This window comes from Podarcis filfolensis, assembly GCF_964270895.1.
Source record: "Podarcis filfolensis genome assembly, chromosome: 4".
NCBI classification, from domain to species: Eukaryota; Metazoa; Chordata; class Lepidosauria; order Squamata; family Lacertidae; genus Podarcis; species Podarcis filfolensis.
The window spans coordinates 43339470-44492902 of NC_139607.1; the positions used below are offsets into that span (position 1 = coordinate 43339470).

A 1153433-nucleotide genomic window follows, 5' to 3' on the forward strand; every position below is an offset into this window, starting at 1 on the left:
GATAAGATTTTGGCCCTAGTGATTCAACTCACCAGCCAACTCAACTTATGCCAAGTAGAAGCCTAAGTTACATCTACTCTTCAAATAAATAGCAAGATAGAAACCAGAAATGTTCTGCCTAGGGTGAACAGATGAAGTAGGCAATGTGAGCCATGAATCTCCTTTAATAGCTGTATACATAAGGAATTTCAGGAGGGTCAATTTGTGCTATATCCAAGGGCAGAAAGAATGAGAAATAAAGTCTCTGCCAAAACTGTCATAGACAAGCCTCTTCATTTGCTTCTGCTACCCCCCTTTCCGAGTTCTGTTCTTTGCTTACAATTCATGACAAATCCTTGATTTAGCCCACAATCATTAGCTGTTGTTGCATCTACAGAAGGCGTGTGTGTGTGTGTGTGTGTGTGTGTGTGTGTGTGGTATCCCCGCAAAGAGGCTAGCAGATGTTCTATTACTCTGAAATCACATAATTAATGCAGTTTTTTCCCCTTTCTTAAAAATCATTTAATTAGGCACTGTTTTGGATTTGTGCAGTATATTAAATATTTTGTCACTCCACAAAAATTAATTCTTCATCAGAATGACTTATTAACTCATTTTCCCAACTACAAGCTGTTAAGAAATGTAAGCATTTAGAGGATAAAAGGAGAGATTAACTATTAATGTAATGTGCCTCCAACATTTGACACCCTACTTAGCATGACCATTATCTACCACAGCCTACACAATTTATTCCTCATGCTCCCACTGTATTGCTGGAACACCATATGGCCATGCTTGTTTTTCTTCAAATAATTTTCACATAAACAGCTGGTGAACTGTTTTCATTGTAACACAGCACATATTTTCTCAGACAGTTAGGAAGGATTGATGCAGCTCTGGATGCTGTCATGCGTCTCATATCAATATTGTAAGGAAATGCAAATATACAATTTCAGAGCTTCCAGATCATTTCTGCTTTGCCTTTTTGCAAAAGGAAAAAAAAATCCTTCTAAACTCTCTCTTACACACCGCTTTAAATGTGTACAGGTGAACCCTCCAACATGGGAGCCAATAGCCACAATGCTTGCTGAAGCAGAAGGTATTTTAGTTAGTTAGTTAGATTGATTATTTAATTTCTATACCACTTAATATATTAAAAATATCTCTAAGCAGTGTACAAAAAACTGAAGCAACAGCAGACAACTTAAACAGAATACTACAAAAATAGTTACATATAAAAATATTACATCAATACAAAGTTACACACACACACACACACACACACACACACACATGTCAGTTTATTTACCTTCTGACACACTCTCCCTCTCATCCTCCAGGTTTTCACCCAGGGTCCAAACAAACTCTCAGCTCAACCACAACTAGATTTCCTGGCAACAGCAGACATCACCCTATTTTCTCACTCTAAACTTGCTTTTTATGGGCAGGCTCAAGTTAGATGGTACCTACTTCCTCAGGCTGCCCACAGCTTTGTCCCATTCAGCTGCACTCTCCGTACCTGGTTCCAGAGGCAGCAGGTTTGCCGAGTTCCCCAGGGAGTCCAGAGGATGGGGAAATGGCCGCTTCACTCACAGCTCTTTCTTCACCCCCTGTCCTCTCCTGTTCCTCTTCCTGCAGTAGAGTTTAAGATGCCAGTATCCCATTCCTATAGTTATCTGTGAAAAGCAAAAAAGTGGTTACATCATAGGATCCATGACACACTGATTAATTAAGGTCACATTTCTCCCAACCTTTCCATATTGGCAATCATCGTTTTTCCATGTTGCCATGTGGGCTTCAAAAGGAAGTTAGCTATACCAACAGAAACTCTCCCAAGGACTATGAGGAATCTGTATTAAAAAAACACTGGGGCCTCATTATGTTATTTTGTTAGTTTTCTTTATTATTAAAGTTTAGTTTACATTTATGTGAGCCAGTTATTTTTCTCAAAGAAAAAGAGACTCTGCTGAGGAAATTGTGAAATGTCCTAAACTGCGTGAGTGAGGGGATATTCCCAGTTTGCCAGGAAGATTGATTTTGTTAATCACCCCTCAGCTCCACAACAGAATCTACCAGATACCATAAGCCCATGAATATGGAAACCATTGCTGTGGACAGGGTAAGCTCATTCCAAATATGGTGGCATTTGGATTGATTCAGAAAGAGCTTGAACAGGGATGAAATAAGTAGACTCCATTTCAAAGCCTTTCAAAGCACCATTACTATTTATAAACTGGTTATGCTGTTACTAACTGCATAGTATCACTGATACTGGATTGCCTTGCAAAATAGCCACAAGCTGATTTCTTGGGTCTTTTCCACAAGATTGTTGGCCTTCCTCCTGGCTGGGTAGGAAAGACTCATGTGATCATCTCTACCCACTTGGTGGCCCGTTGTATCTAAGTGGTGCATATACTTTGTATTCAAAAGATCCAAATTCAATTTCTGACATCTCTAAGTACGGCTGGGAAACCTTTGGCAAAGTCAGTTGGCATAGTCTGAGCCAGGTGGATCAATGGTCTGACTTGGGATAAGTTCCTACTATTCACACACACACCTAAGCCACACAGGAGAGCAACATGAAGAAATGGTTCTTATGTGGTTTCAGGTGTATGTGAAGAAATCCTAATATTCCTAATTCCTAATATTCATCACATTATTTTTTCTACCTGTTAGGCCATCATTAATTCAGGTGGAACATAATCTCATGCTATTCAGCATACATCTGGAATATCCAGTGAAGCTCTTCAGGCAGGCAATGGTGAAGAGGGGGAACAAAAACATGGTATTTTCTTTGAAGTTTATCAGCAGCTCCTACTGCAGAAGAGCTAAGTCACTTTTTAAACTGGCTTGTAACTTCAAAAGTGGGAGCTGCTGCAAAAAATGGGGGCAAAATATGTAAACTCATATTTCAAGGTCCCCTTTTGATATTCAGCATCTTCACTAGTTATCAGCTTGCTATGGCATTACTAACTGGATCTGCATATGCAGTCCCCACCTCTGCTCCTGATTAGCTGCCTAAGAAAGGACTCAGAGTTGTATATATTGATGGATAAAATTTAGATGAAATAAAGATGGCATAGGATCAACATGGAAGTTTAGCAGCCACTATATTTGCAGAATGACAAATACCACATCTGGGGGCAGCTGCTATCTCCAGCTATTCTAATGGCTCTTTTGATGTTCTGTGCCCTTCAAGTGTTGCCATGTTGAAGGAAAATTTATATGACTGTATGGTGGATAAGAGCTTACTCAAATAAAAACATGAGGAAGAAATAAAAAGAACAGCTATGTGAATTATAGAACAGACGTGCTTATATAAGCCCTTCAGTTCTGAGCAGAGTGATAGGTACAGAAAGAATTATTTGTGAAAGTTTACTTTTGGTATTTTCCTCTTACTCGCTGACACAAGACCATTCTTGGTTGCTGTTGTTTTAATGAAACTTAAATTAGCCGGCATGCATACTTATTCAGAAAATGGATTAATGTGTGTTGTGCCAAATATTTAGCATCTCAACAGCCTACCAGGGAGAGACTGACACAATAATTGTCAAATAGTATCTTGCTCCCTTTTAATTTCAGAACCATGAAGGAAAATCTCTCTTTAAGTTGTGATCTTAAGCACACTTACCAGGAAGTCCCATTAATTACAGTAGGACTCATGTAAATATATTTAATTAGGACCGGAAAGTCACTGAGAATGTTGAGTAACAACCTCTTAAGACAGGTTATTTTCATTTTAGCTCAGTACAATTACTGGAGATGGATCTTGGCAGAAGACCAGCAGATCTGGCCAACTATAAAAAGGTGGGACCGTTTCTGCTTCATAGTATAACAAACCCAGATCACGGTGTGCCATGTAACTAGTATGCCAGAATTCCAGACAATCCAAACACCCAGAGTTAGTACCGAGTTGCAGTTTTACTTTCAGAAAATTGGTTCTTGAGCCCCCATTCTTACGCATAACAACTCAAATATATGCTCATTCCACAGTGTTAGAAATGAGAAGTCAATATGGTTTTAAGAAATAAAACCTTGTCCTATTACAGGGAAGCATGTATTTAAAAAGGGAGCACTCGAAACAACTAATCGGTGAATGCATATCATGGCATAAGATGACATTTCTTTCAAAAACAATTGTAAGCTTATGCACAATCAAGAAACTCATATTAAAATGAGAAAAAGTAGTTATAGCATGTCTTTTCTAAAAGAACATCATATTCAATTATTTTGATTCATCTTTAAGCCTAATCAATACATTTGGTTTTTTTAAAGTTAGATAGGCTAACAAAGTGTGCATTTCCTTCCTTTCAGTTTGTGTTTTGTTTTACATTCAACATATGCCTTGTATGTGAAAGATACTCAAATCTCAACCAAAGTTGCTATAGGGGATTAAATTCGAGTGTTTTATTTGTCAGCACAAATCTGGGTTTTACAAACTGTTTTGAAAGCTAAATTTCAAAGGTGCATTACCCACTTTATAAATTCAAATAGGCATTTCAATATAATAAACTAACAATCATGGTCAATGCTTAGTTTCTCTTTGATACTGGCCTAACTCACTGTCCCACAGCATTATTATATGCCTCATGGCACTAATTGTAACGCACCACCCAATCTATTTTTAAAAAATCTTTTTTTTATTGAGTTTATTTATAACACATACACACACACTTGTCAAACTGAACATGGAAACAGAAATTCAGAATCAAAAGAGAAACAAACAACAAGACATAAAACAAAAAAATACAAATAAAACATGATAACATACAAAAACTTCTACAAAACAAATAGTCAATAATATATATTTATTTCAGTTCTTCTCTTCCAATTGACTTCCTTCATCCTCAACACGGTTCTTTTATCATTTTTGGTAAACTGTCTCCTTTTTAATTATTTTCCCTTTTTCTTTCTGTTTTTAACTTAAGTACCATAAATTATTTTGCAGAAGTTGATCAAAACAAGTCCAAGTATTAATTTGAGGGCACTGCTTTTTAAGATATTCTCTGTATTTTCCCCATTCTTTTTGGAATTTTTGCTTGGTTTGACCCAGCACCACCCAATCTAAGTGGTGTTAGTGTTGGTGGAAAAAAAGCTTTTCTCTTGTTGCCAATTGGATAAAACCAGTCCTTCTCAATAGATGTGTGACCCACTGGCTGCTATCCAAATTGGGTGGCTACTGAAACAACTGGACAAAGAGGATCAGATGCAGGTGACATTGACTTTTTAAGGCTCCTTTCTCTGCCCCTAGTCAGCATTAGTAGATGTTGGGTCCAGATGCAAGCACATGTATATGTCCTTTCTCCGAGTGAGGCTAACTAAGACAGTGCTTCCTCGCTTGAACCTGTCTGAGTCAGCAAGTCCAATCGGGATTCTTGGTTATGGTTACTGTTGTGGTTGAACACCCTCCCCAAAGACATGTGCCTTTGACTGCTCTGATCACTTAGATCCCAGGTAAAATGTATTTAATTTTCCCTCATCTTTCTGTTTGCTGCTGCTAACTTTGGCCTGGTTTCTCTGCTGTTGATAGTCTTTCTGTTTTGATTTATGATGTCTGAGGTTGCCTTAACATTTTTTGAAGGTAAGTACTTTTTAATGTAGGACACCTTGGACAATTAATATGAAATGCATGATGTAAATATGGTACATAAATGAATACAATGCATTGGGGGTGAAATTACATTTCTTCTATTATAATTTGTGTACCAAAAATTATTTGGGAGAAACATATAGTTTACAAACTAAAGAAGCCTCTTCAGGTTTCTAGCCTGAAATTGCCATAATAAATTTTGGAACCTAGGGTAACTCCACAGTCCCCTAGACTCTCTACTGCAGAAGCTAAAGTTCAAGAAATTGCATACTTGGGTCCTTATGAAAGACTACAGAATTTAGAAGGCAGTCAGATTCTGCAGGTATCTTCCCAACACCGTTGTTTGAGAAAAGACATGCAAAAAAGGCCTACAGTTCTCCTGAAATAGCTGCTTTCCTTTTATCTTTATATTGTCCACTGTGCCTAATTTATGCCACATAAACCCAACTGAAATGTATGACATTTAAGTGGGTGGCTCTGCATTGAGCTGACTGGTTTCAATAGGAAACAAATTTTAGGTACACTGGTTTTCTTTAGATTGTTCCCGTTGCGGGTCTTTATGATTTAAAGGCTGTTTAGAAGAGGATTTTCCAGCCATTTTGTAATCCCAAAATATATTGAAGAAAACAATTATGGGAGTAAGCAATGAAAATATACTGCAAGATTGGGGAATCAACTTAAAGTAGACTTTGAGTTAGGGTTGCCATGGGTGGTTGAGGAAGATTGCTTCAAACTACACAATATGCAGAAGAGATGCCTGCAATATAAGATTACATGAAATGACAGGAAAGAAACCAAAGATGGATTAGAAAATGCAGGTGGGAGGGATGCCCAAAAGGAGAGAGTAATTTGCTGTATATATGAGTCAGGCTGAAAAATGTCCACGAGCAGTTTATAAAGAGGGAGAGTTACTGCTTGATGGCATTTGAAACAATACTTCAGGAGCAAACCTATAAATGATTTTGCATTGTCTTTCTCTTGCTGAATGGGGAATGAAGTTTAGTGCCTATAATTACAGTGGGCGGTAAAGACTTAAACAATTCTTGTAATTATAATATGAAAAAGGGAGCATGCATAAATGATCCATCTTTTCTTGTCCCTGGCAATATTCTCCAAGGATCCATTGACTAAGTTGCTTTCTAGTGTTGATTCATGTGATGCCATGTGCAGATTAGGCATTCTGGAGTTTACAGATAGGACGGACTTGAGCACAAAGCATGTGCAAAAAAGAGCACAATTTCAACTTTAAAAAGAAGTTTACCATCTAGAATGTTAATGATACCATTTTTTAAATTTATGTATTCAGGGTGTAATTTATGTAGTGATGCATAGTTCATGAACACAGGCTGTCAGTCAATAAACACTTCACCTGTCACCCATTGTTTCTGGAACAATAAGCAAGTTGAATAATGGCGTTTATATACACACAACCAACTTTAGTCATCCTACAAAGCAATCTGTGTTGCATATGAATGATCTATATGTCTGGTGATCATATCGATCCCTGACCCTATGGATCCATTTAAACCACAATGCCAAAAAAAGGTTATTTGTGACATTACAGATGAAACACGTAATGCTTAACTATCCAGTATATTAGAAATGGCCAACAGACATTTGATTTGGCTGCATTCCTTCAACAGTATGAAAACCACTGCATAGTTAAAGGTATTTAACAGGGAAGTTTTTAATATGTGACATTTTAGTGTATTTTTCATCTTTGTTGGAAGCCGCCCAGAGTGGCTGGGGAAACCCAGCCAGATGGGCAGGGTACAAATAATAAATTATTGTTGTTATTATTATTATTATTATTATTATTATTATTATTATTATTATTATTTCCTGCTCTAGTCTCAAGAAAGGTCCCACTGCCTGTTATTTCAGTGGGACCTCTCTCCTGTAGATCGTTTTGCTACACTCTGGTGGTTACTACTAGTGCTTTTCTTTTCTTTAAAAAAATGTTTTGGGCTACTCTCATTTTCCTACTCATATTGAAATACTGCCCCTCAACAAGGCCAAATTTAGATTCACATAATATTTATGTTATGCGTACCCCCAGAGAAAAAGCACTGGTTGCTACACATTATACCTCTTGCACAAATGCCCACTGGGATCTCTCGCCATGTGGTAATTGCTACATGCAGTAGTTACAACTTAGAGCAGTAGTGGTGACTTCAGATCACACTGGCATGCTGCATATGTTGGAGCCACCGTATAGAGCAGGACTAGCCAAAATGCTACCATCCAGAAGTTTCAACTATGACTCCCATTAGCACCTGCCCACCTGCCCAATGGTTAGGAACAATGAGAGTTGGTCCAAAACATCTGGAGAGCACCACACTGAGGTGGGCTGACGGGAAGATCTCAACTCTTCCTTCTCCTGAGCCAGCTGCCAGCTGCATGCTGTGACCATGCAGCAAGGAAATCCCCCCTCCCCCTCACTGTGTGCTCCTGGGGGGGATGGTTTCCTTGTATTTATTTACAAAGCCATGAACAACTTAGGTCCAGGGTACCTCAGGGATCACCTGAACCCTTCTATCCCAGCTTGATCACAGAAATCAACTTCAGGAGTCTCTCTGGTCATTGCCAAGTTGGGAAGCTCATTGGACAACAATGAAAAAATGAACATTTGGCCCAATCCTGTGGAATATTCTGCCAACAGACATTCAGTGGGCGCCATTTGTATCAATTTCTAAATGCCTGCTGAAAACATTTCTATTCTATTCTTCTAGGCCTATGCAGGCAACTAAGAGTACCCCCCCCCCACACACAATTGGTTACTGATCTTTATTCTTAAGTTTTTTTGGTGGGGGTGCTTTCATTGTATGATTTTTTTATTGTATTGTTACTGTGGTAAACCACTTTAATATGTTATATATACATTCCAGCCTAAAATCCTGGATACTCACTGGGCTAGATGGAGCGATGATCGGACTGGATATAAGGAAGTTTCCTATGCTGGGAAAACCTGTCCCTTACTAGATCAGGGTGATTGTGTTGCCTTTGCAAACAATTTCACCAGCTGTTTACAAGAATATTGCTGGTCTTTATCTCTTTTCCTCTTTGAAACTTGCCCCTCTTCATTCTGCAGTAATAATTCCCTTTATCCTTCCCAGTTGTGATATGGGACACTGGTTTGTAAAGAAATAGATTTAAAAAGACCACCCCTCTCCCCCCCCCCCACACAACTGAGATTGCCAAATGATCCTTTTTAGCCATTTACAAAAACAAAATCACCATTGCACAAGAAGTCAGCACTCTGGTGAATTTTAAATTGAAGTATTTGTTCCTCAATAGAGCATTATGCCCTTAACTTGACAATTCAGCTGAGGAGGCCTCTTTGCAGTTCATCCATGTAATCACAGCATAGCAGGTGAGCATTAGCAGATCAAAGTTGAAATGCTCAGGAACGTACAAGCAATCTTTGGAGAAAAATAAGAGGGGAAATGCCTAGCTGAACACCAAATAAGTAATCTACTTTTTCATGATCCTGCTTGGTAAATAGAATAAACTTTAAATACCTAGTAATCTAATCTCTATTGGTGATGGTTTACCGTAATTTCAAGGTATGGAAATATAGGCAAATATAAATAGGTCGGTGTCAGAGCACATGTTCTGCCTGCAGAAAGCCACAAGATCAAACCCTAGAGTTTTCAGATAGGACTGGAAATTCTGCAGAACTGCTTCCAATCATTATTGATAGTACTGAACCAAAGAGACCAATGATCTGACATGATAAAAGAGAACTTCCTGTGTGTACATAAGATGATCCACACAAAATATTCAGCATGTGATGGTAGATTTGCAGACATAAAACAAGCAGCAGCAGCAGCAGCTGTCCCAATACAATGGAGATTGGTGTGTGTGTGTGTAAAGTTATGATGGAGAAATTATTACTTCCTAAGCATTCCAGGACAGGGACACGGGTCGTACTGTAGTCTAAACCACTGAGCCTAGGGCTTGCCAATCGGAAAGTCAGTGGTTCGAATCCCCACACCGGGGTGAGCTCCCGTTGCTCAGTCCTAGCTCCTGCCCACCTAGCAGTTCAAAGGCACATCTAAGTGCAAGTAGATAAATAGGTACTGCTCCAGCAGGAAGAGCAGACGATCCCATGACAGGCATAGCAAGGTCAACACGAACAGCCCTAAATATAGGGATGGAGGGCGGGCAATCCGATGCACGCAGTGAAAAGAGGAAGCTCTACGCTGCGTGCAGGAAGTTTTAATGATTTTGGCTGTCAATCACAAAATGGCAACATTAACTTCTCCCCAACAACAAGGGAAGCCCAATCACAACAGTGGCCAACAATTAATTAGCCCGCCTCACAAGTATGGGGTGTCTTGCCAGCCCCCACCGCAACACATGCTCTCCATGAACACGCTTTACCACATGTGGTGGAATTGTAAAGTAATTAAAAGTTATTGGGAAATGATATATAATGAAATGAATAAGATGTTTAAAATAACATTTGTTAAAAGCCAGAAGCTGTTCTGTTGGGTATAATAGGACAGGAACTACCAAAAGAGCAGAAGAACTTGTTTACGTATGCTACAATGGCGGCTCGGATTCTACTAGCCCAAAAATGGAAGGATGACAAAATACCAACAAAAGAAGAATGACAAGTCAAGTTTATGGAATATGCAGAAATGGCGAAACTGATGGAAAGAATCAGAGACAATGATAATGAAGAAATTAAAAAAGACTGGGAACCTTTTATGTTGTGTTTACAGAAATACCGTAAAGATATGAACTCACTAGCAGGGTTTGATTAAACACAAGTAAGAAAATAAGATCAAAGGTTAAGTAAGGACAACATGGAATGAAATTAACTGTAAGATGTAATCATGAAGGAAATTTTGGTATAAAACTGATAAGAAAATAAAAGTATTAAGGTATAAGATTATAAAAATAATATAATAATTAAGGAGAAGTAGTAAATACTTAAAGAACCAGAAGGGGAAGTTGAGGAAAGTCACAGGAGGGGGGGTCCTTTTTCTTTTATATGACAAATGTTATATTGTGTTGTTTCATTGAATGTAAAACTGTAAAAATCCAATAAAATCTTTTTAAAACAAACAAAACAGAAACAAGTAATAGGCTGTATGTTCATGCCGTGCAAGAGAATTCCATACTATTGGAGCTGCTACAGCGAAGGTCTTGCTCCTAGTGCTATTCTAGCCTTTCCACAAGCTAGAATATGAAGCAGAGCCTTCTCATAGAGGAGAGAATGTTGCTTGAGACAATCATATTCTAAGCTATTTAGAGAATTAAAGGCAAAAGCCAGTGATTTGAGTTGGAGTCAGGCACAAACTGGCAGCCAGCAAAGATGATTCAAAACAAATGATACATGTGCATGTAGGTGAACGGTCAGATTCTGCACTACCTGAATAGTCTAGCCTGGAGGTCACCAATGCCTGACTTCATCATATTGTTTCTAGCTAGTAATGGACCCACAATCTTTCTGCCACAGCAGAAAACAAACCTCACTTAGCACTACAGGTTTGTGGAATAAGAGAGAGAAGATGTCAACATACAGTTCCTTCCAATCTTTTCTATGACAGCTAGGGGATAATCTATTGTAATGATGCTTCCAATTGCCTTTAGGATTGACAACTCATACTGTAGGTGTTTACTCTTGACCAGGTTTTGCAGTGTAATGTAATGGGCAGTTGCAGAAACTTGCATATCTTGGAAATAAGGTTAACGTCTTAAAGGAGATCAGTTTAAATGAAAGTGTGGCCAGGTCTGGCAACTTAATTGCAAAACTGTCCTTGACCAATAAATAAAAATTAACGCAAAAGATAGTTCCTTCCCAATACTGTAAAATGATATGTGGTTCGGGGGGGGGGGGCAGATTTCCATCTTCAGAACAGCTCCAGTAAGCTACATCAATAACAAACAGGGACTTAATGTCTTTCATGGCTGAAATCAATTCTTCTTGCTTCCACTGTAATCAGCCTATTGGAATTATAATTAAAGCAGCTCTACTAGTACTGCTGTAGTTAAGGCTCTGTCAGTGCTTCCATTATATGCACCTATTTCATGAGTTTACAGCTAAGCCATCAAAATTTACTTGAGCAAGAAACAGCTTGAACTTTTGTGGTGCATTTAAATGATTTTTAATTTTACGATACTATACAAAGCTTGGCACCTTGGAATCTGGCTATATTTTGAGCCAACTTGTTTGATATTAGTTTTTGTGTAATTATGCAATACTCGATGTCCAAATATGCAACTAAATTACAAAAAACAAAAAATGGGAGAGAAAGTGAGGAGGAGGCATTACTTTGTTGTAGAAATATAAATATAAATATACATGTAGATGTCAACATTTTGAGATATCAGAGTGGATCTGGAGAAAAACGGAAAATGGTCACTCCATAATTATAACACTAATGGCAGTAATGCCCCAGTAGCCCTATTGAAGGGATCCGGGTGGCGCTGTGGGTAAAAGCCTCAGCGCCTAGGACTTGCCGATCAAAAGGTCGGCGGTTTGAATCCCCGCGGTGGGGTGCGCTCCCGTCTCTCGGTCCCAGCGCCTGCCAACCTAGCAGTTCGAAAGCACCCCCGGGTGCAAGTAGATAAATAGGGACCGCTTACTAGCGGGCAGGTAAACGGTGTTCCGTGTGCTGCGCTGGCTCGCCAGATGCAGCTTGTCACGCTGGCCACGTGACCCGGAAGTGTCTGCGGACAGCGCTGGCTCCCGGCCTCTAGAGTGAGATGAGCGCACAACCCTAGAGTCTGTCAAGACTGGCCCGTACGGGCAGGGGTACCTTTACCTTTTTAGCCCTATTGAAGGAGAGGCAGAAAAATTGTTTTGTGCTTACCATCCTCCCAGTTTCCTACAGGTCATAGGAACAAGGGCAATCCCACAACACCACACATGCGAAACTACAGAAGGTTCCTGTTCCTTTGGGTATTGTTCCATTGTCTGAATGAATTGCCAGAGCAGATTCATGTGAATTGTTGACCATCAGACAAAGGTACAATAGCAATGTGGCAAAGATAGCCATGTTATCCTAGACTGGCTACAGGGATTAAAACATATTCACATCTTCATTGCAAATATAAATGAAAGGTGGGGAGCCAGGGTGGCTGGCTATCAGTCCTATGCCCTATTCCGTTCCTAACCTGAAACTGTTCTTAACCTAAAGCCCCATTTTAGCTAATGGGGCCTCCCACTGCCGCCGTGCCGCTGCTGTGCGATTTCTGTTCTCATCCTGAAGCAAAGTTCTTAACCCGAGGTACTATTTCTGGGTTAGTGGAGTCTGTAACCTGAAGTGTCTGTAACCCGAGGTACCACTGTATCTCCCATTCTATAATAATAATAATAACAATTTATTATTTATACCCCACCCAAAATACAGAGACTTTCCTTTTCCTGAAATGTGTGAGGAGGAAGACATAAGTTCTCAGCCATAACCAGTAAAGTCTATTGTCCCCTCTAATAAATGCAGTACAAAGAATGCATTTTCAGAAAGCACTAACAAATATTTATGAACTCCTATAAAATGCAGGAAAGTTGCATAAAATACCTCAATTTCCTTCTTACATTCCATAACTGTATTGTTATTAATGGCTTTTTAAAGGAAAAAAAGGAGAGTTCCTGCATTTGTTCTGAATACCAAATGTTTGGTATACTTAGTAAACTTGTCAGGTTTACAAATCAGGACACAACTCCAAGCATTTTGCACTTAGTATGTTCTTGTGCTTTATTATACTACACAACAAACTTACCTTCAGGATTGTCATTTTTTGCAGTATTTGATTCTAACTCTGTAGCAGCAAGTTTGTGTTTGCAGTTTCTATAAACAACCTTTAACTCATAAATGGTATTTCTTATCCCACAGGATCTTTTCTCCTATTGATAAACTATATGCTGTGAGCATGGATTTTCTTAAAACTACCAGGTGGCTTACTAAAATGGTTTCACCCAGTAGATATAGATCATTGTGTTTATAAAAACTTTGGGGTACAGTGATGAAACAGGATTTGTTTTCTATGGGTAACCAGATGTACACCAGTTCTCTCCTTATGGCACATAATTATATAGAATCATGAGTTGATCTCCTTAGAGCCAGTGGGTTGATGATCAGAATACTAGACATTATTTTCATCTGTCCCCTCACAAATCTACAACTGTTATAATCTACACTGACAAAGATGTTAGTTCCATAGTCTAGCTATGAACTATGGAAAGAATTCTTATAATTTTATCCAAATATATTGAAATTCCAAAGTAGTTATGCTGAATCCTTTGCCTGTGACAGGTAGAGAGATGTCAGCAAAATTTGTAGTTACGGTACCTGATTTAAAACACACAGTAGTGTAGCACGTACTGGTCTGACATATTAGAAGCCAAAAGTCATTTATTTCAGACACTCTTTTGCAATTCACAATTCTGCTTACTTTTACACACACAATCACTATCTAGGTGGGCCAGACTGATTTGTAGCTATATGCACAAAATGTTATCTTAACAAAAGTTGAGTTAAAGTTGTGAAACTGTATGTTGCACAAAGCCAGCTGCTTTTCTTTGTAGGTACAGAAGAGAATCTTTTTTTAAGCTAGCCTTTTTCTCTTTAAAACTTCCATTAAAACTTTTGTTGATGTCTGTAGCACTACATGAGCTACAAAGCTAGTTGTTCTGTAAACACAGATGCAGGAGTCCTTTAATGTTAACTCTTAGATGGCACTTTTGTTGATTGCTGTAAATTATCTGACCAAGCAGCCTTTAGTCTGTCAAGTGTCTTCTCTACTTAGGTACATTCACTTAATTATTTCTTGCAAATGTATTGTTTGCTTGCTGTTCCTCATCCAGACTTTTTCTGTATGTTTTTAGTTTCAAAAGGAAGGGGCTCAAATTCCTATGAACTTTTCAGACATGGTTCTTGTCAGAACTGCAGTTCCTAAGGGGCAATATGAGAAGCCAATTTTACGCTGCACTATTCTCAATTTTTTGGGGACACGGGTGGTGCTGTGGGTTAAACAACAGAGCCTAGGACTTGCCGATCAGAAGGTCGGTGGTTCAAATCCCCACGACGGGGTGAGCTCCCATTGCTCGGTCCCTGCTCCTGCCAACCTAGCAGTTTGAAAGCACGTCAAAGTACAAGTAGATAAATAGGTACCACTCCAGTGGGAAGGTAAATGGCGTTTCCGTGTGCTGCTCTGGTTCGCCAGAAGCGGCTTAGTCATGCTGGCCACATGACCCGGAAGCTGTACGCCGGCTCCCTCGGCCAGTAAAGCAAGATGAGCGCTGCAACCCCAGAGTCAGCCACAACTGGACCTAATGGTCAGCGGTCCCTTTACTTTTTATTCTCAATTTAACATGATACCCCAGGAGTAGATCAACATAGTGTCCTCAGAATGTTATGGACTACAACTCTCAACATCCCTAACTGTAGCACAGACTGATTGGGGCTGATGTCAATTGTAGCCCAACAACATCTAGGGGGTAATGTATTGTCTGTGATATGCCTTAACTGTCAAATTGTCAAACTGTCAAATTGGGCATCAGCCACCCCCTCCAATAATTGTGTTTTTTAAAAAAATTATGACAGTTTTCCTTTCCCCACAATTCCCTCTTCCAATATGTGGTTGTCTTTCCCATCAGGCTTCCTGTTTCTCTATTTTCAGATAAATTCATATTTAATTATGTTTTCTTGCTAGCATTATGCATACAGATTACAAATACACAGACTATTGCCTCAGGGAGCTCAAATCAAGCCAAGACAGACAAACATCATTGTACATGTGTGGCACTGAGACACCACAAGAGAGTCATTTCATCATACAGTCTGGAAAGGAAACTGATGTTGAAGTACTCCATTGTGGCAAGTTCCATTGAAGTGAATGGGGCTCCAGCCAGAAATTCTGGGCTTAAAGTTGGATTTACAAACTTAATTTGATGGCATGTGCTCTTTAGGGAATAGGTGCAGACGGCTTAACAATTAGGATGCCATAAAGGAGAAATTGATCAACAACTAAGATGGTATGGAAGAGGCTACAAAAATTGCTTAGCATTTCATCCTAAATAGTGCAAGTGTTTGCATTTGAGAGATTAATGTGAAGAAATTTTATGATCTTAAAATCTATTATGACTATAAGCCTACAGAATGAAATATGTTCTGTTCCTTGCCATTGATGGGGAAATGGATTAATGCCAGCTTCTGAAATAAACCAGTGAAAATGAATTCATGCCATATTAAATTACAGATGTGTTCACGGAGAACACCTCCTGCATTAAATGAATGCATGGGGGCAGTCATACTGTCATGCTGCAGAGCCCACACCCATTGCTGACAGACTACCAACTACATTCCCTGCCAGCCACCCATTTAGCTACAAGAAGCATACATGCAAAGATCTGTACATTGAGTGGGAATCCTGGACCAACCAGGAGAACCCCTCCACACACATGGTGGAATCCTAATTGTTTACTCTGGTACATATGTACAATTGTCCGTGTGCATTGGTATGGACAATTAGTTATATAGGTATGAGCATAGATCAGTACGCTGAAGTTGAGACTGGAGGAGTAGGGCTGGCAGATCTATTTGCACAGGTGTACAAACTGTGGTATGGTGGCCCTGTAGTCCAACTGCATCACAAAACTTGGAGAAGTACAGTGGTACCTCTACTTACGTTCTCCTCTGGTTACATACTCTTCGGGATACGTACGCAGCAAACCCGGAAGTATTTTCCCGGGTTTCACCACGCGCACATGCGCAGAAGCACTCTACCGCGCTGCGCACATGCGCAGAAGCAGTCCCTACAGTTGCAGAAACCTCGGGATCCGACCGGAGCTCTGGAACGGATCCCATCCGCAACTGGAGGTACCACTGTACACAGCCTTTAGAGTGTTTAGAGAGTGCAAAATTAGTTAAAAGTACCAAGATGTTTCAGTATTTGCAGTAAAGCAGATAATTAGGCAATTGGAAGTGTTAAAAATGGACAAACTCATCAATTGTGAGAACAGGATTCTGGACTAGATGGGCAATTGGATTATGTAATCCCTTTGGTTTTGTGAAATTGTCAAAAGCTTAAATATCAGGGCAACTTGGATTTCTGAAAACTTTGAAAGGTTCCCAACATACTTAATTCCCTTTAGGAACTATAGTGAATAACTTAATAGCTGTTCAGGGACCTGAACAGTCTATCTACTTGCAACACACCACATTTATCTTGTTTAATTGAATATTGACTCATTGAGGTCCTATTATAATTCATTACATCATGTGCCAGTCCAAAAGTCTTAACCATGCAGTCAGTCTATGTAATGAGAAGGTGCTGCTAAAAGGTATTTATTGCATGCAGAACAGCTAATCTTTGAAATTAAATTTGATCAACTAAAAACAAAACACACCAAAAAATATGTATATTTGTGTGTGTGTGTGTGTGTGTGTGTGTGTGTGTGTGTAATGCTTGTATACATCTATAGAAAAGAAAAAAAATCATACAAAAATATGTATATATGTTTGTGCGTATATAATGATTATATACATCTATACCAAAAAAATTGTTAGACACCAGGAAGTTTTATAATTTGAAAACAATATGAACACTATTAATCCAAAAGCAATTATCACCAATCCATTTGCACCAACTGACCTTGCTGATTGGGTCATTGGAGCAAAATATTATCTCCACCTAAAAAGGTAAAAGTAAATAACCCCTGGAAGGTTAAAGTCCAGTCAAAGGTGTCTATGGAGTGCAGTGCTCATCTTGCTTTCAGGCCGAGGGAGCCAGCGTTTGTCCACAGACAACTTTCCGAGTCATGCAGCCAGCATGACTAAACCGCTTCTGGCACAACGGGACACTGTGACGGAAGCCAGAGTGTACGGAAATACTGTTTACCATCCCGCCACAGCGGTACCTATTTAACTACTCACACTGGCATGCTTTCAAACTGCTAAGCTGGCAGAACCTGGGACAGAACAATGGGAGCTCACCCCATCTTGCAGATTCAAACCACTGACCTTCTGATTGACAAGCCCAAGAGGCTCAGTGGTTTAGACAACAGCACTACCCACGCAACTTGGATCGCCATTGATTCCATCACTGATTCTATTTCAGTTTCACTCCCTCTTCTCTAATAGAGACAGTTAATAAATTTTTATTAGTTGGAGTGAAATGGGTTTATATAAGCTGTGGGATCTGTGTGATAGCCAACAACCATTAACTGGTAAAAAATTGGCAGTCAAACTGGACAATAGGTGTATGAACTGGCTTCAACTCCATCAAGTGGAACTTTTTATAAAAAGCTCACTGGGACCAAGCAACACATAATCTGACATCTTTTGACAGCCACCTCTAAAAATACATTTTCAATAATGTGCAGAATACTTTCTGATTCTTGGACTTGGAGCAATGTGGACTAAAAGCCACTTCAATCTGTATCTGATTGAGTTGGGGGGGAAACACATTGAAAATGGTGCGCAGGTGGTATTTGACCCCCCCCCCCCCAATAATGTATTCAGATCATTGCTCAAGCATCTTCACTGTGCTGGAGGGGTTATGAATGTATTGGGATGATGTACCATATATGGTGGATATGTACCACTGTTAATACATTTTGGACTACAGTTTTACAGGAAACAAGCTTGATCACAAAACACTCTGTTCAATGTATGCCACAATTGGCTTTATTTTAAAAAATAATAATGGTAGATAGAAGGACCTTCCACACGAAGAACTGATCACATTATCTGTGGTTGGTTGTGCTCATCTACCAGTTGCTCAGAACTGGATAATTTGCAGTTGTCTGCTTGGAAACAAAAGGTTTGGACTCTGGCTCTCATGGAAAAAAATAACTAAACAGTTAAGAGCATTGAAGGAAAGGGGGTTGTTTTTATTGCATGGGGAAGTTGTGTTGTTATATTGGAAAAATATTGAAAAACTTTTTGTAATGGATTGATTCTATTTCTGTCTGAAGCATGAGGCTAAATTTCAAGCATCAGCAAGAGATGAATAATGAACACAATCTCATTTATAGGAGCAGTTACATGACTTTTACAAGACCAACAAGACTCAGAGTGTAATAATATCTGCAGACATAATGTATTAGTGAACACAGTTTGAGATATCATCACAATTAAGTTGAAAATATGATATTCACTCAATGAATTCCAGGGAGAACTAATCAGAGTATATCACTGAGCATAATATAAGCTCAGTATGATTCACAGAAATAAAAAACAAAACCTGGTACCAAACCTGGTCCCAAAATTGTTTTGGACAACACTGTCCATCCAGGCTTTCTAAATTAGAAATTTAATCTTATATCTGTTGAAACTGAAAGGTATTATTTTAAATATCTGTACTGGTATTTAAGATATGGAGTAACGGCTTGAAATCTTCCAAAAATTTTATCTCAGAAGAATTCTAGGCCTCCCTCAGAGCACTCCGGCAGCTTTCCTAAGAGTGGAAGTAGGATTACCCTCTGTGTCTGCCAGGGCCCACTTAAGATTCCTGCATTTTTTCACCAACCTCATAGATGCCCCGAACACCTTATTGGCTAAACAAGCCTTTGTATCATTACAAAATAATACCACTTGGCATAAAAATCTACTAGACATTTTATCTAGATACAACCTACCTGAGTTTAATACTCTCAAATTGTGGAGCCCTGATAAAGTTCGGGAATGGATCTTTGAAAAAGACGCCTTTTTGGACTCCACTAAGATAAAAAACTCTGGGTTTTCCTACTGGTTCCCTCGAGTAAAAGCAGTCAAAATCTGTGCCAACTACTTGGTGGAGATCACTGATCCCACCCTTCGGAGAGCTTTTACTATGGCACGGTTCCAAACATTGCCAACTGCTTATTTGACCGGTAGATACACAAAAACCCCAGTAGAACACCGTTTATGTCCTTGCCTTATGAAAATTAAAGAGGATCTTACACATTACCTCCTCTATTGCCCCATTTACTCGGGCTTTAGAGACGCATTGCTGCAAATTATACCCAATTCTATAACCAGTCCTGAAGATAGAGTAAAATTTTTGTTAGTTGATGCAAACCCACGCATTACCCATGTGGTAGCGGTTTTTGTGATGAAGGCCATGAAAGCCAGGGAAAGATTTATGGACGACAATGTAAAGACCCCTTCATCGTCTGTTTAACTCGTTGCTCGTTTTCCCTCCTTTTCTATTCTGTGGGAAGAAGGTTTTGTTGGCATAGTATGTAATGAATTTTAATATTTTAAACTATTGTAGTGTTGATGTTTGTGCACAGGCATGGTCCTCACAATAAATGGATTTGATTTGATTTGATTTGATTTGATATGGAGTTGTAGATCTATAGTTAAGTATTTAATCTGTATTCGTTATTTCACAGTAGTAATACTGATACAGGGTTGCTATACATCTGGAATTTCCTGGACATATCTGGAATGCGGCAGTTGGAAATTGGCAGAACGTCTGGGAAATTCCCATGTCAGCAGTGTTAACACATTTGTGTCTGGGTTTTCACTTTTTGAAATATGGCAAACCTATACTAATATATAACATATTTATGTTTACATCCTTTAACTGAATATATATTTAAAACAATTGAGTTCAGAAAAGTAAAGTGATTATTTCTAGTAGAAAGCAAACAGTCTATGGAGGATCAATGGTCCATTGCAAAGAAATGGTTACTTCTTCAGGAAAGCATAAGTCTCCATTGTGGACCTGATCCTACTATTCTAAAACTTCCTTATTCATCCCTTTTAAACTCTTTAATTATTGGAAGGTGGGTGTTGAAAGAGGATATTCTTCACTACTTTTGAAAGAAGGATGGGGGAAAGGATAGGAAATAAGGCTCCCCCTTATTTTGCCCCAAAGGATAGTCTATCGGCTGCCCCCTGATGCCGCAGTATCAATATATCTAAAAGTTGGGCCTTGACCAAATGACTTGATTTGATTCCATGGGCATCTCAACTTTCTTTATGGTCTAAAATAAATGAGTTATTTCTCTTTTTTAGAGTAAGTGAATGGTTTCTTGAGCAATAATAATGCCTCTTTTGTCCTAAAGGTGAGCAAAATGAGACCCAAGACCAACCATTACAAGGCCTTTCTTTTGTCAGTTATCTAAAATTATATTTCAGTATACCTTGAGCTGTCTAGCAGTGAAAAGTCTCCCAGCCAGAAAAAGTGTTCAAATCATTCTGTTGCAGTTCGGAAGAAGGGAAAAGCCAAAATCTATGAAATGACAAAGTGCAACTGTTTCATATTGCAAAATGAAAAGAGAGGGCAGCTATTGAGTTTTTATTTTTCATAAATATAGCCTCCAAATAAAAGAAAACTGTCTATATCCATCAATGAAAGTGCTTTTAACATTTGCCCAATAAATAACCTTCATTGTAGGCATCACTGTTAAGGATTTCTGAGATCATTGCACTACTCCATAAATCCCCTAACTTGCTTAGCTGAGACAGTACATCAGAAATCAGTACAGGTGTATTATGTTTCTCTACTTACAATGATTTTTTTTTCCTCTTAGATTACATTTTTAGATTTTCTCAAGTCAGGAACAAAATAGTATGGCCAGAAAAAATAGTGTTTTCCTATGTAGTATATGTGAAAAAGAACATTTATCAAGCCTATAAACAGATGCTTAGATTCTCCTGAAGTCCTTGGAATCATTTGAGAGCTTATGCACCTGTTTATAGCTTGCTAAGATAGCAGTAACTTCAGAGTATTGTTAGAGCTTTATATAAATCATCTCAATAAATAACACAATAATCCAGTAAGACCAAGAAAGGGTACAGACGAAACTACACTGAGAATTTAGAATTCAAATATTGCAACAACATTGAATATTTTATTATGTGAACTGCTTTGAACCTATTGAAACGCTGCATGAGTGTATTAGGTTTGGAGGTGCTTCAATAGTCAGCTTTTCCAGTTGCTCAAGTATATTATCCTATTTGTGAAACATTCCCCACAAATAGCTAATGATTTTCATCACCATTCAAACATTATATTTCTAAAATTCCCTAAGCTGCTTTTTCAATTTCTGAACTAGTGCCATAGTCTATAAAGTTTAACTAATGAGTACTCAGTTTGCACTCATTTGTAAGCTGAACCAGGTCACTGCAAACACCAGCACCATAATTAATGTGAGCATCTTTCCACATAGTTCTGATGATTTTCACCACTTGATCAGAAAATAAAAGAAGTTACTTGGTAAATGTCTGCTTAACTTTATGGACGCAGACAACTATTCTCCACTTGGCTATTAAAGTCTAGGTAGACAGCTAACTGACTAGCTGTGGTGAACAAACATTGTCTCCAGGTGAATAGTTATGTTTTCAAAATCCTGGTTTATTTTTATTTGCTTCAAATGACTGGTATAGGTATGTACGGGAAGACAGGCCTATTGCAATCAGGTAAACACCAGCTATGAAATGTTTTTCTCATCATTAGAAGCCACAAATATTTATCCTGGCTTTCCAAAACCTTCCTCCTTGCAAACTTGCTTTGTTGTTGTTGTTTAGTCGTTTAGTCTTGTCCAACTCTTCGTGACCCCTTGGACCAGAGCATGCCAGGCACTCCTGTCTTCCACTGCCTCCCACAGTTTGGTCAAACTCATGTGCAAACTTACTTAGCGGGATGTTTTTACTGATGCCTGCAAGTTTTTCTTCTTGAGTTTTTATCATGTGAACTGCTCAGTTTTTCCTATGTAAATGAAAGTATAGAAACCCCCCCCCCCCACTACATACATACATACATACATACATACATACAATTGTGTTCTAGTGACTTCTTTGCATGACTGGGCTATAGAGCATCCTGCATTTTAATTGGCTTCTATGTGCTTCATGCCTATATGAATCTCTCCAAAGAATGGGGTTAGGAAGGAATATTTTCCATTACATCAATGCTAAGAAAAGGTTTTGCCCCCTCTTTCTTTTATTCTGCTGGGATTAATAAGTAATGGGGGGAAATGTTTTAATGAATATTTAACTGCAACTCTGTAAAGATAAGAATAACAAGAGAACTAATACTGATAGTTGTCTCCAGATTACTATGTGGATATAAATATGCGGATCTATATATATATCATATGGATAAAAATATAAAAAGGGTAAGGCTTAGAGTAATGTAAGTAATATAAATCTATAAAAAGGATAACTCTTGTAGTAAGCCTCAACACAAATCCCAACTAAAAAATCTCCAGTAAATCTAAAGAGGTCACTGGAGATCTTAATGAGCTGTAGATGAGCATCTCCTTTTCTCTAGACCAAACTGAATTGCACAGATTAATTCAGGTGGGACTTACCTTGTGCCTGCATATTTCATTACGTACAAAAGAATAACTAAGAGAGCAAACCTACATTCCTGGTTACCCTAATTGACCTTTACATTAGTAGAAAGATGACAGGCTCAAACAATGCGCTGAATTACTAAAGCAGCAGCTGAGGTTCACCTGCTCGCTTCTGTGGTTGTCTGATTTGAGCAAGCTTTCAACTATCAACCTTTCCCTCTTAATGATAAATTAATAATGATTCAGACTGTTTCATATGCATTCGTGTGCTATAATCAAATCTAACACAATAATGGTGATGAACTTTGATTAGTTTATAAATTAGTTTCCCTCCTTAACCTCACATATTAGAATGGACTCCCTAAGAAACTAATTTTATTTCTTATAATAGTCATAATAGATGCTTCATTTTTTTCTGAATAACCTACCATTCCTGGGTCTCTGTTGCATTATCTCTTTAGCTGTCCTGATACTGCAACACCATCTATTCTGATATTTGCAGGAAGTGTAATTAATATGTTTGTCCTTCATTTTCTTTATTGTTAAGAATGTTAAACTTGACGTTTCTAAACAAAGGTCTGTACAGTGCCAGCCTGATGCACACCTCCCAATTACTTAAAGTATGCTGTATATCATTACGCTTTTCTCAGCCCATCAATCAATTCTATTCATTTCAACAGGCCTTATATTCTTTGAAATCGTAAGAAACTGAGGGGACTACAAAGAAATATGGAAGAATCTGCTTTATTAAGAGTTTGATGTTGTCCGGGAGACATATCCTCTGCTTATTTTAAAAATAACAATGATCACGCATCTTAAATTATTTCCCACATTTTGAGCTCTTTTCATTCATGCATGTCTATTGCACGCCAGATTGCTCCATGCTTGATTAGAAAGCAGCACAAAATCATATACAGCTCTCCCTCAATTCAAGCGAGTGCTTTTTGAAGATTCAAGGATCAAGCCCTTATGAGAGCACAGCTCTCATCCAAATGGGGTCCAGTTCTCTCAGGAATATTCCAGGGTCCATGTTTTACTGTTCAGCTTTTTTCTTTTTTTAAATAGTATCTACCTCTATGTAAAGGTGAAAAAATATGCTCTTTTCTTTTTCCTTTTCCTTTTTTAAAGAACAAACTCCAATCATTAATGAGAAAAGAAATGGCATTCAAAATGTACGAAGAGTAGTGCAGGGTTTTGTCATGCATACCTTAGTTTTGAGGTACTTTCTTTCCTTCCACAAATCATCTCACCTGTGATCGACACTTTGCAGTACTCCTGGGCACCAGTATTTCAATTAAAAACAGGAAAAAATATCATCAGTTGACTTCTGCCTTGGGGCATTTTCAGATCCAAGAGCTCCAGGGACGATTGCAGAACATTAGATGAATATTTTCTGGAAACGAAACAAACAAACCCCTCACCCTAGGCCACCTCAAAATAACAAGCTCCCACACCTATAGAACTTTTAAAGAAACACTGAAGTGCCCTGAGAATAAAACAGAAAACTGGAATCCTCTAGAGGAATCTGTCCATTTTAGTTTCTCTTAGTTAATCATTTTTCCATTCTTAAATTCAGTGCACATTTCCAAAGAAATCTGTGATTTTTAAATAAAAAAACAACATCCTCATGAAAATTCAACAGCAGTGTGAATTTCTCCCTTTTTGGAGTTTTGTAAGCCATTTCCCATAAGATAATGTATTTGTACATATTATTTTCAGTAATGTATGCATTTTGCTATGCATTTGTTGCTTGGAGAACTGCCTCACAAAATTCAGAGAAGTGTGAATTTTGAATGATAACTATTCAGTTAACACATTGGTTCAAGAATTGCATTTGGAAATTATTCATTAAAATACAAAATAACAACAAGCAAATTTCTCTCCTATCCCAAAGGAAAATAACCTTTTAAGAAATTAATGAACGAATACTTCAATTTAGACATTTTGGACTACTAGTGCTTAGATTGTGTTGCTTCTGATTGAATTTTGATTCCGCCCCCCCACACTCACAATAAAATGTGTAGCTATGGGTTTTCTTGTCACAAATGTATTTGGATTCTCTATATCATGAACTATTGCCATCATTTTCAGATGCCTTCTATTTTTTGCCTCCATCTCCATCAATAAATAATATAAAAATCTGCAGTTGGACATGTGAGCATTCCCCCTGAAATTAGATAGGAATTAGACAGAATTTCCATCACACCTTTGTAAAAATAAAATAAAATAGCACAGTATATGGTTTTGTAAATTGAAATATCCAAGGAACTCAATGCTTCTACCAACCTACTCAGATAAATGGGGCTTTACTGAGGGGTTTTTTAAAATGATAATGTCACAGCATATTATTATGTAACTCATTTATTTTATTATTATTCAACTAAAAGTGAAATAAATGCACTGAACAACTAAATCCATTGTAAAATGCCTGATGCAAAGATCCGTTTTTGTAATAGCACTGTTACTGAATCTTCAAGGACAGTATTTTACTTTTCTCAGTTCTTTTCCTGATAATTCTAGTAACAGTAGCCAGTCACAATCATCTGGAAATACATTTTTTTAAAAGATTTTTAAATTCCCAGTCCCATAAGCACATAGCTACATATGTTTTTATTTGTTGTAACCTTGAGCAATAACAGCTCACAAGCTTTTTGTTAACAGGAGCCTGAGAGGCCCAGTGAGCAAAGATTTATTTGTTGGGATTTATTTATAACCAGCCCTTCACCAAACAGTCTCTGGGGTGGGAACATTAGAACTATTTATGAACAGTATCAATAAGGCTAAATCACCCACAGAATACGTATTGCAGCAGATTAAAAAAGATGATGATGACATTTCAGGACATCAAAAGGCCTAAGTGAAAAGATATTCATTCACCTGTTGGCAAAATGCCAACTGGGCTGCTGCATAATTCAGCTCAGAAGGAAGGCAATTCCACAGGCACAGGGCCATCACAGAAAAGACCCTCTCATAGATTCACATCCCATGGACTTCACTCCGTGGAAGGACCACATGCAGGTTTTGCTAACCTTAATCCATGGGCCCTAAATTATTCATGGTTTTATATGTTATCATAAGCTAAGCAGGCTAACCAATAGCTTTCCAGATGTTGTTAGACTCCAACTCCTATCAGTTCCAGTTAGCATGGCCAATGTAGGGGGTGTTGGGAGTTGAACAATCTGGAGGGCCACAGATTAGCCATCACTGGCAAGTTGACTTTTTTAGGGCAATATTCTAAATCAGTGGTTCCCAGTTTGGGGTCCGGGGACCCCTGGGGCTGTGGAACACACCCAGGGGGTCTGCGGCCCCATCCCTTGCCTCCCCCCCCAACTATTTCTTTTGTAATTTTTGCATGGTGATATCACAAATTTTATTGTCTGTTTTAGTGCTGTGTGATTTTGCAATATATTTGACAAAATCTTTTTGGAAATCATATTGTGATAGAGATTTTGACCTGGCAATACGCAAGACTATATCACTCCTCGCGCAAGGGAAAGCAGGACAGCCAATTTTCAGGCACCACAGGTATCGCACAATGATCTCAGCCGTTCATGCTGCTTATGTAAAAAATAGGGGATCCTCAGTGATTAGCTAATTGGGAACCACTCTTCTAAATGATCAAATCCATACTTATTTCTAGGGCACATAGGCTTTGTGACGAGAATAGGGTGGTCTCTTACATATCACCCAAAAAGAGAAAACATGGTACCAAAAAGGGGAATAAAGCAGGACATCAATTTGCACAAAATGTTCACATGTTGATTTATGTGTATAGATGCAAATTATAAAATTAGCATAGTTTGAACAGAAATACATCTCACCATAGAGGGGTAGACTGTGACTAAATGACCTGTCAGACAATTCAGCCTGATGTCCAGTGATGACAATGGGCATCTTCAAGGCCTCTGATCTCCCTTCTTATGGTTCATTCTTTTTAAACCAGTTAAGCTGCACACTGTCCTCTGTAAAGTAGGACATTTGGCAAGCCAAAAGAGTGGTGGTGTTAATTATAGATATGATACATTGCATTTTTAATTTATTATTGAATACCTACTTGGGTATTACTGAGCACAATGAAGTCAACGGAGGCCTCAGCTATTAGCAGCTTGTAGCTGATATGGGCTAACACAAGTCACTTTACTCCTTGTGAGCTTTTAAACCACCCAACACAGATGTCTTCCTTGGCAAATGAGCTTTTCTATTAGATCTTGTTTATACACACACACAGGTTTTCCCACTAAAAAATAATAATGACTTGGTTGTGTAGCACATATGAGATGAAACAGAACACACACATCATTATACAATAGGAATCTTATGTCGTCTTCCGTTTATGATGAAACAGCGCAATTGAAACAAAATGGATTCTTTGCTTCTTTTGCAGCTCCTGTTTATTATTCCCCCAAAGTAACATCATAGCTGCTCTTTATTGCAGAACCTACTCACATGTAGACAATATCTCTATGGTGTTAGGACTTGGAAGGAACCTGTTTTCCTGGCTTCTCCAACATCATTCCTTCTCCAGGAATGCAATGGAATGGAAAAGAATGCCAGGAATAGCTGCTGTGTTGAGGTTTAAAGCACAGTTTATGCATGCCTCCAGGAACTGGAAGATGTATCTATGAACAAGAATGAGCCAAAAAGCTTCTTCCCAGAGGCTCTTGTATAGATGAGTGTTTTGCCACAGCAATGCGCAGCACATATTGTGTTCAAAAGACTATGTCAAAGATTCATTTTCCTTATCTTTAAAAGAAAAAGGTAATGTGCAGTAAATCTTTCCTAAATGATACCAGAAATCCTGAAAATATCCCTTACTACTCTGTATAAAAATAGAACAATCTCCTACAGCATATAAAAGGAAGCCAAGGAATCTAAAGTCAAGTAATGGAACCTTTGGGGTTTCATTCCGCTCTGTAAGTACAATTCTGTTTTAACAATGAGTGACCCTTTCTACTCAACAGGAGTAGAAAAACATGATTTGGCTGACTGTTTCTTTCTATAACTTTATCTGAAGCAGCCAATACTGACCACTATCAAAGTCAGGATACTGTGCTAGATGGATTAATGGCCTGACCAAATGTGACAGTTTGATCTACTCTTATAAGCAGGAGGATTAGTATGTAACTCACGTGCAAAATAATTTGTCAGACTGTCATAGGGGGTTTACATTGCCCCAAAGACGCACGTTGCATGAGTGACTGATATGAATTTTCTACTTACATATGAAGGTTAATGCTTAGGGCAGTCAGTATTTTTGGACACATACAAACACACAATTCCTTCCTGAAATATCAGGATATTGTGTCTTTCCATACTACAATGCATAGACTACCAGTGTCATTTTTTCCCCAGTGTGGGAAGAAGCATAGGGAAAAAATGGTTTTGTATAGAAAACTTCCACCATGCATATTGAAGGAATAAATGTTAAGTACCAATAACAGATGCAATCTGTCCATTCTTTAGAAAGTGATGTTTTATTAGAGTAAAAAATGAACTCTATAGTGTCTTTTCAGGATGCCTTAATTGTTTCCCATTTTATGTGTTGCACTCATATTTTCAAATCTGCTGTTGAATATTCAGGTTCTGACACAATCCTGTAATTTAACGTTCCAAAGTAAATGTACCATTCTTTGAATGACATGAAGTTCCATTCAAGTATTTTGTTGTGAGACAAGGTCACTATGTATTTCACTTGATACATGTGGCTACATTTAGAATTTGGCAAAAACATGGTCTAGGGGAGAGTCTCAAGGGCCAGATAGAGAAGACTGGAAGACCCCATTCAGTCTTCAGTCCTGAGATTACCATGCCAGTACCAGTGCCTTAAACTATGCCTGGTAGCTAAGTGGTAGCCAGTGCTGTTATTTCAGCACAGACGTAACATGGTGCTGATATTTTGCCCGAGTGAGCAGTCAAGGTGCTGCATTGGACAGTAGCTGCAGCTTCTGAGCCAACTTCAGGGGCAGAACTGTATGGAGTGCATTGCAGAACGTGGGAAACAACTATGTGTCCTCAGGAGGAGACTTACAAAATGGGGCACCATCGCAGAGAAGGCCCAGCACATATCCCCACACAATGAGCCACACCCGTTAGCAGCGCCCTGGAAAGGGCTACTGATCTCCAGGTTTGGCTCAGTAGATCTCAAGAGACACTTATTCAGGTATTTGGGTTCTAAGTCGTTTACGGTTTCATAAACCAAAGTTTACACCTTATATTGGGCCCAATAACAAACCAACAGTCAGCACAGACTCCACAGAACTAGTGCTATAACCCTCATTCTTGCGATATAGCCCAGAATGCTTACAGTTGCATTCTGCACCAGTTGTAGCCCCAAATAGAACACATTTCAATTGTCTAAATAGAACTTTACCAGACATGAATTATCACTGTCAAGTTAAAAAAAAAAAAAGTAAAGGACCCCAGGAAGTCCAGTCAAAGGTGACTATGGGGTTGTGGCGCTAATCTTGCTTTCAGGCTGAGGGACCCTGTGTTTGTCCACAGACAGCTTTCCGGGTCATGTGGCCAGCATGATTAAACTGCTTCTAGCACAAAAGAACACTAACGGAAACCAGAGCGCACAGAAACACTGTTTACCTTTCCGCCGCAGTGGTACCTATTTATCTACTCACACTGGCATGCTTTTGAACTGCTAGGTTGGCAGGAGCTGGGACAGAGCAATGGGACCTCACCCCTTCATGGGGATTCGAACGCCGACCTTCTGATCGGCAAGCCCAAGAGGCTCAGTGGTTTAGACCACAGCGCCACCCACGTCGAGTATCACTGTTCAGAAAAGACTAACTGGTAAACCAGCTGGAACTGGGCATAAACACTCCTAGTCACTGGAGCTACCAAGGCCTCTGGTAACAATGTTCGATCAAGGTGCCCTTCATCAAAAAATTACATACTTATGCACATCACCCCAATTTCTGAGAGGTGCAATATTCCAGTGATTTCAGGTACTTACCCAGGGTTTATGTTTCATTTGGAATGAGGCACAGTAGAGACTCTGGTGTCTTTATAATACATAGTTTATTTACACATATATACAAACTGAGCCTACGATGGAGGGGTTTCCCAGCATGAGCACCCAAAAAGGCTCATGCTTCTCTCAAAGCCACAGTCTTGGAATGAAGCAGAAATCAGGAATGGCTCTCTCTGGCTACTGCTGTAGCTTTGCTTTTACTTTCTCGCTCACATAACTCAACTCCCAACTCCGGACTTTGACTACCAATGAGTTGAGGGAGGGGGCCACCCATCTGCCCTCTGGCACAGAACCACGTCCTTACCCGAACGACCATATTAAGGGCATTACATCCTCAGGAAGCTAGTCTGGCTTTTCCAGGAATCTGAATCCTGGCTTAGATTTAAACATTTTCTGGATCCAGGAGTTGGAAGGAAATTGTCATATAGCTTACCCACACACCCTTCAGGTAAATGCAGTTCCATCTAGAACAGTCTACCCAATTCCCATCCTGGGCATGAGAACCATCCACAAACAGTAGTTCTCTCTTAACAGAATGTAATTATTATGAGTTCTTACACTAAGAAAAAATCTGGTACATCACTGGACAATTAGTTTTTTCCACCCTTACCATGGGAAGAGAAAGCACTTCTATCCATAACAATCCTTCCCCACTCTTCTCAGCTGCTTCTTTTGAAATAGTACCATATTTACCATCTTTTCAAATGTGCTTCTCACATAAAAAGAGTCTCTTCCAATGTTGCGACTGAAGCCTTTACCCATGAAGCAGATTCTGTCAGTTTCTCTCACTTTCTTCCCACCCCCAAATCCTAATTTCTATCCTTCATATTTCCACAACGGTGTGTGATTTTTTAAAAGGTACTCATGAAAATTCACCAGCAGTTTAGTTTAGTTTAGTTTAAACTTCTCCTAATATGCAAATCTTTGTATGCAGTTTTGCCTAATATATATATATATATATATATATATATATATATATATATATGGAAATAAATTTTCTCTAATGGTATACACATTATTGCCACTAATATTACCACAGTAAATGCATTTTTGCACATGTTACTTTGCTAGATAATAGCACTGAAAAATTCAGAGAAGCATAAATTTCCACGCATGGCTGTGTTTAACTTCAAGTACTTTGAAAAAGTGCAGGTTATGTTTTGAAGGGGAGATTTACATTTAATTTGAAACTGCCTTTATATAGAAAAGTGTTCTAATTGTTTTTATATGTGAAATTGTTTTTAATTGTTTTTATAGATGTATTTGTGCCATTATTTTTATTGCTGATGTATTTATTATGGAATTACTTTGATATAGTTTATGGGAAACAATTCATAAATGGGGAAAAATAAGCTACAGAGTATATAAAAAAATGTAAATGCACCTTTTGCAGACCAAGTATGCATTACACCAATTATTTTAAAGGTGGTATTATTTTGGGGAAACAAATGTAGCTACTACCAGTGCAGATCTATATAGAGGTGAATGTAGCTGGTACCTATATAGAATGAGCATATGTGTGAGAATTAATCCGTCCTATGTCCAAGTGTCCTCCTGATCCACATTGCTTTGGGGAAATTGTAAAGCCATCATCTAACTGCTTTACTGACCCTATTCAGTCAGACAAATTATGAGTCTCATGGTCAAACTGCCAGTTACGTTAATGGTAAGACTAGAAACCACATTAGGATTTTTAAACACTGTAATCCTAGGCACGAGAGAATTTTCATCAGGACTAGAAATCATTGTGGGATGGCGATATTTAAGCCTTCCATTTCCAGCTGTGCTCTCAGTAAAAAAAAAAAAAACCCCACACAGCAAGGAGAGTAAGGGCAGAGGGGACATTTCACTGGCATCAATGAGAGGTTCCCCCCGCTCAACTAATGCTAATTGCCACATGGGGGAAATTTTAGAGATTGCAGCTGGAGAGGGAAAGTTTGAACATGCCCTCCCCGTGTGCTGTTTTGCTGATCACAATTACGCTATTAGCATAATGTGTAGTTAGGCCCTCTGATGCCCTAAGGGTCAGAGTGTGAGAGCTTATGAAGAGGCTGTGCTAATTCCTCTATTCCATCGCTGCATAATGTATTTAAGCTGGAGGTCTGCCAATGCCATAACCCAAATCTTTCCAGGATGTAAAATGCATCTCTCTCACATACACACCACCATACAGAGTAGAGCTTATTTAAAAAGGAATGTGGTCATTTTTAAAATGTAGATTTATTTAACATGTTAAGTGATCTGAGCATTAGAAGTGAGATGCACTATAGATGTAAATTCAAAATGTACAGAATAAAAGGTCAAATATGCAAACACAGTGTTCTTTTCTCATGTCTGTTCAAAGGTAGCACATAGCAGGTAGAATTAAAGACCCCTGGGAGTGTTATCTCAGATGTAATACTGCAGTTTCAAATTATTAAATTAGAGTGACAAACTAATAAAATGCTGTTTTTAAAATATTTTACATTTGATAAGATTCTTCCTCAGTTCACTTGGGAAGAAGAATTTGATCAACTATATGCCTTGTACTATAATTTGTACACTTTTAGATATCATTTTAACTGGGAGTGAGAGTAATTAGAACTTATTTAGGAATTATACTTCAAGTGGGAGTTAGAATGAGTTTTAATTTAAAAGGAACTTTGCAAGATGAAACTGACCACCAAGTAAAGTGGTAATTTCCCACAGAGTCCATTTTATCATGTTTTCCTTTATCAGCCAAGCATCTCTGCTTCATTGTGCCTCCTTATAACAAACAGGTCAGGAAGGTGCCCTTATCTCAGACCTCCAGCTTGTCCCATCCCCTGTAAGCCAAAGGATGTTGGAGAACCTGCCACTGCCAGAAATGCAACCTTGCAAACATTTAGGCCTGAGCTTCCTTTTCTTTCTCCTTAGCTGTCCTCTCCCTGATGACCTGTTCACACTCCAGCACTGGCTGCAGCCTTTGCCAGATCATAGTCCCAGTCATAATCTTCAACTCAGTCCTATGCTTTATATGCACGTTAGCCATGCACATAAAAATAGGAGTGTATGGGATGTTAGGGGAGGGGTAATATCTCTGGTGGAGGACATGTTGTGCTACTTCTGAGGTCGTTTGTTTACCTTTGGTCCCTACCTTGCATCCAGTTCCCACCTGTGGCTCCTAGAAGCTATCAACATGCAACAGCGGCCACACTCCAGGAAACTGCTATGACTAGCCAGCATAAGCAGGTAAGGTAGCCGATGGGTCTCAAATCCTTTGTGAGTTAGGGACTTCCCCAGCATGTAAAATTAGGCACTAGCAAATTGAGCGAACAAGACCAATAGTGGGTCCAGTGATCAAGAAGGCAATTACTGAAAGTGCTCTGGAGGGGAAAATCCATACTCACTGTCTTGCAGGACATCTTCAAGAAGAAAAGGCTAAGGAGTCAACCCTACACCAATCTGAAGTGGAGTCCCTAAGACAGTTGGATGGCATCTTGTACTCCTCCGTCCAGCAACTCCTGCAGCCAAGATGGTGCCAAATTTATTGTTCTGCTTTCCTTTGGACCTTATCAGCGAGGCTGAGAGGGCGGTCTTGCCATCTGGGCAGCCCAGGACTTCCATACACACTGCCCAGGCTTGCACCCTGGAGAGGTCACTTTGGTGCTGCTAACACAGCAAAAGCAATGCGGGAGGCAGCATTTATGCGTTACCAGCCTCTTCAGCCATAGCAGGTGTATTGATTCTCCAGCAGTTTGACTTCATCCCAGAGACACAGTCCATTGTCTGTCAAGATAGATGCCAACAACAACATAATAGCCATCTCTTGCAGCCTAGTGACCAGTACACTGAATATCTTTGGTTCAATATGATGACTATTGACAAAACAATGCTCTTCTACCTTTATCATCCATGTATAAAATGCCCATTGCATTTCACTACTCATCTGGATACTTCTGGATATCAGATTTTAGAGAAAAGGCAAGGTGAACACAGGCATAACCTTTTCCTTTTAATAAAGCATGCAATGTGTTATCTGGGCCAATATATTAGCCTTTATTCATTGTATGCCTCATTTTAATCAGAGCTTCCATCAAAAATGAATGGATGACTTGGGTGATCTCCTGTGCACCAAATACTATGGGATACACAAAAAAGCTCACACAATTTCACATTCATTATCCTGAATGACTGCATCTGTTCAAAAGAGACTTATGAAATGAATAGCGAGTTAATCACTGTGGTTATGTCACTTGCTAGCCAAACATTATAAGCCAATTCCACAGCTGGTATACATCAACATAGTTTTACTGAAATCAATAAAGCTGTTCTTTTCTACACCTGTGCAGGATCCGCTCTCATGCAGGGAAGTGCTTTCTCATTGTTAAATGTCTGAATAGTTAATGTTAATAAGAAGAGTCACAAACAGCTGTGGTAGGTAGTTCTGAAAATAGCTGTCAGATGATTAACAGGCCAACATAGCATAAAATGCTGGCACTGCTTTAATGGGGAAGTGCAGACAGAAATGTGACGATACAGAGCTATTCTCTGTGATTATACAGAGAAATCAATTATATGAGGTCAGAGCTAACTGCCTGTTAAACTGTCATGTGCCAGATACATTTGTCCAAATGTCGCACTGTTTGATCCCCCAACACCATCTGAATTTCCTACAAACTAGAAAGTTTTTCTTCCTTCATCTTTCATGACACACACATAAAACAAACAAAAAAAAAATATTGCTTGCCACCAGAGGAGTTGAATTAGTTTGCAACTAAGAACTCAACTTAAGGAGCAAGGAATCTACAGCAACTGCAAAGAAGTCTCTTCAAGCCAGCCTGTTCTGGTAACTTCAGTATTTGTGGCAGATCACCATTAAAGCGGCAGGGTAGCGGACCGTGTCATGGACAAAAAAATAAAATGTTAGCTAGGTAGTTAGGTCTTGCCGGTTCAAGATACTTTCTTAGTATTATATCGTATAGGCTCCAGATTAATTTTTGTGCAATCTCCAAAACCCAGCGTAGTAGAATAAAGCCATACCTCATGTTACGTTTGTTTCATGTTACATTTTTTCAGGTTGTGTCCTACAAACAGGATCCTGGTACAAGAGCACTCACCTCTCCTGCAATTTCGAACAACTGGCCTTAAGATGGCCTCCATCCACATCAAACACCATATGAAACCAACAACTGAGGTAATCTCTCATACATGATTTTTTAAAAAACAACAACAGTTAACTGTTAGTTTCACTCCATTTGTTACAGTGAAGATAATATTCCATCAGGTGGATTTCTCTCAAATAAGGTACCAATGGATTTCCCCCCAAATCAAAAATAGGCTTTAAAGGAGGGTTTTTCCGCAGGGATGGGAAGACATGGATTTGTTAAACACCTGCTGCAATTCCCATAATTATCAACTCACTTGCTGATGATATCTGCTTTTTTTTAAAAAAAAACAAACCTGCACCATAACTGCAAAGAAACAAACAAATTTTTGTTTGACCTTGAACTACCTCACAAATTTGAGTTTAATTAGACCTTCAGGTTTTCTGCAGCATTTCCTCAATTTTTTTAGATACACAAGTAAGCTGAAAGAAGCAAATAGTATTAAATTGTTTGAAACCAGTGTTGTATTTTTCATTTGTTATATTGATGTTTCTATGGTTTTTCGAGTGAAGAGATAAACAAATTCATTCTGTTACCTGCAGGGTCATATCTACCATTTATTTTTGCCTGTGGGCGTCCAAAGTTTACCTAGAGAAATTGGTGATTATTTGGGCTTACTCAGCAAGATGACAGGGCTTTAAAATAATAATAAAGTGGTCTATGTTCATAATTAAATATTGGGGTTAGATTTGTATTGACAATATTTCAGTTATAAGCCTTCGGGAACCATCTGTTTTACTTTTAGTTTGTATACACTGTCTAATGATTTAGGTGAAAACAATCATCTACCCAGGCCACACATTGTAAGAAACAACAAAAACAAGGTTTTGCAATTTCATGGAAATTCATGCTTTGGAGTAGGCATATTATAGCTGGGATACCTCAGTTGTCAGAGCCTGGGATTTTTAATCTCAGGTCATGTGTTTGAGCCTCACATGGGGGGGGGAGATTCCTGCATTCCAGGGGGTTGGACTAGATGACCCTCGTGGTCCCTTCCAACTCGACAGTTCTATGATTTTATGATTCTGTATGCCACCTGACTCATTTCCTCATGCAGGGAAGTTTCACAGTTCATTATATTGGTCAGCTGTTTGATCTGATTGTAGTGATAACTAGGCTTGCCATAAAGCAGAGTATAGTAGACACCTCAAGCAGTGGGCTGGAGCCCTGGAGCCTTATAAGCCAGCATAAGCCAGCCTGCTGCTTACAGATGCAATGGAAGATGCTCAACAAGTTTTGTGTCTGGATTTTCACTTTTTGAAATATGGCAGCCCTATCATAGTGCTTTACATGTATAGTGTGAATGTGGCCCTTATGAAGCTGTCAAGTTATCAGCAGTTGTCTTGCAAGGTTCTCCTGAACTCTGACTGCCTACAAATGCTTCACATTGCTACTAATGCAGGCTGACTCAGTTAAAATCACTGGGGAAGAACAAAATCTCCACAATATAGGGATGGGTATGTCTGACTCCCATCTCTTCCCACTGCCCACCCCTGACTCTGTTCTGTTCCTGCATTGATTTGTGACTTTTTTCTTTTTGTTCTTAAAACAATCATTACAAAAAACACATTTATAAAACATATTTAAAGTACACACACATACACACACACACACACACACACACACACACACACATATTTGTGTTTCCAATCAAATACATAAGTACATCTTTTGCTATATTTAAACTGCAAAGAGCTTGCAACATTTGGAGAATTGTGAGATCTGGTGGATAGCTAAATTCTAACTACACATTAATTTGAAAGATAAAAACCATGCCATTCTGAACAGGAATGAACAAAGAGTTAGGCTACAATCCTAACCTTTCCCCCAGTTGGGCTGTATGGAGTGGCAGGTTCACCAGGTCTGAAAGTGGTTAGGCAGGCTGATGGCTATGCCTGCCTCAACCTCGCACAGCAATCAGGCTTGATGCAATGAAACAAGCTCAAGATCTAACAGATCTTGGGGCAGTTCAGCCTTACCCCTTCCCTGATTCAGGAATTCCTTGTTTCCGGGCTTTCTGCAGTTGGTGGGCCTCCTGCCTGCTGACACAGTTGGTGAGGAGAGGGGAAAGGTTAATGATGATGGGAGACCAGCTTAGGCCAGGCAACTAAGCACAGGGACAACTGCAGTCATTCCAGCCCCACCCTCTGCCCAGCATAAGATGTGCTTTGCTCTTTAAATTGCTCAAGCAGACCTACCACAAAGGATCATCTTACAAAAACATCATTTGCTACCAGTTCTCCCCTATGCAACTTTACCTTCCGCGCTGGCCATCGGACCGAGACGGCTCTGGTTTCCCTAACAGATGATCTTCGTAGACAGCTGGATCAAGGGGGGTCAAGGCTGCTGATTCTTCTAGATCTGTCAGCAGCTTTCGACATGGTCGATCACGAACTCCTGGACCACCGCCTTGCCAACGTGGGGATCCAGGGCACAGTCCTTCAATGGCTGCGCTCATTTCTCTCTGGTCGGGGACAGAGGGCGGCGCTTGGGGGGGGGGAAATTGTCATCGCGCCACTCCTTGGTGTGTGAATTACCTCAGGGTGCGATACTCTCCCCGATGCTTTTCAACATCTTTATGCGCCCTCGCCCAGCTTGTCTGTAGTTTTGGGCTGGGTTGCCATCAGTATGCTGATGACACCCAACTCTATCTGTTGAAGGATGGCCATCCTGACTCGGCCCCAGACACACTGACCAGATGTTTGGAAGCTGTGGCTGGATGGTTACGTGGAAGCCGGTTGAAGTTAAATCCTTCGAAGACAGAGGTCCTCTGGCTGGGACGGGACGATATGGGATTGGGGGGGGCAACTCCCATCTCTTGCGGGGGCGCAATTAGAGTTTGGGTGTAATCTTCGACACCTCCCTTTCCATGGAGGCGCAGATTGCAGCTATAACAAAGGCGGCATTTTTCCATCTCCGCCAAGCTAAGCAGTTGGCTCCTTACCTCTCTCGCCCTGACCTAGCCACTGTGATCCACGCGACGGTTACCTCCAGACTGGATTATTGTAACTCGCTCTACATGGGGCTGCCCTTGAGACTGACCCAGAAACTCCAGCAGGTGCAGAATGCTGCAGCAAGACTCCTTACGGGGTCTTCGCTGCGAGATCACATTCACCCGGTGCTATACCAGCTGCACTGGCTCCCGGTGGAGTACAGGATCAGGTTTAAGGTGTTGGTTTTAACCTTTAAAGCCCTATACGGCCTAGGACCCTCATACCTACAGGACCGCCTCTCCTGGTATGTCCCACAGAGAAACTTACGGTCTTCAAATAAAAACATCTTCAAGGTCCCAGGCCACAGAGAGGTTAGGCTGGCCTCAACTAGAGCCAGGGCTTTTTCGGCTGTGGCTCCGATCTGGTGGAATACTCTGTCACAAGAGACTAGGGCCCTGCGGGACTTGACATCTTTCCTCAGGGCCTGCAAGACAGAGTTGTTCCACCAGGCCTTTGGCCAGGGCACAGCCTGACTCCCTCCTTCGGCAATCTTCGTGGAGCTCTGGCCCAATGGTTGCCATTGGTTTGATTTGAATTAATTTTATAATGAATGATTTTAGAGTGTTGTGTTCTGTTGTACTGTAGTACTGTTTTATTGTTGTTAGCCGCCCTGAGCCCGGCTTCGGCTGGGGAGGGCGGGATATAAATAAAATTATTATTATTATTATTATTATTATTATTATTATTATTATTATTATATTTCCACAATTGGGAGGCATTGTGGCTGGCACTAGAAAGCTATCATTTGACATCCTAGGATCTGGGAGGCTTGCAAGTGGGGGAAAAGTGTAAATAAATCAGATAATTTAAAAGTAGCTATAAACCAGTGATTTTCTCAATAATAATATTCATCTGTATCCAATGTTCTTTTCCTTTGTGATAGATTCACCATAAATTGAACAATGTACCTGTTCCTTTCTAACATTTCAAACACTTTGGGCCATAATTGTTATTCATCTAATATAATTTGTTGGGTGTCACATACCATCTAGTCATCATCAGTTTCTCTATCAGATTTTACATAAAGAGAGAAAATTATTAGCATGTTTCAAAATGTATTCCCAAGTGCCAAAAGTAATTACTTCTCCAATATCTTGTGCCCATTATATCATGTAGAATTTAACCTATTCAGAATCACATTCAACTGATGGAGTGACTCCCCTATGATGAAAGGTTATAGCATTTGAGGCTTTTTAGCTTAGAAAAAAAAGTTGAGTGTGAAGACATAATAGAAATATATAGAATTATACATAGTCTGGAGGAAGTAGAAAAAGAAAGTTTTTCTCTTTTAAAAACCCTAGAAAATGGGGTCATCCAATGAAGCTGAATGGTGAGAGATTCAGGACAGGCAAAAAGAATGACTATTAGCTAAAATATGGCATTCCTGAAGACGAAGGCTATCGATGGTCATTAAGACTGATAGGGCAGAAGGTAGGGAGGAGGCCAACAGTAGGTGGTGCCAGAGCCCAAAGAGAGGCAGATCCAACTAATTCAGGTTTTGCTCCCATTCTCCTCCTTACTGAATTCTATAGTAGAACACCGGAATGGAGGAAGAGGAGCAATCTGGCCGCCAGTGCCACACCCTGGACTGGATGTAAGTAAGAAGGCAGGCAGCTGGCTAAGGGCAGGCTGCAGTTGGTGGGCCAATGCCCCATTCACCCTAACAGAGCAGCCTCCACTGCTCATTCCCCCTCTCTCTTTGGTCTCCATCAGCCCCATTCAATGGGGACCAAGGAGTCACCTTGGCCTGTGCAGACTCTGAGGAAGGCCCATTCTGTCTCCACCAGTACTGAGCAGCATTCAGCCAGTTGTTCTGTGTGAAGTTGACAGCCCATTTGTACCAATCATACTCTTGTACCCTAGTAAGCTTCATGACACTTTGTTTTCCATTTTCCCTCCTACTGAAATGGGTGGCATGAGGGTGGCAGGCCTGAAGCTACAGTAAGTGTGCTTCTCTCTGTCCTGCCCTTGTCCTGTGCACAACTCCATCCCTTGTTCACTAATTGTTGTCATAACTTCTGGTGGTGGTGGTGCTGGCCTATTTTTTGTGGTGTTATTTTAGCCAGCATGTCAAAAGCATAGCAGGGCTCCCACCAAATCCTATTGCCCCTCAGCTGTGCATCATTGGAACAGGATTTTATCCTAAATGTACAGGATTTTATTATTTGAATGTGACACTAAACAACTTGAATTCTAAATAAAAAATGAGCACAAGGCATATATAAAATCATATGTCTTTTTTCCCTCTAGCAAGCAATCCTCTTTTTGAATTTTTGCAAAAACGACTGCAGTTAAAATTGTTTAAGGCTGCAATCCTAACTCCACCACTGAAATCAATAGTCCTTCCTTCTAAACAGACATGGTTTGGATTGTGCTGTAAGTCTCGGATAATTCAATTATGTATTTGCTGTAATTAATACTATGGAGGAATTAAGTGGCCATTCTAACACTAAATTCATTGCACGTGAATTCAGGATGGTTGTTCAACAGTTTCATGTATTTAGCTTGTATGAATTTCAGCCAAAGCTTACAAGATTGAAAATTCTCCTGTGGGTTGAAATTGCTGTCATAAATGAGTACGGGGGGGGGGGGGTATTTACAGATATGCCCATTTAGCTGTGTATCAGGTAGTCTTTATCATCATGTGATTAATGGGACTTCAGCTGCTTTTATACACACACACACACACACTATATATATATATATATATATATATATATATATATATATATATAAACTGTGGCTTTCACCATCCTTAGGAGCTATTCATGTATCTTGTCTGTCACAGTATTCAGTTGAGAATATTCTCCAAAATAAAACACTTTCTTATTGCTGTCCTATATTAATTCCAAACTCTTTCTAGTAGTTTCAGAAGATTTGTGTTTTTAGGTTAAACAAACCCTGAAGGCATGGTGGTAGTTTGATGTAGTTTCCTTGTTTATAAGTTTAATTTTTTAATGTCACTTTAAATATAGTAGTGATTCACAGTGCAGGGACACAAAGATATCTAAGGTATTCTATAAGTACATGATTTACTGCTTGCAAGTCTAATAAACATCTCTACATGTCGGGGCTTAGGCAGGCCTTGAAAGAGAGAGCCAATAAATTTGAAGTCCCTCTGGCAGAGGAGAAAACAAAGTTCAACACAATTATGGTGATCTTAGACATTGATTCAAGGAGCAAGTCAGATCTCCCACATGGCTCTTATAGAGTCATTGGCCAGGTAACTGTAGCAAAGAAGATTCATTTGTCTGTGCATTATTATAAAGGCCATTCCTGTTGTTTAATTGGTCCCTTAGTACACTTGTTCTCACAGGACACTCTCAACTTGTTATCATAATTATCACTGAGCACTTAGGTCAGTGTTTCCCAAACTTGGGTCTCTAGCTGGTGTTTTTTTTTACTACAACTCCCATCATCCCCAGATAGCAGTTTTAAAAGAACTAGAGGAGACCATGCAGTGGATAAGGGGCCAGTAAAGGAGAGCAAAATGAAAAACAGAACATCCCATCCATCCCCCTTAGATTCACTTGTATTGGAACCTCTGGGAGATATGGTCTCTAATCGTGCCACTTCTAGAGCAAGAAGGGGAGATTCAGCTCGGTTCTTAAGAGCTGAGCTGCCCAACTATGGCTGTCACTGAGTCACAGTCAGAGGCTGGTATGCTTCTGAATACCAGTTGCTGGGAATCACAAGTCGGGACAGTGGGCTGCAGAGCTCATGTCCCACTTGTGGGCTTCCTACAGGCATCTGGTTGACCATTATGAGTACAAGACGATGGGAGACGGGCCTTTGGCCTGAACCAGCTGCAGGGCTGCTCTTCTTATCAGCTGTTTGCAAATTAAGTCCTTTCAGGAAGCACCATCAGTTTCTGGACATGTGAATAAGCATTTCCACAACTGGGCAGGGGAAATTATTCCTATCATGTGAGAGAAAAGAGACTCTGCTCAGATGTTTTTCCTCTTGACACATGGTGCCTCTATTTATATAATCTTGCCATACACTCCCCCCCAAGATGAGGCTTTTCAGAAATGGATTGCTAGTAAGAGCATTAGTTCTTAAGTGCAATTGGTCTATTTCCAAAGTAAACAGACAACAGTATTGATCAACTAATGTGTTTCTTTATAGAAGATTTCCTTCAACCGTCAAGAATAACCACACTGGAACAGATGAGATTTCTAGATTTATGGAGGCTTGTCAAAAAGTATTTCAAAGTGCAGTGAAATAGGGGAACACCAAAAAGCTGTTAAGAAGTGTTAAAAGTCTTCCTGTGGCACCACATGTACTGCACAGTTCACTATCAGATCTGTTTATCAAAACGTCATCAATCTGCTAGAAAATGAAGTAGGGCCAAATAAAGTAATACCGTATACGCATAGATTACTTCCCGGTCATGAAAGGCATGACTTGGAAATGAACTACCAGGTGTATGCAGTGCGTCTGTTAAACCTGGTCTAACATCCACCTTCACAAAAGATAATTGAGGTAGACCAGGCATGTCCAAAATCCGTTTCGGGGGCCTAATCCAGCCTGCCGGTCGATTTAATCTGGCCCCCATGGCAGTATATGTCCTGGGGTAAAATCCTTAAAAAAGCTAAACAACTTCAACCCCCCGCTCCCAAAAAAGCTCAAGAACTTTGGTCGGCCCTCACGCATGTTCACTTCATCAAATCTGAAAAAAGGCACGCCTGAACTAGACAAACTCTTGTTGATGACAAATGCCTGCCAATGCATTATACAAGCCACCTCTTCTAGAGAGCTTAGGTGATATGCAGATTCTACAGCTAAACACAGAACTCTGATTCAGAATGTTATTGCACCTCCAGTTCTTATTGGAGTGAGTTAGAATCTGATTGTGGTTGACAATTATACTCAGGAATATCCGAATGGAATCTTAGTTTAGCATGAAGTGATTCCTCCATTACGGGGGGTTGGATTAGATGGCCCTTCCGGCTATACCATTCTATAACTATGATTTATATTTCTCTGAATATATAGCATCCACAGTGTGCTGTTCATTTCTTCACAAATAAACATGGTTTCAAAACAGCCCAATAGCTTCATATTTCTCCTCTATGGTTTTCATTCAATCACACACACACACACACTACTAAAAAAAAAAGGAACTGTGTTGTGTCAAAAAGTTCTCCATCTTTTCCAACCACTATGCATCAAATAATGAAAAAAACTGGATTCAAAAATTATCAAAGGGGATAGAGAATGTTGGTGAAATCTTCATGCGTGAGTGCAGGGGTTATGTTTTGCTTACATTTCTTTTGATATGGCTGAGGCATGTTTGAGAGTGCCCTTTATTTAACTCAACAAATCATCTCACCAGTGGTCTGCATTCTGCAGCCTTCCTGGGTGCCTGCAGGTTAGTTAAAGCTCATGGGAAGACATTGTGAGGTAATTCCACCCATGAGGCTTTTTTCAGATCAGGAACCATAGGCAGCCAGAGGGACTGCAGAGTGGTGAACAAGCGTCAAATTGAAAGGGGGGAAACATGTCATTCTTGCCCACGTTGAAAACACAGAATAATCTCAAAACCCCACACCCACACAAAGATCTAAAAAAGAAAAAGATCTCAAATGACCTAAGAATGAAGCAGAAAAATGGAAGCTTCTTTCACAGAGGAAGAAAATGTTCAAGAAAATAGGGGTCAGATTTTGGCACAGTAGTAGAGGAAAACTTATGGCTTTGAATCAGGCAACCTGATTCTTGGCTTATGAGAAACTGAATGTATTTCTTTTCAGGTACCAGGAAGTTGTAAACAAATAGAGGCTATTCTAGTTGTTCTCTGAAGTTAATTTTCTTTGCATTTTTCCCTGGTCTGTATCTGGTCGAATCTATTTCAGAAGGCTACCCCAGAGACGAAAGGAACAAACAAACATGATTTCTAAAAATACAACTTTCGAACAGAGCACTGTGGTGACTATCTATCACCTGGATAACTAGAGAACAGACTTCCCTCTCCTCCCCTTATTCCTCCTCCCACTTCAGCATTGTGTGAGGTCAGAAGTTTTGCCAGGCCCCGGAGCATTTCTCATTTCAAAGAGCATCACATCTGTCTCAGTCAAGCTGGGTTTGTTCAGCTGCTTTTCATCCACATAATTATCTCATCCAGGTTTTGGGACATAAGAATAATCACAGTGCCTGCCTCCGTTTGGTGAGAACAAGATGTATAGCTGAGTATTGCCAAAGCACTGTTGTCACTGAACCAGATAGCATCTTCCTATTTCCATATCGTCTTATAGCATATGTAGAAGATGAGCCCAGGCTGTGATCATCTAGGGAAAGGAAGCAGCTGTACCCTTGACTGAGAGAAATGAGATGAAGCAGTTTATTTTGACACTCCCCTGGCTGTTGCAGGAATCACATGTGTAACAGCATCCCAATATGATCACAAAGCTTTTCTATTTGAAAGAAGCATTTTTGTTTCCAAGCAACAGTAGATATAGGTGGTTTGAATTCACCTTTGCCAGACCTTTACTGTGCTAATGTCTGGTAACTTTCCCATAAGATTCCTGAACTCCTATTTATGATTTTTAGTAAATAATTATTAGTACCACCCACATGTAAATTTGTAACATCACCGCTACAAATTCTTACCTAATATGGTTTTATTTACATAATTCCCATTTGTGGTTTCTGAAGTGTGAGGGGGAAATACATGTTTTCTTTCTCTGTCTTCCTTGTGTTTGATGGTGGATGGGATATTGATTTTGACTTATGACAGGAGAAAATATGTTTTCCCAACTACAAATCTCATTATCTCCAACCATTGTCTAGAGTAGCAGTGGTTCCTGGGGCTAGAGAACAAAATGTATGAAGGGCACCAGGTTTGAGTTAACGAAATATTTTAGTTACGTGTGCACTAAAAAGATATTTTAAAAGTTTTTTTTTAAAAAAAATTAAAAATCAGCATAAGCAGTAGTTTGGGGATGGTTTATTATTGTTCTTAATAATGCAACAGCCTGAGTTCATTTTTAGTTCAGATGTTGAAAGCAGTTCTAAAGGTCTTAAAATTTTCTATTGTGGGCACCAAACTAGGGCAAGCAATCTTCATCTCACTCTCTGCTGAAGATATTAGTGGGAGAGTTAGATGGTTGAAAGTATACCTTGTTTTTGAACAATGAGGCAAAAATCAAGGAGACAAACTAGCCTTTTTGGACAACATATCACCCCCCACCTACATTGTGTTTATTTAAGGCAGGCATGGCCAAACTTGGCCCTCCAGCTGTTTTGGGACTACAACTCCCATCATCCCTAGCTAAGAGGACCAATGGTCAGGGATGATGGGAATTGTAGTCCCAAAAAGAGCTTGGAGAGCCAAGTTTGGCCATGCCTGGTTTAAGCTGATGTTGTGAACACAAAAATGCTATATTACTACATCTCCTGTGGGCTGTAGAAAGATTTTCCTCAAATGAGTTACTGTTACTTGCATTGTCAAGGTATTGATAATTCCAGTGTTCAACTGCATGAATTTAATAGCTCTGCAATTGTTTATTTCCATGTTATAAGGTGCTTATCACAATCACCAATGCTAATTTAGTCAAGTATAGAACTGCAAAGTAGTCATCCAATAATATATTAACACTTCTGTTGCATCTACGTGAATAGATGCAAATCATAAATGGCAGTAATCAGTTTTCTCTTTAATAGTACTTTAATATTGGCACTCTTAACAGGACACTGTCGTGGAGAACACTGCTATAAGGTTAATTATGTACAGCAGATAATAATTTCTTTGTATGTATAATTGCCTTGATGCTTTTAAAGTGGTCTTAAGCAGAGAAGCATGTTGAGCAAAAAAAGAGTACTGGGGGTGGGGGCGGGTAAAGGTTTGCTGCTTATTTTAAAATGAGAATTGGATAACTGGTTTGCATCCCAATAAGCAAATTAAGAGGCAGACACATAAGCTGGGGTTGAACTGGGTCACTTTTATATAAACCACATATTATAATCAGCGGAGGAATGACTATGGGCTGGGAGCTAACTTCACTGTATAACTATAGCCATAGGGCATGCTGCGCTTGCTTAAAGAATTAGGGCATGGCTTCTTAGCCTGCCCTGATTCCCGGGCCACACTCTGAAGATGAGGAGGGAGGCCTTCCTTGTCACCACCTCCTGGGACAGCAGAACCCCATGTGGATGAGGAAGTTTGGCCTCAAAGGAGGCCCTTATCTCACTCTCTGAACTGTGGAGTCTGAGAAGTGAGCCTCAGGGCTGACCCATCACCCGAAAGGTGCCTGAAGGGCATCACCAGACAAAACCAAACTATTTCTTTTCCTGCACCTAACTGCCAAAAGTGACCAAATCCAGAAGATTAACCTATTCAAACAACACAGCAGTCCATCTGGCACTCTATTCAGTATGAAGTAGGCAAGAAACCAATCTGCGGATACAAAATGAGGATTGGAAAAATTCCTACATGGCTCCCTAGGGGACGACCCTGAAGCACACTGGAAGACAGGGAGGGCGGGCGCTGCTGCAAACGGAGAGGCTGGAGGGAAGTCAGCTTGTCTCTTAAATAGGGATCAAGCCCTGCCCCACTCCTCAGACCACCAATCAGTGTAAAGGATTTTCCCGCTCTGCCTCTCTTGCAAATGCACCCAGCCTTCCCGGCACCATCTAAGCCTTTTGGCTGAACGTTCTTAGGTTGCCTTCTCAACAACATGCTGCACACAAAAATGAAAGCCATTTAGACTGCAATCCTCTATGCACCTGGGACTAAGTAATTTACCATATTGGCCTGAATATAAGCCACACTCCCTCCCCCCCCCCAAAAAAAATTCCAACCGTGAAAAGTTACAGTGCGGCTTAAATTCGCGACCTTACAAAAATTGGCTTTTGCAATATCGTTGCTGAAACAGACATACAGTAGAACAGAACAAAAAAATATATGGCTTTTTGCCAATTTGTGAGCTTAAGACTGTTGTGCATTTAATTCTAATGTCATTCATTGCTTTCACTTGTGGGTCCTCCAGCACCCATATGATTTTCTTCTACATTTGCCATTTACGGGTGTGAATGCCTGCAGAATTTTAAGGGAGCGGCTTATATGCAGGTATTGCCTTGTCCCCTCCCCCCTTGAATTTTAAAGGTGTGGCTTATTTGTGGGTGCGGCTTATTCGGGCCAATACGGTAATTATTTACCTAACACACTTATAACCTGTTCAGAGGCATGAACTACACGTTTCATTAGGGTGTGCACCTATGGATTTAAAAATATAAATAAAAGAAGAAAGGAGAGTTGGGAGAAGGACAAGACAAAGAAAGAGACCACAACAGGAGTGGTCAAGAAGCCAAAAGAGGAGATTTTTCCTGCAGAGAAAAAGACCCAAGCCAAACTGACCAAAGAGGCAGGGCAGATATGGAGGGCTGAGGGCACAAAACAGATTTCCCACAGATCTCTCTCCACAAAAGGTAGTGAGCAAAGTTCACAGAGCCGTGGAACAGAGACAGACAGAGGAAGAAGAAAAAGGCTGCAATGGATCTGCAGCTTCTGCCTGTATCTGTTCCTGGAAGTAACCTCCTCCCTTGTTATTTAGTTTTATTATTTATTGAATTTCTATACTGCCCTTCATCAGAAGATCACAGGGTGGTTTAGAATATAAAACAAATACGTAAATATTTTCAGTTGCAGAAATATGAAGAACACTTACGGTAGACATTGAGAATTTGTATTGAAGTGGCTAATTGAATTTTAAAATAGCCTCTTACCTTGCTTCAAGACCTTACTAATGCTGAAAACAGCTTTACCTCAGAAGGCTTCCAATTTAACTGCATATCTATAAAAGATTGCACAAATTCCTTTTGCCAAAACAGTGTTAATATTTATGAGGATTTGTACTTCATACAGCGTTGTGTTTAGTTGTAAGCATGAAAACCAGAGGAAAAATAAAATAGGTGATATGCCAAGAATTATGTCCATTTAGTAATGTTACAGGCAAATACAGTGCTAGAGATATATGTACACAGACCAAAATGGTCTAAACCACCGAGCCTCTTGCAGTGGTGGAGCTTCATGCTCTGGCACCGGGGGGCGGAGAGCATGTGGGGGCAGGGCATGCCACCTGCAGGTGCATGACACCCAGCGTGGGTGGGGGGCAGCCGGGATGGCACCCTGCTGGGGGTGGTGCGGTCCCCCTGCACACCTCTTCCTCTGTCAGTTGCCTCTTGGACTTGCCGATCAGAAGGTTGGAGGTTTGAATCCCCGCGACGGAGTGAGCTCCCATTGCTCTGTCCCAGCTCCTGCCAACCTAGCAGTTCTAAAGCACACCATTGCAAGTAGATTATTGCAAGTAGATCCCACCACCGCTGTGGTGGGAAGGTAAGCGTCGTTTCCGTGTGCTCTGGTTTCCGTCACAGTGTTGTGTTTTGCCAAAAGCAGTTTAGTCATGCTGGCCACATGACCCAGAAAGCTGTCTGTGGACAAACACTGCTCCCTTGGCTTGAAAGCGAGATGAGAGTTGCAACCCCAAGTCGCCTTTGACTGGACTTAACCATCCAGATGTAGGTTGATATGAAGGAGCCCTAGTTCAATCTGGCTAAGGTGCAGATGCAATGAGCCATGCCTGCTCTTGCACCTCAAGTGAAGAGCCATACTAAATATGTCTGCTCTTAAATGGGAGGCACGAAGAATAGGAGAACAAAGGGAAGTAGGAAGTGAGATTAGCAACCTTCAAAGTATCAGTCTCAACACTGAAGGAAGATCAACACAGGTCAGCGAAAGGACAGTCTAGGAAGTTTGGAGGTTTCTCTCTTTCTCTACCCCTTCTCATGCAGATACACCAGCCCACAGTACAAACTGAATTACACCCTGGCACTTCAGAGCCCATCTGTGTCTACTCAGAAGGGACGCGGGTGGCACTGTGGTCTAAACCACTGAGCCTCTTGGGCTTACCAATCAGAAGGTTGGCGGTTCTAATCCACAGGGTGGGGTGAGCTCTCATTGCTCTGTCTCAGCTTCTGCCAACCTAGCAGTTTGAAAGAATTCCAGTGCAGGTAGATTAATAGGTACCGCTGCGGTGGGAAGGTAAACAGCATTTCCGGGTGCTCTGGCTTCCATCATGGTGTTCCATTGCTCCAGTAGCAGTTTAGTCCTGCTGGCCACATGACCTGAAAAGCTGTCTGTGGTCAAAGGCCAGCTCCCTCGACCTGAAGTGAGATGAGCGCCACACCCCATAGTCACCTTTGGCTGGACTTAAGCATCCAGGGGTCCTTTACCTTTTACCTTTCCTCAGAAGTAAATTATATTGAGTTGTGTGGGACATACTCCTAGATAATACCATATAGGGTTGCAATCTGAGCATGCTACTCTTTTCACACATACATAGAAATAACCCACATGGGACACACAATGGAAATTAGTTCTGTGCTGCCAGAGTGGAACCAGGTAACTCTCACATCTGTACGTTTTCCCCCTTCTCTGACCTCAAAGTTTTGAAGTTTCTTCAGGCAAAGGTTTGCCTAATACTTTATTTCTTAGTTTGTAAACATTAGTAAGTTAGAAAACTGCTTGTACAGAAATGTGTCCAGATTCATTGCAGAATCAGGACACATCCCAAAATAAAATATGTAAATAGTAGAATCCTTTCCAAAAGTGAAAAGGTTATAATGGTGTTTTCCATTTTATGGCTGCTTTGGTAGCTGCATGTTAGACATTATCATATACACACACATAAAGACAGACTAGGACTGTAACTCAAATAAGACATTATAATTGGTTAATCATATGAGTATTATTCAATTAGTCTGTTGAATAAAATTTGAATACATTTGCATATACAATTAGTCAATTCAGTTAAATTTTAATACATTTGCATAGGGCAAGGAGGATGTTTTCTTTGTTTTTAGATCATACACAATGGAAAAGGCAGGAACCCACTGCCTTACCCTTCTTTCTTCCTGAGACCCATCCTTCAAGAAGCACCACACAGGATCAATGGCTCCTTCAGCAGAAGCATCTATTCTGCATGGTACAGGGTGATGCTTTGCAAGTGGCTTCTCTACAAAGAAGCCGCTTGCAAAGGAGCACTGTGCTGGATTGGCACCTGCATGGAACAGCTGGGCAGGCACTGATCCTGTGTAGTCAGGGTTCTCATTTGCAATTGACTTCCCTGCAGAGAGGCTGATTTCAAAGGACCACCAAGCAAGATCAACCCTCCCCCTGCTCTCAGTCAGAGAGACACAATTTCTGCTGCACCATTTAGAGGAATATGAATCGGCAATTGATATTTATTGTGGACATGCATGTTTACCTATATTTATAATTTAATCTGGATACCAATGGTCTTCAGTTATACTGTCGGCATTCCAAAGAAGTTGAATTCCTCCGAGGTAATCTGAAATGGTATTCAGTGATGATGAAGTGGCATCTTTGCTATTAAAGGTTTAATGGCATTTACCTAGCAACCTCTTAGCAGCAGATATCTGTGATTATGTTCACTGTATTCTAATTTATACAATTAAAGAAAACCCATTTTCTCATTCCCACCTTTTTTCAGTTTCAACGCACGATTATAAAAAGAATGGCAACTGCGCAAATATTACAAATGAGCAGCGCATACCATTAACATATTAACAAACAGGCAGCTGAAGCAGCCCTGTACCAACTGCCGGAGACGTGAGCTGTTCGCTTGAGACAGAAACCTTTTGAATCTAATCATTTAGGGCCAAACTGAAGGCTTTATGAAGCATGCCTGTGTTGCTGCCCTGGATCTCTTTGTGAGGAAGGGTGGGATAGAAATTTAATAAATAAATGGTGAAATGTATGTAATATGGAATGCAGTGTATGTGCTGAAAAAAGCAGTCCATATCAGGCTTCTCCCTAATGTCCTTATGCTATGCAACCCCTCCAAGCCATTGTTTCCACACGATGGGCTGCTTTTGACAAAACAACCCTTGTTAGAGAAAGAGGGAAGTTGTGTTGTACACTATGGAGAGCTTAACATGGGGCTGGTTCTGAAGGGCAGAAACCCCAAACCAAATAAATTCACTGCCTTTTCAGAGGTATGTCTCCCTCCCCTCCCCACCCTTAATATTAGGGGCCCATCTGCACTGTTGTTGGGTCCGTATACATTCTTAGCCTCATTATAATGCATCAAGTGTCAGATGATTCAGTTATAACATTCTGAAATTTAAATCCTGGATGGCACTTGAAATCTGTTTCATAAAAACAAGTATTTCATTCCCAGTTCTTTCAAATTTCCCCATAGGTAAATGTGTCTCTGATAATTATTTTTCCATGTGGTCTCATAGGCAAATCACTTCATTTCCCTTCAGCTGAAACACAAAATAAATTAAATGTAATGATTTTGTGCTTCGTGCTGCAGCATTGCAACTAAATAGAAACTGTTGTGATAAATTATTGGGGCAGAGGGGTAGAGGTTGTGTGTAAATCTATATTTTAGAGCATTAAAGGGGGAAATATGACTGTGCCCTCTTACCAAAATTGAGAATAAATATGCAGCAATGTTGCGTTCAGCATCTGTGTTTGCATTCTTTTGTATTAGCAAGCTGGAGACAGATGGCAATGGATTCATCTGTCAGTTCCTTGCTCCATTGAAGATTGCACCATATGTATTACTCAGGGTTTCTTCTCCTTCCAGAGTTTTTTTACCCTCAGAATATCATTCATTATATGCTGCTGTATTGTGCTGTAGTACTTTGTGTATCTAATATGCAAAGCTAGAACACACTAGAATAGATGTGGATCAAGTTAACCTATTATACTGCTCTACTGACAGTGGTCATCCTGGTTTCTACAGAGTATCAAGAGACATGGCATCATTGTGTTTTAGTGCTCTGATAGTCCTATAACAGGCATAGGCAAACTCAGCCCTCCAGATGTTTTTGGACTACAACTCCCATCATCCCTGACCACTGGTCCTGTCAGCTAGGGATGATGGGAGTTGTAGTCCAAAAACATCTGGAGGGCTGAGTTTGCCTATGCCTGTTATAGGCTCTTTTTAAGACATGTCTCTTCTTTGGCTATGTTATTGCTATAACTCTAGCCAGAAATGTTTGACAATTCAGTACAGGTAAAAAAGGTAAAGGTAAAGGACCCCGGGTTAAGTCCAGTCAAAGGCAACTATGGGACTGGGGTGCTCATCTCGCTTTCAGACCGAGGGAGCTGGCCTTTGTCCACAGACAGCTTTCAGGGTCATGTGGCCAGCATGACTAAACCGCTTCTAGCGCAATGGAACACCGTGACAGAAACCAGAGCACACACAAACACTGTTTACCTTCCCGCTACAGCGGTACCTATTTATCTACTTGCACTGGAGTGCTTTCGCACTGCTAGATTGGCAGGAGTCGGGATAGAACAATGAGAGCTCACCCTGTCACAGGGATTCAAACTGCTGACCTTCTGATCAGCAAGCCTAAGAGGCTCAGTGGTTTAGACCACAGCGCCACCCACGTCCCCTCAATACAACTGAGGGTTACGTTTTCTGTTTGTGAAGGAGCATGTTTGGTGATTGGATCCCTATGTCCTGTTAAATTAATTGAGAAATCCAGAAAATTAAGTACAAACACATTATCTGTACACTCTTGGATTGATTGAGTATAATTTTATAATATGAAATATATGAGTCCCTGCAAAGTAATTAAACTGTGATCATGTTATTGGTTTTCTTTACTGAAGCAGTGGGGTACTTGTGACCAGTCAGAGATGCTGCTGGATACCATTTCTCATCAGCCCTGGCCAACATGAAAAATGGCCATGATGATGGGACTTGTAGTCCAGCATCTGGAGGCCAACATGTTCTCCACTCCTGCAATATTCTTTAGTTGTTGTGGTTACTGATTTTTAAAAAGCTTAAACACACACACATACAACAGCAGTGTAGAATCTTATTACACTATTAAGTATATTCAGTGCTATTTTTTGTTAGAAAAAGAGGTCCCGGAACTCACTATGAACACCTCCCTTGTTCTCTTATAATGACAATGGTGCCCACCTGTCACAGTCCGGTTCACAGGCAATCGAAGTCCCGGCAGGGGACGTCAGGACCGGGGACAAGATGGTGGGGTGGGAGCAGGAACGGGGGTCCAGAAGCCAGGAGTCAAGAAGCCAGAGGTCCGAGGATCAAGAAGCAAGGAGTCAAGAAGTCTAGGGTCCAAGGATCAAGAAGCAGGGAGTCAAGAAGCCAAGGTTCAAGGATCAGGAAGCAAGAAGCCAAATGCAGCAAGGCAGGGAGTGTGTTGCTGTGGCAAAGAGCCGAAGGGAAATACTGACCTTATATCCCTTCCCAGCTCTTGCCACCAGGTGCTGTGAGTTACCAATCAGCCTCACCTGTGAGGCCGCACCTTGCCTCTTCATAACAAACTTAGGAAGGCCCCAGTCCTGCAAAGTCCTGTTGGTCACAGGGCCTGGCTCCTGAACGCACACTTGACACCACCTGAGAGGTGCTCCAGTGAGTTCCAGCTGAAAAAAAGCCCTGAGTATATTCTACTTCAGGGGTCAGCAACCTTTTTCAGCCATGGGCCAGTCCACTGTCCCTCAGACCATGTGGTGGACCAGACTATATATTTTTTTGGGGGGGGGGGTGAACAAATTCCTATGCTCCACAAATAACTCAGAGATGCATTTTAAATAAAAACACACATTCTACCTGTGTAAAAACACCAGGCAGGCCCCACAAATAACCCAGAGATGCATTTTAAATAAAAGGACACATTCCACGGGCCAGATTGAGAAGGTGATTGGGCCGCATCCGGCCCCCAGGCCTTAGGTTGCCTACCCCTGTTCTACTTCTTTGTTTACTGTTGTATTTTAATGTATTTGATGACAATTTGATTTAAAGTTGTTGTAAATCTCCCTCAATAGTGTATAAATATATAATATGTAATGTTTCTTGCAAACTGGTTTTGCTTCATATAGCGTGTAAAATTTAAGGAGCATTATAAAGTGGCACTTTTATGTAGAATGGCTTCTTTATCTGGCATGAATCTGATGTCCAAAATAAGTGTGTACACAGTATTTTTGGAGAGCACTGAATGTGAGAAAGAAAATGCCTTCTGGTATCTAAAAACTAACTTTCTGAGTAGGTTGTGTGGTGAAATGCCTTTGTTATAGCAAAAGGATTTAAAATGCCAGAAGAGCAGAACATTGGTTCATATGGACTTTTCTTCTTCCATATGAATTGCCAGAGTGGAAGCAAACCGTTGTAATTCTTTGCACAGCTCCCACACATACACCTACACAGATGATCACTTGACTTTCAAACTAACAATAGATGTGTTTGTAAAGCTATCACCATCTGCAGAATGAAACTGCATTTTTGATGCAGAAGCATTCTTTGGCAAGGAAGGAAGCATTGAAAAATAATAATTATCCTCCACCTGAAACAAAACCTCAGTAAGTGAAGAGTATGCCTTAATGGTGGTTGATTCCCCCTGGGGGCAAGAGCTGTACACTACTATGATGGTTGATGCTTACGTTGTCATAAAAGATTCATTCTAAAAAGATATTCTTATGAAAAAGGTTTCAAAAGCAGGCTTTGAGGCACATTGTGAATCAAAGATATGAAAATATTACTTGAATAGATTAATTATACTGTCGTGTCGAGTGTTCTACAATTCATTTAATAACCAATTAATGACATCATAATCAATAAATTATAGAAATGAAATTAATTGAAGATGTTTATCGTTCACTGCTCTTCATGGCATCTGACAGCCTTCTGGGTGCTGATTCCACAACCTCCTGCCCTTCCATTTGTTTGTTGGACTTCTCAAAAGAATGCTAAATTTATATATTGCATAGGATAGACACTGTCCTTATGCAATGTGTTCAACAAATTGGCTACCAGAAATGTGATTGCTGGCATATGATGATTCTTGAAACAATCATATTTAGATGAAAGTATCTATTGGACAGTGGCCATAGAATCAAGATCATCAAGTGAAACCAATAAATGGTTGTATATCACCTAGAGAATGAGACTAATAATAATAGATGCAAATGAAGAACAACAACATACTCTCATCCTACCCCACCCTCTTCCATGCAAAACATGCATGCATACATACATACATACAACCACCATTTAACTTTAAATGGCTGTTTCAAAGGTGAATCTTCCCTCATAGCTGTTCACATGCATTTGTAACCCATTCAGAATTCCTATTTTCAAACAGAGGTGAGGTAAAAAATAAAGCAAATGACAACACAATCCTACTTGCATTTACTCCCAAGTAGGCAAAAGGTAAAGGTAAAGGACCCCTGGACAGTTAAGTCCAGTCAAAGGCGACTATGGGGTTGCAGCTCTCATCTCGCTTTCAGACTGAGGGAGCCAGTGTTTGTCTACAGGCAGCTTTCCGGGTCATGTGGCCAGCATGACTAAACCGCTTCTGGCTCAATGGAACACTGTGACGGAAACCAGAGCGCACGGAAACGCCGTTTACCTTCCCACCACAGCGGTACCTATTTATCTACTTGCACTGGTGTGCTTTTGAACTGCTTGGTTGGCAGAAGCTTGGACAGAGCAACAGGAGCTCATCCCATCGTGCAGATTCGAACTGCTGACCTTCTGATCGGCAAGCCCAAGAGGCTCAGTGGTTTAGACCACAGCGCCACCCATGTCCCAAGTAAGTCCTACGGGGTAATGGGGCTTCCTGTCACCTCTCCAGTTTCTCTTCCTTGGCTCCATCCACTAAATGCAGAGAGAGAGAAGGCAAAGTTGGTAGCTTATTCTATTACCACTGCTTGATCCTGTCAGGGTAGGCTGGCAGGCAGGCAGGTTGGCCAGTATCAGGTGATGCTCCTAGTGCCTCCAAAAGATGTAGGGATGGAGTTACAATGTGATATCCTGGCAGCCATCACCCCAAACAAGTTTATTGAATAGTGCCAACTGGCAGTAGCAGGGTGAGAAATGAGAACAGTGGTACTGATGCCACCAGCTTCTCCTCTTAGCTCTTGGCCTTTACTTACTTACTTACTAACTACGGTAACTTACTTACTTATTTAAATAGAGTCGCACTGGTATTAGTCATGGTGGGCCATCTCAAATTCTAACACTTGTCTGCCCATGCCATATGCTTGTTTTGGGCCTGAAAAGATGTATATTGATACCTGTGTCTGCATTTTATACCCATCTACTTCCTGTGAAACAGCTATTTTTTTGCTTAATAATGTAACAGGTGCATATAATGATTTGAAATAGAATAAAAAATCTTATTACCAAGCTTGTTTGATTTGACATTTGGACAATCCTTTTGCATTTCATGTAAAAGTTTCTTGGGTGAAAATCAATGTTCATAAATAATATCTTAATAATGCCAGTAGACAGTATCCCTCTTGTGGTATATTAAAAATAAATTTGCTAAATTGCAAAATATGTCTCTGGTTCTCAACTAGCCAATTCAGTTTCCAATTATGTGTCCAAGCACCGACATCAAGGACAAATTTTCCAGAAGAGCAGGGACTTTTCATAACATTAAAACTATATTTCTCTCCCTCCCCTTGTATTGTTATCCATTAGATATAATCAGTGCAATTTAATAAAGATGATGCCAGTTTACTGAAAGCTCTGTGTTATTGAAGTAGTGAGCAGAAAGCAAATGCCTAAATCGAATGAGGAAATAAAAGAATTTATATTTTTGGCTCCCACCGTTTGCTCAAAAATGCTTAATAAAGAAGATGAAGCCATTATGTATATATTACAGAAGGAACGTTGTATCCCTTTTGTGGTAGTCTTTTATTCACCATCACCTTTCTATTAGGAAAGTTGTCCTTTTGGTAGCCAATTCACAATGATTTGAGAAAACCATCACCATCTTCTATTCATTCCTTTCTGCCAGGCTCCAAAGCTACACAAATTACCCGTAAAAGCTACCTGAAAACCACCTATCATGGTTCCTGGAACACATTGTTGTGAATTCAATTGCTGAATCACCTGTACTTATCTTAGGGAAACTGTTGCCTTTAAACGCACAATGACTGGTGAGACCTATTACTTCAAATAGAATGTCACCTGTCTATCAATGCAAAATATGCTATAGAATACAACTGCCCTGGGTGTTGCATGAAATATGGGAGAACAATTACAGAATGCCCCATACTCATTTCACGAGGCCATGTTATTGACCATAAAACACAGAAGTATACAGCACAACCAAGAGTTTCTCTCCAGAAGATCTAAGCGGTCAGGCGAGGTAAGGCATTCCTGAAGGTAATCTAATCCCAAAATTGCCAATAGCATTATTTAATCTTTCCCTCAGTTTAACTCTGTTCAGTAAATCCCTCATCTATGTACACACAAACATATTCCTAGCCTAACCCCCTAGAAATCTAAGGTGGAAGTTCTATATACAAAAATAAATAAATGCTTATACTGCATATAATCACAATATAGCTGATATAGTAAAGCCTCAACTCAAATTCCACTGTTGAATTAACCTCAGATGCCAAAAACCAGTGTAAATAAAAAGATACTGCAGTGATTTTGAAAGCCAAATTGACCTTTAGAATGAAACTATTTCCAAATGTATTTTTAAACAAGGTCAAAAGCCAATTCCCAAAGGGTCTGTGTCCTCTTGGTCCTTCTTCTTGCTGTTGCTGACAGTTCACCAGTCATCTTCAAGCATACAGAGTTACCAGAGTTAGGATAAAGTGTTTCTGAGGATTGGGATAGGAGGGGGGGAGGCAAGCAAAATGGCAGTAGTGGGTCAACCAGAAAAGAAGACCCAATGAGAACATCTTGCCCAAGGGCCCCTGAAACACTGCAGGGGTGGGAAGAAAGAACTGTGAAAGCAATGAGCTTTTAGAAATTTTAGGCATTTTATGTGAGGGTCATTGAAAAGTAACAAAGTATAGGCTGGATACTTACGGACAGCATTTTTAAAGGTGTAGGATGGGAATCTGTGGACCTTCAGATATTGTTGAGCTCCTATCAGTCCCAAGCCAGTATGGCCCACAATTAGGAATGACACCATCTGGTGGACCACAAGATCCCTGTCCTATATTGTACTTACTGATCCAGGATCCCTGCATTGTACTTACTGCAATCATGAAGTAGAGGTTATAGTTGCAGCACTGTGTAACCCTCTTTAATAGCATCAGGTTCCTGCACTCTGCAAGATGAATAGCTGGTTAAAATATCTAGGCTGCAGCTTCCGCCGTTTAAACCCAAATACATGTTACGAAAAAGGAGCAATGCTGCTGAGTGCTCCAGATGGCTGGAAAGCCAAACAGGATGTTGATGTTATGGGACTGTACCGTGGGAACAAAGGGACAGTCTATTCTGTGCACTGAGCACCGGATGTTAGCTCAGAGTGTCACATGACCCTGTACTGGAAGTACATGGGTGGTATTATTCCCTCTCTGCTGCTGATGTGAGAGAGTGCAGACATGTTTCCTCTGCACTGCTAGAAAGACAGAAATAAAGGCATGTAAATACATTTCTGTCTGTCTCTTTCCCCTCCCTGGGGATGGCAGGGAAATGGGGAGGAGTGGCTGTGTTCTTCTCACGTTTGAAGAAGGATCGGCCGATAGAGACCTCGCCTTGTCTTGCCGGGAGTCGCTGACGGGGAGGTCAACATGGAATCAAAGCCGGGCACCTGGAGAGTGCCAAATTCCTCTGACTGATTGAAGGCTTTGAAGATTTCAACATATGGTAGCAGACGCTGCTGGTTATCTGATCCATGGGAATCAGCATGAGAGGTGAGAGGTTGATGGATCGTGTGCCATCCTCTGCACCAAGGAAAGAAGATAACGTCTGCATTGCAGCCAGAAGCTGAACAGACGGCTGGACACCGAGAGGGGGTGTTTTCCAAGCAACGGAGCCCCCAAAAGGTATGCTGAATATCGGGCTAAAAGTGTGAATGCAGATTGATTTATTCTCTGGTTCACGAGAGCTGCGTTTGGAAAAACAGCTCTGAGAGCCTAGGCTTGCATACCAGGCATACTTGCGGTGAGATAAGAAAGTGAAGTATGCACAGTTGCTAAGCAACGACAGTCAGGACAGTGGAAAACTACTGACACCTGGGGCTGGCTCAGTCAGAGCCGGGAAAGCGAAAGTTGTTTTGACTTTGAGACAGCTTGGAGATTGCCTGCCTGAGAGAGGCAGAAAGACAGCTCAAAAAGGAGCTTTTGGATTTTAATAGCTCGAGGGTGAAGAGCTGAGACTTGGATTCAAAATGGATGCCAAGGACAGGGGGAGGGAAGAACGGAGTTCTAATTCCCCCACTGATGTTGCTACTGGAGAGAATGCTGTAGCTTTGAACGCTGTCCGATGTTACAATTGCGGACAGGCTGGGCATCTTCAGCGGAGCTGCAAGAAGCCACGCCAGCCGAAAGGAGCGAAGGGCCGCTCAGCAAAGCCTGAGGCAGCAGGCAAAGGTCATACCAAGTCTTCGGTGAAACCTGCAAAGGCCCTGATGGCGAAAGGAACCACGCCAGATGTTGGACACTCGTTTGTGATCGATACGGGCTGTAATTTTCATATGTCCCCGCACAGAGGACTCTTTTCGACGTTTAAGAAGCAAAGCTTCGCTGTGGAACAAGCCAACGGTCAGAAGCTGGAAGCGACCGGGGTTGGAACTGTGTATCTAAAGAGTCTGAACCTGACTATACACAATGTTTACTTGGTTCCTGAATTGAAGTTCAATCTGCTGAGTGTTTCGCAGATTGCAAAGAAAGGACTGAAACTGTCCTATGATGATAAGAGCTGCAAGATCTTCAAAGATGGAGAGTTGTATCTTTCTGCCAGACAGAAAGATGGACTGTATTTGTTGGACTTTGAGCAAAGTGATTACATGGAATGTAATTCTGAGTCTAACTTGATTTCTCTTGCAGGTGTGACCAAAACGAGCGCCAAGAAGGTGGCCAGGGTCGACAGAGCGTTTCAGCGGGTGTATGCTGATGTGATTGGTCCTCTAGAACCATCTAGAGGCAATGCAAGATTTTATCTTGTGTGTGTGGATCATTTCTCTAACTTTGTCTGGGTTTATGTGTTAAAAAGGCCACAGGAAGCCTTGGAAAGGTTTCAGGAGTTTTGTGACAAGGTTAAAGATATGCATGGTGCTAACATTGGTTGTCTTTTGACAGATGAGAAGCAGATTTTTCTTTTACAGGATTTCCAGAGGTTCCTGCACAAGAAAGGGATAAGACACAAGGTTGCTGTTTCAGCGGAAGCGTGGAACAGGGGTGTCTGTGTACGGGTGAACAAAGAATTGCAAAAGGGGATGAATGCGCAATTGCTTAGTTCACATCTGCCACATGAGTTCTGGGCGGAGTCACTCATGTCGTATTGTCATGCATGGGTGAGAAAGGTTTCTAGAGAGTTGGGAAGTTCTCCTTTTGAGAAACTGTTCCAGAGAAAACCTTCTGTTGCCCATTTCAAGGTGTTTGGGTCTCATGTGAGGACAGAAGCTCCAGGTGGAGTAAAGAATGCCAGAGGCATTTTTGTGGGTTATGAAAAGGGTCTCTACAGAGTAATATTGTCTGAATCTGGTCAGGTGATTCTCACAAAATTTCTAGAGAGTGCTCCTGAAAAGGAGAGAGTGATAGTACACACATTTCACACAGAGGACGATTCAGATGATGATGATGATTTTACAGATTACAGTGGTACTGAGAGTGACAGTGATAGCTCAGAGAGCTCAGTTGTCACAGTCATTGAGAGGAAATCTCACTCAATGGATAGACCTTCACAGGTGAAGGATGAACCACTGTTTGCTAGTGGAACTGGTTCTCCTAAGAGTCCTGAGGCTGAACCAGTGAGCAGAGAGGATCAGCACCTTTTACGCAGGTCTGAGAGAGTCACAAAGGGTGAACCACCCAAAAGGTACTCAGAAGAGTTTGCCAACTTAGCTGTTGCATGTGTTGCTGTTGTAAACAACCGAGGACAGGTTGGAGCTGTGTCTGAGTCAGAGACAAAGACACAACAGAGAGTTGCTAGCCAAGGTAATGCAGATGTACTCATTCCTTGGAAGCCAGACAACCAGAGAGGTACACTGGGGAAACCAGTGGCGGGGAGTTCCAAGGGTGGAACTGAAACAACAGGGGAGTGTTATGTGTATAACAACTGTTTGTTTTCTTCTCTGGATCACGCTTTGCTTGCCGCAACACGCATTGATTCTTTTGGGGGAGGTTGTTACGAAAAAGGAGCAATGCTGCTGAGTGCTCCAGATGGCTGGAAAGCCAAACAGGATGTTGATGTTATGGGACTGTACCGTGGGAACAAAGGGACAGTCTATTCTGTGCACTGAGCACCGGATGTTAGCTCAGAGTGTCACATGACCCTGTACTGGAAGTACATGGGTGGTATTATTCCCTCTCTGCTGCTGATGTGAGAGAGTGCAGACATGTTTCCTCTGCACTGCTAGAAAGACAGAAATAAAGGCATGTAAATACATTTCTGTCTGTCTCTTTCCCCTCCCTGGGGATGGCAGGGAAATGGGGAGGAGTGGCTGTGTTCTTCTCACGTTTGAAGAAGGATCGGCCGATAGAGACCTCGCCTTGTCTTGCCGGGAGTCGCTGACGGGGAGGTCAACATGGAATCAAAGCCGGGCACCTGGAGAGTGCCAAATTCCTCTGACTGATTGAAGGCTTTGAAGATTTCAACAATACAAACCCCCTTCTGTGAACTCTGTGCAATAGGTTTTGCTTTATTATTAAAATATGTGATGAATCAACTAATAATAAAACGGCCTCATAGCTCTATTGCTGCAAAACAATTCATAAAATAGAATCCAGAGTCATTATTATACAGATGGGCTATGTGACATCATGCCAATGCAATTTAAAATTGCAATGAGCCATCCTCTTGGGTGCATGACAATCGCCTACAAGCATTAAAGTATGTATCAAAACATCCTCCTTCATTGCTACTACAGCATTCTCCAACTGCCCATATTTTGTGGGGGGGTTTGTAGATTTTCTGTTTATTTATTTATATATTTATAGACTGCACTTTCATAGCTGAAGGCAATGTACAGGATAAAAAACATAAAGCTACAATGAGATCAATAAACACTGATGGTGCATATCTATTGGGGCGGTTTATAAAAAAACAAAACACATTTTTTTAAAAAAATGCCTGCTCCAAAGATCTTACCTTACTACCTTACTAGGGGTTATATAGCTATAACTGAAATTTCATGCATATCAGTTAATATCTTGACCCTGCCCCACTGAATTGAAATTTCAGCCTTCACGACATAGGAAAATGGGCAAGTAAACAGCTATTTTTGTGGAGGAGGGTCAAGATATTAACTGATATGCATGAAATTTCAGATATAGCTATATAATCACTAGTGTAGTAAGATAAGACCTTTGGAGCAGGCATTTATTTTTTGAAAAAAGTTCTTTATGAACCGCCCTAATATCTATAGAACTGCTCCAATGATAATCAATTCCAGTTAAGATCCAAATCCCCTGCCTCTTTAACCTGCATTTATACTATGGGACAAACTGAATGCCACCTGGGAAGGGGCTACATAAGTGGGTGCCATCACTGAGAATGCCCTGTCCCACATCACTACTCTGCTAACCGTCCCAGCAGATGTGACTGCGAGCAGGGCGTCATAATGCACAGGTTGGATGGTACTGAGGTAAGAACTCCTTTAAGTGCATGGGTCCCAAGTTGTTCAAACATGACATTGCATACTCCTGTACAAAATACAGATCCCTACCATCTAAACAGGCAGTAACACAAACCAATCTATATACAAAGATGAATTGTGACATTTGCTGAAAAGAATTTGTGGTTAGCAATCATAGCATGCCATGTCTGTTACCCCTCACCCAGAAAACCTATTGCAATTAGATTTATTTAGATAAGTGAAAGGATTTCACTTTCAGTGGCAAAAGATTAGAATCATGGGCAATCCTTTTTACAGCAGATTTGTCCTAAATGAGGGTGGCAGGGAGTCATATGTACTTGAGATCCCAAAATCAGTCTAGCGACAGCAAGCTATTTTAATAAAATCCATAAGGTGCTTCTAGGAAAATTTGTCTTCTCATAATACTTTCCTTTCTTTCAGTAAAAATCTCTCTCTTGTTGTACTTAGTGAAACATAGAGATTATGTAGCATGCCTCAAATGTCAAATGCCTGTCTATTGTCATTGTAAAGCACCTCTCTAATCACATAGATCAGATCTCTGACAGTTCTCTACCTCTAGTTCTCTGAGTGCCCTCTAGCTCCTCCTTTTAATGGCTGTGCTTCTCTAGCTAAGATTCACCTGCCATTTCAGATAGAAATAAACCCATTTTGTAAGGTCTTACAGCTTGGCTACTTGTAATCATATTGCTCTTGATGTACTACATCCACTTAAAAAACTAAGATAATGTCTGGTATCTGTTAAGCTCTTTGGAGACGTGGAATTAGAAAACTGTAATAACAGTTTTCCAAGATTTAGCTGATTCTTTTCCAATAATGCTATAATTTTTAAAAGGAACTCGTTTTACAGCAACACTAAGCCCCATTTCTGTTTCTAAGAGTTGGGAAGAAGAAATATGCCAAGTTATTTATACATTCAAGTGAATAGGTCACAGTGTACCATCAGCATCGTTATAAAACCAACCTTTCTCATGCTGTGTTGTGTGACTATGCATAGGAATTTACAGTGCTTCCTGCCTTAATTATAGAAATACCACAAATAGTCTGAACAACTGAAATGTGGTGCAGTAAATGATGTCTTTAATTAAGCAATATATGTACAGTAGTTAAGTTTCACCAGTATTGATTTTAGCTGCGGTGGCACTGTAAACATTTCCGTGTACTGGGGAGCTGCAGTCCTTGGTTGGGAGCTTTCCTTAAGCTCATATGAAAGCTGACTTTTAAATTAGGCATGTGCAAATAAGTAACTTAAATGAAATTGCAGAGGTGGGAGTCACTTCAAGACATTTCGCCATCTAAAACGGAGCCTGAATGCTTCCCTCTGCTCCACCACTTTGAGACAGTACAGTGGTACCTCGGGTTAAGAACTTAATTCGTTCTGGAGGTCCATACTTAACCTGAAACTGTTCTTAACCTGAGGTACCACTTTAGCTAATGGGGCCTCCCGCTGCTGTTCTCATCCTGAAGTAAAGTTCTTAACCCGAGGTACTATTTCTGGGTTAGCGGAGTCTGTAACCTGAAGTGTCTGTAACCTGAGGTACCACTGTACTTTAGAAAGTCCTGCTGCACCATTAAAAAACCCCACAATTTCTGCTTTCACCCATCCCTTCTGCATGGCAGAGCTGATTCAGAGTGGGAAACTGAGCCAGAACATTGGCTCAAGACAGTAAAATACACCACCCTTCTCCTCTGCGCTTGTCTGGTTACGATGGCTTCCTGCTGGCCTCCCGCTACTTCCTTCTCACACTGGGTGGGGCAGATCCTCCCCCATCCACAAGCCACAGGTAGGGGAGCAATAATCTGTGCAATCATGAAAACTGATTTAAAATCTCATCCAGACTTTGGCAGATTTTATTATGACACAGAAGGAGACCTATTATAAATTGAAGTGGAATGTAAAACAGAAAGGGGGCAGCAGATCCAAGATCATTCTCCATGGAAATTGCTAGCAAAGTGCTTGCCCCTGCTAGACTTCTTGACTCAGGATCTCCCCAGGCTGGATTACCTTGTTTCACTGGATATTTTTCAAGAACCATGTCCATATTTACCTATTTGAATGTGTTTGCTTTGTTAGGGTCAGTTGCTGTTATCTTCTGCATGGGGATTTTATTTATGCTGCGAATTTACAGGCAAGTTCTTTGCAGGCATTGCATAAACACTTTGCAGTGCAAGCCTCTATGTATCTACACAGAAGCAAGCCCCATTGAATTCAATGATACTTACTTCCCAGTAAATGACTACAGTCTTGCAGTCTATCATTTAGCATAAACTTGTACCCCAAGGGATTGACTTCAGACAACTCTTCACCTATTTTCTTCAGCAGTGTTGCTTTAGGTACTTCAAATGTGCCCTAATCCTGTGCCAGGCTATATAAATATATTCCTAGTGGCACAGTTTAATTTGACTTTTCCATTTGTCATATTATTCTTGTACAGTTTCAGTTAGAATTGGAATTGCCTTGAGGAATGTTCAGGTACTTAAAGCCCTGTCGTCCCCCCCAAAAAAAAGTATGGATTCATATAATAAAGGACATGTTGTTCACCAATAAAAAAAATGCATTATATGTGTTTTGTGCTCTCATTGTTCAATTTTGAAACATTCTGGTCTCTTTTTATATGCCTATTTCTGTTATATGTCTCCTCTGCACCTTACAAGTGCATTACATAGTTTAGCTATTCTGTGAGCAAGTGAGCTACTCTCATTTACATGTTAATTAAGTTCTTTAAAAATGGAAGCTGTCCGTTTTGCATATGAATGTGCTAATGAACCATCTATCCTGGAAGGTGTAGTATGTTCCTTACTAACAATAGGAACAGCATGGCACAACAATTGAAATACAGGCCAAAATTGTTTTCAGCTGTCCAGAAAACCCTCACAGAAAGAATCTATAAGCCATCAGCCAGAAAATGCGCATTAATTAAAATGTTCATTACAACAAAAGCAAAGCAAAGTCTTAATGCAAACATAATGTCAAGAATTCAGAAAATTGGAATTTCTGTTTTCTTTTTAATGAGTGAATAAATTGAGAATCCATCAGTACCTGTGCTCCCCTTTAGGTATGACTTTTAATTAATAATGTTAGATTGCATGCCTGCTTTGGGTTTAAGGTATGTGTCCCCAAAAGCTCCTGTTCTGCTTACAAGCTTGTATCCCAGTAAGTAATATACAGCGTAGGTACACAGACTCATGCAGGTCTATGGTGTTGCCCAACTGACTAACGGCTTATGTCAACAAATTGGGGAGGTGCTATGTTCAGTGATTCCTCCTTGTTGTTTTTTAGTCGTGTCCGACTCTTCATGACCCCATGGACCAGAGCAGGCCAGGCACTCCTGTCTCCCACTGCCTCCTGCAGCTTGGTCAAACTCATGCTGGTAGCTTCGACAACACTGTCCAACCATCTCATCCTCTGTCGTCCCCTTCTCCTTGTGCCCTCCATCTTTCCCAACAGCAGGGTCTTTTCCAGGGAGTCTTCTCTTCTCATGAGGTGGCCAAAGTATTAGAGCCTCAGCTTCACAATCTGCCCTTCCAGTGAGCACTCAGGGCTGATTTTCTTAAGAATGGATAGGTTTGATCTTCTTGCAGTCCATGAGACTCTCAAGAGTCTTCTCCAGCACCATAACTCCTTGTACTTGTCCCCTAAGTCTGCTCTGTAGGATTTCGAGGTATTTCTGAGAATTGTTTAACTCTCTAAGTCACCATTCCATTGAGCATAACCCATTGGACATAACCCATTGATTCCAAGGGGTCTACTCAGAGCATGACTTAGTTGAAATGAATTCAGACCCAGATTCAACTAACTTGGCAAGCCAGCAGAAGCCAGTGCAAGGGTTCCTGTTAGCATGAAAATGGGGATTTCCCCACCCTCCTCTTCCCATAGCTCTCCCAAATCCACTCTGGAGAGTCAGGAGAAGTCCCAGAATATGCAGAAAAGGGGGGCGGGTGGGTATTTCATCTGGCAAGCTCAGAAGAGCACAAGGTTGAATTCCTCCTATGCAGTTCATTTAACGTTGACAATTCCAGCTTGTATCATTTCTTCAAAAAATAAAAAAATGTTTTTATTTGCACTGTTACTTTACAAAAAGTTGGAAAAGAAGTATTACACTGGAGCTTCCATTACAGATGCCATACAGCCACACACACCTACAGAATTACTGCTTGCATCTAACATTTGCAGGGCTGTCTCTCACCAGTTCCACTTGGTCCAAAGGCTACCCTTCTTCCTATCTGCTGAGGGAATGGTCATTGTCATTATGTCTGTTGCTTCAAGATAAGACAGGTAGATAAATAAAGAAAGAAATGGCATCACGAAAAGGTCTTACCTGATAGTTCACGTTGGATATTTTAGACATGCACTGAACAACCAAGAGGAAAATATTTGCAAATGTAGTCATCACATCCACTTTTAGGTTGCCATAATGCATGTCGCTAACAAATTCCCACAACGGTTCTGAGATAAAGACAATGCAATCAGTTAAATCAATACTGGTTGGGTACCAGGCATTACGGCCAGATGCATTATTTATAAGAATTCGAATCTCATCATCTTGGTGCTCCTGGGTTGCGTGTGTAGTCACCTTGACATTCCTGCCTAAAAAGAGGTTATGACAAAAGAACAAGTTGGCATCAGTTGTGCCATTCAGTCAGATAACTTGTGTATTAGATGTGGTGAGTGGAACGCCAAGATAAATCTCAATAGAATTTGCTTTGTGGGGGGATTTTGACTTTAGCCCATCTGCTTCAGAATGTATGCTAGTGAGGAAATGTTATTAGATAATCCGAGAGAAGTTGCCTTGTATGTGGTGTTCTCTTGTTTTGATGAAGTGGCAGATTGCTTCTAGAGAAACAGGGAAAGCTTTTGAATAGTAATGGCTTCAATCATGGAAAACTGATAGTGAGGACATTTGGCAAATCTCAAGAATACAAACAAAGCGGTCTTTAAGGAGACGCAATAAAGAGACATTCTGTTTCGATTAAATGGAAATGATGGATGTCAGTACAGTCTTGGGTTTTATCCATTTACGTGCTTAAGTTCAGCATACTGAAGTTCAGTAAAGGTAAAGGTTTATTTTAGAAGTCGAGTGTAGCTCTGTGACAAACATTTCTTCCACTTCTTTTACCATTCTTGATCAATTAATGAAAAACATGGCATTCAAAATTATCAAAGGGATGAGAAAATTGAATTGACATTCTCATGATTTTTCTTTTTCAATAATTGGGAGGTTTTGTTTTTTCTCTCACTATGCATATTTCTGGTGGTCTATAGCTTCCATTTTTGCAACGTATTATACATGGGGCTGCTTCTGAAGATGCCTAGGAAATGGCAGCTGGTGCAGATGTCACCGGTGAAATCCCGGAGAGTTCACTACTTTCTGGGTGAGACAATCATTTGAGAGAGGATTCTGCATTTTCTTCTCTCTTTTTCTCCCTGTTTTTGTTTTTATTTAGATTAGTTTCCTTTATCTTATTGTGTTATGAAAAAGCTTTAATAGTGTGTTGATCGAGGGAAAGAATAGGCCCTCTCTGTTCTGCCTTGGTCAGGCCATACCTGGAGTACCGTGTTCAGTTCTGGGCATCACAATTTAAGAAGGATATTGACAAGCTGAAATGTGTTCAGAGGAGGGTAATCAAAACGATAAACAGCCTGGAAACCAAGCTTTATAAGGAACAGTTGAGGGAATTTGGTATGTTTAGCCTGGTAAAGAGGAGACTAAGATGATAGTCGTCTTCAAATATCTAAGGGAAGATGGAGCAAGCTTGTTTTCTTCTGCTCTGGAGGCTAGGCCCTGAACCAATGGCTTCAAGTTACATGAAAGGAGATTCTGAAGACCTGTCTGAAAGCAAGAGCTGTTTGACAGTGGAACAGACTCCCATGAGAGGTGGTGGACTCTGATTCCTTCTGTGGAGGTTTTAAGCAAAGGCTGAATGTTCATCCGTAATGTATGATATAACTGAGATTCTTGCATTGCAGGGGTAGGATCCCTTCCTACTCAACAGTTCTCTGATTCCTGGGTTCTGGCACTTCCTGAACCCCATTGTGCCTTTGCCTAGGCTTTCCTGTCAATGCAAGAAACTGGGAAGGCTGTCTGCTGTGCTCATGACAGTTCCCCTCCCCAAGTGAAGTCTTTTTGCTTTTAAAAAATCATTCTGGGGACACACACACACACACACACACACACACACACACACCAGTGAACCAGTTTCCATGGCTTCCTGTGCTTCAATTAAATATGTACTGAGCCAACTTCTCCCATGGGGCTTTTTTGGCTCAGAAAGTGTGGGCAGCCAGGGAGGCTGCAAAGCATTGGGAAGAAGAAACATACAAATTATTTCAGCCTTCTAGCAACAATAAGGTAAGCTCAGTTTCAAGACCACTGAAATTCTAAAAGAAGAAGAAGTAGAAGTAAAGTTTCCTGCAAAGGTGGCAGAAAAACTAATGCCTTTTAACAGCAAAGGAAACTTTCTTTTTTTTTTTTTAAATAATTTTTATTACGTTTCTTTTCATAATTTTGACAATTCAATACAATACAGAAAAACCCAAATACAAGAAACAATTTTTGATTTTTTTAACAAAAAAGAAAACCATTGGACTTCCCCACACCTTCCAGATCTGCGTTCTTTGTAGTAGCAATATCAGCAATTTGTTACCTTATTTCAAACCTTGTTGGAACTTTCCATTATTATGTACCCATATTCAGTATATTGTATCTTAACTTTGTTACCTTTTAAAATAAACATAAAATGTTTGATTCACATTGACTTCTTTTCTCATTTGTCATTAATTTTACCATTTGCTTAATCATATTTGCTAAAGCGTAACCTTTCCAAAAACATGCACTGTCTTAAAGTTCATACAGCTTATAGTATTTTTGCAAATAGTCTTTAAATTTTTTCCAATCCGCCTCGACTGATTCTTCATCCAAATCTCGGATTCTGCCGGTCATTTCAGCTAGTTCCATATAGTCCATCAACTGCGTCTGCCATTCCTCCAACGTGGGTAAATCTTGTGTCTTCCAATTCTTTGCGATGAGTATTCTTGCTGCTGTGGTAGCATACATAAACAAAGTTCTATCTTTCTTTGACACTTTCTGGTCTACCATGCCCAGCAGGAAGGCCTCTGGTTTCTTGGGAAAGGTATACTTAAATACCTTTTTCAGTTCATTGTAAATCATTTCCCAGAAGGCCTTCACTTTTGGGCAGGTCCACCAGAGATGAAAAAATGTCCCTTCTGCCTCCTTACATTTCCAACATTTGTTATCAGACAGGTGATATATCTTAGCTAGCTTGACTGGGGTCATGTACCACCGGTATAACATTTTCATAATATTTTCTTTCAGGGCACTACATGCCGTGAATTTTATCCCGTTGTTCCATAACCTTTCCCAGTCTTCAAACATAATGTTATGTCCGACATCCTGTGCCCATTTTATCATGGCAGATTTAACTGTCTCATCCTGTGTATTCCACTTAAGCAGCAAGTTGTACATTCTCGATAATACCTTAGTTTTTGGTTCTAACAATTCTGTCTCCAATTTCGATTTTTCCACTTGGAAACCAACTTTTTTATCCAATTTAAAAACCTCTTGAATTTGAGCATAGTGTAACCAATCTCGCACCTTATTTTTTAGTTTATCCTTACTCTGCAGTTTCCAGTTGTCTCCAATTTTTTCGATTATTTCCCAATATTTCGGCCAATAGGCCTCCATATTGGGTCTTTTTCGAGCCTTGGCCTCCACTGGTGATAGCCACCTCGGGGTTTTACTCTCTAATAAGTCCTTATATTTCATCCAGACTGCAAAAATTGATTTTCTGACAATATGATTTTTGAACAGTTTATGAACCTTAACCTTGTCGTACCATAGATATGCATGCCAACCAAAAGCATTATCAAACCCTTCCAGATCCAGGACATCAGTGTTTTCTAACAAAAACCAATCTTTCAACCAGCAGAAGGCTGCAGATTCATAATATAACCTCAAGTCCGGCAGGGCAAACCCTCCTCTTTCTTTCGAGTCAGTTAGTATTTTAAACTTTATTCGAGGCTTTTTGCCCTGCCAGACAAACCCAGATATATCCTTCTGCCATTTTCCAAAACATTCCACTCTGTCCACGATCTGTAGGGTCTGAAACAAAAATAACATTTTCGGCAATACATTCATCTTTATAGCTGCTATTCGACCCAACAAGGAAAGTTTCAATCTTGACCAAATTTCTAAGTCCTTCTTAATTTCCGACCAACATTTTTCATAATTGTCTTTAAATAAGTTCAAATTTTTGGAAGACAAATAGATCCCTAGGTATTTCACCTTTTTAACCACATTTAATTCTGTTTCTCTCTGAAACCCCTCTGTTTCTGTAGATGTCAAGTTTTTGGCCAAAACCTTAGTCTTTTGTTTGTTCAACTTAAATCCTGCAACCCGACCAAACTCATGAATAAGTTCTAAAACTCTTTTTGTACTGGGTTCTGGCTCCTGTAATGTCAAAACTAAGTCATCTGCAAAAGCTTTCAGTTTATATTGTTTCACTCCGACCTCTATCCCTTGTACCAACCGGTCCTCCCTAATCATGTTCAATAGCACCTCCAGGACTGAAATGAATAAAAGAGGGGATAGAGGGCACCCTTGTCGTGTCCCTTTTTCAATTTTAAATTCCTCCGTCACCACATTGTTCACTATTAATTTAGCTTTCTGTTCTGAATAGATTGCTTCTATTCCATTTTCAAACCCCCGTCCCACTCCCATCCCTTCCAAATTTTTCTTCATAAACTTCCAAGATATATTATCAAATGCTTTCTCCGCATCAATGAAGATTAAAACCGCCCTTGTGTTCCTATTGGTTTGCAATAGTTCCAAAATGTCAATGATGTTTCTGGTATTTCCATATAAATGTCTACCAGGGAGAAAGCCAGCTTGGTCCTTGTGAATTACTTCATTTAAGACCTTTTTAAGTCTGCTTGCTAAAATGTCTGCAAATATTTTGTAATCCACATTCAGGAGTGAGATGGGACGGTAGTTCTTAAGCTGGGTCTTTTCAGATTCTAGCTTGGGTATCAATGTGATGAATGCTTCTTTCCACGTTTCCGGTGCCCTCTTCCCCTCCATGATCTGGTTGCATACCTCCATCAAAGGCTGTGTCAAGTAGTCCTTCAAAGTCTTGTAGTATTTGGAGGTAAGCCCATCCGGGCCTGGAGATTTGCCAAGTTGCATATTCTGAATGGCACCTTCAATTTCCTGTTGAGTTATTTTACAATTCAAGATTGATCTTTTATCTTGGGTTATTTTTGGTAGTCCATTTATCCTTAAAAATTGATCTATCTCCAACTCTTTCTGAGGCCCTTGTGCATAAAGTTCTTTGAAGTATCTGTGGAAGCACTTCCTGATTTCTTCTGGTTTCTGAACCATTCTTCCTTCAATCTCTAGATTTGTCACTGTATTTAACTTTTGTCTTTTTTTCAGCTGCCAAGCTAGCAGCTTTCCACATTTGTTTGCTGATTCAAACGATCTTTGCTTCATCTGTTTGATTTTCCATTCGATCTCTTGATTTATCAGTTTAGAGTATTGTGCTTGATGGAATTTGATTTCTCTCAGCACTTCCTTTGACTTGGGATTGGTTCTCAGTTTCTTCTCACCTTGATATATTTTCTCCAATATTTTATCCTTCTTTCCATTCCAGAGCTTTTTCTTGATTGTATTTTGTTGTATCAGAAACCCTCTCATAACGGCTTTACTTGCGTCCCAGATCATTCTTTTTTCAACTGTAGTGTTCAGGTTGATTTCAAAATAGTCCTTTAACGTTTTTTGGGCCTTTTTCACAATCTCTTGATCTCTTAATAAGGTGTCATTCATTCTCCATCTGAAGGAACCGGTTTGGGTAAGTCTAAGTTCTAGTTTCAAAGCATTGTGGTCGGAGCATGTTTTTGGGCAGATTTCCACCTTTCTAGTCTTGGGTGCCAGCCCTCTAGATGTCCAGATTTGGTCGATCCTTGTCCATGACAGGTGGGCCTCAGAGAAGAAAGTTCCTTCTTTACCTAGGGGGTCTTTTGTCCTCCATATATCAATCAGATCCAAATTGTCAATCAGTTCAAAGAAAGTTTTAGGCAGTCTGCCATCTGATGTTAAGTTTTGATTTTGAGACTTATCCATATGAACAGCAAAGGAAACTTTCGAGACATTTGAGGACAGGTTTCAACTTGAGAGACCTTTCAGCTGATGTGCCTGAATTCCATATTCAGAACCAAGAGTTCTGGACATGGAAGAAACAGCACTCAAGCCAATATTATGGTGACAGGGGCATTTAACTGAATACTTTGGAATATTCACCTACATTTTATGGTCATATTTCTTACTTCTTGTATAACACTGGGAGGATTAGGACTGAGTACCCAGGGATACTTGCCTATATCGTATAGCCACATATCTTACTTTCTGAAGAACTCTTGAAATTTGTAGTGTACTTCTCTTTAAACAGAAGCACACCCCACACCTTCCACACTCACCTATATGAAGTCAACTCTGCAACCAAGAGCTGCTCATGCAAAAGTTTTTTTCATTTGTATGAAGTACCCGCAACCTTGCTGGTAGCTCCACATGCTACTGAAGGAGTTTGCACAAGGTAGCCAGATGTATGAATGTAAACCTCTTCTTGATGTATTTCCCTTCTCTCCTTTTCTTATGGGGCAGGTGGATGGATAAATAAAGGAGAGATCACATGCTGACTTCTTTTGAGTAGCATGAGGAATAAATAGTAGCCTAACTACACTGCTTCCATGCCCCAAACCTACCATTTCATCTGATTAATGTGAGCATTTGTTGTGTATGTATTCATTCCTTTCAGAATTTCAGGTGGGTTGATAATGCAGACTAATTAAAGGATAACACAAGAGAGCTGATTGAAAGACGTCTCTTCTTCTTTTTGTTCTAAAATATATTCCATTTAAGAGGCAGTGCTGCTGAGCAGTTTTCTAAAGATCATTTTCTTAAAGCATTGTCTTCTCTGATATGAGGGTGTGGGAAGCGACCTTTTCTCTCTCTAGAAAGCATTTAAATGCTTATTTAATGCAGCAACATACCCCAAATCTACTGAAAAACAGTTTACAATGCATTTTTCCAAATTACACCTTCTCTTTGTTTTTTGGGTAGATGTGGAGGAGTATACATTTTAAATGCATTTCAACTGTTTCTCATCAGGATTTCCCCCCCTCTTCCTTTATTTGCTTCTCTTTGATTTCCTCTTCCTATCTTTTGACTGCTCATGTGTTCAGCAGAAGAATGGGGAATAGCTGAGACTTTGCAAAATCACCATATGAGCATATATGATTAATGGCCAATCCAAAGACTGCCAAGCTAGAAAGCATTTGTGTAACCCATTGCAACAGAACTTTGCAAGCCATGAGGTTGATGTTCATATTTGAGGCAGGTAATAATGTGTGCACTTGCACTGTACTCTTTATTACTTATTACATTTCATATCGCACTCCTAAGCATGTTCATTCAGAAGTTCAATGGGAGTGATTGCCTCCTGAATTGGTTTAGGGCAGTGACGGCCAAAGTTGGCCCTCCAGCTGTTTTGGGACTACAAGTCCCATCATCCCTGACCACTGGTCCTGTTTGCTAGGGATGATGGGAATTGTAGTCCAAAAACAGCTGGAGGGCCGAGTTTGGCCATCACTGGTTTAGGGTTTCAGCCACAGGATTCAGTCTGTTTAGGATGCAATGCACAATGTGCTCCTATCCTATTGCCTATCTCCATTGCCCTTGGTCACTCTCTCTGCTGCCCTTGATACCCTGCAGTACAATATCTAAGGATGAAATATTCAGATTATTTGGGTTAAAGGATTGTCATAGCAGTCAATAAGCATATGCCCAGGGAAACTGCATTGGCTGTCTTGTGTGTTGTTGTTGTTTTTAATTTGCCTCAGATTTGTGATCCTCATACTGCTTTGCTCATTGAAAGCCCATTCACCCTTCTAAGAGTTGTTCTTCCAGATGTTAGATTCCAACTCCCACCCAACCCCAGGCTGCATGACCAATGAACAGGGATGTCAGGAGTTGTAGTCCCAACAACATGGGGGAGGGGCACAGGTTAGCACCACCGTCCTAAGGAATAGCTAGCACAAAAATTAAGCAGTAAGAGAAACATCAGTGACTAGGTGTACAAGCATACGTGCATATATCTTACAGTAAAAAGAATAAAATACAAGGGATCTTAATTTTGGTTGTAATCCTGTACATACATACCTACCTGGTAGCAAATTCCATTGCTGTCACAGACGTTTACTTCAGAATTGGCAAGTATAAAAGTGCACCATCTGTGTGCAAGCATATACACCAAATAGTTCTCCAGTACAGTGTTTTCCAGTCCCTTTCTTTTCTTTTTCTTTTTCAATTTACAAAGAAAATAAGATTTTTTAAAAAAATCATGCCATCTCTAAGGCTGTATATATATGAAATCTTAAAAACCCATCCAAATAACTTTTTCCTCCCTCATAGAATTCTGGGCCCTGTAGTTTACCCTTCACAGAGTTAAAATTCCCAGCAACCCCCCGCAAATTATAGTGCCCAGAATTCTTTGAGGAAATAACTACTTGAACCTGGTCTGTTATTATCTGAATTTGCTAGTTAGAATGGGAGCTGTTGTTTTTCACATTTAGCTTCTCGGTGAATGGGAGAATCTCAAAGAATTTCTGAAAATGTAACTGAGATTTCAAGAGGATATATTTCTTGCCAGAGAGTAAGTTCCATTGGATGAAATTCGACTTACTAATGAGTAGCCTTGCAGAGGGTAGCACCTTGAGAAAGTGGCTTGGATATTTCCCCCAATGTGTCTCCAAATTACCCACGCTGATGCATTTCCACTTGCTGTCTTGCTTGTATTTTTCTTCTTCTTTTTTTGGCAAAGGATACTTTCAAACATATCAGCATATCAGTGACAATTATCTCCGGAAGAGGACATGTGATATATATTCGGGGGGTGGATATTTGACCCATCACTGTCAATTACTTTGTGGCTGCTGCATCTACCACGTTCTCATAAGACTCCAGAAGTCTCATTGTGGAAATGTGTATGACTGGCAGCTAGTACATAGGAATGTGGGAAGTTACCTCACATCAATCAGGGCAGACTATTTTTCTTCCTTGCTGAGCTGCAGAGTCTGCAGCAGTGAGCTTTCTTGTCAACTGCTATCTGATCTTTTTAACTGCAGAGACCACGACTGAACTTGCTACCTTCTACATGCAAAGTGTGTCTGTCCTGTCACTGGACTATGATGCCTTGCAAAGCTTGATTTAGTAAACCCCCCCCCTTTCTCTTTGATGTCTGTCGTGGGTGAGATTTGCTTTTTCCAAGACCAATCCTGGATTTAGAATCCCATCATACTGATGGGCACTGCTGGATTTACGTATAAGCTAAACAAACTATAGCTTAGGGCCCCACTCTCTTGCCCCCCCAATAATTAAAGGGGGACAAACTGGATGTATATTTCCAAAATATACGATAAAAAACAAAATAAAACCTACATACAGCAATAGTGTTTTGTGTTGTGTAGGCTCCTATGATGTAAGTAATGCCCCCCCAATCATTTTAAGTTAGAGCTTAATAATTATTTCACAGTTAATATGCTTCTTCTTAATTGTATTTTACTATTAATATACTTCTTAATTGTATTTCAGTTCAACAATCATATTCAACACAAAAAACAGCAACAATTTGTTGTTGACAAAGGACAGCTGGATATATAAAGGGCCCCATTACCTTCAGTAGCTTAGGGCCTCATCAAACCTAAATCCGGCCTTGCTGTGACCCCTAGTGTATTCCTGGCCACCTCTTCACCTTTCACTTATCTAACCTGTCCTGGCTGCTGCAAAAAAGTGACTGGCAGCATAGTGCAAGATTTGTAGAACTGAGAGACAGAACATTTCAAGTGTGGAAAGGCTGAGTTCAGATATATTGTTGGGAAGTGTGGGAAGGTGAGTTGACAAGGGGAAATTCATGCATGTGAATGTACAGCGTGGAGATCCATACATTATTTCTAGTATAGGAATCAGTATCTACTTTCTAATGCCTAAATCACAAGGCAACACCCAACTAATTTTGCATCAGTGGCTGGAAACCTGTGGCTCTCCAGATGTTGGGGTATAAATCCCTTCATCCCTGACCATTGGGCATGTTGGCTGGGATTCATGGAAGTTAGAATCCAAGGGCCACAGTTTTTTCCACCACTGATAGACATGCACAACGTAACTGGAAGACATAATTATCCACAGCACCTTACCCATTACCACTCTCTGCATTTTACTTTATTGGGCTCCATGATCACTGCAGATGGCGACAGCAGTCACGAAATTAAAAGACGCCTGCTTCTTGGGAGAAAAGCAATGACAAACCTAGACAGCATCTTAAAACGGAGAGACATCACCTTGCCAACAAACATCCGTATAGTTAAAGCTATGGTTTTCCCAGTAGTGATGTATGGAAGTGAGAGCTGGACCATGAAGAAGGCTGATCGCTGAAGAATTGATGCTTTTGGGTTATGGTGCTGAAGGAGACTCTTGAGAGTCCCATGGACTTCAAGAAGATCAAACCTATCAATTCTGAGTGCTCACTGGAAGGACAGATCCTGAAGCTCAGGCTCCAATACTTTGGTCATCTCATGAGAAGAAAAGGCTCCCTGGAAAAGACCCTTATGTTGGGAAAGATTGAGGGCACAAGGAGAAGGAGACGACAGAGGACGAGATGGTTGGACAGTGTTCTCAAAGCTATGAACATGAGTTTGACCAAACTGCGGGAGGCAGTGGAAGACAGGAGTGCCTGGCGTGCTCTGGTCCATGGGGTCACGAAGAGTCGGACATGACTAAACGACTAAACAACAACAACATTTCCACTATGGCTTTCAGTTTTCCAGAGGCTTTGTGAATTGGTGGATATTTGGTTCCTCTGGGGAAAGTTTTGAGTAATTAGTTTATATCTAGATAGCTCAGTAGGTAGGGCATGAGACTAGAGCATGAGACTCTTGATCTCAGGGTTGTGGGTTTGAGCTCCACATTGGGCAAAAGATTCCTGCATTGCAGGGGTTGGTCTAGATGACCCTCGTGGTCCCTTCCAACTCTACAAGTCTATGAGTCTATTAATTGCCTTTGAAACTGAAGGAGTAACACAACACAATAATCTCCGTGATAACCATTGAATCTGTCATCTCTCCTTCTCCTGGGATGTGCACCAGTCAAATACTAAGGCAAATAGGGGATATTTGGGTTAACAAGTAAGATAAGTCTATTCACAAGTCCTCCTGATAAACTTAATGCTCCCACTATTATGAATATTTTCTGTTTCATTTTGTTTAACAGCAAGGAAGAGAAGTAGGTAAAAAACATTCATAATACTAAAAAAAACCCCAGCAAACAACAGATGTTTAAACAAAATCCAGAGTGCCTTTCTATCTTCTGCTAATTTGTAACATTTCAAGTACTCTTTTTCTCTCAAATACATAAGAAAATAAAAGAAGGCTATCTTAATGTAAGAAAAATGGGGCAGGGAAACTTCCATATCCTCCTATGAACTGGAAATACAAGAAAATTCCAGGAATCTGCAATTTTATGCACACTTGTCTGGGGATAAGGTTCATTGAACTCAATGGGACTTACTTATGAGTAATGTATCATTAATAACTGGCTTGACATAAATATCCTGTCCAATATTACTCAATAGACTTTGTCCACATGAGCAGAGCCGTATATATTTTACACCTAAAATGTTAATTTTTTTATCTAAACCACACAAGGATGTTCTTTCAGACACTGTAATTAGAAAACTAAAATGGTCTCAGAAGCAAAGGAAAGGTCAGTGGAAAACAATACTGCAGCTGCTTTCAAGAATTGAGGTTTGTCACATTGACTGTATGGGAAAAAAAGGTGTTTTCCTTTTAAAGCAAAATGCCAGATTTTGACTATTTAAGGTTGCAAAAACTATGTGAGAGTAAACCCTATTAATCTCAAAGGGGCTTGCTTCTGATGAGATGTGGAAAGGATTGTACTGTTAGTCAGCTAAAGGAAGAAGTGGTGCAATGGAACTCGGTGACCCACAAGACAGATGGCAACCACAAAGGAAATTATTACCATATACTGAAGCCTCGTCTGGATAGTACAAATTGATCAAATATACACTGCAAAAGCACTCTCAGGGACAGCAATGCTACAGGCGAAATGGCATAACTCAAAGAAATCTGCTTTCCAACAGATGACATTATTAGCAAAAGATGGGAGAGGTCCCTATCAGGATAATTCATCTGAAAGTAGCCCTGATGTTGAAATGAATAGATCAAATCTCAATTGTTGTAAAAGGCCTTTTGAAAAGCTTTATAGACTGCCTCAGAGTAACAAATTATCTTGGCAATCTGTAGAAACACACCCTTTCCAATCAGAGATATGCATGAGGTAGACCTGTGGAGCGAGAGTCTCCGTTCTTAGTACTTGGAATCAAATTGTCAAGTCAATTAACCTGAATTTGGAAAGATTATTTCCTTAAAAGGATTGGAGGGGGGTGTTACTGATAAAACTTAATTAACTTGTATGAACTAATTTGGTTCTGACTTGAGTGACATTTCTTTGCCCTTGGTGTGCAGATACTTTTAAGGTTATAAACTCTCAGTTTGTATCATTCAGGTACTCAGATTCATTTCATATTAACAGTGGCATATCTGGAGGGCTGGGGAGACAAGCAGAGCTATGAACTATGCATTGAACAAATAAACAAAAACTTTGTCTTAATTCTTCTTCGCATTCTGCCAATAAAGAAGAACTCTTTGTCCTCATTTATTGTATATGTACAAAAATATTGTAAACAAGTAGAAACATTGGCAGGCTTTGCCTAAACACTTGCAAGTAGTTAAAATATGATAAAGTTTATGGGAGGAAATTTGAACTGAAACAATAAAAACTGATAGTATGTAATTAGGAGAAAATAATAAGGATAAGAAAAAAGAGGTTCAAGTATAATTATGCAGAAAATATATATATTTAATGAACCAGGAAAGGAAATGGGGGGAAGTCAGGAGGTTAAAGAGAACCTCCGAAAAGATGTTTTTATTTTTTTATTTCAGTTCTTATACTTCATGTTGGATATTATGTATTTCTCATTCTTCTTTTTTGATGGAAAATAATTGTTGAAGTTGAAATTGTAAAACCAATAAAATTTAATTACAAAAGAACTCTTTGTCTTACTCCAAATGAGAGTGAACAGTTTGACATTCATCAATATGGAACCCATGTTCTTCTGATGAAAGAGGTGGGCTGTGAGTAGCAAAATTGTAAACACTTGGGAACATTTTAGTCTTTAGGTAATTCATATTCTATTTTGTAAGCATGCAAGTACTATTAGTTCCAGAACCTCCATCATAGCTGACCATATTATGCATACATTATTGGTCCATCGCTATATCAGGGGTCAGCAAACTTTTTCAGCAGGGGGCCGGTCCACTGTCCCTCAGACCTTGTGGAGGGCCGGACTATTTTTTGGGGGGGGGGGATTAACGAATTCCTATGGCCGACAAATAACCCAGAGATGCATTTTAAATAACACATTCTACTCATGTAAAAACACGCTGATTCCCGGACCGTCTGCGGGCTGGATTTAGAAGGCGATTGGGCCGGATCTGGGCCCCGGGCCTTAGTTTGCCTACCCATGGTCTATATGCATCTCCTTATCTATAATTTTTATTTGTTTTTTAAACCACAGCATCTGTCACAAAATAAACAAGTAAAGTGAATATAGGAAGATTAAGTCTGAAACGTTCTGTAAGCAAGGGAGTAAGCATTTTCGCTCACCCACCAAGTCTTTGCTACAACCTGCCTTATGCCTGTGCCCAAATAGCTATGTCAGCCGAACTGTTTCTTGTACCTTCCTTATTCTGATTGGACATCTTTGTGACTACATCAAATAGATGCCTCTCCAACTTTGTACCTACATTGTTTCCCTTCCACCTGCCAAAGTTCTAAATGATATGGGAAACTTACATAGATAGACAAGACTCAGATTCCAAAGTTATCCTTTGGCGTGTGAGGTTCTGGGAGGATCCATATGACATTGGCTAAATGCATGGTTCCGTAACCTCTTTGTGTGAGTAGTGCTTGGAAGGGCTTGTGCCAGGCCATATCAAGGCACCGAGAGGACAGTTGACCACCACACACATTGGTACTCTGAGGAGAGCTCTATGCACCCTACAAGAAATCTGAGCTGAAGACCATCATATATAATTAAAGCAACAAAAAGCAACAAGAATAACAACAGAAAACATTTCTTCTAACGCAGTCAGAACAAAACAATTAGCAGCTAAATTAAAAGCATGTTAAAAGAGAAAAAGCGTAAGTTTTATTTAAAAGCACAGTAAAGGAGCAAAGGCCCTATTGGGTGTTTTCAGTTGTTAGCCATATTCGGTATCTTGAGATATAAAGACAGGTTACAAATGTCTGAAAATAAATACAAATAAATTTGGGAATGTCCAGTCAAAAAAGATAGCCCCAAAATAAATCCACACAGTCAGCATAATCTGTAATCTTCCGCAACCTTCTATAACTGGAAATTTGAAAGGGCCTGCTTTTTCGGAGCAAACAAGAAATATGAAATACACACACACACACACACACACACACTCACATGTCGGTTTTCTTTTGATTGACAAGTGAGACAGATTCTTGTCAAACTGAAATACGTCTGCTTCTCCAGATGGATGTGAGAAAAAGAAAGAAGGAAGAAGGGGGAGTGGAAGAAGGCGTTCCAAGGACAAATGTAGGAAGCAATGTGGGAAGCTGCTTTTATTTTTATCTAGCACACAAAAGTACATAAATGTGCACCGAGCCGGGGGGAGATTAAATTATGTTCAGAAATGCATGAATCTGGAGGGTCACACCAAAGGGTCTCTCCCCCCCCCCATATATTTAGCTGCCTTTCTGAACACATACATTCATCATGAATTGCCAGACATCACAACTAAATTTATATATGGTTATGTTGGCTGATGGGTGACATCTTTTGGATAGGAAAAGGCTTTTACAGAGTATGCTAATTAGCTATAGGAGGTTGTCTTTCCATCAGCAATACAATTTGTATGCTAAGGCAAACAGGCATGTTGAACTTCAGGTAGTTGGTGAAGGCTTTAATTCAGCAGGCATTTTAAGTAAGCTTTACTGATTTTATAGTTAATTTTAACTGATTTTATCTTCTGTATCTCTTTTGCAACCTCATTGTACAACACTAAGTGGTATAGAAAGGGTTGATATGAACAAAATGAACAATAATGAAATAATATTTAAGGTAGAAATGCTTTAGATTCTGTATACCACCATTCAGATGGAAATTCTGTAAAAGAAACCACAAAGAGTTTGGTTTTTGTTATTGCTTTATTATATTGGAAAGCAAATGTTCTTGGAATATGAGGCAATTTGGTTACATGTCCTATGAGCAAAGGCCCTTAGACGCTCTTGTTACAGGCAGTGAAACAAAGCATGTTGGAGTCAGAACGAATATAGAATTATAATATTTACAGCTGGAGTCAATTGGTTCATTGTTTTATATGAAGAAAGAATGGAATTGACGAAGAGAAAAATATCCCCATAGTTGACAAAATTGCTCGTGAGATAGATTATTTTAACAATTCTTCTGAGCGCAATGGTGCTATAGAGCATTAAACATTTCTAAAGTGTTTCAAGGTCCAGTGTGGTATAAAATATTCAACATCCTTCCAATTCGCCAAAAATATTCCACTAAAATTAGAGTTCTATATATCTCTAAAATAATTGGCAAGATCAGCTTTTTAGTGGAAAGCAAAAGGGCTAGGAGATTTAATAATGCCATCATTGATCTTTGCATATGTGAGTAATCCTCCTTGGAAATGAGGCTGTTAATGCAGAAATGAGTTCCTTTTCCTGGGTATATGTAGATTAATGACAAAATGCTTTCTCACAAAGAATTTCCTGTAACACAGAAACTAATCCATTTAATATAAAAGGATTAATAATAAGTTGAGAACTGGTTCGAGATTAATTTGGCTACATTTGACTGTTAAGTAATCACCAACCTGCCAATGATGCTTTTATTTTTTTCTGTACAGTATGTGTAGGTACAAAGTTATCTTTTTGTCACTGTGTCAAAACTGCTTGCATGGGAATTTTTAATTGTGTAGTGTAGTCATTTCTATCATTATTTACTCCCTCTTTAAGTTATTTTGACGGTAATTATTTTTACTTATTTCATGGTTGCGTGACCATTTTCGGTCTTATTTTATATCCTACTCTGCTGTCTAATTGAACTTCTAATGTATTTTAATAAACAATAAATGACTGCTAAGATTATGAGATTTCTCCCGCTACTAAGCATTTTTGTCAGGTGATCTGTATTGCATTACATGTTTTTTTAGATGCAATCTAGAACTATTTTTTTAACATCAGTTTTTATGTTACCAGGGAGGAAAAAAACAAAAAATAACCCTTTGTCCTAACAAAATTATTTCCATGTAGGTCAGGGATGGGAAACCTAAAGTTCTCCAGATGTTTTAGGATCCAAGTCCCAACAGTCCCAGCCAGTATGGCCAATAGTCAGGTATGGTGGGAGCTGTCGTTCAGCAGCATCTGGAGGACCTAAATATTTCCACCTCTTATGCAGGTGGACTCCACAGTGTTGCACCGACACACAGGGCTGTTTCCACCTTTGGTAAGCTGCCCTTTAGTGTATTAGTGGGTCCTGTGGCAGGCTTGGCAGGCACCAGTGCCAATGAAGGACAGCAACAGTTCTTCAGTGGCTGGGCCTAGGAGTCGCTGTTTTAATTCCTCAAAATGCCCCTATAGCATTATTCCAGGGTATTCTGGGACATTAAAATAGTAGCACCCAGACCCCTTATGTGTCCCGGAGTGAGGCTACATTGGATGCATTTTGGTGAATTAACATGGCATGTTCCAGACTCGGAGCCTGATCACAGGACAACATTGTTTAAATGGTGGTGGCTCAGAGGTGGGCCCTGTGAGGAGCTCATCCTACACTCGAGTAGGACCCTGGCAGAGACACATGCCCGATTGGTATGTTCTCTCCCTCCTGGTCGATCATCCGGGAGCTTCAAAAGCTTTATTCAGTCCGAACATCACAGCAACCAGTGCCAACAGACATCGGCACACTTAGGGATCCGCAGAGTCTTCGCAGTTTGTGTAACAGACCTCAGCAACTCAGCATTTTGGCTAATCTACTTTATTTACATATAAACACACATGGAGCACTGCAACATGGCTCCCTCTCTTTCTAGCATTAGACAGCAAAGAGACAAGGGACAATAGTCCCATTTCATGGAACACAGTAACACAAACATCCTGTCTCCGTCACTTCCCACACTGTGGAGTCAAAACATAAACTGTCATGTGATAGACAAAAATTCCATGACTGCAATCATGGAGCAGGAATTCTAACAGGCCCTGCCAGGACTGCATGGTTCAGGTAGATGTCTAAAATTGTCAAATATTGATGCTAGGTCTGCTGGCTAGCAGCTCTACCAGGTCTTTATCCCCTGACTTTATTCCCAACTTCTGCCACACCGCCCTGGTTGCCTTCCTCTACTTATTAGGCATTGGTTACCTCTTCCCTTCCTTTCCCCAACCCCACTGAAAGAAAGAAAGAAAGAAAGAAAGAAAGAAAGAAAGAAAGCCCCATTTGTTTCTTCCTCTTCCTTCCTGGTTACCAGATAGAAAGAGAATAAAGTCATCCCATGTGAGTGCAGAGGCACTCCTGGAAATGAATATGTGTGTGCAACTGTCCAGAGTTTCACACAGCAACGTACACACTCTGTTAAAACAAGACTTAAAAAAGGAAAATGGACAAAATGAAATGCTGTCCATATACTATTATCACTTAGGGGCCTCCTGGGGTGTGGGGTTTCAGGCCTGGGCCCCATAGCCCAACCCTAGTGGCACCACTGCCGCTGGCACTTGTGGGGAAAATATCATTTGGGCCAGGACAATTACATTGTTCTACTGTGTGACTGTAGACATCCAATGCAAATGTTGAATGAGAAGTGTCAGATTCAAAATTGGATTGTGAAAGGTTTACATTAGAGCTTTGTATATAAAAGCTTTAAATGGCCTTAAGGAGGAAAGATGGCTTAAAAATAAACTATTCCACAAAAAAAGTTGTTGACATCTCTCATGAGTTTTGATCTTGGTAAGCTTCAAATATGAAATTTCATGAGCCATCAGTTATCAAAATGGAATTGTCATTGCATGTCATCTGTCAGAATACCAACAGATCCTAGAAATGCCATCATATAATCAGTGAAAATTCAGTGATTGTGTGTGCACCCAGAGGATATTCAGACGGAAAATACCTCAAATTAAAATTTGGAGATGACTTTTAGAGAACCTGAGGGAAATGGTTTTGAGGAGAACTGCCCATCCCACATGGGAAAATTAGTTTCAGCTCCTGCTGAGTTGAAATGAACGTACTTCTCATGGTATTGATCCAGAGATGTCCTTCTGTTCACCATTAACCTTCAAGTGCTTTCAAAATCATGACCACTAAGTCCTCCCCATGCTGTTCTGGAAGGACCTTCTCATTTTTAGGCATAGAAAGGTTTACAGGTAAGAGAGAAAATGTGCAAAAAAAATTTCCTCCCCTTCTTGTGAGGCCCTTTCCATAAGCCAAACACTACTTATGTGATCTCTGGATCCAACCCACTGCTTGTGCTTAAATTCAAAACCTCAAAGCTGAACATTGCTTTGTTTATCCATTGAAGTGAATGTGGAGTCCTCTGTGTACCAGCAGATCAAAGTATATGCAAGAGGCAATTTCCCCCTAGCATCAAGCTGATCTTTCTGTAGATATTATTTAATTTTATTATTCTGGTGGCATTAAGCAATCTGAGATGATATATGCATCTCACCACGGCATTCTGAAGGACTGCTTTGTTAGTTTCTTTGTTCAATTTTTATGGAGGCCGTAGATTAGTTCCTGCTGAAGTAAAATATGAAATATGAAAAGAAGCATGAGAAGCATTTCTAAACATTACAAATTTGATGAAACTATATACATGATTGATTCTTCCGCCAAGGTCTTTGTGGCATTTGTTCTAATATTTCCTCAAAAACATTTAATTGCAGTCTTTTATGTATTTGTGTGCGTGTAAAAATAATAGGATGTGTTGCTGCCAACATTTCCTTTCTGAAGCTCACCTCTAAACTATATACCTGCTTTGCTTTCCAATTTGGTAAGTGGTCTGTTTTGTAAATGAAAGATTCACAGTTTATGACATATTTTCATTCTGCAGTGTAAATATCTAAGTGGGAAATGTTCTTTTTTAAAAAAACAAAAACAAAAAACCCCTAAATTAATAATCTGCCTTTATCATGGAAATAGGTAGCTTAATAGAAGCAGATACTCAATAGAAAATACAATTTTTGTGCTTGAGTTCTATAAGTAAACCTGTCTCTCTATTTTTAAAGGAAGACCAAAACAAGACCAAGGGAGACTGACAAAATAAAGTGTCTTACCATAGAGATGGAAACCAAATAGTCTCTCTCATAGCATCAAATGACCTGCGACATCTGTCTAACAGACATCATGGGCTGCGATGTCCAGAGCTACAGCAGGAAGAGGAATCACCTGAAATTGGGTGCTGGATTCTTCTGCCAGCCAAGCATAAGATTTCTCCGCCAAATATTTAGTTTTTCTTCTTTTGCTATTGTTTCCCAGAAAGAGGGAGGGGATGATTTATGAAAGCCATGAACAAAGTTTGAAGATGTATTACAAGAAGCAAAAATCCAAATGAGAAAAGACCAAATAGCGATATAGCCTGGGGTTGCTTAGTAGAACTGAGCTGAATTTGAGGTTTAATATTCCGAAATAGTTGTGAAGCAGAAGCAAAGGTGAGATAAACTAAGCCCCACTGGATAATAAAGTAGTTTAGGAGATAGAAGAGTTAGGAAACATTAAGGTTATAATCATAAATAATGAAGGAGATTAAGGAAAAACATAATTATAGCATATGATTCCCCTACAGAGTGTACTGGATCAGAAAAGAGTCCGCATATTGCATTCAAATGCAACAGGTTCGAAAGTACACAACGTGATAACATGAATGAAGGTTTAGGAAGGCATGATGCCCTGGAGAGACACATTATTTCAGACTGGAGGCCTTTTCCCAGTCTCAGATGCTTAAATTAATTGAATTATGCCAGATTAAATGATTTAATGGGCTATACTGCAGTGGTAGAGAACCTTCTTTGCATGCAGAAGGTATTGTGTTCTATCCCTGATATCAGCAGCTATTGTTGGCAAAGATTCCTGTCTGAAACCCTGTAGAGTTACTGCTAGTTAGCATAGACAATGCTTACCGTGATGGACACAAGCATCTGACTCCACATAAGGCACTTTTCTGTGGGCCTTTATCTTGTCAAAGGATGGATGCATGAACTAATTATCAAAGAAGTGGTTCAGGTAATGTTTAAAAACCAGATATGAGTTGGAAACACTGGCGGAGGAATGGGAGTGTGGAGACGGCGGACCACCCCCGGCACCACTATTCCGGTAGGGTGCCATGGAGGCGGCCCCCCTGGACACGCACTGCACACACCCCCACGCGCCGGGTGCCATGTCCCCATAGGCGGCGCGTCATGCCTCCACAGGCAATGTGTGACACCCCCAGGATGCACGCCACGCCCCCGAGGCGCCAGTCACACCCCTGCCTGCTCTCCGCCCCCAGTAGCGGAGCATGCAGCTTCGCCACAGGTTAGAAATATACAGTTATGTATTCATTGGAGTCAGTAGCAGTTGGCAATGATCCTGACACCCTGGCCACAACATGCTGAGTTCCCTGCTGCCTCATCCCTTCCCTTTTCTCTCTCAGTAGCTGGCAGAGAAATGCAGTGTTGGGAAACCAGGAGAGTAACACAGGCTCACCTCTGTTGCCCCATCAGTCACCACTGACTGGTCCTGCTTTGAAGAATATTTTTCCATCCCTGCTACAGTGTGGTAGGACGTGTGGATCCAGAATTGGTCTCCACAGTCACTTATGGACTCATGGTTAAAACCGTGTTTATGGAAGACAATCTTACTCGGCTATGAGTGATCACCAAAGAAGAACAAGAAGACAGTGGTAATAATACTGCTATTGTTAGGATATTTGTTAACCAATGTCATTAATAAGCCATAAGCAAATAATCTATCGGTATCACAAATCATCATGATCACAAAAGTATACAAATATCCTTTGACTAACAAAGAAAGGATTTAAAATGCAGTCCAATGCATGTTTACATGGAAATAAATGCCTGAGTTCATTGGACTTTGCTCTCCATTAAATGTGTTTCAGGCTACAGCCTTACAGTTAAAAAAAACACCCAGCCTCAAAATGTCAGCATGATCAATGATAACTAATTTGTATGAAGTCAGATAATTATATCTAGTTACCTTGGGCAATCAAAATTTCCTTTAATAGTTGTGTTGGAATCTGTTTATAAGCAATTAGAACTCAATTTGCCTGAAAACATCTTAGATTAAAAGAAGCAGGATTTTAAAATTACATAAAAATTATATTAAAATTAGAAATGAGGTTGTCTAAGAGGCAGAAGGAAACAAGCACTTCCAGATTTTCAGGACACGATTAACCCAATTGCTTGATCACCAGTTGGCTTTGAATCACTGAGAAATCTATAGTGAACTGATAAATAGCAATGGCCTAATCATATCAGGATCAATTTATTTTCAAAATGATATTGTTGAAAATTACTGCATGTGTAAAATCAGATATAAAAATACATCAAGGACCTGATCCTTCCCTAGGTCCATGGACCTTGATAATTTAAAGAGGGGTTTCACAGGTGAAGGAATACCTGCAGTGAGCACAGCTGCCTCTACTACAGAGCTTCCATAACTTGGCCTAATAATAATAATAATAATAATAATAATAATAATAATAATAATAATAATTTTATTATTTATACCCCGCCCATCTGGCTAGGTTTCCCCAGTCACTCTGGGCGGCTCCCAACAAAACACTAAAAACAGAATAAAACTTTAAACATTAAAAACTTCCCTAAACAGGGCTGCCTTCAGATGTCTTCTAAAAGTCAGCTAGTTGTTTATTTCCTTGACATCTGACAGGAGGGCATTCCACAGAGAAGGGGAAGTGGGCAATACCCCTAAACATTTTGTGAATCTAAATTTGACCCCATTGAGGGGCAGTATTTCAATATGAGTAGGGAAATGAGAGTACCCCTAAACATTTTTTTGTCTTAGAAAAAAGCACTGCATGAACCCCTAGGTGTGTGATGGGAGGAACCGGGAGAAAGTCAGACATAAATGAAACCCCAATTGGATACAGTGCTGCATCTACACTCAAAGCCGGATTAAAGCAAGGGCAAACTGAGTGGCACCCTAAGACCCATTGCCTATGGGGGAGGGGGGCTAGCGTTCTAGCCCCCCCCCAATCTTCCATATTAATAACCCCTAATGTTTTATGGGCAATGTGTATGGAAAGAATATATATGAGAGAGGTACGATAGGTAAGAATCCTGCCAAATTAGTTGAACAGAGAAACCAGAGGCCTTTCTTCTGGGCATAGTTGACCAATCAGTGTTAAAGAAGGATAGAACTTTCTTTATGTATGCCACAATAGCAGCAAGAATACTTATTGCAAAATACTGGAAGACACAAGATCTACCCACTTTGGAAGAATGGCAGATGAAGGTGATGGACTATATGGAATTGGCGGAAATGACCGGCAGGATCCGAGATCAGGGGGAAGAGTCAGTGGAAGAAGATTGGAAGAAATTTAAAGATTATTTACAGAGATATTGTAAAATTAATGAACTTTAGAATAATGTTGGATTAAAATTAAGAGGTTTCTAGCTGTAATGGGTTAAAAGAATATGAAAAAAATGGGTTTATAAAAGTGAAATTTCAAGATCACAATAATTTAAGAATAAAGATTTGGGTAGAATAAAGAGGGAAACAAATTGCTGAGCTAATAAATTGAACTGGAATACAAAAAAGAGGTACGAGGAGGTCCAAGAAACAAGTAAATGAAAAATAATGTGATGGAAAGACTTTTTTTTCTTCTTTTTCTGATTGTTTTTATTTTTTGTAATGTAAAAATCTTAATAAAAATCTTATATAAAAAAAACAAATTAGTTGAACAGAACGAGAGCTTCTAGTTTAGTTACCTTTAAGATTGATTTTGGTTTGTAGGGGACTAAAAAGGATTTCCTTCTGTCCCTGTGGTTTTGTGGGCAGTTATTTTATTATGAAAATGTCACACACTGTGGATGTGCCCCAAGGAAAGCAACCTGCATAATTTCAGAAAGTCAGGTATGGAGGCTAGAGAGTTATGATAAATGGGGCAAAAAAAAAAGCTTCAGGCTTGTATACTGCTCAATTGGCACCAAAAGTCACAGAAACTAAATTCTACTCAGAGTAGACTCTAAAATTAATGGGCCTAACTTAGTCATGCCCATTAATTTCATTGGGTCTACTGTGAGCATGACTAATGTAGAATACAACCCGATGTGCTAGCTGATTTGACAGGAGTGGATGTGTGGAAAATTGGCACAGAAGCACAAGGACTTGAAAGCCCTGCTAGCAGAACTAGCAAGGAGTACAGAAGAGACAATAACAGGGTGATAGCATTACTTCAACATCCCTTTCCCAAAGCACTGCGATTGAAACTCCTGGTAAAATAACTTCTTCTTATTAAAAGTTACACCTGTCTGTCACAAAAGATCTTTCCCTGCCTCTCCTCGCCACCCTGGCATTTTCCTTATATGGCAAGCTTGTGGATAAATGTTTCCATTTTTGCAGACTCACTATCTGCAGAATTAATTTTTTTAAAAAAGCATGCAAATCACCAAAGAGCCCCAAACCACTTCAGAGGTCCTCATTCAGTGTGTTTGTTTTGTTTCAGGGAAATTTAGAATCTACCCAAAGTAGCCCAACTTCAGTTCCTCATTTGGAATTTATCTGAATCTTTTGTTGTTTAGTCGTTTAGTCATGTCTGACACTTCATGACCCCATGGACCAGAGCATGCCAGGCTATTCCACTGCCTCCTGGAGTTTGGTCAAACTCATGTTGGTAGCTTCGAGAACACTGCCCAACCACCTCATCCTCTGTCGTCCCCTTCTCCTTGTGCCCTTAATCTTTCCCAACATCAGGGTCTTTTCCAGGGAGTCTTCTCTTCTCATGAGGTGACCAAAGTATTGGAGTCTCAGCTTCAGGATCTGTCCTTCCAGTGAGCACTCAGGGCTGATTTCCTTAAGAATGGATAGGTTTGATCTTCTTGCAGTCCATGGGACTCTCAAGAGTCTCCTCCATTTCAATTGATTCAAAAGCATCAATTCTTCGGCGATCAGCCTTCTTTATGGTCCAGCTCTTACTTGCATCCATCACTACTGGGAAAACCATAGCTTTAACTATACGGACCTTTGTCAGCAAGGTGATGTCTCTGCTTTTTAAGATGCTGTCTAGGTTTGTCATTGCTTTTCTCTCAAGAAGCAGGTGTCTTTTAATTTCATGACTGCTGTCACCATCTGCAGTGATCATGGAGCCCAAGAAAGTGAAATCTCTCACTGCCTCCATTTCTTCCCCTTCTATTTGCCAGAAGGCGATGGGACCAGTGGCTGAATCTTTTATATACCCCAAATTAAACTTGTATGAGCTGCTGTGTATGCTGATGTATATCTTTGGGCACATGACAAATGACGAGGTTCCTGCATTGCAGAGGGTTGGACTAGATGAGCTTCAGGATGCTTTCCAACTCTAAAATTCAGTCTCATAAAACTCCTTATCTTATCTTTCTTATTTCTGATATTTCTTATTAAAAACCTGCATGGGTTGTTAGCTGTAAACTAGGCTTATGGGTGTTGATATTAAATCTGACAGCTGATACTTGAAGCCTCAGGTAGTATGTTAACTGCTCTGTTCCACTGTGTGCTTTGAGTATTTCCCTTAGTATTTCAGTACTACAGGTGAGGAGTGATTAAAAACAATCAAAATTTGATAGTTTTTAAAAATCCCATTGGGCACTTGAAAAAATAATAATGGTGGTGTTGTCTGAGAGATGCTGGATGCCTTGTGGGTTGTGTGAAGGGATAGAATGATGGATGTACATAAATTCCTTGCCTGCTTCAGTGATGGTAGAGCCTGATGCTGTACTAGCAGCATAACATAATCTGGACTTGAGCACTTCCGTGGCCAATAATGTTCAAGAAAATGATGGAAAGCAATTCATGGCTCAGTGAATGCTCAGACTAAGGCCTACAGCTTTTTCCTGCAATCCAATACCCATTTTCCTATGAACAGTCCCCATACAATTCAATGGAACTCCCTTCTGCATTGACACTTATAGATTCACACCATAAGTAATATTATTTTGAGCTGATTTTTTTTTTAAAAAAAGCCTAGTTAACCAATATTTTATCCTATGAAAATTATTGAATAAAGTCACCTGCAGTTTTTAATTGTTGTATACTATCCAAGTTATGCAAGTTATACAAGTTTTTGAAATAAATAAAATATGGATGATCATGTGCTTAATGATGATGTACGATATGATGAGTAAAATATGAAAGAAAAATGTACTTTTTGTCCAATTGTACAGATGTCTATGATCAAATAATTTCTGATAGTTTTGATGAAAGCTAAAATGTGTATTTGCAAATAGACGTTTTTAAAATAATAACTTTTTTAGACAGCATAATTTGAAATCCAGATGCTTTAAACTTGTTGGAGTCTCATGATAGTTTTGATTTTGGCAAGCTTCAAATATGAAATATAAAATGCCATATGCTGTCAATTGTCAAATTACCATTGTATGCTGTCTTCCAACTGCTTTCAGATACTAGTACCTTTATAAGTTTTCAAAATGTGATAAGATAAAATACTATTTAATGCCAAGTCTCAAATAAATTGTATTATTATTGCATGCCAACAATCAGATATAGTATGCCAGGGGCTTTCAACCTATATTCTGAGGATCCCTGGGTTTTTTAGAAGCTCACCAGGGGACTCTTAATGAGAATAACAGCTGAAATATAGCTTAGTTCCCATTACTGATTTACCTCTACAATGCACAACTGAAGAACATGGGGTGTTTTCCAGGTCATAGTCTCAGTGCATAATGAGAAACACTGAATACATAGCCTACCCAACCCAGTTGTTAGTGAGTAATGTCTCCATTTGAACATGGACATGATTTCTGACTTTGGATTCTATTCCTTGCTCATCTGTTTTCCATTTCTTTTATTGTGCTTCATTAATTGCCATTCAGCAAGACAACATTGCCCAGGCAGTTCTGTGGCTCCACAAGAGTGAGATAATTGTGACAGGGCATTGGTGGTCAGTGAAATCAGGCCACATCTTTATCGACTACAGCAGGTAATTCCACTAAGCCCATGCTGATGGAATGCCATTTCACTGGAGTCCGGAAGTGCCCCAAACCCACTATATGGCAGTCATCTAGCACTGAATTCTGGTGTGGTGCAAGTCAGACGTCCAGGGTCTCACTGGGGAACTGAGGTGAAAGATTCCGGCCAGGCAGAGGCCCTAACCTGAGCCTGGAGATTGCCTCAGACAATCTGCCCCTCAGGCCCTTTACGGGGCCTCCTTCTGCTATGCCATTTCTGCCCACAATTCTCTCAACTTCTAACAAATCCAAGCCTTATTTCACTGAGGGGGGAAACCCAATCGATGTCCAATTGAGGTTGGCAGGAAAGTATTGCTTTCTGGCCTGACAACCAGTGGTCTAAGCTCAGTACCAAGGGGAGGTAGGTGGGAAGCGTGCAGGACAAATGCCCCCAAACCTTTGGCCTCTGTCCCTTCTCCCACACTTGAGTTCCCATTTATCCTGTTTAAAACCAGGAAACCTCCAATATGCACAGGAGACACAAAGCATATGCAAAATGCACAGTGCTGCTATCCTCACAGTCTCACGCCTCTTCCTTCAGGTAAGCCACAGTGGTACCAGTGCCAGGAGATGTGGCAAGCTCTTTCTCCAGTCACTGACTTGTGTTTTCTTTCCGCTGCTTCGAAGGCAATTTTGTATTTTACTTTTCTTATCTTCATTGGATTATAACCCTATTTGGCCAGGGCCTGTTTTCTCATTTATTATAAGTCCGCTCACAAATTGTACCTATGGTTGTTATGTTATGATTCGGCAAACACTCCTTGAGAGAACATTCAAAGAATCTTTGACATCAGGAAGGCACCAACACTATCTGTAAAACAGAATTTTAAGGGGACTTATTGAGAGTACATTTACTTCATCCCTACTTTGGACAATGGCTTCCTTTTGCTCAAATGTTATTGATAACTTATTGGCTGTGAATGCAAACAAACCAGCTCCTCACATTCCCTCTGTGCACAGCTTGGTATCAGCATATGAAAGGAGCTTTTCCATCACAGCCATGTTTGTTGTTTCCTTTCTGCACCTAAAAGATAACATTTCATATTAAGAACTGCAGGCTTTGATTGCTAGATATGAACAGGGAGCTCTGGGAAGGAAGGGACAGATTTTTCTGAATGAGTCATGTTAATTAATGAGAAGGTGATGGTTCTATAAACAAGAAGGAGGGAAAGTGATTACTAATGCACAATGTAGTATACGGCAAGGGATCACGACTAGTATCATACACAAGATACAAAAGGTTAAACAGGATGAACTGAAACAAAACGCTGGACTGCATCTTAATTTAGAATAAAATACGTCAGATGCATTGTTTCATCAAAAATTGTTATGCTTGAATAAATGACTATGAAATACCGGATGCAAACAGTATTTATCAATGATATAATTCCCACAATGTGATTCATACAATAGTATCTGACTTTCAGTAACATCCAGCCAAAAATCTGCGTCATCACTAAAGTGTGAATTTCAGAGCATTGCTCCACAAATGAAGCAACAATATTTGAACCCCATAACAATGCTGAAATTATGACAAAAAGAATATTGATAATCAGTATCTAAGCAAAATTTCCACAGTCCTCGATATGCTAGTCTTAAATAATGGCCTGGATGAGGGTAAATAAACTGAAGCTAAATCCTGACAGAATGGAGGCACTGTGGGGTTGTCCCTGTCTTTGAGATTTCGTCTTTTTGCCAATTCTGAGGGAGAAGGTGTGCAGCTACATAGTCCAGCCTTGAACCAATAACTTCCCCCCAATTTCAGTTGAATTCTCAGCTGTGGCCTTTTCTGAATAGGGAAACTGAGCCACAGGAGTCCAAGTTCTGGCAATTTCCAGACTGGAATAATGTTATTCCTTATTCATGGGGCTGCCCCCAGAGTTGGTTCAGGAAACATGCTGGTGAAGCAGCTGAAAAAGACTTGAACTTTCTGCCTATGGGTGGTGAGGTTTTGATCCTGCTCTCTGCAGGGATCTGTTTCACCAGTGTGTTCACCACAGGGAATGCTCTGCCAAGCAGCATCCAGTGATGTCACCTGATTGGCAGGTGGTTTTAGGGAATGGCCGGATGCAGTGCTGAGGCCCGAAAACCTGGCTTCTCCCCAAGGCTTAATGGCTTCAGACTGTCAATGCTTAAAAGGCTCCCTTGACACAAAAAGAGATGTATTGGCAGTGAAAAAGAGTCAAGACCATTTGATACTCAACACAATAATTGTAAGGATTGGGATCACCAATTCAAGCGAAGAGGTGTGAAAATGATTGTTCCTGATCTTCAACTTGGAAAATGACATACCCATACTGGAGCTGATAGTTAAACAAAGTTCCTGCTGGTTATAGTTTTATTCTGGAGTCTGGGGGCAAATACATTTCAGATAATGGAATGATTGCTTGTGCTTAATTGAGATGCAGGTAACTTGCAACTTACATATTTCACTTCAGCTTTACGTACTTGGACAAACAAACAAACAAACAAACAAGGAGCAACTGTCCAGGGGGAAAAAGGCTTTGACAATCCCACCCACCATTTAACCATTGACTATACACAATTTTAGTTTTATGTGCTATCCCCAGTGTAAGCCGAAAATTGCCTCTATAAGAAATTAATTATATTGCTATGTGTCTTAGTTTAAATCACTATTCTTCAAATAACACCAGAAAACAATGTTTAGAGTGGTCTCTCTCACATGCAGCATACCTGGTTGATTATGTCTTAAAAGAGGGTATTTCTCTGAGTGTGGCATGGAAAGGAAAGAGATAAACATGTGTATGTCTATATGAATCATAAACATTTTGTGAAATGCCAAGAAAGGTATATTTGTAAGAACTCTGACATATTTATGTAGTCCTTTACTTGGTTAAGAAGGGATTACAGAACAGAGAGAGATGGAGAAAACACATCCTTTTATAGATAAGCACTGTGTGCATATGCTGTAATCTAGTTTCATGGTGTTTGTCATTTATTTTACCCATTACTAAAAAAATATATTTAAGCTCACTTTTAGACACACTTGGTCATGTTAATATAATATCAAAGTATGCAGCAACTTATAAAACACATCTGACAATTGCTTTTAATCACAACCCTTTGGAACATATGAAGATGTTCATTTTTCAAACAAAAATGACAAAATGGAATTCAAGATTGTTGATTGTTCAGACACAGAAACACATTGCAGACAAAGACAAAAGAGGTTTTGGACAGTCATATTTGTAACACTGATACATATTTTTTGTTACAGCTGTCTAGTTTGTTTCAAAGAGGCAGAATGTATCTGTTCCTTATTAAAAGAGTAGAATATGTATTGTGCTTTAACATGTCTCATAAAACATACTGAATGAAATAGTCTTGCTTTAGATATATAATGTAAAAAATTGATAGTGTACAGCAGGGGTGGGCATCAGAGGCAATTATGGGGGCCACATTCCAGTGGTGGGAGACCAGAGGATAACTAGAGCTATGGAAGTGGCACTTAACTTTGTGCAGGAGGCAATATCAAGCCATAAAAAGTCAGAAATTTACACAAACACATATTTCTATCCTTCGGACAAGAAAGAGACATAATCAGAATTTAAGGCAACAGTACTCAAGGAAGGTGCAGAGCAGGGAGGGTGATGGGTGCAGCAATGGCTTTGAAAGATTCCTGAGGGCCACACAGAGAGGGCTCCACTCAGGTGCTGGGCACACTATAAATAGAGACAACCTATGAGAAAGTCTCCTCAGCTGACTTGCCCATGAGTGACTCCACCCTGGCCCAAGGCGCAGAATCAGTCAGCTTGCAGATCAGATCCTTTCAATGCCTGTTCAACTTCCAGGCATCCCTGGAAGTCCAGTTGAGGCATCCCTGTCTGCTGTACCCTTGCAGGTCAGCACTCAGTAGTCTAAAGCCTCCATCCCAGGGCCTGAGGAACATCCCTTCCTATGTCTTCTTAACACGGGTAGCAATGAGAGGTAGGCTGGCTATCACCCTTTCACCTGCAACATACCTCAAGGTAGCCCATCTTACTATCTTTTGTGCCCACATCAGCTGCCAGGTGTGATCAAGGAAAGCTCCTGAACAATATGGAGTAGGTTAAGAAAAGGCAGCTCTTCTTGCCAGTTGCGGAATCTCCCCCAAACAAAGAGCACACACAGCTCCCAAGCAAGTTACTGGTGAATCCCATAATATGGGCACACTGCTCCTGAAAAGTCTGGATTTGGGGGTGGTGTCACCTTAAATAAGCACGCTCTGTCCCTCTCCCTTTGTAGACACATGCTGGATATTCATGACTTGGGGATGATCTTGCCTTCATTTCACAGTAGGGCGGGGGGGGGGACAAAATGTGCTCCTTCCTCGTCAATGAATCAGGGGCATTCTTTCTCAAGGTAGTTCCCATCTTGTGCTCAAAGGACTTTTGCAAAAAAATTTGCAGATAAAGTCGCTCAGATTCTGGAAGAGGTAGACTCCACAGTGGGAGCAGGGCTGGGGCGGGAGAGTGCTAGAGTCCTGTGTAGTCAAGTTGCATGGTATCAATTTCAATCTGTTATCTCCGAGGATGTGGACAGGCTGCTTGGACGAGTGAAACCAACCACCTGTCTCCTTGATCCTTGCCCATCCTGGCTTATAAAAACTAGCTGGGAAGGGCTGGGCAAGGGGCTTCATGGGGTGGTGAATGCTTCTCTCTGTGAAGGAGCCTTCCCAGACCCGCTGAAAGAGGTGGTTATTAAACCGCTTCTTAAAAAAAATCTTTAGATGCTGTCAATATGGCCAACTATCTCCCAGTCTCAAATCTTCCATTCTTGGGCAAGGTGATTGGGCAAGTGGTTGCTGAACAACTCCAGGCACGCCTGGAAGAAGCAGACTATTTGGATCCCTTCCAGTCGGGATTCAGGCCTCATCATGGGACTGGAACTGCCTTGGTCGCACTGGTCGATGATCTCACAAAGGTGAGAGCTGTTTCCTAGTTCTGCTGGATTTCTCAGCGGCGTTTGATACCATCGACCATAACATCCTTCTGGACTGTCTAGAGGGGCTAGGAGCTGGGGGCACTGTCATACAGTGGTTCCGCTCCTTCCTACTGGGCCGTGTTCAGAAAGTGGGGGGGGGATGAGTGTTCACTCACTTGTGGGGTGCCTCAGGGTTCCGTCTTCTCCCCCATGCTTTTCAACATCTACATGCAGCTGTTGGGAGAGATCATCAGGGGGTTTGGGCTGAGTATTCATCAGTATGCGGATGATACCCAGCTCTACCTCTCTTTCAAATCAGAACCAGTGAAGGTGGTGAAGGTCCTGTGTGTCTGGAGGCAGTTGGAGGATGGATGGCAGCTAACAGATTGAGGCTGTATCCTGACAAGACAGAAGTACTGTTTCTGGGAGACAGGGGGTGGGCAAGTGTGGAGGACTCCCTGGTCCTGAATGGGGTAACTGTGCCCCTGAATGACCAGGTGCACAGCCTGGGAGTTATTTTGGACTCACAGCTGTCCATGGAGGCGCAGGTCAATTCTGTGTTCAGGGCAGCTGTTTACCAGCTCCAGCTGGTACACAAGCTGAGACCCTATCTGCCCGCGGACTGTCTTGTCAGAGTGGTGCATGCTCTAGTTATCTCTCGCTTGGACTACTGCAATGCGCTCTATGTGGGGCTACCTTTGAAGGTGACCTGGAAACTACAACTAATCCAGAATGTGGCAGTTAGACTGGTGACTGGGAGTAGCCGCCGAGACCACATAACACCGGTCTTGAAAGACCTACATTGGCTCCCAGTATGTTTCCGAGCACAATTCAAAATGCTGGTGCTGACCTTTAAAGCCCTAAACGGCTTCGGTCCGGTATACCTGAAGGAGCGTCTCCACCCCCATCGTTCTGCCCGGACACTGAGGTTAAAGGTTAAAGGGAACCAGGCAGAGGGCCTTCTCAGTAGTGGCACCCACCCTGTGGAACACCCTCCCACCAGATGTTAAAGAGAAAAACAGCCACCAGACTTTTAGAAGATCTGAAGGCAGCCCTGTTTAGGGAAGCTTTTAATGTTTAACAGACTACTGTATTTTAATATTTTGTTGGAAGCCACCCAGAGTGGCTGGGGAAACCCAGCCAGATAGGCGGGGTATAAATAATAAATTATTATTATTATTATTTATTTTTTCAAAACTTAGATTGGGTGAGAATTGTGATACTATCAAGCCAGACCTTCAAAATCATGTTTTTAAATGTTATGTAATTGTTTCTTTTTTCCATTTTTTTTTTAATTTTTATTTTAACAAATAGAACATATAAAACATACAGAAGAAAACGCCCTACAGGGATTGTTTCCAAAGACACTCCTCCTTAGCTTTCACCTGCTGCTGCCCCCCCCCCCTCTCAGGGCTCCTCCACCCACTGCAGGTTTCAAAAGAACAGATAAACCTGTATAGAAAAGTGGATGGGCAATGTGTGAAGTACTGTGCAAGTGTGATTCATTCAATCACACTTACACAGTCCAGTCAACAGTTGTACGCAGTGATTCAGCTGCCATCATTCTTGTTACAGTGGTAATTGGTCTCCATAAGGAAAGGGAGCCAGGCTAACCAAAGTGTGCCCTGGAACTTTGCAGATTTGCTTTGTTTTCTTGTTCTTCCTCTTCCATTCTCCCTTTTGTATCCTGTCCTTTCAGATCAGCTACTGAGTCAGGGACTTGCCTATTTTATTCTTTGTAAAGCATTAGTACAATTTCCAGCCCTAAATAAATACTAACAATAACTTCCACATGAAGGTTATCTCCATGAAGGAAAATTGTAATGTATGGCAGAGCTTTTATTTCTTATTTTCTTCTCAGATCTTGTCCCTATTTCCCCCTGCTTTTATGTCTGTCAGCCTTATGCCTTTATTTTCATTTTATTGGTTGGAACTGTCTGTAAGCCGCTCTTGAATACTGTAACACACACACACGAGATTTTCTCGCATTCAAGCTCTCTCTCTCTCTCTCTCTCTCTCAAAAAAAAAAAAAAAAAAAAACCTACTACAAAAAACACCTCCAAAACACCTTGTCTCATATTTCACTGCACAATTCCAGAAATCTTAAAACGTCACTTATTTATAAGATGCTAGTACTTGAGTATTGATTGCTTATCCAAAGACTATGTAACCGTATTTTCAATATGTTTGAAGTTTTATTCTGTTTTTAGTGTTCTGTTGGAAGCCACCTAGAGTGGCTGGGGAAATCCAGCCAGATGGGCTGGGTACAAATAATAATTGTTGTTGTTGTTGTTGTTGTTATTATTATTATTATTATTATTATTATTATTATTATTATTATTATTAACACACTGTACAGCATATTTGCCTTCCACTGAATGCATATTTAAGGTGCATTTTCATTCACATTTCTTTTTCAATAAGCATTCTCCAAATCCCAGATTTACCGTTCCAAGGCAGGCACCTCAGTGCCCTGCTCATCTTGTGTTTGTTTTGCATATTGTGCCTCCAGTCCAGTCAGCAGGCTATATGCTCTCCTTAACTTTTCTTGGCTGCCCTTGTGCCCTGCCTGGCGCCATGGAGAGACAGGCACCGCTTGCATCTTTTGCTTTTCACCACTGGTGATATTTCGATAAAGGCTACTGTATGATATCCAGCTCAGCAGTGGCTTTGATGATATGCTATCCCTCTCCTCTCCTCTTTGCCACTGCTGCTTTTATTGGTGAAGTTCACTTTCTCTCCCACTGAGTGCCTTTTTTGGTTTTAGGCTATCAGAAGGTTCTCTGCCACTGACCATCCTTTCCCTTCTTTTCCGTTCTGCTCATTATTAATGTGAAGGATGCCCTCGGAGCAACTAAGACCTTAGATGCTTGACCTTTAGTCCTGCAGTCCTCCCAGCTACTTGTAGCAGTGTTTGACTGCAGGAGAACCTTTGGTTCTTCACACATGCAGCAAATTAGGATCACTCCACCTGCCCCACCTGTTTTAAAATTCAGCTGTCTATAAAAGTGAAGTACCCAAGGAAAGATTCCTTTTTCATTAAGAAAAAGCTAATAACAAAGAAGATGCACCTTTCTTCCACTTCAGTCCTTTATCAGGCACCTCACAGCTGACCGTAAGGCGGTGGTGGGGAGGCGTGAGCATTCCCCAAACAGCCGCGCTGTCAGGGGTGCTTCCAGCCAAAGCAATGCAAATCGCAGATAGTTAAGCATCCACTTCTACAGCTCTGGATACCTGTGCACACCAGTCTAATGGCTAGGCAGCTATTCCCAGGTCCACACTCTATAGAGCAGTTGCAGCCACAGGGAACAACTCCCTCTCCACCAGCTTATGCACCTTTTCCCAACAGGCTGCATGCACATAGCCAGAGACTGCACCTGTGTGGAATTTTTTTTTTTTTTTTTTTTTTTTGCTCATCTTGGCCCTGGGAGACAGTGGTGCAAGAGAGGGTGGGGAAGCACCTGGCCTTTCACTTGCCTGACCTGCCTCTTCCTCCTCGTCTTCTGATCCCTCCTCTGCTCCACCCTCCAGCTCTAGATCTCCCCCTGATTCTTGCCTCCTGGCTTGTACATGTACAGTGGTACCTCGGGTTACATACGCTTCAGGTTACATACGCTTCAGGTTACAGACTCCGCTAACCCAGAAATAGTGCTTCAGGTTAAGAACTTTGCTTCAGGATGAGAACAGAAATCGGGCTCTGGCGGCGCGGCAGCAGCAGGGGGCCCCATTAGCTAAAGTGGTGCTTCAGCTTAAGAACAGTTTCAGGTTAAGTACAGACCTCTGGAACGAATTAAGTACTTAACCTGAGGTACCACTGTATCCACAAACCCCTGCCCCCTCTCCCAAGTCAGACTTCACCCCCCCCCCCACTCCCCAGGTGCACACTCTTCAGTGTCTTGCCATTCCCTGACACATGCAGGGTAAAGTAGGCCCGGAGAGGCCACTGTGACCAGAAACTACCGCTCCCCAAGATTTCTAGGTAAGAAGCCATTGCAGATGGTCATTCGGCCCAGAAACCCTTCCTGGTATAATCATGAGAACACAGATAGTCAAATGATTGTACCAGGAAGAGCCCTGCACCACTGCAAGCAAATGTGGCGATTTCCCCCCTTTTTTCTTTTTCTTTTCTTCATTGTTAAAAGATGGACCAGACCCCCTGTCCACCTCATTAACATGGTAAGGGAAATGCACTACTCCCACCCCCATCCTTTGATTATTATTTATTTACACAATCATCTTGTTCCCTGTGAAAGAGGCAGACATACCTCTTTTGCAAGAAGCACATATTTTAATGGTGCAGAGGGTAGAGGAGGACAGGGATTGTCACAACACTGGTTTATTTATTGGACAATATTTACCCTGTACTTTTCTGCTAACGAATCATAGCACAGGGCCACAGTTTTTTCATGGTGCCATGCGTGTGCACGTACATATTCATAATATATGTGTAAGTAAGATGAATGAAGTAAAGAAACTGAAAGCTGACAGTGCATGCAAAATTCCGTGCTGGTGGTAGAGGAGACGCATGACCAATGTGTGATTCCTAATACTGTATATCAGTTCCACTTTAAAAACAAGGCAAGGTCATTTTTAAAAATCTGATGATACATTCAGATAAGGACAACTTGGAAACATTCCCTACCCAATTGGAAATCTTTCCAATGTATGTTTAACTCTTCGGTATTGTAGGAATCTACTCACAGGGCAGCCTGATTAATTCAAGTTGCAATACTATGCACACATAGCTGGCAATACACTGGATTTGCCATGCTGACTTGGCCTGATGGGAGTTGTAGTTCAAAGTACCTAGAGGCACCAAGTTGGGAAAGGCTCAGTTGGCCTATTGTATTTCACAGGATTATTGTGAAGCTAAAATATGCCAACTATAATGTGGTGGGAAGAGGATATAAAAATGAGAAATCAATAAAGTTGTGTTCTGGAATTCTGCTTTCTATCTGAATACCAAGAATACTTTAAAAAATGTTTTTGTAAAGCAACCTCCTGCAATTTGTAGTCAATAGAGATTACAGCAGTCGCAGTTCAATCAATAGCATGTTATATGATATCCCAATTTAAAATGCTGTGCCTGTACTTTAAAAATATATTTCTGACAATATGAAATAATATGCCTTTGTCAAATAAAACTCTACAGGCTTTTTGAACTTTTCATTTTTGCCTAATATTGATTGCACCATATAATGATGCCACAAGATAACTAAGAAGTCCCTGTGCCAACATGGCCATGGAATGTGAAACCAGTATCAAGTTCATTCGTTCCAATTTGACCACATTACATATTTGGTAGCTATGTTGGTAGCTTGGAAACTTTCCTGTACCTGAGATTGTGTTGTGTGTAATAAGTGTTCACATACCATGAAGAAGCCTTTGCACAGATTATTCTGTGAAAATAAACTGCAGCATTTCCAGTGCTCCCAACTCCAGCACCAGGCTGGAGAGGGCTGAAACCACCATCTTATATTATGTACAGAGGAATCTGTGCAAAATAAAGGAGACTGTTTCAGCCCCAGCCCCCTTGGGTGCTGAGGTGGCTTAAAATGCTGCATTTTGCTCCCAAAGAGCTATGCTGCTGCTTAGTGTTATGACTGGAAATAAAATATTCCTCTGCCCTGCTCTCTAGAGAGGATGTCTAGAGAGCTGGCAGAGTGCTTTAGTTCCCAGACAGATGTGGAGACTGGTGGGCCACTTTCAGTTATGGACCACAGGTATGAAATTCACGGCATGTAATGCCTTAAGAGAGAATATTATGAAAATGATATACAGGTGGTACATAACCCCAGTCAAGCTCGCAAAAATATATCACTTGCCCGATAATAAATGCTGGAAATGTAAGGAAGTGGAAGGTACATTTTTTCACCTATGGTGGACGTGCCCAAAGATCAAGGCCTTTTGGGAAATGATTTATAATGAAATGAAAAAGATATTTAAGTATACTTTTCTGAAAAAAACAGAGGCTTTTCTCTTGGGTATAGTCGGCCATTTGGTGCCAAAGAAGGACAGAATCTTTTTTATGTATGCTACAACGGCAGCAAGAATACTTATAGCAAAGCACTGGAAGACTCAAGATTTACCCACTCTGGAAGAATGGCAGATGAAGTTGATTGACTGTATGGGACTAGCAGAAATGACCGGCAGAATCCGCGACCAGGGAGAAAAGTCAGCAGAAGAAGATTGGAAGAAATTTAAGGAATATCTACAGAAATATTATAAAATTAATGAACTTTGAAAAGATGTTGGTTTGAACTTTGGTGGTTTCCAGCTGTTATGATAAAGATAAGGGGGATTATAATTGTTTTTGTTACTAAATTTAAAAAAGTTGAGTGGAAAAGAAGGCGATATTTTAAAAGGAATGTTAAGAGATTAGGATTTGCTGAATTAACAAATTGAACTAGAGAACAAGAAGGGGAGGTATGAGGAAGTCAAAGAAACATGTGACTGAAAACTGTTATTGAAACTGAATTGTTTTTAATTTTTTTTCTTTTTCTTTTTCTTTTTGTCTTTATATAAAATTGGAAAATTCAATAAATATTCATTTAAAAAAAAAGAGAGAGAGACTGGTGGGCCACTTTGTATGGCTCAACAGGACAGATTCTGCTGTTCAGTGACTCAACTGTGCCTAGGGGCTACCTTCCCTCTTCCCCAAAGATGCCTCTCAAACTGCACTAGGCACTATCCCAGCTGTTGTTGAAAAATATCTGGTCAATGAATGTCACAACCCTTTGCCACTTGAAGTGTGGATGGGGCCACTTAATAATAGGATCCCTATGCTTAGAACATCTCACTTTTCTTCTCCACTTTTGCTCATTCTCAGCATCCCAGAATTGGCTGGGAAAGTCTCCAAAGAAACCTTCAAGTCAACATCATCATCAACAACAACAACAATTCTTCCATGTAGTACAACTTTGAGGAATGCGGTTTATAATAGCTCAGGAGTAAAGAATAAATTAAACAATCCCACCCCACATACCATACCTGATAAAAATAAGCTGAATTTAGTTTTTTGTGCTTTTGGAAAATGGAGATCAGTCACGGTTTTCCTGCTGCAATTTTTCCGTTGGAAACCGCAGGAGGGGAGAATGTTATTGCGCTTAGCTCCTGCTTGTGGGCTTTACCAGAGACATCTGGTTGGCCACTGTGAGAGCAGAATGCTGGTCTAGACTGACCTTTTGCCTGATGCAGTAGGCTCTTCTCATAGTCCTAACATGTCACTTGATGCAAGGAGACAGCATGTCTGCATTGCATCAGAACAACAGAGAGAAGCAGGAGAAGCACCAGAGAACTTGCAAATGTCTGAGAAATCGTGTCTTTTATATAGCTCTCCCCATCAAGTCTATTGTGAAATATTGTTGAGATATTCTGTAGCACATTTCTTGGATTTTTCAGAGGTTATAAAGAGACGCAGAGCTAATTACTGTATTATAAAATCTATCACCTCTGTCACATATAAGAATCTAGCACCTGCCACCCTGCCTTCCTTGCTTCATTTGAACGAGATAGACAAAGAATAAAGTGGCAAACAGCTTAAGCAATAGCTGCACCTTCAAAAGGTTATTGTAAAGCTCAAAAAGGTCAGAAAGCAAGTACCAAAATGATCAAAGATTGGAGCCATTCCCCAATGAGAAAAGGTTGCAACATTTGTGGCTTTTATTTTACAAAAAAAGACAAATACAGTGGTACCTCGGGTTAAGAACTTAATTCGTTCTGGAGGTCTGTTCTTAACCTGAGGTACCACTTTAGCTAATGGGGCCTCCTGCTGCTGCTGCACCGCCGGAGCACAATTTCTGTTCTTATCCTGAAGCAAAGTTCTTAACCCGAGGTAATATTTCTGGGTTAGCGGAATCTGTAACCTGAAGCGTATGTAACCTGAAGCGTATGTAACTCAAGGTACCACTGTAAGTGGGGAACATGATAAGGTGTAATAGATCATGCATGATATAAATACATGCATGGGGATACATTTTCCTCTCATAAGACAACCCGACAACTTCTATGAAGCTGAATGGAAGATTCAGGACAGACAAAAAACAAGTACTTCTCCACACATCTTATTACAACAATGGGTTTTGCTTCCACAAGACGAAGTAATTGACACCAATTTAGGATCGCTTCAGAGAGGATTAGACAAATTCATGGAGGATAGGACTATCAATGGCTACTAGCCATGATGGCTGTGTTTTACTTCCATGGCTGGAAGCAGTTTCCTGGAATCATAAATGGGGAGAGTGCTGTTGCATTCAGGTCCTGCTCACAGGCTTTCCACAGGCATCTGGTTGGCCACTGTAGGAACAGAATGCTGGACTAGATGGGCCTTTAGTGAGATCCAACAGGACTTTTCTAACATTCTTATGAAGTATGGTGTGTATTTTAATAGTCAAACCTAAAACAAGCCTAAAGTTTTTTGCTGGTCTAATGTGAAAATATGGATGGAGTTGAGAAGTCTAGGTTCAGCCTTAGCTCGGTGGTGGCGGCAGCTGCCTAATGGCTGGTGTCAGCTGCCTAGGCTACACTTATATGTGGGGAAAGTGTACTATCATAAGTTGGCAAGTGCAAGTTCAAGGGGAGCAAAGCTATAGCAAGTTGGGGGAGGAATATTTTAATAATTCTTTTCCAACAGCATGAGACTAGAGGGGATAGGGACATGAGTGCCACTTAGAAGTTACCTGTCTCGCCCACACAAAGCTGTGAAGACTGGAGGACAGCAATACTTGCAGACACTTCTCATTACAGCAGTGTGAGGAGCCATGGTGTCAGAGGAAGTTTAGCCACAGGCCTCAAGATAGAGATACTGGCCTATAAAATGTTGAGGAAGAGAGGGCTATTGGCCACTGTGAAAACAGGATGCTAGACTAGATGAACAACTAGCCAGATCCAACAGGGCTTTTCATCTGTTGTTAAGGAGAAGTCTTCTAACATAGTGTGGTAGGACACCTTTAATGGATGAAGAGTATTTATTAGGTTGATACATCAACCTGTCGTCAATCCTTTTGTAAACTTCATAAATATATGAATCTGATCTCTTTATTTCAGGGGTGTGGGTGCAATGACTGATGATGACTAGGCAAGCTGTTATCTTCCAAGCTCTGTGTTCTCTCTGCATGACTATGGCAATAATTATGCCAGCCTATGTGACAGGGTTCTTGCAACAATTACGGAGATAATATATGCGAAAGAGGAAAGCAACAAGCAACCATAGTTTTGTTTTCATTTTCCCGAAGTGAAAATTGCATGTTTGCAGAAGTGGTTAAGTGCCTTGAATATTGACTCGGGGCTTCTGTATGTTGTAGATCCATGAAAAAAGGACGGCGAAATGGTGAATCCTTGGTCAAGACATTTCATAGTTAATGCTGTTGCATGAATGGTGAAGCCTACACTGTTAGCTAGCTTCCTTAAGAAATCATTTACAATGCATGATAACAAGCTGGTCTGCAACTTAAATGGAAGAAGATGATGAGAAATGGCCCTGCACCCGTACAAGTCAATAAAAAAAGTTATTAAGCAGAAGGTGCATACATGACCCTCTGTAAACAAATTTTTTTAAAAAATAATAATAACACAAGTCTATTCACTACTATCTCCAATTGAATTAATAGACAATTAAGACCAGAGTCTTTGTGTTCCAGCTGGAAGCCAGTTCTGTCTTTATTCCACTAAATAGGAAACAATATGTAATAGTGTGAAATGAAACAAATTTGAGAAATATATAATGAAAAACTGCATATCTGCCTTTTGCAGATTAGGGATACCAAAGTATATTGGCCATGAAAAATATGACACTGTTTGCTAACTTTATCCTAATAGACAAACTCGACATTCATGTGTTAGATCCAGAAATGCCCTTATGCAAACCTACTTCTTGGCCATTGCATTTGTGAACATGATAAAATTATACAGTTGAAAGAGAATACATGAGATCCATCCATTATTGGTGATACCTAGGTGGTCACACAGTACAATACAATTCCAATAACATCAGCAATAAACACTGAAATACAATAACATGCCCAGGTTTAGTATTGACAACACAGAAATACCTGGATGAATGGGTGAATCTTTAGCAATTGCGAAAAGCACACAAAAGTCAGTGCTTGCCTTATTTCAGAAGTGCCATAATAGAAGAAGTTGTTGTCCATGTTGAACCTCAGGCAAGGACTTTTAAATTCCATTGCTTAAAATGGGTGAGTTTGGTATAAACAAATAAATATATTTTATTAGTATCCTTGTACTGAAGCGGGGTATATGGGGTTTTAGGAGGGGTAGTACCTCTGGTGGGGGACACGCCATGCTCCTTCTGTCACAGTTTTTTCACCTTTGGTCCCTACCCTGCACTCAGCTCTCACCTGTGGCTCCCGGAAGCTGTTGTCATGTGACAGCAGCCACACCCCAGGAATGGCTTCAACTGACTGGCTAAAACAGGTTATTTTAGCCGATGTGTCTCAAACCCTTTGTGAGTTAGGGACATCCGATGAATGCCAACAGCAACTCTACTGGAGTGAATGGTATTTTAAAAGGTTAACTTTGATTTGATCATGCTATAATAGACCCTTGTTGAGTACACTTAAATGTTCATTCTTTATGTAAAAGAATGGTCACTCACTGCTTCCATGGGGGGCAACAGTTGTGGCCCCTCATGCTCTGCCTTTGTCGCCGACAGTCAGAGCATGCATTTGTACCATCACACCTCACATAGTATTAGGCCGGGGAGGGGAGGCACTGCGACGGGGACTGCAAGCTCTTTACTGTATTTTCTTTCCTGCAATTCCTTGGTTCCTGTATGTTCTGCTATATTTCAACCATTTCTCTGTAGGCTGTTTTTACTTCTCTTGTTAACATGTTTTTCCTCTTTCAATATTGACACTTTAAAAACTAATCTTTGATGTTACTACTGTATCTTTCAGTATACTATTATTTACCCGCTGTACGTCAAAGTCAATTTCTTCCTTGATCACAGCTTTACTTCCCATCAATATTATTTTATTACAAACTACAATTTCATTATGTTTCCCCATGGTTACTGCATCTTTCTCTTTAGAACATACAACCGTACCCATTTCCTTTCCTTTTATTTTGCCATATTTCTGCCTTTACTTGTATCGAACCCCTTTTCTTTGTTTAGTCCCATTCACTTGATAGTTGTTCTTTTTTTAAAAAAAAAGTAAATAAATAGAACTACTCCCTACATTAAACCCATCTATTGGCCAGTTTCCATGCCTACATCAGATTTCATTTCCTCTTCTTAATTTGTGATCCCAGAAAAGCACAGGGAAATTCCCTCTCCATTCCACACACACACACCGCCCCATGTGGTGGGCTATGGGGGATAGGAGAAGTTCAATTGAACCAGTAGATGTTTGCTGCATGAAAACAGCAGCATTGGAGCCAGTGTGGCGTAGCAGTTAGAGCTCTAGGCCAGGGCTCTAGTCCCTCTCAGCCATGAAATTCACTAGGTAACCTTAGGCTGGTCACACTCTCTCAACCTCACCTACTTCACAGAGTTGTAGGGAATTTAAAATGGGGAGGAGGAGAACCATGTACACCACTTTGAGTTCCTCAGAGGAAAAATGAGATTAAAATGTTAACAAATAAATAAATGGACATTCCTATGAATCCTGGCCTATTCTTTGCAGCTATTGAATTTGAGAACAATTGGGTCCTCCCCTGCAAAAAAAACACACAAAAAAAAACACAGCCAAATGAAAGTGATTATTGCCAAGGGCTGAAAATCTATTTGTTCTGCCCAGTCAGAGCTTGAAGCCACAACTTTAGCTGGATCCTCCTCAGCCAGTTCAACGGATAGCCTTTTTGTTACTATAGAATATAGGAATTCTCTATAATGCCCCTGGCTACTCACTATCACATTTTGGAATAGTTTGGAAATCCTTCAACCCTTTCTCCCCGCCATCTATGTGACAGACGCATATGATATGGTTACGAGATTTTTTTCAATGAATCTGAGGACACTTTTTTTTTTTTAAAGCTGATTAGCAAGAGGGAGTCAGTAGTGGGGATGGTGACGCAAAAGACCCTAGACCCGAGCACACATGCATATTGTATAAAGGTGCAAAGCCCTTCTTTCGCACCCTGTGAAACATAAATGTGCAGAGTTTTTAAAAAACTGGGCAATGGCCCCCCACCCGCAACTCCCAAGCCTCCCCTGATCAGTCAAAATAAAGGGGGAAAGGGGCAGGAGATCTGTACCGCCGGACGTCCCCAGTTCCCCTTTGGCAGTGGCGGTGGCAGCAGCAGTCAGCAGCCTGGAGCCTGCCTGGTAGCGCAGTTGGCTCTGGCTGGCTTCAGGAGCTGCTCACTGCCGTGGCACAAGACATATCATATGGGGACTTCCATCGAGGAACAAGACATATCATATGGGGACTTCCATCGAGGAAAAATGGCAGGCGCCATGGCAGGGACAGATTTGCAAATCCGGGGACTGTGCCTGGGAACCAGGGACATCTGGTAACCCTAGCATATGAGACATGGGAAAGAGTTTTCAGCCCAAGGGCCATATTCTCTTCTGGACAACCTTCTGGAAGCCACTTGCTAGTGGAGGACATGCCAGAGGCCAAACAGGCAGAGCGGCAAATACAGTAGACTGATTTCTACACACTCACCCATGTGTCTCCATCTTCCATCCAGGCAAGAAAGAAGTGTATCGGAGTTCAAGGGCAACCAGAGTTCAGGCAAAAACACTCAAGAGGATGCAATGCAGAGCTGGTGAGGGGTGCAGCACAGGAAGCTGTATGGTCAGGGTAGAATCTTAGAGGGTCGTATTTGCACCCCAGACTTGAGGAATCCTCACCCCTGCTCTCTATAGTGAAATGCACACCTATTAAAGGAGGGCATTTTGCTGTTGCATTCTTGCCAGGCTACAAGCAAGACAGGCTTCCATTTCTTCTTAAAAGTGTTCATGATGGAGAAGCATTTATTTTGTTTACAGTGAATTACACTGAATGAACTGATTTGACCCTTCATCCTTTGCAAGTTTGTATGTGACCCCTGTAGCAATGCTTTCCTTCTTTCCTTTGATTCTATTATTACTGCAATTTAAGAAATGGGGCTGCTATTGAAAAGAATAAGCAGGTAGTTTCTCCACACATATGTAGGCCTGTGCACATCCACAAAAATATACATATCCATTAGATATATTTATTGATTTGCATTTTGCACTCAAAAGTATTCTTTAGCCCCCTTTTTAAGTCCACAAAGGCATGCAGGTAGATGTGGGAAATCATACCCACCAATGATTTTCATGAAGAGGCTATTCTAAGAAGTACATGATGACTTCATGAACATTCTTATGGATTCAAATCCCCCCCCCCATCATTTTCCTTTTCTTAAGAAGAAAGTGATAAGCATCAGAACACTATCCTTAGCTAATGTCTCTCTTCACACTGATTTTAGGTTCATTTTCTTTGCAGCATTACCAGGATGTGACTATGAAATCATTTCAATTTCATAATGGGAGATACGTTCTGAATTGTTTGAAAAGCTGACAACTTGCCATCTCCCTTTCATGTGTATTTGGTCCAGGCAACCACATTGCTATGGGCCAAAACGATGTGGGAGTCTGGAAACAATAACGAGCTTGTCACATTTTGTAAAAGTGAGCCTGGAACACATCCCCAGTTATACATCTGCCTATCTCTCTCACCGATACACTAAAGGATTCAACTGCCTACATATTTTCATTAAGAGAGAATTGACTGATCTCCATTGTTCCATTTTGCCTTCTCTCGGAAACATCTGTGGGTGATTTCTTCAAAAATCTCTCTACTGTTTGGGAAAGAGCTACAATACCTTTGTGGCACATAAGCACAGCTGTATACTTTGTGTGCTGCTGCAGATACATTTGCCAAGCATGCCACATGACAGCTGCCTCATGCTAAGGGCTAATTCTTTCAGTGTTCACTTAACTTCTGGCACCACTGATGTTCCTCAGACTATTAGGGAAGCAGCACTCTAGCAGGAAAAAGACTGGGTTAATCCTCAAACTCTGGTCCACTAGAAATCAATAGGGTCTGTTTCTGGCATGTGGAATTCATTTAAGTCCACGTGCCAGAAAAGAGGAGCACAATTCTGTTTTGTTTTTTAAAAGCAAAATACCTTGATTTTAGGGCTTGATTTTAGTCTCCTTTTTACATACCTTGTCTTCTATGGGGGTGAAAAATAACAAAATTGGAGACACTTGTCTGCATCCAGTGAACCCTTACCGCAGGAATTGGGGAAAAACATCAGGTGTTGTAGGAATCCAACTATCATCAATCCCAGCTAAGCTAGCCAATGGATGATGAGAGTTATAGTCCTAACTAGAGGGCTATAGATTCCCCATCCTTGCCTGATAGGTATAGGTGTTCTAGTGCACAGCTTTGTTAGGGGCAGCTCTCTAGAAATAAGCTACGTGCTTTGTTAATGGGAGCATCAATACCTAGTTATCAAAGTTATTTGCATCTACATTGCAGCACATATGCAGCTGATACATTTTTAGAAGTGAAGACTACAGCAGCATTCTGTATTCTGGAACATTGTTCAATCTTGTTTGTAGTAAATTTTGTTTTCACATTCAACAGCACGTTTATTGATGAGCAAGAGATCACAATGCTCCCTAGAGATTGCATTCATATGGTGTCACAAGTAAGACGTCATGTGACTGCAATAATATCCTTCCATTAAAAATAAAACAACATATTAAAGATTCTGTCTCTGGAGTTTATACCACTGATGTGATAAATAAGATAATTTTTCCATTTTTAAAACCCCCTAACTGCAATATATATGACATGATTTATTCACCGTAGCTTTCAGAGTTCTGATTTATATACGGTAACTTTCAGATTCAGGTACATTGGCCTGATTTATATATGCTGCATAGAAAAGTTCTTATTAATGAACCTAACATTTTTAAAGTTCAGATTTAGTGTGTTAGTTTATAAATCTTTGTTAAACTTCCAATTTAGTTTTCTGATTAATGTATCCAGGTTTCATGCTATTTATGAATCATAATATTAAGTATCTGATTTAATAAAACTGTTACTGTAAGAAGCATTAGCACAATAAAATATTCAATACCTAAGAGACTGACATAACACTGATCAATGATTTTTACATACCTAATGGACACTTTAGGCTGGATTCCTAAATTGGCATCTATAGGTGAAGCTATATCTCATATACATATAATAAGCTAAAAACAGGCTGTCAAGTGAGAGCCACCATGATGTCATGGAATGTTCAGCCCCATTTAACTGCTGAAGTGAAAGCTGTCAATAAACAGTGCAGTCTCTGTGGGGGAACTGAACTATCAATTTCCTCAAGTCCATAGACCAGCAGGGAAAATGGTGTTGTGCTGTTGTAGGATGGTCCAGAGCAGGGGTCAGCAACCTTTTTCAGCCTTGGGCCAGTCCACCGTCCCTCAGACTATGTGGTGGGCCAGACTATATTTTTTTGGGGGGATGAACGAATTCCTATGCCCCACAAATAACCCAGAGATGCATTTGAAATAAAAGCACACATTCTACTCATGTAAAAACACCAGGCAGGCCCCACAAATAACCCAGAGATGCATTTTAAATAAAAGGACACATTCCACTCATGTAAAAACACACTGTGGGCCGGATTGAGAAGGCGATTGGGCCACATCCGACCCACGGGCCTTAGGTTGCCTACCCCTGGTGCAGAGATAGGGGAGTGGTGTGGCAGATTGCGAGGTTAAGAAGATTTGTTTCAAAGACAGTCCAGAGAGGCAAACTGGCAAAGGAAAGCTGCATGAAGCAGCATCAAAGATGTAAAGGAAGGGTGGGAGGGAAGCGAAGGATTTAAGGAAAAGAGAAGCAGAAAAAGAGACCTGATGAAAGGAAAGACAAACAAGAAAGAAAGACAAGAGAAAGCCATACACTGTAACTGTGTGCTAATGCCAGAAGTAGGTGAGGATGCTTTTGGAATTTTTGTGTAAAAAGGAAAATGAATTACGTAATTTCTTTGGCTCAGAAGAACTGGAAAATATTGCCTAACAGAAAGTAGATAAGTGGGGAAACCCCAAAACAGATTTTTGGGGAAAGTCCTGTTGTGCAAGCAGAGATCCTTGTGCTGACAGCACAGCTACTTAGCACTACATTGGATATAAGTCACAGTATGCACTGCACATCAGTAGATAGTGGGAATACAGGCAACATGATCACACACACTGCATATTGGGCCTCTTTTCCAACATGGCATCCACTTGCTCCACCCGAGGCTGCAATATAGACTTCAGTTAGTCGCTTTAGGGAATTTTATTGCTTCTCCATAAAAAATTGACCTGATAGACAGGGTTTGGTTTGGGGTTTGTTTGTTTTTTGCCTACTCTGCCCTGTATGCTTTGGAGGATGTTCATAGAATCATAGAATTGTAGAGTTGCTAAGGGCCATGAGGGTCTTCCAGTCCACCCATCTGCAGTGCAGGAATCTTTTGCCCATTGTGGGACTTGAACCCACAACCTTGGGATTTAGAGTCTCATGTTCTACCAACTGAGCTATCAAAAGGACTGGAGTTAGGAAATGGGTATGGTCTAAAAGGTTAATCTGGTCACACTGGCAGGTAGGTGCTGGGATGGAATGAAGGTTGGATGGCAGGTAGGTGCTGGGATGGAATGAAGGTGCTGGGATGGAATGAAGGAGATGATTAAGTGAGAATGCACAAGCACCTTTCAGGGTGATGGGCATTTTGAGAGGCCAGCTCTTCCAGACTGTGTGACATGCAGACTGACTACAAAGAGCATCTTGGAGGCAGCTTAGTCTCACCCATTCAAAATTGTGTGGGAAAGTCTCCTTATACACCTTAAGGGTGGAGCTCAGGTAGGATACATGATGACAGGTCATCTATCCTGGACAAGGTGGGCCGTCCAAGGCAGTTATCATTTAGATATGCCCCACACTAGTATTGCCCTCTGCTGAGATCTGTAACAACAGAGTCCTTGTTCAATCCTTGTTTCTGTGTCTCACCTCCTTGGGTTCATGTGCACTATATGGAATATATATCATTACAGTATCCCTTACAGTAGCAGAGTTCCCAGAGTTGTTAAGCAATCAATTCCACACCCTAGGGAACTCTGGGGATTGTAGCTCTGTGAAGAGAATTGGGGTCTCCCAACAACTCTCAGCACCTTTACAAATTGCAATTTCCAGGATTCTTTGAGGGGAGCCATTTAAAAAGGTTTTAAAATGGTATGATGCTGCTTTAAATGTATAGTGCAGATGGGGCCTTTATTACTGACTCTAGCTGAAAAACTAATTGGCATGTGGAAACACGAATTGGTAAGTTGCTTTTAATATTGTGTTATAATGTGTTCACCCGACCCTGGGACTTTGGGTGGGTAATAAATAAATATTAAAAAGTATAAGGACTAAAACATAACTGGTACATCCCTAGCCATACAGTTTAGGGGGGAAATGCACTAAATACATAATTGTGAGGAGACAACTAGCAAGATTGTTAAATTACAGTGCACCAGAAACTTGTGGCAGGTCCTTTTCCTTCATCTCTCCCTCCCATCTTGGTCATCATGAATACAGCAGGCAATGAAAGAGCCACCACAGCAGAAGTGAGCCCAGTTGCTTTGACAATGGTTGTGCATTACTTCTCTTACTGGAAGGATTTCAGTTGGCCTCAATGATTTCATCATTTGGCCATATCAGATAGGTAGCACTGTAGCATAATCATGTTCACTGCATCTACCCTGAGATCATGGAGTGAAAAGGTTTTGCAAAGTCAGCAGAAAGTGGTGCTGAAGAAACAGTGGATCATGGAAACAATGGCCGAAACAAAGGGCATAAAAAACCACAAGAAAGTGAATGAAAGATGGTTTCCTTATTTTTATTTTTTTTAAAGGGATGGGTTATTTATTTGGTAGCTTTTAATATCAGAAAAATAAAACTCAATTCTCCTTACAGCAGATATGGAATATCAATGCTGTGTACACCACATTTTAAATGAGAAGTTAGAGGATTATCTCTCTCTCCTCTTTCCCCCCTGAAATGATAGCAGTTTGCTTTGAATATTAAATTTCAGAAAAGCGTGGAGGCAACATAAGGAAGGAGGAGGAGGGAAAACACTGAAGGATTATTCTGTATAGTGCTACTAAAAGAAAAGCAGAGAACCTGCAACAAGTCATCTGAATGGCATAAATTATACACAGGCTTACATTTATATATTGTTGGAAAGGTTTTCCTATACTGTATTAAAATATGTAGCTTTTATACACAGTTTAGTGCATTCCACACTGAACTCTGAATTCTATATAATTAATGAAACACCAAACCCACTGTCATGTGCTGTATGATAATAGTGCTTAACCCAGTAACTTGGCTAACAGTAGTACACAACACATGTTTTAAACAGTCTTTACAGGACTTGTCAGAGAAGATTCCAAGGCCAATAATTTGCCTGTCATCTAAAGCTTTAATTAATGTAAGAAAAAAGCAACAAACATATATGGTTGAAACCTTTACTTTGTAACCAGGCACTGCTAAGTGCCACCTACTAATATGAGTAGTGACTCAAGTGTAAAGTGTGACCTTTCCACAATGCTCATACTCTACAGTTCAACCCAGATGCAGGAACATTCAATGCCTCTAGAACAGTACAAGGAGGGACCCCAAAGACTTAACAACTCATTTGCCCCTGCTGAGTACCAACTAAGGCAGAAGCGCCTTGAGTACATTCCAGGAGGAATTGCCAGGTGGGGCCTCCAAAATGAGTGAGCCCAAGCTGCAAGAGCAGAAATCATTATCTTGAGCCTTTGCAATGGTCTAACACATGTGACCAACAAGAACTGAACATATTGCACTTTTTAAACTTAAGTTAACTGAAATCTGAAGCCCAAATTCCACAGCCTGTGTAAACACCCACCACCGTATGTATATACAATGTAAATATATTTGTTTATCTCATTTCAAATAGTCCAATATTTAATTTTCAACAATGGGGCATGATTGCACTGCACCCCAACTAAATTCCATGGATAGATGCAATCTACATAAGTTCAGTGGGAGTTTTAAAATTGACTTCAAACGTGTAGGCAGGTAGGTAGGTAGATATGAGAGATGCATGCCTAACCTTTTCCAATTTCCTTTAGCCAATTCTTCAAAATGTATTTGAAAATTAAGTTAAGGTAGCATTTTTTCCTTTCTTTTTAATAAAAAAGAAAGTAGTGGTAAGATAACCAACACAGCCAAATAGTATTTTGCCATTCCTCACTTTGCTCTAAACTAAGATCATTGCCATTTCATCCCATGCTCACTTACCTGCAGTGGGACACATTTCCAAGTAAACATGGTTAGGATCAAGCTTTGTTAAACTCAAGCTGCATCTGTGCTACCTTTTCAGCAGACTAGGGCTGCTTCCAATGTGCTCTGCAGCGGATTCATTAATCCACAAGTAGGCTTTGCATTGTGCCATGCACCCACTCAGCATCTGTCAGCAATTCCGGAATGGCTTTTTGAGGTCAGCATGGTGTCAGCACAATTAGGAACTATATCAGCACAACACTGTTATGCTCCTCATTGTTACTATTTAAATAAGAACACTTTGCTTGCTCCCCCCCACCCCGCTTGTGTTGGAGCAAGAGTGAGCGGCAGGCCCGGTGGCAACATAGCATAGCTTATATTTATGACACTCATGTCATTATTTAAATCTAAGTCCCCCTCCTCTACATTAAAAAAGAAGCACACACTTGCAGAAGACGTGTATTATTAACAGCATATTTATGAACACTGAACACAATAACAACTGTGCTTTGTAATGCAAATTGGTTCCTCTAGCCCTTTAGAAGGCTCACTGGATAATCGGAATGCTTCCTCCATAGAAGCAATTTTATGATGATGTTTGGTAAACACACAAACGCATCAAGCCCGAGAGAACAAAGCAGTACAATGTTGCTCGGTAATTAGAGATGAACTGGAATATGGTGTCATCTAAATCTGCATATATTTCGATAGTGTTGATTCATCATTTGGATGTCAGACCAATGTTGTCAACTATGGACAGCTGAGATCTCGTACAGTTGTACAGGACAAAACTCTCAGAAGTTGAAAATGTTTGGTTCAATCCTAGGAATTTTTTTAAGAAGCACCCAGATAGGCCAGCACTCATTATTGGTCCCTGTCAGTCAGCTATACTGTTATGGCTCAGTCCTAGATAACAGAGAGAAATACCTATATATGCATCAATGAAGTGTTTGCCTCAAAGTTCCCACTTTCCTCAAGCCTGCTTGAGGATCAATTGAAAGAATAATCAGAAGGCTGTCTTGAGAGAGGGATAGCAGCAGGGGGAATTATTTTTGATTCAGTCCTCAAGGCCAGTTTCTTCGACTTCTCAAAGAAGACGCTTGAGAATCTTCTTTTGTGTGCAGAGGAATGAGGAAGTGTGACCACAGTTCTTGAATTAAACCAAAATAATATTAAAGGATCTGCAATGAATAGCAGCTTGAACTTAATTATATATTTTACCCAACTCCTTTTGCATCTATTGATTGATCAGGGTTATATATTGCATAGATTTTGTTTTAAACATTGGTTTTAAACATTTCCTTACTATGTACCCTAAACCCCAACACAGGCATTGTACTCAGCTAATTAAAAAAGGTTTTCACCTTGCAGATTTACTATTCTGGGGCAATGTAGTGTTGCAGGGCTAAATAAAGGTCAGCCTGAGCCATCTCTGCTTAGCTCAAAGTTTCTACAAAAGCTTAAAAGAACCTGTTTCTGTGACAAACACGTACACACAATTTTTACAGTCTTTGCTTGATGCAGAAGTCATGCACTTCATGAATCTAGTAAACTACCATTTACTGAGCAAAGTAAATAAGAGAAAATCAGCAAAATGAATCATATCAGAAATTCAGTACAGAAAAATTGTTTCTGTATATTGCATTTGCAAAAGCGTCAATCATATGATATCTTATTCACTGCTAGAACAAAGCATAAATCAACACTTGTAAGATTGCATTGAGATACACAAGAAAATTTTTTTTTTTGTTTTGACTATGGCAGACCAACACGGCTACCTATCTGTAACTGGAACTGGATATTGGTATGTGTTAATACAACTAAACAAGAAACTGGATTTAATATTATATTATCTTACAAACTTATATCATACAATCACTTTCAATAATTAAACATCCATGGCGAGTTTAATAACATTTATTCTCGGGTGTAAGAATCTCTAGTTGAACTGAATTATACAGTGTTTGAAAAATGCATTTACATTTAATGTGTGGCATAGCACTGCCTGGTTTTTCCTAATCAGATCTGTAATTTATTCTAGAGTTTACACCATACAGATTGCTAGGCACTGTAAATACATTCATCACCATTAATTTTGATAGAGCTTTACTGACATCAGCAGAGTACTTTGGACCTCTGCTTGGAAATCTCTTATAAAACACAAGCCAGAGAAAAACAGGACCAGTTCACCAATCATATATAGCACAAATTCAAGATGAGTTGCAACTGCCAAATTCCTCAGTGCAACTGTTTATCTATGCAAGTGTGTGGAGAAATATGCTGTACAAATGCTGGTCTAGGAAGCTGACAATGGAAGTCTCCTCCCCACCCAAGAGTACTTACATTTTGTCACATAGCCATATATCTGCACACTTCAATATAGTTTTATAATTTTATTTTCCATAAAAAATTCATACATTGATTTTAGAGGTTTCTTGACCTGTATAATACCTGCCTAGCAAGGTGTGTAATGAACACACTGAAGCAGGAGCTTAGCTTAGATCAGCCACCTACCTACCCCACACCTACCCTTCATATATTTTGGACTACAACTCCCATCAGCCTCAGTCAACATGGCCCTGCTTTTGCAAGTTGATGGGACTTGTTTTTGTTTTTGTTGTTTAGTCATCTAGTTGTGTCTGACTCTTCGTGACCCCATGGACCAGAGCATGCCAGGCACTCCTGTCTTCCACTGCCTGTCTTCCACACTTTGGTCAAACTCATGCTGGTAGCTTCGAGAACAACCATCTTGTCCTCTGTCATTCCCTTCTCCTTGTGCTCTCAATCTTTCCCAACATCAGGGACTTTTCCAGGGAGTCTTCTCTTCTCATGAGGTAGCCAGAGTATTGGAGCCTCAGCTTCATGATCTGTCCTTCTAGTGAGCACTCAGGACTGATTTCCTTAAGAATGGATAGGTTTGATCTTCTTGCAGTCCATGGGACTCTCAAGAGTCTCCTCCAGCACCATAATTCAAAAGCATTAATTCTTCGGCGATCAGCCTTCTTTATGGTCCAGCTCTCACTTCCATACATCACTACTGGGAAAAACACAACCTGGAACATTTGGAACCATCAGGCTGAAGAAGGCTGGCTTAGGTTATACTACTTTTGTGTTTCATTAAAAAAGACTTTGTAAGGCATTTTAATTAAAATTCAGGATGCTGTAGTACTTTGTATCAAGTTGAGGAAGCATTAAAATGCTTTCCCTTATTTGTTGCCCTCAAAATAACCCCACATGCTGATGTTTTCAAGGGAGGTAACATCTCTGAATCCTTCCTCAACCAAGCTTGACTCTACAGTCACTTGGGCACCTGGCCAGAATGTCATTTGACAGAATCCCCATGGCCATCCTTTATGGGGAGTTAAAAGCAGGTCACTGCTCAAGGGGAAGGCAGTTCAGGTGTTATAAGAACAACTTGGAATCAAACTTAAAAGCTTGCAGTTTAGATCTTGCAACCTGAGCTGTCAGACGAAAACTTTCTGCTACAAAATATGCTATTTTCCCAGAACAAAGTTTGAGGCAAAGCTCATCAAAATGCCTAATGAAAGCAATCAGAAGGAAAATTAAGGACTGTTGGCATCTGGCTTCAGATTCTTCTCTGTTTGTAGCAAAACATGTTTGTTTCTTATTAGCTAAACAGCAGAACTAAAATCACAGAACTTCACATCACACTATATATACCCATGATATGCACATTGCATCCCAGGAAGAGACCCCCTGACCCCAGGCGACACTCGGGTGGAATAGTGATTCGTGACAATGTGTTATGGGATTAAAATTGGCCACAACTTTATTATACTTTCAGATGTAGGAAGACCTTGACTTAGGCAATGGGCGTTTATCCCTCCCACTTCCCGGCCAGGGATCTGGGGCACATCAGAGTTAACCAATCTGTCTGGGGATTGGGCTGGCTCTGAACACAACCCCTTTAACGGGGAACCCTGGGATCGCTGCAGTGGCAGGGGGCGTGCGTGTGTCGCCGCTTAACCCCCACCCCCATTTAGTGAAGATAGACTAAAGGATTCCGTCCAAGGCCTAAAACCGCCAAAGTTGTGACGTTTTGCCAAGGAGAAGGCGAAACCTGCCAAGGGAAAATTCCTTCCTGGTCCTTTAACAGCAACCATCACGATGATATATCGTTTTTGAGATTTTGAGCAATATTATCTACATTTGAGTTTAAGGAATTGAGGAGGAAATTCACAGTGAGAGGGGTGACCCATGCAACAGAGAAATTATGTTGCTACTAGAATATTAAAATATTACTATTTTTTATTGTATTGCAGGTATTCAGAACAGCTAGCTATGACAAAACCAATACTGTTTCTAGTGCAGCAACAAAGTTTTTTGCCTCCAAGTTGCAGATCTGAGAGATTTGTGGTTGCATATCTTTTTCAATTTGCATATTGAATATCTTTATCAGAGCCCCCCTAAGCATGCTTTAGTTTCCTTTCCATTCATTTTTTAAAAAATAAATCAGTTTTCACTGGTTGATTCCCCCCCCCATTTCCCCATCTCACAGAGCTCTGTTTTTTCCACTTTCAACATAACCTTTACACCTCACTTAGTTAATTAAGCTGTTTTCCAAGCAATCTAGCAACCCACCCTTGCAAATTAATATCAATGCCCAATATATTTACAGCCAGCTGCACAGTGGAAGTTGTTTTATCATGGGTGACATTTTTTTCCTCATGAATGTGGATTTAATGCATTTTTATTCCATGGTGGTGGTCAGCATTAGGTGTGTCCAGGCCATTTCTCACATTTTGAAGACGAACAAGATGATTTAATAGCTGTTGCCAGCTGTTCCTTTTCCCCTTGAATTATGTACCATGCAGTGTACAGCGAGCTGACAGAAGCCTTTACTGAAGAGAAAATGATTGCATCAAGAAAATACTTCAGAGAAGGGCAAATTGTCCCTCTAGAAGAAGTGAGAAAACCAATACAAATGAAGAGTGCCGTGTTGGTTTCATACTTCAGGGTGAACTGAGAAAAAATCATCTAGAGCTTGCCTTTCATAGCTTGTTTCTTCCATCTATGGAATGATTTTGGTCCAGTCAAGAGTTCCTCCTGGAGAAATGAGAAGTGACTCAGTTGTTGCTCTTCCTTAAGCATTCTAGAAGGTTGCAACTGTCTGGAACAGTGGGGAGGTGGTCCTAGGGGCTGCAGAGGGAGGGAGAATTGGAAAATATCACTCCAACCACCACCACCACTAGTGGGAGTGCCCCCTGAATGGAACTTAGAGGATGCTCCTGCTTGTGGGAGCAAAGTCTGGATCCAACCCAATATATTCTGCATATAAAACCGTAGTTATTCCTCAATGGAAATAAGCTCATATAAACATTAACAAACATTAACTGCTTAAACAGAGTGTTGAAGAGGGCTTGTTCTTTCCTAGCCCTCTTAAAAATGGGTACAGGAGCAGTTCTTGAGCTTGAAATGTATGATAGTACACACCTATGTATAACAGGCACCCTGTTTATGATAGTCTTCAATGACTTGTTGCTTTGAATTACACTAAAAATAGGTGTGGGATCTCAGCCTGGGTTTCCCTGCAGAATACATAATGTTGTCCTAAATGTGCACAAGGTACTGTAAAAGTTTTAGGTGAGGGATAATCTTCCCTATTTCAGGACTTCCTGAACTCACCTTGGTGTACAGGCAACTCCAATTTATGTGGAAATTACATTCCGAGGCACCACAAATTTACGTAATTTTTTTTTTTTTACATTTGAAACACAATTTGCAAAGCCTGCAAACACCCTATAAACCTCTGGAAACCCTTGAAAAAAATCCTTTTAAAACCCAGCAGCACTTACCAGACACCAAACTCTGCTAAACTCCACCACTATCACACCCTCCAAACCTTCTTCCTCAAGCTCCAATTCTCCGCAGGCCTCAGTGATCGGTGCAAGGGCTCCTGGGACTACACTTGCAAATGGTCGTGGGATTGCTAGGTGCTGTTTTCATGTCTTTTGCCCTTTCTATGCTCTTTTAGGGCCATTTTTTTACCATTTTAAAAGTCACTTGTGGGTTCGGCACAATGTGTGTGGTAACATGTCAGTTGGTTGTTGTCAGAATAGAGCTGCATAGAGCTTTATACACCAAAAAAAGCACCTTTAACTTAATCCAGTAGCTACTTGGTTATATTTTGCATTTTGAAAACGGGATTGGGATTGACATAAACTGTAGAATTGCCTTGGAATGTTTGACGCAAACTTCATCTGATATTTCAGTGTTCAATCTAGTTACCACATTGCAAAGAAACTGAGAAACAAACACAGCAAACGGTCAAGCTAAATCAGTGGCCTCACTTCTCTGAGACAATAATGCCAACTCTTCATCTGACAACAGTTAATACTATTTAAAACTTCTGTGAAGGGGTGTGTGGGTGGGAGTATTTATTTCTTCAGAAGTGGGGTCCTTGATTGAGAATATTTCTTTTTCAAAAAAGAAAACTTGTTTTGTGAAAAGTTTGAACTGTATCTTAAGCAAAACATTTCTGAAAAAGCAAAAGTTATAGGGGGGTGAAGACATTGTCTTTCCTATTGGAGGAAGAGTGGATGGTGTTTGGGGTGGGGATTCTTTTTAAGAGAGAAGATAGAAATTCTTTGTTGAAAACCTAGATTTACAAGCACCACACAGAAATACAGTTCTGAGACTCTCTTGAGTGTTCACAGGATCCCTTTCCCCAGTTCCACTGCCCTCCATGTAGTTGAGGGTGAATAGCTGTAGTGGGAAACATGTTCTCATGGATGCTCCCCACTGCCTATAGTTGTCCTCCAACACATAGAAGGCAATGGGGCCAACAAAGAAGATACAACAGAGGGGAAGAGCTAGCTAGCATGTCCCATCTCTTATATTCATTGTATGAGAAGAAGGATGCCTTAATAAGGCTCTGAAGAATCTCTAAACAGTAACAAATGGTGCACTACTATACTTGCCTAATTGGAAGTTGGTCCCATTGAGTTCCATGGGGTTTGGTAATAAACCTCTAGCTTTGACTACATTGTCTATGATGGGTTACTTCGGATTGGCTTCATAACACTCTGCAGTGTTGCCTTACTCCAAATGACAACTTCATGTCCACAAAAAGTTTATGCTGTGATAAATCTGCTAGTCCTTAAAGCGCTACAAGACTTTTTGCTCTAAAAGACCCGCTACTGTAATTCTATTATCCTGGTGTCTCTCTTGGTATATTTTCTCTTCAGCAGTTATGTACAAATGCAGCAAGTTTTGGTTTCAGTCTTGAAATCAAAGTGTTACAATTGAAATAGCAAAAGTGCAATGAGAAGACTTAAAATAAGATCAGGGACCTCCTAGTTTGGGAAACAGCAGAATATTTATTCAAAGAGCCTGCCTCATCAGAGGAGAGATCACCCAGGTTCTGGACCAAGGGAAGTGACAAATATGTAAAATCATCAATTTTGATAAAATATGGCAGGGCATAATTTGAAAGGCAAGATTGGGAGTGATGTGAAATATTAGAAAAGTGATAAATGACTCACCTAAGGCAAAAATTGGCCAAAATAAGGTGGAAAATAACATGCTAGAATAGCAGGGAAATATAGCATACAAATAGAGATAAGGAATCTAGAGTATGACGATCTTCATTATCATGATAGTGGATATCCACTGCAGTCATTATAGCAAATAATGTTTGAATTATATCTTTTTGATCTGGGCTGTAGAGCGATCAATATGCAGATAACAACCTGCTCTATCTCTCACTCACATTTGAGCCCAAGGAGTGTGGATATCCTAGATGGCTGTTAGTCAGCTGTGAAGGACTGAATGGGAGAGAACAAGCTGAAGCTTAATCTAGAGTGGATGGAAGCACTGTTGATAGGTGGACAATCTGTACATTGGATTGGGTGTCCGGCCTATCTTGGATTAGATAGTAGTTCTCATAAACCTTCAAGTTTGTACCTTAGGAGTGTTCCTTGGCCTGATACTATTCTTAGATGCAAAGGTAGCACCAGTAGCATGAGGTGACTTTTTCAGCTTTGGCTGATATACCTTCCTAACAAAAATCTTGTCACAGTCATTGATGCGTAATGGCTACCAGATTAGGCAGGTGTAATGTGCTCTACATAGAAAAGCATTCAAAGGCTGAATTGCTAGGAAAACTGAGATTAACAACAACAATGAAGAAACATTCCTACCAGGCTGTTATCAGGGCCTGGGTATTGAGAACATATTTCATCAATTCTGTTTGATTTACATTGGTTATCAGCTTGTTTCTGGGTTCAGTTAAAGCTATTGGTTTTAACCTTTAAACTTCTAAATAACCTGGGACTTGGGACACCTTCTTCCTTATATTCTTTTCTGCATGCTTTGTTCAACACCTGAGGCCTTGCGAGAGTGCTCTGTATTTCTCTTAGCTCACTTCCTCAATAAGCAGGGTCAGGGCACTCAAAATAATTGCCAGAAGCCCTTTGAAATTCAAAGCACACTGTATTTGTGTGTGTGTGTGTGTGTGTGTGTGTGTGTGTGAGAGAGAGAGAGAGAGAGAGAGAGAGAGAGAGAGAGAGAGCGCACATGTGATAATAATCTTGATTACTTGGCATATTTAGAAGGTAAAATCAAATGCAAAGAACACAAGAAAAACATACTGCAGACATCATGCTGCAAAAATATGTGAAGAAATCAGCATGTGCTAATATAAATGTTATAAAATCAAACATTTTTTAAAAGAATTTTCTGACATTTTTTTTTAGATTTTTCTTTGAAGCTGCTCCTGCCTTGTTGGACCATTTCAGTCTCCCCCTAGAGAATATCCAGCAGCCTTTCTAATTTATGTTATTCCTGGTTCCATTATCCATGAATTTAGGAGCAACTATGGATGCAACTTTAGTACTGTTTAATGTTATTTGAATATCATTTTTTAAAGCAATGATCTTGACCCTTATTCTTTCCAATGCTCTGCTCTTAATGTTTTGTTTCCTTTATGCTTGAATATGAACTAAATAACAAGAGGGTTTCATTCCATGTCAAGGAAACAAAAATTTCTCAGAAGAGAGTTTTCTGGGGAAAGCTGCTGGCGAAGTTCATCTCATTCATCCACAACTGGAAAAATGCCTCCTCACCACCAACAAAAACATGGATAATTGGGGGAGGCCATTTTTATCAGTCCTGAAACACAGGCAGGATCCATTTGTAAATTTCCTTTCCTAACTAACGTTCTTAACCTACCACATTCTACCATCAAACTAGTACCAGTGGCAGGAAATCCAACGTATTTCTCCAATTACTGCCTGCTTGATGAGGCTTAATGAAATACACACATGTCTGCTTATCAAGCATGAAACATTGATCAGGACAGTTCAGATGCAAAGAGAGAGGCAAGCATTTCTTGTTGCAAACATTTAAATTTGTTATATCACTCCATTTTGTGAAGAGAAGGCCAATCTAATTTGTTGAGAAATATCCTTGCATCCCAGTTTATTCACCTGAGTAAGATGGAAGGGGGAGGGATGAATCAGACCGAACCTGTTTGCAATGTAATTCATGGAATTATACTGATTGCAGTGTACTTTGTAATCGTTGCACTTTTCAACCTGTAATTGTTTATTCAATTTAGACACATATTTCTATATGCAGTTGGGAATATGCATCCACAGTTGTGATGAGTCATGCAGGATGAATATTTAGCAAACATCAGTATAACCTGCAATGTCTTGGATGTTGCTAATCATGATTGAAGAGAATGTCTTCAGCAACAACCCAGAGAAGAAGGGAAGGAATCTTAAATTGCTATGGATTCATCAGACCACTTTTCACAGAACACTACAAAACAAACTGTGGCTGATACTAACACTCCAGGACCCACACCATGCTAGAAGGTCAATGAATACACAGGGACTTCTAATTTTTCACATGAAACTCACTGCCTTATATTGAGCTCCAGAGTGAATATTTTTCAGTCCAGTTCAGTATTACTCCAGTGATCTGGAGCTGTCCAAGGTCTCAAGAGATACTTTTTAATGACCACACTATAGAGCAACCATTTTCTTTATAACCTGTGTCTACAAAAGTTCCCATGTTCAATCTGTGGTATCTCCATTATTATAAGGCATGTGCTCTCCCACTGAACCACAGGGTTGAGTACATCTAAGGCATTCCTTTTGACAACCGAGGGAAATTCAGCTGTACTTTGGGATGCAACATGAAGTCAAATGCTTCTTTGCACAACCTAAGGTGGTTCTCTGAATCATGGCCTAGATCTTTGACTAGCATGTAGGGTTTGCCAAACATCCATTCTGACTATCCCAGCAGGCTTCAGGACAACTATCTAGCTGTCAGGTAAAGGAGAAATCAAACAGCATCAGGTTCTTTCTTCATTCAATATATATTTTGCATGAAGGTATTGTGCATACAGCCACCTTAGCCTGCCCAGTTCTTGTGAGCTGCAGTGACAAGGAGTTGCTGTGAGTTTGCTGTGATTTCATAGCTACTAGAAGAGATTGAGTGGCGTGGAGGAAGGCATGCAAAACAACATGGCAAATGTGGGACACACTTGATAGTGGTGACACTAAATTCAGAAGCATTAACAGCAGGGTTGGCTGACAGTAACCTCAGACACTTGGCAGCCAGGCAAGTGATGGCCAGCCAGCCAATCCTTGGAGCTTTCTCTCTCTCTTTCAGCTAATTTCCAATAATGTTTAGTCTTTTTGTTGGTGTTGACTGCTTTAAGACAGTGGTGGCTAACTTGGGGGGGGGGTGACCACTACTTTGACCCAGTCAAACATCCAAGGACCACTTTGGGCATGGCCCAAGTTTAAAATTGCTCTAGATGTCTACACAGTCGGACTCCCATGAGTCAGGCTGCTCTGGAAAGTTGCTCCAATATAGGAATATGGTGGGAATGAGTATAGATGTCAACTGGATGAGTTCACTGGCATTTTTTCCTTTCCCAGGACCAAAGCCTGAAGGCTAAAAGGGTCCCTGGTGCCAGCTAAGAGGCCCATAATCAGGAAGGAGGCATTACCACTAAGTGGGTAGCCTGGAGAGAAGAGTTGTATTACCTCCTAGAGTGGGTGTGATCAGAGAGCACTTGTGACAGAGGTAAATGTTTTTCAGCTCAGGGAGCTTAGGCAGCCAGGGAAATTTTTTGAGTGCTGGAGAAATGTTTACTGGAAAGAGAAACATACCAGTACTCCTGATCTGGCCACTTCACAACAGTAATGTCAGCTCAAAACCCACAGAAATTATAAAATGCCCTGAGAGTGAGGAAAGGAAATTGGAATCTCTTCTGCAGGGGATGACAGCTTGAGAAACTGGAGGACAGATTTCAGTACAGCACTGATATATTCAGGTGGAATAAACAAATATTATGTGAAAACCATAATTTAACCTATCAAGCAAATGCCTGGTGCTGTGTTCTCTGAAACTTTAACATAAATGCATAAAGGGAATGTTTAAATTGCAATAATGAAATATATGAGAAAACCATACAGCAAACTAAATGTTCAACCAGTGAATTGATAATTTAATACATCATACAATACCAATTACCATGTAAATAGATGTGAAGTGAAGTAATGTATTATTTACGTGTTCAGCATTTTGCAAAGCAAACAAGACAAAAGAAGGAGAGACAGATGGACTGACAGACAGACAGAGACTTGTCCTAGACTTTGTTCTGGAGAAAATTTGGCCACTATTTCTTTAACTATAATCTTTATAGTAACTTCTCTTTTTTTTACTTCCCTGCTTGTGATTTTCAAGTTATTTAGCCAGAGCACATCATGTCTTAGCCATTATGATCCATAGCTCACTCGAAATTGTTGGGAACATTCCCATTGATTTAAAAATGGATTTGGATGAAGCCATAAAATAAAAGTTTATAGATCTGTGGTGTTTCCTCAAGAGGGATCTCCATTGACGCTACCAGTTGATTTCCAGTGAACAATATCAGTTATCCTTCCATTTTGATTGCTAATTGATTACATTGTTGACCCATTACCAATGAGCCCTCAACAACACTCTGGAAAGCTCACACAAGAGGTCTAGTAGTTGGATTGATAAACAGACATAAAGTTTTAGGAGGCTGTAAATAAAATAAAATGATTTGTTTTCTTGGTTCACATAACTGAAGAATTCAGACACTTCAAAAGAATCCTCAGCATTCAGCTAAATATTTTACAATTTAAGTATCTCCTCTCACAGTCTAAAAGATGCCCCATTCTATCATCTTGATTCATTGTTTCCATCTTGTCTGCCTACCCTTTTGTGTTCCTGGAAACCCCACTTTTAGGGACCACCCTGACTTTTGTTTTACCAAGACTTAGACTTCTGAGCTCTTTGATCATCTTTGTTTGGAAGAGCTCCTGCTGGCCCTCATATTCCTATGACTTCCTGCTCAGCCAAGCCATCCCCTGCCTTTCAAACTTTTGCACATTTTTGAAGAGCGCCTCCCACCCAATCTAATCCTAGGCGCCCTGGTTTAGGTACTTACTACCTGCATCCTTGCAACAAATGGCCTTGCCAAATCATGAAATGCCATTCAATTAGAGGCATGGGAAAAATTATGGAAGGAAGACCTAAAATTTACAGCTTGCTGTTCGCTAAAAGAAAATTATATGAAAATTATGTATAGGTGGTATTTAACACCAGTGAAGATGGCAAAAATGTACAGAACCACTTCCAAGTTTTGCTGGAAATATAAGGGGGAAAAGGGCACATTCTACCATATGTGGTGGATGTGCAAGGAAGTAAAAGCATTCTGGGAAATGATATATAATGAGTTGAAAAAGATGTTTAAAATAACATTTGTTTAAAAAAACCAGAGGCTTTTTTGTTAGGCATTTTAGGTACAGAAATTCTGAGGTAGCAGAAAAGACTTTTCACGTATGTGACAACAGCTGCGAGAGTATTACTGGCCCAGAAATGGAAGGAAGATAAGGTTCCAACACGAGATGAGTGGCAGATGAAAATGATGGACTATGCCGAAATGGCAATGTTAACCGGAAGACTCAGAAACCAAGAGGAGAAGAAGTTTAAGAAAGAATAGAATAAATTTATAATGTATTTAAAAGAGCATTGCAAACAATTAAAAACTTTGGCAAGATTAGATTAATACTTGTAATATAAAATAGTACAAAGGAAAAGATGACAATATTAACAATAATTTAGATAAAATTGGATAAGCTGTATAGAAAAAGGGAGTGTAATGGAAACCAGAGAGGGGTGGTGGGAAGTCAAAGGATTCAGAGAATCCTATATGTAAAGCTGAATGATGTGATTTGATGGGAATTTTACTTGTAAAACTTAATAAAAATTTTTTAAAAAACCCAAAACAATTCATGAAATGCCAGATCACTTTGAATTTACCCTCATTGTAAGGATTCCTGCTCTCCACCCTCTGATGAGTTTCAGGCAGATCATAAAGGAAGGCTAAGTATAACATTGCAATCTCTCCCCCCCCCCCCCCGCATTCCTCTGGGTTCTTCTCTCATGCGCTTTTCCAGCTTCTTCTACCACTTTCCTATTTAACAGAAGTTTTATCAGGGTTTTATCAGGATCAATTCCTCTCTTTACACCATGCTCATGCCTTTTAATCCTAATAATATCCAAAGTCAACATGCAATTATATTTTGAAGGGCTCTGCAAACTTCACCTGCAGATTACATGCTACCTCGACATTATTTGGATTTGCTAATTTTGAAGAAGACAGCTGTCTTCTTCATCACAAGAGCCTTTGGGTCACATTGCATGAGCTGCAATGCTATTAGTTGCAGTCCCTAAACAATTAATGTATGTATTTTAATCAGCAACTTTGCTAACCCTAATGAGCATAAGACATATTGTGTAACATAAAGTCTACTGTTCCTTACTGAGTCTCAGAATAAGCAATTTGTTATAGGCACATCTGCAAGGGTCAGAGACATCAACAGTCAACAAACAACCTTCTTTGTGTGCCTCCACCATGAGAGGTCTGGAGGGTGGCCACATGAGAATGGGTCTTTTCTGCAGTGGCTGCCCATGTTCTCTTTTTTGCTCTTCAAAATATGGCAACCCTAGCATCATTTTGAAAAGTAATCAAGAAATATTTTGCAGACATAAAAGTCTTGAAACTATTTTCAATCTTTGAATGTGCTTTCAATGCCTGGTCTCATTCTTTGAACCAGAAGTAAGAAAAGCCCTCTTAACACAATCCAAAGTTATCAAAAAAAGGGGGGGCCTGTGTGGAAGTCCATGGCCTTCCCTCCAAAATGTGCAGGAAACCATTACAGGAGGAAGCTCTGTGGAGGCTTCCTCCTTCACACAGTTTGCTTTCAATGCCTTGAGAGCAGCGGAGTTAACACTAGAGGGCTAAAGTTTTAACCAACTGCTGACTTTGCTACTGAGTATGTACCATGAGCCACTTCCTTCTGGGACAACCAATGGGTAGAGAATGATTTCAATAAAACAATAAAACACAGATTATTATTATTATTTCAGCTCCTTCCAGCGTGGCGTAGTGGTTAAGAGCAGTGGACTCGTAATCTGGTGAACCAGGTTCACTTCCCCGTTCCGCCACATGCAGCTGCTGGGTGAACTTGGGGTAGTTACACTTCTCCAAAGTCTCTCATCTTCACTCACAGAGTGTTTGTTGTGGGAGAGGAAGGGAAAGGAGATTGTTAGCCGCTTTGAGACTCCTCAAGGGGAGTGAAAGGTGGGGTTTCAAATCCAAACTCCTCTTCTTCTTCCTCCTCCTCCTCCTCTTTCCAATGTTCCTCATCATTTGGCACAGCTCAGGTTAAGTGCATGGCACTTTACATGCACAACACTTTGTTTTAGTGATACAAGTAAGGGCAGCCTCTTGTTTTAGGCATGAAGTGTGTAAAATGGTGCATTGAAGAGGCAGCAAATTTGGAGAGCTGCTGGTTATTCAAATGTTCATTCCTGTGACGAATGACACTTTCAAAATGGCTTTGAATTTGACACATTTGCATAGGTATATTAACACTGTCTTGTATGCATCACAAACCTCCATCAAGAGCTTTTTGGAGTCCATAAGTCTTGAGTGCAGCTATGTCTATGCAGTTATTGCACCACACATACAATGCTACTACCCCCTCCCCACCCACTGCCTTTCTCCCAGAAAAGCAATATAGTTCATATTGCATGTGGATAGGTAAGCAAGCAGTTGTACACAGTTGTGTGGGGTTGGGGCAGGAAAGGTGTGTAGATGGCCTTGGTATAAGAAAACCACTACTCCGCCAATAATTATAAATAATTTTTGCTTCCTTAAACCCTTTTCAAAAAAATTTATAGAAACAATTCCCACAAAATAGAGAATTTCAACCTCTGACACATTAAGGGTGGCAAGCTAATTATTACAATATCAAGGTTTTCATGTATCACAGGTGTTCCAAAACAGTGAAGTGCCTACTTTGCTAAAATAAGCAGAAAGGTCATGTTATGTATAAAAGGTTTCCCAAGACATTTGTGCATGATTATTATTATTATGAAGCGACAAGTTAATGACGATCTTCTATCAAGATAGATAGATGGATAGATGAGAATAAAGCAAAAGAAACCAAAGAAAGCCAGTTCCCGGAACAGAAGAAAACGTTAATCACATTCAAAGACTCAGAAGCATCACTCAGTCTAAGGACAACTATAAGTGTGTTTCCATGTAATGATAGAGCAGGGGTGGGGGGTTGGAATCCAGTTTGGAAGCCCAGATTTTTCCAAATTCAGTCGTAGCTTGCCATGAGATTCATGCTCATTTGTTCCCCGCTTCCCAAGTAAACTTCCCTTTTGGAATGCAGAGGAGGTACTGATGACAGACCCTATAAATTCTTGCCTTACTTTAGATTTGTAGCTATGACTCAGATAAAAAGCTGAGCACATGAGGCTGGTGGGACAGAAAAGAAAATGAAACAGGAAAAAAAGTGAGGGAAGTTGACTCACTTTCCCACACCCTGCCTTCCTCTGCCCCTGCAAATATTCTCTAATCCAGTTTTTCATTTCTCTTCTGCTCTAGTGTGTTGTGTGTTTTTTATATTTTAAATCAATATATTTGAGACGACTGTTGGTTGCAAGTATTTCACTAACCAAATCTTTCTTCACACACATTCATCATGCTGTCTACACCACTGTACATGCCATTTGTGGTGCTGAATTCTTCAATTTGAGATATATATATATAAAATGAAGTGTGCTAACAATGTGTCAATCAGAGAAAGAGTTTCAGTATAGAAATTATGTTCTTCCTTAGCTTACGTGTTAATAATATAAATCGGATCCTCCTAATTGAGGGTCCGCATTGCGCACGGGCCGAAAGGGGCCCCCCCACTATCCTGGGGTGGGTGGGAGGTTGAGCCTGGCCCACAAGGTGGCCCCAAAATCACACCATGGCCTATTGGCCAATCAGAGATTGGTGGTGTGATCGTGGGGGCATATAAAAGGCGGTGATGTGTTTCTGGGGATTCACCTGGCTTCATGACGCCGAACCAATACCACTCACATTGCTGTAATTAATAGAGTTGTGGCCTAAATTTTTGCCCCTTAACCTTAAACTAAAATTCTGTGTCCGTGTGTATTTATTTATTCTTGGGGATGCGCCGGGGTCTTGATGCGCAAACATCAAGAACATAACAGAGGGTTATGTTCAAGTTGTTTTTATTTTTCTGGCAGCCTATTTTTGTGATTATCTTGTTGTACGAGCATGTGTTTTACACATTTACCCATGTGAGAGTAGTGCCTGGCTCTGCCCCATCACATAACAGTGAGAGAGATTGTTTCAATTCTGTTCAAACAGCTCCTTGAGCTCAGGAACCCATGGTTACAATATCTTAGGAAGTGTGCAAGTGCATAAGTGAACAGACAAATTATATAGTAGAGAGAAGAAAATTTTAATTCTTGTACTCTAGGGTAAGGAAGAGCAGGTAACAAATGTTTTAATTAAATAAAAAAATAAAAATAAAATGAAGCTTACTTTTCCCCACCAGTGTGCCTCTTTTGATGTCATAATTGGACCTCACTTTCTCATAATTGGATCCATCACTTTCCATCTTGTTCACAGATCTGAATTTGCCATCACATGTAGTTTGAGCCTGAAAGGGGGAAAATAAATCCAAGACTTTGGGAAGCCCAGTATCAATGGCTTCTTAAAGGCAGCTTTTAAATGTTCAGTCTGGAGGTTTTGTTTGCTTGCTTTTACTGAGTTGGCTCTGCACTGGTTAATGAGCTCAGACCTCTGAGTCCTGGACAACTACCATCCCAGCTGTAGGTGAATCATTAATCTTGGGAATTAAGTATAAATGGTCTGGGAAGTATATATCTCCCTAAGTATAGGCTAGAGAAAAAGCTGCTGATTGGAGTCAGCTGGAGCTGGAGGGCAGGCAACTGACGTAAGTTAGCACAAAAGAATGCATAGGCTCATTTGAACAGAGTGCTTGTTCTCTTACGAAACCAACAAATTTCAACTGCTGGCGACGTACATATTATCATATTAAAAGCAATATCTTCTTTAAAGCCACAAGGAGGTATTAACTAGCCTATTTTGTGTGGCTGATCTTCTGGGATGCAATGTGAGAGCAGATATGTAAATTATTATTATTATTATTATTATTATTATTATTATTATTATTATTTATACACCACCCAACAGAATATCAAATAAGGACAGAAGAGAACTCATGCTGCAGAAGAGTGTGCCATGTGCTCTGGTATGAGACCTTTGGGTATAGGGCGGTATATAAATTCTAATAATAATAATAATAATAATAATAATAATAATAATAATAATGGAAGTGGTGCTAGCATGATCACACTGTTGCACAGAATGTAAGTTTTGCATTGTAGAGCATTCAAAAACACTCAAGGCTGGTCACATTTCTTCTGTCACAAAGAAGAGGAAAAGGAAGCCTGTGCATGAACATCTAAAATTTTCACAAGGCACAAGCAGAAGCCGTGCTGAAAGATGTGGTAGAAAAGGTACAAGAGGGCAGAGCCCTGATGAAGAACAGGGTTATTCAAAATTCTGCCAAAACTTAGGAGAAAGAGAGCTATGTTGCCCATGGCCAAACCACACATTGTGTCTCATTCTGTGTTTCTTTTCTCCACCTTGTGTGGGGTCATGACACCCAATCCATGTTAGGAGTGACTTCCCAGCCCAGGGTTGACCCCACTAGGTTCCTATCACACAGCAGGACGGCCCAGTGCCTTAGCCAAACCTACTCTTACTTGTAATCAATAAAAGTTGTGGCCTAATTCAACCCAATACCAGCCTCCTGTGTTCATTCTCTTGGTCTTCCCTGCACTGGCCACGGACAACATGTGCCTGTGGCAGAAGTCCAAAACAGCAGGAAACTACTCACCTATGTCCCACAGCATATTAGTGCTGACATCAGAAAAGCAGCCTCCTAATCTATAAGATGTTAGGAGGATTCCATATGATCTGTGTTGGCCGCAACACATTCAAATGATGCCCAAAGCTCTACTATGGTTGTAATTATTTACATTGTCCAGAGTTTATTGCCTGTGCCTGATATCCCCAAGATCTACCCTTCCTTCCCAGAACCTTCTTTCTACTCATTCTCAATAACTTATGTCTTCTTAGCTGGCTACATTCTCACTGCCAAACAGTATTTTCCTGCTCATACATATGCATGTTCAGCAGCTAGTAGCCACCAGTTATTTTTTAAAAAATAAAACCCATCAATACTAGCATAAACAAGCACACAAACTTGTAGCCACCAGTCATCAAAATCCATTTCACATCTTCTAGGCATGAGTGTAAACTTAAGAATGGTCTTTATCTTTTAAAAAGAGACTAGGGAAAAGATAATCTCCCCACCAGATGGCCTGAATATTACGAATTACTGGGGAATGGTTTCTGCTCAAGCAACTTTAAGTCCCCACCTTAATCTCCCAGATCTCCCAGAATCTAGGCTTTGCTAAAAATTCAGAACTCAGGCCAAAATTTACCCAGAAACCTAGGTATCCGATATCTTGAACATATATGGACTGGGGAAACTGATTTCCTAATGGCCACTAGCATCATCTAGTTTTATGTTGACTAGGAATATAGGAATCCCTCTTGCACCAAGTCTGGTCTTGCTCAATATTGTCTGCACTTACTGGTGAGAGAACTACCTGGAAATGCTAGGGACTCAGCCTAGGACCTATGTTCAAAGCAGACACACTACCACTGAGCTATAGCCCTTCCCTGCCATTTTGTCATTACTCCCTATTTTTTCTAATGTTTGGTGGTATAGAAATATTTGGAAATAAAGAAATAGTGCAAATGAGATTTGTACCCTTTCAATGGTGTCTTCCAGAAGAAATCTGCTAAAGAACAAGGTAATTATACCTAACTTTAAGATGCTGAACTCTTGGCATTGGACAAATACCCCTGCTGCTTCCAATCATTTGAATAAATTAATTGAAAATTATGCCCTCTAAATGCTTTATGTTATGAGACTTTAATAAATCTTTTTTTGTTGTTTAGGTTTCTCACCTTCAAATGACTTTCTTTCCTTTTTTTTTTAGTATTCAGTATGTATCCCTATATTAAGATGAGTTTCAAGCTGTTCCAGCTTGTAAAGCATTAATTTTTATGTGAAGTATTTAGAAGATCTTACAGAAGGAAGGGTAAAACCTACTGCATAATAAACTGCACTGACATAGATCTGCTCAAACTGTTGTCATTTGCAATTATCTCATATGGGACTGATTCCTTTCTTTAAATGTTTACTTTTTACCATGCATGTTAATGACTCAGTAAATGCCATCTTCTTTCAAGTGTCCCTGATTATTAAGGACATCCCTCTTTGATCATGAATTTCAAAGCAGTTCAGAGTTAACATTCTGTTACCTAACTTCTGTTCACTGAAGCAACTATAGGATCCAAATATTGGATACCAAGTCGATATTAAAGCACCTACTTGACTCATCTACACTGAAACTTCTGGTAATGTTTTTTTTTCCTTTGAAGCAGCAGGCCACAAACAGCTTTCAACAAAATCCTTTCAGCTTCAAAAACAGCTTGCCATGTGGCATAGGAAACTGCTATTTGAGAAAGTCCAAAAGCACCTTCGGCACATGCAATTCTTGACATGGTTGTTTGGATCCTGGCCTATAGCACTAAGCACACCATCTGTTGCCATGGGATTACTTGGGGAGAGAAAAGTGTCAAGTCTGCATGTGTGAACCAGTCCTTAGTATACCATATGGACTAGTGGCATCACATTATTATGAATCACAAACTGTCTTTGCTGAATGGAGGTTTCATTCCTCTGCCCTCTTTGCCTTGAGCACACAAACAGTTGGTTTTCCATTTGTGATGTTTAAGTATCCCTGAGATGCGTAGTAGAGCTATCTCTGGCTGCTGGCTTACCTATCAGGACATATTATGCTCCTGTTTTTTGGTGGGAGAGAGGTTACTGTGTGATTTAAGCATCATAACATGATTATCCTAGAAAGTTATGTCATTTCTTATTTAAACATTACAGAAGCCGTTATATTATTTCCTTTTATATAGGGCTAAGAAAAGTCCCTAGAGAATGCAACAAAGGCTATGGACCTTGGTTGAGGAAACCTTTTAAGCCTTTGGAGGACCACATCTTTCCATGGACAACCAAGGGCCACATAGCAATGGTGGGTGTGGCAAAGGTGAGTGTGGCATTGAGGCAAGCAGCAGGCACTATTGCAGTCCAAGGGCACATTCCAAATGGGGAAAGTCACTTGAGGGAGGTGCAGTGGAGAGTGTGACCTGGGGCACGACCTGGTTAGAGTCACAGGGGCCAGATAGAAAGGGATGGAGGCCAATATTTGGCCCCCAGGCCTGAGGTTTTTCCACCTGAGGTGATACACACAAAGGCACAGATAGCAGTACATTGGGTTTCAAGTCTTCTGTTCACCCAAATCCATGGGCCCTATACCTCAAACCCGGATGCATCTACACAGCCCTATTATGGTAAAATCAAGGTAGCATCTTCCAGATGCTATTGGACTACAACTCTGTTGTTGGACTGCCAACTCTCATCAACCACAGCCAGCATGGCTAATTGTCAGGGATGATGGGATTTATAGTCCAACAACAACTAGAGACTACCATATTGGCTACTTCTACTAATAGGGACTTCTAAACATTAGGTGGAGCACAGATGAGGGACCTGTGGCCTTCCTGGTGTTGCTGGACTCAAGTTTCCATCAGGTCTAACCTAATGGCAATGGTTAGGAATGATGGGAGTTGCAGTCCAGCAACATCTGAAGGCTGCAAGTTTCCCACTTCTCTTAAGTTACTTCCATAAATTCACAGAAGGTGGCAGACACCAGGCTACATTACAGATTAAATATGTCAGAGCCAACAGTGGTTTATCATCTTCCTATTAGAATGAACAACTAGCAAGACTATGTTTCCTAACATAAGCATTTGATATGCAACAGAATTACAGCACAGCTGGCGCTGCACTTATAACACACGTAAGTTATGTTTTGCATCTTCTCCCTTTTAGGTGCAGACAAACACACGTTTGAAGAGCCTATTCATACTCCTGAAGTAAGATTTGAGTGAAAAACAGACATTCCTTGAGTGGTAGACAAAATAATAAATCATAGAGACCAAATAACAGCCACTCTGCGAATGATTGGGAGCAGGATCCAACCATACTCAAAATTCCAGACTTTGGGATAATAGGTGTGTCTGAAGTTGCCCTTGATACATTGATTTCGTGCCGAGAAATCTCTCTCTCTCTCTCTCTCTCTCTCTCTCTCTCTCTCGTGTGTGTACATTAAATCCATATTGGTGCATCAATGTAACTAAGCTGTATCAACTAAATTAATTTTAACAAATTAAAACACCAATTCAATGAGTAAGTATATTGGAATGAATTCGTTAACTTAAAGAACAATCCTTTGTAAGTATATTCAGAATTAAGTTACGTAAAACTTGTGTGCATCATTTATTAATTCATTCATTTATTCATTAGTTTTATTAGTCACTGGTTACCAAATTAAATTTTCTGTCTCTGCAGCAGGGATGACCAATCTGTTGTTGCTGTTGCTGCTGCTGCTTCTGGCCACATTTCCTTTGGAAAAATTTATTTGGGGCACATACTGGTGGCTGGTGCAGTCAGTGTCAAAAGTGACAGGGCTACTCCCTTTCTTTGTCTTTCTGCCATCCCAATTTCCTCCCCTTGCCACCAACATGAAATTAAGCCAAGGGTCATATGCGTAAGGCAACTTGCTTTGCAGGATGGGGATATAATATGGTTAAACAGTGGTGTGATATGAAAAAATGGCAACCCTATTGCTATATTCCTTTCACCGGGCAGAACATCTCTGCTATGACACAGGAGATATGAGCATCACAAGCAATATAAAAACAATATAAAGCATCAGGAGTGCGTTACATGAACAGGTCCCAAGCATGGTAAATTTAATTAGCAGAGGTGTTAATTACCTCAAGTGTTAAGAGACTTGAAGGAGTTGGAGAAAATGAGTGAGCAGAAATTTGTCAGGCTAATAGGGAAAGGTATGACACCTTTAACAGCAGAAAGCCAAGGTTGAATATTCCTCACAATGGGGGAAAGCTGTGATACAAAGTTTTATTTGTATTGGTCAGAGGAAGTGCATAAAGTTTACCTTACATACTTCATATTATCTCAGAAAAACATTTTGAGAGTTAGCAAAAGAGCTTTATAGTATGAGTGCTGGGACTTGAAAAGATATATCTTGATCTTTAGATCCCAGCCTATCTGCTAAGGTAATGATGTTCAGCAGCAGCCAACCCATACAAGCACTAGCTATGTACAGCAAGATTCATTGATTTGACTTAAAGGTCATTTAATGTAGCAGACACCTTTACAACCTCATTTAATTTATGGAACACATAGTTTTCTTGGAAAACTTGACATACACTCATGGTTGGAGTTAAAAGTGTTAATTTTGTGCTGGCTGCGGCTGCATTCACACAACACTGCATTCCATTGCCCTAACGTTTCCTTACCAGATAATTTTCACGTTTTATTTGATCTTTCACACGATATAAAACCAATTCTGGTAATCCAGCAGAAAGTAGTGGAAGTTTAGCATTCATTTTTGGGTTAATTGCTTCCAGAAAAAAATCCATTAGCAACCCTGTTAACTTTGAAAGTCGCAGGACGAAATGTGGGGTGGTTTCCCTACACACAGTTATTTCCCACCATTTCTCTGTTTGGAATTCTACACAGAATTTGAGCTACTTTGTAATATTTGTGTTCATATGTATCACAACTGAGGAAAAGCCATGGCTCCATAAGACAGCACATGTTTTTGCATGCAAAAGGTACGAGGTCAGACTGAGAGAGATCTTTGGCTGAAACCCTGGACAGTCATTGCCAGTCAGACAAGACTGAGTTACACGATGGACCCATGGCCTGGCTCAGCATAAAACAGATTCCGTGTATTATTATTTCTCAATCTGTGCTTCTGTAAATGCACCGCTATTGAAGAAAGACCGTGACTCAGCGATCGAGCATCTGCTCTGCATACAAAAGGTCCCAGGTTCAGTCGCTGGCATCTCCAGCAAGGTTTGGAAGAGATTGCTGTCGGAAACCATGGAGAGCCACTGGCAATCAGTATAAACAATTCTGAGCCAGATGGATTGATGGTGTGACTCAATACAAGGCTGCCTCCTGTGTTTCTATGTATTATTCCTTGTCTATATGTGTTTCTGTAAATAGGTTTTACCAAACATGCCTCCCAAAAAGAATCACCAAAAATATTCTATGTCTTCCAAAGGAGATCTAAGCTTTTCCATCCACAAGAAAGCCACTTGCATCCTCTTGAAATGAACAGGACCTTCAAATCATGCTCAGACACATTGCATCTTTTGAGTCACATCTCTCTCCCTCAAGTTTCTTGTTCCTTTCTGCTTATATCATTCACCCCTTTGCCTGGTACGCACGGTAACGTTTAACAGCACTGGCAGCGCAGCGTCTCTGTTCCAGGCTTGCTGTAACAGTGCTCCACTCTTGTCAACTATTATTCCTGTTGCTCTCATCAGCTCTGTAATGTTTGAGGCCTGAAATCCTTCGTCCTCCAGGCAATTGCTTGAAAGAGCACCTTCTTGCCGCACACATTCAAACTCAAAAGATCACTGAAACTGGTTATGACTCTTGACTGGACTGATAATGCTGGGAATTAATCTACTGCCTTTCAAGGGCACTAGGCCCAATGTGCTAACTTTGACTGAGGTAATCTTCTCTGATTTCTGTTGGTTCATTTAAGATTCTCAGCAGAGTGAAGCAGCAGACAGTAAAACCTCCTTTCAGCAGCTTTTTATTTTGGGAGATGCATTAACTCTTAAGAGTGAACTTGGCAACTGCATCTAATGTAAAATGATTAAATTTAACTATTATACAGAGAGCTGCTGATGTCTTTGAAGCTTTTGAGTTCATTTTGGATCAGGGATGATTCCAACCATGAAAAGCAGAGACAGAGTAGTCTGGAAAGAGGAAAGGGAGACCCGTTAAGGCAAAGTGCTGCTGAAGAATGGGTGGAGGTCAATGGTAGGAGGAAAGCCCACATGCCCAAACTTATTTAAGAAACAGATGATAGATAATATCACTGACTTCCAGTAACTCAGACTGTAATCCTTACCATGTCTACTCTGACATAAATTGCACTGAATTCAGTGCGTCTTATCCCAGGTAAGTGGGATTAGGATTGCAGCCTGAGTCAATTATTATTATTAATGTTTGGTTAGAATGAGGCTCAACTGAGCAAACAAGACAGCTAATTAGGGCACATAGTTATCAGTAGTTGGCATCTGTCTGTCTCATATGAATGCTTTATTTAATTATATCTTAATTCTTAAATTTATTTTCTTAGAGAGGGAAGTTTTAGAACTCACAGGAGCCTATTTTAAAGATCTAACACAATATATTTCCATGCTTTACTTTGCTGCACATTTTGTGATTTTAAATCTCTGCTGGCGTTCTCTCACCAAAAAGTACTTGTCCCAAACCTGGATCTTGGCATCCAGGAAATTCTTCTTTTATACCTATTTTTCCCCCTGTCACCAACAGGGGGAAGGTTGGGCTGGGGCCAGCACACAAGCAGGACACCAGAGTGACTCTGCCAGAAATATATTTAAGACTTATTGGTGTTCGATATGGTATAATTGATGGTTTATGTGCTATACAACCTGCACGTTTCCTATCTTGAGACTGCATAGTGAAGGCGAGAGGGCTACAAATGCGTATAAATAAAGAAATGAATAAAGCATTAGACAGGATTTTAACATTTAAAGTGTATGGACACAGATCATCACATGTTCCAGTATGGTAAAAAGACTGAGGGTCAGTGAAGTGAGTGACAGTTCTCCTTTCTCTTTGTCACTTAATGACACTATAACTCTTTGGCCCTTCCTCGAGCTGCCAAAGAATCCTAATTTGTTTAATGACTTTCTGTTACATTACGGAGGTGCATCTAAATAAGATAATGATGTTCAATAGGAGCCACCAAAGCAATACAGAATATCATTAGCCCTTTTGTCTATGACCTTCGGAGTATGTTTTCAAAGCGCTTGAAGTAGGCCTTCTTTGTGAATTCCATATATGCTGCCATGGGCCAGGAATCAGCTTTGCCTGTTGAACAGCAGCTTGAAGGGGGAGAAGGTGAAGTGACTCCACCCACAGCTGATCTGCCTTCAAGGACACAGAGGAGAAGGCACTGTTGAGAACCAGCTGGTTTCAGCCTTCTTAAGCAGAGCTTCCAGCAGCAGTCAGGTGCTAGAAACAACACTTGTAGTTCCTGGTCCTACCTTGCTGCTTCTGGCTCATCTTGAACCTTACTCATCAGATTCCCTGATCCCTGGACCATCTGACCAGATGGATTGCTGTTTGTCCGACTCTAGGACTGGACCTGACTTTGGACACTGACTCTGCCTCCAGGCAAATCCACCTCAGAGACTCTTCTGGTTGGCTGGTCTCCCACTCCACTGAGCTCTGCAGGTTGTGGCTCAGCAATGATATATTTGGCATACAATCAGTTGCCTATTTGTTATTCACATACAGCTATATTCTTGGGAGGGAGTGATATATTCAGTCAGAAAGCCAGCAATGAAGAACATTAAAAATATGTTTCTCTGTAAGGAAAAAGAGTGCATTGTGAATTTGTTAAATAAGTTTAAATAGCTCTTGGATTTGCATGTCCCTCACTAAATTTTGCAACATTTGTTGTTTGGCAGCTGTTATGACTCCAGAGTCCAGCAGTGGCCAGGATACTGATTCAGTGACTATAGCATTACCAGCTAAGGAGCCAGACCAGGTTAATGTTTCTGAGCCTGATGCTAGTGATTGGGGGATTGTTAATCTGAGGCTTACTAGACTTGCATACTAGGCAGTTATAGATACGTTTAATTTACACGGTAGAGAAGCCATGATCTATTAAGCACTATGTCATGTCTGTGTTATTTCTGTGCAAGGACACAGAGGACACAGCAACTATAAGCAGCATCTATGGGAAATTATGCTCTTGCATCTCCCACATCAATCATTTTGTGCTCTATTTTATATGGATGTTCCTATGGTATATGTACGTATGTGTTTATGCATGTGTCTGTGTGTGAATGACTTTGGATGGATGGATTCTTTTAACAAATTAGCTACGGAGGGGAATAAGGCAGTCACTCCATTCACCCACAGTATTCTCCAGTTCTGAAGCAAGTAATTTCCCCTGCCCTTTCTTTTAAACAACCAATAACTGGATGATAAAATATTTGTTATCCATACATCTCACATTGGACTCTGAGGGCTCATCCATATTTCCACTTTTCCTGTGCTTTCTTAGCATGAGTCTGAACAGTTTTTGCCTTTGACCCACTGCTTTCACCAGGAAAACCTACTCTTTAGTGCTAAATTGGAACAAATGGCAATCCGCAGAAAACCCGACTGCTGTTTGTTCCAATTCAGCACTAAACCTCAGGTTTTCCCAGGGGAAAGCAGCAGGGCAAAAGGAGGTATGGATGAGCCCTAAATTCATTAGCCCCCAGACAGAGGATATCAGGTTTTCTATAAATTGCCATATGGAGGTCTGTGAATTTTGTTTGGTTTTCAGGAGCACTACTGGTAAGAATAAGGGTGTTTCACATGATAGAAAAGAGTAGCACATACTTCCAAGTTTCCTGCTCCTAGCAGATCGGACTTATAGATCTAACTCCCCACTGACACAGATATGTTCAAATACCAAATCTAGGTACTCTCTTAGCATGCTAAGTCCAAACTGGATCTCACTAACTGATTGGATCTAACCTAAAAAGCAGCATCTGCAGCCCCAAATTGAATCAGTGGCAACTCTAGCGACTTTACAAATTTCCCTTGAAAAATGTTGCAGTCTTCCATTAATTCCTTTATCTTCCCTCAGAATTCCTACTGAGTCATTGCCTAGTACATGGCTCCAGATTTGCCTCCAGATTTCATATTAAGTGATTTTCCCTTTCTCCTTTGGAATCTTTGACTGTGTGTGTATGTATCTAGTGTTACTGTTCTGTTTATAGTTTTTTAGGTTGATTGCTTTTAAATTTTTTATGTATTGTCAATTAAGTGTCTTCTGTAATGCAATGGAAAGGCAAGATTGAATTTTTACTACTTTTCATACTAATTCTAATACTAATAATGTTGTATTAAAAATCAATAAGCAGACAGCAAACCATAACAGGACATGGGATTTGAAAATGTGGTTGTTTTTCAAGGGGCTGTTTTCATTTTCTCTTTAATTCGGACCCAATGAATCATGCAAATAAACACATCTCTGCATTTTCTGCTTTATTGTACATTGTTATGGTAGATAAAAGCACTTGAGATGCTTTCATGATTTACTTTAAGTCTACACTTTATACTGCAGCTTTGTACTAATAGTAGTTAAGAAACACTAATTAAGAAAATAGATCAGAAAGGGCAAGTCTTCATTAGCTTTCTGTTATGAACAATTTCCTTTACCATGGATGCTACTGAAGACATTCAACTCTGTGTCTATGGGGATACACAAGAGTTTCCTAACATATACACCACAATAATATTTGACATGTGAATAGACAGTCAGAGAGCTAAGCTGTTTGTTAAGTGAATGAAACTCAGATAAAATACTTCATTTCTTTAGGGTTTTTCCTCCTGGGAAATTAAAATGACAAAAAAGACACAAGACAGATGGTCATTTGATATCTTGCCTCATCACCAGCTGAACTGCTTATTCCTTCTATATATAATGCATATTTGAAAAGCACTTTAGGTGATCTATGCTGCTTTTTGAATCCTTAAAGGTAAAGGTACCCCTGCCCGTACGGGCCAGTCTTGCCAGACTCTAGGGTTGTGCGCTCATCTCACTCTATAGGCCGGGAGCCAGCGCTGTCCGCAGACACTTCCGAGTCACATGGCCAGCGTAACAAGCTGCATCTGGCGAGCCAGCGCAGCACACGGAACGCCGTTTACCTTCCCGCTGGTAAGCGGTCCCTATTTATCAACTTGCACCCAGAGGTGCTTTCGAACTGCTAGTTTGGTAGGCGCTGGGACCAAACGACGGGAGTGCACCCCGCCACGGGGATTCGAACCGCCGACCATGTGATCAGCAAGTCCTAGGCGCTGAGGTTTTACACAGCGCCACCCGCGTCCTTAGGCTTTATTTATTTGTACACTCAAGGTGGCTAACAATAATTTCTCTCAAGATTTCTCACAAATACCAAATCGTCCTCTGTGGAATAATTCATTCCAGTTCATGGAAACAAAGCTGAATACCTAGTCATTTGGAGACTATAGGAATTGCAGTTCATCTGTCCTTTGGAAGTCATCTGCTACAGAGAGTAGGTAGGGGTTGTGAATACACTGACATCTCAAGGACCACACAATGCTCAATGTATAATGATCAGACCCATTTACAGAAGTCAAGCTGATACATTTTGGAGGCATGGTTTGGGAGGCCTTGTAATTTATACCTCCATTCCCCACAAAATTGATTCTGCCTGATCCAGCTGTTTATTCATCATTAGTAATAGAAGCTGTGCACAACCAGTGAGAAGCACCAACACAGCAAGCCAAAGGATGTCCCATTTAATCCAAGTTTATTTGAAGCAATGTACATCTGTTTCAAAATCAGTAGAAAATGCAGCCTCTATTCTGTGGAAATCCACAGTAGATAGATGTCTTACGGATTTTTGTATGGGGAATTCATCAAACCTCTGTGATGTACTTCTGTGGAATATGCTTTGAACATGCAGAAAAGAAACCTACTGCAATCATCACTAATGGAACCCTCACGTATCCTTGAAATATTATAGGAATTGTGTTCCCACCTGCCTTTACAGAGCCTACTGGGTCCTGTAACCCACCCACCCACTTCCCAAGACTATCATTGTATAGACGTAACTGGCAGCTAGTAATATGAACAAATGCATAGTTGGTGAACTATCTGTATTCAGATTTCATGTGCCTTAAAAAGCACATTAAGCCAAAGTAGTCAAAGATATCTTGGGATCTTACTAAATGGAAGCTGAGAAATGGAAGTCTGTTTCTGAATTTAAGCAAGTGGATGACTTTCCAGAGGAAAGAGGAAAGCTCCTGCTGGCTCAGCTGAAAGAACTGGAGAGGAAGATTGTTAAGCATCAGAAGGAGCCCGGCACAATTTTTTTATGATGAGATTGTCTCTCTCAGTGCTTTAATCAGTGAGGTAGAAGAAAAGCACTTTCTGCAGGTCTGAGGAGCCATTTCAGCCACCTGAGGAGATGCCACTCACAATGGGAAACAGAATAGGTGAATTATTTTAGAAGGGGTTTTTGTTTGCTTGCTTTTGGGTTTTTGGAGGGTTTTTTGGTTAAACATTAGGAAAAATTTCCTGACAGTGGAGCTGTCTGCCAAAGAAGATATCAGTCTCTCCCTTTGTTAGAGATTTATAAGCCAAGACTAGAATTGATGGCGACTTATCAGGGAAAATGTAGTCATAGATTTCCTGAACCAACAGAAGGCTGACTGAGCTTTGAGGTCCCTTCCAACTCTGTGATTGCTGGATTCAATGGTTATCAGCAATTCTCCAAGATTTCAGACAGCCATTTCCCCCACACCACCTAGAGATGCCTTTCTGGATATAAAGCTTATGTTCCGTTACTAACCTACAGCCCATGCTGCTACTGAATTCCTGACAAGGAGATCATCTACATGCCTCTTCACTGGAATCAGTAGAGACATGCTGCTAGTGAATCGGATTATAGTGTTGGCCAAAAGAATACTAAAATCCAGGTGGTGGTGGTTGTCATTTCAGTTGGGTTAGTTGTTATGATAACAGGGATGACAAAAACATTTCAGCTTGAGGTTGCCTTCCTTCTGGACAACCTTCCTGGAGTCACATGCCAGTGACTGACTGTGGCAGAAGCAAAAGTGGACAGAGCAACAAATATAAAATAGGAGGCTAGTTTCTACACACACACACACACACACCCCTCTACTTCTACCTCTCTATGCAAGAAGCATCATCACAGTTCAGGAACATATTCCAGCTAGGCAAAAACACTCAAGGATGGTGCAAAGCAGGGCTGGTAAAGAAAGTGGCTAGGGAGACAGTGTGGTGTGGGCAGAGATGGAGACTTGGAGAACTATATTTCAGACCCAGACCTTGTTCAACAATTTAACCATAGACTGTAGAATCTTCAATTCTGCCATTTATTGTGCAGATGCCTTTATAAGCAGTATGTAATCAATTGCTCCAGTGCTTCTTTAAAAGGAGTACAAACTACCACTGAAAGGGAGTACCATACTGTTTCTTTCTTGGCCTTTGAAATTATTTTATTTTATTTATTTATTTTGCTGCTTATTATTTTTAGATTTCTAGAGTTGTCCTGGGTGAGGACTTCTTGCTAAATTCAGCTTTGACTGAAAAACATGCAAAGTAGTACACTCAAAACACAGCAATGGGATTTTTTTAGTGTGTATTTATATATATATATATATATATATATATATATATATATATATATATGAAGCTGTTAACATGTAGGATACATAAGGAAATTTGATTTCCTTCTATAAATTCACTTTAGGTTAAAAAAAACCTTATGGTATCCCATCATGTTTTATACCATATAATAACTATTTTATTTGCAACATATGGCACACGATAATGAGCATTTTTCCCCCAACAGGAATTACTGCCTCCACTAGTTCAACTATAGGCCCAGATTCCACAGGAACTGATCATTTCATGGTGCCATCCTAGGAGCTCAACATGTGCTCAGGGATTTCCCCACACAGAAGCTGTTTCAGAACTGGTGCCATCAGATCTGGCCTTACTAAAAAGGCTGAGCAACTCTGATTCCCTCAGCACATTCAGATACGATCTGAAATGTCAATTACATATTTAAATAGAGACATTCATTCACCTAAACCAATTAAGAGGAAACAAGGTTGCTACTCACTACATCATCTTGTCGCTAGATAGCATAAAAAGTGAGTAGAAAAGCAGCACAATGATTAAGTAAAGACAGAACCTAAAAACAAACAAAAACGGATACAAGGGACTTCATGGCATGGACAATTGCATCCAAAACAGCATTTGCAAATCAGTAATCAGACAGCCTTCAGATTCATCATGTAAAAGTGGTCTGGGGAATGAAGAGTTGGCCTAAGATATGGAAACCCTATGTACAAATACTTCCATATGCATAATCCCATTGGGTGAGCCTTAGGCCCCCCTATCTCCCTAGTGTTTCCTCTGCAAATGGAAATGAAAAAAATTACCTATATGAAATATCCCTAATAGAAAACACAATAAAAGTCTATAGAAAATATTGATATCTATGCTAAAAATAATGATAAAATCATTTATTTGTGCAATGATCTAGAATAAGTAAAGTAAGTTTTTGATCTCTTATTTCCCCTACTAATATTTTGCTACGGGTGTGATGTAGGATATGTCTGGTCCTTATTTATCCTCCTTGATTAATTATTGCAAACCTTCTAGAAATCAGTATATATAGACTAGGATGGGGAATAAGATCCAGAAAGCAGGCTGGATTCTGGCAACCTCCGACCTTCCATGGACCACTTTAGTAGGTAGGCAGGATTGCCTGCCTGTCACCTGTCAGTCACCTGATATCATCACAACAATAGATAGCTGAATGTCAAAGGAAAACAAAGAGAAAGGTGCTTGCAATTCTGTCCTATCTTTCCCCAATTTTCAAGCTGGACTGTGAAGGGAAAATGTTCTATTTCAGGAGTGGCTTGAATCTGGGCCATGCCTGCAAAGGAAGCTTTACCAGTGGGCAGGCATTCAGCACAGAATATGAATTGAGCACTACTTGCAACAGGTATTAGCTCTATTCAGGAGCTCCCACCTGCAAACTCCTGAGTGGAACCCAATGCTTGTTGGACACACACTGGAGCACACTCTTATGCTCCCAGTTGTTCCTTTGCAGCCATGGCTTTACCTGCCCAACACGGAAATGTCAGGTGTGTCATCAGGGTGAGGTAGGTACCATGGATTGCCCAAGCTAGCCTTACTGTCCAAATTTGGACTCCTAGTGGACCTAATTTGACCTCTGGCTTGGAATTCTCCATACCTGATATAAACATTTACCTGGATATCTGATTTGCAATGAATCAACCTTAACATGATTCTTTAGTTATGTCGGGAAACAAAAGTCTGCTTTTCTATTTAAAAAGAGAGGGGGGTGATTTAAAAATAGTTATTTTCAAAATCGGTGAGCAACACTGCATTACTCCTAGCGTACACATGAATCGGGATTGGGTGGTAAAAGTTGCATGGGACATGAGTGGCACAATTCTTCTTCAGAACAGTTTCTGCTTTTCCATTCCCAATGATCCTGGGGAACACAGTGGAACACTGGGGGCTGCAGAAAAATAGGAAATCTCTTTATTTGTCACCCCACACTTTTAGAGCACAGCCAAGTTGAAAATCACAGATCCTGAAAAGTTCAGTCTTATGTATTGTTCCCCAGATGTCCATCCTTGCAGTTCAATGCCACCTTCCATTATGGTGAGAAACTAATTCAGAGTGAAGAGTGCCACCTACTGATCCAATGGCAGATCAATATTCGAGGTTGTCACATTTCGCCTGAAGTCTTCCTTCTTCCCACAAGTCCAAGACTTAAGAAGGATTCTAAGATGGCTGGGTGATTTCACAGTTACTTATATTTACAGTTTACCATGTGCAAAATGCCTGCATTTAAAAAGCAAAATGAAGACTTGAGACCAGCTTCCAATTTAGACTTTTAACTACAAACAAGCTTGAAAGAGGCTCTGGCTGCCTTTGAAGGGCTGCAGCAGCCAGACATGTATCAAGGGGGAAATGGCAATTCGAAAAGAACCTTGTTTGCTTTACTAAATTTATGGACAGCAAGAGAGGGATAGTCAAAGAACTAACTGAAGTAGTGGTGGGAGTTGCAAAGAATTCATTTTAAAGAGTGAGTTGAAAAAGCACATTGGAAAATAAAAGGAACAGGTGCTTTATTTCCCCACTATCACAGCACTGGGAATTTCCCGCAAGAGAAGAAAGATTATTTAATGGATATCTGCTTTGCTTAAAATATGAGCTCAGAGAATTTATTTTAACAGTGGTTCCATGCTTAGAGATATGCTAGTCTGTATCTGATTCAAATGATCTTGAGTGTCTTAATACTGCTTCGGGTGTTTGAAAGTAAATTTGATTTTTATCTTCCTCACTGACCAAAGAATCTTCTTATTCAGCCTGTAAAACACAGCACTTCCATAGCCAAATCATTAAGGAATCTTCAAGTCTAATCCTGGCACTAGAGTGTTTCCTGTGTCAGAGCCAAATGAAGATCTGCAGGGCAAATAGATTTTGTTGGCCTAGTCCAATTATTTTGATGGAAAATAACCTCTCAGAGGAAATCACCCTGCTCTTTGTTCCTCACTAAAGCGTAGTGATGGTATCTCCTACTCAAGGTGGTCAAATAATAAGTTCCTTTTTGGTTTTTTTATGAAGTTCATTATCTCATCTGGATTTGACTAATTTATACAATCAGTGATACATCAACATATCTAAATTAAATGTTGAACATTTCTGCCTACTCTTAGCAACAGCAGATTAAAGAGAAGGGGGAAAGTCCCATGTAAAAAGCACAGTAAATACAGTGACAAAAACTACCTTCGCCACAAGAAATAAGTGCCATCAGAAAACGCCACACAAAAAATATGCTTAAGCTCACAAACATATAATAGGGAATAAGTCACACATTTAATTAACTATACCTAATGAGGAAGGTGGAATAGATTCTGCTTATGATTTGTTGTTGTGAATGGACTGTTTTGATTTCCTAGGTGATACATTTTTGACCAGACTTCTTGCTGAAGTTGGTTCTGCTAAAGCCTTTCTGGTAGGTTTCAGGTTGGGGACATGTAAAAGCTAGTGCTGTCCTAACAGTACTAAGTGCTTTTGAAAAGTTGTTTTGTGATAGCTCCATTAGACACAGCTATTCCCCAAACTGTTTATCTGCCCACTGGCATTTTCCAAGTTTCAAGGACAGCAGAACTTACCCAGTGTACTGTAGAAGCCTGATATAGTGAACAAACCAGTTTGGCTCTGTGTGACATACACAAGAAACCTAAAAGTGAAAAAGCAAGGTGGGCCACCTGCTGATATTTTTTTTGCTGAAAATTAATCAGCCTTTCGATCTATTAATTACTTAAGTAGATTTACACATTACCAAAATCTCAATATTGTTGTGCGTATGCCTGATGATTGTCCTCCAAAGCAACTACTCTATTCCGAACTTAAAAATGGAAAGTGTAATGCTGGTGGTCAACAAAAGAGTTTTAAAGACTGTCTCAAGGCAAATCTAAAAAAAATGTAGTATAAACACTGACAACTGGGAAACACTGGCCTGTGAGCGCTCCAGTTTGAGAACAGCCTTTACCAAGGGTGTCATGGGCTTTGAAGACACTCGAACTCAGGACGCAAGGGAGAAACGTGCTAGGAGGAAGGCATGCTTGGCAAATCCACACCGTGATCAATTCCCGCCCAGAAACCAATGTCTCCACTGTGGAAGGACTGTGGATCCAGAATTGGCCTCCACAGTCACTTACGGACTCATTGCTAAAACTGTGTTTATGGAAGACAATCTTACGCGGCTACAAGTGATCGCCAAAGAAGAAGATGGCTGACAGTTTGAAGAAAGGGTGAGGAGCTATGGACAAAGCTGCCAGTCAAGCCTATAACTAAAGGTTATCTATAGCATTTCTTTTTTAATTATAGTAGTATACTATAGTCTTAAGTAATAACTTCAATGATCAGCTTTACTGATTAAAATTTGCCCAACAAATTAATCAGCCTAGAGTCAAATGACATGTTATGCAAAATATCTGTGATTTTGTGTGGTTAAAAAAACAACAACAAATGAAATAAAATGCAGCGACTAAAAAATGTAGAAATAATACGGAACAGTTGTTCTATATGGGACAATGACAATAAAGATTATCCTATCCTATCGTATTGTATCGTATCTTAAAGGCTGTTTAAGTATTTCTCCTGCGTCATTTCCTAAATCACAGTCAGTCCCAAGCAGCTAGGTGGGGGATTTTGATCAGGAAAACGTTCGCCTTCCCCAGTTCTATGATACTCTACCTATGACTGCATAGGAGCTTACTTTAAAATAAATACATAAAATCAGTTTATTGATTTCCAGTATAAACTGATTGAAGTTCCAGTCCAAAAATAGATGGTGTGGCAGCAGAGCTTGCACAAGATACTTTTGTGCCTCAGGCAAACCCCTAAATGCCCCCCCCCCCGCTGTCAGGGAAAAAGGGGTGAGTGAAGATCTACACCAGGAACAAGGGACGGGGATGGAGATTAGCACTGAGATCTACTGCCTCTGTGGATCCTGCAGCCTGAAATGGTTACCTCACCTTGCTTCATAGCCCTGTGTGGCAGTTTCTGATGTTGTGGAGTTCCCTTCTGGTGGAAATATGGCTGTCCACCATGCTATTATCTATCAAACAACAACTTAAAAGAGACTTGATTGTTCAAAGCTTTTGGTAGATTGCGAGAGTGGAGTTCAAAACTCCAAGCACCACTCTCTCCTGTAATGTATTTAAGGATGGGGATAACTTTGGTTCAGTTTACAGTTTCATGGGAAGCCACCTATTCTTACTTCCCAAAACTATACATGAAACAAAATGCAGGAGCCTTTGGAGTTCATGCTTTTCCAAATCCTGTGATGCAGTTCTTCAACCAAATGATGTGCTCAGAAATGTCCATAGTAGCAGAAAGTGTGCATAAAAATGCATATAGCTGTTGAAATAACACAGAGAAACTGCGTTATATGGTAGGAAATGGCTTGCAAAAATGTCTGTATTAGGTAGAATTGCACACAAGCATGAATATATTAAGAGGAATGAGCACCTAACATGCTGATGATTTCCAGTGACAACTTCAAAATAGTAGAAATAAATAAAATGAATTAGATAAACTAATGTGGAAAAGTTGATTAGAAAAAATGAAAAACTTGGAGGAACTGAAAGGAACAAATATATCCATCACTATTTATATTTCATTGTTAATATTGGTCCTAAATGTTTTCTGCTGGCTTTATTTTGGCAGTTATTGCTAGCCACCCCGGGCTCCTACAAGAAGGGAAGGTTACATGAATAACAACTCATAGTAATAGTAACAAGATAATAACCTTTCCTATGGCAGAATGAATCCAAAATGGGTAGAACAAGGTCACACAGCAGGCTTGGCACTTCAGCTTAATGTTGTATTTATTCAGAAGACTACAATGGATTTGATTACCATCAATCATATTTATCTGTCTGTGGCTCACATGCTCCACGTCCCTATGCTAGGGATCTAGAGAGAAATTTTAATTAACAAGAGTTGTTAATCATATGCACAAAACCTCATTTGCAAACTGTCCCTGAATGGATGGCCTCTATAATTCAATAATTTTAAATAGGCCTAACAGTAGCAGGGTGTCTGCATTCTGGTTGTCTGCAGTACAGTAGGCAGGCTGCGGAATCTGGTATTTAGAATATCATTTGAGGAGGACACACCTTTTGAAAAGATCATTTTCTGATTATCTCATTACACTTGACAAAAGCCCAAGTCCACAGCAGTTCTTGCACCAGGACTACTGAGGTTCATAGTCAGACACTCCCCCCTCAAAAAAAGAAAATGATATTTGTTCTCACACACTCCTCCTTGGCAGGCATGGGAAAGAGAGACTTCCCATTTCCAACTTGTTCAATACATCTAATAAGGATTGTTGGATGTGCTGCCCCAAGATCACCCAGCAAGCTCTAAAAGAAGTTTTGAATAAAGATTAGGAAGTGTCTACCAGCATGCCTGGAACACTTGTCCTTACCAGCTTACCAGCCAATTGACAGCAGCAGCAATATATTTTCATTTTGAGTTTCTTTCTTTGTTTCTCTCTCTCTCTCTCTCTATATATATATATATAAACTGTTCACAGTGGGCTACTTCTGGAGTGTAGTTCCTACAGAATTAATGAACATGTCTGGTATGAGAAGAAAAGTGCCATGGGAACTGCTGTTGTGACATCATTTGGGGGCCCTCCAGGAGCTATAGGCCCTTGGGCCTGTGAGTGACAGTCTAGCCCTACAAAACCTGGGCTAGAGAAATTGCACTCAACCCTGAGTTTGGAAGAAGGCAGGGCAAAACTCGATGCAACAACTCATATTGATCCAGAGCAGAATTCCAACATATAGTTAGCAGAGTAAAAAACTTAAACACATTGCAGGATTCCCCCAAAATAGACCAGAGGCAATTAATATTTCATCCAGCAGAGCTGAAGGCAAATAAGCATAATGGTCACAAATCCAATACATTCAGGATTGGCACTGTCCATAAGAAATCCAGTTGCAGCAGACTTAACTTAAACTTAAAATAACTTATAATGAGTCTAAACCTTAACACTAAGCATACTATGTACAGAACACCACACCAGAAGGAAGAGAGGTAGAAAGAGAAAGTGAAACCATGGCTCCTTCTGGCCTTACTTTTATGGTCAGCATGACCTTGACAGAAAAAGATAATAGAACCAGTTTAAGCCAAACATCATGACTGCTTGGTTCTTTCACACAGAGAAGCTTCTAGAACCCTCTTGAATTAATTAGAATAGAAAATATATCTATACATCAGATCAATACTTTCTGTACTAAGAAATGCAAACAGACACCTTCAAGGCATCTATTGCCCCTGAGCTGCACCATCCCAAACAAGCACAGCCTTCTTCTGAAGGAGGGTGGTCAGAAGTTCTGTCACCTGAGCAAAGTGTGGGATGAACAAGCAATAGTTTGCAAAGCCCAGGAGTTGCTGCACCTCCTTGGTGTTACAAGGAGGCTGCCAGGATAAAATAGCCTCCACCTTGCTAGGGTCCATGGCAATGCCATCGGCTGAGATGCGATGGTATAGGAAGTCAATGCTAGCCTTGTGAAACTCGCACTTTGAGAGCTTGGTGAACAGCCAATGCTGTCGTTAACCTCTGCAGCCTGGTGCATACATACTGCTCATGGTCAGTGGCCGAGGAGGAGTAGATCAGGATGTTGGCAAGGTAAACAATGACAAAGCAGTTGAGGAGGTCGCGGAACACATCATTCATGAAATGCTGGAAGACAGTGGGCACATTGGTCAAGCCAAAGGGTACTCACAGTGCCCGTATGGTGTCTGAAACCCTGTCTTCCATTCATCACCCTCATGAATGAACACCAGGTTATAGGCCTCCGCAAGTCTTGGCAATGAGGGGTAGCGGGTACCGATTCCAGACGGTGACCTGGTTTAACTACCGGTAATCATTGCAAAGCTACAACTTTTCTGACTTCTTTTTCACAAATAGTACAGGAGTAGTGGCTGGTGAGGAAGAGGGTCATATAAAACCCCTCTGCAGGTTCTTGGTGATGAACGCACGTAACATGGTCAATTCAGTTTCCGAATTTGAGTCCCGGAATTTGAGTCCTGGGAAACAGGTCAATAGGGCAATCATATGATGAGGTGGCAAGAGGCCTGCTTCTGTTTCACTGAACACATCAGCAAACTTGGCAGGCAGGTTGGCAAGTCCGTCCGTTCTCCGTTCCTGCTGCCAGGACTGCTGGTGCCAGACAGACATGGCCCATGCAGTCCAGGGCACTGAAACTGATTGTGCTCTAGGATCAACTGCTGTGAGGATCATGGACCTCCAACCACTCCAGGCCCAACACAATGGGGATATGGGGTGTAGAAGCCAAATAGAACTCTACCTCTTCACTATGAGTCCCCACCTGCAACCACAGCTTGTCCATGGCCCAAGTCACTGGTCCTGAGGCCAAAAGCCTGTCATCGATTGTTTCCACCACAAGAGGTGGTTGGATGGGATGTCTGGGCATTTCCTGCCATGTCCATGAAGTTGGCTGTAGCCCCTGAAGCTTTTTTTTTTTTTTAAAGATTTTTATTAAAGTTTCAAAAATTATATAAAAACAGAACAATACAAGGAAAAAAAATACACACAAACAAAAATAAAAACAAGTATACTTTCAATCCCTTGTTTTCTTATACCTTACTTCCCTGACTTCCTCATACCTCCCCTTTCTGTATTCCAATTTCTAATTTATTTGATTCAACAAATCCTTTCCCTTCATTCTCATTCAAATTTTGACCTTTCTTTTTCTTTTACTTATCCATTACAGCTGAAAACCACATAAATTCTAAACCAGCGTCCTTCTAACATTCAATAATTTTACAATATTTCTTAAGATAGTCCTTAAATTTCTTCCAGTCTTCTTCCGCTGTCTCTCTCCCCTGGTCCCGGATTCTGCCAGTCATTTCTGCCAGTTCCATATAGTCTATCACCTTGATCTGCCATTCTTCCAGAGTGGGTAGGTCTTGTGTCTTCCAATACTTTGCGATGAGTATTCTTGCTGCTGTTGTAGCGTACATAAAGAAAGTTCTATCCTTCTTTGGCACCAATTGGCCTGACATGCCCAGGAGAAAGGCCTCTGGTTTCTTAGGGAAGGTGTACTTAAGTACCTTTTTCAGTTCATTATAGATCATCTCCCAAAAAGCCTTAATCTTTGGGCACGTCCACCAAAGGTGAAAGAATGTACCTTCATTTTCTTTACATATCCTGTAGCCCCTGAAGCTATCATGGCCCATGTCTGCAAGGCTGGTCTCCCTGGAAGTGTCAGGGTGACGGACACCACCAGTCACTTGGAGGGTGTGGGGCAAGGCATCTTGGCACTAGCAGTACACGCCAGACCCTGGCTTAGTAGCCCATCTAAACCAGGGGGTTTCCATTTCATGGGTGGGGAGTGGACCCCCTCTTTGACATGCATGTGGCTGCCATAAGTCCCCAGCCTCCACAGTAGAGGCACAGTCCCTCTCTGCATCTCCTTTCCTTCTCAGCCGCCGTCAAATAAGGGCGGATTCCCCCTATTGGCATTGGCTCCTCCTCAGATTGGGGCATGGAACCCCATGGAAAAGGTGCCACCAGGCAAGTCCTGCCCTGGGCTTTGCACTGTTGTAGCTGCCCATCAATTCTGAAGCACGGGTGAATCAGGCTTTAAAGGTCCGCTGGGCACTCTGTGTGGGCCAGTTTGTGTAGAACTGGGTCTGAAAGCCCTTCTTGAAACTGGTTCACTAGAGCTGCCTGATTCCAGGCTAAGTCCTGTGCCAGCAGCTGAAATTCACAAGCATATTCCCCCACTGACCGATTGCTCTGTTTCAGCTCCTGGATCAGCCTGTCAGCAGTCTGTGTCCTGACGGGGTCCACGTACATGGCCTGGAACTGTTGGCTAAAGGTGTCAAAATCAGCCAGAAGGGGGCTCTGTTGTTGCAGCAAGGGTGTTGAGTTCTCAAAATTGTAAGGACAGCGTCTTGCAAGATCAATCAATCATCCCATGAAATGCATCTTAAACATTTTTATGCACCATCCTTGAATATATTTCTCAACCTGGAGCGGGAAGTAAAATCCATCTGCAGTACTTAAGGCCATGACCTTGGACTTTCTGTTCCTCATCAAGGTGAGATTCCCATTGTCTTCAAAAAAAAGTCTCGCCTTTGTGAAAGGAGGAGGATCAGATGCTGTGTGGGGTTTTTAAAGCTATTCATCTTGAAGACTCACTTCTTTTTATAAGTATCTGACTTATCAGTTCTAATTTCTAATGTTGTGTTTGGCCTGGAACACTTTCTTTCATTCCTGCTAAATCTGAAAGGTTTCTTACCTCGAGGCACTTCAGAGGTGAGTCTGCACTTTAAAACTTCATGAAGCTGAGGTCAAACAAAAGTCAGTGCAACTGCTTTTCAGAGGTCCTTTTGTCACTGTTTATTTGCCCTCCTTTTATTTGACACAAAACAAAAGATGTGTTAAGGAACCTACAATGTGACCCTATACATTTCTGCTCAAAAATAAGTCCCATTAACGAGGCTTAGGGTCAGTTAAGTATGTATAAGATGGCAGCCTTAAATACATTCCTGAAATAGACAAACTTTCTCACACTGAAGAAAACCAGTTCATTGCTTCCGACCTGATGAACATTGAATGATTCATACCATAAGTGCACAGGAACTGTTCATATAACCCAGCATGCCATCTCCAGCTAGGTACCTCTGGAAGCTCACTTCAGGGCATGAAGTTCATCAGATACGTAGAAGTATGCGGTCTCTGAACATGGAAATCTAATTTAATTTCCTCTGACTAATCAGCCCTGAGAGATCTATCCCCTGTTAAGTTGTGTAACCCTTTGTTTTTAAAATCCATCAACATGTGGTCATGAAAGTTTATCATAGGGTGCGAAGAGAACTGTGCACCTGGCACTTTCCACAGTGTCAAAGAGATTCAAGGACAGCACTTCAGCTACCTTTGGAAGGATATAGAATCACAGAATTGTTGAGATGGAAGGGACCCTGAGGAACATCTAGTCCAATCCCCTGCAATGCAGGAATATGCAGCTGTCCAGTATGGGATTCGAACCTGCAACTTTGGCATTATCAGCACCACACTCTAACCAACTGAGATATCCAGTGGCCTTTTCTGTAATACTAGATGTATTTGCAAATAGATAAATAGAGCAGGAAGGGGAAATCCTGCCCATCCAGATGTTACAGGAGTACAACTATCATCAACCCTAAGCATGGGCTGTGCTGAATACATCTGATGAAGTCCAGTATCTAGAGAGTCACAGTTTACTCACCCTTGAATCAGAACATTGGTTGATATGAAAACAGCTTAATAATAATAATAATAATAATAATAATAATAATAATAATAATAATTTATTTATACCCCACCCATCTGGCTGGGTTTCCCCGCCCCTCTGGGCGACTATTAGCATTCCTATAAACCAGGGGTCAGCAAACTTTTTCACCTGTGGGCTGGTCCACTGTCCCTCAGACCTTGTGGGTGACCGGACTATATTTTGAGGGGGAAAATGAACAAATTCCTATGCTCCACAAATAACCAAGAGATGCATTTTAAATAAAAGCACACATTCTACTCATGTAAAAACACACTGATTCCAGGACATCCGTGGGCCGGATTGAGAAGGCGATTAGGCCACATCCGGCCCCCAGGCCTTAGGTTGCCTACCCCTGCTATAAACTGCAAATCTATTGTTCCTCATCAGATCCTCAGAGGGGCACTATAACATCTCAAGATGCCTTCCAGATTTCAGCTAGCTCTCTGCCAATCCCTCTATCTCTCAGTACTGCAGTTCTTTCTCACTGACCCAAAACTTGTTAATGTTATAATTTTCTCTCATACTCACAGACCTTCATCAGCTCCTCCTCTCAGTTAGTGTGGGTTAAGGAATGCATGTCACATTCCCCAAACTGCTGGTGCCCTTTCCCCCCATTTGGAACATTCCAGAGAAATCAACAACTGTTTTATGCCCCTATTAATATTGTGTTCTTTTGCCCAATCATTTGTTAATATTATATTCCTTTGCCTGACAAAGGATATGACCAGGCATGCAGTCGTGACAGTATAACAATACTTTATTTAGTCTGCTTATTTTTGCTTATTACCACTCCATTTCACCGGACAACTTCAAATTCAAGGATTGTGCATGACCAGGGGATGGGGGTGGGGATCTCTCTTTAATAACCCCCTTTAAATGGTTTGCAATTTGCATTGGCATGACCAATGGTGGCAGGAACCTTAAATTGGTAGTAACGATATTTAGGTTAAAGACACTTGCTTTATTTGTTTAAGGCTGTGTGTCTATATCTATCTATCTATCATCTATCTATCTATCTATCTATCTATCTATCATCTATCATCTATCTATATCTATCTATCATCTATTTATCTAATCTATCATCTATCTATATCTATCTATCTCTATTATCTGTCTATCTATCTATCATCTATCTATCTACATCTATCTATCTATCATCTATACACGATGAAAAAGAAAATATGAAAGGCTTTCTATAATAATGAATGTAAGTTATCTTGCACTTTTCACAAACAACCCTACATTGAAGTTCTTGTAAAACATGCAAGTTTATTTTAAAATATTCAATTAATTGATAAATAGATTAAAATACAGATGATAAATCAGCTCCTATCAATATATATATCCATTCTTAAGTAACTTTGGTGCATTTCTAATAGGTCTTAATATGCATGTGCTATAATATCAGAGGCTCTGATTCTAGCTCCATGTGCCCAAGTGCAGTATATAAAATGGCATGGAGACCTGATATTCAGGCAGTTTCCTTTAATTCAACTGGACAGGGCAAAGCATTTGGTATACTTGAAATAGATTCCTGTTAGAATCCATAAGATGTGGCCTTCCTGACTGTTTGCTCAGTGTTCATTCTCTATTTTAGAGTTCTGCAATAACCACAATTTGTTCTTCCGTTAGTTTTTGTTTTTAACTGGCAGACAGCTTAGTAGGGAAAAGAGGCAAGGTTGGTCTTAGAAATATGGAGCTGGTCATGTTAAGTCTATTCCCATCACAAATGCCTTAAGATCACCTTGAACCACTGCATTATAAGGATGTTTCTGCACATCCAGTGGTCCAGGTAATGTCACTAGAGTAAGAGGCCTTTACTTTGGTAGCAGATGAATGACATCCCTTGGGTTTTATATACAATCTATTCATTGGCGGAGGAAGGAGGTGCAGTGGGTGTGGTCCACCCTGGGTGTCATCCCTGAGAGGGTGACGTTGCTGTGCCTCCCCCCTGGGCAGCTTGCGCTCCCCGCAGGTGGCACCCCCAGGACGCTCACTGCTCACTTCAGGCGGCACCCCCCTCCCTGGGACACTTGCTGCGGGCAGCACCTGTTGGGAAACTGTGTACGTGCAGCTACTCACACAGAGTCAATTAATGTTTGGCAGACAACCAGAAGGCAATCTGAAGGAGTAAGTCTGCCTGGTGATAACAGAGACATGGAGGCCGCTCCCTGATTGGTCAAGCCCTCTCAAGGGAGTGATAATTAATGGCCTACTAACTGGAATGTGTTAGTTCAGAGTTCAGTGTTCAGTAGTTCTGTGTCAGTGTAGGAGTTGTGAGTCGTGTCAGAGAGAGCTAGCAAAAGATCCGTGTTCTGTTCCTGTAAATAGTCCACTGTATATAATAAACACCTAACTACAAGTTCCTGGTTCCTGCTTCGTCTATCCTGTCTGCAGCCAAGTTGCCAGTTGCTTCCGTGGATTCTGCGTATACTCTGCTAGGTGGCTAAGGTCCTGCGACTAGTCAGAAAGTTGCAAAACACCAATAGGTTTTACCAATAGCACCCCCTGGGATGCTTGCCGTGGGCAGCTAGCCCCGCCCCCGGGTGCACAGTATGTGTGCCACTCCAAGTGTCAATGCAGCTACCTCCGCCTCTGAATCTATTCACTCCTTGAACCCAGTCACCATTAGCTAAGAACTTGTTGCTTCAAAGTATGAAATATGGTGAGGCTAGGGTTCACAACAGCATGGAAGAAAACTTGAAGAGAAAAAAAATCCAAACCAAAGTAGAACTCTTCAAAAACAGTCATCACTCCCCATGCCCCTTTTTGGACTTCATTATGCTTTATGGTCATGGCAATGTGATTCTAACTAGGCTGGAATCAGGGAACCTGAGGCCCTCAGGAGATGTTCAAGGCTGATGTGGGTTGTAATCCAACATTGGCCATTCTGATTGACACTGATCAAAGTTGGAGTTGGGGGGGGGGAGGGGAGGTTGTTAGTTTACCCATCCCTGAACTAGGCCTTGAAGTTATTTAATATTTGATTTTACGTTGATGAAATGTATGCACTGCCCCCATCACAGAGTAAGTGTGGGTGAAAAATAGCATGCAGATGCCTGCAAATCTTATGTCCCTATGAAGAGAAAATAGTAGTAGAAGCAGGGAGCAGCTGCTTAGCCTTTCTCTCAGGCCTGGATCTGTCAGTAGCGCCATGCTGTCAATGCTGATCATGAGTCCCATTTGTCCAGTGTTGTGTTGTAAAAGAAGAACAAGTGTGTCTCAACAGGGCAGATTTTACCCACTGAAAATGAGAGGGAGGGAGGGGGAGAAAGAGAGAGAGATCTTTCATCTTGTCTGTGCCTCTTCATCAAAATTCTGATCACATTACCTTCATTTCAGACTCTTCCATTCTTCTCTGCTTTTATTATCCCTTTTCCCTTCCTCCCCTTGTCCCGATTCATCTATCTCTACCGCTCTCAAAACAAAACCTTCTCCTTTGCATTGCCAACCAGCTCTCTTCGTTCAAGAAGCGCTTGTGCTTTCACAGTTGTCTCCCCTCCCCCCGCCCTTGCTGGAAGAAAGAAATCTGACATTTGGGGGAAAACAACATTTTAGGATCAAGTGAGGCAAAAGCTCTACACTCCAAATTGGAGCTACTTTTCTTCCAGGTCTGTAGACCAAAGTTACAGGAGTGTTCTGTCAGCTCTCCAGAGCCGCTGACCTTCATTCTTCATTGTTTGAAGCTTGTTCTCGCTGTGTGGTGTGTGGATTATGTTTGCTGCTACTGGATATGCTAAAACGGCAGTGTTTCTTCATAGAGACATTTCTTCTAAGAGAATAATTAACGTGAAGCATACAAGGTGGGGGGCAGGAAATGTATTTGGGATAATTTGAATTTCTACATGAAACTGACAAAAGTTTGTTTCAAAATGTTTATAGATTGCTGACAGGGAATGGCTGGAATCCTTATTAAGCTGCATGAGGCCTCATAATTGGTTTATTCTGTTAAACTGTATGTTGCTCAAAAGCTATGTGGCTGTAGGACAATACCCTCCCACTAAGTCTCTCGTGTTTCTTTAAAGGCCTGGGGAAACATTCAGAACCCCACACAACAGTACTTAAGAACTGTTTTTGTGCAAACCCTATTGATGTCTATGTCGGACCAGTTCTTTTGTTCCACAGGCATCTGGGCACATTTCATCGTAAATGAGGGAATAATCAGTCTACCTGGTACTGCCACAGAATGTTTAATGTGCCCAGTTCACTCAGCAGTTGTGTTAGAGGTGGTTTAAACATCATGGCAGGTAGGTGTGGGGTGGAAGAAGCAGACACCCATGGGAGAAATGTACATCTGCTTGCGGTTGGAAGTTAAGAGCTGATTCCCACAAGTATGTTCAGTGCTTTAACTGCAACTGCTGTGTGCAACAAATTCCACAAAAAGATGCAGCTTTTCGCAAAAGCACTATGCTACCCACATTAAGTTGTACAAGCTGGGCACTGCTTTTGAAGTAAACTGATAAGCTCCTTTTAGAACAATGGTGGGGAATTTGTGGCCCAGTTTCATGCAGCCCCCTCAGATACTATGGAGCACCCCTCTTCTTATTCTGTGGGAGGGGCAATCCTACAAACTCTGCCCAATTTTGTCTCTTGCCCCACCTACTTTTGTCTCTGATGCCATCCACCACCAACTGACTGATATGACACCCCCCCCCCCCGAAAAAGCCAGCTTCTCTCATTTAGAAGCTGATATTACAGGAAGGCATAGCTGGAGAGATTGGAAGTGTGGGCTTTGTCCCAGTCCTTCCTTCATTTTGCACCAGTATCAGGTCAACCCTGACTGGGCAGCTGCTGTTAAGCGGAAGGGGAAAGGTGCTCACTGAGTTTCTCATTCCTTCCATTATATCTTTAGTGGTAGAATATTATTCCATATTATGGGAACGGCCTATAAAGACTCTTCTCTTCAGAGTTTCTGGAAACTCTGTGTATTGGCAGGGACACAGTGCAGACATGATGGGTCAGTAATCAGTGATGGAGCTTCATGCTCCAGCACTGGGGGCAGAGAGCAGGTGGGGGTGGGGCTGGCACACGTTCTTGGGGCATGGCGTGCCGCCCACAGGGGTGTGGTGCATGTCCTGGGGCATGGCACACATCCTGAGGGCATGGCGCACCGGCTACAGGGGTGTGGCGCCCAGCGCAGGTGGAGGAACAGCCCCCCCCCACTTCTCTTCCTCCACCAGTGTCAGTAACAAATCTCTACATGATTAACCTTGTTTAAGCTGGACATTTCAATAGGGCTTAAACCTGCTCTGCAACAGAATAACCAAGTACCCTGAAATCTTGGGAGCAGGGTAGACAGGGTTACTCTTGTATCAGAAATTAATGTGGTCATATTGGGAGCCAAATGCTTAGAACAGGGGCTACTGCAGAAGAAAGCAAGGCTATAAAGCCTTAAATGGCTCAGGACCGCAATACCTCAAGGATCGCCTCTTTCCATATGAACCTACACGGATCTTGAGATCATCTTCAAAGCCCTCTTTCATGTGCCTCCTCCTTAAGAGGTCCAGAGGGTGGCAACACGAGAACAGACCTTCTCTGCAGTGGCTCCCTGTCTATGGAATACTCTCCCCCAGGGAAGTTAATCTGGCGCCTTCATTATATACCTTTAGATATGGTGCATACAGATTTATGCACCAGGCAAAAATGTCCCTTTTAAACCAGGCCTCTGGTTGATCTTATTGACATCCAACACCCTTTTAGAATGTGGCTTTTTTTGCAGGGGGGGTGGTATTGGGTTATTGCTTTTGGTTTGAAATTATATGTTGTGGTCTTGTTGTGAGACATCCAGGTATAGGGCGGTGTATAAGTTGAATAAATAATAAATAATAATAATAATAATAATATGTACATATGGGGACTATGATTCACACAATAGTCAAAGAGGCCACATGAAACCCCCTGTCCTTTAACTTGTCTCTAGAGATGAAATTGTTGAGGTACTGGTTGATTATGTTTATCAGGACTCTGCCATTTCTACTTGGCTGCTGAAAAAAGCAGTGAGACTACGGTCATGTCCACACTGTACATTTAAAATGCTTTCATACCACTTGAACAGCCATGACTTTTGTTGTATTTACTCTTTTTAATGATATTGTTAGTTGTCATCTGCCCTGAAGATCCCATTTCAGGATAAATTGTGTGGGATAGAAATCCTTTTGTAAATAAACAAACTTTTATTAATAACAATTTTATTTTTTCAAATATACGTTTATTTCCACCAGAAAATTTTATTCATGCCATTATTCACACTCCATTGAATTCCCCTGGTTATCCTTTTTAGGATAGATTTGGTGGTAATTTATAGCCAGACATGTGCATGTTTGCTCAAAATGATTCCTACTTAGCTCAGTAGACATTATTCCCGAGTAAAAATGTATAGTACTATGACCTCTATAACACACCTCCCCCACCAAAAATTAGGTCAAATGATCAGTTTATTAAAAGCACAGCAAATATACAATTTCTATTGTCTTTCCTTTATGTGCTGGCATTCGGACAAAATCTAGAAATGTAGAGCGAAGGCAAAGTGAAGAATCAAGACATGCTTGTTGAAAAGACAATGTGGGCTTGTTATAACACTCAACTGGGCAACTTGAGTTCAAACTGTGAAAACTCATGTAGAATTAGTCTTTAATTGCTGATATTGACCAAAGGGGAATTATTCTTACTAGCTTACCATTATGTTCTTGATGTAATCAAGCATCCAAATAGATTCTGAAATGGGAATCGAAAACTAAAGTAAAACGAGTCTGACAGATACCAAATGAAGGAAATTAGGATTCACTGGGTGAAATAGTTTGGGGGTTACTGCTTTAAAATGTCAGCAGGCATCTTCTATTAAAAGAATCTGCTTTGAAGCTAATGCGTCTGTGGGCAGAAGTCTAACTTGTGAGGGAGAAGTGGAGTTTCCCACTCAGGTTCTTAACATTTTCCACACCTCACACATAAACTTCTGGATATAAATGATTTTCACCAGGCCAGACTTCAAGGCCAGAAGCCCAGCTATGGGCAAGGGAATGGTAGTGATCTGCATTTGAAAAGAGATTTGCTGGATATAAATTCTGTCCTCTAGTCCTTTTGAAACAAACATATCATTTCTGCTCTACCTCTGTTAAACTGCAGAGCTCCAGTAAGAACATAACCTCCTTGCCCACCCTCATCTGTATCAGCTCCTTCCAAAACCATTTGACTCGAGTGAGAGGCAGAGTATGAGGCTGCAATCCTATGCTCCCTTACAGGGGAGCAAGTACCATTGGATTGAGTGGAAATTTTATTTTGATTAGATATGTATAGGATTGCACTTTGTGAGGAAAAAAGCAGGACTCAATAAGAACAGGAGGTAGAAAAGGCACTCTTACAATGCTAAACTATTTGTTTGCTTATTTATTTATTTAATGGCTAGCCCACAACATACTTTAAGATCAGGAACAGGAAAAAGGTGCCTCTTGTATCTCTTAAATATTTCTTGTTCAGTCTCAACAGAATATGAAGTGGATGAACTAGAGAGGGCCTTCTCAGTAGTGGTGCCTGCCCTGTGGAATGCCTTCCTATCAAAGACATAAACAATTATATAACCTTCAGTAGACATCTGGAGGCAGCTCTCTATCTTGCAGTTTTTAATGTCTGATGTATCACGTATTTTTTTGTACTTGTTGGAAGCTGCCCACAGTGGCTGGGGCAACCTAGTCAGATGGGCAGGGTACAAGTAATAAATTGTTGTTGTTGTTTCACAACTACCCATGTAGGTGTTAGAGTCTACCATATCTTTTCTTCATTGAGGGGGACATAAACTCTGCCTCCTGGCTCTTAGCTTGGTAGTTTTTATACTAAACTGTTCTGGTTATACAAACACTCATAATTTCTTTTAGCCTGGCACTCCAAAGAGGCACAGCCACTTTGGAGTGAGATTCTTTACCAGGGTTTGAAATTAGGTGTTTCAAATTGCTTTCCTAATAGCGGTTCTGCTGGACCACATCCAAAACCTATCTGTAGTGTTGACCTGTAGATTAAAATGCTGGGTGACAATGTAATAGTCAAAGGTTCCTTCCATTGTGTTGATCTACTTGTTCTGCAGTAGTCGCAGGATAAGATTTTGTTCCTGATGTTATTTCCAGCACCAGGACTCCATATTGTCCATTTGGCTCTCTTATGGCATTGGGTTTCATTTCCTGTGCTGCTTCCACAAAGGAGCCCAAGAGGCAAGGCAGTACAGCTGCCTCAGCACCAAGGACAGCTCTGGAACTGAAATGGAGCCTTTTGACCCTCTGCCTCCAGTTCACATCCTATACTTTTGCTTTCTTTGGGGAACCTGCTAAAGGGCAAATCCTCTAACTTGGAGATGGGCCGTTTTGCACTCCCGTAGACTCCCATATCACCTTTTGCTTGTGTTTTAGATAGCCTTGCTGATTCAGATAATTATTATTTAATTAGGGTTTCTCAACAATGCATCAACATGTTAGATTTGCAATGCTAGCTTGCATTTAATAATGTTTCCAACCCTGCTTATCTCTTCTTCTGCAATGCTTAATTAAGTGCTACTAAGTGAAAGAAATATATTTGCTCAACTTATGCGCTTAAGACCCGTCTTTAAATCCTAAATTTCCTGTGTGCTGATATGGAGGGGGACTAATGCCCCCTTAGCATGGCAGCTGTTGCAGAGGGAACTGAGGTGAAAAGCCTAACTGAGACTCCGTGTTTGCTACATAGAAATCAGGCTTAGATCTCCCCTATGAACAAAACAAATTTGTCACACCTCCATGAATTTGTCTAATCATCTTTTAAAGGCAACCACGTTGGTGGCTATCCCTGCCTCTTGTGGGAGCAAATGCCATAGTTTCATCATGCAGTGTGTTTTTTTGTTTCTGTGCTGAATCTTCCAACACAGCACTTCATTAGGTGGCCTTGAGTTCTAGTATTATGAAAGACAGAGGAAAACATATTGCTTTGCATTTTCTCTATGCCATTTACAGTTTTATGCTCCTTTATCATGCCTTTTCTCTAAACTAAAAAGCCTCAAATGTCGATATCCAAGATCCAACATATTACAAAATGGGGAATCCAGGGAATCCAGTAGAGTGCGTTCATCATGTATCACTTAAATTTCTTTTTTATTATACGATCATTATCATTTTTGGTTGTTTTTTTTTAAATGTAGATTTATGAAAAACAAGTTCTTACTAAATTGTCTACTGCCAAATGCATTTTTTATTCCAAATTATTTGATTATTTTTTTTTACCAGAGCAACACTGACAATGCTGGACTCTATAGTTTGATTGGGATTTCCCTTTAGTCATTTGTGTGCTTTCAAAGGAATAGCATTTTTTTTCTTTCCTGGGAAAACCCTGGTGTGGGGGGGGAGTTGGTCAGTTTGTAGGATGTAGGGAGTTTATGGGAAGGAGTGGGTTTTTGACATATAATATTATGTAAAGAAAATGTCCTTACTTTAGGGTAAAATGGAGAAAGGGGAAGAATACTGGAGGACATTTTGCATTTGTTTTTCTGTAAATACCTAATATCCTTTCTAATATGTTAACAACAACAAATACTTGATGGGACACTGATCTTTGTACAGGATTTTTCTACTTCTTCTGGAAAAGTAGGGTGGCACAGACACACATTTCATCAACATTTTATTCTATTTCGCCAGAAGATAATCAGAGCACAACCCAAAGCATAACAGAATGGTGGAACGATAACTAAGTGGATCTTGGGGGATCCCACTCATCCTTAATTGAAAGCCCAATCAAAAAAGATAGAACAGTCTTGAACAGAAGGCCTAAGATCAAGCGTTTTGTTACCATATAACTTACACACACATCAAAGAAAATGACATTACATTACATATTATTTTAGTATCAAACACAGCAACGTTTTTAAAGGGGACAGAATAAAACTGATTCTGTAAAAGCTTCAGAGCAATGAATCTTCAAAGGGGGCAGAAAAATAGGAAAGGGGGCTGAAATGTAGAACCATAATTTTGGGGTGATTTGATTGACATTCATCAGCTGCAGTACGGAATAGATGGTAAAGGGACCCCTGCCCATTAGGTTCAGTCACGGACGACTCTGGGGTTGCGGCACTCATCTCACTTTATTGGCTGAGGGAGCTGGCGTACAGCTTCTGGGTCATGTGGCCAGCATGACTAAGCTGCTTCTGGCAAACCAGAGCAGCTCACGGAAACGCCGTTTACCTTCCCGCCAGAGCGGTACCTATTTATCTACTTGCACTTTGACGTGCTTTCAAACTGCTAGGTTGGCAGGAGCTGGGACCGAGCAACAGGAGCTCACCCCGTCGTGGGGATTCAAACCACCAACCTTCTGATCGACAAGCCCTAGGCTTTGTGGTTTAACCCACAACGCCACCCGAATCCTGAAATAGATGGTAGTAACAGGAAATTTTGCTGCCTGGAGCACCTCCCCCTCCTCTCCTGCCCTCTAAGTCAAAGTGCATAGTATTTAAGTTTTGAGTTATTCCATCTGTGGTGGCCAATTGTATGTATAGATAGATAGATAGATAGATAGATAGATAGATAGATAGAACTGTTATACATGCATTTTGGTCCCATACAGTGGCGGAGTCTATTGGAATGAAATGGACACTGTCCCACCATGCTCAGTTTGCCCTCAGCCAGCCCCCAAATGCCTGCCTTCTCATTTACAACCAATCCAGGGAAAGGCACTGCCTGCCAGCTTACCCCTTGTCAGCACCAGTGTTGTCTTTGTGAAACTCATCATAGAAAAGGATGGGAGCAAGACTAGAAATAGTTGGCCCCACATGTTATTGGTTGTGGCTCCACCTACTGTTGGCCTCCCTGCCCAACCACTCCCACAGTTGCTTAAATGAAAATTCCTCTCAGATGCTGCAGTAGATGGGGAACTAAGTTTATTAGAAAGTTAAGCATGATAATTAATAATTATGGGATAATAGCCATCATTATTCTTCCTCAGAGTAGACCCATTAGAGCCAGTTAACTGAAGCCCATTGATTTCATGGTTTCACCATGGTTCTAATTCTATAACTAATATCCAGGAAGAAGGTGGTTCTGTTACAGATACTGGCAATTCTTTTATCTCCTACTCTGTTCTCTTACATTTCTATTTGGGGCTTCCAGTTATGGAGGGCTCCACAAAGAACAGCGCTGGCTGCTCTTTGAAATAAGTGGAGCTGCTCTTTGAAATAAGTGAAGCGATATTATTTCTTGCAGTTATACCCCACTTTTTCTTCAAGCAGCTTTAAGATGGCATAAGTGGGTTCTCCTCCTCCTCCATTGGTTGATGTTAATCCCCCACAACAACCCTTTGAAGCAGTTACAGGCCCGAGGTCGCCATTGAGCTTCATGGTTGGCTAGGGATTTGAACCCTGGTCCGACATTCTAACCACTATGCCACAGTACACACTAACATCTAAAGGAAGGGGCCATAAGATCATAATGTTCAGAGTCTAAAAGTTCCTAACTATAGCTCTGCTTCTTTTTGCAAAGCATATATGCTATGCCACTAAGTTACAGCCCGTGAATAAAATTTTGCTCTGCCCTGGGAGCTCATAGTGTAGTAGCAGTAGTGCAATCTGTGTATCCTCATTGGTCTGTTGCATATTTACACGCTCGCATAAGGCAGGGCTGGTACATCAAATGCTGCATGCCAGCTGAACAGTCAATTGGTGGAGCTTCCAGCATGCAGCAGCTGGGTGACCTTGGGCCAGTCACACTTCTTTGAAGTCTCTCAGCCCCACTCACCTCACAGAGTGTTTGTTGTGGGGGAGGAAGGGAAAGGAGAATGTTAGCCGCTTTGAGACTCCTTAAAGGGAGTGAAAGGCGGGATATCAAATCCAAACGCTTCTTCTTCTTCTTCTTTTCTTACCATTGCAATAATGAGAAAAGCTTGCCTTAATGCAGCTGCTACATACCGTGTCATGGCAGCCATTTAACAGGTGCTTTCTCCATTGGAGACTCCATATATCAAGAAGAGCTTCACCTGTTGAATTTCTGCCTGTTAGATACAGGAGCCCTGCTACCAAAATGGAGGCAAGCCTAGTCCTTTTACAGAATATTACCAGTGTAGCGTAATATGAATCACCTAGGCATTCTTATAGCTTGAGCCTATGTTTACTCAGAAGTCCCATTGATTTTTATGATCCCTCCCACCCCCAGGCTTGCAAGAGTTCGCCTTCCGGCTTCCCTCTCTTCCCCACCTCCCACACACATTTACTCATGTAGAAGGCCTCACTGCCTTCTCTATCTATATCTAGATTTAGGGGGGTGAGGAATAAAGGAGGCGGATGAAAAAAACTAAGTGTAAAATTTCGCAGAGCAGTTGTTTGATGCTCCAGACATCTGCAACTGAACCTTTCTGTTTTTGGTGAAGTAATTAAAATTCCTAATTAGATACACCTTGCAGCTCCTGTTAGTCTTAATTGGCAACAATGCAGCAAGATTCTTCTTACCTATTTTCAGAATTTTTAAAAGGGTGGTAGAGAGAAAGAGAGTTTATAAAAAGAGTTTTTTTAAAAAAAATTACATCAAAAAACCCCACAACCAGCACTGTTCCCACACAGTTCGGAGAGTTTGTACAAAGAAGATCCCATGGCAACAGCAAGGCCCACAGTTTGCTTTATAGACGCACACACACACACACAAATCCAACCAAGAATAGATAATGCATCATCGCTTTTAAAACAACCCTTCACTTGGGAAATTTCATGGAGGGAGGGAGAGAAGAGAACACAACCACCGATCAGTGTAGGACTTGGTATACAAGCTTTTTGGCTTAGCTTGTGCTGGATCTCCAGCCTCCCAAGCCCCATGGAAAAGTGGGCAGAGGAGCTGTGGGTGATAATGTGTGTCCTTGGCACCGGTAGTAGGCAGAAATGACTTCTTTCTCTCCTGTCCCTCACCCGCCCGCCGCCTGCCCCCCCCCTTCAAATCAGTCTCCTCTCTAATGCTTTGCAGAGAGGCAGTTGACTGTGGATTGGCTAGTACTAAAGTATCCATTGGGTGGCAGTAACAGTACCTTCTTTATGACTTGCAGCAAAGCAGAGAATGCATTCAATCAAATGAGCCGATCTTGTAGAAACACTGGAATCGTTTATGCATTGCAGTTTCTCTCTCTCTTTCTCTCTCTCTCTCTTGCTCACACACACACGCTCCCTCTCTGCCTTCGTCCCTCCCTCCCTCTTTTTCTCCTCCTTAGGATATTTGGGCTGGATTGCCTTTAATTCATCACGACCTGCTCCTTGGGGTTGGTGCACTTGTCATTTGCACAGAAGATTAGCATCATTCAGGGCAAACCGACAACTGTGGGATTTCCCTCCCCCCACCCTCTCTCTCCTTTCCGTCCAATATATTTTTTAAGGGAGGGGAAAAAATCCCCTCTGTGCCGAATTGAGAGTTTTAGGACCCAGGAGACTTCCTCTCCAACAGCAGGAGCCGTGTGTGCTTTCCACATAGCGGTACAGTACCAGGAAAACCCCGTCGGATCGGTGATTGTAGGATACTTGTGAAATCTCCCTCGGATTCCTGCTTCCCGGGGACTGCATGGTGGCGTTGGGATTTCTCCAGGTGCATCGAGGGGCTTTGAGAAGGCTCCATGCTCACAAACCAGGACTCCTTTGCTTGTCCAAGAGCTCGCGGACTTCTGGGGTTATCCATCTCTCCCTCTGGCTTTCCCCCCTTCTGAGCCAGCTCCTTCTCCTTCTCCCTCTCGCTCTTCTTCCCGTCTTCTAATTTTAATTTCTGCTTCCCACCTGGATTGTACCATCCGCGCGAGCAACCTGGCCACTTTGAGAACTCGCAGGAGGCGAATCTGGCCACGGATCTTGAGCTCTATATGGAATTATCTGCTTGGATGGTGAACTTGGCACTCGTGAATGGGCATCTTCTCCCTCGTCTTAATTGCTAGCAGCGAAAAGGGAAAAGAACCCGGAGGAGTTTTGGGTTTTTCTGGTTTTTTTCCCCTGTTGTTGTTTTTTTTTTTTAATCGTGGATTCCTTGACTACGCATTGTGATGACCAGCAATTACCTTACTGACTGATACAAGGAGACGACTATTTTGCAAGACTGTGGTGGGTAAGCTCATTTTTCTTCCTCTTCGTATATATGCATAGAAAGCTATATAAAAATAAAAGCCCCTCGGAGGCGTTGCTAAACTTGGTAGCTTGCAACTGAAAAGACTACTTTTCCCGATTGCTGCATTACACTGATGAGGGGGGTGGGGGGATTTTTATATATATCTATAGGGGGAGGGGGGAAAGATCTCGTCGTTATTGGCAGTTCAGAGGGACAACTGCAGTAGGTATTTCTGAGAGTGCATTTTGCGATAAATCAAAGCCCGAGCAAGGTCTCTCCCCCCCCCCAAACCATGCCTCCTTGATGTGGGAGATCGGCCTGAATGCAGTCTGAGCAAACAGGCTTCCTCCTTGCTCCCACCCCACCACCATCCCGGTTTCCCCCTTTTCTAGCTCAAAGGGATCTACAGCAGTCACAGAAGCCGCCGGTGATGGAACCTATTTAACATGAAATGGGCTCCCATCTCTCGGTTCAAAGATGAGGCCATTTATTTATTTATATATTTTCCCCCCAACTCTGTGCAGCATTCGCTTGGAGCTGCAACGGAGACAGAGAGCCCTCATTTTGTTTTATTTTTTATTATTTCGGTTCAAGTTGCTGAACTTTAAAGCGCCAATCTGGATTTATTTTGGCACGGTGAGGCTTTAGTTCTGGAGGGTTCATGTGTTTGCTCGTGGATTTGGCACCGGGGGCGTCAGGAGCTAACCTGAAGGGTAGCAGGAGCTACCAGGATGCTCAAATTGTTTCAGGTTGTCCTCGGTGGCTTTTGTCCCCCCGCCCCCCCACCTGCTTTTGGGAGAGGCGTTTTCCTTTTTCGCCCGGTAACTTGATGTCTTCTTGACACCTTAAGACCCAGCCACGTGCAAAGGCGCTGGCGATCTGGGAAAGGAGAGATCGGATCTCGCCACAGCCTTACCTGCAGCTGGCTGGGGGCAAGATGGGCACAGGGCACTTAACTGTGGAGTGGAGATGAAATAAACTGGAATTCCCTCCACACCGAGCGATGCCCACTGTTAAACCTTTCTCTGCAAAATGCATTTGGATCAGGGGGAGGGGGGAGTGACTGTGGGAATCAATAGTGATGACGTGGTACAATGCAATGCACTGCAATGCTAAAGTTCTATAGTGTGTGCTGGAATATAGACTCCCATGTGCAGCTGATGATGGTTCATGCATTATGGATGGGAGGGGAGGTTGCAGCTGGATATGGAGGAAGATAGATGTAGCTGTGCATAATCGATGATTATGTAACTTGATTGCATCTAATAACATAATCATACAGTGTATCAATCACTTGAGTTAACTTTGGATGGCTACCGTCGACGGAATGGAGAGAGAGAGTCATTTTTTGCTATTGTGGAAGAGCTGAGATCCCGCCCCCCCACCCCAGCCTTCCTCAGCACAGTTCTCTTCGGGACAGTAGCATCAGAGAATCACCGTGATTAACTCAGCCACACCTGTTCCGAGGGACGCATTATTTTTATTTATTTTTTTTAAACCCCATCACTGTTGCAGAAGTTCTCCTTGAAAAGGTTAAAGAGGAATGAGTTGTAAATTAAATGGGGGGGGGGAGAGTTGAATGGAAGGGCAGCCACACCCAGGTGAAAGCTCCTTTACAGCAAAAGAAGCTTCTCTTTCGATTTCCAAAACGTGTCTAATGTTAGACTCCCTCTGATTGTTGAAGGTGTTAGGTCACCACTTGTCTTGGTGGCAGGAAATGTGCCATGAAGCTTTAGCTGGTTATTAACTTTGAAAACTGTAAGCAGCAGCTTGGCGAATTTAGGGAAGGTATCTGCTGGTCCAGCATCCTCCTAGCCTCCCCTTTCAGTTTCAAAATAGAACCAAGAGTTCTGCCTCGGCATGACTGACAGCTGTCACCTTTGAAAGGCAGGATGGTGGCGAGGTAATTGTGAGCACAGAGAAGTGTGATTACATAAAACTCAAGGCAAGATCAAAGGTGGATGATTCCATGTGTTTAAATGAGGGCAGCATGGCATTGTTCTGATATATCCTTTACAAAAGGGACTACCTTTCAATGAGGAAAAGTTACCAGCACAACTACTACTGTTATCCAAATAGAACTGACGTTGGCCAAATAGAATTTCTCCCCAGAAGAGAACCATGGAAAGCACACACACAACTGTATAGAACCTTCTTCCTCCATTTAGGAATCTGTGAAATAAATTATCTAACCAAGACATAAGCCATGTTCTTGCACCATGTAGGTTCAATGTGTCAAAAAAAGTGGGGGGAACAGTGTAGAATAGATAGGTTAGAGAGAAGTGAGAAAACGGGATCTGCAGTGTTTGAGATGCATCAACCACCTCTTCTTAGTCAAGCAGAAGGCATAGCCAGTTCTCAAGAACTTTGCAAAAGGTACACACAGCTTATTAACAGATGGGGACCTTGGTCTTCCAGCAACCCACTTTACACATCTCTATTTTAAACTGGTTCATCATTTTGTGTCTTCTCTCTCGAGGGGGGGCAGTGAGAGGCAGACACTAATAGATTGCACTAATGCAGGGTAGGGCTTGGCATTCATGGAATATATTAAGTGATTGGAAAATACAGATAGGAAATTAACTCCTGTTTCCATCCTTCAGGGGTCAGAATAGCACTATGGCAACTCCCTTGCATTAGGATCTCTCTTGTAATTTTCAGAAATGTTCCTAACGCTGGAAATTCTCTCTGACACTTCTCTCTTTTCCCCTTCCGATTCACTGTGTACACTCTCATTCTTTAATTACTTATAGGGTTTCCTGTGCTGCTTACATCAGAGCAACAATTCTCTAGAGGACCTGTAACAAACCAAGTATTTTGTGAGAGCAATTATTCAAGGAAGCAGTATTGGAGGGTGTGAGACAAGGAAGGCTTTATAATTAAGAATATATTCATAAATCATAAGAATATTTGCAAGGATATTAACTCATTGATTTCCACTGGCCTATTAACTCATTGATTTCCATAATTTAGGTGCACCAGCTGTGCACTGAATTGGATTGACATTCAATTTGACCCTTGCTTTCATGATCTTTAATGTATATTTTGCATAATGTACCATGTTGTACAAACAGCTGGTGTAAGATGTGTATAGGATATTCTTCTGATATGCAGGAAACTGCTTCTCAACTTTACAAAAAGAAATATTATTTAACCTTACCTACCCAGGATACAATTCAAGGGCCGGTAAAGTCAATACTAATTTTGTCATCAATGTCAGCCTGAAAAAGAATTAGGCCTTCAGGTTTCTGCAGTGATAGATAGAAACTCTGATTCTAAAAACAAGGGCATAAAGAAAATTGCAGTGACTCCTTTTTGATAAGAAAGATTAAGAATTTGTTTCCCTGTTTTTTAGCAGACTTGATCTATGGGTGATAGTAAATCACAGCCAATTGATTTGAATAAAATTCCTCAGGCAAATTTCTGATTAAACTTGCATGGAATAATCTGTTGGTAGATACTGGGGTAATGTGCATCTCGAGTATAACGTGAAATTACTTAACTCTGTGTTCTGCTGTTGAAACAAAATATAGCTAATTACCAAAGTACTTTTCTGTATTTTGATCTGCTTTGTTTGCAGTAAAGTGTATTCATCTATTTTTATATTTTATAACCGATATAATTTTTAGTGCTTGGCCAACCTCCCATTTCTACAGAGTAGACTCCTCTCTTTTATAATTTATGGCAATTGAAACATCCAAGTCCTGATTAATATGATTAAAAAGTAGCAACTTATCAAGTGTTGCTTAAGTTATAAAGTGTAATTATAGCAGCAGCACCATTTGCACAGCTCTAGATAAGATTGTGTCAGCATTTTCATTTGTAAGCCTCTATCTTGTGACCATCCATCATGCATAGGGGATAGGGAATGAAACATTTACACTGAAGACCCTGAAACAAAAATTGCGGTTTGTTGGGTTAGTTATATTTGTATGGGTATACACTCTCTCTCTCTCTCTCTCTCTCTCTCTCTCTCTCTCTCTCTCTCTGTATGTCTTTCAATGGGAGTCTGAAGCAAGGGAGGGAGGAAGGAGGAGGCACTCTAATTCACCAATTCAATTATGTGTGCATTTGACTTCTGCAGTGTAAATAAATATAGATTAGAGAGAGGCCACAGGAGGTATGAAGTTATAATGAATGCTTTTATTGATTTGATATGCTTTTTATAAACAGTGTTTAGGGAAAAGATGAATATTGCTTCCACATATGACATTTCAGTCGTAGCAGCTAATAAATGAATAGCCTTTGTGCCTGGACAGTCTAGGAATGCAACTTTTTCTCTTCCATGAAAGATATCTACTCATACTGTTGCATACAGTTTTAGACACTGGATGCTTTTGTTCTGCTTCATTGTCCTATTGCCAGTTGACTACAATGCAACTACAAAACAAGGCTGGTCAGTGTTGTGGCACATGCTGCCATTTGTAGCACGTGCATATTGTTGCATGAGCTGAACACATGCACTATTAGCCTATGATCTACAGCTGGTGGGAAAGGTCTAGTACCCCACCCATAACAGTTTTACTACCCAGTTGACTAGGCAGGGGTGATCTGCAGATGCCTTCTGTTATGTTTACTGACCATTTCCTTCCACTGAAATAAAAGGGAGTGATCCAAAAAGCATATGTATTCCTTAGACTGTTTCATGTACTCAGACATTCCTTATCAATGGGAAGCTAGCAATACTGTGACTGTCATATTGTGAAAAACATTGTTTCCATTGAGTTATATATGTGCGCGCACACGCACGCATTTGTACAGTCCATACATGTACCAACTGTTTGAATAGTTAAGACTTAAAATATCCCCTACTGTTCCTTCAGTTAAATGGTAGCTTCACAGTTCTTAGTGTGGCACAACTTTTTTTTGCAAAACCTGCAAAAAAAAAAAAGGCTTTCCTTTTATTCATTCATTTTGAATTATTATAGTATTGTATAGGCCAAACATACTTGCAAAACTTCTGTGCTTTGGGGAGCAAGGATAGTTGAGTGATATACCACATGCAAAATATCCAGGATTCAAAGTGTTGGTGTTGACCTTTAAAGCCCTAAACGGCCTTGGTTCAGTATACCTGAAGGAGCGTCTCCACCCCCATCATTCTGCCCAGACGCTGAGGTCCAGCACCGAGGGCCTTCTGGTGGTTCCCTCATTGCGAGAAGCAAAGCTACAGGGAACCAAGCAGAGGGCCTTCTCGGTAGTGGCACCCGCCCTGTGGAACGCCCTCCCATCAGATGTCAAAGCGATAAACAACTACCTGATATTCAGAAGACATCCTAAGGCAGCCCTGTTCAGGGAAGTTTTTAATGTGTGACATTTTAGTGTATTTTTGGTCTCTGTGGAAGCCGCCCAGAGTGGCTGGGGAAACCCAGCTAGATGGGCGGGGTACAAATAATAAATTATTATTATTATTATTATTATTATTATTATTATTATTATTATTATTATTATCAAGAACCAGTTTCTGTGGAAGATCTTTGCTTAAGACCAGAAGACTTGCTGCTTACTTAGTACAGTCTACTATGGTCTGACCTGGTATGGCTCAGCTTCCTTTGTTACCTGCCGAAGTCTGTATAATGGTTGAGGCAGGCAGGCTGAGACAGTGCAACTGCCCAATCTCTGAGGGACAGGTACGGACTGAAATATTTGCTCAAGGTTACTATAAGGACATACCGTACCCTCAGTGAGCGCTAGGAAGCAACCATCTCTCATGACAACTTGGATCACAATCTCTCACGAGGACACAACTTGTTTTCCATGTTTTTATGGCTTCTTAAAAAATAGAAAACCGTCCTTACTTTGGATAGCTGACACCTCCTATCATTTCAACCAATAAGTACTTGGTCTATTAAAATCTAATGTGTGTAGCTCAGTCTAATTTGCTATGGGGAAATATGTAATTAGAAATTTCAAAGTTTTCAGCCTACAGACTACAGAAACTTCTAGGAATGACTCATCCACTCTGGTAATGTATTGAGATGGATTGTAATAGGTCCCTAAGATAAAAGCTCTTTCCAAAGAAGATGTGGGGGAGGGAATCAGTAACAAACTAACCAACTTTTTTTTTCTAGATAGAAAAATAGTAATAAATGAGTCAGTAAATGGGAGTATTCCAAAAGTTAACACACAAGAGAACAGGGGTTGTAGATGAAGATATAATGATTGATTTACTGGAAATGTGGCATATTTAAAATGAGCCTTAAAAATATAGATGATGACACTGCAATACATTTGTATAAATCAAGGCCCAAAACAGTTACTTGTGGTAATGTTAGTCTGCATGGGGGGAAAACAAAACTATTCAATGCCATTTGGGTTATTGAGAGTGCAATTCTAACTCTGCCCCACGCAATGCTGATGGCTATAAAGATTAACATGGTGTATACTAGTTCTCCACCATGGTAGGGGAACCCTGGTGGTGGCAGGCTGTGCAGTAGCTGAGGCCCCAGATGTCCCCAGGAATGTGGAAAGCTACCACTGGCCATTCTTCTGCTTGGGGTAGAAAGCAGAAACAGGGCATTTCTGGGGTGGGGCACTGCATCCCAAACCCTGGAGATCATTAAGGGGTCCAATCTTCCTTCCAGTCAGCTACATCAGCCTGCAGCTGGCATTGTGAAAATGAAGAAAGAACCAGCTCACATCTTCAAGTCTGATTGTCACAAGTCAGCAAGACTAGATTCCCCACTTAGCTGTTCCACGACCCCATTTAGGATTACACTGTGAGTTGTTTGGACACTTTCTGTTTGTACTTTCTAGTTTTTAATATATCTTCCTATTACTTTCATTTTCTACTCTCATTACTAAGTTGGGGAAAAGCCTGGTTTATTCATGTACATTTTCCTTCCATCTTCTTTTTCCCAGAGACCCAGTTCAGTTCCTTTATATATTCTTTATATTGTAAAAATTACTATGTGGAATTTCAAGTAAATTGCTATTTTCATTGCTCTTCTTTGAACCTTACTCAGTCTGTAGAGCCAAAAGTGTGAATGCAGAAGACTAGATAATGCCAGTACTGTTTTACTGTTATGAAGTCCAGTACTCTTTTGCATTTCTTGGCAGAGAATCATCTGTGAGTTAAACTGAAAATGGCTTATTTTACACACACACTGTAGCATTGCATTGTAGTTCACAGTTGGAGTAGTAGTGGGGTAGGAGAGCTGAAAATAATGCCAATATAGTTCACATCTGGAAACCAATGTGACACTTGAGTGTCAGATAGCCCATGGGTGAACATTACTTCTGGTAAAGGAGCCACCATCACTTTTTAGACTCATCTACCTGGGACGCGGGTGGCGCTGTGGGTTAAACCACAGAGCCTAGGACTTGCCGATCAGAAGGTCAGCGGTTCGAATCCTCATGACAGGGTGAGCTCCCATTGCTCGGTCCCTGCTCCTGCCAACCTAGCAGTTCGAAAGCACGTCAAAGTGCAAGTAGATCAATAGGTGCTGCTCCAGTGGCCACATGACCCAGAAGCTGTACGCCGGCTCCCTCAGCCAATAAAGCAAGATGAACGCTGCAACCCCAGAGTCAGTCACAACTGGACCTAATGGTCAGGGGTCCCTTTACCTTTACTTTACCTGTGTACTTACCCTCCAACTTCTCAAAGGTTTTCTTCCACTGTAAAAGAGGTTTCCATTTTTCTGTCTCTTTTTGGAAGCACTTTAAAGTTTTGGTGGGTGTGGGGTTGAGTTTATGCTATCATTGCTAGGTGGCTGTGGATGGCATGGACATTTTCTTTCTTTCTATTAAACATGACTCTATCACTTTGCAGCCTCCCCAGCTGCCTGTGCTTCAGAATCTGAAAAAAGCCACATATGATAAGTTACATCCCCTGAGTTGTAAATGAAGGTTGGATACTGGGCAACTAGGATTAGTTGCTGGTTTGTTTTTAAGGAAAGTCCTTTTGTTTACTGAAACAAAACCAAACCAAAATGAGCTTTGTGCTGATTTCTTTAAAAGTATAAGTCATCAAGTGTTTGTTTTAAGGGCAGCTGTTAGGTATACTGCAGGTAGCCTTCCCATGGTTATAGGAAAATCCAGCTGAGGACATTATAGGGATTTCAGGAAAGATGGGCACAATGGAAAGCTGCAGAAGGCAGACCACTGGTTTGTAGAATGAGAGGACAATCGCAAACTAAAAGGAGCAGTACAACGGAAACCATGAGAATTTCACTGAAATTTTCTCTCCCCATTGATAGTTTTTGAATGCACGTTCTTTTTTCATAAATTGATGGGGAACAGTTCAGTAGAGTTATAGAGTTGGAAGGGACCACAAAGGTCTTCTAGTCCAACTCTCTGAAATGCAGAAATGTTTCACACAACATGGGGCTCAAAACCACAGCCCTGAGATTAAGAGTCTCACGCTCTACCGACTGAGCTAGGAGAAATTTTGGGCACAACATTATTATTCTTTTCTTCTTTCTTATCTTGTATAACCTGAATGTCCTGGTTCTTACATAATTTTAAATTGCAGCAGGAACTTTGAATGTTACTACATTGTATGGAATATGCAACACTACCCAGCTTGATGTCTTCTGCAAATTTGATCAATTTACTATCCACAGCTTTAATTGTTGACTATGCAAGTCTGTAAGAAAAACCTAGTTACTATTTCTTATTTCTATGTGTGACAGCGCTAGCTGTGTGATTCTGAATAGTTATTAACTGTGCAGTTTTGCAGTGGATTTCAGTGGCACATATTCCTTTTCTTAAATTCAAAAGCATTTGCTTGAATTTTTGAAGACAGTAAAAGCTTTCCATGCATATATTCCAAATGAGTTAGGATAGGGCTTGGCAACAACAGCCTATTGGCCACATATCTATGCCAGGAATGTTTCCCCTGCTTTTTCAGTTTCTTAACCATACTTCTTTGGATAATTGATGGTCCAGAGTAAGTAAAGAGAGTTATCAGCTAATGATGCCATTTTGGAAAAGGTCAAAAATAAGATGAGCTTCAAAAATATCAGCTTGAAAATATGACATACATAGTTGTAATGTGCAAACAAGTCTAAAGATTATATTATTTATGCTTTTATGTTTTTAGTTAATTTGTGAAAGCCTAGAAGCTCATTGGCATCACCCAGTGATATGGCAAGCTCTGTTGGGGCATGGGCAGAGTGCCCATCCTAAGACCAGTGGAGTGTGCAAAAAGATCAGTGAAACACCAAACAGTTCTAGGAAAAGTCAGTTGCTTTTGTTGTTGTTGTTAGTCGATTAGTTGTCTCGGACTCTTCGTGACCCCATGGACCAGAGTATGCCAGGCATTCCTGTCTTCCACTGCCTCCCAGAGTTTTGTCAAATTCATGTTGGTCGCTTCTATAACATTGTCCAACCATCTTGTCCTCTGTCATCCTTTTCTCCATGTGCCCTCAATCTTACCCAACATCAGAGGTTTTTTCTAGGGAGTCTTCTCTTCTCATGAGGTATCCAAAGTATTTGAGCCTCAGCTTCAGAATCTGTCAGTGTGGTGTACTGGTTAAGAGAGCCAATGTGGTGTACTGGTTAAGAGCGGTAGACTCGTAATCTGGGGAACCGGGTTCGCGTCTCCACTCCTCCACATGCAGCTGCTGGGTGATCTTGGGCTAGTCATACTTCTTGAAGTCTCTCAGCCCCACTCACCTCACAGAGTGTTTGTTGTGGGAGAGGAAGGGAAAGAAAAATGTTAGCCGCTTTGAGACTCCTTCGGGTAGTGATAAAGCGGGATATCAAATCCAAATCCAAACTCTTCCAGTGAGCACTCAGGGTTGATTTCCTTCAGAATGGATAGGTTTGATATTTTTGCAGTCTATGGGACTCTCAAGAGTTGCTTTACAGACAGTATAATTCAGTTTCAGCTACATAAAGTTATAGATACAGTCTCCTTACAGCATACAGACTATGCTCTGGCCAAGGGCAGGAGCCTGGGTGCTGGCAACCCATGCTATGCCACTGCCTGCCACTACTGTGTTGATCATGTTTTTGCTAATGAAGAGTTAACACCAACTCGCATGGCATGATGTACTGCTGGCTGGCTCCTGACAGGAGGGTACATAAGCCCAGGGTGGGCATGGTCCCACTGTTGCTTCAGCTGCTTCTCCAGGCACGAACCTGGGAAAGTTAATGCCAGCTACAAAGGTGCCAGAAGTGAGTGGGTAGTGCACCTTAAGAGCTGCTTTAAGTGCATGCTTTTGTCAATAATGAATTAACTACCAGCTGTTTCTCCTTCTTGGTGGGTGTGCACAGGACAAGTGTGTACATTGCCACCTTCCAGAAGGAAAAAAAACTTGAAAAATAGCCAAATGAGGGCTGAGCATGCTCAGTGGGCATGGAATGCTGACTACTGGGTGGAGGAAAGGAATATTGAAGGGAGGAGCTATGTGTCTAAAAAGGTATGATGCTCAAAAGTTGTGGTGGAATGTGTGCATTTCTTTATTTGTTAATATTCATCATACAACTCTACCTTTGAGGAACAGAGATAGAGAGCATTGTATATTGTATCAGTCAGGCTCCCACAGCAGGTGGTAGGTGAAGTGTTGCTGGCACCAGAGGTGAAATTGTAGCTTTAGGCTTCCATTTTAATTGTAATCAAAGTTTATTTAACAAGGTTTGCACTGGGCTTTGTAATTTCCTTTCATATTAATGTTGCTTAGGTTTTTAATATGATAATATCTGATTAGAAAGGAACACATCATCTTGTATGAATTTTTTTAAGCCAAACCTTTAAGAATGCTGTTGAGGCTTGCATAGTCTTCAGGGATTTGTCCTCAAACAGTCTTATAACACAGAGAGAAAGGAATGGGGACGGGAACCTACATACTAGACCCTACCTGGCAGTGTCCCTGTGGGCTCCAGCTCAGGAAGGGATTGAAGTGGTGTTCTTGGCATGTTCAGCTGAATGAGCTTAAATTTCCATACCCTCCAACATTTGTCTAATGAAAATAGGGACTTCCTATTCCACACCCTCCAACACTTTTCCAATGACAATAGGGGCATCTTAAGGAAAAGCGGGACATTATGGGATCAAATTGGAAACCAGTTGCAGAGTTCTAAGCACACACAATTTTATTTGCTTCTACCTTCTTCAAATTGTCATGTAATTTGTGTAATTTCACAAAGGTTTAAAAAGCATCCAGTATGCCCAGGAATGTTAGTGTCAGGGTTTGTGTGCACCCTCTGTGCCCTCTTCCCAGTTTTATCACTCTCATGTTAAGTCCAACACCTGAGCATGGTTAAGAGCAGGAAGCATAACAGAAATGCAAAGATTGGATTCTTGATAGTCGTGATGCAAGACACAAATGCAAAATTGTCTTCTTTTGTGGAACGCCAAATGATGCCTGTCAAACAATATTCGTAATACCAAAGGAAGGTCTGGCAATTATTTTCGGGGTGTGGTGTGCCAAGCAAAATCATGGGAAAATGTTGTTCATGACTTCCAGTTGTGCAACATATTGTTACAATACTCCTTGGTATTTTTAAACTTAATGTTAATTCAGTCAAAATGAGGTCATAAATGCTAGTGAAACATGCAAACACCCTGGCTCCTAGTCCCTCATTTTCATCTTTCACATGCTTCACAAACCAGCACAGTTAAGCATGTTTAAGCAACATTGATTTCAGTGGGACTTAACGGCAATGAAATATGACTATAATGTCTTTTTCCAATACAGTATAATGGTCTCATATACATTCAAGTATCCTACGGACTTGATCATTTCCTTTCTTTTACTTAAGGATAATGACCTCAAGGTCAGGTGAAATGTCTATAGGGAATGAAATGTCAGCTCAGCAGTTTCTGTATCTTCCTTTTTTCTTTTTCTTCCAGTCCATTCATTCTTGTTCATAGGGAATACCCTGTGTGGCTAATGTAAATAGCCGAAAGGCACTGTTGATAGAAGATGGTGTACATGACACTGGGGGATATACATGAGCACTTTGATTGTACTTAGCATTCAGTCTAAACTCTATGGCACACTAATCTTGTTATAGTTAAGACGAGCAATGGGCATTTGGCAGGATAAAAGAAGTTGCTTGAATATGCATGGTAGCAGCTTCAGCAATATGTCTAATTACATGTTGAATTGATTTTTAAAAATTGTTGCAGCAACAAAACACATAGGCTGGTAGTTAATGTACCAACATAGTGTTATAAACCAAGACCTTCCCTCCTGTGTTACTGAATCTGCTTGGGCCTTCTTCAGGCCTTAATGAAGAGTGAGGCATTGGGTACAAGTGCATTAGCACAACCCTGTGTTGCCATTTCTATTGCCTTCCAGCTAGGGCCGGACTTAGGTTTGATGAGCCCCTAAGCTACTGAAGGTAGTGGGGCCCTTTCTATGTCCAGCTGTCCTTTGTCAACAACAAATTTCCGCTGTTTTTTTGTGTTGAATATATGTTATATGGTAGTTTATGGAGCTAATAGGTATCTAAAGCCATTTGCATGTAACAAAATATGTATTTTATCAAAGTAATTGTTGAACTGAGATACAATTAAGAAGACATATATTAATAGTGAAATGCAATTAAGAAAAAGTATATGGGGGCGCAAGAGAGTGGGGCTCTAAGCTATAGCTTATACGTGAATCCGGCACTGCTTCCAACTCATGGAAGGTGACAATTTTTTACTGGGGGGATCCTTCTATATCTGTGGGAGCTCTCAATGCTTTTGAGAATCCTTGAGATAGAGCAGAATTTCGACAATAGAGTTATTGACTATAAAGAGCACTTGTATTGAAGTAAGCCACAAGGCAGGCTAGTTTGCTCCCCTTTACTCCCAGAGACTATCTGTAGTGTTGCACAGTCTCATTTCTGTTCTGTTTCTACATCCTTAGCTACTTGTAATTATCATTCCCATCCCAACTTTAGGGTCACAGACTCTGTGGTGATGTTCATGTTTTGCCTTCTTTTACAAGGCTCTGCATGTCTGATAAGAGATCTATCAAATTGGAAAAGATCAAAAAGCCATCCCTTCCCCCCTCTCACTCCCCAAGCCAAATGGAAAATGCTTCCCTTATGCAATCCCAAACTCAATGTGCGGTAGCAGGCTGTGATATTGTTATATAGTGCTTTCTTTTCTCAGATAAGAAAGTTCCTATTTTCATATATTATTTCATTTACTTAGGTATATGAATGCTAAATGCACCACAATATATGAGTTAAACTGAGGCTTGGGTCACATTTGTCTTGACCTTTACAATACTGACATACATAGCTAGGATTATAAACACACTACTGCGGTAAGCACATTCATTCAGCAACAACCTCCTCAGGCTACTGGTCTTGTATTTCACATATGGAAACTGTTTGATATCTTTCACGCACACTCAACGCCTCCAAAGAAAAAATTAAGAGTAATGCTGACAATTTCTCTTGAGGGTTTCTGCCAGACTGACTGCCACATAGTTGGGCTAATTTCAGAAGACTGCTTCAGTGCAAGGGCAGTCAAAAAGCTTTGTGACAATGCCGGAAGCAGTCCTTTCTGTTGGACAGAAATGCAGAAGTCTGATAAATTCAGACACTGCATGCATGTTGGCGTATGTGTGCAAATGCTTACCCGTGGATAGACGTATCCCTGGAGGATAAGTCAAAGCAGCTAGCAGGCTTGGAGGGGCTCATTTACCAGAGATTTTGTGAAATTCTAAAAAAACAAGCTCTGCAGCTGTCTGTAGTACTGGACCCTTGCTCCAGATTTATTAACCTTATTGGAAGGGAAATGGTATCAGCTGACCCAATGCTAACCAATTTTCATCTAAAACTTCCTGATAAAGTTCTTAGCTCCAGCAGGGATGAGTCTAGTGACTAAGCCACAGTGAATTTTGTTCATTTTGCCTACCAAGCAGAGGCGCAGAGTCCTCAGCGCTGTTTCTGGTGAGATGTTACTACATTAGGTTTAATGAATAAAGATCACAGACATATCTGATTGAATTAATGCACCAAATATCATTGACAGCAAATGTGGAAAGACAGTGGCACAGACATGGCATAGTGCAATAGGAAGGTTTTTGATTCTCATGCCTAACAGTATTTACTGGTTTTATTTCATTTATTTACATATTGTCCTTCATGAACAATATTCTAGAGTAGTTTACAATACAATTTAATATATAAAAGCATTAAATTTAATTTTTAGGAAGGCTTGCCAAATGTAAGACTGCCCCTGTTCTCCCGTTTCAGCCTGTAAAGGGAGCATTTTGCAAAAGCACTCTTTAAAGCATCTTGCCCCCTCTTCTCTTTAAATGAAGGGAGTTGGGTCCTTCAAATAACACTTCTGAGAAGTGATTTAATTCCTGCTCATCATCAGTGATGTTAGCTGATGGGCAAGTGAGTGTGGTTTAGGGAAAATGGCTTCCTGGTGTATAGGGTAAAAAACCCAATATTTTGCCCATTTTCATAAAAGATGAATTACTCACTTCCCTCAACATCACCATAAATAGCATCAAGAGTTAATTATATCTGACAGTTTTAAAAATTCAGGTTTGTCAAGGACTTTTTAAAAACTTGGGTATTTTCATAAAAAAAGAACCATCCTTGCAACCCACTATAATTTTATCTTCTTAGTTATCATTTTGCACAAAACACAGACACAAAAAACTGATGCCAACTGGATCTGCAAATGTTAAAGCAACCAACAATCTCACTTCAGGTGGTGGTGAGACTTAACGGCAACTCTGACCAAGCGACCTTTAGAGGACACAGTTTCTCTTCTCTTGGAAAGATCTTTGCAGAATGTTTTGCTGAGGGATGCCCTCAGCCCAGTTGAGGGCACAGTGTTTCTAGCCTCCTTTAAAGGAAGCAATAAAGTCCTCAGATTTGATGACCAGCTTCAGTGCTGACTACCAACAGTGCTGACTTGCCCTGTGAGAAACCTGTGGAGTATGTTTACCAACACTCTTGCATGATGCTTCCTGCCATATGAGAACATAATAATTGACAAACAATTAGTGTCACTCAAAGGAAGTTGTTCAATGAGTCAGGATGCCATTCAAGCCAGCTAAATATGACATAAAATTCTGGCTGTGATGTGATTCCAAAGTACCATTTATTTATGATGCAGAAATGTTGTATGGGAAGCATGAAAGGAGCAAGGCCACAGGGGTTGAGAAACTAAAAACACATTTACAAGGTTCTGGACAGAATATGATGACTGATAATTTATTCACCATTGTGGCACTTGGCAGTGTAATGTTGTTTTTTAAAAAGTTTGGTTCCGGTTGGAACATTTAAATAGCAAACAAAGCCGGAATCCTGCCCCCTCCAGTTCCTTGTCCACATATGTCGAAGTGTCAACAGTATTTCTGATTTTCAAGCAGATTTGACAGTTGTAAGTTATGTTTCACAGAAAGGAAGAAAAGTCATTCTCATTCTTCCATGGATAATGAGCCAACAATCTCGGACCTTAATTCCAAACCAGAAATAATCTTTAACATAATAAAAATTAAGGTGGCGTGGACAGACCCAGTCAGTGTAGACAGTACAAAGCAAGATGGATCAATGGTCTGACTCAGTATGAAGCAATTCCCTATGTTCCTGTAATGTCTTAGGTGCAACCATATTGCTTTCCTGGAAAAGGCCTCAGTAATGGCATTTTTTATTTTACTTGTACATGATGTTGTGCATGGGGAATTCTAAAGGATATTTTATCTGTATAACTTTGTTTGGGGTACATTTGATACTGGATTGGCATAGTCATTTTAATTGATTTCTAATTCTTTTTTTCCCCCTTTCTGTAATGAAGGCACCCAAAGGTCAGTAACAAATGAGATGGTCTCTGCTCTCAACCTTACACTCTAAAAGCCAAGACACAAAAGGGTAAGGGGACAGGGAGGGAAGAAGCAGGGGGTGCCTATATAATTTAGGGGTTCCAGGAAATCCATTGTCAGTCTAGGAGCTCTGACATGATGCATGCCCATAAAATATTGACCAGGTGACAACCTGGCACTTTGAGATCTCAGTGGCCTTTAAACTACAGGCAGATGCAAATACACAAAGCATCATGGTATTAGAAGTGAAAAGTACTCAGTGGCTCATTCAACATTGCTGCTCCTTGTTTTGAGCTCAGTGCCTGTCTATATTTATTGTTATACCAGGGAAACAGCAAAACAACCACTAGTTAATATGAAATACCCTGGCATCTAGTGATGAAGTAAGTTGTTCAAACAAAATGGGGTACATTTATTCAATGGCCCATAAAAATGTAAATAGTTTTAAACTCTTTAAAGCCATGTTTAGTGCAAACCTATAGCAGTTAATACAGATGTAAACCTCACTTGGTCCTGTGGGATCTCCTCCCAAATAAATTTGTATAGGATTACAGCCTCAGTGAGTTTTATACTTAAGGCTGCAACCATACCTTATTAAAATAGGGAAATGTTAAAGCTGTTTTGACTGGTAACCCTTGACAAATTTCCTCTGAAGCAATGTTAAAGTGCAATGTGAGATCTCCTGTTTTGCTCAAAAGGGATTTTTAATTGAAAACATTTTCATACTTCTCTCCCCCAAAACTAAAATTTCTAGAGTACTCTCTGAACTATTATAAAATGGCCCAAGTCTTAACCAAAAGAGCAAGAAGTGATGCAGGGAAGTGGTTTATTTTTTTGAGAAATAAAGTTTATTTATTCATTGTTGGAATAATAAACTTTATGATGCAGTTTAACCCCATATTATTCTGGGAACAATTTGGATGACAGATAAGATATAGTGGCCAAATAGTTTGACTTACAATAATTTAATTTAATAGCTTGCCATTTAATTGCTTTCCAATGCTATTAAATCTAGTTAGTATTTTGCTTGATGCCATTTTAAAAATTGTTATGGTTTAAGATGTACTATGGAGTGTTTAATGTAGAAAATACAACATTTTGTATGTGTGGAAAATGACTAGGCTCCTAAAAACATATTCTACCCACCACTCCCGCAAAGTCATTCCATTATACAGTAGACATTTTAAGGTTTTGTTTTGCAGCATTTGTATTATTATTATTTATTATTTGTTGAATTTATATACCGCCCTGTACCTGCAGGTCTCAGGGCAGTTCACAGGATAAAATCGGAACATAAAACCACAAAGAACATAATCAAAATAAAAACAAGAACAATCCAATACCCCCAACACATTTTAAAAGGGCATAGGAGGTAGGTTGAAAACAGTTAAAACACTAAAATGCAATTTTGAAAATATTTTTGAAAAACAAATTAAAAGCAATTTAACAGAAGAAGCAGTACTCTTTGCTGGGCGGCAGCAGCAGCCCTTATCAGCCTGTCAGGCCTCACTCTGGACCAGTTGGAGAGAGGCAGAAGCAGGCCGTCAGGCTCTCAGCAGGGTGGTAAGCTTTTAGAATATCTATGTGAATAGATATTTGGACATTAGAAGAGTCCCACTGGATCATCTAGTCCAGCATCATGTCCTCACAGTAGCCAGCAGTAGCACTCTTCCCACCAGCAAATGGTATTCAGAAGGCAACTGCCTCTGACACTGGAGGCAGAGCAATAGCCATCAAGGGAGAGTAGCCAGAAGGTCAAACATGTTTAACTTCTGTTTATGTGATAGATTTCAGATTACTCCTGGTGACTGAAAAAGCTGAAGTTATTTGTTAGATATAGATGTTATATTTATCCTCAAACAAGGCATGCTGAGTTCCACCCAACATGCTGTGCATGTGTGATGAGGCTGCAAGGCCCACCGAGACCTGCTGCCATTGTGGCAAGGCCCCACAAGGCCCAGTGAGGTGTGGTGAAGCCCACAACTGCCACAGGGAGGCCCAACGATGTCTCCCGATTCTGCAGCAAGGCCCAACAACACCCTCTGCCACAGCAGGGAGGCCCGGCAAGGTCCACCACTGCTGCAGGGAGGTTTGGAGAGGCCCAGCCCCTCAAGACTGAGGCACTCAGCCCTGTCCCAACTTACTTGGGAGGGGGCTGAGGTGTCCTCAGCTCCGTGAGTTGGTGCCTATGTTTCAAACTATATATGCAACATTATAATTTTGCAGGGCCATCCTGTGAGCCAGGGTAGAACTCCTCTATCCTAGGGGCTGAATGTGAATCTGCAGGCCTCTTCCTCAGACATATCACTGGCCTTGTTCCATATTCTGTTGCTTGGCTGGAATGTGTCTTTGAACTGTGATGATGCCTCTTGGTTGCTTGGATGGAGAGAGATTTATTTGGGTGCGTATGCAGACTTGCATAGCTGGAATGTAGCCCATGGTACAAAGGCAAGAGTCATTCCCTTTGCGCCACACATTTTGCCTTTGGTTGCACCAACCACTGACATGTAACTTCTCACAGGTTACCCACAAGTGGCTGCAGTCCTTGAGCTGGAAAAGGATCCCTACCCTTGCTATTAATTCTAACACAAACAATTTGGGTTGTGAGTTAACTAAACTGGGGGGGGGACCCAACAAAAGTAGAGATCCTATCCATCCACAGCACTGGTGCAGAACTAGCTATTAAGCACTTACACACTTGCATTATTTCTTGCCTTTGTGTGGCACAGCATGAGACTTATTAGGCTCATGGCAGAATTGCATGACCTCTTTCCGCATAGTGGCTATTTTTAGTAGCATCTCTAATTGTGTGGGAGGCTGTTCATTTGTAGCTTTCTGACATATGTGCATGAATCTTTGCTACACTCCCACAACTGCTAGGAAATGGAGTGAAGAGAGTAACATTTGCAGCTACAAATGGTACAGTTGTATCTCTACAGAGATAATTACAAAGAAGTTCAGAAGTTGTTACCATTGGGTAAGCGGTTCTACCCTAGGAGTTACAGTGGTACCTCGGGTTAAGTACTTAATTCGTTCTGGAGGTTTGTTCTTAACCTGAAACTGTTCTTAACCTGAAGCACAACTTTAGCTAATGGGGCCTCCTGCTGCCGCTGCGCCGTCGGAGCACGATTTCTGTTCTCATCCTGAAGCAAAGTTCTTAACCTGAAGCACTATTTCTGGGTTAGCGGAGTCTGTAACCTGAAGCATATGTAACCCGAGGTACCACTGTACTAATGTAATACTCTCCTCCCTGATCCATGATCAGCAATTAACAAGTTGTAGACCAAATTATCTGGAGGGCACCTTATTGGAACCTCTTAGTCTAATCTGACTATGGCAACAGGTGAGAGGTGGGTGGGGAGATGGGGATTTGCAGAATCCTGAAATGCTTTTCATAGTCCTAGATTTGTTTCATAGATCCATATTTCTATTTCAAGTGTGGATCTGTAGGTTCTTTCAAGACTTATGGTGAAATGTTAAACATGTCTACTCACCCGTAAGTCTTTCTCAGTTCAATGGGGCTTACTCCTAGGAAGTTCATATAGTGTTGTACCAACAGAGAGTCTTTTAGTGTCAGAACAAGTGAGTTGGATAGAGCCAGTGCTTTTTTTCAGGCAGTACTCAATAGTATGTAGTACTGGCACCTCCTTTTTGTTGTTGTTAAAAAGTGTGGCACTTACTGTAACAACTTTATGGGGAGTACTAGCACCTGTTTTTCTAGGGGGCGGGGAGCATTGGACAGAGCTGTGAAGTTTCCCACCACCACCTTTTGCTATGTTTAGGGCCAAGGTAGCCAACTTGTTGCCATCCAGCGGGTTGTGTACTACAACTCCCATCAGGCGTGAGCTGGAGCAGAGCCTGAAAGTGGAGATGGACTGGGCCCAGCCTTCGGCTCAGATCAAAAAGATTGGCAGCAGGGTGAAAAAGAAGTCACATTTAAAAACTATGAAAGATGTTATTGCCTGGGGGTGTGCTACCTGCTGTATTGAGCAAATAAGCCCCTTCCCAGAGAGAGAGTGTAATCTGGCACAAGGCTGGTGCTCAGCAGCTCTTTCTGATATTTTGAGTTATTGTGATTTTACTGAATTGCATTAAATGCTTTGATAAATTTATTGTTGTTATTTGCTTTATTTATACAGTGTGATTGATATCATGGTTGTTTACATTGGTCCCCCATTCTAATGCTATTGTGATAACTGCGAGCCACTTTGAGCTCAACATTTGTTGTCAGAAAAGTGGAATACAAATATCAAATCAAAGCAACTTTTGACCATTGGACATGCTGGCTGGGGCCGATGGGAGTTGTAGTTCAACAACAGCTGGAGGGCATCAAGTTGGCTAAGATATCACATTAGCTACTGCTGTGTTATAAATGCACCCTTATGCCTGGGCTAGCCAGTCAAGAAAACTATTAGAGTAATACTGAGATTCTTTTTTTTTTTTTAGTAACAGTTTAAGAAATTTCTTGTTGGGGTTGTCATCCAGTACTGCTATCATATTGTTTAGATACCAAGTGCTCAGTGTTTAAGCCACTATGAGCATAAATCTTGTATGCTCTGGAAAAGAACTTCCCGAAAGAGAGGAGGGATGGGGAGGACAGAAGCTCTCTTGCCTCTGTCCACCCATAGTGTATTGTTGGTGTTTTATAAGCTGGAAACAACAAATTCTACAATAAACAGGAGACAGGGCCATGACTCAGTGTGAGAGCATCTGATTTGCCTACACTTCGTTCCCTGATGGCATTTCCAGGTAGGGCTAGGAAAGACTTGTTGTCTGACACCCTGACAATTCACAACCAGTCATAGATAATACTGAGGTAGATCGACCGCTGGCCTGAGTCAGCATAAGGCAGCTTACTGCGTAATTGCCTCTGGAAACTAAAAGAAAGCCAGTGCATCATTTGCTAAATATGTTCTTATCTGAAAGTGCCGGTGAGGAGGTAAATTTTGCACTTGCACAATCCTCTGGCTCTTTGAGAGTATTCCCACAAAGAGTACACAGCATTAGCTGAATCACTGAGTTGGTGGTTTAAGATTGTAAGTCATTTAAAACTAAATACAGATCCTTCTGAAGTGTGTGATTTGATCTTCCTGCTCCTATGGCAATATCCAAACTCTCAGCCAGCCATCTCATTGTTCATACATTTGGCTGTTGTGTTGTCTCCTGTTGTTTCATATTCACTGCTATATTGTATTGCTTTTTACTGTTCTTATTGTATACCACTCTGACCTCCTTGGGAAAGAACAGCAGGATATAAATAATTTCAAGTAAATAAGGGGTGAGAAAGTGAGGAGTGACCTCCAGTCTTGTGAGGTTTCAGCAGGATTGGAACTTAGCTGTCATAACACTAATGGTACACAAGTTAATTCAGAACCACATTTAATTCAGCTGGGCTTACTCCCAGCTAAGTGGGTACAAAACTGAAATTAGATTTGTCTGGCAATGACTTGTTTTGGAAAAACCCATGCTGGGTCTGTGCCTGAATGAAGCTCTGGAAAGTTTGGGTTTCCGGAAGAGTCTTGCAGACAGTTGCCTGTACCTGAAGGGGTCTGGCTCCACTGCTGCCTGACAGGGTCTTAGTAAACACAGCATCCTTTTCTAAGTGTTCACAGACCATCTGTTTAATTATCTGTTGTGGGACCTTTTCTGGTATCAACATCAAGCTTACTGGTCAATAGTTACCAGGGTATTCTCTCCCCCCCCACACACACACCTTTTGAAGATGAGGACAACATTTGCTCACCTCCAGTCTGCAGGGACCTCACCTGTTCTCCAAGAATTCTCAAAGATTATAGACAGAAGCTCTGAGATGACATCTGGAAGCTATTTAGTAGCCTTGAGTGCAGCACACCAGGCCCTGGAGATTTAATTTAAAGTAGCTAGATGTTGCCTTATCACCCCTTTTCCTATCTTGGGCTGTAACTCTCTTCTTGCATCATTTATTCATTATAAACCAGGTTGGGCACTGTTTTCCTTTTAGAAATGTAGGCGTTGAACACTTCTGCCTTTTCTCTATCACCCAGTGGTATTCCTCTGTCTTCGTGTGGAGTCGGAGCCTTGGATAACCCCCAGTGGCTTACAATGTATGACTAATGTTGGATATCAACCTACTTCTAAAGGAGTGGAATGATTTGGTTAGTAAGGCAGTGAGAGTTTTTCCAAAGTGTTCTGTCAGCTGGGGAGAGGGGATGGAAAATGACACTTAAAGTGCTAAAACAACTGTGAAGGATTAAGTTATCCCATTGTTTGTTTATTAAATTATGTCTACTGTGTAGAACTAGCAAGCTGTGGTATTGAACTTACTAGTTTCTGTGTAATTTTTTTTGCAAGCCGTTGGGAAAACACAATGAAATTTCCAACTCTCTCAATGCTAATTTGGAAACATGAGAAGGATTTCAGTCTAAGTCTTGAGACTTTTGCACAAGTACTTGCAAGTAAAGATGGCTGGATCAGCATTTTTCAGTTCCATGTCAGTTTCAGATGTATTAAATCTTGATGTCTTCTGTCCTATTTTCTTCAGACTTTAAAACATACACATAAAGATTGTATGCATTTTTGCATGCACTTTCACCTAAGATACAAGTTCTGTACCTAAACTATGCATTTATTCATGGTTTCAATGCATTACCTCCCTCCAGACACACATTGCTCTATACATTTCCCCATAAAATGCACTTTTTTTGTATTGTGGCTGCATCGTGTTGAACCAAATGTGCATTGCAACATTTGGGGAAAGTGCACAATCCACTTGACAACTATCATGTGATCTGCATATAACATTGGAAACTGCAAATTAGGCGAATGCCTTAAAAATGCCATTGGCTAGGTTCTGTTGTGCAATAATGCAGCACAAGGGATTCTCCATTGTGACACCTCCATTGTGGAAATCCTTTCCTTCAGAGATATGCTTGTCTAACTTGGTGTTAACATTTAGGAGTCAGCTGTTTTGTTATAACATCACCCTGAGCTCCTTTGGGAAAAAAGGCAATATATAAATATGATAAATATATAAATCTGCTTGAAGTATTTCCCATATCATGGATAACCAAGCAGTAGCATTAGAAGCATGCTAAAAGCATTAGTAAAATGATCAGTGAAGAGTACATAAATCATATTTTGGGTATGTGGTGGAATTCTAAATGTGCAAGACACTATTGTGGAAGATGCCAAGCATTATCTAAGCAAAATATCTTTTTGAATGTAATTTTTGGTATATGTTACTAACAACTGTTTGTGATATTACTTGGGAAATGTGTACAACCTTATAAAATTTAGAAATATATAAAAATATATATAAAAAATTGTCCAGTAGCACCTTAGAGACCAACTAAGTTTGTTCTTGGTATGAGCTTTCGTGTGCATGCACACTTCTTCAGATAGGAAAGCTCATACCAAGAACAAACTTAGTTGGTCTCTAAGGTGCTACTGGACATATATATATATATATATATATATATATATATATATATATATATATATATATTTCTACTGCGTCAGATCAACACGGCTACCTACCTGAATCTTATAAAATTTATTATACTCCCAATAATATATTAAGATGATTAATGGTCAACCTTCTGTATATCCCTTGTAGAAAAATGTGTGAAGGGATTCTACAGGAAAAAATAGCAGTACGCGTCTTATACCATTAACTAAGCAACTCCCGCCCCCAAGTGACTCATGACATAGCATGCACCATTAATCCATAAAAACAGGATTTTGAAAATAATGATTTCCCCATCTAGTTCTTTTTTTTCTGACACTGCTTCAGAATAACCCATTGTTTGTTCAGTCTTGCATTATTTAGCAAAATCCTCAGATATTGAACAGCTGTTTTCTGTTTTCTGACCTGTAACATTAGAATAACAGCAGCACAAAGACTACAGATTTTGGCAGCTTTAGACTATGTACAGCTGAACTATGATGTTTGCAATTAATTATGTAGGTAGCAAAATTGCATCTGCTTGTTTTCATTTCCCATTATCTCTCCACTAGTGCAACTTAGTATAATCTATAAATGCTTCAAGAAAGGTGGGAAAGGTGGCAAATAATTAAAAAAAATAAGCTTTTCTATATAAAAAGAAAGAAAATGTTGACACTGCTTATCCTGCAGGATAGTATAACCAAAGTCAAATGAACAAAGTCAGCTTCCTCTTTTATACAAATATAAGCAACAGGGAATATTATTAAGTGGTAATTCCATTAATGCAGGATTTCCCCCCTCTGTATCTAATTAAAGAAACTTGAATTACATTGCATTTAATGGGATGTAAATATGCAAAACTGAGCAGTAGTTTAGGTGATGGTTGCCAATTGGTGGCACCTATGAAGCACCTTTATCTGTTCCATGGCAGCCCTACAGAGGTATGGCAAAAAGATTTGCCCACAAAGTGCTCAGATGGGAGAAATGAGCTCATATTGTAAGTAATACTTTATTATATACATTTTTTATTATATACTGTTCATGGAATATTAGAGAAGCTTCATCGCTGCCCATTTCTTTCTCCAAAGGGTTTACAATCTACCTATTGTTTGGCTACTTTAGGGGAATTAAGGCAGATAAATAAAAAATAGCAAATTCTTTTAACTAATTGTAGGTTGTGCACAATGGTTCTTTTCCTCCATTTTCTTATCTCTGTGACTACCCTATGCCAAAATACAGCTCTTACAGCAAAAGCTGTCTTACATCTCCCTTCCTCCCATCCACAAACAAACAACTAAGAGGAAATAAAGTAACTATTATTAACAACAACAACAACAACAACCAGTCTCTGAATTTTCTTCCATGCATTTTGAAATATGTGGTCTTGATATAGCCAGAGGGGCCCAGTCCAGAGAAGGTGGCAAGCATGGTCCCAGCTTGTCTTACTGGTACCATGTTCACAGAGCACTTGGTTCTAACAGTCTCTGTAAGTGGAGGAGGGCCCATGCCCCAGCTGATAAAATAGCAGCAGCTGAAGATGGCAATGATGACAGGGCATTTCAGTCACCCCTTCTGCTGCTAGCTCAGTTGGTTCTTGGATTAATAGATATTTCACACTGTAGTCTGTATTTACAACAAGACTAGTGTGTGGAACAATATGGCCTAGCTGTTGCTGGGTCAGGAACCTAAAAGGACACAACACAAAAGGAAAATGGATTGGGAGGGAGAATAAAATAAGCAAACCCATGAACAATACAGTATCTTAGATACAAGTTCTTTTAATGACCAGCTAGGGTGGGAAAGGAACCGGAGGGGAAGCACCCAAAGTTGCTATACCAGCGGAGTAGGCTTCATTCCCTTCTCTTCGCTTTTCTGCTGCAGCCTGATGTAATAATGGCTACTCCCAGGTGACAAGATCCAAAACATGCATGTTAACAGACCAGGAATGGGCTGATCTTCTGGTGTTGCTCCAAATTTTGTCAAAACAAAAGGGAATGAAATTTCCTTACATCTTTTGCATTTCCATGGTGGTGTGAATTTCCAGGGCAGGGGACAAACCTCATTCTCACATACATATCTAGCTCCCTCGTGGTGATAGCAACCCCACTGAAATCACCTAATTTTTCCATGACATAGCATCACTTCTAGGCAATGCAGAAAAACACTTCTACGAGGAAAGGTTACAGCATTTGGGGCTTTTAGTTTAGAGAAAAGGCAAGCAATGAGTATATAAAATTATGCATGGCATGGAGAAAGTGGATAGAGAAAAGTTGTTGTTTTTTATCCCTCTCTCATAACATTAGAACTTGTAGAGATCCACTGAAGCTGAATGTTGGAAGATTCGGGACAGACAAATGAATGCAACCCATAGTTAAACTATGGAATTAGCTCTCACAAGAGGCAGCGATGGCCACCTGATTGGCTTTAAACGAGGGTTAGGCAAATGCATGGAGGATAATATTAATAATTTTTATTTATACCCCGCCCTCCCCAGCCAAGGCCTGGCTCAGGGCGGCTAGCAAGCAATAATAAAAACAAGTTGAATGAATACAACTTAAAAACAAGATTAAAATACAACATTAAAATATTGAAACATTAAAATATTAAAATGCAGCCTCATCAAAGGAGCAGAAAGGAAAAAGGAAAAAGAAAGAGGGGGAGGGAATCAAATTGGCTCCAAGCCAAAGGCCAGGTGGAACAACTCTGTCTTACAGGCCCTGCGGAAAGAAATCAGATCCTGCATAGCCCTGGTCTCATGAGGCAGAGAGTTCCACCAAGCCGGAGCCAGAGTTGAAAAGGCCCTGGCTCTGGTTGAAGCTAATCTAACTTCCTTAGGGCCCGGGACCACTAGGGTGTTGCTATTTATGGAAGGCTGTCAGTGGCTACTAACCATGATGGCTGGGCTCCACAATTGGAGGCTTTATGCCTCTGAATACCAGCTGCTGGAAACGGCAGAAGGGGAGAGTGCTCTTTCAGTTGGGTCCTGCTTGTTGGCATCCCATGGGCAACTGGTTGACCACTTTGAAAACAGGATGCTCAACTAGATGGGCCACTAGCCTGATCCATTAGGGCTGTTTTTATGTTCTTAAGAGACATTATGGGGGAAATTGCAACCCTTCCCATTTCTTTTGAAACAGCAATATCAGCAGTGATATCTACCGCTTGGTGATGGATAATGTCCATTATCATCCCCTAAAAGTGTGTGCAATTTTCCACTGCCTCTAAAAAAGAATCTTATTATGTGCTGTGCTGTTATGTATTCATTCTTCCATAGTTTCAACTGCTTTGGAGGCCTCCTGCCAGGCAGAAAGGCAGATATAAATATTTTAAATAACTAAAATGAGTCAGAAAGTAAGTGGCATATTTGCCTGTGCAGATTCCAGTCATATGAACTGTACATTTATATGTTGGACAGAGAGTTCAAAATGTTTAGAATAAGCCATTGAAATCAGTGAGATTTGGTTAGCCATTACTAACTTAAGTTCAATTGATTTTGATGGGTTTGCTCTAAGCTTAACTAAATCTGGATCTAACTATTTAAAAACAAATACTTATATATGCACACACCAAAATTATTATCTCTTCAGGTTTGGAATATGGGCTATAATAAATCCCCTTCTTTCCTATTCACATGCAAGATTGCAAATTACAGCATAATGAAAAATATTTCTTATCATGGTAATTTATAAATAGCTGCAACCAATTGGATTTCATATTCAGTTTGACCTTTAATATGCAGTCCTGTTGCTCATAGCAGGGTTATTTCCAGGTCATCTCAAATACTAAAGGGAAGTGGTGGAGAGAGAATTTTGGAGGATGGCAACTTGAAGAGATTTCACCAGCTGCAGTGTCAAAACAAGGCTTACTTTATTATTGCCTTAATAAAGGCTATTGAGTCCTGAGGACATAGTATTTGCCTGGAGCCTCAGACTGTGTGCATGGAACATCCGATTTCCTCTTTGAAAGATCTGTTTGGCTACACTTGCCAAATCACTGGCCCATTTTTCTTGTTTCTTGTTTTTGTTGCCGGGACTTTCTGATCACTGCATATTCAACTAAATTGCTAATTCCCTTAAGTAACAGAAAACAGCACCAGGACACTACAAGAGTCTATAAGGAACCAAAAAGGCATCATTCTGTACCACTGGAATAATGGTCATAGGAGCTCTTTACCGATATAAGATTGTATTCTGGTCTTTCTCAACTCAGAAGTACCCTTTCCCTGAAAATATTTTCACAGATGGACAGACTCCTACAGACTTTTTGTTTCTGCTGCTTTTCTCTCTCTCTCTCTCACTATTTATGTTTTCCTTCTTAAATACGTTTTACAATCCATCATATGTGTGAACATGGCTGCTGCTTTCCTGGCATGTGAAGCAGCCGCTGACCAGAGTCCAAAGGTTTTGATCTAAGACAGCCAGAAAGGCTTGGATTTGTTCTCATTTTTATCATAGTGTTCTGCAGCTTATGCCGGCAGACTAATCTATTCTGTTTTAGCATTATCTCTCCTTAAAAGCCAGGAGGCCAAGACCATACCTTTGTCAGAAAATAGGCATGTGAGTAACTTGAAGCCTATAAGCATGTAAATACATGTATCTTCAGGTGTCAAAAGAATATATAAAAGTCAGCTTTAAAAATGCAATCCCTACCAATCAGCATCTGGAAAGTTTCAAATGTAATAGAGGTAGGCTATGGATTTAAATTCAGAGACAGGCTAATAGCAAATCTTGAAGTATTAACCCTGGGCGAAACTATTAAATTACCCTGGAATTATAACAAATGTGTGTTTGTTAATTCACTGTAATGCCTGTGTGTGTTATAATTTCAGTCTTATTGTCTGCTTTATCTCTCAGCAGTAACATGATTATCGGAAAATTAAAAATTGTATTTGGAAAGTTGCAAGGACTGCTGCTTTGCAGCAAAGAAATATTAACTGGCAAAAGACCAAAAGCTGGTCCATCAAGCACATGTCTTTGCAGTAAAACAGATGCTTGTAGCCATTCTTAAGATAGATTTCCTTGCATTTATCAAGGTCTTAAGGATGCATGCATAAATAATGTAATACCAGAATTAGTCTGCATTGTGTCAGCGAAGAAAAGTGAATAATCACTTTACCCCTAGACCTGGTTAAAGTATGTGCATTTCAACCTGAACTAGTGAATAGGCCAACTTGTTTGCTATTTTCCAGCAGTAGGTTTATTTGCTTGTTGCTTTGGAAGATTTCCTGATTCATAATTTATACTGTTTTTTAAAAAATGGTAATGGAGAACATAAAATTGTCCAGATCTACAATACTCACCTGATAAGAAAAGCAACTTACTTAATTAGCTGTTGCCTTTTCATTTAGATCCATCTGCTGTTGTTGGATATTTGTGCTAGAACAGAAAATGTCTCTTGGCAGAAATGTTGCAATGCATATTATCTCAGAAGTTTTGCTCTTCTTTTGTGTAGGTAATAGACAATGAAATTTATTGCCCTTGAAAATCTGTTGGCGGATTAGTGGTAGCTTACATTGTGCAGCACTATGGCAGTCTATTTTAAACTTTTGTTTCCAGCATGGAAGGTGATAAGTTTGACTTTCTAGACTTCTAGATATTGATTTTTTTCTCCATGCTTTAAAACTGAATGAGGTATCTGTGATGAAAAGGGACATTATAAAAAAGAAGCAGCAGCTAATTTTAGAGCTTGAGAATGAACTGAGGTGGAAGAGAGATCAATTCAGAATGCAAGTTCTCTCTCAAGATAGATCACAAGGGAAATTTCAACCCGAGAGAACCGACAAAAGCTCACCTAGTTTGAGGTCACTATGAAAGTTCACAATTAAGGGATGGATTTGTAACAATAAAGCCACGTTGTTGTTGTTTCAAACATTTCTTGACCAGAAAAGCTTGTATCTGACCTGAGTTGTTGCTTGAATAAGTATGACTCTGTTGGGACTGTTGCCAAATGACAAAGAGTAAGATGGATTTCCAGATAGAGAGAACAATGTTCAGCTAATGCATGAGCACTCTGGACATGATTCAGCAATACAGAAAGCACAACTCTCCCATTGTCTGCAATGACAGGGTAAATACCTTATTTGATGCTGAAGCTGGGTCTTCTATAAAGATAGTGTCATATACAAAAAGGGTCTAAACCAGGGGTAGTCAATCTTTTCATACCTACCACCCACTAATGCATCTTTCTTGATGGTAAAATTTCCTTACCACCCACCAGTGCTCGATGGAAGGAGGATTCAGCTTGTGCCATAGAACCCCCTACCACCCACCTAGAATCCTGAAACACCCACTAGTGGGCAGTAGGGACCAGGTTGACAACTCCTGGTCTAAACACAAGTCCTTGTATACATTAAGGGAAATGTAAGTCAAGTGGCTAATGTGTATAACAACCAACCACAGTGCACATCCACTAAGTCTCATGGATAATGTACATGTCATCCTTCCATGAAGAAGGATTATGACTTTGGGGGATATTTCTTGGCTGAATTTTGTTCATTTTCTTGCCAATGTGGGAAATCCCCACCCAAGAGGCATTTGGGCATATCTCAACTGCATTTTTTACATGCTCCAGGTCATATGCACATTCTGAGGTCAGTATGTGTAGACTCCAGTAAAGATGCCTTTTTCTGTTGTTCAGAAGTCTCCAGTCTGGACCCTCTGGGCTACTTCTGGTCTGCTGCCTAATCTTACATGGCTCACAGCATATCCTCCCACCAGTCAACCAAGCAGGGGGAAGAAGGAGGAGCTCCAGATAAAGATGAACTTTTCACTGCAGTCTAGGTTCCTTTTCACCCTTTTCATATGTTCCCCAGTCAACTGATCAGCGCAAGAGAGATTTCAGGGAGATGAGAGTTTTATTCCCTCCCATTAGCACAATCCTGATTGATATTCAGTCATTATATGCACATTTCCCAAGTCCTCTTGAAGTTCATATATATTGACCAGGATATGTGCACAGTTTCCTCTTCTAGGCCTGGTGAATGTGCACAATGGCCAGTGTTGTGCACATTAACCACTCAACCACCCTTAATATATACATTCAGTGGATTCAGTCACTTTTAACTGTACTTGGTGAAAAAAATCCACTGCTCTTTCACCACATAGAACCCAGGCAGACAACAGCCTTGATGGTGTGCTGGTATATCCTTTCAAATAATGAATGTAATATGTATTTGTGTGAAGGGCAAAATAAAATTTTAAAAAGTCTACGCACAGCTGGTGAGATGAAATAGTTGAAGGGGTGGCATATTTATAGACTGGGAATAGATGTGTGCAGAATTGCAAAGAAATACATAAGAACAAAAGGTTTTCTTCATGCCACAGTGGTTCTGTAAATGTTTTTTATATCCTTTCACCATTAGGCAATAAGGTAGAAATGATATCTTTCTGTATACACAAAGGACACCTTCAGTGGCTAAGACTGACAGAGAAGAAGACTGAACTGGCAAGAGATCCCTTTTGAAGAGTAATTGCTATGAATTGTACATTCTGGTCCACTTTTAAGGGCCATTGAAGTCATAGAGCATCCTTCAATTGACCTCAGTAGACATAGGATCAATTGCTGTGTGTTCCAGCTTCACTTCTCCTTTAGAAATAAGTTTAAATCTAGAACTGATATCCTGTGTAGGACATAACTACCTTCTGTCCTCTGTCTTGTGTGACCTCTGGCCAGTCTTGTGCTCAGGCTGGAAGTGATCCAAGGAGCAGATACTGCCCCTACTGTTGTTGTTGTTGCTTTGGAAATTTTCAGGCAAAAAGAAGAAGTCGTGCTCTGTGGCCTGGCAGGGCACTGGCCAGACAGGTACTGATGATAGGATCTAGGCACTGTGGTAGTACTGTGCTGAAATTTGTTCCCTAATTTCTTGAAGGTTGTCCTTCACTGAAAAAGAGGGTCCCATGTTTCGTCTTCTTTCAGTGAGTGTCAGTTTGAGCTTAATTTATTATTGCAAATTGTCTAAGGGTGGTGTCTGTGATTTTTTCCTTTATATTGAACAGCCTCTCCAGCTGCTTGCAGCTACTGATCTGTGGGGGGAAATGCAATAATTTACCTCATGTCATGACACCTTCCCCTGAGCTTTAATTGAGGCATGGGAAGCCGGCTAGTCAGCACTTCATATTTTGTTTAAAGGAAGTCGTACCTCTTACCATTTTACACTTTTTGCATTTAAGAAACACATCTTTAAAAGTAAAAAAAGAGGAAAACCTTTATTTTAGAAATCAAACAAACCACGAAGAGCTGTGAAGCACATGGTAAGCAACCTCTTTTTCTTCCTGTGCTCATAGCGCAGCCCAGCTCAAGATGACATGGGCTTTTTCAGAAATTGTGGGCAGCCAGGAAGACTGCAGACCACTGGAGAAATGATTTGAAGAATTAAAGGGAAGAGCCTCATGTATACCCTTTGGCACCTTATAAGTAGGGCCAGCACACACTCACACACTCCATAATTTTTCAGATGCAATTTCTTGTCTAAGACTGATTGAAGAATGCTTGAAAAGTGCAGGAGAAGTTTTCAGTACAGCCATAGATTCAGGAGGTGTGCCATCGTGTGGGTTTGGGGAGGATAGGCATAAGAGGCTCCAGGCCAGTCTGTGGCTACTCATTGTACAGTGTGATGGAGATGCGTAGTACAGGGGGGTACCACAGTTTTTGAGGTGTAACTTGATGCCAAATCTCAGGGCTCATGCAGGCATTCTGCTGCCCTTCCCATTTCTGCTTACCACTGGCCACTGTGAGAATAGGCTGGGTCATTGGTCTGATCCAGCAGGCTCATTTTATGTTCCCAATTTGCCACCTGAGACAATGAGTCTTTATAGTAGTGAGTAGATTATGATTTATTGTTTTGCCCCATCTTTGTTTAATTCTGTGTCTTCCCAGGGCTTTGTATAATCCTTAAAAAGACATATCTGGTGATAATGGCAATTTCCATTCATCTAGTTTGTGCTAAAATGATCTTGTCACAGAAATTCAGACACTGATATTATCTAAGTATGGTGGTCTCTGTGGCTTATCCTGACCAGTTATTTCATTCTTGTCACAATGAGCCATAAGAACAGACATTTAAGAAACAAATTGTGTGTTTACAGGCTATAACAGTAACAGCACTCGCCTATGGAATAATTTATTCGACAACCAAAAGACGTGCAAGGAACTGGTACTGAATTTTCATACAACAGTTTTTTGCCTACAGCACAAGTTTACAATTGTTATCAATAGGGATTTACAGCTGAACTGCTGAAAGGGTCAAGGGAGCTATGTTATAGCTCATGAATTATAGCAGTGTGAGGTGTACTGCTATAGTGATGAATCATGATACTCTATTGGCTTCATCTTTATTATTATTCTGCTTAGTGAAGTATTTCCTTTCCAGGAATAAAGGAGAAATCCTGGCTCTGTTCAGGTCATTAAAGTTTCTGCTCTATTTTCTTAGCTATCTGCACATTCTTAGCTATCATATACAGTGGTACCTCTGGTTACGAACTTAATTTGTTCCAGTGGTCCGTTCTTAACCTGAAACTGTTCTTAACCTGAAGCACCACTTTAGCTAATGGGGCCTCCTGCTGCTGCTGTGCCGCCGCCACGTGATTTCTGTTCTCATCCTGAGTTAAAGTTCTTAACCCGAGGTACTACTTCCAGGTTAGTGGAGTCTGTAACCCGAAGGTGTTTGTAAGGTACCACTGTAATTTCTTACAAAATATTTGTTGATTTTTGCATTGTTTGTCTATGGATGCTTTGTGGGCAAATATTTTACATATTTTTACATCATTTTCTAAAAGGTTTTTTCCTCTAAGGTTTACAGACAGGACACGTTATGGGGACAAAAAATGTAGGCGTTAGGAGTCATCAGCTCTTTGGAGAAGCAGCATGTTCCATAGAGAAGGGTTCTTCCAGTACATGATCTATAGTAATAATAATAAGTTAAATTTATTGATGACTTACTTTGGTAAAAAAGTAACTCACAATATCATCTATAAGCTATTTATCTACTGTGGATTCACCTTTCCTTATCTGTATAGCACCACATATGAAAACTGAGGTAAGATTTGGCATTACAGTGCACTTAAGAGACGCAAAGCTACCTATCATGTTTGGGAGAGGCAACTCTACTAGGAAAGCTGAAGCTGAAATTTCCAGGGCATGTTTTAATTACTGCCCGACTTGGCCCATTCTCTTCTATTATGTGATAGCCTCACCTCATTTGATTTAGTGTGATTTCCTCAGAGATAAACAAGATTTCAAAGGCGTTGAATGAAAATGCAATTTTCATCTAGCTGCCGGGAACAAAAGCCCCACACCCCATGTAATGTTTACCTGCCTGGTTTTCCACACCACAGATTTAGTGGGAGTGCTTTTTTCTTCTCAATCAAATTTTGCCCACTTTATTTTTTACATTTGGAAAGCTTGGGCTGGTTGAGACAGAACAAAAAACAGTTTTCACCCATGATTCCCTGGTGTCCTCAAAATCACTGTTTGAAGAGGCCTGCTTTAGCTTCAGCTGTGATTTACTGTGATTAGTGTCCAGCATTTAGACAGAAAATACTTAAACTGAAAGCACAGTCTACACTTTACATTCCAGGCTATAAAATAACTTCTCAGGGAAATGATGATCAATTTTGCAAGGCACTCAAGCATCATGGGCTGGGAAATTTTCTATTTTGAATCTGGACCAGGCGATTACAAACTTCAGCAACATCATTTCTTTCAATCACATCTGCTGTTGGAAATGCAGTAGCGAATCCAGTGGATTGTTTTAGGCTTGCCAAGAGCTAAGGCATATCCAGTATATGTTTTGTAGTTTCATAGTTGACACCCCTCCCAGTTGTTTGACAGAATGCTTTTGAAATTGCTGTTAATCACCTTCAGAAACAGCTTTCCATGGATAATGGGTGATTTGCTCATAGAAACAACCAAGTCTAAAATCTCTTTTGGCACTCTAGCCATCTAGTCCTTTGAATATAGACTATTTTGTTGGATCGATTGCAGAGGTGACTCGGATTTAGCAAAGGCTGCTCATGGAAGAAGAGGGAGCCACCCATGCCCACCTCCTATACTGTCCTGCAGGGGTTCCCCAATCCTCTGATACATCTTTTTGAGTAAGCATAGGCAGTTGTGTGGTTAAGGAAGAACTGTGAAACATCATATCCCTCCACCATTCGGACCATCTGAGAAGCAAAAATCTAATCATGGGAATTCTCTTTCCAATCCACTGTGTTTCATTTGGATGCTATTTGGTTTTCAAGGGTGGAATAATTGTTCTATTGTGCACACTAAAATACCATGCAAATCTCGCATGCACATCTCTTCTCTGCACTATTCATGCCAATTTGTTTAGAACGGAGAAGTAAATGGATCTTGACTCTAATAATAACAAATACAAGAACTGACAGCTGACAAGATTGTAACCAAAATGGGGAGCTGAGAACAAGTGAACCACAACCCCACAAGAAAAGGACTAAACACTGAGTGCCTGTTGTGGAGAAAACCATAAAAATGGGTGTGTATGGAAAGGAAATGACTGTCCTGGAGGAAGGCATCTCTGGCTGGCTGGCTGGCTAGCTGAAATCCTAAACAGTAGCGTTCTGCTCTATGTTAATATTAACCCAAATTTAACTAAGTAGGTGTGCTAGCAGGAGCCAGTATGAGGGTTCCTTCTAGCACAATGGGACTTCCCCCACTCTCTGTGCCCCTGCATGTCCCTCATACCCCCAAATCTGCTCTGGGCAGTCTGTAGAATCCCCAGAGCACTGTGGAAGGGGGAGAGATCATTCCATTGAGCAAGCTAAAGTTATTGGAAATACATTATGTTGAATTCCATTTTGTTGTAGGTTCCACTTGTATCTATCAATTAAAAAATGTCAATATGCAATGAAATGTCATTCAGCTGTATTCCTTACTTACTTTCCTCACTAATGGAAAAAAGTAAAATCTGTAGAGAAATTTATGTTCAAGCAAAATAACAACCAATGTGTTCCTATGCCTTAAAACTCACCAGCAGTTGGGATTAAAGTGTTGTTGTTTTTAAGACGATTGAGTAAGCAGACATTCATGAAAGGCATGGCTGGTAAAACAGTATTATGGACATCCTTGGATGAAAAGTGGTTTTGCTCATAATGCATCAAGATTTGTAGTCTTTGGTTAAATTTTTTGATACCTGCTATTTGGATCTCTGTTGTCATTCAGCATAAGTGGGATCACTCTCTTTGGCTTTGCTGTAATGAGTAACAACTTGAGAACTCTGGTGAAACAGAAAAGGTGAAAATAGCTATGATTATTGGATATTGACAGTAGAGTATCATCACTCCTAGGACATTAATTTAGCAGCAAGCATGTTCTTGGCACCGTGCAGTAACAATCCATGCCCAGATTACTTATAATGTGATATATCATTCTGGTCTGTGATTTTGACAGGTTGAGTTGGTAACATACAAACCAACTTTTATCAAATCATTTATGCACACTACAATTCATAGAAGTGTTTCTTGTAGACAAATAATCTATCTCCTCTTAAAAAAATAGTATTGCCCTGATTTTGCATGTAGAAGTATGACAGAGAACAAACTGATCACATGTTTTAAAATTTAAGTCAATACAGCACTCAGTAGGACATTTTATTTTCACTTGTCAGCGGGTCAGTCTCCCAAACAAATTAGTAGCTCCCTCTATCCCTATTTATTTATTCAATTTATAAGCCACCCTATAACAATAGTCAGCATACAAAGTAAAATAGTAAAAAAAAAAAAAAATGAAATCACAACTACATAACATACAGAGCAAGAAAACATAACCATAAAATCAAGACAGACACTTTAAATCCCTATGTTAGTCATTTGTGGCACATCAGCAGCCTTAATTAAGTTTAATTAAGCCTTTCTGCTCATTCGTTTGGTGATGATTCTTACTGCAGGTGACCAGGCAAATAGCTATTTGCAAGCTACAATAGGAGTTTTATAGGCTTTTATGCTTTCTTCCCAGAAGTGGATACCAATTTCACTATAATTTGGAAAATAAATGCTCTTACAGTTTCAAACTACTTCTTGATAAAAGGCCTCGATAAAAGTAGTTAATTTTAATTTTATTTTATTACAAACTATAGGGAAAGGATATGAAAAAAAAATTAAATACAAAAATTTAAAGACACTGCATCACTGAAAATCTCAGTCAACTTTAATAGCAATTCACTTGCCTATAACATAGCCAATATTTGTTCTTTGACATTATTATTGAATGAAAGTGGTCCAGGAATCATAGAGAAAAGGGGGCTTAAAAAAAAAAAGATAAATCACTTGATATTTGTATGTGTGCTCAATTTACAGGGTATACTCTCAATTCTTGAGAAACAAGCAATGAATGATTATAATGATTTAAACTCAGCATATGGACACAAAAGCATGAACAACACACACTATGCCACAAGAGAGAATACACTGGATCCTTAGAAGACCATGGAACTCTGAATTATATGAGTAAATACCATCTAGTCTAGTTGTCTGCAATATTGGGGTTTCAAAAGCCCACAGGAAATATACCGGTCTGTATGGAGGCCATCCTGTTCTGACACCATTGTCAAGATATTTCACAGCTTAATCAAGGCGCATCAGTTTATTAACTATAGTGCTTGATGCTATTCCTGCTTGCCCTCTGAACCAAGAACGTCTCTAAAAATCATGTGTTGCATGAAGCATGACTTCAATAATAAAGGTTCAGCAGAGACATATGGTGTCAGTGTGCAATAAATGTGTTTCCTGTGGATTTTTGAAACTAGAAATATCATAGAGAATTGGACTAGATGGGAGTAGAAATGGATCAATCTGCTTTGGGCTGGATCAGACCTAAAAAAGAGGTCTGCAGTGCACCCCAAAGGCTGATCATTTTGTAATATCCATTAATCCAAATGACAGGTATATCTTTAGACCTATCTTGGTAGAAAGATTGCTGGATCAGACAAGAAAATTATTATAATATAAAGTTTATATTATATTAGGCCTCCTGTAGTCAAAGAGAAATGTCTCATACACAGAAAGCTTTCATAGAAATTAAGTGTCAGAAATTACCTACATTGTGCAAAGCTGCCTGAATTCAATAATTAAGGTTCAGCGGAATAGATAATGTATTATTTTAAACAGGGTCTTATATAACACTCTTGTAGGGCTCTGAACTCTGGTTTACCACAATGTTTGCCACCCTAGACCAAGGAATAGGAAGGAGAGGTCCAGAGACTGGGTTGTACTTAAGGTGCACAGTTAATACACCTACTGTTGAAGCCAGTTTTTAAGTACTTCAAAATACATAAAACAAGAATGTCTTTATTAAAACACTCCAATTGAGTTTTTCCTTTAAAAATGCCTACCAAATAATAGAATGCAATGGGCAACACTGTCAACTTTAAAGGCATAGAAGAATGCTTTGATTCAAATTGTGTTTGGTTCTCCCTGTCAGGATCTAAGGGGGCTTTCTCCAGTGTATCAGTTGAACATGGCATATACTTTGCTTCAGGGTTTTCCATTGTTTGTCTTATGAATCCACACTGAAATCAATCAAATGTTAATTAAGTTCTTTTTACCTTCCATCCAAGTTCCTACAGGTGTTTTCATTTGAGCAGAAATCTCCATTGCATGGATTTGCACCAGGAAAAATTTGGGAGAGGGCTGTTGTTTTTTCTACCTTTCTTTTTCATCACCAGCATTTTGACATATAAGATTGTCTTTTCAAAGACACCGTTCTGTTCTTGTGTTCCTCTTTATGATCTGAACTGCCTTTAAAAGGCAGATTTGGCGTCTGGCTGCTAGATGTCCCTTTCAAAGTTTAACAACAAGGATATTATTTTCGTTTTTATTTGGCATCATTTATATGCTCTACGAAGATACCTGTGGGTGATGCAGCTTCTGTGGTTTTTCACATTTCCATGAGAATTAGATTTTCTGAAATACAATATCTACAGAGCCTTAAGTGACCAAGGGAGGAAAAAAGAGAGCCTTTTATAAAATATCTGGACAAATGTATATTGAGCTAAATTAAGGCTCTGTGAAACCATGGGGAGCTGCAGGCTGCTGCACCTGCAGAATCCAGGAAGTAGAGAGAAGCATTATGCCTGGAAAGAATATAATCATGCCTCCAGGGTTGCTGGAGGAGCCAGCCACTGAGCGGTAGCTATTGCCTGCTTCCCAGCGTAACCCTGTCAGCCTCTAGCCTGTCCTTAACACACCTCAATGTCTCTATTGAGAATGATGAGCACTGGAAGACCTTCCTCTGCCAATTACCTAGGCTGCTCAATTTCTTGCTAGCAGCTATGTTTTGACTGTGACTACTGCCAGAGGGAGAAGGGCCTCATTATTCCCTCTCCCCATTCTCCCACTATAGGGTTAGCCTAACAGAATTAGCCTATTAAAATGCATTCATGGTCTGTAAAGGTTTGTCCAAAACTATTCCATGCATTTATTTTCAGTCTTATCTTCTCAGACATTGGAGTCAGCATTATTTTTGCATTTAGCTCCCTCAAATCCTGCCGAGCCAACACAATGAAATGAGTGTGAACCAGTTTCTTGTGCATAATGAACATTAAGGTTACTGTGTTTCAAGTGAAAGATTTAATTTCTACTCCCAACTTTTAATTTGCAGGGTGCTGTTACCATCCTCATTGGTTTGCCGACACTACAGCCCTGTAAGATGTAGGTTATTATTCTAATCATACATATAGGGAAATGATGGTGGGAGGTAATGATTTGCCCAAGGCCATACCATGATGACCAATTCTTACTCTCTGCCTACTGGATCGTTTTCCTCTCATCTTATCTCTTTATACAGTGTGATCCATTGGATCTGGAATAGCTGTAATAAGAGCAAAATCAATAGTGATGACCAGGATCCATGGAGCTGCTCTGAAGTTGCCTTTTCAGATTGTTCAGTTCTAATGAAACTAAATAGCAAATGGGATTGGTTTAGAAAGGGGAATAACTATTGGTTTTCACTCTGCTAAATGCTGGTGGAGGTAGAAATTATTTTGTTTTAATAAGAGCAAAGGAAGAGCCCTGCTGAATTGGAATAAAAGCCCACCTAGTCCACAATCCTGTCCTCACAGTGGCCAACCAGATGCCATGGGGAAGCCTACAAGCTTCCCATATACAATGCTCTCTGCACTTGTGATTTCTACCAATTGGTACTCAGAGGCATACGTGCTTGACACTGGAGGTGGTATATAGCCATCATAGCAAATAGGCATTGATAACCTGAAATGCTCTGCCATTGTGGAATAAAGGTAAAGGTAAAGGTACTCCTGCCCGTACGGGCCAGTCTTGACAGACTCTAGGGTTGTGTGCTCATCTCACTCTAGAGGCCGGGAGCCAGTGCCGTCCGCAGACACTTCCGGGTCACATGGCCAGTGTGACATCGCTGCTCTGGCGAACCTGCACCAGTGCAGCACACGGAACGCCGTTTACCTTCCCGCTATAAAGTGGTACCTATTTATCTACTTGCACTTTTTTTTAAGGGTGCTTTCGAACTGCTAGGTGGGCAGGAGCTGGGACCGAAGGACGGGAGCTCACCCCGCCGCGGGGATTCAAACCGCCAACCATACAATCGGCAAGCCTAGGCACTGTGGTTTTACCCACAGCGCCACCCGCATCCCTGCCATTGTGGAATAGGATGACTCAAATCCAGCCTAGGGGAGGGGAAGATTATGAAGTGTCCATCTCCATTTCAATGACTTTTGGGATATGAAGTCAAAAGCCAAAATCAGTTGCAACTATCTGAGGCACTGAGAAAACAAATATTTGCCACGTCAGATCAGAAGCCTTCTTTTCTTCATAGAAATCAGTAGGTCCTGTCTGAGAAAGCTTTGTTTCTGGCTTGGATTACAGTGGATCCAGAACTACAGTCCATTCTTTTAATGGCTGCGGTAACATTGCATGTGTGATTTTCACAATTTTAGCCAGAGAATAGAATATGTAACATGGAAACAGGGAACTTTCATCAGAACCATGGCTGCAAGCAACTGTTCAATTTATCCTGGCCCTTCCTGTTTCACCATCCTATTTAGAGTAGTGAAATTATGAGGCATTTTAGCTTGATGAGAAATCCAAGAATATTTTTGGCGAGAGGCAGTGCTTTTCCCCCCTAAAAAAATGTTTAGGGGTACTCTCATTTTTCCTACTCATATTGAAATACTGCCCCTCAATGAGGCCAAACTTAGATTCACAAAATGTTTAGGGGTATGTGTACCCCTGCATCCCCCCAGAAGAAAGCACTGAAGAGAGGGATAGATGCCTCAGCTATACTGCTCACCATTTACTGCAGAAGGCAATGGGAGCAGTACTATACACCACTACCAGTGCCTTTTTGGAAAATTGTGGATGGCAAGCAGCTCTTGCACTCCTGCTCAGGGAGGAAATAAGCAGCATGGTTTCCAACCCACCTACTTGCCCCCTCATTATTCACAAATTCCATCTCCTGAAAGTTTTCTCCCAATTTTGGTGGCCAAGACTGAAATCAAACTGGGTTTGAACTAGGCCCTAGTCCAATTGTAGATATCATTTCAGGAGTAGTGGCATGTTGATGAAATTGTTGAGGAATCACTGTGCCAATGAGGAAAGAGCAGAGGGAAAGTGGGGAAAGAAAAACCTCAATGCCAAAGCTGAGAATACAATCCAGAACTGGGAGGGAGTTTCAGGAGAGGGAAGGAGTTAACACCAGTTAGGTTGAGAAGAGAAGCGGTTGAGAAGAGAACCACTTAGGTTGAGAAGCGGGAGGCAGTGGAAGACAGAAGTGCCTGGCGTGCTCTGGTCCATGGGGTTATGAAGAGTCGGACACTACTAAACGACTAAACAACAACAACAAGGTTGAGAAGAAACTGAGAGGCTATAAGAAGACAATGCAAGTTTGTATAAAGGAGCTAGCCTCAAGTTAGTGCTGAAAATGGGAATGGCAACAGTGTTAGGAGTACAGCCTCCCTGATCAAGCCCAGGCAAAATGCCTGGCTCCTGACATAGATCCCTGGCTTGACCAGTAAATCCTATACACTCCCTCCTAAGGTAGATTCCACCTCTGAAAAAGTTAGATGCTACCATTCATTCATAGTGGGTTTCTTTTTTTAAGAAGAAGAAAAATTAGGACAAGCAAGACATTCATTTTGAATTTCTGTCCTAAACTGGACAACCCCCTTTCCTTCTTGCTATTCAAGAAGATAGTTTTGCCAGCTCATGAGACATTCTACAGGAGCATTCAGGGACTGAGGTGGCAGAAGGTATTTGGTTTGGCCTATAGCACCATTAATGGATTGCTCCTAATTTCCATCTGTTTATTTCAGAAGGTAATTCGCACAGGGAATTCCTGCCTTACTTTGTGTAAGGGCTGGATATTTGAAGCAGAATTTATTAAGTGGAATGTATGACTTCAGTAAGAAAATGCTGAATGCATTGCTCAGTTTGTCTTTGAAGAACATAGTTTGTCTGGAGTAATACGTAGTATCCTTAATTGTACACCATTGTCAAATCAATGCAACCCCTAATATTTCCATGGTACTCACCAATTGTTTTGTTAAATGGCTGTAATTTTAGTCATATGGAAGGGTGCCTTAAATGGTTGTGAGAGTTTTATAAGCTGCCTGCTCAAACTGGCTAACAATTCAGTGGTGCTATCTTTCTTTATTGTAGACCTTATTTGAAATGTATGCATCCTAGTATCATTCAGTGTTCCCTTTGCATATCTTTTTATGTGATGATGTTGAGGAATGTAAAATGGGAACACTTTGTGTTCCCATAAAATGAGCAGATAAAATTAAACACTGAAAATGAGATGTCCCAAGATAAGTTACTAAGATATCTGTAAAAGATAATGGCTACAAAGCATATTCGTTTCATTAAGCTCATGCTAACAATGGAAGAAAGCACAGTCATAAGGGCTGCCTCCAATGCATATTTTCCATTCCATTCCTTAAATGCTTGTAGATAGATTGCTAGAAGATGGTTGAAGAAGCTCATCACTGAGTCATATGAGATCCAATTTTCACACTATGATTTGTAAAAGAAATGGGAGGTACTCCCCCCCCCGGAATAATTTTTCATGTTCCCCATTTCACAAGCAGTGTGAGATTCAGACTAGCTTTACCATGATTTACATTAGGAGGAGAGAATACTATTTATTTACAAATGTACCGGTTGAGAAGGTACCATGGGGGTGTGTAAATAAGTTTATTGCTATGCAGTACTAGTCTAATTCCTAAATCTTTAAACCAGTTCCCTAACCAAGTGCAGAAAGACTTCATTGCAGCTTTCCTTGAGCACCTGTGGCTTGGGTAGCCCAGTTTTAACCCACTTACCAAGGCAGGTTTTGAATTGCATGTACTAGGAGCCTAGACACAATTTTAAAACCTTGTTTACCCAGGTCCTTGCTGGTTGAAGGATACTGTGATTTGGCAATTGTGAAACTAGTAGCTGTGAGAATCTTATGGTTTGTATTTCAATTATTATTCTATTTTTTATATTTTTAAAAAATCTGTATTTTTATTGTTTTGTTATATGCTGAGGACTATGCTGCCTGGGGCTGATGGGAGTTAAGAGTCCAACAACATCTGGAGGACCATAAGACACACACCCCATCCCTGTTTTAAATGCACACATTGGAGGCAGGGCATGTACCAGTAATTCGACCCACTGAGCACTTTGCATGTTATATGGAGGCAGTCCACAAACCTTGCCTTGCTCTTTTACATCAGTGTGTTCTGGATATTGTATTAGTACATCAGTTTGCGTGTCTGTGACATCAGTCTGCATATTACATTTTGCTAGGTCAGCAAATGTAAATGTGATCCCAACATTTGGAAAGCATATACAAAGAATAATGTGTGAATTGGCTCTTGGAAGTTTGAGGAATCATGGGTTTTAATCTTTTGCATATTATAAAGCTGCCACTTCTCGACTGCATCTCCTCATTTCCCCCTTTATCAGCAGTAGCATTTGAAGTGCTCTGGAGACCTGGTATTTCATTAAAATAAGTGCTTAGTATGGGAAAGTCAACTGTAGTGCTGCAGTAGCATTACACACCATAATTTTAAACCAGTGTGACAGGCAAGATACGCTTGGACAAATATTGAGGATCAGGTATAAGTTAGGGAAAGAAATAATAATTCTGAACATGCAAGCAAAAATGAAAAACGTAATGTATCTGTTTAAGAGTTACTTCATAGCTACTACTTAAAGCACATAAGAGCAAAATATCCATACAATTCTAACACAAAACATTATTATAATCAGATAGCGAGAAAAACTTTAATCACTGAGCAAAGTACGCTAAAAGTGCTTACACATCAAACTGCCAATTTTTCAGAGATATGTGATAAAGGGCTGCCATATGACCTCTTTTTCCAAAACGTGTCTTCTTTTTCATGGGTATGTAAAATGAGAGTCGCCATAGCAATCCATAGTTAAAAGAAGAAGTCGGCAAATGTGTCCTCTTTTTTGCTCTTCAAAATATGGCAACCCTAAATAGCAGCCTCTTTGGATTCTAACTCTAATTTAAATTGTTTGAAAAGATGCACGTTGAATAGTGTATATGACCTGGATGCTCTGTGTGTCCTTCATGTTTCACCCCTGCTTTAAAAATCAAGTTATTGAAGTCCAATAGCCAAAGCATTTTTACAGCATTCGACATGTTTTCCTACAATGAAAGAAAGGGAGAAACACATGAAATACAAATACCAAGTTGTATTTACCCTGACTAACCGAAGCACAACTGACATTATATTGCCTACAAAAATCTGCATATGCATCTCTCCCCCCCACCCCTCAATCGAATCAAACTTCTGTAGAGGAAATATCTTCACAGTAAAAGCATAATGAGTTAGAACTTTTTAAGATGCTCCCTCAGGCTCTGAAAGAATGTGCAACGGGTTTTGATGAGACATTTTCAATCTCAGACACTTTAAAATGCACTAACTCTGATAGCATTTTATGCAGCCAAACCCAACCTAACAATTTTCAGGGATTTTTCTTTTACTTGATCTCATCAAAATTCTCTCTTTCTAGCCTTAAAGGCAAGAAGGGATTTTTTAAAACAAGTCTCACACATTCAAAATATAAACCATAAATGTGATGCTATTGCAAACTATCGAAACCATCAGAAAATGTCCTGCTCAAGACCTCTCCGTGTATGTGTTGCCCGTAGCACACACACTCCTGCAAAAGAGACCCACTTATTTTGCCTCATTCTCTGAGTATTTTAGAATTTCAGTGGCTACAGGCATTTGAGCCTATTTATTGCTGGGAGGTAGCTGAGGGTGGTGTTAATGTTTTTCCTTCCAGTAAATCAGGTGCGGAGAACTTTTGGCTTTTGAGATGTTCCTGAACTACAACTCTCATTCTGTTTTCAATATCACTGTGTGATTAGACATTCATGCTGTTTTTATTTATGCAGAAGCATTTTATATCTTGTGACCCCCCCCCCAATGCAGTTTTGATGTAGTCAGCAAAATGGGTTTACTTCAAGTATCCATATATTCTAAGTAATTGTTCTACTTTCTACGTCCATCTTGGTAATAGGTGTTCTGTGAAGAATTGCAGAGGAAGTCTGTATCTGAGACACAAATAAAGATGGAGTAGGTGACAGTTCTTAAAGCTTTCATTAAAGAGTTGTTGTAAACCACAATCTATCAAACTCAGCCCTTGTCTAAAATATGAAAAGTGTAATACAGGGGGCGGGTGGTGTTATATCTCTTATCCCAGTTTAAAATATTTGGATATTAACATTGGAGAGTATTCTGTCATAGGGTTGTCACAAGTCTCTCAGCTCCTGCTTTCCCAGCCTGCAACATGAGGTAATTACATCAGGGTTATACTACAGGGTAGGGACGCGGGTGGTGCTGTGGGTTAAACCACAGAGCCTAGAACTTGCCGATCAGAAGGTCAGCGGTTCGAATCCCCGCAACGGGGTGAGCTCCCGTTGCTCGGTCCCTGCTCCTGCCAACCTAGCAGTTCAAAAGCACATCAAAGTGCAAGTAGATAAATAGGTACCGCTCCGGCGGGAAGGTAAATGGCGTTTCCGTGCACTGCTCTGGTTCTCCAGAAACGGCTTAGTTATGCTGGCCACATGACCTGGAAGCTGTACGCAGACTCCCTTGGCCAATAAAGCGAGATGAGCGCCACAACCCCAGAGTCGGTCACGACTGGACCTAATAGTCAGGGGTCCCTTTACCTTTATACTATAGGGTAGTTACAAATATGGATAAACAATCTCAACATCTCTAGTACCTGAACAAAGGGGGCGGGGGTTGTGTGTGCTTTTTGCTGGGTGGAAGGAGAAAGAAGAGCTGGAGGCAGTGGGGGCACTTTAAGGGTGCCAGCAGAATTGACAGCAAAAACTGCATCCACTTCTCTTTCATCATCAGCCTTCAAGCCCCAGCATTATAAGAATGTGCTTTAGCCTCACCATTTTTCTATCCTCAAGATGGAACATTTTGTTTATTTCTTTGTATTGCAGAATGCTTTTACTGGCATTAAGAAAATTAAACATGTTCTAAATCATTTCTCCCCCACTTTCATATCCCTGAGTTTGAAAAACATGAATTTCTTCTGGCTTTGCTTCTATTATCTTATGGGGAAGAGGGGACATTTTGCTACCCAATTAATGTAATTGTCCAGAATGGGGAAAGGTGATGGAAGGTGAGAGAGGAATGACTGGTAGCCCAGAGACATTTGGATTATTCTACCTGCTAGTGTGGACGACAAGTCGTAATTAAAAGCCATGAGGGTGAATGTGAGAAGCTGATGCCCCCAGATAAATCTGCTATTTTTGACCCGTTTTCAGTGCAAGGCCCCCATCTGGAAGAACCCAAACAGTGTTGCAAGTGCCCAGTTCCTTTTAAACTCATGTTAAATGCATACATGGGAATGTGGTCAGTGAGCACAAAATACGAGGGGAGGGGCTGGGTGTTAAATGCATACACATTTCCTGTTACCACTCTAATGGGAGAAAGTTGTGTCATTTTATTTATTATTTCTTTTCAGTATTTACAAGCGTCCTTTCAGGGTTGCCTGCTCACTATGGTCCTCAACATCTTGAAAGCCATCTATAACTTACAACAAAAATATATAGTAAAAATACAGAAGAAGCCGGCACCGAAATAGCAATTACCAAAAAATAACCAGTAAAACTGGTCTACATTCAAAGAAACTGTCTGTCTAGAACTTAAATATGTCTACAGTTACTGCACTTGTTCAAGTTCTAGACAAGACAGCTTTAGGCTTCCCAAAGCAGGCCTGAGATGGTTTAATGCTGTTCCTGTATTGCAGATATCCATGTATTACATGGGGTTCGACTACAATTCCCTGATTCTATGTGGTGCACAGGAAGTAGAGTTTGGGTTTGGGGTCTCACTGCTTGATGTCTATAGCCATAGATTACTTCTTGCATAGGGATGGATGGATCAGTGTATTTCGGGTCTGTGCCTCTTTTGTGTATGTTCACTTACAAGACAATTCTGTCCCATATATACATTAATCTATTATTTACCCTATTATAAAAAGTTGTATTTAAATATGTGTTTAAACACATTTTGTTATGTGTCTTGAGCACAGAACTGCACCACAATATTTGAAAAAGTGTGAAATCCAATGTACAGCTATGTTCTAATTCTCTCATTGGTCTAGGATGCATGGATCAGGTCAGCTGCACTGAGATTTACAAAAGGGGGGAGGGGGGAGAATCTCTCAAGCAAATACAGTGGTACCTCGGGTTAAGTACTTAATTCGTTCTGGAGGTCTGTTCTTAACCTGAAACTGTTCTTAACCTGAAGCACCACTTTAGCTAAAGGGGCCTCCTGCTGCTGCCGTGCTGCCGCCGCGCGATTTCTGTTCTCATTTTGAAGCAAAGTTCTTAACCCGAGGTACTACTTCTGGGTTAGTGGAGTCTGTAACCTGAAGCGTATGTAACCTGAAGTACCACTGTACCTACTCCGGCTCTTATCTTGAAGCACCAGTTTTTGAGGAAAGCATTATGTATACTTGTGTATACACAGTCCACTTCAGTGGGCAACTTATTTCTTTTCCACATAGCGACCACTTGGAATGCCATTGATTTAGAAGCATTGGTGACAACAAAACTACAAAGCATATGAAGAGAAGTCTTAGGGGAAGCAAGCTACTGATGGCAATAGTAAACATGTATAGATTGGGCTGCATCTAAAAACCTTCCTAAAGCAGGTTCAGATAAGACAGACTGAAGACTATGCGCACAGTACTATTACAATTTCAACATTCAATTATTCGGTTGATCATTGTCATTATTTATGAAGTTGCCATGGTTACAGAGAAAAGCACAAAAGCATGATCTCCACTGGTTGTAAACCAGTGAGATGTTATATTTTGGGAAGGGGTATAAAACAAACACAACTAATATTATAATGTCCAAAGAATATATATTGGGAGTGTGACATTTTGATTTGGGCATTTACAGATTATACTCCAGTGATACTATAACAGCAGGTTGAAAGTTTACATCTGTGTATATGCAGCTACTTAAGTTCATGTAACCTTACCAAATAAAGTGGCCCCTGCATAAACTAAACTATATACTATGCTGAATAACAGCTTTGTGTTTCCTGAAATGAGTAAACATTTCATCACATTATAAACACTGTCCTTTTTTAAAACTATGATGTTCAGCTTCTCATTAACAAATGCCATAGTTTAAGATTCAGGTAGGTAGCTGTGTTGGTCTGATGCAGTCGAAATATATATATATATATATATATATATATATATATATATATATATATTGTCCAGTAGCACCTTAGAGACCAACTAAGTTTGTTCTGGGTATAAGCTTTCGTGTGCATGGTATCTGAAGAAGTGTGCATGCAAACAAAAGCTTATACCGGGAACAAACTTAGTTGGTTTCTAAAGTGCTATTGGACAATTTTTTATTTTATTTTTTATTTTGCCATAGTTTAAAACAGGGATGGGGAACTTCTTGTCTGTGGGCCAGTTTTGGCCTGCCAGAGAGTTGGATTTGACCCACAAGGCCATATCCACTTGGCACTTGCACAATTGGGCTTTTCCTCCTCTCCTTCCTCCATGTACCCCTTGTGCTCCTGAAATTGGCTTGAGGAGGGTTGAGAGAACCCCAAAACAGCCCATGAGGGAGTAGAGGGAGGCTTGTTCCATCTGGCAAGCTACAATACTTCCACAGATGGAACGCTCAAAAGAGCACAAATTTGAATTACACCCAGTATGTTTTGAATACTGTGTGGATTTGAGGAGAAGAAGTTTTCATTGGTTGTAAGTCACATTGGGTTGCCTCGGGTAAAGATAAAGTGACTAGCAAAATCAATAATGATGATGATTTCTAATACCATGAATGATAGGCATATTTTTAAATAACATGTCTGGGTCTGGCCTGGCAATTTGCTCATCAGTTAGAATGAAGGCGTATAGGTAATACAGGTTGAAAATACACCTCACATCTGGACTGTGGGAATGAAAATGGATGAACAAGCACTTTTCATTCCTAAAATTAAAATCATCTGCATATACATCAAACAACCAAATATTACAATTCTAGTGCACTTCCAGGCTGATCAATCAAGTTAACTGTGGAGCTCTGTGCATTTGTTTCTTTTGGAGGCCTCATTGCCTCTTTCAGTCAAGAGCTTATTTAAAGCAACTTCTAAATGCTCCCCAAGCTTCTTTCTAACCTAACATTTGCTCTAACATACAGCATGCAATCAATAAATTTGTGTTTGGGTAGCACTGATATTTCTGCTTTGAAACAATTACAAGCTTGTCTGTCAATGTGTTTAAGATGGTGTGTTAATTATGGACATTGATAGAGTTAGAGACTGGAACACAATGTCCTTCTGTTGCCACCAGAGCACCCCAATGAGAAAATTCTAATATATTTGCTGTTGTCAATTAATGGATAAATACATTACAACAAAAGAAACTAGTGAATGCAGGCTACTTCAGTGTAGCTTGTGCCCTAAAGAACAGCCAAATAATTGCAGTATAAAAGCACAGAGATCATGTACAGCAATTAGACTGAATGAAAATAAACTGTTCTGAAATGCAAAACATATAATCAAAGTGGAAGACAGCATGGAAAACTGAAAGCAAATAAGTTTAATATGAGACATCCATTATGTTAGGGGGAGGGAGGGTAATAGTTCATGTGGTCATAAAGTTAGCCTGCTGGTATTTCCATCTTCTCACAAGGCACTCTACTGGAGGGGGGGGGAGGATATCGGAAACTCAAAGGTTGGCTGATACCAGGTTATTAATGATGTAGATGGGAGCAATACAGGATAGTAGAGCAATATTTTTTTTCATCCTTAACAGCCAAAGTTTGGGACCCAAATTTTCTGTATAAGCTGGGCTCTAAATTTTGAAGTTGCACAACCCTAAATTTTGTTGGGTTTCTATGTTCAGATAATCTCACTGCTGAGTAGTTGTTATAAGCAGAGCTTAAGCATACATTTGATTCAACTGAAGGTGTGCCAAGCATCCTGTTGTGATGTCTGCAATGTTCTGTGTGCATTCACAGACTCTAGGAAACTTGTAAACTAAGCCACCTTTCCAAAATTGAGGAAGATTGAAGGCCTTGTTGCTGCACATTTTGTGTATGGGGGAGAAAATGTGCTCAGTTGGAAAAAGTAGGTTGCCAGATTTATTTATTTATTTATTTATTTGCTCATTAGCTTGTCCTTATCTTAGTCAACATTTTGCAAATGGTAAACTGGGGGGAGCACGGCGGGGGGAGCACAATTCTGGTACTTTTTTCACATCAGGAACAATGGGATCATATGATAGAGTCGTGCTTGCCAGTGGACTAAGCTTGGGAGGTTGGAGGACAAGTCTTCACTTCCACGTTTGCTTCATGGCTGATCAGTGATACAAACCAGAGTCTAACATAGTGACCACTACACTATCCTTTGCCAGCTCACTATTCAGTGACAGCTAATACAAATGATATTATAGTATATACTGCTGCTGTTTGGGATATATAATAGATGAACACAGCTTTTTTTGGTCTCATCTTGCCTACAGACATTCTTGGGGGATGGGGGTACGACTATAGAGACCATCAAGTTGAGCGCTTGTGTCTCAGAATTTACTTCTGCAGTACTGTTCATTTGCCAGCCACAGAGAAATGCATCATGCAAACTTCAGTCTTCTAGTCTAGACAAATATCAATTATGAAAGGTCATTTATGGAGCTCAGCAAAAATGCCGTAGTGTATGTGATCAATGTCTCCCTTTGTGCACTTATAAACTAGATAAAATGTACCTTGACTGATATTGTAAATGTGTGTTTTCAGACAGTTTGAGAAACATTCTGTTGTTCTTCTTACAGAAGCATAATATTGGATTGCCTGATTAGTTACAATTTGTTAAAAAATGTTTGTGTGTAGCACTTGAGAAGTGTTAAACAATTTTATCAGTGACATGACTGAATAGTTGAAATCACAATACAAAGACTGTTGGTTGGATGGATAGATAACTGGTTAATAATTTAGGATAACTGATTTGATGTGACCGTGCCCATTTGCCTTCTACTGTGTGGGAACAGAAGTCAAAATCTGTGTTCCAAAATGGGGATAACACTGCAACAGATGCTTGTTGTGAAGGCATACAAAATGAATGTTATGTGCACTTTGCACATAAAAGTACTGTGTACACAATAAATGACAGCAATATCTGCTTATGATGCTGCTATCAGTTCCCTGAAGGGCCTTTGTGACATCTTGTTTTGTGATCATATCCCAGTGCTTTGTGTGCCTCATTGTAATACGAGCGAGTTTTGTGGGTTTGATTAATAAAGGCTCGAGACATTATTATTTTTAAGAGAATGGATACAAATGCCATATTGTTTATCAAAGTCTCCCTGCAAACACTAGAACTTATGTGTGGAATATACGTCAGGGTTTGGTTTTTCTGTTGTTGTTTTTTGTTTTTCCCCTTACTTTAACTATTTCTATAAATCTAAAGGTCCTTCCATGAATATCCTCTGAAAAGTAGTATGAGAATGTCATAAATATCGAATGTAACCAGCTAGGTCTAGTGATTTTATTGTGCTAGTTAAAAGACAATTTAAAGGACTATTGGTGGACAAGCTAGGGTCTCTGTGAACCAGAAAAGATATTTTCTGTGTGTAGAATGTTAGAGCTAACGTTGCTGTGTGCAAAGATTGTCATTGTGTAACAAGCCATTTTAAGTAGGGCTTGTCCCATCCATCCATCCAGCTGGTTCTTCCATCTGGAGCATATTGCAAGCAATTTTACTGACGTTCTGTTTCCATGTACTCTGTGAGCTAGAGTTTGGGTGCCAAAGATATGTTGTAAGTAGGTAGGTACAGTAGGTAGGTAGATGATAGACGATAGAGAGATAGATAGATAGATAGATGATAGATAGATAGGTAGATATAGATATAGATAGATGATAGATGTTTTGAGTATTGCTCAGGTCAGTAAATTCCCATGAAAAAATGACAGACAAGCTCTCTTTTTTGTTAATTTATCCACCATGCTTGATCCTCTCAGCACCAAACCCCTCACAAACTTCCAAGAATCCCCATTGTTTTCAATAACATCATTGAAAAAATGCTGCTGTACCTTGTAAAGAAAGGGTTAGCAAACCTTTTCAGCAAGGGGATGGTCCACTGTCCCTCAGACCTTGTGGGGGACCGGAGTATATTTTGAAGGGGGAAAATGAATGAATTCCTATGCCCCACAAAAAACTCAGCGATGCATTTTAAATAAAACCACACATTCTACTCATGTAAAAACACACTTATTCCCAGACCGGGCCGGATTTAGAAGGTGATTGGGCCACATCCGGCCCACAGGCCTTAGTTTGCCTACCCATGTTTTAAAGGGTACAGTGTTGGGAATTGCTCTTGAGAGTCAACTACAGCCTTTTAATGAGTTTTTGCAAGAAAAGGATGGGCGTTCTTAATAACAAACCAGTCTCCCTGCTGTATTTGTGAGAACAAAAGGTAATGAATGATGCAGTTATAGAGCAATGAAAGCACACAAGTGGGGGTGTCCGCATTGTATATCATGTGGTAGTATAGTTAGAAAGAAGACTGTTTCATACAGTGACTGTCAGGAGTTGCTTTGTGGTTCTTTTGCTAGATAATATAGCAGAAAGTATTGCTCTCAAAACCTTTCATTATCATTTTTTTGGGAATAACGAGGTGAAAGGGTTAAACCTTCTTTCCCCAGATTTGCCACTGTGATCACAGTAAGAGCCTTCTGTAGCTGCTTTAAAAGGTTGGGGGGAACCAGATCTCCTGTGTCTCATTTGATTTGGCCCTATTACTCTACATGAGGGAAAAACCAAAACGCTGTCATCTCTGAAGGAGGACAGAGAAATCAAATGTAAATACCTCTTGTTCCAATCCTTCTGTAAAACTAGTGATGATACCCATGTTCTTTAGCTATAGCATAAGTGATGTGCATAAAAGACTCTGCAGGAATGCATTTTGCTAACTAGCTCCATTTCTTAGAAAAGACAACCGTATTTCAAGATTAGATTGTCCTAGGCATAGTTTCATGTTCCCACACCATGCATATGGGATAAGAGATCCAACAAATCATTTCCAGTATAGGTTGAATATTCAAATATGCAAATATGGCATTGGTGGTTTAAAAAAAACACCATGCATTTTTAAAAGTCCTTGACAAATAGCTAAAAAAAAATGCTTCATGTCAAAATAGTCATTCTTAATCCAAGGTATGAGAAAATCCTACCCAAAGAAAGCAAGGGGGGAGGGTTTGACTGTCATCTTATTACTGATATTTTCATCAATAATTGCTCCAATTTTGTTTATGAAAGGCTAAAAAATATTTCAGAAAGACAAGGAAAGGTTGAAGTCAAACCAATGCTAATAGGACTTCTGGGTCACACCAGAATTTGCGTAAAATTTGCATAATTTTTTTTTTTGCATAAAATTCGGATTTGCTTTGTGTTGTATGCATAAAATTCGGATTTGCTTTGTGTCGTATGCATAAAATTCGGGTTTGCTTTGTGTTGTATGCAAATTTGTGTCCTCTTTTTATAGATGTAGTAGAGTATAAATATGTGGATAAATATGTAATATGTAATAAAATGTGAGAGACAAGGTGTGAAAAGTGGAGCTTCCCTAGTATTTTCATGCTAGAAAAGGCTTAACCTGTTGAATTTCTGCCTTGTCACACCTGTTAAAGGCAGAAGAACCCTGCCCCTGCATGCTAACCCTAAACTAAAGCCTAGGCTGCAATCCTATACCCACTTACCTGGGAGAAAGCCCCATTGTACAGAAAAATACTTGCTTCTTAATTGGTATGCATAACATGATACTGTAGGGTCACATCCACATGACACATTTAAAGCATATGGCTTGCCCCAGAGAATGCTGGGAACTGTAGGGCATCCCTCAAAAAGCTATGATTCCCAGCACCTTTAAACTACACTTCCCACGATTTTTTTTATTGGTCGCCATGCATTTTAAATGTGATTTGCATGTACTTGAGCTCCTGCATAGCAGGAGACATGCCTAAGCCTCTTTGCAAAGTTTTTACATTTTCTGTTTGCCATGGGTCGATGTTAAACAAACCCTCCCACACCCATTGTGTAGTAGTATTCACATAAAATAACTTTTGCAAAGTACCTGATCATAGATGAACCCATCATGAGAAAGATGCATTCTAGTTTCTAGGGGGGTGGGGAGGGAAATAAAGACAAACTATGGAAATTCCAATAACTAGAAAATGAAACAGAAGCAGGAAAAGAACACTAAAACAGAGAGGGAAACCACCGGTCTTTGAGATCCCAGGGATTCCTAAAGCCTGGCTTCCAAACAGTTAATTTGTCAATCACAGCTCTCATTCATTGACTAAAACTCCTGAAAGGTGGGCAGGGTAGACTAAGGTAAAGGTAAATGGTCCCCTAACCATTAGGTCCAGTCATGACCGACTCTGGGGTTGCGGCGCTCATCTCACTTTATTGGCCGAGGGAGCCGGCGTACAGCTTCTGGGTCATGTGGCCAGCATGACTAATCCGCTTCTGGCAAACCAGAGCAGCACATGGAAACGCCGTTTACCTTCCCGCCTGAGTGGTACCTATTTATCTACTTGCACTTTGATGTGCTTTTGAACTGCTAGGTTGGCAGGAGCAGGGACCGAGCAATGGGAGCTCACCCCATCACGGGGATTCGAACTGCCGACCTTCTGATCGGCAAGCCCTAGGCTCAGTGGTTTAGACCATTGACTAAAACTCCTGAAAGGTGGGCAGGGTAGGCTAATCTCACATAAATCAGATAGAAAGTACCTTCATGTTTAGCTTCATAATGTTCCTTCTAGAAGGGCTATAAACATTCTTTCAAAAATGAAAGCTCAGAGTTCCAGGCCTCTGATGGCTGTGAGCCCAGTACATCGCTGCACCCTGCACTGGCCACTTGGCGGTACTGAGTCAAACCAGGTAAGCAGACCATTATAATGAACAAGGGTTTCAAATCAAGGTTTATCCCGTTGATAAAGTACTAAATCACTTGCTTCAGTGTTCAGAAAGTTGGGTGACAAGTGACAGCTGCTAAAAACTGAAATCTATGACTCAAAGAGAATATGAAGAAATAATTATGATAATAGTGCTTGCAGGAAAAAAGCAGGTGATCAGGAATGTGTCTTATGACTGACAAAGACAGATGGGATATTATTTAGAATTCTAAAGATAATCTAAGGAAAAGAAATTTGTGCTTCTAGAATAGTTACAGGGATTCGACAGGGTGACTTTAGGTCAGGCTTCCTCAACCTCGGCCCTCCAGATGTTTTTGGCCTACAACTCCCATGACCCCTAGCTAGCAGGACCAGTAGTAAGGGATGATGGGAACTGTAGTCTCAAAACATTTGGAGGTCCGAGGTTGAGGAAGCCTGCTTTAGGTTAATGTCAGGTCAAGGGCAGAAAATACGAAGCAAGTAAAAGATGCTAGGATATAATGAAAGTGAATCATTAGAAACCTCTCTCTCTCTCTCTCTCTCTCTCTCTCTCACACACACACACACACACACACACATACAGACATTTCTAGAGGAATCTGCTGATAGATTCCAAGGCAAAGTATTACAGGGAGATTCAAAGCAAGTTTTCATCTAGAAGGGCAACACTGTACTTGCATTCTCCAAGAACTGCAACTGAGGCATGTCGTCTCTGATCCTGGAATACACAATCATCCTGACTACTAGCCATTGGTAGCGATTGGTTCCACATCCCTTTTAAAGCCCCTTTTACATTTTGCAGTAATCATGTTGGAAAGTCCTTGGTCCAGATCCATCCTCCCTGAATTGTGGTTCCCCTGAGCAGTGGCGGAGCTTCAAGCTCTGGCGGTGGGGGGAGCAGGCATGGGCGTGGCTGGCATGCATCCCGGGGGCGTGGTACATGTGCTGGGGGCATGACACGCTGCCCACAGGGGCGTGGTGCATCATCCACAGGGGCATGATGTGCATCCTGGGGGTGTGGCGCCCAGTGGGGGGGGGAGAGCTGTGATGGCACCCCACGGGGATCATGCCGCCGGGGGCGGTGTGCTTCCCCCGCACCCCTGTTCCTCTGCCAGTGCCCCTGAAAATGTGCAAATGAGACCTCCCCCTCCATAGACCCTGGGACAACCCCAGAACAACACATAGGGGAGTAGAATCATTCATGTTGACAAGCTGATATGCTTGTGTAGATGGAATATTTCTAATAGTGTGATATTGAATTTCACCCTAAGTATTTATGTCCCAAAAAGTACTTTGCCATCTAGGGAGAACCATAATAGTGTTTAAGTGAGTGGTTTTTTTATGCGAATGTCTTCATAGCAGAATGACACAGAAACAAAATCCTAAGAAGCATTACTAGTTGCTAAATATAAATCAGGAGAAAAATTCATAGCACTGTAAAGAGGATATGAACCAATATATGGAATACCTGGCTGCTCTAGTTAAATCATTATGAAACAGCATTAGTGCTGTCATGGAGGCAAGCACAATATTCGTATTCTAAGAATTTTTGTTATTCAGGGCAGGAATATCAGCTGTAATTTTTGTAACGAGAAAATGCATAACAGATCCTTATAACTGGGGTTGCACAAAGGATATTTATTTATTTTCATCAAGTTTTTGACCTTTTTTCTTGGGCACTTGACTTTTAGTATTCCGTATATCTTTTCTTTTAGGAAGAAAAAAAGTAACTGCCCATCCATATACTGAGAATGTCCAGATGCTCCTTTGCTTTCAATGAAAAGGATATCTGAATGCATATTCCATAATTATTCAAATGTCCCTCAATTAATTTTCTCAAGAAGCTGCCTGAACTCTTGCGTTTCTCAGAATTATTCCAGGTTGCAATCTGAGAGGGATCAACATAAAAGCAATGGAGGAATATCCTCAAGGGCCTACAATAAATGTACTGTCAATGAGCAGCAATGTTTCACAGTTTTGGAGCATAGGCAAAATCCAAAAAAATACAATACTAGATTTTGAGCTATATGTTATACCTTGAAAATATTGTTTGCCCCATTGCATTTGTCAGCCAACATTTTACCATTCATGATAAGAATTTGGAAGGATCAGGAGTCAGACTGAATTACTTTAAGGACCAGGTTTGCTTAAATCACTCCTGATTTAGCACTGTCAAATTTATAAATGCCTGTCTTAATTAAAAAAAAAGTTTGCAAGGAAATCTGAACATGCATTGCAGCTGGAACAGCTCAACCAATTAGCAAGCCATTCCATTTAGGCAACATATTAACAGGTTCATTATTTTTTTCTCTCAAAAAGGCTGTGACTATTAGTCTCTTAATTACTTCATTTTCACTTTCTCTGTGTTAACAGGAACACTTTAACACAACAACTGCAAAAATGATTAACGAACCTGAGAATTAAACTGCATAATGGTTAAAAATACTAATGTATAAGATCATGGAAAAAAAGTCTGCTCTCCCTCTCCCCACATATTCCAACAAGTATTACACTTTCCTGGGAAACATTTTCTAGTATATTAAGTACCTGATCATTTGTGAATTAATTATGAATTAATTTAGCCTCCTTCAACATTTTTTTGGTATCAGTTGAAGAAAGTAGATGTGCAGCTCTAAACTGCAGAAAGCCATTCGAAAAAGAATTCCAGGAGATTAGTCTGGCACACATGCTTTGCTCATTGGCTAGGTCATATATGGCTGCAGCAAGACTTTCGTGGTGCACGCTACTTTGGTGTTTTGTGGACCATGTTAGGAATGCTTAATCTTTGAAAATATCTGTACAAAATCTCCAAATTCATACCACTTGAATGAATGTGTGGATCAGAACTTAGTTACGGTATCTTAATGCTGTTCTCCAGGAGTGTGGCATGCGAGATTGTGGAGGGGGGCTGTAGCCCCTGGTGCACAATTTTGAGAGAGCGGTAACCAGGTGCCCCCATGCAAGGACACCTGTCCCACCCTGCCTGCCACTTGGCTCTTGTGGGCTGGGCTGGGCTGGTGCAGCAGGTTCAGTTCACCCTACATGCCCTGCCTGATGCACACCCCAGTCGCCAGCAAACACCACAACGCCGCTGCTATTCTCCAAATGTTGTGATGCAGTTCTTGGCAGGTTAAACGTAGGTCAAATCTAATAACGCTCCCATAAACTCCTCCTTTGGCCCTCTAAATGACATGAACAGGGGACCCTAGGCTCTCTCACTTTAGCCCAGTAGCCTAGTGATGAATGAAGCTCTGTTCCAGGTGCCCAGAAGCCTATAAAGGTCAGGTTAAGAGAAATGCTGGCCTGGGCATACCAAGACCACTAGCTGAAGTTGACAGAAGGCACTCTGTGCTACCAAGGCCAGCTGGGCTTCAAGCGGCAACAAAGGAACCAGGAGCACCCCCAAGCTATGTTTCTGCTTGGGGTACTATAGTACTATATAGTACTTTTGAGGTACTATAATCCCCTCAAGAACAGTCAGTCTCCCATCAACCCATTCTAACAGTGAAAGCAAGTTCAAAAGTCGGAACAAATGTTATTATTTTGTTTTATTTTAACTGACTGCAATTCCATATCCTTTAAACTTTATTAACAAATTCAGTTGTTTGAGTACAACTGGTGTATTTTGAGCCAAAGGAATTCTGAATAACATGCTGTATTGCACCCTACAGTTTTGGGCCTCTTAAGCAAGCTGCAGTGTAGTCCTGCTTCTGAATTTAGTTGATGTTCACAGCTAACAATCATATAATTCCAATAGCCCTTTAAAAAATAAAATAAAATCCTTTCAAAAATAAAACTTAAGTAGGGTAGCATATTTAGCCATTTCTTTCATTTTTGAACCATGACTATATATAATATGCCTTGGGGAATCTATAGAAATGCAGACATCTATTGTGTGGACATGTACAAGTCTCCAAATAGATGTCTAACAGATCACTCACTAATGTGTTATAATCATCTGGAGTCTTTCAATTAGTGTAACACATTCCCTCTGTAAATCAATTGGGGAATCTTACAGTGAGCTTGCTTTCCAGTTTCATTTCCCAAACTCACAAATTAAGTAATACAGCTGGGCAGATGTTTCAAAAGCTTTCAAATGTGTACTATGGAGGGTAGAAAAGAGTGGATGGGATGGAAGAGTGGGGGGGGGAGATTTATCATAGTCATCATTTATTAAATTTCTATATCGCCCTTCATCCATAGGTCCCAGGGCAGTTCACAACATAAAAATGCAAGATAAAAAACACAAGATTAAAAAAAAAACAATTCGCAGGCGGGGAATTTAAAACAAAAACAAACAAAGTGTGTGTGCGCAGCTGTCTTCATGCATGCCCTACCCTAATCGAAGAAATAGAATCAACAAATTAGATGTTAGGACAGGCACCAAAGGGAATGTCTGTTGGCATGAATGGGAAAGACCAAAGTTGCTCCTCATATACAAATTCAAATATGTGTCGTTGTGGACTACACTGGTCTCATTTGAAAGAGGGGAGGGTAGATTGCCAGCAAAATAATTCTCAGATGTGGACAACCCTGCAATTTCTCACTGGATTTATTTCCATATACTGAACCAGTCTCTTGAAGCCGTTAATCTTGAAGCTTTATCTTTTAACAGTTTTAAAGTAACATTTTGATTAAAATCAGGATAGCCAGCTACTGGGAAACTTTTTTGGTGTCATTTTATGGTGTTCACACTATGTCCTTCCCACATCTCCAAGCTGGAAAAGGTTTTGCTCATCTAGCAGTGATCTACAAACATCAAGCTGAAGATCTGTCATCTTCACATGGCTCTTTCCTATGGGTATCTGTGTGATGTTTCTGTTCCAATACTTCAAATGAGTGAAGTGGACATGAACAGGTGCTTCAGACTATGCTAGTCTGGGTTGTTCTCACATATCTAATGGAACCTGGCACAGCTGGTTTTCCATAATGAGCATAACTGTGTCTACAATGTGAATTACAAGCAATATCCAAAAGAGTAAAGTCCCACCCTCTTGGTTGTGCAAAGAAATAGTGTGAGACGACAAGGAGGAAATACGTTATTTGCTCCTAGGCCTACTTTGATCCTGTCAAGCCTCATCTGGTTTTAGCAGCTGTGCAACAGGCAGCAGTTCAATGAAACTTTATCAAACCATGCTCATGCTGGGCAAAACTTTTCTTGTGGAATTTTGATACATCATGCAGCTTATAAAGACTAGAGGTGGCAGTTCTGTCTTCCCCATCTGCCAGTGTCATACAACACTGAACAACCACAAGCAACACGTGGCTAATAATGTGCCAACAAAGTATTTACACACAATTCATAAACAGAAAATATGTAAGAGTCACAAATAATAGGAGTTCAAAGAAATGTTCCATGAACAAAAATAGAAGGCATAGTCAGTCAGTATCAAAGACCACTGAGATGGAGGAAAAATGCCTTTGAACATTCAAAATGCTGCAAATATGTGGTGATAGGTGCTCCAAACGTAGAACAATTTTTCTGGATAACAAACTGTTTCAATAATGAATCTTCATCAGCAAATAAATTGTCCCTAGGGGTACATCAAGTAGCAATGGATCAGCAATCACTTGATAGTGTGGTTATTGAAACAGTTCACTATCCTGTTGAAAGGCATTTTGCCGCCATCTCAGTGGTCTTTGATACTGACTGACTACGCCTTCTATTTTTGTCCATGGAACATTTATTTGACACCTATTATTTGTGACTCTTACATATTTTCTGTTTATGAATTGTGTGTAAATACTTTGTTAGCACATTATTAGCCGCATGTTGCTTGTGGTTGTTCAGAGTTTTCTGCTTTGCAACACGGGATTTCCTTTGTTGTATAATGCCATACAACAGTCTTTCCTAGCCTGCTGCCCTCCATGTCTTTGGACTACAATTCTCATCATTCCTGACCATTGGCCAAGCTGGTTGGGGCTGATGAGAGTTGGGATCCTATAACAGCTCGAGGACACTAGGTTGGGGAAGGCTAGTATGCATATTTATTCTTAATCGATTTCAAGGTTTGAATCAAAATGTAACTTAAGATCATGCCCTGACCATTTTCAGTTATCTCATTTCTTGGTTCACAACATTTTTTGAGAGATTCCTGTCTGCAAGCAATATTTTCAAGCATGTCTTCCTGGAATAGTTATTATGCCGCATTGTAGCACTGCTTGAATAAATTGAATATATGCCCTTACTACCTACTGGTTGGGAATGGCGAAATTGTGTAGAGCTGTTGATTTGTGCTGCATACCTGGGGATAAAAGGGGAACTTGTGACTGTTGGCAAAGCACTTGACAAGATAAATCAAAGAGTATGACTGAATTAGTTACCGTTTGCCGTGACCTTGGATAGCTTGTATATATATTCGAGAAACCAGCAAGTAGGAAGCTCTGCTTGAGCTACTGAAGAATATGGCTGAATTTCCACTTTTGTATATTTGGTTTCTTCATGTTGGAAATAGGTTGCACAAATGTATGGAGTAAAAAGATTCTAGAAATGGCTTGCATCAGTGTATTCCTATAAAATAAAATACATTGAAATAAGAATTATTCAGACTGAAGATCTTGACTATCTGTTTTGTTGATGGACTGTAGCAGGCTTACTTGTTCATAAACCCTCCATATAGAGGTATAGTTTTTTAGTGATGGACACTTAACTTCTTTTTTCCTGTCTCGTTACACCTGAGTCTCTTTCTGGTCAATGGAGAATATATACATTTGTCATATGTCTCTCAATGTGATGCACTGTTGAGATCAGAAGATGACCATATTTGTAAAAAGTGGGAAATAACCATTTACGGTAATCCAGAGGATCTATGGGCAATATGGATCTAGTTGGCATGCAGATACCTTTGCAGTTGCTCCCCACCCCCTGATCAGAAGCATAAAAATTCACATCAAAATTTGCTTTAGGAGAAATTCAGGGTCAGCTCTATAAAACAGGGCTATCAGTCTCTGAAAGCCATTTATCATTACATTTGGCACCTATCATTTTTCTATAAAATTTGGAGATTACTCCAGCACTGAGTTCCTCTTTCAGCTTAAATTGCAAAGAATTTAGATATGTAGCATATAATTACCCAATTATAATTAATTGGTTGGATTGCTAAAATTAATCGCTGCTATTATTGCAAAAAAAGAAAAAGTACCATGAAATACTAGATGGTGGTGGCAGGTACTATGGGTCTTTTAAGTTCTGTATGCCAATTGCAAGATTTTCCCTGGGCTACTTTGGAAATAGAGATATATAGAAGTTTATAAAATAGTCCAAGAAATATATATATATGTAATAAACTCTCAGGTTCTAGTCAGCTAGAGAAAAATAGGTTTCTAGCACACGAGCATTGCCAATTTTTGTATTTTAAAGTGTGTGTGTGTGTGTGTGTTTAATTGTCTTTTTTGCTCTGAGAAACCAGAGACACTTATGGAGCACCAGTACTGAAAAGGTCATTGTTTTGACCTGCATCTGTTTCACCCACCTCGTCATGCAGCAGTAAATTAATCAATGCAGAGTCTTCTTCATAAACAGAATAAAACTTTTACTTGAGAAAATAAAGTTGTTCATAAACAGCATAGTTAAAGAGCCTACACAGAGTGCTCATAGCAGCTATCTGACTCTTCACAGAGGCACAGTCTTAGTTAGTGATTAACTAGAGTCCTGGAGCCCCTCTGTCTGCAACAACAATACATTCACATAGGCATACACTAACTGAGACACAGAGGCACTGACAAGACACTGACTGAGGCCCATAGAGAGGCTGGCTACTTTTGTAGGGGAAAATGAGTCATCACCCAAAATGAGTCATGAGTCACAGTGACTTTGCAGTTTGCTGTTCACAGTTACAGCCAGCCGACTTGAATGATTGTATAGGCCTTGTAGGCCTTTGCCTTCCTTCTTCTGCTCTGCTTCTGCTCTCAAGAAACTTTGTCTCATGACACTCTTGTGGTGGGCAGTGGCAGAGCTTCATGCTCCAGCAACAGGGGCAGAGAGCAGACGGGGGCGGGGCTGGCGCACATCCTGGGCATGGGGCGTGCCACCTGCGGGGGCAGGGTGCCCAGCGCAGGCAGGGGGCAGCCATGATGGCATCCTGGGGATCGCGCTGCCGGGGTCACAAATGGACAAGAAACTACAGTGGTACCTCTTGTTACGTACTTAATTCATTCCAGAGGTCCGTTCTTAACCTGAAACTGTTCTTAACCTGAGGTACCACTTTAGCTCATGGGGCCTCCTGCTGCCGTTGCGCCGCTGCTGCACGATTTCTGTTCTCATTCTGAAGCAAAGTTCTTAACCCGAGGTAATGTTTCTGGGTTAGCGGAATGTGTAACCTGAAGCGTCTGTAACCTGAGGTACCACTGTATACTGTCACCTGATGCATGTATCTCTGACAATTTTGTTGAAGTGTCACTCCAGAATCTGAAAGGCACAAAGCCTCTCCTCATGTTACTCAAGTGTAGAGAGCAAGCATGATGAAAAGGGGCTCAGAGATTGAAGGGAGAGGTGTAGGGATTGCACTTTGTGCCTAAGGAAGGGGATTGCTATCGGTGGTCCCTGGACCCTGTGCCTGGGGTAGATTCCTGAAGTAAATTCAGTAAAATTCTCTCTCAATCTTGCTTTGCAGTTGCAAGCAAACAGCAGCCAGACCCATTTCCTGTGCTTGCCAGCTAAGTAGAAACCGCATCTATTTACCGTATGTGGTCAGACAGAGCGAGGGGACCGCTTCCTATTGCAGTTTCCTATTGCAGCTTCCTATTGCAGTAACGCAAGAGAAGAACACACAAACAAGGGAGGGAGGGGGGCTTAGCTAGCCAAACACCTATATGCCATATAAGGAATAAGTTGAAAGCTTGCCAGTTGATTGGAGAAAGTTTTTGGGGGAGTTTAAGAAAGGAAGGGTGTTTTCTACCTATAAGAGTGTCTGCTGATGTGCACTTTGACGCAGCCAGTCTTTTCAGAAGTGATTCTGCTGGTTGCCCCAGCATGCTGTTTTTTCAATAAATCTCTTTTCTCTGACCAAGAAGTCTCTGGAATTGTTTTTTCCCTTCTGGCACGGGAGTGGCGGACCGCCGGACCTCTGGGTAATTCCAAAGTAAGGCTTTATTTGGTGCATTGGGCCGGGAAGAGGTCCCCACTTCCAGCCGAGGGGCCAGACTCGACTGAGGTGAGCAACCCAGGACAGGTGCTCGCGACCTCCAGGCGCCACCCTGCCAGTTCGTGGGGGGAGATCGCCACGCCGTGACTGAGCCGAGACATCCAGTCGAGAGAGAAAAGAGGACGGCCGAAAGAGGGGTCCACAGGAGTGCAGGTAAGCCCTAAGGGAGAGGGCAAGGGACGAAGCCCGATCAGCTTCGCCTGGCAGTGAGCAGTAAAGTGCCGCCAGGAGAGGGTCTGGCTGTCAGCAGCAGGCTGACGCCGGAAGGAGGACAAACAGGGGAAGGGGAAGGGATCTGTGTTTTGTGTGTTGTGTGCCAGATACTCCAGTGGTTGAATTGTCAAGTGTGGGCCGGGGCTTAGCGTCCCCTTGGCCGAGCGATTGCAGGGCTGTGCATTTCTTAGCAACGCGAGTTCGCTAAGTCACAGCCTGTAGTGGTTGGTGTGTGAAAGGATTTTAAGCCCGGTCAGGAGCGGAGTATCTGGAAAATGGGGTCTGGGGGCAGCAAATGTACCCCTTTGCAGTGTTTCTTGAGCAATTGGAAAGCAGCCACGAAGAATGACGATTGGGGCTTTAAGTTGAAAAGGGAGCGCCTTAGAACACTCTGTGAAGTAGATTGGCCCACCCAAGGAACAAATTGGCCCTCGGAGGGGACCTTTGATTTGCAATTGATAAACCCCTTGTGGCGAAACATAGTCAGTGTCCATCCAGACCAAATCCCTTATATTGCCACCTGGAAGAATAATGTGGAAAAGAACCCCCCATGGCTGAAGAGCTGCCGCGCAACTGTTGGGCAGGAAGCCAGAGTGTGTGCTGTAACCAAGTCAAAGCCCCCAGTCTTGCAGGACCCTGAAGGAGAGGGAGAGGACGTTTTAAGACCCCCTCCCCCGTATGTCCCACCAACCGCACCCCCAGTGCCAGCCGATCCGGCTCCAGGACTCCCTGAACCAGCCCCACAACCCATGGGAGGAGCGGGAGGAGAAGGAAAGCCAGGGGAAGACGAAGAGAAGGAGGAGGAGGAGGAAGAAGATGAGGAGAAATTCAGAGAGAGGCTGGGAAAACGAGTGAAGCAAGGAGGGAAATGGACAGAGAAAGATGACGAGAGGGTGAGAAGGGAGATTGAACCATGGAAGAGCGAGGTAGATGTGGCGCCACACCTACTGGAAGTAGCCACATGTAAGCCAGGACAGACGAAGAAGAAACAGAAGCATTTAATGAGGGCATGGGAGGGAGCCAAAAAGCATGAAGCAAGGAAAGAGGAAGAGGAGTTAGCAGCGAAAATAGCCCCCCTGCGCCGAGTGTATGACCCCCCAGGGCCTCCGGGACCGAATGGGGAAGCAGCAGCACGGACCTACACGGTCCAGCATATACCCTTCTCAAGTGCAGATGTTTGCAATTGGAGGAATCAAAACCCCTCTTTTGAGGAGAACCCAGCGAAAATCATAAAGTTGTTTGAAGGGATTTTTAAGACTTATAATCCCACTTTTGATGATGTGCAGTATTTGATGGATGCGCTGCTAACTACAGAAGAGACTAGGCGAGTCCATACTGAGGCTCGAGCACATATGAGAGCGCAGGAAATGCAGGAGGCAGACATTACAGCAAGGTATCCTGAAAACACACCGAATTGGGATTATCAGACTACTGATGGCCAGAATACCCTCGCTACCTACCGTCAGCATGTATTAATTGGTATGAGGCGGGCAGCAAGGAAACCCACTAACTTTGTGAAGGTCAGAGAGGTAGTGCAGGGGAGTGAAGAGGCCCCAGGAGCATATTTAGAACGCCTGAAGGAAGCTTACCGCCAGTATACTCCTGTGGACCCAGATGAGGCTGCCAACGCCCCTATCATAAAAGCTGCCTTTGTAGCTCAGGCGGCGGCCGATGTCCGACGAAAAATCCAGAAACACGACGGGTTCATGGGGCACCCCCTTGAGTGGATGTTGGAAATAGCTCAGACCACTTACAATCAAAGGGAAGAGGAGGCCCAAAAGAAAAAGGAGAAGTATCAGGCTAAAAAGCTAATGGCGCTGCAGAGCACCACACCCAGTCCCCAAGAAAGAGGAAGTGCCCGGGGAGGAGGGCGAGGTCGCCTGGGAAGGAACCAGTGCGCCATCTGCCGGCAGGAAGGGCACTGGAAAAGAGAATGCCCACAGGCTCACTCAGGGGGAAGAGGTCGAGGAGAACGAGTCCCAGGCTCCATTCCTGTGGGACCCGGACAGGAACTGAGGCCTTGGACGTCGGCAAATACCAGCAGGGGTAGAGGACGTGGACAAGGACCTCCCTGGTACCCCCCAGCCCAAGGGCAGCCCAGTGCCATGAGCCTGAGGGAAGAAGAAGAATATTAGGACCGACCGGGCCCAGCTGATTTAGGTTCCCGTGAGCCCATGGTCAAAATACAAACAGGGAACCGAACCATCCCCTTCATGGTTGATACAGGGGCCGCTCATTCTGTCTTGCCCATACCAGTGTCCAAGCCTACCAAGCAAACAATTAGCATAATAGGAGCTACAGGCAAGTCACAAAAGGCCCCATTTCTACAATCTGTTGTCTGCCGCCTGGGTGGCCAAGTGGTCCAACATAAGTTTTTGTACATACCAGAGTGCCCCATCCCATTATTGGGCCGAGACCTGCTTTCAAAATTGCAAGCCCAGATCTCCTTCCAACCGACAGGCGAAGTAACAATGACTACAGGGCCAGCAGGAGAGTTTTCCCTAGAGGTACCCTTGAGGGAACATTGGCGCCTGATGGTGGTAAAAGAAGAGGAGGGACCCATCCCCGCCAGTATTCTGGAACAAGTGAACCCTGCGGTATGGGCTGAAGGCAATCCTCCAGGAATGGCAAGGAACATCCCACCTATAATAGTCAAGCCCAAGCCATTTGCTAACCCCGTGGCAGTAAACCAGTACCCAATTCCCCGGCGAGCTGCAGAAGGAGTATGGGTCCATTTAGAGCGGTTACTTCGCCATGGCATTTTAAGACCGTGCCAATCTCAATGGAATACCCCACTCTTGCCGGTAAAGAAGGAAGATGGCGGGTACCGTCCTGTCCAAGACCTTCGATTGGTTAACCAGGCCGTGGAAACCCTCCACCCCAATGTGCCCAATCCTTACACGCTGTTGAGTCTAATACCTCCCACCGCATGTTACTTCACTGTGCTGGACTTGAAGGATGCATTCTTTTGCTGCCGCCTAGCGGAGGAGAGCCAGCCCCTGTTTGCATTTCAATGGACAGATCCAGGAACAGGCACCAGGGTGCAATATACGTGGACAAGACTCCCGCAAGGCTTCAAGAATTCACCAACCCTTTTTGGGGTTGCATTGGCCTCGGACCTATCCAGCTTCCCCACCAACCCACGCAGGATTTTGTTGCAGTACGTGGATGACCTTCTTCTAGCGTGTTCAGACGAGCACACGTGTATGGAAGCCACCAAAGACTTGCTGAATCACTTAGCCGAGGCAGGATACCGAGTATCTAAGAAAAAGGCCCAAATATGTCAGCCCACTGTGAAATACCTTGGATTTGATATATCTCATCAGCGGCGAACCCTGAGGGAGGAAAGGAAGCAAGCTATTATTCAGATTCCAGAGCCAAAGAACCGCAGGGAACTCCGTGGCTTTCTGGGATCAGCAGGGTTCTGCAGAATATGGATACCAGATTACAGCACAATTGCCAAGCCTCTGCATGAATCAACCAGAGGAACTGAGAAGGACCCCTTTGTGTGGGGAGAAGAACAACAGCAGGCCTTTAAGAACCTAAAAAGGGCATTACAGCAGGCACCAGGGCTAGGCATTCCAAATCCCGAGAAGCCGTTCTCCCTGTTTGTGGATGAGGACCAGGGAACAGCAAAGGGAGTGTTGTGTCAGAAATTGGGAAGCTGGCAGCAGCCCGTGGCATACCTGTCTGAGCGCCTGACGCCTACTGAACAAGGTTTACCGCCCTGCATGAGAGCAGTTGTGGCAGTCGCCACTTTACTAAGCAAAGCAGACAAATTCACTTTTGGCCAAGACACTGTTTGTGTGACCCCGCATGCAGTCCCAGCTCTGCTTGATATGAAGGGTACCTATTTCCTCTCCCAAGCAAAGATGAGAAAGTGTCAGATGTTATTGCTGCATCCGCGTTTGAAGTTCCAGGTTACCACCGCCCTCAACCCAGCTACCTTGTTGCCGGTAGGAGAAGGTGAGGAGCCAATGCACGATTGCATTGAGGTTATGGACGAAGTGTATTCTAGCAGGCCTGACCTCAAGGATGAAGCAAACCCCCACTGGCCTTCATGGTTTGTAAGGCTTTAAGATGTCCCCAGATTTGCCCTGCTCCTCCTGACCTCCCAATTCCTGTCACCGTGTTGTGGATAATATCAGCTTCAGGGAACCTTCTGAATGTGTAGAGGTTCACATTGCAATTTAGAACTCTGGGCCACTAGAGTTTTAAAACGTGGAGAGGGTCTCCATGCTTAAAGATAGTACCTACTGCCAATACCACCCTCGTCTCATCGATGTGAATGGTGGAGGCAGGAGCATCAGCATGATTTGGGAATGAGGCTTCAAGCCCCTTTCAACTTACTTGCCCTGTACGTAGGAGAAACACATGAATTGGGGCTGTTTTCATATAAGGAAGTCACCTGTAAAACTAGAGTTGCAGTGTTATGCATACTTTCCTGGGAGTGAACCCTATTTGACTGTGACTTACTTCTGGGTATAAGATTGCATTGTAAATGTGTAATTGGATTAGTATATCAAAATTTGTAAATGATATGCAGCAGGGCACACGCCTCTCATTGTCCAGAGCGTCTTGTATGTGTCCAGTTTACTGTATTTGTTACATGTAACTTCTAATGTTCTGCTGACTGTCATAAGCAAGAGTTGGAGAATGGTTACACATGTTTCCTGCCAAGCCTCTAGAGGGCTTTGTGTGTGTGTGTGTGTGTGTGTGTGTGTGTGTGGTGGGTGAGGGAGAGAGAAATAAGCAGAAAATGCAGACAAACAAACAATATCTGTATAATAAACTGACAGGTACCTCAGAACTCTGTGTTCAGAATCCATAAGATAGAACTGTCACTTAGCACTATTGAAATAAAATGTTTCATCTTGCACCTGATTTTCAGCACATTTGTTTCCAGTGTCCTAAGCATTATTACTCCTGCACTGTGACCTAAGCAAATATATCAGACAGCCACTTTAATTTCAAGGGGATTCCGAAGGTGTGAGCTTAGCCTTGCTACTTTAATTAAGGACTCAGGACAGGGGTTTTTGTTTTTGTTTGTTTCATTTTCAGTATCTTGAGTGGTCAATCCCAGTTAAGGTGAATACCAAACATTAAAAATGGCCTGTTCATCTTCATATTTGCCTATGGACGTTAGGGCCTGTACACACACTGTTTATACCTGCTTCTCTCTGGACAGGAAATGCAGTAGAATCATGCAGTTTCTGAATCTGTGAAATAAATTCAGTTGAAATAAATTCAAATAGAACTGGTCTGGGAACTGGCATATGCATTTGCACATATTTATGCTTACACGAGTAATATCAAAGTCTTATAAGTGGTCTACATTAAAGCACAACTTGTAGTTTTAATGAGACACTGCTGTATTAAAATGTTTTCCTCACATAAAGATTGCATATGAATGTAAAACCACTGTTCAAACTATTTATGAAAGAGTTCACCCTTTCATTTTAATGGGAGTTTCTAAGAGACAGTGAAACTATTTTAATACTTTCAGATTTATGGGACTTTATCCAGTTGCATTATTGGAAGGAAACTCGCTGTCTGTACTTTGTACTATGAAAATTCACTTTAGAAGTTTCAGCTTTGTGAATATATTAGCCAACAAATTTAAGCATATGACAAAGAGAGTCCATTTGAAATTGGTAAATTATTTGTAAAGGATTGTCAGCTAACGATACTTTGGGGTTTTGTTTTCATTTTTTTATACTGCATTTACTTTTTGTGTTATGATTTGGAACTTCTCTGTTAACTTCTGTTTACAGTTTCTGTTCTCATGAAAGAGCTGGCTAATTAACTGAAATTATACGATTTCTTGCTGGTATGAGAAGAAAGAAGCGAGAAAATCTGAGCATCGTTACCAGTAGTCCTGACAATGTCTGTCTTTGTTGAGGATGGAATTGATGTCATGTTTGGCAGCCTACCAAGATTGTACTGCAAGTAACACAACGATATTTTGGACATGCTTTGCAGGAATTTCCTTTCCAAAATCTTTTTGCAAAGCTTCAGAGTCAGGACCATTTTTCCTCTTTTCGCAAAGAATTAATATCAAGACACGGCTTGTGCTTTTCACTTTTTAAGCAGAGATAATGGAATAATCACTAAAAGTCACCAAGAAGAACTCAAGCCAAACCCACCTAGCTTTGATAAATGTATTGGCTTAAATCAACTGCAGTCCTCTTGTCTAACATCTAACCTTCAGTAACATAAGTCACACACAGTATTTTTGTAGCAAAACGTGAGCTGGGGGCTAGCAGGAATTGATGTATGCTTGCACGGCCACTAACATAGCAAACAAATCAACAACTTGGGCAATTCTACCCAGCTGTATTCTGAGATGTCTGAGTTGATTCTATGGCTGTCACCAAGAGTGCCAATTTGGCCCCATGACCATGGGTGCCATGCAGTGTGCATGGCACTGGCACCGAAATTTGTGGGTGCCCAGCCCCTTCATGTGGAATTTTGTGGGTGCTCGGGCAGCCAGGGCCCCAGGGAGTTGCCACTTATGGCTGTAACAACTCTTTACTAAGGACCTGACTTCAGCTTTGTAATATGTTTGTCTCTACAAGAATCAACTCCTTGACTATAGTAACAAATAAGTACAGTGGTACCTCAGGTTACATACACTTCAGGTTACATACGCTTCAGGTTACAGACTCCGCTAACCCAGAAATAGTGTTTCAGGTTAAGAACTTTGCTTCAGGTTGAGAACAGAAATCATTCTCCAGCGGCGCAGCAGCAGCAGGAGGCCCCATTAGCTAAAGTGGTGCTTCAGGTTAAGAACAGTTTCAGGTTAAGTACGGACCTCTGGAATGAATTAAGTACTTAACCTGAGGTACCACTGTATTTGTGTCATATTCAGCTTTCCTACACTAGCATTTTCAGCCTTTGTGTGGACTGTCACTCCAATTTAAATGTGGACAACCAGCTTCTATTGATCACTGTAGATTCACCAAGCTCCTGTTTTACTCCCACTTGTACCATTGTCCTTATTTTTTCAAAATCTTCTAAATACTGTCACCACACAGTTATATTATGCTGTTTAAAGAAAACTTTAATCTATAATCCAGTAGCTGTGGTACTTTAGATGTGGTGTAAAACCAGCCAGGCACACTTTATAAATAAAGAAAAATAACATTAAAAAACTTCCCTACCTTCAGATGTCTTCTAAAGGTTGTATAGTTACTCATCTCTTTGACATCTGATGGGAGGGCATTCCACAGGGTAGGCACCACCACCGAGAAGGCCCTCTGCCTGATTCCCTGAAACACTTCTCACAGTGAGGGAACTGCTAGAAGAGCCACGGAGCTGAATGACGGGGAGGATGGTCCTTCAGGTATACTGGGCTGAGGCTATTTAAATGCCAGCACCAACACTTTGAATTGTGCTTGGAAATGTACTAGTAGCCAATGTAGGTCTTTCAGAACTAGTGTTATATGTTCCCGGCAGCTGCTCCCAGTCACCAGTCTAGCTGCCACCACCCTGAACACAGAATTAACCTGCACGTCCATGACTTCTGGTCCTGCGCACCTGGTCCTTCAGGGGCACTGTTACTTCATTCAGGACCAGAGGGTCCCCCACACCTGCCCGCCCCCTGTCCCCCAGAAACAGTACTTCTGTCTTGTAGGGATTCGGCCTCAATGCTCAAAGGTAAATACTTAAATTGGTTACTGTTTCTTTAAATGGCAGTTGTGCGTAATACGGAAGCATATATGGGACTGACTTGTAAAAGCATAGCTCCTAACCTTTTATATGTTAGTTACTCTTGTCCTTCTGCCTCAGCTAATCAATCTCACCACTACCAGGTACTTCTGCTGGTTTGCTATGCACCAGGCTTGCAGGCAGTTCTCTCTCTCTGGCCAGCTGCAGAAGCTGCTTGCTGAACTTCCCCACGTTGCTCACTGCACTTTAATAGCCTTTTAGCCAGTCTTCGCCTTTAGGTGCAGTATTCACGGAGTTCATGCTAGTAGGAAAGACCAGATTTCATCATGTGTAGACAAAGCCTAGCTCTACTGAAGTTGATGAAGCAATGCTACTTTCCCTCAATTGAGACAAGTTTCCAAACTTTTGATTAAGCTACTATTTATTGCCTTTAGCTAGATATGTTGCATTCCAACTACCTGACAGCAGTCACTCTTTTTATTTTTATTATTATGTTTAAAAATTTAACAGGGTGATTTTCGAAGTAGGATGTGGTATTTTTGGTCTGCCAATGTGGCATTTTGCTTGTTTTTCATTTGAAAGGCCTACCTCAGCTGTGTGATCATTGTCATCTTTGACTTTGTTACCCAGGAAACAAGGGAACCTTTTTTATATTGCTGTGGTTCATTTTTTTCTCATTCCCTATTTATTCATTCTTTGCTAGCCTGTTTTGTTTAAGGGTGTATGCTGTAGTGTTTTGTTCTGTTAAATCACCACCAGTAAGCTTTCATTCTCTCTTTCATAAATGCTTCACATTACAGTGCTTTAACATATGGTGATTGTGACTCAGGGTTTATATTTACTTCGGTAAAACAGGGCTCTAGCTAATGTATGTGCCATAATCATGCTGTATAAAAAAAACAACCCCTGTGCTTTAAGTACTGTAAAAATTCACACGCATGCAAAGTGCATGAGAACTGACATCTCCAAAGGAACAAAAATTGCAGTTTTGTAATTTATATTAAAATGACTAATGTTTTTGGAGCCGTGGTTCTGAAATAATGCTGTGCCAAATTTTTGAAATTTTTGCTTTTTTATTGCTAAACAGCTGTTTCAGGGAGTGAAAGCGAGGTTTTGGGTCCCCCCCCCCCGTGGGGATCTTACCTTTAATCAACCAATTGCCATCTACTACTGCCTTCTCTTTTTAAATGATTGTGTGCTCTACCATCCTAGCACTTCTTTGATGTCATTTTTCACCATAGGATTATGGGAATCACATACTGAATATGTTTACTTCACAGTACATAGGAACATAAATTGTTGCCTTACACAGTCAAACTGCTGGTCCCTATAGCTCAGTGCTGTCTACATTCACCAGTAGAGGCTCTGCAGTCCCAGCCATACTCGAAAATGCTTGTGTTTACTTGAGATAGTTTTGTATGCTAAGCATCTGCTGTACCTTTGAGCAAAGGGGAAACCACACCACCGATCAGGTTTGCCCACATTACAATATCATCAAGGCCAATCAGAGTCTTCGTATTCGCCTTGGTCTGAATGCAATGGAGAGAAAGTATGATGCTATTGTTCAGAAAGCCAGACTGATGTTCTCTGTCTTACAACACAGCACTAGTCATTTCATTGTCTGCAACTGCTCTGTTCATCAGCCAGGTTCAGTCTGCCAGCAGAAACTTGAACCTCGGGTCTTAGCCAAGATCAAGAGAAGGAAACAAAAAAGCAGTTTCATGAAAGAAAATCATTTTTCTCCCTCCAAGGTAGAGCAGCCTTTATTGGGTGTCAATTGCATAAAATAATGAGATGAAATAACCAATTGAATAAAATTAAGAAAATCCAGGTCAAGGTAACAGAGGGGAACTGTTACCAGAGAATTCTAGAAACTTCTTGTTTACAACTCATCCCCCAAAAGGTAGAGAGTTGATAAACCCTTTCTTCTAAATATGATTGTTTAAATTGGTTAGTTTTTCTGTACCCTGTTTCAGTAAATCCAGCTTTATAGTTTAAAGCTGCATAACCGTGCTTTTATGCTTTAATTACTGCTCCCAAAAAAGCAAGCTGCATGGCTGGGATTTTGCTTGGCATGTAATGTGAGACTAGTTACAGAATATGGATGGTTTTGCATACAAATGTGTATGTCGGTACAATGCATTAATTGTTTCCAGGAGGAAATACATTTGGATGTACATCTGAATGTATAACCACATGGTAGATATACAAATACATGCAACAGGATCTGAGTGAGGAGGTGGAAACATGGTTGCCATAGCAACCAGGATGCTCATTTCTTCCACCTGGCTCCCATCCTCTTGTGAAGAGTTCCATGTTCTTTCAAAAATAGATGAAACCTAGCATTGAAAAGTGAGAGGGCACATCTATTTAGATCTGTGATGAGTGTTCATGAAAATTATGCCACTGTTTCAGTTCAGAACAATTTAAAACTTGGTTCTAGAAGAAGAAGAAGAGTTTGGATTTGACATCCCGCTTTATCACTACCCGAAGGAGTCTCAAAGTGGCTAACATTCTCCTTTCCCTTCCTCCCCCACAACAAACACTCTGTGAGGTGAGTGAGGCTGAGAGACTTCAGAGAAGTGTGACTGGCCCAAGGTCACCCAGCAGCTGCATGTGGAGGAGTGGGGAAGCGAACCCGGTTCACCAGATTACGAGTCCACCGCTCTTAACCACTACACCACACTGGCTCATAACCATGGTTCTACCATTAACCATGTGGTTCGTAGGAGACATGTTTCCAGGAACTTGCTTTCTTTGTTGAAAATATATCATAAATCACAACAATTTATGAAATAGTGAATGGTTTGTGCTTATTCAGGGACCATGTTTTAAGGAGTCTCAATTCCTTTGCCTCTTGTTTTCTGGGGACTGAAAGTGCCAGCATGGTGTAGTGGTTAAGAGCGGTGGACTTGTAATCTGGTGAACGGGGTTCACTTCCCCACTCTTCCACATGCACCTGCTGGGTGACCTTGGGCTAGTCACACTTCTCTGAAGTCTCTCAGCCTCACTCACCTCACAGAGTGTTTGTTGTGGGGCAGGAAGGGAAAGGCGATCGTTAGCCGCTTTGAGACTCCTTAAGGGGAGTGAAAGGCACAATATCAAGTCCAAACCCCTCCTCCTTCTCCTTTTCCTCCTCTTCCTCTTCTTCTTCTTCTTCTTCTGGCTCAGATGTGAGTCAGCTGAATAGGAAATCCTTGGCCACCCCTAAGGCATTTTCTTGAAAAATACTGCAGTCTCCCTCTAAGATCACAGGAAACAACCTCAGACAGAGATGGTGTCAGGCAGTAGGGGTGGGCTTCAACTCAACAGTATCCCTAATCAAGATAGAATCAAAGAGCTGGAAGGTCCACAAGGGTCATCTAGTTCAGCCCCCTGCAATTCCGGAAACTTTTGCCCAACATGTGACTCAAACCCACAACCATGAGAGAGTAAGCATCTCATGCTCTACTGACTCAACTATTCAGGCATTCATGACCGTATGCTAGAAGGCCCTATGCAAGCCCTCAAATCAAGCTCCTAAATGGAGGTTTCCTGGTGAAGGAGTCCTATGGACTATGACAGCCCTTCCCTTATTAATAACAGCACCACCAGACTATCAAGCATGATGGATTAATCTCCAGTGATACGTCTGAGGGGAGGGATATCATAGCAGTTAACAGATGGCAAGCATTTGGAAACCCCTCTCTGACCCACCCCTCCAGCCAAACCTGCTTCCCCCCACCAACCACCAGACTGGCTGATATCGGTAGATGATCCACACAATGTCACCCTGCTAAACACATCTTTCAAGAACTCCCACCCTGCCAGGCACTCACTGAAACCAGAGCTGGTATATTATGGAAAACTTTCCACTGACATTACTGGCAAGGGAGATCCCTTGCTATGTGTGTGGATTACCGCCATTTGTCGACTCATAGTTGTCATTGTGTCTGACACTGTGCCACTGCTTGCTGATAGAAGATTCATTCTACGTTTCTCTGCTTCCATAACCAAGAAATCTTACTCCACTTTCCTCAGACCAGTGTTACATATGTGTGTGTGTGTACCAATAGTTACAGACATCTAAGCCTCTTTTTGGAACAAAAGGGAATGAGCACAACAAGGTTGCTTTAGAAGCTGTATTGTTTGAAATGAGCACCCATTGTTGGTGCTGCCATGGAAATTATAATTTGAAAGCTCAAATTTTCCCCAGAGTATTGTATGTTGTTATAAGCCTGTGCAAGCCTGAACATTCTGAATGTCCATGGATTCCCCCCCCCATTCAGACCACTCTCCCTTGTTCAGCCTATTAGATTGGATTTCTCAGTTCCCATATCCCACTGCTAGAGCCTTCACAACAGAGAAGCCTGTATACATAAGCTGATGAATCTTTGCTTTTGCTTATCCTTTCTTTTATGTGAAAAGGAATTTTTTTTTTCCAAACACCATCAAACAACTTTGCATCCTTGCCAAACACACGTCAGAGCAGGTACACAAAGGTTGGCAGTCGAGTGGTTCCATAATAATATAAAGCATTCAACAAAGTGCAAAAAAGGGGAGGGAGGGACCCAAGCTATCTGTATGTTAAAAAACAAAGGAATGGCTTTTAAGGGCTTTTAAAGGGGCAAATCTAAATGTTTGGACTGCTTTGGAAGAACATAAGAAACTGCCAGGCTAGAGAATTTGCCAGTCTAGCTTGGTATCGTCTACCTAACTGACAGTGGCTTTCCAGGATCTAAGGCAATATCCTTAGGATCTTTCCTATCACCACCTAGCTGATCCTTTTCAACTCAAAATGCTAGGGATTAAAATTGGGGCTTCTGAATAGGAAACACACACACTGTCACTGAGTTACAATTTCAGTTGGAGAGAGGCAGGTTATAACCTTTTTGGTCCTGTTCTATAGTCTTCATCCAGATTGCCTCCAAAATTGCTAAGGAGAAGACTTATGGGCATAATTTGTACTCTTACCTCCCCCCCCCCCCCACTTCTTAACTAATATCATTTTAGGAATAGAGAGGATTTTTATCTTGACCCATGGCTGCTTCTTACAAAGAAAAAATATATGAGGCGCTCAAGGCAGAGAGTACATAATGATTAAAAACTACTATCCTTTCCATCCCTATAACTCTGGGATTCCTTGAAAGCTTATCAGGGATCTTCACTGAGGAGATACATCTATATTCCTGAAAGACATCTTACTTTCTTCTTGAACACAGACACAATTGAATATGACTTGGATTGAATGGATAGTATAGGAAAGATTGGCATGCTATTTTTTTGCAGGATAGAAAGAATACTACTTCACGTAGAATAGTTAGTGGTACAGCATATTCAATTCGGCACTGTTGCTCAATTAGTTCTTGTAGTTCACATGTTCTCTTAACCTGAACATATTATCATGACTCAGTGCAGTTGAGGATGCCTCCCCTCTCACCTGGAATTTAAAAGGGTGGAATGTGTTGTATTTTACTACTAATAGTATGATTATTGAAAAATGCCATTAATTTTAAAGATGCATATATAATGGTGAAGTTGTAACTGTGGTGAATATGTTCTACCTAAGAATGAACTTGGGTGCCCAGATGCCTCTTACTTTGCAGGTGTAAGAGGGCCACCTAAAAATAAGATCTAGAGAATTGTGTACATACACAAAAGTATATATAGGCTTGCTTGTTTTTGTAATCCTCTAGAACTCCCAAATAGACTGACAATGAAATTCCCAAAAGTACAGAATGTTGAGATGTCAGCTACAAAAGCCTGTTTCTTCAGGCCACACCACTTCTCCATAGACCATATCCATAAATAGGCCTGCTCCATGCCCTCCTTGAGTCATTTGCCTGACTGCATTATATCCTTGAGCTTGGTTGCCTTAATAGTAAGAGGTATGTGTGAAAATTTGTGACTTTGGCATGGTTTGAACATAGCCTACTGTAAGGGATGTATGAACGTATGTACCTCAGTCTATTCTGATATTGATTGGCACTTCCAACTGGTATTTTCCATGCCACTTCTTGTTGTTTAGTCGTTTAGCTGTGTCCAACTCTTTGTGACCCCATGGACCAGAGCACGCCAGGCACTCCTGTCCTCCATTGCCTCCCGCAGTTTAGTCAAACTCATGTTGGTAGCTTGAGAACACTGTCCAACCATCTCTTCCTCTGTCGTCCCTTCTTGTGCCCTCAATCTTTCTCATCATCACAGTTAGTTTATTTTGCAGAAGTCAATGTTCTGTTTTGTCAGTTGCTGATGAAGAAATGTACATATTATTAACCTTCCCCCCCCACACACACATAGCACACAATAGACATGCATACATCAGCCATCAACAGATATTTACAAATCAGCTACCTTCCTTGCATGTTCCGTTTCAGAATTAATGAATTTCCACAGGTGTTGCCCTGTTAGTCTTCGGAAGCAAAAACAACAAAGAATGTTGTGACACCTTAAAGACAAAGTTAATGAAGTAGCTAATGACCCATCACAAAGCTATCTACACCCACAATCTCTCCACCCACCCAACTGCCTAAGCAAGAGGCATTATGACAGTGCAATGACACATTTCTGCCAAGCCACAGCAGATGGGGATGTGCAGCAGGTCCAGAGAGAGGTGTGGCCTGGGGAAGGGCATGGCCTAGGGTAAGTCGCTATAACTAGAGATTCTGCCCATCAGCTGGAAATTCCTCACCTCTGGTTTATTTGATAGTGGCATTTAAAACATCTGAGTAGGCAGCATTGCTTTATACATGACATAAGGCTTTTGTTATGATCAACCTAAGTGTGAGTACTCTCTTTCCTCCTCATTTTAATTCTGTGAACATAGATATGCTTAGAAAGAGTACCTGCTTATGCACCGAGACATGATTGAAGATGCAAGGAACAGGAAAGTAAATAGACATATTAAAAGAATCAACAAATCCAATGAGTTCACACAGTGTTTCATTAAAACACATCTGAGGTAACAAGAAAATTAACCTAGCAATTAAGTTCCTCCTGTGTTCATAATCATAACATCAAGTCAAAATTTCTTTCATACTCCTTGATTAAAGTAACATTCCATTTTTCATGCTTATTTAACTAATTTTGGAAAACAAGGAGTCACTATACCCTTTAAGAAACCTCTGATACCTTTTCCTTTAAACCTTCATTTAAGGTATGATTATGCCTTAGTGTTCATAATATTACCTGTTTGAAAGTATAGTAATAGAAGGTAAGGAAGAGGAGATAAGTTTTTACAGGCGTGGATTTGTTGGGCAAAGAGGATCCAAAGGCATTTATATTCTGAGCCACCTTTGTTTGAGGACAACCCCCTCAGTACTCCTAGACTAGAAAGCCTCTGCACAAATCTGTAGACATTCCTTCAGTCAGATGTTTTTGGTGGTGAATCAACAGTTTGCCATCACTCTTAGTGTTCTGTGAAATGATCTTGTGCAGGGATATTTTTTAATGAAAGGGGGCACTTTGGTGTAGAGTGAAATCTTTCCCCAAACTTCCCCTTTTCCATATCATTTGAATGCCTGTTCATGATTGCTAGTTTCCCAAAACTCTCCTTTAGTTCAGTTGAGGAGTCATGCTGTTTGCTCTGCTTTGGTGGCTTGCTCAAGGGAGACAAAGTTTCTGTTGCCTGACTTGGAACCCCCATTTGATCATGGCACTTGATAGCCACCTCTAGGGCCATTGAAAGCCTCTGTAGGGTGTGTCAGGCTGGACCTGGCTGGTTGTTCGATGGTCTTTTCCTGAGGCTGGAGTGGTGTGTCCTCTGGATGCCTTCTTTCCAGGCAGTGCTGGCTGCATCATGACTTTGCCTTGCTGCTGACAGGAGCTCTGAGTCTTTCTATTGGTGTTGAGAGGAGAAAGGAGGTGAGATGGCATGAGCACCCTTGTTCGCTTTTTTTTTTTAGCAGAAACTCTTGAATTTCCTAATTGGAACTTACCAATGTAAATTGTAAGCAGAGTGCTCAGCTTATAGGATCCTACTCTTTGCTGATCTCCCTTTTTCAGAAGCTGATCATATTTATAGCTGTATAAGTTGTAGTAAAAGGTACACGGGTGGCACTGTGGTCTAAACCACTGAGCCTTGGGCTTGCCAATCAAAAGGTCGGTGGTTCGAATCCCCGCGGTGGGGTGAGCTCCTGTTGCTCAGTCCCTGCTCCTGCCAACCTAGCAGTTTGAAAGCATGCCAAAAAGTGCAAGTAGATTAATAGGTACCGCTCCGACAGGAAGGTAAATGGCATTTCCGTGTGCTGCTCTGGTTTCGCCAGAAGCAGCTTAGTCATGCTGGCCACATGACCCAGAAAAACTATCTGTGGACAAACGCCTGCTCTCTCGGCCTGTAAAGCAAGATGAGCGCCGCAACCCCAGAGTCATTTGCGAATGGACTTAACTGTCAGGGGTCCCTTTACCTTTAAGTAGTAGTAAAGAGCCAATGTGTTGTACCAGCAACACTGGTGCCAACTGTGAAGGAAGGCACACAAAGTTAGGCCTTGCTGCAGTTTCCTGAGGCAGTCAAGCCTCACTGCCTTCAGCTAGACCACCAATGGGTTGTTAGGCCAGGTATAATGTACGCATTGCACAGAGCGTTGCTGGTGCACGGCTTCACCCATCCTACTGTTGGGTAAGTGGGGCGATTCCTGGTCAGCACCACTCAAACTGGAGTGAATGAGTGCCCTCTGGAGCTGCTTTCTGCTCTGTATAAAGCGTGACCAGCTGCTAATATCCCTTCACCATGCGGCTTCCCCCTCAGTACTTTCAGCCCTTGTATTCTTTCAACTTTTTTGCTGCTCTTCACACATTCTACTTGCCATTCAGGTGACCACACAGTCAGCTCCTCACTCCCCAATTCTTCTTCCATTGGTTGTTTTGCCTCACTCTGCCATATCTTCAGTTTATTCCTCAAGCTTGCCAATGCTACCTCTCTGAGATCTCCTGAGGGTTGTGCTGCTTGCAAGCTCTGGGAGTCCATATGTACTTCCAGAGTAGACCTGGAAGGTGAAGTCTTTAAGCAGGTACACTCTGGAGCCCAGTACATCCAGTGACTAGCTCTGACGCTATCATGGGATTTCCCAGAACCTCTACTCTCCCCCCCCCATACACACAATATAGAGTGCTGGAAACACCGGTTGCTCCTCTTCTTGCCACCACATTGGGCTGCAAAGGCCAATCCTGGTGAATCAGGGAATGGGGAATATCACACTGGATGTAAGATATGTTAGCTTTCAATGTAGCTTGAAAAAAAGATTGAAAAACAATTGTGTAATTGATGTATTTTTTATAACAACTTTCAAAGTTGATATCATAATTTTTGAATAGCAAATCATTTCTTCCCAGTAGCAAAGTCACCTTACTCTTGATATTCCTGAAGGTTATCCATGTCGATTGATGGAATTCGTATTGACTGTGCATCATTACTTCAGATAATGCTACCTGGTTCATTGTCAAGTGTCACTAAGATAGTGGGGGAGAAGGAGAAGGAGGAAAAGGAGAAGGACTGGAAGAGGAAGCAGATACATTTGAACAAATGCTATGACCCTTCCTCTTGATTCTAAAATACCTCAGAACAGTTGTTAGGCAGTATTGCTCTATTCCCGTCACCCATATGTGCTGATTATTTTAAGAAGACATTGCTCTTTGTGATCTGTCATCTTGAGAAGTATAAAATGTCAGGCAGACAAGCACAGAAGAATTGGTATATGATCTGATGGGGATCAAGGACAGTAGTATAATCCAAAATGCTATTCCTTACTAAATCCATCCGATTAGCGTTCATGAATTTTAGGAATCCCTAGCTTTGTAAAAAGAAAGAAATCAATACTAATACTCATTGCATCATGCCAGTACATTTGCTTTATGCAAAGCACTTTAATGATCTTCCCATTTATTACTTTAGCAATCTGTGACATAAAGCAATTCTTGAAGGTTTGGCGACAGAATCCGAAACTGGATCTCAGTAGAGTTTGGTGACACTGATCCTGAGCTTTTGAAAGAAAATAACAGTTTAGTATACCAGAGTAACACTTCCAGCTCTTGAACCACTAAATGTGTGGTGTCAATGGTGCATACACCCTGGAATGCCCATATTAAAGTTCAGTTTTACCCATCAATTGGTCAGAGGATTAAGGGCTTCTGAGATGTATGTGCATCTATATTGAAAGGTTTGTAACTAATAATAATTTATTTGTTGTACCTTGCCCATTTGACTGGGTTGCCCCAGCCGTTCTGGGCAGCTTCTAACATGGAAGCTTGCCTTTCCAGGTCAGGTTATTGGGGTTTTCTTTTCTTTTCTTGTTGCTTTGCTTTGCTTTGGGTTTTTTGGCTTCCACCATCAAAATAAGTGGAATCTTAGGGGGCAAAAAGTTTTCCTTGGGTAGCTGCATCAGGTCCCGAACAGGGGATAAACCACTACTTTCAATGCAGTGCAATTACGACACTTTAGATTCTGTCCATCATTGGAGTATGTTGAATCAAAGGCAGCTTCATTTGGATATAGAATTGTAGAAACCGCAGAATGGCAAGTTCCTTTTCACAAAGTCCTGCTTGCTAAGGATTATTTTCACAGTGTATTCTCCAGTGCTTTGTCTACTTTAGTAATACAAGCCTACTTTGTTTTTACATGTCAGGAGAAGATGTAAGCAGAGTGTAAATGTTTAATGAATTTTCTCTGTAAAGTTCAGGTGCTAAGCAAATATTTTTTGGCGGGGAAAACACAGCAGAACAAGTCAAGAGGAAGATTAAAAGGAATAAATAATGCTGCAAAAAAAACTGAAGGCATTGGATAGAAAACTAGATCTAGTGGTCTGAGGACAGAACTTGAAAATTTCTTACCACTTTCACTTTGGCCATGATTTTTTGTTCTTTAGATTGTATCTTTTCCATAAAGTAACCCATAAGAAACCCTAATGGAAGTGAGATGGATATGATGAGGATGGGGGTTAATATATCTGCAGGAATATATATACAGGAAGGGGTTATGGGGTGCACTCCTTCTTCAGGCAACTCCTGAAGCCAAGCTAGCGCCAAATGTATTGCTCTGCTTTCCTTTGGACCATATTAAAATGAGTACTGATTATGTAGGCTAGCACCATTAAGTGGGGACGTGTGATCTAGTTGGTATAATGGCTAAGTGGCTGAAGTACTTAAAATTCTGTTTCAGCCATGGACTTTCTGGGATACCGTAAGTAAGCCACAATCTTTGAAGCTCAGCTGCATCCCCACACACTGCGGCAATAGTAATCTGCTTTACAAGATTGATGTAAAGCAAGGATTGGGGGTGCTGTGCTACACCCATGAACCCTGACACTTGGCCGTGCTAGGATCTGGAGCTCAGTAACATCTGAATGCCCGAAGGTTCCCCATCCCTGATGTAAGAATTTCTGCTGCAGAGCAGAGAGAAACACACTGAACATTGTAATGATGTATGAACACTAAGTCTCATCATTTGCATAATCATGGCAGCTTTTCTTTCTTTTCTTTTTTACCACAAATGGATGATCAGCAGTGAACCCTGTAACTATGTCGTGGAGCTGATGGTTCTGAATGTTTTGGGTCATGAAGCAATTAGATGGTGAATGCTTGCTATATTAACCAGCACTCAGTTGTGAAGCGTGGAATGGACTGTGTTTGATGAACAAGGCCTTGTCTTGTCCATAGAAAGCTCCTTTCTCATCTTTTTCCACCACCTTTTGCATGTTATGTTTCTGAAACCATAGAAAGAAGTTTGATTACATTGGTTTAGGTGATGCTTTGTAGTTACTGATGACAATTCTGGTTACTATTAGCCAAAGTTCATTGTGTGATTATATATAGTCAAATAATCATAGTCACAAATGAGTCTGATTTGAAGTGTTATGTATATTTACCATAATTTCTGGGATGATTACTATAGCAGTGGTAGAATGGTCCTAAGGTATTCCTATGTGACAAGTCTGTAAATGTGTAACAGGCACCTGTGAACTCATGTTGTTTAAGTTTCATCATCATAATTAAAAGGCTAATATTTCACAGGAAGTAGTATCATTTAAAATCTTCAGTTTCCATTTAGAAGGACATATGCTTCTGCCATTTACTTCCCTGGCTTCGACATTATGAAGTTGTTAAATGTACTTCCAGGTAAATCTGGATGTTGTTAGACTCTAGGACCTCAAGAATTTGATTTCGGTGTGGGTTGCTCTTGTGACCTTGATTAACCCTTTCCTGCAGATTGCTGCACAATAATTTTCAGCTTATCCTAGGAGGTCTTTCATTGATTTTTGGTAGACTTGATTGTAATCAATGTGCTGTTTACGTTTTGGTTGTATTGGGGGGGGGGACAAGATTTACAGCAAAGTTGAAAATGGTCTGTCTTGCATTTATTAAAGATTGTATTGAATGTGTTGTGATTACTTTTCTAAATCAAAAAATAAAGGTGTTCCTGGGGTATAATGGTCTGAAATGGGCGGAGGGAGAGAACTTGTCCCTGCCTTCCTAAGTCAATCCCTGATTGTAATGAGTTTGTGATACACTTGGTAACACCTGGCAGGTATACAATGCATTCCTGACTTAACACTTTCAGACAGTGGTAGTAGTGAACTGCCTGGCCCCCAACCTAGGTAGCCTCTATAATATACATTTTAGGCCAAAAACAAGTGTAATCAGTTGTGAGTGCTCAGATATACTACCTAGGAAAGAAATGCTAACCTTTAAGACTGATTACAAATTGAAGTCTGAAAAATAAACATCTCATTTGAATTGTCCAACACTAGCTCTTTCAATATTCATAGATAAAATCAGACATTTTTATATCAAATGTTGTATTTGCTAAGAACAACTTGCCTTGGGCTCAAAAACCTTTGCAGTGCAATAACATAGAGTAGCAAGGGCCTTCCCTTGTGTTTGCATTCTTTGCCTCCAAAAGTAGTAGATTGTTAACAAAATAGCAATGCATAATTGTATTACATATGTGGTGATTGAATTTCAGTTTACCAACTGATGTATAAAAGAGAAACAAAATCTTCAGTAGTAATTGTTTATGCATTTAATATATATGACACCTGAGGGTTACTTGTATCTATGCATTACTTGACTCATTGTATCTGCACTCACTAACAGGTCTGCTTAAGGATTCTCTTATTACAGTTAATATAGTTTCTCTGAAAATGCTTACAAAATATGCACATTACACATAAAATAAACTTACAAAGCAAGTGAAAAGGGGAGCCCTGCAGCTCCTTAACTCAATTCCATTGTGTTTAATGATTGCAGCTATTAAGGCAAGGCAAAGTAGAGAGTATAAGATTGCCCAGAGACTAGTAGATCATGTTCTTCATGCGGCAGTGGGCAAAAGCATCCTGCATTAAGTCTGCTGAGAAGTATATTTTTGAAATTATCTACCTTTAGGGACATACAGCTCCTGTCCCCGCCCCCTTCTAAATCTAAAATGTGCATTGAGGTCTATTCATGTTACTTATTCTAGAATTCTGCAGGACGTTGTTTGTAGCGGAACCAAACAGTAATTATATGTAAATGATTCATAAAGCTTAAGCCAAAGAGGGTTGGATCTTATGATTTGATAGTCTTAAAGTGTCACAAGATTATTTGGTGTGTTTTTTTATATAATTTAATTTGGAATTAACCTGTTTAATTAGAAGACAACTGAGAGATCACACCCAAACTGCCTGGTATCTTATGGAGCTGGGGAGGGGCTAGTGAGATTCTAGAAGAAAAATGCCAGTGTTGACCTTTTCGGCGGACTTTTGTGTGGACTCTGCCCAGAAATAATGCAAGATGGTCTTAGTCCCCTCTCCATGCAAAACTAGGACAGTCCAGACTTTAATGAGTCCACACATCCCTAGTTTTAGGTGTGGCTTCTGAACAGGAGTTTCCCCTTGGTTTTATTTATTTATTTATTTATTTATTTATTTATTTATTTATTTATTTATTTATTGTTATTTATTAAGTTTATATCCCACCCTTCCACCAAAAGGAGTCAAGGCTAAATTTGGGGTTGTATTCTTAGTATTCATTATGGTGTGAATTTTCAGTGCAAAGACTTGAATATTGTTCCATTGAGCTCACAACTGCCTATTAGATAGACAGTTAGAGAAATAGTGACTTATTCAAAGCCAGCTAATGAATGTCCAACATTATTATTTTTTTACATTGTCAAACATGATGCTTTGTCCATTGCATCATTGCAGCTGTGCAATTTGCCTGACTCATCAAACAGACCATGACTTATCATTAGGCATGCATTGTGATTTTGTCAGGTTCTCAACAGCCCCCATCCTGGTCTTGGAGCTCCAAATAAGAAGTAGGAACAGGAGGGATGGCAAATCTCTTAGTGTGATGCTTGGTGAGTTGAAGCTGTGCAGGCCTGGTAAACAGTGGTATCTCGGGTTACAGACGCTCCAGGTTACACACTCCACTAACCCAGAAATAGTACCTCGGGTTAAGAACTTTGCTTCAGAATGAGAACAGAAATCGTGCAGCAGCGGCGCAACGGCAGCAGGAGGCCCCATGAGCTAAAGTGGTACCTCAGGTTAAGAACAGTTTCAGGTTAAGAACGGACCTCCAGAACAAATTAAGTTCTTAACCTGAGGCACCACTGTACAACAATACCAAGCAAAAATGGATACCTAACTAGTTAGTATACTGTAGAACTTATATGTGAAATTAACATGTGTTTCTAGATTCCCCATTCAAGTAGATAAACATATCTGCCAAAGCTTCATATATAGTTTCTGTGCACATAAAAATTATCTCGGTTATAATGTTTTATAGAAAGAGAAAGTGACTTGAAGTTGATAGCAACTTCCCTGAGTTCTGTTTGATTCTTTGGTGTAATTCTTTGAAATGATAAAGAATTAGAGAAATAATAAATGCCAAAAAGCAAAATTATGGAATTTGAGACATTCCTTGACCTGCATCAAATGTTTGTGTCTGGTTTTTTTCCTCATCTGTCAATGCAAAAATCAGATGCCATTTAAGTGAAGGGTTAGAACCTATCTAGCTTCTTTTCCACTTGTTGCCTTCACATATTTTGAGGCAGGGGGAATCTTCTACTATAAGTTGAAGATGTTGAAGCTTAAAGACATGAAATAAATATGTAATAAATAGGGGAGAAACTCCCACCTTCAAAACACTATTCCACAGCACCAAAAAGTGACCTCTCAGCACTTAGCAATATTGATTTTCAAAATCACATCTAATTTTCCAGCCATTTCTCTACACAATTTCAGTGAACTTCACAGGATGATTATTAGGCATTGTAAATCACCGATGCTTGAAACATTTACAAATTAATTAAATGATGGCAATCCGTGTAGAAATTGTTCTGCTCTGAATTATTACACAGAAGCTCCTATGTGTAAATGGTATGGTTGATTTGCCCTTCTACCAACCAATTCTTTGGGGGGTCTATAGATGCTTAGCTAGTGCTCTTGTATGATGTCTTTCTGAAAATGAATTCTGCAATCAATATCTCCCACAGACTGTAAGTCTTCTAAAACATAGGTAGCCAACCAAGGGTTCCCCAGATGTTGTTGAACTACAACTCTATAGTACATTTCTACAACATTTCTTTGGCACATTTTAGAGGCCCCAAAGCAGTTTAAGTCATTAAATATATTAGTACGGTAAAAAAACAGGAGCACTTCAAAATGCCAAAATAAGAAACAGATAGAAAACATTAAAAGTGAGGCAAATTAGAAAGATCTTGACTGCCCACCTGAAAAAAATAAAAGGGGCTAGGTTATTCTCTCTTTAGAGATGTGGTCATAACCAAGATCTGCCACCAATAAGCCCTATCTTGAGAAGATCAATAAATGCTGAAAGTGTGCTGTTAAGAGTATTGTGTAAAATTCATTTTTAATTATTATTATTTTCTGTATTTCTTATTGAGTTAAGTGGCATGGTAGGTTATGAAAAGCTGGAAGCTTTATACTGTGATTTGCAGTATTCCAGTGGCGTAGCGTGGGGGGTGCAGGGGGGGGGCCGTTCGCACCGGGCGCAACATCTGGGGTTAGGGCAAATCCATGGGTTAGGGGGCGCAAATCCATGGGTTAGGGGGCGCAAATCCACGGGTTAGGGGGCGCAAATTACTTGCCTTGCCCCGGGTGCTGACAACCCACGCTACGCCACTGCAGTATTCTGTTTGAGGTGTTTTATTAAAGCACACTTTGTTGTTAATTTAGCGCTAATTAGAGGTGGGCATTTCTTTATAAATTACTCTTGAAGCATTGGACTCTTTTTCCTTAGCATCAGCCAAGGCCTTCTTCAGTTTCCTCAGTTTCCTCACTGCCAAGTTTGCAAAGGACTTGCTGAATAAGAGCGAAAGTGTTTAGGATCAAAGCACTAAGGAAAGGGAAAAGATGGATGAAATGCATTAACACAGCGATAAGTGTCAAGTCCACTGAGAGCATTACAGTTTTCACTAAGATCCAGCATAAACTGTCACCACTGAAACATAAATTAACCAGGGCATGTCTAAATTACTTCACCATGACAGAGAACGGCAGAGTGGTTTGGTTTGAAGAGCACATTGACACTAATTAGTTTAGCTGTTGTGAACGACAGCTGACTAAGACTAATGACAGTATATTTTTCTCAGTCATTCCCATGACACTCTGTTAAAAAAAAAAAGCATTAAAAACTGATCCATTGAAAAATGGTGGGATTTGTGAGGAGAAGACCTGGCAAATCTAGACTAACAATTCAGAAATCACCAGCATCAGTAATTTTGTATTATGAAATTTTTTTTCTAACAATGTATAGAATTTAATCAAATATTTTGGATACTTAACAGTGAGAAAAACTACATGCCCAGCTAAATGAATTATAACATTACTCATATAGAAAATCACTTGAAGAACTTTTCTCGTGAAAGTACTCTGTCATATATCCCCTCATATATTTCTGAAGTGGGCCTGAAACCCAGCAAATATTAAAAAGTACTTGCTTGGTCAGCACTGGTTATGACTATTTTCCCTTTGGAAGTCAATGGAAGCCTTCGTTATACACTTTTAGGTGCCGGGCGAAAAAGCTCCTCTTCAACCAGGCCTTTGGCTCATTAATATCCTGCATCCTTTTAAATGTGCTTGTGGGAAGGGATGGGGTTATTGGTCCGTGTGTGAGAGGGGATGTTCTTGTTTTAATATGCATTTTGTGTTTTTATCTTGTATTTTTATGTCGTGAACCACCCTGAGATCTATAGATGAATGGCGGTATACAAATTTAATAAATAATACTAATAATAAAGTACTTAAGGGGATTTAAGAGCCCTGCTGGAACAGACCAAAGGCCTATCTAGTCCAGAATTCTGATCTCACAGTGGCCAGCCAGATGCCAGCAGCACATGAAAACAATAGCACTCTCTTGTTTCTGACCCCAAGGAACTGGTATTCAGAGGCATCGTTCGTCCAGTTCTTGAGGTAATACAGTCATCTTCAGTAGTAGTCACTGATAGCCTTTATTGTTGTTGTTGTTGTTGTTGTTGTTGTTTAGTCGTTTAGTCGTGTCCGACTCTTCGTGACCCCATGGACCAGAGCATGCCAGGCACTCCTGTCTTCCACTGCCTCCCGCAGTTTGGTCAGACTCATGCTGGTAGCTTTGAGAACACTATCCAACCATCTCGTCCTCTGTCGTCCCCTTCTCCTTGTGCCCTCCATCTTTCCCAACTTCAGGCTCTTTTCCAGGGAGTCTTCTCTTCTCATGAGATGGCCAAAGTATTGGAACCTCAGCTTCAGGATCTGTCCTTCCAGTGAGAACCCAGGGCTGGTTTCCTTCCATTAATTTATTTAATTCCTTTTAAAAGTTATCCAAGTTGGTAGCCATCACTATATCTTGTGGCGGCAAATTCCATATTTTACCTATGCACTATTTGAAGACGTGGTTCCTTTTGTCTGCCCTGAATCTCTTCAACATCCAGCTTAATTGGATGACACCTTATTCTATTGTTATTAGAGAGGAAGAAAAAAATCTGTCTAACGACTGTCGCTAAACCATGACATACTTTTATGCATGTCTGTCATGTCACCCCTTTCTCCGCACCCCGCCTTCTCCACCCCAAAGTTAAAAGCCTCAAACATTATAACCCTTGATCATTTCGGTTGCTTCTTCCTGCACCATTTCCAGCTCTACAATATCACTTTTGAGATGTGAAGAGCAGAGCTGTACATGGCATTCCAATCTGGGGAATGTTAAGAGAATTCTGATTTCATTTCACTTTCATGGCAGCTCTGGATATGAACCACTGTATCTCAAGTTCACTTGTTTTCCATGTCATAGGGCAGATAACTGCACATCAAGACCCTGTGCACTCCTAAGGATAAATAAATACACATGGACACAGAATTTTTAGTTTAAGGCAAAAATTTAGGCCACAACTTTATTGATTACAGCAATGTGTAGTGGTATTGGCTTAGGCATTGGCAATAACTATATCTGACTCCTGCCTGCCTTGCATGACGTCTGGAGGGGTAAACAACCAAACGAGGGAGCTCCGTCGATGGCAACCAACTGAAGCTCATCCCGGGGTTCCCGCTGGGTCCTAGCCCCTCAAGCAGACTTCGGACGAGATTCAGACCCACAGATTCCTTTACTGGAATACCCTTGTATCTGGAGGGGCAGGTGATGGCCACACCTCCCCTCCCCCACATCACAATAAGCCAATGCCTAACCGCCAAACCTTACAAAAGTTGTGACGATTGCTAAGAAGTAGCTGGTGCCATTTGCCAAATGGAAAAAAATCCTCTCCAGCCCCTGTTCCAAAATAGGCAACCAACCAAAGTCCAGAGCAAGGCCAAAGCAGACACCTAAAATACAGGGCAGGCGGGTGGGTGTTTGGCGTCGTGAAGCCAGGTGAATCCCCAGAAACGCATCACCACGTTTTATATGCCCCCACAATCACACCACCGATCTCTGATTGGCCAATAGGCCATGGTGTGATCGTGGGACCATTGCATGGACCGGACTCAATCTCCCACCCTCTGAAGGGGGGGGGGGGCTTGGGCCCGCTCACATCATGGACCCTCAATTAGGAGGATCCAATTTGCTAGCAGAATAGTCTAGGTTTCAGGTAGCACTGTTAAATCCAGCATTCAACATTTTCCAGCAACTAAGTGTTTATCAAAGAGCAGAGTAAGCAGTGGTGATCTAAACTTGCCGTGCGCACAACATATCACTGTTTTAATGCAGAAGTGAAATTGACATAATTGTCTAGTATATTGAATGTAAAACTGAGAAAAGAAGTGCTGAGGAAGCACCATAATCTTCTGACTCAATGGGCTGTCTGAAATTGTATGATGATGAGCTATTTGAAATTATAAAAATGCTGAACGTTTTCTTTCAATGCAGCAGTTTAGAATGGAAGGTGACACCCTGCTGTAGACAAATCATTTGTTCCACATAATAGAAACAGGTCTTGCTGTCACATATGTGTGTGGCAAGGAGAACATGCAATACCTCAACTGGAGCACAGATAAATACATACTGAACTGTTCTCCTTTTGCAGTTGTGAAGATGTAATTTGAAATGACTAATTCACACTGAAGGTTTTTACCACTTTTGCCATTTTATTGTGAGTCCCAAAATCTCTCCTTCTACTCTACACAGCAAGATGAGCCTTGCTTCGGTACTGGCCTGTGCTAAGCCAATAATCAAATGCACTTACTCGGAAGTAAGACCCATTTTATTCTCTTTGACTGACCTTTGAATAAATAGGCATGGAATACATGAAGTCAACAACACTTAGAAGGTCATGGGTTCCCCAACCTTGCTTTAAATCATGAGTGGGTAACCTTTGGTCCCCCAATTCATCTCAATAGTCCTCCTAATTTGGCCAGTAATTCTAACTTGTCCAGATCATGCCCACCTGTCACTCACCTGGTCTCATATGATATCAAGTGTAGGAGAGATAAAATCTGGAATCTTAAAGTGCAGTGCTGGTTGCTTCACAGTGTGTGTGGCTTGTGCATGACACTGTTTAAATTTTGCACCAAATGTGGGTGGGGTCCAGTGTCTGCTGAAAGCAAGTTGGCTTGCAGTTTGTAAAATGTACACATCATTGAATATAAGTCAAGCTGGCAAAGGAACAATTGATGCTTTTACTATCTTCGGATGGAAAAGCATGGTACAAATGTTTACATATAAAAGTAAATGAATTAATTATTGTAATATTATCAATAGACATTTATAGATGTGTAATTTTAAAACTAGTGGTAGTTTAAAGGAAATTTCTTGTATTTTGTTTATTGTTATTGGGTGTTTTTATTTTGCTTTGGTTTTTCATAGATAGATAGATAGGTAGATAGGTAGATAGATAGATAGATAGATAGATAGTTCATTACAGGCTACATTTAAGAACTGAGATTCTGATGTATTTTTTTGGGAAGCATCTGATAAAATCAACAAACTAAAAAAAAACCCTCATAAAATTTTAAAAAGAGAGAGATAAAATGAACCAAATTTTAAAAACAAGGTTACTAATAGATTTTCATTTCTTTATAGGCTGCTTGGGGAAGAACATTTTTAGCAGGCATCAAAAGCAGTACAAAAAAGGTGCCTGCCTGATGTCAATAGACATGAAGATTTGCATCTGGGTCCTTAGGATTTAAAAATATGGAAATTGAAATTTTCAAGCAGACAGATTTAATGCAGATCAAACTTACCGGAAAAGGGATTCTTGCTATCTTTTCCGCAGATGGTAGTCTTCTATGGGACTACCAAAGAGCTGTCATATCCAAACTGTCTCTTGCCGAAACAGCATTGTCACTTTTCAGACTACTGAATGTACTGGCCCTTTTATGATTGCATTATGCTGTAGTAAATTCACCAAAGCAAATTCGAGTATGAAATCCGCAAGCTATCAGCAGTCAGAAAAAACATATATACTGTATATAGCTGCCATTAGCCCATGCTTCCCAAGGGCAGAAAATTGAACTTTCAGGATTTTCCTCATCTCTGCTTCTCTAAATCATGTTGCATTATAATAAAGGGCAATGGAATTTGCACTCTGTTATTGTAGTCTGTGTCTCCTTTGTAACCTTAATTCAATACGTAACATAAACTCAATTCGTACAAATATTTGATTGCCCAAATGAAATAAGTTGCTAGTTGCCTTGTCTGTATGTCTGTCTGTTTATTGTGTGTTTACGAATTTAACCCCTTCCGGATGTCCATTCTTAAACCAAAACCATTCTTAAACTGAGGCGTGCTTTCCCTAATGAGGCCCCCCACCACCGGTGCCCTTCCACCATTCGGATTCCGTTCTTAGGCTGAGGTAAAGTTCTCAAACTGGGACACTCTTTCCAGTTTTGCGGAGTTTGTAAACCAAATAGTTCTTAAACTGAGGTACCACTGTAATAATAATAATAAAATTTATATACTTCCCTTCATCTGAAGATCACAGGGCAGTTTACAGTATAAAGTTGTTGGATGTCCAACTCCTATCAGCCCTAGCCAGGATGGCCAGTGGTCTAGAATAATGGGAGTTGTAGTCCAGAAACAGAAACTAGCCTGAAGCTGATCTGCTATGAAATGATTTGACATAATTTGGGTTTAGTCTTAGGTTTACAAATGGCCAGAAGTCTCTAAATAATCTATATTGTGTGTTTGTAATGCTCTCAAACGAGGGCATTTGTGGCATATCTGTTGCCATGGTTTCTGGCTCCTATTGGCTATACCAATTGGGGACTGTGTGAGACTGGAAAGCTCAGTGGGAAGAGCTTCCAGGAGCAAATAAAGTTAAAGCGAAACTCATTTATCCCTTCTGTGCAGCTTTTAAGAATACAGAGGTTCTCTCAGGGCCCAGCTCTAGAAATCTCAAGCAGCCATGGAGTTGGGGTCAAACTGAATTCCATAAATGAAGCTATGTAATCAGCCATGGCAGAAGACGAATGGAGAGGGAAGGCAAAAGTAGACTGGATTGTTCTATTCAGGCCCTTTAACACTGCAAGATGAATTAAAATGGAAGCTGTTGGGCAGATAGCCAAGAGACAGCAAAATTAGAGAACTGGATCTGCTTCACTGCCTATAAAAGTAACCTGACATACTGAAATTGATTACTTGAGATGCTTTTCCCCCCTCTACCATTTCCACATTGCTTTGTATTCAGGTACTGCGAATCAAATGCACAGCACAGCCTCAACATTCCCCATTTCGTCTCCTCCCTTAGCCCAGGAGGAATCCTGCTGTAGGTGTGCATTAAGGATCCTGCCAAGGAATTATATAGAGACTTGTTACGTAAGCCAGTTACTAATACGTGTGTGGAGGCTCAGTTTAGCCACCCAGGTTTAATAGAAAAGCATATGTCAGGAAAAGCTTCATTTTCTCTTGAAAATTTCAGATTGCTGAGCAGGGCCGATAAAAAAAAGTGACTGGTGGGAATGAAAGACAAACCAAGATCTTAAGTGAAAGGGGTGAGTGCAAGAGATAAAGAACAGAAAAGAAGAGGGGCATTGGTGATGAGGATTTAAGAACAGGATGGAGAAGGGGATGCAAAGGAGAAGCTGTTGAAAGCATGCACAGGGGGAAAAACCATGTGAGGGGAAGTGTGTGTATGCTGGTGTCAGGAAAGTGTGGGATGAAATGGGAATGCAGACCCTGAGGGCGATTGCCTGAGAGTACACCCAGCTAAAGGAGATGAGATAGGAGAAGGACACTGTACAGTGGTACCTCAGGTTAAGTACTTAATTCGTTCTGGAGGTCTGTACTTAACCTTAAACTGTTCTTAACCTGAAGCACCACTTTAGCTGATGGGGCCTCCTGCTGCTGCCGCGCCACCGGAGCCCGATTTCTGTTCTCATCCTGAAGCAAAGTTCTTAACCTGAAGCACTATTTCTGGGTTAGCGGAGTCTGTAACTTGAAGTGTATGTAACCTGAAGCGTACGTAACCTGAGGTACCACTGTACTCCTGAACTGCTGGGACATAAGGAAACACTGTGTAGTGCTACCTCAGAGTTGAAAAAAGTGAGTGATTGAGGGAGGAGAGCAATATGAAAGCCCAAGATGCATGGCTGGTGGTTAGGAAGCAGAGAGACAAAGACAAGACAGAACCCCCATCCAAAAGGTTCCTGCACCTTTAAGAGTTTTATGAAAGAGCATTGCCTCTCTGGCCTGACAGCCCTATGACGGGAAAATCTACACATGGTTGAATTTTATATTCTCTTCAGTAACTAGAGGTGCAGAGGCTCTTGACCTAGAAACCCTAAGAGAACAGGGAGAATGATTTTTTACAAGTTGAGTCATGGGAATAGCAGAAACTAGTGATGCTTCTCTCATGGAAACATGCAGAGAAAAAATGGGTCCCAGCCGTGGAACTGGCTTCATTTCTTTCCCACAGGCCACTGTGAAAGCAACATTATTCCCCCCTCAGGAAAGACCATACTAAGCCTTAGCGCTAACTTTCAGAGCTAAGTATGAACTGCAGTTTGGTTGCTGTGTTACTATGTTTCAGTCTAAGTTCAGTCTGACTAAATTTCAAAAGGATTTTTTAAAAAATCTTTCTAAACTAGAATGATGTGACTTAGTGACTTAGTTCCCATGTCCATCAAAATTGAGTAACCCATTGGTTTCCAAGCCTCCCCCCCCCCAGACTACAGTGGTACCTCAGGTTACATACGCTTCAGGTTACAAACTCTGCTAACCCAGAAATATTACCTCAGGTTAAGAACTTTGCTTCAGGATGAGAACAGAAATCGTGCTCCGGCAGCGCGGCAGCAGCAGGAGGCCCCATTAGCTAAAGTGGTGCTTCAGGTTAAGAACAGTTTCAGGTTAAGAACGGGCCTCCAGAACAAATTAAGTAGTTAACCCGAGGTACCACTGTATTTAAAAATTGCTGCGAGCCATGGCAGACCACTTAATGAATTATCTGCCTGTTGTAAAAATTGCAATTCCATATAATTCAAACTGTAATAAAATGAAACAAAACACACACACACACACACATAATGCAATGGATGTGCCATCTCCCGTCTTCAACCACAAATCCACTGGCACACCATACACCAACTGAATGAAGCTTGGAGACCACTAGGGGTCCACACACAACCATTTGGGAATTCATGGACTAACTGTTGCAATTTTTACGCAGTTTATATGGCAGTGTTTTATTGTCAACAACTGCATGTCAGAATTAAGTTATTGCATTAGACAGTTTATCATTAGCTTCAGTGTGCCTTACGTTTTCCTTTTCAAAGGAACTGTCCTATTGAAAGGTATCCAACATGAGGCAGAAGTCTGGTCTGGCTGTTCATTACCTTGTGTGTAAACAGTCACAAGAAAGTAGGGCAGGGGTACACAGCCAAGCTATGTATGTCATCCTTATCTTTTGTAGAGTTTGAGGGTGAAGGTTTGAAGTAGGAGTCTCCTCTGCTCCTGCTTCCCATCTCACCCTATTATGATCTGTAAAGTGCTCATGATATTGTACTACTTTTTAATATTCAAAGTGTTTGTAGGGTGGCCACGTGTACCACTTTACAGGCAGTTTTCCATTTGAAGGAATCCTCCTTCTGAAGGGCATACCTTCCAGGTTCCCCAGAAAAAAGAGACATCCTGTTTTTTCTACAAGATCTTGACAGCCATTTTGGGTGCTACGCTCTCAAATGCTCTCACCCCCAAAAAACGTGCTTTTGGGGGGCAGGAGCCAGGCACGGGTCATGTGATTCATCTGGAAGCACATCCCAGAATATGTGTGCCCTGGTTTTGCACTGGGAAAAGTTGGAAGGTATAAAAGGGCTGTTTCTGTCCAAGTCTGGTTTAAAGACAAAGAAGGGAGAGCAGAGGCCTTGAAAATGCCTGCCAGCTGCTCCTGGACTAGGAGATGGAACAGGGACACAGAACACCTATTCACAGTCTCCCTTACTATGTAAATGTATGAATTTATATTTAAAGAATAGAAATCAGCTCTAAATTTGCATCTATGCATAAACATCAACACTTGCAGATTTTATACAAATTGGTGCCCTCCTCCTAGTTTCGTGAAGTTCTTTTTTTCTTCTCACATGCGTAAGTGGCCCCCATAAATGTTAGTGGCTACAGAGATGATGAATGGGAATTTTATCTGCCAAAGGCCTTTCTTGTGTGCTCTCTGTTGCCTTTTCTGACACCAGGCTTTGTCTTCAGTTTTTATTATGGCAAGGCTTTATAGTTTTATATTTCCTTTTTCAATAGGAGATGTTCTCTTCAGCAGGCCGGCGGACCGTAATGAGCATGCTCGGCTCTGTTTTGCAATCACACTATATCCGTTGATCTTAAAGTGCTATGTAAAAGTCACTCATTCTTTTGGACGGTATTTGTTAGGCTCATGCTGAGCAAGGAGCTGACTCTCTCTAGTATCATGAAGACTGAAGATATCAGCATCAGGATTTCCTGCAGCATCACTTAGTGCACTGACTGAAAAATGGAATTTTGGTTACAGAAGCGTACAATTCAGGCCTGCAGTATCACACAGCAATATAGTGTGACATAGCTTAAGTTGCATTTGTTTTGCTTCACCTCTGCATAAGCAGCTTTTATTTATACTCTTAAAATTGTATACAAATTCTGAATAATAATAATAATAATAATAATAATAATAATAATAATTTATTATTTATACCCTGCCCATCTGCCTGGGCTTCTCCAGCCACTCTGTGCAGCTTCCAACAAAATATTAAAATACAGTAATGCATCAAACATTAAATGCTTCCCTAAACAGGGCTGCCTTCAGATGTCTTCTAAAAGTCTGGTAATTGTTGTTCTCTTTGACATCTGGTGGGAGGGCGTTCCACAGGGCGGGTGCCACTACCGAGAAGGCCCTCTGCCTGGTTCCCTGTAATACCAATATCTGGGGCTGAGTATTGACATGGAACAGATTTTTTCTTTCTATAATCACCTTGCATTTCCCCCCTAGCATCTAGGTCTGTAACACTGACATTTTTGGTTTAAAAGGGGAGAGTAGAATTTTATTACCCCAAGGATTCTGTTTCCTTTTGCCCCCTACAGGGGGTCTAGTGAGATTGCCTCTATAATCTTGTATCAATCAATCAATCAATCAGATACGTTTATTGGCATCACAGAATAAAACACTTCAAGTAACTGGAATAATTAAAAAGACAAGGGTGAATCTATCAAGGGTTATAAGGTCAAACTATGGTCGTGTGCATTTGGATATTTTGCTATGCCCTGTCTATTTCCTGAAAGGATAGTTCGTTGAGAACCCTTTCAGGTAAAAGGAAGCTACTAAAGCAGTAATAGCTTTCTCCCAATCTGCCAGGAGAAACCTTATTTGGCTTCTTCTCGGAGTTGTGGGCTGGATGTCCAACATTTTGCTCAGCATCAGTTGGTGAGGTCTGCTGTGTAAAGGACAATCTAAGAGAATGTGGTCCATTGAATCAGGTACTTCTTGGCGGCAGGCACCCAAACGGGCTTGAAATGGAATGTGTGAGCATCTGCCTTTGGTCACGGAGGAAGGGGAAGCATTTAGTCTTGCAAGCATAAAGGCTCTTTGATGGGAAGGAAGGAGTAGATCTTTTAGATATTTAGCACAGATTCCATAGGATGTTATGATACCTAACAAGATCTTGGAGTGTGAGGTAACAAGCACTGTCTTTCGTGGTCATAGAGCCGCTGCTTGATTAATTGGAATGTGTTACTTTTACATACTTTGAGGTTCTCGAGGGCAATGCCCAAACTACTAATTTTGTAGACGTGAAAGATCTAAGTATTATGTTTCTAAACTGGTAGAAAAAGTGACTGTCAAGCCACATTTTCCAGCTTTCTCATCTTCTTTAAGGTTATAATAATGCTTTTTGGAAGTTTGATGTTCTTAGTTCTTAAAAAAAATTAAATGAAAGCTGCATTAGAAAAACTGACAGTTCTCCCCTGTCCCTCTGTTTGTTATCTTTTTCTTTCAAAATAGGCATAATAGTGTATGTGGACTATTCATCTTTCTCTGTAGCATGACTCTCCAATTCTTTCTCACTGTGTTTGTTACACTTCAAACTGAATAATGTAAGATTTGTTGTATGAATTAATTTAAAGCCCTATGCAGGTGTAGAAACTGGCATCATGCCCACTAGTCCACACCCCACTTCTAAGTGTTCAAGGTCTCACTTGTACAGGGATCTATACAATCTCTGATTGCAAGTAGGGAGCCTATAGACATAGGCTTGGGACCTTGAATACCTAGTTATCAAGTGAAGCCCACAGGTGTGATCCAACTCCCCCTTATTTGTTTGCAGATGTTAATTTCTGAAGTTCATGAATGCTGCATACGCTGTCTAAGTGTGTTCCAGTCTCAGTGCAAGAGAGCAGCCTTGCCTTCAGGAGGGCAATATTAGCCTTCAGGCTCTCAAAAGCTCTATAATTCTAATAGCTAATTGCTTAGGAGCACATTTTTCTTCCAATATAGGGAACTATCTAAAAAATAAACCAATATTTTGCCTCTAGGAGGCTACAGATTGATGATGTATTGAAGGCTTAAGGAATCAGATTTGCAGACTGATTTTGGAATAGAGTTTAATTTCCACATTGCAGAAGATTGCTATTCATGCTAAGTATAAAGTTGTAAGCCGTAATCCAGCATAGAGCTAAAGGCACTAAAGCCCATTGATTTCAATGTGCTAAAGCACATGTGACTGTATATTGAAATGTGGCTGCAATTTTTCTTCCTTTTAACAAGAGCAGTTATCACTGAAATAGGAATTTTGTATTTCTGATTTCTGCATAATAATAAATTTCATTCTGATTTCTGGAACTTTCTTTAATAGTAGGTAGAAAATTACCACATGAGATGAACTGATACAGTCTATCGAAGTCTCCTTTGTTTAATGTCAAAAATTATATTTCAGCGAAAATTAAGCAAACATAACAAAATGTATCTTTTCCTTCTGCTTCAGGGAACAGCCTTGGAGAGCTGGAAGATGAAAGCTCCTATTCCTCACTTAATTCTCTTGTATGCTACTCTTGTTCAGAGTTTGAAGGTTGTGACCAAAAGGGGCTCAGGTAAGAAGACATTCTCTTTTCCATTAATTAGGGGAATGCATTTGTAGAGACATTTGTAAAGTGCTGTTTGGATTTGGAAATGTATGAATTGGTCATATAATGTTCTGTGCAGAGATCAGGCCATATGACAGCATCTAGAAACATATGTTATATCTATACACAGACTATATCGAGCTTTGTAGGTTATATGGGCACTAGCAACCATTCTTCCCCTTTCTATGGTTATGTATAGCTTCTACATGAATGTTTTTGACTCAGTTTCTAAAACAACTTCATAGTTAACACTCTGCTACTTTGGCAAATTAATGAAATTGATTTGGAGTTGGGAATGGTCTGAAAGGAATAGGTTTGTGGTCAATCAATGCTGCACTGAATTGTTGCATTTGAACTATTTCAAGGTGGCTTCTAGGTGTCAGAAAGCCCTTAAAAATTGTATCCAGTCTTTCACGTTGGTTTTTCCATCTCCATCTTTTCCCAGGCTTGATCTGAAGTTGCTTTGGTGCCATTTTTAGGGCTGCATTTTAAGTTCATTATACCAACTGTGCTACCACCCTCCTTCCAGCATCATCCATTGAGCTAGATCCACCACTCATTTCTGCACATCAGGCACAAGTGTCTGAATAGCAGAGCCCTTACACATAAGCAGCTGCTCATGTGCAGAGGGATCCTCTTCAGGCATTCATGCTGAAAAGATGGAAGATGTGAGGGAGCAGGCTTAGTGCTGCTGCACAGTCCTGCCACTAATGTCCTTCATATTTATAACAGATGAAGGGGAATTACTTGTGAATGTGATTTCTTGGTGTCAAATTCGACTACCTGAAGACATTGCTGAAGGCATAGCCTTTAAATGGTTTGTAGTCAAAAGGGTTTGTTACTGAGGTCATTCCCTCTGTTGCTGTACTGCATTAGAAGTTCCATGGCTACCAGCATTGCTTCGCAGGACTTTCATTCCTATCTAGTGCTGATTGTGTGTTGTTGTACATGGCTAGTTATAGCACAAAAGCTAGTTTCTATGCATTTCTGTTTTATCTAGTAAGCTACACACAACTACATGCTCAGAAGCATTAGAAAAGTTATGTTGGCCATGAGAATGCCTTGCCCTTCTCTGTACACCCATCCTTTATTAATGTGTTTGCTACTTTCCCAAAGGGTTTTGGGGCAAAACGATCTCAAGAGGGGAGTTCTTTTCACAGGTAAAAAGGATTCCTACAAAGTTGCAGCCATTTATAATCAATATGCTGACTCTGTTAAAAAAACAACAAAAAAACCTGAAGTTAGAATGCTTAAAAGGATATTATGTGGGTATCTCTTTGTGGTCAATTCAATATGTTTGACTATATTTTTTGAATCTGTGTGCTTGAATCTTCCTTGAGCTCCCCTAGGACAGCTTTGTGATCCATTGGACACTAAGTATTGATCATTTTATTTAAGGCTACCATATATGTGACAACAATGTTTTTTGTAAGCTATATTGAATGTTGTGTCTTAACCACATCCTTTTGATGATGGCTTGGCATGAATTCAAACTTATTTCTGAAGGTATAACAGTTTTCAGCATTGTCTTTGATTGAACTTACAGGTGTTGAACTTTATACAATAAAATGATATGTTTTCCTTGTTTCATATGAGAATAAGTTTATGATGTTGAATGCCATTTCATACCATGCCTCAGTATCTTTGAAACACTGGAATGCATCTAATAAAAATCTCCAGAATCTATGCCCCTGAATCAAATCAAATCAAACTTTGGATAAAATAGTTTATCTTTTAAACAAAGATCTCTCTAAACAGCTGGTTAAGATGGTGGTACTGGTTTGCTACAAACACGACTGAGATTTTAATTCAGTTATTCACATTCTCCATGGTTTCTTAATTTTTTTATTTGCTTTTTGCTACCCAATTTATGGGAGATGGTTCAACAGACCTGTCTTGTCAGGCACACCCCTGTTTCTCCCAGTAGTTCACCAGTGTTGATGCTCAGTTCTTTGCCTAAACAACAGTCCATCTGCATCTGCAATTACCGGTAAATGCCTGCCTTATGCCTCCCAGACTATGTTCCCAACCTGTCTGGAAAGATGATTACTATGTTATAAATTATATTTTATCTGCATTAATGAGTGTGATTTTGAAACTCACTTCCCACAAACTCTTGAAGAGGAAAAGAAGTTCTAACATACCATTTCTTATATACATGTTAATTGCTATAATGCTTAGAATTCTGCTTTTATTTTTGATATTAAAATTGTTTCCAACTTGTTCCTGAAATCTGTATCTGTGGTGAACTCATAAGACAAAACAAAAGTTGTTTACTCAGTTCTTGATTCCTGCACCTAGTGATTAATGCTGATTTCTTCAGAAGATCAGACAACAAGTTGTGAAAAATGTAGGGCGATGAGATGTTTCGATGTGTGTTTTTCACCTCTTTAATAAAAAGTGATGGTCTTTTAAGCAATTCAAAGCACACACTTTGTTTATGCAAAGACACAAGCTTTGTTTTTTGCTTCTCTGTTGGCATAAGGAACTCTTTCTAAAAACAAGATAAACAAAGAGATGGACAAATTTCTGTAGATTATTCAATACTCAGCTTGATGGCATTTTTACAAAACAGATTCTTGAGCCTGCTTTCTCCCCTATTCTGTGAAATCGTTAAGCAAAATAGATAAGGGTATGTGTGCAACATATACATGGCTTCTTCGTAACTTCTTTTTTAAAATATATTTTTAACATTTTACATAGTGCAGTCATAAACCCAGTAATAGATGTGAGGCTTTTAAAAATTAAAATTGAATGTGTATCCTGAGAAAACAACTTGGATTACCTTTGAGGTGCACACACAACTCCTGCTCCCAAGGCTACCCCATTCATTTTAATGGAAACAACTATTCAACACACTGAAAGAAATACTGTGCCTTTGAGCTTTTACCTCCTTTCAGATAAGTGTTGCAGCTTCCATGTTCTGCTGTTATGTATGTGTCTCAGACACTCCAAGTTTAATAAAATCCACCAGATTAAGGTAACAAAGGTCATGTAACTTTTCATATTGGGTTCTTCCCCATTGCTTAATTGAAGAAACAGCTTAAAATAGAAAGCCCAGTTGTGACTTTGTTCATGAGAAATTCAACATTCTCTTTCAAAGGCAAAGTTCTACAGCTGTGCTGAGTAAATTTGTCTTTATGAAGAATGGTTCTTAGCACTGAAATTGAAAGCATGAAACTTGTGTTGGGAGTATCTATTTCAATTTTTTTTAAAGGCAAACCTTTAAAGTCATATGAAGATGTATCTTTTGAAAAATATTTCTTGATACCAGAATTGAGCAGATTTCCTCACCCCCAGGACATTTCAGTTCTTTCTCAGAAGTTCTTTTTTAAAAAAATTGCAAAAGAAGGATCCAATGTAATAGTAACATCATGAATATCTTCAAGGAAGAGCTCTAACCTCAGCACAGAAACTTCTGCATGGTTATTTTAATTGCTAAAGTTTGTGAGGACTCTGTTCTAATCCACAGCCTTCTGAGTCAATGCGTATCAAAGTTATAGGTTGGGAAGAAACACTGTTTGGGATTGAACTCCCTATATTACAGTATTCTGGAAAGAAACAACCTGTATTTGTATCTCTTACATCAGTGATGGCCAAACTTGGCCCTCCAGCTGTTTTGGGACTACAACTCCCATCACCCCTAGCTAACAGGACCAGTAATCAGGGATGATTGGAATTGTAGTCCCAAAACAGCTGGAGGACCAAGTTTGGCCATCGCTGTCTTACATACAAACCCTATGCATATTTACTCAGACTCATGCCCAGTAGAACTTACTCTTAAGCATAAACAGTGGGATTCTGTACATGTCTACTGAAATGTAAAACCTCTGATACTAAGTGCAGCATGCTGCCTACTAAGTGTGTATAGGATTGTAAACATCACCTTCTGTTAGGTATGAAGCAGCGTCTGCTAAACCCCCGCCTAAAATTACTTTTTCAAAATAAAATGTAACTTCCTCTTGTTATCCATATAACACAGGGGCATCCCAAACTACTCAGAATGTTTCACATTTTTTGAAAGAAAGAGCACTGGTCAGCAAAAAGATATTAGCACTGGGGAGTCTTGAAGCACAGGGAGCCATCATTCCAGAGGACAGATATTTCAGGCTGAAGATGCTTAGAGACAGGTAGTCAGGTAAAGACTGAATCCTTTTAAGCAAGCATTCTTTGAGGACCACTGCAATGAATAGGCATATCAAGATAGATTGGTGCTCCTGGAATTTTCCATGTCCATGACCTGCATCTCCTACATTTTTCTTTCATTCTCAGTTCTTCTGCCTTTACTATTTGTGGGATTGATGGAATAATTTTTGGAGTCTCATTTCAGGTTGTGGTTGATTGGCTACTTATAGGACTTGGAAGCTTTCTTATCATTGGGCAGCAATGAATTGTGGTTCATGAAACATTGTTGAGGGCACTAGTACATTGTCTTCCTTATCTGTGGTTATGCTTGTATTAGGATATAGTGCTAGAAATTCATAATAAAGCAAAAACAAAAAACTCTAGTTGAACCAGTACATTTGCAGTCACCATTAGTGGTGCTTGTTTTTGTTTGTTTGTTGCTTTGGCGAAATTGACTGGCAGCTTCGCTTGCCCTCGGAGCCCACACGCTTCCCCTGCGTGTCTCTGTTCCCTCTGGGCAGCCTCCTAGCTGCAGTGTAGCAGAGCTTAGCACAGCGACAGAAGCAGAACCGATAATTGCCGTGTGTGCAGTAAATCAGTCAGACGCTCGGTGTCCTTCCTTATCTTACAAATAGCTTTATTCTCGTAGAAAAATAACAGATCATAACTTTCCCGGAGACAGAGCGCTCATCTACGATGCGCTCCTTGAGCAGACTCGGCTCACACTCTGTCTCTCTCTGAGACACATAAAACACTCCCCTTTCTCAGTGTTCTATGCCCGCCTCTGAATGTGAGACGTCACTCAGAACTTCTTAACCCTGTAAGTTCTGACTCTCTCCATAGTTGCTTCCAACAGACTCTAGACTGGTCACTGGAGACAATGTAGGAGTATAAGCTTCTAGGTCAGAGCCAAGTATTTCCTTGACCAACACTCTACTCAAGCCCATTGTCTCCTGTTCTTTGGTTTCCAGCCGATGTTGTCAATGGGTCTGCTTTGAGCATCATGCTGTTCAATGCCTGTTGAAGCAGATGTGCCATGGTCCTTGTAGATAAAGGATGATGTACCTGTGACCCTCAATCCCTGACCACTGGACATGCTTGCTGGGGCTGATGGCAGTTGACAGTACAAAAACATCTGGTTGATGTTGAGGCTGTGGGTGATTGTTCCTGAACCTGTACCTGAAATATACCTCAGGACAGATACTAAAGCTTGGATTCTTTTGAGCAGTACTGATAAAGTACTTCTCTTGTTCTCAAAGCAAGGGGTGAATGCTAGATTTCTAGTATCCATTATAGGTCTAGTCAGTCCAGACATTTCACATTATCCACTAAGTACTGAGACTGATATTGCACACTCCTCTTCTCTCTGTGAAGAGGCTCTGATGCCCCTTCTTGTGGGCATGGTTCCAGGTCCCAAATTCTGTCCACGAGTTCCCAGTTCAAGGCCTGGTGTCATGTCCATTCTTAGTGACCTTTTTGTGCTTTGCACCACTGTTATTAGGCACATATTGCTGAAATTGCTCTCTCTGAGGGGACTGAAAGGAAAGGACCAATTGGGTATTTTTGTGGAACATCACATTGACACATGATTGGCTCTGGCTCTGATTTGCCAGGCACGCTAGCTGTCCAAGGGTTTTGTTGGGCAGGTAGAATTAGGAGATATATAGTACAATCTACTGCTTCAGTGCAGCATGGTTATTTTTTGTGCTCCCCGTCACTCCTTCCCTCAGACATGACCTGGTGGGCTTTAGCTAGTTCATGCTTTTATCCTTTCTTTTCTTTTCTATTCTCTTCTATTCTATTCTTTTTGCAGAAATGTGTTGTTGTTTTTCCCCGGTCAGTCACAATGCATGATGTGATTATTTTCTAATTTGTGAATAGATGATATTGCATAGCTGTCTTCAGAGGTCATGCCTAATTCTGAATTTTACCTGCACATTTTTTTTAGCTTTGACAAGGCATCCTAGTGATATTATAGTGGATAGCATATTTGATAGCTTCCATTTGTTTCCTTAATATACAGTGTATGTGACACAAAAAGTGTGAAATGAATTCATTTAAATGTGTTTCCCAGTGTGACATATGTAAATATTTTGTTTTGTGTTTTGTACATTTTGGGTGATGCTGGAACTCCATATCAGATACATATTGTGATATGCCAAATATATATATACAAAATTTCCTAAATAACAACATAAAAAGACAGCATACTGATGTGTGTTCCTGTTTTGAAGCTGAATAAGGTCTTTCAAGTTCAAAGTATGTACCCTGCCCCACAGACAACTTTGCCAGTTTGTTGGGTGGTTTTTAAAGAGAGCTTGGAAGTGAAAGAACCTATTTCTAAAACAGAAAAGAAACCTGTGGTGGTTCCATTAGCAACTAGCTATGCCTCTTATTTATGTTTAGCCAACTTTATTGAAGTGTGTTCTAAATAGCTTGGCTCCCATGGTTTCTCTGAAGGTATCTTATTGTGCAACTCAAATTAAAGTCTAAGCCAAAATAAAAACAAATGTGCTTCTTGGTAGGCACATGTTTTACATCCCTGGTAATTTGCAAGAATTTTGTTTAACTCCAGCATGGATGCTATAATTTCCTCTGCATACATTCCAGAAAGAAGTGATGTTTATTAAATTTTATTATATTCCTCCTCCTGATTGAGCCACTAGGCGCCTATTAAAGAGAATTGAGATTTGTTGCTAATGGAGAGTTGAAATACTAATCAAATGGGAAGTAGACCAGAAAAGAAAGATTCAAATGGTTTCTATCAATTCTTTGTATAAGGAATGCCTAATAAAATAATTGAGCACTGCAATGCCATCTGGTGGTTTTGCAAAGATATTAAATAAACAAAACTAAAAACAAGGGATGTCATACAGATGAGGAAATAAAACAATATGGGGGAATTAATAAAACAAATCTTAGATATGGTTTAAGCTGATATGCACTCCTCAGAAGCTCTTTTAAGACGCAACTGGAGCTCCATGCTTTCAAATGAATTTAAAGTATACATGCTGCTTGTCTTGTGAATAATTCTTAGTCTTCTGTGTTTCTCATCAATTAATTGGCAATGGTGTTATGGACAGTCTGCTATGGACAATTCATAAATTGGCACTAGCCTAGTAGTCTTAACTCTAGCTAAATAAGGACTGCTTTACACTCCTCCCTCCTCCCATTGTATCTGATGACAATTTCTATATAGGAAACTGCACAGTCATTTGAATATATACTGTGTTTGAGGGCTGTCTAGTCCAGTCTAGTTTAAAGATAAGGAACCATAAAATTGGAGACCAGGAGCCTTGAAAATCCCCAGCAAGTATTAGCAGCACCTGGTTAGCAGATTGGGCAGGGATACAGGTCACATGGCTTCTTCCCAGCTATGATGAAATGTATTTCTATTTAAATTATAGTAATCATTCCCAAATGTGTATTCCACATGCACATTTTATGCACATTGGTGCTCTTTTTGGTGACGCAATTCCTTATTTTTGATAATGCATACCTGACTACTCTATGTGAGTTGCAAGTAGGAAGCAGAAACTTTGGGAAAGTTTTTCTTATTGCTATGCTATCACAGAGCATTGCTCCTCATGTCTACTGTTTTGTTAAACTCAAGGCAAATGTTTCCATAGCAATTGGGAAGCACACTTGCACTGGTTCTTTGCATAATGGGTTTTCCTTCTCTCAAGCTTTGGAATACAACTATTTTATTTATTTTATTTTATTTTATTTCTTCAAGCTGCTACTTATTGGTGTGCACAGTTTATGTGCTGCTTTCTTTTCTGTGTGGTGGAAGGATGATGTTGTCAAAGGTGTTCATATCATATTGCCAACATTTATCAAATGGGCAAGGTAAGACAAATTTGAATAAAACTCTCTGGGTTCTAGCCAACTAAGGCATATTCAGAAGAGACCCACTGAAATAAGTAGACGAGTAAGCACATGGACATGGATCAGAAGGTCGGCAGTTAAAATCCCCACGACGGAGTGAGCTCCCGTTTTTCGGTCCCAGCTCCTGCCAACCTAGCAATTTGAAAGCACGTCAAAGTGCAAGTAGATAAATAGATACCACTCTGGTGGGAAGGTAAACGGCGTTTCCGTGAGCTGCTCTGGTTTGCCAGAAGCAGCTTAGTCATGCTGGCCGCATGACCCAGAAACTGTACGCCGGCTCCCTTGGCCAATAAGCGAGATTAGCGCGCAACCCCAGTCGTCCGCGACTGGACCTAACAGTCAGGGGTACCTTTACCTTTACTTTTAATCTGATTTAGGCAGATACAACCCATTTTCACATGGTTTACTGCTATAAGGCTGTTTTGTCAACAAAAACAAAATATCCTGCCTGTTATATCCTTTCCTATTTCTTTTTCTGCCATGCTAATTCATGTAATATACTGTACCTTTCTTTAACTATTTTTGTAGCATTGTTGCTTCTCCCACATCCTTACCTTCTTTAGCCTTAGCCCTACTCTCATTTCCCTAACTTTATTCTGACTTGTTTTCTTTTAAAAAAATAACCAGTTCCTCTTGTTCATTCTTCTTCACTATGTCCTCCACTGCCTTCTTTTAGGCAATTCATAGACAATAGTTCCATGACAGGTAACTGGAGACAAAGAGGCATATGAATTAAGAAGGGCACATCTACATGCACACAGAGTCACTGTTTCAAGTGATTCCATTTTCTCACAGTCCAAGAGTAGGATGATCTATATCTTACTGTTCTGGTTTCATATATACTTTGATAAGTTTTGCCAACAAGAAAAGAAACAAACTGAAAGCAGCAGATATACCTCTGCCACGTAGAGTTTTCTGCCATGATTGCAACTTCTAAAAATCTTTCCCAGATTAAATATGAAACACTTGAGGGCTCTCCCGCTCTCAAATATAATGGAGGAAAAAGAGCAGCATTGTGTTCACAAAGCCATGTAAGAAGCAGCTTAGCATATAAGGAAAAGGTCATGCTTTAAATTGCAATACTGGAATTGCTGACACTTCTGCTTAGGGTTCTTTTTGCTGCTATCGCCTTTATGTAAAATGCACATCTTCTGTAGTTGTTTTGCAAAAGTATTTTTATCTCCTTGTTGAAAAGCCCACTTTTACCTATAGCTACTAAGACAATTATTGGAAGAATGTGATAGTAAATGGTGTCTCAATAATATTTTTTAAGACAAATGTCAGACCCTCTGGTCAGTTCTATAGTTTTTAATACAATGGTATGAATGTTTGATGTTTTTCTAGAGCTTCCAGGTATAGTGTTGTAGCAGACAACTGTCACAGCATTCACACAACTGGATTAGTCTAAATCAGTGGTTCTCAAACTTTTTTCTCTGGGCCACACTTTCAAAATAAAAATTTGCTTGCGCCACATGACTTTTTTATTGATAAGAAATACAGTGGAAAACAAAAATAAACAACTCTAGCACTGCTTGATTCATAACACAGAATACAACTACTGTATAATGTGATGCGGCATCCAGAAAGTATAAAACAATACAGCTACATCAGAATATGAATCACCTCCAAAATATCCATAGTCTGCAAATTAAAAATATACTACACTATACAGTCATACCTTGGGTTACAGACTCTTCAGGTTGCACGTTTTCGGGTTACGGATGCGCCGAAACCTGGAAGTACCAGAACGGGTTACTTCTGGGTTTCAGCGCTCATGCTAAATCGCACTTTGCGCATGCACAGAAGCACCAAATCGCACCCCACGTGTGTGCAGACGTGGTGCTGCAGGTTGTGGACGCTGCGGGTTGCAAATGTGCCTCCCGCACGGCTCACGTTCACAGACCAAGCGTCCACTGTACTGTACTATACTATACTGAAATGTTTACATGTTTCTTTGATTGTCCTTGAATCTTCCTACCTTGCCATGCGCTCCTGCCACACCAGTGTGGTACATCACACCCTTTGAGAACCACTGGTCTGAGCTAAGTGAAGATGGTCCTTTCTAGAAAGATATCACTAGCAGTAAGATGAAGGGTAATTCTCCATAATTTTTGACAAGGGAAAATGGATTCTGATAAATATTCATATGTGAAGATGCTCAGTAGTTCTAGACATTGTTCATTCACTTCAAAAAGCAACATACTGTCTAGTGACATAGATTCAGCACATAAACAAGCTTGTGAATCTATACCCAGATCTTTTAGATGACAACTCCCATCAGCCCAGCCAACATAGCCAGCATGGCCAGGGGTCAGCAATGGTTGCAGTTGTAGTCTAGCAACAATAATAATAATAATATAATTTATTATTTGTAAATTATTATTTCCCCAGCCACTCTGGGCGGCTTCCATAGAAAACCAAAAATACACTAAGATATCACAGATTAAAAACTTCCCTGAACAGGGCTGCCTTAAGATGTCTTCTGAATGTCAGGTAGTTATTTATCGCTTTGACATCCGATGGGAGGGCGTTCCACAGGGCAGGCGCCACTACCGAGAAGGCCCTCTGCCTGGTTCCCTGTAGCTTTGCTTCTCGCAATGAGGGAACCGCCAGAAGGCCCTCGGCGCTGGACCTCAGCATCCGGGCAGAACAATGGGGGTGGAGACGCTCCTTCAGGTATACTGGGCCGAGGCCGTTTAGGGCTTTAAACTAGCAGACATCAAGTTGGGGAGGGTTGATCCAGACTTTCCCCAATTGTATTGGCATCACAATGATTGCACCAAGAATTACCTCACCAAAGACTCCTCAGGAAGAAGAGATGTCCTCTTGTAGATTTGGAATTGGTTAAGTAGCAGGTAGTAGAGAGTAAGAATAAATGGACAGTTCCGTGATACGTTGGAACTGAAATTAGTGCTATTTTTTCTAGAAAAAGAGGTTACTTACTATGAACATGTCCCTTGTTCTCTTAGAATGGCAATGGCACCCACCTGAGAGGTGCCAGAACTGACTTCTGGCAAGTTCCAGCAGAAAAATAACCCCGAATAAAACTGCTAATATCATAATGCCACTATACAAATCTATGGTGCAACTGCATTTGGAATCCTGCGTACTGCTGTGGTCTTCTTGCCTCTAAAGGGCTTGAACAGGTTCAGATAAGCTTGAACAGGTTCAGAAAAGGGCAACCAAAATGATCATGGAAATGGAGCAACTCTTCTATGAGGAAAAGTTGGAGCACTTGGGACTTGGTGGTTTTGAAAAAAAGGCAAGTGATCATATGACAGAACTGTGTAAAATTATGCATGACATGGAGTAGCTGGAGAAAAGTTTTTTTTTCTCCCTTTCCCATAACACTAGAACTTCGAAGAATCAGGATAGATCAAATAAAGCACTTCTTCACACAGCTCATACCGTAGTTAAACTATGCAACTCATTCCACAGGAAGCAGTGATGGCCACTCACTTGGGTGCTTTAAAGTACGATTAAGCAAATTCATAGCGGATAAAGCTATGGCTATTAGCAATGGCGCCTATGATTTTCAGCCCTTATAGGATTTTCACCCTTATAGGAAGGGAGAATATTCTTGTGCTCTGGTCCTGCTTGCAGTTTTCCCATAGGTATCTGTTTGGCTACTGTGAGAACTGGATGCTGGACTAGATGGGCCACTGGCATGATCCAGCAGGACTGATCTTATGTTCAAAGTTGACTTTACTGTATGCAGACCCCTTGGATCGGGCAACACAAATTCTCAAAAAAATACAGACATACACAGGTCATAGAATGCATTGTAGACTGGGGAGGGCAGTTGTAGCCCCCAATGAGGGAAGCCATGGGTTTAGTATAGTAGAAAATAAATGAATTGTTAATGTATTGGCTCAAAGGAATGAGATACCCAGAAAACCCCAATTTCTTTATGGCCGGTTGAAATTTTAGATAGGAGATGTGATCTTCCTTAATATCTTATTCATCTTAATTAAGATTAGCTACTTCTGTTATGCAGCTTCCCTCAGATACAAGGACAGCTAGGGTTGTTTGTCTGTTCATTATGATTTAGAGTGTGATGTAATCTGCATATTGATTGCATTGTAACCTTGTAGACTGCAGTTTGTCCCATCTCAATCTCTCCTAGCAGACTTTCACAAGCAATGAATCACTGAGATGAGATAACAGTTTTAGTACTAATCCACAGGTGAGAATCCTTATATGAAGAAATATTTCTGAAAATTCCATAGTAATAAATGAATCAGCTTTATTGTTACTTTTATATCTAACTATAGTTCAGTCTAATAACCTTCATAGCATAAAATAATTAGTGTGAGGAAAGAGTCACAAAATCACATTTGCTTTTGCTATTATTCCACAAAGCCTGGGACACAGTTTTACTTAAAGTCAGAACATGTGCTAAATCATTCAGAAAAGCACCATAAAAGCAATTGTTCAGTCTGTGAAGAAGTGGAAAGAAAAATCAAAAGAAATAGTTGAGAATAGATACTTAGAATAAATAATAAAAAAGCTATTGCCAAATTCTAGGGGAGTATGGGATGTGAATGTGTTATTCTTCCATAAGTGTGTTGTGTTGCTGTATGAGAAATTTTAGTATTTGCTTTTAAGTGCCATTTAAAAAAAGCAAAAAACCCTCCATGTGTGGCTTTTAACCTCAAATCATTCAGAGAAAGAGAATGTAACATTCCTTCTCCCTTGAACCAACTTGTCTAAGAGACTGGAGATAAAAGGAAATAGTAAGTTCTAAAAGTTCCCTTTATCCCTTTTTTATTTTTGCAGCAACACAATTATTTTAAACAACTGAAAGAAGAAATGCATTGCAACATTTATTACATTTTTAATGTTGTAGCACATACAATAATAATTTATCTGAAGAATTTTGTGCATATTTGGGCAGCTCAACTTGACTGACATGCCAAGTGGCATCAGAATTGTGGGAAGTGACACAGAACTGCTATGTGGTTTTAAAATCCTTGGTAAAGATTTAAATGGAATGTATTAAATGGCTTATAACGAAGATAGCCAAATTTTCAATCAAAATTGGGTTGGATATGTACTGTTAATCTGAACAATCCTGTATGATTGGCATCTTGTTACTTTAGATTGTGCATAGAATATTAATGCATCTATTGTCTTGGAGACACAGCATCTTACCAAAGTTGACTTTTGCTAACTGTTGTTGACATTGGTACTTGTGCTGTCAGTGACAATTCATTGCCTGTAATACAGTTCAACTTATCCTTTTTGAAATGATGTCCATCATATTCAGTTTTATATTTTGTATTTAGATGCTATAGGGTGAAAAGTAAAGTTGTTGTGTGTGTGTGTATACCAAAGAAAGTCAGAGTCGTCAGCCTTGTGGTGCGGTAATCTGAGCTGATAGATGAGATAGGACTTATTTCTGAGAAGACGTGGTTAGGGTTGTGCCATCAATGTCTTTGATCTTTGCACTGCTCTGTAATGCAACACCAGTTTATACAAAATGTTATTTTTGGTACAATAAGATGTGGTAAAAGTCATAACAAAACCCACTACTCTCATTTTCCAGAATTTCAGTACTGTAATGGGAATGATTCTGCTTCTCTTATTGCCCTATGCAGAATGGGAACTGAAGTTTTGTGAGAGTGTTGGTTTCATATTACAAATGCCAACCCATCTTATGGAACTGAGCATAGGTTTCCACAGTTTACTGTGCTTAGGCCACATTACTTATCTGGAAGAGGACTGTGTCCACAATTAAGAAATGCTAGGGGAGAAAGACAAGCGGCAATTATTTCCATCCAAAGTGATAGAGAAGTCTGTCTTGTTTCACCTCTCCCTCTGCTGCAGCAAGATAAAATTACTAATAATAGATGACAGTTGTGGGATAAGAGAATCCAAATGGCACTTGTGCCCTGTCGATCTTATGGAGTGGGATATACTATCTCACCTCTTCTTTCTCTCTTTCTGTGCTGCGTTTCCCCCTCCATTTCCACTTCAGTGAAAAGGTACAGAGAGATGCAAAGCTATAAACTTCCACCATCAGCCACTTGAACTCATCTCCATCTTTTTCAACAGTGCATATTCATGTAATTGAAATCTGTTTTCCGTTACCATTCTGTTAGATATTTTAAGCAGAAATTGGTTGTGTTAAATGTCTATTTTTGCAAAGTTTTCTGTTCTGTGGTTTCAAACACCAGTGGAAATATCCTGATATCCTTGCTTTTTAGTAATTACTGGAATAAGTTAGAATAACTTCCAGAATGTAGATTGGAATGCATATCCTTAAAGCAGTTCTTCATAGCTACACCATTTCACATTACAAAATGATTCCTAACTAGCACAAGAATTTCTGTATCCAGCCACTGGTTTTTTCCTCCCTCCTACTCCTCCTGCCTACTACTACTACTACTACTACTACTACTAATATTATTCATAATAATAGCCTTTAAGGGTGTATATCCTGGAGAGCGGTAGCAAAGAGGCTTCCCTGCTCTGGTGGACATCATTATGGGGGGAAGGGTTCAGAGTGCAGTTTGGCAAATCACTCTCTATAAAACACCTCCACCCTCCTGGTCAAACCTCATTGGAGCCACATTGAATGGGGAAACAAACCACTCTCTGAAGCTCCTCTCCCTCTATGTGGCACACAACTTCAGTGGTGTTTTACAGCAGGCGACATTCAGGGAACAGTTCTGCAATCTGCTTTCTGAAGCACCTACCACCCTCTTATAAAAGGGGGTGCAGATGGGGCAAGCTGTGATGGAAGGAGAGGGTTGTGAGGGGCAGGAATGGGGTGAGGCATGAGGGGATAGGCAAATGGATGGCTGAGGTATAAATGTAGGGGAGTTTAGTCAAGTGTAAAAGGAGGGATTGGTCAAGTTTGGAGGAAGGGGGCTGGCAAGGTAGTTAGCAGGTAGGCAGTGTTGGTGAATTGGAAGTGGTGAGTGGAATATGTTAGAAGATGCATATCAAATATGTATTTTATGGATGACTACACTCAAAAGTCTGTGCTTAATTTTTTTTAAGTGTGTACAAAACGTGTACAAGAATGCAAACTTTTGGTGGTCTTTCAAAAAATCTGTGCAAAATAAGAAAGAACAGATTGGTGATTTAGTGTCATCGAGACTGAAATAGGATGGAATTAGCTTCTCAGCCCATCCCTATACATTATATTTGTGAACAGGAACCCTCACGTGTGCGCTGTGTGTGTGTGTGTGTGTGTGTGTATGTGTATGTGTGCGTTAAACAGGTAGCAGCTTAGTGATGGGGGGTTTGGATTCAAATCACAGCTCTGCAAGGCAGGGTGGTATACCCTTTCCCCAATATCCTTTTCTTATGTGGCAAAAACGGAGGCAAAACCTGTTTTAATTCTGCTAAGCATCTGGTGATTGTGAATGCATGTGTATTTTATTTGATTTCTAATTTGACCTGTCAGTTGTTATGTTGTTTTCTTTATTCTTTCTCAAATTAGTTTAAATTTTGTATTTATATTTATGCTGTAATACACTTTCAAAAATCTAAAAGGGCTGAAATGCAGCATATAATTACTGTTAGCAGGATTAAGACATCCAAAGCACATAGCGCCTTTCAGGATGATGTGGACGAGTTACTGTTCCAGTAAATCTGGTAAACGAACAAATAATAATAATAAATTTTCTTCTGTTTTTTTTAAGTGTATTTATTTTTGTAAGTCACTTCTAAAGTGGCCTATACCTCTGTGAATATAGAACGGATTTGTAAAAACACCTTTACATGATGTTCATTTTTGTCCATGGCTAATTAAAATTTACAACGTAACAGGTAGGAACACAACACTTAAGGCATAAAAATGCTCTGAGCGTTTTATCATTTAATTTGTTTTCCTTCATGTTTTTATTTTGTTGGTACATTCATGGAAGTCTGAAGAGACTATTTTCATGGAACCTTGTTTTTAAGAAAAAATAGAGGCTCTTTGTATAGGATTTCAGCATTTAACTCACATCCATTATGCAGAAGCTGTTTCTTAGTTTTTGCAAGTTTCTACTAGGCAAAGTAATACCTATATTTGATATTTAGCAGAATTGGTGCTATTCTACCAGAGAAAAAGAGCTCTATTCTGCCTTCCTTTAAGTCTGTCCTTACAGATCAGGAGCATTGTAATAAATAACTATTTAAATGAGTGCATTTTCTTTGCCCTTCCTCCTACACATATGAGGGGGAATGAGGTAGAAAACAAGAATGTCTAGACGATAAAATGGTAATGATTAGTTTCTATATTTTATTTATATTATAAGCTCATATTTATTCCATAGAAGAATAGAAAATAGTGGTGTCTATTAATCCAGGAACTTTGGGTAGGAAAAAATAATGTCATCCATATTGTTTGGAATCATAGGAGCCAACTCCTAGGGGTCGAACTCTTTTGGTCCCCCCCCCAGGCCCTCCCAAAGTTGATGGGCATTGCCATTCATATGGTGTGTGTGTGTGTGTGAGAGAGAGAGACAGACAGACAGACATCTTGTGATCGATTATGAGGAGCAGAGTTTATGTGCCCCCCCCCATTATTTTATTCAAGTTGGCATGCATGATCGGAATCATGTACATTGTTAAAAATGCATCAATATTTTGTATGTGTGAATTCTGAGTGAATGTCTCATAGAAATTAGGTGAGTAAATAACTGCCAGTAGACAAGACATCGGATATTTGTTGAAGGCACTTCAAAGTTCCCAAAATTTGTAAGTAAATAGGAAAACCGATTAGCGAGTGACAGGCATATAGTCAGGGGCAATCCATTAACCATTGTGTAGTTAAACATTCAAAAAGCATTTGATACAGTTTCCACCCAAGACTCCTGAGTAAATTTAGCAGTTAAGGGGAAGTAAACAGGTCGTCTTGTGGATCAGTAACTGGTAAAGAAAGAGAAAAAAGCAGATATGGGCAGTTGTCACAATGGTGGAATACAAAAAGTAGATTTTCCCAAGGAAATGTCTATTAATAGGGCATTAGGCCTGGGGAAGCTATGCCTCCCATTCTTATGGGGCTTTTAGGACCAGATGTTTCAGATGTCACTTGGAGGAGAGTGGTAGGACACACCACTTACCCTGAACATTGGTAAAAGAATGCAGGCAGTTTTTGCCAACACTGAGTATAACATTGTTACATGCCTGTGCATATGTATGTTCTTATACGCATCTGAATTGCTGATACTTTGAGCCTATTAATATATGACCTGGTCAGATTGATTATGTTTAATACACATTTAAATCACTCTGTAGGACATTTATGGTGGTTTACATACCTGATTATAAAGAGACTGCTGTTTGCTGTGGAAATGTTTGTAATATATAACTGCTTTTTGACATTTGTTGTATGTGTCTGTGGTTGTTTCTGATTTGGTAGCAACCATGTAAGCAATATACTTCCCTGACCATCTCACTGGTATGGGCTAGTGGTATTAAATTGTATCTGCTGTAGGCAATTCTGTTTAATTTGGGAAGCAGGAGTCACTTAATCTCCATAACTGTAAACACTATATAGCAAGAACCCTATACTGCTGTGTGACTAGCATTAATCTTAAGAGATCCCATTAGCCGGAGCAAGTATAAATGCTGGCACCATCCAAGAGAAGCAGAGAGTTCCTTACATAATTTAAAAGGAACTGGTGATAACATGTTCATGCAGTACTGCTCAAAGTCCTGTGTGTGTCAATTTTTTATTTGTTCCTAAATGTTGCAGCTGCTGAACCTGCTATCATTTCATTAGGGCCTCATCTTCTTCACACTTTCCCCCTTTCCCCCACTGTCTTCTGATATTATAGATGGATCTATGAAGTTGTTGGGGGGTTTTTCCCCTGCTACATAAATACACATTTCAGCCCCTGGCTAAAACAGGGAACATCACTGTTTTAAAGGGAAAATGATATCCAATTCTGTCCTGCAGAGCCTCAAACACAACCAATAACAACTTCCTTCTATCATATTTACATAATAGCTAAGCACATTTGGAACAAGAAAACAAGTATTTTAGAGTATTTTAAAGGATTGAGTTCTGCCTATAAACAATGAACAAACCTTATAACTTCTGCTTCATATTGTTGTTGTTATTGTTGTTAATGATAATAATAACAATAATCTTGCTTAAGATATGCACTCAGTTAAGTCTATATCCTACTGTCTAGATAAAGTGAGTATACTTCCTTGTACTTGACTTTTATTTCAGTTCTGAGTGTGCCTGAATACATAACTAATACTGCCAAATTATAAGCACTGTACGTTCTATGTAAGTAACTGAGAACGGCTCATACATGTTTCGATAATATGCTAAATGGTATGATCAGATAGTAATGGCTTTCAGAACCAGATCCAAAGAGTTGGAGTCTTCCCATTGATTAGAAAAGTCTTTAGTTTTATCAGATTCATCTTCAGTGTTGTAAAAAGAAGGGAGTTGTATCCAATGTTAGACTAACTTAGGTCTATCAATTTCAATGTGTCCACTTCAGTAGAACTTATTTGAATATAACCTAAAAATTCCCTGGCGATAGTCCTTCAATGGAATTCTCAAAAAAAGTGTTCTCTCCTTGAACAGTTTTAAGGCACGTAAGTTTCCAGTTTGTGTTAATTTGTTTTCACTGTAATTTTAATTCTTTGTAAATGCAAATATATCAAAACAACATAATTTCAAAGAGTAGTGTCAGGGAACTGCCATTGGAACTAGAGGAGGAGGCGAGGCTCCACAGCGATGCTGGAGAGGGGCCAAGCAGGGAGAGAGGCAGGTCTCTGGCTGGGGAAGAAAATCAGCGCAACACCAGGGATAGAGGGGGGCCGATGGGGGAAGCAGAGAGGAGGCTCCAGGACTCTTCGCAGGAGACCAGCAAGGAGAGCACAGGTCCTCCGCTGCCCACACCCACCCTGCGCAGAAGACTTCCGCGCAGGGAAAGTAGGTGGCGACTTGGCGTCAAAGAACTTCTTTGCTGGAAGAGGTTCAAGAAACGCCCACTGACGGATTCTGCTAGCGACTGAACAGCCACGGAGTGGATGGCTGTCCAGACAGAAATGGTTTAACCAGGCAACCTACCCCAGAGCGGCGGTAACTTACGCACAAGCAACCCCTAAAGCCATTACAAGTAGCATCAATGCAGCCAACAGAAATGCATGTAAAACTATATTTAAATAATCTTCATGCTGATAACACCTCACCCCAAACTCCTAGATGATCTCCAGGTCATCACCTCTTACATAATATACATTGACTCAAACGATCAGATACAAGACCAAACATTTATTCCAGTGTGTAATTAGTTATTATGTTTGAGTTAAACACAGAATCGTCTCAAAACCTAATCATGTGGCCAGATTCATTTATTTGTCTCTTATCTTCAAAAGCCAAAGAGGCACTAGAAATGTCTGAGCTTGCTTCCCAATATTTAGCAATTGAATGTATTTTTCTGTTGCTAATAAAAAGAACATGATAGCCCTATTTTCTTTTTCAATTTGATTTAATACACAATGGAATTACCATTGGGAAAATACTTGCCAGTTTACTAATCCATCTACATATTTGCTGCCAAAGGTGCAATATACCAGGGCATGTTCACTAAACATTATGCTTCTATTCATTTGCATTTAGAAGAATTACACTACTGGATTGTGATTTTAACATGGTTTAAAAATAATAATTGCATCTCAACTTGTTTTTGCTACTCTTTTACATATCTCTTTTCTTTGATTATGTGATAACTTTGTCATATTCATTACCCTTTACCTTTTCACACATGCACTGCTGATTTTTGTAATCCCTTTTTTCAAAAAAGAACAGTTCAAAACATATGGATGAAAAGCAAACCAGCTGGTGAATAGAAATTTTAGACTGTACGGCAAGTTTGCTTCAACATTTTGCTTTAGGAGAAACTTAGCAACCCTGTCAATGAACAATCCTTTTCATTTTAATAAAATCCATGTTTCCACAGAACAAACCAAAGAAACAACTTTGGCTTTCAATAGGGCAATGGAGAGAATTGCTTTTCCTTAGTGTGTGGTGATTGCTAACTCAGTATAATAGCACTCAAGATGTTCCCCACTTTGTTCAGTAATATAATACCACACAGTCTGCCCTAAAGCATTGTTAATTTGGCTGCTCAATCTGTGTCAGAATCTACCTCCTTCACTCTCTGTCAAATACCCAGCAGTATTTAATAGTATTTTATATTCGTGCACAATGGTAGGCTTCCAATATTCAGCATGCAAACCCAAATTGGTGTGTATTCTACACTACATATTTAGTATCTGATTGTTTTATTATATATCCAGTATCTGATTCTATAATAAATTGTCATGGAAACCACTGAATAACAAAACTCAGAAATTTTATCCCTATCACACCAATTAAAAGGAAACATAGTCTACGTGAATCTGGTATCTGAGCACCTTATGGATGGGATGACACATTCTTAGTGATTTCTTGTGACAATAGTCAGTGGTACAGACTCACCACACCTTCCTGCCTCACCACGCCACCGCCCATGACAGTCGTTTTGTGCTGCTCCCATGGTACTTCTGTTGTTCTATGAGTACCAGCACAATTCCCATCATCCCTGACCACTGGTCCTGCTAGCTAGGAATGATGGGAGCTGTAGTCCAAAAACAGCTGGAGATATAGGTTTGTGAAACCCTGATGTGGATCTTTCATTTTTTTCAGTTACCCCTTCTTCTCTGGGGGTGGAAAGCCATCATTTTGTGGTTCACCTCAGAAGCCAAAATGTCTAAGGCCAGCCCTGACTCTAGGGATCTTGTTTTTACTTGAAATTTGGCAATGTGTGTATATCTTGTAATACCATTAACTTAACACTCATAAAAGGGAGACAGAGGGACATATGGATATGCCAAACAATTGGTATCTGGAGATTGGACTTGTTCAGGATCAAGAAGGGAATATGTTTAGGGCAAGGTGGGGAGCACGACATATGTGAGCACTCTTACTTGATTTCTTTTATATATTCATTTTCATTTTAGTTATCCATTACTACTGCATATTCCTCCCTATTACTCCATTTCCCCCCTATACTGCTGAATTTACTCTAACACTCTTCCTTACTTGATTTCTTGATTATTTGTAAATGAAATGGCAGAAGTCATAAGAGCAGCATTTGTTATGTTTGCAGTCCTACTCAAATTCCTTGCCCCTTCTCCTTCCAGAGGATGGTGGTACAGTGTGGCATGGATCACCTGACCTCTCAGTGGCTGAATTTCTGCTGCTTTTTAGGAGAGGGGGAGAGAAAGGGTAAAGTCAGTGTGGCAGAAACACGTCTGCAGAAGCACTAGATGGTTTGATATAAGGATTTGTATATCACACATCAATTATATTCCCAGGTGGTTTGAGAAAGAATAGAATGTGAAAGCAGCAGCTGTGAAGTCCTCATATGTCCTAGGAATCACTTTTTTGAATTGATAGAGCAGTCAGGCCAGAGCACAGTTGACGCAGCATAACACTGAATCCCAGGAAAGCTCACACTGTCAAATTCTAATTTTTGTGACTTCAAAGGCATTTATTTAATGCTGTTCCTGAAATAGGTGACAAGAATCATCCTATCAAGTGAGTGATCCCTTCCAAATTAGAAACACTCATATTTCACTATATTCTGTATTCCGTGTTCATTTATGCTGTTCAAACCCTAGGGTTTGACATTTCAACAGAGTTCATTTCATCTCTCTTTTTGAAGGTCTACTTTTAAGACAAGTGTTATGAGAATTGTGGCTCTTTGCTTATGCCTAACTGTGAAAACAGGCATTGAAAGACAACAGTTTTATCTGAATGCATGTTTGATTATATGAAAGTAGCTATGAATTTTATAACACGGTGTGATTTGTACAAAACTAAGATGTTGAAAATGAACCAGATGCTGACCCTTTCCTTTTTATCGGACTCTTCCTTTTTCAATATACTTTTATCCCATCCTTGCATGCTGTGATTTTCCACTAACCTATGATACATCTTTCTCTGAGGTTCTCAGGCAGCCAGTGTTCACAGTGAGAGTTCTCACTGTTGTTAGCTTCTCTGTAATCCACAGGGTACATGACATGCTGTGTTTCTAAAAGCAGAAGGTAGCCTTCACTTTGAAGGAAGTCAAGTAAGGTGTAGTTATGATCACTGTTTCCTTTCATTGGTTTCTATAATTGGTCTGGCTAGGTCTACAGCTATGCATTTGTTTTAATCTGAATGATTTAATATATTGTGCAGTCCAACATCACTTAAAGGTAATTTAAGTTATTCCTCCTTTAACAATGGTAATCATTATAGTATGATTATTATAGTAATTGAAGAAAATAGTAATGCACATATTCGTTCATTTAAGGGACACATTAACATAATCCAAATATAATCAAAATAATTTCATATTAATCTATGAGAAAAGCATCTGTTAGAATTGTGAAGTAGTCTCCATGCAATCAAAAAAGATTTATTACTATTTCTGCCTGCAACTGGAAAACCAGGCAAATGAAAGGATAGGGCACACACAGCGACAGCTGGGTGCAAACTAGCCACAATGTTATTGATAAATCTTATGCTATATATTTGGTAGAACGCAGTCATTATACTGCTCTAGCACCCCAATTGCTGACAAATCAGCTGTCCTGCTAACTGTACAGGGGGAAATTATCCCTGTATGTCATTTAAAACCATCAACCTGGCTTGAAATAGCTCCATCGAATAAATTCTATGTAGGGCTGCCCTTGGACCTATCCTAGGGTTGCCATATTTCAAGAAGTAAAACTCCTGACAAAAAAAAATTGGGCTTTTTTGGGGAAATTGTCCAGAAAAAGTTGGTTTTTTTTGGGGGGGGGATTAGGAAAATCTGGACGTATGGCAACAGAATGCAGTAGGGCAAAAGACTGGCAGCATATTACAGTCAGTTAACAGTCAGTTTGGTTTATTGTATTTAGCAAGTGGCAATTACACACACACAAAAATAACAGGAATACTGCCGCTTGACCCCATATATCACTGAGATCAACTGGAGAAGGACTTTTAAGTCACTGTCCATGGTGCCTCAACTAGAAGTCAAGCATTTAGTGTTGCCAGTCTCATGTTGTGGAACGCTTTTCCAGCAGAGATTTATGGCTATCCAATGAACCTGAATATTGAAAGATTTAGGACAGGTAAAAGAAAGTACTTCTTCATGCATAGTTTAACTATGGAACTCACTACCACAGAAAGCAGTGATGACCCTCAACTTGAAAGGGCGAAAAAAGATTAGACCGCTTCATTGAGTAGAGGGCTATCAGAGGCTAATAGCCATGACTGCTATGTTGTACCTGCAGAGTTGGAGGCAGCAAAGATTTCAAATACCAGTTGCTAGAAAACACAGGAGGGGATAGTGCTCTTGTGCTCATGGTTCTGTTTGCTGGTTTCCCACTGGCAACTGTTTGGCCACAGTGAGAACAAGATGCTGGGTTAAATAGATAATTGCTCTGATCCAGGGGGCTCTTCTTACGTTCTTATTCAGCAGCCATCCTCACTTCCAGGTGTTTCTTGAATACTTTTTTATGGCAACAGGCTTTTGCAGTTGTTTAAAGTTTTCTTGATGATTGTTCTGGGTGACATTATAAGTTTTACTCACAGTAAACCTGATGAAATTAATGGACCTAACTTAGTCATGTTCAATAATTTCAGTGGGTCTACTCCGAGTAAAACCTAGTTGAATACCACCCTTTGTACTGCTTTTAATCATTTTTTTATGATTTTATATTGCTCTGCAGCTCCCTGTTATTTTGTGGATGTATATAATATCAGTATATAATAAACTTTGTATGTTTCTTTATTTGTTTGTTTTAGAAATCTCCACATTTCTCATTTTCTCCATTGTTTCACTTTTTGTATGCAGTTTTTCTTCTGTGACTTTGCTTAAATTAAGAGGGAAATGGATTTATATATTTTCTATTCTGCTACTCTTTTCTACACTGCTACAGTTGTTTGAAGATGTAGCAGTTTCAGGGATGTTACAGATCCTCTCTTGAAATAGACTTCAGTGACTTTCTCTGTGTCTTGCCCTGTTCTCAAACCTTTTCTAAACAGGGAGGCAGTGAAGTGAAAACTGTAAACTCTAATGGATTAGCCTAAAACTGGCAAGATAACTGGCTGTTTATTTAGATTTTCATTACCACTGGAGAATCTCCATGTGCCATTTGGATATATTCTTTTTTGCATCTAGCTTTCTAAATCACACCAGATTAAGAACCAATTCTTCACATGTTCAACTTTGGCACCAGAGCATGTTCATTGCCATCATCAGGGTATCTTAGAAAAATATATAATCTGTTGCCAATAGGAATTTTCAATGCAAATACACCATGTTATTTCTTTCATTTCTATAACAATAGCCATGGGATTAATACTGTCCATTTCCCACTAACCTCCTTTGTCCCATTCTGTCTTTAAATTATTCTGCTTAGTTGGTAAAAAGGAGTATGTTGATTATTGCTCATGCAGCCCAAGTGAAATGACTTCCTATTTTCCTCAGCTTAGGCTGTTAATTATATTTGCCATTTGTTATTTATATTGCCTTCTTGGAAAGCTTGTGGAGATCATTTATCTCTTTCACAATATTATCCTTTCACATACTGCAAACACTGAGCTTTTTCCTCTTGCCTTTCAGAGAAAGACTTGAATCAACAATTGCATTGGACTGCTTTCCCCCTTGTTTATGCATTAATAGTGTTGTTGTCATCTTCCTACTTCAAGCAGAGATGAATATCTGAGAAGAACTGGTATCTTTTTGGTTACCAAACCAGTTGTGGGGAGTGGAGTTGCCTTGTGAGCTCTCCTAAAAGCCTGCAAACATCCCTTCCCACAAATCACTATGATTAGAGTGTCCTGGGAAAATAATTCACTGCAATGAAAACCTAGACCTGTCCACCTGGACCTCTCCCATCTCTCCCTTTCTCTCTCCCAACGAGTTCAGAATATTGCCATAGTCAGCTTAGCTACTCTTTTAAAAAATGGAGTCGTAATTTTTCATTGTTTGTGGGCACCAGTATCCTCTGAGTGATTTGGGACTGATTTAAAACAAGATGCCTTCTCTATGGCATAATCCAACTCTGGCAGGTGAATTCACCTCACCTGAATTACCCTTGTTTTCCTCATAATTCTGGCTGCACAGAGCTGGTGTGCACCTTTGTTACATACCTATTTACTATCATTACTCACCTTTTCACTAGCCTTACTCAAGGCTATCCATATGCTGCAGTTAGCGGAATATAAACATTAGTAATGCAACAAAATTTTAGAGGGAGAGACCATTCAAACCAGACCATTCAAAATTTGGGCTTACTGTAAATGAGGTTAATCTACTACTCCTGATGTTACTAGCCATCATCTCCAAGAACAGTAACCATCAACAGGTAGGACGCAAGCTGGGCCTGCCTGGCTCTGCCTTGGCCTTGAAATAATGGTCCTCAGCATGGGAGAATCACTGGAATATTTGCAAACCTTGAATTCTTGAAAAATTCACCTTTGGTTCTTTGATATTTGGCAGAAATGCTTACAAAGCCCAGATGATTTTTTCCCCCCAGTAGGCAAGAGGGATGGGCTTTTCCAGTAGTGGGCAGTATGTGTGGGTAGTAGTACACACTTGACCTCTGGTCAGTTGTATGGCTGCTACGTGCTGAGAGATGGAGGAAGACACAAGTTTGGCACAGTGCATATTCACTGGCAAGAACCTCAGAATGGCTCTGCCAGTGTGTTTGCACCACACCAGCCCCATTGCCAACTTACGCCACCCCAGCCAAAATTCTGGTAAGCAGCAGTGATATGACCAAAAAGAGATGAGGTGAGCACCACTGCTTTGTACATTACTAATCGGCACAAAAATGTATTGGGTGCAGAATTCAGCAGTCTGAAAAACTGAAGTATTCACTTTAAAGCAAACTTCTGGTGCTAAATATTGTGAATATAATCTTGAAAGGTATGTGAGCATTGCCTGGTGAAGCATCAGAAGTGATGTGGTGGGGTCATAGTATACATAGACAGATCATAGTATGGACACTGAGTGACCTTCATGTGTCATTGCCCCAGGTTGTGACAAGCAAAAGCAGGATTTATCATACAAATAACTGCTACATTCACATACCCTCCATTGATTGCAGAATTTTGCTTTTCTTGCTATGTTATGCATTTTTAATCTATTTATTTTTTGTTTATCATGTATGAAAAGCCCTGGCTGAGCATTAACAGATTAATCGGGGGGGGGGGGGGCGTTGTTGTTTGAAAAAGCTTGATCTAATGCTAGTTTCCTAGTTAAGAGTTGTGTATTGATTAATTTCTCTCTTCTTCTTTTTTGTATCAATGTACTTCTGCATAGAACTTACATTGACACATCCCCATCTTCTGCCAAAACCTTTTATTGTTAAATCAGTTATAACTAGTGATCAGCTTGTCAGCTTTTTAAACCGAGCCCTTTAGAACAATCAATCAATTTCCTGAGAAATAGAATTTAATCATTGAAAACATAAATGCTTCTTTAGCTAAACGTATGATTACTGCTAAGTCTAATTTAATTGTTTCTCTAAGGAAACAGGAGTGGTGCTTCTAGTTCTGAACTGGCTCTTTGTACTTGCTATTTAAGATAGGTATAAAGTTACCCATTGGGCCCATTCCATCTCTGATTCTGCTTTCTCATAATACTAAAATTTATCAATGCCCAAAGGCTTCTTCCTTAGAATATATACAATATATATTCCACATTATTAGCCTTTTTCTTGGCCTCTCACCTTGGATTTCCATAGATAAGACATATGCAGAAGTGTGTAGATACCATAATTTGATTTTTCAGCATAAAAACGTTGTCCTAAAACAGAGCTAACTACAGCCTAGTTACAAATGCCCTGCCTGAAGGAAAGGAGGATAGGAAAAGGGAGTAGTAGGCCTTGACTCAGGCCTTACCTTTTTCGGACCCAGGACCCACTTTTATCCCAAACATAATAATAATAATAATAATAATAATAATAATAATAATAATAAATTTTTATTTATATCCCGCCCTCCCCAGCCAAAGCCGGGCTCAGAGTGGCTAACAACAGTAAAATAAATACAATGCATTTGGGAAACCATTTCTTAATCTTTTACTGTATATTTTCATGGTGGTAGTGCTCCTGTTGCGACAACCTTGAATCAGGCCGTGACCCTCTACTGGTTCTTCACTCACCAGTTGAAGACCAGTGGCTTAGAGTAAGCTGTGCAAGTATTGTAAGTGGTGGTAATAGCAATGGAGCTCAAAAGAACTTTGTGCACCACAATACTATGTACCCAATTGGTTTTTGATAGCTGTCAATGATGCGAAGAACAAATAAAATCCATTTAGAGCACGGCAGCACGTTCTATACAGATCAAATTGTTAATACTAGCCAATCAGAGAAGATTAAATGAACACTTCTATAGTCCCTTCATGAGGATCTTCTCAAAAAATTGCCAGGGATGTTTTCCAAATCGGAGAACAATTTTCTTGAAAGAAGTTCCTGCTCCCTTTCAGCTCTGCCTATAAATAAAATATTAAAGCCATTATAACGGCTTTCAACTCTAATCCTTATCAGTTGAATTATGTCTGTAGAAAAATTAGCAAAGTGTCCACCTAATGAAGAATATGACAAATTCTGTACAATTAAAAATAAATTCTACATACACCCAAGCATGCACTCTGACATACTGCCATGTAGCCATAGATTTGCAAGGAAACATGTTTGAGCACCAATTATGAAATACTGCTATGGTTGAGCTTGCTGCCAAATATATTTATTTATTTTTAATTTGCCAGTTTTCATTCCACTATATGGTATTTGAGGTGAAGATAAATGTTTCTTTGCTGTTATATTTTCATACTGTAGCAGCACGCATAAACCCCTTTCATTTGGGGATCTGTGAAACGTGCCAATAGCCTCTTCAGCACATGTGGGTTCTATTTTAATGATGACAATAGAGAGCATAGACCAGCCCCTTTCTGAGTTAAATGAATGTGGGGTTGCATCGCTGTGCACATTGCTTTCCACACACTTGCACGTAATAAAGGGTCCTAGATGAACACCAGTATCCACATATTTGATTCCCATTAGTAGGGGTTTAATGCCTACTGATGCACATGCATAAAGCTTGTCCACACAAGAGGGGACCTGATTGGCTTGAACACGGCTCTTCTGATGTGTGCTGAATGTGTAGTCAGCTGAGATAGGCTGACATCAATTGTAGGGGGCCACTAGACACAAACTATTATCTGTCACTTTATGAGCTGTGTTCTTCTGAACATCCCAAAACTGACCCCAGAATCCAGTCTGACAGAAGTGGCAATTTTGCCAAGTACAGTTTGACATGCAGAAATGAGAACAAAAGCTAAAAACCTACACCACTGAAATCCCCTCTTCTAAAGTGGGGAAGGACTGTTGGCTCAAGGAAAACTCCAAAGTCTGCATGCAAAAATTCCAAATTCAGTCCCAGGTATGGCTGGAATGAATCTTTTCTGAAATGAGGACATTATGTTGCCTGCCAGTCATTACAGATAAGTACTTTGGCTTGACCCGACATAAGGCAATTTCCCAAGTATCTAAACAACCATTAAAGATCCCAGAGCCCTGAATTTATCTTATGTATTACATTTCTTACCTCTTTCTGTTGATCTTCTTGTTGTTGCTCAACACTGGAATTCTTGATGGTTTTAGAGCAGAGTTTCTGGGTGAAGGGTTTACTCTGAGGCTTACTCTCTGGGCCCTGGGGCAGGATAGGGGCCACCTTTCAGGCTAAACTGCTTCATCAGCAGAAGCGATAAGAGCCTCAGGCAGGGAAGTGCAGCAGCACAAGCCTTCCTACTCACCTTCATGGGAATGGGAGGCAGGCTGGAAAGTCATGTCTCCAGTTCCTGTAGGCAGGGGTTTTAGTCTCCTTAGAAACTGCATTGGTTCAGGTTTGCTCCCACACCAATGGTGCTTTCCCTCCACAGGGGTTTTACTCTTAAACAACACGACCTTAGTTCAACCCAGCCTCTCTGTCCATCTCTTTATCTGGCCATCAGATCACAAAACGTCCCGGGGCCCTAAGTTCCCCATATACGTTACATTTCCTACCTCCTTGCTTCAGTCTTGTTCCTCAACCCTGGAATTCTTTTAGAACAGAGTAAAAATTTGTGTACATAATTAAAGCATACATTTGGATACAGGGATGCTGAAATTATCCATAATTTCCTGGTTCCAAAGTGAAAATTGCATATTCATAGCTGGCAATTCATAAGTGTCCTGAACAGGCAGCAGGTTTATGAGTATTATTATTGGATATCCACACACACACACACACACACACACACAGAGAGAGAGAGAGAGAGAGAGAGAGAGCCACCTTAATTGTACAAGCTGTTGCATATGTCATTCACAAAAAATATTCAGATCTGTGTTTATTTATATTGCCATCTTTCATTCTGAATAGTGAATAAGATGTACAATTAAGCCAACTGCACATACCCATGGTGGATCACAATGATTCAGATCTGTACTGTTGTCTGTGCTTTTGAAATGGGAGCATGATATGTAGTTGCCATATACGTGTTTAATGTATAGCAGTAAGTGTCTTTTATTTCCCATGTGCAAGAAGGCAAAAACAACTCATCCATAATAGTAATCATCTCTTGCATGTAACACCCCTGAACACAAAAAGCAAAACTTTCCATCCATTTCAGTGCCAAGGAAGACTCCTCATCTGACCCAGCCCTTGAGTGGATGACAGTCCTGTCACACTTTTACTATTTGTTATTCTCTATTTTTTTTAAATAATTTTTTTATTAATTTTCCAACATATATCAAAACACAATACAACTGACAACACATAAACAAACAAACACACAAACACATATAATTTCATAACCTCTTTTTCTTAAACCTTATTTCAACGACTTCCCCATACCTCCCTTTTCTGCATCCCTGTTTTAAACTTTCCCAGCAACCCCTGATTTCAATTACTTATAATTCACTTTCTTTAATCCTTTTTCTCTTACCCAATTATTTGTTACTGCAGTTCTGTTTTACATTACCCATAACATTTTAGCACTCATTAATTTTACAACAGTTCTTAAGGTAAATTTTAAATTTCTTCCAATCTTCTTCCACCGTCTCTTTTCCTTGGTCACAGATTCTGCCAGTCATCTCAGCCAGTCCCATATAGTCTATCACCTTTGTCTGCCACTCTTCCAGCGTGGGTAGTTCTTGTGTCTTCCAATACTTTGCTAAAAGAACTCTTGCTGCTGTTGTAGCATACATAAAGAACGTCCTATCTTTCCTTAACACCAATTGGCCTACCATGCCCAGGAGAAAGGCCTCTGGTTTCTTATGGAAGGTACACTTAAGTACCTTCTTAATTTCATTATAGATCATTTCCCAGAAGACCTTGATCCTTGGGCACGTCCACCAAAAGTGGTAGAAAGTACCTTCAGTTTCATTACATTTCCAACATTTATTATTGGGCAAATGATAGATTTTTGCAAGCTTGACTGGGGTCATGTACCACCTGTAAATCATTTTCATAATATTCTCTCTTAAGGCATTACATGCCGTAAACTTTATACCGGTGGTCCATAACTGTTCCCAGTCAGCAAACATAATGTCATGACCAATGTCTTGTGCCCATTTAATCATAGCTGATTTAACCATCTCATCCTGTGTATTCCATTTCAACAGCAAGTTGTACATTCTTGACAAGTTCTTAGTATTGGGTTCCAACAATTCTGTTTCTAATTTTGATCTCTCCACCTGAAAGCCAATTTTCCTGTCCTGTTTGAATACTTCATTTATCTGGTAATAATGAAGCCAGTCTCTTACTTTAAACTTCAATTTCTCATAACTCTGTAATTTCACTTTTCCCTCCTCTTGTTCTATAATTTCCCAATATTTTGGCCATTTAGATTCCATATTAAGTTTTTTCACTTCCTTAGCTTCCATTGGTGACAACCACCTAGGGGTTTTGTTTTCCAACAGATCTTTATACCTAATCCAAACATTGTATAGTGCTTTCCTAACAATATGGTTTTTGAAACCTTTGTGAATTTTTACCTTGTCATACCATATATATGCATGCCAACCAAACCTATTATTAAACCCTTCCAGATCCAAAATGTCTGTGTTCTCAAGAAGTAGCCAGTTTTTCAGCCAGACTATTTGTGATTCTCTACTCCATGCATGCCATAGCTGATAATTAGAGCTTAATGTGTGTATTTATAATAGTCCTCTAAAAACATTGCACAACATATGTTACAAAACCGTGTTCATTCAAAAGATTAATTAGCTTCATACAGTTCTGAAGCTGAACTAGAACTGACTATTTGAGGAGATGGTAACATGCTTAACTGAAAATAGCTTGCATCAGAATCACAAGTGCCAGGATGACAACAGTGGGGCTGTATGTACATATGTTTCAGAGAGATTTCCCTTCCACAAGGCATTTAGCTGTCTTGCAACTATTAATCAGCTCAGGTCCTAAAGCATCTGCTTTCAGATTAATTAGAGAGAATCCAGGAAATAATTCAACTAAATGTAACTCTTGTGTAAGTGTGTTGAAGGCAATTAAGAGTAAGTATAGTCATTACTGAGAATGCCAGGAAGTGTGCCAAAGGGCTGGAAAGTTATAAAACTCTCTGCTGATTCTCTAGTTAGAACAATATATCCATAATTGTGATCAGGAACATGCAGAGTTCAAATTCTCAAAACATGGCACAAACGAGGATTTAGAATGAAGAGAAGAATGGGAAAATAGGAACTGTCTCCTCTTTGAAGGATCTTTTTATCCTGTGGTTACTGTTGACTAAGGTTACCAGATTTTTTCCAATGAATCTGGGGTCACTTTTCAACTTCAGTAGGAATGAATGGATTTTGTCAGGGAAGTGATTTGTACATCCGAGGACTGTCCCCGGGAAATGGGGACGCCTGGTAATCTTACTGTTTCCAGCTCTCCAGCTCTCCAGCTAAGGGGTATTCTTTGCCTATATTAGTATCCTTCTTCATTTTGAGGCATTGGTGGTAAGTATGGAAGGGAAGTGCTTCTTACCAAGCCACTAGATAGCCTGGTTGAGACACGTTGCTAAAGCTCACAATACCAGTCTAGAGCACTGGTCTGAATAGCGAAGCTCTTCAAATCCTTAAATGAAAAGTCTTGCTTGCTCTTTTTCTTTTCAATAGTGAAACCTATTAAAGCTCCTTGCAAAAACTTATTGAAAAGATGACACAGGAAGAGTATCAGCCTGTATTTTATTTCAGTACACTAAGACATTTGGCAAGGAGGAAAGAGTCCAAACTGCATTTTTTTTTAAACTCCCCACCACCAACAACTAATAATCTGCCATTATCTTGGACTTGCTACACAGAAGTTATTCTGACTGTCCCCCCCCCCCTGCCCCGTGTCCTTACACACATTTTAAGAACACAAGAACAGGGAAGAAACAGAAATTTTGTTTGTTAGTTTGTTTCATTAAAATAGTTTTAAACTACAGTAAGATATAGCAAGATGATACACAACGTACTTAATAAAATCAGGAAATGTATCCATAAAACAAAACTTAAAACATCAATATAATATGAATACAGTCATACCTCGGGTTAAAGTCGCTTCAGGTTGAGCGTTTTCAGGTTGCGTTCCGCGGCGACCTGGAAGTAACAGAACAGGTTACTTCCGGGTTTCACCGCTCGCGCATGTGCAGACACTCAAAATGACATCATGCGCATACACAGAAGCAGCGAGTCGTGACCCGCGCACACGCATACACGCAGACGCGGGTTGCGTTCTGCTCAGGATGCGAACAGGACTCTGGAACGGATCCTGTTTGCATCCAGAGATACCACTGTATATATATATATATTGGTTGGTGAACAAAAGAAATGCATATTGTGAAGGCTTGTCTAAACAAGACAGTTTTCAGAGGACATCTAAAAGAAGATGGGGATGGTTTCTGCTGAACCTCTACAGGTAGGGAGTTCCACAGGGCAGATCCTGCCACACCAATAGTTTGGTCCTAGTGAAGGCCAACTGAACCTCAGGGGCATGAGGTACCACTAGAAGTGCCCCATTATAGGTCATCCATCAGGGCAGCCAAGGCTGATTTGGTCCCAAACTGAGGCCTGATCCCAATAATCAGTCTCTCTCAGGAATGTCTACTGTTGTTTTGCGATGACCCTCTTGATCATCTTCCTCAGAAAATATTTGTGACCAGGTGATAGTTGTCACATTCCACTGGGTCCAGGGCTGGCCTTTTCAATAGTGTCCACACTATCATCTCATTTAAGGCAGTAGGTACCACTCTCACAAAAGGAAGCATTCACTCCCTGGACCCACCTCGATTCTCCCTGGTTTGATTTCACCAGCCACGATGGGCAGGAATCAAGAGGGAGTGTAGTTAGATGTACCCCTGCAAATTACCTTGGTTCTTATCCTTACTGAGGTCTAGATATCACTGAGGAACTAAAATTGTCTGGCCTATATCATTTCAAGCAACAGGAGAAAGGCCACATACAAAACTACATGTCAAGGAGCACATGAGAAGTATCCTTATGGTTCACCAAAGACCCATGTATTCCAGAATCATCTAGATGCCTCTGGAAAACTCGCAAGCTGAACATAAGAACAACACTTTCCCACCTACTCCCGCACTTTGTACATATAGCAACCATGACTTGTAGATACTGATAGACTTAACCTGCTTGGGTTTGATGACTTTTAGCCTGGCACTCCCTCAGACTTGATGATTTTCTGTAGCTCTTTACAGGTGTTCAGACTCTCCATTGCATGTTCAGTGAATATGGGAAGGGGGAGCATTGCATCAGCACACCATTGGGATTGGTAGGGTGGAAGGCAGAGAAGCCAACAAAAAGTGGAGCCAGAGTCAGTGACAGGCAGAGCCAACTAATTCTGTCCCCATTCTTCTCCCTGCTGAATTTTAAAAGATCAACACCAAGTCTAATGGGGAGGAAGCTGACAGGAAATGCCACACCTGAACTGAATGTAAGAAGGAAGGCAGGTGAGGTTCTCTGATGGCAACTCTGATGGTTGGTGGACCAGTATTGAGCCTCTACATCAAATTCCCTGCTGTTTTAGGGTTTCCAATTTCAAATCATTTCTGTACACCTTTCAAAGGCATCCCTATATGGGATGGATTTTTAAAATATTACTATGCCGTGTATGATAATGGTTGGAGCTGCCTTTTCCAGGAAGAAACTCCTGGAAACAGACAGGCTTAATTAAACAAACTTAAGTGGCCATATATGTCACCCATACACACAAATCACCGCATGATTTGGCAGTGGCCAAGTGACAAACTGTCCTCAGTTGCTCCAAAACCGTTGTGTCCTACCACCTTCTTGACATGAGAAGCACAGATGTAGATGAGACCTCAGAGCATCAACAAGCGACAAATGGTCCTTTGTGCAGTCTGCTTAGAACCATTACATTGGCATGATATTTTTTGTGTGGGCGTAATCTCTGTACTCAGCTGAATGACAATAAGGAAGTTTTAACAGCTAAGGCGAAGAACTGCATTGCTTAAAATATCTGAGTGTACCACTGTACTAAAGTAATCCCTTAAGATGTAATCACTTTTTTTTTAAAAAAAGCGTTTTCTCCAGTCTGGTCCCATTTTATTAAACTTGAAACATTGTCGTCAGATTTTTTCAAAGCATGTATGTAGTTTAAAATTCTTTCTTTGCTTTATTTATATTATGTTCAGCAGGGGAAGTTCACACTTTATTTCTTAATCAAGTGTTTCTCATTCTTCCATAATAATGTTGGAATTCATTTAAATATATTAAAATCTGCAATAGATTTCAGTAGTACATAAGAACTGACTTTCATCTTTGACATAAATCTATCTGATTTTCTGGATCTTATTAGGCACCTCATGATCATATGAGAGCCCCTTATTCAAAAGTCAATCCCACATGGGTAGGGCTACATCTGAATCACACAGCTAAGGGGATGGTGCTTGCAGCACAGATTTTCAATGGAGCTGGCACCCAGGCATTCAGATTTATATAATGTGTTGGTAAAACAAGCAGAATAGTGGAACAGGCATGATCTCACAATACGTATATTAATTCTGTGGTGATACTTGTTGCATATTCAGTTGGATGGCCTTCTGTCTTGGATACTTTAGACGAGATTCCTGCATTGCAGGGGGTTGGTCTGGATTTCCCTTGGGATTGATTCCAATTCTATGATTCAGCCCTTGACATCTTGAGACCTGCATAACAATATTTTATCTTTGAGCCTAATCTGGACTAACTGCTTGAGGTTTTCACCTTCTTCATATGCAAAACACCACTAACAACTGAATCATATTTATGTGTGGAATGACTATACATTAATTGGTGCAATTATTCAAGTAACTTATCAACCACAGAGCCTAGGACTTGCCGATCAGAAGGTCAGCGGTTCAAATCCCCGTGACGGGGTGAGCTCCCGTTGCTCGGTCCCTGCTCCTGCCAACCTAGCAATTCGAAAGCACGTCAAAGTGCAAGTAGATAAATAGATACTGCTCCGGCGGGAAGGTAAACGGCGTTTCTGTGTGCTGCTGTGGTTCGCCAGAAGTGGCTTAGTCATGCTGGCCACATGACCTGGAAGCTATACGCCAGCTCCCTCGGCCAGTAAAGCGAGATGAGCGTCGCAACCCCAGAGTCAGTCACGACTGGACCTAATGGTCAGGGGTCCCTTTACCTTTACCTTTACATGATTAATCACTGGGAATGGCAACAATTTGGGACACCTCAATGCCCTCTTTTTTGCAGCCTCATGTTACCAAATCCTTATCAGGGCTCTAGTTTAGCATAAAGTAGTTTTTTATACCTTTCATGGATGTGCTTTATGCATGGAGAGATATAAGCATATTCACAGTTGCTACATTTTTAAAAACATCTGTTCGTAGGCATGCTCAGAAAAATTGAAAAGAGCAAGTATAAGAAAAGGCCTGCTGGATCAGGCTAATGATTCATCTAGTCCAGAATCCGGTTTTCCACAGTGGTCAACCGGAATCTTTAACATGTTTATCTGGAAGTCAAATGATACAAAATGGGGAAAGTAAGTCCAATAACTCACCTTTGGGGTTGTGTGCAGTGAGATTTATCCTAGGTAAGTGTGCATTTATAGCTTCCTTTTTTTACCTTAAATCTGGCTAGTGCACCACTTAGCATTGCAGCTGTTGAAAAAGTCTGTTGTGAAAGAAATGAACAGACTAATTTAAAATGAAGAAGGCTGAAGGTCATTTCATAAACAGAAAACTCGAAGTGGAAAGTGGCTGTCCTTTATATATGAATATATTTCTGAAGTGAAATACATACTAGGATGCTAAAGGAGCACTTCATAAATGGTACATTCACATCAAGCACTTATCTAGGGGAAAATGCTATTATTAAAAGGAATATTGATGAGCTAGATAAAACTTTGAGTGCATATGCAAACAAATGTGATTTTCTTTCCCTTTTATTTTTGATCACACATTATATTAATACAGTTTATATGAGATGCTGGTATATTTTAAATCTCTTGCCTTGACAGATCCCCTCCCACGATCACATTTTAATTTATTTTCTCCTTGTGTGATAAGTCGTACACTGCATATGGGATACCAGAAAATTACCAGAGGTATATAGAGGAGGAACATATTCTAAATATGATGGAATGGTGCAGTTGCAGTTTTAGTCATTGTGTCTATCTGAATATCTTTAATGCCTTAAGCTTCTGAGCAGATGCACTATAAATCTTTTTCAAAATGTCTTTCCTGATATCTATTGTATCAGTCAGCTGAGTTATTTAATATTCTACTAGTCTACACAGCAGACACATTTACAATTATTGTATTCGCCCTAGAGCATTTTATGAAGTTGGAGATCATGAAAGATTATATAACTACTTTATTATACTGTAGGACTTAAAAACTAAGTATATTTTACCTTTAAAGCAAATACATACCACTTGTCGGGATGCTGTCAAATTGCTTTGTTTTAAACGATGTCTGTGTAACAGAGAACATTGTTTCCTGTAGTCTGGGAGGGAATATGGCTAAGCCAGTGGTGGCTAAACTTGGCCCTCCAGCTGTTTTGGGACTACAACTCCCATCACCCCTAGCTAACAGGACCAGTGGTCAGGGATGATGGGAATTGTAGTCCCAAAACAGTGGGAGGGTCAAGTTTGGCCACCACTGGGCTAGGCCATTGGCAAAGTGAGGGGTTGTCATTTTGACTCCTGTGTACACATGAGATACTATGGAAGCCTCCTCTTGATAACTTCCATCTATTTGCTTGCCATTTCTTTGCCTTGTCATAATTCCATTGTGTGCTTCTGCAAGGGATCTGTTACTTGTACTGGCTTATGGTCTCTTTAAGAAACTTTAAATTTTGAAGTAATATTCAGCTTCGCCTGTTTTTAATAACATGCTACAATGATGAAATCATTGTGACTTTTGTTCTATGATTGTTTCAGAGTTATTGCTGTGCATGCATACGCAACTAAGGATTCAAACTTCTATATGCATATTTATATGGATGTGCTAAATTTCATTGTCAACCAATGGCTTGCTAGCTGAGTTTCTCATGGGAAGAAACTGATGGCTTTGCACAGGTGCCTACTTCATACTCACATTTGAGGAGCAACATGCAGTTTCCATCATGGGGAAATGGGCCCTTACATCTGGAAGACAATAGGGATTGTTGGAACAATAACATCCCCAGAGTGTAGATCCCCAGAGCAGGAATTCCATATTTACGCAAATATAATGCGCCGTTGAATCTAATGCACACCTTGAAACCAAAAAAAGTATTTGCTATGTCAGCGGTGTTTTTCAAGCTTGCAATCGAATCTTATGCATCATCAAATCTAATGCACGCTCTAATTTCATGACATAATTTGACCAAAAAAGTTGGGCATTGCATTTGAGTAAATATGGTAGTATCTCGACAAGGAAGCATTAATTCACCAAATTCAGAATAAAATACATAGTGAGTAGGTAGGCTTCAAAATCAGGTAGATAAATATACCTAAATTATAGCCCAATCTGGTTAATTTCTATCATAAAAAATGTATTTGGTACCTTTCATATATCTACAAGAAATACAGTAGGAAAATAGTGATATTTTATTCCATGTATATTTCAAATAAAAGATGAAAATTTATGAATTTCAAATACATACATTTTCAATACTCTGTTAGTAATGTAACACCAGACTGAATATGCATGGTGATATATTCAGCCCCTTGGCACCTTTAATGTTGACTATATTTTATTTTAGTATATGAATTCTTCCATAAATGTGCTGACTAAAATAATTTTAAAATGAATGAAGTGCAAAGATCAAGTAAATTATCTTTGCTGCACATAGTGATAAGCTGCATTGGCAATGTAAACCAAATTGATTAATGCAAAATATAGATTTCTGTGGCCTTGAAATATCTCTGATTCAGGAATGCTTCTAAGAGTTTTTCCATACAGATTTACAGCCTATGATTTGCCCACCAGAGTTGATTCATCTTTTATTATGCTTGCAAACCAGAAGAAGAATTTTAAAGAGTCAGCTATCTTAAAGTTTTACCCCTTTTTTGGTATCACCATCTTACTACTCATTTATTCATTGTTAGCTTGTTTTAAATGAGAACTATATGAATCAGACTTGTCCCCGTGTAATGACTGCCCAAACACTCTGCCATGATGTCCTGACATTACACAGTTCAATTTATTATGGATAATATTTCATTGCCAGCGCCATACCATGTAACCACATCTCCCAGCTCATAGCTGAATAGAAAAGTTACTTGTGCATTGCCAAAAATGGAAATTCAAAACCCCAAAAGAGGACAAAATAAGACATCAATTTGCATAAAATGTGTATATGCTAATTTGTAGGTGTAAGAGCAATTTAGAAAAAAAATCATATATTTTAAATTGAAATACATTGCATCTCACCATAATGAGGAAGAATAAATAAGTGAACACTATTCCAGTTCAGTCCACTGTGCAGGAACTAAGTGTTGATAGGCAAATTCAAGACACTTGACCTACCATAGGGTTCTTTATCTTTAAACTCCTTGTGGACTGAGCACCCCTTCAAATAGAGGACTGCCCTATAACTGGAACAGTGTGATATTTAAAGTGTGTTCTAGGTAACCCCAACATTCCTAGGAAGCTTTACAGCATTATCAAGGTCAGTACTGATGGACATATTTTGCTAGAAAGTAGGGCTGGGATCTAACTAAACAAGATGCTAAATGTATTGCCAATCACTTGTTTTTTTGTTACTGTGTAATATTAAGCATGGAGGTGATCTTTATAAGAACCACAGTGTGTGGAAGGGTGAAAGCTTTGAATTAATTAATATATCAATTAAGGCTAGAGTATACTGCTAAGTTGCTTATAAAAACTTCAAAATCAGGGTGTGCAATCCAACTTAAATATAAATATCCATAGTTAAAATACACAATAAACAGTGTCATTAAAACGATGTAAGTCAAAAGACCAAAGCAATAAAAACAATGCCTGTATAAAGAGGTTGTGTTTATACCTATATATAAGTTGACAGAATACCAAAACAGATGGGCTGTCTTATATTTCAACAGGGAGAGCTTTCCATGACACTGGCACACCAGTGAAACAGTCTGCCTCCATTACCAAAAGCCCATAATCATCAGGCCATAGCATGATTTATTAGTTTCCATTTCTTTATCTCTATAGCCTCCACAGGCAGTGGAGGGGAAGTCAATCTTTCAAGTAACCTGCTCCAGAGTTGTTTAGGGCTTTGTATGTAACAAGACCTTCAAGCAGACTAGGTAGCTAATAGGTAGACTGTGCCAGTTCCTTGACACCGGTGTGATAAGTGCTTGGTAAAGGCCACTACTCCTCACATGGGATGTGGCATTCTATACCAGCTACAGCTTCTGTACCAGCCATAAGGGCAGCCCCAAATAGAGCTCAATAGAGTGGTCTAAATGTCAACTTACCAGTGTACAAGTCATAGGGCCCAAGCTCAGGAATGCACGAGCTGAAGCTGATGGTAGGTGGTCTTGTCCATGAAGCTCACTGACTCTGGGCCTCCATGGAAAAATATAGTTATAAAAGCGCCTCTACACTGTGTACCTGTTTGGGGAGTACAACTCCATATGTGTAGAACAGGCAAACCCCCCAATTTCCCAGACCTGGAGCCACCCACCTAAAGTGAATATAATAGCATTATTCAGTGTATTGGTCTTCATCCAGCCCACCACTGTGTACATATCTGCCCTTCCCTCCCTAGCCAGGATCTCCATTACAATTCTAAACACACACACACACACACACACACACACACACACACACACTGCAGTTAGCAATAAGAGCACAGCTTTCATCACTGTGATTTAGCTTCATTCTTTTGCCACTAAGAATTGGGAAAGGTGCCTCTTTGAGGCCCAACTCATTTTTGTGTATTTTTAGCTATATTTCTATTTCCACATTAGTATCACAAATTCCACGGTAAAATTTTACATTTGCTGGGGATCTCCCAAAATACATATATATTTACATGTATACTATTATATGTCAATTTACAGACTGAATTGGGCATTTTGATATTGGTTAAGCTGCAGAAAACTGGTTCACAACATTCAAAAAAAGTGCAAAATATGGTGGGTTGTTATGGTCCAATCCATATTAGTTCTGAGAGTTGTGGGTCAGGTAGTTTCATACAGGGATTCACGCAGATCAAATTAAATCAGGCATTCCTAATTTCCACAGTGCAAAACTGAGACCTGAAAGCATAAGTATGGTGTCACCACTGCTAAAAAGACACTAGCATACACATTTACTGAGATATTGGTAGAAAACCTTTCCTATATTTTGATTCAAGCTGACAGTTTAAAACTATTAGAACTGTCAGTGGAAGGTACCAAGGGATCCTTCTAGCAACACTATGTCCTAGAATAGTTCTCCCTAAGCCATCATCCCTCCTACAAACGCCTTTAAGTTCCTGTGTAGGTGTCTCTTCTCTCTCCCCACCCCACTTTTGACTTCTTTTAAAGCTGGCAACCAGATATATTGTAACTCAATAAGGGTGCTGTTGTTGTTGTTGTTGTTTCCAAAGTAAGCATTGCTTATAGGATGCTAGTGCTGGTAAAAAAAATAAAAATATAAATAAATTCAGGTGTTAGATTTTCCTTGTTAGGTATAGAAAAGGCCGTACATAATCTGAAGCTTGCATCTTTGGTTGTTGGGATGCATGGTTCCTTGCAGGTGTTATTTTTGTTTCTCTCTTTTTTTCTTGAGGAAGAATATGATTTTTTAAAAAAATAATAAAATATTCAAGTAACTCAGCCTGAAGAAACAGCCATAACACTTCAGTGTCAGCAACAAAAAATGTAGCTGGAATGTTGGTTTAACTAGAGGTGGCTTCACTGTGTTCTTGATTCCTTATGCTATCTTCTGCTATGACTGCCTTGGGGTGTTAAAAATATCCAAAGCCATCTTCACAAGTGTGAGAGGGTAGAGAGATTATAGATTCCAGTTTGTACAGAAACTGTGATGACATTATTGAGTTCACAGCTTGACTCAAGGCCCTAAATGCAGCATGAAGGAGACTTGCTTAAAATCAGAATCTTAGTGAACATGCCCTTCAAAGTCACCTTTCTCTTGTAGGCCACATAAGACGATTGAAAGGTTTGGTTGTGTGAATAAAATGGAATCTCTAAAGTATATTTTATCTAGATTCTATCCTTCATCATCTTGTACAAAATACTCCAAAATTTTAAAAAAAATCAGACTACAGCATAAAGCAGGTATGTGGTTGGGAGGAAGTTAATAAAGTAGTTATTTAGACTGCTTCCAAGATATAAATGAACTGGTAACCAGCTAAGGCTATGGCAAGAATCAATCTAGAATAAGTTGGTAAACTGAGCAGAAGAAAACAAACAACCACCTTCTTCACACATTCACCCCATTCAAGAAGCAGAAATCCCGGTTTGCTCACACTCATTTTTTTGCTTTGTTTTATTTTTAATGTTTTATTTTGCATGTGCTAGGCAGGAGCAGCTGAAATCATTTAGCATGTATGACACTGGATTTTATGTACCTGGTCTCCCCATTGGAGCAGCACCACAAAGAAGTTAGCTATAGATGGCAGCTTCAGTCATTGGATCGGGGGCTCCGGCACCAGCACAGGTGAAAGAAAAGATAACATGAGGTGATAGGAACCCTGCTGATTGGTCAGCTGGCTTGGCCCTCTATTTAGAGCCTAGGTAAAGGTAAAGGTACCCCCTGACTGGTAGGTCCAATCGTGGACAACTCTGGGGTTGCGCGCTCATCTAGCTCTGTAGGCCGAGGGAGCCGGCATTTGTACACAGACAGCTTCCAGGTCATGTGGCCAGTATGACTAAGCCACTTCTGGCAAACCAGAGCAGCACACGGAAACACCATTTACCTTCCCGCTGGAGCGGTACCTATTTATCTACTTGCACTTTGATGTGCTTTCGAAGTGCTAGGTGGGCAGGAGCAGGGACCGAGCCACGGGAGCTCACCCCGTCACGGGGATTCGAACCGCCAACCTTCTGATCAGCAAGCCCTAGGCTCTGTGGTTTAGACCACACTGCCACCCGCGTCCCGGTACATTTAGCGCCTCTATTTAGAGTCTCCCTCATTGGTATGCCCACACTGCCCTTGCATGAGAACGTATACCTTCTAGTCACATTACTTATGCATACAGTTTGTAAGCTGGTAGATGACTGTACCACACATATTGGCCAGCTGCCAACAGACAGGGGACCAGGGGGTGGTTGCTTGGCTCCACTCTCTCTGTCTGCGTGTGCATTGAGTTCTCTGCAATAAATTCACTTACTCCTTTGGTCAGCTTTTGAAGACTAGTCAGCTTCAATGCTATCCATCTTTCAATGGGCACATGTTTTCTAGATGTTTAATTCCATTATATAAACTCACCTGTTACCTGCTTGGTATCTCAGCAAGTCCACACATGGAACACTCACTTTACTAACGGGGAGAATGGTATGAAGCACCTTGCAGGAAGGTCTTCTAGACACTCAAGAATCTCAGTTCTCAAGAGGAAAAAGCCCTTACAATGGCAGAGAGGTTCTTGAGAATATGATAGGAAAGTTTTCTGAAGCACCAGACATAAGAAAACAAAGGAAGGCAAGTGATTATTACACTTTGCAACTTTACTGATTTGTAAGAATATGTTTTGGAGACTAGCTGTATTTATGTCTGTCTGTCTGTCTATCTATCTATCTATCATCATTTATTTATTTATTTATTTATTTATTTATTTATTTATTTATTTATTTATTTTAGCACAAGTTCAAAATATTGCAGAGTATGTACAACACGGTCATCAACACTTTATCCTATGTCCCACTTGTGAAAATAGCTTGTAGATTATAGTACACTAATGCCAGAAGTACTTAAGGTGGAGGGATGGATCTTTAAAAAGTAGAATACTTCATAATTAACATCAGTGGAAGCATCAGATTTCAACACGCACTTCTCTGCAAAATATTCCACAATGTTGTCATACTATTTAATACAATTTAACAAAATGTCATACAATTTAACAAAAAACTGGATTTCTGTAGTGAAATTGCTGGTATAACATTCTCTATTTACTGCTCTGGGAACTTCCATTCCCATATATGTGAGTTCAAGGAGTTGGGAACCATAGCATAATTAGAGCATTCAAACCTTTGTTGCCCCTTCCAGCCATTTTGTGACAACCCCTGTAGTTCTATAGTTGGAAATAGAGGAGGGTGAAAGGGTCTGATGACTATTCTGCATGCTGTCTTCTTCCATATAGGTCATGGCATGCTGTGATGTGGGACCTTTGCTCAAAGTAAATTATCTAAATTAGTGACTAGTTGACTCTGAGGAAAATTAGAGAAATCCAAGCAGAATGTAAGTTTTTTTTTACTTCTGGCTATTTCTAAATTATCTTATTGCCATAAAGCATGCTGTGTTTTTAATAATGTTATAATTTCATATTAGAAAACTCAGATTAAGTTTTTTTTAAAAAATAAATAAATGTTTTATTTATCTTCGATACTAAAAATGTCAAAATAAATAAAAAATAAACTGGCAAAATAATTTGATGAGGTGACACAACCACACTGGCTTGACTCTGTACAATTAAGTTTACAAATTAGCGGCTTGTAAACTTTTTATACGTGTCTGACATTGAATATAGCCAGTGACATCTATTTAACACTTAATGTAGAAATGAACATTAAACTTCAACTTTTCCTTTGGACATTAGCTGAAAATATTATAAGAAACCCTAATAATATTCTTATGGACAGACTAATTGGTACATCTTTGGATGTTGCCATTCTGAGATAGAAAGGAAGCATGAGTCACTTGGGGAAATGAAGTGAAGGAGGAGACATGTCTTTAATGTCATACTTTGCAGAATTACCTGCTTATACCACACACGTTGGACCAATCTTGGTAAGGTTGGTTGCACTTAAGTCCCATTGAAAGCAATGAGCAATAAGCAATCAGTTTCTGCTAATTTTAAGCCTCATTAATTTCAGTGGGATTTAAGCATGACTAATTTTCCCTGGATCAAGTCCCATATCTTCCCACCTGAATGGTAAATCCTTAATTTCTCCCTCATCCTCGTTTTGTATCTGTTGCAATTTATACGGCTGATTCAAAACACTGTCCTTGTTTTGGGGCTATATAAGTATATTTTATCCATGTTTTGGGGATATCATTGAAAATGGAAGAACAAAATGACTGCTTCCCCTTGCTGCCAACACAGTCTGGTGATATTCTCTCTCTCTTTGAACGCCGCAAAGCCCTAGCAGAAATTTTCATGCTCCACCCAACTGATTTCACTCCAAACTAGTTGTTGATAGTTCAACATAGCATTTGACTGTAAATACATTGAGCCCTTCTGAGTTCTGCTGACCACTATGAACTAAGCTAGCACTTTATAGCTGTTAAATACCAATTACAACAAAATCAAAGGCATGTTTTACTGGGGATGTTTTGAAAAGTGTTTGAAAGGTGTCAGTGAGATCAGGTTCCTAGAAACTACATCCATCAATAGATGCAAGGCAAAATGCAGGCCTCTTTTCTCTCCTCTATTGCACTCAACCTCCTTTAGTCCAAAATACAGATATCATGATGGCAGTCAAAGTTATTGAAAAATCATTGTCATGCACTGCTCAGGGATACAGCCGGAGTAAATAAATGATCAACTAATATCCACAGAAAATGTAATTCCAGGTTGAGGTTTCTGAGCAGTTAAGAAATTAAAGATGACTTCTACGACAATGGAAATCAATACAACACTCATGCATGCTGCATAAATTTATACTCTTGCTTGTAGAACAGGGAGGGTGTTTCATTTTAAACTCTTCCTGCGTTTAAAGCGCAGCTTGTAATGCAACACGCAAAGACTATGCACTGGCGGAGGAAGAGGAGTGGGGGGGGAGAGCACCGCCTCTGGCAGCTCGATCCCCAGGGTGCCATTACGGCTGCTCCCCCGCCCATGCAGGTGGCGTGCCACTCTATGCGGGTGGCACGCCCCACCCCGCCCCACCCCTGGGCGTGGGGCGCGCATCATCCCTGCCCCGCCTGCTCTCCGCCCCCCAGTGCCGGAGCAAGAAGCTCTGTCACTGAGACTATGCACACCCATTTATGTACATACGGCTCTACGAACTGTGGCTATTGGGAGGAAGTCATATGACAATTTTATCACACTGAATTAAATTTTCACAGTCATTTCTGATGTAGAAAGGGATCAGACCCCAGTAGCAGTGACTGGCTTTGGCCTTTCAAATTTCTGTGCAAGGCCAAACTTGGTCTCCACCCCCAGCCTCACCTTCCATCCTAAGTCATTGTTGTAGAGGGCCCTTTGGTGACTCTTGGCACCCAATGTGGGCACACTGGTTGTGCTACCCAAAATCTGCCTCTGCTAGTTGTGGGGCACTCCAGGGTTTAATGGGGATTATTATTAAAAACATTTATTATGTGAAAAACCTCTGCCTAAGATCCTGGTGACCCACAATCACTCAGAATAGACAACACAAAATTAAAGAAAAACACTGTCCTTTTATAATGCAGCTCCCTATGTCCCTAGAAGTCAAAACTGAAAGGAGTGGATCGGGTGCTTGGGCCAATTAAAAAACAAGTCACTCTGAAGTCTCTACTGAAAAATTATTTCAAGCCTGTAGAAACTTCAAGATTACCTTTTGGAATTTTTTGAAAGACATTAGGCAAAATGACTGGCTAAGGAAATAAGAAGCAGCAAGTGGCAGAAATGACATTGGCAGAGGCAAAGAAAAAGGCAGCACAGTATCTATAGAACAATGTGTCTGTTTCAGTTCTGTTACTGTTTTCTTCCAATCAGAAATTTAGTTCTCCACGTTTCTGCAGCAGTTAAAGCTGGTTAGCATTCAAGTCTGAAATTTTCTTAATAAATTCATTTTTGTATGCTGTTTTGACAAATGTACATTTTTTTTTTGCAAATTATTTTCTCTGATATAATGTATTTTGTATGTTGTCCTTAAAAGTAAATATATTAATGAAAACATTTCCTCCTAATAAAAATATTTTTGTAAACATTGCTTGGAGAACTGCACCACAAAATTCAAAGAAGCATGGATTTTGAAGGATAGCTGTGTTTTCATAGAATCACAGAATTGCAGAGTTTGAAGGGATGACAAGAGTCACCTAGTCCACCCCCCCTGCAGTGCAAGAATCTTGTGCCCAACATGGGGCTCAACCCCATGGCCCTAAGGTTAAGAGTCTAATGCTTAACCAACTGAGTTTTGTTTCTTGTGTTGTTTTGGAGTGTGTGAATTAAATAGTTTCACTTTTTAATGAGAACTAGATTGAATTCCTTCCCCAGAGGGAGCAGGGATAATAATTCCTTTCCCCCTCCCCTTTAATATGTCGTTCTCTCATGCACACAGAAACTGATACAGATGAGAGATCCCTCCACATTCCTGGTATTATTCTGCTTCTCTCCTTTCACAGCAAGGAGTGGTAGCCAAGAATGGGGCATTGATTAGTCATGAATTTAATCTGCTTCCATTTAATATGCATAGTACATGTGTCGGAGCTGGAGATCAGCTGAGAGTTCAGCTAGGCTGCTCCCTGTACCCTTAGGCATCAGGGCTGGACTGTAGGGAAGGAATTCAGGTGCAGTCTCTCTAACTAGTCCAAGGGAGACCTGTTTGCCTTGATGGAGAGGACAGCAAGCCAGCACTGGGCAAAGCACATGTGGGCCTTTGATTTAGGGATTGTTGGATCAACTGCAGAGCTCTTCCTCTCTTAACAACCCCCTAAGTTTCCTTTCATTATTGACTGTCTCTATATATGCCGAGTTAAACCTAGGAGGTATGTATTAGACACAGATATACAATGACGGTACAAAAGGAGCAGTTATGCAAATGAAGGGAATGTGTACTGAAGAGATAAATACAGATGACTGTCAGAGAAGCTGAAGGAAGTCCAAAAAGAGATAATTTGTTAAAATTTGGATAAAAATGTACAATTGTATTGGAAAATTAATAAAAAATTATTTTTTAAAAAAAGGAGTGGTTATGCACAAAATGCAATTCTATGAAGGTTTCTAAAATAAAAATCCTTAGGAACACTGAGTTACAAGAAACAACAGAAGCATTGTTGTCACTCCAGCATCCTTAAAGACAATGCATCTGTTAACTTTCATTTGGCAATTTATTCCATCTCCCAGCACCATACCTTCAGGCATTATGCAGCAGAGCCCTCTGCATGCCTTAAATCTATTAAGTCTCCTACGTTTTTTCACCAACAGTTTGGAGGCAGTTTGGAGGCAGTCATGCTTCTTAGAATCATAGAATCATAGAATCATAGAGTTGGAAGAGACCACAAGGGCCATCGAGTCCAACCCCCTGCCATATCTCTCTGTCTGAGATATTACACTGGATTGGCACCCCCCCCCCCCGGCAACATATCTCTAACTGCATAGTCAAAAGAGGTAAAATCTTGGGCCATGATGAAAAGCATGGCAGCCTGCTGCTATGATGATTGAATTGAGTACTGTTCTGGCAGCTGAGCAATCCAACAGTGGTCATTATAACTTTAATATAGAGAATTGCTGCCTTGGTCCCAGACAATGAGATGGAATATCCCTAAGGAAGTCCATTTTATTAGGCTCCTCCTGTTGTTGAAATTGTGCAGCATTTTGAGTTTGGACTCAACTCTTTGTCAAACATAAAAGCTCTATAATGCAATTTTTGAGAATACGGTGCTTTCATTTGGTCTAATAGTTTAGTTATCCATTGTATTCTGATGTGGCACACTGCCACATGGAGTTCTGAAGGCATTAATGTCCTAAACAGCATTTAAGAATGAGCACGGGGAGTGTTGTTCTTTCCTTTAAAGGTTACTTTTTTATTCTTGTGTGAATTTTGAGATGATTTTAGGCATTTACAGCTGCACAACACATTGGAATTTCTGCTTCTGAATACAAATTGAATATGATCATGCTCCGCTATGAACATGATCACAGATAAGGATAATTAACAGAGGTCCTCTTGTATGTCCCAAACTTGCATTTGGCAGCTGCACCCAAATTCTGGAATTCCCAGCCTTGCACCCTCCCTGATAGCATGAAGTTCTTCCTGTTTCTCTTTCCTGAAGCTTACATCCCTTTCTCTGTTTGACACTCCAGAGCATGGATAGGCAACCTAAGGCCCGGATGCTGGATCTGGCCCAATCGTCTTCTAAATCCGCCCCACGGACAGTCCAGGAATCAGCATGTTTTTACATGAGTAGAATGTGTTATTTTATTTAAAATGCATCTCTGGGTTATTTGTGGGGGCTGTCTGGTGTTTTTACATGAGTGGAATGTGTCCTTTTATTTAAAATGCACCTCTGGGTTATTTGTGGGGCATAGGAATTCGTTCATCCCCCCCAATATAGTCCGGCCCCCCACAAGGTCTGAGCAACAGTGGACCAGCCGCCTGCTGAAAAAGTTTGCTGACCCCTGCTCCAGAGGGTTGTCTGAAGGGTTAGTTGTGAATGAGGAAACTGAATTAATTTCTTTGGATAATGTTTATAGATGCTGTTCTTAGTTGTTTTGTTCCCCAACGGTGTTTTGCTCTTTGTCAAATAATTTTATTGTATGTTTTAACAAATTTGAACTTTTAGGAAAACCAGGATTTCCATTTCTCTTACCCAGATAATAGTTTTTGTTCCATGAATACTGCGTCATTGTTCGGCAACTATTGTTCTTTTGAGGGGATGGGATGCTACCTTAAAGTAGTTTGGTTTTCTAAAAGAAATTGTATGCCCCACACAAACTTCTTATGGTACTTCTTCCATGTCCTCCATCATTCAGCAACGTCATACATTCAAAGCACTATTGTACCACTGTTAATAGTCATGGGGAATCCTGGGATCAAAACTGTAGTTTGTTAAGGGTGGTTGACCTATGAGGTCAGCACCCTTAACAAACCACAATTCCCAGGATTATTGCGGGGAAGAAATTACTATTACAGTGGGATAAGAATCCTTTTAGGAACGTGGGTGGCACTGTGGGTTAAACCACAGAGCCTAGGACTTGCTGATCAGAAGGTCGGCGGTTCGAATCCCCTCGACGGGGTGAGCTCCCGTTGCTCGGTCCCTGCTCCTGCCAACCTAGCAGTTTGAAAGCATGTCAAACTGCAAGTAGATAAATAGGTACCCCTCCGGCGGGAAGGTAAACGGCATTTCCGTGTGCTGCTCTGGTTTGCCAGAAGCCACATGACCCGGAAGCTGTACGCCAGCTCACCCAGCCAATAAAGCAAGATGAGTGCCACAACCCCAGAGTCAGCCACAACTGGACCTAATGGTCAGGGGTCCCTTTACCTTTTTAAGAATCCTTTAAATGTATGGTGGGGAAGGGACTTTCATTCTTTTATGTGCATATTCTGTTGTTTTGTAAATTAATAGATATGACGCATACATGGAAGCATACATGGAAGCAGCAAAGCAGTTGCATATTGAATTATTGTGGTGGGTTTTACAATTAAACAAAGCAAGACTGAAGAATGTTGAACAGATTTTAAAATATACCATATACTCTTGTGTCAACTTTTGTTTTTACCTCAAGGCTGGGACATTTGAAGAAATAATGACTAATAGAAGAGGGACTGTATAAATAACTTCTGCCTTTTTCATTACTTGAGTTTTATGTCATGCTCCATTCCATTCCATTGACTCATGTAGCAAAAGCAAATTCTTTTGTGCAGGCTTGTGTGAGGAGTGATCTATAGCGTGCAGGGGTGGTATTAACAGGCAGACAGAATCATATGCCATCTAGTTCTGTTATAATAAGAATGCAAAGTCTGAGTACAGTCCAAGTACTAAGTAACATATATTTTAAAAATTAATAGGATCTACATTTCTGAGGGAGAGATACTAAAGTTCAAAAACTTCCATTGGGGTAGCTGTGTTAGTTGGCTTAAACAAAAGTATTACTGGAATAAGTTGGAAGTGGCAGAGGAATATAAAAAGGCCAAAGCTTAAGCAGGGAATATGAGAGAACAGTGCTCTATCAGGCATGAAAGGACAACAAAATTGATTTCTAAAATGTGTTTAAAACGAATTTAGAACAAGCATCCTTTTCAAAATACAAAATTATAAACAAACTTTAAAAAGAGAGCAAAGATCATGTTTAAAATTACTCAGCGTGCTCAGTAAAAATTGTAAAACACATTTGTACAAATGGAAGACTTCTCAGTGTATTGTCAATAGGCTTGTGACAGGATTTGTGACAAACTCTTACCTTTGTCTCTGATTTTGATGTTAAAGCATGCAAAAATTTAAAAATACTTAACAAATATGATAAAGTAGTAGCAGTATGTACTAGCATAGTATTTTATCAAGCCCTCTCTAAAACCAGCTATCCAGACCAGTAGAATAATATTCTACTCACACACACATTTTTATATATCATGTGTTGCTATCTAATCTATATTCTTTATGTTTCTGTAATAATTGTTTTGGCTTTTGCATCATCTGCTTTCTTTTGCATGACCCCCTAAAACATAGGTAGCTTCTCACATTTTGACAAGCTTGCAGCACAGTTGTTTCCTGCCCTCTTATGCTGGTCCAGACTATCCTCCAGCTCCTGTTTTTCTTTACTTTATGGATATAGTGGTTTTTAGTCTCCTTTTTTTGCTCTGCTCTGCACCTTTAGCTTATTATCAGTAATCAGCTTCTGGAGCTAACATGCTGTGCCTTTGCCTTGGTTGGTATAGTCACACCAATGCAGTTTTTGATAGCTGAGAGACAACAATAGGTTTCTCCTAGAGAGTGAAGCTTTTATTGGGGCTCTGTCACTCAGTAGTTGCATCCTTGAGCCCACTTATGTCCTCAACCCTTCACACCTTTTTACCACAAAAGCAGGCTCAAGTAATATATCTCAACAGAAATCTTCCTCCTGTCTACAGCTGTCAGATCCTGGCATGCCTTTCATCGCCAAAGTGCAGTTATATTCACAACTGGCCCAGTGCTAAAATAACACTATTACTAGTTTTAGCCAACTGAACAATCCTCAAACCTCATTAGTATGTAAAAGCACCGGAGAGCAGAGGTGGATTTAAAAACAATTAAAAAGATGACACAGGGAGACTGGGGAGAGAAGTTAATCTCTTAATTGTGCTTCCTCTGGGCACCCCCTGTAGACTCACCATGCCTTCCGGGGGCACTGCAGTCACTAGAATTTGAATTATATTGTCAGTGAGACTGGAGAACCACTCAGTAGCAGTACAAGCAGCATGGAAGAAAAGGAGTATCAGCTTTAGATAACAGATAAAAACAAAATCCCAATAGTTTTGCCTGCTAAAATATCAGGTAAGATCACCAACAGTGAGAGTTTTTAGTCACACTGAGAGTTAGGAGACCCATTTATCTTTGTGCAGCACATGCTATTCTGTACTGTTAGGCAAATGACATTTTCTGTATTCAAAAATACTTCAGACAATATCATTTGTTAGACTGGAGACAGTATCAGTTTTCTACTCTCTTTTTTTCCTACTCTAGCCTTACGGCTTCTTAAAAGGAATAATTTTTATTATCCAGTGAAATGGTGTTCATACTAATTCTGATCTGTGTATCATTTCATTCTGTGGTAAGGGTTTTCAAAATTAATTGACTAAAACATGGAACCTCAGCCTCCCCAGACACTATTGGACTACAACACCCATCACCCCTGACTATTGTCCATGCTGACTAGGGCTGATTGGAGTATTGAGCCATAGGTTCCACACATCATTCACCATAGCTCAAAACATGCTTTTCACTGGAGACTAGGTTGACCAGTGAATTAGTTTGTATGGGAACCAAGGAAGGTAGCGAACAAGCTTCTCATGCCAAGTATTCTAGGTGAAAGGTAAAAGACCCCTGGATGGTTAAGACCAGTCAAATTTGACCATGGTGTGGCACTCATCTCTGCTTTCAGGCCAAGGGAACTAGCATTTGTCTGCAGACATCTTTTCTGGGTCATGTGGCCAGCATGATTAAACCGCTTCTGGTGCAACAACAAATGATGGCAGAAGCCAGAGTGCATGGAAACACCGTTCACCTTACTACCGCAGTGGTACCTATTTATCTACTCACGCTGGTGTACTTTTGAACTGCTAGATTGGCAGGAGCTGGGACAAAGCAACAGGAACTCACCCCATCACACTGATTCAAACTGCTGACCTGTTGATCAGCAAGCCCAAGGGACTTGGTGGTTTAGACTACAGCACCACCTACATTCCCAAGTGGCCTAGCAGTAACTCTGCTTACCATTTCCTCCCTTTTGCGGTGTGTGAAATGGCTGAGCCAGTGAAAGTGTCCACCAGTGAACAGAAGGAGGGACCTTCTTCTTGGTTATTCATACATGCTACCAATATCTAGCTGTTTCCTACTGGAGAAACACATGCGTTGTGCATGTGACAAACACATGCTTTGCATGCAGAGCATGAATCCCTGGCATCTCCAGTTGTTTTATTTACTCATTTCATTCTATGTAAAATATTTCTAATCCACTTTTCACTGCTAGAAGCAATCAGACTACCCCAAAGCCTACTACTTAGTAAAACCATCAAATAACACCAACAGTAACAATAAAGCCTAATGACAATAGACTCTTAAGAACATAAGAAGAGCCCTGCTGGAACAGGCCATGCGCCCACCTAGTCTATGATTCTGCTCTTAGAGTGCCCAACCAGATGCCTTTGGAAATCCTGCCAGGAGCCAACAATTCACCCCAATGCCTGAACTAATGGATAGGCATTTAGCTGGTGCCAAAAACTCATCATAATTGGTGCCAGGCTTATTTGGGAAGGGGTAGAATTCCACAGGTGGAGCACTGGTACCAAGAATGCCCTGCCACACATCACCACATATTGAATTCCAAGTTAAAGAATTCCATCTTGATGGAATGGAAACACTCCTATGAGTCAGAAAGACAAGACGGAAGTGAAACAAAGGGGCACACGTGGAGGAATAATCAACTTCCTCTTGCCTCCATCTGTCTCCTTTCCCTTCTTATCTTGGCAGGATGATTGCGCACTTGGTTTCTATAACCCTTCAGTTTGTCCCATTTGGCTGTCACAGTCCAAAGCTAAAATTAAGTGTAAACAGTAAAAGTCTTAGAGGCAGCATTTCTATTTTCATCTGGGCCTCTGGACCAGTTTATATATGATGCAGGGAAGGAAGCAATAGTGACTCATGCTTTTTCGCTCCCTCCTGCAAATTGCAGGTCTCATTTCATATATTAGAGCATGCATGAAAAGAGAAACCTCAATCCTTCTGTTCTTTCTTCCCCTCCCATTGACCTGTTTGTAAGTAACATATTAAGGTTGCAATTCTAAACTCACTTTCCTGGGAGTAAGCCCCATTGAATTGAGTTGAACAGAGATGGTCAGGAATGCAACATCTAGCCTGTCATGACTACAGAAATTCATGAGAAATATGTTTCCTGAGACCACAAAATGCTAATACTTAGAACTGAGCAGCCATAAAAATTATCTAAAGCAAATTGTAATCTAAAGCAGTTTTGCGGAGTGTGATCTTGCACAGCGCTCCAAATGGCCGCCAGGATCTTACATGAAGAAATAGGATGTTCCTCCCCCCCCCCCCCGAATTGTTGGTGGGTATGAAATTTGAATAGACATTTGCAGTACTTCTGTCACTGCTAAAGATATTTGGCCATCTCAGTGTCTCCAAAAGCTTGATGATATTCACCAACATTAAACAAATCCAAGGAGACACAAAGGGGTGGGAGCAAGGATGTATTTCAGTTTCTATCATTCCCAATTCTTCATTTCATTATACTGTAATGGTGCTTGTAAATTATTCATTCTAATCATGTGTTATCGTTTTCCTGGCTGCATCAGAGATTAACACATCATCCAGTCAGAGTTGATTTGCTTATGCTGTTGATTATTCATGGGTTACTCAAATGAACTGAAGGTTTATTGATTATTTATTTATTTATTTTTGGCAGAAGCTTTCAGACTCAAACAATGCATTTCTGATTGAGAATGAGGCTTCTGTCATCTGTAATGAAATGTTTGAGTCTGTGGCTATTCAAGAGTGAAAAATGTGACATAGCATCTTAATTTGTGTGCCCCTATTGTAAAAAGAGAAAAATAACAGGGAATATAATCCTAAAACCAAGAAAAAGCAATTGCTCCAAGCAGTGGCGTAGCGTGGGGGGTGCAGGGGGGGCCGGCCGCACCGGGCGCAACATCTGGGGGTTAAGGTTAGGGGGCGCAAATCCACGGGTTAGGGGGCGCAAATCCACAGGTTAGGGGGCGCAAATTACTTGCCTTGCCCCGGGTGCTGACAATCCACACTACGCCACTGGCTCCAAGTGACCTTTACACTCAGTACTTGCGAATATAAATGACCATGAATGTTTTCCCTAATTTTTATTTTTACATTAGTCAATTTTCACTTTTGGCTCTGTTGACCTAATCTTAGGCATTGAGGTAAAGTTAATTAATAGTAAAGCTGGACCTATTTTAGGAAGGGACATCACCCATTTTATGAAACTGAGAAGTGTGAATTGAGTAATTTTTTGGTCTTTCTTCTGTAGATATAAATTTGGCACCAGCCAATAGATCTATCATTACAGAAGACTCTAAAATTTCTGTTTCCATGTTTCATCAAACACTCAATAATACAAGAGAGCTTTAATCAATACACAATGAAATACATACTGCACCATTACTAGCTCAGATTTTGCATCATTTCCCCCTAAACAGCAGGTTAGAATTGTCCATGGCAATATTGCTCTGATTTTGTTTAACTAAAAATAGTCCAGCATAGTTACATTTCCCCTTTAAAATGTAGACATTTGTATGTTTTGGTTTTCAGTATAAATTGTATGCAAAGCAGAAGCAGCTGCATCAAGGCACTACTAATGTTGATCAATTTTATTACAACTGATGTAGATGTATATGACATTTACTGTTCTAATAGCCTATGGCTTCACATGGTATATGTTAAAATATGTGATGCAGCAATTTTATATTAGAATTTAATTGTTTTACTGATTTGCCTGCAGCAACTTTAAAAGAGGTTTGCACTTGCATCAGAGTTATTACAATTCGCTAATATTCTTCTCTCTGTGAGATGCATCTATATGCAAATGAGCATTCCACTTAAGCATATTCACAGTCTATAAAAATGCAGCCATCATCTTGGAATAAAAAGGAAACTGTAATATAACTTGACATTCTGTTTGTTTTCCTATTTCTATATATATATATATAGAGAGAGAGAATGCATTTATCTTTCTGTTAAGATATACTTTTTCACTTAATAACCCCAAATCTTAAGACTTGTTCTATAAATAAGTTGACAATTTTTGGGATCCATGGCATAAAACATAGAGAATGGTACCTTTTCAATCCATTGCTGGTGTTTACCTGTTTTGGTTGATGATATGTCTTCTGCCTAAGTTTTTAGAGGACATTAGTTGGGGTTGGTTCCTCAATACACCTTCTTTGGTATCTCTTCCCTCTCCCTTCCCATTGAGTGTACTACCATTTTGCTACCAAAGGTAAAAATCTATTATCATAGAAAGACATTTCAGGAGACAGCACAAGCCCTACACTGCTGTTGTCTAGCCATCATTTTAACTGCTTCGGTCTGCTTTGTGTGGGAAATATTCACAAGCAGAAATGCAAGTCATGCACTTTCCTTGAAGCAGGAGAAGGGGCCTATGGAAATGAGCTCATGTCACAGTCTGCTTTTAACTTCATTTTTGTGGTCTTTTTCATGGTGCACCATGAATGGTAACCGTAGATGCCTTTACATCACTGGAAGCCAATACAATGGCATTATTTTCATTTAAACAGCCTATAAATAATCACTTTAACAACATGTAGACAGGTAATTCGGCTGGATCAAGCAAGTCATTCTTTTGGACATAAGCACAACACGTCAAATATATATAGAACTCTGAGAACAGCAGGATATGTACCCCAAGGCGTGCTTGCTGTGTCTCAAATTGAGAGAAAATAGGAAAAGATTAGTTCTTTATATGTTCTTAACAAAATGTCTTTTCTGTTGCAAAATGCAATGCAATTTTAATAAGAAAATTAATATGATCAGAATATATCTGCTGTAGTTCATTTCAAACAATACTTCAAGTGTAATATAGAGAACTGCCTTACGTTTATAAAAAAAGTCATGTAAACTCTGAAAAAGAGAAGTATGGAGAATGTATAAATAGCTCAGCATTGAAGGCTCCTCTCCTTTAACTTTATACTGAAAAACTAGGTCAAATCATTGTTTTTCAGTGAAAGTAGGCAGATGCAGTAGGCTTACAGAGCGTGGAATCTTCCCATAGCCATAAATTTATTATTGCTCAATACTGTGCATAATTCAAATTCATCTGTCCTTTATATCTCAGTGGTATAGGCATTTTGATTAGATAATGGAAGCTCTAATCACAAGCAATTTTTAAAGGTGTGTGGGCAATACTAAGTACAAAACTATAATATTTCTCAGGAAGAGGAGCAAAGTAATGCCATGGAAGTTAAACTTCAGTCTTTGGGAACATCAAAGCTATAGATCCTGGGAAGTTATTCTGGTAAGAGATTTAGAAAGATGTCAATTATTGCTAATTTGAATGTCTTATGGTCATGTTGCTTAAGCTGTAGTTGACATTTCAGTAACTCATACCATTAGGAATTAAACATTGGAGCTTTTTCAGCTAAGCCATGGCATTGCTGAGCATTATGTATGAACCTGAGCTCATAGGGTTTGTTTTTTGTTTTTATTTTTTAACCAAATAAACCATGACCTGTAACCAAGATTTGGTCTTGGTTTACTGTATGTGGTCTGGTAGGGTGAGATAGACCACAAGTCCAAGTTCACACATAATGCTAAACCAAACCATGCTTCAGCTTTATGTAGAGCGGCAGCAACAGGAGGAGAGGAGAAGTGAATTTCACTCTGTACCTGCACACGTACCAAGATTTTGCTCAGTGTACCGTGCTTGCTTGTCCATGCAAAGCGTGACGTTGAGGAAGGACTGCTTGGTGTCCCAAGTGTCCTCAGATATCCAGCATGCAAAGAGCAGCTGGGGAAGTACTTCATGCTTGTATGCCCCTAGCTCTTATCATCACAGAACACACACTGCCTAATTCATTCAGTCCTTCCTCTGGCCCACTACTGAGATGTCTAAACTCATAAATTCTCAGAAAACCTTCCTGACCCACTTCTTTTTCTTATGCTGAGGGAGAACTGGCCAGTTAACCCCTAGCAAGGTTAAATTATCCACAAGCCAATATCTCCCATTTACCCTCTTTCAGGGGCTCCTTGTTCCTCTAATGCCCTCTTGTCTCTTTCCCTTCCCCTGAGATATTTATCAGTCTCAGTCTTTGCTCTGCCTTCTTCTCATGTAGCCTGATCTCACTACCCTCAGCCAGACTTTCAATTCTACCTCCTTCCAGCTAGCTTTCCTTCCCTTACTTTCAAAGTCACAGCTATCTTCACTCTCAGCTCCCTATCTGCCTCTTTCTCAGTGTGTAACAGGACCAACATTTTCTTCTTCTGCAGTCCTTTTTTTCTGCTCTTGATTCAGGAATTTCTCTGGCATTGCTATTTCCTGCCTCCTCCCACCTTGTGGTGTCCCTTGCTCCTAGCCACATCCAAACGCTGCTACTGCTGTTTCATCTCCCACTCCTCACACTGAGTCATAGTTTAGCTTAGCATTATGTGAAATCAGGCCACTGATGTGGAAATATCTGCACTCATTGCTTGCTTACATATGAGCAGGACCAGGAGAGTGATTTTCATTTTGTGTATGTGGACACGTGCTACTAATTCATGCTTGGCCATGGTTTGGCTTAGCATTACATGCAAACTAGAGCAGTGTAATATGATTCCATCTGGCTGAATTAGTCAGTGTTCCACTATATATAAAACAAATTCATGCAAGTCAAGCTTTTATTTTGTGACACTGAATTGTTTATTTTTCTTTCATGATAACGGTGAACAAAGTATGGTTTATTTTTCTAGTTCCGTTGCTACATTTATGTTTCAGTTCACTTTATTTTTAGGACTTGAGGACAAAAGTGCTAATTATGTTTCAGTTCATTTCACCATTATTTGATTGAAATAGCGCAACTGAAAGTTTCCTGGACTACAGTGGCAGAAGCTAATTACTTTGAAAGCCAGATATCTTTTTTTTCTGGGGGAAATGACACAAGCAATGTGTTCTAAATTGTTTTTGCAGATGAATCAGAGGCTAAAATTGTAGCATGTGTATAGTAACTGACATTGTGGTTACCACAGTGGGTGGCAATTTCTACCCTTGGAATAGTTTTCCCCACTGTAGGTTATTTTAAAATCAGAGTTGTTGTTGTTGTTTAGTCATTTAGTCGTGTCCGACTCTTCGTGACCCCATGGACCAGAGCATGCCAGGCACTCCTGTCTTCCACTGCCTCCCACAGTTTGGTCAAACTCATGCTGGTAGCTTTGAGAATTCTGTCCAACCATCTCGTCCCCTTCTCCTTGTGCCCTCCATCTTTCCCTACATCAGGGTCTTTTCCAGGGAGTCTTCTCTTCTCATGAGGTGGCAAAAGTATTGGAGCCTCAGCTTCACTATCTGTCCTTCCAATGAGCACTCAGGGCTGATTTCCTTAAGAATGGATAGGTTTGATCTTCTTGCAGTCCATGGGATTGATCAGATAGATTCATCAGCTCTGAATCTACTTGTACTTGTCCTCCGCTCTTCCTCAATAGCATGTTGGATGCCTTCCGACCTGAGGGGCTCATCTTCCAGTGTCATAACTTTTCTATGCCTGTTGTCTTTGTCCATGGAGTTTTCTTGGCAGGGATACTGGAGCGGCTTGCTGGTTCCTGCTCCAGCTGGATCATGTTTGGTCAAAACTCTCCACTATGACCTGTCCATCTTGGGTGGCCCTGCATGGCATAGCTCATAGCTTCTCTGAGTTATTCAAGCCCCTTCGCCACGGCAAGGCAGTGATCCATGAAGGGGGTACAGAGTACAAGTTTCAAAAAAAGCTTTTTAAAATGCAAGTCAATATCTAAAATCTACTTAAGTCAGCCTAGATTTCTTCAAACTTTTATGGGGTTGGATCTAGACATGTCTGTCAGCCTGGTTTTATGGGATCCTCACTTTCCTCTGCCATCCTGCGCCACAGTTGACCCCATTCAGCATTGCCTCAAGATACATTTTAGTACTAAAAGGCTGCCAATGGAAGCCAGCCCCCTTTGACATGCTTAGCTCTAAATCTAACACATGGTATTTAGATAATTTTAGAGTTGTGGTCATTAATCCATTTTTTCCAGAATAGCTCTATTTATTTCAATGGCACTTCTCAAGATTGAGCAATTTGAGTAGTTGTTTCCTGCTAAACTAAAAAAACACAATATTTTACAGCATGTCAGTGCAACAACCATCCAAAGCATTTCAGATACTCATGAAGCCTGCATTCTGAAACACACCTAATAGGAAGTATGTTTAATTGAACATAGTGTTACTGTTTAGACTGGTGAAAACAACAGACAGGGTACTTCGGATGTGAATCTGCTTCAGATGATCATATCTCAGGTTCATAAACCAATATAGTAACAAGACTTTTTTGTCTACATGTAGCAACTGTATTCACACAACAGGAAATGAAACCAGGAATACTACAATTAGACATAGTTTCATTCAAGCCAGGACACTATGTTTACTAGATACAGAAAAGGACATGCGTTTTCATATACGTCCAGGTCTAGAGAAATCTTGTTTAGGAGGGGCTTCACTCTCAACTTTTTCAGCACATCTGGCACCACCTTGACACAAGGAGGCATTCCTGGACCTCTTGTCAATCTCTTCCAATCAGCCATGATGAGCAATGAGTGAGGCTATATGTGCTCAGAGAGACTGATTCAAGTGTCTCATTCACTTTCTTGGGTCATCAGAACTGAAAAATCTGCAAAATCTGACTAAGCAGGTGCTCTGGATGCTTCCCCTGGAACTGCATCAGTTTTCAAGTTGTTTAATATCTTCAATTATTTCAAAGCCTTGTTTCAAACAGACTGGAAACCATGCTTAATTAGAGGTTTGCTGGTTTGCTCAAACTGTGATTGAATGAGTGAAGATGCTGCATGTACGGGCAAAAGCTTTGTTCATTTCTCAGCCTGCTAAGTCTGAATACAGTGGACGCTCAGGTTGTGAATGTGATCCGTGCGGGAAGCACGTTTGCAAACCGCAGTGTTTGCAAACTGCAGTGTTTGCAAACCGCAGTGCCATGTCTGCGCACGCATGGGTTGTGATTTGGTGCTTCTGCACATGCGCAATTGCGATTTAGTGCTTCTGCGCATGCACAAGCAACGAAACCCAGAAGTAACCCGTTCCGGTACTTCTGGGTTTGGTGCGGTGCGCAACCCAAAATCCCGCAACCCGAAGCGTATGTAACCCGAGGTATAACTGTATCTGCTTTGTCTCTACCATGTCCTTACCTGAGATTTCATGATACACTCCCACTAGTCTCTCTCTGTGTTTCTTTCAACACAGTGAGACAGCAAAGGTTTTATCCATTTTCTTTCAATATTGTGAAATAATTAGTTGCCATTTCTGGGGCTTGGAGCTTGAGGGAATGTAGGTATGCAGAAGTGATATAAATCACTTCTCTGATGAAAAGCTAATCATATTAATAAGCAAAGTTATAAAAATATGGACATGTTCCTATATCAGCTAAAACATATTATGACCATTCTACATTAATAAATTCCTTGAAGATATCCACTAACTCTCTCCTCATCTTTCAGAAATGTGGATTTTAAAAACCACATTTGTTTCGGCAATGCTATTCATTTTTCCTCTCAGTTCTTCTTGATACTTTATTCTTTCTTCCTGTTTTCTTAGAGTGAACATTTTGAAAGTTATTGTGTTATGAATTTGCAGTGTGGCGGTGGGGAATCACCCCAAATAATCTCTAGAGTGAGTGAAGGGTTAGACTTTCAGCAAACTCATAAATTCATTAATTTAGCAAGGGCTGGAAATAATACCATCTAGCTTCCTCATGATAGTGGTAAGCCATTGGCAGAACATAAGACTCTTTGACCAGTAGCTTTTGGGGTAGGATTACCATTGACGTGATGTAAGCAAGTGAAAAAAATGTATTTTGCAATGGGCTTGAGAAACAGAGGTTGGTAGGACGTCTCAGTTGGGGGGGCGGAGACTGGAAGTGGAAGGGGAGGAGCTGTTTTCTGCGAACTCTGCTGGGAAGGAAAGGGAGGAAGTGGGAAGACTCCATGCGGGGACTTAAGGGCTGCAGCACAACGTATTACAGAGAGACACAGGCACTTAGGATGGCTCTGTGCTGCTGGGAAGGACAAGCCTCTCTTGAGTTGTAAATGCTGAGAACTCTCCATAAATACTCAGGTGTAAATATGTGTGAATAAACCATATTTCATAAAAATACTAGTGTTAAGTTGTGGGTGAACATATCAGACGACACAGCGATTCTTCAAACAGCTCTTGTTTATTCACAGGCCAGAACAGAACTGAACTGAAGGGTTCAGCCAGCCTGCTTATATAGAGCTTCACTACAACACAGCTGTAACACTTTCTGTAACTATCCAATCACTGAACGTCACTTTCAATCCCTTATTTGCATATGTGGACCTGAGTGAAAACTATCTACAGTATCCCCCTGCTGGCCCAGGGTGGGAACTTCAGTACATAACAGCTAGTCTCTGACATGCCTTATTCCAAAGGAACACAAACCCTGGTTAAGTGCCAAGACGCCTGGAATCTTGCATTGCTCAGTAGAGATTGGGGTGATGTGTAACAATACTTTCCCACTTGTGTCTTAAATCAATTTCTTTACGTCATTCCTTTGCTTTCTTTTTATGTTTCAATCCTTTTATTATAGGTTTTCCCATATATATTATATTATACTGCAATGGGTCCAGTAGGATATGTTCAACAGAAAAAGGATCTATGCGCACAACTGATGCTGCAACCCAGATACCCCAAAAATGAAATACTGAATCCTATTGTAACATGTGATATACGACTGAATAGAGTGTTTGAGTTAAAGAATGAGTATAGGCACATCAAAAATAAGTCCATTCATGATTTTTACATTATTTCACATTATTTAAAAAAATCTGTATGCTATTTTCTAAAACAAAGAGGGAGGGTGGTATTAAAATTAAAACATATTTAAAACAAATTTACAGAAAGTACCTAAAAAACAAAATGGAGCAGCAAAAGATGCTCCCACATGATCAGTACAGAGTACTCTGCTAAGAGTGACACATCCACACATGGTTCAACCTGTGAATACCTGAAACAGTCTTCTCTGTCCCTGTTGCACATTCACATATGCATCATTCAGTAGTTCCTAGCGTTCTCCATCCTATAAGGAATTTGAGGGACTCTATACTTCTCCTTTATATAAGATTTGCTATTCTCTTAGGTTACTGCCAGCTATTAATTGATATCCAGTAAAGTGTGCAAAGCTAAAGTAATTTCATTTTTGAGAGGGAATAAACTTGTGTTACCATTCGTAGCTGTGCTGTTCATTCTGCATTGCTAACATCAGCCTTTCCATAAATGCTAGAGATATATGAGGAACTTCAATGCTGACAGCAGTACTTAAGAAGCATGCTTGGTGAAATAATTGTGCAGAAGGAGCATCATAATAATTTTGTTCCCTTTGATTAAAATGCCATTTTATTTCAGATAGCTTAGGGCAATTAAGACGTCTGCTTGTATATTTTTGGAACCACAATTAACTTTCCATATCCATGATAACACTCCCCATCTCTCGTCTCTTCATTGCAATAATAGTTCAAATTTACAATGAGAATCAAAATTGTAATGCATCAATGCATCTCTCTATTTATTTTTCACATACATTTAGAAAATATAATAAGCCAACAACTTGAAAATAAGGTTTATAAGATTTTCATAACAAGGGATCTAATTTCACACAATACTTTGTGTTTTCTATTTTCTTAATCACTAGGCTTAATGTAGACAGTATATTGACTTAAGACAGGGGATTCTTTTATTTAGAGTTTATTCTTTGCTGGACATGTAATACTGTAGCTGACCTATGTAAAGCGGATATACCTCTTTGGTGATCTTCTACATGGTGGCCATTATTTCCCTTCCCTACTCTGAGGTCTCCTCCTCTTCCTCCAGGAAGTTCCAGAACAGTGTCCTGTAAATTATATGGGGGTTCTGTTTTTGAAGATGTTTGACTCCTCCCTTGCTGTGTTAGAAAATGAGCTTCTGCCTCACACATGGTGTAGCTCTGTTCTTTTAAAACATGATAATAGGTAATACACATCAGTTCAAATAGGGCTTCAAGCAAGTCCATATGAATGTACTTTTCATTTGCCCTGGTTTACCCTGGTATTATGGACAAGATTGCTGTTATCATGTTCAATAGCAAAATGAACAAAATTATTAGGTAGTTACACAGGTTGAATATGAATACAGATCATTTAGAAGCCAATGGGCCTTTACATGGAGTCAGTCATTGTTCAGTGTGAAGAAAGGTGGCAAAATTGGGCTTTAATGAGAATGGTTGTAACTGTATAAACTAAATTAAAGCACATTGAAAATTGCATATATTAAAAAATGAGCTCTGCCCTACATAGTGTAATGGAAAATGCATCATTTAACTCTAATTTTCTTATCCTTTTTTCCCTTGGAATTGTTTCTTGAACTTTGTTCATTTTTCAGAAGATAATGCTCTAAATCAGTGTAATTGCTTGAGCAATGCTTCTTGATTGAGAGAGTACTTACTTTGGAAATAGTTTTAGAAAGCATGCCCTAGATAATGAAATTATAGAAATTTATAAATCCAGAAAATACTAATAATAGTAGTCCAACAAATTAGAATAGTAAGATATTTCAGTGAAATGTTCTCAAGTTCTTAAGTAGCTGACACATCTATTTCTTCTTAAAGATGAAAAGTGAATATGATTTCATAGGGATAAAAATCACTCATTTTGGAAACCACGGTACACAGCTCTCAGGAAGTTATCACTGTAATACATCTAAACTATAGTTTGTTATACGGTGTTTTGATAGTTTATTTAATACATATTTAATGAGAATGTAGGAGTTTTGGAAGAACATAGTTGTTGAAAGTGCCATGAATTTCTCCACCTTAGAGAACTTAGTTAACTCCTAAGCTTGGGTGGGAAAACCTCAGCCTGTAGGCCTGATCTTCCCCAGCTAGCAATTATCCTGGCCTCCCAAAACCCCATTAATTTTGATGCTAACACAGGAAAAAAATATAAGTAGACGTAGTGCTAGGCTGGGCAGAGGCTGAAATCTATCCATCCAGCCCATGACAGTGCCTAGAATGGAGATTAAAATTGCTCCCCTACCCATTAGATGATCAGTAAGGTGAAGGGGAAAAATCTGAACCTCCAGCACTTTCTAGACTGGACAGAGACGTTCAAACCTCTCCATTCAGCCCAGTCCCATGTCTACTTTGTTTTATTTTATTTTATTAGTTGTTTCCTTGCTAGTACCAACACAAAAATGGCCCCTAACTGCAGTTAGTTTTTCAGTGTGCAGCCTTTTGCTCCTTCATCTTCACTCTGCACTCTATATAAAATTCAGAAATTAAAAATGGATCAATTGAGAATTCTTAATGGTTTGGTTCCACTTCTGAAATATATGGAACTTCAATTATCATAGGGGAATTTCAGAAACCTTCATCGTCTGTTTGGCTCATTCTGGTATGGCTTTTGAAGTAAGACTTGAGCAATTTCCCCCTTGATGATACTTTCTGTGCAAAAGATTCCAAGTTGATATCCAGATGGGGAAAGACTCCTCCATGAAACCCTTGAGAGCTGGTGATAATTCAGAAAGTTAAAAATGCCAAACCATGTAGACCCAACAGGCTTTTTCAGTATAAAGCAGCTTTTTTGTCCCCCACTGCTCCAAAAGTCATTTGCATAGCTTAGCTTACTTAAACACGATCATATGCAGGAATTCAAGAAAAACTGTGACACTGTCTGTGTTAGATGATAGTACCAGTGCATGGGGTGAATTGTCCTTTTATCCCCAGTCCAGAGTTTATTCTTAGTCTTGTGGGTTGCTGCTCTACCATTAGTCTTCAGTGATACATAGCTTGTGAATGAACAATAGCTCAAAAAGGTTAAAGTTGCCATGTTCTAATCAAGAATTATTTTAGAGTCCATTTTGATGCTAAATGAAGCCCAGTGAAAGAATAAGAAAAGTTGAGAACTGCAGAATGGAAAAAATTGGAGTATTAGGATCAAAGTATATGAACTATTTTAAAAAAAAGAACTGCTGAATGATTCAGGAACACAGAGATTTTATGAGTTATTGTTTATAGTTTAAGTTCAAGATGTTCCATTGTCAGAAAAACTTAGTAAATTGGTACTGGGAATTTCTGAGTAAATCATTTTGATAGAATTGTACAGATACAGCAAAGCCTACCTAAATAAGTGATGACTAAAAGGATGAATGTGTAAATCATACACATAAATCCTTCTACATTCCATTTTTATAGATCCTGTGTGCAGACTAACTCTATATATCAGAATTATCTTGCAACTGCCAAAAAGAAAAAAGAAAAGCAAAGAGAATTTGGCTTGCATGGAATGCAATCTATTAGTTTATGGGCCCAAAATAAGCAAAACTACTTTACACAATTGTTTCGGTGTTTTTGGCATTCTTCACATATGATTTACATTTTGATGATGTCACAAAGTCCAAGTCAACGGTAAACAAATGTCGGTATTAAGTTGTTTGAGAAACAGCATTTTTGTGAATTCTGTTAGGAACAGACTTGATCCACATCTCCCAGATTAATGGGTTGAATGGAATGAAACTACTCACTGGATTTTCCATGATCTTCTAATGCTGAGGCACAGCTCCTGGCTAAACAAAACTAAAACATACCAAATACCTTTTAAAATGTATGCTTTGAGAGAAGCCACATTTAGAAATGTGTAATTTAAGAGAAAGTATGTTTAGCAGTGCATAATTTGTAAACTGCTTTGGGACGTGGGTGGCGCTGTGGGTAAAACCTCAGTGCCTAGGACTTGCCGATCGCATGGTCGGCGGTTCGAATCCCCGCAGTGGGGTGAGCTCCTGTCTTTCGGTCCCAGCTCCTGCCCACCTAGCAGTTCGAAAGCACCCTTAAGTGCAAGTAGATAAATAGGTACTGTTTTATAGCAGGAAGGTAAATGGCGTTTCTGTGTGCTGCGCTGGTGCTGGCTCGCCAGAGCAGCTTCGTCACGCTGACCACGTGACCCGGAAGTGTCTCCGGACAACGCTGGCCCCCGGCCTCTTAAGTGAGATGGGCGCACAACCCTAGAGTTGGACACGACTGGCCCGTACGGGCAGGGGTACCTTTACCTTTACCTTTTATGTTTAGCAGTGCATAATTTGTAAACTGCTTTGAGGGTTCCCCCTCTACAATCAAGTGTATATAAATGTTATAAATTAAAATAAATAAATATTTTGAGAGAAAAGTCATTTAAAAATCAATATTTAAATTCTAAATGGAAATTTTCAATGCATTTTTTTAAGTACATTAATGTGGAAATGGGATAGAACAGACTTATGGGTGAATACATGTTCTGGTCTGTAACTCAAGTAATTTGTCCCTGCCTAGCTAACATGGGAATTGGGTTTGTTCACTTCCTCTCCTTTAACAACTTGATCTATTCACACCCCATTGCAGTTTGTAGATACAGAGAGCTGTGACCTGCCTAGGCAGATACAGTTTAGTAAGCAGCAGAGCCACTGTATTCTGTTAAAATGAAAATGTTGCAGCTTGGCTAGAACCTCTTCTTTTACCAACTCAAAATAATGAAGGTTATTTCCTTGGGGCCCTTATTCGCAGAAAGGTAATTTATAAATACCATAAATAAATGAATAATATTATGTGAGCTGAAAATGCATATATATAATAAATCTGGTATCCCTTTTTTAAAAAGCTGAATTATTCTCTGTTGGAGATATGGGAATGTTTTATATGATCAGTGGCCTCAAACAAAATCACCTTTAGTACCTAAGTTATAGCTCCATGTATAGTTTCTGGTACACGCAATCATAATTTAACCCAGAGTAACTGAAGCCTAAACCTAATCTGCAAGCCATTTGGCTAATGAGCAAAACTGCATCCTCTAAAGTTAAATTTCTTTCTGGCTTTTACAGAAAGGAGAAAGGAGAAGGCATGGCTGACCTGATAATACTCAGTAAATTTAAACATTTGAAGGGATGTGTGGAAATGAGTGAAGATTATAGATGTGGCATCTAAGCAATCATGCAAGCATGTTCTATGAGTCCTGGGTTAAACAGGATCTATTTGCAGGTTGCCCAGCCACTACACTCACTAGTTCCTGCCAATTTCCCGTCATGAATCTGATTACCAGCACACCAGGGAGAAAAGTCAAGACAATCAAATGTGGATAAATTGATTGTATTTATTAAATACATTTTAAGGATCCGCAAAACCAATTAACTAGTCAACCAGATTCAACCAATGTAACCAAATCAACTAAAGTCCGGGCAGGTGTTCATTAACAGATGGGGGTAATTTCTACCCCCATCACCTGGGCAAGTTAACTGCTGCACTCTGTGTGATGCAGGCAAGGTTTCCTAAGATCCTCCCTCCCCGCTGTGTGGACCTTCAGTGTAAGAGCCCAACAGCCACACCGTGGCCCTCTTGGCCAACGTTCACCCCGATGTGTCTACCAGGTCAAAGGGAATCCTCTAGCACCCGCAGGCCATGCCTGACAACAATGACTAAGGGATGCCCACAACCCAACACTGCCTCAGGTAAGAGTTCCATTATTTGTGAAATCTCCTCACCTTCCCAGATCACATGCCACAGGAGGCGATAAGCTTCTGCTTGTTCGCTTCCACCCACAAACACAAGGCCTTTGGGACAAGTTGACAGGTAACCCTTAACAATGCCCACCAGGCAGAGCTGAGGGTAGGGACAACTGGCCAATTCATCAGCGGCCCCCAAACCCTTGTAGTCATTATTAGACTGTTGCATACATATCCGCACCTCCTAACCCTCAAAGCCTATTGCCAGTTGTGTGCTGTTGTCATGTTTCCATAGACCAGCTTAATCAGTAGTGGCCAGTGGGGCAATGCAGGTGGAAAACAGTTGCTCTGCTAGGTTCCCAACACAGCCGGTGGGTGGTGCTTACAGGAAGGGGAGGGCACAGGGAGCTTGGTGCTGTGTGGCACATGGCAGTGGACCCAATCCACTGCTACTTCTGTGAGGTGCTACACAGTGTCAAGCTCCCCATGCTTCACACACACCCTATCCCTATTGGTAAACTCTAGCAACTTGCTATGTCGGGAAGCTGGGAGAACAATGATGTCCCACACATGCCACCTTGGCAGCCGCTACTGGGCTTAATGATCTGGGCTTTAATAAGTGAATTTTTAAACTTCTGTATCAGCAGTCATGTTACTGATTTGGTGTCATCTAATGTCATCTTAATGTTTTTAAACAATCAAATAGTATTGTGGCACCTTAAAGACTAACACGATTCTTACGGCAAAAGCTTTCATGGGCTCAAGCCCACTCTGTCAGATGAGTGGAATGAAATCTTAGTTGGCATAAGGAGAAATTTGTTGAAAGATAATGAGATGCAAATTTTAAAGTCTGTGATAATTAGAGCTTAAGCATATGCTAATTAAGCACACCTTTAACCTTTTAAAACAGTAGCAGATTGATGGCAATTGCTGATATATTACCACCATGGGGTAAAGAACCATTTATAGGAAACAGTCATAGATAGCACAGATATTTAGAGACTGGTAAACTAATTAACACACATAGTGTGATAAAAAAAATCCATTCTCTTGATTTAACCCACATGTGATGACGTTGAATTTATTTTAGAATTCTAATTCAGCTGTTTCACTTCATATTGTTCCTTTGAAGTTCCAGAATGATGACTTTAAAGTTAGTTACAGAATATACTGGGAGGTTGAAAAGTGGTGCCACCGGTTTATGGATAATGACATTTCTGGTGTCAGGTTTGTATCCACTTGTTCATTTGCATAAAGACTGATTTAGATACCTTTCTGTCTTACGTAGAATGAAAAGGCTTATTGCTGGTACATGATCACATAATGGCCATTCACCGAGTCTCCAGGGGTGGGCGATGTTTGCGTTCTGGCACACAGCCCCGCCATCCTCCCAAAGCCATGTTGCTCCAATGGCCTTGCTCAGCCCCTAGGGTTGCTGAGGAGGCCTCTGGGTTCCTGCCAAATCCCCATTTTTGAATCAGCCAATCTATAGCTGGCTGAGGAGCAGACTGTGCAGTTGCAGGCTTCACTCTGGCCCAGTTTCCTGTTTTTTAAAAAGAAAACAACAACAAAAAACCAATGTTTTAGCTTCCCTGCACCAATGAAGAAGAAGAAGAAAGTACAGTTTTTCTTCTTCTTCTGATAAACTGTAAACACACAGTTGTAGTCAGGAAATCTAAGAGACATATATGTGAGGAATAGCGGGGGTGAGGAAACGCAGTATAATCCAATGATATATCATTGTATGAGGAGTTTGTTTTAATCTAATTAGTGGGCATTCAACCGTGATTACTAAACAATAATTAATTACACACTCGAGACCTGCTGTAGGAAAAAAGTGATGAATCTAGATTTTAAGTGCTGTATAATTAAAGTTCACATATTCCTTAGGATTGTTTAAAGGTAAATACTTAGTAATGTGAGACATGTACTAAATCTGATATTATAGTTCATAATATGCTGACATCTTATTCATTATGGATTGTTAAACAAGCTGTTAACTGGAAAAAAAATCTTTTAAATCCTCCTCTGTGAATTCAAATTGCTTACTGATTTTATTACTAGAATTAGTAGACTTTTTATTGACAGAGTGATGAATTTCCATGAGGATATTTTTTTCTAAATGTCCAAACTGATGTGGAAATGTGGAGAACTAAACTTAAAGTTGGAGAGATGAGAAACCGAGAAAAACTGAAAGTGACAGATGTGCCCATCACTACTCTCTACAGAATATTTTTATTGGGAGTGTGTGTGCATTGGGACTAATGATAGAGTAGAGGAAAGTGAAGCCCTACTGTTTGAGCATAACTCCGCTCATGTAATGTTGGATTTCACCATACAGTTGAAATGCATAAACAGTAGAGGAATCATTTTGTTGGAACAAATGCATTTATATGTGCAACGATCTTGAGGCATATGACTCAGTTTCCTCTTGACAGCAGCAACCTTATGTGTGAATGACTGATGCAGGAATCCTATGTGCAGAAAATATTTCCACAAGTATTCTCATTTTGCTGTGTTGAAATTCTTTCATAAACGAAATTTGTATAAGGTTTCATTTGTATAAAATTTCATTCATCTGTGGTGTACAATCAGTTCTTCAGACCTCTGTTTGCTGGAGGCCTGTATATGCACATGAAGTGAGGCATGTTTTTACTCCATTTTTAACCACCAAGCTTGGAATTAAGACATGCTGGGATATACTTTTAACTATAAATGTGATTAAGTTTGCACTGTTAAACATGTAGGAGAATTAATATGCTGTGAATCACTGTAGGAAAGGGATAGGAGACCTAAAACCCTCGGGATATTTTAGAGTCCAAAACCTATGAGCCAGAGCCAACATAGCCTGATGTTCATAGACGTATTTCAGCAGCATCTGGAGGGCCAAAGGTACCCTTAGCCCTTCTTTAAAATAATAAGTAAGTAAGAAAATAAATAAATAAATTTCCCTACACTTAGTAGAGCAACTAAAATAATACATGGCAATATATTTAGGGGTGGGCATTTTGCAAGTTATTCATCTTTATTACATCTTTACTCTACCAGTTTTTGTCTTCAAATGGACTATTTTGTTAATATTTCATGCTTACCAAAAAAGAAAAAGTGTAATAGTGTTGCTATATGTCTTTTCTTGTTTGTATTTACTAGTCTATGGAGATGAGTAAAGGCCGTACATTATAACCATATCCATTTATTACCAGTGTAATTCACTTTATGTGTCTCCAGTGATCTCTCAGTAAGGAAATGTATGTGTTCAGTAAATGCTTCACAGAGATAAACACGTCAACATTATCATTTTGTAGGATTATTTTTCAAAATAAATATTACATAATCCATATGATAATTTTTTTTAGAAAAGCTAATATGGTTCTGATTTATTCCCTTGCTAGGCAGTTTTAATGTGCTAGGTAATAATCATTTTTAATGCTGTTGTACTCCTGTCATTCAGTGGGGAAAGTATGTCATTAACTCAACATTTCTTGTGATTATTTAAATTGTTTACATTACCATAATTGAAGCTATAGTGCTCTTCATCCCTGTGCTAAAATTAAGTAGAATGGAGTGATCACCTTTTAAATAACACAAAATTAACTGCCATTAATGAGAGCTAAATTACGATGTTTCACATTAGATAGAATTAGTTAGCTAATGATCTATAAATTTATATCAAACGCAACTTAACTATATTACTTGCATAATAAAAAATCTAATCCGAAAGTCTAAAAACTCATTAAGATGTCACTTTGTAAGCTGTATTTCATTGTCCATTATAACAGTAATTGATAGTAAAACAAAAGGTATAAAGAACATACTCTCTAGCAGAAAGCCCATTTTACTGTTCTTTGTACTAGCCAATGCCATCTTGACCTGGTGAATGTGCTAAAAAGTCCAAAAGAGACTTCTCCCCAGTAACCTTAATTCAGTATGTCGCCAATTAGGTAATGGGTAACTTTTGGCTCAGAGTAGACCCACTGAAATTAATGGATCTATGTTAGTCATATTCATTAATTTCAGTGGATTCACTCTGTGTAAATGGTAGCTGAATATAATCCAGTGTTGGGTTCTTTTGGTATCTATTCAGGCATTTTGGGTAAAGCCAGGATAAAGCTTTGTTACAATAGCTACAACTCAAATCATACACATAAAAGCATCAAGTATGAATGTGACAAATATATGTTTTAAAACACATGTATCATATAGATACACTCAGCAAAAACCCAGAATTGGCTATGACGATTGGTTGGTTGGTTGATTGTATACTTGGGGATCACCCGCAGATTTGTAGTTCTTGTTAAGGTTATAATGTTATATAACAAAAAGATGTAACCAAAATACAGCAATAGGAACACACCCACCCACCCATATAAATAAAACAGAAATATATGGATGGTGATTACTAGCCATGATGACTTTGGTCTGCTGCCACAGCTGGAGGCAGTAATGCTTCTGAACACCAGTTGCTGGAAGCCACAGAAAGGGGCATTTATTTTGCACAAATCCTGTTTATGGGTTTCCTACAGCATCTGGTTGACCACTGTGAGAACAAGATGCTGGACTAGGTGGGCCATGGGCCTGTTCCAGCAAACTTTCCTTGCATTCTTAATCTAAGCACCAGCAAATTGTTTGCTATGATTTCTTTTTGTGTGTGAATAAATGTATTGCCAGCTACATAATGTAATACAAATCCATTTGTAAACAATGGCCAAAAACAATTGCTTTACATCTTTCTTTGATGACATACTGTGCAGTTTTTCTCACAGCCATCCCTGATACCTATTATAGAATTTATGTATTTGCCAGGCATAAAACTTGCTATGGTTAGTAGGTTTTCAAATCCTTAAAAATGACTTTCTGATGAACTTAGAAACTTGTGTGGGTTTCAAATGACAGTGAGTTCATTTTTTGTGTGTCATATGCATGGCAGCTGGATTGAATGCAATAATGAAATTGCTTTAGTGAATTCCCCAATGGGAAAACCTCACTTGCTTTAATTGTGCCAGAGAGCAAAATGTGTTATATTAAGATGAAAATTACACAGTGATTGCAAAACAATAAAGCTTCAGTTAAACAATGAGGAGCTGAAATTTATTCTGAGTTACTATGCTGTCATGTTTAGAAATAACTATGCTGTAGCATAAGCAGAACGGTTTTTGTGTGTGTTTTTAAAGGACTTTATGGGAAAGTATTTAACTCTTGAGTTTATACATTGGCCCAATTCAGACATAAGGGTAAACCATAGTTTTCTCCTATGCACTTACACAAACCTCTGAAGCATGTGCACTCCCTCCAGAGGAGAAGATTGGAACTATCTACCTCCAGTTTGAAGCAAACCAGTTTGCTGTGATGCCCAAATTGTGTGTGTTCTTTATGTCTCACTTGCAACCTCACCTGCAAACTGACATTTTTCCTTTGCCAAGAAAATCCAAATTGCCTGTATATGGACTTCAAAGGGGCTCACTGGAATCACCTATCAGTTGTTCAGTAGTTATAGTGGGCTCCTTTAAAGGTATGCTCTCCATGTCAATCAGGTGAAATTGTCCCATCTATTGAAGTTGGCATGTTTGGGTAGAGGAGGTAAAGTCTGACCTGCTAGCCACTCCTGATTTAAGGTTTCAGAACAAGCCAAATCTGAAGCCATAGCGTGATCTCACTTAACCAATGCTGAAACAAGCAGTTCTTTGAGTTCAAACATCATAGGAAGCTGTTACTAGTTTAAAGCTAGAAATTGGCATTTCTTATTTCCAAATCTGGCATGCAACAAGAAGAGAAGGGAGCGAAAGTTTGCAAGCCTGAGGCTTTCTGTGGCTCAGTCACATGGGAAGAAATCATGGTTTCACATTAATTTAAATGTAGTTTGTCACCGACTGCACACTGAGCAGGAAAAGATTGAGTCCTCCTGGAAGACCAATATAATACATGTGCTTTTCATGTGCACATTTCTACAATATATGTGCAAGTAGATGTGGGGTTTAAGATGGGAAAGACAAGCCACTCTGATTCTAACACTACCAATCTAAATGTTAATTAAAAGTTTTTCCAGATTCAACTCGTTATGTACTATAGCAGGTATTAAATAGCATTTAAAGTTAGTGTGGCACTACTGAATGTTGGAAAAGAATTTTTCCTAAAGGATTAGAAGTAGAGTTTTAAATTTAGATGTGCAGTTCCCAGAAACAGTGCTCCCCCCAACAATAGGATGCAAATCATTCCTTTGATTCTGACGATGTGTTTCTCCATTAAAGTGAAGAAAAAGATAAATATCTTCACCAAATGCAAAGAAAATTACATTCAGATAAACACCTCTTATTAAACCCTTTTCTTCAGGAAAAAAAATGAAAGCAGTAAGAAAATTCATTTTATGTGGCTCTCAAGGAACAGTTTTCATAAAAGTAAAATGAGAAACAGTAAATTATGGGGAAGTCTAGCAATAAGAACAAAGAAAGCATATATTTAGCAAAGGGAAAAACAATGAAGAGTAGGATTTTGTCCTTTAATCTCAAAGCTCATTTAACTGGATTTGCTATTCTCTCTTAAAATGTAAGAATGAAAGGACTTCACAGCAAAGGAAAACAAAACTTCAAGAAGATCCTTAGTACAAATTTATTAATAATTTTTACAAGGTGGCCTTGATTGTGAAATGCTTTCTATCTTATTAAAGGTGTATATCTCCCTGTAGTTGAATTCTCAAACACTGGTGTTTTAGTGTTCATACCAGTGGCCTAAAGTGTAGTACAATGGTTCTCTGCGAGCAAAGGCCACCCACTAGGGATACCTGCCATGGATCAGCCTCACTGGGTGGCTTGACCCATGTCTCCAACTCCACATCAGAGAAGAGACCATAGACACAGAGGATGTTTTTGACTGGGAAGCGTATTTGCCCTCAGAGCAAGCCTTCAGCATCCATGCCTTATTGGATGTTCCAGCACTGGAGGAGGCTGTGATGCCTTTCCAACCTGAAGAGATTGTATAATAGAATTTTCCCAGTGTCAGTGAAGTCAATGGTGGAATCTACATGCATATTTTAAAAGTCCTGAAAATGCTTTTTTAAAAAGCGTTTCAGAAAGTACATTGAATTTTCCTTAAGGCTCACCACCACCATCTAGTGTCAGATTGTATACTGCACTTAAAACACACTTAAAATGTTTTATTTGCAGTTGTATAGCTGAGTCCTTTGACTCCTAAAACAGGATGTGCCCCTTTAAGAGTAGAGGCTCTATACATCAGGGTTCTTGATTGATTTGATTTATTATATTTCTATACCACTTTTCATTCGAATGAATCCCCAGGTGGCTTACAAACAACAAATAGCAATAAAATGATAGAACGTAACAGAACATCATAATATAGAATAAATCATACAAAATAATTAACAAATCATCAGTGAAACAATTGCAATCTATAAAACACTTTTAACAAAGCAGCAACTTAAAAATAAGCTAAACATCCAAATTAAAGCAAAAGTCATATTACATGACTTATATAGGCAGGGAGCTATCTGCTCAGAGGAAGCTGCAATCCTATTTAAATCTCTGTCTGGGCTGTCTTTTCAGCATAGGCTGTATCCAGACCTTTTCCAGGTGCTACCTGCCTTTTCACCCTAACTTTGTGTACAGGATCCTGAAATGGAAACAGCAGAATGTGATATGGGGTCTCTAGAATCTGTGCCTAACACACCTATTTGGGCTTGAATCTTGTCCCCTAGCTGGGACCACTTGTCTGAGACAGAACACAGAGCCCAGCATAATGATGGACATTCTCTTATTGTTTGAAGCAGATTTTTCCTATAGATGTGGTTTATGTTTAACATACGGTGTTATGCCCCTGTTTGGAGACCAAAGACTGATTGGGTGGGTGAAAATGTATACAGTGGATATCTAGAGACACTACTGAATATTTTAGCTGACAAAAATAAATAAGTTCTTGATAGTGAACATTAAAATGAAATACCCTTGCCATCTTTGAGAAGAAGAAATAATAAGGTATTTAAATAAAAGCATTTTTTTAAAAATAAACTGCTGGGTTGAAGATGCTCCCTGTCCTGTCGGTAATGAGAATATTATTTCTAGCTCTAGCAGCCGATACCTGCTGGTAAACACCCTTTCTTTGAACTTGAGATGGAAAGTACACAGGCGGTATTATTATGCTAGGTAATGTCTGTTTTCATGTATATTTTGCAAAATGATTTTTTTAAAAAAAAAGTGCTTAGGCATTTTTCATTATCATATTTAATTAAGGAACTGCAACTTCTCCCACAGACAATTACAAACAGATATTTCAGGACTAAAAGCAATGACAACACAGAGCAACTGGAAATACGGCAGATATAACTTGTTGCTACACACCACCCCAATCTCTAAGTAGGCACTTACTCAGGGTTTGGTTTCTTTGGAGTGAAGGACTGTGGTGTCTTTATGATATATAGTTTATTTGCAGATGCAACCTGATCCTAAGATGGAGGAACTCATAGCATTAACACACCAGTACTTCTTGCTTCACCAATAGTGGCAGTCTTGACATCAAGCAGAAATCATGCATGGGCCTATCTAACAGTTTCTGCCTGCAACCTGCTTCCATCTTGCACACCAGTCTGATTCAGCAATAAACCATCTTGCATACCATCTTGCACACCAGACCTGGCTAACTTTCAATCTAACTACCAGCCAGGTGAGGGTGGAAAGGCCCACCCATTTGCCCTCTGGCACAGAGTAAGTTATTTTGTTATACAGTGGTACCTCGGGTTAAGAACTTAATTCGTTCTGGAGGTCCGTTCTTAACCTGAAGCTGTTCTTAACCTGAGGTACCACTTTAGCTAATGGGGCCTCCCGCTGCCGCCGTGCCACTGTGGTGCGATTTCTGTTCTCATCCTGAAGCAAAGTTCTTAACCCAAGGTACTATTCCTGGGTTAGCGGAGTCTGTAACATGAAGCATCTGTAACTTGAAGCGTCTGTAACCCGAGGTACCACTGTACTAATGACAGTACTTAGGTGGCAATTATGGCCATTATTTTGCAATTGCTCAGTTAGCAACAGAATCTTCCATCAGCTTTAAACCCTTACTGAGCCCAGGACTCCAAGAATTAGAAGGGCTCAGAACATCATGCAGACTGACCCCCAAACTCACAACAATATACAGTGGTACCTCGGGTTACATATGCTTCAGGTTACATACTTCATTAAATGATGTCTCTTGATTCCAGTTACAACATGTGATCTGTCTGTATGTTGGTGAGCTGTGCTAGCTGCTGCTTCTGTACTACAGAACAAACTGATAGGGGGGAGAGAGGGATAGATGAATTACATTTATAAGCAGATCTTAGAATCTATGTTCTGAGTTCTTTTCTTTTATACATACAACATGGAAATGTATTGCCTAAGATATTTCAGCTTAGCATTATAAACTATTTATGTAAATATTTATGCACATTGTGACCTTTTCCTTCTTTTGTCCCTAATGCCCAACTGTGATTTAAGCCCTTCAGTGATAGTATCAATCTTTAATTATGTATAGTGATGACAATGGGGTGCTGCGTCTCTGTTGGTGGCATATGAATTTTAGAAAGAGGATCAACTTATTCTTCCCCTAAACTAATGTTAATAGCTATCTGAATATGGCAGATTAAGCAGATGGGTATTCCTTCACATCTTGTTTTATGCCACTTTATCTTCAACAAGAGGTCCTACTTATCTCCATTCTATCTGCCCTTGAGGTTGTGTGATTTCACTTTATTGCTTCAACAAATGTTCTGTCATTTCCCTTGTTGCATCAGTAGACTTTTGCTTAGACTCTTCAGTCGTGAAGATAACACACAAGAGTTAATAATCTGCCATGGAATAAGATGGACTTTTTAGACTTCTTATTGTTACCTTGTGTTTGGATAATAAAATTCCCACCACTAGTGGGGAAACATTTGTTGCAGTTCCCACCCCTACTCAAGTTGGTCTCTTCTAGAGGGAGGGATGACCTTGTTCATGAGGGATGAGGGACCAATGAGGAACAGCTCTCCATCCTTCTCTCCCTCCTATTGCATCACAGCATTGGAGAGTGAAATTTGCACTGTCTGTGCTGCAGTGGCCCACTTTGCAAACTGCTCAAGGTGCAGCAGGTTGATTGACAGGAAGCGGATGGAATCCTTTCATGTGGCAGCAGAGATTGAAAGCCATACTACAGAGATCCAGGATTGTTGGCCTGATATTCAGCCAGCTTCCAAGACACGGTGGGCAGATTGAGAGACAGCCATTTGAGCTCTTTGGAGTGGGGGCACCTTGGAAGAGCAACTCCGAGGCCCATGATCCCACCAGAGTGGTGGTGGTGGTGGCAAATACAATTGTGGATTGCATTCCCTGCCTTCAGTGGGAGATGGGATTGGGGGTTATTGGGGAAGGCCATTCCAAAGGGGCCATCAAAGGCATGGCTTTTCTGGCAGCATGATCTTTGCCTATTAAGAACCATGGGCTTAAACTCATAGCTAGTAGACTTTTAATCTTACCCAACTCTTAGGCCTTGTTCTCTTTTATCTGCCTATTTAGATCCCGTGGTTTAAACACTTTGGACACCTGAGGCGTAATATGCTACCAGTGGTACTCTCCCCAGGTCTAGACCCATGCCCCAGTAGGGTAAGAGGAACACGCAGTCCGAGGCAGGTTGCTTCAGGTCACTTCACTGGTGTGCCAGACATGCTAGGGCACGAAGCTAACTTAGAACTGCAGGACAGACCACATGGTGCACCTTTCTAGCCTCTTTCCACTTCTCAGAATTTGCCACCCAAGGCAGCTGCCTCAGTCTGCTTCATAGTAGGGCTGGCCCTGAGTAGGCAGTTTCCAGACCTGATCCTTGGCTCACAAGGCCCATTTCAGGGGATGAAGGCTTCATTGTCCAACCTACCTGATCAAAAGGGCTTGGACCAGGTGCTATGCAAGCTTGCTTGGGTTAGATAGTTCCATCCCAAGTATCTCTGGAGGACCTCTGGTGGACTTACTGTTTTCATTGTGACTCTGAGATAGGTCGTAAGAAGGCACCACACAAATGTGGGGCAAAGTTTATGTGCCAAAACAGCTAAGCAGGAAATAATAGATCGTCTAATAAGGGAGAGGACATGGTCCAGGCATTAGCTGCCCAGGTTGAGGCTTTGGAACAGGAGTAAGTCATGCATACTAATATCACCCCTGCATTGAGATACACAACACAGTGGTACCTCGGGTTACATACGCTTCAGGTTACATACGCTTCAGGTTACAGACTCCGCTAACTCAGAAATAGTACCTCGGGTTAAGAAATTTCTGTTCAGGATGAGAACAGAAATCGTACTCCGGCAGCACGGCAGCAGCAGGAGGCCCCATTAGCTAAAGTGGTGCTTCAGGTTAAGAACAGTTTCAGGTTAAGAACGGACCTCCAGAACGAATTAAGTACTTAACCCGAGGTACCACTGTACTATATTGAAACCATAACTATACCATTCTGCATGTCAGTGCTTTTTTTCTGGGGGGATGCAGGAGTACGCATACCCCTAAACCAGACATGGCCAAACTTGGCCCTCCAGCTGTTTGGGGACTATAATTACCATTATCCTTGACCACTGGTCCTGTTAGCTAGGGATGATGGGAGTTGTAGTCCCAAAACAGCTGGAGGGCCAGGTTTGGCCATGCCTGCCCTAAACAATTTGTGAATCTAATTTTGGCCTCATTGAGGGGCGGGATTTCAATATGAGTAGGAAAATGAGAGTACCCCTAAACATTTTTTAAGAAAGAAAAGCACTGCTGCATGTTAACAGTGCAATGCACGCTGCATATGTATAGAGTGCATATTGGGATTAACAGTTTTCTGGTAAAAGGAACTCTTAACCTGAAATGTCAATGGACGTTAGGTTGTGGATATCACCAAATTGTCACAATTCAGAATTTTTAAGTCTCATTAATTTCAGCAGTAGAGATTTCAGCATGTTTTAAACTAAATGGGACTTAACAGTGGTTACGTCAGCAGGATCGTATCACATGGATATATTTAAATATATTGTTTGTGTTCTCTTTTGCATATTGTGGTACTTCTGTTCCCTTTTAATAGAAAGTAACAGTGCATTGTTAAGCAGTAGCAGGGTTTTGCCACATTGTTATCATGTCATAACTTTCTGAATGAAATGCTCTAGTAGTTGCTGGTAAACCATTTTCCTGCTATCAGTTTTTTTTTCTTTTAAGAAAGAAAGAAATTCCAAGTAAAGGGATTTTAAGGATTTGTTCGTGAATGTCTTCCTAAGACTTTGGCCTATGTTTTTTGCCTTTTTAGCTCTGCTAATAATAGCTGCAGAGGAACTTGGATCAGCCCACTTGATGAAGAAGCTTGTTTAAAACCACATTCTCCAATTATTCAGGCTTTTGATCTTGTATGAGATAGAGTGAATATAATGGATTTTGAAAAGCTCTTATGAGCACTACAACATTTTGGGAGGAGATCCTAAACCTTAAATAAGCCTCAGTATGGAATATTAAGTTCTTACTGAGCCTTCTTCACAAAACTGATTCACAAACCGGACTCCATAGGCAGCTGCTTCCCCCCCCCCTCCCCTCCATTATCAATATACTTTCACTGAAGGTGGAAAAGGTGGGTACTGCATTTCACTCTTACCACATTTTGACCACTCAGATTCTGTACATTCCCTCATGCTTCGTGTAAATATTATAAATGTGGCACTTGGTCAAGATAATACTAATTCATCCCTTGTGAAAAGGTGACATATTAATTAAAGTCTACTCTAAGTATTGTTCTCACCAGCCAAACTGTATTCTAATCAGAAATGAAGTCTAGTTGGTTATTTGGGATCCCTACCACTGCTTGAAATCCAATCTGTTTGGGTATTTTGAGTCTTTTGGGTACTGTCCTAGCTGCACAGTTCATCTTGCTGTTAATCCACTAGCTGTTTCAGGTTCCTTGGCAGCTAGACGGGCAGGAAGCATCACTGTATGTCTGTCTGTCTTTCACTCACCTTTCATCTTTTCTTCCAATCTTGACAGCTTACCTTTAGAGTTGGAGACACCTCTCCTTTTGGTGTACCTCCAGTGGGAAGGCAGCACTAGTCATGCTAAACTGGGCCTGTCATTCCTCAATAGTTTACCATGCACAGAGTTTATACCTGGCCAGCTTCTGGTTTCTAAGATGGCAAAGCAAAAAAAACCACTATTTTCTAATAGCCAGCTAAGGAGGAGGACATACCTAGGGCCCATGTGATCAGGTCTGGAACTAAAAATCTATATAATAATGGACACCTGGCCAGACGGCATCCAGCTACCCTCCAGTGCCATCATGGCAGGCTCTTTCACTCACTACTCTTCCCCCTTGCTACTTAAAATAACACATGTTCATGTGTCTCTCAAGTATGTATTTTTAGTAGTGTTTTTACATAACTTTCCTGTGACAAGTACTCTAAAGGCAGCTTAAAATCAAAACTTGAATTATAAAATCATAACCATAACACAAAAACATGACAGTAGCAATATAAGACATCTCAGTCCATGGGAACATGGGAGGTGTAGTTCCCCACTGCTGTAATTTCAGTTCCTGTAATCACCATGACTTTTCATTTTTACACTGTTTGCCAGTAGAGAGGGAAGGAGGGTAGAAGAACTTCCTTTCAGTCTTCTTGCATGCTTCTTCTGCTACTGATCCTGCTACCTTTGCTGTTTGTAACATAGGGAAAGGGGAATATGATTCTAGAGGTAACTGGTTGATTGGGAAGGGTTTGTGGGACTTCAGGGTTGGTAAAGATGAGTAAGTATTTCCCCAAGTCCTATTCAAAACAAATTTTTTTTTTTCCTTCCAGAAATAGACTAGAAAGAGAAGCTGCTGAATTGCAACTCATTACCAAACTTAAAACCATGGAGAGACCTGGTCTGAACAAAGACATTGGATTCTTATCTCATTATACATGACAAAGCCATTTTTCACCTTCTCACCCCTTGCTTTTTCCTGTAAGACCTATTGCAGTCGTTAAGAGTCGTCAACAGGCTCATCTCAGCTATCTGCCAACCACCCATTCCCACCACCCTTCTGAGTAATACCCCTCCCCACCTTCTCACTATATAGAAGGATCTGGCAACTTCTGTTTCAGTGTATCTGAAGAAGTGTGCATGCACACGAAAGCTCATACCAAGAACTAATTTAGTTGGTCTTTAAGGTGCTACTGGAAGGAAAAAAAAATTTTTTGTTTTGACTATGGCAGACCAATACGGCTACCTATCTGTAACTGGAACCCAAGTCCTATGACACCATTCAAGTTCTTTCATTTTATATTTTTGGGTTAATGATTTGTGTTAAAATACCAGGTGAGGTCATATCTATCTGTTTCATTCACTTGTTCTGAATATTGTTTTTTTTATAAGTCCCTTGTGTGTGTTTCGGGATGCAGGTGGCTTTGTGGGTTAAACCACTGTGCTGCTTGGGCTTGCTGATCGAAAGGTTGGCAGTTCGAATTCCCGCGACCGGGTGAGCTCCCGTTGCTCAGTCCCAGCTCCTGCCAACCTAGCAGTTCAAAAGCATGTCAAAGTGCGAGTAGATAAATAGGTACCATTCTGGCGGGAAGGTGAACAGCATTTCCGTGTGCTGCTCTGGCTTTGCCAGAAGCAGCTTAGTCATGCTGGCCACATGACCTGGAAACACTGTCTGTAGAAGCGGACAAACGCCAGCTCTATCAGCCTGTAAAGCGAGATGAGCGCCACAACCCCAGAATTGTTCACAGCTGGACTTAATTGTCAGGGGTCCCTTTACCTTTACCTTTTGTGTGTGTTTCAGAATTTGAGCTATTCACAAACAGGCTTGCTGGGCAATAGAGGTAGCACCATTGATGAGGCAGATGTTGAAGCTTTGTTTGACTGATGAGTTAATATTTTTGATTTCCCTCTATGAAATTAGGTTCTGACTTGTTTTTAGAAGTCAAACACCAAGTGAATAATATACTGTAAGGTAACCAACAGTCCCTCAGTGGTCATGGTAGGTGTTTGGTTCCTTTTTAAAAAGCTATTAAAAAGGAATTAACATGAGTCTTCTCAAGGGGGTGATATGCATTAAACTGATGCAAGCCTTCCTGAAGCGATTGTTATGTGCTGATTGTTTAGCCTGAAATGAGTTACCATTCAGTGTTATTAACTTTGCAGTGCAGTGCATCTAGATCTTTCTATACACAAAACATGAAGATCATGAGAAAAGTATGCAGTTATACAGTTGTAAATATGTATTGGGCCCACACTGAGTTAGCAATGAATACCAAAGCAAATTAAGTATTTACTCAAACGGTTTTCTTGCTAGCATTGAGGCATGAGTCTTTTGTACAAACAGTGTGGTTTTAGATGTTCAGGAACAAAAGAAAATGATATATATTTACTTGGTAATGTAGTTATATGATGGTGGTTTCTAAACTTGCATAAAATGTATGTTGTCTTAGTTATTAAATAGGTGATGTACTCCCCCCTTTTTTTAGAGGAAGCCAACTGTTCTAAAAAGTTTCCTTGAACTTGATCAATGCATTTGAGCAATCTGCAGTGGTTTGGCAGACCTTCAAAAGAACTATAATGCAGCACAACAATAAGGGTGATAAAGGACACAATGGTCCCATTACTCAGGAATCAAGAAGAAAGTTATTTCTTGAGGCAGTTCACCTAGTTCAGGTTTCCTCTCAGACCTACCACTCACCTAGCAGACCTCCCTGTGGTGAGAAGGTGCCCAAGCAGTTTTCAAAGAAATGCGGAAAGAAGCCCTTGGATACTCAAAAGTGTCAAGAAAACAACGACTTGTGCCCTGCCTTTTTGTATTTGGGCTTTTTCTGCAGCTTCTTTTGATCCTCCTTTGTCTACTGTTCAATAGGTAAGCAGTAAGCATGCCCAAGTAATTAGAAAGCCTAGTTTGTTTTTTTGTGGGACTGCACAGGACATGGAGGGGGGCAATTAAAAGGCAAACAATTCTGCTTTCCCTCCAGGAAAACTAATGCAAGATTTTGCTTTGTGGACTAGTATAGAACAACCCACTCCTTTTTTCCTGTGATCTGCTTGTCTCTGTATCTTGGAAGAGTGTCACCCATCAAATTGTTGTCCTTGATGAAAAATATCCACAATATAACATATTTCAAATTCTAAAGAAGGATTTGTTCTTGTCATCTAAAAAACTGACACTGTAATGGAACAGAAAGGGAAGGGAAATCTCCACTCCAGTGCTGCATTGTGCATGGTATTCTCATTAGGAATTCTCATTAGCTTTGTACTGCAATATGTAGCACTTGTCTCCTGGTATTCTGTTTGCTTTCTTAGCAAACTCTATAGTGACAATCAATCTAACCTAAAGATTTTTCCTCTTTGAAATTGAAGCTGTTGGAACCGCCATGCCATTCCTTATATTAGAAGACAGAGTAATTTGACAAACACAGCAACAGCTCTTTACATTACTTCTAAGAAACCAAACTTCAGCAAACAAACACATTTTTCAAAAGAGACAAAAAGAGGATGGAATAACAATAACAAAAATGAAAGAAAACAAAACTGGTATGTTGTCACTTACAATCAATACTACTGGGCAGATCATATGTAATAAGCATTTTTAAAATTATTTTCTTTAAAATTCTGTGTTCAGATGCAGACACATTTGTAAAATGTATATTGTTAAGTCATCTCCTCTGGGCTACTTCCATCTATCAGAGTTGTTGTTTTTTTGCTCAAGCCTACCCCAAAACCCTGCAACCAATTCCGGAAATTCAAGGGCTGAGTATTAATATTTGCAAATGGGTTCAGGCATTTCTGCTGCAGCTCAAATTAAGACATGCCTTCAGTAAGTGATCCTTCACAACTTAAGCAGGGGCTGAGCATTGGGTATAGTTAAGTAATGCCCAATATTAAATTGTTTAGGAGAGCAGAAAAAAATAGGCAAGACACAAGTGTGGGGCAAACTAGGGAAACTTTATTAACTAAGTTTAAATATCTAAGAACAATACAGTCGTACCTTGGATCCCGAATGCCCTGGAACTCGGACATTTTGGCTCCCGAGTTTTGAGAATGTTCTTTTGGAACCAGAACATCCAACTGGGCTTCCGCGGCTTCTGATTGATTGCAGGAGCTTCCTGCAGCCAATCAGAAGCCGTGATTTGGTTTTTGAATGTTTTGGAAGCCAAAGAGACTTCCGGAACAGATTCTGTTCGACTTCCAAGGTACAACTGTACAACCCAGTAACTTAAAAATTTCTAAGCTGCATAAGGGAAACAAGACCACATGCTGGGAACCACCCCAATGTTCCATTAGGCTACTAAGCCTGTTGGAACTGGTGAGTCCACCCTGCAGGGAGTCAAGCTAGTACTACTCCCAACCCTTATTCCCCACTGCCACACCTTTAATTTGAGGAGGCAGGTACTGCTGATTCATGCTCCTTCCAGCCACTAGACTCTGAAGTGACACAGATTAACCTGCCCACTGGTCACTTGAAAAGTTCCTCAGGGTACTCACCAATTTTCTGTCCCCAATTAAACCTGTCAACCTAATTACACCACTAACTGTCATACAGTATGGAATATGCAAAAACAAAAAACAAAACCCTACCCCAGCAACAAATCAAACACTGTTGGAGTAAAAAATAATAATTCATAGGCCCCAAATATTGTGATCAGCTAATCTCGTATTGTAAGCAGGGTGGTCAAGTTGGGTGCCTCAAAGACTTCAGAGGAAGTAGGGGGAGAGGGTGCATTATCCCTTTTATCTTCCACCTTCCTCCTCCTCCCCACTGCTGACAAATGACAGAAATCCACCATGGGACATGGCTCCTTGCCTCACTTCTGCTGCCTTTGTAAATTTACTCCTGCCCAGACTCCTTCTGCAGCCAGGGTGTGACATTATATTCTTTCTTGTGACCTGATCCTGTTTCATTACCAGACAAGTAGTGTGAAGTGATCTGAAGTGAAGAGACTCATATTCGGCAAGATTGCCAACATCCTTTTTGCTGGAAAAGATGTTGGACTAGTTATGTTTGGATCTCACTCCACTCTTAAAAGCATTTGGAGTAATTACTGAATGAAGTTGTACACAAAGGGCTATGCATGCTTGATCAATGCATGCTTGATCAGACATCACTGTTTTTCAGCACCCACACAGGCAACCAAGCCTTGGCAAGATACCAGCCTCACAAATTCCTTATAACTTGCCCGGTGTTATATGCACCTACCACTAGAGCTGCTGAGATTAGTCAAAACATCCACACCAGCTCCTAACTGTAGTAATATGTGCTCATGCCAAGGCACTTTGTGTTTGCAACTTCCAGCTTGGAACCAACCAACTAGAGGTTACTGAAAATTTTGAAGATAGGAGTCAAAACATGGGAAGCTGACCAAATGCAACTTCTCCCCTTTTTAGATTGCTATTTTGGATGCTCAATTGGTTTATGAATTACTGCAGCTGACACTTACATTGGTTGAATGAAAGTGGGGGCATTCTCATAACAGGTGCCTCAGTTGTGAAATTCCTTCTTAAATATGACTAGTGCTGTTTCTGGAGCCAGATGCAGGCTTTATTATTCACGGAAGCTTTTGTACAAGTTTATTATTGGTTAAGGGTCCTGGCTTATAAAACTGGAAGGAAGAAGAATTGTGCGCTTTCTTTCACTTGCTAAAGACCCGTTCAAAGCCAAAATGCCCTATACAAGTTGATATAGTTACTTGAACGGCCCTTAGCGTTATCAATCTGCACAGTAAATGATACATTTAATTCTTCAACTTGTAATATTAAATTGTAATAGCAAAAATTGAATTGGACACATCATACACTTATAGAATCTAATACATTTTTACCAGGAAGTTTACAAAGACACTACAGATTGTGCCTATGAAAATACACAGCAATTCTTGAGACTTCAGCTGTACAGACAAATGTGCAATTAATTTTTCAAATAGAATAAAATCAACCTGGCTTCTGCTAAAGCACAATAGTAACAAGACCTGTGGATAAGAATAAATTCAGGATTCATTTTTAATAGGCCTTTATCCAAAGTCCATTGAAATCCATGTGGAGTTTCCATTGATGGATTTCAATAGACTTTTTATCTTGCCTTTAGATGTTGCTTATATTCAGCAATGCAGGTTGTCTTCATTCAGTGTCATATTGATCCAAGTGTATGCTGCATTAACATTGGAGTCAGCTTATCAAAATAAATGTCACTCCACGAATGTACATAAGCAATTTAAAAATCAATTGTACAAGCTTCTCAAGTGAGACTTATTTGCTATGTGAAAATGTAGGGCCTCCCTCACTATAGCTTGAAGTGTGCAAATATGTATTGTTGCTTAACCTGTTAAAGTATTATAGCTGAGTACTTGGAATTCACAAACATGGAACATGGCTACAGTGGCTCCCAATTCACTTCTAGACAAGACTGAAAATGTGTTTAACCTCTAAAGACATGTGCAGCTTGAAACCTGTGTGCCTTAAGGACAGCCTTCTCTATCCAGAACTGACTTGGATATTATTATTTCCTTGGTTTGGTAGCTCCACTTCTGATCTCCCTTCCTTCAGAGGATAAGTGTTTGGTACCCTGGGAAACTAGGATGGCACCCCTTAGGGAGTGGAGCCCAACTTTGGAATGCCCTCCCCTGGGATGCACATCTGGTACTGATGTTTTTTGCACAATCAGGTGAAACACTTTTATCATCCATACCTTTTAGTCTTCCTAGCAAGTGTTTTTAATCTATTAAGAGACCAACTTAAAAAGAAGAAGAAGATTGTGTAGCACTGTATTATTTTGTTGTGAGATGTTTTATATGTTGCTGTATTGTTTGGGCTATTCTGACAGCTTTTGAGATGAAGAATGGAGTGCAAATGTTCTAAATAAATAAATATGACAGCCGCAAGAATAAACACAGCAGGCATAAACTAATATAATCATTTCTTATGTTTAGAAATAGAAAAGTACTGTTTAAGTCTTTTGGAAGCTTGGTCTTCTAATAATGTTAATCCAAATCCTAATATAAGTTGATATCATGCTTAACCAAATACAGGACTTCAGAATATATTCTTCTGCTTTGAAAGGGTGTGTACTGAAGGTCCCAGAACATGGTCTGAGGGCACATGTATTAACCACCTTATTGAAAGTAAGCAGGTCTGCCTGGGTCTGATTAGATATATTAAATAAATAAAATAAGGATTGCCTGTCTGCAATCACCCTACACGTCTGTATATATGTTAATGTACGAAAGCAATGCAAGCACAATGTTGGAATTGGGCCTTAAGTTTGGCAGCACCTAACCTTAGGAACCCTTTCCTGTTGCCTAACAGACAGGAGCTATTGTAGGGTTGCCATATTTGTAAGAGCAAAAAATATGACAGCCATTGAAAGCAAATAAATGCGATTTGTCCCAAATTTTAACCCTGGAAAGGAGGACATGTCCTGGAAAAAGAGGACACATGGCACCACTAAATTTTGCTATTGCCTTCTTGGCATCTGTTGAAGACTTTTCTCTTTCAACAACCCTTCCAAGTGATGCTGTTTATTGGATTTGGAATAGTTTATATTGTTAGGATTCTTGCTCCGTGCTTGCAGTCATGGGATTGTTTTCTATCACGTGACGGTGTATGTTTTCATTCCACATTGTGGGAAGTGACGGAGAAAGGATGTTTTGTATTACTGTGTTCTGTTGTGTGTGACTATTGTCCTTTGTTCTTTCTCTTTGCTGTCTGATGAGAAAGAGGAAGGAACTGAGGCAGAATGCTCTGAGTGTACTATATGTAAATAAAGTACTTTAGCTTTGAGATTTTTCCGAAGAAGCATTTCATAAATGAAATAAATAAATAGGCAGGTAAAACACTGAATAAAATGTAGAAATGGATTAAATGTGATCCACTTCTACATTTCAAAGTGATCCCCACATGCGAGAGAGAGAGAGAGAGAGAGAGAGAGAGAGAGAGAGAGAGATTTTGTTCAGGTTGTTTGGTATTCTGATCTTTCCCTATTTTAATTACTCTCTTTATAGTTTGTAAGCTGTGCAGTTGTAAAATGCCCAGATTTATTGCAACAAGAGAAATATTTATCTGAACAGGTGCATTACTATTACTGTAAAGAATGGTCCTATTTTACTTTATCAGCAACGAAGGGGGAAGGTTAATGGCTATGATGTATCTTTTATATTGCTGTGAAACATGGAGTGTTCTGCACTGTTAAGATTTACTATGGGAGAAGCAAAACATATGTTATTCCAGGCATTTCTTTAACAATGGACTTTAAGTTTAAGGAGGAACTTCAGTTTACTAGATATATGATATATTAGTAAGGTGCACAGAAATCTATCCTCTTCTTCCTTTAGCATGCTCATTATTTTTATATTTATTATTTATTAAATTTCTTTACCACCCTTTTCTGAGGATCACAGGGCAGTTTACAATTTAAATACACAATAATACGTAACAAAACAACAACAAAAACCCATAGTTTAAAAGGCCATAGATTGTTTAATTAGTCAAAGGCCTAGGAGAGGAGAAATGTTTTTGTGAAGGTGCCAGGCGAACCTCCCTGATGAGAGCATTTCACAAACAGGGAGCCACTGCAGAAAAGGCCCATTCTCGTGTTGCTACCCTCTGGACCTCTCGTGGAGGAGGCACGTGAAGAAAAGCATCAGATGATGATTGCAGGGTCTGGGTAGCTTCATATGGAGAGAGGCAGTCCTTGAGGTATTGCAATCCTGAGCTGTTTAAGGTTTTATAGGTCAAAACCAGCACTTTGAACTGGGCCCAGAAACTAACTGTCAGCCAGTGCAGTATCAGTGAAATATGCTCAAACTGTCTTGCTCCAGTGAGCAAATTGGCTGCTGAATTCTGCACCAGCTGAAGTTTCTGCATCATCTTCAGAGGCAGCCCTACATATATCTCATTGCAGTAGTCTAACCTAGAGGTTACCAGAGCACAGACAACAGAGACTGAGATATCCCCATCGAGACAGGGGTGCAGCTGGGTCATCAGCTGATGGAAAGCACTCTGCACCACTGAGGCCACTTCAGCCTCAAGCGATAGCAAAGGATGCAGAAGGACCCCAAGCTACATACCTGTTCCTTCAGAGGGAGTATAACTCCATCAATAGCAAATAATAAAGAAACAGTTGCTATGTCAGTGGTGAAATGTAGTCTTTTTTTATCTTATTCTAGTCTTGTGGGATAAGATGTGCAAGTATCTTTTAGGAAGGACAATTTCTTACATCACTTCTTTTTTCATAGTTGTCGTCTCCATGTGGTTGTACGACCTCTAGGATATGTAGCTGTGGAGGAGAGGATTACTTGTCTGAAAGAACATCAAACTCACATCTAAAGTTTTTCTCCTTTGCTAGACATGTTAGTTGTTTTCTGTGTGCTGCCTTGACATGTGTAGGGAGATATAGATGTACGTGGTGCTTTCAAACAGGTTCTTTCATGTGCATTCTAGAAATGGTACATAAAGTCTTATGAATAATGTACCATGAATCTGCTTTAATGCTTGAATTGGCTCTTAAAGCTGTTACCATGCAGTTAAGTTACTTGGCCCAGCATCATGTTTCCCACAAATATTGAAAAAGTTTTATCATTTTAGACTAATGTCATCTAATTCCTATTGAATTACTATTTTTATTATACTGGGAACTTTATAGAAGAAGCTCATATAGGCCATATACTTAATAGCTAGGAAGGTATTTAAACACCCCTCCAGTGAATTCTAATCAGAGCTCTCCAGAATGAAGGGGGGGTCACTATTGTCCTCCCTTTTCCTTTTTAAGATCTGTAGCCTTGCAAGCTAAGGGAAAGTTTAATTAAAATCAATAGAAAAATCTCTGAGAAAACAAATTAAGGACTATAAAAGGCTGCTCTTTTTGTGAGGTAATAACAAAGCTCCTTATTTTGATTTTCCTCTCAGGTTAACACCAAGCAACACAAACACAAATCTGTGTCCCCCTACTATAAAAAGAAATACTGGCAGCATTTTGGTTGCTTTGACTTTTCTAAAGCTGATGATAAATGAAGCTAAGCAGTGTGAGATTTTGAAAGTGCATCTATAACTAAGGAAGCCTTGTTCACCAGAATGTGATTTTTTTTGGGGGGAATAGCTAACAACTAGGACTGAAGAACTACAAGACATCCAATGTTCATTCTAATGCCCTTTGTCCAAAATCTGTATTATGTTCACAAGCAATACTACATCCCCAAAAATGGCTTTTTCATGGCTACTACTTGTTAAATTCAGATTTCTTAGCAAATTCGTGCAATGAAACCACCACAGAAAAATTACCATGTTGGCACCACGCTTTATATCACCTTTCTCTAAAGTTCATAGCACTAGGGTCACATCTAGGGCTGCCATACGTCCAGATTTTCCCAGAAATTACTGGGATTTCAAGGGTGAATTGATGTCCGGGGGGATTTCCAAAAGGCGGTGCTTTGTCCTGGATCTTTAGCAAGTTAATCAAAAAATTGCATTTTCTTGGCATTTTCCTTAAAAAAGCTCATAGAAAACAACTTTCAGAGTGTCCTGGTTTTTACTTTTTGAAATATGGCAACCAGACAATTTTCTTTTCAGATATATAATTGTATCAAACTATATATGGATAAATTTAATTGTGATAATATTCCTCTTTTTAAATCCTCTTGCTAGTGCTCTGCAAATGTTTTTATCATCCTCTATCAATTAATGAGAAAAGAAACTGCATTTGGAAATGATCAAAGGGGAGCTAAAATGTTGCTGAAATTCTTTTGGGTGGGATGCAGGTTTTTTGTTGTACCTAGCTTACTTTTTCGGTACTAAGGCATGCATTGCTAATATGTTCTGCTGTTCTGTAATGTGCCCTGGCTCAAATGAAACAATCAGTTTTCCTCTATTGGCTGGAATAACTTGTTATTCTAATTTAGAGGGGGAAAGTGTTTTGGAGAATGAATAGTTAAATAAATTTTCTGGAAGAAGAAAACTGCATACAACTAATAGCAAGTTTTCTTCACATTTAAAAAGTTTTTGTATGTTTAACTTTTTGACAATGGCTCTGGAGGTGTAAACAATACATGAATTCAAAAACTTATCATCATCATCATCATTTTATTTGTATGCTGCCTTTCTACAGTCAATTCTCAAGGCGACTTACAATATGAAAATATTTACATAGTTACAAACATAGCAAAGTAGTCATAAAAATAAATAAAAGACATCAAAAACGACATAACCAAATTCCACATAAAAATAAACATACAAAAATTAATATCAATAACAGCAAAGACTCCCAACAAAACTTTCCCCAAAGTACCCCTGTCCTTGCTGGGCAGCAGCAGTTCTCATGAAGCCTGTCAGGCCCTACCATACGCCAGGTAGAGAGAGGCAGGAACAGGGCCCTCAGGCTCCCAGCAGGTCAGACTTAACTTGTGTGGTGTGGCTTCATTTCAGAATAAGTGGTATAGAATAAAACTTGTCTAAAAATCATACTATTTCCATGTTGATAGATGTGGAGATTATGATGGCAGCGATGATTTAGAATAGAGGAGACCATAGCACTCCACACAGGCGTAATGGAACATTTCCCTAAAGAAGTACAAGTCCTATTGCAATGAAAGCAGCAAAGTCAAAATCTGCAGCTTCATCAGGTCCAAATGTTACCAGTGACCACTGGGCAAAATGGAACCCTATGCATTCAGATAGCATAGGCGTCATGGGGTTGAGCAGAAATTTCCCAGAACCCATCTTTTGGACTGTGACCCAATTCTCAAATCAGCCACATGGGAGGATATCATGGTGAATGGTGCTGAAAGACAATTATATATATATATATATATATATATATATATATATATATATATATGGAAAAAACAGATTGCCACCTCCAATCCACACTAGTCTACCTCCAAGTCCATGCCATTTATGAGACTAAGGCAAGGGTAGGCAACCTAAGGCCCAGGGGCCGGATGCGGCCCAGTCACCTTCTCAATCCAGCCCATGGACGGTCCAGGAATCAGTGTGTTTTTACATGGGTAGAATGTGTCCTTTTATTTAAAATGTATCTCTGGGTTATTTGTGGGGCCTGCCTGGTGTTTTGACATGAGTAGAATGTGTGCTTTTATTTAAAATGCATTTCTGGGTTATTTGTGGGGCATAGGAATTCATTCATTTTTTAAAAAAAAAAGTATAGTCCAGCCCACCACATGGTTTGAGGGACGGTGGACAGGCCCATGGCTGAAAAAGGTTGCTGACAACTGGACTAAGGCATGGTTTCCACAGGGTTAAGCAGAAATCCCTCAGCACCACCTTCTAGAATTGGCATACCATACCTACTGTAACACAGTGTATGTGAAGAGAAGAAAACACAACCAGCTATATGAAACAGGGCACACACTGAAATGTATTGTCCATCACTGGTTTGGAAGAGAACAATAACACAGCTAATAATATTTCTTTAAAAAAAGAAAGAAAGAAATGGGGAGAGATAGCTGGACACAGTAGAAATGGTGGTTGAAATGGATAATCATCATTATTTTTATATTACAGCCAAAGGGTAGAAGCCTAACATTTCAATTATTACTAAGAATGAAAAGTGTAGGGGATAAAATCCTATGAATTTAAACAAAACTAATAATGCTATACTTTCAGGATGGGGTGTCTGTAATGCAAGCCCCCCCCCAAAAAAAAAACAGATTTGGAGATAGAGCTTATCACTGAATGGGGCAAAAACCTATCAAGTTTACACAAAAGAAAAGAAACTTTATCTTCAAATAGATATTCATTCACCCTTCGAAAGTACAGCTAAGATTATTCGATGGCTACTGTTACCTCTGAGAGAATTTCTTTCGTGTTTAGAAAGCCACAGTACTCATTTTAGTTTTTCATTGTTGGGAAAAGAAATAAAAGCTGCTTTCTTATAAGGGAAAAAAATAACTTGAAATACAAATGTATTATTCTTACCTTTCGAAGTCTACCAGATAATAGGAAAGAATATAATGGCTAGTTCTTCTTTTTAATAAAGAATCACATAGCTCTTTTTTTAAAAAAAAGCCATTCCATCTTTTAATGTTTGATTAAATATGAACAGAAATAGTGCTCATGGTAATATTTATAGCATAGACAATTTGAATATATAATGGACACATTTCATCCAACCCTTTTAGACACACTGAAGTGTTTGTGTGTCCCCTGCTGTACTGGACTTCTCTCATCTCCCACCCTCATTTCCAATAGCTTCCCCAGTCACTGCATTGCAAATTCCCATGGCCTTGACACTGAAAAGAAGCTTTAATTGTTACTGTAGAAAGAAGAAGAAATAACAGTGGCACTGGTAAAGCACAGCAAATTTATTGGGTTAATGATGTTGACGAGCTGATACACCTTGCACAGTTTCCCAAGTGTAATACAACATGGGTTGGAACAGATTTAATTTCTGAAGGTTTTCTGTAAACAGGGCTCTGTATTCAGTTCATTGACGTTTTGAGTTCAGAATCCCTCTCCTTTGTCCCACTTCTACAACTTTGTGTTGAAATAATGGCCTGATTTGGATTTAATTCTAAAGTATGGTTCGGCATTAAATGATAACCAGGTTTATGCATTTCTTCCCCCTTTTTCTTGGGTATGGCTATAAATAAGCTTTTGTTTTCAGTTAATCACAGATTAGAGTTGCACCTGAACACTAAACTGTGGTGAATCTTAACTAATATTTATTGGACCATAAACCATGGATTTTGTTAGCTTGTTCAATAAATGATAGTCAGTACTAACCACGATTTACATGGTTTCAACCATAACACTAACTCGCATTTAGTTCAAAATGCAAGCAAAAGCTGCTGATCTCATCCTTGTTGTCTTACTAGAGGAGGAGAATAAAGCGGGGAAAGCCCGTAAGTGAGTTTCATTTGGGTAGCACTAAACTACATAATGCTAAACCATGGACTGAACTCAGATGATGTCTTGGTTTTGTAATTTTGGCCTATTTATGATATCTAGCATCCAACAAAACATCTTAAACTAACACATCCCCCCCCCCGCCCCCCAGCATGAGTTTTCATAAGAAAAAACAGTTTCAGCATCAAGAAGAGGTCCTAGTGAGCACCTTGCTCTGACAAGAGGATTTTTGAGCCTCATGTTCTAGCCCAGGCATAGGCAAACTTGGCCCTCCAGCTGTTTTGGGACTACAACTCCCATCATCCCTAGCTAACAGGACCAGTGGTCAGGGATGATGGGAGTTGTAGTCCCAAAACATCTGGAGGGCCGAGTTTGCCTATGCCTGTTCTAGCCTATTTCTATGCTTTGTCCCCTTTTGGAGAACTAGAAGGCCTGCAGACGGGCACTTCTTTGCTGCACAGCCTCTCACCTGCTGTGCTCCCTGTGCTGTTTGACTGCCAAGGCAGTCTGGGAGGTACTTGGTTCCTTGGGCCCAGGGAATGGAAGTAATAAAAGTCCTGGCTCTGGTTCTGCAGGTCTTTGGGCTTGGGAGCTGGTTTATCAGGCTCCTGTCTGCCAGCTGTATCTTCAGTGGTCCACTGATCACCAATGTAAGTCTCAGAGTTAAGAGCTCAGTCAAGCTCATTAGCTTGCAAATTGGTGCCTTGGTCAATGGTGGACTCTGGGGTCCTGACATAATATAGCTGACAGCATAACTGATCAATATATGTGACTTATAAACCATGTTAGTACACAGGAATACAGCATAACTTAATTATTGGAGCAATAAATATTGGGAGTCTGAATTAGGTTTATTTTTAATAAATAACAAACAATGTAAGGTGTTTAATTAGCCTCATGTATTTATCAAGATAATTTCATAAATGTTATAGCAACAATTCTATGAAAAGTAACTTTCACAGTCAGAGAAGAAGGCTTATGTAAGCTTTTTAAAAGCATGTCTTATGCTAGGAAAGAATTGACAGCACTGTCTGACTCCTTAATCATTTTGTCAACATACATTACGACCCTGCCAATATTAAGAGGTAAACATTATCTCAAAGTTGTGACTGATCAAAGAAGGGTGCATTCAAGTACCCTGTGCTTAATTGAAATGATATTTCCTTCCTTCCTTTATTTTTTTTATGGTTGTTTGTGAAATGTGCAATTATAATAACATAATGGTCCCAAGAATGAAATATGTTCCAAGAGGGGCTTTGTGTTCTTTCCCTTTTGTCAGCCAATGCAGAATTTGCTGAGAAGTAGGTGCAGCATTCACAGTATAGTTATGCTGAGCCAGCACAGATTAGACTAAATGAGAACACAAGAGCTATAAATTTAACAAAGTGTTCATTTTCTAAAGTGACTGCTTTATGCAGCTGCAAATAGAAGGAAACAGCATCTAACTCCCCACCCCCCAACCTACACAAATAAAAACTTTAGTGGTGAAAGGCTTCATTTAGTGCCTTTGAGCTCTTAGTCTAATAGGAGCTCTTAGCCCAAATACATTATGCAAAAATGGGTAGAGGTTTATTTAGGAATATAGCACTTTAAGTACAAAGATCTGTTAATTTTTTAAAGACCCAAATTTGAAAGTGGTTTTATTGCCCTATCATGCATTTCTACACTAATGATTTAAGGGTGCTCAAAATAACATTAAATTTTAGTACTGCAGGAGATTTTGTTTGTTTTAACACTTTAATTGTGTCCATGAGTTGTTTCCAGGTCATGCAATTTATACTGAATTTGGAGCAAAAAGATTCTAAAAAACATCTTTATTCTCTTTACCTAGTATATCTGTGTACCATAATAACCATGCATTGCTATGAACCTTGAATTATTACTTCTTTATAGAAACATAGAAGCTTACTTGAATGAATTTCATTGCATAGAGGATAATTTGCACAACACTGCTTTTTAGCTTTTGTATTTTAATTTCACTTTTTAAAAAATTAAGAAATTTTACTAGTTTCTTCTACATGAGAAAGAGAACACATGGCTTCTAGCAGCTCATCCACATTTCTTCCTTCTTCCTATCTTAGTAACATCTAGTAAATATCAATGAGTAACGCAATGTCATCACACTGAGAGTTTCTCCACTCCACTTCTGTAGCAACATGCAGTTTTTCCATAACTGGGGATATTTTATTTTCTTGCTAATTGTGCTGTTTTAAATGTGCATTTTATATTTGACTTCCTTTAGAAATGTTTTTTTTAATTAATAAACAAAATATTTTTTGTTAACTTTGCTGTGTTAAATGTGCATTCTGTACTTGATCACCTTAGTAACATTTTATTTGCAAATCTTTAAGATAATATTTAGTTTCCTGTTAATTACGTTGCTTTGAATGTATATTTGGCTTTCATCTGTAATGTTTTACTCTGGGTTGTTTCCACATCATTCCACTGGAAATTATTATTTTTTAAGCCACTTGCTTTCTTCCTATACTGTATATTATTCAGGAACTTCTCACTTCTCTTATCTAGATCATGTGATCAGAGGCCAAATACACAAAAACATTTTAGGAGCTTGGTTAAGATGGTCAAAGTTTAAGGTGATTCAAGCAGAAAACACTCATGAATTTATTATGAAAATGAACAATCAGTAATCAAGATCTAGGGCCACGAAAGAAGTATAAAGCTATTCAAAATATTTCAAGATTGCAAGCTAGTCACAGAGATGATGTAAGTGTTGACCAGTTAATTTATTTAAATTCATTGAAAGGCCATAATCAGAAGGAAGATTTTACGTAATTGCCATGACAGTATTTAGCAGCAGTGGTAACAGAATATCTCAGTAAGTAAATTCTTACATTACACAGAACTGTGACATGATACAGCCAGCTGTCATACATATGCAAATTGCACAGTTATAACCAATCCCTTTGAAATAGCTGAATCATTGACATGTTTATCATTATGGGAGGAATTCAACACTTTACTAAAACAAGCATTCCATCAGTACAAGCATTTCTGCTTGACATCTCCTCTCTTTCTCCTGTACGGTGTTCTGGGGGTCTTTCTGACCCTCCGGAGTTGACTTGGAGGGCACAGGAGGTGTGCAGGGAGAGGAGAAGGGGGGTGCTGTTGCACTAGCAGGAGTTATTGTGCTGGCTTCCACTAGTGGAACAAAGTGGAATCCAGTCCACTGTTTCCGGGGGGGGGGGGGAGGGATGAGTTACATTGGTAGTTGGTGTTACTGCCAGAACACTATAGCTCTCTGTACAACTGTCCCTGGGGACACTTGGTACACCATTTTTAATCCAGTCATATGCAAATAGGTTGTCAAACTACAAAGATTCAGGAAGCTTTTGTACAGATTCTGAAACTTAAGTTGGGCCATTTCGTATTACAAGGATGCGCATCTTTCTGCTTCTCTACATACATTTTCATAATGGAAGCAAGAAAAACAGCTTAGGACAATTTACGAGGAATATATTCACCACAGACACAGATTGGCTTAGGAGTTATGATGCTACCTCTGTAGGAAATCCATGGAAATCCTAATGAAAGTATGTATCCAGAAGTAGATTGCCAATAGCCACGGTTGGCCCTGTCACGAGGCAGAGTGAGGCAGCTGGCTCAGGCGATAGGTGCTGAGGGACAGGGAAAGGACAGAGCTATGAGTGCTGCGTGGCTCACCCTGTACCTCAGATGCTAGTTGACTGCTTTCAAGTGCAGTGGATGATACTTTCCTTTCATTAGTATTGCAGTAAGATACAACTGCAAATCCAATTGGCTTCTGTTTGTGCCTTGGGGGGAGGGCGTCATTTGGTCCTTCCTCTCAGGCAGCAAGATGTCTTGAGCTGGCCCTGCCAATGGCATTGATATACTTTGCTAGTATTGCAGCAATCAGTTGAGCTTCTTCAGTGGTAATTAAAGTACAAACCTGGAAAAAGCAGAGAAAAGAAGCTGTGGTGTATTTGAGAGGGATGCCAGAGGGATTTTTTTAAAAAAAGGATTCTTCACTTTTACACATGTGTAAATTCAGGCCCTAAGCGCACACAGAGTGATTGCTAAAAAGGGAAGGAAGGAAAGAACTGAAAAGCAATAGTCTGTTAGTCTTTTCAAGTCAACAGCTCCGCCCTCAACCTCAATTTCTTACCTTTTTATGGTAGATATTTATCTGAATATGGATGAAGTTAAAATCTGTTGGGTAGTGCTAAGAAACTGAGCTGGGCAGACAACATAGTAATCTTTTTACTATTTCATTGTCACCAAGTAGTAAGGAGGTAGGGCATTACCATTCCGGGAAAATGGAGCCTTATTGGAATAGTATGTGGTTCTATACACCTAGGGGTGGGAGTTGACTCTAGTGGTAGGCAAAATTCACAAAGCATAATATGAAACAGTAAGAAATTATAACTGAGATTTAGGTACAAGAAACACTGTGAAAGGCCCTGAAATGACAAAAAGACTTTAAACACTGTAAGGAATTAGACAGGAAGCTTCTGGGTTGAGTCAAGACAGGGAGTGATCAGAGTGGCACAGGTAAAGAAGATAGCTTCCGATACAGCTCATTAAATAGGCAGGGATCAGAGGGATATAGTAATCCATGGAAATGCTAATAGACCTATTTTTGCAGACAGGAACAGAGAGAAAAGAACACCTTTGAAAAGGGATGGAGAGGAGAAAGTGACAGGGTTTTCGTGAGAACATAGATAAGTTTAAAATAATCCTATAGTTAGAATTTTGAGGGCCTGTGGGACACTATACAGATGTCATTTGAAAAAAGAAAAATGGAATAACTATTCTAAATTTAGGCTGCATCCATCTTGCTAAAGGGTATGACACAATGGCCTGAGGGCATATAGCAGGATGTTGCTGGGTGAAGCAGATATTTTCAGGTCAGTTGTAACTGGCTGTGAACTGCGTCAGGCCTGCCATTCTTTAATTAGGTTATTTGGCACACAGAGTAAATTGCATATTATTGGCTGTGGCTAGGGATAAACATTGAGGTCACCAACCTTTTTGAGTTCACAGGCAAATTTGGAGATCTGAAAAACCGTTTTGGGCACCACAACAAAATGGCTGCCATTGGGGCCTGGAGTACAAGGCAGAGTTTGGGGTCTGAGGCCTTGAACACACCTTTGAGTTTATAGTTTTCTCTTGCAAACTAAATACCACTTCAAAAAAGGCAAAACCTGCCAAACAATCTGAATGTAAGACATCGCTAGAGTCTTAAGTCCCAGAACACAAAACCACACATTTTAATACTGAGATAAAATGAAACTTTTTAATGCCTCCAGGGCCATATCATCCTCCTCATGCTCATCCTTTCCTCGAAGAGTGGAAGGCCTTAGAAGGAGAAGCCTCTGGCTTCAACCTTAGTCCTTCTCCCCTTGGATCAGACCTCCAAGGTTCATTGCCCATCTTGTCAGACTGCTGTGGGGATGTTGCCCCTAACACGGAGGGGGTTGGTTCCTCAGGGTGCAGGTTCCAAGAGTACATAATCTGAAGTTGGTGCATCAGGATCCCTCATGCAGGCCCAGTTATGACCCAGCACCCCTGCCTCTGGTCCAGTGGATCAAACTGGCATTTATCTGAGTTGGAGCTCTACGGGAGGAGCCTTGCATTTTCAGTTATAACATTTTAAAGTTAGAATTATGTGTTTTATTGCATCACGGTTAGCTTTCACACAACTGCCAGTGTCACTAATTAATGCAATTGATAGGTTTTGAGATAAGCCCCAGTATGACTTGCACCTGAGGCAAAAATTAATGTTAATTATCCTTGTAGCACTAGAGTAAAGATCACACACTGTCAAGAACCGTTCAGAAGGGGAAATCTTGTTAGTTGAAAAAAATCTGAGCTCTGCTGATTCAGAAGGGGTGGGGCTATCCACCAAATTATGCATCCTGCTTCCCACAGTAGGTAACCAAATGCTTTCAAGAAGACCAGGAAGGGTTTAAACACAATTGGCCTTCCCACTATTGTCTCATTTCTCCCCAGGTACATTTCTTACACCAAATTTAAGAGAGTAGAATGCCGTCTAAGATTACATTATGTTGAGCAGGCAGGGGAGGAATGTGGAGGGAGGGGAGAGAGAAAATGAAATAGTCTGAACCTGTTCAGTGAACCTAACACATTTCAGTATATCTTGAACATATGCAGGACAGCTTCTGATACATAACATGGCAACTACCAGACTGCATTTCAGAAATTTAATAAAATATCACTTAACTGTTTTGAGCACCTTCAGGAGCTACACAGAGATGGAATCACACAGCCATTTACTGTGTGGTAGCTGCTTAAAACAGCATGGGTGGTGCAATTGTGTAGCGTGAATGTTAGCAGGCTTAAAATGCCCAAAGAGTAAAAACACATTATACGCTACAGAAACAGGAAATTTGAAAACAGGAAATTTAAAAACAATAGATTTAAAAGCAATAGGTTTAATGTTATTTTAGCAGGAACAGGATGGAGTATTTGCGTGTGGAGACCCCCCCAGACGCCCTCCAAAATAAATCACACAGGACACAGAATATTTGTTTAAGATTTTTGGCATTAATTTGGCCACAACTTTATTGATTACAGCATGTGAGTGGTTGTTTAGGCATTGGTTCGGACTACCTGAACCTGCACCGGCAGGAACAGGACTGACAACTGGAACCTCCAGAGGTCAGTAAGGGAAAACATACTGGGAGAGCACAGAGGCGGATTTCTTCCTCTTAGTTCACCCCAGATGCTCCCAGGAACTCTGGCATGGCCCTACCCCTGAGAGGGGATTGGACAGAGCAAATTGAGCCCCTGGATTCCTTTAACAGAATTCCCAACAGCAGCAACAAAAATGAGGGGCAGGCACAGCCAATCCATAATCCCCTCCACCAAAGAATGAACCAATGCCTAACTGCCAATCTTACAAAGTTGTGACGATTTGTTACACGGTAGGCAAAAACCAAATGGCACCAGTCAATCAGCCAAGTGGCAAAATTCGTACTTAGCCCCTGCTCCAAAAACAGACGACCCCTAGACAGGCATAGCAAGGTCAAAAACACAACCTTAAATAATGAGGGAGGGAGGGAGATCCGCTGCACGATGCGAAAGAGAAAGTACTTCGCCTCATGCAGCCCCTTAAATAGCCTCTTAGTTGCCAATCAAACCCCAACCGACAGAAAATTTCCTCCAGTAACAAAGAGGCAACCAATGAGGTGTGGAGGTCATCCAAACGGGCCCGTCCCAGCAACAAGAAGGCAGTTGGGTGATCTCACTGCAACACACGGCTGTCCATGATTTGGAGGACACAATTCATAAAATTATTGCTAAAAGCCTGGCTCCTGTCTATCATGTATGATGTACCGGTATGTTAGTGAAGGGGAGTTTGTCCTCTGCCAAAGTCAAAGATAAAGGGATGCTAAGCCTTTATGCTATGTAAGTTGGTTCCTCGTGAGGGAATCTATGCTGTTGCTTGCTATTAAAATACTCTATTCATCACTGGCTCTGCCCCTCCACCCAACCAATCAAGCAATAGAACTCCAATAGTCAGCTCCAATAGAACAAGAATTCTGGCTTAGATGACTTTGTGAATCTGAGTAACGGATCTGTGGAGATATAGTATATCGTAGCAAGTGATAATTTATTGAGTGTTTAGTATAGCATCAACATTTTACTTTGCATGAAAACAATACTGGCACTCTACATTGAAAATAATTGCTGCTACTTCTCTGGGAACCAGGTGGATAAATAAGCTTATTGATGTCTAAGAAATATATTAATAAGCAGGTGCTTCTATCAGCTAGAAGCATTAAATCTCACTCTGTTAGATTTAGATCTACAGCTTGGGTAAATGAGAAATAAATCTTCCATACAGTTGTACTGGGCATCTGCTTTAGTCATCAGTTTACCAAGTCACCAGACAACATTAGTCATGTGTGTCAGCATCTTTAGAGGTTGTCTGAAATAGTCAATTTATAGAAATCTTTTCTTAGACCTATTCAAAGGATTAGCTTGCATGCAACTATTAGAAGTGGTGATGGCAGCTTATTATGTGGGCACCAAATTCAATTTCATTGCTAGGTTGTGTATTTCAGTCCACTTCTTATGTGCCTTGACCATCCCCAAAGTGAAGCATATGGGTGCTTTAAGAATGAATCTGACATTGGAATATGCTTTATTATAGGCACATTCCTGCCAAATTTCAAGTGTTTTCAGTCAGAGACAATTCATAGATTTCAGTAAGAAACAAGTATGTGCTTAACTTTCTCAGTGAAATCAGTGGGACTTAAAACTACTCAAATTTGGTTCAATTTTACTGACTTGAATCTATAGTAGATATTGCTTGAGGTACTGCATATTCAAAATTACCCTTAACTAATTATGCTAGCATATGCAGTTAAATTACTTATAGGCTATACTCATCTATTTGTTTCTGTGTGTAAGCTCATTCTTAAGTTTATTTATCTTAATGAATGAATGAATTAGATTAGATTCATTATCCACCCTTCACCATTTTAAAAATACAACATTCTATTTAAAATACGACTTCCTGTCCACACATAGATGGGAGTAAGTCCCATTGAACTTCTGCATTGCACTGTAAAAAGTAGAAACATAGCCCTTATTCATTTTACACGTATTTGTCTCTTGTAAATCAAGCAGCTGATAATGAACTTTCTACTCTTTCATGATCTTCTGTTCTTGCTGTGCATGAGAAACTTGTGTCACAGAGCAGCAGAAATACCCTTTTCTTCAAAAGCCAATGCAAAGAGTAATTTAGAAAACTTGATTGCTATCCAGCTATTATGACCATTGTGGTCAATGCCTATACTGATGTTAATGGAAATATTTGTGCACAAATGGTTGTAGGATTGCAATGTGTGTAGGCTGCACATTATTAAATGGAGTAGAAGTAGTTTACTTTTTAGTGTACAGTAGACAAACCTGAGAAGAATATTTCAGTGAGGACTTCTAAATAAAAGTGTGGTCATCTGTAGATTATCTTATTTATTGCCACAACAACACTACAGGGCAAATCTTCAAGTTTAGGTTTTACCTTTTAAAAATATTAACTTAGCATATGTTTGAATTTTGATTATTAATATCTTCAGCATAATTCCTAAACTCCAAATTCATTATTTTTCCAGTCTTTTGAAATCGGAAAGATTTTTTTAAAAAGGCTCTTTGCAGGATGTGGACTTTGTGATGAAATATGGGCATCTAGCTGGGAGGTTCAAGAGAGAGTGTGCAGTGTGGATGCTGGTAAGGCCATGCAGCCTAGTGGTCCAAAAGCCACTTTTAGAAAATGAGATATACCGTACCTCTTTTAGATAAGCCACGAACAACAAGGGTGCCTACTAATGGATTTTGTTCTGGGGGGGTTGGGGAAAACAACAGGATTGCAGATACCAAGGCTATGCTTTGCAAAGTGGGTAATAATCATTTGGTGTGTGCTTTGTGTGCCAGGTCGGTCAGAAGAGCAGTTGAGGTTCTCATTATTGCAGAGTGTTTCTCTGTGTGAGGATACAGCAAATTGGCTTAGCACATTCAGGAGTCCCTTTAACCATGTTCAGGCATGCAGGAGTTAAACTAGGGAATAGGGGCAGGGGCATGCACACAACTGCTTCCCAAACATCCCCAGGTACACCAGCCACTCTTAAGGTTTTTTTAGTCACACAAATGTCTGAAAGGGTTCTTAAACTGTTCACATGAGTGGGAACCTTTGACTTATTAGGGTTTCAGTTGAACACACTTAAAAACAACAACAACAACAACAACAACAACAACAACAACAATTGCACAAAGATCTAAAAAGCAGCCATCTTGTCTTGGAATGTTTGGGCCTACATTCCCATGTTGGGTTCTACACTTTGTACGTTTAGGCAAATGCTTGAACACTGCTGTACCACAGATGGCATTCAAATGTTGGGGCTCTTTCCACTTAATTTCAATGGAAGCTGGTCCTGACAGCCTGCCCCTTTTGCCTTTGCCAGCTGGAAGCAGACAAAATGGAGGTATGAGGACAAAAAGTGGCCTGGCATCACTTCAGTTATCCCCACAAATCTAATTTGTATCAGTGAGGGCCTTCTGCCAGAGTGCATTAAACTCATCCAGCTCCTGGATCATTGTGTGGAAATCACTACCACTTTCAAGATCCTATCTCCTCCTGAACACAAATGAAGAACTCCTGCCCTACTGTGACTTACTCTGAAAATAAGATTCCCATTTTCCCCTTACACTTTCAGTACTAGCATAAATCTGTGATCAAGCCACACAGTATGAGGTCAGTGTGTGTGGGAATTAAGCTTACTGTACAATAATAAGAGTCACATTCACTGTGCCTCTGGGTCAACCCACCACTGGCCCATGGCAGGTTGCCTATGAGAGAGTACAACCCTTGGACTATAAAGCTTTTCCAGCTTTGATACATATCATTGGGTGAAGTGGACAGAAGAACATGATTAGTAGCAATAGCTTTGTCAGAACACTAATTTGTAGTTATATTCAGTGTGCCACTGTGGCGCATGCCTGTAATCCAGCCACTCTTGGAGGCTGAAGCTGGCAGATTGCTTGAGCTCAGATGTTTGGGGCTGCTGTGGGCTATGCTGATTGGGTGTCTGCACTAAGTTCAGCATCACATATATATACCAGCTACTCTAGACCTAAGTGGTATAACTTGTGACCTACCAAGTTGAATGCAGATCATAAAACACATTTACCAGTCCACTGTGACACAACTTGAGTCACTCAGGAGACCTGGAACTTCAGAAGCAGGTGAGCTCTGGCCCATAACCATATATATGTTCATCTTGTTGGGCCACAAATTACGTAGGTCTGCTTAAAATTTTATTATTGGGACTATAGCAATGTATTTAGTTTGCATAATGCATTAATGTGGTGTGTTTTTATTGAAAAGGAGATCACTAACGGTTTTCTAATTAGCATTATGAATTCGTATTTATATGCTTGTTACATTTTACAGCTCACTTCATTTGCATGAAGTAATGAATATCATTAAAATATTTTTGAGATAGAATTACACTGCACTTCAAGTACAAGAGAGCAGGAATGTGAAGACAGATAACAGAACACTTAGTGAATTTAAAGGCATATTGTGTTGCAGTGACTAGTTTTTTGTTTGTTTTTTATTATCAGTCTTCAATATATTTTCTCAATTAAGCTGAAAAATTGCACACACTCCTTAATGTTAAATTTTATATGGAGAGTTGAAGGGTGTCAGTCATCATTCTACCAGGCACATACTATTCAGTACAAATGTCTGTACAATTTTTTCTTTATATTGTATTTTATTTAAATATTTCTAGGCCACACTTTGAATGACAAGAAACCAAGGGATACCCACTGGATAGTTACACAGGAAATTTTGTTCAGTTGGAAGCTGCAAGTGTGTCCTCAATTTACCCCAGTAACTAGAATTTAAGCACCATAGGTTTATACAATTATCCAAGGACATGCTTTCTTTCCTCTGTATTTTTAGGATTAATACATTCTGGATTTTTTTGCATGAGCGGGAGGAGATCTGTCCATATACATAAGGAAATTTGGTGGGAAGGTACCAGAGAGATTCATTGTCTCAGCTTTCAGGTGTACAGTCATACCTCGGGTTGAATGTGCTTTGGGTTGAGCGCGTTCAAGTTGCGCTCTGCGGCAACCCGGAAGTAACAGAGCACGTTACTTCCGGGTTTCGCCGCTCACGCATGAGCAGACGCTCGAAATGACATCACGCACATGCGCGGAAGCGGCAAAACGCAACACATGCAGACACGCTGTCACAGCTTACGCTGAGTTCAGGATGCAAACGGAGCTCTGAAACAGATCCCGTTCGCATCCCTAGGTACCACTGTACTTTATATGCACTGCGTATACCAGGCAGAGGACCTTCTCAGTAGTGGTGCCTGCCCTGTGGAACACCCACCCATCAAATGTCAGGGAAATAAACAACTATTTGACTTTTAGAAGACATGTGAAGGTTGCCCTTTTTAGGGAAGTTTTTAAGGTCTGGTGTTTTATCGTGTTTTTAAAAAACTGTTGGGAGCTGCCCTGAGTGGCTAGGACAATCCAGTCAGATGGGTGGCATACAAATAAGAAACATTTTATTATGATGATGTTTACAAACCTAAACATCACCTACACATTTCTAAATGTAGCAAGCACTAGTATAAGAAAGGTATACAGATTTTTTTTAAATAATAGTATAGAGAGTTAGTGTGGTTTAATGGTTAAGGTGTTGAACTATGACCTGGAAGAACAGGGTTCAAATACTCAGCCATGAAGCTCACTGGGTAACCTTGGTCCAATCACCATCTCTTGGCGTAACCTACCTTGATGGGTTTTTATGAGGGTAATATGGAGAAGGGGAACAATGAATGTCACTTTGACCTCCTTCAAGGAAAATGGGATATAAAAGCAAAAATAAATATTGTCTCAAAATACCAGCATCTAATTTATCTTGGCTGAATTTGTCAATTTTAGTTCTCTCAGTTTTTCATTTTTCTAGTCTTAAATTCAGTTCTCCACATTCTACATGAGTCTATAATATAATATTTCTCCTAATATAGACATGCTTGCATCCAATTTGCATATTGCTTCAGAAAGTGCAAATTAGGTAGATGCCCCTTTTGATTCAAACTGATTTGAATTTCTCCCCTATCTTTTCATAAGCAGCCACAAGTTACAATTTTCATCATGGGAATGCCTTTTTCGTGAGCAAACATATTAATAGGAGGAGTGGGCGTGAGGCTCCTTATTAAGGAGCGAAGGCAAAATCTCCTTCTTTGACCTTCCTCTTATAAACCCTGGAAGCAAGGCTGGTCCAGCATACACAAAATAAGGAGTAATACTCCAAAGCTTTGATTCTGTCTCAAAGTAAAAAAGAGCCATTATTTTGTGTTACTGTAGGCCCTAGCATTGCCCTTGCCTGCAAAACCACCAGGTGCATTGGTGTTTGCCACCAATCTCCATTTTGATCTTCCCTTTCTGCAGGTGTGTTGACGTTAGGCCAAGGCTAGTTCAAGATGCACCTGATCTTTCAGCAAAAGCAAATTTAGCAGGAGAGCTGAATTTGCCTGGGATTCAGATTGCATCATACCTGAAAGTAATTTTTGTGAACTCTTCTTCAAGGCAAGTACCAAATATAAACATTCTTTTTATTGGGAAACTATAAAATCTTAACTGAATAGCAGGTGAACAGCTGGATCCATGTTAAGTTTTGCTTAACGATTATGTACCAGCTCTGCCAACAGGACATTCTTGGTATAATCGCCGAGCCAATGGCCACTTTACCACTGCACTTTCTATGTTTAAATATTTAGTGTTGGAGGAAAATGATTCATAGCAAACATAACTCAGAAGACTATTAACATTTATCCTTGAGGTATTGCAGGTGTTGCAGGCTGTCCCATTTATTTGAGCATTTTGTATTTATCTCCGGAGTGTCTTCATTCAAAAGGGATTTCTGCTGAATTGGTGCATCATATCCAGCATCAATCACTTTGATTAGGGTCTCACTCGACAAACCCAGGCGCTTTTCTTCCGTGGCAGCTCCATATGTTTAGTACAGCTGTTCCCATTTTTAGATGGAAAGTGATTGCAGTCTGCTCATAGTTTGTGTCCCTGTCAGAATCCAGCAGATTAGTCCTTTATGCTTAGATTTGCCTAGGAAGCGAATGGCCTGAAATACTGCTTCATTCTAGCTGTAAAGTAGCCTACAGGAAATGGTGTCTCTGTAACTTTTGATAGCTAAGAGATTAGGAAGCAAACATTATCACTGCAAAAGAAAAAGGGGGGAAGCAGGGGTTGAAGACTGTAAGGTCTGCAAGAGAGTTGATGTAAAGGATTACTTCAGGAAAATGTCAGTATCACAAACACAAAATGAAAAGTTTATCAATTGGTCACTTTTTTGCTAATTGGTCACTTTTTTTGCTTGACAGCCAAGTTGAACTGAACATATAGGTTGCATATACATATCTCTATGCTAAGCATATTATATATATAGCTTTCTGGTAAATATATATACCTTTCTGATAAATCATGCCCTCCAAAAAAGAGGGCACGTGTTGCGGTGAGACCTGGAGACTGACCTCCTGGTTGTGGGTGGGTATATAGGATAGTCACAACACCCAATTGGTAGGACCCTCATTGCTGGGTTTAATCTGGCCGATGGGGTGCAGTCTAAACAGATCAAGGGACCTATATATACCCATGTACGTGACCCAGAGCTTCCTCTTTCAGCTCGTGCATCGGAACACCTGCCCACCTCTCCCTAATTTTAGGGCATTTTGCGAATGACCTTGCTATGCCATCGTGTGTCATCTATCGTTGGGACAGGGGCACAGCAGGAATTTTCCCCACTTGGCTGTACCCATTTGGGTTTCGCCTGCTGCGTAGCAATTCGTCACACCTTGTAAGGTTGCAGATAGGCACTGGTTCATGTGATAGGGATGGGAGAATAGTCTCGCCATCCCTATGTGAAAGGTATTCTGTTAAAGGAATCCAGGGACTCAGCTTGGTTTGGTCAACCCCCGAGAGGGGGTTGTGCCCGTGCCTGAGTCCAGGGGAGCATCTGGGGAGTGAACAGAGTGTGTTCCCAGGCTTTTCACCTGCCTCAGGTGTTCACCCTTGGCTGACCTATGATAGAGCTCTGGGTCAGTGCTATCTGTAAGGGTGTATGGAGCTAGTCGAACCAGAGCCTATGCAACCACTCACTTTTCTGTAATCAATAAAGTTGTGGCCTAAATTCTGCCAAAAACCAAAACTAAAATTTGAGTCAAATGTGTCTTTATTTGGGGGGGCGGTCTCTGGGTCTGAACACGCAAATATTGACATTGCGCATATTTAATAGTATTCAAAACGATGTACTGTAAAAAATTAGTTTTTTGTAGAGAATTCTCCAGCATTAGCTATATTAATACCGAAGAATTTTTGTTTAAATGACATTTTTGGATAAGTGTTTGAGTTCACATAACTTTATTATATTGAACATTAATTTTTAATATTTTTCAGTCATAAAGACTATTTATTTTATAACTGAAAGTCACAGGAATTTACTATTTTCAGAGGAATCTGACTAGCTGGTACTGGAGACTGAACGCTGAACTGGGTGGACTTTGGCAACATACTTTTTATATTCTTCTTATGCATATTTTGTAAACCGCTTTGAATGTGTGGGGTTGTTTGTTTGTTTGTTTGTTTGTTTGTTTTATCAAGCAGCCTATATAAAATCAGAAAGGTTACTGACTGTAAGGAGACCTAAGAAAGTATATACAAATATTATATATGTGTGTGTGCGCGCGCGCACCGTGCTGGTTTGACAGAAATACTTTCTTCGCTTTCCTTTCTGTCAGTAACCTTTCTGATTTTGCCTGCTTCACTGGACTATTGGACCAGAGCATAATAAAACACCCTAATGGAAAACCTGTGCTTTAATTAAAGCAAACTGTAAATAGATTTACAGAGCAATTCTATGCATGTTTACTCAGAAATAATAAGTGCAAGTTACTCCCAAAGTCATAGGATTGCTACCAAAATCAGTATATGCACGAGAATTTTCATACAAGTCGAAATTGCAAGCTGCCTGCCCTGCACTAGTATATATCCATCTCATCACCATATTTTAAGATAGAATATGTGTTTATTTATCCAGGGAGACTGGTATCTGGACAGGTATGTCACAATATAGTAAGGCTAAAAGTAAATCAAGCAGCTCAGAACAAAAAGTGAAGAAGAATAGTGAATACTGATGGGATATGATATGGTCCTCAAGCTCCAAATGGCTTGAATTTTAGGCAGAGCCTTTTCCATTCACTACAGCTTAGCCATCTGTTGGACATAATGTGAAGAGCTAATATAATTTTCGGATCCCAGAGGAAGATAAACGTTTGGAGAAATGTTTATCTATAGGCCTGTTCAGTGTTCCAGTGCCAGCATCCAAATTCCACTGTAGCTGAAATGTGCTTCATGATGTAACTGGAACCCAAGTGCCACCAGAAGATCACATTTCAAGATTCAACATATGCATATGAACTTCAGGTGCTAACTCAATATTACATTATTGCAGAGCCAGTCATTTGCCCAAAATATTGAAAGCAAATAAATAAATATGGAAGCAAATAAAGAACTTTGACTACCATGTTTGTGATGACCTATGTGTAGGTTGTCATTCTTTTTTATATTTAGGTACATTTGTATTGCTCTGTTTCACTGTAATTTTAATTTATACATATTGTTCTGCCCGTTACTTTGAAGCAGCAGCAGTATGAAATCATGAATATAGGATTAGATGGATATGCTCCTTATAGAGTCAAGTGAAATTTCCCTGTTGCAATGCTCTGCTGGGATGAGAAGTTTAAACCACATCATATTGTAGCATTAGACTTTGTAGATTTAAACCTGACAAGTTCAATGCTGTGATGGGATTGTGAGTGTGTATAAGGCCTTCATGGTCAGGTCATGTGTGCACTGTTTGTGTGGTATGTATGAGTGCATGTGTATGTGCACACAGGAAAGAGCTAGTGGTGCGGCCATGACAACTTTGACTATGTTGACTTTTAATTTGGCCATACTCTCCACTAACGTGGCTATCAGAGGATTGAGCAACACGTAGGGTTCCCATTTGTCCTCTTTTCCATGGGTATGTAAAATGAGAGTTGTCACGGCAATCCATAGTTAAAAAGTAGAAGCCATCATAGGTGTCCTCTTTTTCGCTCTTCAAGCTATGGCAACCCTCAGGCAGAAAAGGGCTGGCTAGCCCTCACCTAATGAATTGATTTCTTAGCATATCTACATCCAGAACCATAAACATACAGGCATTGTTCTCTGGATACATTTTGCTGTCTGAAGCGGAACCCAAAAGACAAACCTCCCCCCACCTCCAATTCTGCCAGAGTCAATGCATTTTAAAAGTCTTGCTGCACCAATTTCTGCTTTCATCTGTATCCTTTTATTGTGCTGCCTGATGTAGATTGTTTTACCCCGCTGCGTGACAGAACTAGCCTGAAGTTTAGGCTCAATATTCAGACTACTAAAGTGACTTTCTGAGTTCAAATACACTAGTGCTGCCTGTTACAAAGCTGTAATGAATCTTATTTCAAGGCAGAAAAAAATATGATTGATCTTGAATATAAAAATCAATTCTTTAGGTTGTAGAGTACCTTGCAAAAAGACAGGAAATATAGTTAATGGAAAAAATTGCCCTATGCTAAGAGGGCAGGTAGTAGCGAAATTGTATTTGCAGGGGAATGGTCGATCTATATGAATGAAAAGGCCAGAAAGTTTTGACAATGATGAAAATGCAGCTTCCTTAATCCCCACCACCACCACCATGTACCTTGCCTTAATGATTACATTTTAATTTGTTTCAGGGTTTCCCCCCATTATTATTATTATGGGGTTTGATATTTCATTAGAGCTTTTTATTTAAACTTGACATGTAAAAGCTTACAGAGAACAACAATGTCTGATAAAATATTCAGAAAACATTACTAGTTCCCATAAGTAACAAGTTTTCCCTGTTTCCCGGAATCTGGTTGCATGCATCACATTTCATTGGTATACTGAACTGCACTGAAAGGGAGTGTGTCCATGCCCACTGCACCTCTATTGGCTGTGTATTCAATGAATCACCAGCACAGTGACCATGGGCACACATGAGCCTGCAAAGGTTTTCCTGGGCACATACAGCTATGACCCTCCCTGCCAAAAACACCTCCCACTGCACTGCAATTAAGCTTCAAATATAAACCTTCTACAAGTTATAATAAAAAGCTTCTTTTACCCTTCTCTGCCCAGCTATGAACCCACTGTCCTCGATAGTAACCCTGTGCTAATGTTAGGCTTGAAAGAAGCCAAGATAAGACATGTTTTACTCTCAAATCTAAATGAGGGGGGGCATTGTTGGGGGTTTTTTGTTGTTCTTATTTTTATCCTGCATTTTGTTCTACTATATGGTATTTTTATGTTGTAAACAGCGTTATACAAATGTAAAAAATAAATGAATAAATAAAAATAAATAAATTGTGGGAGGCTGAACCTCCTGGAAAATGTGTTCTCCCTAGCAGAGAGCGCATGTTGCAGTGGGGGATACAAGCCACCCCATTGTTGCTGGGCGGATTTGTGGAGGGACTCAGGCAGTGTATTGGTTAAGCTGGGGAGAACTGCTTGTTGCCAATTTTGAAGGAGGGGTCAGAGGTTTTAAATACTAGTCGCCCAACTTTGAGCGTTCTCTTGGCTGCTTGCACCGGATCACCCTCCCACCCTCCCTGTATTGGGGGGGTTGTTCGCTTGACCTTGCTATTCCTGTCATGGGGTTGTCTGCTTTGAGGCAGGGGCCTGGTAGGAATTTGTCCATTTGGCTGATTGGCTGGTACCGTTTGGTTTTGCCTACTGCGTAGCAAATCGTCACAACTTGTAAGGTTGGTGGTTAGGCATTGGTTCAAATTGGTTGGTGGAGGGATAAGTGTCTACCCCTCCAATGGTGGTGCAGAAAGGGAATTCCGTTAAAGGAATCCAGGGGCTTGCCATTCTTTTCGTCCTTGTCCCTGGCATCGGACTTGGGCCGTGCAAGCCACCAGGAGCATGAGGGTGAGAAGTGAGGGACTGAGGCCCAGCTTCATTTTCTCCCCAAAATTTGTTTCCTGCACTGGCTTTCGCTGGAATCCGGAAGTCAGTTCTGTCCCCTGGGCAAGGACAGATAGTTGGGACCAGTGCCTAAGCAACCACTCACTTGGATGTATTTAAATAAAGTTGTGGCCAAAATCGTGCCAAAAACCCAAACCAAAATTGATGTGTGATGTGTGAGTTATTGGGGGGTGGCTTGGGGACCTCGACACACAAATAGATGGTAGGGAGATTAGGAGTGCCTCCCCAGCTCATGCTCCAAGAAGAGAACCCAGTTTTAAGTATAAAGGAAGAGAAAGGAAAAACACGTTTTTCAAGCCTAATTACTACCAGGAGAAGAGTGGTTGTGGGGCATGTGGCGATGCCCACAATAGTTTCTCTAATATCTTCTCACCTGTACTATAGTAAAGATGGATCAGTGTGGCTCCCCGCCCCCTGAGCAGCTGCAGTAGCACAGTAGCATCCTAGATAGAGATGTGACTTTCCCTTAATGCATCCTTATCTTCAAGGTAAATCCCCATTTCAGTTTTCTTTAGCTATTGTAGAACTAGCTTGCATCTGTGCTGTCAAGTACTTGGCATACTGAAATGTCAGTGTCGCTGGTCTATCCAACTATATGCAATACCAGTCATTCTTGTATAGCAAGAAATTGCCTTAATACATATTACTTTGGGGGCCTGCGTTATTTTTGTGATTGTAAGTTGTTTTAAACTGTTTTTATTATGTTCATTTTATGTTGTAACTTGCCTTGGGACCTTAAGATTAAGGGTGGCTAGTGAATAATAATAAAATACATCAAGCTGATGCATTCCTTTTTTTTAAAAAAAAAATAATTTTTATTAGCTGACCAATCAAATCAAATCAAATCACATCACATAAATTCCGAATTACAAAGCCGAATTTTAAATTTTTGTTGAGGGGACCCATATTTCAAGTTCCGAAGGGGGATTCCGATCATCTTCTTGCTACTGCGTTAATATCCAAATCAGTCCAAATAATGTTCATAATTCTATCCAATCTTATCTTGCTGTTTCCACATCTCATCTTGTTCGTATATTTTTTTCCTTTTTTTCTTTATGATCTCTTCTGATAATCTCCTTAAGCAGATAAACACCAATTATAATCCTGTGTGAATTTTTCCGTTCGTCCAATCCTCATATCAAGATGGTTTCCATATATCATCGCTTTCATAAATAACATCGCTCTTTCCATCATTAATCTCGCAAATCTGTCGCTCTTAAGTCCCTCTGAGGAGTCTCACCCACAATATAAAAGCAGCTCTGTTCCTCCTCCCAGACTTAAGTCCTCCGACAGACTTGCCAACATGGTGACGGTATTTTTAACTGCGTCATTCCAAAGCTCTTATACTTTCCACGATCTTCTTGAAACATGCTTTGGTTAGAAAATTATCTCCACACAGTCATAAATCCACAGCTTAAGTCATTAAAATGGCATTTCTGACTTGTGGGGGGGGGGAATTCTTGGTTAATCACATAGAGGAAAGAAAGTTTTTTCCCCCTCCCCATCCAGTCCCTTTGCCATACCGAGCCTTGGTGATCTTCTCATGATTTATTCTTGTTCCTCCGACCCATCTTGTTTATCAGAGATCTCTTCAGTTAGCAGTCTTTACTCCCCCTCCTTCCTTGAAATATGTGCATTTGCTTCCTCCTAATTGTTTCTTTTGAAGTTATTGCAGCTAGGGGCGCGGATCAGAGACAGCGTCCAGGAGCGCCGAGATCCACAGGAGGGCTTTCTGCCTAGTGCCCCCATCCCCACAAATTCGGGGGTGGTGTAGGGCACAGCAGGCAAGGACAGCCCCCCCACAACCTTGGGGGGTAGGGAGGCTATTTACTCCCATCACAGCCTCCTAATTACCTCGTGTGGGTCGGAGAGATGTTATTGTCAGCCATCTTCCGATGCACCCCTAGTGGCCCCTAAGCTGATGCATTCCATACTGTTTCCTTCATGGACCCATTGAATGGTCTGGGTTTACAGGGGTTTACTATCATATTCTGTGGTCAGAATTATGTTTGTCTCCCCTAACATTCTCTTTCACTGCCACCTGAGTATCCTGAACTGCAAACACATTGCTCATTATACTGAAATCCTCCTCTCCCTTTCTGTTCCTTGCGTTGTTTGCTTAATATAACATTTCTGGCTACCAGCTGTCTCACATATATATTTTGTGCAGCAACTGATGTGCTTTCAATGTAGTCATTCTTTGTAACAGCAGTATTAAACATGCTTCTGATTTGTCAAACAATGTTTTATTACAATTAGACACAGTGAATAAACATTTTAAAGGAGTTCATTTAATCTGAACTCCTAAGATTGCATTTATTTGATACATTCTTAGTGTGGTTAATTCGGGAGGGGGGGACACACAAAACAAAATAAGGTAAATTCGTTGACCCAGATTTTGCAGCAAATTGTTAACAAATATTGATTTTGTAAAAAATAAATAATTCTCATTAAATTGCCTGTGTTCTGGGATATGTCTAGCTGTCTTGCTCAGAGCAGGTTTTCTTGAATTGCTCTTGTGACACTGTCCATCGATTTTAAACAATAGCAACAAGAAGTTCACTGATATTGGTGGTATTGATAGTGGATAATACCAATGCTGATGTTTTTTTCTGAAAAGCAATGATGTGGGAAAGCATTCTTTTTAAAAACATTAACAGACAACTGCTGTTTTTATAATTGCCAGACCTCTAAATATTTATTAAATATGGTAGGAACTTATTTTGTTATTATTGTTTTTTAGATCTCTGGAAATATTTTTAGATCATTGGCCCTAAACATTTCCCCTCATCTATGAGAATTATTAATGTCATTGCTGCAAATTAGAGATAGCAAAGAATAGTGATAACTTTGTGTGTGTGTGAATGCTGTTTTTAGCTACAATATATCTTGATTCCAGTTTCTGTAGAAATATGCAAATCCTGAAGTTTATTTCCTTGGAGCTATACTTTGTAGCTTGTGTGTGGTTCATTGCATGTGCTGGGGGTGGGGGGTGGGGAATTGTGTGTGTGTGTGCATTTTTAATCCAGCATTTCCACTATGAGAACATTGCCTCTGGCCTTGTATGTGTTGTCATGCTTCTCAGCCCTTCAGAATCTAAACAGACAGTGACCCAAAAAATGAGGGCAAATCTAACAGCTCTGAAACACTTGGCCAACAGGTGGTACTTTGCAAAATTAATTAGTGAAAGCATGACAGCTTTAACGTAATGGACCAAAACTGAGCAATCCACCCTTTGTTTTCTGTTGAGGAAGGAAAAGATCAAACTCTATGCAGGTATATAAAGCAGTTAACTCAAATCAGACATTGGAATCACACAGTCATTATACATGTTGCAAATATCTGCCCAATACAGTGGAGTGTGGAACTATATTCAGCTGCTTTTTTAAAGCTTATTAATGCTAACTTGACAGTTTTGTGCAGAGATACTACTACACAACAAAGTATGTCTCTCAGATTATTTTCGAGAAAATAGTCAAAACTGTTGGGAGAAATTTATTGTTGCTTAATTCATAGTTGTGCTGTTAATGTTTACGTATATTTTATGCTGCCTCCAACCCTGTGGTTGTGAACTAATGAAAGGCAGGATATAAACAGAAAAAATAAAGACATTTAATTGTTGAAGGTAAAGCAGTAGTAACATGCCATTTTAATGCTACTTTGTCCTCACAATTTAATGCTACTTTGGCCTCACAGTTCTCAAAACAGCTGTGTTCTTATTTGATTTAAATCTAGGCAGATTTAGGCAAGCAGCCACTTAAAGCAGTGCTCTCCAGAAGAACAGCATCCTCATGCGGCAAACTATGATTCCCTTCCTTTCCAATCCCAGCAGTCTGCCAGGGTGCAGTGATGTTGCTATAAAGGCCAATACCCAGCTTGCTACTCCCCAGTGGTCCAGCAGCAACCAGCACAAATGCTGGGGCTGTTGAGATAGTGCTGGTTCAGCCTCTCAGAATTAGATTCTGACAAAAGCCACTTATCTCTAGTATGTTGCACATTGTACACATTCAACATGTTCTTCTAGTGCAGTGTTGCAAATTCCTTAGTGGATCTGTAGAGGATGAGGATAGAAATTGTCTGGTCTGATGATAATAGAACAGCAGTAAAGGATCCTTATGAATGAAACTTTTCAACACAGCAAAGAGGCACTGGTTCCCTCCATCTTCTAAAACTCTCCATCTTACTGAATTTACTGAATAACGGTTCAGGACAACATATAGGCAGTGAGAAGTACTTAAATGCAACAGTGCTGTGTGTTAACCATGAAAAGATTTGTGACCAAAGCTAACCTACAAAGAGTTATCAGGAATGTACAGCATTTCTTTCATTAGTGCATCAGGCAGAGATCGGTTTCCTAGCAATGGAACTACTGTGCTGTGACACATCCATGCCTTTATGGAAAAGGATTAGTTTTTAAGCCTGTTGAGAGACAGAGACTTCTAACAACATTCATGTGCAGTTGTTTTGCAAATGATAAGTTTAGTGCCAATATACCATTTCCCGGTATCAATATAACTGGAGAGTTTGCTCTAATTACAATCTTAAAGTTTAGAGAGTGGAGCATCTTGAGCTTGTTTTCATTCTGTTAAAAGCTACCATTGCAAAACGTTAAAACATTCCTTTTCATTTATTTCATCACATGTTGTAAGGTGCTATATTGATTTGTATGAGGTGAAATGCTAACAAATGACCTGCCACCACCATTCTCAAAGCTGTCTTCAGGTGTTTTCCTGGAACAAACAAAGCTACTCTCAGGAATGCATGGAGTTAACTTCACTCCTTGGGTGATGTGCATGCATGCAATGCTCCTAAATTAACATGTAATTGACTGAGTCTAAAAGGGGTTGCGTTCATCACACAAGGTATTTCTAACATGGAGTGGAAACCCCACTAATCAGAGTTCCCATCCTCACATCCTCATGTTGGAAACCCTTTGAAAGATTAACCATCCCCCTTTACACTCAGTCAAATATGTATCAGTTCAGAAGTGTTGCTGGTGCACATGACATCCAGATGTGACCTCAAATATTCCCACAGGCACCTTAACATGTTCTGATAGGGCTAAAGTAAATATTCTGTACAAGCCTGTCATGTATTAAGAAAGTAAATTGTTTCTCTCCATTCTTACATTGTTAATCCACATTTGCAGCTGGCACAATGGGGGTTACTATTCTGGCTGTGGTTTGACACTAAGACAACTTTAAGGGTTAGAATTGCAGCAGATGGTAACCTTTAGTTTTATTTGAATTTCTCCCTTTCCTCCATCCTGTTGACTCCTCTTTAAAGCCACTGATTTTGGTGGTGCAGCACCATCAAAGTTCCAGCTGTCTGTCTTGCTCAGCTCAGAGCATGTGTGCTCTTCTGAATTCAGGCTAACTCCTAAATTAAACTTAAAGACAACATCCTTAATCTCTAGGCATTAAGATGAGGGCCATCCATACTGGACCTAATGACACCTGCAGAAGCTTTCTGCAAAACTTCCAAAGCAGTCTATATGGTGTCCACCTTCCACAATGAGAATCATTTTTATTCCCATTTTACAGATGGGTGTCAGACACTGAAACAAAAATATTGCCTTGAGACCAAATTAGGAACAACAGTACAATGAGTCTAATCGGAGGTCAATTTTATTTTTCTTTCGATTTTTTCTTCTCTTTTTTGTTTCTTTTCATTTTCTTTTCTTTCTCCCCTCCCCCCTTTCTCTTTTCCTTTTTTGTCTTTTTTGTGGTGTAAAGCAGATATGGATAAAGTACTATGGAATGCTGATTTAGTTGTTGCGATGTTTTGTAATGTTATGTATTGCTAAGGATGGTTGATTGTAGTGAATGGTTGTGTTAGTTATTTTTTATTGTTATTGTTGATTGCTAATAAAAAAATAAAAAGGAAAGGAAAAAAAGACCAAATTAAGGAGGTTTCTAGGCAAATAGGTCATTGTGTGGGAAAGCAGTTCATGGGCTACACCACTGTACGCAAGGGCTACATGTATATCAGGAATATTTATATTTGTTATGTGCAGGAACATTATATTTCCCATATAATAAATCATCATAGCCTCCCTTCACCCTAAGGTCCCAGGGCAGGCTATAGCATTAAAATACAATCCTAAAAACTGTATAAAACAACTTACAAATACTCTAATCTTTGAGAATTCTTGGAAAACAGGTTGAGATCCCTGTGCATTGTAGGCAGGTAAATGTCCCATCTTCAAAGAAGGGAAATAAAGAAATTCCAGGTAACTTCCAACCGGTCATCAGTACAAGAGATGGTCCTAGTATAGCAGGCATAGGCAAACTCGGCCCTCCAGATGTTTTGGAACTACAACTCCCATCATCCCTGACCACTGGTCCTGTTAGCTAGGGATGATGGGAGTTGTAGTCCCAAAACATTTGGAGGGCCAAGTTTGCCTATGCCTGTAGTATAGATAAAAAGTTGGTTTGTGAGCACCTAGAAAAAGATACAGTCATACCTCAGGTTACAGACGCTTCGGGTTGCACGTTTTCAGGTTGCGCACCACACCAGAACAGGTTACTTCCAGGTTTCAGCTCTTGCGCATGTGCAGAAGTGCTAAATTGCACTTTGCACATGTGCAGAAGCGCTGAATTGCAACCTGCGCGTATGCAGACGCGGCACTGCGGGTTGTGAATGCTGCGGGTTGCGAACGTGCCTCCCGCACAGATCACGTTCGCAACCTGAGGTTCACTGTACTGTGATTACTAAGACCCATAATAGGTTTCTCAAAAACAAGTCATGCCAGCTGAATCTCATTCATTTTTTTATAGAGTTACAAGCTTGGTGGATCAGGGGAATGTTGTAGACATAGTGTACATTGATTCCAGTAAGGCTCTTGATAAAGTCCCCTGTGCTGTTATTGCAGACAAGCTGGTAAAATGTGGGTTAGATGACATTTCTTTTAGATGGATTCGTGGTTGGTTGGTTGGTTGGTTGGTTGGTTGGTTGGTTGGTTGACTGAAGCCAAAGAGTGCTCACTAATGGTTCCTTGCCTTCCTGAAAAAAAGTGGCAAGTGGGGTGCTGCAGGGTTCTGTCCTGGACCTGTTGCTGTTCAACATCTTTATGATGTTTGGATGAAGGAATTGAGGGTGTGCTCATCCAACTTGCAGGTAACACTAAGCTGAGAGATGTAGCTAATCCGGCAAAAGACAGAATCAGAATTCAAAATGAGTTTAACAGATTGGAGAACTGGGTCCAAACTAACAAAATGAATTTCAGTAGGGGCAAATGCAAGGTTCTGCACTCAAGTTGCAAAAAAGGAAATTCTGACTAAACATCAGAAAGAACTTTCTGACAGTAAGAGCTGTTTGACAGGGGAACAGGCTCCCTCAGAAGGTGGTGGAGGCTTTTAAGCAAACGTTAGATGGCCATCTATAATTTTATTTGATATTTCTGCATTGCATGGGGATGGACTCATGTGTCAAAAGCCAAGCTAAAGAGTAATGACAATACTCAGGTAGATTTCTGGGTAGGATTTAAAAACAACAAAATACTTTAAATAACTATTAAATTAGGAGGCACATTTTCTTATATGTCTTTACTGATTCCCTCAACCCCCAAAAATGAACATATAGAGAGGCACAATTTTTAAACTAAAATCATTGCCTACCCTCCTTTGCAAAATCTCTTTAAAGAAGGCAACTTCAGAAATGCAAATAACAGCTTTAAAAACCCTGTGATAATGTGAGAGGTCTTGTAGTCAGAAGTGTGAAAACTAGAAAAGGTTAGAGTTTTAATTACTGAGCTTTTCATTGCCTATAAATAAATGGTGTAAAAGTGGCATTATTAACTGTTATCATTTTGCTAATCTGTCTGTGACCAATTCTCCACTCAGTTGTAAGACACTGCTCCCCTATTGATCTCAATCATACTGCTTAATTTACATGCCTCTTGGAACCATGATGAAAAAGTCAATTGGGAAAAGAGAAGAATTTAAGACTAATGGAAGCAGACATTCAAAAGGTACATTTTTGTATGCTATAAGCAGCAATGAAGACCAATTTACACTGGTCACACATGGACCTATTGGGAAATCCATCTCCCCTGCCCCCCCATCCAAACACACTAGAAAGAGTGCTAAATAAGCATCATTTCTAGACATTTCTAGACACATCAGTCCAGCTGCAGTTATAACCATACAGCAGGAGCTGTCCTTTCCAACCAAGTGGTTTATTTTATTTCATTTTTAGCATTTTATTTCATTCTGCCCCAGACACTCTGGGTGACTTCCAAAATAATAAAAGCACAGCAAACATCAAACTTCCCAATACAGGGCTGCCTTCAGATGTCTTTGGAGAGTTGTGTAGTTGTTTATCTGTTAGGCTTCTGATGGGAGGGTGTTCCACAGGGCAGGTACCACTACTGAGAAGATCCTGAAACTTCACTTCTCACAGTGAGGGAACCACCAGAATGTCCTTGGAACTGGCCCTCAGTGTCTGGACTAAACAATGGGGGTGCAGGTCCTCCTTCAGGTATACAGGGCTGAGGGTGTTTACAGCTTTAAAGGTCAGCATCAACAGTTTGAATTGTGCTCAGAATCATACTGTGAACCAAAGTACAGTGGTACCTCGGGTTACAGATGCTTCAGGTTACAGACACTTCAGGTTACAGACTCCACTAACCCAGAAATAGTACCTCGGGTTAAGAACTTTGCTTCAGGACGAGAACAGAAATCGTGTGGCGGCGGCACAACGGCATCAGGAGGCCCCATTAGCTAAAGTGGTACCTCAGGTTAAGAACAGTTTCAGGTCAAGAATGGACCTCCAGAACAAATTAAGTTCTTAACCCGAGGTACCATTGTAGATCTTTTAGGACTGGTGTTATATGGTCCCGGCAGCCATTCCCAGATACTAGTCTAAGCAGCCACATTTTGGATCAGTTGTCTGATAAGCAATAATAATGGCATGGTTTTCCTGGTGCTTGAATTCATTGCACCACAGCTGCAATCTCTGTAGCAGCGGAGAAACAGAGTAATCTTAGTCCAATAATATGGATTATGTTGTTGTGTGGTTCATAAGTGAAAGTGCCAGACAGATTTTCCTCTCCTTGGCTGATCCTTTCCCGTGATGTATATATAACTTTCCAGTTTTTTTGCCATCTTTCTACCACATTGATGGAACACATGCTTTAGATGCAGAAGATCCCAAGTTCAATCCCTGGTAAAAGGTAAAGGGACCCCTGCCCATCAGGTCCAGTCATGACCGACTCTGGGGTTGCGGTGTTCATCTCACTTTACTGGCTGAGGGAGCCGGCATACAGCTTCCAGGTCATGTGGCCAGCATGACTAAGCTGCTTCTGGCAAACCAGAGCAGCGCACGGAAACGCTGTTTACCTTCCCGCCGGAACGGTACCTATTTATCTACTTGAACTTGACGTACTTTTGAACTGCTAGGTTGGCAGGAGCTCAATCCCTGGTATCTCCTATTAAAAGAATGGGGTATCAGGTGACAAGAAAAGCCCTCTGCCTGAGACTCTGTAGTCACCAGTCAGAGTAGAAAATACTGGGCTAGATGGACAGTCTAATCTAAGGCACTTTCCTATGTTCCTATTATCCCTGCTATACAGTAATGCAGCTTCCTATATCATTCCCATTATTCTGGTATCTACAAAATGTATAGTCAGTACATCAAAGATTCTTAAACTATGTTCTAGTGAACTATATTAAGTCTTGGATAAAAAGTGATGTGGACTGTCATCCAAGAACAAACACAAAGTTACCCCTTTTCTACTTTTTTTTTGGACCAATTTCTAAACCAGTAGACTAATGACCAGGATCCATTTTCCATCTATACCATCCCTGAGCTATAAGTAAAATAGGCCATACAGAGCCAACTTTTAATGGCTTATAAGAAGAAAAACTTGCTAGATGAAGAGCTGCTTTCCGACAAGTTGCCTGTCAAATCCATTTCTAATGCTATATATATATTTAAAAACTTCAGTACTATTCAAACCAGGAGAACTAGTTAACCTCTGCTACATTATCTCTCAAATTCATTTATGCATTTAAATGGCACCATTTTTATATTTTAATGCTCAATTTCTTATAATTTATGCAATTTTTGAGATGGTTTAAAATCTTGTTAATTGAAATAATGTTGAAATCATGTTGGGGGTATTCTTATCTTTGTTTTGGTGACCTTCATGATTTGTTCCCTATGCTGTTTTTGTGTGAGAGCACGAGACACACAAAAAATGCTAGTAAGAAAATTCATGAGAACTGAAGGCTTTTATGTGCATGGATTTCTTCTCTGCTCACAATAAGTAAATATAATTTATCTAGATAGATCACTTTTAGTCTGCAGGTTAGAAATGGCCACAGTGTTACTGATTTCAGATGTAGGTAGACTTTGGTTCAGGCATTGAGTGTATATTCATTCTCGCCTCCTTCTGGAGGGCTGAAATTTCGATAGGATCGTGCCAAGGTTTATGGTCTCCCCAGACTGCTGCTGAAAACTCTAATGGCCATCTACCCTGTGCTTGGTTTCTGGACAGAGACTTCCACCTAGACCCCTCTAATGGGGTATCGTGAGTATGTATTTGATTCCACCCAATGCCCTACCTGCTGAAAGTTGCAACATTTTGCTATAGGGAAGGCAAAACCTCCAAACAGGCCCAATCTGTTTGCAGGCAAATTCCTTCCCAGCTCTGAATATGGCAACATTGGTAACCATAGCAAGGTCAGGTAGTACAGGGAGGCAAACATTGTTAAAACAAGCAACCTAAAATGAAATTATGGTTAAACAAGACATGATTAAACAAGCGAGCTAGAATGCAAAATAAGGTTAAACAAGACACATTGCAGTAGCATGACACGAGGGGAGGGAGGGTTTGTTCTTCTGCTGACTGCACTGAAGGTACAATAGGTTTTTAAGCATCCACTTCCTGGTCTACCAGTGAGGCTCTGCCTTTTCAGATGCCCAGGATTGGGCAGTTTGAAATAGAGGATTTAGCAGACAATCCCAGACATGCCTGCAAAACCTGGCTGCTGGGAATGGTGGTCAGTTTGCAAGGAGCTGCAACCATTGCCCACCTGAAATAGGGTAAGTGGCCATTGTAATGCAGCACTGATCATAATACACGGGATACTGTGAAGGAACTTTGCTTGTTTGAATGGGGTGGAATAACTTCTTTCTGTTTATCAAGGGGAAAGCTACACATCCAAACAGTTATTTGTATACTGTTACGTGTCTGATTTACTAGCGAAGGGGAAGAAATGGTTACTGTGTGGGTTATTTCTATTACCCAAACAGAATGCCCAAGTGGTCTGTCTGAGTGGTTAGCACAGATAGTTTGCTTACCAATAATGTCAGTTCTCCAAGGTTCATTTTTAGTTTATAGGATTGTTAAGGGATCCATTAACATGCAACATTTATAGGTATTTTCAGTGATGAAATTGCCAGCAGAATTTACTGCATACCTGGGGAATGTCCTACAGCAATTTGATGATCTTTGGTGGTAAATAGTAATATTTATTAAAACCAGTATGATCTTGGTCACAATTCTCTTCTCAGTCTATTTCTTTTTGTCTTGTTTCTGTCATGACATAATGCAGAAGTCCAATAAATTTCTTTCAGCAGATGCTCCTAGTGATACATAAAACACTTATTTTAAAAAATGTGGAATTTTGCTACCTGTTTTTGATGTAGATGTCTAAACAGATTTTCCTTTCCAGTTTGATTAAGATCAAAAGTATGGAACCATTTATTTTCAAAACAATGACAATTCTTTCCTTTGTTTGCAGCAGCTTTATTAGTTTGGGCACATGTCACTGAATAATTTAATGAAAGTTTATACTTAATTAACAAGAAGTTCAACATTCTAAGTGAGGGAGAGAAAGGGCACACCGCAAAAGTCCAAAGCAATAATTAAACATGACTATAACTAAAGATTATATTATACAGTTGTTGTTGGCATTATACCGTAAATACCATGTGCTGTTGAAACTGCAGCAGCAATGCTGAGCTCCAGCGGCCACAAGGGCACAAAAGGCCAGTCTACCATCATTAATTTCAAAGTATTGCTCTTCTCTTGTCAGCAAACTGATCAGCAGAGACTTGTACTTTGGCAGAAAAGGCTTCAGAAAGGAGTTAGGCTTTGTCTCCTCACTCAGCTCTAATAATGATACACTTGTGAAAAGTTAGGAACAAAATTGTTGTAATACATTTCAATATGTCATGGATTCCACTCATAAGGCGGCATGCAGATCCGGCTGGAATTCTTAAAGTTTTATCTGCAAAACTTGCTTGCTTTTCCTGTTGCTTTCTTGTAGATTATTCGTTATACTGGATAATACATGCAGTTATACAATTTGGTGCAGTTTTCTTCCACTTTGTTGTTGTGAGATCATAAGAGAAACAGTTTTGTTAGATCAGACCCGCCCAGAATCCTGTTCCCACTTTGGAAACCCTCATACTGAGTTTGAAATCAGAACAGTTTGGACCTTTCATGCTAAAGTTTGAGTGAAGTGTCAAAATAATGTTTCAGACTGCCATCTTGATTCAAAAATGGCAGCCATCCCAGTATTGATTAAAACTGCTACCCTCCCTTTGGGAACTTCATGCTGACTTCAGAGTCTACATAGTTTGGCTTGGCCTTTCACACAAAAAATAAGATAAAGTCACATCATACCAAAATCACATTTTGGACTTCCTTCTCTATTCAAAATGGCAGCTGATTGCCCATCATTGACTAATACCACTGCCTCTCTTGGAAATCTTGGAAATCCTCATGCCAAGGATGACAGTATCTCAGGAGGCAGCCCAACCTATTGAGAAGAAACAAAGTATTTTAAAAATATATAGTAGATACAGAAAGACAACTGATTTCTTTTTCTGTATATTTCCTCCTTTTTTCCCCTGTTGTAATAATTGGATTTGCAATGGTACTGTACATGATGTGAGCTTCTCATCTGGCTTCCAAAATAAGTATGCTATTGTGCAAGTAAGTTAAGCATTTGCATTGCTACCTATTTTATGGAAATATTGGTCTTCATCACAGACTTCCCCACAGTTCCAGTCATTTTCTGAACTATTTAGTAATCGTGCCCGCCCTGTGGAATGCCCTCCCAGCAGATGTCAAACAGATAAACAGCTATGTGGCTTTTAAAAGACATCTGAAGGCAGCCCGGATTAGGGAAGTTTTTAGTGTGTGATGCCGTATTGTGCTTTTACTGTTTTTTGTAAGAGTGGCTGGGGCAACCCAGACATATGGGCATCATAATCATCATCATCATTTGCACAGTCATAGAAATTTTTTAATTTATTTCAGTTTACTGTGTAATCTTTTTGTATTTTACCTTATAGCACACTGCTTTAGTATCTTTTAGTTGTGAAGTGGTTTATAAATCTGCAAACAAATAAACAGGAAACTAGAGATTATTATTTTAGTACATTATCTTGGTAAAATATTGCTCTTGTCCCTTAATGCCAAAAACATTACTGAAAGAAGTAGTTTTTGTGTACAGCAAGATTAATATTAAAATTCAAATCCCTTAGTTTTATAAAGAAATAAACTGGACTTTTGTTGTTAGCATAGTGCACATACACAAAGAAAAATCCAGTTGTATATCATAGTATTTAATTTTACAGAAACTATGAAGATGTTTTAAAGAGTCATATAGAACAGACTGCTGTGTTTTTCTTCATTCATTACAAGAGAACTGAAGACTATGAGAAATCCACAGTTCCATTCACTATAATTTCTTTGTGGGAGGATAATGAATCTTGATTTATGATCCACTAGTGAAGCACTTATTGATAGGGGCTGCTTATTAGCAAGAGATACTGGAAAAGGATACTGGAAAAAGAATAGTTTGGGAATTGACACAATTAACTATAACAGCTCCTTGGAGCTATTGTGGTGTGTGTCAGTCTATAATTAGAGGATTTAAAAAATACATTATTCATTCCAGTCTCTAATGATTCTGTCATGAGCCAGGGCCCTGCAAAAGTGCTCTTTGTAAAAGTGTTTCCTTCTGACAAAATATATGAACAGAATATTATTAGTACATAGTTTAAGCCTATCTTTTCTCTGGTTTCAGTAATCCTATGGGTACTGAGATAAAAATACATTGTAATGGGCATATTTATTATTATTTATTACATTTCTATACATGGATCACAGGGAGGTTTACAATATAAAAATGCACTACATAGTAACAAACGAAAACAATAACCCCCTGCAGATGGTCTAATTAGCCAAAGGCCTGGGATAAGAGGAATGTTTTTGTTTGGTACCTAAAGATAGGTGCCAGGTGAGCTGGGCCAACTCTGTCCTGCTGCTCACCCACCCAAGTCCCTGTGTAAACAGACCTGATCAGCCTCCTCATCCACTATCAGATCATAGATGAGAGACAGTCTTACTCAGAGCTGACTTGGTATTCAACAGCAGCAGCTGTAGGCCCAAAAGCTGGACAACCACAGATCACCAGGTTGGATGAAGTGTTGGCATATGTTACAGTCGCTAACTGCCTGTGCTGTGTGTACCTTACTCGGCCTGCCCCACTAGGGTGCATCATTAACAACAACAACACAATTTATTATTTGTACCCCACCTGGCTGGCTTTCCCACTCTGGGTGGCTCCCAACAGAATATCAAAAACATGATAAAACATCAAACATTAAAAACTTCCCTAAAGGGGTGCAACTGCAATAGACGAAAACAGCTTAAAATTTCATTTCAACTCCCTGCTATCAGGCCCTACCAATAAACCTTTTCCACACCTCACGGTCAGCCCTATTAGTATAATAATAATAATAATAATAATAATAATAATAATAATTTATTATTTGTACCCCGCCCATCTGGCTGGGTTTCCCCAGCCACTCTGGGCGGCTTCCATAGAAACCAAAAATACACTAAAATATCACACATTAAAAACTTCCCTGAACAGGGCTGCCTTAAGATATCTTCTTAATGTCAGGTAGTTATTTATTGCTTTGACATCTGATGGGAGGGCGTTCCACAGGGCGGGCGCCACTACCGAGAAGGCCCTCTGCCTGGTTCCCTGTAGCTTTGTTTCTCGCAATGAGGGAACAGCCAGAAGGCCCTCGGCGCTGGACCTCAGCGTCCGGGCAGAACGATGGGGGTGGAGACGCTCCTTCAGGTATACTGGGCCGAGGCCGTTTAGGGCTTTAAAGGTCAACACCAGCACTTTGAATTGTGCTCAGAAACGTACTGGGAGCCAATGAACCTAAAATAAGTTGTGTTGTAAACTGTAGCACGTGTGCAAACATGATTTCCTCTGTCCCAAGTCTGCTGCGTGGACTGTCAGAAATCAAGGCAGTTGCTTGTTAGTGATGCAAGCACATCCTCACATAAGATGCTCTTAATATTTACTAGTGAAGGTTTCAGGAACTATTGTACCTGTCTTTAGAATCATTTGTATGCAAACTATTTGTTCAAGGACAAGTATAGTAAGATGATCAACATGAAATAGTCATTGATCTTAGTGTTATGACATTCTACTAAGTCCTTCCTTTTGCCGTAGCACTAGTCACATTAGTCTGCTGCACCAACAAAAACATCATGAAGAGGACTGCGGACACCTTAAGAGAAATGTTTTAGGACTCTGTGGTTCGAGTCCTTACAAGATTCATGCATAGAAGTCTGAGAGCAGAAGTGCTCAGGGAATATTCAGGATAAATGATGTCTTATAATAGTCATTTTCCACCAGACATTTTAGTTGGGGTGTTTGTAAAATTGACTCTTTTCCCATCTGCGGCATGTTTTTGAGGGATAAGATATGCACCACTCAGTCCCTAATGCACTTGAGTGAAGTCTTCAGCTATTAAAGGCACTCAGATTCTGGGCTTCACTGACAATTCATTGTGCTTCATTTAAAATAAATGTCATGATTCCTGTGATGACATTTTGATACAAATGCCTTGGCTAGACCTGCGTAAGTTAGAAAAATCCACATATTTCATGAGAAAGTATCCATGATAAAATGTTGCAGCTTTGGAGGGGCTTTCTGCTTTGTCTGGGCCAGCTGGGTTGTAAATTATTTTTGTTCTTTCTATGCTCTTTCCTGATTTTCTAGAAGGGATCAAATGTGATTTCCCCCTCCTCCTGTCTTGATCAGATTGTTCCTCCAATTTTATAGGGCCAGGTCTTCAGTCTCCATTTGTAGCATTTGAATGTCTGCCTGGTTGTTTAGGGCTGAGGGTTTTTTTTTTCCCTTCATTGCTTTTATTAGTCAAATCTGCAATTCGCTCAGATAGAATCTCTAACTTCTGTTCAAAAGGGTCCAAGGCTGCTGCCCAATCACAAACTAGAGCTTTCCTTATCTTGTTACTTAGCCGTTTGATTATCTGTCTTCCTCCATTTCAATAACATTTTGGCATCTTTTTCTGCTCTTGTTCCTCCCTTGGCCATTTCTTAATCTGAGGCCTTCTCTGAGTCCTAAACGAAGGCTCCATCAATTTCTTCTTGAATATCAAATTTGGCTAGCTTGTTTTTTGAACCCTGATGTCCATGCCAGAGCACAGCTAGAGCTTTAAAACCTTACGTGCTTAGAGTCTACTATGTATCAAAGTAATCTTGTGGCGATTAGAGACACTGAACTACACTGTCACTTAGCTCCTCGGCTACCCGCACACCCCTGCAATCCGAATGTTGTCAGCAGGTAGATAGCCATCAATGGAGGAAAAAAGGAAAGCATAATGAGGAGGAATATATACAAATGTTGTTATGCATACTTAGGATTTGTTTCATCTAGGTAGGCTACTGGGGATAAGCCAAAGGAAGAGAGCTTTAGAGAAAGATTTGAAAGAAAAGAGAGGTTCCACTACATAAACATGAATTCATAAAGATGAAGAAGATTGATCAGAATGCAAAATCCATGTCAGTTTTGTTTTCTAATGTGACATTTTTCACGTCCATTTTTTTTTACATTCATTCATCCATAGAATAAACACATTATGATATAAATGATTATAAATAAAAGGTTGTATTCACCCATTCTCACAGGGGAGAAAGGAAAGTATTCATTGCATTAAGAAGTGTGAATACAAAATGACAGATTACTTTGGTTGGAAATGGCCGTATTTACTTTGCATAGGAGCCAACTCCTAGGGGCTGAGGTCCCTTTAGCCTTCCCAATAAAATATTTGAGGGAGCTGCCACCCAAGTTGATGGGCACTGCCATTCAAATGGTGTGTGTGCACCTGCGTCTTGTGATCAGTTATGTGGGGCAGGGCTTACCTAGGCCTCCGCAATATTTTGTTCAAGTTGGCACTCCTGTTTGCATGGTATAAATACAGTTTTCTGTATGAGCAAAAGAACAAACCATATTTTATTATGTATGTAGCATTATTTCATTGTAATGTGTGAAGTGTCCTGGCAACAACTCTGACAGAGGATCCATACCAAGTATTCCATAATTACAGCTAAATCTCTAAATCAAGAGAGATATAACTATTACTTTTTATTAAGGATCATTTGTGACAGTAATTGTGTGCGTGCGCGTCTGCGTGTGTAACATGCATCGCACTTGTCATGTTAGGAATAACTGAGATTTATTTTTTTTTAAGCCAAGCAAAGACAGAGAAACCACAATCCTCACTTATTATACAAACATTTGGCAGTTCCTGATGTCTTTAGCGAGACTGACAGACATGACAATATGCAGCAAAGCAGCAACTTGGCAAGCCACCAAAGGGAATCTTGTTCAAAGGAATAGAAGCATCACAAAGATAATCCCTGATTTAGGTTTTGACAGGTTGGCATCTCAGCATTCTCCACTGTAGGAGCTTTTATTTGCTGACTTCAGCATAGGAGCACTGGAAATTGGGGCATGACTACATATTGCAACAGTGTCATTTTCAGGCTCTAAGAACAATAACTCTTAAGTATGATTTCTGTCTCTCCCTCTCATTCTCATTCTTTCTTTCCTAAATCTTCATGCCACAAAAGGCAACATAATATAGAAGATAATACATCTTGCGTGATCAGGTTGGCATTGTAGCATTTAATAAACGGAGGTTGGGGAAATTATTTTGTGCAACTGAAGCACAGGGAGGAAGACATCTAGGATTACTTGGCTTGTTCCAGTCTCTCCTTTTAAGAGGTCAGGCTGTTTCTTATTACCTTTATTTTACCTGAAATTTTGGAGGGGTTTTTTCCTCCTCCATATACATATATGTAAAGGGAAACCAGTGACCTTCCAAATATTGCTGGAGTATAACTCCCAACATCTCTGACAGCTGGCCAAACTAACTAGCTGATGGAGATTGCAGTCCAACAATATATGGAGGACTACGGGTTCCCTATCTCTAATGTATAAAAAAAAACCAACAATGATATATTTATTAAATATGTTAAATTAATTGATGCATTTGATACAAATGTTTCCTCTTCCTCCCCCCTGCAAGTTCCTATAACATGCATTATGTACAATAGCCATGTATTAAGGTCCTTCAGTTACTTGATAATCTGCTTTTTTTGTAACACATCTGGATCAGTTTTGAGGCCCTTGGCAGGCATTATTTAATGTATTGTTTGCTGAATAGGGTCCAAAACATGTATTTTCAGACCAGTGTTACTACAATATAGACTTCAAATACAGTTATGTGTTGATATTTGTAACAGAAGATCACTGATCTTCAAGTGTATTGTAAAATCAATCACCTTCGTAATCCAGGGATAGGTCTCTAGTTAGGATTATGTATTCTATATATTAAAGGTTCCTGAATTACATTTGGATCTAAATTAGGGTTATAAATCTTTGGTTTCCCTCAAGTCATTTTCCATAAGTGCATAGTTAAAGTGATTATCTCTTATTTATTGCATTTTGGAGCATCTTTGAATAAGTAAGCATTCCAGCTGTTTAAAAAATGTGCCATCACCTGCAGTTTCCTCCTTGTTAGCCCTAAACCATTTGCCTCTTTGCACAGATCCCTGCAGGTAACATTATTAACAATAAAAAGTTTAGCAAGTATTGAGGCTTGAAAGGCTGTGTTATAACATGGCAGGCTAGCAATTTCTTTCAAACAGATAGCAAATACAAATGTATTTACCACAGCCCTCATTCAGAATTGTAGGTTTAACTTTAAAGGCAACCATTGTAATCTAAATGTTGATGTCATGTCGGGAGAGAGGAATTGGAGAAGAGGTGTTTAATCTTCTCCTGAATGATGCATTTATCAGTGGCTTTTCTGAGGCAGTTCAAACTGGTAGCAGCAGCTATTTTTGTGTGGTATAAATATTAAGCACCAGAAATTCTTGTTTTACACTGTGCTATGATAGCGACAGTAAGGAGATTTCAAACCTTCAAGGCTCAAGTTGACATTTCATCTGTACAGTTATTTTATATACAAGCTTTTCTTCCTTTCCCCTCTTGCTGTGATGTTGCCTTGTGATTATGAGATCTATGTCTTGTTTCACTGAAAGTCCCAGAGGAATAGCAGTAAAATAAATCCTATATGGTGATACTTCAACAAAAACAATCAATATGCAATATGCATTATGGTGAAACTGCACAAAGCTACACTGAATGCTTACAGATGTGGGTAATTTGAGGACGTTTTGCATAAAAGGAACTACCTAACTGGAATTGTACATCCGTTAGTGTAATAAGGGAATTATGGGAATCCCCATTCTTCAACTCTGGGGTTTATTATTATTATTATTATTATTATTATTATTATTATTATTATTATAATATAAATATTTTTGTCCCATTTATTCCTCTGTGTAGCTCTCAATAATCTATTGTAAATCATTGCGGTTAAGGTTTTATTTTAAAGAATCAAACAATTGAAAGGAAAATAAGACTGCATAGGAGCAGCAGTATAACAGCTTCCTCTAGTATTTGCCTTTCTAAAAGTAGGCAGTGAATGATTCAGGCATGGTTCCTTATGCTGTGTTATAGATATAGCTAGTTTGCATGGCATGTTGTGCCAAACATTGGCTTAGCAAGGGTGTGTGAACATGTGGGCTTTTGGAGAGGAGCTCACAGATACTTTGCTCCTTCCTGGTCCTTTTGCTTTCCCACTGCACAGTTCATGGTGAACAAGAAAAAATTTTCTTCCAGTAGCACCTTAAAGACCAACTAAGTTAGTTCTTGGTATGAGCTTTCGTGTGCATGCACACTTCTTCAGATACACACGGCTACCTATCTGTAACATGGTGAACAAGGTGAGAGTCTAATCAGAGTCTCCGTTCAAACAACATGCTAAGCATGCCTCAGCTTAGTGTGGCAGTGAAAAGGACTGGGGAAGAGCAAAGCAGCTCATGAGCTCCTCTCTGGGACCCCATGTTCACACACTCAAGGTTTGGCTTAGCTTGTTGTACAAACCAGGCCAGAGTCTGTTGAGCATTTCTTCTCTGTATACTAGTGTTTCTCTCAAATGAGTTCATAGTATGTGGTATCTAAGTGAAAGAGGCAGCCATCAAGACTCAGGTGAGCACTGACATCACTAACATTAAATTCACCACTGACCTCACCTCCTTTCACCCCCACCAAAGCATTAAATGTCACCCATAACTTTGCATCATGCAAAGAAAGTGGCCAAAATGAGAGAGGCATTTCAGGTCAGCTGTAATTCAAACATTATAGGTGTCAAAGCCTACTCACAGTGCTTTAGTGACTCAGTATCACAGAAAAAAACACATGTGTGAAACAGATGCCTCATGAAAAGAAGGCTGCTATCATCATTGTCATCTTACAAAGCACACAGAATTCATTTCAAATTAAAATGCAGTGGTAAGATTACCATATTAAGGATTCTATTTACCACTGCAAAAATAAACTGACCCTAAATTATGGTTAGTAAATGCATTAATTTATCCTGATAATAAGTGGCTTGCATGTGGTAACACTGCTCATCTGTCATAATGGCCAGCCATGAATATCCATACTGTTCAGAGTGTAGATGGAATTTTCTTTAAAAAAATAAATAAAAATATTGTACTTATCTGCCTGGATTCTTTCAATTCCCAACACTCCTTGTTGTCGATGCGAAGCAAGCAGGTCTCTCTTTTTTTACCAATTCTACCAAAAATACAAAAAAATCTTTCTTAATATGGACATTATTATTCATATTATTATAGTATGCTCATATTATGTCCATATACACTTTGGGTTTCCTGAAGTAACCAGAATATAAACAGAAATATACAACAATGCATGTAACTGTAACAAAATACTTATATGTTAATACTTTTATGCTGCAGAAATATAGTACCACATGGAGTTTGGATTCCTCTATACATTTTAAACATACACTTTGCATATTTTGTGGTTATGAGTTTGCATATAATTAGTCAGGCTTCTTTTCTTGATGATTATGCATGAACTGCTCAGACATAAGTCAGCGCTTAAGGCCAGAAATGGTCTGATGCAGGCAAAACTCTTATCAAGTTGAACTGCCAAATTCCATATACAAATCCATTTTTAAAAGAGTCTTCCTCTGCCCCTAGTTTAGAGGCATTGTGTCTCTGACTACTAGTTGCTGGGACTCACCAGTGGGAAGAGTGCTGTTGCATTTACAGTGGTACCTCGGGTTCAGAACTTAATTCTTTCTGGAGGTCCGTTCTTGACTTGAAACTGTTCTTAACCTGAGGTACCACTTTAGCTAATGGGGCCTCCCGCTGCCGCCGCACGATTTCTGTTCTTATCCTGAAGTAAAGTTCTTAATCCGAGGTACTATTTCTGGGTTAGCGGAGTCTGTAACCTGAAGCGTCTGTTACCTGAAGCATCTGTAACCTGAGGTACCACTGTATATCCTGCTTTCGCAGGCATCTGCTTGGTCACCAGAAGTGTCAGCTTGGCCCCGCAACCATGGGTGTCATGCAGTTTGCTTGGCCCTAGCACTGAAACTTGTGCATGCCCAGTCCCTCCATGGGGAGTTTTGTGGGTTCTAGGGCACCCTGGGCCCCAGGAAGCTCACACCTGTGCTGGTCACTGTGAAAACAGGCTGCGCCTTTGGTCAGATTCAGCAGAGCTCTACTTATAGTCAGGTCCTTTGCATGAGGCAGATTCCCTTGTCATCTGCTGCCAGTATGGAAGCTTTTTACCCAGTGTACTAGATGTTATGAATGAGTTGAGGAATATTCCCACATGGAAGCAGATTGCTACTGGGCTATGTGTGAGAAGGCAAAATAATGAGAATAAGGGTTTGCTTGGTAGTCGCTATGTGCACGACTCTTTTCTATGGAAATGCATCAAACTCCCAACTGAGCATTTAGAGGAAACACTGTAAGATTGCCTTGGTTAGTTTAACATTTAGCAGCTGAGATAAAGCTAGTGATATTTAATTTGATATAGCTTTTTATACTTTTATTGTTTCTTTTATAATGTTAGTTCTGAAAGTTGTCCTAAGCACGCATGGGCATGTTGCACCAAATAACGTTGCACTTATTTGTTTGTTTTTGCCCAGTGTCATTTTATTATAACTGCAGTCATTTCAAAAGCAGTTACGTTGGAGCCACATTTTTAGCAGAAGGGCCTTGTGTCCTAGAATGGAGTGGGGACGGGGGAGGACCACCATTAGATGAAATCATCATTATCTAAAAGGCTGGCTCTTTATCATTTACCTCTAAGCCCAGGTTGTATAAAAGAAGCAGGTACAAAATAATAGTAAAATCATTCCAAGATTGGTTCTCAGCAAGTGTCTGACCTGTGATCAATAACTAACTGGAAAAAGGTTTCAGGAAAATAGTGTTTAAATTTAAAAGAAAAGAAAAGAATGATAGCTGTAATCCGCAGACTGCTTTGTGACAGGAGTTGCAATGGTTGCTGGCTTCTGTGACAATTTGCCCTTGTATCGTATGCCTTTGGGATTTCTGCAGGGCACTGCATGATTAGCCAGTGCCCTTACCTTGTTGGAAGGGCAATTGACTTTCTTCATAGGAGCAATGGGGAGGAATTGCTTGCTCTGGCTCCAAATTGGCTTTGGACATTGTTTTGTTTTGGATTTTTAATTTGCATGCATTTAATTCCCTTGCAAAGGTTCTTCTCAAGCCGTTTATCCCTAATATTAACCATACCAGTCTGTTCCTGATAAGGAACTATAACACTGTAAATGTGTCATGAAATCCCCATGACCACTGATTGAATATCTTTTGTGTGAATAGCACCCAATGCCAGGATGTGGTGTGCATCTTTTGCATGTTCAGACCCAGAGACCTCCCCCCTAAATAAACACACAATTGACTCAAACTTTAGTTTTGGTTATTGGCAGAATTTAGGCCACAACTTTATTGATCACAGAAAAGTGAGTGGTTGCATAGGCTCTAGTTCGACTAGCTCCCTCCACCCTTGCAGGCAGTGCTGACCAGGGCATGAGCATAGGTCAGCCAAGGGTGAACACCTGGGTGAAAGCCCAGGAACAGACTATGTTCACTCCCCAGGTGCTCCCCTGGACTCAGGCATGGGCACAACCCCCTCTTGGGGTTTGACCAAACCAAGCTGAGTCCCTGGATTCCTTTAACAGAATACCCTTCACACAGGGATGGCGAGACCGTTCTCCCTATCACATGAACTAGTGCCTATCTGCAACCTTACAAGTTGTGACGAATTGCTACACGGCAAGCAAAACCCAAATGGCAACAACCAATCAGCCAAGTGGGGGAAATTCCTGCCGTGCCCCTGTCCCGACGACAGACGACACACAACGGCATAGCAAGGTCAGTCGCAAAATGCCCTAAAAGTAGGGAGAGGTGGGCGGGTATTCTGATGCATGAGCCGAAAGAGGAAGCTCTGGGTCATGTGCATAGGTATATAGGTATATTTATATATATTATATAGGTATATTTATATAGGTATCAGTCCGTTTAGACTGCACCCCATTGGCCAGATTAAACCCAGCAACAAAGGATCTACCAATTGGGTGTTGTGGCTGTCCAATATCCCCACCCACAACCAGGACAGTCTCCAAGTCTCACCGCAACACGAGCCCTCTTTTAGGGAGGACACAATTTAATACCCTTCCCATTTCTTTGAAGAAAGCTGGTGTGTTAAAGTTATGTATGGCAGGGCCAGTATTTAATGGGCAGAACACATCCTCATTTGATCATTGGAATCTCCAACAACACTAAAAATGTAGTATTCTATTATTAAATAATTCAGAAAAATATTAAAATATACCCCTTTCAGGTGTTCCAATCTAAAGATGCACAGAAGCTAACTGTATATTAGAGAACAAACAAAACATTTGAAAGAAAACAAATCCAAGGGTAAAGAGCACCATCTATTGGACTGTAAAGAATGGCACCAAAAGTAGCCAATCATAGCCAAAGCTGAACATCTGGAAAATGGAAAGATGAGCAAATTGGAAAGGGAAGGGAATATAAAGCATGGTTTGATATAAAATGTTAATTGTATACTATCAGGTTATGTTTCTGACACATATTCATGCTGGAAATACAAATGTGGTCACTTACATAATCTATTAGAAAGAATTCCAGACCCATGCATCCAAAAATACAAAGTAAAAGTTATTTTCTAACAGTGCAATTCTGTGCATATGTACTTGGCAGTAAATACTATTGAGTTGAATTGGACTTATTCCCTGGTAAGTGTTTAGGAGTGCAGTCCATGTCATTGGTTGTTAATCAAACAATTGGAAAATGAAAATGAAAGAAAACAAGTTTCTTTTAGTTTATGTTATTCACCCTTAGAGGTTTAGGGTGGTGGAATGCTTGGTTTTATATCAATGATTATAGCAGACTTAAACTGTATGACTTTATTCAGGCATATGGATATGGCCTACTACCCATTCTGATGAATTAGAGGAATGCAAAAGCCAACTAAAAGCTAGAATAAATGTTGGAGAGGGGCTCCACTTATGAAATGGAAATCATGCCTCCAGAAAATTCCCCAATACGGCAGTGGAAAGCTCTGCTGCAGTAGGTGTACTGTCAGTGTATGTTTAAAGTGGGCTGAGAGTGGGATCGGTGAGCCTTGGATCCACATCCACGGATCCTCTGACATCCACAGATCAGACCCAGCCCTGGAACTGATAAAGTCAAACTTTCTCTCATTGCAGGGAAAAGGAGAGGGGAAAATAATAAAGAGCCACCCCCAATATCCTGCCCTCAGCGCAGTGAGCCATCAAAGCCCTGGGTGTGGTACATCATTTTTACTTTCTGTACTGTTATTTCACACAAGCAACATTACTGCAGGATAAAGAAGGAACTTGGTAAACTACCCCAATAAAATTATTTGAGTCTCCATTCAGTGGCAAAGGAATTGTTTTCTTACAGGGAGATTTGTTTATTACTAAAAGAATTCCAAAATCATAGAATTATAGAGTTGGAAAGGGTCCAGAGGGTCATCCAGTCCTATCCCTGCAATGCAGGAATCCCAACTAAAACATCCATGAGAGATGACCATCCAAACTTTGCTTTAAAAATTCCAAGGGAGGAAAGTCTGCCATCTCTCATGGGGTCTGTTCCACTCTTGAACAGCTCTTACTGTCAAAATGTTTTTCCAGATGTTTAGTCAGAATCTCCTTTCTTATAACTTGAAGCCATTGGTTCGGGCCCTAGTCTCTGGAGCAGGAGAAAACAAGCTTGCTCCATCCTTCATGTGACAGCCCTTTAGATATTTAAAGACGGCTATCATGCCTCCTCTCAGCTTCCTCTTATCCAAGTTAAACAAACCCAATTCCTTCAACCATTCCACATAAGGCTTGGTTTCCAGACCCTTTATCATCTTGGTCACCCTCTTCTGCACACATTTCAGCTTGTCAATATCCTTGTGGTGCCCAGAACAGGACACAGTACTCCAGGCGTTGCCTGACCAAGGCATAACAACGTGGTATGAGACACTAAACTTCTGTTGATGCAGCCTAGAATAGCATTAGCCTTTTTTTGCTGCTGCATCACACTGTTGACTCCTGTTAAGCTTGGGGTCTACTAGGACCCCTAGATCCTTTTCACATGTACTACTGGCAAGCCAAGTGTCTCCATCTTATATTTGTGCAGCTCATGCTTCCTGCCTAAGTGGAGAACCTTACATTGTTCACAATTGAAATCCATTTTGTCTGTTTTGGCCCAGTTCTCCAATCTGTTACGATAATCTTGAATCCTGATTCTGTCTTCAGTGGCATTGGCTACCCCTCCAGATGGTGTCATCTGCAAAATGGAATAGCATACCTTCAATACTTCCATTCAAGTCATTTATAAATATGTTGAGGAGAGAGCCGTGCAGCATCCCACTTGTCACTTTTTTACAGGATGATGAGGAACCATTAGTGAGCACTCTTTGGGTTCAGTCAGTCAACCAGCTACTAATCCACATTTTACCAGCTTCTCTGCAAGAATACCATGGGCGACTTTGTCAAAAGACTTACTGAAATCAGATACACATGTCCACAACATTCCCCTGATCCAGTAAGCTTGTAACTCAAGAAAGAGAGAGAGAGAGAGAGAGAGAGAGAGAGAGAGAGAGAGAGAGAAGAGATTCATCTGGCATGATTTGTTTTTGAGAAATTCATTAAGGGTCTTGGTAATCACAGCATCCTTTTCTAAGTGCTCACAGAGGTAGTCACCTGGGGGTCTTCTTCTTTTTATTATTTTTAACCTCACTGACATTTTAGTAATTTTCATAAAATCATAGACTTGTGGAGTTGGAAGGAACCCAAGGGTCATCTAGTCCAACACCCCTGCAATGCAGGAATCCTGGCCACAGCTGTCCCTGGGTGGGCTTGAACCACCAACCTTCTGGTTAACACCCATTGTGCCACTGGGACATTTATGTTTACCTAAGTTAATCAAATATTTTCATTTTAAGTCTTGACTTTTGAACAATGTAGTTATTTTTTTCCTGCTATGTTTAGTTATTTTTACTGCATCAATTTTGTTTTCAATAGAATAGTTCTTACATTACTTTTAGCTAAATTAGGAGGTCGTTTAGTTTATATCATTGGCAAGAAAATCTCGCCCACAAAATGTATCAACACTGAATGCTTATTTTATTCAGGTGTATGACATTATTCATAATCAGGGCACTTGAGGCATGTTTAGTCCCATTATTACTAATTTGCGGTGCTTGATGCGTGTGCTACTGCCAGTGATCAAATCTATTTAAAAGAAAAGAATTGTATGGAAAAGGTTGGTAATAATTTGGCTTTAGCAGCTGTTACATATTTTGTTAATTTAGATTTTTGTGTTGTAGTTTGTATTTTATTCTTAAGGCTGAACAGAAATGCACATATGTCTTCTTAGTTCATTGTTTTGTGACCCTAGAGAAATATTCAAAGTACTGTAAGATTAATTGATTTATCCATGAGACACCCCACAAGCTAAATTACAACACAAGTGCAATTATGTTGCAATCATCCAGTTTCAATTCTGTTTTGGTGATCATCTGCTAAACCTGCCCTACTTTTTACATTTGGATACTACTTCAATATTATTATATTGAAAATTGTGCTCAGGGAGTGGGCTATCAACCAACCCCAATAAATTGGCCCTGTCGGGGGCAAAGTAGCAGCTCTTCAACTTTATGGACTGCTAGGGCGAAACGGGGATAGAACACTCACACTCTGTCTTCAGTCTGCACTTCACAGCTACCGGGAACATCATAGAACTTAGCTACCTTCTTCTTGAACTTACCTAAAAAACAAAAATTGAGTCAAGAAGTTGTAAGAAATTAGTAAAATCTGGCACTGCAAGTTCACTTTATTTTAGATAGCTTATATGTTTGCATGGCACTTTGTAAGTAGTTGTCTCATTCTCACGAATCTAATAAATGGTGAAAAATTGTTTTTGAACAAGAATATTAATTGTGTGAATAATTGTCGCCTATGTGCTATATGACTTAGATTGAGCATGCTTCTCTTAACCTTGGTTGTTCTTTATTCATTTTCTAAAAGTTACATGCCTTGCAGTATCTGTTCTACAGATTTTCCTCTGTAAAGTGAAGCTCATTACATTTCTACTGATGTTCTGTCAGCAGGTGGTCTGTGTCGATTATTTTTTGCTTCCGTGTAATGGCTGCTGTTACATATTCAGTTGACTTCTGTTATTGAACCATTTTACCTCTGGTATTCTTTTGTGCATACTAGCAAAAATCAACTCTGCCTAGCCTGGCCTTTCTAAATCCCTATCCTGGAGTTTTTCCACATGTTCACAATATGACAGATTTTCAGACAAATGTAACCATTAATTTAATGTGGTACCCAATGCAGTGCTAAGTTACTATCACTTTGCTGTACACTTGTTACAGTGGTGAAATGTTTTGCACCAGCAGAATGTTTTGCACCAGCGGAATGCACAGGCAGGTTGCTTGTAACTTTGCACCAGCAGAATGTTTTGCACCAGCAGAATCCACAGGCAGGTTGCTTGTAACTTTGTTGCACAATAGATTGTGAAATCTCTCACACAAAAAGTTTCCATTAGCACAACTTGTGTTGGATTTCCCTCTTGAAGTACATTAAGACCCCTTGATACAGCCTATTGGAATTAAGTGTTGATTTTTGGTTATTTACACTTTAAGAAGTGTCACACTGATCAAACTTGTTTTCTTTGTGTGTCATGTGGCTTCAATAGATTTTAAAGTCCAACTTGCTTTGGATCCCTAAAGGCCATCGGATTCTTTATGTACCACATTGATCACTGAGATCCTGTGATGGGTACTTCTGGTCATTTCCCATGGTCAGCCTTCACTAGGAACCAAGCCTTTAATTTTGCAGCTCCTGTCCTGTGGAACACTCTGTCGGCAGGGCAGAGGTGAAGAAGATTTTTTGCTCCTGTTAGTCACATGTCATTATAATGTGACATGATTTGCAGGCTGGTGTTCCAACCACTTGGTTTTGTTAAATTTTTATTTAAAATTATTATTAGCCCATCTGTGCAAAAAGGGTAATTTCATGTTACTGGAAATGAAAAATTCAGATGTGGATGTATGGATGTTGTGGAACACCAAATGTATGGAAAACCTTGATTGTGAAATATACATTCAGTTTCACCCTAAGGTTTTGGTCATATTTGATCGAAACCTTTGTTAATGTCAGGAAAAGTGTCAAAGCAGGCCAGGCACAGTCATAGTCCTCAGGTGTATCTAACATAAGTCTTGGTGCGTATGTAATTCTGGGGTTAATTACTGCTGGTCTGGTCTGGTTAACAATATAACTGGTTTGTGGAAACCTAGACTTTCAAGCACTGTCAGTCTTGCATGTTTCACAAAAGATAAAATCTATTGGAATGAAGGCATTGATTTTTAACTAAACCAGTGTTTTATGTTGTGCTTTCGGGACTAGCCATATTAATCTTGCATTAAATACTTTTACAATATAACACTGTGAAATGGAAGTGGATATAAAAGAGTTCAAAATGAAAATGCCCAAAGCCCCTTTTAAGCTCTCGCCCTAGAGTCATGGTCTTACTTTCAAAAGACATCAATACACTATAGCATGAATAACATCAAAATAATGACAGGCACTCTTGAACTATTCAGTGTCATGGCTATGACAAATGTGAAAACAAGGAAATACCTTAAGAATATTCCAGTGAATGTTTTCTACTTCTAGATGAACTAGTAAAATTAATCAGTCACGACCCTTTTTGCAGCCATTTATATAAATATATTTCAGAGTATGACTGCAAGGCAGTCTTGTTGCAGCAAACTGAGAGATCCTTGTCAGGAGCATTGTATTGTTCTTGCATTCTGAAATATATGTATATGTATATTTTTAAGATTTGTGAAGACTTCAGCTAATCACAAACTAAGACTTTGGACATCTATATTAAGAAAAGCTATTAGTGCTTTTTTCTTAAAAAATGTTTAGGAGTACTCTCATTTTGACTCATGAAATCGGGGGAAATAAATACAGTAAATGGACAAAAGTTCAAAGATTCACAAAATGTTTAGGGGTATGCATACCAGAAAAAAGCACTGTGCTTAATTGCCTACCCGTCCTGGTTTCTGTAAGAGACCTGCCACTCAGCAGAAGATATGGAAAGCAAGTCTCTTAGAATCAAATAATTTCAGAGTTGGAGAAGAGTCATCTAGTCCATCTGACCAAACAATCTCCCAGCTATCGGAACACTCTCCCAGAAATTACTCCTTTTATTTTCGCTCCCAAAGTGCTGTCTCCATCCCACTCTGGCTAGCCGTCTTGGTAGCCAATCAGAGAGATGTTCCAGCAATGTGGCGGAATTCTGCGGCACTACATCACTAAACTGTGGTCTAGCTCAGCTGTCTGTCTCACCTACAAAACTCCTTTCATTCAAAAATGCAGCACTTTCTAAGCAAATCCAACTGTTTCTGATCATTTTCACTTGCATTCATCAGTCTGCCCCTTTTCCACATTAATTTGCATTTTAAAAGCACAAAATTGAGCACTGAAATTTGTATTTAAGCATTTCTCCTGAAAATATGCATTTGAAAAAAACATACTTTGATGTGAACAGTGTTGGAATATTCAGAAACTGCAAATGTCAGTGGACAAATGAAATTGAAGTCCACACACTAGACCAGGTGGGGCAAATTTCCAATTCCTTGAGCATTCCTGACCCTTTTCTCCCAGGTGTGTTGATGCAGGTTATTGGCATGGTGCTGGAAGAAAGCTTTGGAAGGCTGGATTGTGCACAGGTATTGTGCTGTTTTGCTTGACCTAAATAAACAGGAAATGCTGTAGAAAAGAATGTGGTAGTACTGAGGTATGATTTCCCGATCAATTTTCATATTAGCTTCCTGAATTTGAGTTTTGCTTGCATTTATGAGCTGATTCATTAGAACTGTGTCCTATCTCATTTATCTGTTTTCTCTGCCTTGTTCCATCCAAGGCAAATGTAATGTTGAAGGGGAATATTAATGTGTTTGCATAGGCTTGTCCTGCTTACAAAGAATGCCTGTTAGCATGTTCTTTACACTCATTCTACTGGGACACACAGGAGTAAAGAACAGAATGAATTTTCCTATAGATCAGCAGCAGGTAAACATAGGCTATCAGCTGCTATGGTTTATGTGGCCAGGTGAATTTGGAAGCTAGATAAGCAATTTTTCTTTGAGGTTATTAAATAAATTATTCATGAAGATCTATTTCATGAGATGTGCAAGCAAATAATCTGTTCTTCTATGCAGTGTAGACTACTGGATAGTAAGATAATTAGCAGAGAGAGGCAGCCCCATGATATTTATAGAGTTTGTAAGATGGTTGCAGTTACACTAAAATAATAATAATAATAATAATAATAATAATAATAATCACAAAACACTTTCAAAGAATCAATTTCTGCTCGTTTTGAGTTATCCTGGCATCAATTTTCACACATTTCATGGTGAGTGTGCTTTCTACCATATCACAATCCCAATTATTAATGTTGCTGTTAGATGCTGTGCTCTTGAAGGAGCCACTATCCCGAATTCATTGTGCTTCTTCCCCTGCCCCCAGTCCCGATTTGCCACTCCTAGAAACAGAAATGTCAACACCATATCTCTCAGTGTCAAATGCTTTATCAACTCTCATGAGACAGAGAAGATCCTGAAATGGAAAGGCATCTGAATGGGGTGGCCAACCAGTCACCCAAGTAGATATGCTGTGCTTCAGACAGTGGCTTGGCAGACAGCATATGTAGTGCCACTTCACAAAGAGTGTTAGAACAATATACTTCGGACAAGACACAGTATTTGCATAATGCAAAGTGGGTTGGGGAGACAGTGGCAGCAGTTGTATATTCCCTTACTTACCTGTGTGGAGTGCTCCACTGGCTTCCCCAGTTGAAAGAGATTTGTTGTTGGGTATTTGTGTATAAAGTCCCCAGTGAGGTAGCTGTTGAGGTTCTAGGTAGAGAAGTGTTAGCAATGTGTCCAAGTTCCCATGTGTTTTATGCTATTTTGTGCCATGCCGCTTTCCCTGAGCTTCCCAACATCTCTGTTCTACCCTGTGGGCTCTGTAATTGACACTAGGCCAGAGAAATCACCTGCCATCTGAGACTTGGTGTTACACTGGTGTTGCTGTGTTTTGTTTGGATATCCTATGCTCTGCCATGGTGTCTTGAATGAGGCGGTCACTGACAATGGATGCATTCAGAAGCACTTTATTCCATTTTCCTAATATTCACCCCCCCCCCCATCATTCCCACCTTTTATGTGATATTTCACATGACATAAAAGCCACTTCTGTAAATCACGGGGAAGTTTAGCACTCACTTCCATGCTGATTGCCTCAAGGAAAAACAGTCTATTTTCAACTCTGTTAACCCAGAATGGCATGGGAATTATTTCCTGTAATTTTACTGCCATGTGATTAAATTTGTGGTGGTATTCTGGCATACAGTTATTTCCTGCCATTTTCATGGGTGAATTATGGGGGAACAGAAGCATACATGCACACGACGGGTGGTGTCATGTCCAATGACATCTGCTGTTGTGTCACACCATGTTCACGGGTGTGAATGAAACTTAGTGCAACAGGGTCGTTTATTGTTCAAAAAGCCACAGTTCCGTAAAGTGAAAGGTACTGCAGAGTAAAAGGAACACTAGAACTCAGGATAGAAGTACTGGCAACCAGCAAAACTAAAGCAAGAATCTCCATGCTGAAAGCAAGGACAAGGAAAACTATTTATTTTTCCAAAGAAGTGAATTGAGTGAAAATTTGGTGCAGTTGGTGCAGATATAAGGCTTCCCTATAATTGGGGGCATAGCTGTAAAGTGAAGGCACAAGTGTGCTTCCTATGTCCTACTCATGTCCTCTTTTAGTCATCTGTAAGCAAAGATCTTTCTCAAAATATGTAAGTTACTTCTCCAGCATATCTGTCATAGAAGGGTTTTTTGGACTCCTAGAGACCTTCAGCTGGATGATCTTCTGTATAGAATTATCCCTTAATTATTTTCTAAATGCTTTAAGTACTTTTTTTTAATAAAGAGAAGAAATAACAATAATAATCTAATGAAGAGGTAAGGTCTCTGGTTCAGAAATCAGGCACATTTTGCTGTTGATGACTAACAATCCTGATCTATGATGTGTAATTCTGTTGGCCTATAAGTCTATATCCAACATTGTGCTGAGGTCTGTTAAACATTGATAAGATGTTGTTTCTGTGGTAGGCCCTCTGAGACCATTGTGCCTAAATGCCATAAAGACCTGGATTAGGTTTATGCATTGTCAGGAAACATCTTAATATTGTCATTATATTTTGTAAAGGTACTGGGGCAGCTTTGGAGGGTGGGTATTAGCATCAGTATGATTGTAATGCTTAGCTTGCTGGAATCTCAATTCTTAACATGCAGTTTAAATAGCAGTATTACACTGTTTCTTTTGACCTTTCAAGCGGATTTGCCAGCATCAGAAACTGCAACAGTGCTGAAGCTCCCTGTGATATTCTTATGTTTACTTTCCTATGAAAGACCAAATCTTTATTTAGCACAGGAGTAACTTACACTTCATCTGAAATAAGAATGAGCTTTATTCTGTATTAGATTCTTCATGAATTTGCAGTATTGCAGCAACACTCATCTAAACTAAATCAAGGCATGAGCATATCTTTACCCTGGGAAAACTATCCTTAAGTCATACTTAAAATATAGATAAGTCCTGTTTTACCGCTTCCACATCCACAGATCACCTTCCTTCTTAACTTCGACCGTGGGCATGAAAACTGCAATAAATGATTGCCTTATACATTAGTTTCAAGGCAATTTACAAACGTACCTTAAAAACATTGAAATGTAGTTTTTGAGGCAGTACCAAAACCAACAACTATTAAATGTAGATTTTAAAACAATACAAAATGAATACCTAAGCCAGAACCTTTTCATCCAGCTGGAAAAACTTGAAACAAAAATGAACTGGGACCCTATCACATCTTGACAAGGATGGTATTCCACAGAATAGGAGAACCCACATGCTACTGATATTTTTGGAATTTGCAGGAGACGTTCTGTCACAGACCACAGTGATCTATTGGGTATATAAGGGCTAAGACCATCTCTGATCTGTCTAGGTCCTAATATACATTAGTACCCAAAACCTTGAACTTGGTTAGTAGCAGATTGGCAGCCAGCACAACTCTTGCAAGCATTGTGTTATATGCTGGCAGTAATTTGCCCCCAGAAGCAGCCTAGCCACTATGTTTTGCACAAGGAATAGCTTCCAGAGCAACCTCAGCAGTAACCCCACCGCATTGCAGTAATCAAGCCTTGATATTACTGACGCATGGGGAACTATAGTAAAGCTTTGCCAATCCAGGTTTAGTCATGCTGGCCACATGACCCAAAAAGCTGTCTGTGGACTAACACTGGCTCCCTCAGCCTGAAGCGAGATGAACTCCACACCCCATAGTTACCTTTGACTGGACTTAACTGTCCAGGGGTCATTTACCTTTACCTTTACCTTATTATGAGAACAAGCATTATCTAAGGTGATCTAGTGCTAAGCTATTTGGGGTTTTACTAGTACTTTGAATTGAGTCAGGAAGCCAAAAGGGGAAAAGCCGATAGCTCTGACACAGAATCAGCATTATATTCTTTGAGCTGCAAGCACCAGACAAAACATGGCTACAGTATTTTGGACCCCATGAAGCTTTCAGACTCTCTTCAAAGGTACCATCTTTTACCTGAGATCCCTATACCAGAGATACAACAATTTGAAAAACTGTCTATGTGCAAGACATGTGCTACCTGAATTGTATTAGCAGCTGTTAGGACATTGTTTGCTTTGCACAGCAGGATGTATATTGCACCCATAAATTATTGAAGAGTATGATCATTAGCAAATTAATGAAGTAATTGGCATTTAAATTTTTATACAGATAACACTAATATAAATTGGTAACACCTGGGAAATTTTTGTTCATGTACATTTGATTAGTAATATATTAGTGTGTCTTGATATCCAAATGGGAAACTAAATATAATAAGTCCATCTTCAAATAATTATGGACAATCAGAAATTGCCAAGATCAATAAAATACATAATGGAAAACAGCATATTTTATGTTATATCTCATTTTACAAAGGCTAATTTCCTAACCTTTCAATACTTTTGACCAATTGCAACACATTTTGTCAGGGGTCTAAAGATCTACAGATGTAGACTGAGTGCCGGTAAGTCTAGAATGCTTCTCTTGAAGTTTGCCATCCTGTTAGATGCAAACTGGGGTATCATCCTCATGAGGAAACCTTTCCCGCATCCCTTCTTTTCCATCCTACTGTGATCCCTGCCACAGGCAAAATCGTCTTAATTTCTATTATCTAATATCAACAAGCTTTAAATTGATTAGTCATATGTCAACATGTTTTGGGAAGTCCTAGATTTGCAATCAATCTTGATAATCTTCTTACTTTTTCCAACCAAGTATGAGATGGCCACCACACAAAAATGTTCCCAAGGAGAAAAGAATGACCTTGAATCTCTATATTACATTTCTCAGACTTGTATTCTACCTTCAGCCAAAAATGGTTTTAGCACACTCTTAAATTTGGATTTTGCATTGCGAGCGCAGAGCGCCGGTGGGTACTGAGGGAGGGGCTTGACAATGTGTATTCAGTAAGAAAGACATGATATCAGCTTGGGATTGAGGTGGCCACAACTTGAATGATCACAGTTGTAAGTCAGATTTTGGCATAGGCATTGGATATGTATCATGAATCAGCCAATCTAATTGTTGGCTGATATCTCCATCAGGGTCAATTCTGGTGAAGGGATACTATCCACTGACACAAATCTAATAGGGAAATTGCACCAGCACGCCACTCAGAGATGCTCTGTGGCCAGTCAGCTCCTGTGTGGGCTTTCAGAAGGAACCCTACCCTTCTATATTTTTATCTGGGTACCATGAGCTTTATTCCACTTTTGGGAGTGAGACACTCACCCCTAGCTTTAGACTAAACGTCCAACCCAATGCCTTTTTCTGCCAAAAGTTGTGACAATTGCTATGAGGAAAGACCAGCCCAATACATCTGCAGGCAAATTCCTTCTGGGCCCCAAATACGGCAACTGAACAGTTCCATAGCAAGGTCATGTATGTGCACTGCCCGCTTATCACTGTGCAGAGGCACAATATACAGGGTGGGTGGGTAGCATGACCAATTCTGGCTGTGCTGCCAGGTGCCAATGCAGCTGGCTTTTATGATCACAAGCAGACCTCACCAAAGATTGGTTCAGGCAGGTATGCCAGAAGGGCATCACCCACCCCTCTGGGTCTCTGATTGGGCCATTTAAATGTAAAATTATTCGGCAAGCAAGCCCCCACAGTTGGCCAAGGCCAATCCTGACATCAGCCAACTGTGCAGGCTAACTGCCTCTCCCCCTCAGCTCCTCACTGGGCCTCAGCAGCCACCACCATGGGAATTATGGTAAGCTGTCTTTGTCATTCTGTGTATACAAAAATAATTTTTATTACTTATGCAGCTATAGCAGAATTCAGCAAGTCCAGATACATTTCTACAAGCTATTACACATCACTCAATCCAAATATTTTACTCATTCTTCCTATAGATTCATAGACGAATCGTCTACTTAAGAACCTTTATTTTTGTTTGCTTGTTTTGTCACTCTACAACTTTGTGATCAGAACAAACATGTAGCTGTTCATTCCTTTGAACAACATCTATCAGCCTCCAGAGGCTTTTTCCTTTCTTGTTAAGAACTACTAAATGGGCCAGGCTCTTGAAGCAAACAATAGGAAAACAATTCAGTTTATCAGCTGGTAGCATTGTAAAACATACAGCCAAACACACTGGATGCAGTGAGATAAACTCAGTCCTCTTCTTACCACTTGGTGTTGTCTGTTTGTACTCGTTTTGTCTGACTGGCTATTCTCTCCTATGTATAGTCCCAAGAGTATGCCTTAAATGTATTAGTTGACATATGGAGCGGGTATCTCCCACCACTCTTCTGCATCAAGCCAGCCCATGACATTTGCTTAAAGTAAACTTTTGAATCAAATTTTGAAATTTCTATTTGAAGTTTTGATAGAACTTTAAGCTAAACCAAAATTTCGAGGTGAATGTTGGGATTCTTGCTTGGGGAAAGCATGTGAGAGAAAGAAAACCTTCATAACATCAGAGTCCAAGGTCACCCAATGAAGCTGAGGATTTAGGACAGACAGAAGTCCGTCCTTACACAGTACATACTGTAACTATGAATTGGCTACCATAAGATGTCGTGTGTAATCTAGTGAGAAGCTTGTTCTGGGAGAACTTCATAAGTATCCCTAGCAATAAATTAATATATTCTGTTTAGCTTCAAAACATTTTTGGCATACATCTTCACAGTGAACATTCGTTTTCTTGCGCTGTGTCAGTCATAGCCATCATGACCTGGTATCCATGACTTTCATGTTGCCACTTCTATGGCAAGTTATAATAGAAATTCCAACTGGTAAAATGTTGATAAGAACAATGGTTTATTGTGTTACATCCTCATGGAGGAATGAGGAATGGAAATCATAGTTCCATCTGATTATATTTAGACCATGCTAACATGCATTCACTTGATTAGAGTCACAACAGCATGTGTCCAATAGGGACTTCATATGCATTTCTTGCTGCTTATACAGATAAACAAACTCTAACATATTTATTTTAGGAAATCATGCCAAGGTTACCTCCAGGCTGTCACTATCTTGTGAGAGGAATTCAGTCACATACTGTAAATTTAGATATACACATCTAAAGCACATTAAAGTGCTCTGACTCTGGTGAATCCAATTTATTTATTTATTTTAAAAGGTTGATTTCATGTACCATGCCAGTGATAGTGAAATGCAGTAAAAAGTGTGCATTTTGATTGATGGATGGAAAGGCATATAACTTTCCTGCAAACAAATCAGGATGAATGCTTAATAAGTAGGGGAAATGTACAAGCTTTGTGCAAGGGAATCAGGATGATTGCTCAGTAAACATTTTGTCTGGAGGAGTTCCAAGTGTCATATTTTACTATGCCAGAGGTGAAACTTCCCAGATAATAAACTTTTGAATTCAGGGATGGGGGGATGAGGATTGTGCAAGTGGGGAAGGGGAATGGCATGGGAAGGGCAGCAAAAACAACTGAGGTTCAGATAGCTAGGCAGAAAAAAAGTTCCCCAACCATGTCATAACCTAGTGGTAAACACCTTGAGCTTTTTATGGTATTTTCACTGGTTTTTATAAATCCTCAACCCCCTGCCCTTGTAAATGGACCTGCAAAATTCAGGGTTTTGACAAGCCACACATTTTACACATATACCCCATTTGGGCATTCAGTCTATGTGATGGCTAGTAGGGAATTGGTGCAGCTACTGGCCATGCCCCCACAGTTGCATCAGGACCATCCCTCTCCCTAGCCCAGCCCATGCATTGGAGAAACACTTGTAGATGGAAGCCTGCTTTCTGCATTGCTTCCCCTGTGAGATGGAAACTTCACTGCACAGGATTCTACCCCCTCCCTCCAAAAAAATAGGCATATAACATTTAGCAAGCCATTTAAAATCCTGGCAGCAGTTGTTTCTCCATAACCATGAATGTATCTTACTGAGCCACACTGCATAAATTTAGCAAGATTTTCCTACATGCTTGTGTTCTGTGTTCTCTTAAAAAAATGCCTGTGTTTGGATGACTCTTTGATTGCCCAAAGCAGCTCTGTCCACAGTGATTGTTTTCTGTATCTCAAGATGACATTTGTTTGGGCAATCTCTCTTCCTAAATAAATATATTTGTTGACATTTTTAAGTGGCTTACAGGAAACTAGGGGGCTGGATTGGGAGATTTCTTGAAAAAAAAATCTTCCTCAACTGTTTGGCTAAATCACGTGGCATGGCTTTATTGGAGCCACGGACCAGAATATAGAGGCATCATACAAGAGATGGGCTAAACTAGGGCTACAACTTTATTTAACTTAATAAAGAGATCTGCCACAAAACTAGATGTGTGTGAATCATTTGAGGTAGAATAAAACTTGCTACCAACTCTTTATCTATGAACTGTAGGTATGGCTTTGCATCCACCTAGCCAGGCACTTCTTGGTTGAGGGAGGTCCTTATTATTCAGTATCCCACCCAAAACTTTGATTATTTGTTCTGCGTGAGATTGAAAGGGGATATTGTTATTTCAGCACCCACAGTTCTTTAGAGAGAGTCTAGGGTATCCCCCTTCACCATAATGACATCTCGAAGAGTGTCCACATGAGATTGACTAATCTAATTTGCTGCACTGCCACACAGTTCTGTCCCAAGTCCTTGATCAGGCTGACATGTTAAACTCATGGTCGGCTTGTGAGCTTTTCATAAGTGTTCCCATAAGCATCCCATAAGCCACTGTGAGAACATGATACTAGACTAGATGGGCCTTTGATCTGATCCAACTCTTACATTCTTCTTGTTCTCACATTCATTTTGCAAAAATCAAAAAAACAAAAACAAATGGTACCCTGGCTGTACATATTTGATCATCGCATTTTCCAACTTCCTGTAACTAAACACTCAACCAAGGACAGAGAACACTATAGCTCTAATTTATCAGGAACCTAAGGCACAGACTGAGAGGGACTTGCAATCTTTAAGCAGGATCTTGTAACTATGGCTACCATAGTCACAGAAGTCAGAGTTCTTCTCCAACCTGAGTTGTAAGGGTGTCAGAGGACATTGCTAGCAGTATGCTCACATCATTGTGAAATGCTGCAGGCATTAGTATTTTTACATGGATGCAAATGTAGATTCAGCAAGGGCACAGTGAGCTCTGAATTGCCATTGACAAAATGCACTTGGAGATTCAACCCAAGTCCGTATAGACTAGATACATAGACATCATTTATCTTTATCTGCTTTTAATGTGACATTGGTCACAAGTGACAAAAGAATCAAACTGATAAATTTGTATATGCTTCTCTATCATTGGTTCTTGGATGTTTGCAATAAGAAGTGGTGACACTCGCCCTGTAAGTGCTAGAAAGCCATTTTGCTTGTGAGTGGAGTCACTGAATGCCAGTAAATAATCCAGAGGGATGCTATTAAGTTGTCATGTTTAGGCTGTGACACTGCAGCTTCATAACTCATTGTCATCCCACATTGATGCTGTGTGGCCTGTCTACAAGCATTGAAACACTGTGTCACGAGTGGCAGAACTCTGCAGTTATTCTGTGGCACACTCTGACTTGATTCAAGGCAAAGTACTTTTTTCTTACACTTTTCTAAGCTGCTGAATGGGAGGAGGAGAGAGAAAGGTTGTATCTCATCTGTCTTTGTCTCTTTCCTCCTCCCTGGACACTTCCCGTCTGTCTGGAGGGCTAGGAAGCAGTTTAGAGGAAAGAGCTTCAACAAAGCAAGGCAACCATAGGTGTCAATCTGTTCATATACTTTAAGATCAGCATACAGTAGCATAGCATCTTTAGTATCACATAATCTTTAGGGGGGGGGGGTTCAGAAGTCTGGGTAAAGATCAAGGACTTTTGTGTTTAGAATTGTGTTTGTTTCATAGAAAACAGCTTTAAACAGCTGTCAGAGAAATTAAGAGAAATAAAAACTGACTTGAAATCCAGCGGCACTTGGGAATTAATGAAAGTAGGCTTGGCCAACCCATGTGTCTGTTATATGTTACCATTTATACATGTTAAACAGTAAGAAGAGATGCTGTGATTAGTAAGTCTGTAAAATATGTGTCTTAAGTCATTTAACTCATTATACTTAAAAGTATTGTAAGGGCTGGCCTCTATAATACTGTTCACTGATCTATCTGGACTCCAGCTCTTGCTGGGGCAGGGGGTGCGGGGAGTTTTTCGGTGGGACAGGCTCTGGAATGGTGTTCAGACTGAGTTGGTACTTCCCTGTAATTGACCCTGAGTGTTGCTCACTCCATCATCCTCTCAGTCCATGGCAATCTGTCTCCTCCCATGTGTATAGGTAGCTCACTTGTATATACCAAGCACGTACTTTATTATTGTTACTTTTCCATGCAAGCAAGAGTGTACTATTTTTAAAATGTTAAGCCTCTTTATGCTAAGTGCCTTCATCAGGTTTTCTTTTGAAAATTGCCTTGTGTTGTTGTTTTACACACACGAACCCCAGGAAATATATTTGCTATGCCTATAAATTAAAATTATTTTGATATGCTTCTATAATTCAAATAATAAACAGCAAGTCCCATTTCCTCATGCCTTGCAGTTCCCAAATAAATAGAGCAACTTGTGAGGTAGGTGAAGTGAGGAAAGCAGAGATGGAAAGTGGAGAGAGAAATAAAAAGAAGATGAACATGTGTCAATTGTTATTATTTTACAAAATATTTTGATATTTGTTTTTGTGTTTAAATAACTGCTCAGTTTGTTTTCTTTTGGTTTAAAGCTCCCAGATAACCTCAGGTAACATGGCACAGGTTAAATGATTGATTTTTTTATTGGGATGGCTGAACAGCTTTGAGATAAATGCTCTTTGCAGGTCACCTTGTTCTGTCTCCAAACTAACAAAAAGGATCAGGAAGCACACCCCTGCATAAAGAATCTGTAACCTTTATTGATAAATGAATATCAACAAAAAGCCTGTTCATTCCCTTGTAGTTGTGTACAACATGACAGTGTAGGAATAATTTGCAAGTGTTTCACTTTGTTCCTTAACCAAGCAAAAATTGTGAGCAAACTATAATGTGTAGTTAGTTCAGTTGTGGATTCCCCCCCCCCCCCCACACACACACTGAATCAGCTAAATAAATAAATAACCAGAACATTTGTTTGGAAACTCATTACTATGATATTTTCTCTAATGCTTGCTACTTGGTTCTCAGCACAATGGGAACAGAGAGAAAACAATGGTGACTACAGTATGTCAGGACTGTGATGCTCTCAATAGAATTATTAGAGATAATAGCGTATGTGACCCACTCAGTTTACATAGTTGCAGGATGTAGGCGTTGCACAACAGCATCCAGGCAGAAAGCAAGGGAGTGATGGTGATATCTCTGTTACTATAGCAACAGAATTTTTGTTGCTGTCCCCCTTGTGCTTGATGGACCATGCACCTATATGGATCGCCTCTAATAATGGAAATACAAGATTCTATTGTGCCGGTAACCCAAAATCTACCTTGGCAAGATTTAGAGAATGTCTTATTTGATCAGTTCCTGATGGGGTGAATAGCATGCCTCCCACTTCCACCTCCTCAGTACTTGCACACTGTAGCCTGTCCTGTGCATCACAAGCTGAATTATATTTCCAGTTGTTACCTCATTTGAGTCTTGGTTCCACTGTCCTATCGTCCATTGTATTTCAAGGAGCACATGCTGTAGATTATTCCCTCCCAGGTAACTAGTGATATAAAAGTAGGCAAGGAAATACTGCTCTAGTAATAATTCACAGCTTTATAGCACATGCCTGTACCCACTAAGAAAACTTGATTTAGTGTGCTCTGTTTATTCCTCAGGGATAGATTATAAGTTTTTTTTTGCCAAGGTTAGTATGATATCACTAGGTTGACCAGAGATATGATGAAATTCCATTGACAAGAAAAATGGTTGTACTTTGCCTACCAGAGAAACTGTTTTGACTGATGCCTCACTTTCAGCAATATTTACCATAGTTTATTCTTCTGTTTCGTATAGAAATTATTCAGTCTTGTTCATACAATAAATCATAAGGTAAGTTATTGTTTTAGAATTTTGTGGCAATCAACTATTGACACATTCAAAAAGCAATCTTAGAATACACATACAATATGTAGATCTCTACAAGAGTCTCTTAATTAGACATAGAAATATAATGTTCAGGATACATTACAGACAATGACATAAGATATGCCAAGTGTTTTGTTTGTTTGTTTGTTTGTTTGTTTTAAATGAAATAACATGTCCTTTGATCCCCTGCCCTCAATGAAGTTGGCTGGGATAAACTAATATTTCAAGAATTGCAGTTGAATTTCATACACACCCACCCACACCAAACTTTATTGTACTCTGGTGACAGATGGAATTATATATCAGTTGAAAAATGAAAAGAGAGTTCAGTTTTCAGAGGCAAAGAAGCCTTGCTAGTAGCAAAAGATAAGGGAAATGAGGCCAAAAGGAAAGAGAACAGCCAAAGGATATGCAGAGCTGCCCAATGATAGAGGTGATACAATGCATCTGGATGGATCATTGATCACACAAGACAAGGAATGGAATTAGGATGGAGTGACTGAGGGTTTTTGTTTTTGTTTTAGAATGTCAGCAGGTCTTTTTAAAGCAGTCAGTATATGGCTTGATTTAGCAAAACCGAAGAACTAGAATGGCTTCTAAGCAACAGATTGGATTATTGTATTTATATATATTATTGTATTTCTCTTTGAGGTAGACATTTCTGAACTGGTTTAAAGCCCAATGGATACGTTACCCAATCATCATAGTTGCCACTTCGCTGTGGTGTATAAACACAAGGACCTGCCTGGTTCCCTATAACTTCATTACTCACATTGATGGAATTGCCAGAAGGCGCTCAGAACTGGACCTCAGTGTCCTATTACCATGGCATGTAATCTTACTAGTACCATGTTAGAGAAGCCTCTTTGGCACTCTCTTAGTGGATGGTGACAAGTTATGTTAAACCACCAGCTCCAATGGGTATTGAGTAAACCCTGGAATGGTTTGTGCCAGCAGGGGTTTCCTAGGTTGCACCTCACTCCTCTTTAATGTGATAAAGAACAATAGAAGATTGTTATGTTTTTTTTAAAAAAGTTTTCTTAATTTTCTGTGAAGCTGCTGAACTGTGGCAACATATAAGGCAGTGTGATGAATGTCATATAATGAGCCCTTCTCAAAAACTAACAAGTATGTAATGGAAAAAAATAAGTTTTAACACAGTGTTCTGACTCCTAACACTTAAGATAGCTTCAGCAATGTTATGATTCATTTGTATTTCACCCCTTTTCTGTAAAGCTCAGAGAATAATTTGAGCCTTGCCTTGGACCAGTGAGATAAGCCTGATTTCAGCCAAAGAAGACTTTCCTACAACTATCAATGCTACATGGCTGGGTGGGAATTTGGACCTAGTCCTCACCTGATTAGACAAATCCTGGCATTTTGTCTATGCTTGAAATAATTCCTTTTACTGCTGCCTTATTTAGTATCAGCATTTCAGTACTCTGAAGATAGCTGCAATCCATTGGTTGCAGTCAGCCAGAAAGGTGCATCTTTGACAGTTGATATTTAGCCTTTTCTGCTGTCCAGAGCCCAGACATCCAGAATGAACACACAAGTAGGGCATGGTCTCAAGACCCACCTCCTAAATCCCTATCTCCACAGGAATCCTTCACATGATGATAAAGGAAAGTCTGAAGTCATTCAAAAGTACTATGTCTCCATAGAAAAACTCTGACTTCACCACTATTACATACCTGCTAGTACATCTCAAAATAAGTGATGAAGAGAAAAAATTAATAAACAAAAATATGGACGTGCAAAACCTTCTTGTAATTTTTGCAAGTGTTTCCATCTTACCCAGGAAAGACATCGCATGTTCAAGGAATTCATCTGCAAAAGCAGATAAGTAATTTTCAGAAGGCTAGGATTTTCCACACAGTTTGGAACCCAGCACTGAGGACGTATTTTTCCTCATTTAATATGTCTGTAGTGACTCATGAGTGGCACTTTCTCCCATGAATTAAAACTGTATTGCAGGAAGCAATCTTATGAATGAAGATGATTCAAGCAAGTACACAGAATCAGATTGAGTCATATGTACTGGGACTTATCTGCATCCCACAGAAAGAGCAAATCACTGGAAACTGTCAGCTTCTGAAAGCTTCCAAAAGCTGCAATTGCACCCAAAAAGAAAGCATTTTACTGAACTATCAGTTTTATCTGTTTTACAAATCAAATTTGTATGCATTTCATTCCCAAATTACTCATTTCATGAGCATCCAGGTTTCAACACAGGAAACATGATAAACCCAGTGTAGTATCATTCACTGGATTCCTTGCAATACTTGTTCATCACTGGGTTTCTTCATTTCAGAGAACTCCAAAGTTGCTACTATAAAACTCTTAATGACTAAGGATATCTATGCTGTGTCATGAAGACTCCCTGTGTTTATTGCTCCCAGGCTGTGCCAGAAAAACCAAATTTTATTAAGCTGGGTCCTTCACCTGTGCTCTTGGAAATATTAAGAGTTTATACTTCTCACAAACAAAAATGTTCTTAAATATAATATGCTTCACTCTTATATGGCTTCTTTTAGAGTTTGAAGGAGACATACAGGATGTGAACTTTTAAAATAAAAAAGTTTAGTTAGTCCTTTTATAGCAAATTTCACCTATATATAGCAGCTTTCTTTATTCTGGAAGAGGACAATATTTTTCAGTGTTCAGAAATGTGTGGGAGCATTCAGATTTCAATGATAAATGGGACAACATGATTGGGAAGGAAATGTCATCACCTTATAACTTCCTTTTGTTATATATCGACACATTATACTTTCTTTCACTTTCCCCTGTTTGCTCCATGATGTCAAAAAGAGGATGTTCTCTTATCTGTCTCATTAATCATCTTTGACATTGTTAAAGGCTTTATCCATGGCAATCTTTCTTTAGTGTTCTATAGTTGCCTCTAGCTCACTTTGGGAAAGGGACGCAGTGTGGTTGAACTGAACACTGTGATCTAAAGATACAGGTTGGTTAAGGCTGAAGTCCTTTTGATTCTTCAGTGTACTTTATGTGCAAACCGCCCCCCGCCCTTATATTGTACCTTGCCAATCTGCTCTGTTCAAGCATGACAAGTTTACAACAAAACAACCTTCAGTGTGATAGACAGAAAAGGCCTTCACCTTGCAGTGACATAGGAATGACTGATGTTATGATCACCACCACCACTCTGTCATCAGTTTAATTGCAAAGACTGCAGCCACTCTTCAGAGTGATTGTGCTAGAGTTGGACTTGATGATTTAAAGGTTAACTATTCATGGTTTCAGCTTAACCTTGTTTCCTTCCTTCTGAGATAAGTTTGATGTTTGGGCCCTTTTCATGTGTTACTCTCAAGTGGAGTATAACCATGTCAACAGCAGTGTGGGAGGGTGGTATTAGCACTGCAGCCAAAACCATCACTTCTTTCTATAACAGCCATGTGTTGCACACAATTGTCTGCAAAGAAAATGCAACACTCAAGCACCTGCTTGCACATAGAGGACTGGTGTCGTGTGGAGCCCTTGCACATGAGAAAATGCTTGTGCATTGGAATTTCTCTGCAGACAACTGTGTGCCAGACACAGCTTTGTTGCAGAAAAGACTCATGCTCTTGGGGACAGGGCTAAATGTGAAGCTCTGCCCTGCTGTCAACACAGATATGCCCTACATGTAAATAACACATGACTATAGGTCTTCTAGTTCAGTAATTAGAGTGAAGAATAAAGACCAGAATCCAGAGAACTATTTATACATGTCCAATAATGCTTTAGACTAACCTTTATATCTGGTATTTTTATGTTGTGAACTGCTCTGAGATAAAGGGCAATATACAAATCTAATAAACAAATAAACTAAACCTAATACCCTAGCCTGGCCCAATGTCCAAAATATTTAGAGTGTATCAAGTTAAGGGAGGCTAGTTTAGGCTTAAGTTTATTGAATGGTAGTTACCATAACTCACACAATACCAAAAGGCTATTGAAACTGAAGGAAATCACTTGAGTTTTTTTGCCTAGCGAAAGGTATCTCTTCAAATCCCAGATTTTGGGGGGGCGGGGCAGGTGGGGAGTTGCTTAGACAGGGCTTTAAAAGTCATATTTGTATTTTTAAATCACTGTAATCTCCCCTGATGCCTCATAGTAAAAGAAAGAAACAACAACAACAGCAACATGGTATCTGAAGAAGTGTGCGTGCACACGAAAGCTTATACCCAGAATAAACTTAGTTGGTCTCTAAGGTGCTTCTGGACTTTTTTTTAATTTTTAAATTTATTTTGACTGCGTCAGACCAACACGGTTACCTACCCATAGCTGTCAATTTACAGATTTGAAAATAAGGGACCAGCAGCCTTGAAAATAAGGGACCAGCAGCCAAAATAAGGGACCTGCAGCCTCACCTGTTCCAGGCACTCCAGTCTTCCTGTCCTCCTGCAGTTTGGTCAAACTCATGCTGGTAGCTTCAAGAACACTGTCCAACCCACTTTGTAACCAGAGGTTCAACTGACTAGAATCTGAATCACATGCACCACAAGGCCTATGCAGCCTCAACTTAAGATGGCTCCCCGGCCTGGCTTTGCACTGCAAAGTTTGCAGCAGCACGTGCAACAAAATGGCGTCCAGCATTAAAAAAAACCCTCAGCTTGCATTAACTACCCACACACAAGGCATGCAAGCTCCACCCCCCAGTCGATCTTAGACTTCTTATTGGGTGAGCAACACAGCCAAGCAACACAGTTGGAGCCTCCCTCCTCCCTGGCCGGCAGGGAGGGAGGGAGAGGAGCTGCTTCCTTTGAAATTTAAGGGACATCATTTAAGGGACATTTAAGGGACATCCATCAATAAGGGACAGCAGTGGGACATGGCGCTGGAATAAGGGACTGTCCCTTCAAATAAGGGACACTTGACAGCTATGTACCTACCTGAATCTAACAACATAGCTTGCAGTTTTGCCAAAGTTTCAGCTCAGGTCAGGGAGCTTCCCCACACTTGGCCAGGAATAGACAGCACTAGTAATTCACTTCTTCCAAGGCATAGACTAATCACAGTTCTATAAAGTAAACTTCTGGGACTTGCTGCAGGGGAAAGGGGAGGCAGTAGTAGAAGTGCCATTGAGCTTTTTTTTTTTGTGAGCTCACTTAGAATGCTGCCAAAGGCTTGAGCTTTTGCAAATGTTTGGTTGGAACACTTGCAAAGACTTGTCTTACCATTTGACAGGCAGCAGGATACTTGTACATATGACACAGGACTTGGCTGGTTGTTCCAAGAGATTCTATTATTTTATCCATCTTGTAATTTGATATATTAGTTGTATTAATGGACCATTATAGCTGGTTAAAAATCCCTCCCACGTATCTGGCTGACAGTGTACAATTTGCATATTATGAAATAACTGACTTGTTATTTAAAAATAGAACAAATCTTTTCATATTTGAAAACACTTACTGGCCATAATTCAGCACAGAGCTAAGCGCACTTAGGTCTGTGGAAACAAATGGCTAGAAACATGCTTTACTCTTTTTGGGTTGGAACCATTAAATCTAGTTGTAGACAAATTACCTCACCATAGCAAGATTAGGTTGCTTGATGATCTGTTGTAAATTGCGAAAAGATGATAATGAAACATGTACATTTTAGGAGATTGTTATTATTTTAATACTTGAGTGTTTTAGGACTAATAAAAGAGAAATAATTTATATTGAAATCAGCTTTATATACACAGTTACATTTTATAAGCTCAGGAGTGCATTTGTGGACATGGAGTTGTAGCCAAAACATATCAACAGCAGATCTAAACATGTTAATATTTAAGGAAACACCTTTAAATCCTGCATCACAGTACCTTATTTGACAGTTTTCATAATGGCACTGGCTTCTCATCAATCCTTTTCTCAGGTTCAGCTTTCCTAGAAATCAATTGTGCTTCCATAAAACACACTTCTCACCTTTGACATAGGGATGAAAAGGCAAGGTGCTTTAAAATTGCAGAGAACATACGGAAATTTTTATTTTTAATAGTGCACTCCATTGTTTCCTTTATTTTCTCAAACCATGCACATGAAGTATTTGGATAACACAAAATTATAAAACTTAGTTATAAAAGATGAACATAGGGCAAAACACAACTTATCAGATGTTGCTATATACTTTTGAATGTGTACATTTTAAGCCAACACTAGTCATACACTAAGCATGCTGTATCTTGAAACATGGAAAACCTGTGTGGTTTTAAGAAAATTAGATATATTTTTTCTTTCTAGAATCAACCCACTGACTTTATTTTTATTGAATGCAAGGTTGAAGGTTACAGGATGAGAATCCCACAATCCATTCTGAAATGCCCAAGTCAAAGAATGCTAAGTAAATCATTCCGCAATAAAGTAAGCCATAACCTTTAAAAATGTAAAGAGGCAAATCCAGTTCTAAACAAATGGCTCATTTTTTCTTGTCAAATTGCCATAGTGACAGAGCGTTTCATAGAACCTTTATGGTTCCACACATTACAATGCAGACTTACAATAAAATACTTTATGAGAGATTTGCTAGTGAAACTGGCAGCACAAACCTCCAATACAAAACCATATTGTATTGGAATATTTCTAAGATAGCACACAACAGACAGGACAGGAGAAGAAGGCAAGACATAAAACCTTAACTGAGTACTAAGGATATGGTACAGCGCCAGCTAATGGTTGGTGATGTTGCTTATATATTCATTACAATATATCTGTTACACAACATAGTCTGTTTTTTAAAAATTCAGCAGTTCTTCAACAGCATTGGCAATATAAGGAAAAAAAGAAACACTGCTTCTCATAAAATTCCATCTAATTATGGGGCCTATCAAAAAGTCATTAAAGTGCTACAAGGAGAGGCAATGTAAATAGAAGATACTTCAGCCCAGAGGCATTACAGCAGGAATCCTCATGGAAATGAATTATTAAATAAGAGAAACATCTGAATACTGATATGGCATCTAAAATCCATCTCTCACTACAGTTTTACATAAGGCATTGAACAGCAGATACATTCTTCATAAGTCAGCAACTACATCATTCTCCTAACTACCCCTCCCCAACCATTGTAGGTGGTTGCTGAACCAAGGACACAGATTTTAGAGCTACACATCACTTCAGAAATATGCAGACAGTTCAAGAAGTGATGACCCCCAGCATATTAAACCATGAACATTCTGATCTTTGGCTCCTTAAATAATGCCACTTTTGTTCAGTACATTTGGGCATAAACACTTTGACATCAGGGTACAAAGTCCAGATTTTGAGGGGGGAAAGAGACCCTTTTACATGTGAACTGTCAGATGAAGTGCAGAGCGCAAGAGAAGGTCAGAGTGTACATTGAAAAACAATGAAAGCACTGATAAAAAATTCATCAGCCCAAAATAAATTTCTGGATTAAAAATATTAACAAAATGTTTATCGCAACTAAACATATTGTGGTCACGATGGCATTCAATACTTCAGGCATCTATGGCACTGATTTGTTAGGTTCAAAATTAATCCAACTACTACATGATCCTACTGTGGCATAGTACATGCCTTCACTTGCATTCATCTCTGCTCCAAGAAGTGACTAAAAGCAAATAATGTACAAATTATTGAAGAAGCGGCCAAGTCAGGTCAAAGAATTTGAGACATACGCATTGAGAAGTATACATTGCCTAGACAGTTTGGTTCTGATTGAAAGGGCATAGCTAAAATTGTACACTTGGCAACATTCAGTGAGACTTGGAAATGGAGCTCATATATTTGTGCAAAATGCTGAATCTCTGTAACATCAAATAGCATCATTTATATGTAGCACCTTGAATACAGGTGAAGTGTGAGAGCCCAAGATTAAAGTCTTATCACGACTTACTAGGGAGTAATTTAGTGGACTTCTAAATAAAAATGTTGCATGCCTTTAGTACAAAATAACTTCTCAAATGTGCTTACATTCTAGAAGAACCCAGAGTAATACTTTTAAGCATACTATTGTAAGTATATGCTATACCAACTTTGTATTTTTTAAAAGAACTATCTATGAGTCAGTGTTCTGAATCCATTTTGCAAACTCTTTAAAATGTACAGATGATTTTGAGTCTTTTATGTGCTCTTTAATGATTAAATGAGATATTATATCTCTCTTGGGGTAAGTATATCTCTCTGCTGTAATAGGTGCTGTCTTATAAAGTACATTTTGTGTAATCTCACCATTTGCAATTTGGAATATATTGTTATCATTCAAACTTGCATATTTGAAAAGTGAACATGATTGCATTCATTTTCCTTACTTGCAGGTGCTAGTTGTCTAAATCAGTAAAATTAGCTTTCCCTGCAGTTAAATGTGACTACAAAAAATGCTATTTGTCTCCAACCTGGTATCTCATCCCATTTTGGACCCTGTCTGGATCCATTTGAATAAAGAGCTAAAGAATTTTGTATAGAAATGTTGATCCTCTGTGAGAAACAGTTTGAAACTATATTAAAAGGAACAAATTTTAATGGATCCCCACACTCTTCATACCTTATTTCTTTCTCTTTCTTCTTTGGGGGGTGGAATTCTTAAAAGTCGGAGGGGAGATCCTATGTGGTAATTCTTGGATATACTGTAGTTAATAGAGATTTTTGACAATTGAACCACTGGGGGTAGAATCTTATCATGTGCTATTTTCTCTTTATACCAACATAAACCAAGTGTAACCACAATTTTTGTTAATGGATATTGTCAAAGTGATGCAGTATAGATCAACATCCGGAGGTGTTCTAGTTCCCAATAATAAGCACATCAATTTTAGTTATTTGAGGAACACACAAGACTGAAAGCCAAGGACAATGTTAAATTTTTCACTTTCAGTAGGCCCATGTGGACCAATCTGAAGGTCAGCAGTATTGTTCCTTGGCAGCTGTACAACCTAATGAACTGATTCAAGCCTGTGATAAAAACGGGGCCTGTTTTGACAAATAGCTGTTGGATCACATAATACAATTTTGGAAGTCCTCTTATTTTCCCTTCACCAGAGGTGCAAACACTTTCTGCAGCTGTAATTTTTATGTGAGCAGATTGGTGTAATTGATAAGCAGAGTGGTTCTGGGCAGTGATTCAAAATGAGTTTGATGAAAGGCCAGGAGCCTTTCCATTTCAGGTTTCTGAGGATGACTCGGCATTTTGTTCTTAGGGGTTGGCTTTAATAATCTTGATAGTTACTGACATGTTAGTCTTCTCAGCATCCTTTCTACTTTTTATAATTAAATTGAAAGCTGGCACACACACAAAACTAATGCTCTGTCAGGTGCCATAGATTTGCCTTGCCTAGAATAGGAAGACTTCACAGTCAGGCATTATTCTGCTTCAATTGATCCTAGGAGAGATGAGAGTGGCAGATTCTGACCAGCAAATCCAGTTATTCATTCACTGGAAAACAGTCTTTCTTCATGAATGATGGTTTTGCTTTATCTGAGCAATAATGTATTTAAATGCATTTGTTTTTAATCACATCATGGATCCAAGTCTTTCTTTTCAGTTCAGAGGGGGATATATTGAGATATTGACAATGCATCATTGGCCTATATGCCAAAACTCCCTTTCCTTTTCTTCTTTTGTAGATGTTGACAGGCCTAATTTATTCTTAATGTTTCCAGGTGTCTTTTTCTTTTGAATTCATGGGGCTGTGTAAATGTATATCCTGTCTAGTATATAAAGAAAGGTGCATTCACTTTTGACTTACAGTTGTGGGAAACTAGTTCTTTCCCTCCTCTAAACTCTCTCTCTCCCCACCCCTCTTTTGTCTTTAGTCATTTGCTGTAGTTGTTGAATGCTGAATATTTACAAGTGAGAGAACGTAACAACCAGGAGACAATAGGCCTTTTCAGGCAATCAGCATGAGTATGTGATGTAGCTCATGTGTATAAGTGAGGAAGTCCCACTCTTAGATGCCAACATACACAATTAGCCACACTCCCAAGCAAAGTACAATAGGCATCAGTATGAAGCAAGTATTACAGGCATATCGATGGATGCACATGTGACTCCCTCCATGAGGACCCTGACCAGACAGGGTTAGTTCACATTCCCATGGAGGAAGATATACACCTATTCATCTATATGTACACAGGCCTTCAGATCTAAGTGTAAAATTAAAATTAAATTATTACATCTTGCCTTCAAATGTTTTGAATCAATGCTGGTTTGGAGCAACATGTTTCTCAGTCAAGCTAGCAGATGGCAGTTACTACCACTTCTCCCCATTCTATTCTTTTTTTCAGAATTACTCAGGAATCCTCTGGAGAGAAGTACTTGTTAGGGTCTTTCTTAAAGGGGAAGATTATATAGGTTATTGGGAACCCTAGGAACCTGTGGTGAACAATGAGAAGGAGCTACCCTGGTTAAAGCCAGGAACCTATCACTATTTTGTCACTGGATTAACAAACAAGCAAGCAAGCAAACAAGCAAGCAAACAAACAAACAAACAAACAAACAGAACCTAGCTATGACTCCCTACACTGTAGTGATACTGCTAAACCAAATGTCCCAATCCAAAGGGTTAATCATGCCCCTTTTATGTTAAGACAACTATAGTGTTTCAACTCTCTTTTTTCTTTCTCTGTTTCTAATTTTTTATCTAATCTAATCTTTCTAATTTTCCTAATCTCACCCACTTCTGACTCTCATGAGATGTGAAAAACTGCTGTGCATGTAATATTTTCTTATTCTTGGTTCTTTCTCTTTTTGCATTGTGAAGTTGAATCTCTAAGGTTCCTGTTCATTTCCTGTCCCATTAGGCAAACTCTGTGTCTCTAATCTCTCCCCTCTATATCTACAATAGTAACTAAGCATATGGTCCAGGAAGAGTGTGGGTGAGTTAGCCTGTGTAATATCCTATTAATATTTTTTTTTATTCTGTATGCTTCTGTAACTGCATGTTACTTATAAATCATTTATAGCGGTATGTTCTTGACTTTAAAGCATTATTCTTTCACATATGAAAAAAATTACAGTTGTATTCCTAGTGTGACTCTTGCTAGTTCTCTGGAAAAAGCACGTTCATATTGGTTCTTTATTGGTTGGTATTCAATCCCACAAAAAAGCAAGGTATTGATATTCAGTGCAATCCTGCCTGGAATGTACAATTGGTCTTTAGCAGAAATCCCAAGAACAGCTAATTTCCCAAATCAGAGCTAGTGTGCTCTTCCCTGCTGCCCTCACTCTCTTGTTAACTCTGTTCAGTAACACCTAAACAGGGCTACTGTTGTGCTCTCATCTGGGAAGAAACAAGCAATTTAGAAAAAATTAATGCAAAAAAATTCAAATGCAGACATGGGTAGTCTTAGTTTCTTCTCTCATTGAAACCACACTGTAGTTTTTATTATCAACCATTGTGTGTCATGTTTTGCTCCTTAGATTTAAGTAATAAAAGCACACAGAAATCTCTCGTGGCAAGCAAATAATTGTTTCTGTTTTCCAAGAGTTGACTTGGTCTAGGCTATATTTCAACAAGCAGCGTCGCTGCAGGTCTTGTGCTGAGAATTGGCTGTGGCATATTTAAAAAGAGGCTATTCCCTGCTCTTGAGTGTGTTTTTTTCTTCTTGTTTTTGCAACCATTCTAAATCTCATTTTGGCTTACATTAAACAAGCACTTATAAAATAGGACAAAAGCAGAACAGTGTCTCTTTCTTAGAATTTACGAAATAACCACATCATGTGTACCAAGAATTCAGGCACTCAAGGAACCTATCTCAAATCTTTTGTATTTATGTTTTCTTAAAACAACAGCAGTCACCACTACCTTTTTAGTTTGAGAAATTTAATCATTCCATAAAAAGGAAATTCTTTGAAGCAATGTATTTTTTTAAAAAAACCACTTAGGCACCATTTATTTGAGAAAGAAAACTCAAATTGAGAGCAAACATGACAAAAACACACACACTAAGTATGAGTTATGCAAATAGCACCATAGTTTCTTGTTTGGAGAGCACAGTAGAAGTACAGTCATAACTTGTGTTACAGACACACAACCCGCGTTTTCGGGTTGTGCACCGTGCTGAGCCCGGAAGTACTGGAACGGGTTACTTCCGGGTTCGGTGCTCGCACATATGTAGAAGTGCTAAATTGCGCTTTACGCATGCACAGAAGCACTGAATTGCAACCCACATGTGTGCAGACATGGCGCTGCGGGTTGCGAACGTGCCGCCCGCATGGATCATGTGTGCAACCTGAGCGTCCACTGTACCATATGTGAAATAACTTTCCCTGCTCCACATATGCTCTTAAAATAAAACATAAATGTTTCTGCAGCAGCCTTTCCCAACCTCATGCCTTCCAAATGCATCAGAATAACATACCCATCAACCCTATCCAGCATGGTGCCCATTCTTGAAACCCTGCACCTTGTGTATTTGCCTAAGAAGAGCTCTTGCAACACCAGTCCTTCCCACTGAGCACACCTGCTCTATTGCCTTTAGCTTGATGCAATTTTCCCTTTCTGCCTGCTCCTTATGGCAGAATCTGTAGAGATTTGACTGTGATCTTGTCTATTACTGTATTTTAATGTAAACTCATTCCTGGGTCAATTCTCAAATTTCAGCTCAGTCTGTCTCCCAGAAACATTTCAAGGGTGCTTTTCTACCCGACCAAATCCTCCGAAGTTAGCCACACTCCTGTTAAACTGAAAATTGCACTTATTTCTGGGCCAGCTTAGCCAGACTGACAACAGTATGTCCTTTGGCAGGAGCCTGGGACCTCAGAGGTTAGTGTTTCCCTGAGTGTCTGATTAAATTCCCCCAGTTACCTATTGTTCCTGAGGATCTTACTCCCTCAACACAGAAAATAGGTTTACCTGTATACCAAAATACATACATTAAGAAAGTGTGGTAACAAGTTTCATGTCTTACTCCTCATCATTTTCCCTCCTCATTTCTTCCTTTGGACTGTACAGTCCAGTTAAAATTCTAGAGGAAGTAAAGCTGTTGAAAATGAAGTGAAGAAAAAAAATACCTGTCAATTAGGGCCCGAAGGGTAATGAAGAACCACAATTATATTTGTCTGCTAGCCAGAGTCATTCCGTTTCAAGAGGCATTCAATGCCCTAAATAAACTTTATTTGTCACCTTTGTAATTAAAAAGGATTAAATTCATTAAAAGCAGTAAAGCTGATGGACAATGTGCTTGCCAAATGAAAGTTGAGGGAAGAGAACTGTTTAAATTTCACATACTGCTTTGTATAAGAATTGCATGTGTTTTTCAAATTACCTAGCAGGCAAAGATGAAAGTAAAAAAACTTTCATCAAAAGGAAAGGCTAAATAGTCAGACATCACAATCGTCAACACATCAAATGGAAAATAACTTCCACAGAATCCTACAATAAATTCATAGATTGTTTTGAGATTTATTGTATTTTATTTTATATATTAATTTATTACTTTTTCAAACTGCATTGTATTGGTTTGGCTATAAAAGTGGAATAAAAACAATGAGTTTCATCCAATTAAATTCTACCCTATGTTAGTAATGTTCATTAATTTTGTTTCTTTACGCTGAGTGTGACTAATATTGCTACAACCAATAATTAGTAACACTGAACATCAAAATAATAATAATAATAATAATAATAATAATAATAATAAATTTTATTTATATCCTGCCCTCCCCAGCCGAAGCTGGGCTCAGGGCGGCTAACAACAATCAAAATAATCCAACATTCTAAAAACATTCATTATAAAATTAATTAAAATCAAATTAAAATCAAATTGATGGCAACCATTAAGCAAAATTCTGTGCAGATTGCCAGAGGAGGGAGTCAGGCTGCGCCCTGACCAAAGGCCTGGTGGAACAGCTCTGTCTTGCAGGCCCTGCGGAAAGATGTCAGGTCCCGCAGGGCCCTAGTCTCTTGTGACAGAGCGTTCCACCAGATTGGAGCCACGGCCGAGAAAGCCCTGGCTCTAGTTGAGGCCAGCCTAACCTCTCTGTGGCCTGGGATCTTCAGGATGTTTTTATTTGCAGACCGTAAATTTCTCTGTGGGACATACCAGGAGAGGCGGTCCCGTAGGTACGAGGGTCCTAGGCCGTATAGGGCTTTAAAGGTTAAAACCAGCACCTTAAACCTGATCCTGTACTCCACCGGGAGCCAGTGCAGCTGGTATAGTACCGGATGAATATGATCTCACAGCGAAGACCCCATAAGGAGTCTCGCCACGGCATTCTGCACCCGCTGGAGTTTCTGGGTCAGTCTCAAGGGCAGCCCCACGTAGAGCGAGTTACAATAATCCAGTCTGGAGGTGACCGTTGCGTGGATCACAGTGGCTAGGTCAGGGCGAGAGAGATAAGGAGCCAACTGCTTAGCTTGGCGGAGATGAAAAAATGCTGTTATAGCTGTAATCTGCGCCTCCATAGAGAGGGAGGTATCGAAGATTACACCCAAACTCTTAACGGACGATGCTGGCACTAATTGCACCCCTGCAAGAGATGGGAGTTGCCCCCTCAATCCCATATCGCTCCGTCCCAGCCAGAGGACCTCTGTCTTCGAAGGATTTAACTTCAACCGGCTCCCACGTAACCATCCAGCCACAGCTTCCAGACATCTGGTCAGTGTGTCTGGGGCCGAGTCAGGATGGCCATCCATCAACAGATAGAGTTGGGTGTCATCGGCATACTGATGGCAACCCAGCCCAAAACTCCGGACAAGCTGGGCGAGGGGGCGCATAAAGATGTTAAAAAGCATCGGGGAGAGAATCGCACCCTGAGGCACTCCACACACCAAGGAGTGGCGCGATGACAATTCCCCCCCAAGCGCCACCCTCTGTCCCCGACCAGAGAGAAACGAGCGCAGCCATTGGAGGACTGTGCCCTGGATCCCCACGTCGGCAAGGCGGTGGTCTAAGAGTTCGTGATCGAATATATATTCTCCCCCCCCAAAAAAAAACCCCCAACATATAAATACCCTAATATAACTGGGGCATCTTCTTAGCTAACATAGAATTAGTTAGCATAGAAACACAGTAGGCATAGGTTCTGCTCAGTGCCAGATTTATGTATAGGCTAAGTAAGCTAAAGCCTAGGGCCTCTAAATCTAGGGGGCCGCACCATCCCGCCCACTCCCCAGCGGGCAGTCTTTTATCTCCTAAAATTGCAAACCCAAGACTTCATGCGAGGGCAGGGCAACTGTGGGGCATACCAGGAGAGGCGGTCCCGTAGGTACGAGGGTCCTAGGCCGTATAGGGCTTTAAAGGTTAAAACCAGCACCTTAAACCTGATCCTGTACTCCAGCGGGAGCCAGTGCAGCTTGGGCCTCTAAATCTAGGGGGCCTCACCAGCCTGCCCTCTCCCCAGTGCCGCACTCCCCTCTCCCAAATTTGCAAACCCAAGACTTCATGCAAGGGCAGGACATTTCAGGCCCAGCAACTATGAGACTCAGGGCTAGCCAGTGGGGCCCAATTTGAAGCAGTGGGGCGCAACTTTTATATATATATATATATATATATATATATATATATATATATATATATTTGGTAGGACCCTAGTTCTCAGCCAAAGTCTGCAAAATGTTAGCGATATAAATAAAATCCATCTCGATTGCCCCGGTGCAGAGGGCCCCTTAGGAGCGGCACACGGGGCCCAATTTGGCCCAATTGCTCCAATTGCCTTAAGGTCAGCCCTGATGAGACTGCAGGGGTTGGACTGACAAGCCCTGCACCTTCTAGGTCCCTGGTGTCACCATTCAGAGTACAGACTCAAGGACTTGTTATGGAAATAAGGGGGGGCATTTATTGGAAATCAGTTTTGTCGCTTCCCCCTCCAAACCCCAAGACAATGAGCCCAGCCACTTTTTATTCACAGCCACATAAGCACTACACTACAGCATGGCCATAAATCTGTACATTCAACCTCTGAAATATACACCCAATATGTAGCAACGTGGATTTATGTTACTGTTTTATGAATGAACACCGTGTTTTATGAATGGACTCTGTATTTTGTGAATTATCTAGGAGCCACCAATAGGGAGCTCTAGAATCTGACAGCTAACCAATCGGGTACTACCAAACAGCAACCCCTATTGCTGAAAGCAGGTAACCAGCAGGGAATGCTTCAGCTCAGCCTTTGCACTGTTGACTGAACCACCCCCTGCTTTGCAGATAATGGAGAAAGCTCGTAAACTGTAACCCTTCTGGCATCCTGGCCAACTCTATTACACTAGTGTAAACCCTGGTGCACCAGAAGCCCAGAATAAAATCCGCTCATACGTCAGCGACTGATAAGACTTGTCAAACAGTTCTTCCAAAGTCTTCCTAAATTATAATGCTCCAAAATACAGGCCAAAATAGAGCAGGTCTGGGAAGATTGAGGCATACAATAGGCACCACCAGTGAAAAGGCCCTGCTCTGTGTAGCTCCTGCCCTGTCATTTGATAGGATGCCCATTCACCCTCCTTCTTGACGTGGAATGCTCTCTATTGGAGTCTCCAGGTCCAGTACAAAGACCATAAGAAGGGAGAGCAGGGACCTTGAAGTTCCCAACAGCTGTTAAGCAAGCAAGCACACAGGTCACCTTTGTCACAGTCAGGATGCCTATGTCCTGGCCAGGCCTGCACCCAATCTTGTTTTTGTACACTCTTGTTTGTTCTCAGTAACCAAAATTATATTATCAACATATACAAGCAGAAAAGTTGTTTTCTTTAATTTGCAAGGAATCGTACAAAGCAAAGTGGCACTAATAAAGAAAAGTTCCAGGGTGGCAACAGAAAGCAAACTAAAAATTCTTTTGCAGTTTTTCAAAACTATCCAGCAATATCAAGTTATAGGAAAACTGGTGCTATTAACAGTAATCCTTCTAGTTGGTTAATTGGTTTGGCAACTTCAGTGCACATGACATGTGATGCAAATTATTTCCCCAAAGAGTTAAATGATAACTAATCAGAAGCAGCTCAGTTGCAAATGGCAACAAAATATCTGTGAAAGGAAGAGGAGCAGGTTTGCTCAAGTGCGTTGCAGTTAGAAATACTATTTGTAATGAAGTGAGAGCAGTAGTTTACTTGCTCGAATTAACAAATAAGAAAGTTTTGAGAATTTAAATTCTAGATTAAAATTGATTACTTAATTGAGAAGGGGATTGTAACAAAAACACTGGGGCCTAATTTGAATAGTAGAGTGCCTGGTATCTGGTGGGCAATCTCATCCTTTATTTCCACACTGTGGCTGCAGACCAAATCACCTGTCAGGAGAGTTATAAGATTCAGGTGAGGGTCAGATGCCTTCTCAATCCCAGCAGGTATATAAGAAGCCTTTGCCCTGGCCAGGCCTAGAAATACAGATGGTGCTTGGAATATTGCCACTATAAAGGTTTAGATCTAGTTATCATCTAGCTGTGGTGGAGCTGGAACCAGTGGTTGATAGGGCCAAAATCAGCAGTGCTTGGGACTGGAGCCAAAAGTGGCCAGAGCCACACCTGTCTTTCAGCCACCCCCAGCCTTTTCCCCCTCCCCTCTCTGCCACCCCTTTTCTCTCACACACTTTCTTTCTCTTTCCAGCAACTTGCAAGGAGGACAGAGGTCTGGACTGATCTCTTACAGATGACTTTTCCCATTTCTTCCTGCTGCTACATGCATTTCAGCATATGCTCTTGCTTTTCCTCCATCCTCTCCCCCACCTGCATGAAATTAGGCCAAAGGCTGCATTGCTGTTTAAAATGGCTAACTTTCATTCTAAGAGTTTATTGGATTAGGCTAAAGTTTGACTTTAAGTTTCTTCATGTGTATTGTCTGTTTTATTAAGTTTTCTATCTAAAAAAACCCAAATCGACTCTGAGTAAACTTGATGTGTCTGCATTCATATTACAATCTACAAGAGAGTATGGAACAGTCTTATCCTACAATTTGTACGCTACATGAACCAATCTATATACACTACATATATAAGCAGAATCACTTCATATTTTTGTTTCTATTAAACCTGCCCTTCATTATTGATATTCTGAAATCTCAGACGCCTTTTTTTAAATGATGGTCTGTACATTTCCACTAATACATACTTTAAAGTGATGAATCAATTGGATTCTGTAAAAGAAGGCTGCCTTGCAAGAAAAAAAAAAGTTTTTATGTAACTTGGTGCTTGATTACCACCTGAACAGTAAGAGGCTACAAACCTGCTTCCTATATGAATGGAAACAGCTCCTCATAAGGCCCCCCTATGACTTTTTCACCCATAGTTACTGCTTCTGCATACCATATGCAGCTGCCATCTTGGAGTGATTTTCTTTGGGACCCTATTGAGGAGGGTATGGATGTTGCAGAATTCCATCAGAAATGGGAACAGAAGCAGTAATTGCTGCAATTCAGGAATGGAAATCACACAAACATATATGAACTGTATTTGGGTTTTTTATACCACAAATGCTACCTAAATAATTATTTTCTACTTTGTTTTGGACATTTCCATTTCCCTGAAAGAAATTGAAATTAATTTTGTAATTAATTATGTTAGTTTTGTCCATAGTGGATAGTGACTGAAGTAACTTAGGTTTTAGCAGAAGCTGAATGATAGTGGAATGGAAGCAATGCTTATTGTGGCGAACAAAGGACAGGACAGAAACCAATGCCGCCTAGTGTGGGGAAAATGTTAAATACTCTCTCTTCCTCACTTCACTTCCAATCCTGATTAACTTATCGTGGCAGTTGGGGATGGGGGCTGATATGGAAATGAGAAAGAGAATGTTTTTTTGGAAAAGAAAGATGTAAATTAATAGTACTGATTCTCAGAATGGAGACTGGGTGGTCGAAGACCAGATCCAGGTGTTTGTAGCACTCTAGGTGTACTCCATCATGGAGCTTAGGAATACTGCTCAATATGTTGCCAAAGTAGAAGGACATCCCTTTGAAACACATTTTCGTGACAGGCATTCTTGGTTTTTACAAAGCTCTAAGATGTCTTAAGTAATCATTATGTTAAGGGAAGCTCTGGAGTTATATTGATCACTTGAACTAATTCTTCTCAGCTTGGATGCAAAATGCCTGGATTGAATTTATACTGCAAATGCAGGTTCTATTAGTCACAGTTAAGCTTGTGAGTTCTGCTAAGTGTCCAAAGGGGTTTTCAAAGTTTACATAGTAGCTAAGAAAACTGAATGATTGATGATAAGTTGAGAGGGATAAAGCATTTGACTCAGGTGACTTTGGAAATGCCGTGTTTAAATCGAGGTCACAGATTGAGGTAAAGGTATGAATTATGGAAAACTGCCAAAATCAATCTTGCAGGTTTGTCTAAAAGGAAGAGACAGGGCTTCATGAAATACCTCAAATGTATTTTCATACGGTTAAGGTTTTTATCAGATATTTATGCTCGTTTGTACATTTGTATCCCATCTTTCTAAAAAAATCAAACACATCCTAAATCACAAAAAGTATTTATAGTAATTCTAACAATAAGATGAAATAAACAGCAAGTAAAACATGTTCCGTTCCGTGTTGTAAAAATAAATAAATAAATAGTGCTGGGTCAATCTTTTCTGACATTCAGTTGTCATTCTGAAACTTGGCATTTCTCAATGGTATGAAAACATTCCCAAAATAACTCTATCTTCTTTTCTTTTTTCTTGCTTTCTGCATCTGTTCACAACTGCTGTTCTAGTAGTTCAGAACTGTGTTTGAAGTATGATCAGATACAGAAATCTTGGAATATTGTGTACAGTTCTCGTTGCTGCATCACAAAAATGACAGACCTGTAAAAGTTGCAGAAAAGAACAGCCTAGATTATCAGAGGCAGAGAGCAACTGCCCTATAAGGAAAGGGTATATTTAGAAAACTTCTTCATGCACTACAAAACAACTTGATGAAAGAGTAGGAAACTGTTCACAAGGGGCAGATTTTTGGGGCAATTGGGAAATCCTTATTTTAAAAAATGCAGAATTTGGATAAGTAAGCACAACTAATACAGTACATGCTTTCAATTCATATTTTAATCGAAATGCTGAATTTATTATAAACAACTTCTTCAACAATTGATTTTGTCCTACTAGATAAGTTTTAAAGAATGTGCTGAACACGTTATAACTTTTCAACTTATGATGTATTCTTTTAGCTTCTGAAATCTCTTGAAATTTGGAATTATATTGTTTATATTTGTTTGTGACTTAAGTTGCATAGTGGTTTTTCTCTTTTTATACTTTGAAATTAGTTTCTACAGGTGACATTCTGATCTGGCTTATGGTTTCTGCTTGGGCAGAAAGTTTTATAGGAAGAGAGTAGGAATACAGAGCAACTTGTGCTCTGGGTAGAGATCTGTATCTGGCAATGTCATATTATTAAATATCCTTTTGTGTAAAGAATAAAACATAAAGGGAAACTTTATTTCTTATGGAAGACTATGTATACTTTATGAGAAATGATGTCTGTGTATATTATGAAGGAATTCAATTCTGTTGTGATCTCATTAGAAGCTTTTAAAGAGATGGAAGTTGATTTTGAAAATGCTGCTTTTTATGGTTTGGCCTTATGCAACATATATGTTCAATATATATTCAGACACAAATGTATGTTAAATGTTGAAGATATTCTGTGGTCATTAAGTCTTATAATGAGTAATGTATATGCAAATTACATGCAATTGCCAAGATTGCACTTTTAATTCTCATCCTTTATCAGTAAGATATATTGTCAGTTCAATTTGCATTAAAGTATTTTAATCTGCTGACTTTGACTGTAGTTAGATTCTATTATAGATTATGCTTCCATGATGTTTTAGTAGTAAGCATGGTAATTTAGATTCCCTCTACCATAAAGAGTTGGGAACAATTATTCTTATAAGACCATGATGTATATACGGCAAGCCAAATATTATTTCAGTGAACATTAATAATAATAACAATAATCTGAGGACACTCTGGGAGCCTGTGACTTAAAAGCATTTGGTCACATAAAATTAATACATTATTTCACTACTAAACGTACTCATTTCTACAAGAATCCATCCGCTTTCCTAGAGCATATTTTATGAGATGGAGGAACAGGAAGTTTTAGTGGTTCACATTTCCTGGTTCCCATCAATAGTTGAGATGAGTGTCCAGGACCTGGCCCCAAAATGTGATTTATATTAGTTTAATTGTCTCACTTGTATATCTACCCTTGAACTATTGTTGTGAGCAGTTAACATAAGAAGAGGTGACTCACTGAGTTATAGTAGTTCAGATTTTATGAATGGTGAAGTGACATCTGATGTTGAAAATGTTTCTTCAAGGAACTGATCTGTCATCTTCTGTCAATCATTACATTACTTGCATGAGTTGGCCATTTGTATGAACAGTTTGTATCCAAGAGGGAGAGTTCAGCTGAAGTGTGGAACACTTCTGTTAACCTCCAAGAAAAAAAAACCCACTGTGGATATTCATATATGTTCCTCCAAAGAGAAACTTGCAGTAACGTTTACCTTGGCTTTTCCTGCTAGCCCATTTGGCAAGTGGAAGATCAATGTTTAATTTACCTTCATAATATATAGAGGAAATAAATCCTAAATTTATAATCAGAATTTTTATGCTGCTTTTGTAAACCTGTCCTTTTGCTTCATAGGGTTAGACAACAGGAACTTGTGGAAATCAGGATACTAGTCTTAGAGAAACTATCAGTTAGGGATGGTTCTGCAAGTACTACAGCAATAAAGCCTTACAGCATTATCCTACGTATCTGAAAGTGCCATTGAGCTTAATGAGACTTGCCTGCCTTTAAGTACGCACAGGATTGGCAGTCTTAGGAAATTAACACAACTTTGTCTTAGTAGTTTTCAAAATTGCCTTTTTAAGGCTGTTTAGGATAGAAACTATCTTGCCATCTTCGAAAAGGTATACCATGGGACAACTTATGTTCAGAAGTGAATAAAATTGATTAAATGTTGTTGAACAATATGCACTGTTGGATTTTTATTCTGTATTCGTTTGCATGATATAGCAAAACTGTTTTATGAGATCTGTTATGAGTCACTAGATAATTTCTAAAAGTGAACACATTTGCCTGTGTTATGGTTAATTCACAGGCTTCATTTTCATGGTTTGGAGCACTGGTAATGAATGAACCCTCTCTCCTCCTTCCTCCCCTTTCTCTGACCTCCTTATACCCGTTACGAATTACTTCCATAGTTTGTCGTTGAATGCATTTGGTAATCCTATATAGGTGTAATAAGCCAAGATAAGAATGAGGCTTTTGCCTACCTGCACATCCTCTTCTGTTCTCATTTTGTGGTATCCCTGAGTGAAATGTGGAAGGCTTCAATTAACCATAAATTCCAGCTTTGTCTGCAATTTATTGTGAAACTATGACTACCTGCTTTAGAAAAAGAAAGGATCTTAAACAATGGTTCACATGGATTTAAGGATCCTCATTTGTTGTGAAACTGGTAACCATTGTTTCCTGGTTCAAATTAACATTCAAACAAGCTGCTGTGTCCAAACTATAATCTGATAAAACTCACAAACCAGAGTGAAGCCTTTGCCATGCCAGCAAATCTCAAAAGCATAGTACAGGTATGGACGCTAGTGGCAATTTTATAAATAGACATTGTTTGTATAATGTCCTGTACATTGCCAATCAGAAGGTCGGCGGTTCGAATCCCCACGATGGAGTGAGCTCCCATTGTTTGATCCTAGCTCCTGCCAACCTAGCAGTTCGAAAGCACGTCAGAGTGCAAGTAGATAAATAGGTACCACTCTGGCAGGAAGGTAAACAGTGTTTCCATGCGCTGCTCTGGTTCACCAGAAGCGGCTTAGTCATGCTGGCCACATGACTGTACACCAGCTCCCTCGGCCAATAAAGCGAGATGAGCGCCGCAACCCCAGAGTCGGCCACAACTGGACTTAATGGTCAGGGGTCCCTTTACCTTTAAATACTGTAACTCCTATTTTCTTGAGCTGAAAAAGAGCCTTCACATGCCGCCATGCTGTGAAATGTATTTTGTTGTTCAGATACTGAGGTTGCATAAATGTGGCTCTATTCATAATTCTCCATTAACAATGTTGTCAAAATGGGTTTTGGTGATCTGATAGTGGCCTAATACTGCAAGGATATCTCTTGAGCTGCTTGTTTTCCTGGAGATGACTGCAAGTTTCTCTGCTGCTTGGAAACTTCAAGGTCTATAAGACATGAGCTAAGCAATGCACAAGCAAAGACATCACTAATGCTTGTAGCTATCTTCATTATCAAGTCCTCAGGGCCCTGTGCTCTAGGGGACTAAGGAACAGGAATGCACTGTTCTTTCTGAGAACATTGTCCTGGTACAAATGCTTCTGTGTTTCTATATAGAATTGTTTCTATTCCCGCTTTTTAAATCTAGACCATGGGTAGGCAAACTAAGGCCAGGAGGCCAGATCCGACCCAATCGCCTTCTTAAATCCGGCCAACAATCCAGGAATCAGCATGCTTTTACATAAGTAGAATGTGTCCTTTTATTTAAAATGTATCTCTGGGTTATTTGTGGGGCCTTCCTGGTGCTTTTACATGAGTAGACTGTGTCATTTTGACTGCATAATCACCAGTATTCATAAATGAATACGTATTGGAATTAGAGGATATTGAAGACTTAAAAAAACACACAAAAAACCACAGTACTTTTCCGTCTATAAGGCGCCCCCATGTATAAGAACCCATTTTTGGAGACTCGATTTTAGGAAAATGAGGGGAGATGGCCCAAAGTTGTTGAGCCTCTCCCCCCACACAGCTGCGGGCACAAAGCACTCCCTAGATCATTTCCCACATGCAGCAGCATCGCGGGAATTTGCGCTCCCGCCAGCCATCCGGATGGTGGGAACGCAACCTCCCCCGATGCAGCCGTGCGTGGGAAACTGTTATGTACTGAAGTTCTCACCCTGGGCCAGCAGGGGGATACTGTAGATAGTTACGCAAATGAAGGATCGAAAGTGACGTTCAGTGATTGGATAGTTTTAGAAAGTTGTTACAGTAACAAGGTACTGGAGCTCTATATAAGCAGGCTGACTGAGCCCTTCAGCTTAGTTCAGTTCTGGCCTCAGAATAAAGAAGAGCTGTTTGAAGAATCGCTGTGTCGTCTGATATGTTCGCCCACAACTCAACAGAAACGACCCCGGGAGCGCGCAGCTCCTGTCACCAAGCTGGCTGGCGGCACACAACTTCTCCCCCCCCCACGCAGCTGCGGGCAGGAAACACCCCCCAGATCACTCAGTGCAGCATCGGGGGAAGCCAATGAGTGGCGCTCCCCCCCCCGGTCACTATCCGTGTATTGGACGACCCCAGTTTTTTTACATGATTTTTGAGTCAAAAAACCTCGTCCAATCACGTAAAAATATGGTAATTCTGTAATCCAGGTTTCAGGGAAACAACATAAAAAGACAAACACCTATAGCTTGGACTGAACAGACCACATATCTATATAGGCTAATAATCAGTTTGTTATATGTGGTGACAACCCCATTTATTGACATGACCAGGCTAGATATGCTGACATGGATAGCCAGCTAGCCCTTAGCAAAATTCAGCTCATAGAAAACTGTACCCAAATAGTGCCCATTCCCTTACAGTGATTTTTAATTTATTTAATTTTAATTTATTAAGAATAAACAGTTTATTAATCTGACAGTTATAAATACCTGTTTATGTTAGGGAGATAAAATGAGAGAAACATTTTGTGTGTGCATAAGTATCTACTATGACAACTTGTGGGAAAATAATTTTAGGAATAATAGATTCATTTAGTTAAAATGTTACTTTTTAAATATAATTTTAAAGCATCATGTTTCAAAGAATGACTTTTTGAAATGTTTTGTTTCAAGGCATGAATTGAGTCTGAAAACACACAACACAAATTTATTTCTCTTTCCGCAGAGAGAGATCAAGATCCAAAACATTGTATGGGAAACTCTCCTGGAGATCATAGAACTGAACTGTTTTACATAAAGATCATAGAATCATAGAATCATAGAGTTGGAAGAGACCACAAGGGCCATCGAGTCCAACCCCCTGCCAAGCAGGAAACACCATCAGAGCACTCCTGACATATGGTTGTCAAGCCTCTGCTTAAAGACCTCCAAAGAAGGAGACTCCACCACACTCCTTGGCAGCAAATTCCACTGTCGAACAGCTCTTACTGTCAGGAAGTTCTTCCTAATGTTTAGGTGGAATCTTCTTTCTTGTAGTTTGGATCCATTGCTCCGTGTCCGCTTCTCTGGAGCAGCAGAAAACAACCTTTCTCCCTCCTCTATGTGACATCCTTTTATATATTTGAACATGGCTATCATATCACCCTTTAACCTCCTCTTCTCCGGGCTAAACATGCCCAGCTCCCTTAGCCGTTCCTCATAAGGCATCGTTTCCAGGCCTTTGACCATTTTGGTTGCCCTCCTCTGGACACGTTCCAGTTTGTCAGTGTCCTTCTTGAACTGTGGTGCCCAGAACTGGACACAGTACTCCAGGTGAGGTCTGACCAGAGCAGAATACAGTGGCACTATTACTTCCCTTGATCTAGATGCTATACTCCTATTGATGCAGCCCAGAATTGCATTGGCTTTTTTAGCTGCCGCGTCACACTGTTGGCTCATGTCAAGTTTGTGGTCAACCAAAACTCCTAGATCCTTTTCACATGTACTGCTCTCAAGCCAGGTGTCACCCATCTTGTATTTGTGCCTCTCATTTTTTTTGCCCAAGTGCAATACTTTACATTTCTCCCTGTTAAAATTCATCTTGTTTGTTTTGGCCCAGTTCTCTAATCTGTCAAGGTCGTTTTGAAGTGTGATCCTGTCCTCTGGGGTGTTAGCCACCCCTCCCAGTTTGGTGTCATCTGCAAATTTGATCAGGATGCCCTTGAGTCCATCATCCAAGTCGTTGATAAAGATGTTGAATAAGACCGGGCCCAAGACAGAACCCTGTGGCACCCCACTAGTCACTCTTCTCCAGGATGAAGAGGAACCATTGATGAGCACCCTTTGGGTTCGGTCAGTCAGCCAGTTACAAATCCATAGTCAAGACCGCATTTTACCAGCTTCTTTACAAGAATATCATGGGACACTTTGTCAAATGCCTTGCTGAGATCAAGGTAGGCTACATCCACTGCGTTCCCTTCATCTACCAGGCTTGTAGTTCTGTCAAAAAACGAGATCAGGTTAGTCTGACATGACTTATTTTTCAGAAATCCATGCTGACTATTGGTGATCACAGCATTCCTTTCTAGGTGCTCACAGACTGTTTGCTTAATGATCTGCTCCAGAATCTTCCCTGGTATTGATGTCAGACTGACTGGGCGGTAATTATTTGGGTCCTCTCTTTTCCCCTTTTTGAAAATAGGGACAACATTTGCCCTCCTCCAGTCTGCTGGGACTTCGCCTGTTCTCCAGGAATTCTCAAAGATGACTGCCAGTGGTTCTGAGATCACATCTGCCAGTTCTTTTAATACTCTTGGATGCAGTTCATCTGGCCCTGGAGACTTGAATACATCTAAACTAGCCAAGTATTCTTGTACTATCTCCTTAGTTATTCTGGGCTGTGTTTCCTCTGCTGAATCATTTGCTCCAAATTCTTCAGGTCGGGCATTGTTTTCTTTATCGGAGAAGACTGAGGCAAAGAAGGCATTGAGGAGTTCAGCCCTTTCTGTGTCCCCTGTTTGCATTTCACCATCTTCTCTGAGTGACCCCACTGTTTCTTTGTTCTTCCTTTTGCTACGAACATACCTATAAAAGCCTTTTTTGTTGCTTTTAACCTCTCTAGCAAGCCTGAGTTCATTCTGTGCTTTAGCTTTTCTGACTTTGTGTCTACACGTGCTGGCTATTTGTTTGAATTCCTCTTTGGTGGTTTCCCCCCTTTTCCATTTTTTGTACACATCCTTTTTTAATCCTAACTCAGTTAAAAGTTCTTTAGATAGCCACCCTGGCTTCTTTAGGCACCTTCCATGTTTCCGTCTCATTGGTATTGCCTGAAGTTGTGCTTTTACTATCTCCCTCTTAACAAACTCCCAGCCATCATGAACTCCCTTTCCTTTTAGTATTACTGTCCATGGGATCTCACCCAGCACTTCCCTAAGTTTTATGAAGTCGGCTTTCTTAAAGTCAAGAAATTGAGTCCTAGTATGCTTGGCTGCTCCTTTCCGCTGTATAGTAAACTTCAGAAGAGCATGATCACTCGCGCCTAATGATCCTTCCACTTCTACCCCACTAACCAGGTCATCAACATTGGTTAGGACCAGATCTAAAATGGCTGTTCCTCTTGTTGCTTCTCCCACTTTCTGGACAATGAAGTTGTCTGCAAGGCCAGTGAGGAATCTGTTTGACCTTATGCTCTTGGCTGAGTTTGACATCCAACAAATATCCGGGTAATTGAAGTCCCCCATTACTACTATCTCCCTTCCTTTTGCATGCTTGGCCATCTGTTCCAGGAAGGCATCATCTATGTCCTCCGTTTGGCTTGGGGATCTGTAGTAAACTCCCACAATGAGGTCACTGTTATTCTTCTCTCCCTTAATTTTGACCCAAATGCTCTCACTTTGGCTTTGAGGTTCTAAATCTTGGATCTCTTCACAGGTATACACATCCCTGACATATAACGCCACTCCTCCTCCTTTCTTGTCTGGTCTGTTTCTCTGAAATAGATTGTATCCCTCCATTATTACATTCCAATCGTGGGACTTATCCCACCAGGTTTCAGTGATGCCTATTATAGAGCTAAATGTGTTTTAGCTTCATAAATATTAGCACTTAGGAAATAAGTTCAGCCTTAGTAGGAATGATGCCAGACTGCCATGTCTCACTATCAATTGAAATTAGGCAAAAAAAGAATAACTAGGAACTGGGCTTTTAGTGTTGGCGCTCCAGTCCTCTGGAATGTGTTACCAACTGAAATTAGACAAATGCCTAGTGTCTTAATATTTAGGCAGTTGTTAAATATGTTTTTGTTTATTGAGGCTTTTCTTGAAGTGTCATTTTATAGAGTATTAATTGCACAGTTGTAAAAATGCTTTAGGTAAAGGTAAAGGGACCCCTGACCGTTAAGTCCAGTCATGGATGACTCTGAGGTTGCGGCACTCATCTCGCTTTTATTGACCAAGGGAGCCTGCGGTTTTCTGCAGACAGCTTCCGGGCCATGTGGCCAGCATGACGAAGCCAGAGCAGCGCACATAAACGCCGTTTACCTTCCCGCCGGAGTGGTACCTATTTATCTACTTGCACTTGATGTGCGTTCAAAATGCTAGATGGGCAGAAGCTGGGACCGAACAACAGGAGCTCACCCTGTTGTGGGGATTCGAACTGCCGACCTTCCGATCGGCAAGCCCTAGGCTCTGTGGTTTAGACCACAGCGCCAGCTGCGTCCCCCCAAAATACTTTAGCTGTATTTAGATTCCTTTCATTTGATCCAAAATGGTCAAGTGCATGAGGGCATTAATATGGCAGCTAGACCCAACTACTCAGCACTGGTCAGAGCCATCATTCTCAGAATGGAGAATCTGGCAGGTGTCAGCACTGGCATGTCTGTGGAGCCTGGAACTGCTCAAGGATACCATACGCTGATGCTGGTCCCGGGGAGTCAATGAGCAAGAAAATAAAGTTTATAAAGCAACTCCCCGAAACTGCTGTGAGAAGTAATCTAATTCATGTCCCTGTATGTATAGGAGAACCAAAAGAGCAGCAAATAAAATAAAATAAAAAGTATTTCTTTTGGAACACTAGTCAAGAGTAGAGACAACTTATGGAACAAAATGTATTGCCATAAAAATAAGGAGGAAGGGTCTATAAAGCTACCAGCTTTAATGTAACATCAGCACATTTATATCTTTAAATAAAACAAAGTTGAAAGTTATTTTAAAGTTTTCAGGATGACTGTTTTCAAATTTAATTTTCACTTACTTTTTTATTTATGGCACCTTCATTGAACTAGGTGAAATGCACTGTCAGGAAGATTAGTTTTATTTGGCATCAGTAGATATTTCAAGATGAATGTGAATGATCAAGAGGCTGAATAAAATGTCAATCCCACACTCCCTTGAATTTCCCTGCTTCAGTATGCTTTTTATGGCCACAGCGTACTTTTTCCTCCACAGACTTACAGTATAAAAGTCTCCTTCTAGCCTTCGATTCACAAATCAAAATGGGCATTATTTGCAGTACTACAAATGTGAGGTGGCAATTTTTGTTGCTACAACACACGTTGTGTATAAACATTGGTATCTAGCTTCCCCTGTATTTATGTTCCTGGAATCAGCAAATTCCAAACATGTGCATGTGGATAACTAAATATAGAATTAGTTTATGTTTAATTACACCCCCCCAAAAAAAAATGTAGAGAAAATGGCATAAGTGGCAAGGCTCACTGTTGTGTAATGTGATACAATACAAATAATACAATTAGGATTTTTATCTTGTATATACCTCAAGACAGGCTTAGAAAATAATAATTTCAGGCCCCAAATCATTTACAAATATTCATGGGCTGGATAGGGATCTTGAATTCATTTCTTCTCATCCAGAATATAAATCAAGGCATCCTGCCTGCATGAAACATTAGCAGGTTAGAATTTCCAGTCTCAAAATATTTGTACAGCTGTATAATACTCTGAGCAAGCTACTGCATATTTCATCTACAATTAAACCAAGATCTGACATTTAGAATATTCGTGTTTCCTCAGTGAATTCCCAGATCCCTCTGCGTTAGACACCAGGCATCTATAGTTGCTAATAAGATGCATATTTTGCCCCTTGTGGATGAAAGATCCTTGGGATTTTTTTGAATGCGCGGGGTGGGGGGAGGTTTGCAAGAATCCTAGTAGTATTGCTTTAAGAGCAACAATGTCTCTTATTGACAGAGTATTCTATTCTATTCTATCAGAGAGAGAGTGTGTGTTTGTGTGTGTGTAAATGAAACTGTAATTTCTATAGTGTTTAAGGGAGTTCTCATGTTTTGCTATGCCAAAAGTGGTCTGCCTGACATTCAGTGTTCCCAGTTTAATTCTATGCACTTTGGAAGCAGGAGTTTAAATAAGCTATCTCACGCACAGTAGCTCTACAGTGATTTATTGTTTGTCCCTTGTGACTGACTTCTTACATGCCCTCTGTGCCCTTAAATATTTGGCAAGCAGCGTACATGACCTAAATGTTTCACACTTGGGCCTGATGTGAATGGGGAGTCCTCTAATAATTGCATCCCCCATTGCAACATATCTCCTCAAGTTCTTCCAGTATTGTTCTGTAGTGCTTCACGTCAGGGAATTCAATTAACAAGGACAATGTGATGCTGCGGTGTGTGTGTGCGTTTCATCTTGCTAAATGGAAGCTGTATAGCAGTCAAAAAAAGGCTTTTTTTAAAAAAAGAAAAAAGTAAAAGGTTAAATTGGGAAGGAATAAAATTTAAAAGTAGAATCACCTGTCAACATGTCACTTTAACCTTGAAGAAGAAAGTCTGTCAACAGTTACTTTATTTGACAGTGTCTATTTTAAACTTTTGTTCCACATTGCAAAGAAGTTTAAAATGAATTACATTGAACCTGGCTTATGTGAATTCTTGTCACCACGTTTGCTTGTCTGAGACATTGTGATAATTGCCTAAAAGGGGGAACTGAGAGAAGCTGCAGCCTTGAACCAAACAAACAAAAAAACCCTCCCTCTTTCCCCCAATACATCACCAAGTGATTTTATTGCCTAAAGTTGGAGAAGTTTCATATATTAAAATTATAATGAGTAGAACATGTGTAGCTATGCCCCCCACACCATTACACCAAGGTGGCAACATGTCTGTTTTTTGTTTTTCTTTCTTGACTGTGACAGACTGTATATATATGTAGTAGAGAGCTGTAATTGGCCTGGTTCTCACCTGTATGCAGAGATGGGGGAAGAGGAATACATATAACCACCTTACAGTGTACAGCGCCAGTGTCTGGTGCACCACAGTCTAGGTATTGTTATTATTTTTATATATTTCTACCCAACACCTCATTGTTACTGATCTGAATAAAATATAGCATAGCAATGCAAGAAGACCGTTAAAATTCATATTAAAAATCAGAGGACACTGCAAAAACTCCATAGGCTGATATCACATAAGTACTTAGGAAAAGGTTTTAAGTTTGTGCTGAAAGCAAAGTTGACACTAACCCTATCTCCAAAGGGAGGTTGTTGCACAACCAGGGTACCATGACCCCAAAGACCCCACCCTGTGTTAATGCACAAGCATTTCTGGAATCCCTTCAAACGGAATTAAAAGAACTTCTTCTAAAGGGCACTTGAAATTTCAGAGCTCTCCATAACCAATCAATAAGTGTTAAAGTGCTTTGAATAGATTAGGAATGTAGGAGATTTGAACATTTGTTATTTAAGGAAGCCCTGCAGCAGTGTGTAGAGGGTGGAGGCACACCCATGTCAATGGCAATAGATAGTTTTGATGAGAAAGTTTCAGGTTAATTTTGTCCTAGCTTGTTAAATGAGGAGAACTACTAAATGGATCAGAATAGTGTTCTTTGGTAGCATTAAGACTCAAACCTGAAGACAGTTGAATTGCATAGAAAGCAAAATTCACACTAATTTTGGTCTAATTTGTCACCAACTGCCATGCAAATTCAATGCATAGTGTACAGTGGACATGTCTTGGGAGATCATGTGCACTGAACATCATTACATTGTGCTTTCACCCTGTGAGAGTTTGCTGTGTTTCTAGGTAGTTGGACATAGAGTAGACATAAGCAAGAATTTATTTCCTTGTTCATGTGTGCTGTTTCTTCATACTTTGATTTTCTTCCTTCTGTTTCCTTATGTTCTCAAATGGCACTCACTGAAATATACATGTTGTGATTTCCTTTCACTACCAAATACCTGGGCAATGTGAGGCATGTCATGTTTGCTATCTCTAGTGCTTTAGTGGGTGGAGACAAAGCATGGTATTGCTTTAGCACTGTTTTTCTGTAAAAATCTAGTGCATATCAACAGAAAAGATCCTGTATCAGACATCTACATTTAAATGTAAGCAAACGGCTTACTGGCTATGAGAAATGAGGTGCTGGAGGTGAGCTGAGGCAAAGCAGAATAAATAATAAAGCCACTGACTTGCATGTTCCTATTTATTTAAAAACTAACCTTTAAAAGTAAATAATAGTTTATGACTAGGCTACATGGCAAATACTTCCCCGTCAAAGGGCTTTGCAAGTACTATATTATTCTTACATAGGGAGAAAAATGATCAAAGAAACTGGTGAGCCCATTACAGGGTGCACACAAAATTTATTACAACATTAGGCTTTATCCTTGGGTTGCAAGAAATAGAGGAAATGCAGGGAATTGCATTCTATCAGGCTATTGCAACTCAGCTATTTACTGAGGTGTGTTGGTCAAAAACCTTACTGCCTTCATGATTTAGGATTTCCCTAGAAATGCAGTGAACATGAAAGGAGTTTCAGCCTTCAGTGAAGTGGGTATTTTAGGCTAGTATATTTTGCACCACCCTGAGATCTTAGTAATACAGACAAGGCAAAAATGAGATTTTGTAATGGAAGGGTCATGAGCAGTGCAGCCTTCAGATATCTGAATGTAGCTCATACATTATGCACAGAAGAACAAGAAAGGCCCAAAACAAAAGTCTGCATGGGCATTTGGCAGATCGGCAACTTGGAGATAAATCTCATGGATCTGAATTGCACGTTGCACACGTACAAATCTCAATAGTTCCTGTCCCTAGACCAGGAATAAGAAACCTGAAGACCTCCAGATATTGCTAAACTACAATTCCCACTATCCTGTGGCAAACAGCTGAAGGGCACCTGTAATATTGCTATGAGTTTGAGAGTGCCAGACACCCCTAATCCCAGGATCCAACAAGTGTCAAAATCTAATCACAGCTAATTAAGCCAGTTTCTTGTTTTGAGGTGATAATGGGCTGTAAGAGAACAAAGGATCAAGTGGACTTGGTGTGAGACGGCTAATGGGTGGAGCTCCCTCTTAACAGATAAAGTAGGAGTTTAGAGTAGAGAGGTTAGTGATGTGGCGGAGAAGCAAACAGCAAGCTGGAAAGCCAGAGAGGCAGAGCAATGGTTGGTTTCTGTTGGAATCTAAGGCTGCAGCTATGGGAGAATCAAGATGCTCTTGAGATGTTAATGCTGTGAACCCTTCCACTGTAGGCTCAGGTTGTATACAGTGGTACCTCGGGTTACATACGCTTCAGGTTACATACGCTTCAGGTTACAGACTCTGCTAACCCAGAAATAGTGCTTCAGGTTAAGAACTTTGCTTCAGAATGAGAACAGAAATCGCATGGCGGCGGCAGCGGGAGGCCCCATTAGCTAAGGTGGTACCTCAGGTTAAGAACAGTTTCAGGTTAAGAACGGACCTCTGGAACAAATTAAGTACTTAACCCGAGGTACCACTGTATATGTGTAAATAAACCATATATCCTAAAGACACTACAGTATCCACTGTGCCTCATTTCCAAAAGGAAACACAAAACCTGGGTAAGCACCTGGAACCTGGAATCTCTCACTGCTTAGAGATTGGGGTGGTGTGCATAAGTACAAAAGACTACAGTGAATAGATAGTTGTCCCGCTAGAAAAAGTAATGTTATGAACTTGGTAATGCTGATGTAATTGTAACAAAAATTAAAGCAAGTGCATTTAATGGATGGTGATTCCTAGCCTCTTTTCACCTCTCACTCAGATTGGCATATCAGCGATTTAATCAGATTTCTCCTTAGAACTCCAAAATTAGTGGTAGTGTGATTGAATGAAGGTCACTGAGATAGAACCATAACGCAGTATGTAATGGTTGTTTTGACTTCCTTGTATTTCATTATAACCAGCTCTGCTTACTCCCTCCCTCCCTCCCCTTTGCAACAAATCAGCTGGAGGAAAGTAATTTTCAACTTCAATAAAAATAAAAATAAAAAAGCTTAATACGGTAAATTTAAGGTCATAATTTGAATGTTATTTTCATAATTTGAATATTATTCTTTAGCATTCAGATGCATGCTTAGCAGCAGTAATGTTATTTTTTTATTTTTTTTAAGCAATAATAGCTGTCCTGTATAGTATAGTTTTGCTCCTGCACTGATAAATAATCTGTTAGTTAATAGTGATAGAGAGAGGAATAGGGAATTACAAATACGGTTGTTTAGTGTGCCAGTGATTCATGTCCCAGGATACACCTTGCTATACATTGCAACTTGCATTGATATGGAGCAGGTTTGAGAGACCTTTATGCATTATTTAAATAGGAGTTTTCTGTAGGAAATGTAACCAAAGTCAATACATTCAAGAGCAACAAAGATCCACTCACAGTCAAGAAATATCTAGGGTAGTCACTTACCCGATATCTTTTCCCATTGGCCCAATTAACATCATAGTATGGCACTAGGCTTTCCTTTCCCCATGAAAACAGACACTGATATATTCTGAAATATGCAGTGACCTTGTTTATATCAAGATCTCCAAAACAGGATAATAATTCTCTGTCATCCAGTCACCATTAATGGTTCAAATAGAAAGCCATCACTGAGCAAACATGACAAAAAAGTAACCCATTTGGATATGCACGCTATAAAAATATAACTCAGTGCATTTTTATATTGAACAACTTGTGTGTATCTAGTGCTCACATTTACAGAGCAGGCCACAGCGTGTCTATGTATGGGGGAAATTTCCATTTTCTGGATCTTAGGCAAGTCAATTGAAAAATTGTGGTTTGGCTCAACAACTTAAAAAATCTCAACATTTTTGAGTAAAAAGCATGGCAACCCTAAGTGTGTCAATATAAGATCCATTAGCTCTGCATGCATTTATTTCCAGAAATCAAGAACTCCTGTCACAAGAAATTAGTTGTTTTGTTATTTGCAGATCATGACCTATATGTGCAATGGGGGTGGGGAAACACAGAACTGAATAGACCGTATTATCTTCAGCTAAGCGCGGGGTTAGCTTTCCACAGGTACAACCTTTTGCTGCTATCTGTGCAGACTCATACATGGTCAGATTATCTTGGGAGAATGTTTTTGCAGGAAGAAATCATTGGTGGGAAGTAAAATGAGGAACAAACAAGAGAAATGAGACGTGGAGCTGAGGAAGGCGGTCCAGGCAGGGTTTGGAAATAATGGCCCTGCTTCTTCACAAATGTTAAGGACTGTTATTTATTTATTCAACAAATATATATCCATGCTGTCTTTTAATTTCATAAGGCATCTTCCATTCATATATGACGACAATAGGATGATGATTATGGTGATACGATCTGGTATAATGTGATCACCAGTCATCACAAAATACTTGAGGAACAAAAAATGTGATGGTAAATCATGAAACAATGGTAAAATAGTAATATGGTAGCATAACTTTATAATAGCTGTAAAGCAATAGATATCACTATTTATTAAAAGTAGCAGTGAATACATCAGTCTTGACCTGAAACTATATACTGTAGTCTCCAAAGTCACTATACACTCACTGCATTTCCAGTGCTGGGTTTTAAATCTAAGTTCACATGATGCTATCCAAAATGCCCGTGTATCCTGTGCTTTATTATAAAATACTGCTGTTTGTTGAGTTGCCCTCCAAATAGCTGCACACCAGTTGGGGTCCTTTAGCCATTCCTAATTTGTCTGTAACCAAGGTGTGAACACCTTCGCAGGGGCTAAATACATCCCCATCTGTCAACCTCTCCTGGTGTGTACACAAACAGAAATGAATCTGACACTAATGAAACCTTGCTGGTGTGAACAGCTAAAGGGGGAAGAGCCATGAAATGCATTGCAGGGGGGAATTCGCTGCGCTATGAGATGGTAATGTGAACACACTCAGAGTCAAAATGAAGTTCAAACTATAGTCAAGGCCTAAGTCTCATTGGTTAAGTGTGTGTGTGTGTGTGTGTGTGTGTGTGAGAGAGAGAGAGAGAGAGAGAGAGAGAGAGAGATGCACACAGGCAGATGTATGTGCATACTTCTGCTAGAAAAGAATCAGTTGGGAGAAGATAATAGGTGGAAAGAAATAATTTTATCTGCTTCAGTGACTTAATTTATGTTGACTGAAAAGAAAAACAACAGCTCACCTTTTAATGTATCAGTGACCTCCTAATGTCCTCCTAAAATGGGCAAATATAATGTTTTCTAAAATTATTAGGCAACAGAGCAACATAGTGATGGATGGATATATCTATCTATATCAATATACATACCTATATATGTATTGCAGTGAAACTTTCTGAATGACCTATTAATAATTGCAATGTATAAATTCAAATAACACAAAGCTTTGACATGAATAATGATTTGCTTTTAAGAGATTCCCCTAAATATTCTGTTTAGTGATGTTGAATAATTTAATACTAGTAAGGTAGTGGTTTTTGCAGATAAATCAAAGGAAAGAAGCAGGTTTGACAGCTTGTCTGAGGACATTATGAAAATTGAGCTAATCATTTCTGGGTAGAATGTGGGCTTGAACACATATAAAAGCTTGTGTAATTGCATTGTTAATTAACTTGTTTCTCATTTGAAAACATTGCAAATATTTCCACTTTTAAATTTTAATACCCTTTTGAATAAAAGTGTAATGGATTCTCAGCCCTGTCTCAAGGCTTTTAAACTGAAAGATTACATTAAGATACAAACACAAAGCCGATTTCTCTGTGTATCAACATACCTAGTTTCAGAAAAAGAAACGATGCTCAAGAACAATTAAACTACGGTAGTGGTACTTTTTTTTTTTATGCTGTAAATGTATATAGTCTCATAAAGAGTGTTGTCCTCTGCCCAGAGAGTCTGGGCAATGTGGTTGTTCTTAAAAGCAATCAAATGTGTTGTTTTAAAATGAGTTTTAGTTGCCTGAAGTTGACACTAAATCTATCATGTTATATTTTGGTGCCTTTTGTCATTAACATTGTATAGTTAAAACATTTTAAAGCTATATGCAAATAAGCATACTTGAAAGTCCCTATGAAATTTCACTTGTCATCTATGCTGCACCATAATTATGATCTAAATTTATTGGAAGGTATTAAAGCTCGTCATTGGCATGCAAAAAGGTCTAGATTCAGTCCCTGGCATCTCCATTTAAGACGATCCTTCAACTAAACTGGTTCAAAGCTTTTAAGAGCTTTGAATACTACAAGTAAAACATTGAACTTGGCCCAATAACATTAGCAGTCAGTGCATACAGTAACTCTGAGCAGCATTGTAATGTGTTGGAAGTCCTCAGTCCTGTCAGCAATTATGTTGTAGCATCATGTACTAACTATAGTGTCTAGACTAAGAGCAAGGGAAAGCCCACAAAGAGGACATTGCAGTAATCCAGTTTTGAATTCAGTCAGTACAACAAATCTTCATATATTCATTATATATTTGTTTTCCTACTAAACATTGTGCCCAGAATCATTTTGGTTACCTTGATCCAAATATTTATTAATGCAACAGTGTCAACAAAGCACAAGACATGAGTGCTACAAGGACCATAAAAATCTAACTACATCTGGGAGGAGCTAGGGTTATGGTGACAGACCTTGTACCCAAAAATAATTTAAATGTATACACGGAGCGTACGTACACAGAGCTACTTAGGGCTCTGTCAAGTCCACTCAGTTCGGAACCCTGAAAAAAAGCAGGTTTCATGTTTGTATGGTGTGGTCTCAGACATAGCCTTATAGAATCCAGGCCACTGAATGAAGATGTTCATTTGGCATGGTGACAGTGCTTTCTTCCCAATCCCCACAGCACTCTTCACTGAACATCTGAAAGATTCTGTTGAAATGATGTGATGTCAAAGCAAACAACTAGCCTCTCAGCATATGAGTGGCTGGGGAAACTCAGCCAGATGGGCGGGATATAAATAAATTATTATTATTATTATTATTATTATTATTATTATTATTATTATTATATGGCAAAAATACTTAAATACAGTAATTTTGCTAGCCGGGTGTTTTGATAAAATGTTGAAAATTGATATTCCAACCTCTACTCTCTATTTCATAATTGGCCAATTAAGAGGCCTTCTTGCCCTGCATTCTCTTCTCTTTTGGTGTGTCAAGTATAAACATTCCTCAAGGGGCCAGATTTGATGCTACAAGAGATTATTTGATCCTTATGACAGAGTATAAATGATTTCTGCTATCATGCTTATTATTTTTTCTCTTTTATTGTCATATTTTGTACTTTTATCTGTTCTACTTTATTAGCTGCTTTGAAGGTCCTATGAGAAGAGAGGCAACCAAAACTAAAATACTAATGTGTGTGTGCGTGCGTGCGTGTGTGTTCCACCAGTTCATTGTAAATTCTTTATGCATGGTGAAAACATCTGCTATGAACACAAACTATGAAATAGTAACAGCTAACATTTCCATTATGTCCCTGTAGCAAAACAAAATAGATTTTATAGGGTCAAATAATTTTCAAAATATATGGTAACCTTACAGGTATTTTACTTTTTCTGTGGAAAGGTTCAAAAGCACTGATGAACTTTTTCTTACTTTCTATTTTAATTTTAATTCACACATCTCGCCCATTGCCTTGCCATTATTATACTCCAGGATACGTAGAGAAGGCATTACTACCTAGCAGCATAATAATGTATTACTTTATCTCATTTTTATCTCATTACTGCTGACAGCTCTACATATTATTTTATTTTTACCCTTTTCTCTTCCTTACAGCAAAACACCAGTTATGGTGCAATTTTCTAATTATTAAGAATTTTATGAAGCTTTTTCACCTTCAGTTAAGATTAAACCATTTATTTCCTCACGACAATTATAAGGTGCAGCAGACAAGGCAAGGGATAAAAGGAGCAATGTATAAAAAGTGAAAGGAGGATTGTAATTTGCTCTTGGCTCTTGCTTTTACACAGCATGGAATGAAAACTTATGGAAAAGTTAGCATAAATATGTTAAAGAAACTGTAGCCAATCCTTTGAGTCTGAATTTTTTGTCTTCGGGCTGTTAATCAAATGTTGAAAAGTCAGGTTGCAGAGTTTAAAATGTTATAATTAAATTATCACTTAACTTTGGGCTGCAGTGTAACTAGTATGCTGATAAAATGCCTTCCTTTTACATCTTCTGATCAAAGCAGTACCATATGTTACCAAGAAGGAGGGATAGGGCATTGGGAAATCAGCTGAATTGGCTCTGCCACTGTGCCTCCACTGCACCAGCCCACCACTGCCACCACCTCACCTCTTCCCCTCTTGGCACTGTAAAGCCAGGGGAGCTGTGCAGCCCCATCCTGCCCTCATACCACTCCTGGGTTGCAGGGATGTTGCTGAAACCCTTAACCAAATGCCAGGAGGCCATCCTGGGAAGAGCAAATAAACCAAGGTTAAAGCAGAGTGAGATGAAAGTGCTGTGGGCAGGGAGATCCTTGGCTCTCTTTGTTTTGCTCAGCAGCAGCACAGTAGACTGTGTTATGGTGTCCTCAAACCATGTAGTATAATCGAGGCATTTTGTCAACATAACAGAATAGATGGAGGTGTTAAAAATACTATTGCAGTTGTCTTTCAATAACACCTCGATGTTTCAGTGGCTGTATGTGTCAGCACTGATGGTTTGGCAGCTGCTCAGCAGTTTAATTATCACTTATATGCCTAATCTTTTATAACAGATAATATTACGACTGCATTTGCTGACTTTAAAATACCATTTAAAACAAAGCATATGTCAAAGAGAGAATCACCTCTTGTGTTTGGTCTGTTAGCTCTGACACTGAAAGAACTTCTCTGCAGCATAAATTGCCTTCATTTAATACAAAACACAGATCCTGTGTTTGGGATAGGAATGTAGAAAAGGGTGCAATTTATGTGGGAGTTAAATAAGAAAACACACAGGGGGAATGGCACAATACTACTTTTCTGGACAGATGTCAGTTTATTTCTCAAAATGTATTTGATATGCCATATGTTTGCATGCTAGAATTTGAAATGTCCATATTTTGTTTGAACAAGCATGATAAATATGTAGGCTAAAGTCAAGTGCTCCTATCTGGAGCACAATGATCAAGCCACTTATTTGTAAGGTAAATAGAGTTGCACTTGTAGCGCAGAGAAGGAATGGATTGGAAGAGCAAGAAGCACACTAAGAGAGAAAAGGGGTTACCAATGGTCACAGCCATAATTGTTACAGCTTATACAGTTTGCTGTGGCACAGGACAAAGCAGGAACCGATTTAGGGGAGTGTGACCAATTTGCAAGCATTGCGTGTGCCACAAGAATGACTTAGAACGGAAGAAGTGTGCATGCACACGAAAGCTCATACCAAGAACTAACTTAGTTGGTCTTTAAGGTGCTACTGGAAGAAAAAAATTTTTTTTTGTTAGAACGGAAGGTGAGAGGCGTGCATATTGAATTTTGGCATTGCACAGCATGCTGCTACACTTTGAAAGCCCAGATTCTACCACTGAGAAAGATCTAGGCATCTGAAAACCCTACTACTGATGGGTGAATCCACCTGGTTCATATGGTGGCTCATGTTAGTAGGAGGAAAGTAAGATCAGACGCACTATGGTGAGAGCAAAGCTGCAGTGTGGGCAGTTCCCCTGCACAGGGTTCTGGGCCAAGGGGTGCAAAATAACCATCATACATACATTTATATTTATACGGGTACCTCTGGGAAGAATAAGAATAATTAGGGTGGGGTGCCAAATTGTATGACTGTTCACTACATACAGTACCTAAAAGCAGCTAGTTCTGTACCGTAAAAGGTAGACAGGCACAAACCTTCTCAATTAGCAAGGTCATAGGCTAAAAAAAAGGAATCATCAAAACAATACAGTTTTATGAAATTATTCTCTTCCCCATCAGTTATGCATCTGTGGATATATGCCATGTGTACTTGACTGTGGACAATTCTAGATGATTATGTGTAGCATAATTCATGGGTAACTGTTAGTTTACAGAGAATCCAGATGTTTTCCCTCAAGGAAGGTGAAGTATATATGCACATGAATGTCAGCCTAGATGACCTATATATGATGTCAAGCTTTAACAGAAAACATGTAACTTTAAAATGTTCTGCTATGTGGACCTAGCCCAAAATTTCTTAGAAATAATTTTCTGATATATCTTCTGAGGATTTTTCTTCTTCTTTTTTTACTCACCTCAAACTGTCAGGATACTTTTACAGTGCTCCTCTCAATTTCCATATCCATAAACAAAGTAGAGAATTTTGTGTGCATCCCTTCCTCTCTGCTTCTGCTGCAAAAACTCAAATTCGTACTCTGCTCACTCTATCCCAACTACTTCAACTTTCTCTTTCCTAGGAATCTGTTGTCACATTCTGGTATTCTAATCTCTATCCAGAATTTAGATTATAAAATTCTCAGAGGAGGGACCTGTTTTCTCCTTGTTACTCTGTATAACACTTATTTAATAATAATGATGGTGGTAGTGATAATTCAGCATCAGAAAATAAACAGTCAAGGGTGGTGGTGGTGGTGGTGTGTGTGTGTGTGTGTGTGTGTGTGTGTGAGAGAGAGAGAGAGAGAGAGAGAGAGAGAGAGAGAGAGAGAGAGAGAGAGATTATAAACATAAGGAGCTGAAAGCTTTGAAATGTGGTTAGAGAATTAAAATTCTGAACAGCTGCTTTATTCAACCATATTTGTGTCATATGAGAAGTACCACTGGCAAATGTTTGAACAAGCAGATTTTTCATATCCACAGTGTTGGAGGAATAACATTTGTTCATATAAATATCCCTAATCATGTTTAAACACAGGTACTTTTGCCTGATTTGAAAGTACCATTTTGTGATGCTGCTAATATAGTAATTGAATTTGAAATGTATTGCTTATCCAGAGTATTACTTAAACTACCAGAAATATACCATATGTTTTCACTAATCAAAGGGAACTGAACATGCCTAACAATATAGCTAGAACATGTTTGCATTAACTGGAGAGATTAATGAAATTCATCCACTTTCAAATGATTCTCAAACAGCAAAAGAGCTAAGCCAACAATCATTTTAAGTTCATCACGAAGTATTCATCCACTTATAATATTTGGTTCAAACTGACTGAGTACATAATCCACTGTTCTGAGTACTAGGAGATCTGTTTACAACATGTTCTGCAAATGCATCAATCCTGTATCCCACTGTAAAAAGGATGTTGTGTTTTCCTGGTTTCCGCCCCCCACAAGGTTAACGTCTTGTTAGAATAAAACAAACTACTACAAAATGAACCTGTGGTATTTTAAAAATAATTGTTTTATTTATGCCTTATAAGCATTCAGAGATGCTACAGTTTTGCATATAAACCCAAAATATTCATTTTCCAATAGTGTTTCCAATAGTGTTCCAAAACAGTCTTGTAAGTGCATAGAACAGTGCCCAAGCTTCAAAGCTAGAGGCAAATTATAAATGCAATAAATAAAAATAGAATTATTATTTAGAAATTAGTTCACTTTGAATACACAATGTAGAACAATACTTGCTCTCCCGTATTTGTTTGAGTTACAAAAAAACCTAAGTCTTATCTTGAATGTACCCTAAAATGCTCTAGAAGAATTCCCTCACTTACCGGATTAATATATAGAATGTTTATGGATGAGTGAGTCTTCATTAGTATGAATAACTGAAACATAATTTTAGAATATGCTTTAGTGATTGGCTTTCATAAACTCTGCCTCTTGTATGTGTCTCCCTCTTCACCTCTTTAAAGAGATCCAACTTGCTTTTTCAATCATTGATTCTGATTGAGTGGGGGAGACTGTGTTTCTACTAGGGCTTCTGACCTGGAGTGCTGGATGTTAGAAATGGGCAATGTTACCTCACCAGGCTGGAAAGGTACTTGGACAATGGACTCCTCTTGCAAGTGCTCTAGGATTAGTATGGACCTCTGGGACTGGCCCTATGGGTAATTCCTTCTCCCACTTTCAATCACACTCTAGGGTAATGATAGTCTTTAACTCTTAGCCTGACTACCTTGCGGGGGTTTTGTGAGGTGGTCATGTATGCTGTAGTTAGTGGACAAATATGCAAACAGAAATGCAATGAAAATAAATAATGATCGTATTTAGGGAAGGTAACTATGCACAGAAGAAAATAACCTGGTAATTGTTTAGTGTTTCCTTAATTAACCACAATAAAGGCAAATGCTGATAAACACAATTCAGAAAAGAAATCTGAAGAGCCTCTAGCAATCCTGTGGTCCCTTTGGCATTTTTCTTGCACACTGTGGCAAATTGGCACATGATAGGTAAGCTAAATAATTCAGATGCATAAAGGTTATCTTGTCTGAATTGTAGCTGTGCACGTTTCCCTGCTGTTTAGAGTTTGTGGGTCATCTGGATTGAAGAAGAAGAAAAATCTGTGAGACTGATGAAGGGGGGGCAAGTGTCAAAAAGGTGTCAAACATAAATGCATTTTCTCTGTAGAAGGCAATAAATATTTTACAAAAAATAACATGGGAAATTCAGTTGTGCTCTGAAAAGTTATTGTGTTAAATTGGGAAAATAGATTCAATCAACGAAGTGTGAAATAGAAGGATTTTAATCCTGTTTGAAGTGCAAATCTCAATGCGACCCTAGCTATAGAGTTTCCAACTAAGTCTCTGTAATATAAAATGTCATGTCATCCAGGAAACAGATAATCATGTGAAACGCTGCAAAAAAGAATTATTAAGCCTCCAATGAATATTGAACCTTAAATTCTCACATTCACAAAAAAGAAAAACCCATATTTTTGTTCCGACATGGTCACTAATGAACATAACTCTGTAAAACCAAAAATAGAAAAGTTCTTGGAGGGGGTGACTGTGAGGATCATGTGATTAAACTAATGGGCCTCATCCAATTTATGTTGTCTATTATATGCGTGAAAAATATACTGTACGCCATAGAGTGAAATTTAATCCCATCAGAGTTTTACTGCAGTGTAGCGCATAGGATTTTCTTCTTCTTACTTCTTACCTGTACCTGATGTGCTTTGCAAGTAAATCAGTTGCTTACTTCTCTGTTCCTTGTGAAATATGAACATAGACATATAAGCATGACAACATTAAAAATTGTGTATACATTTTTTTTATTTGTATAGAGCAGCTTCTGGGCAATCTAGATTAGCATCTATCTTCAACTCTGTTTCTTCTGCCTATGTTTGATTCTCCTCTGATATTGCAATGTCTCTCTTGCTTGGAAAGAAGCCACTCCTGCCTGCTACCATTCTCACTCGACTTTGCGTCCTTCTCTGTTTCCTTTCTTAGCCTTTCATGGTACCAGCTTAGCCAGGTACTAGGAAAAGGGAAATAAACCCTTATGGTTGCCAAGCAACTGGAAGATGATTCAACATTCATCTTAGCATTTATATAGCACTACTCCTGGGTGCTCAAAGTATTTCACATACTTTATCCAATTATTCATTAGATAACTCTGAAGAACACATTATTATCTCTGTGTTACATGGGGTAGCAACAAGGCGGGTAAGACTGAGAGTGGCAATTTGAATCGGCTCCATAAATTAATTCCCAACCACACCAAGTTCATCATCCTGGCAGTGACTGACGATTGCATCTTGAATGGTCTAGCCTGCTTGTCATAGAAGTTGGAACTTCTGCAGCAGAAGCATAGAGACTTCTCTGCTCAGAGGTATAAGGCATAAAGCTCTGTAGCTGGTCAGCATCACCGGCTAGGCCTGAAGTCAGGGTGCACAAGCCTTGCTTGTAATGCCCAAGGAGATAGATAGCTTTGGGATTTATTTCTCATTATTTCATGTTTTATTCATGTTAATTTGTGTGTTTCATGTTCAATTTTGAGTATCTCCTTTCTCCCACCTGTTTTTTTTTAAAAAAACCTACTGTTTTTATTGACCCCCATGGCAGCAGAGTAGCAAAGCACATATTGATGATCATTTTGTTCCCCAGAATATCTTGATGTGGAATTGTTCTAAGGCAGTTTCATTTGTTTTGGGCAGAGGTACATCTGAAGGGGCCCCATTTAGTTAGATTCTCCATTCATCTTTAAATGAATACATGCACCTCTGGAGCTTATGTTTATTATCATAACATAAAACTAAATATTTAATCATCGTTATTAGCATTCTATCTCTGAGCAACCAACTGGGAGAGGGATGGACAAAGGAAGGGAAGAGCAGTGTTCCTCCACTGTTACAGTATTTTCAACCACAGCGAATCATTCATTCATTCATTCATTATTAAATTACTATTCCATTCTTCCTCCCAGATTGCTGTTGTTTGCTGTTATACTTTTGTACCTCCTCTCAAACAGTGTTCTCTAGATGGTTCACAGCATACAAAAGACAAAAAACATGATGCAGAATCGCCTTGTATAATTAGGTTTATTTATTTTAATATATAACAAAATAAATCTACATGTCATTTTTTAGTCACTCCTTTTTTCTTGTACTCAAGACATTTCTTAATAATGTGTCTAAGAAATATAATCAGAAATAAGTATACAAATATGTTGCTAGGTGTTGAGATTAACTGGGATGCATGGTAGAAATAGTTTTCCGCAAGTCTGTAGCAGATCTTTGTTTCCATGTAGCTTCCTTCCATGCTAAAAGATTATGAATCTTGAGGTGGCAAAAACTTGCCAATGGTAAATTGTTACCCTGTAAAAAGTGCATAGAAAAACAATAGCACCTATGTTGCCAGGATATAAGAACAGTGGGGTTAAGAGAGGCTAAGAGAATGTATTAGAAATCTCAGCCCCAAAGGAAATTCTAAATAATCTCAGATCAAAAACTGTTTCAGTCCTGTGGCTTGACATTAAAATATATACTGCACTTTCTTTACCTCAGTGCCTTTGAGGCATTGTAAAGATTGTAAAGGTGCACAGAGATCAAGCAGAGTGAAGCATCAGTCTGTAATGTTTCCTCTCACAGGGATACCCAGGTTATAAGGTTGTTCCACCGCAGTTTTAACTTCATTGACATCCTGTATAAAATGACTGTACCTCAGACAACCATCATAGCTTTATTTTTTTTTTAAAAAAAAACCCCACAACCTCTAATATAGTGTTAGATTTATTAGTATCTAGCTTCTGCCTACAGTGGACACTCAGGTTGCGAACATGATCCGTGTGGGATGCACGTTCACAACCCGCAGCGGCACGTCTGCGCACACGCGTGTTGCGCTTCTGCGCATGTGCAAAGCACGATTTAGTGCTTCTGCGCATGTGCGACCGCCAAAACCCAGAAGTAACCCGTTCCGGTACTTCCAGATTTCGGCGCATCCATAACCTGAAAAAATGCAATCTGAAGCGTCTGTAACCCGAGGTATGACTGTATCTGATTTTGATGGGAAGAAGGAAGTGTGTCTGCCAGTGCTTTGGCAACACTGATAACATAGAAAGAGCCCTGCTGGATGACACAAAAAATCTATCTAGGTCAACCTCCTGTTTCCCAACCAGATGCTACAAGCAGGACATGAGCACAACAGTATTCATTTGCTTGCATCCCTAAGCAACTGGTATTGAGAGGCCTGCTACCTCTGATTCTGGATACAGGGTAGTATTCAACTAAGATTTACTCTGAGCAGACCCATTTAAATTAATGGACCTAATTTAGTTATGCTCATTAATTCTATTCTTAGTAGAAGTTACATGAATATCACCTGCTGTATATAATCATCCTCATTAGTACCCAGTGAGAGCCTTATCGCCCAGAAAGTTAGGATTTTTTTACTACCTTGAACCACATCTTCCATCCCCCCCCCCATTTACACAGTTTGGAGATGTTTTTGGAGCTCCTCAGTGCCCTTTTAGTTTTTAAGTGTTTAATTGGTACCACCAGAAAACTTCGTCACCTCACTACTCACCCTCAACTCCAGATCATTTATGTACAAGTTAAAAGCAACTGGTTGCGATACAGATCTGAAAAACACCGTCTTTTACATCCTTCAGTTTATTATTGGTCTCTATTAAACTATTAAACCAGTTATTGATATATTAGTCCCCATCCTTTTATTCCATGACTGCTAAATTTACTCAGGAGCCATTGGTGAAGAAAGCAGTCAAAAGCTATTGGAGAGTATGGAGTGTCTGTGGCCAGATGAGCAATAAGTGTACATGAGAAAAGAGAACATAAATTTGAGTTCAGTGATAGCCCCTTTTAATGGAACATCCATCAGATGTGTTCTTCCTGTTATCCTGCTTTTAATTTGGAAATAACACATGTGGAATATTCTCAGGCCGTTCTTACTACTGCCTCCCCAATACCCCTATGCACTCTGTTTCTACCAGCTCTACTCCAGCCTTCCCTTGTTGAATGGGAAGTTCTACAGGCAGTTTGAAGGTCAGGTGAACATTATGAGAAACCTTCTATTCAACATGGGGAGGTGGAAGAGGAAGGGCAAGTATGCAAGACCTACATTCTCTACTCGTGTTGTGATTGTGAATCCTATAAGTACTAACATACACGTTTAAATGGCTTTCCATTCACTTGGTGTTCATGCACTGACAAGCCTTAGCCAATTTTGTATGTGAAATAAGACATCTCAAAGGTGCATTAAGATAACATAGTGCTGGATTATCCATCTCTGTAGAATTCACAGAATCAAGGAACTGTAGAGTTGGAAGGGATCCCGAGGGTCATCTAGTCCAACCCCCTGCAGAGCAGGAATCACAGCTAAAGACAGGTCATTCTGGATGGGGAAAAGACAGGCACACTTCTGCCAGTGTATATGGGACACACTAATGTGCTGCATAATAATTTTTAGGAATTGCTGCCTGAATGAAAGCTGTCACATATTCAACTAGACCATGTCATTACAGAGGAGGCAGGTTTAGTCGTTGTCTGAGGACTATTCCTGCCTCCGGGTCTGGTCTTGACCGGATGGATACTAGAATCAGCAAGGGATACCCACATGACCTGAAGGTGCTGCTGTGCAATGCCAGGTCAATGATTCATAAGACCACTGCCATCCATGACTTGATCATGGATGGAGGACTTGACCTGGCATGTGTAACAGAGACGTGGTTGGATGAAGCAGATGGGCCTGTCCTTGCCGCTGCTTGTCCACCAGGTTTCTCTTACGCACAGCAACCCAGGTCATGTGGGCGGGGAGGGGGGGTTGCAGTGATTTTTAGGAAGTCATTAGTTTGCACCAGGCGTCCTATTGAGAAGACCCAGTTTTCCGAGTGCATGTTCTGGAAGTTGGGCAATAGGGGCAGTACAGGATTCCTTTTGGTGTACCGACCTCCCCGCTGCACCAAGGATTCCCTGCCTGAGCTGCTTCAGGTCGTGGCGGATGTTCTCCTGGAGACACCTAGCTTGGTCGTCCTAGGGGATTTTAACATCCATGCCGACACGACCTTACAAGGGGCCGCTCGGGACTTCGTGGAAAGCATGGCCTCCATGGGGCTGTCCCTGAATAAGTCTGGCCCAACCTGTTGGGAGTGGCTCAGAACTTACAGGGTTAAGAGTTCTGAGTGATGACGCCTCACATTCTGAGGGCGGGGATAGAACACTGGGAGTGGCCAGTATCTCTGAGAGAGAGAGAAAGACGCACGCAGTGTGAGAGAGAGTCGACATGAGTTGCGTCTCACCGGGAAGATTTACGATGTGTTGATCTGTACGAGAATAAAGACTTTAATGATAAGGAGTCTGCTAAGTGTCAGCCTGAATTATTGCCACCACACGAAGAACGTTCCTGCTTCTGCTGCTGCTGTGTTTACTCTGCTGGAGTCAAAGGTCTTTGAGAAGGGTCAGAGCTGCGCGAGGGAAGTGTGCCGGACCCCCGGACTAAATTGACTCCGAATAGGTTATGGAGGTCAGCAATAAAGATAAGCAACGTTCGTGCGTGTGAGAGAGCTGCAGCTAGAGGCCAGCTGATGAGACGCGGCTAGATTAGCCGCGGACATGCCTTGGACCTGGTGTTTACCTCTATGGATGTTGGTGATCTGACACTAAGTAAAAGCGAAACGAAAGAAGTGCCATGGTCAGATCACTTCCTGGTGCAACTGGACTTCTCTGCGACCCATCCCCTCTGCAGGGAGGTGGGACCAATTCGGATGGTCCGCCCCCGCCACTTAATGGATCCAAATGGTTTCCAGAGAGTGGTAGGGGATGCTTTATCCCATGTTGATGGCCTTTCAGCTGATTCCCTGGTGGCCCGCTGGAATGTGGAGTTAACCAGGGCTATTGACTGTTTGGCTCCGAAGCGCCCTCTCCGATTGCATGGAGCCCGGACAGCCCCGTGGTTTTCCACGGATCTGAGGGCAATGAAACAATCGTTGAGACGGCTAGAGCGCCGGTGGCGGATAACTCATTCCGAATCTGACCGGACACAGGTTAGAGCTCAACGTCGAGCCTACCAAGTGGCGATAGCGACGGCGAAGAAGAATTTCTTCGCCGCCTCTATTGCATCTGCAGAAAACAGCAGCAGGAGACTTTTTCAGGTGGTTCACAATTTAGCGGAACCACCTGCAACATCGGGGCCCAGTACGGGCCACATGTTCTCCTGCAATGATTTTGCAAAGTTTTTTGCAGATAAAATCGCTCAGATTCGGGAAGAAGTAGACTCCACCATGGGAGCAGGGCTGGGGCGGGAGAGTGCTAGAGTTCTGTCTAGTCAAGTTGAGTGGGATCAATTCCAATCTGTTACCTCCGAGGATGTGGACAGGCTGCTTGGACGAGTGAAACCAACCACCTGTCTCCTGGATCCTTGCCCATCCTGGCTTATAAAAGCTAGCCGGGAAGGACTGGGCGATGGGCTTCGTGGGGTGGTGAATGCTTCCCTCCGTGAGGGAGCCTTCCCAGACCCGCTGAAAGAGGCGGTTATTAAACCGCTTCTTAAAAAACCATCTTTAGATGCGGCCACGATGGCCAACTATCGCCCAGTCTCAAATCTTCCATTCTTGGGCAAGGTGATTGAGCGAGCGGTTGCCGAACAACTCCAGGCACGCCTGGAAGAAGCGGACCATTTGGATCCCTTCCAGTCGGGATTCAGGCCTCATCATGGGACTGAAACTGCCTTGGTCGCACTGGTTGATGATCTCCGGCGGGCTAGGGACAAAGGTGAGAGCTGTTTCCTAGTTCTGCTGGATCTCTCAGCGGCGTTTGATACCATCGACCATAACATCCTTCTGGACCGTCTTCAGGGGCTGGGAGCTGGAGGCACTGTCATACAGTGGTTCCGCTCCTTCCTCCTGGGCCGTGTTCAGAAAGTGGTGGTGGGGGATGAGTGTTCAGACCCCTGGGCTCTCACTTGTGGGGTGCCTCAGGGTTCTGTCCTCTCCCCCATGCTTTTCAACATTTACATGCAGCCGCTGGGAGAGATCATCAGGAGCTTTGGGCTGGGTGTTCATCAGTATGCGGATGATACCCAGCTCTACCTCTCTTTTAAATCAGAACCAGTGAGGGCGGTGAAGGTCCTGTGTGAGTGTCTGGAAGCGGTTGGAGGATGGATGGCGGCTAACAGATTGAGGTTGAATCCTGACAAGACAGAAGTACTGTTTTTGGGGGACAGGAGGCGGGCAGGTGTGGAGGATTCCCTGGTCCTGAATGGGGTAACTGTGCCCCTGAAGGACCAGGTGCGCAGCCTGGGAGTCATTTTGGACTCACAGCTGTCCATGGAGGCACAGGTCAAATCTGTGTCCAGGGCAGCTGTTTACCAGCTCCATCTGGTACGTAGGCTGAGACCCTATCTGCCTGCGGACTGTCTCGCCAGAGTGGTGCATGCTCTGGTTATCTCCCGCTTGGACTACTGCAATGCACTCTACGTGGGGCTACCTTTGAAGGTGACTCGGAAACTACAACTAATCCAGAATGTGGCAGCTAGACTGGTGACTGGGGGCAGCCGCCGAGACCATATAACACCGGTCTTGAAAGACCTACATTGGCTCCCAGTACGTTTCCGAGCACAATTCAAAGTGTTGGTGCTGACCTTTAAAGCCCTAAACGGCCTCGGTCCAGTATACCTGAAGGAGCGTCTCCACCCCCATCATTCTGCCCGGACGCTGAGGTCCAGCGCCGAGGGCCTTCTGGCGGTTCCCTCATTGCGAGAAGCAAAGCTACAGGGAACCAGGCAGAGGGCCTTCTCGGTAGTGGCGCCCGCCCTGTGGAACGCCCTTCCAGCAGATGTCAAAGCGATAAACAACTACCTGACATTCAGAAGACATCTTAAGGCAGCCCTGTTCAGGGAAGTTTTTAACGTGTGATATTTTACTGTATTTTTGGTTTTTATGGAAGCCGCCCAGAGTGGCTGGGGAGGCCCAGCCAGATGGGCGGGGTATAAATAATAAATTATTATTATTATTATTATTATTGATTTTAGCTACTCAGTGCAGTAGATTTAAATATAAATCTAATAAGAATGTCATTGTCATGGGCTGGTTAGATACAGATTAATAGTGGGAGGAACCAGAGTTGATCGTTTGATGTGTTGTAGCAACCAAACTCAAGGGGAGGGTCAGAATAGGGAAAGGAGGGGAGCTTCTGGCATGATGGCCATTGATGATGCAGCTGACATTCACTTCCTCGTCAAGTCTAAAAAGCCAATGTGTAGTAGCTATCCAGGCAGAGATGTGGTACAGCCCTGAAGGACTGTATTCAAATATTTGGTTATGGATTTTTAATAGAATAGCAACGGTATTTGTATGCCATGTAGAAGCAGCCAACACTTGTACTGTAATATGCAGATAGGATTGGTAGGTCACAGTTGTGATGAAATCTGAGAGATTCCCAGATTTAGAGCATTTAGATAGAAGCAGGAAAAGACAATATATCATCTCCTAGATGAGTATGAACCAACATTTATTCCTTTATTAATGTCAGTAGGATAATGGGTTTGTACGACAACACAAAGAAGAAAATTATTACACCTGAAGATAGGAGGTGGGGGAGAGGACTGTGGAGACAGTAACATTTGACACATTCTGTGACTGTGTCATAAAAAGCACATTTTTGTGTATGTTTGATTTTTATGGCATGTATAAGGGTTGTTTAAGGGGTTAGTTTTTCCATCTCTTATACTACCAGTTTGTTTTCTTTCAGGGGTGGGGGAGACAGAGAGAGTGAATCAATTACCTGGAATTGCCAGCTATCAAATAAACCAGGTCTGGGAATTTTATAGGAGCCAAGGGAGTTTTGCATCTAATTTCTATAAATCTTGATGAGATTTGAGTACTGAACTCCATTAACCTCTTTTGAAAATCCAAGTCTGGTGTTCACATGCTCGGCTTTAGCCAAAGTATATTTTTTTTCTGTGCCTTAAAGTGTGTTTTGATTGAAACAGCCAATCTTATAATGTGTTTCCAGTAAAGATACAGCATTTATCATTAGCTTTGCCTACTGAGGTTACTTTACCAATTCACTGTATTTACCCCCATGGCATATAACTTCCGAGTCAACTATGCAAAATTACCTATAAGCACAAAACTGTTTCATGAGGCTACATAGTGCAATGTGAATTGAAAGGGAAGGGAAGAAGCTGCACATATATTTTGAACCATGAGATCTGCAGACAGCTTATTCTGAAACTACATTTCACACCAAAGTCTATTGGAACCATCCCAGAGACTCTTGATTAAACTGAAGTATATGGATTTCTCTGATTTATTCCATCAACTTTTGCAGAGGAAATGTCGAGCATTTCAGAGTCCTCACTTGTGGGGAATCCTAGGCCTGTAGATGCATGTGGCCTACAACTGGTTACCACGCAGTCTCTTCCTAGCTGATTCATCCCTTCCCCTCCTTGCTGCTCATATAACAGCTCTGTGTGCTACTTAGCTGTTCCTGGTGCCAATAGGGAAAGCCACGCTGAAGTCTCAACAAGCCAGGATGGGGAGTCTAAAGCTCTCTATCCCCCCACACTAAGATGGGGTGTGTATGAATGGTGACTTTGAGGAGAAGATGGCATGAGCATGGAGTCCAGCAGCAACCAGGGCACCAAGTTGGAATCTAGTGAACAGGATTATACTAGATCAAATCTAGTAGGTTGCAGCACACTGAACCAAATGCCATGACACGAGGGGCCATAGAATTGAAACCAGGACCTCATAGGCAGCTTCTCCTGTGCTTGGATAATTGTGCTTCCCACACTACCTTGCCAGTCCAATGCAGAATTGCCTTTCTTCTGGCCACAGGATTGGCCCTTTAGAGATTCTAGTTCTTCAAAAGGGAGCAGAGCCTGGCAGTGGCAGACTGGAGATAGAGGCTCAAAAAATCTCAGTTAATGCCCAACTCTTTCTGGGATAAGTTACTTTCTAGGAGCTTGTGGTGCTGCGGGTTCCTCCCCAGAGTGCTCCAATACCAGGAGCAGCCCAAGATATTTTGCTACCTGATGCAAACTAGAAAATTGTGTCCCCATGTTGTTTGTTAAGGGTGTTAGATGAGAATGTGGATCGGGAATATCGGGCTCGGGAATCAAATACAGCCCTCCAGGCTGCTCTCTTGGGGCTCAAACCACAAACACCCCCATCCTGATTAGCACTCTCCTTGAGTGTTTTTGACTGTTTGAAACATGTCTTTGGAAAGAGAGAAAGTTCGGTGGTGGTGGGAGGGTGCTCATCTCTCCCCCCCCTTCCTTGCCTCCCCCAAAGCCTCCTCTTTCCATTCTGCAGCGCTCCCCCACTTTTGCACCATGGCTTACTAGCTGGAGACTGAAGCTGCTCTCTTGCAAAACTTGAAGCTTGCCCACCAGGAGATAGCTGCGCACACAGTACTACAACCGCTAGTTCCTTTTAATATGTACTACTGGCAAGCAAGAGGGACGCGGGTGGCGCTGTGGGTAAAACCTCAGTGCCTAGGACTTGCTGATCGTATGGTCGGCGGTTTGAATCCCCGCGGCGGGGTGAGCTCCCGTCGTTCGGTCCCAGCTCCTGCCCACCTAGCAGTTCGAAAGCACCCTTAAGTGCAAGTAGATAAATAGGTACCACTTTATAGCGGGAAGGTAAACGGCGTTTCCGTGTGCTGCGCTGGTGCCGGCTCGCCAGAGCAGCTTCGTCACGCTGGCCATGTGACCCGGAAGTGTCTTAGGACGGCGCCGGCTCACGGCCTCTTGAGCGAGATGAGTGCGCAACCCTAGAGTCGGACACGACTGGCCCGTACGGGCAGGGGTACCTTTACCTTTACCTTTTACTGGCAAGCAAGGTGTCCATCGCCTTATACTTATGAAGCAGGTTCTTCTTGCCAAAGTGTAGAACCTTACATTTGTCCCTATTGAAATTAAGTAAGTTGGGGCCCAGTTATCCAATCTGTTAAGGTCATATTGAATCCCAATTCTGTCTTCTGCAGCATTAGCTACCCCTCCCAGCTTGGTGTCAGCTGCAAATGACGTAAACTAGCTTAGTTTTAGTGGAATGATCACTAGCTAGCCAATTGAATTAAAACCAAACACTGCATTCTGGACTAGGGACAGGAACAAAATTCAATTTGCACTTCTTTGAATTTTGTTATGCAAAATTTGAGCTCAAAAATACTTTTAATATAAGGGAGAGTACAGTGGTACCTTGGGTTAAGAACTTAATTCGTTCTGGAGGTCCGTTCTTAACCTGAAACTGTTCTTAACCTGAAGCACCACATTAGCTAATGGGGCCTCCCGCTGCCACTGCACCACCGTCGCGTGATTTCTGTTCTCATCCTGAAGCAAAGTTCTTAACCCAAGGTACTATTTCTGGGTTAGCGGAGTCTGTAACCTGAAGCTTCTGTAACCTGAAGCACCTGTAACCCGAGGTACCACTGTACACCTAAAATGTATATGTCAGAAAATATAGCATACAAAAATGCATTATATTAGAGATGATTGCAAAAATGTTTATATTTGGCAAAATTGCATGCAAAATTTAGCATTTTAGGACAAATTTACAATTTTCGTAAGGACCTTTTAATTAAAAAAAACAGAATAAAACCACTGATGTGGAATGAATTTAAGACTGGGAAAATGAGAAATTGAGAGATGCCAGAATTGACAGGTTCATCCATTCGTAATGCAGCATCTCCACATATTATCTCCCTTGCCCCTCCCAAAATTTCTCTGCACGTCTGAAACAAATTCACAAATATTATTTACATTTGCTAAATTACAAATCATTGTGCTAAACTTATAGAAAGAAACAATTTGTAAAATATACAAAGATTCTTCTGAACATACTAGTATTGTTGATAGCTGGCCATGGTACAGTAGCAGTGCTAGCTGGCAATTATGATATGAATGAAGGATTAAAATTTTTTTTATCTTAAATGCCTTCGTGTTATTTGTAAATACAGGCATGTAAAAATTCTCATATCTTCTATGGTTTTTATTACAGTCCTTTTTACATGTTGTTTGTACGGTTTCCCTTTCTGGACTTTTGGTTTGTTTTAGTTCTCTACTTAAATTGGTAAGATATAACAGGAATTTAGATTTCTTGAGCTGTATTGGAAACTCTGGGACTTGTATTACCTCACAGAACGTAGAAATTGAATTGAAGCTCTGTTATTAAACCAGGTTGTAGCAACAGACCCAGGAGTTAGTGGCTCAATTTTCTACTTCTCTGAATCAAATTTTCCCTTGAATCAGTGTGTGCAATTTTGAGGATGGCGGCGAGGGCCCCTTCAGAATGGGTAAATATTTGGTTCGCTGGGTCTGATCAGCAGGTAAAGCCTGCAGGGAGCTTGTTTATCCAGCAGAACGATCTCATTATGAGGACAGTGATATACTGTGGTTTACTTCATCCACAAAAGCTATTCAAGGAAACAACTGGGTAAATGATATTCATCTTATTCCCTACATTGTGCTATTATCAGGTGCAATAACTGTTTGCAGCTTAAAACAGAGATTAGGTACTTCAGCCACTTCATTGAAAGGATCTCTGAAGTTTCATTTTTTAAAATAATTCAAGTGTTTCCTCAATTATAAAAGTAAGAAGGAAGTATGATTGGTAGTAGGAAGGTGTGGTAATGGAAATTTAGACAGAGGGAAGTTTGAGCCTAGTGAATCTATCAGTTCATCATCACTGCAACAATTTATTCCACAGATGGGACTGAAGAAGGGGAAATGGTTAGATAAAAAGAAGTTGATAAGTGTAGTGAACAATATAGTAATAGGACAAATTGTTCTTTTTTACAATTTCTAGCCACCTGACTTGCAAGTTTACTGCTCATGTGTATTATTTGCTTTTTAATCTAAGTCATTAATGAAGATTTCGAACATGACCAGACATAGCAACCACTACAACAAAATATAAATAGATCCTGTTTTTAGTTTTTTGCTAATCCATTCATTATTATCCTTTGAATGTTTATTCCCCCAACCACTGCTGCATCTGCATTTATCTGGAATGGGCTTTTAGAAAAATTTTTCTCAAGTATAGTGCATATGCATGGCTACATGTAACCCATATTAATAATACATTTTAGCCACCTATTTCTATATACAGTTCTCATGGTTTATAGTCTTCATAGGTACCACAGTGACCTTGATTATAATAAGTTTGGCAGGCAATTACAGATTTTTTTCATTCATTCAGTTCTGGGTGGGTAATAAGTTAAAACATAAATATGGTGAATTTACATAAATGAAAGTGGTAATGAGTAGCAAAATGCTGAAATAACCACCACTGGTAGCACCTGTCTCTGATCACTAGCCTAAATTTAAAAAAATAAAAATAAGAACACTTTTTTGAGAAATGTGTGTACTTTGGTGCATGTCTAGGGGATGACAGAAAAGGACTAGAAAGAACCAGATACAGGAACATGAGCAGTTGGCTGATAATCCATATTGCAGGCAAGCAATGAAGACTTGATAAAACATTACACTTGAAAAGTGATTGTCATTTGGAACCAAGCTTTAGCCTACAAGCTTTAGCTGTTGAAAAGATTTCATTTCAACCCTGATACAGTGCTTCAGGAAACAGAGCAGTTTGCTTTAGATTAATCTAGAAGCTTCAATTTGGCTCAGGTTCAAATTCAAATCATTATTCAGTACAGTGGTACCTCTAGTTAAGTACTTAATTCGTTCCGGAGGTCCATTCTTAACCTGAAACTGTTCTTAACCTGAATATCACTTTAGCTAATGGGGCCTCCCGCTGCCACCGCGCCGCTGGAGCACAATTTCTGTTGTTATCCTGAAGCAAAGTTCTTAACCTGAAGCACTATTTCTGGGTTAGCGGAGTCTGTAACCTGAAGTGTATGTAGCCTGAGGTACCACTGTATATCCAAAACTTTCTGCCTTTCCTTTTGCTATTATTGGGGACATTTAAGCACAGCTATAACTCCCCACCCCCTTTTGACATAATTGGATAGATTTACAAGCACAGTAGTCCTCCAAGAGTGGTTAAGGTCAGCCAATTTTCACATGAAGAGTCTGGGATTTGTGTTCTTCCTCACCTTTCAAGTTTTTATTTTATTTTTAAAAGCAGAAGTGGGTGAAATTTGCAAGGTCGGCAGCTCCTTTTAAGGGGATAAATCCTGCAAAATTTTAGATAAATAACAACAGGGTTTTTCTTGCGGTGACAAAAAATGATTTGACAAGAGTGGATGTCTAGGCATATGACACAGAAGTAGAAAGATTTGAACATTCAGCATTTTTTCAGCAAGTACCACTAGCAGAATTAGTAAATAGCACCAAAAGCAAGAATAAGGTGATATATTACTGCAAAATCCCTCCCCCTAAAGCACTGTGATTGGAGAGCCCTCGCATATTAAAAATCAGGCCAAAGAGTTACCCCTTTGCCCTCTCTCTATCCTAGAGTATATATCTTATACTGAAAGCTTGGAGAGCCATGTTTCATATTTTTTTTGCAGACATACTGTACTGTTATTGCTTTTTAATGTCAGAATTCTGGTTTTTACTTCTTTGGAAGGACCTTTAGTTCAGAAGTCCCAAATCCTTCAGAAACAGCCTGATTTGGTTTCAGATATGGAATCTGCCCAAATCTGATGCACACCCCTATTGAGAATACTGAAGCATCTCCCAGAGATAAGCAGAGAGAATGGGATTTCAATTAAAAACACAGGAGAACAGATATAACTGTCTGCTGCTTTTTCAGCTTATTTTTGTGCAGGAATAACTTTCCCTGCTCTCTGCTTGCAACTCCAGATGAAAATTACATTGCCCAGGCAAGCGCATTATGTGACCCATGAGAGCAGCAAAATAACCAGACTGTACAATGGTGGTGGGATAAAATCAGGCCAATTCTTTACTGACAGCAGCAGGCAGGGCAAGCAAGTTTTCACTGGGTGACCCAGGTGCAGATTCTAGCCAGGCAGATATCCCAACCTAAGCTTGGGAGTGCTGTGGTCAATCCTCCCCTCAGACCCCTTATGGGGGCCTCCTATACTATGTTGATCCTGCCCAATGCCATTTCCACCCTCAAGAAACAACTACTTTGCCTAACAAAGGAAGGTCATAATTTCATTGATGGAAAGGCAAAATACCCTCAACCAAGTGCCAATCAGGTTGAAAGAAAAAAACCATTTCTGGTCCTGTTAACCAGCAACCCAAAATTGTTCAGTGAAGGCTCCAAGCTGAAGATGAACAGGAAGCTGTTCCAGGGGAAACTGACTCATATAGGCTTTTCCCTCCTCTTTGCAAGGACTCATGGGACAGCTTTTTCCCCACGAGCCCATCGCACGGACAAGATACTGGGCAAAACCACCAGGGAAAGGCATCCCACACTTTTGGGGCACGGAATGAGGCTTCTAAGGAGAAACTTAAATATAGACAAATAATGAAATGATAAAAAAAAATGTTCAGCAAAATCTCTATCCTGTGTTTTTTCCCTTCAATCTTATCTTCTTGGCAGAGATTCAGAATTTAGAACAGGTAAATGTTAGCTACATATGTCTACTACATTTGATGTATGTAATGTATTGCCAGGTTCATAGTAGTAGAAAAAGACAGTGGTGCCTCTTGATCAGACAAGGTCTCAGGACTGACCTGGAATTATCAAGGACTGGCAGGATCCAATCATGGTTTGAAAATGTGGGGTAGCTGGGAAGCCTTCTTAGCGATTACATTTCTCTAGAAGCCGCACCTCTATCCCTCACTAGCTCAGCAGGAATGAGTTTCGGTTTGTGTGCCTAAGATTATGGATTCAGTGTTTAACACTAAGTGTAAGGTACTTTTGATGAGACTTTTGCTATTTCTCCAAACTTGGATTCCTGATACAGTATTGCTATTATGATGATAATATTCTCTGTATTTTAGCTTTTGATATTCTGAATTTGTTGCAGTTGCAACAAGCCAACCATCATAAGATTTAAAAATATTTCGCATTTCCCAGGACTCATTTGAATACTCCTTTATAGTATGTATTTTTTGAAATTTAAAAGCATGGTGAACTCATTGAACAGATTGGAAGCAAAGTGGTTTCCAACATAATAAATATGCAGATGTGGATTTTAAGTGGCACAAATAAATGGATAATCATTGAGTGTTACAGCATGATATATTATCAGCTGAGCTAACTGAAGTCTAACAGTTCTGCATAACCAAACTTCTGTTAATCATAAATGAAAATGGATAATGGATAATAAATTCTTCCATATTTCTGAACTATGTAATTGAGGACTTAGAGACTACCTGTATAACTAGGGGACAATGTTCATGCTCCTTCTGCTTATGACACAAAATGTTTTCCTGCCATGTCTATGTATAATTTATGCAAGTGTTTCATCCAAAACACTTGTATGTAGCTACAAAGTGGGATAGGGAATGGGGTGAAAAATTGAGTTAATCATGAACTGTTATATGTGTTTTGAACCCGTCATCATATACACTTCATGAACAAAAGGCACATATAGATAGCTCTTTATGTATACAAGCTTCACTTTCCTAAGAACAGAGCTATCACAGCTGTTGTAGCCATCTAATGACCACTGTTCCAAAGACAAGCGTAGCCTCATGGGCCAATTTTTAGAGGTTGGCAGGGTCACCCACCTGTCAGCCACATGACACCATTATAATACTGCATGATTGACAGGTGGGCAGCCCCACTGACTTCTCCAAATCCCTTGTGAAGGGGCTTCCATGCGCTGGACAGCCAGCTGGCAGTCACACCCTTGGGGACCTGCAACAGCTTCTAAGCCTTCTTGCTGTTAATATAGCCCCTGTACTCCCATGTCAGCCTCCAGAGCCTCAAATAGGAGAGGGGAAGCTGTCTTATAAAAAAAAGTGTTATTTGCAGGCCCACCCCCTCTGCTATTTAACATTGCTGATTAGTTGGTCTTCTTTTTAGAAGTCCATGCAGATCAGCTAAGGAGGAAATTATTACCCTCTCTCCAGTCATCAAATGGTCAAATGTTGGCTTCCACTCACTTCAGGACTGTATCTATTTTTTTCCTCTTCTTTGCCACTACCAAAATCAGAAGGATCTTGCAGGGGGCTTGTGGGGGATGCGGAAGAAATCAGGCCTCCAAATTTAGAGTTAGGCTTGCCCCAAGCTTTCAAGGAGAGAAACTCAGAATTGCATATTCAGCTCTGGCTGGCTGTAAGCAAGACGGGATTCTAGAATATTGTCCTCCCCTTTCATATCATTATAAATAAGTAGATTAAATGGAAAGTGGTGCTCCTCAGAGTAAATAACCTGTTCTATCTCACAGGATCAGATTAGATTAGATAGTTTTAGCAGTTATAATCTTTATAAGTGTGTGTGTGGATGATTTTGTTTAACTCCTAGTAATTTTAAATACAGAAAAGTCAGATATTTCCAGTAAATTTGCTGTAGAATACCCAGTCATAATGACCTGAATAATTTATCTTGACATTTTGTTCTGCTGTGCAATTAGGCTTAACATTAATACCTCGCCTCACCCTAACTTAGGATCTAACCTAAACTTTCCAGTTTGCAGCCATTAACTTGCCACGTTTTTTAAAAGATGGGATAATTCCCTTCTTTCATTTCTGTTATTAACTTGAAGATATTTGATTAATGCTGTTCAGTGATTATGACACCCTCTGGGCTAGATGGACTCTGTTGCACATATTTCAATCAAATATTTTGTGATAATTCAGCCTAAGGATATAGTGAAGAGAAAGGATAATTTCTTACTTATCACTTAAATTATCCAGTTGGTTGATGAGATTTGCTGATTGTCCCACACTGTGGAAAATATGGCACCAATAGGGAAAGCAATTTTTGTGGTCAGTCTTGGCTGCATATTCAGTGAAACCAATCTAAAGTATTTTGCTTTGAATCAGTAACTCTGGCATGACAACTTCAAAGAAGTACGATTACAAATTAAGTAGGAACTGTGCTGTATATTCAGCAGTATACCACATAATTGTCTTTTCTTCTTCTTTTCTCTTTTAGCGGATGGATGTACTGACTGGTCAGTGGATTACAAGAAGTATCAAGTCTTAGTGGGAGAACCTGTTCGTATAAAGTGTGCATTGTTTTATGGATATATAAGAGCAAATTACACCCTAGCACAAAGTGCTGGACTCAGTTTAATGTGGTACAAAAGCTCTGGACCTGGAGATTTTGAGGAGCCTATAGCTTTTGATGGAACTAGAATGAGCAAAGAGGAAGATGCCATTTGGTTTCGTCCAACAGTGCCCCAAGACAGTGGGCTTTATGCATGTGTCATAAGGTATGTGGTTTACATTTTTCAACAAGTCGCAAAGGAAAGCTATATAAACATTTCTTTGTCTTTACAGCACCTGATGAATCTTATATTATCATTGAACCATGATCTTTACCTCTTCAGTATATTTACATTTATTTGCTTTATAATAGAAAATAATGTTATTAATATATGTAGACCTTGGATGAGTTTGCTTCAAATATACCATCTTTGACATGTCATCATTTGGGATAGACATAAAAGTCCTATCTATGACTTTGCTGTTCCCTGAGAAAGAAAATATTGCTTATTGGAAGCGTTAAGATTAGCTAGGGATGGAAGAGAAATTCAATTCAGTATGTGTTCAAAGCCAAATCTATCAAATTCACACTTTCTGAAACTATATGCAAACATAAACACACCTATCCATATTTTGCAATGCATTTCTGCAACCATGTATTAGGTGAAAGCTGTGCATAATAATTAAGATATTAGTGAAAATAACATACAAAAATGCACTACATTGGATAAATTTCAAAAATGTGCGCATTAGTTAAAACTGCATATATCAATGTGTTTATTAGGGAGGGAAATCACACTAAAATGCTGATGGATTTTTTAATACAGCAAATTGCTATAAAATGTGAAAAACTGAATGGAGAATTAGAAAAATGAAAGACCGAGGGAACTGAAATTGACAGATCCTTGCATTCCCTAAGACAAGGAAATCCAGTCTTCCCTCCTCCCCCGGATTTTTGTTGTTGTTTGAAATCTGCAGAGTTTTCTACATGATGGAAATATGAATTACTAGAATATATATAGAAATGATTGCTGAAGGAAGAGCTGGTTGAACAAAAACAGTTTCTTTAACTTGCACCGTTTTATAGCCATCTTTCAGTTGCATTCTGCAATGGGACTGAGATTATCTCAGCGCCTTCTTAAATGATGCATACATGGACACAAGCAGCTCCCATACAGCGCATCATTTCTCACAGTTCTTGCTTTTGAAATGCATATTCTGCTTTTCCACTTCTTTCTGCATCGCTAAAGTGATTCATACTGAGATATATTTTCCTGCCCATGGAGAAACCAGAAACCATCTGGGCTCCAACTCAGATTTTGAAAATTACCAGAGAATATAGAATTAAATTTAGAGATAGGTTAAATGATGCACATAGAAAATGCAGGAAAAGCCTTGCAGAGAAAATGCACAGTTTATTGCTAAATGGGTTGTAACATTTTGCTTATTGCCCTTTGCAGAAAGACTGTAAAAGCTCTGATAGCTCTTCATTGACACATATCTGTAGATATGACTCAGTTACCTGCATACTGCAAGATCCATAATAAATTACACTCCTGAAAGTGTGACTGGGAAGAAAGTACACCTGTTATAAAGATTGTCTGACTTCATAACCAGGAGTGAGAAAACCCAGAAGTGGACTGTGCAGTCTTTGTCATCTTTAGTCCTTGATACTTCTTATTGAAATGATTGCAATAGCTTCCTATTTTCTGCAGATTTCCATCTAGTCTTACCTCATTATGCACTCCATTCTCAACAATAAGTATTTTTCCTTATTATTATTATATCCACTTTCAGAAAGGAAGTACAACACATGAAGAGGCTTTAAAGGTCAATAATTGCTTAGACTCAAGGACATGTTCTTAATGGTGTCCTACAGTAAAAGAACCATATTTACAGTGAATTTATACAGTTTATTTGTCAATTCACAATTTGTTCCCTCTGCTGAAAGTGCTGACAATTTTGACCATTTATTTAAACAATCTATAATCATTATAGATAAATGCTGAGCTTTTTAATTCCCCATTGTGAACCATAAAAAGCATCATGCTTCTTCATCTGGTTGTGAACTGCCATGTTATTGATTGTTGGATTTCAAAACATAATTAAGAATATTAGCATGATATGTGAACTATATTTAGTAGTAATAGACATGAATATACTGACTTGTGGGCTTCTCGAAAAGCTTAAGCCGTCTGTATATTCTAAGAGTCTGGATTCTTTAAGTGTTAGCAAATGGTTATTGCATAAGCTATTGTGGATTGCAATTTATCAAAAGCATTAAAGTGTTGTCCTAAGTTACAGGTGTATATCATGGTTGTGGGGGGATTGTAAGGAGTGATGTCAGAGGTAATAAAATGCAGGAAAAAATGCAGGACACTGATAAGTTCATAATTTTCCATGATAATCCATGAAACAGTTGTTGATAACAAATGCATCCTCGCATAGGTAAGGCAATATCACATAGACTGATAGATGATAGATAGATGATAGAAAGACAGAAAGACAGATAGATAGATGATAGATAGATAGGTAGATAGATAGATGATAGATAGATAGGTAGATAGATAGATGATATAGATAGATGATATAGATAGATAGATGATAGATAGATGATAGATAGATAGATAGATAGATAGATAGATAGATAGATAGATACTCTGTTTTGGCTCTTCCCTATATCTGTATCTCTGATGTGTGGTCTGCTGTTGCTGGTGAGTAGCTGTTTTAGTTAGGAGAGAAACTGTCTATAAGCAAGTGCCGGCCTACCACCCAAGGCCCATGGAAAGTGTCTTTGTCCAGTATTGGTTACAGATAATTGATGATACATTTGAGCGGTTTCAGCTGAGAGCTATAAATGACATGTTCTATCATTCTTCTAGGGTTGTTCTAGTAGATTATTCCTGAGTACAGTCAGGGTTTCTTTTTTTTAATTGTTTTTCCACTCCCACTTCATTGGGTGAATATTGTAGTTTGAAGAGTGCCTGTTTGGAATTCTTAAATTGTGAATAGATCCATTGTATCAATGGATTTTGTGGTGTGTTCTGGCTGGAAGCTCGAAACATTTATGGATGTGTACAGTCCAGAAGCAGTTGGTGGGGCGCTGCTGCTTACTTGATCTCTCGTCATAGTCATCACTCTGGCGTACTGGGAGGGGCGAGTCAGCAACATGATTGGCACAGTGTGAACACACTGGTACAGCCAATTCAGTGCTGCTGCTCGTATGCGTGCACTACGCCAATCTCAATGCCCATCATGCTCCTGGTTTCCCATATAAGATTATGCTTACATGCCCAACACAGGATGAGATAACACAGTAGGATTTAGGTCCCATTTATTTTCTCCTACCTTTTCAGCCATCCTTATTTACTTGGTATGCTGAGTACCTGTGGAATCATTTGGCTCTTGTTGAGGGAAACAGATGAAAGGACCAGAGTCAAAAGAGGCAGGGAAAGATTTGGCTTATGAACCTGCCACTTAAGTGAGAAATGTAAAGATACAGGATCAATCTCCAAGTTGTAACCTGGCAATCTGTGTCAAAATGCCTTCAGATAAAGCTGTATTTGTGGTAGCATTAACCCCCATTCTCTCATATGAGTGGAGGTATGAATGCCATTCCAGGTGTGTAATAAAAAGACAGAATTCTAATAAAAGAAGACAGTATTGGTACAATCCCAGCCTTCTTTGTTGTAAATGCTGTAAAAAGCATTCTACCGGACAACAGATCTGGGATTTACCATGGGGAATGAATACTAACATTCAGCAGCCAGGAAACAGCATTACCACAGCTGTAACTTTTTCTTATAACCCTAAGAGCATTGACATTGAGGAGATTGCTAGGGGTTCACATTAAATATAAAGCCCATTTACTTTTATGAACCTTTTCACTATGTGGGATAAACTGGTTTTCATTTACAGAAATTTGTCTGCATCACTAGATTGGTCACTGAAAAAATTGAAGGAGACCATTACTGAATGTAAAGACTTGCATTAGACACACTGATGCATTTAACTATTGTTTGACTAAGGTATTGTATAATGAATGTATTTTTATAGGAATTCTGCTTAGACAACCTTTATGTTTTTAGAGTGGCTCTAGCATGGTATTAGGTTTCAAATTCAAACTTTTTCCTGTTCAGTCTCAATTTAATGACTCATCAGTCTTCAGATTCTATGGGAGAATATAGTTTACTGTAGCCAGCTACAACTCCCCATAAAATGATTATGCTTAATGGATACTCATGCTTGATGTAGGGCTTCTTACAATGTATAGGAGCATATAGGAGTTTTATTATAACATGTGTTATAATGTCTTATAAAAACCATCAAGCCTGCAGTTTTTTCATATGTAACCATGGGACCTAAGCTAATTACAACAGCATTCTATGCTAAGCAGGTGGGACAACCACTTTGCTGACAATCATCTGGAGCGCTCTTATACCTAGCTAAAAAACCAGGTATTTAGGATTTCATCAATATAGGGATGTAAAAAATGCCTTTGGGTAATGGATATGGCCAAATCTTGTTTATTTTTATGCTGATTCATAACCTCTCTAAATCATATATTGTAGCCTTAGTTGTTGATACAGATGCATCAGCTTGTCTTCCTCCTGTACCAATATGATTTTCTGGGTCAGTATGTAATATTCTTGGTCACACAACAGTGAGCTAGTTCAAGAGTAACCTAAGAGAATATAAAAGGAACCTGGCTGAGACAGATCAAAAGCACCATCAAGTCCAGCATCCTTCTTTCACAGTGACTAATCAGTTGTTTAGGAAACCCACAAACAAAACATAAGTGCTGTAGCACTCTGTCACTCATATTCCCCAGCAACTGAGGCATATCCACTCTGATACCAAGTGGTAGTACATATCATGAGTAGAAGCCATTGATACCCTTAGCTGTCCTGAATTTGTCTAATTCCTTCTTAAAGCCAAGTTGGTGGCCATCGCTGCATCTTGTGGGAGTGAAATGCTGTGTGAAGAAGTGCATCCATTTGGTCTGTCCTAAATTTCCCAACATTTAGCTTCTTCTTTTTTCAAAACTTAAAGCTAGTAATAAGAGCTGTTCAGCAGTGGAGCAGACTCCCTCAGAGGGTGGCGGACTTTTCTTTCCTTGGTGCTTTTTAAGCAGAGGTTGGATGTCCATCTGTCATGGATGCTTTAGTTGAGATTCCTGCAGGTGGTTAGAAGAGATGACCGTTCCAATTGTACGATTCTGTGATGCTATGAGTCAGACGTCACAGAAATGTGTTATTGAGTTACTTGTCTGAACTTAATAACTACTAAAACGTAATGTTCAACAGTTCTTCCTTCAGATGTCTCATTAAAATTTATTGTGAATCATTCTTCCCACTTTGAAAATGAGTGTGAAGTTCAAACCGGAAATGTAAAAGTTGTCCAAAACTTAATATCAGTTTTTGTTCTTATGTCTCATGCTCCAGTGACATATTATATGACATTGTGCTTTATATCTTTCCTGTCATTTTTTAGAATTGTGTGGTGTTTAAACTTAGGTCTAAATATATAACATACAATGGTGTCAGTAATATGCTGACTAATGTTCATTCTACTATCTCATATATCAAGGAGATGATACAATGCAGAGGTCAGTTCTAGGTAACTTTTTAAGGGGTGGGAGCGGACCAGAGTGAAGACATTGCTCTGAGGGGGTCTTGGAGCCTGATGTGATGGGCTGCAACTGCTGCCCACCCCTGACTGGGTAACCGACCATTGTTGCACATCTTTCAGGTCCTCTTTAAAATGGATTCAGCTTTTGATCTGAAACTGAAACTTGAATATGCGTATCAGATTTCGTTTTGATATTTCAGTGGTCATTGGAGCTATCACATTTAGCAAGATAAAATAACAAATCTACAAGCAAACAAAATGCCAAATTTTTGTTAACCCATAGGTCTTACATTATTCTGCCAAATATACAACAGACATTAAGCTTCTAAGAAAGCATCTTCAAGGCAACTTTAGAGATGCAGCCTAATGAACTGTGACTATTATAATCAACACTTTCTTGCTTAGATTCAAAATTAGGCCTTCTGTTCTGCATCTCAAAAATGTTCAACTTCAGATTTTGTATGCTGTTTTAAAAAACAAACTATAAACAGGGTGGCAGAGATATGATGGAAGTCATACGTTTCCCAGCCAGTTTTTATCAAACTCATAGGACTTGGATATATTTGAGTCTGTACCCCCCCCCCCTTATGCTTAACCAAGCATGAATGTGAAATTTTAAAGGATCACTTAACTGAATGCATGCTCCTGGGCAAGAATGCCTCTGGAGTAGAGAAGAACTTTAAAGGGTGAAGAAGACTGTAGCTGTCTAGTTACACAACACTTGTTTTATGAACATCCTTGTCTCATTGAATATTGCTTTACAGTTGTGCTATTTCTACAGAGGAATTTGTAAGTCGGGGTCTTAAGGAAAGCCACTGCCTTCATTTTCATTTATATCAAAATGGTATTTAAGGACCATCAGCAAGGTAAGTCCCAAATGAGCAGTGAAGCACTGTTGTCATGACAAAGCAACAGGAACAGCAAGAAGACTTTTAGCAAGGAGTGGGAAGGTGGGTCATGCATAGAAAGTTTTAAAATGAGTGATGGGTTATGTGACTGGCTTTCGTCAGTGTTTCTGAGCTTTGGTGTCTTTTCCCCTTAGAATTATTTTAAAATGCAGGGTCTTTCTGGTTTGTTTGTTTTCTTGGGAAAGCTTAAAAAAAAACCAAGCCCAAGGAAGCTAGCAATAGCCAGCCCGCCCTGCATCTGAATTTATCCTTGTGAAGAGGTGGGGTAGTGATAGGAAGAGCTGCCTACCTTGTAGGTATCATCTTTAAGGTCTCAGTGTTCATTCTTCGTTGCTTGACATCTGCATGTGTCTGTGTGTGTATCCTTCCTCCCAAAGGAGCCCAGGGAAGCAAACATCAATGTGTTAAAACAATAGAACAACAACAAAAATAAAACATGTTTTCATCATTTAAAAACTATATAAAACCACCCAAAATATTTAAAACATCTAAAAGCATTTTAAAGCGATCACATATCCTCACAGTTATTAATTTCAAGGTTGCAATGGCTGGTGTCTGTCTGCCATCAAAGGCCTGGATAAACAGGAATGTTTTGAACTTTCTCCTAGTGGTCAGTATTGAGGACAACAGGCACACCTCACCAGGGAAGGTGTTTCACAGAGGGAGAACCACCACCAAGAGGTTGGTGTAGTTTGTTATGCCTCTTCGCTCAATTAATGTATTTGAACTACTCTGCCTATACACACAGATCTTCCTGACCGTGCTTAGAAGTTTCCTTTCCTGCTAGTGAACATGGGTTGTAGTTGTGAGTCGAGGCCCCGCTCCCCGCTTTGTGATGAAATAAGACACATGGACACAAGTAATTTAGCTTAATGGGCTAAAAAAGCCCATTATTGGCTTTATTAGTTATAGAATGTGAGTGGTATTGGCTTAGGCATTGGATCTGAACAGACTATACTTGACTCCTTCCTGCTCTGCAGGGAGTCACACAAGGGTTAACAACCTGTAGGGGGAGCTTGTTGATGCAAATCAACTGGAAGCTTTCCTCTAGAGTCACCGGAGGGTTGTGCCATTGCCCTAGCCACCACCTGGGCATCAGACAGATTCCTTTAACAGAATATCCTTCAAGGGGAGGGGTAGGTGATGGCCACAACCTCCCCTCTAACACACAACAATGTTTTCAAGCCACGAAAGTCCCTGCAGAAAGGAAGCTGCTGTAGCCGCAGAAAGAAAGCCCTTTGAAACCCTCCAAACATCAGCTGCTTAAGAGTGGGGAGGCTGCGCACAGCGAGAGCAGACAGGCTCAGGCGTTTGCCGGTTGGCACCCGCAGGATAATAATAATAATAATAATAATAATAATAATAATAATAATAATAATAATAAATTTATTATTTATACCCCGCCCATCTGGCTGGGTCCCCCCAGCCACTCTGGGCGGCTTCCAGCAAAACACTAAAATACAATAACCTATTAAACATTAAAAGCTTCCCTAAACAGGGCTGCCTAAACAGGAGGGAGCAGGAGGGAAGGTTCCAAGGATGCTGAAAGAAAAGCTCTGAACCAAGAAGCGCCTCGTGCACAGGAGATCTGAGCGAGATCTGTGCATGCAGGAAACAAACAGACTGAGCCACAGCCCCACACTCATTTAAAAGTGGCAAACAACGCACGCCCCCAGACAGCCGTATTGGCTGGCTGTGGGCATGACGCAGGTCAGGGACTATTTGTGACACAGTGGGTCATCCATGCCCACTGTGAAGCACGGGAAGCAAGACCTGCTCACAACCCCTCCCCTTGGGGAAGAGGAGAGGCTTTCCAGTGCTGTCTAACTGAGGCAGAGTGAAAACTACAAGCCCCATGTAGGCCAGCTGGAAACAATCTTTCTGACCACCCATGTCTTATGGATAAGCCCTCCAAGATACCTCTTTTCTCTGGACTATTCTCCCCGCCCTGTCCTGCCCCGCTGCCCGTCACCCCCCACCTCACAAGAGGAAGTCTGCTTGGTAATGATGTAAAATGGCAGGCTGGGAACACTGACCACCTTACTGGACTTTACTGGACTTGGATGAGTCAACTTGGATATAGCATTGGTTCCTAGATCATTCGGATATAGGGAGGAAATCAGTGTCACACAATGTCGATAATTCCATCATGGCAAGCATTTCAGTTTGACAGACTGATCAGTGCCCCTCTTCTTCCCCAGCACACTGTTCTGGGAGTTGTTCCAAGCCCCCAGAGCCCATTTGGGGGGCTTGGGGAACAGGATGAGGAGTGGGTGAAAGCTGATTTGCACAAGCGGACATCTCTGTGTAGGCTTCTGCTGTTGGGACTTATTAGTTGAATCCCACCCATTATCCTCTTTTATGATGTTTGCCCCCCGCACCTTTCCCCATAAAATATGTTGTTGTGAGTCTATACACACTAACATAGAGAGAAAGGGCAGGCAGGCAGGCACCCTTTTTCTTGAGGGGAACCTGGACTATGCACCTCAGATAATATGTTCGATTTCCTTCATGTCACACTACATTACACAGTGTTTTGCGGCTGATCCTCCAACACTCAATATGTATTTATGAATTGGTGTAGAAAAATAGCTTCAATAAAAGAAAACATAGGATTATAAGCTAGGGAATTCCTGTGATCAGAACACAAACATCTTTGCATGCATCAAGAAGACTAATACCCATTTAGATATCAAACTCTTGGTGGCAATTTGTTTTAAGCAAACATACAACAGTGTGAAGTGACTGTGACCATTAACTGAAGATGTCTCTGCATTTTCTTAATTTCTAAACCCCCTTGCTGTCTGACTACATTTTTAATACCTCTGCATTTAGAAAAGTGAGATTAACACCTTTGTTGTTGAAAGAAGAGAAAAGTAAAATAATCCTACAATTTAGAAGTACAAAAGGTTATTGTAGCTTCTACTTTGCTAATTGCAGGAATTGATTCTAAGTGAGTCATATGAAACTATTTTAAATAGGCAATTAGCAGCTTCCTTTTAAAACTACCCATCTGTTCCAAGAGGTAGAAAAAAATAAAAGAAAGAAAAAAACACGGTATCTTAAAACAGCATTACTTATTGCCATTGCAGAAACTGCTGTGATTTTAGAAAGTTTTGTTTTTAAATAACATATACTTTTTTGTTCAAAAGAAAAGTTGCCTCCTCAGGCCTAGGTGAACACATGTCTTCAAGTGGCAACATAGGTGAAACAGTGAGAGAGCCACTTCTTCCATACTTCAGCCATACTTCTGAGGGGAATTTCACAAACAGGGGACCATCTCAGAGAAGGCCTTATCTCTTATAGCCAGTGCTGGCTTCACCCAGAGGCAAGAAAAGCTTCCCCTGAAGATTTTAATATCTGCGTCAGCTGGACTGCTTTAGTCAATAAAGTTTTTCAATAATAACTATGTTAGCACCTACCTTATGGAATGCTCCCCTACCCATTGAGATCAGGCAGTCACCAACCATGTTGAAGGTACACCTGTTTACCAACCCCTCCCTACACACCTGGCTACCTTTGGGCTTCCATCTCACTCCTCCACTTGTCCAGCAGGTCTCAAATGTCTACCATCATATCTAGTTTGCATTGCCTCATGAGCCTAGCAAACTGCAGCATGACGGCAGCATTTCCTGTTTATTATTTGTGTGACAAGGTCCCCAAGCCACCCCCTAAATAATTCACAATTCACACAGAATTTTTGTTTAAGGTTTTTGGCATAATTTTGTCCACAACTTTATTAAAATACATGTGAGTGGTTGCTTAGGCATTGGTTCTGACTATCTGTCCCTGTCCAGGGACAGAACTGACTTCCGAATTCCAGTGAAAGCCAGTAAGGGAAAACAATATTGGGGAGAAAATGGAGCTGAGCCCCAGGCCCTCACCTCTCCCCGCATGCTCCCAGCGCTTGCGCGGCCTAAGCCCCAGACCAGGGATTCGGGCGAAAGCATGGCAAGCCCCTGGATTCCTTTAACGGAATTCCCTTGCAGCAGCACCATTGGAGGGGCAGGCACTGCCAACCACATCCCCTCTACCAACCAAAAATTAACCAATGCCTAACCGCAACCTTGCAAATTGTGACGATTTGCTACACAGTAGGCAAAAACCAAATGGCACCAGCCAATCTGCCAATGGACAAAATTCCTACCAGGCCCCTGCCCCAAAAGCAGACGACCCCATGACAGGCATAGCAATGTCAAACGCAACAGCCCTAAATTAGGGAGGGTGGACGGGCGATCGGATGCACGCAGCAAAAGAGACTGAAAAAAGCTGCATGCCAAGAATATATAACCTTCGAGCCAACCCTCTAAATGGTAACATCAAAATCTCCCCAACAACCCAAATTGGCCCAATCACAGTCATGGCCATCCAAATGGTCCCGCCCAGTAACCAAGAGGGGGTGTCCTGTTAGACCCCGCAACACGTGCTCTCCATGAAGGAGAACACGCTGTATAAGACTTTAATGTGGACATGGAACATAGTGGACTCAAGAATGAACACAGGTGAAAGGGATGCAGACCAGAAATACTTGTTCATGTCTAGTGCGAAATTTTTAAATCTTTCGAGCTGAATTCAACTAAAGAATCCTCATAGTGGAAGCCAGCACAAGGTATTTTGCTAGAACAATAGATATTTTCACCCCCTCTGCGCCTCCCAGTTGGCTCTGGGTATCAGGGGAAATCCCAGAACAATGCACAGGGGAAGGAGAGGGGAGGTCACTCCATCTGGCAAGCTACAATGCTTGAACTGACGAATTGATCTCCTTAATCCTACACTGAATTCCTAACATATTTTTTAAATGTATTATAGATTTTTATTGGAATATTTTATTGTTGTGCTTTGTTTTTCTGAACACCAGGTAGATAATTTATTTTATGATGCATCTTATGAATAAGATAAATAAATCCCTCATATTTACTAATATCTATTTTCTTCCACCGTGCACTGACAGCTTCTAAAACTTCCCTGGAAAGAAAAAAGCTTGTAATACAGCACTTTTTATTCTGATTGTCTCAACTGACCTTTAATTTTTTTTTAAAAAAAAACCATTTTAGAGGCTATTTGCACCCATCCTCCACTTTTTAGACTATGGTAGTTACGATGTCATAAGGAAGTTCATTTGAAGGATCTCTTAAAATATGTACATTTTAGGGCAGGCTTCCTCAAACTCAGCCCTCCAGATGTTTTGAGACTATGATTCCCATCATCCCTGACCACTGGTCCTGCTAGTTAGGGATCATGGGAGTTGTAGGCCAAAAACATCTGGAGGGCTGAGTTTGAGGAAGCCTGTTTTAGGGGAAAGGCAGCTTATCCAGGAGTCTAAAAATATCAATATGGCTTCCTAGCCCAAGCCTCTGTTGGTCCTCACAACCAGCTCCCCACCAGCTTGCTACATTTAGAGAACTTCATGAAAGGGCTCTGGGTTTTTTCTATATTGTGATGTAGTATAGTGGAAACACAAGAAAAAGTTGGAGCTTCTTCTGCTGCTGTTTTAACCTGCCCCAAACTATTATGGAAGTAACAAGACTCTGCCTCTTTCCCAAACCCTCTGGCAAGCACACAGAGCTTCGGAAAGAGGGGAGTTTTGGCTAGTACAGTGTGAATATGTTAAGAACGGTGGGAGAAATGCCTGCTATTTCGTTTGTTCTTCAAACAAATCTCTCTTGGTGGAGCAGGGGGGACTCACCTTCTTCCCAAGCCCTCTAGATGCAGTCACCAAAAAATATTTTCAGACTTGTGTGAAGCTTTGGAGAAGGACAGAAACAGCAAGAGAAATGGCTGGTTCTTTTTCTGTACCAAAGCTTGCTGCAAGATGCTTCTCCTTCCAGCTGCCCATGTTTCAAGGGGGGAACACAGCATTTTTTTCTGATCTGAAGGAAGCTTTGAAGAAGATAGGAAAAAGGAGCTTTTGTGCTCCAAAGCCCCCTATAGGTAAGGAAAAGATGTTGCCTAGAGGGTTGGCTAGAGAGGCGGGTTCATTTCTCTCTCTGGAAGCTTTGGAGAAGGCAAGAAACAGCTGGAGTTTCTCCCACTCTTTCTGTCCCTTCTCCAAAGCTTCATGCAAATGAGAGAGCAGAAGCAGCAGGAGAAATGCCTGCTGTTTCTTTTCTAGGTGCTGCACAAGTGGCAGCCTCTCTTATGCTCCCTTGAGCCCTTCCCACCGGGGACAAGGAACAAGTGTCTCTGGTAAGCACATGGGTGGAACTATTAATGCCTCAGTTTATGGTTACACAAATGCACACACAAACAAACACCAAACACAGCGACTTGTACATGTTTGGGAATGTAGAGACAGGGCTTGGTCCTCAGGAAAAAATCCTCTAAGGCAAATGAGGAAAGTGAAACCAGGCTTAAATGAGTTGAAATAAATTACATGCAGATAATATAATCATCTGAGATTCAGCAAGTTTTTCTCTCAATAACTCTCCTTTTCATTCCCCAGCGATGCATGCAACAATGGGCTTAGATTTTCATAAGCTCTTAGAAATCATTAACTATACATCATGAAGCATGTTAAAACCAGTTATCAATTGAATTTATCATTTTATAATACATAATTTTATTTCATTATGCACACTAGTTCATACAAACTCCAATCTACCCATAACACGTTTTAGGATTAGCGTTTTGAAGCTAAATTTCTTATCAAAGAAAGCAGCAAATGAGATTTGTCTGTCTGTTGATCTGACTTTGGAAGGTATATTATTTTGTCATTTCATCTGCAGACAATGGTGTCAGTACAGAGTCATACGCCTTTTGAAGTGGAACTTAACTTTGTTCTAACATTGTCAAATCACTAAACTACATTTTATGTATTGGGATCAATGTTTACTGGTATGTTTGATGTTTCCAGTTGACTCAACTCATAAATTTAGAATATTATTGAGGAAACAGGTTCAGTCTTAATCATATTATTTCAAGGCATCCTGGTTTATTTCTACCAATGTATTAAAGGCTTTGAAAAACTAAAATGTTTTCCCGCTGCATGCTAAATAGGAAATATTGTGTCTGACCCAAATAAAAGTTAAAATGTCTGTAAAATTCCCATGACAACAGTGACAAATATTTTTGAATTAAAGCCCTGCTAGGTTCACTTGGAATCGGGACTTCAGTGTTCATTGTGAGTCACACAAATATAAATATAAACCATGATTCAATATTATGGGTATTTGTAAATTTTGAACAAAAATTCAAGGTAAGGGATTCAAGCTATGAATTTCTTCTCTATGTATTTGAATATTCAGTTTTGGCAGAGACCAGAATTCCAGAAAGTAAAAGAGGGTATCCCAGGTACAGTCCAATTGTATGCCATCATCAATGGCCTATGCATCAAGTGCATATCAGAAAGGGAGAAATAATTATGACTCTATGTCTTAGACCCTTAGACCTATGTATTGTGCAGAGCTCAGAATTTTTACTAGCAAGAAAAATCTATGTCTTATAAATGGCTAAAGCCATTTTGTGTAAGTCTTTCTCCGAACATGACGAAACATGGGTGAGGTTGCACTGCTATGCCTACCACGTAGTGGTGGCGCAGCAGCAGCAAACAAAGCTTACTTGTTTGCCAACATTGTGTCCTCAAGCAGCTTCTGGCAGAATTTTCCTGAGTGGTAAATGGGCTTTTGTCATCTGGCCAAGAAAGCACTGCTCTCTCACACTTGGAAGCCTGCTGAAACAACTTTGCAATGCACTTTAGGACAAAATCATGCAGATTCATACAGAGTTGGATGCCACAGTTAGACTAAGTGTGATGGAGGTGTCTAGAGTACTGTCTTCTCTATCTAGATCAATTCTGATGATTGCTACCTGAGGAAGTTGACAAGCTTTTTAAGGAAGTGTGGCTGACCACCTGGCTCCTTGGCACTTGCCCAAATTGGCTTCTTAGAGCTAACCATGGTGTGTGTTTGTGTGACAAAGTGGGTCCAGGGAACGATTAATGCTTCACTAGACGAGGGGAAAGTACCATCTGCCTTAGAGGAGGTGGTGCTGCTGCTGTGTGTGACCCTGCTGTGTGTGACCCTGTGTGTGATCTGGGTGCCTCTCTGCACCCAGATATGTTAAACAACTATTGTCCAGTGTCAAATTTCCCCTTATTGAGAAAGGTGCTTGAGAAAATGGTGGCAGTTCAGCTTTAGGTATACTTGGAGGAAACTGATTACTTGAATCCATTTCAGTTTGGCTTCAGGTCTGGTCATGGCATTGAAACTGCCTAGGTCACCCTGACCAAGATAGGGAGATAATGGGTGTGTGACATTCACATTGTTTTCTTGGTGGTTTTTGATACTGTTGTCCACAGGGTCCTTCTGCAGCATCTCAAATAGGTGTGAATGGTTGGCACTGTACTTCAGTGGTTCTGCTCCTACCTTCAGGGCAGCTTCCAGAAGCTAGCTACAGGAGGCTACTCTTTGGAGCCATGGGAGTTGTCCTTTGGTGTCCTGCAAGGTTCCACCTCCACCCCAAGTGCTATATAACATCTATATGAAACCACTGGAAGCTGTCATTAGGAGATTTGAAATGAGGTGTCACCAATATGTTGATGACACTTAGTTGTTTCTTTGTTCCATCTGGGTCAATAACTTGAAGCTGATTCATGAAACGGCAGAGGTGCTATATGTCCCATAGCTTAGGGGTGCTTCTCAAGTTAACCTTGTCACTGGAGGCTTAGGAGCCTTGGTGACTAGATGTGCTTTTTTCCAGCTCCGGCTGGTTTCCTAGTTGTACCCCCTTTTGTACTGAGATGACATGGCCACAGAACTCTGTGCTCTGATAACTTCCAGATTGCATTATCATGGGCTGCCCTTAAAAATTACTTGAAAACCTCAACAGGTCCAAAATTCAGTGACCAGATTACTGGCCTGGCTTTCCTTTAGAACTCATGTAACTCTTCTTTTAAAACAGCTGCACTAGTGGCCACTTCATTTCTGGGCCCAATTTAAAGTGCTCATGCTAGTATTTAAAGCCCAAAACAACTCAGGCCCCAAATGTCTGAAAGTCTGCTTCCTTCCCTATAGACCCCCACTTGGGTAGACTGGGAGAGATGGCCCAAGGTCACCCAGTGGGCTTTATGGCCAAGTGAGGATTTTAATCCTGGTCTCCCAAGTCCTAGTACTTTCATTTTCTGTGTGCTATATTAATGCCGTTTCACTTTTTAATGTGGTTCTATGTATTATTCTTTTTAATTGAATCATGAAATCATTGTGGTTTTATGCTTGGCTAATTTTTGACTTGCCATGCCAAAAACTATTATTGCTGATTTGTGTATTATTATCACTTGGTTTCATAAGTTGCTTGATATTTGATGGTTTTAACTGTCTTGAGTTCTTTTTTCTTTCTTTTTTAATAGAATCTAAGGTTTTAGCAGAGCACTCCTCTGATGCAACAGAGTGGAGGGATGACACCAGATGTCAAAAACAAAGGCACCTGCTTTATCCTGTTGCTGATGATAGGAGACTTTGTAATCAGAACACATCACCTTATGAATTTCATTTCCCAGCAGTACAGATCCCTCACTGTGTCATTTATTCCAAGGTCTTTGACCTTGTTTTCCCTCCTTTTAACAGCTATTGCCCTTGGCTTTTGGAGTCCAGGGACTGAGAACTATGGCATTAACGTTTCTCCTTTGCTCCTGGATTAGTAGCATTGGAAATGAATGCTTAATATTTAATACTAGCATTTTGTAATATAGAGAGCTAGTTAATCCTACCCTTTTTGAAGACTCCTCTGTGACTTGAGGTGATTGAATGACCACACAAGAAGCTTTTGAGCTTTCTGAATTGTTCCCTCTTTCACTCTGCCAGGCCACCATGTGGGAGCAAGTAGACTCTACAGCCCTAGGCAGGAATAAGCTGCTGCAAAACACTAGAATATTTTTGAAGATTTGCTTTTCATTTCTGAGGAAATGTATTTGCCATTGACATTCCATTTGCTAGTTAAATATTTTTTTAAAAGAAACAAACAGAAGGATCCCTTATCATTTACAAACAATATATCGGCAGTGACCTATCTGGCCTGAAAACACTTTGCTGTCTTTAGATGGTTGCATCCCACAGTACAGTAGTACCTCAGGTTAAGTACTTAATTTGTTCCAGAGGTCTGTACTTAACCTGAAACTGTTCTTAACCTGAAGCACCACTTTAGGTAATGGGGCCTCCTGCTGCCGCTGCGCCGCCGGAGCACGATTTCTGTTCTCATCCTGAAGCAAAGTTCTTAACCTGAGGTAATATTTCTGGGTTAGAGGAGTCTGTAACCTGAAGCGTATGTAACCTGAAGCGTATGTAACCCAAGGTACCACTGTACAGTAGTGTGCCCTATAATTCCTTCCAAGACCACACTATATCTAATTTGTATGGTGGCTGCATATCACTGGTGATTGTTTCCTAGCATTCACTGCAGCATAAACTAATTAGCTAATAGCACAAGCCTATACATGTCAGCTCATAAGCTGCAATCCTGTCCCTGCTTTCTGGAACTAAGCAACTTTGAGCTCATTGGAGCTTACTCCCATGTAAGTGAGTAAATTAAAAAAGTAAAATTAAAAAGAGATCCAAGCACACGTCTTTCAAATTACAAGTTCTCTCTCACACACACAAACCTGCTTCTGTTCTGGCTCACTTGGCTGCCATGTCTGGAAGCTAACTCAGGCCTATCTTCACCTGTGCTAGCTAGCCACTTCTGGACCCCCCAACTGATAGCCCTGGAATCTGGCCACTAACAGGCCTAACTAACCTGTGACATGAACATGATGTTTTGGTCTCTTGAAGATGTTTCTTGGCTTCTGAAAAAAGGAGATATTTCTGTGTGCCAACTATTTTCTGTTTCAAGTCAGGTTTATGCAGTCAATTATGAAGATCTCATAAATTACATAATGAGCAAATAAAAGTCTTTTGCCTTGTATGCAATTTCTAGACCCAAGCCAATCCGAAATTGTTCTGCCATAACAAAAAACAAGGATCCAGCCCCAAATTCAAAATTACCATATCCATGGTAATTACAAATACCATGTCCTCCTCAAGTTGATATATTAGGGGGTTTTGTCAGTGTTAGGAAATCTCCTGCATTTAGATTTCTGTGGTTTCTTTTAAATTATATCAAGTGCCTTTTTCTGCCATACTGAAGGCACTCCATTTTTCCTTATGCCATTAATTATGTAGAGTTTTTTAGCGACTTGCAAAGGTACAGAAAACTTTAGACCACTTTAGTATTTACTGGCTCATCTAGTGGTTAAAATATTGTAGAAGTATGCCGTTCTTAGCTTAAAATTAACTTTTGACTCTAGAATTTATGACTGTTTTGAGAGTTAAAGGTGGTGGTGGTGTTTTTTATCTGTGTGCGGCATCCAAATGCATTTGTTTGGGTGACCTGTAGTAATAATGACTATCTTTTGGAGGATATTTTATTTAATTTGTAATTATTTAATTTGTAATTTTGAAGAGACATCTCCAATCATATAATTTTAAACTATGATTTCCCCATCAACAATGAAACAGTTTGAAACACCTAAAAGGAAGGAAGAAACATATTCTGTCTGTAACTTTGAAACTCTTGCAGTTCAGGCATTTTTCATCTGATTTCTCTTATGTTGGACTGGCTTCCATTTCTCACCCATGATTGTGATAGATCTGCCTCTACTTTAAGGAGTAGATATTTCATGACCTTAACAAAGAAATCAACATGCCTATGAGTGGCTCCCTAATAAAGGGGCAGAAGGATCTGCATTCTTGGTAAGCTCATTTACCAAGCACAATGCATTCTAATAAAGGCAAATGTGAGATCATGCATCTAAAAACAAAGATTAATTACCAGATAGGAGGCTTTATCTATCCTGGAAAGCCATTACTCTAAAAGGGATTCATAAGTCATGGAAGATAACCGATTAAACATGACCTTCCTGTACATTGTTATAGCTATGGCTGAAGTAATCCCTACATGTAAGATAGAAACATAATATAGAAATAGGGTAGCATTCCCTTTAATATGGCAATAGCAAACAGAATAGCCTCTCGGTTTTTTTTTAAGTAGGTAAGTATTTTAAAACTGTGCTATAAAACAGTGTCTATAGCACAATTTTATAACACAACCTTCTGAAAAGGTTTAGAGAAAGTGTTTACTGAAATAGCTTGAGGTCTGAAAAAAAAGTTTATATGTATATTCTAACCAGTGTATTTAAGCTTACTAAGAGATACCTAAAGTTCGGGGGTTTTAAAAAAAAGAAGTTATGACCAATCTCTATTTTTTAAAAAAAAAAAAGTTACCAAAAGGAAGTGGTTTCCAGACAGCCGATTATTGTACAACATCACCAAGAGGCAGTGAATAAAAAAATAGAAGTGCAGACAAAGTCAATCTACACATGAAGGGTGGTATTTTGAAACATAAATGTAACATTGGATCAACTTCCTGTTTATATGTTTGTTTTCTAAATTAGCTTAAGAACATAAAAGAACAAAGAAAAATGAAAATAAAGAAAAATGAATAGTCTTAAAATGTCTTGAAATTTAGTACACAGGGTGATCAAGTGAAACTGATTCCCAGGAGATTCAATACTAATACTAAAGATATATAAATCAAACACTGTAGTCATCTGACTATAGTGACAACTCCAACCATGAGACAAATAATTCAGGAAAATGTCTTTACCATTTGATGGCAGTGCCATGGATTGCTAATGCACATGACTAACATACCAAATCATGTGGGGGAAGCCTTCCTGCTAGATAGGTCTTCTACCATTTAGCACACATTAGATTCTGTGGCAGGGGAAAAAATTACACCACATTTTCACCAATAAACGAAGCAAATCCATGGTTTGAAGACCTTATTAGTTTGTAAGTTTGGTGCTTATATTAGACCAGTGTCATAGATGTCTAGTGGTTTTTTTATAAAGTTAATTGTTCTATTTGCTAGTGAAATACAAAAGGAGAGCGTTGTTTGGGCCACGCAACCATGGACGAGATGCTCAGGGCCTCCCCCCATAGCTACGCTGGCCTTGGCAGCAAGCCCCTTTAAACAGACCAGTTAGGGACCTCAGAGGGGGCAGAGTTGCAGCACCTGGGGTTCCTCCCCCCCCCCCCCTTCGAATTTTGTCATGGAATTCACCCACCCAACCTTGTACTTGCCTACTTATCTCTGTAATCAATAAAAAGTTGTGGCCTATTTCAACCCAATACCAATGCGCCTGGGCATGCAATGTGTATTGTATTTGGGAATCTGTTCCAGCTGGAATAAAGATTCGTATAACTTTGTGAAGATGCTCCGTAAGTTTCCTTCGAAGTCTGTTCCATTGGGGCAGGCAGGAAATCACACAGTTGACAAGCCTTGGCTTGCGGAAGATAAGCTTAAAATTAAGCTCTCAGACAGTTTTACAGATTGCGATTGAAAAATGGATAGTATGTGATATCTCAGAAATGCTGGACACAGGATCTTGAAGGCTTTGTATGTCATAATCAGCTTTCAACCTAAAATAATAGGTATTTATATTAGGGTGTGGGATTGCTGGTTGTTGTTCCAGTGCTCATATCTTGATAAAAGTGTTCTGGGTGCCAGCACAAAATAGCTGACATGGGCAGCAAAAAAAGAGGTACCAGTACTCCATATACTGGTGTTTATCAAAACACACAAAAAAAGGCATCTGTAGGTATTTAAATGCAATGCAGGCATCTCCCCACTTACATGAGGGGAAATAATTAAATAAATTTATTTAAGCTACAGAAAGGGGGGAGGACAGCCCAAAATGAGTGGGAAAATACCTAGCAATCCCAGGAGCCTTTGCACCGGCCTTTGAGGCCCTCAGAGAGCTGGAGTTTGAGAAAGGAGGCATGGAGGGAGCAATTGTGGTAGAATTATTTAGATTTTTGGAAGAGTTTGGCTTTTTAGATGGTGTTCCTCACAGTACACAATTCCATGTATATGCACAGTACCCAGGAAGGTAACCCCCAAGTAAGTGGGGAGACACCTGTAATAACTAATAGGTAGCCAGTTAAGGTGATAGGAATAGTGGCAAAATAGTAGTCTTGTCTATCACACTGTACTAGAAAGCAGCAAGTATATGCTGCACTACATAACATTTTTGAATTGTCATCAAGGTTCGCCCCAGAAGGGCCATATTTCTGAAGGTGTAATGGTGTTATCAGTTTAAGTGTGACAGAATGAATTTCAGCCTTTTCACCAGATGTTAAGAAAACGTGATCATGGTAGTGTTATAGGATTCATTATTATGGCAAATTTTACATCATCATACAATTATATATTATATGATGATGTTTGTAAATAGTTTGAGATGGTTTTGTGTTTTTAATATTGTAAGGAAACCACTTTGGGGAATAACTAAATGGCTGATAAATCTGTTAAATTAATAAACCATCAAGGTTTGGATTTAGCTCTTCCTCATGGCCACAAACCCGTATGACAAAGAGGCACGGAACTCCAGTGATTATGGGAATGACCGCTCCCCGCTTAAAACGGGGGGCGCCCTTTGCGTGGACGCGCGCAGCCCCTAGATCTGGAGCGGCTCCATCAGCATAGGCTTGGCTTTGCCTTCCCTCAGGTGGGATACCTGGAGGTCTCCGCCTACCTCAGTCAGTTGTCCAATCCCACCTGGGGGAAGCGTTGCCAAGGAGACCAGGCCAGGTAGGGGAGGGATTACCTGCCCACACAATAGAGTGAGGATTTACCTGGGAATCCTCACTTGGCTCCAGAGCTTCTCCCACCCTACCCACCCCCAGTTAATGTCTTATTTTGCAGGTTAACTTTTCTTCACAGGTTTTGCAAGTTAACTTTTCTTCACAGGTATGCGGACGCTGCTACGTTAAGGTCCCTGTTAAAGGGCCGGAAAGGAATTTCCCTGCATTGGCAGGTTTCGCCTTTCCCGTAGCAAAACGTCACAACTTTGGCGGTATCAGGCCTTGGGCGGAATCCTTTAGTCCATCTTCCTCTTTGCGGCGGCGATACCAGGGTTCCCCGTTAAAGGGGTTTCTGAAGGGATGCTTTGACCGTACGCTGAAAGGTCGTCATTGCTCTCTCCTGCGGCGGCGTAATGGGGGCGGCTATCTCTGTTTGAACATACGTTCTCCAGAGCCGGCCCATCCCCCCACACACACACTGGATAACCCTGATGCTCCCTAGGTCCACGGCTGGGGACTGGGGAGGGAGAACGCCCAATGCCTGAGCCAAGGTCTACCCACATTTGAAATTTAATAAAGTTGTGGCCAATTTAATCCCATAGCACGTTGTCTTGAGTCGTTATTCCACATGACGGGGGGGGGGACCGCTCGGGATCTGGGGACTCCGCCTGTCCACGCAATTCCTATTCTCCCTTGGACAAACTACTATAATTTTAAATTGACGAAGTGTGTAATGTGCCTTAATAATTTCATTTGCAAGTATTCTAATTCTGTCTTTATACCAATTGGTCTGTTTCAGTTACTGGTGACAATGTTACTCTGTAGAGGTTTTCCTTGAATCTTATTCTAATGGGGTGATTTCAGTCTCTTGACTGCAACTCAGCTGGGTAAACAGAAGTATTCATTGAAAACCAACTATTGCATCAGAACTGAACTATCCTAAATTACTTTGTTAGTTGCATTGCCTTTGGCTCTCCTAGGACAAGAATTTTAATTGTTTTGCTGTCATAATCTTGCATGGAAACAATTTTATTAAATGCTTAAAGTATAACGATGTCTCCACAGATTTCACTGAAATTGCCTACCACAGATAATGAGGATACTTAGGGCAGCCCCATAAGTAATTACTACACATCCTTGCTACATTTGTTTACAGCTTTGTCAGTTCAGTTTGGTGTTCAAATTGTACACTTGGAAAAAAATGTATTGTGTATATTTTGGCACCAGTTTTGACCTGAATCCCAATACTGTTCAGAAGAAGAGGCCATGAGCCAAAGAAGTTGTATGCAAATGTAAAAGAGAACCATACAGGCAGCTAGTGTCTTCACTATTTTTGCAAATCGACAAACCAAAGAAACAACTGACTTTTCAGTTTTAAGAGACTTGTCCCCTTCGTTGTGTATAGTTGTAACTGGGATCAGGTCTCCTTCCCATTTTGTCTCCTGATATGCACAGTATCTGATTTAAAAAACTGTGTGGTCTGTTCATATAAAGCCTGAAGGACATGCCTGCAATTGATTTATTCCAGAGCTGTGAATCTTTATGCATGTACTTGAATGTACTTCTGCATGTGCTAGTATGTACTACATGTACTTCATGGTGTATCATACTCAGAAATCACCAGGAGACTGGAGCAGTACCATGAAGTCATCCCCCTGACAATGCCAGAAAAGAAGGCAGTAAGGTTGGGACTGCATGGGCACACTGGCAGAGCTGACAATAGAAAAAACTTAGTGTTTTGAAACTGTACGTATTCATAAGAATGCAATTAATTATGTGTCTAAACCAACAATTATTGCAAGTGATCTTGCTAGCATTGTGTCAGCATGGTTCTCTGGCTGCTTAACGTTAAGGGCAGTATCACTTGCATGAGATATCAAAGTTTTTCTAACACTTGACATCTCGGATTACATAGACTGCACTACAATCTCCAATTTCAAACATGAGTATTGAGAAATTATGTTTTCTTGGGATTGTGTTTAAATCCTCCAGAAAAAAGCCATAATTTTGACACTACTAAACTTCTCCTGGCTTTGCCCGTTACTTACTTTTTTTGGATCAGTTGCTAAATGTTGACAAGGCACACGTGCAATTTGCATCCTCCTTGAGTGTCCTTGATCTATGTCAGTGTACTTTCTGGCTCAAGAATGTTATTGACATTGATTGAACTTGCCCTGTGTTGAACTGTTCTTTGCATGGATCAAAGGCCACGTGAGCCTTATCCATAACTTACATTGCTCACATTATATAATGTACAAAATATGTTAAGCACTTCCCAAATATATGGTTAATAAAAATGTTAAGGCATTTCCAGCACTACTTCTTTTACCAATTTAAGCTGAAGTCCATGAATGCCCTCTTGTATTTTGCAAATATTGTGAGCAGCAGTGGCTCTGACTTTGAAAATATATAAAGTCTTAGAGTTGTATCCAGTGATGTCACTCAGCTAGTGCTAAGGCTTCCATCAGTGGAACAAGGAAGGAAGCATTTGTGATTCCTCCCTAAGTCTCACCTAAAGTTTTCCAGAGGAACGAAAAGGCCCCCAAAGCAGATTGGGGCAGCTGCAAAGGAAAATGGGAACTGATGAAAACAGTACAATATAAATTCAATAAAAGAGGTGAGTCGCACAAAACAAAATACTTTCACGCCACGTTTTTACACTAGACTAGAGAGCGGGTGACTATATCTTACCCTTATGCCCATTGCTTAATAACACCCCTCCGGAGCATTCCAATTCACTGAAGCTGTCGTCTCCACATGCTCAGCCTGAAATGTACACACCTCAGCTTAGCTAGAGCTTCCATGTTCAAATTGGATGGAGGTTGGTTTGAGGGGAAACTATATTAAACTCGTGTATTTCTCAAGAAGCTTCAGGACTCCTATGGATTGAGAATAATGTTATCTGTACTTTGTTTCAACCACCAGCAGTTTCTGGTAGAACTATGGTGAGGGTCATTACATGTTGTTATAACTTAAATAATGAATTGGTTTTTTAAAAACAACAACAACACAGTGTTAAATATATTGGATTATTAATTTATTAGGTTTAGTGGCTTTCTGTCCTGCATCTAGGGCTATGTAAATTAAAACACACACCCTTATCAAAGAAAGCTGGAAACTGTAGATTGTTAAGGGTGCTGAGAATTATAGCTCTGTGAGATGTAAATTACAGTTCCTGGGATTCTTACAGTGGTGATTTACATGTATGCAGACAAAGTCTTGTGGAACAGACCTTAAGAGTGAAGCAAAAGTGATTAAGGAGCATACTCAGAAGACACAGCAAGTATGTTGCAAAACTGAAATCCATGTTCATCTTAATATAAATCACATTTCAGGCAAGACCAACAGACTTGTAATGTCAAAGACACTTGAAATAATTTTTATATATGCTCCAAAGTTTTCCATAAAACACTACTTCATGGTACTGAACTGTGAGTCAGATGCTTAAACTGGATCGCTTTCAACAACACTAATGTCTCACAACAAATGAAACTGATCTGTAGAAAACGCAACTTGAAAAAAGAGACAATGCACGTATTTTAGCAAACTAAGAAATCCTTAATAAAAATATATTTTAAAAACAACAACAGCAACAACACATGCTTGTAAAGCCATGATTTACCATCAAGGTGCCACGAGCACATCCGTTCTCCCATACTTAGTTATGGGTGTCATTGTGGACTTATTCTGTAGATGGTGGTGCCTGTGCAGTTCTTGGGATCAGGGCCATAGTGTTTACTTTTCAATATTTCATGTGCTATACATTACGTACTTTCAGGACTCAGGTCCACAGGAAGTTCTCAATCAGGATGTCAGGCTCTGTAGTGACACGGAGCCTCTGTGTCACCACGGAGCTTTTGCTCAAAGTAAGAAACAGCAAGATTAGGTCAGAACTTCAAGAGCATCTTGAACATGTTATGTGACAGGGTCTGACTCTTAGAAAAACTTTCAGTCAAGCCTGCTGTTTCTGCCGCAGCTTGCTGCCAGAAAAGTGCATAGCTCCTTGGACTTTGCCCCCAATGGAGTCTTAGGAACTGGTTATCTTGAGTGAAAAACAATTTTATTTTATTATTTGTTTCACCTTTTATATGCTTTTCAACTCCTAAGAACACAGTAGTTGCTGCACTGAGCTAGATAAGGGGAAAATAGTATATAGAGAAGAAAAGGTAGTGGAAAAGGAAGCTCACACTGTTTACAGTTTCCAAAAATGTTGAAACAGAACATGAAAACCTTGTCAAGTATTAAATAGTGAACATAGAATTTTGCTTAGAAGGGTGCTCTTATTTTGTTTAAAGTGCTTCACGCTGCTAAACATTTTCCAGTTACTACTTTGCAGGCAGTGTATACTGTGTAGTATTTGTATAAATTTTACGCTGTAGCACTAGCTACTCCTTTACTCATATTGGTTTTAATGGACCATAGGTCACTTTCAGAATGATTGTAAGTCTTCATGAACTTTTAAACATAACAAAATTAAGTATTTTGGTATATGCTCCATAAACCACAGTGGTACTATGTACCATTTAAATGTGGTCTTGTTAGAAAAATGTACACTTTGTTCTCAGAGACATTATGGTGTAATATATCATAGCAGTGTCTTTCACTTAATGATTTTGCTTGCATAGTAGTTATTTGTAAGCCCATCCATTCCGTTTGAACCTACTCCAGTGTTGTCATAGCTGCAATGCAAACTAAAGTTAGGCATTCTTCAACTCATTGAAATAAGTGGGATTAAGTACATCTAACTCTGTGGTGAATTGTTACCCACATCTTTGGAAAACGTATAACAGCTTTCTTATTTTGTTCCAGATTATTAAGACAGTATGGACAAATTGCTTTTTATTAGAGATTTCTTTTCAGTTTTCTTCCTGATAACATACCATACTTTTTAATTGTGCCGCTAAATCTACCACTCTTTTATAAGTACTGGTATCATGTCTTGATAATTACTTACAATACCATTTACTGTGGAATGCTGTGCCTGGGAGGCTTGCCTGACACCACCTTTATTTGTTTTAGGCACCAAACAAAAACTTTCATTTTTACCTGGGCTTTTGGCCCACAATTTGTAGAGCTTCTATTACATACAGCCTGTCTTATTGGGACAGGTTCTGTAAGTCTTGCTCTTCTTTGTGTTTTTATTGGTTCTGTTTGTTGCAGTTGGTTTTAATATTTATTATATTTGTTGCAAGTTGTTTTGGGATGGTGATGATGATGATGATGATGATAGAAATTCTATGGAAACTCGGGAGATCTTCACAAGCAATCTGTGGCTACTTTTTGAAAGTCAGAAGCTCCACTGGGAATTCACAAGTCCATAAAGCTGTTTGCGTGCCTGAAGAATTTTCCAACTGCATAGACAAAGTCACCTCTCACATGAAACAAAAATAAAAATAACCACAATCACTGTATTTAACATAATCTTGTCTGAATATTTGAAAATAATATATGGAAGGTTATTTTCTCCCTCTAACATTGGACAATCATTTGAAGCAGTCATTCAGAATTCAGTGTTCACTCTTCTCCTATTAAACCAGTTATGCCTTTCAAATGTTATTGCTTCTTCAGCACTTGTGATGGAATTATAATGGATAATCATTCCATGCACATTTAGCATGCAAACACATGCATATATTCAATGTGTATGCGCTGATGTTGCATAAAATTTATTCACAGTGTAACAGAAGTATATAGATCATTTAACAAATATATCACTTTAATGCAGTTTTATACAAGTCACTGTTATAAAATTGAGGATGATATTTGCATTTTTGTTTAATTGCTGTGGAGTGAACATAAAAAGATAAGGGAGCCAAGAGAGCTTATTAAAACTGGAATGAGGGCAAGTGATAAAAGGAATGATATTGTATTCAGATACAACCGAAGGTCTGTCATCCTTTCCACCAAAACTCCTTATTTCACAGTTACATAATTGTTGTAGAAGTGTTTGCTAGACTGTTTCTTGGCATATAGTATCCCTTGATAGTTTTCACATTGTTGCATGAAACAATGACTAAAGATGCTTTATAATATATTTGCATTTGGTCTGGGGGTTTTTATGCTTTTAGTGCTTTTGTTTCTCCATATTTGTTTCACACAATTTTATTCTGACTCCAGTACTGTAGTTCATATATGTATTTCCTTTGTTGTTACAGTTCTCCATCCTTCAGGGTGAGGCTGGTTTGGGATCTACTGTAAATAACTAAATCTCTTTTAAATGTTTAAATCTTGTCGAGCATTCTAGATGCGAACCATAGCGAAACAATATATTTCCAGTATATGTCCTACTCTGATCAGCCAAAAGTGTTTTGTGATCAGAATAGGTAAAGAAGAGCAAGACACAAATGTGTGGGGCTGTATTTTAATCAGTATGGATATTGCCAGAAGGTTAACACTATGCAGGAGCAGCTTAACTCCAAAGAACTTGCTCAGAACAACCTAATAATAACTTCTTACCTGAACCCTACCCTTAAGGTAAGTTGGGGCATTTCTGACCCACTTCCCAGCCTAGGGGCACGCAATTCCTATTGGATGAGACAGGGCAACCCCAAAGACTTTCTGTTGTTGCAGGTCACAAATCCCAGAGGGACTGGCCTCAAAATGTGCCCCAAAATATCTCCACCAAAGATGCCTGAGGCTGCTCACCATCTGATCATCCCACTCTTCCAGTTTTACACACCTACCTGCCCAAATGTCACCAATTACCTATTTAGCCACACCTACTACCTATGCCGTTACCACAACAGCTTGCAACACAGAATAGGTGGGCGGGGGAGAGCTTGTTCGCAGGAGTCAATTAGCAGATAAGAAAAATATTCCTACTCAGCCCTGTACTGATTAGCACCAAGACCTGGGATGGACTGCAGCCTAAGATGGGCTCAGTGGGTGTTAGAAAGCAAAAATGGGTGGAGGGCATAGGTTTAAATAGCCCCTGCTAGCCCCACCCCATGATGTCCCTAGATGCAGGCACATAACAGTATGATTACACTGTCTCCATTACATCCCAACCACAAATATACTCCATGCTGGGAGCTTTGCAGAATGGTTTCAACATGGCAAAATAAACAGGCCTACTGTCTGTTCACAATTTTACACCAACAGAATCAATAGGCATGCTGCACACAAGGAACATGCATGTTGGAGCAGCATCTATACCTTGGTGCAGATATCTGCACAGGGAAAGACTGCTCATGTCTAGGTTTAATACTATCCAGACTTCTGCAGCAACACGTGGATTTCCAGGGGTTAGGTCAGTGTCATTGGTCTGTGCCAGCTCCTGGTGGTAGCAGGTGGTGCTGTGGTCTGAATCACTGAGCCTCTTTGACTTACCGATCAGAAGGTCGGCAGTTCGAATCCTCATGACGGGGTAAGCTCCCATTGCTGTGTCCCAGCTCCTGCCAACCTAGCAGTTCAAAAGCATGCCAGTTTGAGTAGATAAATAGGTACCGTGACGGCAGGAAGGTAAATGGCATTTCCATATGCTCTGCCACTCGTCACAGTGTCCCGTTGCACCAGAAGTGGTTTAGTGATGCTGGCCACATGACCTGGAAAGCTGTCAGCGGACAAACACCAGCTCCCTCAGCCTGAAGCAAGGTGAGACCCACTTCAAGTTTGACTGGATTTAACTGTCCAGGGGTCCTTTACCTTTAGCTTTTTTTTACCATGCATGACACCAGGGAGCAGAGTCAACAGTGGAGTCCCAGTATCCCTTTCCCCATTCATTAGTGGGCATAAGGCCTCTGCGAGTGAGAGCCAGGGTGGGAGTGTCTACACTAGTAATGGTAAGAGATACAGTAGGGTCATTGGACGTTTTAAGATTGACTCTCATACCCAAACACCTGGAAGCATCTGGAACATGGTGATGATTTGCGTACTACTGTTCTGTTTTACTGTTGGTATTATTCTCCTTCTTTTAAATTAGGTTAGCTTATTTGTAATGTTTTATTCAGTGTTGCTGTTGGCTTCCATTAGAAAAAGGATATGTGCTTATGCCAAAGAATGCAAAAGTAGATAACGTTAAAATTAATGGAAGCTACTGCTGGTGAGGGAATACTCTGTATGGATTCCCATGCTGGCAACCATTTGGTGGATTGGGAGGAAGTACCATAATGGCATATTTCCTGCCTGCCTCCTAGGAAGATGAACACTCAGGAAAAGGAAATACTTTCAAGGTTGGAATCTTTGATATATAATTCAAGTTCTCTGGTAAGGTGCTCGTATATACGTAATGTATACATAATATACCACTGTATGCTTGCTTCAGATATCGCTAGCAAGGAGCAATTTCAGACAACAAGAAGTAACAAAAGTATTTGCTTCTCCAGATATGTGTGCAATTGCAACCACAGAAAAATATGAAATATCATGCTGCTTCTACTTTTTCAACTGTCCCACTCCTTGCAGGAAATATTATTAATTTATCACAAACAAGAGCTTTTTGATTTTAAAATTGTTTTCTTTAAATATAGATAGGCCAGTGTATCTCTGTGGTTGATTCCTGTCATGCTGAATCATCATCAAGATAATATGATTCTTCCCTCAAGATATGTCCCTACAGATATGTCTGTATGAAATGATTCAAGTAGATTTTTGTTTTTGTTTTTTAAATAGCTCACAATATATATGGAAATCTTTCTGACCTCTGTTCCCTGCTCCTAAAGCTATCAATAACGAACTAGTTAAATACGCATATGATTATAGAATGCAGGACATTTTAAATAAGACATTTCTTTAAAATAGAGGCATGTTATGTATTCAATTACACACTGTGGGGTGTACCCAGTTAAGGTATCCTGGAATGTTAGGGGACCCACAGAGCAGATTAGTCCCATTAAGGAGACAGAAGTCCTTGGGTTAAAGGGACAGCTTGGTTGGATAATACCCACTGGTTTTATTTAAACTTATTTGAAAGACAATATGGAATGGTGTTTGGCTGTTGCACAATATCTGGAAGATACAAAAGTTAATCTACAGCATACATGGGATATACCTGTAAACTCACCTGGCTCATGTGCATCCATGTTAGAAGTTGGTGATGTGTGGAATCTAATTGTGTGGTAGAGCCATGGGTAAAAACATGACATGTTGCAACGTTTTCCTTTCCTCGTGGCTGGATTCTGCAGATTACCTGCACTCCGTGGTTCTTCCTATGGTGAGTGATGTGATTAGAATAACTGTGAAAAGTACTACTTCATTATCTGAGTATTTCACACCTATAATAATGAAGAGAACGGAACTCCAGTCTCAAAGGAGCATTCATTAGTATGTGTTAATAACCATCACAGTACAAACATTGCAGATTTATTTACTTCTGTATTAAAAAATAGTAGCTCTGTATGCTGCAGTCTTGCCCTTGCAGGTTCTCTTGACTTCTGTGGGACTCGTGCACATGCAAATATCGGACGTATTATAGTAAAATTATATTGTTTTGATTCAGGAGTGAAAAAGGGAACTGTGCTTCTACCCTTTCAAAGAAGTGTTGCTGCCTTTCATTGTCCAGAAATTAGGCAATGTATGGAGAACTTAAGGCAACAAAATGGTTATGTAGCTTAGTCACAAAATATTCTGTTGCTGTATGCACAAGAAATAAAAATAGTTTTGAGGCAAAAAGCCGCATTTGTTGCAGGTATTTGAGGTTTACTGAGTATGTGGTGGTGGTTGTCTGATGTTGAATCATTTCCAAAGACTGTTCTCCTTTTCATGAATCAGTATGAGAGTGTTTTAAAACAACCTCCACAGAACACCCTTGTATAGAGAGAAAAGCTATTGCAGTGAATCAGCACTTCTTTTTTTTACCACATTCTGGGGAGCATATGTGTTTATTTAATATCTCTACTGGCACAAGCCCTTTTCAGACAATCAGTGTACACCATATGGTAAGTGAACGTTCATGGAGCAGGAGGAGAAGAAACATGGCAGCAGACACCACACCTGACTTATACGGTGAGGAAAAACCTTCCACACAGGTCTTAGCTGCACCATCATGTGGGAAGCTTCCATTCTGAAGGATTCCTGAACACATGGCTACATATGTTTACACATATAGGGTCTGTTATATATACTCTGCTGAATGTTTATACTGTACTATGAGTATTTGACCACCTTGTTCTATCAATGCAAGGATTTATTTTTATGCTACAGAATTTACCTTCTCTCCTATCCCCTTGCACATCCTGTATCCTTTCTAGATATGCTCTGGAGGGGAAGCCTCCAGATCAGATTGACAGGACATGCAGTGTGGAAGGGGGAGGTTTCTGTTCCACAAGCAGAAATCCTTGCCCTGATGGAATTAGTTCGTTAGGTACTACCTCTAATCTTTATTACCTTAAAAGTGTCCTTGAGAAAAGTATAAAAGCAAAGAATTTCAGATTGTTATTAAAATGCAGTGCATGTTTTCTTTCACTGCCCTCCATGCTGAAATCTTAATTCACTTACAAATTCGCTTACAAAACAAGAACTGAACACTGTAGAACTGTGTGTCATTTGCAATGTGTTTTCTTTTCACTCCTCCAGCAGAGAAAGGGGACCTTGGTGCAAATGAGAACTGGGTCCTGAAAGATAATAAACACATCTGCTCCAAGGCAAAATAAGTTGCTGTTTGTTATGAGAGTTGAATGCTGTATGCTAGCTGAATGTTGACTTAGTCACAAGTACATTAGGGCTGCTTCTTTACAGAAGGTGCTAATTTGTCCAGGCAGGTGCATATGTGGCCTGTGAGTGCAGTGGAAACAACTCAAACTGGACACCAGTGTTGGGTTAAATCAGGCCACAGTTAAGAGCACCAGTGTTGGGTTAAATCAGGCCACACTTAAGAGACACCAGTGTTGGGTTAAATCAGGCCACACTTAAGAGCACGAAAGCAAGGTTGGCAAGGCAGTAGGGCAAGGATCAATTCCTGTCCCACTCTTCTGTATGTTCACAACATAAAATCTACTTGCATAATTAATCTTTCTTTCACATAGATAGTAATATGCTTCCAATATCTGGGTTATCCAATTTTATCTTCATAATAGTCTTGTGCAATTAAGTAAAGCTGAATGATGAAGTCATCTACTGAGTTTCATGTGAAAGCAGGGATTTGAACCCATTTCTTGCCTAGTCTAGTCATACAGTTTATTCACAATGCCACAATTATTCAAGTGGTTATTTGACAGAGATTGCCAATGCACTTGTTTGTGGGTGTAATAAATTTTAAATTCAAAGTGCTAAAGTAATTAATTTTATCACAACAAAAGCCTCTGATGCAATGTGCATGTAATAATAATAATAATTTTAAAAAACACATTTACAATGGGTTGAATAGTTAGTGAATCTCATGGGTCAGATTCCCTTTAGCTGTAAGTGGGTGCCACCGTCAGAAATGTGCTTAATGTGAAAATTCTTTGATTAATACCATATTATGTGCAGTAAAAACCAGCTGTGGGCATTTTATTTGAGGCTTTTTTGTATGTTTGTTTGTTTTTGCTCAGATGTTAGTACAATTCCCCAAAGCCACTTGCCACTAAAACATTTTTAACGGCAATCTGCTTTTGGGAATAGTATGTGGAACTTGCATATGTACAGGGTATACACTTGCCTCCGCACAACTCTCATCCCCAAACCAATTTAGATGAATGTACAGTGATTGTTATAGGATATTTTAGCTCTAATCCAGTGACACCATGGTAGCTGTACTCACATTTTCCACAAAGATAAGGGTCTCCCTATACACATCAGTATAGGAGACAGCATGTAGGGTGTATCTGAATGTGTACACAGAGCTTTCCACCTCACTAAAATGAATAGATCTATGTGCACTCAGAGCTGCCACACAGCACCTATATTAAAGGTTAGAGAAATTCCCATGTTCTTCATCAGGAGTGGAATATTTGCTTCAGAATTTCAACAATAAACTTTACTTTCTATTTTAATGTTCAGTGAGGATATTATAGAACTCCAGATAATTTTATTCATCTGAGCCATCTTCTTCACTCCTTCTTCACACAGCATGTTGTCATAAATTGCCCTAGCACTTCTTTTATTGAGAAGTTTGAATTGGATTAAGCTGTGGGAGCATGCCAGTGTAATATTGATTTTCATACCTTCAAAATAATGTGTTTGACTCTGACTTTTAATGAGAGATAAAATGAGCCAGAGTTGTGTAATGCTGAAGCAAAATCTCTTTACTGGCTTCTTCACTAGGGGAGTTGGCAAGCCCATAACCAAGTATTTATGATGAGGGGGATCAAAAGCTGCGTGGGAGGAAGGGCTATTGTAAATAAATGTGAGGTAACAAAATTTTATATGTGACTAAAATATATAGTTGCTCGAGTTATCTGATTCAAACTTAATTAGATTTTATGTACCAGGAACTTGAGTGCTAATCTAGTCCTTTAATTGAATATTGTCTGATTCCATTCAAAATAGTGAAATTATGTAGCACTACCCAACTAAGCAAATTTTGCTCTCCAAGCACAAACTACAATCTCATTGGTGGTAGTAATCGTGTCCCACTATGTAGTAAAGGTAAATGACCCCTGGATGCTTAAGTCCAGTTAAAGGCGACTATGGGGTGCAGTGCTCATCTTGCTTCAGGCCAAGAGAGCCGGCATTTGTCCACAGATAGCTTTCTAGGAAGGTAAGTGAGAAGCCTGTAAATAGTGCCAGTTGTTTTGCCATTTGCTATAACTATAATAATATAAGTCCATTAAACTTGTACATTCTTCTCTTAAGTAATATTGGAGAACATAATAAGCCCTCTTAAAATGAGCAAGTTGAGGGCCAGTGTACTGACCAGTGTTGTCACTTTGTCTGCTCTGGCCCTTCATGGCTGCTTTCACACAGAGGCTTCCTTAAGGCATGTGCTCAATATAAGACCTTTATTTAAAGGGCAGTTATGGAATAGATGTCAGGTACCATAGGTGTAGTGTGCGCTGCCTGACTCCTTAATAGATGTGGCTAGCGTGTAAAATAAACTACTCCCCTCTCTGGGTATAAGAACCTTTTGAACCTGAGCCTTGCCTTTGTAGCAAGTCCCAGCTTCTAAGTTCAGCTGTTGCCCTTAAATACAGTGGTACCTTGGTTTACAAACTTAATCCGTTCCGGAAGTCCATTCTTAAACTGAAATCATTCTTAAACCGAGGCGCGCGTTCCCTAATGAGGCCTCTCACCGCTGGTGCCCTTCCACCATTTGGATTCCGTTCTTAGACAGAGGTAAAGTTCACAAACTGGGATACTGCTTTCGGTTTTGTGGAGTTCATAAACCGAATAGTTCGTAAACAGGGCTGTTCTTAAACCAAGGTACCACTGTAAATACATGCTATCATGACTACTGCTACTTCCTGATCAGGGCCAGCCCACCCATGAAGGAAGGTGAGGCAATCACCTCAGGCAGCAGGAACTACAGGGACAGCAGATCCAGCCTGCAAGGAATGCATTGCTTACTGCTGCCACTGCCACACCCTCCTTGGAGAATGTATCTGCTGCCTCCTTCTACAGTGGCCTCTCAACAAATAGGAAGCGCTACTGGTTTCCTCCCACCCCAAGGAAGGAAATGGTAGGGACTGCTTTCTGAAGTTTCCTGGGCGCTGCACAATAGCTATCAACGTTTTCCTTTTTTTTAAGGGAAATTCCCTTATTCCAAATAGGACTCCTCGCAAGAAAAGGGAAAAGTTGACGGCTATGCTCTGCACCTGCCCAGTGTGATTCAAAGCAGCCCCCCCTTCCCCATTAGTCTTTGATCCCCACTTCAACCACCAACCGTAATGTTGATTTGATCCTCTTGCCCTTTTTCCTGATGTAGACCTTGTTCTCAATGTAGGTCTTTATTACCCACCCACCCCAAACCCTTGTTCTTGATTTTCACTTACTTTCTTCCATATTGGAAAGGACACTGTTCTGTCATTCACCTCGGGTGCCATTATGTCACCTCAGGTGCCAAAATATCATAACCTGGGATATCATTCCCATGGGAAACTACTGTTACTCTTCTTCTTCTTTGGCAATCACTCGTAGCAGAGTAAGATTGTCTTCCATAAACACGGTTTTAACAATGAATCCGTAGATGACTGTGGAGGCCAATTCTGGATCCACATGTCCTTCCACAGTGCAGACATTGGTTTCTGGGTGGGAATTGATCATAGTGTGGATTTGCTAAGCGTGCCTTCGTCTTAGGACGTTTCTCCCTTGTGTTTGAGTGTCTTCATAGCCCATGACACCTTTGGTAAAGGCTGTTCTCCAACTGGAGCGCTTGCAGGCCAGTGTTTCCCAGAAACTACACTACATAAATGACACAGGTGACACTGCATATTTTAAAGAGCAACAACAGCCTGCTCCAGTTACTTCACGGGAGAGGAAGACTTAATTGTATCTGACCCAATTGCTTTGAAAGCTGGGCTCCTGACTCTGGAGGGTAAGTAGAAACAATCATGAGTTAACTGATTCAGGGCGGCACCCTCTTGTGGCTTTCTCCTCCAAAACCCTTATGGGGCAATGGGATGGAATCTTGATTGCCCATGTACCCTTGTTGTCTCTGTGAACTTGGGGAAGGCAACCCTGTATGGTTTTCCCTCTTTCCCTCTCCTTTGATATGTGATATGTGTTCATTTTTTAAAAGGATATTTTTTCCACCCTCAAATGTATCAATAAGCCAAAAGATCAATAGTCTTATAAATCAATTAATGGGCATAACTTGGCAACCAGCAAATTGTACAGCAAGGGACATTTAAACATGACGTCGTCTCCAGATGATGCTGAAAAGCCGCAGCAATTCAGGATCATAAAGTGGGCTTGTTTTATTGGAATGGGATATGCTTTTACTGCTTCTGAGAATTGAAGCATGCAATAAACTAGATCACCACTTCCTGGTGTGATTAATTTGGCTAAGCTAATTAAAACAAATACATTGTGGTACTTTTATGCGCTGTTGTGAGTATAGTGTTAATAGAAGGCTATTTCATTGTGCTGGGCAGCCTACTTCTTTGAAAGTTGATTTACCTTTACAGGAAGGAAGCCACATAAATCCCTTGTATGATACTGTTGAATTTAATTTGTACCATAGTATAAGCCAAAGAGCTTATTTATACAATAGTTAGGCTGGGTTAGCAACTATTTTACCTACAGTAACCCTTGATTTATTTACATGAAATAAATCAGAAAGGGAGTAAAAACTGGAAGACAAAGAAAGAGTGTAGTAAGGTGTAGTAAGGAGCAGCTATCTTTCTTTTTAGCCCCCAAATAAGTGATCAGATTACATTAACAGACTTTATTGCTGTATCCAGTTAGTCCTCAGTGTGAGCTGATTTTTGCACAACCAGACAACAAGCATGGGGCATGACTATAATCCCCCAGATTTCTTTGTTCATGTAGATAATGACTGCTCCAGAATCATAAGGTCTGAATTTATTCCATCATGTGATGGATTGTTTTAAAAATTTTCTCTTGTTCATAAACAACTGGCTTCTGGAAGCAGAACTGCTCTGTTTTTAGTCCATTGTTTTAAGAACTTGAGGTTCACACTTGCTCTCAACTCTTCTATTTAATCAGGCCTGTTTGAATATTAATGAGCACCATCCCTCATTAAGCATGTAATTGTGCTATGAAAACATTTTGATTTAGGAGGGTGACATTTTATGATTAATTTTATGCATAATGATTTTTAGGACTTTGGGGCCGTGCTGTTTAAAGTTTTGAAATTCATCAATTTATTTTTATTTATTAGATTTATATACCACCCTTTGCCATAAGATCTTAGGGCAGTTCACAGAATAAAATACAGGATAAAAACAAGTAATTTTTTTTTTTAAAAAAAACCAGTAAAACAATAGACTTCCCTTATTACATTTATATCCTGCTCTTCATCCCAAAGGAACCCAAAATTGCTTCTACTGATGAAGCCCTTCTCTCCCATCCTAGGGTTCTTTATCATTAAACCAGACTTGGGCAGGTCAGTCCTTCAAACAGAGAACTGTCTGCCCTACTGTAAAGTAAAACTCGTGGTCACCCTGCTTGTGACTTGCTATTCTAATAGGCAGTGCCAGACTTATGTATAGGCTAAGTAGGCTGAAGCCTAGGGTCTCTAAATCTAGGGGGCCTCACCAGCCCGCCCGCTCCCCAGCAGGCAACCCTTCCCTCTCTCAAAATTGCAAACCCAAGATTTCATGCAAAGGCAGGGCAACTCAGGCCTCTAAACCTAGAGGGCCTCACCAGCCTGCCTACTCCCCAGTGTTGCAGTCTCCACTCTCCCAAAACTGCAAACCCAAGACTTCATGCAAGGACAGGGCAGCTCAGGCCCAGCAACTATGAGACTCAGGGTTAGCCAGTGGGGCCCAATTTGAAGCAGTGGGGCGCAACTTGAATTTTTTTTTGGGGGGGTAGGGCCCCAGTTCACAGCCAAAGTCTGCAAAATGTTAGATATAAATAAAATCCATGTAGATTACCCTGGTGCGGAGGCCCCCTTAGGACAGGCACACAGGGCCCAATTTGGCCCAATTGCTCCAATTTCCTTAAGGTCAGTTCTGATGAGACTGTGCAGGGGTTGGACTGACAAGCCCTGCACCTCCTAGATCCCTGGTGTCACTATTCAGAGTACAGACTCAAGGACTTGTTATGGAAATAAAGGGGGGCACTTATTGGAAATCAGTTTTGTCGCTCGCCCCCCCCAAACCCCGAGACAATGAGCCCAGCCACTTTTTATTCACAGCCACATAAGCACTACACTACAGCATGGCCATAAGCCTGTATGTTAAACCGCTGAAATATACACCCAATATGTAGCAATGGAGATTTATGTTACTGCTTTATGAATGAACACTATGTTTTATGAATGGACTCTGTATTTTGTGAATTACCTAAGAGCCACCAATAGGGAGCTCTAGTCAGGTACCCAGTCAGGTACTACCAAACAGTGACCCCTATTGCTGAAAGCAGGTAACCAGCAGGGAACGCTTCAGCTCAGCCTTTGCACTGTTGACAGAACATCCCCTGCTGTGCAGATAATGGAGAAAGTTCATAAATTGTATCCCTTCTGGCATCCTGGCCAATTCTATTACACTAGTGTAAACCCTGGTGCGCCAGAAGCACAGAATAGCAGCAAATAAAATCCGCTCATATGTCAGCGACTGATAAAACTTGTCAACCAGTTCTTCCAAAGTCTTCCTAAATTATAAAGCTCCAAAATACAGGCCAAAATAGAACAGGTCTGGGAAGAGTGAGGCATACAGTGGGCACCACCAGTGAAAAGGCCCTGCTCCATGTAGCTCCTGCCCTGTCATTTGATAGGGTGCCCATTTGTCTTCCTTCTTGACATGGAATGCTCTCTGTTGGAGTCTCCAGGTCCAGTACAAAGACCATAAGAAGGGAGAGCAGGGACCTTGAAGTTCCCAACAGCTGTTAAGCAAGCAAGCACACAGGTCACCTTTGTCACAGTCAGGACGCCTATGTCCTGGCCAGGCCTGCGCCCAATCTTGTTTTTGTACAATCTTGTTTGTTCTCAGTAACCAAAATTATATTATCCACATATACAAGCAGAAAAAGTTGTTTTCCTTCATTTGCAAGGAAACGTACAAAAGAAAGTGGCACTAATAAAGAAAAGTTCCAGGGTGGCAACAGAAAGCAAACTAAAAATGCTTTTGCAGTTCATCAAAACTATCCGGCAATATCAGGTTATAGGAAAACTGGTGCTATTAATAGTAATCCTTCTAGCTGGTTACCGTATTTTTCGCCCCATAGGACGCACCGGCCCATAGAACGCACCTAGTTTTTTGGGGGGGAAATAAAGAAAAAAAATTATTTCCCCCCCCCCAGGTGCAGGGGTGGGGCGGGGGAAGCCCGAGCTTCCCCCAACCCCAGCCCCCATAACAGGCTGCTATCCACTAGCCGTGGGAGAGCTGTGCGACTTCACGCAGCTCTCCCACGGCTAGCGGAGCGCTGCACAAAGCCCGAAGCTTGGGGCGTGCTGGGTGTCTGCAAGGTCTCCGCTAGCCGTGGGAGAGCCGCACGTCTCCCACAGCTAGCGGATAGCTTCCTGAAGCTTGGAGAGCGAGAGGGGTCGGTGCGCACCGACCCCCCTCGCTCTCCATGCTTCAGCGAAAGCCTGCATTTGCCCCATAGGATGCACACACATTTCCCCTTCATTTTTGGAGGGGGAAAAGCGCGTCCTTTAGGGCGAAAAATACGGTAATTGGTTCGGCAACTTCCATGCACGTGACGTGTCATGCTAAGTATTTCCCCAAAGAATTAAATGATAACTAATCAGAAGCAGCTGCAGTTGCAAATGGCAACAAAATATCTGTGAAAGGAAGAGGAGCAGGTTTGCTCAGGTGTGTTGCAGGTAGAAATACTGTTTGTAATGAAGTGAGAGCAGTAGTTTACTTACTCAAATTAACAAATAATAAAGTTTTGAGAATTTAAATTCTAGATTAAAATTGGTTACTTCATTGAGAAGGGGATTCTAACAAAAACACTGCGGCCTAATTTGAACAGTAGAGTGCCTGGTATCTGGTGGGCAATCTCATCTTTTATTTCCACACTGTGGATGCAGACCAAATCACCTATCAGGAGAGTTATGAGATTCAGGTGAGGGTCAGATGCTTTGTCAATCCCAGCAGGTATATAAGAGGACGGCCGCCTTCGCCCTGGCCAGGCCTTAGCCACAACTTCATTTTCCTAAACAATTATATTTATTCCACAAAAGGTTTACAAAGTTCAGTTATTGCAAAAGTTTTTCAGTGTTAATTACAACCCTTCCATTTTCCGCACATGCATGCCAAAATATGATCAAATTGACCTATTTAGCCACACCATCCATCTCCCTAGTTACCCTCCAAAGCATGCATTACAGAGCAGCCAAAAAACCTAGTCCACAAAAATTAGTTTGTGAATAAGTCAAAGATTCCTACAGCAATGACTGAGACCAAGACTTGGGCTGCAGCAAGTACCGTATTTTTTGCACCATAACACTCACTTTTTTCCTCCTAGAAAGTAAGGGGAAATGTCTGTGCGTGTTATGGAGGGAATGCCTACGGGTCGCGGGGGGGATCTGCTCCAGTCGTGAGCAGAGGATCCATGGTTCCCCTTCCTTCCCTCCTCCGCTCGCTTTGAAACAGCAAAGCGGGAGAAGAGCTGCTGAGTGGGGAGGAGAGAGGGACAGAGAGCCTGCTTCTTTAAAGGAGCAAAGCGGCTCCTGTCCGGTTGGTTCCTTTAAAGCAAGCAGACTCTCTGTCCCTCTCTCCTCCCCACTCAGCTAGCTAAATAGCAGCAAAGTTTTTCAGCTCGCTAAGCCGGGGATGAGTGGGGAGGAGGGAGAAAAGCAGATCCTGCTTGCTTTAAAGGAGCAAAGCTGGAAAGGAGAGGAGCCTTCTCCCCTTATACCCCTCTTCTTCATTATTAGCAGCATCATTCTCCACCCACCCCACACATGCTCCTTGTTCCTTGAGTGCTTTTCCTTCCCTCCCCACTTAAAACGTGGTTACAAAGGATCCTCAGGATTTTTGCATTGGGCTACTCCAAACTCACTGTCAGATCACATGTCTGTGGCCACAGCATGAACCACAAAAATCATACATCCACTGTTTCATTTAGAATATTTTTTTTCTTGTTTTCCTCCTCTAAAAACTATGTGCGTGTTATGGTCGGGTGCGTGTTATAGAGCAAAAAATACGGTATATAAATTTAACCAATCATCATTATCATCATCAGCATCTGAGGGAAACCAAAAGTGACAGATTTTCCATCCCTAACTGCAGCCTATGGTAGACCAGGTGGCTGCCAGAACACAAGCAGAGGAAGAAGGGAGGAAAACCTGCCAGCTCATGCCCTTATGCTGACAGTAGTGTACAGATACATGCCACACACACCACACCTGGACTTCTGTGCCCCACCAGGCCACAAAAGTTGCTCCCAGCCAGCTACTACTGTATGTGCCAGCCGTCCGAGAGGTTTGTTGCCTGCACACCTGTTCATTCTATGCATATAAACAGTGAGAGAAGCAAAGAGGTAGAGCAATAAATTCCTTTTTTATATATAATTTTTTATTGATTTTCAATACAAATATGCATATCATCCATATCAAAATTTTCTATGGATTATCTCTTTCCGACTTCCTTCAGCTTCTCTGCCAGTCATCCATATTTAATTTTTAATTACGCATTTCCTTAATTTAGTATTGCCTTAAAACATACCCTCCCAGTCAAATTTCTTTTTGACAATACTCCTCGAGTTTCACAAAGCTTCTTGAAACCCGACCAGCATTGTTTGCTCATCACATATACTGTTCAGATACTCCACAAATTTTCCCCAGTCCTCGATGAACTTTTGGTCTCGTAGATATCTAATCTTCCCAGTTAATTTGTCCAGTTCTGCATAGTCTATCAGTTTCATTCTCCATTCTTCAAGTGTCGGCAACTCCTCCTGTTTCCATTTTTGGGCCAATAATATTCTTGCTGCTGTTACTGCGTATTGAAAAAGTTTGCAGTCCTTTCTGTTTATTTCATTACTTACTATTCCTAAAAGAAAAGCCTCTGGTTTCTTTACAAATGTATATTTTAACATCTTTTTCAATTCATTATATATCATCTCCAAGAAACTTTTCACTTTCTTACATTCCCACCACATATGGTAAAATGTCCCTTCTTTTTCTTTACATTTCCAACACTTGTTACATGTCTTAAACATTTTTGCTAATTTTACCGGTGTGATATACCATCTATATACCATTTTCATAACATTTTCCTTTAACGCAGTACATGCTGTAAATTTAAATTTTCCTTCCATACTTTTACCCAGTCATCAAATTGGATATTATATCCAAAATCTCTGGCCCAGTGTATCATTACCGATTTAACTTCCTCATCCTTCGTATACCATTCCAACAGCATCTTATACATTTTTGACAAAATTTTCGAGTCATTATTTATTATTTCTGTTTGAAATTTTGAGTCTTTTCCTGCATATCCACTCTCTTTTATGTCCTTTTTGAACATTGGTAGAGCAATAAATTCCAATCCTCTGCTCCCCCCCCAAAAAAACCTTTAATAGCAGTAGTATTTCTGCATTAAATTTAAGTTTTCAATCAAGAGTCTTCTCACATCATTTTTCATCCTCTAAGTAACGGAATACTTTGGAACATTGCCTACTATTACAGATAGCATTTTGAGACACTTGTCTTTATTACCCATCCATATCATTAATGAACTAAAGTTCATCCAAATTAATTGTTCTCTCTTCAATTTATAAACATGGGAAGCTAATAGGCTGGTTGATCCTCTGCTACATTAGTAATGGTAAAATATTGAAAAGGGCACTGACTGTGAGGTTTGTACCAATTTTATGATACACAATGAAAACCCCACAGGGAAATTCCATTTGGATTTTAACCACTTGAATCAGAGCCTCCAATTAACACGAAGAAAATTGCTCATAATGATCCATAATTTATTAGACACTACATGTTGTAACCACGTTGTTCACAAAACTGAAGAAAATAGAAGAAGAATCCATGTGTCTTTTATTCTTCACTCCAGAAATCATTCATTGCATTTGGCATCATGTGGACATTATACATCCTGATGGGGTTAGATCGGTGCCAAATCAATATGCTTTGTCCAGAGATACCACTGCACAAATGGAAGGAACTTCCTTTCATTAGAGTTTGTAGTCTGTCTACAATTACCAGCACCTCCCACCCCCAATAGTTGTCCTAGAACACTGGGGACTCCCTACACCTGCTTGAGGGGGGCATTAATGTTGTGTGGTGGATATTTTGATCCAGGCCTATATATCTGGAGAGTGAAGCTTTCTGTCTCTTCTGTGCATCATGTAATCCATCAAGGAGCACATGTGTGAGCTTCTCCCAAACTTACAGTACATGTTTGGAACTACACTCTGTACTTTCTACTCAATAGTATTTTGCCTGTATTATCCTTGCTGCTGCATGAAACAATGCATGGTTGAGACCTTGAATCAGTAAGTAAAGCATTTTATGCTTATTTAACACTTTGTGATCTGCTCATTGCAACCTATATTCCTCACGCTTTACTGTACTGCTTATTTTTGTGAGTTTAATACTCTGCTATCGGGGCTCTTTGTGTGCAAGCCCTGTGATTTGAAGCCAGGGAGCCAGCTGTTTCTTTTTGTTATTCACCCACACACGTGGGTCCAGAGAGATTCATATATCAAAGTTCCTTATGTGAAAAAGTAGATGTTTTCAGGGAGGTGGAATAATATTTAGTAAATATTTATGTCTGCCTGATAATTCACATATACAGCCAAATGCCATGCACTATGGATATATTCACTGGTTTCACTTTTGTGCTGTAATATATATAGCTATATATATATATATATATATATATATATATATATATATATATATAGCTTTAAATCTTGGTCATCTGAAAATGAAACTAAGGCTAGAGCTTTGAAATAAAGAAACATGCCAGCATGTATGCATAGAGCTCCAATCAAGTGTCCTCACTACATGTGTTATGTATTGAAGTTCTCACCCTGGCCACCAGGAGTATTGTGTATGTAGTTTTCACTCAGGTCCACGTCAGTTATTTTAGGTGGGAAACCCTGGGTTGTTGTTGCTACTATGTTGACAGCCGGCTACCTATAAAAGCAGGCCGGCTGAGCTGTTTGCTGTTCAGTCCTGTTTCCAGCTTACAAATAAAGAGCTGCTTTGGAAGAATCGCTGTGTCGTCTGATATGTTCGCCCACAACTTAACAACATGTATACATTAGTTACATGCTTCAGGTGTGTTCATACATAAGCTGAACCTGTAGATGGGGGGGGGGGGTGACTTCCCTTTGCAGTGGTGGTGCTATACCATCTGCCTCACAACTCCCTTTGTATTTTCTTTCAGTGCATAGGGGGCTGTCTATGGATTGTTTATGGTTATGATTGGGGGAGCTTGGTTTTAACATGCTTATTTTACTGTGAACATAGGAGCACCATCTGGTGCTATCCAGGACTTGTCTCCAGCCCATGAGGCAGTCATCATTCAATAAAACAGGGCTGTATGTGCTGAGGAGCAAAGAATATATACATTAATCAGAAGTTAGTGGGGTTCCATTTATTGTACTTTTGTCAGTCATGGTATATGATGAAGCAGCATTAGATATCATTTTAGCAACTGAATAAAATTAAGCATTCAATGCTTTTGCTAGCATAAGTTACATTATATGATAAAAGTGTGTTTGTTGCTGCTGATTTAGTTGTTGAAAAAAGTATTTACCTCTCCCACGCTCCCCAAGTTATGCCTAAAAGGTAAAGGGACCCCTGACCATTAGGTCCAGTTGTGGATGACTCTGGGGTTGCGGCACTCATCTAGCTTTACTGGCCGAGGTAGCAGACGTACAACTTCCGGGTCTTGTGGTGAACCAGAGCAGCACACAGAAACACCATTTACCTTCCTGCCGGAGCAGTGCCTATTTATCTACTTGCACTTTGACCTGCTTTCAAACTGCTAGGTTGGCAGGAGCAGGGACTGAGCAACATAAGCTCACCCCATCGCTGGGATTCGAACTGCCGACCTTCCAATCGGCAATCCCAAGAGGCTCAGTGGTTTAGACCACAGCACCACCCTCAAGTTATGCCTACTGAAGTGAAATTGCCTCAGGTAGTCTCTGTCATTGTGTGGTGGTTCATGCTCCACTTTAGAATGTGGCTTCAGCATTGATATCCTTTTAATATGAAGAAGTACTAATTGCTTATGCAAGAAAAACTGCTATGAAACTGCTACCAAAATATGGAGAAATGGCATTGTCCAGAAAATGTCATAGCCTGTCCCTTAATTCTACACAGTAGTTTCATGTTAAACAAAATGCTGAAAACTAAAATATGTACCTCAGCATCTCTTTCAGATGTATTAAGAACTTTGTGACCTGAATAATATTTCCTAGATTTGGTTTGTGGGTTGCTTAATTAGGGCTGCCATACGTCTAGACTTTTCCAGACGTTACCAGGATTTCAAAGGCAGAATTGACATCTGGGGGTGTCCTGGTTTTTACTTTTTGAAATATGGCAACCTAGCTTAATATATTAGCATGTGAAGCATGTACAATAGCATTTTAAAACATTTGAGCATAGATAATTCTCTTCGGTGGAATTCTTTTGTGTACTTCTCTTCCGTTATTTGCAAGACTAAAAAGGGGGGGGGGAAGAATGCAGTTTCCTTCTCATTTATATGAAAACTGAATGTTAAATGTTTCATATGGGATTTAAAGTTATGTTTTTAAAATACATATTGGCAATAAATAAATAAAATACTGTGCTCCATGAATCACTCTTACAATGTTGTTTATTATGCATTTGCATCTTAAGAAAGCTTGGAAGAGAGAAATATGCAAAAGATTCATTTGCACAAATATTACATGTTGTTAAACATTTCAAATGAACTAGTCTTAGAATATAGCGAGTTTACTGATAATTCATATTTCTGGATGATAAATACATCTACCTCAGTACTTGTCTACTATGACAGGCTGCTGCTCTTCAAGGTCACAGTGAGACATCCTTCCTGGTTTCTATTCAGAGATTCTTATAACTGAATATGATGGGGATAAATCCAGAGCTAAGATCGGTGCAAGGCTCTGCCACTGTGTTACATCCCTCCCCAAACCTTTGCTTCAGTAGCACATAATGAACTTAACAACTGATAGCTCCAAACAAAATGGATTGTACATTACAGAGACATGAATGTTCCTTCATATCCCCTGCTGTTAAATCACTTCTCACCAGACATAATAATAGAGTGTCTCTGACTAAGTAACAGGACAACTGACAGCCATGCATCTGGGATTAGGTAGCTAAACTTTCAGGAGAAGGGAGATGGGCTCTAGGCAAGTATTGTCTACAACAGCTCTTTGGTCCATCATATATTCATAGAGATCAGATGCACATATTTTAGTAGGAATTCCAGAGAGCATCTCCAGCTGGCAAACAAGGCATGTGTGAAGGTTCATAGAGGAAGAAGGGCCTGGAAACACGCCTGCATTTGTTGTATTGCCTGTCCTTGCTCGCCCTCAAGGAACAGGTGGAGGGGCACTACATATCTAGGGAAATTACAATGGTGCAGATGTTTACCAGTATGCTACTGCTTTCATTTTCAAGTTAGATATTTGCCATTTATGTAAATAAAGTTCTGTGGCTTTCTCTGCTTTCTTCATATTTCCCGTTTGAAAAATGGACAAACTATAGAACAGTAATGTGTTTTTGTGGAAGTCTTAGGGCCACTGAGACACATGGTATTTGCAAGTGCAAGCAATGAAAAATGGTTTATATGTATACACTGTCAGATACACATCTACCAGATTAGAGGTCAAAAGGCATTTAAAGTTCAAAAGCACACAGTGCAAGTAGATAAATAGGTACCTCTCTGGCGGGAAGGTAAACGGCGTTTCTGTGCACTGCTCTGGTTCACCAGAAGCAGCTTAGTCATGCTGGTCACATGACCAGCTGTACGTTGGCCCCCTTGGCCAGTAAAGTGAGATGAGTGCGGGAACCCCAGAGTCATCCGCGACTGGACCTAATGGTCAGGGGTCCCTTTACCTTTACCTTTAGGGGAAATTGTCTTTGGCTATGCTAGTACACTTTGAAGAGGGTGACCAACCTTAACATGCTGTGATGTCACCCACAGAGAAAACCAAAATTAGAACAAAATACTTTCCAAAATATTTTCCCCCTTTTTGACTTCAGCACCATAGGAATGAGAGAAGTGCAAGATAAACTCCCCTAGCTTCGCAGTACATTTGCCAAGAACACGTGGCAATGAAAAGCTTGTGAGAGAGTGCTTAATCATAATAGTTGAACAGGATTTTGATTTTGTAACGCAAGGATACAGAGCCTAAGGCTGCAATCCTATGCACATTTACTTAGGAGTAAGTCCTGTTGAACTCTGGATTTTATTCAAAGTAAATGTGCATAGAATTATGCTGTAAGGTAAACAAGCTGGTAGTTCTTGTTCTTTAAAAGCAATTGGAAGTAACTGATATTCTAAGAATTGAAAGGTTCAAGACCTGTTTTAATTAAATACTATAGAAATATATATTTTATTCACTTGAAAAACTTTTTTCTGATCTGATGAATAGCTGGGTTAACAATCTAGCTCATGGTGCAATGGTTGAGGTTCCTGTCTGGATCTGAAATTATTTGCTGTAAACTGATTTGTACAGCCCTGGGAGCTGCTATAATAGTGTTTGCCAGCAGGGCAGTTATCAGTTTTGCTGGTTAATGCGTCTTAACACTGCCACTGCCTTTGAAGGAAGATTTTTTTTTCCTGTAGGAAATACAGAAATAAAGGAATTTGAAAACGGAATATCTCTAGCGTATAATAAGGAATTAAAAATATTCTTTACATTCTTTATATTCTTAGTGACTAAATAAAAATTGCAAGCAAATTATTGCAAGTATTAATATACCATTTTCTTTATTGTACATAAGATTCATGTGACTTTTTTAAAAGCACATTATTACAATGTTTGGTGCTTTTTTGTTTTATTATTCACAAGACCATTATTTTTATTTGCTGTATTGCAGAAACTCTACTTACTGTATGAAAGTATCCATTTCGCTGACAGTGGGTGAAAATGACACTGGCCTCTGCTACAATTCAAAGATGAAATACTTTGAAAAAGCTGAACTTAGCAAAAGCAAGGAAATCTCATGCCCTGACATACAGGATTTCTTAATACCATATAGAGAGCCTGAAATCCTGTGGTATAAGGTAAGAAATATGAAAAGCTTTGGCTGCTTCCAACAAAATATTAAATGTTCTGATGCATTTCCAGTAATCTGAAGAATTTACTTGAACAGTAAATACAGCTTGGTGTGATTTAGAAAACTAATAAGGACACAGAAAAAGAGAGAGGCTGCAGAATACTTGCTGGGAAAGTAAAATGCCCATTTCTGTATTCAGCAATGACTGAATTTGAAATTCTCTCATATTTCTGTTCTGGTTGTTTTATTTGCCTCTTCACATACATCCTCAAGGCTATATATGCATATATCAATATGTAAAGTAATAATAAATATAGCTAGCTCTCTAGTTCTGAAATGTGAGAGTTCTGAAATGTGTAAAGGTGTGTTTTATCCAACAAACATCAGACATAACTAAGCTGCCATTGCAGAATTATCTAAGGATAGTGGGCTCAGCAAAAAAGACCTGATCTGGTCTTGGTTGGCCTCAACATGTACAGTAGCCTAGATCCTTACAAGCAGGTATAGTGAATATTGTATTCCAGTAGTTCACACATGTGCAGCCCAAGCCCTTTTGATTGATCCCAGACAATCAGGTCAGGGTTAGATTCACAATGGGTTCACTTTTTGCCCAGTTTATGCCAACCCTCCTGCCACCCTGTTTTGTAGGCTTACACACTTAGTTATGTCATTATTTGCACCTGCTTACCCTTACCCATTTAAGAAGTGGTAGGAGGGAGAGCATGGGCACTGCTGTAAAAATGTGTGGCAGCATTGGAACTTAGTTCTCCTTGCTTCCCAGTTCCTTAAATCTGAGTCCTATGCTGAACATGGTAAATAAATATGGTACATCATGCTAGTGTTGGCAGTCCTAGGTCAACTGCATAATATGTAAAACTTGAGAATCATAGAATTGTAGGGAAGCAGAGGATCATCTAGTCCAACCCTCTGCAATGCAGGAATCTCAACAACAGCATCCATGATAGATGACCATCCAACCTCTGTTTAAAAACCTCCAAGGAAGGAGAGTACACAACCTCCTGAGGGAGAACATTCCACCGTCGAACAGCTTTTACCATCAGAACATTATTCCTGATGTTTAGTTGGAAACTCCTTCCCTGTAACTTGAAGCCTTTAGTTTGGGTCCTACCCTCCGGAGAAGGAGAAAGCAAGCTGGTTCCATACTGCATGTGAGCAGCCCTTTAGATATTTGAAGATGGCTATCATAACTCCTCTCAGCCTCCTCTCTACCAGGTTTAAAATACTTAATTCCTTCAACCATTCCTTCTAAGGCTTAGTTTCCAGACCTTTGATCATCTTGGTTGCCCTCCTCCGCGCACATTCCAGCACAAGGACAAAGGGTGGGTGGCTCCATGCTGTCATAGGTTGGCAGAAGCTGATTTTAAGGATTATAGTGTTCAAAATCTCCTGTAGCACTGAAAAATAAATGCATTCAAATTAATGTGCTTCCAAAAAGCAAAGCAGTGCAAAATTTAAAACTGTTTGTTAAAAGGGTTTTCCATCTATATAGTATATTTATCTTTAAAGAGTGAGGTTTATTTAATGTTCATGTATAAGAGTTCCAAAACATTTTTTTAAAATAATATTTATTACTTTTAAACCTTACAAAAAAGAGATAAGAAAAGGGGGAAAAAAGAAAAAAGCAAAAGAAAGAAAAAAACAATACAGTACAATATATAAACAATACACAACACAACATTAACACATTAAACAAAACAAGAGCAAAAACAATTCAAAAAACACACATCATACCATCTCAATACCCTCTCTTTCATTCCCTTGTTTTATCAACCTCCTCTCACCTCCCTTTTTGTATTCCATTTCTATTAATTATTTCAGCAAATCCTTTCCATCTTTCTCTATTTTCTGTCATATGGTTATCTTAACATATTTTAACCTTATTTTCCATTAATACTATAATACTTATTTATGTTTAATTCCTTATAACATTTCTACTAAAGCCATATAATTTCATTCCAACATTTTTCTAACACTCATTAATTTTACATTATTTCCATAGATAGACTTTAAACTTTTTCCAATCTTCTTCCACCGTCTCTTCTCCCTGGTCTCGGATTCTGCCAGTCATTTCCGTCAATTCCATATAGTCCATCAACCTGGTGATCTTCTGTCCGAGGCTCTTAACTCTTTTCCAAGTCCCTTCTGCAAGTTTTCTTCATATTTATACATGCACTTTACTTTGTCTTCTACTGATCTTGTTCTTATTTTCCTTCCTTTGATGCTGAAGAGTAGATCTCGGGGAAATTCCCACCTAGCAATGTTTTTATTCCTTCTCGACAGGTCAGCCAAATCTCCATAGTTAAAATTAAGATTCAAAAGATATTTCAGGACGTATTTCCAAGTTCCTCCAAACCTGGAGGTCCCCACAACTCCAGTCTCCTCCTGACCCAAGTCCAGGTCCCAAGGGTCAGTAAATCCCTGCATGAAGGGATCTATCCAACTTTCCTTCTCCAGTCCAAGCGGGGCTCCAATCCTCAAAATCTGACTTTCTCTAAATTCAATCATAAAAAGCATCAACTTATAGTCATCAAATTGCATCTGTAAGGCTGGGGCTCTCTCCCTCTCCACTTGTACTACTTTAGGTTCAACAACAGCAACTTTCTCCCCCGCCTTCTCCACAATTTCTTAATACCATATAGAGAGCCAAAACAAATGCTGGTCCTTACTTCAGTGTGAATAGTTGTGTAATTTCATAAATGGAATTACATTAGTGACACCTTATATTTATGAATGACAATTAGGTGAAGATAATTAGGTTGCCAGGCACTTGTAACAGGGCCATCTTGGCAGTGGTCCTGCAATAATGGAATTCATTTCCTTTTATGGTCAGGTATGCCCCCTTCCTTATAGCATTTAAGTGGGCCTTGAAGACCTACCTTTTCACTAAGGCCTCTGATGTGTAATATAAGCTGGATCATAAACTGGGGATGCTGTGCCAACATCTCCTGAATTTGCATTTCTCGTGTTTGTTTGTATATTTTGTGCTGGCTTCTAGGCTAGTGTATTATTAGTGAATATGCTAAATGGTTTTATATTACATTTGGCTTATATTACATTTTACATATATTGCATGCTCAAAAAGTGGATTATAAATCCTTTAAACAAATAAATGAGATAATTTTTAAAGTAGAGACTATTCCACTAGATATTTCTGCTCTTCCCCAACATTAGCTATATTTTCCCTTTGTTGCTTTTAATAATTGTGTACTTAACAGCTGCCTATCTAGCAGTAACTCATCAGGTGAAGCCTTCCCTGGAATAGAGAAGCAGTCATGAGAAAATCTTTACCATTTGTTTTTCTGCATGTCACACAACCCAGGAGCCCTGTCGGAAAAAAGATGTCAATGCTAACTGCTGTCTGCTTGACTGTAAAGCATATTCCTTTTGCTCTTATTACAGAAGTCCCAACTGTAATGTTAATGTACAAGGAACTTTCTAACCTTTTCAGGGATGTAAAATCTCTGACTGGTATCCAAACTGTTGTCATGGTGATGAGTTCTTTGAGCTTTTTCTATCTAATGGAAAATAAGTTAGCATTATGGTGGCTCAGCATGTTTGAAAAATCATAAAGTACCTCAAGATGTTTCCTAAGGCACTTTCAGATATTACATAATCAGCCCAAATTAGCAGCACTTCACCAAAGAGAAAGCTGATATAAACCTGATATAAGTTCTGTGTTGCTTAAAAAAACACTTTTGTTTCTTAGAACAAGTGACCCATAGATTGTAAAATCCCTGGATGGATGAATGAATGGATGGGTGGGTGGATTATTGTATAATCCATGGTTATCAGATTACTTGGTCCTGCACCAAATCAGCATGATATTGATCTAAAACTAGTCTTCTCCCATTAATATAATTCAAAGGAGGCTATGTGATACCTTTGTGGATAATACAGATTGACACAAAAAAGTTCTGCCCACATTTTGAAGTAAACTGATTTACTTCATCTGTCCCAGATTTATGTCAGGCAGATTACGTACTTTTCTGAATTCTTCAACACAGTTTCACAAGATACAAGTTTATGTGGAAAATGAATACAAATGTGAATTTTAGGGGGAAATGGGTTAGAACACAATAAAAATTGCATATTTTGAAGAAATAGCAGCTGGTGGGGCAGCACAGGATAGAGCAGCACTGTTTGCCTGGGTTCCCAATGTGAAGGTTTAGTTTATGGGGTGTAATTTATTGTTGTTGTTTGACTACCATGGTCATATCAACCACACTAGTACAATATTAAAGAACAACATCAAGCAAAATATATCTTTATGTTAAAATATGCCCAAAATAATAGTATACAGAAGTTTTAAAATGTTAAAATACAAAAGGCCAAAGGAACTAATATGTTTTAAAAATCAAATTAAATCCTTGCAGTTTACCATATTAACCTCAATAAAATTTCTCTTCAGCTTTCTGGCCACTGCAAATCTCACACCTCTGTCACAAATTTGTCATAATTAGATAGCAAACGTGTGATTTTTGCTTAATTATCACCATCGGGTATCTTACTTGACAAATAAAGAATAAATGTCACCTTCGGTTCAGAATACAAAGAGAAGTACAAGAAATAATTATGAAGATCTCCCACTGCTTGAGCACCTCATACCCATGTGGAGGTTGCTGGGAGGGAGAGGCAGTGAGGAGACTGGAGCACTGCAGGAATGTTGGATTGCTCTGAGCTCCTCTTCTCCCTCTTGGTTACCAGCACCGACCGCCATGTTGGGAAGCCAGGTAACATCACTCCACTCTATTACACTTCACCGGCTGCTACTGTTTTGCAGGACAAATGTATATAAAATGCATTCAACTTAAGTCCAACTTTTTCATGCTTTAAAAATAAATCACAAAAACTGAAATGGAAAGGACTGTCTATCCACAGAGGTGAAGCCTTGCTCCTTAACAGTCCACATTGCAATTTTCTCCAGTACCTATGACCCATTAGCCATCTCAGCTTGGCTATTGGGCAAATACAAAGCATGCACAATAAGCCCCTCTTGGCCGAATTAGGTGCATAGTTTTATGCAAAAAACTGAAATCAAGCACTTTCAAAAGCTCTGAACGTGATCCAAAATAGTTTCTAGTTTACAGAACTAATGAACTTTTTTTGGTTTTGTGCCACCTTTTTAAAAGCTTGCTAGTTTGGAAATGAATCAGTCTTTCAGATTTAAGTACAAGGACTGTAGTCACTGAGGCACTGTAATTATCTTTGCACAGGAATGCCAAGTCACAACCTGGAGGCCAAGTATTGTATTCAAAAAGGACGTTCTTGTTATCCAGGAGGTCAGAGAAGATGACATTGGAAATTACACGTGCGAATTAAAATATGGAATGTTTTTTGTCAGAAGAACTACAGAATTAACAGTTACAGGTAATCAGAGATTCTCAGTACACATTTTTGACAATGAGGAAAGGTCTTATTTTGGATCTCTTGCTAGTTTTCCATTTTTGCTGATATGGTTGCTTTTTTCAGTTGTTTGGTTTCTTAGTGTGGTTTTGCAGCATTCTAAAAGTCTGAAATGGGCTTGAATCTGTTTACAAGAGTTGCAGGTTGATCACTCACTTTAAGGTGAAGTAAAGGGAGTTCTAGAAGGTCTTTGTGAGTTTGTGCCCTGAAATTAATGCCGTTGAGGTATGAAAGCTGTTGTAGAAATATAATCAGAAACATTGCAGAATGGAGAAGCGTATCTCTGGTGACTAAAAACAATATTCTAAGTAAAGGTATTAACCAACGTATGCATAATCACAAACATAACAACTCACATTCAGGAATATAGTTGGGGTGGAAGAAATAATTCAGGTGCATTTTATACTGGCCATATTTCTATTAAGTATGAGTATTCAAATGTTGGTGTTGCATACAGCTTGATGGAATAATTTTGTGTATATTAAATACTTGATTTCCATCAAGAAAACCCATTGTGGGACTATGGAGGAGGACTTTAAAACTTTCTGTTAAATTTTTCATCCTATGAAGATCTGCTGTTTGTTCTGACATACGTATATCATAGGAGTATTTTCATCTTTAAAAATGTTCTAATACTATTTAAACCTTTCCTTCTTCAGCTCTCTCTTTCAAGATAGTAGTCAATTAAAATAGTAATTACAATCTTATTTCTAGAATTATTTTATTATTTGAGAAGATTGCTGTTTATTTATGCTGGTACTGAGCAATTAACAAAACAAGGAGCTTATGGCAGGAAATGGCAAAGTACTGCAAGTTTGCTATCTGACAAAGACTGGAACAATGGAGACACAAAAGGAAGGAGTAGGCAAGTAAAATAAAATAAATATGCATAAACTCCTTTCTCTGAACCTTTCTGCTCTCTGTTATTTTGGATTGTTCTGCGCAAAATGAGAGGAAGGGCTGTGGCAAATTGTTCTGGCACTGCTTCAAACCCTGTGCTGACTATGCTGCTGCAGTTTCACCAATTTTACTTTTCCTTCGGTGTCCTAAATCTTGTTTGCTCAGGTGTTTGTACAACAGTAACATCCAATAAGATAAACTACTGATATAGTAGTGAAGTGATCTGTGTGTTGTTGTTTTTTTAAAAAAAAATGTGGAAAATGAGTTCTCCCAATATATTCAATCTTTCTTTCTATTCAAAGCAATTAATAGTTGTGATTTATTCCTGGTCGAGATGTATGTGAAAAGTTTATTGTGATGTTATATCGTGTCAAATTTATAATGATTATGTTTAAATCATTTATGTAACTTAAGAAATATAGATCCATGCCGGTTTTTTATCATCACAACTTAAGCCTGGGGAGAATGTGTTTTGTCGAGGGCATGCAGGAGTTAGAATTTGATTCTCTGCTTATTCAGTCTATTTGGCCCAGTTCTGTTGTTATTCACTCCTGTCTTGAATAGTCGAGCAGCCCCACTCATGACCCTGGGCGTACCTGGTATGGCATATGTGTGCATGGCATGGTTGTCTGAAGCAAAGGAGCCTTTGCACATGTATAGGAAGCTGTATACAGGAAGTCTTCGTGCATGCAACGAGATGTGCAAAGGCCCCCTTGCTACAGACACCTGTGGTGTATGGACAGACGTTGAAGGAAAAGCTGTATACAGGAAGTCTTCATGCATGCAACGAGACGTGCAAAGGCCCCCTTGCTACAGACACCTGTGGTGTATGGGCAGATGTTGAAGGAGAAGCATACAACCTTAGGGTCTTGGTCCTTGCTCCTGGCTGTTCAACATGGAGATGAAGAACATCCAGTAATGGTGGTTTTTGTTGTTCCGAATCCCAGATTGTATGCACTGAACTATGTGGCTGAGGAAACTCAGCCAGATGGGTGGGGTATAAATAATAAATTATTATTATTATATTATATCTTCAAGTAGATATTCATTATATACCGTATTTTTCCGTGTACAAGACTAGGCTTTTTTCCTAAAAAATAATGTCAAAAATTAGGGGGCGTCTTATACACTGGGCCATATCCCCCATTTTCTTAAATCTGAGTCTTATAAACGAAAAAAATACGGTATGTTGATTTGGGTGGTAGATACAAGTATGATCACTCCTCCCTTCCCCCCAAAATACAAATGCACACATTTTCAGAAAGATCAAAGAACTTGGCATTTAACCTTGGGTCTTTTAGACATAGTCATAAATCCTTTGCAAGCAGTCACCTGCAACATCCAAGTACAGGTTTATCTGAGTCATTTGAACTCTTTCTTGCCAAGTCTGGAAGAGAAACATTCATTGGCCTCTATCAATTTGTGCCGGTTAGCATTTGTGAATACTGAAATGCTACTTGTTCAACAAGCTACTTCACTTTGGTACTTAAGCCTACTACTGTTGTTGGATTTCTAAATGTATGTACAGTTTAGGTACCCTTTAGATGTTCTCCAGCTGCATGGATTCTATATTTTCACAAACAGCTCCTGCAGGGACTAATTACATAGTTCTTTTCTCATGGAATTGGAAGTGCCGATTCCATGAGAAAAACTGATGGAATGGGACCTTGCCTGTGTGCCTGAGTTATTTAAATATTCTTGCAGTCCTTTCCCAACCAGCTGGGAGAAGATATAAAAGTCGATTTAGATAAACTTTAAACATTTGTTTTTCTATTAACATTTTTTAAACTATCAATTATTATTTTTTAATTCCACCCTTTATCCAAGGAATTCTGGGTGGCATACATGAGTGATCTCCCACCCATTTTATCCTTGTGAGGTTTGCTAGACTACCAGATAGTAACTGCCTCAAGGTCACCCATTCAGGTTCTCGCTGGGTAGAGATATGAACCCGTATCCCACTGATTCTCTAACTGTTGTAGCAGCCTCAACCTGCAACAATAACCTCTACAGCAAACGGAATTCTTCATATTTAGAGCTGGCATGCTTCTGAATGTCAGAAGCTGTGGGAAATGGTTTCCACATTCCATTCTTCTGAGGTTTCTAGAGGAGGATTACTGTCAGAAAATAGGCTACTTGGCTGGAAGGATCTGGTGCGTGATTCAGCATGGCCATCTTATATTTCTATGAAGGAGTGCAACAATAAATCAAGTGCACATCTGGTAGTCTTTAGGAGAGAAATGTTTCATATAATTACAGGGCACGCAGCCTGAGTAAAATGATCAAGGAAGTCCTAGTTGTATTAAATTCATTTTCATGCATCTCTATGACAGCCAGATTAAAAGGAGAAGAAGGGATTGCTATAAATGTCCTTTTATATTAATGGGTCAGCAATGATCCTTCAGCATTTACATTTATTTTCAATTTATCTAGCTGAAATGTTGAATTTTGTGCACCTTCACTTTCTTCTAAGACACCTTTAGATAGAATGGTTTTGACATAATGTTCTTAGGTATATAGCTAAATTCAGTATTATGTATGGAACACTAACATATCTTTGCTGAAGGGAAATTATACCCCCTCCCCCTGATGATAATACGTTGCTACTTGTCTGCAGCAATATACTATCCAGGCATCTTTAATGTAAATATATTGAAAGCGTAATAAAATTCAGATTGCCTTGAAATCTTCTTGGCTGATAATAAATTACACTATTAGGGCAGAGGAATATTGCTTTCTCACTAAAGAAACAGTAGTCATAACTGTAAATGGGAAAGATAAAGTGTGATGACTTGTAACAATATGACTCCAGCTAGATACAGTTGTATTTAACTTGTAAGAGCTTTAAAAGATCACTTTCCATTTATTACATATTATGTTGCCTAAATGTGCTGCATTAAATGTCACAGAAGTTTACACACTTTTGTAAAGGAAACAGAAAAGCTGTAGATCAAGAATTAAATTTCCCCTTTTTCTATGGCAGGAGCATTTTCTGAACTGCTATTAAATGATGTGACTTAATTGAGAGATATTTCAGTGGCTATTATAATTAAAGGTTGTTGGCAGCTAATAAATGTTAGCATGTTAAGCATCACAAGTACTGCAGAACTACACAGAGGCTATTAAACACAACATTCACCCACAGTTTCAAAGTCTGACAGATAAACGACAAGATGAATCAGAGTTGTGTGTTTGTGACTGACCTGAAATTTGTTACCTGGAATACATGCAGTAGCCTCAGTCACCTTGTAGTGTTAAGGTAAGTGCAGTCCTCGAGCCATCAAAATTCTAAAACACCAAGAGAATCGCCAGAGCACTGCCATTTAAATTTGCTATTTGAAATGCAAATATTTTCAATCCCAGTCTAGTTTAAATCTGTCCAGTTTTGGTCATGGGTTTACCCTACACTTTGCTTCATAATCAGAGTGGTGACAGTGAGAGTGAGATGAACGTCTCTTTGGAGCTTGTTATAGAACTCTATACTCTTCTACCAAAGTCTAGCTTCTAAATGGGCATACAGGAAACCTATTATAACATTCATATCTGTATCTTTTACCTTAAAATAAGAAATCAAAACTTACTTTTTTGTCCCTTGCACCTTTCATAATCTAGCCATTTAGCATTGCCCTTTATATTCTGCTGCCTAGCCTTTAAATCTTCCTATTTGTGTCTAGATTCCTGGATTAGCAAGATGGGGAACAGCTAAATTTTCCCCTTCCACCCCCATGAGCAGCAGCACAATGAATGCTTCCAAAGCTTCCTTTTGATCAAGACATTCTGTGCTCTAGATATTCCAATGGGCTTTTAATAGCTACAAAAATAGATTTGTACCATCTTTATCTGCCGTGCTTAATCTCATCTCAGGGACCTGGGAAACATGGTGCAATAGAAGTGGTAATAAAAGTCTCCCTGACAATGTATCAAACAAATATGTGATATGATACTTAGGCAAAACTGAAAAGTCCAGTAATAGAATCATAGAATTGTAGAGTTGGTAGGGAACCCACGGAGCATCTAGTCCAACCCCCTGCCACGCAGGAATCTGAATTAAAGCATACAGCCAGCCATCCTCTAAATTGATTTTCCGCTAAATAAACTCTATCTTTCATAATGTGAGTGTCTTATTCCCCCCAGTAGTATTGACAGTATGAAGTCAATATAAGCTAATAATTTTTAATAAGTACATTCAAGCTGCTAACATACTTTCAACATATATAGATGTCCTTCCCCTTTGATTAACCAAGGAAACTGTGCAAATTTTGCATATTATCCTTTATGTTAACAATGTTTGTATTGATAAAACGTGCAAAAAAGGTGATCTTGATAGAACTGTATGCACAATTAAATGGATTCCTTTTGTTCAGTGCTTTACTAATAGCATATGTGTGCATTGACAAAACACCACCCAACGACCAACCTGGTGTTCTGGAACACAAAGTTGCCATTTTGGGTAGTGTTTAACCAATCTGCCTATCAGTAAATGCCGAACAAAACTAATTTTGATGCAGTTATGTTTATGATTACATCAAGATTGCATCTTCCATACTCCAGGCATTTTGTCAGTACTTCATCAATGTGCACATAAGTCTCTGGGAGAGGTGGGAAAGCTGAAGAACTCTGTGCAGAATTAATTTTACAAACTCTCCTGGTTTAATTGCCATTCAGGAAGAATGGAATGCAGCACAGAGTAAACGACGATAAGAAAAGGAATGGATAAGGAGAAATCTTTTCATTCCTCTTTGTGGAGCGAAGCTGATTCATTGTTTCAGAGACCAGATCTATATGGGCTTGAAATGGAAGCATTACATGTAATTTTGTTTGTTTGTTTCCAGAGCATAACTCAAAGCTGAGGCAAGCTATGTATGTACAGTCTGAATCTACAAAATTGTGAAGGTGGGGGGTGAATGGAGGATTTCTAATTAATCGGTTCCAGTTCTCAAACAAGAGCAGGTGCTTCAGAACTCCAAACGGCAGGAGGAATTTGGATGAGGATATTTTAGAAGCATCCTATGTAGAAAGAAAAATATATCTTGTGCTAATAATCCTCTGGTTGAATAAGATTCCACAAAAATTAAATAAATTCAGTCTTAAGGTACCCACGATGCTTATTAACTAACCTTCATAAATGCAGTTAAGTGACATTTGATGTTAATGTTTCCTATTATAGTGGCAGAATTAGGAGATTTAATTTTTATATTATGTTCCCCTAGAGTATGGTAAACTCAACAGCAATGTCCTTACAGTATCATTTATTATTTACCCTCCTTTCCCTTGAAACTTCGGATAATTGGTGTACACAGAGTACAGAATACTCCTAAGGGAGTAATATGAGATGGTGTTCTAATAAACAAGGTATCTGGGCTGCTCATATCCAAAGCTGATATTTTACTTGTAAGCATGGTTACTCAGTTCATACTTCTTTCCTATCTTGCAAATGTCAATAAATATGCAAATATAGGGATTACACAAACACTTGTAAAATTTAGGAGTAGAGATAAAATTATCCAATGTGAAAACATGATTAAATGAATTACTTAGGTTTTTCAATGACACTTTGTCACAACACACACACATACACATAATATGCTTAACGCAAAAAACCATAGTAAGACGATAATAGTGGTTTCTCTGAACTGATGAATATTAATACAGTGATTTTGAAAAAGAAAAAGAAAGTTATAATGCAAAGTTAGAGTAACAAACCATCATTGAAGACATGGAACTTTTTCACTAGAATATCTCTGCAGGTGCTCTGTTTCTGTGTTAAGTAATTATGTGTGAGGGAGTGCTTTTTGGATGAACATGTTAGATCCACTTCCAGTCCTCATTGTTGTTCTTGTTACTCTACACAAACTGGACAATGACCATCTGAAGCAGGTAATAGAGGACTGCACATATTTTAGAAACTTCATTTTCTTAAAGGGCTGAAGGCTTCCCATTTCAGAAGATTGTATTCCAACTCATTAAATGTGATCAGAACAGTGATGGAGGGGCACTATTATGCTCATCCTTCTGCGCCTATACTACAACACACAAATTTACTTAACCCAGAACCAAGAACATCTGAAGAGGATTTATTTATACGTTCCTCTTTTAAATAAATATTGGAGTTAATTGTGAATAAACTAGTATTTTATTAAGTTAGTCTGAATGCTAAAATTGACCTGTGAAATCAATTGGCACAAGACAAGTCGTACACAAGTCGTAAGATTTTTTTTTAAAAAAAAAAATGTGAAAGTTCTGTCTGCTGACATTGGCTTCGGCTCTCTGAAAGCTGAGAAAGACACTGCTGTGATTATGAGATTCTTGGAGTAAACCATAAGATTCTCTCTCTCTCTCTCTCTCTCTCTCTCTCTCTCTCCCCCTCTCCCTCTCTCTCTCTCTCTCTCTCTCTCTGTGTCTTTCCTGCTTTCTTTGTCCCCCCCCCCCTCTCTCTCTCTCTCTCGTGTTATGCTTGTGAACTTATCTTGACTGACCTTAGGGATACTTGAGGAATTTCATCTTTGTGAATTCCACCATAAACGTATCCACAGGTCCCAGACTAACATGCACAAGAGCACTTAGTTATCCACTTGCTTTTGCACTGCCTGAATATGCCACCATATTTCTCAGCTTTTAAAAGGTGCCAAAATACAATAGAACATACATTTTAAGAAAAATACATTGAGTAATTTTTAGTTTGAAAGAAAATGCATTTAAACCTAGTTATTTAAATATGTATTTATGTGCAATTTTTAATTTTATTTATATGCCGTTTTTATTTTATTTTGATAGATTAATGCAGAAACAGGGTGGAACGCCTAGTCTGTAGATAAAACATAGTGTAAACTTCTCTGCCCTTTGCTCTGATATGGCTTAGTAGTTTTTATTTTCTGAAACAGTAAAATACTGTAAACTTTTAAATTATACCTACAGTGCTAATAAAGGCAGGATATAAAGCATATCCTGTACATTCCTTCATTTAGTAGCATTTAAAATCATAATAAACAAAAATCATTTAATTGATTTACTCTCAGCAAACTTTATGTATTTAATCCCCTTTCTTTAATTCTAATACCCCAAATACATTGGGAAATTTCCCCCACAGGCTTTCTTATTAAAGAGAGAAGATATCTAAAATGTATTATAATATTTAAAATAATATATTTTATGTGTTTCTCCCAGTATTCACTTTTACTTCTCCTGGGTATAGGATAGCAAAACAATATCACATATTAGTTTGCTCTTCTGTTGGGAGGTTGATAATACATGGTAATTGTTTGAATACAGAGAAGAGATTGGAACCAGCAGTGACATTTTTCATTCCTTTTGTATAGTTTTTCTCTATTTGGTGCATTTAATTCATATCAAGAACTGGATTAATTTTAAAATGAGAGATATGAATTCATGAAAATAAGACTGAGGACTGATAGAAATCGATGGATTTCCTTAATATTCTGCCTTTTTTATATGAGTGAAAATGGAAATCTGAAATATAAAAATGTCTATCAATTTTCTTTTTGTCAGCACCTTCCTCCCTTCTTGCTTCCCTGATACTGCTCACTGCTTACCTCTTTTAAGCATGGAATTTCTAAATTGGTTCTGGAGGAAAATGAATATATAAAAAAAACCTGTTTTAAGACACGGAAACAGTGTTTTTTTTCTTTTTAGAGTAAGCTCCTGCATAGCAATACAAAGATTGTAGTGCAAGTTTTGCAATGTTTTGCATTTGCAGTTACCAGGCTTTTGACTATATCAGTCAACCAATACATGTAATTCAGTGCTATGCTGTCAATAGAACATTCAACTTGGACCAGGAAGCCTGGCTGTGCACAGAACACAGTGCTGCAGAGACTGGACACTACAAGGCCTCTCACTGTACAGGGGTCATATTGAGCGTTTTCAAGTACATAATATTCATAAACGTATTTTTATGTCACAACACAGTACAGAAGTTAAGCTCTTGTGTTTGAAATTTCACCTCAGTCAGGCAGTTTGTTGAAGAGATATGTGACAAAATTCCAAAATAATAAACAAATAATAATTTCTAGCCCAACACTGGTACTGCAAAAGCCCTGTACAGTACACACTGAATTTGGTTAAAATCTTTCAGCTCGTGCTTCAGTTATCATGACTGCATTACACATGCATATACAGGAAACAACAATTGGACTACTGCAATGCGCTCTACATGGAGCTACCTTTGAAGGTGACTTGGAAACTGCAGTTAATCCAGAATGCAGCTGCTAGACTGGTGACTGGGAGTGGCCTCCGAGACCATATAACACCGGTCCTGAGAGATCTGCATTGGCTCCCAGTACGTTTCCGAGTACAATTCAAAGCGTTGGTGCTGACCTTTAAGGCCCTAAACGGCCTCAGTCCTGTATACCTGAAGGAGCGTCTCCACCCCCATCATCATCCACTGAGGTCCATCGCTGAGGGCCTTCTGGCGGTTCCCCCACTGCGAGAAGCCACGTTACAGGGAACCAGGCAGAGGGCCTTCTCCGTAGTGGCGCCTGCCCTGTGGAATGCCCTGCCAGCAGATGTCAGGGCAATAAACAACTATTTTACTTTTAAAAGACAACTGAAGGCGGCCCTGTTTAGGGAAGTTTTAAATGTCTGATGCTGTATTGTTTTTAATATTCGGTTGAAAGCCGCCCAGAGTGGCTGGGGAAACCCAGCCAGTGGGCGGGGTATAAATAAATGATGATGATGATGATGATGATGATGATTAATTGTATGTGCATTCAGTATGTGTGTGACTGTGCACATGCGGATTGCCACAACCCAGAAGTGGCCAGAACCGGGGGTGGGATGGGGTGGGTTTCCATGTGCTCCACTGACGCACACAGAGATCAGGAATGTAACCTCTATGCAAAATGGTAATTACGTATACACTATATCAGTGATTTCTCTAAAATAGAAAATAAAAGATAGAAATACCAAACCTATTTATTCTCTCTGGCATAATCTACTATTCAAGAAGAAACATATAGTTTACATTTAAGATATCATTATACAGGGTGAGTCCTTTAAAAGAGGCCCCGTGGATACAGAGTACACATGTTCCACAGGGCCTCTTTTAAAAGACTCACCCTGTATAACATCCTTCACAGAATCCTCATATGCTCAAGCTCTCAGAATTGTTACAGATTTGTGACATGTGAAGATGGCCTGAAATACTAAGGATGATGGCAGTAATTGGTGACGGCCATGGCAGTGTAGCATGAAGGTTTGTTTTCATGGATCTTTGTTTTCTTTTTACATATATTTATGGATTATTCAGTGGAGACAGAAAAATAACATGTTTGTTGAATTCTAAACATCCTGTGTATGCTTTTAGCTCAGACACGAGATATTATACAGCTACTAGAGGATCATAATAATACCTTGGCCTTGCTAACATGAGCAGAAAAAATGAAATTGTTCATTCTGTGTAAACAAGAGGGAAAGAAAGATTATTGTTTGCTTTAATGTGCTTGCTAAATTGCATTTTTCTAAAAAAACAAAACTCAAAAGCAATGTAAATTAAGGCTGGGCCACCCCCACTCCCGAAAGTCTTCAAAATACCCCCCCCCCCAATATTCTGCTGCTTTCTTGGGGAGGGGGTAGAACTTTATCTGAAATTATGAAAGGAGTTACTGCTTACTTTATTGAGTCTCACTGAAGTATAGCTGATGGGAATATGTAAAAAGAGCCTTATGCCACCTGCTAATTTCTATTTATAGAAATAAGAATCTACATTCCAAACATTATATTAAACCGGAGGCACAAGTACAAGATTATGTTTGTTTTGTCCATCTCTAACAACAACCGTGCATGAAAATGGATAACAGCCAAAGATGTTCTTGTAGTGAAGCAAAATAAGTTGTATCGCTTTAAGTCGTGTATAGCTTATCATTAACTTACCATTGATAGGGAAGGGAAGGGTTCCAAAAATGTAATCTTCATTATCGTATTATTTAAGAAAAAAATACAAAAACAATAAAAATAATACTCTACTCCATTTGCAGTGCAAGAAAAATATAAGATTGTCAATTATTATTGATTATAATGTTTTATTGTCATTGCGTAAAAATATTAGAGAGTAATACCTTGTTTTCTTTTATTAGTGGAACGTATGGCAGAGACTGGGTAGTAATACAACGATGGGGAGCAGTAATAGGTGGATAATTATGGGAATTTTTCATTATTATAGAATTACAATGCAATGTGTACAGGATTATACATACCTCTCATAAATGGTATTTGCTTAAATCTCCATTTTGTTTTTAACCTTAAGTTTCATAGATTGTTGTACATGCTGCAGGCTAGCCAGCTCCAAAACAGAATCAGAGAAAACTCTTTGATTAATAGAAAAATACCTTTCAACATTAGTTCATCAGTTCAAAACTGATCCTGGTTGATAGTGACCAAACGATACTAATCTCAAATGGCAGTTTGCTCTTTAAAAATCCACTTTGCTGCTCTTTTCTAATTCCAGGATGACAAATGTCCAGACTATTAAAAAAAAAGAGCTCTGTTACAGTTAGCACTAACTGGTGACCTGGTTGGTAATCTCCATAGGGAAAATGAATGTGGAATAGGTAACAGAGGGCAAGCTACCAGTTTGGCGCTTACAAATGATCCCTGAAGTACATTGGTAGAAATATCCAAAGAACTTTGCTTTATCGCTATCTGTGCTCCATAGATAAATAAATCTATCACTTATTTATAAAAAATATACTGAATACAGTCAGTACCTTGGAAGTTGAATGGAATCCGTTCTGGAAGTCCATTCGACTTCCAAAATGTTCAGAAACCAAAGCGTGGATTCTGATTGGCTGCAGGAAGCTCCTGCAGCCAATCGGAAGCCAAGGAAGTCCCGTTGGACGTTTGGCTTCCAAAAGAATGTTCGAAAACCGGAACACTCACTTCTGGGTTTTGATCATTCGGGAGTCGATTTGTTCGGGAGCCAAGGCATTTGAGATCCAAGTTATGACTGTACTGTTATTTGTGAAAAGTTGTCTTACTTCACACCTGTTGATGAGTGGAAGGATGGAGGAGTCAGGTGGGGAAATGATGCTTGTTAAACGGTGGCCCTGTTAAGTCACTATGTGACATACAAATGATGAAGGCAACAACATTCATGTTAGTTCCAAGAGTCGTACCTTGAATCACTTTACTGAGATGATAGAAAGATTCATACAATTGTATTCCATTGTGCAAGATTGCATATTCTTTCTTGCATGTATTTAAACATCCAGCGGATGGCCTGATGAGGATGCTTATGATGCTTGATGATCAGACACTAATTTTCTTATACATAGGTGTGAAAAAGTAAGTAATTTATGCATAGTTAGGGAAAGCAGTTACAGATGTTTTTGGAGTAGCAAGTGATTGTGTCTTCTTTACTGTTTCCTTTGAATTTAAATAATACTGTAATAAGCTGAAAAAAATGAGATGTGCTGTAACAATAACTTAGCCAGTTCTTAAGGTACAGCTCTACAACAGTTATTATTAGTTTAAATCAACAATCCTATGAAGTACCCTTGATAGGTTGTGTCTGCCAACTCTTGAGCTTAATTTACTTCAATAAAGACTTCGCATCTTGCTTAAACTGAAAGCCAGATATTATCAGGCTTGTTGCCTGACATAAACTATGCTCCTTGCTGTGGAGGCTATATCAGTATGATTAAGGACTTCTTTATGTAACTCATTTTGGACATGTTTTCAAATTGAGCTGATGTAAAAAATGTCAACCCTCTTTGAATCTAAATGTCTCATCCTTCTTACCTTCATTAGAAACCAGGTCTTTCAGGCTAAGATATGTATTTAAAAACAAATGAATTTTTAAAAGATATTCCCAAAATGAAAGAAGCAAGAAGCCTTTAAATCAATTAAATCATACATGAGAGAAGGCAATTCACCGTCTGCTTCAGAACCTCCAAGGAAGGAGAGTCCACCACCTCTCGTGGGAGTCTGTTCCACTGTCACACAGCTGCTACGGTCACAAAGTTCTTCCTGTTGTTTAGTTGGAATTTCATCTTTCCATTCTCTTTCTGGGTCAGTGGAAGTGTAAAGCAAATAACCATGATTGATCTGTGTTTGCTGTTAACCAGGAGTTGAACCTGTTTTTCAAACCCTAGTTTCTAATTGGATGTAAGCCTTAGCCATGGTTAAGGCAAGCAGGGGAATTCTTGCTGGGGAGAGGCAACACATTCTCACATGCCATTCCAAATCCTTAATGGGAACTAACAGGCTCTCAGTTTCTGCTTGAGGTGCAACAGAGGGATCCTTAGGGTTATTAACCTAAGGACTAGTTAGTAACCTAAGGGTTAATTCTGTTGACAGTCAGCCAATGCAGACAGCGGCGGAGCTAGCTGCTCCGACACCCAGGGTGGCACACATACCGTGCATCCGGGGGCGATCTGCCTGGGGGCGGGGGCAATCGCTCCCCGTGATTGCACCGGGGGCTCATTCTGGCGTGCCCGCAATCATGCCGGTGGTGCCATCCGATGTGGCAACGATTGCGTGCGGGGGGGTTGTTACCCCTCCTCAGGGATGACATCTGGGGCAGATTGCCCCCACTGCCCCCCCTTCCTATGCCCCTGAATGCAGAGGATGGGGGTGGGAGGGGTATTGACTGCCAACTGGTCAGAAGGGCATTATCTTTGCTGAGATAACTCATGTTCTGATTAGCTGTGCAGTTTTGAGGGAGTTTTCCTCTGAAGGTTTAGTTGTTGAATATCCCTGCTATGAGCAAAGCATGATCTAACTAAAAGACAGAACCCCTCTGGTTTATTTATTCTTAAATATTATCATTTTGTTTTCCCTCTGAAATCGGACTTGCATTACAGTGGTACCTCGAGTTACATACGCTTCGGGTTACATATGCTTCAGGTTACAGACTCCGCTAACCCAGAAATAGTGCTTCAGGTTAAGAACTTTGTGTCAGGATAAGAACAGAAATCGGGCTCCAGCGGCGCGGCAGCAGCAGGAGGCCCCATTAGCTAAAGTGGTTCTTCAGGTTAAGAACAGTTTCAGGTTAAGAACGGACCTCCAGAACAAATTAAGTTCTTAACCTGAGGTACCACTGTATTCAAATGGCTCTGCTAACAAATTCTGCACTTGCTCTTGGTAACAGAAATGCTGCTGTATCCTCTCCATATTGAGTTCCAATTCACATGCATGCACCCAGCAGCATGTCAAATAGTGTATATTAATACTAGAACTATGGAGGTAGGCCATTTATGTGAGTCTTTCTTACCCAATTAGTTCTGCCTACATTATTGAAAAATTCATATTAATCAGCATTTAAATGAATTGGCATGTTAAAACAAATTATGTTTGAGGCAACTTTACTCTCCCTCTGCATGGCATCAGAAAATGATTTGGTCAATGAATATGTCTAAATCTTTCCAAAATGAATTATGTGTATAAATATTGATTTGATGGTGGAGATATATGTGCAAGATATTAAGGCTTTTTTAAATTATACAGCGCTGTTCATAACAATCAAACAAAGCTTGACAATGAAGAACTACTTTCTAAGTAGGCTGCTATGCCAGGCTTTTCCATGAGTAATTGGCACCAATTTTAATTTAAACTGTGTGTGGGTATGTGGGTGGGTGGGTGCACGCATGTTTTAGTGAAGGATACATGCAAAATATCATATTTAATTACTCTGGTCAGCAGTTTTAGAATGACAGAAATGTATTACCACTATCGAGTGGGAAATTGCTTTGCAGCACAATCCTATGCTTGTCTACTCATAATTCCCACTGAGTTCAACGGTACTTACTCTCAAGCAAGAAAGAATATGTACTAGATTGCAGACTTAGTTATCTATAATTCTTATTATTGATCATCCTTTTACCATCAGTGTAGGCATATTTAAAATTAAGACACAATGGTCAATTGTTAAAATAATATATAAAGTACAGTGGAGTAATCTGTAAAAAGTCAAAATTGATTTTGAGATATCAAAAAGTAGTGCAATGATCACATAACCAGCACAGACTGATGCGGTCCCAAGAACTCAGTCCCAAGTAGCTCAGTGGTTTTTTTTCACATGGAAGGCCTCAGGTTCAGTCCCCGGCATCTCCAGGTAGGGCAGGGAATATCCCCTGCCTAGAAACCTGGCGATTCACTACTAATCAGTGTTGACAGTACTAAGCTAGTTGTACCAATAGCCTGATTCATTATATGGCAGCTTCCTATGCCTCTATATTCTACAGACTGGCTGAGTTTAGGATCTCCTGAGGCTGATTTTGTCTGAAATGCTAAAGCAGCAAATATGATAACAGCACAGTTGGATGGTAGGCGGGTGGCTGTATCTGTTCCTGAATTTTCAGGAGAGAAGGAGGGTTTCTACCCACCATCCTGGCCATGTTGTTGCCTTCTGTTTCAGCAATATTGCTAATGTTTGTTTTATCACAATCTTTGTGCTCCTTTTTAAAGCACGTAGCTGAAAAGGATTGGTGTGTGGTACAGTTCATGTTGTCTCCCCATCCGCGTCAGCCAAACAATGTACAATATGTTAGACTGGACAACTCTCTTTGGCATGGTTGATATTAAATGATTCTACACTTTGTTGTGCTGTTAAGAACAATATAAAGATAGAAGCCACATAGAAAATGACTGAAGGTGTGTGCATGTGAAACAGAATTCAAAATAGATCCTGTGACACAAGAAAGAACAAACAGTTGCCATTTGGGAAAAGTCCCTAAATATGGAGTTTGCCTAGATCAGACTGAACTTACTTGATTCTTGAAAGAACTTTGAGTTCACAGTCTGCGGTTATTTTTAGTACTAGTCAGGAAAAGGTTTAGAATTTCATTTTTCCATTTTTTCACTAAACTTCACATTGCATGAGAGTGGTTCAAATTCAGTGAAAACTTGAACATATATGTACATATTGTTGCATGCCACTCCAATCTCTGAGTGGTGCAAGATTCCAGGGGCTCCAGGTTGCTTACCCAGAGTTAATAAGGTATAGTGGAGACTGAAGTGTCTTTATGACATATGGTTTATTTACACATATATACAACCTAAGCCTACAATGGAGGGGTTCACAACTTTAACATCCCCAAAGGACCTTGCTTCTTCCATAGCCACAGCCTTGCATTTAAACAGAAATCAAACATCACACTTACTGTCTCTCCAGCTTACTGCTCTTGCTTGTAGCTCACATCATTGAAAACTCTCTGCCCTCAGCTCTGGTATTGTTCTTCTATCTAACCACAACTTGCCATTTCACCACCCAGTTGCCATCTCACACAGACCCCTTTCCAGGAGAGCCAGTGTGATGTAGTGGTTAAGAGCAGTAGTCTCGTAATCTGGGGAACCGGGTTCGCGTCTCCGCTCCTCCACATGCAGCTGCTGGGTGACCTTGGGCCAGTCACACTTCTTTGAAGTCTCTCAGCCCCACTCACCTCGCAGAGTGTTTGTTGTGGGGGAGGAAGGGAAAGGAGAATGTTAGCCGCTTTGAGACTCCTTAAAGGGAGTGAAAGGCGGGATATCAAATCCAAACTCCTCCTCCTCTTCTTCTTCTTCTTCTTCTTCTTCTTCTTCTTCTTCTTCTTCTTCTTCTTTCCTACCCCCCCCCTTAATGGTCCATCACCCAGGCAATCACCTCATCAAGAAGCCAGCCTAACTTATATTTCAACACCTGCTGGATCCAGGGGTTGGAAGGGTCTCAACATACAGCCTATTTTCCCCATATCATATCTACCTACTTTCCTACCTATCTTCCTTCTTATTTTAAAATGAGAGTATTTCTCTACACTCCAAAATCTGTAATGCTAAAAAAACAAATTTCCCAGTCATTAAAGTTGTGCTTGTCATATGAATGATGTTAAATTTGCAGGACTTAACACATGTATAAATGGTTCTTCTAGGTTTTCTAATAAACACCAATGTCATTTAAGTTCATTTCCTTATTGGTACACAGATCCCAACCTCCAATAAGGGTCGTGACAACAACACAGGGCTTTGTGTAAATCACTCCGAGCCTAACCTGCAGTATTCATTATGAACAACACTGCAAGGTTGTCATAATTCACTCTCCCCACCGCAACCCCTTACAACTTGCAATATGAGAACATTGAACTGCATTTGCTTTGAAATTTGCCTTAGCAGGGCATTTTTTTAAAAGAAAAGTCTCATGCTAAATCAGAACTGAGTAAGTTCAGAAACTCTTTACTATTATGCTTTTTAACTTTTTTTAAAATAAAAAAGGCTAGTGCCTGAAAATCAAAGATAATTCACTTTATTGTTTATCAAGCGTGCTGAGCATGGTTAGGAGACCCCTATTTCCCCTGCCAGAGCTTTAAATGTATGGTGTGAATGTGCTCATAGTCACCATTTTAGCAATAGTAACAGTTTAACTACCAGCAGAACCTACATGCAACTCTTTGGTTCCCCACTTCCTTCATACAGTTAACTATTTTCATACCAGATATTGTTCACATCATAATATTCTCACATTTGCCTCATAAAAATTCAAAAGTTGCATACCTGGGAAAAATACATGCTTTAGATTTGGCTGCACCTAAGGGGCAGCTTACCATGCTGCTAGAGCAATGATTTATTGTTTAGCTTGAAGTGCAGGACATAAAAACAGTGAAGAGTTTCTTATTCATATGTTGGCACTGTAATAACTCCCCATGCTGCCAGTTGGACAAGCAGGAATGAGCATAGGGCTTGGCACAGTCTTCCTGTAGCTTGTGAGTTTCGGGCACACTGTGTCAGTGTGCCTGATGCTCAGTAAATAATCTGTCAGGAAATATCTGCTAGAAGTCTTAGCAAATACCCATCGTGACAAATATCACCATATATTTTTTTTTACTGTGTCTAGATTGGCATAGTTCTGTTGACATGGGTAGGTGTACATAAATGCCATTGGTGACATTGCCAAGTGTGTGTGTTTGTGTGTGTGTGTTTTAAGGTCTAGGAAATGGATTTCACGTTTGTGCTTTGTGTCCACTTTTCTACTTGTCAGCCTCAAGTGATTTCTTGTGCGATTCCTAAACCTCAAGAGATCCCCTGTAGGATTTCTTCCCCCCGCCCTTTTCATTTTACCTGTTGAAACAACTGTTCCACACGATGAATTTGAAATCTTTTTGTGGCCTAGCCTATGTGTCTGCTCTTATCACAGCCCTCGATGAAAATAGCCAAAGCAGAAGGAAGAACAAATGCACACACTGATCCTGTTCTGCACCACTGCATCTTTTGTTTCCATGTGTGCAGGACAGGCTGACATGATTTACTGAAAAAGAGCACCAGATGTTTTCTCCAAAGTATTCTTTGTCTCAGCCTATCAAGCCTTTCACTTTTTCACATTACCTACAAACTAAGCCGCAGATGGTAATTATTTGCACACAAATAAAGTACACAAAGTACACAGCTATTGGTGTTACAGTAAATTTCTTGCTGGACATGAAGGAAAGCTGCTCCAACAGAGTGGTAGTGCCAGTGAAGAGCAAAACACACACACCCAGCTCCCACCGCCTCCACACCAAAAGCAGAATGATGCTTGTACACACGCTGCACAACTGAAAATATTTAGGATCCATTCTGTATTGTTCACGAAAGTCAGTTTTTTCGTGGTATAAGAAAATGCAGGTTTTTAAGTGCATTATACTGGAATATTAGCTGAATGATGCTGATGTCATGTGGCAACATGCCCCCTCCCCCTGCAAAACAAAAAACTATTCCACCATAAAGGATAAGTATGTAAAGGTCATGGGAGAGGTTGCACTATTTCTAAAGCATAGGTATGCACCTTGGGAGATCTCCTCGATCCAATGCTTATGGGTGCCTAGGTGGCAGCAGTTACTAGGAGTGCCTTTTATCCACTCCAATTTATAAAATAACTTTTCTTAGAGAAGACCGAATCAGAATAAATTATCTATGCAAGACTGGACTACTGCAGTTCTATCTACACGATTGGTCTAAAATGCAGCAGTCAGACTTTATCTGGGACCAAATCATCAGAGCATATAATTCCAAACCTGTTTCATCTGCATTGTATGTTTTAACAGCAAGAATGCAGCCAGCTGCATGCCCTGAAAGTTGCTGGTAGGGAGCAAAAATAAACTCAACTGTATAAAGAATGCCTACAGGTTCCCTAGCGGCTTTCAAGGCAAACAAATGAGTGTTCAGCCATACCATGCACATGTGTGGGTGGGTGGGTGAGAGAAAGGGAGGGAGGAAAGGAGGAAGATATGAATAGACTTTAAGTAGATACGAAATATAAGTCAAATTTTATGTGTTTTACTTGCATTGAAAGGTATCATAAGGATACTGAATGTTTAATGATGCATCTTTTACATAATTTATTGTGCTGTAGATTCAACTAAAATTGAAGATTGACAGCTATTTCAGAACAGTATTCTAATGGAAATTCCAATTTCGAACCTAATTCACCTTTTAACTAAATTCAGCAGCAAATAAACCTTAAAACCAGACCTATGATCAACCCCGTAATGGGCTACTCTGAATATGTCCATGGAGACTACAGTGCAATTGTGAAATCCATGAATCAGCTCCAGATTTAAATTATATCAGACACTCATGGCTAAAAGAGGTGCTTTGCCCTGTTACTAAGTTAAGGAAGTTTAAAGTACAAAATGAAATGCATGCAGTCTCCCCAGAACATTTCTGCTCTGAAATTTATCAACCGAGAAGATCCAAGCTACTTCATTTATTTTCTGCTGAGTTACAGACAAACCCATTTCAACCAAAACCATCAACCATCTATGGTATCAGAAGGTGAATAAATGCCCTTTAACTGCTGTATATAAAAGAATACGATTTATGCCATATAAATATGTAAGAACCCTAAGAAAATGTGTAAGCCTGTAAGTGATCGTAAAAATAATTTTATTCTCTTGAATGGGTTTTTTGTTACTGAGAGAATTAATAACTTGTAAGGGGGAGCTTTCTTTAAAAATCTGTCCTTGTTTATAACAGAAATGCCAGTAAAGACTCCTTGAAGGCTAATACTTTTTATTGTAACAAAAACCCACTTCATCGCAGATATTTTGTAGATATAACCTTTCACTATATATATCTCTCTATCTGTCTATATGCCAAAGAGAGTTGGGGCAAGAACACAGTCCTGTTTCACACAGCTCATTATAGAGAAAGCGTCTAAGGATGGGCCATCATTTTGGATAGTGCCTGGCATGTTCTTGTGGAAGGACACAATCATATTGTGAAGCTTAGGTGGACATCCTATCTTGTTGAATAGTGTGAAGAGTAATTTTCAGCTGATAAGGCCTTTGTCAGGTTTATGAAGGTGATGTACAAGGGGTGCCTCTGCTCTGGGCTGACAGTGTGATCATCTGTAAAAAAATGTGCGAACAAAAGATGGCAGTTCTGGGATTTTGAACCAAAAAGTGCATTTGGACCTATTCACAACAACAGTTTCCATGTTGTCTCTTTCATGAAATGTTTTGAACATTACATAGGCCTGGGAGAAGAAACAATTGCAAGTGGTTAACACTCCTCATCTCTCTACGTATTTTGTAGTATATGAAATATGGCTACCTGATCTCTGGAGCTCATAATGGTAAAATCTGTGACTCTACCCAGACCATTATAAGTTACAGAAGAGGTGGAGAAAGAAGACTAAGTCACTCCAGTTCTTTCCTTCAGTTAAGTCCAGTCAAATTTGACTACAGTGCTACCTCTGGTTATGAACTTAATTTGTTCCGGAGGTCCGTTCTTAACCTGAAACTGTTCTTAACCTGAGGTACCACTTTAGCTAATGGGGCCTCCTGCCGCCGCCGCGCTGCCGGCACACGATTTCTGTTCTCATCCTGAGGTAAAGATCTTAACCCAAGGTACTACTTCCGGGTTAGCAGAGTTTGTAGCCCAAAGTGTTTGTAACCCGAGGTACCACTGTATAGGGTGAGCACTCCTCTCCACTTTCAGGCTGAGGGAGCCAGTGTTTGTCTACAGACAGCTTTCCGGGTCATATGGCCAGCATGACTAAACTGCTTCTGGCGCAACGGAGCACCATGACAGAAGCCAGAGCACATGGAAACACTGTTCGCCTTCCTGCCGCAGTGGCACCTATTTACTTGTGCTGGTATGCTTTCAAACTGCTAGGTTGGCAGCAGCTGGGACAGAGCAACGGGAGCTCCCCCCATCGTGTGGATTCAAACTGCTGACCTTACGAGTGGTTTAGACCACAGTGCCACCTGCATCCCTTTTCTTTCTAAGTCCCATATAGTCTGGCTCTGAAAGTCATATTCAGGTAGAAGAATCCCTATATAAGAAGAAGTGCCATCATTAAGAATGCTAAGGACATTTTTCTCCTTAATGGGCTGAGCGCATTGTGGTCCCTCACCCCATCCCTTGCCTCAGAGGAGCTGCTTTGAGGGCCTCTCAGGGCTATATGGTGGGACACAATATAAGCTTTCTAACCAACCAACCAAACAAACAAACAAACAACTTAGCCAAGCCCAAATAAAAAGATAGTGCCTTGTTATTATGTCACAATCCTATTCTTGACAAAACATAAAACTGAGTCCCTTGCCAGTGATTGTAGTAGGTACAATGAAAGCAGATTGTTAAGTAGACCATCAGACAATGGGCTCTGTCCCTGATCTATCAGCATTAGTCTGAATGTCAGGAGAGAGCCAGAGAATGGATGTAGGCTGTCTTTAGACTTATGCTCATAGGTTGGGGTGGAGCCTAGTTCTGTGATGCATCTCCTTATTAATTGTAATCACTTTGAACATATGCAATGGGTTATTGTTTAAAAGTGCCCAAGTAATTCCTTTCCCCCTGGAGTTTGACTACTTCAAAGCAGATGCGAGCATAAATTTGTAGATTTTCTGTCACTGCCTTTTAACTGAAAGAAACAAAACTTTTTAATGTCTATAAATAAAGTTTACACAATCAATATATTTCTTATATTCCTTTAGCAAGTGTCATTTATAAGAAAGATATCCAGTAAATTATTGGAATAGTTTAAGACATTTTTTTTAAAAAAGCCTGAAGCAGATTTTTACATCAACCAGCCTAAAAAGAAGATTATTAGATTTGAAGAGAGAAGCTGAAGTGTGCTGTGTGCTATTCATGTCAATGGAAAGATAAATACTAAAGCTTAACTTCAAATGTGATAAAAATTGATAGACTGCTTTAGAATATGATCCTCCACCAAAATATTATGTCTACTGTGTCATTGTTGTTGTAAGTTTGAATGGAGGGAGCGCATCATGCTTAGCTTAGTGAGGTTCTGGCAGGTTGCAGTTTCAGCCCAGGCGAAGAGCTGAATGTCTGATGTTGGTGTTAGGTGACCAGACACAAGGAAGTGGCATGGAATGTATGTTGCATGATGTAAATAGATCCCTTGGTATTGTGTACCAGTCCCAGAGCAAATAAAGAAGTAAATCACAAGTATATGGTGTTGAACTAGGACCATCTTCAGGTGCCTTCCACATGAGAGGTCCACAGGGTGGCAACACGGGAATGGGCTCTCGCCAAGTAGGCTCACCCTGTGCCTTCATTACATAATGAAAGTTTCTCTTCAACCTGGCATTTGAATGATTAACGTGTTTGTGGGAGAGGGGTTATTTGCTTGTTTTGTTTCTGTTTTATTATGCATTTTGTGTTTTCATTTTGTATTTTAATGTTGTGAAACACCCTGCGATCTTCAGCTGAAGGGCAGTACACAAATGTAACAAAAAATAAATATATTTCTGAATCATGGTGCTGCAAAATTGCAGTGAAGCTAGGGTTGCCATTCATCCGGAATTTCCTGGACGCATCTGGAATACTGCAGTCGGAAGCAGTGTCTGGGCAGAAATTGTGAAAATGGCAACCCATGTCGGTAGTGTCGCTTTTGGCAATTTTTCTTTTAAAAAGCTCAAAAATTCCTTCTTTTTGCAAATTTGTCAGAAAAGCTCTACAACTTTTCACTGTTTGAAATATGGCAACCCTAAGTGAAGCTGCTTGAAGTGCTGTGCTCACTGGAACCCTTGAAGGAGTTGTTCCCCTATGAGACTGTACAATCTAAATAACAGGCACATAGAAAACATCTGTCTTAAGAGTCTTCAACAAGGATACATATAACTTTTGACTGTGAACTTATGTGTTTGTTATCTCATGGAGTATTAATGCTAAACACTAACAAGGTAATGGCATAGACTTATGACATATATTCAGCCCAGTGTGCTCTTAAATTTTACTCATGTATTCATGGAAAGTTGTAGAGTTGGAAGGGACCACAAGGGTCCCTAGTGCAACCCCTGCAATGCAGGAATCTTTTGTCCAACGTGGGGCTTAAATCCACAACCCTGATATTAAAAGTCACATGCTAAGATGAATGTTACACCCTCAGTTTAATTTGGAGGCTGAATCCATTCTTCTTCTTTCAATTTGTTTCTCTTCTCCCTGAAAAGGCTCGGAGTACACACCTTCTCATGCCAAGCGTGGAGAATGTTCATTGCTGCTGAAATGTAGTTGATACAGTTTTAAAACTCCCCACTCTGCAGTTTAGGATCTGTTTATGAATTAGTGTATGAAGATATGAGTAATTGTTTTAATGAAAATTTCACCTCTGCACCACTTTTCTGAGAGTTCATTGTGAATGTAATTAGGTCTGCCATAGTCATCTCCCTGTGAGCCTGTAGATAAGGCATAAAAATATTTCTTTCACTATAATCCTTCTGCTTAAAGATGATAGGGAAAGCACAAATGAATTTAATACCACTAATGTTCTCTGTGAACTGGAACCATTTATATCAAAAAGTATCATATGTCTGTCTTAGTCAAATGTTGATGCTTTTTCACAATGCATGAACATGTATTTTAAAAGACAAATACCTAATAGAATTCCCTAGAGTAAAGATGTCTGTTCTTCATCCTTCATCCATGAACTTTATTGATCTGTTTCTTTGACCATGTGCTGGTCCCATGGGCTACCCAAAAGGTGAGGTCCAAGTCCAGTCTGTGGTCAAAGGTGCAACATGGAGGCAGTCTGTAGTAGCTGGGTGCAGGGCAGGGAGTCAGGTGAAGTCAGGAACAGGCATGAAAGCAGGGAGCCAGGGTGGGTCAGGAGCTCTGGCAGAAAAGCAGGACAGGGTTCAGGCAGGAACTAGCAATCAACAATGTTGCTCCCGCAACTAGGGACTAGGGCTGGCCAGCTTTTATCTGCCCCAAGGCATAGGGCAGCCCCGATCCTCTGGAGACTCGCCTCTCCTGGCCTGGAGGCGAGCACTCCTCCTTCAGGAACTTAGTTCCCTCCACCTCTCTGCCCTGAGCCTCTACAGCTCAGGAGAGGCTGGAGGGTTACCGGACCCAGAGGCAACCTCAGCTTCCTCTGACGGGGCTGAGAGTGGAGTACCTGCAGGCCATGGGTCTGCCATCACCTCAGGAACCAGAGCAGACTCAGCTGGTGCCTGCACCTGAGGATCCAGCACAGGTGAGGACCATTTAGGATCATGCCCCAGCCCCAGCCCCGGCTCAGCTGGTTCTGGAGGCGGGGAATCCTGTGCAGGCTAGGATCCCTCAGGTTCAGCATCTGAATCCGAATCCCAGGCCATCACAGACCACCTGTTCAAATTGATAGGGGGCTTGCATGTTGCATGTTATTTCATTCCGTGCACCATATTCTCAAACCTAGAACCCTTTAGCCTGATATGCACATTTCAGAAACCCAGCTGCAATCTCCCTTGCATAATGTTGCAGCACAATTGCTCACATATCCCTGTCAACATATTATACCCCTGCTCAGAGATCTGCAGTAGTTTGCCAAGCCAAATTCATTGTGTTAATATATAAAGCACATAACAGCTTGGGACCAGTTTACCTTTCCCCTTTCTGCCCTTTTGCAATCTGTACCACATAATGTTCATTCTGGACTTGCAAGGATTCGACCCTTCACTGTGGCAGCATCTATACACTGGAACTCCCTGCCCATTGATTTAGGAAGCTCCCTTCACTGTATTGCTTTTGGCACTTGCTAAAAACCCTTTTTGTTTAGGAAATCCTACTGAGACATGTTCCTTTGATGTACACTTTAATATGTAATTTTATTTTATAATGCCTGTTTGGTATTTTTAATGTATATTTTGTGTTAACCACTTAAAAGCTTCGATGCTTAAGTGGTATATTAAAAAGCTGGGGGGGGGGGAGTCATCCAGTTTGTGGGGAGTATCCCAGCAGCTGTTTGGATGTGCATGGTTGTGCCCCCAATGGGAGGGACCAGCTTACCACTATATCCCAAAAATGTTGAAAAAGGCAATTTGGGCATGTGGGCAAACGTAATTTGATTTGGTGTTACAGCCCCAACATAACGGTACACAAAAGTGTGTGTAATCAGATTTAAATGTTTCCCACAGGTCTGCCCCCTTCCTAATACACAAAACAGAAATTCCCTTGCCTGATAATTGCAACTGGCTTTGCCAGTCATACACCACTGAAAACTGCATCTTGCACCAAAGTCCAAAAACAAAGAGATGTTCGTAAGGTTGCAACTGGGATCTGTAAGGAATCCTCTTCTTGACATCCTAGTTGCTCTGCTGACATCCTAGCTACTGAGCAAATAGTTTTTTGTTTGAACTCCTTTACAAAAGGATTGGTTGTGTAAATGATGAATGGGTCATGTTCTGTTCTCCACATTAAGATGAATGCCATAGTTTAAAGGTGACATCTTTAAAAATCTCTTAAAGAATATTGTGGACTATACAGTCACAGTTCATTCATTTGGAACAGATTTCAAAAGTCAGGAAGATTGAGCTACCTAATATTTTCTTCCAATAGTCAACCTTCCTTCATTTCCCAAAATCCCTTTCTAGCACAAATTAAAATGTTCTGTTATTTCTTAATCTGTCCTAGTATATATGAATTTACAAGTTAGTTTAATACAAATATTGTTATTAATAATTCAGCAAATACTGCAAAATAAAATAAATTAACTGTTGTAGAAGAAACAGGAACATTTGCTCGCCTTCTGTGATATTTTTAATGCTTATTTTTAGCCACACACCATGTTGGAGATGTTTATGGACAGACATAAAAGAAAAGCAGTGCAGGAACAGGAGAGAATTTGCTTGTTGAAGGGAGAAATAAGCAATGGTTATTGACTTAGAATGGAACTCAGTCTTGCTAAGACCGGAAAGCAGTGTGAGCAGCCAGGCTGGAATTACTATCCAAATAGTAATGGCATTTCTCTTTTCAATAAAAAACATGATTTCCCTTTTGTCAGTTTGGCTTCCTCCAGTTTTGAGAACAGGTAGAAAGCAAAACCACATTCCTTTTTAGCTAACAATAATGCATCCTGTTATCTGTTTTCTGCTCTTTCCTTACATTTTCCCTGGTAGGTGTTAGCACTGTAATATGCTTTCTAGAATGCATTCATAAACACGAGTGATTGTATTCTATTCCTCCTTTCTAGTAAAAATTCATGGGTGCTAAAGTGGGTTTTATACTAAAAAATGGCGATTCAGTGTTTCTTTTATTATAGGCAAACAACACTGACAAAGTATAGTGATGGAAATAGCTAAACAGCAGAATATCTTAGCCTTAAAACACTTTCACACCTGCAGTCCAGGTTACTGGGTGGAAGCTTGCTGTAGCTGATTCTGCAAAATTTGGGATAGGCTTTCAGAAAGAACTCCAGCTAATATGTTACATGCATTTGATGGGTGTAGTTAACTCATATCTATTCCTTATCTCAAAGCAAAGTTTAGAAACATATATATGCAAAATCTGGAATGGCATCCGTTTCTCTCCATCAGGTCAGGTTTACTGTAAACTGAATGGTGGGCATTGATAAAGGTAAGTACACATAAATTGCATGTTGCTTCACCATTTTTCAAACTCCAGGGCTTGAACTTCCGTTTCTTGGAACTCCTGGAATGCTCAGCAGCAGGGAGGTCTCTCTTCAGAGTCCAACAGTAGTCAGCCATCATGACTGTGCCCCAGCGACCCTGATACCTGGTCTCCATCTCTTTCATGTCCTGATGGAATCTCTCCCCCCTGCTTGTCACTCATTGAACCCAGGTTCTCAGGAAACCGGTCCATATGTGAAAATAGGTAGTGCATCTTGACGCTCATGTTGCAGCCCAAGTTTCTGAAAGCAGTCAGCATGTTGTTGACAAGTTCCGCGTAGTTTCTGGCCTTATTGTTGCCAAGAAAATTCTTCACTACCAGAACAAATGCCTTCCACGCTTCCAGTTCCACTTCGTTCATTGAGTTTCCGAACTCTGGATCTCTGATGAGCTGATGGATCTGAAAGATGCCAGCTTTCAACTTCTCCATGGTCAATCCTGGAAAAGCCTGGCACAAGTAAGTGAAGCAGTCACCATCCTTGTCAAGAGCCTTGGTGAACTGCTTGATTAAGCCGAGCTTGATGTAAAGCAGTGGGAAGAGTATTCTGTCTCTGTCCACCAGAGGGTCGTTGATGATGTTCCTTTCTTTGCAAGGCACCATTTCCTCCCGCACAGGCCAGTCCTTCTTTGTGTAATGCTGAGCACGGTCCCTACTATCCCACATGCAAAGAAAACATGGGTACTTGGTGAAGCCAGACTGTTGTCCCAACAAAAAATTCATCATCTTCAGGTCAACACAAATAAACCACTTATGCTGATCATAACCAATTTTCTCCAGCACATACTTCACCGCTTCATAGTTCTCCTTCAGTGTACTCGAGTGAGCCAGGGGTATAGAGGCAAACTGGTTGCCGTTGTGTAGCAGAACACATTTCAGTGATCGCTTGCTGCTGTCAATGAACAGTCTCCAATCTTTGGGTTCGTACTGTGGCACTCCAAGCTTGAGCAGAAGCTGCGCAATATCTGCACAGTACACCAAGTCCTTCTCTTCCGAGAAAAAACGGAGGTACTCTTGATGCCTGTTGCGGAAGAAGCTGATGTGAGCACTGAGAGGAGGTTTTTTTCCTTCAATCTAGATGCCAACAATTCGGCAGAGTCCTTTGACAAGCTGAGGTCGCGAACTAGATCATTCAACTCCTTTTGGGAAAATGGATGTGGAGCATCATCTTCAAGAACCACTTCTTCTTCTTCATGTCCTTCAACACTGGAGGCATCTTCGTCACTAATGTCAGGAAGTTCTCCAAAGATAGGCACTGAAATTTCATCACAATGAGCTACAGGACGACGTGCTGATTGAAGATCAGGATACTTCATGGGGCGACTGCCCCATTAACTTAGTTTTGATCCCCCAACTTTATGCTTTGCCACACCAATTTATGGAAGATTTCGAGGTTTTATGACTTCAAACTGATCCCTTTTCAACATAATCGCCCAGAACTATCGAACCTGAATACTTCTTGTCATTAAAATAATCATTTCCAATCAAAACAATTATTCGACATGGCATTTTACCCCCACCAACTTCTTCTAAAATGCTCGACACAAGCGTACATGTGAACAAAAACGTTAAAAAATGACGTGTCCATAGCTCAAAAACTTGACCTGATTGAGCAAAACCAATGTGATTTTTGGATTCAGCGCATCAGATTTGTCCTAAATCAACTGAAAAAATGCAGACAACAATTTTTTGTTGACCAGTGTAATCAAAATAGGAAAAATATTGTATCTGTGGGTGTTATTCCAGATTCTGTCTGAACACTATTATATAGTGGATGAGATTGCATGCATGTCCTTTGGATTCTCATTTTTGTTAAGAGTCAGCTGCAATATTTTGACATTCTCTTTGAACCTTATAATAATTTAATAATAATAATTCATTATTTATACCCCAGCCACTCTAGGCAGTTCCCAACAGAATATTAAAAAAACAATAAAACATGAAACATTAAAAACTTCCCTAAACAGGGCTGCCTTCAGATGTCGTCTAAAAGTCAGATAGTTGTTTGTTTCCTTAACATATGATGGGAGGGTGTTCCACAGTGCGGGGGCCATTACCGAGAAGGCCTTCTACCTGTTTCCCTGCAACCTCACTTCTCACAGTGAGGGAACCGCCAGAAGGCCCTCGGCGCTAGACCTCAGTGTCCAGGCTGAATAATGGGTGTGGAGACACTCCTTCAAGTATACAGGGCCGAGGCCGTTTAGGACTTTAAAGGTCAGCACCAACAAATCTGAAGAGAGACAACACCATGTGCTTAATATACTATACAGTGGTACCTCGGTTTACGAACTTAATCCGTTCCAGAAGTCCGTTCTTAAACCGAAACTGTTCTTAAACTGAGGCACGCTTTCCCTAATGAGGCCTCCTGCCGCTCGTGCCCTCCCACTGTTTGGATTCCATTCTTAGACTGAGGTAAAGTTTGCAAACCGAGACACACTCCTGTTTTGCAGAGTTTGTAAACTGAATAGTTCGTAAACAGGGCTGTTCTTAAACCGAGCTGCCACTGTATACCAAATATTCTGTATTCTAAACTCAGAAATTGGGCTGGGGGATGCTGGCCAGTGGAGAATTGCTATTCACTTGGTTCTATTTTGCAATGAAGGCTCACATGCTTGCTCATTCACTTGCTTGTGGGCTTATCAGGTGGTGGTTCTAGTGGTACCAGGGCTGTGATGGAACAGGAGCAGACCAGCAATTCTGGTCCATTATAACTGGGTAAGGAAGACTGATGGCTGCCCCACTCTTCCCTCCCACTTGGCCATGGGTTTACCCACTGGACTGGAAGCCCCACAGGCGCTCAGCTCTCAGTCCACTACAGTGCTGCTTCTGTGGGGTAAGTTCAGAAAGGGGAGGTTGGTACTGCAGGTATACCACTCAGTTGGTAATGCATAAGACTCTTAATTTCAGAGCCATGAATTCGAGCCCCAATTCATAGGTTAGCAGTAGGTTTTCAGCAGGGGAAGTCACACTGACTGAGCTTTCCTTTTAAAAACCAACATTGACTGACAAATACTGTTGTGTTGTCTGTGAACAAAACTCAGTTGCAGTTAATAAATAATGCTTTCATACCAGGAATTCATAAGGTCTATGTCAGCATTATGGATGTAATGCAAAGCACACTTGATATACCAAGCAATAAAAATGCAATGTCAATTATAATATATACCTTTGAGCTTACAATATACAAGCTGTGGGATCAAGTCATCTTTCAAAGTCACATTATAGTTCACTATTTTTCCTTAGCTCTCTTTCATCAGGGAAAGTTGGATGAGCTGTTGGAAACTTCTCAATCAGTTGAGAAAGTGTTACTGCCCCCCCTCTTCGGCAGAGGTTGGTGTGAGTAGTGGGGCAGCAAATGCTCTGTTAAGACATTATGTTCCCTAGCTGGTGTTTGACTGTGCATGTATGCCGTGTTTCTGAACTGACAGTACCCAGCCCTAAAGCCTTGAAAAGACTGCAGCAATAAGAGAAATATTTATTTATTCTTCCATGAAGAGCAGGATTTTCTTGAATAAACTTTCAGCAATGGGTGCGCCGGAAATGGCAGTGGGTTAGGATCAGAGGTATTTCACGCACTGTCTCTCCCAGCTGTCTTTTCCCTACTAGGTAACCCTTCTCAGCTGGCTAAATATCCCCCTCCCCTGCAATTCCCATTTAGGAAAAAGCTTAATAGCGGCATGGGGAGAATCACTTGAGGGTTAGGGAAGGTTGAAAACCTTCCTCTCCCTGCAGTTCTCATTGGGCTGCTCTGCTGACTGGGAAACAGCTGAGAGTAGTGGACACACAAAACCTAATAAGTGACCTATTTTAAACCTGCAGTGTTCAGGGAAAAATACAAGAGCAGTCAGATGCCTAAAAGGAACACCTGTCAACTTCATTGCCCTCTCAGACCAAAAGTGCTTTCCACTTGCGAAGGCTGGGCATCCAGAGCGCTTGGCTCTGCTCAATGCAGTTTAAGCAACCTCACTTGGCAGCCAGAACATACATCTGCTGATCAGATGGGTTGCTACTTTACTGCATAAACAAAAATGTAGGTGCCACATCACCTGTGCCAAGGAACTTAACATCTGAAAGCCTGACAGTAGGCAGAGAATGAAAGATAACAAGGGATTGATATAAATGAATGCATTTGTATTACGGTGGACTTCTGGGGATTTAAAGTCTCAAAGATTCTAATGAGAATGATTTCTAGATGTTCATAAGCACTTCTGTTCAAATCAATAGGATTTAGAATGCTTAACTTTGCTTAATTGTGTTCATTGCAATTAAATATTGCATTTGCAAATAATTTTTAGCATCATATTTTTTCTCCACATTTGGAGAGCCAACTTATCCATATGCTTCTTCAGAACTACAGCTAGCATACAGCTGCCGTTTTTGCAGCTGCTAATTATAAATATTTTAGAGAAACTTGGTATTCAAACAGCTTTTTATACTATGTTTTATCAATTTGAATAAGGTTTATTATTCCCTACATAAAATGATTAATGCATACTGTAATTCCTTTTTTTCCTTTAACAAAAGCTAGATATTTCTGGAGGTTTAACTACATAGATAAATATTAGTATATTAACTGTTGGAATTAATCACAAAGTACTAGAATAGTCCCATTCAATACACTGCTTATTTATTTTAGTAACATACCTCTGTAAGTCCTTCCTGTTAATTGTTTTGTTTTGTGATTTAAGACCAGATGCTGTGGTCTATGGGGTTCTTTCCCCCTCTACTCAGGTCTGCTGACTCTGACTATATGCATCTTGTGCCGAGAGAGAAAGCACAGGGATTCTCTTGGAGTGCTGCCTATCTCATTGCCCAACAGTCCGTGTGCCTGAGATGACAGGAATGGTTTGGTAATGGAATTGGAGGCCTTCAGATTACTTGTTCTGGGATGTCATGTTTTGGTTGCTGCATTGGCAAGCATTGCTGTTTCTCATGTGATACTTACTTACTCATGCCTGTGTATGAGTTCCCAGTTGCCTTGTTTGATAGTTCTGTAAAGCCCAGGTTGACCTCTGGAATGATGGTTCCTCTTTATCTAAATATTTATTCATAGGATACATTATCCCCACTTCATCATAAGGTTCCAGGGTGAGGTCCTATAGATCTTCAGCTGCTGCTAAAACAATGGTAATATTCAACATAGTGGCAAATGTTCTCCCCCTGTCCACTGTCTACATCTGCTCTAGGGGGATTCCCCAAATCTCTGGAGCAGGTCTGGGCGTGGTTTCAGGCATGTGCAGGGGAAGGAGAGGGGGGAAATCCCATTGCACAAGCAGAAGTCATCCCACTTGTGCATTTATTTAGTTGAATACCACCATGGCGCAAAACTTCCACCCCACAGAGTTATGTAGTTCCCACAGGAGTCCTAATTTGACATTCAGGACTGTTGCCTCACCAAAACCACCAGTTTTGGTTAAAGGTACAGTGGCAAAGGAGCAATTGGGAGCTTAAAGTATACTCTCAATTGTTCATTGGCAAGTGGGGCATGCTGGCAGGGCCAACAGCTGATTGGTGCTGACACCAAGCTACTTCAAAGTAGCCTGTTTGCTGGCATGGTTTGGTTTCAAACTGGACCTGAAAACAGACATTTCCCTGCATTTACAGGGAGCTTTGCCACTCTGCAGAGGAAATATGTCCATTTGTAGGTGTGGGTTGAAGCAAAATCACACCTGTTCTCAGTGCCAGTCAGCTGATTGATGCTGACAACAACCTCTTTTGAAGTTGTAACGTGATGTAATAATGATGCCAGGTGATTGGGTGTCCAGACACATGGACATATCAATATGCAAATGACACCTCTTCTTACCATTAAATCCTAGTAAGGCTGCCGCCCAGTTTCTGAGGGCAATGAAGTGCAGGATGAAGACAAACAGATAGGGGGAAAATACTTAGGCTGATTTTATGGCTAATTGCTCATTTTATTTACATTTTATTATATGGCATGGTAGGGTATGGTATTTTATAACAATTCAATGTGAATGCCTATAAAAGCAATGCTCATGTTCTCCATACAATGAAGCCCTTTTAAATTATATTCATTTCAATAGGAGTGACTTACATTGCAATCCCATGCGTGTTGACTTAGAAGCAAGCCCCACAGCATCCCAGTGGAGCTTACTCTATAGCAAGCATGTTTAGGATTGCAGCCCTAAGCAAGTGCGTAACTCCACAATTACAATAAAAGGGATTTTAAAATGCTTGGTATTAGCTGGATTATCTCATGAAACAAGTAAAAAAATACAAAATAAATGATGAATAGAGAATAAATTAATAGTGCTTGGTTTTATTTCTACGTTACTTTGCTTTAGGTGTGATATATGCTGTTTCTTGTGCTATATTTTCTTGACTGTTTTTTCTGCTGTAAAATCCATTCTGCCTGTGGTATCATTAACAATTCCATTGCTTATCTTAAAACAAGTGAAAATGGAAATTGATTGCTGGTGATAATTGCATTGCACCAGCAACATCCAGCTTGAGTGTTAGTCCTGGTGGTTTACATTAATGGGCCTTGTACATTGGATGGGCTAATATTTAGTTCATTGAACCCTGTTATGGGAATTAATGTTATCTCAGATGAAGAAGCTAACAATGTTCTACAGCAGTGTTTGCAGAGAAATTTCTTCTTAATGGGAGTAAAATATACAGAAGCCAGTGTCTTATTAGTATCCTTTAAATTACTGCAATGTACTTAGTACCTGAAAACTAAATAAGTTAGTTTGTAAGTACTGCAGATTCTCTTCGGGTCAGTTAATTGGATGTACTACCTAGCCCATGCCCTCCACTGTCATGGGTAAATAATTGTACATTTCATAGGCAAGAAAAACATCTGGCATTTAATTGTTCATTTATTGATAAGATCTTTGATTTAAATGGTAATAAAACTGAGCATTAATGGCATGTACTTTCAGATAAATGCTCTTGTAACATTCTATAGTCCCCTGTTTGTATAGTTTAATGCAGAGAAGGGCAGCCGTCTGACTCTGAAGTGCTGTATTCCCTCTGGGGTAATTTCTTGGGAACATGCTAGTGGTATGTGGGGTAAGAGCCAAAAGCAGATGGGACCATCTCTTTCTCTCCTCCTTTGCCCTTTCTTTCTTTCTTTCTTTCTTTCTTTCTTTCTTTCTTTCTTTCTTTCTTCTACCCCACCTTGCAGTTCATCTTCCTCCCCACTCCAGCTGCACGGGGATGAGGGTCAGTCACTCTTGCCAGAAGCCTAAACTGATAGCTTGCAGAGAAATTAGTCTGAGGAAAACGCAGCTTGAAATAGAAAGATGTGTGATTTATCTTTGGAAAAAAGCAACTCATTGATGTCCATCTCCTGAATGGATGTAGAGCAGCTCCTGGAAGAGAGCTTCTGTTTGGTATCTTCTAGACCTTTCATTTCTGTTTGGAAATGAATTCTGCAGTTGATGCATTCAAAACGTATTTGAACACTTTCATATAGTGGAATTAATCAAGACTTTAGTCCCATGTGCAGTTACATGCATTTAAATGTAGTTAACTCTCTGCTCTTTTTTTATGACCTAACTCCCAACACTGAATTCTAGATTGACAATCAATGAATGCTGCTCTAACATATGTATTTACTTCTGTTCTTGTATTGCAGTAAACTTTTTTACTGCCATTTGTAAAATGGGCAGGGTATAAATAAATTATTATTATTATTATTATTAATTATTATTATTATTATTATTATTGTGGGGCAGTGCAACTCCTCCTTGGTGAAAGAAAGATACAGGGAATTCAACAAATAACCCATGTATATCTCACATGGACAATGTCTGTAGGCTGCTACATGCAGGGCCGCAGTTTGGAAGCTTTCAATGGCTGTAAGCTGAAGTGGAGTCTATTGAGTCTATTTTACTTTAAAGTAAATACCCACTGACTAAATATATTGTGAGGTCTGTTTCTAGGCTTCAGCTCTTTGAGGAATGGATAAAAGCTGTAATCATTCTTGGACAGACTCTTCCCTATGTATTCTTGAAGATGATAATAATAAAAAGCAGTCATATACTAATTCCTGTATGTGGTAGAAATCTTTAATGAAATGCACTTATTAATATCTTCATAATATTTTTGCTCATTAATACATCTCTAAGGCCTCTGCTAGAATTAATCAAAGTTGGATTAACAGATTTACTTTTTTCCAGTGCATTATTCCATATCCATTTCCCTACATGGATGAAATCTAGATTGGTTTGTATGGTCTGGTTTTTTTCTTTGACTTTGACCTTGCGATTTGACTTCTCCATTGAATTGTAATTCATTCATGATGGTGATTACAATACTGAAACTCTCAGTGTATTTTCATGTGAATGTGATGCGCTAATATGAGAAGTGTGAATCTTGAGCACTTTGCCTTCAAATTGAGATTTAGGTGATTCCCCCTACATTGAGAAAACATGGATCTCTGCACAAAGGGAATGTGTGTGTGTGTGTGTGTGTGTGTGTGAGAGAGAGAGAGAGAGAGAGAGAGAGAGAGAGAGAGAGAGAGAGAGATCTGTAAGTTAATGCTAAGCACGTATACAAGAATTGTGATTTGCCAATACTTGTACTAACACATGCATTAACTTCCCAAACTTGTCTCAACTTGAGTGTATTTTTAAACATATTAGGAGCCATTTTCAAATAAATTGTCTTATCTCAGATTCACCTGAAAAGCCTCAAATCCATCTGCTCCTAATTCAAATCATTTCAGCTTTCCCATGTGTGGTTACTACAAGAATCTGAAATAAAACTAAACATTACATGTTAATGTGGGTAATAAAATGCCTAGTTGGCCATTTTTTTGCTGGAAAGTTGGGAAAATTGGAGGGATAAAATGGTGGGCATTAAGTAAAGCTTAATCTTCTAAGTTTGGCAAACTAATGCATAGCATTGTTGCCTTACAATTAATCAAAAAGGCTTCGTTTGTTTAAATGCATCCGTCAATGCCAAATTTCCAAAACAAAAATTATCTAGACAGTCTGACAGATGGTGCTGGGGAGGAGTCAGTAATTGTGGTGCACGCTGGTGCCAAAGACATGCAGAACTGTAATTGTGAAGTCCTGGAAGTAAAATTTTCTGTCCCCTGAGGTAGCAATGGCCACCAAGTTGGATGACTTTAAAGGGAAACTAGACAAATTCATGGAAGGTAAGGCTGTCAGTGTGGTGTAGTGGTTAAGAGCGGTACTCTCGTAATCTGGTGAACCGGGTTAGCATCCCCGCTCCTCCACATGCAGCTGCTGGGTGACCTTGGGCCAGTCACACTTCTCTGAAGTCTCTCAGCCTCACTCACCTCACAGAGTGTTTCTTGTGGGGGAGGAAGGGAAAGGAGAATGTTAGCCGCTTTGAGGCTCCTTAGGGTAGTGATAAAGCAGGATATCAAATCCAAACTCCTCCTCCTCCTCCTCCTCCTCCTCCTCCTCCTCCTCCTCCTCCTCCTCCTCTTCTTCTTCTTCTTCTTCTTCTTCTTCTTGCCACAATGGCTATGTCCTGTTTCCACTGTTGGAGGCAGCATGCCTCTGAGTGCCACTCTCTGGGAATTGCAAGTGGAGAGAAAGCTGTAGCATTCAGCTTCTGCTTGGGCTTCCTACAGGCACCTGGTTCACAAAGTATTGGATTAGATGGGCCTTTGGCCTGATTCAGCAAGGTTCTTCCTAGGTTCTTATATTCTTAAGAACCCAGAGTTCAGCTGACATGATGATGGAGCCTGGATTGATTTCCAGAACCTCACCCTCCAGAGCTACTGGTTCAACAGATCTGGTCAGCTCATCCACATCAAGGTAAGAGTTCAGGCTGCTGCTTTGGGTTCTGATGCCCTGGGGGGGGTACCAACCTGTCCCACCCCAAACTTCCCGCCTTTCAATCGGTTTTCAGTCAGTATTTGCAATGTTAGCTGCCCCAGCTCAGATTGCCTTTCTGCAGTAAAGTTTACTTAACCCTACTTAACACGATGTAGGCAAAGCTAGTATTTGTGGTGCCTTAGTAACATTGTGCCACTGTTTTCCCCTGTGAGAATAATTGTAGGTATCCCTTCACACATTCTCCTATCCACTCTCATCCTAAATAAATGCCAGGAGAAGGAATGGTTTATACATTCCCTGCACTACAGTGAAGGAGTACAAATGTCAGATGCGATTTTTTGGACAGATTGCAGACACTCCATATTTCAGTGTCTCAGATAACAGCAGTTTGAGGCCCTCGGGGGTGGGGAGAGAAAGATGACAACAGACACAGAGCTTCAATGTTTCAAGAAGCTTGGCCAGCTTATTGTTATCCTTCTGTCAGTAAATATATTTTATAAGTGGTCTATTCTGTTTTACTCACCTTCTTAAAAGAAAAGAGCTCCTGTGTTGGCAGACCAGCTGCCATTTTGTACACTCCTCAATGCCCTGAACATAATTCCAAGGCAGTAGGCAGTAGAAATGGGTGCTGTTACACAAACAAAAATACCATTGTTGCTCAGAAAAATGGTTGGTGAAATGGCCCCATTGGTAGTGGGGTGCAGGTTGTAAAACACAGCTGCATCCCCGCCCCTTGAAATATTTCTTATGGAAATAATTCTGCGGATAGATATGATTGTGAATGGGGGGGGGAACTCTATGACACACAATTCCCTCTCTTTTTGTGTTTGTCTTGGACACTGTTGAGGCTGAAACTGGCTTAACATATCTCAGGCTCACCTTCCTGTTAACTCAGTTTCACCGTCAACAATATGAGGATGTCTGGAAGGGCCCTAACACATAAAAGCGTATAAAATTAAAGCAGTGTTAACATGTATTGTTTACATGTTATTGCACCAATATGTAACAGCCATTTTAATTCTATATATCTCCTATATTCTAGTACAGTATTGTAATGGTGAACTTTAATAAGCCAAGGGCAAATGTGTTTGTTTTTTTAAACTATTCAATTTTCCTTGGAGCAGAACTTGATATTTTGTAAAAGTCAGTCTTGCTGAAAAACTAGGGTGCATAGTATTGGATCGTATAGATATATATTGGGAAGACTGTTTTTACATATGTCAACAAATTCACACTATAATGAAAAGGCAACTGAACATTATTCAACATTCCAATACAAATTACAAATACAAATAATTACAAATAATGGATTTAAAGCTGTGCAAAGTGGACATAAATATTTTAAAATTTATACCCAGTGTGTAAAGTTCAACAATGATTTGCTGAAGGGGGGCTAAAGTTGTAGAATCAGTATCATTAAAACCATGCCATCATCTATCAGAAATAATGATAAAATCATTCTTGCCACTTGGCAAGAGGAATGAATGGGATGCCCAGTTCTCTTCCATTGTAAGAGACTTTGTCAGTCTTACTTCATTGGCCAATATTGCCTATAGCTGTAAAAAGTGATTTTAAAAATGAAAGCAATAGTCACCTTTCTTGGAGTAGCAAAGAATTTAAAATTCAAAGAAGGGAAAATATACATTAAATACCAAAAACCAATGCCGCTGTGCATGGAACACTTTTCCAAGTTAACATCTGTTGTATCCAGTTAATTATTAAGCCAATGTTACAATGAGGATTTGGTTTCCAGTGCCACATGCTTTGGATTAAAAAAAACTGAATTTCCTTCTAACCTTAGGGGGTAGGATCATTCAAAGATAGTCAGAGACCACATTCTGTGTCAGTTGAGTGAAGGAAATGTGTAACCTTGATTTTTTTTCTCGTTTAAATTCTGACTGACAACTGAAGTCTCTGGTTTTTGCTGGCTTCCAAAAATTCACTTCTATTTCACGAACTTTCTAAGTCTGTCTAGTAGCAGGATGGCTTATGAGTGTTGGCATTTCTTGACATAGCACCTCAGACAAAGGGAAGTACTACTCTTCTAGCTGTTGATTGAAAGTCTGAATGGTTCTAGAATAATAAGACTTCCTGGGTTTGTTGCAGGGAGGAATATAGTAGCAATATTCCTTTGCCATTAGGCTTATTTTTTACAAAAACAAAAACAAAATGTTATATCTCTTGATTGTAATGAAACAACAAGGCAGTTTACAAAAAGAATAAAACAAAAAAATTATCAGTAACCCCCCAAAAGGATTAAAACAGACAAAAATAATTAAAATAAACAATAAATTGTAAAACAGATTAAAATGCATGTCAACATTCAAAAAGTCTGGATTAGTGTTGGCATATATGGTGTAAGGTGATCTCATTAAGTAAACTGCTTCCAAACTCTTAAGGGTTATTCTATACTATATCAACAGAGGCATAGTGTCCAAATTAAGGGAAGTAAAAGTTCCACTCTATTCTGCCTTCGTTGGACCACACCTGGGGCACTGTGTCCAGTTCTGGACACCACAATTTAAGAAGGATATTAACAAGTTGGAAAGTGTACAGTGGAGGGCAGCCAAGGTGATCAAGGGTCTGGAAACAACTCCCGAGTTTGTTTAGCCTGGAAAAGAGGAGACTGAGAGGATATAGGAGGTCTGCCACATGGAAGATGGAGCAAGCTTACTTTCTCCTGCTCTGGAGGATTGGACACATACCAATGGATTGAAGTTGCAAGAAAGGTTTAAACAGCAGGAAAAACTTTCTAGCAGTAAGCACTGTTCAACAGTGGAACGGACTCCTTCAGAAGGTGGTTGACTCTCCTTCCTTGCAGGTTTTTAATCAGAGCTTGGATGTCCATCTGTCATGGATGCTTTATCTGGGATTCCTGCATTGCAGGGGGTTGGACCAGATGACCTTCAGGGTCCCTTCCAACTTTACAATTCTATGATATACTAATAGTAACACCTTGCACTTGGTCTGGTAACAAATCAGCAGCCACTGCAGGTCTCTGAGCAAAGGTTATATGCCGACAAGCTCTCACTCCTGTGAGCTACCATGCCACAGTATTCTGAACTAACTGCAATTTCTGGATCAAGCGCAAAGAAAGACCCATGTTAATGTCATGGACTGGATAGATGCAGAAGAGCGGTGGGAGGCACCAGCTGGGGAACCCCCAAAGGAACCCCCCAGGTGAAGAAGACTTAGAGCCAGGGGGTTGGTAGTGGGATGATGATGTCTTGTCATAGGGAGAAGAGGGAGCAGACTGGGAGGAGGAAGTGTTGCAAGCTAAGAGGCAACAGGGTTTAGTGATTGGGAAGAGTCTGACACAGAGAGCAGTCCAGGCTCAGATGAAGAAGAGGAGGCTGCAGAGGAGGGGAGGCAAAGAGGCAGCAATGAGGCTGGCCACTGAAGAATCAAGGGAGTCTCCCTCTCCTGCTGCAACCAGCTCCCCTACCCCCATGTCTCCTAGAACATGCAGAGAAATGGAGAGGGCAGAGCAACAAGATGCAAGGCAACAGAGCCTTAGGAATTGGGGGAGGAGCCTTAGAGAGTAGTGGGAAGGTAGGGACCTTCAGTCATTGTAACTGCTTCACTGGGGCAAGACTGGGATGAGTTGCCATGATCACTAGGCCTGTGTGGGTTTAGTTTCTTTGAATAAAGAGTTAACTTCACTGACATCATTGAAGATAATATAGTGCCCCATGGTGTAACCACCAGGGCCCTGAAAGGCACTCTCTCTTTCAGCATTCCTCATACATGCCTGCTAAAAGGCAAAACTTTTAGTTCAGAAGATGTAATACTCAAGTAGATCACAGTTCCAACACCTTTAATTTTAAAAAAGGTGTGGACAAATTGCTGATCTCTCTCATTGATCACAGTATTTATCATGTGTCATGTGTGGCTAAATTAGCAAAGGCCTTATAGGTCAGAAAAAATCAAGTGGGCTTTCAGTTCTGAATTTCAAGCAATTCCTCAGAAGTTGAATCCAATGGTTAGAATATGCATGCTCTTCTATTGGAAAACTCAGTTAATCAATCCACAGCAGGCCTACTCACTATGGCTCAGAATAGTTCCTTTCAATCTGGTGCTGTGTTCCTGTGCATCAATTATATAAAAAAGGCATTTTTGAAATTCAACAGTTTTAGTTACTTCATCAAAGGAAAACATCAAAAATAGGTCAAATCGCTTTATGAATATAATATAATATAATACAGAACTTCTTGCATTTATGAATTGACACCCCCCACCCCGATTGTGTGTTACTCTACCAGAAAAATGCCGCACTCAAAGCAAATCTACTGTTCTAACAATATTAACTCTTCGTCACAGGGATAACTGTTGTCCTTTCAGAGCTCTATACGCCCATGGAGCATTGTAAAAACAAGCAAGTGTTATATGTTAATCTTTATTGGCCTGTGAATTTAATCATGCATAACCACGAGGAGTTGTTTTTTTAATTAAATAGCTCCCATCCATTACTTATCATTTTCTCAAAGGAACAGCAGTAAAGAGGTCAAAGTGTGCTATATTGTCTTGCTGTTCATTTAAATTAGCACAGCGGTACCTTGGTTTGAGAACACCTTAGTTTATGAACAACTTGGATTAAGAACGCTGCAAACCCGTAAGTAGGTGTTTTGGTTTGTGAACTTTGCCTTGGAAGCAGAACATATTCCGCTTCCTGTTGAGTGTGTTCCTTTTGTAAATTGAGTTCCTTGCTGCTATGGGAAAGTACGCCTTAGTTTAAGGACGCTTTGGTTTAAGAATGGACTTCCGGAACGGATTAAGTTCGTAAACCAAGGTACCACTGTACATTCACTGATCTTAGCTGGACTTTTGCTAAATGTGCACATTTCTGCATGTTTAAGAAGATGAAGTACGACCTGGGTGCAGCGGCTATCTGCTTCGGCACCGGGGGTGGCGAACATCCGGGGGCTTGGCTGGGGCGCACCCCTGGGGCGGGGGTGTGACACACATCCCAGGGGGTGTGGCATGCATCCTGGGGGGCGTGGTGTGCATCGGGGGGTGCGGCAAACGATGAGCATCCTGGGGGCAGGGGCGGCTGCGATGTTTCCCCCGCCCCCGCGATGGCACCCGGGGCGAGCCGCCCCACACCCACTCCCACCTTCATCCACCAGTGCCTGGGTGGCAAAAATGGAGACTTGTGACAGTATGCTGCCCTTATGAGTAGTATCAACATGTCTTAGATGAAGCGAGGCCCAAATGGAGTTGCTACAAGTGAGAATCTGAATAGAATTCCACTTGGTGAACATGAGCACAAACGGATTTTATGAGTTAAGAAGCAGACATAAACTAACACCAGGATAATCTTGCACTAGCCTGGACTCATAGCACACATGTTTCCTCGTATATTTAGAGGCAAGTAGGGCAAAGCATGTTAGTTTCATTGATGTCAAAACCACCATGCTTCTGAGCAGCATTATGGTAGGCATTTTGTAGGACTTGAGACATGTATAGCTTTTTTCTGTTCTTAATACCCATTTGTCCAAAGACTGAAATAATTCCCAATAGTGATAGAAGCATATTTAGAAACACTCAGGCAATTATAAGCTCTTACAATGCGTGTAATATTACTTATATTTCATATTTTAAAAACTAATTTGTGATTTGAAATGTGCATATAGTACTTTTGATCACTGCAGATAATTTAAATTATGGGGATGCTATTATAAATTGCTGCCATCTTACTACGAAGTTGGCTAAAAGTTTCCTGGAAGACTTGGAATGTGAGTGTTTCTGTTTCATTTTTGTAATAGATCTTTGGGGATTAAGAATAAAAATAAAAACCCCTTAGAGAGAGCTGGTTTTCTTTTCCTGTGTTTAGCAACAGTGTGCACTGGAAAAGAAGTGCTGTATTCTGAATATGCCTTTATAGCCACAGTAATATATCTATATAAATACTCTGCTGCTTTGAGGACTCCTGAAGGATGGTCTTACAGTTTGATTACTTTAAGCCATTAAAGAGAAGCAGCTGTAGTGCTGAATAGCAATGTGCTAATGAAGCTTTCAAAGTGGTGATCAAAAGTAGATTCTGCTGTTTAAATTGTATCCTTCTCTGAAGATAACTAACTGTGCTGGTTCAGCAAAATGTACATATTAAAGCAGATGAATTACACGTTCCAGTGGACTCTTTAGAACCTTTTCAAAACATTACGCTAGCTAATCTCCATCACATATGGCTTGTCAATGGTGAAATGTCAGTAAGTAATTAAACTGTATTTTTGGCCCAGATTTATGTAGGTCGGTTAGGATCTGCATGACAGAGATACTGTCTGCTGAGGTGTAGGAAACCTCATATGTACATATGCACCTCAAAGCACACAGATAATGGAAGGTGGTGGACTTGCCAGACTGATTAGCAAGAGTTTAACTAGGATATTTTGTTTAGAACCTAGAATATTGGCATGTAGATAAAAGCAGTTATCCAACATCTCATGGCAGTTCCGTCTGAGAGGCAAGAGACTGGCTAGACAAAATGTTGCTATTTTTGATCTTAGCATTTCTGTAAAGTTTATTCCATTTTATTCTGAAAACCACACAATTATTGTTAACCAAATATTAAAAAGCAAATCACACTATTTGCAGACTTGTAAGCAAATTTTGGTAGTTGGCCTCTGAAAATATGGTTCCTATGCATGGGGGGAAAATGGAGGGATTATAAAAACAAGGGACATCCATTTTAAGTCTGCAAGCTAATTCTTGCAAATTCCAAAAAGTACAGCTTACAGCTACTTTAGTGGTGCCAATCAGAAGTGTATTGATCAGGATCCTGACTAATTCAGTATTTCCTAGCAGTATACTACTAACTAACTGACAAATATTATGCTGTTAGCGATATACCGGGAGCCAAAAAAGTATTGCTTGGCCTTTGAGACACAGATCAGAACAAGCAGAGAACAAACAAAATGTTGCAGGTTGGATTAACTAAAGCAGGGATGGCTAAAGCCCAATTTGAGCATCTGATCCTATCCCCTAAGCAATTTTGTTCTATCCCACCCCTAACCCAACCAGTGACATAAAATGAAAACAGACACAGCTGTGGATGGATGAAGCCCAGTGCCCTGATGGAGATGCAGATCGCTCCCTTCCCAGTTGCACATTGATCATTTGGGGAGGACAGAGGAGCGAATAACTCCCGCTTCTCAGCTGACCTGCATGGATCAACTGGGGAATAGGGTCTGGGATTTTTGGCCACACACATGCAGCCCCTGGAGATTGGCCAAGGGAGACGGTGACCCTTGACCCTTGGGACCAAAAGTTATCCTTGATTTAAAGAGTTTAGTGACCAACTCCTCACCTGCTTGCCTACCATCCATTATCACTCTGTTTGACTCCCTCTTTCTCACTTCCTCCTGTGCCCCTTGTTTTACATGGCTCTTCTTTTTCTGTTATTCCTGCCACTCCCACCTCCTTGCCTCTGTCCATGCCTTCTCCACTATTTCTCTTTCACCTCTTACCATTCCTCATCTTTCGTTCTGAGCCCTAGTACTCTCTTTCCCCATTCTTCCATATGCCCCTATACACAGTCAGGGGCCTTTGGAAAGTCAGTTGTGTGAGTCCTGGTCCAAATAGATTGCTACAGAGAATGGGGGAAGCTTGCATGCATCACAGGGACATGCAATTGTGTTCTAAGCCTTATGTGGGAATTCCACCCCACCCACCCCTCTTGGGTTTTCCAGGTTTTCTGAATCTCTGCTTACTTGGGGAGTCATCCAAGTATGTTAATTCTCAGCAAATCCCTTTTGGGCTTCTGTCCTGTTGAGCAGTGTTACTGAGTTCAGTATTAGAGGGAGTGAGCAGAACCTGTATTGGAATTATCACTGTGAATATTCAACAAGAAAAGCTGGGCAAGAGATGAGGAACTGGGTATCAAGTAGTTTATCTAGCTTCTGAGGAAAAAAACCACCAGAGTGCAGAATTGGGTAGAGCAAGGTGGGGCACAGCATTGAAGCCCTAGATGACCCTAAGGGGTTGACCCAAGACACAGAGTATCCTGTCTTTCCCACCAATGTAGGCTTCTCTGCAGCTAGTACTATTCCTCTTCCTCTTTTCTAATGGATAAAGTAGAGCTGCACACACCATGTTTTGGAGAGCACTCATTATTGTTTATACAACCAATAAAGCTTTTCTTCGTGTCAATTCCTGTTTCTTTCAACTCCCAGCACTTGACATCTTTGTGACCAGAAAAATATAAGCATCTTTGGCTCCCCTTAAGGGATTCATCTCATTGCAGAAAGCAATGCTTCTCCAAGAACACATAGCAGGTAAAATGCCTTGCTCACCCAAATCTCTGAAGATACAAGGTTTTTCCTTCATCCTTTGAGCAAACTTCTGTCCTCCCTATGCTTTCCTAATGAGATTGCTTTTTGAAATGATGTGTGTGTCTTGCTGCTCGGATTTAACAGGGATTTCTTCTAAGAACCTTCATATAGGTTATGTTCTATAGAGTTCTACTCCTGAGATTGCTGAAGGTCAAATTGTATTTTTTATTATTTTTTGTAATCTTAGTGCTCTGCTGTTTGAAAGTATTTTGACTTTTCTAAATGCTTAACAGAACAGTAATAGGAATTATTATTATAGGGGGAAAATACAGCTCCTTGTAATTGCCTTGCAGCGGTTAGAAGAAATCATAGAAACGAGGACAGTGGAAGGAGATGTGCATTGTGCTCTCACACTCTCTCTCTTTATTACGTTCCTACTACATTTCTCGTGTCATATATCTCTTTAATCAACTTAGTTCCAATTCACTGCAATCCTGATGATTAAAAGCCTTGTTGTACAGCAATCATCTTCTTCCCTGAGTTGGTATTGTTTTACCCACAAACAATAACACTGTGAAGCCAAGGCAAACTGAGATCAGGGTAGAATGCTAAACAAAGATAAAGCCTCGAACCCATATGCTACGGTTTTAATTTTGCCTCATTATTTCTCTGCTCTTTGTACCCTGGCGGAGTAGAAAGCCTTTTCTATCAGTCAGTGCAGCTATTTCGCCAAATTCCCTTACAGTATGAACCTCCCTCAACTGTAGCTGTTGCAGCACAAGCTTCTGTTTGTGCAACAACACCATCTCATGGAAGCTGTATAGCAATTCTCCGCCTCCCATTCAAATCCCCTCTGCTTCTCCTTTCATTATCCATGTTTATGCTGGAGCTAGGTGTATGGGGCTACTTCCATGTAGCTGATGGGCAGTCCTACTCCATCTGGGATGCAAGGGGAATACCTTTTGTGCCATAGAAAACAAGTATTGTCCTAGCAGGCCAACTATTTCTCACTCCACTATAGTAGCAGCACAATTTAAGGCTGGACACATGCACAAATGTTTATGTATATCTCTCTGTGTCATAATAGTAAACACATTTAACAGTAAGTGGTCTAAACCACTGAGCCTCTTGGGCTTGCTGATCAGAAGGTTTGCGGTTCGAATCCCCACAATGGGGTGAGCTCGCGTTGCTCAGTCCCAGCTCCTGCCAACCTAGCAGTTCGAAAGCACGCCAAAAAGTGCAAGTAGATAAATAGGTAACTCTGGCGGGAAGGTAAATGGCATTTCCGTGCACTGCTCTGGTTTTGGTGTTCCATTGCACCAGAAGCGGTTTAGTCATGCTATGCACATGACCCGGAAAAACTGTCTGCGGACAAATGCCGGCTCCCTCGGCCTGTAAAGTGAGTTGAGCGCCGCAACCCCAGAGTCATCTGCAACTGGACTTAACTGTCAGGGGTCCTTTACCTTTTTTTAAAGTACAATGACTAATTATTACCATCAGGATAACTGCAAATGGTGTGCTAAATTCAACTATTCAAGATGCCTTTCTAAGATTTTGTAGTGCCACCTTCAAGAATACAAATCCCTCTAGAACAGGCTTCCTCAACCTTGGGCCTCCAGATGTTTTGAGACTACAGTTCCCATCATTCCTGGCCACTGGTCCTGCTAGCTAGGTATCATGGGAGTTGTAGGCCAAAAACATCTGGAGGCCCAAGGTTGAGAAAGCCTGCTCTAGAATGATGCTTTGCCTGCTAGCAGTCTGACCACACCCACCCTGCTGTTTACATAGAATGAAATTTCCATAAATTGCAGTTACTTACTTATTCCCTAATTAGCGGACTTTGATTTATAACAAGTCACCATGATAATACTGCCTGTCATAGTATAGAGAACCAGCTTTGTTTTAAGTAACTTGAGTTTGATTTCCACTCTTTGGCTGTCTCTGTGCAAGGAATTGCCAGCACCGTGCAGCCTAATATAAAATCTGAAACTTGCAAAGCTAAAGAACTATATCCATGAAAGCTAATTTCGATAGGAATGAAATGAAAGCTCTCAAGAATTCACAGCTGGAAAAAGAAGGAATCTCCACCCAACCTGAAATGGTACTTTGGGGAGGCAGGCTTCATAAAAATGTTCAAGGAATTACTATTTTTGCAGCAGCAATGCTTTTTTTCTGGGGTATTCATTCTCAGTCCTGGAACATGTGGGCTGTTTCCCCTCACGAATGTAATGTCAGGTACTGCTGTGCTGAACCCCACTCCTCCATTTTGCAAAATTGTTTGCTTCTTGCAAAAGCAGGCTATTGTTTTTCTTTTGTTTTCACATGGGCAGTGGCTTCTTTTTCATGCCCTCCCTCATGAATCAGTTAGAGAAGGGGAACTGCTGAAAAATCTGAAAACAAAAGCATGAGTATGGGATCGTCTTACTGCTGAGTAAGCACCACCCACATGCACAATTTGCAAATATAGCTAGAGGGGTTGCAAGTCAAAAGGATGTGACTCAGTTTAGAAATAAAGCATACTCCAAGACCTGTCCCTTCTTTTAAATCATGTTGTCTTTGCAGTTGTAATTGCAATGTAAATCAACAGTGCACTTGTGCAACCAAAATTAAAAGGAAAGTGCCGAAAGCATGTCTGTATTAGGAACTTCTGTCTAAGCCCTGGTGAGTTCCAGCCAATCATACTGACGTGTAGGCAACAAACAACGGCTGTTTAATCACATAGATAAACAGGGATATTTAAAGGAACCTTGGGGAAAGAATATAATATGTAGTTTCAAAGTGTAATAATTCATATCTTTAACTAGGCTTCTGTGGCTGCCAATTTAGCAGGTTTGGCAGTATATTGGACCTCTCTGTTGCAGGGATTTCCTAATATAGTTTATCTAACAATCCCAGAAGTGCCTTTGTGTTCAATGTGCTAATAGTGATCATTCATTCCAGCTCTTGGAGTCTTCTGCTGCTTCAACAGCCCTCACAAGAATTGCTTCCAGCCTGCAGCATCTTCTATATCTCGGTCTGCTTTTCTGCCCACTGCCACTAGCTACACTTTCCTTTCCTTTCCTGAGAAGATCAGCTATTTTTCTAGGCCGCAGTCAAGATGCAGTGTGTGAAGATAGCCTCTACACTCAGCAGAGCTCTGCCAGATGACTACTTGAGGGAATGTAAGCTTTCTTCACTGCCAGTGCCACTCTGTGGTAGGCATGGTGGTGCAGCCTCACCCATATTTGGTGAGGCTGGGCTGGGTTTTACACCACTTGAATTCTAGCTTACTGACCCTCCTGCTTTATCACATGAAGGTCACTGGAATACCAAAGTGACGTAAATGCTCCACTGCAATGGCGAGTGCACTCAGGAGCAATCCTGCCAATCACTCTATGCATCTCTCCATTCTGCAGTGAGACAAGGATCTCAATAGGAGCACCAGCCATGTCAACCAGAAAATCCCCCAAAGCATTCAGGAATCCATCCATTTCCATTAGTCTCCAAGGGCAGACCAACTCAGTGAGCCTTGCATTGTGGAGTAGCTACATTCAGCCCAAACTTCACCAGGCCTTCCTTCTGAAATTTGTAGTGGAGGAATGCAAAGATGCACTTGAGGATAGAGAAACCAGGGCTGCCAGCAGAGGTTAAAACAGAAGGGGAGCTGCCATGGCCTAGGTAGGGAGCCACTAGTGCAGCCAGCACTAAGAGCAATGCCACCTTTTACTGGCTTTGCACACCTGTTGTACATGACGAGGAAGGCTTGTGCCTCTTTTGTTGTCCCATTTTAGCCAACACTATAGGATAAAGGGGATCATGCAGTTGTGGTGGTCTTTTTAACCCCGGGTGAACCCAAATTGCTGCTCTGAGTTTACAACGCTAGCATGCTGCTAAGCAATAGCCTTGCAATTACTGGTGCCAAAGCAGCACAGCACAGTCATCCTATTTCACATCCAGCCACTGCTGTTGCCAAAAGAAGGTGGCACTACAAATGCAACAGTAACAGCAGCTCTGAGATACTTTACTGGGTCAGAGAGCATAGCAGCTGCCGCCCAGGGCACAGAGCTCTCTGACCCAGCAAAGCAACCAAGAGTCAGAGTATGTTTTCTCTCTTGGTTTCTAGCTTTCAAGAGTCCCAGTGACATTTTAGGGCTGTGAAATGAAAGGCTGTTCATTGCAGCAATCACAATACATGATTGTTATGCTGGGACCTGGGCACACAGATGCGAGTGCAGACTTCTCAGGTAGGGGTGCACAGGGGCAGTTGAGTCCACAAGCTTTTCTTTACCTCTCTGCATCACTCCAACCTCTGTCCAGCATTGTGAAGCTGGAGTACTCCACATGTGCAGGTGGCGCTGTGGTCCAAACCACTGAGCCTCCTGGGCTTGCCAGTCAGAAGGTTGGCGGTTTGAATCCATGTGATGGGGTGAGCTCCCATTGCTCTGTCCCAGCTCCTGCCAACCTAGCAATTCAAAAGCATATCAGTGTGAGTAGATAAATAGGTACCGCTGCGGTGGGAAGGTACACGGCATTTCCGTGCACTCTGGTTTCTGTTACGATGTTCCATTGCACCAGAAGCAGTTTAGTCATGCTGGTCACATGACCCAGAAAGCTGTCTGTGGACAAACGCCACTCCCTTGGCCTGAAAGCGAGATGAGCACTGCAACCCCATAGTCGCCTTTGACTGGACTTAACTGTGCAGGGGTCCTTTACCTTTTACCTTACTTTTTTTACTCCACATGCAACACACAGAAGCGGAATAGTGGCTAAACAGTAAATCATTCCTCAATCATGGCTCACTTACTAAATGTGTTTTAAAGCAACCCCATCATTCCGGTATAGCTCTGGAATGCTTATGAAAAATACTGGCAATTTATCCAAATTATTGGTTTCCTCAAACGCTAAAAAGAAGAGATGGGCTTCACAAATTTTTGACTGCCTGTAGCAAAATATCCAATTTATTAGGGCATTCACAATCTAACGAAGTAGCTTTTGAGTTTTGTATAACTTCTATAACTTTGTATAACTTGTAGATGTTGAACAAAAAAATGGAGGAGGGGAGAGAAGAAAGGGGAATGTTTCTGGTGAAAGCGCAGGCATGGTGAAAAGAGCTTCCACCAAGATCCATTGTGTCAGGTTTATAATGTTGGACTAAAGTTACATTCCATGCCCTTTTATCAGCAGTAATTTTCTTTCTGCTTCTTCCCACATTTTTAAAATTCAATATCCAAGCTGAGGAAGAGTTTTAAGAAATTAAAATCTCTCTCCCTTTCAGTTGGTCCTACTAAATTGGATGTATTGCAGCTCTGTGTGCATTTTTTGTCAAGTGAATGGGCATGTCTGCATGCACTGGACTCTCCCTGAATGCTTCAAACAATCTTATTTACCTTCCATGGTGTAGGAACTGTTCTTCTGTCTAGCAAGTATCCTTACTTCAGGAAAGTGATGGGCACGTATAACCTGATCCTATTCAGCTGCATCAATGCAGACTTAACTCTAATGAAGTGTAGACAGGATTTCAGCCTGAATTCCTCAAGCAATCATGTTCAAGGGCGTTCCAAGACATTTTGCTGCCTGAGGTATGTCACAAAATTGTGTCTGCCTGGCCACATTCCGTGTAGAAAAGCAAACCAGACTGGTTGTTAAATCTTACTTGGACACGACAAGCAGTGCATCCTCCTGAGGGCAGCAGGCTAACTTAGGGAGAGCAGGGTAGGCAATGTTGTACACTCAGCTGTTTCCGCTGTCCCCCCTTGCTGCCTGAAGCAGCTACCTCAGTCTGCCTAATGGTAGGACTGGTCCTCAACATGGTTAGGTTTGTGAGCCTCATACTATACACTACTAATTCCAAATATGCTGCAGGTTAATACAAAATATGAAGCCAGTATTGCCTGAATTCATGTATAGAAGAGGTGGAAGTCTGCAGAGACTAATGACTAAAAATAAAAATTGTATTTCCATTACAACCCCGCCTTTCCCCCCCATTTTTGCATTTTGTGCCATAATAGAGACATCAGATTATTATATATTAGGCTTCAGGGCAGCACCTTTTCAAAAACTCCATTTTTAAATAAAACATTTTAATTGCACTCTGTGGGCTTTTACGCATAATATAACAAGGAAAGAAGGGAGGTGGTAAAATAAATATAGCATTCCTATTGGTCTAAGAAATAGCTTAGCATTAAAACTGGAATTCACCTAATCATGTATCCTTCATATACAATACAGCCATGTGACATGGGTATATGAACGTGCATATATGCACAATTCACTTAATTTTTCTCCTTCCTCCGCTTTTGAGAAGGAAGGACATTGGAAGGTTTATCATTTAGATGTGCAGCTGCACCATACATCGTGTCAAATTTGTCATGTGCTCTCTGAAGCACATCTAAGAAGTACCCAGATCCACCAGTGTGTGAACTAACCAAATTATGTCTTCCAACTTATTTCATAAAACTGTGAGGCAAATAATCATAGGAATGAAGCAGTGCTCTGAATGGGCAAGAGGAGACTCTGAAAAAATCTAGTTGCTTCTACGTGCATCATTTTCTTCAGGTTTGAGTGAGGTCCTACCCAACTCATAGAAGAGAATATGGGCAGCACCTTTATGCAACAAGCTCTTGTGCACAGACAGAAGCACCCAGCAAAGAATGTGAATGATAGTGGTTGAAGATTGAAGTAGTAAAGTTATTAAGTTGGGAGGGTTAAGTTGTTGTTTTTCACTGCCCCCTTCTGCCCTGAAATCAGAAAACTAAAATAGCAGGAAAAGAGCTAGGCTAGAAACAAACTGAATCACCTGCTAGTTTTCCAGTGGCAGGGAGGTTTTTCATGGGGTAAGTTTTCTCTTTTCTTTTAATGTTATCTCCCAGGTGGGTAGTAATTTGATTCTGCTACATAGATATGGCCTAGGACTGTCAGGTAAGCGTAGGCAATTGTAATTTAAATTTCTGAGGTCAGTGGGGGATACAAATGAAACTGAATTGTAGAATGTCTTATGGAAAGACATCCCAGACAATGTGTTCATTGTGATGTGAAAAGACCATCTTCCCCCCATTATAGTTCCTTCTTAAATTTATGTTGTTTTTATTAAGATCAAAAATATTATTAATATGTAGATATGACTACTGGAAATTGTGAGAATTATGTTTTATATGTTCTGAATACATAATTGGCTCACTGCAGCTCCTGAAGCGTTTTCTCTTTTTTAAAGTCATTTCAGAGTTTTTATCTCTATTAATTCACTTCATAGAAGAAAACAGCTTTCGGATGAATAGTGTGTTAGCGTCTTGGAAGATATCTTGGAAGGAGTCTGAGTTGGTAAATGCAGAGGGCTAAGTTGTTTATCAAAGGATTGCTGTATTCAAAATCCCTATGTGGAAGTAGAAGTATTCCATTCTTTTATCATGGATGGGTTAACAAAAGAAAGAGAATGAATTGTTCTCTTTTTGTTCAGAACTTATGGTTTCTAATAAGTTTGTCTTCCTAGATCAATTGAATATGGTGGTTTGCACTTTTAAACTTCCTATGTGCAATCAAATTATCATGCTTTCTGAACAATAAATATAAATTAAGATATGTATGTATGTTAAACTTGGCTGAGCTGCTTAGAAAGAGATGGCTGTGTAAAGTATTATATTCCATTGTATTTATTTCTCTCTCTCTCTTGTTATAACTGGTTGGGCCTTTTCAAAGCCTCTGCTTTACATTTCCACATTTTCAAAGCATGTTTTTTCCCCAAGCTGTTACGAGTAAAATAAAAATCATAACCCATGGTAGTGTGGGAATCAAGCATTTGAAATGGTGTTTGCACTCAGGGCTACAGAAACATGTCTGAATTATCCTTTTTCTGGTTAAAAGAAGAACAAGAAAAGAAAAAGAACAGTACTTTAGAAGCGAAAGTGTTTTACAGCCTTACCCTATTAGTGTTTTCTGAGATACAAGTGCCATTGTAGTCAAAGGGATGTTTGTGCACGGGGCTGTAATCTTATTGCACCATCTTATAAGTGTGCAAGCAAAAGTTATTCCCTTGGGTCTTACTTCCAAGAAGGTGCATATATGAAAGATCACAGCCTTAGGCCAGTTACATACATACAAAGGATGGTACCCAGACCCAGACAGTTTATAAGAAGAAGCCATTAGCAAGTAATCTATGAAAGGGAAGCATTTCAGAATATATGTTATTATCATCCTACCCGGATACAAATCTCATACCCAATCACACACTTCATTGGCAAAGAAAAAGGTGTGGTTCAAAGCCTGAAGCATGGAAGATGCTTCCAAAACATCCAGTCATATATTACTCCCATGTGTAAACTAGAACCAATGGATGGTGTGATTCTGTGCTTTCTTCTTGCACTTGTACCATAGCAAGGTGCAGTATTCACCCATATTGGGGCTGGGGCAGGCAAAAACCAGGACGTACTTAGTGATACAAACCAAACTGGACCCAATGCCATTAAGTGACATCAGTGGGTCTGGCCTGGAATCCAGCAGATCCCACAATGGCTCAGCCCCTCCCTGCCCCCAAACATCTTGTTTCAGGATTTTGCATGAGCTACCACCAGAGGATAGGCAGTCCAAAAGCAGAGAGCAGCAGAGCTGTTCTGGACTGGGCAGAGGGAGACCTCCACCCAAACCTCTCAGTGTGATGGGTCAGGGGTTTTGATGGTGTCCTTTGGCACTAAACTAGATTGTAGATGCTTCTGGCACCACAACAGCTATAATATATTTCAGGCTGCATGTGCAACTTGGTTTTATATTTTACTGTCCCTCTGTTGCCACTTCCCCCAACCATTTCAGATCACCTGCACAAACACTTTCCTCACCTTGCTGTGCATACCTTGATACCATATTCATATCAAAATAGCTATTATTTTTCCCAAGCATTTGGCCCACAGGGCTGAGTGAATGTGGCTGTCCAAACCTGTCCATGCTATTTGGGGAGCAAAAATTAAGAGGGGCAATTTATCAATATTTGGGTGTGTGTGGAATTTTCTGGCTGGGTTGGAAGAGAATACTCTCTTCCAATAAATGTTGGGCCACACAATATTTAATTAATCCCTATTGTTAGTTAATACTGGTGGCTAAGAGAGGAGAGCGACAAGCAGAAACAGATGAGCTCATTGATTCCTTCAACAGTATTAGAATACTATCAAAAATATCACAGATGCACCCAAAATTCATGGATTTGGGAGGCCATTTCACCACATAATCTCTAGGATAGAACTTCTACTGTCCAGCAGTTCAGGAGGATCTTGAAAAACAAGGATAGAAAATTACCATATTTTTTGCTCTATAAGACTCACTTTTTCCCTCCTAAAAAGTAAGGGGAAATGTGTGTGCATCTTATGGAGCGGATGCAGGCTGCACAGCTATCCCAGAAGCCAGAACAGGAAGAGGGATCGCTGCTTTCGCTGCGCAGCAATCCCTCTTGCTGTTCTGGCTTCTGAGATTCAGAATATTTTTTTTCTTGTTTTCCTCCTCCAAAAACTAGGTGCGTCTTGTGGTCTGGTGCGTCTTATAGAGCGAAAAATACGATATTTTCTGAGGAAATTTTGGCTCTGCCCTGTAGCTGTTTAATTTACATTGGATTTAACATTAAGACACCTGCCCTATCATTTTGTTCCGATTCCTCTTTCCTTTTCATATTCTCACCTCACCTTCTCTTTACAATAGTTCCATACACTCACTGCTCAGGCATAAAGTAATGAGCAGATCTGACCTTGTAGCACAGGAAAGGTGAACAGTTTTCACTGTAGCTAGCTTCTGGGGTGGGGAGAGAGAGAGGGAAAGAATGTAAAGAACAGCACTTTACTTTGGGGGGGGGGTTAAATTTGTCTTTTGAAACTTTCCTCTTAGTTTCCAGCAGCCTTTCCCTTTTATTTAGATGCTTATCTTTTCCCATTTTTTGCTTTAGCGCATGTGTCTTCTGGATGCTTGAATTGTATTTTGACATTTGAGTTTTAAAAGAGATTTTCCGTCAACTATTTCATTTAAAATGTGTTGTCAGAACATACTTTGTTACTAAAAATTTCTACTGACACATGATCAATAAAGTCAGAGAAGTACAAACTAATCACACTGCGGTGGGTATGTAAGATCTCTCTCTCTCTCTCTTAATGATCAATAGCAAACACAGAGTGCAAAGACTTAAGGCTGTGCTTTGTGCTACATTTCACTCACTGAGGCCTATGAATAAAAGGGTATATGAATGGTTTCTTGATTCATTTGAGAGAAGGGAGGAGAAACAGAAATGCCTATATGGCCTCTGCAAAATTGATACAAAAGCATAGTTTAAACAGACTGAATATTCAGCTGGTTTAACATCTTTGTACTTCCTTTAATCTTCTGTCAGTCCTGCTGTGCTGTCTTCAATCTCAGTGTTGTGTTCCAAGAGTAAGCAGCATACATGGAATATTCAGCATCAAGCAGCCCTGTTGTCTTTAGTTTAATGCTACATAAGGGATTCAGGTTGTTATACAAATCTGTCTAACAGCAGGAGCAAACAGCGGCTGGGGGGGGCGGTCAGGAACAAAACTCTGGTTCAAGGTCTATACTAGGTGTGGGGAACCTCTGGACCTCCAGATGTTGCTGGACTATAGTTCTGATGTAACAGAAAACTTCATTTTTACATGGTGGGCATTTGCTGTCCGATGTAAAATTGTGCCTTTGTAAGATACTGGGCAGAGAGAATACAAGTTTTCATTTACTTACTTGCAGTATCACACAAATGAAGTGCTGTGTAAAAGCTGAAATGATTTAAGTCCAGCATGAAGAGAATGCCTCCACCTCCATGTCACACATTTGTGCTGAACAGCAAGAGATGTGTGCCTTTGGCACCCATGGTTAGACCACTTGGCAATTGAAATGCTTTCAATGACCATGTTTTATAAGGAGCTGTTTGGAAATGCAAGTGGTCTTGAGGAAAGAAACACACTATTTCCTCCCCCCTCCCCTCATTTTATTTTATGTTACACTGCCTCAATAGAAGATAATCACTTCTGCCCAATAACATTAACCTAATATATGTCTCCTTGTGTCTTATTCATCAACGAGGGGGTGGTTTCGGGGTCTCAACACGCAATTCTAATTTTGAACCTGCTTGCTTGATAAACGTTACCATTGTTACCATAGATATGTATGGGCACTGGACTAACTTCTCAGCAAGATCCATCAAATCTACATGCTTGAAGGTATTACGGATTTGCACTGAGGACATAGCAATGTCACTATATTGTAGAACAATTTAATGGTTGTTATTTACTCTACCAGAGGGATGTATAATTAGCACAAGATAAATTAGACAGAAACTTGAAAAATTGCAGCTGATGTCAATATATGAGATTTATGCCTTAGAAAGGCATTCTTCATACACATAAAAAGAAAATCCTTTGGTGACATTTCTGTTCCCCTGAATAATCTGGGAAGAGGGGTGACATTTGAACTATTTCATTGTTAGTATCTTTTTCTTACATCCTAATATTTGTCTTATGCCAAGAAGCTTTCAGATAATTGAGTTTTATGAGAGGGGTAACACTATTCACTGTAGAGAAAAATCAACAGTAGAAGATAGTAAAATGGGGAAAGCCTCAAATTTAACATACAATCTTATAGTCCATGCATGCATGATTGCTGCTATGGCAGGATTAATGCTGGTGTAAAATATTTGCAACCCTCTGCTCAGCTAGTTGCAGAATGAATAGCACAACATTGTCCCAGGGGCAGCAGCACCAAGAGATATTTCCACATCATCTGTGTCACAACACTGTGCATTGCAAATACCCCCAACTTATGTGTGTATGGAAGGCTCCAATCAATACATGACAATAGGTGAATGATTCTATAACATCACCAAACCAAATACACATGCGCAGAGCAGCAAGGTTTTTTTTCATCACTGCATGGTATCTGTTACATTACTATCTGTTATATACTTTGCAAAGGATCAAAAACCATAGCAGGCCAAAGACAGAAACATCAAGGAGCACAGAAGTAAGATTCCATTGGTTACAGCTAACTTGCTTGTGGATAGTGGAGTGGAGAACATCTTTCCTACTGGGTATGTTGAATGGCATCCTGCTTACCTGTGGGCAGACAAGAAAAACATCAGGATGAAAGTGAATAATGGGTGCTGGACCTGCAACAAATAAGTCTAATAGGGACAGATTCTGGACTTTGGGATGAATAGAAGAAGAAGAAGAGTTTGGATTTGATATCCCGCCTTTCACTCCCTTTAAGGAGTCTCAAAGCGGCTAACATTCTCCTTTCCCTTCCTCCCCCACAACAAACACTCTGTGAGGTGAGTGGGGCTGAGAGACTTCAAAGAAGTGTGACTGGCCCAAGGTCACCCAGCAGCTGCATGGGTGGAGGAGCGGAGACGCGAACCCGGTTCTCCAGATTACGAGACTACCGCTCTTAACCACTACACCACACTGGCTCTTATATTATATTAGTGTTATATTAGTGTTATATTACCTAGGTGCTTTTACATACTACAAGACTCACTGTAACTTCTGAAATCAGGGAACTACAGTAACTCTGATATCTATATTTGGGGGTTCACCTGTTGAGGAAGATAACGTAGTAATTGACACAATGCTCACACAGTTCTTTGTAGGGAGTTGCAATGGAATTCTGTCTGCACTTTCTGTTTTGCTGAATGATTGTTGCTATGGCTAATTCTTGTGAGGAAAAATGAGTCATGATTTTTTTTGATAAGCACTAGCATTCAATGGAGTAGTGTGAAGGAATGGGGCTATGATCTCCTTGATTACTTATATGAACCTTGATTTATGGATTGTTGTGAATTATATGAGAATGCATATCTTTCTTTCTGTTGCACCTCATTCTTGTTTGTTTGTATAGGAGCATAAAAGTAGTATTATTTTAATTTATTACTTGTGCTTCACCCTAAGGTCCCAGGACGGGTTACAACAATTAAAAATGCAGTTAATTAAAAACAGAGACAGAGCTTTCCAAACTTTTCATATTGATGACACTCTTTTTTGGACATGCATCATTTCGAGGCACAGTAATTCAGTTTTACTAGCAAACTGGAGGTTAAACTAACCTCTTTTCAGTCCCAGGAGGAACACAAGGAGCATCTGTGTGACACACCTGGACACTGCAGCAGACACACTAACGTGCCATGTCACACCGACTGGAAAGCTGTGAGCTAAAGGTTCCCCATGCATATTAGAGAATGCAGATGAAAAGCACCTTGCACAACACAGACAAGCCAGGAGCCCAGCTGAGCCAAGGGTTAAGAGAAGAGGCATCAAACAACCATAGCTCTTTCCTCGTGGGTTCACTTCTTCTGGGCAGTAGAATGCCTGCCTCCTTCTCAGATTCACATAGAATCTAGACCTTTTCTGGTCAGGACTAGTGGAAGGCTCAATTGATGGAACAGATAGACTAAACGATTGTACCCTTGACCAAGGGTCTCTGCTGGGTGCCTTAGTGTCACCTTAATGTCAGATTTTCTTCATCAACACATTAGCAGTTTTATTGTACTGAATAGTTTATGCTCAGAGCCCCCCGTTCCCATCCCCTTCTGCTAGCTGTTTCTCCCTTATAGTATTTTCAACAAAGCCAGGATTCATAGATGCAATCCACTCCCTGCAGTATCCTTCAAGAGTAAGGTCATGTAGCAAAGTCATACTCTACAGTAAATTCCGCATAATTCCTCATAAGCCCGAATCATTCTGAGCAAATGTTCAGCAACATGTCTTGTGTCTACGATGGTATTTAAGTCTCATGCAACATCTTAAGCCACCTTTAGCCTACGGGTGGCGCTGTGGGTTAAACCACAGAGCCTAGGACTTGCTGATCAGAAGGTCGGCGGTTTGAATCCCTGCGACGGGGTGAGCTCCCGTTGCTCGGTCCCTGCTCCTGCCAACCTAGCAGTTCGAAAGCACATCAAAGTGCAAGTAGATAAATAGGTACCGCTCTGGCGGGAAGGTAAATGGCATTTCTGTGCGCTGCTCTGGTTCACCAGAAGTGGCTTGGTCATGCTGGCCACATGACCCGGAAGCTGTACACCGGCTCCCTTGGCCAATAAAGCGAGATGAGCACCGCAACCCCAGAGTCGGCCATGACTGGACCTAATGGTCAGGCGTCCCTTTACCTTTACCTTAATGTCTTATTTCACATTCTCTTTTCTGGGTTGTGTTCTTCAGGCACTCTCATCATGCTCATGTCTATGGTCATGTCATCAGCAAATGTATTTATCTCATTCTGCCATCTACTTCAGCAGGTGTCCGTCCCAATTTAAGCCCTGACTCGCTGACAAAGACTTTTTGCCAAGCTTTGCACACAGCTAACTTTCAGGCAGTGCTCCCTTACAGTCAGACCCTTCTGTGGAAACTTAGGCCTTTCCATAGCTGGCAAGTCTAGCACTGATCCTATCACACCCATAAACTTACCACAAGCATGGGATTGCTGTGTAAGCTACTGCGCTTGGGGTACATCTTCTCTATGAGCAACGTTATCCTTCCAGGATTCTGAACCTTTACCATTCATTTTCGTGAATGGAAATGGAAAATAACAAAGGAACTACAGTTGCTTCACTGCCATCAAGATTTCTGTGCTGCATTATTTTTGTTGCAGAAGGTTAGGTATTCCATAGGCAAAAATAATGTCCTGTTTTATAGTTTACTTAAGTTTGGTTAAGGGCCTGCATCTTTGAGCTTTCCTCTTGTGATCAGTGTCTCCGACAAAAGGCACACATATGTTGCACTCATTGCAGAGAAGCAATTGTATTTGCATGCCTCTTCAGCCTTACATCCCTCTAGAGAAGATAGGCTGAGAAATGTATTGTACTGAAGAACATGCATAATTGTGGTGATTTCTGCAGTTGCCTACAAAGGGGAAAAATTAGCCTCCAGGGTATATTTTAATTCAATGGCTTTAGTCAGAACAACAAAACATATGGCTAAAATGGGAAGAAAGAATTAATATCTGTAGCATATGCTTGCTGTAGACTAGAGCTGGAACCAATTATCTCAGATAACTTCTCCTAATTCAACTTGGTTAGAGGGTGTTTTTTTGGTGGGGGGGAGCAGAGACTTCTTTTTACATAAATCAGAACCAAATACTATTGGATTGTGAAGGTAGGTGGAGGGAGGGAGGGAGGGTGTAGAACTCCAGTTTCAAGTGACTTTTTTAAAAGAATGAGCACTCACACTTTACACTGTGGGTGCACTTTGCGGGATCACGTGTGATGCATCGGACCCCGGGGAACTTACCAGTTTGTATGGGCTGGCCTGCCTCTTAGTGTTATTCTTTGGAGGCTAATGCCTTGCCTCAGTAGCCAAGTTACTCTGCTGGGAGGTGGGGCCAGCCCCATTTATAAATAGGGGGTGGAGCCGACAGTAGCCAGGCAGTTGGCTCAGGAGCTTCACTCACCCACCCACCCAACCCTCCCTTTGTTGAATGTTTCATGTTTACAGGTTAAGCTTTTTCTTCCTGTTTAGCGGGCACTGCTATGGTCTTTGACTGGTTGCTGTTGAAGAGCCGGGAAGAAATTTTCCTGCATTGGCAGGTTTTGTCTTCCCTGTAGCAATTCATCACAGCTTTGGTGGTTTAAGGCCTTGGGCAGAATCCTGTAGTCTTTTCTTTCCTAAAATGGGGGGGGGGGATGAAGTGGTAACTCACCCCCCCCCCATGGCAGGGATTCCAGGATCCCCTCTTAAAGGGGTTGTAATATGGGTGTCACTGAACATACACTGAAAGGTCGTCAGTGAACTACCCTGCATGAGGGGATATGGGATGGGCTGCCTGAGTACACATACGTCTTGCAGAGAACCCCTATATCCCATTTACCCTGAGGTGCCCCAGTTCCCCTGGCTGGGGGGACTGGGATGGATATACGCCCAATGCTTAAGCCAAGGTCTTCTACATTTGAAAGTTTAATAAAGTTGTGGCCAAATTTTAATCCATAACACGTGGTCATGTGCCATTATTACTTACTGGTGGTCCCTGGGGGCTGGGATGGTCGCCGCCTGGTCATGCAAATGAAATTATTTTATTTAGAACAACATATATAATAAAGAAAAGAATAATAAGATAAAATTGCACATATACGATAGATACGCCCATGCACAATCCCCATGAAAAACAACTTGTACCAATCAGATCTAAACCTTTTATCTTAGCCTTCTATCCACTAGCAATTTTCTGATTCTGCTTATTAATGTCTTTAATCACTTTAATCACAAACACACCAAAAGCAGAGAGGAAAAAATAATTTATAATAAGATTAAGGCTTGTTTACAAACTTCAGCATAGGGGAATGAGAGGATCTAGATTCCTAATATCTTGAAAACAGATCCTACTCTTTGATATATGAATAAAGTGCACATAAATTATCCATACCCAAATAAAACATAGCTATAATTCTATGCATCACCACAACGAAACCAAACTTTATGGTACTGTTCTCCTATAAAAGGAAGTTTTCTTGCCTTGCACTATTCATTTAGTTATTAACATTTTAGTTGCTGAAAGCATATTAATACACAGCTTACCTCTTTTTTCATGCAACCCCCCAAACATCATTCAATAGATGTTTAGGTGTCAAAACATTTGTTCAACAGTCAACAAAAAGCACTGAATCTTTTTACACTAGCATCAAACATATATGATCCCTGCTTCCTTTGATTTGCTTTTGTACCTCCAGCACTTGATAGCAACATTTACCTTAATTTTTACATAGGTAAATTCCATTGATACTGTGTAACAGTTTAAATGAAATTGGTGATCATCTGCTTATTTAAATGACACTGTTCTTGATCATCTACTCCTCATTTTAACATATTTTCCCCCATACTAATCCAAATTTATTAGAATTACAGTTTTGGAAGGCCGTTGGTTTTCTGACCCTTATACAGCAAAGGGCTTGTCCACATTTGAGCATCAGAAATGAAGAGAAATACTTTGTGAGCTGGATTTCATGCACAGGAGCATAGAGACTATACTAAAAATGTTCAGTATTGATTGTACCAAGCACCTTCAGGGCGCAATCAAGCCAAAGTTCAGCACATTTTAAGTCTTACTGATTTTAATGCGAAAGTTAAACACGTGCTTAAATTCCCAATATTGTGATTGTGTGCCTTAAAAGTGTTTGCTTTTGACTAGATCATGTCTTTAATGTTTAATGTTTATTTAAAGGCAGCAGACAATCTTGCCCTCTCATACTGTGGTTTTTCATTTAGATAAACTGTTGTGTGTAATTGCTTCAAATCACTGCCCTCATGGATAGAAGCGAAAACAAATGCGGTGTGAATACTTGATTTTTCAGCCACATTTTTTGGCAGAAAGAGTTGTGCTAGGGAGTAAAATATTGTTTGTTTAAATGCACAAATCACACTTCTTTGTTCATAAATTGTTTTAGATACAGCTTTTCAATTGATTCGGATTGTTGTTGCTTAAAAAAATATTGCTCTTTTTAATTCCTTTGTTTCGAATGAGAACATCTAAGTAATAGACTTCAGATTAGAAGAAACAATGTCAACTTAGTTTAATAGATTTGGAAAGAATTTGCCTTTAAAATTAGGTTACTTCTAACTGCCTCCAGCTTAGCTGATACAGGAATCTCTTCATGGACAAACAGCAAAAGTGACTATATTTTGCCTTTGCATATATGTGTAGTTAAATATTCCCATAATCTATGAGCATTCCATGGGTGGCCTCATTCACATAAAATGGATAAACCATTGTCTGAAACAAATTATGGATCATCATGAACATGCAGTGTGTAAGTGCATACTGCTCTAATAGCACCTCCCCAGCTCTTCCCATTGCCCAGCCAGGAGGAAACAAGCCCCAGTGATATGTGCTAAGCCTTAGCGCTATGTGTGAACCAGCAATTGTAGTTTGTTTCTCCCGAACAAACCATGAGAAATAAGCAAAGATCAAGGCAACTCCTTGTTTACTGCAAGCCATATAGCTTGTTCTTGACTATGAGTGTGACGATAACTTGTAGACCAGGTCAGTGTTATTAATGTCAGTGGCATTAATACAAAGTAAATAGTTTTGAAATAGTTGTGTTTCACCATTTTTGCTGATAATTTTATTGCATTATTCTTTTCACAAATCATTCTGAGGCAATCAAGCAGTGTATAAATTTTGTGGAATAATATCAATGACTTTCATATCTTAGTGAGGTGTTCATCCCTCGCATAACAGATATTTGCAACATGTCTTCTGATGTAATGCCACTGTCTTAACATATGATATATTGTGGGATGTGCACATTATCATTATTCATGATAATATCAATTTCTCTTGCTGACATAAGGTTTATCAGAGGACAACTTTGCTTTGAAAAATTAGTTGACTGCTGGTGATAAATATACTAAGAAAGTTGAACGTAATTTTTATTCAAGTGTGCCACTGGCCTTATTCTTTATGACCACATATGGAGCACCCATAATTTCTTGTTACAGTTTTTCAAAGATTCTTTGCCTTTCTCTGTTGCTTCTTTGTATATATGGCAGTGACTGTGATGTATGAATGAGATATTATGTACATGAGGAGGATACAGGCAGCTGGGTGTAGATGCGCTTTGCATTTTTGTGTTTTTATGTTGTAAACCACTCTATGATCTTCGGGTGTTGTATAGAAATTTAATAAATAGCCATAATAACAGTTCATAATGAACACATGAAATTCTATATCCTCACTTGACTTATCAAGTGTGCACCATGAATAAACCACCAGAGATTTGAAAGAAAAGTTTCCATTTTTGTTTCTTCTGCAGCCACCACTCCGTTAAGTTTGAATTTCATTTAGATTCCTTATATTGTTTCACCTTCTTTAGCTGGTTTTTAGAGGTCTTTTATTTCCATATTTTACACTTCAATTAATCTTGAGAGGCATGTCTGAGCATGTTGACTTCAATATGCCTGTACTGTAGTGAGTTGGAAGCTGATAGAAATACGGAAGTGTTGAATTGGGAAATTCAGAACCCAATGGATTTTTCAAAGCAGTTTAATGAGTTCACACCAGTGATATTAATACAAGATACTATCCTGATGCTTGATAGCTTCTCCCCACTGAGAATCACAAGCGTTCCATATTTTCGTAGACAAACCCATGCTCCATATTGTGCATCAGTCTTCAAAATACAAGAGACTTCCAGCATCCTTTCTAGTGACTTGGATTTATTATAATTCTCTTTCTTCTAAAAGCTGAATCCTAGACTGGCAGGACCTGCCACTAGTGTCACACCTGTAAACATGTGGAAATACCATGGTTTTGTTCTTTTTTTGCAGGCAAAAGCACAGATACAAGCAGCACTCTAGAGAATGACAGCCATGTCTGCCTGTTAGTAAAGTTGTCTTGAAAGGGGGCGGGAGATGAAAGCTGTGCAGCTGGGAAACAAAACTAAGTTTCCCTGAGTTGCAGAAGATGGTGGCTGCTCTGGACTCACCTGCCACCTGAGAGATTATTCCTGAAGAAATGTGGCCCTTAAAACAGCAAAATGCTACCCAACCTTTGTTCTATAGAAATATTTCAAGACCCGGTGTATAGTAAGAGTTGCCACCAAAACATTTCTAAAGGTAATTTAAGAGTGGGTCTTTCTGTAGGTGAAATGTTGTACTGAATGATTGTGACAGAAGCCCAAACAGTAGCAATAGCAAAACAACTTGGGGAATGTGGAAGAAGGTTTATCCTCAGGTACATACTGAATCTTAATCTAAAGCAGAATTCTTAGTGAATTTGGGCAATTCTCATCAAACCAACCATCTGATTATTTCAGAGAGAAGTCAAAAGAGTTTAAACAATGCAAGAAATATATCTCAAATGGTTTTGCACATTACTTTGAACAGCCTTTCTTCCTCTTATGCATGTGCTGCCAGACATATCATTCCCAAAGTGACCAGACATTATCCTGGACAATAACAATCATTACTTGCACATCCCTTTTCAGCGCGTCTACATAATGTGCAGAGCTGCTGTGTTTTGCAGGCAGGAGGTATCAAATTACATTTGCTGCCTTCTGTAATCTTCTGGCTCTACAATGGAGAAAGAAAGAAATGAGGAAGTGAAGAAATAAGCAGTATTAAGAGGGTGGGGATTTATACATAAATTAGTGTTTAGGTTCTGAAGACCAAAAGAAGATACAGAAAGATACAAATTTAAAGACAAGGCTTCATGTTGGGAAGGGGCAGACAGAATTGCAGAGAGGATAAAATAATGTAGCTGAGCTCAGAGTGGAGAGAACTGGGGGTTAGAGGTTTAGTAGAGAAGATGTGAGATGTGGGATCTGGAGGAAAATAAGGCTAAGAATTTGTGAGCCTGATGTGGCAGCAATAAGGCAGTGGTATGAATTTTTCTGTTTGGATATTCTAGCTGTACAAAATACATACAGTGGTACCTCTGGTTACGTACTTAATTCGTTCCAGAGATCCATTCTTAACGTGAAACTGTTCTTAACCTGAAGCACCACTTTAGCTAATGGGGCCTCCTGCTGCCGTCGCGCCGCCGGAGCACGATTTCTGTTCTCATCCTGAAGCAAAGTTCTTAACCCGAGGTACTATTTCTGGGTTAGCGGAGTCTGTAACCTGAAGCGTATGTAACCTGAAGCGTATGTAACCCGAGGTACCACTGTAGTTCGGTAAATCACAGCTCAATGTGGGCATGGATGGAGCCAGTATTACCATTAGGCACACCGAGGCAATTGCCTCAAGTGGTGGGATCCTCCTGGGATTCAGAGATGGCAGATCTTGCCACTGTGCCTGTCTGCCACCGAGTCCACTCCCTGCCACTGCCCCTGGAAGAGCGAGCAGAAGCTCCGGCAAGCTCTTGCTGCTCATCCTCACTTTGGGGGTGGGGGTGGGAGGCAGCTACACCAGCAATGGAGTTCCATGGGCATGTCCCATCCCCCTGCCATGTGAGGAGCAGGCAGCAGCAGCAGTGGGACCCTGACTTCAGCCGGGGCATGGAAGGTGGCAACTTCATGTGTCACTTCAGGTGGCCTAATGGGATGGGCCGCCCCTGCAGATAGATAAAATATTATATTGCTAACGACCCATACTCATAAAAGTTCATTAATTGCTTTATTCACCTAAATGATTACTGAGGAATGAAAAACAATCCAGACCCTGAATCGTATTGTTGTTGTTTAGTCGTTTAGTCGTGTCCGACTCTTCGTGACCCCATGGACCAGAGCACGCCAGGCACTTCTGTTTTCCACTGCCTCCTGCAGTTTGGTCAGACTCATGTTTGTGGCTTCGAGAACACTGTCCAACAATCTCGTCCTCTGTCGTCCCCTTCTCCTTGGGCCCTCCATCTTTCCCAACATCAGGGTCTTTTCCAGGGAGTCTTCTCTTCTCATGAGGTGGCCAAAGTATTGGAGCCTCAGCTTCACGATCTGTCCTTCCAGTGACCACTCAGGGCTGATTTCCTTAAGAATGGATGCGTTTGATCTTCTTGCAGTCCATGGGACTCTCAAGAGTCTCCTCCAGCACCATAATTCAAAAGCATCAATTCTTCGGCGATCAGCCTTCTTTATGGTCCAGCTCTCACTTCCATACATCACTACAGAGAAAACCATGGCTTTAACTATACGGACCTTTGTTGGCAAGGTGATGTCTCTGCTTTTTAAGATGCTGTCTAGGTTTGCCATCGCCTTTCTCCCAAGGAGCAGGCGTCTTTTAATTTCGTGACTGCTGTCACCATCTGCGGTGATCATGGAGCCCAAGAAAGTAAAATCTCTCACTGCCTCCATTTCTTCCCCTTCTATTTGCCAGGAGGTGATGGGCCCAGTGGCCATGATCTTCGTTTTTTTGATGTTGAGCTTCAGACCATATTTTGCGCTCTCCTCTTTCACCCTCATTAAAAGGTTCTTTAATTCCTCTTCACTTTCTGCCGTCAAGGTTGTATCATCTGCATATCTGAGGTTGTTGATATTTCTTCCGGCGATCTTAATTCCGGCTTGGGATTCATCCAGCCCAGCCTTTCGCATGATGAATTCTGCATATAAGTTAAATAAGCAGGGAGACAATATACAGCCTTGCCATACTCCTTTCCCAATTTTGAACCAATCAGTTGTTCCATATCCAGTTCTAACTGTAGCTTCTTGTCCCACATAGAGATTTCTCAGGAGACAGATGAGGTGATCAGGCACTCCCATTTCTTTAAGAACTTGCCATAGTTTGCTGTGGTCAACACAGTCAAAGGCTTTTGCATAGTCAATGAAGCAGAAGTAGATGTCTTTCTGGAACTCTCTAGCTTTCTCCATAATCCAGCGCATGTTTGCAATTTGGTCTCTGCCCCTTCGAAATCCAGCTTGCACTTCTGGGAGTTCTCGGTCCACATACTGCTTAAGCCTGCCTTGTAGAATTTTAAGCATAACCTTGCTAGCGTGTGAAATGAGTGCAATTGTGCGGTAGTTAGAGCATTCTTTGACACTGCCCTTCTTTGGGATTGGGATGTAGACTGATCTTCTCCAATCCTCTGGCCACTGCTGAGTTTTCCAAATTTGCTGGCATATTGAGTGTAGCACCTTAACAGCATCATCTTTTAATATTTTAAATAGTTCAACTGGAATATCATCACTTCCACTGGCCTTGTTATTAGCAGTGCTTTCTAAGGCCCATTTGACTTCACTCTCCAGGATGTCTGGCTCAAGGTCAGCAACCACACTACCTGGGGTATATGAGACATCCATTTCTTTCTGGTATAGTTCCTCTGTGTATTCTTGCCACCTCTTCTTGATGTCTTCTGCTTCTGTTAGGTCCTTTCCACTTTTGTCTTTTATTATGGTAATCTTTGTACGAAATGTTCCTTTCATATCTCCAATTTTCTTGAACAGATCTCTGTTTTTTCCCATTCTATTGTTTTCCTCTATTTCTTTGCATTGCTCGTTTAAGAAGGCCTTCTTGTCTCTCCTTGCTATTTTTTGGAAATCTGCATTCAATTTCCTGTATCTTTCACTATCTCCCTCGCATTTTGCTTGCCTTCTCTCCCCCGCTATTTGTAAGGCCTCGTTGGACAGCCACTTTGCTTTCTTGCATTTCCTTTTCGTTGGGATGGTTTTAGTTGCTGCCTCCTGTATAATGTTACGAGCCTCCATCCATAGTTCTTCAGGCACTCTGTCCACCAAATCTAAATCCTTAAACCTGTTCCTCACTTCCACTGTGTATTCATAAGGGATTTGACTTAGATTGTATCTTACCGGCCCAGTGGTTTTTCCTACTTTCTTCAGTTTAAGCTTGAATTTTGCTATAAGAAGCTGATGATCTGAGCTACAGTCAGCTCCAGGTCTTGTTTTTGCTGACTGTATAGAGCTTCTCCATCTTTGGCTGCAGAGAATATAATCAATCTGATTTCGATGCTGCCCATCTGGTGATGTCCATGTGTAGAGTCGTCTCTTGTGTTGTTGGAAAAGAGTGTTTGTGATGACCAGCTTGTTCTCTTGGCAGAACTCTATTAGCCTTTGCCCTGCTTCGTTTTGAACTCCAAGGCCAAACTTGCCAGTTGTTCCTTTTATCTCTTGACTCCCTAATTTAGCATTCCAATCCCCTATAATGAGAAGAACATCCTTCTTTGGTGTCATTTCTAGAAGGTGTTGTAAGTCTTCATAGAACTGGTCAATTTCAGTTTCTTCAGCACCAGTGGTTGGTGCATAAACTTGGATTACTGTGATGTTAAAAGGTCTGCCTTGGATTCGTATCAAGATCATTCTATCATTTTTGAGATTGCATCCCAGTACAGCTTTTGCCACTCTTTTGTTGACTATGAGGGCCACTCCATTTCTTTTACGGGATTCTTGCCCACAGTAGTAGATATGATGGTCATCCGAACTGAATTCGCCCATTCCCGTCCATTTTAGTTCACTGATGCCCAGGATGTCAATATTTATTCTTGCCATCTCATTTTTGACCACATCCAACTTACCCAGGTTCATGGTTCTTACATTCCAGGTTCCTATGCAATATTTTTCTTTACAGCATTGGACCTTCCTTTCGCTTCCAGGCATATCCGCAACTGAGCGTCCTTTCAGCTTTGGCCCAGCCGCTTCATCAGCTCTGAATCTACTTGTACTTGTCCTCCGCTCTTCCTCAGTAGCACGTTGGACACCTTCCGACCTGAGGGGCTCATCTTCCAGCGTCATAACTTTCATATGCCTGTTGTCTTTGTCTATGGAGTTTTCTTGGCAGGGATACTGGAGTGGCTTGCCGGATCCTGCTCCAGGTGGATCATGTTTGGTCAAAACTCTCCACTATGACCTGTCCATCTTGGGTGGCCCTGCACAGCATAGCTCATAGCTTCTCTGAGTTATTCAAGCCCCTTCGCCATGGCAAGGCAGTGATCCATGAAGGGGCCTGAATCGTATTATTGCACTGCAATCCTATGCAGGCATACCTGTGAGTAAGCACTATTGCACACAGTGGGGCTTATATATGAGAAAAGATTTGTAGGATTCTTATTCTCAGTTAGTGTAAATGGATATCGGTCTTTTGAAACTAGCATTAGTTTCAAATGACTGTATTTTATTTAGAGCCTACTGACCCAGAGTTAAAAGTTACAGAATGCAAATTACGTAAGTTTGTTAAAAGCGCCAATTCCTAAGGTGCTGTTTATATATATATTGAAGTGTGAGATCTCAGAAGCAGTCTTATTTTACATCCCAGGGCAATCATTGTGTCTGTTAGCAGATTTATTCATACATGCCTCAAGGAAATAGTCTACTTGATTACTATGAGGAACTCTGAAAGTGACACTGCAATCATAGGTTTTCATTTGCTTTGTCATGGGAGATGAGGTTGTTTAAATATAATATATGCTGCCGTTAAAAGGCGAGGGTGTTTCTTTCTGTGGAAAATCTGAACCTTCACATGTTTACTTTTTCACCTCAGCATATTCTGTGTGGCTCAGGAGAAAGAATCAAGTAGCTTCTTTCTTTCAAAATAATAATTTTATTTATAATAATAAAAATTGGGGTTGTTGTTTTTTTAAGCCAGAGTACTGAAACCAACCTGACCATTTGTTTAAACTACCATATTATACACGATATTAGTTTTAATTTAATATGGAGGTTTTTGGAAAGCTAAACTGAGCAGTTGCCACCCTGCAGTTGGGTAACATATGGAAAGTTCATCTGCAGTGACATGTAAACCTTGATAGGAATAAAACAAGCAGGTCCCTGGAGATTGGTTCTGTAGTAAGCTTCTGCTATACTATGTGCCTTTGTTGAGTTATTATGCGATCAGTGCACTAGCAAACATAAAACAGAACTTCCCCTCATTTCTGTTATGTTAACAAAATGGCTCTTAATTACAGGGCAGAATCAAAATTACACAGATACACAAGCACCGTTGACATGAAATGCTGCCTGCCATGGCTTCGGTGTGCAATGATGGAGTTGTTGGCTGCCACTATAGCAACAGTCCTAGACAGGCTCATTCATTTTTGTTGTTGGCATGGATACAAGCACAGTGGAAAGGAGGTGGGGGATCAATGAAGAACTTCAAGCTACAAGGGAGCAAGAAGAATGCATAAAGTGATTATCTGTGATTGGAGGCGAAAATAATATGCAGAGTCATGACAAAAACCCAGTGGAAAACAAGGTTAAAAGATTCAGAGGCTGAAATAGGGAGAACGAGATATCTTGTGACCTGTATATAAATGCTCTGATTTTTCAGGGCAGTTTAGGGAAATTTTCATTCTATAATTCACCATTCTATTTGTGATTATGGCTGGCTACTTTTGACAGCTTTCTCCAAAGGGAAGCCATTCTTACTTTGGATTCAAGTGCCCTGTTGATCTGTTATGCTGCTTGTGACCCAGCGTTGATGTCGTATTCACCCCATGACACATTTCACTTGCTCCTATAAGCGACAGGCAGCTATTTGCTAAAGCTCCACTTGTACAAAGTATTACACCATTATTAGCAGGCTCAAAGCTGACTAACACAGAGACTGGTTCTAATCCCAGACTGAATTAGTCTGTGGGCAAAATGAGGAGGGGTTTGAAATATGGGTTTAAAAATAAAATAAAAACCATGTACCCCAAGGACCATCCCTGTTTCTTCTTTTGAATTCACATTCTCACTGAACCACACAAACAAACAGAGAATTTGTATTTAGAATGACTAGGGTGAGAGGACTAGGGGAAAGCAGAAGTAGCATACAAGGCTCTTAGTTTTTTCAGGTCCTAAAGCATTAGTCCTAATTTGCTATAGAGTGTACATAATTGGAGATGGGAGATGAAGGTTGTGCAAGGCAAGTCAGGCTGACTGAACAATATAGTGTGTGATGGAACCCTAGGGTTTTCCTATCAAGCTCTTATTCCCTGGAATGCCCACTTTGGGTACCATAGGCTGCATTGAAGTTGCTATGATGCATTTACCCATCTGTGGCAAATAATAAAAGTCAATCAATGTTCATTTTTTTGGTCGTGTTTAAACTTGTTTGTTCCCAGAATATATGGATGAAAAGACTTCAGTAATGTGCTGTATTTGCCAAGTGTAAAGAAGGAATTGAAGAATAAATATTGTGATAGTACTATTTATAGAAATCCGATAGGAAGCCTATCGTTTTGGGTTGCTCTGATAAGGCAATGCCTGACCAGAATCTTGAAGTTGACAAAGGAGTATTAACAGCCCTGGATATTCAGGTGATGTGCCTCCATGGAAGCTTATAGTTGGATTATTGCTTCTCGGTACAGGACTTCTTTGGGATGTTCTGAACAGGAAAAGATTATCACAGAGGTGGCTAGGGAGCGTGCTTCCCATCACTCAAGCTAAGTGTAGTATAATCCTGGTCTTCGTGTGTCTGAAAAGAGAAACAAAAGGGGCAAACTGCACTTTTTGACTGAGATGCAGGGACCTGAGTCTTTTGGCTCCACGAGCTGAGAGAAAGAATCTTACTGGCTGCAGGCACTACCACTGTGTGTGCTGTTCCATCAAAGAAAAGGCTTGTATCTAAGGCAGCACCACACCTACATAGCCCTGGTGTGAAAATCCCCAATCTGACGGGTAAGATGCATGTTGTGAGCAACCTTAAAAGGTGTGCATATAAACCTGCTGCCATTTAGAAGAATTTCATGGCGGATCTACATGTGATGGCCATGACATTTGAAGTATCCCTTTGCTGTAAAAGAGTAGCTGCCTTCACTGTGGTTTTTGTTATTTTGCTGTTGGCTCCACTGTCCCTCTTGCCTCACAAATTCTGATTAATTTTTGCACACCTGCTACCATAGTGACACATCTTTCCTGCTAGTCTGTCACTGGTGATGGCTCCCTGCCTTTGCCAGCTAATTGCTTATAAAATGGCATGATGGGAGCATCTCGGCTAAATGAGCAAGATGTATCTTATTTAATAATAGCTTGACTGATAGAATTGTCTCGCATCAACAATGAAACTATTCTTGCAGGTTTTTAAATAGCAAAGGCTGTAAGGTTGTTTTCAAAGCACTGAAGTATCAAAAGGGTCTAACAACAAGATTGCATGACTTTTAGGAAATGGGAGGGAAATCAATATCGTAACTGGAGACTGAAGTAAAATCTCTTCATTTTCCAGATCAGCAGTTTCAAGAACTTAAACCCAGACTCCCCCCACATTCTTATATTTGAAACATGATTTTAACTTCCACACAACAACAATATTCAATTGTATTTAGTGTATACACCAAATATTATTAGGTAATATTAGCACCGTAATTATTAACTCTTCGAGTTAACATGGAAAGTTAGCTTCAGTTGCAAAGACTCCATGTGTCTTATTCCAGTGAACAGGCAGATCTGGGACACTGGTCCAGCACTTTGCGACCAACAGCCACCCATCTCCAAAGAACTGGTGAAGCTGTAAGTAGCAAAAGGATAGGATACCATACCGTATCAACATTGCCTAAATATTGCTGCTGTTATGGGGATCTCTCTTAAGGGCTGTAATTCCCCAGTATTTTGTAGCGTGTGAAAACTGAGATCCTATAACACAACATGTTAAACCAAACCAAAATGGTTGTTGATAATTGAATCAAGTAAAAATAAAATGCAGCTACAGAACAGCTGTCTCCCCTATCGCAAAGCTATCCTTCACAGCAGCACTAGAAGGGGATAGCACAGAGCTGTGCTAATAATAAAATTCCTGTATTCCTACCCCCATGATCACACACACACCCCTATTAACTGGTAAGGCATTTGTGCCATTATCTTAATGTTTGTATTGGAAGCTTGACCTGTTATTATGTTTCTGCCCTAGTTATAAGTCATTTTGGGGTTTGGCCTTGAACTCATGGGAAATCTTTCCAAATGATTATTCAAAATAAACTGAACACTTACAGATTTGGAACATACATTCTATGTTTCATAAAACTAACATGTTTTACTGTGTCATCTTCTGTTTTGAAATTGCCATAACTGTAAAAAAGGGAGGTTTGTTACAGACATATTATGGAAATGCTCTGTTTGTCTTTAATAAGTACACTGCAAAGAATACATGAAAGCAGTTCAACATTATAAAAGGACACATATTAAGTGTGGTTGTAGGACTCCAGGTTCTGAGAATTCCAAGAAAGATGTCGATTCCCTACAGTGCTTCCTTTGGTTGGACACTCATCTGTGTCATCATTTTCTTCCGAAAATCATAAAAGCCTTTTCAGGTCAATTTCTCTCTCAGGACTGTCTTTTCCTTCTATTCTTTTCATTTATATTACCTATCATTGTCTCAAATCACTCAGAAATAAGATATATATATTTAATAACTCTTAATCCCATGCACAGAACATAAATTAGGAACATAGTTGCTGTGCTGGTTCTGGCCAAAGATTCATATAGCGAAGGTATATTGCTAGGACTGGCATTTCTGGGCTCAGCAATATGAGTTTCAGAAAATTTCAACATGCACTTTAAATATGAGACATTGTATTACAACCTGCAAACTCTTATCTGGCTCACATTTTAATTTATCTGGATAAAAATAACTCTCCTACTCACCCCATATCCAGTTACAAGGCTGGTGAAGTGGTAGCAGCAGCAAGCCATGGCACACAAACAGAAGGAAGGGAGGTCTGAGGTTTCCCTTTCTCCTCTCCTCTCCTCTCTAGTATCTGACATGCTGTTTAAACAGGGGTAGTTGGCATGGTGTCTTCAAGGTGTTGTTGACACTTACACCCATCAGTCTTAGCCAGCATGTTCAACGCTGAAGGATGATGGGATTTGTAGTCTAATAACATTGGGGACGCAGGTGGCGCTGTGGGTAAAACCTCAGCGCCTAGGACTTGCCGATCGCATGGTTGGCGGTTCGAATCCCCACGACGGGGTGAGCTCCCGTCATTTGGTCCCAGCTCCTGCCCACCTAGCAGTTCGAAAGCACCCTTAAGTGCAAGTAGATAAATAGGTACCGCTTTATAGCGGGAAGGTAAACGGCGTTTCCGTGTGCTGCTCTGGTGCCGGCTCGCCGGAGCAGCTTCGTCACGCTGGCCACGTGACCCGGAAGTGTCTGCGGACAGCTCTGGCTCCCGGCCTCTAGAGTGAGATGAGAGCACAACCCTAGAGTCTGTCAAGACTGGCCCATACGGGCAGGGGTACCTTTACCTTTAACATTGGAGGACACCACCACATTGGCTCAGTGCTGTAAGTATCTCCTGGGGACTGATCATGTGACACTGCTCCTTGGGAAACCATAGTTTTCAGGGACTACTTGTGGCCTCTCATATTGCACACCGAGCACCAGAAAAGGGAAGAGTCCTTCCCCTCTCCTATTTGTCCTAGCCTACTGCGATTCCAGCACGGAAACACGCAGCTTGTTCAGGACCATGCATGCTTGAAACCTTGCTTGCTTGCTTGCTTTTCTTTATTTCTTTGTTTGATATCCTTACCTTTACAAAGAGAGTGAGATAAAATATAACACATCAGTAAAGCAATTACATTAAAAACAATTTGATTTCAGTTTTCTAACATGGGGTGGCGGAGGTGTTGCTGGAATTTAGTGCATGCTTAATTTGAGAGCTGTGCCCCTTAATGCCTTTCTGGAACTTTTCTCATCCCTAAATGTTTTGCTTTACCGCATTTGGAGGTGGTGAAGAGAAGGAATGAATCCTAGTGGCCAAAGGAGAAAGTCCTTACTATGCAGTGGGCTGGAGCTGGAGTCCTGGAACTTAAATACAAACACGGTGATTCAACCTTATAAGACTTCAAAGGGAGATTCACTTGATCTGTGACTTATCTTACAAAGGAAGAAACTGAGATGGAATTATATACTCTTCTCATGATGTCACTGATATGCATTCGAGGTGACTCACATTGTATTGTTAGGTGGGTGGGGCTACATCATGTAATGTCAGGATACCTTTGATTGCTTGACGGAAAGAAAGATACAAAAGTAGGCATTGCAATAGCGAAGATATGGTTGCTTGGATACATTTTGTTGTATGTTTAATTGGTTTCTGTTAAGAATAACCGCTTGTGTTTCTTAAAAAAATCAAAATAAGTTTAAATTAACTAAAATATGTACCAACAGAAAAGCAGCAAAAGGAAGACAAACATAAATTTCTTAAAGGCCATTGAAAATGAAAATAAAAAACTTACCAATTTAAGGTAAAATGCGTACCAGTTCAACAGAACACCCATCCCCAATCTTGTGCCTTCCAGATGTTTAGAATTACAACTGCTATCAACCCTTGTAAGAAGAATCGGTGATGAGGGATTATGGGGGTTTAGTTGAACATTATTTGGAGGGCACCATATTGGGCAAGGCTTCAATAGATATGGCCTCAATTTGCACAAGTTCATTTCACAAACAGAAATCAGAATCTTTGAAGCAACTGGAAAGTTTCCTTGAAAGAAGGCCTTTCCTAAGGCATTCTAGGGATAGGCCATGGGTAGCCAAAATAGTGCCCTATAGATGGTGTGGAACTTAGCCAACATGGAAAGGAGTCGGGAAGTATATAAGTCATACATAGTCCAACAACATCTGGAAGATAAGGCATGGGTTACCCCTAAACTCGCCAATTAAAAGTTCTAAAACTAATAAGAAGCTTTCTAATTTCAGCCTGAAAACTAACAAATAACCAGTACAATTTTATTTAATTCAGGCCCATTTTTAATGTATTGCAACAATCCAGTTTCATGGTCACTGGGATGTGGATCATCATCACTGCACCCTTATAATCAAAGAGGGCTTGCATCCAGTCTGATACAGCTAATAAAATAATACTCATAAGCACCCTGCCAATTGAAAAATAGGCTGAGTAATGTCAGTTTCAGTTTCTCTCATTTTCTCATGTTTATGTTCAGATGTCCATGATTCTGCATCACTTTGCAATTTATTTATTGTTACAAGTCATATTATTGACCAGGACTGCCCCCTTTTCCTAATTTTTGTATGCAAGTTTCCCTAATGTATACAATTTTTCAAAGCAAATTTCCCTAGTATCATGTGTTTCCATGTTATTTTCACCAATGTATTTGTATGCACACTTTCCTTTAGCATATGCATTTTTGTATGCAGTATTTGGCTATAGAATTGCACTGCAAAATTCAGAGAGTTGCAAATTTCAAAGGATGGTTGCATTTCGGTTGACAGTGTTTTTGTGCCCGTTAGGCAAGTTCGTATTTTAATGTGAACTGAATTGAATTTATTCCCTATTCCTAGCAGGTAATGCCCCTTTCTCAAAATCACAAGAACTGCTTAGTATCATCAATTCTGTCTAGTCTGGATTCAAAATCAGTTTGATTGAAATTGAACATACACAATTCTCTCTTCCTCTCTCTCTCACACACACACCACTGTTGCATAGATCCAAATAACAAATGTTATCAGTGGCTAAAAATAATGCATTGTTGTGTTGGTATTAGCAGAGTAAGATATATTTTCTTGCAACAATGAATACTTTGCAGAATGAAGAGGAGAGAGCTGCGTACAGTGGTACCTCGGGTTAAGTACTTAATTCGTTCTGGAGGTCCGTACTTAACCTGAAACTGTTCTTAACCTGAAGCTAATGGGGCCTCCTGCTGCTGCCGTGCCGCCGGAGCCCTATTTCTGTTCTCATCCTGAAGCAAAGTTCTTAACCTAAAGCACTATTTCTGGGTTAGTGGAGTATGTAACCTGAAGCGTATGTAACCTGAAGCGTATGTAACCCGAGGTACCACTGTACTTGCAAATGACCATTTGATTAAGGATAGTCACTGCTAATGTGTTGTCAGAAGGACTCATTAAAATGTCTGCATGGATACTGAATTCTCCAAGCCCCAGTAATATGTCTCAAAGCTTTATTTTATACATATTGTCAATCTAAGTTCATTAAAGCAAAAACTGTATTGATGATCTTGGCTTTGACTCTTGGACAACCTATTCCCTGCTTTGCAGGCCTTTTCCACCTGCAAAAGCTGGAGCTGCAGAACAGACTCTTCAGCTGGGGGATTCAGGAGGAATGTTGTTGCTTTATTGTATATTTATTTTAGATCTTCTTGTGATTTATCTGGAAATTTTTCAGTTTGGTTGTTATTTTTTAATGTTTTATTTATTATGATTATTTTTGTTATGCTGTAAGCCACCATGAGCATGGTTTGTACTGTGGAAAGGCGACATACAAAATTACGTATGTATGTAGATTTTTGCACAGAAATATAATTGAGAAATTGTGACATTGCCCCTTCCCATATTTGATACTGGGGGAGCGAGGAACCCACTTAGAAGTATTCTGTATCTGTCTTAAGATTCAAGGCAAATCATATTGAAGTTGTTCTGCAAATGAGGAATATGATTAAAACACAAACTGGTGTTTCTGTAAGCAACTGGAACTACAAATGGTAATTGGTTGTTGTGGGAGGTTTGCAGCCCAAAGAATCTACTACCAGAAAGAAAAACAATGAGCTAAATTGGCATATTTCGCATTGCAGACTTGATTTTTGGCATCAGCTTGCTCACAAAAAAGACACATCAAATAGGCCTTGTTTGAAAGATGCTCTCTAAGCAACCAATGACTAATCATAAACATTTAGACAAATTTAATCCAATTGTTGTCAGCACACAACCTCTGAGTAAGAATATTACGCGGCAGTTGTGATGATATTTCTCATCAAATAATGCCTATCACATGGCTGAAGTAATATGCATATCATATCAGTAAAATATAACAAGACTGATGTTGTGGGCTTGAACCACAGCTTGCAAAGGATGGTGGGCACACATGTCTTTGTGGTGGGTTGGAACTCTTTCAAGCTATACTACAAAGTGGTTGGTAGCAAGCGATATCATTTTCAGACATTATGAAGACGAGAACATGTTGGAGGTACAGGACTGTTTCTGTGGGCTATACTCTCAGCTCCTCCTGTGAGTTCTGGAGCTTGTATGTATGTTTTGTTTAACCATACATGCAAGTCTTGTTATGGTCAACAGCTGAATACTAATAAAAGGGATTAAGAATAAAATTAAAGTGAAACAGAAATCTCACTAAACTTCCTGTTTGCGGAAAATTCAGTTTTCAGAAAATTCTGTGTTTGATATATTTAAACGCAGATTGATAGTCAACAAACAAATTAGAAATAGTGTCTGTGCAAGTCTGAGACTGTGCAATGTGAACAGCCAATGCTCTCTCCTATTTGACCAGTCTGAATCAACACAGGACGTACATGCTAGTGAGACTGAATGTGCTACCTTCAACAATGCTACAGGGGAGATACCAGAAAATACCACTCACTACAAGACTATGCCCCTGTGTACAGAGACATAGATAATCAGTCATGCATGTTCTTCAGCACAACCCCTTACATCAGGCAATTTGATCTAAGTTCATTAATCAGTTGGTGGTTAGCAAGGAGTGGCATTCAGATAAATGTACTTACCTTAGGTTTACTCAGGATGGGGCTAAGATGGAGATAGCAGCCAGGTTTCTACAACACGAAATGAGACTTCACGAATATTATATAACATTAACTTAAGTGTTAGATGCAGATTTTGCTGAGTGATTTTATTATACTGCTCTTTATTGGAATCTTGTATATATGCCAATAAAGGTTTGAGAATCAAATTCGTTGAGGATCCAATAGTCTATGTCCCATCCTATGAGCAGAGTAGAGCCTCTGATTTAATAAGGTCCATGAATTACCCACCATTGGGGTAGCATGATCAGAACTGTCAACTGTGGTCAAGTACTTAGGAGCTGACTGTTACAATCTCATTCTTTGTGCCACATATAGCATTCCTGTCTTAATATAACAGATAAAATATCACACACAAATGGCAAAAGTGGCATATGTAGACATTTTCTTGCATTCTGGTTTGTGGAATTTAAAAAAAATACACACTATTATTATCACTTCTGTCAAGTATTGAAGCTGTGCTCTTTTCAAACTACAAAAAAAAAGCTTCCTACAAGTAGGAAGGTTGGATATTAACTTGTTTGCATACATATTTAAAGAGACTCAGTGCTGCCACCCCACCCTCCACTTTCTAGTAATTCAAGTTGTTTTTGAGTATGTCGTTAAATCCAGACTCTTGTTAAAATACTTTATAAGTTCTTAACTTATTTCATTGCTTCTAAACAAATCTGTTGTTTGTTAGAATCTCATTGTTTAGGTTTGTATTTAAAATATATTACTACATTACTCAACACAATTCATCAGCTGAGTGCAACCATCTTCTCAGGAGGTAAAATCAACCCACTGGAACATAACAACTTTTCCTTAATAATTGCTTAAGTCCCAAAGAGCCAGGTTAATTACTGCCTGATTCTCTTGAACAGTTCTGTTTAAGAAACTGCAAACATGCTTTAATTCTCTCTCTTTTTTCGGGAAAAGATGTTAAATGGCTAAGGTGTATGAGCTGTATCATACAGACAGACGTAGACGCCATCCTCTTTGTTTATCACCAGACTATGGTCCTCTTCAGATTTTCCCAGCACTATGTCTCCCCAACCCTGGAAGATCTTATCTTAATTGGAATTGATTAACCTACAAGCGAAAAGTAAGGAATGCTCTCCTGTAAATGTAATGTTTGCCAACTAGGCTGGCTAAAGCACATATTTTATAACAATGCCTTCAAAACTGCTTGCTTTACCTGCAAATATATTCCACAGAAAAGCTGAGGTTTACTTCTAAATAATCTATTTTGGCCTATGATGTTTCTTGGCATTTTGGAATATTTTATCTTTATTGTGGGTTTTTTAGACACTTGATGGGCATGCCAATATGAATGCAATAACTTTAGTTACCATGGAAACAAATACCCACTGACTGTTATATAATATGTTAGTATCATTACCTGAAGAGACAGATCTTCTAGGGGGAAATGTGATAAAGATTTTGAGCTCATATTTCAACTGAGTGCTTTATTTTGTAAAACGGGCTGGCTTCAACATAGTATTCTGATAATTTATTGCCTGTCACAAAGACCATATAAGGTTCCTGACATTTAATTATGCTGCAAAATAAATGTGATCTGTACATAGTCTGTTAAAGAAAATCTGAATCCAATCAAGCAAATTGTATTTAAAATAAGTGCTGTTGTATTCCTTTCCAACCTGTTGATGAATGAATGGCAGTATAATGCTCCCTTGCTTTCTGATGAGGGCATAATGATCTGAAGTATGTCTCATCTAGTTAAAACTACTCAGCTCATCTGCTTAACCTTTTAAAAGCTTAATATACTGTGACTGGTGATAAGAAATCAATCTTCTAACCCAAGACACGATCTGACAGTATAAAACATTCAACAAGATGCCTTAGGCCTCTTTATTCAGATGGCTCTTCAGGCAACATTCCACCAAGGTATGAATAGCATTTTCAGATGAATTTATATATTCAAAGGTGTACAATGCCTTCCCTATGCACATACATAGGAATACATTAGTGACACTCATGGTTGGTTAACATGCAAGCTTGAAATTCACATGAAAAATTGAAAGGAAGCTCGTATTCTACTAATTGCAAAACAGCCAGCAACAAAAGTCAGCATATTCTGCTTCAAGTAGCAACTCCAACTGCTCTAAGTTCGTTTCTAGTTTAGCTGCATATACAACAGAGGAAATATTTTCAGTGCAAATACTTTCAGTTCCAAATAGCAACGCTACAGATTTTATTGCAAAAAGTTACCAGCTGTCCTTGGTAAGCAAATATGTGCTGCATTTTACATTAATGAACAGGGATCCACAAAAATTGTAAGTGAGGTCTCTTTATGTATGTGTACACGCATACATGCACATACCAGAGAATAGCTCAGAAAAGAAGTTAACCGTGTTTCTGTGCGTGGTCGATGAAGTATATTAATTTAAGGGATATCTGTCCTGGCACAGAAAGCATTGCTTTCAGTTTCAGGCCATATCAAGATGAATCTATGCTAACTAAAATAATTATCTGTATAAGCATTGCCCTGCATTGTAGCGCTGTTAGAATTCTGTGCTGTCTTTTGTCAGTACCAAATGCTTTTTGACAACTTCAGCTTGCTGGCAGTCAATGGAAAACTGACTAATAATGTTTCATCTGGTGCAGCTGAAATGTGTTACAGTGAAAACTGGAGGACTAGTTTCTGGCAAGGAGTCTTGGCTTCCCGAGCCAGGTCATTAGAAGTCAGTGGATAGATGGAGAGGGAAGGACAACACTATTTGATTGATTTAACTTGAGCTTTATTGAAATATATTTCCTAAGCCTTTCATCTGGTGGGAAGATTCCAGGGTTGTAGTCTACAGCAAATTTGTCTTGGTTAATAAAGAAGCTGAAGGAAAGAGTAAAAAAATATATACAATATACTCTCATACATGCATCATTACCCACATTCTTTTTATTGTTAAGCCTTATATTCAAGCACTAAAGCAAAGAACAGTTCTTACGTATGAATTCCGTGGCTGTACATCCATAGCTATAGACAATAAGAAAATCATACACTGAATCATAGATACACTAGCACAAGGGAGTGGGCAGAAGGTGACTACTACTGCCTCCTTTCCCCCTGACAGACTTCAAAAAAGGCTTTGAGGGCTTAGGACTCTGCTGAATATGGCAGGCTGTGGCAAGACCACAGAAAGGAAAGGCATGATTGCAAAAAATGGGATGAAGCACTTTCCATGAGTGGGAGCTCCACTGACAGAAGGTGCCTCCATCCAACATACAGTGATATTGCTTTACACATGTTATGAATATACAGTTAGGGTTACCATATTTCAAAAAGTGAAATTCCTGACACTGGCAAAATTGAGCTTTTTTTTGTTGAGCTTTTTTTGGCCATACATCCAGGTTTTCCCTGACATTTTGACGATTCAGCAAAATCCCCCAAAGTTTCCGGGGAAGGGCTTGTCACAGATATATAGCACTGCATACATAGGAGCTGGATTATTTACCAATAAGCTACTGAGCCAGGTTCAAAGTTTTGCTTTTAACCTATAAAGCCTTGAACAACCTGAGAGCAGGATACCTGCAGGAGTGCCTGTCGCCCAATGTCCCTGTTGAAATATTGCCTCTTAACTGTGCTGGAAATCTCGGTTAGTGGCAACCAGGAGGAGGGCTTTCAGACCCTCCAAGTGTCCCTATTTTCCAGGGACATCACTGATTTAGAGAAACCATCCCAGTTTATGATTTGATGCTGGAATGTCTCCTATTTTCATTGGAGAAATGTTGAGAGATATGGAGTTATCCAACCCCTGAGCCATCTGAAGGCAATCCTGTATATGGAAGGTTTTTTTTAATGTTTAATGTTTTATAATGTTTTAATATATTTTAGAAGCTGCCCAGAGTGGTGGGGCAACCCAATTAGATGTGTGGGGTATAAATAGTAAAATTATCATTGTGGAATGGGACATCCCTATTTTCATCAGAGAAATAGTGTATAGGTTTTCTCTTTGTCAGTCGTCTTCCTATGGCTTCACCTCCACTTGAAGCTCCACTGCTTGTTAAAAATATCTGGGTGCACTCAATTGGTTTAAGATCAGGAATTAATTAATGGTACCCTTTGAGTTATCGAATAATTAAAAAAAATATTACTCTGGTTTATTATTTTATCATTTTAGCTTTTACTCTGTCTTGAGATGGATTATAATGGGTAGTATCTAAACACTTTTATGCAATAATTGACATATGTTCCTATGTAAGGCATATTTAAATATTCTGCAATTAGAAAAATAGAGATGGGAACAATGTTGTGTTAAGATAAATTATAGGACAAAAACTGAGAAAGATGGAAAGGATTTGCTGAAATAGCTAACTGAACTAGAATAGAAAGAAGGGAGGTGTGAGGAGGTCGTCAAAACAAGTAAATGAAAGATAAGATATGGAAATACTGGATGTGTTGTTAATTGTTTCTGTTTTTGCTTTTGTTTTTTGTTCTGTAAAGATAAGCAGTGTTTTGTTTTGTTTTTGTTTTTCATGTATTGTATTGTTTTGCTTTGTTTAACTTTTTTTTCTTCTCTTTGTAATCTTTAAACTCTTAATAAATATTACTTTAAAAAAAAAGACATGGGAACAATGTTAACAATATGCATGTGTAATACTTAAACCTTTGTTTTTAGTTTATTATTACTGTTACATAAAATTTGCATAGTGTAACAAAAATGCCCAAAGGAAAAGGTATCATAACAATATACTTAGATTGAAAATGGGTGTTAAAATAACCATTCTCATTTATCTTAGTGGAGCCTCCTGAAAAGTACAAAGAAAAGGGGGGAGCACATGGGATTTATCCATCTGTTTTAAGCTTGGCTCTTAAGTTATACTGTTAAATCATGGTTGTTAAAAACTGTGCCTTAATTGTTTGAACTTGTACAGTGACAAGAGTATTACAGGGAAAAGCAAGGCATCAGATTGTGACCTTTAACTAAACAAGCATTTCTTGTAATTGTAATTGCCTTGGGCTAGTGGATTCTACTATTACATTCATTTCCACAATAATTGTACACCTCCTTGAAAGGACATGTCATGCATCATGGGTATCCACTTTAAATAGATCAGTATGATTATAGCTAATTAAATCACATGGAAAAGTGCATTCAAATAATGTTAGGCATTTAAATACAAGCCACAAAACCCATGAAATGTATAGTTGTAGTCTATTTACATAGCCATAAGTTCTCAATATAGCTCCAATTTAAACTTTTTGCAAATTGTATACCTAAATTCTATTTTTTTACCTAATTACTCTTTGCAAAACAAAACAAAACAAAACACACAAATCATTCACATGTCCTCAGAGCACATCTATATATGGAGTATATCATGTACACACACTATGGAGTATATTATGTTCCCCAGGCAGTGCATTTGTGTGGAAGTGTGTTCATAAGTTCATATTGCAATGTAAGACATACATTTACATTCATGGTCATGAAGAGATTGAAGTAGACAGTTGTATCCTGCTAAATCACTGCACACATGCAGTGACTCGGCAAGTGCAGCAGAACTTTCCCTTTTCTCCTTCCATTGAACAGCCCCCAAATCTGGTCTGGGGGTTCCCTCAACCTTTTGGAGCAAATTTGATGGCAGTGTGGGGTACACATAGGCAGAGGAGATAAAGGGAAGTTTAGCTGAATTCATGGAAGTCATTCTGCTCACTTAGCTGGATTCAACCCAGTGTTTTTAAAACTCCACTCAGCACATCTTAAAGGACTATAACTCTGCAGCCAAATAAGTGATTCATTAATTCAAGCCAATATGTGAAATTCACGAATCAGGTCATAGTTACAGTACTAGAAACCAAAACTGGTGGAAGTTCAATATAAAGGAGTAGTCTCTAGACCTAGCCCAGGCATCTCCAAACTCGGCCCTTCAGCTGTTTTGGGACTACAATTCCCATCATCCCTGACCACTGGTCCTGTTAGCTAGGGATGATGGGAGTTGTAGTCCCAAAACAGCTGGATGGCTAAAGCAGGGGGTACCTGCTTTAGCCCATCCTTCTCCAGCCAAGTTCCCTCCAGATGTTTTGGGCACCAAGTTGGGGAAGACTGTTTTAACCACTCTCTTGAACCTCCCTAGCCCTCTTGTCTTACTCCCTTAATCTTCATAGCATACAACACTTCTAACTCCCTAAGGATTGTGATGTTTCTTCACAGTATCCCCTATCTCATTAGCCCCTAATAATTCCCTGTCTTCTGAGCCCCTTTTCTGAACTGACCTTCCTTCCTTTCAGGCTCAAATTTTGCAGTCTTTCCTCATTTTTATGGTCTGTGTTCAACCTTCTTGCCTCCAAACCCCATTTTCACTAGATTTTGTACTTGCTGAGACCTTTTCTGAGTCCTTAGCCTGCCCCAGTACTGCATATTAAGCCTAATCACATTGACAAACTTCCTTCCCTCACAGAAGATGAACTACAGTTTAGTTCCCAGAGGAACTGAACATTCTGCGCCAGCCACCCCCAGAGACTTTTCCCGCCTTATACACAGTACTGTACTAATAACAAATTTTATCAATGTTATTACTTAGCTTTATCATTTGGTTGTATTTATCGCCTTAACATACAAGGTTGCAGCCTAATTCTTTGCAGACCTAGGTTTATTAATGTTGGTGGACTTAGGCATTGCTAACACTGCATAGGACTGCTAAATTATTTTATAGCCTCATGAATACAGAACTCTTATTCTTATACCATATTTTATAGGTCATATTTTAGGTATCTGCACACATTAAGATTAACACTTGTAGAGAGAAGAACAGGATCGAGTCCTGTCTCTCTTTGTTTGCAAATAGACTTTTGCAACATTTGGACTTTCTTATCTTGGTTCCCAAGATATGAAATAGCCTGAATGCAACTGCTTTGCTCCTCTCTGCAAGAGCAAACAAACATACAAACAAGACAGGAAGTCTTTAGTTAACTATAGCTCCCCATTATGTCTGAACCAGACAACTATGGTTAATGGCTTCTGAACAACACAGGGATATGAAGCCATGAAACTAAGACAAAGGAAGTAGTGGAATGATTATGTGTGGGTCCAAAAAGCTCATTCATATCTTATCTTACTAAGCCAATATATGATGGTCCAAACTAGGTGCCTATGTGATCAGGAATCCTGACAAAGGTAATGTCCCTGACTTGATATACAGAACCTTCATTCTTGTAGTTTATATGTACATACTTTTCAAAAGTTATTCTGAATGTCTACTAGTATAGAAGTCAAAGTGTGGAGATAGGCAGAGAAGTATTGGGTTTAGTTTTCTTTTAATACAAAGTTTGGAATACCCAGAGAGAATGAGAAGACCATAAATGTTGCAATGGGTGTTCTTCTCATCTTTTTTCCATCTAGCACAAATCTTCTTTCCACCCTTATTTTTCTCAAGTTTTGTTATCTGTATTTTTTTTCACCATTTTCATGAGAGTGAAAGATTTTTGAAAACTGATGTGCATACATATGTTTGTCAGTTCAGAAAAACAAAAATATATACATCTAAAAAATATACAGTTTTTCAATTTTTATGACTGATTCTCTACTGTCTATTATTCAGAGTGTTCTCTACTTTTTAATATTAAAAAACCATCATCTTCAAACTAGAAAAATGTAACTTTATAAAAATAACTCCAAAATTGATCGCAAATGTGCCAATAAATCTTGAATACATACATACATACATAAATTTTTTAATGCTCACATTTTTCCATGACAGCCTGCAGTTGATCTCAATTTAATTTTAGGGTTCTCAAGCTAATTCAAATTATTAAAATGGTTATTATGGAGATAAGTATATTCTGAAAGATGGATCTTGCACACATTAGCCAGATTTAAAATACAGTTATCCTGTCAAATGAGTATCCTTCTAGGTATAGTTCTGCAGACATTGGTTTTTGACCAGCTGTTTTAAAAGTGCTGAGAACCTATCATTAAAATGCAAGCTTCCACAGTTTGGTGTTTTCCATGCCAACACATTGCCATTACTGGGGAAAAAACTTTTAAAAAAAACTCTACAACTTTAATAATTGCTATGATGTGGGTTTTAACTTCAGCCAAAGGAGACAAGTAGTGCTCCAGATATTGTTGGATGTTAACTCCCATCATCCCTGACAATGCAAGGAGAAAAAAATATGAATCATTATATGAATATGAATATGATAATTATTTTTGCTTCCTGAAACATACACACTGTGTTTTAAGAATATAGATGTTACTAAGATAGTAACATGAAGGCATAGTTCACATTTGACATGCCACTCATGTATCTACCCCCAACTACACAAGTCTTTTAAACTTTATGGATTTGGAGGTGTGAGAGTTTGTGGGTGCCTGGATTTAGTAAGTACTAGAGTATATTGAACGTTTGGAGTATTTTCTTCTACTTCTGGATTGTTTATTTATTTTCCCCCTCGTTACCCATTTTTATATTGTCTCTCAATCTGAGTTTTATCTGTATTGATTATACAGTATTTAGAGTTTTTCAGGTTCTTAATACAATAAAGCAGCTGTTGATAACGCACTTTTATCTTGATCCATACAGATACGACCCCAATTTCAATTCATCTGTATCTTATAGCCAACTGTGTATCTCCTGCTGTATCTTTGACCTTCAGACTTGACTTGATAGATAGTAAAATATAGTAAGACATTGTCAGAAATCTACAGGGCCATATAATTAAGTTAAAACCTGGACGTTTTGTTTCATTAAGTAAACATATATGTATTTAACAAAATCCTTAAATAATTAGTGCATCCTGGTACTGTACTTCAATTCTGATGTTTTGTAATGTCTAAAGAGTAATCAATGCAAAACGTAGAAATCAAAATTAAATAATGCAGAATAACTTGTTTTCTGAGATATACTTATTTTTCTAATTCATTGACCCTTAAATTTTTTTTGTCCATTCACAATTTTTAATTACATATTTATTAATTTTGCTACAAGACTCCAGAGTGTGAACTGAACAATTACACTGCCTTCTAACACAGTTGTTGTTGTTGTTGTTTTGTTTTGTTTCTTGGATGCTATCATAAATGAACCACATCCTTTTCAAAGTTAGCAACAGAAGAGTCTGGATAGTTAAATGGCACCATGTTGATGAATATATATAGAAATACTCATGGACTGCTGGCTCCCACATGAATTTAATAAATTCCCTGTGTATTGCTACCATAAATATCAAAAGGAATGATGATGGGGAAAAGTTCAAATATGCTATTAGCATTTGAAACATGTACTTTATCCAATGAATTTGGATAATAATTCAGCGAAAACAAGTTATTGAAATGTTCTTTCTTCTTCTACTTTTCCAAAGTAAACTAAAACATGGCTTTTATTCGCTTCTCAGACATATGAGGCCTTTGAAAATAGTGCTATTATTAGCATCCAGAATATTCTCTAACTTGATTTTCTGAAGTGCTCTTTTCTTCTCCTTCCTTTATTTTGTTTGCTTCCTACTACTGCTTCCACTACTGGAAGTATGTCAGACAATGGCTGGTCTGCTCAGTTATTATTTAAAGTTACTTTAATGTACTATGCTGTATTAAGCTTCCTTGCTGTGCTAGATGAGGCGCTATTGTTTGTTGCACTGCAGATTATTCTGTGTCACTTGACAGTAATTCAGCACACTTATATTAGCATTAGGTTTCTAAGTAAAACACACAGAAATGTGCTGGAAGCATGGCTGAATTAATGCTCATGTGGTCTGTCCTGCTGTGTGGGGCAAAGCAGAGGTGAAGGAAGGCGGGAGACGCATACAGGTGTAGTTCCTACTGTGGTGGTGGCCCAAAGGGCCACAATAAATATGATAATGTGAACCCCTATAAATCCTTGAGGGTGCTTCTAATAGAGAAGTTATGGTAACCTGTTGCTTTATGAAACTGATGATTTTTGCAAGTTGCCACCACCACCCCCCATTGGGGCAGAAGTACAGCTAATATGCGAATCACAAAGATACAGCTCATAAGCTAGAACATAAGTTAATGCATGGTGCAAATGGCTACGCGTAACACAGGTTCCCAACATGCACACTAACACAATGTAACAGAAATTAGTAACGCTTATTGCGCACGTGTATTAAGCATGAAATGAGGTAATGATGTACATGATTGGTGAAAATTGAAATCCTTTGTTTGAAATGTTATAAATACCACCGCCCAGACCCTTGGGCAGGCTTGCAGTTTTGCGAAACAATTGGACTGTAACCTATTGCCTAGCTATAAACAACACTGGACTCGTAACTCCTCTTGTCTCTGAGTTTTATTGCCGTAAACTCAGAAGATAAGCCATTTTTTGGCTCACAACACTACCTCCTCTCCAATGGCAACACAATACATCATCAATTTATTATTTATACCCCACCCATCTGGCTGGGTTTCCTTTAATATTTCCCTTACCTTTTGCTGTTCAAATCACCGCTGCTAGGTATCCTTCCATTCCCCATAGATTTGTGTCCCCTTCAACCATGTCTCTGCTAACAGAAAAATCAGTAAAATGAAGAAAGGATTTCTTTTCCTATCTTTCTAAAATACTCAGGGACTCTACAACTGCCTGTAAGTTCATTGTGGTAAATCCATATGAAATGCCTTTTTCGTTAAATCCTCCCTGCATTTTATATCCTACTAGTTTATTTCTCTGTTAGGCATTATTCTGTCTCTTGTTTTATTTTACACTACTTATTTCTATTGCTGTATACCAGATTTCCTCAAGCTCGGCCCTCCAGATGTTTTGAGACTACAATTCCCATCATCCCTGACCACTGATCCTGCTAGCTAGGGATTGTGGGAGTTGTAGGCCAAAAACATCTGGAGGGCCGAGGTTAAAGAAGCCTGCTTTATACAATACTGTATGCATTGGGGTGTTACACTCCTGTTACACTCACTGTTGTTCACTTGATATGTTGTGAGCCACTCTTTTATGAAATGTGTAAACCATTGTTAGGTGTTCAGTTCATGACAACATCCAAGCAAATATGTTTGATTCATAGCACTATATTATTCCTTGTGAGACAAGTACAAGAAAAACCATTAACTAGTCCAGGTGAACATAGCAGAAAAAATGGAAAACTATTTAAGTGGATAGCATTACAGTAGAGTAGAATATGTGTTAGCCAATTTTCCAGCCTGGAATATTATGTTTTGTTGAGACCCAAACTGATCCACCATTTCCACCCCCGCTCCATCTCACTCCCTAATATGCCTTGAGGCAAAGTGCCTACTTTTACTTCCCAATTCACAAAACTCAAGGAAGCAGGAGGGTCTTAATCCCAACTGCATACATTTGCCCATTTGCATTCCACACATTCCTCAGTTATTTTACCACCTTCCAGTTTGATCCCTGGACTGGCAAGCTTTAACAAGCTAACCTCATAATCACCAAATAAACCACATCCATACAGTATTTTATTACTGTATTTTAAGAGCCCACTTTCCTTCACGTGGACAGTTCATAGGAAAGGGAGCAAAGGAGGAAGCTTACCAGTGACAGTGGAGGTGGGTTTCCTGGCAGATCTCCTGCAGTGTTGTTTTGTATTGTTTTTAGGTGCTGTTTCTTTTTACAGAATGCATCTTTGGAAAGATGATACACAATGATTTTGTATAATTCCTGTGGGCCTTTGGGAGGGAGCCAGTTTCCATCAGAAATGCCACTGTGAAACTGGCAGTAGCAATGAAAAGAGTAAGCCAGCAGAAATGCTTAGATGTTTCACTCACCCCTAAAAGAAAACTCCACCCCTAAAATTCAAACACAGAATTGTCCCTTAATTTAGTACTAGTCTGCCCAGGCTGATTTTGTCATATTGGGGAGGGGGAGAGCTCAAACCCACTGAGCTCTATTATTCCCTGAAAAATACATTTCTAGCAAAACGTTAGATAAAATTGAGATTTATTTTAATTCAGGCAATTGAATAAAAAAGGGTCTCATGTACCAAGATCTTTTAGACAGATACCCAGAAGAAGAAATCTTCTACCTGCACATGCCCTCGTATTCAGAATATTTATTTTCTCCTACAAAAAGGGTTTTCAGACTTAATGGTTCTGAAAGCTGCCTTCTGACTCACAATTTACTGTTTCTATCAATGCTGGTCCTAGAAGCTACCAAACAAATATCTCCAGGGAACAGCTTTTATAGCAGCCATGATATGACAGGTTTCTGTGATAACAGAACCTTTCAAATTCTCACATCAACAAGGTGATTTCAGTAGTTATGCAGCAGCAAGTGTAGAACATCTATTTCTTCATGGCTAAAGCCTTTTTAAAGCATTAACAATAATATTGTTTTATTAGACAAATCTAACCCTATACTATACTGGTAAAATTTTAGACTATATCTTTTTTTATTACAGACATGACTCACGCTAATAGCAAACTCAGACAATGAGTGCCAGTGACCACACCATACAGTGGTACCTCGGGTTACATACGCTTCAGGTTACATACGCTTCAGGTTACAGACTCCACTAACCCAGAAATAGTGCTTCAGGTTAAGAACTTTGCTTCAGGATGAGAACAGAAATTGTGTGGCGATGGCACGGCAGCAGCAGGAGGCCCCATTAGCTAAAGTGGTGCTTCAGGTTAAGAATAGTTTCAGGTTAAGTACGGACCTCCAGAACAAATTAAGTACTTAACCCGAGGTATCACTGTGCTTTTAAAGCACATTTAAAGCACATGATTTCCCCCTCCAATATTCCTGGGAACTGTAGTTTGTCAAGCATCTGTGCTCTGTGAGAGGTAGACTACAAGTTCTGGGAGACTTTGGGGGAAGCTGTGGGCTTTCAATGTGCTCTAAATATAGGGTGTGGATAGCCTTGAAATGTAACCACTGAGGAACAAGCAGCACGCTTTGCAGAAGCTCTTGGTTTGCAAGAGTACAATTTAAAACAAAAATTGTAAGGGTGCAATTTTAAAAATCTAGCCCAGGGAGAACTAAGCACAGCAAGTAGCTGTTCAGTGTTGAGTGTCTGTTGAGCGGGGTGGGGAGGAAAAGGAGGGATTGAGACCACAGCTGGAATATTGTTTAGAAGGGGCCCTGAGCTGGAATGCTCTTCCTAGAAAGTCCCAGGTGTAATAAAAGACAATGCAACCAGTACTTGGCTATTTCAGCCTTTATTACATTCATGTCCCACATTGCCAGCTTGCAAATTTCACACACGCCCAACTGATAAAGGGATTTTACAAAAAAACATTCCATTGCAAATAAGGGCAACCTGTGGGTTTTGAGTAAAATGGCTGGCAATTACTGACTGAGAGCACTTTAGACACTGCTCAAAATCAGGCCCCAAAGCTAAGAAAAGACTTGAACTTCCCTGTTGCCTTTTATCCTATGGGCCACAATATATAGTTACTGATTTGTATTTGTGCTGTATTTGTAACCAAGCATGAATTACCGGTACCTTGGCGTTACATAACACTGCCAATATCTTCCATTAAATAGCTAAACAGATCCAATATAATAAACACTTTGGTCATTCACAATTCACAGGGGTTCCGCTTAAAAATACATAGTGTTCATAGTTTGCCAAATATAGGTGCTTCACAATTACAGATTCATCCTAGGATATCGGAACAGTAGCTGTCAGGCTGAATATATTCTTACATTCCTGCAACCTCCATAACTTATCTAAATAATGCAAGTGCAATTATTACTCATCTTTTTAAACTAAGACTGCTAACATGCTATGACTGACCATGCTAACATTTGACACTGGCGGGAAATTAGACATTTGGATTCAACTTGTAGTAGCAGTGGAGAAGAGAATTTAGTAATAACCCCTTTATTGAGAATTCCCCAAGATATGCAAATGTCTGGCTGCCAGAATGGTGGGTTTTCTATTAGAAGTTTGGATGAATATCCCAATTAATCGAGATCTCTGAACATTTTCAGGCTTATCAACAGGATTGTCAAAGTTTCCAAGTAATTAACTTCATTACACCCACATACAGAAGAGTTCATTTAGGGACAAAACACACACTATAAGCAAGTCCTTGATAGCAGCACTGGCAGTCGGAAAACAGAATGGATAAAATGAGACATAATTTAATGAAATCTAAATCAGTTCAATTGTATCTGTTTAATTTGGTTTTCTTTTTAAGGGTCTTTGTTCCTTAAGTTCCTTAAGAAAATAATTTTTCTCAAGATATTTAGAGCTCCCATTGTGTGTATAACACATGCTGGAATTTTATGAATAATCCTTGTGGTCTTTGGTAAAACTGATTTGCTGTATTTCTTTTTAAATAACTTCAAGCAGTGTCATGGAAAAGCCAGAACAATCTCCCAGAACTATGACTGGTCATGTTTATCAGATGCATGTTTATATTTATGGTATTAGATAGTGCACTTGATAAATAACGCCATGAATGTGAATATTTGGAACTGTCTTAAAATAATATTTTTTTATTTATGTGTGTGTGTGTGTGTGTGTGTACATATATATATATATATATATATATATATATATATATATATATATATTTCACTCTACTATAGTAAAATATATAAGGAGTTTATCAACATTCTCAATGGCAACACTTATTAATAAAGTCCTGTAAACAACATACATTGCAATTATATACAGTTTTATAGCAAAAATTTGAACATTATGTAAACTTCCAAACATCCACCATTACATAATTTATCAGTCCAATAATTAGAGCTGTTGTCCTTGTATAAGCATGAGAATAATAGTTGTCCAGTATGAAATCCAGCACAACAGTTGTGTCAGTAGAAGCTTGTTGTGCAACAGGAGATATTGAGGCTAAAGAAGACTGTTGTGCAACCAGCTATGAGAACCATACTAACTTTCTGTGTCTTGTCTTGCACAGGCCATTCTGCTAGTACACCTATTACACTGCTATGACACTTCAACTTAGCACTGTGTTGAATTCTTCCCTCTGTATATTAAGTGGTATATAAATATTATTAAAAAGGTAAAGAGACCCCTGACCATTTAGGTCCAGTCGTGACCGACTCTGGGGTTCCGGCGCTCATCTCACTTTATTGGCCGAGGGAGCCAGTGTACAGCTTCCAGGTCATGTGGCCAGCATGACTAAGCCGCTTCTGGCAAACCAGAGCAGCGCACGGAAACGCTGTTTACCTTCCCACTGGAGCGGTACCTATTTATCTACTTGAACTTTGACTTGCTTTCGAACTGCTAGGTTGGCAGGAGCTGGGACTGAGCAATGGGAGCTCACCCCATTGCAGGGATTCAAACCGCCAACCTTCTGATTGGCAAGTCCTGGGCTCTGTGGTTTAACCCACAGAGTTAACCCACAGCGCCACCCGCATCCCTATAAATATTACTGAGCAACAAATAATAAACCAAAGACAAAGGAAATCATGGGATGAACAATACCCCAAAACCACACCATCTAGAAGAGAGAGGTTGCGCTTCTGAATACCAGTTGCTGAAAACCACAGGAGAGGACAATGTTCTTTTGCTTGAATCTCATTTGCTGATTTCCCACAGGCAACTGTTTGGCCACTGTAAGAGCAGGGTGCCGGACTAGGTGGGCCATTAGCCTGATCCAGCTGGCTCTTCTTATCAAAGATTGCAAATGCTCAAAAAATCTTTTGGGAAATCCTTAAGGGGGAAACATGCCCATCCAAAAGCAGCCCCATAAAAACTCAGTGGCATGTGCTGGAATGGGGTGTGGGAATGAAAGGTCGGAGGGCAGTAAATTGTAGTAGTTGGAACAGGGTGACACAGGCACATAGATAAAAAGAATAGAAAAGTATAGAAAATACCTTCGCATAGTCTGGAGGGGCCACAGTTATAACACTGAAAACTGCCCACAGAGAAATGGAGAAATCAAAATTTTTCATTGTAGTTGGAATTGGCACCAGTTTAGCCATGCCCCAAAACACACACACCCTTCAGAAAAGCTCCCAAAACATGCAAATAAGCAACATGCATCTTCAATAGACACTGAATGCAAACTGACTTGCTGAGGAAGGAAAATCTGGGTTGGAAAGAAAAGGAAATGGAGTAGCTGGAACTATTAACTGAAGTATTCCACCCTCCAACATTTTGTGGTACTTATAACCTGATCTATTATTCTTCCTTCAATAATGAGGAATTAATCTTATCTGCATTTCAATTATATTTCATTCTACCTTTCCTATATTCACCTACCACTATCTTACTGGTGTACTATTTTTGAAATTGTTTTAAAATATATGAGATAATAGGTACTTATCCACAACATTACTGGTAACCTTAATTTTTTAAAAACAACAACACACATTTTAGTTCCATAAATATATTTTTCTTTGAACAGTACCTTACCCTTCTTCAGCATCACTTCAGATTTTATCTCCCCCTCTTTTAAAAAAGATGTTCCAATAGGTCCTGCCCCACCCCACCCCCGCCATTGCCTTTGGAATGAAATTGATTTACCCAACACTCTGGGTGAACCAGTGTAGTTAATTTCATTACTTTGCTGATTTATATGGGACCAGGGGAAGCTGCTGCAATTAGGAATTAGAAAAACAGAGTGCAGGATTTGCAGTTGCAGCAAGGCTCCTCTCCTCATTCATACAATTATCAAGATATTGATGCTGGACTAGGACTAAGCCTGCAGTTATGCTAAAGGATATATTGCTCCTGTTTTTCTAAATAAATAATTTCTTTGCACACAACCCAATTTTTACTAGTAATGGGCCCCTTAGCTCAATTTAAAATCAGCTCATAATTTAGCAACATTATTAGTGGATGCTCTCTATTTTCAAAGAGTTACGGTATCTCCTAGTTCACTTTGTTGGCGCAGTGCTTTTGCTTTAATTGTTGTTGTTAAACAGCACCACAATTTTTCAGTAATTTTTAACTGCCCCTCAGTAATTGCATCTTTTTTGTGTGTGCAAGTCCTGGCCATTAATCACTGTGGGAAAATTTTCATTGAATGATTCTGTTAAGTCACCAGGGAACTGCAGAACACCTGTTACTTCAGGTCACAACTATGGAGAGCTCCTGGATGTAGGGACTCAAAATTCTGTGAATGTATGAAAATAAGAAGAATCCTACTGGGTCAGGCCAATGGTCCATCTAGTCTACAATTCTGTTTCCACAGTGGTCAACCAGTTGCCTATGCATAAACACTCTTGCCACGTGTGGTCCCCAACAAAACGTGTCTGAACACCCTCAAAGCAGCTCAGCAGCCTGAATATATTAGGGTCCCCGAGGGATTTTTCTTGTTTCCTTTCCCATATGACACAATTTGGAACAATTGTCAGGGGATTTCGGGTGAAGTGCCATCAGTATGCTGATGACACCCAGGTCTATCACTCTTTCCCATCAGAATCAGATGGACCAGATGGGGACTAAGAATCTCAAGATGAATCCCAGCAAGTTGAAGGTACTATGGATCAGCAGTATGGGAATTGGGTGATCAGCCTCTTCTGGATGGGATTACACTTCCCTTGCCTTGAGGGACCAGGTGTGTAGTCTGACAGTACTCCTTAATTTCACTTTGTCACTGGATGCTTGTGGACACAGTGGCACAGAGTACCTGTTGCCACCTACGGCTAGTTCACCAACTACAGCCATTCCTGGATAGAGGTCGCTTGATCACAGCTATTCATGCCCAACCAAGCAACTAATTAATGTACTCTACATGGGGTTGCCCTTTAACACAACTTAGAGATTGCATCTACTACAGAATGCATCTATGCTACCTGGCACCATCTCTTGAGAGATCTTCACTGACCCCCCATTCAATACTGCACCCAAGGGTGCTGGTATTGACTTACACAGCACTAAATAGTTTGGAACCCAGTTTTCTGAAGCAGTGCCTCTCCCTGTACTGGTTTGCCTTTGAGTTAAGATCTGCTGGGGAGACATTTTTGGCCATACTATTACCTAGTGAGTTCTGTCTGATCAGAACTTGGAACAGGGCCTTCTTGGTGGTACCACCCTGATTTTGGAACCATCTTCTGCCAAATATTATGCAGCCAATGAGGTTTTGAAACTTTTTTTGCTAGGCCTTCTTATGTTCAGATTTAGGTAGTTATTGTGGCAGATGGAAGAAGGTTGGGTTGCTTTGCATTTGATTCTGACGTATCTGGATGTGTTGGATTGATTTTACAGAAAACTTTGTTGCAAAATAGATCCCACAAAAGAATAATTTAAAAAGACAGTTTCACCTGTGCCCTGATCCAGGCTTTCTAGCTACAGTCTTATGGATCAGAGTGTCCAGAACCTGGATGAAAGCAAGCTATTTTGAAACACTGTTGAAAACTCACTGGTACAAGCATGTGCAGAGTCATTTATTGCATTCAGTTTGGGAAGAACTTCTTGGGGAAATGAGTGGCACAACTTCATAATACATAATAATGTTGATGCATTACAAGCAAATGTGCATTTTGAACCAGGTAATGCCGTACTTTTCTGTCTATAAGACGGGCCTATAATTTAAGAAAATGGAGGGGAGATGGCTATATTTCCAGAGTTGCTGAGCTTTTTTGGCGGTGGGGAGGATTGCCTACAGTTGCTGAGCTTTTGGGGGGGATTGCTTTGGGGAAAGATTGCACAGAATTGTTGGGGTTTTGTGGGGGATTGCCCAAGGTTCTTGAGCTTTTGGAGGGTGCAGAAAATCACTAAACCTAAAGACAAGAGCTCAGCATCGCTTGCGTCGCAGAAGCCGACAAGCACCTGCCCACTGGCAAACACAAGCCGGAAACCAAACACCAAATTGCCGCAGCGGCAGCCAATCCAAGGCAGCCCTTGACGCAGCAACCAATCTCCTGCCCAATTAATGCAGGAGCAGCCAATCCAAGGCAGCCTTTGACACAGCGACCAATCACCCGCCCAGTTAATGCAGGAGCAGCCAATCCAAGGCAACAATCACTCACCAAATCACCGCTAACAAGCTGCAGCTTGCGGCTGCAACCAATCACCCGGACCCCCAATGTACTGCCCATGTATTAGATGAGCACCTTTTTTAAACACTATTTTGGAGTAAAAAAACCCTCGTCTAATACATGGGGAAAGTATGGTAATTACAAACTCTTGGAACATCACTAATAGGTAAAGGTAAAGGACACAGACAGCTTTCTGGGTCATGTGACTAAACCGCTTTTGGTGCAACGGAACACCGTGACGGAAACCAGAGCGCACAGAAACTAGGTTTACCTTCCCATGACAGTGGTTACCTATTTATCTACTTGCACTGGTGTGCTTTCGAATTGCTAGGTTGGCAGGAGCTACAACAGAGTAATGGGAGCTCACCACGTCACGGGGATTCATACCGCCAACCTTCTGATTAGCAAGCCCATGAGACTCAGTGGTTTAGACCACAGCGCTACATGCATCTCCAACATAACTAATATAGGGGTGGAGAAGGAGTTTGTTTGATCTGTTTTTCATAGCAGACTGATCCAATCTGACTCTTCCAAACTTGCTTGTGTGGCAGCACACAATTCCCAGTTTTATTTCCCTGTTAAATTTTGTGATACAGTTTTGGTGTACAAAACATGCACACACACAAAATGGTTTTAAGCATACATCTAAGTACAAGAATGGCTTTCAGGAGAGTGAATAGTATCAACTTTGATTGAGCAGAAGGATAACAGGAAAGATGTGGTGCAAATCAGCTTTGATAATGGGATTATTCAAGACTCTGCAGTTAATGTGATATAGTCGTGGGGATCTCTGGAAAGAATTCAAAGAAAGTTGGCTGTCTCTTAAAAAAAACCAGATCTCGGGGTATGAGTGTATCTGACTGCTTCCAGTTGTCATGCGATGTTTACAAAATGTTTTTGGACATGGGGAAAAGGTTCAAATCCCTGCAGAGCCAAAAAGCTCATATCGCTGCCCTTAGGCAAGTCACAGTCTCTCAGCATAGTCACTTACTTCTCAAGCTTATTGTGAGGATAAACAAGATATGAATGCTAAAGCAATTCCAAAGCAATTTGTACACTGAAAAATGTCATTGAAATGATAAATAGTGGTAATATATTATGCAGCAGAGTTGCAGTGATAGAACTTTTGCTGTTGGGGGGGCATTTAAGTGGAGAGTTTTGGAGAAGCAACTTAGTTTACAGGTTTTGATAGATTAATTAGATTAAGATGCATTTCACTGTATGATAAGATAATGGTAAGCAGCACCAAAATTACCAGGAATAGTAATTTCTGAAGAAGTGTGCATGCACACGAAAGCTCATACCAATAACAAAGTTAGTTGGTCTGTAAGGTGCTACTGGAAGGAATTTTTTTTTAGTAATTTCTGATCACTGATATGTGTTCAGCAGTAGCACATAGACAGTTCTAGTCTTCTATATATTTAGTATTCAAGTGTTTACCTTTCACAAACTCCAAAGCACCACTGACACTCAAGGTGCCATAATATGGCAGTGTGGTATAGCTGTTAGAATGTTGGACTAGGATCTGGGTTATCAGAGTTTGAATCCCCTCAAGCCATGAAGCTCATTAAGTGACCTTGGATTAGTCACTGCCTCTTAGCCTAGCCTACCTCACAGGATTGTTGTGAGGGTAAAATGAGGAGCGAGAGAACTATTTATACTATATTGAGCTTCTTAGAGAAAATGTGCGGTATCAGTGTCATAAATGCATATTATAGATGCTGCTATATTCCTTAAAATACTACTTTTAGAATGAAATCAGAAAGGTATTACAGTGGTACCTCGGGTTAAGAACTTAATTCTTTCTGGAGGTCTGTTCTTAACCTGAAACTTTTCTTAACATGAGGTACAACTTTAGCTAATGGGGCCTCCCACTGCCGCCGCGCGATTTCTGTTCTCAACCTGAAGCACTATTTCTGGGTTAGCGGAGTCTGTAACCTGAAGCATCTGTAACCCGAGGTAGCACTGTATTAGGTAGGAATGCCATTGTACACACTGGCAAAGCTCTCACAGACACTGTTTCTGCCGTTCCTGTGATAAGGGTAAAAGTGTGGGTAAACCCTTGATTTCTCACTTACTGAGAGGGGGCACTGTGCTGTGGCAAGTGATAATATTTCACCTCTTTTCTCACACAAATGATTGCATTCTTGTGGGCCTGGCTGTTTGGTCATCCTATACCCTCAGACCTGTCCAGCTCATGGAGGCTGAGCTGTTTTGGGCCCCCCAATATCTTTTGCATTGTTCATGGTCACAGACCCCCATCCCACTCCACGGTGCTAACACAATCACAGTCCTATCATGCATGGTGATTTCAGAGAGAATTCTATATGGAATTAAATACCCATATAAATACACACAAACCCTTCTGCCCATTCTGAATGTGACTTTACAATCTGTCCTATGCATGTTTACTTATTCCCACTGTGAGCAATAGTGTACTCCAAATTCAATGTGTGTGTGACATCAGTTGTTCAGCATAATCCTAAGCATGTGCACTCAGAAATAGGTCTGAATCCTATACATGTTTACTTCAATCCTGCTTTGTTCAGTGGGGTTTACTTGTAGGAAAGTGTGGAGCACTAGAAGAAAGCTGTCAAGGCTTGAAAAACTGTGCTGTTGTTTTTGGAATGCAGAAACAAAAACTTCATTTAATATACTATGTTTTGTTTTTGGTGTGGTTTTTTTTTACTAGCGTATTAGTGTCTTTTTTACTAAACCATTTTGTCTACTGTGAAATTTTGGTTTGGTTTCTTCCACAGCAAAAAAAAAATCAATTTCATTGTGTAGGGCTTGACCTTCTGTGAATTCCTTTTATCATATAAATCTTGTTTTCTTCAGAACCACAAGGTCCTTTCGGTGCAACTGGGAATAAATTGGTGATTGTGTAACCACCAGTTCCTGAAGCATTTTTGTAGAGCAAGTGCTTACGATTTCTAATCTCAGTCTGTTGCCAAGTAACTGCAGAAAGAGATGCACGCACATTGAAAATAGTATAAGAGCACTCTCCATATTGATTTGATTTCTATAGTAGGTAGTTTTTAAAAGGAGCCCAACTATACTGCTATATGCCACGTTCCCCACTCTTTGGAGAATTACCATTTTGTAGTAACAGTTCTTTTAAAAAACACACCACACAGACACTATAACAGATGTTTCTTCCCACTGCCCTGTAACAATAGAGAACTGCCGAGAGACCCAAAAAGCAAGTATTCCTGAAGGGCTGAGACTTCAGAAAGTGTTTAGATAAGGGTTATGCAGGGTTAAAGCCATCTTTGACTGGATGACTGCCTTGATAAGCCATGTGTATATACTTTTGTGTGTATAGCATAGCATATACAGAAGGAGAACCTTATGATAAATTGTGGGGGCATGTGATGCTATTTATCATTTACCTTTGCCTGCCTCATCTGCACTTGAGAAGCTGATCTGTTTCTCCTGGGATTTATGCTAACTTTCCAGGACTGAGCACAAAAAAAGAACAGCTGCCTTGTTTTTGCTTGGTTGCTTAAACCAAAACAAAAGGAAAAAAAACAAAAACCATACAAGCCAAAAATTTGAATTTTCCCCTCATTGTCTACTCTATAAGAGGAAAGCATCAACAGTCAGGTGTTGTTTTCCCCCCGCCCACCACCCTAGCTATGCTAATGATTGTATATTACAAAGCTTCACAACTCCTCAGTTAGTCTACAGAGTTATGTGCCATAAATGGATGTACAGTCATTGACAGTTAAATAAGAATATGTGAGGGCTTTGATCTTTGCAAATTGGTATATGAAATGCCCTGATCCTCATCTCTTGAGGCAAGCTCATCTCCCAGGCTTTCATAAGCAGCAGCAGTTGGAACTGGGATGTCTGAAAACTTTAAGAGACGTAAATTTGTATGTACATACAATCCTTCCTGGTAACTCATGTGTTTTATTGTATTTAAAATAAATTGTAAGTTGCCTAAAACTTTAGAAGGTGGGGTATAAATATGCAAATCAATTAGTAGTGGTGATAAATAAATGAATATGGACCAACACTTATAAAAGGCTGGAATATTTTTACTTATTTATATTCTTCAGCCTTCTGCTTTTGATATGCACAGAACCACATCTGTTCACAGATTCATCAGGATGATGATGGCACCTTGACACAATTTGATTGTGAAAGATGGGGCAGAAATGATAAAAAATACTAGATGGAAGTTGGGAAATAATGTGTGAAGTCAAGGGAAGGGGTCATAAGCTGCTTATCTGCTTCCACGTGTTCATTGGACATAAACTTGTTTGAACAGGGATATTAAAGGGCCTTACAGAAACAAACAAACAAACACCTTAGTTGTGATAACTGTACGTATGTATAAAAATACGTAGTTAGGCCCTTGTGGGTTCCACACAGTCCTATAACCCTCCTTTAAGTGGGCTGTCAGAATTGCACAGCACAAGAGAAGTGTCCATTTGTTTCCCTCTGTGCACGAGTCATGCTTTAGTGAAGCAATTTGACATGCAGCTCTGCTACTTCCATTTAATCCTGTTGTTCCTACTCAGTGATAGAAAACAAGATACACAATAAATCCAGAGAAAACAGAAATAGCCCAGTGTTTCACTCCCAAACATTTCACGGATAAGAAGTTACAACAGGAAGATAAGCAAAAAGGCAACTCAAAGCTCCAGCTAAGAATGGGGTGTGTGGAAAGGCCTTTGCTTTCAGCAATGATTGATGTGAGCATTTTGTGACCATTAAATTCAAGGCAGTGGAGAGGTAAAATCTTAGTACACATTTCTGATAGAGAAATAAAGCCTGCTATAGCCTCCTTCTAACAGGTATGGCAGCAAAGAACTACGTTACTTGCAAAAGAGTGACTGGGTAGCTTTATGAAGAACATCTTCGCACAGTTAAGTATCTCCTTTGGACCTAGCAATGTGGATTTCCATAGTGTTTTATTAATGTGGGGGCAGGGGGTGGAATACAAATGAACTGAAGAAATTGAAAGCTGAAACAAACTGCATGGCCAACAATTCTGGCATTTAAAATTAAGATTTTTATTCATTCCTTTTCCAAACAATGTTTCACATAAATCACTATATAAGGGGGGGGGAGACAACTAAGGAAAAGGTGGAACAGGGAGCAAGGGAAGGAGATGAGGGGGGTGAGTACTCAATAGAATTAAGTCCTGTTAGCACACTAGTTCTATTCTAACCAGTCCAAGAACGCACTGAGTTACACGGTATGGTTTCACAAACAGGTTTAGAAATTCCAGCAAAAGCAAAGATCAGGAGAAGTAGAATTCAGGACAGAGGGGAGGAAAGGGGATAAGTGAAGGAACATAAGAGGGGCGTTTCTCATATCTCTGGCTTTTAAATATTTCTGATATTCTAGTAAACATAGGCATCACCTCCTGTTAACAAGGCAGTGAAACGTCTATACACTGAAAAGGATATGGTCCCCTCACCCTCTTTGTCAATTTATGACATTGATAACTTGCACAGACATTTGTGGTCAGCTGGCTCTACCAGGGAACCTATCACACTCCAGGTCTTGACAGTCCACATAAGACTTCATTTGGCTCTAGCTTTCTGCAGAGGCAACATCTTTATCTATCTCTTAGGAGGAAAACAGGTGAGACTGCAGGCTGCGCTTTGAACTGTCCAAGGTCCTGTTCTTTTCTGCTCTGTGCTTTGATGTGCATTCACCTGTTCCACTAATGTTCAATGCCCCACAGAACTGGACAGATCGGGAGCAGACAGAATGCCAGTGTAGGGATTTAAGGTGCAAAACTACTTGATCAAAGCAAGGAAGGGATGGAAACGTTTGACTGCAGAATGCTAGATACATGTAAGCAGACCAAGATGGCACCACAGAAGACCAGAGAGGAAAGGACTGCAGTGGTCTATGTGAGAGGTTGCCAGTGTATGAGCTGAAATTTTTGCTCAGCAGACAGATTCTCCTTTACTCTCAGAATTCTTTAAGCTGCATGGTGGTCTGCCTACAGGATGAGTTGGAATTGCGCCTATTCATCCTGCCTTTGGCTCCGTTGCCTGTCTGATCCACATCCCATGAGCATGTGGAGCTACAGGAAGGGCAAGCAGTTAAATCAACCTAAGCCACCCAACCTCGTTTGCCCAGGATTACAATTTCACCTTTGAAAAGTAACTGTTCTATGTTGCAGACTACTAAATACAAGCAAGTTTGTGGAGAGTTCACTTCCTGCTCTCAAGAAAAAAAGAGGGGGGAAACGAATGCTGAGCAGATATAATTTACAGAAAGTTACCAGCTTAATGATGTAATGCTGAGTGTCAGTTAGAGCTAGTTCAGTATAATAGTATCTGCTCTATTATATTTAAGAGAATTGGAAGGACTTAGAAAACAATTAGGTAGTGCAACATTAACAGTATTACAGTTGGAACGACCATTTTAAAAATGAAGAAAGGGCTTGAATAGACAGATATTCAATTGGCATTGTCATGACAAGCAGTACATTGCATTAAATAAGACAACTGAATCATGTCATTCCCTTTTTTCATTTTAGTAGATTTACATCACAACCCTTCTCAGGGTGTTGCACTACTTTATTTGTAACATTTTTAAGTGTTTTAAGAAATCAGAAGACCTTTTGAATCTTAGTAAAGACTTGCAATACCTTAAATTTTGCTGTACAGTTCAAAAGTTTCATATTTTATTTCAGAGAAGTGGGTTGCATGTTGAAGACAGGGGTTTAAATTATAAGTCAGCTAGAGCCTAACCGGAGACCCTTATGACAGCCACTTAGTTGACAACATTCTCTTCTGGAAAATGGGATAATACAGTGCCCTGCCTTATAAAGCATTGTAGTAATGTACAGTCACCAAAGTGAGAATGGATATAATTCAGATCAGAAGCTTATATAGATGCATTGTGCAAAATCCATAATAAAGTGTTAATCTTGCACTGCAACATTTGAAGCTAATATATTTCTTCCCATCAGTCTTTGTTGTTTTTGCTGGGTAGCGTTTTTTTTAAAGACAGCATATCCATCTGTGAAGGCACCATTTTGGTTATTGTAGATTTTTAGAGCATTATTCTTTTCCCTGGCCGAGCACTGGGAATTGCTGTGAATGTTCAAGAAGACTAATATAGAAAAGAAGCAATATGTGCAGCCTCCCTTAGTTACTAGACTAGCTCAAATGTCATGTCAGCTTCAATTAGAGATGAGCAGATAATGAGGAATCTCAACATCTGTTTGCACATGTGTTCTCCACCCCAAATACTCCCAACCTGTCCCTGGTCATTAGGGGCCACATTACTTTAAAACTTTGTGAACAGTCATTTGGAAACAGTTTTGCCTACACAGTTCCTACATTTTGTTATGCATTTCTGTCCCCAGTTTTACTGCCAAATACATTTGCATAACAACAGGACCCCTGTTTCTTAATGGTTCATCTGTTTCCATGGTGGATTCACTACATGAGCTCTTCAGTTTTCAGCATCCCAGTTACCTATTGTCTAAATGAGGTAAAGAGAATGTTATGACTATATGGGTTAGAACTCTAGTATTTATTCAAATTCTCACTGCAACAAAAAAGAACATGATTATCTGATATATGAACAAGCTGGTAGTAGATGGGAACTTTGTAATAGATTATTTGTTAAAGGTATTTTTGTGGCAGGTGTAAGACACCTGCTACAATCCTAAACCCACTAACCTGGGAGTAAGTCCTGTTTAATTCAACAGGACTTATGAGTAGACACGGTTAGGATTGTGTTGTTAGCCATTCTTAGTCTGTAGGACATAGGTGGTAAATCACCTTGAAGGGAGTTGGTCTGTTTCAGAAATGCTTTGTTTAGCAATTGACTCCCCAGTGTTCACTATTCTTATTCAAATGCATGCTCTAGAACTGCTGTTAATTTTTTTAGGGGTGTTAAACTGAAAGAAGAGCAAATTGCATTGTGCTCTACTTTACAGTGCTCTCTTGACACATTAATTATGCACATGATTGCTACTGTTAAGAGTTATGTGCTTTCAACTGTGCACGACTCCCTGTATTCAAATGAATTCATTTATTTTAAATGAATATGTATATACTGTATATATAGGTGATATTTCTGCCACAGCAAGCATTTAGGCTTGCCAGATAGAGCAATCCCCCACTCCACTGCACACTGTTACAGGGTTCTCCTGAGCCCCCCATACATGGAGGGAGAGGGGAGAAGACCACTTGCACAAGGGGTTTTCCTGACAGGAATTATTATATTAATCCTACCCATAATTTATACAAATCCTAACTGTTCTCACAACCCATTCCTTTTCCTTCCAGACTTGGAGAAAGGTAGATGGGAGGCTGAATATAACATTTAGTGAGGCTATCTTTAATCTATGGCAGGGCTGGCCAACCTGTGGCCTCTCAAATAGTGTTTTACTCCAGTTCCCATGAGCCCCAGGCAGCATGGACAATGGTTGGGATGATGAGAGTTGCAGTCTCACCTCTGGAAGGACACAAGTTGGCCTGCCCTGATCTATGGGATAAATATTTTGCGCTACTGGTTGTAATGTCTGTGAAAAGGTATCACTGAGCTCAATTAAGTTGAGGGCTTTCTGAGATGCATCTGTGATTCTTAAAAAAATTGAATAGGTGAAATAATGTAGAGGCATCATATTAACAAATGAATGCTGAGTGCAGATGTATAATTAGTTATTTAGATACAGTGGTACCTCGGGTTAAGAACTTAATTCATTCTGAAGGTCCGTTCTTAACCTGAAACAGTTCTTAACCTGACTTTAGCTAATGGGGCCTCCCACTGCCGCTATGCCACTGCCATACGATTTCTGTTCTCATCCTGAAGCGAAATTCTTAACCCAAGGTACTATTTCTAGGTTAGGGGAGTCTGTAACCTGAAGCATCTGTAACCCGAGGTACCACTGTACATGGATTCCTCTGAGAGCAGGTAATAGACTGGACTGGTCTGTTTGCAGCGATGAGCTGTTTTGTGTGTTAAATATTGAATCTATTAAAAATAAAATGTCAATAGAAAATATAGCAGCATTTTTATCAAGCCAATCGATATCTGTATACTTATGTCTGTTTCACAAGGCCTTTTATGGAGTGGAGTAGCTACAGCAAGCCAGAAGGCAAGTATTCTGCTGTATATACGCTAGAACTCAGTAAGATCTTGAGCATCAAGGTCTGGGACCACAGAAACAGAACCTCAAGCAACTACTTCACAGCCTGGTTTCCCTTACAATGACAGGGCTGCTGTAAGGCAGGCTGATGCTACAGATATGTTGTACCTCACACACCAAAAGAGTATTGTGAGGCTAACATCCCTAATCCCTGTGCAGTTTAAAAAGTCTATTATTTTTCACAGAGAAAGCTGCCACCTGAGGTCCAAGGCCTCAGGTAAGTAATGTATCAGTTTGTTAAATAAATGGAATTTGTTGTTCCATATCCTACATGTCCTTTGTACTAGGATTATTCCTGCAGTTGCTTTACCTTTGACAGAAGGTCTGCTTTGAAGCGACTTAAGAGATTTAGAACAGTGGCTGTAGAAATGCTATCTGATAAGGAATAATTGATCTGAGCTTGACAAAAAAAAGGCAAATCTACATTTAAATGGCATAGTGGACATTCTCTGAAAGATGTCTCTGTGTTGATAACTTAGAGTCTTTAAACAGAAGATATGACGAACTACTGATAAGGTAGCAGTCAAATTAATGTGTGTGTGTGTGTGTGTGTGTGTGTGTGTGTTTAAGAAAAAGAATCATATCTAGGTGATTTAATATTTTCTCCAATCAACCAATTCTTCCAAACAAATAACGTAGTTTGAAATAGTGAAGGAGAAGGAGATGAGGAAATGTGTACATGGAAGAATACATGTCTTTGTAAGTAAGACAAAAACCCTCTCTATGAGTTTTTTTATATGTATAGGGTCCTCACATGACTACAGGGGAGCATCTGATTTTACCGCTGTGTACAATTACACAGGATGGGATTGTTAATGGATAAGGGCTTCTGCATGCAGAGAAAAAGGACAAGAACAGGTTAAAATAAGTGTGCTGGTTAATTGGGTGTGTTTGTCCTGCACCTGCGACTAGTTAATCATGTGAGAGTGAGTCAGCAAGCCTGTGAGAGTGATTCTTGTTTTTGAAGCAAGTTTGCTCTTGGTTCCTGCCCTTGGCCAGAGCCTAGTCTGTGTTGGAACACTGCAAGGAGGTTGTATGCTGATGGAAAGACTGTATGCTGTATATTACCACTGTGTGTAAACTGTAAGTTATGGAACTGCATTATACTGTCAGTAAAGGGACTGAGCCTAACTAGAACTGTCTGGTGTTTTTCTGTTCCATTGGCACACTCTGTTAGCGTGTTGAATGGGCACTCTGCACATGCTCCAACAGGGATATGCAGCCACTTCCTGCACTCTTTCTGACAGCATTTTTACGCAGCACAGTGGAGGTGTTTGCTCTGAAGCTGCTTCAAGCAGCTTTTAGAGGATTTTTAAGAAATGGGAAGCAGCCCTGGGTGCTCCTCAAAAGTAGAATGATTGATCCAGTGTTTGGAAAGGACTAAACCATAGATCTATGTTCTGTTTCAATTGCTGGTTCAGCTGAATAAAAAAAAACTTCATGCCAAATTATGGAGTAGACTAAAATCCTCAACCATCCTTGATTTTAATTTTAAGTGGGTGCTTTGTGAAAAGTAGTCGGAGCAAAGGTAATTAAAGCAAGGCATGTCTATTTCAAATTAAAGACAGCCCATTATCTAGCGCTATTAAATGATTTCTCATATGTATTGTTACACATAGATAAAATAAAACATTTTTGCATATCTGTAGACGCTCGTCTACTGTCCTCTGAATATTTTTCCTTCATTCTATTTTGTCCATTCCGGCTACCCACTGGTGGCAGCCATCTCTCAACAGGACCATCACCAATTAACCCCTTGGCAACAAAACCATATCATGACATAGCATCCTTCATTTATAGGCAACCACTGCTGAAAGTGACGGCAATGCTTTTGTGTGTGTCTTAAGGGGGAAGGAGAGAAACATAAGCCAGCTCCTTGGGAATAGAGACACATCCCTACCACACATTATAACAGGCTTCCTCAAACTCGGCCCTCCAGATGTTTTGAGACTACAATTCCCACCATCCCTGACCACTGGTCCTGCTAGCTAGGGATCATGGGAGTTGTAGGCCAAAAACATTTGGAAGGCCAAATTTGAGGAAGCCTGCATTATAAGAATTTGCCACTATTGCTAAAGATTGTAACAATCTTTAGGAGCCACTCTTCCCACCAACAAAAGTGGGGGTTGGGGAACCCTCTGGCTGAATACTTTGGCCTAATACTACTCTGTACTGCAACATTTTATGGCAGGTCCCACTTTATTATTGCATGTACAGTGAAGATTCACACAGTTTATCCCTGGTAAATTTCAGTTTGCATAGAAGGTGTGACTTTCAGAAAGACTTAAGCTTCAGCAGCTCCCAACTTAGAAATTAAGTGCTGGAAAAAGATAAGGAAATGATGAGTCTTTCATGCTTAGATTTCATTTATAGCTTCTCTGCAATGACTGGCGCAGCAGAGGCAGTTTTAGGGTGGTGCAACCACAGCAGTGGCACTGGGAGCCATGCTGCAGGGGACGCCACAACAATGCTGCAGAATGGAGCATGAGAGGTGGGGGGTGCCAAATTTTAGCGTCACACAGGGCAGCATGGGAATTTGAGGTCCCAAAGTCCACTACTGGGCCCATCTACATGCTGGTCTAGGTTCTTCAGGGAGGAAGGTTGGGGTATAAATTCAATACATTTATATGGGTAACTGTAAAGCTATCATTAAAAAATATGTTTTTAGAGAAGCTGCTCATCTCACACTGAAGGGTAGTTTATTTTCCTTTGTAAATAAATAAAAAAATATAATCAGAGGTAACTTTAAAGTGCCCCCATTTGTGTCAAATTGCCTTGTACACAGATATTTTGGTTTTGAGTATTAAATTAATTGAACAAGGAGATAAAAAAGGTTGTAGAATGACACATTTCTGCAAAAAACATTGTGCTGTATACATTTCTTTCTCAAACTACTGCAGCTCTTCCTCACTCCTGTTTATTATTCATCTTAATCTATTTGGAATGCCTTTACTAAAATCACTCCTTTTTTCCCTTTCTCACAAATGCATACCCCCATACTTTAATTCCATATAGTAATTTCCTTCCACCTTCTGTATCAACTCTGAGCCTTCACCACAATTTTCTTCCTTCTTAATTCCACTCTGTATAAATCCATTTGCTTTTGTCCCAACCTGCTTTCTCTGTTTTTCCCCCCTGGCTTTTTCTGTCATTCCTTCTCTGCATGTAAGATTCATAGTATATGAAACACTGCAAAACCCTACCAAACTTGTTTGTTCAAAGTGGGACAATAACGGTGTAAGTGCACAAGACATGCGCCAATGAAAATGTTGTTAAAATCAAAGCAATTGTTAATACTGTTTCAGAAAACACGGGGGGGGGGGAGGAGCTAGGGGACTCCTGTTCTGTTTATTTAAAGTATACCCTGATTTCAGGTGTCAAAATATTCTTATTCAGGAATATTCAGAATGACCATGCTTCTTTTTTTCTCCCTGCAGCACCACTAACAGAAAAACCACCAAAGCTTTTATATCCTTCAGAGAGTAAACTGACAATTCAGGAGACACAGCTGGGTAAGTTGCATTCAAGAAGTGCTTATGTCTGCTGTGTCTTAATGTTTGATTAAGGCATTAACAATTAAAATTAAAACTAGAGATGACATTGCACTGTGCTTTTGCGCAGATATGTTTGAGGTTAGGTTATAATAATGACACATTTGCATTGATTCTATTGTATTTAATATTATAACTGATCTTTGTTAAAAAGCAAGGTGTCATTTTCTTTCCATAGTTTGCAGTTATTCTGTTTACAAGTAATAGTTAAGGGAAGTTAACTAAAAGTAGAGGAAAAGTCAAACTGAAGAGCTCAATTGATAGTTTGGGGCTATAACTGCCAATGGTCAGTGTTGATAAGATTTATAGTCTGAAATATTTGGGAAGGCTGTGAGTATTGCAAGTACAGAAGCCAATTTTCCTGATGATTCTGAGTGCTACATGGTTTGTTGACTTTGAACCAAATGTACTGAATTTTTGTTTTACCCATACATGGACTTTTAAGCTATATTAAGTCATACTTTCATACCTCCAAAAGAGCATTTACTTCGTTCATTTTGTCAGATTATAACTGAATTTCAATGGTTTATAATTCACTGTGAAATTCCCTGCGTTATGTTTGTGACTCTTTGGTAACTACAGAATAGAGTGTTGTCACCACTGCTATCTAATTTTTAATGCTATCTTCCACTGCCATGGCAGATCTAGGCTATGTTAGTGACATTTAATGAATGTGGTTTTTGTCATATGTTCACTTGGAAACTACAGGTTATTACTTGTCTTAAGACTAATTCTCAACTTTTTCATAGTAAAGGCCTTACATGGTGGACTTTAGCACCATTTTAAAGCATCTATTTTTACATATAGAGCCATTTGTGAAAGCACCCTCTGCTTAAAAACCTGAAAAGTTAACTTCCTCAGAAAAAACACTACCCTTATGATATTACCATCTCAATATTGTCAGAATAGGGCTTCAATATACATTAGATTGTTTGAAGAAAATAATATTTGTTGGTAGTCAGTTGCACTTTCTATAATATTATGTCTTTTTAAAAGAACAAGCAATGATTTATTCTAGCCTTGTATGTGATCATATCAATGGAATTTATGCATCTGCCTGACTTTGCAGAGTACAAGTTTGCCTTCTAAATATTACTATTGATGTTTTGTTGTATTACTATGATGACTCTTGTGTTTAACTGCATACCATCTGTCTTACTTAATTATGATCAAGGAATGTGAAATATTAGACGACATCTTAGGCATCTTTGAAGCATTACTAGATTGGCAAATTATAATTAAGCTGGTACAAATTTCTGACTCCAAACAGTTAATTGGCATACTGCAAGTTCCTGTTTGGCTTCTGAGTTCTGCAGTTCTAGGTGTGTTAAAGATAAATTATTACGGTCATATTCTCATATGTGTGGACAGCGCCGGAAGTTCTGAACCTGACCTGAGAAGCAGTATTCTCTTTACAATGGGAAGGCACATTTTTATAAACTTACCACAGAACATAAGAAAGCATTGGGTTTGCAATGGCTAGTCCTATGAGAGGTAGAAATATGTCTAACCTTTTGATCAGAAAGCATTTGTTGAAGTAGTAGCTCACTGTGGGTCTGATCAAATGCATACTGCAAATATTAAAATTTCAGATAAAAGGAAAATCCTGGAAATTCTGTTTCCAATGAAGCACATACATCATGTAGAAAAGCAACATGGTATATAATACATTAATTAAGGCCAGTTTGAAAATAAATCTATCAAAATGTGTAAACAGAATGTATAAACCATATGTACTAACTCTCTTGAACAGGTTTCAATCAAGTTCTGACAGGAAAGCTAATGGAGGTCAAGAATAAGATAATATAAGCTCTTCTCCGCTTTTACTAAGTGGTTCATTTGAATTAATCAATATCTGTGTTTAAATAATGCATTTAGGATTTGAGTTGCAGAGGGGCTTTTAATAATACACATGGTTATTTTCTACTCAAGAGGATCAACCTCTCAATATTTGGTTTGTTTGTTTTTACTGCTACAAGGAATAGGTGAATGCTTAAGACACCAAGCTGTCTGTGAAAACATATGAGAAAATTGTAAGAGAAAATTGTGGAGTAGGGTTTCATAGAAATCTGTCTTGTATCTTTCTTCAACCGCTTCCCTCACTGAGGCAGAATTATAAAGCAGTTAGTTGTGGCAGGCCAAACAAAACTCCCCAATGGCCATGCAGTTTATAGAAACAACAAAATAAGTTTCCCCTGGCAGGAGTTTTGCTCCACTTCACTAGACAAGACAGCACAAAGATGTCATCATCTTTTAGGAAATAGTCTCAGTTTTGCTTCCAAAGGAGGTGCCTAAAAACCTTTTCTGAAACCAAAGAAGACAGAGAAAATTAGATTCACTTTCCCACAAATTTTAACAGACAACCCAAAGCACAGCCTGCATTCTTTCACATCTCAGCCTAAATGAAAAAAGAGTTGGAGTTGTGCTCTTTGTCACTTTTCTTTTCTTTTTTAGCTGCTTAGAACCTCCTGCTTAAAGCTGGAGCATAGGTAACAATATTTTCAAAACACCCCACTAGTCCAAGGATTGCGTTAGATAAAGGCTGGAAAACCTGTGGACCCTCCAGATTTTGCTGGACTAAACAAAAGCAAGGATTTTCAACAATCTTCATGGTGGAAACGCAACATCTAATTATTTGGGGCATGGGCATTCAGTGGGGTTTACCATCAATACACAAGGTACCTGTGGGTTTATGATTTTTCCCTTTCTCTTAAATGAAAACATCTGCTTTAAGCAACAAAGCTGCAATGAGCTGAGTTCTGCTCCATACATGATGGTACAACAGGGATGACACTACATCATGAAACATCAGTAAACTTATCTTCAGATAAAAGGGGAAGGGGACTTGAAACCCTCTACTGCCTTGTGCAGTAATAGAAAGGTCCCCAGGGTATTCCAATTACAATGGCAGCAACTTTCATCAATCTACCAGGATGCCATTCTGGTAAGCCTAGTGAAATAGCTGAAAGGTAGCTCAGCTGCACCAGAGTGTAGACAAAGGGAGAGTTAAACAGAGAAGAGTGTCCAAATTAAGCAGGTAGACACTGCCAGGATGAGGAGGAGCAAAGGAACCTGACTGAGAGAAGAGGTGCCCAATAGGAAAAAGCCCAGCACAGAACCAATGTGTGGTTCCTTCTTTACAGAAGGAATTCGAACAAGGAGGAAGTTGGTGGACACCTGCAGAGTGTTAGTTTCTGTGATCACTGTGCAGCTGCGTGGAGTCACAGGACTCTGTTTACATTCCAGAGACCTTCAAGTCTCACGGGAAAGGGAGATGGGATGTGACGTTAGTGGTTTCCTGTTTCCTTTGTTCCTTTGTTCAGTTGCTCTCTGCTTTCATAGAGAGAGGATGTCTTTTCTGTTCTGCATAGTTTAGAAATACAACTCTTTACAATGTAGCCAAACCTCTCGTCTCTTCCCTGTGCTGGGAACCCTGCTGGATAGAATGTGCTTGAGGCCTTATCAAAGGCTCAGGTCATTAAACACGTCGGAGGCGATTTCAGAGGCTCAGCTCGGAGGAAGATGAGGCCTTATTGGCTTGGCCGAGCGGAGTTCCGACACAGAACACCTGGGCTAGTGGGAAGGAGGCATCCACTATAATTTCCTACAGTGGGAGAAGGAGCAGGAGGATTTATTGGCAGACTTAATACCATAGTCCCAGCTCAGCTATAGGTGCATATGTTTAGGAAGTCCTTTGGGCAGAATCTTTCTTTACCCAAGCTATGCACATTCAAAGCACACATTCCACCACCGCCCCTCAAAGAATTCTGGGCAATGTAGTTCACAGCCACACTTAACAAATTACAGTGCTCAGAATTCTTTGCAGGGGAAAATGTGTGCTTTGAATGTGGTTTTAAAGCATTATGTATTTGCAGTCGCAGTATCAGTGATGTGAATTATACTCACTTCAAAGTAAGAACCACAACTTAATATTACTATGAGTCAGAACTCTGAATATTTTTTTTAACTATAGAAATGGTTTAACTCAGCAATCTTTCTACAAATAATTAAGGTTCTACAAATAATTACAATTCATTATAAATCTATTGCTTACATTTATAAGTTCATATGGCAGCTCAGCTTTTTGTATGAGCTTAAAATCATGTTGTTAATAAGTTTGTTCCTTCAACAAATTATCATTACTTCATTAATTGGAAATTTACAGTTGATTAGTAAATTAGCAACTGAAACCTTTGAGGAAGATTAATAAATTCTAAGAAGATAAATAGAAAGAAATACTCTTAACAATGTAGGGACATTCAGTTCACTAAGTTGGACTCAGTAAACGTTTTTCCCCCTACTTTTGATATTTGCGGTACAATTTTAACATAGAAGCGCCATGAAAATGGGTCGTTTTAAAAGCAATTGCCATTTCACTTTTAGCAGAGGAGCTGAAGGGTAGATTGTAAATAAAAGCAGACTCAGCACTAAACACACTACTTTAAATTAGATACAAATCTTTCATTCTCGAGTGGTGTGAAGGAAAATGAGTCTTAGAAAAAAGGATGGATTCTCTCTGTTCAGTAACTGCTGTGTATGAAATCTATGCTGACCTTGATTCAGGCACCTATGGGAAGTCTCACCGTCCCAGTTTACTTGGACAGCAAATTGAAAGGGTACCATCTAACCTTGAGATTTCAGGATCATAGAATCACAGAATCAAAAAATTGTAGAGTTGGAAGGGATCCCGGGGGTCATCTAGTCCAACCCTCTGCAATGCAGCAGTCTCAGCTAGATCATACATGACAGATGGTCATCCAACCTCTGCTTAAAAACCTCCAAGGAAGGAGAGTCCACCACCTCTTTCGGAAGTCTGTTCCATTGTTGAACAGATCTTACTGTCAAAAACTTATTCCTGATGTTTATGTTCCTATATTCAATTCTGATCTAAGTTTATGTAATAAAAAAGAAATACTTTCAAATCAGGCTTTCTTTCTTTCTTGCTTGCTTGCTTGCTTTCTGATTTTGCTAGCCTGGTCACTTTACAATCCTTCATTTCCTTTCTTTACTTTTCAACTGAAACACTACTTTGCCTGCAATAAACTCTTGCCAGGTGCGCCAGTGTCTGCATGCTACCAAATGCACCCATTTTTGCAGGAAGTTTTCTCTTCACACATAGCCACAAATATCTGCTTTCCCCAAGTCCAAATGTAGCTAGAGATGAAATATTAGTCAAACATTGATTAAAGTGCATCGTATAAATCACAGCTTCCTAGGAGAGCACTGATTTCCTTATGCAAGAAGCTCATGATTTATGGTTTGTATCCTTTAATATTGGGAAATAATGTTAGTAGCTGGCCCTTGTCATGAATATAAATCACAGGCCTAGTTCACATGGTCAACTTTGTCTCCTAGTGATGTCCTCTGAGTGTCCCCAGGAACACGTTGCACTGAGAATGTATTATCTGAATCAAGATCTGTTGGGATGCAGCAGCTGCCCTTTCTGATATTATTGCAGTTACAAAAGCTGTGGCGGCAACTACAAAGTGGCCGATTAATATAATGAAATGTATTCCAGAGTCATATGGCAGGTATTTTGAACTAGCTTGTGTTCCTTTGGGGTGCTGCATAGCAGCTAGTTGTTCTGAATCCCCGAAGTTTTCATGAAGTTATCCCTGATTGGAAGTTCTGATAAAATTACAGAACAAGTGGAATAACTAAATCTGATCACTTCATGGTCAGGAGACTTCCTACACAGTGTCAGCAGTTCATCTGGCACAATGTTTGTATGACCTACAAAGGGAGCTGATTAAGTTTTAATGTATTGATATTGGTCCCTTTGGTCTCTTTTTTAAATAAAAAAAACTTGGCAATGAAATCTTTAGCTCTAATTAAGTAGGAGAAACAATGACCCTTCTAAAGCTGTAACACTTAGAATGATATTTGCACTTGTAAAATGTTTGAAATTGTGTCTGCAAACCAATTCTCATTAAGTGTACGAATATCTTTGTCAGAGGTCTTAGAGAAGCCGGAGCCATCCAGCGTTTTTCTTTCCTTATTGTTACTATTTTTTAAAGTGTTAATTGGCCTGTCTAAGGCGCAAAAAAAGTTGACTCTGGAGTATTATCTCGCAAATGAAAGATTTGCTGCTGTTGTATGAAACTGTGATTCAGATATATTCCGCTCTGTGTAGTCCTGTAACAATCCAGCAGTCACAACAAGAAATAAAAGCTATGCATGCCCCTTAAGAATCAACTAAACTGACCATTATGGATTGGAGGTTGTGGGCTAAAGGAAGGGGAAATTGTTTGGGATGACTGCTGACAAATGCATGTTCACACAAATGTGTGAAAGTCATGAGATATAATAAGATTTCCAAACTCCTGTAGCTGTTGTCTATCTTGGACAGCTATTAGCAGAAATTCTAGTGAGACGTGACCCTTGGTGAAACTATGATGCAATTAGTAGTATTTGATCATTAGTTGAGTGAATTTCTTTGCCAAGAAACAGCTCTATTCATCCTCAATTAATTACAAAGACCTAACCTCAAAAACAAAACTTGGCAGCCGTAAGGAAATCCCCATATCTAGTGAATTATAGGGTACCTCTGGTAAGGAAACCATTAACGCAATAAATGTAACCACAACGTGCTTCGCATATTGTAGTGCCTCTTGCCTTGCCCATTCTTAATAGAAAACTATTCTCCTTCTTAAAAAAAATAAATCATTATATACAGCTCTTGAATGGTGAAATCATTGTGTTGAAAGTCAACACTTTCTCAGTAAATTTGGCTTTGTGGCTTTGGCTATGTTCTGTAAGCCAAATAGCAAAATAGTCCATGGCATAATACCATCTGGTTAGGCAACAGTGAAATACCACATTACTATCCTTGACTCTGCTGGCGATTAGGAATCACTTGGGAGAGTTTTTAGTGGACATTTGCCTCACAATTTTACAGCTGCATTCAGGTTAGAAATTGCACAAGGATGATAATAAAACAGTATGTATCATATATGCTGAATACAGTGTGTAAGGCAACATCTGCCACCCTTCCAGATGTTTTGAACTACAACCTGTCATTCCCAGGCAGCATGAGAGAATACCAGCATGGCAAAGTTGTGCATGGCTCCAGTATGACTGATCTTTGTACTCCATGTGCTCTGCAAAGCTCCATCCATTCCCTATCCATCTACGATTGTTGGACAAGTACAATCTAACTATCCAGTTTTCTACTGTTGGCATGAAGGTGTACCCGCTTTTTCTCCCTTCAGGTGGCACAGAGCACATGCTTCGCTTTTGGAAACTAAATATCTGGCATCTCCAGCTAAAGTATCTCAATAAGACACACCTGCACTCAATATTTTGCAGTGACTGTCCATCAGAATAGAAAAGGGACTATTGCTCTGACACTGTATAAAATAGAGCCTTGTACATATGGACATTTTCCTAAGTGCTCTGCATCACCTAACTAGAAATTCTGGCAGCTTTCAGAATTCAGAGATCTCAGTAGCTAACAGCACAAAAATATATACTTCTACTCAGAAGTAATCCTCATTGAGTTCAATGGGACTCAGTCCCAGGAAAGTAGATAAAGGATTGCACTTTAAAACTATTTTATTGCTTGTTTTTTGATATCACTAGTACTGAGGGCTTTCTGCCAAGTTTCTAATAATTCTGTTGTTTGGTGCGTGTTTAGAATTAAACAATTGCACTATGTGCATTCTACTGAGGAACATCACATATCAGTTTTTGAAAAAATATAAAGACAATCTTGTTTGATTAATGTTATTCTAAAGAAGAGTGTTAGTGGATTCTTGTGCAGCAAAGCTAATCTAAGTGAATTAGTCAATATAAACTCAAGTCCTAACTCCAGAGAAAAGCAATAGCCAACAGCTGTTTTGTATTTTGATAGGAGGGCTTTCATTTGACCTTATTCCAGCTTTGGCATTTCTATATGCTTTCATCTTAACTATCCATTGTCAGATTTAAGCATATTACTGTCATGTAAGATTTGTTAGTATAGCATCTCAAGACTAAAGCATACTATCAAGCATGATGAATATTTTCTTCATGTAACTCGGCAATATCTACTGCAAAATTGTCATTTGTTCTAAGTCCTGATGTATGGCAGTGATCACAAAAAGATTATGGTAGCCTTCCAGATAGATCCCTATAAATTACCGTATTTTTTGCACCATAACACTCACTTTTTTCCTCCTAAAAAGTAGGGGGAAATGTCTGTGCGTGTTATGGAGGGAATGCCTACGGGTGGCATGCCTACGGATTTTCCTCCTCTAAAAACTACGTGCGTGTTATGGTCGGGTGCGTGTTATAGAGCGAAAAATACGGTAGTAGCCAACTGCTCACACCTATTGTTAGTAAGGGAAAAAACAAAGCCTTTCCTACCTGACTACCCAAGGGGGGTAGATTTTTACTTGCCACAGGCAATCAGGCTAGCATCTGTTTAAATGTCTGTCCACCAGACATCTATGCTTCCTAGCTTTCAAGTTATATTGGATTTCCCACACACAGAGAGAGTATACAGCCAGGGGCTTCAAATGGTACAGAGTAAAACCAGTGAGTTTATTCAGAAGATTTGCATTGATGTTTTAAGCCATTTCTTCCTATATACTGTTATGAGTTTGTGAGGCGCCAGCTACCGCTCAATTCCTGTGTCTAATAAAAGTTAGAATTAATCAATGCTTGGAGAGTTAGACTGAAAATTGGTTGAAATAGTCTGACTCAGCTTTCCCTATCCAGGAAGCTACCTGGGAGAAGAACCATCAAAGGGAACAAAGCTAATAATGGCAGAGGTGGACTAGATGACACTTGGGGTGCCTCTACAATTCTGAGATTGTATGATTCTGTACATGGATCCTTGAAGGATCAGATCATGTGTCCTTCTAGTCTAGCATTCCACTTTCATATGACTACCCAGCTGCTCCCATGAAACCCACAAGCATGGTAGGCATCTCCTCCAGGATATTGTATGTGCTTTAGAAGTTTTATATAATTCAAAAATCAGGCAACAAATACCCTAAATAAACAAGAAAACATTTACTTTTGGGCTTTTAAAATGGATAAGTAATAGCACTTAGCTTCCCTCTCAGGTCATACTGTTGTGTTACCTTGTCAATGCACACTGTCATTTTGGTAATTTTCACAAATCACAATAAAAAACAAATCTTTTGCAGACTTGCATCAGTTCATAGCAAATGTAATAACCCCAATTCAAATCAACTTCATTTTTAGTCTGACCTGAGGCTACGTCTGCAGAATGTCAACTTTTATTATAACTATGGGTGCAGATGTGTATCTGACCAATGAGACTTCTAGAGCTCCCACTCTAGGATTTTGACTAAAGTAAAGCCTGAGCTGAATTTAGTGGTTCACGCTCAAGTAAAAACATCCAAGGGAAGTCGAGGAAGTTTCAGTGAGATGAAATAAATTTCTCAGGGGGCTTTTATACATCTCTTGCTGCTCTACATTACAATGACTAAGCTTTACTCGCCCTGACTTTCTGTGTGGACATGTTAGCTTCCCAATAAAGTATAACTGCAATTGACTCAATGTTGGTTAAGACTTTGTATTATGAAGAGCAATACTTTTAAATTAACTTTGGGTGCCAGATAATTTTCTCATCTGATATTTGGTTTCCCTACTACCTAAAGCAATACTGTTAAATCGCAAAGTGAAATCTTCATGCTAATCCTCACTGCTCCGTAGCTTTATGAGCATAAAACCCTGACATTCTCAGGTGCTCTTTTTATTATGAATAGGTTGATTGAGCAGAGCAGAGTGTTGAGAAAACTGTTAGTGTGATATAAGGCTTTTGGTCACTGGTGTGCTTTCAGGCTAGACTGGAAATGATCAGTCGTGCGTGGGTTCAATCCCCACCTTGGGCAAAAGATTCCTCTATTGCAGGGGGTTGGAAACCTCATGATTCCTTCCGTGATTCTGTGATCCAGTGTTCACATGTATGTTAGCTGTGTAAGTGTGAGAAAGAGCAATTCTCCTAGAAGATTGTAAATTAGAGATTCCAGACTTTCACTACATGGAGAAGAATAGCTTTGAGGAAAAGAAAAGAAAAAGAAAACATCAAGATTAGTTTTCCATCTTTGAATAATATTGTAAATTCGCAAACAGTCAGAGACATAGGATTTCTTGTATAGAATTTAAAACCTTACCATATCTTCCAGGATAGTTTTGAATTATTGATGATAAAATGCTTCCCACACTTTCTAGCACATCAGCAGTATGCAGACCAACTGGGCTCTTACATATTTTAATTACTAGAGAAGTGCACAGAAAGTCATTGTATAAAGGCACTATTTCAAAGGGTTTTGTAGTCAGTGTGGTTGTTACATGTCTCTGTCAAGGTTGTAGTGACATGAAAGCTAAATATTTAACTATCCACTTCTTTTCCATTAATCACTGTGTTGCCAAGAAAAGGGTCTTACAGAGATAAATGACTTAACATCAGAGATGTGGGGTGCAGATACACAATGGACAAAATCAGCTATTTTAGGGCAGCATGGATCCAGTTAACAGAGAATGTCCTCAATGGCATCTAGGAAAAAGGGTTCAATAAAAATATTCATAGCAACTACTCTAGTCCGCAAATGCCTATGCCATAATAAATTTGATGGCCTTTAAGTTGCTACAAATTGCTGTGCTGTTTCAAAATACTGTCCCATACAGCTATTTCGGTATGTTATATAGAGAATTATCATTATCATTTTGTGCTGTAATTTGTTCAGCTTCACAATCTATAGCCTGGGATTGTGCATGAAATGGAACAGGCATGTTAAAGGCCAAATGCCTATACTGTAGTGGAAAGATTTTGCCTGGCACTATCAACCATCCCATCCCCGCTTTTAATGTATCTATGTAGGGGTTTGTTTTGTTTGTTTGTTAAGCTGCTTTGGGTCGTCTGTGGAAGATAAAGCAACTAACATCAGCAACAACAACAACAACAACAACAACAACAACAACAACAATAATAATAATAATAGGAGTTTGGAGTCAAGAATAGATAATTTATAATTTTGCATAGGAACAAACAAAACCAATAACTACACCCAGTTTAAAAGACTATTACAGTGGTACCTCTGGTTATGTACTTAATTCATTCCGGAGGTCCATTCTTAACCTGAAACTGTTTTTAACCTGAGGTACCACTTTAGCTAATGGGACCTCCTGCTGCTGCCGTGCCGCCGCCACGCAATTTCTGTTCTCATCCTGAAGCAAAGTTCTTAACCCGAGGTACTATTTGCGTGTTGAGTCCCACAATGCCACCCCCAACAAAATTCACACTTCACACATCAATTTTTGTTTAAGGTTTTTGGCATAATTTTGGCCACAACTTTATTCAAAATACAAAAAATGTGAGTGGTTGCTTAGGCATTGGTTATGACTATCTGTCCTTGCCCTCAAGGACAGAGCTGGCCTTCCGGACACCAACGGAAGCCAGCGTGGGAAACAAGTATTGGGTGAGAAAATGGAGCTGAGCCACAGACCCTCACTTCTCACCCTCATGTTCCTGTGGGGCTTGCACGGCCCAAGTCCGACTCCGGGGACAAGGACGAAAAGAATGGCAAGCCCCTGGATTCCTTTAATGGAATTCCCTTTCCGCATCATTTGGAGGGATAGGCACTTACCCCTCCAAGAACCAATTTAACCAATGCCTAACCGCCAACCTTACAAGTTGTGACGATTTGCTACGCAGTAGGCAAAAACCAAATGGCACCAGCCAATCAGCCAAATGGCAAAATTCCTACCAGGCCCCCGCTCCAAGGCGGACGACCCCATGACAGGCATAGCAAGGTCAAGCAATCAAGAAAAACCACCCTATAAAAGGGAGGGAGGGCGGGTGATCCGGTGCAAAACGGCCAAGAGGACGTCCAACGTCTGGCCCCTGTATTTAAAGACTCTGACCCCTCCTCCAAATTGGCAACAATCAAAACTCCCCAGCAACCCAAATTTAACCACTTAAAGGCTTGGGTTCCTTACCAAATTTGCCTAGTCACTGCAGGGTGGCCTGTTCCCCCAACCGCAACACGTGCTCTCTGTTAGGGAGAACACGCTTTCTGGGTTAGGGGAATCTGTAACCTGAAACATATGTAACTTGAAGTGTATGTAACCCGAGGTACCACTGTACTTGTTTAACTAGCCAAAGCCCTGAGATAAGAGGAATGTTTTTGCCTGGTGATTCTTCCTGAGAAGAGCATTCCACAGATGGGGAGAAGGCCTGTTTTCATGTTGCCACCCTCTAGACCTCTCGTGGAGGCGACTCTTGAAAATGGGCCTCAGGTTTTGATCACAGACCAATTAATATGGAAGAGGTGTTCCTTGAGGTACTGTGGTCCTGAGCTGTTTAAGGTCAAAACCAGCACTTTGAATTGCACCCAAATACTAATTGGCAGCCTGTGAAGTTGGGCCAGGATCGGTGAGCCCTGGTGAGCAACTTGGCTGCTGAATTCTGCACCAGCTGAAGTTTCTGAACTGTCTTCAGAGGCATCCCCACATATGATGCATTGCAGTAATCTAAGGTGTTACTTTTGTGTTACTTTGTCAAATGTTTCTCTGTTTACCATGGCAATTCTTTGGGAGGTGTTGGAAAACAGGACCCATCTGTATACACTAATTAAATTCTAGTGGGAGGTGCTAAAGTCTTTTTTTTTAAGGTCATGAAATTAAAACAGAGAGTGAAGTGAGGCAGTTTTACATTACCTAAAAATCTCTAAACACAAACAGTGAACCACCCAGTCACTCAAGAATGCAACACAGCTCCCTTTAATCTTGTATACTAATAAATAATGTTAGAAGTGGTGTATAAATAAACCATTAACCTTAATTTCAGTGACGTTTCCAGAGGAAGGAAGGTAATTAGTTTGTCAGGATAAAGGAAGAAAGGCTGTGTGTCAAAGCTGAGGGAGGTAGAGGTGAGAACCAAAACTTGTATTATAGTGATCACTGGCTGCTTATAATTACTGCCATCTTTGGCCCCATAGCTTTTCATGTCGTCCTATTCACATGCATAGATTACAAACCTCTTAACAGAGGGAAAAAAATAAGTGCAGAAGCTAGGGCATAGCAGAGGCCAGTCTTTTCTAGCTGTGCATCTAACTCCCTTCTGCAATGCCCCAGTTGCAGCTCTTCAAATTGCTCAAGTGACGCCTTACAATTCACAACCAAACAGGCTAAGTCCCAGGGAGCTGGCTGAATATATTGCTTTTGATTAGCACTGCAGAATCATGCCTTTTTAGCTCAAGAAAGTTCCTGTAAGGTGTCTCTCCTGGGAAACTCCTTTTAGAAATCTCTGCATTTTTCGCAGCCAGAGGGGGGAAATCCAAGGCTTCTTTGTTCGCTGTTCATAGTCAGCCATGATTTCTAGTCGAATGCAAGGGAGAGAATAAGTGACATAGTAATTTTTTATCATAGTTTCTGTCAAAGGAAGTTTTTAAAGGTGAAAGCTTAAAAGTAAAATCATCCTTTAATTTATATGTTGGGAACTTGTAATATTTTATTAAAACAGTATTTTAGGGTAGCAAATAACAACAGTTAACACCAAAGTTCGTAATTACCTGGTTAAGAGTATGAATAGGTGCAGTTTGCAATGCTTCACTGTATTATACGTATATCCTAATTTGCCCCAAATCCTTCTCTTTCAAGCTAGCTAGGCTGCTTTATTGTTTCATGCACAGAAGTTATTTAATTGAAGTTTACCTTCAATGAAATTCTTTTTTATTGCTTTGAAGTAAGTGACTGTATCACCCAACCAATCAGTCTTCTCCACGTTGAATTTATTCTATTTGAGCAGTCCTCCTAATTGTTATTATATTGATATATTTAATTTGGGCCATTCACTTGAATATTTAGGGGGGGGGGAGTTTTGTGTGGTTGTGGTACCCCTCATCCAGATCTGCAAACCTCTGTTGGTCCTGAGTTTCTTTATTTTGGTAAAGGGGGATCAGTTGTCTTTCCAGACAACTCTCAGTCATGGCTGCGGCTGGGTAGTTTAAATCCCAGGTAAGCAATATGATAAGGCACATATGTGGGACAACATCTCCATGCATGTAGAGGCACTACAAGCCAGGGCTAAATTCATGGAAAACTAATAATTCCACCCCCACCAGATGCTCACTGAAAGAGATCATAAAAACCAAGCCAATTTCAAATACAGCCAGTGCAAGTTCTCCTGTCTCAGCAAATAGCTTTCTCTCTGTGTGGGTGAAGGTATATTAAGTTTTCATGTTTTCATACAAATGGGGCAGTGCGAAAATGCTCCAGCCTGCAGCTGCAACTCCATAGCAAACCACCAGTATTGCATACAATACTTCTATTTATGTAGTTGTTAGCTCCTACTCTAAAGCGGACAAACACCGGCTCCCTCAGCCTGAAGCGACATGAGGACCGCCCTCCTTATAGTCAAATTTCACTGGATTTAACCATCCATGGGTCCTTTTTGCCTTATCCAATTTGTACGTGGCTCCACTATATGTAAATGTGAATGTACCGACAGCTCATTGTTTTTATATTTCTGCATTATTTCCCTTGTTACATAATTATTATTATTATATATTTATTTATACCCCACCATTTCTCTCGGTGGGACTCAGCAGAGATCTATGTTGAACAACATCCTATGAAATAATAATAAAATAACATTATATAATAATATACCTTACAAACCTAACAAGCAAAACAGCACATAAGGAGTGGAGGGTATATTCCCAATCCTGTAATAAATCGCCCCCACATCACTCCATGTCTTTTGGGAAGGGTGGGTTGCACCTTGCTTCCCTGTGCACTGTGGTCGCGAGTCAAATCATTGCAGGGCCATACTTAGTATCAACGTAAAGCAAAACCAAATAAATAAATGCTTTTTTCAGACTAAAACAGAAGTTCCACACTGGTCTGTCCATTTATTCAGTTACCTAGGACTTACTAGGAACTTGTCAATATCTGTTAGTGTTTGAATATTTTTATCTGTTGCTATTAACATCTGTTAAATGTTCATTTGTTTAGATAATAAAAAAGCTAGCCATTATCACATTATGGCAAGATGACAGATTTCCTAGTGGATAGAAGACATTTTAAATGCCATTTTAGTAGAAATAAACAATATCAGTACAACTATAAATCAAAGCAAACTCAATGTAGCTGTATACAGCATTCCTCAATTATGTAATGTTATTGTCCTGAAGCATCTTCATTTTTCTAGGTTCTTCTGCTGTGCTCAGTACATGAAAATAAATGAAAAATTAATTTAGAATCCATGAGGCTGAATGCAATATTAATGACCCTCTCCTTGTTATGAAAAAGAAAACTGGATTGGAAATCTTGATCACCAATCAGTTTCTTCTTTGCAAAGAATTCTGGTGAAACTGAATACACTCACGTAAAAGTAGGTTAGCTCACTGTATTAATAAAGTTACACAACACTAAGTGCTTGATGCTGAAGCCATGAGCATTCAAATTCAGTACCACAGAAACCCATTGAGTACTTTTGTGCACAGATATGCACAGATTTGCTGTACATCTCACCTGTCCTGTCAAGACAGCAATGTGGACATGGTGAATAAGCCAAGGAAAAATGTAGATTGGCACTGTGAAGCCTGATTCTACGTGGAGCAGCAGTAGCAGTGATTTTCAACAACAGCACCTTCCATGATCAGGTTGCTGCTTAGGGCCCAACTGCCTTGTTGCGTTGCATTGTAAATTGTTGCAAACTCTGTACAGTGGAACCTCGTGTTACGAACGGGATCCTTTCCTGAGGCCTGTCCGTAACACAGAACTGACCCAAGCTGAAGCGCCGTATCTGTGCACACGCACAGCATGGTTTAGTGCTTCTGCACATGCGCGAGCGGCGAAACCCGGAAGTAACCCATTCTGGTACTACATGGGACGAAACACGTAACCTGAAGCGGACACAACATGAGGTATGACTGTATCCTATGCCCTTTATCCATTTTGCACAAGTAGTTCAAAGAACTCCATTTGCAATTCTAGGGTGTGTGTTTTTGCATAGCTAGTTCCCATTAACACTGCATATAAAAAGATAGCTAAACCAATGCCTAACCGCCTAACCTTACAAAGTTGTGACTATTGCTAATAGGTAGGCAAAAACCAAGTGGCCACAGCCAATCTGCCACATTGGAAAAAATTCCTACCTGGCCCCCATTCCAAAACAGGCAACCAACCAAAGTCCAAAGCAAGGCCAAACACGACCTAATTAATGGGTGGGTGGGCGGGTGTTCGGCAGCGCGAAGCAAAAGGAGGTCCCTACGTCACGCTGCCAAATAGATACCCCTAACCCCCAACCTTGCCACACTGCTGATTGGCTAAAGGCCATTGGCATAACTGTGGCCCCGCCCAAAACCCGGTTAGGGAAGAGTTTCAGGGCTGATCCAACATTGCAAGGGTTGGAGGCTTTTGTTTTTGTTTTTCCATCCATGTCTATAAAATTTCTAGTACAGTTCTAGGTGAAAGACAAACAATAACACTCCCCCAAAAATATGAACACAGGGATTCATTTGAGATATTTTTATTCAGAGCCTAGCATTCTGTAATTAGAATTTTAAAAAACAACAGCTTAAGCAAATTCCATACAAGTAGGTAAATGTTGCTTCAGGTTGCATACGCTTCAGGTTACAGAGTCCGCTAACCCAGAAATAGTACCTCGGGTTAAGAACTTCAGGATGAGAACAGAAATCGTGCGGCGGTGCAGCAGCAGCTGGAGCCCCCATTAGCTAAAGTGGTGCTTCAGGTTAAGAACAGTTTCAGGTTAAGAACGGACCTCCAGAATGGATTAAATACGTAACCAGAGGTACCACAGTATTTGAAGTATCTTTAAAATCTCCCAGAAGCAAAAAAGCATACATTTTGGTAATAACTCTTTGAAGAACAGTAGCACTAAATACACATTCCAGTTATGTCTCAACTTCCTTCCAGCATGGGATTTGAGTAGGCATACATACAGTAGGGTTCTCAGAATATCTTCTAAGATTGGGCAGGGGGCTGAGCTTTAACACTGAGACTTAACAAAGCAACCTGGCTTCAGTGGGTAAAAGCAATAATGCATCTCATTATACTGTAAAACCAAAAACCACATACTTTATATATTTTTAATCAGAGTAGTTTGAAGGCCTTCTCTACCCTCAGGTCTAGGAAATCCTTCTCTATCTTGTCTCATTCCCGCAAAGTGATCTTCCACATAGATTATTCCACATGCCCTACAAGACTAGCTTCTTACCGCCTCACCAACGTGAGGATCCAGGGCACAACCCTTCAATGGCTGCACTCGTTTCTCTCCGGTCAGGGACAGAAGGTGGTGCTTGGGGGGGGGGCCGTCTTCGTGCTAATCCTTGGTGTGTGGAGTGCCGAAGGGTGTGATATTCTCCCCAATGCTTTTTAACATCTTTATGTGCCCCCTTGCCCAGCTTGTCCAGAGTTTTGGTTTGGGTTGCCATCAGTATGCTGATGACACCCAACTCTATCTGTTGATGGGGAGCCAACTCCCATCTCTTGCGGTGGAGCAATTAGTGCCAGCCCATCCGTTAAGAGTTTGGGTATAATCTTCGACACCTCCCTTTCTATGCAGGCGCAGGTTGCAACTATAACAAAGGTGGCATTTTTTCATCTCTGCCAAGCTAAGCAGTTGGCTCCTTACCTCTCTTGCCCCGACCTAGCCACTGTGATCCACGCGACGGTCACCTCCAGGCTTGATTATTGCAACTGACTCTACGTGGGGCTGCCCTTGGACTGACCCAGAAACTCCAGCGGGTGCAGAATGCCGCAGCAACATTCCTTACAGGGTCCTCGCCGTGGGATCACATTCACCCAGTGCTACACCAGCTGCACTGGCTCCTGGTGGAGTACAGGATCAGGTTTAAGGTGCTGGTTTTAACCTTTAAAGCTCTATGCGGCCTAGGACCCTCATACCAACAGGACCACCTCTCCTGGTATGTCCCACGGAGGACCTTACGGTCTTCAAATAAAAACATCTTGAAGATCCCAGGACACAGGGAGATTCGGCTGGCCTCGACCAGAGCCAGGGCTCTTTCAGCTGTGGCCTCGATCTGCTGGAACACTCTTGTCACAAGAGACTTGGGCCCTGCAGGACTTGACATCTTTCCACAGGGCCTGCAAGACAGAGCTGTTCCGCCAGGCCTTTGACCAAGGCACAGTTTGACCCCCTCTCTCCTCCTGTAATCCTCATAGAACTCTAACCCAATGGTTGCCATTAATTTGATTCTGAATTGATTTTAGAATGTATTTTAATTAATTGACTGTGTGATTTTATGTACACTGTGCTATTTTTACTTGTTAGCCACTCTGAGCCCGGCTTTGGCCGGGGAGGGCAGGATACAAATAAATTATTATTATTATTATTATTATTATTATTATTATTATTATGGCATAAACTTTCATGGACCATGACTGTCTTTAAGGTAAGTCCACACATCACATGAAAGTTCTCACCTTTCACCCATTCCAAAGACTAACCCAGTCTTTAAGGGGAGGGGGGCTTTTCAGCCCTCTTTCCAAAAGTTACCAGAAGGTCTGGACCAATACTCTGTGGCACAGTACTACTGTTAACATAATAATTATATGATCAGCATTTTTCTTCAGGGTCAACACTGACAACAAAAGTTGTATCTCTTGGCCAAGGAGCTTTTAGAGAGCGACTATTTTATACATATGCATTGCCATATGATTCTTTGTGCTGGCAAATGGATGTTAGTTCAAAAGTCATGCCTCTTTAGAAACATGTTTTATTGGTAAAATATAACTGATTAAACATTTTGGTGGGCTAATTAACTCAGGGTTATATTTATGTGCTAATGTGATTGCTTCCTTTATAATTTTGCATGTAAACCTGTACCCAGTTGACTCCTAAGCGCAGTGTTCATGTTATCTAGCCTGCCATTTCGCCTCTTTATAGCAGTATCTCTGGTCATAACAGAAAAGGCATTGCAGAAAGCTCTGCAGATCTTGACTGACTGCATTTGAGGAAAAACACTTCAGTCAAGTTTACCTTTTGTAAGTACAATTCACTAGGCTTGACCTGTTTCACACATGCAATACTCTCTAGCTGTTTCTGTGCTTTCCCATGATTTGGACCTACATGCAGCGCAGTTGTTGTTCCAGTAGAATTGTCAAAGAATGGCAATAATTCACACCAAATTGTAATACAGTGGACCCTCTAGTTACATACCGCTCTGGACGCGTACCTTTCGGGTTACAAACACAGCAAACCTGCCTACAGACTTTTTGGTTGTGGACGGATCTCTGGAATGAATTTAATTCATATCTGGAGGGTCCACTGTCCACCTTTCTTGCAAGGTCGAGAAAAGTATAACTCTGGAAACTGAATAACACATGATTCACTGATTTGGAATGATCACTCCCAATGTGGTGTAAATGAATTAGCAGTTTAGCACATAATGGACCTTATCATCTTTCCCAGTCAGGAAAGTTTCCATGTTGACAAATTGTTCAGATTTTTCAAACTGTGGGGGGGGGGGCATGTAAAGTTTGTTCATCATTCTGTGTGCTGGCTAAGACAGAGTCTGAATGAGAACAATCCACTCATCCTTAGAATTCTGAAAACTGAGGAGCATTGCTGGAGCTTTGAATAAAAATATTGTATAATCATTGAGAGAGCATCCTATCTGTGTAATATGCAGCCTTAGAGAATTTTTCAGCACCATGTACTACTTTACTGTATTTTGTCATAATATGTTAAAACACAGCTAGTTGCTAACTGTTATGGACCACGCTTGCATTTTCACAACTGGAAAATATTTCAGCGCATGCATTAAGTTGAAATGAATCTTCCAAATTGGTTCAGACAATTAGCTGGAATGAAGGACCAATAGCCTATAACTGAGCCATAGTAGTTGCTATATCATATCGGGTTTCTGGCTCAGCAAATAATGAATTCTGTCTACAATATAAAGGCCAGAACCAGATGTTTCAATGAAAGAAGCTGGATCCCTGCAGTTTTTAACTGTGTAGTATGCAAACCATTCCATGTAAGCATAACGCTTCTCTTTTGTATCATGATACCAAACTGGAAAAGCTCCCTCTTACTTTTATAGGCTTTGGATCAAGCAATTAGAAGTTGTGGCTTATGGAACCAGAATCATGCCCATAATTAAATATTGTTTACCTGATGATTGCATGAGCAACAAATTACCATTTTGTTTTTATTTATTTATTTATTTTGAGATTATGGTTTAATGCCAGTGATCAAACAGATTTCCTTGCAGAGAGAGAAAATAATCTCAAAGTTGCCTTGATAAATTAAACTTCAGGAAATGAATAACCTTTGTAGCTGTAGCTCATTTATCTCTGTTTCACTTGTGCTTTAGTATGCATGTTCTGCCTTCTGAGTCAAGAGAGCTAGTTATTATAGCAAAAAGCAGCTATACAAATCTGCCATGTTCCTATTTTCTTTTAAGGAATAGTTTTAATGAATGAATAATAAAAGCTTTCTGGACTTCACATTCACTAAGATTTTTCCTCTTGATGCCAAGTCATATGACTTTTTATCCTTTTCCCCCACATGGTCCGTCGTCTAATTAAAAGATAGCCATTGAAGCTTTTCATCGTAGGGTAGTTGGTTCCATTATTAAGTGTACTCTGTGTACACATAACAGTCTTTCTTTCTTTCTTTCTTTCTTTCTTTTATTGCCATTTATATATATAAAAAAAATATCCAACACTATCTTAAGAGTACTGAAGTTGTAAATCTGTGGCAGGCATGACCCTTGTAGGATTTCTCCTATATTTTCCACAGTATTTCCAATCAGAGTGTTTATGCTACAGTTCAGTGCTGTGATCATGTCAGAGGTTTCGATTATTTTGTGACAAGCTTCAGTGGTGAAAGAAGAGTTATTTGAAAGACAGCTTCTTTTTGTGCATCTAGTAGTCATGACTCATTATAAAGTCACGTGGTGTGTGGTGAATGAAAACAGAAAAGAAAGGGGTGAAAGTATTTGTTTGTCTAGACTCCAGTTCAGATACCATGTCAAATCATAAATGCAAACAAGTTTCATGTGGTCTCATGATAGAACCATAGTGAATATTTTTTTAAGTCTAGTATCAGATTTGAAATAATTGATAAACTCTAGCCTCCTTTAGACCTTCAAAAAGAATGTGTGAGGGGAGGACAATAGAAAGGAACGTGCCCTGGGCACTCTCCCTGCACTCCAACCTTCTTGTATTGAGTGGATGAGGAACTGGAAATTTTGCCAGCCTTAAGCTTGTTTTACAATTTGTTTAATAAAAATACAATTATTGTGCTATGTGTGTGACATAAGCTGGTGATATCCAGCGTTAGAAATACTCTGAGTAAACCCTTTGAAATTGTTTTTAATATCTTTCTCTAAAATAGTAAAAACCTGCAAATATTTAAGAAATTTATACTCTATCCTTAATCAATCAATATGCTTTTTTGGGTTGTAGCATAATAAACATTATCTAACAAACATTAGTTAGAAGCCATCTAAATAAGAAATAAAAAAATTACAGTGGTACCTCTGGTTACGTACTTAATTTGTTCCGGAAGTCCATTCTTAACCTGAAACTGTTCTTATCCTGAAGCACCACTTTAGCTAATGGGGCCTCCTGCTGCCGCCACACAATTTCTGTTCTCATCCTGAAGCAAAGTTCTTAACCAGACGTATTATTTCTGGGTTAGCGGAGTCTGTAACCTGAAGCGTATGTAACCTGAAGCGTATGTAACCCGAGGTACCACTGTATTTCCATTTGTAATTATTGACATCATATTTTAGGGGAAATTTAAATCAATGCACACTGTGCATGGGGTCTTCTCTCTAAAGTAGTGGTCAATTTAGTCTCACACATTATTTGGCTTTTTGTCAAAGTTGGGGGCGAACCTCCAGAAGGGAAGAGCCCTACCCTGGTGGAGTTTTGGGCAAAAGCGACTTCCCATTCCCACCAAACCTTCATATGCAGCAAGAATGTTGATCACGTGGAGTTCTGCTCATTTGCTGGAGTTGGTCTCTTTGGTTTTCAACATATTTTAAGAACTGAAATATATTGTTGGCTGTCAGCCTTGCTTCCCCGTGTCTAGAGGTTGAAATGAACGCTTCATTCATTGCCACCTTGAAAGAGGGCTAATTAGGTAATTGTCTCTAATAAAACGATGCCTTCGTTGAGAACAATCTTGTATCTGAAGTGCACAAGTTTCATCCTCATTGATTAGAAAGGTGTGCCAAAATCTTGTGGCTTTTCAGCTGCTGATATTGTTATGCTGATTTACAAAAATGTGTATTTTCCCCCCTGAAATCTATGATGCTGTTTTCTTATATCATACATTCTGAAATGCTCCCGTGAGGTGTGTTGGGAATCTGAATACGTGCAGCTTCACACACAGAGTCAATTAGGTTTGGCCGACAGCCAAAGCAGTGTGAAGGAGTGTAATCTGCCGGGTGATACAGAGGCATGGAGACAGCTCCATGATTGGTCAAGCTCTCTCACGGGAATAATGATTTATGGCCTACTAACTGGAATGTGTTAGTTCAGGGTTCAGTAGGAGTTGGAGGTTGAGAGTTGTGAGTCGTGTAAGAGAGAGCTAGTCAAAGATCCGTGTTCTGTTCTGTTCCTGTAAATAGTCCATTGTATATAATAAACACCTTTAACTATAAGTTCCTGGTTTCCGCTTCGTCCATCCTGTCTGCAGCCAGGTGCCAATTGCTTTCGTGAACTTTGCATATACTCTGCTAGGTCTGGCTAAGGTCCTGCAACTAGTTCATATTCTTACTTTACTATATTTCATTTTGTGATTTTAAAAAATATGTATAGTGCTAGGCCGACTTCAGGTGTTTTGTCATATTGTTATTGTCTTACTGATAATAAATGCAAATACTTCTACTCTGAAGTTGGCCTACTGCTCAAACACTGCTGATTCATTGACTGAAACATATGTCTCATTCTATGTCCTCCTTACCTTTCCTCATCATCTACAGTCCATTCCCCACCTATGTCCCCTGTCACACCTATTCCTCTTTGCTTTCTTTTTAGGGCACATTCTTCACTTAAAGAACACAGCTTGTTCCTGATACCAATTGGTTCCAGGCATCAGATGCACCCCAACTACTAACCTTGTCTTGTCCTGGATTTTGTCTTTGCCTTTCATCCTTCGAACACACTTCTCAGCTACTGATGATCACACAGACCATCCCTTTGTGCTGTCCACATGCTTTACCAGCTTGATGGGATGTCAAGAAATTTCAAATGCTTCAAACAAAAAAATCAATAATCTCCTTTAAAATTCCACTAATTCCCAGTGAAAATCAAGGCCTGCTGATGCACAGCTGGCCTGTTAAACATGCTTAGCCGACTGCTCAGAACTGATTTCCACAGTAATCAAATAACAAAATAATCAATGTACTCTAACTTCATATGCCCTTCAGGGTCTTTTGCCATGTGAGTCATTAGCAGAACCTCTCTGTGCATATTCTGCTTTGATCATCCTCAGTGGGCAGCTCATAGCATGACTGCCCACTCCCCAAGAGGAATTATTAGGCTAAGACCCTGCATTTTTCTACCCTTACTGTATAACTTGAAATAAACAGCTAACCTTCTTCTAGGTAATATAAACAGGCTGAAAAAGTGTTAATTTTTGTACATGATTCCTACATATAATGCAGACATTTTTGCTATAAATATATTATTTGTTAATACTCATAATTTCATGCATCACTTTGTATTATCAGGCACTGATAACATTAAATGCCACAGGAAATTAGCTTTCTTGCTGTCTTCCAAGATCATTACCCTTATTGAGAATTCAGGTGTGCCTCCTCACTGTACATGGCCCACATAAGAGGAGCCTTTCTACTGGACTAGACAGAGTCCTGCCTAGTTCAGCATCCTGATCTTTATAAAGAAATTTATAAGGATTGTGTCATTCCTAGCTCTTTTAGAAAAAAACGAATATACACAGAACATTTAATATGTACTTGGAAAACTCTAAATTGTGAACATATGTCTTTTCATCCCAGTGTTTCACAGCGGCACTCGCATTAAGGATGTAGACCGAGTAATGGTTGCTGCCAGTTCAACGGCAAACAAATTTGTAATCATGTTGTTGCAAAATGTCTGCTGAGCAAGATTCCAAGGGGTTTCAGGTGCTCACCCAGAATCTGTGCTCCTTTGAGAATCAAGACAATGGTGGAGGCTGTCACAGCTTTAAGAAATGTGATTTATTCACATATTTACACCAGCATGGTCACCTCAAGAGGGACTTGTTCCTCATAGGAGTACAGCATTGGAGTCCAAGGCATCTTTCCCAGCTTCCCTTTAGCCAGCCTGTCTTTTCTGACCTCCCTTCTTGTTCCCAGCTAAAAACACTTTTTTCCTTCACCACAACACACATCACCTTGGCAAACTGTCTGCCCAGGCCCAAGGATTTCTCTTAGATGGGTCATCAACACATTAAGTCGTGTTAATAGCTTTGCTCTGCAGCTGGCATTTCTCCCTTCATAACAAAATCAAATAATCAAAATCCTATTAATTTCTAACATGTGAAGCTCCTTAAAAGAGAGTATGCTATTTGGAAACTACGTGGAATAAAGAAGATGAAAAGGAAAGGCAAAACTGGAGCCTTGTAAAAGGGTTTTAATCCATGCCCTTAGGTTCTGCATTAAGGCTTCTTCTGGGCATCTGGTTGGGACTGTGAGAATATACTTGTCTCCTTTACAAATACCAGCATCTGAAGTATTGTTACTTGTGTAACCCTTAAAGAAGTCCCAGAAACAGCTCTCTTGTATATGTGGGCAGAAGAAATAGTACCACTATGGAATTCTGATTGGTTCAACGTCTGTACTTGGTTTGTTAGGCAATTAGCCTGTAATATTAGACCATCAGTTGCTAACTGATTGATTTAATCCAGAAATCCAAGTCACAAAATCAACGAGCTTTATTAAAAACCATAGTAATGAACTGTAGCAATTGATTTGCAAATCAATACCTCATCCTATCAATTGCTTCAGTGTTTTTTTGCATTCTTGCTCTATTTTACATTTCTGTTCTTTGAGCCACTGCTATGGTTCACATTTTCTTTTTTTAGTTGTATTCATTCATGTTGTTCCCATATACTGCAAAAAGAATTCCCAAGGTACTTCTTTAGATCATGCTATTTACATTTATAAATTCATATACTGTGTTTGTCACCGGCTTCAAAAGGGTCAAATTCCTGGGATTAGCTTTCCTGATACTATCTGTTCTAATTCTCAGCTTCACCCATTGCTTTTTAAACAGTTGACTGATGAGATGCTTTAGAACAACTCCTGGGAAATCAAGACATCAGGGGACCAAGCTCCCTCTGGGGCGAGGTTATTGACTTAGGCCAGTGTTCTTCCACCTTTCCATATCAAGTATACCATCTGTAATGTGGGATCAACTTTTCTCCTTTTTCTAGGCCAAACTAGGTACCTCCTTTGAAAATATCCCCCAGTGTTTACTTCCCAGGGCAAATAGCAGCATGAGGCATGAAGGACCAGGTGCGCAGCCTGGGAGTCATTTTGGACTCACAGCTGTCCATGGAGGCACAGGTCAAATCTGTGTCCAGGGCAGCTGTTTACCAGCTCCATCTGGTACGTAGGCTGAGACCCTATCTGCCTGTGGACTGTCTCGCCAGAGTGGTGCATGCTCTGGTTATCTCCCGCTTGGACTACTGCAATGCACTCTACGTGGGGCTACCTTTGAAGGTGACTCGGAAACTACAACTAATCCAGAATGCGGCAGCTAGACTGGTGACTGGGGGCGGCCGCCGAGACCATATAACACCGGTCTTGAAAGACCTACATTGGCTCCCAGTACGTTTCCGAGCACAATTCAAAGTGTTGGTGCTGAGCTTTAAAGCCCTAAACGGCCTCGGTCCAGTATACCTGAAGGAGCGTCTCCACCCCCATCACTCTGCCCGGACGCTGAGGTCCAGCGCCGAGGGCCTTCTGGCGGTTCCCTCATTGCGAGAAGCAAAGCTACAGGGAACCAGACAGAGGGCCTTCTCGGTAGTGGCGCCCGCCCTGTGGAACGCCCTTCCAGCAGATGTCAAAGCGATAAACAACTACCTGACATTCAGAAGACATCTTAAGGCAGCCCTGTTCAGGGAAGTTTTTAACGTGTGATATTTTACTGTATTTTTGGTTTTTATGGAAGCCGCCCAGAGTGGCTGGGGAGGCCCAGCCAGATGGGCGGGGTATAAATAATAAATTATTATTATTATTATTATTATTATTATTATTATTATTATTGAAACTATGGCAGGGAAGGGGTTAAACATTCACACAAACACAAGTTATGATCATAGACATGTTAAATATAACAATGCATTTGATCTCATGTCATTCCATCCCCCTTTCTCCTTCTCACTATCAGTGTTGATGTAGTATAAGGAGCAGGGACTTAGGTGAGGGCATTCCCTATTTCCCTAAATAAAAATCAAGGCACTGCCAATGATCTCACTAGGGATGTGTTCCAATTGGAGCAAAACCATAATATCTTAGGAGACCTGAGTAAATCAACTAAAAGCAAATTAATTAATTTCTTACAATATTGAGATGTGGGGATTATTGTGTTAGTTTTCCTGCTTATAATGCTAGTCTTTATGTTCAAGTCTATTAATATTGCTTTTACACTGCATTTCCTGTTGCTGTATGGAACTGTGAATTTTTTTATTGATATACTGCCATGTTGGGCTAAAATTCATCCATACAAGTGGGCATGGTGTGACACAACATCAGACATCACAGGACATGTTTTGGATCCAGGCACAGTCAAGCCATGGACGTTGCAGCCAAGGTATGCTAAAGTTGCAGTAACCAAAGCACAACCAACTGTTACAGTGGTACCATGGGTTACGAACTTAATTCATTCCGGAGGTCTGTTCTTAACCTGAAACCGTTCTTACCCTGAGGTACCACTTCAGCTAATGGGGCCTCCTGTTGTTGCTCCTGCCGCCGCACCGCCAGCGCACAATTTCTGTTCTTATCCTGGGGCAAAGTTCTTAACCCGAGGTACTACTTCCGGGTTAGCGGAGTTTGTAACCCGAGGTGTTTGTAACCCAAGGTTCCACTGTATTTAAACAGGCCACAACTTTATGAATTACAGATGTTTAGCATGTTTTGGCGTAGGCATTGGGTGTGTATCTTAAGCCCTGCCTTTGGATTTCCCAGGGGCATCTATTTATTGTACTGTGGGAAACAGAAGGCTGGACCAGATGGACCATTAGTCCAATCCAGTAGGGCTCTTTTTATTATCATTTGCCAACAGGTGTAATAGAGGAGTAATCAATAAACCTGCCTTTCAAGATTTAAATCACATATCTTTACCATCTTTCCACAATATACCTTATATCAGCTGGAAATGGTACACAGGACTTTCACTTGGTTGTCTGAAATTAAACTTGGCAGTAGTGAAATTAAATATGAACTGGAACTAAATAAAACATTGAAGATGCACATTCTGAAACGGGGGATCAATAGGAACCCTCTTCAGAAGTTGTATATTTGCATGCATAATTTAACCCTGTCAAACTTGGTGCATGTTAATACTAGTAACTGAAGACTTCTGTGCATCTTCATAAATTCCTTTGCAATTCCCCATAATATATAGTGCCAATGTGATCATCATAGCCAATGAATCCAGTTAGAAGACTTGTTTGTTTTGTCAGCTAATTACTGTGCTGCTTTGGCAGAATTCCAGCATACTAATTATTAGCGATGAGTGTATCAGTTAGTCGTTGTGGGATCTGTTAAAACCATCAAAATATTCATTCCCTTACAGGTTTTTAAAGTGCAGTGTAATGCACAAAGAAGGGAAGTAAAATGAAGATTCTGCTTATTCTGCTTAATAGGCTTATGGGTGACTTGTATCCTGGGCACTTGATAGCAGGATATTTTAGTTGTTTAGAGTAAACAAAACACCTAAATAGGTTTAATGGAATTAAAAGTGTGGTGTGTAATAAATTGAAAAGCTAGGACCATGCCTCATGCTACTGACAATGGGGAGGGGATGGCTTCTAAAAGCCTCTCCTCCCCCTTCCTCATCTGAAATGCCATGCAAATGAGTCCTTGGAATCTTCACAGGGAGCCTGATGAGCTGCCATACCTAGTGTGTTGATCTTCCCTTAACAGAAATCATTATCTATCCTCTGACTCAAGTCATCTCTTGTTAACCAAGCTGTCATGTCTTCTGCATGTTTGACCAGAGGGGATAGATGAGTTATTGTCTTTGTTCGTAAGGTAGCATTCTTCTAAAAAAAATAAACTTAACTAGAGCCACCATTGATAATCTACACAAAAACAGATTTAGTGGAAGAAAATATGTGAGCTATCATGTTTAATGAAAAAGATGGCTGTTGGAATGATCCCATCAGATTCTCTCAGAACATTTTCTTTTTAGTCCTGATAGAATTAATGTTATTCTCTGGAACTAGAAGAAAACATCCTAGAAACATTTCTAGCTGGATCTTAAGCATTTTTGGTCCATCTGTACATGTGGAAGTTTTCATCTTCAGCTATACATTTTGTAGGTGTAGTGTCTGTCTGTCTGTCTGTGTGTGTGTGTGTGTGTGTGTGTGTGTGTGTAGAAGGGGAACCATGGTTTTCTGGCACTTTTCCAAGCATTAAAACCCAGTTCTAGACTTATATAGCGCAATTGCTTTTAATGAAACTTTTTCGTCCAAAATAAAAAGTCTCCCAGCCCAATTCTATGCATACAACTTTTTCCATTGGGACTTATTTTTATGTAAGTATGGACAGGACTGCTGCCTGTTTGAACTTATGTTCCAGTTCAGTAAAAGTGTTACCGGTGAATTCATTACACAATTTCTGCTTGCTTTTCTATTTTGTCTAACTTTATCAAGGGAAACATGAGCAGTATTCAGAATTCCTGTAGTAACAACAACAACAGATTGGTTTGTAGATGTCATCAGCTCAAGATATTTTTGCTGCAGGAAGTAGCTATCCAAGAGGTATGCCCCAGAATCCTTCATAATATTTTAAGGAATTTAGGGGTGTATGTCTCAGATTGTGCACTGTATCATTGGGTCAGTAAAAATACTTCCCCTTCAAAAATAATAAAAAGAATAATATTTAGCTATGAGTTTTATCACAAATACATATTGTATGCATTTCTGAATACATTATATCCTAAAAGGTGCATTTTTAATTCATTTTCTTCAGCCAGGAACTATATTACAAAATTCAATTAAATACAAAACCTAGTAGATAGTTATGCTCCTTTTATTAGGCCAGAAGGTATGAATTTAGGCTGTCAGCTTAAAAATGCAGATCACACAAAATTTTCCTAACCACAAGGAGCCAACTGAAAAGGGTTGAGTACATAGGGCACCCCTACAAAAACTTGCTGATGGTGCAGCATACTCTACAAAATACTTTTGTTGTTCTTGTTCTAAGTGTTGGTTTTTCTTCTAACATTATCTTAAAAATGAATTGGTGACCTTTGTTGGTGTATGGTATCTCAAGGCTAGGGAGATATCTTCCAGTGACTAAGCATGATAGCCACATAATCCTTCTCTGCTAGAACATCACCTCTGAATGGATACAAAGGCACAATGAGTTTGGCAGCCATTGCTTCATTATTCTCTATAATATTGGCTATGTCTACTCTGTCAATAGTGTGCATTAGGTATCAAAATCCAATGCAAAGGGCTGCCTTGGGAAAAAAATTATGACCTTCAGAAGACTTTTGTAAAAATAGTGCTGGACATTTTCCATGTTGTAAATCACATGGTAGCACAAGGCTGTTATATATCTGAATATGGGTTTTCACTTATCATTATGTCAGTTTTTTTGCTGGCATGTGGTGGCTAGTGAAGTACTTCTGTAGGGGCATTTTTGAATACTGATACTCCATTTATGCTGCAAAGTTATTTTCCTGTGTACATGTTTGATTCCCATTTGCTTTATTATTATTATTATTATTATTATTATTATTATTATAGATAGACAGTGGTGTTGAACTGAAGAGCCTCCTAATACAGTCATTGTTTTGCCTGCTTCTACAACATTCTCAAATTAATGAAAACTCTTGAGGGGGATAAAGCAGCCAGATTCTCTTTATTAAATTACTGAATGTTCTGCTTCAGTTTTGTCTAAAGGCACAGAACGAGCTTTCTCTCTAAACATATTTTATTGCAATTAATGACTCCAGGCACAATCAGATTGCAAATTATATGATTATTACCTAATAATTCCACAGAGTAGAACCTGAGGTTTTTAACCAATGATAAGCAAATACATATTTTCCACTGAATATTCAACTGTTGTGTCTCTTTCAAAAGTGCAGTTTGGTTTTAATTACATGCCATGAATAAAGTGATGGATTTCCTAAAATCTAAGCAGATGTGGCAAGCAAGCAGGTGAGAGGTTTCCATCTCAGGCTGTCTAAGAATGCTTTTGACATCTGCATCTTTGGGGCATGCTGTTGTAGGAAAGCATAGCAGCAAAATACGAGCCCTCCTTCTCCTTCTTACCCTCCCACTCCCATCAGTCAACATCTGCTTCACTTCAGCACACCTGCATAACCAAATTACTGAGGGCAAATCAATCTAAGCCTTTTTCCAGACAACTTGACTGACTGATATAGTTGTGTACAGCTGTGCCACAATGTACATAGCAAGAGAAGTAAATGAAAAAAATGCTGTTGTCATACACCTTGAAAAAAATATATTGCTGCTAATTTAGTACGAAAGGTCACCTCCTACAGGGCTGCTTTGCGCTAAATTTCATAACAAGATTCCCTGAATGAACGGTATCATAAAGTGAATAGAATCTCTTGTACATAACATGAGCAACAGAGAGCTAGGAAATAAGATTTGAATGCTGTCATGACATACAAGCATAACATACATGATGCTGCACCTTTAATAGCTCTTTAGGGACTCATAATGACAAACCCTTTGTGAAATTGGGTTCCTACTTCAAAACAAGTTAATGTGGATTTTTGTAGCAGATTGAAGAATAAACATGAAAATTGCGAAAAGTTGTACAAAAGGAATTTATTGACTTAGTTTATCAGTAATGATGACTACTATTTTTGCTGCTATTTAAATGCTTCTCATGTGTGGAAGTTAGGTTTACAGCCAGTTCTAGATGGGCTGCACCAGCAGTTTGGAGTTGCGTGGCAAAGCCCTGAACCCTCCCCTTTGTTGGAAGAATGACACTTGACACCAATATTTTAGGTCAATGGGCTAAAAAAGGCCACAACTTTATTGGTTACAGAATGTGAGTGGTATTGGCTTAGGCACTGGAACTGAACCAACTATATCTGACTCCTGTCCGCCTGCAGGAAGTTTCAGAACGGTTAACCACCAGTAGGGGGAGCCCAACTAGGAACTCCCCCAGGGTCACCGGTAGGGGTCATTCCATGGCCCTAGCCCCCGCCTGGGTTTCGAATGGGGCCACACACACCCCGGATTCCTTTAATGGAATACCCTTGAAATAGGAGAGGTATGTGATGACTACTACCTCTCCTTACCTTTAACCGAATACTCCAATGCCTAACTGCCAAACCTTACAAAGTTGTGATGATTTGCTACAAGGTAGGCAAAAAACCAAATGGCTGGTGCCAATTTGCTGAATGGAAAAAATTCCTACCAGGCCCCTTCAACAGGCTACCAACCGAGGTCCATAGCAAGGTCAAAGGATTAAGAGCCTAATGGGAGAGAGGGAGGGAGAGAGAACTGCGGGAGCAGGAACCAGAAAATGGGGCAACTTCCCGCCCGTGGGCTGCTTAAATAGAGCATGCCACGCCCCCTGGCTGAGCAGATTGGTCGGCCTAGGGCGTGGCGCAGAGGGGACTCTGTATGACTGGGGGCTAGCTACACCCCCACACACGGAGCAGGCTCGTGTCCAGCCTTCAACTCCATTTCCCCGGGGAAGAGAAATGGCTTACTCATAGATCCATCAGTGTCACTGTGGGGCCAGGTGACCTCAGTGATGTGAAGGGCCTTTTACCAAGGAATGGCTTTGACTGGTTCACCAGCTGTGACTGTTCCTGGAAATGGATTGTCTTTTCACAGTACAGTCATACCTCATGTTATGTTTGCTTCATGATACGTTTTTTCAGGTTGCGTCCCATGGCGACCCAGAAGTACTGGAAAGGGTTACTTCCATGAAGGCCATAGGGAGATCATGTTTCATGTGCAACATCATATGGGAACCTCCTGGAACATAGTGTCTTACACTTTGCTTTAGGTCAGTTTCCTACATGGTACATTTTGATATATATGAAGTTGGGGGATATACTGAGAAAGCGAGAGAGAGAGAGAGACTTTGGGGTTCGTCAGGATTTATCCATCCCCTACAAGATTTAGGTGTGGAGTGTGTGTAAATATTAATGTTACATGGTTCACTGAAGAACTTCCACATCACAAGAGAACATGAGCGTGAATCTAGTCAAAGGTGTGGTCTTCCTTTAATTTATGCCTTACATGTGTCTGATACTGTTACAATGCAGAATAAAGCATGGTTTGACACGGAAAAATAGAATGCAACATTGGCAGCACTCTTGAAAACCAACGAGATGAAATTATATTAGCAGTTGCTTGCATCTGTTTGCAGGATGGATCTCCTGGCTCAGCTAACTGCTGAGATGAAGAGTGGTTCCTTCAAGGCAATTATACATTAGCCTGGCGGAGTTTGGCTTAGCATGCCATCCAAATCTGGGCTCAGCATTTGATTGGGCATCTAAATCTGGGACAAACCCTGAGCAATAGCCATAGAACACACCTTGATTCTAGCTCATAGTCTGGAAACAGCTAAACCACAAGTCGGGATTTGGAAGACACGCTGAAACAAACCATAGCTTAGCCCAAGCAGCACAACAGCAGACCGACCAGCGAGGAGAAAAGCAGCTGCAATCTCTTCTCCCAGAGCCTGCACATTCACATATTCATGCTAAGGCACTGACAAAGCTGACACTTGAGGCACTCCTTGCAAATGTGCTGCTCAGGCTTTCCCTTTCAGCTGTACCGTGGTTCACAGCCCAGGCAGCTGTGAATTGGCAGCTGGATCTGCCTGTCATTAAAGTACCTACACTGGATGGCATTTTAAATTGGCTAGCAGTATGGATCAATACATCAATCTGCAGCCTATTTAAGTCTATAATTGTATCCTTACTTTTCTTTCCCACATTTGCTTTTTGAGAGTTTCTTTAACACGTAGCATTTGGTATGTACCATCATGGTACATTTACTTAGGGGAAAACTCCCATGTCCAAAGCTATCCAACTATTTTTAGTTAACCATACAACTGTCATTACTCTAGTGAGCACAGCTGAATAATAAGTATTATTTTTCCTACAGGAGAATCCAAACCATGTTGATAAAGTACTCTCACTGAGTTTGGATGTGTTGAAGTTTCTAGGCCTCGTTTTGAAATATTTGTCGCACCCTAAAGCAGTATGTGGGTGTTTGCATCTTTGAGGTCCACCTCACTGTTGTTTAAATTTCTATCCTACTCTTCTTTCTAAAAGAACACAAGGCAGCAAACTGCAGTCTTCAGCATCAGGTCAAACCTTTGAGGTACTTTGAGAACAACTCAAAACTCTTGAAGCTCTTAATAAAACAGAAATGCTGCCTCAATTAGAAAATGCGAGACTTAAAACAGGTACCCATCCTATATATGTTCGAAGAAGAAGAAGAGCAACAATAAGCATTTTGTGGCAGAAATAGACTGTTCCTGGCAACCTTGAAATTATTCAGCTGCAAGGAGATCTGGTTGTTTTAAAATCTTTTTCAAGGATTTAAAAAAAAAAAAGAACCGTTTTAGTGTTCTCTTAACAGTACCCTGCTCAAATTTTTAATGGAATGCTTCTCCCTATTGAAACATGACTTGTAATGAAAGCAGTGGGGCAACTGAGTGAGTTAAGACTCTCCACTTAATTATCATATGCCTGCTCCCTTCCCCTTTAGTTTGTAATGTGTGTTACTATGCTTACTTAAGAATGAAGTAATTCAAGCCTGATGTGTTTGGCGACCCCATTCTGCTGAGTGGGCATCCTGGACTTCTGCCTGTAAGTCCTGCCTTGATAGCACCACTGCACCAAGGGCCTGTGCTTAAAGATTCTCATTCACTGTTGTTGTTTGGTTGTTTAGTCGTGCCGGACTCTTCGTGACCCCATGGACCAGAGCACGCCAGGCACTCCTGTCTTCCACTGCCTCCCGCAGTTTGGTCAGACTCATGTTGGTAGCTTCGAGAACACTGTCCAACCATCTCATCCTCTGTTGTCCCCTTCTCCTTGTGCCCTCCATCTTTCCCAACATCAGGGTCTTTTCCAGGGAGTCTTCTCTTCTCATGAGGCGGCCAAAGTATTGGAGCCTAAGCTTCAAAAAGCATGCTACTGTGGCAGGAAGGTGTGTGGAAAGTTAATGAGAAGAGAGGTAAACCGGTGAACACTCTTAGGCAACTCTTAAGGTGATAAGTCTCTCCAGAGGCTAGCTCCTCTGGGTTGTGGGGCTTTTAGCTTAGATATGAAATTCTCTTCAGGTTAGCCTGTCTCACCTGCCTAGAATTGTGGGACTCAGGCAGAGGGGATGGGGCAGGAACCCAGCTCACGAGAAAGCAAGGCCCATGCAATAGGGCTCTGCCTTGTCATGCCCCTTGCCATGGACAGGGTGGGCTGACTCAATGCAGGTAAACATAGTTTACCTTCTCGCACTGTTCATTCCCCCTTTGTTAATAAAGGTGGCCCTAGCACAACCCAGTTACGGTGTTTCTTTCATATTTCCGTACCCACTCACAACACATAACTGCCTCTTGTAGTGAACCCTCGACTTTCCCACCGGTAGTTATGATGTATAAATGATTTCTGGAGCAAGCAGATATTCTCCTTTATAGGAGGAGATTGGATACTGTAGTTCACAGTAAGTTATTTTATGCAGATTTTTTTATAATTACTTTTCATTTACCCCTTGTTGTTTTTTTATGAATATCATTTTCACACCCCTTCCTTCTTCTCGGTTTGGTGTTTCTCTTAAAGGAAGTAAACATTGCTCACTTAGATGCATAAAGGCTGACTGTAGGAGCCTTTGATATTTTAGATTCAAATTATAGCGAAGCATTACTTAAATGAAGTAATAATTGCGGGCCTTGACCATTTTGACACTGCATGCCTGCTGGGAGCGGAGTCCAATCTGCTACTAAATAGCTGGGTGCCATCTCGCTTGCTGACATTTGTACTGCACATGCATTGCTCTTAGGAGGACCTATTTCTTCTGCTTGAATGATGAAGTGTATAGCTAATACTAAATGCCAGAATATTTTGTTCTGCAAGAGGGAGAAAAACATAGAACCCTAGGAGGTACCGTTAATTACACAAAAACCAAATTAACTGGCCATCCATGCCCTACATTTTCTGTAGATCTGAATTAGTTATTTTTCACTGATCAAAATAATTACAGCACAGTTTTGCATATATTTAAATTCAAGTCCTTTGCTGTCTCACTTTAAAAGAGAAAGCGAGAGAGAACCCAAGATCCCATGATATTTTGAATGCTAATCCTCTTCTTTAAAGTAAATGAAACAGTCTTTTTACTGTCAGTTGCAGTCCTTTTAGGACAAATAAGCTAGGTACTTTGTGGAGGAAAAAGTAATCAAAATGCCTGCATGATGAAATGTGTTTCTTTGAAAGATTTAGTCTAGGATCCTGGGTGCAGAAACTCTTCTGAGACAAAATGGGCAAAGCGTTTCTTTTTAACTGAAGCATATCTGGCCTTGGAGTGCTGCTTGCATCCTGATTATGATCAGAAGGGGTATTTGACTGCATCAAGTCCAGATTGAAAACTTATTAAGTGAACTAGCAGGCCTTCTACTCAAAGAACGGCAAAGGATTCAATAGACCTGCAGCCATTCAAGGAAGTCAAACTAACAACTTTAAGTGTCTTGGTCTAGCTCCATGGACTGTACCTGGGCAATGTGATATATAGTAAGTAAGGTACGATGAGTATTACAGTTGAAGCATAAAGTGCTGCATGAGGTACTTGCACAGTTCTACTGGTGCAGAGACAATGGCACATATACCCCTGTACTCCAGTACAGGAAGGCTGTTTAATAGTCCTTGATCTTGTTAGCCGGCCAGTAATAAGGTGATTCTTCAGGTGCATTAGCACAAACTGTAATATAATGATTACAGTGAATAAGGCTGATGCATTGGTTGGGTTGCCAGTCAGATATGTATTGAATCCACTAAGCCAATTCAATTCCAATTCAGGTTTAGCTGTGATTGAGCTGGTTCATCTGTAGTTCATGAGAAGAAAATTAAATATTCACAAGCCCTTACCTCTTTTGCATACTTATATTCCATCTTTCTTCCAAGATAGAATTCAACATTAACATTACATACATTGTGCCCTGTGGGCTTCATGTACATCCAGGCCAATTAGGCTAGCTTTTATTAAGCCATGATGGGCAAGGGTCAAGAGGTAAATATGTGTCTGGGCTTTGCTGCCCCAGAGTATAGATGGGTGTGATGGAAAACTCAGCTAGATCAGGGTTTTGTGGTGCATCACAATTCCCCCAGAGTGGTGCAGCTTACAGAGTCCTGGGCTGAAGCTTTTCTCTGATTAGCTGTGGGTACAGCTTGCTGGGGCATGCAGACACAGGACTTTGGGAGGGAAAAAGAAAGGCAGCTGGGAATTGGGATTCTTGGGGTTCAGCTACATAAGCATATAGCTCCTGAACTGTGTGTGTAAGATCCATTCTGAGAAAAATATCTGTAGGCAGGGAAGGACGTCTCTGAGCTTAGTTTGGAAAATTAGTGTCTTTTTAGGAGTACAGATGAGAGAAAAACTTGGAAGCTGAATTGGGGACATGAGGAGTAGAGTTGTTAGGGAATGTTCTATGTGGGTCTAGAGATATTCTAGAGAAAGAATACCAAATCAGTTGGAGGGGTGTGATGATCCCCTGGGTCTGTTGTACAGCTAGAGGAGCCTAAGGGGTGTGATTTATAGAAGGTTGGGAAACTGACAGAAAGTACCACCATGGTTTGGAACCGAAGTATTAAGACCTAAGCTGTAACACCTATACAATTAAGTTTAAGGAACTGAAATAACTGAAAAGAAGCTCCCCTAAGTTCCCAAGTGCCAGAGTTCTCTTCATTAAAAAGGTAAAAATAGTAGTTAAGAGGGGACATGCCTCAGTGGGTGACTGAATGCTTCTCCATCCAAAAATATTCTCAACATATAGAAAACTAGATTGCTGAGAGAAGAGTTGTAGGACATGAGCTTGGCATGTGCAGAAAGATTACATCTAAAGCAGTCCATTTTAGACCTAAGTTTGCCATCTCAGTGAGAATTAGTTGTACATTAGGGAGACGGGAGGGGGGGTGTACACTGCAGACCCTCCAAGTTTCCCTATTTTCCAGGGACATCCCTGATTTAGAGAAGCCATCCCAGTTTCTGATTTGATCCGATCCCGGAATGTCCCACTTTTCCTTTCCATTTTCACTGAAGAAATGTTGGTGGGTATGGTAAAGGTAAAGGGACCCCTGACCATTAGATCCAGTTGTGGATGACTCTGGGGTTGAGGCACTCATCTCGCTTTACTGGCCAAGGGAGCGTACAGCTTCCGGGTCATGTGGCCAGCATGACTAAGCCACTTCTGGCGAACCAGAGCAGTGCACAGAAACGCCGTTTACCTTCCCGCTGGAGTGGTACCTATTTAGCTACTTGCACTTTGACGTGCTTTCGAACTGCTAGGTTGGCAGGAGCCTGGACCGAACAATGGAAGCTCACCCTGTCACGGGGTATGGTAGGATGTCCGCATTTCATTGAGAAATGTTGGAGGGTATGGAGTTACCCGACCCCCGAGCTGCCTGGAGGCAATTCTGTATAAGTTTTTTAAATGTTAAATGTTTTATTATTTTTTATATATGTTGGAAACTGCCCAAAGTGACTAGGACAACCCAGTAAGATGTGTGGGGTATAAATAGTAAAATTATCATTATGCAAAGGGACGTCCCTATTTTCATTGGAGAAATGTTGGAGGGTATGGCACTGTAGTACCCTGACATTTATGCATTCCGTAATTTCCTCTTCTAAACTGTACTTGGACTACTTGAAGGGTCTCTTGCTTTAATGTTACAATGAACGTGTAAGGATAATTTCAGTTTGAACTTGGTGTGTATGCAGGAGTGGAGAGCGGAATAAAGATTTGATCCTAATTTGTTTGAGGTTCTGGTTTAGTTTTACTCTGACTGAGTCACAGAGAAAACATGAGGGTACACTTGCCTGGAACAAACACCACACATTTATTTGTTGCCCTATGTAGCATTTTGAGACAAGACTTAGCATCTAGAAGATGAACAATGGCTCTCAGTTTTTTTGATGGGCCTCTTTAGACATTCCTGACCAGGGCTGTTTAATTGGGATCAGGTAATTACTCAAAAGGCTGTCCTCAGTGTGGAACTGTCACTGGCTGGCTGTACTCTGTACCTTCTTATCCTAACATACTTTGTCAGGAAATTGTCACAGGAAACAGCATCCTTTTTTCTTTCTCTTTTTTTGAGGGGGGGGGGAGAGATCTCTGTGCTGTTACTTTCAGTCTTAAAGTCCAATTCCCAAAATAATGAGGAGTGTTTGTTGTTGCGAGTAGCCTTTATTCCCTTGCTCTGCCTAGATCGGGCTGTCATAGATCTATAACAACTAAAAGAAAATAGCATCCACTGACTCTTAATAGGCTTTGTGTACTGATCTTCTAGGGCTCTGTAACCATCTCATTGTACTGCAGAATCACAAGTGTATTTTTGCATGATAAGTGAATATGAAAGTGTATGAATACTACTTCTAAGAACTACATTGCATTTGTCTGTAACATGGAATCTAGACCTGCAGTTTGGACTTATTTTCTGTTCCATTTGAGGTATAGCTTGATATCGAACAGTATCCTGTAGCTGCAAAAACAATTGCATAAATTACTGCTAAGGAGTATGTCTGTGCCAGAAAGAGCGGTAGAGAAGTGAATGCTGATGAGAAAATTACTAGCATTCTTTATAGTTTAAGATTCCTTGGCTTTTAGTGTTTAGAAGTCAAATGAAAAGCTGCCTTGGATCAGAATGATTATCTATGTGTTTTTGTGCTAAGGAGCAGGAAGTAATTTGTAAGTCCTAATGTGCAAGGGTCATTCTTAATTAGTTTATCCATTGTTTAATTATTTTCCAATATGGGAAACACAGTTGTGCGAAGCCTAGTTCTGTTATCTTTCTGTACTACTATCCTTCAAATTTGCCTAGAAAATTATTAGCTTCAAATCTTGCAACTCTAGCCATCCACAACAAATATAATATTGACCTCTGGTAAGGGTCTGAGCCTCTCCAGCTTGGAGTTGGGTAAGGGATAGAGAGTGTTCCTGCAGTCGTGCATGCTTGGGAGTAGTGCCACCGAAGTCGGAAATATAGCATGTACACATGTACCAGGCCCAGAGTCAGTAAAGAGACTGTACTTTTACTTTTAATTTTTTTAAAAAGAACGGTAATTCAGTTTGACTCCAAATTGCAAAGCAAAACATGCAGGAACTCTTTAACCTTCTAGCCTTATATTACTAAGGTGCATCATCAAATGAAGCAAAATTTGATGCCTATAATACTAGCACGAAGTCCCCTTTGCAGTCATTTTAAACTTCTTTCTATATGTCTCAGCCTAACCTACCTCAGAGCCAGGTAAAGAAGGCTAGGCTGAAAGTTGATGATTGGCCCAAGGCAAGAAGTGAGCAAAAACAACGACAAGTTAAGTGAGTTTGAAATGTGAAGCTGCACTTGTTCAGAACATTCAGTGAACACAGGTTTGGGCTTGGTGACCCATTATTGGCTTGACTGTGCAGTTGTACTCAGAGTTACTTTTCCCCAGTGCTTTTTTTCTGGAGGGGATGCAGGGGTACGCATACCCCTAAACATTTTGTGTATCTAAGTTTGGCGTCATTGAAGGGCAGTGTTTCAATATGAGTAGGAAAATGAGGGTACCCCTAAACATATTTTTTTAGAAAAAAGCACTGCTTTTTCCTGTAGGCATTCTATGGCTTTATGGTGTCCCCACCAATAAATCCTGATATACAGAATTCCATATATCATTAATTGCAGTATAGTAGGCTAATCTCACAATATTTCCTGTACATACCAAAAGTTTAGAATAAGGCTTATCAACAGCTGTGCAAATACTAGATGCTGAAAATATGACAAATTAGTGCATGCATTGTTTCTGACTGTAACCTTAGTTGCAGTTAATTTTAGCTGAAATGGAGTTCTTGCTTGCTATGTATTCTTTTGGTGGCAGTAACTGATTTTTCCTTACTCTGTACCCTTCCTTTTTATTCAAAAATACCAATAAAGCAGGATTTACTCTATTGATATGTATATAAAAAGAGATGCAGCTCTATCAGAATGAGAGGGTAAACTGTGGCCATAACATGTTTTGCACCTGTGTCTACAGCTGAAGAGCTGTTGAAAAATGCTGTTCAGGAGACAGGGACGGCAAAAAAAACCCCAGCCTGATGTCGTGGTGTAGACTCTGGTAAAACTCGTATAATGTTTAACCTGGCTGGCTTGCAGAAATCCTACTAAGGATAACGGCTCTTAAATACTAAAGGCAGAGCATTTGAAGTTTCCTGTTCAGCAGGAAGGATCCTATTACTACTAATCCTCAGGTACTTTGAATTTCTTATTCAGTGACTGGTTCACATTCCTGCCTCTTTCAAGTTCCCAGCTCTGGTGCCAACACTTTAAGAACTAACAAATTGTATTATTACTAAGATTGCGTGAATCAGAGCCCCCTTCATCAGATGCATGGAGTGTTGGATCTTCATTTGTCAGGTGTTTGCTTGTATACAGATATTGTTAGACTGCAGGCCAGGTCAGCTCAAACCACCACCAGTGTCATGGGTTATAGAATACAGTGGTACCTCGGGTTACATACGCTTCAGGTTACTGTATTTTTCGCCCTATAGGACGCACCATCCCATAAGGCGCACCTAGTTTTGGGGGGGGGGAAATAAAGGGAAAAAAATTATTTCCCCCCCCCCCCAGGCACGGGGCTGGGGTGGGGGAAGCCCGAGCTTCCCCTGACCCCAGCCCCCAGAACAGGCAACTCTCCGCAAGCAGTGGGAGCCCAGCGCAGGGTTCCCGTGCCTTGCGGAGAGGTGCGCGAAGTCTGGGCGCGCTGGGCTCAGCGCACCCAGCCTTCGTCATGCAGGTAACTCTCCACAAGCAGCGGGAGCCCAGAGCAGGCAACTCTCCGCAAGCAGCGCGCCCAGCCTTCGGCATGCAGGCAACTCTCCGCAAGCAGCGGGAGCCCGGCGCGGGCTCCCACAGCTTGCGGAGATCTGCGCGAAGCCTGGAGAGCGAGAGGGGTCGGTGCGCACCGATGCCTCTCGCTCTCCAGGCTTCAGCGAAAGCCTGCATTCGCCCCATAGGACACACACACATTTCCCCTTCATTTTTGGAGGGGGAAAAGTGCATCCTATGGGGCGAAAAATACGGTACATATGCTTCAGGTTACAGACTACCCAGAAATATTACCTCGGGTTAAGAACTTTGCTTCAGGATGAGAACAGAAATCATGCTCGGTGCGGCGGAGCAGGAGGCCCTATTAGCTAAAGTGGTGCTTCAGGTTAAGAACAGTTTCAGCTTAGGAACGGACCTCCAGAACGAATTAAGTACTTAACCCGAGGTACCACTGTTCATTCAATAACATCTGAAGGGTCACAGGTTGCTGACCCCTGGTGCAAAGGGGGGAAATGTAAAGGTTGGAGTGAAATGACAATGGAATGTAAAAATACAGTCAATCAGAGGTCAAAACACATGCAAAATGACCTTCAAAGTAATTGGTGATAACAGATTCCTTTTAGTGTTGCTGAGTAAATTATAATATCCTGTCCCGCTATAGGTGTTAATTTACTCAGCACTAGGTTACTGGCAGAGACCCTCTGCATTAGGAAGCCAGGCAAGCTATGCTGTCCCACCCTGCTCCATTCTACCGTCTGCTGCTGTCCCAGAGTATATATGAGAGTTTCCACTGTGGACAGACTCACAGGAAAAGTTGGCGTTGTTTTATCAAAGTTAAGTCCAACAAGTTCAAGCAGAGAGCAGGCCATAACAGGAATTTTGACCGTACCAAGGGGACCCTGCTGGCAACAGAAGACAGCTACAGAAGATGTTGCCTCTGCAGGGAGCTAGAGCCAACTGAAGCTTATGCAGAGTGACAAGATCCTGGACTGTGGCAGGATTTGCATGCCTGAAGGAACTGGCTGGCTAATTGAAGAGCACTCACCTTATTTTATAGCTGATGATTTCGGCAAGGCTGGGGAGGCAAAGGTACTGCAGGTGACTCATCCTTTGATTCAGAGGAGGGTGACCAAACTGTGTCTTCCAGCTGAGAGGACCCCAAATCAGATATGACAGTTTTCACTGCAACGATGCAGCCTCAATTTCTTCCTCATCAGAGTCCTCGATTGAGAACTGCAAGGTCTCCAAGTCATGGATCATGGCAGAGGGCAGAATTGGCATCTAGGTTTGCTGCAGGATCTTGTTCCTGTGTTTGTTATGTGGCATGTTATTGCCTCTTGATAGCTCTTTTAGGCTAGCAGGTCAGCTTTAACCACCTAACACCTGTGAGAGGGGAATATCATTGTCCAGGATGGGCCTCAGATCACAAGCATCTGATGATACCTCAGAGTGGTTTTAGCTGGGAGCTGTAGTATGACAAGTGGTGTTCTGTCATCTTGTTCTCTAGGACTGTGTTGTTGTTGCCACCTATAGTAAAGGTAAAGGGACCCCTGACCATTAGGTCCAGTCGTGACCGACTCTGGGGTTGCGGCGCTCATCTCGCTTTATTGGCCAAGGGAGCCGGCATACAGCTTCCAGGTCATGTGCCCAGCATGACTAAGTCGCTTCTGACGAACCAGAGCAGCGCACGGAAACGCTGTTTACCTTCCCGCTGGAGTGGTACCTATTTATCTACTTGCACTTTGATGTGCTTTCGAACTGCAAGGTTGGCAGGAGCAAGGACCGAGCAACGGGAGCTCACCCCGTCGTGGGAATTCAAACCGCCGACCTTCTGATTGGCAAGCCCTAGGCTCTGTGGTTTAACCCACAGCGCTACCCGCATCCTGTTGTCACCTATAGCTATCTGCTAAAAACCACTCCAGCTCAAGCTGCAAGGATCATTTCTTGGGCCCGGTACAACCTTGTAACACAAGGGCCAAATCCATGCCAAAATGAAACAGGAGGAGGCAATTTTGCTTGGTTTTTCACAGGACAAAATCTGAGGTGGTAAAACTCATATTGGACAATAAAGCTCCTCCAAACAGACACTGGTTGTTTTTTTAATCCAAAAAGCTCCTGTCATCAAATCACATCACTCCCAGGGAATTTTGGAAGGAAAAAAAAGTGGTTGGTGGCTGCTGAGAGAAGCTCCAGCCATGATTGGCAACCACTACCCCACACACAAAAATTGCCTCCAACCCACATTTATCAAGGCCTCATCTGCCCATAAATTTGAGCCAAACGTTACCTTTATAAATGTTGATCATGCTTTTCTTATAAGAAACTCAAGGCAGAATTCAGTGCTCTTTCCCATCCACATTATGTCCTTACAGCAACCTAGTGGTATAGGTTGGAGTATAATCTAACTGTTAGGGTGAGAGATACTGACTTGTCCAAGGCAATCCAGTAAGCTTCACTTTTTTAGTGTGGATTTGAACTTGGATCTTTCCAGGTTCAAATCCCACCACAATACCACACTGGCTACATGGGAGTAAGTGTTTGAACTTAACCTAGGATGAAGCACAAATGCATTTTCTAGTATTCTGGCCTTCATTCTGCATAATTTCTAAAACCACAATATTCTGCTGTGGCCTGCTAGTTGCTAACATTGTTTTTGATGGTACATTTAAATTTGCAGCTTCCAGGTAAGGAAATAAAACAAGTGTGTGAGATGATGCTTTTGTTCCTTAGCTTCAAAGCAGCTTTCCCTTTATGCAGGTATAACACATTCCTCAATTGTTTTAAGGTGTAGTGTTAATAGCAGTAATTACACGATCCTTTATCAACATTTTTAAAATTGTCACGCACCGTTATTTACATGTGAATACAGAAACAGCACTTTACTAGCTGCCAGGCAGCTGGGACGATGCCACTCGCATAATTTATAAGATAACTAATTAAAATGAATGAGCTTGTGATAATGTCCTCAGCACTATTTGTGGATGAAGGTTATTAAAATATTCAATGCAGCAACAATAAACTCCTTGTGCAAAGTATTAATAACTGTGCATATTTAATAAGGTATTAATCTGCTCTCTGCCAAAGTTGAAGTAGTTTTAAAAACTGCTTAATGTCAGCACAATACCTGGCTCCTTTGTATCACATGTTATAAAACATTAAGAAAGATACCCATGACATTTTATGAACACCTTGGGCTCTTGGTTATGGAAATTGAGTTAGCACTTGCCAGATCTCGATTTCTTCCCCACATGCTGATTTAGTCCCACGGAACCAAAGAGGCTTACCCTGTTTTATTATGGACAATTATTGAAAAAGTGGTGGCTTGGTTTATTCCCTGCGTTTTTCGTTTTGCAGTTAATGTTAAGCTGTAATGCTGTGCTCTGTCACCAAATGTTGTTATAGTACTATTCGTTCTTTATTTCTTTATATATTAAAGGAAACATCCCTACAGCAGCACCTGGTGTCAGAAGAAAACATTACAACACCAATAGCAAAAGCAGAAGAGCAAAAATGCCTGTTTACAACTTTAGTCAATTACAAAAAGATGATTGCACACTTGGCTGTTTGAGATCTTATATTTAATCTTTCACTTGTTCATGCTTGGAAGCTGAAAAATAATAAAATACTTATAAAAATTTAAGTTGGGTTACTTGGACGTTGTCCAGCACCAATAGGCATTTTGCTTTGTAAGCTACTAAGTATGTTCTTCTAGTAATGCAGTCCTATGCCCTCTCCCATCACATCAAAATACAGTGGTGCCTCGCAAGACGAAATTAATTCGTTCTGCGAGTTTTTTCGTCTTGCGAACTTTTCGTCTTGCGAAGCATGGAACTGCACCTCTTCAAGCAATGCACCCTGGGTATTAACGGTTTTAAGAAAAAGGAAACAAACTTGCAAGACGTTTTCGTCTTGCGAAGCAAGCCCATAGGGAAATTCGTCTTGCGAAGCAACTCAAAAAACGAAAAACTCTTTCGTCTTGCGAGTTTTTCGTCTTACGAGGCATTCGTCTTGCGAGGTACCACTGTAGATTGGTATGCCAATTTCTATGCCCCACGGTACCCAAGGAAAGGTCTCAGGTAGAGGCTGGTGGTTCAAATGAATCATTCAGGATAAATCCAGAGCCATAACTCCCTTTACCTTTACTTGTATTTACATTATGGAGCTGTGTTCAGCTTATTCTATGCTAGAAATAAGCAACTGCCAGGCAGGGGGTGAGGATTCAATTCAGGCCCTGTTCGTATTGTGCACCTCAGACACTTTCTATCATACAAGAACACTGGGAGAGAGAGAGAAAGGGCTCTTTAACCCTGTCAGCATAATCATGGGCTTTGGTAAACCCTCCCTGATTATGCACCTCACTCCTGTGCACGAGTCAAGGCACTAACAACTGGAGTGAGCAGCTAAGGAGCAGGAGGGACAACTGCGACAGACATCCTTTTCCTATTCAAGTGCAGAGAAAGCATTTAAGAAGCCTTCCTCCCCCATTTCATAGTATAGGTTAGATATGTAATAAAGTTCTGCAGCCTAGGCTGATCCACATTCAGGATGATGAGAGACTAAAGATTCCTTTGCCTATCCGTCAACTAAGGTAAGAGTGAGTCAGTGGGCAAGCTGTTAGCCCTTCCAACTCTTCCTTAATCCAAAATTGGCCTCTGTTAAAAATTAGTTGCCCACTAGGGTTCTATGCATAATGTTAAATCCATATTCATGCTTTTGTACTGGTCTCTCTTGTTGCCTTGGTTACTAGATGGTAACAAGGAAGTTATTAATTTCGGCTGCACAGCTCAGACGACCTTGTAGCTGTCATCATTTACCATGTGTTCCAACATTATTTTTAAATGCCTTTTTCGCGAAGAGCTGTGGGTTATTTTGGGTAAGCTACTATAATGATTTCTGTCAGTGTGGTATATGAATCACCACAGAAAATGCATCGCCCTCCTTTGTAACAGTCAATGAAGGGGGCAGAAAGTTCAGAGTGGCTGACAGAAGTCGCCACCACCACCAGGCCTAGAAGGTTACATTTTAATAAATGCCTCTTGTTTCAAATCCTCTAAATATACGCTGCTGCTCTGTGATCATTTTTGGTAGTACAAAGCACCAAACTAATTAGCAACATCACAGATGCAAATGATGCCGTTCGTTTTAAAGAACTTTGCATAATGCCCCTATGATTAGTAAGGCAATTATAATATCAGTTGCATGTCATTATTAATCATTTTAATAACTTCTGTATACTAAATTTAGCGGATTTTAAAGTCCTAAATCAAAATATTCTTTTCCATTATAGCCATCAAGCCCTGCAGTCCCCCTTCTCTTTTTCTGTCTTACGTTTCTTCACTTTTATTAGCCTCCCCCCCCCCCAGTTGAATCGTTTCAGCCATATCATTGTTTTAAAATGTAGGCTATTTATGAATAGCACTTGGTAGCTGAGCAATTACTTATGCATTGTGCATTTTTTAAAGAATATGCCCCTCTTCATGATTTATTAATTGTGATGTGAGGATTGTTTGAGTCATGAATTCCCCGAGTGCATTTTAAATAGGGAAGGAAGGTACGAAGATTAAAGCAAGAGGGGGAGAGAGAGGAAACAGCTCCAGCTTCTCTTCCCCTCTACCCTCCCATATACACAATACGTTCAATCCCAAGTAGTATAAATGGTTCAAAAACCATTGTTTAGCACACCAGAAAGCAATTGGGGCCCAAGATTTCTGAGGGGAAATGCACCTCACTGCTGTGTCTGCAGGGTTACATAAAGAAAGACAAAATGTATTTTCCCAGAGAGCGTTGAGGAAAGGCATCCAGGGAGACGTACTAGCAACAGGCTTTTCAGCAAACTGTGTGTGCAGTCTCTTCTGTGCTCTGCATATTAATAAGCTTAACTTACTGATTTTCTTTTGACACTTCAGAAATGTAAAATAAATGCCATCTTTCAGGAGACAGAGGCACCAAGGCATTCATCCTTTGCTTTCGACTTGTATCCTTCATCCGCATAGCCCAGGCATGGACCCTATTCAGATGGGGGGAAGGCAATAATCTTCCGTCTGAAGAGACACTGTAGAAACAAGGAATGGAGTCTTTTGTGGGTTGCTTCAGCGGTCCTGTCAAGCATTAGCTTAGTCTGCAAACCAATGAAATTTTTAGTATTTGGTTTTAAGTGATTTAATCTTATTTAAGTCAATGGAGCTGTATATCTGGTTGAGAAGCCTTTTGTAGTGATCTGGGTCCCTATTACTTCCGGATTTCATCACTGCCTCAGAGCTTTGCTTTTGTTCCACATCTACCTTCATCTCGAGTGTTGCAAATGTTACAAGGAAGTCAGACATTTCCTTTAAAATATCATCTGTTGGCAATTGAGATAGCACTTGCAGGAGCTGAGCTATGAAGTCAAACTATGGCTAATCTCCAGTACAAAATGCAGAGCATGAGTTCGTCCCCAGCTAAGGAGTAAATGCACCATAACAACAACCACAAAAATTGCACATCAGCATTTTTAAACAGGCTAGAAACAAATACTTTCATTTGTTGTTTAAGCCTTAAAAATGCAAAATAGTGATTTGACTTGATTTGATCTCAATGGACCACTAGCACCCAGTTCATTACCAGACTCAGGGTGCTTTCAGGCAGATGCTTACTGTGGGATCGGGGCTGTATTTTTTTCTGCAGCATGCACACCATCAGCACCATCCAAACATCAGCATCAAATATGGCCCTTTTCCTACCTTTAATCAGGATGAACCCATTGCCAGTGGCCTGCATATGCTGCAACACTCTGCTGATAAAAATTGGGACACGGGCCTCATCCCTCCTTCCCAAAGTCGAGGAAGCTTCTGATCGGCTTAGGAAAGGAGGCATTGGTCCTCTGACAGGATCCTGCCACACTCCTGCCTCCTTTTCAAAGCCACATAAGTGCTTGCCAGCTTTGGGAAGGAGGCAGGAGGGCTCTGGGATCCTGTCAGAGCCTCATGTTTCCTTCCCGAAGGCCGGGAAGTGCTTCTTAACAATGCCACTGCCGCTGCAGGAGCTGCTCCCATTGCTCCCATCTGCAGGTAGCACGAAATCGGGGCACCCTTCACCTTCAAAGAAAGTGTGGCTGTCCTGCTTAAATTTGGGCACTTGGAAGCTATGGACCTGTCTGCAGTATCTAAATGACCCATTTGCAGTTTTAAGCTACCATCTGGAAGCACTTTCACTTTAAAGTACTGGTGATTGACTTTGAAGCCCTATCTAGCATTGGGACACAAGTATTTTTGGGTTCTTCTCCCATAGCAGTCCTATCCCTAGTAGGTAGTCCTCTGGAGCTTTTTGCTTCACCTTCTGTGGTGGGTGGTGACTGGGGAGACAGCCATCTTGGTTGAGAGTATCCTATGCCCTACCCAGGGAAAAGAGCCTTGCTCCTCACTGTGTCATTTTGGCAACAGGCGGAGACATTTTATATTTACGTGGGCATTTCAATCTTCTAGGAAATTAGGGATCATTGTTTTGTCTTTACTGTGCTCTTTTGAGTTTTTATTGCTGGGTTTGCTGCTGTTGCATTGTAGCATTGTTTTGTGGTTCGAGGACCCGACCCCCGCAATGTGAAATAAATACGCAAGGACACGTGATATAAGGTTAATGGGCAAGAAAAAGGCCACAACTTTATTGATTACAGCAGTGAAAAGGTATTGGCTTAGGTATTGGATGTCTAAAACAAGGGGGTTTATTCACCAGTAGGTGGAGCCTGTTGATGCTAATCCAACTATAGGCTCTCCCCTGATGTCACCGAGGGTCGTGCCATGGCCTCCCGCCAAGCAGGCATCGGACAGAGTACACGACCGCCAGATTCCTTTAACAGAATACCCAAAAATTGAAGGCATAGGCGATGGCCACACCTAGCCCTTCGACACACCACAACACATTATTCCAATGCCTAACCTACCCACCAATACCACAAAAGTTGTGACGATTGCTACGAGGTAGGCGAAAAAACCAAAAAGCCAAATGGAAAAATTCCTACCAGGCCCCCTGGACAACCAGGGCGACTAACCTAAGGTCCATAGCAAGGCCAATAAACTAAGACCCTGAGCTCAAAGGGAGTGGAGGGTGGGTGACTCGCGACGAGACGACAGAGAAGAATGAGGCCAAGGAGAGGCTGGCGCCGCAGCAAAAGGCTGCTGTAAACGCCCCCTCGGAGGCACCTGGTTGGGTGCCTGCCGAGGGGTGTGGGCGCCAGCCAGGTGAGAGGAGGAGGCAGGGGGCTAACGCCCCCTGCTAAGGGCAGAGCTTGGGCTCCCGCCCACAACCACTCCCCTCTCTTCCAGGGAGGAGAGTCTTTCTAATTAGATTGTATCATGTTGTACTTTTAGTCTCCTTGTGAGCTGTCCTGGGAAGACTCTCATACTGAATGTGCAGGATATAAATTTAGCAAATACAAAATGCACATTAGAAAATAGCCGCTCTGGTTATGACAGGAGCCAAACTCCAGTGGCTAAAACAAACAAAACAATTCAGGATCCATCTTTTTTCATAGAAGAAAAATGCTTTATTTGTCAATGTTTTAACATATGTTTGACAGAAGACAACATTTATATTCTCCTTGAAGAATCTTTCTGAAATATTGTTTTGCTTCCCCTTCCTCTGTACAAACCAGGAAATCAAAACTTTGGGGGGAGGGGAATTGATTCAGGTCTAGTTGGTTTCGTTAATATCTTTCAACTCTCTTGTTCCGCTAGCTTGAGAGTCTAACTTTGGAAAATGGTTTAGTAGTTTACTAAGGTTTCCAGTCATAAATGCACTTACTAAGTACCACTGAACACGGTAGGACTTACTTCTGAGGCATGCATAGGCTTGTGCTGTCAATCACTCTGAACTGATTCAGTAACATTTAATAAAGATTCATCCAATAAACTCTTATAATTGCAAAGTAATTTCTGTAAAATAAATACAGTGTAAATATTTAACTTGAGAAACTATATAGCTTAATACACTACTTCCATACTCTAATATCAAATACTCCAGAACTTTCTGAATCACATTTACTTGTAGAGATTTTACATATGAATTCTCTCAACTTACATGTTCTTTCTGTATTGACTTACATAGAAGACATAAAAACTCATTTTAGCTCTTTTCAGGATTTCCTGTTTATCTTTCACAGCAGTGAAGAACATTCGATTAATCCCTGACATAGTCACCTACTCAATACAATACACAGTCCTAGGCATGTTTGAGGAATTTGCTCATAGTGAATTCTGATATGAACTGACATAATTTGTACCGTTCAGACTAATAGGCAGAGTGGACCTTAGCTTTACAGCAGCTTTCGCACTTCCTTAATGTTATGATACTATCATCATCATCATCATCATTATTAATTGGGTAAAAAAATTCATGGCCAATAAAGTGTTTTAACATGAATGATTTGAGAGAAAATACTTTGTAACATATGTATGTTTAAAGCATCCAGATAATGTATGGATGCATGTGGAAATGAGATGGCTTAGAAATAGACATTCATTCATCCCTATAAAGCAGGGTTCGGCACACTTTTTCAGCAGGGGGCAGGTCCACTGTCCCCCAGACCTTGTGGGGGGACCAGACTATATTGGGGGGGGGGAGGAATGAATGAATTTCTATGCACACTGTGCACACCAGGCAGGCCCCACAAATAACCCACAGGTGCATTTTAAAAGGACACATTCCATGCAAGAGCACCAGGCAGCATTGTTAATGATAAAAATTAAAATTAAAAATGTTTCTTACCTGCGCTGATGATGGTCATTGTTTGGATGGAGGGTCCTTGCCTGGGTTTGGTGCTGCGTTGCTGCCGCTGGCACCTCTTCCGTGCTTCGGGGGTGGGATGAGGGCCCTCCTGCCAGCAGCGGAGGTCAGATCACCACCACGCCAGCGGCAGAGTGAGCTCCGGACTGTGGGAAGATAGATAGATAGATAAATAAATAAATAAATAAATAAATAAATAAATAATAATAAACAAACCTTTATTGTCGCTACACCACCTGTGTGCAGTGAAATTAAACAAGCCACCCTCCCCACAACACATGTACTCAGACTTGTTCGCACTCTGTGTGCTTGTCGGAAGTCACTTGCACCACTATTTTTTTCCATTCAGCAGCCCAACAGCCCATGGATAAAAACTGTTATTTAACCTGTTGGTGCAGCTGACTATACTTCTGTATCTCCTGCCTGAAGGTAGGAGATTAAAGGGGTGTGAGTCGTCCCTAAGAATTTCCCTCGCTCTCCTGAGGCAGCGGTCTCCCTCATCTAGCAAACTCAGCCAGCTCAGCCCAGCCTCCTTCCTCTTCTAATCAAGGCGGGGAGAAGCCAGGAGGAGGGAGGGAGGAGGCGCAGCCGCAGCATGTGTGAGGGAGATGGAGGGAAATGGCACAGGGGGGAAATGGCGATGCAGAAACAAAGTGAACAGAATCCCCACACCGATCCACAGACAGTCTGCAGGCCCGCGGTCCATAGTTTGCCGACCCCTACTATAAAGTTTTGACTCTGTAGGGGTCAATTCCACTCCATTCCCACTCCAGTAGTGACCTGCAACTTCTGTTGTATGCAGGAAGTTCCACATTATAAAACGAAATAAATACTGAGTTCTAAGTCAGTTTCTGATTATTGTGGTCTTATGTTGATACTATTTGTGTTGAATAGGATTCAATGGGGGTGAACGGCATAGGACACTGTCTACTTTTTCCAAGCATTTGCGATTGAAAGTGGATTCTAATTGAGTCACATGGAAGCAAGGGGGGGAATGAGGACAAAATGAGTCTTTGAAATGATGGTATTGATTTTCTATTTATATTTAGCTGTGATAAAAATTTTGCATCTTGAAGCCTTAAGGTGTTTATAAAACACTGGCCATAATCATCTCTTGATGCCATATTGTCAAGGATACCACAGCATCCGCTTCATCTTCATTTGCAATGCAGCACACATGATCAGGAGAAATAGCATCTGGTTTTTCTTGGCAGGACTGGGAAGATTTAAAAATGATGCTCACCTTTCAGTGGGGGCAGTGGATGTGGCCCAGTTCAGCTCACCACCGGGCTGGGAAGGCCTTTCGTGGCCTGTGTGATTGACGCAGGATGTTACTTCCTCTTCCACTGGCCATGAGGGTTGCTGGGGCCTGCCCTGGAGCCAGCCAATTCTTGGTTATTTAGGGCTAGGTCGTAATTTTCCCTCCAGTCAATTTGGGGCTGTCTGGGGTTTTTGTCTACCTCATAGCAATAGTCACAACCTGTGGGCAGATAATGCATTGGGTTGGATCCTTAGTCAAGGCAGAGCAGGGGGTTGGGAGCCCCACACACGTCTCAAAGGAAGTGGGGTACCCTGTTAAAGGAGTCCAGGGTAAGGTGCTGCTGTCTAGCTGCCCAAACCAGGGTGAATAGGCCATAGCACATCCTTCAATGGTAACCCTCTGGGGGATGCTTCTATGTGTTTCATGGAAAGATCCTTAATCCAGGGTCGACCCTGACAATTTATCAACCAGCAGTAAGGCCAGATGATTCAGGATACACACCCCAATACCTACACCAAAACCTACTGACATCTGCAATCAATAAAGTTGTGGTCTGTTTAATCCCAAGACGTGCGCCCTGTGTTTGCGGTATCTCTGCCTGGCCCCACCAGCGGGAGATCACTGCATTTCTGGTTTATAAGGGGGAAAGATTTATACAATCTGAAGAAAAACCGGGGCTTGTACACCACCCAGGAGTATACAAGAAAACACACTATGATTTTATTAAATTTCTTACACCTGAAGATAAAAAGTTGGCATTCTCTCTCTTATTCCTCTCCTCTGTGCTGTATCCATATCCTTCAGTATAACAGGAATGTGTGTGCAGTCATACTGACAAAACATGTAAAATATAGTGTTTAATGGTAAATGTTTTCAGATATTTTAGATGCTTTTAATGGTTTTAGTTTTAGTTTTGTTGTTTTATCATTTCGGTACTTGCCACCCCAAGCTCCTTTGGGAAGAAGGTGGGGTACAAATAGTAATAGAACTGGGGAATCCTTTTCACTAAATACTCTCCAGAGGAGGATTGAAATTCAACAGTTCAGGAGAAGCTCAGAAAAGAAAAATTCTCCAAAAAGAAAAAAAGGGTGGGGGGAATCCTTTTCTGAGAAATTTCAGCTCAGCCCTGTGATGATTCTATTTTAAACTAAGTCAGCCAGATGGGTCTGAAACCTCACAAGCCCGTGTGGCTATTGATAGCCAATTTCTGTGGTGTTTCCTCAGATCTGGTAATGAAAGGCGCGTTTGCAACTTAAAGATTGTATTTTTTTAGTCAGCTTTTGAACCCACTCAATGTTTCTTGGTATGTCCTGAGCAATGTATTTGGAGTTCATTTGTAAATAACAGATACAGCATTTTCCCCAACTCACATTGCTTCAATGTGGGGTACTACTGGTGTCAACATGATTGTATGGGTGGGTTAAAGCACCCTAATTCCCAGATCTCTCTCTAATAGCAATGTTTTCTCCGCCTTTTAGTGCAGTCAGACTGAATGGTCTATTAGATGCTACTCTGTAGTAATAGAGGATTAATCTGTAATACCTTAAAGCCCAAAGGCAATTTTTCACGGATCATAAACTTTCACTTTCCTACTACTAATGCTCATGGTGTGTCTTGCTTGGTCCCGCTGGCTAATTCCATATAAGCAAGTGGACCTTCTAGCCTCCAAACTAAAAATAAAACCACTTGGCCTCCCTCATTCTTCAGTGCAGCTGAGTATGGCTTCAGCCACCCATGCATATTTTATTTGCGTCTTATATTCCAATATAGGTTTTCCCATTGTCCCTTTACTCCCTTAATATTCATTTGCTTTTTTATTAGAAATTGTACTATGCCATTTGAGAGGGCTTTCTGTCAAACTCGAGTGGCAGAAGTGTGTAGAAAACTACTCATGCTGCAAATTTCAATCATGTATCATACCTCATTCCCAGAACACATTTACAGTGAAAGAAAATGGAGGCTTTATAAGCTTACATATTTTATTCTGTTTCTGTATGCTTTCCCAAAAGATGATAATTCAAAGAGATCTTGCCACCTGTGTAACCCCTTTCCTAAGTTGTTCCACAAATCACTGGGATGGTAACATTTGATATGGAATGATGCCATTTTTAAGTGACCTTCCTGTTTTTGGTGTGCATGGGTGAAAGCGAAAAATCCTGTTTTTCGTGCGTATCCAGGTTTGTTAATTGAAGGAATGTGATACATAATCATAATTGAATATTTCTAATATATTTATGGAGAAAAACGTGGATCAGGCCATGTCTTCCTCTATAGTGCCATGTGAGTATGCTTATGAGCTTTCATTGAGTCATTCCTGGGTCTGAGAAGAGTGAGTTAAGTTTCAAGTCAAATATAAAACCCAGATGCTTCCTTAGCTTGTTTGTAAAACATAACCTAGACCAGGCTTCCTCAACCTCGCCCCTCCAGATGTTTTTTGCCTACAACTCCCATGACCCCTAGCTGGCAGGACCAGTGGTCAGGGATGATGGGAGTTGTAGTCTCAAAACATCATGAGGGCCGAGGTTGAGGAAGCCTGACCTAGAATGATGCAAAGCTTCGCCCATCTTGCAGAGGAATAAAATGAGATTGAAAAGCAACAACTTCTATATAGAGCCTGGCTTACCTTTGACAGAACTGGAGAAAAGCTTTTAGAAGTTCTGAGGCTGGGAGGGTTTATCCACTGTCAGACATTGCTCAATAAAGAAAGTAATTCCTGGTTTAATTTGTCTCCCTCTTTCTCTTACTCTGGGACTACCAAGTCTGCAATTAAAAGGTCACCGTCATGGATCACTCTTAAGCAGCATCTTTTTAATGGATACCCACCCACCCATGGAATACGTCATGATTCTCTTCTGTTATTTTTATTACTTCTCTAAAGTTCTTTGACTTTTTCTTTCTTCTTGTTAAAGATTAACCTGTTCCAGAGCTAAGAAATAATCCTTAATGATCAGAATCGATCTAGCTCTATGTGGGCCATGCCACATATCTGTGACAAGTCAGACTTGTTAATCAAGTATTATGTGTTGTAGTCATCTTTATTTCATTTATATACTGTCCTCCTTCTTGATGTAGCCAGGCTGATGAACAATATACCGTATTGGCCTGAATATAAGCCTCACTTTTTTTTTCCAAATTCCGACCGTGAAAAGTTAAAGTGCGGCTTAAATTCGCGACCTTACAAAAAATAGGATTTTACGATATCACTGCTGAAACAGACATATGGTAAATTGGAACAGGTATGAGTGCCTGCGGAATTTTAGGGGAGCAGCTTATATTGGGTGCAGCTTATATTCGGGCCAATACGGTAATAACAGGACAGCAATATGTTCAGTTGAAAACAATACTACTAAAATAGTAGCAGTATATAGCAGCATTAATAATAACACAGTTAAGACCCAGAGCAAAAATCAAGACCCAAAAGTGCAAGAAAACTTGACATCTGAAATTTAACAGTATGGGAGGCAGTTGCAATTCCCAAGGAATGAGTTCCATAGATGTGGTGCAGCTACTGAGAAGTCTCTGTAGTTATTACTTTGTAGGTATTTTTTTAAGCACTTAACTTTATAAGGGCACAATCTCCTGGCTTATAGTATAATGTTACTCTGTCAAAATCAATACAATAACTTCCATTAACTTTCACAATCTTTTAGATTGTGGACTTAGTGATTCCCTTTATTCCAATCTGTCTGAAATTTTACCTCTTTTGCTCATACCGCCTCTTGTCTGTGTCAGGATCAGAGTCAATGTAACAGAAATAAAATAAAATAAAATGCTGTTTTAAAATGTTCACCCTTCACATTCAAGTCATTATTCCTTTCCAGATTGCTCTTTTGTGCAAACAAACAAAAAAGCAAGAAATATTACAGATTATCCTTTTCATACTGCAGTAAAATATTACTTGAAAAAATTGAAGCATAAAGGATGGCAGCCATCTGTTGTTTAAACTGCTGAACTGTATTTAATTGTAATGTCTTTTTGAATAATTGTGCCTTTGAAAACAATCAAATGTCTCATTTGTCAATAGAAATTGCTTCATTTTTGTGAGAAATGAATAAAATGCTTTTGTTGCGCTAGCATTGCTCACCTTATATATATAGGTAAAGTACTTTCAGGTCACACCTAACTTCTTCAGATTCAGTATCTGGGGTAGAGAATAAAAGTATATAGGTACTGTTATGCTAGCTGTATCGATACTTCCTTGATAGTTGTTACATATCTTTCCTGATGAAATGGCATACTGGCTGTCAGGCTGTGATTCGTTTTGGTCTAAACACAAGCCAAGTGAGGAGTACCCTTAATGGCTGAAGTATTGATCAACAAATTGATACCTACACCAATGAGTTATCCAGTGGTTCATGCTATTTCCAAAACACTGCTGCTGAAACTCCTATTGCCTTAAAGGTAAACAGAACATGTGGACCAATAGCTGTTTGCTACGACATGCCTTCATAGTTCCTTACACCAACTAGGTTGTGATGATCAGTGGTCATAGCTCTGGAAGTATCCAAATGAGTCTTGTTGTTGTTCAGTCGTTTAGTCACGTCCGACTCTTCGTGACCCCATGGACCAGAGCACGCCAGGCACTCCTGTCTTCCACTGCCTCCCACAGTTTGGTCAAACCCATGTTCGTAGCTTCGAGAACACTATCCAACCAACTCATCCTCTGTCGTCCCCTTCTCCTTGTGCCCTCCATCTTTCCCAACATCAGGGTCTTTTCCAGGGAGTCTTCTCTTCTCATGAGGTGGCCAAAGTATTGGAGCCTCAGCTTCATGATCTGCCCTTCCAGGGAGCACTCAGGGCTGATTTCCTTAAGAATGGATAGGTTTGATCTTCTTGCAGTCTATGGGATTCTCAAGAGTCTTCTCCAGCACCATAATTCAAATGAGCCTTGGTTTTATTTAAAAAGAGGGGATGGGGTAAGCCATCTGATTCCCCATATCCAAGGAGCAGGTTCTATTCATACTGTGTTCCCACTGAAAAGTGCTCCTTCTCTCAACCCTGAAGCTGGTCGGAATATTGTCAGTTGGAAATCTAATGAACTGGAGGCAATTGATAGGTTAAGTTGATAAGTTTTCAAGTTACCCAAAGGTGCTTCATTCATGCTGTCAAGTTACACAGCACTCTTCATCACAGTTGAAGTCTGAGGTGGAGAAAGGAACTTGTAGCTGTTGTGCCAACTATATAAATCCAATCATGGCTTTGTTGTTGTAATCACCCAGAAGCCTCTGGTATTGCAAGTAGTTGGGGAGTGAAGGGGGTTGATTACTTTGCAATGAGCAGCAAAGTAAAGCGTGTAAATATAGGCTGTTAGACCTTTAAAATATGCCCTTCTGAGTTCTTTCCAAAGTTTCCCTTTTCCCCTAGCATAGAAAAAGATCACACATTTGATAAGTTAAAGAGGGTTTGCTTACAAACTCTCCAAAGGTCAGATCCATGTGCTTTTCCATACAACGTCCAGAAAATGTTGCACAGGCAGTAAAACTTAGCTTAGTTACAGTGGTGCAAGTTCCTAAATTATTCATATAGCAATACAAGAAAGGCATGTAAGAGCTCAGACCTCCTCACAAGCTGAGCTCCTCAGATAGACTCAGAGGAAGAAAGGTTTGATTATCTAATCCCTCCCAAGGTGAGCTACACCTGGCAGGGCAGTTTACTTTATGGTCTTAACCCCTTCATGCATTAATTAGACTTGAGCATGTTGGTTATATGAGGTTGGCTCTCCCACAGGTACAATGCGGAAGGTGGGGAGAGCAACTTGAAAATGGTATTTCACTGTAAGGCTGACTGAAAGAAGTGAGTGGAGTAAATTGGAGGTAGACAAAAGTATGTGATGAATAGATTTAATATAGTAGCTTGTGGGGGAGTTGGTGACTCTTCCCTTAAACATCTATTACATTCTGCTCAGCTTTTTGAGTGCCCTGCTGCACATTGCAAAATGCAAAAAAATAAATTAACATAACAAACCTTTTAGATAATTGTACTTGCCAAGCTTCTGTGTGTAGGCAAAGATTGCTCGTTAATGAAGATTCTCAAAAGATAATTAGATCATATCTTTCTAAATTGTACCATTGGTGGTAATCATCTTTTACTTTCAAAATTGTTCCCAAGTATGCAGATGTTTCCTTTGTGTATTAATCTACCAGTTTTGCTTTTGCCTTTTATATTGTTAGAGGAACTGGATATATCAACCTGCTATGTAAATACAGATTCACTTGAGTATCCAATAATAATAGAAGCTAAAATACAAAAGGAAAATTATTACCCTATTGATGATCATCTCATCTGCTTCCAACAACTGAACAACCTCTAGATATAACCACCATTAAAATACAATGGAAGACCTACTTATACAGGCATAGGCAAACTCAGCCCTGCAGATGTTTTGGGACTACAACTCCCATCATCCCTGACCACTGGTCCTGTTAGCTAGGGATCAACAGCATTCTTCAACCTTAGTCCCCAGGTTTTGCTAGTCTACAACACCCAGCATCCCTGGCTCAGAGTTTAGTGTGGTTGTAGTCCAATACATGAGGACCCAAGACTGAAGAACACTGCATTAGGATATATTGCATTTAATAATACTTAGTTACAGCACACTCCTATGCACGTATACTCAGAAATGAGTCCCAATGAGTTCAGTGTGGTTTACTCACAGATAAATATGTATAGTAGAGGTGGGGAACCTCTGTCTTTCCAGATATTATTGGATTACAACTTCCATCAGCCCAGACAGCACTGCCAATGGCCAGGGATGATGGGAGTTATAGTTCAACGTATGGAAGTTCACAGGTTCCTTATTCCTGGTGTATAGATTTGCAGCCTTAGGTAATTTCCATTTTGGCTAGACTTTGCTTATTGTACTAGGGAATAGCCATTTTTTCGTGGTTGTATTTCAGTCTTGGTAGGCTTTGCTTATAATGTACCATTATAGCAAACAGAATTTGTCAAAATATGAATCAGCAAATGATTACTGAAAAACAAAGCTTCACAATATTGCAGTGTGATGGGCCATACCAACAAAGCTGGAAATGTAAGTTTTGTTTAGGGAAATGACTAGGACCAATGTAAGGCTCGAAGGTCACATCTCCTGCCAACTTTTAATCCTTTCTCTTATTTGATATTTCACAGCACTGTTCAACTATTTCAGAGATTTTCTCTGCAGGCATGAGAACAAGAAACCTGCTGTTATAATGACAGTTGAGTTGAGACGCCAAATTCTGCATGACAGATAATGGCCGGTACAGTTTTAAACATGGGAAGCCAAAGGAACGAGCCTTGAATTTATATGCTCCTCCCACACAGTGACCAGAACTTCTGCTGTGAACCTTGTACTGCGTACCAGAACTGATTTCATGCTTACAGAAATCTGCTCTGTCCACCCTTCTTTTCAAGGTGCATCATATAAGCAGAGCCTTCTCATGTGTGGCATATGCAAGCTCTGGTTCACAGTTTAGATTCTATAAATGAATGGGGGAGGGTACATCCAGTGTTTGCTTCTTCACTCCATTACTCATACAAGGGATATTCTGGGGGCATTATGAGGCTATGCCATTATTTTATTACATTTCTCTCCTACCCCTCCTCCCAAAGAAGTCCAGGGCATCAAACAAAAAAAAATCAATAAAATAATGCAATTTAAAATAGAATCAAACACATGTAAAACTCCCCCCTCCCAAAAAAATTAAAACCCCCTAAAACTTTTAAAAACACATTAGTAATATGTTGCTATGCTTTGTATACAGAAGGTCCCTGGTTCAATCCTTGGCATCTCTGTTTAGGGCTGAGAAAGACCCTTGGCTGAAATCCTGGAGGGGCACTGCCAGTCAGTGTAGGTAATACTGAGCTAAATGGATTTTTGGTCTGACTTGGTAGGAGATAGCCCCCGCCCAGAGTGGCTGGGGAAACTCAGCCAGATGGGCGGGGTATAAATAATTTCTTCTTCTTCTTCTTCTTCTTCTTCTTCTTATTATTATTATTATTATTATTATTATTATTATTATATGAATTCCTTCCCTTTGTTCCACTGTGAGAACCTTATGTTCTTATTAAGGCAATAAACTTCAGATAGTTGTTAAACACAAAAACGTTATTTGGATGAAAATCCAACAAAATGAAGTCAAATTTGAAAGAATGTATTTTTTTTAATTAGCCATAGGAACAATGAAAATAACAGCTCCATAATCATACACAGCTGTGATACATGTGTGAGTCCATTTTGTTTCCATAGTAACTCTATAAGTAGTTAATTATGGCAGTTTCATAATATGTTATTTCCTTTCAGGTCTAACAGCAGATGCTGATAGTTTTTGCTGTGAACATGTTAAATAATCTGTGGTATATGTGTGCAATTAAAACAATTAGGAGAACATTTAATGTCAATCATGCACAAATATTTATATAAATGTACATTTATACACAATCATACCATCATGTATTTAGAAGTATGTGTCTGTAGACCCACAAATTTATTTTAATTTCATGTTAACCATGTCCTATACTAGTCTATACGAGTGCATACCGCTAAAATAGTATGTTCTGTTGAATATAATGATAGTAATATTTAACATTAAACATTAGCATTATGACCACTATTATGCTGAACTGAAGAATAGCATACCTGTGCTACAAAAGGGATTGGTTTTTTGTTTGCTTGTTCGTTTGTTTACCAATCTTCACATCTGTAGCAGTATCTTAGAAGAGAGAACGGGGGTGCCATTTCCGATTTCAGTACTGGAAGAAGATGGATGGTTTTTTGGGGGGGAAAGAGATGGGAGATTCTCAGTGAGGTTTAAAAGCTTATTCTTACATGTGTTGAAGATGAGCAGACTCCATAGGCAAGAGCGGCAGATCCACTGTGCATCTGATGCCCTACCAGTGGCCAGGGAAGGAAATGAAGAGGTGGTTTTTCACACATTTCTTGCCCTTCAGCCTCCAGGATGGCACAGCTGAGATGTTTGAGAATTAAGCCCCTCGGGTGATCACATGAATCCAACGTCTTTGGTGTTCCACTACCACCTCAAAATGCACTGTTTGTGGGCTTTCCACTCACTACTGCTATACCTAGTTGCTTTAAAAAAAAGCTGAATCATAAGCTGGGTTTTGCACAAAAACCCAAGTCACTGTTAGCAAGTATGAAACTCTTTCCATTGACCATCTGCTCTGCGTCAGCATGGCATGAATTTGAAAAAGAACAAAAATTATTTGCACCGTGCCAAGAATGCAAGACTAGAATGAGAGGGCAGCCTCTCACTTTGCACCCGTTTCTGCTTGGCACCAGTTTCATGGAAGCAGGTAGGACCCCACTTACAACTTCTGAGTGTGCAAAGCCCAGCATGATAGGAGAGCCTTGCCCTTCTTTCCCAGAGTCTTCTGTTTATGCTTCAGGACTTTGGAAAGGGCCAGGAATCTGTCTCTGCACAGATGTGCAGAGGTCTCACAGTGGGGTAGTTTGAGGGGGGGGCAACCAAAAATAATGGCCAGCTGTGAAAGCTGACCAAAATGTGTAGAAAAGAAAACCTGGTCATATTCTCTCGTGTGTGTGTGTGTGTAGCATGGCCTTGTCCTCCATGAATTTGCTCATCTCTCCTTTAAAGTCATGCAGTTTTGTGGTCTCCTATGGGAGTGAGTTCTATAGTTTAACTATGCTTTCCATGCAGAAGTACTTTATCTGTCCTGAAACTTCCAACATTGGATGTCTGTGTCATATACAGTGCACATATGCTTCCCTCAAAAAATAGAAATCCCAAGGCAGGGGGGCAGTCTCAAAACAGCATTTTTCTGACCATCTACTATGAGGCTGCATGATTTGCAGGCTCTCATAGAGCAGCTCCCTATTACTATCAAGGAGTCATGGGGCTTCCAGCTGTGGATTACTTCTGAAACTATTTCAAAGAGAGAGTTCTGCCCTCCCAAGAGAAAGAAGAAAGATGTGGGTAGTTATTTCTGAGAACAACTGAGTGGCCTATTTACTGACCTGATTCAGCATCTAGAGGAGCTGTGGGGACTTCAACAGAGATGTCAAATAAAGGCTGCCAGTTTTTATTTAACCCACTAACTACCCCAGGCTGTTCATCTGCATGGGCATCAGTGATGCAGCAAAAGACAGCATTAAAAGGATTAAAGATTATGAAGCTCCGCGAAGCATAACAGCTTCCGAATGGTATTCTCCATAATCCTATCATTAGAATGGAGAGACTTAAACTATGTTAGGGAAACATGCAGATACCCAATGGAAAACTTCCAGCTCAAAATGTGGGGCCAGATGGAAATGGCCTTTAATTGGATTCTCGTTTCAGTGATGGGACTATGAAACTGGGCAAATACTTTTTTCAAGATGGCAGCACAGCAGCAGCAGTTTTTCTTAAAACTTTTCTATCTGTTTTGCTGCCTCTTTAGCAGTGGCGTCATTCCTCCTGACAGTGAATAGTAATTGGAATAAAGGTAAACAGGAAGAGTGAGGAACAAGGCAGAAGAAGATAAAAGGGAAACGGGTAGGATTTTGTGTGCCATCTATTTTTGTCACCTATTCTCGTCTTCCAAACTGTTCCGTCTATTCTCATCTTCCAAACTGCTCTTTGAACAGGGGATGTTGAGGTGGCCCTGCAGGCGCAGAACCATTCCCTTTTCCACACATTTAATTTAGAAGGTGAGAATAGGGCTTGGTCATTCATACCATTCTGGAGCAGGACTTTCAATTTGTCTTTTGTTTGTAGTTCCCTGGAAGATAATAACAATTTTATGAATATAGTAACTGCAAGACTGAAACTGCCTCAGTAGATACAAAACACAAGCTTGTCATAAAAGGGAATTGCCTTGTTTAAGCCAGATTGGTGATTTCTAATATGTATAAGGGCCAATTTTTATTTGAGCAGTTAGTGGCCTCTGTTTAGCCCTTGCTAATATAATGGTCAAGAAGAGGCGTCTTCCCCCCCGCCAAACTCCCCTCCCCATAGAATTGTAAGTTGGATTTGTTTTCAGTTTCTCCCAGAAGGGCATGCAAATAAGAGAATTTTAGTGTTATTCATATTGCCTAAGGCTGTTCACAGTGCCTCCATCAATTAAATGACTGGGAGATTGGAAGAGCAGAATGCTTGGTTACCAGTTCCAGGATATGAAATCTGCCCTTCTCTACAGCCAACTGCATTTTGGAAAGTGATGTTTTGGCTCTTTTACCACTTCACCAAAAAGCTGGCAGTGCAGAGTCATTTTGGCAGAAACAATTAGTTAAAATGGTAAATTTACTACAACAAAGCATTCACTTGTCAATAGTCACTCATCCCAATATTGCAGATTCTAGGGGTTTCCAATGGTCCAAATCTTAGTTAAGATAAGCCCTATATTTATATAGTTAGGAATCCATACGAGAAATGTTTACTTTTACCTAGTCAGTCAAAAGATCAGTGGCTGTAGTTATGTTCAATGGGATGTGCGTTCAAATATTCATCCTCATCAAGATTCTGCCCCAACTAGTCAAAAAATGTGCAGTTGGATATGTGAAGAAAATAATGCTGTAATATACTTGTAAGTGTAGTTTGGCTGATGACAAAACATTCTTACCTGTGGAGGGAAGTCTTCTATGCACATACATTGAAATTCCCCATTGAATTCACAACTGTGAATTCACCAGTTCTTGCCAGTGGAGAAAAGTTGCCCCACTCACTCACCCACACCTGGCAGGGCTTTTTCTTGCTGGGAAGAAGTGTTTTGGGCTTCTCATGCCCTGCTGAATGCTGGGCAGTAGGGACAGAGTAGAGAAACAGGGTCCCCCTCAGCTCACCTTGTCATGATGGGTGGCAATGAGAACCTCACCCATATATAATGGCGGTGTAGGGTTTGAGATGGGGTGGTATGGCCCAATCAGGGAAACCAAGCATTTACTGCAGTATTCTTATGTGTTAGTCCTCACTCTGGGGTGTGGGGGCAATTTCTGTTCATGTCTGAGAGAACAGGAAGCCTTTGCATGCATAGGCTGCTAGACTGTACCCAATGAATGCAATTTGCTACTGCTGCTACACAATCTTGCACTGCTTTTGGATTGTTTTTGGTGCTTCCTGATTCTTCAAATCAAACCCCACCATTCAGGAGCCAATAAAAGTACCTTATGTAATAAAACCTCTAAATGTGCTCTTCACTGGTTGGCTTATACTATTTAATTTGTCCTCAAATGAAAGTTAGGCGGAGGCACTCCCTTCAAATAATTGCAACAAATAAATGAACTATAATGCATTGGTGATTAAAACAATAGTTACCCAAATGTTTAAATTCCATTCAAAAAAGAAAATTGCATTATAATTTAGAGGGTAGTTTTCTAACATTTATGGGACAATTTCCAGAAGCAATGGTTATCTTTAATGTTAGAAAAGGCCATATGGACTGAAATTGCACATGTGCATTCTAAAAAGATTCTCTTGTACGAATTTTATTAACTTGTCTGCATATGTTTTTAAAATCTACATTATACCTTTACTAAATCTAAGGCACAGAGCCTTACAAATAGCACATAAATAATGTTAATAAGAAGGAATAAAAATGAAATGTTGGTTTGTTTTTAATTAAAATCATGGTGTTGTTTCTACTTGCTTTCTTTTTTCCTGTGAAATGCCTAAGTGTTTGAAAAGTGTAATTGTGCTTAGCCATAATAGGGTGTGCAGCTTGAGAATGCCACCCACTCTTAGTGATTATTTTGCAGCTATTTGCAAAAGTGTGAAATTGCTCACAAGCATGTAGATAATGGTGGAATACAGATTGCATTTCCATTACCAAAAGCAACCAGTGCACCCTTCATTCCTATCCATTGCATGTAGTTGAATATTTACATTTTTATATTTTATTTTACAGATTTAAATATATCCCACACTCCAAAAAAACAAGTATTTTCAGAGCAGTATGTGGATGTGGCTAGCAAATGAACATACCTGCCATAAAAATAATGGAGGATTGATAGAAAGATGATATCCTGATACACACCCTAATGTAGATGTCGTCTTGTCACATTTACACACACTGAATGCTTGTCCCCCAACCATCGTTTGTTCTGACTAGTTTTATATAACTGTGTGACACTAGAAATTGAGAATACTGAATTAATCTGCGGCTTTTTGCTTTTCTAAAAAATAGGCAAATAAGGGGGACATGGCAGAGGTGTATAAAATTATGCATGATGTGAATAAAGTTGAGTTCCCTCCATCCTGTTCTGTCATATCATAATACTATAACTCAGGGTCTCCCACTGAAGCTGAATGTTGAAAGAAGTACAGTCATACCTCGGGTTGAAGTAGCTTCAGGTTGAGCGTTTTTGGGTTGTGCTCCATGGCGACCTGGAAGTAAAGGAATGCGTTACTTCCAGGTTTCGCCGCTCGCACATGCGCAGATGCTCAAAATGATGTCACGAACATGCGCAGAAGCAGCGAATCGCGACGCGAAGACATGGGTTGCGTTCGCTTCAGGATGCGAACGGGGCTCCGAAACGGATCCCCGTTCGCATCCAGAGGTACCACTGTATTGCTTTGCACAATTAAAAGGTCATCATCAGTGGCTACTAGCCACAATGGCTTTATTACCTTCAATATCAGAGGCTGATGAGTAACAGAAGTGGGAAGAGAGCTATTATACTCATGTCCTAATTGCCTGCTCCTCATCCGCAGCTGGCTGGCTACTGTGAGAGCAGAATGCTGGGCTGAAATCTAGCAGTGAAGATGCCAGTTTCAGAACACAGTGCAGTGGTGAGGCGGCAGCAGAATGCAAAGGCCAAAGCTGTGGCTATAAAAAGGTTGGGTGGGTGTGAATAGGTGGAAGGCAGGTTTTGTTAGCAGACTTACTTTCCCTGAAATGACAACTTTTACACATGTATATACACGCACATATAAATATTATGTGTATTCTGGTCAGCAGGTAATCCTATTCATAGCATACTTATAGATGCTGCAGACTATTGTAGCAAAATGAGCATTAATCAAGATCTGCATTATGTTAAAATCTTTGATGGGAGGGATTTTATTCAACAGACATTATCTACTGGGGCTTCCTGGTAAGTTTGCTGCATCATCCTTTTACGTCCAAATTGTGACCTCAGCTGATATTACTACCACTGTTTTCTCGTCAGCATCCTGAATATCATATGTGTGCTATTGTCAGACACCAGCATGTAGCCCATGTCTTACTTCCTGCTTTTTTGCATTGTGCTGTTGGCAACATTTATATTCACTTTCATCTTCAAAGCGTTGCAGCGTTTTGTTTGTTGTAATTCAGATTCCACTGTGGGCGATGGAGCCTTGAAAAAATGATCCCTAGCAACAAAACAAAAAGAAACGGATTAGAATTGTAAAGGGATATATTTGAGAATGATGTTGGAAAAAGGACGACTGTTCTACTTCATAATATTCCACATTAAACTGGGATTGAAATGATTAAAGATAGACAGTGCCTTTTTGCAGCTTACAGGCCTTTCTCATTATCTTTGTTTTTTAAGTCTGATAGTGGGGTTTCCAACAGAGAGAAGCAGTTGAGAAAAACATTTTGCTACAGTTAGTTAATTCTTCCCTACATGTGCTATACTCAATGTATCAATTTTAAAAGCAAATGAGGCATCTCTCTCTTCTTGCATTCCCAGCAAACACTAGCTGTGCCAATTTTAGATTATGCTCTTCTCTGTGGGAATATGATTTTCTAATCTTGATTATATATTAAAATTAAAAGAATAAAAAGTTGGAAAATAGGCCAATATTGGGAAGTAAACAGGCTTGAGAGCCAGATTTTTCTGTTACCACTTCAGGATAAAACAGCAAATACAAATGTGTGGTGCCAGCATTTATTCTCTATCTCTTTTGTTTTTCTTTTAATGAAGTAGCTAATGACCAAAAACTTGTGGTGTTTACAAAATGGTCCTGGAAGTGACTTAAGTGAAGGCACATTCAAGTAATCAATTGCTGGGAAGCTTGCTATCACTTGGAGTCAGCACATGGCAAATTGCCGTTCCTATAGCTAATGTGGTCTCCAAATGTTATTAGGTCCCAATGTGTACAGCTGAGATTTAGCACAGCCTTTCAAGTAAAAACACAACTGTGCCCGCTATGAAGTCATCTCCATAATCGCAGCATAAATATTGACACATGGAATGTGTTCTTTCCCATCCTACCCGCAGCGTGCATCAAAAAATGGTACATCATGAAGATGCATTTTGTGGTTCCCATTTCTGTATTACAAAATGAGTTGAGATCAGCTTGATGCTTAAAATCAGCAGATCAGTATAGTTTCGGAGCTATATGTGATGAGCTCAATAGCATTTCACATAGGCTAAAAACACAGAGCTATTTGTTTGGTGCAAGAAATGGAACACACGGGAATATCCTGAAGACAAGCTGCTGCTATATGCTTCTTACAACTAGAGTAGTTCTGACATTTGTTCTATAATAAATATAGTAAAATGCATAGGCTTAATATGGAACTTGTCTTTTGGTTTATTCCTTTAGTTAAATAATGAGTGCTTAATAATGAATTGTCTACCCAATAGCCAGTACTTGAATATAAAATCCATGCCAATGCCATCTTATTCCAATTACAATGGGAAAGAAAGTAAATAATATACCTTCTTTTGCCTCTGTTTATTTACAGAAATGACTGTTTATGAGATGCAAAATGCAATGTCTTACTTTTGATTTCACAATTAACAACAATGAACAAAACACAGTGGCAGGTGATTTTGACTTGTATAGCAGGAATACCTGTATTTAGCATTGGTATGATTGCCTTACATATCTACATATCTGTCACTCAGGCTGGTGAGGAAGCCTGCTCCAGAGGCTGTTTATGGGTCAGGGAATGTTACCTGATCCCTTTTGGCCTAACAGCACAAGAATATTTTCTAAAGCTGGGAGGTAGTGAGCAGTTTAAGCACCTGCCTAACACTCCTCAGATTGCTATTTCTGAACTTGCTTTGTAGTCAGATCTTGCCACATTACTGTTTCAGATGCTACTCTTACATAGTCCTACATTCAGCATGAGTTTAATGCATACTTCTTCAGCATTTTCCAAACAGGCTTACAAAAAGCCACATTGAGTGTCGAGACCTCAAGACCACCCCCTCGTTGATGAATAAGACACAAGGACACGGATATTAGGTTAATGTTATTGGGCAAATTTAGGCCACAACTTTATTCATTACAGAATGTGAGCAGTATTGGCTTAGGCATTGGAATTGATCTGACTATATCGGACTCCTGCCCATCACGCAGGAAGTCCAGAAAGGATCAACCACCTGTAGGAGGAGCCCCGTTGATGCAACCAACTCGAGCTCTCCCCCTGGGTTCCCGACGGGGTCATGGCATGGCCCTAGCCCTGCCCTGGGCTTCAGACAAGATCCACACACCCCTGGATTCCTTTAACGGAATACCCTTAAGCTTAGAGGGGCAGGTGATGGCCACACCTCCCCTCCACCATCGTAAGATCAACCAATGCCTAACCACCAAACTTTACAAAGTTGTGGTGATTGCTACGAGGTAGGCGAAAACCAAATGGCCCATGCCAATTTGCCAAGTGGAAAAATTCCTACCAGGCCCCTCAACGCGACCAACCGAGGTCCATAGCAAGGCCAATGTTGAAACCTGAAAAATAGGGAGGGAGGGAGATCGAGGAAGCGAGCCAAGAGGAAGCTCTGGCTCGTGCCTCAGTTTAAATGGGGCCCAGCCACACACACACCCCAGACAGCGGATTGGCTGGCTGGCAAATGACACGGCCAGGAACCTCCGGAAGGGAGTGGGTGGCCACGTGGTCCACCGCAACTTCTCCCCCTGGCAAGTGGAGTGGATTTAGCAGTCTAAAAAGGCTTCAGCAAATAAAACTTCCAATAGCTCTAAGTACCAGAATCCCTGTTATGCCTCCAAAATTTACACAACTATAATGGACATGAAGATCTAGCATTGAGGCATACGTAGCACGTAGTAATTATATATACTTCACTGGCCTGGAAATAATGAAAAACAAAGTAAATCCTGATCACTTTCACAATGTGTTTTCTGCTCTATAAATCATTTAATTACAGGCGTACCCCCACTTACATGGGGATTCCATTCTGGGTCCCTGCACCTGTCAGCGGGATGTGTGCAAGTCCATTCCAACTTCTTCCACCCCCACCGTACCCCTTTTGGCACGTGGCTGTGCGCAATGCAAATGTGTGCAAGTGGGGATTTGCCTGTATTTCAGTTTGGTTCAAAATTTCACACATGAGCCCTACTATACAAGCAAGATCCTTTTGAGGAATCGAAGTGTGGACTCTGCCCAGAACCAGTGTCGGTGCTCTGAGGCCTTGAGATTTTCTTTTCTCTTTTGGAATACTAGATTTGAGGAGATAAGCTTAAAAGGCATAACTTTGGGGGTCACATAGCTTCATATTTAGTTCGGTGTAATAGTAAACTGGGGGCTGATGAGTTGCTTACGGCACCATCTGCACTTTCTATATAAATATCAATCTACACATCTTCAAACAAGGGCAGGAAATGAAAGGCAAATTAAAGTTCACAAGTAGCACATGAATCCTTTACTAATTCTATGGGAGAAAATGCAAACAAACACACCAGTGAGTTCAGAGCATAGAAAGTATAATTTCCCAAGGGTTCTTGGGTTAAATGTATATGTTATTAATCTTGCGTTTTGAGGGGGAAAGATCCAAATATAACTTAGAAATTAGAATTATTTGAGATGCAAATCATTTGAGTTACAAGACTTATTTCAGCCGTCAAGGATTGATGTGACTTTGTTCTTTAACTGTCTTCACTACATTTAATTCCAGAAGACTCCCTGCCACAGCAGTTTGGCAAATCCTTTTTGCTGTTGATTTTCCAACTGAATCTACTTTGGAAGCTAGATTCGGTTGATGTACCTGCTGCTAATAGGAATAATAATAATAATAATAATAATGAAGGGAATTTGTTGCAAGATTCTAGTTGATTCCTCAGCATAGTATAATTTGTTCCAGAACTAATATTCCTACTTGCATTTCCCCCTCCTGTTGATCTATATGCTGCTTATTATTGTCTCTCTGGGGCTAAAGAAGAAATCTGAGTGGCAAGATGACAGAAGCTAAGACTTATTTTTCTCTTGTTCAGTACAAAACTCAGGACTAAGATCTCAGTCTTCTCCTACCTGTTGTCTTCCCTCAAAACCTGCTTTCCGTCAAACATGATCAAAAAGTGAAGTTCTCTTCCTTTCGGTAGATTACTTGAAATTCTTGTCAAGTAAACCCTATAGGAGCCTAGGTAATGGAGTGTAGTTCAACACAACACAGAAATGGAAAGAAAGAGATAGCTTTGTTTTATATGAAGATAGTAATGAAGATAGCTTTGTTTTATAATTATTCCAGAAAGTTATAGGAATATTAGTGTGACTTCCTCCCAAGAGTTAGTAAGTAGTAGAGCTCAAACACCTGCAAGTGACTTCTGATTTTATGTTGCTCAATACAGATGCATCCATGTTTTGACATAAGAAGTCAGTTCAGTTTTTCAGAAATGCTGAACATAGATTCTTTTGATTTTCTGACAATTGTAAGGCATTCAGATTCTGTCAAGGGGAAAGGCTGAACTTTCTGAGGTAGTGTTGAAGTTTTCTTATCCAGATTTGGTTGTTCAGCAGTTTTGATATGTTTTATAATGGAAAGTGAAATGTGGCATCAGTCAACACAGGCTTGTGGTCTCGTTATTACTTTAACCAAGTGCACTTCTGTGTAAGCTTGGAGCATTTGCCAACTATTTTATCAAAAACTGTAGTGAGTATGAGGTGTGAGAGGTTTCGGTACAACAAATTAGGTATGTTATTTCAGCACCCGTCAGCCTCCCAGTTTGTAGAATAAGTAAAGTAATAATTAAAAAGAGTAAGTTGCTATATATGTTACCCTGCCATTAAAAAATGTGCATGTAACCTAAATTGAATCGATAGTGAGAACTGCAGGACTGTCATTTCCTATAACAAGAAAATAAAAAAAACCTGAATTATCGGAAGATGTCTAGAAATGTTCTGAGAAAGACTGAAGAATCAATGGCCAAGTAAGAGAGATTTCTTTGCAGATTTAATTTTAATCTACTTTCTCTTCTTTGTTAGTCTCTAAGATGGGGTAGGTAGGTATAGAATGAGGGACATTCATTCATTAATGGGATAGTTTTAACGACTATGTTTTGGAGCTGCACTAAATAAACTTTTTGGTGCCAAGTTCATATTAAAAACTTGAAGTGAAACAAAACTTATTTTGGTATCTAGAACGCCACATAGTAGCAAGGTCAGGTTTAAACTACACGTGACACCGAGTTGTGACGTTCTTTCTCCTGACATTATGTTGTTGTAAAGAAAAGCCCAGCAGTCTCCAAGGCTGAGATCAAGAGTGCAAAGAGCAGCAGGGGGAAGGGACTTTTCTGCCAGCTCTCTGTTCAAAATCCCTCCACACTACTTTTCCACAAGTGGTTAAAAATGCTTCCTGGACAATTCAGAGCAGACCAGTATTTCCTACTTTTATTCTCAAATCTGGTTCAACATCAAGCAGATTTTTTTATGTTTGTTCACAAAGATATGTGGAGCAAAAGGGAACTAGATGTTTCAAAGCTTTTTCACCTAACTTATAATCAGTAAAAACCTTCACTCAGAATTGATCCAGTCTACATTAGGGCAGGGCGATACCGGGTTTTCAACATTGTGATTTATCACCAGCCGGACATAATGGTTTGGAGATAAACTGCAATGCTGAAACAAGCTGCATTGGCCCCAGCCGGCAGGGTGAGGTAGGGTCTCCTTTAAGCTTCTCCCTTTAGGGGCGCACAAAGGGAAGGGATCCCTTATGTTTTTAAAAAATGATGAGCACGTGAACCCGTTCCATGGAGCAAGCCTTTTGCTCTCTCTCTTTCTCTCCCCACCCCACCCCCCTCTAATGGCAAGAGCCCTAAGAAACTGTGTCAGAGGTTCTTGCCCAATCCCAGTTGCCATCCAGCAACTCTTTCACAAGTTTTTCCCAGCAGAGGCTGGATGATCCATGGAAGGCTTTCACTGTGCACTTTAACTTGTCCATGGGTCCCCTAGCAGGGGATGCTGCCACGGACCCGCTGGGTGCGTTCTGCAGATCCCTAGGAGTCCCCGGACCCCTAGTTGGGAGTCACTGTTCTAAGGAAACAAACTCAATGCTGTCTGGAGGATGAATTTTAAAAAAATCTAATAGTATCATTTTACATTTTTAATTTATGAGACTAGGAAACTAAGGAAACAGCAATAACTAACTTTCTAAACTCTGTAACATATTTCACTGATTGCTAATAGCATTATTTCTGTGGTTTTGTTTATTACCCTTGTTGAAGCAGGAAGTCCTTTATTCCCCTTGCTTCTTATGTGCCTGTAAAATCCTCTGTCACAGGAAAGTAGGCCACAGTAAGCAGTGATTTCGCCCACTTCAGGGTGCTCAGGGTCAGCTCAGAATTGCCCACAGGTTGCCCCGGTGTGGCAGATATCTGCAGCTATATCAAATGCTCATCAAAATATTGGAAATACTATATTACAGAAGCACAAAGAACTAAGATGTTCATGCCACCACACAGAATACAATTGCTGTAGACAAAATAACAAGAGGTGCAGGCAGGTACGCCATATGTCGGATGAAGAAAATCAATACATAAGAAACAGAGTAAAAGGTCACTAAATAGTGGCACTTTCAGTATGATTTTGAACTCTTAAATAGAAATGCTGTGAAAAAGAATAGGTTTCATGAGAATTCAAATCACCAGATCAATCAGTATATCCTATGATGCAAGTGAAAAACAAACTGGGGGAGGGGGGAACCTGTCTGCATTTTCATTCACTGTATAAAGACGGAAAGACAAAAATTATTTATATTTTATAAACAATAAAAATAAAACCTTCCCCAACCCATTTTTGAAATTTATCAGAAAACTAAAACCACTGGCTCTGATCAGGCTTTCCTAATGTACCTATGCAGCTCCATGCAAGCAGGGAATCAAATTTTCTTCTGTGTCCAGTTTGTGTGCCAGTGAATGTACTTGATTGCATTGAAGGCTAAAATGTACAAGAAAACCCAGTAGTTAAACTGCTATAGTTCATTGCTAATACTTAAATCACTCTCCTTACATATTTCTCTAATTGAGTGCATCCATCGCTACATATTCTAACTATACCTTCATTACTGTCAGCCTCCAAAAAGCTAGAGAGCCTGTCAGCTGCAGCTGGGACCCTTCTCTACTCATGCTGGCTCCCTATGTGTTTTAGAACCCTGATTTCATCAAGCTCTAAATCAGGGGTAAACTAAGGCCCAGGGGCCGGATCCGGCCCAATCGCCTTCTCAATCCGGCCTGCGGACGGTCTGGGAATCAGTGTGTTTTTACATGAGTAGAATGTGTCCTTTAATTTAAAATGCATCTCTGAGTTATTTGCGGGGCATAGGAATTCGTTCATTCATATATATATATATATATATATATATATATATATATATATATATAGTCCGGCCCACCACATGCTCATGGCTGAAAAAGGTTGCTGACCCCTGCTCTAAGTTGTGCAGGCAACCCACACAAATAGAGCCCATAGAGGCCAATGGGGATGGAGACAAGGGCAGAGCTACCATGCACATCCCGGCTCTTCCTCATTGCATGAGGGATTTAGAATGCCTGAACTGGACAGGACTAATATGCCGGCACATGACAGTCACCAACTGCCTGCTCTGTGTGCTCCTTTCACAGCCTGCCCCATCTCCCACTCCATACCTCCCCCTACTCTGTGGCACTATGATTGGGCCCCCACATGCTCTCCCAGCTCCTCTCTTCCCAGACACATCTCCCCTCCCACAATAAAAACCAACAACAACACCAAAAACAAGCAGCACACAAATTAAAAACAGTTAAAGCAGCTAAAGCAATTGTTTTGCCCATGCTTCTTTAAAGGTAATCAAAACATACATCTATTATAATGCAAACTGTCTGCTTCTTCAAAACATGTGGAATAAAATAAAAGCTCTGGTGCTCTGGCCCATTGCCTTAGACTGTGATTCTAATCACACTAACTTACTCACTTACTTCCATATTTACTTATTTAATCACACTATTTTCATGTAGACACACATATACTATCTATCTATCTATCTATCTATCCATTCATCCATCCATCGAGTCAAAATAAATCCATAGAGCCAGCAGTGCATCTATGAGAGTTTACTTCACAATATAAACTGCTTTTATCAGATTTTATCATGGCATCAGTTATACTCTCTCCTAATTAAATGCAGAAAGCTGCTCTGTAACAAAGATACACTAAACTGTAAAAAAGCACAAATTTCTTTACTGACAAAGAATGCCAAATATTGCACATAAAAGAAAGCTTGTCTCCTCATTGATAAAATGAGCTCTATAATTCACCCTTAGACTGCACTAATTGTCTCTTACAGAGCAAACTAACATGACAAGAAGAGAAAGTATTCTTTTTAATAAGGTTATTTACTTCTTAATTAAAAAAACAAAATAATTAAGAATAGATTTAACTTTCTGTGGCATTGCTTGTTCAATGAAATTGCAGCAAGCACCTAGACTCCCATTATTCTTGCACTGCATACGCCTCCCCCCCCCCATTATTTAACCTGAAATTTGGCACTAATACCTAATTATTTTAAGTTGCAAGATGTGTACGTCATTGCACACATATGCACACATCTAACCCAGTATCAATTTGATATTCAGAAGGACAATGCATTTGTGTTTAAGCAGGCATTTGAGTGACAGCATTACCTTACATCAGAAAATAAAATGAATCTCTATATCAGCAGCAGCAGCAGAATCCTCTTTGGCTAGAGCCTGTGCTTCTGGGCACAGTGACACAACAAGGGCAGAGGTGAAACCTCATTGGCTCAGTACCAAACTAGACATTACCAGTGGGCATGGAGAAAAGCCTATTTGCATTCCTAGCTGATATAGGTATAAGACCAAAAGGCAGTTGGGTTGAGCCATGACTCTTTCCCAACTCTGAAGAAAGGAATATATATGGTGGTTCCTTTGATATTGTCAGCTCTTATGTCCTGTGGCCCTAAAGTGTCACAAAAATATGTTAAAGGAGTGCAAATCAATGTCAATACCCATTCAAATGTATCTTTTCAAGACATGCCACGGTGGTGTGGTAGTTGCTTGAGGTGCAACCGTTCAGGGAGTAATCCATATGGGCAAGCTATTCATATGAAGTAATGATTTTCATCCTGCCACCATAAATTGCCAAAATGTGGCTGTCCACACAAGTGGCTGGGGCTCCAAACCTGAAAAATCTGAGCTCTAGATTTGCAAATAATAAGGCTTTCTTTCAATATCATATTTTCTGAATGTGCAGAGTCATACTTTCCAGGTTGCAGTGGCGTAGCGTGGGTTGTCAGCATCCGGGGCAAGGCAAGTAATTTGCGCCCCCTAACCCGTGGATTTGCGCCCCCTAACCCATGGATTTGCCCTAACCCCAGATGTTGCGCCCGGTGCGTCCGGCCTCCCCTGCACCCCCCACGCTACGCCACTGCCAGGTTGGTGCAGTTATAGACATGCAGACCCTGGTCTTAGTTTTAAACTTGTATTTGGTTAAAGGGAGAAACAGTTGGTATGGATATAAAAGGGAATTCCCTGAATGCCAGGTTTGGGGCAAGTACTCTTTGGTGAGAAAACCCTAACAGAGTTTTAAAATCACAAAACATGCTGCAAAGTAAAGCCTGGAAATATAGTCCATTAGACCTTTAAAATATCCTTTCTAAGTTGCTTCCAAAGTTCTCCACTTTCCTTAGCAGAGAAAGAGACTATACATTTGGTAAGTTAAAAATGGTTTACTTACAAACTTGTCAAAGGTCATATTCATGTGCTTTTCCATACAGCAGCAAGAAAAGGCAGGCAGTATAACTTAGGTTCCAAAATGGTAAGAGTTTCTGAATTATTTGTACAGAAACACAAAGATGACTTGCTTAAACCACACAGTCTAAGCTTGGAGCATCTGGCTTAGAACTGCTTGCTGGTAGGGTTCACATGGTGGAAGAGCGAGAACAAAGTGTTCTCCCAAGGTGAGGGTGACATAGCTAAGCCTGGCAGGACAGTTTACGATCTTTATCCATTAATTAGAGTTGAGCATGCTGGTTATAGGAGGCTGATTTATCCCATGCTTTGTGCCTTTTCCACACATAAGGGATTATCCATAGCTTACCTCATACACTGAATGCTGTCTCCATGTGTGTAAAATTGTGCGGGAACCAATTTTCAGACTGGGAAAAAGAGAAAGAATGCAGCAACTCTTTGTAAGTTCACTGTGTTTCAAGGACTGCGTAAAAGAACAAAGGTCACTCTAGGTTATTGAACTGAATTTTAGAAGGCTTTTAAAGATATGCTGTACAAATACTATCCCCGAGGATGAGATCTGTTTTCATGAAGTGGGCATAAAATCCTTGACATTTAGAAATGACAGTATGTCAGTATGAGGTTGCTCAGACTAAATCCTGCTAAGAATTATCAGCTTTTTAAAATGTTACAAAGCACTGATATTCAGTTTGGAATGAGTTTTAACCATTAAGTATTGATATATAAAGGTAAACCACCTCAATCCCTATCACATCTTTAGCCTCAACCCAAATGCTTCTAATATGCATCAATGGTTCTTATATTTAAAAAAGGCATTCATAAAGCCTTCTTAACAAATATTTGAAACTTTATCTTGAAATGGCCATGCTGGTGTTAAAAAAACACACTAATTAGTTGAGAGTGCTGGGAGAGCATTATCTGCTAGTTTATATTGCCAGCCCTGCATTTATATCACATAGGAAGCCTGCAGTATAGTTTGAATGTCGATCTTCTCAGACTTCCTGGAAAATGAGATGTGTATCCCATGAGCCTAACTAACATTTTAATATTTATCTATTCTGGCCCAAGAGCACAATTTGTGGCAACTGGGGGAGGGGCAGGGAAAGATGCATGCAACACCAGGATAGGTACACGCATGGTGGCATGTAGCATGTCAGTAGCATGTCCACAAGGATTATAAATCTCTGGGCTATTTGGAGGTTTGTGTGTGTGTGTTTTTGTGTCGTCGTCGTCTTCTTCTTCTTCTTCTTTGCAAGTGCCCAGCCCACTCCTAGGTTCCAGTGCAAGATTTCCAGTTGCTTCAAGGCTTAATAGGAAATTTTTGCCTGGTCACACATTGGCCCAGTTGGCCAGCTTTTTCCAGCTACTCTGTACTGTAGGCTTGCGGGGGAGGGTGGTAGCAAGAGTTTGGGGATGAGTAGCATTGTTCAGCAGGCAAGTGTGGCAAAGGATACTGCGACTTTGGCACTTTGGAAGGTGAAGGATGTTTCTGGAGCCAGCTACTCAGGGATGTGGGACCTTTGTGAAATGTTTTTGAGGGTAGCCTACCACATCTGCTCAGAGTTGTGGGCTCTGGGAGGGGGTGGGAACACAAAGGCATCCCTACACACTGAAAGGTGGCGTCCAGCTTCGGGACTATGTTTTGCCATGCCACTTGGCATGGACAGGGTTGGGCTCACCCAAAGTAGAGATCTGAGGTTAGCTTCCCACACTTCTCATTTCTCTTGCAGATGTTACTGATATAATGTGGCTCCAGTTCAAGCCAATTTATATGACTCATCTTGTTATTCGTAGATCTGGTAGCAATTAATGTGTCTGGGTGGGATTGATGGTGGAATAGCAACCATGTTCAAACCAATTTACAGAAAAAGCTAACATTGTAACTCTGGGGATCAGCTGGGGATGTTTCTTAGATGTTCCTGTGACGGGGGGGATCTGATTTCAAATCTGCTTCCCCAACAGCAGAGACAGAAGACCAGTGTCAGAGAAGGATATATGATCTATTTCATGGCCCTAGGACACCCTGGCTGAGGTATAGAATTTTGTAGGATTGTGCAAACGTGCACAATATACACATATACAAATATGCCTTAATGCTTTTATTTAGCTAGACATAGCACTCTTCACATCTTCTGAATTTCAGTGTCTATCTAAGAGCATTAAAATTGCTTTTGCCTCTGAGACAGCAAGAGTGTTCGGCCCCTATCCTGACTCTAACCAATGCATGCACTTCCGGTGTTAGCATCTGTATTAGATTTGAAGTCCAACTTCAACTGCAAAATCATCAAATAGCATTTATTTTTCCTGTAACTAGTCAACTAGACTGCATAGTTGACCTATGCTGGACAAAGTGTTTGGTTTAGAAATAATACTGAAGTAGTTTGGGGAGGCAGGAGAAAATGAACTGTGATTTCAGCTGTGTGATATCACAATAATACATTGTTTAAAAAACAGCAATTTTGCAGCTTCATATTTAGCAATCATTGATATTAGACTTAGTACATGATAACAGAATGTCATGTCTCATATGATCATTTTCAAATTTGAAGGTACTGGGGAATAGGCAAATAGCAAAAAGTAAACCATGAAAACCTCCCATCACTGGAACTAAATGTGATGCTACTTTTAAAGGCTGTATTCTAGGGAGTAGCTAATGCAGTAATGAGATTGGAAAGACACTAACTCACAGCTTTTTACATCATGCTATTTTCAGCACCAGACAAGACTCTCCTCTGTTCCCAAGCATTTGATTGTTAAATTTCTATTCTGTTCCTGGGTGGTTTTTGCTGGCTTTTGTTCTAATGGTAAGTGTACGGATGTGTTTGAGAATGAGAATATGATTGTTTCTTTTTTTTAACCGCATGCAACTTTAATATTTTGCTTCTTTGCATTGTTGTAAATTGGCTTGAGACCTTTGTGTTATAAGGTGATGAAATATTGACAATATATCACATATTGTCTTAAGAGATTATCGTACTGTCACTGTTAAGGCCACATGGAGACCAACAGAACTGGAGTTGCAGGAGCAGATGGGCCAAAAAAATATTTTGAGTTGGATCTGTACTAAGTTATTTACATTTCTTTCTCATTGAAATCAGTTGGAGTTAAGTCATTTATGATAAAACATTTCCCGCTGATTTCAGTGAGACCAAGCTGTGACTAATTTAATCTTAGGCTGCATGTATACCGTACATTGAAAACACATTACTTCCCCCAAAAGTATCCTGGGAAACATGATTTGTTAAGGGTGCTGAAAATTATGTTTCTGTGAGGGATAGACTTCAGTTCCCAAGGTTCTTGGGGGGAAGTCATGCATGTTAAATGTGATTTAGATGTATGGTGTGCATGCAGCCTTAGATTCAACTCTTTTCAGATTATCCTGCTGAAGGCAGAGGCAGAAGATGCCATCTCACTGGTTATTAAGTGAGATGCCATCTCACTGGTTATCATTATCACTGCCCTTGATAAGAGCATCTCCAAGGGTTCCATGTATAGTGGACAAGCACTTTAGTATATACTAGATCTTTCAGAAAACCACGATTCTGGATAGGGAGATGTTATGGTGGGAACTGCCAGGGAAGGGGATGTTGAGACTGGACAGCTTTTAGATGGGGAGAGGACATTGGGATGAGATTGAAGCAAATTTAGGACAAAGAAGAACAGTATATATGGTAGCCTGTATGGTGGCGTAAACAGAGAGCATGTGAAGCATTGAATAATAGCAGGCTGAGTCATCAGGAAATAGACCTGTCTTAAGACTTCTATTTCAGTTTGAAAAAGAACTCTGAAAAGTAATAATGATTAGTAATCTGTGCAGCTTTTACCTATGCAAATGATTTAGCTTGAATTAGTTACTGCCAGTTGCTATTTGTATCTTTACTTTACAAAAGCAAAAACAGAGAGCCACAGAGCTGTAGGGTTGGAAGAGACCCCAAGAGTCCTTTGGCCCAACCCATGCAATGCAGGAATGTAACATGTATATTAATTAATATCCTTGGTAGCTTTGGGTATAGACTACTACTTGTAATTTTAAAATATGCATTAAAATGCAGCACAAACGGGTAATAATCCTTCAGATGTCCTAATTTATTATTTCTGTTATGATCATCTCATTGACTTTAGCACTGAAATATATGGCTGACCATAAATCAGCCTCAAACTTTTTTGTCTCCATACTCTGACTTTGGCCAAATTTCAGAGCTGAAAAAATAATAGTCCTTGACACAGCCATCTTCAAACTTCTGTTCTATACTTTATAATCATCTCATGATGATAAATAGTTACTTTTCAAGATTGATTTATTTCACATTCACTCTAGAATTGAACTTTCACAGTCATGTGCCTTCTTGTTGAATAATAGAGCAAGAAGTGAGAGCATCCCTAATGTTTTATTGGATATAACTTTTCCCAAGTCATTTTATGTTATCTTTCAAATAAAAAAATGTTTATTATATATATACATATGAAGAAACCCTTCACTGATTGTTAAGGGCATTAAAAAAAAATTGGAACTACTCAGTCTTATGTGGAGTATGACAAGGTTACATTCCAATGTTTGACATGTTCATTATTAAAATTTTGTCATTCCCTTCCCTTCTCTGAACCCAGTGAGATGAATTCATTAGAGATGGGTAAATAAAAAAGTGATTTTCTCTCTAAATTAATATAATGACACACTTTCGTGATGAATTTTCTAAATCGTTTCCAGGTTATACTTTCCTCTCCATGGGTTCAATTATCTTTGTCATAAAAAAGAGCTTTTTCATAGACAACCTTTACCCATTTTTCAAAGCCTAATTTAACTATAAAGCTGTTAATATCACATTTTAAAGGAGATGATGGATTGCCTTTTAACCTATTTGAAATTTTTCAGATTAGATACTATAATATTCATAGATATAACCTTACCAATTATGAGAAGGAAAAACTGAAAACACAAATATGGCTTTAACCTTGAAAGCTGACAAGAGTTTGGATGAGACAGAAACTGTCATTTTATGAGTTTCCTTTTTTCCAGTGTTCAGGAAAAACCATGTGGTTTGTATCCGACACTGTCCATCCACTCGCACAAGGGTCCTTGTTCTAGCAGAAGTTTATTTCCCAGTGTTGTATAACAGAAGAATCCAACTCAACAGGTCTGCTGGTGAAGCCATTCAAAAGAATTTGCACTAGTGGAAATGTTGCAAAACAAACTTTTTTGCCTATATTTTATGAGTTGTACAGACATATACAAGTTGTCCACTCCACAACCTCTAGCACCAAAGGATACATTTGCACAAGGCAATGCTCCAGTACAGAGGTGGTAAACCTCAGGCCCAGGGGACAAATGTGGCCCTCAGGAACTCTCTATCTGTCCCCTCAGGAGTCTCCTCAGGACACCACTGACCCTGGACAAGGGGTAGCAGACATGGTGTCTCCAAAAATACATCAAATAACAAACCTGTCATTATAAAAATGATGCTTTTAAGCATGAGGACTAGAAAGCTGACACAGTCCATAGTCTGGCTAGATCCCACAAACCACATATCACCAACCTATGCATTACACTAGCTCTGCACTTCTGTTAAAATGTTACACAGCCAGATACAAAGGTTTTATTTTCCAGTATATTCAGTTCTTTCTCAGTCATGTTTGTGATTCAGACTTAGTGATTGCAGGTTTGCTGTGTCTCGGTAGTTTAGCATTTGGAAAGTGAGGGAATGTGTTAGAGAAAATTATACGAGCTCGGCAGAGTGACATCATTCAGCAGATTTCACTATAATTGCACTTTTGACCAACAAAAGTCACCAAAACCAATTGTCTCTGTTTCAAGTGTTGTCACCTCAGAGACTATATCGGAGGATAAACATACAGCAGCATTTCCTAGCAGAATGATTTAACATACCAGTCAATAATATGTGACAGTGATAGCCAGACACAAAAGATCTGTAGAGAAAATAGGCTATTTATTAATATTTGTAGCTCTGCTTAGCTCTAGTGGAGTCATTCTGACTCTACCCCACAGCCATTCCTTTGTCTTATTTGACTGTTCTCAACCTAAAGATATGCTGCTGGCCTGGCAGACCCTGTAATCTGTTATCTTCTCTTTGTTCAAGATTCAACAGTCAACATTTTCATTTATTTAGCTAGCCCGCTAGCTATGTACCTAGCAGTTTACTAAGTGCCACCCATGTACAAGTCACATTACAAAGAAATAGAGAACAGGTCCCCCACCCAAGGGACTTAGACTGCAAAAATAGACACAGGAAAGAATAAGGGAATGGGTAGGGGAATGGAGTAACCAGGAAACAAATATGTAAGTAGGTTTGCTATATGTTGTACTAAGGCTTATTGAGAGTAAGGCACTGGAATTAGCGAGTTATTCCAATGGCTTTATTGAAAAGATGGGTTTTAGAGGAGGGATTTCAAGGCATGTTGGTAGTCATGTGGAAGCATTCTGAGTATCATTTCTAGGCATAGGGTATCAGCAAGGGAGGAAGGGTAGCTCCTTTTGAAAGATCAAAAGACCCAAACATGGGCTGGATCTAGACACATCAAAAAAAGTGATTCAGTTAAATGCATTGTAAACATACAGAGAAATCCCAGTAGCAAAAGACAGGGCTCCATAGCATTATCTGGTGCCACAGTGTTATAACGCACATAAAGTGCTTTATCTTTACGAATGTACCTGAGTCCATGGTAGAACGTGGAAAGGGTGGATGAGAGAAGGTCACAGGTAGGGCAAAGGGAACTTGCAAGAACAAACCTTGGCTACACTTCATGGTTAATATAGAGAAAGCATAAGCACATATCCTGTTTCAGATGACACACTAAGTCAAACCTTGGCTTAACTCTGTGTGGCACAGCAGTAAAAAGGTCCCGGAAGGAGCAAAGTGGTTGTGAGCTCCTCTCTGGGAGCTCACACATTTGCGCAGTCTTGCAAAGGCATGGGTTTACTTACTTTAATATGCGCACTCCACTTTTCCAACAATAACGTTGAGCTCAAAGCGGCTCACAGTAATAACAATAGCATTTAAACTGCCATGTTGAACCAGGTCAGTTCAACAATCAGTTCCACTCTCTTGGTCAGTAAATAACGGCTTTTTGAAGTGCTAGTAATTTCCTCAGATAAGCCGCAACTCTCATCCTGGCTTCCTTATTCGACCTTTATTAATCACTCCGTAGTGGGCAGCGTGGTGGCGCAGCAGTGCTCACCTCACATCCTGACACTGTAGCTTACTGGGAAGGAAAGAGAGAAAGGTGGCATTGTTGGGAGGTCAGTGTGGTATGAAAGCACTGCAGGAACACTGTAGCAACCTTTCCAATGCCCCGCCCCTTCCTTCTGAGTAAGCAGCAGCAATTCAGCTGTTGGGAGCTTTGGTGAGCATCACTGCACTACCATGCCACTCATTACTGTGGTTATTAAGTTGAATAATGACATATCAGTCTATAAAAGGAGTTGTGACTTCTCTGTTGCTTTTGCTAAACAGCTGGGGTTGGAAAGGTGTGAAACATGTGATAGGAAGGAAGCAAAGAAAGGGGGGAAAGGAAAGGAAAGAAAATCACCACCTCATACATGCACCAAGAGGAGTTGATTTGATGTCAGAAAATGCAGCTTTTTAAATACATCATTAAATATATTTATCAATTTCTCCCAGCTCTAGATTTTATCATAAAACCATTTACCCACAAATAGTCCAGGTCTGTAGATGATAGGGCTAGTATTTCAAGTAAAGAGCATAGGGTTTATGCATACCATTCTTAGGCCATATGTAATAGACTGCACATAAGAACCATAGATCACCATAAGGTGACCAAGTTCCATTTTTTGTCCCAAGGACAGGATAGGAGACTCATCACATAAGACCTCCACAGATTAACTCTCATGATCCAGTAGTTTTGCTACTGTTCTCCAGAAGGTGTGCTTGAGATGCTTGTTTTTCTTTGTAATGCTTCTCTGGGCTTTTGTTGCTATAATTCATTTGGCCTCACCGCCTGTCACTTTTCTTTTCTCTCCTCTAATCTGTCTAAAATGTCACTGCTAGAGTTCTGCTCCTTTCTCTCTGCTACCATCATGTCACTATCCTTTGGAATCCCTTTATTGACAACCTGTCTTATTCATATCATTTTAAAGCTGTTTACTTCAGACCACAGAGATAAATAATATTGCACCATATATAGCTCTTCTCCTTTCTTTCTGTGTTTTCTTTAGTTCATCCTATCCTCATTTCTCTTTGCTTTCACTTCCACTCTTTGATTTTGCACACGTTTATCGTTGCCTTAATAGTTTTTCATTTGTCTACTTCATCCATGCATTTCCCAAGTTCATCCTGTTTTATCTTTTAGAAATCTCATAAGGGTGGTCCACCTTTTCCTTAAATGCTTAAAGGAAGGGAATGAAGTGACATCTAAGTCTGCAGAACGGACAAAAATATTGAGAGATCTCATTAGAAGGACCTGATCGCCACAAGAAGCTTCAGATCCTTAAGTCACTGAAATTCCACAGAGAGTTAATTAATATAGTTCTATTATATAAGTGCAAATGTATGAATTGCATGACAGTTAGTGCAGATGTATAAATTACATGACCAAAGCCCAGGAAAGAATCCTGTGATACGCCACTTGTCACTTTTCCCCAGGATGACGAGGGACCATTAGCGAGCACTCTTTAGGTTCAGTCAGTCAACCAGCTACAAATCCACCTAATAGTTACCTCACCTAGCCCACATTTCAACAACTTCTTCACAAGAATATCATGGGGGACTTTGTCAAAAGCCTTACTGAACTCATGATACATTTGTTGCTGTTGGCATCCGTCTGTCTCAAGAGACAACAGAGCCGTCTGTCTGTCTCGAGAGTATTCAGAGCCGGCCTGGCCCTGAGGCAGGATGAGGCTGCTGCAACCCACAGGCAATGGCACCCCCATTCCACTGCCCAGTTAGCCCACTGCTCTCCCCAGCCTCTAGGGGCAGAGAGGGACAGGTGGCAAAGTTCTGTAGAACACCTCCCCTCCTGCCGAGATAGCGAAAGGGGAGAGATTCTGCCACCCAGCTTTGTTGCTGTGTGGGAGTGAGAAGATCCAGAAAAGATCATGAAAGTAGCGGGTGTTTCACCTCAAGTGCCAAAACACATTGGCTGTATTGCTTTTTTGCACCAGCTTTTTTAAATGTTTATGCAAGCCTACCTAGGCATTTTTTGGACAGGCAATTTTGCCACTTGGTTGAGACCTCTGTGCTAATTGACCTTCTCATGCGCCTCTGGACCTTTGCAAGTACCTGAAATTGCTATCTGCTAGTGTTGACCATGTTGGCTGGTAGGTAGAAACTTGGGCCCTGTTCTCCTACTTTGTGTTGATCATCAGATTTAGGCCTCAAGCAACCACTCTACCTATCTGAACACAGATAAAAAATATTACCACTTTCATCATATAATTAAAAAGTACTTTGCCTTTTTCTTGTCTGTCAGTATGCTACGGAACCCTTGTTAGGGAAGGAATAAGCAGCAAACAACGTTGATGGTAATAGCTCAAGATAGGTTGTCTGCATTTCAGTTCATGTTCAGGTGAACTGGCTTATGCTAAGCAATCACCTGTTATTTGCATTAAACAGTTATTTCCTCATGCTTGCTCAAGTACTGCAAAACACTGTCTAACATCACCACAGATGGAGATTGGACAGGCATATTTTTAAAAGAAAAGAAATACGCAACACTTCTTCCAAGTAAAATATTTCTTTCTATCAATCTTAAAATATTTATATACCACTAAATCATAAAAAAATATATTACAGTGATTTATAACATAAAAAAGATAAAAACCATACAATAAAAGTGTAAAAAAGTTTAAAACAATTTTTTTAAAAAAACATTGTGGAAGGATAAACTCTTAAGTTCTTGCACAGGCTTAGAGGAATAAGGAAGTTTTCAGCATTTAAAAGTTGGCACAGAAGGTGCCCCCTATATCTTATTGGCAGAGTGTTCAATGAAACTGGGCCAAAGATGTGAAAGGCTCAGTTTTTTTTTTGTCGTCAAATGATCCTCACCAACTCGGGGAACATCCATTTCTCTTTTCATATTTGAATCTAATAATGACTTCCTGTTCTTTTATAACTACTAACACAAACTTTAAAATAGGTTTTATGGTACAGAGAAAGAGCCAGACTTCTAAGGGTCAGGTCTTCAACTAGAGACCTAACACTAAATTGCTATAATCCGTGGTCATTAAAAGAAACCACGTAACTGTGCCACATAACACAACACTGACATATTTCATTTGTTTGACAATCTGAAATTGACTATCCAGTCTTAGAAATGCCCATAAAAGCTGTAACACTACTCCAAAATCTTTATGGTTCTCCAGTCCTGGGACTGTGGAAAACATACGTGAAAGAATCAAACCTGCTGCTCACCAAAGGCTTGTGGCTACTCTTAATTCATTCCATAATCATTATATATTCATTTAATCGGGAAAGTGATAGTAAGCCATTGTTAACATTGTGAAATGTAGTAGATACAACTGCATATTATATCATAAGAAGAGACAATTATAGAAAGAGTAGAAGATGAAGTACCTGCTCACAAAGCTGCAATTTTAACTGGTAATTAAACTCAAGTGTTTCATTTTCCCAGTCAGCTCATCAGTGACACTAGAAAATAAATGATCTGAAAGTGAAATCCTTGAGGGAAAACAATAGTAATTAATTACATTTCTCAAGGGAGAAAGTGCTCCTAAATCTTGTTTCTGGGCAACCTCTTGAGCAACAAACATTGTAGTGTACAGATGTGGGTGGACGGAAGTAGAGAGAAAAGCTGTGGGGGAAAAGATAATTTAATCCGCATATTCATGAATCCTTCAGCATAGTTTAGGCTTTAAATCTGCCACAGTTTCTTGTTTTGTAACAAGCTGCAAATTCAATATATAGATTACTTGATACAAAATACCTCCAAAAATAATTTAACATGACTGGCGGCTCTCATAAAGACAGGGAGATCAGGGTCCATTGAGATTTGTGGTAGTGTTTTCTTAATACTCATGTTGAGGTTAATTTAGAGGTTAATAAATGAGAAAAGGCCTGAAGAAATAATGGGGCACCACTACAATGCATGATTTGTCCCCAGAGAACATTCAATTATTCTTTTCCCAGAATAGTTTTAAATTAGCTTAGTGATAGGATTTCCTCTAGTGTTTTATTACAATGAATAGATCACAATTTTATTTTATTTTTTCTATAGGCTCCATATCAATTTTCTTTTTTGTTACATCATCCAATTAGTTCTGTTGCAATTTTCTTAATTAAAAAAAACTGGCTTAGAACTGGTGCTTTTAGGCTGATTTTGTAGTCTATGAGAATGAATAAATGAAAGAAAATATAATAATGGTGGTGATGGAATGAGTGTGAAAGATTATGTTTGCCCAAACCGAAGGCGATGGAGTAAGAGTGGATGGCCCAGGCTTCTTGTGTCACCATTTCTGTCACCATGCAAAGTCAACCTCTACATTGGTGCTACATAGCAAAATTCATTTCTAAGTCAGTTACCTGCTTAGTAAGTTGCTGTTATGGTACATTTCACTCTTGGCATCAGTATTGGTCAATAATGGCTTAAGACACAGGTTAGATGTACAAAGGTACTACTTTTGAAGCCATGAGAAATGGAAACTGGTCCATGTGGCAAGACGTTCGTCACATATAGCCACTCTTAATGTGGATCTCTTTATGCCACTGTGGTTTGTGGTGGAATGGTAAAAACCATATGATATGAAGTGAGCTATATGTGAATAGATTCCCTGTGGGCTCTGTGTGTACTTGCAGCCCGTACTAAAGAAAACCCCAGATGGGAGACACTCTGCAGGGGTATAAGGGGGACATTGGTCAATCACAGTCCTGCTTACAATATGCTGTGAGAAGCGTTGTGAATATTGCTGTGATCAGGGCAATATGCTTGGTAATATGCTGCCCTGTGTGAGGCCATTTGATGCCTTCCCCCCAGCCCTCATGGCTCAAGCTTAAGCTGGGCTTTGAGAAGGAGGCAAGGCTCTGGCAGATTGGTGTTTCAGAGCACTGAAAGATTGGTGTTTGCTAATACAAGTCTTTTATCATATGGCCTACACACCTTGATTCTCATACCAAGGTTATCTGGCCAAGTGCTGCCTCTCATTGGACATTGCTGAAGACTGGTCTGTTGTCTACTGTCTTCATTTAATCTATAACTAGTCTGCTCCCTCTTTTTTTAAAAAAAAACACAACTAAAAAGATGTTATTTCAGTTTATGATGCATTGGAAAAACACCCATGTCCTACAATCTGTTACCAACCGTTCAAGATGGGGCCTCACTGGCATCTGAAATGTCCTCTGTGTTGTGCCCTAGTGTTCATGCACAGACATTTATTAATGATGTGCACCTTAGAGAAAATGCACCCACCTCTTCACTCTTCTGAAGCATTTAACATTAAGAGAGCTTGGGAAGAGAGTTGAGCCCTAAAGGCAATTCTAGAAACTGACACTAATAAATTTCACCCCAAGGCAAAAAAAGGGACAACCAGGGACATACTCTAGTTAACTGGGACAGTTGAAGTAAGGTAGCTGGGTCTATGCTATATTTCACATACCTGGTATTTGTTTTGGGGATGTACAAATGCAGCAGCAGTGCTACAGTGGTCACCTGCTGGTCAAATGCAGAATAATAATAATAATAATAATAATAATAATAATAATAATAATAACAACAACAATAATTTATTATTTGTACCCCGACCATCTGGCTGGGTTTCCCCAGCCACTCTGGGCGGCTTCCACAAAGATCAGAAATACACTAAGATGTCACACATTAAAAACTTCCCTGAACAGGGCTGCCTTCAGATGTCTTCTGAATGTCAGGTAGTTGTTTATCTCTTTGACATCTGATGGGAGGACATTCCACAGGGCGGGCGCCACTACCAAGAAGGCCCTCTGCCTGGTTCCCTGTAGCTTCACTTCTTGCAGTGAGGGAACCGCCAGAAGGCCCTCGACACTGGACCTCAGTATCCGGGCAGAACAATGGGAGTGGAGACGCTCCTTCAGGTATACTGAAGTTCCTTGAAGTTCCTTGAATCTTGAAGTTACTAAGTGTTATCCACAGAGAACTCTTGGTTTTTCTCAACAAGCAGCTCGTGACATTTTCCATCATGTACAGTTAAAACTTTGTGAAATCAGACTGCCAGAGAATTGCTTTGCTTCTCATCTTCCATCACAGATTCATTTGTAGCAGCAGGCAAAGAGTTCTGGGGTGTTTTTTTCCCAACACAGAAGAAAATGAAAGATAAAAAGTAACATGACAGGCAACTATCTCAGATTTTTAAGTTTTGATTGTCATTCATATGTAAGAAGGTAATAATTGCATAGCAATCAGACTATTTTAAGTCTTCCTACCCTTTGTTCTGATGTCACAAAAGGTATAATACACGTTTTAAGTAACAATGATGAACTGTGACTTTTTAGAAGCTTTTGTTATTTTTCATGGAACTGACGGTTTTCAAATTATCTTATTTATCAAAGGAAGCTAGGTCTGTAAAATTTTCAATGACAAAAGTATCATTTAATACATTTGAAAGCTTCACTTTTTATTGTTTTAAGCAAGAAGTGGATTATGATGCAAATCCTTCTTTCTCTGTGTGTGTGGGATAACTTGGATAGTACAATGAACCACATGGGGTCTTAATCAGGGTCTTGTGAACAGGTTTTGCACCCAGTATCACACAATGCTTTATCTTTCTCCTGAAGAATGAATTTCAGCTATTCACTTATACTAACTTGTAATTGGACTCATAAGATTCAAATATCAAATACTGGGCAAGCGAAATGTTGCTAATAATTTCTGTGGAGGTTTGTAACAAAAGAGACAAAAAATGTATTCTGCATAATAATTTTTAAGAAGATGCTCAGCCTACCTAATGCACTTAATTTATGTTTTGCCTTTATAGTTCTTTCCACCCTGAAGTTTTCCACTGACACACTGGATAAATTGCAGAAAACCTGGTGCCCTTTAGATGTTGCTGAACTATAACTTCCATTGTCCCTGAACAATAACTCTTACGGCTGGTGTGATGGGAACTTAGTGCCACCAGTTGGGGGAAAGTTAAATTGATAGTTCTTGTGCCTTGACTAGCATCAGCAAAGCAAAGTTGCGTTGGTCCTTTCCCATCTTCCTTTGAAGGGAAATGATGCAACAGCAGGACACTGCCTATGTTGCAGTGCCACAACTAACCATTCAACCCAGGGTTTATTTTTTAGGCAGAATAAGCCTTGCAGTGATGCCTACTGAAAACATTCTCAGCATAGAAGATCCTGGACTGAATAGGCTCATTTCACTAATGGGTTTCATGCTTCTGTGACTGCATGCAGGAAGTATGCAGTACAACAAAACATGTGGAGATAAAATTTCATCTCTCAACTCCAATCCCTTGTAAATGGTCATAGTTTCCATGGTATTCATTTTCAACTTAAACTTGAACTAATTCCTCTTGGGTAATTCACTATACATGCAGAGTCTTGCTGTCTCAAATAGCTTGACATTTCTAATGCTTGCTGATCTTGGTTGCTGAGATGTTCAGCTTTAGCTTGTCCCCGTCCCCCTATAAAAAGCCTTCTACTGTATTTAGATATACTGAAGATAGAAAAAGTATCTCATTGCCACCAAGGAAGGGTCTTGCATACAGAAGGTTCCAAGTTCAATCCCCAGCATCTCGTTACAGGACTGGGAGATACGCCTGCCTGAAACTTGCCTGGGAGAGAATCACTGCCAGTTAGTATAGACAATTCTAAGCGAGATGAACCAATGGTCTGGTTCAGTTTAAGGCAGCTCCCATGTTCCTGTTCCCATTGCCTGGCATCCTGTGCAGTGTTCCACTCCCATGAAGTTCTTGTATTATAGTCTCTCTTTCTACTGTATAAGCAGGCAAACACTCTGACCTACATAGAGGTTTGATTCAGATTGAAAACAAAGAATGGATTGCAGTGTGCAGCTTTGTGAATATTTGTAACAAAAGAATTTCCAGCACACTGGCCAAGCATATTTGTTTGTTTGTTTCATCAATTCATATCCCAGCCTTCAATGTAAAAATATTCCAAGGACAGCTTATAGAATTAATCTTAACAAAACAGAAATAATACAGCAACAAGATGAAACTTCAGCAATTAAATAGTGTTTTACCACAAGTAAAAACTCTGGAAAAATGGGAAAGCCTATATCTGGGGCTGAACAAGTTGTTGGGACATGATGCTATATGCCCAAGGAAAAATTTAGTAGGACCCGCAAATTTTGCTGAAGCCCATACTGATGCTCCAAATAGTGTTAGAACATATTCTGGAACCGATGGCATAAGAAATGTGGCTTGGGGTCCACACTCTTTTGCTTCTGCTGCTAGAGAGCTGGAGTTGTTCTTTCCCTTCAGTGGAGGCTGCTGGCCTGCAAACATGGCAGAATATATACACTGTATCTGTTGTGTTAAAAAGTCTCACTCAATTAAATAAGGTCTGACTGGGAAGATAAGAGCAATACGTGATGGAAGGATTTGAAATCTTAGCCTTGCAGATGTTCTATATGGATGTGCAAATGCAGATAAATTCTACTCAATTTACAAGGGTGTCATCACTGAATATTTTGAGATGGTTGTAGAACTTTGCTCAGGACCTTGTGTAGCTCTAGAGATTAGGCAAATGGATCCTGAAAAAATATTCAGAGACTTTGTGGGCCTTCTGATCCTAAAATAATTCATTTTCTGTATCCTAGCACATTCTGTGCTACTGTAAGAACAAGATCCAAAATGCTGTGCACTGTACAGATCTGCCAGAGGTTTGTCTTTTGGAGGGATGCAGGAAATGGCCTTCTTAGTTACTAGTCCCAGACTTTGGAATTTACTTCTGTTTTATAACCAATGGCTAAAATGTTACTAAGCAGCCTTCAGAGCAAAAATAAAAGAAGAAGGAAATATTTGGCAGGAAGCTTTTCCTGAAACATTTGCTTAATGCAAAATTCTGTCATTTCAGATCTAACAATATATTTCCTGCCAAAGTAACATCACTTAATTTGTCACATACTACGGGGTGGGTTTTTTAAATCAACAAATCTTCGTGCTTTTTAGTTTGAAACCGTAATTATTCTTGCAGCCATGTGTGAGAGAGGTTTCTATTTTGTTTCATGCTGTGGCATGATTTTTAAACTAGGGGGTTTCCCCCCGTACTACTCACAACCTTCATTTATCCTGTTTTGTAGGCTATAATGCCTCTTTTGTAGTTGCTCACCTTGAAACCTATTCATGCATCATAGGTTTCTAAAACAAGTTTTTTATCAGAACATGAGGCTGACAATCAAAGCTACTTTGGAGTTGTCTCACCACCAGATTCATTCGGACCAAGGGAAATGGTCTCAATATTACTTGAACAAAAATAAATTGGTGCACTCCTAACATGGGAAATAGCAAATTTGTACAATACTTGGTTATTAAAATAGATAGTGACTAAAGATCTAAGCATGCAAGAACCAATACATAAAGCAATGTTTCAGCCTGATAATACACACTGGCTTCATCTGCAGTGGTAAAGGCATATCTTGTATCTGTGAATTTTTTGTTAATGTCCCCTTTCCGATTTGTCTTTACTACTTAAATCTGACTAGCACACATTTGTGCCCAATTTCATAGCTCTAGCACAGGCATCCCCAAACTCGGCCCTCCAGGTGTATTGGCATGCCGAAACTTGACCCTCCAGATGTTTCGGGACTACAACTCCCATCATCCCTGACCACTGGTCCTGTTAGCTGGGGAAGATGGGAGTTGTCATCCAAAAACAGCTAGAGGGCCAGGTTTGGGGATGCCTGCTCTAGTAGGTCATTCATATGGACATGTTAGGAGCCTGATTGCTCCACCAAATAATAATAATAATAATAATAATAATAATAATAATAATAATAATATCCTGCCCTCCCCAGCCGAAGCCGGGCTCAGAGCGCCTAACAACAGTAAAATAATACAACATTCTAAAATCATTTCATTATAAAATCAGTCCAAATCAAATTAATGGCAACCATTGGGCTAGAGTTCTGTGAGGATTGCCAAAGGCGGGGGTCAGGCTGTGCCCTGGCCAAAGGCCTGGTGAAACAGCTCTGCCTTGCAGGCCCTGCGGAAAGATGTCAAGTCCCGCAGGGCCCTAGTCTCTTGTGACAGAGTGTTCCACCAGATTGGAACCACAGCCGAAAAAGCCCTGGCTCTTGTTGAGGCCAACCTAACCTCCCTGTGGCCCGGGACCTCCAAGATGTTTTTGTTTGAAGACCATACGGTCCTCAATGGGACATACCAGGAGAGGCGGTCCCGTAGGTACGAGGGTCCTAGGCTGAATAGGGCTTTAAAGGTTAAAACCAGCACCTTAAACCTGATCCTGTACTCCATCGGGAGCCAGTGTAGCTGGTATAGCACTGGGTGAATGTGATCCCGCAGCGAGGACCCTGTAAGGAGTCTCGCTGCGGCATTCTGCACCCGCTGGAGTTTTTGGGTCAGTCTCAAGGGCAGGCCCACGTAGAGTGAGCTACAATAATCCAGTCTGGAGGTGACCATCATGTGGATCACAGTGGCTAGGTCAGGGCGAGAGAGGTAAGAGTTCAGCTGTTCTGCTTTCAAAGATTGGAGTAATCATTATGGCACCCATGGGCTCAGCCCTCTCTTCTGAAGGGCTGACAGAGGACAGCCCTCTTCTAGGTGTCTTCTGTTTGAGGGATGCCCAGTCTACATCTGATTGAAACGTAAGGAACCATAATAAGAAAGGGTAGGAGTCTTGATGAGCAGACTCAGAAGGCACACAAGCCATCCTGTGTCTTCCCCAATATGGTGAGATGTATTTATATTTAAACAGAATTAAAATATAGTATCTAAACTTGTATCCATACATGTAAGTTACCAAATGCAAATCTGGCCACTCTAGCTTGGGAACATTTATGTCTATTTTGGTATGATGCATAACAGACTGTAGCTGGGCTAAGAACACAACATAACCAGGTTGTGCCCTTTCACAAGTACAGGCAGCTTAGCACGGGATCCTCTTGGCTGTTGTATATAGCATAATGTCATAGACGGAACAGGAAGAACTGCTATGGTTGCATGAAATAAGGGCATGAGAACAGGGGACAAATATAGCTACATATTAAACTATTCTGAGCTTTTTTTCCTGCTGTTTACTCAGTGTAAAGACCACTGCCACCACAGCACCATAGCCTTTTGTTTCCATACCCTCAGCAGACATCCTATTTGTGTTGGGAATCTTCTGCTCTGACCTGCATCCTCCCTCCCTCCACCCCTACCAACAGTCAGACTTCAATGTAAGTTACCACTACAAGAGTGAAAGTGTGATGTAGAATGGATCTGTTATCTGGAAACCCATGAGACAACTGATAGGGCATTCATCTGCATGGCTCCTTACATAACCTGTTCAGAGGATCTAGCTAGTGAGTAAATAAATAAATATACAAGAAATTTGGATGTTCCTCCCTTAAGATGTATTGTTTACATGAATGCAACAGAAGTCTCACCTAATCATTCAGTCTTGCCTGTGAAACAAAATTATACAGAACCCTATATAGTACAGTGGTACCTCTAGTTGCGAACGCTTCTTGTTGTGCAAGCTCCGGGTTACACGCTCCACTAACCCGAAAGTAGCTGCTCCTGGTTGTGATGCAACCAGGATGCAAGCGGAAATCGTGCGCCTCCGCCATTAGCGAAAGCGTGCCTCAGGATAAGAACAGTTTCCGGTTACAAACGGACCTCCAGAATGGATTCAGTTCATAACCAGAGGTACCACTGTAATGCTAAGAAACCATATAGAGTTGTGGTATATGTAAGCTGCAAATAAATTAAAGCTAATTATTTTAATTATAGTTATTCTTTCCCCAAATAGAATTCAAGGCAGACAGTTCTGTTCTTTTTGGTCTTTATGCATTTTATGTGGGAAAATAGGAAGCCGTTCTGTACCAAGTCGGACCAATTGTGTGGAATGCCAAAGGCATGTGGGTAAGGAGTCTTAATCTGTAGGCTGGTCTAAATAGGAACGTCTTAGCCTGCTGGCCTAACCCTAAAACCTAATCTCTTTAGGGTAGAAATTCCACAATATGGCAGTAGTCCCAAAAGGGCTCTCTTGTTACGACCAGCTGTGCCCAGTGTTAGAAACAGATATGAAAGCTAGGAGCTAAATGGCATCTTAAACCTAGATTATGGGCGCAACCATGGAATGTCTAGGCACTTTTTAATAACAAGAATTCAAAGCTGAAAATGAATGAACTGCAGCTTAAATCTTATGTTCATTTTTCACATGGTCTATTCCTTCCCCTGCTTACCCCCTAATATTCTTAAGAGGGTCTCTTCTCCAGTCTTCAGAGAGTAGCTGGAAGTGGGGAGGCAAAAAAGGTCCTCCTTTCCTTCCACTCTGCAGTTTTAATCTGAAATCTTCGGTGCAGTACTGTGCCCAGAGCTCAGAAACTGCTCGCACTAATGAAATTCCCTGTTGCAAAATGCACCTGGAACAACAGGAGTTTCGAACACTGGCTGTGCCTCTCATGTTAATGGGACTGAGAGAAGGTGTTCAACTAAGGATATTAGCACCCAGGCATGTTTGTAAAGATTTATTCACATTCTGAAATCCTGAGCGGCAGAAAGTTTTGGAAACAAATAAACCAATTGATTCACAGCTTTTTTTGTCTCATTAATTAAGGCAAAATCATCGTTGAATAAATGGGTTTGTGTACACACCGTAGCTGTTGATATCTGCATTGCCATTCTGTCACAGAAAAATCTGTACATAAAGGAAATCCCATTTTGTGTTTTTAAAGAATATTTGAAACACAAGAGAAAATAAACACTGATCGAAAGCTCAAGAATGAGCAAGATGAATACAGTGGCAGAATGAATACACCCTGTGAAAATATACTGATGACTAGATATAGTTCAACCTGGAAGGGATCTCAAGCACTTTCTGTATATCAATTACTAAGTAGTAATGAAATGCTAGGAAGCAGCAGAGATGGTAGCAGCTTCTTAAACTGTCCTGGTCATGTAAGCATACAAAAGGGAGTGGAAACCTTTAGTAAATGTAGAATTCTTCTCAAATATGCTTGCATATATAAAGAGGCATGTATTTACTAACCTAAGAGTTTAAAAGCAGATAGAGCAATGGATTGTAAATAATAATAATAATAATAATAATAATAATAATAATAATCCAGAATTTGTATTATCAAACTTCCTGCAGCTTGATCATTAAGGATGTATCCTTTCCCCCAGTTTACTGTAAAAGAAAATCGTGAAACGTATTGTGCATATGGGAGGGAGAGAAGGTGTTGTGTTATTCAGTGAATGAATAAAGTGTTCAGTCCTGCACTATCTGAAAATGTGCCAGTTCCTTGGTGTATGAAATGGAAAGCTACAGTAGGTTATAAAAATGTGATGGATGATTTAGGTGGCTGTATTCAGCTGTAAGCAATAAATGCTGAGCTCGGCAAAAACGACTAAAGGCAAAACGCAAGTGATTTACTAGCAATTTAAAGCACATGAGATTTGTAATGCATGAGACCCTCAGGCCCATCACTTCTCTTCAGTAATGGGAAACAATATTTTGGTGAAAAATAGCACATTTATTTTCAGCTTTGTTCTGTAAACTATAACAGCACCCTAGGTTGAGGGCTTTCCCCTCTTGAAGAAGGAGCTTTTATGCAAGTTATTCAAATATCCAATCCATTTTAGTTTAAACACTTTCCAGTTTATCTCTGATGCCTTTTTAGATGTTACTGCAGTAGCACCTTGGGTGCCAATAACATAGGAAAGATCCACATGATCAGGCTCGCCCATCTAGTTGTGGGCTTTTAAATGTTACAGCAGAGCCATGGGATAAATTCACAGTGAAGTGGTTCTCATGGGGCTCTGTTAATGTGTGAAGGGCACTTCTGTCAACACAGGATGATTTATGCAAGCTAACTACCTCAGTTATGTTTTGACAGGGCTTGTCCTTTTTGCTCCACTAACTCAGCACAGTATTTAACACCCACAATATTAGTATCTGATTGAATCTTGCATGAGAATATTTTATTAATATTTTATAAACACAGATGGTCAAAAATTCATTGCCATCATGGGGGGGGAGGAAATGGTTAGGAAAAGAAATGTACTTAGTGTTTTATTTTTATCACAAGAGGCTATAAAAGATGCAGCTTACTCGAGGGTGCATATTGATAGAAAGGGTTTGATCAGTTTGTAAAAAGGACAGCTGTATTTATAGCACTTATGAATGTGTGTTGTATTAGTGTTGTTGTAAGATTTCCTCCTTTTGATTCTACTTTTTTATATAAAAAGTATTTTATATAAATAAGAATATAAGTAAGAATTAGGACAACATTATGATTTGTTCAGTTGCTGTGTTCACCTAAATGTCTCACTTTTAAGTTTCTTGAATCTCTTTAGAGAGTTGTCCTACTTTGAAATGTAATTATTTGGTGTTCTACTATATGTATTTGTAGGGATTTATATTTTGTATGGTAAAAAAGTGTTTGTTTTTAACAAGTGATAATAACCAGAGGTGTAACAGAAGCTAGAGAGGGTTTATAGATCTGGAAATTTGGAAAGAATTTGTTTACTTGTAAGTTTTCAAAACTGGAAGTTAGCAAGGAACAGTCATATAGATCCATGAATCCACCTCATGGGTCTCCTCACACTTTCTGATTTTTTTCCTTAGAAAACATTTCCCAAGTAGATGGAAACTAGCAACCTTTATGTGTCTCACATTTATACACATAGATTATTTCATTTTGTGTATATGAGATGTACACACACTGAGAACCCATAGTCTATTGCAGTCTCCACAGACATCTGCACAGTGAAGCAGGTACACAGACAAGTAGAATATATGATCATCTAAATATGGGTTCCATTCTTCTTAAAATGCACAATCTATGGTTGTGATCTGTATGATTCTTTTCTAAATTATGACCATGAAAGTACAAGTATCTTTATACAATGTTGTTCCATTTACTAATTTATCACTGTCTACATCCATGAACAAAGAATGAAAATATCAATTTCTTCCCATAATAGTAAGTCGTCTTATCCAGAGGCAGCTCAGGTTTTTCTGGAATTGAAGGTAGTGCAGTAAGAGATAATGACTACCTATAACTTGACTGCACTGCAGTTAAACAGTTCAGATTCTTGGGCACTTTAAAACTACCCTTAACATTTCACTCCATGGACTGCTCTGCAGTTCTTAAATTTCTTCCTTATACCTATTCCTCAGTTTCTTGGGCATCAGCTCATGATTTAAGGAGTGATTTAGACTGCATCCCTTCTCTGCTTAATAGAAAAGATTCTTGCACAATGGCAGCTGAAATAATTCTATATGAAATAATAATACCATTGACAAAATACAACAAACAGATAAACAGAACATCCATCTCCAAGTGGAAATAAAACTCTAGCTGCAGACAACAAAGAAACCATTTTGTCCATGAGGTTGTTTTTTCATGTTTTAGGTGGGAAAATTTTAATGTGATAGCTTTTCTTTCAATACTGAGATTGTAAAACAGGCAGAGTTCTCCAGCTTTCTTTCTTTATCATGCCGGATATCTCCAGGAAAGGTTCTAGATGGAAATCAGAGGTTGTAAATTAACTCAGCAACACTACAAAAAAGGGCAAGATGTTAAAGTTAAGTTGGGCGTTTTTCCTTCCCTTTCCTTGGGCTGAACCACTGGAAATGCAAGATTTTATTGCTTTGTCAATATTAATATTGCATGTGAGATTCAGCCTACTGTTTGCTTGTGTGTAAGACATAAGAACATAAGATCGGGCCAGTGCCCCCCCCCCCCGTTCTCACAGTGGCCAGCCAGATGTCTATACATAGTTGCCTGGCTGGACTAACATTCCAGCTGTTAGGTGCAACAGCTCCTACCAGGCTCTAAATGGGGATAGTTCTCACTCATCCCTACTCTTGTCATCAAAAGTCATCCATGACACAGACACAGCTGGCCACAGCAACACTCAGAATATACCTACATTAAATATTATTGAAGGAAGTGCAAGATAACAACTGTTAGCACTTGGGAAAGGGAGGGAAAGGAATGCATGAGCATTGGAAGTGCTAGTAGGCCGGAATATCAGATTTTGCCAATGGCAATATTATGCCCTTTTAATATCAGAAAAGTCACATTTATCTGTATCACATTTATCTGCATTTCTAGTAACACAAGACAGAGTTGCTTTAGCAAATCCCGTGTAACAAGTGAGCAACTGTTCTACATTTTAAGCATTACAGATAAAGGCAGGGCTGTCTTAAGCATATGCGGTGCCGGGGTGCAAAGATCCGCTTGGGACACACACACACCCAGGTTGCCCTGTCCCAAATTCACAGGAGGGCGGAGCTGGCTGGCCGCCTCAGCGTCTTGCTGGCTCAGTCGCCTCCGAACTCGTGGCACAGAGCCACCCGCAGCAGAAGAGCCCGTTGCGGCACTCCGACCAACGGGCGGGCTCTTCCCCAGACTCAACTCTCGGGCCCCGGACTCTCGGCCTGGTACCCTTGAGAGCCCAGTGCCCTACGCGCCTGGCACCTATGGTCAAGACGGCCCTGGATAAAGGCTTTGATCCTAAGTTGCTCCCAGTGGAAGAGAGGGCGATTTTTTTTTTTTTTTTTTTTGCTGATTACCAATGTTTCCCTAGTCCTTAAAAAAAATCTACTGTAGGGGTTGAAGATTCCTTTGAGACAATGGTGGTGTTGGGTCTGGGGTCTGCCAAAACCACCTACCTCCTTCCACTGTGGGAGCTTCCACTGGATTAAATCCCCCCTACAAGGAGCCTTCTATATGGAGATGGCCAATTTAGGATTGAAGCCTATTATCTGGAAAATGCCTAAGCATTTGAAACTCTATCTGGCATTTGTAACCTTATTAAGGATTCCTTGATGATACAGTCACTAAGGACTGACACGTTTCCCTGAAAAAGCAACCTGACCACTATCCACCATAAAGTCCTGGGACAGCCTTGAGTGTATCTAATTTCAATTCATGTGGGAGCAGTGGCAAAGCCTAAAATAATTAGCAAGCATCTCCTAAAATGCTCTTGAGAATCCTCTGCATCACAGACAGGTCCCTTGACAGATGAATCAATTTGGAAAGAGTTCCCTGAAGTTGGGGGATTTTTAAAGCCATTGCCTTAACATAACAATTGTTGCAAGCTTTTCTTTTTTCATTGCTGTGGTATTTTCAGGAATAATCACCCCATTGTGGCTGTATGAAGGACCTAAAATACAGCAGCATGGATATTACAGCATATAAAATATTGCAACAAGGCTGTGTCAGGAATAGCGGTTTGTCTTTTCAGCTGTGGCTTTTCTCTTTAAATACAGAGTTGGAGATATAATGCTTGCTCCTTTCTAGTTTAGAAACATGCTTCCTGCTGTCTTGCGTAGAAGTCCTGGTGAGCCATCTTGGGACTGGACAGCATTCTCTGTGTGTTGAAAGTTCACTTTGAGTCTGTGAGTTAGTCATACTGAGCATATTGGGGGGAAATGGCAAGAACACTCCATCTACAGAAAGTCAAGTTAACTCAGCAATTCAATCCACATCCTCTGCAATTGTACAAGAATTGCTTAGCGTAGTATGAGTGACCCTAGGAAGCGTGTGATCCCTATTACAAACAAGAAGGAAAAGTTGGATTGACCTCTTCTATTTCATCAAAGCAACAAGAACTAGAATGGCTCAGGTACAATGGAAGTCTCTATTATGAGTTTTGTACAGAACTCAACAAGTTCAGGAAGTTCTGGAGTAATCAGTAGCAGCTGTAGTGCTGGGAGTGGCAGTAACAATATTTAAAGTTACCTCTGTTAACCTCTGAAAGTTGGGGTTCTCATGGTTATATTTTTTGTTTGTATTTAATATTTTATATGTTGTATACCACAAAAGGATAAAACAGGAAAATGGAAAGGCAAAGAAAAAACAGTTAACAGATTAAGGTAAAGGTAAAGGTACCCCTGCCTGTTCAGGCTAGTCTTGCCAGACTCTAGGGTTGTGCGCTCATCTCACTCTATAGGCCGGGAGCCAGCGCTGTCCGCAGACACTTCCGGGTCACGTGGCCAGCGTGACAAGCTGCATCTGGCGAGCCAGTGCAGCATACGGAATGCCGTTTACCTTCCCGCTGGTAAGCGGTCCCTATTTATCTACTTGCACCCGGAGGTGCTTTTGAACTGCTAGGTTGGCAGGCGCTGGGACCAAACGACGGGAGCGCACCCCGCCGCGGGGATTCGAACCGCTGACCATGCGATCGGCAAGTCCTAGGCGCTGAGGCTTTACCCACAGCGCCACCCGCGCCCCAGTTAACACATTAACAGAATCCAAAACAGAATTCATGTGACATCAGATTTCGCATTCAACAGGGATTCAGACAAGGCAACAGAACCAGAGAGCAAAACTGTAAGTGGAAGTTACAGGTTGCAATACAATATTAAAACCAATGTTACAATCAGAAGGCAATTGCATAGAATTGACAACCAGAATAGGGTGGGTTCTATAATTATACATATCTCAAGTGTCAAAGTCCTTAGTGAATAGGTGTGTTTTTTGTTTCATGTGTAACAAAAGCATAACACTTAAGTATTATGAGAGCAGTTTGGGTGTAGTGTAGTGTAGAAGCAATGGAAGGTGGGGTGGCTCCCTCAACCTCCCCACCCCCACTACTTTTCCTAAGTAATCCATATACATATTTTGAGATAAAAACACACCTGAAACTCTAGAGAAAAGAAAGGTATTTGGATAAAAACTGGATTGGAGGAGCAGTGGGCTAGTGAGGTTAAGGTCAACATTTCTCCTTCATGTGTTCCTCCATGCATTCCCAAAAGCTGTTTTTCCCTAGGAAGAACATGTAGTTGTAGGTAACATGTAATTAGGCCTTTACAGAGAATATTAAATTGTTCTCTATCTCTAGCTTTGCAGATACCAGTAAAAATGGAGTAATATACTACCAAGACACCTGAGGAATAACTTCATGCAATGAGAGACTGTAGAATGTGCTACACTATTAAGTTTATTAAATGTTCTGGATACATCATTAACATTAATAATTATAACTCTGGATAAATAGCAATCCCTCTGAAAGTCAAATTACACACTAAGTGAGAATATAATTGCCTTTAGACATTAAAATTCTCAATATGCATTGAACATTTCCCTGCAGCTGACATAACGAGGGGGGAAATCTACTCCTACTATGCCTTTGCATAATATTTTTTCTAACACACAATTATATTCCTGCTATTACTCTCCCTACTTAGGATACAAATCTTAAAATATTCTCAATTAATCTTATGATGATATTTCTTAGACATCCTTGACACTGTTCACCAATGTCTTCTCTCTAGTTTGTATATCTGATCATAGAGGGACTTGCAAATTTTTACATTCTTTTATGCAAAAGGTCAACTGCATAATTATAAGAGCTGCCAAATTAGGTTATTTACCTTATCAGTATAAGACTCAGTAGTCTCTTTACATAACTTTTTATCTATTTATTTGAAAGCTTTATATCCCTTTGTCCTCCATGGACCTCTTTTCTGCTCAGCAAGACACAGCATGGTCTTTCTGTCCATGATCCTTAAACCAAACTAATACATAGGCACTGAATTGTTTTGTTTCCTTCCCATTGTGCAAGGAGAAAGAGAATAATTTTCTAGTATGTTTTAAAATTCCTTCCATGAACCCTTTAATTTGGTTGCCTGGCCTTACTGAGGAATTTCCCCTTGCAGGTGGTTATATGGAAGCAACTGTAGCACTGCACATGCTCGATGGTTGTTGCTCCATGGTGCAGTCTTACAAGAGCCATCTCTTTTCTCTTCAGAAAAAAGAAAACCAACTTCTAGCTTTGTTGTTTAGTCGTTTAGTCATGTCCGACTCTTCATGACCCCATGGACTAGAGCACGCCAGGCACTCCTGTCTTCCACTGCCTCCCGCAGTTTGGTCAAACTCATGCTGGTAGCTTCGAGAACACTGTCCAACCATCTCGTCCTCTGTTGTCCCCTTCTCCTTGTGCCCTCCATCTTTACCAACATCAGGTTCTTTCCCAGGGAGTCTTCTCTTCTCATAAGGTGGCCAAAGTATTGGAGTCGCAGCTTCAGGATCTGTCCTTCCAGTGAGCACTCAGGGCTGATTTCCTTAAGAATGGGTAGGTTTGATCTTCTTGCAGTCCATGGGACTCTCAAGAGTCTCCTCCAGCACCGTAATTCAAAAGCATCAATTCTTTGGCGATCTGCCTTCTTTATAGTCCAGCTCTCACTTCCATACATCACTACTGGGAAAACCATAGCTTTAACTATATGGACCTTTGTCGGCAAGGTGATGTCTCTGCTTTTTAAGATGCTGTCTAGGTTTGTCATTGCTTTTCTCCCAAGAAGCAGGCATATTTTAATTTCATGACTGCTCTCACCATGCAGTGATCATGGAGCCCAAGAAAATAAAATCTCTCACTGCCTCCATTTCTTCCCCTTCTATTTGCTAGGAGGTGATGGGACCAGTGGCCATGATCTTCATTTTTTTGATGTTGAGCTTCAGACCATATTTTGCACTCTCCTCTTTCACCCTCATTAAATAGATAGCAACACAGATTTACAATAGCATTGCCTTGTTCTCAAGAACAGCAAAGATTAAGCAATTTCCATTAATTGAGAGGAATGTAGAGCTCAGAAAGTGCTGATTAGCTTCAATGAAAACGGAGCTGGTGGGAGATGTAGTCCAACAGAGGAAACCAGTTGAGGAAAGCAACGCTACCCCCAACATCAGACAAGGATGTTCTCCTTTCTTCTAGAGTAGCCACTGGTTGCTTGATAACATTCATACTTCTTATAGCCATTTGCAAGAGATCATCTGTTGAGATGGCTGGAAAGTGGGGCTCTTACTAGTTAACCAAAACAGTTATGGGTTTTTGTTCTATTTCTATATGTAAGTAGGACTTGATGCTTTGGAGGAGGCTTGTACAAGGTCAAAATGTTAGGCAGAATGACAAATACCTCCATTACAACAATTTTTCATGTCTTCCAGTACATTAAAAAAAACCAAAAAACCTGCAGCTGCATATCACCTCCCTCCCAAGATGCTATTGTTATTTTAGTCTCCTGTTGAGTACGAGTTCATATGTCTTCCTCCTACACTATGCAAGTCCATATATCTTCCTACTACACATCCGTCAATATTCATATCACATACTGTTGCTCACTCACTTCAGTCGGTTAGGTCTCTGTGAGCATAATCCTTTCTTGATTTAGCTAACTTGAAGCAAATTGTGTGTCATATCTGACAACAGCTTTTCCCAGATCATCAAAGTATTTCAGCACCAAAAGCTCGATTTATTTCAGTGGGACCTGAAATAGAAGAAATGTGCTTTGAGGGCAGAACTCCCCCCCTCCCACTCTCTCCCCCACCAGGGTCTATTAATAAACCCTGAGAGTTATTCCACGGTTAACCTTTTGCCATGGTGAAAATTGGCCAATTTATTCTTATTCTTGGTTTTCTGACCCTGTAGCCAGTTTTTGCTAACATAAGAAATGTTTCGCCACTAAAAGCATACAAATTATTTGTAATCACTTCTTGTGATCAACTGTACGACAAACTCTCTGAATGCCTACATAATTGACACCAACTAATAATCCTTTATGTTTGGCGCTTTACTGCAAAATTAAAGCATTTCATTGGTCTAAATACTGCATTTCCCCCATACAGAGTTGAAATTGCTTGGCTCTTTTCTTATGCTATGACAAAAATCTCATCTGCATTCTCTGCTGTTATTTCTTCCTCATGTCAGCAAGCTACATCTTCATCTGTTATATAGATTTTTTATTTCTCAAGATCCTTGATTATGTATGAAATGCCGTGTCAACCTTTTTCTCTTGCCTTTTTTGACACTTTTCTTTTCAAATATAAGCTACAGTCTGAATCTGAGATATATAACATGTGTTGACTATATTAAACATTATTCATCCCATTTAAAGGATGTTAAATTCCTTTTGATAGGTTGAGGGAGGGGGTTCCCAAGTAAAAACAGTTCCCAAAGGTCAACGGTTTAACCCTTCTTCAGTAAATCATTTTGGTTCCAGGCAAGTTTAACATACATTGGATCTAGAAAACTATACCACATTCCAAATTCTCATGTCATTTAGAACTATAGGCAGGGTTAATGATAACAACTATACTGCAGGTTAAAATAATAACTCTACCTGTTGGAATAATAGATAAAGATGTCCAGCTAGCTGTAATGCACATTAAATGAGGACAGAAAAACTGCAGAATGACGTATTAATAACTCTGGAGAAGTTGTAAATGGCTACCTTAGGTTATGGCTCATGCTGTGGTATTTTGAGGCAACTGGAAATCCGAGGAGTCAAGTTAAGCATTCTTCAATAAAGTATATATCTGTGGATGGGATATGATTATTGCCATATATAGTTACCTGCCCTTCCACTTTCTGTGGTGAAAATTGATACATATATTCATATTCCTAGTTACCTATTCATTTTCCGCCTAACCAGTATTTCAGCTCGAAAGTATATATACAGTATTAATTAACTCTTGTGATAGACTTTTAGAAAAAAATAATTAAAACTGTAAATATTTTACACCAACTAGTACTCCATTATCAAAAGAAAGAATTCAGTTCATTATATTTTGTGGAAATAGAAGGACATGGGAATAAGGTTTTGCTGATCTCCAGTGGTGTCCCAATGACAGAAGTTTATTTGACCTAGTGCAGAACAGCACAGAAGGAATGAGATTTTTGCATATTCAACCTTCAACCTTCCCTGAATCCCCCAGTATTCCCCAAAACAACCCCCAGAGGGTTGGGGTACCCTTCAGAACATTTAGGAAGTTGTAAGGAGCTGCAGGAGGAAAGGCAAATCAGCTGAAATAGCTTACCTTCCTATTCTACTGATGGGTCCATCTACTGGATCAAAGAGCCTTCCTCGGCTGATGGACAGCACTGGACACAACGTTTTGTTGTTTTGCCCTCAATGTACCTTTGGGCAAACATACTACATTGCATTAACAGACTCTTTCAAATTCCAGGGAACAGAATTTAAACTTTAGCTTGAAGTCACAACCGTAACCAAATTTGGGAGAGTTATGCAAGTGCAAAAAGAGGTCTTAGTTGTACAGGAAGAACACTGAAAGTTTATTTTATTAGATTTTATTAATTTTATATACTGTCCTTTATCTCAAGATCTCAGGGCAGTTCACAGAATAAAATACAAGGTTAAAACACAAGTAAATAATTAAAACAAAAACAACAAAATAATAATGGTCCCAATTATAAGGCTGTAGGATTATTAATTAGCCAAAAAGCTGGTTGAAGAGGAAAGTTTTTGCCAGGTGCCTAAAAATATATAATGAAGGTGCCAGGCGAACCTCCCTGGGGAAAGCATTACACAAATGGGGAGCCACTACAGAGAAAGTCTGTTCTCGTGTTGCCACTCTCAAGTGGAGGAGGCACATGAGAAGGGCCTCAGACAATGATTAAAGGGTATGGGTCGGTTTATATGGAGAGAGGAGGTCCTTGAGGTATTGTGGTCCTGAGCAGTTTGAATTGGGCCTGGAAGCTAATTGGCAGCCATTGCAATTGAGCAGGGATCAGTTTAATACACTCAAACTGTCTTGCCCTAGTGAACAACCTGGTTGCCGAATTCTGCACCAGCTGAAGCTTCTGAACCATCTTCAGAGGCAGCCCTACATATAATGTGTTGAGTAACGCCCTTTCTTTACGATCAGCCTGCCATATAACAATACAGTGGTACCTCAGGTTAAGTACTTAATTCGTTCCAGAGGTCCGTTCTTAACCTGAAACTGTTCTTAACCTGAAGCACCACTTTAGCTAATGGGGCCTCCCGCTGCCACCGCGCCGCCGACGCACGATTTCTGTTCTCATCCTGAAGCAAAGTTCTTAACCTGAAGCACTATTTCTGGGTTAGCGGAGTCTGTAACCTGAAGCGTATGTAACCTGAAGCGTATGTAACCCGAGGTACCACTGTATACAGCTTTCCTATTTCCAACATTATAACCTGTGAACAGCTTCAAAACACATGAAATTAAGGCAAAAGGAGCATGTAAGAAGGTGTTCTTTGCCTCTGGTGAGAATAGGACAAGCCGCTTAAATTGCAGGGATGTTGAGTTCACATCAAACCTTGAGAGCAGAGAAGGACCTTTCACTATCAGGCCACTATAGCAATGGAATAGGGTGGTTATGGAATCTGTGCCCTCAGAAGACTAAAAGCTACGGTTGGCAACATCCCATGATATGTTCATAGCATAGAATAGCATTGAGTGATACTATGAAACCATATTATGCTATGATAATATGAAACTCATATTTGAAACCGCATGATGGGTTCATATAATGAAGTAGTAATTTTCATATTATCATTTTATGGCACATAAGTTCCCCTCTTCATAGAAGAGTATTTCTTCCATTGTGAAGTACTCCAATCCTGATTGCTGACACATGATGGAAACTTCAGACTCCTACATGATCATCGTGATGGTTATGTGGAAAATCATGGTTGCGTAAATCCAGTCTTCATGTGATCTAAGAAGAAATGTATATAAAGCATAGCATAGGCTATGCTTTGCAGGTAGCATTAAAGGGAGCTTTGGAAATGTCTCCTGGCTCTCATTTGATGCTATCATTCTGAGGCGGAAGGGCCTGCTAAAATGTCTAGAAGCTAATTTCTTTTTTCTGTGCTGTAAGAGAATAGCTCTCTTAATGCAACAATAAGGAACCAATTCTTATCTGCCAAGCATTGGAGAGCACGAACTTGACTTCTTTGACACATTCTCTTCGGTAATATATATGTACAAATTGGGTTGGGGTTTAACCACAGGAGTTTATGCTCTCTGATAGCCTCTGTGTGAATTGATGTGTCGAGCTGCTTCTTACAAAAACTTGGCATCCTTGTTTAATTTGGCTGTGTCCAAGTAAATCGGCAGTTGATTCTTCCCCCAGAGAGGGAATTACTTTGGGGCTCAAAATGTGTTATTTTCATCCTTTAGAATCCAAGGTAAACTTTGAATTTGTCTTTGTTTTTGGACATGTACTTAGGTGCATCACAATGTGAATCTGTACAAGTGTTGCAGTACTACAGTACCTGTAGTGAAATGCTATTGTGATTTAGCATGCACCAGAAATGTGAAAGTAGACCAGTTTACAAGGCTGTGAAAGGTGAGGGATTGAGGATTACAGAACAGCTCTCAGAGTGTTCAAGTTGAGTGGTTTGTTTGTTTGTTTATTTATTTATTTGATTTTCTGCTTTTCCTTTTTTTAAAAAATAATGTGAAACCAATTATGTAAACATAGATGCTATTAGTCTGATGTATTATAAAACTGACATTAGTCTTCTTAAGGCATTAATAAAGGTAAAGGTAAAGGGACCCCTGACCATTAGGTCCAGTCGTGACCAACTCTGGGGTTGCGGCACTCATCTCACTTTATTGGCCGAGGGAGCCGGCGTACAGCTTCTGGGTCATGTGGCCAGCATGACTAAGCCGCTTCTGGCGAACCAGAGCAGCGCACGGAAACGCCGTTTACCTTCCTGCTGGAGCGGTACCTATTTATCTACTTGCACTTTGACGTGCTTTCATACTGCTAGGTTGGAAGGAGCAGGGACCGAGCAACCGGAGCTCACCCCGTCGCGCGGATTCGAACCGCCGACCTTCTGATTGGCAAGTCCTAGGTTCTGTGGTTTAACCCACAGCACCACCTGCATCCCTAAAGCATTAATAGTTATTGTTAAATAAATATATATGGTGAAGCATGGGTACAAGTGCACAAGTTTTAGCTCTTGTTCTCATTGCCCTTCAGGAGTTGGAGGGGGACTGTCTGAAGCCAGGTGATAGCTGATGTCAGTCATATTCATAATAGGTCCACTGAAATCAGTGGGTGTATTTTGAGAATGTATGAGTTTGATAACACCCATAGAACGGTCCCACAAGTGTTAGAACCCCCGTAAAATCAGAGGACAACAGGCAAGAGCATGCTTGACTCTGGAGCACCTGCATGTTTCCACTTAACTCTGAATTTGAGCATCTGAAGAGGGCTTGTGTAGTAATTACTGGTATGATGGAGATCTGTTTCAGCAGAGCAGTTCTTTAGCACAGCACAGTGATTGTTCCTGAGATGTTCCCATTCCATGCTCTTTAAATTTTTAGCCTGTCTCTTAGTGACGATGGGTCATCACCTGAGAATTTTGTACTAAAGTAGGTTCCTGACATATGATTGCTACTACTTTAAAACATACCTGTTCACCCAGGTTTCTGCTAGGGACTGATCTGAAGTGTGAATTGCAAACTGGTTTTTGTGAATCTGCTGTTTTATCACATTATTGTTGTATTTTTTATTTTATTGTTTTTATATTTAAGTCTGTGTTCTGTAACCTGCCCTGGTTTATGAAAAGTGATGCTGGACAGAATATAGTTTCAAGTTATAAATAAAATTAATCGTCACCCCCGGGTTGGATGATGAAACATGCTCCTCACCTTGCCTGTGAATTAATGCTTTAGCTGTGGCTTTGTTGCTAGAAACACTGAGTGGGTGGTCAAGACCAAAAGATTACCAGGGTGGGTGGAACTGGATCAGTAATAAGAGGGGCATGGATGTCTGAAGTACATGGGCAGACTTAGAAAGCTCTTCTGTAGAGACAAAAAAAGAAGGTTATGCTAGGCAAGAGGAAGAGGAGATGAGGCAGCCAATTATCCACCATTTCACAGAGATCTTCCTTGCTATTGAATCAATTCATAGCTGCTGTTAGAGAAGCAAGAAAGAAGACAAATGGTGATATAGGGAAAACACTTGCACAGATGCTGTGTATAACTCCTGGAGACAAAGGACTGAAGATAAATACTCTTTTCTTACAGTGCCTGTCACATACAGTTTCAGTCTTCAGACTGCAATCCTGTGCACACTTACCTGAGAGGAAATATCATTGCACAAGTCTGACTGATTTTTAATTAGGCTATAAATTTAGTTTGAAAACTGATTGACAGAACTGTAGCAACCAAAGATCCCTGATACTGAATGGTGGAATCCAGCAACAGGGAACTGGCAGGGAGTCAATCCAGAAGTACTGCAGCTAATGTTTTGTGTAGAAAAGGCGAAACCTGAGTCTGTCTTTGTATGTACAGCTAAAGACATGGCAATATGGACTGGTGATAGATAACAAAGAGGCCTAGGGTATGGGGAAAGAATAATGTGTGGGGGAAAGATCCAGTCTAAATAAACCCCACCCATCCCTATTGGTACCAATATAGTTGCACCAAAAGGCTGGGGGTGGTCCAGATTCCAGCTGGTGAGAGAACAGATGAACTTCCACTCCTTATGCATTGTATTCAACATGTAACTAACTAAAGAAAAAAACTAAAGAAAAATTAAAGACGTAGCTGGACATTGTGGGTATAGCTTAACGTTGAGATAGTGATTTTTAAACATGTCATAGTTTATATTATAAAGAAGACTGAAGCTAAAAATGAATGTCTGTGTGGTTCATAAAAATCATATGAACCAGGGATCAGTTGACATTAGTGGGAACACAGAGCTGTCATTGCAACTTAAAATGAACTGTTGGAGGGCAATTTTCAGAGGGGCAGCCAGTGTTAAACTGCTGCAGTAAAAACAACAGGGAGCCTTGTAGCACCTTAAAGACTAAGAAATGTAGTATAGCGTAAGCAGTTGTGGACCAGACTCCACAAAAGCTTATGTCATAATAAATTTGTCGTTCTAAGATGCCACAAGACTCTTGATTTATCTTGTTGGGTGACAAGATTTGTACATGGGAATCAAGTTGATAAAACTTTGACATTCAGAAGCTAATTTTTAAAGGCGAGTTCATAGCATAGAATCACACACATTTGCCTGTTCAAGTATCGTACCTGTGTCTCTTAAGATGGATTTAGATACAGAGGGGTGAGTCTAAAGCATCCAGTCTAAAGTTCAGTGGAAGGAGATTCTGTTGGAGGAAGTCTCCGACTGGAGAAAAGGAATTGGATCCACCTCAGGTTATGTTAAATTTATCTATGGGGTAAGGTGTGTGTGTGAGAGAGAGAGAGGGGGGGGGGAGGGAGAGGGAGAGGGAAAGAAATGAATGAATGAGAGATTTCATTCAGGGTTGTGTGTTTTATCTGATAAGTAGGGCACTGATCGCAAAACTCTTTATCTAGGTCACTGTCAGGGATCATTTAGGAAACTGGTATCAGTATTTTAATGGTCCATTGATTGCTTTGACTAATTTTGCACTTTAATGCATGCAGAGATTGGCACAACAAGCTGCATGCCAGGATAAGAATAGTAGGTTAATGCAAGCTCTCATTAACCGACATGAAACAATCACAGTGAGAAATGGAATATTTTTGATTAGCACAGTGTCAAGTAAATCTGGCTTTCAGTTTTGGGAACCAAAGAAGAATCGCTACTTAAGAAGACAGTATTTTTCAGCATTTATCTCACAATGGCTTTTGACACGCTTATTTTTACTGGGAGGAAAAGTGCAGTAACTTCAGTGTCTGGGTGGAAGCTGTTAGTAAATGTTGACGTTTTAATGATATCCACTGAATAGGATGTGGAATGTGTGCCTACCGTGAATAAATTTGCTTGTTGTCTGAGGCAACCATCAGGAAAAGAAGAAAGGTTGTAGGATTTTTGGCAGGTTCCTTGCATGTAGTATTTAAAATAAAATTACTTAGTTTGTGCAGCGGAATATTCAAATTTATGTGACCATGGTTTATATTTCATGTTTAACCCCCTGCTTCATCCCTTCATTTCTCCAATCCATAGTTTTTTCAGAAGAAGGAGATCTGGAAACAGAAATGTGCTGTCAGAATGATCATAATAGTGTGATGTTGAATTTCTTCCACAGTGAACATACGTGGAGAGCCATAATTCTGGCCATATAATATCTATACTGGCTTTCAGTTTCTTTCTGTGTTCCATCCAGGGAGCTGGTTCTAACCTTTAATACCCTAATGGTTGAGGACCAGTGTACTTGGAGGACTGTCTTCTCCTCTAGAGACCTGCCCAAGGATTAAGTTTTGTATCAGAGGCCCTTCTATGGGTACCCCCAACAGGGGAAATCAGGCTGGTGGTCATTGCAGAGCAGAGCAGGCCTTTTCAGTGGTGGCATCCCATTTGTGAAACGCTCTTCTGCAACAAGGAAGACACACACCTCAGAAGACAAATTAAATTTGTTTACCTAGATTTTCAATGCTTCTTACTTTTACAACCTTATCTTTTTGCTGTCTTCACTTTTAAATGTTAATAATATTCTTTCAACTTTCTTTTGCTTCAGCTTTTAAGGTTTTTTTTAAAAAGTATCTTAATTATTTTTCTGCATTTTGCTATTTTTAATTATTTTGCACATCACTCTTGAATATTTTAATGCATTTTGTATATAAAATAGTATATAAAGTTACATAAAATATGTTTTGTATGCTAATAGCACAAAGCAGGGGTATGTGTTAGCACACCTCTCCCTTTTTTTAGTGTCATCTTCTCTGCTGAACTGGCAGATGTTGTTAAGGATGACTAATGAATGTGTCTAGATTCATTTTTGCTAGGATGATGGTAATTTTAACCTCTACTGGTTCAAACCTTTCCTTTATATAAAGCCAGAAGAAATGTTCTGAGCAGATTATCCACAACCTCCTCTTTCCTGGTACCTGTTTTATGATTTATGAAGCTGCAGGGCAGTTTTGGCCAGACAGAGGGAGCTATAGCGTATGGGTGTAAAATACTAGCCATTCATAAAAGCAAATTAGAAATTGGGAGTTATCTAAGTAGAATTTTGAAATAATAATAAATAATAATAATAATAATTTATTATTTGTACCCCGCCCATCTGGCTGGGTTTCCCCAGCCACTCTGGGCGGCTTCCATAGAAACCAAAAATACAGTAAAATATCACAGATTAAAAACTTCCCGGAACAGGGCTGCCTTAAGATGTCTTCTGAATGTCAGGTAGTTATTTATCGCTTTGACATCTGATGGGAGGGCGTTCCACAGGGCGGGCGCCACTACCGAGAAGGCCCTCTGCCTGGTTCCCTGTAGCTTTGCTTCTTGCAATGAGGGAACCGCCAGAAGGCCCTCGGCGCTGGACCTCAGTGTCCGGGCAGAACGATGGGGGTGGAGACGCTCCTTCAGGTATACTGGACCGAGGCCATTTAGGGCTTTAAAGGTCAGCACCAACACTTTGAATTGTGCTCAGAAACGTACTGGGAGCCAATGTAGGTCTTTCAAGACCGGTGTTATGTGGTCTCGGCGGCCGCCCCCAGTCACCAGTCTAGCTGCCGCATTCTGGATTAGTTGTAGTTTCCGAGTCACCTTCAAAGGTAGCCCCACGTAGAGCGCCTTGCAGTAGTCCAAGCGGGAGATAACTAGAGCATGCACCACTCTGGTGAGACAGTCCGCAGGCAGGTAGGGTCTCAGCCTGCGTACCAGGTGGAGTTGGTAGACAGCTGCCCTGGATACAGAATTGACCTGCGCCTCCATGGACAGCTGTGAGTCCAAAATGACTCCCAGGCTGAGCACCTGGTCCTTCAGGGGCACAGTTACCCTATTCAGGACCAGGGAGTCCTCCACACCAGCCCGCCCCCTGTCCCCCAAAAACAGTACTTCTGTCTTGTCAGGATTCAACTTCAATCCATTAGCCGCCATCCATGTGAAGACTATTGTGAAACAGTCTTCACAAGACATAATCTTCACAGAAAAATGATTTGATTATTTATGATTATTTATTTCAAGACTGAGTCACAAAAACTCCTTCCCCCTCATTTGATATTTTGGTGCCAAGGGGCATACTACGGTTGAGTCAACATATAAGGCAGATGTGTATTCAAAACATTCTTCAGGTAGGGAAGTATAGTCCATAATAAGTATGTTAGTCTTCAAGGAGCCACAATAGTCTTTCTTATTACAGTGGTACCTCGGGTTACAGATGCTTCAGGTTACAGACTCCGCTAACACAGAAATAGTACCTCGGGTTAAGAACTTTGCCCCAGGATGAGAACAGAAATCGTGCGGCGGCAGCAACAGCAGCGGGAGGCCCCATTAGCTAAAGTGGTGCCTCAGGTTAAGAACAGTTTCAGGTTAAGAACGGACCTCCAGAACGAATTAAGTTCTTAACCTGAGGTACCACTGTATTATTTGGCGGAGAATCAGTGGGTAGGTTTTGTTTCATGCTTGGTGTTAGATACCTGGAGTCAGGAAGGAATTTCCATGAATCATACTGACCTATTATTCTGGAAGATAGATGCTTTCTCCTCAAGAATGTAATTCTCCTCAATTCTGTAGTCACCTCAGGACCAAAGAAGATGTGACTCTAAATGGGTTGTGCCTAACTAAGTTCTTTTCAGAGTAGACCAGTTGAAATTAACTAACCTAGGTTAGCCAAGTTCATTTATTTTAATGGGTCTACTCAGAGCCAGCCCAGCCATGAAGCAGGTGAGGTCACTGCTTGAGGTAGCAGAAGCCTCCCAGTAGGACACCTGTGGCTGCCCCACTTGCCCCGCTGCCATTGGCACCAATTTTGGGAAAGATCATACCTGAAATCTTGCAAAATATTGTGGAGCATGCAATATCTCAAGCGATTTGGGATGAGTTATCACCCCAAATTGGAATGACCTTTCCTAAGATCAGCAACAGTGTAGTTGCCCCTTCTCCTCTTGCAGCAGAGCAGGCAGGAGCTGGTAAGTGGTGGCAGCAGTAGTAGCAGCAGAGCAAAGCGCTATGCCCCATTTTGCCTCAAACAGCAAAATGGGATACACTGAGTAGAAATAATACTGTATAATAACCCATTGCATCTTTGAATCCCATGCTTGGGATTCCTTCTGTTTTCTCAGTGGAGTTCTTCATTAAAAACCTATTCAGCATGATACAAAGCTATAATACAGGCATAGGCAAACTCAGCCCTCCAGCAGTTTTGAGACTACAGTTCCCATCATCCCTGACCACTGGTCCTGTTAGCTAGGGATGATGAGAGTTGCAGTCCCAAAACATCTGGAGGGCCGAGTTTGCCTATGTCTGCTATTATATGATGCAAACAGGAACTCAAGGGGCAAACAAGAGCCTTGGAGAAAGCCAATCTGCAGTGGAAAAAACAGCACAAAGCAAAAGTGTAAACTCCTTTCTGCCATGCTGCTGCCCAATCCTTGCTGCCTTTCCCCTCCTTGTGTTGGTCCTGGCAGTGACACATGGCATTGACAAGATGGGAGAGCACTGCATCTGCCTATGATAATAGCAAGAAATAAACAATAACATTAAAAATCACAGTGACCTACAATACAATTACAACACACCAAAAACAAAATTACCAGATCAAACAAATCACTCAAGAATAGAATAAGATACTGTAGCACACAGTAAAACAAATAATACGAAACAACTAAGGGAAATGTATCACAGAGCTAAACTAATACAAAATACTAAACCACAGCATAATAAAAATGTAAAAAGGCCTCCAAAAATAAAAAATGCTGAAAATATATTAAAGTAGGCACCAGGCAGGGACTCTATAGTTGAGAGACCACTGCTGAAAAGGCCCTGTATTTTGTAGCCACCCACCATTTGGCAGTAGCCTGTGGAGAAGTTTCTCAGCTGATGAAATCTCAGCATCAGTACTTCTGTCTTGCCTTAACTTATTGCCCACATTCCAGTCTTTTATCATAGCGAGACACTGATCTAACACTTCTATGCCTCATTTGGATTCAGTAAGTGTTGCCCCCGTACTGCTGACACTGCACTCCAAATCCCCAGATGGGGTCATACAAACCACTGAGTTTCTATGTATGGGGATAAGATAGAACCCTGTGAAACCCCAAAGCATACATGTGGATGTGTGCCCTCTGGTCAGGGGCAATCTGTGCATTGGGCAACGTGCAGTGGTACCTCAGGTACCACTCAGGTACTTAATTCGTTCCAGAGGTCCGTACTTAACCTGAAACTGTTCTTAACCTGAAGCACTTTAGCTCCCTGCTCCCACCGGTGAGCTGCTGCCAGCCCCACCAAGGCTTCTCCCATGCTGCCCCATTGCCCTCACCGCTGCCACCGCGCCCTAACTACTGCATTGTGGCAGCAGCACGGGCACAGCCAAAAGCGAAGGCACCATTGAGGTGAAGGGGCTGGCAGCAGTGTAGGGACAGGGAGCGGGGTGAGGACCCAGATCTGTGGGAGTTGTCATCCAGGGGGCAGGGTGACCTGGAGGTTAAATGTCTTGGGCCAGCCCTGCCTTTGGTAAACATAAGACCAGAGCACAATCTTGTGCTTCTGTGGTTATGTTATGCCTTCCAAGGGGGAGCCACCTGGCCCCCTCTCTAGCCGCTTTTCAACAGACAGTAGGAACCCAGTTTATATCTGTGGGCACAGGACACTATTCGTTGATTTTAACAACAGTGTTGTTATATTTTGAAGTGGATTTTGTTCCTCTAGCTCAAGGTTTCCCAAACTTGAGTCTCCAGTTGTTTTTGGACTACAACTCCCATCATTCCTAGCTAGCAGTACCAGTGGTTAGAGATGGTGGGAATTGTAGTCCAAAAACAGCTGGAGACCCAAGTTTGGGAAACCCTGCCCTAGCTGTTTGAAAGTGTTGGGTAATTATTATTTTTTATTGTTTACCGCTAGAAGATTTGGTTATTTTCTTTTAAATATAAAAGTGGTACATAAGGATTTTAGGGGGAATAAATACATTAATAACTACATAAAATGTGTAGTCTCGAAGTAATGAAGGCATTCGGCAGTTTTTGTAGTATGTTCATGTCTCTGGTAGTACAGAGGAAATGGTATGGCCCCGCATATCCACAGGAAGTAACATCTGCCCCCACAAATTCCATGTTACCAGGCAAACACCAGGCTCCCAACCCCTTGTTTTCCTCACAACACTATAACGGTGGAGGACAGCAGCATTCACAGGAGAGAAGTGATGAATGAGATGGAGGGCTTATCTCTTCTCCCACACGATTTCTTCCCTAAGCTCTCCCTCCTCCTTCACAGAAGATGGTGGGGGAAAGTTAAGTGTTCCCCACATTATCTGACAAGGACATGTTTAGGAGACACACACCTTTGCTTGTACATGCACACGGACAGGTAACACTGTCCCTTGCTTAGCTCCTGACACCTTAAGCAGTCCTGCAGCACTTATTTTGGCAGACTGATAATTTAAAAGATAATTCTCTTCCTTTTACACTTCATTTCTTTCTTCTCATACTGAAGAAAAAGAATGTGAGCAAACGTGTGGGAGGGAAATGTTTTATTCCTGTCAGACTTGGCAGAATCTCTTTATACAATCTAGTATTGCCACTGGGTATGAATATACAGTTTGCCTTGGTACCTGTGCATTGCGATACATTGATCAGCATTACCAATTGGTTTTTCTTTTGATTTTCTTTTAGATTTTTTGTGGCTTTTTGTCTGTATTCCAAGTTTATGCATATTATTAGGCCTGGGTAAAACTGCCCAGGATTCCAAATCACGAAAAGTCTCTTTGAGGGTTTATTTAAACTGCCTAGCTATTCTGCTAATTACTGCTGCTTCCAAAAGAAATAGACATCCTTCAGTGACGAGCCTTCACAAATAAGAGGCGAACATGGATGTCATTGCAGGATATTCTAACATGTATGACTAATGCTGCAAATGAAATATAAGCTGTCCATACAATATGACATTTTACTCAAGCACAAAACATTCTCTGTTTGCTAATTACAACTAGCAGGTTATTCGAATGCTGGTGTTTTTAATTAAGAGCTTATATACCAGACAATCTCTATGGATTAAAAATAAATGTTTTGGTCATTGGAAAGATAGGCACTGTCCTCTAGTGGAGAAAAGGTGCCGCAACAGCAACCTGGAAATGCCCAGCATTTTACTAATTAGAGAAATACAGCAGTGAGACCAAATGTTGTCATTGCTGATGCTATTGGCTGTCTTCAAGCAAACACCCTCTGATGCTCTAAGGTCCTCCTCACATTCTGTTCACTTTGAAACCAGGCTACATAATAAGAAAAGCTCCCATTTTAAATCACAGAGAAGCTTTTTGATTAAAGCCTCTGCCTGAATCCAATTAGCTGGAACAGAAAGTGCATCTTTATCATTGGAGTCTGCATAATCATGTTGTCTAGATTAGCCTGATTTTTCCCCAGTTTAAATAAATAAACTTGAGCAAGGAAAGAGTATGTTTATCTTTGAAATGTGTTTGTTGGTACTGCTAATTTTTTCAGGTAAAGTGTGATTATACTTTACAACATAAGGAAACCGGTTTTTATTATCCATCACTTACCCACTTACATCTTCAATATTTTATATTGGCTTCAGCACCGCATGGTCATTTATATATTGCTGAACTTGTTTAAAGATGTTGTTGGGGCATGAATTAGGAAGCACTCACTTATGGGCTTCTTATGGAGAAAGTTGAGATTTCAGACCATGATGCAGCAAATTATGGGGTAGGAGGGAAGAGGCAGAAAATATATCTTTGTTGCAACTGTAAAGTTAAGCTCTTTACAAGGCTGTAAACGTTGAGGTGCAATGATATTGCAGCTGCAAAAAGTGAAAGATGAGGTTGTTCATGGGAGTCATAATGTGCATAGTCATTGTCCAAATTGCATCATTTTTAGACCAGATGTTCAAAGTTTAGCTCAAAAATGTATTTGCAAAAGCAATAATTACTTAAGGCTCTCTATGAATTACCTGCCATTTAAAAATCTGAAGGAACCTCAAAGATTGGCTAAAGCATGAAGAAGTGAATCTTGCTAGAGTTGTTCTTAGATCTGGGGTTTATCTCCAGACCATTGGTTTTCAAATGGTGGGTCATATGGATCGTGGGTCATAACAGCAGCACTACCACCATGCAAATATATGATTAAAAGGGGGGGTTCCACATTTAATGCAAAAATATGGGAATACTGATCCCATTCCCACCCACACCCCACAATAAGATGATCCTTGATGGTTGCTTCCTATAATCCAGGGTAGATGAGCCCACGGCAGAGAGCTAGAAACACGAGTGTGAAACAATGGCTGAGGCTGCATTTTTTAATGGAATGCACACTTAACTGGCAGTAAACTCAATCTGCACTTACTAATACACACATATGGGGAAATAATATGATGAAAGATTGGCGCACATTACATCTCAATTTTTGTTATTAAAAACCCTCTGATGTCTGCAGTGTTTTTGTATCTCATCAACAAGTGGCATGATGCATGTGTGTGTGAGTTCCAGTGAAAGCAACAGATTCACTTTTGGGAGTACATATAGCCTTGTTAAATAAGAAACTTCTCTTCCCAAAGCAAGAACCAACACCCCCTATTCCTTGTGCTATTAGCTCAAAGTAACAAACAAGGACATCAGTAACAGCAGTAGTAGCTAGTCACAAAGATCCTGCCTGCATGACCCACCACTGACCTTCTCGATAGTTTATTGTCAAGCTCAGCCAGCCTGGAAAGTATAGATTATACAGCAGCCGCAGCCTCGGTATTAATTTATAGTGGAACACCTGGCATATTAATGGCCCTTGCTCAGCAGTAATCTGTACAATATTGCTGGGAGATGGTGCTTCTTTCCTAATTTATTTCCCAGGCGTAAATATTTCATATTTAACAGAAACTTTGAATTCCACGTTTAAAAATACACTTAAATATTTCATCCAGGAGGGGAAATCCCCATTAATTTAATGAGAAGAGAGTTCTTTTTCTGAGGTTTGTCTTTTTGACATTACCTCCTCCCCCTTCCTTGTTGATTCAGGAGATCCTTTTAAAAGATCACCATGCACACATTAATATGCACCTGTAAATGGTTGACGGAACCCTCTGAGTATGAAGTTCATCTCAGCAGGTTGCTTCATTCTGGCTGGAAAAGCTCAGCAGGCTTTCATGGCTCAGTACTCCCATGAGCATGAGGTTGGTGATTAAGGGGTAACTTGGCCTGCAGTCCAGCTAGCTCAGTCTGTACACTGATTAGATATCAACAGGTGAGCGATGCTGGGTGGAAAGAACTCAAAGGAAAAGTTGTGAGGCTGGTGGCATGGGACAACAGAAAGAGGCCTTCTTCCTTCCTTTTGAGGGATACTTGATTCCAAGATGCACTCCATCCGCTAAAAGTAATGCTCATGGTCATTGCAGCCATTGCACAGCAGCAAGTCAAGATTTGACATCAACTGATGATTCTGTAACAAATGCACATTTATGAAGCATGTCTATCCCATTCATCACGTTCACACTATATTTTTAGATGTTCACCTAAAATATCTAAAGTGAAGAAGTCATTGTAATATAACATCTAAAGATGGGTGAGTGTTTTGCAGAGTGGAAATGGCTTCTTTTCCCAAAAGATGTCAGTCAGCACTCAGGGCAACATATTTAACAAGTTTTTCAGCATTCCATACACCGGCACGTTATTGTTTTAGGTAGTCATGGTTATGCTGGTCTGAATTTTATGTGTGTGTGTGTACTTTGTATCATTTAGTTTACCTTTGGGACATTTTAGATCTAGCGCTTTTCTGATACCAGTAATCTTTTTCTGTTGTATATTGTGATGGTGCTGAAACTTAACACTTATGGATTTAGAAATACAAGTCCTTGGGAGCTCCCAGGACACACGCCAGCCCCACCCCCGCCTGCTCTCCACCTCCGGTGCCGGAGCATGAAGCTCCGCCGCTGCCCAAGAGGAAAGTGTTTTGGGGCCACATAACTGAAGCCAACCGAAGAGCATGTGCACTTCAAAAACCATAATGACACTTTATGTATCATGCTCTGTGGTTGGATTGTATGATACTAACAAGTGTTGGTTGCACAGAGGTATGGGGGAACAGAAAGAGGTAGGCTGAGGGCCACGTTAATTTAATGCAGCCTGCAGGATTCTTATCTGTAGTATGATAAATCACTTTCTAAGCGAAAACATTAATTGTACGATCCTTGGGTTCTGTGTATTGTAGAGGCATAGAGTATGAGTTCTGCAGCCATCCCATATTTGGAAAATCAATGCTTTGAAAGAAGACCATATACTTAATCTGTCTGTGGATAGCTGTCTGTGGATAATCTTAGTTCAAGGACTAAGATTAGCCTCTATTCTTTTGTAATTAGTAGATCTATATTCCGCACTAGATAACGTGCCTGTCAATAGTTTGACAATATTTGAGTAAAAATTGCTTCTCAAAAGTTACGAATGCTAAGGTCAGCTTTCAAGCTATGCTCTTTCAGGTTTGTATGGGGAAACATTACTTAGCTGCTGATAATAAAATAAATAATTTTCGCCAGTTTTGGAATAACATGTTTTCTTTATTAATTCTTTTCAACAGGCCATTCTGCTAATCTAACCTGCCGAGCGTTCTTTGGATACAGTGGAGAAGTCAGCCCTTTAATGTACTGGATGAAAGGCGAAAAGTTTATTGAAGATTTGGATGAAAGTCGGGTTTGGGAAAGTGATATTAGGTAAAGTGAGGAAATTGTATATATTTTGTCAAGACTAATCTGCAATTCTTTAGTGAATTAAGTGCTAGGTGAAGGATGCTATAGACATTTATTTTTAAAATGCACTAAAGCATCGCAGGCCTGCCTTTCCACATGGTGCACTCTGGGACTGGCATAAAAGATGTGTTCTTTTCCATGTACACAGTTATCTCTGAAAGCTCAAGTTCAACAATTTTCTTTTAAATGAAAAAATGCAGATTTTGAGGCTGTACAAAAGTATCTAGAAGAAGCTTCTATTATCTCCAGTTAGGCTAAATAATAGTATGTTAAGGTCTACCATATTTCAACACAAGCATACAAAGCTCAGCTCTCATATAGAATATTACATGAACAGTCAACATGTTGCATCTCTTATCTAAAGCTTTCCTAAAGATGTACACCTACATACTCTGAGGCCTTAAAAAAAATATCCCAGTGGTGGATTTTCACTGGTTTGTGGGTTTGGCGATTTTGAGTATGTTGAGAAGGAACCTGAACTGTTTGTATTCTTTTTCTTTGTTGAGCAGGGAGTATGAAATATTTTATTTGCTTTATTGCTTAAAATGGTAAAGGAAAACAAGGGATGGCAGGTTATCTTTACATGTTTTTTAAACCCAAAGTGCTTACATTCATCCTCTGTGAATTTATTTGCAATGAAAGAGGGGACACATTTGGGGTTGTATGTGTACCATGAGAGCAATGGAGAAACATCTAAAAATAAAATTTCTTTTAACATAGCGGTACCTTAGTTTACCAAGATGGGAAGCAAAAGAGAGTAAGTGCCACTGAATTCAATAGGACTTATTTCCATAGAGACATGTGCAGGATTGCACTCCTGGTGTCAGATCAATCAGATAATGCTTTTTTCAACACCTGCTTTATATACCATAATTTCAAGAAATCTTTCTAATATATGATTTAAAGAGCATGTAAACCTTTTACGAATAATTTGTGCACAACCCCTTGATATCTTATCAGGGTATGCTTAAAGATGTCAAATTAATTGCAGCTCTTATTAGTATCTGCAGAACCAAATGTCCTCATTAACAGTGAAGAAGAAAAAGGCATTATATAATTTAATTAAGATTGCATCAAACCATAACCAAATTTGAAACCAGGCTGCTTTCATTTCTGAGAAACATCACATCAGGATATCATCTTTCAATGCGATGTAGTGTAAACAACATTATATATGGGGGGAAAAACCAAACTGATTTTTCTTTCACAGAGTTCTTAAGGAACATCTCGGGGAACAGGAAGTTTCCATCTCATTAATTCTTGACTCAGTGGAAGAAGGAGACCTCGGAAATTACTCGTGTTATGTTGAAAATGGATATGGCCGCAGACTCGCTACCGTTATTCTACTTAAAAGGGGTGAATATTTTATTTTTTTATTCAAAAACAACAGAGATGGTTTACACTGTAAGAAGTTGATGTTTTGTATAGCTATCTCCCAATTTTTATTCCTTGGCTCCTTAGTCCTCTGTACACTGAGGGAGGGAAGTGTTAGTCATTTTCCCCCTTCAGTTAGAAAAGGTCATTTTAAAGAAAAAGAAAGAAAGCCATCATTAAAAATGGCTATCTGTCGAAGGAATGCAGTTAAATACACTTTTTAATAATGTTTATATAGAAAACACTTTTAACAACCGGTGAGTATGGGAACTAATAAAAATTTACTAGAACTAGCCTGGCAGGAAGCTATTGACACTAGAAGTTTAATCATTTTCTGTAAGAAATAAGTCTAAATAATTCAAAAAGGAAAAGGTTTGAAATATATCATGGGGAATAAACAAACAAAAGTTGGGAAACTTGCTCCTGATGAATTCCAACTCACAGAGGGTTTTCTGTTTGTTTGGTGGTCGTCTTAAATGCTGTATTTAAAACTTGCTGCATTTATGGGGGGGCAGGATTAAGGCTCTTCCATTCATGACCTACTAAAATTGGGGTACGGGGGCTGGGCACTCACATAGGACAATCTCCATCTAACCCCACAACTTTTGTAGCAGCAGTTGTCGGATCTATGACCACATAAAAAAACAACAGAGTGGGCCATTAATTTAATGCAGTTGTGCTTCTACCCAGATACGTTTACCAGTCTGTACCAACTAATTGTTGGAAGCATCTATGTGGAATGAGCTTTCTGTGTCCTTTTGGTCATTGTTCAATGTCCAATGGCAGTGGAGTTCATAGAACTCCCCTTCTCATCCACCATTCAGAAATGTTAGTCTTTTAGCATGGCATGCATTTCTGCAAAATTGCTGTCCTAGGGCACCAAGAGTCCACAGAGCCAATTTCACCCAGTCAGGCACACTTTTCCAGCATTCACAATGTAGCCAATGAAAGCATGCATATAGGCCATTTGCTGGAGGTTTCTGTGGCCACATGTCGCTCTAAGGTCAGAAATTAAAACAACTAACCTGGCCCTAGATTTAATATTTGCATGATGCTGTTCTATAAACAAGTTTGTGTTATTCACAACAATAACAGCTACTTCACATTGCAGCCAAAATAATAAAGTGCAATAGGTGTGTCAAATTCAGAAAGAAGATATCACAAAAATTCAATATTACTTGACAGCATTTCAATTATTTATTATTTATTAAATTTGTGTACTGCCCTATACCCATTGATCTCGGGGCAGTTCACAACAATGACATTGTAATAGCAACAATGGCTACCTAGCAAAGTATCAGTTAAGATTACTATTGCGCATGGTCTTTGAGGACATGATTTATCAGTAGTGCTGAGAAATTTTGCAAATAACAAAAAGTTAGAAATAGGAGAAGGGGTTTGGCAAGGAGAAATAGCAGAGGATTTGAATTGTTTGAGAAGTTACTTGATTGCATCTATAAGATTTGAAACGTACCTGATGCATGCATTCAACATACTTTGCATTTTGACAACTTTTTCAATAAAATGAGAAATTAGCCGTGACAGATAAAACCAAAATCAAGCAGTGTCTCAGAGTTCCTAGCTGGAAAAACTCTGCATAGTTAGCAGGCTCTTCTTTTTCACCATGGCAACCTTTTAAGTAAGATTTCCTTAGACCTACATCTTGGCTATTAAAAAAAAAATGTATTACAAATTAATGTGGGGGTTATCTGGTTCTGCAGCAGGCCAAATAAGTTACAGTTCTCATTTTACCAATTTAGTAATTGTTATTATTTGTTGACATTACAACATTGTAAAGGTATATCTCATATGGACAATTCTGTTCATTTAATATTCAGGAAAGGAATAGTGAAAGAGTGCAATATTTCCATTTTAGCAATAGGACTTTCCGTTCTCTCCCCCCTTGCCCAGCACGGCCTATGCATTCCCTAAATCTGCTCCAGAGGGTCAGGGCAACCCCTAGAACAGATTGGGGGAGTGCAGGAGACGAGAAAAGAAGGGTGTTTCATTGCACAAGCAGAAATCCTTGTGTGATGGAACTTTCATGTGACGTTATTTGGATGCAAGCCAGCGCCTCCATTTCTAATTCATGTATGTTTGCCATTTTAAATTTTAAATTAAAATGTTTGCCATTTTAAATTTCTAGCCGAGCTTTCAGCCAAAATCATGCCATTAACCTAACTCACAAATATGATAACAAAACATTAATATAATATGCAAACAATTTTTTTAAACAAGTTTTAATCATAACATGCAGTGAAGATATAAAATGGTGAAGGCTTAAAATCACAAAATGTTGAACGATCAAAAGCCCTATGAAAGAAAGAGTTTTTTAATCAGCTTTTTGCATGCTAAAGGTGCCTTAGCTGGACGAAACTCCTAGGGGGTAGAGTTCCAAGTAGAGGACACCACTCCTGAAAAAGGCCTGCTTCTGCTGCCCATCATTTTGACCTCTGATAGCAGCAAGATCCACAACAAAGCCATCTTCACAGCATGAATGAATGGTTTATGCATAGCACAACTTGTGGCTGTCTGCCAGTGTTCAGAAATGAAACCTAGCAGATGGAGGTGATACAACAACTCAGAATGGAAAACATCTACTCAGAAGCTGGAACTTCTTTGAGATCAGGGAGTGTTGTCTGAGAGTTGCTGGCCACAACCTGTTCTTGATGTACGTATATTTTTAGTTGCCTCACAGACAACTGAACATAAGCCTTCCAAAACAGGGGAGTCAGCACAGTAGATTTGAAAGCCACACTACGACAGAAGTTGTATCTACGCAAGGGATTTTCCTCAGAGTGGCTAAGGTGTGGCTGTGAATGTGCTTTATCAGGCAAGTGATTCCAACAGGAAGCCATAGACGCCTCCTCTTCCCCCGCCATTGCTCCAAAAGCCAGTGGGGGAAGAGCAGTGGGCGTGTGCACTGGCTGGAAAGTTTACCGACCCCTGGGCTAGACACCCAAGCAAGGGAAATAGCTAATCCCTACTATTTATTGCAAGGGCATAGGCATACTGCTTTATCTTCTATGTATTTCTCTCTCTCTTTTCAACTGTCTAAGCAAGTGGACATCTTACAGCAATTAATCCTGTATAGTAGACATACGCTGAATGAAGAACTAATTTCCTTATGTTTGTCCTGAACCGAGTGCCAGCCAGGTTCACTGGAGAGCTTTGCTCCCTTTTCCCAACCAAGTCCACCCAACTTCTCATCCAGCTAGCCGCACACAGGCCAATAAGCACAGTCCCCTTCTTTCTTTCACCTGCTTCCTATTTTTTAACCATCTGCTGATCCATAATAAGGCCAGCTGTTGTATACAACAATTTCTAGGTTCACTTAGAAGCCTTTTTAAAAAGGCCTTTGGAAGGACTTTGTGAAAATCCAAATTGCCATTATCCATCAGACTATCTTTGTGTAAAGATTTGTTGACACTTGCAAAGAAATCTAAAAGGTTAGCAAGGTAAGATGTCCATTTGAAGAAGTCACAATAATCCTTCTACAAACACACTTGTTTTATGTGTCTATCAATTCTAGGGGGTTTTTCAGTCTCTTTCCTAGTGTTAAGAGTTGTTGAGTTAAAGCAGTGTTGCACATACCAAAGGCTGCAAATATTTTGTGAAATGATTGGACAGGGGAAATGTTGATTCCATTCACTAATTTCATTGTTGTGAACAATTCTTTGCCGTTACAACCTGCACAAATTGTACTGGAGCATTGCACATGCTCATCAAACTCCAGCAGGTGCTGAAACTAATAACAAGCTCTCTATAAATGTATATATGGAGGGGATTGTGCTGTCCTGCAGCTTTATACTTTCATTAGATTTAAATGCAAGCCGGTAGGAAGGCTCATAGTGTTTAAATATAAAAGCTCTTAATAATGCAATCTAACATAATAATAAATGGAGAAGGGACATACTCATTCAGTGGCACACTGCTGAAATATGAGGCTTTCACTCATCATGGAGCCAACCTCCTGCAGTCTTATTTAATTACACTGCAACATTATTACAAAGTAGCCTCTAATTGTCTAATTACGTCTTCCATTTTTTTAAAAAAAACTTGGGTTTTTTTATGCATATAAAACTTCCAAGCTGACAAAGATGTAGGGGGCCTTTCACAAAGTTGTTTAGCATCTTATTTTGTTGTTTTGTACAAGGTTTATCTCATGGCTGTTTGTTACTACTCGTTAATGTCTTCCTTGACTTGGACTACTCACCCTTAACTTTTTGCATGCCCTGTGCCTCTCCTTTCAATATATGGTGTTAAACACTTCATGGCAATTCCCAACCTTTGCCTTCCTTTTTCAACTGAAACTAGCAATGTGGTGCATACACAAAATTCAAATGTTCTCCCTCCATTCATGTTCTTAACCTGCTTTTTCCATCCAGATCCTTGATAAAAGCTTCTTCTAACACTATTCCAATATTTTACCATGATTATGATGCCAGCTGAACAAATATGCTACTGCTTTCTGTTTCTTTGTAGCAAATGACAGTTTCTTGGCATCCATTGTCTCCTTCCACCATTTTGTTCTTCCCATCATGAAAGTTGCTCAACAACAGGACCACATTTTTTTATAATAAGGTTTCAGTTTTTAAGTATTGGTCTAGTCAAAACAAGTTATATGCTCCCAGGCCTCTTTCTAGACACCTGGAAGTGCAGTCTCTAACTGCCCTTATTTCTGGAGTAATTATGCTTATCTATCTATCTAGGCATGCTTATCTATTTATGGAGATATAATTTGAGGAAAACACCACAGTCATCTGTTAAATAGTATACTTATTGGCAATACTTATAGTCACACTATACTGAGTGGACCTTCTGAATTTATGTCCATAGGCTCCAACAGTAGGTTCCCATGTATCTTCTACTTTTCATAGTACACTGGTTCATTTTTATATAAAATGCTCTTATAAGAACATCTTAGCTAATCCATTAAGCAACCCTCTCATGCCACTAATGAAGTTGTAATATTTTGCCCAGGGCTATCCAGTACCTGAAAGCCATTTCTTTGTCTAAAGCTCTCTATTAAAAAAAAACCCTGTCGCTTTGGTAAAAATCCAGATATGAGGTTGAAGACCAATAGCAAATATATAATGGATGTTCTAAAGCTCACTCTGCCATTTGTAAAACTAGAAACAAACAACTTAGCGTCAATTAGTCTTAATGGTCCCATATGTCCAAACTTTAATGGATCACCAGAAATTTTGTCTCTGTGGATCTGTTTCAGTTTATTATTTTTTGGGTGAAATTTCTGGATAAATGTTCCCCCACTCCTCCTCAGCTTTGGTCCCAACAGTGATTCAGATACAGATGAAGATTCTTACTCCAGAATCTATCAAAACCTCTCAGAGGTTTTGTAATCAAACAGACTATACATTTTGTTAAATAAAATGGCTTATTCTTATCTTCAAGCTAAGCTTAGTAAATATGACAAAGTTATTAAGTGATGCTATATTCAGTTTGTGTCACATAAAAGATTTTCTTTCTTTCTTTCTTTCTTTCTTTCCTGCTTTTGCTTGCAAAAGATAACTTGATTTCTCCTCTGCCAACCACTCAGCTGGCATATGTGTGTGTGTGTGTGTAAGAGAGACAGACAGACAGATGTGGCTTAGCACCCTGTTCAGGTGTGCAAGAGAACTCTCTTGAAGGAACTCTCTGGTGCATTCAGAGCAAGCAGGATTTCTTTCCCTTCACATCAGCCAAGCAGCAAATCCTGCTAAGAAATGGAGCTTGCTTTCTTCCTTTTTGCCTCTTCCTTGCACTTTCTGAATCCTTTCTCTGTTGCCATTTGCTTCTCTCACTTTATTTCATAATTCTTTCTATCACAAACTGCTTCCCTGTTGCCTTTTCTTCTCTGCTGACACCTTCCACCTTCTCACACATTTCAAGTTCTTTTTTCCTCACACCTTTTCCTACTTTCTTTTACCTGCTATTATTGCCTTCCCTATAGACATTCACAGCCATTCCATCACACGTAACTGATCTGATCAGAAACAGCTAAAATTCCTTGTCTTCCCTCCTTCACACACTAAAATCTACTTCTGCAAGGAGCAGGGAAATGGAAGCAGGGACACTTGAGGCATTAGGAACTAACATTTCAGCATTCTGGGATATTTCTATTCCTGAAGAAGTCTAGAAAACCATAGAAATAGTCTTCAAAGTGACTAGAATGCTCCTGCTCTATTTAGAACTCCCTCAAGAGAGGTGTAGCTACTGTATAGGATCTGGGACATGTAAGAAATATGTACCTTATTGGGAAGAGACTTATACCTTTCACCTGTCACATTATTGCAGCCCTTCCGGAAATTGTTAGAATGGATTTTTCATCAGAATAACACATCCTAGTTCAGGCACCATGTGCAGTGCTCCTTTGGCCTGGGTAGCTTTAGCAAGTGTCCAGCATGGCAGTGACAGCTTTGTAGCAATCCACCTGAAGGTCCTGACACACTGGTTGAAAATTTGTGAGCTATAAAAATCAGGGATAGATGGCTTAGTCTTCTGTATTGTTTTCCTAAGTTAGCACTTGTAGGAATTTGCTTCACTCATTCACTCCATTCCTAAGAAAGTGTTCTTAATTCTGTTGTTGCACGACAGCACAAACTTATACATGTCTACTCAAAAGTAAGACCCACTGTGTTCAAAAGGGTTTACGCCCAAGTCACTTGTGTATAGGATTGTGCTGTAACTTGCTTTAAAGAGTATAAAAGGGTACACCAATATCTCAAGAAGGAAATTTGTCCTTACCATGGTAAAAAAAGAATGATCACTCATTTACTGTGTGATTAGACAGTAGTAATAGTAATAATTTCTTCAAATGTTAATCACGGTAGACTTTCCTAGGCTTGTTAAACTCCTGTTTTATTTTTCAGCTTAAATTACTAGGCTGTAATACTTCCTTAGATTCCAGATAAGGTATTTCCCCCATATTTTTTTTAAGGCAATGGTTAAGGGCAATAACAACTGTCAGGACCATGAAGATAGCTTTGCTCATACTTACTAAGCCTTGGTTCATACATGAAGCCCAGGCAATACTGAAGTATCATGGTGGATGACATGTGCATGTGTATTCTTGTCTCCATTTTGAGATAATTTGAGTGTGAACTGAATGCTGTATTTGAACATCCAAACACAGAGAAAAGTGATTCATGTGACATCCCACTTCTTTGAGGGAAGGGGGGAAATCACATGAAACTACTAAACCTATGAACCAAGGCTATGGGTGGGATTCAACTAATGGTTTCCTTCAGTGTAAGCCCTGCACAGGGACTTCCCTTTGCGCAATGATGCCCTCCCTCTTCCATGCACAAACACTGCACCACCCAAAACTGGCTTGTGGGGTCAGGACAGCCCACAGTGGGGAATTACTCTGTCATGCCAAAATGTTTGACCTGATAGAATGATCACCTTAGCTTGATGTTCAATTCCCCCCTATGTTTTTTCAGTTTATACTTCAGACCAATAACTGGGGGGTTCGCATTATTCAGCATACTTGTTTTATGAGGACAGTAATTTTTACCTGCAAAAAATACTGTGGTCTTGATGCCCTGTTCAGATGTTTGAATTCATATGGTGATGATGGACCTTCCTTCTTCAGATCTTCTCTGTGAACATGTGAGTGGTGGTTGGCAAGCTTGCTGGGGATAAGGCTAGCAGGTGCCAGCCCTGTGAACTTGCAATTCAACCAGTGGGTAGGCCTTAATGCTTTTGCTGCTGATAAAATCACTGGCAAAACTATAACCAGAATGAAAATACCAGACTGTTTTGCAAGTGCAGAGCTACAGCCAGCTTAAACTGCTGATCTCATGAGCTTCTTCAGTCATTAGGAATCAATTATGCCTTATATTTCACAAAGTGATTGTGAGGAATAGGACTTGAGTGGACAAAAAGCAGCAACTGTTTTATAGTAGCAGCTGTTTTATAGCAGCAACTGCAGATCTAAGAAATTCCAGATCTTTTCACTATAATAGAGCACAATTCTGCAAAATGGCTGATTTTTCTAAAGGTAGTACAAACACATGATGTGGTGGTAACGTACTTTATGTGTCAACATCTATTAATTGTTCCCAATGTTATGAGCAATTAGAATATTGTAATAGAAACAATAGTCTACTGCCTTAAAACTTCAGACTACAAAGCTTTATTTATTTCACAAAATGTATATACTACTTGATTGTAGAAAACGACCTCAAAGTGGTTTATACATGATACCATGTGTTGAATTTTTAGAAAAACAAATTCCTTTTTGCAAATTATTCATAGTTAATGCTGGTTAAGAAAGATAATTCTACTCCATTTTCCAGATGAGAATTGAGAGAAAACACATTCATAGAATCATAGAATTGTAGAGTTGGAAGGGACCCCAAGTGTCGTCTATTCCAACCCCCTGCAGCAATAATAATAATAATGATGATGATGATGATGATGTTTAGTCATGTCCGACTCTTCATGACCCCATGGACCAGAGCACGCCAGGCACTTCTGTCCTCCACTGCCTTCCGCAGTTTGATCAAACTCATGCTGGAAGCTTCAAGAACACCATCCAACCATCTCATCCTCTGTCGTCGCCTTCTCCTTGTGCCCTCCATCTTTCCCAGCATCAGGGTTTTTTCCAGGGAGTCTTCTCTTCTCATGCGGTGGCCAAAGTATTGGAGCCTCAGCTTCACGATCTGTCCTTCCAGTGAGCAATCAGGGCTGATTTCCTTCAGAATGGATACGTTTGATCTTCTTGCAGTCCATGGGACTCTCAAGAGTCTCCTCCAGCACCATAATTCAAAAGCATCAATTCTTCGGCGATCAGCCGAATAATAATAATAATAATAATTTATTTATAACCCACCCATCTGGCTGGGTTTGCCCAGCCACTCTGGGTGGCTTTCAACAAAATATTAAAATACAATAGTGTGTCAAACATTAAAAGCCTCCCTAAACAGGGCTGCCTTCAGATGTCTTCTAAAAGTCTGGTAGTTGTTGTTCTCTTTGACATCTGGTGGGAGGGCGTTCCACAGGGCGGGTGCCACTACCGAGAAGGCCCTCTGCCTGGTTCCCTGTAACTTGACTTCTCGCAGTGAGAGAACCGCCAGAAAGCCTTCAGTGCTGGATCTCAGTGTCCGGGCTGAACAATGGGGGTGGAGACACTCCTTCAGGTATACTGGACTGAGGCCGTTTAGGGCTTTAAAGGTCAGCACCAACACTTTGAAATGTGCCTGAAAAAGTACTGGGAGCCTGCAATGCAGGAATCCCAACTAAAGCATCTATAACAGACGGCCATTGCTCTGCTTCAAAACCTCCATGGAAGGAGAGTCCACCACCATCCGAGAGAATCCATTCCACCGCCAAACAGCTCCTACTTAGAAAATTCTTCCTGCTGTTTAGTCAGAATCTCCTTTCTTGTAATTTGAAGCTTGGTTGGTGACTGGTGTTTTCAGCAGACCATTTTGGGTTTTTTTTAATAAATATTTATTAGAGTTTTCAATTTTATACAAACAAAAAAGAAAAAGAAAAAAAAATATTAAAAACAAATCAATTTCAATACCAATTTTCAATAACATATTTCCTTGACTTCCTCATACCTCCCCTTCTTGTTTTCTAGTTCAAATTGTTTATCCAGCAAATCCTAATCTCTTAACATTCCATTTAACTAACACCTTATTTTCCAATCAACTTCTTAAATTTTGTAACTTAAACAATATTTATACCAATTCTTTTTACCATAACAGCTAGAGACCACATAAATTCAATCCAGCATCTTTCAAAGTTCATTAATTTTGCAATGTTTCTGTAAATAGTCCTTAAATTTCTTCCAATCTTCTTCTGCCGACTCTTCTCCCTGGTCGCGGATTCTGCCAGTCATTTCTCAGCAGACCATTTTGAGGTTGGGATTTGAGACTGTCCCTACAGCAGCTCATCAGGACAGCCAACCACCATTCAGCACTGCAGCTCCTGATAAAGTGAGGCAATCATGGAGAGGCTGCAGTGCAATATAAAGTAGTGCTTGGCTGAAGGCCCTCATGCTTTGTAGTACTGTTATTTTCTTGAGATCAACTCCCATGCTTGTTCTTCTCACCATCACTGTGTTCAAAATACTCATGACTAGAACTGAGATGAGTTTCTAGATTGCTAGAACTGGGTTTCCACTTTCATGTCAAAATTTGCATGTTTAATGAAGGAAGGCAAAGGCTGAGCAAACTGCATGAAAATTTAAAAAATGTGTTTCTCTGTTTTTAATCCAATCACTATTTAGATAGAGCTATGCAAATGGTCCCAATGGCTGCAGGGAACTGTAGTTTAGGGACCAGGGTAACTCTGTAAAATAGATACAATTTTAAGTGAGGTGTGTGAGGGAAGAGATAATTACATACTTGGGAACTTTAGTCATATTTTTGCAGTCTAGTGTTTAATACAAAAGCAACTTTGCATGTGATAAGTAGGGGATATAAAGACTCTCAAAAACTCAATCAGTAGTGGGTGGAAGCTTCTGAGAGCACTCTTCCATTTGTTTACTTCTCTGTGCAAGTGCAGTTAATGATAAGTAAATTACCTCTGTGACACTACTGAGAAGTTTATCAAAAATTAAAACCAGGTGCAGATCAAAGATATCCCAGAAGTACATCTGATAATTACGGTAGGATTAGTGTAAAATGAATGCATTTATTACCCATGATATCATTCAATATGTCTAGAGAATAGAGGTACTTTATTTTAATTAGCTGTTTCTTTCACTGGGTTCTGTGGTCAAACTATCTTGATAAGAAAACAAGTGTAGCAATTGGTCAGAAAGCTTGTAGCAAATCTTGTTTCAAATTGAAGCAATTTATTTCTTTAAAAAATCTACAACTGAAAAGCAATCAATGGACTTTTCCATTAGAGTAGATCCAGGCTTGTGCTACCGCAAGACTATTGTTAATTGCCTGTAACTAATGATTGCTTTGCCCTCAAATGTAACTCTTCAGCACTCATTCATTTGTTGTGTTTAACAGAATGCCATTTCCCCAAGGAAATGCCTGGTAATTTTCCTCTGCAGTTTTCAGAGCTCTCTCAGTCCTTAAACAGGGCAAGGCCTGTAATTTAATGTCATAACACAAAGTCTAAACAGATATGAATGGTGTGCACTTCTTGTTTCTTTATTCCCTCCTTCCCCTTGTAGTGGGAAATTATTATTTTTTTTAAAAAAAAAAATCTATCACTTCCAGGACTTTCAAATAAAGTAATAATACTTGCAGCTGCTGCAGCCCTGTAACAAAACAGTCATACCTTGGATCCTGAATGCCCTGGAACTCGGATGTTTTGGCTCCTGAACGCTGCAATCCCAGAAGTGATTGTTCTGGTTTACGAACGTTCTTTTGGAACCCAAATGTCCAACGGGGCTTCCACGGCTTCCAATTGGCTGCAGGAGCTTCCTGTAGCCAATCAGAAGCCGTGGTTTGGTTTTTGAACATTTTGGAAGTCGAACGGACTTCCAGAACGGCTTCTGTTTGACGTCCAAGGTATGACTGTAATGCAAAATGTAGCAGCCCTGTAACAACAAGGCAAAATGTAGCATAAGGCAAGAGTTCATTGACAATACTGGATATGTCAAGCTACGCTGGCTTACATTTTGTAAAGTCATGTGACCACAGCCTTCCAACTGTACTGATTTAATCAGGTAAGTTCCAAATATTTTTGGGTGGTGAGAGTCATAGGACTGTTTTGGATTGGATACATGTACCAACTAGTGGATTTTGTGTTGGACACATGCCATGCTAGAAGTAATGTAGGACCATGGGATGTTACATTGCTTCTGGAATGAAAAGCATTTGGTGCAATTAGTAAGGTCAATAGAGAATATTCTCAGTTTCTCCAGATTGATTCTGGCTTAGCAAGCAATGTGTGAGAAGTGGAGGGATTGAGTGCAATCTAGAGTAAAATTAAGCAAACTTACATCCTGTTGATTTCAGTGGGACCTAAGTGTACTTTCATCAGAACTGAAGCAAATATATGATAGGGTTTTTTTATAGTTTTAACTGTTAAAAGTGCATGAAAGTGTTCTTCAAATGAGGCATCCTATGGTCCCTAATGAGATGCCTTTAGTAGCATAAGCTTTCAGTAACATACACAATAATTCTTTTTTTAAAAAGAACTTCATGATTTTTTTCTGTTTGATCTTGTAATAATTGTAATCTAGTTTCTCTATACTAGTATTTTACCCTTGTCTTAATGTATCATCATTACAGCAGGCATATAAATGGTGTATTTTGCACCTAGCAACCTGGCACATTAAATCCCCATCTTCTGGTTACCACTGAACGGCTGCATCACATGTGGCAGGAAAAGATAAACAGCAATGTAGTAAGCCAGTGCTGTATAATTTCCATTTCCATTTATTTTCTAAGCCATTTTATTACTATTCTAATGAAACTGTTGTGGGTTTATTTATTTGAGGAAAACAAACATCTTTTCCCTATAGATAAGAAATATTCCAAATATGTGGAACCAACACTCCTGATCTTAAAACTGTAGAATATAAAGGAGGTTACATTACCATTCTTAAGAGAACGGTGTGTTAAATAAATCCTTTTTTAAAAAAAGCAAAAAAGCAAAAATAATATTTAATTACATTTTATTGTCTTCTAGAGAACACTGAGGCTTTTATAGCAGTTGCATGCATCTCAGTAATAAAAGCATAAACATACCTAGGCAGTGGAAAGAACTATTATTGCTTATGTTTTCCCCCCTCTAGCTTTTGTATTTCTATAATTGAAATATATGATATTGAATTGTTATAGCAGCAAATACTAAACAAAAACCACGACAATATAGCACACATGACAATGGGATAAAATTCCCTGTCAAAAATTTCCAAGGGGCAGTTGTGTCAGTTGGTTCTATCACAAACAACAAGGAGTCTTGTGACACCTTAAAGACTACCACATTTATAATATAATACGTTTTCATGAACTAGCGTACTCTTGATGATCCAGGCTCTTGAGTTTTGTTTTGTTTTAAACCTAACTGATAAATAGTGAATAGTCATCATGCCATCACTGGGTATAATAGTAGGTACACATACCCTCTGATAATGGAACTCAGGCTCACTTCACTTATTCATGGTCATGCCAATAAACTTCCAGGTCAGGCCCTAGATATGTATAACAGAATGTTGCAGCCCAACATATTGTGGGTAAGTACTTAGCTTCACAGTTGCCTTCCTCATAGGGTTATTGTGATGATGAAATATGGAGCATACCATGCAGGGCACCTTAAGCTCCTTGAGGGAGAGGCAGGATGTAGATAAATATAATAGTTGTTGTTTTTTGCAAAAATCACTAATCTGTAGTGCATGCACAACAAAGTCCTTTAATTCTGCATTCTCTTTTCCCTTTTCATCTGTCAAACAGTATTTTAAAGCTTTTTTTTATGTTGAGCCACAGCCATTTTTCTAGGCTGAAAGATAGAAATATTACAAGCAATAATGTATTTCAATTTTTTATTTTTTAGAATGACAGACTATTCTTCATCTCTAATTTCAATACAGCTTGTGAAACAATACAACAGCCTTATGACATTTAGCAATGCTTCTCTTCATTTTACCACCCCTCATTTCCTGTCTTAACAGCAGCAGGAATAATAGTATGGTCACTCGTATGCAACTGCTTGGTAATTGTGAGGGCAATGGGCAATGATGACTTTAACACTTGCAGTTATTATCCGATAAGTGATATTACCAAGGAGATTACTGTTGACAGACAGTATGATTACATTTGTCTTGAGTTGTGTGGATTTTTTTTTTCATCCTTGAAAACTAACCTACATGACAGTGATCTCAATCCATCATGCAATCTCCAGTGGTACAACATAACACAAGAAAGTGGTCACGTTCCAGCTCTGAATGTCAGAAATGACAAATTGGGGTGATTTGCAACATCTAAGAGAGAGAGAAAAAAGGCAAACCTGTTTATGGAGAGTTGAGAAGGGAAGATGAATTGCATATCAACAGGGAATGGTGTCAGAGATATTAAAACACAACCGATCCATGAGACACTGGAAGACATGAAATAATTTGTCTTCACATATTTAAATTTTGAAAAAAAGTATATATTTAGCTTCATCCTACATGACTGACAAAAACTCCTTGAACAATGCAACCGCATATGTAAACAGTTGTGCATATCATACGACTGTTGTGTACAACAAAAAGATAACCATGGTTGTTGCTTCCTGTAAAAAATGGTGTTATACCTGTGACAAACTAGTAAAACACATGCTCTTTCTACAGACAGAATATCTAAATATCATGTATTTTTGAACTGTTGACAGCATTTTCTGCCCCCACAACATGATAATAAATGGCTGCTTTTAGTTCAGAATGTGGTGGTTATTAAGTTTTATAATTCTTTGCAGAGCTGATGTATACAGTTGAGCTTGCTGGCGGGCTTGGTGCTATTCTGCTGCTACTTGTTTGTTTAGTGACTATCTACAAGTGCTACAAGATTGAGATTATGCTATTCTACAGGAATCATTTTGGTGCTGAAGAACTAGATGGAGGTAAGCAAGCAAGCCTCTCCATATACCCTTTTTTTATATATATAAAAAAATCCATGGAATTTTAATTTGAAACAAAGTTAAAATAAAGGCAACAAAAAGGAAGAACGCAGTCAAAGCACAAGATCACCAAAGAACAGCGAAAAGAAGACTCGCTGATTCCAATCCTTCGTATATAATAGGTAAGCCTATAAAACAGCTAGAGCAAAACATGCTAAAGGGAACAACTGAGGGAATCAGGATGTGTAAATGATGCAGACAAGTCATTGGGCCTCTCCAAACTGATGTTTTATTGCAGGTGTATTCTGCAACATATTATTGGCACACTAACAGTGCATTGGTGGTGCATTTATTATTAGTTGTTCTGTAACGTTTCCCCAATGCTACTACCACCTTGTTGCTGTCCAGAATAGCTATGACGCAACAAAGGTGGGAAAAGAAGAAATCCCCCAGAAAATTTGCAGTTACAGAGTTTCAGCAGAAAATTACAGTATATGCACTGACTAGAAATGAAGCAGTAAGACGATTCCAAAACTTTTGCAGGAGCAAGTAGTCTTGAAAGCAGGATCACGTATGGCCACCTTGATAGAATCATGAACACAATTAATCAGGAATGCTCAATAAAAAGGATATCTAGAGGGGGCCATGGTCAGAAGAAAATATGCCTATGCATATGTAATTCAGCACTGTTGTTTGACCAGGAATCTGACCTGTTCATGACCAGGAATATTTCTATATATGTCCTCTTGTTCAGTGGGGCTTACATTCAACTATGAATGTTTCAAATTACAATATAAGTGCTATATTAAAATACAGGGGGTGGGGGGGAGTTACTAAAATGTTACTATTCTACAACAATACCATTGCAGATCAGATCAAGAAATTTAAGAAACACTTTAAACCACACATGTGTACTTCTGTCAGTGTCTCATAGGAGTGTGTCCTAAACAGATCCGTCTAAATCTAGATCAGTTTAATTCTACTTTCTGGGGATGACATTGTAACAGATCTTTATTTATTTTCAGTGACCTAGAGAAGTCATTTTTTCAACACTTCCTGGTTAACAGAATCTAAAATTTGTAGTATCCAGAGGGCTTGATAGAAGCACCTGGTGTTAAAACATTAGTTAGGAAATAGTGTAAATGTATTTTCTGCAACTGGTGTCTGCAGAAGAAATTTCTCATTGTGCGTTCAAAGTACATACGCTCTGACCAGTCCATTCTTTCAACATTATTAAGTACATAGTAATGATTTATTCAACAAGAGATAAAACACATGTAAATGGACAAAACATTGTACAATTATTCACTAGCCAGTAAGAATAAACAATTCCCCCACCCTATAAACACTTGTGTATTGTTCCCCATAAGATGCTAAAATTTAGCAACGGCATGTGAAGAAACGGGAGCACTCCCAGTAATTCTGCATGCATGGGGATGGGATGGGAGAAGGAGGATACAAGGGTTAAGGGAGCTGCAGGTTGGCAGTATTGCTGCCCCACTGGTGCATGTAAACCTATGGGACACTATTGGTACCAGAACAGAGCTTTCCCAACCTTGCCACTGCATTGCCCTTACCACTGCTTCTGCAATGCTGCTCATGGACCACTACTGTTGAGATGTTAATGATATTAGCTGCGCTATACTCAAGGTTAATCATATAAATATACTCTGCAGTTTACTATATGCAATTTTCTATTTTCCTGAAATACCCCACAAATATGTGGTATATTTCAAAACTGTAGTATTTCAGCTTATTAGAGATATACATCATAAGATATAAATATGTGAAATAAAAATGGCAATTGTTAATATCTTTATTTGGATCCAAAGTGAAACAACTGCTACTAATTATTGTCGTTGTTGTTGTTTGGTTTTTTTATTTGACATTGGCTTAAATATGATTGAATTTCTTTTAGCACAGAATTCAATTTAGCAGTGATTATTCCTGACAAACTGACAGTTATGATTAACCTTAGGTACTTAATAAAAATTAATATTCACCTGGAACAGTCAACCTTGTAGTACAGGTTCATTCTCCTTATGGTTGTTAGGCTTGATTACTGGCTTGTTCCAATTTATTAAGACTCTTGATAGAGGTGAACATTCATTTATTAGATCTAACAGTTTAGAAATTGAGGGAAATGGATTAGGGGGAAAAATCAATAAAGTACAAACAGCATCTAATCACACTTTATATCTCTTTGCTATAATTTTCACTCCAGTAATGTCTAAATTATACTGGTTTTGAAGGTACTAGCACTAGCAAAAATACACAATATATCAGGCATTTGCTAAATTGAAGATATATGTAAGTTCTACTATTCTTGATTAACCCTGAACATGGGGGCTTAGTTGAATCTTAATCAAGTATGCAGAAAAAATGTTAATGTTGTAACAATTCTGTCAAACAAATTGTGGGTGGAAACGCTCCTTTCATCTAAAGAACACTTTGAGCTCCTAGCAGAGAGCTCTAACTGGCAGTGAAGGGGATAAGGAATTATGCCTATTTCTTAATTCCAGAACCACTATACATCACTCAAATTTTACCACCCAATGCCTGCCTCTTTCCTGTCTGACGCTCCAAACCTGAATCACTCTGATAAAGGCGGATTTAGGGCAGCGTGACTACTTCCTCTGTACCAGGCATAGGCAAACTCAGCCCTCCAGATGTTTTGAGACTACAGTTCCCATCTTCCCTGACCTCTGGTCCTGTTAGCTAGGGATGACGGGAGTTGTAGTCCCAAAACATCTGGAGGGCCAAGTTTGCCTATGCCTGCTTTGTACAGAGTGCTCCTTCCCAAAGCCTAGTAAATACTTGCTTCACGAAAGAGGTGTGAGGGCTCTGGCAAGGTCCTAGAGACCTCACACAACCTCCCCAAAACCTAGTTAGCACTTTCCCAGGTTTGGGAAGGAGACAGAAGACACTCTAAGACACTGACAGAGCCCTCAGCCCCATTTCCAAAGCCTGGTCCCTCACTTACCAGACTTTGGGAAGGCGGCATGACTGCTGGGTGGGGGGGGAGCAAATTTTGGCCTCGCACAGGGTGCTGTATTACTAAGGTCTGCCCCGGAGTCTGAGCCGTCAAACCTGACCTGTAACAATCCATGGCTGCTGTATCTGACTTGTCCAATGCCCATATCTCTCTGAATATGCCCAATTTGCCTTGGGACAAAATCCTACAACCAAGATTAAGATTAAATTTGGTTGGCCCCCATCGCAGTCCTCAGGCAATGGTTCAGTCTCTCCACAGCTTCCCTGAGATATGATGGCGAGAAGAAAAAGAGTTAGGTATCATCCACATATTAGTGGCACAACTTCAGATCTTTATATAGTCTTTGCTGGTGGTTTTGTGTAGATATTAAAACAATATTGTGTCCGTTTCTTCCTGGATTGAATAAGTTTTAGAGATTAGCTTCATACATTGTTAGACATAAATATTAAATATAAATATTTTATATTGTAACATGGGAAATAAATATTCTCGTATACCATTCTATCAGAAATCATCTAGTCCTGGGGCTTTTGCTATTAGCATTGAATGAATGACACAAAAGATGTCATGATAATGATATGATAATCACACGATCTGATACTCATTTGCAACTGGTATGTTAATATCCTGAAAGAGCTCTTGAGGGTTATTATGATTAGATCTAACAAGGAAACTGCATGAGGGAGCAGGGGCAGGCTGCTTTAAATACCCAAAGAGTGGACCAAAGTGAAGCCTACTGGCCTCAGTTGGTCCCACCTCCCAGGAAGAGGATGACCCCGAGCCTGCTTGCAATAGGCCAATTCACCAGGCAGGCCTAGACTCCGACCTGCTGGACAGCTCAGAGGACCAACTGGATGCCCCATTGCCAGAAGACTCCTGCTGGCCAGGAGCCCTGCAGGTCCACGATGACACCTCGACAAGTGGCTAAGCGGAATTGTCTTCCTTACATAGTTCTTCATGGAACTTCTTTGGGCAATGGTTCCTGTTAACTAGACTGTCTGCAAAGCTTCTGTTTCTGTATTGCTTTTAACAGAATGCCAGCAGCTCAATAGCCTTCTCTTCAGACACCTAACAGAACTGTGCAGTTTAAGAACTCTAGCAAACAAATTTACAGCCATTAGGATCTGTGTCATTTAGGGCGATAGCCAACTGTGGTGTCCTATTTGTGCAGCAGGCATGCTTCCTTCCCCTCTACAGCTCCCCCACACCCCAAAATCTGCTTCAGAGGGTTGGAGTAGATGGACGCAGCAGGGAGAGGAAAGGATGAGGAATTCCTCTCTGAAGGTAGTCCTGTTCAGGGAAGCTTTTAATGTCTGACATTTTATTATTATTTTATATTTTGCTGGAAGCAGCTCACAGTATAAACAATTTATTCTTATTCTTATTCTTATTCCATGCATCTGCTATCGTGACATTGGATCTCACTCTTCGTTTTGAGACCACATGATATCAGTATTAAATGAAGCATTTCTGTCATGAAAAGGTTCTAATACAAAACTATAACATCACCAATAATTAAAGAAGAAGAATCTATTGACATCTGTGGAAAAAAACCAATAAAGGAAAAAAAATCCATGCTTGGAATAGTAACATTAGCTATAGATAAGATTCTCTGGTCTATCCATAAAATCACTGCAATACAGCTTTTCCCTGCGTCAGCTGTTTTCAACACTTCAAAATGAATTTCATATGGACCAAAGTGCTACTCTTCTTGCTCAAGATGAAAACCCATTAGCAAATGCTCTGCCAGCTGGATCTATAACTATCGCTATTACATATATAGGTTTCTTTTCTGCTGCTTTTATTATTTGAAATGCATTTAAAAATTGGATTTGCTCATTAACACTTTAACTTTTCATGTTAAACCTAATAGGGGAGGGCTAAAAAAAATCACATAATCATTAACAAAAATGTATTATGCAACCAAAATTATTGCACTCTTTATTTATTTTGTTGATATAAGTTACCGAGTTCATTTAATATATGCATTTCATCCTTCTGTGCCGTTGCTGCAACGTCTCTGTTTTGTAGGTTTTTCAGGAATAGAAAAACCTCAGCTTCTGACTTATTCCTAATGCCTGCCTTTTATGACTTACACACACCCAACAAAGAAGCTGAAAACTAACATTTCGTCAGAAGTCTTATTAAAGCACAGTATTGCCTATTCAGCTTTTCCTTTTAAGCTATGTTTATTTCCCATTAGACGATTTATTATTTTACAACTCCTTTGTTGTGCATAAAGAGATAAGTTTGTAAACACGGAATTTTCACCTCATTTATTTTGATTTCTTAAACATCACAAATGACTTGATTCTGTATTTCCATTAACTGACTGTCCTGAAACTTTACCAGAGTGCCCCACAGTTACCCTCTGTAGTTAATCTTATGAGAATTATCAACACAGATTATTACTCCACCAAGTAAAAAAGCAACATGTTCAACTTTCTTGAATTTGAATAATCATAACATATGTTGATTTTTTTGGTAAGCCTCATAGGTGCATATTGTTTCACGCTGGATGTGCCAAGTCAGATTGTTAGGTCATCTATCCCTGTATACCCTTTGTTGAGCGGCAGCAAGTCTCTAAGATCTATAGCAGGCATAGGCAAACTTGGCAATCCAGATGTTTTGGGACTACAGCTCCCATCATCCCTGACCGTTGGTCCTGTTAGCTAGGGATCATGTGATTTGCAGTCCCAAAACATCTGGAGGGCCGAGTATGCCTATACCTGATCTATAGCTTATGTCCTTTCCCACCCTGCTATCTGGAATGCTTTGACTGAAGGTTCTTGGACTGAACCTAGGACCTTCTGCCTAGTCTTTCCTTGTCTTAGATTTAAATAATAGTTCCATGTTCATCTATACAAACTCCTCAGTCTATGACACTGTGCTTTTGCTAGATTTTTGCCCATCTGGGCTTCTTAGAGGAAGGTGCAGTGTTTAAATCTAATAAATAAATAAATAAGCAGGATTTTCTTTTAATGGAATAGTTTGCAATAGATTATCTGTGCAGATATAGAAAGGCAGAAAATAAACAATTTTGCCATTGTTTATTCCCTATGCCTTAGAAAGATTCTGTAGGTAAATTTTGACTTGGACATATAAATATGAGAACAGAAGATGCATTTAATACCTCATTATTTAAATGGTTGCAGAACACTAAAGCTTACAGAAGTGTTTAACTTTTTCCTAACCAGTTGACTTATTCTTTCTTAATTTATACTTCATTAAAAATTTCAACGCATAACAGAGACAAACAAAAATTTGACTCTCAAACTCAGGCTGACTTCTAAGAATTTGTGGCAATGCATAGAGAGATTTTTGTTCTAAGTGTTGAAGAGTGTAATTTGTTTTTCATATAAGCTGATCAACTAATAAGTATTTCTGAAGTTTTTAGAGTAAAACTAAGCAAACGTCTATCATTAATAATAGATCATTCAGTTTGGGTCCAACTAATTAAACAGCATTGCATTTGGTGTCTATATCAATTTCAGAGCTGAGCTGACAACTGAAAGTCAGCAAAAGAATAAACGATATAGGTCTTTTGTTATTGTACTTGAAAATGATGGTGTGCTGGGCTTCTTGTGCTTACTTTGTTGCTTATTTTATGTCACCCTATTATATTGCAGGGTCTAATGTAACATCAAACTATTTGTATAATTCATTTTTAATAAGTGTGTATTAAAAACATCACAGAAATGCTGGAATTTAATAATTTATGTGATTGAGACTTCTAAACATTAAGGCATAATGAATTCATAAGAAGACAGCAAGCAATAAAGTCTGTTCTGTTCCCTAGTGCACTTAATATATGTTTCTGCCACTCCCACATGGCAGCCAATGGAAATCTTCAATTAAAAGTACATTTAGCCTGCAATCTTATACACACTTATTGGGGAATAAGATATAGTGAGGTTAATTACTTCTGAGTAAACATGCATAGATTGTGCTGTTAGAATTGTACTGAGAAGCCTTAGTAGGCAACTAACAGTGCAATCGAATGCATGTCTACTAAAAAGTAAGCCAGGAAGACTTGAAGGGATCTCTTCCCAGTTAAGAGTGTATTAAGCTCCTGGAAGTCCTGGAATCTTGCGCCACTTGGAGATTGGGATGGCACACTACAATACTGACAACATTTGGAATAAATACCTATTAAAGCAAGACAGAGATTTCAGAAATCAGTTTCTTGCCTTTAATCTCCTTGCCAGTTCAGGAGGCTTGGTAAATGTTTTCAGCATTCCAGCTTCTATGCGCTCAATAGCAGGTGCTGTTTTTCTTCCTACGCATAGAAGGAGAGAGGGTAGTATGTTTATCACTAAAGCATGTTACTCTGACAAAAAGCAAATCTTTCAAATGGCATAATCTATACTTAGAGCCAAAGTGCAAGCAACAAATCAATCAATCACATCTTCATTTGCAAGATACATTGATAGAAGATTTTAGCTGTGCTTCTTTACATGCTTTTGAAAATTAATTGAAGTTCTATTCAAAGAGGAGGCATAAGCTGACAATGTATCTAAGACTTTGCTAGAGCTTAACTCTCTGTCTGTTTGATCTTTAGCCTGCAAAAAGTCAGAAATCAGCCATGTGCCCTCATCAAAAAACCTAGAGTCAGAGTAAGGCAAAGCATTCCACTACATTTTTAAAAAATATATGCTTGGCCTACGAGAAGTCCAGGTTGGAAATATATTTATGGAGTTGCTCATTGTACAGCAGAGCACATTATGAACTTGGATTGAGTCCACATTTCAGTAAGTAATCTAAAATTCCAGAAACAGACATAGGTCAATAAGTGCAAAACTTTCTTGTGGCTCTACTGCTTTTTTGGTACTATTGAAAATTATCCAAAAGACAATTCCTTTTATTTGTCATCCATTGTGATTTGGATTCAGCTATCATTAGCAGGATGTAGGTGCAACCATAGTATCTGATTCAGGTTGGTGGTTCACCTATTGTAAAATTGACAAATGACTAGGTAAGCCTTGACAATATCAGTAGCAACACTTGCCTTTCTCTCTCACTTTTTTTGTTACTCATTTTTTAAATTAATTTATTATTATTATTAATTGACATCCATACACAATCTTAGGTACATGTACAGCCTTAAATAATTATACCATTAAATTTTGATTTAAACTTGTATTTGTACATGCTCTTTTCTTATAATTTCTAACTAAACAAAAATAAACCAAAATAAAAATCAGATAAACTAAATTATATGAAAACAGACTTCCCATCATTTCCCAACGTAAGTTACATTTACAACATTGAATGTACTTATACTTCTTACCTTACTCTTACTATAGTTTCTAGTACTTTCTTATAACATATCGTACCGTTTTGCCTTGCTGAGTAGTATTTAATTTACATAAGGGTCATTCAAACGCTGCCATAGATGTTATGTCGTTGTTATATTTTTGTAGGCATTTCTTAAACATATCCACTTGCCTTTCTCTGTGAATTGTTCATTGCACTGGAGCTAATGTGTATATTCCATCTTCTTATAGCAGTGAAATAACAATCAGTAGATATTTGCTAGATTAAGTGCTAGATAACAAGAGCTTTAGTAGCAATTCTAAATGAGTGTCACAGTTTGATAATCCTCAAGCCTGATCGGTATCTATGATAGTGACTGCAGAATTCAACTCATGAATCAGTTTTCCTTGTGCTCAGCTTCACCTACATTCTCACTTTCAGTAACCTGTATATGAAATAGATGGTTCCAGAATAATGGAACATTTATGTAGCCACTTAATTCACCCATGATCCCTAGTAGCATGGAATTGCATCACAGAGAAGCAGATTTCAATATGCAAGTGAAGATGGCCCATGTCAACTCAGTGCACCATTGCTCAAATTAAACTTGCATTAATGACCACAACTTTTCATTGAAATATATCTTTCTTCCTTATCCCATCTAAAGAAAACTAGATAATATTATTCACTAGTAAAAAAATTTCCTACTGTTGTAATATAAAATTATTACGTACGAAACAGTCTCTGTATCTTCTTTCTTTTCAGGAGCCCATCAGTGAGTGTGTTTTCATGGTATCAGAATTCTCCCTATCTTGAGGAACTAGTTGATAGCAGACATATTTCAGGAACAGAAAGAGAGGAGGGGGGGACAGTGATAGGGGGCTTTCCATCCGTATCAATAGGAACATTTTTATTTCTATTACCTTTCACAGCCAGAATATTATCCAGATAGCAGCTCCTGATTGAGCACAGGTTTGTGATTAGGGCCTTGCCATGTTCTCAGCTGTACTCAAAGTTCTTGCCAGTGTTGAATGGGCAGTTGAGCTCTCTCACCAATATCTGTAATTAAACAGGGAGGGAAACTATTAATGGCTACTTCCACTACAGAAGACAGTATGCCTCTGAATCCGAGTCGCAAAGCTCTGCATACTGACATCCCATTGACATGTGGTTTGCTACTGTGAGGACAGAATGGTAGACTTAATGGGCCCCTGGCCTGATCCAGCAGGATTCTTATCTTCTTAGAACTAAACGCATGATGGGTAACTGATTATAACTCCTAGCTTCCTACCTTAGTCTCATGTATCCTGCCCACCCTGCCCCCAACACTCACATATTTGCAATGGGGACATCTACATGTGGGATTTTTAATTGTTTGGGAACTTATGCAAGTGCATCCCAAATGAGTAGGTTTCCCCTTTGCAGCTTTCTGCAGTTAAGATGTGAATATTGTGGGGGCAGGGAAGGGCAGCAAGACATGTAATGTCCGAGACAGGAGACCTTTTCACTTTACTCCACATACAGAGATCATATCTGCAGAGGGTCTGTGCTTTGTCTTGCATATAGCCAGACATCAGCACTGCCTTATAAGTTGGCATACTGTTGTTTTTACAGCTGTGTTTGAAAGGTAAAAAGGAGTAAAGTGAAAAAAATGTTAGCAAATAGCTGAATTCAGCATTGAATCACTAGCATTATGTATGGTACAGAGTAGGATATTCAATCAGACCTTTTTACAAGCAATTGATATTCTCCATAGCCTGTGCATAATGCTGTCTAGAGAGTTAGATGGATGTTAACATTTCATTACTCCTGCCATTGATTTCTCCCTACTTTCTTCACAACAAACATCAAAATGTGACCTCTTATTCCACTGAATTAGTTCCAGAGCACTTGGCATTATTGACCCCTTAATGAAAATTAATGGTGGCTTCTTTCATTCAATCTTATAAGTAAGCAAACAGAATGCATATATTGAAAAGAGTACATTTATTTCCCATTGGAAAAGGAATAATATTATATTCAAAACAAAAGCTCACCTTAATGCAATGAACTGGGTTCATTGAAACAGAAATAAAAAGGATGGCTTTCATTGCAGTCTCCATTATCTTTTTACATATACATACTTGCATCCACCAGATTTGCTTTCAAATGAATGTTAGAAGTGGGGTGGGGTGGGGTGGGGAGGGCTGATCTGTTACTTCTCAAACAAATTCTTCTCACTCACATTATTTGAAAACTTTGCATTTATAATTTCAGTTTTTCCAACAATCCCAATTATGCATGTTTTATTATAGTTCTTAAAATGGCCAAGTTGAGCCATAGAATTTCAGTTTAATTTATTAGCAAAGGGATGATCTAGTCTCCTTCCCCTTTCCCTATTCGCTGTATTACTTGAGTTCCCTGGCACCATCCCTATTCCCATTGACAGTAGTGCCACACGCAGGTATTTGTTCTTGTAGGAGAAAGGCATACACCTATGCTGCATGCAAGAGAGATGTGAAATCAGGACCATGCTGACTAAAAAGAGCTCCTTCTGAAAGCAAATTTCGAAACTTTATATTTGAATCCAGAAATCCTAATGAAGATACTAATTTTGAATGCAACAATAATTTGAACAGTAGAGCATATAATACTGAAACAATTTTTTTTCAAAATGTGTTCTCGAAATCCAGAAATCTGCCTCTTTTTCTGCTTATAGCATGCTAGAGAACAAATCAATACTGTACGTGATTGCTTTTGAACTTTCACTATGTGCACATCCGTCCTCCTAAGTTTTCAGTAACTGAAAACATGAGCCGTGATCCCGTGATGGGCCTGTACTTTTTGTCACACAACTGTGCACACACCATACATGTTAGGAATATTGAAAGCACACTTCCTCCAAAGGAACTCACAGATACAATTCCCAGCACCCTTAACAGACTACAGCTCCAGAAGCCATGTACTTTAAACCTATGGTGTGTAAATAAGCCGAAAGTTCAGGTGACAGCTTTGAGCTTGAAATGGACAGGGTGATTTCAGGGAGTGGTAACATTTTAAACTAGTGGAAATTTAAAAAGCAATTGGGAACCCTGAGGGATCAGCTTTTAAATAGAAAATTCTGCTTAAATGCAGATGGTTGTTTCTCATGATCAAAATGAGTGAAGCTCTTCCTTCTATCCTCTAAAATTTCCAAGTTTGTCCAAAAAGGGCATTTGTCCCTATTGTTAAAGCCACCCATCCAATAAGGTGATTCTCTGTCTCACAAACAAATATTCTGCTTCACAAATATCAAGTCTGTCTTCTTTCTTCTGTCCCTATTCCCCTTCCCTTTAAAACTGCAGATAACAAAGATTATGATGCATACCTGTCATACACCAAAGTGGATCCTGACCAGTGGAATCAGGAAACGGGGGAAGAAGAAAGATTTGCTCTTGAGATCCTACCAGATATGCTTGAAAAGCATTATGGGTACAAATTGTTCATTCCTGATAGAGATTTGATTCCAACTGGAAGTAAGTTTCAATTCTGTGTGTGCATGCATACATGTTTGTTTGAATACCAGTACCTTTACATATGTGTGTGTGTGTGTGTGTATTTTTTAAGATATATATTTAATGCAGTATTGTTTCAATGCTCTCATAAAAAAACTGTAGTAAAGTTTAGCAGTAATACTACCAGTTGCAAATATTACATTCAGTGTATTCTCTTTAGCTAAAACAAAGAAGAAAATGAATGTCCATTACACACTGATAAATCACACAAACCCAATACCTGTGATCCAGGAACTTGATATGTAAAATGTATCTAAAAATTGAGGATGCAAAATAAAATTATTCAAAGTTACAACATATTGTGAAAAATATCACTTAACAATAAGACCAGGCTTAAAGTTGTCTGTAAACTTTTCAGAAGTGCCCTGAAAATGCCTCTCAGGTCACCTTTTTTCAATGCACCTGTTTCACAGTGCTTCTCCTCCTCGCAGCTGTGATCTTCACCATTATCACCACCTCAAAGTCCCCCAAAACGAGGGCTGGAAATATCTTCCTCACCCTGGCTTCAGATGATATAGTATTATTCCTAATAAAATAAAGACTAAGAACAACATTCCTAAGAGACTTCTTGTCAAACAAAATGGTGCCTATGAGCCACCAGAACATCGCTAGTAATTTCTGGTGGATTTTTACCCTTTACCCTAAATACCACTGAAATGCTTTCAACTTTGCCTTCTGCAAATGGGACAATGGAGCGGGTTCAACTCAACCAAAAATTGTAGAACATCTGGCACTCTGCCATGAATGCAGTGACCATGAACAGAGGAATCCCCATGGTGTATAACAGCGCCCAGTTGTGTACACACACACACAAAATATAGCAGGCTAACATGACACTTGCCTCATTAGTCCATTATTGGAAATAGGAAGGGCTTTTTTTTCCTTGTTGACCTTTTTTTAGGGCGGATCACCCACCGTCGCCAGGGAGTACCGGCTGAAGAAAACCCTGGGAATAGGGAATTTAAGCATGCCTCTTATATCTTTGTCTAATTCATCTCCTGATTCAAATAAGGTGAATTACAATCCTTGGAAGAGTAATAAGGTGTACATATTCCTTCCATTGTACCTTAACTACTTGACACAGTTCCTACATGGAGAGAAACAGTGGGGCAAAACAAGGCTTCATTATGCCCTGCCTGTACAAGAATAACCTCTGAATTAATATGCAGACAGCACATAACTTTGTGGAATTCCTAAATGACACAATATTATGTCTCTAAATAATGGGACACTGAATTGTTTTGGACTGTGAAAAAGTAGGTTCAGTTTGCAAGGAAATTTAAGAACTCAGCTTTTACAACAACAACTACTGCAGAAATGTTCTATTGGGTTGAATTTTTGAATCAGCCTTAAACATAGTTTACGTGGGAAAACAGGAATTTTGTCTTACTGTGAATTTCTATTTGCAGATTAGGCTGGAGGACATTCCTCTGATAGGGATGGCACCTCCCACTGGATGGGACAGGCAGGTCTTCTGCCTCCTCTTTAGGGGCAGGAGTCATCCCACTCACCAGACCAACTGAGAGAGAGCAAAGATGACCCCTCATCCTATGATAGTCACTGATGCCCACAAGAGACCTGAAACAAAACCTTCAACAGACATACTGACCATCCTCAAACAGGATAACACATTGAAGTAACAAGTTCCTGGTCCCAAGGAAAGAGGGTAATAGAAAGCTCTAACATATCTGGGTGAGCACAGATGCCCTAAGCCTACTACACCCACCAAACAGTGCAGAAGAAGGAGAGGTGGGCAGAATACCCTCCATCCTAATCGGAAGATAGAAATTCATGGCATTTCAAGTTAGCATGTTTTGCAGATCAGGATGGAGGAAATTTCTTGGAAAGGGATATAGTAGAGCAATAAACATACTCAGGGAAGGCTTCCCCTGCGCCACTGTAACACATCACCACTTTCTGCAGGGCCTTCCTATCAAATGCCACGTCAGCAGAACAGAACACATCTACCTTTGAGTGTCTAGTGAAGGTATGAGAAGCCCATATGGCCACCTTAAAAATGTCAACCATTGGAAAACCACAATGACATGCAGCAGAATGGGTGCATAGGCTTCACAATCAGCCACGAGATCTGGGTAACCACTGCTATCTTCTCCAAGGGGGTTGTTTCACGACGGATCATCACAAATGTGAAGAGGAAGGGAGAGGGAAAACAATGAATGATGAAGAAAGCTAATGGCTCACAGCAGGAATCAAAAGGAGAACAGGGAGCAGAGGAAACACACTCAGCCAACACAAACAGAGGTTTAGAAAAAGTTGGAAAATGCACACTAAATAGTCAGAAGACTTTATACAGACCACCTCCTTCACATCCTACAGATTGGGTTAGTCTGGTGAGTGGGATGGCTCCTACTGAGGCCCGTGCAGAGAAGGGGACAGCCAGGTACACTTGCCTGGCGCTTTGGAGTGCTAAGCTAGCTGGGGGGGGGCCTACCAGGGACTGGCTGTTTTTTTATTTGAGTTCATAACTTTATTCTAACAAGGCTCCTGTCCCAGCCCTCAGACAAGCTCTGCATGGGCCTGGGCATGCTCCTATCTCTGGAGAGGAGGCAGAAAATTTGGTTGGACCTTGCCTGTCTCATCTAGTGGGAGGTGTCAACCCTATCCATGTCCTCCATGCTGATTTGGCAGATTACCGCCCCTTGTCTCCCACTATCCAATGCTCTGTTGGATTGCTACCAAAAATCCATGAGCTCTATTCCTTCTCCAGGGAACAGGAAAGGAGCCACATTATTAGACATAATGGAATGCATTGTTACCTTGCAGAAAGCCTCCATGACACTAACCTGCATTGTGGAGGATGGGGCCAAGTCTTTGTCTTTCTCATTTATAAGAACTATCCAAACTTGGACGTCCCAGTTACAGACCAGACTTTATCCTTTTCAGCCTTACTAGGAACAAGATATCTCCACAAACTTGTTATTAGAACTTCCTCCCTTTTTAAAGAAAGGAGTCTGGTTCTAAGTGAAACAAATGAAAGCTATGTTAGTATTTGAGTTGACTGCGCAGCAGAAAATGAACTGAATACAGAAACCCAGTTCAAGGAGCACACTTTACCCTGGAAAACAATTACACTGAGACTCTAGGTTTAGGAAAGTAAGAAAGCTAGCATTTATTATTGGAAATGCATTTTTGAAAGGAAATATTCTAATTTTTTTCTTCCCCTGTAAGTCTTATTAAAAGTAAAATAAAATAATAATAATAATAATAATAATAATAATAATAATAATAATAATAGTTTTATCTCAACTGAAGGAAGCACCATGTATGTCTGCTCTCATGAGGGAGGCACAGAGAAAAGGAAGGTGAGTAGGAGGTGTGGTCAGCAACCCTAATATCAACAGTCTAACATTTAAGGAAGATCAACAGCTCAGCACTAGAAGAACACTCTAGGAAGTATGAAGGTTCCTCTCTTTCCACCCTTTCTCATGCAGATACATCAGCCTACCATACAAGCCAAGTTGCACTCTGCAACAGGGGTATTCCTTTCTTGGTTCCTAGAATGAAGAATGGGAACTTACTTGGGGGAAATTCTTATTTACCACACATGACTGACCAAATGGTTATTTGTAAATCTGCACTGAATGTTTGCATAATGCATAAATAAAAAGGACTTTGTTTTTAAGCAATTTGAAGCTCCGGTATAATTTTTGTCTGACCTTGAGCCTCTTTTGCTTTACAGCATACATAGAAGACGTGGCCAGATGTGTAGACCAAAGCAAGCGACTGATCATTGTCATGACTCCAAACTACGTGGTAAGAAGAGGCTGGAGTATCTTTGAACTGGAAACGAGGCTTCGGAACATGCTAGTTACGGGAGAAATTAAAGTGATACTGATTGAGTGCAGTGAACTTCGGGGAATCATGAACTACCAGGAGGTTGAGGCCCTGAAACATACTATCAAACTCCTAACTGTTATTAAATGGCACGGACCAAAATGCAACAAGTTGAATTCCAAATTCTGGAAACGTTTACAGTACGAAATGCCTTTTAAGAGGATAGAACCCATCACACACGAGCAGGTTTTAGATGTCAGTGAGCAGGGCCCCTTTGGGGAACTGCAGACGGTCTCAGCAATTTCCATGGCTGCTGCTACCTCCACGGCTCTTGCCACGGCCCATCCTGATCTGCGCTCCACCTTTCATAACACGTATCATTCCCAGATGCGCCAGAAACACTATTATCGAAGCTATGAATACGACGTACCTCCTACTGGCACCCTGCCTCTTACCTCAATAGGTAACCAGCATACCTACTGCAACATCCCTATGACACTTATTAATGGGCAGAGGCCACAGACAAAAACTAACAGGGAGCAGAATCCCGACGAGGCTCACACAAACAGTGCGATACTGCCACTCCTACCACGGGAAACCAGTATATCAAGTGTCATTTGGTGACATAAATGCAAGGGGGAACTCGCCCCCCTTGTGTAGAAGCTAAGTCTGCAGTCTGGTGCCTGGAACTACATCCTCGACTGCTGCTGTTAAACATGCATTACAATCTATGAAATATGAGGAAAAACAGGGTCTTGTACATATGTTTTTGCAAATTTCTTTGTAGCATCAGTCTTCCTGTTTTACCCATGTCTCCTGCCATTCACATTTTGACTTTGTTTTATATGTCATTGGGATTTGTATATTTGCATTTTTTAAAAAAAGAGAAAAAATGAAGAGACTGCTATATAGATAGGAAAACCTTTTTGCTTCATTAGTATAGTTTTGAGTGTTATTTTTTAAAACATTTATTAGGAATGCTTGGACAAAGTTATGTTGAATCCAGAAGCACTATCCATTTGTTGGCCCGCCTAGCCTGATTCCCAGCGGCCATGCTTGCAGCAATTCACCAGTGTGCGTGTGTGTGCGTGTGTGTGCGTGTGTGTGCGTGGAGGGGGACATTTGTTCTTAGGAGGACCCCACTAACGACTCATAGCCCTATCTTCATTCATTATCCCACTGCTACACTTTACCCCCTTACCCTTGCCTTTTTTACAGCACCACACAGAGTGAAATTACAGGTGGTCTAAATGTCTTAACATTTCACATAGTTAATAGTTGTGGAACAAAACAAAACAAAATAAAAATACACAACCCAGTCTGTATCACTTGGTTCACAATAACCACTATGGAGTATGTAGAAAGAAAAATAGGGTGTTATGCTTTATTTTATGAGTTGGTTGTATTCCTTTTATATAAAGATAATAACATGCTGACTCTAATTCATTCAATTCCTGAGAAAGTGTTGGATGTGTTTGTGACTCCCTCCCCCACTCCGTTTTTGGTTGGGACCAGTGGATCTCTTTCTTGCTTTAAATTCTTCAAATGAGATTATTTACATTTATCAGGCAAGTATGGCAATAGGCACTGAAGTGCACTAAACCCCGCAGAGATTTACGGTGATGGCTTCCAAACCAAAGGAAAGCAGAAGGACAATATCTAATATGGTTTGTCACATTGTATTACGAAAAAGTTGTCTTTTAAGAAGTATGAGAAAATTCTTTTGCAGCCGATTTGGAGTCCCCGTGTATATTAAAGTTTGGTCATTGCCTTTTCTTTTTGCTGATACATCCAGAATTTAGAATTCTTTATTATTCATTCTTATCTTTTTTTAAAGAAGAAGAAGAAGCTTGTAGTAATAATTTAGAAGGTTTTTTTTTTAATTCCAAGGTTGTTTAAAGAAGATCTCAGGAGGTTGCAAAAGTAAATACCAACAAACATCAATATTTTATAAAAGAGTAATATTTAAATCAGACCCAGAAATGTTGGAAACAGTTAATGTTATTGAATAAAATAAACTAGTTTTATTTTAAATGTATGATTTCATCTTTAAAAAGTTAAAGAAGGATCATGGAACGTGGCTCTGGGAAACATTCTCTGCATAAACCTCAGGACTGATTTTTTTGCCCACACAGAATTCAAGGAGAGTTTGTCATAGACATTAACGGAGCCAATTAACACCTCATTCACTGAATGTTAACACAGTCAGCATTAATCTCCATATTTACACATACTGATGCAATAGTCACATTTCACATAAGAACCATGAGAGGGAGGAACAGTAGGATTGCTTTTCATATGGCACTAGCCTTTTGGGAGCACATTTCTAATGCTGATTAACTTATACCAGAACAGAATGTGACCTTTTTGTTTGTCTTGCACTCAAAATGCAACAATTTAACTGCTGGAAATGACTATTTGAAACTATTGAATTCACCGCAGATGGAGGAAGTTTCCTAAAGAGCTGACCAGTAATGGCTGCTATAATAGATACTGTGTGTTTTGTTTGACTGCCAAGTTATAGTTTGGTTTGGATAAAATGCAATGTGGTGAAACAATCTGTAACCTGCATTCTAGAGGTGCTTGTGGGCTTCAACCTGTACACTGGAAATATCCAGTCTCATGTTGTAACTGGAAAGGAAGCATCTGCAAGTCATATTCAAGAGCCTTTAGGATGTATATAGACATTTATTTGCCTAACAATATTCATTTCTGTGACAGTTAACTCAGGTCCTTTTCTAATAATGTTATTTTGTTAGTATGTGCTCCCCACAACCACCACCAAAATAAAAGTCTGGGCATGTGCCAAATAAATCACATCAAGCAAATAAAGCTGCCAGGACCAACAAAGCAGCTTTGCACATTTTGTTCTTTGAAAATGTAAGATGGCTATTATAGACACCTGCCAAGTACTGATGGAATTTAATGGCCTTTAATGAGATTCCAAATCTCAGACCTTTTCCCCTCCACTCTCCAAATTCCCAACAAAAGGTAAATCAGTGCAATGGCCTTTTCTTTTATATTTTTGAAGCTTAGATCTGAGTTGTGAAGTAACTGTAAAGCATTGCAGTATGACCACAGCTACGCTGTAGGTGTTAGCAGGTTTGGTTTCTCTTTTTTTAAGGTTTTTTTTTGTTTAAGTCTCACCAGGAATACTTTTCTTCTTCTATTTTTAATGTAGATTTAAGCACTTTGAATAGCATGATTCAGGGATTAATGGGTACTATTTGATATTCACACTACTTAAAGAAAAGATTTTCTTATAATGCTTTGTCATATTATTAAATAAAATCAAACAAATGAGAAAAGGAAGAGTATGTGAGATAAAGGCTCCAAATGGCTGGAGACCGCCATTTTTGGCTTTAGAAACATTCCGCCCAAGTATTCCTCTTCTATAAACAGCTGTGCGAGAAACAGTAAAGGAACTGTCATATGTTCACGTACTCAATGTTTGACTAAAATTCTGTTAGAACACAAAATAAAAAGAAAAAAAGTATTTGCCCTAGTTCCTGGGCTCTATCCTTTGTTTTTTACTGGGGAAGGAGGAGGTGGGAGAGAAGCATTCTGTGAAAGTTTTCATGCAAAGCCATGTTCAAGGCTTAGCCATAAAAGCACAGCACTTTGTTTGGAAAAAAAGTTCACAACCCAATGCAGACCTAAGTGTGCTTACTTCTGTATCCACAAATCTGTTTTGGATTGTGGTCAAATTCAACAGCACAATCACTGGGCAAAGGTTACATCTTTGGCTCAAAATTCATAGCTAATACGGGGTCATATGGATTATGTCAGTAATTGTGTGTTAAACCTCCTTAGTCCCTGACCATCCTTAATGTGGAGCTACTATTCTCTGAAACAAGTGGCCATTCACCATCTGCTTTGATTTTTCTCACCCCAAAGGGTCCAAGGTAAGTAGTAGGTGTACCACTAAATGGCCTTTTCATACCACCATTTTAAAGAAAATGTCACCATAAGGAGATAATTATGGAAGCACTTACACACAATGAGTTGGATCTACAGTGACTTCCATAAATAAAATATAGCCCTTCCATTCATGGAAGCCATTAACATCTTGAGGAGGCTCTGCAGAAGAGTAAAGCTGCTTCTTTTTTTTAACTTATTCTCCCATCTTCCCATCCCCTGCAGTACTTTTCACATTGCTCTAGGTCCCACAATCCCTCAAAACGGATAAGGGACACTGCAAGGGGAGGGAAGAACTAGTTAAGATTGCCTCCTCTCAGCTTCCTCCAGCAAGAGGAGAATTCTGCTGAATGTGAACCTGGATCCAATGTCCGGAAAAGTAAGGAAATCACTAAACTCATGGAGATTCTTCCACCTTAAAGATAGTTATGTGAATAACCATTGTACCACTAATGCTGAAGACCCATAGAATTCTAACAGTACTTTTGCAGATGTATACATCTATTCTTAGTATCCAGCCAAGAGAACCAAGCAGAGATCACTGGATACTAGATAGATAACTGGACCATATACACTCTTATTCCTGTTACATTCTTTTCTTCTTTCTTTAATATTATGTATTAAATTCAATCATGTTTAGACCTAAGATATACAGTGGTACCTCAGTTTAAGAACAGTCCTGTTTAAGAACGATTTGGTTTACAAACTCTGCAAAACCAGACCAGAAATAGTGTCTAGATTTTAGAACTTTACCTCAGTCTAAGAACGGAATCTGAAGGGTGGAAGGGCACCAGCAGCAGGAGGCCTCATTAGGAAAAGCGTGTCTCAGTTTAAGAACGGTTTTGGTTTGAGAACGGACTTCCAGAATGGATTAAGTTCATAAACCGAGGTACCACTGGGAGAATGGACCTGACAAAGTCTTCGTTTCCTTCCTTTCTTTCTTTCTTTCTTTCTTTCTTTTCTTTTCTTTTAAGAGAAGCTGTATCCAGGTTTTAATAGCATGATTGAAAATGTGTGATGATATAAGCATTTTGGAATGGAAGAAGCATCTGACTCCTAGAAATATATAGCTGAGTTAAGCCATGGACCTCTTCTGGAATAGAAGAGCACATCAACTTGGTAGGAGATGTGGCCTACAAGTGTACCAGCAGTGTTTGTAAATATTACCCTGCATTTTAGCAGAGCTGCCATTTGTATACTTGCTGCTGTTTATCCATAGGCTGACCAGAGATGCTGTGGGATGAACCACATTTGTTAATTCCGTCAGTCACCATGAAATACAACCCTTTCCTTGCAGATCCAGTACATCATTTAGAGCAACTGCTTCAACTCTCATCCAAATCTCACTTACTGCTTATTGTAACACATTTCTACTCACTTTGGAACTCTTAGAGCAGGAATTAAATGAACATAGACAGTTTTGCAACACACAGTCTCTGCCTTCATAACACATTTCAATATCTTTAGCAGTTTGCTTGTAAAAAGCACTTGTTTCGCAGGAGAGCAAAGGAAAATACCCGTCACATATCATTTTGGTAGCATGAAGGGATTTGTCTGTCAAAATTTAGAATGTTGTTATTCTTTTGAAGTGCTGAGCCAGGCTATAGCCGCTGGAGATATTTTAGCTGCTTCACCATTCTCTCCCATCTTGCTATTCCAGAAACTTTGGAGAGAAAGACTAATATAAATCATTTGGTCCACTGTGGTTTTTTGTCATTCATTGTTTTAATATGATCCTTAAATTGGTCTCCCTCACAGTTTATATGGGGAGGGGGATAAAGCAAGAGATGACAGCTGCCCATAGCATTCAGGTTGACAAAGTGTACCTTGGAAAAACCATAAAGGTAAGGTCATGCTAATGGGCAAGAATCACTAAAAATAATATTTGTTGTTGATCAGCTGCAATAGTCTAAACAGTTATCATGAAGTAAGTCAAAGTCAAATCTTCATTATGGCCACAGGCCAGCATAAGGTAAAAGTACCTACATACAAAAGTAGAGCATGCTAAATAGGTGATAGGGCAACTATAGAAGTAAGGGGTATGCAAATACTCATTCTCTCAATAAACCAGGATGAGATATAAACATATAAGGCACATAAATCAAGCAGAATATAAAATGTTTAGATTTAAACCTTCAGTTTTAGACCTGTTGTCATAAAGATTTGTGTTTCAACAGCAGCAATGAACTTTAAACAATTCATATACCACAACTACCGCAGGTTTTAAACCCATAAGAAACAAATGACAAAATGACATTTCACCCAAGCTATGGGGCTTTAATTTTGTAATCCAGAGGACTCATTCAGATTCAAAAGCAGTTTCTCACATGTCATGCACTTATGGAAGTTATTGGGGAAGGTCGGGGAAGGCTGCTTTGGTTATTCTGTCAAGGGTAGCTAACCTCCAGATATTCGTAAATGACAACTCTCATCATCCCTGACTATTGGGCCATGCTGCCTGGAGCTCCCATGGTAATGGGAGTCTAAATAGGAGGGCCATTGATTAACCACAGCTGCTCTAAAATTTGGAAAGCTTTGGCAACTTAAAAAAGAATAAACAATACTTTTCCCATTCAAATATTTATTAACATCTAAAAGGCACTGCACCAATCTACAGAACTGAGAGAGAAGCGGAAGAATTGGTACACACGATGTTGCCTCATTCTTACAGTGTGGATTTAACTGGAAACTAAAGTGTGAAGGAGGAAAAAGTCTCAACCAAGCCCCAACCACTCTTCCAAATTGTCAACTAATTTTGTGAGAGACTTGTGAAGGAAATATCCACTTATGTATGAGGGGGGGTTGTGGGGGGGGGGACATCAAGCTGCACCTGAACACCTACTTTACCCTGTCCTGGTTCATAGCTAAATGCTGATGGGTACCGTCACTGGTTTTACTTTAAATAAACAAACAAAGACCCACTCTGCTACTGAAGGAGTAACAAAGCAGCACACCTGTCTTTCCTTCCACTAGAAATTTGTTCCTTAATGGCAAAATGACACTATTTGGTGCAGTCTGCCTGGAAGAAGGTATTCCAGAGCATCTATCACTACATTGCTCCTTCCCGGACACCCGTAAGATGAGTAACTGGCCCTTGGAGCAATGGGGAGGGAGAGGCAAGAGTTGTGGACATTTACAGTCAAGTAAAGAAGGCTTTTGCTTGCTTTGGATCTGCTTGTGAGCAATAAAACAAAATTTTTTTTCAAGACTTGTAACGTTCAGCTACTGAACATTAGTGAAGTACAGGACAGTCTACAACAGGCATCCCCAACCTTCAGCCCTCCAGATGTTTTGGACTACAATTCCCATCATCCCTGACCACTGGTCCTATTAGCTAGGGGTCATGGGAGTTGTAGGCCAAAACATCTGTAGGGCCGCAGGTTGGGGATGCCTGGTCTACAATCTGCACTGAGGCCACATTTCTCCTGTAGAAATCTAGCATATGGTGCAAGCCTCTACAAAGGTCGCTCAACCCTTGTGCCCCAATATTTTTTCTGGTGCTACCATGACATCTTAGGCGAGAATCACTTTGTGTGCAAAAATCCTTATAGCCACTGCTTCTCCACAAAGCAGTCTCAACAGGGCATGATATGCAGTGTAGAAGCAAAAGGCAGGGAAGGAATGCTTCCCTCTACAATCCTCTTGCTTCCTACTCCAACTCTTGCTTCCAACTCCTGGCTCCCACCCTGGGATTCCAGCACAAAGCAACAAGTGACCACATATGTTGCTTATGTGCAACCTCACCTGGAAGCTAACCCACCTTTCTCCCATTTCCTTATGTTTGTAAAATGCATAGTGTTTATGAGTGACATGCAGAATGTGAGATGGATCTTTGAAAACTTTCCTGATTCATAGATAGCCCTGTTCTGTGCCTGAAAGGAACCTACTATTAGTATAATATACGGTAATTAATTTAATACATTTTTCAAAGTATTTTGTTTTCTGGTAGCAGTTTAACTCCATCATACCTTCAGATGTAATACTTTGTTCTTGTTCTCTATGCTAACGACACTTGAAGATAGGTTAATAAAATTGACTGGAAGTTTACAAAATCGTCAGCTTCCATTTTTAAGCTTCGTGCTTCTGTTTGCATTGATTCTATATTCTATATTCTATGTATAAATATGAAAACAATATGAAAACAAGCTACAACAGGGGTAGGTAACCTGTGGCCCTCTAACTGTTGCTCTGCTGCACCTCCCATCTTCCCTGATCATTAGCCATGCTGGCTGCGCCTTATGAGAGTTAGAGTACATCAGCCTGAAGAAAGACCCAGATTCCCCACCCCTGGGCTATGGAATAAATAGTAAGAGGCGTTCAGCCTGAAATATTCCCAGTGATTCGCTCTCAAAAAGAGTATGATGATGCTAAAAAGATAGTGTTTCTCCCTGGAAGTAATAATTAATATACCCTACCACAAGCATATGGGACGCGGGTGGCGCTGTGGGTTAAACCACAGAGCCTAGGACTTGCCAATCAGAAGGTCGGCGGTTCGAATCCCCGCAACGGGGTGAGCTCCCATTGCTCGGTCCCTGCTCCTGCCAACCTAGCAGTTCGAAAGCACGTCGCAGTGCAAGTAGATAAATAGGTACCGCTCCGGCGGGAAGGTAAACGGCATTTCTGTGCACTGCTCTGGTTCACCAGAAGTGGCTTAGTCATGCTGGCCACATGACCCGGAAGCTGTACGCTGGCTCCCTTGGCCAATAAAGCGAGATGAGCGGCGCAACCCCAGAGTCAGTCACGACTGGACCTAATGGTCAGGGGTCCCTTTACCTTTACCTTTTACCACAAGCATAATCTGCGTGAGCAAGATCATGTGGTGTACTTTCTCATCCACACTTTAAATAAAATAGCTCATGATTCTGAAGTTATCGTGGTAGCCGTTTCAGATGATTTGGCTTCTAATCAAAGGAATGTTTATTTTCTCAGCAGTCATGTATGCTGTTTTTGGAGTGGATGCTTTTCATTGTTTGACAGGTAAATTGCAGGGGAATATTTTAGGGACACCCTTCATAACAAGCTTAACAGGTGACCAGCAATGCACTTACAAGGCGGGTGGAGTGTTTGCCAGAGCTTTTGTTCTCTGGTGAACAGTTTGCAGTAGCTGTAATTATGCACTTGGGGACACTTAGAAAGACAATTAAAACAATTAGCATTATACATGTAACTTAAGCATTACATTAGAATGCTTCACATTTATCTTCCTAACACCTAGAAAACATCAAATGGGAACAATTATACACATACTACAAAGTTATGGACATACTACAAAACAATTATTCACACAGCACCAAAGCAGGATAATCACACAGGTCTCTACTTTAAAGCAGCAATCCCACTAAAGTCGAGTTAGCTCAGTTCAATTCTACCTCTATGGTCACTCCCAGATGACCTGTTTAATTAGCATTCAGCCTGAATTGTTTGCAGAGACATCAGCTATTTAATGAGTATTCAGGTAGAGTTGTTTGTGGGGAGATCAGATTACCATGGGTCAAGCCAGTGTTATCCCACACTTTCCAATCTATTTTCCTGTCATTTTCCTTATTGCAAAAAGCCCACTCTTTTGGAGAAGTGGGTTTGATTCTCACCGGGGTTCAGGTCAGATTTAATTACACAGATGGGATATGACCAAATCCCACCCCAAAATAGTGACAGCCTGGAAATGCCCTCAGTGGAATGCAGAACTTTGACAGACTCCTGCCATAGAAACACTGAGGTTTAAACAGAAGGTGCTTACAGTCAAAGCAATAAAGTTACCTGCTTTCCACAAAGAGATCTATAACAGAGTTTCATTCTCAAAAACCTGAACAATCCCATATCCAAAGAATATTTGTTTGTTTTTGTAACTTCATGTAAATGTTGTCCAGTCTTTTGAGATTCAGCAGCAGAAACATGCAAAGAGCACTGTGCATGTTTACACTAAATTCTGTAACAACTAGTATCTTTTTGTTAGGCACCTGTGATCATGATGGAGTCATGGAGTCACAGGACTTGCTGAAACAATTGCAACAGGCTTAATTTTTTGAATTTCTATTAACTTTTATTCCTAAGAATGCTGCACATGCTAGCAATATTTTAAAAAACCTCAATTTTTCCACACCCAGGAAGGGAAAAGGGTTGAGGAAACATACACCATAAAGTAGGTAAAATATAGGGTTTCTTTCCATAAAATAAATAAAAGGTGAGTGCATAATTTCAGAGCAGATAAACAAGGTTTATGTGCAGTTATCTTTCCAATCTTACTCTTTTACTGGCAAAAATGCAAAGTTATCATGACACAGTAAGCTTTCCCCTCTTGCAAACTGAGACAAAAATAAAACAGTGTGTGTGAAAACTTTTTTTTTAAAAAGCCAAATGACTGCCAGTATTAATTTTACAGTGTTGTTTTGAAAGCTGGTTGAATTGGCTACATTAGGGGCAGATTGTTCGCCAGCTCAACCCTATGATCCTATAGATCTCAGTGGCACAAGATAAATTCAAAACCTGAGCCCAGTAAGTGTAACAGAAACAGATGTTCAGCCTTGCTTGCCAGGAACATACAAATCTACCTTTGGTATAATATGTGGCCAGCTCAGTTTTGCATGAAAGGTCCAGACCATTTCACACAGAGAAGTCACTCAAACAAACAAACAATCTTCTCTTCCTAGCTTACTACATGCATTAGGCTGACCATGTATCTCATTTTATAGAGGACAGATCTCTGTTTGCAGGACTGTCCAATCAACGTCTGCTTCAGAGGTAAGAAACTAGAAGAAGAGAAAGCAGAGTGTGTGAAATTGCCTATCAAGAATTAGCATCTGGACAGCAGATGGAGCAGGCACACAGGTGACCTGCTCACAGTCTTCCCCACCTTGGTGAGATGTACTGTGTTTCGGTGTAAACCATAGTAATCAGTTCTAAATGCACAATGATACATATATATGAGCATATGCAAATTTTATGCAAATCTGTATCCCTCCTCACCCATACCCCATTGGATGATGCATTTCCTTCTTTTTGGTGATGTATAAGTGGCCTAATATGCATGGAGTTGTGGGTTTTTAAAAAGGGGGGGGAGAGAAATAATTTAAAATGTAACCCCCATCCATTTCCAAACACACACATATACATGCACACACAGAGTCTGGTGCTGTCCAGATTGGAATATCCCTAATAGCCTGTGCCAAATGGCAAGGAACCTGCTACTCATTCCCACATCACTAGGTTACTATCAGAGGGAAAGAGAATAACCAGGACTCAGCTACATTGGTAAAGAAAAAGCTATATAGCATTGTGCCACCAGATGGTGCTGTGGAGTCCTGTTTTTCTCTACCTATTTTCCCTGTTTACATTTACAACGTGTTTAACTGAAACGCTTCTTTGGTGTGCCTAGATCCAGCCCTATTCACCTCGTTGGTTAGGTAGGTATCATATAAATATTGAGTCCTGGTGCAGGATGGCCACTGGGAATGCTGCTCTATGTTTGTTTGTAATGCCTAAGTAATCCATCTGAAATTTATCTAGCACTATTTCACTAGATTTGTTATTACCATTGTAGATTATGCTGTGTCTTGGGTTAACAGCACAAACTCTCATAAATCTTCTTTTATTGGATTGGCCATAAACATCATTAATAATGTTTTTTAAAAGGTTTCCTCAATAGTATAGGCTACCAAACAGCCCACTGCTATAGCATCATGACAATAAACAAAAAATTACATGGTGTATGTGTCATAATTATTCTACTGAGAGCATTTCAAGTGCTTATGACTGCAATACTATACTCTCTAACCTGGGAATATGCCTAATTTAGTCCAATGGGACATACTTCTGAGTAGAAGTATAACCTGGCCTTATAACCAGTGAATTTACAAGACCATTTGTGCATGTTAAATTTCTTTAAAAGAATATTGCCATTTACGTGAACACTGATAAAATCCAAAACAAACAAACAAACAATATGCTGTACTCTGTTGCTTCATACTCAGTGAACACTGCATTAAAATGTATTAAAGAATAGTCAAGATGATATATATCAGTTTGGCAGCTACATAGTATTGTGTGTCTGAAAATACACAAAACTTAACAAACATCAAGAGATATCTGGGGGGGGGGGACTAAATTACTCCTTCCAAAAAAAGAGCGCCAGGAGCTGTAAAAAAGAATGTCAAGTATGAACTCCTCATCCCTATTTCACTTAAAACAACCATCTCACATAATTCAAAAGTAATTTTCCATTAATATTTGTAGAGAGATGCCCATCAGCTTCAGGAAGCCTGGAACAAATGTTGACATATCTCTGACTGAATACAAGTTTCTTTCTTGAAAAACAATGACCTCAGTTTTCCCCCAAATAAATAAGTTTATAAACTAGCAATAAAGTTGCAGCAATTGATTTAAGACAAATAAACAAGAAGGGATTTTCCAAGATTAAATGAGACAGATTTCAGATGAATTTTTTAAACAAAAAACAAGACAAAGAAAGAGGCTGACCAAAAAGGAAAAAGTGGGGGGGGGGGGGGAGAGAACAGCATTTAAAAATTTAATGAACCTCCCACTGATTTTGCTAGAACTAGATTGATACTGTAGGACTGCAGCACTGGAAGAATGCCTAAAATGAACTGCTAAGCTAGTGTGCTGATAAACACCAAAGTAGGAAAGGCACTCATGACTGTAGTATCTAAGCTTATCCAAGGTGTTATATATCCAGGGTGTGCATAACATTCAGCTCAGACCCAAATTCAGAAAACTGTCCATTTTGGCTCGGAACTCTTTGGAGGGTGCTGCCTTAATCTCAGTTCCAGATCCGAACTTTGCTTCAGGAAACCTGAAGTGTCATGTTTCCCTGTTCACTATTATAGAGAAATTTAAAAACAGCTAAACTCCTTTTGAATTATGGTGCTGGAGGAGACTCTTGAGAGTCCCATGGACTGCAAAAAGATCAACCTATCCATCCTGAAGGAAATCAGCCCTGAGTGCTCATTGGAAGGACAGATCATGAAGCTGAGGCTCCAATACTTTGGCCACCGCATGAGAAGAGAAGACTCCCTGGAAAAGACCCTGATGCTGGGAAAGATGGAGGGCACAAGGATAAGGGGACGACAGAGGACGAGATGGTTGGATAGTGTTCTTGAAGCTACCAGCATGAGTTTGACCAAACTGCGGGAGGCAGTGGAAGACAGGAGTGCCTGCCATGGTCTGGTCCATGGGGTCATGAAGAGTCAGACATGACTAAACGATTAAACAATAACAAACTCATTTTGACAGGAATGGACTGAATGGAATTTTCAGGCATAGTAGCCCCTCCACAGTGGATCAAGTCTGCATAATTTCAGACAAATGGGCACATGGGGGCATCTTGCACGTGAACGTGTCTGGTGATGTGTACGGTATAAGTGCTGAATCATTCCCTCTAATCCCAAACTAGGGATAGAATTTGCTAAAAAAAACACCTCAATTTGCATGAATTTCTTTCTACTGCCCATCTCACTTCTTGGTGTCAACAAAAGCAAGTAATTTTTTCCTGGTTCCACTAAAAATACTGGTTCTCGCACTATTATACATATTGCTGATAGAAAATGTATTTTCAATTAATCAATGAGCTAATTAAATACTGAATCTATAGCAAATCAATAGGTAAAAATGGATCAGAAAGTAGGGGACATGAATGGAGTTGTATCTACAAATATGGACAAGGCACAAAAACAGGTAGTAACTAAAGATGGTAGACTACCAAAAACTTTGAAATGACTGACAACATGGACTTGATTGACATTTGGAGAACTAAGAACCCTCTGGAGAGAGAGGGAACCTTCTTCTCTGAAGCTAAGATGACATGGACTAGAATTGACCAAATCTGGATTACTAGAGGAATGGCACCAAAGATAAAAAAAGTGGAAATCTGCCCTAAAACTTGCTCTGACCATAATGCTGTAAAGATGGAGATGAAGCAAATAACAACCAGCACCTTTAGATGGAGGATGAATGACGCCCTATTTAGATATGAAGAAGTACACAGGAAGGCCCAAAAAACTTTGAAAGACTATTTTGAGATAAACATGTCAACAAAGGTTGAAAAAAGAGTAATCTGGGACGCAAGTAAAGCCGTGATGAGAGGGTTTTTGATACAACAGAACGCAATAAAGAAGAGAAGTCGAAATGAGAAAAAAGATAAAATTTTGGAGAAAATAAAAGGAGAGAAAAAACTGAGGGTAAAGCCAAAGTCGCAGGAGATTTTGAGAGAAATAAAATTTTATCAAGTACAATATATGGAACTGATGAATCAGGAAATAGAATGGAAAATTAAACAATTGAGACAGAAGACATTTGAATCAGCGAACAAATGTGGGAAATTATTGGCTTGGCAACTGAAAAAAAGACAAAAGCTAAATACCATCACAAATTTGGAAGTGGAAGGAAAGGATATACATAACCCAAATGAGATTAGAAACTGTTTCCAGAGGTACTTTAAACAACTATATGCACAAGGGCCACAGAATGAAATGGACATTGACTGTTTTTTGAAAACAAATGGATTACAAAAAATCTCACAAGAAAGTAAAATAATGCTGAACTGTAAAATATCAGACCAGGAGATAGAAGGTGCCATTCAAAATATGCAATTAGGCAAGTCTCCAGGACCGGATGGGCTGACTTCCAGATACTATAGATCTCTGAAAGAGTGGCTATTACAACCTTTGAAGGAAGTCTGCAATGAGATCTTGGAAGGGAAAAGGGCACCAGAATCGTGGAAAGAGGCCTATATTACACTAATACCAAAAACGGAAACTGAAAAGACTCAACTTAAGAACTACCGCCCGATATCCTTACTAAATGTGGATTACAAAATTTTTGCTGACATCTTGGCTAAGAGACTGAAAAAAGTACTGATGGAAGAGATTCATAAGGACCAAGCGGGCTTTCTCCCGGGAAGAGATTTGTCTGACAACTTGAGGAACGTAATTGATATTTTGGAAAAACTAGAAGTGAACATAAACACTAAAACAGTTCTGGTATTTGTGGATGCGGAGAAAGCCTTTGACAATATTTCTTGGAGCTTTATGAAAAAGAACCTACAGGGTATGGGGGTAGGCCAAGGTTTTGATAATGGTATTGGTGCAATATATTCTGAACAAAAGGCTAAACTAATTGTAAATAATGTGGTTACAGAACAATTTAAGATAGAGAAAGGGACACGACAGGGATGCCCAATTTCCCCACTGCTTTTTATTTCGGTCCTGGAGGTCTTGCTGAATATGATTAGAAAGGACCGGTTGGTTAAAGGTATTCAGGTTGGAGCCAAACAGTATAAACTGAGAGCATTTGCAGATGATCTAGTTTTGACGTTACAGGAGCCAGAATCTAGTACTAAAAGAGTTTTAGAACTAATTCAAGAATTTGGTCAAGTGGCAGGATTTAAATTGAATAAGTCAAAAACTAAGGTTTTGGAGAAAATCTTAACACCGATTGAAAGCGGGAAGTTTCAGAATGAAACAGGTTTAACTATTGTGAAGAAAGTGAAATACCTTGGGATTAACATGACAGCAAAAAATGGGAACTTGTTTAAAGACAATTACCGTATTTTTCGCTCTATAACACGCATCTGACCATAACACGCATGTAGTTTTTAGAGGAGGAAAACAAGGAAAAAATATTCTAAACGAAACAGTGGATGTATGATTTTTATGGTTCATGCTGTGGCCACAGACATGTGATCTGACAGTGAGTTTGGGGTAGCCCAATGCAAAAATCCTGAGGATCCATGTGGATCCATGCTTTGTAACCACGTTTTAAGTGGGGAGGGAAGGAAAAGAACTCAAGGGACAAGGAGCACGCGTGGGGTGTGTGGAGAAGGAGCTTTTCTGCGAGCTGAGGGGGGGGGGGAAGAGCACTGTTGCTTTAAAGGTATACTTAAGGTATTTGCCCTGTGCCTGGGTTTTTTTTCCATTTAACAGTTTGCAGCCTTTTCCTTCCGCTCCTTGTTTTGAGGCAGAATAGATTTGAGCAAGTGAGGAGGACTTGGATTGCAGGGGATTCGCCATTAGCTGTGTAAAAGCGCTCCTCCTTGCAGCCTGAATATAAGCAGCCACCAGCAGCAATAGAATGGAGCACAAAAAAGAGGTAGGGGCACTAGGACCCAGACAATGCTCAAATCTATCCTGCCTGAAAATAAGCTGCTCCGTCCCCGCGGATCAGCTGAGACGCGGGGATTTGCGAAGTTTCCCCCTCTCCCTCATGCCCTCCCCAGCCTTTTTTTTTACTTCCTGGTTTTCACTGCGCTGGCTCAGAGCTCGAGGTTGGTTTTATTTTGCTGCTGGTTGCTTAAATTTTATCTTTCCTGCCATCCCTCTGCAGCCTCACTGCTCTGTTTAGAGAGCGCACGGACTTTTGCTAGCTCCGTCCCTCCTCCCGTGTAAGCGGCTGCTGCCGGCTTTGCTGCCATGACTCTCCTTCCCTCCCTCCTCCCCGGCTCCAGGTCGCTTTAAAGCAAGCAAAGCGAGAGCCTCGTAGAGTGTGTAAGCGGCTCCCGCTTTGCTTGACTGATGGCAGCCATGGCTCCGATCCGTGCATTCGCTCCATAACACGCACAGGCATTTTCCCTTACTTTCTAGGAGCAAAAAAGTGCGTGTTTTGGAGCGAAAATTACGGTATGAAAAATGTTGGGCGGAAGTGAAAAAAGATTTAGAAATTTGGACAAATTTGAAGCTTTCCTTGATGGGTCGAATTGCAGCTATAAAGATGAATGTACTGCCTAGAATGTTGTTTTTGTTTCAAACATTGCAAATTGTGGATAAGATGGACTGTTTCAAGAAGTGGCAGAAAGATATTTCTAAATTTGTCTGGCAGGGCAAGAAGCCAAGAATAAAATTTAAGATAATAACCGATGAAAAAGAAAGGGGTGGATTTGCCCTGCCAGACTTCAAACTTTATTATGAATCAGCAGCGTTCTGCTGGTTGAAAGATTGGCTACTTCTTGAGAACACAGACATTTTGGATTTAGAAGGTTTTAACAATGTTTTTGGGTGGCATGCATATCTGTGGTATGACAAGGTTAAAGCTCATAAAAAAAATCATATTGTCAGAAGAGCATTGTTTAATGTTTGGACAAGATATAAAGACTTATTTGAAAACAAAACCCCAAGGTGGCTATCATCAATGGAAGCGAAGGCTCAGAAAAGCTCAATATGGAGGCCAAGTGGCCAAAATATTGGGAGATTTTGGAACAAGAAGGTGACAAATTGAAATTGCAGAGTTTTGAGAAACTAAAAGATAAAGTGCGAGACTGGCTTCATTATTTTCAGATAATGGAGGCTTACAATTTGGACAAGAAAATTGGCTTCCAGGTGGGGAAATCCAAACTAGAAACAGAACTTTTAGAACCCAAAACTAAGATACTATCAAGAATGTATAACTTGCTGCTGAAATGGAATACTCAGGATGAAACGGTTAAATCTGCTATGATTAAATGGGCACAAGATGTGGGACATAACATAATGTTTGCTGACTGGGAACAGTTGTGGACCACCGGTATGAAATTTACGGCATGTAATGCCTTAAGAGAGAATATTATGAAAATGATATACAGGTGGTACATGACCCCAGTCAAGCTTGCAAAAATTTACCATTTGCCCGATAATAAATGTTGGAAATGTAAAGAAACTGAAGGTACTTTTTTTCACCTTTGGTGGACGTGCCCTAGGATTAAGGCTTTCTGGGAAATGATTTATAATGAATTGAAAAAGGTATTTAAATATACCTTTGTGAAGAAACCAGAGGCCTTTCTCCTGGGCATGGTCGGCCAATTGGTGTTAAAAAAGGATAGAACTTTTTTTTATGTATGCTACAACAGCAGCAAGAATACTCATTGCAAAGTATTGGAAGACGCAAGACCTACCCACTCTGGAAGAATGGCAGACAAAATTGATTGACTTTATGGGACTGGCAGAATTGACTGGCAGAATCCGTGACCAGGGAGAAGAATCGGCAGAAGAAGAATGGAAGAAATTCAAAGACTATCTGCAAAAATATTGTAATATTAAGGAACACTGAGTGATGTTGGATTGAAATTAAGGGGTTATTAGCTGTAATGATACAAAAGAATATGAAAAAAATAGTTCTTTTTTGTACATAAGTAAAAGTATAAGTTACAATAATTTAAGAAGATGGATTGAAAATAAGGTTTATAGCTGTAATGCTAGGAGATAAGGATTTGCTGGATGAATAATTTGAACTGGAATACAAGAAGGGGAGGTACGAGGACGTCAAGGAAATATGTTATTGGAAAATATGACATGAAATTTATGTGTTTTTAATATTTTTCCTTTTTAATCTCTCTTTTTTTCTTTTTTTTCTCTTTCTTTTTGTTATGTATAAAATGGAAAATCTCAATAAATATCTTTTAAAAAAAATGGATCAGAAAGTAAATGATGGGGAAACTATGTTTTTTAAAAAGCAAAACTAGCCAAGATAATACAAACATACTAAAGAGATCTGAGCCAATGGGAGCACATGCAAATGCATTATTTTTTAAAAGTATAATTATACATTTACTCAGAAACTATAATAACTCTGTAGGAACTGTTTTGGTCACTGTGGTAAATAATTGGCATTTCTTATAACTAAATACATATTTATATACCATGCTAGATGGGGTTTCAAGGACCTAGAATGGGTTCCCTTGGCTTTAAATATGCTGCAGTGTGGCTGATCTAATCTCCTGGCAAATACTGTGTTTTATCATTTTAATTAAAACTGGAAGAATTTGCAACTATTTAAAACAAGTTCAAGTAATTTTCAATTAGTTAGATTGGTTGAATACTGTGAGTTAAAATAATTATTTTCCTAGTGAAAATGCAAAATACAGTAATAGCAACAATGAAAAATGAAAAAAATCCCCCCTTAGCCCCCAAGTCTCATTGTTCCCTTGACACTCCATTCCCCTCATAGCAATAACTCACATGGGTGGGGGAACCCACTTACTGTTCCCCCATCCATGTGAGGGCTTTCCCTACCTCTTCTTGGTCCTTGCCATCATCTATCATCTCCTAACATTCTCAAGTCCTTTGCTTACTGCTTGTGCTGTGCTTCTTTATTATTCAATCAACTTCCCTGAATCTCATTTGGACTCATAGATTACCCAGCTTCACAGGCCATGCCTTCCATCAAATACCTCAATACAGTGGTACCTTGGGTTAAGAACTTAATTCGTTCTGGAGGTCCATTCTTAACCTGAATCTGTTCTTAACCTGAGGTACCACTTTAGCTAATGGGGCCTCCCGCCAACACAATGGGGCCTCCCGCAGTGGCACAATTTCTGTTCTCATCCTGAAGCAAAGTTCTTAACCCGAGGTAATATTTCTGGGTTAGCGGAGTCTGTAACCTGAAGCGCCTGTAACCCGAGGTACCACTGTAGTGTCTTACCAGTCCACACTGATCTAGTTGGTGTTGCAATTGTTTTCCATGTGAGAATGCAATGGTTTGGCAACACTTGAGTCCTTGGTAAAAATTCAGGGAACAAATTAGGTCAATTCTGGAGAAACTGGGTAATACAGAAGCAGCTTGTGTATGTATGAGATCAGAGCAGTCAATATTTTGCTCTGCTTTATCTGCCCCCACTCCCATTTGCTTTCCCTGTGATATTTAAAACTTCATCAGTGGTAAAATTCAATGCAGAGCTACACAAAAGCCTGTCCAAATTTTACAACATCTGCGTTGTTATTCTTTTTATTATTAAATAATTGTTTACTATTGCTAAGTTTATTCATCGCTTTTTACAAGAGTCTTGAAGTTTGCAAAGGGTTGATTTAAAATACAACAATGGCATAAAAACTAACAATAGAACATACTAATACCCGAAATCCACTAACTACATAAATAAAAAATATGCATAAGGTGTACGTGACCAAAGGTTATTTTGCTACCAACTACCAGTTATGTATAAGGAAGTCGAGATGCTCCATTCTTTAAGGCATATATCTGAGAGATACTCTGAACAGCAAATCATTGGATTATAATTCCAGTGGGATCTATTAAATTCAGTCCAGCTCTTCCAGAATTAGCGATTTCCACAATTTGGAACAATTACATTAACATTAAAGGGAGCTAATGTTCCTTTCCCTTTTCTTCTTAAGAAAATAAAATAGAACGAAAAGGAATAAATATATAAAAGATGAATAAGGTGCCAAGCAGTATTTTAGATTTTCCTGTCTTCTGTCAGATTAAGAGAAGCATTAAAACAAGATTATTTTTCTGAAAGCAACTGAGTAAAATAAGGCTGCTCCTTATTTAGCATGCTTGTGTTTAGATATGTTGGGGTCTGTGTGAGTTGAATGAAGAATATACCATACATAAAATCTAGCCATTCTGCACATTCACCAGACATCTTTCAACATGTGCAAGGAATTGTGTTTATACTGCCTATGAAGAATGAACACAGGAGCTGCTTCATATACCATGCAACTCTGACCCAGTAAATTCTGACCATCAGCAGCTGTCCAGAGTCTTAGGTAGAGGCCCTTCCTATCACCTGCTGCCTGATTCATTTAACTGAAGATGCCAGAGATTGAACCCAAACTCTACTGTATGTGCTCTACCGCTGTTGAGGCTTGGAATAGACCATGCCCAGGTGTGGGCGGACAAGGATATGTACACAGATAGGCTGAAGGTTCAGCAGATGAGGCACAAAGGGCTGGGGTGATAGACAGGTTCCCAGATAAACTGAAGATCAGACACCAGATTAAAGGCCAATACAGAGCCAGCACCATGTGGAACATCAAATTACAAAGCAGCAATAGAGAGTTGACTGCAGAAATAGATGCAAGGTCAAAGGCAGACAAGTGAGCAGAGGTCATGATCTAAGGCAGGGGTAGGCAACCTAAGGCCTGTGGGCTGGGTGCGGCCCAATCGCCTTCTCAATCTGGCCCGTGGACGGTCCGGGAATCAGCGTGTTTTTACATGAGTAGAATGTGTCCTTTTCTTTAAAATGTATCTCTGGGTTATTTATGGGGCATAGGAATTCGTTCATTATTATTTTTTAAATATAGTCCAGCCCACCACATGGTCTGAGGGACGATGGACCGGCCCACGGCTGGAAAAGGTTGCTGACCCCTGATCTAAGGTAGAAGGCAGGAAAAGGTGCAGAGCAGACAGAGTCTTCATGCTCAAGACAAGCTATCTAGTCAGATGTATTAGCTTGGCTGAAGGGTTTTTAAACATAGCTGTCAACTTTCAGATTTGAAAATAAGGGATCAGCAGCCTCAGGTGTCCCAGTGACAGTCTACGGGGTAGCTAACAATCCAGGATAGCAGCGGGAAGCAGTGTGAAACGGCACTGGAATAAGGGAATTTCCCGCAAAAAAAGGGAAGGTTGACAGCTATGTTTTTAAAGGATGTTGTGTGCTACAGTTAAGTTGGTGACTCAGTGAAACTATCCTAGCTGGGAGGACTGCTGAATCTCTTTAGGCTAGAACTATAGTCTAAAGGGTGCCTGGTCTGCCTGATTTCCTGGGAGCCCTGAGTGCTGGTGGGGATGGCATCCTCTTGCATGAGACAATTTGGAGTGCTGAAATGGTGGGAAAGTCCTTTCCCCTTGCCACTTCTCCATTCCTAAGTGCCTTCTCCCTAAGCAGCTTTACAAGCACACAGAAGCCTATCAGCAACAGTTACACTCTTTTAGTTTGTGTGGGAAAATTGTCTGCGGACAAACGTCGGCTCCCTCGGCCTCTAAAGCAAGATGAGCGCCACAACCCCAGAGTCGTTTGCGACTGGACTTAACTGTCAGGGGTCCTTTACCTTTTTAACAAGTATTTTGGCACTTACTCTCTGGAGCCGTTTTCTTCTGCATGTGCATATGTGTTTGATATAAATCTTGTCTAAGATGCTTGAAGGAGAAAGACTCATTAAAGCTCATCATTAAATAGACATTAAAATCAAATAAATAAGCATTAAATAGCCATTATTATTTTTGTTTTGGACTAATACATTTCTAAAATTCCCCACCCTACATCCTTAGGACAGAATGACTCTAAATCTATGCAACAAAGAAAACAAATGCTTTTTTTCATAACTACTACCAGTGTAACTGAAAAGCCCCATTTCTGTAGAAAAGCTCAGCATGAATCTTTGGAGGACTGGGACGATAACACCATGCAAATGCGTGAAGTCTTTGTGCACACCCCCTCCAGATGTACAAGGCCTACCTACTTTTCTTCATGCATTTAAAAAATGAACAGCAAGTTTCAATGCTTTTGTGGTTGTTGTTTAGTCATTTAGTGGTGTCCGACTCTTTGTGACCCCATGGACCAGAGCACACCAGGCATTCCTGTCTTCCACTGCCTCCCGCAGTTTGGTCAAACTCATGCTGGTAGCTTCGAGAACACTGTCCAACCATCTCGTCCTCTGTCGCCCCCTTCTCCTTGTGCCCTCCATCTTTCCCAACATCAGGGTCTTTTCCAGGGAGTCTTCTCTTCTCATAAGGTGGCCAAAGTATTGGAGCCTCAGCTTCATGATCTGTCCTTCCAATGAGCACTCAGGGCTGATTTCCTTCAGAATGGATAGGTTGATCTTTTTGCAGTCCATGGGACTCTCAAGAGTCTCCTCCAGCACCATAATTCAACAGCATGAATTCTTTGGTGATCAGCCTTCTTTATGGTCCAGCTCTCACTTCCATACATCATGACTGGGAAAACCATAGCTTTAACTATATGGACCTTTGTTGGCAAGGTGATGTCTCTGCTTTTTAAGATGCTGTCTAGGTTTGTCATTGCTTTTCTCCCAAGAAGCAGGTGTCTTTTAATTTCATGACTGCTGTCGCCATCTGCAGTGATCATGGAGCCCAAGAAAGTAAAATCTTTCACTGCCTCCATTTCTTCCCCTTCTATTTGCCAGGAGGTGATGGGACCAGTGGCCATGATCTTCTGTTTTTTTATGTTGAGCTTCAGACCATATTTTGCACTCTCCTCTTTCACCCTCATTAAAAGGTTCTTTAATTCCTCCTCACTTTCTGCCGTCAAGGTTGTGTCATCTGCATATCTGAGGTTGTTAATATTTCTTCCGGCAATCTTAATTCCGGCTTGAGTTTTATGCAGCCCAGCCTTTCACATGACGAATTCTGCATATAAGTTAAATAAGCAGGAAGACAATATACAGCCTTGTTGCACTCCTTTCCCAATTTTGAACCAATCAGTTCTTCCATATCCAGTTCTAACTGTTTCAATGCTACTGACAGGTATTTAAACAAATTAACATCCACACTGTCAAGCATTGTTTCTCACCCTGCACCTCCTTCCTCTGACATCATGGCAACTCAGTGGGGTAGTCCTGGGTAGCTGCCACATTTCAATAGCTACCTTATTATATTCCAAATCAATCGTATTAATGCCATATATGGTGCCATCAGTGTGCATGGTGCTCTCAAGAGTAAAAAGGGGACAGGTCTACACATGGCAAACAAACACATGAAAGGGAGGGAAACAGAGGTAGGGGAAAAACATTTGATAACATGTGATTTCTTCCTTTACATGTGTTTAGGTAGTCTACACAGGCAATAGTTTGAACATAACAGGAAAAGAGTCTGAAAAATCGCTGCTTAGGTACAGCCTTGAGGAGGAAATATTATACAAAGATTATATTATGTGTTGAGTTTTCCAAGGTCGAGTGCATGTTACTGGCTTAATTAAATACTCTGCAAATTATATTTATAGAGAAAAACACCGACAATTTTAATTACAGTGGTTCTTACCATGTCCATCAAATGCTAAACACACCTGTGGTGCCATAGAAATCATAATAAAAAGTTCTAGTTATTTTTACAGCACAATCCTAAGCACCTCTACTCAGAAGACTCACTGAGTTCAATGGGATTTACTTCCAGGTAACTGTATAAAGGATTGCAGGAGTAAAATGGTAAAGGAAAAGGACTCCTGGACGGTCAAAGGCAACTATGGGGTATGGCGCTCATCTCACTTTCAGGCTGAGGGAGCTGGTGTTTGTCCACAGACAGCTTTCCCGGCCATGTGGCCAGCAATGACTGTGACGAGTGCCACAGAGCACAGAAACACAGCTACCTTCCTACCATAGCAGTACCTATTTTTCTACTTGCACTGGTATGCTTTCAAACTGCTAGGTTGGCAGAAGCTGGGACAGAGAAATGGGAACTTACTTGGTTGTGCGGATTCAAATTGTCAACCTTCTGATCTGCAAGTCCAAGAGGCTCAGTAGTTTAGACCACAGCGCCACCTACATCCCTATTGCAGGAGTAAACATTATAATGACTCTGAATTCCGAGTGTTCCATTTCCTGACTTCTTAGCCTATACTCAAATCTAGGAGCAAGTGTTAAACTTCCAGTATGTATGACCAACCCACTAAAATTATTTACTACTCGGTTGCTTTTGTTCATTTTATGATTATTTTGATTTTTAGGCCATCTGTATGAAAGATTCAGACTAGACAAATAAATAGGATGAGTTTCTGTCCTGAAGACTCTCAGTGAGATTTTTTTTAAATGCTCAATACTGCTGTGATGAACTATAAGCATGTCCTGTAAAATTTTGCTGTTCTGGGCTGTAAATGCTTCATAACTCCTACATAGATCATGGGGATTCAGATGACTCATTACTGACCTATTTAATTGGTGATAATGTCATGCCATGAGATATTTTCTTTTATGTGACCTACAAAAATGAAAAGGTCACCTTGTGGTGAGTCACCATATGATGAAAGTTTCAAACAACTAGGTATATTCAAAAAGCAGGAACCAGCCCCATGTTATGGGCATGTTAGCTTAATAAATCTTGTTAAGTTATTCAATAAAGTTGAGAAAGAAGATCCAAATGACACAAAAATTTTCTACTAGTATGGTTGGCATATTTTTCCCCATAGTGAAAATTGGCCATACCTAATCTACCCACATTATTTAAATAACAAAGGTTCATTTTTCCAGTTACACACAATCACAATCACAATCAAGCGATAGCGTAAAAGCTCTGTTTAAGAACCATATGGTGCATAGCTATCCACTACATTAAGCAGACATAGGAGAATATTGGTTGACAGAGGGGCATGCTGTAAGTAATTTCTTTCCTGAATAACTGTTTCCAAAACAGAGCATCCCAATACTTGTAATAAAATATTATTTTTCACAAGCATTTCTAACACCTATCAAAAGTATGCTTGTTTATACACTGAACAAAAGTGCTGCAAAAGTTTCCAATACCAACTCTTAAGCTATTAAAGTGAGGGGGGTTTTTTGTTGGGGGTGGGGAATCAATGGAATAAATAGATACTGCCAGCCAGCTTTCCAAGCTTTATGGCACAGTAATTGATCTTTTTGAAATATAAAGGAATATGACATGTTGCATGCACCAGTGCTAAGGTTTGCAGGATGCAGGACTTGGAAGCTCTAAGGTACTGGCTCTCCCTCTTGCTGCAACCTTACACAGAACTGAACACTGGGGCTAATTAGTAGGCCTGAAACCACATGAGAGCTTCTGGCACAGAATCCCTGGCCTGGACACCTAGTGCTGACATGAAAACACACATGCCCACAACATCACTCTCAGTTACACTGAGCACTGGATGGGTAAACTATTAACCCTCTCCCTGTCGTCTGGCGTTCTGTGTCAAACTGACATGCTCCCATCTCTTTTCCTCTCCACTTTTTAGCATAGTGTTCATGTTCTCTCTCACTCTCACTCTCTTTCTCTTCCAATAATTTATTCTCCACTTTAGGGTTATGAATGCAGTAGGGTATTAGGTGAGAGTCACCGGTGGATTTATGCTTTATGTACTGTGCTGCATTGTTTAGTGTGCAATTGAATGTCCTTTCTCCACCCCAGTTTAATAAATCTGGTGCTTCTACATTTGAGTTCTTGGTGTAGTTGTGCATTGCTGGATCCTGAAATCCCAGACACATGTTGAAGGTTGTCCGGGATTGGGCCACATAAAGATTCCTTTCCTTTTGCAAGCATGTTTAAGGGTCACGTGTGAAGTGTGAAGTGCGGATACATGCAAGTCCCCAGAGATATGTGTAACAAACCACGTAGGTAGAAGTGATTCTTAATTCTCTGTTAATTCAACAGTGTGGGAGAATTTCTTCAAAATATCATATAAACAGTATTGCACATCTAGAATGTATTCAACCACACCAAAATGATGTTAAAGAAGTCAGAGAGAGCATGCATGTTTGCTGACAGTATGTAAAGACAGGTTAATACTGGGGAGATGTGAGTCTATATACGAAAAAATATATAACATTTTATATTGTTCCTTTAATTTCATTGCTTTGGCTTTTGAAATACAGTGTTAAACCTGAACAATGAGAACTGGTGTGTAATCTATTGACTGCTGCAAAGATGACAACAGTGGGGAAAATGGAATATTACTCAAACTGTGAAAGAACAGAGAAGGCGGGCTTGGCAAATGATATTGATTGCAAAGCAGTTCATTTTAAATGGCTGTAGGAAAGTAAATCTTGTACAATCATTTCTTGATTGGAAATATGGCAACTTTTTATTACATTTTGGAATAGGATTAAACCATAGCAAATGTTAGGCAGGCAATGCTGCTGGTGATACAGAGTGGTTTTTAAAAGATATTATATGCTTTATTTTTTACTGTGAAAATTGCTTTAACATCTCCCCAAATGTGTTCAAAAGCACATTCCAGTCAGCAAAAGCAGGCAAGGAGGGCACATAGCAGGGCGAGTGGGAGGCGTGACCTGCAAGGGGGGGGCACAGCTTGGGGAGGGTCCCAAGGGCTGGATGGAGAAGCCTGCAAAGCCACATTCATCTCCTGGGCCTAAGGTTCCCCCTTCCTGCTCTATTTCTAAATCAGTTTCATCCTGGAAACAAAATGCCATTCTGGCACACTAAAGATTTTTTCAAGCCTAGAGGCAGGAAAACATCAATATTCAGAAGAAATGCAGAGCAAGTCCTAAAGTTAATCAGCTTTTTAAAGTGTTTGCTTAATTTGGGACCTCACTTAAAGGGTTTATGCACTTGCTCCATAGACTGTGTCTTTCCACATGTCGAAACATGCAGCCATTGTGGAGGATGATTGAATGTGCAAACAATAGGAGCCCGTAATGGGAATAAAACCTTTTGCATTCAATAAGACCACATAGCTTGAATACAAATAGGGTTGCTAGTTGTTTCTTCATTTAGAAGGGTGCAGAGAGGCTAATTTCTAGAAAATGGTGGCCTAACATAACATCTTCAGGACACAGGGCTTTCCTTGGAGATATGCTATCAATCAAAACAACATCTAGGGTGGATCAGTAACTCATTGGACAAAAGCTCCCATGTCCAACCTTGAAAACAGTCAACCACAGCATGATGTTAGTTTAAAGCCTTCTCTATTCTCTCTATTTTTAAAAAAAAAGAAAATAAAATATGTGCTGAATTGCTTTTTAAGATGTCATTTCATCCATTTTTCCATACCAGTGAAGGCTTCTTTGCCTGCAGTCAAACAGGATTTCACCTTAAAGAACTAAACCTAGTTATGGGGTTCATTAGCAAAGTATTTGATTCTTCATTTTACACAAGTCAATAATTCTTCAGATTAATCACTAACATCTAGTACAATACTATGAATTAAAAATGCATCCTGTGAAGCCACTATTAATTAAAAGAAGTGTTTAAATGCAAAACTATAGATATTGCTAGTGAGCCTGAAAGGTGAAGGCAATTTTAAAAATCTTTATAAAAGTTCAGATTTAATTATTTATTGTAGATGCCATCTTGATTAAAAAAAAGTAATGATATGATTTGTACTAAGTTCCTTGCTGCTCACTCCTGCAGTTTTCATGCTGTGAAAATGCTTTCTATTTCATTTCTTTATATGTCTCTTGGTGACAAAATGATAGCATGCTTGTCATCAATCATTTCTAGGGCATCCAAGAAGTCATAAAAAAGCTTGAAGTCTTCTTTGGCATCCAACTGCTATGCAGTATTTGGAATTGAATAGTATTGCAGTCAAAAATATGGTTCTGCAAAGTGACAGATTTTGGTCTACATGTTTTAGTCTGTTTCTGAGCTATCTGTTTCTTAGATTTTGGTCAGCATTTTAAAAAAAGAAATACTGTATAAGCAATGCCAAGCTTGGCCTGGTGCCATGCGTGCAAAATAAGCTATGTCCTGTCTGCTGTTTATGTTATCAGCCATAATTAGGATTCAGCAATAAACTCAATTATGTACGAGACCAAAAAGACACATTGCTTCTTTCAGGACTAGTTTTGCTGCTTACTGTTCACTGTTTAGTGCACTAAGGACTACTTGGAATAGATAAACAAGAGATGAAGGCAATATTCATATACATTTAACATTAAATAAAAAACCAAATGTATATATTTTGGTATTTTATAAAATATGTTGTAGTTTTAGATTTTCTAAGAAAAATAATCCTAATAATGTAGTTTAAAAAATTGTTTCTATTTTAGTTCTCCAGTATCATTTGTACAATCATACAATGCGTCATTTGGTGACCTTCATGTGCCTCAGGGCTTCAGAACTGGAATATATTTATAATATCACAATACCAGTTTATTAAAACTTAACACAATACATTTCTTGTTGTGCTTTGTTACATGGGACAAATGGCTCCAGGTTGCAATGTTCTGCTTTAACCTCATAGTCAGTAAGTTCAATAGGAACTGTCTGGACATCTCAATGCACACAAGCAAGTGTGTAATCAATATAAATATGCATACATCAATTAAGCAATTATGCCTGCTAAGCGTATGGACAGGGTTTAATAAAATGTGCAGCAGGCAGCCAATGCATTGCCCTTCAGATGCTGTTGGATTCCAGCTTCCATCAGCCCAAGTTGGCATGGTCATTAATTAGGAATAGGGATGGAAGGATCTATCCATTTCAGTTCTCTCAATTTCTCTCTTTAATATATATATATATATATATATATATATGGTTATATATATATATAATTGAAGTGTGAGGGGAAACTACAAAGGTTTGCATCAAATACCGTTTTTATGAAAGATAAAAATCACAAACCAATCTAATCTAAATAAAAACACAAACCAAAAGGAAGGAAAGGAAAGGAGAGAAAAGGGAAAAGGGAAGAAGAAAGAACAAAAAATAAAAATGTGTGGAAAGAGAAAACTTCTTATTCTTCATCTGTCAGCTATAAAGTATATAGAAAATTGCTCAAAACATCAGCACCAAGATAACACCTAACAATTGCACATTCTATAAACCAGTATTTTCTTAAATCCTCACACCCAGGTATCATATTGACAATGATTTGTCTCTGATTAAACACGTCAACTTTGCCATCTCAGCTAAGTCCAATCATTTTAACTACCATTCCAATGTTAGGTAATGATGAATATTTCGATATTTATGTATATAAAAGTCTCACCACTGTGATCATGTGTTGAATAATGCTCCATGGTCTTTTTCTAATTGAATATTCATTATTCCCAAGAGGAAAAGTTCTGGCTTCAATTGAATGTTAAACCTTAAAATCTTATGCATCTGTGTATGTATTTGTATCCAATATTTCTTAGCTAGTTTTCTCTGTTTCTCCAATCCTTTTTTTCAGTTTTCCACATTTCTGAAGCAATGTGTGGGGTTTTTTAAAAAAAAATCCCGTGCATTTTAGTGTGAATTTCTCCTCATAAACACATTTGTGCATGCCACTATGACTAATGTGCACATTTTTGGAAACAAAATCTTGTAATATGCATTTTTGTATGTTACGTTCACAAATACATTAATTCTTATGCAGACTTCCCCTAAACAAGCATTTTTGTAAAGATTGGTTGGTTGGAAAAATGCCTTGCAAAATTCAGGTAAGTGTAAATTTCAAAAGATGGCTGCATTTAAGTTCTAATATTGTTTTGGGAAGTGCAAATTTTATAGATCTGGCTTTCAGTCTGAACTTTTTTCTTACCCATTCCTACTCAGGAATGATGAAAACTGTATTTCAACAACATCTGGCAGGCTTCATACTGGCTGTCCCTGGTGTGCACAATGGGTGAGGAAACGCTAGGCTATTTTCAAGTAAAGGACTGTACAGTGGTACCTTGGGTTACATACACTTCAGGTTACAGACTCCGCTAACCCAGAAATAGTGCTTCAGGTTAAGAACTTTGCTTCAGGATGAGAACAGAAATCATGCTCCGGCGGCGCAGCAGCGGAGGCCCCATTAGCTAAAGTGGTGCTTCAGGATAAGAGCAGTTTCAGGTTAAGTACGGACCTCCAGAACGAATCAAGTACTTAACCGGAGGTACCACTGTAATCTCTTTACCCTGAATCCTAGTAACAATATTTCTATTGAAAGACCCTTTTCACATTGTCTTCTGACTTCAGTACAACTTATCACATCACTTGTTCTGCTTGAAATGTCCTTTAAGCAGTGTAGGATGGATAATCAGTCCCTACATATACTGTTATAAAAAAAACTTGGTATGGCAGTAATCCAAAACAGAATTAAGCTTAGTTCTGTATCACAGATTGTGGCTTCTGTGTTGGTGCCTTACTTTGAGAAAGAAAGATCTTTAAACAGGTAATTGTTTGGCTTCCTTTTTTTTTCCAGCTGCCAAATTATAAAAACCACACAGTGATAAATTTGTCCCTCAGTCTACATGGAGCTCTTGGAAGTAATATTCATCCTGTCCTTATTAACATTTCTCTGTACATCCCAGTTTTCACTACTGCCATCCTTTTCTCTTAGCAAATCAGACAAGAAACTATGAAATAGGCATGACAGTAGTCTTGACAACTGAATCACTGGCAAATATCAACATCAATCATCGTCTGTCTATTCTAACATGATTGCACTGAACTAAAAAAGATGTATACTCATGAAATTAGAGTGATTGGGCATTGTTCTGGGATGCACAGAACTGGTACTTATTAAAAGATTGAGGTTGTAGTTGATAGCCACATAATATTATTTCCCCTGAAAATGTAGTAGATTGCATAGATTACATTGCTGCTGAAGGCAGTAGACATTAACCACTTCTATAAACTGCATTTCCCAAATTAGGTTCATTTGGCTTGTGGAAATCATTTGTCTTTTGAAAAAAAATAATTGCATATCATAGAGCAGGGAGCACTGATATTGCAAATTCTAAGAGTGCCACATGTGTACTTATTGAGAATGTGTTGTGATTGTGTCGATCACAGCAAACAGGGGGGAAACCGCTATAGAATATTTTATTCTTTTAACCTTTTCATATTTCACCCCATATACAACAGACTTTTACAGCAAATGAAACAACACATGGATGAGAAATGCCTACAACATATATTGCAATACAACATAGATAAGCAGGCACTCATTACCTCACGGCTATTACTCTGTATTCCAACTGAAGAATTCATTTTACTGGTTTACAGTATGTAATGTAAAATAATATGTTTGGTATTTTATTCCCCTAGTGACCCATTTTTTGTCAGTAATGTCATGTTTTATTATTTATGTGTGTATAATTTTGTAACAAGAAAATAAAATCAAAAATTAAAAAAGGAAATGCTTGAAAGGAAATTGTAGAAGGCCTCAATGTGCAACCTGATTCATCTTGAATGAAGCATACATAGAAGCAGCCTCCAGAAACATGGAAAAGTGTGCCTTCACAGCATCTGTTTACCATTCTTTAATCACACTGTCTATACAAAACCGTGATTAAAATTTGCTAAAGAGTATAGTAATTTGCAGTAAGTGACTATTAGTATGTGTTTTTAGTCAATTTCATACTCTTCTTAGTTGGTTGATTTATGATGTATATAAAGCATTAATTTAACTGTGGGTTTGATTACTGTAAAAAGTAACCTGGAGGCAGAATTTAAAACTTTCAGTGGTACCTCGGGTTACATACGCTTCAAGTTACAGACTCCGCTAACCCAGAAATAGTACCTTGGGTTAAGAACTTTGCTTCAGGATGGGAGTAGAAATCGTGCTCCGGCGGCGCGACAGCAGCAGAAGGCCCCATTAGCTAAAGTGGTACCTCAGATTAAGAACAGTGTCAGGTTAAGAATGGACCTCCGGAACGAATTAAGTTATTAACCCGAGGTACCACTGTATTGCCAAAGGCTCATCTTAGGCTACAGAACACTGCTCTGCGAGGAAACATTTGCAAGCTACATTTATCAAATTTTGGTATTTTCTGCTTTGTACTGGAGGAGGGATATAAGTTTCTGCTTTTGTCTGCTCGGTACAAATGTGGTTTTGATGAACAAAGTTTAAAAAACGTTTCTCAGAAATTATAACACCACTGAAATTTACAAATTAGTAACTTATAAAATTGTGTGGTATTTCGCAACAGTAGCTGGCGCCCTTTAGGATAGGTAAAGTGGAAGGCAAGTCAGAAACAATGGGAAGCCAGAAACAAAGACAGGTGAAGCCAACTAATTCTGGCTCTCTCTCCAACCTCCTTCTTGCTGAGTACTACAAGAGCAGCATTCAGACTAAAGAAGAGAAAGCTAGCAGGCAGTGCCACCGTCTGGACCAGATGCAACTATGAAGGCAAGCAGGTGAGGGCTGGCTGAAGTCGGGGCAATGCTCCATTTGCCCTGATCAGCCTCCACTAGGATTTGTTTCCTATAAAAATTACAAGTTCTCTACACAGCTCTGTAACTATGGGATGCTGTCCATAATGTAATAGAACCAATTTATTCATTTGTATAACCAAAATGATTATGTGTTTTTGGCAACAAGAGATGAAGAGCGTTGGAAGTTTTAGCAAGGTTAAGATTCAAAGCATTACAAAATGTTTGTGTAAGCCTGTTTGCATGTGTTTCTATCACCTACAACTGTTTTACCATTGAACTGAAATAGCAGCATGCCTTTCTATCCTACCTGCAAAGATCAAGACAGTGCAAATATTTCAGATAAATATGATTTCTTCGAAAGCCATTAGGTCCCAAGGGACAGGCAGAGAAGTCCAGGAGGCTGCACTGGGCCCGCATGCCCATCTCTGCTCTGACATGGCTTCCCAAAACAACACAGACTGTGGAAACTTCACACTGGACTTCAAGCATCTGGCATTGTGTGCATCCCCATTCTTCCTCCAGACTCTGGGTCCTTGGTTTCCAAGTGAGATGCAAAAGCAAAAGCTGCTCTCATCAGAAAAGAGATTTGGGGAGCCATGTCATCAGCTGGTGTTGGTCCACTGTGCTTCATTAAGTCCAGGGTCAACGCAGCCATCTACCAGGAGATTTTGGAGCACTTCATGCTTCCTTCCACAGACAAGCTTTATGGGGATGCTGACTTCATTTTCCAGCAGGACTTTGGCACCTGCCCACACTGCCAAAAGTACCAAAACCTGGTTCAGTGCCCATGGGATTACTGTGCTTGATTGGCCAGCAAACTCGCCTGACCTAAACTGTTGGGATACTGCCAGGGAGACAAAGGCCATCACTGCCTCCACGTCGACTCCGGACGATCCATCGATCTCCCGTAGATACAGTATCAGCAATTAGCGACACGAGCTTGCAGAACTAGCTTGCCACATTCCGGAGCTCATGCACACTCTATCAGCAGATAATGCACAGCAAAAGTCGCACTCAGGAGAGCATTATTTACAAGTTTTATTCAGCGTTGATCAGAACAAAAAAAACATGACTGCCTGCTTCAGTGTCTTCGACACCAAGAGAGAAACGAAAGTAAAGGGAAAACATAAACATCCTGTGCACAGGAAATGCGCAGGCTGTGACACAAACATCCTGCTCCCTTTTAAGGTGGAATGGAAATATCCTAACATAAACCCCATAGAGAATCTGTGGGGCATTGCCAAGAGAAAGATGAGAGACATGAGACTGAGCAATGCAGAAGAGCTGAAGGCTGCTATTGCAGCCTCCTGGACTTCCATAACACCTCAGCAGTGCCACAGGCTGATAGTATCCATGCCACGCCGCATTGAGGCAGTAATTGATGCAAAAGGGGCCCAAACCAAGTACTGAGTACATATGCATGCTTCTACGTCTCAGAGGTCCAATATTGCTCTATTTGCAGTCCTTGTTTTGCTCATTTCATTTAATATTCTAATTTTCTGAGATTGTTAATTTGGGGTTTTCATTAGCTGTACGCCATGACCATCACAATTATAACAAATAAAGGCTTGACATATCTCACTTTGCATGTCATGAGTCTATCTCATATATTAGTTTCACCTTTTAAGTTGAATTACTGAAATAAACGAATTTTTCCACGATATTCTAATTTTCCGAGTTTCACCTGTAAGGTAACTGGTTTTTAAATTGTTTTTATTTAGTTTCAAACTATAAAGATACAAACATAAAGTAACTCTCTGGTTACCCCTACACCATACAAGATAAGATATGGCAAGTATCTCTTATTTCAAGTGTAAAAAAAGGTAAAACCAAAGAATATATAAAACTAAACATATGAAAATAGAACAGTTGGCTTTACAGTGGCTATTATATTGATGTCATCGCAACTACGGTGCTAATTCACTTAAGTATTTCCTGTTAATAATTAACAACACAGGATTGCAACGTCTTGTGAGTGCTGCAATTTTAAATGTAAAAGGTTCACTTTAATCTCTCTGTTTTTAAATGAACCCATTCATCATTATATCAAAAGCTTAACAGTGTGCAGTAGCAAAATGTAACAGGGTTCCTACAGTATGGAAGAAGAAATCCTGGCAGGTATGTAGCTTCTCACCCCTGCTTCACAAACTCTATCTGCCAAAATTAACTCTTTTTCAGAACTATTATAGGAACAAGAGTCCTACCTGTTAGTGCACCATTACACTCTGCAAAAAATGATAATAATGCAGCTTTAGGTTGCAATCCTAAATGTTTTTACTTGGAATTCGATTCCATGTGAAGTCAGACTTTCTAAACATAAATCTGATGCTGTTAGGAATGTGATGAAAATTTGCCAGCAGCTGTCTGATTACACATGACTAACAGCTCTATTTATTTCTCTCTTCGTTTATATTGTTTGCTAACACCTTCCCTAAATAGTACTCACAAAATGACACTCAGAAACCAATAAGGGGAAGACAATAAAAACCCCAAACCATGTTGTGCTTTGCAGGGATAACTACATCATAGCTTCCCACCTAATCACTATCAAGATGGGAGGGATAGTGAAATTTGGATGAAGAGAGTGAGTAAAGTTCTGTCTTTCTATCATATCCCCAGATAAACTGCATCCTTGACCTGAAGCAGATTTGGATCTGCATATGATTGCACATCTCATTCACACCAGTGGCTCCCAATCCAGCAAGTGATCTGTATGCATAAATCTGTATCTGTGCATCACCCATTTCCATAGCTGAACTGACTGTTATTCTAAATTTTACATGCCTCTTGACTAAATTATATTCAGCACAAACTCATTTATTTTAATGGTCTGGGGAGCATCAGAAGTCCTCATAAAAGGAGGCGAACCCACAGGGAATATCAATTAGGAGATAAATGCCACATACATGACTTTGGTATTCCACATTAATTAAGATGGAATAACTCTTTTTGCATAATGTACTCAAGTTGTTTCAAGTTATGAACATCTATGGTGGGGTGGCTGCTCACACATATTACATTTCTGCAATAGCTCGGAAAAATGTGGGAAAGTCTAACAGTCCATTTTTACTCAGCTTTGTAGCAAGACATCGCCGCTTCAAGCAGAGTGCAGTTAGAAGATTTACCTTGTCAGAGTGCCTACCCCTGTTTCGCTACCTGATGATGATAGAAACAGAGATGTGTGGTGAGAAAGAACATGGGGAAAAGGAACAAGAAAGGGGAAGAGATGGAGGTGGGTGAAGAGGGGGAGGCATGAGAAGAAAAGAGAATCACTAGAAACCTATGTAGATGCTTTGGGGAGATTTGGAAAGAGAAGGGACTAGAAGCGAATGTGGGGGGAGGGGCAGTGGCGATGGGATTAGGAGTGTGCATAATTAGGTAATTATGACAAACAACTTGTCTGCAGGATTCCAGTAAAAGTTTATCTGATGATCTTGGAGGAAATAGGAGCCCACTGACTAAAATGTAGGTCACATTTTGAAAGATATAGTAGATACAGTATTTCTGTGGAGATACTGCAGTCAGCCCCAACATTCCCCCTCTCTCAACACCCTGTCCAGAAATATGTATGTAATATTCTTTTTAAAGAGCAAAATTATACATTTGTTCCTAAATTGACCTGACAATGTCTCTTTAACTAGACCAGCTGTAAAATTGCAAAATGTTTGATTTTAGTTGAATAGATGTTTAACTATGTAAAATAATGGTTCATTAAAGAAAAGCCTTCCAGGAGACAAGCTGTCTGGAGCATAATGGTTCAGATTAGCTTTTCAAAGGAATGCAGAATAGATCAGTGTAAACTTTGATCTTGTTTTGTATACCAAAATGGGGACTCTGTTAAAGGATGATGATTCTGGAGCAAGGAAAATGATTCATGTCGAATCATTTCCTGGGTTAAGGTACCCTGTTAAAACTGCAAATATAATCACCTGGGAAATGCAGCATGAAATCCTGCCACACACCTGTGTCCTTCATTGAGCTTCAACCCCTCAAAAAGTGGGAAGATTAAGGGCCATATCAAATCAACACAACTGTACATTCAACAGCAACCTGCAGTCAGTCATGAGAGTGCCTGTGTAGTACATTTGCAACATTTGCTTGTTGCAACGTTTTCTGGTTGTATTCGTATTTCATTTTATTTTTCTTGTTATTGTTTTTTCCCCCAAAACGAGACATCATAACAAACATAGCAAAGAAATGCAGATGAACAGAAATTACTTGACGGGTAGCAAAATCTTGTTTCTTTCTTCCTGACCAGTATGGAACTGTATTAGATGGCCTCAGTTTCTGAAAGTGATACACCATAGCAATACATGTGTCTCATGAGGTGATCAATGATTTCTGTGTCTATTCACATACCTGCAAACGGCCAAAGGACAGTGAGACAGAAGAATCTGATGTGATGCGGGATCCTCCAGATGTTTTGAACTACAACACTGGACTACTACATCCAGCGTGTCCACTGGCCGTGTGGCTGGGGCTGATGGTGGCTGTGGTGCAAAACATCTGGAAGCTACCAGATTAGGGAAGACTGCTCTACACTCACTGGCACAGACATTAAGGTTTGTTGGACATGGGATTTCCCCAGTCTGAGCAGACTGATCTTGGAATTATTTGCATGCAAGGCAGGTGCTCTGCTATACCAAATTCTCCATCAGATCTCATCACATTGAGTATATTCAGAAGTACCATATTTTAGCTCCATAAGACGCACCTGACCATAAGACGCACCTAGTTTTTGGAGGAGGAAAACAAGAAAAAAAATATTCTGAACGAAACAGTGGATGTATGATTTTTGTGGTTCATGCTGTGACCACAGATGTGATATGTGATTTGACGGTGAGTTTGGGGTAGCCCAATGCAAAAATCCTCAGAATCCATGTGGAGCCATGCTTTGTAACCACGTTTTTGCGCCACTGCGGCCCCACAAAAGTGGATGCATGTTTTTTCTTGGTGCAGCCTGTAGCCATGGACATGCTATGTGATCTGATGGAGAATTTGGGGTGACCCAATGGAAAAATCCTGAGGATCCATGTGCTTTTACCTCCCCCCTCCCAGGCAGCCTCCTTTATCTCTAGAGTCCCTTATCTCCCTCCTGGTCCCTTGCAGATCAGCTGCTCAGCGGCTTTGTTTCAACACCCCCTTCCCTCTTGTTTGCCTTAGTGTCTTTTCCTTAGCTGGAGCAGTTTTTTGCTCCTCCTTTTCTTCTAATTTCTCTCCTCATTGCTTTAATCTTCCTGTCTCCTCTCCTTGCAAGTTCTCTGTCTTTACCTCCCCCCTCCCAGGCAACCTCCTTTAACACTAGAGTCCCTTATCTCCCCCTCCCAATCGCTTGCTGATCAGCTACTCAGCGGTTCCCTCTTTCTAAAAAAAAAAAAAAAAGCACGATGTGCTTTTTGCCCCTGGGCAATTTGGTTCCAGGGACCATGCATTCGCTCCATAAGATGCACAGACATTTACCCTTACTTTTTAGGAGGAAAAAAGTGTGTCTTATTGAGCGAAAAATACGGTAGATTTCAGCACATGACAATACGTAACCTTGCCTAAGCAACAAAGTCTAATAATAAAACAGTAGTCAAGTGTAGAGTTAACATTTGTCCTGCATTTTAAGTCTACAATGATGATCTACTGAATTAGAAGGCAACAAAAAATGACGAAGGAAAACTTATACCAACTGACTTTTTCTCAAAGACACACAGAGGAGCTGAATGAATTGAGGAAGCAGAAGCCTCTTTTCTAAACTTGGTGCAGCCACTGATTTTCAGAAGTGACTTTTGCAACTTTCTGGCAACTTAAAGTAAGTGGCTTAATGTGATCCAAAAGTTCATTAAAGCTTAAATCTACAATGTTTGCAGTGGCACTTTAGCCCTATAACATAAGAAATAACAAGAGAGAATTGAATGTCTCTGGGCATGTGGAGATTACTGTCTCAACCTTGGCCATGTGAACTGATCAGATTCAGAAAGAACATCAGCTGAAATTTATCAGGAGAGGCTGCAGGTTCTCCAGGCCTGCACTCCTTTTTTGAACACATGTGAACTTCCCTAAGAACAAGGATGGGACAAGGAAGACGGGCCCATTTTCAAGCCAGTTTCATTTTAGGCACTTCACCTGACTTATCTTACATAGTTTATTTTTATTCCGTTCTGTTTATTTGTTCCAGTCCTTGGCCCTAAAAGTAACACAGGGAAAAAAGGAACAGCAACCCATCTCTTAGGAGGAAATGAACAGAACAATCTGCCTCTGCTCTGTGATCACACAGTCAAGTGCCTTTTGAACAGACAGGACACAGTTACATAATGTACATAATTAACTATGCAAATACAATTTTTACACTTCCATGGCCACTGCCCCCCCAGTGTCAAGAGCATTCATTTTGTTTGGTGACCCTGATCCTGCTGCCAGTATTTCTGGAGGTGTTCAGGGAAAGGATAGCGAAATGGAGGACATTTATGCTCTACTGCTTGGCAAAGCTGAATAAAATTCTTTGGGAGAAACAAAAGACACTTCACTCTTTTGTATAGTTGCAACATAATCCACCAGCCAACACAGCCACAGTTTCAGTATCTGGCATGGTGGGACAAATGTTGGAGCCAATGGGCTCCATACTAAGGAGTTGTGCAGTTGCGCTGAACTTGCCACTGTGAAGAGAAGGCCAGAGGAAGCTTCAGCCACCATTTCCCCCAGAATGACTCTAGGCTACAGTGAAGATAGCAGCAGTTCATCTAGTGCTTCTTCTCACCACTGCTCTGCCGACCCAGCAAAAATGCCTTTACAAGAAAAGAAAAAGAGCTGCTGTTTGCCACCCCCTGGTAAGCGTAATAGAGGGGGCACCAAAGCAGCAATGTGGGTAAGGAGTTGGAAGACACCTTAATAAAGGTAAAAAGATAAATGAACCCTGGATGGTTGAGTCCATTCAAAGGCAACTATGGGGTTGCGGTGCTCATCTTGCTTTCAGGCCGAAGGAGCTGGCGTTTGCCCACAGACAGCTTTCTGGGTCATGTGGCCAGCATGACTAAACAGCTTCTGATGCAATGGAACACCATTACAGAAACCAGAGCACACAGAAACACCGTTTACCTTCCTGCCACAGTGGTACCTATTTATCTACTTGCACTGGCAAGTTTTCCAACTGCTAGGATGGCAGGAGCTGGGACAGAGTAAAGGGAGCTCACCCCGTCACAGGGATTCGAACCACCGACCTTCTGATTGGCAAGCCCAAGAGGCTCAGTGGTTTAGACCACAGTGCCACCCGTGTCCCTTCAAGACACCTTACCCAGGCTTCATCAAACTGATGCTAACTATATCTATCACTGGCAAACCACTGAAGTTTTTGAATATCTTTAGAAACATTAATGAAATGCCAGCCTATAATGGAACCAATGAAGTGTTCCAGCCTGTCACTGTTCAGCAGGTGAGATTCAATCACATACCAGCACATTTCAGTTTTTAGAAGTTCAAGTGGTTTCAATGTTCTTGCACAAGTAATCCAGTTCCCTTCAAAAGTCGAACTTTTTGCAGTAAGAAAGTTAAAACATGCTAGAAAAGGTGTGATAAAAGTTGCCTGACTGAACATCATGTAACCTTCCTGAAAAACAAGTGTAGGGAACTTTTGGCCCTCCAGACGCTGCTCAACTACAACTCCCATCATTCCAGGTCGTTGCCCATTTTCCTAAGGCTGAGAGGAGGTGTAGTTCAGCAACACCTTGAGAGCCAAAGGTTCCCCACAAATCAAAATGAACACTCAAAAAACAGTTGATATTGTATGCAAACAAATTAGGATGGATACGCAATAAAGAGGTGGCCTGGAAGTGACTTAGAGGTACAGCACCTGGGGGCAAAGGCTTTCCCCCTCCAGTTTTGCTATCCTATCTTTGGAGACAGAGAGCCTCGTCTGGCACAGAGACTTCTGATGTTTCGTTTTGAACATTTATTTGCTCAGGCCTTTAACTCTAGCTGAGTTGCTGTTTTAGCAAGTTCTATTGCTGCTGTTTTACTGTGTTTTTATTGTGTAAAAATGTTGTTTTCTGTTTTGCTTTTAGACTATGTTTCAAACCTCAGTCTATTACATGCCATCCTGAGAGTTCTTTGAAATGCAGAGCAGAATTATTTAAATAAAATAAAACAGTGCCTGGAACAGCATCAGGAACAGAGCACTGGCTGCGGAAACAGTGCCTGAAATATCAGGATCTGAAGAAGAATGGAGTCCAAGGTGGCAAGCAGGAGAAAGAGGGCTGGATTTTACATATTTGTTGGCAATCTGTTTGCTCTGTTTCATACAGAACAAAATTCAATCCATCCATAATGAAAGGCTTCAATATGCTGGGGATTGTGCTTTCTTCTCAGCCTTTTCCACAAGATGCTTATTTTCTTTCTAAGCCCATGCTCTTCAGCACACAGGGCAGATTTGTTATGCCACCTTTATAAAATGATTTCACTTTATGTGCTCAGTATGAATTAGGAGACCTGCTGCTCCATTTTTATCTTGACCAGGGACCATCATTTCAAACTCAGAGGCTTTTTGTTTTTTAAATTATGGTCAATTGTGGCCTTTTGCATCCACTGTAATTTGATTTCTTTCTCAAGACCATTTTCAGACTTTCATCACATCTGATGTCCAGTAATGGTGGCTTTTCCACACTGCAGCAGAATAATTGGGCAGGCCTGAATAGGAATAAATTACCTGTTGGCAGCTTCTGTATTTGTGTTCAGCATTATATGGTAAACACATTTGGGCTGTTTGCTTTCTTCTGTGAATCCAAAAACCCTATCATCCTGGTACAGCTAGGGACCCTATCTGCAGAGGAGCAGGTTTCTATTCTTATAAGGCAAATTTCAGGTGTATGAGCTGCACATTGCCCAACCTGATTCACCACACAGGGATGTAATCACGTTGCCCCAGTTAGTACCATGAGCTATTGGGGGGGGGGGCAGCAGGACATTCCCTCCTTTCCTGCCAAATAGCTAATCACTGCTATTTCTCTCTTACTGGATCTTACAGGTAGCACCAGACTCGGAGCTGCATTTAGGATTTATTTTTAAATCCTGCCTTTTATTTATTTATTATGATAGATGAAATCACAACATTTAAATAATGTCTTAAACTATTAATATTGTTGGAGTAACCAAGAATTGCATAACTGTAGACTCTAACCCAAATTTAAATCAATTTTGGAGCATTTCTAGTTTTTTGTGGTGGGGAAGGGAAGCATGCTGACTTCTGCTAGTCACCTGTTTTCAAAGAAGAGAAACACTATGGTAGTCCTTAACAGCCATTCCAAGGCACCCAGCAAATGCATATATTTTAACAAACTATTACTGCTTATCACCTAGGAAATGACTGCACTGATATCTTGTGTTCCCAGAATATGAAGGTGTGCAGTCTGGATTTTTCTAGCTTTTAGCAATGCCAAACATTAAAGCTTATAGAATCGCCCAATTTCACTATATATGAGATAGTGAAAGATACAGGAAATTGAATGCAGATTTCCGAAAAATAGCAAAGAGAGACAAGAGGGCCTTCTTAAATGAGCAATGCAAAGAAATAGAGGAAAACAATAGAATGGGAAAAACCAGAGATCTGTTCAAGAAAATTGGAGACATGAAAGGAACAGTTCGTGCAAAGATTACCATAATAAAGGACAAAAGTGGTAAGGACCTAACAGAAGCAGAAGACATCAAGAAGAGGTGGCAAGAATACACAGAGGAATTATACCAGAGAGATATGGATGTCTCGTACACCCCAGGCAGTGTGGTTGCTGACCTTAAGCCAGACATCCTGGAGAGTGAAGTCAAATGGGCCTTAGAAAGCACTGCTAATAACAAGGCCAGTGGAAGTGATGATATTCCAGCTGAACTTTTTAAAATTTTAAAAGATGATGCTGTTAAGGTGCTACACTCAATATGCCAGCAAGTTTGGAAAACTCAGCAGTGACCAAAGGATTGGAGAAGATCAGTCTACATCCCAGTCCCAAAGAAGGGCAGTGCCAAAAAATGCTCCAACTACCGCACAATTGCGCTCATTTCACACGCTAGCAAGGTTATGCTTAAAATTCTACAAGGCAGGCTTAAGCAGTATGTGGACCGAGAAGTCCCAAAAGTGCAAGCTGGATTTCGAAGGGGCAGAGGAACCAGAGACCAAATTGCAAACATGCGCTGGATTATGGAGAAAGCTAGAGAGTTCCAGGAAAAACATCTACTTCTGCTTCACTGACTATACAAAAGCCTTTGACTGTGTCAACCACAGCAAACAATGGCAAGTTCTTAAAGAAATGGGAGTGCCTGGTCACCTCATCTGTCTCTTGAGAAATCTCTACGTGGGACAAGAAGCTACAGTTAGAACTGGATATGGAATAACTGATTGGTTCAAAATTGGGAAAGGAGTACGACAAGGCTGTATATTGTCCCCCCGTTTATTTAACTTATATGCAGAATCCATGCGAAAGGCTGGGCTGGATGAATCCCAAGCCGGAATCAAGATTGCCAGAAGAAATATCAACAACCTCAGATATGCAGATGACACAACCTTGATGGCAGAAAGTGAGAAGGAATTAAAGAACCTTTTAATGAGGGTGAAAGAGAAGAGCGCAAAATATGGTCTGAAGCTCAACATAAAAAAAAACTAAGATCATGGCCACTGGTCCCATCACCTCCAGGCAAATAGAAGGAGAGGAAATGGAGGCAGTGAGAGATTTTACTTTCTTGGGCTCCATGATCACTGTAGATAGCGACAGCAGTCACGAAATTAAAAGACGCCTGCTTCTTGGGAGAAAAGCAATGACAAACCTAGACAGCATCTTAAAAAGCAGAGAAATCACCTTGCTGACAAAGGTCCGTATAGTTAAAGCTATGGTTTTCCCAGTAGTGATGTATGGAAGTGAGAGCTGGACGATAAAGAAGGCTGATCGCTGAAGAATTGATGCTTTTGAATTATGGTGCTGGAGGAGACTCTTGAGAGTCCCATGGACTCCAAGAAGATCCAACCTATCCATTCTTAAGGATATCAGCACTGAGTGCTCACTGGAAGGACAGATCGTGAAGCTGAGGCTCCAATACTTTGGCCACCTCATGAGAAGAGAAGACTCCCTGGAAAAGACCCTGATGTTGAGAAAGATTGAGGGCACAAGGAGAAGGGGACGACAGAGGATGAGATGGTTGGACAGTGTTCTCGAAGCTATGAACATGAGTTTGATCAAGCTGCGGGAGGTAGTGTGTGCCCTGGTCCATGGGGTTACGAAGAGTCGGACACAACTAAACAACTAAACAACAACAACATAGCATAGGAGCTAAAAGATCTGCATCCTCATTCACCGCCCCTCCCCCCCATATGTATTACAGCTGATAATAATACTGATCTACCTTACAAGGTTGCCATAAGAATTGCAACAAAGTAATATAAGTGCTCTGAATGCTGAAAATCACCCCATCAACTCATAATTATTACTATAAACCGATAGTAAAGTACATAGCTAAAATACAAACACATGTGATTAAATGATTGTGTGGCACATGGTGCCAGCAACGTTCATCAAACCAGTTCAACATCCTTTTTTGGGTGCTTAGCTCATTATCAATGTGAAGTATTACTAGGTCATGTGAAGAGTAGCTGGATAAAATTAGCTTGTCATACAAAGCTTCCTGCATGCAGTCTCTGTTTTGCACTAATAGTGCCACACCACCTTTGTAAGAGTTATATAGAATCCCAGGCCATGTAATAATAATTCAGTTGTCTCCAACACATCCCAAATAAAGTCTGTATTAAACCTTTAGGCCTTAACCTTCTCATCTGCACCAGCACTGAAGTGCTGTCTTTCATTCATATGATATGAAGAACAGGAAGCTAGTATTTCCAATTTAATTTTGTAAGCCCCATAGTTGCCAGTAATGCTGGCCTACTCAATATACACTGACTAGATGGTGATCTGTGAAGCTTATTCCAAACCACATGCTGACTCGAGTAGCACCATTACTCAAACCGAGTCACAGAGGTTAGATGAACAAATGGAATTGGCAAGCAGTGACACACAAAAGATAAACTCATTGCTTTTCCTAAAGAAGTTGAAAGCACATCATTTGTGTGATTGGTGGTGGCAGACCCTTATTTTTCAAATTCCACTGACTCTGCCGATAGAGCTCTATTATGTAAGGGGAACTTTTACTTCACAACCATCAAAAACAGTGAGTAATTAGAATAATTTCCCGCCTTTCCTCCACTCAACTGGTTAAAGCTTACATAATAGATATAATAAGGACAATTACAAGGCAGTGCTTCAGCCTTGAAACCTCAGCCTATATCACAAAGTTGCAAGAATGACACTTGATAGTGTTATTTGTGAAAAGAAGACAAGCCCCGGTTGGAAATGGAATTGGGATAATGAGTATCTCTGATCCTAGTTCATGATCTCATTTACAGTTACGCTAACTTTGTTCTGGTACTGATTTCAGAGGAACTACACTTTGGCTGAAGCAGTGGGTTAGAAATTATGTTTTTCACCTTCATACCCTAGACACAGAGATTCCTGTGGTATTTTGATTTTTAAAAGTATCTGAAACACTCAACAAAACAAATGAAGAATGACCTAGTTCACGTGTCACAGTAAACCTCAGTTATCTTGCCCTCTTTCCTTCTGCTCACTAGCATTTGGGAGAAACAAACCATGATCTCTGGCTTATAGTTATATTTGAACCAGGAATTATGGTTTGTTTTGCTATTTAAAAAATGATTGGTAAGCTAAGAACAAACAGCTTGGAGCAAAACAAACCACAATTCCTGATTTGGATGTAACACTAAGCCAGAGATCATGACTGGTTTCTCTCCACTAGCAGGAAGAAGCAAAGCAAGCAAATTCAGCATGTTTACAATGAATCATTAATTATGGTTTTATCATGACATGCAAACTGGGTCAAAACAGGCAAGTATAGGGTGAAAAGTACTGTTCTAGACTGCAAATTCTAACTTGAATTCATGCAGTAAATGATATATGAATATTCATTGCTTTAAAGAAGAAAATAAACACGAATAAAAGTAAACTGATTTGAACATGATGAGCTTTGGAAACATTTGCATACAGATGAGAATATTTCTGCCAATTCATTTTTCCTTCATAATTGTGCAGATTTGAATGTCACCTACTTATTCAATCCTCAGCTAAAACAGCATCTCACAAGCACAAAGATAGACAGATTCAGGGCCTCATAACAGAATGTCTCAAACAGCTACAGAGAACAGAAAAAATACTATAGTTTAATATATAGTTATCGTTAAATATAGTTAAATAAAAAATGCAGCCAGCACTGCTGGTTTGTTTTCTTACTGCACTGTACTTTCAAACCTAGATTGGCTATATTCACAAACTTTCTCTATATTTTTGGTTTATCCTCTTTCCAACTAATTTGCCAAAGAAAGCACAAAGAACATTACTTGAAGCAAATAAGCCTTGTTTTATTGCCTGTTTTGGGGTTTTTTAAGGCGAGTCATTAAGAAAAACCCAGCACCCTTTAAGCAAATTACCAAAATATTTATACTACCCCCAAGCAAGCTACAATATACATTCAGCAATACGACTCAGTTAAAGCTTACTTTAAACTATACATCTATGTTCATCTTTGTGTAAGCCTTCGTTTTATTGGTCACCATTGGCAACACCATGTTCTTTTCTCCATATGTTCAGAAATGTCAGCGTTCATTATGAATCTTATCTGAACAGTGAAAACTCTGTTTGCTGCACATTGGAAAATCCTGCAGAATAATAATTCGCAGGCAAAAGGAGATTGTCATGCAAATGCAGGCACATGTTAGATTAGTACTTCCACATATTGGTAGTTTCTATTCACAGGTAGGATTATGGGGCAAGGGGCAATATCTCCAACAATTACTTTCCTCCACTCCAGTATAGAATTTTGATAAAAACATATGCATGAGAGGGAACTTGCAACCCCAGAAATTATGTGCTTTCATCCACACTCTGGTCCTCCATATTTATTTTCCATAGCTAGCTACCAGTTGGAGGGCAACTGAAATTAATAGCTGACCACATGTAAAAGGCCTTGTGAGCTCTTAGAAGGAATAGTTTGGGATGAAAAAGCAGATAGACTCACTTGAGCACTTGCTTCAAACATTAGAAGCATAATTATACAAAACACTTTACTCTTGCTGTGAATCAGAGAAACTAACAGCCTTAGAGAATTACTGTGAATTAAGAGAAACTAACAGTTCATGGGGAAAAATGCATGTGTTGATCAAGAGAATGCATAAACTTAAAAGAAATTATTGTAAGTTGATTTGAATAGCCATGGCAAAGAAGTAACTAAAAAATAAATTAAATAAATATTATGAAGGGTAAAACAAGATTTGGGTTCTCTGGAAACAATGGAAGGTTGCCCTACTCAGCCTTGCTTTTTAACAAAATAGCCATGATCAAAATGATCACACTCCCAAAACTAACCTACCTATTCCAAACCCTCCCAATCTGGATCCCCCCAACCCAACTCCGCAGTTGGCAAAGGAAACTACACTCTTTTATCTTCTCACATAAAAAACCAAGAATAAGCCCCAAATGCCTGCACCTCCCCACCTCAGAAGGAGGATGGGGAATCCCCAACATAGAAGCATATTACATTGCCAACCAAATACGACATATAATCCCATATATACTCAAAGATGAGACAAAACAATGGGTACACCTAGAGAGGGACACAATTGAAAATACCTGCACCACAGCATACCCACTCCTCCCAAACAAACTAAAGAAAATTCCCACAACACTCAACAGGTACACACAGACCATGCTCAAAGCATGGAAAACACAAATAGGCAAACTATCCCCAACCCCATCCCCACTAATCCCCCTGGCGTACCACCCATTATTCCACCATGCAGCACAAAACCTCCAGATAAAAACCTGGCGAACCAAAGGCTTATATCGCCTAATAGACTTTTATAAAAATAACAAACCTTTGTCAACACAAGAAATACAAGACAAACTAGAAGACACCCAAATGCCCTGGTTAACACAACACCAACTACATGCCCTCTTAAACAACCCAACAGTAAAATTAGCAGCAACTAGGCCCCTGACAACCTTCGAAAACCTCCTCCTAACAACAAAGGGAAACAGTAAAGGGACGGTATCCGCAATATACAAAATAATACTCCAAAACCCCACAAACCCCCTAGACGCAATCAAAAAACAATGGGAGAATGACATAGGCTATGAGATTAACCCCACGCAATGGACCAGAATGTGGTCTAAACCTCCCTTTAAATCCATATCAACGAAAAGAAAAGAACTCACACTGAAACTCACCTACAGGTGGTACCTAACACCAAGGAAACTAGCGCTAATACGCCCAGGAACCTCACCAAAATGCTGGAGAGGGTGCACCTCCACAGGCACATACCTCCACATGTGGTGGGAATGTCCCAAAATCCAACTATTCTGGGCAACAGCCATACGAGAAATATGTAAAATAACTAAACAAGTATTAGATATCACCCCAGAATTGGCCCTACTAAACATCTTCCAAGACAACAATGCCCATTTACACCACAAAGAACTCATAACCCACCTACTTTCAGCAGCCAGAAACACCATAACCAGACACTGGAGAGACCTGTCAGGAGTAAGCATGGACCAATGGTACCAAATAGTATGGGAAACAGCCCTACTGGAAAAATTAACTAATAAACTGAAACTGACACAGGGACAAACAGAAGAAGACACCTTCACCCCGGTATGGCTCCCCTTTATCACATACACAGCCCAACAAGACAATGACAATAATCCACCAACAGCATACAAATCAATATGGCTAACCTGATCCAAAACACCCACCCACCTCACTCACACACGAAAACAAAGATCACCACAGCCAATCACAAACAAACAATCACACCCTACGCCAACCCCAAACTCTCTCACTACCAAAGGAACACAAGTGAACAACACAAACAACGCTGACACCAAACTCTACATACACTAAGCATAATAGAAACACTGCCACCCGACCCCACCCCCATCCATCTTCCCTCTCTCCACCCCCCCTTTTCTCTTTTCTTTCTTTTTTCTTCTCCCCCTAATGCCTCAAGCATTACACTTCTGTAAAACAAGAAAATCCTAAATAAAATATTAAAAAAAAAAAAAAAACAACAGAGGCTGTGGGGAAAGAAGAAAACAAAGCTTAGAGGTGTTTTAGTTTGGTTTGGATTTTCTCGTTTGTTTAATCTCTATTTTGAGAATGTTAGGTTTTGGTTTTAAATATGTGTAACCTCGCATGAGCAAGCAAGATCAGATGGGATAACAATGGGACAAAACAACAACTACACCACTGTCACTGAGTGGCCATCAGAAATATTGTGGACATAACTGCAACGAGGCACAGACTATCTATGTATCTGGTTACCTTCTCGTGTATCTATATTATTTAAATGCATCCTTGTACCCTTGTTTCTGCTTCCAAAACCACTGAGTGCATTGATGATTGAGCATAGTGCTGTGGGCTTTCACACACACTCTACGCACCCCCTTTGTTCCAGCATACCTGAACAACGTAAGGTGGCACATTGGAAAAAACCACAGAAGCAACATATCTAGCAGGTCATTTCTATGACAGTTGAGTGAAATTAAATTCTTAGCTTGATCATGTATACAAGCCAAAGGCACTTCCAGGACCTAGAATCCTTACTTTTCTCCCCACATCTGTTGCAAGAGCAGCAGATCACCGCACAGCAGATGGCTGCTGAAGCCAGTATGAAATTAGTGCCGTTTATCTTGAAATGACAGGAAGGCATTACTGCAAAGTAGAACACCTACTTTGACACATTTACACTATATTTTCTTGATCCCTTTAACTGCTGGTGTTATGCATGATATATTCTGCATTATGCAAAACTATGGGTCTGCCAGTGAAATTCACTTCTCAGGTGGATCAGAGAGTTGTAGCTGTGATAAGCTCTGGAATAAGAAAGTGAAACTTAGGGCTTTCACCCTAATAAAGGAATCTTAGACAATTAATTATCTGAATTATCTGCATACATTTGCACATGAATCAAACAATAGTTTCTAAGGGGCGTGGGAAACAAACCACAATCTCTGCACCGTTGCATAAGAGAAACTACCACAACACTGGCAGTCATACTATGGCTCCAGGCCTGAGAACCCAAAAAAGTCATTTCATGATCTATCACTCTTGAACAGGAGCCCATAAAGCTGCAGTGAGGATCTAAATACTGGCACCACTGCCTGGGTGCAATCAAACTGATTCCTTCCCATCCAACCTGCTTCTCCCCCCAAGTCTGATGCCTCTTGCTTTTCTAGATGGGAAACTAGCATACTGTACAAAGGTAAAAAGTTACATTTACATTACTCACTTTTGTCTCTGGCCTTACCCACCACTGCTATGTGGCCCTTCAGAAAGGAACCTGGCCTTCAGGCTAAAAAAGGTTCCCCACCCTTGTTCTAAGCAAAGAATAAAAGTGATTACATTTTTATACAGTGGCACCTCGGGTTAAGTACTTAATTCGTTCCAGAGGTCCGCTCTTAACCTGAAACTGTTCTTAACCTGAAGCACCACTTTAGCTAATGGGGCCTCCTGCTTCCGCTGCGCTGCCGGAGCCCGATTTCTGTTCTTATCCTGAAGCAAAGTTCTTAACCTCAAGCACTATTTCTGGGTTAGCGGAGTGTGTAACCTGAAGTGTATGTAACCTGAAGCGTATGTAACCCAAGGTACCACTGTATGTCCAAATGTCATTGTTATTCATCAAAATTCCCTCATAATGGGCAAACAACTTAGCAAACTTTGAGAGATGAACTTTGTTATGTCCAGTCTGGCCTTCAGACATTTCTTAAATAAGGCAGCAAAAGGCAGGGAGTAGTAATTTTTTAGTTATGAGATATTTTCCCCCTCTCTCCAGTCCTGTTCAGGATGGATTGTGTCTGTCTGAATTTCTGCTCTACTTAAAAATCTTCCTCCTCAATCCTTGTAACATCTTCTGGCATTCCTTTAGATTGCATTTTGTAGTCTGCATTACTCCTGCATATTTCATTTGCCATATGCTTTCCTAATGCCACAACTTAGACTGTGCGTTGATTTCTGCCTTTGTGAACATTAGTGTATTTAATAGTTTGAGTGATTTTTGTACTCTTTCTGACCTGTGTCAATTCTTTCTCAGACTTATATCTGAATAAGGATGCACTAGAATTTTCTTAGCTGTTAACTTATTGCTAACACTCCCTGTAAGTATTATGTTTTCTATTATGAATCAAATCTTTCTCCCCCACCCCCACCTCAACCCTCATTCATTTTCAGAAGCTATGCTATAGCATCTTTTCTGGTACGGTTCCAAAACACTTGCCTGAGCTCTAAATTGCCATATGTGCTATTTTTATCAATACTTCTCATATGACATCTTATGCCTCCCTAAAAGAAGTACAGTTTGGCGGCGGGGAGTGCAATGGGATGCTTCAGTCCCAGCTCACATATTTTCATTTTCCTATTTGCAATTGGCTAATGTACTATGCTATAAATTTGCAAAGGGATGCAATTTCTTCTGCGTGAGCTAAGTACATTTTGAAGTTTCTCCACTTAGATATTTTCCTCCTCTGTTTCAATTTGTGCACAACAAGCAACTCTAACAATGCTATGTCTGCATATTTAATAAGGGGAGGTGAAAGCAAGAGAAGGGAAGGCAACCAAAAAAAGCAGGTCGTCTATGCTAGAGACTCACATCTAGCTCCTCTGAAGCTCAGAAGATTGTTTTAAATTGGAGCTCTGCATCACAGACATCCATTCCCCAGGCCAGATGCCGGGCTGCTTTTGGGCAACTATAGGAGCCATAATGGTATTCAAGTATTGAGGACACAAGAAATCTTCAAGTTGCATTCATTTCCTCCATACTAGGAACAAAAATGCAGCATTTGTTCACACGTAACGCTAAACCAAAACTCTTGGCTTAATAAACCTTAATTGTGCAAGTGGCAAAACAATCCATAACTCAGTACTAGCCACAGCAAAACCCTGGCTAATGGCTTCAAAGAAAGGAAAATAAAGCAACCATGACTTCAATTCTGGTTTGTTTTGAAGCCATTAGCTATAGTTTCTGTATTTGCTCTTAATGGCAGGCTGTAATTAAGTGCACAATCCTTGTGTTGTTGCTCACACTAAGAGGAGAAAAGTGACAAGGGTTGTGTGCAAGGGGATACGCTCATGCATATCCAGGATTAGTAAACAAAGAATTTTGGTGTCATCTTACATGTAAATAGCATTAGTAGTAATAGCATCTGACAGATAATGTTAAGGTGGCAATCCTGTGCACATTTAAGATTGTTTCCTACTGAAGTCAATGGACTCACTTCAGACTCCCTTCTGAATAGACCTATATAAGTTTACACAGCTTAAAGGTAAAGGTAAAGGACCCCTGACAGTTAAGTCCAGTCCTGAACGACTCTGGGTTTGCAGTGCTCATCTTGCCTTACTGGCCGAGGGAGCCGACATTTGTCTGCAGAGTTTTTCCGGGTCATGTGGCCAGCATGACTAAGCCGCTTCTGGCGAAACCAGAGCAGCGCATGGAAATGCAGTTTACCTTCCCACCGGAGCGGTACCTATTTATCCACTTGCCCTTTGACATGCTTTCGAACAGCTCGGTGGGTAGGAGCTGGGACCGAACAACGGGAGCTCACCCTGTCGTGGGGATTCGAACCGCCGACCTTCCGATCGGCAAGCCCATGCTCAGTGTTTTACACCACAGCGCCACCAGCGCGTCCCTACACCCACATCCCTTATACAACTTACATACATAAATATAAGAGAAGGCACATTTATCCATGAGTTTAGCCATATGTTTCACATTCTTAGTGGGCTCTATCTCCCAAACGAAGAGGGCAATTATTTGGTAGTTAAGGCAGCAGGAATCCTCTTCTGAAACTTCAACGCTATCCAATTCTAATGCAAGCCCCAGCCCAACATAAGCTGTAAATACATAGCGGCATTTGACCATGTGTCGCAATGAGCACCTTTAATATGCCACCATGCTGGTTTCACAAGTATGAGTACACAAGCCTGCTAAAATCCAGTGATATCTTGTTAACAGGTAATAACTTCCAAGGGGTGGCCATGTTAATCTGTGGCAGAAACAGAGAGTCTTGTGGCAGCTCAAAGATTAACACATTCATTATCGTATAACCTTCCATGGAATAGCTCTGACACAGCAGAGACATTGGCACCGTGACTACATCTGAGATTACATTTGCCTGCAGTGCAAATGACATGGAAGACAGCAATCTAAGAATAAATTGTTGTTGCAATGTATGCCTGACATACTACTTCCCATAAGGTTTAATTTATTCAATACTTTAAATAACTTTAGTGTATAGTTTTATGCTTGCTTATTTATGTTTTAGAATTTAATCTATCTGTACCAGGGGTCTCACTTTGTGGGACATAAAAGTTGGGATGCAAGTGTTTAAATTAATTAAAATGTTTGCACAGGAATGCTTACACTGAGCTTCTGCTCAAGTGCAAATATTCACTTTTTCCCTACAGCCATGTCATTTTTTGGTAGATATATATTTTTAGATTTATTAACTAAAACCCAAACTTCTCAAGCTGTTAGCAAAGGTATTTCTTAGGTTTTCAGTAATGCTTGAAGATGGACACCTGCACTGAAACCCTTCTGCAGTCATGCACTTTACTGATTTTTCCATGCTTCCAGCATTTTTCATTTGTGGCTGCTGTTTGCATTGATTCCTACCCGTGGTATAAATGGTTTCATTCCCTTACATTCTTCTGGGTTCCTGAGATACAGCAATAAGAGATACAGCAGTGGTATAGATCTGTTAATGTTGGGTCCCTGCTGTATGTAATATCGCTTCCACACACTCCTAGAAGAAGGAGCTTGCTTTGTCCAACAGCTGTTATAACATTTAACAGTTCAGTTGGGAGGAGGGAGGTACCTGTTATATAGTTTCATTTTTATGATTCTGAAACGAAAAGAAGTGCATTCAGAATAGAAAGATGGAATAAACACTTTACTATTACGAAGATTGGTTTCCTGGGTGACTTTAATCATATTCTATTGCATGTAGAGTGTTAAGAAAAAAGCAGAAAAGACTCTGAGTCTTTTGCTGAAAATGGAAGGATTAGAGGTTTTTTGCTTTTAAGGAACAGCAATTTAGCAGACAAAAACTGGGGGATCCTTCAACTGCAGTGGTTAAGAACTAGCAATGAAAATGATAACAGTATGCTGCACAGTTATTTTCCCTCTATAACTTCCCTTGAACATTTTCTCATATTGCAAGATCTGGTTATGAGACAAATTTATCTCTGGTGGAATCTCAGGCAATTCCTCAGAATAACTTCGGTACAAACTCAAGGCAGTGTATGCAGCATAAGGCTTGTAATCAGAAAAATTGCAGTGTTGCATATACTGTTGCTCGTGAATGAGTGGTCAGACTCCTCTATTTATATCAAGCACAAACATACCTATTGAACCAACTGTTCAGTTATCTGTCCTGGCCCACAACTTCCTAGTCCCTTCTCCTACTCTTCCATTCCTGTGTGTGAACATCATTCCCTTAAAAAAAATGGTATGCATACTTTCTAGATCAGGGATGGGAAACAAGTGCCCACACCCTCAAATGTTGTTGGGCTACAGTCCCATCATCCCTGCCAACTGGAGTACTTGGTTATATGGCTGATATAACAGGGTCAACAGAGCAGATATTAAAATCCTCATGTATTTATGGGGGTAGCCATCTTTATTTATGAACAATTCGCTAGGAAGGGATTGCACGTTATGATGCACAATCACTTCCTGGTACATTTTAAAAGATAATTTACTCATGCAGCCTCATGCAGCATCTACAAAGCTGCTTCAAGCAGCTTCAGAATATTTATAGAAGTGGGGAAAAGCTGCTCTTGGACAGCAACGTAAGTTAGGGTTTGTTTGGTTTTTGTTCTTCTCAGACTGCACATGAATCACTTTGCAGATATGCGGACTATTCACATATCTATGTTTCAGTCCATGAATGGGGGCAGGAGGCATGTCTGCTCCAAAAAGCAGAGGCTACATCCTAATGGAGGGACGTAGAGTGAAATTTGCATTGGGAAGGATCAACATAATGAAAGGTTGGGAGCACAAGGGACATGAGATTGGCCACAGCATCCCCCAAGCTTGGGTTGGTCTCTGCCTGGCCAGATACCTCACCCCGGTGGCCCAGCAAGACATTGCCAGCATAGGTTGCACCATGGCAGGGTTCAACCTGGCCAACTCCCATGGAACAGGCTTGGTGCAGTCCAACCTCAGCAGATCCCATTCCACCAGCAGAAGGTGAGTAGAATGAAATGGATCTGGTCCTACTGCCATGCCAACCCTTATCTTGCCTACCACAGTCAATGAAGATTTGGCTTGATTTCATCCCATCACCTAGTGTCTTGTCTGATCATTTGCTACTCTTCTGGGACACAATTGGGCATGACTAGATATTATCAAACTACACAGAGGTCAAAGATGAATTGTAAATTGGTTTTTGATAGAAGAAATCACATGAATGATGGGATAATGCTTTAATATGCAATTGGGGCAGCAGATGTTAGTGCTGTGCTGAAAATTCATCCGGCATTTTTCTTCTACCACTCTCAATGTTTATGAGAAAAGTAAGTTGCATTTGAAACTTATCAAATGGGGAGATAGAATTTAAGTGAAGTCCTCATGAATGGGTTACATGTTTTTGATGCACTTAACCGTACTTTTGAGGTGGCTGAGTGGAGTATACGAGTGCCCTCCTTTTATTCTACAAATCATCACACCAGCAGTCTGCAGTCTTCTTGGGTGCCTGCACTCCAATGAAAGCCCAGAAGCAGATACCACAAGAGCCACTTTCTTGGTTCCAAACAGTCGGGGGCTACACAGTGCTGGATAAATGTTTACTGGAGACAAAAATACATGTACTGCCCTTTGTTGCCTTTCAATGATAACTTAATTCTAAAGAAACAAATATCAGGGAGTATAAACCAGAGTTTAATTGCAGGCCAAATTAGGGATAGCAGTGCTGTGGGCAAACCAGAGATGCATTTCCACTGGCACAAAGCAGTTAACTACATTGACTACATCACTTTTTATTGTACTGCTGCACTTAACTCCCATCAATTGATCATAGTTATAACTGCTGGTATACAGGTTTCTCTCATCAGTGATGCAGAAGAGTCAAGGTCAGTCATGCTTTCCCCGCTCATTATAAAACCACAAGTACAAAGTCATGATTTCAGCTTGTCAAGTAGGCACTGTGATTTTGCTCACAATATTGCACTAGTGCAGCAATCCCTTCAATGCTGCCATGCCACAAACTGCAGTCTTTACAAGTCAAACTGTTGGAGAGTTACAGTGCCTGCTGTGGTTGTAGAGACCAAGATGGGAGAGACATGTTTTGTTGCAGCTGTGGCAGTGAAAGCATCCAGTTTGGCTGCTACAGGTGCACGATGGTGTTTCTTCTTTCTACACTCCTCCTAGCGGTCATTCCTCCTCTATTTACTGCTTTGGATACACAACCTGACAGACTGTCTCCAGACGCTGCCATCATCTGCAAGGGATTCCCACACAGCGATGTCAATGTTGCCAGCCAGCCTTCATGTCATGTTTACAGACATCTTTGTAACACAGAGTTGGTCTGTCAAGAGGCCTGGTGGCTGAAGCCGGCTCCCCATAGAGCATGTCCTTGGGGATCCTAGGCTTCCATTCTGAGGACATAGCCAAGCCAGCATAGACATCTCTGAGACAGGAGTGCAAACATGCTGGGAATGTGGGCTTGGGAAAACACAACTTTCTTTGAGACACTGACCTGTCATGCGATGCCCAAAATCTTCCTGACACAATGCATGTGGGAGACATTGAGGCATCGGTCCTGTTGGGTGTACATTGCCACATATCACTACCATAAAGCAGTGTGCTCAACATGGAAGCCTGGCAGACCTTCATCTTCGTATTGGTCATTAGCATCACATTATCCCATGCCCTTTAAGAGAGGTCAGTTACTGCTGTAGCTGCCTTGCCAATACACTTGTCCAGCTCAGCATCAATGGAGAGATTGCTAGTTATGGTAGAGCCCAGGTAGAAAAGATATAAAGACAGGTATATATACAAAAAAGAGAAAGATAATACTTCTCGCCCTGTACAAATTACCACTCTACAATAAACTATAAAGATGTTAAAAATACCATGAACCAGAAGCACATCTCATCCATCAGCTAAGTTTTTGGATACCTGGCTTGTATTCTCAGGGCTGCCAGAGCTGATTTTGCTACTTGGATGAATACATCTTTGTCTGAAATAAGTGTACATATCTAGTCTAGGATAAGTCAGTTTTAAAAAGACCTGAGGATACAAGTAAAAGGTTTGTGCCCATTGTACTCATATTAGGGGCAACGTAACAGGTAATGGGAGACATCTCCAATCTCACCAGACACACAAATACAGAGAGTCTTTAAAGAGTTGGAATGTTATTAAACCTCTTATCCAAGAAAGCAGAGGGCATACACTGGAGACGTAAGCCTATAAATGATATTCTTAATGGAGCAGAAGTAAGGATTATTAAATAGTTTTCTAAGCCAAGTGTTGCTTTGTATAATGGGTACCAATAAGAATAAGATGTGCAACTGAATACAAATCCCATCACTTAGAATAGAGGTGAATTCTTTCTTTAAGCCTCTGCTTAATTCTAGTAGAAGAAAAAGTAGGTACAGCCTCCATACTAATCCCATAAACATATACAGTGGTTCTAACAATATTTACCCAAGATGGATGGGATAAAATTTCCAGCTGTTCTTTAAGCTTTTTTTCCTTTGGTAAAGGCAAGTACAACATGAGCACAAATTCATGATGAGATTAGTCCAATTTTTGCCTATAAAGGAGACAAGCATGTGCCTTAAGGAACAGTTAACAGAGAGCTCGTAAGAGAATTTTGTACTACAAAACATACATTGGTGGGGGCATACCATTCATCAGTTGAAGAACAACCTTCTTTAAGAACAAAACAAAACCCTCAACTGCAGAGCTGGTGGACAGGTGAAGTGGGTGAAGAGCAGGAAATTAAGTACCTGGGTAACACCAGAGCAGTCTTATAGGCCAGAGATGGAGAATCACTCGCATTTGGAAGTACACCCCACTCTGTGCATCCATCTGGAGGCCACTAGTCGGTGGTGAGTAGGGTGAGGCAAAACTGGTCAGAGCAGTAATGTTAATTTTAGCTTTGTGCAGTCACTGGGTTTCTCCACACCCACACATTTCTCTCTATCCTCCATCCAAACAATTACGTACTAGAGTTCAAGATCATATTAGAGCCAGACAAAAATGCTCAAGGACAATGCAAAGCAAAACTGGTGATGGGTGTGTTTCAGGAGGGTTTCCTGTGGGCCAAGCAGAGTGGCCTGGAAGGCTGCAGTTGTCTCCAGGCCTGAGGTTGCTTATAGGCATTTCAAATGCACAGATATATTATTGAAATACCAGTTCTCTCACACAGGATTCTGCTTGAATTACATCACTATCGGCATTCTCTCAGCCACATATGTTTAAAACAGAGTTTCCTTTTTATGATACACTTGATATGTAAGGTATTAGGCTGGCATCGTTTTCAGGAGGTAATAATCTGGTTGTGAACCACAAGGGTTAAATTAACCTCCCTAGCCTAGTTTCTCCCACTACAATGTGTTCTCCTTCAAGCAGAGTTCAGCTACAGTGTGGAGTGGTTTTGAAAGCAGCCCTTAGATGAGGCATCGACTAGCTGAATGGAAGAAATGGCAATGTTTCTTGCTGCTATTTCTAAACCATTTGTGTACACAGAGATTCCAGGGGAAAGCATTGCTGTGCTTGGGAAGTGGATGAACAAAACTTGCAGTAAACAAGCAAATCCATGGCTTCTACATCCAGGAGACAGAGAAGGAAACAGAAGTTGAGGTAAACAAAAATACTTCCAAGGAAATGCCTCACTTGCAACACAACCTAGAATGGTAAGTCTCACATATATCCTGTGGCTGATGGAGGGAGAAGACAGACAGCTCTTAACTAACTGTATATTTGAAGTAACTCTGTGGAAGATCAGCATCAGTCCATGTCAAATTGGCAAGTTAGGACAAATGTTACTTGAGTGTCCATAAAGCATGATATATACACTTAAATGCACTTAAATAACAGCTTTAGTGTGTGCCCTATCTAAACTCATAGCCACACGTTTCCAGAACATTAGATCCACAATTTGCTACACCTTCTCCTTTACATTTTTTTGTAATGTACAGATCATGTATACCTACCCTATATATGTACAGCATGTTCACACATAGGCTCCGTTCAGAAGAGCCAAAAACACACAGAGTATGGGAAAGTAAGTGAAACCCTGTTTTCTCCTCCAGGTGGTTCATTATCCACAAATTACATGTTATCTGCTTAGAGCTGTAATGATAGGTTACTAAATATATACTCTTTAAAGACAAGAGATCATGGCATAGTACTCAAGTTCTTGAGCCTCCTGTGGCAACTGGCACATCATCTAAGCACTTCATGATATTTTCATCCAATTGCTGTCAGAAAAGAATAAATACAGTTGCTAATGACAACAACTTACATACAGAATATTATCTGTGAAGGATATAAAGGCAGTATCAGATTGTACTGCTTGGTGTCCTAAGAAAATGATAGAATGTTGCCTCTATTAACAGATTAGCTTTCTACATCCAGAACTGAAGTAGCACACCAGGGCTCATATCACAGGAGGATCATAGAATTGTTCTGTCTAGGATAGCAATTCCTATATAATAGAAACTAATGTACTAGCAGGACACAATAATATTGTGGTGGGTTCAGGCTACTGCTTGAGGAATAATGAGAGGAATTTTTTAAAAAGAGAGGTAGGGAGCAAGGGAAGAATGGCTTTTTTTGGCCAACGTATGACACTGTTGGAGTTCAAATGAATACAATGCTCCATCCATTAGCCATATTCACATGTAATAAGCCTTATCTTGATTTACTGCAAATGAGCAGTGTGCTTCCTGCTGCATCCAAAACAGGCACGGTGGTTTGTTTCTCCATAAAAAGCCAAGACAGCTAGTCCACTGTAAGTCATAGTTTCTTGTTAGCTAGCTGGTTGTAACTTATTAGGGAGCAACAATTCCTGGTTTGGCCATAAGAGAAGCCAAGACATGCTGGCTTGTTATCCTGCTCGCACCAGGGGAGAAGCAAACCAGGAACAGACAGCAGATATCAGCATGCTGTCCATTCACAGTGATCCACAATAAAGCTAGAAAAACTGGGTTATTGTTATGTGAATGCAGGCACCATTTCATATAAAATTTTATATCTTTATCCTTTCTACACCACTCTTCATCAGAGCTTCCAATATAGTTAAGAGAACAAGATAAATAAAAACTCAAAATGTTAAAAGAGAAAATACATTACGAATGTGGAGGAAATTACGCTTTTGTCTGGTACTAAAAGGATAACTATGTTTGTGTCTCTGTGGAAGGAATTCTACAAATGGGACATACACCATTACTGAGAAGGTTCTCAGTTTCCTAATCATTGATCTGGAGCCATGTCACTGCTGCAGTTTGCAATACATATGAGAGTTTTGAAGGCTTACGCAGTTATTCACTTTCAAGTATGCACTAGGCTAGGGGAAACAGTCTGATGGTGCTTCCTCAACCACTTTCACAGGCTGGGGTAGGTTTGTAATCCTAGTGTACATGTAGAGGTCTCTTGACACTAAAACGAATGCCTTTGCTCACACAAACGTTCTATATGTGGATCCACATTTTACAGTAGGCTATTTATGTTGGAAGAATCACCAATTGTCACTTTACTGTTTTATGCCGCTAGTTTCCACTGTTACACTTCCATTTCTTGCATTCTTCATCTACCTGTCACAAGTAGTTTTATACTTGCCTATATCGGCATTCCATTTTTCTTCTTGTTGAATGATGCTCTTCCCTTCTTAATAAAATTGTGCAATTATCTGCATAATCATGCCACCTTCTCTCTTTAGAGTCCCTTGCTCAGAGGTATGCATACCATCTGTGCCTCTTCTCCGGTGTTCTTAAATGGCCTCCAGGCCGAGTCTGTGCTTTTAAAGTTTTATTACTTTGCCCCTCAGCCTCATGTTAACCACTTCCCTTATTGTTTCTAAATATGCCCTTTTAAAATTGTTACTCCTTTTGCACATGAGAGAACTGGTCTCCCACAGGATGCCCGATTATCAAAGGTAATTGTGCAGGATTGGCAGTTAACTAATGGAGATGCCATAATGAAAAGGCTGCAGAAATTTTAGTATAGAAGAAGGGGGGGGGCAAAATTAAGGCTGGAAGTCAGAATAAGGTTTTGCATGCACATAAGAATACAAGTAGAGCATTTATTTTTTTCCTAATCATTAAGTTGGAAATAACAGACTAGTGAGGAGAGCAAGCAGTTTTCCCGGTCTTCCAGAAAATTATACATGACTAGCTGCAAAGCAAATACAAACCTGCAATAGTGAGTTCATATTTCAGTAATAAGAAGGGATAGGAATAGAACTTGCTTCCCAGTTTGCAGAAATGGCCTCCCATATGCTGTTAGACTACAACGAGTGGTTACCGCCCCCTGTTGGACCTGTGATCTTGCTAGGTAGTCACAGGAGGTGTGGCCAATGAGGTCACGGGGCATGGCAAAATGTTTTTCTCCCATTCTCATCCCTTGCAGACACTAAAGCATCTGTGTTTTTAGGAATACTTAGCACCTAACTGAAAAGTGCCTCACTTTGGGTTCAAAAGGGGTCCTTGCTATCATAGCTGATTGTGTGCTGGGAGAAACATTGTGTTTCTTCACCCGTTCTGATTCTTTCCCTATCTTCCTCTTTCATAACTGTGGACACCAATGTTTTATTAAAACTCAGAACCTATCTTGGTTTAGAATTGGTCCATGGAGTCTAACTTAAAATGAATTATGGAAGGATGTAGGGGACAGGAAAGTGCAGCTTTGAGATTTTGGTGAAAACTTTTCTAAAAATAAATGCTTGACATTTCATTTGGTAGGTCTGGTTGACCAAATGAACCAGCCCCCACTGACTACAACTCCCATCATATTGGCTAGGGCTGATGGAAGTAAAGAGTCCAACAATATCTGCAGGGCCACAAATCCCTCCTTACTTCAAAAGCCATTAAAACATTCCACCCAATCAGCATTAACTCACAATTAAGACAACACTGGCAGAGGAAATGTGTATCAGCCCAAGAACCAACAGTGTCAACATATGACGAGGAACAGTAAATGGGATGAGTTTTATGTGGCATCACTGCCACACACTGGTAAATAATAATGGGAGGGAAAATGTGGAGAAAAACATTAGTTGCTGCATGTCTGCTCAGTGGTGTGCGAAGTTTCTTGGCTGTATGGCTGAGATAACAGGTTCTGTAGGATAGCTCTTAAAACCTAGGAAAACTATGAGAGAAATGCCTATGCATGAATTGTGAGTGCTTTGTCAAGCAGCAGAAAGTGTGTACTTTCATCATTATGTAACGTTACTCCTATCTGTGCAATAAAAATTGATCTCATTTCCCTCTTTCACTCACACGTTTTTATTAACATAACTGCCTTTAATTCCTTAGGAACTGCTGGTGAGAGAGAGAGAAAGACTGAAGGGAATGCACAAAAGGAACACCATTATAGTGAGGCAAAAAAATTCTCAGAGAAATTGCATCAGCGCACATACTTAATGTGCTTTCTTAAAGCTTAACACACTATGCAAAAAGTCATAATCTATAAAGACATTCGGGATTATAGATGGCTGTGTAGCTCCGCCCACTCTGCCCAGCCAGATTGGCTGGAATTCAAATAAGCCAGGGGTCGGCAATTTTTTTTAGCCGTGGGCCAGTCTACTGTCCCTCAGACCTTGTGGCGGGCCGGAGAAACGGCACCGGGGGCGGGGAGCTGGAAGAAGAGGCGAGGGGGGCAAGTAGTCCTCCTCCCCACCCCCCAGCCCCAGCGCTTCCCTTCCCAGGGGCTGCCGCCGCCGCTGCCACTGCTGCCACTTCTCATGGGTAGGAGGAGTGAGCTTGTCCGCTCCACCCTCTGGCCCACAGGAGCACCAGGGCGGCAGCGGCGGAGGGAAGATGAGTGGCGCAAAAGGGCTGGCTCCGGAGAGGGGCTGCTTAAAATGGCGCTCAGCCAGCTCAGCTCAGCCCCCTTCCTCCTCTAGGCAGGGCGGGGAGAGGACAGGAGGAGGGAAGGAGGAAGTAGCGGTGCGGTGTGTGTGAGGGAGGGAGGGGGAAATGGAATGACGCAGGGGGGGAATGGCGCAGCCTGAACGAACAGAATCCCCAAACCGATCCACGGACAGTCCATGGGCCAGATCCTGAAGGCAATTGGGCCTGATCCGTCCCACGGGCCTTAGTTTGCCAACCCCTGAAATAAGCATATGGCGGGAAAGCCTGCCAATCCCAAGCGGCCAGCCTGGGGATTTCCTGGCGGCTGACTGACTGGCCCCAGCACTGCTCCCTGGAGATAGCAGCCCACCACAATGGGCCGCAGTAGCTGCCCCCTCCCCGTGACCTGTTAAGCAGCCATTCTTGTTGTCCTGCTGTTAATCTCCATACAACAAGAATATAATTTAAATGTACATGAAGGATTTTGTCAAAATTGATAGGGACAATAACTTCAGGCCGAAAAATGAAATATCACTGGACATGCCCATGCCATATGCTTCAGCAAGGCATTTCCAGTATCCACCTGAGTTAGATATTGCCTTCCTAGAAAGATTTTGTGGATTCCAGACTAGGTAACTTTAAGGTAAGTAAAGTTCCTTATGAACTGAAGCAAGGGGTAGCAATTCAAGTTAATTAAGCAAAACCATATTGTGGCACAACTGAAGCCCCCCACCCCCCAAAAAGCAATAAATCCTGACTTGGGAGTTCTGTCTTCTAATATTAAGGGGAGAGGGAATTGCTGAGTTCGGAGGGGGGAAGCACACTGCCCATGGTCAGATGGGCTCCTCTGTAGTGAGCCTATTTACACAAAGTTCAATCTAATACATGGTATTGGTGGGTTTTCTGCAGATTGATATTTGTTCTGATTCAACAGTAAAATGGAGGTTTTCTCAAGGAAAACGGCAAAGGCATAAAGGGGTCGTATATATATGACCCGCGACGTGAAATCATAGGACAAACAGGGCCTGTTTACACTTCCAAGTTTCTGGGTCCCAGTACTAGATATTGAAACTTAAGTCCAGAGCATGAGCCCTTCTAATTATTGTAGCTGAAAAACAGATCTGCCACCAGCTGGAGGGCATTATCTTCCTGTTCCCCTGGGCAACAGTTGGTGGGGGGGCCCTTGCATGAAATGGCAGTTCTATGTTCCAACACATCTCTGCAAAAGTGGTAGAGAAGTATCAAGAAAAGAGGTTTGGAGGTTTTTCTTTAGCACAAATATACCATTGCAAATGCATTAACGTCTCACCGTGCAGGTTCCAGGGCTTTCCCTTGCTTCTGGGACTGAGCCTTGGCTCAGATTAAACCCTAGCAACCACAAGCACTGCAGCTGCCTAAATCCAAGTTAAATCCTAAAAGCATTTCAGCAGCTTGCATGTGGTCATTCTTTGTATGCCATGGAAGTCTACTGATGTTAGAACTGGATGAATTTAAGTAATACACTAGCCCTGTTTAATAAGCAGAAAGAATGAAAATCTCGAGGCACTTCACTGTTTTGTAGTTTATGACGAGGGAATGCATTGCAACAGGAAATACTAGCTTATTTGGAACACTCAAACCTTTTGAGATAATTTTATTCATGCAGCTTATCTCCTGTTCTCATTTTTTTCCCTCCCACCCCCTCTTCAGAGCAGCTGTTGTCAGGGGTTTGCAAGCACAACACCACACTTACATAGCATATGAATGCATGAATTTGTAGAAAGGGTATTGTTTAGAAATGGCTAGTAATACAAGTACTTTCACATGTAAAGCTTAAATTGACTTTTCTTTAAATCAGCCTGTAAGGCTTTCCTTTGCATCAGCTTCTAATGTGAACATAAAATCTCCACTGGCAGGAACTATCTGTAGTCATTGCTAACTGACAAATATTTTTATAACATAATGCTTCCTAATAATCAGTTGCTATTTCTGAACGGTCCAGGCTCTTTTTGCAGGTGCTGTGAGGATGTAACTACTGATTAGGAAAGAAGCAGTTTCGATTTGGAGTGTAATCAGCATAGGATACACTGGTGTGATTTAGAAGTGTCCCATTTGCTCAGCTCCCAAATCCATTTGCCCATCATCCTGGAAAAATCCAGTACAGTGGTACCTCTGGTTGCAAGCAAGATCCATTCCGGAGCCCCATTCGCAACATGAGCAGAATGCAACCAGCGTCTGCGTGTGCGCGGGTCGCGATTCGCCGCTTCTGCACATGCGCGAGCGGCGAAACCCGGAAGTAACCCTTTCTGGTAGTTCCGGGTCGCTGCAGGGTGCAACCTGAAAAGATGTAACCTGAACCAAACGTAACAAGAGGTATGACTGTATCTCCATCACTGTTATAAGTGAAGTTGGGGGAGGGGGCGTTGCTGCAATGTTTATCCACATTAAACCTTACTTGCCATTTTGCATTCACTCCAGATGGAAGCAAATGTTGTAAATGGCTCATTCATATATCGCAAACTTGACACTAGCAATATTTAAAACAAATATTCAAGCCATCTGATTTTTGTAGCTGTTTATAGAAACATAACAAATACAAAAGAACTCTGGATTGCTTTAAGGAAAATAATGTTAGGGCTAGTCATATGGCTGCCTATCTGCTCCTTCGTGACCAGGTATACACTTGTAATCAAATGTATTACCAAAAACACCATCAGTTTACACTGATCTCACATCCACAAGGAAACAAAACCCTGTAATATTGCCTCTGAACTTATCAGGGAAGTGCAAAGTACATAATAGCTCTTTCACTGAACACTATTCTGCAGATATTGAGGTGAAAGCCTCACTGAGTTCGATGTACCTTATTCCCAACTAAGTGGATACAGGACTGCAGACTCAGTTTCATATTCTATCCCAAATGAACATTTATATGCAGAAGATGAATAGCATGAGAGAGGCCCAAATAGGTTTAATATTACATATGAAAATAACCTTAAAAAGAGAGAAGAATAAGAATTGGTAAATACCAGTCAAAGACCACACCTTCAACAACCTGGCACAAAAGAAGCATTTTCTTAATTAAATTGCAAAAGCTCAAAAAAAACCACAAAACAAACATCTCACTCTCTGGGCAACAGCAAAAGGCTGTTGAATAAATTCATTATCTTTTTTTTAATTGGACCACTTATTTGTACAGACTTCCCCAAGGCATTATAATTCAGAAAATAAATAAATGCTCAATTTTTAAAAAATGATGAATTTAGTAAGTTCTTGACTATAATTTTAAGCAGCTCACTCCAAGTTGAGGGGCATGGGGCCTGAGACTCTGATTGCATTTACCCACCTCACTCTTCTTCCATGTGGGAATATAAACTCTTATCTTAAAAACATTAATGATCTATGAAGTTCTTGTTCCGGAGTCAGGCACAGGCTACAATCCAAAATTGATGGATCTATGTTTGTGTACTTGACGGCTTGCACTTCAATTTGTACAGCAACAGCTTCCAGAACTGCACAACAGGAGTTTGGCTTTGCAACCAGAAAAAAAAGTGCCAACTATATGCACAGTTTCATTGCTTACGTATACCCCATTTCTTTGGAATAGCAGGGGAGAGGAGCCTAATATTGTGGCCTAGGGACATCTTGTGAACCATGAGGAGAAAAAAACACATAAAGCCTTGTTAACAGCTACTTTGAGCAGTTTTTCTTGCTTATGACTTATTCCTGTGGTAACACTTCCTTGCAAGTACTCCCATTTTTGATAGTGCAAAAAAAAAAATATAGCCTGGGAGAAAATGTTTCTAGACTCTTTCAACTGAACAGATAGAACATGCACATCAGGTGTAAGAGTCCCGCCCTTCAATCATCCCTTTACAAACACACTATCCATCTATTTGAGGGGGAACGTTTTGCATTTTTATTCATTATTTGCGCTATATTCTTGAGAATCACCTGAAACTGGTCCATATTCTACAACAACAACTACAACAACAACAATTTATACCCCGACCATCTGGCTGGGTTACACAATCAATGAAGCATTTACTCCAGAAAAACCAACTTCTTTTTTCACTCATTGTTTAAATGACATCCACATTCGTTTTACATGCCATCACTCATACCCTACCCATCTCCCCTAAGGCTACCGAATAAGCTGCTAATAGAAGCCATCAGCATTTCCCTATTCATTTTCAGAGCCTCAGGCTGGGCAAGAACAAATAATTATTATTATAAATGGGAAAATCCTGGTGACTCCTGCTGCTGAAAATCCTGGTGACAGTCCTGTGCGGAGATTTTGCCTAGCAGCTATTCAGAGAAGCTGAGGGCAGAAGGTAGTGGACAGGCAGCTCTAGGCAAGGTGGAACAGGAGAGATGCAGAAAAAGCAGCCAGCATAGAAGGCAACTATGAGAAGAGGAAGCTCACACTAGCCAAAGGCAAAAGCAGTTCTATGGCTGGTGAGAAGAAGCACTAAGTGCTGAGAGGTCTCTACTCTCCAGCCACATTTCTTGGTCTGGAAGTTAGTGTAGAAGAGTGAGTGAGTGAGTGAGTGAGTGTACAGTGCTTTTTCTGGGTACTAAAGGGTATGTAGTACCAGCACCTTTTAAAAAGAATGTTAAAAGTGTGGCACTTACTGTAACAACTTCACGGTGAATACTGGCAACATCTTTTCTTAAAAAAACCCGCACTGAATATATCTCAGAAGGTTCACTCCAGCCCACTGCTTTTCAAAAGGAGGCCTTTCTGCTCCCTGCAGCATGAAGAAGCATTGCTGATTTCAACGGGCAAAATAGTGCTCTATTTGGCGTCAGGTGGAATCATCACTTTAATCATGTTTCCAGCTGATAGTGGAACATGAACGTCTCAGCAGCATTAAAAGACCATAGTATGAAAACAGCCTTTGTTTTGCAAAACAGGAGCAAGTTAGTCTGCCAACATTTCTCTGCAGTTCCCTTTCCAATTATTATTATTATTTATTCCTGGGAAAGATGAAACTTGTGCTTATGGGATAACTCAAGTTCTGAATTTTAAATGCTTTAGCATAAAACGTAATAGTTTTGGAAAACGAATTCGTATTACAGGAGTCTTGCCTCCCTTGTAGAATTGCATACACTGTATTTGAATTTGAAACGGAAATCTTTGTATTCAGGTGGGGGGCACATTTTTCCTACACTCACAAAAATACCTTATTATTAGTTTTATTTATTTTGCTATTATTTTAGATGCCGTACTCATGGCTGTATAAGAGCTGGTTCTTCAGTAACACAATTGCCTGAGGTTAACATACTTATCATTGAATAAGTCCCCAGATTCCACACAGAAATCGTTAAAAGTAATGTTTATCTAAAATGGTTTGGTTGCCATGAAAATAAATGTGCATCAAAGGAAACATTATGACTTAATTATAGGGAGCTAGTAAGAAAAAGGACATTGGCAAATGTTATTCTTTTGTATCTTCTAGTCATAACTGTCACAACAAAAAGAAAAAGAAAGCTAATAAGACAACAGAAATCTGAACTTCTGAGTGAAAATGAAAACATTTGTTGCAATGTGTGTGTGCTGCTATAATTTCTGTGAACCAATAGGAAATTTTGGGCTTTTCTAAATGTAATGAAACACACAGTTTTCACAGTTCTTCTCATAATTCTTTGAAGGACAACCAGTTTGGTGTAGTAGACAAAGCATTGGATTTAGACCTTCAAAATATGGGATTGAATCCCCATTTGACTTTGAGCCATTCAACCTCTTTTACCCTAACCTACCTCACAGGTTTGTTGTGAGGACAAATGAATTAACTTGCATAAGTGAAACCTTCATAGAATGGTAGGACACAATCATGTTAAATAATAAAATAAAATAACTTATGGAAACCCACTCCAACTTTAAGTCATACTGCATCCATGTAAAAATCCCCATGTGGCTAAAGTCCACATATAGTGCTGTGCTTATCACAATTGATATGATTATAGAATAGCATAGGTTAAAATTCACCATCAGACACAGGCTCAACTTGCCATGTGAATAGACCCTGAGAAAACAATGGTTACTTGTGGTTATTTTGTTTCCTGGCCCAATTAAGAGACTCATCCAAGTGTCTGTGAAAGAGTTTGTGACTGTCACCACTTCCCTGGGAAGGAAATGAGCCTGTATCTCACCTGGTACTTTTGAGAACCACTGCTGTAATTCCAACACAGTGAAAGGATCAGTTGCTTAACTACAACATCAGGTCTAGGTTGCTTTCAGTGGCCATAACTTTTTTTTTCCATTCTGAAAAGCCCACATTCCTAACCCTATGTAGACCAAACTACTAACTGTGCTGCCCAGATTGAAAACTGCCTTGCTGGCCACCAAGGGCAGATATTGCTTGATTTTGCATTTCTTTGAGCATTTAAAACTGCTAATGTCTTAACCCTACACTTAATGTTAGCTTCTTTGCCATTAAATCCATATTAATAGTCACTGACCAAAATAGCTCCCTTAATTCTAGTCAGTGTGAAAATGACTGCCAATGAAGAAAAGATGTCATTCAGTGACCTTATGGCGTCCTTTTCTCACTGGCAGGCATCTTGGAGACTATTACAGAAATCTCAGCAAAATTAAGGGTAGCTTAATAGGTTGTGTGCAGAGAGCATGGAATCTGTTGTTCAGCTGTCTAATATTGCCTAATAAAATTCAGAGCAGAGTTGCCAGGTTAAAGCTTAATGCCTTCATCATTTGTTTATCTGAAAACGGAGGGAGGTGGAGAGAGAGGTGGACCAAGAATACTACACTCATGTCACTCAAAGGAACAGTTTCTGACAGGGCAAAATTAAATTTCTGGATAGCAAGGACCACAATATGACTTCCTATGTGAGTTCAGTCTTGCGTAAGGTATGCCATGAGCAAACACACTGATACCAAAGAGCTATGCAACGGCCATGGCGGCATAAGGAATAGATTGTCCAGCTGTATCAGAACATCAGAAATGAGCTGGTGACTGCAAAGTTTCAGGTATGACAGCACTTATGTCATGCTTCCTCACAACTTACCATTAGGCAAAGCTTTAAGGCAGATTTAACATTGTTGGCCTGAGATACTTCACATGTGTAGTATGCATGTAGCCCTTTATAACTTGCTGTGGTGTTGTCCTTGTCAGGGCTGAACCATAAGCAGCTGTCCAAGATAAGATGTGGAATGAGGAAGTCAATGAGCAAATCTGGTCAGAACCAAGGACAAGGGAAGACCCAACATCAACGAGCAGTTCAGAATTATTGCAAGAATAGGTATGCATCCCATAACAGCAGAACAAATCTGTAACTGGGAGAAGATCTACAGAAAAACACATAAGACAAAACTACCCATGGTGATCTGCACTGGTGCACATAGAAGACATGGGCAAGCTCCACACATTAATCAAGTGAGAATTTGGTTGTATATATCCACTCCCTTGGCACTTAGGCAAGGTTTTTAACTCATATGGGAAACCCTAGTATAGTCCTTTCTGTCCAGGAAGGTCCTCGAATGGCCATCTTAGCCGGGTGGGCTAATTCAGAGCCTGAGGGTACTTAACTACTCCAAACTGCAGCTGCTTCAATCCACCGTTCTGTGGCTCACCACATCATGCAGAGATCCAAACCTTTATAAGTCTGCACATGGGACACACTCTAGTCTATCGAGCTGGAGAGGAGACAGGAATGTAGCATGGGAGAGATAGGTAAAAGCACAATCTTTCTTTATGCTATAGTCAGGCCTTCAGAACATCCTTCTTCCATCCAGATACATCACAAAATGTTATTGACTGTGCCACTAGTAGCACACACGCCACAGGCAATCTGCCCGTGATCCGACTGAGCCTTCTACATTAATTTAATAGCTGTGGTTGCTTTAATGAATACTCAGATTATCATAAGAACAACACAATTAAGAAAAGTATTTTGAGGGCAAAGCTTATTTATGAAAGCAGCCTTAAATTGAAGTACTGCTGTTTAAGGCTGGAATCCTACCTCTACTTACCTAGGAGCAGGCCCCACTGAATTCAATAGGACTTACATCTCAGCAGGTATTATTTGTAGCCTAAGAAGGTGGATCAAAGAGTAATTAATTGGGAGACTAATCATCACAAAATAGCAGTTACAAGTTTTTAGGTCATTTTCTCCCCTTTTCTCCTGTCTTAGTTTGATTAAGAGTTTTACACTTCCGAGTGTTCAGAATGTAGAAAAGGACATTGATAAGTTTGTTTAAAAATGCAAAGAGAGGAATTTAAAATGATAAAAGGCTTAGTGGCTATGACCTGGGAAGTAAAATTAAAGAACTTCATATGTGCAGCTTAGAGAACAGATCACAAAGAGTAGATAGGAGGACCACATTTAAGTACCAGGGTAATAATGTAAAAGATCAGGAGGAATTATTAAAGGTGGGCCAAGATGATATAATATGAGTAACAGCTTGGAACTTGAGGAAATTAAAAGGTTCATCTGATGCTTAACCCATATTTAATATGCAAGGCTAATTAGATATTGTTAGAAGAAAGGTTATGAAGGCAATATCAATGGAAAAGCAGACATGTGTATCTAAAACTAAGCAGATCATCTGCCAGATAAGCTACCTGCATTGACTTTGGAGCACAAGCAGAACTGGGGTCATTTTTATCAGTTACTCAGAAGATTCAAAGTAATCTCTTAGTGATTCTATGATTCCACACTTAAGATCTTAAAGCATGATCCATTCTATGTTGTAATTCATCATCCAAGGCCCTGCTTCAAATCCATGCTATCTCAGTCCACTCTCAACTTAGTCCATGAATCTTAGACTAGGACCTGGAACATCAAATCACTACTTGGCCATGAAGCTCACTTCAGCCAGTCACCATCTTGTGGCCTAACCTACCCCACAGGATTGTTGTGAGGATAAAATGGGGAGAGGAAGAAGCACATATGCCTTACTGAGCTCCTTGGAGGAAACGTGGGATATTAATGTGAAAACAAATACATAAAAACAAGCAAACAACAACTGAATCATTCTGTCCCTGTCTAACTAGTAAACTGGCCCTGTCAAAAGTAGAATACAATATAGATTTTTGAAAATATTCAAATTGAAAAAGTTGATGCCTGCGTTATACTGTAAATATTTCAGTAATGCCTAGAAAAATATTGCACACTGTAGATATTTCAGGTGAAGCAAGTTTGTACATCACTGATGAGTCCACATCAGTTTAAATGCCACGCCCCCAGCATAACCTGAGCTCTAGTACCTTTAGCTAAATACCACAGAAATCAATATGTCATTGCCAGCAGGAGAAAAGATAGGAAAGCTATTCAGAGAAGAGCAAATTCTCAAGGGTCAAGTTAGCATTTCCAGACTGTGTGTGAAGGGAGGTAATAAGTCACGTCTTTCTACGTTAAGCACTTTGATTTTAATTGTTCTGTGATCATTTTCAAATGCCCCACCCCTCAAACTGAAATGCCAGCCACCGATATTAATCTGAATTAATGCGACTCAGGTAATTTAAAATAAAAATAAAAATTGTGTTGTTTAATTTATAGACTTGCGGAAGTAGTTAAGGAATTTAACAGCAGCGTGCATTTTGTTTATGTGCAATCCTCCTACTCAACATTTATATTTGTGTGTCCCTTGGAAAGGCGTGGGAGAGAGTTGTGGTATTTTGCTTCATGCTAACGGTCCCTGTTTACTGAACTGTAATTATAGTTTGCTGTCATCTTTCGAGTCTGCTGACCTTGACATTAGTTGCTTGCCTAGTACAAGGAAGGTTAAACAAATCTGAAAAATCAAACAGGTAAACGTCTCAGGGGCAGTGGATTCTCATACAGAAACAATACCTATTAAACACTTTATTGCTGCATTTCCAAAGGTGAGCTTGCAGTAGAGACAGGCAAATATACAGGTAAGTCACCCGATAATTCATTGACAAACAGTGAGGCGGTTCACACATAATGCTAAACCAAACCATGGCTTAACATGAACAAGCAAGCTACTGAAGAGCAGATTGCAGCTGCTTTTATCCTTCCTGATCATTTTGCTGCTGCTCTGCATCAAGCTAGACCGTGGTTTGGCTTACAGTGTCATTTGAACTCAGGCTCATGGTTCAACTCTCTCCAGACAAACAATGATCTGCAACCAATATCGGCCCTATGGTTAACAGCTCATAGTTTATCTGAGGCTGCTGAAAAGTGAGCCTGGGTTTGGACATAGCAGGGCTGTTTGCCATTTCCAACTATCCCCCAAGGGTTCTTGTTTACTCAACACATTTTAGACAATCAGTCAGGGTTTTCTCTACTGCCGTATTAGCTTTTGGTGGCACAGTTATCACTCTCTACGGTTACCATGTGTAGAAGTTCAGACCTTCAGTCATCTGGGAGAAAATACACATCCTCCTAACATCAGCAAGTACAACCTTCAGGCCGAGAAATCCATTGAATTTGTGTTAAGTCTTTCTCCAGATACTGAAGGACGTTGTGACCAGAATAGAGGGACAGTCATGGGAACATGAATAATTATGTTAATTATAGATCCCCTTATCTCAAGCAGATGCCAAGCACTGAGACAGCAAAGGTCACTTGGGCCAATGGAGGCTGTTGTCAGCTAGGTGGTTTCTGTCACTTACTAATACATCATGCTGCATATATTTGAGAGACACAGCCTGTTTCAACAAATGAGAGAGAAAGCAAGCTACTTTATGAACAGGAATAAATCTACAGATGACAAAACTGCTGCACTGTATCATTTAGCAGGTAGAGAGTGTTGAGGTAGTTTGAACTTGGATATTAAACAATGCATCATCCAGAAAGAGGATTAATTTTATTTTACTTGTTTCCCTCTTTGTCAGGTGAATCTCTGAAGCTGGCTCACTGCAGGGGAACACGTACAATAGAAGGAGGCAGTAGAAAGCACTGCTCAATATATACAGGACAGCAGTAAATATAGCTCAGTTGGTTAGACCATGGTGCTGATAACACCAAGGTTGCAGGTTCGATCCCTGTATGGACCAGCTGCCTATTCCTGCATTGCAGGGGGTTGGACTAGATGATCCTCAGGGTCCCTTCCAACTCTACAGTTCTGTGATTCTGTGGCAGCTCAGGATAATATCAATTTTACAAACTTCAAAAATCAAGTTTGACCCAGGTAGCTTTCAGCAAAGGGACTGAAAAAAGTCCTATGGTTTAATCTTTCTAAAATAAAGATTAAACCAGATGAATAAATAAATAGTGTTTTTCTTCTTATGGAAGAATGAAACAATAAGGTAAGGAAATAGGGGGCATTATTTTATACTGCTATTGTGCTATAGGTAGCAAAATAAAAATCATGATGAGCTCCTGTTGTGGCACTTCATCATAAATCCCCTTCAAGCTGAGGAGGTAGTAAGTAATAAATTGTGCACATACTTTAAGCAGGAAGCATTTAATTAAAGGTACAGTAACTATTAAAGCCCAAACAGCATTTTGCATGATTGCTCTGTACAAGGTGGCATTGTGACTGCATTTTACTGCGAAGGAAAACACAGTATCGTTATTAAATATGCCTTTTGCTTCTCGAAATACATTTCCACATAACTCCAGACATGGCACCTATACTAAAAACAAAACAAAAACCAACAGTTTTGCCTTTAAAAATATAATGTGACAAGTAGTTCTTATTGTTTCCCCTAATTCTCTGAAAAGCAATACCAGATGGAGCACAGATATGGTTAGTTACTTTTTCTTTACTTTTACACGTTACATCAGTGTTTCTGGTAAAGTTTTTATATTATAATCTCATTTTATAATGTATATAAAACAGAGAGAACAGTTATGACAACAGACAAAAAAAAAGCTGAAAAACAAAACTATAAATAGGCGCACAGAATGAGTAGTTGCACATGAGTTAAAATAACAAAGTCCAAGTAAAGGCTATCAGCTTTATCAGGTTATCAACTATAGTTCATGTTAAATCAGCCATGAATTATCAAAGGTTCATTATCAATTCCCTATCCCTAACTTTACATGGTTAAAAATCCAATTTGATCAGCTGTTCTACTCAATAACATTTGTATCTGGTCGTTCCAACATATTTGTGCTTATTTTTTAAAATAAGGAGGAGGAGGAGAAGCAGCAGCTACAGATCTGGGAGCAACATACACCTTTACATTTGGCTTTTAAAGAAGCTGCCAAGTATAAGATGGTGTGCCCCTGGGTAAATGCTATTTAAAGGCTACAGAGTTTGCTGCAGACGAAGCTGTCAGTATTAAAAAGAACAGTGCTCATCTCATCTCCCCAAGCACTAGCTGTGTACAGAGCTACTGAAGGGTTAAGAAAACATTGGGGCAGTGAAATCAAGAGGCGTGAGAAAGGGAAAGTGGTGATAGAGAAATAAACAGATGAGACATTTCATTGCAATTACCTCACAGTATTCTTTTTTAAAAGCAACACTTTACTCTTCCTGTGCTGTATTACACAGGATTCCCCATCTGATTTATTGCATTTGTATTTTCATTTCAGAAAATTACTCTTGGGAAATCTTATGCATAGTCAATATTATGCAAGTTCCCTTTCTCCTGCCATTTTGGTTTGTTCTGGAGGAAGTCAGCAGAGGCCACTCTTTCTTTAGAAATAGCCTTTTATTCTTTGATGTGAGTGTACTAAGAAAACATCCCAAGAGGTCACTTTGGTGTTTCTAACATTGCAGTTTGACTTCACCCCCAGAGGTGCACTCCATTGTCTCTCAAGACAGACAGAGGCCGGCAACAACAACTTTGGATTGAAAAAGAGGATGCCAAGAAAGATGGGGGACCAAGAAATGTTCAAAACTAAACCATGTGGCGGAAACCATGCAAGATACTTTTGTGCGCAAAAGACATGGGACTAAATTTAAGAGTTACAACAAAACACCTTAATGGTCCTTTTTTTACAGTTTGTTTTGTAGAGTTTTGTCCTGGGTGGATTTTGAAATACTTTGGGCTCATTCACACATAATGTTAAGCCAAACCACAGCTAAGCATGAACGAGCAAGAGTGCTGGTGCGCAGTGAGAAAACTGTGGCTGCTTTACTCCCCCACCTGCCCCCACCCTCAGATGCCCCCACACTACTAGAAATAGCCCAATGCTTTGAATTCATTGTGTCTGAATTCTGGTTCATGGTTTGTTTCTCCCAGATATCAGAAGTCAATCTGGGAAAAAAGAATATATTCTAAGACCTCATATGGTTCATAAACAGGATTCTCATTTATTTTCCCCAAACCCCTTCCCCTTTCAGAAGGAAAAGAAGTGGGCTCTACATGACTGCACCACAAAGTCCTTGCCACTGAACGAGAAGCACAGAGGGCTTCTGCACCTTCAATAGCTGTACAGAAGAAGCAGTTTTGACAAGCATAGCTTGTCTTAAAGAGAAAAGTTGTGCCTCCCAGCATTTCTCTCTTCTACATAATAGCAAGGTGTAGGAGCACTGTTTCACTTTCCTACTGGCCCCCTTAGAAGTATACCATCACAACAGCATGACTAATGCAATACACATAGCTGTTAAAATCAACACTAGATCTAGGTTATTCTTGTAGTAGTTATTATTATTAAGATTTATTTTTTCCCTTTTCCCTCCTTCATATTGAAGGCACTCTCTACTTTCCAGTTGTCATTCAGGATGCACAAAGTAAATATATCCCAAGGGAAATAGTAATAATAATAATAATTTTAGCAAAACAACATGCAGATGTCATGTTTGGGTTTAAAGAAAGAGTACAGTTAGTGAACAGTGCCATCTGCAGGCCACTTCTCTGAATCAATAAGTAACAGGCAAAAAACTCCACAATTTTCTATGTGTCACTATCTTATGTACCACCTTAGCCATTCTTCCTCAAAAGGAACTGCCAATTTGACCTCTCCTCCCGTCTCAGTGACAATGTAGTTAATGCCTTTGATGGGCAGAACAGGCTCTTTCCCAGTTTTAGTCATCTTGCATGTGCCCTTTGTATTACCTAAAATGTAATTGTACCGTTCTCCAAGATGAATTTCTTGCTCAATTCAAAGAACAGATATTATTTCATTTCTAGATGGATTATGTAAAACGGGGGGGGGGGGTGCATATACAGGTGAGAGACTAAAGTAACACCTGAAGAACTGAAAACATGGTTGAATATTCTACCAGTGAGTAATGGGCATCCTAGACTACTTCACAGAGTTGAGCTACTGAGCACTATTTCCCCACCTCATGATGTCTGGCAACCACAATATGGAAGCAAACAACTTGGAACATGTTTTTTGTTTTAATAAGCCCCACAAAGTAGCCATCTTCATACTTCCTGAAATCCATGTGCAATAAATGCACAGAAATAGAAAATGGAAACGGGGTCAATGATCCTACTCCAGTCCCCCACATGTTTTTAATCACTCTCCCCTTTCCACGCACAAAGCCTATACACATACAAAACTGCCCTTCTGCACACAAATTGAAAATAAATAATAATAAATAATCTAAATGCAATGTGCAAGTACAGAGCAAAATGAAAGTTGAAAGACAACACATAAATGCAATTCAGAGAGGGTGTGGTCTTCTTACCAGGCTAGATTCACAGTTGACTCCCTTGTCTCTCCCCCAGAGAAGGCTGATAGAAGCAAAAGGGAAATGCTGCAGAGGATCAGGCGTTTAGCTTCCAGTGCTGGTCTTACTGGGCTCCAAGCAGCCACAACAGCCTGGGTTAAATATATATGGGAGGAAAAATATGAATCCCTGTGGCCTCGGTGCCTAGATTAGAAACACAGGGCTAAACTCAACTCTCCAGCTGGAGAGAGCCCCCAGTAGCAGAGTTTAAATTCACAAAGTCAAGCAGCACAGTGAAGCATTAGGAATGTAGGCTGTTAAACCTTTTGCATGGTTCACTAACCATCAACTGTAAACAAGGCTTGTTCTTGGTTTACAACTCATAATTTGTCTGGGGAAACTAAACCACAAGTGCATGTTGAGCCATGGCTTCGCTCAGCAAAGCAACCAGCGAAAAACAAATCAGCCACAATCCCCTCACCAGAAGCCTGCATTATCATCAGAGGCGCCAACTTGCAAGAGGAGTTTGGGATGGAGCCGATCATAATGTAATGAACACATCGGGAGGAGCCAGGGCAGAGTCAAATGCAGCAACAGGGTGGTTTCAATGCGGCTGTTGCCACCACTGACCAGGCCCTTGGCCTCCTCCACCTCCTGATTATCTCAGACATTAGGGAGCCCCAGCCCTCTCCCCTCCCAAAATATTGCGGGAGCCAAAAGGGCTCAGCCCCTAGGAGTTGGCACCCAATTCTCACTAAGCTGCTGACACAAGGAGCCAACAGTGTTTATTCTGGCACAATAACATTTTGCTTAGCTCTGCAGCTTAAACAACTTGTTTCCCTGCCCACTGTTTGCTGCCCTCCCCTAAATAAAGTAAGAGCAAATCAATAAAAATACTTAACCAACTGAGGTTCTGCCCACCCCCCACCCCCCGCCAACACGAAGCTTGGCTACGCCCATGGGTGTTTGGACCCATAACCAGCTTTTTTAACTGCTTTTATTTTAATGAAACTGTTTGGCTTATGTGTTAATTGTTTTGTATTGTTGTATCATTTCATGTTGCTAGGTGCCCTGTTATCTCTTCTGGGAAGAAAGGAGGAATAAAACAATAAATAAATACTGCTGGGTTGCAACATTGTTGTCTGAATCACCCCAGAGACCAGCAAATTAGGAAATATTAAAGAAACATACAAAATCATATGTAGGGGGGTCCATTAGTTATTATTTTTAATCCCAATATGTTTACCAACAGAACTTTTCAAGGGTAGTTTTTTTGCAGATAATATACATTCTGTTCACATAGTGTGTATTCATCCATAGTGCTGATGAATTATTCTCAGACACATGAGAGCAATTTAAAGCACAACCTTGGTATATATGATGGTTGTAATCCTCTGCATTTCACTTCCGATTGAAATTTACCCTTTTCTCTTTCTAGTGTCAATTGTAGCTTAATTAAATTATAACAGATTTAAAAACCTAATAATTTTAAATAGGAGTCAAGAAACATATCGCATCTAACCTTAAATATAACTTTTTTGTATTCATTTCCAAAAGAAAACGAAAACAAACATATTAGGTCATGGCAGATGAAGTGAAATGTTACTTGAGGGCAAGTTTCCAGCATGGTTAATGCTGGCCATAATAGTAGTGGAAGTCCCTTTTCAACTGTGCTCCAGCATCGCTGGCTGAAGGCAATTTCCTTCCTCCTACAGTTACAAAAATGAACTTGTGCAAATGCTGGGAACATGAAAGAGGAAAGGGATGTTATAAAGAGTCAGGAATGGACACAGCAGAGACAGAGGTAGAAAATAACCCTGGGATAAGAATAAGATAGAAGAAGCATAAGGAATCCATATTTCTGTCTGGGAATATGAGGCAATCCAAGGAGGGCATGGGGAACACGTGAGTCAAACGAAACTAGATGTGGCACAACATGAATAATAAGTGAGCGACTGGGTGAAATACGTTGCTATTGTTTAGTCATTTCCGACTCTTCATGACCCCATGGACCAGAGCACTCTAGGCACTCCTGTCTTCCACTGCCTCCCGCAGTTTGGTCAAACACTTGTTAGTAGATTTGAGAACACTGTCCAACCATCTCATCCTCTGCCGTCCCCTTCTCCTTGTGCCCTTAATATTTCCCAGCATCAGGGTCTTTTCCAGGGAGTCTTCTCTTCTCATGAGGTGGCCAAAGTACTGGAGCCTCAGCTTCAGGATCTGTCCTTCCAGTGAGCACTCAGGGCTGATTTCTTTAAGAATGGATAGGTTTGATCTTCTTGCAGTCCATGGGACTCTCAAGAGTCTCCTCCAGCACCATAATTCAAAAGTATCAATACAAGCCCCCCAAAAATAGAAAGTGCGGAAATGACTCATTTGGTCAGAGATATAGGATTTAAATAGCTGGAATGTTATTAGGGAGATGAAGTAGGAAGATGGATGAAAAAGTACTCCTCACAGTGGAGTAAAGAGAAAGCAGTACAGTGGTACCTCAGGTTAAGTACTTAATTCGTTCCGGAGGTCTGTTCTTAACCTGAAACTGTTCTTAACCTGAAACTGTTCTTAACCTGAAGCACCACTTTAGCTAATGGGGCCTCCTACTGCTGCTGCGCTGCCAGAGCACGATTTCTGTTCTTATCCTGAAGCAAAGTTCTTAACCTGAAGCACTATTACTGGGTTAGCGGAGTCTGTAACCTGAAGCGTATGTAACCCGAGGTACCACTGTACATAACACATTTCCAGGTCTGGATGACATGACCCACTAAAAAGACATCAGAACTTAAGAAGAACCCTGCTAGTTCTGACGAAGGCCTCTCTGGCCCACCAATCTCTTCTCACAATGGTCAACTGGATTACAGGAAATCCACAAGCAGGACATGAGCACAATAGTACACTAAGGCTGTGCAATAAATCGCCATATTGATGAATACCGGTATTGAAATAACATCGTGATTGACAAGGCAATATACAAGTGAACAAAAGGTGAAGACTTCGGGGGTAGCTCAGGTGAACAATACTTTGCAGATACTTTTTACTGTGTTGAAAAGTATTTGCTATTCCAAAACCTTCCAACATTCAGCTTATTTTGATGACCCTAAGTTCTAGTAAGGTGAGACAATTCTTTATCCCTATTCATTTTCAACACACCATGCATTATTTTATACATCTCTATCATGACACTTCCCTCCTGTTTTTTTCTAAACTAAGAAAACTGAAAACATTGTAGCTTTCCACATAGGGGAGTTGCTCTGGCCCCTTGATCATTTTGGCTGTGCTTTTTATGTACCTTTTTCAACTCTACAATATCCTTTTTCAGGTGCAGCAACCAGAACTGTACATAGTATTCCAAATGTGGACACACCATAAATTTGTATAAAGGCATTAGAATATTGGCATTTTTCATTTTATTTTTATGATTCCCAACATGGATTCCACTACAGCTTCCACACACTGGGTTAACACTTTGTTCAAGCTAACCGCTGTGACCCAAATTTTTCTTTCCTTGTCAGTAACCTCCCAGTTCCAGTTACTGGTGTTCAGAGGCATGCTACCTCTGATACCTAGTCAGCATGGCTAATAACCATTGATAGCCTTATCCTCCATAAATTTGTTTAAATCCCTTTTAAAGCCATACAAATTGATGGACATTACTATATCTTGTTGTTTAACAGTGTGCTGTGTGACTATTTCCTTTTGTCTGTCCTGAATCTTTCAACATTCAGCTTTATTGGGTGACATGCGGAGTAATACTTCTGGAGCTTCTACCACCCTGAACAATTTGATGTCATCAGCACATTTGGCCACTTCACTGTTCACCCCTAACTTTAGATCATTTTTTAATTAGTTAAAAGGCACAGATCCCAATACAGACCCTACTTCTTAGAACACTGTGAGAATTGCCTATTTGTTCCTACTGTCTGCTGCCAGCTTGTTAACCAAGTGAGAGCTGGACCATAAAGAAGGCTGATCGCTGAAGAATTGATACTTTTGAATTATGGTGCTGGAGGAGACTCTTGAGAGTCCCATGGAAATGAAAAAAGATCAAACCTATCCATTCTTAAGGAAATCAGCCCTGAGTGCTCACTGGAAGAACAGATCCAGAAGCTGAGGATTCAATACTTTGGCCACCTCATGAGAAGAGAAAACTCCCTGGAAAAGACCCTGATGTTGGGAAAGATGGAGGGCACAAGGAGAAGGGGACAACAGAGGACGAGATGGTTGGACAGTGTTCGCGAAGCTACGAGCATGAGTTTGACCAAACTGCGGGAGGCAGTGGAAGACAGGAGTGCCTGGCGTGCTCTGGTCCATGGGGTCACGAAGAGTCAGACACGACTAAATGACTAAACAACAACAACAACATGAAGACCTGTCCTCTTATCCCATGACTGCTACGTTTACTCAGTAGCCTTCAGTGAGGAACTTCTATCAAAAACTATTTGAAAGCCCAGTACATAATGTGTCCTGGATCACCTCCAACTATACTCTCAAAGAACTCTGAAAGGTTAGACAGGACTTACCTTTGCAGAAGCATGCTGCAAACCACAAATAGTTGGAGCCGCCCACAGGAAACTGTATCTGTAAACCACAAAGCCTTTTATTTACAAAGCCTTTCATTGTACTCTTGAGTTTCACAAATCTAGCTTCGTTTCCCCCATCAGATATAAACAAAAGCAAAAGCAAAAGAAGCGAATAAAGTATTGTTCCTATTGAGATGGTAGAATTAGAGAATCTACTATTTCCTTGTCAGTGTGCCCTCCAACTGGACTTCCTAGCATGCCAAACACTCAATGGCTAAAGAATCAAACCGCTGCCCTGTCTGCTTAATTGTCCAGCTTTAGCCAGGCAAGAATCTTTATGTAGCTGGTTTTTCACAACGTAAACTGCCCAGCTAATTCAGCAGAAGGCTACCAAGCAACAGCGGGGGCTTCACTGAATAGCACAGTAAGAAACCCATTGAAAGTGCCCTTTGCTATTGACTACATATGCCCTTTCCTGTAGGTGGCTCCAAAGTAGTAGCTTCAGGAGCATATTGAAGAGGCAGTGAGTTTCAAGATAGCACTAAGGGACACTTTGGTAAGAGCCCTTCATTAATGAGTTCACATGGAGCAGATGCCGTTTACAAAGTCTCGACTAAAATGAAGGCCTTGAACTGCCTGAGACACTTTCTCTGAAGAGTCAGTGCAGGGAGGATGATCGCTTCAGAGTGTTACTAGTTCTCAAACACTGAGAAATAAGCATAGATCTATCACTTAGTGGGGAATGTGCTATAAAAGCATGAATGGGGGGAGGGGACGTGTTGCATCTTTCTCATAAGTGAAAAACCGAGAGGCTTGAACCACAACTGGAAGACAAAGATTTAAAGAGACCCAAAGGAAATTCATCCCCTTCATACCGACAGTGGATCACATTGAATATTGCTGGTGTTAACACACCCCAAAAGCACCCTGGGCTGTTTTTTCAAAACCTCTAGGATTAACCACTGTTGGGGGTTCTAAATGGACCACTGTCTCTACCATGAGCTTAAAACACATTCAAAGCACTGTTTTACCTTCAAAGAATGTTTTGTTAATAGTTGTGGGGGATTGTAGCTCTGTTAAGGGAACACACAGAACCCAGAATTCTCTGAGGGAAATATTGTGCTTCGAATGTACTTTGAAAGGTATAGTGGGTACTCAGCCATAATTCTCGAGCCTGTAGTTACATCAGTGACTTTGGGTGAGATTCTGCTGGATTTCAGATCTATCTAGCCCATCTAGCCCAGCCAGATGGGCAGGGTATAAATAATAAATTTATTATTATTATTATTATTATTATTATTATTATTATTATTATTATTATTTCTTATCATGCTGGATAAAGGAAACTAATAGATGAATGACAAGCCATGAAAATGGGAGGTTCTGTATGGTGGTAATTCACCATGTAGAGTGGTTCCAGTGTGAATGAATTTAAAGCAGTAATTCACCACATATTAGCCTTGTCATATGACTCAGACATATGTCCTGCAACCTGCAGAGGTATCTTAGCAATGACCAGAGGAAGGTCCTTTTCAGTAGAGGTGTCCTTCCCAAGAAACCACCGCTCCTCTAAATTGAGGCAAGCACATAAAGTAACGTAATTTCAGCACTTGATGAGAAACCCTTTATATCTTGGAGGCCTTTGCTAGCCATTAATACTAGTTAGATTCTACTAGTGACCTGCCAATGACAAGGTAGATGCTATTTTATTATGAATTTTATTGCATTTTTAGTTTAATTTTGATGTATGAAGGAGTATATAAATATTGCACGATATAAAATAAATATGTCTGTCTGCAGTTCGTGTGATTAGCATGAAAATCATTTTTCTAAGGAACTGTTACAAGCACACCAATATATTAAATCTAATCTGTTCAGATTTATATAGAAGAAAAAATGTTCTCATTGGACTTGTGGTAGAGCAAGAGGAATATATTCATATTTCCCCCCTCAATTGTCCAGCTAGAATCCTGGCCTTCAAAATATTACAAGTATTTCTTACATGCCATTTTTAAAAATAGTGTGATTTTTTTTTAATCCCTCTTCCCTTAAACCTCAGGTGAAAGTGCTTAATAATTGCAAATCTCGGATGGAAGAGAAACACTGTGTATTCAAGTGAGGCTTTGATGAGGTGTTAATGAAATACCACACCAAGAAACAAAATAAAAAGTTAAGCTCCCTTGCGTCTGATTCTGCTCCTAGAGCAGGTGCCACATTCTTACTGGTTTGATACCCGACATCAAAGTGCCATTGAGACTCCCTCCAGAGGGTAATGCTTCTGCTTGAGCCGATATGCTTAATAAGGCGTAACTAATTTCTTTCATGCCTTTTGATAACAGCAAACATGTATTCTCCAATTAAATATGCTTAGCTTATTATAGAAGCTTGCATTGCAATCTGGGTGCTGAGCACCTCCATTTGAGTACCCCACCCCCACTGTAATGGAGCCCCATGTTTTGTCCCCATGGTGGCAGCATCAAGATGGGAAGCTGGTGGAGTTGCCAGCTGCTACTGTACCTTAGACTCAGCCAGGTGCTTTGCTAGTTCTTGGGAAAGAGATTGATGAGAAAGCACTTGACATCTGCATCTGGGCTGGAAAACCAAGTCCCAGCCATGCTGTGTGAAACATGACTTACCTCTCAGCTGAATACTAGGAAGAAAGAACGTATGCAGCCTGCTCTGCAGCAACTGCAATGGCCATCTATTAGGCAATTCTAGTTTGTGAGCCTTACCTTTAAATCTCTTAATGGCCTAGCAGCACTTTAGGCACTATCTTTGCCTTACAGGACCAGCCCCAGATATGGTGACTGAGGTGAAGGACAAGATGGCAGCCCCTCCCAATTTCACTGCTAGAAGCCAGTTGGAATGCTAATTTTATCTTCCTAAAACACTGGTGATGCAATAGCTTCCTCCATCACACCTGAAACAGCAGGCCAGATTAGCAGCCCAGGAGAAACCACTCAGCAACAGAAGGGAATGGCTGAGAGGCTCAGGATGAACACCTGAGGCTACTGCTGCTTCTGAGAATCTGATGCCTAAGCTGGTTGCTTCAGCATTCTGGCCCTGCTGCCTTGGATTCCTCTCCCACGATGCCAGCCCAGAACGGGGTGGTTCAGACCATACCTGGAATACTGTATCCAGTTCTGGGTGCCACAATTTAAGAAGGATATGGACAAGCTGGATTGGATGTGTGCAGAGGAGGACAACCCAGATTATCAAGGGTCTAGAAGCCAAGCCTTATGAGGAATGGTTGAGGGAGCTGAGTACATCTAGCCTGGGGAAGAGGAGACAGATTCGATGGTTGGACAGTGTCTCAAAGCTACTAACATGAGTTTGACCAAACTCCAGGAGGCAGTGGAAGACAGGATTGCCTGGCATGCTCTGGTCCATGGGGTCATGAAGAGTCGGACACGACTAAATGACTAAACAACAACAATCATATCATAAGGGCTGTCACATGGACAAGCTTGTTTTCTCCTGCCCTGGAGGGTAGGTCTCGAACCAATGGCTTCAAGGTACAAGAAAGGAAATTCCAACTAAACAGGGAGCAGACACCTTGGGAGATTATGGACTCTCCTTCATTGGAGGCTTTTAAGCAGAGGTTGGATGGCCATCTGTCATGGATGCTTTGGTTGAGATCCCTGCATTGCAGGGTTGCTTCCAACTCTACAGCTCTATGGTTCTATGAGTTGTCAGTAGGCAAATGACTGCAATTTTATCTCTTTTCTCCCTCTCCATTGCAAATATGCTTGAAATAAAAGCTTGAGCTCTTTGTGAAGGAAAAGGTCTAGAATAATTATAGTATTTAACTTCAGATATAAAGTGTCTACTTTGAGAATGCAGCAAACAAAAGAGATTAGCTGTTCTCATTGAGGATTCTTCTCTGAATGCTAATTTCCACTTGAACTGATGCTATAAAGGTGCTGGACTGTTTTTAAAAAAAAAAAAATTAACAAGAATTAACTTGAAAAGCCTCATTCATATCAACTTTTTGTATTAAAAGAAAATATATCAAGAAGGAATGCCTAAGGATTATCAATCAGACAATCATATATATATATTGTAAGTGACTGATAAAACAGATCTGTCATTAAGATAAAGCAATTAGAGAATTAACTACCCATCATATCACTTCACCTTTCTGTCTGACAGTTCAGGAATCATTGCATCTTCTTTTTTTACATGTTTTTTGTAGTTTTTCCTGATGAAGAGCATTGTCTCAATGCATTGGGATTTCAATGCTTTGTGAATAAATGATTAATTAGATATGCCCATAACTAGATTCCCACCCCCCACCCCCATCTACTGTTTTCAGATAGCAGTTTTTAAACCTTTTTAATCTACCAAATATAAGTAAAGGAAAGTCATGGGATTCACCTAGCTGAACTAGAGCAAGTTAAAGTTTTCCTAATAGTGAACATTTGCAGAGAATCTAGCAATTAGAAGGCAAAAAAAAAAAAAAATCTTCAGAGCTATGCTCTATACATATCCCAGATGTTTCAGATAAGACTAAATAATAGTTTGATTCTAAAGTTGTTTTATAATTTTTCTGTGTTTAAATCAACTAAAATACTTTGTCTCAGAACAGCCCAAACATAGTGTGCCAAACAGCGCAGTTGGTAGAGCATGGGACTCTTAATCTCGGGGTCATGGGTTTGAGCGAAAGGTTCCTGCATTGCAAGGGGTTGGACTAGATGACCCTCATGGTCCCTTCCAACTCCACAATTCTACGATAGTATGAATACAAATATTACACCATGATAATGAAACTCAGTGCCAGGCACTCCATGATATTCTATAAGTGGAAGGAAATGAGATCGGGATCTACCAGTAGGTCTCTGAGTAATTTGCAGTAGATTGGCAAAGATTTGGCAGCCCCACACAATTTGCAATGCACAAATACACACAGTGTCAGTTCTCACTTTCTCAATTGTAATTAAAGGATTGCCACAGAAGCTTCTACAATTATGCATATAGTTTCAGGCACTGCTTTTTTCTAAAAAAAATGTTTAGGGGTGCTCTCATTTTCCTACTCATATTGAAATACTGCCCCTCAATTTGGCAGAACGTAGATTCACAAAATGTTGAGGGGTATGTGTACCCCTGCGCCCCCCCCAAAAAGCACTGATTCCAGGGTAATCTGTGCCTGTAAATATCAAGGACTGGGGAACCATAGTGGGAATGGGCATAGCCAGGATTTGGGGGGGGCAGAGCCGATGTGATTGGTCAGTTAAGTATTTCTACTGATTTACTTGATCTGGGGGGTAGCTGCCCCCCCTTGGCTACGCCCATGGAAACACATCCTGCTATAGGGTTTCCCATAGGCTTTTGACTGGCTGTTATGGGAAACAAAATGCTGGACTAGTTGGGCCTTTGGTCTGACCCAGTGGGCCTCTTCTTCCCTTGTGTTAAAATTATTTTCTGAGCAAGCTGAGGTTTCAACTTGGGTGGGTGCTCTTTTATCTGGAGGGTGGGGTTGTTTTAAATTGTTGTAAAATATCATATACTCATTAGGATTTTTGTATTTGTGGGCTGGAGTATTGTTTACGGGCTTTCGTTGAGGAACATATAGTTTGTTAGTGTGTATACACATAAGCATTGTTACTTGTTTTTGTTTATTTTTATTATGTATTTTGTGCTTCGTATATTGCAACTTTTGTGTTGTGAACCACCCTGAGACCTACAGGTGTGGGTGGTAGACAAACTGAATACATAATAAAAAATAAAATAATAATCTTACGTTTTCACTTGATGGTACAGCTGGATTATACACTCCCCTCAGCTGCAAAAAGCTCTTAGTACAGTAAACTCAGCTGCAATATGCCCCCCATTCAATTATAGTTAAAAGTGAATACTCACAATCCCAGCTCCCTCGGAGACGTCTGTACCAAAAATGCAGAACAGGGAGGCAAAAACAAACAAGTTGTTCAGGCTTTGCCAAGGACTTTTCCCATAACCGAACCTGCTCTGCTCCGCTTAGCACAACCTCCGACAGTGAATCAACGTGTGGAACTAAAGGGAGAGAGTCGAGAAATCAGACGGGAGGAGGAAGTGCGTGACACACAAACAGGAAAGACACAGAAGGGCAAGAGAAAGCTTGTTTATCTGGCAGAAATAAAAGATTTTGCTGACTCTAGACACTTCAGTAATAGCAAACTGTTTTTAAAAGGAATACCAGCAATGAAAGAAGGGGGTGGGCTTCTTGCTACTGAGTGTTGAACTTGTTTGTAGCAGCCTGCTTATAGGAGTTGCTTACACATCTTGTGATTCTCTCCAAGTAGCTCATTGTGGAAATAGAACAACATGAAGGGCTAGTAGCGTCTGAACTACACAACACAGCCACAATTAAGTGTTTGACTGTTGCAGCCTGCTGCAATTTCTGTTGGCCCATGATTCCCCGATCCCAGAACCTAGGGACTAATTTCACCCTTACCAAGCTACAGTTCCCAACAAACTACAGTTCCCATGATTCTTTGAGAAAAGTCATGTGCTTTAACAGTTCTTTGGGTGTACTATATATATATATATATATATATATATATATATATATATATACACACCGGTATATGGGTGTTATGTACTGAGTTGAATAGGATCCAAACTGCAGCAGTCTGATTGGTCCTAGAACAATAGGATCCAAAAGGCAGCAGTCTGATTGGTCCTAGAACAATACAGCAGTATGATTGGTTGGCAGGAACCACCCAATCATGCTCCAGATAGAAGTGAATCCACAACCTGATTGGCTTACAGTAGAATTCCGGAATTAGCCAATCATGTGCAGCCCATTGTGTAAATAATGTATATAAAGCAGATACTTTGAGGGGACATTCATTCATTCCTCCTCACCACTATGAGCTGAATAAAGAGCGTGAAATCACTTTGCGACTCTGAGTATATTTCAATGTGGAGAGAGAGAGAGAGAGAGAGAGAGAGAGAGAGAGAGAGAGAGTTAGTTAGTGGCAGCTGTGGGTCCCTTTTAACACCTAGTTAGGCCAGCAATTTGAAGAAATACCTGTGGAGCTCTTTGCAGTTTGCTTAGGATTTATTTGCAGTACTGCAGGAGTTACACTTTTTTCTTCTAAATAAATCTTTTCTTTTTATTTGTCCCTTGGTTTTTGAAAAGCATTTGTGATCCAGGAGCCTGAAGTCCACTTGACACACATTGCAGAAGAGGATTGAATGTTGTGTCAGAAAACAGCATGAATTAAATAGGAGGTGCATTCATACATCTTTTTTTTCTGTTTAAATTCCCTAGGAATGCATACTTATTGGAGAAAGCACATAATACAGTAAAATGCTGTAGACACGAGCAACAATGCAAAAGAAGATCAGTTGCTAATATGTACTAGTGACTAGTACTAGTTGCTCATAAATACTTTCCATATCACTGTCATTTGATTACACAAACAAAATTCCACCTTGCCCTAATCATCATGCCTCCTATTTAGTAAAGTGTACTGGGCATCAGAATGGGATGGGGTAGCAGAAAGAATGAACCCTGCAGTATGCTGGAGAATCATTATTATTATTAAATATATAATAAACTTGCTTGTGTGTTGCATGTGAGTGCAGATGTAGCTTGTCACTGTCAACACTGCATTGCTTTTGTCAGGAGCTGCTGGGGTCTGTGGACAGCAGTCCCATGTCATAAACCACTAAGTTCTGTGACCTGGTGAAGGACAGATAATAAATGTAATAATAATAGTAGCAGCAACAACAACTTCAGGTGGGAGCTTCTCAAGTCCTGGACTGACCCTGTCCACACCAGTTGGCCACTGGTTCCTCCTAGACTAGAAGTAGTACAAGAGGATTGCAGTTAATCCTTCCTTGAGCGACAAAGTTGTCCTCCGATGTGTTCCTTGGTTGCTTTTCAGGCCTAACTTCTGGCTTGCTCCTGCTTCCTGGTTTGTCCTTTGGTTCTTAGTTCCTCTTCATTCCTGACTACTGGCTTGTCCCAGGGCTCCCAGTTCCCAGCTCATCTCAAACCTGCTACACATCGCTCAGCTCTGACAGCTGCTACCAAAGTGCTTAGGTTCAGGGGGCCCTCTGTGTTCTTATTTATTATTTAATTAATAAAGACACAGTATTGTAAGGTAGCGGGGGGGGGGCGTGTTTATGAGCTCCATTCAGCTTTATGGTGCTTTTGTCTCAGACACACAAACAACAGCCAAATTATGTGTGTACCAGGATGTGCCTCTACATATACTTTGTGGCATGAAGATTTATTCTCCAGGAGTTTGGCAGAACTCAAAATCTCACTTGGATGAATTAATGTTAAAAAACCGTGTAAGAAAGAGTTTGTTTACCTTGCTGTTTATTTTTAAGATTTGTCATGTTCTGTAAGGACAGTACCTGGTAGCTATTCTCATAACTAATCCATTTTATATTTTACTTCCATATGAATTTTTATAATAGGGTAATGTGTAATCTACAGTGTAATTTTTCTGCAGCAAATATATTTCTCCAATTATCACCTAATGCTTTGGGTGGCATGTTAAATGTAAGCATTTTTCACATGAGGTTTCTTGAAAAATGTTAAAACATTAACTGCAATACCAAGAAAATCCACTAGATGAAGTACTCCCATCCTCAGATGCACAGAATAATTGGTGCAGTTGTATTCATGTTTTAGTTACTATGTGGAGCTTCTTAGTTATATAGCTATTGTAAAATCACAGCAACACCTTGGGAATCATATTTGAAACTACATTCTTCTGCATTTAAGATATGTTAACCGATCTACATCTCATAGGTTTAACAGAAATCTGAAAGCCAATGAAAAAGCTTCCTGAACATATAAGCTACTTTGTTTATTTATTTTTAAGCAGATGGCAAGACACAAAAAGCCTTTCCTATAAAAATTACTCCCCTTTTTAACTATCTCAAATTTATTTACAGGAAAAAAATGTCAAGCTTCTACTGTGAATAACTTTGTGATTAGAAAAGGAGGACACTGGTATTATGTTAGTTTCAACCTTGACAGCCACTGTTTGGAAGAATGTACAACAGCTGTTTTCTAACAAAGGCTATAGAGGCTAGGATTGTTAAATAACATGTGAAGATGTTACCTTTAGCTTGAAAGGCCTAAAATGTACTCTGGAAACACTATTTAGAAATCAACATTTTTCAGTATACACCTAATAAAATGTGTCTGCCAAAGTATAGATGCTAAGAGTATGAAGACACAGTACCACAGTGGCCAAAGTATCGCCTCATGCCATCATCCAGTACCACCCTGGTAGACCCCGCCCCCTACTTACCAGATGTTGTGCAGAGGCTGGCAGCAATGGCAGGGATGGGTGGGGGTGCTGAAAGCAACATAGCACTAGCCACTCTGTATCTCAGTGTTGTGAAAAAAAGTTCCAAGTGGGGCAATTACTGCCACTGCCATCATAAGAGCGCTGCTGGATCAGGTCAAATGCTGGGCCGCATTCTGTTCTCACAGGCTGCAAGCATGTGAACCCCAGAGGGTTGGCCCAAGGGTTAGCCATCTCTCATGTATTGTATTGATCTTTATTACGGCCATTGGCCCATCACACGACAGTTTCCCATACCAACATAATCTACTTAAACCTCCAAATTTAAAACCGCCAAAACTTACAAACAGACAAGAACCAAAGCAAAACAAAAACAAAGGACCAACATCATACATTACAATAAATTTGTAACATAAACATCGCCCTCTGCTTATAAATTAGTAGAAGACATCCATGGTGATATCACCTAATTACAACCTAAAACATAGATCATAGTTTAAAGGGATTATCCGAGCCGCACAGGAGTCCGTTTCTCTTCTTTAGGGATAGGACGCTGATCAAGAATCTGGCAACCATGAGTGATCTTAGGGGGTCATCATCATTTAATAGATATCTCAGTTTGGCTTCATTCGTATCATCGGCAATTCCCTTTAGATATTGAGCAAGAAACTTGCTCCTGGCCGATGAGTGAAAAGCACAGTCAATAATTATGTGATGCAACGATTCCGGTGCCCCACAATTACAATCACATAAGAGCGATATCTGTCCATTGGAGAATCTATTTCTCAGCACGTTCAATGGGAAGGTGTTGAATCTTGCCTTTACAAAGGCATATCTATGAGCCGAAGAAGTCAAGGAATTCAAATAGTTTGGGAGCTTTAAGAGGGGTAATAAACCAAGGTTTAGAGGTGAGCCATCTCTCATGTATAGGACCTTTCCCACATTATTTGGTGGGAAATTAGAGGCCATAGCTTTCAGAATTTGAGTTCATGAGTCAGAAGGCAGTGTGGGAGACAGAAACTAGAAAGAATTGAAAAGGAGCCAGAATGAATCAGAAGGAAGCAGGGTTTACTTATCAGATATCCCAGGCATTTCTGTTTTGACATTTCAGAACTGATGCAAATTTGTCCTTGGGCTGGGTTATTTTTCCAAATCTATGTCATCCTTTTACACAATTAGTTTTATGGGATGCTTTATATGTAGTTTGGAATTATACATGAAGGCTGCAATCTTAAACATACTTACCTAGAAATAAATTCCATTGAATTCAGTGGACTTGCTTCTGAGTATACATGCCTAGCACTGGGTTGCACTGGTAGTATTTCTGGGTGAGTTAGCAGTTTGTACAATCTGGCATTTTTAATAACACATCATTTGAAGAAGTTCCCTGGACTTTCTCTAATTATTATTTACAAGTAGCATCTGGTCTGATTGTCGTGTTTTAAAAAATCAACTGGAGTTTATTTGAAACTGCTAGCAATTTATGAACGTGCTTACCTAGTGCATGTCACCGAATGAAGTCTGTCTGTGTGTGGTAAATTGGTCTAAGTTATGTCCACTTGGCTTTTATGGGCAGAAGCAGGATCAGTCTGAGGGATGTAGGGATGGCATGGTGGTCTACCAGGATTCTATTGCCCTAACCAGTCCATTCACCTTGTGCCATGTTGTGAGTGTGGTTTTCTGAAATTACAGTAGGTGTTTAGAACAGGATAGGGATTCTGTTAGCATAGCATCTGTCCCATTTTTCAACAGTCTCCATGCATGAGGTAGCTTAGTGGTTTGGGGAGGGGGGTGTTGGAGTTCACCCAAGCTAGTTGTCACATAATTTTCATAAGTAACAGCCTAACTACATGTGATGCTAAATGCATAGTTGGCAATCACATCGGTGGTTTTTGCTTATTTAATGAAGATGGAGCCAATTTTCATAAGGCTCCCAGCGTGCAGGGAAAGGAGTTACAGTGGTACCTCGGGTTAAGTACTTAATTCGTTCCGGAGGTCCGTTCTTAACCTGAAACTGTTCTTAACCTGAAGGACCACTTTAGCTAATGGGGCCTCCTGCTGCCGCCGTGCTGCCGGAGCACGATTTCTGTTCTCATCCTGAAACAAAGTTCTTAACCTGAGGTAATATTTCTGGGTTAGCGGAGTCTGTAACCTGAAGCATATGTAATCTGAAGCGTATGTAACCTGAGGTACCACTGTACTGTATATCCCTTCCAAGCCAAACAAATTAAATAAGTCAATGGGTGCTTTCCCCTCACCCACAACCCATAGCTAATTGCAGCATGGGTCAGGGGACTGCAACAAGGGAGGGAAGTGTTACTATTTTAAAAGACAAACTATGTGCTGCATTGCATTAATCTTGCTTTAGTAAGAATTAGATTTTAAAGTGAACTTTTGTTACAAGCTGCATGAATTTCTACTATTTGTTAGATTTGAGCGTATAGAGTGTATTTTATATTTAATAATGGTATTACTGTAGTGCATTGTATCTTTTCTACCAGAGCTTCATGAGACAATGGACTCAGCCCAGAGATAATTGAATTCATCTAGGGCCAAGATGAAAAGAACCACATGACGAGTGCCCTGTATCCATGGCAAGTTTGGGCTTGAGTTTCCTTAACAACAGCCTATGCGCGTGCACCCCAACTGCAATACCGTGATATATGGGCTCTGCCATTCAAAGGGAAAAAGGTAATATCCAAGCCCTTGAGCATACCTGTTTGGATTGCAGCCAACCGTACAGTGGCATCTGCACTGCAAGATGTTTATAGCACTAATGAGAAAAGTGTATATTGAATATCATGTCAATTTGCAGGGACCATATGCTGCATGTATGGTTCATAGCCCAGCATCAGGAACCATGAACACAACTCTGTTTGCTAGAGGCATAGAGCACTACCCTACTGTGTGCAGATTCCAGTTTCACAGAGTAGCCGACAGTACAAACCCATATATGTCTATTCCAGAGTAAGCTCAATATATTTCAGACTTCCAGATAAGTGCGTATAGGGTCCCAATCTGTGTGTAAGTCAGCTTATACTCATTAGTTTCTGTTATAGGACAGAGGTGAATGTGTCTCCCCATCTCCCCCTTTGTAACCCATCAATGCCAGGGTTATAATTCCTATTTATTGTATTATAAAATGTTGCATGCCACTTTCTTGCTGGAATGGTAAATTATAAGAGCAAGTTATCAACATATGCATATTAATTACAGTGTTCTATGTGCTAGCTGGGAGGAACTTTGTCCAGGTTTCAGGATGTCTAATTAACAGCAACATAATATGAGGCAGATGGGTCTTATCAACCTGGGAAAGTAGCCCATCTGCCTTGAGAGATGTATTTGGGAAAAGAAAAGGCTAAGGAGTAAACCCTACACAAATCCAGAGTTAGACCCTAACCCTAAATTTAATAAGAAAACATATGTTCATTACAGAAACATCTACCTAACCTTTGTGCATTTGTATGCAATTAAAAAAACTTTCATCAATGCCTGTCAAACTTGTGAGATATTTATCAGTCTTCCTCGTGCTCAATCACCCCGATCTCAAGCTGTCAGCAAACATTTTATTTCCCTGGTTGCATGTTACACACCCATGGCTGACGGAGAGCATTTGGTTTCAGGAGTCACATATTTTGCAGGTCTGCAGTACATATTCTAGTGGTTTTCTATTATCACACCTACACAAATGTACCTAGTTACAAAATTTAGTCATTTTACGTTCTCTTTCTTCCTTTCTGTTCCAAACAGAAACTTTAGTCCTTTTCTAAAACCACTCAGTAGATTTGGATGCAGAACAGAACAGCAATATGCAGCATGTATCTATGTGGTGTTAACAATATTGAAAATGACACTTGTCCATTAATGTAAGGTTTTAAATTTAATGTTGTGAATTTTCTTCACCCTGAGTGAAGAAGATGCACAACTTCTCAGCTCTCTCACTGTCCCATTATTTACAACAATAAATCATGTGACATAACTACAGCAGTATTTTTAATGCATTATTTGTTCCCTATCCATTAATTACTGCATCTAGCTTATAGTGACTTTACTCTGGTGTATTTATAGGAAGTACAAATGTAGTTTGGAAACCTGGAAAAAGGTTCACCAATTACCGGTATATGATCAAGTTTTGTGTTGGAAGGTGACTGCACCATGTAAACTGACATAGAATTAAGGAAATTTGTTTGCAAACAGAAACAGCATGTGATGTTTTTAAGACAAAATAAGAGAAGTGCATAAATATTCTAATCCTTGCAACAAAGATTCAACTTTTAGATTAACGCCACTGATTTCAAGGATGCTTTTGTCCACAAGTTTATGATAAATGACTCAGCCTATGTAGACAACATGCAAGAAAAAAATAAATTGTTTGCATTAATTTACAATTCTTACAACTTTGTTACAATTTACTGTGTTTACAGGATAGAGTTGGTTCCAGCTTGAAACATACATGGTATTGAATCTCTTGCAGCCAACACTTACATATCAGGCTTTTTTCCAGTCTACATAAATGCAAACAGTATGTCTTTAAAATAACTTGTGTAGTGAAAACAATCTTCTTCACCCATTGACCTGATCCAAACACTGCTCTTGGGAGTCCAACTTCTCCTGATATAATAAAGTCTATCCAAAGTCCCTTAAGTAAAAAAATTATGAAATAACTTGTCAGGATAAATATGAAAAGATAGAACATTACACCATATTTGGTCTTGCATGCGTTCCAAGAATATAGGATCATAACAATGGATGACATAACGGAAAAGAGAGACTTCCTATTTTGAACACAATACACAGATTTGTCTAAGTTTCAGTTAAAGATATACCAAAGAATATTCACTCTGCTTTGGAAACTAAACTGAAATCCTATGCACACTTACCTGGGAATAAGTTCCACTGACTATATAGTGGGACTTAGTTCAAGTAAACATGTATAGTTGCACTTTGTGGCTTAAATCCTATGCACACTTGCCCAGAGTAGGCTCGACTGAACACAATGGGGCCTACTTAGAAGTAACATGCATTGGATTACACAGTTCTTTCTTTTTTTAAGGGCTGAAATATGTTGCTGGAACATTTCAAGGTATGAGTATTTAATAAAAGCTAAGAGCACTCAAATAATATTTTATTACTGAATACAAAAATACTATCTATGTAAAAACAATAAGTTAGTTTATTTTACAATACTTTACACTACTCTGTTGTGGGACATTTCATGTTGGATTGCTCTATTATGTAGTTATAATTCACACATGGCTTCATAATTTTGCACAAAGCATCTCCAACAGCATGTCATCCATATTCACTGTTCCAATGATAGGCCTAAAGAAAAGTTCGGAAATAACATTAGCATTAATAGATCCGAGCATAGACAGAGCTGCATTCAGTTTGGCAAATCTAGTCTGGTCCCCTCTGTGAATCATTCTGACATGTTCATTTAGGGCTTGCTGTGCTTCTTGCTGCAGTCCCTGGATGTACTGTACACACTGCAGCCCAGGCAGATCTAGAAGGGTAAAAAGAAAACACATGAACATTAAGTCCTCTCTTCATAATACCTTTTTATCTGCAATATACACAACTGGAAGTGACTTACTCCATTGTGCAAAATGGCTGGAAAGTAATCAGAATTAACGGAGAACAAAAAAGTACTTCGCTGAACTTTTAGTAGCAAGACAAGTCTGATAGTCATCATACCACTATAAGAATATAAACACAATACATGAAGCATGTGTTTTGAAGTGTGCAACTCTATTTCTTTTTACAAAATGGAATTTTCCATGCTCATTTCAGGGAACAGAGGACACGCCCACCCACTACCAAGAACAAATGACACTTTCTACAAAATTTATTAACTTCTCTAACAAATATGTCTAAACCTATAAAACTCACCAATCTGCTTTTAGAAATAAAAATGTTCACAAATTGACAAAGATAGCATGGTAGGGAGAGAGCAAGAGAGAAAAGGCTTGCCCACAACCTGTTGACAGCCAGTATCATTCATATTAAAATGTGCACTGCAGACAGCCATACTTCCAAGGTTCTACAATGCAAATAAAAAAGCTCTGAATGTAATGTAAATATTTTCTAATGCCTTAAGGCAGCATCTCTGGTTCTGACTTCTTAAACCATTTTTAAAATGTGCTTAATTCATTTGACCACTTTATAATTACCAATAATTTCCTTTCTTTCTCCTTCATTCTACATTACTATTTATTTAGTATAAATTATTACATGTTAATTATTAGTATCCACTAGATGTGTTAGTTTAATGTCAAAGTAGCAATTTCCCCTGAAAATTACTTTTTAGAATGTTTCAAAACGAGGTACTTGAACATGTTTCCTTACAATTCAGTACAATCATTCAGTCCCTAAGTGAATCTATATATTTAATAAATAAAGCAATAAAACACCCTCTACCCTTAAACACCACAGTACTTGATCAGAGCACAGGGAGTTTCTAGAGCACAAGAAAAACTTTGCTCGCGAGGGTCTTTCAGAAACCTTGTTTTATAAGAAATTCTGAGGGAAAGAGAGGTGACAAAATGAAGATTTTATTAGCTTTGCAGCCCAGCATTAAACAGGTTTACCCAGGGGAAAAAAGCTCCATGTGCAGTCTGTTTTTCTGAATATAAAACTGGATGCTGTTCAGCCAGGCTAAGCAACAGGAAACTAAAAGAGCACATGGAAACTGTTTTTATTCTCTCTCCCCAAAAAGCCGAGCCTACTAGTATGCTTCATTGCACTTCTGTTACTCTCCGAGGATATGACATAGCCCATGTTTTGGGGAAAATTTCCCTGAGCAAAACAGGTAGAGAGAGTTCTGACCCTTTCCTCTTTCTTGTCAAGTCTGCCTGTCACTAGCGCAATGAAAACCCTTGAAGACCGCGGTTCCCAATGCGGAGCAGGGGGGCAATTTGATTTTTAAGGGAGGCAATTCAAGAACAAGTTATTAAGAGTTAATGGCCTTTTAGTCTTCCTCCACTTGAATAAGAGTTCACTTTTTGAATAATAAGAATCATATGTCACGGGGAGGGGGGTTGGCTCATCAGGATTTTAGAAATGCTGAGGTGGAGCATGGCAAAAAAAAATGTTGGGAACCACTGCTCTAAGACTTTCCAGAGTCCCAGCAAAACAAAACTTGAGTCGCCATCACACTAATTCACCTTCTGAGGTTATGTTCAAGCAAGGCATTTAAAGGCTCAAGAAGGCAGGACCAACTACCACACCTATTCCCCCCCCCAAAAAAAACCCCAGGCTTTTTAAATAGAGCTTCTGTGCTATTCGTAGCTACTTGGCAGGAGGAAACCAGCTGAAGAAATCCAACAGGTGGTGCCTGTGCTAACATGGTAGTGCGAATGGTGGGAAGAGAAGCTAGCCGTGACCCATGTCTCGCCCCCAACTCCCCGCGCTTCTTTCCCGCCAAATTCCCCGCGCTTACCCGGATTGAAGAGCACCGTCCCCTTGAGGTAGGCGTACTCCTTGGTGGTAATGTCCAGGCTCCAGCACTTGCCCAGGAAGCTTTGGATGGCTTCGATCTCCTCTGCCGACGGGAGCTTCGGGCTGTTGCTGTTGTTGCTGCTGCTGCTGCTACTGCTGCTGCCACAGGTCGCCGCCGCCGCCGCCGCCAGTTTCTCCTGGGTCTTGTGCAGCAGCAGGAAATGGTGCTGCGGCTGCCGCCGTTGCCGGTGCTGCAGCTGCTGCTGCTGCTGCTGCCTCTGCTCTTCGGCCCGCTTCTCGGTCAAGATCTTTTGCAGCATGCTGGGCTCGGTGGTCTCCACCGTCTCGAAGTGCACGCGGTCCTGGGCCAGCCCCAGCACCAGCAGCGGAGCCCAGGAGCTGCGCACCAGCACCAGCTGCTCGTCCAGGGGCAGCTCCTGGAAGCTGGGCACGTTCTTGACGAAGCGCACCGTCTTCACCAGCACCGCCGAAGCCGCCTTGCACGCCACCTGCGGGCTCTGCAGAGCCACGCGCTTCTGCGAGCCGCACGAGCAGCCGGGACACGCCGCGTGCCCGCCCGGACTAAGCGGTGGAGTAGGCGGCGGCGGCGGCAGCGGAGGAGGAGGAGGCGGCTGCTCGCTTCCCGCCTGCCGCCGCTGCTGCTGCCGCTGCTCCTCGCTTTTCAGGATATTGTAGAGGATGCTGCTCTGCCGCCGGCTGCCCGTGCAGCAGCGGCATCTTTCCACGCACGCCATGGCTCCGAAGGGAGGCGGCTGGGCAAAGAGAGCTGGAAAGAGCGGGAAAAGCTCGCCGCTTCCGCCCCTCAGCCGAGCGGAGTGCTCGCCCTCGGCTCGGCCCTTAACTTTATAGCGCGCGGGCAGCTAGAGTTCAACGGCGCAGACGCTCCTGAGTCGCTGAGGGAGGGAAGAGGCGAGGGTTGGGTGGGAGCGGAGCCAAGTCCCGGCGCCAACTCCACCTTCTCCCGCTCTCCTCCTCCCGGCTACACAGCGGAAGCGCGAGGCTCTGAGTCGCTCGCCTTTGTGCTCCCTTCGTCAATGTGGCCCCGCCGTCTCCTGAGGCGCAGTATTTACGGGCGGCATTGCGTTGCCTTGCTTTCGTTTTCTTCCTCCTCTTTCTTTAGACTCGGCTTCAAGGGCAGGGCAAAAGTAATGCCCATATTTATATATTGCCATGCCTTCGCCACCCCATTCCCTCTTTCGATGGAGGGCTCGGGGAAAGCGAGGAGGTTCTTTGCAAACAGCCAAATAATTGCAGAGCAAAGTTCAAGGAGTTAAATTGCCTGCGAGTAGAGAGTCTCTGCAGTGATCTAATAAAGCGCCCTGGGTTTTATGGAGACTCATCAAAGGAATATTTCCTTCTAAGAAATCCAGGTGTTAGAGAACATTCTCTGAACTATTTTTTTTTAAGCTTAATTTCAAACCACTTTTGCTTCCACGTTATTGTTGGTGATTAAAAAGCAGGCACACGCTAGTAATTTGGTTTTCTTTCTTACTATATATTTTATAAGTTCCTTGCTGGATACATGAATATCATATACTGCAGTGCAAGCAAATATATATTATAATATTAAGGAAAAGAATGTGCCTGGGGCACTGCCTTTTTCTTAATCACAAGATTACAAATCTGCCGGGTTTTATATTTCTATCTGTGTTATTAGCTCTGAATTGGCATGCTGGTATTTTTATTTTATGCTTCCTATTCTAACTTTAAAATCCACAATAAGTTTAATTTTAAAGGTGGTGCTAGAGGTCATTGCTGGATATGTGTATCTGTAAAACAGCAGTGCATTCCACAAACCAGCTAAGCCACAAAGTATTTACACCGAAGCCAGTTCTTCATCAAAAACAAATTCCTGAGGCCTCTTCCTGTCCAACACCACCAAGATATACTTATAGATGCAGCCCTCCCCCAAAAAACCATACACACACACCAAATCCAGCTCAGAATCCTGCAGAGCAGAAGTCTTGGCAACTCTAGATCATTACAGTTATAACATCTCTCTCCATAGGCATCTATTACTTCACTTTCTTTTCTCATCTTTTATCTTTTTCTTGATTACTCTTCTCTATGCCTCCTCATCTTCTTTGAAGTTCTTTTTATACTTTCTCTTAATTAAATTAATTGTAAATCAGGTGATAACGAATGAATGTAAAATACAAAAAGGAACTAGGCAAGGGTGCCCGCTATCACCGTTATTTATCCTGGTTCTGGAAGTACTTGCAAGAAATATAAGAGCGAATAAAGAGATAAAGGGATAAAAACTGGAAAAAATGAATTTAAGTTGAAAGCCTTCGCTGATGATCTAGTAATTACTGTAGAAGATCCAAAAAACTCTCTCCCTAGAGTAATAGAGAAAATCCAATAACTTCGGGAAGTGGCAGGATTCAAATTAAATAGAAATAAAATCAAGTTATTAGTTAAAAAATTAAAAGAAGAAGAGAGAAATGATTTGGTGCAAAGTATTGAGATAGAAATCCATAAAAAGTAAAATATTTAGGGATATGGTTAACAGCAAGAAATATAAATGTGTATAAAGACAATTATGCAAAAGTATGGTCCGAGATAAAAAGGAATTTAGAAATATGTAGTAGAATGAACCTTTCCTACTAGGAAGAATTGCAGCGATAAAAATCAATGTGTTGCTGAAAATGCTCTTTCTTTTCCAGTCAGTCCCAGTAATGGTTAAGGATGATTGCCTAAAAAGATGGCAAAAGGATATTTCCAAGTTTGTCTGGGGGGCAAAAGGCCAAGGATTAAACATAAGATACAGATACAAAAGAAAGAGGAGGCTTTGCCCTTCCAGATCTCAAATTGTATTATGAGGCTGCATGTTTGGTCTGGATTAGCGACTGGATAAAACTCGAAAAGGAAGAAGCATTAGATTTGGAAGGTCATGATAACAGATATGGATGGCATGCATACTTATGGTATGGGAGGTAAACAGCGTTTCAGTGCACTGCTCTGGTTCGCCAGAAGTGGCTTAGTCACGTTGGCCACATGACCTGGAAGCTGTACGCTGGCTCCCTCGGCCAGTAAAGCGAGATGAACGCAGCAACCCCAGAGTCGGTCAGGACTGGACCTAATGGTCAGGGGTCCCTTTACCTTTACAAGGAAGATAACAAAAAAGGGTTTAGCTATACAATCTCTAGATTTCAAAAGGAGATTATAGAAGAAGTGAAGATGCTGAAGAAAGCATATAGTATTCTGCTAGAATGGGAAACAAAAGACCTGCCAAGAAAAATTAAGAGCTTATTTATGTATGCTACAACAGCAGCAAGAGTCTTGTTAGCACAAGGATGGAAGAACGAGGAAATCCCAATGAAAGAACAATGGCAAGAAAAACTGGTGAGCTATGCGGAGTTGGCAAAGTTAACATATAAACCATGTGAGAAGGACAACCGTGACTTCAAGGAAAAATGGGAACGTTTTACAAACTATCTAAAGGGACAACAAAAGGATTTGGACTCCTTGACAGGTTTTGAATAAACATCCACAAATTTATTAGTAGAATATATGATAGATAAGGCAATGATATGTACAATTTTACAACATGCAGGGAATAACATGTATAAACAAATCAGAGGGGAGCTGAGGGGAGTCTTTGGAGGGTGGAAGAGGGAGGGAGGGGGAAAGGGGGGAAATGTAATTGGTTATATTGATTTATAATTTGTTAAATTTGTTCAATTAAAAATATTTTTTTTTAAAGTGTTTTATGCACTACCATTATCACTTTTTGCTCTCTATGAAACTATGGTTACAATTCCAAGCATACTTACTTGGGAGCAAGTCAGAATTCAAATAAGCTCCTGAGTGAACCGGGGGCAGACCAAGCAGCAAAACTTCCAACAAGACAATTAAGCCACAAGACTTCCCTGTAAACCTTGTTAAGGCTAAGCTATGAAAGCATGTGTAGGAAAATGAGTGTACACCATATGTACTAAGAACAGAAAAAGCTTGTAGTTGAAGTCCATAAGGGGAGGACTTTGATAATGCCACTGTTGCTGTGCACATCATCATCATCATCATCATCATTAATAAATAACAATAATATTGGAGAGGATAGGACTAAAGAGCTCTTTGGCTGTGGCTAATTTCTTGAGGGAGTAAGCTGTTTGAGGCCCTGTAGCAAACCCTGTCAGCTCCCTGTTAAATACAGTTGTACCTCGGGTTACAAACACTTCGGATTACAGACTCCGCTAACCTGGAAGTAGTACTCGGGTTAAGAACTTTGTCCCAGGATGAGAACACAAATCACACGGCGGAGGGGCAGCGGCAGCAGGAGGCCCCATTAGCTAAAGGGTACCTCAGGTTAAGAACATTTTCAGGTTAAGAACAGACCTCTGGAACGAATTAAGTTCGTAACCCGAGGTCCACTGTAATTAGTTACTGACCAAATACAGAAGACAGTAACAAGGACAAGAGATACAGAGATGCAAGCAATACTGCACTCAACTCACAAAGTAGTCCAACAAGTATTATTGGTATACATCATCCTTTGCCAACCTAGTGCTCTCCAGATGTTTTGGACTACAACTTCCATCAGCCCTAGCCAGCAGACATCTACAGGGCGCCAGGTTAGTAAAGGTGGTTGTACTTTGTGCTTTTGTTATATGCAAAGATACCTAGATGTCTGAAAGCTAGACCTAAGTTTATGGTAAAAAAAAGCCTAACAATTCTTAGTGCAGAACAAAAGTTAGGAACTGCAGGCCCAGAAGACAAATATAGTAGTCCAGGCCTTTCTAACCAGACCATACTCCTCACCTGCCTTCTTCTACATCAAGTGCTTATGCCAGACTGGCATCTACCCTTGAACTATGATAACCTCTATCCACTTCCTTGCCTGGATAGAGGAGTGTGTGTATAGAACATTACTACATTAAAGGTAAAGGGACCCCTGACCATTACGTCCAGTCGTGGCCGATTCTGGGGTTGCGGTGCTCATCTCGCTTTATTGGCCGAGGGAGCCGGCATACAGCTTCCAGGTCATGTGGTCAGCATGACTAAGCCGCTTCTGGCGAACCAGAGCAGCACACAGAAACGCTGTTTATCTTCCCGCTGGAGCGGTACCTATTTACCTACTTGCACTTTGACATGCTTTTGAACTGCTAAGTGGGCAGGAGCAGGGACCGAGCAATGGGAGCTCACCCCGTCACGGGGATTCGAACTGCCGACCTTCTGATCGGCAAGTCCTAGGCTTTGTGGTTTAACCTACAGTCCCAACCACATCCCCTATTACTACATTAGGTGTATTAATTTCAGTGGGTCTCTTCTAAGTAAATTTTAGTTGAATACCATCCTAAGAGTTACATCTGTTGCTTTACACATTTTTGCCACTGGCCCTGCCTTTTGTTCTGGCTCTAGTGGTATGTGGACTCTGGAAGCTTACTCACAAGTTGAAAAATGTCCCGGCTCCCTGGCTCCCCTTGGAGCCAGCATACACTCTGGTGGGTGCGCTGGATCCGTTTGTGCCAGGACAGGCAGCAATGCATCCTTGGCAAAAAGACCTGGGTCAGACCTTCCAAGTCCCCTTCTTACTGTAGTGCAGCTGGCCCCACTGATTCACTGCCTACCTCTTTGGCTACCATGGAAATCTCACTGTCCAAAGCCAGGATAGGCACTGTGTCAAAAAGTTTTCCCTCTCCTGTGATGTCTGACAATGATAGACACCCCCCCCCTTCAACTTGCTACTTAGGCTTCATTGGACCCATGATTATAATAAAATGTCCTTTACCCTGGTGTAGGATAAAAGGAGCCATGGCACATTTCCAGCAGAATTTGCTCAGAGGCAGAAGGGTAGTGTCAAGCAAAAAGATGGGCAAAGAACATAAACAGAACAAGAAGGTGTATAGTAATAGTATCTATACACATATATGCACAAGCTTTTGCTTATTTCATTTATATCCTGCCTTTCTTGAGAGGGAATTCAAGGCAGAACTTACAGTTTGTTCCACAATCTCCCATACTCTGCTTAACTTCACCAATATTGTAATGTGCAGCTTAGATTCCCAGCACCAAGCTGTGCAACCTTCTCTGGCAGCTCTTGATAGAATTGAATACTTGAACTGAAACATTTATAGATGAAGATGCAAGCGTGTCTCATTTCCTTAACAAATATGCCTGAAATAAATGTTGTTCCTTTTTTATTTGAGTTTTTGCTTCTTTATACTCTACAGGAGTCTTTTTTAGACTAAACATGGAAAAAGTTACTACGGACTCTCAATTTCCTTTTATAAATTGCATGCAATATATTTCATTTATAGTCATCAATTGTGTGCTCATAATTCAGCCCCAAATGGGAGTTTCTATAATAAACTGTTTTGTTGGCTTATTCAGTAAACTGGTAGAGGCAAGTTCCAATTTTATGAGATTTATTACCTGTGTTGCTGGATGACCTTAGCATCTTGTTCTCTTTCTCCTGGTGATGAGAATTAAGAGTTATTACCGAGTGCAATGGAGACTTCTGATGCTCTTCCAGCTTTAAATGGTTTAACTCAGGGAACTAGGAGGCTTTAACACTGTCTGTTATGAGGAGAGAAAGTCATTTCTTTGATTTAAATAGGCAATTGAGAAAGGTTAACTCAACATTTTTTTAGAATATAATAAATATCTTCCCTTGTTTCATTATTATTACTTTTAACTGAGGGCTGGTTTCTGTATTAACAACTGCGCAGTAAATCCACATCATATGGGTGCTTCACAATGTATGCAATAATCTGTTTCATTCTCATTTTCACATGGCCCCCATTGTGCACATTTAACCTTTCCATTGTAGTTGAGGTGATGTTTTGTAAAGATAAAATAGGAATACTCAACTGCTGTGAACACATCAGAATCATAAGCACATTCAAAGCAACATTAAAATCAGTGTGGATGTTCTCTTGACATCTCAGAGTACAGTTATAGATATGCCAGAAATAAGTTCAGCAACACATTAATATAAGAAATGAAAATATGAAGTACATGCAGATACTTATAAAATGCAACCAAAGTGTGTGCCTAAAGTAAGCAAACTTTACATCCTTAAATTGTTACTTAAGGATAGTTTACCAAATCACTTTACATTTGTTTTTCGTGTGCAATTCCCTGTGACAAGGAAAATTAGTACCTGAAACTTCAACAAAAGTGATAAGCAGCTTGTACAGAACTGGACTTTCCAGTTGCTGTTAAGTTATTCAGTCATAGGTGTCCTGGTGTTTACTTCATACAGTGGCTCTTTGGGCCTAGGAGACCTGGGTTAACATGTTTATTTCTGTCTTTGTAAGGATGTGTGGAAAATGTGTTCATGTTTCAGAGATTCAAAGACCAGTGTGGGTCAATATAAGCAAGCCAGGGCTGAACTGATATTACCCTTGCTGGTACCTTTCCCGGGAAAATCAGAGGCTCACTATGTAAGGTTCCTATTCGAAGACCAGACAAACGCTAGAACATTAGCAGTGGCAAAGTTTTTATCAGTGGTTGCAAGAACCAATGATCCCTATCTTTTGAACAAAATGCTTGTTTAACCTGGAGGTAGGCTGTATGAATTGTGTATTGCTTTGTAACAATTTGTTGGGTCTCTGGACCGTAATAAAGATTGATTGATTGAAAATAATTTTTTTATTTATACCCTGCCCCTCTGACTGGGTTTCCTCAGCCACTCTGGGCAACTGCCAACATGTATAAAAACATAATAAAACATTAAACACTAAAAAAAAATCCCTCTTTCTGAAGGCTGTATAGTTATCATTTATCTCTTTGGCTCGGGGGTCACATAACTCTAAACCCTCCAACATTTTTCTGATGAAAATTGGGACACCCTTCCACACCTTCCAACATTTCTCTGATGAAAATAGGAACATCCGAAGGAAAATTGTGACATCCTGCGATCAAATCAGAAACCAGGACGGTTTCTGTAAATATGGAACTATCCCTGGAAAAGAGGGACACTTGGAGGGCCTGTGATGTGGGGTGGGGTTGAGAGCACAGCTTGCTCCAGCAAAGGAGCAGTCAGGATCTGGGTATGATTTAGGAAAAACAGCTTCACAGCCCAAACAGCTTCACCCCCTTGCATGCCAGGTTTGGTGTGTGGGCCAGAGGTTCCCCACACTGGTAGACCATGATCCCACCTCTGCTGTGTAAGAGTCTATATTGACTCCATCTCAACCCACCAGGATATGCCCTGATTCTTCATAATAAAAACAAATTAAAATGATATTCAAATATACTATCAAGCCTGGTTTTCTGTGGCTGCTCTCCTGGCACTGGTACTAAAAATATTTTCTAGTATTTTTCTGAAAAGAACATGGGTTCATCATAGAAGTATACTGCAGAGTACTGGAATGCAATTCCAGGATGTTAATGCCCATAGAAGTGCACATTTTTGTGCTAGTTCTATGTTATTCTTGAAAGTTTATTCATAATTACATTCTCCATGAAATGATGTGCTCCTACATTCTGCAGAAAGTCACCGTTACACTTTCTAGATGCTCATAAGATTGCCAAACTGCCAGTATTTTACTGGTCCAGTCACAATTGACCAGTCAATGAATCAGTATTGTAGGCTAAAATCCTAGTAAAATGTGGATTTTACCAAACTGCAATGAGGACCTGCCACATTCTGCCAACCATCACCCATATGCCAGCAGTTTGTTTAGTCCTGAGTCTACTTTGATTCACCAGATTCTACTCTGGCTGTGTTCCTTAGCATTAGTATTTTTGAAAATATGCAGCTGGCAAGACTACTTCTGAATGTAAATTACTCTGAGGGTGTTGGCTTTCAGACTTCAGAAGAATGCAAAGGAGGGGAGCATAATGCCTGAGCAAGCCTAGAGCAGGATCTTATGCTTGGCTTTAGACAGTTACAGTGCAGATTATATAGGCCTCCACAGAAGTAAGCCAGTCTATTGTATATTGGATTGCAGTTTTAGAGTCATACCATACAAGATCTTCAGTGTGTCCTGTAAAGAAACATTTTCATTGCAACAACTGATGAATAAATTAACAGGTAAAGCTCTACAGGGCTGGCCCACCCATGAGGCAAAGTGAGGCGACCACCTCGGGTGGCAGGATCCACAGGGGCAGCAGATCCTGATGCAGATCTTTATTACTTCCCCCTTGTTCCTGATGCAGATCTTCACTTACCCCTTCTTTCCTGGCAGGGAGGGGGTGCCATTTTATGGTTCATCTCAGGTGCCAAAACCTATTAGGCTGGCCCTGCTGATCTGCATCTTTTGGCACTATTATCTAACGACCATGATAAATGTTAACTATACTGTGTTCGTCTTTATCTCTTATCTCTAAATGTGGTATTGTTTTGTTCTTTAAATGAAAAGTTGATTTAACATAATGGAATCACATAACCTTCTAATTTCTCACTTGTGTTAATTGTATTCTTTTCACCTTGGGTACTTAGCAGTATCGATTTTTAGTTTGGAATAAATATGTTACTTCATCCAGTAGATTTTATTCCTTTTCCAAAAAGCAAATGTTTTACTTTTGACTTACAAATCTTAAATTGTATCACCTACCATAATTTAGTTGAACACATCCCAAACATCTACCTTAATACCAAGTATAATGCCTTTCTCAAAAAGCATTGGTTAAACAAATGGAAGTAAGAAGGCTGAGAAGACAGCGAGTGTCCATTGTGATGTTATATTTCAGCATCACCATTGAAGCAAAGGGTGTTTTCAGCTGAAAGCTAGCTGATGACAATAGGGAAATCTGAATATTATCCAAGCCTCCAGTTCTTTGTGTAACTTCAGGAAACTGAGTGAATGATTTGAAGCTACGCTGATGAGCCATAGGTAACTATGGAGTAAGCATGTAGGAAGGAATTATTGTCTACATTCTCATTATATGGAATAATCTAAATAAGAAATAGCAATTATGGAAGGGCTTTTAACTTATTAATTTTACTGTATATATTTAGGAGACAATCTGATGCTTAATGGGAAGGGCTGTAGCTGAGAGACCATAGGATACTGTAGGCCTCCCTTTCTTTGAAGATGGACTGAGAGAGAGGTCACCAGAAGCAATCTCAGTATGATGGTGGAAAGGTATCTTGTCATTGCTGTTTTCTAGTACTGCTCCACTGTAGTGAGACCAGAAATGGACTTTGTAACAGAGGCCATTGATTCTTAAGTTCCTAAGCATCCTGGCTACCCTTATCTGCTCCCCAACTAGGTAGGTGCCCACCAAGTGAAAGCCAAGCCTAGTCAACTCCCCACCTCAAAATAATTTTGCTTTATCTTTCCAGTTAAGACAAAGCAAACATGATTTAGTAGACAACATTTTCCCCCACTAAATGTTACACAAACTACGTTCCCTAAATCTTAGGACAAAAAAATTCTACACAACATTAGAAAATTTGGTTCAGACACTTCTAATCTATGCATCAGTTGTGGAAACACACAGAGCCTACTTTTTCTTATTGTGGTATTAGTGGGCTACAGGTCAGGGCTATTACCAATAGAAAGAAGGACCAGAGGGAGTTAGCTGCTCCCCTGGCAATTATCCCACCTCCTTAGGAAGATATCACATCATGAGAACTCTTGTTCCATTTTATTCCCATGAACCATTATTCTTTGAAGATGTTTGTTCCTGAACTTGGCTTTTGGATTTCAAGCACGTTGCATGCCATTTCAGCATATTCATCAGTCTGCAGCATTCTTGATATAAGCAAATCTTTCTTTTGTCCTTCACCTCATAGGAAGAAATTCTGTCATCACTCAAATGCAACTGACCAACAATCTAGCAACTTTCTTAAACAGCCCCTGCTTCCATTAAATGTGTGAGAAAGTACTAAAGTGGTCAGTGACAGCAGTTTTATAATAAACAGAAGGGCAGTACATTTTGACATGTAACAGCTGACTAGCGTCTCAGTACTATCTGCTATCTTCACTATGCACAGCACAATTTATTAGGGATTTCCTTTTCCTTCTCCCAAGAGAACCTTCATTAAAATCACCAAGGCCATTTACAAAGTCTACAGTAGATTAGACATTCTTATCTAATTTAGGTTAAAAATACTTCAGATTTCTTGCCTTTGCTTATAAAACATGCTTTTGTAGTCTCAAGAAATAAGCAAAAGGTAAATTTCAACATAGGGAAGTTCAAATACTAAACTGGATCAAACATGGCCAGGTTGCTTTATGGTGATAAAGTAGTGCTCAGGTGTCTATTTTTTGGCATTAGAGGGAACCCAACTTTGCATGTATTTTAGTAGAACTTTTGTCTGCTTAGAATTGCATAAAACTCTATTAAGAGAAAGAGAGAGATTACTGGTTTTTCCTTAAATGTTTTGTCATTGCCAAGTGTAAATGGTTATTTCCCATAACATTCAAAGCCTTGCTATATGCTGTTCAAAGCCACCCGCAGAACTGAAATCATAATTCCAGGAAATATTTTACCGTGGAAATTTAGGCTGCAATTCTATATACATCTGAGAGCAAGTCCAGTTGAACTGAATGAGGTTTAATTCTGAGTAAATACATATAGAATTGCACTGTTAATTTACACTAGATATACTGTAACTTAGAGATTATGTCACTGGTTCTTCCATACTAGTTTTAATATATTTAAAAACAGATAATATTTAAAAACATGTCCTTGCTTTTTTATTTGATTTGGACCAACAATGAATGAGCAACTAAAGCAGTGGTTCTCAAACCTTTTTCTCTGATCCACACTTTCTGAATAAAAATTGGCTTATGCCACACCAAATTTTTATTGATAAGAAATACACTGGAAAACAAAAAGGAACAACTCCTAGCAGTGCTTGATTTATAACATAGAACACAGCATTTTGAAAAGATATCTACCCATACTTTGCAAATATATTTATTTTTTGATACTATCCTGTAATATACTGGGCTGGAAAGGCAGAGAGCCAAGCCTGATTTCTACTGGAATCCAAGGCTGTGTCTATGGGAGAAGCAGGACCTTCTTGGGGTGTTAATGTTGTGAATGGCATCTCCATCATATGCTCAGGTTGTATATATGTGTAAATAAACCGTGTATCATAAAGACACCACAGTCTCTGCTGTGCGTGATTTAACATGAAACACAAACCCTGGAAGAGCCTGGAACTCCTGGAATCTCACACCACTCAGAGCAACAGTGCTTTCTAGGTAAAAAAAATTAGGTGCCAGTTCTCCTGTGTGCCAGCATAAAATGGCTGCCGTGGACAGCAAAAACAAGCAGTGCCAGTACTCTATATCAGTACTCTATACCAGTGAGTAGTGTCACACAAAAGAGCCCTAACTGTGTATAGATAATAATACACAGAATACTGATCAGGAGCTGAGGCTAGCAGATTGGAACTCATCACTGAACCAAGGACACAGAAGATTACAGCTGAGACACAAAGCTCAGACACATTTGCTCTTTAATGTTACACCAGCATTATGAAAGGTTGAACTTCCGTTTGTGTGTGTATTTTTTTGAGAGAGTTCTTTTTGGAAAAAAAAATCAAATTTATATATGATTACATAAGAACATGCTTTAGCTGCCCAAGTTATTGCACTACCTGTAGTTTTAGAAAATAATAGCTGCTTCTTTAACCTTTATGTGCAGCAGGAGCATCCAAACAATGATCACTCATGGAAGAATCAGCTCTGCAATAATAGGAATGTAATGTAGCAAATAAACTCTTATTACACCTAGGTCACTGTTTAGTTTTATGTCCACACACACTTAGTGGGCCATGCATAATGTCATTTATTTCTGTTCTAATTAGTTTGTGTTGCTCCTTGCTGAGGCTTGTAAACTTCTGCATCACTGCTCCAATTGTTGCTCTAATAAGGATCCGTAAGGGAGCTTTTTAATCTCTCCTTTCCCAAGAGTTCACCCTCTCATGCCAGCTTTTATAATTGTCCTTGGACAATAAAGTATTTATGCTGAGAGGCACACATGTGAGCTATCGGGGCAGGAAAGGTGAATAGAGGTGCATTTATAGCTCTAAATTATGAGAACAAGATACTGTTTCAGCACATTAACCAACAATTTATCTGGAGTATAGTTTTTAATACATAACTGGCACAGAGATATTAAAGAAGCAAAAAGCATAAAAATGTATTTCTAAGAATGGATACATTCTCACATCAGTTTAGCAATCCAGTGCAGCCATGAGGCTCCAAAGCACACCCTAATAATTTCTATCCCACATCTCTCAGGCTTCACTTGACTTGAGCAGGAAGATTAAAGTGCAGAAAGGGTCCCAGAAGTAGTTCAGAGAAGGGCAATCCTGTGGGGTTCTCTCAACAGGACTGATATTTGTGTGTGTGATTGATAATAGAGGGTGTGATCGAACAATATCTGCCTGCTTGCACATGGGAAATCTGCCTACATTACAGAACTTACAGTTTCTCTGCTCTGCTCTCTAGCCCCCATGCAGCTCCAAAATCTGTTCCAGGTGGTCCCCCAAACCTCCAGAGCAAATTTTGAAGGGCACTCGAAAGGCTGCAAGGGGGAAGAGAGCAAGAAGTGCCATACCCTAAGTGGACACCCACTTTTACTACATTGGATCTCACCTAGAATAGGTAAGAAATTAGTAACCACATAATGTTACAGTGAATTCTCTTGGGGCAGTCTTTTTTTATTAGACATGGAAAACTAGTGTTCCCAGAACTATACTAGGCAGACTGAAAGAACTAATTACTTTGGTGCTCTTTATCTGGTTAAAAAAGTAAATAATAAAGCAGCCTCTGCTTAAAATCTTCAGGAGACAAACAATAAAACTATACTGTTGTCGAACGTATGAGGTGATGCTATGATTCAATTCCACTCTGAAGAACTGATGACCAAGATGCTGGCAGCAGCCAGAATATCCAAAGCACAACAATGGACAACATTTTAAAAATCTTACAGCTGTCTCTGTGGAATAAAAAACATGTGGATGTTAGTAATTGCTGAACTTACCCACCCCCACCCCGCAAACCTTGTATATCCGGAGGAAAGGAAACCCTGGAACATTTTTTGCAACATGGTGGGACTTTATATCTCACATCTTGTAAACACATAAATAGGATTCCCTGACAGCATTGCAAAAGGAGATTTGGATACTATAATATAGAAACTAATGTAAGATTATTTGTAATTATATGTGCACATCATCTCTTGCAGCTTGTTGTTCTGGACCCATAGGTGATGTTTGTTTAGTTCAGAAACCTGTGAGAAAATGTTAAATGTTAAGAAAGTGTTAAAACTGAATACATTTAAAAAGCAAAAAACAAAACCCTACTCTGTTGTCCCCAGCACCTGCTTGCTTTACTGAAATATTTAGGTAATCAAAGATTACCTTTCCTAGTGAATTAAAAATGATTTGTTCTGCTGTTATACGAGGAAAAAATCTTGACATTGACCTATTTTGTTCTTGAATTATTTAAAAAAAATCATTGTGCTGAATTTGGTGTCCTTGTTTAGAAGGTGAAGAATAATGCTAGGTTTTAAAATGACTCAAACATTCTGCTTGTTTAACTCCATGAAGGCCAATTTGTATCACAATGCCTTTACTTCAAAGCTGTTGTAAAACTGTTTTTGTGGTTTCTCTGACACTTCATACATACATGTTCATTACCTACAAAATCAAGCAATGATGTGTTTGTGTGCTTGATCAAGCCAACCACAAGGAAGGACGATAGTTCAGATCAAGTAGCATGTGATGAGAAAGACCTCTTTCTGAGACCTTGAAGAGCCTCTACCAATCTGAATATACTTCACTGAGATAAATAATTCTGCAAGTTTTCTGTTTTGACGTATGCCCCTTTGGACATCAGTCCACAAAAACTGAGTCATACCCATTCAGCTGCAAGCCATCAAGTATATGATATTCAAGTACTGTACATGCATGTGGAAATAAGGCCTATGAGAGCTTTAGATTTTGTCTCGCTGGTAGCCTATTGTCTTCTGGAGCTGCACTTTACTGATGCTGTTGTTGTTACCATGCTGATAATTGCTGTGCCGAAATCTGCCCTCTAGGTTCTTGAACCTGTATTCCTCTTTTAGACAAGATTCCATTTTACTGCTCCTTCTCAGGGCACTTGAGAATTACTTCAGAATTTCAATTTGTGTGTGGCTTTGAGCTGATTGAGATGACAAGTAGAATAAAAGAAAGGATCCTCGCAAACACTCCTCAGGCGCCTTGGAAATAAGGTATGCACATCAAAAAAAAACCCTGCACAGCACCCATCACAATTTATTCTAAATTTTACCTCTCACCTTTGAGCCATTATGAATGCAATTTCTTTTTTTCATTAATTAATAGGCAGAAGTTGAAAAAATGCAGATTTTTTTTTGGCACAGCACCACTTGTTTTTATTTGGCATGGCTGGGTGGGTGGGTGGGTGGAAACCTGGCAGGCTTGAGAGTCACAGCCACCCATGGCAGGGACGGTGGTGGTTGTGGTGGCTCCTCCTTCCTTCTTCTCTTTCTGCTACTGCTGCTTTTATTCTACCGGCCAGCTGGCCTGGCTCCCTCCTTCGGACCCAGCACAAGACTGTTCTCTCTTTCCCCCCACCCTGCCTTTTCTGATTCCTAGGAGTAGCAGCACAATAAGCAGAGGAGGATGAGACGCCAGTCTCAGCTGGCAGTTCTCTCTTCCTCCCACTTCTTCCAACATGAAGTCATTTCTGGTTAGCGTACTTCAACAAAGATAAGAATTTGGGACTCTGCGTGAGAAAGCGAGAAGCTTTCATGGCTTAAGGGTTTTCATGATGGTGCTGGCATTTTCGGAGGAGTTGGAGACTGCATACACCAAGTAAACATTTGTACATGACTTTAAGTCTTTGGTAGTTTTAAAAAGATTGGTTTTGATTAGTTTAATGCATTACAGACAAACTTCAATTATCCTAATGTAATGGGAATGCAGGCGAAATGAGAATTTAGATTATTGAGGAAGTTTAAAATCCTTGATATATTTGAAGAGGGACATGACCTCATTTGGGACAAATGCAATTTTAGGTAATTGGGTTTTAACAGTATGTCTATAAAGACACAGATCACTCTTGTTATGGGAAAACTCAGGATCATACTGTGCTCACTGGGGCTTTCTAATGTCTGTATTGCTACTACACAATAGGTAACAAAAACAACAAAAACATCTGCTGAAAGATGGGCTGCCTCCTCTTTTTTCAGTTCCAGCTGGTTATTACAAGAATCCCATAAACAAGGAACAGTGCCATTTCTGTTCAAACCTAAGTCTTACTGAATTCAGTGAGGCTTACTCTCAGGTAAGTAGGGTTAGAACAGCAGCCATTCCAGCCCTGTCATCCTTCCCAATCCTTTTTCCTTTTTTGTTGTGTCTTTTAGATTGTAAACCTGAGGACAGGGACTGTGTTATCACTGACATTTGTTAGCTGCTATGGAAGCATTTCTTTGAGTGAAGAGTAGAATAAAAACATTTTAAATTATTAAATAAATGTTTGAGACCTTTGTTTTCTTCAGTGCTTTATAGGGATTGTTAGTCTGTTCCTCCTCCTCATTAAAATGGATTTTCTCTCTCTGTTGTTGTTGTTGTTGTTTTGTATGGGTGCTTCTGCTGCTCAAGAAGAGCAGAAAGTGAAGGTTTGAGGTTTCTAATGGCACACTTGCTAATGGTACATCTGTACACATGTAGATGAATAAACCCAGGGGTTTTAAGTGTGTCTTTGTGCGTGCGCACACATATATGCATGCACACAAGTGAATGGGAAGTACCCAACTATACTGTTTTCAAAAACTTCAGATAAATTCCCTGTTCTGTCCCAACAGCCATTTTGTCTTCTGTATTCTCATTCTTGAACACGTCCACGTTTATGCTAGGCATCCTCAAAGGTGTTTAAACTTGAGATACATTTTCTACACAGCCGGATTATAACCTTCACAGAAACAAGGAAATGGTTGGTGCCTATATCATTTCAAGGTCTGTGCCCTTGTTTATTTAGTGTTGTAATAGTTCATGCTGCTGATATGCCTTGAGGCCAGACTGGTTTTGTTAACAGGATTATGCTCTAGCAATTGATTTTCTTTCAATGAGTAAATAATGAACTAATTTTAGCTTGTCTGCTTCCTAATCAAAAATAGCTGTTTTATTCTGCCACACAGTGAACTGCATATTCTTATCGTTCAATGAGTTGCACATAAACTATTAGATAAAATACCTCTGCCAGCAGAAATTTCCTTCAAGAGTCACCTGTCCCCCATTCTGTTACTCACATATATAATGTCAATAAACCCTCTAGGGTGTATTTTTGATGAAGGTCATACAAAGCTGATGCTTCCAGTCTGATAGTAAATTAGTATGGCTGTAACATCAGGTGGTGTCTGCTGTTGGTGACCTTAAATTCAGTATTTCTTTTTTTATTTCCCATGTGTAGAAGGAAATGACAAAAAATCTTTTCTTTTTTTTAAAGCAAACTGTCTGGCAGCAATAGTGTAATATTTTCTTTGAACGTGTATAATATAACTGTTTTCCTAGCATGCTAAGAACAAAACTTTGATGACAACATATCATAAATTAGCTTGAGATAGATTCATTTACTCTAGTTATTTATTACATTTTATATACCCTTCCTCCACAAAGCTTAGGTAGCCGTACATGTTTCTTCTTTTTATCCTCAAAACAAATCTGTGTCAATATCATAGGTTAGACTGAGAGAGAGGGTGGCTTAAGTCAACAAATAAGCTTTGTGATTGTGTAAGGATTTGAACCCTATTCCTATCTGACACCCTTGGCCTGATGGGAGCTATAGTCCAAACAAAACATCTGGAAGACACCAGGTTGAGGAATGCTGGTCTAATCACTACACATCTACATAAGTGTTACATGGATTCATTATCTTTTTCTAGTGTATCATACTTGAAAGGCTTATCTATTGAGTCAGGGTGCATGCCCTAGTTTATTTATCCAAATTACTATAAGGACCCAGGCGAGAGAAAGGGTTAAACTTGTTTTACGAGTGAAGATGTAGAGAAAAGTCAGCACTCCTTTAGCTTACTTGGCTTCATATAGCAAGTTGGTTAAGGATACTGTGATACTACACTCAGTAGCTCAGTTCTTCAAGTACAGTATTCAACACTATTGGAAAATGATGAGTGCGTGTAACAGCTGCACTAGCAGCATAGTCGTGGTTTAAACAGCAGAATTGAAATCCCCATTCAGCCTTTTCAGAAGCCTATTGAAAGAGAAACACTGCAGTTCTGTTTGAACATCATGCTAATCCATGGTTTCACAAGACATGCACAGTAGAAAGGAGCTATGATTCCTGGGGTGGACAACACAAGCCAACTTTAAGGGAAACTGAAAATAAAAGCTGTTGAAGTGCTCAAAGAGGTGCGTTAAAGGGGAGGGGTGGGAGAGAGAAAGCATGCAAGATTGAGGCTGGGATTCACATAACATACCCTGTTTACGGAAGCACTGTCCAAGACCTATTGCTTTTTCCCCTCTCTCCTCCCTCCTGTGCCCCCCTAAATTGGCTCAGAAGCTTGGGAGAACCCCCAGAACACCATGCAGGGGGACGGAAGGGGAGACCATTTGATCTGGCAAGCTGGCAAGTTTGTAATGTTGCAACATTGTGACATGCAAAAATGGTGAATAACATCTCTTCAAGGACCTAAAGACTAAAGGCCAAACTAGGTGGGACATTGATTGCATGAATGCATTTTAACGTATGTTGACATGAATGCTATGAACATGCTGTTTTAAAAAAACAAAAAGCTACAGAGTGGCCCAAGTAGCAGTAGGACTGTAGGAGATGGGAAAGGGAGAATTTCACCCTTTTGCCTCCTCTGTGGCTCTGTTGAAAATCACTTCCCTGAAGCATCAACTGGGGGATTCCTTCCTGCTATGAATAGCAGCTTCAGAAGACAGCTTTAGCCATCACCTCAGCAGAAGCAGGGAGAATGAGAGTCTCGCATCCCCTGCGGTTCCACTGTCCAAGGGGAGCCAGGGAGCCAGGACATTTTTCAACTTGTGAGTAAGCTTCCAGAGTCCACATGCCACTAGAGCCAGAACAAAAGGCAGGGCCAGTGGCAAAAATGTGTAGAGCAACAGATGTAACTCTTTGGATGGTATTCAACTAAAATTTACTCAGAAGAGACCCACTGAAATTAATACACCTAATGTAGTAATAGGGGACGCGGTTGGCACTGTGGGAGCCTAGGACTTGCTGATCAGAAGGTCGGCGGTTCAAATCCCCGCGACGGAGTGAGCTCCCGTTGCTCGGTCCCTGCTCCTGCCAACCTAGCAGTTCGAAAGCACGTCAAAGTGTAAGTAGATAAATAGGTATTACTCCTGTGGGAAGGTAAACAGCGTTTCCGTGCGCTGCTCTGGTTCACTAGAAGCGGCTTAGTCATGCTGGCCACATGACCCGGAAGCTGTACGCCGGCTCTCTTGGCCAGTAAAGTGAGATGAGCAACCCCCGAGTCGTTCACGACTGGACTTAACTGTCAGGTGTCCTTTACCTTTACCTTTAAGCCCAGTGTAAAAGTGCATAGGATCAGAGTAAAAGTGCATAGGATCAGCCTGCACTGGAGCAGTACATCCCTCATAATTATATAATTTGAGAGATCAAAGTGGATCTACTGTGAGGGGAGGGAGACTCTAAGAATCCTGCGGCATCTTCTTTTCATTACAACCAGTGTTTTTCTTGTGGGGAAAAAGTGCCAGTACTCACCATGAAGTTGTTACAATAAGTGCCACACTTTTAACCAGTGCTTTTCTTCTAGAAAAAAAGATGTTGGTACTGCATACCCTTGAGTATCCCCAGAAAAAAGCACTGATTACAACAAGCTGCACAACAATTGTTTCAATTAATTTCTTCCCTTGATTTCAACACAAATTATACATGGCTCGTTTTCCCTGACTGAAGCTTTGCCACAGTTATTAATTAATTGCAGTGCCCTGCTTATCATTGTGGTGGGATTAAGGAAAAGATAAAAATGAGATTTTTGTGTTTACTAATCAGATTGCGAAGAAAAATGAATGCAAAGCACTTATTGCTTCCTATAGTTTCCTTTTTGGCTAGGAGGGAAAACTGAGCAAATATGTTTACACCATCGGTTTTGGGTTTTCTCTGACTTCTATGTGATGTTGACTTGGGAAATGAAAGTATCTTTTCTAATTTTATCAGAGGGTTCAGAGTCATCCAGTCTGTGTGGCTGAATCTGTAATCTCTCAACTACTCCTAACACCCCTGTATAGTAGTGGGTTTTTTTAAAGGAATACTAATTAAAAAGTTTACCACAATTTTCTTATCTCTTCTTGCCTTGGTTTGTATTTTTCTGTCATAGCATAAACCTATTTAAACTGTTAAGCACCTCCAGGCACCAATTGATCTTGCACAAAAATCCAGAATTTGATAGATTAAATAATCATCCATGCACATGATGACCTTACCCTACATAAGAAGATCCTGCTGGATCAGGCCAGTAGCCCATCTAGTCCAGTATCCTGTTCTCATAGCGGCCAACCAGATGCCTGCAGGAAACCTGCTAGCAATTCTCCTGTTAAATAGGTTTTGAAAGAAGACATTCAGATATTCCATCCCTCACCTGAGCTATATTATTTTTATCCACAATACAATCAAGAAAATGTTGTGATCCTCAGAACTGTGCAGTAACTTTGCTATTCATTTGTCTTAGGCAGTCAGTTGTTTGTATGATAAAAGTTCCCCAATCTTTTATTTTGATACTGGAAGTACCACTGTGGAAAATGTGGAAAATTCATTATGTATTCTAATGTTCTCATTTCATATATTTTAAGTTCTCTAACAGAGAAATAATAGTGCATCCAGAATCATCAGACTGTAGGAAACTGTGCTATTTAATTCAGCAGCTGAAATTCTGCAAAATTCTGTCCTCATAAATGATATTCCCACAAACTACAGTTGTACCTTGGGTTACAAACACTTCGGGTTATAGACTCCGCTAACCCAGAAGTAGTACCTCGGGTTAAGAACTTTACCTTAGGATGAGAAGAGAAAACGTGCAACAGCAGCAGGAGGCCCCATTAGCTAAAGTGGTACCTCAGGTTAAGAATGGTTTCAAGTTAAGAACAGACCTCCGTAACAAATTAAGTTTGTAACCCGAGGTACCACTGTATTGCGTTTTATAAGATTGTTCATTTAATTGTTTCCATATTTATGTATCTCTTGCAACTTTAATGAGCACAAAGTGAATTAAAGTAATCATGTTCCCCCCCAGCAAGCATAGCCAATGATCAGGAATGGTTACAGTTGCAGTCCAAAAGTTCTGGAGGTGGGCACCAGGTTGGAGAAGACTTATTCAATTCTCCAACAAAGCAGGTGGAGAATAGGAGAGGTGGTTAGAGCGTGGTGCTAATAATGCCAAGGCTGTGGGTTTAATCCCCGTATGGGCCAACTGCATATTCGTGCATTGCAGGCATCCTATGGGTCCCTTCCAACTCTCTGTTATTCTATGACAGGAAGCAAACGCACAAAAGGCACAAGGTTCACCAACCCTTGTTAGGAGCTCTCCTTGGTGCTGCAGCAACCAACCCTGAGGGAAACACGCCAAAAACAGGAAGTATCCAATGATGTGAACAACAACAAAAAGAAGTGTATTCCAAAGTTGCTAGAAAGGATTGATTATTATTATTAAATCTGCCCAAACTATTTTGGCGCAAGTGCTTATTTGTCAAGAGCTTAGTTGTTTCTTTCCAAACTGCTAAAAAAATTCCATTTCAAAGACCTTGCAGGGACTTTTTGTTTGCAGCAACCAACCTGCCTTGCCCGCTTGCCATAAGGGCTGTTCCACAAAAAGACCAGAACATTATAAATATGAGGAAGGTAGCTGCTGGATATTTTTCAGCAAGTCTACATTAGACAGTCTTGAGCACCTAATCTGTGGCTTTAGGAATATATAAAAGTTCCCGCCCTCCCACATGCAGAATGTTATTGTTAATGCCATGATAATATCTCCCATAGCAGTGGCTTTCAGACCTCCTTTTGGGGTTGGTGGCACCAAATTTAAATTGTGGGCACCTAATGGCTGCCAAGGGGACATGGCTAGTCACAAAGGACTAGTATCATGCCCAAGAAACTGAGTGCAAGGCACAGCTGGGGTGTGAACCCAACAGTGCAAAACCATCATTTTTTCCCAACAGAATACTGAAAAAACAAGCCAGTTAATTCCAATGAATCACATCTAAATTAACTCCCTCATCTTTATTTCAAGTTGATTCCCTTAACAACCTCCCTGCCCCCACCCCACCCCACCCCTCTCTCACACACACACCTCATGTAGCACCACCTCTTCTCCTCCCCCATGACCTCAACCTCTTTTATTTCAGTCCTCATGGCACTTTTTTTTTTAACTTTTCCTGCCCCAGTTCTGCCCTCTGGCCATGGCCCCATCTGTCCCTCTCTAAGGCACCATCCACCTCATTTCCTGTCCTCCCTGCATGACTCTGGCTCTCCTCTTTTGTGTCCTCTTCCCATCTGCTCTCTAGCAAGTTAACAGCAAGTGGCCAGAAGAACAGCACCGAGAGGGTTTGTGTTGGTTTTTGAAAATATACCATTTGAGGCAGGGGGATAGCTTAGTGGCCACCATGGCAGGCATCTCTGGTGATGATTTGACACCTAGGCACCACATTGCAGATCCCAGCCTTAAGGCAACACATGGCCAGAGTCTTATACTGCACAAATAATGGTAACAGCCTAGGATATTCACTGAGATGATGTGTCTTCATGACAGCTAATTGTTGGATTATTTTTTCTATACATGACCACACTGGAATGAAGTGAATTGTAAGAACTGAACAGAGAATTTTGTAGGGTGTTCACAGTTAAGGATGATGCAGTCTAAGTCCCTACGTGTGCATCTGTGGGAAGGAACCAAAGGAACAGACACACAATCCTTCTGAGTGTGTGTCTTTTAAAAGGAACAAAGGGGGACAGACTGCAATTAGGAGTTTTTTGAGTAAGACAAAAAAAGTCTTCTAGGAGAGCTGACTACTTTGGAGATCTGACATAAGATTGTGTCTTTGACTGTGTCTTTGTGTGTTTAAGGTTCATTTCTACGTATGTTCAACCTATATATTTGTAAATAAATATTTCAAAATGCCATTAGTCACTAGTGATATCCTCCCAACCTGGGTAAGCATTTTGTCCCTGGAACATTTCACTGCTGGGAGTGAGCACAGCAGTGCAGAAAGAGACTGACGCTGCTCTCAAGCATCTTATCTTAAACATTTATTTACTGACGCTGACACTGTGTCTTATACAATAACGTTGGGAGTAAATTTCAAATGTATGCACGGTGTTGAAAATCAAGATGGGACACAGCTGAAGTTCACCACTTCTGTCTACTTTTCTACAATAGCAATGTTGCAATGCATTCAGAGCACATTTGTTATGAAAATTACTTTCCCCTAAACCAACAATAACATGGATTATTAATACACCCAGAGCTCTGACCTTTATATTCATAAAATAATCATCAAGCAACTAAACCCCTAGCATTGTTTGGCTTCAGTCCAGAAAAACAGCTCCTTCACTTAATACACTTCTAATTGCTTCTGCAACCTAATCAACTCTGATAGTCACAACAATTAATCTGACTATGTCTCTTCAAGCAAATCTCCTGTCATTGTTTAAATGTACAAATTGTATTATTTGGGGGCAACCTTTCTGTTGTTGAAGAAGTAGACAGGAAAAAGGTTCAAAAAGGTGCCAACTGACTATAGACCTAATATATAGAATGGCTTATCCTTTTAAATAAATGTTAATGAAGCCGGAATTACATTACTTCCGTAGTGTGGTAATATAGTGTTGAGACTATCCTTGTCCAGGCTGGCCACGTAATTAAGCATCTGATTCATTGTGCCCAACTATCTAGTGAGGCAATGAGGTGAGTATCTTTTAAACTTCTGTCATAGCATGCAGATCACTGAGCTGAACAGGAAACAAAGCAATTAAGTAAGCTGGTTCAGTTTCACCATGTAATCAGTTTTGGGGAGGCTCAGCATATCCTTCCTACATGAAACAGCAGGAGTCGGTGTGACTGCCAATATTTGTTCTCCTTCCACATGCTAACATCTGCCAATATTTTGCTGTTGGTTTTTTTTTTTAAGTGCTTTTGTATAAAAACATTCTTTTTAAAAAAATTACCCCTAACTTGTGAAACATCTTGCAGGATGAAGAATTCTGGGTAACTTAAAAGCTTGCCACATATTTGTGTGTGTGTGTGTGTGTGTGTGTGTATCACATTTCTATCCTGCCCTTCCTCCCATTGCAGCGGAAAACACGGAAGTGCTAAAATAATACAATTAAATATAAAATAAGAACATATTTAAAACATTTGAATGTTGCTGTTGCTACCAAGGAAAAAAGGGCAGCCACATTCCTGCATGCTCATAAATTTGTACTAGATGTCAAACTGCATGGCTGGGCCAACCTGCAGACACGAATGTGTGCAGCACATCCAGATGCACATCATTCTGTGCCATCATCCAATGCTGAATTGACTGATCACCCAGAGCTTTATTATTAATTTTAGCACTTATACCCTGCCTTTCTATAACAAAATCAGGGCAGGTATTCAGATGAAAGTTCACATTCTTACTCCTCTCTGGATACAGGCTGATTATTGCATGTAGCTTCTCCATCTGTGTTGGCAATTGTGAAATAAAGGTGTGTCTTGACATGGCCTGTCTTTGACATTTACTATCACCCATTGGTGGAATGGACAGGTACATCTACGTAAGTTTAACATACAATCCTGAACTTTAGAAACATCGAAAGGCTGCCAGGTCTCTCCCACCTCTGATATAAGAAACAGAATACAATGGATCAGGGGACCAATTCAGGTAGTCCAACCCTGGGGTCTAATGGGACCTGTTAATGCCATATCATGGGTTGGTATATATGTACATTATATATGCATATAGTGTGTTATATATTAAATATAATATATAATAATATATTAAAGAAGTCTCATTGTATGTGTCAGTGATACCAACATACTCCATAAGTGTGTTGCTTGGCTTTTCGATTCATGAAGGCAAATGTGTTATATAGACTTGTTTAATTCAGTGGCTAATTTTAGCCGGCTGATTCTAATCAAATATATTTTTCTCTTTAGACTGCATAATACGAATTCATTCATGAGATCTCAGCTTGATGGAAGGACAATGTGCAGTATACAGTGCAAGGATGACAGGCCCTTCAATCTTCTCTGTCACATTCCTTGTAAATAATCTGGTCAAGGCTGTAGCCTATGTCTTATCTATAATATGATAAAAATGTGAACTGTGTTCAGCTGCATTTCAACTACACAATGCACTTGCTTAGCCAGCCATAGGTTCTCCCAAAGGTGAAAACTATAACACTTTTCTTACATTTGTAACTATTATGCATTCCTTTGATCTTAGGCTCCTTTTATCTTAAACATAAATTGTTGTTTCTCATGTTAAGATGTTGACTGTATTCATATTATACCAAAGTTCTACTACTATATATAAAACACTTGCTTTTTAATGGAAGGTTGTGTGGTGACATTTGGTGAATGCAAATAAGCTGGCCTTGATTTTGTCCCTGACCTCCTTGACACTGTGACTTAACAAGTAATATGGAGTGAGGGGGAGAGGGGCAAAGTGAACAATGGGAAGAGTAAATCTTTGAACTAAATGCAATGATAAGGAGTTAAATTGGTCCTGTGTGTTGAACAGTGGACTTGGACATGGATGTCCTGGGTTCAAATTTGAATTGCAGGGCCTGGATGCCACAGCTTCTATAAGCAGTGTTGTTGTTTTCTTCGGGGGGGGCACACACGCATACCCCTAAACATTTTGTGAATCTAAGTTTGGCCTCATTAAGAGGCAGTATTTCAATATGAGTAGGAAAATGAGAGTACCTGTAAACATTTTTTAAGAAAAAAGCACTGTCTATAAGTAACTTTTTACTGGATTGGAGCAAATGCTGAGAACTGTGTGTGTTGCTTCTACACAATAACACAAGTGTGTCTCTATGTCTTCTTGCAGGCTATATTCTAGTGAAACGCTGTATGCATGCAAAAAGAAAATGCAGGCAAAAATTGGAAGGGTTCCTTAACTTTTTTCCTAGAGCCAGTTGCACCACTGATGTGCACCACATAAGGAAAGGAAGGACCACAAGTAAGTGATACAGGTGTGTTTTGTGTACCAAAGGTATCTGGTTGAATTACAAATACTGTACCTCTTGTTAAAAGCATGAGGTAGCAGATTCTTTGAAATACATTTGCCTGAGTTCCCTCCTCTGCCCTCAACTGTAACCAGCCCAAGTAGACAGTACTGTGCTAGATAGTATGGCCTGGCATAAGGCAGTTTTCTCTGCCTTCAGAAGTGGATGCCGTTGAAATGGAACCATTGAAGAAACACACATTGACTGACTGAATTGCAGCCTATGATGGGAAGACCAGGAGATGCTTGCAGTTTCCTAGCAGCCACACACACAATTTCCTCCCTGTTTTACTTCCTTTACCTTCCAGTGTAAGACAATGAAATAGCCAGCTAGAAAGTAAAATGCAGCAAAGGCCACAGTTTCCTGGGAAGTTACCTGAAGTTTCGAGGAAAACTCTAAATAAGCAGTCAGCTTGTGGCCTGTAAAGTGTTGCCTACTCATAGTGTAGCTCATAGGGGGGCAATATTTCTATAGTTATATATTTCCTGTCCTTTGTTTTAAGAAGGCATTCTGGACCTGAATGTGTCAATCTTGTACTGGAGACAGATTAAGCGTCCTTTTTCCTTTCCCTTTTTTCTTCTCCTTTTTGAAAGATAAGAAAGAGCACAAGCTTTGAACTGCAGAGCAATGCTGGAAAGATATTAAGTTGGTATCACATGGGAAAACAAGATGAACAAAGAAATATGGGTAAAACCAAGGTGAAGGGCATCCTCAAGATGATATAAAAGCTACAATTACAATAGATTGCCTATAAGGCTCGAAGGTAGAGATAGAAGATGAACTGTACTTAGAACAAAATTAACGCCAATTGCTGGCGGAGCAAGGGCATAAGCAACAATGATGAAGCAGTTGTGTCAGAAGGACTCAAGGGAGTGCGAAGGAGGCAAGCAACCACTTTGCAACCTCCTTTGTATGTTATATGTTCCAGAAGTGGGGTGATGAAATGAATGGGAGATCTTGACAATTGTTTAATAACGTCTTGCACCCTAAAGCTGGTGGTAGTATTTTGGGAGCAAATGCTGAGAGCTACAGAGGGAATTCTCACTACACACACACACACACACACACACACACACACACACACACACGTGATTCCTACCATGCCTTGTGTGATATCATGGTGAACTACGAATACAGCGTTTGTTGTTGTTGCTGGCATCCATCTGTTCCAAGAGTCAATGGGGTGCACCTCGGGGGGAGAAGTCAACCCACTCGAGAATCATTGTGCCTGTTATGGTTGTAGAGACTAGTAACTCATAACTGCTGCTTCCTGCATTGTTTTTGCTGCATTAAGTGACCTCTCCAGGGCACAAGCCTTGGCAGTGTGCATGGAGGTCCTGGGCTGCCCAGATGACAATACACACCCTCCCAGCCCTGCCAATGTGGTCCAAAGGAAAGGAATACATTTGGCACCACCTTAGCTGTGGGAGTTGCCAGAATGAGACCTACAAGACACCATCCAACTGCCTTAGGGACTCCACTCCAGATTTGTGTAGAGTGTGTTCCTTAGCCTTTAATTCTCCTGAAGATGTCCCGCTAGGCAGCAGCTAACAAATACAGCTGATTATACATTAAAACGGATAAAAACAAAATACAGCAATCAAAACCAGGTTAATATCAAACCAGAACATACAGCAGCAACTGGCCGAAGCATATCAGACACCCAACAAAACTCCGGGTGAAAACAATGGCACGTGGTGTACCTCTTGGCCGGCAGAGGGAACTTCTGCCCTGTAGACCTTAGAGAGTGGCCTGCCAGGCTGCTTTGGGCACATCACAGCCACCTTTTCCTGCAGAGCAATCAAAAGAATACATCAAATTCAAAAGGCGTTAGTATTTTGGTGCAAATGAAGAACCAGGAATGCATTTACATTGCCCTCTGGATTATTCCTTCAAATCAAAGAATTCCTTTGATACAAAGGATCTCCCTTTGCAGGCACAGCTTGAGCTGCACCTGAAAAGGAACAATGTTCCTGTGCATCAACAGTTTAAATTCCCCATTGAGATCATTGTAATGCAGCCAATCCCTGCCCAGAGTGGGGGTTGCTGCTTTCGGCAGAAGTCTTCCTTTGCAGGCCAGATGGAGTTCAATCTGGGTTACAAAGGAGGAAAGGAAATATTTGGGAGTGCACTTAGAATGCACTTCCATTTTTCCCCTCTGAATTTGTGTCAACTGACCATACTGTCAAAATGTCCAAAGCGGATTGGGAGGAGCTCCAAAACTGGTCTGACGGAAGGGAATTCCATAGCTGAGATGCCACCCTATTGCAAATCACTGCACAATGAGTCAAAGCTAGCAGTGTCTCCCCTGAAGGTAAAACTGGAAGGTGCCGCCTTGCGCAATTGCCGCCGCCACCACCCCACCTTGCCATCCCCACTGAAACTTTGTTTACTAGAGTCGTAAGGCTGTGGCAAGATTGTGCAGGGCCTCTGGAGGCTGTCAGATGGTTTTGAAGGGATCATAGAATCATAGAATCATGGAGTTGGAAGAGACCACAAGGGCCATCGAGTCCAACCCCCTGCCAAGCAGGAAACACCATCAGAGCACTCCTGACATATGGTTGTCAAGCCTCTGCTTAAAGACCTCCAAAGAAGGAGACTCCACCACACTCCTTGGCAGCAAATTCCACTGTCAAACAGCTCTTACTGTCAGGAAGTTCTTCCTAATGTTTAGGTGGAATCTTCTTTCTTGTAGTTTGGAACCATTGCTCCGTGTCCGCTTCTCTGGAGCAGCAGAAAACAACCTTTCTCCCTCCTCTATGTAACATCCTTTTATATATTTGAACATGGCTATCATATCACCCCTTAACCTCCTCTTCTCCAGGCTAAACATGCCCAGCTCCCTTAGCCGTTCCTCATAAGGCATCGTTTCCAGGCCTTTGACCATTTTGGTTGCCCTCCTCTGGACACGTTCCAGTTTGTCAGTGTCCTTCTTGAACTGTGGTGCCCAGAACTAGACACAGTACTCCAGGTAAGGTCTGACCAGAGCAGAATACAGTGGCACTATTACTTCCCTTGATCTAGATGCTATACTCCTATTGATGCAGCCCAGAATTGCATTGGCTTTTTTAGCTGCCGCGTCACACTGTTGGCTCATGTCAAGTTTGTGGTCAACCAAGACTCCTAGATCCTTTTCACATGTACTGCTCTCAAGCCAGGTGTCACCCATCTTGTATTTGTGCCTCTCATTTTTTTTTTGCCCAGGTGCAATACTTACATTTCTCCCTGTTAAAATTCATCTTGTTTGTTTTGGCCCAGTTCTCTAATCTGTCAAGGTCGTTTTGAAGTGTGATCCTGTCCTCTGGGGTGTTAGCCACCCCTCCCAGTTTTGTGTCATCTGCAAATTTGATCAGGATGCCCTTGAGTCCATCATCCAAGTCGTTGATAAAGATGTTGAATAAGACCGGGCCCAAGACAGAACCCTGTGGCACCCCACTAGTCACTCTTCTCCAGGATGAAGAGGAACCATTGATGAGCACCCTTTGGGTTTGGTCAGTCAGCCAGTTACAAATCCACTGAGTGGTAGCATAGTCAAGACCGCATTTTACCAGCTTCTTTACAAGAATATCATGGGGCACCTTGTCAAATGCCTTGCTGAAATCAAGGCAGGCTACATCCACTGCGTTCCCTTCATCTACCAGGCATGTAATTCTGTCAAAAAACGAGATCAAGTTAGTCTGACATGACTTATTTTTCATAAATCCATGCTGACTATTGGTGATCACAGCATTCCTTTCTAGGTGCTCACAGACTGTTTGCTTAATGATCTGCTCCAGAATCTTCCCTGGTATTGATGTCAGACTGACTGGGCGGTAATTATTTGGGTCCTCTCTTTTCCCCTTTTTGAAAATAGGGACAACATTTGCCCTCCTCCAGTCTGCCGGGACTTCGCCTGTTCTCCGGGAATTCTCAAAGATGACTGCCAGTGGTTCTGAGATCACATCTGCCAATTCTTTTAATACTCTTGGATGCAGTTCATCTGGCCCTGGAGACTTGAATACATCTAGACTAGCCAAGTATTCTTGTACTATCTCCTTAGTTATTCTGGGCTGTGTTTCCTCTGCTGAATCATTTGCTCCAAATTCTTCAGGTCGGGCATTGTTTTCTTTATCGGAGAAGACTGAGGCAAAGAAGGCATTGAGGAGTTCAGCCCTTTCTGTGTCCCCTGTTTGCATTTCACCATCTTCTCCACTGTTTCTTTGTTCTTCCTTTTGCTACGAACATACCCATAAAAGCCTTTTTTGTTGCTTTTAACCTCTCTAGCAAGCCTGAGTTCATTCTGTGCTTTAGCTTTTCTGACTTTGTGTCTACACGTGCTGGCTATTTGTTTGAATTCCTCTTTGGTGGTTTCCCCCCTTTTCCATTTTTTGTACACATCCTTTTTTAATCTTAACTCAGTTAAAAGTTCTTTAGATAGCCACCCTGGCTTCTTTAGGCACCTTCCATGTTTCCGTCTCATTGGTATTGCCTGAAGTTGTGCTTTTACTATCTCCCTCTTAACAAACTCCCAGCCATCATGAACTCCCTTTCCTTTTAGTATTACTGTCCATGGGATCTCACCCAGCACTTCCCTAAGTTTTATGAAGTCGGCTTTCTTAAAGTCAAGAAATTGAGTCCTAGTATGCTTGGCTGCTCCTTTCCGCTGTATAGTAAACTTCAGAAGAGCATGATCACTCGCGCCTAATGATCCTTCCACTTCTACCCCACTAACCAGGTCATCAACATTGGTTAGGACCAGATCTAAAATGGCTGTTCCTCTTGTTGCTTCTCCCACTTTCTGGACAATGAAGTTGTCTGCAAGGCCAGTGAGGAATCTGTTTGACCTTATGCTCTTGGCTGAGTTTGACATCCAACACATATCCGGGTAATTGAAGTCCCCCATTATTACTATCTCCCTTCCTTTTGCATGCTTGGCCATCTGTTCCAGGAAGGCATCATCTATGTCCTCCGTTTGGCTTTGGGATCTATAGTAAACTCCCACAATGAGGTCACTGTTATTCTTCTCTCTCTTAATTTTGACCCAAATGCTCTCACTTTGGCTTTGAGGTTCTAAATCTTGGATCTCTTCACAGGTATACACATCCCTGACATATAACGCCACTCCTCCTCCTTTCTTGTCTGGTCTGTTTCTCTGAAATAGATTGTATCCCTCCATTATTACATTCCAATCGTGGGACTTATCCCACCAGGTTTCAGTGATGCCTATTATGTTATATTTAGTTTGCTGTACCAAGAGCTCAAGCTCATCTTGTTTATTTCCCATGCTTTGCGCATTAGTGTACAGACATTGAAGTCCATTCATCATTCCCCCGTGTCTCTTATTTAAGAATTTTTTCTTACCACCACTAGGTCTGCGTGCTGTTTGCTCCATTTGGTCTATGACATTTGGATGATCATCTTCATCAATTGATAGACTCCTACCTTCAGGAGCACTGTCTCCCTCCCCCACATTAGTCAGTTTAAAGCCCTCCTGATAAGGTTTCTGAGATTTTGGGCAAAAACATTCCTCCCAACCGTTGTGAGGTGCAGCCCATCGCTTGCCAGAAGTCCATCTTCAAGAAACTGCAGTCCGTGATCTAAGAATCCAAACCGTTCCTGTTTACACCATTTGCGAAGCCAGCTGTTCACTTCCACTATTTTTCCCTCTCTCCTTCGGCCACGTCGTTCAACTGGGAGGACAGATGAGATGACAATTTGTGCATTTAATTGCTTCAATTTCCTGCCCAGAGCCTCGTAGTCTCTTTTGATCTTCTGGAGGCTATTGCTTGCAGTGTCATTGGTTCCCACATGAACCAAGAGGAAGGGGTATTTGTCAGTGGGTTTTATGATTCCTTGCAGTCGTTCAGTTACATCTTGGATCTTAGCCCCGGGGAGACAGCACACTTCCCGAGACATCTTGTCAGGCCCACAGATCACTGCTTCTGTTCCCCTCAGTAGGGAATCCCCTATCACCACTACACGCCTCCTCTTAGGTTTGGTCAGGGTTCTTCCGTGAGCTGTCCGTTCCAAGGTCGCCTGCACATTCCCTGAGGACTGACTTTGCTGCTTGTCTTCATATACCTGATCGACTGTAATGAGGGAGAGATCCTCAAATGGAGTCTGCTCTTCGTCTTCCATGCCTAGGGGAGAGGACCTCAAAGCGATTGTGTATTTCTAAACAATCAGAGCGAACCCTGGGCCTCCTACTTCTTTGAGTCACATTTCTCCATATATCTGGCTCCTGTGTTGGTGAACTAGCCTCCTTCTCAGGGGAGTCCCCTGTCTCCTCCTTGGTAGAGACGGTGTGCTCTGTTGCTTCCAAGAAGAGCTCCAGCTCTCTAATTCTTTGAAGCGTAGCTACACGTTCCTCCAGTTGCTGGACTTTGTCTTCTAAGAGGGCAATCAACATGCAATTGCTGCAGGTAAAGCTGCCTGCAACCTTTGGCAAGATGGCAAACATTGCGCAGGAACCGCAGGCAACTGCAGCTGTTCCCTCACCCTCCATTTTGAGAACGTGTCATTGGGGGTGGCTACAGCGGTCCTCCATCATAAGAAGCGTGAAGACAGGACAAATAACTCCCCCCCCCAAAAAAAGCCTAGGTCTCCCCCAACAAACGTTTGAGACTAGCTCCCCTAAATCTAAAAGATGGATGAAACTGCGCACGCCACTAGGCACGCGCCGCTGCCCTGCAAGCTCTGATAAGCTCCTCCCACAGCTAATCACCTGCCTCAACAGAAACCCTGCCCCCTCTGACCTCTGCACAGGGAGAGCAGCTAATCAGCCACAAAGAAACACACACACGAGAAAACCCTTTTTGTTCCTTCTTCAGCTGCTGCCCTGCAAGCTCTCTTACTGGATCTTACTGGAATCCAGAGTCCACTGCAACCTCTTCTCCATTCTTTTCTGGTGGCACAGGTGGGGGATGTGAGACTGTGGAGGTGCCCCTTGGATTCAGCTATCAAGAACTGCACTTTGTGCAAGCACACTGGGTATATACTACCAGCAGCATGATCCAAAACATGTAACAAAAACCCAATTGCAGCTTGCCCTAGGAAAAAGCAAGATCAGGAGGAAGATTTGGAGCAGAGAAGAGGCAGTGAATGGGGAGGGATGCTTAACCTTTTCATGCTTCTCCATTACGAATAACCCTCCCCATCAGCCATGCTTCACACTATTTTTACAAATGTGTGAGAAGCAGGCAGCTTGGGGGGAGGGGCAATTTTGAATGTAGAAGCAGTCAGCTAAGAAAAGGTTAAACATTTCTGATTCCACCCACCCACTTCTCCACTGTAGTTTCCACCTTTGGTTTCTCCTAGAAATAATCTCAATCTGAATTTTGTTACATCCTGTTGTGTGGAGTGTAGAGCTGAGTCTTTATTTGGAGCAGTATGATAGAATAATAGAAATTTAGAATTGTAGAATTGGAAGGGACTCCAAGGGTCATCTAGTCCAACCCCCTGCAATGCAGAAATCTCAAGGAAAGCATTCAGGGCCGATGGCCATCCAACTTCTGCTTAAAAACCTCCAAGGAAAGAGAGTCCACCACCTTCTAGGAGAGTCTGTTCCACTGTTGAACAGCTCTTACTGCCAGAAAGTTCTTCCTGATGTTTAGTCAGAATCTAATTTCTTTTAACTTGAATCCATTAGTACATGCCCTACTCTCTGGAGCAGAAGAAAACAAGCTTGCTTCATATTTCATGTGACAGCTTTTTAGATATTTGAAGATGGTCATCATATCTCCTCTCAGTCTCCTCTTTCCCAGGCTAAACATACACAACTCCCTCAACTATTCCTCATAAGACTTGGCTTCCAGACCCTTGATCATCTTGGCCAGCCTCCGCTGCACCCGTTCTAGTTTATCAATATCCTTCTTAAATTGTGGTGCCAAGAACTGGACACAGTATTCCAGATGTGGTTGAACCAAGGCAAAACAAAGCAGTATTATTACTTCCCTTGACCTGAGCATGGATGGACGTATAGTTGGGGGGGGGGGGTGCAAACATCTTTCCTTCAGATTGTGGGAGGAATCCAGTATTTGCAGTGAAAATGCACCCAGCTAGCACTTCATTGCTTTATAACTGCAATGACTAGGAAAGCTGGTATCTAAATGATTGCAAGGAGGACTAATTTTCATTCTGTCACGTTGCCCCTTGTTTGTGGAGCTTTCGCCATTGGAAAGTGCGATTAATTTTTCAATTGAAATTGAACTCAACTCCGTTAATTAATCCGATTTCATTTCCTGTACCTTATCCATCAGCATTGATAGAATCATGACAGAACCTTTGCATATTACTTTGATTTGCTGGATATGCCTTTTATTATTATTATTATTCAAAATTAAAACAAAACATATTATCCAGAAACATATCATCCTTATTCCCCCCCCATTTTTCCTCCCTCCCCCCACCCTCCCACACAAAACCCACCCACCCCCACCCCCCGGCTTCCCTCAGTTCCAGTCTTTGATTTCTCTGAGAATGCTGTTTTCTGCATGTTACAAAGTTGTATAGATCCTCAAACTATTTAGCTGATTATTATCAATAAAAAGTTTGTGAATGTTTATTCCAAGCCAGCCAATGAGTCCAGTTCGCTTTGTTGCATCTTCGGATACTTTGTAAAAGGTTCCCATTCATCTTTAAAGTCACAGTTATCCTTGTCCCATAGCTTATATGTCAGTTTTGCCAGTTCTGCATAGTCCATCAATTTTTCTTGCCATGATTCTTTAGTTGGGGTTTCTTCAGTCTTCCATCCTTGTGCTATTAGAATTCTCGTGGCCGTTGTCGCATACATAAAGATGTTTTCCAGCTTTTTTGGCAGATCTTTCCCTACAATCCCTAACAAAAATGCTTCAGGTTTTTAAACAAATGTTAAATGGAACATTTTCTTCAATTCGTTGTATATCATTTCCCAAATTTTTTTAATTACATTACAATCCCACCACATATGATAAAATGTCCCTTCCTTTTCCTTACACTTCCAACATATATTTGAACTAGTTTTGTACATTTTCCCTAACTGCACTGGTGTCGTGTACCATCTGTACATCATCTTCATGTAATTCTCCTTCAATAGGGAACAATCTGTGAATTTTAAATCAGTTTTCCATAATTTCCCCCAATCTTCCATCATAATATTGTGGCCTACATCTTGTGCCCATTTAATCATAACTGATTTTACCTCTTCATCTTTCATCTCCCATTCTAATAGTATGCTGTATGCGGCCTTCAGTAATTTCACAATATGCTGTTTTTAAAGGGAAAGCGAGGGGAGAGAGATAAAATGGTTACAACCTTTGTGTCTAGGCTCTTCTCTGTGGCCTGAGAACCCTCCTCCACCCTCAACAGTGTGAGACCAATTGACCTGCTATAGGTTCAAGAGATGAGTGGATACCCTAACAATGTGTGCTTGGTGCTTGGCTTAATATAAGTCAACATCTCTCCTTCACCTAACAATCAGTACCATTGGAGCTGATAGCATTCATGATCCATTTGATGAATGCAGTGAACATTTAGCCTTCTGCCATGCTCAAACATTTCTGACAGGGTATAAGTAGCATTTTTAGAAAAATAAAGGCCACTAGAAAATTCTTCGGAACTCTAGTATTCTGTAGGAGAGTTAAAACTCTTGAAGAATCTGCAGATAATTCCTTGTGGAATGTAAGACTTATTATACTGCTTTTCAATTGTGACAAACAATAGTAGCTTAGCTTTTACAATTCCCACTTTGCAGAATTTATCCTTCTTTGTTAAATCTGTTTTCACCCAAAGTGTGGCAATTCAGAATGATCACAACAGTACTTGGGCGCATTACCTAACTCTTCAGATATGTTTAGTCTTTATAATTTATAATTCAGCATTTCAAGGCCAGGTCAATTTTCTTCCTGCTCAAAAATTCTGAGACTGATTCATGTACAGTCCTTGTTTAATCCAAGGCTGCATGTATACTCTTGAACTCAATGGGACATAATTTCTGATTATATCTGTACAGTGGTACCTCTGGTTACGAACGCTTCGGGTTACGAACTCCGCTAACCCGGAAGTAGTTGCTCCTGGTTGCGAACTTTGCCCCAGGATGCAAACAGAAATCACACACCGGAGGCCCCATTAGCGAAAGCGCGCCTCAGGATAAGAATAGTTTCAGTTTAAGAACGGACCTCTGGAACAAATTAAGTTCGTAACCAGAGGTACCACTGTATTGGATTACACTGTTAGTTTCTGAGAGAAAAAATATTTTGTGTATTTAACTAGTGGTAAGTAACAAACATGAAAACGAAGTAGATTTAAGGTAAATATAAGAAAAACCAATATATTTCTAAGAGATTACCTGTTTACTACAAGCACTGAAAGCTTATGAGGTAGCTGGGAAAATATTTGAATTTATTCATCACCACCAGCATAAATTGTTTAGAAGCTACTGTATGTTCAGAATTTTAAGTGCCAGATATCAGAGTTTATTAAATATTTCTAATTTCTAGGCACTCAAGTTTCTAGGGGGCAGACAAGAAGGTATTTGAATTGCTAGTCTTACAAAAGATAGTACAAATAAAGGGGTTTTGCAACGTGTCACAAAGATGTTTCTGTTCAGTGATGGCTGGTATACCCTTCATCCATCTCTTTTCCACCCATCACTACTGCTCTCTATTCCTCTCTGGAAGAGTTCCTTATAAATAAATAGAAATAAAAGTATAAATTAACATTTTCTATGTTTAAAAAAATAATAGTCCATCATTCCACCCTTCCCTCAGGTTCCCATTTCTCAATCAATTGCCTATTCTGTACCTTTCTTAAGTGTCTATGGGCTTCCTAGTGGTCTTGCTCCCTATTATAGCTTCCTTGTCCACAGGCTTCCCCATAAACACCCTCCTTCATCTATGACATGTGTAGAGCTTAAGTCCCAGTCAAATGGATAAGTTTTCCCTCCCTCATAGATATTGGACTGCAAACATTCAGACAACATGGTCCTAAACAACTGAAACGTTTATGAACATTCCATGTCATCACACAAGCTCAGCCAATCAACATAAGATATCTTAGTGCAAGAGATGCAATGCAATAGAGAGTATTCTTTAGTGAATCCATATGGGGGGGGAGCAGAGCAAAAACCCCAGATTATTTGTAAAGCTTGCAGTCAGGGGTTCAAGTCTCAAATGAATAGTAGGGTCTGATATATGAGTTAAGCATTTTTAAACAATGTGGTGAATGTAAACCACCCATTTGATATAAAGCTTATTCAATCAGTCTGATAAAGTGCCTCTTGTACCAACCTTCTGGAGCAGATTTGGAGATGGCATGGGGAAGGAGAGGGGATTTCTATTGCACTTGTGGGAATCGTTGTGCTGGCTTCCGCTAGCACAACTGTTTGGTTGAATACAGTCCTCTGCCTTACTAAAACCATGGTATGTTCTTACGTCTGAACCAGCAAGGTGATTCCCTCAAAATGAAGACTGCAAACCAGGAATCAAACTGTTTTTCAGTCCTGGTTTGGAGGGACTGCTTAAACCACAGTTTGGATGTAACTGTACACTATGGTTTGATGAAGATAGAAAGTAATGAGAGGAGCAGGGCCTTTGAAAAGGGATAGGATTAAAATCTGAAATTTAACCAGATCTAGATCAGACCTTTAGCCAGGAGAACAACATGGATATACAATGAGATAATTTAATTTAACCTCATTTAATACCAACTCTTCTTCTATGCGAAATCACGTGAACACTCTTTTTTGTCATTGCTAATGAACATTCTGAGCATACTGAGCGGTGAGAAGAATGCGCTGATGGGAAAAGAAATTCAGTTAGCTCATTATTCAGCATTATTGGTGCAGTCCCTTAGACACTCTGCTCTTAAAGGAGCCATATGGTGTTATTATTCAAAACCACTTTTAAAGATGGGCTGGTGGGAAGTTTGTTGATAAAATTATAAGTAATGAAGTAGCCCCAAGGAGGAATGTCAGAGAGAAGAGGTGATCTTGATTCGAAGGCCTACCTTCCTAATTGTTATTATGCTTACAAGGACATTCTGCAAAAAGAAAAATGAGTGCCTCACACAACACCTGCTGTAAAAAGGTACTAGAATGCTGGAGCCAGCTTAAATCATTCTTTTGCCTGAAACAAACTGCCAAACAAGCCTTAGGCCATTTAATTTCCAAATACCAATAATTAAAATGAGTCACATCATCAGAGTTTGGCAGGGCTGCAGCCTTCTTTTCCCCTTTTCATTTCCACATAAATTTCAGTGAAGGTCAGGGTTTGGAGGGACAGAGCAGAACCTGCCTCCTTTGTGCTCAGGGGAGGCTAAAATATGACTTGTTCACAGTGTCCCTCATAGTTCAGGACTTAATGGCCCTTGACGGGGATAACCTAGAAGTTAATTTCACTCTATGTCCCAAAAGCAGTCATTGTCATTGCAATTTGTGTAGACTGAAGGGTACTTTTCCCTCTCATGATCAGGAGTGGCCAATAAGTGATATCTATGAACTATGGAATAACTGCTTATTGATTGTGTCTTTTTGTTAAAGTAGTAAGGTAACAAAAAGCCCTCTCCCTCCTGCCATCTCACTATTCACCTTTACACTGGTTTTCAGTTGTATCTTATATCTATTTAAATACCAATCTCTGCTACATGATGCGTAGCCCCAGAGGGAACAATTTTGTCACTAACTGCATTGGTGTCACCTCAGTGTAAGTGGTCATTTAAACACTGCCTTCATCGGGGGGGGGGGGCTAGACACAGTTATTCACCATCTGATGTACATATTCATATATACCGATGCAAATTTCCAAATGCAGTTGTGGGCAATGGAGTGTGCCTCCAGGGGTGATGTCAAACCACTGTGTTAGCAGCACTGAAGTGACCTTCCTGGGACGCAAGCCTGGCAGTATATATGGAGGTCCTGGGCTGCCCATATTACAAGACCCATCCCTCTTGGCCTTGCCAATGTGGTCCAAAGGAAAGCAGAGCAATACATTTGACACAAGCTTGGCTGCAGGAGTTGCTGGAAGGAGGCGTACAAGACACCATCCAACCGTCTTAGGGACTCCACCCTATATTTGTGTAGGGTTTACTCCTTAGACTTTTCTTCCCCTGAAGATATCCCACATGGCAGCAGACGCATAAGATACTAGTCTATAATATTGTTTTTCATTTCATTTTGATTAACTGTTAGAAAAACGAGACCTAGCATTATGGTAAATGCCAGTTTATTTTCATATTAAGAGTGGTGTTTACGCTGCACCAACTGTTTCTCCCAGGAGTAGCTGATTCGGGCTCTATCTTTGTTTTTGTTGCTGGGAATTGAATACCACTTTAAAAAGATACTCAATTTCCCAATAACATTCCTTAGAAGCTATGGGCAGAATTTCTGTAAGGGACGTTATTCCCAGCAAGTTTCCACAGGAAATAGCAGGCCAATTCTTGCTTGAATAAGTAAGGTGAGTGGGCACTTCTCTGCTATGGATCTGCAAGAGTCTGCCTACCCCCGCACCCCAGGAATTGTATTGCTAGACTTGGCAGGCTGGGGCATCCATTCCTTAGTAGTATTTCGTGTAAACATTCATAATACTATCCTAGAATGTTTTACAATTCAAATTAAAGCAAAATTCAGTAAGACAAATGCAAATACAAAAGGCACTAAAATGCTTTAAATCAATATGTTAAAATACACAGCAAATCTGCCCTTCTTTAAATTATGAAGGGGGGAAAGCAGTTAAAGTCCGGGAGAATAGAAAGATTTTCAACTGGCACCAAACGGACAATGGAGTAGGTACCAGGCAGGCATAACTCTTTGGAGAGGACATTCCATAACTGAGCTGCCATAGCTGATCACCATTGGTCACCACTCGACTTATTTCTGATGACACAGATACCCAGTGAAGAACTTTTATAAGAGGATTAGAATATTCAAGGAGGAGAAGGCTTTCAATGGCTACTAGCCACAATGGCTGTGTTCTCTCTCAGTTGTTGGACGCAGTATGCCTCTGCAGACTAGTTACTTGGAAAATCACAAATTCTGCTTATGGGTGTCTCACAGGCATCTGGTTGGCCATTGTGAGATGATGGACTAGATGGGTCCTGGCCAGATCCAGCAGGGCTCTTTTTATTTTCTTATGATGTGGGTGTAGACGTTCCTCAAGGTAAGGCAAGGCATTTTTTTTAAAATATAGTAAGGGCTCCTTCCTACAGTTGCTCGGTTTGTGGTTGACACTTTTTGATTCAGCTCGTGGCAATTCCCTACTTGCGGTGAATGTGTGGTCATGACAGAAACTGGCAACCTGCCACTGAAACAACCAACATGGCTGGAAAACGGGTAGCTTTTTCTCATCATGGGCACATTAGTCAACTGTGCTCATGAAGAGATGAAGAACAGATGGTCTGCTGTGAATCTAGCATTTGTGCAAATGGACTCTGAGATCTAAATCTGACATTTTTGTTTCCATTCACATTACACAACCTACATTAGACATGATATGCAGAATCTGAGTGATGGGTGATGGAACCAAAGGGAATCTTTATGTAGAAGTAATGATTGATCTAATAAAAAAGAAACATAAAATTTAAAAAGCGATGAAAAAATATTTCAAATGCTATCCAAGCAATTATTTCCCTTTGTACAGGGACAAGTTTTTGATTGGTAGGACAATGACAGTGAGATAATAGGCAGCCTCTCAACCTTGAAAGGTATTTGAATACTTCGATACATGTTACCCTAGTAACACAACTGGCCTTGTGTGTACTAGTGAGATGCTGAAAACAGTTTAGGTTCTCCAAGTGATAGTCAGCTGTTGCTATCCTTGGTTATGTTTAAAATATGCTGTTGTTATGTGGAACATTTTGAGGCATTGGCATATCAGCTTGAATAACCAACATCTCATATACATAAAGCATTGTGATGATGCCTTGTTGGGGTGTCAAAGAAGAACATAGAAAACTAGTTTATACCAAGTCTGTCAATTGTAATCATCATTATCACCATCACCATCATCAATTTATTATTTCCCCTTCACCCTAAGATCCCAGGGAGAGTAGCAACAGTAAAGAACAAGTATTGTCTACAGTGGTGGTCAGTGTGTTGCCCTCCAGACATTGTTGGACCACAATTCCCACCATCCCAAGACAATATGGTAAAAGGACAGGGTTCAGTGATGGGGGTTATATTCCACCAGCATCTGGAAGGCACCAAGTTGGCTGCTTCTGGTCTACACTGATTGGCAAGAGTTCTCCATTGTGTGCCCTGGGAGTGGCAGGCAGGCTGGATGGCTGTTCTTCCAGTGCTTGTAGCAGCAGTTTAGTTGCCCTAGTGGCTGAAGTTTCATGCAGGCTGAGGTTTACTCCCACACCAATAGGCTTCCGCCTCTACAGGGGTTTAATGAGTTTAATCTTAAATAAATGTCATGGACTGGCTGGACACAGAGCAATGGTGGGAAGCTCCAGCTGGAAACCCCCAAGGGAAGAAGGCTCAGTGCTCAGTGATTGGTGATAGGATGACGATGAGTGGTCAGAGGGAGAAGATTGGAAGAAGAAGGTATTGGAAACTGAAGGGGAGAGGGAGCAGGGGGAGTGTGCTGGTCCTGTGCATTACCCGAGAGGCGAGGTCCAAATCCAGTCCGTAGTCAAAGGTGCAACGTGGAGGCAGTCCATAGTAGCTGAAGCTGGGTGCAGGGCAGGGAGTCAGGTGAAGTCAGGAACAGGCATGCAAGCCGGGAGCCAGGACGGGTCAGGAGCTCTGGCAGAAAAGCAGAACAGGGTTCAGGCAGGAACTAGCAACCAACAATGTTGCTCCCGCAACTTGTGACTGGAGCTGGCCGGCTTTTATCTGCCCCGAGGCATAGGGCAGCCGCGATCCTCTGGTGACTTGCCTCTCCTGGCCTGGAGGCAAGCACTCCTCCTGTGGGAACTTAGTTCCCTCCGCCTCTCTGCCCTGAGCCTCTGCAGCTCAGGAGAGGCTGGAGGGTTACCGGACCCAGAGGCAACCTCAGCTTCCTCTGACAGGGCTAAGAGTGGAGCACCTGCAAGCAATGGGTCCTCCATCACCTCAGGAACCAGAGCAGACTCAGCTGATGCCTGCACCTGAGGATCCTGCACAGGTGAGGCTCTTCAGGCTCATGCCCCAGCCCCAGCTCAGCTGGTTCTGGAGGCGGGGAACCCTGTGCAGGTTGGGATCCTCAGGTTCAGCATCCGAGTTCGAATCCCAGGCCATCACAGGGAGTCTGCAGCAGAGAGAAGTCCAGAATCAGAATCAGAATTGGAAGCAGGACAGGGGGAGGTCAAGAAGCAGACATGAGTCAGACTGATGAAGAAGCCAAGGTGTCTCCCCCTCTGCTGTGACAAGCTCCCCTCCCCCTTGATCTCCCAGAACCTGAAGAGGTATGAAGAGGGTGAAGCAGAGACAGATATATTGGTGTAGTCTCAGATTGCTTGGGAAGGAGCCTGGGGAGGAGGAGATTTAGGAAACTTTGGGAAGACAGGGACCTGCAACCTCCACAACTTCCTCATAGGGCTAAGACCTACCAATAAGAGTTGCCGTGCTCGTTAGGCCTGGTGCTCCTGAGCTGACCACGTTTCTTCTAATAAAGCATTAATGCCACGTACTCCATGTGATTTATTCCTGACACCTGCTCCTGACAGTGAAATGGTTCTAGTTCAACCCAGTCCCAGTGTCTGTCTTGTTATTTGGCCATCCCATCAGAAATTCTCCTCGTAGGAATGAAGAGGAACATCATTAAAGTGAATCAAGAGATCTGCAAAACCATAGCTTTGTGTTATAAAATACATTTTTTTTTCCTGTGATAGCTGTGGAGCTAACAGGACCATACTAATTAAGTGACCTGCGCATTTCCCATAATCCAGGAATATAATACAGTGACACTGAAATTAAGAGGAAGATTAGCATTTGATTTTAATAGATGTGGATTGCATTCAATGTTATCAGCACATTCTAATGCACATCTACACAGAGGTAAGCTCCATTGAGTTAAATATGACTTAGTCGCATGTAAATGGGTACTGGATTGTTGTCTGAGAAACCCATCCAAATAACAAAAGTTATAAAATAATGAAAGCTGGAGCCAAGGCTACTTGAGCTCTCACACTATCAAGGACAAGAGAACTCTTGATGAAAATGCAAAGTAACAAATTTAGACTACAAAAAAGATAATACTTGTGACAAATGCTTTAGAAATATTTCTAAATGCTAGGACAAAATTCAATGAGATGGCAGAACCGTGTGGAGGCATATGCAGCAAGCCTCCCCCCCCAGCTGTATCTTTCCCCTCTTTTTTAGGCTGTATCTTAACAAAGCACTACAAAGTGAGTAGTGCTGGGGCCAAAATGTTTCAGCCATTGGAGCATTCCACAGACCAGGTAATACCATGGAGAAGATGTAGCTCCAAGCCCTTACAACTCTGATATTTATTAAGGATGCAACATGGCATACCACCTCTCCCAGCAGTCTGAAAGAGTGGGAAAGGGCATAAGGTAGGAGGGGTTCCTAAAGTTTTAAAGCTTCCAGACCATGGGAGAGCTTTAGGATCATTAGCAATTCAGTGGGAGGGAATGCACTGCACATGGTTTAATCCTCAAATCCTATGCTTATGCATATGCATATGCATAACTTGATGTGTCCAGGGCAGCTGTTTATCAGCTCCATCTGGTACACAGGCTGAGACACTACCTGCTCACAGACTGTCTCGCCAGAGTGGTGTATGCTCTGGTTATCTCTCACTTTGACTACTGCAATACGCTCTATGTGTGGCTACCTTTGAAGGTGACCCGGAAACTACAACTAATCCAGAATGCGGCAGCTAGACTGGTGACTGGGAGCGGCCGCCGAGACCATATAACACTGGTCTTGAAAGAACTACACTGGCTCCAAGTACGTTTTCGAGCACAGTTCAAAATGTTGGTGTTGACCTTTAAAGCCCTAAACGGCCCCGGTCCAGTATACCTGAAGGAGCGTCTCTACCTCCATTGTTCTACCCAGACACTGAGGTCCAGCGCCGAGGGCCTTCTGGCGGTTCCCTCGCTGCGAGAAGCCAAGTTACAGGGAACCAGGCAGAGGGCCTTCTCGGTAGTGGCACCCGCCCTGTGCAACACCCTCCCACCAGATGTCAAAGAGAAAAATAACTACCAAACTTTTAGAAGACATCTGAAGGCAGCCCTGTTTAGGGAAGCTTTTAGTGTTTAATAGGTTATTGTATTTTAGTGTTTTATTGGAAGCCGCCCAGAGTGGCTGGGGAAACCCAGCCAGATGGGTGGGGTATAAACAATGAATTATTATTATTATTATTATTATTATTATTATTATTATTATTATTAATGATGATGATTTATTATGTATTACACTTTTATAGCCCACTTCATCGGAAGATCACAGGGTGGTTCACAACAGAAAAATACAAAATGATAACACAAAATACATAAGCAAACTAAATAATCCCCCCATACACTTTTTTAATGACATAGAGTGTTAATCAGTCAAAAGCCTGGTTAAAGAGAAACATGTTTGACAGGTGCCTAAAGATATTTAATGAAGGTGCCAGGTGAGCCTCCCTGGGAAAAGTATTCCATAAATGAGGAGCCACCACAGAAAAGGCCTGTACTTGCGTTGCTACCCTCTGGACTTCTTGTGAAGGAGGCACACAAAGGAGGGCCTCAGATGGTGGTTGCAAGGTCCAGGTTAACATAAGGTTACCAGATTTGTTTCAGTGAATCCGGGGACACTTTTCAGCTTCAATTGATTTTGTATGGGGACTGATTTGTAAATCCGGGGACTGTCCCCGGGAAACGGGGACATCTGGTAACCTTAGGTTAACATAAATCTATAGATGCAGAATAAGCATGTGGTATGATTTTTTTATTATTATTTAATTTGGGGGGATCGCAAACTGCCTACATTAGGGATGTGTTTAATGTGATGGAAAAGCTCACAAATAATGATGTGCAGTGGTTGATTGCAGATGGCTGTTGGATAAATGCAGGTTATCCCTTGTTGTTACAGTCCTTGAATGGTGAATAATGGATGTGTAAATTCTCCATCAAGAGGTATTCACCTTTGAATGAAGAGATTTAAAATTACTTCAGGCTGCAAAAGTTGCTTTGAATTTCCAGGCCTCTTCAGTCTCTCTAACTTCTCCTTTGTTGCTGAATATGTAAGCAAGCTAGGTTGAATGAACTGTGTCACACATTCGAAAATATAGAGAAATTGCTACATGATTCTGATTGCCCTCTGCAACCCGCAATTTATATTTACTCTAGACTTGGAATTGTCTTGTTTCGGGCTTTAAGTCTGACCTTACTCACCTAGATACTATGGAAAACAGCCCCATTAGTTTTGCACGTTGCCAAATATGTCAAGGCCGTGTTTAATCAATTGAAAACACTAACAGCCTCAGAACTAAGTCTTCTTTCAAGAAAGATTACATTTATCCAGGGTGTTGTTATTTATTTGATTACTTCTACATTTCAGATTTCAGCTCTGTATAATGTCTCTTTCTTTATCATTTTCCTATGAGACTCCAACCTCTGCTTTGAGAAAGACTTGGCTCATTTTCATTTAATACATATGATTCTTTCACCCTAAAGGACTGCTTCCTAACATATTCCATCTTAATGCAAATGGTTTCCCCTCCCCCCATCCAATTATACCTCATTTACCCTAAGGTGTTTCAGAAAATCTTGTTTGTATGCATATTATGGTTCTTCTGATATTTTTAAGGGTGGAAATGTATACAAATGTAAAGCCTTAGATTTATTTCAAAATTGTCTCAAATGTGATTTGAAACTATGTTTCCTCCATATTTGACCTCACACCATAATGAAATGCTAAACAGAATAGCAATAAACAAAGAAATTAACCCAGCTGTTTGTGAAATTCCCTAGAAATGATTTTCTTGGTTCATGTTTAATTTATTCTCCTCTCATATATTAATAGTTCTGTGGTTAATTGTGGTTAATTAGAATAGAAGTGCACAATATGAATTGGATTGGATTAGCCATGCCACAGCCTTTCAATTTTTGCTTACATTTTGCTAGACAGAAGGTGCACTACAGTGACCGAGCACTGAACAAACTCCAGTAGCTCACTGAGCACAAAAGTGGCTAACTTACAGCTTCCAGATATTGTGGTCCCAGTCACAGTGCCTCCCCAACCCCCTTGGCCTGATACTATAGTGAGGTGAGAGAGTACAAAGGCAGACAATCATCTGGGTTAAAAATGGACAGAACTTTATTGGAGCCCTCCAGGGGGGACCACTGATTTGAGCTGACATTGGTGGGAAGACTGCCCCAGGATCCCGCGGGTCGAGGGGAATTCCCTTCTAATGGCTGGCAAGAATGCGTGGGCAGGCCATCAGGAACAGAAGCAGAAAGTGAAGGGCCACAACCATTGTTGTTGTTTAGTTGTTTAGTCATGTCTGACTCTTCGATGGACCAGAGAATGCCAGACACTCCTGTCTTCCACTGTCTCCCGCAGTTTGGTCAAACTCATGTTCGTAAAGAACCTTTTAATGAGGATGAAAGAGGAGAGTGCAAAATATGGTCTAAGCCACTAACGTATATATGACATATGTATGACAAGAACACAAGAGTTTCTCTGTACCTAATGTTGCAAATATCCCAAAAGTATTGTTGTCAAGTTCACTTGTGATTTGCAGCTAATGATATCTTTAACACTTTGTGGATTTTCTTCCCAGTAATCCTTAATTAAACAACAATCCCATCATACATCAGTAAATGTGTTCTTAGCTTTGTTACATCTCCAGCCAAATCCAACATTTTAAAAAACATTTCAGTTAATTTAACTGTAGTATAGTTAGATCTATATATTACTTTGTAAGTCTATTAGGAATACAATACTGTTACAAAGGTGGGTCAATATAAATTATTGTTATTTTCTGGTTTATGCTTTCTTTTTGGGGTGGATGGTTTTATAATTATTTTATAGTACTTACTGTCAAGTAAGCTATCTGTAAACGAAAGAGAGGGGAAATGGTGAAATTCAGGTGCTAATGATGATCAAGCTTTTAATTTTGAACATTTTTAGATTTTGGCAGTGTCTATCTGTTGCTGACATGTATTTAGAAGCATTAGAAATTTGTTTTCAAAATGTGGGGCACAGTCTTAATTACCAATAGAGGATTAGGCAACACAGAAAATACATTTCATTATTATCTAACTGTACACTTAGCCTCCCACCTGCCTTTACTTGCTTGCATTTTAATCAGAGTGAACAAGAGATAGAAACATATACTGTCTATCACAAAGAAAAGAACACACGTCTGTGGGACCATAACAGTGCGGCATGACCCACAGCATGTTATCTCTGAAAAATGCATCTCCCTCATGTAGTGACATCATAGGCGTTTTCAACACCTTTCAGAATGTACACAGATCCACCGGCCTTTGACTTAGTGTGCTTCAACGAAGAAGATTTCAGAAAACAGAAAATAAAATATATTTAAAAGGCAAGTCTATATCTTCCTCACTCCCAGGCTTCCTTTTGTTTGGTTCAAAAACTCAATTCAGAACATCCATCAGACTTGTTAACATGTTGCAGAACAGACCTTCTGATTACACACGAAAGTACTTGTTGAAGTGCCTCAGGTTCATTTTGTACAGATAAAGAAATTGTAAAGCTTTGACATCACACCCTATTTTTCAAAGAAGCGGGGGTGGTGGGTGGGCCAGTGTCATACAAAAAGGAAAATGCTGTACAGCTGCAGGAAACCCCCTTAAATGGCAAAAAAGGGGGAGGAAATGAAATGTACTTCCAAGTTTCGGGGATGAATGAACATTAAAGATGTAAAGTCAGTGTCAGGGAGAGAGTATGTTTTCCATTACAGAAGTGCAGGCAGGAGGAGGTGCCTTTTGCTTGAAATCCTTCCTCTTTGGACATGGCTTATTTCTGGTCTTGACTAGAAGCAAAGCAATGGGGAACAACAGCTTGCAAAGGGAAAGCAGGAAGCAGAGGAAGAATCAAGCAGTAGCTGCACTGTCTGACCATCACGTCTCTATTGGCAATCCATCAGCCTCCCGTTCTGTCACTTTACAGCAGTTCTAATAGCCAGGCAACCTTTAGCTCAGCCATTCACTTAAGGATTTTCTTCTTCCCAAAAATTAAGGAACAGAACATGTGCCTGAAGGTTGTCCAACAGAGGCCAGGGCAACCAGAGCCAAATTAAGGCTTAGACCAAGGTTCATGACCTCATTTGTAGGAATGTGGGACTGAAGTTCAGCTGCAAAGTACTCCACTAGACAAATTTAGAGGGACTGGCATTTATACAAAGTATAGCAACTCCAAGTTCTCCAAACTGTATTCTGTGCCTGACGGCTTTGAGGCCTAGGTTCAGCATGCACCCTACTCTACTTAGAGCAGTTCTAATTTTAGAAGACTTTCAGTGGATAATTCAACTGTTTGAAGTTGCCCTCCATTTAAAGGATTAGCCAATCCAAATCTAGTTTAAAGGTGAACCATAAGAAGAGAGAGCAGGGACTTTGAGGTTGTCCATCAACAGTTAGCATCTGGTCAACAGACTGAGCAAACATACAGGTTACCCAGTCACAGTCTTCCTACTGTGGTGAGATACCTTGCATTTCTGTTTACATTATAGTATTTCCCTCAAAATTTGCATCTAGACATATTACAATATGCAAACTATGTATATCCTTTTCGTTCACTTTTTTGGTGGTGAATTTCCTCTTTTGGTTGATGTGTAAGTGGCCATCCTATTGGGGTCTCAGCATGCACCAACTAATTGCCAGAGGCAGTGCTATAGAAAGTACAGAATAGGGTGCTTAATGCAGAACAGAACTACCACAGAACTAGAGAAAATCACAGATAGGAATGCTAAGACAGTGGCGTAGCATGGGGGGGCCACAGGGGCAGTTGCCCAGGACAAAAAATTATTATTTTTTAAAAACTCTGATCAAATGCAAGCTGCAACTACCCAGAAAATTGGAGGGAGCAGCGACAGACCCTGATTCAAAACTTGGCCACACAGGAAAGCCGGTTCTGACCATGCAGTGTCAAGGGAAAGTGCTGAAGGAAAGGTAAAGTTTACCACCATCCTGCCTTCCTTCCCTTCCCTTCCCTCAACTTCTACCTGTTGCGCCACTGTTCAAATAAAGCCCCATGCCCAGCCATGCTCTCTCCTGCAAGCGAGAGGAGGACCAATGGGCTGCCTAAGCTGTTTAGGCTGTCCCGAAGGAGCTCACAGAGTAACAGTGCAAGGTTCCTATCCCTCACCTTGTAGTCGGGAGGCAGCAGCTCTGAGGTGCCCTTTGCTTCTCAGCCTTTGCCTGCTCCCCACCACCCTCCTCCTATGCCTGCTGTATCTGGGGTTCTGAGGTTCATTGACACTGCCAAGCCTGCCAAGGAGCAGAAGCTGCTGCTCTGCCAGGAGCTCACAAGAAGGCAAATCAGGCAACCAGCAGGTGGCAGGTAACCTACATGAGGAGCAGCCACAGAGTCCACCTGTTGTCTCCAGGGGGCAGCCCTACATGATGCTCGTGAGAAGGTTAGGGGGTGTGATACTTGTCTTGCCTCAGGTGCTAGCAACCCATGATATGCCACTGTCCTAAGAGAGGAAAAAGAGAGTAATGGCTGGATTTCTCGCATGAATTCTTTCTCCTACCTGAACAAGTACATTTGTATTTTAAAACAATTTGATTTAATTTCAAGCAGCAGGTGATCCAAAGGGAATCTAAACTGAATTAAATGTGGTTTTTAAATATTTAAATCTGGAAACAAAAATTCAAAGCAACTGTGTGTCCTTGATCAACAGACTTCTAGTACTCATGGTCTGAACAAAGTCAAGTTGATGAAAATATTTCATATCTTACACAAAAAACAGTAAATGAGAATATTACACTACAAACACCTTTATGCAGCATTGGCATACACATACACTTCAAATAAACAACTCAACAATTTAATAATCTCTGAGGCTGTGAATTTGTCTCCTAGAATGTTTAAAAGTGTACTTGATATGCCTATAGGAGATGATATACATAATTTCAATAATGTGGTGATACTGAAGAGTTCAAATTGGAAAGTAATTCACTCCTGCAAGCTCTCACTCTACAATAAACTACTAATAAGTCAAGCACAAAGGAATTTGTAATTCAAATTAAAAGCTTGCTACAAATAAAAGACACAAATTGTTGCTGCAGAAACCTGAAGGTTAATGGTTTAAACTGTGACATGCCAGCAAGATTTGCCAAATGTGATCTATGAGCAATATATCTCAAATAAATTATGAAAGCATGCCACCTTATTACTGGAGAGAAGGTGCTTGCCTGTTTGTCATTGTTGAAACATAAGGGCCTTTAACATCAGGCTAGAGAAGACTTCTACTGTATCTGCTGGGCCTTACATATTCATAGAGCACAGGTCTATCAACAGCTATTAGCTATGAAAGTTAAAGGAAGTACAGTATGTTGTTGAATAACATTTGCATTGGGGGCAGACACTGATGAAGGGCCAATGCCACAATGTGAATGGAAGTGTCTGCATTGATTGGAAGAAGTACTGTCAGGGAACTGACATCGGAGCGAGAGGCGGAGGCAAGGCTCCCAAGCGATGCTGGAGAAGGGCCCAGCAGGGAGAGAGGCAACACATCAGCTGGGGAAGGAAATCAACGTAACACCAGGGATAAAGGGGGGCAGGTGGGGGAATCGGCGAGGGGGCTCCAGGACTCCTCGCCAGAGACCAGCGGGGAGAGCACGGGTCCTCCCGCTACCCACACCCACCCTGCGCAGAAGACTTCCGCACAGGGAAAGTAGGCGTAGACTTGGCGTCAAAGAACTTCTTTGCTGGAAGAAGTTCAAGAAACGCCCACTGATGGATTCTGCTAGCGACTGAACAGCCACGAAGTGAATGGCTGTCCAGACAGAAAAGGTTTAACCAGGCAACCTAGCCTAGAGTGGCGGTAACTTACGCACGAGCAACCCCTAAAACCATTACAAGTACATACAACTATTTCTAAATCGCTTTCTTTCCAGCTCAGGTTACAAGAGTTGTATGGGAAGAAGGCCCAAAAGAAGATGAATTACGGGTAGGAACACTTATATTATCTGAAGGGTTTGGGTGAGCAAAGTTCACCTTCTAGGTGGCAAATATGAATTTTCAGCCCTTTGGGACTTTTCCTACAGCTAAGAAGTGTGACCAAGAGTGTGGACTTGATGCAGTCTTCCCTTCCCCATTCTTGCATTTCCAACTAAGAATGTTGTGTAGAGTTCCCTTTGTCTCTACTGTGACACCAATGGTCAGTTTGCATGGCCAGCTTAGTATATTGTTATCTAGGCAACCCATGGTAGTGCTCCAAGAATCAGCCTGAAATGACAAAGTTGGTTTTCAAGTGTTCTTACCAATCCCTGAGGCAAGTTGTATACCTAAGCCTGCTGGATCTCTTCTTTTTACCATCTCTTACCCATGTCGAAGAATTGATGTTTGAATTATGGTGCTGGAGGAGACTCTTGAGAGTCCCATGGACTGCAAGAAGATCAAACCTATCCATTCTTAAGGAAATCAGCCCTGAGTGCTCACTGGAAGGACAGATCCTGAAGCTGAGGCTCCAATACTTTGGCCACCAAATGAGAAGAGAAGACTCCCTGTAAAAGACCCTGATGTTTGGAAAGATAGAGGGCACAAGGAGAAGGGGACGACAGAGGACGAAATGGTTGGATAGTGTTCTCGAAGCTACCAACATGAGTTTGACCAAACTGCAAGAGGCAGTGGAAGACAGGAGTGCCTGGCATGCTCTGGTCCATGGGGTCACGAAGAGTCGGACACGACTAAACGACTAAACACCAAACCCATGCAACTCAGCTTTATATAGCCAGTCCTCTTAGATCAAGATGCAGATCAACATAATTCACATTCATAAAAACAGATAATGTGGCTTTAAATCAAATCAGGGGCTGAGCAGAATTGATGTGATTATTTCCCTAGTTTATTTCCATTAATGGTTTAGTGTGGCCTCCACATTAGCAAACCATTGAACCAAATCTAATGTTTTACTCATCCTCCTTTTTCCATAGTAAGTATTGTCTTACATGTTTTAATAAACAATCAGTTCAATGCCACAGATAGCAATACAGGTAGTTATAACTTGTGTCATATTCTTTTCTTCAAATAATAATGTTCAATTTGCCATTAGATGTACTGAAGTCCATGTTTCCAGTCAACCCAGAATCTTATGTGAAAGCAACTGTCAGGGAACTGACATCGGAGCGCAGAGCGGAGGTAGGTCTCTCCGATGATGCAGGAGAAGGGACCAGCAGGGAGAGGGAGAATACTTCCATTGGGGAAGGAAATAAGCGTGACACCAGGAAAGAAGGGGAGGAGGGAGGTTCTTCGGAGAGAGGGCTCCAAGACCCTTCCACAGGGTCCAGCGGGGAGAGCCCAGGACCTCCGCTGGCCACGCCCACTCTGCGCAGGAGACTTCCGTGCAGAGAGGCGAGGAGGAGACTTGGCGTCAAACAGCTTTTATGTTGGAAGAAGTTTAGGGAATGCCCACTGACGGATTCTGCCAGTGACTGAGACAGTCGCCTTGTAAGGGCTGTCAAATAAGGGAAAGGTTTAGCTACCCCAACAGCTGGGAGCAGTTTGGAATTTACCCACAAGCAACCCCAGTTCCCATTACAGCAACAATATTGGTTATGCTAGAAATATTCTATCTTTAAAGAATATGAAGGTCACACTTACTTTTCTACCAGATACTGAACTGACGGTGACCCAAAAAGCCGTAACTGAGTGCTTCAAAGACTACAAAGCTTTTATACAGGAGGGAAATTGAGAGGAGAAAGCCAATAAGTCAAGGTGCTGTTTTTTAAACAAAAATGAAAACAGAAGAAGGGTGGAAAACAGGGCAAAAAGAAGTGAAACTGTTCTAAAAGCTGAAAGGAAATATAGTTGATTTATTCATTCTTCTAACCTTCATTTGTCTTTGACATTCTAAACACTATGGATTTATGTGAAACGCATTTATCCGAGTCTGTTTTATACCTTGAATTCCTCCTTTTCATTCAAAGAATAGCTTCAAGAGGTAATATTGTGTGCTAGAACATGTCTAAAGGACTTGTGCCCCCCCCCCAATATATATATTTTGGACTCCTGTTCCTATCAGCCACAGCCAGCAGAGCAAATGGTCAAGCATTATGAGAGTTGAGGTCCAACAATATCTGATTTTGCCATCGAAGGTTGCCTCCACCCTCCTTGCAGTGGCTTTATACCTTTTACATGGAAGACAGAAATAGAACAGGTAAAGCTTTTCCTGACATGGAGATCCAGTGATATACGAAAGCTCAGTAGATGAACATTCCTATCAAATTGAGAACCCAGGTATATGCAGTCTAAACAAATGAAATTGCAGTCTTGCCATCAAAGATGATATTTCAGGCTGTTGTAGCTGAAATCATGGAGAAAACATATTTGTAGAGCTGTATGTGAGCCATTTGGTGTAAGGAGTAGCATTAGACCGACTGCTAAGATGGGTCGGCCATGAAGTTCTTTGATTGGGCTTGAACAGCTAGCTCCCTGCACCCCCTTTGCCTATCTACCTCACAAGGTTGTTGGTGAGGTAAAATGTTATTATGCCACAGGAGGACTGCAGCAAATTGGACTCTAGCACAATCATCACATACAGTCTTCAAGAGTTGCCCTGGCTGCTGTATGAAATCCTTGCACTGGCTGATGCTTTTTTCCCTTGGTTGTGTCTTTCCCCTTCCTGTTTAGCAGTACTGTACTTAGATAGGGAGGAGGCTGCCTAAGCTATGGAAATAAGAATAATAATTAAAACAGGAGTGCCTTTTTGACTTGGAAGGTGGCTTGATCTGTCCTTTGTGCTCTTTGCCTCACAGTCTCCAGTTTATTCCTTTTCTTTGTTTATGTAAATTCCTGGTATGTTTATTTCTCCCATACACTAGCCCTAGCTTTAGAATTGTCTTTGTGGAGAGCCACAAACAAACAGAGACTCGTTTTCCGAGTGCAGAAGTTTCAGAAAGTTCATTCTGATAAGCTTCCAGATTTCAAGCTTGTACAAACTGAGCAGAACCTCTCAGTTCAAAAGGGTTTATCCATGGGTGCCACTGTCTGTCCCTTGAATTGACTGTTGGTGTTCTTTCGTTGTTCTGCTCACAGACAAGTTTTACAATTATATTCCACACGTAATTGCTCCTGAGTAATCCCATAAGCTTATATATATATCAGCTCAACAGTCTTTCTTTTGTTCTGTGTTTCTAGGCACATGTATGCACTTTAAAACTGTGTCCAAGTGTGCTGTTTTCTGTCCCGGCGCCTTCCCCACAAAAAGCCAAGTTGCCATTTGTTCCAATTCAGCTCGGACACGGAGCTTTAAAGCACAGGCCTGTTCTTAGAAAGTGTGGGGCAAAAGGTAAGTGTGGATAAACCCAGTGTGAATGTACTTTAGTCTGAATTCAAGACACAGTTATGCACAAATATAAATCATGCGGCTGCATCCCTTTCCTCTTTACCTTCTTGACCTGACACTTTCTCTTTCATTCCTTTCATTGTCTTCCTCTTAGATTCCTTCTGAAGAGCCTTAAACTCCTATGCTCTTATTCAATGTTTGTCACCCACCAAGAGCCTGTGTTTCAAGGCACTGATTAATATTGACCACAGGTAATGTTTGCAGTCACACCATCACCACCGTGGAGGCCTTGACAGTTTCATGACTCTCATTTCCCCCTCCCCCCTTCCCCATCATTCTCTCTTCCTTCCCTTTTACTCCTTTCTGTTCTGCTCCCTGAGCAAAACATTGATTTGGCAAGTCAAAACAAGACAATAGGCATATAAGTCTGATAACCTTGCTGGCCCTGTAAGATCAGAGATTCTAAGAAGCAGAAGAGTTTAGTGAGGGGGAATAAAAGAGTTACAATATTTGTCAATGGACTTTCAGCTTTGTTCTTTGAAACAGGTTAATTTCTTGGGCTTTTTAGTTAAGCCCAAAGCCAGACTCAAGGACCTTTAAGCAAAACAATGTGCACAAGGTCAGTAACATAAGCCAATTTCTTTTTACAAGGATAAGTAACATAACAAGCAGGTATGTGCACTCCTTTAGTGGACACCATTTCAGATGACGTGAGGTACTTTTCCAGAATTAGTTTGAAAATGATCCAGGTGGAAAGTTAGCTGCTTATGTTTAAATAGCAGCTTTGTTAGAAGCCCTGATCAAAAGGCCAAGGCAGGAGGAGAACAAACACTCCACACACCTCTTGGTGATTTCTGTTGCTATAGCTGACAAATGGTTGTAGCAAAATCTTTTACAGGGACATCTGACATAACTTTCTAGGATAGTGGAAGTTTGTGTCACAGCCAATACCAACCAAAACAGTTAGTTTAATGATGTTTGATCTGGGAAAATGGATGGAAATCATGATTAAAGATCAATTTAATAAGGATATAGAAAAACAGCCCTTGCTGAAGCAGAACCTGTATGATTTCTAGAAAGCCAAGTCCTGCCTTACTAACCTTTTTTTTAAAAAATGAGAGTGTTAACAAAAATACAGATGAAGGTGATCCAGTTGACATTGTGCATTTAGTCTTTCAAAAAGCATTCAATAACGCCCCTCACCCAAGACTCCTGAATAAGCTTAGCAGTCATGGGATAAGAGGATAGCCCTCTCACAAATCAATAATTCAAGGATTGGGATTCAGTGCTTTATAACACAATCATTCTCTATTATTCCGTTCCTGGGCAAGGTGATCCAGCTGCAGATATGCCGGTAGAAAGCAGATTATCTAGACCCATTTCAGTTTGGCTTCAAGCCCAGTTTTAGTGCCAAACAGCTCTTTTATCACCCTGACTGGTTACCTTTATGGGGAGTGATACAGGGCAGTGTGACCCCATAGGCTGAGGCTGAATCCTGATAAGATTGAGGTGTTGTGGGTGGGCAGTTTCCATATTCAGGAATTAGTTGGCAACCTCCTTTTGAAAGGGCGTGCACTTCCTCTGAAGGAACAGACTCATAGTCTGGGAGTATTTCTGGACTGAACAAGTATGTCCAATCTGGTCCTTTGTGACACAAATGAACTACATAATCTTAAAAGCTAGGGTTGTTTATTTGTCAGAAATGACCATCTGAAATGACCCATCGGGGCACCTGAAAACACACTTTAGCACAGGGATCAGCAAACTTTTTCAGCAGGGTGCCGGTCCACTGTCCCTCAGACCTTGTGGGGGGCCGGACTATATTTTTTGAGGGGGGATGAACGAATTCCTATGCCCCACAAATAACCCAGAGATGCATTTTAAATAAAAGGACACATTCTACTCATGTAAAAACATGCTGATTCCCGTCCGCGGGCCGGATTGAGAAGAGGATTGGGCCGCATCCGGTCCCTGGGCCTTAGTTTGCCTACTCATGCTTTAGCACATCTGGAGTTAGAACACGAGATTATATATAGCTTTTGAATCAAGTGTGGAATCCATTTTAATGTTAACTCCCAATGTATTCACATGTTTACTGTTTGGTAGAGCTTTAAATGTTTTGGTAGCATGAGCTATGGAGTTGCTGCAGGTGGCTATTAAACACAGCATGAAGTGTTGTGAATTGTTTGCAGTTCTTGTCTTTAAAGTAGCAATTTTGATATTATTCCATGTTCATAGAGTAATTCCCTTAATAATTTCCATCCTAGGGTAAATTCACACTGAGAGCATTTTTTTAAAAAGTTTGTGGCTTCTTTGGTTACCTGAAACAAAGAATGTTTTAATAGGGTATATGTGTACTGTTTTTTTTTTTTGAGGGGGGAAGGGAGTAGAATCCAACAGCCTGCATTTTCTGGTGTTTCAGCATAAGGAATAGTTAAGAACTTTATTTTTAAAAAATCCCAGAGCGTGCCCTTTCAATCTTTCAGCACTAGAGGTCTTATTATTTGGGGCATGTGCAGGTTTGAGCCAGATATTTAAGGTGGCACACCAGGGAGGTACAATACAGCACAAACCCATATACAGAGCTTGATACGTTTAAAATAATTTAATAAAATGTTAATTTAAAAAATGATTATAATAACATTGAAAAGAAATAAGTGTTTGTAAATCATTCCAGTGCTTTTGTATTCGCTGACCAGAAAACTGAAAGCTGAGAATACACCATAGTGAGCTATTTGGTAGAATACTTCAGGCATACTTTTTCTTATGTTTTTATGAGTGAAAGTGCTAAAAGCGTGTCTTATTTTATGAACGATGAAAATTCAATGAAGGTTCTTCAAACGTTCACAGAGGGAGCCTGGCCTGCCTCCTTTAGCTATGTCCTAGGTATATTAGGAATTAACATTTTAAAAGTTGATTTTACATTTATTTGTTTATTTTCCAATATTACCCCACCTTTCCATAAAAGTATCCATGCTTGCAGACAGTTGGCAGAAGTTTAACATGGTAGATCAAACATTATTGGATTAAACTGAACTGAATTAGCTAAAAATTTAGCCAGTACATAAACATGATCAGTCAAAAACTGGTTTGAAAAGGCAGCATCAAAAATGCCTATTGAAAATGCTAATTTCAGTAACAGCAATAGCCTTTCTACCACGGGCAGCTTAAGAAATGCCTTTCCCTATATCCCTATCATGGCTATTTCAAACCTCAGTCTTCAGGCAAGTGGTCATTTCCTGAAAATATAACTCACCCCTTCATCACTCACTAATAGCTTCTAAATGTACAGCTTGAGACCAGTTTACTTCCCTCATATATGCCCACTCAATCTCTTCAGCCTGCAAAACTGGCACTGTTACAGGCACCACATGAAACATTTTTCTGCACTCGTAAGAAACCCATCTTTTGGTATGGCAACACCTACACTTTGGGACTCCCTGCCTATTGAAATTAGGGAGGCACCTTTGCTGTATTGTTTTTGGTGCCTGCTTAAAACATTTTTGTTTAGGGAAGCCTATCAGGTCATGTAGAATGTTACATGCATTTTATCTCTTCTTAGTTATTGTTGATTTTAATCTTCTAAATGTTTTTGAATTGATAAATATTGTTTATCAATAATAGTAATATTTTCATAGATAGATAGATGATAGATAGATAGATAGATAGATAGATAGATAGATAGATAGACAGACAGATAGATAGATAGATGATAGATAGATAGATTAAAAACCACTTTCAGGTTTTCTTACAATCAAGTGGAACATGAATTTTGTTAAACAAGTAAGTGTCCTCCCACCAAGCATAAATTCCTATATACCATGGTTTGGGCGTTCATGGTACCCCTCTAAATCTGGTGTGGCGTGCTATGCAATTAGATACCGTACCTAACTTTGGATTACAGAGATATTTCAAAGTATTGAACATTTCTTACTTGAACGAGTGTCCATGGGCTATACAATTTCATGTCAATTTGTATGTATAACCTTGTTCTTTTTTGCTACACATTGTTTTGCATTAATAGCTTTGCTTTGAAACTCTGTGGAAATACTCTTCTCTGTTAAATTGCCTAGGTTTCAAAAATAATTTCCACAGGATCCTGCTTTCCTATTTCGAATAACCCACTTTCTAGCTAGAGAAGAGTGAATGCTCTTTAAAATTGCTCGTTAATAATTATACATTTTTCAATACAAGCAAGTCCTTTTTGATGTGAGAGAGTTCCTTGCTCAAGGTGAAGCCTTGAGTAAAATGTGATCTGCTCTTTGTTTAATGGGCTAAATTAGTTAATTAACATCTTAATGAATGTCAGATGAAACAACAATTTTATTTTTAGCCTTGAGCCCAGAGTTGCTCCAGTATGTCAGTTACAATGTCATACTGGCTGTGTGTGAATCTACATCACTCCTTGGGATAGGAAAGGAAAATGCTACTAATTTGTGAAGTGAAGTGTAATGACAAATGCCTTCCTTGCTGCCTAGTTTTGATACAGGGACAGGTTATAGTTGTGTAGGGTTGTGCATGATGCCTAGTAATAGTACAGTATTTACATACCTGAGGACCGACAAGTAGCCAATGTAATGTCCATTTTTAAAAGGGGATCCTGGAAATTACAGGCCAGTTAGTTTAATGTCCAACATTAAATTGTTCAGGGCTGTTAAAATAAAATGAGATTACAAAGAGCGCCAAAAGGACTTCTTCACACTGAGTGAACGGGCAATAAAATGGCAAATGCAATTCAATGCAAACAAGTGAAATGTGATGCATGTTGAAGCAAAAAATAATCATTTCACGTACACGCTTGTAGGGTCTGAACTGAAGGTGACAGGCCAGGAGTGAGACCTTGGGATCATAATAGATAGCTCCATGCTAGAGATCATTAGGAAATGAATTGAAAATAAAACTGCCAGTATCATAATGCCATTATACAAAACTACGGTGCAACCATATTTGGAATACTGCGCACAGTTCTGGTTTCCTCACCTCAAAAAGGATGTTTTAGAGTTGGAAAAGGTTCAAGAAAGGGCCACATAATGATAAAGAGGATGGAGCAACTCCCTTATGAAGAATTGGCTGCAGGGCTGTCTTAAGCATATGCGGCACCGGGGTGCAAAGATCTTCCCGGTCCCCCCCCCCAGGTTGCCCAGTCCCAGGCACGCAGGAGAGCGGAGCCAGCCGGCTGCCTCAGTGTCTCACTGGCTCGGTCGCCCCCAAACTCACGGTGCAGAGCAGCAGAAGAGCCCGTCATGGCGCTCCGACTGACGGGCGGGCTCTTCCCTGGACTCAACTCTCAGGCCCCGGACTCTTGGCCTGGCACCCCTGAGAGCCCGGAGCCCGGGTGCCCCGCACCCCTATGGGTAAGATGGCCCTGATTGGTTGCATTGTTTTGGACCTTTGGTTTTTTTGGTTTTGGTTTTTTGGGGTTTTGCATTTTCTCCCAATACTATTTCCTCAATTGTTTTCAAAAATGATTGTGCGTGCTACATTAGCTTTAAATGTTCTGGGGAGTGCAGCAGTTGCTTGGAAGTGAAACGATCGTGTCTGCCAAAATGTCATTTGGTGACTCAAACCCATATTTAGATTGGGGATCCTGCTCATCGGCGTACAGCCGAACTTACAGCTGCTTCATTCGCATGTTCTAATAAATGTGGGTGGGAAGCACCTGCCACCACAATGTGCTTCCACCTACAGACATTCATAGAAGCCCTGATAACATTAGAAAAAGACTACATCTGAAAGATGCCACAGCACAAAGCTGCAATTATGTCTCTTCAAAAAAAAAATTATAGTAGAACTGAGGCGAGTGCTTTGCTTAAAGCTGTCGTTTCCCATTCTCTACACTGAACACAGTGAAACTTCCTTCCAAGTAAACATGAATAGGACTGCACGGTTGACTTTCTGTTTGTTGCAATTTATTTATTTATTTATTTATTTATTTATTTATTTATTTAAAACAGCCTTTTTGCAGGGATTCACAACACTCTAAAAGGCTTTTTTTTTTTTTAAGGAATAGAATGGAACGGAAGGATATGCAATAATCAGTTTTAAAAGTGTCCATTTCATTGCCCAGTGCCTGGTTGGCCAGGGCTGCTGCTCAGTTGTATAGCATCTGCTTTTCATCCACAATGTCCCAGGTTCAATCCCTGGTTTCTCAAAGTAGGGCTTCTGCCTGAAACCCTGGAGAGCTGCTGCCAGTCGGTTCAGACAGTACTGAGCTAGATTCATCTGACTTGGTATAAGGCAGCTTCCTGTGTTCCTAATTCATCTTACAGTGAAATTCTAGTGATATCATTGGTAAAATCATCTCACAAACAACAGATGATGGCATGTTAATTCAATTTTCTTTCAGTTTTTATTCCAAATAAGATCAAACTCCCCCATGATATTCTTGTGGAGAAGCTGATAAAATGTGGGCTAGGTGAGGTAACAGTTAGGTGGATTTGTAGCTGGTTCACTGACCAAACCCAGAGAGGACTCATCAATGGTTCCTCATCATCCTGGAGAAAGGTGACAAGTGGGGTGCCACAAGGTTCTGTCCTGGGCCCATTGTTGTTCAATGTCTTTATAAAAGACTTGGACAAAGAAATTGAGGGGGCGCTCATCAAATTTGCAGAAGACACCAAAACGGAAGGGGTAGCTAATGCTGCAGAAGACAGAATCTGGATTCAATGTGACCTTAACAAATCATAAAAATAGGTCCAAACTAACAAAAAGAATTCCAATAGAGGGCAGACGTATGGTTCTACCCTTAGGCAGGATGAACCAGCTGCACAAATATAAGATGGGGGACACATAGCTTGCCCACAGTACATGTGAAAAGGATCTAGGGGTCTTATTAGACCACAACCTGGCAGTGGTAAGTCCACTGAAGTCAGTGGAGCTTACTTCTGAGTAGACTTTCATAGGATTGAACTGTTAGTATACAATATGCTAAGCCAATATTAGAAGCCAGATCAATCTAATCCAATTTCATCCATACAACAAGTGGCTAATATCATTGCCTTTTCTTACTATAAATGTTTGTCCCAATCTATTGAAAGGGCCTGTCCATAGAGACTGATTTCTGCGTGTAGATCATCTCAGTGGATTACTGGGGGTGTAAAAATCCTCTGTAATAAAGACCTCAAGGCTTGCATGTGGCGCTCTTGCTTTGTATCTGCATATCTGATCTAGCACTCTCAGATTCAACAGTGTCCATTATTGGAGGAGGAGTCCAATTCCCCCTTCTCTGGCACTCAACCACAATGGATGTACTGACCATGCTTTCGGCAAGGGAGGGCAGCTCCACAAGTTCATTATTAGCATGGAATAAGCTACAAACTAAAAATTAGGGCATCAAGATCAATGTTTGTGAAAAATTGTATAGCAAACTAGTTTGTAGTAGAAAGCTAGTCCTACTCTTAAGCAGAGGGTAATGGTCACCTAAGACAGCAGATTTGGGGCTCCAATAAAGAGAAACAATTGTTGTGATCAAATATTGTCATTTTTTGATATTTTACCACTGACAGAGAGTATCATGGGAGTTTTCTCCCTCAGGCAACAAAATATCTTGGCCCATCTTTGAACAACAACTTTCCTTGCTTGGAAAAAAATAGAGAAAACCCCATAACGTTTTACCTTAGCATTTTACTGAAGAAGATTATCTGTTGTCTCCCTGAGTTTTGTGTGTTAAACAATCAGAAGAGATGGAGTGCAATTCTGAAGGTTAAGCATGACTAAGGTGCATTATGAGTCACAAGGTTGAAGGAAGAGAGAACAATGCAGTCATTTGAAAAGGCACTGCCTGGAGTGAGTGGATATTGTATAAATATAGAATAAACTGATTGCTACTCTAATTGAGAGCTTAGACGCAATTGTCTGCTTTTACTTCATAGCGGGCACTCAGCAAAAGCCACCCATTGCTCTAGGTTTGCCAGTGTCCTGCAGCTAATCGACTGACCTTGTTGCAATATCTTGTACCCTCAGCTGCTTGTGGATGCTAAATAAATTATAGAACCCCTTTGACAACAATAAGCACAACATGAATCCATAACCAGTTTTCATCACTGCAGCTACAGGTGGCTTAGGGTGTGCAGTTACCATGCCAAATGAGTGGACCAACTGTGCTACCATTTTACCCCCACAAAATTTTATTAAAACTTTGTCATAATGCAATAAAATAAAAGAAACTAATCCAAACAAAATGGAAAAGAGAAAGGAAAAAGAGAATGCAGAGTCCTCTCTCAAATGGTAACTTAACCCTTGTCTCATACAGAGATGGACCCTCCCAAATCTCACTGGGAGCTTTCCTTTCTTTTCCCAGTCTCTCAAGATCTTCCCTTCACTGTCTCTCACTCAGGGTCCTTCATCAACCATCCATCACTTTCATGTTAAGATAATCCTTGGACCCCAATAACAGCCCAGAGCCAAGGACACAACAGAAAATGAAAGAAAGGGGAATGTGAAGAAATAATATAAAAGAAGGAAACAATAGAAGGGGAAAAGAGAAAGAAGAGGGAAAAGGACTTCAAATTTTCTGTCAGTTACATAAAAGAAATTATTCAAAGTATTCACTCCAAGATGACATACAGCTGTTCCATTTTCTGTTGAAATTCTGTTTAATGCAGAATTTTAAATATTCTTATACCATCAGCATTGTCCAGCTAATTGTCTGCTAGGCCCAGGAGTTTGAAAGATTAAAGTGGATGAAAGGGTTCCATCACCTTAGTGACGGCGTAGAGAATCTTTTAGCCTGGTAGGCCAAATCCTTATCTGTCCCTACTCTCACAGGCCAGTTTTGACAGGTGGATGAGACACCCCACCTGTCAACCACCTGAAATCATTATGACAGTTGATTGGCAGGTGGGTTATCCTGCCCACCTGTCAAAGTCCCTTGGACAGTTGTTCGTAAGGGTCTGTCAGCCAGCTGGTTGTCAGGTCCTTGGGAACTGCAGCGTTAGGAGCTTGACAAACCCTGTGCTCGGTGCTTCCCGATGCAGGGCTGAGAAGCTGCTTTCTGCAAGGTTCGACTGCATAGTCAAGGTCCCCACTGGGAATTCAGTCATGCAGTTGATCCAGCAAACTTGAAGTCACTGCCCATCAGCTGGTGGGTGGCGTCTTCAACCCTGCATTCTGCAGGGATCCATTTCATGGTCATGATCCTCAAGATCCAACCTCATCTCTACTTGCCACACACCTGACATCACATACAGTGACAGGCATGGGGCACATAGTTAGGGTATGGGGGAACAACCTCACAGGCCAAATTGGGACCTGAGCTGGGCCTCATTTGGCCCATGGGCTGGAGATGCCTCACTCCTGCCCTAGTTCAACAAATCCACCTTAAACAAAACTAGGTTTTTTGAGGTTGGACAGTGAAGGGGAAATGCAAAAGAAATGAATGAACTGGGATGAACTGATGGCTAATGGAAAGACATCATCAAATGCAGTGCTAAGTAACTGTCCTGTCGGTACAAGGATATATGCAGCAGGACATCCTCCACACCATCTCCTAAATTTATTCTGGAGGCTCCCCTAACCTTCTGGAGCAGTTCTGGGGTGGGCTTGTGTGCGTGGGGAAGAGGAAAGCAGGGGAAATCCCATTGCACATGTAAATCCTAGTGCTGGTGGATCAGGTATTTGGCAGTGGATTGAAGCCCCTGTAAGCAAATGGAAGGATGAATGTGGAACAAATGCTCATTGTTGTATAAGGTCCACCCAAACAAATCACAATAAAGACCAGATGTAATCTAACCACCATATAGGCTTTGTGCAAGCAATTCAGGATGACTGCTGAATAAGGGGAGAGACTCCGTCAGGCATCTGCCTTGCCTCACCCTCTGGCCCTAGGAGTCCTCGTAAGGGAGCTGGTCCTGGAGGAAGAATTGTGAGGGGAGAGACTCCATCAGGCAAGGCCTCCCTTCCACCTGCCTTGCTCCAACCTCTAGTCTCTGCTTCTCAATTTATATTATATTATTTTATGTATGGTGGCTTGCCGTTGTTTTACTGATTATAGTTTAGAAATTATTTATTGTAACTGTTGAGTGGATTTCTGTTTAACTTTTATATGTTGTTATTATTATTTAATACTATTCTAATGGTTGTTGAATGTTACTTTTTGATGTAGGTTGCCTCTTTTAAAGTTATGTTTTATTATCACATTTTTGTATTGTATTAGATTGTTATAAGATGTACATTTTTTGTTTCTTCAGCTTGTAAACCGCCTTGAGTATCGTAAGATAGAAAGATAGTATACAAATTAAAAATGATGATGATGATGATAAACAGGTTGCCTGGAGGAGCCCTGGGAATATGCCTTGGTGTGCACGTGGGAACTGATCATACAGCAGTAAACAATCACTTGTTCAAATTTCACATGGCATTATTGGGGTTTTAGAAAGTATGGGTTCTTTCCATTAAGCAGCTTCTGTTTGAAATGGGAACATCTTGTTTTCCTCCCATATGCAAGGTATAGAACAATGCTTCTACAGTTACTTCCTTTGCAAACTATAATTGGAGCATTGAAATTGGCATTGTACAGCAAAGGTCAGCCTGTACCTCAGGAATCTAAAGACTGGTAAAAAAAGAGGGGGGCATTGAAAAAGAGCGAGAGAAATAAAGTGTGTGTGTGTGTGTTTCTGTTGTGCTGCATCTGGTTTCTGTCAGAATGAATCTTGTTCATCTTGGTTTCAAGGTTTCCATTCTGTGTGCTTTTAAACCAAGGTCAAGCAGTAGGCAGCACAGAGACCTTGAAGGTGTCATTGACAAGGAATATATAAGCTTTATAGCTACAGCACTAATTATTTAACATTTATAGAAAGGATATAGGGGAGCCCAGAGATACTTTTTCCTCCTATACCTGAAACCTCTGAGCACAAGCATTTAAACAGACCAATGGTATGAGTACCTGTATACGTGCAAGAGTACATACGGAAGTACATGTTTCTCTGCTTCTGAATACATGTGCATCTGAGATACAGCAGCTGTATATAGAATAAAATATATGGAAGATGTGTGAATGCTTAACCCACTCCCACATCCCACATATTTATCAACCTCAAATAATTTTTTGCTATTTCCTGGTCAAAAACAAACAAAACAAAACAGAATGATTTATGTTTTGTAAGACTCAAAATATATCTTCAAAAATGGCATTGTTCCAAACCGTCTGAAAGTTTAGCATGGTGTACCTCAAACCCACAATGGGATCCTCAAGCCATTGCCAATTTGTTTTCTGGAGTTAGATGGTTTGGACCAATCAACAACTTAGACCATTCAAGAAACAGCAACATGTTAAAATGAATACTAGTTCAGTTTTTTTTTTGGGGGGGGGGTTAGTGTCTATACACCTATTCATAGCAGAAGAATCTGTAGGCTTCTGTCACCATAATAATCTTATACCAACAGAGCTAGGAACATACATTCACTTTTCCCCCACAGCAGTTTGAGGCTAGTTAAAGGAAAATTCCATCCACATTCATCTGTCCAATGACATACCTCCATATATGGTCAACCAAGACTTGTAGACTCAGTCTCCTGCTCTCTTCTAAAAGGCTGTAATGCAAATAGCAAAATCCCATGCATTTGTTCTCCCTTTTTTAAAAAAAAAACAAACAACCACAAAAATCAGTGTGATGCAAATCAGGTAATGAGCTCCTCAAAATAATGTTTATCAGAGAGTAGGTGGTGAGCTTGCTTCCTTGACTGAATCTAATTGTTAGCTGGCACACCTATTTATACCGTCTTGTTCAGCGAACGAAGATAAATATTTGTTTCCCAGCATCTTCACAACATTTCTGTTGAATTCTGCTGATTTGGCTAGGGTTTATTTTAAGCACTGGAAGCTGCCTTACATCATTGCAGACTGTTTAAATGGCAGCAGATTGCCCTGGTGCAGGGGCCCCCTTAGGAGCAGCCCACGGGGCCCAATTTGGCCCAATTGCTCCAATTGCCTTAAGGTCAGCCCTGATGAGACTGTGCAGGGGTTGGACTGACAAGCCCTGCACCTTCCAGGTCCCTGGTGTCACCATTCAAAGTACAGACTCAAGGACTTGTTATGGAAATAAGGGAGGGGCACTTATTGGAAATCAGTTTTGTCACCTCTTCCCCCCCAAACCCTGAGACAATTAGCCCAGGCACCTTTTATTCACAGTCGCATAAGCACTACACTACAGCATGGCCATAAACTTGTATGTTCAACTGCTGAAATATACACTCAATATGTAGCAACAGAGATTTATGTCACAGTGTTTTATGAATGGGCTCTGCATTTTGTGAATTACCTAAGAGCCACCAATAGGGAGCTCTAGAATCTGACAGCTAACCAATCGGGTACTACCAAACAGCGACCCCTATTGCTGAAAGCAGGTAACCAGCAGGGAACGCTTCAGATCAGCCTTTGCACTGTTAAATGACGCCTGCTGTGCAGATAATGGAGAAAGCTTGTAAATTGTTTCCCTTCTAGCATCTTGGCCAACTCTATTAAGCACAGAATAGCAGCAAATGAAATCTGCTCATACATCAGCAACTGATAAGACTTGTCAACCAGTTCTTCCAAAGTCTTCCTAAATTATAAAGCTCCAAAATACAGGCCAAAAGAGAGCAGGTCTGGAAAGAACGAGGCATACAATGGGCACCACCAGTGCAAAGGCCCTGCTCTGTGTAACTCCTGCCCTGTCATTTGATAAGAGTGCCCACTTGCCCTTCTTCTTGACATGGAATGTTCTCTATTAGAGTCTCTATTAACAGTAATCCTTCTAGTTGATTAATTGGTTCAGCAACTTCCATGCACATGACGTGTGATGCTAATTATTTCCCCCAAGAGTTAATGATAACTAATCACAGACAGCTACAGGAGAGCTATGAGATTAAGGTGAGGGTCAGATGCCTTGTCAATTCCCGCACGTATATAAGAGGACGACACAGCCTGCCCAGGCCTCCGGCCTGCCCGCCTGCCCTTCTCCTAAAGAGGAGAAGCCTAGCATGAAAGATCTGAAAGGGTCACAAAGGGTAAACCACCCAAAAGGTATGCTGAGGTGTTTGCTAAAACAGTCATAGCAGATACAACTGTTGTTAGTAACTCAGAGAAGGTTTGGGAACCTTCAAGCTTCCAAGAGGTCCAAAGTTTAACCTCAGAGGATGCTGAGCCATGGTTAAATGCCATGAAGGCTAAACTTGATTCCTTACAGAGGAACAAGACATGGGAATTAGTTCCAGGCCTGTCCAGGCCACAAAAGGTTTACAAAGTTCAGTTATTGCAAAAGTTTTTCAGTGTTAATTTTATGCATTTTTAAAAATCACCCTGGTATTTAACAATAATATCTTATGTCCTTTAGAGGAGAAATTGTGAATTGTAGAATCTTAAATACCCGTCATCATCCTTGTCTTCACTCAATTTTGTTTATAACACTCTCCCATTTTCATCTAGTTGTGAGGGTGGGGAGGGGCCTCACAAGTGGAGTAGCCTAGGGCCTTTCTTCATCTAAATCTGTCCCTGGCTATGGCTCTCCAGATGTTGCAGAACAGACTGCCCCTGGCTACTGCTTTCCTAGCATAGGCACTGCACCTGACTTACAGCACGGTAGAAAGAGGATCAAGTGCCCCTGTGTGCTACATCAGGGTAGCCAATGTGGAACCCCACAGAGGTTGTTGGACTCTCAGGTCCCATCAACCTCAGACAGCATAGCCAATGGTAAGGGATAATGGAAGTACAGCTATATCTGGAGGGCTACAGATTCCCCAGTCATGCCATAAAGCAGGCATGTCCAACAGGTAGATCGTGATCTACTGGTAGATCACTGGACGTCTGTGGTAGTAGAACATTGGCTCCCCCCAAAGAAGCTCAACAACTTTGGCTCACCTAAAAAAAAGCTGCATTGACCTGAACCCCAAAAAAGGGGGTAGATCACTACCAGTTTTTAACTCTGTGTGTAGATCACAGTCTCTTGGGAGCTGGCCACCCCTGCTTTCTATTTCTTTTGCTATTATATGATAGGATAAATACCCATTCCCGCAGCCAGCTATTATGCTGACCTGGGATGTAAAGGTATTTAAAAAGCAACACTTTTAGATAGGAGGAATTGTTCATATCACTTTATTGTGGACTCTGCAATGCTCATGTATGCAAGTGCTCACATGACATCATCTTCATTCCACCATAAAGGTAAAGGGACCCCTGACCATTAGGTCCAGTCGTGGCCAACTCTGGGGCTGCGGTGCTCATCTCGCTTTATTGGCCGAGGGAGCCGGCGTACAGCTTCCGGGTCATGTGGCCAGCATGACTAAGCCGCTTCTGGCGAACCAGAGCAGTGCACGGAAACGCCGTTTACCTTCCTGCAGGAGCGGTACCTATTTATCTACCTGCACTTTGATGTGCTTTTGAACTGCTAGGTTGGCAGGAGCAGGGACCGAGCAACGGGAGCTCACCCTGTCACGGGGATTCAAACTGCCAACCTTCTGATCGGCAAGTCCTAGGCTCTGTGGTTTAACCCACAGCGCCACTCCCCCATTCCACCAGTACCACACATTTAATCCAGATTTAGTGTTTCCATGCATGTTTCTTGGTAATTGTGCATTCAGATTAAATGGAAAATAGTGTAAGACAGCATTTTGATTAGGATCACATTGTGTGTGCTGCACAACGCTTGCATCTATGAGCAGCACTAAATAATAATAATAATAATAATAATAATAATAATACCTGTTCTATAGAAGTGCTTGTGTTGTCATAGCTGCATGCATGATAGGGTGTAAAACAGTAAGAAAAGCCTGTGTCATTTTTAATTGATTTGTTAAAAATGTAAAACACTTCTATATGGCTCTTCAGTAAAAATTACAGGGTGCTTCTCTAGCAAACAAATATATATGCTATAAAATTAGCTGGATCGGACCATTGTTTTGTTTCCTCCTTGCTATGGTATCTAGTAGCTCTCCCATAATCTTAAAGATGCTTTTACTGTCTTGGAATGTACTAAGTAACAGTTTTCTCATGTTCTGTGTAGTCAGATGAATGTGAGGTCAATGTGCCCTTTTGACAAAAAAGTAATGCACTTGAAGACAACTGTTTTTACTTGATTTTTTTCAGAAATGTGTGGTGTTTTTTTTTTAAGCAATTTATATTTTCCCTCTTCTGCCTGTCCTAATGTGGAAATGCTTTCTTTGGAGTATTTCCTTAAAATGCTTTTTCTGTCTTCTATGTGGCAACACAAATACATTCCTTACTTTGTTCGCTTCAATATTATTCCATGGTAGTGAGGATTCAAGGTTTTTCCATTGAATGAATGAATGAGAGAAAAGCATTTCTATTTCTTGTAAAGAGTGTCCCATTTTAAAGCTGAATTTATCTGATTTGGATTTTTCCAAAACAATATGAGAATAGAAACATATCCATCCTTTGAAAGTCACACATCTGCAAATCTTGCAATGCAGTTCTCCAGCCAAATAATATGTACAAAAATGCATTTACTGAGATAAAGCGAGCATAAAAATACACATAATTATTAATTATATTATCGGGGAAATTGCTTTGCAAGAATGTATAGCAAACTGCATACCAAAATGTGCACATTAGAAGAATTTTGCACTAAAATTCTGATAAATTTTCATAAAGTATTTTTTTTAATAATAAAAAAGGAAAAATGATATGGAAATTTGGAGAACCAAACTGAAGATAGGGAAAATGAGAGTATCTGAAATTGGCATATTTTTCCATTCCTATGACCTACCCTTTATTCCCTTTCCAGGGTGTTACATTTACATACACACCCTATTCACCCAAAGACACTTTTCAGTATCTTCTATCTCCTTTATAACTATTCTCCCTCTCCTATTCCTCTTTGGCAAGATCTGCACTACCCAAACAACCCTGGGTCAAGTTTTCTCTCATCTTCTCTGCAGAATGTATACCAAAGTTGACTCTGTGACATCACATCATCATGTTAACTCCCTCCGCGTATAAAAGGCAATCAGCTCCAAAGAGTGAGAGAAGCAAAATTCATAACTTGATCAAGTCTTATCAAGTCTTATATGTTATTGGGGGGGGGGGAGGGAAAGGTCTGCACATAGATACCATTTCCAGTGGAAATCCTGATGCACACCTGAAATTTCTCCAGGCACTGCACATACTTTTTCATCCTCCATGTAGGGAGGTGTTTGAGCTACTCGGTGACAAGGGAGTGAAAGGTGTGCTAAAGGAGGATTAGGAGATTGCAGAAAAGCCAACTTGTGTTTGTTTTAATAGAAGATGTAGGACAGGTACAAGTTATGAATCATAGAACTGTGGAGTTGGAAGGGACCCCTGAGGGACATCTAGTTCAACCCCCTACAACACAGGAATCTCTGCTAAAACATCCATGACAGATGGCCATCCAACCTCTGCATTAAAAACCTATGGAAGTTCTAGTCCTTAGAGACAAATTGAGATGAGACAAATCACTGAGTCTGATAGTATTCATCTGAGGTTTCTTAAATGTAAAATTGCTGATCGTCTAACAGAAATATGTAATACACGTATGTCCCTAAGTTTGGCATCTACGCCAGAGGGCTCAATATAGTGGACAAGAGTGGACAATATAACATCAATTTTTAATAGGGATGGGGGAGAATTCAGGCATTTACAGTTGGCTTAACAATTATTCCAGGTAAACTGGAGGAAAGCACTTTTAAAGATAAAACAGGACAGGTCTTGCAGACAAATAATCACCATAGCTTTTGTAAAGGCAAGTCTTGGCTCAATAACCAATTGGAGCCTAAAGAACAGGAAGCAGAAAGTAGGAATAAATGGGCAGTTCTTTCAGTGGAAAAATGTAAACATTGGGGTCCGCCACTGAATGGGATGCCTACATGTCTGCTACTGTGGCCATGTGGTTAGGAAACTGTGCTTTCTGGTGTCTCCAGTGTGGGTTTGAGCTCTCAGAGCTACTCTCTTTTGCCCCAGTGGAACTGTTTTCCTCTCATGCATGCAAAAGCTGATGGGGGCATATGGCTCCTTGTGATGGGTGTTCTGCCTCCCACACCATACTCCATACACCATACTTAGCAAAACGGAAGGGTCTTGAAACCTTGTTCCAGAAGAGCTGTGCAGGTCCTCTCCCCAGGGAGCTGTGTTAATAATAATAATAATAATAATAATAATAATAATAATAATAATAGTAATAATAATTAATTTATGCCCCGCCCATCTGGCTAGGTTTCCCCAGCTACTCTGGGAGGCTTCCAACAGGAGATTAAAAATACATGAAAACATCGGTCATTAAAAAAAACTTCCCTAAACAAGGCTGCCTTCAGATGTCTTCTAAACATCAGATAGTTTCCCCCCCCTTTGACATCTGATGGGAGGGCGTTCCACAGGGCAGGAGCCACTACCGAGAAGGACCTCTGCCTGGTTCCCTGTAACCTCACTTCTCGCAGGGAGGGAACTGCCAGAAGGCCCTCGGTGCTGGACCTCAGTGTCCAGGACAAACATTTGGGGTGGAGACGCTCCCTCAGGTATACTGGGCTGAGGCCATTTAGGGCTTTAAAGGTCAACACCAACACTTTGAATTGTGCTTGGAAACATACTTGGAGCCAATGTAGGTCTTTCAAGACCAGTGTTATGTGGTCTCGGCAGCTGCTCCCAGCCACTAGTCTAGCTGCTGCATTCTGGATTAACTTCTAGTTTCCGGGTCACCTTCAAAGGTAGCCCTACATAGAGCACATTGCAGTAGTCTAAGCAGGAGATAACTAGAGTATGCACCACTCTGGCGAGACAGTCTGCGCGCAGGTAGGGTCTCAGCCTGCATACCAGATGGAGCTGGTAAACAGATGCCCTGGACACAGAATTGACCTGTGCCTCCATGGACAGCTGTAAGTCCAAAATGACTCCCAGGCTGCGCACCTGCTCATTCAGAGTTACAGTTACCCCATTCAGGACCAGGGAGTCCCCCACACCCACCTGCCCCCTGGCCCCCAAAAACAGTACTTCTGTCTTGTTGGGATTCAACCTCAATCTGTTAGCCATCCTCCAGCCGCCTCCAGGCACTCACACAGGACCTCCATCGCCTTCACTGGTTCTGATTTGAAAGAGAGGTAGAGCTGGGTATCATCTGCATACTGATGAACACCCAGCCCAAACCCCCTGATGATCTCTCCCAGCGGCTTCATATAGATGTTAAAAAGCATGGGGGAGAGAACGGAACCCTGAGGCACCCCACAAGTGAGGGCCCAGGGGTCTGAACACTCATCCCCCCCCACCACTTTCTGGACATGGCCCAGGAGGAAGGAGTGGAACCATTGTATAACAGTGCCCCCAGCTCCCATCTCCTCTAGATGGTTCAGGAGGATGCTATGGTTGATGGTGTCAAAGGCTGCTGAGAGATCCAGCAGAACTAGGAAACAGCTTTCACCTTTGTCCCTAGCCCGCCAGAGATCATCGACCAGTGCAACCAAGGCAGTTTCAGTCCCATGATGAGGCCTGAATCCCAACTAGAAGGGATCCATATGGTCCGCATCCTCCAGGCGTGCTTGGAGTTGTTCAGCAACCACCTGCTCAATCACCTTTCCCAAGAATGGAAGTGCTGTGCTATTAGTTGTCTTCCACTTTGTGTGCCGTGCTCATAAACAGTGCTTGTGAGGAGCACAAGTGGATCAGGTGCCCTGCCATCAGGGATGCCTGGAAACTGGCAGTCGAAAGATAATTGCTGGCTGCATCACTGCCGCTGATGGAGTGGGTGTTCTCTGCTGTTGCCTTCTGTCTTGTGTAAGTGTTAATGTGTTGGAGCCTGTCTCCATCACTGCGAGCTCATTATCTACCTCCTTGTGTGGGCATCGTATAGACGCCACTGCGAGGACTGTCCATCATTGGTGGGCTGTTGCAATGCTTCCTGGGATGCTGTGGGCATGACTATCATTTAGAGCCCATTTTTGTATTTTCAGCTTAAGTGTTTTCCTCTCCCCTCTCAAGCTGAACATGCATAAATACAGGAGCCAGTCAATTTGCCTCTGATCCCAGAGTAATGTGCATATAGAAGTGCTCTGTTCATCTGTGCTCCCTAAAGTCTTCAGCTGTATAGGGCTCCTTCTTGCTTACTTGGCTTATTTTACAATATTACAGCTTTTCTACTTTGCAATTTTTTGTTGGTTTTTTTAAGAACCCAGAACTTTTTCCCTACCACGACCACATCATCATTTCTTGGCAGTGAAATGTGTCCACTTGGCTCTCTGTAGATGCAAATATATATTGTCAAAAAGTGCTTCCCTTATTATTGTTCCATAGATTAATGTGTCTCTGGGACACTGGCATGTGAATTATTGCATGCATTACCCCAAAATAGAAGCAAAACTGCTCTTAAAATGTCCTTTATGGAGTTTAATGCAAACAATGAAAATAAATAACTTCTGCTCTTTGCCAAAATCTCATTGTTCTAGACTTTTTAAAAGCACAAATCCTCCTTAATGAAGCACTTAACATTACACTCCTGACAGTAGGGCAGAAAAACAATTCCTCACTTATCCAAAGGATAAGACGAAACATGGCAGTGAATTCTGGAGGAAAGAGATTTATTCTCTTTTAAGATGACTTTATGGGTTTGATTGTTTTCCAGCAAATGAACAGGGAATTATGTCAGGATGTGGGAAAGCTGGGGAAGAATTTTGTACAGAAAGTGAGTTTTGGTTGAAATAAAGCAATGAATACATTTGCATTGTATATATTAAATAAACACAGTAAAGAAACAGTTAGATCTTTAATGTGAGATCACAGTTTGGTTGAAGAATCATAACCAGAGAGTAGCTACATGATCAGTCTGCTTTTTTTTAGACAGGAATTATATTAATTCCAAAAGATCTTTACCTGAATTCTGAATGATACTGATTTTAGGTAATACTGATTACTATTTTTGTTCATCACTTGTTAAGTTGAGCCATCAGACCCAACTCCAGGTGTTTGTATTAGTGTACAAGGCCTTAAATGACTTGGGATCCAAGTACCTTAAAGAGTGTCTTCACCAGAATCAACCACCTCAGGCCCTATGTTCAGCAGACAAAGCATGCTGGTGCTTCCACCATTGGCTCAGCCCAATTTGCATTGATCCATGACAGGACTTTTTGGAGGTGGTTCCCCATCTGTGGAATGCCTTCTTTGATGAAGTGCATCTGTCTCCCTCATTAATAACTTTCAGGAGGAATTTCTGTTTACGCCTGCATTTCATTGCTGAAAGATACTGTTGCTGGCAACCTTGAGGCCATTGGCTGTGCAAGTAAGTGATTGTTTTACATGTTTTTAGATTTTTTAAAAATTAAATGTTTGAAATATGTTCTAATTTTATTTGCATTTGCATTGTTTGGCACCCTGGTCTCCTTTAGGAGCAATGATGGGATATAATTTTTAAAACAAAACAAAACCATACACTGAGAAATGAGAGGGAAACCATGCAATTAAAGCGCAGCCAAGTCCCTTCAAGAATGTTGTTTGTTTGTTTGTTTGTTTGTTTGTTTGTTTGTTTAAATTTGTATACCACTTTCTCCTTAAATATACTCAAAGTCGTTCATAACAGAGCAACAAAAATGCAAATCAATATATGATTACAATAATTGATTAATAGATTGTCACAAAATATTTTGAAATGATTTAGTATTTGATCAAATACTAAATCATTTCAAAACATATTGCAACAATCCAACAGATAACCCAATTTGATTATATGAACATTATAGCAGACATCATATTTAAAGTTAGAACAGCCTGTGCTCCTTTTCTAATTCCCACCCCCTCAAAGTAATCTATAAATGAAAGCAGGAAATCAATAGCCTCTCCAGTTGCTTATTTTTCCTGCCATCCAATGATCTGGTCAATGGCTACAAAGCCAGTGAGATAACTGAGAAGCACAGAACATAGAAAGCTTCCTTCTAGCAGATTATATGCCCATCCGGCCCAGTATTGCCTATTCTGTCTAGGAATGCAGGAGTCACCATTCATACATTAGGTGAAAGGATGTCACATTGTACAGAAGTCATTCTATCTAGTCACATTTCTTGTAATCTTTGATTTATGAGTTTATTTTTTCTAATACGGCCACATTCAATGCACAGTTTTTGAAAAATGCTTATTGTATGTTTATTTCAGCGTCCAGGCAAACATTCATTGGATGCAACAAGTAGTTTGGGGAGCCCGTGTGGTGCAGTGGTTAGAGTGTCAGGCAAAGACCTGGGAGGCCGAGGCTCAAATCCCCACTCAGTTAGGAAGCTTACTGGTGGACCTTGGCCGAGTCACTGCCTCTCAGCCTAACCTATTTCACAGGGTTGTTCACTGGGGATTAAATGAGGAGGGGTGAGAACCCTTGGGCTCCTTTGAAAAAAAAGGTGGGATATAAATGCAATATATAATGCATGCTAGAGAGTTCAGTGGAGTTTATTCTCTAGTAGTCAGCACACATAAGACTGCTGTAGCTGCTATGCTACAACACGCCAGCCTGCTGATTAACAGGGAGAGCATTAGTCTATTCACCCGTATACAAATGGTGATAGCAAGGCATAAATAAATGGTAGCAGGGAGGGACATGACCCAGTGATCCCAAAGCCCACTGGAATTTTCCCACTGATTTCACAAGGGTGTTGGAAGGCTCCAGATAGGCGAGTGAGGGAGTATCATCTACATCATATGTCAGAAATAGACTGGCTGTTCAGTATCAGCAGAAAAAAAGGAATGTTCAGTCAAGGCTGCTCCCTTCCTTAATGGGAAATGAGTTTTGCCAAGCTCTGGAAAGGGAGTACCGTACTCATCTGGAATGGCACTAATCAGTATTTGTCAGCTTAGGACTAAAGAATGTGGGGAGAGGAAAGAAAGGGTTCAGCAGAAACTAAAGCTAATCACTTCAGCACTTTGTGTTTCCTGTGGGCGAATGTGTCTTTTTGGGGACTTCTGTATGGGAAATGGAGTATGATTCAAAATGTATGCGACAACAGAATAATAGCATGGCTACTTTAAAAGGGGGGGGAGAATACCCCCTTAAAAATTAATATGAAAACTCAACTCCCAAAGTGAGATTTCCGTGAGAGAATGTGTCAAGATAAAATGCTCCCAGGAAAAATGAGTATTAGAAATAAAATGGGTGAAAAGTGTTATTTTCACAGAAAGAATATGATTCTGCTGTTTGCAGAGAGAGAGAGAGAGAGAGAGAGAGAGAGCAAGGTTCTGAAATACATCTTACCAGGGGAGCCATTTATACTCTTCTCTCAATGGATCTCAAACTGTGTTCTGGAGAGTTCTGGACGCTTCTTTGAAGCTTACCAGGGTTTTCTTCAATGCAAAGAAAAAGAATGGTAGTTAAACTTCTCTGAAGGTCAACTTGACCTACCCTGTGTCAGAATGCACTGTATTGCCTGTTCTGACCCTCACGCTAATTTGTTTCAGAACTGGATTCTGGAATATGCTACAACATTCACAAACTCTGTGGCAGATAAAATCATGGGCTTCTCAGCAGTCTAGCTGATAAGAGAAACATTCCCTTTAGGAGATGTTTGAAAACCACTGTCTTTAAGTCAGCAAATATTAAAATGTCAGGAATAGATTAGGAAAGATTTATAGGTGCTGGCCTGCCACAAATACTTGGATCTTGACTAGCCCTTGGTGAACAGAAGGCTCCTTCTGTTTGTGGAGAGAACTAAGGTCCAGCAGGGTCTCCAGCTGAACCATGAAAGTGGGGTAATATTTTTCACCAATATGTTCTGCCTGTCATTAGCTAGATTTTTTTTTGAGAAACTGGGGTGATGCAAGGGGAAGGAGAAATCAGCAAAGAAGCTTAGTTATGATCTAACCCAAATACACTGGGGCAGCTAGTTTGGTTTGGAAGTTCTCCATAGTACTAAGGATCTATTGATACTGTGAAAAAGTCACTATTGGGATTCTGTCTATAATTTTCATTACGTCTAAAATAAAAGAAGGGTGAGACATTTTGTTCTGTTTTCATTTTTAGGTACACTTACCTAATTCACACTTCACAAAGCAATACTAGAGGCAAATTTTAAAAGTAATGCATTGTTACTTTTCTGCAGAGCCTTCAGTTTCAGACCCTGTCATTCATTACATCCTAACCCACCATTTATGACTAGGGAAATAAACAAAGGTCTTGATCTCTAATCTATGATGTGTGATGGAGGACAAGGCAGCGTGCTTGCCACAGGGCACTGAGAAGACTGGACACATTTTTTAAAAAATGATGGCAAAATAAGTATTTTATTAGAGGGATTTCAGAGTTGGAAAGAAATAGGGAGAACTCTATCAGATATTGGAAGGTGGGGGTGGGGGTGGAGAGAAATAAAATCCTGGCTATCATATGAAGGCTTGTAAAATATCATTGTGATGGGGACCAGAGTCTCTGCCACTTCACATCCCATCCACAATACCCCAAGGCCAAAGAGAACTCGTTTACAAACCTGTCATGGAGGAAGAACCATAAATGGCTATGACACACATCAGGAGGAGAATCTAGAAGTAAGCAAAAGTGGGAACTTTACAAACTCCCTTGAGAAGTTCACCACAAAACATGGGAACAGAAATAGTATGTGTAAAAAAATGAATTTGGTATCTATTTATAACAGACTGGGGAGAGGAGAAGAGAGGTCGAAGAAGATTTAAATATAAAGCTATTCATACTTAACATTTTCAGTATAACTTAAGCCTAGATCCAGACTTAGTTGAACATAGGCCCTAATGAAATAAATTGGACAAGGTCCTAAGCTGATTACAACTCATTACTCATTAGTTTAGTTAAAACTGTAATTTTTCCCTTGTTCAAAAATCACAATGTGACACCTAGGTTTCATTTTTTATGACTCAAAGTAGAACATATAATGAAGTTATTCTGAAATATAACAGCAACAATGCAAACTTTATTACAGAAAAATAGGTCCAGCGACTTTTGTGCTGACTGACTGCTGAGTATTCTAAATTTATTTATTTTTTAAAAAATGAAATGCCTTTTTATGTTAGGGCAGAATTGGGTGATGTTTGCAGGTAAGATCATGTCCCTTTTGAGAGCATGAATCCCGCTGCATTTCAGAAGAATAGCTGCGGTGGTTTTCCTTCAAGGACAGCAATTACAGTTTTGAGGGGATTAAAAATAAACACCTAATAATCTTCCCTAACATTTTGTGAAGAGTTGGTCTGAAAATTGCAGGCATGAAGTTGCTGCCCCCGGGTAAGAAACCTGCCAAAAGGTCTGAGAGGGACTTCTGTGCATGTACACTTGGGCTGTTCCATGTGAGCATAAAATGATCAAATTTCCTAGTCACATGGAAGTGCATACAAACAGGCAGTTGTATGTATATGGAAACTTATTTCAGCTCTTCTGATGAATATGCAGAAAGGAGGGGTACAGCCAACAGATGTATCTTAGAGGCTTGCCCTCAAACCGAATTTCAGAGCTAACGGTGACTTTAATTAGCTAAAGATGGGCAAGGGTTTCTGTTTTAGTTGTTAAAACCTTTGAGGCAGTTTAACAACTCAGATGATGGGCAACTGAGATGATGGGCAAAGTTTAATAGACCCTGGAGAACAACCAGAAGATAGATAATGGGTAGCTCAATGAAGTGGCTACTGCCATGATGAGTTGTGAGAGAGAGACCAAAGAGAGAGACACCAAGTCAGGGTTACAATATAGGTATAGAGAGTGGAGGATGAAGGAAAGGGAGAGACAAGGGTAACAGGATAAAAGTAAGAACAAATCCTTGCTTCACATTAATGCAACACTGACAGGATGTTAGCATTTTTAAAAATATACTTTCCACCTGGATTCCAAGAATAGCAGGTCCTTGACCTTGATCTTTGATGGCTTGTCTATGGTCTAGACTCTAGACACACAAGGTTATTACTAAATAAGGCAATTATCTGTCATACACACTCATTCATGTGCATGTGTGTGAATGCACACATACACATACTCAGTGTAGTAAAAACAATGCTGTCTGTGAATCCATTATCTGCTCTTGATAATGCATGGGAAGTCTCCACAGCTTGCTAAACCTCACTCACTGTCTTCAAATGAGTTAACACAATTTTGGAACTGGAAAGCAGTAGGCTTTTAAATGAACTACAAAGAACTCATTAACAGAGAGATAGTTGGGGAAATCATTAGCAAAGGTGATAGTGACCTTCAGTATCTTTACGTGGAAGCTTTTGCAGAGTTCAAAAGGAGATTACATTACCTTCAAGTCTCAAAAGCATGAGTCATGCATTGCCTGCCTGCCAGTAGTAGATTTTAACAAGTGCAACCAAAAACATTGGTCTTGTGAACACTGATTTGCAATTAAATATTTAACAATATTACACTAGCGGTTTAAAGCTAAGGAAAACAGAAATGCAAATCTCTGGTTTTATGATTCTGTAGGGGTACAACCATTTAAAAAGCACAGATCGGTGAGAAACACATTGCTCACTTACAACTAGACCAGAAAATGTGAAAGTTAGATCTAATTCACATAGGTTCCACACAGTAGAATTGGAAGGGAGAGAATGAGGAGAGGGCAATACTGACTGTTGATTAGAGATCATGTTACTGAGTACCAGGATCAATTTTTATCTGAAAGTAATGTTTAACAACAACCACCACCACCACCAAACAATGGAATTTTTTTGGTTTGGTATTAAATGTTGCCATATAAGGCCCACACAGAGAATGAGAAACAGAAGTGAGGTCAGGTGAAGATAAATGAATACACAGTTCTTTTAGCTCAAATGTGATTGTCTGCAGGCACTAGGAAGATGCAGAATTAATTCTGAACTAATATAAAAGCAGGATACCATTGCAGTACCAATTTGCTAATTGTAAAATGTTTTGTGCCAAAGATTTCTTTCTTCCTACACTCTGTCATCATCGCAGAGGTCTGCTAAGAATGCTTTCTGGTCCAACTGTGAAAGGCTGAGGTGCCAGCTTGCAAGGACGATGGGGGGGGGCAACGTGGCCATGCACTTTCAATGGTCGGCAGCTCCTCCTCCAACTCCTTCTGGCACTCCCACCTGCGGGAGGCTGCTGTAACCCTCCTTCCCCTCTGTGGCAGGAGGAGGAGGGGCCAGCCACTGGGGCTGCGCCACACGCCGCTCAGCTCCGTGCTTCGCCTCCACACTTTTTGGACGTTGGAGGGCAGTCCCCACCCATGCCCATATATTCAGGGGGCCCAAAAGGGCTTGGCCTCCAGGAGCTGGTGCCCCTTATGAAGGGGGATTCATGGAAGCATTCTCCTCAGCTCAGTAGCTATGTGATTTCTGTTCCTGCAGATCCATTTTGCAGGTGAGGAGGAGTTTATTTAGAACTGTTATTTAGAACTTTGTTTTATTTCTTCCTTTAGGATAAACATCAAAACAGCAAAAATAATATTTCTGCAGTCAGTAATCATATATTCAGTCGCTGCACTATTAAAACATATTTAATTAAACTGAAGATTCCATGTTCCACTAGCACAACACACTAGCCATTGGCCAGCAGCTACCTTGATTCCAAGGCAGCAGATAAAGGGAGGCAGGAAGGAGGCTGAGAAAAAGAGAGTGATGCTGCTTGTGGGCTTCCTATGGGCATCTGGTTGGCCACTGTGAGAACAGAGTGCTGGGATGAATGGGCCTCATTCAGCAGGCTGGTACAGAGTAATAAGTTGCTCAGACTGAAGGGTCTCCTCAGGTCACCTAATGCCTCCTACACCGAAAGCTGCAATGGGGGGGGGGTGGTTTCACTGCCCCAAGTGTCTTGGATTCCCTGCCCCAAGTGTCCCTTGGACTCCCTGGCAGTGAGCAGTCCCCACGCTTGTCTTAAGCTGCATGCCTGCCTCTCCAGGATCCACCTCTCTCTTTCATCTTCGTTCTGTGGCTGCTTTCTCCACTCTCTCACCTGTGGCTTTCTCTTTGGACCATTTGGGCGTTACTTCCGGGCTATGCCTGGCTGCAGCTGTTACTCTAGATCAGGGGTCAGCAAACTTTTTCAGCAGGGGGCCAGTCCACTTGTGGGGGGCCGGACTATATTTGGCGGGGGGGTGAACAACTTCCTATGCCCCACAAATAACCCAGAGATGCATTTTAAATAAAAGGACACATTCCACTCATGTAAAAACAAGCTGATTCCCAGACCGTCTGCAGGCCAGATTTAGAAGGTGATTGGGCCAGATCCGGCCCCCAGGCCTTAGTTTGCCTACCTATGCTTTAGTTGGCTGTCTGGTCAACTGGGGAGTACACAGTACCTATCATAATTGTAGATCACACATGACAGATGACCATCCAACCTCTGCTTAAAAACCTCCAACGAAGGAGAGTCTTGTGCATAACACCACCAGTGAATTCCAGTACAGTGGTACCTCTGGTTAAGTACTTAATTCGTTCCGGAGGTCTGTTCTTAACCTGAAACTGAACTTAACCTGAAGCACCACTTTAGCTAATGGGGCCTCCTGCTGCTGCCGCGCCGCCGGAGCCTGATTTCTGTTCTCATCCTGAAGCAAAGTTCTTAAGCCGAGGTAATATTTCTGGGTTAGCAGAGTCTGTAACCTGAAGCGTATGTAACCTGAAGTGTATGTAACCCGAGGTACCACTGTATTTGCAGCCAGTCCAACCCAGTCCCTACCACAACCCGGAGTGAGGAGTGCTGGTGAGTTCCAGTACCTTGCTACACCAAAAAAGCTATTAGGTAGGGAAAGAACTGGCTGGGGACAGCATCATGAAACCTCCTAGGGAATAAAAGGAGTCAAGTAAGAGAGGGTGATCTGGTGGATCAAAGGCAGCAGAGAGGTCAAGGAGGATGAGGATGAGCTGAGAATTTTCAGCTTAACAGTTGAAGACAAACAGTGCTTTTGGCAGAGGCATATTGGGTTAAGTGCTGAGGGCAAAAGCCAACTTAGAGAGGGTCAAGACTGGAGTTAATGGATGGAAAGTTGAGGCAGCTGCAAGAAGCAGAACACAAGAAGTTCAGGGACAAAGGATAGAAAGGAAACGTTTGGTTCAGGGTTTGGCTTTTGAGAATAAGGGACACGGAAGCCTATTTGTGGGAAAGGAAGCAGACATGTAGTGGGAGAGAGCAGAAGTCTGATTACACGGCAGAACACAGAGATAATAGTGGTACTCACGGCAAGAAGATTAGGGAGGGAATTGCATCATGGTAGAAGGGATAAATATCATAAATATCATATAGCAGATTATGCTGGCTGTTTAGCCGTAATAATAAACATACATTCATATAAACAGATCCATTTTGTATCATCAGCTGAAGATGAAAGAAAAATGGTGGAGAAAATGAAGAAAAATAAACAGAAGTAAAAGTATGCCAATATGATGTTTGTTTCAGCCCAATTCCTTTCATCTGGGTGTGAATACTGATATAGGATTGCCATTACTGGGATTTCAATTGATGGGGGGGTTTGCAAAGTGTTTATCCTGGATTTTCGGCAACATAACCCAAAAACCATGGGGACATTTTGTGTCCCCCCCCCCCAAAAAAAATACCTCAACAACTTGGGTTATTTCCCCCAAATAGCTCAACAATCTTTGGGAATTTTCTTAGAAAAGGTCAACAATTTGTTTGTGCTTGGATTTTCACTTTATGAAATATGGCAACACTATACTGATACCCAAAGTCATGAGGAAATGTGTGAAAGCTCCCTTAAAATAAACAAAACCTGTCTAAATTGCAGAAGGCTTCTGAGATAGACAGTGTATGTGGCCTGAGCAGCTTAGCTTTTACTGGTAGAACTGCATTATGTGCCTTAAGATCATTCTCTCTGGACTGCGCCGCACTTATATCCTAGGTACACCCTAGAAATCCCAAACTGACAAGATACATAACCTGAAAAAAGTTGCTATTCATCATTCTCTGTGTTAGCCCAGAGAGATACTCCTTGTGTGGAATACAATTGGAGACAAGATATGTGGAGGCATTTGGTCCTTGTATGATTGTGGAAGAGATGGGGTAGGGAAGGGGGTATTTGTCCAGAAGAAGCCTAATTTTCATTTGGCTTTCAAAAACTGTCAAATTTGTACATGCATTTTTCTTTCTCCTGTCCTTTTCTCTTTTTTTCATCCATATCATTTTCTGTTCAAAGCACTCTGATGGTGCCTACTAGCATCTACTGTTCACGCCTCTTGAAGTGCTTCTTGCTTTTCTGTTTGAGTACTCTGGGAAGATGCAGAATTTGATTTTGTGTATGGTTATATTGTTGTTTTTCCTGGGAGTCTCATTTTTTAATCTGTATCATTTTCTGTTCAAAGCACTCTAAATGAGAGTTTACTACACACTCATTCAGAGATACTTCCCGGCTTTGTTGGTTTGAGCACGCCAGAAAGATGCGGGAAATGTATCATTTTCCAATGCAAAACAGCCTACCCTGCCACTCACTCCTGACGTGAAGCACCTAGTTACTTGTTAGAAGTTGTTTTGAGGTGTTGGCCACTTCTGTGCCAAGAATACAAATGAGAACTATGTGACCATGGTGCTTTCTCACTCAGTCTCAATTATTCATTTTGTATGTGTGTGTGTGTGTGTGTGTGTGTGACTGTGTTGGTACACCACCTCAGTCATGGCTCAGCAAAATCTTGGAAGCCCCCTTTGTAGATGAAGTGAGATAGAAATGGCCCAAGGGGAATTTCCTTAAGAGATAGTCCACTAATATTTTGCACATTGTTGAAATAATTATTTTATTTTATTCTACTTCTATCCTGCATTTCAATCTGTACTAGACCCCAAAATGTATTCCAGAATAAAATACAAACAAAAATCAATTAAAAACACTAAAACGTTAAGAAAACCCAACTGTCAAAGTTGGCCCACTGGGACGGGTGAGATAAAGATTAGGCCACAAGACCAAAAAGGTTCCCCACACTTGTTTTAAAGTATTATTTTATTGTGTTGTGCTTTGGTGTTGTAAATCACCTTAAGATTTGTTTATTTGTTATAGAAAGCAGAAAATAAACATATTAATAAATCTGAAATAACACAGTTGGCAGTGTATAATACAGAATAATATAGTGAATGAAATACAGATTTTAAGAAACAGAGTTTCAAATATTTCTCTTAAGAACTAATGGTACAAAGAATTTTGTTACTTAGAATTTCCTCATTATTCTAAAGTATATTCCTTGCAAGTTCTGCTTTCAACAAGAATGAACTGTCATACAGGATGTGTGTGTGTGTCTTTGTACTTTGTATACACCCACCCACACAATATTGTGCAAAAGTCTACTTGGGCTGAAGTGACTCATGCACATCTTTAGAGAACCAGTATCAGATGTACTCAAAAGTAGCTGTGACCCTGACCAAGGCAAAAGTTAAGTTGGTCTTTACCGGGCCCCCACTTGTAACTTATTAAACAAACAACTGCCTCTGAAGGAAGCCGATATCAAACGTACGGCACAGAAAAGTTTGCTCCGTTTTTATAAAGCCTGTCAGAGGAGTATGGATGTCACCTTCTTTTCAGAAACAGAATAAGCTTGCTCTTTTTCCAGTTATTTCACATTTTCTCTTCAACATAGTTAATTACATTGCCTCCCATTACTTCGAAGCACATATATTAACAGTGTCAATATGTCAATTGCACTCATCCTTTCAGAAGAATTTCATTTTAGAAGCAATACAAATAAAAAGATGAGTTAGATTGATGTATGGGGAAGCCCTTTGACTTTTTCCCCTGCGAAAACCGTGTAAAACAATTGTTCCCATCCTTGTATTCTGCGTAGACTTACCCTATAGGCTAGCTTCCATAGGATATCAAAATGTTAACTAATATAGTAGCTACAAATAGTAAAGGCAGTGTGATGCCCTGACAAAGTTATTGGGTCTGAGTGTGGGATAGCCAGCTTCAAATCCCCACCATCATTCTCTGTCTATCCCATAATGCCCAGTTTCCCACATGCAGCTATGAAGTGTGCAGGATGATGGTGTAGAATGTCACTACAGTGTATTGGTTAATCATTAGTGGAACTGCACAGGAGTTGCCTACGGCCATTCTGTTTTGGGGGAGGAAAGCTCTAAATGTCCATACATTGCTTACTGGACAGACTGCCCATTAAGGCTTCCATGACAATGGCCTTGCCAATTCAATGAAGTTGCTGTGTGCCTAAAATACCACTCTGGGCTTCTGAAAGGATATATCATTTAAATGAACCAGTTTCGTTGATAAAATATTAATATATTTTTTGCAGAAGTGAGAAGTGGTAAATACTAGGGCTGTGCCCCAGATCTGGACAAGTCCCAAGTCAAATTGGGCATATTCAAAAGTATTCAGGCATCGGACGTGTTAGTCACAGATACACACACATTGCTTAAAGGCTGGGTTGAATGACCAAGAGCCCGTGCTTTTTTTCAGCCAGAACTCACTAGAACTCAATTCCAGTACATCTCAGGTGGGCACTATTGGCATTCTAAGAGAACAAGGTAGGCATTCATGGTGAGTTCCAGCATCTTTTTTTCTAGAAAAATAGCACTGCCAAGAGCTATCTGTGGCTGTCAGGGAAGAGGCAACAGGGAGGAAAGAGAAACATCAAGTAGGAAAACACCTGACCACCAGCTGTGTCTTCCCATAAGGAAAGAGCTGCCTGACTCTCATTCCTACCTGAGGCCCATGCCTGAAGCATCAGCATGCAGGATTGATGGCTCACTCAGCGGAGTCATTGATCCTGTGTGGTACAGACTTGACCTGCCCCTGTTCTTGGTGGGGAGTGAAACCAAAGAGATGTAACATCTCCCCCCCCCCCACACACACACCTACTACCTGTACGGTTAATTAGGGTTCCTAAAAAACAACAACAACCCCACAGCCTATTAAACTGTAGTCCCACCCCCAACAAATTTGGAGTGGGTGGTACCCGGGTTGGCCCAGAGTGGGTCAACCTAATGAGAAAGGGTTTTCAAGGCCACAGGGCAGAGGTAAATGACACCTGCTGCTCATCCTGGACCACTTACCTGTAATTTCTCTAACAAAAAAATGATGGTTGGGCTTGCTCAGTCAGCATTCGTAACATTTCCCTACCCTGTCCCGCCCCAAAAATATTGTGTGTGAAGAATTATTTAGTGGCTCAGGCAGGACACTAGGCCCCATGGAACTATCTTGTTTCTGCTGCTGACTCTCTGCCCTTTATGAGGAATTTGTCTTTCACATAATGTCAAACAAGAATACTATATTTCTCTGACAAATGTGGTACAGTATTGAGGTGATAATGGACATCAAGTCACACTATCCTCCATCTCTCATGAACACCGCCCATTACTACCATGTTTCAGCACTGCAGAAGTTTTGATGTAATTTATCTGCCCAACACTCTTCCCGGCTTCACACCATCCTTCACCACTAAAAGCCACTGTTATGGCTAGAGGGCTAAGTAATAGCTTTTCAAGGACAAACATGGTATTTAAAGACTTTGGATAACAGAGAAGTTTTTATTTGCCCTTTTGAAAATCTGCTGCAATGAAAACTGCTTTGCTCAACGTAACTCCTGGGGTGATCCGTAGGAAGCAGCCACCTTAGTACACAGCACGCTGGAATGCCTTAATGGTGGAAGGACACTGCATGCTTCCAATCAGTGTCTGGCTTCCTTGTGGTTCTTCTTCAAAACTCTCTTGAACAGAGGAGCAATATGGATGTGGATGTATGCCTGCATCTCTGTCTTCGAAAGCACTTTCTACCTCTCCAAAGGTGGTTGCTATAGCTGTGTGCTACAGCAACTCCGCATAGCAACTGTCAGTTATTTGTAGTGATATCATGGGTTTCTTTAAATAGGAGATCAGTGCATGCACACTTAGTCCTCCTGATCCTGTACCCTGTAACTTGTTCTAATTCCAGGCTTTATTAATAATTTTTCCTTCCTTCATTTCTCCTGTCCCCCCGCCAAGGGTATGAAGATTCATTTTCACATGTTAAAAACAGTTCTGTCATTTCTAGTAGAACCTGTTCAGATTGGTTACCTGAGATTGGTTTTTATTTTTGGCTTATACCTCCCTGGGTCTCTGAGGTTGGTTATGAATGATGTTCTTTGTTTGTATCTCTGAATACTTGTTGGAGGGATTCAAAACAGACCTTTAGGCAGCCTATTTCCAATGCGTCCAGGTGATTAAGTCAGGGCTTAAAACCAACATTGACTATGATTCAACCCCAGAATTCTGAGAGATAAAAATGGGAACATGAGAGCAACCGGTGGTCCAGGATCTGGATATGGTCACCAACCTCATTTTATGCGGATGCCTCAGACAATATTTATGGAAAGCCTGGTTTAAATGGAATAAATAAGCAAACAAACATCTCCTGAAGTTACCCTACCCTCCCATCCTCTCAGAGTTATTTCCTTCCTGAACATTTCCTACTTATTTTTCCCCTAGGGGATAAAATAATCTAAAATCTCCTAGAGATGCACACACAGAAAAAAACAGTATTTATGAGGAGATCCAAGTCCCTATACACCTGGTCCTATTTACCCAGGACATTTTCTACCTGCCTGAGATGAAGGATAAGATGGTAACTCCCACACACCCCATATCACATACAAAGATTTATCGGGCAGGCAACTGTATCTTTCTTTGCCACTTCCTCCACTGCACCTGAGCACAACAGGCTACTTTAAAAGGCACAAAGCAGACATATGACAAACAGCTCTGCCTATTCCCTACTTCTCAGCATTTGGCGTCTGAGGTGACTGCCTCACTCTGCCTCTTGGTAGGGCCAGCCCTGTAAATATAATAAAACTATTTATTTGAAGAAAATTCCAGTTCACCAATGGCCCCAACACATAGGTTTACTTTTTCAGCAGCAGACTAAACATGTAAGTGGTGCATGCTCTCACAGGTCTTTACATTCATCACCCCCTAATTACAGTTAAGAGAGCACAGCAGCTCAAACTTACCCCACACGATAGAAAAGAATCATTTGTGGCTGTTTGTGGACAAGAACTCAGTGACATTGAATTAAACAGGAATGGCATCCAACTAGTAGATGTTTATGTCATGCAAAGCCTTCGCATGGTGGTTCATTTTGTCTTGTCCTTAACTCTGATTAATAAAAAGTGCACCATCCATTCTTTGCAATATCTCTGTTTCGGTAATGCCAAGGTGAACAACATGGGAACTTCAAGGTCACATTTGAAAGTACATCATAATAACAACATAATGTCATTCATGATGTTGGAGAAAGGACAAGACATCCATTGTCTTCTGAAACAGAAGAAGCCAATAAATATGGTGCCCACAAATGACATTTTTTTCTGAAAAGAGAGGGCTTTCTTCGTGCTATATTTAATCCAGGAAGAAAGAGCGAAAGCGATGGAAATGTGAGAGAACCAAATGTCTTAGGTATGATTGTACTGTATGCCTTCACACAAAGAGAGATCAAAATAGACAGCTTGTCGGTCTCCTCTGGCTTATTATGAATATCACAAAGACATCCTTTTGATTTGGTCCTTCACAGTTTTGCCATCATCTCCATTTCTATTGCAACTAAACCTATATAATCCATATACATATGCTCTGAAGAAAGCTATTAAAAATACCAGAAAAGGTAATGATTGTAAAATGGCCTGCAGCGTGATGCTATATTGGTAGAAGAGTGACATCTCGTGGTGAACAGAAGAAAATAAAACAATGAGGTTTGTTTTAAAAGCAAGCATAAACTATTTTATTTCACTGTTGCTGAAACTGTAGCCCTTTCTGCTACAGATAATATTCATCAGTCTTCCCAGTACCTGACAATAGAACCTTGGTCTGCAATCCTTTACACATCTGCTCGGGATTAAGTCCAATTGAACCTCTGAGCAGTCATACATAGGACTGCGCTGTCAATTTATTTATTTCATTTTTATCCAATCCCTTCCTTCGAAGACCACAGGGCAGCATGTGTGGTTCTTCCTTGCCCTGTTTTTATCCTCCCAACAGCCCTGTAAGGTTAAGGTAGTTGAGGGCAATTGACCGATATGACATTCTCCTTGCTTCATCTTGCGGCCTGCCCTAGACCAAGGGTTATAGAAGGTAGAATTAGACTATTGGTAGATCTCTGGGTGATTGACAGTAGATGAACTAGGATTACTGATTTCCAGTTTTTCAAACAACAAAATGACTCCCTTGCCAAAAAAATTACACTGCTGAAGTGAAAACACGAGTTAATCTGGAGTAGATTTTTTTATGTGGGAAGGCTGTGGGTACCATTCTATTCTGTCACTCAAAACATAATCCTTGGCTCAAGGTCCTTTAATTCTGTATTTTGCACTCAGTGGAGTTGGCAGTTTTTAGGTTCCTGATAAAAAACAACAACCCTGAATGTTTCAAAATTGACCAGCAAAATAAATGCATTACATACCTGTATCAGATTTATGTGGTATACAAGCACTATATTGTTCTTCCTTTGGTCAGTACTATGGAAGACATGTGTCTCATGTCAATTTCCAGTTATGAAACAGCCAGTTGGTCATAGCAGCTACGTACATCCACAACCAATGCCCTGGGGGTAGCCAATGGGATGCCCTCGTGGTGGTGCTGGACTACATTTCCCATCAGCTCCAACCAGGATGATCAACTGTCAGGGATGATGAGAACTGTAGTCCAATAATGTATGGAGGGCACCATGAGAGCCATCTAGTCCAAACCGCTGCAATACAAGAATTTATTGTTTCTTTATTTATTTGTTTTGAGGGAAAACAGAGTAAATAATGTTCTCATATAATTGATAACTATTCGTGCATTCCTCCATGTCACAATACTGACATGAAAGCAGGACAAATTGGGAAGCAAAATCCACAGTAATATATGGAATGCAAACCCTAGGCAGAAAAGTGACATCAAAAAAGAAGAGGAGGAAGGTGGTATATATGGCCCTTGGCTCATCAGTCATGGGAAAGTTTCAACACTTGACATCCATTTTGCATCAAGAAGCAATTTATTCTAACCTGATGGCAAAAGATAGGCAAAACCTATATGTTTTACATTGGCATGCTGAAAATTACAAAATAAATCTTAAATAGTCTTCACCTGAAACATTAGACAACAAACAAGTCAAATATACTGGCTGGGGCATATGACTAATAGCACACTTACATAAAATGTGATGCTAGGAAAATTGCTTTTCTTGTTGGAAAGAAAGTCATACAAACCAATTATTGCAAAATCTAATGATGCATAAATTGGTTGCTGCAAGCAGCACACATCAAGAAATTCATGAAGCTTGCTTAACAGCCACCAGGATATGGAGAGTGTGTGCATCAAATTTAGGCACAGGAAATTACACCTTTTCACCTGCTGAGTGACTCATACAAAACCCGCAGATAGCAAAACCCATTCACAAGAGCAATGTATACCAGGGGTCAGCAAACTTTTTCAGCAGGGGGCCAGTCCACTGTCCCTCAGACCTTGTGGGGGGGCGGACTATTTTTTTTAAAAAAACCACGAATTCCTATGCCCCACAAATAACCCAGAGATGCATATTAAATAAAAGCACACATTCTACTCATGTAAAAATACACTGATTCCTGGACCACCCATGGGCCAGATTTAGAAGGCGACTGGGCTAGATCCAGCCCCCGGCCTTAGTTTGCCTACCCATGATGTATATTGTGTGTATAGATCTGACCATAGTTTATGACTTCACATAGGTACATGGCAGGACTGTACTCTTCTGCAGAGCATGCAATAACATGAATGCTGAAAAGAATGAAGATGTCTTCAGGGCTCTGGGATAGTATTCTCATACAGACTGTATGGATGAGAGTATGAATGAAATTGCTAAAGGCTTCAGAGCACAGCAGCAAGAACTGAGTAGAACATGTCCTCATAGGTTTTCCCTGTTCCATTTTGTTTCACTTCTCATTATTTCACCTCCTTTCCTCTCTTTTCTTCCTCATTCCAACACAAAAGCTGGGGATGAAGTCTTTCCCCCAACCCAGTCTTGTGATCTTCATCTTAATCTCCAGAGCATGTTCAGGTTGCTTCAGGTTGATGGGTGCGGGCTGCACCACATCATGTGATCATTTATGCAGAACAGGGCTTTCCTGCCCCCCCCCCAATGTTTTATTCAATTTGACACCTCTGCCTTGGTATGGGTCTAGCATTTTCTCATCTCTCAGTCAACTCTTGCTTTAAGTGTTGGCTGAGCAAGTCCAGTAGAGTATTAGGCCCCTGGTGTAAAGAGGGTAACTTCCCCAGAGGAATCTGAATCAGGGAGTGCTGTCTCTGGGATTCCCAGTTGCAGAGCTCTGAGACAGCACTGAGATCTGGGTCCGGGTGTGTTGTTGGTCTTCCTGATTCAGCTGGTGCAATCAGTAAAGCACAATATGATCTGTGAAATAAACAGACTTTTATGGCAATGAGATGAAACATTCACCTGAATGATGTCCTGTTTAAATTTCTCTTGAATGTCTGAGTTGTTGTATTCAGGTGTATATCAGATTAACAAAAATGTAAAGTACTCCTAAATTAGGGCATTTTTGTGTGTTGGTGTCATTTAAATTCCCCACTCCCCCTTCCCCACCCTGGAAGCTCTAAACATTTCACACATCAGTTTGGCTGTGTGTCTATACAGGAAGCTTTCCAAATCCATCAGCCTTGTAAAGAAAAAATCCCTTTGAGAAGTAATGGTGGGTTTTAAATGCATTTTAGCATATGAAATATATGAACAGCATGTCAGACTCCCTTTGCTCATACTTTACAATTGATTTGCTACAGCTGCTGCCAGAAGTGGAGTCCTAAGGAAGAAAAGGATGAGTTCTTTCATCTCAATAGGCTGTCTTGTACTAATATTTGAACAGGAATATTTCAGCCATTATGGCTCAGATGTCCTCGGAAAAAGAAAGATATGTGAGAACGGAAGTCCGGATCTCTGGTAAAACACTCCAGCTGACACTACACTTTAGGCAGCCAACGGTTGCCTCTCCTGACTAACGTAGCCCCTAATTTCTCATTTCCTTTCAAGCCATCCAAAGCAGGATGGAAGGAAACAAAATTATTATTTGAAATATTTATTCTCTTTCCTTACCATTTATCTATCCAGTCATTCCTATTTAGCTCCTCCCACCAACATCTGAAGAACTGTGGCCATATTTTCCCTTGTACTTCCAAGATAATGAAATATTTGATTGTCCAGCCCTTTACGGTGATTTTGGCTCTACTCCATCTACAAAAGAAGAAGCAAGGGCGGGTAGAGTAGGAAGAATGTTCAAGAAGCTGGGTGGGAAATGGGCTATTTAATGGGAATTTACAAAATCATTTCAAAACTCCCAAAATCCCTTTTCATCTCAGACCATACTGCTCTTTTACAGAATACCGGCAGTACTTGAGTTGAAATTAGGGAAATGAGGTATACTATGAATGATCTCAATTATCCAAGAGCTGTATGGTGAAGAAAAAGTGGTACCGCCCACTCACAAAAGGAAGGTGTCAGCTGACTCAGTCAAATTCAAAGGTTTGTGGAAGTACAAAAATTCTCCAGACAAAAATATTGAGGAGAACACACACACCCCAAAAGGAGCCCAGTCATGGCTGAGCTTGAGCAGTGGGCATGAAATGCTGATTGACCATTGGGGAGAAATGAAACTGAGTAGATGGAGGAACACAATGGAGTGTGCAGAATGCTGAAGAGTAGGCTCTCCACATACTGCAACATTTTGCTGTGTTTTCCACATGTGATTAATATACTGTACAAAACGGCATACTGGAAATGAGCTTAGACGGTTCTGTCTGTCACCCTACTGCTAGTGCATTTACACAGCAGTGGAAGTGCAGCATTTTATCATGCCAGCCCTGAAGAACTTTTGAGGCCCAAATCTTCTTCTTCTTGGCACAGCAGCAGCTGCAGCATGGCTGCTCACATTCTGTTTGCCAGTAACATTTGATGCAATCTGGTCACGGGATGAGAGGGCAGCAAAGCGATCACTTCCCACACCAGCACCACAAGGCACCCATGCGACACTTGCGTGATAAGGAACCACAAAGTATCAGCCTCTGCATGTGAATCTTGTCCTTCCAATGTGTCTGGCAAGGGAGCAGAAACAGTCACGTCACACAGTACAGTGTCTGCCTGTGAGGTAGGACACAAAACAGTGAACAGCTAAGCAGCAACCAAGATGAAGGACAGGCTCATATCCTTATGGGCAGGTATGTGCCTGCACAGTATGTTCTGAACTGTGTCCTTGGCTGTTTCTAATAGCAACTAAGAAGGTCAGACTCCGCTCCCTCTTGGTTGCTACTCAGAGACAGGGGCCACTTACTGCATTTTCTCTCCTCCCACAATAACACCCACTTTTTTGAATGAATGTGAATGGAGAGAGAAAGAGAGAGAGAGAGAGAGAGAGAGAGAGAGAAGTACAGTGAGGCATCCACCAACATTGGGGAAAATGCAGTTTTAGGCAGGGCCGTCTTACCCATGGGCGCTAGGGGTGCAGGGCACCCAGGCACCCGGCTCTCAGGGGCACCAGGCCAAGAGTCCAGGGCCCGAGAATTGAGTCCAGGGAAGAGCCCGTCTGTCGGTCGGAGTGCTGCGGCGGGCTCTTCCGCTGCAGGCAGCTCTGCGCCATGAGTTCGGGGGTGACTGAGTCAGCGAGACGCTGAGGCAGCCAGCCAGCTCTGCCTCCCTGTGTGCTTGGGACTGAGCAACCTGGGGGGGTGCGCTGGGCGGATCTTTGTACCTCAGCACTGCGTATGCTTAAGACAGCCCTGGTTTTAGAAAAGCAAGATTATGCACTCATACACGCACCCTTCTCCAAAAAGAACTGAAAAGATTGGTAGAGTTCTACAAAGTTATATTAGTCCACAGATTATGCCAATAAAGTCCGAATGAATGAATGAATGAATGAATAATAGTCCATAACTCAGTACAGTGATATGACTTTCAGGTTTTTTCCAGGCAAGGGGATCCATACTGTAAATGAGTCATTCAGATCTCACAAACAGGTCATTGCCAACAGGGGTTTGTTTGGTTTTTTTTAAAACTTACAAGGTTTTCTCCCGAAAGGGTAAATCTGAATTAAATAGTAAGTGCTGTGGGGGAGGGGGAATACAGGCTGGCTTTGGGATCATCATGTGGACCCTCCTATATATAAAACTCTGCCTGCATGAGGAGCAAGAATCCTACAATAGACAATCATCTCGGTAGCACCTGAAGATTCAGCTCTTACTTCAACAGCTTGAATTAGCTCAGTGTTTAAAATCCTATTTTATTATATTTTTAGCTTTCTCGTCTGCGTGTGCATGACGAGCATACTGTGGCATCAAGGAAGTCAAATGATTTGACAAAAAATAATCACTTTCCTTCTGTTATCGTTCAGTTTGGAGTCTCACATGAGACTGAAATTTCAGTACTTTTCCATTCACTAGAATATTCATTGATCTGCTCATGCAACCAGCACGAATTTTATCTAACTCCTGAGACAGAGGAAACAATAGCTAAGGAAATGATTAACATCTAAAACAGCTGTTTTGTTTCTGTTAAACGTTCCAGTAGTTTCTGCCAAAATGAAAGTTTCATTCAGCGTGGTTTAATCTGAGAAGGTTCCCAGAGTGGTTTAATCTGCCTTCCCTGGGAACTCTGAGCTGTAATTCCAGACCCTCCAAGTGTCCCTATTTTCCAGCAACAGTCCCAGATTTACAGAAGCCATCCCAGTTTCTAATTTCATCCCAGAATGTCCTGCTTTCCCTAAGGACGTCCCTATTTTCACTGGAGAAATGTTGCGAGGGTATAGAGTTATCCTACCCCCAAGCCATCTGAAGACAGCCCTGTATAGGGAAGTTTGTTTAATGTTTAATGTTTTATATATGTTGGAAGCTACCCAACTGGAGCAACTCTGACTGCACAGTGTAAATAGTAAAATTATTATTATGGAATAGGATGTCCCTATTTTTATCAGAGAAATGGGCATGTAATTCTAGATCTGTAAAGGGAATACGGATCCTCTAACAGCTCTCAGCACCCTTAGCAAACTTCAGTTCCCAGGATCCTTTGGTGGAAGCCTTGACTATTTAAAGTGACATGATACTGCTTTAAATGAGAAGAAGTTATGTAAAAAATACCTGTCCTTCTCCAAAAATGTACATTGTAAGCCATGCCTACTGGGGCTGTTGGGAGGTGGAGCGAAACAACATTTGGAGGGCATAAAATTTCACAGAGCCACAGCTCTCTGTAAATGCAGTCAAGTTGCTCTAACAGAAATATCGTACTCACTAGCTTGTCAGAAGCCTCTTCTGTCTTCCTTTCTTCAAGTCTGTGGGCAGTGAGACAGAATAATCAAAGTAGCTGCACCTGTGCCTCATTCCAGGTGCACCTGCCATTAGTAAATAGGTCCTAACAATGACACTTAGAGAAATTTCAGATTGAGTGAGAATCGTTTCTGTGCTAAAGCTCTACTTCCCTATCAGTCAAAATTATCACTTCCATTTCTGGTCACTTGAGGAAGTGCCTCCTCATCGTTTATGACAAGAAACACAGGTGGCTGCTGGCACGTACCAAACCCACAGACTGGACCTTGTTGGTATTCCCCTCATCACTTCACATTTTATTTTAGAAGAAAACAGGCACTAACAAATTAAACTGCTGAACAGAAAATAATTTGAATAGGTTAGAATTTCCCTTTTTTAAAGTATCATTTATCCACCCTCAGAGTAAACAACAGGTTAATTATTTACCACAGGAATTCTATTAGCCCAGGATTGTTCCTGTTCTTATGCTAAATTACTCTTTAAAAGTGGCACTTTCTCATTCTCACTGGCTATCCTATCCATAGAAGCAAACAAGCTAGGAATAATTATTTCCTAAGTACCTTTTAGGGTATTTGCAGAGCCAGAGAATAGAGATACGAGTACATGAATGTAATGTTACAACCAGATATAACATGCAGAGTAAAGCGCTACTTAACATGAGCAAGGGATGTGCTGGGATAACAGAACTGGGACCTATATGAATGAGAGATTTATTTTTAGGCTGAAATACGATGCACACTAAGGGCACAATCAAAATCTCCTCTTTCCCTTGTCAGCAAGGTTTTACAGAGCAGCAGCACCATGGCTGTATCTGTAGCCCTGCTGCACACAGCAATCAGGGTGAAACAAGAGCAGGGGGAGGGGGTATCAGATCCGGAGCAAGAATTCAGCCCAGATAGGGCCCGATGCTGTTGCACAATGGCAGTGAAACCAGTCTAGGACCCAATGGATCCTGGAAGCAACTCATCCTCTCCCCACCTTGCATTGCCCGGTTTTGGGACTTTTCACTGGCTACCATGGATGCTGATCTCATCAGTGACCTACCCACATTCAGCAGAAGCCTTGTATAGCAGGCAAAGTTGGAGAAAGGGATGCCTCCACTCAATGAAAAAAAAACCGACCTGGTTTGGATTGTTCTGTCCCTTGCAAAAAAATCACCACTGAATTCAGTGGGACTTAGCATGCATAGAACTGCAAACGTGTGTTTCTTAACAGGCTCAGCATCAGCATCTGGCACCTGTGAGAAGCTGCTTTGGCTCCTGCACCCAGGCAGGACCCATCAGTGCTGATGCCTGCCCTGGGTCGGACCACCTAAACAGGATATGGGCATGCCATTTTAAATTTTCCATTATGCTCCAGGGCACCTGACATAGCACTGTTCTATTGTGGAAGATTTTAAATAGGAACAGGTAGCTGCCACTACAGCCAGGTAAGTCCTTGGCCAGGTGGGTCCACTGGTGTAGGAAAGAGCACTTAGGACACTTTACTGAGGGTTTCTTCAATCTTGGAGCCAACTCTGTTTTTTAAAACCCAAAATTGGCAGGACTGCTTTGCAGTAGTCCCTGATCTTAAAGACAGCTAGAAGGCAAGGATCAGAGGTTATCTGAATACATCAAAATGGAACAAAGATCAATGACTTTTCTTGTATGCAGTTGATCTTTATTATTTGAATGCAGCCACGTGGTCAATGAAAACCCCCCACAGCTCATGCCAATTGAAATGTAAATGGAACAGAAGCTAAAACTGTCTTATCTTCTAACAATTTCTGTTAGTCTTTAAACACTTGTAGGTTCCTTTACATGTATCAGTGGTGTAATGACTCTTGTAATGTATTTAATAGAGGCTGTCATCAAATTCATTGCCTGTTAGACAAACACTTGAGACAAGAGATTAAAGCATTAGGAAATAATTTGGCCCTGCCTTAAAAATAATGTACTGAAAAATAGAGGCATGCAAAATATTCATGGTTTCAACTTGTTTTCATGAATATGATTACATCACTTCACATTTTTATCTCACCATGTTTTCTAGAATATATATTGATTATCAAAGATTCAGTAACGCTTCATAAGTAATCTGTATGTCCCGGGTTCCATCTGGAATTTCCTTGAATTAAGATCACTGAACATCTGTAATGTAGAAATATTTTTTTCCCCTGGTAGCTGTGTTCACTTCAAAATAGGGGCCATATAGCATTATTTGCTATTTCAAAAGTGTGTGCATGAAGCTATTTCTATGAGCTACACACCACCTGCTCTTCACATACCTAAGCCAAGAATGTAGATACTTGGAAAACTGAAGTGTTTGACAAGTTTCAACTTCTGTGAGATGAAACCACACTTAACTTCCCAGATTCCTGCGCGCAGAATTCTTTTTTTTAAGCCTTAAAGTATACCACACCCGACAACAAGCTTTGAAGTACACCACTTACAAATATTTGAAATACGACTCCCCACATATAAAATACACCAAGGGTGCAAATTTTTACTACATATTTGTGCAAAAGATGCACACATGGCCTGCCACTTAAATTTCTACAACCTCAGTATTCAACTAATTTTTACTCAGAGTAGACCCATAGAAATAAAAGAACATGACTAACTTAGGATCATTGATTTCAGTGGGTCTACTCTTAGAAAATAGTGGGTCTACTCTTAGAAAATAGTTGCCTACAACCCAGAGTAACACAAAGCAACATTAGCTATTGCACATGGTGATTGCTATGGGGAACAGTGTTGGGATATGAGTACTACGCAGCTGCAAACTAGCCGCTCGGTGTTTACATCACATGATGGCCCTGACCATGGGACAGGATGTTTCAGGGAGTTCACAGGGCGATTCACAGGGATTTGTTCTTTGTGTAATATGAGACCTTCCTGTTGCTTTTGTGAAGGAAGTCTCTTGCAGTTGCTTGGTGGAGACTGAACTGAACGGACATGTTTTGTACAGAAATAAACTAGAGATGTAGACTTTCTGACTTTCTTCTTTCTCCTGCTGGTATGCTAGGAGGAAAAGGGGGTGTGCATCTTCCACGCTGGGAGATGTCGCCTATCAATATCTTCCTGGACTGCGGGGATGCCAGCCAGGGTAGATCACCGGCAAACAAACCCCGGGAGCCGGGGAGAGGGGCCAGCCTCTCCCGAGGGGGCGAGTTTTCCAACAAACAGGTGTTACCTGCCAGTGTTTTCCACAGCAAATGTACAAAATAGTGAAGTAATTAATGCATGTACACTCACCTTTAAACATTTTATGTGTCCACATCTGTAAATCCTGGTTCTCATCTGGGAACCCAAACAGAGAGGGGAAAGTTCCACTGCACAAGTGTAAATCCTTGCATAAATGGAAAAAGAGCCTTGCCACCTATTGTTTTTGTCTTACAGAAGAGCAGGATCCGATAAAGGAACCATGACATGAGCTGCTTCATTTGCTTTAATCCACCTTCACAAAGGGGTGCACACATAGATCAACTTTCTTCACTTAAATGGGGACTATCCTTGCATATGAGAGATCTATGCAAGGATATATGAATGCAAACATTATTCATCTGTATTGCTTCCAAAGGGTGTGCATATCTATAGAGGGGAACAACTGCACAGTTGCTTTGAACAGCAAAGAGTTTTCTCTTCCCACTCCCATTGACAGATAAGGAAACAACAGCTGCAAAACAGGCACATGCAGAAAGTCCACAAAAAGTGGAGCGAATGGGTATATTAGAGCTTCTCTACCCACAGGAATTTGCCAGCTCAGTCTAAGTAACAAGTTAAAAAGAAAATGTTCTATTATCCAGTAAATATGAATTTTAAAATATATATCATGGGGATAACTCAGTCCTTCCCCTATACAAGGCAATGAAGCTCTTCACACATTTGTACACTTCTAGTGCAGCTTTGCAAAGAGAGTGAAATAAAGTACCGTAATTCTGAAGTTGTGAAAGTGAAACAGAGAGCAAGCTGTGATCTTTGTAACCCTGACTAGTAACTGCTGCAAATGGTTTATAAAGCAGAGGTGCTGGGTTTTCCCCAGCTTTGAAGTGCTGTCTTTGGAATTCACATTCTGTTACATTTCAGTTATTTGTTCAATTCAATGAAAACAACAAATACTGGTTAAGGACAAGATTAATTGCCACCAAATCTGTTCATATGCTTAGGAAGCAATCATAACCCTGGCTCCTGCTGCTCCATGGTGCTGAATGGCTACAACGGCATCCTCAGCCCTGCCACAAATGGGGCAGAAACTGTGGGGTGTGCAGGTGTTCATTTTTACGTTATAAATGCAAAGCACAAAATTGAGGATACAATGCCAAGTTAGGGTATACATACATATGACAGTTCTATTTGCCAGACTTTCAGAACAGAGCCTCGGCTCCCTTTCTGAATTATGGCTAGATCCATAGCAACCCTTTAGAAAGAATCTGCAATTGCGCATTAGATCTGTGAGAGTAGGAATAAGTGTGGGTTGAGTGTTATGGCGCAGACTTCTAACTGTAGAGAAGAAAAAGTAAATTACAGGAAATTGAAAGTATCACTGCAAAATTGGGTCGGGGGGGGGAGGTCTGCTTTTAACATACTTGGCCATAATATCATTTCCTTGTTGTATGGCTTTCCATTGTTGCAGGGCTGCCCAAAAACTGTCTGAACTCACTGAGAAAAATATTGAGATGAAACATCTTTATTTTTATTGGTCATGACTAACTGATCTTCACCGCAATCACATTTTCATTCCATTCACTGGACCACTAGTGATAAGAATTTATTTGTTGATGACATAATAAAAAATGAAAACTAATCAAGTTTCTCCTTTTGTTCAAGTGGCAAAGACCTATGACAATTGATACCCTGTGCAATGCAAAGTTTCAAGTCAAGTCAAACCAGTTACACCAGTCCTCATCATCAGATATGACACAGTGGGGTGGGGAGAGCTTATGGTCTAAAATGGAAGAGAAAAGGAGGTAGAGGTAGGGAGGCAAGGGGACAATATGTGGTCATTTCAATTAGACATATGTTGGCTTTAGTTGCAATAAGGAAGTGTGGCTAAGGAACACGAGGGACCAGGAATTCCACAGGGAAACAGGGGGAGAGAATACAAGTAATAGGAATGTAAACAAGAGAGTGGGCAAGGGAATGCCATCATTTTTGGAAAAGCTGTCTCAGGCAGAATCAGGAGTTCAAGCAATCAGGGTCCACAGATGCTCTATAGGACCCTCTGGCAATTTCTGGAGTTCTCAAGGTGTGATGGGAGAAGCAAGGACAGAGTAGGCACTGGGATAAAGGTGTCATGCAGTCCTATACCACCTGGGCAGACACACAGTCATCTACACAATGGTTTATTTGTTTGTTGGTTGGTTTATTAAATTTGTTAGTCATTTTATATTGCCCAGGGCAAACCAAAGTGACTTAAAGCCACCCAAGCAGACAGACAAAAATACCACATAGATACATTAAAACCAAGAAGGGGGTAGAAATGCACTTGGAGGCTCAAGGTATTGGGAAGGGAGGAAAATAATTACCGGTACACACTGAAAGGGATATTTAGAATTAGTACTGTGCTGAATTCCCATGAGGTTTAATTTTTAATTGCAAAATCTTCCAATGGGGAAACAACTCTCTTCTTCATGCCTGTTTGAAGCCACCATTCCTCCAACCTACTGCTGCTTGATGAAGGGAGGTGGACACAAAATGGTCCCCATTGCCAAGGCAACAGGGCCAATGTTTCTTCTCATTAGGATACAAAACAGTGTGATGCAATGGGACAACAACCACATTTGGGTTAATAAAATGTGGAAATGTGGAAGTAGGCTTACTGGAAGGAAGCATGAAGCATTTACATTTGGGGGGGGGCATCTAAGGTTTCTGTATGGTTTACAAACCAAGCCTTCTTGCAGGAGTTCGCCTATATAATAGTTAGTATTTGGTGCTCTGACCATATCCCAGGGACTTCACCTTACTGAAACGAAACTGACTTTTAACAAAGGTGATTCAGAAATGTCTAGGTGCAGGCTTTATTTATTTAGTCACAGTGCTAAACTGAGAAATGTGAAGACTAGGAGTGCTCATTTCAGTGGAGATTTTCCCACTGGCTAGTCGCAATAGGCAGTTAATGACCATATCCTTGGCTTGGGTGGTCTTCATGTTCCTTTCTTGTGATAGCTTCATGCTGATTTGATCTACATTGGTCATTATGAATTCTGATGCCAAGATCTGAGTAGGGGATGCACTGCTACCCATGCCATCCATGATATACTGCTTGTACAGCTCCACCACCTTCTCCTCCAAGTAGTTATTCAGTAGTGAATTTGAGAGGGGTTGCTGGTGTTGCATGATGCTAGCCACTCTCCAGCATGAAGAATACCTATTGGTTGGCTTGTGAGGGACCTCAGCAGGTGGCACTGGTATGGATTCCATTGGTGGTGGTATCTCTGATGACTCCAGGAATGGACCTATCCCACTGTCATAGGTAAAATCTGTTTTAACTGAACTCATAGGCAGTACCTGGTCACCAGCAATATGCAGGTCATTGTAATTCTTGCAAATGCTTTTACAAGAAGGTGGAACCAGGTAAGTGTCTCTGTTGATAGCAGGTCCTGTACAGATTTCCACAGCTGGAGATATTTGCCTTTCCAGTACTGGATTTGGAGTCTGTGTATCCACCTGCCTTCTGCTGTTTCTGTTTTCATTGGAACAAACAGAGAAGATGAACTTGCCAACAGACTTACATCTCCAAAAGAGATTTCTGTCCTGTGTTTCCTCTGTTGATTCATAGGTGATGCCATTCAAAGACCTCATCTCATGTACTGTCTCTTCTCCTTGGTTGCAAGCGAGCTTGTAATTCATGAGATCATGATAAGGAATTATACAGAGGTACCCTTCTGATAACATCCTCTAGAACTGGAAAAGAGAAAGAGCTAGCATGAAGCACAATGTGGCAGGTAAGAGAATGGTATAACAGGAGCAAACAGCAAGTGACATAAGTCTGTAAAGTACAACTGAAACCATCACCAGCTACTAGGGAGATAAGAAACACCAGCCAGATTGCAATAAATTCTAGGTCATTAAATGCATGCTAATTCCAGAGTGTGATGGGGTTTGTGAAGCTTTGCCTGCATTCACACTGCAGCTGATTCTGATTTCCTAACATTTCCTTGTTATTTTGCACATTAAATTTGAGCTTTCACAATATGTAAAAGCCACTTTTTGAAAACTAATGGAATGTAATGGAGCACAAGTTTAGTGCTCATTTGATTCTGGGGGGGAGAGCATTTGCAGCCCCCTTAAAAAGGAAAATCATGGAAGTTTAGCATGGCAAAGCATGTGCTCTATCATTGAACTACAGCCCTTGCCCTGAAAGGTTCTCTGGATCTAGAAAAAACGGAAAGTAGAAAAATCCGAAGAAAGTAATGTCGGAGGCGAGTAGGCTGCATATCATCTGAGATGACCTAGCCACATACTTACTTTTCTTTCACATTCTAATCACAGCTTATGTTAACATACAAATGGCAAGAAACAAGAAGTGCCACAAAGTTTGACATCAGAGAATACATAATGGATTGTTTGTTCTCTTTCATCCTACAGATGTTTACAGGGCTTAGGAAACAGTTGAACATTATGCTTCAAGTATAAGTTGGAAGGCTGTTAGTTAAGAGAGAAAATGGCAGTGGTTTCAGGGAAACAGAAGAGAGGTTATTTATTCTATTTAAGAAAGGCACAGAATCAAACAGCAATGGGGTTTCTTTGGTGGCGGGGGCGAGGTAGAGGAGAATTACAAAATGTTCCTGGCAACTTTCTGAATAACAGCAGAGAAGTTCTGCTCTTTTTATTTTGGGGTTTCAGGTTCTTAAACTATTTCTTTATAACATTCCCCCCTTTTTTACAGTTAGAGGGATGTTGCCCAGCTATTCACACCCATTGCCTACAGCTACTCTTCCTAGAGATAATGGATCTCTGCATAGGAAGAGTGTGCAGAGGAAAGGACACTCAAAAACATCGTCTGCACAGCTTGTGTGGAGCTGACTAGAAATGCAATAGTATTGTCCATCTACTATTACTCTGCTTTTTGGCACTATAAGAAAATCTTGGAGAGCATAAATCTTGGTGCATGTCTTACTGCACAGTCAGAGTTAGTCAGCTATTGCTGTGTATGTGACCTATTACATCTATATGAAATTAAGGGTGGATTTGGTTCCTTGATCTTTCCTTCTCTTAGTATATGGTTTAAGTTCAATTTCAGTTATATTTTTGACACAAAAATATCTGCCATTTTTGTAAATGCATGCTACAAAATTAAATCCACTCAACAATAACAAATTACCCCCTCCCCGCTCAATTAGGACAAGACAGCTTCAACCATGAAGCGCATTGATCCATAACCAACCAAGTGTATGCAGTGGGTCCAAGATGGCATTGTTTTAATTTGAGGAGGTTATAAATGGATGTCATACTTCAGTAAAGTAATCAGCATTCTGAGAACCATTGAAAGCCATTGGGTAAGTTTCACCCAATAAGATAATGCACATTTAATTTCCACCCAAGTTCTTCAGTTAAACTGGTTTCATAAAGGGTGTACATCAGAGACACACAGCAGATAACCCAATGCACACACAAGAAAAAATTATCTTTATATGGTATAGTCTAGTTCTCACTTACCTTGAAGAACTAAACTGCTCCTTAAGGCAAGGACTGTGCAGCAGCTTGCAATGTTGTGCAGAAATGTTGCACAGGCATTTGGTTGCCTTAAAAGCTTCTTATGTAACACTTCTTTTCCGTTACTGTAGCTCATGGGTAAGAGTTTCATTTACAGCCTTGTAGGTGGCAAGTGGTTTCCACACACACTGCCCCCCCCCCCGATCTCAAGTCACAATAGGTTTTTAAAAGGAAGTCTCTGTGCAGGGCATAGGAGCAGCTTTATAAATAACCTTCTGCTGTCAAACAACTTTTAATTCTTTCTTCCTCTTTTTGTTCCCACACAAAGCCTTTTTGTGAAACTGTCTGTTGTTAAAATAGTTTGTTGCTGCCTAATCTGTGTTCACCTATCAGCCAATATTTCCAGACTCCTGTCACTGAGAACTAGAAACATTTTTATTTACAGGCTGTTCATCATAAAGTAAAGCCTGTTGGGTAGCATTGCATGCAGACATAAAGAAATCTTTTAATATATAATTTATATTCATTTAATAAAATGTATGCACCGCTTGAGTATATATTTAAGAACCCTCAAAGTGGTGTGTGTGTGTGTGTGTGTGTGTGTATATATATATATATATATATATATATATATATATATATATATATATAAATTATCAATAAGAACCATAATTTCAGACTTTTGAAATAGCAAACAGAAATCTGAGCTATGATCAGGAGAAACTGAAATTTCCTCCTTTGTTTTTAGACTTGTGGTAGAATGCTTAATAAGCCATCATTTGCCATTTTTGGCTGTTGATCATTTTTATGTACAACTGCTGTCTTTTATCTGTAATTAGGAACTTTCCTTGTCTTGGGGAAAGGCCATCACTCAGTGGTGAAGCACATGCAAAAGGCACTGGGTTCAACCTCCTTTATCTCCAGGTTAGGGCTGGGAAAGACTGTCTGAGATCCTGGAGAGGCACAGCTAGATAGGCCATTGGTCTTATTTGGTATAAAATGGCTTCCTACCTTTTTCTCACACACGGGTCTGAGATCTGTGGTTTTTACTGTGCAGTCTGCCACTGAAAGCTTTAATTTGATGGTGGTTTGAGTAACACAATGTGAATTCAAAATGAGCTGTTCTAATTATTCTGTATCCAACTTTTACTCAGATTCTTTGGGGAAATGAAGTGTGCATGTGTGTGTTTTCTTATTCAGCCTAGTGGTGATGGGGGAGACAGCTCGGGGGGGGGGCAAGAAACAGCATGACACTCTAGAATTGCAAAGTTGGCTCACAGGCCCTCAAAGGTTGGCAACCCCAATTTCTAAACGGGCTTAAGAAAGAGGGTTACTTTCCCTCCTCAGATTTGAAAATGCAAAGTGCATATCCTCCAGGGTATCCTCTAAGCATATTGATGCACATACCAGTGCCTTCAGAGTTAGTTTAAAAATGGCATACAGTGAGTGATTACATAAGATTTAAAACAGTGTAGAAGCAACCTTGGTCTAGCCTCTAAACTACAGCAATGTGATCTGATCTTCTAAAACATTGTGGTTGTTATGTTTGGAGCTATGTTGTTTTGTATGTGATAAAAAATTGTTTTCAAAAAAATAATAAGAATACTCTTTTTAAAAAAGAACATTGATCTACTCTGATACCTGATACCATCAGCTATGTTGTAAGAAGTAAGCAACTGGAGCCCCCTAGTGATTGATAAAATGTGTGGAACTACTCTTTAAACGCAGCTTAAAGTTTTGCTAGCATCCATTCCCTGCCCCTTCTTATCCGATACAATCCTGGAAAATAAATAAATAGATATCAGCTTTAAAAGAATAGTGCAGTGGGTCTTTTACACAATATATGGGAGTTGGCTTAATGTAGCAACAGCAAATGTGGTAAAGCAGAGAAATAATTAAAACAAGACATTAATTACAGTGCTTCCAACTGCAGATTACATTTGCATAAGAGTCTTAATATGGATTTATATGATTTAAAGTTGCTTGTCCCTTAGCATTTAAGCAACATGTTTCTTTTCATCTTCTTTTAACTTTTGACCGACTTTTAACATTTGACCCACTTCTGAACAGCCTAAAACAGACACACACCAGCAAGCAGCCCTTGGCATAGGGCCAGCTCCAGGACTGAGAGATTGCGGGACCTCAGGAAAGTATTCCCTGGAAAGTCCCCTGTGTGAGTGATCTCCATCAGCAGGGTCAGACTACAACATTTCACTACCTGAGGTGCAACGGGAAATAGCTTCTCCAGCAACAGTAGTCATGGCAAGGCAAGCTATTTAGACATCTGTGGTTGAAAATACCACAAGTACCTCTTCTACCCCCCCCCACCCCCACCCCCTGGCATCAACATGGCAATGGTAATAAGCTAAATAGCCAACAGTTTGCTTCCCTTTCATGGCACCCCAGTCAGTTCCCCCTCATCTTATACCCTCCAATGTTTATCTGATGGAAATAGGGACATCCTATTCAACAGTGACAACATTTAGACCCCATCCATCTGACTGGGTTGCCCCAGCCACTCTGGGTGGTTTCCAATGTATACAAAAACACAGTAAAACTTTAAAACATTTAAAAACTTCTCTATACAGGGCTACCTTTAGATGTCTTCTAAAGGTTGTATAGTTACTTATCTCCTTGGCTCAGGGGTCACATAACTCCATTTCTCCAATACAAATTGGGACATCCTAAGGGAAAGCAAGACATTCTGGGATCACATTGGAAACTGGGATGGCTTCTGTAAATCTGGGACTGTCTCTGGAAAACAGGGCACTCTTGGAGGGTCTGTCATCTTGGAGTCCAAAATGTCTTGGTCTGGCCCTGAAACAATTAGAATTGAACCAACAGAAACCACAAGTAGGAGGGTCACATTTCTGCCATGGACACTTTCACCTCACTGACCAAAGGTGAATGTGACCGTATCACAACTATCCATGAACTTTCCAGCTACTAGCAATGAAAATAGACCATCCCACAAACAGGTGGAATAAACACACCCCATATTCTAGCATCTTCCTATAATGTATTCATACATTGCTGGCTGATTTTTTTTATACTAGCTGATTCATGTTTACGTAATGTGAAGAGAGGCTTCCTCACCTTGTGCAGAACTGAATTTCATTAAACCTTAGATAGAAGATTAATGTGCAACAATGGAAGCAATTTTGTAACTCTAAAGCATTACTCCTCCTGCACCTGAGTATAATATGCTACTTTAGCTGATTGCTGCAGCGACTGCCTTAGGCTGCAATCCTGTATGTATTTACCTAGACCACCTAGTAATCCATTGAAGGGTGGAGCTTAAATCTTCCTTTCTTTTTCAAAGCCCCTCTGAAGTCAATACGATTCAAGTTTGTGTAGACATGTACAGGATTAAACTGCTCTTCATCAAATTTATTGCCACCAAAGTAATTCATCATAAAATACAGTGTGTGAAAACTAAATTGCAGCGGTTAAACTGCTAATTCAGGAATCTTGTTCAACCAGTCTAAAATGTGAAGAGGTCCGACAAATTGAATGCAGAGAAAGTGTCACTTGAATTAATATAGAAAAGGGAATTTTAGTACAAGTGTTTTACTTCTTGCCCATGATCAGAGCAGCCTAATATTTTAGAAGAGTCAAGAGATTTGTGTATGGGAGCAGGGGGAGTGGCATTGGCAAGGGAGGAGGGCAATTCTCTCAAGTCCCATCTGGTGAGGATTCCAGTTGCTACCAAGTCAGCTGTCTGGCAAAAGAACAATGTGACAGGGGAAGCCCTGGCTACCTGTCCTGGGCATTATCTAATCTACTCCTTAATTTGGTCTTTGGGGGAGCAGGGACAGGTGCTCTGCAAGTCAGGCAGAACCTCTGCACACAATTAGGTGGAAGGTGAAGGAGTCGGTTCCTTTGCTTGAGGGTGGAAGAACAACATGTGAAAGCTGGCCTTTGTCGATACTGTAATAAACTTTATTGAAGCTTGTTTGTGAGCCATCTTGTAGTGTGTGAACCACACAGAAAACTTTTCGCTGAAACTCAGTATATAAATATTTTGAAGAAAGAAAGAATAAACATTTTAACGCTATCACTGGAGTTTGGGTGGCCATCTGTCATAGATGCTTTAGTTGAGATTCCTGCTTTGCTTGGTAGAATTTGTTTGAGTACAGCCAAATACAGGCACAGGCTATCCTCTTGCTGTTTCTTGCATTTCAAGATATAATTCCAGGCAACATTTTTTTAAAAGGTGCAGGAAGAGGGAATCTCTTTTTTTTTTTTTATAATATTTTTATTTTTCCATATAAACACAATACAACAAACATAAACATACAAAAACAAAAACAAAACAAAAAACATGTATCATTTCATATCCTAATTTCATATCCTATCTTCCCCGACTTCCTCATGCCTCCCCTTTCTGTATTCCAAATTCTTATCGATTGTTCAGCAAATCTTCCCTTATTTTAATTTAAATTTAGACTATTCTTCCTTATTCTCCTTGTCTTAACCATTACTAATAGTAACCATTTACTTTCCAGTCCAACATCATTCTAACTTTCATTAACTTTGTAATATTTCTTTAAATAGTCCTTGAATTTTTTCCATTCTTCTTGCGCTGCTTCTCTTCCCTGGTTTCGGATTCTGCTCGTCATTTCTGCCAAGCCCATATAGTCTATCACCTTCATCTGCCATTCTTCCAGTGTGGGTAGTTCTTGCGTCTTCCAGTACTTCGCAATGAGTATTCTAGCTGCTGTTGTAGCATACATAAAGAAAGTTATATCCGTCTTTAACACCCCTTGGCCGACAATACCCAAGAGAAAGGCCTCTGGTTTCTTGGGGAAAGTATATTTAAATACCTTTTTAAGTTCATTATAGATCATTTCCCAGAATGCCTTAATCTTCGGGCAAGTCCACCAAAGATGAAAAAATGTACCTTCAGTTTCTTTACATTTCCAACATTTATTGTCAGGCAAATGGTAAATCTTTGCAAGCTTGACTGGGGTTATGTACCACCTATATATCATTTTCATAATGTTTTCTCTTAAGGCATTACATGCCGTAAATTTCATCCCGGTGGTCCACAACTTTTCCCAATCAGCAAACAAAATATTATGACCAATGTCCTGAGCCCATTTAATCATGACCGATTTAACCGTTTCATCTTGTGTATTCCATTTCAGCAGCAAATTGTACATTTTGGACAAATTCTTAGTACTGGGTTCTAACAGTTCTGTCTCCAATTTTGATTTTTCCACCTGGAAGCCAATTTTACTGTCCAGTTTAAACGCTTCATTTATTTGATGATAGTGCAACCAGTCTCTCACCTTCCCTTTTAATTTCTCAAAACTCTGCAATCTCAATTTGTCCCCTTCCTTTTCCAAAATTTCCCCGTATCTTGGCCACTTGGACTCCATATTTAACTTTTTAACTGCCTTAGCTTCCATTGGCGACAGCCACCTTGGAGTTTTATTTTCCAGCAAGTCTTTATATCTGACCCAGACATTTAATAGTGCTTTTCTGACAATATGATTTTTGAAACTTTTATGTGCTTTAACCTTGTCATACCACAAATATGCATGCCACCCAAAAATGTTATTAAAACCTTCCAAATCCAAAATGTCTGTGTTTTCAAGAAGTAGCCATTCTTTCAGCCAGCAGAAAGCTGCCGCTTCATAGTAAAGTTTAAAGTCTGGCAGGGCAAACCCCCCTCTTTCCTTTGAATCCGTTAATATCTTAAATTTAATTCTGGGCTTTTTGCCCTGCCAGACAAATTTAGATATGTCTTTTTGCCACCTCTTGAAACAATCCATTTTATCAATTATTTGCAATGCTTGGAACAAAAACAACATTCTTGGCAATACATTCATTTTTATAGCTGCAATACGGCCTAACAAGGAAAGCTTTAAGTTGGACCAAATCTCCAAATCTTTTTTCACTTCTCTCCAAGTTTTTTCATAATTATCTTTAAACAAATTCACATTTTTAGCTGTCATATTTATACCCAAATATTTCACTTTTTTAACCACAGTTAACCCTGTCTCGTTCTGAAACCTTTCCTTTTCTATCTGTGTCAAATTTTTCTCTAAAACCTTTGTCTTAGACTTATTCAATTTAAATCCTGCCATTTGACCAAACTCTTGAATTATTTCCAAAACTCTTTTCGTGCTAGCTTCTGGCTCTTGTAATGTAAGTACTAAGTCATCTGCAAATGCTCTCAATTTATATTGTTTAGCTCCGACCTGAATCCCTTTAACCAACTGGTCCCTCCTAATCATATTAAGCAAAACCTCCAGGACCGATATAAAAAGTAATGGGGAGATAGGGCACCCCTGACGTGTCCCTTTTTCAATCTTGAACTCTTCTGTAACCACATTATTTACAATTAGTTTGGCTTTCTGTTCAGAGTATATTACACCTATACCATTCTCAAACCCTTGGCCTACCCCCATCCCCCGGAGGTTCTTCAACATAAAACTCCAAGAAATGTTGTCAAAGGCTTTCTCGGCATCCACAAATATCAAAACAGCTTTAGTGTTTATGTTCACTTCCAGCTTTTCCAAAATGTCAATTATATTCCTTACATTGTTCGACAAATGCCTTTTTGGGAGAAAGCCCGCTTGGTCCCCGTGAATCTCCTCCATCAAAACTCTTTTCAGTCTCTTTGCTAAAATGTCAGCAAAGATTTTGTAATCCACATTCAATAACGAGATGGGTCGGTAGTTTTTAAGTTGGGTCTTTTCAGTCTCTGTCTTTGGTATAAGTGTAATGTAGGCCTCTCTCCACGTATCGGGTGCCCTTTTCCCCTCCATAATCTCATTGCAGACTTCCTTCAGAGGTTGTATCAACCCTTCCTTCAAAACTCTGTAATATTTGGAAGTCAGTCCATCCGGTCCGGGGGATTTGCCCAGCGTCATGCCTTGAATGGCATCTTCTATTTCTTGTGCTGATATCTCCTGGTTCAATATTGTCTTACTTTCTTGCGAAACCTTTTTCAGCCCATTTTCCTCGAGGAACTGTTGTATGTCCATTTCTTTCTGCGGCCCTTGTGTGTAAAGTTGTCTAAAGTAGTTCTGAAAACAATTCCTAATTTCCGCTGGGTTGCTTATGTTTTTTCCTTCCACTTCTATATTTGTTACCGTGTTGAGTTTTTGTCTCTTCTTTATTTGCCAAGCCAGTAACTTGCCACATTTATCAGCAGATTCAAAGGTCTTTTGTCTCATTTGTTTAATTTTCCACTCTAATTCTTGATTCATCAGTTCCATATATTGTGTTTGATGAAATTTGATTTCTCTTAAAATCTCTTGGGATTTTGGCTTCGATCTTAGTTGTTTTTCCCCTTCTTTTATCTTTTCCAAAATTCTCTCCTTTTTCTCATTTTGCTTTCTCTTCTTTAAAGTATTTTGCTGAATCAAAAACCCTCTCATCACGGCTTTGCTTGCGTCCCATACTATTCTTTTTTCTACTTCAGACCTTAAGTTGATTTCAAAATAGTCTTTCAAGGTTTTTTGGGCCTTCTTGCAGATCTCCTCATCTCTGAATAAGGTGTCATTCATTCTCCATCTGAAGGAACCAGTTGTTGTTTGCCTCATCACCATCTTTACAGCATTATGGTCGGAGAAAGTTTTTGGGCAGATTTCTACTTTTTTTATGTTCGGAGCCATACTGCTAGTCACCCAGATTTGGTCAATCCTTGTCCATGTCATTTTGGCTTCAGAAAAGAAGGTTCCCTCTCTTTCTAATGGGTGTTTTGTTCTCCAAATATCAATCAAGTTCATATTGTCAGTCATTTCAAAAAAAGTCTTTGGTAGTCTTCCATCTTTTGTTATTACCTGTCTTTGTGCCTTGTCCATATTTGTTGAAACTACTCCATTCATATCTCCCATCAAAATTAAGTTGTAATCCATATGGTCCATCAAGATTTCATGCAACTTCTTAAAAAATTCAGCTTTCCCTTCGTTTGGTGCATAGATTCCCACTATCAAATACTTCTCTCCTTGAGATTGAATTTCAATTGCCAAATATCTTCCTTGATCATCTTTAAAGATTTGTTTCGGTTGCAATTTTTCTTTTGCATAGATCACCACTCCTCTCTTTTTTACTCTGTCTGAAGATATAAATTCCTGTCCCAGTCTTTTATTTATTAGTAATTTTCTGTGTGCTCTTGTCACGTGGGTCTCTTGTAGGCAAATCAAGTCCAATTGGTCTTTCTTTAAGGCATGAAATATACTTTTTCTCTTCCTGGGAATGTTTAAGCCGTTACAATTCCAGGTTAGAAGTTGCAGAGCCATGATGGGATTATTTACTCCTTCCTCCTACAGCTCCCTGTTTTTGTTCCTCGTCCGTCGGTGGTGCCGTGTTCGTGTCCAATGATGGATGCCCCTGTCCTGGAAATGTCTCTTTCTGTAGGTCTTCTTCGTGCTCTCCCAAGAACTTGTCTTTATCACTTACAGTCTTTATTCTTCTCTTCTTTCCCTTATATTTAAAAGACAAGCCTTGGGGAAATTCCCACCTGAATGGTATGTAGTTCTTCTTCAGCAGTGTCACCAGGTCCTTATAATGTCCTCTTGCGTCCAAGATACTCTTAGGGATGTCTTTAAAAATCTCAATAAAAAAGTCTTCAATTCGAAGGGCTGTTTGGTAGTGCAGGTTCAGTATTTTATCTCGCTCCTCCTTTGATCTTAAAGTAATAAGACAATCTCTGGGTCGATTCTTCTTCTGTCTTATTCCCAATCTAAATGCACTTTCTATCTTAAAGTCCTCTTTCTTCAACTCCTGCTTCCAAAAATCAGAAAATTCTTTTGTCAAATAATCCACCAAGTTGTCTCCTTCCTTTTCCGGCACAAGTCTGATCCTTAGGTTCCTCTCCTTGCGTTGCATATCCTGCATAGAGAGTGCCAGTTCATATTCGTCCAATTTCTTGTAAACTGGTGGAAATTTTTCCTCCGCAGCAGTTGCAATTTCCTTAGCTTCCTCAGCTATCTTTCGTGTTATAGATGAATCTTCCAATAATTTCCCAATTGCTTCTGCATTTGAGTTCACTTTGTTCCCTAGGTCAGTTATACTTTTAGTATTTAGGTCAATTTTCCCAGAGATTTCTTCAATTTTTTTATTTGTTTCAGCAACTTGTACTTTAGTTTCAGCAACTTGCAATTTAGTATCCGCACCTTGCTTTTTTAGTTCCTCCAAAGAGTCATTTATCTTCTCCAATACCTTAGCAAATGATTCTTCTGTAGACATTGCTTTCACTTTTGGCTTTGCAGCCACTATAGTTCCAGAGGCTCCTGTTACAGAAGCCCTTCTTTGCATGAAAGGGTCAATTTTGTATTGTCTGCCAGATCTCAAGGTTGTTTCTTGTAAATCCCCTTTCTCTTTACCATCTGCCATAACAAAGTCTTTTAGTCAAGGTCATTCCCAGACTTTGGAGCTCACAAACAAAAGTTCTCAAATTTTAAGCTCCACTTGTTGCTGAAACAATTTGTAGGTCCTCTAGAGGGCGTAGAGTCAGTTCTATGCTTCTCAAAATAATCCCACACTCTTCAAAAAAGAAGGAATAAAAGTTTCCTAGTCCCTTTCAATTTTTCTTTTCTCTTTCAAGGGGATCCCAATCAATAGTGTCCTGTAAGTTACTTTGTAATACCACAGAAACAGTGTTTCAAATTGGAAGTAACCAAAGTCAATTTAAGATACTTTTTAGCTTCTTATAGCAACAGTCCTTAGCCGGTTCCTTTTCTCCGGCAGTCCGATCCCAGGTTAAAGAGCAGCGGTACTTAATCCAATTCTTTTAAATTGGCAGGGAAACACTTTTAAAATCTTCTTCCCCCCCCTCCTGCCTTCGGGGGGGGGAGTTCTTTGCTTTGGTGGTGGATTTCTTAAATCCCGCAAGTTTCCTCTCAAGCAGTTACAGCTAGAGTGCCTTTCGCTTTGATCTTGCTACAGAACGGAAAGCAGACTTCCTTTTTAGTGCTTATCCGTCTCGGTGCCCAATTTCTTTATTTTAAAGTCCAATTTATACTTTAGCAGTCAATCCTACTCACGGATAGTTGTTCTTTTAATCCAATTTCACGGGAAGAAGTCAGCGCTCTCCGCTAATGGCGACGCGGCTTCGCTTCGCAGGCTGGGTGAAGACGACTCTCAGCACCACTCCAAGACCCCTCCGCTGCTCCGGAGCCTTTAAAAAGGCTATTTCGCAGCGTCGGGGGGGCGCAAAGGTGCCCGCCGAGTCTCCAGTTCACAGGCAACGCGCCTGTGATTTTTAAGGGTCCCCGCTTCGCCGTAGCTGACAGGACCCGAACCCGCGAAGCAGATCTCTCCCGGAGCTCCGGTTGAGATCCGCCATTAAGCGCCGGCGCTAACCGGAAGTCTCGGAAGAGGGAATCTCTGGTCCTCCAGTTGTTGTTGGGCTCCAACTCCCACCAGTCCCTGCCAGCATGGCCATGCTCATGATAAGGGTTGCAGGGTCCAGCAATGTATGGAGGGCCACAACTTCCCTCTATACCCTTAAAAAAAATCAGGTTCAAACAGCCTGGTGAGAGTGCATATAGATGGGCTTGCTGCACTGAAGTTCTGAACTGCATTCATTGACTTATCACAAGATGATTTTGATTTATATCTTGCATTTTTTCTGTTGCAATTTTAATAGCATTCAAAAGCAAATGTAGCTCACAGCTGTCAAGTGTCCCTTATTTGAAAAGACAGTCCCTTATTCCAGCGCCATGTCCCGCTGCTGTCCCTTATTGATGGATGTCTCTTAAATGTCCCTTAAATTTCAAAGGAAGCAGCTCCTCTCCTTCCCTCCCTCCCTGCCGGCCAGGGAGGAGGGAGGCTCCAACTGTGTTGCTTGGCTGTGTTGCTCAACCAATAAGAAGTCTAAGAACGACTGGGGGGTGGAGCTTGCATGCCTTGTGTGTGGCTAGTTAATGCAAGCTGAGGGGGTTTTTGAATGCTGGACGCCATTTTGTTGCACGTGCTGCTGCAAACTTTGCAGTGCAAAGCCAGGCCGGGGAGCCATCTTAAGTTGAGGCTGCATAGGCCTTGTGGTGCATGTGATTCAGATTCTAGTCAGTTGAACCTCTGGTTACAAAGTTGGTTGGACAGTGTTCTCGAAGCTACCAGCATGAGTTTGACCAGACTGCAGGAGGACAGGAAGACTGGAGTGCCTGGAACAGGTGGGGCTGCAGGTCCCTTATTTTGGCTGCAGGTCCCTTATTTTGGCTGCTGGTCCCTTATTTTCAAGGCTGCTGGTCCCTTATTTTCCAATCTGTAAGTTGACAGCTATGATGTAGCTTCTCCTGCTTATTTCAACAATTCCAGTCAATCTTCCCAGTACTATCCTCATAACTCCACACCCTCTTGCCCACCCTACCCCAAAAGACAGAATTTATTTTCAAAATGGCATTTCTGTTCCATCCATTCCTTCACATGGGTATTCTACACAATTCTTTTCAAAATGTAACCAATTTGTTATAAAGCATGTATATGCAGTAATTTTAGTGTTGTCCCCAGCATGCAAAGAAAGAGAATGGAAGTAGTAAAAGTGTGGGTGCATGGGTGCTAAGTTATAAGTGAGCAGAACATATAAGACAAAATAACATTATTGCCATTTTCAGGGCATGCAAGTTAAGACATGGGCCTTAACATAATGCTTATTGCAGCAGAAGTGAATTAGTAAGAACTCTTTTAAAAATGACATTTTCAAATCGTAGAATTTTTACAACAGGCATGGGAATGGAGTTGATTTCCAGAAATTCTGTATCAATAAAATTGATAACATAAAAATGAGAATGGAACTCCAGCTGCCATCCACTTTATATGCAAATGCTGGTTTATGATACAGAAAAAGGCTTCTAGTAATTAGCATTCTGGAATATAGTTGGTTAGTGAGTAGGTTAGATTTAAAAAATATCTCTAAAAGAATAGGTCTTAAGATCAAGAATTCATATTTATGAGCTGCTATTTGGGGAACTTCTGGCTAGGGGGGTTACTTGTTTGAAATGTCCAATATGGAGCACTCAACCAAGTTTTCCCTCTTCTAATACACAATAATTTCATTCATATCCATAACTGACTCACTATGATTGGCCAGTGCAAGGTTGACTGGATAAGAGAATTGCATTTCATCCCTTTCCACAAACCTCTGCACTACAAACAAGAAATCTTGTTTGGTTCTCTAAGCAGAGCTAATGACTGTTGTTGTTATATATTTATTATTATTATTATTATTATTATTATTATTATTATTATTTACCTGCTCTTCATCCTAAGGTCTCTGGACAGGTTACCACACTAAAACAGAATATTAAAAACTGTTTAAAACAACTTACTATCACAAAAAGAAGGTGGGTCCTAAAAATATACACCTCAGGGATCAAAAGCCAGGGTAAAGAGGTACATGTTTAGTATTCACCAGAAGCTAAACAATGAAGGTGCCAGCTGCACATCAGTGGGGAGGGAGTTCCACAACTTAGGGGCCACCACAGAGAATGCCTTCTCCCATCCTGAGTCCATAGAGGAACTACTTAAGGGGCATGCTCTGCCAATCTCAGCACCAGAGGGGGGCTGTAGGGAAGGAGGCCACCCGAGCCCAGTGAGAGTGCTGAAGCCAGGAGCACCCCCACTGTGAACCTGCTCCTTACAGGGGAGTGCAGCTTCCATCCAGGGCAAGCCAGTTCCCCACTTCCTGGACATGAGAACCATTTTTCTTAGTGGGGTATCTTAGTCACAGCTAAAAGCAGTAAAAGGCTATGTAATTTCACCCAACAAAAGGACAAGAAAGATTTACAAAGAAACATCATCTTAGTTATGAACCAAAGTATTTTGAAAATATGTCTCTTTCAGCATTCCATAATGTAAAGACTTCTCATATATCACAGCACATTTACTAATGAGGTTTCTGCATATACTCCCCAAAAGACACATTTTAGTTATAACAACTATGCAGTTTGCCCCAATAATTATTTCATACTGCCACATTTTATGTGGTTGACAATGAGTTGAAATATGCAAGGATGTGATTGACTAAAAATGGGATCTTTTTGCTGACGATCTGTAGCTGCTGTCAAGCTCTTATCTTTAGTTAAGACAAATGCGAGCATAACTGAACAGACCTTAGGTGGCTTCCTGTATGAACAATTCCATTAAATCTTGGGAACTGTACTGTACTGCCTGTATTCATCACAATTATAACAAATTGCACACATGCAAGAGCATATGAGCCCTGCATAACGTTGTATTGGGCTCAGATACACTTGAGTTTGTGAAAGATCCACAGCACTAATGAAAGAGAGAAGAAAACTTAGTGCAACTGTTCCAGGTATTGGTGAATTCTCCCTCACCTCAATGCACTGTGCCCATACCCAATACTGTACTGGAGGTTCAATGTCAAAATCAAATGTTCATTAACTGACTTCTAGTTTGTGGGTTTGTTTATAAAAAGTATTGTACAATTTGTAATGCAATGGCAAGATAACAAGGTGTCTTTACAGTCTAATAAATGTATTACAACAGCAACAGAATACAAAATAATCAACAATAAGAGAGAGGCAGCAATAAAACACTTTTGATTGTTTGTTATTTTATTTATTATTACAACTTATTGTACACACTTTACCCTAATGTCCTATTTAACATATTAGAGAGATTAAAATTAACAAGTGGGCAGGCCAAATGCCTGGTTGAAAAGTATTCTAATAGAGAGTGCTTTCCCTTTTATTGCTCTGCAAATCTTTGTACATAAGAGTAGTAGCTTCAAACGAACAGTGTTCTACTGCAGAATAAGAATATACAGTATATAAACATTTCTGAGGAGAAATTAAGTATTCTATTTGGTTTGGTTGTTTATGTAGGTACATAGTTTTGTTGTGTTCATTTCTAATCATCTGCAGCAGCGGCAAGGACACCCCCCTCAGGAAGCGATGTGGCCACACTAAAGGCCCAACAGTGACATTATTCGGAATGGACCTCTTGATAAGATGATATCTGCAAGTGGCTCTCTCCTACAGAGTGATCAGTTAGGCATACTGTATAAGGAATGAGATGATCTTTTAGGTATCTCAACCTGTATAGGGCTTTGTATGCCTGTCTCAGCACCTTGAATATAGCCTGGAACTTTAATTAGCAGCCAGTGTAATTCTTTCTGGTATACTTAATTTATAAATGAGAGAGGCTGCAACTTAACTTTGGATGGAAGTCTTTCCATGAGCTTTTTACACAGAAGTAATGGTTATGTAAAGAATGGTTTATGCTTCTCCCTGGGGAGGACTGTGATACCAGGGGCATTGTTATGGATGGTTCAGGGAGCCCAAGCCCTGGGTCTTTCATGCTGAGTCCAGGATCTCATGACTTTTGTCCTCCTATTATTACTTTTTTATTTTGCTCACAGGATGATAAAACTGCAAAGCAAAATGCTGATGAGACCCAAACCACCTGCATCTTAATTTCCCCAGATATATCTGTACATATAAACCAGCATAATGCAAATTTGTGTAACAGGCCTGCATCCTCAACACCCAGCATTAGCCCTGTATAACATTTTTTACATGTATAAAATGTTGCTTCTTTATTAGTTTATTAGTTGCTTCTTTATTAGTTTATTAGTTCAAGCCCAAGTATAGGGAAAGGAGAGGGTTAAAGCTCCACTTTTCCAGAAATCATCTGTATCCAGGACATTCCATTTCTATATGTGTTGAGATTCCTCTTCAGGATTACGGGGAAGAGTTCCCTGAAGATAGAAAACTGAGATAAAAGATAAGTCTTTTCTTACAATGACTACCTTTTTTCCTTTCTAAAGTCCAAGTGCAAAGCCCTGGGCTCCTTTGGGAGAAAGGGGAAATATAAATTTAATTAATAAATAAACTATAAAAAATACAATAAATTCCTTTGCTAGTGTTGCCATTTTTTAAATTAAAAAATCATAAAAGGTGCAGAGATGTGAACACACTGCTGGAAGAAGAAGAAGAAGAAGAAGAAGAAGAAGAAGAAGAAGAAGAAGAAGAAGAAGAAGAAGAAGAAGAAGAAGAAGCAGCAGCAGCAGCAGCAGCAGCAGCTTAAATTCTAAGTCGTATATTTCCTGTTTTGGAAGGAAAACAAAATAAATTGACATCAGAAAACCATGCAGTATCCTAACACCAGCAGCGTGTTGCCCAGTCTAACTACCAGAAATTCTTCTTTGCTGCAGTCCAAAATATTAATAGGTAGAAGAAACCTGTTCAGCCATGAACACTATTTGTTTAAACATCTCAGCTTTTGATTGCACTTCTGTGTTCCTTGAAAACGAACAAAAAGGCCTATTGTCTGTGCTCATTAACCCACACAGCTGACCTCATCACAACCCTTTAAACAAAGCAACAGAGTAGAAAGCCACACCTTTTATTTCTATGGATAGCTTTGTTTTCAATATTAATTCCAACCAAAATTAACTCTAGTTAATCTCTTCTTTGCAATGTGGAGTCTCATTAACACAGTGTCTTAAATGTTTTGACTGCTTTGCTGTACTTATGCAAAATAACCTCAAGAAAAACTTTCAGGCTATTAAGAATGTGCCATTGACACTCTTTTTCTTAGCACTAAAAGTAATCTGTAAACTGCAGTGACTTGCTACGGGGACGTTTATTCTCTCTGGAATGGTGCAACAGAACTAATTTCTTAACTACCCTACCAGACTGCTTTTAGTGCAATCCATGTTCCGGAGTATGATCAGAAAAGCACATGATGCAACCAACTTGATTATCCAACTAATCAGGTTTTCCAAGACCACATGCATACCACCTTGGGTTCCATGATTGAAGAAAGGCTGAATATAAATTATAGCAAGTAAATCCAGAAATAAATCAAGAAGCAAGCCCATCGAGTTCAGAGTGGTGTCTTCTCTGGGGCTGGGAGCAAGCCCCACAGAAAATTGGTAGATTGCCCTCTTTTAATGTGCCAGTGATGGCTTTTAAGTTACTGGGGGTCCATGATATATATGTGATATGATTATGAAGCCTGGGTGCTCGACTTCAGAAATGAGCTGTGGTGTGTGTGGCTGAGGACAGGATCTTTTCTGTGACTGCCCCATGCTGTAAGCAGCACCCCTCAGAAATAGCACTTAGCACCATTTCCTTTTAGGCAGCAAGTTTAAAAAAACATTTATTTTCTCCTAATGTGTCTTGCTGCTGCTTTTCACTTTGTAAGGAAGAAATAGCTTTATTCCACAAGGCCAAAGGCATGACATACCATCCCCTGCCACAATATACCTGGTTTTGCCCCCCGCCTGGCTAACAGGGTGACGGTGACTCCCCTGCAATTACAGTGCAGCCAGGGCCAGATTTAGGTTTGAAGCTACTGAAGGTAATGGGGCCCTTTATACGTCCAGCTGTCCTTTGTCAACAACCAATTGTCGCTGTTTTTTGTGTTGAATATATGCTATATGGCAATTTATGGACCTAATAGGTATCTAAAGCCATTTGCACATAACAAATAAAACACTGTTGCTGTATGTAGGATTTATTTTATTTGTTTTTTATCTTATATTTTGGAAATGTACATCCAGTGGTTGTTTTCCTTTAAAAAAAAATTGGGGGCCCCATGAGTGTGGGGCCCTAAGCTACAGCTTCTTTAGCTTATAGGTAAATCCGGCACTGAACCCTGTGTGTGCCTGCCTTGAAATGAAGCGCCAGGTCGATGGTGCCTACCTCCCAGGCCTGTTCGTGCGAGAGATTGCGCAGGTGCGCACTGACTCAGCGCACTTCTGAGGAAACCTTGCGCGCAGGTGACTGGTGGGGGAGGGGGAGGGATTCCTCTTTCCCGGACGGGACTCCGGGACAAGCGGGGAGGAGAGCGCCGGAAGGAGGCCGCTCACGGCGTTCTAAGCGCTTGCGCAAGGCAAGAGGCTCTTGCACCACCGACGCCGTCACAATCCACCGCCGCCTCTGCCCGGGGAGGGAGCGGCGGCGGCCGCAACAGCAAGCAGCAGGCAGCGAGCCAGTGCAGCCCAAGGCCGAAGAGCCTCCAGTTCACGTCAGAGGCCCGGTGCACGTGACCGGCTAGCTCAGCGGCCCCCATTCCCGATGCATTGAGCCGCTTCCTGTGGGGAGGGGGGGAAATAAGCCCGCCCTGCCCTCCTCCTCCTCCCGGCTCGCTGATTGGCGGCTGAGCGGCAGCGCGTCGGGCCAGCGCCCCCTTCCCCGCCTCCAGCCTCTGATCCGGGAAGCCACGCGCCGCTCTCAAGAGCGGAGGGCGCCGGCTCGGGAGTGTCAGTCTTCTGTCACTCTCGCTCCCGCCCGCCCTCGCCGTGGCGGGTGACAGGGTCGCCTAGGAGACGGGCCGGGGTCGCGCGCGCGGACGGAGCCTGCCCATGGCAGAGGCCCGGGGTGGGGCGATGGGCCCGCTGGTTGGGGCCATCGATCAAGGGACCAGCTCCACGCGCTTCCTGGTAAGCGCAAGCCGGCGAGCGGCCGCCTCCGGGGACGGAGGGGGATGATGGAGTGACAGGAGGAGGAGGAGGCGGCAGCGTGGTTGCCCTTGGTGGGAGCGTGGAGGACGGAGGCTGCTGAGAGGGGCTGGGCAGGTGCCAAGCGAGGTCTCCCCTTGCCCAGGCTCGCGGAGGGAGAATACGGGGAAATGCCCTTGGCCAGCTAAAAGCGTCTTAAAAGAGGATGCCCCACACACTGGGGAAGCTACAGGGTCAGAGGGTGGCGTTTCGAGACCGGTACGAGCCCCAGGGCTTAAAAAGCAAACAAACCCATTATTTTGTTACGAATGAAACACATCAAAGAGCAAATGATTAAGGCCTCTTCTACCTCTCTGTCTTTACATATAGGGCTGCTGATGTTGGCTTTGGTTTTTGTTTGTGTGTGCCCAGGGGTAAGGAGAAGGGGATATTGGCTTCTCCTGGAATAGAGAGCAGTCTGACATAGAGCCCTTTTCTCACTTTATCCCCTTAACTGTTCTGCCTTTTTACTTGTCATGCTGGGCAGTATGAGAGACAGGGAGTTTCCACTTAGTTCTCTGATCTATGGTGTGATGGATGGAAGCAGGCGTGAGAGCTTTCTTTTATGCTGCTGGCGTTTCTTATCCTACAAGCCACAGTGCATCATCCATTTGCTGTCTACACACTACAGGTGATCTAGCGTAAACTCATAGGTTGGTGGATGGAAAAGTTTATATAGGGAAGAAAAAAGATGAATAGAATGTGGTAACAACTTCTAACATTGTTATTCCCATTTCTTGCATTATTAGTGTTGTACTAAAAAGTTTAGCTTGGATTCTGGGCAATTCCAGTGTGAATGAAGCCTCGGAAAACAGGTGCCACTGCTTCATCCAGAGATCAATATGCACTACAGGTAGTTGCATTTGTCAGAACTATGGTACCCTACCATGAACCTCAAAGCTGAGGACAGTGAAATAAAAAATGGCTGGCAGGCAAGAAATGTCATCTTATACTTCACTCATGCACAGTTTGTATCCTGCTTAATCCAGTTTTGCAACTGTGGTGCTGTACAAACTTGGGAATGTCCCTCTGAATTTGGAAACACAAGCATTTCTAAATATTGTTTTATATATAAGGTAAAATCTTGTTTGTGTTTTTCATGCAGACTGTACTTGTACAGAGCAGGCGATTTTGTATAATAAGGTTTTCACCAGATTTAAGGGTTAAATCATTGTTTTTAGTAATAATAATAATAATAATCTTGGTCTAAACGTTCTCCCTTGTTCTTTAAGCATTCTCTTCACCCAACTTTTTTCTTTTCTTTCTTTGCTTTTTAAACTGGGCAAACATTCATAGAGGATCTGGCTAAAGTCCAGGAATCTGTTTTAACAAATATTATGAAAACAAATAAGGTTGAAATAGATTTCAGGCACAGTTGAAGTCAAGAGTTTATTGCTGAAGTGGAATCACATCATAGATAAGGGGAATGTGTATCATACCATTAAAACAATTGTAGTGCATAAATGTACCAAAAAAGTACTAATTCTGCAGCAAAGTTTTAAATTGCTTTGGTAGGATTTTCATGCATTCTGCTTACAGTTTGGCATGAAGTACAAGAATGCATTTGTCATTGTTTTATGTTCTTTTGAACATCATTTTGCTTGCCTGTATCAGAGTAACAGGCTGCCAGATTTGGTACTAACTTTGTGTGCATATACAGCACATGTTAAGAGCCCATTCTGGGACACCATTGAAACTGCAAATTTCTATGAATTGCATATAAAATTCCATGAACGTGTTTCCATAGACACTATGAAAACATATGCTGTATTCTGAGGGGTAAATGCAACCCTGCAATATCATATCAGGATTATACAAGTATGTGTTTGTCCTGAAACATCAAGCCAGCCATGGGTTTGATACTTGTTTTATGTTTTGTTTGTTTATTAATAAATTTACAAGCTGCCTTTCAGGATTTATTGCCCTTCTAAGGCAGTGTATAGAAAACTACAGAACATGATAGACAAAATCAGCACCGTCGAATTAAAATCCATATTATACCTCATTTACAGTGAGCAGTGATACTTCATCAGAACACAGCTATTAATAGAACACAGACTGAAATTAGATGACTTTAAGAATTCTGTTGAAAATAAACAATGATAGGGCCATAGTTATTTCCACGAGTGCGGAAAGAAAAGTGCTTGGTACCCAAGCTGACATCTCTTATTGATGGACCAGAGAGCAGTACCTCAGAAGCTGATCTTAAAGCTTGAGCCAGCTCATACAGCTGCAGGTGATCCTCCAGATATCTTAGTCCCAACCCATTTTGGGTTTTAAGGCCAAAATCAGTAGTTTAAATTGGGCTCAGAAGGAGATAGGCAGCTGAATGTTTGTTACCTTCTTGGCCATTAGACCCACTATTGGTCTTGTCCGGTCAATCTGCAAAAGTCTATATTTGCATGCAGGAAAAGTCCCTAACTCACAAAGGGTTTGAGATCCATTGCCTACCTTCACCTGGTTTAGCTGGCAAGTCGAAGTCATTCCCAGGGTGTGACTGCTGTCACATGCTGACAGTTTCTAGCAGCTACAGGTGAGAGCTGAGTGCAGGATGGGGGCAGAAGGTAGACAAACTACCCCAGAAGGAGCATGGCTTAATTTATCTATCCTTCTTCTGAACAAAATAAAGTATAGAAAAATATGTTTTTAAACTTCATCCACTGGTTTTATATTGGAATTGCATCTTTATGTTTTTTATGTATACAACTCCTGTGTGTATATTGTTATAAAACATCTTCCTGAAAAAAGAAGTAATGGTCTTGGTACAGTAACAGGTGCAGCACACGCTTCTCTTATATGAAAGAGTTAATACTGTAGAATGAGAGTAAAATAAGTTCAACGAACCCCAAGGCAATGATTAACAACTGTTTGAGTACTTTGGAAGCATCTCCCTCTTAGAAGCATTCCTAAACTTGCCTCTGTTGATCCTCACCTTTGAACTACATAGTTACATTAACTGAAAAGCAAATCAAAATTTAGAATAAAAGATTTGGTAGAGAATATTTAAATGAAACAGAAAATCTTTCACAAATAGTTCACACTTCCTTGAGACTATTTGCTAGATGACACAAAAGTACAGGATGTTTCTTTTAATGGGCCAACAGGAGTTGAATTTCAGGAAGAACTCCTTTAGTCTTTTGATAGCAGGAGCTGCCTGAGGCCCTCCTGTGCTATTCTCTGCATTTCAGAAGGAAGCATTATTGAGGTCAGTCCACTGAATAGAAAAGGTGGCTAACCTGTGACTCTTCAGATGTTCTTGGTCCAGCCAATGGCCATGGATGGTTGGGGCTGGAATCCAGCAACACATAGAGGACTATAGATTAGTCACCATTGCTGTATAGCAGAAGTTTTCAACCTTTTTGAGTCCATGGCTCCCTTAACCAACAACATTCTTTCTGTGGTACCCCTTTGGGGCTCAGGAGCCCAGTTATGTCACCCCTTTTTCAAACACCCTCCCTTGTGGAGGCCTCGTCTCCTCTCCCCTCTCTTTGGGAGTCCTCCAGGCAGCAGCTGCTACCATCCCTGGTCTCTGAGCTGCCTCCCAAAAGAGAGGTGCCTCTCAGAGGCAGCATTCACCTGCGGAGATTATAACTAGAGTTGCTGCAATAAACAGCTGTTCAAGGCTTCGGGAGGCAGAGATACAAAAGGGCATCAGAGGAGGGAGGGAAGGAAGAGTGACAGTGTTGTCCGTGGCACCCCTGACCATCATTCAAGGCACACCAGAGTGCCATAGCACACTGGTTGAAAACCACTGGTGTATAGAATTGCAGCCGTAGCTGCCCTAGCCCTGCAGTGATTCAGAGTTCACTAAAGATAATGGCCTGTTTTAAATGATCCACTTCCAGCACCATTCTTATTAAACTATTCAGAAGCTATATGTGTTTCACAAGCCATGGTGTCCTGATTTGATATGAAACAACCATACCAGCAATGGTTTACCAATTTCATTTATGAAAGAAGGACTGGTTTTGATCAGATGAATTAAGCATAGTTTCTAGCTGCAAATGTTTCTGATTGTGTTCTTTTTCCTTTAGGTGTCTCACCCTCCTCAATAAAGTTTGGAGGATTTTAAGTAGCTGCAGGGTTACAAACACTTCGGGTTACAGACTCCGCTAACCCGGAAATAGTACCTCGGGATAAGAACTTTGCCCCAGGATGAGAACAGAAATTGGGCGGCGGCAGCAGCAGCAGCGGGAGGCCCTATTAGCTAAAGTGGTACCTCAAGTTAAGAATGGTTTCAGGTTAAGAACCGACCTCCGGAACGAATTAAGTTCGTAACAAGAGGTACCACTGTATGTTTATCACAGAGAGCATTAGAAGTATTGGCAAACAATATTCCATGCTGTACTGTTTTCATCAGCAAACAAATTTTGTCATACTGCTTTTAATATGTGGGGGAAACACAGTGTAATTTTCACTTGAAATTACTCAGTAGTTTCTGAGACAAGAAACATTTCGACATGTTTGTCTAGACAGATATTTTAAGTGGCAGCATTACATTTCTACTGTACCTCTACTCTTACTGTAATGGCCAGTGATTTTTATATAGCTATCATCACCTTTCTCTTATTATTTGTAATCAAATTATGATTACCATTTAATTTGTATTGAAAAAATTCTTATACCTGTAGTTAGAAATCAAAGAGATGTATGCGCTCACAGAGGTATGTGCATGTCCTAGATACCTCTATCAGATTTGGATTTTTATTGTGATTGATGTTACTCTTAATCAACTTCTTTACTCAGCTATCTGGGGTGGTATCTGGAGTGAGTTGAAAAGGATTAAGCACTTTTGCCCTCTTACAGTAAAGCAAATAAGGTTAGCCTGAATGGTTAGGACTACAGTAAACTGGGTTTCAGTTAACAATTCAGCAGAAGTTGCTGTTGGAGGCAGAGATCTCAAAGAGAAGCTGTTTTCAGGATAAAATTAACATCACAGATGTTAGACGGTAGACTTGTAATCTGGTGAACCGGGTTCGCGTCTCTGCTCCTCCACATGTAGCTGCTGGGTGACCTTGGGCTAGTCACACTTCTCTGAAGTCTCTCAGCCCCACTCGCCTCACAGAGTGTTTGTTGTGGGGGAGGAAGGGAAAGGAGAATGTTAGCTGCTTTGAGACTCCTTCGGGTAGCGATAAAGCAGGATATCAAATCCAAACTCTTCTTCTTATGTAAAAGCAGAAGATAAGGAACATAATTTCAGAATTGGCATGAACATGCAACCTTCTTGATGTTTTGATTTGATGTCTTTTGGATTTTCATAACACGTTAGAAACTGCATAGAAAGCATAATTATTTGGTCACTTGAGTGAGTTTGTGATTTATTTAGGTTAGTAGTTTATTTAGATGAATAAATATGTACTTTGGAAAAGAATAATCAATTATGTCTAACTGTTGGTTTCAACATTTTTATCTTCAATGTCACTTAACAGTATAAATATATAAATTATTTGGACTGATCTCTAAAATCTTAAAACAAATGGAGAATATTATATTGTGATAAAGTTCAGCACCACTATAGTAAATAGATAATTAGATTATATTCCTGTATATGTACCTTAGTGGTTTTTTTTAAAAAAGCAGTTTGACTCTTCACCCTGCTTTTTAATGGTGACTCAGACTTTAGGGTGGTTTCCTTAATCTACCTATCTTTTTGTCAGTAATCCTTTCAAAGGGAGGCTCCAGAAACTGCTGCTCCCTTTGTCTCCATGGATGATTAACCTTTCCTATCATTGCAAAATTGAGCCATATGGTTGCAAAAGCCATAATATAACTCATGGTCCAGAAGTCTCTGCTTCCAACTTATTTTTTTTTTAAATAAAAAAAAACCTTCAGGTTCCTGTAACATGTGGTTTAGTGGCCTCTTCTAGAGTTAAGCAAGTATTTCTTGCATCATTTTGCTCTTTGACAATTTTCTGTTATGTATAATATAGTCTTTGTTAAGGGAGTTAACTTCTGAATGCTACTGTCATCCCTGAAACATGTTTCCAAGTAACTGTTCGAGAGGCGGGTGCCAAGCTTCTTTGTCTGCCTCTCCCTCTAATTATGTTTTTACAAACTGGTTTGGTGTTCTTTTATGCATTACAGGTCTTTAATGCAAAAACAGCTGAGCTGTTGAGTTACCACCAAGTAGAAATCCAACAGAAATTCCCCAAAGAAGGGTAGAGTATTTTTTTTTCTTTGCATACTTGACCGCTTGTCATTCAGGCTGCAATCCTAACCATATCTACTTGGAAGTAAGTCCCACTGAATTCAATAGAGCTTTCTCCCAGGTAATTGGGGTTAAGACAGCAGCCATAGTGTGATATTGTTAAACTTTAAACTCTACATGAGCAGAAAGTCACTTCCACTCTTCACTTTGCTTTGCCCCTGTGAATTTATGCCCATTGCTCTCTCTGACTGCAGCCATCCACTCCATGCCTTTCAGAAGTACACTGGAGACCACAGGGGGCTGCAGTGAGGAGTAGGAGATGGGAAAGACCTGTTTCTTGGGTGGTGTTTCATTCACATGTCTATGGATCCAAGCCTACACGTTCCTATTTAAGCCAGTGAAATGGTTTGTAGGCATATGAGGCAAAGTTTGGAAGATGGACGTCTTTGCGATAATGTAATATACCTTATTTTTCGCTCTATAAGACGCACCAGACCACAAGACGCACCTAGTTTTTGGAGGAGGAAAACAAGAAAAAATATATTCTGAATCTCAGAAGCCAGAACAGCAAGAGGGATCGCTGCGCAGCGAAAGCAGCGATCCCTCTTGCTGTTCTGGCTTCTGGGATAGCTGTGCAGCCTGCATTCGCTCCATAAGACGCACACACATTTCCCCTTACTTTTTAGAAGGGAAAAAGTGATAGAGCAAAAAATACGGTACTTTTCGGTTTTTCTTTGTTACTGTATTTGTTTTTAATCAATAGTTAGCCTCAGTAGTGGATGTTGGGCTGGGGTTGTGTTGCTGCAGAAGAGGATGGGGTAGGTGGCGCTGGTGCATTTGTACCACACCAACCACTCTACTATCTCACTCCCCCCTCCCAACACCTCCCAGTAAGTAGCAGCACCATGACCAACCAGAGGTCAGGTGAACAGAAGTGGCACTGGGTGTTTGTTAGCCTTGCACAACATTTTTTTAAGTTGGAAAAGTAGCAGCCAATCTTGCTTGCCTTTGACGTACGGGCTCTTCAGCTCTCTCTTCTTTTCTGCTTCTTAACAATTTTATGGTAAGAGGAATTACAGCAATGTTAAAAATCCACTAGATTCTGCTTTGTGAGAAACTGGTTGATACTGGTTGAAAATGATGTTAGTAAATTGTCATTCATTTCTAATGCATTGGTAGCAGAGTTTCCCAAACTTGGGTCTCCAGCTGTTTTTGGACTACAGTTCCCACCATCTCTGACCACAGGTCCTTCTGGTTAGAGATGATGGGAGTTGTAATCCAACAACAGCTGGAGACTCGTTTGGGAAACCCTGTGTTGGAGGAAACAGATGAGATTCCATGATATTTGTGTACATAATGCCAGATGCAAAATACAGATTTCTGATACTAATCTTGGTTTTCTCTATGCTTATCTTATCTGTTTAAGGTGGGTAGAACAAGATCCAAAGGAAATACTACAATCTGTCTATGAATGTGTTGAAAAAACATGTGAGAAACTGAAACAACTGAATGTGGACATTGCCAGTATAAAAGGTATCACCCACATTTTCATAAAAATAATCATTTTTTGAAGCAGTGGTCAGAAAGGGCACATTTATGAACTTTTCTTTAGGAATAAAACTGATATGTTAAACTGTTAAAGCCAATGCAAGATGTTTCTGGAGTGTAGCTTATTGGTGTGTTGTTATTTTGTCAGAGTTTCCTTTCATAAGATGGGATAAGTTGGAAATGAGGCAATAAATAGGTTGCGGTTTGTGCAATGCTGTTCTGGAAACCCAAGGGAAGTGTGTGGTCTCTTGCATAGGGATTTCAGCCATCCCTTCCAAAAGGCAGCCTGCCTTCTTTATTTCTCCCCCACCCCAGATTAAGGGATTGCCCAGTGTAGCATTTTATTTGGTGCAAAGGGCTGCTGCTGAAAGCAAGTTCTGGTAAATTCTCTTGCCCCTCTGCCAAATGTGTTCACAGGAACACTTTGTGAACGCATAGGTTTCTCTGGATCCTAACCAGTATCTTTATTCTGTGAGTAAATTGTATTAAGGGGTGTGTGTGTGGAATTAACAGGGAAAGTGTTTATACAATAGAAATTATGGAAAGTATTGAAATATTTCTAAAGGATGAAGTATGCCATGTCAAATCCAGCAAATGTTAAAATTTCATTCTGTTTTTAAGCTGTTGGGGTCTGCAATCAGAGAGAGACAACTGTGGTTTGGGACAAACGAACTGGAGAGCCTCTCTATAATGCTCTAGGTAAGTATTTTTTTAAATAGGGATGTAGTTTTCCACTTGACTATGTGCTAATCATTTTATTTATTTATAATGGAGTATAGTGAACTTCCTGGAGCTAATTTATCTTGGAATCCAAGCCTATGAGTGAGTTGTATCCAACACGGCGCAAGCAGTAATCTACTTGCACAACAGGACTTCCCCTTCCTCTTCTCTCTCTGTACACCCATGAAATTTGCTCCAGAGGGTTCCCCAATTCTCTGTAGCAGGTTTTTAGAGTCCACATTGGGGTTTCAGGGGAGAGGTTGGAGGTTCTGTTTCGCAACTGGAAGTCTGTTGTTCCCACTGAACAGCAGCATTGAACACAACCCTATGTCTTTTTCATCTCAGTATACACAGGGGGGGAGGCATCAGCTTTGGGTCTGAATGGCATTAGCCTTTTGTTAACTGTTATTCATTCATCTTATTGATCTAAATATTTCTAACAAATAGCCTGTTAAACAGTATTTGGTTCTTGTAGAATGTTGTATCATTGTGGTGCATATCACATGCTTTTAGTTGTATTAGCTCTATAATAAGAGGGAAACACATTTTAAATGTCTTACTCGATTTACGCTGATGCCAGCTTGTTAACCACTTCACAGTACCATGTTGCCTACAACAAGCAAGAATTATCCCCAGGAAGGGATACTTTTATTATTTATTGTTCAAGTGGTCTGTGTGTGCCAGAACATTTAACACTTAATATGTGAGGACTTTTGCTCACGTATTTGCAAGCCTGGGTTAATTCTAATTATATTTTAATTGTACTTTCATGAATCCTTTCAGATTTTTAAAAACCTTATAAGCTATGACAAGGGGGTCAAAACTCTGTTTATGTAGTAGTACTTACTCATCCACACTACTTGATGAAAGGGAGAGGATAACACAGTCCATAATGAAGCAACCCCCCCAAAAAAATTAAAAGCATATTTCTGCTTCCATGGGGGAAATGCCAGAACACACAACCTCTGCTCGGTGTGTAGAAGTTATTTGGAGAATAACTTCTCTGTGGTGGTAGCCTGAATTACTGAAATTTTCAGTAATATAACCCTAATCAATTACTTATGTTTGTGTTTGTATTATAGTGTGGCTTGACCTAAGAACCCAGTCTACTGTTGAGCGACTGCTTAAAAAAATTCCAGGGCACAATAAATCCTTTTTTAAGGTAAAATCTCTTGCTTTAACAATATATATTGTTTTAACAATATAGGGAAGTGAGGTGTTGATGTGAGATTTTAACACATTGTACTTGTTTTGTAGTGAATACAGTTTAGGTTATGAACTGAAGGGCAGTACAGTATACAAATGTAATACAGTAAATAAGAGTAAGAATAATTTTCCTTGAGAATACTGAGAAAGGAGAGCAGAAAGCATGTTTTTAAAAGTTGAAGGAAGTATATGTGTTATCACTTGCAAGGGGTTAAATTATTCCTCCTATGTGTGAAGCTGGGAATAAGTGGGGTAGCAAGCATTCCTTATTTACTAAGAATTTGAAACTACCTAAATTTTCATAGAAATAGATTATGATGCAAGAGGTTATTTAACGACTTCACTGTCAATTCATCTATTCCAAGCTACACAGAAATTGCCCCTCAGCGTTAGCATATTTCCTAGACATTGCCAAAATAAAATTATTTAGGAACATATGAGTAAAACAGCCTCTTAACCTATTTGCTTTGAAAGCTTCCACTATATAATGCAGGAGTTCTTTCTTTCTGATTGCCTCCATCATTATTTGCTTTCCAAACACAGACAGATAACCTGTATAAAACATGACCTTTAGAATATGTTTCTGTCTGTTTTGCTACGTGGCAAGTCTTCAAACTACCTATTCTCTTGATCTTTGATCATGTTGGATTTTGGTACACGTAGGGTTTACACTACTAGAGAGTGACTGATGCTAATGACCCTTTTATTGTGCTTCTGCTACAGATGAACCTTTTGTCATTTTTACTGCTGGTGTTTCTCTTTATGTTCTGAAAATCTTTCATTTTTGCAGAATAAGACAGGCCTCCCACTTAGCACATATTTCAGTGCTGTGAAACTTTGCTGGCTTTTGGACAATGTGAAGGAGGTCAGGCAAGCGGTTCAGGAGAGGCGAGCTCTGTTTGGTACCATTGACACATGGCTAATATGGGTATGTCTCAATAGGCTATATAGCAATCAACTTCTTTTGCTTTACACTTTCTCAATTTTGCTCAAAGAACATTCAACGTTTTCTAAACAGGAAATCAGTTTGCACTGCCACCTCATCAGAATCATACATGTGCCTATATATTCTGCCTCCAACATTAGTTGCAGCAGAATGTAATACACCTGAATAAAATGGGCACACATCAGTTATGGTCAACAACTTTTAAGTACTCACCTTCCCCTTGCTTGTCTCATGAAGTATCATGGCGCTAATGTTTTATTTTGTGAACTGCCCTGAGATCTTTTGGTGAAGGGTGGTATATAAATTGAATAAAAATAAATATAAATAGTGTGTGTCAGATACGAATAACCCAAGGGATCATGGCTGCTACCCTTCCATGCATTCAGTGAATACAGTGGGATTGTGCATGCCTAGCTACACACACCTAGCAGACGCATGTCTGACGTAAGGATGAAAGGATACTAAAGTATTTACGGTTCCTGCACCTAAAAGGGAACTTTGGCCAGTTAGGCTTCTTGATCATGTGAATCATACCCTTTCACATTAATGCTGAATTTGTAGCCATGCCAGGGAATGAGGAATGGACAGTGGGTGTGATCCTGCTTCTCTCTCATGCATTCATTGAACACATGGAGAGTGAACATGTGCATAAACCTCTAAGATCTTGCATAAGAGTAAAATTCCAGTACCTGTCCTAGAAACAGGAGTATTGAAAAGCACTGCAGCTATTAAAAATGGGAGTTCTAATGACTGCCTTCATTGTGTCCCAGAGAAAAGGGGTAGCTGTGTTATCTACATCGTTTTCCTTAAAATAATATTGAAGGGCTTTCAAAACATTTTCTCTGGCTAGAGAGTTTGTAAGTAAAGCTGGTTGGAAAGACCAAGTTGGTGAACTATGTTTTTTCCCCTCCCAGATGGAGAGTAACTTCAGACAGGGTATAGTCAGTGATTTTTATATTTCCAGTATTAGTAGATGTGACTGGTGGGATCAATCAAATGCAATTTGGCCTAGACTGTGATGTATAGCAGTTAGAACTAAATGCAAAACTGAAACCGTTGGGGTTTTTTTCACTCCAAATGTCATATAGGCCCCCTTTCTGTGATGTTTTCAATAAAGTGTATGAGTCCTTGATCTTTTTGCTCTTGCCTTTGAAGAAAGATTTGCCTTTGAGGAAAGGTTTGCTGTATTATTCTTGCATATATATACTATATTAAGATAACTGTTCCTATTAAAGCCGAATACTGGGGCCCTTAAACGATCATGACATCCTCAGAAACAGCCTTGGTGTCTACCAGTACTCCCTGCCACTCCCTATTTTATTTTAGTTTAATGAGTGTTTTTTGGGGGGAGGGTAAGCATCACCAGTTTTTGTTCTATAGTGATTATAACTGTTTCTTATATTTCTGAATATGCCCTGTGAGCAGGAAAAGATTGGGGATCCTTGACCAAATTCTTTAAATATAGTAAGAGTGAACAGTTGTCTACCAGATTTCCAACTTCCATTTCTACGGAAGCAGTGATGAACTTCTAGTTTTACTGATCTGTCTTTGCTTTTTTTTTTTAATTTAAGAGTTTGACAGGTGGAAAAAATGGAGGTGTTCATTGCACTGATGTAACCAATGCCAGTAGAACAATGCTGTTCAACATTCATTCGTTAGAATGGGATACTGAACTCTGCAAGTAAGTAACTTGTCTGTCCATCTTCTTCAGTGCCTAGATTTGCTTTGACCATCTTCAAAAAGCCATACTGACGTACAGGTTTCTAAGCAGGTTTACTTGAAAATAAATTCTATTAGCTGAGTGGCACTTGGTCCTACTAGTTGTTTTTCCAGGGTCACATGCGAAAAACTTCTAAATGGTCTGTGTTCTGAAACTAAAGAACAAGTTGTTGCTGAATAGCAACGAGTTTATCTGATTCCGGCTTTGTAATAGGGATCCATGTGGAGCTGCATGTGTTTGAAAGATTAGTACACAATAGATTCTGCAGCCATTATTGCTTATGGTAAAGGTTCAAATCCAGCTTGTCAAATGGTAGGTGGTCACAAGATGCATCACAATTCTGTGCAGAAATCATTCTGTAGCTGTAAAATATTGGGCATAAAATCTCATCGAATTAACCACTAGACTCTAAACTGGTAGGCCTCAAAATGTTATTGGATTACGTCTACCATCATCCCTGGCCATTGACCATGGTGGTTGGGGCTGATGGAAGTTGGAGTCCAACACTATTTTCAGGGCCACAGGTTCCTCTCCACTTAGTAAAATTGCTGTTCACTTCTTCCTCAAATTATACAAGACTCACTTTTAAAAATTCATTTCGCACTGTGTTTAACACACTTTAATCAAATTTAATTTGGGAGTGTGGAATTTCAATTGGTTAGGTACAACCAAACATGCATTCATGGATTTTCTGTGATAACCTGATGGGAGCAGTTCATTCCATAGCTGAGAGAACATTTGGATTTAATTGTGAAATATTTGATGGCATTTTTCTACATCACAGCTAGCATATAATTCTGCTTTAACCTTTGAGAAGCGAAAGTAGTATTGTCGTTTATTAGTAGTATACATAAGATTGTCACTGCTGGCTGCTTGTAAACTCTTCTTGAGGCACCTGTAGCGATGGGGAAGCTGATCATTGGAGCTTGGAGAGATGCACACATGAGCTCAGGTCAAATCAAGCTCCAGAATAAGTAAAAAAGAGTTATGCATGAAGTATTTACATCTACACATCATGAGGGCTTGCAAACCTTTGCAACAATTTTTAAACAAATGATAACTTTATTAGCTAAGGAGAAACTCAAGCGGGACCTCCGTTGACCACACAAAGGTTTAGTTTGGGAACAGTGGTAAACCAGATTCCAGTTTTAACCAATCAGAAGAAGCATTTAAGTGGACGTTTCTTGTTTTGAGGCAAACATTATGTGCCCCATATATTCTCCATCCACCTCCAGTTCAACTCTTTAATTAACAACCATAAATAATTTTGTATTAACTTTTGGAAAATGTTGGGTTTCCTCCCCAGATTTTTTGGAATTCCTATGGAAATACTTCCCAAAGTGCGGAGTTCCTCAGAGATCTATGGATTGATGGTATATATACAACTTTTCCTTAAATTCTTTTAGTTAACAACATATGCGTGAATTGTGCCTGCTTAATCTTGATCGAATAAGCTGGATAACTCAGTTCTGTGAAAAAGTTATTTTTGTAAAATAGGAGAAGGAATAGATTTTAAATTGGACTGTTAACTATCCTTCTTCAGAAAAGTTACATTTAGAAGATATAAGTTACTGTACAATTTTGTTTATATCTCCCAATATTTTATATCTTATGAAATTATTGTTTTGTACGGAAAACTACATACGGAATTTTTGAACTGGCATAGAAATATGTATCGGTGCTCTTCCTTAACTAAGGCTGCAATCCTAACCTACATTAACTAGAAATATGCTCCACTAAATTCAGTTGGACTTACTTCTGAGAAGACATGGTTAGGGCTGGGCTGTAAGTTGGGGCAGAGTCCTGCAGAATTTGTGCATGTGGGCGGCTATCAACGAGGTGTGTGTCAGGTTTCTGAGGGCTGAGTGTACATTTAAATCAGCTGAAGGACAGCAGGTTGTAGAAGGCTGTTATAGACACTTCCACTAGGATCTAAGGTCAACTTCTCTAATGTTACAGTTGCAGCGAAGGAGTTAATATTCTACAAACTTAAATGTTAGTGTAGAAAGCTGCTGTCTGAAATATCTTTACTATGTTCCTAGTTAGTGACTCATTGTGAGCATTGGAAGAGTCTTGAACCCTTTCCCTGCAAAGACGCACCCCTTCTCACCCTAGGAAGCCACTGGCAATCAGTGCACAGGCTGAACTCCTGCTATGTATGCTGATGTTGGGCCTTGCAGAGTGTGGGGTGGAGACTGATGGTGGCTGAAGCACCATACACGTCTGGCCTGTGGGAAATAGCTCAGTGGTGATTCAGCATGTCTGGTCCACTATAGAACACTCTGGATATGTTTTCCATCTGAAGATCAGCTACTGTAATGTTGGTTTGAAAGTTCTGTACAATTATGAACTGGAAATGGTCTAAATTTTATTAAAGAAGTGATTGTTAAAATGGGTATAAAATGACAAGACACAATATTCTGTATTCCCAGACTTGGCTTGTAGAACAGTTTGGCAGGAGCCCTCTTTTTAAACAAGTACTGCAGCTCAATTGAGTCACTATCTAGAAGAAACTTTGACCCTCATTCCCAGATAAAATCTTATCAGCGAATACTATATGATAATATGCAATTATCCAATTTAAATTAGTTTATGAATGCTCTTCACAAGAAAAGTATTCCAGCTTCGTGGACGGGGTGTTTTTCAATAGTGTGGCCCAAATCTCCTTTTGTGACCTCTGCAGCTCAAAAAAAAAAGGGGGGGGGGAGCCATTTGCTTTAGACTCCAGTTTCTGAACTACCTTTAAATGGAAAGTGTTTGTGAAAGCAATAGAAATACTCACAAAAATTACTTGATACAGCTGATCTGTTGCTTAAAATGAAACAAATTGTACTTTCATTTCCCTCAAGTAATAGCCTCTCTGCTCTGTATGAAAAAGAGTGTTATTGGTGAATAGAGTACTGGTATCGGTAGTGGCCTTTTAAAATTAATTTAAAGCATTTGGATTGTTTACAATAATAAAAAATAGAGCTATAACGTTAGTGTCTTGAATACAACATAAGCCATTGTGAATTCCTGTATTTCATTGTGGGATGTTTAGGGGAAGGTTGCAGACTTTTAAAAACAAAGTGCTTGGCAAATAGTCTCCAACTGAACTGAAAGTGTTTCTGTACAAAAATACTTTAACCAAAATTAGGGTGGCTAAACTTTCAATATTATGAGTCTTGCACCTTTTTAATAATTGAAGAAGAGAAGAAATGGTTGCCAGTACAGCTTATCACAAGAACAGTAAAAGCTGCCTTCTCCCTTCACTTACTTGTCAACTATTAACAATGCAGGATCTCAAATTTTGAAAGGTTTGGCCTCTGATATCAGTAATCTGATATTACTGTTAAGTAAGTAACTAGGGCTATATACTTTGAGTCATTTGAGAATAGAAGAGTGAAGTTCATTACTTTGAGTTCTAAACCTTTTGAATGTTTGCTTCAAAGTGTGTAGGTCTGATATTCATTTTACCCCAAACAGCAATTTATAGGAGGAGAATTGACTACTAGACTACCAAGCTTTGAAACTGTGAACTTGTTTGTCTCTCTTCCCCTCCTCCCTTCCCACTACTTTTCTCGCTGACTATAGAAAATCTCCCTTACCTTGGTGAGTAGGATTTTGTTAGGATGTCCCCTACTCACATCTCCATACATTCTGCTTAGATGCAGTGCATTTCTTTAGGGGGAATCCTGTAGCTTTTTGAAAGGGATTGTGTCAGGCGGCATCCTCAAATCAGACTGACTGAATCTGAAGCTTTTATTAGTGGTTCTGTTGAGGTGTTTACACTCCCCACCTGCTTAAAAAAAAGTTAAAATGGGAAACTACTATTTCTCACTCCTAACTTTCCTTGTGAAAGATTGTATGAATTGAGGGCAAAAACACTGAAGAGGAGGAATATTAGTTTATGGTATATATCTCATCTCACCTTCAAAGTGCTATTTAATAAGGCATCCCCAAATGGAAATGCACTGACTGTACTCTCTGCATGGCTTCACAGAAGTGCTACTGCTCAGTGTACATACACACACACACACACACACACACACACAATGCACCCTGCAAAAAAAAAAAGCTGGTTTTGATGTGGGTGGCTTGGTGGGTACTAGGTGTTGGCATGCCTGGCTGTTTGCAAGCACACAAACATGTATTTCTTCTTTCTTTTTCAAGAAAACATCACAAACTGTTCGATGGTATCTTACAAAATGAAATCTCCTGTGTGTTCTTCCGCTAATACTCTGCCACAGTCACACCTGTATGTTAAGCACTGACCTCCCATTTTGAAGCATGTTGTTTACCATCTTATTGTAGCCCCACATGTTATCAAAAATCAAGTCGTACTCTGTGCTGTGCTTTAATATGTGTATAAATGGTAGAGCAAACATTAGCTCTTCGATGAACTGAGGTGTGGAAAAGAGACTGCCACACTTGCGTTCCTTGACTGAGCAGAAAATGGAGGGCTGGGCAGGGATGTGGGAATCAAGAACAGGCCTCCCATTCAACCTCCTTTCTCTCTTGTATTTGCCCAGTTACATGTACCTTGCAGTCCTGATAAGTTGGTTGTTATTGTACACTGTTTTGGGGCGGCCCATCCCATTTTGCCACCTGAGGCGAAAAGAGGAGTTGCCTCTTCTCAGTTCTCTGGTGGCAGGCGCCAGCGCCACCATAGGTGCCTCCCACCCCACCCCCATCGCCAGAGAAATGAGGAGAGGCAGTAGCGAGAGCTCACTGGAACCGTCGCCACAGCTTTTCCTCACTTCTTTGGCGGTGGCGGCAGTGGGTGGAGTAAGTAGTAGGCAATCACTAAAGTGGGATTTGCCGCCTCTGGATCTGAGGCACTCACCTCAGTGTGCCTAATAGTGCACAACCATAGTGTTACCATCTGCCCCTTAGATTATTTCTTCTCTCCCCAAGTCATTTCCAGTTTAGATGTGCTCGCTGTGTATGTGGCCTATTTCACAGTGATACCAGTGGGCATATAGAAGTAAAATCGTGCTGTGGCTGTCATATAACGCAATTCCTGCTAAAAACCAGTTATCGCATCCTGGTTTCAGCCAAAGTTCAATCATATAATGAACAATGTTAGAATTTTTGTGTTTTTTTATCTAAATATACATATAGATGGTCTGATATTCCATTTGTAACTAAAATCTACTATTCTGCCATTAATTGTAGTTTTCCGTCATCTGGAAATATTGTACTGTTTGCATATACCCAGTGGATCCGTTGCTAACTTGTACCCTGTTATACTTATTTCTGTTTCCGTTATGGAAGAACAATATGTTGTAATTCTTATAATATTCAGGATTTGTAGCTTTTAAAGACTTTCCATAACCTTTATCTTTGGTACCTGGTTTTTTTTTTTTTCCTCTCAGAAGCTATGGAGTTTGAAGAAACTGAATACAAATTAAAATTGTCCCTTTGCCTTGTGTGGGAAATTATATATAACTGAGTAGTAAATTATTATTCCAGCTATATAATAAAGGTGGGTTTCTGTGGTGCTCTAGTACAAGAGGGACTCTGCTGGACAGATTAAGTGGCAAAGGATTTTCTTTTTCTATCCCCCCCCCCCCCATTAATTGACAGAGATGTCATGTGGCCTTTCTGTTTTTCATGGCCTGTAGGTGATTAATTTTACTTTTCAAAGACTGTGTGTGAGAATATATGCATACAGCTCAACAACATTCAGTATACTTCAGGATCTTTCTTTTTAACAGCATTGATAGACTTGCTTGACTACGGCTTTGAGGTTTTCTAGCTGTACATTGCTTCGGTTGTTCTTTAAATGATGGAAAACCTACTAGATGAAAATTAGTGACGTTGAATAACTGTTTAAAAATGTATTTGTTTTGCTATAGAGTTCTGGAGCTTTGACTGGCGTACCAATTTCTGGGGTGAGTTCCCTAACCATGTTGTAATTTATTGGTACTATTTCTGAATACAGTGGAATGTTTGATAGACCTTGTTATACTTTTTAAAAATGGAGGGGGCGCAGTCAGTAGAAACTACATGTCTAAAGTATCAGTTGTATATGCTAGTAAAAATAAGTTTAAGCTGCGATCCCATATACACTTACCTTGGAGCCCATTGAGCTCAGTGGGACTTGTTTCTCAGTAGACTCATATAGGATTATGCAGTAAGTAGACAACTGAAAACATAACTAGCATCTACTGTGCCCAGCCTCAAGCCTGGAGCAGATGGTGTAACTACAACCAGTTACTGTGGAATTAAATAGATGCTTCCAGCCAGACCTAAGTGCCAATAACTTTCATTTTAGGGGTTTTAAATGGTGTTCCAATATCATGGGACACAAAGGATAGCAGAATACAATGTAGAAACTGAACCTTTCACCTCTCTCCAGCCTCTGTGAGGAAGGAAGGAAGGAAGGAAGGAAGGAAGGAAGGAAGGAAGGAAGGAAGGAAGGAAAGGGAGCAAGTACTTGCCTCCCATCCTGCCTGAAATGTATCTGCATAGGAGCTATGCTGCCTGGTGTAGATTGCCCTAATTACCAAGAAAAAAGACTGATTTAAGTTTCCTATATTATAATTCACAAGTTTCCAGAGCAACACATTTTGGTTGCAACAACAGTTAAAACAAGCAAAAACAAGTCTTTAGACTACCTAAGAGCACAGAGGTCTGGTCATAAAGTTCCCGTATTTCTTGCACTACACAGTTATGTCTGCTAAGACACAAGGGGTGCAATTGTGAAATAAATGGATTTGTTTAGCCCTCTACTAATTCAAAAGGCATCTGACAAAATCACAGAAGGGAATTGTAGCTTTTAGCTTTTATGTAAAAGGCTAATTGCCCAGAATTTTCCACAAGTAAGGATAGTGATTACTTGGCAAAACAGTATTTTTCCATGAAAACAAAGTTTTCTTTGAGGATCATAAATATTTATTATTTACACAATAAATGTATCAAATGCTTGTCCTCAAGTCTTTTTTTCCTTTTAGGAAAGGCAGGATTTTTATAGTGATGGATATAGTTAAAAAATAAGTGCAGAATGTTTTTAAATAACATTCAAGTTTCATTTTTAAACTAGGTTGTTGTTGAAAGCAGCATTTACAGCACACTCCTATACATGTTAACTTAGAAGTAAGCCACACTGAGTTTGATAGGACTTGCTCCCAGGTAAGCATGTGTAGCATTGCGGCCTTAATGTAAACAGAATTTTAAAGGCAAACATCTGATTTCATTCTTTTGGAAATGGGCATTCTGTCCATTTCCTCCTCTGCATTTTGGTTTGCTTGTATTTATTTGTATCAGTGCTTCCAAACTATTCTAGATGTGCAGAAAAACTAGGATTATCCACCATTCTGGATCTGCAAGAGGCCAATATATTTTTTTTCCCCAGTTGAGAGAAAGCTAGTTTCCCCTAAGGTTTATTGAAACTGGTTATGTGAGCTTTGAGCATGCTCATTTGAAAATGAAGGAGGTCCTGTGGTAAGATAACCTTCAGGAAAAAAATATTCAACTATCCAGAACAAAAGTCTGTCATTTATTTATATATTAAATTTATATACGACTCGTCATCCAAGGATTATAGGGTGCTTTACAGTATAAAAGTTCTCCAAACTGTAGTGCCATTGGTGTGTTTGTTTCTGTAAAAAGTATTAGCGAGACAACGGGACTTTAGCTGAGCCAAATTGTAAACAAAATAGATCTACTTTAAAAATTAAATATGCAGGTATACTTTGACTGAAGTTAATGAATTATATGTACTTCCAGTGCTTAGGTGACCAGTCTGCTGCTTTAGTGGGACAAATGTGCTTCAAGGATGGTCAAGCAAAAAATACGTAAGTTTAACCTGAGAACTGACACCTACATCATTGCACCCATAGATCTGATACAAAGTGGGGTGGGCGTGTTAGAGGATCAGCTGTTTTTAAGAATGCACACTGTGGGATAGCCAGTGTAACACAATGGGTATGTGATGAAACTGTGAGTCAGGAAGATCCTACTTTGAATCTCACCTCTTGCAAGAACATCTCCATTGTCCCTTTCCAAATGTTGGACCCCAGCTCCTATCAGCCCACAGACAATGGTCAGGATTGATGGGAGTTATAGTCTAACAACATCTGGAGTGCTACATGTTTCAAAATCTTGATAATAATGAATCAGATTGATGGTTTTTTTTATTAACTTGCTACATAATTTAAAATGCATTTGAAATACCTTGCACACTTGTGTAAGATACATGGCCTGTTCTCCTTCCCCTTCAGTCTATTTCTGTCAGCTGTACTTCAGATCATGCCAGGCCCAGCAGATGAAGAAGAACTGGGTTTCTAATAAAATAAGTGTCCTGGGCTAAACATAGTCAGGAATAGGAGGTTCTGCAGTGCCTTGGTTGGAAAAGCACTCCATATCCCCACCCATCCCCAAACCCCAACCTTATTTCCTGTAGTTTTTTGAATGGACTCGAAAATCGGAAGTACGCATGAGTCAGTCCACCTACCTTTCTCCCTGGCTAGCACACACAGCAAACTAAATATGCAGACTAAAGCTTGCCTCATAATGCTCCATACAGAGGATGATGGAGTATGTTCCAGTGTGAATTAGGGACGCTTGCCCTCCCAATTTGACATATATACATAGGTACATACATACACCAATCCTGAATGAAGTAAGGGCAGTGGTAGTGGCTGGAAGTGGAGATAGAAGGAAGACTGCATTGCTTCCCCAATCCAGTGTCAGCTGGTTTGCCACAATTCAGCCAGTCTTTGCTAAACTAGGTACCGGATTATGGCCGTTTCTATGCAGAGGAGTTGTCCTACTATACCAACATTCCAGTTATGTTACTACTGTTTTGATATTCCTAGTCATTTTATGGCATGGCATATGTCTGATTTCTTATGCTTCATTTTGTAGCAAATAATAACTTTTGGTGTGTGATCTTCAGGTATGGAACAGGCTGCTTCTTACTCTGCAATACAGGTCAAAAGGTTAGTGCTGGGAATTAAACGACTTGAAACCTTGGCAAATTGCTACTTTCCCCAAAGAAATAGCTCTTGTTGTGTAAAACTCCCTTAAAAAAATTTTTTGTTGTGTCCTACAAATAAAATAAAGGTTTTTTTTTCTGTGCCTATGTTCTGTATAATTTACATTCTCACTTGAGCTTACAATATTCACAAGCGTACCTTGTTTAACATGAAGGTCCCAAAGAGGAAATGTATTGTGCTAGAATGCTATGGGCAGTTGGGCAGTGTTCAAGATAACATCCAAGGGTAAACTAACATGATAGAAATAATTAATATTTTCTAGATCAAGTAATTACATATTTTTTCTTTTTGTCTCCAGCCTGCAATTTCTGAACATGGCCTTCTGACTACAGTGGCGTACAAAATGGGCAGAGACAAACCTGTGTATTATGCATTAGAAGTAAGTATAATTATTTTTCATATACTATGGGCTTTTGAAGGTGCCAAGTTGTTTCTTTGGTTTGTAATACCAAGAGGTGGACTACCGTATATGTACTATCAATGACTGCAAACCTACTACAAAGGGCGTGGGTAATAGATGCAAGTTAGGTGTTTTTTGCTTCTTTGTTTTGTTTTTGGCAATATTATTATTATTATTATTATTAGTAGTAGTAGTAGTAGTAGTAGTAGTACCCTGCCCATCTGACTGGGTTGTCCCAGCTACTCTAGGCAGCTTCTAACAAATATAAAGATATAATAAAACATTACACATTGGAAAACTTCCCTATATGGGGCTGCCTTCGGATGTCTTCTAAAGGTTATATAGTTACTCATAGGGGTAGGGGGCAGTCTCTGATGTCAAAGGGCAATGTTCTGTAACTCCACAAAAAGTTGACTTGGTAGAGGCTGGTTCATACATGCATATCTGTTACTTGATTTAAACTGAGTTGCTTTGTGCTTGATGACTGGCAGCTATGTGATTTTACCGCAATGAAAAGTTTTGTACTAAAGGTGAGGTGATACCAAATCATTACAGGCTATGAAGCAGATCTGTGACTACTCTTGTCGCCTGCCTGCCCTAATGATGTATGTTGCCTGCCCTTATGATGTATGTTTCTGGGACTACATCCTCAGCATCTTCTTTTAAGTCTGGGACTCCTTTAATTATGAGCCCAGCACCTTTAAGAATTCCAGAACTGTGAAAAAGGCATGCCTTGGTTTTGCGTGTTGCCTTTCATGATTTGCTCTAAGAGTGAGAGTGAAGTAACAAAACACATTAACTTGCCCTTTTCGTGTAGGGCTCTGTTGCCATAGCTGGTGCCGTTGTACGTTGGCTGAGAGACAACCTCGGCATTGCAAAGTCTTCAAGTGAAGTTGGTGAGTATCAATAACTTGGAGTAGCTTATTTTAGTGAAGAGTTGCTTGATCTTCCCCTTGCCTAGGATATGTCAGTTTTAAGGACACAAACTGTGGCATGCATTTGGTATTAGAAAACTGGTAATATTCTGTGACATTTATAAAACCAAATGTCTGGAAGAGATTTATGAGTTTAAATGGATACATGTAGATTTCTAGTCTTGCATCCTTTTATTGTTTTTGGAAATAGAAATCACTACGTTACAATATCTTACTTGGATACCACTAGTTGGAGCAGATTTAAAAAATAAATAAAATAGCAAGAGTTTTCAGTGCTATCATTCACTAAGGATGTTATCTTGGGCGTATGTCCCATTGAACTCAGTGGGACTTGCCTTTGAGTAGACATATATAGGATTGTTGTGCAAGACTTCTCTTTTATTTGAAGACAAGAGTTTCACTTTTTGGCATGCTGCTAGATGCCCAGGAATGCTCTTGTTCTTTGATACACAATTATAAATAATTAGAATTGGGACTCCTATTTTCCTTAGTTAGTCCAATATTTATTTACTGGAGTAATCTGGGTGACGACATTTCATAAATTTGGAATTTATTTTTTATTTCATTTTTTAAAAAAACATTTCTAGACCACCTGACCTTTAATTGTAACATTTGAGTGATAAGCAACTGACAAGTGTAATAAATAGCAATAAATGTTATTTGCTCCTGCTGCGTGAAGATAAACTCTATTTTGGCATTGGTTTTAGAGAAACTTGCTGCTGAAGTGGGCACTTCTTATGGCTGCTACTTTGTTCCAGCATTCTCAGGATTATATGCACCATACTGGGAACCCAGTGCAAGAGGGTAGGTATATCAGACCAAATGTTTAACTTAAAGAATTTCAGGAACTGCCAATATTTAATGTTATCCATTCTTAAGTAATTGGGCCAGATACACAGTGGGATGTTGTGCATCTTGCCAATATACACTTCTTGCCAGCTGAGAGGGCAATGTGCACACAGCAGCCACTGTGCGTTATAGGGGGTGCTGTGGCAGCCACATGAGTCTTTAAAATAAGGTTTGTTTAGTCTTGATGGTAGATTTTGCTTTCCTTTTTCCTTCTACAGAATTATCTGTGGCCTTACTCAGTTTACAAATAAAAACCACATTGCCTTTGCTGCACTAGAGGCTGTCTGCTTCCAAACACGAGAGGTATGGATGAAGGGTGCCATTAATGCTGCTTTGATGGCAGTGACAAACTTCTTTTTAAAAATAATAATAACAGTGAGTTGTATTTTGTATGATTCAGATGATTTAAATTGTATAACCTCAAAAGTTTGTGGGGAGGGTTGGCAGAACCAAAGGTCTCAAGTTGTTCCGTATGGTTTAAAGACTAATGTTAGTAGCCAGGTCTGGTTCTTTCAATAGGCAAAGTGTGAGACAATTAATTTTGGGCGCCATGAAAGAGCATTAGAAGTTTAATTATTAATTTATTGCTCTGTTTTTAATTCCAGGGAGAGGCAGTTATGGAATTGTCTGCCTCAAGTACCAAAATAATTTGGCTAACCTTGGACACTATGCACCTTGACTGTGGGCAGAGCATAGTATTTGCTGTTCTGCCTCAGGCAGCATAATGTCTTAAGCAGGAGCTGCTAGTATCATGAGACTAATCTGTGTACCTTGAGAAGAATTATTGTCACAGACTGGAGCATGAATTTAAAAGCCTTGTTTTTAATTTTAAAAGCATGTGGAACATCTTTTTCCCCCCCAATACTACACACACACACACACACACACACACACACAACATGGGTGTCTCTGACTTCAGGATATATTTCCATGGGCCAACATATCTGAATGCCTTTGAGTTGTAGGACATTTCATCTTCTGGGATATTTGCTCAAAATGCAGATGAAATTGTCAAGTTTTTTCCACTTTCAATCCCCGCCCCCTGCAATTTCTTAAAGATTTGATTAATTTCAGCATATGCCTCAGGGCATGGTTTTTCTACAAAATAAATGAGGATGTCTAGTTTGGCCTTACAACTTTTATTTCTTTAAACAGCTATGTTCAAATAAGGCAGGTGTGGCCAAACTTGGCCCTCCAGATGTTTTGGGACTACAACTCCCATCATCCCTAGCTAACAGGACCAGTGGTCAGGGATGATGGGAATTGTAGTCCCAAAACATCTGGAGGGCTGAGTTTGGCCATGCCGGAAATAAGGCATCCTTGTGTGTGCTGCTTAAATTTAAAGGGAACTTCAGTCAGATTCCTGCTGTTATAGTAGCACCTTCATAATGATAAGTATCCCACTACAGTATTGCCCAAGCAGAAAGAAGTTTGTGCAGCCAGGCTGTTTCTTATATTTATTCTGCCTGCAGTACCCCCCAAAACCCTCTCCAGATAGTCACATAAACCCTTTGAATTGTGGGGGCTGTGTGGTATATGTTGCAGCTGGAGGGAGAGTTACTTGAAATTGGGCAGAGGGACTGGGACACAATCTGATTTCAAGCAATTCCTTCAACCCACTGCAGGCTTCTGTGATACAGCCTCCACTATTGGGGAGACCCTGACCCTCTGGAGAAGATTTTTAGGATACAGGGTGCAGGGGCAGCTAGAGTAAAAGAGAGAGAATCATTGCACAAGCTGCCTTCTGCTTGCACAGCCGTTAGATACAATCCAAAGAGTTTTTCTTCCTGTTGAAGAGATTTGTGTGAAATGTTTGACATGGTTCTCTTTTAAGATATTGGATGCAATGAATAAGGATTGTGGGATACCATTGAGACAGTTACAAGTAGACGGAGGAATGACCAACAATAAGATCCTTATGCAGCTTCAAGCTGACATTCTCTGTATTCCAGTAGGTAAGCAATAATTCTCTTGGTGCTTTTAGTATTATTACTTACAAGGCCAAATAAGTATGACGGTTTGAATAGACAAGATAACTTGCCTTCCTCTCCCTTGGAAAGGTTTCAATTAAAGATTTATATTGAAAGTATTTCTTGGAGCAGCTGATGCAGCAAGATGCTTAGAACTACTTATGTAGGCTGAGTCATAAAAAGTTTGGTGTTCTGAATACAAAACTGTGCAGCTTACATCTGCATACGTGTTTTTGCTAGTTAATTTTATCTTCCCGTACTTTTCTGGATCTGTGGAAAATGACTACTTTCAGCTCCTCTCCATGCGGTTAGAACGAGCCCTTCACATATGTGTCCTTTAACCATGACTGAACAATGTTCTTTCCCAGAAAGAATGTCCTTTAAAATATGTGTGCCATCATCCTGTCAAATTTCCTTCAGGAGAAGGAGGCTGGTTGCTCTCCCTGTTTTTCATGGTAAAAACATTGCCTCCTGCTATAGAGGTTGCTATGGAAGGCAATTTCCTCTCCTCGCCCGCCTTCCCACACACACAGAATTGTGATAAAGGAAGCAAGCTCTCTGTTAAATGAATCGTGCAAAGGGGTTTTTAATGGAATGTGGTTTTCCCCCACAAACAATATATGTACAGAGATTCACAATAGTGTGCTGGCTTATGTGGGTTCTATTTTATGTATGTCTTCCAAGTCCTCTTTGGGTCATGACAGTTTCAGTAAATATCGCTATGCAACTCTGTTTTTGAGGTCATCTGTAAAAGTTCAAAATCCAGCAGCATATGTTGACCTTTATATAGTTCTAATGATTTGGGTGTAAACATTAAATTGGATGAGTGTAATACAGGGCAACAGACACTAGGGGGCCTTCAACTAAGGGCTCGTCCACACTTTTCTGCTTGTCCTTTGCCTAGAAAGCACTGGTCCAAGAGGTTTCTGGCTTGTCTCATGCTTTCTATGCATGGGTCTGAACAGTTTTGTGTTTGCCCCACAGCTTTCCCTGGGGAAACATGTTGTTTAGCACTGAATCACAACAAACGGCAATCCGCAGAAAACCCAATTGCCATTTGGTCCGATTCAGCTGTAAACCATGCATTTTCCACGGGGGAAGCAGCAGGGCAAATGGAAGTGTGAATGAGCTTTAGTTTTACTCAGAGAAAATCCCATTAAAATTAATGAACAGTACTAAGAGAGGTCAGTTACTTTCAACAGATTTACTCATGAGTTAAACTTGGTTGAATACTACTCTAAATTTGGGCATGTGTTGGGGGGGGGGGGAATTCTTTGACCCATGCACTATTTCAAACTTAAGAAGATATTATTTAAAAGACACAAGCTTGCCCTTTCTCCTTACTCATCTTTTATTAAAATCTCTGGAAGCAAAATAACCCCGGGGTTAATTAATTGCAATAACATCCAGGATATTAAGATCTTTACAGCTGTTACCAATTTCCTCTACTTTGTTTCTTAAGAACCAGTGCTGCTTTCTCTATTATTATTTTTTAATTAATAAGCTATATATATTTGGTTTTAACTCAGATTCTCATTTATTTTTCTGCATTAAGCCAGTTAGAAGAACTAGAAATAAGGAGGGGCATTTGTAGATCAAAAGATGAAAATTGAGAAAACAAAACAAGCATGCTGCTTGGTGTTCTAACTTCACTTAAAATGTGATTACTTCATTATTTTTGGCTTATTAGTAAAGCCATCCATGCCTGAAACCACTGCACTGGGAGCAGCAATGGCAGCAGGAGCTGCAGAAGGAGTGGGAGTCTGGAGTCTGAATCCTGCTGACTTTACGGCAGTGACCAGTGAACGTTTTGAGCCACAGATCAATCCTGAGGGTAAGGAGGAAACTAATATACATTATCCATTATCTGGGCATTCATCAGCCCATGCTGGGCCTTGGCAAATTCACATTACTTAGAGGGACTAGTGCAGTTTGTTCCATTGGTATAATTAGACTAGTAGAGTGAGTGCGGGTGTGTTCTGGGCTAAAAGTACGGTGCTTTTTACACTTCTGTTTGACTGTTGTTGTCACTTGATAAAGAGTTCAGGAGACTCTTATCTAGATGTGACTAACAAGACCAGTCCAGGTCTCATATGACTAGATAACATTGCATCAGGATATGTGTGAGAGGTTAGAAATTGGGATGAAAATTTTCCTTGCGGTTTCAGAAAGCGAGTATCGCTATACCAGGTGGAAGAAAGCTGTTCAGAAGTCAATGGGCTGGGAAACAACAGAACCACAAGTAGACGGTAAGCCATTACAATTATTCGTAACTTGTGAAAGTTAGGCTGCGTTTTTGTTAGAAGAATGTCGTTCACCTTTTGTGATTAATGCTTTTGTAAACAGAGGCTCCTCTCACCTATTTTGTTTGAAGATAAAGTTTTTAACTGGCTGCAGCAAAGAACATACACAGCTTTTTTAACAGTTCTAACTTCCATAACAGGTGGTTATGGAACAACTCGATTATAAATGCTTTTAGCCAAGTATATAGAAACTAGAGAAAACTCTATGGCACCTGGCAACATCTAAATAATAGCTATCTGCTTCCACTTGACTGCCTGAGTTAACATTTTAATGATAATTTTATATGGCTCAGGAGCTCAGTCTAAAGGTTCCTAAGCAGAATTACCTATGCATTTTGCAAATCAGAAACATGTTTTTATATGAACAAATGCTAAAAAGATAGAGTGGCATCAATCCTTTTTTAAAAAAAGTTATTTGAAACCAGTGAAATAGAGGCTCTGTGGGACTTTATTCTCACATGTAGAGAATAGTAAATAAATTGGGTAGAACCAATCTATGGATACTATGCTTTCAAGTAGGATTAATTTTAAATAAGAGAAGCTGTCCTATCTACTGTGTCAGCAAAAGGCAAGAAGGGGCTTGCAATCCCACATTGACTGAAATAATTTGGCTTATAACAACCAGGATAGAAAAGTATGTGTTGAACAAAATTTACTGATTCTGAGACTTATAGATTGCTATTGAAGTCGCATGAATAATATATCCCAACTCTCATGTTGAACATATTAAACTTTGGCTGCATTTCATTGACCCAATTCACACATTACATTAATCCATAGAACAAAACAAACTATGGTTTAAGGTGAATGGGCAGTGGTAAGTCAAGAACAATCCTTGAAGAGAAACTAACAATGAGTCTAGATTCTGACAATATAACAAGCCAGACTCTGAAGTCCAGACTCAGCTGGAGGGGTGGGCAGGGGGGAGGGAGTGCTACAGGAATTTTTCAGCAGCATGTGTTAGTACTCTGTTTACATTAAACCAAAGCTTGTATCCAATTAAGTTCAATTCAAGAGTAGACCTAGTGAAATATTGAGCCTAAGTTAGCCATGCCTATTAACTTCAATGGGTCTTCTCTGAGTTAGACTAGCATTGGGTACAACCAATTGTTTTAAACTATGGCTTAATGTGATGTGAGAATCAGGTCATTGTCATTTACAAAATAGCACTAAAGAGCTGGCCTGTAATGAGATCCTAAGTATGCGAATTTGAGATGCAAGTCCTATTTCTTTCAGTTAGATTCCCCGCCCCCCCCCTTTGTAGGTATGCTTAGAATTATAGCCTTAAACTGTAATGATTTGATTTGAGCTTTTTTTCCAAAATACAATGATAAAGCACAAAGTTCTGTGCTTTATCATTAGATTGTTATAGATGCATTATAATATGAAATCTGAAGAAAATAATAAAATATTGGCTCCTTCAGCCAATGGGAAGAAGTTGCATAAACTAGATCAAAGGTTCTCAAACTTCGTGATTTCTGGGTGGAAGGAGTCCTTGGACCCTTACTGAATACTATGGCTTTTTATTTCGTTAAAGCCTTAACAGCTGCAGAGGCAAGTTTTAGTTAAGTAAATAAAGTATCTAGTTGTTGTTTCTTCATTAGAATAGGCATATAAAGAAGAAACTCAAGTTTAAAGGTCCATGTTCTTACTAAACAGTAAAAGTTGAGGGCAACACAGTAATAGGAGAGAGGGCATAGTATTCCCAAGAATAGAGAGAAGATTTGAGAAATGCTGGACAGTGTTCTCTCTGATTTGTCCTGTACATCCAGCCTGTGGCTCCATCTTGCAACAGAAACAGCTGCTGCATTCAAGTGTGCTCTACTAAACGTGGTGGCATTCAAGATAATATGGGGGTAGTAGCTCTGTGAGCTTGACCTTTTTACACACACCCTTTCCCCCAATGTTGGAAATAATCACTTGGTGCTACTCTTAGCTGGGCAAGAGCCTAGATTTATTCCTTCACTGTGCATACAGGTGAGGTCTCTATTCTAGTTGTTCCCTCCCCAAAGCAATGGAACAAGGAATGGTACCTATCACCAGTCCTGGTTAGATCTGCAGAAGAGGCCATGTTCTGGCGAGGGTGTTCTCTGTGATTGCACTTATCTATGGAATTCACTCCCTGTATATATTTGCCCACCACACCTTCTTAGATGTTCTGTGCCAGGGTGAACACTATTATTTTTGTCTCGGCATTTAATGGTCTGGTTCACATCAAGCATTCAGCAATAGTTAACTATAGTTTAGCATGAACAGGCAGCATGCTGGTGCTAAAGCTCACTGTTTTGTTTCTACCCCCACTCCTGGCTGTTCTACATCAAGCACAAAAAACCATAACCCTTGGCTTTTCATTACAAAGGAACACAAGCTCATGGTCTGTTTCACTCCAAAGTATCCTGGAGTGGGAGCCCAGTTTGTTTCTTGACTCCCCAATACAAAGCTAGGACTTTGGTGTTTTTACTGTATTTGAACCTTAACTATGGTGTTTATGTGTGAACCAAGCCAATGATATCCAATGCTAATGACACTTACACTGTTCTTAAGCTTTGGTCTTCACTGGCTCTTTCTGTGTTCCGATTGTGTGTGTGTGTGTGTATCTGTATATATTAATTCTCTTAAGTTATCTTGCATAGATACTGCATTTATAACTCACCTTAGTGACAGTGCACTTTAAAGGCAGTTTAGCAATGGCTAGCAGACATGGAAACCTCTGTGCTGATTCAGAGATTAGAAAAATGACACTGTCTTATGTTTTCATCCCATCAATATAGCAGCACACAATGAACGTAGACCCAGACCAATAGAACAAGAATTTGAGACTGAGGAAGAACAAAATCTGTGTTTCCTGTTTTGGGCATCAGGGTTCTCCTCATGAATGTGCGCAATAAAACAAGGAAGAAACCAGCTCTATAGGGTGTTGTGTTTTATTCACAATTAAATCAAATGAAATGCCCAGAAGCAAAGCATGAAACTATATCTAAAGTTAGTATTTCAGTGAAATCATAGTTAATTAGTTTTATAGTGCTATCCTGCACATGTGTACTCAGAAGTAATGTCACCTTTAAAGATCTAGATAGAAGTCTGAAAATTAATCTGTTTTAATAGCTTAAGTTTCAGAAAAAATGCTATGTAATTATATATATATATTTTTCCTAGTCAAAATGAATTATGAAGCCTTGATTTTTATCAAAGAACATATTTACTTTTCTCTTTTTGTCCTTCATGGAGCTTTGGGTATTTTGTTCAGGTTCTAGCAAGCGACTCAGGTCTTCTCTAAGGCTGCCATTTTATGAGATCCCATTTCTTTCAAACTCATGCTATCTTTTTTTGCAAAGTAATTCTAAAGGCATCGTCATTGCAGTGTTTGATTGGGAAGGTCTGGCTTCAAATCCTTGCTCAGCCATAAAGCTCACTTGGTGACCTTTGGGCCCGGTCACTGTATCCCAGCCCATAAGCCCAGCCTACCTCATAAGGTTGTTGTGAGGGGATAGGGGAGACTTGTCACTGTTTTGGTCAATCATAGGAAACATAAACCTTTCCTAGATAAAAATCAAAGGAAAGGCCACCTACTTTCTCTTGTTGTCTGTGTCCCAAGCAGGCTTAAACTTTTAAGTAATTTGATGTGGCAAGGTGGTGAAGGCTACACTATGAAGTTTAATAAAGGCACCCACCAAAAAAACAAAAATAAAAGTCCCTCTTTAGATACTGTGTCTCTCACACACCTCATCTAGGGAAGTCATTTATACAACTCTCCCTGCAGTCATCATACACTTTGTAATGGTATTAGGTGAGTGAGTCCTCGCAACAACAAAAGACCAGTCTCTTCCTCATTCTGTGGTGTGTCCCCACCTCAAGATAATAATTTCCTTCTCCCGTAGCTCCAGCAGGAATCCTCCCCATAACTAGCTGTTGCCATATCCTCTCTTTTTCCTGTGAGAGCTGAAGTTTGTGAAGGTCAAGAAACAGTGCTTTGCTGGTTACTACTATTTTGTTTATACTGTAGTTTCTCTAACTCTCACACATGGCCCCCCTAAGCATTTGTTGCGATCGCAGTGGAGCTGCTGTGACCTGTCATGCAGCCACAAAGGTTACAGTGAAGTAAGAGGTGGAGTGGGTACCAAGGTGGATAGAGGTGTGTGTAAAAGAGGTACGAGGCTCTGGGTGTTGTGGGGCCTAGAGCAACTGCATCAAACACACCATGGATAATCTAAACCATGGGTTGGTAACCTAAGGCCCATGGGGCACAAGTGGCCCCCGAGCCGTTTGCTTGGCAAGTCCCCGCACGCTGCGCTAAACCAGCGCGGCGCGGGGACTCGCTTCTGTGGCGCCGGAAATTGTGTCTGCTCAGGCACAGATGCCGGAAATCGTGTCTATGCAGACGCCAGAAAACGTAGGGGCACGATCTGGCCCACGGAGGGGGCTCCGTGGCAGTGAACCTGCCCAGGCAAGGTAAGCCTTGCCGACCCCTGATCTAAACCATGGGTTGTCCACTGGTCCCTACCACTCACTAGTGGGCGTTTCAGGATTCCAGGTGGGTGGTAGGGGATTCTACAGCACAAGCTGAATCCTTCCATTGAGAGATGAACGTTCTGTTCATCTCTCTTGCACTCGGTGGTTAGCAGGAAGTGTGGGCGGGCACAAGTGTGCAAACGCACATGAAAGCGCGAGCGAGTGTAATATGCGGGAAGAGGAAGTGTGGTAGCCAAGTTTGAATCCCGCCCCCCTTACTTGTGTCTTGCTTATGTTTGAGGCACCAAGTGGGTACATCCATAGGCATAGGCTGCAGTAGAAAATATCCAGTGGCTCTGCCTGTGAATGTATCCACCTTGCTTGGTCTGTAAATGTATCCATCTTGTATGGCCTGGTATAAGGCAGGCATGGCCAAACTCCGGCCCTCCATCAGTTTTGGGACTACAATTCCCATCATCCCTGTCCGCTGGTCCTGTTAGCTAGGGATGATGGGAGTTGTAGTCCCAAAACAGCTGGAGAGCCAAGTTTGGCCATGCCTGATATAAGGTAATCAAGAAAGTAACTGGCTCTGCCAAGTGGTGCCATACGCCAAAAAAGGAAATAATCTAAATGCAGGAGAGCGATTGGTGGGGCGATGTTATAATATGTTTGCAACAGAAGGGGAGGAGTGGGAGCTGATGCACGATAGCAGGGACAGGCAGAAGCGGAGCAGAGTACTTGTAAAATAGGAGAAAGAAGGAAAGGAAAAGTTATAGGCAGGGGAAGGAGATAATTGTTGTTGACTAATAATAATAAGTGTGCTAACTAACTCAACCTTACTTCTGGGCATTGCCATAAGGAAGGTAAAAGAAAAGAGTAAAAAAGGAGATGAAAAGGAAAAGGAAGAAAAAAATAGAAAAAAGGGAGAAAAAAAGAAAAAATAGAGGAGGAGAGAAAACAGGGACAGGCAGAAGCATAGTGTTTAGAGTGGTTCATGTTTTGGCAAGTTACGTTTTGTTATCTTATAAAATAAAAGAAAGAAACAATTTCAATTTATTGTTTTCACATTGAACTTCATAAAGGTAAAAACATTATAAACATGCATAAAGTAGAAATAAAAAGATAAATTTAAGTACTTTAAAAAAACAACAACCCTCCTTTCTACTTGCGCTAAAAAAAAATTGAGCTACTGCAGCACTGGTGGGCGGTAAGGAAATTTTACCATCAAGAAAGATGCATTAGTGGGCGGTAGGTAGAAAAAGGTTGACTACCCCTGATCTAAACCTTAGGTGCTTTCTTTGTGTACAAACCAAGGGAAGAGGTTGCAGAGCTCTTCATTGTTTTGAAGGCTATTACTTGAGTCTTTTGATAACTTACCAAGAAGACTATAATGGAATACATGCTGTGTATTCCATGCTGTGTCCAAGAATGTTTGAATAGGTCAGGGATGGCATTTTGAGTGTGTTGCGACACACTGCTGAGTAGGGTATCTTTGATATAGAGAGGAAAAGCTTGTTGCTTAATCAGCAAAATTGGTGTGAGGTGGGTTAGAATGTAAATGCTTGAGAACCATTGAACTAGATGCAAGTTTTTGTTCCTGAAGGCAGCTTTAATCATAGAAACAAAGAATTGTAGCATTAGAATGGACCATGAGGGTCATCTAGTCCAACCCCCTGCCATGCAGAATTTTTTCACCCAACATGGGGCTCGAACCCACGACCTTGAGATTAAGAATCCAACGCTCTACTGACTGAGCATGTATGCTGCTCAACTAGTCAAGTTGCTTCTTGACCTTATTGTTGCCTAGTATCCATGTATAAAACAGTCTAGATTAGATAACACTATATTGTAAGCCAGTGGTTTTAGCACATCTGTAAGGGATCATTGGGTGAAATACCGGTAAATACTGCTATTTTGTGCTTTTGATTGCAGTCTGGGTAGTGGTAGATACATATTCCGCTTACTGAGGTTGTAGTATGCATGATGATGGAGCGAATAGATTCTTTGAAGGGGGTACCCAAGGGACGCTGCACATTCATTAGGCTTTGTTCATGCAATCTTCCTCTTTTGAAGAGAGACTTGCATATGCAGGCCTGTGTCTGTAGCTCTTAAATTGCACGTTAGCATGTGTGTGTTTATGAATATATATGTGGGCAGAGACACACATGCACGTGCCCCTCCATCACCCATGCATTCTCTCTAGAAGAGTCTTTTAAATACTTAACATCAGCTTTGTTTTGGAGTTCTGTATTGTCTGCTTTATTAATATTTGATTGGCTTTGCCTAAATCACATTGAATATTGACATTGGATACAAAGTTGGAATATATCTTAGCAGAAAGGCTTGGCTCAGCCCTAATTATTACAGTGTGTTAAAACTATCTGTAGCATTTTGCAGATGTTGCTGCTTTCTTGTAATTTTTATTTATTTATGTGATTCCTAAATCTTGCAATTTACATGTATCTCTCTTTTGATTTGCTTGACTGGAACCTCTCCTACTGGATGACATCAGGTGAAACTAGTATCTTCTGTAGTCTGCCTTTGGGCTTTTTTATAATGAATAGCCTGTTAATGTTAATCGGAGCAAAGTACATCTCAGGTTAGTTTATTATTATTTGAACTAGCTTATTTTTACAAGGTTATCACTGCTAGTTTGTTTTCAGTATTCTTGTTCTGTGTTGAATAAACAGTGGCACAAATAGCTACAGCTTCTCAAGACATTGATTTAAGATTCTCTGGAACCAATATTTTCTGTAGGACTTCTGCTGTCAGCCACACTGCCATGATTATTTTTTTAGCATGATTATAGGTTCTGATTTTCTACTTATTACAACAAAATTATGCATTCGAGTTATCCTTTGAAAGCTCAAAAGCTACATAATTTATTTTAAGAAATCAGCGTTTGCAGACATTACGAGCAAATCTTTAGAACTTTCTGGGCCAGCAAATAAATGCTTAGGGTGAGCCAAACAGGCTGTTGTTCCAATTCAACTCTACAAAGCTGACCTGCTGATATTTCAAGCACACTGTTAAGGTCAAACCATCATTAACATCAAAAAGATTTTGTCTCCTAAAAGAGTGTGCAATTTTGTTGGTTGGTTGGCTAGTTGGTTTTTAAATTTCCCTCAAACAAATTATATTGATGATCTAACTTAGTCATAAGATTAGGGTCTCACATTTGAAAAGGTCATGGTGATTCAATATTTTGATATAAACTTCCATTTCATTTGCAGCTTGTGGAGAATATTTGGTGGGCTAATTACTCTGGATCACTACTGGAAAAAGTATACGCATGCAGCAAAACCACCCCAAGTACTACTCCTTTTTAGAGTGATGTAGCATGCAGGAATAGCCAACATGGTGCCTTCCAGATGTTGATGGATTACAATTCACATAATTCTTGATGTCTGACCTTTATGGCTGAGGCTGATGGGAGTTAAAGTTCAACAAAATCTGGAGGGCACTACAGTGGCTGTACCATGCTGTAGAGAATAAAGTTAATTGTGCTTGTGTACATGCCTTAGTATGTTACTAATAGCAGAGGGAATTTCATGGATTGTGTACTTGCAGTAGATCTGACAGGTGAGTGTCATCTGCATGGGACTAGTGCAGTATGTTTCAGTGCACAATCTAAATTCTATGGATGGTGTCTATTTTTTTCAAGGCAGTGAGCCCATTGCAATTTATATTATGAAGCTGTAATTCACTTTAGAGTCGACCAGCGGTTTGTAGGTTTGTGGTAGATATGTGCAGTGTTCTTCCCATGATATAGAGAAAAACATTTGCAGAATATTAGTACCTTTATCAGTTCACCTTTAGCTGACTTGTGGGGCATGAATGGGCTTCCTATCCAGAATTTACCTACTATAGCTTAACTTAATCATTTCAATGAGACTTGTGCAGGAGAAGTTGCCACTGGATTTTTGCCTCTGAATATCAGACCCATCTTTTGTATTCTTTACTACAATCAAATCTTGAGGCTATGTTCCAAAAGATTTGACAGAGACTGGACTAAGCCCTAATTGTTCTTTGTATTGTGTTTGCCTCTCTCTACAGAGGTGATACCTATATGAAGACTTTCCTCTTCTTTCTCCACACACCCCCCCAAAAAAGAGAAAGAGAGAACTGCCTTTAGCTAAACCTCTCCTCAAAAAGTAATCATAAACATTGCATTTTTTTTCCAGCAAGAAGTATTCAACACCTGACAATATGTTTTCTATTTAAGGTAATTGCAAATGAGGCTCCTTAATGGATTTCCAGGAGATTGCAGCATCCGAAGAGAATCTGGTGCTCTCTTCCAATGTCATGGGATTGTTTTGACTTAGTTAATTGTCAAAATAACATGAATATATAGGAGAGGACTTGAACGTGGAATGAGGAACACACACAACATTGCTGCCCCATGTTCCCTACTTAAATGTACACTGGGATGCAAACCTTTCGTTAACTTCCTCCACCATAATCACCTGTTTTATACATTTCGACATGGGAAATTGCCACAAAGAAAAGGGTTGTATTATTGTCAACTGTACGGTTCAAAAACTTGGCACAGTATGCACATCTGTAAAGTCATGATGGCTTTTTCCATTTCCTAGAAAATTGCCCATAATGGTGTCTGCCAGTGCTATCTCTCTAGTGACCAATGGAGCAACGCCTGTCTGTATCGTCATCAGTTTAGACTCTTCCAATATTGAAGCGGTTAATGGTGCTTTTTCCTTACACTAAAACCTGAATAACTGATTTATTCTCTTCTGTTCATGTGCATTGTCCATCAGTAATGAGGACCCTAAATCCTGAAAGTGCCACAAGTTAATGAACAATATTATTTTTCCAAACATGTATTTAAGATTTAAATATATGTGCTTTCACTTATACATTAGCAAGCCAGAGACCTAAGCAGCAAAGAAGCTCCACATGCAAAGTACTACGTTAAGGTGTAAAGATACAGATTAAATAGTTTTGGATGCACTTGTTATGTTTTCTTTGGGCAGCAGGTGCAGTCCAAATGAACCTTTCCATTGTTTGGATGTGTTGGAGCTGGTGGTATAGGAATGGGAAAGTTCAGGACCAAAAGTCGCCTCTTAGCATAGCCACATTCTGGACAGTGGCAATTTTGCGTCTTGGGTGCAAGTGTAAGTTTTTAGGCATGAAAGCAAAAGCACTAGTTGCTACCAAAAAACGTCAAAGCTAAACTGACACATTTTCAAGTGATCCATTCTACAATCTTTGGAGGGAATTGTTTCTTTTCTTAAAAAAAAATATCAGTAGAAACACCTGTCAGCTCACAACCTGGTTCCCTTTTCCGCCGTTACCATCATTGCCACCACCATCAGATTTTTCTCTGTATCCCTTTTGCTGAAATTGGAATGCTGTAAAGGAACAGAATAATGGAGTGGGAACTATATTAGAAAAGGCAAGCAAGGACAAATAACCCCTTCAAATCTTGAATGTAACAGGGTTTCATCAAAGGTCACTCTGGTCCTCCCAGATATGTCCCCCACATTATCTTTTTTTTCTGCTGCCAATGCTGCCTGTAGCTGGAAGGAGTTTTGATTTCCACATCTCTGAAATGAATTGGACATAAGAACGTGTTGGATCCAGTCTGCCTTGTCCTTTGAGATGCCTCAGATTGCTGGAATGTACCCAAAAATGGCAGCAAAAAGTAGCTCCTATGTGGATAAATGACATAGCTTACTCCCTGCTATAAAATCTCCTGCAAAAGATTATTTTTGGTAAATAAAGAGGGCTTGGTGTAATCTTAACATGAAATTGCCTGATTTGAAAGTTTGATGTGTATTTCTAAGTATGTGCACTTAGGAGCCAAAGGGAATGTGCATGCTCAAATGGTTTCCATGTGTGTCTCATGTGACTTTGTCTTCACTCTTACAGAATATTTGTGTTTGATCACTTGGGAAATAACATTAAGCATTGGAAATTCAAAGGATTTTAGGTCTTTATAGGACACTTAATATCAATGCCTTTTCATTAAGTGCAATGAAAATCTAAAACAATGGTCTCTGAAGCTGCAGCACATTCTGCACTTGGTGTAAATTCTAGAATACTCTTGACAACGTTGTCCCTTAAATGTAGATTGGGTTTTAAATGTTTCAGCATGTTGATAAATGTAATGACAAAAGCAATTTGGAATATTGGTTTGTGTCAGAACTTCTGTACATGTGAACTTGGTAGTAGGATATGTAAAATTCCACGTCTTAGCCTTATAACTTGCACAGGCACAGTGTAGCTTGGACTGTATTTGGCAAGCCAAGGCTTTCCCCTGCTAGCACAGGGGACAGCCTTGTTCTCTTACAATGTATTCTGCTTATTTCCATGAGCTTAGCTTTCAGAGGAAAGTGGGAGGGGAGAGCTTGCAGGGGGCAGGTGTTTGGCAGGCTGAATAAACTGTATTTTTCCTAGGAAGCCAATGGAATGGACACAGACCTAGGGTGTTAAGTGTGTGATAACACTGGGTTTCAAAGATATGAGTTAAGTGCCAAATACTAACCCCTTTTTCCAAACAAATGATGAAACAGCAAACCATAAAAGAACCTGGAAATCACTTGTTTCTTGAGCTGCCTTCATATGTGTTTGGCTGATGCTTTGTTAAACAATGTGTGATGGGCAGTTTCAACTACAGTTGCTGGGGGGTATATAGGACATTAAATTATTTTTGTGAGATTATAATTACAGTTGCAATTTTGTAAAATGTACTTAATTCTTTTTTTTCTACAAAACAGAATTAAATTAACTGTTCACTTTTTGTGAATGGATTCTTGTGATTTCTTTCCCCTATATATTGTGACACCTTCAAATTTAAATGGGCACATGGAAAGTATGTAACAGCAACTCTGGCTGGTTTTGCACTGCTGAGAATACATGTGACTTAAAATGACCTAAATCTTGTTTGCAATTATGTTTGCAATGGAAGCCACGAATAAATTTAAAATGAAATCTGATTCAAGTGTGTAAATGCTTTACTGTTTGTTGGTTTGTTGGTGGGAAACAAGCAAATTCTACTTCACAAAATCTCACCCTGGGATTATGTTTTTCTTGCCTTAAAGCACGGGTAAGCAAATCAAGGCCGAGGGGCTGGATCTGACCCAATCGCCTTCTAAATCCGGCCCACGGAATGTCATGTTTTTACATGAGTAGAATGTGTGCTTTTATTTAAAATGCATCTCGGTTATTTGTGGGGCATAGGAATTTGTTCATTATTTTTTTCAAAATATAGTCTGCCCCCCCCACAAGTTCTGAGGGACAATTGACCGGCTCCCTGCTAAGAAAAGTTTGCTGACCCCTGCCTTAAAGTAACATGGTATGTTAACTTGTAAATCAATTTTATTTGTTTGTTTTCTTACCTAGCATTTCCAGAACTAAGATGGCAGCATGCCACCTCCGGTACATCAGAGTGTAGTAGCCATTCACTCCCCGCCCCCCGGTATATGATATGTCTTGCATATCTAGTTCAATAAGTTATAAATCAAAGAATTATAGCAGCACCATTAACATATTTTTAAAATAAGAAATATATTTGCTTGAATTGTTGCATTTCTATCTTAATAAGTTATTGGAACACTTCCAGTCAGTTACTGACTGGTGGTATTTAAAGTACAATCTTAATGCCTATTTTCTTGGGTGTAAGTTTTATTGTATCCAGTGGTAATTACTCCATATTAAGTGTCTTTTGTTGGTCAAGTATATAACCTATAAGTCTGGTTAAACCCCATGGAGCTCACCTCTGAGTAAACATGTGCGGGATTGTGCTGTTAAACTGTAAACCAGTATAATACTGGCGAGTGTGCAAGCTCTTCTCTATATTTTATTTAAGTTTTGCTTCCAAACCACAACACTCCATTTGCATTTGAAATTCTCCACAGGGATAGTATCATCACCTCAAAGTGAGGATTACATAGACTTCAAAGAAATCGGCAAAAAACAGTTAAAACTTAAAGGTTCGTGAAATGGTAGGAGATGGTTTCATGGGCAAAGGATAGCCTAGCTGCTATATGCCCCTTGTCTTTTCAAAAGTGTCTGACTGTTCCTGTTTTACAGCTGGGTAAGAACCAGGCTGAAGACTAGTGTATTTAAATAATAAGAAAACTTGAACATCACAAGCTTTTATGGAGATAGGAAACAGATTCCCAGTCTTGACTGCTAGCTTGTTTTTTGGCTTTTGCGCTACAAGCCTGTGGTGAGCAGGTGCATTTACTGATAAGACTCTATGGATTCTCTTTGTTTTGATTTATGACTCTTTGTTGAGGTGGTGGTAGTTTTCTTCCTACTTGGCCTGTACCAAACAGGGTTTAATAAAACTGCATATATGATTTAGTTTTCCGGAGTGGAGCAGGGAGGGGGGAACTAGAAAATTTGTCACCAAACCTTTCAAGCTATTAAGGAAATACTTTTGTTGTTAAAACTCCTATTTGATCAGCTGTGGAATTAGTCTTCTGAGGCCCTCATAGCACATGTTGTTATTTGAACAAACTGTGTTTTGCACAAAATCATTTGCACAGATGTTTATTTCTAGTAGCTGCAACTGTGCTTTGCTTCCTTGATAGCATTTTCCAGTACTGCTTGAATTAGCCCTGAGTAAATGTCATAAGCAACTTTTCTCTTTTCATGTAAATGAGCATGTGCACAAACTATTCCACAATATAATGAGCCTTGGTTGCTCTGCAAGTTCTTTTTTTAATTTTGTTTTGAAAGACCCAACACATTATATTTTCTGCATGAAAGAATTGAGTTTTATAAGCAGCATTGTGTAAGCTGGAAATTACCAGATGTTTATAATTAAGATGAAAAAAACATTTATATTTTCCATGTAAAACCTAATTAAATGCCTTGCCATCAGAAGCTCTCTCACTATACTTCAGAAGCAGTGTATGAAATGTGATTCCCCTCGCTGTCCTCCCAAAACCCAGGCTTGTCTTTTAGCTAAAAAGGGGCAGGTGTCTCATAAAATAATTAAAAATTGGGCAGGTGTCTCATAAAATAATTAAAAATTGGTACATCACCATTTGGCTCAAAAAGAATAAAATACAATTGCCAACTGTTTAAACACATTAAGAATAAAATGCCAAGATTCAATTTCTCTTAGTGGCCAGTTCCAGTTTCTTACAAATATACTCTTTAAAATGCTCAAAAATCAGCATAATGGGAGCAGGTACCTTTAGCTGGGTTAGATAGCTCCTCAGTGTTTCATCTGGAAGATTCTACTTTTTTTAAAAAAAAGAAGAAGACCTGCTTCTGTTGGAGTAATAGTGTTTGGTACTTTTAAAAACAAGTTTTTTATCTTTTCAACTCTGCTGTATTAGAGAACCCTAGATCTCAAGTATTCGTCTATTCATAATAGTAACTGCCCCCACTTTCCTGCCCCCTGTCGCCCCCTCCACCCCTAAGCTATTTCATAAAAACAATTGCTCATATTAAATTCAGGTCTGCATCCGTTCAAAAGCAGCTAGAGGAAATATGAAAATGAAGTAGGGAGAAAGAAAATGGAGCATGGTTAGATGGAAGCTTGTAATAATGCCTTATTCTATGTTGCTTTCTACTTGCTAAAACTTCTGCACACGCCTGAATTCTCTGGGAATGGTATTGTTACATGCCACCACAAGCAGTGCACAATTCCAGGTATCCAGGTGCTTACCCATGGTTCATGTTTCCTTTGGAAATGAGGCACAGTGGTGTCTTTATGATACATGGTTTATTTACACATATATACAATCTGAGCCTATGATTGAGGGGTTCAAAGCATTACACTCCAATAGGTTCTTGCTTCTCCTAAGGTGGTAGCCCAGGATTCAAACTCTCAGCCCACATTGTGCCCTGACCTCACCTTCTCCATATTGTCGCTGCAGACTGAAACCTCTTTTCCCTAGCTCACATGAAGCGGAAATATAATCCTAAACCTATTACTACTGGCCTTTGTCACTGCTAACTAACACAGAGCTCAGGAAGGGGTGAATCTCACAGTGAGATCAAGTTAATTAAGAATGCTTAACTTTGGCTGAAGTGCATTCACAAATAGTTTCTTAGAAATATGGACATGTAAAGGTTTATACTTGAGACACAGATATGGCTGGATTCTATATCTCAACAGAAAAAAACATTATTATTCTAAGCAGATTCTATATTTGTTCTTAGGAATCATTTTAAACACTGCAGAACTACATGCAAAAAATGTATGACTCCCAAAACCAGAAGAAAGTTCTAATTGCATGTATTTATCAAATTACCAAGTAATTGTACTGCTGCATGAGTTTTAATTAAAATACATTTCTCTGCATAAAAATATAAAGGATTAAGTGGGACCTTATAATTAAATCTCTATGGAGTAATTGTAATAGAAAATGCCAATGTTTAACTTGCATTAATTGTTTAATACAGCTTGGCCTCACCTTCTTGGCAAAGTTAGTTGATGGAGAAGGAACATTATTTAGGAGTGGCATAAAGAAAAATAATGCTGCAACTGAAGCTTCTTTCTGAAGGAATAGCTATTATTCATTCACTTCACACTGAGCAACTGATTAACAAAATATATTACCCCTGTTTTGAGAGAAATGAAGGTAATGTGCTCTCAGCAGTAGGCAGCAGCTGTACTGTAGTAATAATAAACTTGAACATGGTGATATCATTGACTGCAAGTTATTTACAGATGTGATGAAATGAATTATTGTAGAGAACTGAAACTTGACAAATCCTCTGCATTTCTGAATTAAACAAATGTGGGTATGAGATGTGAAATTCAAGGGAGAGGAAGGAAAGAAGACAAGGTACAACTGGTGGTCCATAGTAAACCAGTGCTCTGACTTTCAAGCAAATGGATCTATATAATCAGTCTACATGTTAGAAAATTTATTAGCTTTATTGCATTTATGGAAGGTCACCACATATGCTGCCAGCTGAGTCATGTTTATCCACCATGAGTGGCCTTAGAAGCCAGTTAAATTGTCAAATTCCAAAGGACTTGGAACACAATCTAATACAACATTAACGTCTGCAAATCTCAAGGTGTCCTAAACCATATTTATGTCACTGATGAGCTCTGAACAAAAGATTGTGACTTTAAAACAGGACCAAATCATTTGACAGAGCATAAATGACAGTGCTAGTGAGCCTTTTCTTAGGAAGACATCATGGAGACCAATAAGCTTCAGAGCCAAAGTGTATTGACTGCCTTTCAGTTCAGGCATCCTGGGCAGGTTCCATGTTCATTTACAGATTATGTGTGTCCTTACTGATGCAAAATAATAAATGAGTCAGCACTGTATATCCTCACTGCTAAAAATACATTCAAAGTTACCCATCTGACCTCATTTCAGGTGGTGTTTTGGAGTAGGGGGAAAGTCAAGCCAAATCTGCTAATCTGCTTCTATAACGCTACTAAGGAAAATGAAACTCGGTCAATGAAGAAAACAAATCAAATATATTGGCCAATCACGAAATGATGCCATGACAAGAATTCAAACAATAAGACTGGATAAAAACACCTAATGTACAAATAATCTCAGTAATTGCAGGACTAAACCATTCTTGGGTCATATGTGTGGAAGGAAGGCATTTGAGTAAACGGTTTCTGAAATCCATTTTTACACATAGGATGTGACGGTTCTCCTTAACGTTGGGTTGTATTTTTTAAATTTTTGCTTGGTGACCTTATGAGGGCGCTTAAGACTATGCAGAGACTCTTCCTCCGAATAACCTCTGCAGAAGCATCTCTCCGGTGATGCGTTTCCTCGTGTGAGAGAAAGCTAACAAAAGGAAAAAACCAACCACCGCCATTGGGGCAGTAGCTGTTTTTGTGAAGAGCAGCGAGGAGCTTTTGTGAAAAGCCGGCGAAGCGGGCATTATTATTAGCTTGGCCCCCGGCCATCCCGAGGGAGCGCGTGCGAGCAGGGAGGCGCAGGCTGCGTCGCCACAGCAGGTGAACAAGCCGCCTCGGCCTTTCCTTCCAGCCAAGGGGAACTGGGGGCTAAGCCATGATGCTTTCAGAAAGCCGCCAGCTTGAGCGGCGAGAAAAGCAAGCGCCGACCTGCTTTTGTCCTTCGGTATAGCAGCAGCTCGGCACCGGCCCTGGTCTTTCCTCCTCCTCCCCGGGCGTCAGGCCGCGCGCGCCGCAAAAGGCGCATCAAAATGGGGAGAGTTGGAGGAAAATCAGAGGGTGAGTAGAAAAGGTCGCCGCCGGGAGCCTCCCAGAGTAAAAAAAGGGGGGGAAGGGAGAAGGTAGCGGAGAAATGGGGAAACCGACAGAGCAATCCTCGGCTTGTTTACTGGGAAGGAAAGAAGGGGGCGTTTTCGGAGGGGCTTTGCTCCCGTGTAAATGGAGACGAGATTGCAGGCTCGGGCTTCCGCGCTCTGCCTCGCTAGCTAATTCGCGTGTTGCTCTCAGACGCGGCAGGACTGGATGCGGTAGGAAAACCAGCCCAGCGAGAGGAAATAGCCCTTCCCCTCACTCGAAAGCTGCAGCTTCCCGCGAGGAGGGGGCGAAGCAGGTCGGCGACTCCCCTGCGATCCTTGCCGAAGCATTGATGGCGCAGGGAGTTATGGGGTGGGAGCGGAGCGGAGGGTTTAATGCGGCAGCAATAGCGAACGAGAAGGGTCACGGTGATTTCCTCTGCGTCTAACAGCTTCATACCTGGTTGCATTGAGGGTATTAGTATTATTATACTCCCAGGTTGTATTTGATGCAGTAATTATAATGAAAGCCTCTTCGGGTCCCTTAAACACATTATCCACAAGGTGGCTCCTTGCATTTTGTATCTCTCTTTAAAAAAAGAAAAAAAGTTGTGCGAAACATCCTAGCAAGTTAAAAACCGTATAGCCAGCAGGATTGACAACACAGTATTCAAACGCACCTGCTAGCGTAATAACTTTGTGCTGCAAAGAAATGGTAGCTCTGAAATAAAGTGGGATTTGTGGTGTTTGTTTTTAGGGATGTTGAAACTTTGGTTTGGCTGCTGCGTTTCCCTCGTGTTGGGGTGGCACTTAGGGTGCTTAGAAGGATGTTTCTCTGCTATTGTTGAATGGTCCTGAGCCCAAATGGAGTAATTGGAGTGCTTGATGTTAAAGGAGAACATAAATACAGCAGGCATTGTGGAAACCTGGTAGAATGAAGGGTGAGATATGGTCATCTCTAGATAAAAATGCTATATAGCAGTGGCGACTTAACTTTTTTCGGCTTGAAAGCCGCATTCACTGTATGCCAGCCCTCTGAGGGCCACATGCCACTGGTGGGCATGGCCAAAGCAAAAGTGGGTGTTGTTAAAGCAGGCATTGCCACCCCATCCACCCCCCCATCTCACAAACAGCATATACACTCGCCACAGATACCACACACAGAGAGATCTGAGGGGGGCATTCAAAAGGCTTTCTTCCCTTCCCAGTGCGCACTACCCCTTCTTGCAAGGCGGGGTATACTGGGTTAGAGGGGTGAGGGACTTTTATCCAGCGGTGGGGGGGTGGCTGCAAGGATTGCCAGTAAACAGGGTCAAGGATGACCAGCCATCGCAATGGCTTAGCCTGATCTGGGTTGCAGATTTGCTATGTCTGCTTTACAAGAAGGATAGGGGAGGGAGTGGTGTCACTCTATAGTTCAAGGATATAGTGTCAAACAAATTGAGAGGAATCTCAGTTTTACTTTACCTTTACCCTGTTTTTCATGTAATTATCTCCTAAAACATCTCACATCAATTAAAAAACAGACAGGCGCAGTGCCATCAGGCTTACAAAGAAGCACAAGAGAAGTGGAAAGCAAAGGTAGAGGAGATATATCAGTTCTTTGAGGCCAAAACAAAGAGATGAGCAGGCATTTATATCCATTGGGGCTAGGATGATCTTTCCTTGAAGGCATTATTGCTTGAGTTGGCAGCTCTTTTTTTCTTTTCTTTTTTGACCAGCTGATGGAGCCAGCACACCCTTTCCCCCATGCTTCTGCACAAACATGTAACTAAAATGATTAAGGGGCCGGATGGAGCAAAGAGCAGCTCCTCTTTGCAGAATGGTTACAAAGTTTGGGCTTTTTAGATTAGAAAATATTAAAGCAATGTATAAAATCAGGCACCATCTGGAAATCCATTCGCATAATTATAGAATCTGATATTATCCAATGGTTCCAGATGCTGGAAGATTCAGGACAAGACCCAAGGAAGTACATATTGCATAGCACGTAATTAAGCTATGGACATAGCGATGCCACCAACTAGGATGACTTTAACATAGATTCATAGAATCATAGAGTTGGAAGAGACCACAAGGGCCATCGAGTCCAACCCCCTGCCAAGCAGGAAACACCATCAGAGCACTCCTGACATATGGTTGTCAAGCCTCTGCTTAAAGACCTCCAAAGAAGGAGACTCCACCACACTCCTTGGCAGCAAATTCCACTGTCGAACAGCTCTTACTGTCAGGAAGTTCTTCCTAATGTTTAGGTGGAATCTTCTTTCTTGTAGTTTGGATCCATTGCTCCGTGTCCGCTTCTCTGGAGCAGCAGAAAACAACCTTTCTCCCTCCTCTATGTGACATCCTTTTATATATTTGAACAGGGGATTAGACAAATTCATGGACTATATACTGCATCTGGTATCAAAAGCAGTATGCCTCTAAAATACCAGTTACTGAGGAACACCAGCAGGCGAGTGCTATTGTACGTATGTGCTGCTGGTGGGCTTCTCATAAGTGTCTGGTTGGTCATTTTAGGAAGACAATGCTAGGCTGAACGGGCGTCTAGTCTGATCCCACTGGATTATTCTTCTGTCTGAACAAAATAGAGTGAAACTTTAAAAAGTATATATAGACATCTGTTCACAGTTTGGGAATGACATTGCTGGCTGACATTTATTGGTTGTGTGGGTGTTTGTGTTTGTGTATAAAGCTAAGAAATAGTCTTTTCCCTCTTATTTTGATTCTCCAAAATAGATTTTGGAAGGAAATTTCAGAAAGCCATTTTTATTCTCTTAAATACATAAAGAATTCTACAAATAACCCATACCTTCCTAATTGCCCTCTGCTATCCAGTGCCATTATAATCAATGTGAGTTTTGTTTGTTAATTAATTAATTAATTTCTATACTGCCCTCCATCTGAGTATCACAGGATGGTTTACAATATAAAAACACAAAAATACATGTTGACTTCCCAGGGAAGTATTCACTCAGCCATTGACGCCTGTAAAGCTGTGCCTTGATTCTGATTTCATCACACCCTGGATTTCAAAATATATTGAATGTCATATTTGTCCATGATTTATGATGTCTTAACAAGTTTGTATGGCTTCTGACTAGATTTACAGTAAGCTTCTTTATCAGTTTCTGTCAAATTGCGATGTGAATTTAAAATTCAATATGGGAATTACGAAAAGTGATTAAGGAAAGCAGTCCCAAGCCAGTACCAAATAATGTGGCAAACTACTGGTGAGAGACAATTCTGATGAGCTTATTACTATTCTTAGCCCTGATTAGCCCACAGTAATAATCCACTAGCACCAATTGAACTCTTCCAGTAAAACCTTCTGTATGGGTGTTGATGCCAAAGCATATTACAGTAAATGGGATTTTCAGCATTCCTTTCTATGCATAGGTGCCAACTCCCAGGGGTCAAGGTCCCTTCAGCCCCCCCCCCCCCCGAAATATTTGAGGAGGCCAGGGCCTCACAAATTTGATAGGCATTGCCATTCAAATGGTGTGCATGCACTGTGTCATGTGGTGCATGCATGCAAGGTGATGCTTACCTGCCCCCCCCCGTCCCCCAGTATTTTATTTCTGTGGGATGATGTTTGCTTGTTATTAAGAAGTCTGAGAAAGACCTCCTACACAGTTTTGAATAATTAAACATTACTGCTACCACACTAATTTAGAAGCCTTTTCAGCTGCAATAATATAAATAAACAGCCTGAAATCCAGGTCACTAAATAATCAATATGACTTTTTAAACTTTGGACAGTGCTGCACACACAAGCCGCACCTCCAACCTCCCTAGGTATGCTTCTCTTTTAGATGTCTGCAGAGGTCTGTTTTGTTATAAAGCTACTCATGGCCAGAGCTCTGCCTTATCAGGAATTCCAGTCACGGGGAGGTTTCTAAGTGTGTTCAACCAAAAATGCTTGGAAATCCTTGCATGCAAGCTTCAGCCTCCACCTGCAATCTAAGGCATTGCATGTTCAGATTCTAATATCTGCTTCAATATCTGAAGCAATATGTGGATATACTTGAAAAACTAGATGAGATTTTGATTTTAAGAAAGGTTTCAGAGGTAATAAATGTTTCAGAGGCTTTAAATGCTGGGAGGCTTTAAATCAATAATGGGAGAGACAGCAAAATAATTCTATAGCTGTCAAGTTGATGGTCAAATGCTCTATGCAAAGGGACCACAAACTGCTCATTGGAGAACTAAAATTGCTTTTAAAAATGTTTATATTGGGGGAAATGAAAGCAAAAGGAAGAAAATAAACATTCAGGTAACCTCCTGTATAACTATTCCAATGGAATGAAAATTCTGTGCACTGTTTAAAGGAAAAGCGCTTCAAATTGCTTAGCAACAATCATCTAATTTCTCCCTCTTATGTACAGAGTGGATATATCTGTACACTATATAGTGGTTTCTGGAAAGTGAACATCTTCCAGCTCAGTACATTTTTCATATCCTGTTAAATAAGTTCTATTTTTAAACTTTCATTAAGCAAATCTATAATCCACTCGCATTCATATCTCCACAGAATAAAGCATAAAAAGAAATATGAATATGTGTAGGCAGCTGCCTTAGGTACTGTAACTAGGGATAATGCCTTTGTTTGCCTCAGAATTCTGAAATATATGCCAAAGTAAAACCCAGGCCCCTAAATCCAGATTTATCTTTTTTCTTGGTGAATTCTTCTCCAATATGTGTGCTGCTTTGTTGGAGAAGGTTTCAGTGTGTAAATATTAATTGATGACTTGAATAATTTACTGAACATATGGCAAGCCTATGGGCATACTGAGAATTACCTGATCCATTGCATTGTTCAATATGTGTGGCATATGAAATTGAGCTGTCAGATATTGTTTAATTAACCTTCACTTCCTTTTTTTCACTTCAAAACATATTTATCCCTCAGGCCTTTGGTTCTGTTACAGTTTTGTCACCTCCTGACTTCATTTTATGTGTTTTTTTCCTTATTCTTCTCTTGTGTCATACATCACTGCAGATAGATGAGCATTGTGTTACAACCAGCTTCTGCAGGTGCAACCTTTCAGATTACACAGAAGTCTTTGTCAGTAAGAATGGAAAGAAGGTTAATTCTCAATATGTATATTGCATATCTGCTGCTTTTAGATGATGTGAATAATAAATATACCCAAATTCCTTCTCCTGGTCATAACAAGATCCCAATTCTCCAGAAAGTTTCATTTTGCAGGGAGAAAAAAACACATTTTATATCATTGTTCTTTTTCTTTACAAACCTCTCGTTAAGGGCTTTCACTGTGTTAATTTATATCTGAGGAAGCTTTTAAATTTTCCTTCTCTCATTCATGTTCTGAAAGCATACAGTTGAATCCTATAGATGCCTTCTACTCACAGATAAGTCTCTTGGAGTTTAATGGACTTTCTTACATATACAGTCATACCTCGGGTTAAAGTCGCTTCAGGTTGAGTGTTTTCAGGTTGCGTTCCAAGGCGACCCAGAAGTAACGGAACGGGTCGCTTCCAGGTTTTACCACTCGCGCATGCACTCAAAATGACGTCATGCGCAGAAGCGGTGAATCGTGACCCGCGCACGTGCAGATGTGGGTTGCGTTCTGCTCAGGATGTGAACGGGGCTCCGGAACGGATCCCGTTCGCATCCAGAGGTACCACTGTATATAGAATTGCAGTGTACCATAGCTCCGCCCTCAAATTTAAATCTTGCTTTTAAAAACACTATTTTAAAAATTATGCAGAATTTGGACCAATGAGCTTGAATATTCAGAACATTTTTAATTCCCCAAAACTGAGAAGACCCTTTCATAAGTCTTTAATATCCAAAAAAGGGAACAGACTCTCCAGTATCGTACTCTCCAATGTATGAAAGCAGAGTTTCTAATGTGGCTAACAGAGAGCTAACTACTAACAAAATAATTAGCATGACAGTTGCAAACTGTAGGCTAGAACCATAGTTAACCTTTAGCTCATCTAGAATTGTGTGATTTGATACCTGCCCGGAATGAATTTAAAACATGTGCAATATAAGTAACCTTGCAGTAGGTATAAGTTGAAAATTGCCTTTTTCATTCTCTTGGGCAGAAAAAGGCACAAAATGGAAAAAGCACTGACTTTTGGCTGAGAATGAAGAATGCAAGCACACTGTGACTGCCCTCCTGATTCTCTTCCTTTACCCACAGCTTGAAGTTACATTCACCTGACATTATATATGACACTGGGCCCAGGAAAAGTGAGTGTAGTTTGCCCACAGTGCCTTGGTGGGCCAAACACTGAGCCCTGGTGGGCATAATTAGATCCATGGGCCAAAGTTTTCCCACAGCTGTTGAAAACCATGGGTGGGTATCATAGCTGTCAAGTGTCCCTTATTTGAAGGGACAGTCCCTTATTCCAGCGCCATGTCCCGCTGCTGTCCCTTATTGATGGATGTCCCTTAAATGTCCCTTAAATGATATCCCTTAAATTTCAAAGGAAGCAGCTCCTCTCCCTCCCTCCCTCCCTGCCGGCCAGGGAGGAGGGAGGTTCCAACTGTGTTGCTTGGCTGTGTTGCTCACCCAATAAGAAGTCTAAGAACGACTGGGGGGTGGAGCTTGCATGCCTTGTGTGTGGCTAGTTAATGCAAGCTGAGGGGTTTTTTGAATGCTGGACGCCATTTTGGTGCACGTGCTGCTGCAAACTTTGCAGTGCAAAGCCAGGCCGGGGAGCCATCTTAAGTTGAGGCTGCATAGGCCTTGTGGTGCATGTGATTCAGATTCTATTCAGCTGAACCTCTGGTTACAAAGTTGGTTGGACAGTGTTCTCGAAGCTACCCAGCATGAGTTTGACCAGACTGCAGGAGGACAGGAAGACTGGAGTGCCTGGAACAGGAGAGGCTGCAGGTCCCTTATTTTGGTTGCTAGTCCCTTATTTTCAAGGCTGCTGGTCCCTTATTTTCAAATCTGTAAGTTGACAGCTATGGTGGGTATTGTGGTCACTTTTGTACACAAAGTGCAAGCATGCAAACTTCCCTTTCCTGATATGTACAGAAGGTTTTTTTTCCAGTGGGTGCTTATTAGTTCCTGTGGTAGTTTATACTTATCAGTGACAGCTGGTCTCTGTTGGGCCTAGTGATTTCTATTGAAGAATAATCCTAGCATGTAGAAGTTTTACTCAACAGTGGATGGTAATATCTTTCCTTAGAAATTAGTCAGAAATCATATGCACTATTTCACAAAATGAACAAAGACTGCAGCCTTCTACTCTCTTATCTGAGGGTAGTAAGCCTTATTGAACTCAATGGAGGTTACTTCTGAGTAGGCTCAGTAAATTTATCTGTACCTGTTTGTTGAAGGCGGGAGGGGGGAGAGTTACATTTCTGCATTTCGTTTCCCTCTGACATCACTGTTTACAATAAGCATCTGGTAAATTCTGGGGTGATGATAATATTAATGATCATCCAACATTTATATAACATGGATATCTATGCTTACAGTATCAGAGACAGTAGACCTTGCTCCCTCTTTTTCTACATACACCTACGCTTTTAAGAGCTGCGGGAGAAGCAGATACTCAACATATACCTTACCCAAGAATGGAAATTTTGGAGTCTGCTGCCCTCAAAGCCTATGAAAATGCTTCATTCTATAAGTCAATATGAAAAGCGCACTACATTTTCAACAGCCAAACTAAATTGTAACCACATACTAGTAAAAAAAATAATAGGGCTGCTACTGCAGGTTGTATTATTGTTATCATTATTGTTATTATTATTATTAAATTTAATTTGTATACGGCCCTATACCCACAGGTCTCAGGACAGTTTACAGGATAACAGATTTCACAGATTGTAAACACTGAAAAGATTCTTGCCTTGTTGGCTCTCAAAACATGTTTCTGCAGCCTACAAAGAAGCAATTACCAGTGCACAGGCTCAGAACAGCAAAAGCATAATTCTTGTGACTGGCTCTGGGGGGGCTGCTGTAGGTCCACCCTGACACCTTTGTTAATCTGACATGTCTTGATATGCTAATTGTGTGTCCTGATTGGGTAGTGCTGCCATCCAAGAGGAAGATAGAAATCTGGCCAAACTGAGGATCTAGCAGCCCTGGTAAAATGTGTCCCAACCTGGAGACAAGAGGTGGAGACCTGCTTGCATAGCAGTGCTTTGTGACTGGCTGCGCAGAAAGGCAATTTCCCCTTGGAATTGTTTCTGTCTTTGCAGTGAGCTAGGCAATCACCTCTCTGCATAGCCACTTACAAGGTATAGATTTATGGTCTTTAAAGGGAATTTTGGGGGACAGATTTTGGTGGGACAGTGCACTGGTAGCCCTGTTTGAGAAACCGCTCCTTAGACATTCGATTTAAAGCATGCTTATGAGTATAACAAAGAATCAGAAACCACAATTAACATACATTCTTCATTTCCCGCAGTGAGCTCTGCAACCTTCTGTAGTCAATTTTGTTCTGTATTTTCCCATAACAGCCAGTAGCATTGTTAAACTGTTTGTGATAAATAGCTCCAGATGCTTTTAAATTAAAAGGACATTTTAGTTAAGCCTCTTCGGGGAGCAGTAAAAAAAAAAAAGAACTGCATTTTACTTATTTGTCCTGTCACTACTACTTCCAGATGGCCTCGTCAACATCTGCTGCAATTGAGACATTTCACTGCAATAAAGATTAAATAGCTGTGTTGAATGGCCATTCTCTGAGGTTCAAGACTCTCTGCATTTCTGGTAAATTCTATGCAAAATACAGAAAACGTGATACTTCAGAGTATAGTGAAAGGGTTTTGTGTGTCGCAATTTATCCATGACATCTTTCTACATGATTAATTTGCTGTGTGTACAACTGATGTTGTGTGCACTAGCTGTGGCAATCATATGTTATGTTTCAAAGACTGAGGAAGGAAAATAAGCATGTCCCCCGTCCTTTCCCCCAAGGGAAGGGAGAGAGCGAGGAAGGGGAAAGGCCCCCCAGCAACACAGCGCCCCCCACCCAGTATGCAGCCAGAAGCAGCAAGGAAGGGAGGTGGCTTATATTCAGGTGCAGCTTATATTCGGGCCAATATGGTATATATAAACCCACCCACACCAACACACCCCAAAGAGCCTTACAAGTGACAAGTCAGTGGGGTTAATCTTCTACCAGTCATACCCAGATTATACTTCAACTTTTCCTTCATATCCACTTCAAATCATAGTCCCAAATATAAACTTTGGTGCCCTCTAAAATGTAACTATTTTAATCTATTCCTCTTCCACTGGTGCGTGCAAACTTCAAAACTGGTCTTTAATGGCAGCCTCCTGTTTCTTTATTATGATCTCCCTTTGGAGAGTAATTTGGACTACATTTTCTGTAGCTGATGAAGAGGCCACTGTATGAAATACTCAACCTCAGGGTTTTTGTTTATTTGTTCTAAGGTAGGATTGGCTGTCTTGAGTGCATTTTCTTTGGTATACCACATTCATTTTGAATGCCTGTTCTCAGGCCTGCCTGATTTAAATATTTCCTTTATTGTTGGTTGTTTTAATCCTGTTGTTACCCCGGCTTGGGATATGAATATAAATAGCTAACTATATAGATAGATGTCCCTATTTGAGTCAAAATGCTTCAGAAGTTGGTTGGGGCAAGGATAATGCATCGGTAGCCTTATGTTGCTAAGAAATGCACTGTAAACAGAAAAAAACTGTTGAGTTACTACTTCTTCAAAGCTGGAAATTATCCATTTCCCCACTGCCTTATAACAGATTACTAGGAATACAAGGCTGATAGATCAGCATCTTTGTCCTGATTGACATTATTCCGGACAGGCTTGATGCCTGCCCCAAGTGGTTTCTGCTTTCCCGCTACAAGTATTTAGTCTCTCTTTAAAGGGAAAATCATCTATCACCATGGATCCAGTATAATTTCCCTGCTGAGGAAAGTAATAAATTTGATTACCACAAGCTTTGCGACACCTTCCTGTTTATGGCTTTTCTTGAACCTCAAAGGAGTCCATGCCTTTCACATGCATATGGTGTGTCTGCACAAGGTTTTGTTTGTGTGCTCGAAGGGTATGATCTGAAGACAGCTGAGGTTACTGCTTTGCTGGAGCTAAGCAGGGTTGGGTCGGGACTACAGATAAAGGGATTGAAAATAAAACTGCCAATATTATAATGCTCTTACATTTTGAATACTGGGTACACGTCTGGTCACCTCGTCACAAAAAAAAAAATGTAGAAATGGAAAGGTTTCAGAAATGGGCAACCGAAATGATCAAGGGATCGGAGCATCTACCCTTTGAGAAAATGTTACAAAATTTGGGCTTTTTCCTTTAGGAAAAAGGCAAGCAGTGCATGATAGAGACTTCTTCACACAGGACATAGTTAAAGTATGGAATTTGCTTCCACAAGATGTAGTCATGGCCACTAACAGTGTCGGCTTTGAAAGAGGATCATGGGCATTCATGTGCAATGGTTGTTAGCTATGATGACTGTGTTCTACCTGTGTTTGATCAATGGTTACTAGCTATCTCCTCCTCCTACTGCTGGAGGCAGTATGCCTCAGAATATCAGTTGCTGGAAATCACAAGTGGGGAGATTGGAGTTGCAGTCAGGTCCTGCTTGTGGGCTTCCTATATGTTGGATGCACTGGGAATATGGAGCTAGGTGGTCCTTTGGCACGATCCAGAAGGCCTCTTCTTATGTTCTTGTGAAAGGCAGGATATGAATGCAAGAGAAACAAACAAACCTTACAAGCACAACCTGATCCACAGAGAGCAACAATCTTAAAAAGATATGCAGTGTTTCCTTTCTCATAAACAGCTTGCCATCAGTATGTACATTCCTCTGCGGAAGAGTCAGAAGCAAAGATCAGGAGCACTGAGGGGGGAAAAACACATCCAAGATTATTGCTGTGACCATACAGCTCTGACTCAGTTCCAAAGCTATCTGATCTGTGTAAGGCTCCACTGTTATGACAGTCAATACAAATGTAATAATCACAACTTCCCCGCCAAGTCATACAGAGAATTGTGGTGAGATGCTGATAATTCTTTTTAAAGGCCCTCACAGAACTACAAGTCCCATGGTTCACAGGAAAGGGGGGAATGACTAGTATAATTATGTCCTCAAAATTGTTGTGGGGAGAGGGGACTGATACTTGCACACCTGGGCTATATCTCTTCTTGTACCTATAATCTCAAACCCACCATAATTAATGGCAAGTCAACTAGCTTGCAAGCATTGTTGTATCTGATAACATAGGTTGTTGCTTGTGAGAGGAGAGCCCATGCTGCTATACACCATTAAATCTCTGAGCTGTCGTTTTTGCTACTTGAAACCCAGATGCTAGAACACTGGTATAACTTTCCTGATCCTCTGGGTAAGAACCCCTCTCCCCTAACATTCATTCCATTGGGAAACACTGTGCTCTCAACTTTTAAATTGGCAATAACTGCTACAAGCATTTTAATGCATTGAGACAGTGTAAAATTAGAAATGGGCTTTAAAACACAATTCTGCAGATCCGCAGTACGAAAGCTATATGACATGTAGAACAAATATTTTTCATTCTTTTGCATCTTCAATTAATTCACTATATATAAATATTATTCTACACAAAATAAAACTGGAAGCTAGTTCTTAGGTTGGGCTTTTATTTCATAGGGTAGGGTTCAGTTACAGAACTTAATTAATTAACTTAGTCATGTTCATTAATTTCAATGGGTCTGTACTGAACCCATAATAAGTATTCCGATTAAATAATTGAGGAGATAAACGCAAGATGAACAACATTTATTCCCATTCATAAGTGAATATCCCATATTGGGTAAGGTAGTAGGGTGATAACAACCAACCTAAATAGCCATTAAAAGTTGCCTATTAAAGATTTGGAAAGATTGAGGGCGCAAGGGGAAGGGGACGAAAGAGGACCGGATGATTGGACAGTGTTCTCGAAGCTACTAACATGAGTTTGACCAAACTGTGGGAGGCAGTGGAAGACAGGAGTGCCTGGCGTGCTCTGGTCCATGGGGTCATGAAGAGTCGGACATGACTAAACGGCTAAACGAAAACAATGTGAAAGCCACAGCTTTTCTGGCATAGCCCTTGTTCTAGTTATAACCTCCAATTAAAAAATGAATATTTAGTTATTATTTTGTTTCACACAGTTAACCTCTGTGTTGAAAACACAGCATGGAATAAGTGTTCTAATGCTGAGATAATACTCTATGGGATATTAAATATTAAACTTCAATATTTCACCACAGAAAAGTATGCACTCCAACTGGATGTGTCTTTGCTGTCCATAATACTAAGCTTCATTAACTCTTTTAATTTACAGTAGCATTCCCAAACGCACTTTAAAATGAGCATGAACTGTTACTGCATGCTCATAAAAAAATGCTCTTAATGTATATTAAGAAATAATTGCATAGACACAAATCATTAACAGTTAAGTCTTACTAAATATGTTTTAATATTACCACTCTCAGTTAATTTACACTGTCTTATTAAGTTGAGATAGCTACATTTAATGACAGCTAATGTGTTTTCAGATACTACCTAATTATAACCTTAAAAATAAGACTTGCTCACCAAGCCACTAAGCAGTTCCCTGGTTGTGACATTTACTTGCATTTTGAAGGAAGGGCTAACCTCTGGCGGCAGCAGCAGCAGCAGCAGCAGCGTCCTTGATGTCTGCATTCATTCCATGGGGCATCATGCCCCAGCCTTTGTCAGCAGATAGCAAAAATAGCAGTTTCTAGCTGATTCAGTAGCTTCTGCCATACTTTCAGGGCAGATGCTGTCCCACGGCTACAGTGATGATGTACGGTTTAATATTCACATGAAACATAAGCATAGAAATGGAAAAACCCAATGAAAGTGACGAGTGGGGTGCTGTGGGGTTCTCTCCTGGGCCCATCATTGTTCAACAGCTTTATAAATGACTTGGACAAACAAATTGAGATGCTCATCAAATTTGCAGATGACTCCAACCTGGGAGGAGTAGCTAATGCCACAGAAGACAGAATTGGGATTCAACATTAATTTTATATATTTATTTATTTATTTATTTATTTATTTATTTATTTATTTATTTAAATAAAACATCAGCTTGAGAAGGACATAAATATCCAATGGGAGATTAACAGATTAAAGGCACCCTCCTAAGACTAAAGAGGAAGAAAACTATTTTGAGAAGGAGTTTTACAATCTCTACAGCAGCACATTAATGGAATTAATCAGGAAGAGTGAAATATATTTCCCTTACATTTTTCCGTATATTGTTTAATACTACACAAGCATAAAAATGCCATAGCATTTCCCCACTTTTGCAAGATGCGCAGTATGTCTGAAATACGTTTTGTATCTTTTAATGTCTGTGGGTTTGTTTTGTTCGTTGTTACTCTTTCTTGTTAGGGTTCGCAAAGAGCCATCAGAGTTGATGGGATCTGACGGTTACAATGGAGGCAACAGCAAACGCAACCACAGAAAACTCTGATCTTGTGACGGGAGCTCATCTAGGGACAGATGATTGGTTGGCTTCTCCGGGAACTATCAGCGATGCTGAAGATGAAGCTACTGCGAGGGAGAACATTCACACTGACACTGAAAAAGAACCAGTAATGAAAGAGCCACTTGTGCTGATAACAGATTGGGATCCACGGGGTTTACCTAGCCAGGAGGAAGAATCCTTGAGACGCTCACGGTATAGGTTAGGAGGCTCTGCTGATAGCATATTATCTTTAACTTCTTCCCATTCTCTCCTACCTCTTGAATGGAAAATTTTGAGATCTAGTCAATCAGAGAGCACACTGGCACATTTTTCTGATGCCACTCTAGAAAACACAGAAGGAGGACATAAAGATTCATCAGACAATAACCAAGATGTTGTGGATGATATAATTGGAGATGAAGTTGCTTTCAAAGTATGTACTCGTATGCTCAACCATAATTTAGGTGCTGCTTACACTGCAGATTCCAGGACAGCCTTTCCCGTAATACACAATGGATCACCCAGCCCTAAAGATGCAAACTACTCAAAGAAAACTTCAGATAGTTCACAGTGCAAACATATACTGCACCCAAGAACAGAAAAGTTTCCAGATGTTGGAATGCAAGTTAATCAAGCACATAACTCAGGTAACTAGGACAATCATGGGTGGGTGGTGGTTGTGACCCGGCGCGGTGGCTCCTTCACACACAACCCATCCACCTGGCCGCCATGGTGCGTTCTGGGGTCCCACCAGACCCAGATTTGAATTCTGAACCAATCCACATTGGCTTGGGAGGGGGGGGGACAGGGAGCAGACCTTGCTGCCATAGTCTCCACTCAGGTCTGCTCCCAGAACATTTAAGCAGGCCAGCTCCTAACTCAGGTAACTAGGACAATTAACTAGGTTCTTTGAATGAATGAATGAATGAATGAATGAATGAATGAACAATTCAGTCGTGTAATGTTCTTCATGTGTCCTTTTTCAGCAGCTGATAGAAAAGATTCAAGTTTGACTGACCAGCTTTGGACAGCTGCTGCATCAGCAAAGAACTTACATAATATCGCCGTGTCAAATGGTTGGGAAGGCAATTCTTATCATCACAAGGTATATAAAAAAAATTATTTTCTTTAGTGTCATATAAATTCAAATGTTACGTATGTTTCTGGACTTCATGCATATTAACTCCTAAGCACATAAGAGTCCTGCCAAATCATGCCAAAGATCCATCATAGCATCCTGTTTTCAAAATGGTGAACCAGATGCCCATGGGATGCTGCAAAGAGGTCCCAAGAGCACTCTCCCCATGGGTGATTCCCAGCAACTGGTATTCAGAGTCAGATTGCTTCCAACTGTGGAGGAAGAAACATAGCCATCATGGCAAGTAGCCTTTGACAGCCTTATCACCCATTCATCTGTTCCCTTTTAAAGCAACTCACGATGTTGGTCATCATTACCTCTTGTGGGAGTGAATTTGACAGTTTAACTATGTTATATTCCAGCATTCAGCTTCGTGGGATAAACTTGGAACTTGAAGGTTTGGATATGGTGGTTCAGCTTCTTTACTAATCATTAGTATCCAAACTATATATACGTGGAAAGGGCTCGTCCTTGTAACCTTGGTAGTGCAAGACATTCATAATAAAAAAACTGACAGTGGCAATCGGGAAAGAAGGCATAAATTTCCTGGCATATGAAATGAAAAAACCAAAAATATCTCCCTCCAAAAAAAACTCCAGAGAGGTGACATTAAAAAAAATAGAATATACCGTAGATTCCGGCGTATTAGGTGACTGGGCGTATTAGACGACCCCCCCCAAATTGGCAGCTGCAATTTGGGGGTTTGTCTTATAAGCGCAGTTGCCTAATACTCTGGGCAGCTCCACGCCAGGAGAAGGCCGCCCAGCGTGGAGCAGAGCCCGCCGACCCTGCTGCTGCTTCTGAAGAAGCCGGGGGGCGGGCTCTGCACCGGGAGAAAGCAGCCCGGAGTGGAGCGCAGCCCCCCGCCCCTGTTGCTGCTTCCAAAGCAGCAGTGGGCGGGCTCCATGCCAGGCCGCTTTCTCCCGGTGTGGAGCGGAACCTGCTGCTGCGGCTGCTTCGGAGCCACCGCAGCAGCAGTGAGGGGTGGATATCCTGCATATAAGGCGACCCCCGACTTTTTAACCTCTTTTTTTGGGTTAAAAAGTCGCCTTATATGCCGGAATTTACAGTACTTCCTTTTCTTAATATGTGTATTTGGGAGGATCAATTGTGAACTAGTACTTTATTTGAAAATGATAGGTTTGCCTCTAGATTGGCTGGCCCAAATACATCTCATATACCACAGTTCAATAAGCAATGTGTGAGGATAGTATGTTTTGGTTAATGACAATGGACGCTGTATTCAGCCTATAATTAGCAGCCCCAGCTACTGCATGATATGGTCGATTTATACCCACCTTCTAGGTTTCTGCAAATCGTTCAAGTCTTTAAAAAGAAATCCATGGAAACCCATAAAATACAGCATAAAATGAGGGAAATATTTGTAAATGTTACTATGATTGTTTATATGTGATAGTTTTGATTACATGCAGACAGGAAGGGTCACAGAAGATTTTTTTGAAGTCTGAATGGTATATGTGTCTCTGCACTAAAACGTAAAACTTCCAAAAAGCAGCACTGCTGATGGTAGTGGGGAGAAGGAAGAAATTCCAGGTGTTTGAACATCTTTCTACAAGCTCCAGTACTTCCTCCTTTTTTCCATTGTTTTCTTTGCATTGGACACGCTAAACTAGGCTGCTGCAGCAGCAGCTGCTCAAGCTGTGCCTCTTGACAATAGCCTTGCCTTCTGGCCTGATGATGGTTAGATTCCCAACACAAAAGCTCTTTTCTGATGTAAATGGAGGGCAGTGACATTACACAAGGATTGTTGGGGGTGCTGGATGTGGAATCATGAAAGCCGGCCAACCAGACAAAACGGCAGAGGTAAAATGGTAAAGTGCTGTTAAATTAAGGTTTTCTTTTTATAAAATATGAATAGAGCCGTCATCAAGCACTAAACAAAAACTAATGCTTCATGGTAACACCATATTTAAAATAACCCTTTCTCTGTGATAAAACATTTCAGTCTGAAGCACAAAATATATGCTTATGCTTATGTGAAAAATCCAAATCTTCCAAATCATGATTATCTGCCACTACCGTTGTTTTTCTTTTTAAAGAAACCAAAGTATTTTTTACTGGTTTCACCGATGCAAGATTTAGGAGCTCTTTGTATAATGCAGACTTCATGGATTTTTGTCTGAATGTATATAACTGTTTGGTGTTTTCAAGATTTTGCATTTCTCTGCTCTTTTTCTCACTTTGAGCAAACTTACATTGTAGCACTCTGAATTTTCCCCAGTGATACTTTTATGTTGCATTTTTTTATTATCTTCACTAAGTTTTTACTGAACCCTACAACCACTGCAGTTTCTTTATCTTCAAAAGATTAGTATATATGGATATCAGCAAATTGAGGGGTATAAAGCAAGCTTTATATGGATATAAGTGAGAAGCGTTTCCTTTGTTATGGTTTTAACAATCCACTTGCTGTGTTTCATTTAAAGTACCATGTCTAATCACAAACTTTTTCTCAGCAGTGAAGGTACCATCTAAGTTTAAATGTATATTGTTCTTCAGTTTTGTGCTGTTTATACAACAAGGAGCTTTAACCATTCATATATTTCAGATATTCAATATTCATATTTCAGATGGTAAAAAAACATGTTTTTCTTTAAGGATTGTTGGAAATAACAAGGTTGAAGTTCTTAGTCTTTAGGGTGCCTCAAGACAGGACTAAACTTCTGAAGTTTGAATCTAGTATATGAACACCTGACTTGCTCTTTTGAACCATTTATGTTGCATAGATATGGCTTAGAGTTGTCATAATTTCATAATCTTTGTGGGGGTTTTGTAATGGACATGGACCACAGAGGAGCTGAAAAGTATCCTATCAATTCAGTAGTAGTAAAAATAATAATGTACAAATGCAATCTTTGTATACTGTATAAATGCACAGGTTTGTTTGTTTTTTAAACAAAAGAGCTTTATTCTTAATACATGGAAAACAGCACACGTCACAATATACAGGACCATGCAACAGTTCTCATTACACAGCCCAAATTAAATTAAACACTTGAAATTTCTTCTTGACTTCCTTTTTTTCTTTTTTGTTAGTCAACAAAGAAAGGAAGGTCTCCTGCAATGTCAGGGTTTCTGCTGAAATCACCAGATGAGAACAAACAGGAATTTCATCAACCCATGAAGATTGTGCAGGCTAAACGTCAAGTACTGTTGAACGGACAGAGTCCACACGCAGATGATGGCAAACTTTACGGGAAGGTGAACAATTTGCATCTATATATAGATAAAGTTTCTTTCATTGTAAGAACATAAGAAGAGCCTGCTGGATCAGGCCAATGGCCCATCTAGTACAGCATCCTATTCTCAAAGCAGCCATCTGAATGCCTGTGGGAAAGCCCCAAACATGACTGGAGCACAAGCACCCTCTCCCGTCCTGTGGCTTCCAGCAACTAGTATTCAAAAGCATTACTGCCTCCTATGGTGGAGGCAAAACATAGCCATCATGACTTATAGCCACTTATCTGTCTAATCCCCTTTTAAAACTATCCAGCTTCATGGCCTATTGTTTATGCACTGAGTGAAGAGGTACTTTTTTTTACCTGTCCTGAACCTTCATTGAGTCCAGCTTCATTGAATCTCCATGAGTTCTAGCGTATAAGTGCGGGAGAAAGACCTCTATCCACTTTTTCCATGCCACGTGTAATTTTGTAAACATCTATCATGGCACCGCTTTCTCCCCTTTCAGGACCTTTTCCAACTTGGCAATATCCTGAGTACCAGAACAGTAGACCAGCATTCTGATACCAGCAGTTTTATTTCCCATTCCTTTTCTACACACACCAGGTCAACATCTTCATCAACTGAAACGCTTTCACTTTGCTGTTATCCTTAGTTCTGGCATACTGCGAAATTCGAAAACAAATAGAGAATACTCTGTTCTTAAATAGGCATATGACAGCTGCAGGAGTGAAGCTACAATTAACTCACCAGCAAAACTATCCAAAAGAAGTGGGGGCACGGGAAATAAAAACTGTGTAATTCCCCATTCCTTTGCTTCCTCCCTCCATATTATACAGTATACTTAAAGAACAATTGATTGAATAGATTAATGAAGTGGTTGTGTACTTGTGTGATTTGACTTCTGAACAGGGGAGTGGCAAGTCAAGTGAACTGAAATGCTTCCGAAATAGATAATCTTGATTGTACACTAAACAGATGGCAATGGCAGGAACTCAAGAGATAAAAATAGTCCAATGAGTGAGTTGCTGCAGACTCTTAGTCAGGGCTGTAAGCACAAGTTTACAGGAGCTTATCACACAGAAACTTTAAGGACAGACGGGTAAAAAGAAAACATATAGAGGAGAGAAATCACTTTTTGTATTAACACTTATATGCCACCGCATAGCCAGTAATGAAAAAAAGAAAAGTAATCAGAGCAACAAAAGTCAAAGACAAAAATTCTAAGCTTTACGTTTTCTCAGCGAAACAAACTAATGGATGGGTATGGAAAAACCACAGGTTTTATCCAGTAATGAATCTAAGAGATAGCATACCACACCAAAAATAAACAAAAGCTATCCAAATAAATACTTGAACTCTCAAAATATAACAATGAGGACTTTTACAAGTATGGGAATGCCAGTATGCAAAGTAAATTTGTGGAAAAAATAAAAGCTTAATAATAAAAAATATAAGATAGAAGATAATAGATCAGGTTTTTTCTTCCTAAATTATAAAGAAGGCTCCGTCAAAATTGAACATAGAGAACTTATTTCATTGATAGGATGAGGAATACTATAAGCAAGAATGTAAAAAATGCATTGTACAGTATTCAAATATATTATTTCCTTTGTTCTTAGAGGTTACCCAATTTTGCTGTTGTTGCAAACTCCCAGATTTTATCAATCCAATCATTTATTGTTAGTGCCTCCACTTGTTTGCATCATTCATATATATATATATATATATATATATATATATATATGTATATCACACACAGAGATGGATATAAGTATGTGTGGTTTTATATAGATATATTGTAAGATATTAGTTTAAGAAAACTCAGAAGTATGGGGAAAGTACATATTAATTATTGTTCAGAATTACAAATAGAATGCCATATTTATACCATTTCCGTGTAATTAAAAGTGTAGTTTTTGAAACTGGAATGTTTCAAATGAACAAACTAATACAAATATTTTTTTTTTAAGGAGATAGAATTTCTTAATGAAGAACGGTCAACTTGTAGCCTGCCAAAATTTGAATGCAACTCTCCCAGAATTCTACAGCAACAGATTGGTATGAAGTCATGCAAGCTTGTTAATTTCATCATTCAACATTCAGTGCCTTTATTTTAATTTCCATTTGAATGTGTGCTAATTTGTTTTTATATGCATCAATCCACATGATGATCCACATTTATTAATTTCTGTGAAAGTTCAAATAGCAGTTTAGAAAAACTTTGAAACCATGTTCTACTCCTTCTAAATACTATAGTATGAGTGTTTAGGTTATTGGCACCACTACAATCCCACAACTGATTGGTTAACACTGGCTACAAACAGCCAACGCTATGGCAATAAATTTAAGCATCAGCTTAATGCATTATTTCCCCCTTCCCCGCTAAAATCTCTAAATGCACTCAAGTAAACAAACTTTCCACCCCAAACCAACCTGTACAATTTCCCCCCAAAACTTTACTCAAAGTCAAAGTGCTATTCCTCTTTTCATAGAATTGCAGAGTTGGAGGGAACACTGAGGGTCATCTGGTTCAACCCCTGGAATGCATGAATCTTTTGTGCAAAGTGCGTATCCTATGCCTCTACAAATACTAGGCACCATTCAATCAAGGCTGTATTTTTATGCACACTTTTAATTCATTCTGATAAACAAGCGTAGGCCTGGGATGCAAGCTAAGTATTTTAAGTCCCTTTTATTTCAGTAAGAGTGTTGCAATCCTATGCACGTCTACTGAGAAATAAGCTCAGTGAGACTTACTCCCCAGGTAAGTGTATCTTGCATTAAAGTCTTAAGCACAATAGGCCTTAAATGTGACTAGATGATGCATACTGAATATTTTTGCATATTGATACACAGTAAACCTTAAAAGCCAGATCAACAATCTTCAAGAAGCCAATGAGACTGCAGTCTTAGAGCTAGCAAAGGCAGATGAGGAGATTTCACAACTGAAGAATGAAATGGCTCAATTAAAATCTGAATATATGCAGAAGTTAGCAGACTCTAAAGAAGAAAACCTTAATCTGAAGAAAAAGGTAAGGGGTCTGGGACAATCCTTTATTATAACTTATATACTTTAATTTTAAACCTGTGTTTTTCTTTAAGTGGGGTAGAAGACAGGTAATATATATTTAATCATGTATCAAACAGTAACCAAAGCTATAATTAGTCAACGGGTGATATTCATTTGTTTTATGCCTACAACTGGGAGCTTAAACATTCTTAATATGTATTTGTCTCCTAAATGTTTTATAAAATAATTGCATATTTTACAAATTCACTGCTAAACCACGCTGTAAAGAATGATAAACTCACAGCATGCAGAAAAGTACCACAGAAGAGAAAGAGTTCTGGCCTTTTTACTTGCATGTTTAGTTTGTTTGTTTATTAAATTCGTTGTTCACTTATTTTGCCCCGGCAACTCTAAGCGACGTGCAGTATTTTATGTGTCTTACAATTTATTTTTACATGGGAAATTCGAACATAAGAACCTGTCCTGCAGTCTGCATTGGCACAGGACCAGGTAGGGTGCATTGTGCAATTTCTCTGCAGATGAATATAATCCGTTAGGCAAAACTTTAACCAACCTGGGAATTACAGCAGTTCAGAAGTGATCAGTTATGCTTTAAACAATTGATTTCTTATATGTTGATTTCTACTCTTTATTGCTTTCCTCCTTCATGATCAAGAATCAAAACACTGTTTAAACTAATTCTTCCCCCTCTAAAGATCAATAGGATGCACAGCAGACATGATCCAGTAGACACTTATGAGCAGACCTTGCATGAAGAGATTTGTGAGCTAAGAGCTGAGTCCAGGAGACTGAGGGAAATCGGCCACCAGCTGAATGAGGAAAACCACAGGCTGAAAGAAGAGCTATGGGATGTAAAGAGGAAATATGAATGGCTCATGCATACAGTTGCTGGCAAACAGGATGGTAAAGGAACCACCATTATGGTATATTGCTTGGGTTCTTACGATGATCAGTAAACAGCCCAGTATGTTGCTCCAGCAAGATAGGAGGCCACATCTCATTAACAACATTAACACCAGTTACTTTTGAGCAATGACTTTATAGCAGAGCTTCATGGCAGTGGCATAGCATGGGCAGGCACAGGGGTGGTTGTCCCAAGTGCATAATTATTAGGGGTGCAAAATTTCAACACCTGAAGCTGCCTCAATACAGCTGCACAGTTCCGTCACTGGGCTCTGTTGAAAATGGCTCCTCCGTGCAAACTAGGAAGTGACCTCTGCAAACAACGGAACAACTCTTCTTGTCTCTGCAGCTGTGATCTTCTGGGTGATGCAGATGCCATTAGGCAGTTGAATGCGCATGCATACTCCGTCCCCTCTCTGTGTGGCCCCGGGCACTGGCAACTCATGCTACGCCACTACTCATGGAGCCCATTCTTCTGCATGGGTTCATCATGTGTCCCCTGCAATGTAATACAGGAGGAAGACTGACTATAACAGGCCCCTATCCATCACTATTGTGCACTGACTGCTGTATAAAAAATAGTTGCTACTCACCATGCAATCAGATAGACCTGGTGCTGAGGTTTCTTAAGAGGATAAAGTGCATTTAACAGGTTTTCAATAATAATAATAATAATAATAACTGAAGATATAGTGACAATGAATTTGATTTCAACCACCAACTTCAATATGAATCCTATCATGGAGAGAAAGGTGTGAAATTTCTTTCATAAGCTGGATAAGGCAATAACTTGTAGTGGTTAGTGTAGCAAGTAAGGCTTTTATTGATGTATGTACAGAGATATAAATCATCTCATCATTCTGGGTTGCCTCTGTGTTTGTGCCCAGAATGACTGTGTTTTCATTTTAAAAGATCTTGTCTCTAGTCATTAGGTACATCTTTATACCCTCAACAATTATCTCAGGTATTTTATAAATTATCTGAGGCAAAGCTACAACATTAACAACAATACTACCACAGTGAAATTCACCAAAACAAATCTTTATTGGAATTCGAAATGCCAGAAGAGGTATTTGTTGATTAACTGTAAAGGTGATTAACCCTCAACAGGTAATTAATACTGTCAGAGTTGATGGTTAGCAAAAAGAGATCCAGCACTGCAGAAAATGGACTTCAACTTTCTACTGCAGTCACAGCAATGCTGAATCATGGCAAATAGCTATAAAATAGCTTTCTTAAAACTAAAAGTGCCTGAAGATCAGTGCAACTAGCAGCAGTTTGTATATTTATTTTACATTAAGTTCTTCCAATGAGTATCTAATGTTACTCATTTGATTACAGTTTATTTTAAATGTGGCACCTGTGATAAGTAAGACAATTCTGTTCCCAGCTATACCAAAGCCAAAGTGTATTTCTCACGTCTTAATTTAAAATACTAATAATAAAGCAGGAAGTTGCTCTTTCAGAAGACATTCAACCAACAAACGGAAAAGACATTTCACTTTTTGAAAATACTACATTTTAATAATTAAAGCATCAGTGCTTGATAAAAAATAGTTTTGTTTTAATAGACTGCATCAACAGTGATTTAAAAAGATTGACTGAATAAAATATTATTGTTTTATAATATCTAAAACATCTAAGCAGAATTTGATAATAAGCAAGGCTTTTATTTTTATCTAGAAAAGATACAAGAATGTTCTAGGAAAAATGCTTCTTCCCCATCATCCATAAATAGTGAATCTACAGAATTTCTGATTTCTGGATACTGTGACACAGGGCTAGCAAAAGAAAACAGAGACTTAAAAGGTATGGTAATTAAAATATGCAATTGCACATTTTCTCATTTTGCCTTGTTAGCACAGAAAAGAATAAAAAAGTATACTGCATGTTCCCATGAATCTTCATATGGAAAGAAAAATCACTTAGTTGGTTTTCTGTTTTCAGCTTTCTTTTTATGCAGTCAGTGAAAAGTAAGATCTAATTGGCTGATTAGAGTTGTGAAATACTTCCTCCAAACATTCCTTGCTTTGGATATTATTCATTATTCTTTATGGCCTTTCCCCACAAAACATGCCAGATTTCAGTGGACCCAAAATATAGGAAAAATTGTGAGCTTGGGTGTTATTGCTTTTAGTAATGCATCTGCATGCTTTATTGGATTGGGATAAATTAAGTACCTCAAAAGTGTAGACTCCGTACATTTGTCCAATATGGGGGAAAGGATCATTGCTCAACATACTGTTTTCAGTATTGGCAAAACAGACACAAAATGTGATGGCGATGTAAGGATTTTACATTATCATAAAGGCATACAGACAGACAACTGAAGAAAAGACTAACCTTGGAGCTGAGAGTCTAATTTAAATTATTGTTATTATTATTACTATTAGAATTTATATACTGCCATATGCCTGCAGGAATATAAAACCATAAAGTACATAATCAACAAAACAACAACCCAGTAACACACACACACACACACACACACACACACACACACACACACACACAATATTTGTAAAAGGGCATAGGATGTCAATCAAATCAACCAAAGACCTGGTTAAAGAGAAATGTTTTTGCCTGGCGCCTAAAGTTGTATAATGAAGGCACCATGCAAACTTCCCTGGGGAGAGCATTTCACAGACGGGGAGCCACTGCAGAGAAGGCCCGTTCTTGTGTTGCCACCCTCTGGACCTGTTATGGAGGAGGCACACGAAGAAGGGCCTCAGAAGATTATCTCAGGGTTATATTATCTGACCATTCTTATCTAGTCTTATCTGACCAATAGATTTATCTAGAGAAATTATTTTCATCCTTGGTGTTGTCACAATATATCTGTAGTGGTACATCTTATTATTTGAACGAATGTGCTTTTGGCAACTCCTTACCATTTTTCCAAGAGCACAGAAATAACCAGGAAAGTCAAACCTTTAGCCCCAGGAGTTTATCAGGGCCTTCAAGAATCCCCAATACATCCAATGACATCTCCAGGGCTATGAAGCAGACTAGCCAATGACTGAGGCCACACCAGTGTGTCTTCCCTTGTCCCCTTTCAAATTAGCAATATGGGTTCAAGAAGTGTGGCAAGTAAAGAGAAGTTTGATCAAACTGAGTGCACTGGAGCAGGCTGTGCAAATTACAGTGTTCTAGCATTTTTCGTAAAAAACAACAACCAAACAGACCATGGATTGATGCACTTTAATGGTTTCCAGGATAAATATCTAGATTTTTACAACTTAAATAGCTGAGGTGAGACTTAAATAGCTGAGGTAATGGTTCCACATTTCCTATTTGAGCTGGGCATCCTTGAACAAAATATTGCAACTAGATTTGATCCAAATTTTCGAGCAGCTTTTTAATTTTTGTTAATCGTATTTCGTAAACCTTTTATTGGCATCACATACAACATCCAAAACAAATCAATGCAGAATTACCACTTCCCCAGGGGCACAAAGATTTGCTAAAAGAAAGGAGGCAGAGCAGTCTATCCTCACATCTCTTGGTCTCCAGGCAGATCAGATGTCTGCAGTGTAATTTTTCTTTTTTAATCAAGATGATGCATCTGAAGAGGTCACAAAGGCGAGCAGCAACAACTTTCCTTGCATTACTCAACACAATCAAACAAGTCATGAGAACTATGATCAAAACATCTCAAGTTCATCTTCGAGTGGTGTCTCTCAAGTGGACACTTGCAATAAATATTATCCAAACAGGTAAGAATTGAATGGACATAAATATGAATGTGTTGTAAATGTAGTTTTCTGCTGTAAAGAAAAAGGTTGAGACCCCACACTGTGTAGTACTGCCAACTTAATGAATGCAAAGAGGTCAAGTAACTCTTCAGCAATAGTCTAGCTAAAGCAGGAAAGCACTGAAATATGTCTGCTGGGCTTGAGCTCATCACAAGATCAAGGGCTGACTTTCCCCTTTGCTCTGATTGTGTATAGATGTCAGCCAGCACATTAGATGAGATCAATCATGATCTTTTGTGCGCTCCAAGATGCGACAGCTAGGATTGTTTCAATTTATGGATATAATGCTAGGCTCACTTCAGAAAGGTAGGGCTGTGAGAACTACGTGGAACTGAATGAGTGGCAGTTGTTGGATTGACAACTGTGGGTACACTGATTGCCCCAGCAAAACCACTGAATAGGAGGGGAAGCAATAGCATAGGGGGTCCTTTAATGCTAAGTAAGCCAAAACCAGTAGGGACGCGGGTGGCGCTGTGGGTTAAACAACAGAGCCTAGAACTTGCTGATCAGAAGGTTGGCGGTTCAAATACCCGTGACGGGGTGAGCTCCCGTTGCTTGGTCCCTGCTCCTGCCAACCTAGTGGTTCAAAATCACATCAAAGTGCAAGTAGATAAATATGTACCACTCCAGCGGGAAAGTAAACGGCGTTTCCATGCGCTGCTCTGGTTCTCCAGAAGCTGCTTAGTCATGCTGGCCACATGAACCGGAAGCTGTATGCCGGCTTCCTCGGCCAATAAAGCGAGATGAGCACTGCAACCCCAGAGTCGGTCACGACTGGACCTAATGGTCAGGGGTCCCTTTACCTTTAAGCCAAAACCAAGATAGGCACTAAAACGTACCGTATTTTTCGCCCCATAGGATGCACTTTTTCCCCTACAAAAATGAAGGGGAAATCTGGGTGCGTCCTATGGGGCGAATGCAGGCTTTCGCTGAAGCTTGGAGAGCAAGAGGGGTCGGTGCGCACCGACCCCTCTCGCTCTCCAGGCTTCAGGAAGACATCCGCAGCCTAGGCAGCCCTGCGGGTGGTCCCGCAGGGCTGTCTAGGCTGCGGGTAGCAGCCTGCTTCCCGGAGCGTTGGGCGCCCTGAAAGCAGAGCGCCCGACGCTTCGGAAACACATCCGCAGCCTAGGCAGTCCTGCGGGAGGTCCCGCAGGGCTGTCTAGGCTGCGGATAGCAGCCTGCTTCCCGGAGCGGCAGGCGCGCTGAAAGCGCGGAGGAGGGGGACCCCTAACCCTTCAGGACTCTCCCTAGGTCACACACGTCACCACCCCTACTCCACGCCCTCTAAGTAATTCTGCTGGAGTGGAATGTGCCCTTGAGTTGTGCTAATGCCCCTTGCTTGCCTGCTTGGTGCAATAGAGAGGGGCCTGTGCATGCAGAAGCCTTTGGCTTTGTGTGTCTGGAATGTGTCACATTTTATAAAGCATTGTTTCCATTGCTGCACCCACTTTTGCCTTTGGACCTAACACCATGTGAATGCAGGCTTTGAAAAGTTGGCCACGAGGGAATATGGCCCTTTATTTCTGCAATTTCCACATGAAAAAGACAAAGCTATGTACAGTGAAAATCTATTTCATTTCTATCCCACCCTTCATTAAACCTGGTGATCCTATGGCAAAACCATAGAATAAAAGCATTTAAAAACAATGACCAATATTCTATTTCTGCCCAATATTCTGTGTCTGACCAGGACCCTTCCATGGCCCACATACAGCGGGTAGCATTTTAGATCTCTGCCTCCTCCTTTGCCTTTCTTATCTGTCCTGCAATGTTGTTAAAAAGACCTTCTATAATGCTATTAAAGAGAGGCATGGACAAACCTAAATCCAAATCTTCCACAAATACTGCAGTGATTCCCCAATCCTTTACAAGGATAATAATGAATTCCTTGCTTTCCTAGAGACAAATGAAGCAGCTTGTCCTCAGTCTCTTTCATGTATCACTACCGTTTAAAACACAGAGTAAGTTTTGCCTTTGCCAAAAAAGGAGTTTGATTTTGTTAAAATGTGTACAGCAGCTACCACTGGTTGAAGCTGAAAGAACCTACTGCAGAAAAGATTTTTCTTGCAACTTCCCTGTAACATCAGAGCTGTGGCTTATATCAGAATAGCAGGGCTGTGTCTTGTTTCTTCTGCAGACCAAATAGCAGCCAGCTGTCCCCTAATTTTGTGCATGAAGATTCCCACATGTTGTTAGAATAAAGAATTTGAACAGATGTTATGGTTATCCCCCACAAAAAAAACCTATCACGGCTCTTTTACTTAAGTTGCAATGAGAATGCAGTGTTAGAGTGCATATAAGTTCAAGGAAAACAACTGGTTTTCTCAGGTACCTGTAAGGGCCAAAGTAGACATGATGTGGGAGATCTGTGATCACATCTCAGGTATTTTTATACACTTTAAATTAGCAGTGTGGGTCCACAAATTGTACAAGAACCACAGCACTATGGGAGAGGAGTGTAACCATTTTCTTGCATGTCATTTCACCGATATAAATACCATCCAGTGAAGCTGTGAAGGAAGAGGAGAGAAAAATATGGGCACCCATATTGTACCCATCTTTCCCCCCTGTGACATTTCTCCTGTTTAAATATTTACAGAACTGTGATTATCCCCAGAATGGGAAGAAGATGGGAACAATATAGGTGTCAATCCTTGCCCTTCCTACAAATTAACATTAGCTTGGGGGTAGGTGGGGCTGACTGAAGGAAATGGAATTGTGAGGGTAAATACTCAGCAACATGGCCCAATCCAATTTTGTTTCTGCAAAAAGTTGTTGGGAGATTCAGTCCCAGGTTTCCCCTGTCATGTCTAGTTTGTTCATAAGAGATGTAGGATTCTTTGGTTATCATGAAGAGTCTGAATAATAAAGTTGTGCTGGAGTACAAAAAAGGGACTCTTACGTGTTTCAAATAAAAGCTATTGATTTTCTACAACTTTTTATCCCAGGATTCGTCTAGATAAGGCAGCACTATCAAGACGACCATTTGCACCCAGGAGTGTTACAGACTTGAAAGTTGGAAACCTAGTGAAATTTTCATGCCCAGCAGGAAAAATCAGCAAGGGAACTGTTAAGTATTTGGGACCACTTTTGGGGAGAGAAGAGGACTACCTTGGAATAGAGCTGGAAGGGGATCAAATAGGAAGGCATGATGGAACTTTTCAAGGAACACGCTACTTTCTTTGGTAATGTTTACTCTTCTACCTGGCAATAGTATATTTGAGATCTTCCCTTCCCACCCCGAACCCATTTTTCCCCAGGGGCAGAAATAAAGCAATTTCACAGTCTTCTTGTTCAACATTTTACCTTTACAGTGCATAATATGCAACCACTAATGGATCACAAATGTGTGTTGGCAAGTTTGTGGTTTTGAAGTATTGCGCAAAATACAACATTACAAAAGCTATACTACTCAATTGAATATATTACTGGTGAAGACAGGGTTCGTGGCATGCTCCTTAGAATTAGGATAGTAACTAACAATAGCAGTAAGTTCACTTTTTATTGATGAGAGCTTCAGGACTTAGCTACTGTCTGTAGCAAATTGTGTTAAGCATTGATCCCAAGTGTAAATGCAAGTACCTTGTATCCTCCCACCAGTAAAAACTGGTGTGCAAGAGATGGAAAAAGCAAAGTATGTGGGAAATCCTGTGTCATCACCTCATCAAGACTAGAATTTCACATTTTTATGCACTTTATCAAACAGTAACCATGCCTTGTACTCCTAATTCGGAGTGATGGCAAATTAATGTGCTGTTATCAAACATTTAAAAAGCATTATTCTCACAGAGCTTTGTAAATGTGCCATTTTCAACTTGAAACATGTGTAAATGCTTTATGCCGTCAACTACAAGGTATTAAATGTTTCGCTCCCATAATTGTGGGAGTTTTGGAATTCCCTCCCTACAGAGGTGTCTGGCACCTTCATTATGCATTATTACATATTTCTAGAACCCACCCTCGTTGTGATTGTAATTCGTTTTAAACTGTTTGTATCTCATCCTGTGAATGTCTGGTGAAGTGGGTAATAAATCTAAAAAAAAAGTTTTACTGGTGCTATTAAGCATTGCAATGGATGTAGGATAAAAATCCTAAAAATGTGATGTTTTCCTGGCACTCTATATATGCCTGTTCCTGCTCACTTTCTGCCTCCAATCAATTATTTTATATCTATGTATTATAAATGTCTGAGAACTTCCTTTATATAATGGACATTATGAAAATTCTGAAGAACAAATTGCTTCGTGCATCACTAGAGAGAAAAGCTTGCACTCAGAAATTCTATAGTTCAAAGTAGCTCCATAAACACGAGATGTGTGCATGAGCCCAAGATTCACCTTATATAACCTGAGTTGTTCTTTCCACTTCAGTCTGTGCTTTGGGTTCAGAGGCACTTTGTATAAAACAAATTCATTCTTATGGTGAATCTAAAAATTACTTTTCCTTCTTTTTGGCAGAAGTTGCTGAAATTTGCAAGTGCATGAACCCTCTAGTTTTTCTTCAGACTGCATAAATCTTTGCAGAACTCCTCCAGACTAGATTAAGCCTGCCAGAGGCTTCTGTGGGGGATGTAAAAGGAACTCACATTCTCCATAATCAGTATTAGGGCAATGCATTTGCTAGGCCAACTAAAACTCCAAAATCCATATTAGTTTAATATTTTCAAGTTCAGGGAAGCATGGTGGCTTGCGCCTTGCTTTTTCATAACTTAAAATAATTAAGAAGTAGCTGAGTTGTGTGTATTCTTGCTTGTGCATTTTTCAAAACATTAGCTTCACATGAGCTGGCTTTGCTTTCCTGGAGTTTCTCCCAGAGTTTGTGGGGACAAAACTAGTACGTAAAAAATGAGTGCTTTTAAATTGCTGGAAACGCCAGAGTTTTGTGTGACTGGAACAGTGCATGTATCGCCTATTAACTACAACCTATAACAGGAATAGCCAAAATAGTGCTTTCCAGATGTTGCTAAGCTACAACTCTCAGCATCCCTGCTGAGCTGTAGTCCAGCACCTAGAGGGCACCATATTGGCCATCTCCAGCAATTTGTATCTCCATTCCAAGTCTGAACCATGCTGTGCTCTTCAAAATTTTAATACTAGCTTTACTGCCTGAGCAATGGCTGTAACTTCAGTGCAGGGAACATTTATCTATCCCCTCAAATAACCCTGATATCTACTTTCAGCAATGCCTTATCATTTCTTGACCCTTTCCTCAATTTATTTTTTCCTGTCTCTACCAGTGCTACAGTATACATCTCCACTATTGTATCTCCCAGAGTATACGTGATAAAGTGGTGAAATAGAAACTATCCTCAACAGCAAAGATATTCCACCCTATGGGCGGGGGGGGGGGGGAGAGAGAGAGACTAAAGTCACAATTAAAAATTAAAAGATAGTGCTGGTCCTGGTAAAGGGTTTCCCACTAACAGAAAATTGTGCATTTTCCCCCTGTCATGCAAAAATGTCTTTGTTGTCTTTAAATTGTGGCCTTTAAGAATCCAAACAGAAAACACTGTCCAGCAGCAGATTTCTGTTTGCATGACCATCGAAGTAACTTGAGTAAATTGAGTTTGTAACTCTCGTTGGTTAGTTAACTTTATGTCATAAAAAGTCACGTCAAAGAACCATATCCACATTACTGACTTTCAAAATTTGTTTTCCAGTGCCCCTAACAAAGGAGTTTTTGTTAACTTCAGCAAAATCATTATTGCCTGGGAATAACGATTCCACTACATCCTGAACAATGAATGCATGGACTTTAAAGCCTTCCAATATATTGTGCTTCTGCTGCAAAGAAGAAACAAAGTGTTTAGAACTCTGTTCATCAGTGTATTTCTTCCATTTTTATCAAGTTGTATTTGAGCATTTTATAGTATTGTATTTTTTTGTAAAATAAAACTAGTTGTACTATTACTGAAAATGCAAACAGCAAACATCTGGACTCAAGTCATAATAGGTATGAATTCCCCCAATGAACTGATTTAAAACAGTTTATTTTCCTTTCCATGTAGAGCAATCAAGCTTATGATTGCTTACATATTTTTACAGAGAATGGAAACACATGAACAAAGTGGTAAACAAAAACAGCTGAAGTGATTTCCATGATTTTCCATTAGGAAAAATATGCAATCATAACTGCAGATACAGTTGCTGATGCTCCCGCCACCCCCACTTTAAAAAAATGTACCTGAAGGCATGGCTAGGATAGCCTCTGTGTACAAGAAGTAGCCCCGGATAGCAAATGAGCCCAAGATAGCAAAGAATCTGGATTCTTCCACCATTCATAAACAGCTACAATGGACTAATAAAGCTATCCCTCTGAAAATTAGGGAAATGCTTATCACAAACTTGCTGAATTGAATCTACCATGGTTGGGAGCACATTTGTAAACAACTTCTCCCTCTTTGGGTTCACAATTCACAGTACTGGTGTAAGAAAATAAATTTTAGCTAGTTTTCAAGCACTTCTAAATCAATTGTACCATTTCACCAGTCATAACAGAGTGCCTGGCGAGAGTTGGAACCTTTTTCTGATAGCAGTAGTAATAGAAAAGTCCACCTAAGTACGAAGGAGCTGGTATATCTGACTAGGCATGAGAATTTATTATTCACTGGTAGTAAAAATGGACCTAGCTTACATTGTTTGAAATTTGATATTTATCAGCCATAGGTTCAGAAGACATGATTACATATATTTTATCTACCAAGCTCCTAATTCATCACTTGGCTTGAACTGGTACTTGGACCTGCTGGATCTATGATGAAATAGTGAAGTGACATCATAAAATGGCAACAATAGCAGCTCCAAGTATTCTAAACAAGGATTTTGCCCAGCCATAGCTAAGAGTCCTTTGGCTCTTGTGCTTCAGCTCAGATCATAGGAAAGGCACTGGGCTTATATTACCTAAGGGAGACCAAAAAACAAGGCACCTGAAACAGCCCCAGCTGATTAACTTCAGCCCTCCCTTGCACTACTCATATTAACATTATCTAAGTTACCCTCTGCCCTGTCCAAAACTACCTGCAAGTAAGTTCTCACGGCAAACACTGAATCTAAAATGATTTTATGGTAATAGTGTCTTGGCTTTGGTTCCTGTGTAAGACAGAACCATAGTTAAGGATACAGCCTGAGGGAGCAGATTTTTGCTAAAGACGGCAAGATCCTTTAGCTCACTCTGGATCTCAGCCATGCTGAAATGTTAGCTAGCATCAGTTCAGCAACCTATAGAAGCAGCTGATGGTGTGCTTAGTTGCACCTTGTGACTGAAATGTGGAAGCCTGAAGATTACAAAGCAAGAGTTTTTAATGGTTAAGGTGTCATTTCTTATCTAGCAACCAAATTTATTCTTTCTGCAACAACCTAGGAATTTGATATAGATACCTTTATGTAACTCCCATGCACGATCAAATGTGAAATATCTGCATTGGATATTAAAATGCAAGAGTTCCTTTAGCAACTATAATTCAAAAACTTCTGATGTTCATAAACAATGAGACACCATTTCTGTAAGATGATAACCAGGTACCTAATTTTGACTTTTATGGAGTTCCACAGATTCACTGGAAACTGACAAGACCAAAACACCTTTTTTTTTCTTCACGGTGGAGATCCAAGTTTAATGTAGTCACCAAACAAGATAGGTACTGATTTTCTGGTTAGAATGTATAATACAGCAGTTACTTACGGAGAAAGAATCCGCATGAAGCTGATAGAGTAGATGACACAGCAAGAAGTATTTTAAAAGGTTTCTTACTACATATGGAAACAAATGCAGGATGTTACATTTTCTTAGTTTATTGATTTTTTATTTTATTTTAGGAAACTGCAGCTCTCAGTATATGTCATTCCGAGGTCCCATGCATGCATAGCCTCTTAATGCCTTTACACATTTCATCTTGCAGTAATTGTTTCCATTCACAGCATACATAAATCTAGAATGTAAGGAACACCCTATTTACAGGATTTCAAAAGATCGTGGTTTTTGTTTTATAGTGAAAAAAATTAACAGGACTTCAACAGAGCAAAAAGTATAGATCAGATACATTGGCTTTGTCACAGATAACACAATTCAAAAGTTTGTTCAAAGGTCTTGAGAATTAGAATATTGCTTGACTCTTGGCCTTTGCTCGTTTCAAAAACAAGAAGACCTCTCAGTAATAACAGAAACAAAATGTCAATAGCTCAAATACATATCAACTTCGAACAATTATTTGGAAAGACAGATAGCACACAGAGGCAGCGTTGGCTATAATATGCATTTATTTCTGCGCACATTTTCAGCTCTCTGTAGACTCATAGCACCTGAGCAGGTGACAGAGGAATTGAGCGTCTGGCTGGATACTTCAATAACTACACTGTAAAATTTTGTATTTCAAATTACATGTTTCAGGCTTCTTGTGTTAAAAGTTTATCAAGCCAAGATCACAATACCATTAGCCATCAGTATGTTTTATCTTTTCATCATCTCTTTAAAATTTTAAAAAAAATTGTCTTCAAAAAGACTAAATCCAGGAAATTTTAAAGAGATTTATAATCAAAGGGGTGGGGAAGTGAAGGAACAGTACATAAATGGAGCATAACACAACTGAAAGAAACATTGACTTAGTAGTATGACTGAGACCAGCTCTTTAAAAAATATACTCGCTTCACACATCTGCCATAACGGGGAAAAACACACATACCACAGACACACAAACACACTTCTCAAGTTGATCTATTTCACAAAACATTTTCTCGTTGCTTTCTTAGCCCCTCCTTTCCTACGCAAGCTAGCTTGATAGCAATATCATATATCCAAGTACAGGATTTAATTTTTGTATGCTATAGTATATTCCAATGTTTTCCACAAGCTATTCTATTGACTAAAACTTGGAGGAGCTTTTATATTTTATATGGAAAGGGAAATCATTTTACCAGCAGTTAAATATAAAACAGGCATTTATAAACAGACATTTACTTGAGAAACTGGACAGTCTTGAATAACTAGCATCCAATAAGGGTACCCCCTGTACTGACCCAAGTTCTATGGGCAAGGAAAAGACCAGCTGTTACTAAGAAGTAGTGCATTTTAAATATTCATGATGACCTCAAGCACCCATCACACACAGATGTGCACATTCAAAGTTGTATACACTGCACTGCATTTAGTATCATGGGGTCTTTCACACATTAACCAAAGGTTTTATGCAATCAACATTTATTCTGGCATAACCTAAACCCACTTTGGTTGGTGTCACCTATTCACAAGTGAATTCCAAGTGGAAATTGATACCTAATGCTCGTATATAACTTCCAGATCAAAATTAGTTTTATTACCATCTTCAGTTTTACAGTGTGGATATTTACAACAGTTTTGCAGCAGCTTTTTTGCAGCATGTACACTAGTTTTGCTTTTGTTTGATTTTTTTTTGCACAATCAACGAGTGTAACTGATTAGTTTAACGTTTTCTCCTAAGAATCAACATGACCACTAGCTACCATCTCCCCCACAACAAACTACGTTCTCACCTTCTACTCCACAAGTAAAACTATGAGTAAAAGGAAATAGGTCTCCATAACAACACGGTCACAGATCCACCATGCAGTACTGCAATTTATATATGTATCTTCCCTGTTATCTCCCATGAGTCAGAAAATACTGTTCACACAATATGGAAATAATACGTGCAGTAGAGCATTCCCTACCAAAAAAAATGAAACAGGGAAAGCCTAAAAGCACAGAGCTGTATGCTTACAGCAAAGACCCTGTAGGACCTACACTGACTGACTTCAGAAAGCATGCACTTATAGTGGATTGCACCCAGAAGTGATAGGTTAGCACTCCCCAACCAAAAACCATTAAAGTCACACAGGTGTGAAAAAGTGGTACATACCTTTCAAACATGCTCTCTACTCATAACTCAAATGACTTCAGTTTCCTCACCAATGGCAGCACCTAATAGTGCCAAACGGGAGCTTATGTTCAAAGAAGGCAAGAGGATCAATATGAAATCATGGCAAGTGTTACAAACACATGATGCAATTTAACTGAAAAACCCAATGCTTCTTATCTCTTTGTTTTTCCATTTCCTAAAAACAAAACAATTCCATAACTGAATTCTTAATTAGAGCAGCAGAATTCTTAAAATTTCATCAGGACGTTCAGCAGTCATATTTGTAAGTGTCAAAATCATGACTTTAGAAAAGAAATCTCAACACTGGTTCCTTGCATTTCACTGTGTTGCTTTGCTGTTTGATATAAATCAGTAAGATTTTACATACCAGATAAATTCCACTTTGCATGGACAACCTCTACATCTTATTACATGGGCAAGATGTGAAACTTGCTTGCACAAGGTGCAAGTATTTGGAGTAATATAATTGAAGAGTGCAAGAAATTACACACATTGTTCCAGTGCTTTATCAGTGAGGAAAAAACAGTCTGACTGTTCTTGAACAGTTTTATTATAGAATGACTCAACTTCAAAACCAAGAAACCTTCACAAAAGAGTGCTTTATTTCAGCAACCTAGCACTCAAACAAATCAAACATCCTCTTTATAATAATCAGATGCATAAAAGTACCAGTACAATTCCACTCTGTTTTGTTTTGTTTATGCCTATTAACTGCCCAATTTTTTTTATTTAAAAAATGCATTTAAAGATCTGCTGCTCTTACTAATTAATACAGACTGGTTTATTGACAGTGTGCAAATAAACCTTTATTGAAGAGCTAATATTGATTACTGTTTTTCAGCTAAATCAGAATGGGGGCACAAAGTACCTTCTGTGCTGTAAACATAATGAATTCTTCACATAATTGGAAGCTGAAAAGGCCTAAGGAAAAGGGTGCAAACACTTCTCATACATTACAATGGCTGAGCTCAAGTCTTCCAAAAAGAATTTGGAATAGTTCTGCATTTGGCATACGTCCACTCTACTGTCATCAAGCACAGTTTTAAGGGAACGTCGTTTATAAAAGCATAATTTACTTTTAGCTTTAAAACACAATGGCCTAATAAAAGCATGCAGCACTATTTTTTTTCCTCTGTAATATGATATAATTACTTAATTACCAGTGTTAACATGACTTGGTGAGTGCTGTACAAGCAAAAGGGATTGTAAAATCACCTCTGATTGTACTCTATAAATAAGGCTCATACAGTACGTCTCCCTCCTCACCATGATCCACAATTTCAAAACAGCATTTGTGTAGAATTAAATTACCCTGAAAAAAGCAGCATTTACAAATATCCTCATTTTTTACTTTTTTTGCCCACCCCCACCTCCCCCCCAAAAAAAGAAAAACACCTTCCTTCTTTTTCAGTAGTTTACAATCTGGAAACATAGGGAGTCTTTGTTTTCCAAACGGCTGTGGCCAGATTATCAGATCTGGTTCTTCACAGTTTGTCTGGATACCTGTAACACTTCACACCACAAAGTAATAGTTCTATGCTTATAAAAATATATATATATATGTAAGGGCTACTACCCAGCAAATGTAATTATAGGGGCTAGAACAGCAGCAATCATCTGATTCCTTATACATTCTTCACAGAGGGAATCCATTTTGGGTATCCTTTCAGTCTTGCTCAATGCAGTGGGATAAGAGTATTTTCCCCAAACTAATATTTAGTGCAGCATGAATGGAAGGGGGATCTCTCCCTTATAATTTGAAATAATTGGCTGGCAAACGCCTGGCAGATGACTGAAAGGTGTCTCATATATTCGTCTCCTATGGCTGTGTCCTCAAGAGCCTGTTTTTAATCCAAAGCAGACCTTTATGGATTCAGGCATACCGCGGCATTTCACATTGCTCACAGCGATTCATTGCTGGGTGGTTTAAAAAAGTACAGCTCTTACAATTCCACGGAGCTCCTTCAAAGTCTTCGTCTCTTGGCTGTGATCGTGGAGCTTGTTTGGAACTTCTCTGATGATCTAGAGAGAAAATTTTTCTTTTAAACTCTTCAGTTTTAAAACATACCAAAGCCATGCATGATAATATAATAAGACTACTGAAGTTTTAACATTTTGGAACCACATTGTTATCCACCTCTGATTTTACCTTTGTTCCCAGGGGAGGCCAAAACACACAAAATATTTCAGTTATAACGTGTTTCTTAGACATAGTCTACACCCCAGCATTATGAGGCTATGTTAGAGCATAGTATGGGAGCCCAGTCTGGAAGATATCACTACTAAGGTGCGGGTTAACATTAAACACTAGCATTTACTTCTTGCTCTTCTTTGCAAGGAGGAGATGGACCAGGGCAGCTTCTGAATGTATACCAAACATTACTCTGGTCCCCTAGATGTTCAGCATGATACAGAGCATTACCACTGCCATAACTTCATTATATCATTAATTATTCTATAGCATCTACAAATCCCTATACTGCATTACTTTCATACCTACTTCATACCTTATTGTTTCAGTCATGTGTGAGATTAATCTATTTACACCCATGTGAATTCAACCAGAATGAATTTGTCACAGTAAGATTTGGCGCAAAACCACAAAGTTAAGTCAAGGATAATTTGCTTACTCAAGTGTCCTATGTTTTCCATGCTGTTCAAATTTTGCCACTAGATATCAAGAGAGGCTTTAATGTTGCCTCTCTTTCATGCTCTCAATTCCTCACAAATGGCTTACTATAGCCACCTACCCTTACATTAGCAAGCATTTTTTAGGGTGATAGCAAAATGAATGTAGGGAGAAGTATGTAGTACGTATGTCCTGTGTCTTCCATAAAAGGTTAAATGATGCAACATCAGTGTTTAAACATTCATGCTACACTATCAAAGCACTATCAAATTACTATAGCTAATACTTGGCAGAAAGCCACAAACATTCTTTTGTGTATTATTTTAGCACTTGGCACCAAGTACTTTAGGTTATATAATGTACACCCTCTATTCTTCTGAAAATATCCATAGGGCTAACTTATGGCAATCACATTTCACAGATTTATTTTTAAGCTGTGTTAGTTTTCCCAAATGACTGTAGGTTGTCCAATAGAGCCACGGTGACACGATGATAAGGGTTTAGGTGAACAGAAATTTCTGTAAGATGTGTCCAACTATAATGAACATGAAAAGCAGGGGAGAGGAAAGAAAAGAGACAGGAAGATTAATTGATTCATTATTTGATCACACGTTCATCAGAACTGGCCACCTGGGCTTTCACACTGCCAGTTCTCGCTGTTTTCAGCCCTGAATTTGTCCCTGCTACAAGAGGGGCTTTCCCAGTGGAGATACAGGAGGCAGATCACACTCAAATGTTAGAAGGGCAGGGTAGGGAAGAAAGACAGTAACACTTCTGTAGTTGCAGAGTTGTATTTTTTTCTCCTAAGCAGACAAAATTGCAGCAGAGGTAACAGGGACAGATAGAGAGTGGGAAACTGCTGAGCAAAAGAAGAAACCAGTTAGGAGAAGGTGCTGCACTTAAATAACATAAAGGGGGAAATAAAAAAATAATTTGTACAAGCTGGGAAAATAATGGTACATAAAGCTGAAAGCGCAAAATCATCTTAATCAAGAAAGAGCTATCTTAAAAAAACCAAAAAGGTGAACATAAAATGCAAAGCTGATTGTCTGCTACTTTTCACAACACCCTACTTCATGCATAAACATAATCTAAATGTGTCATGAAATGGTCATTTATACTGTTCTAACTATTTCTGTATTCACAATACATGAGGCTAAGTGATTTTTCCATACACCACTTGTACAGCATATAATAATGAAAGGCAAAATATGTTTCACAAGACAACAGTCTCAACAAATCTATTATTAGATACAACACATTGAAATACTAATACTCAGCATAAAAATTCTTTATTAGCGACTCACCTTTTTTAAATGGCTTTGGTGGCACAACAGGACCAGGCTCTATATGATCATAAAAGTTAGTCATGGCTTTTGGGTCAAAGTTCCCTAAAACAGAAAAACAGAAAAATTATGCTCCCCATGGAACAAATAGTAACAAAAGTGACTAGCCTTAGTTCACATGCATGTTTTCAATGTGAGAGATGTTGACAGCCTACACTGTCTCCTTCAGGTCTTTGTCTAGACTTTCCTGTCATGGAAGTCTATGGAATTTCCTCCTCACACCAGTGCATCTGGCATCTTCATTGTATAGCTTTCACTGTACGCTGAAAATGCACCTCTTTACCCTGGCCTTTGGCACCTGATATTAATAATTTTAGGACCCACCCTATTCTTCAGATTCTAAGTTATTTTAATGGGTTTTAATATTGCATTCTTACCCTGCTGTAACCTACCTTGGGACCTTATGGTGAATTAGCAGGGGAGTAGTTTACTTTTTAAATCAATCAGTAAGTAAATAATGCCTTGCTCTTTGAGAAGACTGTGTTTTCAGGGTGAAAAGGCTGTGTCTGTTTTGTAATTAAAAATGCAATTCCCTGGAACACTGTCAGAATCAGCTTTTGCAAGTGCCCTTTTCAATTTATACTCCTTAATAAAAGGAACAAAAAAATAAAATAAAAACCACAACGTTTAGCAAAACTGAAATACCCAGCATCCAACAGCATAAATAACTGGCAAAGAGAAAACAACTGCAGGTTTATATCACTTTGCACTAGATATAGGACAGTCAAAACACGTCAGTAATGTGCCTGAAACCAGTCACATTCATTTGTGTATTGTTTTGCTTTCCTTTGGGCCTCACTGGCAAGGACACAGGGGGCGGGTCATCTGGGCAGCCCATGACCTCCATATACATTGCCCAGGCTTGTGCCCTGGAGAGATCACTTTGGTGATGCAAATGCTGCAAAAAACACCATGGTCTAAGGTACGAGCACTAGGGGTTGCCTTTGTCGGCAGGAGAGATCATCATGTCTCACTAGTCAGCTACTACTCACCCTTAAGCTGGGCCACCCCTGGTCAATAAAGTGCTGACCTGCCACTGTCCGACTGCTTCAGTGGGTACTGGAGTTCAGAGTATCACTTGACAAGCAGACTGAACTACGGCACCAGGCAAGAAAGAAAAGAAACAACCCTTCTTGTGCTTAGCAAGCCGGAACATCAGGACCATGTGTCCTGCCTTGTCCACCGACCTGCTGCAGGTCAACGACTCGCAGAAGATGGACATCATTGACCCTGAGCTGAAAACACTCAACAGTGACGTTGCCACTTTGCAGGAGACCAGTCTCGCTTTGAATGGCAACCTCCAAGAAAAGACTTACACCCTTTTTCTGGCAAGGAGGGCATCCAGAAGAACCTTATATTAACGACATAGGCTTTGCAGTGAGGCACTGCCTTCTGTTTGCAACAGAACCACTAACCGAGGGGTCAGAATGCTTGCTTTCCTGCTGCCTCTCAATCACCACTGGTCCAGTTAACACCTTGAGAATTTACGCTTCCACTATGTGCTCTGACATACAGGCCAAGAACCTGCTCTATGAGGAATTAGACCAGGCTGCCAGGAGAGTTCCAGCCTCCAAACTCCTAATCCTGCTGGGAAAATGCAATGCCAGAGTTGGGGATGATCATCACACATGGGACAACTGCATCAGTCTCTACAGCCACAACAGGCGCTGTAACTCTACAACAGTTTGACTTTACCCCTGAAGGCACACTTCTCTACTGTCTCCTGAGACAGGCAGATACCAACAACAATAACATTCAAATATACAGCTCAAAATAAACACATATTTTTGTAAGTATTTTAAAATATATACCTCTAGATTGAAGGAGATCTATTTCTTTCTGTGTACAGTCAACGTTTATCTGGAGCTGCCTGTTCTTGCTTCTCAATCTGGTCATCTCCTCAGGCTAGAAAGCAGAACCAAAAATAGAAACAGAAGTCAGCATAACCATTTTTGTTAAGCCATGCACATACATAAGTACAGTGAAATATTAATTTAGCTGTTCTTCCTCTCCTTATTTTTATGCAGATGGAACTGTGTAGTGTAAAAGGTTTGTGGGGTCCCTTGACAAGAACATTTCAAAAGTGAGAACCAGTCCGTTCCCACTGGTATAGTACTAAATTAGTACGGACTTTTTTCCATGCAAAACATTATTTGCCAATTTATCAGCTTGGGAACTGAAATCAGGACATAAATTGCTGATTTAAATTAATACTTTCTGTATTGATCAGTAACAGGAGTTTCAGCACCATCACAGTAGTATGACTCCAAATGTATCTTGCAAATAAACCAAGACAGTTACACAAGTTTCAAACCAATGTAGCTTAGATGCACTTATGTGTGGTTTTGTTTCATGATAAATAAAACTTGGTAAAATTATTGAATGATACAGGCAAAGAATTAATTCACCCTGTACCTGTGAATCTCCACAAAATATAGATTTTAGGACAAGTGTGGGGTTAGTCCTCCAGATGTTTCTAAACTATAATTCCCATCATCCCTGGTCATTGGCCATGCTTGCTGGAGCTGTTGGGAGCTGTAATTCAGCAACATCTTAAAGGTCAAAGGTTCCCCACACCTGTTTTAGGATATCATAGTCAGATTAAGTTTCCTTGTCAGAGGGGAAAGAACCACCAATTTAGAAATTCACATAAAACATTTGGATGTTGAATGACATTATCTCAAGAAAAGTTTATTATAGACTGCAGTGTATTTAAAATTTAAAATCAGTCATATGCCCTATTCCTTTCACCTCTCCCTTCCTTCAAGTATGACAGTGCTTCTACCAGGGTCACAAAGTTGTTTTTCCTATCATAGCTTATCCCAGCCTGGGTTCTTATTCCCAGCTGATGAGACCACTATGTTGCTAACATGCAAGCTGTTGGGGAAAATCTACAGCTAATACCAAAGAAAACACTACCATGCTCTTTCTGGTCTGGGAAAAAGCATGGACCAGCTACCAGAATATGCTGATGCCCAGCTGCTGAAGTGGACTGGTTACTGAACCTTATCTGGCAGAATATGAATGATATATAATATATATATGGCATGACAGTGACAAACCCTGTCATTAGGAGGGAACAACTTTAATATTTTAAAAGCTTCTTACTTACTGTCGGGATTGAGGTTGTGCAGCTTACTCTTCTCAGACGCCTTTGCATAAGATCGTGTTCCATGCCATTCACTTCAGCTTTGAGCTTTTCAAGCTCCTCATTTTCAAACTTCAGTTCCTTTGCTAGCCTCTCCATCCTTGCACGTTGGTGTAACAACAAGGCTAGTGTGGTATAGAGAACAAAGTCAGTGCAAATGCACAAGGCTGAGAAACCCAACTTGCAATTGGAATAGTATATACAAGTGAGCTTTTAAGAGCAGAAAGTGACTATAAACATGCAGCCAAACATCAGTGTAGAGATGTTTCATGCTAATGGAACTATACTTGTAGACGTAAAGTTCTTCCATCATAAAAATTATTATTTTAGACAGTAACTTGGATATTACCATTTCTGGCCACTGCTTCTTTTTTTTGTTCTTTGTCCGCTCAAAAATAAAAGGCACCTGTGCAGGATGAAATGGCAATCTAATTGTAACAGTGTACTGACAAGACTAAATCCTAAAAATCAAAAGGTATAAGACACTGGGCTACAAGATGATCTCCACTGCTTGCGATCAAGTTCACTTGATACAATGGAACATATTACTATAGCAAATGCAATCTTTTCTTAAAAGCTGCTTTTACTCTTTGGAAAAGCAGTTTTAACCTAAAAGATTACAAAATCAGTGCTCTAATCAACTGCAGGAGCCTGTGACTAGATTAGGACATACAAATTAGTTAACAGAACAGAACATATGAAGAGGCTGACCCTCCTTAACTGACTTTTTTAAAAAATTCATTGTAGAGTAGAAGTTTAACTACTGGACCCAATTCTAGATTTTGTAGTAATTCCCAACTCTCCATCTTTGTCCTTAGTGGGGGGAAATCAAGAGAGATTGCAAAGTAAAGGCATTTGCTTTAGAGAGTGGGTGGGATGAGAGAAAAGAACTCTACAAGCAGGGTCTATAAATTTCTGAAGACCCTTCTTTCTTGCTCTTTCCACATGGCTTCCAGAAATGCAATCTGCTGTGTTGAAGAAACTGATGACTCTTTTGGTAGTATGCTGGAAATGCAGGGTTGCTCTTCCTAACTGTTCAAAGTACTCACACCGTCTGTCTTTAGGGAGAATTTGAGGTCTTGGGCTGCCTGCCAATTGAACAGCACCCAACTCCCTGGCAGCTCAGATGTGGCAGACAGCAGGAAAGCAGTTTCTTCCACTTGCTGCCAACTGCATTGTAGTGGTAGTGGGAGAAACTGAAGCACAGAGTCACAACATGGGAGCCCTTCAGCACAGCTATTCTTGACCATCCTCTGTTCCTCTGAAATATTCTGCAGCTTGTGTTACTTAAAATATGAGTACACAAGATTTTCCACCATCCGAATATAGATCTACAAAGGCTCCCTCCACATTATAAAGACATTTAGAAGAGGTCCTATAAATTGAGTTGAATCCATAGTTGCATTATTTCTCTGCTAAATGTCACAATTAGATATCTGTAGCAAGGCCAATGGTTCATTCACAAAATGAATGAGGACAGTATGAACTGTAATATTACATTCCAGTGTTCGGTTTTGCAGCTCAATTATTTAGCACATTGTTACTCATTACTTTCTCTTGACACGTCCTCATCATTCTGCATACTTCTCTCTCAAGTCTCCTCCAATCATCCTTAGCCAGCATTCTACTCTTTTATCTAAACACATATGCTCCTTTTCAAGTTTACATTGTAAGGAATGCTATACTCAGGAGTAAAATGAACTACACCCCATATATTCAGATATACGGGGTACCGTACAACACTTTTGGTACTAAGGTACAACACTTGTACCTTTTCCACAGGTTTGAGGGCAGAGCATTCCAATTTATCCATGAAATAGTATGCAAGTTCAAGAGTTAAAAATATAATTAACTGCTTTGAGTTACAAACTCTGTATGTTTGTACGGTATAAACATCTCTGAGAGCTTTGGTAGAAGAGCAAGATGCAAGATATAGCTGTACCTATGAAAGGCTTAGATTTCAATAGATAGAGTTAAATTAAGTTAATTGAAGTTAGGTTTTACTGAAATCAATGGGAAATATTAGTTACGATTTAAGTCCTGTAGATTTCAGTGACCTCAACAAAAGTAACTTTGCTTGGCTCTAACCAGTGTCATGTTAGCCAGGGCCATGGTTTCAGTCTATTCCACAGCTGAAAACAATACATCAAAGCTAGCTCTTCTTCCTTATTATAAATTATATACAAATTTTGATTCATACCGAGCTACGCCAACAGGTCCATCTACGCTAGCGTTGTCAACCTTCTAAGCAGGAATGCTTTATGAGATCAGACAGAAATCTGTTGGTGTTATGCTGTCTTAGGTCTCTAAACTAGAGATCTGAGAAGTAGGATAAAACTGAACAACTATATAAACTTTGCCATATTTTGTTTTTTTAAAAAAACATGTTTAGATCACCAGACACAATAATGCTCCCAAAACTAAGTGTTCATCTAGCCCAATACTGAAGATAGGTCCAGTATCTGAAATATTGCCTCTTCCCATGTTATTTACCCAGACCCTGAGGTCATCTTCAGAGGCTCTTCTCTGGCTGCCATTCTCCATGAGAGATATGGCATACTAGCTATGGAATGCCCTCCCCAAAAAGGTTCGCCTAGCACCTTTTTTACTATCTTTTCAATGCAAGATAAATACCTTTTTATCTTTACAGTCCTTTTAAATCTGTTGGTGCAAAGTTTGCTTTGGTTTTTACCATTTTATTTTCTGCTCTATCATGCCGAATCAGATTGTATCATCATTTTTATTATTTCTGATTTTTAACTTCTTCTTTTTTAAGTTAGTGAATCACCCTATTTGTTTTTAGAGCAGCTTATAGATGTTGAAAATAAGTAATAAAATATTGCCTACTCTGACTAGCAGGTCACAGATAGAGGCCTTTCACATCAGCTGGTATCTGATACTTTTAACAGAGTTGTCAGGGAATTGAATCAGGGACATTCCACATGCAAGTCAGGTTTTCTACCACTGAGCTGCTCCCCAATTACAGAGCTACAGCTATCCCAAACCAAATTTATCAAGGCCTCAGATCCATTTGTCTCCTTTCTCTTTGCTAGGTAACAAATATTATTGTCAACATTCCTATACAGCCTTGGAAAAGTATCTCATCATACAACTGGAAGCTTAAATAGGTTTCAAAAGCGCTCCACAGTAATGCACCTTTATGCATGTTCTCCTCTCCACATCAACTATGGTATTTTTGCTAAAGCATCTAGTTCCTTAGCAGATGTACTTCAAAAACATGAAAAAAATAAAAAAGGCTTCAATAACACACTTCAAAAATTATTGAACTGCAGATAAACCCATCTTCAATCCAAAAACTTCAATCAGTTTTGACATTACACAGGAGTTTGCACTGACAAAGCCTCAACAGCATGTGATGTTATTGCACATCATGACCACTACTTGCTCTGTAAATTCTAACCTTGCACAGTAAGTCTAGTACACTTAGATATGCAGGACTGTGTTAGCTCTATATTGGCAGACGTTACTCTAGGGTGCTATTCAGTCAATTGAATTAAGCATATCCATTCCTACCCCCAAACCATTTCTGTGCTAATTAGGTTATGCATTATATGGCATCAGCAACCGTTTCTTCTGAACCACACTGCATCAATGCAATATACTGCAACATCGTCCCACACTACAGTGGCAAAGTAGCCCTTAAGCTACATCCTGACGCCTCCTTTGCTGCTGCAGAGACAATGAACTTCCAGAGTATATGCTCATTCTATCTTCTCTCTTACGAAACAAGATGATATATATTTGCCATTAATGAATCCTGATAAAATAACCATGGCATTCCGCAATGGCTTAAGAAATTGAAAGACTGTTAGTAGTTTAGAAATCAAAGCACAGAGGATGTACCACAGTGCAAATAATTTTTTTTTGATAATTACTGCAACATGCAATTCAGTAAGTTTACCTTGAGTATAAGCATAGTCATCGGACCCAGAACTGGAGCTCCTCTGATACTTATGGCTTCCTCTTTCACATCCAGATCCTGGTACAACTGAAATAGGCTGAATTGGTTCTGGTGCTGCAGAATGCTCTTCTTGGTCCACTAAATTTAAAAGGTTCTCAGCTGGTGCTCTGCCTACGGTGATTTTAAAAACTGCTGGATTTGGCTGAGATACCATGACCCGAGGTGACTGAGTAAGCACACCCGTAGGTCCAGCTGGCTGTGTATATGTTATATATAAAGGATTAACACTATAAGGAGGTTTGGGCTGACCTGACATACTTCTGGAAGGAGAACTTGAAGGAGGAGTAGCAGGTGCGTACAGTGGGTGCTGATTCCGTTGGGAAGGTGGGTTACTTATAGGTGAAGGGCTCCTATTCATTGCAGTCCCAGGTCTTTGTGGTGGCTCAACGGTAATTTCTATCTTGTTCATGGAGCTTTTGGATAAGCTAGGTCCACCATATGGAAGATAAGATACTGAGTGTCCACTTGGTTTTTGATATGTTTGGGGTGTTTGTTGATATGAATGGGGGAGCACAGTTGAAGGACTAGGAGGCATAAACACATGGGAACTTTGATGGCCCAACGGGCTAGGCTGAACTTGATGCTGAGGAGAGCCAAAAGGAGAAGGACACTGAGAAGCAGGTGGCGACTGAAAAGGCGACTGAGGAATCTGGGGCTGTTTTGGAGAATACTGAGAAGGCTGATAGTTTTGTTGGTGCGGATAAACAGGCAGTGGATGTGGACTATAATGGGGCACTGGGCCTTGTGGCGATGAATGCCACTGTGCACTTTGAGTAGGAGTCTGTCGTCCTGAAGAACTTTGAGATGTCTGCCTAATATAGAGAGATCCAGGATTCCCGTAAGGATTGCTTGGAATTGGAGGAAGAATTTGTAAAGCTCTGGGTACAGTCTGTCCAGATGGGAGGTTCTGCGACACTGTAACAGTTATAGGATTTGTGCTATACCGAGGTATGTGCATATACGCAGGAGGAGGCGGGCCTTGCATAGCAGATGTATTCATTCCAGGTTGTATGGAAGAAGGTTGCTGAGGTGGTTGCAAAGGAGGAGTAGCTGCGTTTCTATTCTGGTCATTCATAAAAAATGGATTGTAGTTGGGAGAAGCTGCCACAACAGCTGGAGCAGAGTGTGGTTCTTGAACTAAGCATATCAGTTGTTTACCTGCTGTGTGTTGTGGATCAATATGTCCATCACTTGAACTATGTACCAGTGTACGACCACCATTAAGTTGAGCTCCATCCCCTCCGTGATAGCTGGTGTGAGGATGGATGCCGAGGTTAATATGCAGATGGCGATTCCTGTTCACACGAGTGTCATCTGGGTGGTACTCCATGTATAGGTATTTGTTACTCTCCTGTGCAAGAGCTCGACAACAAGCATCAAGGTTGTTGTTGTTCTAGTAATAAGAAATAGAAAATGTGAAGGGTTTAAAATTAAATAAACGAGTCTGACAAGCTATAATGTAGTTCCATATGCATACATGTCAACATATCTATAAAGCCTAGTTTGAACATCGTATTTCAGTTAAGACTCTCACCTGAATTAAGGAGCATTAGCTGAATGATCCTCTTTTTGTACTCAATTAAAGCTGCAGCATTTGTATACAAACAAAAGTTTTAAAGAAGGTACACTTTACATCCAGGTCCTGGGATCATACGGAACCCTCTGGGCCTCTCTATTTGACCCTCAGGACTCTCCTCAGGCCACTCTTCCCACCAGTCACTCCCTCCTCAAGTAATTTGCCTTGTTGGATACTTCAACTGTGATAACATCTCATTTGCCTGGATAGAGAGTTGAGTGTGTAGTTAAAAAAGCATGGCTGGAATGTAGCCTACTGTACAAAAATAAGAGTTATTATTATCTGTCACACCACTGAATTTTTGCCTCTGGCCCACAAAGGAAAGCAGTGCTTGAACTGAAGAGGGGGGAAAACTTAGGCAGTAGCCACCATCTCAGAAGAGTTTCTCCTCCTGGTGTGAGATGGAAGACTGCTTCTCCTAATTCTGGGCTAAATAGTCTCTCAGTCCCTTTCAGGAGGCTATCTACCCCCTGCAAAAGTGTGGGGGAGGGGGAAACAAATTTATCAAATTTTAAGAGGGGTGACTTACCTTAGTTAATTTTACAAGCTGGCTAAAGCCCTTCCCCTTTCCAGCACTTTTTAAAAAGCCTCATGCTTGCTTATAGCAGCAGCAAGATTCAGCGCTTCTTAAGAAACACAAGTGGTAGGCTACTATTGAACCCTGCTGATACTGCTAGGGGCTATGAGGCTTTTTTTACAAGTACAGGAAAGGGGAAGAATGTCTTATTCACCACAAAGGTAAGCCAACCTCCACCCCAACATTTTGGGGAAACTTACCTCCTCCCCTCCCCAAATTTTAAAATCCATTCTCTTTTCTCCCCCACCACCATAATTTCAGCCCAGCTCCAGTTTCTTCTAAGATTACACCTGCCAATCATAGCCAGGAAACAAAATCGTCACACGTTTCTTCAGCACGCATTGTTTCATTTTTAAAAAATATAAACATGTCAATAAAAGGGCTGCGTTATGGGAACATTAGAAATAAGATTTTCAGTGAAAATATTGCCTATCCAAACCCCCTTTCCCGAATAAGCTTCCCACTGTTTACAACATTTATTCTCTCTCTCTTTTCATAATTGATGGGAAAGGTTAAATGTTGTCCTTATTTGTAGCTTGAAAGTGAGGAAACAGGAGCAGGTGGGAGACATACAACGTTCAAGCATCTCTAAAAGCAATAACTACACTGGTCAAAAAACATTTGGAGGGATATATTAAATGATTCCTAATAATGTAAGCTTTAAAATCTACTCTTTGTTGATATCTAATGAAACCTCTTAAATTTATTGACATTCTCTTCAAATTGTGATCAACAGGATTGAACACACTGAAGTTTGCTAAGTGCAGAATACTGAGATCTAAACTCTGCTGTGCTTGGGTTTCAAGGAATCTGCCAATGCAGCCTCCAGTGAGATGCCTCCTCCAAGCCGCCTGTTGTGTATGTGTCTTTAATTTAGAAGAATGTTTTTTCTTCAATATTGTTTTATTCCTATGCTTTTGTTCCCTTTTCCATGTGCAAGACTATAGCAAACTTCTTATAATTTTATCATGAACCATTAAAATATTTTATTTTGCTTTTTCAGAAAATGTTAATTTGCAATACTGTCAGAGGTCAGTGGAATACCATATTTTTCCATGTATAACACGCCCCCGTGTATAAGACACCCCCTATCACTTATCAAGTCAAACAAATATTTGGAAATTCTAAAGCTTTACCTGTAGCATGAAATATCTGAATTTTAGGATGGGGAGTTCCATAGGGTCATTGCCCACCACATTCCCACCCTTCAAGATGGGGAAAGATGGTTGGTGACAGGTTTATAGGCTTCATCCATAAGATCTAGAGGCTCCTGACCATCCACTACCCCAGGATCCACAAGAGCTATAACTCCCAAAGTATTGTTTTTGATAAGCTCAATGGCAGGAGCATCAAGGTCTTAAGGATCAGGCCTACACAACTTCTGCCATTACCAGACTGGTTTCCTGAACACTTCATTGAGGGAGAGGGAAAAGGGAGCATCTGTGGAAAGGTCTGGTAAAGAACTTCCCCAGATATGCCAACACTCCAAGCTTAAATCATAATACTCTGAGTCAAACAAAATTTTCCTCCTTACTGAAGGGTAGAAAAATCAAAATAAGTATTTGGAAATGTGTTTGCCAAGTAGCTAAACAGCCTCAATCTTTCTACTAAGGCCTCAAACCAGTGCATTCATTGTTTCTTGAGGCCATTCCTGGCTCTTGCAACTGCCTACCTACAGAACCTTTTCTTACTGTCTTGGCATCAAAAGCACGCACCTTTCTTATTCTGGCATTGTTCCCATCTGAAATCACTTAACTGTGTTCAGGGCAGTATTACTAAAACACACACACAAACAAAACAAAAATGTAACAGGTATCTTACTGTGAGAGAATTCCACCTTAGGAGTTTATACTACAGGGAGGAAATACCTTATTTGCTTTAAAAATTTCCCCTTTCCTCTACAAGTCATTGAAAAACTCCCATGCAAATTGTTTAGTGATATTTGCAAAACACTATTTTATTTTATATAGGAATACTTGGTTTAAAATCTTATCACAGCTAAACAGCACAAGAACTACCAACATTCATATTGGAATGAGGATGATTTTAAAAGGACCCAGGCATGCTTATCTTTCATTCCTCCTGATTGCAGATTACATGCCTATACTTATTTGCCACACATTTTATTTCTTTCTGCTCCCCCCATGGGCATTTTATGTTCCACTTAAAATAATACATTGATAATAAAATACAATTATTTAAATTAGAACACAAAATGCCCTGTGGATGACTAGAGGAAAATGCATAGGTAGATGATAGATAGATAGATAGATAGATAGATAGATAGCATTTAAGAGCTTAACCATTGTTTTAATCTCGCTGATCTCAACAGGACACAACCTGTACCTGTGCTAATTAGATGAAATGGGATTTTTAACTAAATTAAAGTGGTATGAGTAGAATCTATATTAGTGAAAGATATGTTAACAGTGGTTTTCAACCAGTGCGCCATGGCACCCTGGGGCACTTCAGATGGTGGTCAGGTGCACCATGGGCAGCCCTGGCCTCTTTCCCCTCCTCTGGTGCCCTCCAAAGGCTTGCACAGCGGTTTCTTGCACCGGCCCTGGCTACAAGTTCTCTAGGTGAATGCTGCTACAAGGGCAGGGCAGGAGGTGCTGGTTGCCAGGAGCTGAGGTGGCCTTGGAGTGAGTAAGCAAGCAAGCAAGCAAGCAAGCAGGCAGGTGAGGATTCCTGAGGAGAGGTGTCCCAAAGGGGTGAGGGGCTGACAGCTCAGCAGGCAAGGGGCAACATAAATAAGCTCCTGAGACTCAAAGCGCATTTCCCCACAGGGGAGCCACAGAAAGAATGTAGTTGGTCAAGGGAGCCACGGACTCAAAAAAGTTGAAAATCTTTGTGTTAACATATAATGAAGTATGCTATGGGAAGCCTGAAGACCTAGCTTGGAATTAAGTTTTCACCCTCAACCCCTTGTGGCAAAAAAAGCCTTTATCTTTTAGAAACAAAGAGGATGAAATTGTGTGTGGATCTTACTAGCATATTACAATGAATTCTTTTCAAAGAGAAACCACTGTTTTATCTCTTACCTGGAGCATGCACTGTGACACCACACTCTGTGGGATCTCAGGGAAATGTTGCCGGAGGTCATGGAGTACTTGCATGTCGAGTTGCTGGCTGCTCTGTGCCATGTCAGACTGATGTTAGCCTCAAGACTCTAAGAAAATAGCAGTCAACAGGCGACTTCCCAGTGGCTATGCTCTTCTGATGCTTTTGGCATCTTCTATAAATACAAATACAGTAAAATGAAGAAATAATTTAACATGATTTAGACAATCACACAAAAACATATACATATCTGAAGGACATATGAATATCAAAGTCTCAGATTATTATTTCATAAGGCCATGACTTTCATCACTCAATGCCACAGTGAAGAGTAATTACAACATATACTCTATAGGACTGTACTTGAAAACAACTTTCTTTTCCTAGACTTGGGACAGGAATCTTCAAATAAATGAGACATGAGCAAGCTTGTCCCTCCCAACAGTAACTTTCTTAATTATGCTTCTTCTAGCAAGAGAGCTTGGGACCAGTACATCTCTACCATCCTCACCTTTAGATCTCTCTCCAGTTCAAAATAGAAGAGGAACTACATAGCAAATCACACTCTGAATATACACTTCAAAACTAACATGAATAGTTACTTGGATTTTCCCAAATTAATGGCAAGCAGAGGTGGGTGACCCATGTATCTGAAAACATTGCTAAATGTACCTTGTGTATTTGGTAACCTGGTAAGTAAATATTTGAAGTATTTATGCTTATGATATACTGTATTCATTCTATAGTATATATAATATTACATATCATATATAAAACTTCTTAATTCTGTCCTATCCTTTCATTTTAAAGTTAAGTACATGTATGTAACCCAGATAGATGAGAAACTAAGTACAGTAAATGAAGCTGTGCAGAAGCAATCCAACCTTGAAGATAAGTAGCCTTAGTAACTGCTTAGTGACCACATAAGCAGAATTGATACATTTGTCGGGGTGGGGAATGTGAATGGTTCTTCCCTTTCAAAGGTTGGAAGCAAAAAAGGCGGCTGGGACTAGTTGATATGAGGTGTGAAAATCAAGCTGCAACTGTGATGCAAGTAATCTGGACTTTGCTACTTTAATATGCAGAGAATCTAGGCCTACATAATGGATGTTCCCATGTGTGTGAAGACCTGGATTTTGGCAATGGATAATGTTGTTTCCGCAGACTTATGGCATTCTGGATCCCGAGAGATAGGGCTTTGTTCTCCATTTTGTACCTGTATAAAGACAGTTCTCTCTCAGTGCCAATTCCAAGAAGCCCACACAGTGAACCCTCAAAGAAGTAATGTGTCTACAGCATTTCCTTCTCTCATGCCTCACCCTTTCCCTATTTTAATTTGTTACAAGGGTCCCTAGCCAGGATTCTTTGTGTGAGTATTACCCCATCCTTGGTATTGGTGTGGATGAGGGCCAGTCTGCTTAGGTAGGATAACTCCTTCCATCCAATTTCTAGTCCCCATTTCTCCATGAGGGAGAGGATGCACTAGCTGTGGAAAACTTGGGTCAAGTAGGAATTTCATTATTGGTCTGCTTGTGTGTCCATATATTCACTGGCAAAGTAAGATCCCAGGCTGTAGGTGTTTGTTTTGGCATCCCATTGCACAGAGAGATCCCAGGATGTGTCTCAGGCCTGATCACCTTGGAACACACAGCAATGCTATTTAATATGTTAGCACTCCAGTTCTGACTCCCGAACTGGACCGTAACATAAAGATCGCTGCATTGTATAGCATAATGCACAGTTCAGTCCTTCCACATCAGTTAGGGAAGAAGGTATACTGCAACATTTACATCTGACAGTCTAGAGAGATAATCTTTATAAATGTAAAAATCTCACTGGAATGAAATTTGGCTGGCCATACACTCATGCTGTCAGCATTGCCACTAACATTCAAATACAGATCAATACATTTGAGAGGAACCAAGCATGAAGCGGCTTCAGTAGATGTTACTATCATTGGCTACATATTCCTAAACATAAGTGGTAGGAGATTACAGTTTAAGGATTTGACCTAATTCAAACTCCCGTTTCAGCATTTGCTGAAGTGGTGAAGTGTTACACTTATGCAGTTCAAGGATCCAGACAGAAGATCCCAGATTTGACAGTGGAACAAGTTAGAACTGTTTTCTCCACCCCTGTCCAACAAACAATAATATGCTCCATTTCCGTCTCTCATTCACATACTTTGTCTCCCAAACATGCACTCAAAAGATACTTTTTTGCAAAATCCGGAAGAAATACTTAGCACAGTCTAACGTAAAACTCATTTATTTCAAGTACTGAATTTTTCAGGCAAGACTACAATTAGTATTTTGTTACTAGAGAATCTTCACAAATATGTCTGCTTCCCAACACCAGAATTGTACAAGAAATGCATAAGCTAAATACAGTCGTACCTTGGTTTTCAAACAGCTTATTCTTGAACATTTTGGCTCCCGAACACCACAAACCCGGACATGACTGTTCCGGTTTGCAAACTATTTTTTGAAGTCGAACGTCTGATGGTACTTCCGATTGGCTGCATGAGCTTCCTACAGCCAATCAGAAGCCACGCTTTGGTTTCCAAACATTTTGGAAGTCAAATGGACTTCTGGAACGGATTCCGTTTGACTTCCAAGGTATGACTGTAACTACAAATACGAAACAGAGGCACACAAATGCACAAAGATAGATTTTAAAATAAGAGGATAATGAAGAAATTATCCATTGTTTGCTTCTCTACTTATTTATGAATGCTGGATTCTGTTCCGGAATAGTGCAGAACATGGGTTCAGAAAATACTGTACACCTGATTACTGTTAGAAGTGATCCCAATCCTACAATGTAAGTGGTAAAGTATAACTGTGCGAGTTGGTCCTCAGAAGCCATGATCACAGCAATCCCAAAAAATTACTAAAAGCAGGCAACGGTGTAGATACAACTTGTGGCACTCATTCAAACTACCACTGTCATGTTCCCCATGATACTTCACTAATGTGACTCCAGATACTATTCTGCAATGTGAAAATAAAAGAGTTGTATTGCTTTAGCTTTTCCAGGCCAAGTGCTGCCTCACTTATAGTAAGAGGTGCACCATATAGTTTGACAGCTAGCATGCAAAGACAGCCCCATGAAGAGGCTGCTGCACAGCCAGCTTAAAATTCCAGTTCCATGTTCAGTCCTACTGCTCTACAACAAATGGTCAAACGCGATCTGAAGTCAGGATGTAGATTGCTTTCACAAGCAAGAAATCATAGAACAGTTTTGCAGGCTGTGTAGAGTTAGTGGCAGATTACCTACAACAAACCATATATTCCCTTTTTCCAGCATCTCCAGAACTGTTCCCTGCTACATCACATCCACCCTTCACTTAACACACAACAGCATCTCTATATGCATTGCCCAGGTTCCTACAAAGATGACACCACCACCTCTCTCCACTACTGGAGAATTAGAAAGGGGAGGGGAAATCTAACATCCTGTTACTAACTGCCCAACCAATAATAAATTACTGTTTTTATACTACTTCAATCACATACAAATAGGTTCAGATGTGGCCATGGTTACCTGGTTAGCTTAAAAGCTACATGGGGTCTAAAGTTGAGAATCCAATTTCCAGTCTTTTTTTAAAAAAACAACAACACACAATTATTATTGGTTTTTTAACAAATACAAGTACAAGAACCATTAAACACTCATCCAGGTGTACAGCTAATGGTGTTTCTTCTATCCATTGGCTTTAGACATAAGCTTACACATTCAATGTTCAAACATATTACTGAACATACCATCTCCACTAAGAAGACTGATCAGTTGGTACAACAAGGTCTTGATTTGGGTCATTAGCATAGTTAAAGAAAAGGGTCCACATTTCTTGGAAGGTGTCTCTTTCTGTTATAACTTTAATTGCTCATCTGCGTCTGGTGAGATGCTCAGACATTGCTGGATCCCAGCTATTATTTTCGCATATATTCAGGGGTATTTCAGTCTGGTTTTCCCATTGTTAAGCTATCGCTAATCGTGCTGCAGTCAGTAAGAAGCCTACATGTTCTTTGTGGTGCAGAGTGGAGTCCAAGTCTATGCCCAAAGATAGTAGGGCTAAAGCAGGATTTGGGGTAAGATGTTAGCTAGTAATTGTGGATATAATGGAGACAACTCTACTCCATGACGGAAGAAAGGCAGGGTAGAAAATAAACTTTTCAAATGTAAGGCAATCTGCAGCATTAAATAATGATAATTATGACATCTATAACACTGAAATTCTAAATGCACTTCTGCATTTAGAGGATGTGGCATCTTCATGAGAGGATTATACAAGGCTTTCAATACGTGTGATTTGCTACTTGCCTTCTTCTGGCGACTTCTAGCCTGATTTTGAGGTACTAGTAGATTAGAAGCAAGTAACTTGATTCTGCTTTCTTTTGACCTGGCCCCTTCCTTGTGGCCAACTTTCTCATCTTACCCCTCAATGGACATCCTCTTACAGACTGGGGAAACATGCACCTTATTGCTCTGCCTTGCTGGAAAATAAAACAGTCAGAAGATGGTAGGACAAAAACTGCAAAAGACCTATTGTGGGTACCAAAGCCTTTAAAAAAACACCATCTGAATGTTTGAGTGAGAACCCCAGAAGAAAGTGCATTACAATTGGGTACAGTACATCCAGGGGGATGTGGGTGGCGCTGTGGGTTAAACCACAGAGCCTAGGACTTGCCGATCAGAAGGTCAGTGGTTCGAATCCCCGTGACGGGGTGAGCTCCTATTGCTCAGTCCCTGCTCCTGCCAACCTGGCAGTTCGAAAGCACGTCAAAGTGCAAGTAGATAAATAGGTACCACTCCGGTGGGAGGGTAAACGGCGTTTCTGTGTGCTGCTCTGGTTCGAGAGAAGCTGCTTAGTCATGTTGGCCACATGACCCGGAAGCTGTACGCCAGCTCCCTCAGCCAATAAAGCGAGATGAGCACGGCAACCCCAGAGTCGGCCATGACTGGACCTAATGGTCAGGGGTCCCTTTAACTTTACCTTACATCCAATTAGCAATTTTGCTTGTACAAAACTAAGACACTTGAAGTATTAAAATTGATAAATATTCCAAATAGTACAATAAGTATTACAGAAGTTTCAATTCCCATTATTTCTGCTTTTACACAATTTAAAGACTTCCAGAAAGTTTACATCTCTGGCTAGCACTCTAGAACTTACTAAAAGATAGAGAGACAATGCCTTAAAACAGTTGTTTCTAGTTTATACTCATCATTGCATATCTATTTCATTGTAAACGGCAGCTGATATATTTTGTTTTTAATTTATCTAGCTCTTTTATTTTGAAATTAATAGACTCAAGATGTATTATTGTGTTCCTATGAAACGGAATATGTGAAGATTACAGAAGGTAATACTTTTCACTGACTGACAGAGAATTAGAAGATAACCTAGAAAAACCCCAGTTTACAATGCTTGGGAGCAGCTGGCCACAAAGTTTGTTATACTGCTCTGCTTGGCAGAAATTCTTCACTAAAAGTGAAAAAGGTCTCACAAGACATAGGGCTAAAGATATAATGGTTCATGTGGAGAAATCTTAGTTAAAAGATTATTCAGTTTTTTAAAGGATTCATTTTATTCTTTATTGTCGCCTTTTGAATGTCCCAAGAGAATCTTGCTTCCACTTCAATTCACACATCAAAAGTGGCACAGATGGCATCATACATCTATCAAAACACAAAAGTTAAACTGCAATTTTTACTACACTTCCAATATGATTATCAGTACTTATCTCCATCTCAAAGTATGCTTCCTAAATGTACCAAATTCTAGATTTGGTATTACATTATACATATATTTATAAAGTTATATCCATGCTTTCTCTTGCCTCTACACTGGTAGAAACAATATACATAAGCACTTGGGATGGAATAATACACAATTAGAATAATTTTGTATTCTTCACTACTGTGCTTGCCTCCAGACCTTTGTCCCCATGGACTAATTGAACATTTATTAAAATCTGTCAAACAACCTAATGGTTTTTCTGCCTGCTGTAACAATTGACAAGTACTATGCTAGGTAATGTGTGATTTTTATTTGTATTTTTACAGATATTCTATGAATTACTTAAATGAAGCCTGCGGACCACTGGTGGTTCACAGACTACAGCTTGGAAACCCCTATACTACAGTTTATAATTTTATAAGAATAGATCTAATCGTAGGGGTTGAAGGTCTCTGTAATACAGGTAGTGCTTCTGTTGTAAGGAAATCACATGTATCTACCACTGAGTACAATATCACTAGGGAAATGCAGTTTTTATCCTAGCTAATGTACCAAATGTACCAACTGCAACAGTGCAACAAAAAATATGGCTGTGCAAGTTCCACAGTCACCTACAACATAACACACTCACATTACAGGCAACAAGTATTACAACTCACATCGCCTTCCACCTGCCTCATATTTTTTAAAAGTTGTATCATCATAATTTTACTTTTACAGGTGGAGCATTATTTCACTGCATCACCACAATGGAAAATCCCTTTATCACAACCAGAGGCATATAAGCATTTTCTTTGGGTTACTTAGGCATGAAAACATTACAAACACTGATTCTCTCTACTCCATTTCCTTTGTGCCACAAATAACTACCAGAGGTACATATGGGCAGGAAGGCTAGTTGTTTTGTTGCCTTATTTGTATGGTTGGCTTACCCAGAAGAGAAACAAAATAAAAAAGGCAAACAGGCGACACAGTTTCCCATCTACAACAATGCCCTGACATTTCATAGCTTTTTCGGCTTGTAGTGAAGATCAGTTCTCCTGAAGCAAGGCAACCCTGGCTTCTTAATTATATATGAATGCAGTACACACAAGTAGCTCTTGGCCCAGACTAGCACAAGTATGGCATAAAAAAACCCACAGAAAAAAATTAACACCTGAATGGTCTTACTCAATCTTTTGAACATATACACTCTAAAATTTGCCTACACCAAACAAGATATAAAAATATTTAGCAAGAATAAGCTTCAGTACACTGCCAAGGCCTTGCTACCACTCAAGACTGTCTATCTTCAAAGCTGCCAAAACCAAAGCAGCAGCATCATACTGCAGTCACCCTGCTGAGGAGACATGCCAAAAACCAAAACAAAACGAAACAGGCAGCAGAAGAAGCTATTACAAATGCAATTACTTGCAACAGTAACAAAGTAATAATTGTAGCACTGCTCATATCCCTGCTATACAAATACATGCAAGGTGTGGCATATCCAAGCAACCTGAAAGCAGCCTCCAAAACAGACAAAAAGTTTTCCTCAGCATGTAGGTGTAAGAGAAAAGACTCACACCCATCACACCCTATTAAAGTTTCACCCTGTCTGTGATTTAATCATTCAAAACCAAGCAATACAGGTCCAAAAGCGTGCCTGTTGTTTGCACACAAGGGGATGGACACCTGACCCCTTAACATTGGTTCTCAATTAACAGGCCTCAGAAACAGGTTCCCCATCACCCAGAATACACCTCCTTTCTTCAGTCCCCAGTTCATCTATAAATTGATTACCAACTTCATGAACACCACTACTGCTAAATTTGTAAGATGAAAACGGATAAAGAACAGGGGAATAAAGTTTATGCTCTGCTTTTCATTTACTACATATTTTTAAGCAGGTGCCAGGACACACTTGGTATCCCCCCCCCACAACCCATACAAGGTTTTAATCCACCCCAGTAGCCCATCCACTGTTGCAGCCTTTTGTTTGTGGAGCGGGGGATCGCCCCTTTCAAGGCATAGGAGCCCCCACCCCAAGCATTGCCCCTCACTTTGACCCCTTCCTGCCTGCTTACTGGACACACAGCCAGCCTGCCCCCCTCACCCGCCTTGCCATGTTTTGCCAACAATCCCTCCACACCTCTCTCTCTCACACACACGCACCCCGGCCCTCCCCCCACCCCTCTCACCGCTCGCGGGGGGGCCGGTTCCAGCAGCACCATCTCGCGCTCCCCTCCCATCCGGCCCCTGGGCGTTGGGGGCAGCAGAGGAGGCCAAGCCCCCCGTCGCTTCCGGGGTGTGTTTGTGTGTGTGTGGAGTGGGGCAACTCTCCCCCCCTTTCCGTCTGCGTGAGGCGAGGGGGGCGTCTCCGGGTGGTACCGGCAGAGTGCAGACCGAGCGGGGGGCGGGGGGGAGAGTGTGGGAAGGGGCGGGTCAGCGCACTAGACAGGGCCGTGAAGCGTTTCCGGGACCTCGCCCGCCCCGCCCGCCCACTGCCAGGCAGAAGAATTCGACTGGGGATTCTCGAGCAAAGGCCCGACTGGCTGAAAGGAAGGGAGGGGCGGGACCAAGCCCGGCCAGCTGCACCTCCTCCTCCTCCTCCTCTTGACAGAGATGTTGGCGGGGGGGGGGGGGAGGCCCAGTCGCCGCCGCTGCTTCCGAACAGACTTCACTTCCGGTCCCAGATTGGACTTCCAGGAATCCTCCATATGCGGGGCAGGAGTGGTGGGAATTTGGGGAACGGCTTGGTTAAAACAGACAACGTCGCTCCCTCGCTCTTTGAGTTAATTCTGGTCTACTCTACCCACCCAGGCGGTAGAAAAGGAGCCTGGGTTTTAAAAGAAACACGGGTATTATGCCATAATTCTCCTCAGATTCAAGGCTTTCCTCGCTGGCAAGTCGCCTGCGACTCTTGAAAGGCCTCGTATCTATTCAACAGATAGCGAGGCAGCAATGGGAAGTGTCCCCCCCCCCCGCCCATTTGTCTTTTTAAGAAAACGCTCTTTGCCGCAGCGCTTTGAAACAACGGTTTTCCTCAGAGTTGAAAAGCAGCTTCGTAAAGTTGAGAAGGGGACATGAAGTCTGTACACGCCTAAATCCTCACGACAGACAGAAATTCATCAGGGGTAGCCTTCATCTGTAAAGGTACAGAAGAAACCTTTTCCCTCCAATAATGTGTTAAATCCGGCGGGGGCAACCCGTTTTGTTATGGTAGAAGGCATCATTATTTTAAAGCACATTCACGAAAGCTGTTTTTTAATTTTATTTTGCACTTATCCTGCGCCCCACCTTACCTAGAAGTGAGCCTCACTGAATTCAATAGGACTTACTTAAGAATGGAAACGGTTAAGGTGGCATTGTTGTTTATTTACTTATGGCATTTATACCCCGCCCTTTAGCTAAAATGGTTCTCGGAGCAGCTTTCCAAAACCAGCCCGTGTTGATCCCTATGCATTTCCACTACACTTGGCCGGGGGAGAGCTGGGAGAGAGATGCAGCCAGTAACCGGAAATGCAGATTGAAACCCATCACGACTGGGGCCCTTATAGCCGCCAGTCTCTTGAACTCCGAACATGAATCGCTGAAAAAGTATCGCGAGAGTATGGCGGAGACGCTCGATCAGCTGAGAAACAGTGGACAAGAGGTCGTTTAAAAGACGGGCGATGACCGCGCAACTCAGGGCTGCGTGAGGAGAAGGCTTCTGTCCGAATCTCAGGGCTGTAGGGCTGGTTCTGCGAAAGCGGGACTCCATCTGAAAGGGAGCTCGTAGTTTCTAGGAATCTTGGCTTCGGAAGCTTATAGCGGGGTTGTGCGGTCCCTTGCTGTGGGGACTACAAATCCCGTCAGGCTTTGCGATAAGCGGGTCGAATATGCGTAGCCTGCTGGAGAGAGGCTGCGGGTTCGGCTGTTGGGAGGGAGGTGTGATGCGTTTATGCTAATCAGCAGCAACAGCAGCAACAACAACTCGTTGCCTTAGTATTTCCTGGCGCTCACGTCCGTGGCTTGTATTGTTCATGACATGTTTCCATTCATTCGTGTGGTTCTGCAGGAGGGAGAGAGCAGATGTGTCTGCGGCTGCTTTTTCCTCTTCAGTGTTTCTGCAGAGCCTCCTCTTTCCTCCCTGCAAAGGCATTTAATATTTTTGCGCTGCAGCTCCCACCATCCTTTGAACACTGGCCTCGCTGGCTGGGGCTGACGGGAGTTGGAGACCAACATCATCTGAGGGCACCAAGTCCCCCAACATTGCCTTTATTGCTCTTGGAAAAAAAAGGACAGCTCTCCTTGTGTAATTTCTATTTTCTCTCCTATCCTAAAGCGATGGGTTGGTGCCCTTACAATATTTTAAGATGAACAGCCTTGCCTAGATAATGGACTAGATGAGAGCTAACAAACTGAAGGTCAATTCAGATAAGACTGAGGTACTGTTAGTGGGTGGTTCCCTAGACCCGATGGATGGGCGATTGCCTGTTCTTGATGGGGTTACCCTGCCTCTGAAAAAGCGGGTACATATCTTGGGGGTGCTCCTGAATCCTTTGCTGTCACTTGAAGCTTAGGTGGCCTCAGTGGTGTAGAGTACCTTCCATTAGCTTTGGCTGGTGACCCAGCTGTGCCCTTATTTGGACAGCCTAACTACTGTTGTCTATGCTTTGGTTAGAATACCACAACATGTTATATCTGAAGACGGTTCGGAAACTTTAGGTAGTGCAGAATTCAGCGGCCAGATTGCTCACTGGGGCAATACGGTTTGAACGTACTATACCAACTACACCGTCTATCAGTTTCCAGGCCCAATTCAAAGTGCTGGTTTTGACCTCTCTAGCCTTAAACAGCTCAGGACTGCAATGCCTCAAGGACCACCTCTCCATATGAACCTATCCAGACCCTGAGATCATCCTCTGAGACCCTTCTTCGTGTGCCTCCTCCACGAGAGGTCCAAGAGTGGCAACATGAGAACAGGCCTTTTCTGCAGTGGCTCCCTATTTGTGGAATGCTGTCCCCAGGGAGGTTTGGTTGGCACCTTCATTATACACTTTTAGGTGCCCGGCAAAAATGTTCCTTTTTAATCTGACCTTTGGCTGATTGACATCCAATACCCTTTTAAATGTGCTGTGGAAGGGGGAATTATTGGGTTGTCTTTGTTCTTATTTTAGTATGCATTTTGTGTTTTTTTTATATTGTATTTTTTTGTTGTGAACCACCCTGAGATCTACCTGTATACAGTAGTCTGCAGATTTAATAAATAATAATAATATTGTGTTTACAACAATAGATGGCATTGAAGGCAGCCATACCTACATAACTGAATGTTCTTGTAACCCTTCTCCTCTCGCTGCCCCCCAACCTTCTTTCTTAATAACTGCTGCATACAAATGATCACTATTATTGTTCTACCTTCAGTGCAAACGTCTAGGAAGCTTATGAAGGAGACGCCAACTTAGGTCCAGCTTATACATATGGTTCAGGTACCACAATTAAGCTACAGGCTTTCTAGGTAACTGAAAGTAGTTTCTGATGAAACATGTGTGTTGCATTATATAACTTTATTCAGTGCTATTCTAGGAAAAGAGATGCCAGACTAGCCATGAATGCGTCCCTTGTTCTGTTATAATGGCAATGGCACCCACCTGAGAGGTGCCAGAACTGGGTTCCAGTGAGTTCCAGCTGGAAAATAAAGCCCTGACTTTATTCAAAACAATCAACCCACCCTACTGCAAGTCCTCTTTTACTATATCTATTTTCAGATTAACTCTCCTTCCCCTTTTCTTCCTCTCTTCCAACTATCCTTTGTCCAAAGACGACATTTCACTGTTCCTTCCTATCTTACATCCTTCATCTCTCGGGGATGTTTCAGAATGAAATAGCACCTCATTGATCATGCAACATTTCAAATGGAAAATTCTACATGAGATCTGCAGAGGCACTGGCTTATGCTTTAGCTTACACCATCTTTTTAAACTATGCTGCAGAAGTTTCTGGCATGAAATTAAAAGAGTTTCAGGTGTGAGTTAGGAACTGCAAGATTCGAACAGGAGAAGAACGTTGGTACAAGGAACACCGGGGTGGGGGGGGGGGAGTGAGGGTGACTACTGAAGTGAGAAGCAAATATTTGTAATTAACATGGAGCCCATACCCTGGTATCAGTAATTAGAGCAGGAAGACACTTTGTGGCCATAACAGCTGGGTTTGTGCTATATCAGCCCATTATTTTAATGAAGCCCATTTGAAGAAGTGGCTGGGGCAGGAATGTCTGGTTAGCATCTGACTGGGTTTGCTCAGGAAAATGCCTTGTAAATGAATCCTGTAATCACACTGGCCATATCCTTCAGCACATCCTTAGTTTTTCCATTAAAGGTCATTCAGACCTTGGAATAAGGAATGGACACTAAGGATATCTGCATTAATCCAAAAATCTAATGCAAATTGCAAAGGGAAAAACAATATTCACTGGGTAGACCATGAGAGAAACAGTTAATTCCTGCCTGTCATGGTCCCAATCCTGCTCCCCTCAATGACAGCTATTTGCATTTTTATAAAATGTACAATTAAATGCAACAATGCATTTAACATCATGTCTAGTTTGGCCCAGTTGGAAGTTCAGCTGGACATAAGCCAAGAGAAGAGATATGAGCAAGATTAAAATAGTGTCTTGTGTCTGCAAAGTCTGTGAAGAGAAATAGCAGGAAAGCTGCACAGGACATAGACTACTAAGCTTCACCGTCTTGCATTTGCCACATGTTGCTGTCTTCTGTCCACTTCAGGTAACTCGGTGGCAGAAAATTACCTGCCTTGGTAAAAAGGAAGAGATAACAGCTAGTATCAGTTCTGTTCCAGGCAGTGATTTCAGCTATATAGATTTCTTGCCCTAAATGGGAGAAAATGTAGGCATGAGTTCGGGTTCCTGCAAGGGAAACAAAATCAAACAAGTCCAGGTCCCAGTAAGGTAACATTGATAAGACAAAGTCCAAGCAAAGCTGCGAAGCTCATACTGAAGAGTCATACAAGCAAGATAAATTTTTGGTATAGTGGCAAGCTGTAGCTCCACCTCCAATAAGCAAAGACCCTTCATTTTAAAGAGGCCTGGCCTGCTTCAGTAGCTCCTGACTTGGATGTTGCATGGGAGACTATGGTTCAGCTGGGCGTTTCTGGGCTCGGAGTTCATGACCACCTTGTGTCAGTAAGGTGCTGCCAGCACTGGTTCCTGTTCTGCTGGATCTTCCTGGGCAGGACAAATGTCAGGAATCAGTTCTGCTGGCAAATCTCTCTTCCACTCATATACTATCTTCAAATCCTCGGCCTCATCCGCTGATGATGGAGAGTCACATTCCAGGGTCACGACATTATCCAACAAGAAGCTTAAAACGATTAATTATGCAAGAGCAAAGTACCACTATCTCCACCTGGAAAGTGAGCTAAACAAATAGCAATAAATATGGTGATAATTGTGCATCCTTCACATTTAAGGATTTAAGCTGCAATGTTTAGTTTGCAGGTGAACATTTTCACATTGTTAATTATTTCATCTGCAGTAATTCAGAGATGGTGGACAGTATAATGATATAGTACTGAAGCATTCTATCAAAGTAAATGAGTCCAAGTAGCTGACACAAGGTGTATTTTGCTCAGCCACAGTGTGATGCTTTGCTAAGTCAGGAAAATCTGGAACTTTATAGCACATATATGAGGACATAAATAAGGTTGGACGTAAGTGTCTTATTCTGAAGTGCTGACAGCACTCCAAGGAGACCACTTTTGTTTTCCATATTCTGAAACAGACTCTAATTACATTCCATAACAAATTAAAGAGAAAAGTAAATTGCCTCCACATAAAACACAGGAAACTGAAAAGTCTGCTCTTGCCCTATCTTCTTACTCATCACACTCTTGGACTGCAAGCGCCAAATGCATTCATGGAGCTAGTAATGAGACATTCCCCATTGTTTCTATTAGATTTTATGAGGTGGAAACCCAGATAGTAGTTACAAAATTGGTTCTATAACCATTAGCCACATCCTCTCCAGTTCCCCATCTTTCCCTCCCCATTTCACACTTCAGCTCATATAATACAATCAGGTAACAGGACTGTGCAACTCAACTTGTTATTCCAGTAATTACTTTCTGTTCATCAAAGAGACACAATTAACAAATGAACTCACACAATATCCTTTACCTAACTAGGTAACATAGACACCTGTATCTCTTTTGCCATTGTTCTTTTATCCATGGCACCAGACAGAGTGACAAGTGCTTGAATCCAGCTTGCTGGCTCCCACAGACATCTGGCTGGCCACTCTGAGAACAGGATGCTGTGTGGGCCATTGGCTTGATCCAGCAGACCCTACTGATGTTCTTGGAGTCTCAGCGGATAATTCCACAGCAGCGAATCCCCACTGATCACAAACTGTGCAGGTAACATGGGAGTAGGAGAAGAACATTGCATAGCATTAGAGATATCACAGGTACACAGGTGTTGGCCATTTGGATACTCCATAGATACCCCTCAGTGTCTATGACTTGAATTGCATCCAATGTTATGGGACTGCAAGGATACGCACACAAAGGAAGCTTCCCCAATTTATCCCTACTGAACCCCCTAAAAGGGTTTACGTCTCAATAAAGGCATATGGTGGAGGGCTGTGGTAGGACAGGGAAATCAGGCAGATGCAGACTGCATGAGTGAAGCGCTTACAGAGGCAGATTTAGGGGAGCGCAACCAGTTCACCTGCAGTGGGTGCCATGCCAGGAGGACACGACAGGGGCACCACAACAATGATGAACAACAGAAGGGAAGAGGCGGGGGGACACTAAATTTGGTGTCACACAGGGTACCACTGAAATTTTAAAGCCCAAAGTCTGCCGCTGGCTCCTACTCTTGGAAACTGTTTCCACCTGATTCCGCTCCCTCCCACTGTACCTCCTTGCCCTGCATCTTAGGCCTTTCCCAAAGATTCCTTGACCCTCAGAAGAGGGAGGGGGAGATTCCCCTATGTGAGCATCATTGAATATTACTGGATTTAACTATCATGGGTATATATTCACTGGGGGAGCAATCACCTTTTCCCAGTGACAGATGCCAATGAAAAAATGAAATAAGCTAGGAAAAGAACTGCTCTGAAGGAAGTTACACAAGTTAGTAAATACTACACACATTGATTTCCTTTGTATTCCACTTTTAAGAGCCTGTTAAAATGAAGCTCCTGTATATCTTATTTGTGAATGTTATTGATATTGGTCAACTATGTGGTTTATTACAAAATTTCTTTTTTAAAAATGTAAGTAGCCAAGCAGTTATGTCTGTGTTTTTTTGGAAACACCTTATTTGCCTTTCTAGTACCAGCATCTTTTCATATTAAGGTGCTCAGAAAATTCCTGGCTTCCCACTAGATAAATTGCTTGCTTGTTTTGAAGGAGTTGCAGAAGTAAATTATTTGAGTCCTGGAGCCAATTTTGATCACCAGGGGTTCAGATCAGTTAAGTATTTTTAAGAGTGCAATTCTATAACCACTTGCTTGGGGAAAAGCTCAGTTGAATTCAGTTAAGCTTAATTCTGGGTACACTTGTATAGGATTGTGCTGTTGGTGAGTCCAAGCCTTCTGTAGAATGTATTTCTCAAACTACTGAGTAACCACTGCCTTCTGAAATAAAGAAGCCAAAAGTGAACTAAAGTTGGAGCTTTGATACTTCCCTTCTACAAAATTATATTACCTTAATTCCAGGGTCTATATTGCACCAGTCTTTAAGATGCAGGGAAGCTAAATCAGAAATGTACATTAAAAGCATATTTTTAAAAGGGAAATGTAATTGTGAGTGGCATTCTGCACATAGATTATGGAATTAAAAATCACATACCTGCTCTTTTGACTGTAGTGTACAACCTGTGCTGTGACACGAGTGCCTGAACAAATTTGAAAGCCTTTCAAACCCGACAGCCTGGCCATGATATACTTTTGTCTTTGCTGACACTATTGCGACATGTCATAAAATGTAGCAACCCTCAGGTATTTTCTCCTTTTTTTAGAGCCTAATGCCTTTTGCAACAGCGTTTGTGACTCTACATAAATTCTAGTACAGCAGGCACCTACATTGTAACTGCACTGTATTCAGTGATAGACTAATGGCACCTTGGGAACTTAAGCACCCTGATTGTGGGTGATCTGGTCATTAGGGACATAGATAGCTAGGTGTGTGATGGCCATTGTTGACGAATTAAAAAACTAGCCCCGATGGCATCTGCTTGAGAGTTATTAGAAGAATTCAGACAGGAAACTGCTGATCGTCTTAACATTATCATTACATGCCACCCCAATCTCTTGAGTGCTGAGAGATTCCAAGGGTTCCAAGCACTGACCCAGGCTCTGGTTTCCTTGGAATGAGGGTCAGCAGAGACTGTGGCATACAGGAAGGCTGAGATCCATCTGTCTCCAGAGACAATGGAAGAGTTTGCTGTTGGAAAGTTGCAATGCCTTGGTGTGGCTGTAGAGACTGATGCAGAAGGCACCCAGTTGTGCTGCTCCAGATATGCCATGGCGTTTCTTCTCTCTGCGCTCCTCCCAGAGGTCGTTTCTCCTCTGGTCCATAGCAATGTATCCATAACAGTGACCAGAGGTGTCCAGGATATATGGTTTGTTTACACATATATGCAACCTGAGCATAAGCTGGAGGGGCTCACAGCATTAACACCCTAACAGATTTTGCTTCTCTCTTAGTCACAGCACTGGATTCCAGCACAGATCAAACAAGGCTCTGTGCCTCAACTTTCTGTTCAGCTCACGCACAACTACACTCTTACTGTTCTTCTGACTACCAGCCAGGTGAGAGGGAAGGCCCACCCATTTGCCCTATGGCACAGAACAACTTCTTTGGTAATGCTAATCATGGTGCATATATAGTTCAGCAATAGAATCCTGTATTAGATTTTAACCCTTGCTGGGTACAGGATCCCGAGAAATGGAAGGAACTCAGGGCATTATGCAGGCTGACTCCCCAAAACCTGCAGTAATATGTAACTTGTTACTAAGATCAGCTTCTGTACTAGAATCTAATGGCTTTTTAAAAATAAAAATAAAAATGGAACCCTAGGGAAGGTATTTCACGCTGGAAGTTACAGGCCAGTTAACTTAATATCTGTTCTGGTGAAAGTGGTGGAAATAATGGCTTAAAATTGTATTACCAAGCATACAGAAGAAGAAGTCTTTCTATAGCAGATTTTTGAACAAATGAAAAATAAATAAAGAAAGAAAAGTCCATTTTTACTTCAGTGTCTTAAACTATACCTCATACACCTGATTAAAGGCTCCATTTTGGATAGGTTGATTGGAATTGAAGGTAGAAAAGTGAATGAATGTTACCTACACATCTGAGACCAATACAGTAAAGTGTGGGAAAAGTCAATGAATGCACAGAACCACACTACAGATGAAACAAGTATCTACTACCTAGATCTATGTCACAGAACAGAGGTTTTATAGGACATGTGAGTATTTATTTTTCCTGTTTCCCTAGCTCGGCATGCAGCAAAGGATTAAGAGCTCAGTGCTGTATGTAATTTGGTAGTTGTTGCAAAGGTGCTTTCAGCCTTCCTCCAGAGAGAAAACTATATATAGGATTTCTATTAAAGGCCAACACTTCTACAGCCTTATTAGAATTAGTGATGTTGGTGAAGTTCCTAGTTTGGCACATGAATCTTATCAACTTCTAATGCTCAGCTCTGACTTAAGGCAAGCATTGAGGGAAACCAAAGTTCATATTCTGGTCATAGAGCAGACTAGGAGAGACACAAAGAGGGCCTAGCTCAGTTTTTGAGCTCTGTACATCTACAGAGTTTAGGGAGGTTCATTGCCTCTCTCTGGGGTGAGGTAGTGGAATTTGCTGCTGGAATGTTTAAGCCAAGGATCGCTAACCTTTTTGGGGTCCTGGGCACATTTGCAGTTTGGAAGGAGTGCCCAGGGTATCACCATCACTTCTTTCTCCCCAGGTCATTACTCCTCTCTTTCAGACAAACAGAAGGAGAGAAAGAACACAAAACACATTATTACTTTTCCAAGGGGTCTGGGCAAAAGTCAAATTCAGCAGAATTAAAATAGATCATCTTCAGATTCCAACATGGAATCCCCCAAATATCACCATCATATTAAATTTGACAGTGATAGACTGCCCACACATTTGCTGCTGGACAACTCCAAAAACACTGTTGCAAAGCACAGATCCTCATAGATCTTCATGATTTAAAAATCATGAATAACTGAATAACACTGAATAACAGCAAGTAAGGTAACACAACTGTCAACACAGATCTACCCTATGATTTGATGGTGGCTTTGAATCAATCTCTTGTAAAATTGAAGATCCATGTTTTCATGCCATGGCAATGCTGTAAAGACCAGATCTGTGACCAGGGGAAGTCCTCAAAGGCACCATTGTGCTCCTTGGCACCATTTTGATGACCCAACTTTAAACTGTGTGCCTCTACCTATGCTCAGCCTGTGCCTTTGTAAATAAACTCAAATAGCAAAAAATGCTATAAACCTCTACTGACCTCCTTCTAAAGGAAATCTTATTTGATTGATGGTCAACCAAAAGATGGCAAGATCCTAGTTTGAGGCAGATAAGTCCTAGCACAAAGCTCCTTATAATTTTAAAGAAATATATAAACCTTAATATGATGCAATTACTATCCATCTAGAATAAGTATAGTAGTGAAAATACTGACACATGAAAATAATGAGAATTCAAGGATGCTATAAAATGTTTGGAGTAAGAAGAAAATAACTTCCAGACAGCATGCACTCATGATACCACAGGGCTGACGGGAGATGGAAAGAAGTCCATGAGCTATAATCTTATGATGTACTTGTAGCTTCTTTGTTGATTTTTGCAAGCAGAATGACAGGTTTTAAAGAAAAGCACATTGCTATTTTGTCCCTGCTTGTGGTGAAAGAGCTTCTGCATTCCATTATCTATGCCACCAAGTTCATAAAATGTAACCTATCAGCTACAAATAACAGAATACACCATATCCTCCACTATTCCCCATTTCTACCAGATAAGCAATCTACAGAGCAAGACAGAGGAGCAAATGTAGGCTCATTATTCTTCAGGAGAGTAGTTCTCAATTTTGTACTGTATGTGTTCAGGATCTCCGTACTCTTGTGCTTATCACACAGTTGCTAGCACTGATTAAATTACGCAGTTTACAGAAGGATGCATGCAACATTACAAAAAGATGGTAATAACATTTTTAATTTATCTGTAAGGACAACTTTAACGCAATAATAATTCTGTAGTTCATTTATCTAAATGGGGACCTTATCACATGAGTGATGAGAAGTCAAAATACTGAGAGTGGATAGATCTTAACTCACATGATGGATGGGCAATTCCACACAGTAAGACAGCCCCTTGTCTCAGGTCTCTGCTCAGTAACAGAGAAAAATGTTTCTGGAGTGAACGTTGATCACAGTAGAAAGAGAGAATTTCTTCTAGCTTATTATGCTCTCTTCTCTCTGGCAAAAGCCATTTATAACACCAGAGACACACAAGACCTCCTGGAGATATAAAACATGTTATTTAAGAGGTTACACTAAAATATTACACAATTAATCAATCTCTATTTAAAGATGAGAAGCATAACACCTAAAAAGTCCACCACATATTGAGTGGAAACTTATATAAGGCTTCCAAGATGCAAAACCTTTCACTTTTAAATTTTATAGCCCTCATATTTGTAGAAAGAAATACTGAAAATATAATTGTGCTATATTAGTTCAAAAAATTAGGAAACCATTTTTTTTAATCTGAAAAATGGAGTGATTTCAAAGCAGCCACCAAAATTACAGAGGCATGACATACTCTTGGTTAACCAAAATGTCTGATATGTAACAGTCAGGTTCTACCCATATAGAGTCAATGAAAAAACAATAATAATTTTTAATAATATTTTTATTATTTATACTGCACCCATCTCATTGGGAATCAATGGCATCTATGTTTCAGGAATAGCCAGTGTCTACTAATTCAAACCTCCTGCCAACCTAGCAGTTCGAAAGCACATCAAAGTGCAAGTAGATAAATAGGTACCGCTCTGGCGGAAAGGTAAACAGTGTTTCCGTGCACTGCTCTGGTTCGCCAGATCCGGAATGACCCGGAAGCTGTACGCCGGCTCCCTCGGCTAATAAAGCAAGATGAGCGCCGCAACCCCAGAGTCGGTCACGACTGGACCTAATGGTCAGGGGTCCCTTTATCTTTACCTTTACTAATTCAAACAGCTAGAGAAAAAGATTGCAGGGGGAAATGGTCCCACTGGAACTAGTCAAGAATAGATTCTGCATATGAATATGTATGAACAAGTGCTTGAGGATTTATCTGGAATCAGATAAAATGCTTGAGAGAATCAGCTTACAGTTTCTCCTATTACCCTGGGGCAAGAATTGCAAGCCCATGCGAAACAGAAAAAAAGTATTTAAGTGGTTTATAGCACAGCTGTAATTTCCCTTCTTTGGTTTACCTGAGTAGGAGTCTAAAGGCATTTGGAAGCCACGGCATTTGGAATTCACATTGAATTCCTCAACAAGGTTTGGACTTTATGAATACAGCAGAGGCACCTTATTCTAATGTCACATTTCAGGTAAAATGGATGTCTTGTTAGGAACAAGGAAATGAAAACATAGTTGAAAATAGTAATATAATCTTCTGTTCAAGGGGTGTGGGGGACAGAGGAAACTTTGTTTTGTTCATACCTTATTAAAAATCAATAAAAATTCTTTATATATAAAAAAGAAAATGGTGAGCTAATACCTAGCCTAGCCTTTGCCAAGCTGTTCAGAGGCTTTGGTCTACAACTCAATTGTAAAAAACGGCCGACATTACAACACAAAATGAAACTGAAAACCCCAGCAGCCTTCAACTCTCCAGCACCATCTCTTCATTAGGAAACAGACACTGTGGAGTTACTCTGAAATTTTTCTACTTCTTGAAAAGTGGGGAATTTGAAATTAAATTTAACCATCAGTGTTAAATGCTTTTGTTTATTTAATCAATATGTGTGCTGCCTTTCAGTTGAGGCAAGGCAACAAAACAATGTAAAAATAAAACAGCAGATAGAAAATTAGCAGCAACAAAACCTCTCAAATTAAAAGGCTAGGAAAATAAAGCTATGCTCCTAACAATTACTGCCCTCAATAAAGCCTGCTGATTCCAAATTATTTATTTGTTGTACATTTCCACTTGTTTGATGTTCTCTTCTGCCTTGGTCAAACTCCACCTGAGGTACCACGCCCCATTCTGGGCACCACAATTTAAGAAGGGTATTGATAAGCTGGAATGTGTGCAGAGGGGAGCAACAAAGATGATAAAGGGTGTGGAAACCAAGCCTTATGAAGGATGGTTGAGGGAACTGGGTATGTTTAGCCAGGAACAGAGGTGACTGAGAGTTGAGAGGAGATGATAGCCATCTTCAAATATCTGAAGGGCTTTAATATGGGAGATAAAGCATGCTTGTTTTCTCCTGCTCCAGAGGGTAGTACCTGAACCAGTGAGCTCAATTTGCAAGGAAGGAGATTCCAACTAAGCATTAGGAAGAACGTTCTGACAGTAAGAGCTGTTCAACAGTGGAACAGACTCCCTCAGAAGATGGTGGACTCTCCTTCATTGGAGGTTTTAAAGCAGAGGTTGGCATGGCCATTTGTCATGTGAAATATACTCAGAGTCGCAAAGTGATTTCATGCTCTTTATTCAGCTCATAGTGGTGAGGAGGAATGAATTAAAGTCCCCGCAAAGTATCTGCTTTATATACATTATTTACACAATGGGCTGCACATGATTGGCTAATTCCGGAATTCTACTGTAAGCCAATCAGGTTGTGGATTCACTTCTATCTGGAGCATGATTGGGTGGTTCCTGCTAACCAATCATACTGCTGCATTGTTCTAGGACCAATCAGACTGCTGCATTCTGAATCCTATTGTTCTAGGACCAATCAGACTGCTGCAGTTTGGATCCTATTCAACTCAGTACATAACATCATGGATGCTTTGTGATTCCTGCATTGCAGGGGGTTGGAGTAGTTGACGCTTCAGCTCCCTTCCATCTTTACAATTCTTTGATTTTGTGTGGTACAATGAGAATCTTGGGCAACTGAGAAACTCAAGCTGTATAAATGTATATATAAAAATGCAGGCTAAGTGTTTTTAACAGGGCTGCTCTTGAAAGGAACTCTGAATTGTAGCTCAGCATGAGCTTTCACCTATTTCTAAATGCAGTGATCTTAAGTGGTACTAATGATGTCCAAACTTTTTTCAAAGAGGGCCAGATCTGATGAAGTGAAGGGCTGTAAGGACCAAAGTTGATCATTTTTTAGGATTGAAGTTGTTGAGGTTTTTTGGGATTTTACCCCAGGAAATAAACTGCCACAGGGGCTGGATTAAACGGACTGGCAGGCCAGATTAGGCACCCGAAAAGGACTTTGGACATGCCTGCCCTATACTAAAGCCTCTCAATCCTCTGTAAGTGATGCCTGCTCCTTAAGAGAAAGTCCAGTTGAGTTGAATGGCACTCACTTCCAAGTAAGACCGCAGCTAGGTTAACCTATATGGCCAATTACTCCTGGTTTGTGCAGGTTTCACGGTGAAATAACGCTAGAATAAACACATCAACCATACAGTACTTACACATTTAGCAGTGCATCCATATGACAATACTGATTTTTGTCTCGCCTAGTAAATGACTACCCTTAGCAAAATTGACACAGAGTGTTTCGTAAGTGCCAGAAAAAGCAACAGTACTAACCCGCTTTCCAAACCTGTACGAAGCTTTTTCGCGTTAGGATTTGTAGTTATTCCCCACCCCCGGAAAATAATCGTTTATTTCTGTGGCCACCAGGAGGCGCAGCCCAGCCTCCTAATCGCGTCTCAACTTCGTATCTGTTATCAAAGCGGTGGCGGGAGAAGGAAGAGGAATGCTTCTACTTTACCCCACCTATTTCCTTGACTCGTGCTTGACTGCTGCTTTTGTAGTATTAACCTAAGCACTTCCACATTGATTGAAATTAATAATATTTTTAAAACAGCAACAGCACTAAGACAATTTGTTTCCCGATCGCATAAAGTTGGGGGTGGGTTAAACAAACGGCAAAACTAAATCTGCTAATAATAATTCTTCTGTTTTGATCGGTTATTTACATTATTTTTACCCTTCCTTGGGAGCAAGCCCCATTGAACATGAAGGGATTTACATGTGCGTAATCACTGCACTGCAATGCAGAAGACAGACTGAAGTCAACAGGAGCCAAGCCCCATCCTTGTAAGGCAGGATTGGCCACTGAACTGGGATTAAAACTTTTTGCCGCCATGTTGACCACTCAAGTGTGGGGCATTCCAGGAGGGGAAAGTTTGAAAGAACTCTATGGCCAGTGGGATACTCTGGGAATCCCACCCGGAACTCAGTGGTTCTTGAGGGCTCCGCTTCCTCTTCCGTTTCTAGAGCGGGCCTACTAATCCAGCTGAAGCAGCTGAAAGTTAATAGTGTTGTCAGGTGAGGCAAAGTGTATTATTAAGCAGGGCGCTTAGGTCTGCAAATGAAGAAAGTTTGTCGTGACCACCCTGTACGTGTTCTACATTTGCAAGTAAGGAATATAAACAGTGGGAGGTAAGTTAAAAATGAATTTCTAAAATGTTCCAAACTAAATGTTAACAGGAGTTCTCAATTCTGGGCTATTTAGAGCTAAGAGTTGCGGAGCCTGAGCTTGCTGGTATTAATGGTTTTTATTCAGCCACATGTAATGGAAGATGCCTTTCCTTTCTATAGTGCCTGTATGTCTGACCGAATTAGCTGATGTCTAGTTTCCATTCAAGGCTATTTATTCTGTTAGGCTTCTTCTCATGTTTTGTTCTTGAGGGAGGACCAGACTTGGTTTTTGGAAGGAACGAGTGAGGTCTGCAACAAAATGTTGCTGCATGAAGTTGCATCTTCAGTGTTCCTGCCCATGGCCTTTTCCAGGGCATCCAATGCGCCACCTTCCACTCTGGTTTTTCCTGCCCTCCATGACGGTGGTTGCTGAGTGTGTTCAGTCCTCATTTGGCTGTTTAGAGCTGGGTTTTCCCACTTCTCTGCCCCTCCCCTCCATTTTTTATATATTTGTACAAACCTCAGAGGTCCCCATAGTATGCTGATGCCTCCCTCTTGTTTGTTTTTTTTGGGGTGGAGTTAGGCACATGAAGAATTATTAGTGTACATATTAGTATTATTGTAATAGAAAAGCCATGGTCAAGAATCACAATGGTGGAATTTGGCTTATCTCTTGGTTTGGGAGATTCTTGAGGCTATCAAACACAATAACCAAAGACATTCTTTAGAAACCTATATTGCATGCCCACTTTGGAGACAAAACTGTATTAGTTATTTAATGATTGGGGCCATATTCTGCTTTAAGTTGAGATACAACTTTATCTGTATGTATGTGTTTATATATACTTTCAGATCCTTTATCAATGTAAAAGAGAGATATTTGATTTTGTCAGTGTGGGAATATGTGATATATGTTTGCATTTATGATTTCAATAGTAAAAACAATTAGCTAAGTAAGCTATTTCAACTAGAGAGTGGAAAATTAGTTGCACTGTCACATTAAAATAAGCTAGGCACCTGCATTGTTAAAGGGGTCAAGAAGCAGGCCTGTTAGCTGTTTGTGGGACCTAAAAACTCCATCCTTCCTTAGGCTGCTATCTGATGCCCACTTATCCTGAAAAGTCATAGGCTATGATTTGGGAGCTTTGCTAATTGCAATTAGGGACCAACAATGCAATCCTATTCATGTCTACTCAAAAGTAAGTTCTGCTGAATTCAGTGGGCTTTACTGCCAGGTAAATGTCATCCTTGGCACCCTATAGTTAAGCACTGTTTGGAAGAAGGAACCAGCTGAAGACAGGGTCTCTCCACCCAGGAACATCTGCACATGTCTCTGCCGGTCCATTTTTCCAAGCTAGCTCCTAATCTGATTGAGTTCCATTTTGCAAAAAAGGTTGCACAATTGGTTACAAAGTCTCCCCCCTCCTCCCCATGATAGGAAGGTTTATTTTTAATTAAAATCACTTCTGGATTTATTGTTTGGAATGAGTACCAGCAGGAGCCATTTGATGTAAATAAGACATTTGAGATTAAGCTACATGAAACGTCCGTTGAACTACATTTTTAAAGGAATGTTTCATCAGTGTTAGAGACTTATCTTTTGTACCCTACCTGACGACTTGGTAGATAGTGTTTCATGACTAAATTTCTTTTGGAAATGCTGGGAAAGTACAGCATTTAATCTTGCACGTTTGGTTCCAGAATATACTGTCGCAAATATGATTAACTTCATACCTCCTGTTTTAGACAGACGTAAAGCATTACAGTCTTATATATAACACCAGAAGAAGATTTAATCAATAAAATATTTGTTTGATAAATCATATATGCAAATGCTCAGATTATATTAAGGTGCTGAAAAGCTGACCAAAGTATTTGTTAGACTTTTGAGAACTTTGTTCTTGAAAGAGACAAATACTGAAAATATTATTTCACTCTCGAAGTCAGGGATGGAAAACCTGTGGTCCTTCAAATGTTAGCAACAACTCTCACCTCTTTCTATTGGTTATGCTTGCGGGGACTGATAGGAATTGGAATTAAACAACATCTGGAGGGCCATAGGTTCTCTATCCCTGGTCTAAGCAATGTTTTATTTGCTGTTGTGATTATCTTCTGAGTTTCATGGAGCTAGATTGTTCTAAAAGGTTTCTGTAATAATAAGAACTGTTGTTTTCAAAGGCAAAAATGACATATCAATACTTTAAATAATACTGACTTTTAAGTGATGTTAGACACCAGAAAATAATACTTTAGCTGTGTGTCTTTGCAGTGTAATATCTCTATTAGCTCTAAAACACAGCAACCAAGGATGTTTCAGGCCTCTTACCAGAAGAGGTAGCATACAAGTTGGATTAATTAGAAGAAAATTATATCTGGAATTGCCAGACTGGTCTTCTGTCACTGGCACTAGCCTTTCAGGTAGATGCCATGGCAGGGAAGCTGTATGTGGGCTCCTTGGAAGAGGAAAGCCAATTACACTGAAAATGTGAATTCTGCTTTTTAATTTCAGGAGGGGAATCAAATTTCAAGGAAAGCTGGAACACAGAATAAGCTATCAATGTTCAAGGCCAGGTATGACTTTCTGCTTATCCTCCAGTTTATGACTTTGACATGGATCAGATACATTCACTCAGAGCTGATCACCTTTTGGGTTGGTTCTTTTTGCCAGAGTCATCTAGATCCATTACTGTGTAAATACCACTTGCAACTAGAGTTGGCAGCTTTTTTTCTGGAAGGACACGTGTGCTTCTAATAGCTACTCAACAGACAGGTATTTAGCCGGCGGATCTTTTATAAAATGTTATGTGCTACATTTTCATCCAGAGAACGACCAAAGCAGAAAACAGGAGAGAAAGAACTGGAAAACATTGACAAAGTAAAATCCACATTAATTAAACTACAACAGCAACCACCAAAGAACAATTTGTAGTGTTTCCTTGGCAGAAGTCAGCCAGATAGCTATGCTGAAATATGCAACACACAGAAGGTGACCTTGGTCTCACCAATGAGATTGTCTTATGTTACAGGAATGTTTCTAAGGATTTGTGAGATAAAGTACGTGCGTCTTTTTGGATGCTCTAAAAGTTCTATAAAAGCGTGAATGTTTTTTTTAAAAAATGATTGACACCTTAAAGGAATGTAGCCAGCCTACAAACTTGATATCTGGGAAATGCCTTGATTGTGTTGTGGCTGCTCTGAGTATAGCACATTGTGGATAAGTGGAAAGGTTGGAAGGTAGTGTTGCCTTTGGATCTAGGTGAGACTTTAGTTTGGATGCCAGAGGTCTGAATGTGGGCCGCTGTTGATAGGGAAGTTGAGGTAGTCAGCCTTGGGTTGCAGTTTTTAGAACATAGTTATTGTATTTTATGGCCTTTGGGCCCCCCTGCTTTCTTTGTACTTGAATGTATGTGTTATATGTTTTCCAGCTGAGGATAGCACTTCATAAATCTGAAGACTTATGATATTATGAATGTTTCACATGGGGTTGTGGTGTATCTGTTCAGAAGTAAGCCCCTTTGAGATCAGTGGGACTTACCTCCAGGCACATTTTTGTGTGGGATTGTTTCTATAGTCTTTAAGATGCTACAGGACTCTCTTTATATATATGTATGTCTGCCATAACAGACAAACCTGGCTACCATCTACCTCTCTCTAGAATTGGTTTATTATTATATTTTACTACGGTGGGCACTTTTGGGATTTCCTGCCTCCTCCAGCAAAATCTCTTGAGCCATCTCTGGTATTGAGCCAGGAATTGGTGGTACTGTTATCAAGTACCTTCCTAATTTCTCATCATCATCTATTTATTTGTCTGCTACTTTCCCACAGAATTGTGTCCAAAGTGGCTTGCAACCTACAAAACGAAATATTAAAAATATATTGCAAAGAATTGCAAATTTCCATAGTATCAACCAAAAAATCCAAAGAACCCCAAATCCACAAAACATAGTATAAAACAATACAAATGATCTAATCTAATTTAACAGCTTAAAACTAAACTAAAAATTTCTTCAACTTGATTCCAGCCTTGTATGTTGTTGGTTTTTTTTGAAGAGCAGAAATGGTTAAGAAAAAGTGGAATTCCTCACCTCCGAATCCATTTCTTTCAAGAATTCACTGTACATTTATCTAAACCTTGCTGTGTAATGAGTTATTGATTTCTACCATTTGGCCACTCTGTTACATGTACATACACACATGAACTCAACTAAAAAACCCATTTGCTGAGTGGGGGCAAGTTCAGAGTAATTACACAGCTGTTCTTTAATGCTGAAAATTATCTGTATTGTGTCTGGGCTCTTAATGGCTGCAAAAGTAACAAATGTGAATAGCTTTAAGGAAAGCGACATGATGAACAACTTCCATTTTGGAGAGAGCAGCACACATAATATAAACACCAGCTAAAATTCAGCACTGAAGGGGAGGATAGCACAAAGGCCGAAGTGCAATCAGTGCTGCTGTGAGTACCCGCCTTCCAGCAGCTCAATCAGCACTTTGATATTGCAGCATCCTTTTCTGAGCCCTGCAAAAACCAGAAGGAATAGCAAATTGGCTTCAGCTTAAGGTGATGCGTGGGCTAAAAGCACACATAGATTTTTTTAAAAAAATGCTTAGCATATATTGTACACTTAAGAACAACACATAATGCTTGAGCGCCGCAACCCCAGAGTTGTCCGTGACTGGACTTAACAGTAAGGGGTCTCTTTACCTTTTTAAACAGAAAATGGCCAAGGGCTAATCTGCTGTTCTTGCTGCTAGCTACCAATTTTTATTCTACTGAAAGCAGGGTATGTGTGTGTGCTAAAAGTATGTACCCTAAGCTTATCTGCATTGTAAAATGATGGTTCATATTTGTCATATGTTAGTTGCTTTGCAAATTTCCATCTGAAAGTGGACTAGACCACAGCAGAATGCAAGCAGGCTTCTATCTTCTTCACTTCCTTGCAAAGCTGTGCTTTCAACAACTACCTTACATGTAGATGTTTAGCAGGTAATGCTTTCCTGGCATCCAGATGTAGTGATTAGAAGATAATCAAAGGAGCATGACAAGGGAGAGTTGGTAGGCTTGCAGTGCCACCCTATGTGTGTCTATTCAGAAGTAAACACCATGGAGTTTAAGGGGACTTATTCCCAGGTAAGTGTGTATGCTAAAGATTGCAGCCTTAGCCTATAATACTTAACAAATTCACCAAACATTAAGTCATGTTGAACTCAGTAGGACTCAGTTTCTTGGTAAATGTTCTTCAAAATGCATAAAAGAAAAAAAGAGAACAGACATGAATTCATCTTCTAAAGGCAGAGCTTTGCTAAGTTCCTATTTCTATTTTTCTTTCTTATTCCACTTACAAAAGCTGGAGACCAGGGCAACATTTTAAAGTTAAATAAGCCAGCAAGAGTTGTTAGTGCATTTACCATTACACAGATCTCCTCCTCCCTCCCTTATTACATACACAAGATGATATACACTGTGTAATGGTAATATTTTCCTGGGAAAACAAGTTCATAGGAAAATAATACAGCTCTTCTCAAACATTTACTCAGATGACCTGCAGCAAAGCGATATGGGGAAAGAATTTTAAGTAGCACCTGTAGTCAACAATATATTTAAATGCTTTTTTCCTCCCAGAGATGAATGGATCCTCACTGGTGAAAGAGAGAGGCCAATCCTATGCAAATATTGGATATATATATTTTTTCTCAGCATGGAGCCACCAACTGCATTTTAGGTGTCAAGAATTTTAAGAACTAGAAATGAGCAGGGGAGAGTAAAGCCACCTGCTTACAGAAAAATGCTAAACATGTTTTAGGCAGCTCCATAGAATTATCTATGGTGTTGGGGCCCATCTTAGCCATTAAGATAGTTGTGCACATTTCAAAGCAACCTATATAGAGTATGCAGGAGCAGTCACACGATAATGTTTGTTGTTCCTGCTGTTGCAATTTGTACATCTCTTTAAGTGCTGTTTGCAATATAATTTGCAGTCTTTTTTTTAACAAGTATCTAAAAGTTAAGCATTTTCTTCACTTCTTTGTTGGAAGTGAGTTCAAAAAAGTTTATTTTCATTGTAATCAATACTGTGGTTTCTAAAGGGTATGGCACCCAGGGCAGCGTCCCAGAAGATCACCCAAACACTTGGAGATGTCTGTCTGGAATAAAAATATTAGTTTTTTAAAAAAATTTTTTTTTGGTGATTTTCCATTTTTATGGTAACAACAATAAACAAGCAACAGTAAACATGAAAAAACTACAAAGTAACCACAGTGCCATTTGTCAACATTTCATTCCTGAGATTAATTTAGTAGATTCCCTTGTGTCAAAGGTGGGTTCTGAACATTGCTCTTTTGTTGTATGAAATCAATGAACGGTTGCCAAGTACAGTATTATAGGGGTTTGAATTCCACTAAAATCAACACCTAATTGTACTACACCTCCCTGAAAAGACATCAGTGTTTGAAATATGCTTTTTAAGAAGGGGACTTGCCTTTCACTGGGCAGTAAACAGAAGCTATAGTTAGGGTAGCAGAGTTAAGCTCCCCTTTGGCATCTTGGGGAGCAAAGTTCAACAAGTGTTTTTGGAGCAAAGACTCCATTCTATGGTGCTTGACAGGGTTGCCCATGCCATATACCAGTACATTGAAATGCCCTTTTAAATGTGTCCTTCAGGATTCCATATGGTAGGATCTGTTAACGAGTGACATCATGCTAATGCGAGGTCCTCCTGTCATTCTGCTCCTTGAAAGGCAGACCTTGGGAGAGAGGATTTGAAACTGGATAATAGGCATAGTAATGCGGTTAATCAACTAACTTACTTTAACAAACATTTGAACACTTAACAGTGAAACAACAAAACCAGGTTGCACCACAAATGGTGGAGGGAGTAGGGTTCTTCTCTCCCCCTTGGGCCATTCTTACTGGCAACCAACAAATGGAGGGGTATCAGTAAACCAACCATAATGAATCAATAGACCCTCTCCAAGTAGCGTCCAATTCCAAGGCTGCATATTGATCACTCATAGAGTAATTTCCAGTTTTACGAAAGTATAGGGAGCTGTCAATATAAACTAGGCTGATTTTTAAAGCTCTTTGCAAGATCAGGTCTTGTATTGGATCTCTCCCGTGTGGTTTCTGCTGGCTCCAGCAATGTAGTGCATTTCTGTTCTCTGGAAACAGTGTTTTTTCAGTGCTTTAGAGGATCCTCGCTTTTCCTGCCATCATAAATCAGCTTCATCTTCTGATGAATCATCTGCATTTCCCGCTTTGTCAGTTTCATGCAAGCCTAGTAGATGCATGATGTTGAGAACC

The 1153433-nt window shown here is 40.3% G+C and overlaps 6 protein-coding genes and 4 long non-coding RNA genes across 36 annotated transcripts; 3 read left to right on the forward strand and 7 right to left on the reverse strand.

Moving 5' to 3' along the window:
• The first annotated feature begins 172290 nt into the window (after nt 1-172290).
• On the forward strand, nt 172291-808552 carry IL1RAPL1 (interleukin 1 receptor accessory protein like 1). 4 transcript variants are annotated; one of them, XM_083612313.1, is made up of 11 exons: nt 172295-173334; nt 272792-272897; nt 490300-490579; nt 538019-538205; nt 543433-543586; nt 653608-653682; nt 775123-775255; nt 776502-776647; nt 791045-791188; nt 802760-802930; nt 806670-808552. In XM_083612313.1, exons 2-11 carry the CDS (start codon nt 272816-272818, stop codon nt 807386-807388), a joined length of 2091 nt encoding a protein of 696 aa, XP_083468439.1. In that variant the 5' UTR covers nt 172295-173334; nt 272792-272815; the 3' UTR covers nt 807389-808552. The 4 variants fall into 4 exon arrangements, with proteins under 4 accessions (XP_083468442.1, XP_083468439.1, XP_083468441.1 ...); XM_083612315.1 differs by having other exon boundaries at nt 172295-173330; XM_083612314.1 differs by lacking the exon at nt 172295-173334 and adding an exon at nt 251521-251582.
• On the reverse strand, nt 790117-894443 carry LOC310762011. Its single transcript, XR_014547775.1, has 7 exons — nt 894185-894443; nt 883827-883960; nt 800360-800495; nt 798371-798459; nt 794281-794443; nt 793189-793304; nt 790117-790568 (listed from the first exon to the last, which is right to left on the reverse strand). It is a non-coding gene; the product is annotated as an uncharacterized lncRNA (long non-coding RNA).
• Nucleotides 894444-901883: 7440 nt separating this feature from the next.
• On the reverse strand, nt 901884-906493 carry NR0B1 (nuclear receptor subfamily 0 group B member 1). Its single transcript, XM_083612422.1, has 2 exons — nt 905021-906493; nt 901884-903085 (listed from the first exon to the last, which is right to left on the reverse strand). The coding sequence occupies exons 1-2, from the start codon at nt 905772-905774 to the stop codon at nt 902841-902843; spliced, it is 999 nt and encodes a 332-aa protein (XP_083468548.1). The 5' UTR covers nt 905775-906493; the 3' UTR covers nt 901884-902840.
• Nucleotides 906494-981685: 75192 nt separating this feature from the next.
• Nucleotides 981686-1000898, reverse strand: LOC310762044. Its single transcript, XR_014547825.1, has 3 exons — nt 1000634-1000898; nt 982919-982970; nt 981686-981782 (listed from the first exon to the last, which is right to left on the reverse strand). It is a non-coding gene; the product is annotated as an uncharacterized lncRNA (long non-coding RNA).
• Nucleotides 1000899-1006652: 5754 nt separating this feature from the next.
• On the reverse strand, nt 1006653-1009490 carry TASL (TLR adaptor interacting with endolysosomal SLC15A4). Its single transcript, XM_083612086.1, has 2 exons — nt 1009308-1009490; nt 1006653-1007552 (listed from the first exon to the last, which is right to left on the reverse strand). The coding sequence occupies exon 2, from the start codon at nt 1007541-1007543 to the stop codon at nt 1006671-1006673; it is 873 nt and encodes a 290-aa protein (XP_083468212.1). The 5' UTR covers nt 1007544-1007552; nt 1009308-1009490; the 3' UTR covers nt 1006653-1006670.
• A 16665-nt stretch (nt 1009491-1026155) lies between these two features.
• GK (glycerol kinase) lies at nt 1026156-1065872 on the forward strand. Of its 18 annotated transcripts, none has more exons than XM_083612370.1 (21): nt 1026191-1026681; nt 1032823-1032896; nt 1034313-1034419; nt 1035056-1035133; nt 1036237-1036316; nt 1037151-1037288; nt 1038878-1038987; nt 1040333-1040399; nt 1042600-1042617; nt 1044867-1044902; nt 1046740-1046807; nt 1047911-1047953; nt 1048309-1048389; nt 1049228-1049306; nt 1050053-1050149; nt 1050413-1050497; nt 1052029-1052149; nt 1053855-1053998; nt 1054333-1054413; nt 1061429-1061515; nt 1063142-1065872. In XM_083612370.1, exons 1-21 carry the CDS (start codon nt 1026604-1026606, stop codon nt 1063153-1063155), a joined length of 1686 nt encoding a protein of 561 aa, XP_083468496.1. In that variant the 5' UTR covers nt 1026191-1026603; the 3' UTR covers nt 1063156-1065872. The 18 variants fall into 18 exon arrangements, with proteins under 18 accessions (XP_083468488.1, XP_083468490.1, XP_083468496.1 ...); XM_083612368.1 differs by lacking the exon at nt 1061429-1061515 and adding an exon at nt 1027488-1027591 and having other exon boundaries at nt 1026193-1026681; XM_083612374.1 differs by lacking the exons at nt 1061429-1061515; nt 1063142-1065872 and adding exons at nt 1027488-1027591; nt 1057239-1057371 and having other exon boundaries at nt 1026193-1026681.
• Nucleotides 1040414-1044859, reverse strand: LOC310762022. The gene is made up of 3 exons (XR_014547796.1): nt 1042614-1044859; nt 1041809-1041891; nt 1040414-1041703 (listed from the first exon to the last, which is right to left on the reverse strand). It is a non-coding gene; the product is annotated as an uncharacterized lncRNA (long non-coding RNA).
• A 4557-nt stretch (nt 1065873-1070429) lies between the features above and the next one.
• On the forward strand, nt 1070430-1102492 carry LOC310761971 (uncharacterized protein). 6 transcript variants are annotated; one of them, XM_083612328.1, is made up of 11 exons: nt 1070430-1071076; nt 1084464-1085186; nt 1085526-1085644; nt 1088735-1088899; nt 1090852-1090939; nt 1091738-1091913; nt 1092608-1092815; nt 1094499-1094624; nt 1096372-1096531; nt 1099519-1099755; nt 1102230-1102492. In XM_083612328.1, exons 2-11 carry the CDS (start codon nt 1084508-1084510, stop codon nt 1102285-1102287), a joined length of 2016 nt encoding a protein of 671 aa, XP_083468454.1. In that variant the 5' UTR covers nt 1070430-1071076; nt 1084464-1084507; the 3' UTR covers nt 1102288-1102492. The 6 variants fall into 6 exon arrangements, with proteins under 6 accessions (XP_083468454.1, XP_083468459.1, XP_083468455.1 ...); XM_083612333.1 differs by having other exon boundaries at nt 1090855-1090939; XM_083612329.1 differs by having other exon boundaries at nt 1070452-1070839.
• A 1852-nt stretch (nt 1102493-1104344) lies between these two features.
• Nucleotides 1104345-1131051, reverse strand: TAB3 (TGF-beta activated kinase 1 (MAP3K7) binding protein 3). Its single transcript, XM_083612327.1, has 7 exons — nt 1130704-1131051; nt 1122762-1122955; nt 1117505-1118957; nt 1113547-1113707; nt 1112246-1112339; nt 1110396-1110479; nt 1104345-1108481 (listed from the first exon to the last, which is right to left on the reverse strand). The coding sequence occupies exons 2-7, from the start codon at nt 1122861-1122863 to the stop codon at nt 1108333-1108335; spliced, it is 2043 nt and encodes a 680-aa protein (XP_083468453.1). The 5' UTR covers nt 1122864-1122955; nt 1130704-1131051; the 3' UTR covers nt 1104345-1108332.
• Nucleotides 1131052-1135281: 4230 nt separating this feature from the next.
• On the reverse strand, nt 1135282-1145809 carry LOC310762027. Of its 2 annotated transcripts, XR_014547804.1 has the most exons (4): nt 1145294-1145809; nt 1141873-1142055; nt 1140412-1140499; nt 1135282-1136912 (listed from the first exon to the last, which is right to left on the reverse strand). It is a non-coding gene; the product is annotated as an uncharacterized lncRNA (long non-coding RNA). The 2 variants fall into 2 exon arrangements; XR_014547803.1 differs by lacking the exon at nt 1140412-1140499.
• Between the last annotated feature and the right edge of the window lie 7624 nt (nt 1145810-1153433).

Excerpts from the sequence above, each read along its gene's own strand:
- GK (XM_083612360.1), top strand. The coding sequence starts at position 1,026,604 with ATGGCAGAGGCCCGGGGTGGGGCGATGGGCCCGCTGGTTGGGGCCATC. Across the intron at positions 1,026,682-1,032,822 it reads CCAGCTCCACGCGCTTCCTG|GTCTTTAATGCAAAAACAGC; the intron begins GTAAGCGCAAGC and ends TATGCATTACAG. Across the intron at positions 1,037,289-1,038,877 it reads TTGACACATGGCTAATATGG|AGTTTGACAGGTGGAAAAAA; the intron begins GTATGTCTCAAT and ends TTTTAATTTAAG.
- TASL (XM_083612086.1), bottom strand. The coding sequence starts at position 1,007,543 with ATGTTATCAGAAGGGTACCTCTGTATAATTCCTTATCATGATCTCATG.
- NR0B1 (XM_083612422.1), bottom strand. The coding sequence starts at position 905,774 with ATGGCGTGCGTGGAAAGATGCCGCTGCTGCACGGGCAGCCGGCGGCAG. Across the intron at positions 903,086-905,020 it reads GACGGTGCTCTTCAATCCGG|ATCTGCCTGGGCTGCAGTGT; the intron begins GTAAGCGCGGGG and ends TTACCCTTCTAG.
- TAB3 (XM_083612327.1), bottom strand. The coding sequence starts at position 1,122,863 with ATGGCACAGAGCAGCCAGCAACTCGACATGCAAGTACTCCATGACCTC. Across the intron at positions 1,113,708-1,117,504 it reads TGACTATGCTTATACTCAAG|CCTTGTTGTTACACCAACGT; the intron begins GTAAACTTACTG and ends ATACCACACTAG. Across the intron at positions 1,110,480-1,112,245 it reads AGATCTCCTTCAATCTAGAG|GGAACTTTGACCCAAAAGCC; the intron begins GTATATATTTTA and ends TTTCTGTTTTAG.
- LOC310761971 (XM_083612328.1), top strand. The coding sequence starts at position 1,084,508 with ATGGAGGCAACAGCAAACGCAACCACAGAAAACTCTGATCTTGTGACG. Across the intron at positions 1,096,532-1,099,518 it reads AATAAATATTATCCAAACAG|GATTCGTCTAGATAAGGCAG; the intron begins GTAAGAATTGAA and ends TTTTTATCCCAG. Across the intron at positions 1,099,756-1,102,229 it reads GGAACACGCTACTTTCTTTG|TGCCCCTAACAAAGGAGTTT; the intron begins GTAATGTTTACT and ends TTTGTTTTCCAG.
- IL1RAPL1 (XM_083612313.1), top strand. The coding sequence starts at position 272,816 with ATGAAAGCTCCTATTCCTCACTTAATTCTCTTGTATGCTACTCTTGTT. Across the intron at positions 272,898-490,299 it reads TGTGACCAAAAGGGGCTCAG|CGGATGGATGTACTGACTGG; the intron begins GTAAGAAGACAT and ends TTTCTCTTTTAG. Across the intron at positions 653,683-775,122 it reads AATTCAGGAGACACAGCTGG|GCCATTCTGCTAATCTAACC; the intron begins GTAAGTTGCATT and ends TCTTTTCAACAG.